The 1,153,433-nt window shown below is 42.2% G+C and overlaps 1 protein-coding gene and 5 long non-coding RNA genes across 17 annotated transcripts; 4 read left to right on the forward strand and 2 right to left on the reverse strand.

Moving 5' to 3' along the window:
- Window positions 1-198,251: 198,251 nt before the first annotated feature.
- Window positions 198,252-944,484, forward strand: PCDH9 (protocadherin 9). Of its 12 annotated transcripts, XM_083435788.1 has the most exons (7): window positions 198,252-198,395; window positions 198,441-199,075; window positions 200,354-203,522; window positions 541,115-541,180; window positions 683,988-684,189; window positions 829,511-829,582; window positions 942,109-944,484. In XM_083435788.1, the coding sequence occupies exons 3-7, from the start codon at window positions 200,487-200,489 to the stop codon at window positions 942,480-942,482; spliced, it is 3,750 nt and encodes a 1,249-aa protein (XP_083291914.1). In that variant the 5' UTR covers window positions 198,252-198,395; window positions 198,441-199,075; window positions 200,354-200,486; the 3' UTR covers window positions 942,483-944,484. The 12 variants fall into 12 exon arrangements, with proteins under 12 accessions (XP_083291914.1, XP_083291916.1, XP_083291921.1 ...); XM_083435790.1 differs by lacking the exon at window positions 829,511-829,582; XM_083435784.1 differs by having other exon boundaries at window positions 198,285-199,075.
- On the forward strand, window positions 224,259-231,331 carry LOC310675427. The gene is made up of 2 exons (XR_014510141.1): window positions 224,259-228,938; window positions 228,971-231,331. It is a non-coding gene; the product is annotated as an uncharacterized lncRNA (long non-coding RNA).
- LOC310675429 lies at window positions 241,621-247,121 on the forward strand. Its single transcript, XR_014510143.1, has 2 exons — window positions 241,621-241,687; window positions 243,487-247,121. It is a non-coding gene; the product is annotated as an uncharacterized lncRNA (long non-coding RNA).
- Window positions 289,920-290,534, forward strand: LOC310675386. Its single transcript, XR_014510086.1, has 2 exons — window positions 289,920-290,004; window positions 290,151-290,534. It is a non-coding gene; the product is annotated as an uncharacterized lncRNA (long non-coding RNA).
- On the reverse strand, window positions 931,644-941,166 carry LOC310675437. Its single transcript, XR_014510153.1, has 3 exons — window positions 941,045-941,166; window positions 934,467-934,590; window positions 931,644-931,934 (listed from the first exon to the last, which is right to left on the reverse strand). It is a non-coding gene; the product is annotated as an uncharacterized lncRNA (long non-coding RNA).
- Window positions 944,485-996,126: 51,642 nt separating the features above from the next.
- Window positions 996,127-999,961, reverse strand: LOC310675398. The gene is made up of 3 exons (XR_014510106.1): window positions 999,800-999,961; window positions 999,219-999,271; window positions 996,127-996,264 (listed from the first exon to the last, which is right to left on the reverse strand). It is a non-coding gene; the product is annotated as an uncharacterized lncRNA (long non-coding RNA).
- Window positions 999,962-1,153,433: the final 153,472 nt, after the last annotated feature.

Here is a 1,153,433-nt window from a genome sequence, read left to right on the forward strand (position 1 = left end):
TTGGATTGAAGTTAAGTGGTTTTTTAGCAGCAATGTTATAAAGGAATATGTAAAAATGGACTATTAACAGGTGATAATCTAAAGTTACAATATATTAAGATAAAAGATTAAGATAAAATCAAAGAGGAAAAGGATTTGCTGAATTAACTAACTGAACCGGAATACAACAAAGGGAGGTGTGAGGAGGTCAGGGAAACAAGCGAATGAAAGATAAAATATGGAAATACTGATTTGTTTTTAACTGTTTTCATTTTGTATTTTCTTTTTCTTTTTATTCTTTTTTATTTTTGTAATATGTTGAAATCTTAATAAATATCTTTTTTTAAAAAAAAAGTTCTTCATATTCTCATCCTGGGAGATGAGGAAGCGTAGCCATGCAAGATGAATCAAACGTTTAGTGAAGTTTGTGGACTTGATATGCCCCAAGGGCAAGGCTGTGGGGCCTGCATAAATCACGTGAATTGAACAGATTGCATAATTTGTACTGTTGTAAATAATTTACTCAAAAGTTTTTACTATTTTTCATATTTGATTCTGAGTTAATCATACAGCAGGTCAAGGAGTGAAGCAAAGTTATTGCAGTTTCAGTCGCTGAAAATGGCTTCTAAGATTTCATTGCATGAGTACTTTCAATCGCAAGCATTAAAAACCTTTTTTAAAACAAAACCCCCCCAAAAAACTGAGATGCATAAGAGGTTTAACCCTGCGCTCAATGTTATTCTAAATGTCCCCTTGCCTTTATTTCTGCAGAACTGCAACAGTCCTGACTTTAGGGCAGTCTATGCTTTTCAAAAGAAACTTTGAGGGCAAATTTATGGTCAAGAAGATAAAAAGTTTATGTATTTCACTTCCGTTGTCCTAACCACTATCTCATGCCAATAATTAAACATGGTATCTCATTTGAATATACTGTTATCTACTTTCTCATAATGCTAACTTGGGCATACTATGATTCTTTCTCCTCTTTAAGTCACAGCCACATTTCATATTCTCTTATGGTATGAATCATTTGGCTATTATCCGACTTACAGGGCTGCATGTGGCTCTGTAAACAATGTTTATTGGACTCTTTGGGTGAAGAAAAGCCTCCAGTAGCACTAGTATAAAATAATAAGTAATCAAATGGGATGCCTGAGTCATAAGTCATACTGTATCATCTCTTAAAATAACTGTGTGGTAAAAGATAATTGCTAAGGTGTTCTGGAGCTACTGAGCTCAACTCTGACATATGGATAGGGTCACGTTGGCAGCAGGAACACCTTTAGATACAGCAGTTACAGAGTGCATAATTATTTCTGATTTCCATTGCTTGTTAACTGCACTTTTCTCTCTATGGCACTCCTTTTAAAATTAGCAATACAGAGAAGAAGCGGAGAGACATCGTATTATGTAATAAACCCAGAGGACTAAAGATGATCCTAAAAGCCAACTCTGCAAATATTCTTTAAAATACCCAGGAGTCAAAGCTCTGTAGGAGGGTTTGCTCCCCTCTAATATTTCTCTTTTTTAAAAAAAAAAAGGTCATAAAAGGTCATGTGCAAAGTATTTGGGAGCAGTACGGCAGAGTAATAATAAGCCTAATAAATGCAGTGTGTAAAAGAAGAAGGAAAAAACAGGCTTTTGTTTGAATAGGGGAAGAAGTTTACAATCAAGTTAAAAATTATTCTCTCTTACAGGAATATTTGGCAGTGTCAAAAATACCCCCTTTATTATTTTTCAGCGATATTTGCAACAACAAAAAGTGCATTCATTTACATTAACTCCCTTGCTATTAATTTCACTTGGCATCATTTGCCCCAAGTGGCATCCGTTACTCAAAATCAGATGGGCGATATAATATAGTAGTGTCATCCTCCTTACTGCATGATCCATGGTAGGCAGGATCTGACCCAGGAAGAATGACGTGGGTGGCGCTGTGGGTTAAACCACAGAGCCTAGGACTTGCCAATCAGAAGGTTGGCGGTTCAAATCCCCACCACGAGGTGAGCTCCCGTTGCTCGGTCCCTGCTCCTAGCAGTTCGAAAGCACGTCAAAGTGCAAGTAGAGAAATAGGTACCGCTCCGGCGGGAAGGTAAACAGCATTTCCGTGCACTGCTCTGGTTCGCCAGAAGCAGCTTAGTCTTGCTGGCCACATGACCCAGAAGCTGTGCGCCGGCTCCCTCGGCCAATAAAGCGAGATGAGCGCCGCAACTCCAGAGTCAGCCACGACTGGACCTAATGGTCAGGGGTCCCTTTACCTTTACCTTTTAACCAGAAGCACCAAGCAGGACTAAAATAAGTTGAATGTTCTTGGATGCACAATTGTTAGGGGAAAATATTTGTTTTCCCGAATGACTATTTTTCACACCAAAGTATAAAATATGCAGTGCAGACCTAAAATACAGTGTTCTAAACCTAAATTGAATCATTTTGTTATCTTCTCCAGGTTATATCTCATTGTGTTTTATGTTGAACCTTGAGAATAATCATGATGATAGTCTATTACAGTGAAGTTGAAGGAGCTCCACTGGTTCAAATAAGAAAAGCCTTGCTGGATCAGACCAAGGTCTGATGGGTGGGGTATAAATAAATAATAAAATCCTCCTCTTCCTCATCTAGCACAGCATTCTGTTTCTGACACTGGTCAAGCAGATATCTGCAAATGCTCACAAGCAGCCACAAGGCAACAACCCTCTTGAGTTTGCCATCTGTGGATTTGCATTTTGCTAAAAGAAAAAAGAAGAAACTAGTATTGATAAGGAAATTCAAGAACAAGTTTGGGACTTATAAACAGACCACTCAATCACATAATGAATAAATTTTACTGCTCCCTTCATTTTCAAATGTATTTTTCTGTGCACCCTGGGAAGAGCGCTATCCTTCTCAAAAGCTACGTCCATCTTGGGTGCATGGAATGATTTGGACACTTCTGTAGACATTGGCCTCATTACCAGAAAATAAATAATATGCCTGCAAGTCTCCTTTGAAAAGACCAATTTACTGTTCACTCCTAGAATAGCTTTGCTCTTCCAATATGCCATTTTGCTCATTAAATGTGTTATCATTCATACAATATTTCTTTTACTACCCTGATTAAAAGCACGGTCATTTCTCATGTATGTCACCATAAATTTCTCCCCCTACCATTTGGTGGGATTTTGGATTTTCCCATTTCCCTTTACATTTTTTTTTTTTAAAGAAAAGAATGCAGACTAGTTAATTTATCCCCTTCATGTGTGTTGCTTCTGCAGTACAATCCTCCTTGCTAAAAGCACAGGGCTAGAAGATGATCAGCTCAACAAAATTTGATTGAATAACTGAAGAGTGAAATTTAACTCAAACTTTCCTAGACCTTTTTGAAGTTTTGGGATTGGATTCAGAGATGCCCCCCTCCACTCACTCTCAGACTCATGCTATCTAGGCACGAGACATGTGGAAGTGTGGATGAGGCCTCATTTCATAAGGACAAGATCACTTTTTTTAAAAAAATGAACTAGAGCACAATCCAGACAAAGTTAAGATTCTAACAATAAAAAGTAAAGGTACCCCTGCCCGTACGGGCCAGTCTTGACAGACTCTAGGGTTGTGCGCCCATCTCACTCAAAGAGGCCGAGGGCCAGCGCTGTCCGAAGACACTTCCGGGTCACGTGGCCAGCGTGACATCGCTGCTCTGGCGAGCCAGAGCCACACACGGAAACGCCGTTTACCTTCCCGCTAGTAAGTGGTCCCTATTTATCTACTTGCACCCGAGAGTGCTTTCGAACTGCTAGGTTGGCAGGCGCTGGGACCGAACAACGGGAGCGCACCCCGCTGCGGGGATTCGAACCGCCAACCTCTTGATCGGCAAGCCCTAGGCGCTGAGGCTTTAACCCACAGCGCCACCCGCGTCCCATTCTAACAATACAACCTTATATATGTTTGCTCACTGGGCAGCAGTGATCTGGGTCTGCAGAAAGGAAAGGCTTTGAGCGTGCAAGCCATGTTGGATTTTCAAGTTATCCGGCAATGTTGGCCGGCAGTTTCTTTAGTTTGGTCTGAAATACTGCTGAGAAGAGCTCAGCAGGTTTCTTGGGATACCAGGGGGATATAAATAGGGTCAACTGGGAAGTTTGGCTTGCAGTTCAGAGCAAGTGAGCTCAAGTAATCTGCCATGAAGGTATTTTGGTGGATGGGGTTGAATGGTATAGACCAGATGGAATCCATGTGATGAATGCCAGCAACGACATCTTCCTACCAACCTGCAGAGGGGGCTGCAAGAGTACCTTGTGGGGGTGGAGAAACAGGCCTAAACAGAGATTTGCCCCCTTTCAGTGGCAGTTTAGGTGCAGGAAAAGAAGCAGTTTGGTTCAGCTTGGTGATGTCCTTTAGGCACCTTTCAGGAGATGGGTCAGCCCCAAGGCTCACATCTCAGCCTCTGTGGTTCAGGGGTGAGATAGGGGTCTCCTTGAGGTCAAACTCCCTCTTCCACTTGAGGTTCTGCGGTCCTGGGTGGTAGTGATGAGGCAAGGCCTCCCTTCTCACCTTCACGGTGTGGTCCAGGAATAGGGAGCCATGCTGCAATTCCTTAGGCAAGGGCAGGTCACCCAATGACTACAGTTATCCATTTAGTTCCTGCCCCATAGTCATCCTCCTCTTTTGGTTTTAAGGTAGGGCCTAAATTAAAGTGGCCTAGTTCAGCCCCAGCTTATGTGTCTGCCTCTTTATTTGCCTATCAGGGTGCAACAGGATGAAAATAACTTATTTTATACCTCTATTTTAGTTTCTAAAAGTTAATAAAAGGGGATCAAGACCTTTCAAAGCATACACTATGTTACTTATCTTCTCTCATTTGTGTGTGCTATTTTTAAAGTAAACACCATTTTTAGAAGTTGTACTGTATCTCTTTTTAATTCCAATCTTATTGAGTGAAAAACAATTCACCACAACAAACAGAAGCATGCTAAAGAAGAAATCTGACCTGGATGATCTGGAACAAACAGTATAAATATTAAATGTCTACTAAAATCAGATTTTGGAATTGTATAAGCATGTCTCATGTTAGCCAGCTTCCTGTAGAATAATGCAAAATGATGAGTCATTGCATTTAAGTTCATTTAATTATTTGCATTTTTAAAACATGTAGAGAAATATCCAAAGATATCTTTTACAATTAAAAGTACAGCAGTACGTGAGCTGCACAGGGCCCTTCCTCCATTTTCTGCTCACTTTTATGAACACACAAAAGAAATCCTGGCTTCATCCCTTCATGTCAGTTCCAATGGGATTTAATTTAGCTAATTATAACCAGCTGCTGACAACTATATACTTAGAGTTGCCACTAAAATTTCTCCTAAACCAAACTGGATATTCCTTATTCCTGTGGTGAAACACCTGAGAAACATTAAGGGAATCCAAAATTATATTTTTGTTAAACATTTAAAATAATGTACAGTGGTACCTCGGGTTAAGTACTTAATTCGTTCCAAAATGCTTGTTTACAAAGCCATTGTACTACCGACCTTACTATATGCTTGTGAAACATGGACCACTTATAAATGCCATCTCCACCTCCTCGGAAGATTCCATCAACAGTGCCTCCCAAAATTTTTGCACAACACTTGGGAAGACAGGCGAACTAATACCAGTGTACTGGAAGACGCAAAGATCACCAGTGCTGAAGCAATGATTCTTCAAAATCAGCTTCGTTGGACTGGTCATGTTGTGTGGATGCCTGATGATCGTCTTCCAAAGCAACTCCTCTATTCCCAACTTAAAAATGGAAATGCTGGTGGTCAACAAAAGAGGTTTAAAGACTGTCTCAAGGCAAATCTAAAAAAATGTTGTATAAACACTGGCCTGCGAGCACTCCAGTTGGACAACAGCCTTTACCAAAGGTGTAATGGGCTTTGAAGACACTTGAACTCAGGACACAAGGGAGAAACGTGTGAAGAGGAAGGCATGCTTGACAAATCCGCACCATGATCAACTCCCACCCGGAAACCAATGTCCCCACTGTGGAAGGACATGTGGATCCAGAATTGGCCTCCTCAGTCAGTTACGGGCTCATTGTTAAAACCGTGTTTATGGAAGACAATCTTACTCGGCTACGAGTGATCGCAAAAGAAGAAGAAGAAGAAGAAGAAGAATCCAAATACTTTTTCTTATTATGCAATGCCTCGTTACAATGGACCCATTTAATGGAGCAGTTACGTAGGCAGGCACTTTCAACTGGGAAGCTACACTTTAATGGGGAGTTTTTCCCCCAGCAGCAACAAATGCAGCATCTCTGAACTTTTAATCTCTCATGTTCATTCAGTGGCTTTTAATGGTTGTTTGGGATTTTCATTCTGACTGCCTTGATGGTACATAATGCTAGCAAATTACAGCCAACACTAAAAATTCCGGATGGCGGACAAGTCATTTGAATCTTTCTTTACAATCAAGAAGGCGAGAAGAATTCAACACCAGAAACGGGGGGATAAAACAAAATGTCATTTTACAATTATCATATAGAATAAGTGTATATTCAGGAGTATTTGTAGATTTAGAAAAAATAGTTAACTTTTTTTCCCTCATGTTTGTTAAAAATAGATTTTTTCTCTCTCTGTTCTACTCATGTGCCATCAGGATTGGTGCCACAATAAGACTTCTTGTACCATGTGGCAGACTGGGAAGAGTGACAAAATGAGTGTCATAGAATCATAGAACTGTAGAGATGGAAGGGATCTCAAGGGTCATCTAGTCCAACCCCCTGCAAGGCAGGAATCTCAAAAAGATAAAGAGACCAGAACTTATATGAAAAACCATGTAAATAATGCATGTATACACACAAAACTGCAGGTTGTGTGCTGTTGTTCTGTAATTTACATATAGATTTCCATGGGGATAATGCAAGGGATTAGGCTGTTTATGTCACCAACTAAGTTTGGTATAATAATAATAATAATAATAATAATAATAATAATAATAATAATAATTTATTTATACCCCCCCATCTGGCTAGGTTTCCCCAGCCACTATGGGTGGCTTTCAACAGAATATTAAAATACAATAGTCTAAAAGGTAAAGGTAAAGGTACCCCTGCCCGACGGGCCAGTCTTGACAGACTCTAGGGTTGTGCGCTCATCTCACTCTATAGGCCGGGAGCCAGCGCTGTCTGCAGACACTTCCAGGTCACGTGGCCAGCGTGACAAGCTGCATCTGGCGAGCCAGCACAGCACACGGAAACGCCGTTTACCTTCCCGCTGGTAAGCGGTCCCTATTTATCTACTTGCACCCGGGGGTGCTTTCGAACTGCTAGGTTGGCAGGCGCTGGGACCAAGCGACGGGAGCGCACCCCGCCACGGGGATTCGAACCGCCAACCTTTCGATCGGCAAGTCCTAGGCGCTGAGGCTTTTACCCACAGCACCACCCGGGTCCCACAATAGTCTATTAAACATTATTAAACATTAAAAGCTTCCCTAAACAGGGCTGCCTTCAGATGTCTTCTAAAAGTCTGGTAGTTGTTTTCCTCTTTGACATCTGGTCGGAGGGCGTTCCACAGGGCAGGTGCCACTACCGAGAAAGCCCTCTGCCTGGTTCCCTGTAACTTTGCTTCTCGCAATGAGGGAACCACCAGAAGGCCCTCGGCACTGGACCTCAGTGTCTGGGCAGAACAATGGGGGTGGAGACGCTCCTTCAGGTATACTGGACTGAAGCCGTTTAGGGCTTTAAAGGTCAACACCAACACTTTGAATTGTGCTCAGAAACATACTGGAAGCCAGTGTAAGTCTTTCAAGACCGGTGTTATGTGGTCTCAGCGGCCACTCTCAGTCATCAGTCTAGCTGCCACATTCTGGATTAGTTGTCGTTTCCGGGTCACCTTCAAAGGTAGCCACATAGAGCGCATTGCAAACGAGAGATAACTAGAGCATGCACCACTCTGGTGAGACAGTCTGTGGGCAGGTAGGGTTTCAGCCTGTGTACCAGATGGAGCTGATAAACAGCTGCCCTGGACACAGAATTGACTCCCAGGCTGCGCACCTGGTCTTTCAGGGACACAGTTACCCCATTCAAGACCAGGGAGTCCTCCATACCTGCCCACCTCCTGTCCCCCCAAAACAGTACTTCTGTCTTGTCAGGATTCAACCTCAATCTGTTAGCTGCCATCCATCCTCCAACCGCCTCCAGGCACTCACACAGGACCTTCACCGCCTTCACTGGTTCTGATTTGAAAAAGAGGTAGAGCTGGGTGTCATCTGCATACTGATGAACACCCAGCTTAAACCCCCTAATGATCTCTTCCAGCAGCTGCACTGGTAATGCAATGAATGGAGAAACAGGGGCTTTTAAAAGGGTCACACCAGTTTCACAGAGAAGTAAATAAACAAAGATGCCCCCCCCCCCAATGCCAAGCATTGTTTTGCATAACTACAGGGTTGAGCCGGGTAGGTGTCTGGGTAGATGTAGTTCCAGACTGCAACTTGGGAGTTCCTTGAAGCTGCCTACATGTTGCTCCTAGAACAGGCAGAAATTCTGAACAATCAAATGACTGGAGACATATTTCTCCATAATAACTCGATGACAATGTTAACAGCATACTGATAAAAGAAGTCACTAGGTAGTTTTTGACAAGTCCCCCCCCCCCCAAAAAAAGTACCCTAGACCTCAAAGACATGCTAATTTGGAAATCAAAGAGATAAGTGAATAGCTTTAGTAAGAGGCCAGAATTTAATGGGAACTGGTGCACAACAGGTGAAAATCATGAATTCAATTACTTTGATGGAGAGGCTGCTTTCTTCAATGGGTCCTGCTTTATTCGTAACAGCCTGGTGCTGCCCTGTTAACACGACAGATAAAGAAGCCAGCTTTCCTGATATATTACCCTTCCAGAGGTTCATATCGAAATGGGTTGTTAAAAGGTACTTGAATATCATTAAATCGACATCACTTTGGCAAAATATTGTCTTGCTGCCCTATACCAAAACAACTCTTCTGTATCAAAATGTTCCTTTCTAATGAAAAGTGTGGCTGTTTCCCCACATTTTTATGGCTACTGGATCATAACTTGGTATAATCCGTCTTGGTGTAAATCCACTCTACCTCTCAAATAAGAGTGTTACACTGAATAAAAAATTGCATTGGGTCAGGTTTTCCCATGAAGAGTTTTAAAAACGATGCTAAAAAAAAATTATACAGAACTCTGCTGTTTAGGCAGTCCTTTAATGAACCCAGATGATTGATAGGGTTTTCTATAAGCAAACAGCTATACAGAAACAGTAAAACGGAAAAGAGGATTCATAGAATAACATTATGCTAATCCCAGGAAACTAATTCTGGTGATGTACTACTGCTACTACCCACATTCTATTCAGCCCCCGAAACAAGAAAATGCACTGCAGAGACAATTCAAAAATTTACTGTCACCTCGTCCAAGTTTACAGTGAATCAATGCTGGATGAGTTACTTGGGGCACCCTCAAAGTTCATGAGTTTCAAAAATTGTGGGGTTGGGGGTTGGGGAGGAGAACACGGTCATTTTAGTGCCTTTTAATGCAATCTTGTGCATGTTTGTTCAGGGGCGCATTCCTCTGTATTCAAATGGCCTTACTGACTGCATACGATTTCAACCTAATGGCGAAGTCCCATACATGTCTACTTAGAAATAATTGAATGCAGTGGGGCCAAGTTTGACGGAAATGAGGAGGCGGAGCTTTAAGTTGGTACTCAAGAACAGTAATAATATTATTACATATAATTTGTTCAATATGTTTCCGACAGGTATCTTCCTCAAGGTCCACATGAGTTCAAGAGGCAGGTATATTCATGTGCTAGCTTCCTTGGAGCATACTCTCAATCTCATGCTCTCTGTCTGCAAGCTGCTATAAGAGACTTCCACACACCTCAGAGACCATCTGCAGAATATTTATAGACATATAGAAACCTAATCTCAATGACACCTTCATTGGGGTCTATGAAGTAGATGTGCATTACTGTCCACACTTGCAACTAGCCTCCAGGGCCTTGAACCAGGCTGTGATGCAGTTAGGAGAATACCTTGTGTTCCTTTGTTGTTTAGTCATTTAGTCGTGTCCGACTCTTCATGACCCCATGGACCAGAGCACGCCAGGCACTCCTGTCTTCCACCGCCTCCCGCAGTTTGGTCAGGCTCATATTTGTAGCTTCGAGAACACTGTCCAACCATCTTGTCCTCTGTCGTCCCCTTCTCCTTGTGCCCTCCATCTTTCCCAACATCAGGGTCTTTTCCAGGGAGTCTTCTCTTCTCATGAGGTGGCCAAAGTATTGGAGTCTCAACTTCACAATATGTCCTTCCAGTGAGCACTCAGGGCTGATATCCTTAAGAATGGATACGTTTGACCTTGTGTTCCTAGGGAGGGTTATATCTAGTCACGTGAGCTGCAGGTGGTAGACACTGTTCATGGTTGAATCAAGCCTGTGGCCTTTGGAGACAACTTACTGGAAGAAGCCATGCCTGGTGGCTTTCCAAAGCTCTTACCCAAGCGGAACTGAGGCCAGATGTGCTGGGACCACCTGGGGTAATGTGGCCAGATTATGCCAATCCAACCAGTTTCTTTCCTCACCCCCTTTCCCATTACCAGTCCTGATTTCTTTTGCACAGGAGACTCAATATCGCAGCAGAGACACTGGGATGTCTCCTACTACTTCATTTTATGGCATGGAGGGTGAGCTCTTATGCAAGTCGGTCCCTGAACAGAAGGGAAGGCTTTTTCCTAGTCTTGGTGTTCGTGTCTGTACAAGTGGTTTACTGTTGCTCTCCGGGAGCTCTGAGTGAAATATTTTCCCAGCACCTTGACCCACATTGAGCAGGGCAGATGTGAACGCAACTTTACAGCTACAACATCTGCCTCCACTAACGGGTGCTAACAACAGCATTTGAATTTCAAATGCAGCCTTACTCTATATGCGAGAGATATTTCAAATCAGCCCATCTGGGTTGAAGTGTAACCTGCCATTCTTCTGCGGAATAAAGCCTCCTGTTTTACACTGAACTTTTAAACTGCTCTTCTGCTTGGTGTCCCCCGCCCCGTTTCATTTCTTGCTGCACGGCAGAGCCTTGTGATTGATGCAACCAGTAGTGACATATCACAACAGAATGTGTTCGCTCCAAGGGAAACAGAAACAAAAGCTGCCTGTCAGAAGCACATGATCAAAGTACCCAGTGCTTCCTAGAGTTTTGTTCCATGAAAATAAATAGGGGGGAAATATAGACTCAGGAGCCTCCATTTACATAAGCTAGCAGAGGAAAACGCTCCTCCATTTGAACGGTGCCTGTTCTCTATAGCCTTGAGTCACAGAAAAGGAATTGCACATGCGGTACTTTGCTGTACATCATATGGGACATAGAAAGCACTAAGTAGTTAATTATGAATGATTCATGTTCTTTCCTGTCTGTAAGTGATGCCTGCTGCTGCTTTTTGTTGGCTTAGAAGCTAAGTAAAGAAAACCCAAAAGCACCACTCTTTAAGTGAAAATGTCAAGGACAATATGCTAGAAATTACAGGAAGAACAAGCAACTTCTATTTTTAATGGAACGGAGAAGTCAGTGCCATGTCTGGAAAGTTTGGGCTGCTTTTACATTATCAGAATGACATGGCTGCTGCTTCCTCAGAGTTGTTCCAGTAACTGGCCCAGTGGCAAAAGGGGCTTTATTTTGACTGGCCAATTGGGCAATATGTGTTTCCTTCCATGTAATGTGTTGCCTTGCATCAACATTGAGACAATGAAATATAATCTGGTGCATATGTTCAATACACAATTCTAGGACTCTCACATCCAGATCCTTCTTTTCATAGAATCGTAGAATTGTAGAGATGGAAGGTACCCTGAGCATCATCTAGTCCAACCCCCTGAAATGCAAGAATCTGAGCTAGATCATACATTATAGAAGGCCTTCCAACCTCTGCTTACAAACCTCCAAGGGAGGAGGGTCCACAACCTCCAGAGTCCATTCCACTGTCAAGCAGAATGTTCATCCTGATGTTTAGTCGGAATCTCCTTTCTTGTAACTGGAAGCCATTGGTTTGAGTCCTACCCTCCAAAGCAGGAGAAAACAAGCTTATTCCAGCTTCCATGTGACAGCCCTTGAGATATTTGAATATGGCTATCATATCTCCTCTCTGTCTCCTCTTTAGCAGGCTAAGCATACCACATTCGTTCCACTGTTTTTCATAAGGCTTGGTGACCAGACCCCTGATCATCTTGGTCGCCCTCCTCTGCACATGTTCCAGCTTGTCAACAGTCTTCTTAAATTGTGGTACCCAGAACTGGACACATTGCTCCAGGTGAAGGTTGGCCAGGGTAGGGGAGACCATTTTGTGCTTCACTTCAGACATTCCAAAATGTCTTCGGCTGACCCTGCCACCAACCAACATGACAATGACAACAAAGTTTGTAGTAGTTTGTTCTCTGAGCTGCCCTGAGACCTCCGGGTATAGGGCGCTATGTAAATTCAATAAAAAATAAATAAATACAATAATAGTAGTACATTTTGTTCTCTTGAAAGGGCCTCCTCCTATAGCAAAACCATCCAGGCATCTTCCATGACTCTGCATTCACACTGTCTCTGCTAACTGGATCCAGAATGGCCGACTTCTGGTTTTCAGCCCATGTCCTCATGTTCTGCTGGTGGCAGAAGTGGTGGCAAAGGCCGGCCAGGCATTGCTGCCACGGCAACGGTAAGCAGCAGAAGAAGTGGCAGCCTTGCAGGCCTCAGAGGCCTCCCAACAGCCTTGGAGAAGGAGGTGGAGAGAGAGCCGGTAAAGGTAAAGCGGCGGTCAGCAGGAGGAGCGGCATGGGGGAGGGTGCTTTGTCCCAGATTGTGGGTAGAAAAAGTTGGAGTATATGGCATTGTAATGTGGTATCTAATGTGAGATCTTTCAAGTGTTGTGATTTGTTTGTGCAGGAGTCATTTATGTGTGGAGCGTGGAGCAACTGTGTAGCTAGAAAAACACCACTGATCTTCCTACTCTAGCCTCAAATAGCGTTTTGTGTTTAACACCTTCCTGGTTCCTTCCTGTGATATATACAGTACACTCATACCTTATTGGGGCATCATGGGACAAACCACAGGAAAAAGCCCATCATTGCCTTCCCATAGCATAAGGACTGGCTCTGCATCATTAAAAACGTCCCAGGGGGAAGACGTTCTGCCAGCAGAGTACTGCTGCGTGCCACCCTACTCTATGCCCCCGTTCTCAGGTTTGCTTTTGAGAATAGACAGAACTGTTCTCCGGTGCAGTGGGAGAGGTTGACAGGTAGCTAATCCAAAATATTTTGCTTCCTGCCCTGCTGCATTGTGTTAAAGTGTTGATAAAGCTAATAATGTGTGATTTAATACCTTGCCAGTAATGGGGTCAGTCGGAGTGCTTCTTATCCTGTTTGCCCACAGGTGAATTTGGGGAGATATAAAAAAGGTGAGTGGCTGGCCTGGAAGAAATTAGATAGAAGCGAATGTAGTTTACCTTGTAGGGCTATGTATATCAAAAGCCTTTGGATGAAGTTTAACCCTTTTCTCCTAGTCACAGTCACTTCCTGTTTTGCAAATGAACACTGATAACCAGCCCTCACCTGGGGGCAGTCAGAAACAGGGCTGATGTCACAACACCACCAGAATCTCATAACCCCAAAGGACTGTGTCTCTTAACACCACTAACCCTCCCTCCTTTTGCTTCCCTGATGGGTCCTGGCAGAAATATGCTTGGTTTATTTATTTATAATCCCACTGCTACCATACAACTTTCTAAAAAGACCTTAGGGCAGCTTACAACAAAATCAATAAAATGTACAATTACACAATAACATTCTACTATTTTTTTTTAATTGGGGCATGTTGTTGTTGTTGTTTTACAATCACTAAGCAATTAGTTCCACACTTAATCCTCCCGTGGGGCAAACTTTGTGGCCCTAGGAAGTCCATGAGCCTTAGAAGACCATAATTGCCAGGCATCTCCTTTTGCCATGTCCAGACATGTGAAAGTTTCCATATACCTCCAGCTCTCATTAAGTATGATGGGGGTATATCAATTATCCAGGGACAGTCCCAGAATTACAGAAGCCATCCCGGTTTCTAATTTGATCCCAGTATGTCCCAGGCTGGATCTACACATAGGAGAAAAAAACCCTGCTAGAAATACGTCAGAAATGAAATCATTGTAACAAAAATCCAAAAACAAAAACAACTCTGTATAAAATCTCATAGACAAAGTTTTGGGCTCTATAGTAGCATCTGGTGTCGCATGTTTATAACAGTTATAGCGTTGTAACATGAGTAATGTAGCTGAGTTCCTGGTTCTTCTTTATACTCCTCTTAGAAAAGAATTAAGAATCTTAGAAAAGAATTAAAAGTGATGTGTGTGAACGTGTGTGTGGAGGTGCAAAACCGGAGTCCTGTTCATACTCGAAATAATATTCCTGCACCAAATGAAGGAAATGATGAAGCTGGCATACAAAGCCCTTCCTATAAGGAAAAGGTCACCAATCCGCTTTAAATTTTTTCATTGCAATGCTTCAGCAGCCAGCCACTTCTTAGGAAAAACGTGGAGTGTTGATTTCTTTCTTGTACATGGAACTTGAGCCACTACTGAGAAGTAAATCCCACTGTATTCAATGGAGCTTACTCCCACGTAACTGGGTACAGACTGGGCAGCCTTTCACTGCAATCCTAAGCATTTTTGCTCAGAACTAAGTCCCACTGAGTTCAATAAGATTTACTCTCTTGTATGTTCCTGATTAGGGATACGGGTGGTGCTGTGGTCTAAACCACAGAGCCGAGGGCTTGCCAATCAGAAGGTCGGCAGTTCGAATCCCCACGACAAGGTGAACTCCTGTTGCTCATCCCCTGCTCCTGCCAACCTAGCAGTTCGAAAGCACGTCAAAGTGCAAGTTGATAAATACGGTAGGTACTGCTCCGGCGGGAAGCTAAACGGCATTTCCGTGTGCTGCTCTGGTTTTGCCAGAAGCGGCTTAGTCATGCTGGCCACATGACCAGGAAGCTGTCTGCGGACAAACACCAGCTCCCTCAGCCTATAGAGCGAGATGAATGCCGCAACCCCAGAGTCATCCACAACTGGACCTAATGGTCAGGGGTACCTTTACCTTTATGTTCCTAATTATTCTCACTGTTTAAATTATTATTAACTACTACTACTATATCCTGCCTTTTTCCCTGACAGGGACTCAATGAAACTTACCGTGGAGATTTTATTTCTTTCCATTTATCTGCGGAAGGTGTTGGACACAATCCCTTCTCTCATACATTTCCCCCCCCTTTACAACACTTCTGCAATGGAGGTTCAGTGGAGAGGTTGTAATTGGCTCAAGGTAATTGATGTAGATGTGCATATGATGCAAATACTTATGGCAAGATGAAACACAGGAAAAGCTTTCTGTTGTAGAATAGGAAGTCCCTATTTTCATCTGAGAAATGTTGGATGATATGCATATATACTGTCTCCCGTATTGGAATACCAGTTTCTCAAGCATATACTTGGGAAGAATGCGGTTCTGCTAAGACCCTGCTTGTGGGCTCCTATAGGTGTCTGGTTGGCTACTGTGAGGGAAAAAATGGCTGCACCAAATGGACCTTTTATATAATCCAGGAGGAATTGTCTTTTGTTCTTACAAGTGTGGTGATGGCAAGGGGCACAGTAACATGGTTCTCCCCACCCCACCCCACCCTGGTCCAGCCCCCAAGCACATATTAAGTTAATCTATAAATCTTTTTTAAATATATATATATATATATATATATATATATATATATATTAGAAGTTTAATAATTACAGACAAAAAAGAGGGGGGAAAAGACAACAAAAAACATAAAAAAATTTAACAATCAATACATCAAAAGTAAAAAAAAGAAAAGAAAAAAAACCAGTACATTAAAGCAACAAAAAGAACAGAAAAATTTAAAAACATATCCAATGTTTCCATATCCTTACTTTTCATTTACTTGTTTCATCGACCTCCTCACACCTCCCTTTTTTATATTCTAGTTCATAGCTATTTCAGCAAATCCTTTCCCTCTTTGTCAAATTTTTGTTCTATAATTAATCTTAACACAATCTAACTTTATATTTTCCACTTTGGCCCATTGCCAATCAGTTTTCACTTAATTCCTTATAATGTTTCTGCTAAAACCATATAACTTCATTCCAGCATTCTTCTAACATTCATTAATTTTGCAATATTTCTGTAAATATACTCTAAATTTTTTCCAGTCTTCTTCCACCGACTCTTCTCCCTGGTCTCAGATTCTGCCAGTCATTTCCGCCAATTGCATGTAGTCCATCAGCTTCATCTGCCATTCTTCCCTGGTGGGTAGATCTTGTGTCTTCCAATACTTTGCGATGAGTATTCTTGCTGCTGTTGTGGCGTACATAAAGAAAGTTCTATCCTTCTTTGGCACCAATTGGCCGACCATGCCCAGAAGAAAGGCCTCTGGTTTCTTCAGGAAGGTATATTTAAATACCTTTTTCATTTCATTATATATCATCTCCCAGAAAGTCTTAATCCTTGGACACGTCCACCAAAGGTGAATAAGTTAATCTATAAATCAGGCACGGAAGGCAGTGGAAGACGGGAGTGCCTGGTGTGCTCTGGTCCAGGGGGTCACAAAGAGTCGGACACGACTAAAGGACTAAACAAATAAATTGGGCATTCCAAAGTAATCAGCATATAGATACAGCAAAAAGATTAGAGTCATAAATATATTAATGACATTAGACAAGTAAATGTCTAATGATAAATATATCAAAAATATTAGACAAATAAATGTCTAACGGAAAGAAATAAACGGAATATCACTTGCGGCCATGAAAGTAATTGCTGTACCTGAAGCTGACAGCATTCACCTGGTAAGAGAGATGTAATGTTTGTTCACACCATGAGCCAAATTATGCAAAATAAAATAAAATAAAAAATATTATAGTGCACCACGAATGTGAAGGAAGCACAACTAGGGAAACATAATGCATTTTGGTGCTAATGCAAATAATGCTTGAAAGTGTGTCATTAGCCAGCAGATCTGAATAACGTTGTACACTTCTGCTGTCTTCTGTAGCTAATTTAGCAAAGGAGAGAATTTCTAAAGCTACAGTCCCTAATTGGCATCTCTTGCACACAAATCAGATATGCAGCATTGGACACAGTTTGCATGCTGTTGTTGTGTGGAGCTTTTGAAAATTTGAATTAGAATGTGAGGCAGGGGGCCTGGCCCAGGCAGCCAGTGGCGTCTGAGTTTGGATTAGACAGAGAGAAATCCACGGTGTAATTGTTTTGAATTTACCTACTAGTAGGAATAAGAGAGGCACGTTTATGAAGTTTGCTGCCGAAATCATTCACCTCTCAGCATTCAGACCATGTGAAGCCCAGTCCCCAGTCTAGCTTTCTATCCAATTCTGCATTCGGATCATGTTACGATAACTCTCCTTTCTGGGGATGGAAGGCTCTGTCCGTTTTGGTTCTCTCAGTTTCTCCTTTCCCCAGTAAATTCAGTTCTCCACATTTCTGCAGCTATTTTCAATTTTAAAAAATCCTCATGAAAATTCCATTGAACCTATAAAGCTTTCCTACCTCTGGTTCCCCATCATAGTCTTTTACCCGCATGTTTCTAGACAACAAGAAATGCCGCGTTGTAAGAGAGTGACTAAGGCCCAAGAAACTTTGGCATCCAACTCTACATTCAGACTCTTGAACACCCAAGAAAGAGTTTCTTCCCTTTGTGAAACTGGCTAATTAGCAGTTATGTTTGAATGTTGGTTAATGTAGCAAAAAATATATATATATCAAAATTTCAAGTTATAGGGGAGGAGTTAGAGGGGGGAAAAGGCAAATTCTATTTTTTGATGTTGAAAATGATGATGATTCAAATAAATGCTTACTGGTTGTCTTTGATGGTTTTCACCAAAACACTCAATGGAACAACCTATGCTAAGGGTTCACTAACCCATGTAAGACCATGATAAATCACCACAGCATCAAATTATGATTTTCAGGTGTGAGTATGCAATTGGTCCAAGAAGAATTTTCATGTCTCCTCCATCACCACCAGTGCAAGGATTTGCAGAGGAATCCATTTACACACATTCAACTGGTAGCCATTTGAGCTTGGATGTGCTTCTCTTTCTCGTTCTCACAAATATGTATGAAACAACCCACAGTGTAGAGAATTCAGGTGGTGCATGCGTTGTTATTACATTTCATAGAACCATAGAATCATAGAATCATAGAATCATAGAGTTGGAAGAAACCACAAGGGCCATCAAGTCCAACCCCCTGCCAAGCAGGAAACACCATCAGAGCACTCCTGACATATGGCTGTCAAGCCTCTGCTTAAAGACCTCCAAAGAAGGAGACTCTACCACACTCCTTGGCAGCAAATTCCACTGTCGAACAGCTCTTACTGTCAAGAAGTTCTTCCTAATGTTTAGGTGGAATCTTCTTTCTTGTAGTTTGGATCCATTGCTCCGTGTCCGCTTCTCTGGAGCAGCAGAAAACAACCTTTCTCCCTCCTCTATGTGACATCCTTTTATATATTTGAACATGGCTATCATATCACCCCTTAACCTCCTCTTCACCAGGCTAAACATGCCCAGCTCCCTTAGCCGTTCCTCATAAGGCATCATTTATGTCACATCTTTCTTCAAAGGAGCTCAAGATAGTGTATGTAGTTCTCCTCCCCATTTTATCCTCACAACTGTGTGAAGTATGTTAGACTGTGAGACGGCGACATTCACTCAGGGAACTACATAGGGGAGTGGGGATTTGAACACTGGTATTCAAACTACTGCAAGACCTAATGCCAGTGAATCCCTGGCACACCGGCTGCATTCCTGCTCTGTGCAGCAGTGTTGCACGGCTCAAGAGATCTCAAGTGAGCATATCCAACACTACCAACAATGGGAGTATTTCACTACTGCAATTCTGTTATGCTAATTGCTAGTCTAAACTTTATGCCACCATTACATGCAGATAAATTATTTAAAGCAAATAACTCAGATCCGTGTGAGCTGACACTTCAGATTGCTCCAGGAAAGATATTTACTAAAATTAATTTATACTTTCAGAATCAGAAGAACCAATCAGAAAGTATCTTTGTACAAAGCTGTTTTAAAATATTCATATTTATTTTGCGCAAAGTCTACAGTTCAGGCTTTGTGTGACTTTTTTCTGCTTGGATAAAAAGTCTCCAAATGGTACGATCAAAGGAGAAAGATAATTAAAAAAGACAATGCTGATGTTTTATTTAAGCACTTTTCTCTGCTCTTTTCACATCATACAAACCAGCTTAACTGTTTGGATGCCAGAGTGCATTTTCTCTTTTGTCTAAGGCTATTAGATGCCTTAGAAGTTCATCACTGCGTGCATTGGCTTGGACATGCTATCCAAAGCAATAATTTAAAACACAAATACAAACAGAGTGAATAATTAAAATAGTCAGCATGTATATTATCAACAACAATGAAAACAAGCAAAGATACATCCATCCCTACAGCTTCAGAATGGAAAAAGTTATGAATATTCACAATCCTCTATGCCCTTTTTTCTAGATCCATTTCAATTGGGGTTTAGGCCTGCTTTTGACACAGAAACTGCTATGGTCACCCTGTATTATGACCTCTGTTGGGAGAGCAGGGAAATGTTAATTCTCCTCAACCTCTCAGTGCTTTCAGTACCATCAACCACGGTATCCTCCTGGAGAGGCTGTCCGAGTTACAAGTGGGTGATTTTGGTCCTTCTTGGATGGTTGTTTCCAGAGGGTGATGCTTCAGGAGTGCTCTTCAGCTCCGTGGAGCCTTCAAAGTGGGTTTCCTGGCCCAACTACACTGGCTACCAATTAATTTCCTGGCCCAATTCAAAAAGTCTTAAGTGGCTCAGGATCGCAGGTACCTCAAGGACCACCTCTCCCTATATGAACCAACCTGGACCCTGCAAACATCATCTGAGGCCCTTCTTCATGAGCCTCCTCCATGAGAGGACTGGAGGGTGGTCACACGAGAACAGGCCTTTTCTGCTGTAGCTCCCCATTTGTGGAATGCTCTCCCCAGGGAGGCTCACCTGGTACCCTCATTGCGTATCTTCAGATGCCAAGAAAAACATTCACAGGCATTTGGCTGATTAAACAATCAATGGCCTTTTAAACTAGTGGGGGGGGGGGAGTTATTGTTTTTGTTTGTTACTATGATATGCATGTTTGCACTTGTGGCGCTGTGGGTAAAACCTCAGTGCCTAGGACTTGCTGATCGTAAGGTCGGCAGTTCGAATCCCCGCGGCGGGGTGCGCTCCCGTCGTTCGTTCCCAGCGCCTGCCAACCTAGCAGTTCGAAAGCACCCCCGGGTGCAAGTAGATAAATAGGGACCACTTACCAGTGGGAAGGTAAACGGCGTTCAGTGTGCTGCACTGGCTCGCCAGATGCAGCTTGTCACGCTGGCCACGTGACCCGGAAGTGTCTGCGGAAAGCGCTGGCTCCCGGCCTATAGAGTGAGATGAGCGCACAACCCTAGAGTCTGGCAAGACTGGCCCGTACAGGCAGGGGTACCTTTACCTTTACCTTTATGATATGCATGTTTGCACTTTTATATTGTAAACCACCCTGTGATCCTCAAATGAAGGGCAGTATAGAAATTTAATAATAATATTTTATATGGAACAAGCTCCGTTGAATTCATTATGACTTACATTTGAGTAGACATGAATGGCCCAGTCTACACATTTACTTTGGCTCCCTGGACACTACATGAAATCATTCAAGTGCAGCAGCAGTTCGTTGCCACAATTGTACGAAGAAAGTCTCAACCACTGGATTGTCCTTATTGTGAACATTTTCATATCCCCGTCAGATGGTGTTGTTTGCACAGTTCATCAGCTGAAAGGTTCTGCATTTGTATTGGGTTTTATTTTAATATTTATTTATTTTTATCACTCATTGTTTGGCACCCTGAGCTCCTTGGGGAGGAAGGGGTGGTGGTGGAATAAAAACTAGATGACTAACTAAATTCCGCAAACTCTCCCCAGGCATAGCTCCCCTATGGGCACCCGCAGAAAAGTGGAAATTCATTTGCCACCAAAGCAGAAACATCAGAAAGCATATGCACATCGAAGAGCAGCGTGGTGGCATATTTTACATACATACAAAGCATATGTGGTGCCAGAAGTATAGCCAGATCTTGTTAGGTACAGATTACACTGGCAACAGCAAAAACATCTGAACAGTTTGTGGCTGTTTGCTAAAGGCTGTTGACAACATAGACCACAATGAAGTGCTGGGAGTGCATCTGTGCTTCAGAATGAATGACTGTGGCAGCTTTCATATTCATTCCATTGCATTTCTACAGTCGCACCAAGAGAGACCAAATGCAGGCATATTCTCGCCCTCCGCTTGGTCCTAGCCATCAGCCAGAGGGTCAACAGCTGGTGGAAGGCGCAGGGAGAAATCTGCCTCAACTGTCAGCTGTCCTGTCGAGATGCAAGGGAAAGGACAATCTGCCCCCAAGCACCACCTCTGTACCCTAGCAAAAACACCAGCAGGCAAGCAGATCAACCCCAGGCGAGCTGTTTTGTTTTATTCATTTATTCTTTGTATTTGGTTGTGTTCGGATGTTTTAATATGGCTTATTGCAGGTTGCCCTGGGCCTATTGCAGGAGGAAATTGGCAAATGTAATAAAGAAAATAAATGCCCATTTAGTGGGGCGAACCACATATCCTTACTCGGACATTTACAAACCGTTCTCCATTCTCTGCCTTTCTCCCTCCCCTTTTTGTGTGTGTCTTTTAGACAGCAGAGCTTTGAGCTGTGGAATTGTGGCTTTATTTACAGTAATGTACTGCAGCCAGTTACTCTAGAAATAATAACAACAGACAATAGTTTTTAGGAGAGACAAAAGTGATATGACAGAGGCACAGTTACCTTTGATCGCCTCCAGTCAAACAGGTTTTCCAGGCTTCTGAAGTTGAACAAAAATCTGCAAATTGTGTTTCTCAGAGACAATAGTAATGCAACTACGTATATATACCACAGCATGGGTGTCTCTTGCCTTCGACTTTCTGAAATAAATGTTTTCTGTCTCCAGTCTTGGCTGTCTTTAGCCTATAAAGATCAGACATATTTGATTCAACTTTATTGAGGATTTAGGCTAAAAGTAGTGGGGGACGGGGGGAGAGTGGTAAGTCTGAAATTGAAGGCTTCCAAGAACAAGTCTCACTGGCCGAGTTCATACAAATAATTACATTTCAGACTGAAGACTTTAGGTATAGTAACATGTTTGTTTTAAATTATAGCCACAAGTGAAAAGGGATAACCAATTCACATGTGATAGACAGATCAATTCCTAGCTTACCTTCCATCTTTGGATAACTGCCCAATATTTCAAGAATCAATAAACCAGATGACTAATCATGTGTGTCATAAAGTGGTTTCAAACATTCCGCTAATTATGCTTTAACTATTGCACTGCACTTCCTTCAAAGCTTCCAGTTTCTCATCTTTGCATAGGCATCTGTTCCACTGTACAGTGGTACCTCGGGTTAAGAACTTAATTTGTTCCAGAGGTCTGTTCTTAACCTGAAGCACCACTTTAGCTAATGGGGCCTCCTGCTACTGCCGCGCCGCCGGAGCACAATTTCTCATCCTGAAGCAAAGTTCTTAACCCGAGGTAATATTTCTGGGTTAATGGAGTCTGTAACCTGAAGTGTCTGTAACCTGAGGTACCACTGTATTGGTCTGCTTTGCTCACCTTTGTTGCTTGGCACGAATGACTTCTTCTTCCTCAATGTGTTCATTTTTAAAATGTCTGCCTTTACTGGGAGGAATGAAGAGGCAGACACCAGCAACTGGGATTATAGACACCACAGTTTTTGTGAAGGAACATGGGGTGACATCCTTGCATTAGGTAAGACCAGTGTGAAAGGGGTGGTTATAAGCCCTTCTATACAGATGCCCAGGGAGACTTGCCAGTGGCATGGAGACTCAGCCACACAGTGATTCCTCCAGGTTTGAATCAGACTGGGACTGGAAATTAAAGGTGAACATAGGCAAAGTTTGAAAAAATAGCCCCTTTTCCAGAGAGTTCTATACTGAGGAGTCAATTTGTGAGCACCCATTCCAGATCCCTTACCTGACAGCAGGTAAGCTTGGAACTCCCAGACCCCTAACCTGAAGCAGACGTTGTTCCAGCAGTCAATTTCTCTCTCTCTCTCTCTCTCTCTCTCTCTCTCTCCACCCTTTTCCTCCACACTGATAGCAACAGATTATAGAAGCAGCGTCTGCTTCCTGCCTAGTGTAGTGCTCGCAACACAACTACCATCTATGCATCTGCAACACAACCATCTATGCATCTGCATCTCTGTGGGCCCTAACGCTTACAGTTTGACACTAATTTCTGAGATCCACACAGGGAATAGGACTTCCCCTTATTTCCTCTCCCCACAGGCCCCCAAAACCTTCCCCAGAGAACCTTGCAACACTCTGGAGAAGGTTTTGAGGGTATGCAGAGGAGAAGAGAGGAGAGGAGGGAGAATTTCCATTATCCTGGTGAAAGTCTGATACAGCAGTGGGTCAGCAATGTTGGATGGAACCCTGTCTGAGAGGCCCCTTGGTATTCTGGGGAGCTGTGGGCTGTGAAATAAGCCCGACAAAGTAGCACAAGTCTCACTCTGAAGCTGACCAAACACTGACTGGGGCACATAATTATGCCTACCATGTGGCAGTGTGGGCTACAAAAAAGGGCTTCTTTTGTACCTTGCTTTGCATCTTCTAGTAGGTGGCCACTGGAGTTATTTTGGGTGGTCCAAATGTTACTCACTGCCACTGGGGGTGCTGGGGGCCTCTGGAGCTGCCATCACCAACTAACTAGCTACACACACTTTGAGGATAAAGTCGCTCACCTTTGGAGTGATCTTGACTCTGCACTTGTTGGAGCCCTAGCTGAAGTACTCAGTGCTAGAATTGAGGACGTGTTGTGGGATCTGTTTCTGCTTTGAAGTCAGCTGATGTGTCCAAGGTGCTGGTGTCCATACATACTCTCTTGACTGTCCTTCTTGGCTTACTTAATCTATCAGAGGGGGTCTGAGCAGCTGGGTGCAGAGCTTGGTGAAGGCTTCACAGTGTGAGGGGAGTGTGCCTGTTGCCTTGAAAGGGAAAATGGCATGACAGCTCCTAGAGAAACAGGCCCTGGACTCCTAAGTTGGAACAACTATTGACCAGTTGTCAATACCTCCTTCTTGGAGAAGGTGGTGGAGAGGGTTGTGGTGAGGCAGCTGCAAGCATTCTTGGAGCACAAGGTTATTTAGATACACTCCAATCTGGGTTCAGGCCTGGCGGGGCAGAGGGAGTGTGATTTTGCTCCAGCTTCTTGATCTGTCTCTGGCTTTTGATATGATTGGCCATGGTATGCTTCTGGGTCTGCTCCAGGGAACACAGATTGGGGGGACATTGTGTTACAGTTGTTCTAATCCTACCTTCGGTTCTGAATCCAGAGAGTAGCATTTGGAGAGTGCGGGTTGCACACTTGTGGCAGTGTCCAAAATCTTTTCCGTGTCTGCTATATTGCTGATTTTAATTATTCTTTGCCTGTTTTAAAGAGTTGTTTTTACTGGTTTTATTGCTTTATTGTTTTTTTGTAAACTGCTTTGAGGTTGTTGTTGTTTTTTTACAATCAAGCAGTATATACATTTTATGAAATAAGCACACATTCATAAAATATTGGGACCAATATTTATGATTATTGTTCCTGTCATTTTTAATTATGAATTTGATCTTGGTATAATCTCCTTTTTGTAGAGGTTATATTTTAAAATAGTGACTCATGTGCATACATCTAAAAATACAGTGTTTTTAGAGTAATTTTCAAATGTTCTACAGTTGAAACATATATTTCAGCTGATTGGTCACATGTAGTTGCTTGACATTAAAATGATGCCTTCACAAAAGAAAGCCCAGGTATTCTTGCTAATTTACTTGACAGATAAAAATTGCCTTCATACTAGAAATAATCTGGATATTTCTTTAAGAATGAGCAGCAGAATAAGTACAGTAATTTTCCCCTAATCCACATTAGAAAAGAACATCATGTAACGTATAACAGGAAAAATAATCAACACCTGTTATGCAGTAGAATCACCATTATGCAACCTGTACATGTCTTAAGTTATCACATATTTTCACCTAAGTTGGGAGCTAGTTTACAGGATTCTGTTCTAGCAAAATGTGTGAACCTGGAAAAGCCGGAGCCTAAACCTGAGACCTAAATGCTCTAAAAATGAGCTGTAGCCCTTCTGCGTACACATTAATTGTAAGCAGTGAGCTCCACACAATTAACAAGAAGTAGGACATGCTGCAAGTTCCACAAATGCACCCTCCCATGTTTGGCAGCTTCTCTGTCCGCCACTTCTCTGACATTCGTGCACTGAGCATGAATGCCCACTGCATGCATAGGCATCCATGAAAAATGGAAAACTTACAAGTGAAACAATCCAGACTGATACATGGATTGGAACAGCAATGGGATTTTCCCTATCTCCAAATTTCACAATGCAGTTCTTGCCTCAAGAAATGCATTAGAATGCATATTTTAAGATAAGATGCATTTACAAATGCATAAAGGTAGAGTTAAAGTAGACCCCTGACAGTTAAGTCCAGTTGCGGATGACTCTGGGGTTGTGGCATTCATCTCGCTTTACTGGCTGAGGGAGCTGACGCTTGTCTGCAGACAGTTTTTCTGGGTCATGTGGCCAGCATGACTAAGCCACTTTTGGCAAAACCAGAGCAGCACACGGAAACGCTGTTTTACTTTCCCGCTGGAACGGTACCTATTTATCTACTTGCACTTCGTGCTTTTGAACTGCTAGGTTGGCAGGAGCAGGGACCGAGCAACAGGAGCTCACCCCGTCATGGGGATTCGAACCGTCAACCTTCCAATTGGCAACCCTAATGCATACATTGGGATTAAAATTATTTAACAGTATTTTGTGATTATCGAAAATACTATCTAAATATGGATTTTCATGCAGAACTTTTTAAAGAAAGAAAAACACACACCATAGAATCAGTGTGAATATGGGACTGAACATAAGTAACATGGTCCAGAAGTAGACTTCTCCCTCCACCTGATGCTGGTCTATGACTGTAATAAAGATTTGTTGTTATCCCTCTACCCCTAGCTTCCAGCTCACACCAGAAGACTATGCAAGTAGAGCTCTATCCGCAAAGGCTTCTTCTTTGTGGACTCAGCGTGGGTAGCAAGTGTGTGAAAACAACACATCAGCCCTGGTTCCCTTTACACCCACAGTACCTCTATAAATGGTTAACATATGAAGAGGGCTAGAATCAGTGAGATTAATGGCAAATGGTCCTGGCACTGAAAAATCATTGGAAATAACGTCCCCATTTTCCTCCCATAAATGGGACAGTGAAATGTGTGGGGTGGAGATTTCGGTTCTACTTTAGTAAGAAGCAAAATCCTCTGAACAGTGAGTGCATAGACACTGGGATAAATGACAAACAACAGGCACTTATTTTTTAATTGTTATAGAATGATTTTCTGTTAATGATCACACAAGTAAATAAGATACTAGGCTGTCCTGATTTATCCCTTTCCCAGCCATGTATCTCAGCACACCATTTCTGACTACAAGTCTGTCGCTTCATTATGAATGTGGCCTTGTGTGCTACTTTTAATGTGTTGCACTGGGACATCAGAAGCAACATCAAGGTACTGCCAATACAGCATCAGAATAGTAAGGAGAATTAATTCTTTATACAATCTCTATGGAAACAACATTAAAGCAAAAGCATTTTGTCCCCCATTTCAGCTAGTGCACTTATTTTGGAATTCCTTTTCTGACATCCTTTTAAATCCATACGATGCTTTCAACAGCAATGTGCCCATTGCTATTAGAGTTATTTGTTCAGTCTCCGGCTATCTAAGCAGATCTTGAATTATCTCGCATGAACTATACCATCAAGGACATAGCATGGGCTTTATCCCCAGGTGCTACCCCTGTTCAAAAGACATCATTTGGTGTTTCCCCAGCTCATTTCTGTGACAGTTACCCTTGTTTACCTTGTGTAAAACACTACCAAAAGCACAGGTTTAGTTTGTCCTATGATCAGTTCTCAAGTTTTGCCTGAATGTAAAGACTTATAGAGTTTAAGTTAGAAAGAGCCATGTGGCATTGCCAGGTCGTCTTCCTCCAGAAAAGTGTGCCGTACTGTATTGGCCTGAATATAAGCTGCACCTTTCAAATTGGGGGGGGGGGGATGAAAAAAAGAAAAAATGCCCGAATATAAGCCACTCCATTCCTCGCTGCTCCTGGCTGAATACTGGGGGGGGGGGGGGTGCACCATGCTGCATTGCCGCTGGCCTTTCCCCTTCCTCGCTCTCTCCCTTCCTGGCCTTGGGGGAGAGGACGGGGGATTGCGTATGGGGCAGGCACCGCTTTGCCACACTCCTGCCACTGTTTCCCCAGGCTCCTGGCTGCATACCGTAAAGTCTTGAGTATAAGCCACACTTTAACTTTTCACGGTCAGAATTGGGGGGGGGGGGGAGTGTGCCTTATATTCAGGCCAATACAGTAATTCTATTTTTCCTTTTTCTTTTTTACCCAACGTTTTGTTATACCCTCTCCCAATATACATTTTCCTCTCTGTGCCTCTGTCTCTTTCTGTCTCTCTCACTTAATGACTTTGTACTGTCTTTCCCAATAATGCTTAGAGCTAATGGTCCACACCAATGTCTGAAACCCTCCTAAGGTACCGGTACTTCATTCACGCTACTGAAATCAAATTTCCTACATGCCTTCCTCAAGCGACACATTCCAAATGACCTTGAATTTTTCCATGGCAAAATCTGGTGACAGCTCTGGAGGAACTACACTGCCATAAGTGGTTACAACCGGCAACCATAACTGGTGTGATAGCTCATAAATTGTTCCAAAGCAACATACATCCTGGTTCAATAGCATCTTTGATGCTACTGAGCCAGCCACAGACTGATGACTTTAGACTTTTGAAGAGTGCAGATATTCTGCACTGAGACAATAGCTGAATTGCTCTCAGAATAATTTAAACTGATCTGGTAGTGTTTACCGTTGCTGGTTAATAGTTTAACTCATGAATGTGGAAGAGAGATGGGTACAGGACAAGGAGAGGCTAGCTTTAGCCCAGGGCCAGACTAGGAGGCCCTTGGCATGGTGCCAATGACACCCCCCCATCTGGGGAGGATCTAGCCCTCCTTGTGTAAGGTTACCAGATGTCCCCGTTTCCCGGGGACAGTCCCTGGATTTACAAACTAGTCCCCATACAAAATCCATTGAAGTGCCCCCAAATTCATTGAAAAAAATCTGGTAACCTTATCCTTGTGGCCACAACAATCTACAGCCACCACTTGTTTTCTCTTGAGACCAGCACTGCTTTGGCAGCCGTACTACTTACTGCCTTCACCAAGAACCCAGACATGCCTCTGTGGTGGACAGTGGTGGAATTTTTGAATGGAAGGTAAGCTGACTTCCATTTGTGCTGATCACCCAGTTACTCAATAAGCAATGCATTGGCATGCAGATTTTGAAACTGACAGAGTTCATAGTTCTATAGCCAACAAGTTTCATAGATCTATGGGCCACACCATTACATGCTGGCAAACTTAAAATGGCAGACAGCCAAAGTGGATGGGGGCTGAGCTCGGCTCCTGTTCAAAAGCTGCATTATCACCTACTGTAGAAAAGCAGCCTGAATGGAGTTTGGAATAGGGGTAAATTACACCAGCATAAATTACCCTACCATAAATCACGTTGGCTTCCGATAGTTTGGATCGCTTTGCCCATGTATGTTATATATCACAACTATTATACAGGACAAAGGAAGCTTGTTTCAGCCAGAACAGGCCTATTAATCTGAGCTGCACAAAGGCTGGCAAATACAGATGCAATAAAGAAAACATGTTTATAATATTTGTGATGTAATATAAACAATAAAATAAACCTGGACAATGAAATAGGGGAGCGGGGGTTGTTATTGTCTACTGCTATTCTCTTCCATTGCTGCTCTTTGAATCTACTTGCTCTAGATCTCCTGGCCATGACATTTCAAGCCTGTTACATGTATGCTAGGGATAGTGTGGATGGCTTTTGTATCTGGACACTCTGAGAAATCACAAGCCAAATGGGATTTCTAACTACAGTTTACAAGCCAGAGGAGGGATGAAGGAAACTAAGGAGCCCCACTGGAGCCACAATAGCAAGGGACACACTCTTACACAACCTCAGGCGCGTGTTTGAGGACCTTACTGAATCATAGTCCCCAGTGGGATTTTTGGAGGACATCATGTCATTTTCTATCCCACTTCAAATTATGCTCTGTTGAACCAGATCTTTGGATCTAGTTCTGGTTTACGTCCAAATTACTGTCACATCAGTAACGCACTGGGATGCTCGGCTATTCTGTCTAACATTGTGGGGCCAAAGCTGGCAAATCAAGTAAGCATTAGCATATAGACCTTCTGGCAGGGAAGCTTTCTACTTAGCACTGGGCATTCTGATGGATTTCTCAACTCTGAGCTGCCATCCGTCTCATTATCCCATTTGTCTTCGTTAGGCTAAATTGGCAGTTATGTCTTCATGGCAAATGTTTGTTTTTTGCAAATGAGCAGTGAGCAAAGAGCAAGAGACCTAAGAGGAGCCATTTCTCCCCCCTACAATCTGAGGACAGGAGAGCAAGTGGTCAATACAGCTGAGCAGGACACAGGTGCTCAAGGTACCCCAACCTTCTTCCCTTTCAACCAGTTACTATGCTGCTACCAAGCCTATTAGAAACTTCCGCAGGACATAGATTGCTGCTACTAGAGGATTTACAGTTATCTGATGGTGTAATCTTTTCTTTTTAAGGACTTTTGGCTTTTTTGCAGAATATGGGCAATAATCTAATTTGGGGATGCCTCCTTAAACAACAAATCTGAGGATTTGCAAGGAAACACAGATAACCTGGGGTAAAATTTAGTAATATTTCTTTTGGATGGATGCATCAGATTTTGCCTAAAATGAAATTCAAAGTGAATTTGGACAGTTAGTAAGAAATCTAGCTGAATTTCTCACAGAGCTTCCACACATCCTTTGTGTTACTTCTGGAATTCCACATAAGGAAGAATCAAATCAAGATAAGCACTGTACTGATGGAACTTCTAAGTACTTGGTAAACTGGAGCGAGTGTAACACTGTTTTTGTCTAGCAGTAAAAGTATTTTGGAGTGCCTATTTCCTTTGACCTGATCCAGTTGCATAGTCATCATGATCTGTATGTACCCCCTCCACGCAACAGTAGCAACAAGAACAAGCAGGCAAGAAGGTTATCCGTCTTATTAAATAGCATCATAGATGTTGCACTCTGGGCCACAAAGTGACAATGACAGAATCGTTCAGTTAATCAGTGTGGAAGGTCATTGCACAAAAGAGAGCTATAAATGCAACACAATATGCTATTCTGCTTTGTGTAGTTTGCACTGCAATTTCTCTTCCATTCAGTGACACTTCTAAGAACCATTTTAACTCCTAAGAGCTATTGCCAGGTATCAGTAATGCTCTTCCCTACTGACTCATTTCTTCCAAATGGTCACATTTCAGCTTAGGCTCAGGATAATTAGGGATGAGCAAACAGACACCTTCTTTCTCAGAGTGATCCCTCTAAGAGCCCCCAAGACCCTTCACCAAAAATTTAAATTTGGCCATAGCTGGAAACAATCTCTCCCATGACTCTCTTTGTGAGTTTCAAAATGTAGGACTGAAATGTTAAAGGAAGGAATTAAATCTAACATTTCAAGGTTGTGAGCCCAGTTGTTCAGCATAAGCTGACTTGATTTTACAAAAGTCCATATTTAAATTGCACATATGTTGTACATACTTTTTACATAAAATATGTACCTGTTAATGCTTATCAATGCATTTTATAAACATACTTTACATAAAATGTATTTTTGTGCACCAAAATGTGTTGCTGGTGCTGCTCTTCATCTGAAAACTGGTCTAAATTTTTGAGCAGCCTTGCCTGGATATCCTCCATTCATTTTTGGCTGTGGTGTTGTCTTTTGATACTCCCAAATCCTTTGTATTTTGGGTGATTACTGAGTCTTTGAAGTCTGCCCTGGATGAAGGGACTGTTGAAAAGTTGCTTCAGTTGTGCTTATCTACACTTGTCTCTTATCTACAAACTGTGAGCCAAATATATTGGCAAAGGGCAGCAGGGAACAATGGAGCATGCCCTTCTTCATTGCCAGTATTTGAGCCAGGTTTATCCAGCCCATCCTATATAAGTTCCTGGGAGTTCAGCACAACACAACATCTCCATATTACTGCAAGACGAAAGCCCAGTAGTCACATATTCAGTCGCCAGATTTTGTGCTGCCATGATAGATATTCGTTGAAGGATGGTCTATGCTACAAATCAGTCCTAAATTGAAGGCCCATTTTGTTAGATCCACACTTCTTAAGCCCCACCCCACATAGCTGTTTTAACTGGTCTTTTTTTTAATTTTTTCTTATCATTTTTTACTCATCCATTATTTATGCTTAATCAAGTATTCTATGTATATGTTTTAATTTATGTTTGGTTCCTGCTCCCATTTATTTAACAATTATCCACTTAGATTCATAGGTAAAGGTAAAGGGACCCCTGACCATTAGGTGCAGTCGTGGCCAACTCTGGGGTTGCGGCGCTCATCTCGCTTTATTGGCTGAGGGAGCCGGTGTACAGCTTCCGGGTCATGTGGCCAGCATGACTAAGCCGCTTCTGGAGAACCAGAGCAGCACACGGAAACGCCGTTTACCTTCCCACCGGAGCGGTACCTATTTATCTACTTGCACTTTGACGTGCTTTCGAACTGCTAGGTTGGCAGGAGCAGGGACCGAGCAACGGGAGCTCACTTTCAGTGAAAGATCAGCAGATGGGGTGGCCTATGTGGTGGCCCTCAGCCAAGTGAAGCTCCTACAAGTTCTAAAAAGCATGGGCCTAACTGCTTACTTCGCTTGGGGTGCCTGAAATAACTATCCTCTGCCAATGACCTCCAGTTGCTGAACTCCATGACATAAAGATGAACTACTCAAAAATATCCAGAGGCATACAATCCCTTCAGCTTTACTCACCCACCCTTCCCCACAAGTACATTCAGAATATTAAGGTCAAATTGTTGTTTTAACATCAGCATTTTAAAAAGTAGATTTTGGCTCTTGACGTGACATGAAATGCTAGGCGTATTTAAAATGGAGGGAATTAGAACCTCTGCCCCCAAATATTTCTCCTGGAGGTTACGGGCACACAAGCCATATTTATCAAAACTCTATCCTTATGTTTGTCCTCTTCTCTCTGGATTGTATAAAACACACATATTTTCCCCAGTTTCTTTCATGTGTCCATCTTTTTTCCCTTTTCCTTTTTAAGGAGAGCTTAGAAATACTACAAGGCTGGTACTTTCCCAGTGGCCTTTTGAAGCACTTAATCACTATACAAATCTTTTTTCTCATCATTCAAGTGTTAAGTTGTTGTTGTTTTGGATGTCACTCAGCATTTGAAAAGTAGTTTGTCTAATTGTGCTCCTCCGTACCCCGTCGCCAGTCACTGGCGCAGTTACGACATCCCAAGCCACCCTCCCCATCCGCCTTATTAAAGAAATGTGTGGAAGAGTGGAGCCAGCTCTGCTTCATTCCTCCACCCGACCCCTCTCTTTTATTATAAGGATTTACATTACCACAGAACATGGCAATGCTGTTATAAATAAACCAACGTTGTGTGTGACTCATGCTGAAGGACAATAAAACATCTGCATCAGACTCTGAAAGTCACCTTCCCTGAGCATTAAGTTACCATTTCAATTCTCATTTTATTTTGGGTGGATTGTTGCAGCCAAAGACTTTGTTATTCTATATCCCTTTCATCCTTTCCCTTCCTTTCACTATGAGCTCCCAGTGCACTGGCAGCAATCAGAGGGAGCTCAGATGGAGACTAATGATTCCTCAAGTACGATTGCCCTGATGAAGTCCCAGACATTTTCAATGACTTCCACGCCTGCCGAGGCCAGTTGACTCCGAGGTTGTGACTGTTCCTGCCATTCCTGCGGCTCTGACATGGCAGGCAGTGGAAGGAACAATTACAAGGTACTTATTACAGCCTAGTACTGAGCAAGGTATTTACTTACTGCATAGTAAATGCAGGACTGAGGCCCCATTAAACATTTCCCAACCTCCAACCTGGGTAATTTCCTGGTGAATGTCAATTTGACAGGCAAACTGTACGACCTCAAACTTGAACAACAAATGTGCAACGAACATCTTTCAACTGTAAAAAGATAAATAAATAAGTCCCTAGATTTCACAACCCCACATGTGCCAAATGTTTCCCATTTGCACTAGTATGTTTAATAATGGAAAAGGTGCAAAGAAAAAAAGGTGCAATTTAATAGACAGCTGTAAGCCTTGCAAAATGTCCATATAATTTTATTGCATATAGCAGCAAGATATTTATACACAGATTTAAATTCAGACAAGGAATAGGAAGAAGCCCCCTGAGTATTTTTGGTAATCTTACACAAGCTCTTTATTCTTTCTCCCAGAAGTCCTTCGACATTTTGCCTGAGCAGCAACGTGCAAATTGCCCTTGAAATTCTGTCCTAATTGAAACCTTGCAGCAACTCATCACCCACCACCTCTCTTGAAGCCACTCAGATGTTTTGCACAATCAAGAAGTTCCACATCATCTTTATGATTTCACTTCAGGCAAAATCTGGCCCACAATCAAGAACGTGGGAACCTGCTTTATACCAGTCCTGTCCACTGGTCTGTTGATCTCAGTGTTGTCTACACTGAAAGGCTGAAGCAGGTCTCCAGGGTTTCAGGCAAGAGAGTCTGTGGGAGCAATGATGAGACAGATGCAATAACTGGATTAAAGTAGGCTACAGATTTCTTCTTAAAACTATTACTATATCAAAACTTGTCTATAAATTTCATAAGACCTGCAACAACATTTCAGGCCAACAATGCTGTCCTTATGCCTCTGGGGCTGGGCTAGCTTTTCCACCAATTGACTCCAGGGGACAGCTCACAGCACTGAGTCAAACCTACCTCCTTCTCATAATGCCCCCCAGCCCCATGACCTTGAAGCAATGGTAGCTCAGCTAGCTGCCCTAAGCAATCCTACCTGTTCTCAGGTCACACATCCCTTCTGTCTGAACTCTGCCAGGCACTTCCTCCGCTACTGGTCCACCTGCCAAGTTGTGAAGAAAGAAATAATAAATAGCCAAGCTCAGTCAAAGGTATGTGCACCAGTGCTGGTTTTATGTACAAGCTAAACAAACTATAGCTTAGGGCCCCACTCTCTTGGGGGCCCCAAAAAAAATTAAAGGGAAAAAACCTGGATGTATATTTCCAAAATATCAGATAAAAAACAAATAAAATAAAACCTACATACAGCAACAGTGTTTTGTGTCGTGTAGGCTCCTATGGTGTAAGTAATGGGTCCATAAATTACCATATAGCATACATTCAACACAAAAAACAGCAACAATTTGTTGTTGACAAAGCACAGCTGGACATATAAAGGGCCCCATTACCTTTAGTAGCTTAAGGCCTCATCAAACCTAAATTCGGCCCTGATGTGCACCCCTAGCCACAGGAAGGCATAGACAGTGCACCTTACACTGACCAGATACAATTTCCCCCAGCCCCAAATGGTGACTACCTGTCACTCAGGCAAGAGATCCAATCACAGTGTGTGGCTTAAGGAACCTAGCTTCCATAAGGGACACGGACTCTGGATAGAGCCAGATTCAAATATCCCGGCTTCTTGTCCTTTCTCTACCAGTCAGGTCAAGGTTCTTTCCACTCTACTGACATAGCCTCCTCCTATGTTCTAGCCTCAGATCCAAGCCAGGAGCCTACACTGCACAAGCAAAAAAGACCCTTCCAGGCTTAGCCAAAGATGCCAGGCCTTAAACCTGAGAACTCTTGCATACATCCTTTCCCAAAGGAGGCTCCTGCAAGTCAGGCTAAGTTCAGCATCCCATGCTGATGGAGGTGAATCCCTCTACAGAATGTGTAAAGCTAAAGGTCCAGTCATGGGCGACTCTGGGGTTGTGGCGCTCATCTCGCATTATTGGCTGAGGGAGCCGGTGTACAGCTTCCGGGTCATGTGGTCAGCATGACTAAGCTGCCTCTGGCGAACCAGAGCAGTGCACGGAAACGCCATTTACCTTGCCGCCAGAGCAGTACCTATTTATCTACTTGCATTTTGATGTGCTAGGTTGGCAGGAGCAGGGACCAAGCAACGGGAGCTCACCCCATTGCGGGGATACGAACCGCCAATCTTCTGATCGGCAAGTCCTAGGCTTTGTGGTTTAACCCACAGTGCCACCCGTGTCCCGTACAGAATGTGTACCTCCCCATGAAAGGCTTTTCAAGGCTTGTTAAAGCTTTCTTTTGGACTTCTCTTCACGGCATGATCAAGGTGGAATTTCAGTGGCAGCCTTAATAACAACAGACCATTTGCTTCTCAGACCAAGAGCACAACTGACCAGAAGGGAATGTGTGCCAACACCATTAAAATTAAGGGAAAGGGCTGGCTCACCAGAGCAGCTTCGTCACGCTGGCCACGTGACCCGGAAGTGTCTTCGGACAGCGCTGGCCCTCGGCCTCTTAAGTGAGATGGGCGCACAACCCTAGAGTCGGACACATCTGGCCCGTACGGGCAGGGGTACCTTTACCTTTATTGATATGGATCAGGCCTTTTGCTTGGGGATAATCAGTGAGCCAGCACACACCAAACAGGTTGCCATTCAAGATGAATGAATGTTAGCATCAGTGGGCAAAACATATTTCTAGTGGCATCAATTTGTTCTACACCCTCCTTAAAGACTTCCAAGTCATGCAGATTTCAAAATGTAAATGGATCAAAAGAGATGGAAGTTCAAATGAATGCAGCTCTAAGATTATTTTTTTAACAAGTCTTGACAAGTAAGAAAACAAGTGCTTTATGCATATTAAAATGAGGGGATCTTCCCCCCCCCACCCCGATTGAATATAAGATGCTTTCTAAATTAACCATCTGTGACTTTGATCCACAAAGCCTAAGGCCGTACTGAATAGAAGAATCCTCATCCTTAAACTTGATTGGATGTGTTATATTTTTGAGCATATTTTGATATGATCATTATTATTTATATAAGCTGTTTGACAAACTGAACATGAAAGACAAAAAGTTTTAATATGGCAGCTAAATACTACAAATACATAGGTAAAACTTTAGAAAAATGTAATAGAATCAGCGACAGCTTATGAGCTTGGACAGGTGAGTGATGTCTTCATTCCCCAGCAGATTCTCTCAGCCATCCAAAAGAGCACTAAGCACTGAGTAAGGGGACAGAAGAGTGCAATAGACGCTGTCCACGCAGCCATCAAGAGTGGTCCTTAGAACCACTGCCATTGCTGGTTTCCCCCAGCGCTCAGGTTACTGTGCTGTAGCCATTGTTAAACCAGCCCAGGCCTGCATAGCATGCAAACTACCCAGCTAAATGAAGCACACTTTCCACACATGGCAAGTCACCAGGACCATAGCAAATCTGGTTTTGCTGCTTGCTTGGCACAACAGTCCAGCACATTCTCCCCTCCCCCAAGGGCCAACCAGATGCTTTTGAGAATCTCATAAGAAAAAGATGGAGGCATTAGCCCTCTCCCTGCTGTTGCTCCCTAACAACTGATATTTAGAGGTATGCTAGCAACTGCCATTCAGAAGTTGTCGAATACCTGGCAGAGAGACTTTCTGTTCTTCCTCAGGCAATGGCTTTTCCCACCTGCCTTGCCCCACCCTCCAACCCTGGGAGCCTTTCTCAGTCCATGACTTTGAGAACAGTAGAAGCAGCTAGGAAGAGAAGAGTTCGGTGATATATTTTTTTTAAAAAAAGTTGTGTGTCCTTGTTTCTCAGTTTGATCCTTGAAGGTGACCCGGAAACTACAACTAATTCAGAATGCAGCAGCTAGACTGGTGACTGGGAGCAGCCGCCAAGACCACATAACACCGGTCTTGAAAGACCTACACTGGCTCCCAGTACATTTTCGAGCACAATTCAAAGTGTTGGTGCTGACCTTTAAAGCCCTAAATGGCCTCCGTCCAGTATACTTGAAGGAGCGTCTCCACCTCCATCATTCTGCCCGGACACTGAGGTCCAGCGCTGAGGGCCTTCTGGTGGTTCCCTCTCTGCAATAAGCCAAGTTACAAGGAACCAGGCAGAGGGCCTTCTCAGTAGTGGCACCCGCCCTGTGGAATGCCCTCCCACCAGATGTCAAAGAGAGAAATAAATACCAAACTTTTAGAAGACATCTGAAGGCAGCCCTGTTTAAGGAAGCTTTTAATGTTTAATAGGCTATTGTATTCTAGTGTTCTGTTGGAACACAATGTTTAATAGGTTATTGTTTAATAGGTTATTAAACCTATGTTTAATAGGTTATTGTATTCTAGTGTTCTGTTGGGAAACCCAGCCAGATGGGCGGGGTATAAATAATAAATTATTATTATTATTATTATTATTATTATTATTATTATTATTATGACAATACTTAAGCAGGATAAAGGATGGTATGCACTTATCATTTAGACTGCTGTGTTCCAGCTTATTTTTAATTTTGTCAAAGTTTGCAATATGCATGTTGCAACTTTATAATTCTTTCTCAAGTGATAGACTTTTGGCTTATACATTTTGACTGGTGAGTGATGTATTTTGGCAAGTTATTAAGAATGACTAAGCTTAAGTGCATGTAACTGAAATTAATCCTGCTGGCACTCCCGCCTTCATTTTTACGTTTCTTCTGCTATTATCCCTGTGTCAAATTTTAGATTGTAAAATTCTTGAGGTGAGGACCTTGGACTCTGTAAATGGCGGGTTGGGGAATAAAACCTAGAAGCAAATGCCATTGTTGAACTCTTCCCATTAATCTAATTTGGTGGAGGAATCATTCACAAATAAGAAAAACCCAACTTTTCAGCATTTATTTTATAATATCCTATACAATTACTAGTGCTGTAATGGATATTGCAAATCTGGCTAAACAGACACCAACAGTAGTTATCAGAGATGCTTGCATCATCCTGCCTTCTTCAAAAGTAAAGCAGCCCATACTGTCTATGGCATTTTATTGTATTGTAAATTAATGCAATTCAGTTTCTGGTTTGTTTCCCCCCTAAATTGCACCATGCTTTGACTTGTATGCAGTTACAACTGACTAGCTCCTTGCTATATTTTAATAATACTCCAAGTGCATTTTGAGGATGTGAAACCGACAAAGGAATCAATCCCAGCAATTTAATTAAGCAACATGTAATACAAAGATGCCTTCTCTCTCTTGAACTCCGACTTAAGGCTGAAAGGTTTCGTGCCATGACATCACCTTTCCCTTTCTCAATAACCTAGCTACACAGTGAATCCATCATCAGTGCAATATGAACAATTTTAACATTTTCTCACATTGGTAAGGGCAGTTTTTAAAGTGCCTCCTCTAAACTGCCATTACGACTGCACAGCAGATTAAGGTCAGTTTCAACTACTCATCACAGAACTACTTAATCTGAACGTGCACCATATATACCAATTGTTCCTAGTAAATCGGGTCCTCCTCACAGAGGGCCTGTGTTGCGGTGAGATCGTCAGGACTGTCCTTGTTGTTGTGTGAGTGGGAGCGATTGGATAGCCACAACAACCCGATTGGAGGTCCCTCGGTTGCTGGCCAATGGGGAACTTTTGTGATTAACTGAGGGACCTTTATATACCACTGCATGTTGCATCGAGCTTCCTCTTAGCACCTTGTGCATTGGATCACCCGCCCACCCCCCCTTATGTTTAGGGTCTTGGTATGCTGTCGTGGGTTGTCTGCTGTTGGGGGCCCGGTAGGAATTTTCCCATTTGGCTGATTGGCTCGTGCCACTTGGGTTTCGCCTGCCACGTAGCAAATCGTCACAACTTTGTAAGGTTTGGTGGTTAGGCATTGGTTAAAGGTGGCCTGGAGGGGAGGTTGGAGAACCTGGCCCCTCCAATGCGAAAGGTATTCCGTTGAAGGAATCCAGGGACTTGCCATGCTTTTGTCGACCCCTTTCGAGGGGTAGGGCCACGCAAGAGTCCGTGGGAGCATTTTGGGGTGAGCTTGAGTCATGTGACCGTAACAGTGCTCCCCCACAGTGTTTACCTGTACTGACAATATGGTGGGGCCCAGATGTCTGTGCTGTGCTGCTGAGGTCAGGCGCAGCTAATTGTGTGAGAAATCTGGAGCACTGTTGGCGCATGTGCAGGGGTGGTGTTAGCCATGCATTCTCACAGTCATGTTCTGCAGTAATTATTGGGTCCTAGAGTGGACTGTCTGTTGTCTTTGTCCATGGAGTTTTCTTGGCAGGGATACTGGAGTGGCTTGCCGGTTCCTGCTCCAGGTGGATCACGTTTGGTCAAAACTCTCCACTATGACCTGTCCATTTGGGTGGCCCTGCACGGCATAGCTCATAGCTTCTCTGAGTGATTCAAGCCCCTTCGCCAGGGCAAGGCCGTGATCCATAAAGGGGATATATATATAATTTATATGCAGAATTCATCATGCAAAAGGCTGGGCTGGATGAATCCCAAGCCGGAATTAAGATCGCTGGAAGAAATATCAACAACCTCAGATATGCAGATGACACAACCTTGATGGCAGAAAGTGAGGAGGAATTAAAGAACCTTTTAATGAGGGTGAAAGAGGAGAGTGCAAAATATGGTCTGAAGCTCAACATCAAAAAAACTAAGATCATGGCCACTGGGCCCATCACCTCCTGGCAAATAAAAGGGGAAGAAATGGAGGCAGTGAGAGATTTTACTTTCTTGGGCTCCATGATCACTGCAGATGGTGACAGCAGTCATGAAATTAAAAGACGACTGCTCCTTGGGAGAAAGGCGATGGCAAACCTAGACAGCATCTTAAAAAGCAGAGACATCACCTTGCTAACAAAGGTCCGTATAGTTAAAGCCATGGCTTTCCCAGTAGTGATGTATGGAAGTGAGAGCTGGACCATAAAGAAGGCTGATTGCCGAAGAATTGATGCTTTTGAATTATGGTGCTGGAGGAGACTGTTGAGAGTCCCATGGACTGCAAGAAGATCAAATGCATCCATTCTTAAGGAAATCTGCCCTGAGTGCTCACTGGAAGGACAGATCCTGAAGCTGAGGCTCCAATACTTTGGCCACCTCATGAGAAGAGACGACTCCCTGGAAAAGACCCTGATGTTGGGAAAGATGGAGGGCACGAGGAGAAGGGGACGACAGAGGATGAGATGGTTGGACAGTGTTCTCGAAGCTACAATCATGAGTCTAACCAAACTGTGGGAAGTAGTGGAAGACAGGAGTGCCTGGCGTGCTCTGGTCCATGGGATCACGAAGAGTCGGACATGACTAAACAACAACAACAAAGAGTGGACTGCACCACTTCAGGCAGCAAGTGTAGTGTAGTGGTGTAGTGGTGTAGTGGTTAAGAGCGGTAGTCTCGTAATCTGGAGAACCGGATTCGCGTCTCCGCTCCTCCACATGCAGCTGCTGGGTGACCTTGGGCCAGTCACACTTCTTTGAAGTCTCTCAGCCCCACTCACCTCACAGAGTGTTTGTTGTGGGGGAGGAAGGGAAAGGAGAATGTTAGCCGCTTTGAGACTCCTTAAAGGGAGTGAAAGGCGGGATATCAAATCCAAACTCTTCTTCTTCTTCTTCAAGTGCAGTTGCCATTTTAGAAAGTATGTGAACATTCAAAATGCATTCCTCCTCTTGCACTCTGAAGTGGTACAGTCTATTCGACCACTTCAGAACTCTCCTACCTCATTCGACTGCATGTTTATATACCCAGCCTGACTCATTTTCAGAAACCACTCCTGCAACTAATGTAGCACACAAATTCTGAGAATCTTTTTCACCCTGTGAAGAAGTAGAATGGGCCAAATATTTCAATCCTGTCCAACCAACGCATCCTGAATTCTCCCTCTTAGTACATAGAAAGATTCATTTAATCCTCTCAGTACTGGCTTCACCACAGAGGTTTTTCCCCTGCATATATTTAGTGTAGCTACCAAGCACAAGAGAGATAGCAAGTACACATACCGAAGAGGAATTGGATTAAAATGTCCTGCTTTAAAATGAAAGGCAGCCCAGTGTTAAGCTATGATGCAGACTCCAGTATGTTGAGATGCAACATGCATGTAGAAGTAAAGGCTGGGATGGAGCTTGTGGCCCAAGCAGCGGGACAAAGCCTTATATTTGCACATTTAACACACATTTAAAATACATGGCTTCTCCCAAAGGATTCTAAAAGGATCTAATTTGTTAAGGGAGCTGGGAATTGTAGTTCTGTGAAGGGCAAGTTGCAGTTCCCAAGATTCATTTAAAGCCATGTGTTTCAAATGTGTGTCTAATGTGCTTTAAATGTTTGGCATGGCTGTGGCTGTGGAGGTATCCTGGGACTGACTCCAAGAACATAGGAAGCAGCTTTATAAGCAGACAGATTATTTGTCCATGTAGCCCAGTATTATCAAATCTGACTGAGAGCAGCTCTCCTGGGCATCAGGCAAAGGCCTACTTTTTCCTTTTGACTGGAGCTGCTGGCAAAAGAGCCTGGAACTTTCTGAATGCAAAGGATGTGCTCTGCCTCTGGGAAACCCTCCAGAATCCCCTGAGTCTCAGAATCAAGAAGATTCTGGATGACGGCATTTGTTGCCTGCTTTCAGATACTTGCAACTCACTCTGTTTAGCAGAAGTCAAGGGAGATGGGGACTTGGAACCTGGTGCTCAGGAGGACTCCCAGTTCCAGTCCTGTGTCACCAAACACCAACCTAGTGATAGCACAAACCTGCAAGAAAAGACCACCTTATGGCAAGGTAGTGATCTGAATCCTGAAAACATAATGTCTCTTGATGAATGATGTCATATACTAAAGGTTGTCATATTTCCAAAAGTAAAATATGCCCAAAGTTTTCGAGGTTTTGCTTTTTCCAAAATTTCAAAAAATAAGTTTTGAGCTCTTAAAAAAGAAATTCGCCAAAATCTACACTGCCAACATGGGTTGCCATACGTCCGGGTTTTCCCAGACGTTACAGCAATTTATGCCCAAACACTGTTTCTGACAGCCGAATCCCGTCTATGTCCTGGGAATTCCAGACGTATGGCAACCCTACGATATACAACAAACTTTTCATGGTATAACAATATAAAATTCCTTCTGTGATTCCTTGTTTGGGGTTCCCCAAAGCTGCCTTACATAAAGCCAGTTCTAGGCTGGGTTCGTATGTAACAGTGGCTACTCAGCCCATATCCTGGATGGGCAATGGTTGCTGCCTTCCCCTCGTTCCTAGCCACCATTGGTTAGAGATCATATCACTGGATGGCTATCTGGGAATTCCTGCCTGCTTTCATGCCTGGCCAGCCAGCGATGCTTTTAAGCCTGACATGCTGAATGCCCTCAGCATGGTTGGCACTGTGACTGCAACCGCAATAAGCCAAACCACAGCTTAGCACAAATATACTGGCTTCTAGGGAGAAGATTGTAGGTATTTTGCTCCAACCTGGTTAAAACTAGGATTCATTGCCGTTTACCCATGTGCCACAGTTTTGCACTCAGTTAAAACTGGCCAACGTAGTTTCAACTGAACAACATTTGTTGTTCAATACAGAAATTCAATTTGTGGTGACTTCACATTGCCAGACTTCACATGTCTCTGCACCATCTATTGCAGCATGGTTTGCAATCAATATAGACTGATATCACTGCAGTCTTTTGCACACTTCCTGGGAGTATGACCATCAAACTCATGAGAAGACACGCGTAGGATTGTGCTGCATTTTGTTCTGTGGCTGTGACTAGGCCCTAAACACAGGAGAAAAGGCTATGATTACTTTGAACCAGGGCAGTGGCTTTCACAAAGTTAGTATGACTTCTTAAAAAAATAAGAACCACATTTTATTATAATTAATCCTAGAAATTTTTATGTCTAGCACAATCCTACAAAAGCTTTGGCCTAATTACTTTAAATAGCTTCCTCATAGCAATGTAAGGATTTCAATTTTACACCTATTGGATTATAAAGTAACCAGAGCGGACTGTGTGGGTGTGATTACATTCTCTACCTGGGTATTAAACCATTTTAATACCGGCTTAATCACTTCTTTAAACATATTAGATACACCTTCAAGCCACTCCGATGGCTCCACCCATTTTGCTATGATAAAATTTGAGGTTCAAAAAATTTAAAATCGCTTAGGGGAGAATGGCATAAAAGCGACATGAAGCAGTAACTCGATGCTTTCACCTCCAAAGAAGAAGATATAGGGCCTATAGGTACTTTAGGCTCATATCCAAATGGGTTGGAGGATAAACTGGGGTTAAAAGGCACTCACACCTGGATTGTGCTTTTGACTGCTAAGGAGTACATTGACCCTGCCATAATTCAGAATTTGCTCACTGTGTTACGAATCCAATGGTATAAACGCCGGGGTGTGTGTGGTTTCAGTTCTGATGAGACTTCAAAGAATTGTTGCACGCCACCCCAATCTCCAGGCAGTGCAAGATTCCAAGGGTTCCCGGTGCTTACCCAGGGTTTGGCTTCCCTAAAATGAGTGACAGCGGAGATGGTGGTGTCTTTATGATACTTCTACATATACAAAATGAACCTATGATGGAGGAGCTCAGGCCATTAATGTCATCTCCTGCACTGACTCTGACGGTTGGTGTTGTCCATTCAGCAGGCTCCCATTGCAGATCTACTCACCCTTTATTCCTACCACTCTCTTTCAGCACTTGAGGCAAACAAAGAATCATAGAATCATAGAGTTGGAAGAGACCACAAGGGCCATCGAGTCCAACCCCCTGCCAAGCAGGAAACACCATCAGAGCACTCCTGACATATGGTTGTCAAGCCTCTGCTTAAAGACCTCCAAAGAAGGAGACTCCACCACACTCCTTGGCAGCAAATTCCACTGTCGAACAGCTCTTACTGTCAGGAAGTTCTTCCTAATGTTTAGGTGGAATCTTCTTTCTTGTAGTTTGGATCCATTGCTCCGTGTCCGCTTCTCTGGAGCAGCAGAAAACAACCTTTCTCCCTCCTCTATGTGACATCCTTTTATATATTTGAACATGGCTATCATATCACCCCTTAACCTCCTCTTCTCCAGGCTAAACATGCCCAGCTTCCTCATAAGGCATCATTTCCAGGCCTTTGACCATTTTGGTTGCCCTCCTCTGGACACGTTCCAGTTGGTCAGTGTCCTTCTTGAACTGTGGTGCCCAGAACTGGACACAGTACTCCAGGTGAGCAGAATACAGTGGCACTATTACTTCCCTTGATCTAGAAGTCTCAAGGGAGAGAAGTTGCAGCCCCTTCTGCACACCTCCCCTCTACTGGAGGAGCTCAGGGCACTAATGCCACCCACCTTGCCACCTCCTGGCTAAATGGCACTGCAGCAGTGCCTATTTCCTGCGTGATGCTATGAGATCTTGGCAGAATCTTGGGAGATCTTGCCATATATCAGGACTGATGGTGACACCTCTGTTAGGATTCTTTTCCTGGGCTTGCAGTCATGGGATTGTTTTTCCTCACATGACAACGTATGTTTTCATTCCACGTAGGGGGAAGTGACAGAGACAGGATGTTTGTATTACTGTCTTCCGTGATGTGGGACTTTTGTCCTTTGTTCTCTCTCTTTGCTGTCTAATGCTGAAGAGGAAGGAGCTGAGTTAAAATGCTCTGAGTGTATTATATGTAAATAAAGTAGTTTAGCCAAAATGCTGCACTGCTGAGTCTGTCACGCGAACTGCCAATACGCTGCAGGATTCCTAAGTGTGCTGATGCCTCTTGGTATCAGTCGTTGTGATGTTTGGGCCGGAGAAAGCTTTAGAAGCTCCTGAACGACCGAGCAGGAGGGAGAGAACATGCCAGTCGGGTATGTGTCTCTGTCGGGTTCCTACTCGCGGCAGAGGCTCATCTTAGGATAGTTGTGCGCATGTCACCCCTGTCTTCGAGGAATAGCAAACCTTTTGGCTTGCTATAGCACTTATGCACTGACTCTGACAATTGGTGTTGCCCATTCAGCAGGCTCCCATTGCAAATCTATTCACCTTTCCCACCACCACCCGCTTTCAGCACTTAATGCAAACAAAGAAGTCTCAAGGGAGGGAAGTTGGAGCCCCTTCTCCACACCTCTTCTCTACTGCTTGAAGAAGCCAGACGCTGTCAAAGAGAAGGAGTAGCGGACTTGGCTGTGACAGCACTACTGGGAAGGTAGGCAGAGGACTTGCTATCACAGTCATCACAGCTGGCAGCAGAAACCTTCAGGCAGAGGCTTATTCCTGGGTACACACCCAGGTGTAGGGGCTGCTGGCTTATAGGCTCCTTGATAATTTGTTGACCATTTGAGATGTCAGTTCCCTAGGCTCTGTGCTGGAAATCTTGCCTCCCCGGTTGGAGGCAGTGATGCTTTTGAGTACCAGTCACCCCTGTGCTTGAATCCTGCTTGCGGCTTTCCCACAGGCATCTTGCCTGTTCCCACTGAGAACAGCATGCTGGACTAGATGATCCAGCAGCTAGCTCTTCTTATGTCCTTCATTTTTATTTACATGGCTATTTTAGCATGTACCGTAAGTTGTCTCAGTTGTGCTTTTATCTATTCTGCTGAATTTTATCACCTTTTTAAAAAATGCTATTTCTGCGGTTTTATTTTTGTTTTTCTTTTTTTTAAATAAATTTTTATTAAGTTTTGCACAAATATCTCCAATCATACAAATTCCCAATTACCATATTTTCAGTTTTAGGACTTCCCTCAACTTCTCTGACAATCATCCGTATTTAAAATTTTGTCTACGCATTCCTCAAATTTAGTATCACCTTTTTTTTGGTCTTAATAGTCTTATTTGCATTTTTGCAATATTCCTTATTTTTTCACAAAGCTTCTTTAAAACCCACTAGCGTTGTTTGCTCATCACATACACTCTTCAAATACTCCGAAAATTTTTCCCAGTCCCCAATGAACTTGTGATCTCGTTGATATCTAATTTTCCCAGTTAACTTATCCAGTTCTGCATAGTCCGTTAGCTTCATTCTCCATTCTTCCAGAGTCGGTAGTTCTTCCTGCTTCCATTTTTGGGCTATTAATATTCTCGCTGCTGTTATCGTGTACTGAAAGAGTTTACAGTCCTTTTTGTTAATTTCATTTCTCGTTATTCCTAGAAGGAAGTTTTATTTTTGTTTTTCACATACTTGCTATTTTTATTACATTACCATAGGCCACCCTGGGATTTTTTTCCTGAAGGGTGGCATAACATTTTTTAATTAATAAATACATACATAGTACTGTTTCCACAGGCTTAAATTCTTTTAGGCACACCATACATTTAAAGCACATTTAAAACATACCCCACCAAGAATCCTGGGTGATATAGTTTGTTAAAGGTGCTGGGAGTGGTAGCTCTATGAGGAGTAAGCCACATTTCCCAAGATTATCCTCCTTTTTTGATGGAATCATAGAAGTGTAGATTTGGAAGGGACCCCAGGGGGTCATCTAGTCCAACTCCCAAAATGGAGGGATTTGCAGGTGGGAAGGGGATGTGCTTTAAATATACGCTGTGTGCACAGCTTCTTTATTCACCATCAAATTCCATATGATACGTGCTTTTCAGTATTTCCTCCTCAAATGGCATTGTCTGAGAAGAATGACCAGGATCCAAAGAACTGCCTAATTCAGAGGTTGTCAACCTTTTTGAGTCCACGGCTCCCTTGACCAACTACATCCTTTCTGTGGCAGCCCCGTGGGGCTCAGGAGCCCAATTATGCCACCCCCTGTTTGTAGCTGGCAGCCTCTCACCCTTTTTCAAGCGCCTTCAAGTGTTTCCTCAGCCTCCTCTCCTCTCCTTGGGAGTCCTCCAGTCAGCCGCCACTGCCGTCCCTGGTCTCTCAGCTGCCCTTCCCTCCACCCCAAAGAGAAGTTCCTCTCCAAGGCACCATTTGCCTGCAGAGCTTATAGCCAGGGCTGCTGCAATAAACAGCTGTGCACACCTTTGGGAGGCAGAGATGCAAGAGAAAATCAGAGGAAGGAGGAAAGCAAAGAAGGACAGAGGCCACTGTTGCATGTGGCACCCCTGACCATCATTCAAGGCACCCCAGGGTGCCATGGCACAGTGGTTGAAAACCACCGGCCAAATTAGTTCACTTCACACAACAAGATTTTGGTGTTGTGTTGTTGATAAAATGTTGCATGGTAAGTGGATCTTGAAACTTATGGCATTTTCCTATGTGCTATGGCCTAGCTGTTAAATGAAAGAGGGGGGAAACTCCAGTGGATGGTCCCATCCTTGGGTGTACAAAAAGCAGTCAAGTTCCTTGATTGGTTTTTTTAAATCAGTTTCTGAACAAAGTTCATCAGAAGAACTTGAAAGAGCTTTGGGTGGGCTTATCATAGCATAAAACCAGTATAAGAAAAGAGAGGTATATGGATACATATGTGCCAGCTTGTACCAAAAACTTGTTGGACAACATGCACCATTAATTAGATTTTTGTATATCTATACGCAGAGAAATTGAAAAAGTCTGCCAAGATTTTAAGAAACACAGATCGAAATATATTCACAATACAAACACATAAACACACAAACACACACACACACACCACCACCACCCAGTTTTCAGTAAGGATAGATGTTATGGGTGAATATAGCATGGTTGTGCCTTCCCCATTTCTGTAGCTGGTAGGGCGTTTCGGAGTAGTATTTTCACAAGACCAGTTTTCTTGTGAGAAGAAACCACAAAACCTCCACAGGTTTTCAGAACGACAGAGTTTACAATGGTTAATATGAGGTAGGTCACAGGGATGGTTGCCTTGGGCACAACACAATTGTTAGGGGACGCAAAATTTCAACACCTGGTGCTGCCTCAATACAGTTGCATGCTTATGTTGCTGGGCTCTGCTGAAAACAGCTTTTGCATGCAAACCAGGAAGTGACAACAGAATGACTCTTATTTTCTTATCTCTGCGGCTGCAATCTCCTGAGTGACATGGACACTGTTAGGCAGTTGAATGCATACTCTGTCCATTTCCCTCCCTCCCATACGGCCCCGGGCTCTGGTAACCCTTGCTACGCCACTGCCTATTTACAAAAACATACGGTGAGCAGTGAAAAGCAGGCAGGCATCCAAACAAGCTGTGCAAGCAGGACTGATCCCCCCATAAGCAACATTCTTGCAGCTCCCAATGGCTGCTTTTTGACAGCAGCTTTAAAAAAGATGCAATGTTTTGACTGGCCACATTCAAAACGATTTCCTTCACCAGTACAAGCAGGTGGGGTGTGGCACAAATTCCATTGTTGATTGGGGAAGCTATTAACAGCAGTTCAGGAACCACTTATTGATCAAACTGCACAAAGGAAATATGGCTCTTGTTTCTCCTTCCATAGCGGAACAGAAGGGTTACGATACCAAAGCTTAATTTTCTGCTCTAAAATGTCCTAACACATAGCCAAATGTGCACTGCCTGAAATAACATATTTCATTTGGGATAATAAACCAGCTACAACTAATTTAGATATTGCACAAAATCTAACAGGAGAAGGAGGGCTCCCTGTTCCAAACATCAAGCTGAATTACTATGTGAGTGTAACAGGCTGGCTAATAGACTAGGTTAACCACTCAAATCCTCCAATTTGGAGGAAAACGCAATATTATAGCAATGTTGCATTCCAAGTTGTGCTTTAGGTATTTTTTTTAAAGGCTGCTTAGTTAATATTGGGAATATTCTGAATAATTTTATCATCATCAGCTGTCTACTGTATGCTTGGGATTACATATTTATGCCTGATAAATATCCTGCAGCTTTAGTGATATTAACCCTGACTGCAATTTAAATTTAAAAGAAATGACTTAAAGCTGGAATTTCTAAACATGCTTACCAGGAAGTAATCTCTACGGAACATAATGGGGCTTATTTCAGAATAAACACACATAGGATTCTGCTGTAACACTAACACAGAACCTCAGCTCCAAGATTACCAGTTGTAGAGAATTATTATCTACTGTGTGAAGTCATTAGGACTTACGTTTTCAAAGTGGAAGGCTTGGAGCTGCCCCAAGACATGTTACTGCCTAAGGCAAAGAAGCAAATGGCATCCCCTCCAAATCAATGGAGGAAGAGACTCAATGTTGGCCTGGAGGTAATGGCTTTTCCCACCTGTCCAGCCCTTAAAGCCTTGAGAAGGGAGCAGCTGCCACAGGCATTATGTGCATGGGTATTTTAAAGAGATAAATAGAATTAAAGATTATGGGTCATGGAGGTGGGGAGAGTACGTGTATGACCTTAACTGTGCTTAGTTTAGTTTTTGGCTGCCACTTTGCTTATGTTGCTAATATTGTTTTATAAATTATAAATGCTATGCAATGGACCTTCTGGATACAATCTTAATTCATTCCTGGGGTCCGTGCGCACCCTGAAAAATCCATATCCAGAGGCGCCGCTTCTACGCACGCACACGGCGCAATACAGCGCTTCTGCGCATGCGGCGAAACCCAGAAAAATACTTCTGGGTTTGCCGCTTTCGCAACCCGAAGTTTACGTTACTCGAGAGTAACATAACCTGACGGTCTACTGTATTAATTTGTTATGGGCTAGTTAGTAATGAGTGCTTATCCCCAACCCATGTCCTGAGTTCTTGGCTCCTCTGGAAGAATGCAGGACTTGGGGAGTCACCTACAGCATCTTCAGCAGCCTCAAGTGAATGAAGGCTTGCTGGCAGAATAAGAATGTTGTTGTTGTTTAGTCGTGTCCGACTCTTCGTGACCCCCTGGACCAGAGAACGCCAGGCACTTCTGTCTTCCATTGCCTCCCGCAGTTTGGTCAAACTCATGCTGGTAGCTTCGAGAACACTGTCCCACTATCTTGTTCTCTGTCGCCCCTCCTCCTTGTGCCCTCCATCTTTCCCAACATCAGGGTCTTTCCCAGGGAGTCTTCTCTTCTCATGAGGTGGCCAAAGTCTAGGAGCCTCAGCTTCACAATCTGCCCTTCCGGTGAACACTCAGGGCTGATTTCCTTCAGAATGGAGAGGTTTGATCTTCTTGCAGTCCACGGGACTCTCAAGAGTAGGGTTGAGCAAAAATGAATCCAAAAAAAGGCACACCTTTACTTTTGGCTACAACTGTGACTACAACAGGGTGTTTGAAGAGGAGAAGCCCAGCAATCTGTCTGTAGGTTGGACCGAGGAGAGTTGGCAACACTGGCTCAGAGCCTTTTGAAAAGCAAATGCTTTGGTGCATCCAAGGTCCCCTCCCACCTGGGCTGCAAGAAGAAGTGTGAAGGTGGCGGCAGCAACCACCAGAGAGTAAGAACCCCTGGCAACACTGCAGGGTTGCTGTGTTGGAGTCAGACAATGAAAGAGGTATGGGAGACTCTCCCTCATCACAAGGGATGGCTAACCTGTGCCTAAATGTTGCTGGACTCCCAGCTCCTGTATCATCTCTCCCCATTGACTATGCTGGCCGATAGTGTCCAGTAGCATCTGTTTCACCTGTCCAAGGTGAAAGTGATGGCCACTTTAAAGAGGCTCCTAGCTGCAGCCCAAACAAATAAGAGATTAGCAAGGAGGTTCAAAGAGCAGCAGTGAAACATCAACCCGATACGCCCCACTTTAAATGTAATACAACTATAAAGACAGAAGCAGAATCCACAGATGAGATAATCTTCAGAGAAGTATGTGTGTTACTCTGTTGCAGTAAAAAACAACAATGAGTTTTGTGGCACCATAAAGACAAAAAAGAAATTATTTATAGCATAAGCATTCAAGGACTAGAGTTTCCCCTCATCAGATGCAAGCTATATAGTTTTGCACAAACTTAAGAAAATCGTAATCCAGTTTGCCAGGGACCAGAGGCAAATATTTCCTAAGTCACAGATGTGGCACACAGATGGTATTGCTTTACTCACAAGCAATTATATCACAGACACAAGATGAGCTGGCTGTAGGCTGGCTGATCTAATAAAATCAAAGGCATTTCTACCTATCAAAAACACATTCGTGCCAAATGTTACTATTTTAAAGTAGTCAATATTATTGGCAAAAAGGCAGGTGAAAAACTGTCTTCATTCATGAGTAACAACCCATTCTCTTTTGATAACCAGTTTATCTCTGAATAATATGGGATGGGGGACTACCTCCATGCTATTTTATGAGGCTCCCATGGTGTCTTGCACTATTTTAAGTTGTATGTGGCTTTTCAAAGTTAAAAAAGAACAGGGAAAGGTGGGGAGGAACGCTTGGACAATTTGTAAGCAGCAAACCCCTCCTAGATCTCAGATCACATATGTTTGGAGAGAAATAAGTAAGTAAATAATAATATATTCCCCCCCCCCCCCAATCACTCACACAGTGATTTTTATTTTATTCTATCAACTTCCTGCACAACCTCTCTAGAATCATAATGGATCAGGAAGGAATTGTGCAACCTCCAAAACAGTAAGAATCAGCCCAGGGATTCTGACAGGCTCTTTCACAAGTGGGTCGGGTTATGAGGCCTCCAGCCCTGGTGCTTATCATGGCAGGTTGGGCATCTGCCCTGTGAGCAGATCTATTTGCAAGAAAGCTACCAAGCCAGGGTTGAGCATGTGCAGAACAATAAGAACATAGGAGGAGCCTGCAGGATCAGGCCAATGGCCCATCTAGTCCAGCATCCTGTACTCACAGTGACCTACCAGATGCCTGTGGGAAACTGTGAACCCCAAATCCTGCAACCTTCATATGAGGCCCTTCTTCGCATACCTCTTCCCTGAGAGGTCTGGAGAGTGAAAACACAAGAGTGGGCCTTTTCTGTGGTGGCTCCCCACTTGTGGGATGCTTTCCCCAGAGAGACTCACCGGGCACCTTTGTAACATATCTCTAGGTGCAATCTATGGGTTTTTAAACTGGGAGGTGGAGTATTGATTTGTTTGCCATTATGTTGTATGCTTTTGGGGTTTGTTTTACTGTACACCACCATATGATCCTCAGATGAAGGGTGGGATGTAAACTAACTAAATAAATAAAGCAGGACATAGGCACAAGCACACTGTTCCCTGCAGTTTCATGGGAGTGCAAAAAATATTTACTGATGAGTAAAGAAATAAATTTTCATTTCTTTAACAAACGAAATGTATGTTTCAAATCCTTATGGCTATGAAGACATTAGCCCTATTCAGACTCTCACACGGTTGAGGGTGGGTGGGGCTAGCACACTAACACAATGAAAAGGACGATGTTTGAATGTGTGGGGCCAATATCCGCTGAAAGCCCAGCAGCCAGAGGGGGTGGCAGAGTTAAGTATCTGGCACTTGAGCTTGGAAGTTTGAGGGCCTGGCACAAGACTGAAATGAATCGTGCAAAACAGCTTTGGAAATGCAACAGAAATGGTTTTTAAAAGAGACTGTATGCAAATTTATTCAATCTACAGAATGTATGTAGGTTGCAGAATCCAGCTTTCCCTGCCCCAGAATTTCTGAGAGGGATATGCTTTGAGTAGACACATCCCTGCAAAGTACATGAGAAATGCATTTGAACTCAAGAGTACTTAACATGCGTAGAGTTGCCCTGTTAACGCAGCAATGTTTTTTGCTTCCTCGTGAGCTGAAAAACACCAAATGCAAACATAGGCATAATTTTAGGAAGGCAGGAAGCGAGCATCCCCATATCTCAGACTCCATGTGCTTCTTTCTTCAGAGCACTTGCATCCATTGGCTCAATGCACCATGTGAATATTATTGTAATAAATCATTGAATGGGCCAGGTTTAACTGCTAAAAGGCTCAATATTTTGCTTTCTACCCACCAAAAAACTCAATATTTTACCTTCCCACCGAAATAATCCCTCTTAATATATAGGGTGGGTTATATTGGGATCACAATTTGGTCTGTATCCAAAGCTCCTTGTAGAGCCCTATTATAAATTACAAGTCAATAAAATATGCAGGCTAACCATGGACACCTTGTTCATATTTTGCAAGCTTTAATATCCTGAAGACATCTCCTTCCCCTCCGACACATGGACATTTTGAGTATTAGCCTTCTTATTTAGATTCCGAATTGCTCCCCTCTAGGGGATTCTTTTGACAGACAATAAAGAGAGAGAAGCTAAGGCAGCGTATTAACTGAAACTCTTATTTGCCTAAGGCTGATTTCAGTTTGTTGTTCCACTCAGTTTGTTTCAGTGAAACAGTTCTAACGTGTAAAATTGTTGTTTTGCGGAAGCTCCAGATTTTGACCTCAGAAAACATAAAGTACTGTCTGTCAATTTGTTTTGCTGCTTCTGGATTTGAAAAATATAGCTCATGAATAGTAAAGAGACTCTGCAGGGACATGCCTGTGTGTGTGTGTGTGTGTGTGTGTGTGTGTGTGAAAATGAAGAGGGAAAATGAAGAGCGAAAAAGAGTTGGGGGGATTAAAGCGGTTGTCCTAGGTTTCTTGATGCTTTGCTAGGGTAAATGACAAATTGACTTTGGTTGGGACATGTTTTCTTTAATATTTTACATTGCTGCACAAGTTATAAAAGAAAAAACATGTTTTCCAGAGGGATTCCATTTTCTCTCCCTATGAATGTAATGCTGCTTTCTTTGAAAAAACCAGTATCCAACAACGAAGGATTCATTGCAGTACTTTCAGGGGCAATCTGCTACTCTAGGCCCTCTCTGCCCCTTCTGTGTTTTCAGCCTAACATCTCTTGATCATTGGTGTTGCGTGTTGAGGTCCCCAATCCACCCCCCAAATAACTCACAACAGACACGTAATTTTTGTTTAAGATTTTTGGCATGATTTTGGCCACAACTTTATTCAAATACAAACCATGAGTGGTTGTTTAGGCATTGGTTAAGACTATCTGTCCCCCCGCCTGGGGACAGAACTGACTTCCGGGCACCACCGAAAGACAGTGCGGGGGAAAGCAAGTCGGGGAGGAATTGGAGCTGAGACACAGACCCTCAACTCTCACCCGCCTGCTCCCCAAAGGCTTGCCGGCCCTAGTCCTATTCCAGGGATTGGACGAAAAGATGGCAAGCCCCAGGATTCCTTTAACGGAATTCCCTTTCCGCAGCAACCATGGAGGGGCAGGCACAGCCTATCCTAACCCCTCCTCCACCAGATTTATAACCAATGCCTAACCACAACCTTACAAGTTGTGACGATTTGCTACGCAGTAGGCAAAAACCACCCAGCCAGCCAATTTGCCAGGTGGAAAAATTCCTACCAGGCCCCTGCTCAAAGGCAGACGACCCCATGACAGGCATAGCAAGGTCAACACAACAACCCCTTACTCTAGGGCGGGCGGGTGGGTGATCCGTTGCACGCAGCAAAAGAGAAAGTACAAGGCTGCGTGCAGAGTATTTAAACCTTTTACCCCTCCCACCAAAATTGCAACATAACTTTTACCCCAGCAACCCAGTGAACCAATCACTGCCCCAGGCCATCTTTAGAGACCCTGCCTGGTAACAGAGGGGTGGCTCAGCAGACCCCACCGCAACACGTGCTCTCCCTGAAGGAGAACACGCTTTGCCCAATTGCTTATTTGGAATCACTGCCTCGAAACCTCAACACTCTCCAGCTTTCCTCAGGTGTTGGAAATCCAGGAAAGTAAACATGTGAGTGGCAAGAATTGGGCAGTGGAGACAAGCGTGCCATCTCCACAGACACCCTCCACCGCCATTTTTATCACCTTCCAACTTGCAAAAGGTGACTGCTGTGCTTCCCTGTGCTTTTTGGAACCTTTCCGTAGATATATAATGCACCTTTGGCAGACGGTTGCCTTCCAACTTGCTGAGGGCAATGGACTGGAGAGGCAGAACTATGGTGCTCATCTGTCACAGACGGGCTGGATGCCAAAGAGTCGTGGGAGGCGCCAACTGGGGAACCCCCAAAGGAGCCCCCTGGGGAAGGAGGCTCACCAGGAGACTGGTGGTGGGACAACAATGTGTTGCCAGAGGGAGTAGGAAGAATAGACTGGGAGGAGGAGGGGTACGAAGCGGAAGAGGCAACAAGGTTGAGTGAGCAAGAAACTGGGGCAGAGAGCCGTCTAGCAGAGGACACACATTTAACATTTTCTGGTCAAGCATGAACCAGTAACTTCCTAGTTTGCATTCCTAGGCATTATATTGGAACAACTCTTCAGGGTAAAACTCCTTAAGTGTTATCAGGGATCTGAACCCAGGACTTCTCGCAATCTACAAGACATCGTTGGACCAGCAAGTCAGAAAACGAACTTAGGTTTGCAATCCTGTGCTTACTTGGGAGTAAGTCCAGCTGAGCACCATGAGACTTACTTCTGAATAGATATGCATAGGATTGTGAATCTGTGAGCTGCACTTCTGTGAATGGCCTCTTGACAGAAGGGGGAGGCAGGGGGTTGGGGGGAGAAGAAACATATGTTGTCTGCTTGCTTAAATTCCTCCCACTACTTTGGTGAAGCATGAGAAAAAAGCTTGTGCTTTGAATACATTTTTTGTGGGTTTTCATACTCTTTTACTCCCTAATCACACTTCTAATTTATTTTGTAAATTTTCTAGTTATGCAGAGAATATTTCACAAGGCAAAACCCCAGAAACTTTCTAATTAAAGTAGCTTTGCACGACAGAGTTCAATCTTTTTCAAGTGAGATTGCTGTTTTCATTGCCCTCACTTTGATCAACTTGACAACTTGATGCGAATTTGGGGGGTAAAATCAATGTTTCTCTTGAAATAAAGAAAAACATTGTATTATTCTGTGCCTTAAAAAACACAGAGAAAATTCCAACTGCCTCTATGAGGCTGGGAGGGGTGTTAAACTTGAATTTATTCAATAACAGCCAACTTCTCCCCCTCCCCCCCAAAAAAAAGGTTTTAAAAGAACTTAATTCCTCTAAGCTTTAAATACTGCACATCTACAGTAGTTAATTAGATCCCAATCATCATTTGTTATTGCTGGAATTTTCCTGTCCCCTCCCTATGGCAGTACATCATACAAATATAAAATAAACACAATGGTCAGAATCCAAAGGCAAGAAATTTTCAAGGAAGGAAAAATTTCTGTCTCCTCCTGCCACCAACTGCCCCCTAAAAGCTCCTGTGTTCAGGAGGGCCCTCTGATTCTTCAGTGTGAGATGGGATGGGGGATGCTGCCAGGAAAGGGGGCGATTTCTGAATGGAAATGGGGCAGGAGTCCCAGAGAGGCAAAGAGTGAAAGTGTGCTTTTCAGCCCCTGCCCTGTGCATTGAAGGGATCCATGGACTGGTAGCTTTCTGATCCAGCCTCAAGGATACTGGAAAAGAGTCCATGCAATCCTGTGCACATTTACTCAGGAGTAGATTCCACTAGACTCAAATGGGTCTTACTCTCTAGGTAATAGTGTATTTAGGATTATAACATTGGTATTGATTCTTTCTAGACATCTGGAGACCCTAAGAATTATGATAAGATTGTATCTAGTCACTGCAATCCTGAAATGACTTATTCAACAGGAGTTCTGCTGAAAGGCAATATATCAAAGGTGTTTAACATTTTGCCATCCTACCCATATTACGCCTGCTGTTAAAAGCCCTGAGATTAAATGAATGGGCTCATAATAGAAGGAAGTGTGGCACAGTCGAGCCTTTATCCTTGAAGATACTTCCTTAAATATTTTTTTAAACACCATTTAACACACTGTTATCAATCTTAAATATTGCTAATAGCATTTTTGCCTTTTCCGATTAAAAAAAAGTAAATTATGGAAGCTTTTGAATCATCCACTCAGCATGCTCAATTATTTTGTAAATAAAAATTTCATTTTAGCATGCAGACATTAAAGCTAGAATTTAATCTCAGGCGGATATGCAACTTGATCACGGCTCAGAAGAAAAAATAAATGCTATTGCACATGTTTGATATTAATCTATTTTCCAGCATGTTGCTAGAGTTTATCTAGTCAAAAAAGCCAGTTTGTCAGATTGCTAAATGACATTGTCCAGTGGCTTGTAAGAGCTCCAATTCTGTGTTGAATAAAATTTAACTCTTAAAGCTCAGAGGAATTTTTTAATCTTATTTTACTGCTTAACAGCTCAGAGGCATTTGCTGGCATAATTCACACCAATTTCTATTGCCTAAGGCCTGTAAGAAAATGATGCAACCAGACTAACATCTACCTATATTGATAATGAATACAAATGAGCTTTCGCCATGTGGCATCCCACAATAATTTGCATGCAGCCATTTGGTAAGCTAATTGTATGTATATTCCAGCCAAATGGTGAGGGGAATCTTACCACCCTGCCACACATAATTATCAAGCCTAGCCTCCCTTTGCACACATTGCTAGCAGCACCAGAGACAATTCTGCATGCAGCTTGTAACGTGACCGTGTGGGCAGCACCTTTCTCATCCAACCAGCAGCAGCCCTCCTAGTGACTACATGGGGAAAAGACACCCTATTCGCCTTACCCACAAAGCCTCATTTATTCACACATGTAGCTCTGCAACATGGGATGCTAGCATGTAGAAGCAACATCCATCAAGGCAACCTGAAGATTCTCCCCATTGCTTTGCAAGACAGTGCCAAAAACTCATGCAGACAACCAACAGTTCAGTCTTAAATATGTGTGCTCAGAAATCCCATTAGGTTCAGTGGGGCTTACTCCCCAGTAAGTGCACAGAGGATGGCAGCCAAAGCTACTCTGAGATGGAAAAATGCACCCCAAGTACCTTGGTTCGTTTGTTTGAAAAACCCAAGTGGCGTAGTGGACTTTTGTGAGGTAAATGATGAGGCAGATAGAAATCTGTAGGGGAGTGTCCATTGTTTTTAAGTGGCAAACCACACTTGAAGCTCCTTATCCATTTTTAATTTGATTAAAGAATTGATTCTAAGTTTTGTCTTGAAATGAAAAAAAGAAAAAGAAGAAGATGCTTGGCTTGCAAGAAAATGGTGCTACCATCTAGAATCATAGCATGACAGTGTAGCTCTTGTACTCAGGTCCTTAACCTTTCCGTAACGGCTCTACAGGGTCCTCTTCTAATAATAGTGGAATCTTTGAAGTACTTCAAGTACTAATCGAACTTTAGCTCTTAGAGTCAAGGTCCACAGAGGCATCGTGTGTTATAAAACAAATGTCAGGTTCTAAAAGATATTTTTTAATGGAAGGAAGATATGTTTCAGCTAATTCACCAAATACGACAAGGAAACCACTGCTCGGTGCAGTCAAAGCTCAAATTTGAAATTGCTGGGAAGGGGAACAACAGGAATTACAGGCTCTGCAAAGTAGACTGGTTGAATTTTCAAGAGTATCCGTGACACGTTTGGTCTTGCAACTGGGCGGTTTATCCTTAGCTCTTCTAAGGCTTCATTCTCACATATATGGAACCCATAGTTTTACCCCACGCCACTGACAGGCCAAGTGAACAAGACATTTCTACCCATTTGTTGCTCTCTCCTATCTACAATGGTAAGGACTCCAGGCAGCAGGCCTGCACAACTTATGAGCCACCAAAGCTGAACACAGTTCCACCCACTGAGGCCCAAGAAACCTCCCTTTACTGTCTGCCTGTTGGTGATCATTTAGGAGCTCACATTTTGCATTCAGCTCAGCAGGTCACAAGCTGCATCAGCATGATATACGAAGACAGCTCTGGACGGGTAGATGACAACTTACTGCTCAAGCCAATGCTGTTCCTTTTGCCCATATGCTTCTTCTATACAGTCCCATTTGATTTATGCATAAAGACATTACTGATGGGTAACTCAGGTTGATCCTGTAGTGTGCACACCACATTGCAATGGTACTGTATGATTTGGCCCTAAAATAGTCCTAAAATGCACTTAAGGTAAAGGTACCCCTGACCTTACGTCCAGTCACAGGGTTGTGGCACTCATCTCGCTCTATAGGCCGGTACCTATTTATAAATGAACTTACTTAGAACCTAATGTGGGACCTTGCTTCGATTTTGACGTGTTTCAAAGTCTTGTTCCTGCTGCTGAGCAGTCCCATCCACTTTGCCAGTCTAAATTCTCTCATCTGAAGATGCTACTCATTTTATAAATTGGTCTCCAAGCGGAACTGAACGCATTTGTGTGTAATATGAGGTGAATCTCTCCCATCAATATTCCTGATTATGAAAACCCAGGTGCAAGTATTTTGCTCTGTGGATTGCACCAAGACTTGGCTACTTTTAGCGTTTTGTTTTCCAATATGGTTGTTCTGTTTACATAAAATACCCAAAGGAAAACAAGATAGGTGGGTTTGGAAGGCCAGATATGCTGCTGAATCTAATCATAAGACTTAGCTGTAAAACAGTTCTTTTCATCTTGAAAGTGCTCTACAAGCATGAGTTAATTAATATATGTATGCAGATGACATGTAGGTGTGATGCCCCTTTGAAAATTACTTTTTCTTCACAAGGTTTGATCATCATGAAAAGAAATTATTATGCACGCATTTGAAATCATTTCCCTTACAGCTGTTGCTTGACTACTATCATTGAGAGCCAGGTACTTATAAAGCTCCCGACATTGCAATATCAATTTATACAAGCACAGGAAGATATTCATCTGCCCACTCATGCTGTTTGTAGATGTATTGTAAATTTTGGTTTTGATCAAGTGGAATTTAACACAATGGGTTATTTTAATGAGAATATTTATCCTTTTATTTTTAACGGCACCAGCCCTCCGAGGCAGGCCTGAACACACAGGGAGAACCTAATTTCTATGTCACTCAACCATTTCATTTTGTAGGAAAATTATTTCTTGACGCACAGAAGCAGAACGGGCAAATGAGTTCAAACAGATAAAATGAAAGCCAAACCGGAGCTTTGCTCATCCTTTACAATTTAACTGAACATAAGAAGAGGTTCTAAGATGTTCACTAAACTTGATGTACACTGGTGTCACAAACACACACACACACATCATAATTGGGATTGCAGCGTCCATGGTGCACACCATTTTATAAGAAAGGAAGATCGCTTGGTTCTTTTAGAAAAGTTCTCAAAGTTGAAAAACTCTTTTCATCCTCATAAGATGTACTGTAGGTGTTCAGGGTTGTCCTCTGTCCTGGCATCTTTTCCCTGGCACACTGCAAGTGCACCTCAATTCACAGACTTCAGAGCCCAGGTCTCACCAGGGTATTTGGGAGGAGCTGGAGCAGCCACAACAGCTCCACGTCAGTGCGGCAAGAAGAGAGTCTGGCTCCTCACCAGAGAAAGGGGCAGCTGCTCCCATCAGTCACAGACTCATCACTCTTTGTTGCATGGAAACTGGTATTTGAACAGGGGCACTTTCCCAGGCTGAAAAGGCTACTGGGGCATCGGCAAAGCACACACTACCCTAGCAATTGGCATTTCTCACCTATCATATTTGCATTCTGCCCTTCCTCAGAGAAGCTTGGGCATCCATGGGGTAGGCTCCCAACCCCCATTTTTATCTCCACAATAATCCTGTAAGGTAGGTTAAGTGGATAAACAATAACCAGCCTCAGTGAGTTCCATAGCTGAATGGGGATTTTAACCTGGGCTCTCCCCATAGTCCAACTATCTTCTTGGCACATCACGTTGGCTCTTCAGTATATCATACCTTCCACTGGTACACCCTACCACAGATAATGCATAAGAATAGACTCTTGCACCTCCTTTTGTAACCTGCTGCCTTTCCCTCCACCATTGATAAAATTTAGACTGTAGGATTCTTGGGCCGGGAACCAGTCTTTTGCTATTCTGGAAAATGCCATGTGTATTGACTGTATCGCACAAAATAACAATAGTAATAATAATCCAAATCTATGCCTTCAATTAAGGAAGAACAACATAATAGTAACAAGAGAACATGGTGGGATCAGTTTCTTGGTAGGACCCAGTGCTTTTTTCTGGGGGGGACGCAGGGGTACGCATACCCCTAAACATTTTGTGAATCTTTGTACTTTTGTCCATTTACTGTATCTATTTTCCCCGATTTGAACTATAAAATGGTGGTTTTCTTGAGTCAAAATGAGAGTACCCCTAAACATTTTTTTAAGAAAAAAATCACTGGTTAGATTTAACAATGAACTAATTGATCTGCATGGAATGAAAATGGGAGGTGAAAACCTGATACCTCTCTGCCCTTCCAGTGGAGAATCAGCATAAAACAAACGGATCAGGGCATCATACTGTTTCTGCAGCATGGGATTCTAAACAGCAACAAACAAAGAGACTTCTAAAAAAGACATTAGTGAGACTTATTATACGGAGCACTACTGACAATGGTGGCAAAACCGCAGAACTGCAAATGTAGACAGCTTGTCGTTGTTTTGGTTCTTCTTCAAAAACAAAGCTGCTCTGTAATGTATTTAAAAATAGGCTTTGCAGAGGTGAGCGACTGAATGACTCTGAATAAATGTAGGTTACAAACGGGAAGCTGATAAACACCTTGAGAAATTCTATTAAAAATAGTAAGAAACCTGAATCCAGAGGCACAGTGTCTAGTAATCTTTCCAAGGACGCTAGGTAGAACTAAGTAGAGCTGGCATGTTCTACTTATGACTTGTTCTAAGTATTCTGACTGCTATTAATTTACTGTCATGTCCCCAGCTGTGAGTAACAGCAGACTCAAACTCCAGGGAGAGTCAGGAATATCAATAAGACAGTGGTTCTCACTAAGGAGAAGCAGACCACACATTCCCAGGTAGATGATATCTGCAGTCAGATCCTAAGTGAGCAACCCAAGCAGCAAATCCCCAGGACTCCCTGCCTAGAGACTAACCAGCACCTTTAGCCACTGGGCAGAGCATGGCCTGTTTAAACTTTGTCCACTCTGCTTAGGATTCTGCTGAGGTTCTGTCAAAGCCTGGCTCAGAAATAAGCTTTGGGGGTTCTTAAAAGTCAGCTTGAAAGGAGAGACAAGTTGTTAACCCACCTATCTAGAACTCTTCCACGATTCAGAGCAAATTCCAGGCTGGAGGAAGAGTCCCAGCTTGCTTCACAACAACCATGTCAACCCCCTTCACCAGCTCTCTACTGCCCAAACCACCTCCACCACTTTCACCTTAGTTACTGCGAGGTCAGCAATGGTGTCAGAGATTGCCCTGTAGCCAGCCAGCCTTGTTATATGGAGCAGCCACATTTCTAGGTGGGGCACTGAAGGTACATAGCGCCATCCACAATCCTCTTTCACCTGTGGTATGACTCTCAATGAATTGATCTTAACACTTAGCTCTTAGATAGCAGATCTCTGTGGATGATGCCATATGATGTCAGGTGACTAACAGGTAAAGGTAAAGGGACCACTGACCATTAGCTGCAGTCGCAGACGACTCTGGGGTTGCGGCACTCATCTTGCCTTATTGGCCAAGGGAGGCGGCGTACAGCTTCCGGGTCATGTGGCCACCATGACTAAGCCACTTCTGGCGAACCAGAGCAGCACACAGAAATGCCGTTTACCTTCCCACCGGAGCGGTACCTATTTATCTACTTGCACTTTGACGTGCTTTCGAACTGCTAAGCAGGAGCAGGAGCTGGGACCGAACAACAGGAGCTCACCCCATCGCAGGGATTTGAACCGCCGACCTTCCAATTAGCAAGCCCTAGGCCCAGTGGTTTAGACCACAACGCCACCCGCGTCCCTTGACTAACAGGTAGTTGTGGCCAAATTCAGAGGCTTGGCAGGTCTAAGGTTAACGATCTGGCAGTTCCCCACCACTGATATTATAGACAAAATGGAGACCTGAGAAACAAGTTGAACATGTGAGGACATCATATAGGTGGGATGCTGTTGCCTTGTAACAAAGACCATGGTAAACTAAAAAGGTCTTGGTCTAGTATATAAATGATAAGGAAATCTGTTTTGAGAAGGTATTCCAGTGACAGAGTGCCAACACTATGAAGGCCCTGTCTCCGGTAGCATCTTGCACCACTAAAAAGGAGAATGATCTGATAGAAAGGAACCTTCCTCTTACCCCATCCTTCTGGTTCATGTATTCCTACACTACTACAGCAGGATGTTAAATAGTCCTGGGGAAGCGGAGCACATTCCACTCTGCTAGCTGTAACGTAAAGAGGGTAAGAAATAGAATTGCCTTGGTGGAGTAAAGGAAAGGTCTATGTAGTCCAGTGTCTTGTTTCTAAGACGAACCAGCCTAATGCTTCTTGAAGCATAGAAGCAGAATGCAAAATGATGGCTTTCCCTTCTGTTGTTCCCTAGCATCTGGTGTGATTAAAGTATACTGCCTCCAGACATGAAGACACTATAATGTTATCATGTTTAGAAACATTACAGAGATATATTCTCTATCAATTTGTGTAGTCCTTAAAAAAATAAAATAATAGTAATCCAAATCCTTTTAAACTAGTAGCCATCACCACCTCTTATAACAGCGAATTCCATAAAACAATTACACATTGTGGAAAGAAAAGGCTCCTTTTGCCTCTCCTAAGACTTCTGCGAAACTAAGCAGCCCAAGTGGCATATTCAATGGGGCATTTCCTCTGTTTGTTCCCATGCCATATTCTGTAGCCATCGTGTGCCATAATGAGATCCTCATTCCAACTCTTGTTTACCATGGAAAATGAAATGCTTAGTCCAGTGTGTGGACTCCCTAGAAGCTGATCATGACAGAATGTGGACACTTCATAACACGTATTTAAAAGAGCCCATTCACTGGGCAATAGAAGCCATTATGGGGCAGGAAGGATGTGTCAGCTTTAAAGTATTACGAAAGGCTTCAGTGTTTGAATTCTCTCCAAATTACCATTATCTATTGTGTGTCAGAATCTATTTTGGTAGCTTTGAGCATCTCAAAGTGTTATTCATTATTTTAGAAAGTGCACTTTGTTTTTTTTAAAAAAATAAAACCTCCTAAATTGTATCTTATTTAACAGGCAGCCATTGCATGATAGTTTGGGATTTTGCTTTCCATTATTGTGATATTCATAAAGGCTACTTATCCCAGCCGTCAGTAAAAGAGTTACAAATCGTAAAGATGTTTAAAAGGAACTAGAATGTTCCTTGGCAAAATGACTATCCAGGCACCGTAAAAATATTAGGTACAGACAATGCAAATGCATTTTCTTATTTCAGAATGTTGTCAGATGAAATGTACTATTCACAGACAAGGAAAACATAATTTTGACAACCAGGTTACCTGATATTTGTGTAGTCTGCTAACTTCAAATAAAAAAATAAAATTATCTGCATTTTGACAATCTATATTATGTGTCCAGAATCCCACAATCATGATCAATTATGCAAATTCAAACTATTTGCATTACTATTTTTATTTTACATATTGTTATTCTATATTTGCTAGTCATAGAACAGGCTAGGAGCTATGCAGGACACTTAGGCCCTACCTTTCATCTGGTGGAAATCTTATTCAGTCATCTGTTGGGCTGAGTGAGGCTTAAGCAACCATTCCCCACGTACATTTCAAGCATGTCTTTGCAGTCAAAAGAGCTAGAAACTTGTTGCTTGCTCTAAAATGAAAGTGAAATGCACATTACTAATGGACAATGACCTCTAGGTTAAACACCTCTAAAAGGGAAATAGACACAGAAGATTGAGGCTATTAATAGCTGCTAGTCCTGGTGGCTATGTGGAGACAACATAATTCTAGCTAGCCTTCCTTTGAATACCAGGCTCTAGAACAATGGGAGAGGGAAAGAAGATGCTAGACGAGATGGAAATTTGGTCTGATGCAGCAGGGACTTTTCTTATCCTCTTATAGTTAACACCACATTTTGTACTTTGATCTTTGGATTAGATGAAAGGCCCATCTCGTTCACCAGTCTGTTCCCACAGTGGCCAACCAGATGCCTGTGCGTAGTCCACAAATGGGACATGAATGAAACGGCTCTCTCTCCTTATGATTCTAAGCAACCGGTATTAAGAAGCATACTGCTTTTTGGAAAGAAGAAGAAGTCCCAGCAAAAGAGGAATGGATACCTGAACTTATGGAATATGCAGAAATAGTGAAACTTACCAGAATAATAAGAAATCAAGATAACAAGCGTTTTATAAAAGAATGCAAATGTTTTACTGAATATTTACAAACAAACTGTAAACAGGTAAGAACATTGGCAGGGTTATTGTAATAACCTGCAGTTTTATAAGAGTATATCTTTAAAGAGGATGAATAAATGAGCAAATTAAGTTAATTTGGATATGCAGAAAATATTAAAAATAAATTTAAGGAACTGCAGAAAGAGGGGGAAGGATGTCAAGTTCTGAAATGTTAAAATGATTGTAAAATTATTGAAACGTATAAAACTGAAAATCATTATATATATATATATATACACGCATATATGCATAATGCTTTTCACAGTGGAAATAATATACAGCCATCATGACAAGCAACTCTTGATAGATAGCTGGTGAAACCCTTGGAGAAGTTGAACTCTTGAGAGTTTTCTTCAATCATTTTTTTATGTATATTAAAAGGTGCCCCCCCCCTTCAGATACACACACGCAAATTACCCTTTTCATTTCTTATTTCTTTTTGCAGCACACCGGAACAAAACTACCCAGGGCATCAAGGGTTTTCAGTGTGACAGTTGAACAATGCTACATCACAGCACTACCTCACAATGCATGGCACCAAGTAGTATTAGCATCAATGTTAGGACATTCTGCTTGTGACTGATGGATTCTAAGTGCTGTAAGTTGCTTTAACCTTTTGGAAGGGAGGGATAAATAGCAAAGAGTGTGAAAATGGCTGCCCCCCCCCCAAGATACTTGCAAATTACTCCATACTCTAACAGTGCAATTCTATGCAAGTCTAATGGAACCAAAGCCCTGCTGAGTTCAGTGGGACTTCCTCCCAGGTAAGTGTCTACAGGATTGCAGCCTCAATCTGCTTCCTCCTTCCAACTCTGACTTTATGACCTTTACTAAAATAAGCAGCTATTTGCAGAGTTGGTAATGAGCATTGTTCACTCTGCTTATCAGATATGGGGGGAAAGGAAACATTTGCTCATTATGGGTTTGTTCAACTCTGGCAAAGTACCTTTAAAAGAGAAAATGTCAATGTGAAATGTCTCCAGGTAGCTCTTCTGCAGTTTCTTCTTACAAGAGCGATTCTGAACCCACAGAAATATTAGAATCATAGAATCATAGAATCATAGAATCATAGAGTTGGAAGAGACCACAAGGGTCATCGAGTCCAACCCCCTGCCAAGCAGGAAACACCATCAGAGCACTCCTGACATATGGTTGTCAAGCCTCTGCTTAAAGACCTCCAAAGAAGGAGACTCCACCACACTCCTTGGCAGCAAATTCCACTGTCGAACAGCTCTTACTGTCAGGAAGTTCTTCCTAATGTTTAGGTGGAATCTTCTTTCTTGTAGTTTGTATCCATTGCTCCGTGTCCGCTTCTCTGGAGCAGCAGAAAACAACCTTTCTCCCTCCTCTATGTGACATCCTTTTATATATTTGAACATGGCTATCATATCACCCCTTAACCTCCTCTTCTCCAGGCTAAACATGCCCAGCTCCCTTAGCCGATCCTCATAAGGCATTGTTTCCAGGCCTTTGACCATTTTGGTTGCCCTCCTCTGTACACGTTCTAGTTTGTCAGTGTCCTTCTTGAACTGTGGTGCCCAGAACTGGACACAGTACTCCAGGTGAGGTCTGACCAGAGCAGAATACAGTGGCACGATAACTTCCCTTGATCTAGATGCTATACTCCTATTGATGCAGCCCAGAATTGCATTGGCTTTTTTAGCTGCCGCGTCACACTGTTGGCTCATGTTAAGTTTGTGGTCAACCAAGACTCCTAGATCCTTTTCACATGTACTGCTCTCAAGCCAGGTGTCACCCATCTTGTATTTGTGCCTCTCATTTTTTTTGCCCAAGTGCAATACTTTACATTTCTCCCTGTTAAAATTCATCTTGTTTGTTTTGGCCCAGTTCTCTAATCTGTCAAGGTCGTTTTGAAGTGTGATCCTGTCTTCTGGGGTGTTAGCCACCCCTCCCAGTTTGGTGTCATCTGCAAATTTGATCAGGATGCCCTTGAGTCCATCATCCAAGTCGTTGATAAAGATGTTGAATAAGACCGGGCCCAAGACAGAACCCTGTGGCACCCCACTAGTCACTCTTCTCCAGGATGAAGAGGAACCATTGATGAGCACCCTTTGGGTTCAGTCAGTCAGCCAGTTACAAATCCACTGAGTGGTAGCATAGTCAAGACCGCATTTTACCAGCTTCTTTACAAGAATATCATGGGGCACCTTGTCAAATGCCTTGCTGAAATCAAGGTAGACTACATCCACTGCGTTCCCTTCATCTACCAGGCTTGTAATTCTGTCAAAAAATGAGATCAGGTTAGTCTGACATGACTTATTTTTCAGAAATCCATGCTGACTATTGGTGATCACAGCATTCCTTTCTAGGTGCTCACAGATTGTTTGCTTAATGATCTGCTCCAGAATCTTCCCTGGTATTGATGTCAGACTGACTGGGCGGTAATTATTTGGGTCCTCTCTTTTCCCCTTTTTGAAAATAGGGACAACATTTGCCCTCCTCCAGTCTGCCGGGACTTCGCCTGTTCTCCAGGAATTCTCAAAGATGACTGCCAGTGGTTCTGAGATCACATCTGCCAGTTCTTTTAATACTCTTGGATGCAGTTCATCTGGCCCTGGAGACTTGAATACATCTAAACTAGCCAAGTATTCTTGTACTATCTCCTTAGTTATTCTGGGCTGTGTTTCCTCTGCTGAATCATTTCCTCCAAATTCTTCAGGTCGGGCATTGTTTTCTTTATCGGAGAAGACTGAGGCAAAGAAGGCATTGAGGAGTTCAGGCAAAGGTCTCACAGTCAAGAGCTTTTAATTTTTTTTAGATACCTGAATTAAATCAAAGTGAAAGAAACAAAAACCCAGGACCAGATTTGAATTAGACATGTTCAAGAATAAATAAACTATAAACTATAAAATCCAACCAATCAAAGAAGTAAAACAAATACATTTATGAAACAGCAAAATGTAGCCATCTAAAACCACCAAAAGAAATAGAACGGTGTGAACACTCAGTCAGGCCTCAGCCCATTTAGCAGAATCACAGTCCACCAGTTGAAGGCTAATGGGGCAGTCTTCTTCTAGGTGTGCAGAGGGGTGATGCTCAGAACAAAGACTCCTGCAGAAGCACTGGCAGTGTGTAGCTACACTCCTTCGCACCCCAAAATAAATCAGGTGTGAAGCATGTCTCCAATTTAAAATCAGAAAAGTGAGTCTTGTGAAATATAGATCTACAGTAGCTACATCATTAACCATTGTTTAACCTGTTTTTGACATTGTGTTTTAATTGTTGTAACCCAACCTGGGACCATAGGGTGAAAGATGGGTGGTAAAATGTAACACCAGCAAGGTTTTTGTAATAAAGAGAGAGAGAGAGAGAGAGAGAGAGAGAGAGAGAGAGAGAGATGTATATCCATTAATCTACATGCACATCTTCATTTGTTAATTAGTTACTAGACCAGATGTCCAAATATGTATTTTTTGGATACAATAAGATGTCTGTTAAGGTTTACGGGTAGCTGGATAGCAGTACATTTATTTAAAAAAAATATACTCAGAGAAATGAATGACTCAGTTCTCATACAAAGAAAGAAAACATAAGTAAATCAAAGGTTTCTTGTAAATCTGCCCCACTTACCTTATATGAAATATTTTAAGCATTCTTAAAAGGGAGCAATTCTATCGCAAGATCCACCAATATTACCAGGGTAGGGATCCAGTGGGTCTCTGGCTGCACTAGGAACTTCCTTGTCCAGTTGGGCTGTGCCAGTTTCATTCCCTCATCCTTGACTCAGCTGAAGATAAACCTGTGCAAACCCTGAAAAGGGGACTGGGCGGGGGGGGGGGCAGGACCAGAGAGGGAGGACATAGGCTGGATCCTAAGCCCATTCAGTTTGGTCAAATCACCTGACAGCCAGGTGTAATTTAAACCAGAAAAAGTGTAGTGTAACTCAAACACTGTTTTAAAGGTTTGTTTTCCTTCCGAAGGCTTAGGCTGACACAACCAGCAGTAGTCCCGTTCCTCCACAGAATTCAGCTCCGGTGTACTTTACATTGGCTTAACTTGTGCTGGGCATGTTTCATATCAGCCTCTTGTGCTCCCTTAACCACAGTTTCAAATGTTCAGGAAAGCAATAACGCAATTGCATTTCAACCGGATTAAAACCACCATAATTTTGAGTCAATGAAACAGAATACCCATTGAAGGGAACACAAGAAGTGCCCTGCTGAATCAGACCAAAGGTCAGCCCAACATTTGTCTCCACAGTGGCTAACCAGATGACAAGCAGGACATGAGCAAGATTACAGTCTCCCTCTCACATTTCCAAGCTAATAATATGCAAGAGCATTTCAAATAACAGAGTGTCCACATTGGAATGGACAAAACAGAAGATTTAACACATTGTACAAGGAAATGACCCTTAGATAAAATGGTTAAAAGTTGCATGCAAATTTGTGTTGTTGTTGTTTAGTCGTTCAGTCGTGTCCGACTCTTCGTGACCCCATGGAACAGAGCACGCCAGGCACTCCTGTCTTCCACTGCCACCCGCAGTTTGGTCAGATACATGTTTGTAGCTTCGAGAACACTGTCTAACCATCTCGTCCTCTGTCGTCCCCTTCTCCTTGTGCCCTCCATCTTTCCCAACATCAGGGTCTTTTCCAGGGAGTCTTCTCTTCTCATGAGGTGGCCAAAGTATTGGAGCCTCAGCTTCACGATCTGTCCTTCCAGTGAGAACTCAGGGCTGATTTCCTTAAGAATGGATACGTTTGATCTTCTTGCAGTCCATGGGACTCTCAGGAGTCTCCTCCAGCACCATAATTCAAAAGCGTCAATTCTTCAGCGATCAGCCTTCTTTATGGTCCAGCTCTCACTTCCATACATCACTACTGGGAAAACCATAGCTTTTACTATACGGACCTTTGTTGGCAAGGTGATGTCTCTACTTTTTAAAATGCTGTCTAGGTTTGCCATTGCTTTCCTCCCAAGAAGCAGGCGTCTCTTAATTTCGTGGCTGCTGTCACCATCTGCAGTGATCTCACCATCTGCAGTGATCATGCAAATTTAAGAGGGGACAAATTAACAGTTGCATTAATAATTAACAGTTAGCATGCAAATTTAAGAGGGGACAAATTAACAGTTGGCCAATGAATGTTTATTAGGTTCAGCTCATATGTTTGCACTTGACCTAGATCTACAACTTGTAGCTCCTCAAGCCAGATGTCATCCACCAGCCATGAATTGTGGCCTGGCAAGTGCTTGACAATCCCAGGGTTTTTCTAGTCTCAAGGAAGAAGCAAAACTCCCAGTGGGTTATAAGAACAAGAAATTTTTATGCCCCGCCCATCTGGTTGCCACAGCTCCTTCAAGGTTGATGGCTGTGTTTCGCTTTGTAGGCCACAAATTGTGGAGGTCTTGCATTCTGCATGTGCACAGGACAACTCTATAGCTCACCTAGGTATGATTTTAGCAAATTATTGCATCTTGTAAGTCATGCTATGCAGATGTAAAGGTAAAGGTACCCCTGCCCATACGGGCCGGTCGTGTCCGACTCTAGGGTTGTGCGCCCATCTCACTCAAGAGGCCGGGGGCCAGCGCTGTCCAGAGACACTTCCGGGTCACGTGGTCAGTGTGACAAAGCTGCTCTGGTAAGCCAGCACCAGCGCAGCACACGGAAACGCCGTTTACCTTCCCACTATAAAGCGGTACCTATTTATCTACTTGCACTTAAGAGTGCTTTCGAACTGCTAGGTGGGCAGGAGCTGGGACCGAAAGACGGGAGCTCACCCCGCCGCGGGGATTCGAACCACCGACCATATGATCGGCAAGTCCTAGGCGCTGAGGTTTTACCCACAGCGCCATCCGCATCCCATGCTATGCAGATGGGTTATGAGCAAATACACATGTACGCCTGGTACTGTTATTTGTCTGTGTGTGCATACCCTCAGGATCACATTGGATGAAAGCTGTAAATAAAGTGAAAGTCGCATTCAATATTAAGGGCCATGTTCTGTGCCATGTTTCTAAAAATGCACATTTATCTTGCTGCTTATATTACCAGAGATGATGGCATTATAAGGTTGATTTCTATTCTGAGCTCTCAAAATTGCTGATAAATTGCCAAGTTACTTATTACCTGTCATTTCCCTTTTCATCAAAGTGCTATGCCCAGTTCAGAACTTGACAGATAAGAGATCATGCTGACATCTTGCATATATGCACTGTCCTATTTTATTATTTCAGCTGCCAACCACGGCAATCCTGCATTGGCTTAAGAAATGCAACACATCTGTGTTCTTTTATTTTAGCGCTTAGCCAAACATAGCAAACTTCACACCTATCAAATGAAGCTTGTAATTCAAACAACCCACATTTGAAAAAAAATTCCTGAATGATTGAGAGATTAACATGGACACTTAAAAAAACAACTACTACTACTACTACAACGAAGAACAAACAAAACTGCATTGGCTGGTATTATTGCATGAGCAGAACATAATGCAGTAACAAAATAAATGTATCAGTGAGCATATATTCCTCATCTGCACTAAAAGCAAACTCTTCAAGTGAGAAACCCATCTGCAAAAAAAAGAGAGGAGCAACAGCAGGCTCAGGAAAACCCTGAGGTTTGCAGAAGTGCAAAAAGTTAAGGGGGCGTTCAAGGAAAACTGAGCATGCTCAGTGGCCACAGAATGCTGGCAGACTGACAGGGGGGTGGTGATGGTGGAAGAAAACCAAAGGGAGAAAGAGGAGCCTCCTGGAAAAAGGAATTAGAGTAATGTCATACAACAAAAATAGATCGAACATAAGTCTCATTCCACAGTGTCCCATGTGAAGCTAGTGCACAGGAGCCATGTTCAATAGACTGCACATGTTTATTTAAATGTGTGCATGTGCATGTACTGCACACTAGACTACTTCCACCCACCCCCTTTCAGATAATGGACTCCTAGAAAGCTGAAACCTATTACCTTAAATGGCAGCTACACACATAACTTACCAGTTCTTGCTTGTGTGTAGAGACACGTTAGCGTATCCTCTCTCCAAGAAACACCCAGTGTAGCTGTCTGAAGGGCTCCCCATGTAGTGCTGAAGAGCTTTGAGGGAATTGTTCCTCCCTTAAGCAGAAAAGCAGATTATTATTTTTTAAAGTTAAATGAAACTTTTAACTTTAAAAATCTCTACAGGCAGCCTCAGTGACAGCCACACATCTTGTGAAGACCATGAACTTAGAGGAGAATAGAGACATAGAAATATTATTATTATTATTAATCAGCTTATCTCTGTTTCTATGGAATGTAAACATGAAGTTAACAAGACTTACTGACTAATAGCATAATATTTACCATGTCTGCTTACTTCTATTGTATTAAATGGGGCTTACTCCCAGGTAAGTGAGGTTAGGATTGGAAGAAAGCCAGTAAAATGAAATAATTTCCAGTAAGTTTTGTGTGAACAGTCTATGGAAGAGAAAACTAGCCCACTCCATCGACAAAGAGATTTATGTCTTTTAAAAATATGCACACACAAAAATATCTCTTTGATATGTTTAAGCAGGAGGATGTCTTAGATGTGAGCAGGCTTTAAAAGAGACTAATCAGCTGCATTTCAGATTATTCGTACTGCTTTATAAAGCTTTCTTCAAAACACTTGGGACAAAAGCAAAGCATCATGTAGGTGTGTGAACATTGACTCCATTTTATAATGGCAAATTTTACTTTGAAGTATATAATTCCCACATCTTCCATGGAATGAGGGACACTACATACATGGGCAGGAAGAGAGGAGCTCCCCTGAATTTATCACAGCTGGCTCTGATCCTTCTCTGATTCACTGTCTGCTGTTCACTTGATAACTGGCTGGAAAATGTATAATCTAACATCATTTAAAAGTACTGTGTTTGAGGTCATACAAGGGTATATGAAAGTTCTGATTAAGCCTTGTTATTAGATGTCATGGTATAAGAGGGCAGGTCCTCTCATAGACTGGTGACTGGTTAAAGAACAGGAAGCAGAGAGTTGGAATAAACGTTCAGTCTCCCAATGCAGAGATGTAAGGAATGGGGTCACCTGTGCATTTTAACTTGTTTGTAAATGACCTGGAGTTAGGGGTGATCAGCAAAGTGGCCATGTTTGCTGCTGAGATCATGCTGTGGATGACACCATGTGGGATGTCTTGAAAGATCTGGCTCAGCCAAAAGAGGGCTTGTAGGCTACTTTGTTCAGGGCTTCACAAGATGCAATGAAAAGTCAGTAGCTGGGTCTCTGGGAGCTCTCTGCACGGGGCTTGACAAGACCCAACTATTAACCCATGGTGTGGTCCTGCTCAACACTTTGCACAGCACTTTGTGTGCTCTACCGCATGATCTTCAGGTCCCACTCTGCAAGACCAAGCCACCAGGGCTTTGTGGGCTGTGTCTTTGCCCATACAGTGGTACCTCGGGTTAAGTACTTAATTCGTTCCGGAGGTCCGTACTTAACCTGAAACTGCACTTAACCTGAAGCACCACTTTAGCTAATGGGGCCTCCTGCTGCTGCTGTGTCGCTGGAGCACGATTTCTGTTCTCATCCTGAAGCAAAGTTCTTAACCTGAGGTACTATTTCTGGGTTAGCGGAGTCTGTAACCTGAAGCGTATGTAACCTGAAGCGTATGTAACCTGAGGTACAACTGTATGGACAAAAATGGCAAAACTGCCTTATTTGCAAGAACTTCTATGCCACCAGCATTAAGAAAAGCATAGTGGCAGGGAGCAGCGTAAAAGCAACAATAAGATTGCCTCCATAAGACAAACACAAAATATATACCACATCCGGAGATCAAACTAATACATTAACACAGTTGGATCACCCCTCAGGGAAAGCCTGGGTGCGAGCAGGTGAGTTTTAAGAAGACATCTAAATATCAGTACTCTCGGCGCTTGCTTGACGTTCATTGGAAGAGCAGCTACCAATAGCAAAGGTCCAGGTCTTAGAAACAGGGCCAGCCCAAGGCATTTTGGCACCTGAGGCAAACCACAAGATGAGAACTCCCTCACCGCCAAGGAGGAAGGGATGAGTGAAGGTCTACATTGGGATCTAAACCGGGATCTGCTGCCCCTGTAGATCCTGCAGCCTGAGAAGCCACCTCACCTTCGCCTCTATATTTATGAGAGCACAGTTGGTGGAGCCTGTGACTCTTAATCTCAGGGTTGTCAGTTTAAGCCCCACCTTGGGCAAAAGATTCTTGAATTGCAGGGGGTTGGACTAGGTGACCCTCAGGATCACTTCCAACTCTACAATTCTATGAATCTATGAGTATCTATAAACCAGCAATCCATTAAAATTATATCATGGTGGTGCACAATAAAAATCATTAAAGCATATTGGTTCTTAGTGAGCAATATAGCAACATGCCAGGTGCCAGAAGCAGGAAGGGACCTCACTGCCCTCTTTTCCACTGCCACCAGGAATCTCCCCTGATCTCTATATTACTGGAACACACATGCACACTGATAACAGCAGTGCAAAAAACGTGATCTTAATGTGCCAGGGTAAGGGAGGAGACCTAACTCTCTCCCTTCCTGCTTTCCACCATCCTTACTGAGGAAGCGCTGAGTAGGAAGGAAGAAGGGGGTATTTTTGAGGATCACTGGTGGGTAAGTGGAGGCTTTATGGCCTGCTGGATGAGAAGGGGGGAAGGCGTGTAGTCCTGAACAAGTTCTGAACCACTGCTTCCCTGAACCACCACCGACTCCTTTCCAAGAGTGCCAGGCAGGCAACAAGAACAGATGCAGAGAGGTCTTAGAGCTCCACCACGCACACTTAGCTGGAGGGCAGCCTGGTGGGTCACAATTGCTGGAGGCCTAGCATAGCTCAATTGCAACATTAACCAACCCCAAAAGCCACATTCCCAAATAATATGAATTATACTAAGTCTTCCTGAAGAACTCTCAGATGTTTGATTAATTTCAGTGCCCTGCAAGAGTTCCTCTCATTAAATCACATTCTTCATCCTCTCATTAAATTATATTCTTCACATTCAAATTACACCCCATTCCTCCAAACATCACTAAAGCTCTGTGATCTAGTGGGAATCTAACTGTCACTGCTGAGAGAAGGGACAGACAATGTCTTGCAACAGATAACTTTGAGGAGAAAATTAAAGCAAAATAACACGGAGAATTAAGACTGCCGAGGGAAACTATGTTTATCTTAGGATGTTGATAAATTCAATTTGCTGCTATCTGATTGATAAAAAAATAAAATAATACCCAGCGTATTGTAAGTAATAAAGTCGCAAAAACACAACTTCCAGATCAAAAGAGACATTTTATATCTAATGAAGATCTTCCCTTTTATTTTATCTGTTTTAGAAGCTTAAGGACAGACATGCCTGAATTTCAGGATTAAATTTTATATATGAAACTGTATCAACGCTTCATCAAATTGCAGTCACAATGTAGATGGGTGACAATATTTCTAACCTGTGCATCTGCCCAGAAGTCAAGGGACACAGAAGGTCACATATGAAAATCTACTTTGACTTGGTACATAGATACTTGCTGTGGTCTTAACAGGTAGTAGAGAACATAGCATACAAGACGTTTACTATAATTTTAGCCTCTGAAGGCCATATCAGATGTTGCATCTGTTTTGATCCAGTCCATCACATCCAGCCCTCCATACTTATCTTTCATTCACTCCCTGCCCTCACCATCTCTGCTACGAATAGAGGAGCAATCCATTTTAAATATTGATAAATGACATTTGGTGGTTCCAACCTAATTAAGCTTTGCCTATATCTGATCCCCCTCTTGCCCTGTATGTCTGCTTAGGTCTAAGGTGCTCACGTTGCATAAGGTTAAGTAAAGTATGTGGCAGGCCCTTTGCTCGAAATTCTGGAGAAATTTCTTTTGCCCCATCTTCTTTCGGAAAGATTTGTTTCACTCAGTTTTGACATACCTTGAGTCTGAGTGCATCCTTATGGCATACAGTCCAATGTATCTGGTTGGAAACTGCAGAGTTACCTGTTTTGAACCCGCATAGGCTTACCCAGAATTCATTCCCTAGAAACATTCCCTCATTACTGAACACCTTCCTGGTAACTAAACATGCCTTGCAATCTTCCTTTTATGAGTTAACATTTCATAAAATTACCGCTCTTCATTTCCTAACAGTGCCTCAGCATGCTCAAATGGCAAATATTCTAAGACTTGATGGAACTAATACTTTTCCATTTCTGCTCTAGAGGCAGCTGAGGATATTGTCTGTAGCATTTTGTACTCCTCATTAAAAAAAAAAAAAAGCAGAAAGAGCTTTCTTTCAGGCATTATAGTGGTCATACTGAAATGCCCTGTTTTTGTAAGATATGTTACCTCCTGCCAGACCAAGATAAATATGTAACATACAGGACTGCACTTTCACAGTAGCTGCTTAAAAGAACAAACATAAATATGTCCCCACAATTGTTCTATCAGTGTAAGGTGACTCTTGGTTATAACTGATTCTCATAGAACTGTGAGACAAATTGGACTGTGGGAATCACTTGCAGTAAACAACTGCAAGCATTAAGGGCTCTGGATTGCAGAGTTTAAGCAATCTGCTGAACATATTATGTTTATGAAATGCAACACATTTTGAAATATTTCTTTTGCAATGACTTTCGGTTTTAAATAAGCATAACTGAGCTGGCAAAACAACAAGAACAACAGAAAAACAGTTCTTAATATATGCCTCTTCCATACTCTTCTGTGCTCATCCATCATTTCCATTTACTACAGTAATTTGAAAAATGTGCCATAAGAACCAGAGGTTAAACTTTGTGGTCTGCTTAAACTTGGGTTCACGGAATTTAATCTATATCTAAAAAATAAGAATCCCTTTAATATGAGTAGGTATCTATCTGTCTGTGTTTCCTCTGAACTTTAAAGCCACACCAAGGAGCTAGGTAGCATTTCAATAATGACTCACAGCGCTTTGACCTTGCTTTGCTTCCCTGGATCAGGTTAGGCATGTTGATACTAATGGCACTGATATCTTCAACCCTAGCCATCCTCTAGAGACTAATCAAAGCATCCTGAGATGATCTCAGGGCATTCAACCTAGAGGTTTGAATGGCTTGCAGCTTGCATGTAGGATTTTTCCAACAGCCAGCAGCTCTTATGCTAGAAATGAAGTTGAAAAACAGAATACACAGTCTCCAGAAATTTAAAAATGAGAAGACACTCAATGTGCTTAAAATTATATTAATTGATTAGCAAAGGAATGATGCTTACATGGGTGCACAAAAATACTTCTGGTTCAATGTGCTCCCAAAAAACTCTGTTAGCAGGGCAACTCAGCCTTAAATCACACACATTAGATTAAAAGTCTGAAACCCAGCAGTGGCACCCTAACAGATTGCCTCATATGAAGCATTTGTTGATATCAGTCCTAGTAAGTAGCGTCCCCTGGTTTAAAAGAAAGTGGTAAGTGCATGCTTTTGTTTTAAAAGTTGGATGTTTGTTCTACTTCTCACCCTATACCTGTGAATAAGCTTCTCTGCTCTGACTAGGGTTATCAAACTGAAGGACACTGTCCTCTTTCTATGCTCCTCCCGATGGAAACATGCAGATGGGGACAGATATACCCCTGCTTTAAGTTGTTTGCATACTGTCTTCTCTTGTATATTATTTTCTACAAAGCTCAGTGACTGAGCTCTGGTGACGAAATGTCAGATTACTGGAATGACGTCGGAGCGCTGAACCACTGGTATATCACAAGCAGACTCTTTATTTACTGCATTTGCTATTGTTTAAGATAAAACCTATTTGGGAAAGAAACTACTTTTGCCATTTTTATGGCCATTTCGTTTGTTTACAGATAGTTGCCTTGGTGATATTATCTTGTGTCAATTGCAGTAGTCATTGAATCACCCCCCTGTTCGTTGTTTTATGGCTAGGTTGTGGCAGCTTTGCATGTGAATATTGAAGTGGGGTGAGTCCTAATCCAGAGAACAAATGTCACATGTTGATTTGTGGCCCCACTGACAACATGGTTCAGGGAAGTGATCCCACCCACAGTCACACTGCAGGGGCTGCTGCTTTGCAGGGAAGGCAGAGGAAGATCCACCCAACACTTCAGTTCAACATCCAGTGTTCTCCTTACCGCTCCTTCCAACATCGAGCCTCCCAAGTGCTCTCCATACTGGGAAAGAGTTCAAGGAGTGTAATAGCAGTTTCCTACCTGTTTTGAATTGCTTTTGGAGGTTTGGGGGCTGAGGAGAGTCTGCATGAAGGGTGGATTTTGTAGCACACTTAAAAGTGTCACTTCTTTGCTATGACACTAGATCAGGCTCATAAACTGTTCAACACTCTGTTGAAAGGAGATGGGAGTACGGTGAAGTAGAGAGATAAATCTTCACCGCTGAGGCATTGGGTGGTGGCAGGACCTGAAATATGCAGGATGGTACAGAAATTTGAAGATGGCAGCAGCAGCAGCAAGAAATTCAGAAAATACTTTGAGAGTCTTTTTCACACAAAGTCTCAGTCCTACTCACTGTCATAAATGACATGGAGAATTTTTTTCAGGGAGGAAAGCACTATGGGCACCTGAGGGATTTGCTGGGGGGGCAGGATAATTACTATGAACAACAACAAAAAACTAGTGCCAGAGAACAAGTCTATCGTTTCTATGGGAGCAGACTAAAGGTAAAGGAGTCCCTGACCATTAGGTCCAGTCGTGGACGACTCTAGGGTTGCAGCACTCATCTCGCTCTATAGGCCGAGGGAGCTGGCGTTTGTCCACAGACAGCTTCCAGGTCATGTGGCCAGCATGACTAAGCCGCTTCTGGCGAACCAGAGCAGTGCACGGAAACGCAGTTTACCTTCCCGCCAGAGCGGTACCTATTTATCTATTTGAACTTGGTGCTTTCAAACTGCTAGGTTGACAGGAGCTGGGACCGAACAACGGGAGCTCACCCTGTCACGGGGATTTGAACTGCCGACCTTCTGATCGGCAAGTCCTAGGCTCTGTGGTTTAACCCACAGACTAGTTTCTCTCAAAACAAGTGAGGAGAATAGCACCTGCACATTTTACCTCTTATCTCAGGTTCTCCAAAAGCGAGAAACTTTTTTTAAAAAAGGAATCAGGTTTAAGGTCCATTAGGGTGGGGATAGGACTGCCCCCTTGTCCCCCATAAATGCCAATGGACAGTGGTGACTTCCTGACCTTGGATAGCAAGGGCATAATGGGCTACAGTGAAGTGAGCACTGTCAAAAGGTGTGTGCAGATTAGGTCAGGAACAATATCATCTCTTTGCTAAAGAGAGTTTTGTGGAGTGATCCAAACCAGTTACAGAACAAATGGATAAGCACAGGTTGCCACTGCTCTCCAGAAAGAGGGCACCTCAAAGCAGAAGCCCATATGACAATAATGAAAAATGACTCTGTTTTAGACTCTGGATTGTACAACTTCTTGCTGACAACCATGAGTATTAAAATAAGTGGATTCTTAAATAACATAAAATGAAAATGAAAATAAAGCAAACACTGGGAGTCACGGGGTGCTTTTAAACACAGCACAACAGCTGATCCAAGAGAAACCCCATCTATTTTAATCTTATCAGACAAAATAAACATATATGTTCATTGTAGTTTTTCCATCCTTTTGCAGACACCTTCCTGAATAAGGGTGACGAGTGATGTGAAATATGAACAAAGCAACCTACAGCTCTCACTTTAAAATGTTTCCTGTCCTTACATGTACAAAAGGGGGTGGGGGGCTCAAAAGCATGCACAGTGGCTAATGTAGACTCAGGGCCCAGGACAAGAATTTCACTAGAGGAATTCCTCTCCCCGAGCTCCCAGCTTTCTTACAGTTTCTTGTTCTCCTGCAATATTCCAACTCTTGCAAACACATTTCAAATCATTTGAAAACTCAAGTGTGGAAATCAGAACTATGAAAATATAAAATGTATGCAAATCTATCTAATTTATATCATTCCCTGCTGCTTTTTCAGAGGGATGGGGGATGGGGCCTATACATTCATAATGTTGTTATTAAAAATGTAAGAGTTGTAAATGTGATTATGGGATTTTCAGAAACAGAGGAAGAAATGATGTCATTATATCATTTTCTCATGGAAAACTGTCTCATACTGAGTCTACTGCCTGGTCCATCTAGCTAAGCATCAACCACACTGGCTGGCACCACTTTTCTCCAGTTGCAGACATAAGTCTTCCAAGCCATACATGGAGACAGTAGGGGTTTAACCTAGGAGCTTTCGCATGCAATGCGAAAGATTGAGGGCACAAGGAGAAGGGGACAACAGAGGATGAGATGGTTGGACAGTGTTCTCAAAGCTACCAGCATGAGTTTGACCAAACTGCGGGAGGCAGTGGAAGACAGGAGTGCCTGACGTGCTCTGGTCCATGGGGTCACGAAGAGTCGGACACGACTAATCGACTAAACAACAACATACTATCTAGAAAGCTGTAGTTCACCAAGACAAAGCCAAGATATACCAATTAGAAAAGGAAAATATTAATACAAGTAACTGTCAAACTGACAAATGTCATAATGTTTACCTCCAGACTAGATGGAAACCCTATCATTTGTTGTTTGAGTATGGTCAAATAGTGCATAAAGTCAATAACAGCACTGTGTAGATGGCAACTACTTTAAAAAACGAAAACAAAACAAAAAATATATGGTGTCCTTTGTTGACAAAGGCAAGAGGAGCCAGGCCTGCTTGCCTTGCAGAAATCTAGGACAAATCTTGCAGCACAGGAAGGCTTCTTCTACTGGCTAGCTCATATATAACTATAGGCACCTCCAAAAAGGTACAGCAACACAAGCAAGCATTCACACTGCAACTGGAAAACCTATGACTGTCCTTGGCTCCATACTGGTACTTCGGGAACCAGGAAGTACATATCCTCCAACTCTTCTCCAATGAAAATAGGGACGTCCCATTCCATAATGATAATTTTATTATTTATACCCCACACATCTTACTGGGTTTCCCCAGCCACTCTGGGCAGCTTCCAGCATACATAAAAACATAATAAAACATTCAACATTATAAAAACTTCCCTATACAGGATTGCCTTCAGACGGCTCAGGGGTTGGATAACTCCATACCCTCCAACATTTTCGAAATGAAAATAGGGACATCCTAAGGACACGTGGACATTCCAGGATCAAATCAGAAACTGGGATGACCTCTCTAAATCAGGGATGTCCCTGGAAAATAGGGACACTTAGAGGGTCTGGAAGTACCCCATCTGTTTGACCTAGTTGTCCACTCTGTAATGTTCCTGTGGAAGTAAGACTGTCAAAAGTGGTCATCTTTTGTGGCTATATTAACTCTAGTCTACCAGTTGATGGAGATCACAAGAAGAAGAGTGCTATTGTGCTCCTTTTATGTTTGTGGTCTCCCCATAGCTTGACCAGTGTGGGAACAGAATGCTGGGCTAAAGAGGCCCTTGGCTTGATCCAGAAGAGCTTTTCTTATGTTCTTGACATCCCTTTTGCTGGTTGGAACAAAATACATGAGAAACTGCTGCAAATGAGACATTTAATTATGGTGCTTCACAGAAAGCCCATTTTTTCTTGTTAGTCTAATGAAGTGAATACTTTTAACAATGCTTGACCATTACATGAGACTATTCGACAAAATATTTTTGATCTGTCAAATGCCCAGCCCTACTCAGAACAGGGAACAACACTCCCACACAAACGAAGCAAAAACCTAAAGATGGCATTCTGAGCATTCCATTGCCCCTCCACACATTTGAATCAGCAAGGTATGGTGGTTTTAGTAGCAGCCAGGAATGCGGCAGCTTGCAAATTAACCACTATTGGGGCTCACCGGGACATCTTTATTCCCAGCCGCCATATCTGTGTCCCCTTGACAGCACTTGTTTGTGAGTCAAGAGTGACTAAGTGATTTAATTGCTCTGTTTACATTTTTGATAGGCAGAATTAGTGGAGACCTGCAAACGGCATGCAGTAATCACGGAGCGTTCTCTTCTCACAATGAAATTTCAATATTATTGATTAGGATAACAAGTGAATAAACTGGAGGGGGGATCTGGGAAGGGGAGACACACAGCCTTATGGGAGACTTCTGCTGGTACGGTAACCCTTCCCCAACAACCACAATATGACTAATTTGGTTTCTCAGAAACGCAGAATACATGAAAACCTTTCACAGGCTTTTAAAGGCATGGTATTTTAAATTTTTTTCCAGGAAAGCTATTTAGCTTCCCACACACATGTACAATAGGCCGAGGGTTGTTTTGCACTGGGCAGCATCAAAATATAATTGTGCAGTCTGGTAAATATCTGCTGGGGACACATCAGCTCCTGTTCACACCAATACATCTTTGCTGACTGTCAGTTAAGGTACTACAATTCCTCTGGCCTTGGTACATGCTATCATCTATCTATCTATCTATCTATCTATCTATCTATCCATCTATCTATCATCTATCTATCATCTATCATCTATCTATCTATCATCTATCATCTATATCTATCTATCTATCTATCTATCATCTATCTATCTATCTATCTATCTATCATCTATCTATCATCTATATCTATCTATCTATCTATCATCTATCATCTATCTATCATCTATCATCTATCATCTATCTATCTATCATCTATCATCTATCATCTATCTATCTATCTATCTATCATCATCATCTATCTATCTATCATCAGTCATCATCTATCATCTCTCTATATCTATCTCCAGTTCACGTTGACTTCTACAGCAAGATGGATCTGACATCCATGTTCAGCTGTTGTTGTTTAGTCATTTACTTGTGTCCGACTCTTCGTGACCACATGGGCCAGACCACGACAGGCACTCCTGTCTTCCACTGCCTCCCGCAGTTTGGTCAAACTCGTGTTCGTAGCTTCGAGAACACTGTCCAACCACCTCGTCTTCTGTCATCCTTTGTCGTCCCCTTCTCCTTGTGCCCTCAATCTTTCCCAACATCAGGGCCTTTTCCAGGAAGTCTTCTCTTCTCATGAGGTGGCCAAAGTATTGGAGCCTCAGCTTCAGGATCTGTCCTTCCAGTGAGCACTCAGGGCTGATTTCCTTCAGAATGGATAGGTTTGATCTTCTTGCAGTCCAGGGGACTCTCAAGAGTCTCCTCCAGCACCATAATTCACACATTTTACTTGTACTGCTTTCCCCCTCTCTGTCCAATTTATGTTCACCTTATGTTCACCTAAGTGTTACATCTTGAGCCTCTGTGCTGGGAAACCAAAGGACATGCCCCAAAGTTCTGATTCAAAGAATAGCCAGGTGTGGTTGGCTGGTGCCAAGTAATTTAAAGTGGTGAGCATCATTTATAACTCTTCCATTGGTTTCTTTAAAAACCCTTTCTTGTGAGAAAACAGGAAACAACATGGGCCCAGTAACTTTACTGTCCAATTTTCTGCCACGTTCCCAGAGTCAAAAATCAAATCCTTTGCAGCCTCCACATAATCCATTCTAGAGGTGGAAATAAGCCAAGAGAATCCTTAAACACACAGTGAGAAGCAGAGGGAGACTTAGCTTTGGAAGCAAAGGCTGCTGCTCCAGGAAATGTTCCGCTCATTCTCTTAGAGCCATTGGCAAGAGCTCCACCCAACCCAGAAGAGCCTGCTGGCTGGCGGGCTCTAATGGCTAGCCTGGAGCATCAATCAGCCAGCTTTGAAGGGCGGACTCAACTTCTGAGGTGCCTAGCAAGCCAGGCTACACGAGACAAGCAAGTGAGTGCACAATTATTATTTTTTATGACTTCAAAAACAGGACAAAGGGTATCCCAAACAGGACAGGGACTCTGTGCCTCCCAAACGGAACAAATCCATAGTTTAAAGGATGGGTGGCAACCCTATTCTGACACCATGTTGGAATGGATGCTGTGCCTGGGCAAGAAGAAGCAGACACATAATCTGGGATTGCTGAGCAATAAAGAACACTTTGTTTATTACATTTCATGTCGCTCCAGTATCACTAGCACAAATTAGTGGCAGTAACTGTAACTGCACTTACTGTACGATGACTGAATCCCTTCAGGGGTCAGCAAACTTTTTCAGCAGGGGGCCAGTCTGCTGTCCCTCAGACCTTGTGGGGGGGCCGGACAATTTTTTTTGGGGGGGGGAGAAATGAATGAATTCCTATGCCCCACAAATAACCCAGAAATGCATTGTAAATCAAAGCACACATTCTACTCATGTAAAAACGCCAGGCAGGCCCCACAAATAACCCAGAGATGCATTTTAAATAAAAGGACACATTCTACTCATGTAAAAACACACTGATTCCCAGACCGTCCACAGGCTGGATTGAGAAGGCAATTGCCTACCCATGCCGTATATTACAACTTGCTCTAACACTGCAGCGCTTAACATTTGTGGCAATATGTTTGAAGCTGGTGCACTGCCATTTGGGCAGGCTAACTGCAAGGAACTCCTTCCTCTTCCTCTTCCTCTTCCTCCTTCTTAGCACATAGAAGTCGCCCACCAAACTGAACTCAGTGGGCCATCTTTGTGATCACCCCCTTTTATGTAGTTGCCAGGCAGGCAGCAAAAGCATAAGGCTTACTAATACACAGTGACTGCCATATGTGGCTGGTGGGCTCCATATGGCCGAATAAGTCACATGTGTAGGCTTATTTCCTCTTATTTTCCCTTCCCATCTTTTTATGGACTCCTCCCTACAGCCTTTTAACTGCCAGACTCCTCAGTTATTGACCTAGAGACAAGGTGGGTGTTTAAAGGAGCAGCAGCTATATATGACAACCCAAGGCATTTTGCTGCCTGAGGCAAGAAGCAAAAAGGCAGTCCCTCTGTTGAAGCATTAGGCCCAGTCGTGACTGACTCTGGGGTTGCGGCGCTCATCTCGATTTATTGGCTGAGGGAGCCAGCGTACAGCTTCCGGGTCATGTGGCCTGGCAAACCAGAGCATCTCACGGAAACACCGTTTACCTTCCCGCCAGAGGGGTACCTATTTATCTACTTGCACTTTGATGTGCTTTCAAACTGCTAGGTTGGCAGGAGCTGGGACCGAGCAACGGGAGCTTACCCCGTCATGGAGATTTGAACCGCCGACCTTCTGATTGGCAAGTCCTAGGCTCTGTGGTTTAACCCACAGCGCCACCCGCGTCCCACCTGCTGACTCTTACATCAACATTATTATTTTGTATACTGCCCTTTATCCGAAGATCACAGTGACAGTGCGGTTCACAACATAAAAATACAAACTGAGAACACAAAGCACATAATAAAATAAAAACAAGCCAATAACCTCCCTCCTACAAACACATTTAAAAGGTCGCTGGCAACAGAATAGTGTCCTCCAATGGGTGACCAGCTAACTTAGGAGGATATATGACAGGCTTGGGGCAAACACAGCTCTTATCTCTAATGGAGGGGAATGGCTAGGGGCACTGGAGGAATGTCTTTTCCCCTGATCTCCAACATCTGAGCTGACTGCCTCACTCTGCCTAACAGTAGGGCTGTCAATGTGACTTGCCCAGTTTGGGAAACAGAAGATACAGGCCAATGTCTCATTCTCAAAGTGGTGCTAGGGGTGCTTTAGGACTTAAAATTATGTGGCAAGACCAGCCAATCTGGCCTCAGATCAGACTTTTATTGTCCATAAGCATTCACAGTGCAGTTCTTATCTCTTTAAGCAGATAATAATACAAGGTCTCAGTCATAGAAAATGTAAAAAATAAAATAAAATTGCTGCTGTACCCATCTCTTTTATGTAAGAAGCTATACCTTTTCAGATGTAAGGATGTGCTTAACAAAGCAACACATTTTATTATCATTGCAACTGACCAAATCCTCCCCCCAAAGGCAATAATCTTGCGTTGAAGTGCTGGGACTTAAAGCAATATGGCCTTTCAAATGCAAAATGATGTTTCTTTGAGGAGACAAAAAGTGACAAGAAGAAAAAAGTACCGTGGTAGTAGGTAGAAAGTACAGCGCTAGCAGTACATTCAGAGATGAAGAGGACATGGAGCCCAGCAGGGAAGAGGCAAGCAATTACACTCTTGATACCAAGAGGTAAACTTCTATGCGATGCTTAAGAAGATTAAGACGGAAAGGAAAATGGAACAGTGTAGTCAATCACACATGTAAAATGAAACTAAAAATGCAACGGTCTCCAGACCTCCTGTGAACAAAATACATATTTTGGTGAACTTGGAACTACTTAGAGATTCACAGCAGCAGACAACAGGCAAGACTCAGGTGTAAACAAGTGTAAAAACACACACAACTAAAACCAAAGAAGATGCTTTTTCATCCCTAAGTCAGACTGTGCAAAATTATCTTGCGCAGAATCCAAGAAGCCTTTCAGGCATTCTCCCTTCACAAAATTGGTGTGAAGAAGAGTAGAGCCTCATCCTCACATGTTGGGGGGGTGTCTGGTTAGATGCAGGGAGTCTTCTGTACGCACAACTACACAGCCCGTTGGGGCACTTGCTACCTCAGCAAATACTATCCCTTCTGCCTGGTTGCTAAACAGCCCATCCCAATCTTGGCTAGCAGACCTAGACACAAACAGGATTAACTCTTAATTTTCAAAATGAATGATCCCCGCTGTTGCACTTCCAACAATAGCAGGTTAAAAAAATGTTTTCTATTTTGATGCAGCTTCCTATTTTCTCTTATCTTGAAGCTTAAATAAATATACTTGGATTAAAACTCTGTAGTTTCAATCTTCCACATTTGCTGAAACCAACCTTTAGCAACCTGGTTCGTCTCAGAGGTTTTGTGCTACAACCAGGGCTTTTTTTAAGAGCTGGAACTCACCGGAACTCAGTTCCGGAACCTCTCAGGTGGGCACCAATGCCATTGTCAGAGATCACGGGAGAAGTTCATGATGAGCTCCGGAACCTCTTTTTCTAGAGAAATAGCACTGGCTACAGCTCCCATCAGGGACGCGGGTGGCGCTGTGGGTAAAAGCCTCAGCGCCTAGGGCTTGCTGATCGAAAGGTCAGCGGTTCGAATCCCCGCGGCGGGGTGCGCTCCCGTTGCTCGGTCCCAGCGCCTGCCAACCTAGCATTTCGAAAGCACCCTCGGGTGCAAGTAGATAAATAGGGACCGCTTACTAGCGGGAAGGTAAACGGTGTTTCCGTGTGCGGCTCTGGCTCGCTAGAGCAGCGATGTCACGCTGGCCACGTGACCCGGAAGTGTCTCCGGACAGCGCTGGCCCTCGGCCTCTTAAGTGAGATGGGCGCACAACCCTAGAGTCTGTCAAGACTGGCCCGTATGGGCAGGGGTACCTTTACCTTTACAGCTCCCATCAGCCTGAATTAATACTGCTGAGCCATAAGCCATGAGTGAAGAATGTGGGTCCCTCCAGAATCTATTGGACTCACAATTCCAATAACTCCCTTCAATACCAGCCAGCATGGCTAGTGGTCAGGGATGATGCAAGATGTGTGCTTCCAGGAGTTGCTGGACTATACGTTCCCATCCATGCTATAATCTTTTAAGTGGAGGTAAATGGAGAAATATGAGTTTCTAACCACAACAGTATTTTCCTACTCTGCCAGTTCATCCTGTAGTTTTGAACCATCTCCAGCTCCAATGGCAAGAAGTATATGGTGGTGGTGGTTGCAAATATTTTATTAAATGGCTGCATATCAGATTCATTATTATTATTATTACTATTAACATCAATAATTTGATTTATTACCCACCCTTCACCAGGGAGGGTCAGAACAATATAAAATTCTATATTACAAACAGTATAGAACAAATTGCAGATGAGAGTGCTTACTGGTCTGCTACAACCCCAACTTGCATGTGTGTGTGTGTGTCTAAATACACACAAAGACACACATTGTAGCATGGCATCTGCTCTACAGAATTATCAGGGATACTTTCCATTTTCTGCACCATCTTTTTGGAACAATATGAAGCATCATTAGCACATTTCAGGCCCCGACATTATTGTCTCATGTTGTTTTATTGCCATAATAAACTTGTGAATCACAGTAACTAACTTGGCAGGGGGTCCGGGAGTGAATTCATTTTCATAACCTCTTTTTGTTATCATAAATACAATAGCAAAAATGGTGAAGTCAGCAGTTCCACGGAGCTTACTAATAAGGGCACAGTTCAGCCTCAACAGCTGTAACACAGTGAAACACTCACGTTGTAATTACAGTTATGGAAAGCTCTAATAATAATTAGTTCTGTGCTGGAAATTTCTCCTCCATTCCCTGCCACCCCCATTGGCTATTCTCCATCAACTGATAAGAATTTGTGTTCAAAAATAATCAAAGAGAGAAATTTCCAAGAAATTATCATGGGTAGGCTGAAGGATTTGTTGTTGCATTTAGCTAACTAGACAAGCAGTGCTTTTGAGTGTCCATTTTTAAGAGTCTACAAATGTTCTGCACTTTGCAGTCTTCCCAGGTGCCCACACTTAATTACCTTAATTACCCCATGATGTCAGCAGCTGGGATTTCCTGTAAATGCAAAAGACAGGGATGCTCCCTACATCATGCCTGACCACTGTCATTATATGAATAATAATATAAAATTAATAACAATTGCAACAACAGCAACAATAATACCAAGGGAGCGGGTGGCGCTGTGGTCTAAACCACTGAGCCTCTTGGGCTTGCCGATCAGAAGGTCGGCGGTTCAAATCCCCGTGATGGAGTGAGCTCCCATTGCTTTGTCCCAGCTCCTGCCAACCTAGCAGTTCGAAAGCGTACCAGTGCAAGTAGATAAATAGGTACCGCTGTGGTGGGAAGGTAAATGGAGTTTCCGTGTGCTCTGGCACTTGTCACAGTCCCCCATACACCAGAAGCAGTTTAGTCATGCTGGCCACATGACCCAGAAAGCTGTGTGCAGACAGGCCTGAAGCTAGATGAACGTCACTTCCCATAGTCGCCTTAAGCATTTAAGCACCCAGGTGTCCTTTACCTTACCTAATAATAATACCCTTTTACTTTACAAATATCAGTGCAGAAAGTCCCCCCCCCCTTAAAAGCAAAGGACTTCCCTTAAAAACAAAATCAGTGACAGCACCAACCCTTGGTTTCAATTAATATTGAAGGGAAGACATCATGAAGTAATTCCTCCCATAGACTTTTTGAGATCAGGAAGCACGGACAGCCGGGGAGGCTGCATTGGACCTGAGAAATTTTGCAGTGCAAGGTGGTGAAGGAAAAAATCTCCAAAATTTTCTCAGAAAAATGTCTGTGTTCTGACTATTTTTTGCCAGTTCTACAGTAGGTACTGTGCTTGTCTTAGAATGTTGTTTGTTTTACAACTGAAGCATTCTATTTCCAAATGAAATTAATCCCAGGGCAAATTAAAGGCAAATTGGCTTATGAGAACAAATGACTAGTGATGCTTCCAGGAAGGGTGGGTTCCTCACATCTCCATCATTCATACACCCTGAACAGGTACAAACTTCCATGCCAGTTGTCTGAAATCATTGGTGTTAGACCTCCTTAAATCTCCTGCATGCTACAAGGCATGATAGTTAAACATCAGGCCTCAAATATGTTCCAAAAAAGCATCAAAGTGGGAATCTGTTCAAGGTCGCAGCTCTGGAGGGAAAGGGATCTGATCACAGATCAACCAAAGTCATGTCTTAATTGAACATTAAACTGAGGCTGAGAAATCTGCTTTTTAGGTAGAACCATTTGTGTGTGTGAAGACCTCCAAAACTACCCCCAAATGAAGACACAATAGACACAGATTTTAGTTTAAGGTTTTTTGGCATTAAATTTTGGCCACAACTTTATTGATTAGAGTTTGTGAGTGGTTGGTTAGGCATTGGTTCCAGACTACCTGAACCTGCACAGTGGCAGGAACAGGAATGACACTGGGCACTACCATATGTCAGTAAGGGGGAGCGAGAACTCCTTTGATCTCCAGCTCACCTGATGCTCCCAGGGGCTCTGGCGTGGCCCTAGCCCCGTGACAGGGTTTGGACAAAAGCAAGGTGAGCGCCTGGATTCCTTTAACAGAATTCCCTAGAACCAGCAATGGAGGGGCAGCCACGTCCCCTCCCCAAAACATTGAACCAAATGCCTAATGGTCCCACCCCACAACAAGGAGGCAGTTTCTGGTGATCTCACTGCAACACGTGCCCCCCATGATGGAGCACCCAACTTACAAGGACAAAGAAGATAATTGGATTCCAATGACATGATGACTGATGAATTACTTACATGAAATAACTTTAGTGACTCACATACACACATGCTATTCCCCAAGCCATGGCTTCCCTAGCCGGGAGCACAAGAAACTTTGCAAAATATAGGAGCCAGCAGGGGAAGCATGTTAGAGGAAGGGAGATCTGAGCATAAGAGAATGAATTCTGCACATATTGGTGCCCTCATCTTGTTTCCCTCTCAGCCCCATCCCAGACACATCCTACTGCTTCCTATCGTCTAGCTGAGACTCAAGCCTGCTTGGACATCTAGCCTCTGACCTGCAATGTGCAACTGGTAGCTGCTATTTTTCAGTGGAAAAGCAGTCTCCCAGACACTTTTCTTGTCATCTGTTTCTTTTGGTGCTGCACTCTTGGAAACTCTGGCTCAAATTAAATCCCACTTCTACAGAAGGCTGTGAGAAAAGAGTCAACCAAATCTAACTGAGCTGCAAAAGAAGAAAATAAGAGGCCAAAAGAGTGCATTGGGCAGTTCCTAAAGACAGTAGCCCAATAAGAGGTTTCTTCCTACTCTGTAGCCAATACAGAGGGCCATTTTTTTTAGCTGCCCCAGCTATAGAGTTCTTATATGTCTATACCCCTATCCATAGGAAACATCCGATTTTTGGTGTCATCAAGCATCCCCCGCCAGACAACCCAAGGGCTATACATAGCCCCTTTCCTGACCAAAATCAATCAACAGCCATTTTATATCTGTTCAGACTCAAGATTCATCACCATGAACAATCTGCTCCATTATTCCTACTTCTTCATTTCAATATATAATGGTGTGTAGAATATAAAATATGCTTTTCTCCTCCCTTCACTTGGTAAAATTAAAGTGTCTCAAGGCTACGTAATTAATTCAATCTATTTAAATAAATGTCTTCTGAAAGTAGGAACATCCTATTATTCTAACCTAGCACTGAAGAGGGTTTTCTTGCAAAAGTCTCTGCAAAATAGAGACGAGAATGTAACATATGCTGCATTTAGTCAATGGCTCATCTAGTTAAGTATGGTTTGCATCAGAACAGAGGCATTTATTTCAAAATTGGGGGAAATGTGTTTTTTTAAAATAAAAAAAAAACCAACAACAACTTGGGCTCCTTAAATTATCATATTCATATATAGTCCTGCTTTATTATCATTTTTTGTACCTTTCCAGGACATGCTTTGATACCTGTGAGATTGCAAATGTTGTTTTCCCATCAGCTCAAGTAATAATGTTCAGGGAAGATGGGAGCTGGAAGACCAAAGGTTGCCCATCCTTGCTCTTCGATAACTGGCAGAAACTCTCCAGGATCTTAGGGAGATATATTTCCTTAACCTACCTGACAAAGCCAATGAGTGCACCTGGGTCCTTCTGTTTGCAAACCACTTTATCTGTCACTCAGCTACGACCCCCTCCTATGGGAAGGGGAGAGTGGAACAAAGAACATCGCTTGTCATAGCTTGTATACTCTCAGAGTACACAACCCCAGGAGCATCTTGCTGTGTGTCTTCCACTAAGAACATGTTCAGAATAGGCATGTTTATTCCTACTTTGATTCAACCTTAGGCTCTGGAAGAACCAAAAAAGCAGTCACCTGAAGCTGTCAGACAAGAGTAGAGTGAAATCAGGTGGGGAGAGGGTGCTTTGAACATTTGACATACCTCTAGACCAAGCATACCTTTCCCTCTGAACTCCCCCTCCCCATTCAGAATAATCCTATGAATGTATAGCATGGCCCAGAAGTTCTATAAGAATGTAAGAACTATGCTGGTTCAGGCCAATGAGCCATCTAGACCAGCATCCTGTTCAGATAGTGGTCAACCAGAAGGCTATGAGAGGTCCTCAAGCAGAACCTGCTACAACGCCCTTCCAACTTGCAATTCCCAGCAACTGGTGTTCAAGGGCATCTCACATCCAACAGTGAAGACACAAGATAGCCGTTGTGGCTAGCAGCCACTGATAGCCTGCAGTTGCCTGCATGGGGTCTATACTTCAATACCAAATTGTTCAGGGTGATTAAAGCAACATGAGATTGTGAAGAGCTCCAAAAGGATCTCTCCAAACTGAATGGCTGAACAGCAAAATGGCAAGTGCAGTTCAGTGTAAGTAAGTGTAAAGTGATTCATATTGGGGGGGGGGATCCCAATTTCACATATATGCTCATAGGGTTTGAACCAGCTGTGACCGAACATAGTGGATAGCTCAATGAAAATGTTGACATAGTGTGGGGGAAAAGAATGAGAATATTATGTTTGGTTGTCTGAATGCCACTTGCTGGAAATTACAAGTGAGGAGAGTCATATTGCGTGTGAAGACCCCCAAAACCACCCCCAAAATAAATACACAACAGACACAGAAATTTAGTTTAAGGTTTTTGGCAATAATTTTGGCCACAACTTTATTGATTACAGCATCTGAGTGGTTGCTTAGGCATGGTTCCCGACTACCTGAACGTGCACTGTGGGAGGAACAGGACTGACAACTGGGCACCACCAGAGGTCAGTAAGGGAAAGTATTCTGGGGGAGCACAAAGCTGGGTTCAGTCTCACAGTTCACCCGATGCTCCCAGGGGCTCCCAGGGGCTCTGGCATGGCCCTAGCCCCGTGACAGGGTTCAGACAAAAGCAAGGCGAGCCCCTGGATTCCTTTAATGGATTTCCCTAGCAGCAGCAATGGAGGGGCAGGCACAGCCAACCACTTCCCCTCCACAAAACATCGAACCAATGCCTAACCGCCAACCTTACAAAGTTGTGATGATTTGCTACATGGTAGGCAGAAACCAAGTGGCACCAGCCAATCAGCCAAATGGCAAAATTCCTACCGGCCGCCTGCTCCAAAGCACACGACCCCTAGACAGGCATAGCAAGGCCAAAGAACAGCCCTAAATATAGGGTGGGAGGGCGGGTGATCCGATGCATGACGCAGGAAACAGAAAGCTCCCAGAGACATGCAGCAGCTTAAAGAGGCCTCGGTAGCCAATAGACGACCCAACAGGCCAAATTTCTGCCCCGGCAACCTAGGGGCAACCAATGGAGTGTTGTAGCTATCCAAACGGTCCCACCCCACAACAAGGAGGCAATTTAGGTGATCTCACCACAACACCATGATGGAGGACACGATTTGCATTCAGGTGCTGCTTATGGAATCTCCAAAGGAATCTCGTTGACCACTATGAGAATGGGTCATTGCACTGATCCATCAGGGTTTTCCTTATGTCCTTATGGGCTCCTGGTTGCGGAAATATTCCAAGTGTACGTTCAGCTAAATCTGTGAAGATTTCTCCTTCAGATTTTGCTGGTCAGTGCAAGCAGGCTGGGTGATGGAGCCAACTGGGGACTTGGAAGGCTCAGGTGGAACAGGCTTCTCTTGCCACTCCACCAGTTTATTCCACTAATGTTTTGTGAATTCTTTAATAAAGCTACAAAAGCTTTTATAATTTCAGCTACGTACTCCTCTTACTGTTTTAAAACTGAATTTTAAGAAGAAAAACAAAACCTGCTTCATAAGACTAATGACTCGCTTGATCAACTGCAGGGTGTTATGAAAGTTTTATATTATTAATCAGGCCAGTCAGTTTAGGGCTTACAAACTTAGATTTTAACCATATTCCAATTTTAAAGCACTTCCCAATCTAATTCCCATTATGTTCATCCCATGTAATTCCTGCAAAGGCTCTAGTCAGAAAGGGGCAGGGTGGGGTTATAGAGGGCCATGCAAGTCACTTTGAAATGGGGGGGGGGGGGCATGACAAAATATAGCAAAATATGCTTGAAAGTTTTTAAATCTCAGCCTTTTTGAGCCTTCTTATTGAGCAGTTGGGTAGAAAACTAAATATTTCATATCCTCCAAATAAGGACATTTTGGGGGACATCTACCCCCACATTAAGAAAAAAGGCAAATCACTTTAAATGATCTCATAACATATGCAGTTGTACTTCTTATAGAATACTGTAGTTACATAGAGCAACGTTTGAACTCTAGCTTGGAAGGTGGTAGTGGAAGGGAAAAACTGGGACAGTAATTCAGTAGAAACAAGTAGCAGAAGAGAGGAAAGTTGCTGGTAAACAGGGGCGGTTGTAGCAAATGTTATCCCCACCCTCTTATTTCTTAGCAAGGGTAAGAAACTACTTTAAAAAAAGAAGAAGTATGAAACTTAAAATGTCAAGGAAGAGGCATGGTTACAAAGCCCTCCCTATGGCTACAAAGAAACAAATTCAATTCTGTTTTAATGACATTTCTAAATAAATGTGTTTAGGATCAAGGTGGTAGCAATACAAGAACCAGACAAAATTTGTATGTATTTTTTTAAAAGTTGAAAGTGTGTATAAAACATTCTATGAATTCTGCCAGTTTATCAATGAGCATTCAAAACTACAAGCGAGGGGATGTTTGTAGTTCATTCTTCTTCTAAAATGCAACCGTAAATCATACATACCCATAATTCTTGCTGTTATGTATTGAAAAGGTTATGTTTATACTATGGGTTATGAATGAGATTAATGAGTAGTCTCAGTGCAGTAAACCTCCTTCACAGAAAGAGGAGCTAAATTGTAATAAATCACAGATTTATGTTCACATATTTATGGGACAGTAAGATTTAGTGGTCCTCTATAGAGAGACGCTATCCCAACACAAGAGGGAAAATTACAGCTTTCAGTGGTGAAACGGTGGGATAAACAGCGGCAAGAAAGCACAAATGGTATACATTTATTCCACTTTCACAATATCAATAATTTCTAAAACAAAATCTTTCAGCAAAGCTCTATACCAATATGTCAGTTGAGTTGATAATGCATTTATTGTTTATCAATACACCAATACACCTGCCACTTTGCAAAGAACTATAAGCCAGGAAATACAGGTCCCTGTCTGAAGGAGCTTACAGTTGTGTTTCTGAAGTGTGAGAGGAAAAGAGGGAGGGCAGGAAGGAAAGGGAGAGGCAAAGGTAACAAGGGATGAAATACAAGCAGCATCTGATACAGGCGCTCAAGCTCCATTTCAGGTGGAGTGAAGACAAGGAAACAAAAGACCCAATGGGAAAAGTCAAGGTTGCTGGTTGTTTTAAGAGGAAGAGGTGGTACTACATAGGTATACCAGGACTGTAGGCCTGGGAGGTTGGAAGAGAGAGAATCAAGCTACATCTGTGCTACTGTGCTATATATTTAAAGTACTTGTACCAAGCTAACAGTCACGGCTTTCCCCAAAGAATCTTCGGGACTATAGTTTGTAAAGGACACTGAATAGGGTTGCCATACTGAAATGTTGTAATTCAAGATTTTGGTGAATTTCCCTAAAACTAGCTGCTGCTTCTTTTTTTTAAGATTTTGCAAAGAGAGCTCAACAACTCTGCTCAACTTTTGTGTGTGAATTTTCACTTTTTGAAATAAGGCAGCCCTAGCACTAGAGTTGTTAGTTGTTGTGACCTCCCTTCCCATCACAACTACTATTGCAACTCTACAATTCTATAATCTATTATTCTAATTCCCAGAGTTCCCTCAGAAGAGGAATTGATTGTGAACTTTGTGAGGGGAAATAGAGGTCACCTAAAAACTGTCAGCATACCCTCCAACATTTCTCAGATGAAAAGAGGGATTCCATAATACAGTGGTACCTTGGGTTACATACGCTTCAGGTTACAGACCCCACTAACCCAGAAATAGTGCTTCAGGTTAAGAACTTTGCTTCAGGATAAGAACAGAAATCATGCTCCGGTGGCACGGCGGCAGCAGGAGGCCCCATTAGCTAAAGTGGTGCTTCAGGTTAAAAACAGTTTCAGGTTAAGAACGGACCTCCGGAACGAATTAAGTACTTAACCCGAGGTACCACTGTAATAATTTTACTATTTATATCTCACACATCTTACTGGGCTGCCCCAGCCACTCTGGGCAGCTTCCAACATATATAAGAAACACAATAAAACATTAAACATTAAAGAAACTTCCCTATACTTGATTGCCTTCAGTTGGCTTGAGGATCAGACAACTCCATACCCTCCAACATTTCTCCAATGAAAACAGGGACATCCTAAAGAAAAGTGGGACATTTTGGGATCAAATCAGAAACCGGGATGGCTTCTCTAAATCAGGGATGTCAATGGAAAATAGGGACACTTGGAGGGTCTGTGTCAGCAACCTACAGTTCCTAGGATTCTTTAGGGGAAGTCAGGATTGTTTAAAGTAGCAAAGTAGTGTTTCGAATGTAGGGTGCGGATGCGGCCTGAGCTGTTAAGGGAGGGGAAAGAAACATTTTCAGCATAGAGGGTCCATACAGTTTAGTGGTTAAAGGCAAACCTTGAATCAGGAATTCCCCATTCAAATTTTATCTCTGCTATGAACTCATTGGGTGGCCTTAGGCAAGCCACTCAGTTAGCCTCAGCTCATCCTCCCCACAATGTACAATACTGAGAATAAAGATACTGACTTACCTTCCAAGCTTGTTGTAAGGATTACAAACACTTAAAAATGCATATGAATGGCTCTGAATACTTGAATAGCAATACCCAGACGTTGTGCATGTAAAGCTGCCCTGGGATCTCTGGCTAAAAGGTGGTACATAAATTGAAATAGTAATAATAATAATATCAAATCAGGCTAGTGATCCATCTGGCTCAGTGTTGTTTCTCTACACCAACAGGCAAGTGGCAACAGTTTTTCCAAGGTGTTCATGTGATTTTATGTGATTCTCCTTGCAGACCGAGACAATCTGGTGACAATAAAGTACACAAAATTTTTAGTGGCTGCTATTAAAATAAGGGCCACCGTGGCATTTGGAGTCTTAATTTATATCCCTTTTAATTTGCAGTTTTTAAAAATGTTTTATGTACACTGTATACAAATTGCAATGGTTCATGGCTGACGCAAGTAAGCTTCCATCTCCAGGGTTTCCATCAGGTGTTTTTCCAAACCTACCTGGTGATGCGAGAATTGAGCCAGCACCTTTTCGTATGTGCTATCCCACTGAGCCATGGCCCTTCCTCAGGTCTCTCCCTAGGCCCCACCTCTCCCATGCCCTGCTCTATGCCCTGGCCAAGTGTTTCTGCCCGGCTGGAATGTGCCCATGAACTCTGATATTGACTCTGACTTGACTGGATGGCGAGCGGAGATACGGGTGTGTATAGAAATGTCTGGCTCTGATTTGGTTGGTATGAACTCTACCAAGTGTACAAAGGTAAGTGTTGCATCTGTTGCTCACTCCAGTGTTGCTTTTGGTTCCACCTGCCCCTGACATGTGAACCCTAGAATGATGTGTAGCTGTGATTGTGAGCAATGGGTTATATTACACAGTGCTTGGTCTCATGCCTGGAGTTAGCACTTCGCCCATGTCTGGATGTTCCGAGATAAGGGTGTCAGGTGCACTGGGTTACCATAGCAACACCAGTGAGGTTGAGTGTATGACTTGCTGCATCGTCATCCTCATCATACTTTATATGCGACCCATCTGGCTGGGTTTTTCCAGCCACTGTAGGCAGCTTCCAGTAAATTATAAAACCAAAGTAAAACATCAAACATAAAAAACTTCCCTATATGGGACTGCCTTCAGATGTCTTCTAAAAGTCAGACAGTTGTTTATTTCCTTGATATCTGGAGGGAGGGCGTTCCACAGGGAGGACGCCACTGCCAAGAAGGCCTTCGACCTGGTTCTCTGTAACTTCACTTCTCGCAATGAGGAAACCACCAGAAGACCGTCAGAGCAAAAGGAGAACAAGGTGGCTGCCTGCAGAGGTGTGGAACCTGTGACCTGTTTAATTGTTTGAAACCATGGGTTTTTTAAAAAAACAAAAACCTAAATATAAATTTGTACCCTATAGCACTCTGCAAAATATCCTGCAGCAAGAGTTTTATGGCAAATTTCCAGAGATTCCTTCCCACTATAAGACTAAAAGGTAAAGGTACCCCTGCCCGTACGGGCCAGTCTTGACAGACTCTAGGGTTGTGCGCACATCTCACTCAAAGAGGCCGGGGGCCAGCGCTGTCCGAAGACACTTCCGGGTCACGTGGCCAGCGTGACATCGCTGCTCTGGCGAGCCAGCACCAGCGCAGCACATGGAAACGCCGTTTACCTTCCCGCTAGTAAGCGGTCCCTATTTATCTACTTGCACTTGACGTGCTTTCGAACTGCTAGGTTGGCAGGCGCTGGGACCGAACAACGGGAGCGCACCCCGCCGCAGGGATTCGAACCGCCGACCTTTGATCGGCAAGCCCTAGGCACTGAGGCTTTAGCCCACAGCACCACCCGCGTCCCTTTTAAGACTACTTGATGTGAAAATCCTGTCCTACACACAAAATTTGAAAACACCCTACTAGATCTTTGCATGTGTAATATATTTGACTATGGCAACATAAACAGATTCACTGCAGCACATGAAGAGAAACATCAAGCTCCAATTATTTTAACACAATTAAACATCAGATTTGTAAATTCTAGTGATTGGAACAGCCAGGAGTCTCAGAATAAATTCTCTCAAGTGGGATTCCAACCCATTGCTCAGATTCAAGGCTGTTCGTCTTTGGAACATAATGAAAAACTTCCCACACACCGAATTGATTTGGGGGATGAATAGAATTCAATCTAAATTTCAAGAAAGGCTGGCAACTTAATCATACATGGGTCGTTTGCTTCTTCCTGGTAGCCACCAATCTCAGTCAGTTTCACTACCTCAGCAGAAACCTGCAACATGATCTACAGTCTTTCTTGGTATGACTAAGCGCATGCTTAAAGTTCAACACATGAGCAGTCATAAAAGAAGATTGTGATGAGTTCTTTCTAGGATGAAAGCCTCAGCAATCCCCAAGTCATCACAATCTTGTTAGTTTAAGTGTCACATCCGGGCTGACAAAGCCAGAGCTCTTTCCATGGGAACAGCTAAAAGAGCGGACTTTCACAATATAACTTCCAAATGTCAGTATTATCCAGTCATCCTAAAAAGGAGAGAGATGTTATTAACCCCGAGCTAAGCAGACAAACAATTCTAGAGACAGCAACTCTTTAGAGAAGTGGCGGGCGATGCAGTTTTGTAAAGATTCAAGTCATTGCAAGAGTGGAGCAGCCAAGGTGCAGCACTGTTCAGACTGCATGGCATTATTTCGGGCCATCCCCACTATTTCCTAAGCACATTTCCTGGGGGGAATTGCAGTCTCATATAACTATAACATGTGTAATGCTACTTAAGGGGTTAAGACCACAGAACTGTATTGCTAGACTCAGGTCACACCTCCTCACCTCTGGGGAAGAAGGAAGTGAAGCTTCTTTCATCACTCTCTTTCACCATGTGAACTCACAGAGATAGGACATGCCTGAGCTTGCTCGCTACAAGCTCAGACTGTGCGCTTAGAGCCTTTTCACTGCATTTTGTAAACCCAATAATTTTTGCCTGTGTTTTAATGTCTGGTGTTTTATTCTGCTTTTAATTCTGTTGGAAGCCGCCCAGAGTGGCTGGGTAAACCCAGCCAGATGGGTGTGGTATAAATAATAATTATTATTATTACTACCACTTGCTGCTGCATGGATAAATGCATGAACTTGACTTTTGGAACTTTGTAAGTAAAGAGATCTGTTCAATGCCATGAGGGGTAGAAACAAGGAAGCTCTGGTGGCGAACTAAAAGGTATTTTAAAAGTTTTAGCAGGTTATTATTCCCACACTATACTGATGCTTACTTTTGTAGCTCCTAAATGCTGGAATCTAGCCGATTCTTTTATTAATTACCCCTGTATCTATTACCCCTCACACTTTCCTCCACACATACTTCATCATATGTAGAAATGAAATGCCTGAAACAGAAATAAACTCATTCATGTCAACACAGTAGCTCCTTTCAGGCATGAAGCCACCTTCCTTGCACATATATTTTCCATGACAGAGGCAGAAATCATAGCCAGTTAGGGTTCTTGTCTCTACAACAGCATGTGTGATTAAGATGCCCCCCCCCCTTCAGCTTCAGCCAATGAAATGTCACCTGAGAGTGTTACTGGTGTCTGCATCATTGTGGGAATGAAGTTAACCCCATATGTTCCCATAGGCCCCTTTGTATGTTTAGAACCGAAGAAGGCTAGTATCATTTTGACCACTTGATTTGTCCTTGGGGAAAATAGGAGAGTTTAATCAAATGTATGGGATGATCCCACCTTTGAACAAATATAGGATGTTTATAGCCATTGTAGCCTTTATAGCCATTATGAGGAGAGATGGGAAGGAATTTGAGAACCCAGAATCTGCTCCCAATGTCACCAAATACAAATTGGACGAGGCTGATCCTTTTCCTTGATCTCGAGATGGTATGCAACACTTATAGCGAGCCAATCCATGAATAGCACACCACCAAGAATGCATGTTGTGACTAGGAGATGCTTTAATATTCCTGTTTTGGCAGCCTTGGGGAGGTAGCAAAATTAAGACGCAACACAGTCCTAACCATGACTGCTCAGAAATCAGTTCTGCTGAATTCAATGGAACTTACAGCAAAGTAAGTGGGGTTAGGATTGCAACCTTACTGAGCCCCAGATGTGACCAGTGGATGATGTATTCATCTTGGCATATACAGACCTGGTTATACAGATATTAACTATTACAGTTGAAGAGTTAACAATCTAGAGCCTTTGGTTAATAATTAACTAACTCATACGCTGAAGAAAATAACTTTGATCAGGATGAACTAATAAAGAGCATCCCCCCCAAAAAAGAGCAACACGTGATAACTAAATTATTAAAGAAAACTGAAATGAGAGAACAATTTATTGTACTAATTATATCCACTTAATTGGCCTAATTGGTTTATTGCAATTAATTAGAGCAATACTGTTGACCTAACTTGAGGTTTTCTAATGTAAAATAAACTCTAAATAACTTCCTGAAATTGCTAAAAAGGTTTTAGAAGCTAAGAGGGGAACTAAAACTTAGGCAAGTAAACAGAGATCCTCCTAGCAGTGAAGCAATAAAACTGCTAGTACATTTGCAAAGCTAAGCAGGTTCCAATATGGTTTCAAATTGGATGGGACACCATGTGTTGAGATAAGGGGCTGGATTTGGTGGCACTTGGGGTACCTTCCAATTCTATGATTCTGTGAGCATTTCTTGTGTATAATACATATCAGCACAAAGAAAAAAAGGTATTTAGCACCTTTAGATTATATAACTTTTCACCTACAATGGTTTGGATCCAAATGTCGTACTGGCTGAAGATTCATTTCGTCAGAGGAAGGGAGCTTTTGGATCCCACCCTTTATTTTGTATTTGCAATAATTATTCTACATATTTGGCAAACATGGAGCTGAGAATGCCAGAAAGTGGCTTGGCTCTTGGCAGATGCAAGATTCATACAGAGGACCTTCTCAATTGGTCACATGCAGTCTCCAGCCTCTATACTACACCGTCTCAATGCACATTGCATCCCATAGTCACCATGAAAACATGTTGCATGGCAAGTGAAGGCAATAACTGCACAGCAGAGATCTGAGATCTCCCACAACGGCACTGCCGCATTATCGTATAATTGACCTCTATCTGGGAATTAATCCAATAGTATGAAAAAAAATCAAATTCCCTTCAAAAAAATGTATATGCGCCAATTCGCGCTTGCCAGTTTGTAAGATAGTTTGATACCTTTAATATTTGAAAAGCTTATGAACCTTTGTATTGGATGCCTACCAAAATCTGAACGTGTACGGGGAAGCCAAGTCTTTTAAAAAAACAACACTCAAATTTGGAAGATAAAATTCTATGCTCAACATGTGGGTGCAAAGCTAATAAAAAATATTGCTAGAGCTCAAGCATTTATAAGCTGCCAGCCTTAATAATGCAGTCTGAAGCTACTATACCAAGATAATGGGGGTGGGGGGGGCGGACTGACAAAATGGTAGCTTACCTAAGGCAACCCAATGGGTATGCAGCTTAAATCACATTTGAACCAGAAACTTCCCAGAATATTCTTTTAGTAGCACAAACCTATACATGTTTACTTAGAAGGAAATCACACTGATTTCAATGGGACAATGCTTACTAAACCAGGCCTGGGGAACTTGTGGCTTTCCAGACTTTGCTGAGCTACAGATCTCATAAGCCCATAAAAATAATATTTTCTCTTACAGAAACCATGTCTTGGTCCAATTTCCAGGCAAATGCCTGTGAAGAGTTGTAATTCCTACAGCAGTCACAGGGGTTAAGTGTGACAATCACTTATACACTGTGCAAATTCTGACCCGTGGACCTATATAATTTTGGTTTTTTTTTAATATTTTATTGGATTTTACAATAAATACAAAACGACAAAAGATAAAAGACAACACAGCAAAAAGAAGAAAAAATAGAAAAGAAAAACACAGCGACATAACAGCAAAAAATGTAAAAAAGAGAAAAATAAAAATATTAAAAACAATTTTTTGTCTCCTTGTATTCTTTGCATTAACTTGTTTCTCCGACCTCCCCAGACCTCCCTTCTCTGTATTCCAGATCGTATATTCTGTCAGCAAATTCCTTCCCTCTGTCATAATTTGATTTTATCATAATCTTAATATCTTAATATAATTACATTTCCTTATATCTTAAAATATTTAGATCTTTTTCTTTACCCTTTTTTACTAATAACCTTTTACATTCAATCTGGTGTCATCAAACATTCATTATCTTATAGTGTTTCTGTAGATAGTCTTTAAATTTCCTCCAATCTTCCTTCACCGTCTCTTCTCCCTGGTCTCTGATTCTGCCAGTCATTTCTGCCAATTCCATGTAGTCGATGACTTTCATCTGCCATTCTTCCAGCGTGGGTAACTCCTATGTCTTCCAATACTGTGCGATGAGTATTCTTGCTGCTGTTGTGGCGTACATAAAAAATGTCCTATCCTTCTTATGCACCTGTTGGCTGACCATGCCCAGGAGAAAGGCCTCTGGTTTCTTTGGAAAGGTGTATTTAAACACTTTTTTCAGTTCATTATAAATCATCTCCCAGAAGGTCTTAATCCTTGGGCACGTCCACCAAAGGTGAAAGAATGTACCTTCAACCTCTTTACATTTCCAACATTTGTTATCGGGCAAATGATAGATTTTTGCTAGCTTGACTGGTGTCATGTACCACCTATATATCATTTTCATAATATTCTCTCTTAAGGCATTACATGCCGTGAATTTCATACCAGTGGTCCATAACCGTTCCCAGTCTGCTAGCATTATATTGTGACCAACATCTTGTGCCCACTTAATCATTGCAGATTTCACTTCCTCATCCTGTGTATTCCATTTCAACAGCAAGTTATACATTCTTGACAAGATCTTAGTTTTGGGTTCTAACAGTTCTGTTTCCAATTTTGATTTTACCACCTGGAAACCAATTTTTCTGTCCATTTTATAAGCCTCCATTATCTGGTGGTAATGAAGCCAATCACGGACTCTATTTTTTAATTTGTCAAAACTCTGTAATTCAATTTTTCTCCATCTTGTTCTAAAATCTCCCAATATTTTGGCCAATTGGCCTCCATGTTGAGTTTTTTTAGTGCTTTTGCTTCCAGGACCTATATAATTTTGAGTATTGTCACACCTCTATTATCTGTTGTTGTTGTTGTTGGGCTTTTTTTAAAAAAAAAAAATCCTTCTAAAATTTGATCCTGCCCCTCATTCTTGACTTTGAAAGCAACTTTGCTTCCAATGAAAATAACTGTTAGCTCCTTTCCTTACTATCATAATAGCTTCTATTAGGGGATGGCAAATATTTTTCTCATTACACCATCTTAATTAATTCTACTTTTTACCATGCCCTGTAGCAGTCAGAAGTTATTGCTAATAATTAGGATACCAATTAATTTATGTTCTAAGAAATTAAAATAATTTTACAAAAATGTGCTATGAAAATCCCCCAGTAGACCTGAACAACCTAGTCTCAGGATATAGTATTTCAAGGAAACTAACGTTGGCATTTTTTAAAAAAAAATGTATTTGTTTTAGGCTCTGCAGTTGCACATTACTAACTCTCATAGTGCTAAAAGGGAGAATGAGGGAAAATGTTTCAGACTTCACTTTTGGCGAGCTAAGTAGATTGTGTGAGCATGGCCTTAGCTTTAGTCATGATTATATTTAAAAAATCCCATTTCCCGAAGAATTGTAAACAGTTCCAAACCATGTTTCCATTATTGGTTATAATCCTTCAACTAGTAACTCATTCAATTCTTACTGGAACTTTATAGTGCAATCCTGTAAATGTTTATTCTGATTAAACAGATTTTATATATCTCCATAGTTTTAATTCTATTAAAGTTTTTAATGATATTTTTTCTATGCTTTTAGTGACTCTAGTTTTTATCCATAAGCTGCCTTGAGTCCTGTCAGGCAGAAAAGAGGGCTATATTAAATATATTATAATAATATTCAGAAAGTCAGATCCACACCATACATTTAAAGTACCTTTAATGCACATTGAAAGCACACAACTTCCCTCAAAGAATCCTGGGAACTGTAGTTTCCCCTCACAGAGCTACAATTCCCAGTTCCCAGGATTCTTGGGGGACGTTGTATGCTTTAAATGTTAATTGGGTGTGTTTTAAATGTATGACATGGATCTGCGCAAGGTGTCTTATACCCTAGTGAATAAGACTGCAGGTTTTCAGATATTTCACTGGGCACAAGAATTCAGCCATTGCTCAACAGTGCTATCATGATCCAGCTTGTGTTTAAGGAGCTATAAAGCTTAGTTAATGTGGTCCACTGAGGAACCGCACACTGGGGAAATTTAGTGTGGTGCTAGTGAAACCTCTTCCCTTGGGGCTGCCAGGCTCCATTCCTGGGCGAAGGTGGGCTTTGGTTATTCCTGTAGAGATGAAATGAAACGTGCATAATTTGCCAAATTAGCAACAGCTCCATGTAAACATACAAGCCCTGCTGAATCAGACCAAAGGCCCATCGATTCCAGCATCCTTTTCTCACAGTGACTGCCCACCAGAAAAGGACCAAGATTTGAGACTTGTCCAGAAAGGGGCTTTGTTGGAAGGAAAGACCCAAAACCTCCTCACTAGCTCTATCAAACAAACAACACCATTCAGTTCAAATTCCTTTCAGGCTATCCTTGACTCCTCCAGTTCTTCTTAACCTCTTGGTGTTCCTGCTTTCTGGCTCAGAAAAGCTTTTTTCTTCCTCTGGCTGAGCTCATTTAATGTCATTCACCTGGCCTCTTTAATTAGCTGAGGCAAATTTTGCACCAACAGAGATAAAGCCAAAGATCATCTCTATGGTAAATAAGGGTCATGTCTGCACAGCAGGTTAATTGGCTTCTTTTGAGGCTGCCCCGGCTCAGATCACATTTAAAGCCGCTTGCCTGCTCTTTCCAGTGATCCCACATTATACATCCATCTTCCTGGGTTGTTCTCAAGCAACTAAGTTGCCCTTAGGGATTCACATGCCTGATTTATTTTTCAGTCATGACCCTAAGTCCTATGTCTGTTGTTTTTCCTTGTGAAAAAGAATAGTGAGGCCGATCAGATGCAAAGGAAGACTGAGCACAGGCACCTGTATTGTATTTATATGAAAGAATATCATCTCCCATCTGCATAATAAGGTGCCCCCGACCCCCTTTCCCCTTCTTGAAAAGATGCAGGAACCCTGTTTATAAATATTTATTAAGCTAAAGGGTCTAAAAACATTTATTGAGCTAAAAAGTATCAAGAGAGAAAGACCTGCAACCATTAACTAATGAAGAGGGGGTCATAGCTCAGTGGTTGAACATTTGCTCTGCATGCAGAATCTCTGGTATCTCCAGGTAGAATTGGACAACATTCCCTGCCTGAAACCTTAGAGAGCCATTGCCCATCAGTGAGAGACCACATTGAGCAAGCTAGACCAATGGTCTGACTCACTGTAAGGCAACCTCCTATGTTCCCACTCAAACTAACTTGTTCAAGTCTCATACAGTACTAGTGTATTTCAGCATTCCAGGTGATTGTGTGTTGTGGTCCACTTTGCGCATTCTTAGCATGATATCCATATCATAACAACTCAGAAATGAGATGGCCCCCTGAGATCAATGGCTTAAATGTAATAGGTCAACAGGGTTGCTTAGTACAGCAGACATGTGTGCTTTCTGAACCTACAGAGAAGAATGCCCTAATCACCACACCTTTTAAAATCTCTTGAAAGAATAGCACAATTGCTTTTTTATTGGAACCAATTACGCCTCCTTTTTAAAATAAGTTTTCCATTGTGAAAGCAATTTGAGCTCCATTGATACTATTGAGACAGAGCACATAATGAAAGGACGGAAACCAAACACACCTCAGTTGGGATCTGGAGAAAATGAAAAAGGCAATAGACAAGATGTCAAATTAAAATACGCCTGGTTCTAAAAAAAACAGAACTCTGTGATGGCTAAATGTGCCTCTTTGAAACAAGCATGTTACCCAGTCCTGTCACTCCCAGTTTCCATATGTTTCTTTTCTGGATGATGCAGAGATAGAACCATCAGACACCAATCTAGAGAACAACTTCCCCACCCATTGCCTGTAGTAGCGATCAGCTTTGTCCTACTGCAGCAGGGCAGGGGAGGCGGGAGGACAAAATGATTGGAACAGGAAAAGTGAGAAAAGTTAATGTATCTGTGAATTCAAAGGTAATGTGTTTTCCAGTTTGCAACTTAGAATCCCATATGTATGCAAGCACGGAGATGGCAGGCAAGAAATATTGCCACGTATCTTAAATTGGCACCGATTAAGAATCTATAAAGTTGTGCCCTTGCAATGAATGCTTCTTAATCCTCTGGTGCATTCATATAAAGTAAATGATCCAATTGTCCATGGTCATATAATATTTATCCATATATATATATTTATTTAAGGGCAAATGGGGCTTCTCAACCTGGGAAGATAGCTAATCTAGGAGAAAGAAAACTGATCCTAAACCTCCACTGCCTTCGGTCAACTGTCTTCATGCTGGGTGACCACAGTAACACATTATCTTGAGACTGAACTGCTCTATAGTGTTTTACATATGTCTCTGAAATGGACCCAGAAATTTCAGCTAATGCAGAATGTGGCAGCAATGCTGCTGAGAGGGGCTAGTTCTTTGGACCCTATGACTAATTTATTGCTCCAATTGCGCTGCTGCCTAAATGACCTGAGAACAGACTAGACAAAGGATAGTGCTCCTTGTCTGGCTAGAATTTGAAGGTCCTTTTCCAGAGGTCCTTCTGCGCATCCCTCCTTTATCTCAGGTACGTCTGGTAGGCATTTCAGAAAAGGCCTTTGTTCTCCTGGTACCCTGGTACTGACCAGGGAGACTTGTCAAGCATCATTCTGATTTTAAATTTCTCAGAGAAATACAGTGGTATCTCTGGTTATGAACTTAATTCGTTCCAGAGATCCATTCTTAACCTGAGGTACCACTTTAGCTAATGTGGCCTCCTGCTGCCGCTGCACCACCGCTGTGCGATTTCTGTTCTCATCCTGAGGTAGAGTTCTTAACCCGAGGTACTACTTCCAGGTTAGCGGAGTCTGTAACCCAAAGTGTTTGTACCCGAGGTACCACTGTATAGCAACTACAGATGAAAGGGGGTAGAAAGATTCCTCCTAGAGTATATTTAGGATGCTTACAGAAAAAACTACATTTCCCAGGATTCTTTGGCTGAGAAGCTTGAGAATAAAATAGATGTCAACAGTTTAAATGGGTAGTATAGATCTACATAAGGAAAATATAGTTACTATATTTAAAAACAAACACCAGTAGATCCAGAGATGGGGTGGGGAGGGGATGGGGAAACTGGAATAATCTTATGTGGTAACATATAGAAGATAAGACTTTTTTCTCATTCTGGAGCCATATGTAAGTATGTTTATATATATATGTGTGTGTGTGTGTGTGTGTGTGTGTGTGTGTGTGTGTGTATGTGTGTGTGTGTGTGTGTATACAGTGGTGCTCCGCAAGACGAATGCCTTGCAAGACGGAAAACCCGCTAGACGAAAGGGTTTTCCGTTTTGGAGGTGCTTTGCAAAACGAATTTCCTGTGGGCTTGCTTTGCAAGACGAAAATGTCTTGTGAGTTCCTACGGTTTTTTTTCCCTCCCCCCCCCCTTTTTCCCAAGCCGCTAAGCCGCTTAACAGCTGATCCGCTAAGCCGCTTATCAGCTGATCCGCTAAGCCCGCTAAGCCGCTAATAGGGCTAATCCGCTAAGCCGCTAATGGGCTTGCTTCACAAGACGAAAAAAAACGCAAGACGAAGAGACTCGCGGAACGGATTCTTTTCGTCTTGCGAGGCACCACTGTATATGCATACACACACATACAATCTCTCTCCCTCCCTCTCTCTCTCTTCTAGCTTCTGCTCTTTTATTTCTCCCCTTGGAATGTTGCTTTTAGAGGCAACATTCTGTAAGCTCAAAATGGGGAAAAAATGATTATGTATCTTTAAGTCATTACCACTGACACCTATGCAAGCTGCTAACTAGTGTTCTCTATCCCCTTGATGGTGCTTATGGCCTCTCCTTGACAAGCAGCACCAAATCCACTGGGGAAGAGTCGAACGCAGCCTGAAGTGGGTCTCTGGGCTTATTAAACATTTATATAATAAGGATCCATCAAAGAGTGGACTGAGCCTAATGTGGGGCCGCTGCAGGCAAATTCTGTTTTACAGGTTAGCTCCGAAAGTGTTTTGCTATGAAAATTACATGGGACAAGAGACAGGGAAAGGAAGAAAAATGATTCTATTGCTAGCATTTAAATATAGAGTTATCTAAGAATAGCTGACTTATTGACTTTTACATTTATTATTACAGGCCCTGAGGAGCTAGGAACTTGGAATGCAGACACAGTTATTCACACTTATCTTTGTGTAGGTGTCTGTGAGTTGAATAACTTAAGACACGGTTGGTGCAGCTTCAGCTGAAATTTCATCTCTTTTTTTCTACCGAGGCCATTAACAATTTAGATAGGATTATACCAAAGGAGTTTTGATGCTGTTGATTTGCACATAATCTTTCTCTGCTCTTTAATACAGTTCTGTCATTGTATCAGTGATGAAGACAGTTTCCATTGCTGAATGCAAATATGGGAGCAAACTCTAGCCTTGTTCCAAAGGATTAGGCACAAGGCTCTCTGTCTGCATCCCATAAACTGTTATATGTTTGATAAATTAACCTGATAGTCTTTTAAGATGAGGGCTCTTTAGACCCTGAACAAAGACTTGAAATGTTTCCATATATGACAATTCTTTCCTGAAGTGTAAAAAGACCAATTCTGTACATCTTGATGAAAATATTCCTTGAGGACAAATATTTTCTATGCCTTTCTCTTAAAAAGGAACCTCTTTCTTGTGATCTTTCTCTAGAACAGGCCTGCATAAATTGCTGTGTGCCAAGTTGAACACAGGCCTGCAGCCATTTGTTTTGAAAGTTACCATACCTGTTGAAGGTTTTTTCATCCCAATTGGATATGGAATTGTAATTGCTATCAATTTTCTATAACAAACACTCGTGATTGAAGTATATACTGAAGAAAGACCATCAGGCCTGCTACCCATCAAGGAGTGTGTTTCTGCATGTTGAATTTCAATCAGAAAATTACCAGATGCTTATCTTTCATCCTCTCTGTTAATCAGATTGTTACAACTACCTTGTAATGATAATTTGCCTTTAATGTATGATATACTCGACATCACCATGCAGTATATAGTAACAGTCAAGTGTTTTGGCCTTTTTTCAAGAGACAATTGGGGTCATACTATTAGACTGAGGACCTGCATTTGTTAACCCCACACACATGGGACAAGGGCTAGATCTAGACACATCAAAGAAGTGTTTCAGTTTAAAGCATTGTAAATTTAAACAGGCGAAACTGGTAGAAAAAAATGGAACTCCACATCACCATCTGGTGGCACAATGTTATATCACATAGGTAAAGGTAAAGGTACCCCTGACCGTTAGGTCCAGTCGCAGACGACTCTGGGATTATGCGCTCATCTCGCTCTGTAGGCCGAGGGAGTTGGCGTTTGTCCGCAGACAGCTTCCGGGTCATGTGGCCAGAATGACTAAGCCACTTCTGGTGAACTAGAGCAGCTTACGGAAACGTCGTTTACCTTCCTGCCGGAGCAGTACCTATTTATCTACTTGCATTTTGACATGCTTTTGAACTGCTAGGTTTGCAAGAGCTGGGACCAAACAACGGGAGCTCACCCCGTTGTGGGGATTCGAACCGCCTACCTTCTGATCGGCAAGTTCTAGGCTCTGTGGTTTAGACCACAACACCATACAATGCATATAAATCGCTTTTTCTCTACCAGTCTGCTTAGTCCAAGGACAGCATGTCACCTTCCCGATGTGATAAGTTGCAAGATTGTGAAAAGTTATGCTGTCTCCATTAGCAACCAATTAACTGTATTTTGAATAGCTGCCTTCTTTACAAATGGTAGCAACGAACCTCTCCAAATGAAACAGAAATGGACTGAAGTACAGTATAAATTTAAATGACCAATTTAAAATGCCCAAAGGCTATGACTGGACTATACCTTGGCACCCCTGTTATTCAACAGCTATATAAACAGAATGGTTCAAAATATGATACACTGGTTGTTATCCATCATCTTCTGAAGTATAGAAAAAATGATGCTATTATATGAAGATGACACAATAGCGCTGTCTTGTAGTCAAGTTGGTCTTACGATCTCTCTTCCAACAGTGCCGCAGCAGTGAGTGCGCTGCCGCAATTGTGGCAACCTCGAAAGTGCCAGGTTATATGGGAAGAGTTGGCAATCCTACTATATCCCACACCAGTGCTGTGGAAACACTGACATGGGATGAGACATGACCAACTTTGCTATGGATTTGAGCTGGAGCTTTCAGTGTTAACCAAAGCAGGAAACAGAGCAGAGACACCACAGAAGTCATGAACAATTGAGGATGCCACGTGTCACGTGAGGAAGCACCCATCTATGAATTATTGCCTTTGTGTCTTTCTGTGACCAAGTCATTCAGGTTTTGTGCCTCTTGTTTTGCGTTTCAATTCAGTTGATAACAGGACTGATCAGTTTGTAATCAACGGGAGAGTCTTATAAATATAAACATGTTTTTGTCAGAAGATCAATAACTTCACATCTGAGTTTTTTTAAAGAAGGCTCATAACTTTTAAGCATGGTGATTTATTAATTTTGTATTTGGCAATAAGGGGAGGATTAAAAGGTGTGCTCTTCTGAAGTCAGTTGTGCCTGTATTGGACTTCCTTAGAAATAACCCAGTTACATAAAAAATGAACTTGATGGCACTGTGGTCACTATTTTGCAACTGGTTCAGTGGCACTCCAGGTACCACAGGGCTTTGTTCCCTCATGATGGGCACACATACCGGTACTTAACCATTGTGTGCAATTGTGTGCAATTTAAATTGACTGTAATTGTTCAAAACCTCTCAGACGACTGGTGCAGACATTCATTCTGGTGTTTAGCTAGCATTTGGTAATGGGAAATGTGCCCAGACCTCAAGCACTGTTGTCATGTATCTCTTGTCCAGCAAAATTAGCCATGTTTTAAAAGATGCTTCATGTGCTCTTTTTAAAAACCAATCTTGGCTATGTCTTCTTGCCCCCACCCCCGATAATGTTTAATATGTGCTTAATTTGCCAGAGGATAATTGCTTTGATATGATGTCATTACAATAGTATGGATCAATTATTTATAATAACTATTGTTATTATTATATATTTCTTTATTTATATCCCACCTTTTCCCTGACAGGGTCTCAGGGTGGCTTACAAATAAAATAGGAACAACTAAAAACATGGGGAAGGGGACAATAATTAAAAACCAATTATAGATTAATCGAATTAAAACTATATCTATTAGCCACAACCCATATCCATCCTGTCATTTCTTATGAAAAGCTGCATCCTGGTGAATTTTCCCCCAACCAGCTTTGATTCTAATGGGAAATAAAAAGAATGACCTAGCTATGTTTTAAGTCAGTAATGTGTGCACAGCCTTTCTTTTAATGGTGCTTGTGTGGGATGGGAATATTATAAATTGTGCTGAAAGTCCCCTTTCCTTAAAGGATGTTTAAAACAGGCTCTTAATTTTGTAGATTTGTTACCTTCACAGCTTTTAAATCTTATTGGAACAGTTAAATGGCCTGGAAGGCAGAGGAGTAAATAGTGTTTTGAAAGCAATTACATATATGCTTGTGGTTTTGTTTTCAGCTGGAAAAAACAGCTGCATTTGACTAAATTAGGAAGTCCCAGATTCAAATCTTGCCTCTGCTATGAACTCATTATTTGGCCATTATATCTGAGCCGCAACATTCCCTTCTCCTTTTATCTGCAACACGGGGGCAATAATACTAGCTTGCCTTTCAGGTTTAGGAAGACTTCTTACTTAGGAGTAAGTCCCATTGAATTTAGTTGGGATTACCCCTGAGTAAAAGGGTTGTACTGTGAAATAATGTATGCAAAGGGCTTTGAACATTATGAACCGCTATATGAATACTAAGCATTATTAATAGAAAGGTAAGTGCTCCTCATTATACAGCACTGCATTTCATAATTAGTAGAAAGGTTGATCTTTTTATGCACTCTGTGTCATAGTCCTGCGTGGCATATTATTTTCTTTCTTTTTAAAGTATATTGCTTTAAAGTGAATAATGAGCTGTACACAGGTTTGCATTTTAATATTTAATTCAGGGTTCACATTATGGCTGGCCTTTGTGTGGGAGCAACTGGCAATTTCGGTACTTGGGGTCACTGACAATAGTAGTATATGACCCCTTGTGTCTGGGTTCATTAACCGTGAGTCCCCTTAGATATTGTCTTTATAATGTGCAAACAGTGCTGTATTTCTTTGCTTGCCATTACCAGTGATGAGTGCTTAGCTTAACTGCAGCGCAGCGCCTCATCCTAAGCATCACTATCTTGATTTATCATCAGTGAACCACAAATCAGTTTCCACAACTAAGCCACATATAAGCTTGTGCACAGAATGACTTTCTTTGCCAGGAGTAATAATCCTTAAGTTTATTTATTCTTTCAACAAGCAGTCTTATCAGACTAATTATTTCTTCACTCGGCTGCAATATAGATACCAAACTCCAACATAAACAACCCAAGAAACTTTACTTTCCACATTTAAATAACATTTTCCTGCCTCTTTAGGCCTTGTCCAAAAGGAAGTGAGATTGTAGGACAGAGACAATTCACAGTGCCTGTGGTTAACAGGAACTCGAAACAAACATTGCTTTGGCCTTGGCCTAGATGAACCACAGTTAATTGAAAATGAGAATAGGTAATTAACAGCTTTTCCTTTCTTAGGGGATTACAGGATGCTTTTTGTTCCTGGAGTGGTAAATATAAGCTGACTTAGACAAAACAGAGCATAAAAGCCAGAGTAACTCAGGAGGAGAACAATTGAAAATGCAGCTCTTTCTGCTTAGGCTCACTCTTTGGGAAATAATAATGCAAGCTAAGGTTTCCAAAGACTGTGTGGGTTCTGTCCTGCAGGGAAGAGGGCCCTGGGAGATTATTACTGATCCGACTGCAAAAAATAAATAAATAAGTCTTTATTGTAAGGATGCAGAGTGTCTACGAATCTGAGCAAAGCACTGTTGTTGTTGTTGTTTAGTCGTTTAGTCGTGTCCGACTCTTTGTGACCCCAAGGACCAGAGCACACCAGGCACTCCTGTCTTCCACTGCCTCCCGCAGTTTGGTCAAACTCATGCTGGTAGCTTCGAGAACACTGTCCCACCATCTCATCCTCTGTTGTCCCCTTCTCCTTGTGCCCTCAATCTTTCCCAACATCAGGGTCTTTTCCAGGGAGTCTTCTCTTCTCATGAGGTGGCCAAAGTATTGGAGCCTCAGCTTCAGGAATTGTCCTTCCAGTGAGCACTCAGGGCTGTTTTCCTTCAGAATGGATAGGTTTGATCTTCTTGCAGTCCAGGGGACTCTCAAGAGTCTCCTCCAGCACCAGAATTCAAAAGCATCAATTCTTCGGTGATCAGCCTTCTTTATGGTCCAGCTCTCACTTCCATACATCACTACTGGGAAAACCAGAGCTTTAACTAGACGGACCTTTGTTGGCAAGGTGATGTCTCTGCTTTTTAAGATGCTGTCTAGGTTTGTCATTGCTTTTTCCCCAAGAAGCAGGCGTCTTTTAATTTCATGACTGCTGTCACCATCTGCAGTGATCATGGAGCCCAAGAAAGTCAAATCTCTCACTGCCTCCTTTCTTCCCCTTCTGTTTGCCAGGAGGTGATGGGGCCAGTGGCCATGATCTTAGTTTTAAGTCTTAGAGACTTAACAAATCTCACAGGTTCCTGAATGCGCTGCAGGATTTTCCAATGTTAGAACCCATGATACTGCTGAGGTCTCACTTTGGAACAGCAAGACACCCTCAGCAAGATCACTGTGAAGTGCGCACTCTGGCATTGAGATAGGGGAAACATGGCCCTGCTGAGTCTCCCGATCTTACCACAGTGCCTGATGCCATTAATGATGGTATTCTAGTGCTTTGGCTCTGAGAGTTGGGAGTGGTGGTATTGGGTTACAGTGATTCTGCTAATTCCAGAGAATAGCCCTGGGTGATTGCTTTTCTGTAAAGTGCCAGAGGGGGCTATTTTGTCCCCAACGCTATCCAACTTCTCTATGAGGCCACTGGGAATGAGAGATTTGGAACACAGTGCCATGCTTATAATGATAAATAACATTTGAATCAGGAGGTACTGACCAGTGCCTGGGCTGGGGCCCTATGGCTCTTGCGTTGGGAAAATTGGAAAGTTCCTTTTTCTGGATCAGGTGGCATTCCCTGTGGAAAAAATCGGGCTCATCACTTGAGGGTATTCCTTGACCCAGTGTTGTCACCAGAAGCTCAGGTGTCCCTTTGTCATCTTCAACAGATACACCAGCTACAACAATTCCTGGAAGGGGTGCTAGCTCCAGGGGGTCGAGCCCTTTTGCCCACCCCATATTTTTGGGGGTAGGAGCCAAATGTCCAGAAAGCCTGGAAGCAAAGCGTAGAGCTGAGCACAGCATGGCCCCAGTGGCTGGCTCCTCCTCCTCCTCCTGCCATGGAGGGGAAGGAAGGTTAAAGCAGCCAATGGCAGCACCAAAAGGAGGTGTGGTGGTGGAGCCGGCCATTGAAGCCACGCAGCCACCGGGTTCAGCTGTGCCCGATATCCTGGTATCCTGATATCATGTGTGCATCGTCGTCCCCGTCCCCCCATCACACTTACAAGCTTGCGCCTCTGATTCCTGGACAGTGATGCTTGGCAACAGTGGTCCTCTAGACTCAATTATGCAATGAACTTTTTATGGAGCTGCCTTCCATTTGGTCCAGATGTTACTAGTGCAAAACTAAGGCTACTTAGTAAATTCTGTGCTAGCATTTCAAATGGAGACTTCACATATCACATCCCTGTGATAAGAATTTCTTTCCACCCATTGTGTGTTTTTCTTGTATTTCTCAAATTTTCAACGTCTAGGTACTGTATTTGGAGTCTGACCATGAGAGCTTTCACACAGCCAGGTATTTTAAATAGGGTAATAACAGAAATCTGCAGCTCCTTAATGCATCATACCATATGAAGTATTTACTAATTACTGAGTTTAGGTAACAGGCATGGTTGAAAGTTGTACCGCATCTCTAGATTAGGTCAAAGATTTTAGTTTAGTTTTCTAGTTGAAATGATAACAAGCAGATTTCATTCATGGTCTGAGTCATCTTCGTGTAACTGTATATAAATCACATTTTTGTTACTCATCCTCTACAGCCTCAGGAGCATGAATGGTGAATTATGGGAATAAGAAAATTATAGGCAATTTATGTTGGTTGTAGTCTTGTTTCTATGGTTGTGGGGAGGAAAAGATGGCTATAATTTGTAGCCTTGGAAACTAGGACTCTGAGGGCCAGCCCCACAAAATGCTCAGATTTCAGGGAGAGAGAGAAAAAACACAGAACGTTATATTCCCATCTTTTTTGGTAGAGCAGCTTTTTTCCCCAGTAACAACACCTGCCTATTTGGTCAGTTTATTCACTGTTATTGACTGATAATTGTTTCTGTTGGATTTATTTTTGACAATTTATCCTACAAGACAAGAATAGGAATATCGTTTTTTAAAGTGGCACCCTACAGTTCAAGTTTAAGCAGTTAAAGATTTGATTGAAGGGAATAAGTGCTATTCAGGTGCTGTTTTCTCCGTGCCATTAGGATTGTGTGATGGGGGGGAGAAACTCTCTGCATTGCCCCCATCTTCATCACTGTCTGTCCCACATTGTTGGGGGCAGGCCTGTCTTAAGCATATTCGGTGCAACGGCACAAAGATCCCTCCAGCACCTCCCCCAGCAACTCCAAAACAAGGGAGGGGGTGGTGGAAAATGTCCTCTGCCTCCCCCACTGCCCCGATCCCCGGCATGGTGGCAGCGATCAAGCAGGAAAACGTGCTGGCAGACAAGCTGTCCAGCGTTGGGACGCCCGAGAAGGCAGCCCTGGAAGGCTGCTCGCCACCTTTCACCAGGAAGCAGGAGGAGGACAACAACAACTGGGAGCAGGGCCGTCATTAGCAGATGCAGAGGCTTGGGAGGGAAGCTGGGCGCAGCCCTAAGCCTCTGTAGGGACTGCTGTCCTCCTGCGGAGGCTTGGGAAGGAAGCTGCATGCCCACCAGCCATATAGTGGTAGCTGGTTGGCATGCAGGGAAATGGGAGGCTGCCAGCAAAGCTGCGCAGCTCCCCCACTCGCTATAAGGTGCCCCTGAGAGGCCAGTGCCCTGGTTCAACGAACCACTAAGCCCTATGGGAAAGGCGGCTCTGGTTGGGGGCTTGTAGAAGGGAAGCCTGCTGAACATGCATAGACTCTCCTTGTGATAAACACAAAAAGAACCTGGGTGTGTTCCGCAGGCCTCACCCTGACAGCCAAGCTCCCAACATGGGGACAAAATGGATAGGGCAGCAGGAGGCGAGGCAATGGTGGCAAGGGGTGAGCACATATGGCTCTGCTCTTTCCCACACATACCTCAGTGCATGGAGAGAATAATGCCAGACGCTGACCAGTAGGACTAGACCAGGCATGGGGAACCCCTGACCCGTGCACCGTCAGGCACCCATTTCGACCTGTGAGGCCATTTTAGCCGAACCATGGGCACCTGCCACAAACCTAGGCTGCATCGAGACACATCAAAGAAACAGTTCATTTTAACGCGTTGCAAACTTCATACAGAGAAATACCGTTGGCGAAAAACCAGACTCCACAGCGCCGTTTAGTATCACGGTGTTATAACGCATATAAAGCACATTATCTTTACAAATGTAGCCGAGTCCCTGATGTCATATAAGATATCACGTGTGGACTAAGTAAAGACCTGGCTCAGGGGACTATCAGTTGAAAACTGGGTCTGGGGCTTTGCAAAAAGCTATGCAAGTGTGGCGTGCTTTGAAAGGCGCTTTGCACCTATGACCACATAATTTAATTTCAAACCATGCCGTCAAAAAAGAGAGGTTGCCTAATGCCACTGCTGCATCAGGTGATTAAGAAGTTGGGAGCCCAACCCACCTGTCAAATCTGGCCTGTTCTATAGCATTTATTTTTTTTATTATGTACTTTCTGTTTCTTTCTGTATTTTATGCTGTGATCTTGGATGAACGGGATCTGGGATCTTTGGATGAACAGCAGTGGTATACAAATTTAATATAAAATACTAACCATTTCAGAGAGGGTTTTAAGCATTTGGTGGGCTTTATTTTACCATATGAACCAACCAGGACCCTGCAACCCCATCATTTCATAGAATCATAGATAGGTCCAGAGGGTGGCAACATGAGAACTGGCCTTTTCTGTGGTGGCTTCCTATTTGTGGAATGCTTTTGCCAGAAAGATTCGCCTGATACCATCATAATATATCTTTAGGCACCAGGCAAAAACTTTCCTCTATAACCCTTTTAATATAGCCTTGGCCTTTAACTCTCTGTGGCCAGTGGGTGGGATGTTTTTTAATGCATTTCTCTTTCCTTTTGCTTTTAATGTACCTATGTGGGGTTTATCATCTGCTGCTTAGTTGTAAGTTGCTTTGGCTTACCCTGGGCAAGATAAAGCAACTGATAATTTTATTAAATAAAATAATAATAATTTCAATGGTGTGTGTTTCGTTGTGAGGTGGCCAGGATGGTATGCATGTTCTTTCAAATAAACATATTTCTCTACCAGTCTGCAGACTCCCTGTCTGCCCCCATTTCCTGACTAGAAAAAAAACAAACATGAGAAGAGTTACCATACCCCATGATAACTCTCCACTGGGATTTAATGGAGAAACAGGCACCTGGGAAAGTTGCAGAGTGCAGACCACCAATGTGAAGATTTGAAGAATTCAAGGAAACCCTGAAACACCATTTTGCCACCTCAAGAGTAAGGTAATTTCCAACAAAACCGCCGCACCCAACCAATGATAATTTCACAGAAATTTTCTTTCCCCTTTTGATAATTTCCATGTGCAGTTTCTTTTCTCATCAACTGATGGCTAATGGTCAGAAAAAACAAAAGGGAAAGTTTGGGCCCAGCACTAGTAGAATCTGAATAGTGCTGAGCACAACCTATTGGATAAAGTATTCCTCTGTGAGCTATGTTTCTGGAACCCTGTTCTCTGACACATAAACCAACCTTTTCCTGTGAGGAGAATTCATATGAAAATACTATATGAATAAAGTTCGCAATTTTTCCTCACTTTTTTGTGGCCAGAACTGCTCTCAAAGCCCTTTTCTGTCTCTTAAAACAACTACAACATAGTATAGTCTCAAAGTTATGGGCTGTACCTATTGGATATGGGGAACAAAGTATTGTGATCTCTGAAATGTGATGATCACTCAAGTCCTGTACCTTTTACAAACTTCATTGATTTGCTGCAATTGATGTATGGTTTGTTCGAAGCTCCCTCTCTTCATTACCTGCAATTCATTAAAATCTTTGGATTCTTTTTCATATTCTAGTAAGCACCTCTTTGGCCTAGGATGCTTCTGCACAGGAAAATATTACTTCTATGTCTGAATCTATATAATCATATTCCCTCTAGTACAGTGATGAATTTACAATCGGTCTCCAAAGCCAATGTCACATTGTGATGCATTATACACCTTTCCTGGACCTCTTAACATGGATGCAGAGTTTGATCTGCAGGTCAAACATGAAATAATATGAACAACAACAACATCTACCCAATATGACTAAATACAGATGCAGGTGGGCCCTAAAATCGGAAGTGTACACTCTCACTTTCATAATGAAGCACAATGAAGATGCTAAAAGCACAGGGGACACACACACACTAATAATTAAAGAAGGGGAAAACACACAAGCTGCCAAGGAAACAATGCTGTATGGATGTTAAGTAAGTTAAACTTTTTATCTGCTATATTACTATAATATAGGATCTTCTGTTTTTTTGTGGGGTGGGGGTTTATTTTGCTGTATATTAACTTTGTGCAGGATCTTCCTTGTTGCTGCAAACTGTCCTGCAATTAATTGGGTTGAATGGTGATATGCATACGTTGATTATAAGCAGTACTGCATCCTATGCTTGCTTACTTTTTAATAAGCCCCACTGACTTTAGTTGGATTTACATCTGAGTGAACAAGCACACGATCTGACTGCCTATCCCAAACTGTGGAAACATGCAGGAAGCCCCAGACCATGTGAACTGGCCCTGAGAACAGAAAGAAAAGAAAATTGGATCAAGCACAGGGGATAAGAGGCACCAAATTGAGCTTATGAAACTTTTGAGTCCAAGTGCCCTTTAATAGCTCCCAGATACTCAAAGAGCCCTTGCTTGGCTCCCAAGGAAGGATAAATTTGTCTATTACCACTGTTCTTAAGGAAAATATATCCCGTTACCTAAGCAACTGTCAATAGAAGGGAAACCCAGCCAGGTACCAGTTAACCTTTGTACCTACTCCTCCAGGAAAGAAAATGTATGTACCTGTCTATTAATACACAGACATTTCAGAGGCAATTCTCAGGGGTTTCTGGTATACTTGTTTGAGTCCACATTCTCTCCTTCCTGTGGGTATTTGTGAACCAGCATATTAAAATAAGTAGGCAAACTTAAGAGGAAATAGTAAAGTTATGGGTACTTCTTGACGGTGATTACGTAAGTCATCTTATTATTCACACTCTTTCCCAGTCTTCCTTGATACCATATCCGTTCACTGCAGTGTTCAACAAAATTTAAGTAGAAGCACATCCATTTGAATGGAGCTTGCTTCTAAGTAAGTGTTCACCAGATTTTACCCCGAGCCAGAAGTCATTAATACTTCCTGTTCAAAAATAAAGAAGTAGGAGTGCAATGCAGGTCCACCAAACCCATGGCAATCCCTCTGTGGAATGTGGATTTCATCCTAATATCTCTTTGCTAAATACTAACAATAGACCAAAGAGCCTCCACCCACAAGAGCCTCCTCTCAGGGGTGATCCTGCTTGTTCTGCGCCAAACACACACACACACACACACAGAGAGAGAGAGAGAGAGAGAGAGAGAGAGAGAGAGACCACACCATGCTGAAGCCTTGCTTACTGGGGCTACACAGATGCAGCGGCGGCTGGGCAATATTAAGCTAATACAATGATGACAGCGATGTGACATTTCTTTGCTACTGCCATTACTGTGGAGCAGGCTCTGAAATGCGCTCCAAATCATGTTTGGTTAGACTTATCCTGAGTCTTCCTCCACTGTCAGTGTTAGTCATCATAGATATCTCTTTGCTTTCCACTACTTGGAAAAGCAGGAAGCCTTTCCTGACCATCCTAATTGTTCCACTATCCCTGTAGGAATTCCAATAAGGAATTTCAGTAAGCCTGAACCCTCGCAGGAAACGATCCCTCCTCCAGATCACCAACAACCACAACAAAACAGAACGAGAGCATCTTCTGAAACCTAGGTGGGAGCAAAGGTTTAATGGAGACAGGCCCATGGCTGTGCTGCAGGCCATGACATTCTGAGCCAGAGCAGCCAAGGGGACTTTGGCATAGTTGTTGAAGTGTGTCAGAGGAAGCAAGCTGGGGGCCACCAGCATTACTGTTGGGACCATCTGCCCTAGACCAGCCAGGGAGAATGCTGGGCAGCAGGGTGAATGGTACAAAATCCCAGTCTTGTCTCACTGGGCCACCACCAAATGAACATACTCAAAATTGGGAAACCCCTGAACAGATCACCTTGATAAGGGGGATGGAATCTCAACCAACCACTGCCATTCTGTTTTCTTGCTTTCCAATCCTCACTTGCTACTACAGCTAGAAACATGATGGACAGAACTGTGCAAGATACCTCCCAGCCAAGTTTCTGTCACAGAATGTGGTAGTTTAGCTTTCCATGATTACAAAGAGGCATTAAAAATGGAGTCCCCTCCACCTGCAGTATGAAGCGATACAGTCCCTGCCTCCTTAATTCTGCTGCATGTGCAGACTCAATTTATTCATGCTCTCCTGGAGTTATGCTGATATGAACCCTGCTCTCATTGGTCCAAATCCAACTCTCTTTGTTTTGAATCTCCTTGGCTCCACAAAGAATTTCCAATATCATTGACCATGCAGAGTGGGGAAGTCTAATTATTGTGATTGGAGTGGAGTCCTGGCAGAATCCCACTTGATCCACTCAGTGATAAGAATGGATAACTTTAAAAAAGCAGAGTTTAAATCGGCTACATTCTGTTCATTTTGGCAGACCCCACATTCCCAGGCTACAGCTGATTCAGCACTCAATCACATAATGAATTTAGAGCATCACATATTGATTTCTGCACTTTCCCCCCTCTCATTAGGAAACCATGTGTCACAGCCTGCTAGACCTAGTACAATGTAAAGCATACTTTAAAGATTTCGAATCTTAACAGGCTATGTAGCCAGCAGAAGCATGAACGCCAGTCACATATTTTGATTTAGTAACTTTGGGGAGCAGTCCAAGCCCCTGACTAGCATCAGCAGGACTTAATAAAGCAGTGCACCCATTGTTGCAATTGCAGCCCTGCTGCTCATGCCACTTTGCTACACCAGCTTCCAGGTGGATCTAGCACCAAGTGCCATATTGGACCCATTGCCATTGGGTGATGGCAGCAGGGTTAGCTCAGGATCCAGCAGATCCTGGGGCAGCCCAGCCTTGCCCCTTCTCAGCTTCTGAAGGCCTTCCACCCAGTCCTGTCTCCCATAGCTCATCTAGTCTGGCCCTGAATGGCAAAGACTTCCCCAAAGAGTGCACGAGAGCACAACCCTAGCTGTTCTAGCACACTTTATGCCTGCTGTAGAGTTTATAGCTGCAGCATCTTTTTGCAATATTGGTCTCCATGACTTGTCTAAGGAGAAACTTTCTAGAACCAGTGGGAATGTTACAGTTGGTGTATACCGGTTATCTATTTCAACAACGGAGGTGTCCTGCAGTCTTTGTTCTGAGCTCTATAGAATGTAAGAAACTGCTAAAATGAAAGATACTAAAAACCGTATGATAGCAAACTTGCTGGAAAGGATATAGAATAGTGGGGACCTATTGCGTGTTCAGACCCAGAGACCTCCCCCTTAAATAAAGACACATTTGACTCAAATTTTAGTTTTGGTTTTTGGCAGAATTTAGGCACAACTTTATTGATTACAGAAAAGTGAGCAGTTGCATAGGCTCTGGTTCGACTAGTTCCCTATGCCCTTGCAGGTAGTGCTGACCCAGAGCTCTATCATAGGTCAGCCAAAGGTGAACACCTGAGACAGGTGAAAAGCCTGGGAACAGACCCTGTTCACTCCCCAGATGCTCCCCTGGACTCAGGCACGGGCACAACCCACTTTCAGGGATTGACCAAACCAAGTCCCTGGATTGCTTTAACGGAATACCCTTCACATAGGGATGGCGAGACCATCACATGAACCAGTGCCTATCCACAACCTTATAAGTTGTGATGATTTGCTACGTGGCAGGTGAAACCCAAATGGCAACAGCCAATCAGCCAAGTGGGAAAAATTCCTGCCGTGCCCCTGTCCCAACGACAGATGACATATTACGGCATAGCAAGGTCAATCACAATATGCCCCAAAAGTAGGGAGAGGTAGGCAGGTGTTCCGATGCACGAGCCAAAAGAGGAAGCTCTGGGACACATGCATGGGTTTATATTGGTCTCTTGATCCATTTAGACTGCGCCCCATTGGCCAGATTACACCCAGCAACGAGGGACCTATCAATCAGGTGTTGTGGCTATCCAATAGACCCACCCACAACCAGGAGGTCAGTCTCCAGGTCTCACTACAACACACGCCCTCTTTGAGGGAGGACACAATTCATCACCTTCCTCAGGAATGAACAATAATGTTGTGCTTCTGGTAGATCGTGGTAGCATGTATTGGAAGGATTGTGGATGCAGATCACTTTGAAGATCCACTTTTCTGTTTTGTAGATGAAACGTGACACTATACTTCATAGAAAGAGTTGGCTTATTTGGGGGGTGAGGGTGGGGTGGGAAGCTGCAAGGATGGATGCAACAAGGTTAAGGAATAAATGCAGTGCCTTCCATTGTATTCTAACAGTTCTCTAGCATCTGGTATGTTCTTGCCATGGGGGAAAATACACATCAGATCAGGTTGGAAATCCTGCAGATTTCTTTGACATCTGGTTTCTCAAGTTCCAGAGAACCAGGACATATCTCTGCAGCCTTCATCTAAATATAGCCTAAATCTCAGTAGCATTTCCAACAATGAATATGTATTATTAGATTAATTTTGCCTATATGACTTGTATTTGACAAACCTTTTTATAAGATTTTTTTATGATGTTTGATTCTTATAATTTAAATAAATAGAAACTTATATCTATACTGCCTTTCATGTAAACATAAAAAGGCAGCGTGCGCAAATGCATTAAAATTATACTGCTTTCAGAATGAGTAAAATAGCAGCCAACACTAGGCCTCAAAACACACAGTAAGTTTCCACAGTCAACTGGAAACTGTGCAACAAAAGCCTAAGGGAATGCTTTTGTTTTTAGCAGATGCTGAAGTGCCATCAATGCTGGCACCTTCCTTAATTCAGAAGAGAGGAGATTCTAAAGGAATGGTGCCACTAGCGAAAAGCTCCTCCATGCTCACTGCCAAGCAGACCTTTACTGGTGACGGGGCAGATAGGACAATCTTAGAGGTTCTCCAGGCCAGCCTGGAGAAAGACTTGGCTCCAAGCTGTTTGTGTATTGTTGTTGTTTATTGTGTTATTCATGTTAAATTAAATTGGTTCATTTAAAAAATAATAATCTTGACAATCTTGAAGTTTTGCCTGCAATATCTCAGAGAATATGTGAAGCCAAAAAACTTTGTGCTTTGGCTCCCTTATCAGTGAGATGGAGTCACAGGATGTTAAACTCTGCCAGGCCATTAAGAGGTATAATTTGCCATAGCTTCATTGCAATCAATGACAGTTGAAATGAGTTTGGGATAACAGCCACATGACCACGTTGATGGGTGGCCTGATATTCTGGCATTTGTACACAGTGCTCTGCCTTGCGTTTGCCAGATTTAATCCTAGAAAATGCTGCTGAATTCTGTGTGTTCTTTTAGTTAATTTAAAAAAAAGCAAACCCAAGCAGCAAACTGCTAACTCTCTTCTATACATGCTAGTTTGAAAGGGGCAGTTTTCTCCCTGATGGGCAGGATGAACGGTTTTCAACAGACTGAATGTATCATTTAAAAGATGAGCCTCTTGACTGATATGACTAAAAGCGGAGAAATGGAGAGAGAAATTCAAATAACATGAACAAAAACAACCAGTAATCAGTGGTAAGCACAATTACCAGCACAATGGTCAGCTGTCCCAACCGAATTTGTGGTTTTGGCCAAAACAAGTGAACGTAGCCAAGACCGATGTTCCCCCTATGCTTTGCAAGGCAGACGTGAACATAAACAGTAGGAGAGGAGCATATCTCCAAGTCCACACCTGACACTCTTCACTTTGAACATAAAGGGCTGCCTTTTTCCATGTCGCTGTTCTTTTCTGCAGTGCTTTTAGGCATCTGTTTTGCTAAGCAACTAATGCACACAGGTTTTAAACCACCCTATTTATGTCCTCCTCCCATCATCTTATGATGCTGCTCCTTTGTGTAAAGGCTAGGCTGAAACCACCCAGTAAGCTCAAGTATATATTTAACAGGACAGGGGAGAAAAACGCCTCAGTTTCTTATCAATTTGCTTTTCCTTCCCTGGGCTGAGCAAATTATAAAGGAGCAGACCTGAGGAAACTGCCCATCCTGAAAGCTGTGCCATCCCGAATGAGCTCTCAAATGAGACTCCCGGATAGTTGTCCCGTTTTGGAACAAAGGCCTTGTTCTCACTGAAATGCAGTGCTTTTTTCTGGGGGGTACCCCTAAATTTTTTGTGAATCTAAGTTTGGCCTCATTGAGGGGCAGTATTTCAATATCGGTAGGAAAATGAGAGTATGTACCCTTAAACATTTTTTTTATGGAAAAAACCCCTGCTGAAATGTAAACCTGTATCTGGAGGAATGCATACGGCAGAAAATAGTTCAGATGATCGGATGCTCCACCATATTGTTACAGGCCACTCCAGTTCCCTGTGTGAGATTCCAGGGGTCTTGGCACTTAAGCAGGGTTTGTGTTTCATTTGGAAAATTAAGGCACAATGAAGGCTATAGTGCAGGTATGTCCAAAGTCTGATTCGGGGGCCCAATTCAGCCCGCCAACTGATTTAACCCAGACCCCTTGGCAGTATATGTCCTGAGGTAAAATCCTAGAAAAAGCTCAGCAACTTTGGGGTAAAACTGTGAAAGAAGCTCAATAACTTCAATCCTAAAAAAAGGGTCAACAACTTGGGTCGGCCCTCATGCATGTTCACTTCATCAAATCTGGCCCTCTTTGAAAGAAGTTTGGGCACCCCTGCTATAGTGTCTTTATGGCCTTTTGCTAACTGGATGAGAACTCCACTTCTTGTCTCATGTTGAATGTCCCACCTTTTGTCATGGTAATGACTCTGCCATCACCTGTTTGGTCCTTTCATGTCACTTCTCTCTGCCAATCTCCTGAGGAAGCTGGCTTGGCTTGGTTTATTCCCACCCCTGCAATAATTTTAGGGGATCCTTTGCAAACCCATAACAGAAAACATTTACAGCACACAGAAAATTAAGATGTCAGTGGAAAGCTCAGCCTTTTCCCCAATCAGCTATTTTTTCGGTGTCAATGGATTGGTTTGTTTGTTTGTTTGTATTGAAGAGTATTCAATCATGCATGTCCTCACCAGCAATATGAAGCAGCTTGGCTCAGAATGAGGCCAAAGGTTTTTGGTGAAGACTCATAATCTGAAGACCAGAAAGCTTGGGCTTGTCATCAAGATTTCGCATTGTGAAGGCACAAACCAAAAACAGCCTTAAAATATCAGTTTTCCTCACCCTTTGATTTGATGAAAGGTTCTATGATCCAAAAAAGGGAATGCTTCAATGAAAAAAAAAAAAAACATGCATAAGCATTTGTGTGGTACCTATAAATAGCATCATGTTGATTCTATGGCTCGGGGGGGGGGGGTTGCTATCATATCAAGGGATATATCCTGCCACCAGCAGCATAGCATCAGATGCTGGCCCCACTTGTCTGCATTTTAGCTGGCTCTTGAAAAAAACATTGATCCTGTAGCAGAATGTTCTGCAGCAGGGAAATTTTCAGGAAATGTGCCAAACAGTTTGGTGGACACACCCACCAAAAATGCAATGGATAATAGCAGAGAGACATATCCCCTTCTGGGATAGCCATGGCAAACCCAGCACCTGATCTTGGGGCTTATCCACACTTACCTTTCCTTCACACTTTTCAGGCAAAGGCCCACAATCACTTTTTTCCTTCTGGAGCTTTCCCCATGAAAACCTGTTCTTTAAAGTTCAATCAGAGCAAACATCAATCCGTGGAAACCCAAATGGACATTTGCTCCAGGCTCTTCCACACTTCCGCTTGTCCTGTGCCTAGAAATCATGGGTCCAATGGGTTTTCTGCTTGTCCCATGCTTTCTAGTCATGGGTCTTAATTGCCTTTGCCTCAATGTTTTCAGCCAGAAAGCCTGCTCTTTAGCACTAAATCAGAACAAAGAGCAGTCTGCAGAAAACCCAACTGCTGTTTGTTCCAATGAAGCGCTAAACCATGGGTTTTCCCAGGGGAAAGCAGCAGAGCAAATGGAAGTGTGGATGACTGACCCCTTCAATTCAGATTTAAAGAGTTGTTCTTTGCAGGCAAAGCTTGGGGGAGCACACTCAGACACAGAACGTTAAAGTGCAGACCTCTGCTTGAAAACAGCGGAACAAAAAGTAAGCGTGGATAAGTCTCTGCAACTTTCCTTCAGATGGAAAACCACAATATTGGATATAAAACAAAGAAACATAAGAGCCTTGCTACATCAGACCAAAGAACAACTCTTTCCTCAGATGCCTTTCGGAAAGGTCAACATATATATATTTTAAATCAAGCAATTATAAATTGGATCCCACCAGCTAAAATTAGCCTCCACTGACTAATCAACTTAGGTTCCATTTCATTAATCTATTGATTAAAGGTTACAAGTCTAGTTACAGCTTATGATAACACAGGCCTTGTTATCCAGGATTATCATATAAAAATATGAATTACGGTGTGCTAGGAAGGATGAGCACTATAGGGAGATGTGTTGGTAAGCATAAAGTGATTTTCTTTGAAATCTGGAACTAGCTCTATACAGCAGTCATCTGAGAATAGTGTGGTTTTTTAGTGGCCACCAAACATGGTTAGGATTTCACTTCTGTGACTCAATGTTTTGCTTATTTTTGTGGGTATCTGATAGCATATTCTATGCCAAGCAACTTGAAATTCTGTCGTATTAAAAATTAATGCAAGCAAATCAGATCAACAAAATCACTTAAGGTTCTTCTGGGAAATGTGTATTGTTCATAAAACATGACAATATAAATTACTTTAACTGAGGACAGAAATGCAGAATTAAGAACAGGGCACATTTGTTGTTTTGAACAAGTAGCTCTCCATTATATAAAGTCAGCTACAGCTGCATTGTCAAAAAACATTGCTATACCATCCTTAATCTCCATAAGAGGCAGCACAGGAAGGTGTGAACACAGTCTCAAGGGTGACCTGCCTTTGGCAGGGAAATGGGACACAGGATTTGACATCAGCTCCATGTCCCTGTGGTACATTCACACAAACTGGCAGTAGCCAGGGGTGGGCTTTGGCTACCGTGAGTGAGGACAAAATTTGCCCCCAAATTTCTTTTTTCCACAATAATTCCTTTTGAAATTATTTATTTGTATAAATATAGGTGGTGGTGGTTGTTTTACTGCTGTAGCCCAGGTCGAACTGTTCAGAGTTACCAAATACTGATGGAAGTCACAATAATAAATTTGCTCATTAGCAAGGCTGTGAAAGCTATCTGTAAATAGAGAGCAATTTCCTCCTCCGTCTCAGCACTGGGAAAGTCACCTCTTCTCCCTCTTGCATGCCATTGTTGCTAGCATGTCAGAGTGCTCCAGAAAGAGGACGACTTGTGAACAATGGTGGTACGTATGCAACGGGGCGTCATAGTCCCATGCTGCCCAGCCACGGCAGAGCTCAGTCCTTGCCTGGAGGCAGAGTCCATATGCAAGGTTCAGTCCAGCCTAAGGTCAGGAGTATCTCGGTTCATGTAGTCAGATAGTCCCAAGGTCACGAGAAGTAAGAAGCAGCAAGGTCTGGCCAGGAACAGCAAATGTTGTTTTCAGCAGCTGACTGAGGCTAAAAACCCAGCTTAAGAAAGGTGGAGCCAGCAGGTTCGTATCAGGAGCAAGAAGGCTGATCAGCAGCAGATAGAGTCCCTCTGGCTTCTGCTCCTTCAGGCTGTTGCTCAGCAGGTAAAGCCAATTCCTGGCCCATGACACTGGGAGGAGAGGTGCTTTTCCAGGGCTAGCACAGAAAAAATAGTTTGTGACCTCTAAAAACAGCTGAGCAGGCCAGATCAGCACCCCAGCTGGTCCTAGATCGTCCCCAAATTTGTCATTATGGAAGTTAATAAATGTTGACCAAATGGCTGACAACAAATTCATTTTCATATGTACATTTTCACAACCCCAAATGTGGCCCTCTATTCTCCCTATTCAGCCTGCAGCAACACTACCCAGGTCATGCCTCCTCCCCAAGCCGCCCCCGTCCCTGGTCTCACTAAATGCCAGGAGTGTGTCCTCAGACCGTGATGGTGGCTCTTCTTTGCCTGGATAAAGGGTGGAGGTGAAATCTAAAATTTTCTGGCTTCTGTGTGACTGCAATGTAGCCTACCATTCAAAGGAATGAGTGGCATCCCTCACTCCATCCGTTTTTCTCTCTGGCCACACTCGTCAGTGCCATCAGGGCTCCCCACCCCTTCGCGACACAATGTCTAAGTAATGACCTCCATACAGAATCCCTGCTGCTTCTGGAGAGACATTATTTCTATAATCAGAATTTAACCAGGGAGTTGTTCATTTTCATAAATTTCTTCCTGGGGAGTGTAATTGTAGTCGGGTGATGGGGAATCTGTCAGTCATAGGAATGAGTGCTTTTGATATGCATTGCAGCAGAGTATTGAGGGTAGGGTGTGTGTTTTTTCTCCTCTCCCCTTCTTCTATTTTTAAAGCTTTCCCAGAGCAAGGAAGAAAAACAGAGACAGTGTCACCGCTTTACTAAGCAACTGATGATTAAACCAAGGCAAGGAGTCAAAAGGGAGCACTTAATAATTGATTTGCATTGGTGCAACAACTTGGTGTCACTATTAAATGTGTCCAGTTGCTCCGCAGTCTTGCCCCTGGGCTCAAGGGCTATGTACGTTCTTGTCATGCTTATGACCCCCTTTGCCTCCACCCACCCGGAGAAGAGATTGCATTTCTTGTTCAATTTACAGTATATAGCTTTTCCCCAAGATATAAGCTATATAACTGCCTCAAGCCCTGCATAATCATACATTTGTGTTATGAATTTATATGCCTTTTAGGAAGGATATTACTGAAAAACAAAACCACTATTCATGCCATTTTGATGCAGAAAGCAAGACAAGGGCATTGCATCCATCAGTGTTACATTCACTTTTCTTCTCCTCTTTCCCCTCCCCTATCACTTTGAACTCGTTTTCTATCACTGGATCACAGATTCTAAATGAGAGCATTTGTTTGGAGCCCCCCCCCCCTTTTACTATATGTTCTGCAACCCCTTATACAATTGCAGCAGTTTAAATATGCAGCCGCCCGTCCTTTTCTCAATGGAAAGATTTGTAAATATATTCCAAGAGAAAATTTCCTAAGCTGCAAAACCAAAAGGAGCTAGGAAAATAAATGACCTACAAGCACCAGCACCAGGGTCAGTTATCAAATCTATAGCATTGTGTCTTGAAAGGAAATCATGGGAATGCATACTAAATGCATGACATTATTTTCTCTTTACTCCCCAAGAGGGTATGACTTTCCTGTATTTTATTTTTTTAAAAGAACACCCAACACGTTCACACTGTAGTTTGTGTCCTGGGCTCTCAGCCTTTCCAAATGGCTCGAGACTTTAAAATTTAATCAAGGGATTTCTTAATGGAGGCTAAGGAAGAGCAACATCAGAAATACACTTGACAAAAGGGTAACAAATTTCTACTTAATTATTTACAATGGCCCTCTGCTGCTACTTAGAGACAGACTTGCAAGCATCAAAACTGAGCAGCCTGGAAGGACAAGGGCATCAATTTGTCCTCACACCAAGCAAACAGCTTTCAAGATTGCATCTTGTTGATCTTGATGAAATTACAAGTCTAGGATCTGATGCACTGTGCCAGTAATTTACGATCACAGGTCACTGTCAGTTGAATGTTTTCCATGCACCCTGAGCTTACTTGTCATTTGCATGCAATTCATTTTATCATCTAAATGATATTTTTCCATCAAGCCTCTGGGCAGGCAATCGCAACCTGAAAAGGTCTGTATTTTATAAAACCGACCTTTTTCATACATCACAAAATTGCAGTGTTAAAGCAATTAACCTGTTAACTCCGGAACAGGGATTCTTTTGTTGTTTTACCATTTCTGGCTTGACAGACTATGTCACTCAGTTATGAACCTCAATACTTATGGACATTTGGTCTTTCCAAAACGTTGTTTATATTTACTTTGTTGATAGGAAATATCTTTCTTTCAGGCAACCACAGACTTTTATGTTTTGAAATTTCCAACTGCATTTTCTTTTTGTGGGATGCTGCTTTAAAAAAGAACAATGAGTGTGCAGTTTGGGAAACTGAGGGGGATATCCACTTTCCTGTCACTTTCCAGGACAACTAACATAATGTCCGAGGATTTTTCTAGCTGCTAAATCCCAGAAACTTCTGGAGTTCCCAGCAGTAGTCAGAACTGGGAAGAGCACACACTTTTGGCCAGTATAAATAGGATGTTTGTGATAGACCCTTAACCCAACAACTCGAGGCAGCAGGGGGCAGGGAGAGATTTGCCAAGATTATTTCCTGACAGGGTGACCAGAATGACATTTGTATTCCAAGCAAGGATGAACCACAGATATATTTAATGGCATTATAATACCTGCTGCCTTATTTTCAGTTTCTTTCTCAATCATTCCAAACACAGATCTAGACTCCCCGCAACGCCCCGTGCTGCAGCAGACTGTGATACTGTTTTTAGCCAGTTTCCTATTAAGAAGATTAGAAGCAGATTATGGGCCACAAATTGAGATTTGCTGATGCTAAAAAACCACCCCTGGCAGCAGACTTCCCTGCTCATTGGCTTCAGTGTTGAGAAGGATGGGCTTGACATCAATGAAAGAACCCATAGCTGAGTGAAAGGACAACACAGTACAGCACAGACACCTTAGACAGCAAGTTGCGAGTGTCAGCCCCCATGGCTGTTTCCATCCTCCCAAGCTGGTACCCCAGTGGTAGGGATACTTGTTTTTTGCTGGTCTTGGATGGATGGCAGGCAGCCCCACCTAGTTGCCTTCTCCCAATGTGTGTGTGTGAACTTAACTGTTTTTCGGTTACTTTTCTGTTGCTATTTTGTTAATGTTGTTTTATAGATTATACGTTCCTCAGCTATTAGACCTTGCTTTGCATGTCTGAAAGCCTCCCATATGGCAATGGAGAAGGCCTTTGGAAGAGCAAAGCAATGACTCAAAGACGCTTCTTTTTACAGCACTGGCTGGCTGCACTGTTAAGTAAAATTGCTTAATTGACACTGAAATGGAAAATGTCTGTCTGTATGTTGCTAACATTAAGAAAACCCATTGGAGTATACTAAGCTAGAAACAGCCCTCTCTGAGCTCTAGCTGAGTTGATAATTAACTGTTGTTGTTCTCTGTTAGTCCTCATGTGAGTGTTTAACCTTAGATCACGTGAGGGTATTCAATTGCAAATCTCCATCTTGAATGGAGTTGCTTTTCTGGTCTTTCTCAAGAAGCCACAGTGAGAACAAAGGATGTTGCAAATGAGCCTTGGGCTGGAATGTAGGGGTAGTCCTGTCATACCTGGTTACAGCCCTGCTGAGCATGGCAAGTTCAAATAAAATTTATTCTAGTCAGAGCCTTAGGTTCTTGCTCTGATTCTCACTGGGCAAAACTCCACCTTACTCCACAAAGAGAAGAGAACTTAAGTGATGTGCATGCATGTGCAAATTAGCTCATGCATGCAGCTTCAGAAAACCAATGGTAAATTAGCCCATAAGATGCTGAGACGAGTTCAAAAGGTATTATCATAAAGGCACATGTAAATCGCTGGCTTTCCTGCTATGATTTATTATTCAGACAATCCACTTTCTATGAGTGCTTCCTAAATATGTGCTTTACCAGTTATAATTACTTTGACAATGTTTCAAGATGCTGATAGACTCATTTAATTAGCAACAGGAAAGTCAGATGAGTGATTGCATCTGACCCCTGCAGTTCACAATGGCACGAGTTCTGCCACAGCTCTTAGGCAAGCGCCTGGCCACTGGCTGCTTTCTTATCAACTCCTAATTAGAGGGGCTTAAGTACCTGCCTTTTAAAATACAAACTTTCTGTCTGTTATGCTGCAGTGTGCACAATCCTCTTGGGGTAGCTGTGAAATAAAGCAGACCTTATTGACTCAGAAATGAAAGAAGTACAAAACTGTTCCCCCCCACCCCACCCTCCGGCTCATGGCCTCCCAATCTTTGTGTCCTTGGCATTATTATTATTATTATTATTATTATTATTATTATTATTATTATTTTCTACCCTGCCCACAAGGTTTCATAGAGCTTTCAGGTAAAAATTAGTAAAAAAATTGTAATTAAAGGACAAACTAGGCATATGCAATTGTCACATCATTTGGTGTTATATAGCTGTTTTCATTCTTTGTTTCTTCATTTGTCTTGAAAGCAGCCAGCAAAGGGCAGTGGAGTTGGGAAAGCCAGATTGGGAGTGTCATTCATGGAAAGTTGCGTGTTCAGACCCAGAGACCTCCCCCCTAAATAAAGACACATTTGACTCAAATTTTAGTTTTGGTTTTTGGCAGAATTTAGGCCACAACTTTACTGATTACACAAAGTGAGTGGTTGTATAGGCTCTGGTTTGACTAGTTCCCTACGCCCTTGCAGGTAGTGCTGACCCAGAGCTCTATCATAGGTCAGCCAAGGGTGAACACCTGAGGCAGGTGAAAAGCCTGGGAACAGACCCTGTTCGCCCCCCAGATGTTCCCCTGGACTCAGGCATGGGCACAACCCACTTTGAGGGTTGACCAAACCAAGTTGAGTCCCTGGATTCCTTTAACAGAATACCCTTCACACAGGGATGGCGAGACCGTTCTCCCATCCCTATCACTTGAACCAGTGCCTATCCGCAACCTTACAAGTTGTGAGGAATTGCTACGTGGCAGGCGAAACCCAAATGGCAACAGCCAATCAGCCAAGTGGGGAAAATTCCTGCCGTGCCCCTGTCCCAACAACAGACTACACATGACGGCATAGCAAGGTCAATCACAAAATGCCCTAAAATTAGGGAGAGGTGGGCGGGTGTTCCGATGCACAAGCAGAAAGAGGAAGCTCTGGGACACGTGCATGGGTTTATATTGGTCCCTCGATCCATTTAGACTGCACCCCATTGGCCAGATTAAACCCAGCAATGAGGGACCTACCAATCGGGTGTTGTGGCTATCCAATATACCCACCCACAACCAGGAGGTCAGTCTTCAGGTCTCACCACAACATGTGCCCTCTTTTAGGGAGGACACGATGAGCTTTAATCCAGTAACTGGGAGCCTCTGTCTGTCTGTCTGTCTGATATCCACCCACCTACACCAGTGTGGTGTAGTGGTTAAGAGCGGTAGTCTCGTAATCTGGGGAACCGGGTTCGCATCTCCGCTCCTCCACATGCAGTTGCTGGGTGACCTTGGGCCAGTCACACTTCTCTGAAGTCTCTCAGCCTCACTCACCTCACAGAGTGTTTGTTGTGGGGGAGGAAGGGAAAGGAGAATGTTAGCCGCTTTGAGACTCCTTAAAGGGAGTGAAAGGCGGGATATCAAATCCAAACTACTCCTCTTCTTCTTCTTCTTCTTCTTCTTCTTCTTCTTCTTTACCGCTGATGTTGCTCGCCAACAATCTCATCCTCTTTGAGCATTGGCTATGTTGGCTGGCACTCAGGATCTTCATCCCTACTTTAACCCTTTGTCCTCTCTGCAGTACCAGTTGGAATCTGCTGCCCCATTCCTGCTATTTGGAATGGGTGGATAGCTCCCATTTAGGTCAGTTTCATTTGGTGTGCTGGGGTCACAACTTTTCTAAATGTTGACTTCTCTTGGTGCTGGACTAATACTCACTTCTACCTCAGAGTTCTGGATCCGTCTCACTTTGTTCAGGCTTGCTTTTCCTGAATCAGGTAATCTATCTTTACAATAGTTTTGAGCTGAAGGTGTTGGTTTTCTTTTTGAAGCTTTGTGTGTTCTCCGAAAATAAGACTGAACTCTAATACCAGGGAGATTTCATTGGAGAAAGGAGTAAGTTTATGAAGAATGTATTAAGAATTGCCATGGGTTTGGTATTATTTGTTGCGCATTTATTAAAACTTCTAATAAAAGCTTTATAAAAACGTTGCCTTTGTAACTGATTTCCCCTCACCTTTGTGGTTCAAAATAAAATAAAAGACAAGTTTCATTATTAGTAGCCCCATGTGATAGCCTACGCTGCTGTATCCCGGAGAGCAAATATTAGAATTGTCATACTAAACAAGCAAATGAGAGAGAAGATTCTAACCTGACATTCTAGTTTTGAATATGCAAAAAGATGCAGTTGTTGCGTACAAGGCTGATCCTTCAAACATTGTCTTGGTCCATACATAACAATAAACATATAGGCACAAGTCTTCTCAGCATGTGGAGATTGAAAACTTTTGCTTCTGAGTTCAGATAACCATTGTTTAGCAATACAGCTGAACCTGACTGTAGTTAATCGTAACTATGGGTTAATTGAAACAAACCAGAGCCACAAACCATGGTTTATCGTTTGGTTGGTTGCTTGCTTGCTTGCTTGTTTCAACTAAACAAAGCTGTTCGAATGCTAAGCTGTGGTTTATTGTATCTGGAAGTGATTTTTTAAAATCTTTTCCTCACATGGATAAGGGGGTGCAATGTGGAATTCTGGGTTAGAGGAGTAAGATTAGGGTTGTTCTAATAATGATAAACCATTATGTATTGTTAAGTCAAAATGCAGCCCTTGTTTGTTAGTGCAAGCCTATGCATGATTACTCAGAAGTAAGTCCTTCTTTTTCTTACTCGCTAGTAACTGAACTTATGATTGTAGTCTAAGGTTGCAATCCTATATCCACCTACCCTGGGAGCAAGCCTAATTGATATAAGGATAAACTATACAGCCTTCATCTCTAACAAAGTTCTGGAGGCCACTGTGAGGTTGCTATGCAATTCCTAGGCAAGCCTTTGGGCATGGAGTGCAGAGAGTTCTGTCATTTCAGCTTTCAGCTTTTGAACTCTATGCACATGATGTGTTGAGAGCTCTGTTGCTTGCTTTCAATGAAAATGCTAAATTGAGACATCACTGAAGCCTTCAAACATAAAGTAAAGCATTTATATATGTGGATTTATTTTTAACCCTCTGCCTATGTCCATTCATTGACTGTAATGGAACAGCAGTAGATGCTTTTCACATGTTTTGCTGTAAAAGGGGGGAAAGGGAGCAAATAAAGGGATAAAGGTGACAGGAGAATGAGGTAAGAAAATGGGAGCCTAAGAATGACAACAAAAAACCCTCTCATCCTAGCACACCACTTTTTCTTTCCTCTCTTATTTTTGGAAACTCAGTAATGATCTAGCTAAAATGACATTCATTTTACAATGTTTTCATTAATTCTTAAATGATTTAACAACAGAAGTGTGGAATGAATAAATTATACATTAAGCATTAGAACATCAATTACAACTTACTTTTACTGTATTACTACAAGGGATGAGAAACTGTCTTCTGATTCTTGAGACAGCTGCAAAATAAACTAGCATCTCTATTGACAGTACACAGATTTATAAAGGATAACTTGAGATTCCTCTCATAGTCAAGTAGCATGTTCAAAGCTTATCTGAATCACTTTTCCATATGCACTATGGGTGCTTTCTTCTTCAAGTTCCCATTTTTAAGGGATAAGATGCCGGCAGCCTTATCTTTGCATAAGCCTGTTCCTCCAAAGAAAGAGTACAGGAAGGTCTGAATAGAGAAGGTAGATTTTTACAGTTAGGTTTCTCTACATTGGTGTATTTTTATCTTATCTTATTTTATTACTTTCTTGATCACATCTGTACAAGTCAAGAAAGTTGGTGTGCTGAATAGAGAACTGAGCTTAGACTGCAGAAACTGGGTTTCAGATCCTTGCTCAGCCCTTCTGACCACACAAGGTTGTTGTGAAGATTAAAGGGGGGGGGGATACATGCCCCGCAGGAAGGTTGTTATAAAAATATAAATCATTTCATTTATACTGGCTGTATTATACCAGCTTCTCGGTCACTCTTAGAAAGGTTGAATGTAGGGCAGTTCTCTAGACCCATAAACAGTGCTCTTCTTCTAGATAAAAAGGTGTCAGTAGTGTGTATCCTTAAGTAGAGGTAAAGGTAAAAGGACCCCTAACCATTAGGTCCAGTCGTGGCCGACTCTGGGGTTGCGGCGCTCATCTCGCTTTATTGGCCAAGCGAGCCAGCCTACAGCTTCCGGGTCATGTGGCCAGCATGACTAAGCGGCTTCTGGCAAACCAGAGCAGTGCACGGAAACACCGTTTACCTTCCCACCGGAGCGGTAACTATTTATCTCCTTGCACTTTGACGTGCTTTCGAACTGCTAGGTTGGCTGGAGCAGGGACCCAGCAATGGGAGCTCACCCTGTCGCGGGGATTCGAACCACCGACCTTCTGATTGGCAAGTCCTAGGCTCTGTGGTTTAACCCACAGCGCCACCCGCGTCCCGTATCCTTGAGTACCCGCCCCCCAAAAAAGCTCTGCCCATAAATACAAGACCAAGGTCTTTGGGTTTATACCTGCATTGTGTTTCCTACCATGCATACTGGCACAGTTTTGAAGGACACATTTTTTTGTAACATCAGTGTATTGCAATTATCCCATACATGAACCCAAGGCTCTCCACTGCAGCCATTATGCCACACTGGTAAAAGTCCTCTGTAAAATAGAGCACAGTGACCAGCCTATCATTGGCTATTTTCCTCTTAGCTGCTCTGCTCCAGCCCTCCTTTCCTAAAACTGTCCGCCCCAGCCCACTTCTTCTGACCCTTTTACTCATTCTGTTCTCGGCTTCTGGGACCTCCTCTCACCCCTCTGTCTCCCCTGTTCTCACCAGGATCTAGCAGCCCATTCAGTGGCAACCTCTCCAAGCAGCAACTGTTGTCTTCCTGAGCTGCTTGCGTGTTTCTCTCAGACTTCTGGTTGGCCACTGTAGGAAACAGGGTCCTAGAAAAAATGGACCATTTCCCTCACCTAGCTAGGCTCTTCTTATTTTCACATGCTCCTCCCCTCTTGGCGACATGATGAGAATCCAGCCAGTCACTACCAAAGCTTTCCTCACCGCCATCTCCAGTACACAAAATCTCCTTCTACACTACAGTCCATTTTATGACTTTTATTTACAATTTTTGGGCTCTCTGTAAATTGTAACTCATACTGTTCTCATCATAGCACCATGTCAATAAGAATAATAAAAATAATAATAATAATAGATGCCCTTTTTACAATCCTGGTTATATACATATTTCAGCAAAGATGATGTGTGTCATGATATATGGGAGAAAATTGTTTTAAATGTTTTTTAAAAGAGACTTTGAATGGGTTAAATATGTTGCTAAATCAATACAGCATACCTCATTCCAGAGTAACACTTATCTCTCTTCAAACATCCTAATTACCATCTCACATCAAAACATTGACAAAGAAAACTCATTTCAGATCAATTTCTTATGATAGATCCCTTTTAATGATTGCTATCCATGGAGTGCAAGTTTTAATTTGTTAAGCTGACATAAAAATTAGCTCGGGTTTTCACTTACGGTTCTCTCTTCAGCGCATGGAACCAGATGGCAGTGAAAAATCAGATAAGGGAGAAATAAAGTTAGCGGGAGAAATTGGAATTGCTTAAAACTGCACATCATTTGAAAAATATGTTTTAAAAATTGAATCCCTTTCTTTAAGCTGTTCAGCAATAGCCACCAAATATACTTGGGTATTTAATTTACTTTTTGCTCTTCATTAAATTAAGATGAAGAAGCACCCATTTCTGACAATAGGTCAGATGAGCTCCAGTTTTTCTCTTTTCCTACACACCTTGGATGCGTTAAACACTTTTCCCTCTGAAGGGGAGCTCCATTTCCTGTCCAAGGGAAATACTTTTCTTGCCCAGCCTATAAATAATAAGCCACTTTAAGGTACCTGTGTAAACAGAGAAGATTTTGGCATTACACTGTGATGCAATTGGAAGTCCAGGTCATGTTGATGGAAAGATGCCACCACACGTCAAAACAAAACAAAAAATCATGTGGGCTCTTTCCCCATAGCTGGCATTTTATGTTCTTCAACAGCTTTAAAGATCCCTAGAATTCAACCTATCCTAGATCACAACTATTAAGATCTCCTGAAGTATTAAAGATACTTCTGTTACCTGGATTCAAAATTTAGTGGATTCCATGTTCTATGAGAAGCTCTATGACTCATCAGTTTGAATAGAATTAAGAAACAAAATTCCTTAATTCCTTATTACTGGTTTAATAAATCATGTATGGTCTGAAACGGGGAGGATTGGGCGGCTGACTGGCTCTTGAAGAAACTCTGTGCCAAATCCTTGCTTTTGAAATATAAACTGTTGCCTCCTGGGAATAATTGTAGCTCATATTCTTAAGAAGGAAATAATGGAGAGAACCTTAATCGTCTCCTTTGCTTCAAAGTGTGTTTGCTTTTTATTTATTTCTGTTAAATGTAATTAAGGAGAAACCCAGTTGCCTAGCAAAATGGGAAATGGAGTCCTTGTGGACTTACATTTCCTAAGGCCCAAGCAACAGAGCTAATAAATTTGCCTGGGCTGCACCACTATTTCTAGACAGGCACACACACCAACTGGAGCATTTGTAGGAAAAGGTGAATTCAAAAAGCACTAAATTCAAGTCGGAAAGGAATTCACACTGCGGCTGCAAAAGAAGAAAGGAAGACTAGGGAGTACATTAACACTTAAGAGTGGCCCCCCATTCTTCCTTCGCAGCTGTGTCATATAATGGCAGGTGATAAACAGGTGTGCAACCTCAATCCAGCTCCCCATCATTGCCCTAGGCACTTAAAAGTCATCCTTTGGGAGATGGTGCATAGATTCATGATTAAGGTCCAGCATTAAGAAAAATAAATAAACTAAAAGCAGATCCCTTTTGTGCAAGTGCTTAGCCATTCAACAAAAAGGTTCTCCCTCGCTGAGCAGCGGGATCAGTTTTAAAGTTAACTGCACATAGATAGAATCTCATTTTACATTATTACCAAAAATCTTTCATTTGCTTCAAAGCTCCTCCGATGTTTTCCCTAATCTAACCTACACATTTGCTTATGACCTTCCATCTTGCAAAATCTGGTGATGAGCAAGGGGTATGCAAAATTACATGGAAGTGTTGACAGTCTTTCTGAATTTTCCTCTCGCTGCCTTTAGAATTGTTCAGATGACTGAGCTCAAAGACCTTGCCCACCCAAAACTTGGTGACAACTGTATTTTCAGTTCTGAGTATGTTTATTTTTCTAGGGAGCAGGTGTCAAGCAGGTACTTCACATGCAAGACAGAGCCTAGGGCTTGCCGATCAGAAGGTCAGTGGTTTGAATCCCCGTGACAGGCTGAGCTCCCGTTGCTTGGTCCCTGCTCCTGCCAACCTAGCAGTTCGAAAGCACATCAAAGTGCAAGTAGATAAATAGGTACCACTCTGGCAGGAAGGTAAACAGCATTTCCATGCGCTGCTCTCTGGTTCGCCAGAAGCGGCTTAGTCATGCTGGCCACATGACCCGGAAGCTGTATGCCGGCTCTCTCAGCCAATAAAACAAGATGAGCGCCACAACCCCAGAGTCGTCCACGACTGGACCTAACGGTCAGGTGTCCCTTTACCTTTAACATGTATAAAATAAGAATTCCACCCATCAGCCAATGCTGCTTGAGTAAATTCCACTACAAGCTAACATGAACTGCACCTCCCAGACTGGTACGCAGACCAGGATGTGATCAACCCCTGGATTTCACACTTCTCTGAATTTTGCAATGCTAAACAAAATAAATACCAGAATGCAGCAGAAATGCATATTTTATAATGAAAGGTTTTTAGAAATGCATATTTTGTGAGAAAATGCATGTCTTTAAAAACATAATCACTAATTAGTATGGGCCAGTAATAGACTGATCTGTCCCTAGAGTTGCGGCAAGACAGTAGGCTACTAGATCCAGAAAGCAGTAACACAAATTACTTCATAACATACATCGCAGTTTTTAATGCTCTCAGCACTAATATCAAGCCTGCTCTGCCCCTTTTCTGGCCATTTCCAGGTGACAACAATGTGTGTGTGTGCAGCAACGTACATATCAAACAGGCATAAACCAATTGTTGCCTGTATTCAAACCTGTGAAAAATATTGTACTAGATTTCATCTGGAAGATGAACAGGTCAGTTAGATTATGTGGATCTCCCCCTCCCCCCCAAAAAGCCACTGTGTCCCATTATATTCCAAATGTTGCTGCATTGCAATATTATTGGACCTTTTGCCACGCTGGCTTGCCTGATGGAGAGTGGTAGCACAGCAAGATCTGGAGGTCCACAAGATTCCCCATACCTGCTTTATATAGTTAGTTTTCATGACAGGGAATTAAGAGAGATTAAAAGAAGAAATTGTCTTCACTTCTTTAAGTGAGTAGCTGTTATTAGTATTGCTCTCACTCCCAATCCAGTTTTATCTCTCCTGTGTCTGAAGATGTCCCACATTCTCTTTCAAAAAGAGAGCTCTGATATGCACTCAGCATAGTAACTTTATCTGTGAGAATCTGTCTATGTTGTTCTTAGAGGTCACCCTCACCCTTGGAACAAGCCTGGGCTGAGGTCTTGAAACACTGACTGGAAAGTGTGATTATTTGTGCGCTCTCTCTCTCTCCTGTAATAAAAATAAAAAGTGTCTGCTTCTTGTCAGAGCTTAGTAAACAGCTTACAAAATGAACAGCAAAAATATCAGCAACACCTCTAAGTGCAGGCGCATGTGTCAGTGCCTATGACATTTTCTTTGTGCAGTGGACAATTCATCAGGAATGATCGAAGCCAGGATTAACACTGTTTAACAGCGCTTGTGGCCTTCCGTGAGACCTAGGCCTGCTGACTGAGGTTTATGTCTTCAGTCAAATGCTGAATGCATAAATATCCCTGTGCTTTTCTTCTTAATCACGCTGTTCATCTGCAGCAAGATAAATTCACTGAAGTGACATTCAGGCCTAGTTCAATTCACACAAACAGTAGGCGAGAGAGTAAAACTCTTCCCAAGCTGTACCCAATTCTGACTGCAACCGTGGCCTCATCTGGCCGAATCCTTCCCCATGAAAGTAATTCCCTGCATACACAAAACTTACATATCTTAGGAAATGGCTAGACTATAACTCTTTGTCCTCATATCTAGCTTTCTAGCTGTGGGGAAGCTTGTGTGTGTGAGTGTGAGAGAGAGAGAGAGAGAGAGACAGACAGACAGACAGACAGACAGACAGACAGACATATAGATAGGCAGAGACAGAGAGACACAGAGAGAATATTTTCTTCCCCACCTGCTGCCCAAAGTGGTACAGTCTAGAGACAGTTGTCCCCCTGGCAATTAAGCGATATATAAATTAATAAAATCATAGTCATCTATGGTTTGCATAAACTACACCAGGTAGTTGCTGGTAACATAAGAACTGGCACACAGTCAGCCACTCCTTGAAACAATTGGACTGCATGAAGGAGTCACATGCAGTCATACAGCACCTCCCTGTCTCAGCAGTTTGTGGTGGAGTCCATCCAGGGCTAGTCCTCTGCTGCCCCTGCACTTTCAGAGGAACAAAGTTCTTACTCAGCCCCCTCAAAGAAGGCAACTAGTAGAGCCCACACTGCAAAAGGAAGGGAGGGAGGGTGTCTGAAGAAGAAGAGGGGAGAGCGTGGGGTGAAGCAGACCTAAAGAGCCTCATCCCCACATCTCCTCAGCAGGGCAAAGCATCCCCATGGGGCTGCCCATATTACTCCTACGGGAGAGGATGCTGTGGCAAATATGCCCCTCCCATACAGGAAAGGAAGAGACTTGCAAAACTTAATCTCAGTTGTCACCTCTGGTGTTGGCAGCTTTGGGCAACTGAGGGGTTAAGAGAATAAAAGAGTAGTTGGGCAACTGGCACCTTTGCCTTCTAAAAGCATAGTTAATGAATTTGTTCACTTGGGGCAAACTTTTCATCAAAATATTCAGACACAGAGGGAAAGCGAGGTCAAATCTAGACAGATTTACAAAAGAGTTGATCTTCCATTTATCTGACCCATCTAATACATTGGAGGAAGCAAGCCAGAGGTGAGACATTGAGTACATCAGAGAACCCATCAATCTGTCACTTAACTTTGAATTTCTTGCCTGTGTGGAAGTCAGATATCTTTGGAAAAATCTGGCCTCTGATGTGCACAAATGTGTGTTCTTGAAATGAATGTGGATTGTCCACCATGCATATATTTTGTAAGGGGGGGAAGCTTTGATGCATTATGCTTTAAAATATTTCTTTTTCCTATGTAATCAGTATGGCACATCTTTTTCAAACCATTTCTATTAATATCAATGTTATCATTATGTATTTCGAATCCCAGTGAAAAGCAGCAGCATTATAGGTACATGCAGACTCTTAATTTCGGTTTACACATCCTGCATTTTAAAGAGCACTCGCTTTAAAACATAATGAATTCCTTTGAAAGATAGACGGTTTGGGGCAAAAGGAAGCATAATGCACAAGGAAACTGTGAATGCCGGAGGTGCCTCTTTCCTTCTTCTAAGCATGAAGAGGGCATTGTGCATTGTCCAAGAAAGAGAATTTTGAGCTGCGAGACTTGGGGTCAACTGATGACTTCAGTGTTTGATGACTGGCATTTGGGAAATCAATTTCTGTACAAAAACACCATCTGCAATTTGGAAATAACTATAATCTCATTCAGTTCCTTTTCAGCCTTTCCCCCATGAGTGTGTGATTTCTGTCCCAGTGCTGGATGAGAAATTCTGTTCTCCCTTTCCTGAGACGACACAACTACATCTGCCCAGCGGCAAGAGACTGATCCCAGCCGCCATTACTATCAATGGCTATTCAGTGTTGCTAAATGAAGTCCACACACCCAGGGCGATAGGTGGTTAGTGCTGGACTTAGGCAGGGAGAACCGAGTTCAAATCTCTACCTAGCCATGAAGTTCACTGTGTGAGCTTTGCTGCTGCCATCCTCCAGCACAAGGAGTCTTCATAAGGAAACTCCTGCCAGAACTCTCATGGGTCTTTCTGGCCAGTTGGATCTAGATATAAAAATGAGGATTAATTTTTTTTTTCCCCACTGGGGAGCGGGGAAGTTTGCTAAGCATTAATGCCATCAGTTTGGGGCTACTTTGTGATATGAAGGTGTTGGATATAATGAAGTAAACTTTTGTGCATCTTAAATTTTGCCCACTTTATGCCCACTTAAATTTTTAATATATTATAAATGAATAGTTAATTGTTAGCATTATAATGTAGTGATATTAAAATGTTTATCATGTATTGTGGTTGCTGTACTTATTGGAGGCTGGTGGAGCCTCTACATACTGGCAGGCCCAGACAGATGACGTGTGAATGTCCGTGGCATCAAGTGATAACAACTGGCTGCTTGGGATGCTCTCTGATGGAGGAGTATGTAAAGGGGGAAGATGTGGGGTAGGGAGAGAGCATGTCATGACCCTAGAGGCCCACAGCAGCAGAGGCTGCATTCAGACAGCACTTTATGCCATTTCATTGATGTTTATTACCTGATAATTTATGTGCTTTATGTCATCTTTCACAATGCAAAAGCTATTTCTGGGACTGTACTGGAATCGAGTGGATGTTTAGCACTCATCTCCATGTTAATTGCTTCCAGGGGAAAAAATACATTTGCAACCCTGTTAACCTGGAAAATCACAAGAGTTTTGTGCTGTAGTTTACCTGAATCACAAGCACACGATGAAATTGGGGGTGATGTTACAACATACAGTGCTTTCCCACCATTCTCATGGGTGAATCATGGGGAAACAGCCCCATGAAACAGCCCTCATTTATGCATGAGCATACATGGTAGTGACTACATTATAACCTCCTGTATCTGATGGGCCCTCGCAGGCACCTTCCCTTGAGCTTGAGAAGCCAGATGCCTTCCTGAGGACCTCACCTGTCCAGCATCACAGGGTCACACCAGCAGGGAGGCAGGGGAATGGAAGAGGAGGACCCATCTTCAGGCCAGGGAGTTGGTCCTTTAAGGACTGAGAGATGGGTCACAAGGGAGAAAGGCAGTTTGAGAGCAGGGGCTTTGAAAGCCAGCTCTCGCTGTTTCTTGAAGCTAGGTACTGACTCGGAGCTATCCATGGTCCTGCAACTGCTGCTTTATCTTCCCTGTGGGACTGGGCACTCACCAGCAGCAGCACAGCAGGGGTTTGAGATTCTTCTGGCCTCTGCCCAATGACAGTTCTTGCTATATCTGGAACACTATATTGCATATGGCTAATGGGAGTTGTGGTACAAAACAAGTGGAGGGCACCAGGTTGAGGAAAGCAGTGCCATTCAAATATGTCAATAAATATAAAGGAGCTGGTCTCATGGTTACCTAATGCAGAGCTGGTAGGCGACATCATGAGTGGGCTGGGCAGCAGAGGGTAGACCTTGCATGCTCACCCTCTACCCTAAAGGCTAAGGAAGATGGCACTTTGAAGATACACTGAGAGTAAAGTATTCATCTCAATCATTTGATGACATGTATGTTTGGGGCAATTTTCATCAAATGCACAACATAATTTAAGATATTCATTCAAATGTTTACTACATTCCCACTTTATATTCATAAATGGACACCTTAAATACCATGGTGAAGCCCCCGCCCCCCGATATGAGATACTCCAGTCACAGGCCATAGTTTTCTTTGGTTTTGGATCAGATGCAAATTGCATATCCGTTGAATATTTATTAAAATGCATTACTCTGATCTAGGAAGGATTGCATGTAGGTAAAGTGTGGATGGGATTCAAATCTGCATTTGGCTTCCTCTCTCCTTTTCTCATTCCAAAACTGTTTGGAAGGACCAGGCAAAACTCAAAGAGAGAAGTGCTCACAACCAGGGGCCAAAAACACAGCTCTGTTACCCTAATGAGAAAACCAATCAGATAACATGCATTTGTGTGCTACAAGATCTGGTATGTTACAAAGACCCTGTATGCAACAAAGATAATTTGGGAAACAGAGTAGCACAAATTGCAAGTGCATTACTCGCAAATTAATAAAATACAGCAGGAAAATATGGCAGTTGCAGTGCCAAGGTCCACTAATAGCAGCAGGATGATCCAACTATTAGCTGATTTCATAACATCTCAATAATGAGCTAACATGATTAAGCGAGCCAATGGGTGACAAGCATCATCCTGTAGGTCTCCAGCTTACTCAAATACATTAGAAGACTGGAAAACCTTTAACTTTTTCCAGTACCAGAAATGATTACACTGCTCAAACCAACAACTCAGCTTCAAAGTCACCCTCTTCATTAGCCAGTAATGACTGCAGGATTTGCTCAACTGTTGTGCCTTGTGTCCATGTAGTTGCTAGGAAATTGGCTTGTTGACCAACCTCCCACTGAGCAATATAATATACCAACTGGATCGTCATTCTGTTGTCTGTGGATTGTACAGTTAGAAATGACATATTTATTTGCTGTATTTTATTAGTGTGTAGGTGCTGTCCTTTCAATTTGTGATAATTATTTATAAAGATATTTATAAACTGTTCAATCATATAAAATATCAAGTCCATGTACAATGAAATATAAAGGTGCATAAGATGCCATAAAAACAATATGATAATAATTGTCAAAATGATTGTTTCAACTTGGAGAAAAAATAATAATCTGGATAGAGCTATGAGTATCCTATGAGGATGTCTGCTGAATCTCTGCTAGAAAAGTATTCCACAGCATGGAATGGGTAGCACTAAATTCCCTCCTTGCATTTGGAGTCAACATTAGTTTCTTATATTGTTATAATAATAATAATAATAATTTATTATTTGTACCCCGCCCATCTGGCTGGGCCTCCCCAGCCACTCTGGGCGGCTTCCATAGAAACAAAAAATACAGTAAAATATCACAGATTAAAAACTTCCCTGAACAGGGCTGCCTTAAGATGTCTTCTGAATGTCAGGTAGTTGTTTATCGCTTTGACATCTGATGGGAGGGCGTTCCACAGGGCGGGGGCCACTACCGAGAAGGCCCTCTGCCTGGTTCCCTGTAGCTTTGCTTCTCGCAATGAGAGAACCGCCAGAAGGCCCTCGGCGCTGGACCTCAGTGTCCAGGTAGAACGATGGGGGTGGAGATGCTCCTTCAGGTATACTGGGCCGAGGCCGTTTAGGGCTTTAAAGGTCAACACCAGCACTTTGAATTGTGCTCGGAAACGTACTGGGAGCCAATGTATACTAGAGTTGGAACAACCATAGCGGTAACAACAAAGAAAACAGGCCTAGGAAGTGGATTTTTAAAATTTTGTTTCATTATATAAGAATGTATACACTGATTATATACCAAAATGCCTTCTTTACCTCAGAGCCCTCATAAATCACCATTGTCTTATCATGCTCATTTTCACTTATTGTTAACTACTTTAGAAACCAATTGTCAGATGGAAGGGTAGGATATAAATATTGGGTTGGAGCCATATTTCACTTGAGTGGACCTATCCCAAGCATGGCTAAGTCTAGATCCAACTAAAAACATTTCACACTGAGTTTGCTTTTAATACACCTGATCTAGTAATCCAACGATATATCCAACTGCTTAACTTTCCATGTTTTCATGTTTAGAGAGTTGTGTTTTTAGTACATTGAGGACTGACCAAAGATAGCACTTCTACACTAAACACAGGCTTAACATATGGGATTCATTACCAGCCGAGGTGGTGGTGGTGACCTTTACTTTATAATGATTTTTAAAAAAAAGAAAAAAAAAGGAGTAGCATACCAAGACACAAAAGAGGCAATCTCAAATGAAACAAGATACGGAAACAATGAACCACTGGGATTAACAAGTCGGCAATGAAAATATACAGCATCATGCTGTAGTTATATATCATTGAATTAAAATAGGCAAAATATACTGAATGAAATACTGTTCTAATTCTGCAGAGCCTTGTGGTGCCTTAAAGTCTAATACATTATTATGGAATAAAGCTTTTTGTGCACAACAGTCCACATTATTAGAGTTTATCAAGAGGTTCGGTGCTATCACTTATGGACTGAATTACCACAGTGGATTTTTAGCACACTACTTGTATTTATTTGCTTACCAATGCCAGGATTTACAATGTATTTTCTGCAAGAGGCTAACAAGGATACCTCGCTAGAAATTGTCCTAATTCTATTACCACTACAGGCAAAGGTTTAGATTGTGAAGAATTCTGAGAGAAAGGCCTCATGTGTCAATATACACATGGAAAAACTACATGGGCTGAGGGGGGTAGCTGGTAATTTAACCTATTTCAAGAAATCTTTATCAAGGACAAATGCCCATGCAGAACTTCAGCAATCCATATAACATACATCATAGATCAATATATGCTGGAACAATAACGGCAATAAAAGTCATGCTGGCAAAAAAGAACAACTTCTCAGAAGTACTGGCAAAAATGAACCACTTCTCAGAAATTCTCACAAAGCACATTCTGTGGTTAAAAGCTTTTTAAATCATGAGAGCTACAATGTAAACTTCTTCAGGGGTCTCTCTCCCTGATTTCACCTGAGTGGCCACTGCTAGAGACTGAGTACTGGGTAGGATGGGCTCTTTGGATAGACATCAGTATTGCAGTGTAGCTATCAGGGACTAGGCAGAAGAGGAATAATGGAGATCGCCTCCCCTTCCTGACCCTTCCAGGGAGGAGGAAGAGAAAGACAGTATAGATTTACAACAGGGGTTTGAGGGAGGTTGCAGCTCAGAGGCAGATGTGAGGAAAAGTTGGGAAATCATGGCAGAGCTGGAGCAACACCCAGCTGACACGTTGTTATTGGAAAGCATTCCAGACCCTCCATCTCCCAGAACCCAGTGAGCCTTAAAAGTAGGAAAGCAAAGAGCTCAAGGACAGAGGGCACATTGCTGTTGTTGTTTAGTCATTTAGTCATGTCCGATTCTTCGTGACCCCATGGACCAGAGCATGCCAGGCACTTCTGTCTTCCACTGTCTCCTGCAGTTTGGGCAGACTCATGTTTGTAGCTTCGAGAACACTGTCCAACCATCTCATCCTCTGTTGTCCCCTTCTCCTTGTGCCCTCCATCTTTCCCAACATCAGGGTCTTTTCCAGGGAGTCTTCTCTTCTCATGAGGTGGCCAAAGTATTGGAGCCTCAGCTTCAGGATCTGTCCTTCCAGTGAGCACTCAGGGCTGATTTCCTTAAGAATGGATAGGTTTGATCTTCTTGCAGTCCATGGGACTCTCAAGAGTCTCCTCCAGCACCATAATTCAAAAGCATCAATTCTTCGGCCATCAGCCTTCTTTATGGTCCAGCTCTCACTTCCATACATCACTACTGGGAAAACCATGGATGAGAATGATGAATGAGGAAGTGGGAGAGACATTGGGTGGAGACATTGGGTGGAGATTCACTTAGGACAACACCATTATCCAAGAGGCTGGGTTCTATAGCCTCTCTCTGTAAATATTGAAATAAAAAAGGACCATAAGAGACTTTTCCTTGTCTTTATACTTTCCTGGGGCAACCAGCTGGGAGCCACTGACAGAATCCTGACAGTAGGTGGGAAAGTGCTTCCCTGTCTCCTGTTTCATATCCAGTCCAGAAGTTTTGGACTACAACTCCAACCAGCAAGGTCACTTTGGTGTTGCTAACAGAGTGGTTTGGTTTCACCCCCTGAGGCACACTCCATTGTCTCTTGAGACAGACGAATGCCAACAAGATCAGGGGACTGCTGTGGACACAGTATTATATTGATTTCAGCACAGCTTTCAGCAAAATCTCCCACGGTATTATTGTTGGCAAGCTGGTAAAAGTGTGCTAGACAATGCTACTGTTAATTGGATTTGTAGCTGGCTAATAGACCATACCCAAAGAGAACTCATCAATGGCTCTTAATGACATTGGAGAAAAATGACAAGTGGAATACTGCAGAGTTCTGTCCTGGGCTCAATGTCTTTATAAATGACTTAGACAAAGAATTGGAAGGAATTATTGTCAAATTTGCAGATGATACCAGAGAACAAAAGAGAATTCTTGACAGAACCTGGGCCAAAACAAAATGAATTTCAACAGAGGTAAATTCAAAATTCTTCTTTACACTGGCTTGGGGCTTGGTTTCGTAGTACATTGGAAAAGAGGGGAGAAAGGGTCAAAGCAGCCTCCCACCAATGGCAGTGCCAAGAGGAGCTAGAGGAGGAGCCATCAGCCATTGAAGCTGTGTGGCCGCTGAGTTTGGCTCTGTTCCCGGCTCCTCTAATCCTCTTTTAAAGCCATCAAAGTTGGTGACTGCCTCCTGTGAGAGTGAGTAGCATACTTTAACTATGTCAGCAGTGTGATGTGGCAGCTTAAAAGTCTAATGCAATTCTAGGTTTCATCAACAGAATTTCAACTCATAGTAAGTAATGGGACCACTCCATTTTACTGAGGTCAGATCTTCTCACCTGACCAATGTCAGTTCTGGGCACCATAGAAGCTGGAACATGTTCATCACTAAAGATGAGGAAGAGTCTGGACAAGTCCTGTAGATAAAGTTTGGAGATATTTGATGCATTTTACCCTGGATAAGAGACAATTGCAACCTTTATATATTTGAAAGGCTCTGACATATTTTATTAAGCAGATTTGTTTTCTGTTGGGCCGGAGGATGGGATCCAAGGATCAAAGACCAAGGTTTCTAAACTAAACATTGAAAAGAATTTCCTGATGGTACAATTTGCCTGAATGTGGAACTGAAAGGTGGTGGACTTCATAAGAGATTTTTAGCAGAATTTGGATGGCCACCTAGTTCATCAGGGAGCTGTTGTGGTGGATTTTCTCCCTTGGCCTGGGAGCTGGACTTGATTCCTTTGACGTCTCCTTCTAACACTACGATTCTGACTAAGATATGCATGTCAAAGACTCACATGTTTTTGTTTAAAATTAATGCTTGTCTGGCCTAAGTTGATTAACATTTCTATAACCATTGGGACAAGTTAACTTGTTCTGAAAATCTTCTCTTCAAATCTCTCTGCCCTGCTTTACACAAATCTGAAATGATGTCCCTGAACTCTGTTTTGAGCCCTGAGACCATGTTTGTACATCTCCATAGGCACCTAACGCTGTATCATTAAGAAGCACAATGTACACATTACTTTGATTACCACTGTACAGTCAGGGGGCCTCTTTTCTGTTTGAAATGGATACTCTGAACTCAGTTTGGCTGACATCCTCCCTCAGCGATAGCAGCCCTTTAATAGTAAGGTCTTGATCCCCCTCAGCTTGTGCCAGCTGTAACTGGTACAGCCCCTCAGCACTTGCCTTGATTATCACCCTTTCCAGACAGACACAAAAAGAAGACTCTATGGAGCACAAGGTAAGGTCGCAGTTCCTAATGCCAGCAGGAAATAATAGGCTTGCAAGTACCAATAATAGCTAGTGATAATGGATGTCGCTGATAGAATGGCTCTGATACATGTATACAGTGTATGTGAGTGTGCGTACATACATTATATATATATACACACACACACACACACACACACACACACTTGCACTTCGTGCTTTCAAACTGCTAGGTTCTGCTAGGAGCTGGGACCAAGCAATGGAAGCTCACCCTGTCGCAGGGATTCGAACCACCGACCTTCTGATCAGCAAGCCCTAGGCTCTGTGGTCTAACCCACAGCGCCACCCGCATCCCTATAGCAAGATAAGACACATACCTTAAAGAAAAATACTATGTATGAAGCAAACATCTAATTTGGGCATCAGACATCAGTGAAAAGTACTGCTGGATGTTATGCCATGGAAATTGCCAGAATTGCCAAATTATTTAATTTTTAAAAAATTGCATTTTGGCTGGGCTTGAGGCAGAGCCAGAAATAAGGCTCAGCTGGGGGTGGGGGGATAGACAACATGGTGCCTTCTAGACATTTTGGACATTCCTGGTTGGGCTTAATGGAATTATAGTCCACAACATCTGACTGGAGGGCACCACACATTGGCTACCTGAATTGTACTACTTCTCAGCTGAAAACTGTCCTAAAAGCAAAATAAAATGTAACATTTTAAAAATGCCAAGCTATTGGGGGAAGTAAGTGAGTTGACAGTATTGTTTGCAGACAATATTTCAAGAGGTCTCCACATGATGGACCAACCTTTTGATAAACTTTTATCTAAAAGAAGATACATGTACCGGTAATTCCACACGAAGTGCTGACTTCTTTTGAGAAGGCTTTCTTGTTTATTGCTTCATTGTTGCAGCGGAAGGGGAATCAAAGCACTTTTGCTTTAAGGAAAAGAAAAACTGTTGAGCATTATAGATTGGCTACAAAACTATCCATTAATAAAGTTAACCTTCAGCTGTGGACTAATTAATTTGAAAATAATGAACACCCACACATTTTTAAGAAAGGAAAAGGGAAAAAGGGAAAAGAAACCTTGGTTTTAACATGAGTCAGTCACTTAAAACTAAAGAGCAATTTAAGGCTGTGTAAAGCATTCATTAATTCCCAATCAAAGAAAAGGCTAGATATTTCAAACTCCACAGTTCAAATGAAAGCAAGGAGATTAAACCAAATGAAGCAACGTAAATCATTTTAAAGGTTTGAAAATATGATGCAGAAGGAAAAAGCTTTCTGCACTTAAGTGTGAGAATGTTTGCAGAGGGTAATGTTTCTCGTATCCATGAATGCAGACAACAAGGAATGAGAACTGCGATTTTAAAAGCACGACTTTAATCTTAGAGAGTGACTAACCAGCTGGTACAAAGCTTTCTCTAATCTGACAGGCCCCAGTGAATTTTGAGTATGTTATCAAATGACTGTTGCCTTAATACTCTTCACACATGTCGCATGTAAGGGAATGTTTCCAAATTATGAATTCTCTCTCCCCAGAGAGTGCAAGATTTAAAACACAGACATATCAGGGCATGGGGCACATCCAAGGGATAGAACTAGATATTTAGGAGCAAAAGGATTCTGCTAAACATCAAAAAAGTGGAGAGGGGAAGGTACTTATCCTTTTCCCTATCTGCCAATTCTCTGTGTTTTCCCCATCCTCAAGTGTTTGTTTTTAGCTGAAGTTCCCACTTACTTTTTCTGGGAAAGAAGAAAAGAGATGGTGGAGAAGTCAGCACGGTGTGCTGGGTGGAGCTAATCCAGCGATTCTGCCAGTGTGTTTGCACTGCGCCAACATCCTTGCTGCCTCCCCCCTCTGCTTCCTTTTAAACAGTGGCAACTCAGCTGTCAGGAAGTCATCTGAGTGTTGCTATTATGAAACACCAGCATATTTACAGTGACATGAATTTTCAGACCCAGATCTGCCATCAAATGTCCAATCAATAAAATGTAGACTTATGGTTGCAGGATAGCCATGTAAATCAAATCCTACATTTGAGAGAAGCAGTGGAAAGTACTGACAAATGTTTTAGTTAGAACACCCATTAACTGAAAAGGTATTTTATTCAGGTAGAAGGACAACTCCTCAGAAAGTACGGTAACTTTGCTAATTAAACATAAAGCCTTTGCAGGAAAAAACAGAAACTACTAAGTGGTGGAGACTGGCAGTGCACTGTTATTGAAAGGAACTCAAGATGCATCATTTTGGAAGAGCCTAATTTGCTCATCTGGTGGTGCGCCAACACATGCTTCATTTTAACTGTTTTAATATGTTAACTAACAAACAGTTTGGGACCATTGTGTCTCCTCCTGCCACCCTCTGTAAGTAGGAAAAATAAGGACTTGTTTCACTCTGAGTACACAGGGCACTGGGAGCACAGAACAGAGACTAAGACTAGAAGCCAGTCTCTTCCGGTGTGAACTGAAGATTTAAGAGACAGTTGGTTGCAGGAAGACCCAGGACTCAGCCACACTTATCTTTGTTCTGCATTTCTAGGCACAGGTCCATGTCTGAGCATTTCCCACTCCACCCCCCCAAGCTTCCCCCAGGAAAACCCTCTATTTACTGCTGAATCCAAGCAAACAACATCCTGTGAAACCCGCCAGATTGCTGTTTGCTCCAATCAGGTTTCCTGGGGAAAGGGTAGGGGGGGCACTTAGACAAGGACCAGGAAAGTGCAGACCTGGCGTCTAGAAAGTGTGGGGTGAAAGGTAAGTGTGGGTGAGCTCTCCATTGCAACTAGTTCCATAAGAGCTTGACTGCTGCTATGCTGAATCTTGAAGTGGTGGTTTGCTAGCCTTTGCTAGCAAGAGCAAGTTCACCAGAGGCACTTTCTTTAGGGCTTCTTTAAACCTGGAGCCAGACCTGGTTTTACAACTTGGTTGTTCAAATGTATGTTACCTATCTTGTTTGGCCAGCTGGAAGAGATTTGTAATTTGTGATAGAAGATAATAATAAAAAGAAGAAGATAAATACAACAGTTTTCGAAAGAGAGGTTTGCAGTTGGCTGCAGCAACACGAGAACCCTGTTTTGGCATGCATTGCAAGCTGTGGAGGGCTCCCAGTTGCATACTGGGAGAGAATACAAAAAGAATCCTTGGAGCTAGGCTGAAGAGAAGAAAATTGTCTTCTTCCAACAGTTAAGAAATAGTTCCCATTTAGCATCAAACGTATTTACCCATGGCTGACCATTTTGAATTCAGAACAGATTGGTTAACATCTTCATCTCTTTAAAGTCTCAAATCTTCCACAGAAGGTCTATTTCCACAGGAGTTTTGGTTAATTTCCAGCAATATGCAACTTTAATCTTAATAGTATATTAACAACAAATTCCAAATCAACTTCCAACACCACATCTTTTAAACAGCCCAATAATAGGATCAAAGGATCCATAGACAAATCACTTCCAGTTATATTTATTAGATGTCTTGACAATTTCCCAAATTCATTGTTTCAGGTCTCTTGGCCCACAGCTCAAACCAGTTGCATCACCTCTGCAGGTGAATATTTTGCTGAACATCCAAAATTGCCTAGGTGAGCTACCTCGCCGATGACACTTGAATTAGTATTTATTGTTAGTGAGTGAAGAGCCTGTGCCAATGTTAAAGAGAGGCTCAAAACAGGACAGGACAGCATGGCTCAAAACAGTATGTTCCTGAGGGTTCAAAAACATGTACTGCTGGTAATTCTAAACTTTGAGAGTAATAACCTTGGAAACAGTTGCCAGCCCAGCCGAAGCAATTGGATGCTGTTAAACTACATTTGCTTTTGTGTCCTTGGGTAAGCGATGCCCTTGTAAAATTGCAAAGCAAAAATGAGCCAGTTTCTCTCTAACAAAACAGGCATAGTCCTGTGATGTGAAATTACTGGAAAGATGTGATTTGGGGAAATTACAGTTCCTTGTTTAGTATATGCTATGCATGCCCTCCAGCCTTCCCTAACCAGTATCTCCCCATTTCATTTAAATTGTAATGATTTCCTTTAAGGACAATTACGTTGCCCAAAAGCAATGTATGCATAATCATACCACTTTGCCATGGTTGGGAGTAGAAGCAGAGTAAAGCTATTTATTAATGTGATAATTAACTGTTAATGCTGAGCAACCTAATTATATCAGTTTAAAAACAGTTTCCATGTTCGAGGCAGGTTGCTCCAAAAGATTTCTATTCAAGATAATAAAACGCTATGAATATCACAGCAAACCCTCAATTACACATTAAAGGATTGTGATCCACCTATTTTTCCAACAAACAAATTCCAGCTTCATTAGCATATTTAGAGCCACACTTCCCTCGCTGTAATTATCTGCAGTGTAAGTTAGAAATTTTTGTTTTTCAAGGGGCAGCCATTACAAGCAGGGCCATAATGTATATGGCACCAAAACAGAAAGCAATCCTTTTGAGAGAGTGTGGTTTACTTGCAGTAATTGCAACTGCTGGTTCTGCTGACTTTTAGGGTCAAACTTTTCATGAGGTGCCCCTCTCTTGGGATCCATAAAAGTGCAACCGTTTATGCCAGGCTTAAGCATTGCTTTGAACATATTGAGCTGTTTTCTGCAGAGTTAAGACCACCTCTGTTCTGGTAGCAGCAGTCAGTGATGTGCAAATTCCACTCATTCAGTTAGGGATGGGCTCAGCTGAAACACGCTTTTGGGGTCCCATTTTACTCCCAGTGACACTATCAGAAATGTGATGAGACCCAGATACCCTGTGATTTAGCCCCTGAGCCCTAACCCGCTACCTTCCCTACTCCCCAAATTAGCTGGGTGACTGTGGCATTAGTGACATCTCACAAACCATGAGCGCTGGTTTATATGTCATACTAGGACAGCACTATGGTTTGTCCCCTCCAAGCTTGGTAAAGGGAAAAGTAGGGCAAGTATAACTTGAGCACAGTTAGCTGGTTCACTGCTTGTTCAAATTAAGCCATACAGTGGTACCTCAGGTTAAATACACTTCAGGTTACATATATGCTTCAGGTTACAGACCCCGCTAACCCAGAAATCGTGCTTCAGGTTAAGAACTTTGCTTCAGGATGAGAACAGAAATCGTGCTCCGGCGGCGCAGCAGCAGCGGGAGGCCCCATTAGCTAAAGTGGTCCTTCAGGTTAAGAACAGTTTCAGGTTAAGAACGGACCTCCGGAATGAATTAAGTACTTAACCCGAGGTACCACTGTACTTCATTTTAGACTGGGACTTCCTGGGACATGCAAAGCAGGGCAATTTGTACTTTGAAGGATTTTGCCTTTACTTTGTCCCATATTCCCTTGCAGGAAACATGGGATATGGGTGAATGGTGCATTTGATAAGAATATCCTAAAGAAAAATGTTGAGAACAGCAGAAATAGTTGCTGTGAATTCAAGAGATATTTGCACTTCTTCTTCTTCTTCTTCTTCTTCTTCTTCTTCTTCTTCTTCTTCTTCTTCTTCTTCTTCTTCATCGTCCTACCATTCACTGTAAGGTCTCAGGAGGGGTTGCAACAATTAAAACACAATGTTAAAAACAGTGTTAAAAACTGCTGGTTTCTCATGGATGCTCGGAACTAGTTGTGGAACTCTAAGTTAAGTAAACCACATTCATCATAAAAGTATAATACCTCCAGCCAAGAATGATCCCCTCTCCAGAAAACCAAAACAGGATTCCGGGCACATTTGCAGTTATACTTCCAGCAGTAATCAGTGGTGAGGTGTAATACTGTACAGTGGTACCTCAGGTTAAGTACTTAATTCATTCCGGAGGTCCGTTCTTAACATGAAACTGTTCTTAACCTGAAGCACCACTTAAGCTAATGGGGCCTCCTGCTGCCGCCGCACCGCCGGAGCACAATTTCTGTTCTCATCCTGAAGCAAAGTTCTTAACCCGAGGTACTATTTCTGGGTTAGCGGAGTCTGTAACCTGAAGCGTGTGTAACCTGAAGCGTATGTAACCCAAGGTACCACTGTATTCAGAATTGCTCTCTGTAGCATTTTGATAATCTAATCTTTGTCTTTATTCCTGATTTTAGAAAATGGGAGCAGGCATACATGGGGCACCAACATGGCTCAGAGCTTTGACAAAACAGCTGAGTCGTCGTCGCTGGAAGCCCAAAAATATTTCGCAGGAGTATGGTAATCTTTTGTCAAGAATCATCAACACGGTTTGAATCACAGACAAGAAAAGTGGTGTGAGAAATGCTTCCCCCAAAGTCCAGTCTTACAGCCCCCTGGTAACACCTGAATGGCATGCCAAAATGTTGAGGATTTCTCCCACATTCTGGTGGTTAGTAACATTGACGTGGGAATGAGGCACATCGTTCACTTTACTGGTGCATGGTTACTCTACAGAGATATTATTACAGCTGCTCTTGTTATGCCCTTGTAAAGAGAACTAGTAATCAATATAAGAAAGGCTTTGGAGAATCAACCCATCGTCATATTCCTAGAAGTACAGAACATGGCAAGAAAATCCTAATTTTTGCATCATTTTTGCAATTAAATCAAATTGGAGGGGGGGAAGGAGTGTATAAAATATTACTTTTTACTGCCTTGAAAAAACTCACTGCCTCTCAGGGAAAATGTATATTAGTGATAGATTAAAATGGCTAAATGCGGATATCTTGTTTGGGGTGATTCATTTCTTTCACCAAGAATTATTAGCACAAAATTTAAGACCCCTGACTTTCTACTTTTTCCTTATTTTAGAAATAAGAAATTTTGCAGCAGTTGAAGTCAATTAAATCCTAGATTATTGCAGAGCTGATAAAATTCCGTTTTATTTCCCCATAACTCCTTCATAGGTCTTGTAGGAAGATTTTATATGGCTCTAGGGAATTAGGCTTCAAGCTGAAAAGGGAGGCCTTCTATCACAATGTCCAAGGCAGGGTACCCAAGGCAGGTGAAAATATATATACATAAAGAATCATAATATGTCTTCCTGAATTCTTCCTGCCTAATTTGTTTCATCTATACTGAAGTAGAACATAGAACTGTATCATGGGAACAAATATTGTTTATCACGGTCTAAAACAGGGGTGGGAAGCCTTTTTCAGGCTAAAGCCAGATCTAGAATGACCCACACTCCATGGCCATTTTTAGTTGGTGAGCATATGTCAATCACCTGCCACCACAGCAGCAAAGACTTAGATGTTTGAAGCACTTAGATCAGAGTTAAGCCTCTGTTGGCTGCCTTTTAAAGAGCAAGCAGAAGCTTTTCTTTGCTCTTAGCACTGTGGTACTTAGCACCAACCTTAATGTATCTCCAACCTTAATGCTTAGATTAATGCATATGACTGATGGGTGGGTGTGGTTTTTTCCAAAATGGCACCATAGGTTAAATTCAGAGGCCTGAGGGACCTAATTAGGCTATGGGTCAGAGATTCCCCCTCCTCTGTCTATATGAAAATAAAACAACAACAACAACAATCACAAGCAGATCCCAGGTTGGGTTACAACAATTTAAAATTCAGTATTTAAAACATTTAAAGCAAATTACAGTGACAGGAATGGGGTAGATCCTGAAAACACACATTTCATGTGTCAAAAGGCCAGCATTCATTGAAAGCTGTACAGTGAAGTGCCTCCTCTGTCTGTGAGGAGGGATTTCCACAAATTCTAGGCCATCGCTCTCCAAACTCTTGAGTTCACTGGAACTACCAATAGGGCCCCCTCTGCTTATCATAGCACCCAAGAGGGTTTGTAGGAAAGGAGGCTATCTCTTAGATATTTGGGGCTTAGGTCATTTAGGGCTTTAAACATTAGCATAAGCACCTTGAGCTGGGCCCAGAAAGAATCTGACAACCAGTGTGCAGGCATATAGCCTCTATGATATGGGGAATAAGACATGAACACTCAGCTTCTAAAGGATGGCTCATATACGTACATCACAGCATTGCTTGGTGACTGTAACAAGAAGCAATAGTGTGAGTGGAACATCACTAATATATAACACCACCAATAAAAGGTTTTCTTTCACCCTCAAACACAATACCTTTCCATGGCAACAGATTTTCAGTCATGTTCAGAATATACACAGCAAGAATTTCATGAGGATGAGGTGGTAGAGCCCTGAGGCACTTGACTGGCTTTTGGTGATTCTCTGACTGAGGGTGCTGGGGCAGGCACGTTCTTGTGAAAAACACAAAAATTAAAAATGCCTGCAACAAACTAACTCACATAGCCAAGAACAGGCTAGTCCTAGACCCTGTTGTGCTGGTTTTCTTCTCGTAAGACAGCTATTTATATGCATAAACACTCAAAGCTGATATCCCCCCACCTGTAGGTCAAATCGACTCCACTTTCTCAGCAATATCACTTCACTCTGCCACATATGTAGACTAGCACTAGTCTACCAGTCACCAAGTGTAGAATGGCATATATAGATAAGCCTGAATTTGCTAGTAAAAATATATATATAAACACTGACAATTTTTAAATTATAGGCTTGATGTGTAAATCTGGGGTTGGATGAACCACTTTACATATGTTTGTGTGTGTGATAGCTATAGTTGTCATGAGGAAGACAAACTGTGGAAACAAATAAACAGGGAGGACATTATGGGTGGTGGCACCCTGTGTTTTAAGCTTGTGATTTTATTATCTTTAGGTGCTTTTTGCTTGGCTATAGTAATGTTTTTCTGCCAATAATTTTATTTGTCTTGGATGTATATAGTGGTTGGTGCTTTACTTTTTAAAAATCTTACTGTGAACATTCGACTGGGTGGTGTATAAATATTGTAAGCAAGCAAATAAATAAATAAATTCTCCTCTCTGCTGCTACTTCAACACCATCCCTCCTCCCTGGATTAGAAGTTTTTTTCTCCTTCCTAAAGTGATGCTGGCCAATCAGGGATCAAGGACTGGACATGAGAATTACATAATATTTACTTAGCCAATGAGATCTGGATATGTTATGGTGCCACTGACGGCAAGCAAAGCCAATTGCAACGGACGCCAATGCTGTCTTGCATCAACCCCCTGAATGATCACTTTGCATGAATGAACACTTTTTTGCTCCTTTTTGGTGTAAACCTAAACACCAGCCCAAAGTACCGGGGAGACTTTTTTGATGCTGCCAAAAATATTCACAGAACACACACCCTTTCTGCCACAGTCCCAGAAGTCATGCTGCTTTCTCAGTTAATTAAAAATGGATAAAATTACCATGGCAAGAAATAAACATCTTTTGAAGTGCACTTTAGAGTTTAATGGCATTGTCATTTGTGAATGGTTGGCAAGGGTTCCACAGGTGTTTTGCTGTTTCCTAATTTTTCACACATTTCAAGGGGCCATATCACACATTAGCAGATGCAATGGATGAAAGGTTTTGTGACAAAAACATTAGTTAAATGGTGGCTACTTTCCATCAGGGAGGTCTGTGGCTTGGAAACAATGAGAGGCCATGGTCATTTATATGTCAATCTCATTAAGAAAATGTCGGCCATTTTAATGTAAGAAGTAAGCAGCTGCAATGGCTTCATTCCAGTTGCGTGGGGGTAATGTGGCCTGTTATGTCAAGTCAAATTGTGACTGCATCAAGATAAAAAACCAGAATTTTCAACATTATATCTGCTCTATTACACTCTCTTTACATTTAACAATAATTTACTGTGAGCGTAGGGGAGAGAACCATCTAGCCATTTGTTAGCAACAAGGCTTGGAAAAACCCTTTCCTTGCAGATAAAAGGGAAACCCTCCTGGGCATTCATTTGGTCACAATAAAAACTTGCTGCGAGAATGCATTTACTGTATCTCCTATGGGCATCTAGTGAGCAGAGTAGGGACCATGTTCCTCAGTGATCATTGTTCCCATATGAGGTTCAGAGAACTGGCGTCTTACCTTATTCTGTACCAATAGGTGGGAGGCAGCTTCCACGCAGCAGTTCCAAAGGGCTCTGAGTATTTGGTGACCATTGGTTATCTTCTTTTATTATTTCACTTTCCTATGTTTGGTTTGACATTATCTGGATTATTAATAGGTTCATTTACACTAATGTTTGCCTGGTTTTACTTATTTATTAAGTCTGGTGGTGGCTGAGTGGGAATTTGAACCCAGGCCCTAGTCCAACACTCAACCCTCTGCACTGTGCTAGTTCACAATTGTCCATTTGTACCCATTGCACCCCATGAAAAAAAAAGGCAAGCCATATTTAGGGTAACAGACAACAAAAAACAGCTTTACCCACCAATGAATGCCAAAGTCAACTAAGAAACACTCCAGTGTGCTTTGTTTTTTGAGGCACACATTTCTCCTTCACATTGTGTGTTCTTTGTGACATAAAGTGTGAGCCAGCCCTTATCAAAATAGACAAACATGCACACACACACACACACACGGACAAAAGCATGCATTTTGTCACTGGAGGCAACATGACCCAGACTTCTTAGCCCAAGAGCTCTGTTCAGCAGAGCAATCTGCAGTTGTTAAGCTGCATGAACATGTGAAGGTCACAGATTTGAACTCCACACCTGGCTGAGTTTTTTGTAAAGATGCAGCTGGGCTGTGGAAACCAATTTTGTACAATTCTGAAGGTGCCTCCAGCACGACGCTGCCAGGGACAAGTGATTTCATATGGACCTGTTTCTTATTCCAGCCATTTGACACCCCCTGATTCAGGAGACCAACGAAGCAGCAGCAGTAACAACAACAATGAAAATATAATCTGGTGTTCTGGATTTAATGTCCCTCAAACTCAAATTGCTAGCTGAATACCCTCAATCGCTACCCAGTTTAAATGAATATGGCCTAATTGGTGGAGGGCTCTATATTACCTTAGCAAGGACATGATGACCACAATCAACATTTTATAAATGCCAGACATTAATCTTCCTCTTTGTGCCTGCTGCACTTTAGCTGCCAACCTGTTTCAAGTAGCCCTCTGCCTTCGTGCAAACATTACTCATGCTGTCATTGTTATTTGGGGATCACTCTCCAAAGATGAGAAGTATAGTGGCTCACGCTAAGTGGATTAATATGCAGATGTAACATCAGTTCATTACCAGTTTCAGCAGCCCATAAAGTAATAAACATATGTGGGAAAGAGCTGGATAAATGCATACACCTCGCAATCCTGTGCAGGCCTACTCAAAAGCAAGTCCCATTGGCCTCCATGGGCAGACTCTCAGGTAACTGGGAGCACCACTAAAGCCCCACTGATTTCAGAAAGAAAGCGAGTTCAGTATATGCTGAACTCAATGGGACTTAAATATCTATTTAATTCTGGCTGGGTCACGCTTTGTGTGTTTTTACACAAGGTCCTGTGACATTATCTGTGGCTAAAAGAAAAGTCTCCATGCTCTGAGGAGCTTAACAATTAAAAGATAGTTGGAAATAACTTTTCTCTCCAGTTATCTAGAATTAATTGTTATGGGCATTGGGACAGTTATTTATTTGTTTGCTTGTTTGCTCCTTCCATTTACAGACTGTTTAATTGCCAAACACATATGCATACGTGGAAGAAACCTACAAACACCCAATCTACAAAGAAAAGTAACATTACGTAATACAGTACGTCTATAGTCAACCGCTACAGGGGACAGACCACTCTGCAAAAAAAAAAATTTTTTTTAAATGCAAACAGGACAATGATTAACATTTAAAGGGTTTCTAACTAGCAGTTCTTCAGGTGATGCAGGTGCAAAATGAAACAAGCAGTCTGGTGCTATAATTCTATGGGCAACTGGCAGCATTTGGGACCACCCCAGGGGGCAGGGGGGAAGAATAATGGCCACTTACTCGATTCCAGGGTGAGCAGTTGTTGTGACCCACTGCCGTGCCTCCTGAACCCCACGTAGCCTTGCCCTTTGGTATTCAGTCATTGATGCATCCTCCTGGCCGACGCAAAGCATCGTGGGCAACTGACAGGCCCACTGTTCAAATTCAGCCTATTCACGGCAGCCTTGAGCACGGAGCTTGGGGGGCTGACCTGGAGGCTGCAGTCTTCACTCAGGTCCACTCCCCACTCATAAAAGACAGCCAGCGCTGCTCCTAGCACTCCTCCTTGGTTTTTCCATCAAGATCTTCAGCTTGGATCGTTCTTTGTGGAGCACGTGGCTTGCCAGGGCCATTTTCACACGCACCATTCCTCCTTGGGTTTTCGCAGTGACTCCCCTTCACTTTAGATGGTGGCCACCAGCAATCAACTGCTGGTGTCTGCCACTAGGTCTGGACTGTCATGCCAGCAACACCTCTCAAGCAATTCTGAGCAAACAATGGCCATGCCTGGGTATATAGCAAGGAGCCTGTCAAAGTCCTCTATGATGGCCCAAGTCAGGTTGATGCCTTTTTTGTAAGCCTAGGTCTTTCCCTCCCAGTTGAAAGACTGTGGCATCCTGAAGCAAAGTTCTTAACCCGAGGTAATATTTCTGGGTTAGCGGAGTCTGTAACCTGAAGCGTATGTAACCCGAGGTACCACTGTATATTTCTATTCATGCATTCAGAAGTATGTTGGCATGGGGGGCTGCAACTGAAGGAGGGGAGCAATTATGTTTGTGCTTCCCTGGCCTACCCAACTCCACGCTTGCATTAAGTGGGAAGATATGAAGGGAGGCTTGTAAGTGCATTCAAGCAAATGCACTCCCAAGCCCTCTTCAGACCTTCTCACTCCACATGTTTGAGTCCTCATACGTTATTGTGAATTAATGAATAGAGCTAGCACTCTCCTACTTCACCGGCCTGTGGCAAGCATTACTGAGACAGCATATGCAGACACCTAGGAAACATACTAATTTTGGGAAAGCACAACATGGGCAGACCAGATGGCATACAATGGCCATCAAAGACACGTCTCAGCACTGAAGCAAAGCTCTCCGCAGCTTAGCCAGCTACAACCATGCTACAGGCTGCTGTAAACAAAGATTAGGGCAAATGCAGTTGGAGGATGCTGAGAGCCTGATTCAGCAACAGTCATGTGGGGACTGTACTGATTTCTCCCTAATAATATTCATCATTTTATTCTTTATATGCTGCCCATCTGACTGGGTTGCTCCAGCCACTCTGGGCAGCTCCCAACAAAATATGAAGAACAGACTAAAGCCTGAAACATTTTTAAAAAACAACTTCCTTGTACAGGGCTGCCTTCAAATGTCATTGTTTGCCCAAATGAATGGATGAAATGGATTGATAGTAGATTGCGGACTGGAGGGAAATGGAAATCTCTCTTCACACAATATGTGACTACATGGAACTGATGCCACAAATAGGGATGACAGCTAAAATGGTCTTTAAAAGGGACTGGGCAGATTACTGGATGATTTATCTATTCATGGCTACTAGCTAAATGGAGGTCATGGTGCTAAATAGCCCGGCCATGTTCAGAGGCAGCTTATCCTTGACTGCCAAATACTGGATTTGTTCATTCCTCAGGCAAAGGGGGAAGAGAAGTGGGATACAAATCTTTCCTGAAATGTTTTAAATGAACAAATATGCAAATGATTTGATTCATTCAGAGCAAATTCCTTTCTGCAAAACAGAAATTAAACTGCATCAGATTGCACATCCCCCCATTCCTAAAGCAAATTTCTGGCTGATGTTTTGTTCTGGCATTTCAGTGTTATGCTGTAACTTCCAGCTACAATAATTCTCCGTTTCATAAAATGCAGAATTTTACAAGCAGTCCAAAGGCTGCCTAAATAAATTGAAATATTCGCCTCTGTGGAGATATTACAATCCTGTCTTGTTCATATTTGGTGATGGATTTGAAACACACTTTTTATGTTATTACTTTGCCTCACTGCTTTGAGGAAAGCTTGGACAACTTATTTTAAGAAAAGAACAACTAGATCAGAGCACGTGCATCTGCTCTCATGTTGAAATTCATTTCCTTCTAATCACTGCTTGATTTCCAAAATTAGAGGATCTGGGGATCAAGTTGCTCTGGAATACAAACAGTGTGAGCTCTTAGAATTTCTCCCATTTCCAGATGCACAGCAGTTGGCTGCAGATGGCCACTTAGTGCAAGGACTTTGCATGTGCCTCCAGTTCATTGTGCCTCCCTGCCCATTTCTTCCACAAGTAAATCTGTGCTCAAAGCAGGTCGCGTTTTCCCGCTTCCGTACATGCGTGTGACGTCATTTTGAGCATCTGTGCATGTGCGAGCTGCGAAACCTGGAAGTAGCACGCTCTGTTACTTCCAGGTTGCCGTGGAGCACAACCCAAAAATGCTCAACCTGAAGCACATTCAACCCAAGGTATGACTGTATATAAGAAGACATAACACTGCGACATAACACTAAAAATTGTGAATCAAGTAAGCATGCAGCTTAACATAGGTCACGTCAAGGTAGCCAAAGAGCAGCTCCCTTCTGAAAGGCTGAGGGACGGGGCAAGGCAGGTGGAAAAGCTACCCCCTGTTGGCTACCACAGTCTCTCACCCCACACAGCTGTTCCTCTGGCAGCAACTCCTTTCTGAAGCTTCCTCAGCACAGGTGAAACCAACCACCCCCTGAGGGGAAGAACTATTCCCTCACACCTCTCCCTCTGGAAAGAGCTCCCTTGTGGACACCAGTGTTTTCTTAATTTCTGATCTGCTCCGGGCTCCGGGCTCCTGACAACCATGCATCTGATGTGTGATAAAGCCATCCGTACAACTTGGTGGGAGAATACAAAGAACCAAACCAGCCCAGAGCTCCTCCTGATATAGAAGGGATTATCTGTATGGACTGAGAGACACATTAAAAGTTATTGTCTGCATTTCTGCGTCACTGGGTGTATTTAGTTTTGCTTTGCGGCATTGCAGTTGTCCCCTATGCTGTACAATCAAATGTCTATAAGACCTTTGCATGAAAACCTCTATAAATCAAAAGGACCCTTGTGTCTGATTTAAATCAGCTTCACTGGATGGATCCACGTATCAGTGTAAGTTTTTTAAATGCCACAGTAAATATTTGATTTGGTGCCGATCAGAAGAGACCAGTGCCCTACACACTTGAACTCACAGGTTCCACTAACTTCTAAAAGTCAGTTCATACTTTGCTTTTCAAACTCAGGTCTGAACAACACCCTCGTTTAAATGGAGAAATACATGGTGTGCTATTACAGCATAGGCTTCTGTATCATTAAACAGGGAAGCGCCACTCAAGAAAGACTGAACGCCACTTCTGTTTTGATTACATGGAAACCTTCCCATTTTAAAACATGTTCTCCATGCGAAACTGAACATGTACAACACATATGTTTTGTCATTTAAAATCAACTAATCATTCCTGAGTTTTAAAAGGGAAATGTGAACAAGCCATATGCTGTGTTAATATGGGGAATGTGGAGTTTGGGAGGTATACAGTGTGCTCTTTTTGAGAAATTCATCCACTGGTAATTCAGCTTCCAGAAAAGAGACATCACAGTGGAATATCACCCTAGCTCATTGCCAACTAGTTGTTGAATCTTTGCAGTCATTGTATGTTGTGATTATTTCAGTATACTGATAGATGCAATGCCATGTGTTCAGTGCAATATTGCTGATGATTTCTTTGGCTCTCCTCTGATTATTCTCACTGCCCTGGCAATTTGTACTCACATCAGTGGAAAGTAGGTGATGTCAGGCCTCATAATGGATGGTCACTGTAATTATAAAAAATATGGAAAGAAAATTGCTTTTTAGCCAGTAATATCTTGTCAGAGATTTCATCTTGAACTAGTTAACTTGACAAATTTACTGAAACTCTGGATAATTAAATTCCTGTAGCATGTAGCTGTCTTGTTTGATATTATTTTATACCACTTTTTAAACAGGGAAAATCATTTAATTGGCATTATGGACTCATTAAACACTGCAGTGGGTCTTCAGCCAGGTCATGGCTAAACAAGCTAATGGCATGTTTTATTCAGGTCTCTGAGAGTTATTCTTTGTTGGGGCATCGCCAATATCAGGCATTGGTATTTAAGGCATTGTTTGTTTATAACCATTTTGGTGTGGCACAATTGTTTAAGACAGTTCCTAACAGCAAGGCCAAAGATAATAATTAAAACCACTTGAGAGCAGCCTCCCCAGATAAGCTAATCCACCCTGACTCAGTGGGGGCAGGGGTGCCCTACATGACCAGGAGGGGGAGAATGAAGGGGGAATGAAATGAATCCAGCCTCCCACTCAGCATCCTGAACAAGTGATCCAGCCAAGACCACATGAGCAGCAACTCTTGAGGCACCTGATCAAGACCTGTATTTTAAAATGAGCTTAAAAATATATTTGCAAATGTTTGTATGTTTCATGCCAGGCAGAAAAGCAGCTGGCTAAGTACTTTGGCAGTTGTTTATCCTCCTGAACAGGGCCCCCCTGATTTATAGCAGTAGCAGGAGGCAAGTTTCTCAAAGTTGTAAAAGGGAATTACAGGCTGGGAGCAAAGGTTATACTGACCCTACATATTGCAGAATACAATCAAGCTGCAAAAACACTAATTAAGAGTTGGTAAATAGTAAGATTTATTGTTTAACAGAAAATAATACCATGAGCCATCTGTTTTAGCCATTTGTTTTGGAATGCAGGGGCAACAGGGGCAAAAGGTGATCTGGTAATTAAGGTGCCTTGTCAAGGCAAATGTAAGATATATGGCTACTTGTCTGCCATTTATGGATAGAAGGAAATATAGCTCTTTGTCTCCCATAAAAGGTAATAGGAAATGGGTGTATCTTTTATGATTGGTTCTAGCAAACAGCCAATAGGAATTTCAACCAGGCTGATTGGACAGAGGCAGCCAAAGGAGGAGCAAGGGGGCTGGGCTGAGGAAATATAAGTGCTGGCCAGAGTGTGCAGAGCTTTGGTAACCATATACCACTGTGCCTATCATTTATTTGTCTGACAAATAAATTATTATTTTAATTTCTATATTGCTGCGTTGAATATTTCATTCCAGCTAAGCACAAGCAGGGTGCTACACTCTCAGCTGGAGTGGTTCAGGAGACAGGGGTGCAGTTCCTGAGATTGTGTGCCCTGATGTTATCACAGAAGCCCATGTGTGCATATGTCCACTAAGTGTCATGCAACTGCCCCATGGCACATTAGTAGGCCTCAAGTAATAGCAATGGAATTTTTGTGAGCTCCAAATGACCACCTAAGGCAGGAGTCAACAAACTTTTTCAGCAGGGGGCTGGTCCACTGTCCCTCATACCTTGTGGGGGGCCGGACTATATTTTGGAAAAAAATAAAATGAATGAATTCCTATGCCCCACAAATAACACAGAGATGTGTTTTAAATAAAAGGACACATTCTACTCATGTAAAAACACGCTGATTCCCAGACCGTCCACGGGCCAGATTTAGAAAGTAATTGGGCCGCATCCAGCCCCTGGGCCTTAGTTTGCCTACCCATGACCTAAGGAATAGGCTAGCCTGATGTCTCTCTACATGAATCACTGGTTGTGATTGTCTAGGCCTCTTTCAGATCACACCCAGAGTAGTACTGCAGTAAAATTATCCCCTCCGCCCCCTGCAGAAGCCTATGAATGTTAACAAGCATGACACCACATGAGGTCAGGTAATTGACAGATGGGTGGCCCCACTTGTCTGTCAAAGTGGTCTGTAGAAGGTTGGCCACTTTTGGATCTGGCCCTCCAGCAAAAAAGTGGTTCCTTCACCCCTGCCCTAGATGACTGAGGACCCTGATATGTGAAGGTACCAGATACCTGAAAAACAAAAGGAAAGCCCCATCGAGTCCAGAATCCTGTTTTTACAGTGGCCCACCAGATGCCTGTAGAAAGCCTGCAAAAAGAAATGACTGCTCTCCTCCCAATCTGTCTATGTACTGAGTTCATCATCAGAAGTTTTCCTTCAGGTCCCACCACCATCTGAAGTAAGGCGTGTGGTGACCAGAGAGACAGCCTTTTCAGTGGTGGCACCCGCCCTGTGGAGTTCTTTTTCCAGAGAGGCCCACCAAGTGCCAACTTCAAGGGAAGGCGATTTCTGCAAAGGTGTTTTTTATTTTCCCAAGCTTTCAAATGTAATTAATATACCAATAATTTTAACAAACACATGGTTTGTATTTTATTTGTATTTTATCTTGGTTCTGTAAAGTGCCCTCAAACCTCTGCTGAAGGATGCTACAGAAATATTTAAAATCAATAAATAAAAATAATTCTGGCGCATTCCTCCACTAGATCATTGAATTACTCCAAATGCAGAGAGAGAACAGAATTTCCAGCCCTTGAGAAAACCATCTGTGGTGCATCTGTGGGAAACTCTCTCTTGCTCTCTCTGCTTCCTGCCTTCCAGTTAGGAAGAATGCCCAGACCAGTGACTCATACACAGGTTTTTTTCCCTAGAACCAAGCAATATATAAATTTTATGAAACAAAAGCAGAATACTAGGAGATAGCCTTCTCTGAGGGAGACCACTCTTGCCCTTGCACCGGCTTTTTCAGTGTTAGAGTGAAATGGGCCTCCAGTTTTGAGTGTACCTCAACTTCCAGAAACGTAGGGAACCAATCGCTCCTCACAGGAGTCAGTTAGGAACAACTCCTATTTTAGACTTTTCAGCATAACTCAATGGTAGAGAAGCACGTTGGTTTTATGTTGGGTCCACCCCTGGAATCTCCAGTGAAAATAGTCATGTGGACAAATCAGAGCTGGCCCAGAACATTTGGTGGTCTAGAATCATAGAATCTTAGAGTTCTATGGTTCTTCTAGTCCAACCCTTTGCAATGCAGAATGCTGCAAGGATGTGGAGCTGCAAAAGCTATAGGAAGGCCAGTCAAGTTATTTTGCAAGGACCTCCTCCTTGGCAGCAAAATAAAATAAATAATAATAATAGATTAAAGTAGCTGTCCTTTCAATGTATCCAATATCAGCTGCTTCATCCTACCTAACGGTAGGGCCAGCCCTAAGATTGCCCTGCTTGGTAGTGAGTTTGCAGGCTAACAACACCAGTCAAACAGGCTAAACCTGCTGTCCTAACATCTTTACCTGAGACATGTGTTCTCCTAAAGGTTCCTTTATTTATACATGTGTTGTGATGAGTCCAAGGTGGGAAAGAAGGCGTAAAATTGGTAGCCTGCCCCAGGCCTGTAAATATCTCATTACGGTCCAGGAAAGGAATAATTGGATAATCAGTTCCAAAGGCTTTTGGACCAAATGACCGCATCAAATCCTCACTGTGTGTGCGAAGTACCTGGAGACACTTAAAGGAGGTGGAACCATTCAACTAAATGCACAATTGCTCCCTGGCAGCAGGTGTTCAAATCACTCAATCAATTAAAATAAATAACAAATTACAGTAAACTGCAGGCCTTTAATTGGAATTCCAGAGGAAGAGGAGGTGCTGGGAGTGAGCTGGATGGCTCTTTAGGGGATGGGGGATTGAGGCTGGTGGAGAAGGGGAGGATCAGATATGCCAAGCATCCGCAGTGAGCTCTGCTCTTGCATAGGTTCTGCCTAAATCACAGCCCTCTTTCGAAAGCAGAGGTGTGAGAGCCACAGCAAGGGCTGAAGTCACGTTCAGGTTTAGCAGCCCTGTTCTTCTGCCTGTAACAGCACAGCAGATGAAGCTTGTCCCATTGCTTATCTCCATGCAAGGAAACACATCTGCAAAGCTGTCAATGAGGGAGGAACAATCTGATCTAATGGGAGATGGCCCTTGGCAGACAAAGGCTCTTCTGGCAACTTGGAGCTTACCTAACTATTGATGAGTTTTCTGAAGAGATGCATGGGAGGTTCTATCAGGATCTATGGACAACTGGGCACAGAGGTCACCAGGAATACTGGAAGTGAATAAGTTACTGCTCCGTGTCTGCCTGTGTGGGACAACCACAACAGATCATGCACCAAAGATAGAGTTGATTCAGGGAGCTGATTCACACATGCAAGTTAACCCTGGATCAGCAGGCACCAGCCTTTCTAGGACTTTTTGAGCATTGTGCTCTCGGGTCACTTCTCTTTCTGGGATCATACACAAATACACACACACACACACACACACACACACACACGGGTGGGGAGATAAAAAGAGAGAAAGTGTATGCACATGTGCATCATTTCCCCACAGAATAATCTTAATAAAATTCAGATCCAGTGGAATTAAACTGAGCCTTGAAAAGCATGGAAAGTGCATCACTCTTGCAACTTCAGCTCATTGCACTTTTCAAAGGAGAAAAAAGCAACCGCCCTCAACACCTCATGCACCCACTAGTGCCATATCGACAACCCCTGTCTCATTCCTCTGTTGCTGGGCTCCTTCCTGACAGAAGCCCATTCCACAACAATCTGAGTTGCGAAAGAAGGAGGGAGCCCTGCAAAAGTCAAGAGCTTATTCTGTGGCTCCTGTCTGCAAGGAACCTTGTTGCACATGCTTAGAGCCTCTATTGCCAGTGGGAATTTGGGGACTTAGGATGAGCCTTTGACTTTTACCCGTTGCCTCTGCTGTCTGCTTCTCCCACACACACCCTTTTGAAACTTGGCAAATAGGATAAATGAGAGGTGGACGAAAAACAGGATTGGGAAAGACTGGCTTTGGGTGAGGACGGGTGTCAAGGCGTTACCAACTGGGCCAGAACTCCTCAAGCAGCAGGCATGATGGGTGACAAAGATGGGCTAAGTCAGCCACTTATTTATTATTATTTATTTAGAAAATGTCTTAATTGCTTTAAATTCAAAATAAGCTCCAAGTGATATGCAAAAAACAGGGGGCATGAAACACAACAAAAAGTACCTCTCTGATGAGCACAGTGGTATCTAGTGGTCTGGGGATCCGAAGCTGTTAAGGGCTTTATAGGCCAAGACTGAAATATTAAAGTAACATATTGTTATGAATCTGTGAGTGCAAAACACCCTGAATTCCAGATTAAGTTAATGCTAGAATTTAATTAAGGTTGGGATGTTAGAACCGGGAAATAACCAGACTCATGTGCATTTAAGATAGACCCAAGTGTGTGTGGACTCGCTGATAAGCCTTTGTAATCGGCATTTTTGAGAGCTAATTCAGGCAGGCAGACATCTTAAATTGTGAGTCCTCCCTAATTCTGTGAAATTAACACAATTTCTACCATTGAGAGGTTCAGAGGCATAATGGGCCTGGGTTTTTTTGAAATTATTTTTTGAAATTATTTTTTGTATTATGAACCTCACCACCCGTTTCCAAAGCTCACCAGCACCACCGTTTTATGAAGGGCAATGAATGGGTGTGTGTCTTTGTGTGTGTGTGTGTGTGAGAGAGAGAGAGAGAGAGAGAGAGAGAGAGAGAATGCGACACAGAGAGAGGCCCAGGGACAAACAGAACATAGTTCAAAAGAGACACTTTACACAATGAGCTACCAGTCACCAAGTGATGAATCAGTCCTTAATTGATTGTTAGGACAGAGAATATTTGTGATAAAACTACAAAGAGAATGCGCGATCAGGGCTCTATAGCAAGTAATTTACTTGTTTCATATGCAAATATGTCTGAAAATCACAGAAGTGGCTGCTTATCCTCATACCACTGAGATTTCAGAAACAAAGATTGTAGTTGAGGTAAAAAATAGAATCTCCAGAACTCCGACTATCACTTATGTCTCTCATTTATTATAGGAACATATAATTATGTTGTTTAAAATGGTTAATTAATGAATTCCCTCATACGCACGGCACTTTACATTTCAGCATGTGAACATTATTAGATTACTGCAAGTCACCAAAGCCAGCTCTTAGGAGACAGTTGCCCTGTTCCAGCTCTTGAGGAGTGTGCTTTGGAGAGATCTGAAAGCTCTAGTTGCATCTGAGACTGTCCACCCAGTCATATATTTTAATTTACATTCAATTGAGGCCCATGAAGTGCAGGTAGGTAGACCATCTTCAGGACAGGAATGGGAAACATGCATTTTGATTAGCGTTGGCTTATACGTCTGATCTGAGCCATTGCTCTACCTGACCTAGTGATACGTACTGAGAATCAGGCTCCAGTACACAAATATCCTTAGGAAGATTGTGACCACTGTCTCAAAGAACACAAATATTTTAAAACATGCCATGTTGCAATTCTGTTCATTGGTTTCAAATCATTTTTTTCTCTAATTCCAAAATAATAATAATAATAATAATAATAATAATAATAATAATAATATTGCCACTGTTTAAATCCAAGCCATTGTTACTTGGGACAATTTCTAAAATGCCCTTATACTAAAAATAAAAAGAGCAATTAATCTAAGGATGTGCAGAGCCAAGATGAGATTTTCCTCCTAATCTTCATTTAAAACAGTTTGGTCCCCTAGATATTCCTCAGGCATCTTGGCAGAGGAGGGACCCCCCTTTTTTTACTTGAATTTCTCTGTAGGCATAATTTGGGTGGCGACTTTATAACCACTGTAATCCACTTCTTAGAACGATTTCATATTGCACGTCGAATCGTGCGCAGAGATTTTGTCAATGGCTTGCAGTACATGACAATACCCTCTAGATGGCACTGTTTACTGTCCTTAGAAGGCTTGGAAATTTCTGTTTTCTAAAGGAGGATCAGCAGCGAACTGACACGGTACTGTCACAACCTAATCCTGCCTTAAATTTATGTCAACAAATTCTCAAAGGCTTCTGCAGAAACAGGATGCTGTATTTTCCACTTGCTCTTTGCAATTGTTTTTGCTTGTTGTAACAAGAAACTGAACAATAGCTATCAAAATTTATAGATATTTCACTATATATAGATATATAGAGATAGATAGATATTTCACAATGTCCACTGGGGGTTCAGTTTTTCTGCTAGCTATTATGATTGGTTTAATTGCACAGCAGAGCTGCATCCATGTTGCTTTGATGAGTCTGCATTGCAACATAGCACACTCAGAGCACTACTCGGGTCTCCTCCCTAGGGAGTAAGGGTGTTTATGACTGCAGCCACAAGAGAGCTTTCCCAAAGCCAAGGACCTTCCCTCATCGGAGGCTTACAATGCAACCTCTATACATGTCCAGCCCAGAAGGAAGCCCCAGGTGAGTTCACCTAGCTGGGAGCAAGCAGGAATGTCTAGGACTGCACTCTTTCCAAAGCCATTGGTGCTTCAAGTCGTTTGTGCCGCAAATGCAAACCCTGCTTTGGACAGGATGCTTGTTTTCTTTACGAACGACTTTCTGCCACATTCATAACTACCCTGTGTTAACCTAAGCAGGGAGAGAAGGGCTCAAAGGTGATTTAAGCCTCATACACGAAAACACTCTGAATGTTTTCATTACATCAATTACTGCTATTTTGTGTTCATTAGATCAATTACAGCTATTTAGATGTAAATGTCTTAAATTAGGATTAACAACTCTGCCACTCTCTCTCTCTCCTTCGCTCCTTCTCCCTTTAGAGAAGGGAAGGATAATGGAGATAAAACTGCAGCCTGCCAGAGCCTGGCTCCAAGTGAGCCGCCATAAGTAAAGTGAGCGGAAGGGGACATTCCTCCAGGTGAGGCCCCCGAATGAGCTGTGCAGGAGGGGGAATGCTAGCAGGTGTAACTTGTTGGTGAGAAGGGGTTAAAACTTTGCAGTGCCTGCATATAAAACTATGATACAGCCACACTTGGAGTACTATGTGCAGTATAGATATCAAAACGGATATTGTAGAGCTGAAAAAGCTGCCAAAGGGGCGACCAAAGTGATCAGAGGATCCAACATGTAAGGGGGTTGCGTAACAGAGCTGTGTAAAATTATGTGCAGCGCAAATGAATTGGGAGGAATCCCCCTCCCCGATAATATTAGGAGATGGGGCCCGTCTAATGAAGGCAAGTGTTGGAAGATTCAGGAGAGACAAAGGGAAGTAGTCAACGTATAATTAAACAATGAGATTCACCTCTGCAAAATCAGGATGATGGCCACCAACTTAGGCCCTTGTCCTGACCCACCACAGCTCTTCTTACGTTCTTGCATAGTGAGGTCTGCCATCGTCAATCTGTGATACATCCCCAGGACCAGAAAAGCCTCAATCACACAAACCGTGTGTGCAGTGGTGAAGTTGGCCTTGGACTGATTCACTTCAGATCTCAGGTGAAGAGACCGCCTGCCTGCCTGCTCCAGTATACTCAAAAATACTTCCCTGCTCACGGAAAACCAGGTGTCATACAGACAATTTATAGACCTGCCTTTACCCAGCTCCTTCCCCACCAGCTGCCCAAACATCTACTGATCACTCAAACCGTTCCATCATTTCTTTGGGCTTCTTCTTATGCCTGCAACATCAGGGGTAGACTAACTGGTACCTTCTAGAGATTGCTGGACACTGTCTATCATCATTCCTAGCCGGCATGGCCAATGGTCAGGGCTGAATCAAATTGTAGTTCAGCAATATCTTGCCAAGCTGATGAGGATGCAGAGGTTTAAGGTGCTGGGAATCCAAGCCAAAGGCATGAAAGGTTAGAATCAGCACTTTGAATTGGACTTGGAAATGAACTGATAGCCTGGGAATCGCTTCCATAGCTGGCAAGGCCGGTTCGCAGAAGGCTCTTTATCCCAGTTGCCACTTCCCAGCCCTTCCTCTCTCGTCTCCTTGTGTTGAACTATAGAGCCTAAGCCCCTCTCTGGGCATGAATCTGTTCTCTTGTACCTGTAAAGCACCATGTGCAATGGCGACACTCTTCAAACAATGATATTCAGGAAGTTGCTTTTCGTTTCACTGCGAAGAACTCAACCAGCTGACCCGCCTCTCCTGAAACTCACTAACCGCACAACCTTACAGCGTAGAGTAGCACAGTCCAGCAACAGAGGCTTTCTTATCAGAATGTCTGTGGTTTTCTCTGTCTACCTAGATGCTTTCCTGGCTCCAGACTTAGCCATGTTTAGCACCATGTTTGAAACCAAGGGGATATAAGTTAGTTGTTTGTGACTAATATATTCCATTGATTTCAGTGGGTCTAAGCATGACTAAGTCTGGGTCACACCCATTGTTTGCAAAGTTCTTCATCAACGCTACACGGATCTTTGAATAGCAACCCTCTTTAAGTTCCTCCCGGAAAGTTCCTATATTTGCAATTAAGTTGTTATCTTTTTCTGTTTGGCTGCGGCTTACGAAGCATCACAATTCACTTAAAGATGCCCTCTCTGTTTTGCATTCCCTCTTGTGAGATCTAGAAGTTTGATAGGATGACCAGTTGTACATCCCACTGTTGCCGTCTGACTCCCAGCAGACGATGTTTTATGGCACCCACAAAGCACAAAGGGTACAGGGCAAGCTGATAAGAAAAGGGACAAAGTGACTACTTTTTATTGACTGTCTGTTGAAATATCCATTGTCCTTTATAGGCTGGCTCAATGCGTAGTTAGTAGACATGGGATACAGCTAAGAAAATCCTTAAACAGACTAAGCTTCCCAGAAACACAAACTATTTGCTCTGCGTCTTTACTGTGGCCTTTGTTAGTCTTGGTCAATAATATCACTGTTTACCTTGATGATTATCAGAGCCCTTTGGCTAGTTAATGCCTCTTAGGAATTTAGCCAGTAAATTGCTGAATTGGTCCACAGTGCTGGGATTAAGGGTATCTTTGTGGCTGACTTGACATCTGGCTCACCACAGACTCCTCTCCTTGCAAACGTTAATTATGAAAGCCTTGTGCGGGAACTTGAAATGAACAGAACACCATAAGAAGAAGCCAAAAACCCATCTAGTCCTGCATTTTGTTCTAGGAGTGGTCAACCTGACACCCATGGAAAGGCCATAAGCAGGACAGGAGAGCAACTGCGCTCATCTCCCCCGATAATGAAGGGGAAAGCCACCATGCCAAATCATGATATTCAAATGCAGAAGCAAAGAAAGAAAAAACACTTGTGGCACCATCATGATTAAACAGGAACTGCCACCAATCTGTTAGTCTTTAGGGTGCCACAAGGCTCTTCGTTGCTTTGAATCATCTGCCCCTTTGGAAATTCATGTCCAGAGATGTCATTTGGCAGCTTTTGCTTTCTTCTTTGTTACAAGAGACTTAACGCTGCTCTTGGAACAGGGCTCCAGTTGTGGAAAAGTACAAAAATACTGGAAAGAATTCTGCTCTCCATGGTTGACTCCTTCTCACACAACTTTTCCACTGCTTTCCCAACCCACCTTTTAATCCATGTGAAGATACTGAGGATAACTGAAATTACTTCAGTTTTTTTAATCAGACATCACTGTCAAATATTTTCTAGTGAGAAATCCTTTTAAGATGTTTACTGCGTTATGACTGGACATTCATATTTTGGGCCAAATTAACCTTACAGTTATTAATATTCATCTGTAGTGCATTGTGGGATATGAAGGTCTGCCCAATGTGTGCCTTGTTTATTGTTGTTGTTGTTGTCATTATTTAAATTTGTCAGTCACCTTTATCTTGCCCAGGGCAATCCAAAGCAACTTACAACCAAATAAACGGAGAATAAACCCCACTTAGGTACGTTAAAACCAAGAGGATAGAGAAGTACATTGAAAGCACCCCACGATTCCCACCCACTTCTAAAAGGCCACAGATAGATAGAGGCCTGGTTATAGAGGGAAGTTTCTGCCTGGCACCAAAAGATGAATATAATTATCAGCCCTGTGAGGCAGATCAAGCTGAGAAAATGTGACCTTAGAGGTTGAGAAACTCAGAGTAGCTGCTCCTAGGACTGGTTTATCAGACTTGGTTAGCTGAGAAATAAGGCAAACTCGGCCCTCCAGATGTTTTGGGACTACAACTCCCATCATCCCTGCCCACTGGTCCTGTTAGCTAGGGATGATGGGAGTTGTAGTCCCAAAACATCTGGAGGGCCGAGTTTGCCTATGCCTGATTTAAATATATCTGAGTCCTAAGCAAGAGCAGGACTAAATGTTGAAAATGTCAGTTAGGAAGGTGCTTCCACTTCTGATTCTCCACAGGCCAGTTATACGGGAAATCGTATTGTCATCAATGAGGGTACACGTTGTGCACAGATCACCTGACACCCACCATCAGCGTAGGCTGGGCCACGCCCTGTCCTGCACTGGTTGGTTGCTCATTTAATCACCCTAGTATTAGGTCCAATCGGGTGGGGAGGTGGGAGGTGGCAAGGGAGTAAGATATAAGCCTCTGCACAATGTAGCTTCTTCGCCTCGCACAGCGGATCACCCTCCCTCCCTTCCTTTATTTGGTAGGATGTGTTTGGTATCCTTGCTATGGATGTTGTTGGTCGTCTGCCTGGTGGCAGGGGCCTGGTAGGAATGTTTTTCCATTTGGCTGATTGGCATGGGCCATTTGGTGTTTGCCTAACGCATAGCAGTCATCACAGCTTTGTAAGGTTTGGCGGTTAGGCATTGGATCAGCAAGCGGTGGGGGAGGGGAGGTGTGGCCATCACTTGCCCCTCCATGCGGATAGGGTATCCCGTTAAAGGAATCCAGGGGTTGGCGTGGATCTCGTCCGAAGCCTGCAGAGGGTTTGGGCCGTGCCAGGACCCCAAAGCTCAACACTACTTCCATCATTCGAGTTCCCCTGCTGGTGGTTCACCCTTAACAGACTCCTACAAGGGAGGCAGGAGTCTGGTTTAGTATGGATGCCAATGCTTAAGCCAATACCACTCACATTCTTTATTCAATAAAGTTGTGGTCTAAATTTTGCCCATGAACTTAAATTATGTCTCACTGTGTCATTATTTCTTTTTTTTAAATAATAATAATAATAATATTTATTGCTTTTTGTACAATTTAAACATTGCAAAACCAAAAAAACAAAAACAGAAAAATAAAAACCAATACAATACAATAAAAAAACACTACATAACACTAAACACATTAAACTAAACACAACCAAACAAAGCAATTTAAAACACTCAAACAATTTCAATATCTTTCATTCACTTGTTTCACCAACCTCCTCACACCTCCCTTTTTGTATTCCACTTCTATCAAATGTTTCAGCAATTCCTTTCCATCTTCCTCTGTTATCTGTCCAATAATTATCTTAACACATTCTAACCTTATTTTACTTTTAAAGTTCCATTAATCTATTTATACCTAAATCCTTATAACATTTCTACTAAAGCCATATAACTTCATCACTGTGTCATTGTTTCAGGGGCTGGGAGGTCTCGACACACAACACAGGAAAATAGGAAGCCTCCTCATATTGCGTCAGACCATTGGCCCAGTTAGCTCAGTATTGTCTACCCTGATTGGCAGGGAGAATTTCCCCAGCCCTTCCTGGGGATGCTCGAGAGTTGACCCTGGAACCTTCTGCAAGCAAAGCCAATGCTCCACAATTGAGCTGTGGCCCTTCTCCCTTCACTTCTACTCAGCTGACCTTTGTTCAAACTGCTAAAAGAGAAAGGCTGGTGTTTGTATTGATTGGTTGTGATATATTAGTTGTGCTTAAACTTAGTCCTGATAAGAGGAAGGAAAGTCAAATAAATAAAGTTCGCCATTCTAATTTTTGCAAATATTATTATTTTTGGACTAGCCCTACAAACAGTTACGCCAGAAGCAACAAACCATGCAGATTTACATCATTCCACCATTTGTCATTCCAAAAAGCATCCGATGCCTCTCTCTTTCTGCAGACCTGGCCATGAGTGAGTTGACTTTGCTACCATTCAGGCCGATGATAGTTTCGGATCCTACAGCCATTATTCAACTGACCAGTCCTGTGGACTTCAATTATTCATCACTCGTTGACTTCATTAGTGCTGCTTATTTAGAAGAACAGATTAATAACAGAGACTTGAATATTGTTTGTTTAAGTGTGTGTACACCCTCCCCTGCAACCCTGCCGCCAGCACACAGATAGCCATTTAGTAAAACACTGAAAATCAATGTTGAAATGGAGAGAAAAAAACATGCTAATAAGCAAGTTGTATATTTATAATGCAATTATCTGACCTCTTAGAAGGCATATAATTTAATGTGGTTATAGTGCACCATATATCTTGCAGTGACTGGAATGGAAGCTGTCCTTGGTGAGTAAGTGCTTATTGGCCCAAAAGAGAGGGGCAGAAAGGCAAATTTGTAAAGGAACATTGTGCACAACGATGAACAGGAAACGAAAATGAATGAGGTGGCAGAATTTGGACAAAGACGAAGTTCCCCTTCAGCTGATTGGGTATATATATACTGCAGATACGTTTGCTGTAGAATGTCAACTCACAGATGGACTTGAGCCAGATGATCCATCGGTGATCTTGCCGCTCTATGGTCCGTGAAGAGCTCTAGGGTTGTGAGCAGAAGAAGGGTGCTGTAATCCCAGGCACACTTGCTAGGCAATAAGTGTCATTTAGCTCAATGGGACTTACTACTGAGCATACAGTCTTGTCACCACAGGCCTAGGATGACTCTACGTCTCGTCACCTGTTTTTCAATTCCAGGATTTTGCTCTAAAAGCAATGAAAACCTTAAGGAAGAAATCCCCATTACTATTGTGGTATCGCCAAAAGAATACAGGAAATTTCAGTTACCATAGCAGTGAGAAGCTGAGATGTTCTGCCAAATTAAAATCAGCAGGCTTCCTTAAGAAAAAATGAGAATTACTATTAAACTACTTTAAGTATATTAATAGAGGTTTTTGGAGACGCTATATGCCAGGAAAGAGGAACCTGTCGTCCTCCAGATGTGGTTGGGATACAACTCCGTCACTGTTGACCACTGGCCATGCTGCTGGTGGCAAAGGCGGATGGAGAAGTCCAAAAGTATGGGGGGGGGGGCACAGAATCCCCACCCTTGATATAAAGGGACCAGGGCTTTTTTCAGCCAGAACATACCATAATTCAGTTCCTGGACCTCTCAGGTGAGTGCCATTGTCATTATAAGAGAACAAGGGAGGCATTCATGGTGAGTTATGGCACTTCTTTTTCTTGAGTAAAAACAGTCAATATTTGTTCTGCATTTTCTAATGCTAATGTATAATGTCAATATGTCCATTTTGGTGATGAACCAACCTTGATTTAATCACTCGATTTGTACGTTTGTCATGCATGCTGCCTTGCTACCGCAATTGAGGGGGCCCGGGCCACACAATATTAGCATACCCTGTGGCGTGTACACATGTCAGCATGCCCTGTAGCGCGCTTGCGCCATGAATAGGCACCCTCTGCAGCGTGCTGACATCTCTCACACACGCTGCAGGGAAAGCTGATGTGGCATGCGAACGTCCCACAGCTCACACATCTGACGTGAGCTCACCCAGCGGTGTGCATGCACAGCTGTTGCAGAACTGGGGGGGGGGGGGCTTCACTGTATTTTTTTTTTTGAGGGGGGAGGCAGCCCCTACCCTCCCCACTCAGCACACATGACATCTAAGTGTGCTGAGAAAACAGCTGATACTGAACATAAGTTCTTTGTCTAGGACAGGGGTAGTCAACTTTATTATACCTACCGCCCACTAATGCATCTTTCTTGATGGTAAAATTTCCTTACCGCCCACCGGCGCTCAATGGAAGGAGGATTCAGCTTGTGCCATAGAACCCCCTACCACCCACCTAGAATCTTGAAACACCCACTAGTGGGTGGTACGGACCAGGTTGACAACCCCTGGCCTAGGACCTGATTTTAGATGCTAGGTTACATTTTTGTGTGTTTTTATTTATACCTTCTTGCAAGACGACAGTACATATTTAAGCACTTACCAGAAATAGTTGGAAATCGGGTTGTTGTTTTCCCCCCAAATTGGATGCAACTGATTGTTGTGCTTGACACATACGCTTTTATTTGCAATTTATTGAACAACAACCAAAGAGATGGCGGCCTGAACCATTGTGGCCCATTGTACACAATGTCTTTGGACCTCTCCAGATTGTGGTGTAAAAAGTTACAGGACTTTCAGAGTAATGCACAGATTGGAAGTGAAGCGGTGTGGCCGTGCTGAAATGTTTGTAGGCAGAAACAGTATTGGACGTGGGATCACACATGCCTGCCCCAGTAGCATCCAGAGCACAAATCATTATGTGTGACAAACAGGATATCATGCATAAAACACTCCATTCAATAGCACATGCAGCACACACTGCAAGGACAATAACCTGCCTAAATAGGATCACGATTCTTTACATGACTACTCAGAATTCAAGTGGTAAAGTACTGGATTACAGCCTCCACCACTGCTTTTGTAGGGAACCAGAAAGACCACTTCACAAACCTGGGGCATCTGTTTGTAACTGAGGATTCTTTGGCGATCACTCATAGTCGAGTAAGATTGTCTGCCATAAACACAGTTTTAACAATGAGTCCGTAAGTGACTGTGGAGGCCAATTATGGATCCACACGTACTTCCACAGTGGGAACATTGGTTTCTGGGTGGGAGTTGATCACAGTGTGGATTTGCCAAGTGTGCCTTCCTCTTAGCACATTTCTCCCTTGCGTCCTGAGTTCGAGTGTCTTCAAAGCCCATGACACCTTTGGTAAAGGCTGTTCTCCAACTGGAGTGCTTGCAGGCCGGTGTTTCCCAGTTGTCAGTCTTTATACTACATTTTTTTAGATTTGCCTTGAGACAGTCTTTAAACCTATTTTGTTGACCACCAGCATTACTTACATTTACCATTCTTAAATTGGAATAGAGTAGTTGCTTTGGAAGAGGATCATCAGGCATCCACACAACATGACCAGTCCAACAAAGTTGATGTTGAAGAATCATTGCTTCAACACTGGTGATCTTTCTTCTTCTAGTACACTGATATTAGTTTGCCTGTCTTCCCAAGTGATGTGTAAAATTTTTCGGAGACACCGTTGACGGAATCTTTCGAGAAGTTGGAGATGGCGTTTATAAGTGGTCCATGTTTCACAAGCATATAGTAAGGTTGGCAGTACAATAGCTTTGTAAATAAGCAGCTGTGGCTACAGAATCAGATGATCAAGGCTACGCGCAGCTTCCTGCCTTGGAGCTGAGGAGTCTCATGTTGTGAATCAATATGGAGCCAGCCAATACAATTCTGCCACTTACCTGCCCTAAACTGTGTGAAAGCATATATATGCACATATATGAATGAATCTTGTTCAGCAGCGGGGATTATTAGATCTGGATAAATCTTTAAGCTGTTCATGCACAGCTCAAACTTATTTTTCTTTCCCTCCTTTTCTTCTAGGCCTCTGAAAAACTGGAGACTGGGCCGTTTTAGCTGTCTGGTTCTAATTGTGAATCTTCATGCCTGCACTGGGGTGGTAAGAAATGTCAGTTACTAGCATGTTCAAGACAGAAAGGCCAAGACTGAGCATTGTGAGGACATCTATTAGAAAAGTTCATTCATCAATATATGATCACTGCTACTCAGTTAAAACGTGTTAATAGTCTGTAAAACCATTAAATATTAGGTCTGGGAATAGGTAAGTGGATTCAGGTTGGAATCTAGGGCAGGGAAAGGCTTCAGGCCAAATGAAACAATTTTATCAGGACCCCTGGCAACCCGGCTGCAATTACATCAAGGGGCTGCAAAATGTGTGCCCACATTTTCACTCATCAAGTGGGGGGCTATTTCCCAATGTCATAAGGAGAGAAACTCCACACTTAAGTTGGGTGCAGACTTCCCATGTGTGGGTCTCCCACTGTCAGAAAGTCAGAAAGTGATTCCTCCTTCCTTTTGCAGTGCTTTGCCCTTTGAAAATCTGCTCTGGAGTTTTGGGGGACCCTCTAAAACAGCCATGGGGAGCTGCAAGGCAAATGGCCTCTCCCCCTTCCACTGGCAGGAGCTTCTTCAAGATCAGGGTCTCTTCTGTGAAAGGAAGGATTTGGTTTGATACAGTGACACCCAATTGTCCTCGACTTTATACTGATCTCCCATGAAGGGACTACTTTGTGTGCCAGTCTATAATTCTCATCTCCAGACCACAATCTAGAGCAGTCCCTGAAAATACAAACATCCGTTATTTCTGATCTGGGGGTTCAATTCTCCACACACGCTGTGTAGTCTGCCTCCTGCCCCTGCCAGTTTGAATGTGATGTGCAGGACTGCACATGGACCTACATCAACATGGCCACTATAAATAAATATTTTACATGCCCCATTGAAAAACCCTATGGTGGATCCTTTGATGTGCTGTACATGCATACACAAGAGTTCATGTTCATGTTGCAAAGGGAGGTGCAAATGGCATGTTTTAGGAGTAGAAGAGGCAAGGTGATATGAATCACAAAACCTCATATGTGAGCAGGTTCAGGAATTCGGTGTAATGACCAGATTGTTACTCCAGCCAAGCCTGGGTATAGATCTGTATTAGGTAAGCTTGGTTCACACCCTCAAATCATTTGTCAGAGACGGATGTCAGCTTAAAACACCTTGCTTCTCAATGGAGACAGTTCACGTCTGGGCAAGACTAATCAATCTGTGGGTAAAATGAAGGGCTGAAAGATCTAGTGATATGTAAGTCTATTGTGCCCCATCCACCATTAAAATACACTGAAGATACACAGATGATACAATCCCCTATGTGACAATTGTGTGGAGGACCTCCAGTGTGGGACTTCCATGTGTGAAATAGCCACCACAGATTTCATATTACCTAAAACACAATGCTAATCAATGGAACCAGTTCACACATTCAGTTTAAAGCTTCTGCCAATTCCAAAATGTATATTTATCGAGGGATGGTGTGCACATGTAAATGAGTTCTCGGAGATCAGGGCCAGCAAATGAGGCAATTGCCCAAGGTGGTGAGCATGAGCTGCGCAGATTTGTGCTCCCCCAGCCCATTTTAGCTGTCTGGCTAGCCGATATAACCATATGGTTATATGGCCATACTTAGAGGGCCATTACCTCACCAGGAAGATAGCCTGGCTATTCCAGGAAGTGAATCCACACTGGATCGAGCCTACCCACCCCCCAAACTCAGATATGAATGTGTGAACCAGTCCCCAAGGTGTGGTAATCAGCTGTAGAGAAGTCGCATGTTCTACAGTCATGTGGATGTGACCCAGAAGATGAGGAATTAATTGTTACACATGCAAGAGTGAATGAGCCCTATACCCAATGCATCACTGCATGTTTAGCTCCAGTTTCTACTTTTAAGAGAGAGGTCAGAGTAATACAAGGTGAGAAATGATGAGTTGATCATAAGGTATTCTGAAGTGCTTTATTTATTTATTATAAGTCCTACTGTTCTTCACCCAAAGGTCACAGGGTAGTTTACAGTATAATAAACAACATATATTCATAATGTAATAACCATACAATGGAAACATTAAAGAACAGTTATAGCAATAGAATTCATAATAAGCTACAGTGTCAAATTATTCATAAGTTATTTCAGTCACTGATACACTCATCTGAGAGCCTGCTGGAAGAGGTGCAGATTCATCTGTTTCCTTAACAAAAAACAATACGATCACAATGTTTTATGCTCAAAATTCCATGATTAAAGCATAATATGACTCATTTTCATGTATTATGTATTTATACCATTTGAGCCTGTGTGATAAGATGTAAGCAGTTCCCTTTAGCTCTGTTTGACATGTGCTCGGACCGACTAATTAGAGAAAGGAACTTGTTCCATTTTCTGAAGTCCATCAAATATTGTCACATCAAATATTATATGGGGGTGGAGGATGCTGTGGTGAGAATGACAAGAAACGGAGATATGCAAGACTAGCTAGTATTTCCTACAACTTAGAAGTGGAAGAACAGATTATGGCATGATTAAGCTTTTCAAACTGTGGTATACCAAGAAAAGGCATTAATACAAAGCATCTCTTTGTCCAGACCAGGCCTAAAGAGGGTTCAGTCAAGATTCTTGGAATGTTGTCGCTGATTCATTGGTAGGGCTTGCTCTGTGCTTGAACAAGCATCCTTTGGAAATTATACAATCTGCTTCCCCTCAGACATTTTAGAGATAAGGCAGCCTTAGACTCATGTGTCCTTTCAAGGGTAATAATCAGAGGTATATTTGAACCACAAGCTGTCCAGATGCTGGAGCCCTCCTCCTTGAGAGACAACAATCCTTGAGGGGCCCATGTCTTGATGTTTTCCCCCTATTCCAGTTCTCCCCACCAGGAACATTCCCTGCCCTTTCATCCCCTTACCTAATTTCCCCTTTGTGTCTATTGACTTTTTCTGTCCAAAAAGAGCATGTCTACATGCTTTTCATAAGAACATAGGAAGATCCTGCTGGATCAGGCCAGTGACCCATCTAGGCCAGCATCCTGCTCTCACAGTGGCCAACTGGATGCCTGTGGTAAATGAGTTCAAGAGCAACTCTCCCCTGCAGCCGTTTCCAGCAACTGGTTTTCAGAAGTCTTAGTTCACGGCACGTGTTCCACGTTCCACCTCAGTTTGTTCCTGCCGTATTGTCATCTCCTTCTTTCCCAGCAGCCTCACTATCAGAATAACCCCGTCACCTCTCCATGACTAGAAGAACTGTCTTCTGAGAACTGACCACAACCTGCTTCTCCGACCAGCGTTTCCCTCCCCCCTCTCTGGGTTTGACACTTCAGCCAGAGGGAAACCATAGGACTCCTCCACTCAGGCATGACAGTCCTATTGATCCAGGACAAACGTATTCCCAGTCCCCCATATTGGACTAGTATTAATTTTCCTTCTAGAAAATTAATAAAGCCAGCACAAAGCATCTAACCCCTTGGGTGCTACAAGGAATGGTTTAGCAATTTATCGTGTTAGGGCCATGCAAAGAGCTTAGTCCCAAGCCTGGCTTTTCTGGGAGGTTAACAAAAATGCGGCAAGCATGCAAACATTAACATGATCGATTGCGTTTCAAGCAAACACAGCCTTGCTTCTCTAACGTATGCGGCCTCTATAAAGAGCAAGGACATGTTTTACAGTTCCCTACTTGGGAACGTGTTGAATTTAAGTCCAGCAGCAGTTAGTTTAATCCAATTTGATTATTATTTCTCTCCTCAAACCTCCGTGAGGCTAACCTTGTGTACCTGGAAGAAGCTCATTTGTGAGCATAGGGTAATCAGTTCTGACTACAAGTTAAAGTTATCCTTAAGCAAACAGAAAACTATTCAGCATAGCAATAAAGTTAAATAATTATTACCGAGCTATGTGATGTGACTACAATGTGACTTTGAAATGACTGGGATGTGATTAGAATCAGAATGTGATGCATCTTTGATGATACCAGAAAAGAAGGATGCCAGAGCTCTCTGATATTACTAGTAGCAGGAAAAACGACATTATTAACGCCTAGAAAGACACCATTTCCAAAAGACAGGGCAGGCTTGAAAATGGTTGTTAACTTCAATCACTGATAAATACACTGGTTTGATATAAAGGAGGAGATTAAGTCGGGGAAAGAGTATAGACCACAATAACCAATATGTGTGCTCCATGTCAGACTCTCATCCTCACTAACCGTTGTCCATCTGAAGGGCTACTCATGGGCGTCCCATAGACCATTTGGGTCAGTGTATATCCCTCACTGCCCTCACATTCCTGTGCTTCTTTTTTTAGAGGTTGATGTGTTGATCAGTCCTACCCTCTACCTATTAATCTACAACTGGGTGATATCTGTTATTGGATTATGTCCGTTGGCATCAGAGTATCCTTCTGTTTACACAGACCTCTAGCAAGCAACGTTTCTTTTTTACAGTGAGAGCTCACATTGATCTACAGAAGCTGATGTAGTGAAAATATCACCTTTCAAATCTCTTAGGCTCCATAAAGAGGTGCCTTCAAAGAGTGGTTGGGTGCACCTGTTCCAGGTTTGTTTCCTTCCTGTTTTCACTCTTCAGCTGCCACACACAGAATTTCTGAACTCAGAGTATCCCTGAACACTCTTATACTTCTGGTAGGCGGTCCACTTTGTTTTTGCTTCCCCCTGCCCCCAGCACACTGCATGTTTAGTACTTCAATTTTAAAGCCCCACCACTGTTCATTGGAATCTGCTCTGACAGGGACACGGCTGAGAAGCGGGGGGCTGTTTTGTGATGGTCACACAAGGGCTGGCCAATCAGTGCCATGCAAATAAATTCAGGAAACTAGAAGAACTGGTTCCTACGAGATTACTCCTTGGAATTAGGCCGTTGTCAGGCAGGTCGTGCACTTAACCAAAAGGGCTCACTGCTGAAATTACCGTATTTTTTGCTCTATAAGACTCACTTTTTCCCCTCCTAAAAAGTAAGGGGAAATGTGTGTGCCTCTTATGGAGCGAATGCAGGCTGTGCAGCTATCCCAGAAGCCAGAACAGCAAGAGGGATCACTGCTTTCACTGCGCAGCGATCCCTCTTGCTGTTCTGGCTTCTGAGATTCAGAATATTTTTTTTTCTTGTTTTCCTCCTCCAAAAACTAGGTGCGTCTTGTGGTCTGGTGCGTCTTATAGAGCGAAAAATACGGTATGTACATCTGCACAACTATGCAGCATGAGATTGCACTGTGGAAGCAGTATAATGTTAAATGAACATTTGCAGCTGTTGCACGCCTATTTAGTTTTCGGAGTCCATATGATGCCACCCACAAACAACGCCAGCCTTTATCCCTTTTGCCTGTAAATGTAGGATAGTCTGATAAATTGAGAAAACCAGGTTCCAAACTTTTCAACTCAAGGTTGCAGACAACTGCATATGAACCACATTAAAAATTTCTACATCAGATAATGTGCAGCAATCTAAAAGCATGTGCTGAGAATTTACAATTGTTTTCATTTCTTTCTTGGCCCTGCTCATAACTATTTCCAACACACTCTTGCATGGAGGAGCGTGTTTATATATATTCTTTTGATCCCTCAGATATGCACAAAACGAGAAAACAGCAAAAGTGTGTGTTGAAAATCTACACTGGCCTGTGTTTTTTTAAAAAAACCCAACAATATGCACAAACAGCTTTCTGCACACATGCCCTGTCGATTCTTAATTGGCATAACAGAAACAGTGAACACAAAAAGCAATGCCTGCTCTATGAATGAGAAAGATAGAAATCCCACCCTTTACAATGGGGAAAGTGATGACTTGCCTAGAGCTGTTCAGATGTCATTCTGAGTTAGGGAGCGGGATCGTGTCCACAAGCCCTGCCCCCATTTACGGTACATATAGCATAAAGTCTGAAAAAGATGGTGTGATTGGAGCATCTATCAATTCAGGGGCTCTAATCATGTGCGGGGATGCGGGTGGCACTGTGGGTAAAACCTCAGTGCCTAGGACTTGCCGATCGTATGGTCGGCGGTTTGAATCCCCGTGGCGGGGTGAGCTCCCGTCGTTCGGTCCCAGCTCCTGCCCACCTAGCAGTTCGAAAGCACCCTTAAAGTGCAAGTAGATAAACAGGGACCACTTTATAGCGGGAAGGTAAACGGCATTTCCATGTGCTGCGCTGGTGCTGGCTCGCCAGCTGCAGCTTCGTCACGCTGGCCACGTGACCTGGAAGTGTCTTCGGACGGCGCCGGCTCACGGCCTCTAGAGCGAGATGAGCATGCAAGCCTAGAGTCGGACACGACTGGCCCATACGGGCAGGGGTACCTTTACCTTTACCTTTACTCATGTGCAAAGAGCTTAAGTACATGCTACTAGTAAGAAAGCATATGTGAATGAGCCAATGACAGAAAGAGCTTAAAAATCACCTCAAACAAAACACATTCTACTGTCAATTCACATTTTCTCCATAGAGTTTTTAAAATACAGTAGTACCTCGGGTTAAGTATTTAATTCGTTCCAGAGGTCCGTTCTTAACCTGAATCTGTTCTTAACCTGAAGCACCACTTTAGCTAATGGGGCCTCCTGCTGCTGTGCCGCTGCCGCCCAATTTCTGTTCTCATCCTGAAGCAAAGTTCTTAACCTGAGGTACTATTTTTGGGTCAGCGGAGTCTGTAACCTGAAGCATACGTAACCTGAAGTGTATGTAACCCGAGGTACCACTGTATGTAGATTTGTAAGCAGACCACAGTTTTTCACCTGGCTCCAGGTAACTACTGGGTTCAGGATGAAATATTTCCAAGGGTTAGCTGTAAAGGTTAACAATTTCTTGACCCTTATCAACGAACTTTTCTTCCTTGTTTATTAGATTTCATTGTATTTTCTACTTGACTTTGATACATAATTAAGCTGGATAGGAACTTATTTTTATAACCTTGGTTTATAGGGGTTATAAAAACTTTTGAAACAATGCTTCCTTGTGTCCCTTCCTTTTCAGTGGTCTGGCTGATTCACTTTCCTTACTTACAATCATAAAAGATGGAGACATTTTATGGGGGACAACAAACTGATTCAGTAAGAATTTGAGTTTGGTTCCATGTTTCACCCATCCAAGAATGCTTGAGAATTATGGCCTAGAAAAAACTGCAATGAGTCCAATAACATTTACTTGAATGAACAAAATTCAAGTTAAGTGGCCCTTTAGTTGAATGAAGGTCTGTAGCTGAGTAGGTCACATGTTTTGCAGACACAAGGCTCCAGGTGCAATGCTTGATATCTCTTGGCTAGACTAGGAAAGACTTTGGAGAACTTCTGCCACTGTGAGATAGACCATTGGTCTGACTTGGTGCAAGGCAGCTTCCGATGTCCTAATGATCACCCTCCAAGTGGAATGATGTTCTGTAAGTGTCCACTATATATTTGGTATTCTTTAACATCTCCACTGGCAAAAGGGTAGGACATAGTAAGAATTTTTCACACAATGCCTAGCAAAGAGCTCCTTAACACTGCAAAATATAAACTAAAAAGCCAAACTAGTATCAGTAATAATAAGAATTGGGCTAATAAGAACAGGCTCAAATGCCATTCACACGTGCTCTAATCTATAAAGTTTCACATAAGTATGCCTTTGTAAATATGAGACCACAGGGATAAATGGTTAGGCCTTGTGCAACAATGGTGGTATAAAATCCTTGCAATTCACATACAAACCATTGCTGCAAATCACTGTAAGGAAATCTCTGTCACAAACAGTGCCATCTCCCATTTCCTTACAACCAGATGCACACTATTATCTGCAAGTTGCTTCATTGCACATTATGTTCCCTATACGAAGGCACAGACTTTCTTAACTTTCTGAACTCAGAATCCCCTTCTGAAGCACTTCTGAGAGCAAAACACTTGGCCCACAGGTAATATGTGCAGAGATCCTAGTTCATAGCCATGTGCACACTGCTACTGTCGCATCCAGAAGATATTTGGATTTAGGGCACAAATCCAACACAAGGAATAGGAGACTGACCCTCCTTCCCTGTCCTCTAACCTGCCTTGTTTTTCTTGCAGTCGGTAAGACTGGAAGCCTATGTTGCATTTAATGTCTGCACAATGTTAAGACCTGAAATTATAATGACAGCAACAATCACACAAACTATAATAATTGGGGCCTCTTCTAAGCCTCCCCACTGAGCACCACAATAAGAACAAAGCAGCAGTAATATCTGTGCTCCCATCTCTCCTGGACCAGAACAGGGTGAGAAAACAGTGTGGAAGGCACTTGACCCCAGGACGGCAGTGAGAGACATTTGCAGTAGTGGATGGTGCTCACTCAGACTGAGAGGCAGGGCGATCAGCAGTAGGTAAGAGACCACTGACAGATAGAGCCACTTCCTGACTGGTTGTAGAGAGGCAGACAGGCTCTGTAGCCTATTGGCTCCACTTTTAATTTGTCTGGGGAGCATCACCTGCCTTGGGAATGGGATACTGTCCTTCCCTAGAATTTCATGTCCTCCTATCGGTGTGCTGCACACTCTCACCCCAGCATGAGAGCCACTGCTTTAACTCATACAATGTGAAACCAGCCACACACCACACAGATATTATCATCAAGAAAATGGTAAGGGGAGATGCCTTTTCGTTGCTAAGAGTCAACGGAGGCAACAATAGATTCTACTTCTCCTATAATTTATTTAAAAATAAAAATTAAGACTAGGCAAGCATCTCCCATACTACTTTCCAACATTTTAATTACCCAGAAGAAGTTCTTGCCATGCTCCACTTTCCCATCGAAGTGTTATTAATAAAACAGACTTGTGGCAGCCTGAATGCAGCCTGTACTCTATGTCTGGGCATTGTTATCCCCTCCGATATTCTAACCTTCTTTGCTTCTTTCACTGAGTACATGGTGGGGAGAATGGGATCATGGCTGCAAGCCTGCCCCTGATCTCTGCACATCCATTTGAAGGGACAAACTGAATTTCACATGCATACAAGAGTCTGCACGTAGGCGCCATACGTATTAGCAGAACCCCAGATCCCACAGGATTCCCAGCTGCATGGAAGAGTCTTTTGTATCACTTGTCTTTGTCACACTGGGATCCAGCCTCATGGTAGCTTACATAACAGTTTCCCCTCTCATCAGTCCTGGGAGGTAGGTTTGGCTAAGAATATCTGGCCCAAGACCACCTAGTGCAGGCATAGGCAAACTGTGGCCCTCCAGATGTTTGGGACTACAATCTCCATCATCCCGAGCTAACAGGACCAGTGGTCAGGGATGATGGGAATTGTAGTCCCAAACATCTGGAGGGCTGGAGTTTGCCTATGCCTGACACAGTGTTCTCTGTGGATATTTGGGGTTTGTGTGTGTGAAATTTCCAACGTGTCTCATCTCCTTAGTCTAAACTGAACTTTCCATTTGCTACACACACCAGATCTTGATGAATAATATATGGTAAATGAATTTCAACTTATTTACTCCTAGCATATTCATTGAGCTTGTTTTTACCACCACGAGTTCTTACTTACACTGGCATTCCAAATTAATCTTATTGCTTCATATATTAATCTTATTGCTTCATATGTGTGTGTATATTATTTTAAATGGGCCAAAGGGGAGGGCAATTTAGTTATGCAATTATTTACATAGTGATACAGTAAAATGTAATTAATGCAAGAGCCACAGATGGCAAAAATAAGCAAAAACTTTCCTTTTGCCCTTTTGTCCTGGATTTGCTACGTTGTCCAAGACCCATAATACAAAGTAGGCTGACTGATCAAATTGCTCAAATCAAGAGGTGCAGGAGAATGTTGGAATTGGATGATAGGGCTACTTTGCTGTGTTTTTGTGTAGTTTACAACAGAAACTAATAGAGACACACAGAAATGAATAAAGACAACTTCCTATTCTTAAATAGCCTTTCAATGGAAGTTCCTCATTAGGTTTTAGAACCCTGATTTTCCCTTTTTGGGAAAATTGCAATGCTTGGGCTCTTGCGTTATTTTATTCTGATACCACCTTGTGGAAAGCAACTAATTGATCATGTTTTCTGTTGATAAATGAATAATGCACCCGACTCCTCCAGAGAATAAACAGGTATTTAAAAATTCAGAGTAAACGATAGTGTCTCATTCTGTTTCATGTGGTTTTTAAAGAAACAAACATACAAACCCAAATCCTTTTTTATATATATAGAGAGAATTCTCAACTGACCCTTAAGAGGAAAATGAGAAAGGTGTGCAAGAGTCAATGGGACGCAGACTGAAGCTGGAGTCAGAAAAAGATGAATTATAGATGAAGAGGCATGTATTAAATATAACATTGAAATAAGTTAAAGAGGGCAAGGGAACCATGTTTTATACAGCAGTGGTCAGGATGGAGCCCCTCTAGCAGCGCCTTCGGAGGATATAGGGAGGGACAGGGAACCTTTGATCCTTCAGACGTAGTTGGTCTCCAACTCCCAGTAGCTCCAGCCAACATGGCCAATGGACAGAGTTGATGGGCATTGTAGTCCAGGAACATTCAGACTGAGATTGCCACAAGTTCTCCCAAGCACTAACACTGGGTCTATTACATGGAATTTGCCTGTTTCCTTGGGGACCCTGCAGTGCTGGACCTGCTATTGAAGGCTGCAATGAGGCCAGGCAGAAACAAAAGAACCTCTTACAAACTAAGAGGAACTATCCCAGAACCACACTGAAAGAAAATCTGAAGTGAAGCCATGTCTGCAAGACAAGATCACAGTCCTCCTACCTTCATTGGAATGAAAATGTCTTGTTTCAAAATTAAAATGAGGACAGAGTTTATTGTATTTTTAGGGATATTTCTGTGATCCACCTAGGGCCCACCTGAATTGGAAAGAAAATAAAACGAATGAATAAACAAGTAAGTTTAAATAAGAATAACAGATCCTGGGATCTGGAAGGCATTGTGTTTCAGGAATCCCTGAATACTGGCAGCAGTCTCAGGTATCTGCTACCCACCTCTGCCTTTTGGAATGGTTATGGAGTTGTCTTGTAAAAATGGTGTTAGACTGAGCTTTGAGCCTCCTCCTTGAAATCTCTGCATGGCCAAAAGCTACTGGGGGAGGCATTTTGTCTCTACATGCATAGCATAAGGACTCATCCATACTTGCCTTTGCTCTGCACTTTCTGTGCACAGATCTAGGCTCTCCAGGTCTGTGTCCAAGTGGACACAGTGCCCCCGCCCCGTGCCCCGGTACTTTCCCCAGGGAAACCCAGGTTTTATTGCTGAATTGGAACAAACAGCAGTCCACAGAAAACCTGGTTGCCACTTGCTCTGATTCACTGGTAACAAATGGGGTTTCCCAGCGAAAACACCAGGAGAAACAAAAACCTACTCCAATTTGGACCTGGAAAACCTGGATCTGTCTGGCAAAAAAGGAAGTTCTGGTGAGCCCCAATTGTATACACATGGTATCTTTCAACCACTATCATGAAGTGCATAGCATCACACACTACAACTGGTGATGTTCTGAATTGCTGTTTACAGGAGACAATTAATGTTTTGTTCTTTTTCTCCCAGTATAACTTTAACCTAAGAACCCTTTTCTTTTTTTGAAGACAAAACTATTCTAAATGAAAATAGTGCATACAACAATGGAAACGAGCCGCCAACCCTCTTGAATAGGTAAGAATCAGAGCAGGAGTGTTCAAAGTATGATCCTATTTTTACCTCTGAAACAGTGCAGGATCTGGGGGAAAGCATAGCAGGCAAGACACATGGGGTCATGTAATGCAGCATAACAATTCTTTCATGCCCTTTAACAATTCCATCATGCTCTGGAACCAGTCTTGCAGACGTGGTATGCGCACTCTCCCCACTTCTTCACCCCAGCCATTAAACGGGAGGGGGTGGAATACCGAACACTGCCGGACCCATGACAAACCTCTGTGGAATTTCACTCCTTATCTCCTCCTACCCGGAGAGCAATCCATTAACTGGTACTCCTTGAGTGCTCCTTTTCAGCCATTTGTACACCTAATCTATTCCACCACCTTTTAACCTGCATTTCTCCAGCTGACATATGGGAATGTCATGTTCAGGATATTGCTGTCAAAAGCCAAAAAGCTCACTTGTTTTGCATTTCCATCAACCAGTGGGCCCTATAAATAGCATTATCTTGACCTGCTCTGAGCAAGAACTGGAGAGCCAAAGTGTGCTGGAAGCAAGTCGAGAGTAGGCTGGGGAAACAAGAAAGGCTGTCAAGCACTCCTCAGGCTGCAGAATGCAGTTGGAGGCTGCAGCTCGGCTTGGTGGGTCAAAGATGTGCCTTAGCAAATGCAGACTGCAACCCTAGCCCTCCAATGCTGGGGTGGGTGGGTGGAAAGCCTACCAGGTTCTGACAGATGATTCAGAGCCCGATATGTGTATCCATAGAGTTTTAGAATTGGAAGGGACCTCTGAGGGTCAACTAGTCCAACCCCCTGCAATGCAGGAATCTCAACATGTGGTCCTCCATCCTATTTGAAACCATACCTGACCCTGCTTACCTTTGCAAAGGAACTAGCTGTTTCATTGCTGCACCACTCAGATGCAAGGCTGACAGAGTTCAATGGGACTGACAACCTATTTTGTAGCCTAAATAGTAAGCATACTTACTGGGGTAAGCCCATCAACTGACCTTATGCCTGAGTAAATTTGAATTGAATCCAGATGCTAGATATATTTAGCACCATTTTAAAACACACACACGGCAACCAGCCAGTCACTTGAAAAATACCTCCAGGGCTGGCACACCTAGGCTGCTACACTTTGGGAAGGCCAACTAGGGCTGAAGAATGACTACCTGGAGCAGCTGCTGGGCAGAGGGCTCTACACTGAGTGAGTAGGCAGGTGAGGGATGGTGCCTATTCCTTGGGTTTGGGAGAGAGTGATGGTGGCAAGGAGCTGCACTTGCCAAGCTTGCTGGATGTGTGAAGGATTTGGTCTACAAACATCTCACCTGCTCAGTCACCAACAGGGACATACATAGGGGTTGGTTAGGTTGGCCCCCGCCCAAGGTGCAAGGCCAAGAGGGCACAAAAATCACACTTCTCCACTCTGGCTTGGAATGGCTAGGAGAGAAAGTAGCAAATGGAAGGAGGCACAGAGGCAGACAGAGGAACCAACGGGGGAGGAGAAGGGAAGGCAGAGTAGACCCGAACTTCCGACCCCCCGCATAACCATGGAGGAAGTCATGGTGGAGAGCAAAAAGTGATGAAAATAAAATATTTTGAATTTCTGGTCCATGGTCTCTCCTGGCTTCAGAAGCTCCAAGACAGCTCCTTGCCAAGGGCACAAGGGAGTCTAGGTATGCCTCTGGCACCAACATGGTTGCATCAGCAGGGGAGGCAGCAGCCAAAGTGGTCTCTTCCCTTTGGGGAAGCTGCAGGATCCAATGCCAACTGTAGCTCCACCCAAAGGGGGGGGGGGGACAGATGAAGGCAGCAGCCCCTTGTCACCCCTCCACTGCTTGTTGCCTGCTTGGATGAGCAAAGGAGCCGCTACTTCCAATCGCTTGCCCTCTGACAAGGTGGGTCCAGCCCCAGCCTCCAGCTCCACTGCAGTGTCACCCACTCTGGCAAGGGAGTGGCGGGCAGAGCTCCCAGGGCAGCAGGTACTGTCTCTACTTCAGGCCCCAATCCCAGGTTGCTGCGCTGGCCAATGAGACACCTCTGATGCTCACTCACAGTGGCAAACTCTGGGCTTTAAAATTTCAACAGCGCCCTGGGCAACACCAAAATCCCCCCCCCCCCGCCTTCTTCTGTTTTAAGCCATTGTTGCAGCACCCTCTTGGCTCAGCGCCCAACCAACCGGTTGTGCTCTCCTAAATCCACCTCTGCCATTCACAGCAAGCTATGGAGGAGGCTTCAGGACCAGCCTAGTGGGCCCTTTGGGTCGATGCAGCAGGAAGGATGTGAGGGGCAACCACCCAACACACTCCAGGTGTCAAATGTGGGGGCTCAGACCCCTAACAAACGTGACATGAAGGCTGGCAACATCAACCCCCCTGTGTGGGCATCCCTTGCAGAAAACCGCAGTGCCTGGAGACAGACAGGTTGTGCGTCCACAGCAGTGACCAGAGGAGGAATGGCATCTGGAAGGAGTGCAGAGAGTAGAAATGCAATGGCGCATCTGCAGCAGCACAACTGGACGCCTTCATCAGCCCCGGCTGCAACAAAACATCTCTCTCCAGTACCAGTCTCTACAGTCACGGCAGATGTTGTACCTCATCCCCAAAGGCACACTCTTCCATTGTCTCTTGAGACAGATGGATGCCAACAACAAAAGACCCCAAACTTTTAGTATCTGAGTCCAGAACTGCAGAGTTGGAAGAGACCCAGGTCATTGACTCTACCTCCTTGCTGTACTCAAGCTATGGAAGAAGTCTGAGCAAAGCAGGGATGGAAGGACATTCGAGAAGCTGTTCTTATGTAAATATAAACCAAACCAGTTTTAACAAGGAGAAGTAGCAGAGAGGGGTCCCACACGGCGACTAACACCAACAAGCTAATACTGTACAACAGAGCCTTCCCCAACTCCTTCCTGGCTGCGCTCAGGCTTTGTTTTAACCTGCCATTTCCCGCCCCCCACGTCGCCGTCCGAGGCGAAGGGTACTCTGCACGCGCTCAGAGGAGCTGGATGTTTCCCCCCCTGTAGGTAGGCAGGTAAGAGTGGGAAACAAACAGGGAAAAGGAAAACAGCGTATGTTGAGGCAAGACTAGAGCTGGCTGAAAACCGCCGCCTGAGCGGGCGCCCGTGCTCCTCATCCCGCCGCCCGATCAGCCATTCTGCACAACGGCAGCCTCAGCGCCCGCCGCCCGGCCCGCGGAGCCGGAGCAACTGGCCCGCTCGCCCGGCTGCCCGTCGCGGCGCTGGCCCCGCCCTCGGCCCCGCCCCCGCGCCGCCGGCCAATCCGGCTCGGCGGAGGGGGAGGGCGATGCAGGCTTTGCGCCCGCCCTCCCTGTGGGCTTATTGAGAGTTATATCAAGAAACCCAGTTCGGAGCGAGCGAGCGAGGAAGGGGAGAGCGAGCGAGCGAGCCAAGGAGGGAGCGCGCGCCGGAGGAGACGGGAGGAGAAGCAGCCTGCGCCGCCTGCCCGCCTTGCCTCGCCTCCGCGGCCGAGCAACAGCCCGCTCGGGGTCCGCGCGCCGGGGCAGCCCGCCAGCCTCGCCCCCCGCGAGGAGGTCCCGGGCAAGGCGAGGGCTCTGCGGGAAGAAGTTGCGCGCTCAGTTTCCTGGCGGCGCGGAAGGCGAGCGCAGCAGCGCCCGGCGCGGGCATCGGGCGGCCGAGCGGGGCATGCCCTGATCCGGAGGAGAAGCGCGCCGGGCGGGCTGTGCGCTCAGCGCCGGGCTGCGGGGCCGCCTTGGCCGGGGCTGGGGAGCCGGCGGTGTCGCCTGCGCCGCCGCGAGAGGGATCGGCATCGCTTTGATCAGCATCCTCCTCGTCATCCTCAGAGTAAGGAGGAAGAGCAAGTAAATAAGGGAGGGGCAGAGCGGGAGACGAGGTGGAGGGAGGGCGAGAGAGACGCGCCGAGAGAAGCATGGCGAACCCGGACGGAACTGTGAATTTGTTCTCTGGAGTTGTGAATTTGCCACCGAGGAACAACACCTCTGCTCTGGAGGAGGAAGCGCCTGCCTGGCCGGCTGCTTGCTGAGTCCCCTTCCACCTCTCCTCTCCCTCCAAAAGAGACGAATTTGGTGGCTACCTGGGTGCCCGATGCATTGCGCGGGGCTTCCTCTGTGTCTTGGTCCTGGGAGATCGGGTCCTTCCTCGGCTGCTGCTGCTGCTGCAGTTCATCGGCACACGAAAAAGCGGCAACGTAAGTGCAAAGTTCCATATGCTTCTCTCTTTTTTTGGAAGGGGAGGCATTTTTCAAAAAATAAAATTGATTTTAATGTATATTCCGACGGGAGGGGGGGAATCTCCGCGTTGCTTTGGGCTTGAGTTTGCTGGCTCTGCAGCCCTTACCTGCCTGCATCAGTGTAATGGAAAGGATCACGGATATCAACGCGTAGCTTTTAATGCAGATGTCAGATCAGTGCTTCTGACCAAACTCTCTCCGCCTCCCCCTCCCCCAATCTTATAAGGACGCCTGGAGCTTTATTTGCTCCCATAAGGGCATCTGAGAAGAAGTCTCTCTCTCTCTTTCTTAAGCAGCACTATTAGACTGCAGTATTTATGTGTGGCAGCTGCTGCTAATAACACATCCGGAGGGGCAGCCGAGTGTCACTGACTGCATCACCCCCCCCCCATACAACCCTCATAACAAAAAACAAACCAACCCCCAACAGCATCTTTCTGCATTTTCTTTGTAAACATCTGGCTTGCTGCTTCTGAGTTGGTTCAATGCTGCCTCCTCCCCAAATCTCCTGTTTATGTTGAAGTTGAACCTTCTCCGGCAGATGCAAGTCACATACACTGGCACACTGGAACATCTGGAAAAGGTGACATTTTGGTTGGCTCTGGGGAAGAAACTAGAGGTCCTGTTATTGTCTTCCTTAGTTAATAGAGATGGGAAGTAGCCAGAGAGCTGCTGCAGAAGCAGCAGCATTGTGAGCAGTTTGTCTGAATCGTTAAGAGATCCTAGACCATCTTACAGCACTAGCCTAGGATAAAACACACAAGCAAGAGGAAGGGGAGGGAAACGTAGCTGGGTAATTTAATTGGGAGAAGGCAGGATGCATGATGCTTTAAATTGCAGTGGGCATACAATTCATGCTATGCATTTTTTAAAAAAGAACTTCCACTAAATTTTGGCGTGGAAGGAGAAAGCATTGCATGGTATGCTCAGTTCAATGGACTGATTTGAACAAACATGTGTATGTGTGTGTGTGTATGAGAGAGAAGAAAACGGCTTCTCTCCCATCAATCTTGTAACTAGTTAATTTCATTCTGAATGTGTGGTATACTGGCACATTCATGGAGAGGAACTGCTTGCACACACAAACGAAAGGAAGGGAGGAAAAGCAGGTGTCGGGTGTTTGTAAGTGTGTTGCAGAAACGTGGAGCAGGGCTTGGCAGTTGCATCTGGTGTCAGTTAAAATGAGTCAATAACACTTCTTTTTTATTGTTGTTGTTGTTGTGATTGTGTTGACAGTGGCTGTCTGGAAGCAAGAGCTCTGATGTGATGCATCCTGCAGTCTTCCCCTTGCGAACGAGGCAGCAGCAGCATTCCATCGTGGAAACCTTGAAACCCTAAAACCCTGAGAAGGAGCTATAAACACATTATCATGGACCTGAGGGATTTTTACCTGTTGGCTGCCCTGATTGCCTGTTTAAGGCTGGATTCTGCTGTGGCTCAAGAACTTATTTACACCATCCGAGAGGAGCTACCGGAAAACGTCCCCATCGGGAACATACCAAAGGATCTGAACATTTCTCACATCAATGCCGCCACAGGAACCAGCGCTAGTCTTGTCTACAGACTGGTCTCCAAAGCAGGGGATGCCCCTTTGGTGAAAGTGTCCAGCACCACAGGGGAGATCTTTACCACCTCCAACAGAATCGACAGAGAGAGACTCTGTGCGGGAGCTGCTTATGCTGAAGAGAATGAGTGCTTCTTTGAGCTGGAGGTGGTGATTCTTCCAAACGACTTCTTTCGGCTGATCAAGATCAAAATAATTGTGAAGGATACCAATGACAATGCCCCCATGTTCCCCTCCCCTGTCATCAACATCTCCATACCTGAAAACACTCTGATCAACAGCCGCTTTCCGATCCCGTCAGCCACAGACCCCGACACTGGTTTCAATGGGGTGCAGCACTATGAACTTTTGAATGGGCAAAGTGTCTTTGGGCTGGATATCGTGGAAACTCCAGAAGGGGAGAAGTGGCCTCAGCTGATTGTGCAGCAGAACTTGGACAGGGAGCACAAAGATACCTATGTGATGAAAATCAAAGTCGAGGATGGAGGAACCCCCCAGAAATCCAGCACAGCTATCCTCCAGGTCACAGTAAGTGATGTCAATGACAACAGGCCGGTTTTTAAAGAGAGTCAGATGGAGGTTCACATACCAGAGAATGCCCCTGTAGGTACCTCGGTCATTCAGCTGCATGCCACAGACGCAGATATAGGAAGCAATGCGGAAATCAGATATATTTTTGGTGCCCAGGTTGCTCCTGCAACTAAAAGACTCTTTGCTTTAAACAACACAACTGGGCTGGTGACAGTTCAGAGGGCCTTAGACCGAGAGGAAACTGCCATCCACAAGGTGACGGTGCTGGCCAGTGATGGCAGCTCTACACCTGCCCGGGCAACTGTTTCCATCAATGTGACTGATGTTAACGATAACCCCCCTAACATAGACCTCAGGTACATTATAAGTCCCATCAATGGCACAGTGTACTTATCTGAGAAAGACCCCATCAATACCAAGATTGCCCTAATTACGGTCTCAGATAAGGATACTGATGTGAATGGCAAAGTGATCTGTTTCATTGAGAGAGAAGTGCCATTCCACTTGAAGGCTGTTTATGACAACCAGTACTTGTTAGAGACCTCTTCCTTGCTGGACTATGAGGGCACCAAAGAATTCAGCTTTAAAATAGTTGCCTCCGATTCTGGCAAGCCCAGTTTGAACCAGACCGCCCTAGTAAGAGTTAAGCTGGAAGATGAAAATGACAACCCTCCAATTTTCAGCCAGCCTGTAATTGAGCTGTCCGTTTCCGAAAACAACCGCCGTGGTCTGTACTTAACAACTATTAGTGCCACAGATGAGGACAGTGGGAAAAATGCAGACATTGTTTATCAGCTTGGCCCCAACGCCTCCTTTTTTGATTTGGATCGAAAGACGGGGGTTTTGACAGCTTCCAGAGTCTTTGACAGAGAAGAGCAGGAGAGGTTCATTTTTACTGTTACGGCCCGAGACAATGGCACCCCTCCCCTGCAAAGTCAAGCTGCTGTGATCGTTACAGTATTGGACGAGAATGACAACAGTCCCAAATTTACTCATAACCATTTTCAGTTTTTTGTGTCGGAGAACTTACCAAAGTATAGCACCGTAGGAGTGATCACAGTGACTGATGCAGATGCAGGAGAAAATAAAGCTGTCACTCTCTCCATCCTGAATGACAATGAGAACTTTGTTCTGGATCCTTACTCTGGAGTTATAAAGTCCAATGTTTCTTTTGACCGAGAGCAGCAGAGTTCCTACACCTTTGACGTCAAGGCCATCGATGGAGGACAACCGCCTCGTTCTTCTACCGCAAAAGTCACTATAAATGTCATGGATGTTAATGACAACAGCCCTGTGGTCATCTACCCACCTTCAAATACTTCTTTTAAGCTGGTGCCTCTCTCTGCAATCCCTGGCTCTGTTGTGGCTGAAGTGTTTGCTGTTGACGTTGACACGGGAATGAACGCTGAGCTGAAATACACAATCGTAAGTGGAAACAACAAAGGTTTGTTCCGTATTGATCCGGTGACGGGTAACATTACCCTGGAAGAAAAACCTACTCCTACTGATGTAGGGCTGCATCGATTAGTGGTCAATATCAGTGACCTGGGTTATCCTAAATCTCTGCATACCCTTGTCCTTGTGTTTTTGTACGTCAATGACACGGCTGGAAACGCCTCTTATATTTATGACTTGATCCGCAGGACTATGGAAACCCCTTTGGACAGGAACATCGGGGACAGCAGCCAGCCTTATCAAAACGAGGACTACCTTACAATCATGATTGCTATTGTGGCAGGTGCCATGGTGGTCATTGTGGTGATATTTGTCACTGTTCTGGTCCGCTGCCGCCACGCCTCCCGCTTCAAAGCTGCCCAGAGGAGCAAGCAAGGGGCCGAGTGGATGTCTCCCAATCAGGAGAACAAACAGAACAAGAAAAAGAAGCGGAAGAAAAGGAAGTCTCCCAAGAGTTCCCTGTTGAATTTTGTTACCATTGAGGAATCCAAACCGGAGGATGCCGTTCATGAACCTATCAACGGGACCATTAGCCTTCCAGCTGAGCTGGAGGAGCAAAGTATAGGAAGATTTGACTGGGGCACGGCCCCACCCACCACCTTTAAGCCTAACAGCCCTGATCTTGCTAAGCATTACAAATCTGCCTCTCCACAGTCCGCTTTCCATCTTAAGCCTGACACTCCCGTCTCGGTGAAAAAGCACCACGTCATTCAGGAACTCCCTTTGGACAACACCTTTGTTGGGGGTTGTGATACCCTTTCCAAACGCTCTTCCACTAGTTCAGATCACTTCAGTGCCTCAGAGTGCAGTTCCCAAGGAGGCTTCAAGACAAAGGGCCCCTTGCACACCAGACAGGTAAACGAGCACTTTTACTGGTCTATAAGTACTGCATACAAGTGCCCACTCAACCAGTACTAAAGTGCCAGGATATATTTTCTTTCACTGTAATTTTAGCTTAGTTATAATATGCATAGAGCAAAGCGGGGGAAATACCTGTCCCTTTAGTATCTTCTCTGGGGCAGGACTATGCATTTTTAGAATGAATATGATGGTCCAAAGTTGTAAGTTGCCAACTTTTTTTGTTTTAGAAAGAATGACATGCACACACTCACGTACAAGTTCATTCATGCATTCACATGGACACCTACCTACCTAGTCAGAGGTTAAAGGCAATTGTGTGAAGTTTGTCAAGAACATCTTAGTATAGAGGTTTACTGAAGAAGAAAACATATTTTTCAGTCTGCCAATTTCAACTCAAAGGGAAAAATATATATCTACATATATATTGAACGTTTCAGGATTAAATGTGTTAGCTTCTGATAAAAGAAAAGTTGGTTACACATGAGGCTGGCTTAAGTTTCTTTTGTTTTTGCTTATTTCAAACTGATTTGGAACATTTGTAAGTTATTGTCGTTCAGGGGGTTAATTTTTGTCCTCACAAAGGCTCAAAGATTGTGTTGCACTGTGTTTGTTTGGCAGGCTATAACTAAGCTATCAGGAAGTCTTCCTCTGTTTTGAATTACAACGATTTTTGTTGTACAGTAGTAAAGTTGTGTGTCTGTTAGACAAGAGGATTTTTGTTTTGTTTGTGTTTTGTTTTTTTAAAAAATGGCCAAAGTACACTTTCAGAACGAATGCATTTTGCTTTGAATAAAACATGAATTATGCAGAGAGAGAAATCACTCCATTGTAAATATGTTCTCATACTATAGTGCATAAGTGATCTGTCATTACTCATTTTTAAGCTGTGAAACATGCCATATGAAAAAAGGATTAGGATGTTAGGAAAATTCATATTTCAACCAAATCCAGCATTAGGGGGTTTTTGGGGGGTGGGGGTATTGTTCCTTAGGTCAAATAATTCCTTGCTAATAAAGATTTAAATGCGGTGCTGTCTAATTCATTTCACTGGTGCTTGTCTTTTGCCACTAAATTAGAATGTCAGGATCGGCCTGTAGATGGCACTAAGGTACTATGTGGCTTAGGGCTGGCTAGCTGCCAGTCCTGCAGCAGATAAGAAAGGGGGGAGGGAAGGTTCAAACTGGTACTGAAGCCAAAGAAACCTTTTATTTAATGACAGTCGCACTGAAGCGACCGGTAGTTAAGCTAGCGTGTTTTGCAGTGGCTCCTTAGCGCTTAGTCTTCATTGCATCAATTGTCTAAGGCTTTAGCTGTCAAGCACATATCGCTGTTGGCATTATATTCTCTTGCGTTTTGGTGGATTGTTTGGGCTGATCACAGGGGCCATAGTCAAGAGAACAGGGCAAGATACTTTTTAATAGGTTTGTGCCAGGAGAGGTGAATGGTGACCATTCTTTAGCTTGAGTCATTTCCCCAGCTGTATGTTATGCTTCTCAAAATTGCATCTTGACTTTTGGACGTATCTTGGATAACAAGGCACTGTATTTAAAGCCCACACTTAGGAAGTATCTTGTTGAGGTAATGGTCCCCAGAACACTCAATAAATCCCTTAAAAGACATTTGAGGGGGAAATCTTCACACAGATATCTCCTTCAGAAGTATTTCAAAGCATCTTAGGCTCCTAAAATAACATCCACGGTCATTTATGCACTTCCCTCCAGATAACAACAACAGAATCATGAAACTCACCAACCGTTAAACCTATGGATATCAGTAGAACTTGAGATTAGATTGTGCTCTCCCCCTCTTTATAATCTTTTATTTTTGTTACTCAGATTTCTCACATTATTTTGATGTTAAGCGCTTCTGTTCCACTTTAGTTTTCATTTCCTGGGCTCTGTTACAAGAATGAGTCTTAACTTCTTTGAGGAGTCAAATGGAGATTAAGATCACAAATCCAAACCGATTTACCTGGCAGAGCATGTAAGCACCACCCAAGAGACTCAAGGATTCAGGGTGAGGGAAAATTAAATGCAAAGTGTTCCTCTGTATCTTCTTTATTATTGTAAAAAAGAGAGAGGATAAACACTTGACGTACAGTTTTAATTGCATCACAACTGTAAATGTGGATTTGCTATTTTTAATGATGCATAATTGGATTGTGATGAGGGCTGGATAAGATCCAAAGTGATTCAGACAGCACCTTCTTTCACTGGTGGATCAGCAAGCTTTCAGATGGCACAGAACTCTTGGCTTATCAATAAATAAGGGTGCTCTCTAAGCTAGTGCGATCCTGAACGTTCTTTGTCAGCAGCAACTAGGCAACCTTCATTTTAACCAATGGAAAGGTGACCATACGGTTTGAGGTGGCAATACTGCCCAGTGAGTCGTTAAATGGATGTTGGTTTACATGTCAAGGCGCTATATAAACACTAGATTCTCTGTTTCATAAAAGTTCTGTGCTGATACGCAATTAGAACCATCAGTATCGGGCTATAGATCAAAACTGGTACACTGTGACTGTGGTTTTCATTGAGTGTTGTAATTCATGATGCAAATCTCAACAGATAGTTTTGTTTTCAAAAGGTTTTGCTCAGGCCATTCATCAGTTTATGGGTTAGTAGTCCTAAAATACTGGCAAATAGCACAGTCCTCTTGAAGTGCACAGACCCCATTGAAATGAATGAAGAAGCTATTGCATAGCTCCTGTTTTAGTTCAATGGTGTTTCTGCGGGAGAAGTTGGCATGTTTTATACACTGTTATCAGGAGAAGAACGTCTTGGGTTCTTGGAGGGCAGCAGTAAGTGTCTTACTGCTTCCTTATTATTCTTGATAGTTTCTATTTTGGTCATTAGGTGGCTAAATATGGGGTGTAGCGCCATAGAAGAGTCTCCCAAGGCAACTTTGCAGAAGTGTATGGAAGCTATAGAAGAAAATGGCTGCACTCTTGTGTGGATCGGGTTTATTTCATTCCGACTTGTGCTGGAGAATTCACCACTATAGATTGAGCTGTATCTTTGCACCCACCTTTAAGTGAGCTGTATAATAAAGAAATGGAGCAGTCCCAAAATCGGCTGTCATTTTCCCACAGTTGCTCTGTTAGGAATATGCAAGAACACATCCTTTGCCTGGGTTAAGCTCAATAACGTAGCCCTGATTTAAGTAACCAGTCTGAGTATAGCTAACCACTAGGAGACAATGCAGTTTGTTTTGCTCTGAAGAACCTAACATTTGAAAATCATCCTTATTGTGAAGGGGGAAGATTTTTTTAGTACTGTTGGGTTTTATATTTTTTACCCCACATTCCTTTAAATAAGTCTTGCCTCGAAGCAGGCAATGTTCAGGTTGTTAGTGATTCCACCTGAGCCTTGGTCTATTGGATTGTTGTAAATGAAAACATTTAAAAGAAAAGAAAAGCCCAGCCTAGAATCCTAGATGACATTGATTAATTAGAAGTAATGGACTGATCCTAAGATTTGCAAGACTAGCAAATAAATACTCAGGATAAAGAATATTTAACAACAGAACTTCCTGAGCTGCGATGTTATATTATTATTATTATTATTATTATTATTTATTATTATTCTGAATTCCTTCACAGAAATGTCAGCAAAGGTATTTAGAACTGGTATACCAATAATGTTAAATGCAAGTGTGTAAGTTTAAGAGCAGAACCTGAGGCCCTCTAGATGCATGGTAGCCGCAAAGAATTCTGTTGTCGTAAAGGAGAAGATGAATGCTTTGAGTAGAACAGGTCCTGAAGGATCGGAATTGCTGCTTTAGATGAAGCTGCACCAATTGAGCACATTGGCCAGAAGAGACCAGAAGCATTTCCTTCCATTTCCATCTTAAGCACAGTTTGTCAAGAACTGCTGTTAAGTTTTACGTAAATTCTGCAAAATAACAGAAAGATGAACCAAGCTCTTCAGACTGGGTAAGGCTAATCTGAACACTCTGATTTTAGTCCCATGGAAAGGCAAAACCATCTTACAGGGCCTGAAATGGAATATTTCCCTTGATTTACGGCTCATGGGCAGTTGAGTGCAAATCCCGCAGGTTGCAAAGCAAGGATTCCAGCGCGGAGCGACAATGATTAGGAACTGTATTAATTAGTCTTCATCATGTTTATTGGCACTAGGCCAACTGAGTACTTGAGCAATGTTGTCTCTCATAAAATATGATGGGGTGCGCATATATATATATATATATATATATATATATGAGATAGAACCTTAAATAATTGTAGAGGAAACTATAAAATGAATATAGGGCTCCCTTAAGCAATGCAGAAAATTCCTGACAAGAAGCTAGTGCTGTAGTTAACTAAGCTAAGAAGGCACAATCCCCTCCCAGGTGGCTTGTTGCACTGTGATTTATTTCCTTATATTTACTATAAGAGCTGATAAACACCACCAAAACCTTTGTTAAGCATTCTCATAAAACTAAGATTGTAGGCAGAAAGAACAGTTGTGGAAAACCACAGTGGAACCGCATTGTGTAAAGAAGCAGGCCCACACGTTCTGTCAATCAAAACATTTTGGTTTCATGATTTTGCCTATTTGCTTATTTTATTTGTTTAGCAAAAGTTACATACCACTTGATTGTCGTAAAACCTCTCAAGCAGATTACATGGAATAATAAAATTTACAGTAAAAAACAACAAAAAAAAAACATTTAAAGAATGGATATTTTTTTTAAAAAAAAAAAAAGATTAAAGCATTTCAACGTCTACATGTCTGGATAGATAGGCTTGCCTAAACTAAATTTGTTTAAGTGGGGCCCAAAAATCTTACAGCAAAGGCGCCTGCATGACTCGCATAGGCAGGGCGTCCCAAGGTTGCCACACTAAAAGGCTGATGTCTTACAGCCGTGGAACAACCATTATGTCGCATCCATAACTGTTCCAGTTCTACATTGTTTAGTGAAGAATGGCAAAAATATGTTCTTGCATTATGTTGCTGCTGGTGTGTGTGCATAAGACTTGGGCAATGTGTTGCATTTTCAGTCTTGCCACAATTTTAAAACCTTACTCATTACTTCCATATACATATCTATGCGTGCGTGTGCGCACGCACAAACACAGATATATATATGTGCAAGTAAGAAGTAAAGATTTTAAAATTGTGGTAAGACTGAAAATGCTGTACATTGCCCCATTCTTATATAACTTCTTTTTTAAAAAAAGGTAGCAGGTTTTGTTCAGCTGTCTAAAGAAATTCATCTCTGAGCTGAGACCAAGCATGGAAAATGTCTGCTGAAAAGATTTTCTTTTTTTCTTTTTTTTTTAAACGAAGTGAAAAGCATGTGAAAACAGGGGGTTGTAATGGAAATTGGAATATAACCTTAAGCGATAATACTACTTTCAATAGCAGCAGTAGAAATGCTAAGCAAGGCATTCAGTTTAAACTGCAAGAAGCTTCCTACTTCCCTTTTTTTTAATTCACTGGGGATTTTTTTTATGCATGTGGTGGTTTTTCTGTTGTGTGTATGAATCATTAAGGTTTGTTTTTCCATTGAAGTGCAATGTATAACTTTCTTAAATTGCATCACGTGTGTGTGTGTGTCAGGGGGAGAGAGTAAGATGCTAAGAGTTCAGCGCTATCAGAGTTTTGTAATAGAGTTCCTTTGTGTATAGGGACAAGGAAGGATCTTCTAGTTACCATTTCAGATTTTCATTTTCAAAGGATATATTTTTCTGGCACAGCAAAACCATATCAGCCACACTTTATTGACAGCAGTTTTATTGTAGCTGGAGGCTTTACAGTAAGCTGTTTATTGCTGTTCCCTAACTCAGTTGACAGCAATTGAGGAATTAATTTCCTTGCCCCCAGTGTGCTTTCTTGGGTATAAACAACAGATGTTTAAGATATGAAAACAGTGACCCATTTACATTTGACAACTTTTTAAATACACAGTTCTACTTGGCCTAAAATTAAGCGGAAATTTGGTTTGGGGCAGAATGAGATTCAACATGTTCAACATTTTCCGGGACGAAGTGTTTTCCTCAACAGCAAAACAGAATTCTAGGATTTAATATTTCTGTGAAAAGTGATGTTCATAGTTGATGTTTATATTTGCTATAGACAGACAGCTATTACCTCCCCTCCCTTTGTTGCCCTATCTTTCCCACAGCCAATTTTAGATGGTAAACACCTTGGGATCAGCATCTTGATAGGTTTTCATGTTTTGCTTATGTATAATTATTAATAATAGGCAGAGATGCACCTAGGTATTTTTCATCTGGGAGTAAACGGCAATAATTCCTGTGTAATCCATTGATCACGTTCTTTCTTGCTCTGCATCTTTCTTTATGTATCAGTTACTTTTCAGCCTGCATAAACTGCAAACCCCAACAGAGTACATAGAGACACCATAGTAATTCATATAAGATGTAGCATCTATTATCCCCCAAAGATCTTTCCACACTGTAGTCAGAAGTATCCTCGTCCTTCAGACTCAAAGATCCCTCTGCTCCTTTGCTCCAGCGCAGTTGTTGATTCAGTCAATTCTCAGTGGGACAGGATAACACTGAGGACTACTTTATATGCTAACATTTCCTACTTAGAAATAATGCCTGTAAGATGAATCTCCACATATAGAAAACACGCATTTTTGTGATGCATGAAGTTTTTTCCTGCTGTTGCAAGCAAATGGATCAGGCAGCAACTAAGCACAATTGCCCAATTCCTACCCTCAAGATGGAAATAGTACTTGAGGTGTATTTTTTTACCAACTTACAGCACAATCTTATGCATGTTTACTTGGAAGCAAGTCTTGCTTTCTTGGAAATGTGTTTAGTATTTCAGCCTAAGGCAATCCTATGCTCCCTTACTTTGGGGTAAGTCCAGCGAACTAACACCAGTTAAACAGGCAGCAGTTTGGGCAGCATCTAAACCAATGGAATGAATTTGTATTGCCTGATGCCCCATTGCTTTGATAGAACAACTATATTGGGTTGGGTTGGAGAGCTCATGCATTTTCCTGGGTAAAGGTAAAGGTACCCCTGACCGTTAGGTACTCTATGGTTATTCTTGATTCATCAGACCAAATGATGTAGCCTAGCAGGCTTGTATTGTTTGTAACCAGGTGCATGACAAGCTTCCTGTTTTTGCAGCAAAATCAATAGCATTTTTTAACCATTGGAGGTCTACCTTATATGCTTCATGGGCTGTAGTTGGCATGATGAATTTCCTCCTGTATTGAAATGTATCAAGATGCACCAAAATTGATTCTCATGTCACACTGGGCCATTTTTTGCAAATATTATGCGTATTCCATAGTGCGTGTGAACACTATAACTTGAGCTGGTCGCTTAGAAATGTCAGTTTCTGCAATCTTGGGTTTTCACTTGGCATTGACAAAGATCAGCACAGTGGACATAGCAAACGACTTCTGGGTCACATTGCGCACTGTTCACATTCATTCAAACATGAGGGCAGTCTCTGGATTGGCAGTGCTTTTCTAAAAAGAAAAATAATGTGAGAATTAGAAGTATTTCTCCTTCAAACAATCTTGATTTCACAAAGTGGGGCATGCGTGAATTACTTTTTAAAATTTATGTGAGATTGTGTGTGTGTCAGGATGTGTGACTGTATTCAGATGTGAGTCACCTGATTAGTAGGCAAGGGGTTCCATCTATATTTGAAATGTGAATTGGAATGCATATCTTGAAGCACTGCACTGTCTTGCGCTGTGCATGTACTTATGGTACCTTACTATACCTGGTTCAGGCCTAATGCATATACCAAAGAAACAAGGTCCATTGTATTCTTCTAATCAGAACATGCAGTAATGTGTACTGTATAGCAACACCATCTTGTGAAATATAACTATTGCAACTAAAGTTATTTTGATGTCTAAAAGCTGGTTGCTCTGCAGCTTACCACTGAATTTCTTGAAACTTAAGTATTACACTATTCAATTTAATTGCATCACTGTACTTTCAAAGGAACCTAGGCACACCTTTTACTCAGTTGCGCACCATAGTTGAAAGCGGCAGCCAGTATTTCTATTCTAGCACCTAGTAACAGAAGGTTTCCTTAGAATCCTAACAATAAAAAGAAAAAAGATTCAGTAGTAAATACAAGTAGCTGTGTTTTCAAGCAGGGACTTCTAATTATAATAGCCCCCCTTTCTGTGTTTCTGCAAGAAGAAAAGCAAAGGAACTTAGTACTGTTGAATCAGATCTACAAACACTCCCTGTTTATCACATATTTTGGGTTTGTCTGAAATTCCACTGTAGCGTGGCCTGAGATTCGAAAGTTAACTAAAGTAGTGCTGATTTGGAATAATGTTTTATTTGGAATGTGCACGCAGTATTGGCAGAGTGATTAAATAAATCTTTGTTAGGCTGCAATGCAGACAACAATAATAGAGGTTTTGGGGTCAGGACCTCAGCTGAGAAAAGAGCTGACCAGCTCAAGTTCCTCCTGTGCAAGTATTCTGTCCTACATTCTCCCTTCTCCCTGTAGTACAGCAGTGCATTGTTAAGGTGGCCTGTTTTAGATTTTCTGCATGTACAGCAAGGAGGGAGGCTTTTCCTCACTGGAAGTATTTACTTACGCAGAGCGCAGTCCAGCCAAAGTGCAGCATTCTTAAGTCCCATTAATTTCAATAGGTAAGTTAAGCCCATCTCCCTTCCTGAAATCAATGCAGCTTAAGCTCTTTTCTGCCCCCCCCCCACCGCAGAGCGTCATGCTCTGTTTCCATGCTATTGCTTTCTCCTGATTCCCCTTCACACACACATGCTCATTACTCTCTTTTCCCCCTCTCAGAATTTACCTCCCCTCCCCAATTCCCACAAATGCTTTCCCTCCAAATTTCCCCTGAATGAACTGCTCCTTCCTCAGTTTCTCCCACCATATATTGTATTTTCTCAATCCCCAACGTCAATTGTCCTCCCGCCTCCACTTCCCCAATTAATTGCTTCCTCTACCCAGTTCCTATTCCCCCCCCCCTCAGATTCCCTCCTTGATTAACAAATACCTTTTGAAAAATCATCTTGCTCGATTACAGTGAGTTTTATTAATAGAAGGTGATAATCAAAATTCCAGACAAAAATGACACACAGTGTGATATGATCACAAGCAGTTGAGGGGTGGGGCTCCCTTTCCCAGAAATGACACAAAGTTCCAGCCCGCAGGAGATCCATTTTCTGAGAGACCCCCAAGATCTTCCATAGAGTCGCTGAAATAATTTTGCCAGGGCACGCCAGTACTTATTTTAAGGCAATGAGCGATGTGACAATCCCACCCCACCCACCTGCTATTAATGCATGTGTCAGATATCTGCCTTCGTAGCAGAGGAACCAGAAGATGGGCAAAACCAAACATCTACAGCTGAGTGCATTTTCTTGTACGCACAACTGCAGCCAAGGGCAAAGCAAAAAACCACCACGGGAAGCTGCCTGTCTGATCTGAACAGTGGATACAGAAGTTGGTCCTTGCATTGCAGCTGCTATAATTTCTTCTAAAAGCAGTGTTTTTGAAGGTTCTGTGAGAACTGTGGAAAGACCTATGGCTAATCAGTCCTTCTCAGCACTGCTGTGCCTGGAAATCTCTCTCTCTCTCTCTCTCACACACACACACAGAGAGAGAGAGAGAGAGAGAGAGAGAGAGAGAGAGAGAGAGAGAAGACAAATGAATATAGCAGGGTTGGGGAAATGCATAACTACTTAGAAGTATAGGTCTTCGAACAAATGCCTTAGCATTGTGTGAGTCTCCCGGACACCTCATCAGACATTTGTATTTGCGGTGTAATTCCTAAATACGAATTCGCCTTAGAAATCAGAGGCAGGAATGTGCCACTTCCCCAACCCAACTTTCCTTGTGAAATGTCATTAGACTTACCAACGTCTTTCTTTTTAGCTTCCCGCCATGTCATCAAAGGCTCAAACTCTCTCTACATTTTGCTTTGGACAAAAGTGGGGATATAAAATAAGGGATATGTGAGAGGTGCCCTATCCTGACAATTCTGCTAGTCTTCTGAAACTCTCTTAGCTCCCTTTTTGCCCAAGCAGGAATCTGTACAGATTTGCCTTGACATTTTGCTTCAGGCAAGTAGCAACTCTAATATTTTCTTCCAAAATGCACAGGAGGGGGAAAAGATCTTCCTCCAGCGTCAGGCAATGTGCCGCCTCCTACCAGTGGCTGGGAATCACATGTTGCACTCAGGTCTGTCTTTCAGGCTTCCCATAGGCATCTTGCTGACCACTGTGATGAACAGGATGCTGGAACAGAGGCTGGTCCAGCAGGCTCTTCTCATCTATGCTTGAAATGAAAACCCTACACTTTACATAGGAGCATAGGAAGTTGTCAGACTCTCCATCTAACAAAGGCTCGCTCAAGAGCTCCAGCATATAATCTAATACCTGATCCTTCCAAATGGAGGGAATTGAAACATCATGGAATCACAGAATAGTAGAGTTGGAAGGGACCCCAAGGGGCATCTACTCCAACCCCAATGTAGCCCTCCAACCTCTTCTTAAAAACCTCCAAAGAAGGAGAGTCCACCACAAACAGCTCAGTGGGATATGGTCCCTCTTCTGGAACAGATGAGTCCGCCTGCCATTATTAACTAGCGCAAGAGTTGTGCATTTTGCTCTTGGCTACAAAATCCGAAATGCCACCTGAAAACATGTCAGTTAATTTCTCTTCGCTTTTGCTCCAGCACTTGATGGCAGATACCTAGACTCGTAAATTGGTTCTACTGAAAAAGCATTGGCCTTGTTGAGTTGGAATAGCTCAGCTGGTAGAGCATGAGGCTCTTAATTTCAAGGGTGTGAGTTTGATTCCCATGTTGGGCAAAAGATTCCTACATTGTAGGGGGTTGGACTAGATGACCCTTGCGATCCCTTCCAACTTGATTCTGTGAGGGTATATAACATCTGTACAGCGTAGCAGCAGGTTTATACCTCTCCCGAACACTGCCCAGGTAATGTTAACATGGGATGCTCCATGAGGAGTGGGCTAGTCTCTCCCCTCAGACAGAGGCAGAAGGAGTACAAATCTGGTTTTCATGCATACAGACAGAGCCATCTTTCCCACTGGTCTTAGTGGTTTGTTGCACCAGGGCGCTGGTTCTCAGGGGCACCCTAGTGAGTGGGGGAGCTGTGCGGCTTTGCCAGCAGCCTCCCCTTTCCCTGAACGCCTGCCAGCTGTGCCCTATGTGGCTTCCCAGGCTGCCTTCTCGGGCACCCCAATGCTGGAGAGCATGTCCACCAGCACATTTTCCTGCTTGATCTCCGCCGCCACGCCAGGGCGGTGGGGGAGGCAGAAGACATTTTCTACTGCCCCCTCCCTTGTTTTGGAGTTGCCAGGGGGTGCGCCAGAGGGATCTTTGCACCACAGGGCTGGAGACGGCCTTGCATACAGACTGCTGTGTGGAATGTCCATATATCACATAAAAACCATATATGTGCTGACCTTTGGTTTCTACAGAAGGGTAGGTTTCCAGAACCTGTTCTTAATTTGTTTCAATTTCAAATGATACTGGTGGCAGGAACAAATTTCAGTGGGTTGGATCCAGATGTAGTTATGTTTCGAATACACCTATTAAAATCAGTGGGATAAATTAGTCATGATTAACTTAAATGGCATTGGTTTTCTGTGGGTCTCCTCTAAGGATGTCTATGTCTGGATCCAACCTGGTGCATGGGCAAGATTTGAAATTGCTTTCAGAATGTGACAACAGTAACCTGCAAATGTCTCTCATACTCAAGCTATCAGAATTCACCGTAGCAGGAGGTAGACTAGACATCAGTAAAAAGCTACAGCAGTAGAACCTGTGTGTGTGTGTGTGTGTGTGTGTGTGTGTATATATGAGGGAAACCAAGTGCCAGGGAAATAAATAAATAAACCCACATCTGCATCTGTCTAAGGATAGTAAACCTGGCCTGTTGAAATGTAATCTCTCATGTACTGTGGAGACAGACTTTTTTTTCTATTTGAGATTTCATCAGGTTTTATTTCAAAAAGCTGTTAAGTCTGTCAAACATTTCAGTTTGAAAGAACGCTCCCACAGTTTTTTTTCTTTTGTTATTTGTATGCTACAAACGAAGCAGAATGTCAGTCACCAGAAATCCAGAATGAGGAGAGTGATATATGGTGCATTTTTAGTTTCATTTTTAACACCCCCCACCTTTTCTCCTGGTAACAGAGATTAATTTAAAAACCGACAAATAATAATATTGGAGCCCCCTTTCAGATGCTAATATAAATGTTTTTGGGGGTAGGATGGGGGAGATTGCATCTGCAGCCTCCATCATGTTCATAATAAGATCTGAAAAGAGATGGTGTGCACCAAATTTTATGTGGGGAGGTCTTCTCCACGTGACCAGGACCAGGACCTCTGCTTTTGCAGGAAGAAGTGTTCATGAAATGTCTGAAAGGCACTTACAACGTGGTTAAATATAGATGGTAGAGGAACTCTTTTCTCTACCCTTACAAATCCTTAGATGTTTTGCCCAAGCAGAAACCTCCAGCTTTAGAACGTTGGACTTTTAATGGGCACCATGTTTGGGGGCTGCAACAAGTGATGTTTGAGCTGTGTTCTGCAGAATCCTGCAGCTCCTTAGAAGCTTATCTGGGTTGCTCAGTGAAAAGATCAATAATGGATAATGTTCTCCAAAAGCCTATTATTTGCCATTGCCTATTTCCCTTCATGCTTAACAGCACACACAGAATCCAGGGTAGGTGAACTGAGGGTGCCGTTGCTGCTTATTTGGGGCAATAGTGGGACCCAATAGCAATGGCCAGTGCTCTGTGTGAATTGAGAATGTGCTAGAACAGGGGTCAGCAACCTTTTTCAGCCGTGAGCCAGTCCACCGTCCCTCAGACCATGTGGTGGGCAGGACTATATTTTGAAAAAAAAATATGAACGAATTCCTATGTCCCACACATAACCCTGAGATGCATTTTAAATAAAGACACACATTCTACTCATGTTAAAAACACACTGATTCCCAGACCATCCGCAGGCCAGATTTAGAAGGCGATTGGGCCACATCCAGCCCCCAGGCCTTAGGTTGCCTACCCCTGTGCTAGAAGATGTGCCAGAATTTCTGCAACACAGAGAGATTGTTCATCCAATAAACCAACGTGAATAGGGTTTGTGCAGGTAGAATACTACTCTTCTATTCAATGGCAGCCTAAAAAGCTTGTGTGACTATACTGGACAGGGGTGTAAATTCTATATTGTCAGTTATTAAATTAATGCTTAATGAAGAAATGTTCCCCTTTCCTTTTGGAAACCCTAGACAATGTGGTTGGTTTGTTTGTTTGTTTTTAAAGTCAAAGACAGGCTTTGTAAAAGCAGTAGCCTAGGCAGAGTGGCATTGCTTCTGTGTTGTGGTTTCAGAGGGAAAGGAGAAGACTGGTGGTGTGTTCCTTTGGGCAGTAGCAACCAGCAAGAGGTTTTTTGCAGGAAGACTTAAGAGCAAGTCCAGTCTATCTAAACAGTAAAAAGGTAGAATTTCACCAGGTGCTGTTTACTCTTAAAGGTTCACAAGTGGAAGGATGGTGTGTAGAAGTGGGAGCTTAGCCTGGGCGAAGAAATCCTATCATTGAATATAGACAAGACTTGAGGAAAGGCCTTCAGAAAAGCTGCATGATTGTCTTTCCCAGTATTTTCCCTAATTCATGTTTTCTATGCTGATCATTCCAGATGTCTGCATGCACTCGGAAACTCAGACAAAATAAATGCATTGCAGAAGACGGTCATGTGTGGCGTCCACTAACAAACACGTACAGCATTGTGTGTCTGTGTTTTCCCAGATGTGTGAGCACAGAACAGTACAATTGGGCATTACCTTGCCATGGCTGTTAACAATGAGCTTTCGCATTGACTAGATTGCAGTGAAATCAAAGCCCCTACAAATTCCACTGTTACCAAGCTTTGCTAATATCTAGGATTTGGCCTTCCTCTCTGCTTTAGCAGTTGATTAAGACATACTTTAATCCCTTGCAGGGCACTGAGAAACTAATGGCTTGTGGAGTATTTGGGTCTTTAAGCTTCCAGTGTGGATGGTATGAAAATGATGTCATTTGGCTGATGTTTAAATATATTTCTCCTTTAAATAGATGTTGCTGCTTCCTCTCTCTCCCTGCCCCCTGCCTCCCCCTTGCTTCCTTTTATCACCTCCCACTTAATTTCCCCGCGTGTATTTATTCTTGGTAAGAAGTATGTGTGACATGTATCGGAAATCTGGGATTTCCTCCCTAGTAAATATTATCACAGAGCAGAGAGAGACTGAGACAGCTTGTGTGGGATCTGGTCTAGCACAGCTGAGCCCTAGAAATGCAGAGCACCGCAGCAAATCGGTATTGAGACAAAGCAAGTCACTTCTTTATACTTCAAACAGTTGGGAGCACTTGTATTTATAGAAATGGTTTCGGGAAAAGTCTTTCAAAGGCACAGGACAGCAAGTGCCACTTGCAGTTGTTGAATCAGCGATGCTAGCAAAGGAGCAAGGCAAAGGCAGGAGGTTGCATGGTGTGAGTTCAGGTAAAACACACATTGAAGTCAATGGGCTTCACGGGGAGATGAATCCTGGATGAAAGGTTCCAGGTTGTGTTTTTCAGTAAGGAATGAATAATGAGGAGGAGTGTTTTGGAAACTGAGTGTGGGGTTTGCTTCATAGACAGTATGGCAAAGCATCTCCTGCCTGGAGGCTTTTAGACGAAACTGTACTGGAGGCCTGAGGCTTGTAGCTCGTCTGTGGCCTGCAGGCCAGAAGAAGGAAGGCCCGGAGGGCTGGAGACAGAGTGCCTCCTTACCATGCCAATCTCCCTTGCCAGCAGTGAGACCTCGACTTCTCGCAGGCAAGAGCTGTTGCTACAGAGGCAGGGTGAGGAGAGGTGGGTAATGTGAAACCTTCTGAGTCCTGGTCTTGTTGTGCAGCAGGGGCAGTGATCTACTTCAGGACACACCCAGAGTGGAGGGATAAATGAAGACATGAATTGGGGTCTGGCGGGTACAGCAAGACTTTTCAAAGTGAAGCGGGCACTACCAGGTCTCTGCTTGAGGAAGCAAACTTGGGCAGGTACTGCCGTTACGCTGGACTGCCATGCAGTCTGTCTGCTGCCTTCTTCACTCCTGCAGTAGATTTTTCTGGAACAAAAAATGCCCCCTCCCCCCACTGCATCTCATTTCCAAAGTAGAAAGGGGCATTTTCGGAAACTTGGGATACATTTATTATATTTCTGAAGGTAACCTACTGAATAACTCCAGGGTGCTACTGCTTATTGCAGCTCACCAACATTTGAACCCTTGGCCAGGAGGGCTCTTTCTATATTTTTGCTCAAATCTAGTCTATATTTGTCATATTTATGGAAATATGCAAAAGCCTGCAAAACGATCACTTTGAGAAGTCATTCCTCATGCCACTCTGGCAAAGGGCATAATCCATTGGCAATCCATAACAGGTGTGATGTCTCTTTGTGTTTTATGATTGAGGATTGATTGCTGGCAACCTTACAGACAAATCCCTAAGCAGCATCAAAGCAGGACTTTTGAAACCACAGGTCATTATAGCTTATTGGCATTTTACAGGGCGGATTATGATTTCATCAGCTCAGCAGCATTATAAGCACAGAAAAGAAACATGAGATGCCGGTGGTTGAACCTGCGGAAAACTGAGGAGGAATCTGGGTGTCCTGCGGGTGTGATAGAACAAGGGTTGAGAGAACCTTTGGCACACAAGGCGTTGCTGTTCTCCAGCTGCCAGCATCCCAGGCCAATGGCCACGCTGGGCCACTGGGAGTTGCAGTTCAGCAGTGTCTAGGAGCCGAAAAGTCCCCCACCACTATCAATGGATAGGAAATAGCTACTGCCTTGTTCATGTGAGGTCATAATAACAGTTCCTGGTGTGCTGCATGCGAACCGTGACAGCAGCACATCTCTGACAATAACTCTGCCAAGCCAGCTATCCTGTGATGGCTCCAAAAAAGGATTCAGCTGATGGACAGCAAAGCATGGAAGTCCTAATGCTGTAGCAACCCACAAGCACTGAACCATCAAAGAAACAGAAAACCAGAAGTCAGTATGGGGTGTGTGTGTGTGTGTGTCCACCATGCATTATTTTAAGAACCGAATATTGGGAAACTTTACTGGAAACAGGTTCTGTAAAAATGTAGTATTTCTAACGTTTCCCCCGATGTAGCAAGTTCTCGCTTGAAAAACATTGGGAATGAGAATATTTTAAGAGCCTGTTTTTAGCACATTTTATATTTAAAACAGCACACATGCACACACCTTCTTCTGCATCCAGTGTTTTTGTTTCTGACTTCCTGCTTCTAATACAACTGCAGCCAGATTCCAGTAAGAATGTGCAGGACTGACTTGGCACAGTGAGCTGATAAGCAGGCTTGACACCCGTGCAAAGGGAGATCTGAAAACGCTTCAGAGGCGAACTAGTTCTGGTGTCAGAGCCAGGCAAGGGCCACAGGTGACTATACTCAAAATCTAGGTGTGTGGGGTTAGTGGCCTGAGCTGAGCCATGAGCTAGGTCTGGAGCATTGCACTGCAGTGTGCAAACAGTACTTATCTTTTGTTTGGGAAATGGCAGAAGGCCTGGCTTTTAATGACACAAGATCTTGCCAATCTGCTTGCCCTTTGCAGGGATCAGTTACTTGTTTCAGTGACTGAAATGGACCCTGAGGCCATCATACTGTAGGTGGTAGCTAAACTTAGGCTTGGTTGCAGCTCGATACAATTTATGGCACAAGTATGGCTTCCCCCCCACTGTGTTTTCTAACAATGTTCCGAGTCACTTGGATAAAAAGTGACTTACAAATCTAACAAACAACGATAAATAATTATACATTTAAAACCAGCACCATAGCAGCAATGACACCGGCTAGTGGTTTCCCCCTTGCCCTGCTCCAAGGGGCACATGGATCCACATGTGGTGGAACTGTAAAAAGGTTAGACAGTTTTGGGAAACAATTTACAATCAGCTCAAGAAAATGTTCAAACGCTCTTTCCCTAAAAAGCCTGAAGCCTTCCTGCTAGGAATTATGGGTAACGGAATCCCCCCAAAATCCAGGAAAGCCTTTATGTATGTTAACAGTTGCTGCCAGAATTTTAATTGCAAAAGGCTGGAAGGGAGAGGATATCCCATCCAAATCAGACTGGCAAAATAAATTAAGAGAGTATGCTCAGCAAGGTTACAAGATGTTACAGATGAAAAATTTGTCAAGAGAGTGGGACATATACAGAGTTTATGTAAAAGAACATTGTCAAAATATCAATCCGTTGCCAGGTTTTGATTGAACTTCTATGTGTAAATAAGATAATTTTATAAAAAATTAAAGTAAGCTAAACAACATGGAGAAAATAAAGTTAAGTGCATATTCAAGGAATCTACTCTGGGAACATAATGGGAAGATTGGAGGTCATGTCAAATTTAATTACAAAATGATGTACAAAGCAAGTACCAATTAAGGAATGAATGACTGTTTATTTTTATTTTGTCTTTAACATCTATTGATCATTTTTGTTATACAGTTTTCAACCAATGAAGCTTTATAACCCCCCCCCAAAAAAAAATATCCAAGGGAAAACCCACTCCTTAGTGATAGAGCAGAACAAATGGAGCAGAACTGATGGAGCACTAAGAGCTGTGTTCCCTGGGGAAACAGGACGTGTCAGGTATATATCTCAAATCAAAAAATCAAAAAATCCAACACAAAATTGCCTGTTGCCCAACTCTGGATGTCCTCAGGGATGGGCAGTGCTGTTGTTTTTTATGTGTGTGGTGACGCATTGCAGGGTGCAGTCCATCACTACACCCCCTGCTTCCATTGTGGGAGGTGCTCCGTGCCTGGCTGCACAACACACACACCTTCTTAACCCACTGTTTTGTGCAATTCTGATACACTGGAAAACTTGTATATTAAAAAAGAAAAGGCTGCACAAACATGTAAACAAATACCTGTCTGCATGCCCACAACGACCCTCATGTTTCTAGAAATTTGGGGGAAAGAAGTGATAACTGAGGGGACAGGAAGCAGTGCAAATATACCCCAACAAGTGCCCAGTTGTGGGCAAGAAACATTGAGCTAGTATTCAATTGGAAGCGCTTATGTGGGGACAAATTTGTACCAATGCACACACAGAAAAATCGAAGCTGTGTATGTACAGTGAAAGCTCGTGTTATGGATGGGATCCGTTCCGGAGGCCCGTCCGTAACACGGAACTGAAGCAAGCCGAAGCGCTGTGTCTGCGCACACGCGTGGCATGATTTAGCGCTTCTGCGCATGTGTGAGCAGCGAAACCCCGAAGTAACCCATTCTGGTACTTCTAGGTTGCCGCCGGACACAACACGAAAACACGTAACCTGAAGCGGATGCAACATGAGATATGACTGTACATGAAACCTAAGTGTACATTAGCATTCTGGCATGTACACAGCCTATCTTTTCAATCCAGCTGGAACTATTTTACCTGGGGAGCATTCAAACATGCAAACTTCACTGGCAACCTTCTGAAGTACTGTGGTCCTACCTTGTGCAAGTTTTTACTGGCAAATTATCAGCTCTTAAGACCAAGGATTAGTTACGCTGACTGATGCTGTTAATCATTTCAAATAGTGGCCTACTCACAAAGCTTTTAACAAATAAAATACTTGCCAGCCAGCAGGGGGGTTACCAACAGCTTATGGAGGGAGGGCATTATTGACAGACAGCTTTGGAATCCCTAATAATTATCCTATTATGCCAGTTCTGTGATTATCTCACATTCAAAATGTGACAGCTGCAGCTTGCGAGATTGTTAGGCCCCGATGATTATCATAATTCTTAGCATTTATACAGTGGCTTGGACTGTTCAAAGACCATCATTTATGTTACCTCAGTAATCTTTATAACAGTTCTGTAGAAGGAAGGTTGCAGTTCAGATCCTCAGCTATTAAGCTTCCTTAAATCTTAATCAGATTTTGGACGAGGAACCTCCAAGTGGAGGACAGATGCGGCTCTCCAGCTGTCACTGTCTGGTCCTTGACTATCCTTAGGCCGCACTCCTCCGCAGCCCTCCTCTGCATCCTCTTTGAGTGCTTTTGCCTGTCTGGAATATGTCACTGCCCTGTGATAATGTCTTTTGCTTGCCTGAGTGGAGACCTACATATAGCTTGCTGTGAGCAGAAGCATTGCTCCGCCCAATGAGCACCTCTGGCCCTGCCCAACACTGGCCTGTGGCCCCAAAGGAAATGTGATCCTTGTGCTGAAAAACATTATTTCCTCTTGCTATAGACTTTCTACACTCAGAATGTTTTGAGAAGGACTGTATATTTAACATCTTTCTCCCTAGACACAGACAACCAAATTTGGTTATGCTCTGTGTTTGGTTTTTAAGGGGGCCATGGCTCAGTGGAAGAGCATCTCCCTTGCAAGCAGAAGCTTCCAGGTTCAATCCCAAGAGACTCCAACCTTTTTATGTTTGCTGGAGAAGAGAGAAATGGTTATTAATAAACCAATATTAAGTCTGTGGTGTGAATTTGTCCGTATTCTGTAAGCTCTCTGGTTTAGCCAGGTCATATTCTCAGCTCTACCAAAGGACTTTGTTACTTCTTTAGGCACATAAACCGCATCAGAAAGTGGCTTTTTAAATTAATGACTTCAGCTTCAGTGTCAATATCCAAAAAAAAATTGGTTTCACACTGCGAGCAAATAATAAGGCTATTTCCACAGTTACATGGTGAAAAAAGCAAGCAGGTTAGACACATTAGTTGTTTTTCTACCTTGTGAAGAGGCTTTTTCTTTCATCTTCCTTTTTACCTCTTTGATAATTTCTTTTATAATACCCTTCTCTTCACTTTTGATCTCTGTCACAGCCATTTTTAACATTGCTTCCCTTTTCCGAACTAATTTGCTTGCCTCTTTATCTGCCAAGGGTGCTCCATCCGGTTGAGGATCTTCTCCTCTATAACATCTTTTTAAAAACAAAACTGCCTACAAGACAGCAAATCTGATTTGCAGTCAGTACTTACACAGTGGGAGTCATTTCCCCTTCATATCTGATACTGTTGGCTGCTGCTTCCAATTATGCCTTGTACTAGAAGCACAACTGCTGAGGTAACGGAGTTCTGTGATGAATCAGACTACTTCAGTTGCTAAGTGTGTGTCTTAGATTTTCCTCTTGCTTCCCTGTTTCGTTGCCATATATGGTGGACCCAAAGGCACTCATCCACTTGCTACCATGTAATCCTCAGATATATTTTAGGGTCTGCATGAGAGGCGACCATGTGTTATTTATTAATCATGAGGTCATAATGATATGGATAAAAAGCAGGACAGAAGACAATGCCCAGGTTCAGACATAACAAAAACCATGTTTTGTTGTTACATGAATGAGCTGGAATGAGCCTTGGGCTCATGTTCAACTCCTTCTGCTTCTCTTGTGAGGTGGAGAACTTTCATGATTCCTCTCATCATTAGTAACAAAACCTTCTTCTGAACTTAACAAGAGATGGGTTACAATTTGTTAAAAGTGAAAGATAAAAAGCATGATGGGTTATTAGGGTTGCCACCTTTTATTTACAATGGCCCCACTGTCTTGTGCCATGTATTTCCAAGTGTGTTCCTCCAAAGCAGGCATGTTCAAAGTCCGCTTTGGGTGTGTAACCTGGCCCACTGGTCGGTTTAATCCGGCCCCTGTGGCAGTTTATCCACTGGGGTAAAATTCTAAAAAAAGTTCAACAACTTCAATCCTAAAAAACAAGCTCATCATCTCCTCTATTGCACATACAGCATGTAGAGTCTGTGTACAGAGATTAGGAACGTATGAATGTCAGGGATAGGAACACCAGACCAACTTCCATTTGCTCTTAATATGCCAGTTCTTTCCTATCCTCATCGACATTCTTTTAATTTTCCTTGAAGCCCCCACAGATTATACCCTTGAACAGGACCGCCATATTTGTTCCTAATTTGTCCTTTAGCAAAATTCACTGAAAATTCTCCTATTATTTACAGAACAGTGAAGGACCCACAAATGATCCACATTTACTCTAGTGTAACATATGAACCAGCAGAAGAGGGCAGTTAAGTAGCATACTCCTTCGTGTTTCATCTTGCCTGGTCTTTTTAACAGTGCGCAATGGGGATGTTTTTAAAATTCTCCTCATCCAAATTTTGCCCCAGCCTTTGATGCTCCTGCCCTTGTTTCTTGCTGGTTCTTTTTTGGAGGATGGTAAGCATGTTTTTGTCAGGTTTAGGGAAAAGGTTAGCGGTGGAGCACAATGCATACAAAAGCTCTTAGGGTTGATCCAGTTGGGCATCTCCAATAGGGCTTGGAAACACTCCTTTCCAACCAAAACCCCAGAGAAGCGCTCGTGATCATTGTGGACAGCACTATTGAGCTAGGCAGCCCAATGGTCTCACTCTGCAAAAGGCCGTTGCCAGTGCAATATGCTTTCTGTTACAACAGTAGGACCTAAACAGAGAGAAAAGCAGTATAATGTTGTTCTTTCCAGAAGTCACTTTGGAAACAGAATATTGGATGGACCTTTAGCCCTTGCTGGCTGGTTGCTTCTTATATTCCTTTGCTGACCACTGTGGCTTCAGTGGGGGCTGTGATCTCAAGCACGGCAGTTGTGGTGCCAAACATTAAAGGAATTTGCGAGGAATGCTTTTGTTTCTTATTTTTAAATATCACTGTCCCTCCTTGAGGATTACAATAAATGTTCTGATGCATTGGATTTTTTCTGTAGCTGAAGGCAGAACGATCCTCTCCTTTCCTAGGCTATACGTTCTCCTGATTTTTAAGGGATATGTCAGAGAAAGAACAACAGTAATAGTTGATAATCTGCAGATTTTATGGACAAGCAATTTTGAGTCTGACTCTCATCCTGTAAAGAACAGCAAACTCCTTCAGCTGGAACATGAAATAAAAGCTGAGCTGGAAAGGAAATGCAGCAATTTTCCTTTTTTTTTTTTTTAACATGGTACTTCATTTGACTCATGCAATGTTATTTAAAGCTTAGGCTGCAATAAGCATTATTTGCAACATTGCCTTCAAAACCAAAACCAAAATCCTGCATAGTAGGTAAATGAGCTAAATAAGAGGCCCTAGAGATACACATAAAAATAAGAGTCTCTTCTCTGCACTGTAGAATCCCACACACTACATTCTTAACTCTCACCAGGAGTAAGTCTATGGAACCAGAGGTGTTGCAGAAGCCAGCTATACAGGGGCTGTGCCTCCCATTTTGCCACTTGAGGTAAAATGGGAAAGTGCCTTGTGACAGTTGCCTACCCCACCTGCTCCATCGATTCCGGCAGAGGAGTAGCACCTGTATCCGTGCCAATTTTTTGCAACTTTGTGCCATTTTCTGGTAAATCTCATGTGCTCTGCAAGAACTTGCACGATTTCGGCAACATGATGTCAGAAATCGGCACATTCTCACCTGAAGTCAGTACTGATGCCAGTGCTGTTCCTCCTCCAGCAGCAGAGGCGACGGGGCAGGCTGCTGCACTGCCTTAGCCTGGAAAATGGAAAACAAGTCTTTAAAATAATGTTTTGTGCTGGATCGTAGTCACACGGCCGAGTTGAATGTGCTTTGGATCTCCCCATGCCCACCATGCTCCTTTTAGAGGACTTTCACTGGTCTCAGGATGAGCAAAGTATGCCAGCTGATGCCAACCTATCTTTGGCTGAGCTGGAGTTGGGGACTTTATGCCAGCAGAGGGGTCTTGCCCATGAAGTCTGGATGGCAGCAGTGGCTTTTCCATCTGTAATGTGCAACATGTGTCAGCAATAGATTCTTCAACCAACCTGGAGAGTTGAAGCAGAGAATGGACAAGTGTCATGTGGGGACCATTTACACCTTTGTATTCACAATTAAAGACTGCCAAGCAATGTCTCTAATTGTATGGCTGGCTCATACATTATTATTTTTTTATAGAAAGGATTTGAAGGCCTGAATGATGAGTGGTATATTAATCCTGGTAGGATTTTTTGTTTTTAATATGTTTGTTGGATTGAGTCTATCAATTGCAACTCTTCATATTGAATTTTTGCTGATCTTACTAGTTTTGGTCCTAGTGCTTTTAAAGTACATTTGCGCTGTTGTTTTCTGTTGCTGATTTTATTCTGATGCTGTTTTAAGGTGTTCTGCCTGTGCTTTATTTTTATACTTTGTGAATGGACAGTATAGAAATGTTGTGAATAAATACGCAAATAAATAACAGCTTCTTTATTTACAAGTTTAAAGCTGTGAGCTTCTTTGAAGGCCTTTAGTTCCAAACAGTGGGTTCTAAAAAAACACCAAGTTAACGTATATGGTGGCAATGGATATCAGCATCTCTGTGGTACACACGTCACATGCCTGCCATTGATTTGCCTCTTCATGTCATGAGGCAGAGGGCTGGCTGTGTGTAGAGAAACTCCATGCATTTAGTTTATACATGCACAGGCTCTGCATAAGGCCAGATTAACCCTATGTGGAGGTAAAGAAAGGGGCTAAGTAAACACAGTTCCTCCTTTGCCTTCATGCACTCAGTGACTTGGGATTGACCTAAATACAGAAGTATTCTCTCAAAAAAATGTGCACAAGAAAATAGGAACGCTCCTATATACACATGCCACAACAACATTCTTACACCTTGTGAGTGGATGCTCAAGCTTTGCCTCCCAAGGTTGAACGTAGAACACAGAAGACAACCTAGATCTTAGGTTGAAGAAGATCCAAAGAATAGGATGTAAAAGTCTTCTCCCCGCCCCCAATGTAACTTAACTCAGGTTTGAACCCATGGTGAACAATGTGAAAGTTGTGGTGCCTTCTATCAGATTAGTACTGATAGTTCACAACAATGCCATGGCCCTATAGCAAACAACTGATGGACAAAAATCTGGAATAATTGTGTATACCCGTGTCTGAACCACCATTTTCATTGTCTTAATAGGGTGCTTGGGGGACTTTTCATATACTGTCTGATGGCCAAATCTGTCTACTTCTGTCCCTTGCCACTCATATATTTGGCAGTGGGTCTGTGCCATGGAAGGTGGGGGAAGAAGTAACTCTTGAATTTTAACAGAAATGTGTCTCTTTGCACTTTCTCATTCACATGCAGATTGGTGATGAATCATTTACATCCATGGCAATGTATGAGCAGATGCCTCTAACTGTTTTGTAGTAGCAGTTATCATTGGGTACACACTACGTCTCAAAATACCATGAAACTAAGAGAGAGAAGATAAAGCAAAATCTATTCAGACTGAAAACAAATAAGCAATGCAAAAGCTAATAGTGCTTCTTAGTTAATGCATATTGATTGCAAACCACATTGCAGTAATCTGATACATGCTTTGGTTTTTATTCTGGTTAGGTAATAAATTATTACTGGTTGCTTGCACACGAAATGATAGGAAACAGATCCAAAATTAGTGCAAAATATACAGTCAACAAATGCAATGTTTTGTTTTTAAAATGGAATAGCCGAGGCAATAGAGCAGAGTTTCTGTGTTTAGGTAGTTCCATAAATCATGAAAAGCAATAGATTGTATGAAAAATGAAAGAGAAAACAATTCATAATTTCATCCTTAATTTGAATTATAGTGAGAGTCTTGAGAGTCACCGAGAATCTTTCCTCGCTGATTCTTAAAACGTGCTTGTTACCTTAGTGGAGAACATGGTAAATGATCTATCTATGGGTAGCACAGTCTAGTCACAACTCTTCTATGGCACAGAAATGTATGCTAGTAAGTGCTGGGCTTTGGGAAGGAGGTGTGTGGCTCTGGCAGTGTCCTAGAGCCCTCCTGTCTCCTTCCTGAAGTGGGAAAGAACTAACTAGGCTTTGGGAAGGAGACAGGAGGACTCCATGACCCTGTCACAGCCGTTACACTTCCTTCCCAAAGCCCAGCACTTACTAGGCTTTGGGAAGGAGGTGGAAAGGCACCCCCTTGGCCCGGGAGGACTGCTCACACTGCCCTATATCTGCCTCTGTAGAAGCTTCACTGCCACAAGCACAATGCAGTACAATATAGATGGAGTTGGCATGGCTATATTTAACACCTGCTGTCACTGAATATGAGAATTACTGTGAATGCTCATCACGGAGCACTCCTTTAATAAGAGGAAGCAGAAAGACAATAGTACAAACTGAGCTGGCTTTTCTGAATAAGTGATCCTACCCGGTGTCTGAATCCTGGCAAGATACAGACACTGTGACTGAGTGGTTCCTGGTGAATTGCCTGTCGTGCCCAGAGCTGCCTCTCCCTGAAGGAGCAGGCACACAGTTTGGGGTGCTTTTGCCTCAGTGGCTAGAAGCACCTGTTACCAGATGCAACTGGTGCAACAGCTATGGCCACTGATAGACTGGGAGAGTTTGATCACAGTAGATCAGGCACTGGAGACTTCAAGATTGGATTGCTTACTTCTGAGTAGACTGTATTCTAATTGTTTCCAACTGGAGAGTTACGCGCATAAAACCAATTGGCATTAAAAGTGCTTAACTTGTTGTGTATCACAGCCATTAGTGTTGTGATTAGCTGGCAACAGAACATTCATATTTTTAAAGCATAGGGTCACTTCCTGAGGCTTCTGAAGCATTTGAGTGTTTTCCCCATACTACTTATCCATCTCAACGGGCTTCCAAAAAAGGGCTGCAACTATTTTTGTCTTTATTTTTCACGTAGGGTAGGAGACTGAAGGAATGTCTCATCACAGGGACAGCCCATTTCAGAGCCATGAACACAACACAGATTTATATTAAAATATATGCAGAGTTTGTGCATGCCATGCGGTGCAGAATAATTAATTGAATAAGATATAAAATTGATGTTTTCAAAGGGGGAAATTTAGCAAAGCAAGGGAGATGAGCACGCTAGTGTCGGAAATTGCATCAGTGGTGTTTGCATGGCATTGTCGAGGACAGCGATTAGAGAGAAAAATCAAAGCTGTTTCATTAATCAAATCAATTCTCTATTGTAACAATGCAAAGATGTTATGTCTGCTGGCAGTCTGATTTGAAATCAAATGTCTATGGATTAATGAGTGCAAGATGATTGCTTCCAAGGCTGTTTTTGCAAGCAGAAGATTTTTTTTGGGGGGGGGGGGTGGAATTGGAAATGTGGCGCTAGACGTATCTGGCAGCACAGTTTTGTTCTGAGATTCCAGATGGGCTGTCTTTATTATCATAATCACATGAAATTAAACATATTCTTGGGTGTATTCATTGAAACGATAGTCCTGGATCTTGATGTGGTTGAAATTGGAAGACCACAAAGTAGAATGAGCCAAAGTACATGAGCAGCAAATTTTTCTAGTGCAGTTGATGGATTGTACCATTTAATATTTCAAGTGGGGGCCTTTATGTTTGAGTATGTCCCATATTGAAAAAATTGTGCATAGAAAAGTATGCTGGGGAACCATGCATTTAGGCTAAACGTTTCTCTCTGACATTACTGTTTTCTGTGTACAGAAGTTTAATCTCACCCCACATTCTGGTATAGTCCTGTGAAAGCTCAATTAAATGATTCTTCAGATAGTGTAGCTCCCCTCTGAGTCAGATAATCCATAACTATTATTCTGGAATTCCTGCACTTAGTTGTAGTATAATGAAAAAGAAGATCAAACTTTATATTTTACATTTTTCAGAGGTTAAGTGCTATGATACCTTTTAATGTGCCAAACCTATGCTCACTGAAGAATGAATCTCATAAACTACTCTAGCATAAAAGAAAGCTCATCTACTATTAGAGGAAGCTTCCCGGAATTAATTCAGGTGCCATTCCACATTCCCCTTGGTCCCTTTTCTTCCTTGAGAAGTCTGTTTGCTCTGGTTCAAAACTAAATTGATGGTATATAAATGCCCCCTTTTGAGTTGAACAGTTAATTTTGCAGATTAGAAAGAAAAAAGAAATCCTTGTTCTGATGTTTCATCTCATTCCCCACGGTGCTATAGACAAATAAGAAGCATATAGCTCTTACTGAGTCAAGATTATAGTACAGCTTCTCAGGAGAAAATTGGCTGGCTTTCATTCACTACATAAAAAATGGCCAATTAAACATGGAAGCAGCAAGAAGCCAAAGTCCTCCTGTTGTGAGATGTGAAAATTAAATTGCTCTCTGCATTGGCTTGCCCCTTTTTCTGTCTAAGTTTAGCTCAGTGTTATTTCCTAATGTTCATCTTAATGTGCTTAAGGCCGATTGATGCCAAGTCTTGACTTCATGAGCCTTATTTGCTCAGATTAATTTTTATTCAAGGGGTAACCTCACTGGCTTCCACAAAATCGGACCAGTTTCCATTCTGAGGGTCAGTTTCCACACTCATATGAATCAGGGGGTGAAATGAAGAATTGTGGGAACTGTAGCTGGTTAAGGGTCTCCTAACAAGGTTTAACAAACTACAATTCCCAGGGTTCTTTGCAGGCTGGAAGCCGCCATTTCCCCTGTGGGGTGTCAGTCTGGGGTATTCCACTGGGGAGGGGAAACAGCAGCTGCAATTTTTAAAAATGGTGGAATGGCATCCTTCCCACCCCAAATATCCATGAACAAATCGATGTCTGAGGCATTGTGGAGAAAGCTGTCATCTGTCAGTCAGCGGCTGTCAAGAACAGCCCCACTGCCATTTCCATAGCAAGTGGCAAAAATTATTTTTGTTCTCTGTTTTATTATTTTAAATATCCCTAGTTCTCCACCAACAAACAGGACAGAGGGACATTTATGCACAGCGGTTGTTTGAATGCTCTCCTATGCAAAAATCCCTGCACACAGAAATCTAACCTGCCAAGCTGAGGGGTTTAGTCTACAATTCTCCTTGACATGGTGTGTTTCTCTATGGAGTATTTTTCATTGGGGAGTGTTCCCCACCTTCATCTCCACACCAGCAACTTGAAATGCTACAGTCATGGGAAATCTTGCTACTCAAAAGTTTCAATCTCAATGAGTTCAGTAGAAATATCATAGTATTAAATATTTTAGGACTAGAGCCTTAAATTATATGAAGAAGGATTGTGAGACCACTGGCTTCACTTTACTTGCAGTTTTTATATATGATATTTTCAAGCATATACAGAAGTAGATTAGTTTCTTGGGAAGCAAATAACACAGTTGTGTGTACAATCTAGTTTCTAGCACTGATATACAGTGGTACCTTGGTTTACAAACTTAATCCGTTCCGGAAGTCTGTTCTTAAACCAAAGCGTTCTTAAACCAAGGTGTGCTTTCCCATAGCAGCGGAGGACTCAATTTACACTCAACAGGAAGCAGAATATGTTCTGCTTCCAAGGCAAAATTCACAAACCAAAACACCTACTTCTAGGTTTGTAGAGTTCTTAATCCAAGTTGTTCATAAACTAAGCTGTTTTTAAACCAAGGTACCACTGTATATTCCTTAATGAGAAACCCATTTTGGAATTCTCCACAGGAAATCTTGTGTGTGTCTGTTGAAATCAAGAGTATTTACAATCCGAGTTCCTTGTCAAAATTCAAATACTTTTTTCAAGGTTAGTATTGGACCAACAAAATCAACAAAAAATGTGGCATGCAATCATATATACTTTCCATCAGTGTCAACAACCCAAGCATGAGACAAGTTCTGGATCCAGATAATTTTCTTGAACCTCACTGATAATTTGACAAAACCTGACTTCAGAAATAGAGCAAAGTTGGAAGGCTCCATGAGGAATGGAGAATGGGCACTAATGGAGGAAAGCAGGAAACAATCTGTTTCTTTTCTCCTGCAGTCCAAATTCTGGGCAGTGTATGGTGTGAACAGGGAAGGAGTGTGTGGAAAGTAGCCAGATGATTTGACCTTCTTCTCCTACTGCCATAGCAAATCTCTCCAAATCTTTCCTCCAAGCCTTTTTCTTTTGGAAGCTATGTGGAAGCCCATTTTGTCAGGATGTTATTTACACTAATTGCAAAGCAGAGTTTCTCTAAGGTAATGAGTGTTCTGCCATGTTTGTAAATTTTGCAAACTGGCGGAACTGTTGTGTGGCAAACCAATGCCAAAGATACTGCAGGGTCTGGATTCCCCCCACCCCCTGTTCTTCTGGAGTTGAAAATATTTTGTGTTTTTGCCTGATTTTGTTGATCCACATAGCGCTGAAATTGAGTGAATGCAGAGTAGTGTAATAGCATAATATTTTGCAATGGTCCAGGAACACAACCATAAACTATTATATCTTAAAGTGCCACAAATGCTTTGTGAATGCTGTCCTCAGAATGCTATCTAGGGAGGTGTGGGGTGTATTTAATTTCTAAAGAGACAGTCAAAGCACTTTGAGCACGTACATGGGCCCAATTCAGACATAATGGAAAACCATGGCTTCATGGCCAGGGGCTGCCACACTCCCTTTCTCACATGAAAATAGATGTTCTAGCTTCTGATTTTAAATACCCACAGTTCTGTGAGATCCAAATGTGGAGAGCTGTGGTTTATTTAACCTGTGGTTATTGAGAACAAACCAGGATCAAAATGTGGTTCCAGATTTGAGCTCTTCCTTAAACCACTGGTTAAACAAATGCAGTTCGTGGCATTTGGGTTTTGTGGGTAACTGGTTAGTTTAAACTTGGAAACAAACACTTGAATACACAAGCCTAAGGCTCACCAAAGCTTCTTCACATAGCACAAACCAGGGTACACCATTACCTGGCCAGATTCTTCAAATTTATATATGGTGTAGATTACAGACTCCTGTGTGAAGCTTTGCTTGCGTACTTCCATCATTAGTCATTTGCATTCATGTTGTGCCTATTCAAGCATAGCCATTAACCATTACTGTACACTACTGACAACTTCATTACCAGCAGAGTCAAACCATAACCCTGTTGAGAAATGTATCATAAAATGAATGCATGGAGCATAGCAGGATTGCATCTGTTGGACCTGCCCACAGTTTCCCACAAATTCAAAGTGTTTACTTATTTTAATTTATTAAATTTATATACCACCCTTCATCTGAGGATCACTGGAGTGTTGGCAGTATAAAAGCACAAAATATGTGACATAATAATGAAGAGGACATTTTAGCACAGGTGCTGTACAGAAGTTTGATGAGCATGTTGTGTGCTGTGGGCACAATCCTTATTCTCCAACCCCCAGGTTCATTCCATACTGTGGTCTGGGGGAATTTGTTGTTGCTGCAAGTATTTCACAGCTCATTATTATTCCACTGTTATGCTTGTCCAAGTATTATAGTTATGATATGTATATGTTAAGGACACATTAATATGATAAAAAATGATGAGGTCAGTTAGACGCCATATCATATTCTTGCCAGTTTTTGTAACTGTACATTGTGGGATATTAACCTCAATGACTTATGTGCAAGTATGTTGTTTTAATGGAAAAGGAAAGGTCTATTGAAGGCTTTTTTTAAACTTGCAAATGGTGTCTTGCTTAATAACCTCCAGTGGGTATTTTATTTGCATGGCTTTGGGTGGGGAGGAAGTTTGATCCTGATACCAAATTGACCCAGTCAAATTTGTATCAACAGAGGGTTAAACATCCAATCTTAACAGTCACAGTTTTCCCCCAAAGATACCTGGATTGTTGTTGTCAGGTAAGGATGTTGAACCTTCTCTTTTAGAGAGCCCATATTCTCTGCCCATGACTTTAAATTCCCAGGGGTTCCCTTGGGAGGGGACTGCATGACTGTTGAAGCAATTTAAGTCTGTGATGTAGGCATCCTTTGGGACTGAAGCAGAATATAGCAAAAGAAGGGATAAATTAACTCTGTTGGTTTTAGTTTGGGCTTCTTCTTCCCTTCCCCTCCTATTCTTCATTTATTTTGTTTACTTCAGGACTAGGCTTCCTACTGAGTTCTGCTTCATGTAGGGAAAAAGCTTTTTTTGCCTAATTGAAGAGCACTGTCGAGCATGTCACCGACTGTAGACCTTGCTGTAGTTAATTAGCAAACAAGTGTTTTATTTTTAAAGAGTTCACCAGATGATCAATCACAGATTTTAGATAGTTGTCTGAGTTGCAAATTCATCGTGCTACTGGAATGAAACTGGGTTTACAGGCTTAAAGTGGTACGATCTCCCTCCCTTGGGGATGGGGAATAGGGGCGATGATGGATGGGCTGTGCTTGAAATTATTCATTTGCACATTATTCATATTAGAATTCAAGAAATAATTATTTGCATGGCAGGTAGCCTAGCTATCCTTCCTCAATGGTATGTGTGGGCTTACTATGTATACGAAATAATGTGCTGTGGTGTTTTTGATCTTTGCCTGAAGTCAGATGTGCACTGGAGAGAATGAAGGAGGCCTTGTTTCAAAGCAAAAGCAATGATGTCATCTCTGAATCACCAGGGTTATTGATGGACTGACTCTCCTAGCTCTGGCAAGTGGAATGAGGTGATAACAAGGCTTTCAAGTTTTACCATTTTTGTGACCAATTACCATTGTTTGTGACATATTAGCGTAGAAAATCAGAGAATAAGGCCAGTTTACTATTATGTGACTGTCAGCTGATGCTCAGTTTCTGCATGAGACTATTTGTGTGGGGGCTGGGGGAGGGCCTTATGGTGATGAGCTCCTGGACTTCAGCAGGTACCACTACTTGATTGATTCTGTTTTGTGGGATAACCTATGGGATAAGCAGGAGTCACCAACTTTTTTTTTGGACCTGTGGGTGCAATTGCAAACTGGCTAAATTACTGTGGGTGCTGCACAAACTATACAGCCAAGCACTGATTTTACAGAAGGTCTCTTTAGTGACATGTACTCCTGTGAGCGGGATATGTCTTGCCCCACAGTTGTGTGAATCTTTAAGCATGTTTATACCAATTACAGTACTTCAAATGGCTTACAGCAGTGATTGCCAAACTTAGCCCTCCAGCTGTTTTGGGACTACAACTCCCATCATCCCTAGCTAACAGGAGCAGTGGTCAGGGATGATGGGAACTAAAGTCCCAAAACAGCTGGAGGGCCACGTTTGGCCATCACTGGCTTACAGTGATACAGTATCTGCTAATACAGTAATACAGTAGCCTAGGACCCTTGTACCTACAGGACCGCCTCTCCCGATATGCCCCTCGGAGGATCTTAAGGTCCATAAATAGCAACACCCTAGAGGTCCCGGGCCCTAAGGAAGTTAGATTAGCCTCAACCAGAGCCAGGGCCTTTTCAACACTGGCTCCGGCCTGGTGGAACGCTCTGTCTCCTGAGACCAGGGCCCTGCAGGATCTGATTTCTTTCCGCAGGGCCTGTAAGACAGAGTTGTTCCACCTGGCCTTTGGCTTCCCTCCCCCTCTTTCTTTTTTCCTTTCTCCTTCTGTGTTGGAACTCCTATTTGGGGACTTCCCTGGCTTTTTTCTGGCCCATGTAGGACCAGTCTGGATAGTTAGCCTTGGTGAATACTTGACGTTTTCATCCCCCAAAAAGTTTTTGATTGAGTTTCCATTGAAATGAGGCTGCATTTTAATGTTTTAATGTTGTATTTTAATCTTGTTTTTAAGCAGTATTTCAATCAATTGTTTTTATATTTGGTGTTAGCCGCCCTGAGCCCAGTCTTGGCTGGGGAGGGCGGGGTATAAATAAAATTTATTATTATTATTATTATTATTATTATTATCTGTATGAATCAGGAACACCATTCAGGAGGGTGACTGGGAGGCAACTGTCCACCATAGGTTTCTTGCCTCAAGTGAATATTCTTCAGGTGTATATCTATTTCTAGTTATTAAGAGGTACAATTCCCAAAACCCGAGTCGAGCAATACTTTATTAGGACTAACAAAAGTGATACACTCAGTGAGCATTTTTTTAAGTGCTCCTGTACTCTTCATCAGGCGAGGTGTTAAGCAAAGTTGGAGTTGGGGAACAGAAGGGGGGGGGGGACTAGCTGCTTGTAGAAACCTGAGAGTCTGCATTGGTCACAACATGATGTGTAGGAAGCTAATGTATGAGGTACATAACAGTAACCTCAACAAATTGCAAAGTGATTTATTTTAAGAGCATTTGTTGAGGTTACCTGTGACCAGCGCAGTTCTAAGCCTATCAAAGAACAGACTTTGAACCTTATTATGAATCTCACCTATCCTCGCCTTGAGATCTGTCCCCCTTGAAATGCCACCTCAGCAAGCATTCACATCCCCTGGTGTGCTTGAAGGACTGTGTGAGCACAAAAAAACCTCTGAAAAGTTAATTGCTTTCATGTGAGATACTTGTGAGTTTAGTTTGCGCTCTTAAAGGGATTGAGACAACAAGACCAGACACTCTGGCTGTATTTGTCATGGAGCCTTATTCGCTGCTCCTTCAATCTTAACTATCGGGGGTAGGCTGCAGTTGCTCTGCAACAAGGGGAAAGCAGTCTTTACATGCTCAGAGGCACTTTTAAGCTATAAAACAGTCCGTGTCACAAGTCTTCCAATGTTGCACATGCTTAGGCAAACAAGATGGTAAATATATCCATTGCGGCTACACACAGCAGCATTACTAATTACTCCTTTGAGTGGGCATCCTCTTAAAACTAAAATACTTTTGCAAAGTGCTACAATTTAAAATACGATGAAAAACAACAACAGGAGCAATACACCCCCTATGATGCCAACTATTAATATTCAATGCTACTGAATTTAAAGGAAAGATTTACTAATTTTATTTGTCAAGTTGTTCAAGTGGAAAATCAGTTTTCCCCTGATGGGTTGCAGGTGTGGGCATTGTGCAGGGAACTAGGAAGGCTACATTGATTTATAACAGTATTGAAGGCTAACAGAGATCAAACTCTGCCTAGCTGGTGAATTTATTGTGTTTGTATATTTATGTGAGAGAGAGAAGCTACAAAAGGCTGGAAACGGACTTGGTACTTCAGAGGGGTTCAAGAACCCTTGACTGTATAGACAAAGAAGAATTCCATTTTCTGAATGCTGTCCTAGTCCAGCCTTAAAAAGGAGCAACCAAAGTAATCTCTCTTGAGCAGACTCAGGTGGAAGAATGCCAGCACGTTACATAATAAATTGCATACTATCATGTGATAGAGGTCCCCAGTGGGACCTGAAACCTGACATGCACGAAGAATGAAGCCAGTTTTCACGATGTGTTGACTTAATTTCCAAACATCCTTTAAAATACAGCTAGATTTCTGCCATCATCTGGGGACTGAATCAACAAGGCTGTGGGAGGCACCAAATTAATTTTGCATCGGCATTCTGGATGCTGCTGATAATTTGTTCTGACACTGTGGCTATGGGTTATGACTGCAACAAGCGGGAGTGATCTGAGTGGACATTGCAGGAGCCAAATTTAATAGACTTACTACTGTAATTTTCTGCCTGGAGGACAGCAGAGACTTTCCAGTGTTCCTGCAGCACAACAATTGGGGATTACTACGTAACAAGTCCGCAGGATTGGGAGAGGACTGAGAGGATTAATGGAGTATGACAAAATTGCACCTAAGGGGAAATCTTCTGTAGCAGTAGCTCTATGGTAATGTGGTAGACCAGGCAAATTGGCAATTGCTACTGATCTTTACACATGCATGTCTTCAAATAAAGTGTGTCAAAGTCAACTGGGAAGCAACAGTGGAGCTAAGACTGTCACAGCTGCTTATGTCACCCAACACACAAATCGCTTAATGCTATCATTTTAAGTATTTTAACATCAGAGTACGTTAACCATCGCTAGACTGTGGGCGCAGCACTAAACAATCTTGCACTCTGTCCTGACCTCTCATGCCCAGCTCAATGAGATCTTAAGAAACAAGACTCAAAAATGTGAAGGACTATCACAAGTCTCTTCGGGGATAATCTCTCTCTCAGCCAATTTGGAACATCCTGTTGCATTATAATATGACCAAAGAAACAGAACTTGGGCCAGTATCAGAGAGAACAGGGCAGATTAAGATCTCAGTCACTTCCAAGTGGCTTTATCTGTGGTAAAGGAAATTTGGAACATAGCTAATACAGGGCAAAACATGTTCTGAACCCAGATGATGGTTGCCATTAACACTAAATGTTGATTTTGAGGATGATAATAATGAGATCAAATCTTGCCTATTGTACTGTGTATCACAGGTTCCACTAACAAAGATTAGTTGGTGATGGATACATGTGATCAGTTACCTCAAGGAGCCCCATCCATAGTCATGCATTGGCTCGACACATATATCCCAGATTCCCAGCCATCAGATACCAATTCTCAAAGCACAATTATACTTAAGTATCATTCCAAACCACTTGTTGTTTTTACAGAAGCCACATTTTGATTTAGGCAAGGGACTATGAATAGGCTCTGCCCATCAGTTTACTCCTGATCCACAGTCAAAGGATGCCTTTAATCCTTGCCTGCTTCCAAAGGTAACGGAGGCTGTGGAAGGAATTTCCCTCTTATGAAATTCAGCTGTTAACTCCCGTGCATGTGCAAAGAAGCAGCACTGGTGGAGGAAGAGGCGTGCGGGGGGAGCACACCGCCCCCGGCAGCGCGATCCCAGCTGGGTGCCATCGCGGCTGCCCCCCTGCCCGTGATGGGTGCCATGCCCCTATGGGCAGCACATCACACCCCCGGGACGTGTGCCACCCCCCCCGGGTGCTCTCCCCCCCCCCCCCCGGGGCTGGAGCATGAAGCTCCGCCACTGAAAAGCAGGCAAATGGAATGAGGCATCGGATATGACTAACGATACAAGAACCTCTGCCGAATGCTCTATTGCCCTTTGCCTGGGACCTGGGAGATAAATAGTGTGCAAAGGCTATTTCTGGCCCTATTTATTTTTTTGCTCAATTTGAATTCAGTGGGCAGAGTGAGAAAGAGCCCTTGCCCTGTTGTGTTTCAGTTTATGTGGGGGAAAGAAGCTAAACCGCAAATTGGTGGGAGGAGGGCTAAATAAAGTGAGCTCATGGGCTACCAATTTCCTTTCCAACTGTTCTGCCACACACGAGCATAACCATGGAAATGGAACATAAGGCAGATGAAGGAGCAAGGTTGTGCAGATTGAAGGAAACCCCGTGAGCATCCATTAAATTCTATGGGGAATATTAAATGCGCTGTGATCAGCAAGACTGCTGAGGGTCCTCCCTAGAAAGTGTGAATACTTGGAACAGAAAACAGGCTTAGCCACTATACCAATGGTGCCCTAAAGAGGACATACTTTTTTCCCATGCAGATGAATGGCCACCACGTTGTATCCCTAGTGGGGATATTTTGGCAATAAGGGCAAAATCTACTTACCACCCCTGAGCCTGAGCGCCTCAGTCTCCAGAAAGAGAAACCCCATGGAGGTACACTGTGGTTTTTTCCGTTCAGTGTACAGAGAAGATTCTGTGTTGCACTGGCTATGGGTCTCCAAAAAGATAGAAAAGGAAGAGGCAAAGCTCCCAAATAGTTCTGAAAAATAAATAAGAATAGTCCTTGCAAAGCAGTAAAAATGGCCAAGACATTTTGGTTGATGACAGCCTACCTATCAAGGCAGCATCTCTTTTGCTTTCAGTGCTCTCTCCATAGACCCACACACATATTTCCCCTTCTCTCCCTCCCTCCCTCCCTAAGTTCAGGACAGCAGACATTGATTTTATTAAGGGAATTATGATCCCCACTCCAAAGCTGCACTCCAGCTTTGACACATTAAAATCGTATGCTAAAATCTATGTGTGATGTCTATATTTACTTTTCACCTTTAGTAAATCAAATCACGGATTTCTTCCAGCCATGCAACAGGGAGACCCATTACAGTACTGCAAAAGGAAACGTAACACTTTATTCCTTTAGCCTCTCTATTAAGATTTACAGCTTGGGGACTATGATGGATATTTTCCTTTTATCCTCAGATAGGGCTCTCTTGTCTCTTCACATCAGGGTGTACCTGGCATGTAAGCGAACATTTAGGCAGAATTACATTTTATACTTGGACAGCAGTGCTACTGAGTAAAGGCCTGCTTCTTTTGAGAGAGACCTCTCTCATGGACGTACAGTGGTACCTCGGGTTACATACGCTTCACGTTACATACGCTTGAGGTTACAGACTCCGCTAACCCAGAAATAGTGCTTCAGGTTAAGAACTTTGCTTCAGGATAAGAACAGAAATTGGGTTCCGGCGGCGTGGCAGCAGCAGGAGGCTCCATTAGCTAAAGTGGTGCTTCAGGTTAAGAACAGTTTCAGCTTAAGTACGGACCTCTCGAACGAATTAAGTACTTAACCTGAGGTACCACTGTACTTCAAGAACGGAGAATCAAGGCCTAACATTTGTTGAGAATAAATTTGAGTAGTGCAGCACTGGGTTTCCCCCGAGCTCACTCTTCAGGAAGCATCATGTGTAGGCAACCTTCTGCCATAAGATTATCTTATGAAGTGTCTGGGAGATAGAACATGTTGCACCAGCGCAGAAGAGCATGAATTGTGACACAATTCAGCTAGCAAAAAGTCACAGGTGTTTCAGTAGTGTTGCAAGCATGATGATATCTTTTTTAAAAAAGATCTAGGTGTTGGAGGCACTACATGAAATATGTGCCAACATCAGCTGAAATCTAATGCATGGGCTTCCCCTTCCCCAAATTATGTTTTGCTCAACCTCAACAATATCTTTTAAACAGATGAAAAAGATGAAAAAGATTTTAAAAGATGAAAATAACAATAACAAAGCAGATCAGCCATCCTGTTCTTAGCTGTTGTTGTTTGGGTTAAGAAGTGTTCTACAATGCTCTGTTTACATTGTTCTTTTTATGTTTGCTTGAGGGCTGGTGTGCAATTTATAAATCCAATTAGGCTGAAAAATACAGATGTAATTATTAATAATCTCTATCATGTACTTCAACGGTCACAGCTACTCTTATAAATCAGAAAGGAGATGTGGTCTTAAGCTGCATTCCATTTTTAAAAGGATAAACACCGCACTGTAACTAAGAGGAATTACTCAAGTTGATTTCAGCTGCGTTAAAAAAACAAATACTTTCCTAATTCACACTTACTTAGGGAACAAATGATGTCATGAACAGCCTTTAGGCATTATGAGGAAAGTGTTAAAATGCATGCCCTTTTCAGATCCTGTTACTGTGGAGCTGTAGGGGGACTGAGGATCTACATCTGACCTACACATATTCATTTCCATGTCTGAAATGAACTTATGATCAATGCTGCTTCTGGGCTTTAGTAGGTTCTTGAGCAAGGTGCCACCTGTGGACCCGTTCCTTCACTTCAGGATGCCAGTGCCTTGCTGCTTGTTCTTATCCACTGGGTCCAATCCCAACAACCCTCAAGAGGGAGAGCACAAGGATAGGGGGGAGTGAGGTTTCGCCTCACTCTTGCCATTGTTTGCATGCTCAGAGATGTCAGGTAAAGAAGAGAAATGGCAGCAAAGAGGCTGAGAATGACCAGGAGTCTCCAAAGAGTGGCACTGGGCCCTCTGCAGGGATGTGATACCTACCCTTGGTGCAGGCCCTGCCGCACATGGAGCCTCCTCAAGTGGTTGAGAACCCTGCAGAGGCAAGCATATATGTGTTGGCTTATTTTAGTCACAGGAGGCTAAATGTTGTATTTGGGGATGGAATCCGCTCTCTCGATGCTGTGCACCCTCCCTCCCTCCCTAAGATTGAGCTTCAGCAGTGAGAACATCTGAAAAGTGCTACCTGCTTTGGAGTATGTTCTCACCTGAATGACAGAGAATGGCCTCTCTGCCCCCTGCTTTACTCCCCAAGAGTCCTCTGAGATGAGAGGTGATTGCAGCGAAGCCTTGACACCTGACTTTCAGCACATAATCTTCTCTAAGGCCTGGGGCCTTTCTACATATAGCTAAGGATTGTATCCAAGGATCTTCTAACCAGAGTAGACTTATTTAAACTGGTCAGCCTAATTAATGCATGTCCATTGAAGTCACTGGGTCTACCCTGAGCAGAAACTAGTTGGTGACAATTCTGCATTTTCACGCATGTTGGAGTTAGTTGTGACCTAAATACTGTATTAGGATACAGTGCATCTCCAGTATCTGCACTGCTGCTGCAAAGTCGTATGATAGGGGGAAGGGGCATTGGCAAGAGTCATTCAGGACTGTGCCTGCTTGGGATTTACAAGCCCTACTACACAAAAGTGACATCATTAAGTGTGTAGTCCCAGATCCTTTATTAGACGCATTACAGACCTCTGCAGACTCTAATAAGCCAAGGTATGACCCAAAGAGTAGAAGAGCACCATTGCCACAAATTCAATGCAGGAATTCAATAATTGTAGATTTTGCATCAGAAATTTGGGTGGAAACTGCACACATATAAAAAAAGGCTGTGAAAATGCTTTAAAAAAACATTTTGAAAAATACATTGAATTTGATATAGCTCACTGTCACCAGCTAACATCACATTTGTTTATTGCACTTTACAGCAAATTTAAAAGATTTCATTTGCAGCTGTATGGCTGAGTCCTTAGATTAATATGATATATATGTTGTAATTAGTGCCAGTTGAATGCATCAGGTCCATAAACACTGGTGACTACTGTATGCATTCACATGAAAACATGAAGAATATGCCAAAGTAAGTGTGAAGAGGGAATCTTGCCTTTTGCCCTTATCAACTGGATTGCGTATTTATTGGCCATATTCTTTATGTGGAGAATGTGCAGCTTGCCTGAGACATTGTCCAGTGCATATGTGGAGGCAAATATTTGCCTAGGCTGTGCAATGTGTGAAGCTCATCTTGGTGTCATCACACTGTGTATATTCTCCATGCCAACATGTAAATGTGTTTATCAATTTGCAATCGTCATATGGGACAGTGTTGCAAAGGCTTCTGAATTTAAATCCAGCTGCCACACTTGTCCTCTGGACCGAAACATGGAAAAATGTGTGTACGGTGGTACCTCGGGTTACATACGCTTCAGGTTACAGACTCCGCTAACCCAGAAATATTTCCTCGGATTAAGAACTTTGCTTCAGGATGAGAACAGAAATCGTGCTCCAGCGGCGCAGTGGCAGCAGGAGGCCCCATTAGCTAAAGTGGTGCTTCAGGTTAGGAACAGTTTCAGGTTAAGATCGGACCTCCAGAACAAATTAAGTACTTAACTCGAGGTACCACTGTATATAAATGAGGGGAGATCTTGGACATAGCAACAGGGGTTTTTGAGCTTTCTACTGAAATAGCTTGAGCTGCTGAAGAAATAAGCTTTTATTCTGATTACTTTACTACTTCAGTGCTTCCTCCTGTTATTTAGCATAGCGCTCTATTATTTTGCCTGTGATCTAGGGGGTCATGCTGTTTTCCAGGTTGCAATTTAAGATGATTAAGGTCAGCATGTTATGCGCAAGTGCATGGCAGTGTTCTTGCACAGTTCCTGTTCATTTCAATTGTGCTCAGAGAGAAGAACTTCTCCAGCGAATGCAGCACTATTGTGAAAATATCTGGGATGGGGGTAGCTGAGCTTTTATATCAGATAAGCATAAGCCCTCTAAGGCACAAATAACAGAACTACGGTTTGTCAGCAGTGGATCTCTGGAAAGGTGAACACTGGCATTATCTTTTGAACTGCCCAAAGAGCTTCAGCAGCTGGGCAGTATAGAAATGAGGTGGTCTTTAAAATATATTTAATACATACATATACCTTCGGGGAATTTCTTCAGATAACCAGTTGTATTTTTGGAAAGTTTTCAAACCAGATGCCTTTTTTGCTGCGATCCACCAACCAAGTAAGACCATTACAACAAGTTGGCTTAGTTAGAAAAACTCTGTACAATAAGTAGTGTAATATGGACTGAACCACTGTTTACATTTTTGAACTAGAAAAGACTCAGTAGAGATGCTTTGCTTTTTGTCCCTGCCAAGTAATGCCTGCTTTTCCAACTTGTTTTGGCAATGCACGCAGTATGGTTGTGGAGCATGAGTGATATAACCTTACTGTGTGATGTTTGAATCCATGATTCCACTTTTCATTCATTTACTTCTTAGCTAGGTGAAACAATTGGACTCCTTTGTACAAAACAAATCAAAACAGCACATTTCCTCACCCCCGTGTCTGCTTCTGCCATCCACCCAAAACAGTGAGATAAATATTATTTCCAAGCTATTTAAAGCTGCAATCCTGTATTCTACACTCACAGTATGAACTCCCCTTCACCACTTGTTACATTATGGACATACATATAGCAGCAAGTCAAATGCCGGCTCAGCAAATTGCTTTCCCTGACAAGAAGATGATGTGTCAGCCCTCTTCCATGCCTCTCCCTTGCGCATCAGAGGAGCTGCATGCCATTTATTTCCCCAGTTTTAAAAGAGGATAGATGTGACAATGCATTCATCTTACATCTTACATTTTACATCTTACATAAAATAAACGTTTTTAAAACAGTTGCAGAACTGAATGCATGCACTGTGTTAGTGATATTATTGGTAAAACCAATACAAGTAGTTTTTATCTCATTTACTCTGTACAATGTGAGGAGCAGGTCTAACAGAGAACACACGCCAGAGAGTAGCAGCACTAGCAAGCCACTCGATCTCTCTTCGAAAAGTCATATTTGCCTTCACACAGAGCCAGACACTCAGTAACTTCATTGGTGGTAATTGAATAAGCAACTTGACTCAAAACCAAAACTCTACAGTAAAATCATGCAGTGCAAAGACACACAATATTATTTCAAAGTGCAAGCGTGCAAAATTTTGAATGTTACCCCACAGAAACAAATTATTTGCAATCAGGGAGAGGGTGAGGCTACAAACTTTGCTCCCTGGTGTGCTAATTTATAGATTTAGTGAGTTTTGTTTCTTTTTTACTTTCCTTTTTAAAAAGGTTTTAAAAAATCATGAAAGTGCAGTGCTTTGAACCACATTGGATTGCCCCTGTCTTTCAGTCTGAAGTGCATCTTAATTTTGTTAATGTGGCAGAAAAGGAAGAGAACAATTGTTAAATTGAATATACATGCTGTGTCTTTGGAGACACACAAACACAATTTTTAAGATTATTTTGTGTTCTCATCCTCCGTCCGTCATTCTAATTTAGTAGGTGAGCACCAAACTGAGAACATGGAGGGCGATTTGATAGAAGGGAGCATGGGTGGGAATTAGAATGACAAAGTCTAGAAATGTGCTTCAAAATTGAAGAATCAACATAGGGAAGAAAAAAGTGTGTGGAAAACAGAACCTTGCTCCTGCTGACAATCTAAACAAATAGTCCTGCTCTAGTCTTGCATGCAATAGTTGGTTAATGCCCACATGCACCCAAAGATGTGTCTAGCCAGTTCAGTGGAGACCCAGTGAGTATTATGAAAAAGATGGACTTGCCCATCTGCTTTAGCTGCATATATCAAAACCTGTTTCTGACTGCAGATCTTCATTATGGGATTGGGGCAGATAAGTGGAGGGAAGAACAGGCCATACAAGCCCCTGCTTGACATGGATAGGTGAAACATTGATCTACCTGTTTACCCAATGCCAGTTAAACGGGGGGGGGGGGGGGGATAGAAAAGAAATTTAGCAATCTTCCTGAGATGTAAGCCCATTGACTTCAATGGAACTTACTCCCAGGTAAGTGCACATAGGATTGCCACCTCAGATTCCCTTGGCCCATGACTTGCATTTTGTATACCATGATGTTACTTAATGTAAAAAATAATAATAAGAAGAAGACAGTTGTGTTCACTTGGAACATTTCCAATATAATTATTTACTACTCAACAGTTATTATTCCTCAGTAGTTAGTAAGCACATATTCCTGCTATGTGTGTATGATGTGGTCACTATGGATTAGTAATAACATGGTTTGAAAGCATTGCATAAATAATAACAGTTCATGTGGGGGGTGTACTCCTTCCATGTACCAGTACAGGGTAGGCAATATTTTACAAAAAGGTATGTACATGTTCACTGGACTGGTGAATGAATACATTTTCTCAACACATTCTTTTACAAGGGGGGGGAAAGCTGCAAAATTCAGATATTCATTCTATTTCAATCCTGTTGCTATGTATTTATCATGTAAGTAGTTTAGATAAAAAGATTCTATGCATTTATCTGAGATATTTTGTCTACTTTATATCTACCACTCGGCTGGAAATTCACTAAGCACATGTATAGCAAAGTAATGCTTCGGTTTGGATGGTGAAAGCCAGGCTTGCAAATACCGACTGGCCCAGTTGCCTTTGATGAATTGGAATTGCTTGCAGGTGATTGCACAGCAAAACATGACAAACTTTGCTTCTTTTATACCACAAATGTGTGGGCAGGTGGGATGATACAAGACAAAACAAACCCCATATATGTGAATTAGGACATTTCCTAGACTTATTTGCAAGGCTGGTGAAAGCTAATGGCTGACCTTTATAAAATTGATATTTGTACATTATAATTTAAATATTGACAGAAGAAAAGATATAAGGTTTTAAAAATCACTGTATTTACAAATTGTACTACATTCCATTTTTTGCTTCATTTTGTTGAACACTTTAAATGTAAAGCAGTATGCCTCTCATGCCTGTCAAATCAAAACCCTATTTATTTACAATATATCTCTATATCTATATATAACCTAATGTAATTGCAATTTTATCTCATTCATATAATTGTATATATTTATATTCTGTGACTTTTAAAGTCTGTACTGAAACTTAACTTTGCTTAAATGTGGACTTCTTTCAACTTATATTTTTTAACTGATGATTTTAAGGCTATGATCATTTACTAAATGTACCTTGGGGAAAAATTCACAATAAAGTTTCAGAAGTTGTTTTGTACAATGTTGAGGCTTTGTCTTGAATTTTTATTTTTATTTTTTGAGAATTTGAGTTGGTGTGATACAATGGGCTGGAGAGACCTAGCAGTCTTTTCTGAATTGCATACATAAATAACTCGATATTGAAATGGCATAAATGTGGTGTGTCATACAATGACTGACTATTCAGTCAAGTGCTGTCTCATTTTACGTATGGAAACCTGGCACCCTCTTGACTCCAACAGCACTTTTTGAGAAAATGCAAAAGGTCATAACCTAAAATTCTTTGTAGCTCAAGGTGCATGGGTTGAGATACACAAGAGTACTCAGTATGAGCACACAGGCTTGTAACCCTACGACAGAACTGTTGTTGATGCTCCCAGTGCATCCTCAGAACAAAATCATGCTGGGTTTCTGATGTAGGTCAGAATGGATGCAACCCAGAGGACTCCATATCTAAAGACAAACCCCACACATCCATGTACAGCACTTGATTTCTCTTTACTTGATCATTCAACACTTGAGTGAGCTCCTTCAGATAGCCTAAAATTCCCCAGGTGGAACAGCCTTGTAGATACAGTCATGTGGAGAAAGTAACACATGAGGCTGGCTCAGTTACGTTGATGGCCAAATTTATGCCATTTGTGTGAGCATGTGGATTCACATAGTGAGCCCACACCCATATCTGAGTCATTGATGGGAAGTGGTGCCCTGCCAACAAAATCGCCCTGGTTCACACATTACTTTCTCTAACTACACAAGGGCTGGAAAGATTCTAGAGCTAGGGCTAGTTCACACATGGACCTGTTATATTTTCCGAAGCAGAATAAGAAGCTGGGGTGTCTAGTGGTCATGGGGCGACTGGGTGATTTGCACACATAAGTTTGACCTGTTACAGAGACTTGGAAATGTGTTCAGCGATGGTGTCTATCTATCACAACACAACACACATCTGAAGTATTATGGGGAATACCCACAACAGAGCAGAAATATAGAACAAGTGAGGATAAATAATTGTTGGATATAATCTTACAACCTTTACAGACTCATTGGATGATATCCAGTGTTAGTCATATTCAGAGTATACCCACTGAAATAATAGACCTAAGTAATTGATTGCAGTGGATCTGCTCTGAGTATGTCCTAGTTAGCTATCACCTATTGTTTGATTAAGTGTGTAAAGTAAAAAAATAGCAGTGATGGTATACACCTACGAAGTGGTACCATTGACCTAGTGAAATTGAGCACCCTGTAACCCAACAGAGGTGGATGAGTTTTGAAGGGTACAAGACACTGTCCATGCCAAGTAAGCACTGAGGAAGCAAGAGAAGATGTCCATAGAAGAGACCTCTGCCCCCTGGGGTTCAAAGGGACATCTGGAGTGTGAGGTTATGGCTGAAAGTCCATAGGCATGTCAAGTCCATTCCTGTGGGATGGCAGCTTCCTTAATGGTAAGATTTCTTTCACTAAATGAATAGTTAGAGGTACCTGGAGTGAAGGTGACAGGATTGGTGAGCCATGTGCAAGACTGATGTGAGGTTTAAGAATCTGAGGTTAAATTTCATTTTTTAACTGACCTAATAAGACAAATTAAAATATGCACTTTAATAGCAAAAGTTATGCCTTCATTGTGTTGACTTCAATATCACTACTATAGTAGCAGAATTTATTATCAAAATTACCACATGGGAAACATTTTTACCATGGGAGCCTCCTCCACCTTCCTATTTAATGTCACCAGTGTTGGCTCTGCTACAGATGCTGCACCACACAACCTGCATAGATACAGTAGAGGTAGAGAGGGAGTCCTTTACGCTAGGTGCTGTGGTTCTTTGGAAATATTTTCATACAAAACCTTGCCATTCCTTGCTTGCTGGAGACCCAGAAAAACGTAAGCTTTTAAGGAGTAGAATGTGACCTAGCCTCGAGTTGCCGCATTGTAGTGCTATGCTGATTGTTGGGAGCTACCTTAGTTTTACAAAGGTGGGAGAGAAATGCTTTCAGCCAATCAGTAATCCTAGTGCTAACACACAAATAGTACCCAAATAAAAATACAGAATAGGAATATTTATCCTTGATACAGAGAAAGGTGTGGCCTGGGAGAGGAACTGGGAACACTGCATTTAAACAGGGCCTGACCTGCTTCTGAGGTAATGCATTGCTACTTATTAGCGTTCAATCTCGCCTTCCTTAGTACAGCAGAAATTACCAATACAGTGGTACCTCGGGTGACATACGCTTCAGGTCACAGACTCAGATAGTACCTCAGGTTAAGAAATTTGCTTCAGGATGAGAACAGAAATTGTGCTCTGGTGGCACGGTGGCAGCAGGAGGCCCCATTAGCTAAAGTGGTGCTTCAGGTTAAGGACAGTTTCAGGTTAAGAATGGACCTCTGGAACGAATTAAGTACTTAACCCGAGGTACCACTGTAAAAAGAACCAATCTTACCATTCACTTCTTGAACAAGCGAGCATACAGATTGGTTGCTATAACACTGGAAACCTCTTGGGTTGCAACTAAATATGACCTATAATCTCTGACCATGCTATCCACATACACAGTTATGCAATTACCTGATTAGAGAGAAGAGGGGAAACTGTGAAATTAGCAGATTCCTTCCTTCTTGACTCTGTATATATGCAAGGATACTGAGCAGGACCCTTTACTTTAAATTTACTATCCCAGAATTTAGGGATAGTAGTTACTGGGGTAACCATGTGTTTATATGGGACAGAAAGAAAACATATGAACTGTTTGAGTGATAGTTATACATACTTGGAATATTCAACAATAATACATGACCTATGATGGGTGGATCACCAGAAGCTGTTGGAATACAACTCATATCAGTCCCAGCCTGCACAGACAGAGGTCATGGATGATGGGAGTTGTAGTCCAGCAACATCTGTAGGGCCACAAGATAGTCACCCTGATCTATAGTGTCATTTAATAAGGCTTGGTTTCAGAAGTTACAGATTTTCCTTGTGGTTCTTCCTTATACATAGAAAAGCTATCTAGGTGTTTGATAAAGGGTTACAGATTCAGTTTTAAAAGACTGAAAGCATATATCTCATCATATTTGCCTGTATTCAGTCAAGATTTCATTTGTAAGTAAGAGTGCCTATAGATAGGGGCTTGATGTCACAAACAGATCATTGAGAAAATGTGAATGAATGGTTTTCTTTTTTTAATGTATCAGATTTTCCATGGGAGGTGTAAACTGAATAAATGAAGGGAAAAGCTATGAACTGGCATTTTGACACTGATTATATGGCGATATTGTGAAAAATGTATACTGTATGCATGACTACCACAGTGATCGCATACAAAACACCCATCTGGAAGCACCCTAAGGCAACAGAAATGTTAGCAAACCTTTTAAAATTCTGATTCAATTTTTTAAAAAACAATTTCTAGTTTGAACCACTATAGTTAATATCCACTGACATATTCATGCTACTAATACATTTATTTCTCAAACGTGTTGGGATCATGAAAAATGTCTAGCTATTTACAACAATTATAGAATTGTATTCATTCTTTTCATCTGAAGTGGGCTTAGTATTGCCTTAATACATATCAGATTTCTTCCTCAGATCAATTTGACAGATGGGGTAATAAATCAGATGTCACAATCTATGCAAACAAACAAGAGTGTGCTCCACATATTTTACTATTATTTCATCATAGTTTATGTGGAAAGAACTTGTTATCTTGGAGAATAAAATCTAAGATATCTCTTTTCTTTCCTGAGAAAGTTGTAATATGGTTTGGTACCACAACCCCGATTTTTGTGTGTTTGGTGTTTTATGAGAATGAGAAGTTGTGCATACACCTTTCCAAATCACTTGCATGGACTATCTTTACATATCTTTGTGAATATACATGTAGAGCATCTTTTATGCAAAGGGAACTCGTGGACAGCAAGGTGGGGCTTGTTGTACAACCCCATGAACCCACCTAATGCAATCATTGAACATGTGGCGGTCTTCTAAAAAAGCCCTCCATGTTTTTATGCACCTTCTGGGTTCTAATTCAAGTGCTTCCTTGATCTTTTAAGCAAAAGTCACTTTGTTAATTTCCGGTCTTTTGATGATGTATATTCATCTACATCAGGAGATGGTTGTTTGTCCCTCAGATTAGAGGTCAACTAAATACTGGTCTGTTAGGCAGTTTCATGTAAATTAATTATTTGTGTTATATTTGATAAGGGGAGAGTCTTCTACCTTTCAGAGTGCTGGAATATCTACAGTATATGCAGCACTGTTTGTGATAAAACAGTTTGAAACTCAAGTGAACTCGTCAGCAACTGTTTTCATGACAGAATGTGCTTCATAAGTGGAACTTAAATGTTTTCATCTTTGAAGACTGTTTCTCCTAGATTGAATGCATGGAGAGTATTTGCAGCAGGAGCATGATCCTCTTCATTCTTGCTTGTTCACTTTCATTTCATAGAGGGGGAAATATTTGTACTTGTAGGCACTGGCAAGCTGACTTTAGTCACAGCGGGGCAAAACACAGTGTGTTTTGGCAACCCCTGACAAAAAACATACATTACAACTTTTAAATAGAAATTTATGGGGAAATTAGATGTCATCTCACATTATAGAGTTGCACAACTATAATTGTATTATTATTATTATTATTATTATTATTATTATTATTATTATTATTATTATTATTTATTACATAGCTGCAGGCTCCCAGTAAATGTATTTTCCATTGTTTTCTGCTTTCTGTACATTAATCAATAACTTTATTGTTATGGTTATGACTTGAAAATATGGGGCTAGGTCTGAGGGCCACACATGTATATTACAAAGAGAAGCTTGATTTGTGATCCCAGGGCTTCCCTATAAAACTGTATGCACACACTTGGAATCTATGGAAAATATTAGTTAGCCTAGTTGACCTAAAAAGGGTCAAACCTGTATTATATTTCAAACTTTGTCAGCCAGATGCACTTGGTAGTGGCCCTTAGTCCAGATTTAGTAATGAATGTAAGTAAGTAATGAATCGGTGGTCTATATCACACACACACACACACACACACACACACAGACACACACTATCTCTTGAACTCTCTGGGAGCAGTCTTTTGTCTTTCCAATCTGCCTCCTGAGGGGAACATTTTAGGAAGCACATTCATTCTTCTAAATTGCTGAACCACTCCCATCGTAGTTCATATACACTGGAGTCATCACTGCTATTATGTCCACTTGATTACAGAGCCAACCATATGTGAGGGGGTTGGGGAATCTTGGCCTTGGGACCAAACAGTACAATCCTTAGGAATATAGAAGTTGGCCATTCCTCTGGGCAGTAGCGGCTGGCAGGGTAGCCTTGATCTACTGGTTTCCCAACACCACACGTCATGGTTAGTTACCAAGGCAGTGGGGTGCTTGGCATGGCATAAGCGCAGTTGCGTGGGCTTGACTGCCGCCCCTGCACGGTGCTGAGCTTCCCACTGCCTGCCCACCAGCCCACCAGCCCCACTGGTAATTGGAAGTGATGCAGGGTGCTGGGGCATCAGTACAGCAATGGATCCCCACCCCCACAGCCCTGTTGGCCACTGGTGTTGTTGGCGTTCATTTGTCTCAAGAGATAATGGAGTGTGCTTCCGGGGATGAAGTCAAACCGCTGTGTTAGCAGCACCAAAGTGACTTCCCCAAGCACAAGCCTGGGTAGTGTGTATGGAGGTCCTGGGCTGCCCAGGTGACAAGACCCGCCCACCCCCAGTCTCACTGATGGTGTCCACAGGAAAGCAGAGCAGTACATTTGGCACCAGCTTGGCTGAAGGAGTTGCTGGAAAGAGGTGTACAAGGAGCCATCCAACCACCTTAGGGTCTCCACTCTGGATCTGTGTAGGGTTTACCCTTTAGCATTTTTTTTCTCCCAGAGATATCCCGCCAGGCAGCAGAGGTTGAGGATCAGAGTTTTCCTTCAGCTAGATGGGCTGTCTTCCCAGGTTGGCAAGCTCCATCTGCACCTCACTTCCCTATTTAGCATGTGTAAGGTAAAGGTAAAGGTACCCCTGCCCGTACGGGCCAGTCTTGACAGACTCTAGGGTTGTGCGCCCATCTCACTCAAGGAGGCCGGGGGCCAGCGCTGTCCGAAGACACTTCCGGGTCACGTGGCCAGCGTGACATCGCTGCTCTGGCGAGCCAGAGCCGCACACGGAAACGCCGTTTACCTTCCCGCTAGTAAGCGGTCCCTATTTATCTACTTGCACCCGGGGGTGCTTTCGAACTGCTAGGTTGGCAGGCGCTGGGACCGAACAACGGGAGCGCACCCCGCTGCGGGGATTCGAACCGCCGACCTTTCGATTGGCAAGCCCTAGGCGCTGAGGCTTTAACCCACAGCGCCACCCGCATCCCGTTTAGCATGTGTAGGAACCTGGTTTAGCTGGTCAGTTGAAGCCATTCTCAGGGTACAGCCACTGTCAGGTGTGGACAGCTTCTAGGGGCCACAGGTGAGAGCAGAGTGGGGACCAAAGGTGGACAAACTACACCAGAAGGAGCATGACGTGTCCCACACCAGAGGTGCTACCCCTCCCCTAATACCCCATACGCCCTCTGCTCTGGGAGTACACAGGCAAGGCCTGAAGGTGATGGCTATCCCTTACCATTTGATAAGCTGCCTCTGTGTAAATTTTTCTTAGCAGACATGGAAATACCCCTGTGATGGGCCTATTCTTCATGGTTTTAATATGAAAATGTAGCAGTGGCTCCCACGGAAGTAGCTGCTGCACAAGCCTGGTACAAAATTGCACAGGCATCTCGCTCCGTCCCCATCACGATCTGGCAGGGATGGTACCTCCTTTTTCCTCCCCATAAGAATCAGTGGGTACACATGCACATTATTCCACCTTATAACTGTATCCTTTACATGCAAATAATTTTAAGATTATTTGGTAGTTCATTAATGAAAACAGGAACCAGTAAAGCATGAAAGACATGAGTAATTTGAAACCACCTATTCATGTCTATAAGAGCCAGCCATTTAATGTAGTTTTCATTTCCTTTTTTGCAAAACCCTTTACGAAAAACAAAATGTTTCTATCAATAAGCCATTTAAATTAGTAACCATTACCTAACTATATTTTCAGTGCTAAATTTTTTCAAAATAACATACATCCAAGCTTTTTCCATAATGCTTTTTTCTATCACATTTCCCCCCCCCCTCCTTTTAGGTCACAATTCACTGTCTTATCAAAAAGAGTGGGTGGATTAAGATTCAGTTGCATGATAAAATGCTAAATGGAAACTTCTCTGTGCTGCTTTGACTGCAGCCAGAAATGTGGTAATTAAAAATTGAGAAGAACCTAATCCTTTTTTTTTCTGAATCCAAGTGGCTCTGCCAGCTTGTAGCGTAAGTAAGTATGGGGTTGATTTTACCCAGTGACAAAGCTGTTTAGATGGATCATAAAATATATTTGAGAAAGATGGTGACAACTGATGGATCCTATTCCAGGCATGCCATGTCTCCCTTTCTTTTTAAAGTCAGGCCATTATTTTAATGATGTATTTTAGTCCTTTAATCCTTCATCTTGAATATGTTAACTATAAACCAGCGAGTGATTCTACTCACTGCTACCTCTACAAAATGCCCTATTTCATAAATAATACTCACATTATGTTTTTGATTGTTTAAGCCAATTCAGGTACATTATCTCATCCTTGCTCCTACTGCCTTATCAAGTAGGTGTGTCTGACTCTAAAATAAAGGGGCTTCCTTAAGGCTACCTAGCAATGAGATTTTCTCTGAGGGAATTCTGGCTTACAGAAAGCACCTAAACCTGGCCCTCACACAGGGAGCAATCCAAACCCCAGATGATGCTGGAACGAGTGTGGAGTTTGGAGCAGGCAAATCTCTGGCTGAGGTTTGGCTCAGTTGGGGCTACACTGGCTGAAGTCCATCATCCTGGCTCAGCCACAGACACAGAGGTGTAAGTCTTCCTTAGCTGGGGCTTAGCTAGCTGAGCCAAGGCTGGGATAAGTCCTGGGTAAGTTCTAGGGGCAGGGGGAGATTTGGCCCGCTTTCAAAGTCTGTTCCAGTCAGTCACATGACCTAACAACCCAGTGTGCTGCAATCCAAACTCTATTTTAAAGACTTGTTTTCCTTTTGCCAGGCTCAGACTAGCTCAGCCAGCACAGTGGCTGACCTACATTGGGGGGGGGGGCTGAAGCTTGAACTGTTATGGGGGTCCCTTCTCAACCAGCAACCAGCTCTGGATAACCCCTGCCATCTTCTTCAGTGTGGTTGTTTACAATGTCTGTGCTACTGTGCTCTTAAACTTCGGGATTGTTGAAATATATACAGCAAAAGATTAATCCATTTGATTCGTGCAACTCAAATTTGCAATGTGGACTAAAGTTGCTTCTGGATCCCCTCCAGGATCAAGAGCCCTGAAACTTAAGCTTAATTCATAGTTTCATAGTAGAGCAGCCCCTGATCCAGCAGTACCCCGCTTCTACACAGAGTCTGGGTTAGGAGTGAGCTACAGCAACACAATTTACCCTGGCCTTTGAATGCTCCTCCATAAACATGGGCTGCACCATGTCAGGAGAAGACTAGGCTAGAGAACCTCTCTCTGACTTGATATTCTTTTGTGTGGCAAAGCAGTCAGTGACAAAAGCATACAACTTCAGTGAGAACTAAGCTTTAGTTACTCTCCTAAACCATCTATCTTAATATTGTACCATCATTGTAAAGGTAGGAGCGTGCCACAAAAGGGTTGATGGTGCAGAGACATTCCAAGGAAGCATGGGGAAGGAGCAAAAATAGCAAGAATGGAGTGTGAGAAAATTCCATTACATGATGTATCTAGACTTTGATGTGACATTGAGGGAAGGTAGGGACACACTGAGCAGTCTCTTTCCATTCCATGCTTGTTTCACACATTCAATGATAAGTCTATTCCATCCATTTTTTTAACACACACATAAAATTGCATTACAATTGTACATATTTTTGTATACAATCTTACCCATAAAATATTGTTTTTGTTTGCTGTTCTATAAATCTCCCCCAAAATATGCATTTTGTTTGTATTTCCCCCAGAAAAAAAAGAAACATATTTCTGAAATGATACTACAAAGTTAGAGAAGTGTGAAATTTGATTGTTACCTGTCACTTGTATGCAGACCAAACAAAATTCTCCTCCATCCCTTAGCAATTCATGCAGCCCCAGTTAACACAGTGAATTGAATTAAAATATATCATTAACACAAGTGAGATACTCAGAGTGGTTAAGTGTAATAATCACACCAGTTATAATTCTTTATCATGATGCCTTCTATTCAGGATTGAAACATACAGTACTGGAAATCAGGTTACCATAGTGACGGAAAATTCACCACTGGCACCAGGAAGTGTTGTCCTGTCTGTCTTTGGTGCCCTTAGATCAAAACAACATTTTTCTCTTGAACTGAGTTCATAATGTACGTGAGAGAGTGGATATCTCCATTCTTCTTTGCTATTCCAGGATCATGGAAGAACAGAACAGTGAACACTAACAAAGGGGCTTATTTATGATAAATAGCTTCTTCTGTGGCTCTGAAGGATGGTTGCATAAAGAAGGACCTAGGAAGGTTCATGTTAGTAGAATACCACCCAACTACAACAACGATATTGGTGCAGCACTAGCATTCTAATAACACAGGGAGAGAGATATCTAGAAAAACCAGTGCTTATCATTGAACAAGGGGTATAAGAAGTGGCACTGCATATCTATTTCCAAGGCTATGGAGGGTAGGACCTGAACCAATAGAGTCAAGTTTCAAGAAAGGAGATTCTGACTAAATATCAGGAAGAGCTTTCTGATAGTAAGAGCTGTTTGGCAGTGGGAATGGACTCTCTCGGGAGGTGGTGGATTCTTCTTCCTTGGAGGTTTTTTAAAGCAGAGGTTGGATGGTCATCTGTCATGGATGCTTTAGCTGAGGTTCCTGCAGTGCGGGGGGTTGGACTAGATGACCCTCCAGATCCCTTCCAACTCTACGGTTCTATGATTCTAAGGCTGTTGTCCCTCATAACAGTACCAGAACATGGCATGTGAATACAAGATGTGGCTTTTGCAAAACTGTTCAGAGAAATAGTTTCGTATTGTCTGTATTTAGCACTATAATCTTGCCTCACTAGACCTGTACTCTCTTTATTCCCACCCCCACTGCGACACAATTGCCATCTCATCAGAAATAACAAAGAGACATCATCAGAAATTGCACTCAGAAGTCAAATATATTTTCCTAATTTGTTCTGATTAATGATTGCATTAATCACAATATGGCAGATGACAATGTGGAAGGCAGTTTAAGTAAATGATTGTGAAATGTTTTTGGAGATGTGACAAGGCAGTATATTACAATGTTTGAGCTGCTTCTAATTTTAAATCCCCGTACTCAAGAAGAGTGGCCAGAAAGTGGATAAATGTGTGAAAGAGGAGTTGCTGATATAAGACAGAAAACTCCTGTGAAATTATGGAAGTATTACAAGATACAGAGTGAGCATGGGGGAATGAGAGTGGGATAACATTTCTTTGTGCAAGCAGAAATCCTTGCACAGGCAGCACAATTGCCTTAGCATTATGTTGGATTCTATCTAAAATTGTTGTTGTTGTTTGAATTATATTCCACCTTTCTACAAAAGTACGTAAGGTGGCTCATACAAAATGATAAGAGCATAAGAAATTAAGAACAGCCTGTTGAATCAGGCCAGTGGCCCATCTAGTTAGTCCAGCCTCCTCTTAGTCCAGCGTTATTGTTTGGTTTGTATTTTTGTGTTTTCCTATTGTAGACTGTCTTGTGATCCTCGGATGAAGGGCTCTATATTAATAAATAAGATTTGAAGCTCTCTGTCTGGTTAACAGGGAATGTCATTAGTATTAACTCTTGTTATTGTTACTACTGATGTAACATGGAATCAGAGCTAAGTCAGAGTAGGGAAATCACATGAAAGGAAAAGGACCAAGGAAATGAGATGCACACACCCCAAATCTAAAGGGAGTGAGCACAGAGGAGAGAAGGCTCTAAGCAGAATTTGAAAATAGATAAGCAGTTTTGGATCAGCCCTAATCTGGAGCAGGATTTTGCTACAGAACAATTTCAACATGGGATTTTGCTGTGGTGAGTTTCCCTGTACAGTACTAGCACAAATGTTGTCTGCTGCACAAGGTGTAATGCTGAATGCAAAAAATGTGACCTGCAAACTTGACAGAGTGATGGGTGGAACTTTACATTTGCTTGGAAAGAGTATTCCACTGTGGGGATTATCTTCTGTGGTGTTCCAGGCGAGAAACCACACTGCCTGCTGAAGAGTTTTATTCTAAGAAAAATTACAGAGAGAACCAGGTGGGTAGGGAGAATCTAAATTTTGATTCTGAATGAGGAGCCTCTTCTTATATTGCTACTGGAGATGAACTAACTCCATTGTCCTGCACTTTTTAAAACCTCTTCTACAGTTCTTCAGATAAAAAGGCACAAGAGAGTGACTTAGAAAAGAGGGAAAGAAATCGAGATCCAAATATTCCCCTAGGAACCTATCAATGGACAAAAAATCACATTCCCTCCACTCACGGCATGCACTAGATGATCTCCTGGCACTCTTGCAATGTTGAAAAGATGAACAGAAATTTTATATTCTTAGGAAGCTCCTGAGTTGCTTCACCATTTTCTCTTAGGTGAGTGGGCAGCTGTGCCATGAGGACTGTATTCTGAATTATAGTTTTGCTGGTATAATAAAGCCCGGAAGAAGAGAAATATATAAAACTACTTCCATTTCCATAGAATAGTAAAAGGTCATTTCCATGGAAACAAGAAGTCTCAAACTATAATTTTGAAAAGAGCCTGCCTTTGAAAAAGCCTTGCTCTTAAACAATGAAATTTGCTCTAAAGTTACAAATCAAATTGGTGTCTGTGAAGTAAACAACACAGAATTTTTGTTATTTTCAAACTGAAGTGATTCTTACTAGAAGGGGTTTGTGTACGTAATAATGAAGCTAGTATTTTGTAAAGTTTGTAGGAGATGGAGCTGTCTAGATACCTGTTTGTTTTTGTATTCATATGCTGCTCAGACTTCCAGAATTTATATATCAAGAGTAAAATCCTAATATGTTATGACCAGTGAGAGTTTTCCATTGTCTTCTCTAAGGAGTAGGAACACTATGGGTTTTGTGTGAAAGATTTCATTATTTTCAGTTTCATTTACTGCCTTTACCTTAAAAATGACAAAAGGGCTATGTACTCTGCTTGTTTGGGCAAAGGGCAGAATTCGGCTTCCAGAGAAACTTACCATTATTTTAAACCAAATAGATATATCTCCTTCATGCATGAAGGATAAAGTTTACAAGGTGCACAAACACTGAAAGTCTAGTACCAAAGAGGAAAATGGACTAAGCTTTGTGGAGTCTCCCTGAAACCAGTAAGATTTATTTAGAAAAAGTGTTACCTCAGGGTGCGAGGGAAAAAGCTTCCTCTCACCTTTACCGTATTTTGCATGAGCCTTGTGGGGGGTTGGAAATGATGGTTCCTCTGCCACAGACTTCACAACTCCAGACTCCATAGGATAGTTCTAACTCACTGCAATCCTATACCAGTTTACCTGGGTGTAATCTCATTGAATTCCATGGCATCCACTTCTGAGTAGATTGTATACTCAGTATACAGTACTTACTATACATGTATATTCATATATTCAAATGTGTATTTCAGAGCCCACCCTAATGCAGGTTCTGTGAATCTGCTGAGAATTTCTTGTTAGAGATCCCTAGCACACCTTCATTTCCTGTCTCTTGGGGATAAAATATTCAACTACTTCAATTCTGTGGTGTAAATATGCTCTAAAAGAAAGAAAGAAAGAAAGAAATTAAGACCTAGGGGCTGCAGTCCTCTTCACACTTACTTGGGAGTGAGTTCTGCTGAACTGTTTCAGGATTTTCTTGAGTTGCCTTTTAAAATATAAACCCCATTCTTGCATAGCGCATGGTAAAATAGAATCTGGATGTGAAGAGGGCCTGATAAACAAATTATGGTTTTCCCTCTGATGTCATCTTCGTACTTCGCTTATATCCCTCATTTCCACTTCAGCATTTCAAAGCTTTGAATCAGAGCTGTTCTTTCCCTGCCTAACTAAAAAGAACAAAGCCAGGTTTCTTTTCACAGACCCTCTACCATGTTCTTTTGTAAAGCTGATATGTTGTTGCTGAGCAACAGGAGCATCTAGAACTGTCCTCATGGATACATATTCAGGTAACAAAATGGAAAAATATGTAACTGGAATACCTTATTATTTCTTTTTTCATCGCAGGTACAGCTTGTTTGGAAATAGGAGTAGATAGGGCTGGTGGCAGCTACCTGCAAACTTTTGCACTTGGGTCTTCTGTCTTTCCTAGAGTCCCCATCCTGCTAATAAATAAGAAAAATATAAAACGAGTCAATGGAAGATAGTCATAAAAAAATTTAAAAGCCTATATCCTCCAAAATCGAACACAGCAGAGATTATGGAGCAGTAAAACAATTAATACAATCACCCCACAAGAGCCTTTTCGAAATCATTGGCATGCTTAATGAAAAGAATGGACCTGGTAGCTTTTATAACCTCTATACAGACCATGCAATTATTCAACTCTTCAAAGTATTTTTAGTCTATCAGGTAGACATTGCAGTACCGTATTTTTCGCCCTATAGGACGCACTTTTTCCCCTCCAAAAAGGAAGGGGAAATGTGTGTGCGTCCTATGGGGCGAATGCAGGCTTTCGCTGAAGCCTGGAGAGCGAGGGGGGTCGGTGCGCACCGACCCCTCTCGCTCTCCAGGCTTCAGGAAGCTATCTGCTAGCCATGGGAGCTAGCAGAGACCTTGCCAGCACCCAGAAGCTTGGGGCGCGCTGAGCTCCGCACTCCCCAAGCTTCGGGATTGGCGCAGCGCTCCGCTAGCCCTGGGAAAGCCGCGCGGCTCTCCCACGGCTAGTGGAGACCTTGCCGGCACCCAGAAGCTTGGGGCGCGCTGAGCTCCGCACTCCCCAATCTTCGGGATTGGCGCAGCGCTCCGCTAGCTGTGGGAAAGCCGCGCGGCTCTCCCATGGCTAGCAGAGACCTTGCCAGCACCCAGAAGCTTGGGGCGCGCTGAGCTCCGCACGCCCCAAGCTTCGGGATTGGCGCTGCGCTCCGCTGGCCCTGGGAAAGCCGCGCGGCTCTTCCAGGGCTAGCGGAGACCTTGCCGGCACCCAGAAGCTTGGGGCGCGCTGAGCTCCGCACGCCCCAAGCTTCGGGATTGGCGCTGCGCTCCACTAGCCCTGGGAAAGCCGCGCGGCTCTTCCAGGGCTAGCGGAGACCTTGCCGGCACCCAGAAGCTTGGGGCGCGCTGAGCTCCGCATGCCCCAAGCTTCGGGATTGGCGCTGCGCTCCGCTAGCCCTGGGAAAGCCGCGCGGCTCTTCCAGGACTAGCGGAGACCTTGCCGGCACCCAGAAGCTTGGGGCGCGCTGAGCTCCGCACGCCCCAAGCTTCGGGATTGGCGCTGCGCTCCGCTAGCCCTGGGAAAGCCGCGCGGCTCTTCCAGGGCTAGCGGAGACCTTGCCGGCACCCAGAAGCTTGGGGCGCGCTGAGCTCCGCACGCCCCAAGCATCGGGATTAGCGCAGAGCTCTGCTAGCTGTGGGAAAGCTGCGCGGCGCTGCGCGGCTCTCCCACGGCTAGCAGAGACCTTGCCAGCACCCAGAAGCTTGGGGCGCGCTGAGCTCAGCACGCCCCAAGCTTCGGGATTGGCGCAGCGCTCCGCTAGCCCTGGGAGAGCCGTGCGGCTCTCCCACCGCTAGTGGAGACCTTGCCGGCACCCAGAAGCTTGGGGCGCGCTGAGCTCAGCACGCCCCAAGCTTCGGGATTGGCACAGCCCACCTGGGGGGGAAATAAAAATTTTTCCCTTTATTTCCCCCCCAAAAAACTAGGTGCGTCCTATGGGCCGGTGCGTCCTATGGGGCGAAAAATACGGTAATTAAATGCAAGAATCTCACATGATTACTTAATCCTGGGGGATATTAAATCTCTACATTCTATAGGAACAAGACTGGTGTAATAGTCCAAGTTGGCCCTGCATAAGCCACCCCAGAGTTAATTTTGTACCATCTATGTTGGCACCAATAATATTTTACCCAGTTTCAGAGTTCATTTTTCAAGGCTTCCCCGCCCCTCACAGCAAACATGGGCAGCCATTTTGAGGTGTGTGGGGGCTGAACTGGGATGCCTGGTTCAGCCTGTGGGAGTGGAGAAACAGGACATTGACTGGAGCGATAACCCAGTCTCTATACCTTTAGTTAAACACTGTAGGCGACCAGTGGGACAGGGGAAGAATTTCCCTGCCTCTCACATACAGATTGACAATTTTTTTTTATAAAAAAAAGATAAACAAATAAATAAACCAAAGCTGATGCTGCAGTAAGTTCCAAAGGTGAAAGAGAAGATTTGGTTCAGCCTCACCCACCCTCATTCATGCCCCTGGAACAGCCACCCAAATTTACCACAAGTGAATTGGGATGTTCAGTTGAGAGACCATTTCAGTTCAACTCCTAATACCTATACAGTAAATGTGATCAGTAATGGTGTGTCAATGAACTGTTGACTGTCTTAGCTTTTCTGTTCACCCACATGAAAATCCCAAAATGGTACCTTCAGTCTGCAGTTCTCATCCATATGTTGCTGTAAGGACAATGGAAAACCTCACAACATCCTTGGAAGTGCTGTGATGTTCATAAGCATTGCTAATGTTAAAACAGAAAACATTTCAAGTGTTTTATATGGTCTCTAGATTTAATTCAGAATAACTCTTAGTAGGAGAGGGTGTTGAGGCATGTCTTTCCAATGGAAGAGCAACAACTAAATATTTCAGGGCATAAGGAAAACATCAAAATATGATTTGTCCATCATTTCATTTTGTGATGACAGGAACTGTGTGTTAAAATGCCAGCAGTATGGTAATCACATCAATCATAATGTTTTCAGGAAGAACATGGGAGCATATTGTAATATTGTGTACAGTATTATTTCCTAGCAGAAGTCGCCATGTGCGTGTGGAGGAAGTTGGGCTTCTAGTGGCTTTCCAGTGCATACTTCAGGGTCTAGGCACTGCAATTCCTACTGTAGTTCTCCTTGAATAAAAGTTTCTGTCCTGAGCCCATTCATTTTGGGTGAAAATAGTACCTGGCTATTAATCATTATGATCAACACCATTTGTACAGTACTTTCAAAAGTGCTTCACATGCATTATGCAGCTGTAATCCTTACAACTTCGGGAGGTATTTCAGTCTTACTATCCTAAAGCTGAGAGTCAAGGTATGGCACCAGCTCTATACTAGCAAAATACCCATCATTATTGTGTGTGTGTCATGTGTGAATGTGTGGACGTAGGGCCTTCTTAAGAGTTCCTGGGGACTGTAGACTATCTCCATAATCTTTGAGCACATTCCGCCTCTTAGAAATCCTGTCATTGGGGACCAGGCTGCCCAGTATCAGGACTGGAAGACAGGCTTTGTTTTTCCTTCAAGTGTGTTCCTCTTGCATCCCTTCAATTTTCCTTGTAGAGGTGAGGAGCAACTACGAGGAATATGATTAGCCCTCTGTTAGTGGCTATATACACTCTTTACTATGCCTTGTGGATAGATCCCCCCCCCCATACAAGATCTGTTATAAAACATAAGCAGGCTGCTTGCTTGACTTTTATTTGCATTCTTTATATCTATTGCACCTCCGTGGCTTTTCTATCTCATGTGTCATTCATGTATTGTATCAAGCAACCTTGAGACTTGCTTTCTGAATGTCTCATTCTATTTCACTTCGTTGTTGGCTTTTTAACAAAAATATTTTGAAATTTTTAATGCAGTTGCTTTTCCATAAGGGGGAGAGGCAGTTAAAATCTGCTATAATTAGGAGGACATGTTTCCTTTTAAAGTTGTTCATTATATTTTTTTTTATCACTGTTTATCCTTCCACGTCCCCCCAACCCAATGTGGATGCTACAGGACATATGGTGTTGCATTGCATGATGGTTGATCATTATATATACTTCTGCTTGAATACTTTTGTGTGTGTGCATTTAAGATTCATTTTTACTTTTATATACGGACTCAGTTAGTGTCCCTTTGGGAGAATGTCGGGCAACCTACATGTAATAATACATGATTACTATAGTTGATTACTTTAGTATAACAGCTTGGGGCTTTATATCCCTCTTTCTCTGTTTTTAAATAAGCGATAGATGGTAACCTGGACACATGAAAATCTATCCAGATCCAATTCACAGACAGAAAAGGGGCCACACATAAACCCTACCATGCAGGGTGCATGGTAGCTATCCCTATGCATGGTAGTTGCAGGGTGACATCAGCTATCCCTGGCCCTGCCAATGTCTCATGCCAATCGCAGCCTTCACTAGCCATCTGTGAACAAGGATTATCTGCACAAGGAGGAGTCCCAGGCCAGTCAAGTTTTCCCTTGTGTGGAGGTGCCTTATATGGCTGTACAGTATGCATGCCTAGTTGGCAGAGGGTGGGGCTCACTGGGGCACAATCCCACCACCTGCCTCTTGCACTTTTAGTACGTGCAGAGATTTGTGTGACACCGTCTCCCTTTCAGGAATACTGAGCGGGCGGGGGGGGGGGACCCCTGGAAGATGGGTGTGTGTGAGTGAGTGTCAGGGTTAAACAAAACTTAGAAGGATTGGAGAAAAGTCACTCTTTCACAACATCATATCATGGAATAACTGTATATCTTTAGCAACACACATTTACCTCTTCTTCATTAATGTGTTCAGAGGCCCCCCCAACTATCTTGGAAAGCAACATGCTAGTCTAAAAAGCAGGCTACTAGGCCAGGACAAGGGGCAAAGCCAGGCTAGGAAATCTTGAACCACAGCTGAAATAAGTGAGTCACAACTTCTTGGACTTCTAGGATATTTTAATTTTGGCAAATGTTGACTATCTTCTGTTGTCCCTGTAGTATCAAGAATGCGTTCCTCTCTACCTCCTAATTTCTTGAGCAGAGCAAACCCAAGGGACTTAAGAGGGAATGTTCCAGCTCGCTTTGCTGAAGCATCACTTGGTATCTTCTGCATGAATCCCAGCAATGGCTAGACTACCAAGAACTAAGGCAGAATGTAGCAAGTGGTTTATTATCAACGGAATGAGGCACTTGGTTATATTCCAAGCTCCTTGAGTTATTCTAGCTGCCAACCAAGAAAAGCAGCATAGTTGGCAACTGATCTCGGCCTGTGTGTGTACCCCCACCTACAAGTCACTTTTCTGAGCTGGCCTTTGCATGACCACCACCCCCTCCGGCTGTACCACCTGTACTTCGGATGCTCGTCTCTGTGCATCTCCCTGACGTCATTTGAACCTCCTGGGTTTCCTCTCCAGAACTGGGATCTGCAAATTGGAAGGAGATTTCTAAAGAATGTGAGATTAGGGTTGCAGGTTACTTTTTGTACTCAGTTTGTGTATTTTAAGAGAGGCAAGAGTAAATTCCTTTCTTCTTGCCTTGCTTTTTAAATGAATGGGAGTGAGTGATGTGCAAGAATTTTTTTAAAAAAGCATATGTCCCTTCAAATTGTTTGGGAAGCTTATTATCTTATTGCATTTCTCAGTGACTGTATACTATAGATACTATAGATGCACAGACTTGCCTCTTTCCCCTCCTTCTCTTCGTGACTGTCTCTGTTAGCTTTTTCTCTTCCCTGAATTGTTAGATTTATTTTTATCAGTATATGCTGACTTCATTATTCATGAGTAGTAGAGTGAAATGAAACGCATGTTACAGTAGTTCCAAACCAGTATAACAAGGAAGAGTATTTTGCAGCATTTCTACAACTGACTAAATACTTTGTTGTCCTTGTAAGAGGCTTTTTGTTTCAAGGATACATTTATGAAGTTCACCCTAAAATCATTTATATCTGCACTTTAATTTATTTTTGCCATCTGATTGCTGGAGTCTGTCTGAATATAATTTTATTTACTATTCCTTGGAAGACTTGAGCTTATGGAGTATATGGGGTTGACCCATTTCACAAGCACAACAATTGTTGAGGTAGTTTAGGGTTAATAACAGACCCAAGGTCAATCAGGGATCTTCAGCAGCTGAGCAGCAATCTGACTTTCAGGTTCTCTCATCTGTGTTTCCCCGGAGACCATCTGAGGTAATAATGAAACACATGGACTTCCCTAGAGACACTTCTCTTCAGGAATCACTTTTTAAGGTGTTTCGCTTTTAAGGAGGAAGTGCTGCAATGTTGTTGTTTTCAATTAAAATTATCAGTCACTTTGGGGGGCACAGCTGTTGAAAGTGGCTCACAGTATATAAAAATGCAATGTCGGCAACAATCTAAGAACAGCAAAGACAGCAACAAAACAGAATTGTTGTCCATGAAGAAGGATATTGTTTAATACCAATATATACCCCACCCATTTTGCACCAGCTTGAGGTTCACTCCTCTTCACTGCCACCCTACTTCAATTTTGGAACACTCAGCCGAGCATCTTCCATCCTCCAACATCCTGCCACATCAAAAGGATTGCATGGGCTGATTTTTGGATTAGCATGCAAAAGGGGTGGAGTTTCTTGAAGGATTAATGTTAACACCACAATTTGCTTGATAATTTCAACATAATGTGTGTTGCATCGTTTCACATGATACGAGAACCAACAAGTTGTTGAGCACTCTCAACAGCAAGGGGAAAACAGTATTGAAATTTTTTTCTGGATGCATTAGCACTTTGGAATTTACTGCCAAATGCTCGTGGGAGATTTGCTCCATCTGTCTCCGGTACCTAACTTGACATGAAATCATGAAGACGTATGCAAGACAGGGGACAGACAAGTGATGTATTAAAAATCCTCAATGATCAGGAGCCCTTTGAAATACAATATCTGGCAGACCAACAAACAAAAAGCTCCCCCCCCCCCCCCCGAAACACCCTTTCTCAAGCTAAATGCTTGCCAGGTGTCACCTGGCTTCAACAGAGCTTATGGCACCTGGCAGTATGGATATCAAATCTGTCCAAGGGTGTCTGTGTGTGTGTGCGCGGAGTTCCACACACTGCTGTTTCCTGACTCCCAAAGGGTTTACTCAGAGACATAAGGAAAGCCGTTTGTTATTGGCTTCCTTCACTGAAGAGAACAGCTTTTATATTTAGTGGGAGGTTCACAGTGGCACAGTGAAACTCACACGGGTCCCCAAGCTCCCATGTTTCAAATCTCTCCAGCTTGTTTGTTCTTTTGTTCGCCTGTCATTGTGCAGTGAACAGCATGGCCGGTGTCTGCCTTCAGCATCAGACGGAGATGCCAGCTGGGGATAGGTGAAAACCAAAGGCCCAGGGTGGCCGTTGGGAGGAAACATGTTTACACTGATCAGCTGCGCTGCCGAATTCTAGGTGGGAAAGAATGAGGCACTTCTGGGAGGACGGCAGTTCCATGTGGGTTATGTCATCTAATAGCAGCTTCTGGAGTCCCCAGACAATTTCTCTTTGCTTCAGATATCAGTAAACTTTCAGGCCTACTGAAGTTCTTAGAGGATTGTTGTTTTCTTTGAGCCAGGCAGATCAAGCTGCCTTCAAATGTTAAAATGAGCTTAGTTCAGTGGCCAGAATGATGTTATTGTTGTTTTGTTCGCTTGTTCCTGATGGACAATGGCAGTTCACAATCAGGCAGCATAAACACTTTTACAGTTACTAGCGTCGCATCAAGATTGATTCGTCATCTGACATTTTGGGAAATGCCATTTTTTTAGAAAAAAATCCTTCATGTTGAACTACTCCTATTATTTATTTATCTGTTGTGTTTATATCCCACCTTTTTCTCCAAGGAGGTCAAGGTTGCATACATGGTTACTCGCCCCCCCCCTCATTTAATCACCACAGTAACCCTATAAAGTAGATCAGGCTGAGAAGCAGTGTCTTGGCTAGGGTCACCCAGGGAATGTCATTGCTGAGTGGGGATTTGAACTCCCAGATCCAAGTCCAGCACTCTAACCATTATCCCCCACCACCACTACAGTATTTACTATGGGGTGGAGTTTTTGTTTGAAATTTAATTTTCTTACCAGATTTCATATAATTTTACATCAAAAGTAGTATGTGGGAGCAGTGTCATAACTTTTTGGCAGGTATTCGTAGGTAGCCAAAATTTGCAACTGTTACAACCACTGCACCTCCCCTATTTCAGGAAGGGAACGGTGGGAAATTATCTCAGAGGTTCTGCTGGTCTATGTAGACAGTTAGAGGTGCTATATAAATCTGTGTATTTTAGTTTGAATGAGATTTCTGATCTCGGAAAAACCATACATTTATTAACACTGCATTTAGACTTTATATGTAAATCTTTATTTATGGGTTTTTTCCTTGGTACTTCAAAAGAAAGAAAGAAAGAAAGAAAGAAAGAAAGAAAATCCATCTATCGATCATTTGGGCAAAATATGTCTTTGCCTGCTTTCTTATTCTGACTTTGTTTCCACAGCAAGGAACTAGGAATGGAATACAGTTTATCTTCCTTTGTGTTCTGTTACACTCCTTGAGTAGGAAGATATTTCTATATTCTAGGTTAGGGCATATTTCTGGTTAGTTAATCTGACTAGTTTAAGGGATACCCACATTTTCACTGGGCTAGCAGTGGCTGGTAGCAGCATTCAAATCTTTGCTGTGTGGCTGAGCCTAGCTACCATTTTAATTTCCCATAATGCCCTGATGAAGTGTCACTACAGAGCAAGGTGGGAAATTAAAATGGCACTTAGATGGCTGTTTGGAGCTTGTGTAGGTTGGAGTCCGTAGTGGCCCTGCCAGCAATCATAACAAGAAGGTTACTTTTTCAAATAGATGTTCAGATTCTAATGCAGGGATATCCAACTCCCAATAGACTGTGATCTACTCACAGTATAAAAAAACTGGCAGTGATCTACCCACTGTCATAAAAAGACTAGCTATGATCTACTGATCTGGCCAGGGGCCAGAGATCTAACAGGATCTACCAGGAACGCCACGCGATCTACCAGTAGACTGCAATCTACCTGTTGGACATGGCAGTTCTAATGTATATACTGTTACCGAGATATAACTTTAAGTCAGTTTTTATCACAAGGAAACCATTAAGACCAATGGATTTTCTAAGAGCGGCCGAACCATCCAGAACAGTGAGGTATCCTCCAAACCTGCAATGAGCTGCAGTGATTCCTCTCTGAGATAATAGAAGCTTAGAATAGTTATATTGGTAGAGGTGGCTTCAGTCTAGCAGCATTCCTGAAGAGATAAAAAGCAGCCCTTGAAATGATAGGTCATTAGCCCTGTTCAAAGAGAACAATATGCGATACGCTCTGAAAGAATGGCAGTTGAGAAGCCTGAGTTCCTCTAGGAATTCCCTGGATCAGAAGCAAGCGGCTTTACCCTTTTGCGTGCAAAGTGAAGTACGCTTAAACATCCAGCTACCCAGTTTCTGAATCAATAGGACAATTCTGAAGTCAGGTTTCAGAGCATCGATGGAACAGCTGGGGTGGTCAAAATAAGACAAATTCAAACTTTAGGTACTGTATTACCTAGCTCAGGTTTCAGCAAAAAGTTGGGCAGAAGTAAAGGCAATGAACGGCTCCACGGCAGATTTCTTTTTGTGTACTCCTCTTCATTTATTTACTGAATTTCTACCCTTTGGATTTGACAGCTAATAAGCAGTCAAGATAATGATTCTTCTGAATCCTCTCCATGCATGTTTCCAGAGGAGTGGCATGAGTCAAGATATGACATGGGAGTTAGTTCGACCCTTGGCTAAGGATATCTGAAATATCCTCTGAGGAATTTATCAGAACTCTCGACTTCCCAAAGAATCCCTCGGATGCTTTCACTTAGGAAAAAAATTCAACGACAACTGTGTTTTTGGCTTCACATATTAAGGAGGCCGTTTCAGAAGTTGTAAACAAATTGTGTTCTAGCAGCTGGAACAATTTATTGAAATACGCTTGATCAGATTGTAAACAATCTTTGACAGGCAGCCAATTTTGAGAGGAAGGACCCTCTTGAAAGAAAGGGGGGATAAACAGATGGATGAATTGCAGAGGAAACAGAGTTTAAGATTTCTTGAAAAGCTCAACCTCCACAAAGAATGGAAAGAACCCCGAGGCCATGAAACTGAATCCCAAAGAACAAAACCAGAAAAGGGAACCTTTGTACCAGTGGAGTAGTTCTGGAGGGCTTCGTTTAGGCACATACCAGGGCTGCCTCTCAGCAGGAGTATCAAAAATCTTTCTAGTTTTGAGAGACACCAGGTTGCAGCTGTGATATAGATGTCATTTCAAAGGACCTGTGATGAAATGAAGTGGGGGAGGGAGGGGTTGAGAAAAAAGGTGGCAAAGTACAGAATTCAAGCCAGTGGCAAAGCCAGATCCTTGCAGTAATGAAATGATGATCAGAGGATCTGACAATCAAAGCAGAGTTCTAGTAGTATCAGACTAGACTGTGCTGCACTATAGAACTTCTCTGTAGAATCTTGCTGATAATGTCAGGAGGTTACCCAAATGAATCCCATTTAACTACGATTCGGAATGAACATTAACATAAACCACTGCATTTCAAGCTGGCAACTCATTTGTGAAGGGCCACAATTCGACACCCACAATCGTCTGTTGTGAAGCCCTGCTGCTGCAAATGCAACAGATTCACCTTAATTTGGCATTTTGGGTGGAGGAAATAGGAGGAATGGAGAGAATTTGCTTGTCAGAATACTAGATATAAAACAGTTCTTACCAAGATTGATCAGGGGGAGGGTGCTTGCCAGTGAATGTAGTAAAAACTGGATTGGATTGGATGAATTTTGAGGGAAGACAAAATGTCTTAAGCCCCCTTTGGGCATGGAGGGGCTACACTACCACCCATACGTCTCTGCTGGCCCCTCCTCCTGCTAGCCACCCATTGGGAAGAAGATCTGCCCTGTGATTTAGAACCCTTGTCACTCAGCGCTGTGCGTAAGCCATGGTGTAATGGTTAAGAGCAATGGACTCGTAATCTGGTGAACCGGGTTTGCTTCCCTGCTCCTCCACCTGCAGCTGCTGGGTGACTTTGGTCTAGTCACACTTCTCTGAAGTCTCTCAGTCCCACTCACCTCACAGAGTGTTTGTTGTGGGGGAGGAAGGGAAAGGAGATTGTTAGCCGCTTTGAGACTCTTTCGGGTAGTGATAAAGCAGGATATCAAGTCCAAACTCCTCCTCCTCTTCTTCTTCTTCTTCTTCTCCGCTTCCTCCATAAGGTGAGGACTCAAGGGGGTGATGCTAGCAGCCATGGCTCCACTTTCCCACTTCAGGCATGACAGTTGTGTGAGGACAGGCACCCGAGGGGTAATTTAGCTTGAAGTGATGCTTGCAATGAGTTTGGAGGGTCCTGATTAGAAGAGGGTGGAGGAGATACAAGAAATTCCTTAGGGAGCAAAAGGCATTTCAGTAAGCCTAGTGATTAACAAAAGCCTCGTGAAACTCCTCCCCCCCCAAAGTCGGGGGTAACGTATGGTTGTTCATCCATATAGGTTTGTCACTGTGAGATGGTCACATCCTGACATAGATTTCTCACCTACTGGGTCAAAGGGGGACTTCTGTTTCCTCCACCTGCAATCCGTAGGAGAACAACCTCACACTGGGAGAATTGTGGCTTCTCCTCTAGGACAGGGGCTACTTGTCTATAGCAACTAGCCCTATCTGGTGATTGTTTTTGCTCCACTCTTGAGGCTCATCCTCAGTCATGTTCTGTAGGCAGAATTTGGAAAGCAAGCATGAAAGCTGAAATTGATTTTATCAAGTGCTCCCTAACTCACATCTCTTGCCATAGGGAGACTGCTTACACCACAGCAGCTACTACTGAAAATTGTGTTACATCCTCTGGCTTAGGGACTTGCCAAAGATCAGAATACATGAGATCATTCTGTAGTTTATCCATCTGAAAGGACTTAGTAGCCAGTGAAAAGGTAAATGGTTTTTACTTCCATCCTCCAATACCATGGGATGACATCCATTGATCTTCTCCCAGGATGGCCGCTTGGGAAAACACCTGAACTGGTTGCTTCGCCAGGCTTGAACTATATCTAATGCATCATTTATCTAAATTTATTCACAGCAATATTTCATATTGAGTCTGATAGTTGTTTGAAATGATTGCATTTAGTAACACATTACAGTATTAAGATTTAATGATTTCTTCACATCTTTGCTTAAGTATGCAGAAGCATCTCTCAAGTCTCTCAAACAGTAGTGTTTTTATCCCAGTTATATTTTACTGGCAAAGTCCAAATGGAGTTTATAATGTTTGCCTGAATTTGAGATTTTGGGAACACAAGAAGCTGGCATAAAGCAAGTCAGTGTAAGAGATGGCAGCATAAAGTTATAACAGATCCAAACTCCATTCAGCAACGAGACTGCTGCTGGCTGAGCCAGCCTAATCCTGGCAGAGAGAGAAAAAACAAGCCTCTAAAATACTGTTTGAATTACGCCACCCTTTTTGCTGTCTTAAATTATGGTGGATTTCCAGATCATGTGACCAAGCTGAACAGGCTTAGGATCCAACCTAATTCACACACACACCCCGGTTCCACCACATCACATCCCTGGAACACCCCCCTTTCAGGGTTTACACTAGCTTAAGTTTACACCTAACTTGTCTCATCCACTTGGGGGCTGGCAGAGCTGGGATGGGAGGGATACATCGTGATAGGCAGCTCCCCATTTATGTGGGGGTTACATTCTGAGGCACTGAACGTATTGGAAATACACCACTGAAAAAGCCTGTAAACACTTCGTTCCGCTCTGGCCCCACCCCTTTTTGTGACATTTCTTTGTCTTTTTCAGGCCATTCTGGGTTTGGCGCGATGTGTTTATGTGCAGTTGCTCACATATTGGATGCACCCAAAATGGCAGCTGCCTGTATATACCAGCTGAGTTGAGGATGAGTGATTTAAGCCGTCATATTCTGGCTATGCCAAGCAGTTTATGGCTTGGTCAGAGATCCACTGGATTCTAACCCACTCATCCTGCTGTAGGATTGCTTCCTAAATTAAGCTGGGTGATATTTAACTAACCTTTACTCAGAGTAAAATGAACATCCCTAAGTTAGGTCAGTGAGTTTACTCTGAATAAAACATAGTTGACTACCACCCACTGGTTTTAACCACATATTTTCATTGCTATTATGTTATGTATTTTTATTTAGTTTATTGTTCTTTCGAGTTTTAATATACTATTTTTTGAGAGTTGCATTTAAAGCTTTTTTATTAGAAAGGTAAGATATGAATTTCTTCAGGTCAAATAGAGACATGTATACATATTTTAAGTTTTTGCCTCGCTGTGCAATTTCTTTACGAACCCCGGAGTTTTGCATATATAAACAGAGTTTTTGGATTGTTCCTATTGTTTTGGAAACCATGTGGAAAAGAAACTCAGAAAACCTTAGTCAAACCATTGTTACAGTGCCTGCTGTGGTTGTATGATCCTTTTAAGTCTATGAGGACCAATCTTTGTGCTGAGCTTTATTGAAAGTTTAAATTGCTGCCAACACAAAACAAGTACCCAGTATAATACAGTTTTAGAGCGCAGCAAATACGTTAACGTCCTCTCTCTATCGGGTTTTTGGTTATAAATCAAGAAGATTATTAAGGTGCGGTAATTGTAACAAATTTCATGAATCTGTGAGGTTATTTCCCTCTTATAGTTTAATATTTTGCTCTGTTTAATAGCATAATCCTTTCTTGTGCAAATTAAATGTAATAACTCTTCTTTATTCATTTTGCTTTGAAAAAGCACTTGTAAAAGAGAGTGGATATTTAATGACAAGAGCAAAAAATGTTGGTACACAGTCTAGCCAAAGCTGAACACATGATTTTTATAGAAGAGTTAAGCATTTGTCTAACAGCACACTTTTTGCATATTTTTTGAGATGTAAGTCCTTTTGTATTCAATGGGATTTACTCCCATTTCAGTGCTCATATGATTGCAGCCTTTGGGAACAAGCCTATGCACAAAATGCTGGTGTAAGGCAAGCTGGTAATAAAGTTGTAAATGGATATTGCCAAAGGATTTCCTCCTTTAATTCTTTGTTTCCTTCAGATCATGTCCATAGATTTTAGTTGATCACTCAGTTCACAGAACCAGCAAGTTGGCCAAAGAAACAGGCAGTCCTGAAATCCTGTGTGAAGATGATATAGCCTTCCTGTCGTTCATGTATGTTCAATACAATCAGAATCAGGCCTCATAGAACCCAACAAAATAAAAAAGTGATGCTTTGATATACTGTACTTTAAATATAATGAAAATATTTCTAATTTTTTTTATGCTTTCTGTTGTTTCTGTGCACAAACCTCTTGGAGTACCTCATACTAGAGAAGTAGGTTATAAAATAAAAAAGTGATACAGTGGTAGGAACAAATCCCACAGTTTGTTTTGTTCTTGTGAACACATCCTTTGCCACAGAAGACAGCAAAGTGTTGATCCCCAGTGGAAACAAGGCAGTTCTATCCAGATTTGCTTTCCTACTATAATGCATCCTAGTTTAGGTATTTTTTTTACACAGATTTGACACATTTCTGTTACGAATCAGTTCCCTCCCACATTTAATACCTTTGCCACTGTTCAGTGTTGAGATTTGTTGGGAAAGGGACTCAGCCTTAATTCACAAAGCAGTCAACAGATTTGTAAAAAGAAAACTCGTCTGTGCTTGTCAAAGATGCAGGAATTCATTAAACTGTATTTAAAGAGCACATTTATACTTTAGGGATTTTGATGATAAAAGTCACTTTCCCTTGCCAATGTCATGAAGCAACTGTCATAAAACTGTGGCACTTTTATTGATGCTAAAAATCATATGTAATTTGACTTTTACAGCAGGTAATAGAATCCTTCTGGTTTACTGTTTATGGTTTATTGGATCATTCCAAGGTTCTCTTAATTATTCATCCTCATGAGAATGACAATTATTACAAAGGGGGTTTGGCGAAATCTTGCTTTGGTTCAAATAACCCGACACAAACAATTACCAATTACAATTTTGGGCCACAGCAGTCTATGTCTTGGCCACTTTATTCCAGAGTAGCAATAGTTGAGTAGAAAGTAGAGCCATGGGAGGAAGCCGTAGTTCATCTTTTAAGAGTGTCAGAGAATAACTCTAAGGCAGTGGTGGGGAACCCCAGATTTGGGGGCCAGATGTATCCTAGGCCCCTTCATTGAGCCCTTGGGGCTCTCCGTCGGCAACACCTCTTCTCCAGACCAATCCCTGCTCCGAAGGCTTCACTTCTTACTGGCCATACTCTAGACCACCCTTAAGAGCTTTTGCCTGGAATGTGGCCTTGATCTGTGATAATGCCTCCTGCATCCTAGATGAACAGTTGTGTTTATTGAAGCCTCTGACTTCCACATGGCTAGATTACAACCAACTATATCAAGCATCACACCTGCTGCTCCACCCATTTTGCCTCTGGCCTCTCCTACCACTGGTGTGTGGCCCCTGGAAGGTTACTCATGAGATAATGAAAAAGTTTCCTGTCCTATGGCCTGGTTCCCAGGGAAGTGGCAAACCTGTGTAGCAAGAGGTGTGCTCACAAGATCAAGATGGAGCGAGAAAGAGAGAGGAGGGAGACTTCTCCATAGGAACTGGAGAAGTATGGAAGAAATGTGGAGGCATTCTAGCCTCACTGTCTACATAGCATGCTAGGTTTCTATGTGCAGGAACTTATTTATTATTTAGGGAGAGTTATTCCACCACCTTCAGTGTGAGTGATATATGCCAGATATGGATTTGGCACCTAAGAAAGAACAAAGGGCAGGAATCACCTAACAGGTCCCTGCACAAGGACTCATTCAGTTGAGCTCTCCCCGTCCTCTTCCCTCATATACCAAAATTGGTTTGGGGAGTCTGTGAGACCCCTGAGAACAGCATGTGAGGGGAGGGGGATCATTCCTTCTGGCAAGCTGAAATGCTTGCGTTGATGAAATGATGAACTTAGCATGAGGTAGAATTCTTCCCTAGGCCTATATCATGGTGGCCCTTTCTGTGGCATCAGTGGTCAAAATGGCACAGGTAGCAGGTATTTGTGGCATCGGTGGACAGGAGCAGAAGCATCCAAGGGCTCAGCTATGGCCTAAAATCAGTCCTTCACTTCCATGTACTTGTGTCCTGCTATGCTGTTGCCTGCTGTCCAGATCAGTAGACCAGAGGCAAAACTGCATGAAAACATCAGGGATATCTGAACTACAGAGAGCAGCTGAGAAGCTTGGTCTCATGCTCAGAGCTGATTTGTGGCACATTTGCTCCCAAGGCTAGCTGCTGCTGCTCCATATGATACACTGGCAAACCTTTAGTGCAAAAATACCCATTTTGCTCTCCATACCTTTGATCTCTCTTCACTCAATGGAAATCTCACTGTCTTTCAAAAAGGAGAGAACACTTAGTCTCAGAAAGTGTCTGAATGCCCTTCCTTTGATGAGATGTGACTTCAGCTTGACATGAACATGCCCATTCCAATAGCTGGGTAGTAAGCCCCAGGATAAGCCATAGCTCAGCTGGCAAGACACTGTTACAGACACGATAGCTGCTTTGTCATAACTACAATAAAAATTAACCTTTTGGAAGCTGTGTAAAGTTTCAGTCATAAGGGCCAAAATAAGCTGTGAAAACAAGGATTAACTTCCCAGCAACAATCCCACCAGAACAGAAGCCACTTCCTTTTCAAATGAAAATGAAGCACATACACGTGCTTCTGTATACTTAGATGAACATGAAAATATCAGCCTGCTCATTTTTCTTAATCTCTCTGTCCAAACACTAGGACCAACAAAGAATCTCTTATCGATGCTACAAAGAAAAGAAAGATGAAAGCCTGCAAACCATGTGCTGTGTTAGCTGTCCCACAAGTTCTCAGAAGTTTCTTCTTCCACAAAAGAGGCTTCTCTTTTTCTTCCTCATTCAAACGGCACAAGAATTTCTTCATAATTTCTTGTGAGTTTGGTGGGGTTGAGCTTATCATTATCTTACCTTTTGCTGCAGATGATACATGTGTTTTCTTTCACACATGGTTTGCAGGCTTTCATCTCTCTTTTTCTTTGTAGTGTTCAGAAGAGTTTCTTTGTTGGTCCTAGTCTTTGGCATGTCTCTGCGCCAAGACAAAAGTGTGGCGGATCCTTATCTGAGAGATGTTGTTTCCACATGATGCAGACTTGAGGAAGCTCTACAGAGACTCAGCTACCATTTTGCTCAAGCCTGCAGGGAGTTGGGCCTTGCCATCAGCCTGATGAAGACCAACATCTTGGGTTAGGATGTCGCCAGCATTGGTGACCACATGGTTGAGGAAGTAGAACATTTTGTCTTTCTGGGTTCCACCATAGCCAGCAATCTCTCCATCAACACTGAGCTGGACAAGTGTATCCGCAAAGCAGCTGTGGCAATGGCTCACGTCTCCAAAGGGTATGGAAGAATGTGGTGCCAACATCCAATACCAAGGTGAAGAAAGTCTACAAGGGTTATGTGTCAGTCAGGAGCAATGCCTCAATGCCTTCCATATGTGCTGCATCAAGAGGATTTTGGGTATCACATGGCAGGACAGAATTCCAAACAATGATGTGCTCTCCCAAGCCCACATTTCCAGCATGTTCACACTCCTGTCTCAGCAACGTCTACGCTAGCTTGGTCATGTCCGCAGAACGATGTCAGGATCTCCCAAGGATGTGCTTTATGGGGAGCTGGTTTCTGGCACCATGCCCATTAGCAGACCAGCTCTGTGTTATAAAGATGTCTGCAAACATGACATGAAGGCTGGCAACGTCAATCCCACTATGTAGGAATCCCTTGCAGAAGACTATGGTGCCTAGAGACAGACAGGTCCTGCATCCGCAGCAGTGACCAGAGGAAGAATGACTTCTGGGAGGAGCACAGAGACAAGAAACGTTGTGGTGCATCTGCAGCAGCTCATCTAGATGCCTTCATCTGCCTCAGCTGCAACAAAACATGTCTCTCCTGTATGGGTCTCTAGAACCACAGCAGGCACTGTAACCTTCTACGATCTTGACCTCATCCCCAAATGTGCACTCCTCCATTGTCTCCTGAGGCAGATGGATGCCAGCCAGACATTTGTGTAGTGCTCAGCGCACTCTAGCTTCTCTGACTGCCCAAACTTCCTGACCTGAAAAGACTCAATGAGTTGCCTCATTATGTCTTTCCCTGGGCTTTAATTGGGACATGGCAAAGTGAGACATCTGGCTACCAACCCCCTGAGTGTAGGGTGCTAATTTTGTTTTTAAGGGAAGTGCTCCCTTTAACTTTTAAGAAATCTGCATTGTTTTCTTTAGAAGGAACAGGTGTTTAGGCACACAACAGACTTCTCACACCCAAGGATGTAATGGCATTTTCAGGAAGTTTGAGAAGGAAGGCTTCACAATGCAGACTACCAGACAGATGATTTGCAAATTAAGTCACAAATTCTCTCGGCTACTTTTAAATTAAGGAGAATGCAACAACAACAAAATTCCACAAACTAGTTCCGCCCCCCCCTCCCAAAAAAGATTTCATTTCCTCCTTTGATAATTTTTGAATACAGTTTCTTTTCTCATTAACTACAATAATGAAGAGTTGTCAAGGAGTGGGGGGAATGGAAGACATTTTCACCACAGCCCTAATGTGTTTGTGTGACAGAAAAAATGTGTGCTGATTAGTTGATTAGTTCTTTACTTTGTTCTTGTACAGACTGTCCGTGACACTGATCATTTAACTTGTGACTTTGCTTTTGCTGTAAAGTCTAAATTATTTTCTGAGTGTTTTCACATACGTTGCTTAAAAAGCTCTTTGAACCTCTCTTTTGCTTTTTATGTGAATTCATGTACATTGTTGACATAGGCTGGAAAGTGCCATATTTAAAAAGCGTGGCTATTCTGTAACTTGACATAGGAAATTAAAGATGTTGCCTTTGAGTAAAGTCAGATGCAACATAATGAGGCTGGTTTAGAAAAAGCCAGACTAATTTGCAGATTGGAGCATAACCCTTCTTCAGATTTTGCACGTCTTCAAATTTTGCAATAGTCTTGACTAAAAGTAAAGGACCAAATGCATTTTAGTATAAAACACATCTGTACAGTGGCATAAAATATGTACCGGTATTTAAATGCATATTTTGCAATAAAATATTTTGGTAATATTTAGATACAAAATTTCATGCTTTTTTAAAACGCAGATTAAAAAATGGGACAGAAAACACTTCTGAATGAATATGTGGGAAATTGACACAGTACAGAAATAGACTGATCCGTCCAGCCTTCACGTCACCATATTCAATTTAAACATACTGTTTCCTCTTCCATGGCAGTCCGTATTGCAAATGTTGGCTTTTTGTGATTATTTTGAATGGCACAAAAACGGCTGCAAATTGTACTGATTTGCTTGCACCCATGAATAGCTTATTTTCCAGTATCACCCTGCCAAATGGTAAAGAGATTTTTAAAAACAATATATCAGATTCCGATGGGTGATAAAATGGTCATCTGCGTACACCACTACAATCATGTCATATGGGATTGGGATTTGGTTCCTCAAGCAACCTTTTTATACATAACATAATTTTATGAAAAACATGTATCTAAATTGTGTCTCCTGTAAGCTATTGTTGTTAGGAGCAATGAGGGGCCACAATTTGACTGGAAGTGGGGGCAGTGTCTGTCTTTGTGTGTGTGTGTACACATTTCATCAAGGTGCCTTCAACTCTCCCCCACCATCCCAGTAATTTGATTATGTTTCTTCGGTTACTCTTTCTTTTGGAGTGGTGTGGGAAGTCATTCCCGTAACACGGAAACCATCTTGTGACTGTGACACCCCCGAGAACAAAATGCTGATTTTGGGCTGGGGACATGAGTGTAATCACCTGTTTTTGTAGATCAGATTTGGAAAATTATAGGGCTGGTTCACACATTCACATTCAGCACTTGATTTGCATGTGAGAATGAGCCATGGCCTGTGAATCATCACTTGTAGAACTTGTATTTCATCTCATGTCATCCTGAATGCAATGCATTTCAATAGAATAAATTCCTGCGCCATTCGTTCCGCTCCCCCTCCACCCTTCTATGGATTAGCTTGAGGACGGAAGTGGTGCAGAAGGAAAGGGATGGACACACACACCTGCTTTGAAGTAAACAACAACAGACACCCCAAAGCAACGCATGAAGGATCCTGATCATGGGTCTCCCATAGCGTGTTTAGTTGGGCCTTCAGCTGCTAGTCACTCAATGTTGAGTAAAGATGTGATATGAACTCAAGCACTATATGAGGGGAAAGCCCACAGTTTGTCATGCTGTCTTCCATTCCCCTTCTCTGAAAGAAAGCTAATGTTGATCTATATACAGTGGTACCCCACAAGATGAATGCCTCGCAAGATGGAAAACCCGCTAGACGAAAGGGTTTTCCGTTTTTCGATGCACTTCGCAGGATGAATTTCCCTATGGGCTTGCTTCGCAAGACGAAAATGTCTTGCGAGTCTTGATATTTTTTTCCACTCCCCAACCCCTTTTTCTAAGCCGCTAAACCGCTAATAGCCTTTTAGCAGCTAATCCCTTAAGCCTTTAATAGCCGCTAATAGCCGCTAATCCGCTAATAGCGCTAATCCGCTAAGCCGCTAATAGGGTTGCTTCGCAAGACGAAAAAACCGCTAGACGAAGAGACTCGCGGAACGAATTAATTTCATCTTGTGAAGCACCACTGTATTACAAGACCATTCTAAGGACATGGCGTTGCTCATGCAGAATGTTATGAAGGGTAAGCTGTGCCTCAGGACGTAAGAAGGGACTTGGTAGATCAGATCAAAGGTCCAGCATCCTATTTTCATCTGTGGCCACCCAAAAATTCTAAGGAAGGATATGGATGGAACAGTACTCCCTGTTGGTACTCGGGTATAATTCCTCTGAACATGGAGGTTCCCTTTAGATATAATAGGTAAAGGTACCCCTGCCCGTACGGGCCAGTCTTGCCAGACTCTAGGGTTGTGCGCTCATCTCACTCTATAGACCGGGAGCCAGCGCTGTCCGCAGACACTTCCGGGTCACGTGGCCAGCGTGACAAGCTGCATCTGGCGAGCCAGAGCCACACACAGAAACGCCGTTTACCTTCCCGCTAGTAAGAGGTCCCTATTTATCTACTTGCACCCGAGGGTGCTTTCGAACTGCTAGGTTGGCAGGCGCTGGGACCGAGCAACGGGAGCGCACCCCGCCGTGGGGATTCGAACCGCCGACCATGAGATCGGCAAGTCCTAGGCGCTGAGGTTTTACCCACAGCGCCACCCGCGTCCCTTCAAATATTAGATATAATAGCTAATCACAAACATGTGTAGTCATATCAAAATGTGGCTTTCAATCATAGAGCTGGAAGGTCATTTAGTCAGACCCTCTACAATGTAGGAATCTCAGCTGAAGCATTCATGACAGATGGCCATCCAAACTCTGCTTAAAGACTTCCAATGAAGGAGAGTCCCCCAGCACCCGAGGGAGACCGTTCCACTTTTGAACAGCTCTTATGGTCAGAAAGTTCCTCCTGATGTTTACTCAGAATCTCCTTTCTCGTAATGGAGATTTGCTTGTCATGATGTCACCCCACATTTTCCAGTGGTGCTACTATTGCACCTGGCGCTGCATGCGCTATTTGCACTCCAGTCTGTTTATCTCTTGCATTCTCTGTCTCCTCTTTGTTTCTTTGAATCCCCATAGCTGAGATCAAGGCTGTATCGGCCGTCTGAATCTCTTGTTGTTGCACTTGAGCTGTGCCAGATACTGCTATCATTCAGAAGCTTAGCAAGGGGATTATGTATTGAAATGATTCCTAAGATATCTTTAAAAAGAAGGAATCTGTAAGAATAAAGGATTTGGCCTGACTTGTCACAGATGGATTACTGCATGCAATACTATAGGGTGATAAAGTGATGGCGTGCAGTGGTAATCCCCCCTCATTGGCTTATCAGTTTGTGTACTCTTAACATACAGTCATATTTCTCTTATTCATGATCTCTTACTGTACCTCAAAGCATATTTGTTAAACCTGAAAGCTGTTATCTCTAACAACATCTAAAATCAAGGATGCATTTTTCTCTATTTGTCTGATACTGTTAGGAGGAATCGTATTATCTGTAGTAAATTGGGCTGGCTATACATAGTCATTTCACTTGATATACATTATAATTACCCATCAAGTTACCTGTACAGATTCATCATTATAGACTATTCTTCATCTTCAGGGGAAGGGGCATAGCTCAGTGACAGAACACAAGTTTTACTTGTTCAATGCAAGTTCAAGTGCAAGCTCACAGGTGAGCATGTCTCGGAAAAAACTAATGTTGGGCTGCTGCCAGTCAGAGTATATACGTATTGATCTACTCAAGTGGTTGTTAGTTAGATTAGAATCTGCTTGTGTAGGTGGTAGTTGAATCAATGCACCTTCACGTCTTCATAATAAAGCTCTAGCCTTTTTCCTGATTTTAGTTCTGAACTTGTCTGTAATCAGATAATAATAACAACGATAATGATAATGGTAATGATAATAATAATAGTTTGTTTATACCCTGCCCATCTGGCTGGGTTTCCCCAGCCACTCTGGGCGGCTTCCAACAAAATATTAAAATACAATAGTCCATCAGATATTAAAAGCTTCCCTAAACAGGGCTGCCTTCAGATGTCTTCTAAAAGTTTGGTAGTTATTTTTCTCTTTGACATCTGGTGGGAGGGTGTTCCACAGGGCAAGTGCCACTACCGAGAAGCCTCTCTGCCTGGTTCCCTGTAACCTCACTTCTCGCAGTGAGGGAACCACGAGAAGGCCGTCAGCACTGGACAGAACGATGGGGGTGGAGACCCTCCTTCAGATATCCTGGACCGAGGCCATTTAGGGCTTTAAAGGTCAGCACCAACACTTTTAATTGTGCTCGGAAATGTCCTGGGAGCCAATGCAGGACCGGTGTTGTGCGGTCCTGGCGGCCATTCCCAGTCACCAGTCTAGCTGCCACATTCTGGATTAGTTGTAGTTTCCGGGTCACCTTCAAAGGTAGCCCCACATAGAGCGCATTGCAATAGTCCAAGCAGGAGATAACTAGAGCATGCACCACTCTGGCAAGACAGTCCGCGGGCAGGGAGGGTCTCAGCCTGCATACCAGATAGAGCTGGTAAACAGCTGCCCTGGACACAGAATTGACCTGGCTGACACATGAACAGAGTTCCATGGTATGATAGACTCATAGGCTCATAGAACTGTAGAGTTGGAAAGGACCATGAGGGTCATCTAGTCCAAGCCTCCTGCATTGCAGGAAACTTTTGCCCAGTGTGGGGCTCAAACCTACAACCCTGAGCTATCCCAGAAAACTAGCTTAGCATTGTAGGAAGAAAACTAAAGAAATGTGCTGACAGCTGCTGATGTCCTTTTTCTTTACCTCAACATGTACTGCAGATGTTTTGCCTGAGGAGCCGCCTCCCAAAATGCCTCAGATTTTGCTTTAGGTGCAATTAAATGGTAAGTGTATTAAGGGCTAATGAGTGACTTGATTCCATGAATCAGCCCTTCAATTAATCCACAACATATTTGTTTACTCAAGATGGCAAACCAGGTCCTGTGCCAAATGCCTCCTTGTTTCATGGAAATACCAGGCATTTGAGAAAATAACAGATTCTTAATGCATAGTTAGTTGTTGAAAGCTTTGCTGATGACACATTAACAGTATTATTAAGACTATTGAAACAAAAGATGTTAGTGTCAGCAAGTGTGGTGTAGTACCCTATAATTGGGGAATAATGAGAAGTGTTGGGTTTGGAGGGAAGGGAAGGGAGCCAAAACAAAACAGATGGCTGGCTCAGGCTTACCTAGGAGAAAGTCCCATCAAGTTTAATGAGGTCCCCTTCTGAATGGACATGGAGAGGGTTGCACTATCACAGAATCATGGAGCTAGAGGGGGTCTTGTAAAGCATCTAATTCAGTTCAGTGCTCAGTGAAGAAGACCCAGAGCTGGAGCATTCGCAGCACATGGCTGTGCAGGGATTTACAGAGTTGACATACCAAGGCAACCATAGAGACAATCCTTCAGCCCACCAACTGTTTTCTGCTCTCTTCTGCTAATGCTAAAAACTTGGCAACTGCTTGCGAGATGTATGGGTCATTATCAGTAGATATTTACCATAATTAATGGTAAAGAGCTCAGCAGAGGGTTAATTAGATGTTCACGAATATCATAGTACAAATTGCAAGATGTGAGGCATGTCCCACTGTTTTCACCTGAAGTTCATTACATAGGAGTCCATTGGAATGCTGTACAGTATCTTCCTAGCAGGACTTGGGAAAGCAAAGCATTTGTTCTGGCAGACGCAAAGGCTTTTTGACATATTAGCACATGCAGGTTGTTAATTTAATATGCTGGATGAAAGTTGTTTTCTCCACCCCTTCATCTAAATCATCAAGAACGCTGAAGATTAACAGCACTCCACCGGAAGCCTCTCTCCAGTTTGACAATGAACATGTGAAACCTCTCACTTTTTAACTCCTCAAATGGATTGTGGTGGCTGCAGAGGGGGAGGAGGTATTCTGCCACTTTGCATTACAGCTCTCCACCTGAAGTGATAGTTGGTTAGTTATTTGCTTGCCATGTTATGCCAAAGTTGATTTTTGTGTACCAGAGATGTTAAGTGTAATGCAAATGCCTACTACATATTCATACATTTGTTCTTAGGCTAAAGTGCTCTGCTTGTAAAGCCATCTAAGCTGGAGATATGTGAGCACCAAAAAGGCAATTACTTCACTCCATCAGTTTGGACTAAAAAAGAATACCATTAAGCTCTTTGCTTTAAATTTATTGTTCTAACAGGGAACAAGGAGAAGATTCTGTTGGGACACAAGTACAAGTATCCAAATTAGGAAGCTTTTATTCAATTATAATATGACAATGCCAGGCAGCTTTGTTTGCACAATCTGTAATTTACTAAATTTATGCACCTATCACAAGCAGTGTGCATATCTCTCTTCATTGATAATTTATCACATGGCGGGCGGGCAGAGTAAAGAAAGCCAAATCTAACACAGAGAAAATATTTCTTTCCTTCTTAAAGACTCATGCAAACTAAAAAGCCTTACAGATGCATGTTCTCCACTTGGTGGCCAAAATATGAAGTGGTGATTCTTGCATTGTGAACAAGTCATCATAGATCACCACAAGCAGAACCTTCACATTACCCAGAGTCACCTCAAATGCAACACATTTCACTGGAGTCACTTCACTGAGTCAGATGCCCATCATAAAGTGCTGAATGGCAAAGTGGTGATTAGAAGAGATGTCAGCCAATCCAATGTTATTTGTTGTCAGATTGGTTTCAGTAGAACTTTTAATTTGGATCCCAGAAATGCAAGACTAACTGCACAGCAGAGAACCCACGTCACCTTGAGCATGCCCAACAGGGACCTATGGTCACTTACTGACTAGCACATGTGTTTGCAAACAGCTGGCTGTTGAATTCACTTTGCATATGTAGATAGACTCATATCTAAGGTATAAAGTGGCCTGAGTTCACCAATGACAAATTTAAACTAGATTTAAATTTAGTTATTTATTTTGAAGCCTATAGCTTGTTTCTTTTTTAAATCCCTTGACAAAACTGAGGTAGCAAGACAGTATGAGGATTCCTGGATAGTGATAATAAAGGAAAACAGAAGTGTGATCTACCTACACATGCCTTTTCATCCCTAGTTGATAGGCCTCCTATTCTGGGAGTTATACATTAGTGCTATCACACTCATGTCTTGCTTGTGGGATTCACATACATATCTGGTTGACAAGTGTGAGAAGGTAGATGTTTGGTCTGATCCAGTAGGTCTCATCTTAAATGTAAAGGGTAAAGGGACCCCTGACCATTAGGTCCAGTTATGGCCAACTCTGGGGTTGCAGCGCTCATCTCGCTTTATTGGCTGAGGGAGCCGGCGTACAGCTTCCGGGTCATGTGGCCAGCATGACTAAGCCACTTCTGGCGAACCAGAGCAGCACACGGAAACGCCGTTTATCTTCCCGCCGGAGCAGTACCTATTTACCTACTTGCACTTTGATGTGCTTTCGAACTGCTAGGTTGGCAGGAAGGTCTCATTTTACTTGCCATCTTATGTGGCTGATGGTGGATCAAGCACACACGCTGGTCTCTGCCATTACACAATGCCCATTAACAGCTTGAGATGAATTTGAATGTGAACAACTATTCCTTTTATTGTTGACTCAAATGAATTGCTGGTTTGTCATTTACCACTGTGAAGCAGCTGTTGGTAGGAGGATAAATTATCCAGCAGTATAACGTGCTCATTTTGCAGAATTACATATTTACTTTCTGAGAAATAGTTAATGAAAACTTATCTGGAAGTTGAATGAATACCGAAAAGGTTGATAGAATGATTCAAAGACTACATGCGTTAGGTAATCACAAATAATAATTTTAATAGACTTGAATTATAACCTGAGAGTGTGCAAGCAGATGGTTTATTCCTGTAATTGTGGGAATATAGACTACAAATGCATTATTTTTTTCAGATTTTGTGCTGCTGATATACATTTGAATTTATCAATCAATTATGGAAATGGAATAGCCTACATTTGTTGGCCAGTATATGCTGAGTCTACGATCTCCTCCCACTCATCTATGCCCCCCAAAGTGTGTGTGATGGGGTGGACTATCATAAAAATATTATTAAGAAATAGTAACACATAGACTAACTTCCCCAGACTTTGTCAATAAAAAGTAATGGTGTATTCAATGGTGACTTTCTTTCTCACTAATTATAAACCATAATATAGCTACTTTCTCTGCTAACAGCAGCATTTTCTTCTTATTAAAAAACCCCCTACTTTTTCTTTTGTTAGGAGTTTATTCTTACACAAACCAATGAAGACAAAAGATTAAGGAAAGTCTTGTCCCTTGTCCACTGCCTTGTCCCTGGCTAAAAAAATATATGAAAATATGTTAAAGTTCTATAGTACCTTCTTCACTCACTCTGGCATGCAATTTCCTGTCTAGAAAGGCCAATGTCTGTGTTCTGATGCTGACTCCTGCGGACTGAAATCTAGGTCAGGACCTTCCACCCTTTTCTTCTTGCCTGCTTGGGAGCGGTGATGACTGATTGCTGCAAAGTGAGCTCAAAATCTAGCATCTGAAAAAGATGCTTAACGTATTTGGCCAGTGCTGGGAGACCTGCTGTTTAAAGTAAACCTTGAAAAAAAATAGCACCTGCCAGATACTCTAGGAGTTGGATTGGTGGGGATGGGAAAGATTTCCTAACTGTTTCTAGCTTATTTAGTTCAAGTAATGTTTTAAAAGATCATTATCCCAAACTGAATGTTTGGCAGGAGCACTAAGGCATACAGGGAGCTATTGATGAGTACAAACCATCCAGTTCATTCCTAAATTGGAGCAACTCTCCAAATGCAATGAGGTTATGTATAAATAAAGCGAATGAAATGGGGATAGACACCCCCATTTGAGAATGTCCATATGGTCACAGGAGCTGCATGTGTACCCTAGAGCTTCAGCAAGGACAGAGAATCAGGGTAATTCTGTATTCAATTGCAGGACAAAAATGGTGTTCGTTGATTTTGCTGACATTATATTTCTGCAGAAAGCAGTGCCGAATCCTAGGTTTCAGCTTGGGAGGAACTGATTGTGGAATGGACTTGGAGTCTACTGCAAATAAAAATTCTTGGCTTTCCTAGAAATTGTTCCGATCCTTTGCCCGAGGAGAAAACCTCTAAATTGAATTTTCATTGTAGTGAAATTTTAGTAGTTACTCTAGATGAGATTCACATGTTTTGTACCAGCTGTCTTCTAGTCAGCTCTCTGCAACTCAGTTGTCAAATGCAAATGGCAATTGTAGATTGTCATTGCAGTGGCCTGTTTTCAGCTCCCTCACAAAGGGATGTTATACTGATGTTCTCAAGCAATGGAACTCAGCCTAGATGTGTGATTATTCAATTGCACAGGTTTTTAGAGAGGTATGGATGAATCTCAGTTTCTGCATCATTTTGCATTTTTTTAAGCAGAGAAAAACAGAAGAAAAATCCCTATGAAAATTTTTCATGTTTCAGTTGAACAGGGCAATACAGCAGCCCATTCTACCAGCACAGAGACTTCAGAAGCTGGTGACAAAGACTGCAGGGCACCTCTGTCAAAGACTGCAGGGCACCTCTGTCTGGGTGCACCAGGAAGGTCTTATGTTCACTGCTGGTGGGTGGGGGTGGAGCAAGAAAGAGAGGATCAGCAATGATGGGAATGATTAAGTGGCAATTGTTCATCTCAGGAAAATTCAGGTGCAAGAATGCTAAACATGGTGCTTGTTTAAGGACTTTCTGGGCCAGCGCCGGGAAACATGGAGGACTGTGGTATATGCAATTGGGTTAAAATGTGGTGTAAACATTTTCTTTCCCCTAGAGTAGTGAAGACTGAGAGGGGACATGATAATACTTTTCAGATACCTGAAGGGCTTTCACAGAGATGAGCCAAAGACTGGTTCTCTGCTCCCCTACAGGGCAGGACTATATTCCATTCTTTTAAGGAAATAATTTATTGCTTCAAGCTATCTTGAAAAGTGGTTTGGAAAGACTGTAAGTAAATTAACCTCCTTTTTAAAATGGACCATTTTGCTGCCTCTGGTTTCTTCACCTGCCTTCCCATTTTCTCACTTCCTTCTATTACTTTGGTTTACCATGAATATCTACTCAGATACCTCACTAGGCAACTTCTGGTCTTGTGGCAACAGACACCTCATTTTCCTTCATTTGCAGCAGCACTTTAAGCTTGTTGTTTTAGCATTAATGTATTTAACTCTCCCATCACTATTTGCTTTTCTCTCGTTCTTTTTCCTCATATTTTCCTGAACTATTCTGGTTCCTATGCAGTGCTAAAAGCCTATGTGAGCTAATGCAAACTGTGATTCTAGGTCTATTGATATGAATGGCAAAGGCTCAACACCGATTCCCTGAAAATCATGGTTTGCAAATTGTGGTACAGTCTGAGGAATGCATTCACACACATCTTCCTCCCAGCCCTTTCCCCAGCAAAATTCCACCCCTTTTTCCTTTGATAGTTTCAATTGTGGTTTATGTGTGCACTGATATCAACCATGGTTAATGCAAGCCATATTCTTTCATAATAGGGCAGCAGACATGGTTTCATCCATTTTAACCTCTCAACCACCCCCAGGAGGAAGCTTAGACTCCCTCAACAATCCTTTAACAAGATCCACCAGGAAGAGCAGGGTTAGGATCCCTTGGATCTCTGGCTGAGCTGGAAAGTTCATAGGACAGCTGAGCTATAGCAGCGAAATGCTCATCCTTGGCTCAGTTGGAGATATGCTAGCATATCTCCCCCATTCCAGCTCAGCCAGCTCAACCCAACCTGCTGACCTAAGCCTGGTGATTTTAAGCCAGTGGATAAACCCTGTAAAAATGCCATCATAGGGGCAGAACCAGAGAGGGGAGACTAAGGCTGGATCCTGAGCCCGATCAGCTCAGTCATATGACCTCAAAACTCGACATAAATGAAGGTGTCAGGAATGCAGGTGGTGTAACTCAAACTGGATGACGTAACTCTAACTCTATTTTAGATATTCTTTTTTCCTCTGCCTGGCTTAGAACAGCTCAGCTCGTGCTGAGCCCCACAGCTCAGCCCCACTGCTGAATGGAATTTGGAGCCAGTTTATTTAACACAGGCTTAACTTATGCTGGGTTCTTCTGCATAGGATTTCTGCCTAAGAGAGAATGGATTGCCCAAAGTCACCAAGTGAGATTTGAACCTGAGTCTGGTCAGTTGCAGTCTATAGCCACCTCTATAGTCACTGCCTCATGCTGGCTGTCTAAAACTAATACAGTGGTACCTCGGGTTAGGAACTTAATTCGTTCCGGAGGTCTGTTCTTAACCTGAAACTGTTCTTAACCTGAAGCACCACTTTAGCTAATGGGGCCTCCTGCTGCCGCACTGTGCTGCTGCTGCGTGATTTCTGTTCTCATCCTGAAGCAAAGTTCTTAACCCGAGGTAATATTTCTGGATTAGCGGAGTCTGTAAGCTGAAGCATCTGTAACCTGAAGCGTATGTAACCCAAGGTACCACTGTATATAAATACTGCCATAGCTTAGAACAGGCATAGTTGAAGAAAACAGAAATTTGATTTCAATAGACCTCATTTGCAAAATGAAGTGTTTGAGATCACCACCTGGTGATAAAAGCAACTATGAATGCTGAAACATATAATTTGCTTTTGTTAGTTCTAATATTATTCATTCTCAGACAACAGAGAATATATGTTCTATAACTGAGGGAGGATCCAATAATTTGGATATGTTAGGATGCACTTTCTTTCCACCTAGGTTTGCATAGCACAATCTGTTTAATCACTATATTGAATAAAGCTGTATTATTCTATATGTTATTTTTGTTTTAGAAAAGTAGAGGCTTTTGTTTTTAATATTAAAAATTATCGCTTGCTTCCATTACTATTTCCCCAGAGGTGCAAATATTGAGGGTTTAGTGATCTGCAAATCAATTTATTGATTAAAAGGCAGATGATTTATCTACTACAAATATTTATTATGTGAGTGGAATATTTACTTCCAGAAAAGAAAGAGGAGGCAGTCTTCAAACCTTTTGTTTTTATATGAACTGGAGCTTTAAAACTGTACAGGGACTTGGAATGTTGCACTAAATCCCAAAGTGGTACATTAGTCACCAAAGGTCAACAGATGCAGCCAAAGATCCATGAGAAATTAATTTTTCATGTGGCTTGGCAATTTGTCATATGCAAGCACAGTTCTTTTATACAGCTATGCATTGGGGGGGGGGCACAAAGAGAGAGAGGATGTTGGAAGAATGTGTTTTAAGTTGTCAAAAACTGGTTCCATCGATGTTAATTGGATTTTTAGACATATAGCAATTATTAGGAAATCCACCTAACCTATCATTGCAGAACTATCGTTCTCATTAGCTCTAATTGAGATTGATTCTAATTAACGGGATGTCTACCTTAATGCCAATGGGATTTTAAATCTTAACTAGCCGTTTTGTGGATGGTGGCACATTGGATACCCTCCCCTTACAATTGTTAAAATCAGCTGGGAAAGTCTCACTGCAAATCCTTCTATTAGGGGATGAGATCAATGACTGGTAGGAGCAAAGCCTGGGCAGGTGCTGCTGTCTGAAATAGTCGGTGTATCTTCCCATAAGTTTTGGGACAAAATGGCGCATGTTTTGAACTCTGCCTTGAGTTAAATTTTCTGCCAGCTCCTGTTTTTGCTTGTTGATTGTGTTTTTTTTCGTCTGTTTACTGGGGTTGGATTTTGTTTGCTGGCATTAGATGCATTGGTTTTATTGTTTATTCATCAGGATTTTGTAAGCCATATTGCATATATGGCCTAAGGCGCATATAGCCACACAAAGCTAGAGGTTCCTCCTCTCTACAGCACATATATAGGAGGAACCTTTAACTATGTGTGGCTATATGCGCCTTAGGCTATATGCGATATATATACTGTGTGTATGTATGTATATATAGCTATAGATATAGATATAGATTACACAGCTATAGCTGTAGATATAGATTAGATAGCTATAGCTGTAGATGTAGATAGATATAGATATAGATGATATAGATATATAGATATATAGATATAGATGATATAGATAGATATAGATATAGATATAGATATAGATATAGATATAGATATAGATATAGATATAGATATAGATATAGATATATCCCTAAACTTTGAGGGAAGAAAGTGACTTTGCAGATCCTGAACAGATTGTCCATGCTTGTACTAATCTGCCACAACAGTTGCTCAGCAAAATACAATTGTCTCACCTAATTCTGATGCTCCTCTTCATATTCATTTGATATTCGTTGTGGAATGGGCACTCTGCCATCCTTCCTTTTCTCACTTTCCTGTGGAAGTGTAACAGTGTTAATAAAAGCTATTCTTAACTATCACTTTGCAGTCTTGATTAGTTTCAGTATAATTTCGCTTGGTGCCCTTGGAACAAACAAAAGGCAAATGCTTTTATAGAAGATAAATGCATGCCTTTTTAAAGGAAGACTCCCCTCCCTTCCTTTTCTTTCATGGGTTAAAACTACCTGCAAAGTGCCTGCTTGTTCATTGCATCCTCGTCTCTCCATCCAGCAGGGACCATCAATCATTTTGAAGCTGGTGATATTTTTTCTGCAAGATGCTCAGGTCTTTTCATATTGAAGGAACCTTGATTTAATCAGAGATTTAAAAAACCACCCTTTTAACTGAACACAGAGGACCCCCTTTTTTGAGTGATATCACATTTCCACTGCAAAATTAAATCAGAAATATTGCAGATGTATGGTAGTGAAAGAGACACGCAGCCAATTGCTTTGTTTTCTTGACAGAAGCAAATCTGAATTCTAGCAATGAGCTGTTTTTGCTGACTGTGTGGCACAGGCTGACTTTGGATCTTGGCAGTTTTTCTGTGAGCAGTAGATTGCTAATTTTATAAACTTAAAGAGAATCAGATCAGACATGGAGCTCCGGAAGACACTAATTCATTAGTTCCCTGCTTGGCAAAGAGCTGTTTCCCATCAGGAGCGAGCCAGCCTGGCTTCCTGTGCAGGTGGAAGATTTCACTGCTAGGCTGTTCCTTACATTTTCTTTAGAGCTGATTACCATTAAAGTTAATTAAATATGTTTATTCTTGCTGCAGAAAGTCATAATAGGAAACTGCTTTTAATATTTATTCACTGCTGCTATTTATTTATTTATTTTGTTAATCTCCCAGTTTGTGTGTGGCTATACAGAGAAGCACCAAGGCATAAAGTTATCTCTGAAACCCCTACCCCACACCCTGACAATCCAGTCAACAACCGACTTGATCATTTCACATGAGGGGGTTGCTCAAATATTTTCCTGGCAGTCTACCAGCCTGCAGAAACTCTCTTCCTGCAGCTCCTATTTGACACCATGTCAGTCATGGGCAGTTTGTTTTTATCAGTTCTTGGGGTGTCTTTCAGTACAGTAACTGCCTGAGAAGCATAATAGACTCTGCCAAACAAGCCTTAAATTGCTAGTCACCCCCTCCCCCCCCCCCAACAACAAAGCGCTCAAACAACTGGATATAATTCCAGGCATTTGTATGCTGCTTAAGAGTGTTTAAGGTGCTTAAAATACCTGTGTGCAGCAGGCAAAGGTTCTGCTATCTTGACCAAGCAAGGCTATAAGGCCAGCTGTTTCCTGATATTTATTCTTCATCTGGCCAACTGGTAGGTTTCAGCCCAATGGGATGATGCTGCATAGCCCCGTTCTCTTCTGTGAGAAACCTTGGCCAAAACAGTCTGTGGTAGCTTGGTAGGCTAAGTTCCCCAGCTTCAAACCATGAAACTCCTGTGGATGATTTTCAGGGGGTTCTGGGTCTCATAGTGCTGGTTTTGGTCCTGTGCCAACATCAACTAAGGGTCAAACCAAACATCACATTTAATACATTGCCTGTAGCTATGTATGTGGTTTTTTTTCTTACTCAAAAGGAACTGTATGGGGTTGAGTCCACAGTGGGGTATAACCTTTCCCTCACCAGCTGTGAGGGAAGTAAGTCCCACTGAATTAGGTAGGACTTCCTCCTAATGAAGTTTGTACAGTGGTACCTTAGGTTACATACGCTTCAGGTTACAGACACTTCAGGTTACAGACTCCGCTAACCCAGAAATAGTACCTCAGGTTAAGAACTTTGCTCAGGATGACAACAGAAATCATGCTCCGGCGGCAGCGGGAGGCCCCATTAGCTAAAGTGGTGCTTCAGGTTAAGAACAGTTTCAGGTTAAGAATGGACCTCCAGAACGAATTAAGTTCTTAACCCGAGGTACCACTGTATAGGATTGCAGCCTCAGTGAGGAATGCCATGTTTCAGAAGCAAAGAATCCAAAAGTGTGACTGGACTCATTTGAGAACAGTAATCTTTACTTCCCAAACTTGATGAGGTCTGACAAGGTCACACTTGTCACATACTGTATATCATTTCAGAGTCTCAGTGGGAGGTAAGATTGCAAAGCATGACTTCTGAAGGAGGGAACACTTTCACTATCAGCTTGCTTGCCTCAGGGCCCAGAGCTAAGGTAGAATGGAGATTGTATTAGGAAGGTCCTCTTAGATTACAAAATTACAAGAAGAACCTGCATTTTCAGGCCCACTCACTGTGGAAAAGAAATATTGAATAACAAACCATTGCTTTCCTATGCCACAAGGATTCTTTGTACTGAGCTAGAATGGACACAAACACCTTTGATTGCCTTTCGTTGATGTTGGATCCGCAGCAGGGGCTTGTTATCTTGCAGAGGTACGAAAGCACTTCAGCTGTAAAAATTCAAAGGAGACAAGAAATTTCTCTAATTGGGCTGTAACTGTCTGGGGAAAAGCAAATATATTGCATGTAGCGAATGTCTCTGTTTTAGTAGCTCATATGCTCCACTGTCCCTATGTTCTGGTACCTGTCTTGGGTAAAATCACCACCCCCATATTATTTTTATTCTGCTTTTTTGGAAGATGTTGGGGAAAATGCCTTTTAAATACATTTACTTGTAAATGTACAGTAAGCCTGCAACTTATGTCGGGGTTATGTTCCTGGGTTTGCGGATAAAGCCAAAATTGTGTATACAGTGGTACCTCGGGTTACATATGCTTCAGGTTACATACGCTTCAGGTTACAGACTCCACTTATCCAGAAATAGTACCTCAGGTTAAGAACTTTGCTTCAGGATGAGAATAGAAAACGCACGACGGCTGCGTGGCAGTAGCAGGAAGCCCCATTAGCTAAAGTGGTGCTTCAGGTTAAGAACAGTTTCAGGTTAAGAACAGACCTCCGGAACGAACTAAGTATTTAACCCAAGGTACCACTGTGGTCAAAACACATTGTGTTCAATGGCGGGTGGAACTGCCAAAGTCATTTTTCACAGAACTTTGGCCCCATTTTAATGTTTTTGCTATGTGTGTGAAGCTGAATGCACACAGGTTAAATGCGCCTAAGATCCAGGGTTACTCTATATTAGCAAACAAGAGGGTCTTGCAACACAATGTTGCAGAATAAAGTGCTGCCTGTTGGGAATTCCATTCCAGCACCTCCCATTTCATTTCTCTTCCCAGCCATTTTCTGCTTCTGCAGCCGCCAGTCAGCATTCCACAACTACAGAGCATACTCAGTCCTCATTGAGCTGCTTGTGGTTGCTTTTCTTCTGCTGCTTCTAGAGACTTCTTTCCTAAAAATGTGTTTGTGTGTGTGCTTCTGCAAATCTTGGAGTTTTCCCAAGCCTGCTGCAACCTCTCTTATGTGAGTGAATAGTGCTGTTTTGGTTGCATGAGCAATGGCATGTGCAGTTTGAAATACAGAGAATGATATGTCTTTATGAAGAGTCTCACCCGCCCCTAGACCTGCATAGAAGCGCTGATCTCAACTTCCCATAAAGTCACTAACAAAGGCTTTCAGTATAAAAGGCCCAGATCAGCAAAACCATTAAGTCATTGCAGCTGTATGCTGTGTTTGGAAAAGACATTTGTTTGAAGGGTGTGTGTGTGTGTGTGATATTGTTTTAGAATCTTGCCTCGGAGAAGGAATAAGTGGAGATTGATGTCTTGATGGTGGTGGCAGTGTCAGAAGCAGGATGGTTTTAATGTTTGCTTCAGGTGACAGGGGACAAAATTAAGGAGAAGCAAGCAGCTTCATGAAACAGACAAGGTCTCAGCTCAGATGTTGTGCTGTGGCATGCCTAACCCAGTGGCTGTAGTTGTCCTACTGAGCAACCACACATGGATGTAGCAATTGAACAAGGGTGCATATGTGTAAATTCCAGTGTGCCCAGGCACCAACTGTATGATTCACATGTACAGCAGATGTGTGCACCCTATTCAAATTGTACACCCATGTGTGGATGTCCAGTGGCTTCAGAAATGGGGTCAAGTGGACTAGAGAAAACCATGCTGTTGCTTCCCCATCACATGCAAGAGGAATCAAGATATCATCCAAACATGTTTGGTGTGTCACACGTTGTGCAGCATTACAGATACTGGGGAAAATTCTATATTTTGGGAACCTGGAATGGGGACTGGTATGGAATCAGGATGTGGGCCTTGGCTAGTCTAATGTATCTAGATAGTTCACTTTTATATTTGTAATATTTCAGCCTTTTTTTGTATTATTTATAAAGAAAACTTGCACCTTTCTCTTTCTCTCTCTCTCTCTCTCTCTCTCTCTCTCTGTGTGTGTGTGTGTAAGGACTATATGTGGTTCAAAACCAGAGTAACATCTGGCACACAAAACCGAAATACAAAATATGCTATTTATAACTTGACTTCACAGCAGTTTACCATCGTGTTTAGTGAACACCTATTTAAGTAGTCTGATAGGTGATAATTTTCCTCCATTTCCTTTTGGACTGTGTGACTTTCAATTGTGGCACTCCCCCCCCCCCCCCCGTGACTTCCTAAGTGTTTAAAAACCTCTTGTAGACAGCATGTTCTCAGCTTTCATGGATGGCATAAACATATCCAATGGTACTACATGAAGTGAACAAAAATTAGCTAGTATGTCTGCTGTTTTTCCTGAAGAAGCGCTCTTTCTGTTTTCCTATTTGGTTTGAGATTAAATATTCATCTTAAACACACTGTTATGCGCAAAAAACTTCATATTTTAAAAAGTAAACTGGCTCCTTGAGCATCTAATATTAGTTGTACATTAATAGCCATATATGCAGAAAAGTAACAAAATTTGGAATAATTTCTATCTGCCTGTTGCTTACCAGTCATCAATCACTGAATGGCACCTTTAGTTCATTCAAATAAACTTTGTAAAGAAGAAGAAATGGGAGATTTTTGTATGAGACTGAAAAGATCCGTGGCTGCCAAGAGCAACAACCCTGTCTCTCTTCCTCTCCTGTCCTCCCCTTCCCCATGTGATATCCAATAATACAAAAGGTGATGGATGTGACAGCACTTCACTGTATTTTCCTGTCTTCCATAACTGTAGAATATCCAATGAATTGCAGTGGCATCAGAGCATGTCTTCGTCTTGTACTTTGGCGATCACTCATAGTCAAGTAAGATTGTCTTCCATGAACACGATCTTAACAGTGAGCCCGTAAGTGACTGTGGAGGCCAATTCTGGATCCACACATCCTTCCACAGTGAGAACATTGGTTTCCGGGTGGGAGTTGATCATGGTGAGGGTTTGCCAAATGTACCTTCCTCTTAGCTCGTTTCTCCCTTTCATCCTGAGTTCGAGTGTCTTCAAAGCCCACAACGCCTTTGGTAAAGGCTGTTCTGCAATTGGGGCGCTCACAGGCCAGTGCTCCCCAGTTGTCAGTGTTTGTTGTTGTTGTTTAGTCGTTCAGTCGTGTCCGACTCTTCGTGACCCCATGGACCAGAGCACGCCAGGCACTCCTGTCTTCCACTGCCACCCGCAGTTTGGTCAGGTTCATGTTTGTAGCTTCGAGAACACTGTCTAACCATCTCATCCTCTGTCGTCCCCTTCTCCTTGTGCCCTCCATCTTTCCCAACATCAGGGTCTTTTCCAGTGAGTCTTCTCTTCTCATGAGGTGGCCAAAGTATTGGAGCCTCAGCTTCAAGATCTGTCCTTCCAGTGAGCACTCAGGGCTGATTTCCTTAAGAATGGATGCGTTTGATCTTCTTGCAGTCCATGGGACTCTCAAGAGTCTTCTCCAGCACCATAATTCAGTGTTTATACTACCCTTTTTTTTTTTTTTTTTTGCCTTGAGAAAGTATTTAAACCTCTTTTGCTGGCCACCAGCATTACGCTTTCCATTTTAAAGTTCAGAATAGAGTAGTTGCTTTGGAAGATGATAGTCAGGCATCTGAACAACATGACCAGTCCAACATGATCAAAGCATGTGTTCCCTATATCTCATTCTAGCTGCCTGATATGAACATGTGAACGGACTCCAGTGCACAAGCAGGCTAGCCCCAGGCCCGAGGCAGTGACTCACACATCAGTCATGCTTTCAAATGACGTGATCAGCATCAGTTGAAGGAGGTCCTTTGGTCTTATGCTCCTGATTGACCAAGGATTGTGAGAGAGAGAACCCCATGGGTGCACATTGGCTGCTGATGCAATGTGAACATTGATATCTAGGAGGCAGGGGTAGTCCACTCATGCTACCCACTCACAAATGTAGCCCACTCACAAATTCTTACTTAATACCTGAAGACAGTTTATGACTAGAAGTTACAGGAGAACGGTAAGTGGGGCGGGGGGGGGGGGATATGGGGCTCAGTACCCTCTGTGTCACGCAGGGAGGGTAAATGGGCTTGTTTCAGGCAGAAATGTGGGGAAGGGAATAGGTGAAGGCAGGAGCTGGTGTCTGAACAGTGTAGGAACACTTTAAAAAATGCTTGTCCTAGCAGGTGGTGTGAGAACCAGCGGAATACATTTGGCTGGCATTGATGAGACTCCCCCCCCCCCCCAGCAGTACGCAGTGTTTGGTTCTGGTCTGACAGATTATTTTATATTATGTAATTTCCCCCATTTCCCAGGGCAATAGGGTTTTCCAGGACACCTGTATGTGGTGACTTTCCTGATAAGGAGAAAGTACTCAAAACTCGATTTATTTTCATAATATCTGTGTATTGACAAATATATCGGGAGAGCACATTCCCTCCAGGTAGGTAGGGACATGGTTCTCAATGTTGTGGTGTGAAGTGGTGACTGATTGTTTTTTAGTTCATGTGTGAGATAGTGAAAATGGCTCTTTAATCTCTTTCCATTACACTTTCTTGATGGTCTGTAGGCTCTTGTTCTGTGAAATGAGTTTTCCCCAAAATATGTATAAATAGAATGGGACAAAAGTTAATTCATCTACATCCTCTTTGTATGTGATGGATTGTCAACAGGAAGAGTGAGCTGTCAATAAGATTTTTTTTTCCCTCAGGAAAGGGAGACGTTCTGTACCTTTTTCTACTGGGCTGTTTGCCTGTAAGCGTCAACCATTGACTAACACACAGTGCTTTTTTCTGGGGGAACTCAAAGGTGCCCTGTATCAACACCTTTTCCCCCTAAAATTAAAAAAGCAGTGCTAATACCGATAACCTGTTTAGAACATGAGGTCTGTCCTGTGTGGAAAAGTACAATGTTGAGCAATGTTCAAGTGAGCAAAGTTCAATGTTGAACTTTGTAGAAAGGGATGCTGCTGCACACAGATGTTGGTGTTTTGGCAGCAGAACCTAAAGCATGTCCCTTGTCTGATGTTTTTGTAGTGATTACTGTTATTTGCATAAATATTGTATCATTGTTTGTACACTACTAACCACAACTAAGAATACAGGACAGAGCGGATCTGGTTCAGAGTATAATCCTCCATGTGAGTCATTTGCAGAGGGAGCAACTTCTGACTGGTGCAAGCACAGCCTGGTGGCAACTCAGCTTAGCATGGCAGATAAACATGGTTGGTGGCACAGTACAGTAATTGAACAAAGCATTGCTAGGAAGCAGCACCAATTAGAGTGGGTTTTTCAGGCCAGATGCTTCTTCCTCCACACAGTTTCATGACTTCAAAAAACTGCCATGTGATTGGCTTTTAGTACATTTGAACCGGGCCATTTGACACCTTAAACTTCCATTAGACTTCCCAGCAAATAATGCCATAAGTGACATTTTAGGAGGATCCTGCTCAGAGAGAATATATGTAGGGAAAGTGTGTGGGAAAATTATAATAAGAGTTGTTTCTCAGGGTGGAGTTGCACATCTTGGGGAAAAAAATTCAAAATACTTGTCTCTCATTCCTTGCTATACCTCCCCGCCCCATCACCCACCCTAGAAGGATAATGTCCCCTGATTTATCCCAGATTTGATCTGCCTTTCCCAATATATAACAGAAGCCTTTGGGTGGAGGAGAAAGGAAAAGTAAAGTAAAGCCGTAAACGTCTGCCCTGCTCTTCTGAGCTTGCTTTGAAAGTGTTTAAAGTACACTGCCTTGTTGGAAAGGTGTACAGGGTCACTGCGGAAGAGCACAGGCGTATTTGGCAATGGAGTTTTGAATTCTCAGAACACTGTTAAATGAGGGCCGCTGCAGCTGTGATAAAACTGATGTAATGCTACGGCATTGTGCCATCTATTGTATTAGAGCTTCATGGTCAACACGCACTGGATTTATGCCTCTACAGCGTGCAGGAGAAATTTTATTTGGGTTGTTAGAGAAGTCCATCAGGTCCACGTCAAAGTCATTTGGAAGGTTGTTGGTGAGGCACCAGATTCTACGTGTCTGAGTCTCATTTGCATTAGAAAGTATGAGACTCTGTTCTTATTAAGGATGACAGTTCATTGCTAGCTGTTAAGGTACTTAAAGTGTTTTGTCTTAATTAAAAGTCTTCAGCTTTTACCACCTTAATTGATGAGCACTAAAATCCTTTATCATCCCCATCATGCTTCTGAACCCATAAAGGAACTAACCACACTCCATCATTTCTCCCCCCCTTTTCTTTTTTTAATCATTAAAAAGAGGAAGGCAAGATAACATGAGGAATAACTGTGTTTATAACCTTCATGAGAATCTTGATGCAAAGTGCCTTCTGCACCTTAGTTTTTCTTGCAGTGCTCTCTGAGCACAAATGGAAAAGAGGAAATGTGTAAGATTACAGTATTCTAAGAATCATGGCTAGTGCTCATCAGAGAACAGCATGGCATGGACTGACAGAATAAGCAACTTTAGGTGGTAGAGGTAAGTATATGCTTAACCTGTAAGCGAGGCTTAAAGGGATCCCACCATTTATTCAAGGAGCTCTCCCTAGACACAGGGCCAGCCCTTCCATGAGGCAGAGTGAGGTAGATACCTCAGGCAGCAAATTCTGAGGGGCGTAAAGTGGCTAGAAAGCTGTGTCACAAGGTCTGCCCTCTTTAGCTTGCTGCTCTTCTATCTCCAGTGTTAAAGTAAGTAAGGTTTTCCCAGACATGTCCTCTTTTTTCAGAGGTAAAATCACCATACGGGCAGATTTTTTAACAGTTTACCAAATGTCCAGGTTTTTATTTTTATACCATTTGTTTGTGACACAGCCGGCAGCCGCCGGAGTGAGCGATGCAGTGCAGACTGGGGCAACCTGCGAGGGGCCATTCTAGGCCTCGTGTTGTTTCTGGTGACCCCCAGGTCTGACGCAGCCTTCCTGGGGCTCTGGGCCCTGTGTTTTCTCCGGCCGCCTGCCTGGCTCAGCCTTCCTGGGTCCGCTCAGCCTCACATCGCCTGGAGATGCAGCGTCAGGTGAGCAGGAGGCTGAAGAAAACAAAGGTAAGAGCGGGGAGGGAAGGAGGGGCAGGCGAGGAAGGGGTCAGTGACAGATATGAGGGGTGGTAGGGGGTTGCCCTGAATTTTTCTCACAAAATGTGGGAGGGTATGTCATTTTCATTTTTAATTACCATTATTAAATATTTAACTACAACTTCTATCTTTTACTGCGCGCACGCGCGCGCGCACACACACACACACACAATTTCAGAAAGAGAAAGGTGAAGGAGTCAAACATTTTTATAAAATATACTTGCTCAGATAAGTGGTCTAGAATTACATTGTTAGTGTTTTGATGTTTCTCAATCAGGTTTGTGAATATATTATAGTTTATGTAATTTTGCTGGGATCAATGCCGTCAGAAACTCAACTCTAACTTACAAGAGTAATATATTAAATAACGATTCTTTTAGTCTGTGTCTGGCTGGATTTACTTTTGAGTTTCGTTTCACTGGCTTCTGCTTAATCAGGCAAGGATGCAGCAGACTTTCAAATGCCCTGATCTGTCACTTGTTGCTTCTGTTCAGTATTAATGGCCACTGACAAGTCAGCAATTTGCCCTCAAAATATGATTGATAGGCAATATTCTGGACGAATACTTTGAGAGGGGATATTCTAGATGTGTTGTGAATATTTGGTCATTAACATTTACATTTGATACAATGATTTATTTATTTTTTGTCGCCAACAATATTTCTTTACCGTATAGTTATGTGCTTGAGTGGGGGTGCCATTCTGGATGGTATCTGTGGCTCCCTTCACTGTACCAGTCAGACAAGTTTCTTTGGCAGATAATGGCTTTGGCTGGCCAGTTAAGTACTGTGATTTAACATTAGAGAGAGGTTGCTCTGTTGCCATAGAGACACATGGCTGGGCCTTTCCCCATCATCCTAGAGAGGAGAATGAAAGGTTAAGTGGGCTGTGTTATGTGAGCTGTGTGAGAGAGTTGGGGTGATGCTGGAAGCTGGAGGACACAAAGACATGTTTTCTCTCTGCTGCATCCAAAGCTGAGTTTAGGCTTCTCTGTTAACCTAATGGAGAAGCATGATCTGTCGGGCTGTTCATGTTGTGAGCCTTTCCATCCAGTGGTCAGGTGTAAATAAAAGCATATCCCCTACCCCATTTTTTATTTTCATTTTTCTTCAGTCTTGTAGAAACGACCCAGAAATTTGTATGGTCACATGTTGTTAATCTGCTTTTGTTTTTTGGGTATTCCAGTGCTTATCTAATAGCTTAACAAAGAAATCCCGAATAAGTCTCTAAGATGGTTGGGTGGCGCCTTGTATGCCTCCTGGCAACGCCTGCAGCCAAGCTGGTGCCAAACGTACTGCTCTACTTTCCTTTGGACAAAATAAGTGAGGCCAAGAGCGAGGTCTTGTCATCTGGACAGCCCAGGACTAGGCCTGGGCAATGTATCAAAGAATGAGCTGCATCAGCCCTGGCCCTAGGAGGTGCCAGAGTGAAACCACTGCTGCTCCCGTTGGGGGAGCTGAGGTGGTTTCACTCTGGAGCCTCACTGGGCCAGGGCTGATGCAACACGTTCCTCCCTCTGCTTTTCAACATCACGAGGTATCACTTTGCGTGTTCAGACCCAGAGACCTCCCCCTTAAATAAAGACACATTTAACTCAAATTTTAGTTTTGGTTTTTGACAGAATTTAGGCCACAGCTTCATTGATTACAGAAAAGTGAGTGGTTGCATAGGCTCTGGTTCGACTAGCTCCTTGCACCCTTGCAGGTAGTGCTGACCCAGAGCTCTATCATGGGTCAGCCAAGGGTGAACACCTGAGGCAGGTGAAAATCCTGGGAACAGACTATGTTCACTATCCATATGCTCCCCTGGACTCAGGCACGGGCACAACCCCCTTTCGAGGGTTGACCAAACCAAGTTGAGTCCCTGGATTCCTTTAACGGAATACCTTTCACATAGGGATGGCAGGACCGTTCTCCCATCCCTATCACTTGAACCAGTGCCTATCCGCAACCTTACAAGTTGTGACGAATTGCTACATGGCAGGTGAAACCCAAATGGCAACAGCCAATCAGCCAAGTGGGGAAATTCCTGCCGTGCCCCTGTCCCAACAACAGACTACACATGACGGCATAGCAAGGTCAATCACAAAATGCCCTAAAATTAGGGAAAGGTGGGCGGGTGCACAAGCCGAAAGAGGAAGCTCTGGGACACGTGCATGGGCCCATTGGCCAGATTACACCCAGCAATGAGGGACCTACCAATCGGGTGTTGTGGCATCCAACAGACCCACCCACAACCAGGAGGTCAGTCTCCAGGTTTCACCGCAACACATGCCCTCTTTTAGGGAGGACACGATATATCACAATGCTTGGCTGGTGATACACTGCAATGTTGAAAAGCTGATATCACCCAGCCCTACTCAGGACCTCCATATACACTGCCCAGGCTTGTTCCCTGGTGAGTTCACTTTGGTGCTGCTAACACAGAGGTTTGACTTCATCCTCAGAGGCTCACTCAATTGTCTCTCAAGGCAGACAGATGCCAACACCAATATGACATGGCACATCAAGCCAGGTACTGCGCAACAGTGGCAAAACAAACAGGACATCAGAGAAATCAGAATTGTAGAATCATATAATTGTAGAGTTGGAAGTCACCCCAGGGGTCAAATAGTCCAACCCTCTGCAACACATCCAGGACCAGATTCACGATATTGAACATATAAATTAACAACAACAAAACTTCAGGTTTAACATGTTGTGTTAAGAGTTTTCCATGTTAACTCAAATTCCAAAGTGCTGGGAAATTACAGTAACATGCTTGTAACATGGTTGCCTCAATTGCATGATGGACTCAGTTACGTAAATGCCATGTTTTAGTGAACAGACAGATCTGGGACTTGGGTCCACCACTCTCCCACTAGCAGCCATCCAGCTGAAACAAAACAGTGGGATAAGATACTATAACATAATAGTATTCCCTAAATAATACATCTGTTAAGGGATTGATCATTAATAGCTGTAGTTTCCTGGCATTTTTTAGTTTGAATGAATACGGAAAGCCCTTAACACAACATGTTAAATTGAGACATTGTTTGCTAATTGAATTTGATTACTTTTGAGAAGGCTATGCTGACAACTCCCAGGCAAACTAGAAATTTAAAAAGAAAAGCTCAATGGAAAACTCAGTGGGAGAAATGAGAAACAGGGTTCATTTCATCAGCTTTCCAGAAAGGCCAGCTCCACTGGGGGTCCTCTCCTTCATCTATAGTCTAATAGCAGCCATTCTCGCAATTATCCTTCCTACACTGCCAAGTTTCAAATCAGTCCATTAAACCATTTTCTACCTATAAGACAGAGGGCCTACTCCTGCCCCTATCGTCAATTGTCATTATAATGGTGGAATGCAATTCAGCAAACTCACCCTTAACTTAGAGTCATAGTTGTGGCCTTATAACAAAACTGCCTTATGCAAAGTATGCACATTGGCCCTGTCTAGCATAGGCATCTACTCTGACAGCAGTTGTTTTTGAGCCCTGCGACCGGAGACCAATTTAATTCCAGTGTGAGAAACTTTTGCTCCTCCAAATGGTGCTGCACCACAAATTAGTGCCAGCAAGCATGGCCATTGGCCAGGGATGTTGGGAGTTGTAGTTCAGAAACATCTGGAGGGCGAAAGGTTCCCACATCTGAATTCAGTGCAAACTTTTGCATACAAAGTATAGTGTATGCTCCTAACGCTGAGCTATTGCCCCCCTCCTCACGGTGCAATCAAGGATTCCTAGTGATATACATACAGAGACTCCAAGATGGACAGCCTTAGTTTTTATTGAAACTTGGAAATTTCAAGGCCGCCCCCACCCCACATTTTTTGCTTAAATTCACAGAGTATGGGAAGCTTCCTTATTTGACAGCATTGTGTCAAAATGGCATGAGTTCAGTGGCCATGCAGATAGCACTATTCACCGATAGAGGATTTATCCATCAGTTCAGTCTGTCAAAGCAATTCATGTGAAAGTCACTGTTGTTCATTTATTTGCCTTATTTATTGTTGTTGTCGTCCATGGAAGTTGTGTTTCTTAAGTGAAAGAACGCCATGCAAATAAGAAAATAAGACAAACAAAATCCATACCCTGTTTCCTGTTTGCTCATATTTTTGCAGCTCTCGATAACAATCTCAAGACATTCAAAATGAGGAGCATGCTAGTTAGCCCTGTGTTACTACTAGTAGGATTCTAGAAATTGCTGATAGCATTAACGTGATCTTCTATTCAGTGACAGTCCAAGGAGACTATCTTGTAATAAACATTTTACATGAATTGTTTCTTGCTGAAAGTATTCTTCAATCAATGGCTTATCAGACAAATAAAAAGGGTACTGATGCATTTCTGGACCAATTAAGTTTTTTGGGGGCAGTTATTAAGGCTTTAATTGAATACAATTTAATTAAGATGCAAGGCTATGCATCTGAAGTATTTAGTAGGCTTTTGAGCACAGAAATAATCAATAATCAGAGGAAACAATAAAAGAAACCTTGATGTCTGTCTTTATCTGTATCTTTTCTCATTTTCATGATGCATATGGAAATCATACTGCCAGATATAGCCTTCTAATCTATGCTTTTCCAAAGAATTTAGAACACCTGCACCTAGTAACTAGACTGCTTTTATAAGACAATAAAATTAAATGCAAAACTGAGACAGATTACACAAAATCAAAGTCGGAAAAATGTTAGACCTCCACTTTAATAAAGCAAGGGCAAATGACCAAATTCTGACCTCTCCAGTTTCTGCCTGAGTATGTCCTGTGAAACCCAAAAATTCATTGGAAGCGTGGGACTGGTTTCCATATTGGAAGGTCCATCAAGGCAGACAAGTCTCCCTGAATGTTAGCCCATGACCATCTTCTGACCCTCCAAAATCTGCTGGACTCCAGCTTCTATCATCTCTGACCATTAGTCATGCTGGCTGGGACTGATGGCAGCTGGAGTCTACAATAGCTGGAGGGCCACATTTTTCCTATCCCTGATCTACAGTGAAAGCAGAAAGAGAACTTTTATTCGCAATATTGAACTATTTTATAAAAAAAGTTTTTAGAAAAAGGTTGTCCACTCCAACCAGTCTTGTATTACTATGCACAACTATAGGGGGATATTTATTTATTTATTTTTGCATTATTTATTTCTTCAGCCAAACAGCTCATGGGGCAGCTGACAGTAAAATACAAACAACAGTAAAATCCTGGCAATACAAGCAGTGCAGCAAATAAAAACATTGTGGATCAAATCGATCATAATAAAAACCTTAATAAAGCAATACTTGAAATAGGTTAAAACATAGCATTTAAAAATCCTGACATACCTTTTTTGTTATCTGCCTAACATCTCAAGCAAACAGTGTGTGTGCCAGGCAACCCTTCTTAAGAAAGAAGTTTCAGTCTAAGGTTGTGTACACACTAGTTTAGTGTGCATTCAATGCACTGTGTGTGCTGCAGTTGCTGCCTTTTTTTTGGTCTTGTGTAGAGTGTCAACCCTGATCCACACACATACCCCTATCTTGCAATGAGTTAATGTGTGTGTTTTTTCCATTTTTATCCAACCACATAAATTCATACTTCAGTCTCATGTGTACAAATGGAGGTGCAAATAATAACGTTCTTGGGGTGTTTCCCCACAATGGTGACCTTGCAGTGGAGCATCTCACTTCCTTTCTGCCCCTTGGTTCCTCGTGGTTCATTAATTTCAACAACATCTTAGTTTCTGCTTTACCAGTAGACTGCTGGTGGCACTGGGCGCCGCACACATATTTTATTTTGTGACGGTAGGATATATCAGAAATCTTGTATCTCAGAAACAAACAAGCAAAAATGGCCACATTCACAGGAAGGCATGTCTGCATGTTTCCAGATTGGGTTTCTGAGGGTCAGGGTGACATGTGCACCCTTAAATACAATTTTCCACCCATTATTCTGTGAAATGGTATACTAGAAAACTTACATCTAAAAAAGTTACAATTGGACCCATGCACATATACTTGTTGGCATGGAATCCCTAACTGAGGGAACGTTGATGTGCACTACCCTGCAAAATACACACCCACCTGGATGTACAGTGGTGCCTCGCAAGACGAAATTAATCCGTTCCGCGAGTCTCTTCGTCTAGCGGTTTTTTCGTCTTGCGAAGCAACCCTATTAGCGGATTAGCGCTATTAGCGGCTATTAGCGGCTATTCAAGGCTTAAGGGATTAGCGGATTAGCTGCTAAAAGGCTATTAGCAGCTTAGTGCCTTAGAAAAAGGGGGTGGGGAGCGAAAAAAACCCTCAAGAATCGCAAGACATTTTCGTCTTGCGAAGCAAGCCCATAGAGAAATTCGGCCTGCGAAGCACCTCTGAAAACGGAAAACCCTTTCGTCTAGCGGGTTTTCCGTCTTGCGAGGCATTCGTCTTGTGGGGCACCACTGTACATATAGCAACGATGGAGCTGCTCCTTCAAGTGTATTGTGCAGGTATGGACAACTGCAAAGTGATGGGTATAGAAGCCCTCAGAGAGTGAGGGGGAAGAAGCCCTGTGTGTTTCAAGCACTTTGTGTGTGCATGGCCTGAGCATTCCACGTCTTGTGCCACCCCCACCCCCCGGATCTTCTGCAGTGTGGAAGTAGCTCAAAGCACACACATTACAGCAAGTTAAATAATTTTCTGATGGTAGAAGGCTTGGCGAAGCACTGGCAGTGATACAACAGCATGTCATGGCTACAGCTCTGGTTCACATGCTGAATGTTGTTTCCTTCGCTTGAAAGCTGTAGCTGAGCAAACGCAGCCAGGGACCTCGTCACCCACACATTTCCTTGACTTCAGGAGGCCAGCCATTTTTTCTGCTCCTTGGCAATAATAACAAACCTTGCTTGGGATTTCTTTTTCCTATTTCTTTTAATTGAGAAAGCTAGTAACGATAATTGCCACGCTTTGGCAATCTAATTTTCTAAACTGTGTGCATTTACTTGTGTCCTGGAGAGCCCTTACAATTAAACTATGTTTTTGTTCGTTTGTTTTTTGTTTGCTGTGTCTGCAATCCAGCAGATTTGTCCACACTTGCACAGCCTTTATTCCACAAAGATCCCATCTTTGAAGAAAATACAGATGGGAAAGTGGGTGAGAGGGAAAAGCTTCAAACTGTGTGCTGTCCCTGGAAATCATCCCCACGGGGACTTTTGCCACCCCCTACCTTCATGCCCTCTCACCAAACCTCCGAAATTCAGCCAGGCCACAGCATTCAGCCCCACTCCCAATGTAAAGCAATTGGAGCAAGGATTAAAGGGTTGTTTCTGTTTTGGGAATTCTATTTCCATATAAGGTTGTAGAGGGCAAAAGGTGGTCTGAAAAGTAGCATCTTAAAAAGCCCCCCCCCCCCCAGCAACAGCAGGCAATGGACTCCTCAAATATTTACTGTTGTGCAGCTCTTGGTACACATAGATTGAGGTGCTTAAAATTCATTTGAATGCATAGTATTTAAATGGTGTGATGTCCCTATGAGAGCCCCAGAAGCAGGCTGTGCTTGCCTCAGGATTGCTGAGATTTCATGCAATTATGCTCTATGTCTCAGGGTTTATAGAGACATATATATGAATTATATTGTCTTCATATTTGAGCTCTCTCTCTCATGGCCACAAATTTTGCTATAATATCCTGTGCTTTTGATGTTGCTAAGGTGCTGTTGGGACCTTGGTCTGTGTGCCAGATAAGTATGCAAAGGATGAGGTAGAAGGTCTGAAAAGATATCCAGCCATTTCTAGGAAAATGTCTGCCTACCAACTGCTTGTGAGTTTTGCAGCCTGAAACCTGGTTGCTGGTAGCAGGATTATTTACTGTCTCCTTACTCCCTTAATATGTTCAGATGCTGTGCCCACTTTGGCTTTGATAGGAGAGAGTTGCATCTTTATCTCAGTTCTTGCATCAATTCTCAGCAGTCAGGGTCTCAAGTATATGGGCCAAATTTCAACCTGACCTTTACCTAGCTCTAGTGTTGTCATATTCTGTGTCTCAAGATGGCAGGAGACGGAGCTGTGTAACTGCTAACGGTTCAAGGCAGGAACCTTGTACAGTGGTACCTCGGGTTAAGTACTTAATTTGTTCCGGAGGTCCGTACTTAACCTGAAACTGTTCTTAACCTGAAGCACCACTTTAGCTAATGGAGCCTCCCACTGCTGCGTGATTTCTGTTCTCATCCTGAAGCAAAGTTCTTAACCCGAGGTAATATTTCTGGGTTAACGGAGTCTGTAACCCAAAGTGTTTGTAACCTGAAACGTCTGTAACCCAAGGTGCCACTGTATTGCTTTTCTAGTACCTGAATGTGACTCTGCAAAACACTGCCAGCCATTCTAGGTTTGCTAGTTTTGCTGACAATAGTTTCCTAGCTTCTTTTCCACATTGCCCTCTTGTTCAGTCAGCTGTTGATTTTCATAAGGATGGGTGGGCATCCTGAAACACTTCGTTAATCTTATTAGTTTTTTCTTTTCTCTTGCTACATTCAAAGTAGCTTGGGAGTTTTTCCTAATTGCCTTGAAATTTCATTGGAAACAAACTTTAGTGACAGTTTAGGAATGTGTCCACCCCACCCCCTTACAGAAAATTCTGTCATCTAAGCCTTTTTCTCCCTCCTCCTCCTCCTCCTCAAAAATCTTCAAGAACTACACAAAACCGAAACACTACATTCACCTTGAAATTTTACATTACATTAATTTTGGTGAGAACTGGTGGTTTACCTACCAAAATACTTCTTCCAAATGTAGTATTTCTGTGACTTGCCATTAAGTTGCATGCAAACTCCTCATTGCTTTACCTTTCTGTCTTCTGCCACTTCCTCTCTTTTTATTTCTTCCCATGAGTCAAATAGGAGATGGGTCTGCTTACTTTTAATGGCCAAGTGGTGGTGTGGCCCAGGCATGTCCCCTATCCGGCACCCTGCTGAGGAAGATGGCAGCCTGCCTGGGGATCAGCCAATGGCAGACAAGCTTAGGTGCAGGCATTCTCCAGGGGGCAGGCCCAACTGGCCAATAGGTGTCACTTGGGTCCACTCCCGTGGGCATAAATTGAGGCCTGTCTAGGCCTCCTACCCAGTTCATCATCGGATCTCCTGTCCACCTTCCCTCCCTTGATCTATGCTTTTCCTTGATGCTAAGACCTTGATATGGACTTTGTTGGCTGCCATATTTGGGGCTGGGCAAGAATTTTTCTACTTGGGACATTGGCACAAGCCATTTGGTTTATACCTTCTTCATAGCCACCATAACAACTTTGTGAGTTTAGGCATCTGAAGGCATCCGTGTTCAGAGAAGTTTTTAATGGTTCTTGTTTTAATGTGTTTTTAATATTTTGTTGGGAGCTGCCCAGAGTGGCCATAGAACTCCTCCAATGGGGATCCCTCGGGGTGTACCCCTATCTGGTGTAGGTCCTGGGGCCCCCAAGATGTGGTTTATCCTTAGATGCACTCCCAGCAGATAGGCTGGGGTGGAATAAATGGCTATACCTAATGACTCTGCGAAAAAAATTCACACCTATAATAAATAAAGTTGTAGCCTATTTGAGCCCATTTTTTTTCTTGTCTGGTTATTCCTCATTTAGGGAGTGACAGGGTCATGGAGCCTTGGGATGCAATGAGGTATTTGAGACAGAGACCTATATTTTTGTTGTCACTCCTTAAAACACCATGCAAACCAATAGTCCTGTGTTAGGAGTTCTTTGCACCCAAACAATTGCCTTCTTTCAATTCTGAGAGTTCACTTTTTCAAGATCACAGTTCCTCAGATGTTTGCTTTTTCAGTTTCACTTGGCTTTCAGCAAACGACTGTCTCTTTTTTTAAAAGGCTCAGCTGTTTTATTTACTCCTGAACATTGAAGTACAGCTTCAATGAATTGTCAGCAATACAGTTCTGGACTTGTTTTCTGAGTTGTTGCAGTTAATTTAAGACCCATGATTGTGTATGAGTGTTTCAAATTGTTTGCTCCAGTGTGCAATTATGCTGCACTTTTCCACATTAAATTTCACCTGCCATTGCCTCCCTTGGTCACATCACATTTTTTGCTCTGAGATTACCTTCTGCAGCTTTTTGGTTTTGCATTTGAGTCTTGTATGTGCCATAAAGATTCTCTCTATATTTAACTTTCCCCTTTCCTTCCCCTGATTTAGGTTTCCCCTGGTAGCATCATGCTCCTTTCAAAATTATTTTATTGCAGAGGGGCTTTGGGTAGAAAGAGAAATAAAGTGAAAAACACTCTCTTCATAATAAAGGAGTGTGGAGTCAAATAGATAGTTGAGTTTTTAATATTTAATCATATGCATTATAAAACACACTCTTCTCTACCTTTTGAATGTATAAATTGACAGAATTAAACATTGTGCCATAGCTTTCCATTAACAGGGGACGTGAGAAGAAATCCATATACGTAGCATATTGTAGACAAAGGACATTTCTCTAAAATGAGTTGAGTAGGGTAGGAATTTGAACCAAAGTTTCCCAGACCCAAAAAGTCCCAGCTTGGTAATATGTCATCCTCTGCAAGGCCATTTGATGCCCTCCCCTGAGCCCTCACAGTGCTAGCTTAAGCCAGGCTTTAGGAGGGAGGCATGAGGCTCTGGCAGGTCCTGGAACCTTCTGGCCTCCTTCCCAAAGCCTGGCAAACACTTGCCTAGCTTTAGAAAGGAGGAAGAGGACTCTAGGACCCTGTCAGAGCCCCCCCACCGCCTTCCCAAAGCTGAGCAAGTGCTTACTGGGCTTTGAGAAGGCGCCCTCCTGGGCTGTGTAATCACACTGCTTGCACAGTCCTAAATTTGCCTCTGGCCCTAGTTCTCTATTACAGGAGAAGTGAACATGGTGTGTCTGCCATGTTATTGGATACAATTCTCACAGTACTCGACCACTGGCTATAGTTGTTGTGGCTGATGGATATTGAAGTTCAGCAGCATCTGGAGGGCATAATCCCTGGTCTGTTGCGCAAAACTGGCCCTGAAACATGAAACTGAGTGGTGCAGCTTAGTGGTCTTATGGCAAGCCCTTTAAACATCCATGTGCATTATTTCAGTTGTGAACCACAAAATTATCACCCCTTCCTTCCCCCGCCATTTCTTGCTTTACAACTGCTTCTACACCCCTGATATATTAGAACAAAAAATAAAAAGTTGGCCAACCTGGAGAAAAAGGGAAATACTCTGAACACATGCAGTTTCACATCTTAAACTCACTTAAAAATGGCACCACAATGACTGCAGAAATAAAACCGAAACTGCTTCTGCTGTCTTGAGAATGCTGAACTTGAAAATAATCACCATTTTGTTGTAGAAAAGGGTAACACATATTTAAAGTAAAAGTAATACAACGAGCAGGGACGTGGGTGGCTCTGTGGTTTGCTGATCAGAAGGTCAGCAGTTCGAATTCCCGCAACAGGGTGAGCTCCTGTTGCTCAGTCCCAGCTCCTGCCCACCTAGCAGTTCGAAAGCACGTCAAAGTGCAAGTAGATAAATAGGTACCGCTCCGGTGGGAAGGTAAACGTTTCCGTGCACTGCTCTGGTTCACCAGATGTGGCTTAGTCATGCTGATCACATGACTCGGAAGCTGTCTGCGGACAAACGCCAGCTTCCTTGGCCTATAGAGCAAGTTGAGCGCGCAACTCCAGAGTTGTCCGCGACTGGACCTAATGGTCAGGGGTACCTTTACCTTTAATACAACAAGCATTTGTAAGCATGTATACCAGCCCTTGCTGTAAAAGATTTTTGTTTAAAAAGTGGGGAGAGAGAGACAGAGGAGGAAAGTATGCAGTGGTGGCAATCATTTGTCCAGGTGAGCCCTGGCATGCCTATCCTAGCCCAGGTGCTGATGTGAGGCCTTTTTCCTCCTGCCAGGGCAGTATCATATCACCTTCTAGTGGGGCATGTTTGCATGTGGAAATATTCCTGGCAAACTCTCATTTTCTTTGCAACCTTTGCAAATTTCCCCTTGGAATCTACCGACCCCCTCCTCCTACCGACCCCCTCCTCCTCCACCCCTGGCAAACTGTAGCCAAGGAACAAGTTGACAACAACAATACAAGTGTGAGAAGTAAATGCCAGTGGAAGGGGAAAAGGAGATTATGGAGTGACGGGAATAAGAAAATTCAATCTTAAGGAGGTCTTAGAGGCTCCCCACTGCAATAACTTTGATTAACCTTGCAGTGTTTCAGCACGGGGTCATGGTATTCTGTTGACACCCTTCTTTTGAGATGTCAGTCACATTTCAATAACTTTTCGGCATGGGCTTGTAAGTCCTGTCTCTTCATTGACTTTGAAAGAGGCAGGTTGCTTATGAATGCAGCTTGAACTGTCACTCAGATATTCCTGTATTGTCTTGGCTTTGATTGACAACTTTGAAGTGGTGGAAAAGTTTCAGGGTAACCAACTGTCCCCTCTCTTCCCTTGTTTCCATTTTTAAATCTTTACTTCTTCTCATCCCCTTATGATAGTATGGTGTTGCTTCGTTTCACTATTTAAAAGAAGTATCAAAAGAAAGCCTTTGGGCAAGTGATGCTTCTGCTGTTTCTTTGGAGCTGGGTGGGAAAGAGTTAAAATTAAATAAAAAAACAGCATGTATGTCACATGACAAACTTGTACTGCCTGCTTATCAATGAAATCCCAGTTCCAATATGATCTTTTTTTTTTGCACTATTGCCAATATAACCAATTTCATACACTCAGTGGTGTAGTGTGGGTTGTCAGCACCCGGGGCAAGGCAAGTAATTTGCGCCCCCTAGAGTGAGTGAGCCAGGTAGGGGCAGAGAGCTGCGAGTGTGAGCGCGCCCCCCCAGATGTTGCGCCCGGTGCGGCCGGCCCCCTCTGCACCCCCCACGCTACGCCACTGCATACACTGTTGTAAGGGGTCCCAAGGGTCATCTATTCCAACCCCTTACAATACAGGAATTTTAACTAACGCATCCATGACAGATGGCCACCTAACATCTGGTTTAAAACCTCAAAGGAAGGCGACTCCACCACTTTCCAAGGGAGTCTGTTCTACTGTATAACAGCTCTTACTGACAGAAAGCTCTCCCTGATATTTAGGAAGCACCTCCTTTCTTGTAACTTGAATCCATTGGTTCGAGCCCTTCCCTCCAGAGCAGGAGAAAACAAGCTTGTTCCATCTTCCATGTGACAGCCCTTGAAAGATGGCTATCATATCTGCTCTCAGTCTCCTCTTATCCAAGCTAAGCATGCCCAGTTCCCTCAACTGTTCCTCATAAGCCTTGGTTTACAGACCCTTGATCATCTTGGTTGCCCTCCTCTGCACATGTTCACTCCAACACAAACCCTCCAACATCCCGGAGATAAAAATTGGGATGCAAGCCCAACCTCCCCCCACTCATTAAATCTCCGCCCCCCCCCCCCCGGGGCAGATTCACGTTTTTATCCCTCCAACTATCCCAGCCCTTCCAGTTGCCCTTACCCCTGGAAGACGTTTGCATTCGCTGTCCCCAGTGGGGACATGACTCCCCACACACTGAGGTTCCACTTCAGGAGGGTTCCACTGAAAAGTGCAAGAGACAGCTGCAAGCACTGGCTCATCCTCCTCCCGTGCTCAGAGGTGGCACGGGGGGGGGGGGGGACAGGACAATCAGAAGCCAGGAATGCTTATGTAAAGCCATTGATGGGTATGTTTAATGTGGAACAGTTTGGCCTATAAATCCAAGATCAAGCTTTCAGAACACCTTTGTTTTTTCTGTATCTGACCATTTTGCTGTTTCTTTTCAATGTGTAACTAGCTAGGGAACGTGTAAAGGCTTGGGATCTTTGGCTGCATAGTAATGACGATAAATAAATACAAAGAGAGTAGCCCATCTGCTTAAGCGGCCATAAAGCCAGTGGAAAAGACTAGCAAAAAAGAACTTCCCCTTTCACAGACTTTTGTTAGTTTTAGGAACAGATGCAAAAATTATTAGGGGATATTTCAGGAAAAAGTTTCGTTATGTAATAAATGCTGCGCTCAACAGTGATGTTTCTGCATTACACAGTAAGCTGATCTCTAATCCAAGTGTTCTGCTTATTTTAAGGAAAAGAAATACTGCCACAGATAATTGAGGTTTATTGTTTTATTTTTCAGAAATGCCCCAGTTCTCAGCATTACCAGAGCTGATGGATAAGAAGCTCACGCTTGCATAATGTACAAATACGTTCTATCATGCATAGACAGTAGAAACTAATAAATTAGGGCTACAGATAACAGAATCAAGCAGAGAGAATGTTCCTCAAGTTAAAAAATGAAACTGCTGGTAAGCAGGCAAAGTTTTTGTGGGAAACTAATATGGAATTCCAGTATGTGTACATGTGTGCTTGTGCCAATACATTTATTTATTTACTTTGCATTTGTTAGTACATAGGACAGAACTTTGTGGCGCGCCTAATGAAGTCAATCATCCCTGGGTATAGGTTAGCTAGAGGCTCTATAACCCTGTGGTTTTTGTTTGCTTGTTTTTTGGCTGTCAGGCCGGACCTACAAAAACAGGGAGGTGGTAGGGTGTGTGATGGACAACAATTCATGGCTGGTGTGGTGCATAAAATGTGATGTGCCACAGGCTGTCAAGACCTAATGTCGGGATTCAGGCCTGCATCCATGAGTGGAGGGCTTCCTTCAAGGCAACGCTTCACACGTTTTGCAGGCTTTCTTTATAAATCTCTCTCTTCCTCACACTTATCTCCTAACAAGTTATGATGGAGGCACCAGTAATCTCCGTTTAGCAATATGCTGACATCCATACGAATCTCAAGTCGCTGCACAATGACCCTATATAACACCATGTCACAACTTTCTGTCTTCTACTCATAGATGCCCACAGGGGAGTGCACATTTTCTTCTTACATCTCTGCTATTTTTAAGTGCAGGTGAAAGAAGAATGAGGTCAGTATCACACTGGATTGCAGCACCTTTATCAAAACACATCTTCTCCCCAAGGTCTCCAGTTGCCACAATTCTAACAAAGCTAGCAGAGCTTTTCTAAAACTGCAAATGCTCCATTTTATTCCATTATATAAATAATGCAATTATTACAGCATACAGGATTGTAAAAGGCTTAAGGCACAGTCCTGCTGTGTTGGTCCCACTGACGTAAGTGGAGGAGAGAAATGCGTGACCTATTGTGCTTGAGTGGGATTTCTCTGTTTGTAGCACCCGAATTGTTGAATGTCCTTTTTGGCATATGGTTGGCACAGGCTACACCCACCCCCATTTTAGCACTAGGTTAAAACACAGTAGCTTACTCAGGTTTCTGGAAATGATTAGTGTACAAGGTGTCTTTGTTTGTTTACAGAGAGCCTCTTCAGTTTTATACCGATTTGTAATTCTGCCAACTGGTATGTTTGGTATAATGTACTTTTTTGTTTAATATATGTTTTGTTGCACCCCATCCCAAGTTCATATGATGAAGGACAGGGTATAAATATTACTGGGACCTACAGCTCTCAGATGTAGATGTCATTGACTTCAATGCAACTTTCCTCCAGGTTAGTGTGCATACTATACCCTGTGCGGCAGGGATGGAGATGGCACTCCAGATGTTGAACTCCACCTCCCATCAACCCCAAGGCTGGTTGTGAATTTTCCTTGAATTTGCTGTTTTATCTTTTGTAAGTTGCTTTGAGGTGTTTTTATTTTTACAGCCAAGCAGTGTATAAATTTTATGAACCGCATATAAGCAACAAAACCAAAAAGTCATTGGCAAAAAATTCTTATTTTTCCATATTGCTTGCATGCAAAAATTATATTACCACTCCCAATTATTCAAAATAATTACCCTACATAACTAAAATGGGTAGAAAATGTGACACCTAAATATTCAGTAATAAATTGTATGTGTTCACTTTTATTTAGATTGTCTGTATTGCTGATTGTCTGTATTGCTTATTAGATCTAGCATATTTTTTTCATCATTACAAAATATGCAATCCATTCTAGAAACAGAATGAAATTTACTTCATCAATGTGGGATTGAACACTGAAAAAAAACAACAAATAACTCTAAGCTATATCGAGACCTAAATGGCCCTTTTCATCTATTAATTTTCATTTTTAAAGACAATATTTATAGGAAAAGTAGCAAGAAGCAATACTCATTAATCTGTAAAACCCACGTGTCATGTCTGCATTCTGCCATTTGTGAGTCTGGGGGTTTTTTGGCTTAACATTTTTATTGTACATTGCTTTTTGCACATAGTTAAGTATGGAATTCAACTATTGATGAAAACAGTAGAGTGTTTAGCGTTCTTCCACACCTTTCATGTATACTTAGAGAAGAATTCACAGTGGCTGCCCCACAATTCTGGAACTCTACATTCCTATGAACCTGAATTGCTAATTAAATATATGTTGTTGGTTTTTTGTTAGAATTCACAAACTAGAACAGAACTTAAACACATAGTGTCTTCATTTCAGTCCGTTACTGAGTACGTTCTGAAATTATTGTAGGAAGAGGGCAGTGAATAGTCTGAAGCCTTCCACCAATTTTGCTGTAGGTAGGATCTGGAATGGACAGACCCTTAAAGAGAGAAAAATGTGTTGTGATAAGTTCATATCAGTACGAACCACCCTTTACAATGCTCACTCAGAGATAGCATTAACATGTGTCATCCCACCACAGTTTACAGAAATGCTTGCTTATATTGTTGCTTCCAAATAAGATTTCCTCCTTGTAGTCCAGAGTCTATGATGAATTTACAAATGTAATTTATTTTTGTTGCATGCATGCTTAGACAGCATTCCATGTAGGTTTGCTTTGAACCCATTAAAACGATGCTTTCTGATGCTGTTACTTTTGCTGAAGAAACTTTAAATGTGTGTTCATTGATGCCTATGAAATTCAAAAGCCGTTGCCAAAAAAATCAGACATGAGATTCTCCCCTTTCCTCCACCTCACTTTCACTTGGGTATGCAGCGTGATTTCACAATTAAGTTGGCAGAGAACCTGGAGGCGTAAAAGGGAAGCCTACAGCAAAGACAATGGGGGCTTTTCTTTGGCAGTAGAAAAAGATGCAAGGAAACAAAATTAAGCTCCTTGTTTCATCACTGAATGGCTTAATTCAACAAGGCTTGTTCACCGGTATTTCACTCCTCTGCCTGTGATTGGCATGGAAAGGAATACAGAAAAATGAGCTCTTCTTCGCAAAGACAACTCAGTTATCTATAACTTGTCAAATTTCCCACCAATTAGTGTCAGTATAATAAGCCTTCCACAAATTTTGTCCAGTCGCTTTGCTCTTCAAATGAGTTCTGTTATCGGAATGCATCCTTTTCTAATTTGCTCTTGTGATCGCATAATGTAAAGGAAGCCAGATAATGTGAAGCTTGGGAGCAACATTTTGGTCGAGCTTGTGTTGAGGTAGAATTTTGCCGAGAGGCAGCATTAATAATGGGTTGGCATAACATGTTTGCTAGAGTGGGGTTGATACTTTGATTGCGTTTTCTTGGTGCATTTGTTGTTGCTTGGGGGGAATCGTGTATATTGGGTTCAACAAACCATGGAATGTTGAATTAACCCCCCTCCCCATTATGAATACAGTGCTCTTCACTAATGGCTGTAGGTTTTTTTCCTGCATCAAAGTGGAAAAGGAAGATCAGAGCAACAGTCTTCCCCACACCTTTCAAATTTCTACCATTTTAAAATATCTCTTGATATAGTAAACCTTTATATTAAACTCTTTGCCCCCACCCCCCATTTTCACCTTCATATTATTAAGAAAGATCCATTGTAGACATAAAACAGCACCATGGTTTGCAGTGTTCTTCCTATTCTGGAGTAACCCTCCTCCCCTGTTCCTTTCCTGCGGCCAATCATTTTACATTTCAGAGAGGCCACTGTAGAACTAAAAAGCCTGTAACTCAGTCCTAGTCTCTTAAACATAGGATATTGCCAGTGTTAAATCTGCTCAAGTTATTTTTAAAAATCCATTGAAGTCTTTGAGTGTGAATAATGACAATATCTAATGGCATATTGTTGTCATCTAGCCCATTAAATAATGTTGTAAGCCCCCATTTATAGGAAGCACTTACAGTTATTGGGATTTACGATTGTATATTATTATTGGCAAGCTAAACATTAATACATAGCCTTCCTTGTTTTTGATTTTTCATGCTATCTTCCAAGTTGTGATCAGTCTGTAAAGAAGACAAAATCTTGTAATGACCCTGTATGCAATGGCACAGTCCCTCTCTCAGATACTTTGGGAGGGTTTTCCACACACGGCCATCGTTCCTCAGAAGGAATTTGGTAAATCAGTAATGGCTTGTTCACACATGTGAATGTGATGATGCTAGAAACAATGAGTGATGAAAAGATGGAAAATATCCTGTATTTCTATCATCCCGGAGAGAATATATTTGGACTGATAGTAAAAGTGAATGTTCCACTACTAGAGGTGCAGTGAGAAGGGTATTTATGAGATGGTTACTTATGCATACTTGTAGTATGCATGCCATATTACTGTTCGCTTTTGGTGAGCAGAATGCACATGGCACAAAATCCTTCGGTGAAATATTTATTGTCTGATTAGTGGACCTTGCCAATTTAAATCAAGTGGTTTGGGCAGTTAGGAAATAATTTCTGCCATAGGAGACCATCCTTAGTCAATTGCTGGGTGCTGAACTTTTGATGACTGATTGGGAAAAGACATTTGTGTTTATAATTTGGGTTTTTTTTTAAAGAAAAATAAAGATAGCAGGTCGAGTATCAGAAAATCAAACTGTTTGGCTACATGCAAGCAAATAGAAGGCACTCAGCTTGTCACCATATGGAACAAAAGTAATTACTGCGTCTGAAAGGGAAGGCAATTAGAATGCTTGCTGCTTATCCGGAGTAACTTTCAATATCATAAAATGTTGCAGTTCAAGTTTCATGCTGACTGTTGTGGGAATATTGGGATCTGAAAGATCTATTATTTTTAATTTATTGTGGTGACAAATGCAATGGAAAACTGTTCATAGACTTGCTGCATACTCAATTGCTTCTTTTAACAGAATCATTTTTCAGGTATCTGACTAGGAGGAACACAGCCTGGTGCTATATTGATGTAAATCGCCTACAAAACAGAATAAATTCATTTGCTAGCCTCGCACATGCAGGAGGCCTGGCTGTCACTATATTTCATGTAGCGGGCATTAATTTGATGGGCTTTGGCACATGGGAGAACCGGTTCGGGTGACAAATGTGTTTTGTCATTATGCTAGAGCAATTTATAATGCTAAATGTAATGATGGTGTGACGCACAGGGAGCGCTGAAAGAGAAGTTAGTCTTCGTTCTGTGGGTCTTGCCTCAGAGTGTGAGTTATCCTCCCAAAAGGCCTCTCGTGACACATGGTCATGCTTCTGATGAAAATTGTTTCACAATATGTTTTTGGAAAGAGCTTAGTTTGGCTACAGCTAATGTGTGAGCACACTAGTTTCTTGTGTATACTAGAGAAATAATATAAACACAACTGTTGGCCATTTTCTTCTCATGCAATCTCAGCCATGGGTACTGTACCATGCAAGCTGCCAGTTGGGGAGTTTCCTTGCCTAACTCTGAGGTCTGAAGCAAAGGCCCAGAACTCAGCCATAGCTGTGACTTTTCAGGATAATGTCAATAATGAGAGCCAGTGTGGTGTAGTGGTTAAGAGCGGTAGACTCCTAATCTGGGGAACCAGGTTCGCGTCTCCGCTCCTCCACATGCAGCTGCTGGGTGACCTTGGGCCAGTCACACTTCTTTGAAGTCTCTCAGCCCCACTCACCTCACAGAGTGTTTGTTGTGGGGGAGGAAGGGAAAGGAGAATGTTAGCCGCTTTGAGACTCCTTAAAGGGAGTGAAAGGCGGGATATCAAATCCAAACTCTTCTTCTTCTTCTAATGTGATCTTTGGATGAAGGACGGTATGCAAATTTAATATAATAATAATGCCATGGTTCGTTTGACTGGCAGAAGCAGTTACCTTTATTGCAGTGGGTAAAGAAGATAATGAGCAAACAAAGGCCCCTGGTTTCTGGTTTACCTACAAACTAACCTGATAGTGGGAGGAGATAGCAGGCTGAGCGTGTAGGAAAGGAGAAACGGAGATTTGCAAGACTGGTTGTAAGAAAGAAGGCATGTGGACTGGAAGAAATCAGGACTGAGGTTGGCGAGGCAGTGCTCCATTTGCCCTAATGAATCAAACTTCACTACTCTGAGGGGGGCGAGTATTAAGATTATAAAGAGTATTAAGGCCTTGAAGTCTACAACCTCCATATCAAACACTGGGTCTTCCCAGCTATCCACACTTCATCCAGTGTGCAATGGTGGTTTGGATGAACTAATTCAAAGTGAAAACAACTGGTTTGCCATATCTCAGAATTTCACTTGGCATTTGGGGACTTCCGTTTTCTGGGAGAACAGAACCCAAGGGCAGAAATATTTGTGGCTTGGTTTGAAAATTTTGCTATTACACCCTAAGCCACCAGACACAACCAGGCTCTGGCCCACCAGATGCCACTCAACTTCCCAGACAGGCTGCATGTCTTCAGTGAAATTGCAAGTTAAGTTGAACAGTGAGGCAATTTTCATGGTCAGGTGAGTGGAACTGGAGGCTGTGGTAGAAAACAGCAGCTCTATTGATGACAAACAGCTAGAAAAGGAGCTGGAGCTATGTTTAACACATATGTTAAAGAGATTAAGAGATTGCTGACATACGATCTGGTACTGTATTTGACATGGACTCAAAATATGGCAGAAGGATGGGCTGGGGGACAGTTGTGACATAGGTAATTTCACAAAGATTGGAAGAAGCTTTGAAAATACTTGTCCCACTTCATAGGCTGGCCAGCTGGTTGAATAAGAGGGCCAAATGATGTGGATGATGTTAGCTTCACAGGTGTCAACTCATGATAAAAATACATATTTTAGAGGTGCTTTCGTTCATAACAGTGGTGATACCCCACTTCCATTAAATGAAAGAAGTAATTTTTTTTTGTTCCATGGCAGATGTAGTTGCTCCCTACTCCTGATATTGAAAGTCTCTTTGGGTAGGGATATTTATTTGTTTAAAAAACCTTATGTGTTGTGCACATTGATATTGTAATATTATTATCATTGACACCTTGATCATAAGTTTCTGCTGCATTTACAGAAGCTTTCATGCACGAGAGTTATACCAATGAAAATGAGGTTCCTTTGCTCAAGTGAGTGCAAATTTCCTTTCATGAGCAGAAGCTAATGGATCTAACCATTAGAATAAGAATGATATTATGGCAGCTATGTAGGTAGCCCACAGTTTTTACATAGCTGCTATGCATAGCTAGGCTAGGGGTATCCAAATTGGTCCTCTCCAGATATTGAAGGCTCCAGCTCCCATCATCCCTAACTGGGTGGCTGGGTCTGAGGGCGGTTGTAGTCCATAACATCTGGAGAACACCACATTGGCTAGCCTTGAGCTCAGCAGTATGCAAGCAAAATACAATGCGTTTGTCTCCACATGCTTGTGATGTCAGGGAGAGAAGACACAGGAGGAAAAGAGATAGAACAGATGAAACAGAAGAGAGGATCACTCAGGAAAGCCATCAAGAAAGAAAAAAGAAAAACCCCTGCACTTTCAGTAGCAGAAATGGAAGAGGCAGGAATATGTGATAGGAGGCAGCAAAGGGAAAGGAACACAGGGAAAGTATAGTTGCACCGGGGCTTTGTGTGAAGATTAATCCCAGAGGAGCAAAGAGATGGAGAAAGTGTAGATAGAAGGGTTGGGAGAAGAGGGAGAGACATAAGAGTGACAAGGAAGAAGAGGAGACAAGGAAATATTTCAAAGTGAGCAAAAGAGTTTCAACTGAAAAGTGAAAGTGAGCCATTGAGGAGAGAAGCCACCAAAGTACCACCTGTAGGATACTAAATGGTTAACAGAGTGTAAGAAAAAGAGTTTGAAGCATAATAGGGAGGCAAAGCCACCAGCCAAAAGAATGTTACAGCGATTCCTAAGTGAAATAATAAGAATCATATTACAGGGGTTTGCATGATATTTTCTGCCATTAAAACATTAGCAGTTTCAATTTGTGTCTTTCTAACCATGGCATGAGTAAACAACTGTTTACTCCTTAAGGCCTGCCCCCCCCCCCGGAATACATGAAAAGAAAATGAATTTCTGTATTCAGGGTATGGAAATGATTTGGGTATGTCTGTAAGTCAATTGCACTGTTAGAATGAGAAGTCTAAAAATAAATTAAAAATTGGGAGTTTATTTACATCTTACAACTGTGTGTAGGTGTGTAGTGCAATCCTAAGTGTATTTACTCAGAAGTAAGACCCACATTTTCAAGGTAAATTTGCATACCAACTGCAACCTTTATGTGAAAAAACCGAAAGGATTTTCACTCAGCAGTACCTACAGAGCATGACGTTACAGCCAGCAGTTTTGAGTAATTTCTTCATTTAATTCGTTTAATTTTGGATTAATCCCCACAAAGAGCACACAACTGCTTGGTCAGGTGCTGTCAGAAGCCATCTTGCCGGAGGCAACAGACTGAGCTGAATGCTGTTGCAACCTCAGGCAGCTAACAGTTGTTAGCTTCACATGGGTAAATTTCATATGCATCTGATACTAATTCATCACAGCACTGTGTTTTACAAGGCAGTGACATGAATCTCCCAAAGATAATCCCAACAGTAGCCGAGAAAGGTAGAGCTGCACAATGGCTGTGTTTCAGATTTCATCAAATACCTATGTGTTTATCAAGTCAGATCAAAATGTTGCTTTGAATACCATTAGTGAAATTGGAAAATGAAATGAAGTAGTTAAAACAATCTGATAATTATCCAAGCAGGTGCAATTGCAACATGCAGAATCTACCTATTTTTCTACCCTTTTACGAAAGATGTTGGGCTGCTTTGACTGTTGACTGCTTTTAATTAGGGGCTGGTGCCGTGCCGTGATATATATAAAATGATAGGGTTTTCAGCTGTTCTTATTTTATCTGTAAGTGCATTACAGGGGGAAATGCAGTCTTTTGTTTTGCTTTGTTTTGGTGTGAAGAGGAAGCTCACTCACATTTTCCTTTAAGCAAAAGTTAATGGCAACAACTATATTCTTGGCTTTTGCTAAAGGTCTCTTGAAAATCAGGTTATTGGTGATTTTAGATTTCATGTTGCATTGAACTTTTTCCTTTACTGCCTAAGATGTATTCGTTTGATATAGCAACTTGCAAAATAGATGTACGGTAACTATTCCTGCAGTCCTGTGGAATAAGTCCCTTTGAACTTAGTGGCAAACATGCTTAGGCTCATGATCTAAGATTCAGTTCATGCAGCTATAGATCAGGACCACCGTGGTTGGACAGCAGCAGTTCCACATAGTGGCTAGTAGAGGAGAGCCCTTAGAATAGTTAATTGTTTTCCTTCAGGAGCTGTGAAATTGAAGACATTCATTTTGGCTGATACTGATTCAGTGTGCCAATTAAACCTTATGCCAAGGACTTTATCCTTCACCATTAAGTTCCATAGGCAGCTGGCCATTTATTATACTGGGAACTGACCTTAAATGGTATTATCACCCCCACCTTGGGGCACGTTCACTGATTTCCTATAAATGGAGAACACGTATTAAACATCCTGTGGAATCAAAGTAAAAGAAGTGGTGAGCCTCTCCAAATGATGAGCAAAGGCACTAAGTCATTTGCTTTACGTTCTTTGCTCTTCATGTAATTTTCACAGCATTAATAATCTGTAGTGCTATGTCACTCACATTACTCTGGTTCAATATTCAGTACATCTTAATGAGCAAGCAGAGTGAAATATTTGCTCACAGAGCTCTTGATCCCATAACTAGTCACAGTCTCGGATCTCCCACTTAATACCTATTTGAAGAACAAGATATATAACATCCAGTGTTCAGAATAGTAGCTATATTGGGTTCGGGTCTCGTGCTTGCTTGGCCAAATGACCTTTCCTTGTTGTGGAAGAGCAAACATGTATGCCCCCCCAAATAATAATAATAATAATAATAATAATAATGTAATATTTGATGCTGGTACTTCATACAGAGGCTTGATTTGGACAATATTTTTCTCCTGTTTTGAGAGGCAAAGATCCTGCAAAGAGAGCATCCATGCCTTTTGGGCTCTGCATCATGCACCCATGACATATATTGTTATGTGCATATCCTACTGTAATTTGCCATTATGTAATTATGAAAGGCGCACAAGTGCACATTTTTCATCCTATGAAAATAAATATTGAGCCAGGAAAGCATGTAAATCAGCCATGAATTGGTTGTAGCAAAAACAACAGATGCCTTATAAACTAAAATCTTACAACCTATTTCAAGACCAGCTATAATTCAGAGCTGCATCTTAGAAATCATGCAACCATATCTAGACAACTTCAGTATTTCCTAGAATGAGAAATCTAGTCAGCATTTTTTTTTTTGCAATATCACTGTGACAATCTCTAAATTCCACCAAGCAATGGAAATTCATTATTGATTTATGATTGAGATTCATCCAACAACAAATATTATTAAGAATTAATTGATCTCCCCAAAATATTTTTAAGCAGGTATTTCCATTGATGGGAATCTACACATCAAGAGCATCAGGAACAGCTTAAATAATTATATCCTAAAATTGAAAAGTTAAATCTGTTCTTATTTTATTTAGCTGACAAAAAAATGCCCAGCTTAGAAGAAACTCTAAAGATAAATACTACTACTCAATATGGCAACCTGTCTTAAAATATGTTGAGAGCAGCTTGTCTTAAAATATGTTGAGTAGCACTTTGAGAATTTGCTGCATTTACCATGTTGTTTGTTCCTGGATAATTAACTTATTCTTGAACATGGCAGGATGAATACCTTTTATTATATTTTTATAGCAGTACTGTAACTATTTATATTTGAAAAGCCAATAAACTCCCTCCCTCTCCCCCCCCCCCCCGGCCTGCTTCATATATATTACTATGCAGCATTCTGCTTCTTTCCTGATTCAGCAAGACTTGGATTTTGGTTCACACACGATGCTGCTGTGATAATTTTGGCCGTATTAAAAGCTGAAGTTGTTCACAAGAATTTACAGCATAACAGCAGTGATAATCATCTCGGAGTTCTCAGCCATGCCACTGTTGGCAATTAGCAATAATGGGAGCCAAACTAAGATGGATTGGCTGCCATTTATGAGCTGGTTGCTGTCATTGGATTGAATGTGTGAATTCGTCTTAGGCTAGAAACACAATTAGCAGGTCATGTGGCAAAACGGCTCCTGGATTACTATGGACTTAAGAATGGAGAACCTGAATCAAAACAGTCCCTAAACATACAAAATAAGCATATTGAGGAGAGAGGTGGATAGAATCCCCTGCCCTCCACCCCGGTAATCTAGTTTACCATGTGGAATTTTAATTTAAAGTAGCATCCGATTATGTCTAGGAATACTTTTACTGTGTGTTTGCTGTTGTGTAGATCAGCACTACAGTGGTACCTCTAGATATGAACAGGATCCGTTCCAGAACCCCGTTCGCATCTAGAGGTAAATGTATCTAGTGATGGCACGTCAGCGCACGCGTGTGCCGCTTTTCATCGCTTCTGCGCATGACGTCATTTTGAGCGTCTGCGCATGCGCAATTAGCAAAACCCGAAAGTAATGTGCAAATTTAACCCGAGGTATGACTGTAATTCAAACTTACATATTCAGTCTTGTGGCAGAAAACCAGCTCATAGGTGACGGCATCCAGTCCATCTTAGTTTGGCTTCTATTATTTCTAATTGCCAAACTGCTGTTCATGCGGGTTCTCATTGACTTGATGTTCTAGTATAGCAGGGCTCCAGGTAGGTTGCACCAGTGTAGGACTGCAATTAGTGATATTATGTCCATTTCAGTCTCCCATTTTTTCAGTTATCCACATTTCAACATCAGTTTGTGATTTATTTATTTTTAGAGATGTTCTCAGGAAAGTTCATCAACATTTTAGTGTGAATACACGTGTCTGCAGTTTTGCTTAATATACACATATTTACAATATATGCATTTTTGCAAATTCTACCTCAGTATCTGCATTCTTGTACATGTTCCTTGCCTTGAAAACTACGATACGCTGCAAAATCCGGAAACGTGTGAGTTGAGAAGGGTTTTTATATTGTTTTAGAGAGTGTGAGTTACGTATGCCCACATTTATATGCAAACTGAATCAAATTTCTTCCTCATCCAATCTTTGGATTAATGAAAAAATGTTGCATTACAAAGTTTGTACACAATATAAAACCATGCTGTTTAATGGCATTATATGCTCTCTACCATCTTGATTTACTTAGGCCTTTTAAAAAAAGAACTTGAAAGAGCCTGTCTTTTAGAGATTGCTTCTTTTCTTTACAGCCTTAACCTGTAAATTATTTTTAAACATTTTATGCACATAAAATTACTTTAAAAACAAATGTATAAGAGCATAAATATGGACAGAAACAATAACAATAACTGGAGCCTACAAATAAAATAAGCAGGAAACAGAATGTACAGCCCAGACAATGAAATCAGTGCCAAGCATGTGCCTAAACAAGTTATGGACCAATGTTGAATAAAACATGGCCTGGTGAACACTTCTGATAGTGAAGGTAAACTATAACATTACTGAAGAGGACTAATCTGCTCTCAGACTTGAAGCGAGTAAAAATGAAGTGCATTTCTAAGTGCATCGTGCTCTGTTAAGAACTAAAGTTTGTACACCCTGAAAGCTAACGAGAAAACCAGGAGTTACTGATTTATTAGAGTTGAGATTGGTGGGAGAAGATGCTGGTTACACACTTGATTTTCGGATGCTTGCTTTCCCCCCTCCAATGCAATATTTATGTTTATGATTTATTCATTCAAATGCATAGACTACCCAAATTCAAAGGCTCAAGCTGAACAATCATGATAATGTCTGTAAATTATAGCAAGTTGCTTTCCGGTATGTTCCTCATTTTAAAATGGAGTGCAAAATATTTCAAAAAGTTGTCATTAGCTTATTCAAACAAACATCTAAGTTGATAATCCAATGTTAGTCATAGACCCACTGAAATCAATAGGCTTACGTAACATCACACTGGGAAAAGCGGAAAAAGGGACAAGGAGAACAGATTCGGTGTTGTAACAGAAACAAATCAAACAATTTATTGATAGTGTTCAGTGAATAACAAGAGTATTAATTCTGTAGTCCTAAATGAATATACAATATACAATAACACAAGCAAAATATCCATCCATAACAATATAGTGGAAGAGGAGGAAAAAATTGAAGATCGTGTATAGTGAGTGGAGCCATCTTTATAATGATCAGAGATGGGATCAGACCTGGCTCATCTGTGGCAGCCATTTCCCCAGAAACTATGATGGGAGGAAGGGGGAGAGACTGTACAGTTAAGAGAGCGTTAGTTCCTTCCTTCCTTGCCCTTTGCAAGGTTCCAGAGGGTTTCCCCATCATTGCGGGGTCAAAATTCCATGGTAGGGAATGCATTTGAAATTCCCCATAGGGATCAATAGAAATTGTTGACTCGTTTTGCGAATGCTTGCACATTAGTGTTTGGATAGCAGGACTTGCATGTATGTTATGCCTGACAATGTCTTCATGACTTTTACATCATGTGCAATATTTTTCTCATCCTTATCAACAGCACAGCTGCTCAATTTTCACCACTGAACTTTTCTGTAGCTGTCATCCATTTTAGGCCTTCACGCTCACTCTGCTGTTTGCTGAATTCAGTGGTTCCTTGAGCCTAGCAGGGCCAGATTAACAGCATGTAGTGTTGCTGTTGTTGTTTTCAGTCTAATGGGCATGGCTAGGCATTCACTGGCACCTTGGGGCATGAAAAAGCATGGGCTGAACTTTTAAAGCTATTTTCAGGAGAATGCTCATTTTCCAAGTGATGGCTTTTCTTCCCCAATAGTATTTTTGAATACAACAGCATAATACTGTACATGCGACCCCAAAAGATAAGACAACCTTTGACTGTTCTGCTTGTTAGCGATGTCCTAGTGCACCCAAACATTTTTCCAGAGACATGCAGCTGTTGCCCAGCTAAACAGGTTTAGAGGGAATGGAAAGCTTAGAGCAATTTGTAGGCAACCAAGCAAAAAGAGAAATCCACAAAGAAGCAGCTGATGTTAGCAACTCTTAAAAGGACAGCAAAAGAAGAATAAGCAAGCAAAGAGAAGGAGGGGGTGCAGAGAGAAAACAAGGAACTGCAGAGAATGTTAATAGCTGTCTCTAAACCAAAAAGAAATTGCTTATGTAATTTACATATTGCATACTTCATTTTGATTAGGTTAACTTCTAAGCATATATATCACCTAAAGTCAGTAAGGTTTTTTATTTTATTTTGATCATATTTTCTAGCACAAATATTTCCCACTGGGAATGTTGCCTGTCCCATGTAAATGAGATGCAAAATACCAACTTATCACAGTACAGTACAGCGTAATATTCTATTCTATTCCTTTTTTGCACAGAGGTAAATAAGTACAGATGATGGATGTCTGATGAGAACTAGCAGCAGGGGTCAAAGGAAAAAGTGTCAGCTTCTGCTATGATGGTACCTAGGATATGTGCTTTTTCATTTTCTAGAATTAATGTTATAGATGTGTTTGGCAAAATCTCTATTGAGATATTTTTAAGGGGGAAATGGTTCAGATGCGTCAGGATATTCCCTTGAAATTGGACATTTAGATGATTTCCACCTGGACACTGCTTCCAACCGGGTATGTCAGGGAGATCCCGGACATATGGCAACCCTAATATATAGTACAGCTTGCTCTATTTTTGGTCCATGTCGCTTTGGCACATATTTACTTCTTCTGCCCTCTAAGGTCAGTGCCTTTGGGTTTGGGGCTGCAGAGATTTAGTCTATAGGATAATCTACAAGGTATTCTTGGCCCTCAGGGGAGTCTGTAATCAATTTCTTAAAGTCCATAGGCAAAGGTAGATCCTTGGAGTTCAGGGGCTACATGTGGAAACTCATTCTAGTGCATCTAACTAGGCTGGACCAGAGAGTGTCCTCATCTCAGCTACTACTGCTCAGGCACTCTGAGTCTGGGCCTGTGTCACTTACCTATGTAAACTGCGAGCCTTTGAGGTGTGCCACATAGCTGGGATAGCTCGGTAACAGGCAGAAGGTTTAGCTCTCAAGATGGCGCCCAAACACAAGGCTTTTCATTTTCCACATTCAACTGCTAGTCACCAGCTGCAGAGTATGCAAGTTCAGGGACACCAAGGGGTGAGCTATACACCCAGGTGAAGACTTTTGCTTCTGCAGAATTGAAGTTTATCATGAGGGGAATGGTCGGGATATCAAACAGTTAAATGCCTGCTGCCTCCAACTATTCTTAAGAGATCGTTTCTCTAAATTTCCTCAATGTGTGAAGACAGAGCATCAACCCAACCAATCTGATCCTGTACATTAGAGGAACCACTTAGAGCGGGAGCCAGGGGAGTGGTGCAGACCGTTTTGCAGTGCATATGAAAAGAAGCCAGCGTTGCATTATTTCTCCCTGCTGAATGAGCCGTCAGAGATTTTATGTGAACTACCAAAGGAAGACTTAAATTGAAGTTCCAAAAATCTGCCGAAAAATGTTGTTGCCTTGAGAGTGCTTTCCGGAATATTCCTCATTTTAAAATGGGTTGGAAACCTATCTCATTTTAAATGTTTGCAGTTACAAAACCTCTAGGTAGTCCTTTCCCCCTTTTTGAGGATGAGTGGGCTAAGGGTACAATGGTTCCTCAGTGCAAAAGACTAAAAACATACATACAGGTAGTCCACAATGTTTCAGTGGAAGGTATGTGAAGGTATATATTGCATTGGTTTCATAGACAAGTCCATATACTCAGAACAGCTTCCCATTTATTTATTTTCCTACTTGTCATTGTTAAATAACTGCCCTTATTTTGGCTCCACTTCAAGTGGGGCGGCAATACTTTCTTTAGTCTTGCATGCACACAGATGTTGATGCTGCAATCCTACGTACGTGCACTTAACTGCTGAACGCAATGAGTAAACATGGAAAATTAATATGCCCCATCACTTGTAAAAACCTTTAAAAAATGTCTTCTTCCATTATGTGTTTGCCTGATGGTTTTATGTTGGTTTCATGTTGTTTGAGTTCTATTGTTCCTATTTCAATTGCGTTTTTTCCTTTGATAAACTTATTTTACTGAGTTTTGTTAAGATGCCTTGGAAAGGTTTTACCTGAAAAGGAGGGATACAAATACAGTGAATAAATAAGGGTGATGAAGGTTTACATCTTACTGGGCAATTGGGTAGAATAGTGTCTGCACATTGTGATCCCCACCCCCACCCCCACCCCCCGCTTGGTGTAGCTCTGTAAGTAAGAAGGCATGAGAGCTGAAAATTCAAGGACAGACTATGGATTATCCCTGGAGGGCCAGGACATCTCAACCCCATGCATGACCGTGTGCCTGATTGGTGGACATTGTGACATCTCATTTTCACAGGGTTTGCCCTCAGCATTGAATATCAGTATGCAGCTCCACCAAGAATGCGACTTTAAGGGAAATGTGTTAAAATGTTTATTCTTGTCTTAAATTGTAGGAACAGTTTATTTTCAGGATAATGGAAACTGTATTTGAGTTTCTCTTACTAGGTTGCTCACTAATCAACAGTTTGACACTGGATTGCTTCAGCTTGGGAAACAAATATATAAATAAATGTCAACCGAATAGTAGTATGGGTGGCATGCCATTGGAGTGGTTAATATTTTACTTGGAAAAATCCAGGTTCAACATAGAAGGAAGGCATTATAAATTCTGGGATAACTCAGTCGGTAAAGCATAGACCCTTAATATCAGGGTTATGGGTTCAAGCCTCACGTTGGGCAATAGATCCCTGCATTGCAGGGGGTTGGTCCAGGTGACCCCGTGGTCCCTTCCAACTCTCTGATTCTCTGAACATGTAAGAGCAATACTTGCATTGTTTTCTTTTGCAATTGTTTATGTACAAAAAGTTAGTTGTATGGGTATATGTTACCCAGCAGGCTGGTGAAATAGGCTAATGATGCTTGTGGAGCTGATGCTTGTGAATGTCTCAGGAAACTCCACAGCAACAATAATGGAGCAGCATTTGGCAGGAGATGCTGAAGTGAAAGTCATGGACTGGAAATGTAAGATTACATCAGCAGGCAGGAGTGAGCCAAATGCAGGTCAATAGTGATTCAAAATCAGAGCCAGAAAGGAAATACTCAGGTCCATGGCAGGCCTGTCATCCTTTCTATTGTTTTATGGACTTCTGTATGCAGTCTTATTTTTCTAGAAAAAGAGGTGCCAGAACTCACCATGAACTCCTCCCTTGTTCTCTCAGGCACCCACCTGAGAGATGCTGGAACTGAGTTCTGGCTTGGGGGAGGGGGGCCTCTGTATGTCAGAGCAGTGGCCACAATATTACAGAGTTGGCATTTCTTTCTCTCATTACCTCATTCTTTCTCATAAAGGCAACCTTCTGTGCCTGAACCAATATACTGATTGCAACCAATTCAAAATGTATGCTTGAGAATAGGGGTAGAATAAAGGGCTTCTAGAAGTTGCAAGTGCAGGGGCATAGTGTGGGGAGGGCAGAGGAGCACAGAATATCACAAGGTGTGTGTGTGTGGGGGGGGGGTTAAAGTGGAAATTTGTCCTGTCTTCCTGATGAAAGGTTCTGGCCCTGCTAGACAGTGCAACTTTTAAGCCTATTTCCTGGGACCAGATGTTGGCCCAAAGCCTCTCATCATGACAAGCACGCTGTCTTATAGGATGAGAAGGGTAATCCAGAAATCAAAATTGTGTTATTTAAAAAAGGGAGAGGTGTTCTTATATCTAAAAATGGATTTTGTCCCCACATGTTGCTACTTACTTCCCCGCAGACCTAGGATAGTTTACAATGTGTGCAAAGTTGGAGCAGTGGGCATTCTTTCATTTTTAGATGCATACATGCTTATTTTTACTTAAATACAGATCAGACTTGTTATGCATCAAGCTGTTATGCATCAAGCTGAACACAGTCCCACAGCCATACATGGAGGACCACCAGGGCCTAGAGAAGCCTGTTGATTTTACTGCCTACCTGGGAGAAGTGCTGTGCTGAACTTTTCCAGCCTTTCCAAGGGATGCTAGGGCAAATATCACTTCAAAAAGGTCAGGTATTGGGCAATGTATCTCAATGAACAATTAAAGTTTGAAGGACCCTGTGGGGTAGGAGCAAATTTACATTTTAAGCTTGAGGAGGTAGCCAAAAGATTGTTCTTCAATCCTGAAAGCATTTAGGGAAAGCCCTGTGCTCACAGGTCCCTTATGGCGGGAGGAGTTTGGTCGAGTAGGCCCGGAGCGAGGGCAAGCGAGAGACACAGAGATGGTAGCCCTGGAGAGGGAAAGCCTTGCGGGGAGAGCAGGGGCTGCTGGCCCGCTCTGTTCTGGAGGGCCGTCCAAGTGAAGCAAAAATGTGCCCTGGGGAAATCCAGTGGGGACTGTGCTCAAGATGATGCACGCAGTGCTACGCATATGAATGGCACGTGTAATATTGGCAAAAAACCACAAAACTTAGAATCATAGAATCGTAGAGTTGGAAAAGACCACAAGGGCCATCGAGTCCAACCCCCTGCCAAGCAGGAACCACCATCAGAGCACTCCTGACATATGGTTGTCCAGCCTCTGCTTAAAGACCTCCAAAGAAGGAGACTCCACCACACTCCTTGGCAGCAAATTCCACTGTCGAACAGCTCTTACTGTCAGGAAGTTCTTCCTAATGTTTAGGTGGAATCTTCCTGTGCTCACAACGCCATGGACTGGCTTTCTACGACTGGCTTCCAGCCAGGTGGGTTTCACAGAAATGTGATGTTGCACACAGTTCCAATCAGTTCACCAACAGTATGTTGGCTGCCAGGAGGGGAGGCTAGCTTGTATGGCCTTGTAGGGACTTCTCCATGTCATTGTCTGAATGTCTTATGAACCCCCTGTAAAGAACTCTCAAACTCATCCTCTCTTCGAGCTAAACACAACTGGATTTTTCTTCAAAGCATTATCATCCTTAAAGGAACAATAAAGGGACACTTGTCAGCACTAGTAGAGCTAAACACAAAACAAAAGAAAAACATGTCCAGCAATCCTGACAGTGTTCCCCCGGGAAGGTTTTACCTTTCTGCTGTTTTCAATGTAGTTTGTGGGGTTTTTTTTAAGAACACTTGTTAAAAATGTGGCAGGGAAAACACCAAACCCAAAAAATAAATAAAAATAAAAGGTGTTTGTGACATTTAGACTCATAGTAAACATAAACCACTCCTTATCTTCCCTCTCAGCTCCGCTCTCCTGCCCTTTTCTTCTGTCTCCATTTACAACTTCACTATCCTGCTTGTCTCCAGAGACTATAACCTTGGCGTAATCTTTGACTGCTCTCTCCTTCCGTCTGCATATCCAGGCTCCTGCAAAGACAAACTGCTTCTTTCTTTTTCTTTTTCTTTTAAACAAGTCAAAAATCCATGTTTTACTCAAGGTCTCTGCTGCCAAAAACCCTTGTTCGTGTGCTGGCCACCTCTTGCTTTTATTGCCGTAAATCTTTCTCTCTTTTTTCCCTCTCCCCTTTTTGGTCTGGCATCCTCAGACTCCCTTTGATAAACCACTGGGAAATGCTGCTGCTGAAATCTCCCCAGCAGTTCTTGCAGAAGGGCGCAAACTGTTATCCCTCCTTATAAATGGGGGTGTTGATCAACCGAAAACTGTCTTTGTACACTGAAGTTGGTAAAAGTGGTCAGACGGTGGTCACTTGATAAAAGGATATGTATGACACTCATGACAAAATTATATAAGCACATTTACCCTCCAACTGTGGCGATTCACCTGGTGTTTTGCCTGAGTGCCAACCCCCAAATTTACACTGAAATGTTGCATTGCACAAAATGAATTGGCAACTCGCAGCATTAATCCTGATCTTGTTGAGGGCATATAGATCCACTTAGGTGAGTGAATCAGTATAAAAATTGTTAGGTTGTGGGCGAACATATCAGATGACACAGCGATTCTTCAAACAGCTCTTGTTTATTCAAAGGCCAGAACAGAACTGAACTGAGGAGCTCAGTCAGCCTGCTTATATAGAGCTCCAGAACAATGTAACTGTAGCAACTTTCTAAAACTATCCAATCACTGAATGTCACTTTCGATCCTTCATTTGCATACAAACTATCCAATCACTGAACGTCACTTTCGATCCTTCATTTGCATAACTATCTACAGTATCCCCCTGCTGGCCCAGGGTGAGAACTTCAGTACATAACAAAAATGTTTCTTGTTTCTTGCGCTGAGATGTGGGGCTGTGCAAGCTGAACATTGTTCTGGTACACAAGGGCTGATAATTCTGGTGCAGTTCCTACGCATGGCAGTGACTGGAACATAGCACCAATGCAAGGGAATAATTCTCAGCTTCTGCCAGCAGTAAACATGGAATCCTGTACTCAGAAACATAGAATGGGTTTATAATAGACCTCAATAACTTGTGCTTTTGTGTATATCATAGCAGCTGCAGCAGCACAAGAGGGACTTCTCTATTATGTGAAGCCAATAGCACAAAGTAAATGATGCAGGTTCCCTTTGATTTAAATATCACATTACTCTCAGGTAGGGTGTGAGGAGATTTCACCCCTCCCATACCCAAGAATCTCCTGAGCAGTCTGCTGATTCTGCAGAGAGGAGGAGGCGTGTTCTGATATCTACATATTCTGCTCTAGCACCACATCAAAGTGTGAGATAGTCGGTCAGTGAGTGAGTCGGTCAGTGAAAGAGAGAGTCGGTCAGTGAGTGAGTCAGTCAGGGAGAGAAAAAGACTGAGTGTTATCTCTGTGTACATAAGGTCACTGCCGAAAGCAGCTGTAACACTCAGTGCACTCCAGCATCTCCATTTGTATATAGTTTGTATAGTACAGTAGCTGTTAGTGAATAAAAGAAGATATTCTTCAGCACTGTCGTCCGAGTGATTTATGCTCTGCTGTACTCTGCTGTACAACGACTGTCTTCTTGTTGGAGTGATTTGTGGTGCTCACAGCTCTGTGTTGTGAGTCCACAGCACTTAGACCTGTTCCTGTGAGAAAGGTGGTCTTCTGGAAGTGCTATCCAGCTCGCCTAGCCCAGTCGGGGCTGAAGTGGATGAGTCCAGTTGGTGACACTGGCTCAAGGGCGATGCTGACAGGGTGATCCTGACATGGAGAAGAAGTGCATTTTTCAACTTGCCCATATGGTTCCTCCATTCAGAGCTAAAAGGGTTTGGCAAACAGGGTACCAGTTCCCACAGTAGGATGAGAAAATGGCACATGGATCAGGCCAATGTTTTATGGACAACTGATCTTCTGCTGTTATTGGTGAGGGAAGCATAACTGCAGGTGGTGAACCTGTGTTTCCACAGTGCTTCTCCAATATATTCCATGGAGGAAGTATGTAGAGGCAATCAATGCCACCTATTTCCTAACAAGGGTGGGAAATGTCTTTATGATGAAGGCATGGGGTTAAACTTAACATCCAAGAGCTGTTTAAAAAACAACAGGCAAATACTTTGATGTAGATGTCCTAACCTAAAGTATGCTAAATAAGTCTTTATCTTCAAAAGAATAGTTGGTGGGATTTTTATTTTTAAAATAGGCTTTTCAAACTTGAAGGAAAGTTAAACTGCAGCTTTGGGGCCTGTGTTTCTGCACCCAGATATGTTGTCGTCAATTTCACTGCCAAATATGGCTTACCCAAATTATAAGAGTATTTTTTATAGAAAAGGTGAAAAGTAATAAGGAGGAAAGGCCAGATAATGACATCTGCTTGATAATTCTCCCCCGCCCCCCAAAGGGCAGTAATAATATGTTTTTGTAAGAGGTTATTGAAGTGTATAAAATACAGAAGCTTATACAAAACCAGCCCCTTTTAAGCACACTTTCCATAAAGTGCTCACGGCTTGTCCCATTGTATTAAATATCTGTTCCTTTAAGAAGATTAGAATGTTTAAACCGTCAGCAGGTATTAATCTTCGAAAGGTTCTCTGGCACACAGCATTGATATAATGGATTCTAAACAGATTTATTTATATACCTCAGACATTACTCAGATTTTAAAAATCATTTATCAGATAAACCTGGGGTAAAATCTGGAATACATGGCCTCAGCCTTAAACAGAGACACACTTTAAATCGTTTGTGCCTCTTTCCCAATTTTGGAGGTTATTCTTCATCCAGGTATGTATGCTTATGGCTTCAATCCTCACCATACATACTTCAAGATAAGTCTTATTGAAAGGACAAGGACTTACTTCTGAGTAGCCCCTAGTGTTCCCATAGTTAATTTATGAAATGATGCAAAACAAATGTATTAAGTTCAAATCTTTACATTTGCAAGAAAACCTCTGCTGAACTGAATCCTGAAAATTATTGCACATTGCTTGGAAATATTATTCTGCATTACAGATAACAAACAGACTTAATAGTTATTTTCCTGGCCTATGAAACACTGGAAATTGTCACGTGCCGAGAGGTGAGGCTCATGCTAGGGATTGCTGGCAGTTAATTACATAAAACTGGAATTTACTGGCTTCTTGGGGAAGCTGAATGGTACAAAGTTAACCCTCCCCAATATACAGTATATATGCTATAGACCAGAGGTAGGCAACCTAAGGCCCGAGGGCCGGATGCAGCCCAATCACCTCCTCAATCCGGCCCATGGACAGTCCGGGAATCAGCGTGTTTTTACATGAGTAGAATGTGTCCTTTTATTTAAAATGCACCTCTGGGTTATTTGTGGGGCATAGGAATTTGTTCATTTCTTTTCCCCTCCCAAAAAATATAGTCCAGCCCAGCACATGGTCTGAGGGACGGTGGACCGGCCCATGGCAGAAAAAGGTTACTGACCCCTGCTGTAGACTAAAAAAAATGTTATAAGCATTTGACAAATCTCATCTGGTGTAGAGAGGCCATTCATTCCCAATATAGTGCAATAAATAAATAAATAATACTAAGATCTATCCATAGCATAATGTTGACTCATTATCCCATTATAAGAAATCACAGTATGAACAGCAGTGTGTTAACCAGCCCTGAAGGCCAACTTGCAGGTGTAGGAAGACTTGGGGTGAGGATTGTTGAAAATTATTGTCTGGGCAGTCCTTTTTAGGGATTTTAGACAGGGATTCTAGGCTGAAGTTACCAGATTTTTTTCAATGAATCCAGGGACACTTCATTGAAATGAGTCAGAATGATAGGATTTTGTCAGGGGACTGATTTGTAAATCTGGGGACTGTCCCTGGGAAACGGGGACGCCTGGTAACCTTATTCTAGGCCCCTGAAAGAAGATTGCATTCACAGCAATGCAGCAGATGCATCAAACATTACCAGAGGCCACTCACTTCAAACTGTGCTAGGCAATTTCTTCTGGTCTCTCCCCCCCCCACCCACTTTATTTCACTGCTGCCTGTGCTGCTGTGGCTGGTGCGTAGCAGCAGCAATGCAACTCTGCTCTCAGTGGCTCTGCTGCCACTTTTAAAATCTCCAAATAACCTGAACCCACCACCTTTCTAAGCCAGCAGAGGGGCGGGATGGGAGTTGCCATAAAAAGATGGCAGCCCCTGTGATTTTCTGAGGACTTTTCTCCCCCAATACCATTGAAGAATGACTCAAATAGGTCACTCTGTGGGTTAGGAAAATGGTGGTACCCTTGTTTCTTGTGCAAAAAAAGAAAGGGAAGCTCCTTTCCACCACAACATAAGGTGAGGTAGGATCTTTGCTGCATGTTTCCTTCTCCAAAATTAGAGAAATGGCCTACTAATTTTCAGCCCGCAAATGGGCTGTGATATTTGGAAGCTGTTTCAGTACAACCCTAAGTATAGGCTTTGTCTCGTCTTTACAAAAGTTGAGGGCATACCAACTTTTTTAGTACAGTGGTGCCTCGCAAGACGAAAAGAATCCGTTCTGCGAGTCTCTTCGTCTTGCGGTTTTTTTCGTCTTGCGAAGCAAGCCCATTAGCGGATTAGCGCTATTAGCGGTTTAGCGGCTATTAGCGGCTATTAAAGGCTTAAGGGATTAGCGGATTAGCTGCTAAAAGGCTATTAGTGGCTTAGATCAGCTGTTAAGCGGCTTAGCGAACAGCTGTTAAGCGGCTTAGCGGCTTGGGAAAAAGGGGGGGGAGGGGAAAAACTCCGCAGGAACTCGCAAGACATTTTCGTCTTGCGAAGCAAGCCCATAGCAAATTCGTTTTGCGAAGCACCTCCAAAACGGAAAACCCTTTCGTCTAGCGGGTTTTCCGTCTTGCGAGGCATTCGTCTTGCGGGGCACCACTGTATTTTCTGCTCTCTAAAATGAAAACAAGCAACTGATCTAGGGGCTCTTCCTTTTTGCTAGTGCCAAGTTCAGAATACATTCAGAGTCTTCCATCCTTTCCCACTGCCATTTCAGCTGCTCATTTGTCTAATGCTGTAACTTTTACTTTTGGTGATCGTTTAGCAGAAATAAAAGGTCTGGCAAATCTGAGGGTTGGTTCAAATGTGCACAGTGATGACTGCATCACTAAGGGTCAGGGTTAGGGTTGTAAGTGTGAATGGGACATCCATTTCAGACCTTTACAATACGTTTCAGCTATAGCTCATAAACGTATGAGTACAATCATACCTTGGGTTAAAGACGCTTCAGGTTAAATCTTTTCAGGTTGCGTTCCACGATGACCTGGAAGTAATGGAACGGGTTACTTCTGGGTTTTGCCACTTGCGAATGCGCAGACACTCAAAATGACGTCTCACGCATGCGCAGAAGCGGCAAATCGTGACCTGCGCAGACGCAGATTGTGTTCTGCTCAGGTTGCGAACAGGGCTCCAGAATGGATCCCGTTCGCATCCAGAGGTACCACTGTAATAAGATATTGTGCATGCATGTATACACCAGGTCCGAGATACCCACTGAGCTTTATGACTAATAGCAACTGAAATCCTCCATTCTCTTTTTTCTCCTCCTGAGCGCAAGTGAGCACATAAATATTCAAGCAGTGACTTGCATGTGTGAATGACCCTTTACCGATCAAACACTTCAAGAGAGGATTTGCATGCCACCTCATCACATCTCAAATGCAGTTCACACATTCAGCTGCAAGTCATCGTGGGATAGGTCATCCGGTGGTATCAAGCAACTTTATATGCATGTGTGAATCTCCTATTTATCATCAGCATAGCAGGCACAAAATGCCTTCCCTCAACTGTGCCCATGACAGCGTTTGCGATCTATCTCTCTGCTCATTGATAATGTATATAGAAATGGTTCCCACTAGACAGTGTCGGCAGTACATAAGCCAGTTATGCAGGGCCTTTGTGGCTGCTGCCGTTGTGAAAACAAGATAAAGAAAGCCCATTAATTATGCATCCAGCTAAATAACTAGCTACAGAAGAGGAAATAAGAGCACTTTAATAATATATAAGTTATTAATCGGTATACTTGTCATCTGAATAAGACACAGACTACTATGCTTTTCCATTCATGGTGCGGGTAGTGAGAGGGGTAATCGAATGAAATTTCTTACCCTAAATAGAACAAACTTGGTTGTCAAAGGCACTGTGTGTTAAAATATGTGTTCTTTGTTGTATAGCTAAAATAAATGGCATGACTTTACCCTAGTAGCATTGGACTTAGGATGGGTTTACCTAATTTATTAATTGGGTGGGGGGTTTTTTGCCAAGCTATTAAAGTTTATATTGCATTCAGCTATCATGGGGCCTACAATATCTGACAGTTCTATTCTGGCGAAAGAAGGGCAGAAGGGGCTACCGCCAGGTCAGGTCGCAGTTTATCTCCCCACCCCACCCCCGGACCAGGACCAGCCACCGCTGATGGTCCAGCTGGGCCTGCTGCCCAGGAGAGGCTCACCCAAGGCCTGCTGGTTTGGCCAGTCACTGGCAGGAGGTCAGCCAAGTCGCGGCCCCTTCACCAGATCACCGCAGAGCCTGTGGTCCGGCCACAACACTGCCCACCAGATAAAGTGAGCAGACTTGCCAGAAACCGGAAGGGAGGGAGGAAGAAAGATGCTCCTCGCCTCACCCAGCAAGACGGTGCTGTAGCAGCATCTGAAAACTAGCTAGTGGTATCCCAAGGCAAGACACTTGCATACTCTCCAACATTTGTCCGATGAAAATAGGTATGTCCTATTTCATTATTATTACCCCAGCCACTCTGGGCAGCTTCCAACATACATAGAAACAAAAGAAAATATTAAACATTAAAAAAAAACTTCCCTGTACAGGAATGCATTCAGGTGTCTTCTAAAGGTTATACTGTATACTGTAGCTTTTTTTCTCTTTGGCTCGAGGGTTGCATAACTCCGCACTCTCCAACTTTTCTCCCATGAAAACACGGATGTCCTAAGGAAAAGCGGGACATTCCAGGATCAAATCAGAAACCAGGACGGCTTCTGTAAATCTGGGACTGTCCCTGGAAAATAGGGACACTTGGAGGGGCTGAAGTTGCATAGACCCAAATCGTGCAGGTTTTAGGAGAAATTTCTAGTATGAGGCAGCAATGTTATAGAAGCAGGCAGGACAGGGTGGCACCAATGGTATATTGTGCTGCTGCTTCCCTTTCCTGTGAAAACCATTCCTCCATAACTGGAGTCCAGTTATGAATCCTGCTTAAACTGATGAGTGTTTTATTATCAGCTACCTAGAATAGAAGACTGTTAGGTGATGGCACGTTCCTCAAGTAATTAGATTGCCTTTGAAAAACACTAATAAATCTGAAATGAGCTAGTTTTAATTGTGTCTTTAAACTGTATATTGATGCATCTATGATCTAGGCATGATGAGAGATGTTATTTCTTGTTTTATTTCATCATCATCATCATACAGTCCAAGATGTGTATTAGAAGCTTGCAGGTTAGAGGCAAGTATAATTTTAAGTTTTATGTTCTCCTAATAAGATCACATGTGTTTCCAGTTCCATCATATAATCTCCCCATGCAAGAAAGATCCATGTGCAAATGGAACTCAAAGAAAGCCCTTGGGAAGCCATGCTGCCCTATCTGCATAATGTTACATTGGTTGGCACTTCTGACCAGACATGGGACCAAAAAACCAGAGGTGTATTCATGACTAAAAAGAAAACAAAAAATGTGCTTTCATAATTGCTCAGTTTTTGGATCATGAAGGTGGTTTTGTTGCAGAGTGATGTTGCAAAATTTTATATTCACTGTTTGCTTTCTGATATCAGAGCTTGGAGAGATTTTTTGTCAAGAGGAAATGAAATGATCCAGCTGACTGCTGAATGTTTGGCTGCTCTAGGGCACTTCATTCAAAAAGCAGTTTTATGGCTGGTGTTGGGTTAAAAAAAAATCTTTCAGTGTCACCATCTATAAACAACAACAGTAAGAAGATGGGTTTCTGGCAGTTTCTTACTAAGGATTTGGGACCTTATTAACCCTACTGAACGGTATTCATCATGGGTTAAGCACTGGTGTTTCCATAGAATTAAATGCAAATGTCCTAGTGTAAAATCCCTAGTTATGTATAACAACTCCAACCCCTGAGTACTTGTGCTGTAATCTGCAAAGCACAGATAATCATGTGGGTTTCTTTCTGTAATAGCAAAGGGCCCACCTTTTTAAATCCTGCGCTGTCTCATAGACGTTAGCATGGAAAATTGATTCACAGTTTGCTTTCTCCATTCTGGCTTGGGAGGTGTTCGCAATTACAGTGCTTTACAGGCTGGTTCTTACCCAGATTATAGGTTAGTAGGAACACAGGGTTTGATTGTTTATTTATTCCATTTTCATCTCACCATTCCTCTAAGGACTTCGGGACAGTGTACATGAATTTCTACCCCTATCATCCTCACAACCACCCTGTGAAGCAGATTAGGCTGAGAGATACTAGGGCCTGATCCAAGGTCACTGAGAGGGCTTTAAGTCTGAGTAGGGCTTTGAACCTGAATCTCCCTAGCTCTATGCTTCTATTCCTAACCATTACACCCCACTGGCTCATTAAACATGGTTTCACAGAAGGAGGACAAAACTCTTCTTCTGCAATCCATATCACTCTGCCCTGCCTGTAGAGTATCATTATGGTCATGCCAGCAGATCATTGTTTTCTTCTTTTGAAAAGGTAATAGTTCCTTTGCCTAGTTTTGGCAGGCATCGGGGTTTGTATCGGAGCATCGTGCTTTGGGCTGTTTGCCAAGCCATTAAAGTTTATGAGCTATGCTAAAGTGGCGGTAGAGTCTGGAGCTACCTAGCGATTTTGTTCCTTGTGGCGGAGTCTTGTCAAATCTTACGTACTGAGGAGCTACTGTGGGATAGCGGATAGAGTATTAGGTGTTCACTGTGGAGCTCTACCTTCAAATCCTGACTTGGCCTGACTTGGCCATAAGAGCTTGTGGAAAACACTATGGTTCAGCTTCCATGCTAGCAGAGCCACACAGTTTTGACTGGGCAAACAGGATGTAGGTAACCAGCCATGTTTTGTGGTATGCCAGGCCCTTGGTGGGTCCACTTACCTAATGTAGAGCTATTTCTGGATTGTGCTATTTTAGGTGAGAGATACAGTATAATTGCTGAAATCTCTCTGATGAAAAAGAGCTATATCCATACTAAAGAAGTGTGTCAGCGAGAAGGGCTAAACTAGCATCTATCTTTGTAGCATCTGTTTTTTTAAAAAAATGTGCAGACCATATTTTTACATGGTGGAGTATTCTGTAGTGCAGTAGCCCACAAGCGGGCTGAAGTGGTGCAACATAAGAGCTCATCCACACATTCAGTTGTGCTTGCCTAGAAACCATGGGTGCAAGCTGTTTTCCCCTTACTTCCCTCCTTTCCAATAGAAAACCACTCTTTAGCAACAGATAGGAACAAATGGCAATTCAGGGAAACCCCAAATTGCTGTTTGCTTTTATTGAGTGCTAAAGAGTGGTTTCCCATGAGGGAAAGCAGTGAAACAAGAGGAAGTGTGGACAAGCCCTTTGAGCAGATTTACCACAGAACTTTTTTGGCCAGAGTGGCCCCTTGGGGGCTAATGACACTGCACACACAACAAAAACATAACAGCAAAATTTGGAAATAGAAGCTGCTTTGAGAGAGGTGCAGTGGAGAAGCAGGTAGAGACAGTGCTTTTTTCCTAGGGGGACACATACCCCTAAACATTTTGTGAATGTTTGTACTTTTGTCCATTTACTGTATTTATATTTCCCGATTTGAACTATAAAATGGTGATTTTCTTGAGTCAAAATGAGAGTACCCCTAAACATTTTTTTTAGGAAAAAAAAGTACTGGGTAGAGGGATAGTTAATGCTTTACCTGCCTATTAGTTGTGTGTAATATTTTGTTTGTCCCTAAGTAGAGCCAGTAAGGTTGGCCAGTATTGTTAACCCTTATTGCAGATGTTGGAAGATAGTGATTTACTCTGAAGCCACCCAGAGAGTTTGTAGAAAAGCTGAGAACTTAACTTGGGGTGTATCACTCTTGGTTCATGCTTTTACTCACTATTGTTCGCCTTCTTTCTCATTTTCTGTATTGAAAGTGACTTTAGCTCACAATTCAACAAAGTCCCCCCTCCCCAATATTTTCCCTTGAATTATGCTGTTGTCTTATTGTCTCTTGAATTATATTTGTGTGACTCCAAAAATCTGGGGTCACTTGTAAAGAGAAGGGATTAATAGTGAATATTATTCTGAGGAGCATCTTGATTTAGTGCTGGAGGTTGAACAAGGTGATGTTTCGTGAGGCAGAATTTCAGCTAGTTTCCAAGCTCTCCCTACATAAATTTGACAGATGCATCACATGGACTTTGTGGTCTGTGGCTGGGTGAGCAGGAATAGATGAAGAACATGATAGTGTGGGAAGTGTTCTTTTTGTTAGGTTTTCATTTTCCTCCTGCTGTTGACCAACTTTCTCTTTCATTCACATCTGTGGTCTTCTGGGTTTTAATGTCTCCTGGAAGGCATTGGGTATTTTTGGCAGAATCAAGCCTTTCAATTGTACACTCCCCCGCCCCTCACTCTTGTTCTTTCTCAGTCTCCCTAGCAACTGCTGAATGGAATCCATCCAGTCTGCCTAACCGTAAAATTAAAATTGCAATGCAAAGTGAAGTGTCCTGGATGCTACTGCTGTGTGGTTTTGCTGTACAAATGTGTTGACTGTTAGGTCCCAGCTTGAGCCAGGAACACAAACCCAAGTCTGAAATGACGAACTTTAATGAATCATTAAGCGGACAAGAGTATTCATTGTGTACAAGGGTGGGTGGGTAAGAGGTGCTTCCCTAAAAATTAAAAAAGCAATAGACCTCCACAACTTTAACCTTCCTTTTGTTTTCTCTTGTCATTATGTTTTCTCTTTGTTGTTTTCCTATCTTTGCAATTTAAATCTTAATAGGATAATCCCCCCCCCCTTGTCATTACTGTAAAAGGTGACTAGTAGGGTTGCTTTGTGGCAACCAGGCTATTTGTGCTGCAGTTAACATGTGCCAGTAGCAGCCATTTTTGTGCTGTCTGCTCTTTCCACCCTACTTTTGGCTGCCTCTCCTCTCCAACCAGCTGGATCGCAACTATGGAGCTTTCCTTGTTACTGTGTGTGAGGGACGGGCAGGCCAAAGCCTGAGGTGGGGGGAGGATAGGTGGAAGAAGCTGCAGCTGTTTTGCCTTCTGCTTAATTGGCGGTCCTAATGATACAGAATGAATCTCTGGGTTGCAGCTTGGGGAGTCCTAATGATAAGCCTCTTTCTCAGGACTGTTATGTGTGTTGTCCTCCCCTGAGTTGTCTCAACTTTTTCATCCAGGGTAATGAGTTGGTGCAGTTTATAGAGTCCTCCTCTAGACTCTGTTCCTGGGTTTCCCACTGCCAAATCTAACACTCTACCATGTACCCTATAAGTTTGCTAGAGTCAATGCTGGCATAGTGCTCCAATTATCCTCTTTCTTTCTTTTTTAGAGATGATGAAAACCGAATCTCCCCTTCCCTGTTCAATTTTCTTTCTGCCTACCAATATACCTATATTCCTTTCCTCTCAGATGGTTTATCCATTTGCTTCTCAGTCATTTCTCCAGCCAATAGCTGCTCCCAAGCATTTTGCTTTCAGACAAGGCTGTCTTTTTGTATCAGATGCCAGCTCTACTCCATGGGATTGTAAACAGAAAGTACCCATGACAACTGATTCATTCCTCCATAGAGACCACACATGGTACCTACAAAATGTCTTTGCTTTCAAACAGCAAATTCTGCTTCCGAGTCAGGTTCACAGCACAGGGCCAGAGCAGGTGCCAGGAGAATTCTCTTGGCTTGAGCTGTGTGAATCAAGCAATGCACATTGAAGACCCCCAGTCTCTCAGTCAGCAGGACATTTCTGAATTTCCCTCTTCTGGGCAGAGATCAGCATTCAGTCCACATTCTCTGGCAAATGAAATACAATGATTCATACTTAGGTAGAGACCATCGTTTTCATTATTGTGATAACATCTAATGAATGAAGAGCCCATTTCCCCTGTGAGCTTCACATTGTTAGACACTTCTTACAGGTAGGTAAATTTGGTATGGAGAAGGCCAATGCTAAAGTCACACGGAGACAGGAGGGGAAGTGACAACTTTGATGCCAGCTTTCAGGCAGTTTCAGTCATCTGACTGAGGCTGCCTCTCCCTCAGCATGCATGGGAAGAATTGTTGCAGGAGCTTTTAAAGATTTGAAGTCTTGGCAATGATTTAATATTAATCCTGCAATCTCAGAATGGTTGGACATAGGCTAAAGGATTATTCTGTGTCCTTAGGGCTACTGTGTTGACAGTGTGAAAACAAATAAAGCAAACTTCTGGGCAGTGATAAGGTTTATAAATGTTCTAGGACACCTCTGCAACCACAGAAAGAGCTAAGAAGCCTCATTTTAGTATATGAGAGATACTCTCAGCCATCGCTGTGTGTGGAGTGGGAGAGCAGACAAAATTGCTTTTTTTTCTGGGATTGGGGGAGATTGATTGTTTATCTTGTTTTTTTCCTGTGTGTTTGCAAAACCGCTTTCCTTCAATTCTGAGCACTTGGTGCTTTAACCACATACATTTGTGTCTCTATAACCATAGCAAGCAGCATGAAAGATTGTTCCAAACTGACTTTGTATTTGAAAATAGTTTATTGTGGATAATTTTCACCCAAGAAGGCTCCGCTACATATTGTGTCTGACTCTTTAGCCAGGATTAATTTAGAGGTGCCTAATTGCCTTGAGATCTTTCACTAATTCTATTGGAATTATATTAGCTTCCCTCAGAATTCCTACAGGTGTTTTACCTCTGAAAGGGTCCCTCTAATGTGATCTAAAAATTCACAAGAGAATTCAATAACAATTCCACATACACAGTCTTACCACCATTTTCTTCTTCTCAAAACAACACACAATGTATTAATGCAAGATTTGTCACATCCTAGGAATCGAACACAGAATCCAGCACAGTTAGAAAATCTAATGGTGCTGTGCTTCAGGGGGGAGAAATCCCTTTCAAATCCCAATCTTGCAGAATGAAATAACTTCAGTATATATATTTTTGTTTTCTTTTTTCATGAGAAAGCATCAGTGTACCAAACTGAACTTTTCCTGAGGCACCAAGAAGTTGTTGCTAAGAAGAAAAGAGAGCGAGAGGGGAAAGAGTAAATTGATTCCAATAAGAGAGGGTTTCACCACTAAAGGCTAGAAGAAAATGAAATGTTGGCTTTTAAATCATAAGGTGAAAGCAGTTTGCACTGGGAATGTATGTTGAAATGTTCCTTTATTCTTTTTTACCCCTCCCCGTACTGGCATCTGTACAATCTGTTGTCTCTTTGAAAATCCCAGAAAGGAAGTAAACTGAATAAGTTGAAGGAAACATTATTGTAAAGTTATCTACTCTTAAAGTATACATTTGCCTGGGGTACCAAATATGATGAGCCCCATTATCACCCTTTCTGGGTTGGAAACATGATGCAGAGTTGGGTGGGGGCAGTCCCTAGAGCTCCAGAAACAAACCACTGGGTCTGCATTCTGATTTTTGCATTTTGTATGCCACAAGCAACTGAAGAGATCTCTGAGTGACCTCTAAAGCTTATGGTGGGGCTGATGAGTTACAGTCAGTGCTATTTTTCTAGAAAAAGGGGTGTTGGAACTCACTTATAATGGCAATGGCACCTACCTGAGAGGTGCTGGAACTGAGTTCTGGCAAGTTCTGGTTGAGGAAAAAAATCCCTGGTTACCTTAACATGTAGTGGCTGCTGCCTTGTGGACTATCTTCAGGAGAAGAAAAGGTTAAAAAGTAAACCCCGTACAAATCTGCAGTGGTTGGATGGCATCTTGTATGCCTCCTTCCAGCAACTCTTAAAGCCAAGATGGTGCCAGACGTATTGCTCTGCTTTCCTTTGGACTACATCAGCAAGGCCAAGAGAGGGTTCCTGTTGTCTGGGTTGCCCATGGCCTCCATAGGCACTGCCTAGGCTTGTGCCCCTGTGTTGCTAACACAGCAAAATCAACTTGGGAAGCAGCAGTTATGAGTTACCAGCCTCTGCAGCCACAGCAGGTGCTTTGATTCTCCAGTGGTTTGATTTTGCGCAGGGGTGGTCAGAAAGTCTTCTGGAGCTTTGTAGCATTGTTTTAAAGATAGCAATGTGTGTGTGTGTGTGTATCTTTATTGTGGTCCATGGACCCACATAACAGTTTCAAAACAAGATATAGTTAAGACAACCAAACAACAGGTGAAAGAGACCAAGGTAGTCATTTTGTTATGTCTAGAGCATGATGGTCTTAGTTTCTTGCGACCTCCAACTTTGCCACGGTCAGTGTAATATCATTTGACCTATCCTCCAGAAGGTATTTAATATGGGAGGCTTCAGATTTTCCCGGCAAATTTGCTAGTAAGGGTTTGATCAGTTGATTCCTTGCTTGCTCAGACTGCCCACAATCAGGGTTCATGCAATCAACGTCCTGAGAACATAAACAAAGCCTATTCTGATAGGGGAAGCCTTTCAGTCTACGCCTTAGTCTAGGTGGATGGGGCACTGGGAGCCCTCCCTTCCGCTCCAAGGAATCAGGGTATCCCATTAAAGGGATCCAGGGGGAGCTGCTTCTGTCTGGACGCCCAGATGGAGGCTGATGGGCCATAGAGCCCCCAAATAGTGTTCTCAGAGGGGAGTTTGCCCTGATTTGATTTATGTCATAGGGCAATCCTTAAGCTTGGCCAAGGATCAACCAGCCAAATAATCAACCGGAAGATGTGTTGCTTGATTCAGGATACATACCCAGTGCCTGCACCAAAACCTTCTGACATCTGTAATCAGTAAAGTGCTGGCCTGTTTAAATCCAGTGGTTGCCCTGTTATTATTGCAACTTCACTGTTCACCCTCCATTCCCCATTGTTAGAACCCTTGTTTAACGCACACCAACGAAAACATTCATCCAAAGCATATGCACAGTTGTTTACAGCCATCTTTTTGTGCTCTTGTGTCTTCCATTTCTCCATGTCATTCTCTCTCTCTGTCTGTTTTGACACTCCAGGTCCCTGGCCCAAGAACCCGCCCTTTTGCATATACTGTAAAGTAGTACATATATTGGTTCTCCTGTAAGCAGGAATGCAACAAATTGGCATTTCTGTGTTTTCAGTGTGAAATAGTGTCCGGCTTTGTATTAACATGTGAAATAACATACTCGATTTTGCACCAAGTGCCCAAATGTGATGCAAAAAATATTAATGAATTTTGCATGTTCTTACACTTACGTTCTATGGTAACAACAACAGCTCAGAGGAATATATTATATACTGTATAAAGAAAGTAGTCGTGTTCTAATGTACTTCCAGTACACCATGCTCTTTTCAATATCACCTCTTTATAAGGCTACTTCTAAATAGAAATTGGGGGAAAGCTACCAATTAGTGTAGTTAACCTCTACCTGTTGCTAACGGCTGCTGTGCAGATAGTACCACACATCCATTTAACTGAGAGACCTACTTCACTTCAAAGTGAATCATTCATGCTGCCCAAAAGCCCCTATTTTAATCAGCTGCTAACAGTTGTGATTAGGCTCTTGAAATTGTTAACCCTGCCACTGACATAGACATACGGCAGTAGCCTTTTATTTTGAGGTGTGTGTGGCTTCACTCCTTGAATAATGGATGAAAGGCAGTCCTCCCAGTGCCCAGTGTAATCTTGTCATGGAAAATGTTTTGCAAACTGTAATCTGGCTTTATATGTGGGACCCTCAGCTATTGAGTTTTTCAGATCTATCGAAAAACATTGAGTTGGCTCCCGAAGGGCTGCATTCTGGATTGTTCTGAGGTTTTGTCTTCCAATACAAAGCTCAGCCCAGGGACAATCTATGCATGAAGAAGCTCCTCACCACACACCATGAATTGCTCTCGATGATCAGTTGGCCAACTCAAGCAGTGCCTTCTTTGGGTTAGAGCAAGAGACTCACCTTCATGTTTCTTCAAAATGGTCATTTTTATGTGAAGGCTTTTTTTATGGTTTTATATGATGACCTACAGAGTTCAAAGCAGCCTGGGTAAACGAGACTGCTTCAGCCTCTATGCCCCATCAGAATCAATATGCTGCCATTGATTTAAGCGGCTATGTTATGACCACTCGGACACCCAGAGAGGTTTCTTATGCAGCTTCGCCTCCTTCAATTCTTGGGATTTGGAAGTTTGGGATCAAATCTCTGTTCAGCTACAAAGCTGCATGACCTTTGGTGGTAATAATAATAATAATAATAATAATAATACCCCACCCTTCTGGCTGGGTTTCCCCAGCCACTCTGGGCGGCTTCCAATCAAATATTAAAAACACAATGCAGCATCAAGCATTAAAAACTTCCCTAAACAGGGCTGCCTTCAGATGTCTTTTAAAAGTAAGATAGTTGTTTATTTCCTTGACATCTGATGGGAGGGTGTTCCACAGGGCAGGTGCCACTACTGAGAAGGCCCTCTGCCTGGTTCCCTGTAACCTCACTTCTTGCAGTGAGGGAACCGCCAGAAGGCCCTCGGCGTTGGACCTCAGTGTCTGGGCAGAACGATGGGCAGGCTTCCTCAAACTCGTCCCTCCAGTTGTTTTTGACCTACAACTCCCATGATCCCTAGCTAGCAGGACCAGTGGTCAGGGATGATGGGAATTGTAGTCTCAAAACATCTGGAGGGCCGAGTTTGAGGAAACCTGCTCTAAGGAACAAAGGAATTTGATCTTGATCTGACAGCGCCCTGGCCAGCAACAGCTAACTAAATTGGAGATTTTGCTATTTGGGAGGACGTAAACTGCCAACCTAGCAGTTGAAAGCACTCAAAGTGCAAGTAGATAAATAGGTACCACTCCAGCGGGAAGGTAAACCGCGTTTCCGTGCACTGCTCTGGTTCGCCAGAAGCAGCTTAGTCATGCTGGCCACATGGCCCGGAAGCTGTACACCGGCTCCCTTGGCCAGTAAAGCGAGATGAGCACCGCAACCCCAGAGTCGTCCGCAACTGGACCTAATGGTCAGGGGTCCCTTTACCTTTAAGACACTGAAATCATATTTAAAGTCAAAACCTTCTGTTTCTTCTGTCACCGATCCAGCATTATGGAATCTGAACTGACTAAAGATTAAACTAATGACCTGTGAAAGATAGTTTGAGATTGACATTTGTTGTTGCATTGGTTTCAGAGAAAAATATACAAACTAGTTGTATAGATATATTTTATTGGACCTGTATATGGCATAGAAGTACAAAAAAGGGACAGGAAAGGCTCTGTATCCTGACTGAATATGGTGTGTTTTGCTAGACTCTGCAGAAGGAAGGGGCAAAACTAATGTATGCAAGAGCTGGCGGTGTGATAGAGCATTTGGCTCTATTATTATTATCCCAACAGAATAATAAAAACATCAAACATTAAAAACTTCCTTAAACAGGGATTGCAGACTTGTGTTAACATCTTCACTACAATATCCAGTGGGATTTGTTTGCTTGCTTTTCCCACCTTTCACCATACAGTTTTTACAAAATACAACTGTTATAATTATACAATGTGTAACAACTATAGGTAAGAAAAGGTAAAGGACCCCTGGACAGTTAAGTCCAGTCAAAGTCTGACTGTGGGGTGCATCGCTCATCTCCACTTTGAGGCTGAGGGAGCCGGAGTCTGTCCACAGACAGCTTTCTGGGTCATGTGGCCAGCATGACTAAACCACTTCTAGCACAACAGGACACCATGACGGAAGCCAGAGCACACAGAAACACTGTTTACCTTCCTGCCGCAGTGGTACCTATTTATCTACTTGCACTGGTGTGCTTTTGAACTGCTAGGTTGGCATATACGTGAGTATATGTGCTATAACACTCACCTGGCCATCGCAAAACATTGTTGTTTGTAAAATGTGGTGACTTAAACCAGCTTCAAGATTTGTGTCATGTGTGTTTGTGTCCATATGAGAAAGGGAAATGTTGTGTTTCAGATCTACCACACTCCCTGGTGAGAGTTGCATATTCATTGTTGTTGATAAGCATTCCAGTTAGGTAGTGGTTTTGAGAATATTATCATCTGTAGGGCGGGACAGGGAGAGGAAAGGAAAGGAAAGGGAAAGAAAGAATGACTGGATGTCTACGATGATACATGGTTCAAATCAGTTTCTATATGATACCCAAGAGTGATTCAGTTGCTTTATTTCTTAGCACCATGTTTGGACATTTGAATGGGGAACATAATGCACAGCTTAGCCTTTTGCTGATAATAACATGCATGTGATATACTAAAAGTTGGATCTGCGTTGAAAGAACCTGATTTCCACTTGTGCGAAGAATTGTCAAAATATGTGTGGCCACTTGCATGGGAAAGTGATACTATCCATAGTAGGTCCCACAAATCTTTAATAAGAGAAAGATTATATTTACCAGTTTAGATTTATGTATGCAATCAGGTTGAGAGGAGGGGAAATCTAAATATATTCAACACACATGCGCTCATATTCTTAATCTTCTGTAAATTTCTTTCTTTTTTTGCAAGACAGTAAAAAATTGTTCATATTGAAAGTACTATGGACAATGTTCTTTTCTCATTGGTTGGGAGGTCAGGAAAAGCTTCTCCAAAAAGTACCCTTCCCCCTTATCCCATATACATGCAGAAGCACCTTTTGTTCATACATGGAGGAGTAATTTCCTGGCCATTAAAACTGTCACTCTGTTTTGCCGTTTGTGCACAGCATATTGTGTAATTTTTCTTTGCAAGGAACTGTGAACAGAATTGGAAGCTGTTTCGTTTAAAGGGGAAAGGAAGAAACAGCAAGGAACAACAATCTTTCTGAAGATCAACCTTTGTTTGTTTTGTTTTTGCTCTGCTTTGTAAACAGCCAAGATGCAAAACGAAAACATTGTCAGAAAATGATTAGCAGGACTTTGAAAGTGCAATTCTAACAATCAGAATCAAATTAGCTAGCAGCTAACAGGATTATATGCCTTCCAAAGCAAGTGTGAAGTGTGAAAGGAACAGCTTTTTACCATGCATGATCATAAAAAGACAACATCAAAGACACTCAACTTGTAACATTCTAACAAAGCATTTGGAAAATTAACTGCAGATTGTTACTGTAGGTGATCAGAATTTATTTAGAGATTTATTTATTTTTTTAAAAATGTACTTAAAAACACACATCACCTTTCCAACAACAGGGAAGTAGTTAGTGTCATCTTCAGTCTGAAAATCAGCCCCTGGGCTGCTGGACCTCAGCAGCAGGTGTCTGAATCTGGGAACATTTCTCATAATGCCCTGAAGTGTCTGACACAGCACCATTTTGGGGCGATGCTGGACATCAGGGCCAATAAGAAGGTTAGAAATCTGTTATCTGAAATCAGATGTTCTACATGTGAGGCCTGTTTTGTATAGAAGAGTCACATAGTGCTCAACTTGCCATTTGAAATGTCATTCTGCTGCGGGTTGAGGCTCTCTGCCTTTTGCTACTGCCTGTCGCGCTAGACCTGCAATTCACCAGCAGAAAAACACAGTCACTGCCATCAGCTGCATTTCTGCAAATCAAAACTAAGGGCAGGCAGGTGGGCAAGGGTGGGGGGGGGGGACCTTGCTGCTGCTGGTGTTATATGAATTGCATAATTGCCCCGTTCCCCACAACAACACATCTAGCCTTCCATAAAAAATGTTGAAATGCCCTTCTCCTCCATTTGCCACCAACAAATGTGGTAAATTGAGGCAGGGTGTTTCAGCTCAGCCCTACATAATATTGACTTGTTGATGGCATCACTAATGGCAAATGATGCCCATATTGAGCACAATGCTTTTGTATGCAGCTCACCTGGATGATCGTTCTTCATCAGGTGTCACTCTAACAAACTGAATTTATCTGCCGTTTCACTGAGGTTCCCTGAGAAATGTCTGAAACAGACGACTCTCCTTCAGTGGTGTGGAAGTGAAACAAATATGAGCTAACTGTGGGGCAGTTGGGAGGGCTTCCCCAGATGGTCAGAAAGGTTTGGCTGCTGTATAAGGGACAAGGCAGTCCTTCAGGTAACCTCTGGCCTATGCCATTTGGGGCTTCATACACTAGCAAGAATACTTTGAATTTTGCCAGGTTTTAATTCTGGGATAATATGCTGGTGTGCTGCTCCTCTGGCCAAAAGCCAGGCCCAAGCATCCTGCACTAGCAGATTAAAAGGATACAGAATACCAATCTGTTCCAGCTAAAATATCTCTTTCTTTTGAATACTTGGTTTTTTTCCTCTCCTTTTGAATAACCAATGATTTTCGTCTCTGAGGTGTATGATTTTATTGTGGTTGAAGAAATGTCTGCATTTCCAGTAGTTACAACAACAAGAAAACTCATTAGCATGTTTATTTGAATTCCAGGGTGCAAAATCAGTGGCAAAAGCTGCCCCTTTCTGTTTGTGGAAGCAAATATTTACAACCAGCATTAACAATGAACTTTCATCTCTCTGTTAGTTAAACATGCTACACATTCCATTGCCATTTTTCTTTCTTCTTTTGTGAGAGCAAAAAGTTATGCAGAGAGTGCTTAGCGTTCATAATGCATTTGTTCAGCCAGATGTGCTCATAAAATTACTGAGACATTCAAAGCAAACAAAGCTTTCTTCATCCATAGGAAAAGGAACAGATTGTGCAGACATTTTTTCAAGAGGAAAACAATTTCTGCAGGTTCTCAATGTAATGGACAGTTTGTGTTGGGCTCATTGACTCATCTTGTATGGCAAGGATGGGCAGAGGAGACATCTCACTCCACAGTGGGCGCTCAGGTTGCAAACGTGATCCGTGTGGGAGGCACGTATCCACAACCTGCAGCATCTGCAACCTGCAGCTTCGCATCTGTGCACACGCGGGTTGCGATTCGGCACTTCTGCGCATGCACAAAGCGCGATTTAGTGCTTCTGCACTTGCACGGCCACCAAAACCCAGAAGGAACCTGTTCCGGTACTTCTGGGTTTCGACGCATCTGTAACCCAAAAAAACGCAAGCTGAATCATCTGTAACCCGAGGTACGACTGTACTTGCAGATCTGGGGGCAATCTTTGCTGGATTGGCCAGGGTGTCTGACTCCCAATTGTTGAACAATAGTTGCTACAGAAGAATTTCTCCCCACCCCAACATATACTGTTTGAATGAAGAAAACTTGGGTAAGCATGAATAGATCTTTTATGTAGAAGGACAGTGAACTGTGTTCTGGTACTTTAAAAAAAGTTATTGGGCTTGTATGCAATGCTAGCTCTACTCAGTGTAGTCTCATTGAAGTTAATGTAGGTTCATTAATTTCAATGGATTTACTCTGAGTAGAACTTAGTTATATGCGATCCTTGAGCTCAGCATTGCTCAGGGGGGTGGAATACTACTGACTCATGGTTCACACATAGAGCTGGCCTAGGCTTAGGGAATCATCCTGAAATGTCATTTCATTTTCTGATCAGGAAAAATACTGAAATCTGCCACTCTGTTCTAAAAAGCATCTTGTCCTCTCCTAAATGCTAAATGAGTTGTGAATTGCGGCAGCAGCACACAGGGCGTGTGGTGGTATTGCATAGCTCAAACACCCAGTTTTTCACCTCCTAATTCAGATCCTCCTCTGTCCCTGACTAAAACATGAATTGAGTGGCAGCATGCCCAGGATGTCTTGTGCTGATGCATCATACAATTGTGATGACAAGAAAGGCTTGCCAAGCATAGTGGCAAGCTGAGGAAGTTCAGGTTTTCACTACAGACATAATAATTTCAGCCTAAGGCACCCATCTGGGAAATTGGATATGAGGCATTCAGGTGTAAATCCCATTCAGCTAGGGTGGCCTCTTTCTTCTGGGGTTTTGGGGACAATACACCGTGCCATGCAAGTGACTTGCTTCTTGGCTTCTATCTAATGCACCGCATGGAACTCTTTTTCCGTTTCTTCCCCACTACATTGAGATGTGTAAACTGTTCCCTTTTTGAGATCTTGCACAACTCAACATGTGTGGAAATGTGAATGCTTCACTTCAGAGGTTACAAAGCAGTGTGAAGAACTGGAAGCATGGGTCATTCACGCTTCCCAGGTCTCATGTTATTCAGAGCCTGAAGTCAACCTCATCCCAGACAAGCTCACAGGGTTGTTGTGCAGCAAATGTGCCGTTTTGAATTACGTGGAGGAAGGGCAGGATGCAGATGCAGCAAATGCAAAATTTGGAAAAGTGCTCTATTTCCAGTGCAGTGTAATTAATAATATTACTGAGCAATAATCCCCCCCAGCCCCCTCACTTCTGCCATGCTGCTTTTATATGAGATAGTGATTGAGGTTGCTTAATATCAGTCACTTTTTATTTACTTATATCATACAGAGCCTTGGGATCAGGGGCACCTAGAATTTCTTCCTAAAAGAATTAACAAATGCCCTTCCACGCCCAGGTGAAATTTTAACTACTCCAGTTTCCAGAGTAGCTCTTCTTCTTTGCCCAGTGTCCTTCAAACCTGAGCCAGCTGTAAACAGACCAACTCACAGGGCAGCAAAGCTATTGTAGGGAGGTTTCATGGTTGAGATTTCAGTGCACTAAAGTGTACATTCCTCATGCAGAAGTGTTAAGTTGCAGCCACATAAATGGAATCAACATAGCAGCCTGGTCTGCTTCATCTTTTACTCTGCACAGTTTCTGTGTGATCTTTTAAGTCTTTATGAAATACATAATGCCAACTATATGGGTGACAGAGAAGTGGAGGAATACTGCCAATTTGCAGCTGTAAGGTGAAAATGACAGTCAAGTGAATGAGATACATCAAACTTGTTTTTGATACCACAAAATCTCTTGTTGCTTTATTGGCTATTTCTATAAGCAGGAGTTAGCTTTGGATTCCCTGACCACGGATCCCACTCACCAGTCCCCATCTGTCACAGCACCAGACATTATGACGTAATATTCATTTGCCACAGTGTGGTATTTCACCTTATGACAATGATCATCATAATAATAATAATTTATTATTTATACCCCGCCCATCTGGCCGGGCTTCCCCAGCCACTCTGGGCGGCTTCCAAAAAATTATTAAAATACTGTAATACATCAAACATTAAAAGCTTCCCTAAACATGGCTGCCTTCAGATGTCTTCTAAAAGTCTGGTAGTTGTTCTCTTTGACATCTGGTGGGAGGGCGTTCCACAGGGCGGGCGCCACTAACGAGAAGGCCCTCTGCCTGGTTCCCTGTAACTTGGCTTCTCACAGTGAGGGAACCGCCAGAAGGCCCTCAGCGCTGGACCTCAGTGTCCGGGTAGAACGATGGGGTGGAGATGCTCCTTCAGATATACTGGACCGAGGCTGTTTAAAGGTCAGCACGAACACTTTGAATTGTGCTCAGAAACGTACTGGGAGAAAAAAAAAGAAGAAACCCTTATTAAGATATGCACTACACATTACACGTAACTGGAAGTTCTGGTCCAAGTTACGCCCGTGTTGGCATTCAGCTGAACCTGTGCATACTCAAGTTTGAATGGGGACAGGGGGTCACACAGAAGCCCCTTCCACAGTCCCAGTCCTGTACCTTCCCTGGGTTATGCAAAGAAGGTTGGTGCTGAGTTTGTACTCACTTTATCAGGGCTCCCGAACATCTGGGGGGAGATGGGGCTTGCAGTCTCATTCAAGGAAACACAAGCAGAAAATCCATGCAGACCTTATATGTGCAACATACAGAATTTGGGACCTGGCCAGGCAGGAAGGCTCAGAGATGGGGCTTGTGAGTTGAGTGTTTGCATGTTCAGAGCAATACCGGAACACACATTGGATATTGCTTTAAAGGCATAAGAGGCAGCTATGTCTTTGATTTTGGTTTGATTGCTGGAGTGTATGTAGGTGATTGTTTTTGCGGGTATATATAGAGGTTGTCTGTCACCGGGACTGTAGCATTCACTGACAAAGAGGTTTATTCCTTATTCTTATCTGAATAACAATCACATGTCAACTCAGAGCTATGAAAAAAGTTTCCATTGGAGCCAATGTGAGTAATTAAATAAAGCAAAAATATATATAGACAGAGCTGCATGCATGCAATGAGAAAAATGTGTAGTTCAGCATTCTGATAATTGTGCGTGTTTGCTTTCTGTGTGTAGCTTCTTTCTCAAAGGAGCTATTTTTCTATCACCGTAATGGGGGAAGAAAGAGGAGAGCTGACATTTCCAGACCTGTATCCAAGAATGATCTGGAGGATTAACCCTTCATTCAATATGCCTTCTTAAGAACCTACATTCCATTATCTAGTAATTCTGGTTAAAGAAGATTGTATTAGACCTGAGAGCCATAGGATTGAATGAAGATTTTGTGCTTGTTTTTGTGAGTGTTAAAATGGTCTTTTCTATTTACAACAATGTCTGCTTTATCAAATTATCACAGTGTGTGTACACACACACACACACACACACACACACACTGCTTATTGATTTAAGACTGTTTAAACAGTCTGTTTGCCATTTCAATCAAAATTTAACACCTGATTATTATTAAGTTTAGTTAATTTTAGACAATGAGTCGGATTGCTTGTCTTCTTTGCATGGTTTGCTTGGGAAACAGCAGCAATGTTAGCAATATTCACTAGCCTGCTTGCCCATTCACAGCAAGTCACCGTTTGGCTTACCGCAAGGGACCATATTTACAGTACATACTGATTTTACGTATTGTATGGATACTTTAAAAAATATGGCAATTTTCTGTAGTACATTTGGATGTGCTTATCTTGCATCGTTTTATTTTAGATATTGACTGCTAATCAGCATTTTACAGCAGGCAGCAAGTTCACTGATCTTGTACCAGGTTCCCAGAGAGAGCCTCTGTACCTTATTCACCACTCTCTGTGTCTAGGATTCTCTCCAAATGCAAGCTGCCATCTCATCCACAGCTGTCTTTGTGATGTTCCCACAAAATTCTGGATGTCACATGGATGTTAATAGTGCTTAGCTTATTTTTTGTAGTTGCTGTTTTGTTAATGCTGTTAATATTATTTAATAGATTATAAATGCCATATTGATTTATCATATAATATAATATTACCTTTGCTATAATTGTGGTATTCAGCTTATTTTTACTTGCTGTTCTGTTAATAATGCTTTATAGATTGAAATTTTGATAATTATTTTGCATGATTTATGCTGCATTTGTGATATTCTATTTTATTTTATTTTATTACATTGTTGTTATTTTTTGTTTGTAAGCCGCTTTGAGTTTCATTCAAATGAAGAGGCACAGAAATACAATCAGTCAGTCAGACAAACATTATGAATGCTCAGGGCCATCAAGGAACATGGCATTTCTTTTATCCAGTACTTAGGAATAAAAAATTCACTTGGACTACATTTTAAACCAAATTGCCTTAATTTGCTAGTTCCCAGGCTTCCATGCCAAACAACAACTATCAACTGGATTACACGTTTACCAAATTTTGCAAGACAGTTTCAGTTTTTCAAAAATACATATATTTACAGAAAAATGTGTGTTGTAAAAATGTATACAAAATGGGAAAATGCATAGAATTTAAATTCAAAATTCCAATGCAGCTTTTTTTAATCAGCAAAATATAATCAAGGACATGCAAAACTAGCATGGATCAGAAATAGTCTAATTCAGCTATCCAATACCCAATACCTGACCCCCTCATTCATTGTAATCATGGCTACCCAATCACATAACACCACTCAGGTTTGTTACAACTTTTTTCCACCACCCCCTCCACTCCCTTCCCCCTGTGTTGTTTTCTACCTTTTGGCGTACTTACAGTAAGGAATGATTGAATATGTGATTAACATTCTGTAAGACCCCTTTTTGCCCAATTTATTTCCTGACGAGAGAACAAACCAGTCCAAATCCTCTGACTTTTATGCGCGAGGTAATCCCATGATCCAATGTCAGCATAATCTCCCCCAAGACAGCTTAAATATTTGTAGTTCTTTCTTAAATCAAGAAATCCCTTGAGGTTTATACCAATCTGAATTTTTTTTAAAAAACGACTTGACCTGAAAATCCCCAGAGGGATTCTTGAATAAGTTTGTGTCTCCTTCAGCTCCTTAGCCAAGTTTCTGTAATAAGATATGAATAAGATATACAAGGTCATAATTCATAATGCGGTCTGAAAATTAAACATTCAGTAAAAGACTAAAGACAAAAAAACCCCCATATAAAATAGGTGCAGTGGGCAAAGCAAGCCTTTATCGTTATTATTAGAATGGGACCTCAGTGGGCTCAGATTATTGTACTTTAAGTGAAATTGATTTTGTACATGATTTGATTTTAATCTATACTAGATTAATCAAATTCTACAAGAAGCAGATATTTAATTTAGTGCATTAGGATGAAAAGGACATCAGCTGAGAGAGAAGTTTAATGCAGATGATGCAATAAAACCACTATCTGATTATGAGGGTGGGGTCCTCTTACTAACTACCCACTGTATTGTTCCCTGGATAGTTTCCTCTAGGATCTCCTTATAGGATTACTTCCAGGATATTTTCCTCTATTTGGCGCTTTCTTCTAGGAAAGAAAATAAAGAAACAAGGCCACTGTTTTCGCTGCTGATTACAAGAGCAAAATGTAATGACTTTGGAAGGAAGGCAGGGGGTGGAAGTTTCAGTCTTGTCTTGCTCCTGCAGACATGCAGCCGGCTAAGCAGGGCTTCGTCCCTCCTCTCTTGCCACAGGCAAGGCTAGTCGTAGCTGTCTTGTTACAGGCTACCTCTATAAACAGAGTCTATGGGAAGCAGTCTCTTGCAATTTTCCACTCTACTGTTTTCTAATTTAGAGGAGTTAAAGCACTTTGCAATTTTGAAGGAGAGATGGCTGAAAGGAGGCCTCAGCGCGTTTTAACAGTTGGGACAAGATGAATCTGCTTTCTGAGTTTAATGCTAGGCAGGGAACACTGGGCATGAGGAGAAGGAGGGAAAGCTGAGTCGGTCCATGCAGTCATATCGTGTTCTTTTTTTTGGGGTGGGGGGATGTATGAAAGCCTTTCTCTCTCTCTTTGTACTTCCCCTCTTCCAGTGCTTGACTACTGGAGGCCTCCTTTGGGCAACGGCAAATGCAGTCAATTGGCTGAGTACCCTAAAGCCTCCGACTCCATTTAGTGCTACTCTCTTGGTTATTGCAGATGAATCGCGAGTGCCAGCTCCTCTTTTCGCCAAGGGATGTTTTCCCTTCTGATGCTTAATGAATGACACTTTTTCTGTGCGCAAAGAACAGCCTGGAAAAGAACTTTTATAGTCCCGTCTAGCATTACTGTGATCTGTAGGAGCCATAACGGTCTGCAATGAAGCATCGTGAAGAGAATTGATGAGAGTATGCGTGCGTGCAAAGAAGCAAGGCCAGGGATGCAAGGGAGGTATTGTGCTGCATCCGTCAAGGAATGTGTGATTGTTGTGCCTTTGTTGAATAATAAGGTTTTTGTTCATTTTGTGCTGAAAATAGAAATTTGAGGGCATGGGGGGCTGAGGTGCCAAACCGCTCTAGTAGGATCAGTTTCACACAAGGAACTTAAATGGGCTCCATGCTTTGGTCACTTGGGAATGTGAATGTGGAGCTCACATTGGCCAGCAGGCCTATTTGCATCCCAAGTGCCCCTGTTTCCTGTTTGCCCCCCCAAAAAAAAAATAGTAAGAGAAACCAAACCCTAAGTGAGAAAACTCTCCCACATTTCAAACCTGTGATTGGGCCTCAGAGCCCAATTTCTAGAGTCTAGGTTTCTAGAGGTGGGTTTTGGGTTTTGTTGCTTTTTTTACTGGCCCTTTCTCTTGTCCATCAACAGAGGTATGGCATGAAACAGATAAAGTTTTCCCCATCACTTTTATCTCCTGGCCTGCAAAAAAGCCTCATTTGCTTTATTTTAGTATAGAACCATAGAGTTGAAACATACCATGAAGGTTATCTAGTCCAACCCCCAGCAGTGCAGGAATATTTTGCCCAGTGTGGGGCTTGAACCCACAACCTTGAGATTAATAAGAGGACTCAGCTACATTAGCCGTGTCATAAGTCCATACCCACATTATAAATATGGAAGACCAGATGGCGATGTAGAACACAAAACTTTGTCTATGTGATTTTTTTACATTGTTATAACAAAGGGAGGGACTATTTAATTTATGATTTATTTATAGAGATTTTTTCCTTTGTGTAGATCCAGCCAAAGTCTCATGCTCTACCAACTGAGCTATCCCATCAAATCAGTTCATTCCCGCATTCATTTCCACCAGCCTGGTTCTTATTTCAGCAGTTAAAGCAGCTCTCAGTCTGAGAGCTTATATATGAGAGCTGAGGACTGCTTTTAAAAGGAACAGAAGCATAACGGTGATCACAAAAAAGATGTTCTTAACTGCACACTGTGGTGGCTGATGAAGAGAAATAGCCAATGGCCTCTGCATGTCTGTAGAGTGGGAAAGGGAGCTCTCTGGCCTTACCTTTTGGGCCCAGGTGGAAGCAGTGGTGCTGAGAGGTGCTACTGGATACAACCATGTGCTTGCAGAGTGCTGAGGGAACAGTTGCTGAGACATGGGGGTAGGCAGCTGATTGTCCACTGAGCGACTGTGCTGACGACGGTCACTCCTGTCTCCACCATTGCCTTCTGATGCCAAAAAGTAAGGAAGCCTCTCCCCCTTATCGCCCCTAGTGGCTCACTATCTGCTGTTGATTAGGCATCATAGCAATTAAATATATAAGAAATACCCCACCTGTAAACTTCTGGAACTTGGTATAGAACAGAACAGGCTAGATTTTTAAGCTAGGCAACAGAAGAGGGTTGACATCAAACTAACTTTGGTTAAATAGCGATCTTTGTACCAGGGGCTCATTTTCCTCTCCTGCATCTTCTAGTACAGTGGTGCCTCGCAAGACGAAATTAATTCATTCTGCGGGTTTTTTCGTTCTACGAGTTTTTTCGTCTTGCGAAGCACCGCTGTGTATTGACAGTTTCCCGTAGGAATGCATTGGCGGTTTTTAAAAAAAGGCGCAAGACGTTTCGTCTTGTGAAGCAAGCCCATAGGGAAATCCGTCTTGCGAAGCAACTCAGAAAACGGAAAACTCTTTCGTCTTGCGAGTTTTTCGTCTTCCGAGGCATTCGTCTTGCGAGGTACCACTGTATTCAGAAAGCTTTACAGCAATAAGAATGCTCCTGCTTTGTAGAAAGTTATCCCTTTCTCTGAGGTTTTGTAAAACATTACAAAAGAGACATGGCCACTTTCTGGTTTAGAAGGAAGGCGGGACAGTGGTGCCTGGTGGAATTTTTTTTCACAGGCCCCAAACCGTGATGGTGCCAAACACAAGCAGTTTTCACTGGCAACCACACTGGTGGCACAGATGGTGTCGTCCTGAATTACTCAGCAGAGATTACCTCACCCCCTTGCATTTCATCATTTATTGCACTTCCATCCTCCTCTGGCCCCCGCCCAGGCTGGCACTCACCAGGCTGCAGACCTGGTTTAACAATGCATCAGCATCCTGGGCTCTCAGACGTTGTCATAAATCAGACTTACTTAGCTCCTGGTCACATGGGATCCAGAGCTTCAGTACCTTTAGGCAGAACTGTGCTTGAAACAACACTGCATTCATTCATTCATTCATTCATTCATTCATTCAATGCCGTTAACACTCTCTGTGACCTGGTTTGCATATAATGCAAAGCCAAAGCATGGCTGCCTTAGGACAAATGTGTGAGTGTGAGAAGAGGTTGTGACTGCTGTGTTCCTCCTCAGTCTGCTGCTGTTGTGAGCTAGTAAGTCAACCTCGTTTTTGAAAGTTTGTTTTCCCTTTGCCAGGCTTAGGCCAGCTCAGTCTGCAGTAGCCCCACTCCTCAGCATAGTTTGAAATAGGAGCAAATTACATTTGCACAATTTATCCCAGTATGAATTACTCTGGCTTCCTATAGTTTGGATTGCTCTGCCCAAGAATTTTGCAAAGTGTGGCTTGTCATGAAAGAGTGAAAAAAGAGCTACATGACTATTAACAGTACAGTGGTACCTCGGGTTAGGAACTTAATTCGTTCTGGAGGTCCGTTCTTAACCTGAAACTGTTCTTAACCCAAGGTACCACTTTAGCTAATGGGGCCTCTCACTGCCGCCACGCCACTGCTGTGTGATTTCTGTTCTCATCCTGAAGCAAAGTTCTTAACCTGAGGTACTATTTCTGGGTTAGCGGAGTCTGTAACCTAAAGCGTCTGTAACCCGAGGTACCACTGTACAAGGTCCTGTCTTTCCTTCTGCTTACGCAGCTTGCAAATGGAAATGTCACTCTTATTTTCTGACTGAATAAAATAGAAACAGTATAAACACACTGTGATTGAGTAATTCTTCAAATTCAGTGTTAATCATATGAAGGTATAGCTTTTCAGATGTGCTCAGTGTGTTGAAATATCTGTTATTTTATAACAGCCTAACACTGGACAGAGAGAAAGACAGAACTGTGTATGCAAGTGCAGATTCTTTTAGTCACTATTTATTAGTCTGTCTTAGCCCTCAGTCTTTTTCCGGCTCAAGCAGCTTAGTGAAGAATGACTTCTCTGGTAGTGGAATGGAAACAGGCAAGTAGATTGGGTTTAAATCTACAGCTGGGATTTGAACATTTGGCACAGGTGAGATGAGGGTCATTGCAGGGAGAGGGAGACCATTCACTCATGGGCCTAAAATAACCTCGTCATTGGCAGTCCCATTTCATTCTGTTGCTCTACGCTTGCAATATTGCCTGTCTTGAGAATCTAAAGACTTGCCTTTTTCACAAGGGGGTGAAGGAGGATTTCATCCAAGTATTAAAGGTACAGTAACACTGTCCTTCTTTGTATTTGGTCAGTGTCTTCCTAAACTGCAGGCTTTGCTACCACAAGCTGTGGTGATGGCACATCCGGGTATGAGTTTACCCCATTTACCACGAAGCCAGTTGCATTTAACTCTGTAGGCTTTATTTATTATCTTATAGATCTCTCATATGGAACTGTAGCATGTTCACCAACTCTGCCATTTGAAACAGTTTGACACAGTAGCTGGAGAGGGTATCTTTGAGGTTTTCAGCATCATGATGATGGTGATTTCATTATTTATACCCCGCCCATGCTTTCTTGACCATGTACACATCTGGAGTCATAGGAATGGCCACTAGACCCAATATGCATTCCATTCCATAAAGATTTAACTTATAGAAAACTTTTGGTGGGGTGGGGAGGCGTCAGAAACATGCGCCTGAAAAATGATAGCCCTAGCAACTTACATGGAAAAAATCTGAATATGGCACCAACAAAAGATAAAATAGGGACAGATACCAGAAAATAAAAACTACTCTAGGCAAACAGTGTTGGTTGAAACTATGGAGGGCAGCAGGAAGAAGAAGAAGAGTTTGGATTTGATATCCCACCTTTCACTCCCTTTAAGGAGTCTCAAAGCGGCTAACATTCTCCTTTCCCTTCCTCCCCCACAACAAACACTCTGTGAGGTGAGTGTGGCTGAGAGACTTCAAAGAAGTGTGACTAGCCCAAGGTCACCCAGCAGCTGCATGTGGAGGAGTGGAGATGCGAACCCGGTTCCCCAGATTACGAGACTACCGCTCTTAACCACTACACCACACTGGCTCTTTACAGTGCAGAGTTGTAATGATGCCTCTATCAAGCTGTGCTCCATTCAGTAGAGAAAAAGCCTCCACCTGGAAGCTGATCAGGCATCCACACTCACCTTTCCTCATCTCTTTGCAAATAAAGAGCCGCACTGAGTGCCCTTTCTTTTACCCTGGAACTTTCCCCTTGAAAACCCTCTCTTTAAAGCTCAGTTGGAGCAAATGGCAATTCGCAGAAAACCTGAATTGACCTTTACTCCGATTGAATGCTAAAGAGCGGGTTTTCACGAGGAAAGTTCTGGAGTAAAATAAGACACAGAGCTATGTGTGGACGTGTGGCTGGTAAGAGAGGGGCAAAAGGGAAGCACCGTGTGAGCAGAGCCAACTTGGTCAGGGGCTTTGGGTATGAAAATACTGTAGTGGTTTTTAGTGTATTTTCAAAACCACTGTTTTTATACCATATGTCCCCCCCCCCCCCAACACTGAGACTATGGAGAATAAACATACTGTAGAGTATTGCTTTCCCAATACAGGAAAGCAATACTCTACATCCGTTTCCACATGATTTCCTTCAACTACATACAGTACTGATTAAAAGAGCTCCAACTCTCATTGTTGAAACTGTCATTGTGTTGGACCACAATACCCATCAGCTCCAGCCAGCATGGCCAATGGTCACAGATGATGAGAGCTGTAGTGGAGGAAGTGTAACATCAAGTGTCATCAATGGAGGTGGCACCTGGCTTCATCTGCCTGTTCCGTCTGAATCAGGAGAGGTGGTTGAGGTGTTGGACTAGTGCTTGGAAGCAGTGATGGGCTGGATGTGGACTGAAGCCGATTCCTGAAAAAAACAGGATTGTTTTGTGCCCGGAGTTCTCATGTCCGGAAGCTGGTTAAGGTGGTCTGCTCTGGATGGGGCTACACTTCCCTGGAAGGAGCAGGTTTGCAGGTTTGTATGAGGGGATGACAGTCCACACTGTGCTGGATCTCACCCATGCACCTTTCCTTTTTCCTTTGGACAGTCTATTAAACGTTGTGGAATTAGTATTTGTACAACTTCAGACAATTTGATATTGAAACTTGTAATAGAGATCAAAAGTCTATATCTTATTCTTTTATTTTCGTTTGCTTTCCAGTCATATATATTAACCACAACATTTTCACTCATTCTGATTTATTTTTATTGTACTTTCCCAGCAGAGATGAAGCATTGCTACCTTTTGTGGTTTCTGTGTGTAAAAACATTAGTTCTGTGTGGTGATTCAGGGGTTTGTTTGTTTTTGGCTTTGTTTTTGCTCCTTCGTAAGAACTGGCAGTGGAAGGCTAAAAGAGGCTTTCATGTTGTCTTCTTTTCAAGTAATGTTATATGTTGAACATTATGCATTATCCAAGACTTATGCAAGAATTTGTCACATGACTTGGCCGTTAGCAAATGCTTTCTAGGTTTGCCCATCTTTTTATGCCACTGTGCAACCTCCCATGTTCAAGGGCGGTGGACCTCTGACAACAGGGCTATTTGTGAGTTTTAGAAGAAAATGGCTTTCCACCTTTGGAAACAAAATGCTGGATCTAAGCCTGCTGCAAAATATTGCGGCACCTTCACTCCTCCTGTCTTCCTAGTGGTGCAGTAATACATGCTGGCACATTTGCTAAGCAAGGCCTGGTATGGTTTCAGATTGGATGGGGGACTGTATGTTGAGATTCCTGCATTACGGAGGGGTTGGACTAGATGACCCTCAGGTTCCCTGCCAACTCTACAGTTCTACAATTCCTCTTACCCACTCCTCTGCTCCCGACCCCTTCCTCTTCTTCTGGCACTGCTTACTTTTTTGTTCACGTTTTGCTGTTTCCCCGCCTCCCGCTGACAAAGGGCCAGGTTGGTGGGGTTTTCCTTCCTCAGAGTGAGGCATTCAGGGTAAGAATGCTTGTTCTGCCACTGCTTATCAGTGGTTACAAATGCTGTTTGAACATCAAAAATACTTTCAATTTTTAAAAACCAAAAACTTTAAACAGCATTTCTAGCTGCTGTGGCAAACTGTGGTACTGGCTGCTTCTCCCAGGATGCTGTGCTTTGAAGAACATCCCACTTGACCACCTTCAGAGCGAAGCAGGAGGTGGAAGACAACCTTGTCAGGTGGCTGGACAGCAATAATGAGAATCAGGAAATACTGTAATGAGGAACATGATCATAGAGTCCAGGGCACTGATTCATCATTCTACCGTATCCACTGCCTAAGTCAATTTTCCTAATTTGCCACACTATAGCACCTGGCTTGACTACATGTACGTTGCTCTGATCCAGTACAATAATTTGTTTCATGAGGAGCTTAAAACCTGCTTCTCCACAACCTCCTTCCTTTTCGGTGAGATTTTCACAGTGGGATTTGCCGTTTCCTTAGGTTGGACAGGCAAGAGCCAGAAGTTGTTGCTGTTAATAGATGCAAAACTTTATTCTTTCTGGATCTTAATATGCCATGAATGATAAACTTATTCTCACCATTTGTGGTCTGCTAACTTGCCATGACGGCTGTGCTCTGCCTCCACAGATTGAGGCAGCAATGCTTCTGAACACCAGTTGCTGGGAACTACAGGAGGGGAGAGTAGCCTTGCGCTTCAGTCCTGCTTGCGGGTTTCCCACGGGCATCTGGTCAGCAACTGTGAGATCAGGATGCTGGACTAAATGGGCCATTGGCCTGATCCAGCAGCCAGCTCTTCTTATGTTCTTAAGAGGCAAGGAAATTGAGCAGGAACATGTTCTAACTGTCCGTTTTCCAAATGGTCTTCATTTTCTGGTACTTGCCTATGGTAATTCCCTCCCCCCCCCAATTTTGTCTTTTGTGGAGTTGCAGATGCCTTTTATTAGTATGCAGCTACTTCAGTTGCCATGCTTAGTACAGTGGTACCTCAGGTTACATACACTTCAGGTTACAGACGCTTCAGGTTACAGACTCCGCTAACCCAGAAATAGTACCTCAGGTTAAGAACTTTGCTTCAGGATGAGAACAGAAATCGTGCTCCAGCGGCACATCAGCAGCAGGAGGCCCCATTAGCTAAAGTGGTGCTTCAGGTTAAGAACAGTTTCAGGTTAAGAACGGACCTCTGGAACGAATTAAGTACGTAACCAGAGGTACCACTGTAGTTCTAAGCACCCTCTCCAAATGTCTGCGGATGCCTGAATTGTATGTGGACACAACTACAGTGGTACCTCAGGTTACAGACGCTTCAGGTTACAGACGCTTCAGGTTACAGATTCCACTAACCCAGAAATAGTACCTTAGGTTAAGAACTTTGCTTCAGGATGAGAACATAAATTTGCACAGCAGCGGCGCAGTGGCAGCGGGAAGCCCCATTAGCTAAAGTGTTACCTCAGGTTAAGAACAGTTTCAGGTTAAGAACAGACCTCCGGAACGAATTAAGTACTTAACCCGAGGTACCACTGTACTGTACGTGCATAAAAGTACAAAGTGCCTGTCACCTTCCCTTCTATTTCCCAGTCGCCACCTCTCTAAATCCATGCAGAAAGTGTTGCTGAATAGTTTTAGCTGCAATTCTTTTACATCATTGCAAGCAGATCCATTGTGACATTATAAGTTCTGTTAAACATCTTTGCATTTTTGCAAAGCAAAAGCAAACATGGTCAGTTTGTTCACACACACACACACACACACACACAGCCTCAGAAGTCAGTGCAAGACAGGCTGTTTCCACAGTAAATGAACATTGGGTAGAAAAGAGCCTTTGGCAGTGTGCTAATAGTGGGGAAGGCGGGGCATAGAGAGTGATCCAAGACAGAAGTGTTCCAAGTACAGAAGTGTCCTTATTTGATGTGGGGAAAGGGGAAGAGAGAATACTGAACACTTTTGTGATCCCCTCTGTGAAAAGTGCTCCCTCCTCGCCTGTCATGGAAGCTTGGTTTTACAAGCAGATCGTTTGCTATCTCAAAGGAGACAACTCGCCGGCTTCATTACTTCTGTGTCTTCCTCTAGATACGGTACTTCAAATCATTAAAGTTCCTGTCCTGAGCTTTCATTAAGTGTGAGCCAAAATGTCACAATTTCCAAGGAATAGTTCTTTAAGATGAGGATCTGTAGCTGCCTTTTGCTTGCTCGCAGGTAAACTCAATAACTTCAATCTTGATTACATGTTTCCTCGCTCTCTCTTTGCCCCTTCCTGCATACACACCATCTTCATTTTTATTTTGTTTTTGTTTTTTTAAGGATTAATACCCACCAACTTGACACGGGCTTGACTACAGAAACTGAATCTAATTCCTAGTGGAGGTGACAGGGAAAAAAGAGGGAGAGTCCCCCCCTTTCCTAGACTGTGTGCAAGTTTGCAAACATAAAGCAAAGGCTATGCAGAACTGCATTTATGTGGGATAGATGACTGGTGCTCCACTGGGGGAGGTTTCATTCAAGAGGAAAAAATGCGCAAATTAGAACTAGGCCATAATAAATTGCTTGCACATCTCTAATGAGTAGCTACGGTTACCTGCATTGGAATCTTGATACAGCTGCCTAAGCTTGAATTAAAGCAGTCTCCTCTTATGTGGAGGAACAATATGTTTACATTGCGAAACCTGGAAATCTGTTTGAACTGTGACAAGCAGAGCATACCTCATTGGCTCAGCAAATTAAAACTATATATACACATAGCATTAAGCTGATATATAAAGGGATATCCCCCCCCCCCCCGAAAAAAAAAACCTACCTGCTTGGTCCTATCCCATAATTAAACTACCGCATGGTCAAGAGCAACTTAAATGAACAAAACCAATTATTTTGTTCTGGGTAGAAAAGAGAGTGAAAAATCTACCAGGGGAAAAGAAAATGCCCACTTTCCAGGTCTAGGATTCAAAGCTGCACACTGGCAAAATGTGGTGGATTTTGTGCAAATGTTTTGCAAATGACTCAACCCCTTTTGGGCAGTTTCGTAAATTTTGCACTGCTTCGTTAAACATGCACACCAGTGTGGATGTGATTAGTCTGCAATGCAAAACTTTCAGTGCAAGGGTCATTGTTGCAGTTTTGATTTTTGCCAGTGTGTATGTATCCCCTTGTCCTCATCACTCCAAGACTATCAGCTTGAGAGAACATCAGCTGTGGACAGGCATACATGTTGTGCAAGGGGAAAGTGGAAGGTTGGTGAAGATTTTTGTTTTTCTCTTCAGGTATTATTGCACTCTTCTCCCAACATGCCCCCTTCCAAATTCAATCCAGACTTAACTCAAAGAGCTACCCATAACACAACCAACAGTTTGACCATGTCTTGTAGCATTTTACTCCCTGCCTCTCTTCAACAGCTGATCCCCTTGTCAACGTTTACTGAAATAAAGTAGTCCAAATTTTTAGAAGCAATTTTCCATGCATCATGATTGGGTTGATGGTGGAAGAGATGCTTTTTGAGAGACTCTTGCAAATTGCCTTTAGTGCATGGAGGTAGTCAATCCATCCCGCTTGTCCTATCCAGTGTGCTTAAGGACAAGGCTAGTTTAATCCTATTTTTAAATTAAGATTCCAACTAATGCTGACAGCTAGTAAACCTTTTAAAATCAGATGAGGCTTCAAGAAAGTAAAAGGGATTGAGGCAACCCAATAGGTTCATTGTTGGTATTTCAAATATATAGTACTGTCACACTCCACACATAAGTAATTGATTGTGAATTGGGTATAGTTCCATTGACATAAAATCATATTCTTGTTTACTTTGGAAGTCCCACTGCCACACTTACGTAATTTTTTCATTAATGAAGAAGAAGAAGGAAAACCACACACCAGAGTATTGCTTTAGTCACGAAATGCACAATGCCTCTGCCTGATTTACAAATTAGGCAATACCTAAATGCTCTCACCTAATTATGAAATCAGCAATGTATTTCCCTCAGTTATGAAACAGACAAATTGTTCTATTAGGCAGAAGCATTCAATCACCATGATGGGCAAGGGTAATGAATTAGACAGAAACATTGCCAGTTTCTTGCGTCAGAGCCACTTGCGGACTATAATTCTGCATCCAGAATATAGTATTTATAGCCCACCAAGGGATATATTTTTCTGGGAGTGCAAGACTGCATACATCAGTGGTGGCCAAACTCGGCCCTCCAGATGTTTCGGGACTACATTTCTCATCATCCCTGACCACTGATTCTAACCACTGGTTCTGACCACTGTTAGCTAGGCTGAGTTTGGCCACCACTGGCATACATTATTCTCCATCCCTCATTCTCACAACAACCAGGTGAGGCATGTTAGGCTGAAAGTTTCATGGCCTTCCCAAGGTTACTCCGTGAGCTTCATGACTGAGAGGAAATTTTAACTTGAGGTCTCCCTCGACCCAGTCTAGCACTCTAATCCATACACCAAAAATACTTCTGGGAATTATTATTAGCATTGCTGTTTTTATTATAGTGGGTTGGGAGTTGGAGACACTGATATGGTATTTTCCTGCCAACGGGACTGGTCTCAGAGAGTAGAACCGGGGGCTTGTTCTTTGGCCCCCAGGCTGGCATGCTGTGGGCTGCTGCAGGGCAACACCTGCTAGTTAACATAGGTATGAAGCCATGGAGAGAGATAATGAGGGGTTTTTGACCACAGTGTCTTTCAGTACGCTGATGATACCCAGCTCCATGTCCTTTCTGCACTAGGGGACATTCCCCTCCCTCCACCATCATGTTTGTTGTGATTCTTTAAAATCTTTAGCTGCTGTCAGCTGTGCTGTTGAGCATTGCTTTGCAGGTTTATGGCCCACTGTAAATTACTGAATACATTTTATATGGAAGAGGTGGTACAAAAATGGAGTGTGTAAATATGTCTTGTTGGCATCCATCTGTCTCGAGAGACAATGGACAAGATGACCATTGAAGATAAAGCAAAACAACTGGAGAGTTACAGTGCCTGCTGTGGCTGTACAGACCAATATGGGAGAGATATGTGTTGTTGCATCTAGGGTAGATGAAGGCGTATTTTTTCGTTGGTGCAGATGCACCACAGTATTTCTTCTCTCTGTGCTCCTCTCACCAGTCATTTCTCTTCCGGTCATTGCTGTGGATACACAACCTGTCTGCCTGTCTCCAGATAGCCCAATAATGTCATGTAACGGGAACCAGATATCTGGGTTTCATGAATGAACTACCAGTTGGCTAATGTAATAAACCAAGCAGTTCCACAAATATGTAATGCACTATTGGCATGAAAGCAATGCTAACATTGAATGTGCAGTGGATAAAGGCTTTTCGGGACCTTTTGTGCCAACAATGTGCCATGAAAAGTTATACTGACCCGTTGTCATTGTCATAACCTCTGCTACACCTGCACCTGTCTTCTATGACAGCATGTTTTTAGTTTGATGCATTTCCAGATTAGTTAAGAATGCAAACCCTCAAGAACCTGAAAGCTCCTCAACGGGCTGGTGCTGGTTTAAGTAATGTTATTCATGATTTGCATTTTATGTAGTCATTACTGTGTGCTCCTTAGCTGTCACCTAACCATCATTTTATATATGTACGCAGTCAGATTTATCTCAGCAATGTGCCTGGGTCAAGAGCAAAATGAAATGATGGCTTTGTAAAGGCGAGGATGCTGTCCTGCCTCTTTGATCCTTCCAGCTGTTGCACATTCAATTCATGTTGCCCCATGTGCAAACACGAGGGAATCTTTCCATTACTTTCAGCTGAGATCGCCTGAGGGTACATTAGAGGGATGCTGACAGGTGGATAGACATATTTTTTCAACACATCCGAATAAACGGGGGACGCTGGGGCTATTTGATAGGGGAATGGTTCGATGGTCTCCTTTCATCCCTGCTGGTTTTTCTCATTTTAAATATATCCTACATCCTACCCCCTCTCTCTGTCAAATCCTCAATGACATTTAACAGTGATTTCTCTTTACATCTGCCATAGCTCTGATGTCTCTCTGCATGTACAAAACCCCAGGTGCTCCTGGGAAATTATCCTGGGGGTTTCGTTCAAAAAAAGCAAAAAAGGTAAAGGCAGACTATAGTTTCAGTGTAATGACACCCAGGTTGCGCATGATGATAGCGACTGGGTGAAACAATAAACATTTCTCATCCCTAAATGCCAATTTATTTAAATGCATGCAAATTAAAAAGGATTCCCACCAGGCTGCACAAAAAAACTGCTTGCAGAGTGATAGTCCAAATCCTATCTGCTGACTGTTAGGGAAGATATACACTTAGATACTGGGGAAAGGCTGGTGTCATTCTTAACTTTGCAGAATTATGCATGCATCCTTTGATGAGCATTAACCCTGGCAAGACTCCTGGCACAAAATATGGTTCTTTCATATTAAAACAAAAGCAGCATGCTTCTAGTCCTCAGAGTTACTATAAATGGAGCAAATGCTTTAAAAAACGGTTTATGAAAAAGAGGGGTGGTTTGGCTAAATGTGGCAATGTGTCTTATAGGACATGGTGCTGTCCGTCTATACATTAAGATGTGATTGTAAGATATCGTGGTTCCTTCCTTATATGCAGCTCTTTTTATGTACCCTGGCTTCAAAGACTTACTATCCCAATGTTTTATGTGTCCCTCCAAAAATTGCAACAAATATAAATGATGTCAGTCAACTCTATGCAGAGATTTATTTGGGAAGATACCCTCTTGACTTCAGCGGGGCATAATTCTGAATGAACATGCATAGTCTCAGATCACACTGAAAATATTTTTTATCAAGGGACCAAAATACTAGGATTGATTTCCACTTGAAAATCCGCCTCCCTTTCTGTGGAAAGGGGAGAGTTTTCATCTCTGCTTACACTGAGATTTAAAATTAATAAACAAGACCAAAGCTTTAAATATTTCAGGTAGCATCTGTTTTCACGAGTTAAGAGTTACAGTAACTTTACAGAAATTTAGAAAGCTGCTCCTGTCATTCCTCAAGGGTCCCTCCTGTTGCTTTCCAAAGAAGTGATAATCAGCAGCTTTATGGTGATGTGGCCTTAATGTACAGCGCACAACGCAAGTGGGGGAGAGATGTAACTGTTGGGTCACAATACGTGAAGTGGCTGCCTATGAGCCACTGCCATGCCATAAGGCCTCTGCGAAGGCTTTCCAGGTGGCATTCATGGTGTAGCTCCTGGCCCTTCCTCCTGCAGGCTCCCTGAAGAGTGACACGGTGGTTCCCGTACACACACTCGGCAAAAAGAAAAGCTGTGATTGTCCCTGGGGCGGTCCAGAACAAGCTTTGGCAAATGGGTTTCATTGGGAAACTGACTCACATTAAAACGAGGGGGGGAGAAAGAAGATAATTTGGGAGAGGTCTTTCCTCAGCCTTTCCAGAGACATGCCTGAACTGGCAGCTTTGGTCACTTTGAATAGCCATCTCACAGAATATGTTCTTTTGGGCAAGCAGAATTTGTCACACCACGTATCGGAGACATGACATTGCAACATACAATCGCTCTCCACGCAGAGGACTCATTTCACAATGAATGGGCATCAGCATGTGACCCTGCTCTCATAGAAATCTGATCACGCTCCATTTCTCCTCTCATGTTGACACTTGGAGTCTTCATGCCATAGTTGATTAATTCTCTCTCCTGTCTACAGTACATTTTCCCTCAATAGTACCAGAGCTAGGAGAGAGAGAAAGAGAGAGCAGAATAAGGTTATTTACTTTATTATGAATATACAAAATGTGTGCGAAGTACTCTAACTTGTGGAAACAATTAATTGATCTCAGGGATGGTTCAGAAATCCATTTTTATCTTCGCTGTTGAGAGCAGCTGCCATATGTGAATGAGTCATCATGGATTCACCACAGGTGGGATAGCTCAGTCAGCAGAATGAGACTCTTAACCTCAGGGTTGTTGATTTGAGCTCCACTTTGGGTGAAAAGTTTCTGCATTGCAGGGGGTTGGACCAGATGGTCCTCATGGTCCCTTCCAACTCTACAAGTCTATGATTCTATATGTTGAATTCTTCCTGTCATAGGCAACTAGTTGCTTTTGCTCAACAGCCTTACCTGTTCTCATTTGCTGTTCAATATGCTTACCACTCCTTCCCAGAACACTTAGGTCAGGGGAAGGCAACCTGTGATCTTCTAAAATCTTGTTGGGCTACAACTCCCATCATCCCTGACCAGTGGCCAGGCTGTCTGGGATTGATAGAAACTGAAGTCCAGCAACATCTGGAGGGCCACAGATTGCCACCCCTGACCTATGTAGAGCCACCATGCTGTTTTTGGAGCCTCGTGAGCTCAGATACACAAAAGTGTTTGTGGAAAGGGGGTAACAAAACCCCATTTTCCCATTAAACACTTGGCTTAGTTGAATCGAAAAGCAACTGTATTTGCACACACTCCTTCAGTGTTACCTCCTCCCACCCCTCCATTCAGTCCCTGCTGCCAAAAACTAGATTGTCACGTCTTTGGAAGATGGATGTTGTCTTTATTTCCTTATTCTTATACAAGATCATACATATTTGTGAATGTGTACATAAAAATTAATAATGATAATAATAACTTACAATCTCTGGGACCCATCTGGAATGGGAGTTGTAAGCTTATGTTTTGAGAGAAAATTAAGTTTAAAATGTGTGTTTACATGCAAAATTTCATGCAGATTTTTTTTAATGCAGATTAATATGAAAATGGACAAAATTGATTTATGGGTATCCAGATAGTGGCATGGCTTGGAGATGGATTGAGTTGTTCATTATTAGTCAAAGTGAATTAGAGGAAGAAAAGTTCTTTTCAAACTTTCTCCTGAAGAATAAAATAGGCTATAAGTACATTTTTTTAAAAAGAAAGAAAAAAGAAATTAGCCTTCATGTTTTGCCCAGTTCCAGCCTTGTGGAAGAATCCAAATATTTGCTTGCTATACTCTGTCAGTCGAGAAAGCTGTGTACATACCATTTGAGTCAGAGGTGCTCTCCTCCCTTAATGTTCCCACATCAACATTATTCATATTTTGTCTGACCCTCGAAAGTGGAACGCTGACACTTGTTCAAATGGAAAATTTCTTTGTGCACAAGACATTTTGAAATGCTTTCAGACCCTGTCCTACAACGATTTGTTGTACAGTTGAGCAGCTTCTGTGGAGTTCTGTGCAAGGCCTCTCTCTTCAGCTGCATAGCTATCAGTGGATGCAAATGAGTTGCCACAAGTCTCAGCTTTTTCTTCCCCTTGAAGCAGTAGGCAGGAGATTTGGGGTAGGATTAAAAGACACAAGCAGCAACAAAGTAATTGGATGTGAAGAAAAAACACCATTCTTACCGATACATGTAGCAGCTGAATAATTTAACCTTTAAGAGTTGTTTATTCTCTTATGATCAAGAGGGGGGGAAATGTCAAAGCCTTTCGTTTGCTGATATTGTTTACATGGCACTTCTTGAAATGTGTACACTGCAAAGTACCCCTGTATAAGCAACCTCAGCAACAGTAATGAGAAATTAAAATAGAATTTCAAGAAGCACACACAAGCGTCACTTGCCATCATTTAACTTGTAGAGTTTTGGTTTTAAGGAGAGTGGAAGGTGTAACTGCTGTTGTTGAACTCATAGGCAATGCATTATCTGGAGAGAAAAATGGATTGCACAGAATCTGTGTCCTCTCTCCAGGTGTTCTGTAGCCAATTAAAGTGGAGCACATTTAAAGGTGAACCACCCTGATTTGCATTTTCCAAAACAAGGCATGAACCAAAGCAAAGCTGTCATTTGAAATCCGCACTTCTTCAAATTTTGGAGTCTAGTTCTCCAGCCAAGCAATGTGCACAAAAATGCATATACTGGGGTAAAATGTGCATTTTAAAAATGCATTTATTTGTGGAAAATAGCATGCATAATATTAGGGAAAATGCTGTTGTGTACATAAGGAGAGTTTCACACTAAAATGCTGATAAAGTTTCATGGGGATTTTAAAATTAATAAGTAGTTGCAGAATGAGATGGAACTGTGGAGAGCTAAACCCAAGAGTGGAAAAAGGAAAAACTGAGAGAAATCAAAATCAACAGATCCGCTATGTTTTCTAGAAACCTGGAAAACCAGAGTTGTAAAACACACGGGGAGCCTCCACAAATAGAGGAGCTTCCATACTTCAGATGTCTCCAACACATAATGGTGACTGGTTCCCATTTAAGTGCCTGCCTCAGGTTTACTTAACTTGGATACACAACACCAGAAGAGGGCTAAAATTCCAAGGAAGTCTGTCACTTAAATGTGGGTGTGCAATTATAGCTCTAGGATTTCTTCCACTGTTGCTGGTTTCACCCCTTCCTGGCTTAAAATGGTTGTTGTCTGTTGAAAGTGCTTGTTCTTACTAGAGGTCAAACAGTGTGCATAGTGATAGCCCTTATAATGGTCGTTCCATGTAGCTCTTTACTTAATACAAGCATATGGTTAGCCAAACAATTGTTAAAGGATTAGAATTGGAGACAGAGTGTAAAAGAACTGAGTGGGAAAGGTTTGTGGAATATAGCCAAATATCTTGAGAGAGTTGTTGCTAACACTGCTTGAGATAGGCAGGTTCAAAGGTTATCTCTCCTCTTCACATGTCTCTCCCTCTCAGCAGTATAATAGGCTGCTGGGCGCAAACCACTATGGAGAGAGGAAGGAATATCATTGCCATAAAGAACTTTATTCACTAACACAAAGTAACACAGGCTTTCTCAGTACTGATGGGGGAAATGATACTCTGTAGGGTAGTTTTTCTCCTTTGCACACTCCTAACAAAAATGAATTCAATAGAAGAAAAACAGGCATGGCCTCTCAACAGAGCAAAAATGTGCCTTTTAGCATGCTTAAAAAAAAAAAAAAAAAGCAACCCTGACTTCCAGATAGAATCCAGAATGCAGTTTTTGATGTTTAAGACCTAAGCAGTTTGGGTCCAGAGAACTTTAAGGGGACCACCTTTTTCTGTATACTCTGCCTGTGAGTTCAAGTCGTCTCGTGACACCCTACTATGTGTGGAATGGTCTTCTACATTTTGGCTTTTGACTGCAGAAAAGTAGGGCTTTCTCTCTGGTGCAACAGCTACTGGTCTGGAGAGCCTGCAGTCTGGCTAGTGGAAGGGGGGCATTGAATGGGCAGACATGTGGCAGTGAGTCATTGGCAGCAATTGATGGTGTGCTATGAAAACCCTGTGCCCAACAGTTATGCAATCACCCTGCCGTTTTACTTTAACTTTGAAGACTTCCCCAGAGTGGACTGAGAGTGGCAGCAAGCTCAGCTACTTGGGTACCTTCATATGAGTTTGAGGGACCAATGGGGGCACCAGAACAATGAAAAGTTGGCTAAGCTACGTGTCTAGACTTCTATGGCAAGAATGGTGGGTAGGGAGTGCACATTAGTGGCAGACAGAAGAATGGCTTCACTGCAGTGCCCAAAGGTTAAAATATAGGGTGATAAACCTCTGGTGATAATTATTACAGGAGAATCCTTGTACACAAATGCATAAGAATTCAAGGGTGCTCAGTGTGGTACAATAGTGTGGCCAAGAAAGCGTGTGAATGAAAGAATTTGTTGAATGACTAGACATGAGAACAGGGAGGAGGCTTTGTGAGTCTCACCTCCTTTAAGATTGGAATTCCTGATCTTGGGCATTTAAAAGGGAAGAGGGAGGAGGCTTGCAAATCCTTTGTGAGTCTCTCGACTTTTCTTTTGAATCTCCAATCTCACACTCAAGTTTTCATCTCTGCTAATGGGAACAGGGTGGCATCGCCAAATCAGGATTAAGCCCTGTCCTCTCACCAGAGACATCAGCTGATGAGTAAGTGGGTGTGGTTTGATGAAAACAGCCTGGAGGGCCACATTGGGCCTCCTGGAGGGCCAAGATGGAGGCTCCTCACCCATGGACTAGAGGGGTGGGCAGGGTGCACTGACAAAAATCATGGAACAATTTAATCAGAACCAGAGATGATACAGTAAAGGGTAAGCTAATATTACCCATTGTCTTTAGGACCCTATTGTCAAAGCGTAGCTTTTTCATTTGTAGACTGAATATTAGTAGGGTAGATCTATTAGTATCAGCTCTGCCAGCCCCTTCTCCAATGCCAGTGGTTCATCAGGAGGCTTGTGGGGAGCTTGCTGGGGTGTACAAGAACATGCATGGTAGACAAACCTCCCAGAAAGACAGCTTGCCCACTGTAAATTATCCTTCCGTCCAATGTGCAGCTGCAGGAGATGGTTGGGTGTAAGGCTCAGTGAAATGTCTTCTTGTTTTGGACTCCAATGTGTTGTGGAATGGGAGGCATTTCAGTTATGTTCAGGATACAAGTTTCAGGGGTGGAGCAGAGCTCTTCAAAACTCTGTTGGCCTTGTGATGTTTCCATGTTATGGTTTCCCTGAATGCTTCATTCTGAAGTGGGAACGGTACACACAGCAGGGGGACATTATTCCCCTCTGGGAGTGATGCCCAGTAGGGCTGACCTGTTCCTTTCGTGAATTGTCGATGTATGCTAAAAATGGCCCATAATTCTTCCCTCATCGAGAGTTTCTGTACAAGATATACAGGGATACACAGTCAAATCTGTGTGGACAAGTTCTTTGCAAGTGGACAGCTTATATGATCCACCATGAGTTTAAGAATCATATGCAAGTGCCCGTTTGGCTATACTGTTTGTCTGCAGAATTGGCTGTATGAAGTCAGCGTCTCTGGTGGCTTTCTTCCCACTGCCCTGTTCCCATTCCATAGCACCACTTGCCAAAACTGGAGCTTGAACTGTGGTAACATGGGCTTGCTTTCAACAGCTGGGGTTAATCAGAGCAGGATTAGTATTAATTCAGAACCATACTTCAATACACTAATGAGGGGCTTATTTAGTAATTGTCCTGGATTGTTGTCTTGTGCGTTTTAGGCTGCAAATCCTGGACACACTTTCCTGGGAACAAACCTTGTTCAGCACTGTGAGATTTACTTCTGAGTAAATAAGTATAAGCATGCTCTGCTAGTGTTGTTAACTTCCCAGAGTAAATGAGATGGGACTGGAAATAATTATCCAGACAAGTTTAAGCTTTTTAAATAATGTTCAAATTTGGCTGAACAATGCCCAAATATTATGCAAAAAATAAATGAACTAGTTCTCGGGGAGAGAAGTAACAACAAAATCTCTTTCTTGTTCCTTTGTTCTGGATTACAAACATGGCTCGCTTGTATTGGTTGTTTTGCGAGTTTAGGAATAGCAGTAGCGATACAAAGCACCTCAGCTATCAGAACAGTCAGAAGATACCTTTGCTTAGAGAGAACCGGCTTGGTTCCATATGGACCATTTTGTAGTTGTCTAAAGTGTAAATTTGCTGCTTCTTTTCAGTGTTGAAGTAGGTAGGGGCAGCCAAGCAGAAACTCATTTATCTCTTTAGGCCCCTGAAGTGCCGTGCCCAAAGGCATGCCACAGGCCTTACCTCACAAGCTGAGCCCAGTATTTCCAGCAAAGCATTTGAAGCGCAGCATTGCGTAGCAGAGCACTGCTTAGGGCCTGGGAAGTGATACATATGTGCCAATAATTAAGAGGCTTGCTCTGTGTCTGGAGGACATGGCTCAAATGCAAATGAAGGCGGGAGCAGAATCCAAGCCTGTCGCTTAACCAGCTTTCTGAAAATGACAACTGCAAATTTTAATATGCAAGATACAAGTGAGAAACACAATGCGTGGTTCTAATGTCATCTTGAAAATGATATATACCCTCTGTTTCGTACTGCTAAAATAATAATAATCAGATGTTTCAGCTCAGTTTTCTTACATTCCTCAGATGGTGTGGTAGTCTCCACAAAACCTGCTTCCCAGTAACTCAGCCTCATGTTGCCTTGGTAACAAATTAAGCTTTGGTCACATGGAACTATGCCGATTGTATTGTTCTTCCCCATGGCAGGGCCAGCTCCTCACCCCCTGCCCCAGCCACATCAAGGAAAGATGATTCCCCATTAGGGCTACGTACATTATATAATGATGTGTGCAAATAGCATTCTCTCTACCCCATCACAAGGCAGTGACGTTGTATTCACTGGATTCCCCACAATGCACTGGGGGGTGAGGCTAGGTAGCTAGCAAGATCCTTTCCGCTTCTGAGTTTCTATGACTTAACACAAACATTGAATATGAAAGAAAACAATGCTTAGTGTTTGCTCCACTAGTTAATGCATGTTTATTAATTTGCTAACTGTGATGTTTTTCTTCTCTGTCCACTGGCATCAAAAGCCAGTGTATGTGGAGAGGGGGAACTTGCACAGTTTTTAGAAGATGAACAGGATCAGGCTAAGAAGAGAATTCCTCCATTTCAGATGTAAAAACATTTAAATTGAGAGCCACATAGTTGATAGAGTTCAGTGGTACCTCTGGTTAAGTACTTAATTCATTCCGAAGGTCCATTCTTAACCTGAAACTGTTCTTAACCTGAAGCAACTGCTGCCGCCGTGCTGCCAGACCATAATTTCTATTCTCATCCTGAAGCAAAGTTCTTAACCCGAGGTACTGTTTCTGGGTTAGCGGAGTCTGTAACCTGAAGCATACGTAACCTGAAGCGTATGTAACCCGAGGTACCACTGTATTCTGCTTCCTGTTCAGCCATGGTGAAGCTCGCTCTGAAGGCTAGGATCTGGTCTAGCAGCAAAGAAATGAAAATATATACTTACACCAGCAGTGAAGGAGTAGTTAAGCAAAACTTGGGGAGTTTGTGTAAATAACCCGATGAACAACTGAGATTTTAGAGTGATGTGGGCTATATGTAGCATGTCTGTGCATTTTTTTGGTTCATATGTGTGTGTTGACTTTGTTTTCTTCCTATACTGTAACTGATCCTTATGTTAACAGTTCTATGATACGGTGCAAATCTTCAAAACTACAGGATTTTGGGGGATTCTCAGGCTTGGCACACTGTAATCTGGAAGAGGTGTGGATTTTCTTCTATTATACAGCTCTGCAACGTAGACATGATAACAGTGTTAGGCTGGTGGGCCCTCTGCTGGTATTGGGGCCCTAGCATACAGTCCACCTTGTGACTTTCTGGAGCTAGCCCTACTAAAAGCAAAGGCATGTATTGGCTAGTTTAGTGTGAGACAGTCCTGATCACACACATGCCCATTTCAATGTAGAGCTTCATATTTTTTTTAACTTGGATTCTCCTATTCCTCCCCCATCCCCCGAAAAAGCAAGTTGTCTGAGTCTGTGGCTGTGATTGGGGAGGATTCAGGCTCTTTTGAAACAGAATAGGGTAATCTGGGACCAGGCCTCTAGAACATGTAGTTTGGTATGAGTTAAGCCCCTATTTTTAATTTAAAGCCCATAATATAGTTTCCTTGGCAGGGAGATTCATAAATCTCCATTTCATCCATACAACAGCTGCATGATAATGGAGCTTTCACCGGCGCTGCCACTATCTCCACTAAGCCTGCCTCTCAGGACTTGTAGGATTCTGTTATAGGAATATCACCCGGTGCCAGTCTTCACAGACGTGGGAGCATTATTGAAAATATTCTGGTGCCTCACATTGATATGCAGGTCCATGGTCATTAAAATTTTATCATATAAACCCTGCCGTCTGCACCGAAGAGGAATTGAGAGCCTTGGCAGAGAGTGATCACATATTTTATCAGAATCTTCTGCCGGCAGGCGAAGGGGGAGGACGAGGCCCAGCAGGTTCTGAGCAAGGGAAGGACTCAAAATAATGTCCCCTTATAACTTAAAGGTAACGTTGAAACTCACCCACATAACACACACATGAGGAATTGACATTCATCTACCCTAGTTGATTTTAGCCTTCCCACCCCCCACCCCAGGTAGTTCAGTGCCCCGTATTATCGTGGCAGTTCAAGCTATTTACGCATGATATCATTTTCATATCCTTCTCCTGGAAGGCAGATATTAATCAGAAGGTGCCACTAAGAGCCAAAGCAAAAAAGGCAGCAAGCTATTGATTATAAAGTTGACTTATCAGGGGTCAGACTATCCGATTAGCAGGTTCATAAACTGCATGGCTTTGGCTGGCTGGAAAACAAATGGAAATTCATTTAGCTGAATGCAGCTGACTCGGATGTTTTTACATTGTGCTAAAAGTAGAGTGCCACATACTAGCTATTCCCCAACTGTGTGGCAGCGCACATGAGCCTGCTGCAAGAGAAATGCTTGTGTGTGGCAAGAAGGAAATTAGTTGCATAATTAATAGCCTCTGTGTGCCCAAAGAAACCATGCGCAGAGGAGAGGCTGCCTGCTCTGACTCTGTGCGATGCATGGCTCTGGAGTTTATTAACTGCAAATGAACCTCCATGGCATGCATATAATTTTGCTCTTTGTCTCCAGAGTCCAGATCCAGGGGCAGCGGTGGTGTGAGACCTGGTGGTATGTGAGGTGGGGTAGACTACCCACTCAGTCTCTTAAATGAATAGCAACAAGAGTTAATAGTCACTTATAAAGCTAGCCACACTGACCTGCCTGGCCATCATTGCATTCACCTTCTTTCTTTCTTCTTATTTGAGGGAAACGTTACAATATCAGTGCCCATTCAACAAATGGTGTTCTTTTGAGTGACTAGTCAGAACCATTTATGTGCAAATGTTTCATCTTATATGGCAGAGATAAGCCATGCATGCAAATTGTGCATCAAAGCCATGAAATGGGCTACACATGCAGTCAAAATAGGACATTCAGAAGCCGAACAAATGGAGAATGGGTGCTGAAAATGCACCTTGTCTGGGATGTCATTTGGTCTAGGATCAGCCCTGGTTATACGCTCCAAGGCTTACGCAGAGGATTGCATGGCAGGATTGCATGGCACCAGAGGAAGGATCCAAGCTCTCACAAAGCCTTTTTCAGATTCCCCATAAGAGTGAATGTGCAACACAGAACTTGGTTTTATTCAGAGTGGCTTGGAACACAAATCACACACTGAAGCTGAGGGAGTACAGAGCAACTTAGAAACAGATTGGTTTTTTGAAAAGCACAGATACCAGGCAAATCTTGGAGCTTGTGCACACACCAACTGGGCATTGCTGTGGCACCATAGGAGCCAACTCCAGGGGGCTGAGGGGGCTTTGGCCCCTCAATAAAATATTTGAGGGGACTGCCCCCCCCAAAATGAGTGGCATTGCCATTCAAATGGTGTGCATGTGCTGCGTCATGTGATCAGTTATGCAGGGTGGGGCTCCCCCCCAATATTTTATTCAGGTTGGCACCCCTGTGTGGCACAATGTCAAGCTGAATCCAGCTGCAGGGGTAGGAGCACACTAGGCTGCATGATGCTTGGCTTGTGCTGTAATCCTTACGGAGAGAAGAGAAGCCATGCACACTGCCTTGAAATGTGAGACTTAAATTGATTTGTGCCTTAAATTGGTTGTCGTGTGACCATGATGCCTCGCAAGGTGATGTAATGTAGTAGTTAAGAAAGTGAGATTTGAGGTGGGAAAGTTGCAGGTTTAAGTCTTGCTGATATCCATAAACTATTTGGGGAGCTTTAGGCAAGCCACTGGTCTGTTTCACATTAGTAATGGGAAGATAATAGCACTTGCAGGGATGTTGCAAGGATTACTGAGCTGTATAGTGAGATACCTCAAATGCTTGAAATATGCATTTAATAAAAACGCAATTATTATTGCGATATAACCTCTGTTGTATGGCCAGTCCTAAATGATGTATGGAATCAAAGTGGTCTGTATATTGGCAGTGTATATTTAATACCAGTATACTACTGAAAACCCGTTTCTGTGGGAGAAGCAATGGGGGTGGCTGTTGCTTTTATATCCTGCTCCTGGGCTTCCTGGAAGCACTGGCTCATTGCTCTAGGACACACATGTGCCTCAGAATGCCTGTTGCTGCCTGGGCTCCCCACAGGCTTCAGGTTGTGTCACTGTGGGAACTGAGGTTGAACTGGATGGGCCTTGGGCCGAGCTCTCCTTACGTCCTTATTTAAATGTGACAGTGAGAAAAGCTGACTAATTTAAGATCGGTATGAAAAAGTTTGGTTTAAAATGAGCTTCTGGCACGTAGACTCTGTGTTACTAATGCCAGCTAGTACCTGTTTCTCAAATATAAAATAGAACATGAACAGCTGCCCCAATCCCATGTGTGAAAAGGAAGGGAATGTTGTGACATTACGAGGAAGGGAGCAGGTTTTATTGGATTATTCGCACACCAATACCTCTGAGGAGTTGTGAAAATACAACTTTACAAAGTATCAGTGCGCAGAGCCAAAAGCATTCCAAAGTCATTGATGTACATGCATGCAAAAAAAAGTCATACAAATGTAATTTTAGGTGCCAAAACCGTTTACTTTTGCTTAGCAAGAACTAACATTTGCCCCTGAAATTAACAGCTTTGAAGATCACTGGTATGTTTCTTCTCAGATTTTCTCACCTCTTGTTTTAATAGCTTAGATTTTACAAGACTGGTGGCTAATTAGAGAAGCTTTCTGAATGCATGTGCTTAAGATTTCTCTGTAAGCCTTGTCCAGTTATGCATTAGAAGCCTTTGTACTTGCTTCAGTTGTTGCATTTTCTTCCTCTTCGTCCTCCTCTTCTTCCTTTGATAGATTAAACCCTGCAGCCTTTTGCCCTTTAAACAGTGTGTCAGTCCAGCTATGCCAATTCTAAATAGAATTACTTTTCTCCAGCAGTTTGTCCTGAGGTCTATAATAACTTAAGCAATCATTTTAATCACTTGAAGTGACTGACATCATGCTGACGGAACCCTAAGGAACTGTGGGGAAGCAAAGGAAAGTTCACTTCTTGAATATACTTCAGAGAGAAAGAAAGATGGGTCAAATGGTATACAGAATTATGTTTCTAAACTTCCACCCCACCCCATGGCCAAGCTTGTTAACACTAAAGAGCTGAGGTCAGAGTCCTGCACCCTGGTTTTCCAATGAGGAAAGGCGAGTGGGAGAGCTGCTATTGCACTCATATCCTTCCTTGTGGGCTTCCTATGGGCATTAATTGTGGGAAAGATAAAATGTGGCACTTGATAGGCCTTTCTTTTGATCCAGCAAGGCTTGAGGTTGTAATTTGGAGAGAAAACTGTTGGCATGACCATTACACTAGGCTCTCCATTTTCTTAGTGTTGCCTTATCTAGGGCACATCTGGGCCTAGGCCCTGCAGCTCTCCTATCTTACAGATTTCCCCATTCTATGGAGCTTCCACTTTTCCATTAGACTATGAAATCTCAGTCCTCCAGTCTAAGGGTTGTCCATCTTTTTGGACTAGTGGGGTACATTTCAGAGTGCTGTGGGCACCAGCCACAAAATGGCTGCCACAGAAGTGGTAACACAAATTTAGTGTCAGCCACTGTGACAAGCTTATTCTTACTATGGGTTGTCAGCTACATCCTGCTGGTCCTGATTATGGAAATCACGCACATATGCACAAATGCCTGGGAGGCACATTTTGCCCCATAACTGTCTTTTTAGGAGGGCTAGAGATTTGCTTTCTTAAAACAAAAGCTCAGAGACTTCACAGGCACCATGGCACAAGAGTTGAGTGATCCCTGCTCTAAGCTGTTATGGTCCCACACAACCTCACCAGTTTTACTTTCTATATTAGGGTAGCCATGTGCAAAAGAGGAGATGGCTCTTTAATAGTTGTACAGAAGAGAGAATTCTAACAAGTGCAACTGTTGAAATTCCTCCTTCTACACAAGTATTAAAAGCTCAAGAGCCCTGCCGTCTTTTGCAACTGGCCACCTTAATCTGCTTAGGTATGTCAGATTCGCTGGCCTATAAGAGTATATATCCATATTGGTCAAGTATTTTGCTACAGCCAAGAAATGCTGCTGAAATTTGCCCCTTCAGCTCCGGTTGCTTCAGCTCCGGTTGCGCATCAAATCTGTCTCCACCCACAACATACACATGTCCACCCAGAGGTAAGAAAACTGCATGCAACTGGGTACACAAACAATGACTTTGTCTTTTTTGGATCCCCCAATTAACTGGAGAGAGCCTATTGTGTAAAACACTTACACGTGGAGGCTGTTTGTATATGACTACCTCTAGATAAATGTAATGAGGTCAGGAAATGGGACCATCAAGACAATCGCTCTTTCCTTTCACACACACTGTTGTGTGAACAAGGGTCTAGTTTCAGGTTAATGTTGTGTGTATTGTCTATATAATTTAGAAACTCATTTGAGTCCATTGGATATGCAAGAATGTAGTTGCTTCAGAAAAAGAGAGAGAGAGAGAATTCTATTCTAATACCTGTAGTGAATGTCATCAGTAAGAAATGATGCACTTTTTAAATGCTGAGACAATCTTAAGTCTGCTACTAAGCCCTGCCTCGTTTCCCCCTTCCAGTCAGCACTTTTTCCTATGACGTGTGTAGAATCTATATCTCTCCATCTCTGTCTCTGTCTGTCTCTACCCATGTGAATATATTATTATAAGAGAAGAAGCAGTGAATGGGAACTTAGCTAATTTCTGTTTGACTGATAATCTAATTTAAGTTTATTGCTAACATGCAAATGTACGCAAATACAAGTCCCTGCCTCAACGCAGTTACAATCTGATGAAAGGCAGCAAAGGTTGGGTGCACAGTTAAAGATACTTAACGTGCAACCTTTCACGCTTCCTCTGAGTTAACTCTCCTTGCGTTCAACAGAGCTTTTTTCTTAATACTGTAAGTATGTTTAGGATTGTAGTATTTAGTTGGGTGTAAAGATGGTTTGTGTGTGCGTGTGGCTTTAGTTTTGAGAAACCTGTGTTCCCACAAGCTTCCCTATTCTTACCAGTTAACTATTACATCTGTATCTTTCCTTTACTGAGTTTGTTTTATCCTCTGAGAAAACCTGTAAGTGGGGTTGAGCTAAGGAGTTTTGACTATCCTGGCTCAACCAGGACTTCAATTCCTTGCAACACGTTATCCACTCCTTCAAGTTGGGTGTCTAGCAAGAGCCTTTTGGGCTACATTGTCGTGATGAAAGTGCCAAATATGTCATTTGAATGGGCTGTTATACCTTCTGTATTCTCCTTTTTCTTTATGCTCCATTACATTGTGCTTCTCACATATAGGCACGTATGTTTTCTTACTGTGTTTCACACATACGTGCCTATATGTGAGAAGCACATATGTTTTCTTACTGTGTTTCACTTCAAAGCCCTGAACTTCCTTCAGATTCACTTGTGCAATCTTGTACTTCCATCCAGCATTAATGGCAATTTTGAACAGTTTACTGTATTCATCCGTGTATAAGACTAGGTTTCCCCCCTAAAAAATAATGTCCAAAATTTGGGAGCTTCTTATACACAGATAGATCTCCCCCCGTGGAGTCCCCAAAAATAGGGGGTATCTTATACATGAGGGCGTCTTATCGGCGGAATAAATACGGTACATGTGTGCCTAGGTGGAGCACAATGGAAATGTGACACACATTGGAACTGTGCATCCCACAGAAAGCAGTGCAGTGTTTTGAGTGGATACCCATGCTGAGAAGTACATTGAGTAAAACCTGATTTACAGCCGTGATTCCTGATTCAGCAAGTGATGTGCATGTAAATCGTTTCAGCTGGATAGGGATGCTGGGTGGAAAATCCCGTGTCAGTTTTCAGACATCAGGCTGACCTTCCTTCTTTTTCTCTTGCTAATGCTGGCTGTTAGTATTTACTGGAGTGAATGATGACAACTCCTTTCTCACCAGAAGGATATGCCCTACACTGTAGGGAGAAAAGTACAGCCCAGCACTTTTTGTGTTTCCCCACCCCTACCACAAGCTCCGTTCTTCATTTTTATCTCTTCCTGCCAGTGCTCTAGCAAGAGTGTGTTGGGGTGGGGGGGTGGGGAGGATGAGGCGCTGTGATAAGATAATACGGAACACACACTGATTCCTAAACAACATACAGAGAGACCCCTTGCACTTCATAGCATCCCATTCCGATAGCACAGCGGGTAAACAGCAATAATCAGCATTACTCTTGCATACATGTCTGCCACTATCTCTCTAGGACAGTGCCACACGAAACCCTTTCTTCCTTGCCTTGCTGCTCAGTTGGGCATAGATACCACAATGCACGAACTACCAATATACAAATCTAACCAGCCAGTTAAACATTTGCTCTTGAGCAGACTGTCAGTATGCATCTGTCATTCTTTCAAGAATAAATAAAATTTAAACATTTTAAAAGCTGATTTTTCCATGTCGTTTATACATTGTTATTGGCTAAAGAACATGGCAATTTCCCATCTGCTTGTTAGAAAAGGATACAGCCATGGGCACCTACTGGGTGGGGGCAGCGGGGCAGCTGACCCCCAGATCCCCACCTTTCATTTTAAAAAATTGGATTTGTAGAACCTAAAATAGAAGGCAAAATATACAGAAACTCTTATTTATCATTTATGAGAAACTAGCCTTCTTTCCCCTTTCTTTGTGCTTCCTTGCTCTCTCCCCTGACCCACTGCAAGAATTCCTGTGACTGCCAGGTGGTGAAAGGCAAGTTTTTATGTAGTCAGGCAACAGCGACACCCAAAGACATTTTATTATTATTTATTATTATTATTATTGTTGTTGTTGTTGTTGTTGTTGTTGTTGTTGTTGTTGTTGTGCTATACAGGCCTCGCTTCCTGCTTATGTCTATTGATCTAAATCTGATGTGGGTGCTTGTGGCTCAACTCTGACTTCCATAGGCCAACCTTGCTAGGGCTGATGGGAGCTATACTTCTGCTCTAAATTCCACTCCCTGGAGTGACCTACTCCGCTTTGCTGCCTGGTAGGGCCAGCCTCGCCAACCAAAATCAAGTGGCAAAGCCTTTTATTTTATTTTTCTGCTTGTTCAACTTCAATATGGGTTCAATATACAGCTGCTTGCTCCCTGCCTCCATCCAACACATTGCCTGTACAAACAACTTTTGGCAAGTAGAAGAGATCAGCCTAATGTTCTCCCTGATTCTCCCTGATATTTCCCCCAGCAATATATTAGATGTGAGGGGACACTAAACATACAAATCACCTACCTGCAGCTGAAGTGGAACCACCTAGCAAATGGGAGTGCCCCTTGATTTTGAGCTATTGTGCCATTATTCTCTGGAATATTTGCGACCAATTAACTGGTTCTCCTGGTTTGTTAATTGTTATTGTTATGCACTGGGCATGTCAAAGGCACAAATCACTTTCATTCAAAATGAAAAATAAAAAAGGATGGTATTGTATTTATTTAGAGAATTTATAAACCCTACAAAGGTGTACAAAAAAAAGTACGGATACTGGATATATTGTCAATATATAGATTTCTTCCATCTTCATCATTCTACTTTGCTATTCTTTAAACTTTGCCATAACACCCCCTGCCCCCAAAAAAGCAACATACAATGGCATCCCTGATATAAAGCTTTACTATCCATCCACCCCCAACCTTTCGCCGGCTTTTTTGTTCTTTGATTGTTTTTTTAATTTAGTTTTTATTAAAGATTTTTTTGTGATACAAACCGAAAAAATAAACTAGGAAAAGTACATATGGTGTCTTCACTTCCAATTCGTAGAGTCTTTTTTCACAGTTTGTTTACATTTGGTATGATACACCATTGTCATAGACTTGAGGGGGAAAGAGAGGGGGGAGTGAGAGGGTTGGTTTTCATTTTATTGCATAGTTTTTGTGCAGGTTTTTTTCTCTCAGTGTTTCACAGGTAGGTCCTTTATTTATATAGTTATTTGTTTTTATTGGCATTGTGAGAGATTGGAGGGTCCAGGGATTGATTCGGATGTTTGCAGTATGGTGTGTTTGTTCTTTGGTGATTTTAAGCAAGGCAGTGGAAGCCCACAATTCAGATGAGTCAAGATGAGTCAAAGGTCCCTGCAGCTTCCTAGTGGTTGACTGTTGCGCTGAAATTGCCTAGTCACTGGAAAAATGGCACATCAGTGGCTGGGGATTGGGAGATAGTTTCCTTCAGTATGAGAACATGCACACATAGCTCTTTAGCCACATACCTGAGAATTAATAGTATCATTACTCAACTTCCCGGATGCTTTTCTTGCTGCTTTGCCAGAAGTCCTCAGGGAATGAAGTCCACATGTGTGCTTGCAAACTTTAAAGCACCTTTATTTCTACCCACCTCTTTTCTTAAATCATTTTCTTGCGGGCTACCTGTCACCATATTGAAGTAACCATAGCAACCAACTCAGGTAGCAACAAGACTGGGATGCCCAGCAGGAACATCCTTATATTTGATCCCTGACAAGGTGAGCTATTAATCCACCACTGTATACTAGCACAGCACAGTGGAGCACCTCAGATCTATTCCTTCTGGAGGTTGCAGAGCTGCTGCCTTCCTTGAAATGGTAGATTTTTCTCCCCTCATTTTCATTTGTGTCGGTCAGCCCAGGTCCCTTTTCAGTTTTCTAATTCCCAATTTGGCAGTAGTTATTTTCATTAAAGTCATACATGCACTTAAAAAAAAAAGCATAAATATGGAGTGGCGCAATATAGAGTCAAAGTTTAAAGATTGGTTTGTGAGGCTGGCATTAGCTACATCTACGCAGCATGGTGAATATTTATATATTTTATTTTAATACATCCTTCCTCCCAAAGGAGCCCAGAACAGCAAACACATTCATGAAAGAATATAGTTTAAAAAAACCAGTTTTTAAAAAATCTTCTAAAGCAGTTAACATTTTATTTAAAAGTTAAGATCTTTTAAAAAATAAAACTACACATACATAACCACCGGCTCTCATAGCTAATAATATCACAGTGGCCAAAATCTTTCAGCCACCATATGCCTGGGGAATGTTTTTAGATTCTTCCTGAAGGTTAAGAATGAGCAAGACTAGAGAGGGCATTCCACAAAGTGAGAACCACCACCAAGAAGGCCCTGTCATGGGTAACTGCCAACAGGGCAACCTATGCAGGACCAACCCTGCTAGTTGTAGGGTCTAAGGTGGTAGATACTGGGAAAGGTGATCTTTTAGGTACTTTTGCAGGTCCATTTTAGAGGGAGGTTATAAAAAATTATAAGATTATATATGCAGAGTATGTCAATGCCAAGTACTGTGTGTAGAATCCACAGCCAAAATCCACCATCACCTTCCCTGAAAACATTCTCCCCCTGTAAAAATAGGGATTGATATTCTCCTGCTTTCTCGATGGTGGTCATAACTTTCCCCAAAAATTTCAGGAGAGAATTTCTGCCTGCCTCAGAGCCCTTTGCCACGAATTGCAGCTAGTGGGAAGTTCCAGAGAAGCCCTTGTGCCACTTTCCACTGGCCAGACTTCCCAGAATTCCTTGGGAGTGTTGTGTTTTTCTCAGCAAGCTAGTAATCTGAAGGTTTTCTGTGTACAGCCAGCTACCCTAAACGCCTTTTGATTTCTGACCGGTGTGTGTGAAGAGGAAATTAATTAAACGGAAAGTGAGAAGTCGAGCCATTGGGTAATTAGGGGCTCTCGAACAGAACTGCGAGTCCTCCCTATGCATCTGGCTCTGTGTGCACTACTATGACATTTAGCATCTTATTATCTATATAGAATCATCAAGTGCATGGCATTTTGCAGAGTACAAGAGGACAGGTTTCTTGCTGCAAGGAGTTTACTGTCTATGATCTGACACAGCAACACAGAGGAATGCAGGAAAGTGGGGGCAAAGGATAACTTGGGGGGGAAATATGAATTATTACAGTGACATATACAGTACTTAGATGTATGTAGAGTAGGGCATGAGGCCTAGGAGGTTGTGCACAGGCTACTTTTGAGGAGGCAGTTCAGGGGCGAAGGCACAGCAAAGGTGAAGTCTTTTGAACCTCCAGTCAGTGTTCTTGTTCCAACAACCTTAGTGAAACCTAGTGAATCTCAAAAACTAGGAAATGCTCAAACAATATAACTATAAAGTTCACCTTACAATGGCCACCACAGTCCCTTCTAAACCCACACCTCAAATAAATTCCAAATCCTGTGAGTCTGACTTTAAAACAGATTTCCTATTAATTTCAGCGGGTGCTTCCATTGGTTGGGATGAAGGTGGGCATTTCACAACCATATACCCTGTGCTTTTTGCCCCAATTTCACCTTTTCATTATTACTGTCTGCAACACATCCATGGTTACATCTACAAGCTAGTAAAACATATGACTTGTGCATGAAGAATGCTTGCGCTCAGTGCTTTTTTTCTAAAAAATATGTTTGGGGTACTCTCATTTTGACTCAAGAAAATCACCATTTTATAGTTCAAATCGGGGAAAATAAATACAGTAAATGGACAAAAGTACAAAGATTCACAAAATGCTTAGGGGTCTGCGTCCCCCCCAGAAAAAAAAGACTGGTTGCACTTATTCTTTGTTAGAGATCTCCAACCCTATCCACTACAGAATCACAGTTTTTAGGGTCACATGCAGAGAATAAAGTCTTAACAGGCATTTGCTATCCCTGGAGAAGTCTGGGAACTGCAGTTCTATAGATGATGGGGCTAATGATTTCTGACAAAGAATTCATCAAACTATGGGTTCTTGGATACTTTTGATAAGTTCAAAGGCAATAAGTGAAACTGGCATAAAAGTATTTCCTCCATGTTCTACTTTTAAAAATATTTAAGCTTCTTTGCCTGAATGCATGAAGCAACCAGGTGTATTTCAATGTGGCAATGCAAGTTGGAATTTTGTGGGTATGAATTTGTTTCACTAGAAACCATTTGCAAAACCTCCTCCACTTCCAAGTCCACCATCCTTCCCTCAACAGCCTTGGCAGCCAACAAAAAGTGTATTGTGGAGCCAAACGCAGTAGAGCGCTTAAGAATAGTGAGCTGGGAAATGAGAGCTGAAAGAGGAGAACTGTGGTGCAGCAATTGGTTTGATCTGGTGAATAAATTGCTATTTTCAGATTCAATTTGTATCAATAGGCAAAGCACTGTACACCTTCAGATTCTGTCACACTCAGTATCCACAACCCTGATGCAGCCAGTCTTAAACAATCTTCCTATTATTGACAATAATTATAACTGCAAAAAGTTATTATTTTTAAAATCTTATGGTATTTCTTTGCTCCAATAATAATAGTAGTAGTAGTAACAAAAACCACTTAAAATAGTAGGGAAGGATTTTTGTTTTGTTTTATTTTGCCTGATTGCTTCTGGGAAAGAACTGCAAACATTTACTAATTCAGATAATGCTACAGCTGTTCACTATTGGCTATTTTTGAAAGAGTCCAGAGCCTGCTGCTCATGCACCAAAAGGACTTAAGCTTTATTAAACATGACTGGAAGCTGGAACTACAGAGTGCTCTTTTCCCAGTACGTTGAAAATTATACTCTGCTAATTTAGAACATATGATGTAACAGTGCAGGAGGGGAACAGGTTGGATGTGTGATTATGTCAGTGCATAATTAAAGCTCATGCTTATTTTGGGAAACTATGCTGTTTGTCAGGGTGAATAGTGTTGGCCTTCCAGGTAAGCCCTCTGCCACACTTTCTGCAGATGCTGCAGGGCTTGTTTTGCAGTGTGGTGTGTTGTGTGTGTGTGTGTGTGTGTGTGTGTGTGTGTTTGCAGCCTTTGTGTTATTCGTAGCATGGAAGAAAATTGGCGTCCACAGATCTAGTTGGCAGTTGAAGCACATGCTGCAGCGATAAGGGCAGGAGGAGACACTACTGGGACTCGTTGGAGGGCATCTGGGCAGCCCATTGTGCTTCCATTTTTGTGAACTTTCTAACACTGATCTTGTAGATACAAAGATGTCTTCACAAAGGCTTGGAGCAAATACATTTCAAAGCGTTGCTCTGAGATCTTGTTGTGTTGTGTCAAGCAGAGATTAGCATCTTCTGTGTAGGCTGATTCCTTGTTAGTGAGACCCTGATAGCAAGAGATGTTCCTCGAACCAGCCGAAGATACTCAGTGATTTTCACATGGTTGGTGGCGGCAAGGTGGGGTGCTCCCCACATGCCAGGGTAGGGGCTGGAGAGAAACAGCTGGAAGTTGCATTACAGCAAGTGAAAGTCTGAAATCCAAACTGATGTGATGTAAAAATAAGGCCCACAGCAATGGCAGCTTGCTTGTCAGGAGAACTGTGAGCGTGCTTTCACAGCTGAACCATCAGACAAGCCTACCAGCTAATCCAGCGCTGGTTCAGATGTTTCATTCTTGCCATGCCAGCTCCTTCCCTCCCTACTGCTTCCCCTTGGGCAAAGTTAGCAAAGTGCCCTCCCACTGTTGGTCTGGAGCAGGAGTGGGGCAAACTCCTCCCAAATCAAGCACCTGCCGATGTGGTCCGCCATTAACTTATCCCAGCCCGAGGTGGAGGAGGCGGCGATGTGAGCAAAGGCAAAGCTGACAGGTTGATCCACCATTATTTATTTGTCTGACAGCTCGGTTGTGAAGGCAGGCTCTCAGGGTGACTGGGAAATGTCTTTTAAGGCCTCTTTTTGTGCCGTGTCTGTTTTCAGCCTGCGTTTTGCAGTTGGGTTTCAGGATGTTCAGAGAGCCATATTATTGCGTGGTTTGGAGCAGACAGTGTTCCCTTTGGGGAACCGATGCTGCTTTAAAGAGTAGCACTGTCTGCTCTTCCATAATCGATAGAACAGAAATGCCTTAAGCCTCAGATAGTTACTCATCTGAAAGAACCTGACCATGTAGTGTAGGACTGGTGCCAGGTTTAGCATGGCCTGGTGGAGAGGGTGGCAGACACAGAGCCGGTGAAATTCCTGGTGGTGAAATTGAAAGCAGAATTGCCTTCCCTTGAGGGAGGCAGGTGTGTGACAGGGCCTTGCTTGCACTTGCCATTTTAATCCCCCAGTGCCTTTGGGGTCCCTGAAAAGCATGGAACCATCTGGAGTGTTGCCCTATCAGGACCCCAGATACAGTATAAGTAAATTAAAATGGCATGTTCCAGCAACACCACTTGCCAGCTATACCACCTAGAGTTAGCAAGTATTGAGGCATGCCTGCCTCATGGTAAGAGATTTATCTCCTGCCTTAGCTGCCTTTCTTTGCTGGAGGTTGAATGACTATGTATTATACTGAACTGCAGCATTTGGGGGTTGAGAGAAGCTTCGTTGATTTGTTGGGTTAGTCTGTGGTGGCATTTGGTTCTGGACCTAATTCCCCTTGCCACTGGAATCTGCCATTATCTTCTGGAATTCCTGGCAGAAGAAAAGTTATTGCTGGGGTGCTAGTAAAAGAGGTGATAGCAGCCGCAGAAGTGCCTGATATTTTTATACTAATTCCAACTATTATTGATCCAGTGTATTAATTGCCTTTTAAAATAAAAAAAAATCAATTCTCAATGAGACTTAGGAAACAGCCAAACCCCAATAACGACATGGAACCTTAAACATCGGAACAGTAAAATGCCAAAGTCTCGCGTCTGAGCCACATACAAAAATGAAGGTTCACATTGACCAGTAGCTGGGAATTACTGAAAGAAAGGGTTTTTCATCTGCTGGTGAAAGCAAGCCAAATATTGTTTTGTGGTGGGTTGTCCAGGGCCAAAGGTGCTGCTACCTTTGCGGAGGTTCTGGGTGATGTATCTTCTGGCTGGGGAGGGGAGAGGAAGTTGCTGCCTTTGCTGCCCATTCCGCCTCTTAGCGTCTTTGGAGTTTCCATTGGCCTCATAAACCCTAAGGTGGGATTGGATAGGCTGGGTTCATGGCCACCCTAGTCACTTTGAGGAAAGCTTGGTTAATTGTATGGTGACATATTATCCCACATTTTGCATCTGCTGGCCAATGGCCATCACCACACATCTGGTAGTGTTAGGTAGCTTCTGGACCTGTGCCCCCAAATCTGGTGCTAATGGTGCCACTGCGCTGGGTGTGGTATTCCATAAGGTAGGCATCTCTACAAACAATAACAGCAACAATAATGTTCTCTACTGAGTGGCCCCATCAATCTCACCTCTGTAAAATGGGGAAAAAATATGGAGAAAGGCAGCATCACAATATTTGTTTTTAAAACGTTTGTTGCCTTTCTTTATAGGGACACTGAAAGTGATTTAAAACAGATATACAGTGGTACCTCAGTTTAAGAACAGTCCTGTTTAAGAACGATTCGGTTTACGAACTCGGCAAAACCGCAAGTAGTGTCTCGGTTTGCGAACTTTACCTTGGCCTGAGAACGGAATCTGAATGGTGGAAGGGCACCGGCGGTGGGAGGCCTCATTAGGGGAAGTGTGCCTCGTTTAATAAAGGTTTCGGTTTAAGAACAGGCTTCCGGAATGGATTAAGTTCATAAACCGAGGTACCACTGTAACAATAAAAACAAATATGTAAAACAAACAGCAACAAAGAAATAAAACAGCAGAATTAAACACTTGCCCCCCCCCATAAGTATGTGTGATTCCATTGACAATTAAGGAACCAAAGTTGCACTACAGATTGCACTCTGTTAAGACTGATGACAATTTTTTGTTTTGCTGCCTGTCTTGGTTTCTAAACATGGCACATTGCTTGAAATATCCTGGATAAGTTTCTTCCTATCATCCTCTGGCTTCGATGTGCTTGTATAGAAATCTATCACCATTTTACCCATTGAAATTGGTAGAACAATTGAATCTCTTTATGTTGTTGGTGGTGTTACGTATAAAGGTAATGGTTGCTTAATTTCACATCTTGACAGAATCACCCCCTCTTGCTCTGCAAAGGGTTTTTCATGTGCCCTTTACTGTAAGTTTAAAAAGCAGTAAAAAGTTAAAAACAAACATCAGTAAGCCGTTGAGGAAGGATGTTATGAAAGAAAGGGACTTAGGAGCATGAACAGAACATTTCCCCTTCACCATTCCTGAGCCACAGCTAAGATTCCAGGAACTGTTTAGCCACAGAACCTGTCGCTTTCATCCTGAACTTTCATCCTGTTAACCTTCATCCCAATCAAGCCTTTCTGACCTACAACCCATTATTCCAATATTTATATTGGAGCCTTGTTTATTTCCTGTGGAGCCATATCTCAGAAGGCTGATCTTTCTAGATTCAGATTTTAGTGCGTTCAACAATTATAAAGGTGTAGGGTGTGTCAGACCTCCTCACAAAGCCAAGTACAGGTCATCAACTTTATATGATGAAACACCAGTGGATGGATAAACCCTCTATTTTGCCAATTGCCTTAAAACTATGTTTTATATCATATGAAGTCTTGGGTGTATGTCTGGCATGCTCTTGTTTTGCGTACTTTGTGCAATTCCTTGCATATTCCTTGCATATTTCTCACCACTGCTTCCAAGATACAGCATATTGTGAATCTGAGTTGTGCAAATGTGAATGGACAGACTTGAATCTTTGGGATTTCCCCCCCCCCCCATCTCTTGTCAGAATTTTTCATGAATGCCTAGCTATTCCTAGCTAATGCCTAGCTGAGAGGAAACAGAACTTGCAGGGGTGGAGAGCAGCTGTTCCAAATACTGTAATGTAGGAGGAAAGTCCATGCACTGTGTGTTTAAGAGGATGGACAAATGTGTGATGCAAAGACATTTTAAAATGCTTCTCATACACTATCTCAGTAAACCTTAACACAACCTATAAGGTCTGTCACTGCTATATGTGTTCTCCCTATTGAAGATGGGAATCATGATTTGAGACTGAGAAATACTGGTTTGCCTGTGGCCACCTTGTAAGCTTGTGAATCAAGTTCCTCTCAGAACACACATGGTATAGTGTAATATTGTAGAGTGTGATATATACTATGTTATGCAGACAATGCATGTGAAGCAATCCGGGAAGTTTGAGAAGCAGCGCTGTCTAACTGCAAGGTGTTAGTCCTGTCTTGACTCAGGAGAAGACTAAAGCAGCAATCCAACCTGCTGTGCAGGGGAGATCAAAACATCTCCACCAGCCTCCACCCACCACACTGAAAGAGCAGGTGAACACAAGTACCATCACAGGGTTCCCACAGTGGAAGCCCACATAAAGCCCCCAAGTGGTGCATTGTGGGGGACAAGCTGAGCTGGCCTAGAACCACTGGAAACTTAGTCAGTCCCACTGTCATTGCTAGATCACACAGAGCACGATTTTGCCTCTCTCCTGGTTTGGTTTGTGTGGCTGTGGATTTGGTGGTGGCAACACTGACACCTCTCCCTGTAGGGTAAGGATGAGAACCTGCAATGTTTTGTACATAAAGGGAATATTTTAATATGTTTAAAAATAACAAAAACAAAACAACAACACCTGGAAACTACTATTGCACTTTTTCATAAAGCACTGAAGGTTGTGTTAGGTGTGGTGCTGTACAATAACGAACAAGCATATATTTCTGCTTGCAAAGTCTGCTGTGTGCAACAGCAAGGAAGTGTGACTTTTTGGGTGGTAAACTTTCGATTCTGAAAATCTCTTCTGAAAATGTCGAGCAGCTTGTCACTTTTGGAATTCTAACTCTTACTCCATCTGTTGCAATCAATTGTGCCTTTTAATGAGAATCAATGAAGTTTGGGGACTCCACTGGCAAGTGTTTAGTTTTTCTTTTTCTTTAACGTTTTGAACCAGTAAGTGCAAGATCAGGGCAGTTATGGAGAAGCAAAACGGGTGAGCAAAGCCAGATGGTGGGGAGGGCGGAGCGTTAAGTAGGGATTGTGGGCAGGAAATGAGAATGGCTGAAAATAGTCTGAATGGGGGAATATTCTCCCCATTGCTCTTTCTGCTCATCTGTGCTTTGTGCCCTTTGTTGAAAACTAAGGGCTTCATCATTTGTTGGCATTCACCTGTCTTGGGAGACAATGGAAGAGTGTGCCTTCGGGGGTGAAGTCAATCCATTGGAGATTTACAGCACCTGCTGTGGCTGTACAGACCAATAGGGAAGAGGCATGTTGCAACTGTAGCAGATGAAAGTATCCGGTTGTGCTGCTGCAGGTTCACCATGGCCTTTTTTCTCCAATTCCTCCTAGCACTCATCACTCCTATGGTCACTGCTGTAGATGCATGACCTGACAGCCTGTCTCCGGGTGCTGCAGTTGTCTGCAAGGGATTCCCAACTGGTGGGGTTAATGTTGCCAGCCTTCATAGCACATCTTGATTGTAATGCAGAGTTGGTCTGCCAACAGGCCTGGTTCCTGAAGCCAGCTACCCATAGATCCTTGGGGATCCTGCCATCTTCCATTGTATGGGCATGACCAAGTCAGCATGGACATCTCCCTTCTCCATTCCATCCCTCTCCCAGATCAGACTAGCTGCTCAAAGCATGAAACTTCTACCTGATCTTGCGGAAGGTGCGCATGGTCAACCTATTTCTAAGGTGCATGTGTATGTGATGGATTCAAGAGGTCTCACAGTTGACTTTTGTTTACTCACATTGCAATTAAAGAAAATGTGATTATATATAGGAAAGCAATATTAAGCCAGAAGTTGAAAATACTGTGACTGGGCTCACAATCACCCAAACTATACCAAGGTAGGTTCTGTCAAGCCAGAAGGGTAGCTTGGTTGTCTGTCAAAATCCTAATAAATGGCAAAGAGAATCGCACTGCACCTGAGACACAAATTTGTTGTGAAACAGTTATCTGCGAACATCCTCTGTCACAAAGAGAATGCCGGCTTGTTTGCCAGCAGTCTTGATTTATAATGAATTTGGATATTGCAAACTTCCATACATAGGAACATGGTGCAAAGATGAAAATGGGACGTTGTGGTTACAGTATCCTACACTATAGTGTTAATATTTCTCCAGACTGGCTAGAGCCACCTAGGTAATATTTCATCAAGCATTATTTTCCCCTTCATTCAACTCTGATGTGCTTACCCTTTGCTTTGGAGCTATAAAAGTATGTGCAGAGGTGAGGAGGGTTTTCACTGAAATGTCACCTTCAGTAAAATATGCAGGCATGTTTGCATGTTAGCGTGTGGTGGGGAGAGAGTAGGTTCGGTGACGCTGAATGTAACATGTGAAAATGTCATATAATTAAATAAATTAGTGCCATTTCATTTAATATGTATGTATTTTTAAAAGCCTCTCTGAAAGAAGAAAGCAAAATGATGTGTGTTTGTGTTTCAACCTGTGCATGGACGGACACACATACACACGGATTTCTGATGGCCAGACACTTTGGGGAGTTTGCCTTTTCTGATGTATGTGTTTCATTAGCTTTTTCAATGCTTGGAGTTTTGTTTTTTTTCCCCTTCTCCCCAGCAGTTTTGTAGAGCCTTTAGAAGTTGTGTTAGTTAATTTATCCTTCCTAGTATGCTAAGGGGAATCCTTAAGGTAATAAATAGAGGCATAAAGCTCTTCAGGCTATGAGGCACATGGTAGGAAGCATGAAAATGAAATGTGGAAAGACAAACCCTAAGGTAAAGATGCTGGTAGTTTACACCCAGCAAGGGGATTATTTTTTCTTCCTTATAAAGTCAGCACTTATGATCAAATCAGCGGACTGCTGATCTATGTGAGGCCTGGTTCCTTGAGAGCAACTTTGCTGCAAAATTAAGTAGGGAAGAGCCAATAAGAATCACTGTTGCTTACCCCTGCTTATTCTGTAGCAGGAGCTTAAAGGCTAATATGCAGGACAGGGCAGGCATTAGAGGATGGAGGAGACTATAACTACTGAAATGAATGGATGGTCCTACTACTACATCTGGTCTCTGGAATTTTGTTTAATACGGTAATGCTCTTAATGCAAAAACCAAAACACCTTACATCCTTTAATTTTTCACAGAATTTCCAGGGAAAACCTATTTTATGAAAAATGAGCTGAACAACATAAATGGCTAAATGTTTGCCGAAATAACCTTGTACAGAACAAGTCAGAACATGGTAGAGGCAAAGCTTCATGGTCATCATGACCAAAAATTGGGCCCCAGCTCTAAGCACTCTTGGGGTGGCGTAAAGTATCTATCATTCTCTCCTTTCTCGTGGCAAAGGACTGAATTGACAAGGACCATTTATCTGTTCTTTTACTCCCCCCCTTCAAAAGCCAAACCCTGGCTGTTTGGTTTAAGAAATCATTATTTTTGGGGGGGGGGGTATGGTGAAATGGGAGGGATGATTCCTAGAAAGATATTTTTGAGGCGCTTTTTGAATTGTGAGATCTGAAGCTACAACTTCCACTTTAGACTAACCACAAAATGGTAGGACCGAATGCTAAACTGGGATTAATCTTAACTATGGTTTGAAGGTGACTTGTTTCCACTAACAAAAGATAAGACTAGCTGGAGTTTGTCTAGGTTCAGATATCATGACAACTGATATGGAAGTGAATCTTCCAGATTTGTGCAGATGCAGCCAGTGTTCTTAAGACTGGAATACCAGGTTAGTTGTCCATATGCCTTAGTGGCTGGGGAAACCCAGTCAGATGGGCGGGGTATGAATTATTATACACAAACACACAACATAGCTTCGAGCCCCAAAACCCATCCCTCATGGAAATAAAGACACAGTGGAGACAGAATTTCGTTTAAATGTTAATGGGCAAATTTTGGCCACAGCTTTATTAAATACACAAGTGTGACCGGTATTGACTTAGGCATTGGTATCAAAACTATAACTGGCTCCTGCCCACCCTGCGGGAAGCCTGGAAGGGTAAACAACCAGCAGGGGGAGCTCCATCAGTGTATATTGACTAGTGCTCACCCCTGGGGTTCCCAGGGGTCCTGGCATGGCCCTAGCCCCTCTCTGGGCTTCGGACGAGATCCAGACCCCCGGATTCCTTTAACGGAATACCCTATTCATTGGAGGGGCAGGTGATGGCTGCACCTCACCTCCCCACATTCCCCTAAACCAATGCCTAACCGCCAAACCTTACAAAGTTGTGACAATTGCTAAGAGGTAGGCAAAAACCAAGTGGCCACAACCAATCTGCCACATTGGGAAAAATTCCTACCCAGCCCCCATTCCAAAACAGGTGACCAACCGAAGTCCAAAGCAAGGCCAAGCACGACCTAATTAACGGGTGGGTGGGTGTTCGGCAGTGCGAAGCAAAAGGAGGTCCCTACATCACACTGCCAAATAAATACCCTCAACCTTGCCACGCTGCTGATTGGCTAAAGGCTATTGGCATAACTGTGGCACCACCGGCTTGGAGTGGGGCAAGCCCCGCCCATAAGCCAGTTAGGAAAGAGTTCCAGGGCTGAGCACAACATGGACCCTCTGTTAGGGGGATCGAAGTTGCTGAAATAGAAACTTGGAAGAGATCTAAATGGAAGGCTGCTTGGATGTTTCCTTCACATTATTTTCCCTTACTCAAGATAATTTCTGCAACTTCATTTGCCAGCCACATGCTGGTGTTGATCTTTAAAGCTCTAGATGGCTTGGGCCCTCTGCTTTGCCCTCACAGGTTAGACGGGTGGTTATTCAGCCCTAGCACCTCAGATCTGAAACTCCTTCCCTGTAATTTTGGTGCTGCTGCAGCTTCTGTAACAACATTAGATTCCACTTAACTGTAAAATCTGCAGACATTTTGTTTTGTTTTACAGCTTCAGAAACAGTTGTTATCTTTCTTGGGTATTGTGGGAAAGAGTAGAATATAATTTTGTGAAGTATTTTGGAAAAAAAGAAAGATGAGGTGTGCTGGGGATTGGTTTTAATCCTATTTGGTGCCACAAGTTTCACTTTAGCATGCTTTAATTGTTGTTTTTTTATTTTATTTTAAATGCTTCTTGGCACAATACAACAATAAAAATATTCATTTTGTTGGCAAATTTTAAAATGTTGTAACCTATCCTAGGCAGTTAGAATATACATTTATATAAACAAGTATATATGACATATGATAGACCTGCACAATTTGTGGTACACCAAATCAAAAGCAGCCAACAAGTCTTGCAATGTGGAATGCTGCATGCTGTAAATCCCCCGGTCCACTGTTTTAGGCAGGCATGAAAAGCTGGAAGTTTCTTCAGCCCCTGAAGTGCTGCCATGCATGGCTGGTGGACTGAGTTTTATGTGGTAGGTCATACATTGTGCAGCCCTGACATATGATACCGATATAGTCAATTATGCAGCTAGGGAAAAATGGGGAATCTATATTTAGGTTGTAAATGTCCTGAAGTCCCCCAGGTCTGCTTATCTCTTTGGTCTCTCTCTCTCTTTCTGTCTTTCTCTCTCTCTTTCTCTCAAGTGCTCCCCACCCTCTCCCTGAGAGAATCAATGCCTGCTTCACCGTCTCTGACTACCGGGAGGCAACATCCAATGTGGTACACAGCACTGCTTTCTCTGAAGACGTTTCTTCCTTCTCTGCTGAGAAGGGTGCGGGCATCCAAGAAGATGTCTTGGGATGCAGAGCCAAAGACTATACACAGAAACTCTCCACGTTTCCTCTCTTTGAATTGGTCTTCTTTGTTGTGAAGAACTTGAACATATTGAAAGAGATGGGACCCCACTTCTTGGTAGCCAGGCCTAAAGGCCCGTCCAAAATTTTTAGATGGAAAATGAAGACCAAAACAAACATTTCTTTGGCTGGCATCTGAAAGAGGCATAAAAAAATCCCAATCTTACCACCCAAGACACATTTCTCAAGAGCCTAATGGCTTTGCACATTTAGGTAACAAAATACTCCTTCCTTTAAAAGACAAGGTTATGGAGTAGTTGGCATCTGTTTGCTGCTGATGTTCTATACTCTCTTTAGACAGGGATACCCCATCCCCAATAATATATAAACATTTGTGCTGATGAATGCACGTTTTCTGTCTTTAAATTATTGGGAAATGCATATATTTGTACTGCAATGCCAATTTTGAAAGTTTTAAAATAGTCTTCCATGAGTGCTTCACAATACAGATCACATCAGTTTTATTGGTGGTAAATAAAATAAAGGCAAATACCTTTCCTCACTCGATGGAAAAGATCTGATATTACTTGATCAATATTAATCACCTTGCTTTATATTCACTTTTTGGAGGCACATGAAAACAACAGTAGACATCCTCTATATATACGCCAGAATGTATTAGAATAGGGACACAATCCAGTTCTTTAATGTGGAGGTTTAATATTGCGAATGTACACCAGAGCACTGGTCCCCGTGCTAAAATAAATCATGGGAGAAAGAACGCTCCCCCCCCGTCCCGTCCCCAGGAGAGGACATTTCCCAGCACTTGTTAGTCTGGTCCTTCAGAGCTGGGAGCAAAGAGTGAAAAAGTTGCCCAGACTGCCATGTTATGTCCATCCTTTATTCTGCCATCATAGGGCTGTGGGTGCATTACTTCAGCCCCCTCCCCCCACTTCGGTTCTAAGTGCCAGTTCATGGGATCCAGGATGGGGTTTTGAATACCTTCCAGCAGGAAATACACTCCCTGTCACCACAGGCTTTCTGTGGCCAGACCCTCCTGCCTGACAACATGCATGTGTTCAGTGGCACAACTATTCTGGGGTGGCAGTAGGTTTTGCACATGATTAGGCCCTCACACAGAATTGGGCAGAAACACTCTTCCTCCTTCTGCAGCTTGTCCCCTGTGCATGCACTCAGGGAGCCGGATATTGCTCCAAGCCCTTAGGTAGCCTTAGGTTAGTTTGTTCTGTAAGAGACCAAAAGCATTTCACTGTTTGCTTCAAATTGTTCAGCACAAAATAGATTCCAAATATCTACTTGCAATAAAGAGCAAAGCAGTGGGTTATCAACAGGCACTTGTCAAGTGATCAAATTCATTTAAAAATATTTCTGTTTGAATTGTAATAACTAGTCCATGCACCTGGGAAAAAGAAAATAATTCATAGTCAGCCAAATGACAGCTTAATCTTGCAACCACTTTTCACTTGGGAAGCCACCCAAGAATCAATGGTAAAACTTTGCCTGGAGTTGTTGCTGGCTTGGACTGAAAATTGGTATATACCTGTGGCTTGATTAGATCTTGTGAGAAATATTTGTAATAAAGTGGCACAGAGTATGGCTATACTTTATGTAGTGCATTTTTCTGAGGGGGGGGGGGATAATCACATAGTATTTATCAGCATTTCTAGAAAGCTGTCAACCATTAAGTGGTGCTTGTAACCCCCTTTTTAAAAATGTAAATCCACTGTGGTGTAATATATCAAAGAAATAAAAGCTAGAAAGTTGTCTGAGGCTGATTCTCATTCATGGAATAAATCCACATTTTTATACCACAAAATAAAGAAATTGGTGCATTTTTCTCTTCTCCATTGTGCAATGAGCATTCGTCAGAACCGACGTAGTCATGTCAAAGATTTATTGGAGTCTCTCAGGCATGTTTAGGTAGTTCTTCCTTGCACTCAGGAACAGCAACCCCTCTATCTGCCTACCTAGCAGTTTAGCAACATATGAAAACCTGTAACTCTGATTTGTGCATCTATTAGCCTGTGGTTATTATTGAGACAATGTATGTGAAGTGGTTAGAAACACACAAAAAGCACTTTTATAAAGGAGTCCTTCCCTAACTATAATTGGTGCTGCTGAATTGTATAGACAGGTTCCCCAGCCCCATTTTTTTAAGCTGGCCAGTGAAATAGACTGGCCAGTAGGCTCAGGGCAGATGATACAACAGGCAGTTAATTTATGGAATTCACAATACATGGTTTAGATGGCTTTAAAGATGGGGATGGGATGAGAATTGGAGCAAGGCTGGCCCACTAGGCAAGCACTCTTTTACCTGAATAGTGAGCAGAACTGGGTGGGGGATGAGGAGGGCAGAGCCTTGAGGGCATATCTTGAGCAGGTCTCTGCTTGGATTCTACTTGCCTTTTTAAAATGTCAACACTTTCCCAAAGGAAGCAGGAAGAAGTAGCAGCCACCCAGTAGAATGCTCCGATGAAGGCAGAAGGTTTGCGTGGGCTGCTTGCCTTGCAGACAGTAATTCACAGAGCTGGATTGCAAACCCCATGATTCCTTGGCAGAAGATATACCATTTCTGACCAGAAAGATGGTCTGCTGGGGCAGACCTCTCTACCAGTCCATTCTTCATTCCCTCCTTCCATGGCTTTCTGTTTCTTTTTGCTCTGGAGAACAGGATGGGTAGCAGCTGAAGGATGGCTGATGCTTTCTGCATGAAGCATTAGAGAGCATTCTAAGGACTTTCTCAGGATAAGCCCTTAATATTTGAGGGGCGCAACTGCTCCTCAGGATGAGCCCAAGGTGGCCCGTTTCTATTTTAAAATATTGCACAGACTCAAGGAGGATAGTTCTCTCGACTGCTATTAGGGATGACATTGAAATGGTATGTCCAAGTACTAGCTGGTGGGAACAACAGACAACTTGTGGGGGCTGCTGCATTAGCCTTACTTGTAGGATTCCCAGGAGCACATGGCAAGTCACTGTGCTGGCAGCAGAACAAGATGCAACTTTCATCCAATCCAGTTTTGAGCATCCTAAATGGCTGCAACCCAACATCACATAGGAAAACTCTTAATGTCTTTAGTCAGTCTTTGGATTACATAACCACTTTAAACTAAATTGCCCTGTTTTTTCTCCATGGACCACACAACCCTTAAGTCAGGCTGACTTGTGGTGGTTTGCTGAAAGCCAGCAACTAAACCAAGATCTCCTGGCTTCAGATCCAACTTTCTAATTGGTTCTCCTTTACAGAGCACCTCTCATACATACTAGGTTATGCCAGTTTTGGTAATCAAAATTACTAATGTTTCCAATTGTTACTAAGTGTATTTTTCCTGCTAAGTTTAGAGAAGCTCAGGAATGGACTCATTTCACAATTAAATAAACAACAAGAAACATAACACAAAGTTATGGTAGAATTGGGTAGCCTTATAGTGAATTATTTGGCACCTCAGTATGGCTTCTGGAGTGGTTCTGTATGCTCATGTAAGAACACTTTCTTCATATGGGTCACACAACCCACTGAAATAAAATACCACAAATTACAACTGTATGAGGAATCTAGCTCTGAGCAAACAGAGTTGATGCAAATGTTACCTTAAAAACCAGGGATATTCAAACATGACTATGAATACACATTCCTAGAGAGAATATTTACTTGTCCTATCCACACTCTTTTGGTTTTCCTCAGTGCATGAGGATAAAAATAAGATTTGCTTGAAATTTTACTTCAGTCTGATGAACAGTTTAGGACTGACTGTGTGAGGCCTGTCTGGAATAATCTGAAAATTGCATCACAACATTTACCTTGCAGTCTTTCAGATTTTCATTTTTAAGAGCAACCCATAGATTTATATTGTGTCTAGGCAAATTTTAAATGAACCTCTAATACTCGCCTCATGTTCTGTGAACATACTGAAATGGTGGTTATCTGGATTGTGGCTTATTTTATAACTAAATATAGATATTTAATTGTGGTGGGGTTTTTTTTTTGAGAGCCAGGGTAAAAAATCTGATGTCACAAAAGAACCTTTTGGAAACATGATCTGCAAAGTGCTTAGTCATGAATCTTATCTGAAGCAAAAAAAGAGCACATTTAATTATGCAATTTTGTAGCTGTGAAATAAACTCTCCTATTTGAGGGAAAGTGGCTATATTATAATTGCTATAAATGGATAACACAATTTCCTCTGTTGTTTCTTTGGGATGGAATGTTGTTTGTCAAATATGCCAGGGAGCCGTGGGTTATTTTCCAATTAAAATTGCTCTTCGGTCTGGCTGTGATAGCATATGGTTGTGTTAAAAAAAAGAAGAAAAAGAGTCAATTTAAATCCATTTAAAATTATTAATTCTAAATAAAATTGGTGTATATATGTGCCAATGTGAATCCACTTGAAATTTACCCACTCAAGTACTCCAAATGCATCGTATGCATTTGTTTGCTAATATATAAGATAATAATCATGCAAATATAACCTTCAAAGGAAGCTTATGAATCACTCTTTAAAGCATTAGCAAGAATTGCGTTTAGGACCCACCACCAAAAGCCAACAATATTACAGCCTTTGCCAGTCTTCTGATGATCTCAAATGGATGCATGTAATATGTAGCTTCAGGGGAAATGGTCCAGACCAACACAGACAATCAGAAATTAATTGTACTCTGCTGCTTGAATAGAAGAGCTGGATTCAGCATTCTGGTTCATTATTGTAGCTTACAGTGGCTCATCCTTCCACAATCTGCCTGAGATGGGACAGGGCAGGATCTCTGAGCCAGGTGGATTCATATCAAGACTGCCTCTGAATGCCGGGTTCTGCTGCTGCCTCCCTCTCAAGCACCTGCAAATCATCCATTCCCAGTGTGGTCCCCATTTCAGCTCACTTGACTTTGCCCCCACTAATGGCTATACAGAGGCCTTCTGTAGTAATGATTAATTCCTAGTGGTGATCGCCCTTGTGTGCTTCTGCAAAGCTCTTGAGGCAGGCAGGCAGTTCTCCAGCAGATATTTCATGTTTCAGGAACGGCAAGGGGAAGGAAGAAATGGTGAGCTGGTGTCTACCCCATTGCAACCAACATACATTGTATGGGGGAAAGGGATAGCAGAGTAAATGTGTTTGAGGGTGTGCATTTGAGACTGTGTGGGACACAGCAGAAGTGTGTGCAAGGGCTAAAAGGTTGTCAACATGTTTGTGAAGTAGAGGGAGCTTTTCTCCTACTGCAAGTGGCAGATGTGGATTCTGACTGGGCTTATGGTGCAGACAACAGGTTTAAATCTTCCTCCTACTCCATGATCCCAATATGCCCACCCCACCCCACCCAGCTGTTTCTGAAAGAAACAAAATCAACTGCACAAAGGATCTGCTGTTTTTTTGTCAAGTGGTTGCAAGGAGAGAAAGACAGTGAGAAATTCAGTGCTGCACTTCAGGTGTAAAGTGTACCCTCTCTTGAGATACTAAAGAAGGTGATGCCTCTGAGTCAATGGGGTTGAGGTACACGGGAAGACTCTTATGTAGGGATAACCAGCACTGGGGGGGGTGTTTCACATTGAGAGTATGAAAACAATGTGAAAAAAATAAAAGGAATAAGAGTGGTAGACAAGAGGGTGAAGAAGGGGGAGAAGGAAAAAAGAAAAAGAAATGTCCATTAAGAAGGCTGAGGTGATTCTCTGGTGAACTTTGAAAACAACAGAAGCAACATTACCCTTCCTCCTCAAATGAATAGTGAGTTGTTTAATAAGACAGATAACAATTATAGGTTTTAGTTCCAGCACCATTGGTATAATATTTTTCACAAGAACACTTAAGTGCGTGTGTATGTACTATATCAGGTCTAGGAGACCCCATTATGTTAGCTATTCCATGAATAATGCATAGCAAGATGAACTCCTTGCCCAGCAGGTCTTCCAAGAAGTAGAAGAAGTGGGGGGGGGGGGAGGAACGGGGGACGTAAAGCGAATGAAACACAGAGGAAGCTGGAGTGGGCTGTCCAAAATATTTTACTTTACACTTTAGTTTCAGATTATTATTTTTTAAAGACCTTGTAAGAGTATTTCGGCTGCTCAAGGGTGGTACAGTGGTTGGAAGTTACTTAAGGGGCCGAAGTCTCACTGCAGCTGTGACCTTCCTACATAGCCCTAGGCAAGCCATGCGCTATTCGCCTCTGCTTCTGACCTGCAGTAAAGGAGATAGTAATAATACTGACCTACCTTGCAAGATTGTTCTGAGGATCCTTGAAAATGTATGGGATGGGATGGGCTTTAAAAGTACGATGCACAGGCTAAGCATTGTTTATTAATAAAGCCAATTGTCTCCAATGCCCACCATTTCACTTTCTCGCCTCCGGTAATCAAGTTCGTTCTCCTTTTAGGTGAGCAATTGGCCACCCATATTTCAAAATTAGTTCCGTTAACAATACTTATGTGTCGTCTTATGTTTATAATTAGAACAATTCCTTTTCATTAGATTCCTTTAAAAAAATAAATCAGGAATTCTGAAATCGACTTTGTGTGAATGTATAGGATCATTACTCACTGTACAAGCAGATAGCAAATCACAATTTTTCATCTTCTGGACTAAAGGTTACAAAAAGCACAGAAGGGCTACACTCCACAGCCTGATGATTTTCAAGTTCAACTGTTTTAAGAATATCTGATTAGTAAGCAGCAGTGAATGGGAAGTGTGTTTAGCTTGACTTTTCACTACTTTTCTCTGATTGTGAACATTACATTGTTGAGAAAGAACATTACATTGTTGAGAAAGAGGTGTGGATAGGAAAATGCTGCAGATTGTATACCCTGCCGAAACGCATTTGCACCAACCCATTTTTACACAATCATTTGCCAAATGTGTACAGCAGGCATCAGCAACCTTTTTCAGCAGGGTGCCAGTCCACTGTCCCTCAAGACATTGTGGGCTGTGTGTGTGGGCTATATATATATATTGGGGGGGGGGGTGAGAACTAATTCCTATGCCCCACAAATAACCCAGAGATGTGTTTTAAATAAAAGCACACATTTTACTCATGTAAAAACACCAGGCAGGCCCCACAAATAACCCAGAGATGCATTTTAAATAGAAGGACACATGTTACTCATGTAAAAACACGCTGATTCCCGGACCGACTGCGAGCCGGATTGTGAAGGAGATTGGGCCGAATCCAGCCTCTGGGCCTTAGTTTGCCTGCCCATGGTGTACACTATACAGCTTTTCCTAGACTGCACCACTTCAGGCTACGGGTGGAGAGATGGTTCACATTTGAATAAGCCCCCCATGAAAAACAAAACAAAATTCTCAAGTTATCAAGCTGAACTGTTAATTTTTACAGGATGGCTTTCTACATGCAGGGGACCTTTATTTCATTTGCATGGAGGGGCATTCAAGCATGCACAGTTTATCACCAGCAGTGTTTAGTGAGGCAGTCCCGGAAAAGGTTTATCAATAATCAGCGCTATTTTTCTAGAAAAGGAGGTGCTGGAACTCACCATGAACACCTCCCTTGTTCTCTTATAATGGCAATGGCACCTACCTGAGAGGTGCCAGAACTGAGTTCTGGCTGAAAAAAGCCTTGTCAATAACAAATTACTTTGTTGACTGTATAAATGGACCCCTTTGCGGAACTGGACTGCCGCAAATAATATACATAAGCCTACTGAAGTTATCAGAGCTTGATGTGTACAAGTGTTTGAGGATTGGTCACTGTCATTGCTGCTTACAGTAAGTTCTGAAAATGCCCATTTTTACTTAAAAATTTGTAATTATTTAAGCTACATGGTTTATGTTAACCAACAGAGTTCATTCCATTTCTCTCTCTCTCATAAGAGAAGTGCTGTGCCATGTAAACTAGTAATAACTGATAATAGGCAAAGAGTTCATTATCCCCTGTGCAATAGAAAATAATATATATATATATATTTTTATTTTTTTACAAACTCAAAATCTCCTACTGGTAAAATTTTGTTTTTATACCTCCTTATCTTACTACTGTATACATACAGAGAGCTGGTCCACATGTATGGCTAAGAATGTATTGGTTTCCAAGTGCATTGGCTTCCAGGAAGGAGACCACAGACTCTGCACTCTCCCCATGATTTGGCTTAGCATGTCCTCTGAGGCACCCCCCCCCTCATGATTTGTCTCCTCCAGAGAAACCACAAACCGTAAACCCAAAAACAAACCTGGGTTAAAATTCATGGTTGGTCTGGAGTGAAACAAACCATGAATCCCATTTTGGATAACATACTACGGCAAACCAAGACTTAGCTCAAAGCAGCAGGAGGACCAGAAGAGAAGTAGCCAAACAATCTCCTTTCCTTCATACTTGTGCAATTGCGCTACGGCACTGTTATGTGCAAAGCTGCTCACTGCATAGTGTCTCTATGTGTGTTGAAAGTTTAAATACTATAGAATCATTGGAGGTGGGGATTTTTTTTATTTTGAAAAAAAACTTTAAAATATAAATTTCCGGCTATGCCCTTGGAAGCATATGAGCATTAAATGTATAGCAGTCCTGAAAATGGCAATTACGATTCAAAACAGCTGTAAAATAACACACACACAGAGTACCTATAAGAGTTGATAACCAAGGGCAAGGGGCATTTAATGCTGACCTTTCTGTGGTTGCCAGTGTCTTTCTATTTAGATAATTCAAAATTACTCTATCTCATTTGTTAGTGGCACTCAGGGATGCACTGAATATCCACAAATTTTCTTTATTTATATATTTTCTATTATGCAAAGCTGAAAGGATAATTACAGGTGGACAGAGGGGTTACTGAGTGCAAATAATACTTAACCTGTAAAATTTTCAGTTTTTCAAGATGTTGTAAAATAAAGTAAGTGAACAGAAATGGACATAATGTGCAATATTTTAAATAGCAAACATGGTTAGCATTAAGTTAGACTTGAAGGAAACAATCAGAAGCCATGCAAAATTAAGCCACAGTGGACCAATGTGTGAAATAACAAGTCAGAAAGCCCTTCTCAGTGAACATTTGATAGCTGCTTTAGCAGACATGTGTCTCATGCATATGATGCCCTATGTCATTTGTGCAATGCATTTGTGAAAATATTAGGAAAGGCATACATTTCCCCCATATGTGCTATTCATCAACTGACCTCCCCAAAAATAAAGGAGACTTAAAAATAACCCACCCAGGACTTGATCACATTAATAATAATAATAATAACAACAATAATAATAATAATACTTTTTTCTCTATTCACATGATTTTATATTTTCAGCATGGTAACAGTTCATCTTGTATCTTCATCTACAAGATGCAGCTAGGTTTAAGGAAACATTGAAACATTCCCCCTCCTACTGTTGCTTGAAAATGACGTGTTTTTCTTCTAGAGGTAATGAGGAAACTAACCAAGGACATGTAATCTGCTAAATAAAAAAGGAGGGGGGGGGAGAATCCCTAAAGCAGTAGGAATGTGCTCATGATTTGTTGGAAACCTTGTCCTCCTCTCCATCAGTACAACAAACCCCACAGGTTTTCTGGCAGAGATGCTTGCTGGAATTTTTTGAAAATTTCGGAACTTCTCTGAGCCTCACTGTGGAGACTGCAGCTGCATGTCTTCACTAAACAGCATCCTGATATTGGCAAGCATTCTCCAGGGACAGTGCAGGGAGGACGAGCAGATACTCGATGAGAACACAGAGGAGGGAGGCGACGCTGCAGTGTGTTGTCTGTCTGACTCCGGCTTTGGAAAATTAAAGCACAAAAGTGAAATAAATTATGGATGGTGCCCATGAATTTTTAAACGTACAAACACATCCTGAAATATAGTAGCAGCAGGGTGATAAACCTACTACTCCCTTTGCTGGCTTTCTCAATAGTGGCCACTTTTCACGCAACAGCACTCAAGCACAGCCTCTTGCGGCAGCTACGATTCCCAGTTTGAGAGCGTGCTGCCCTTGTTTTGTTAGCCTCAGCATCTAGAAAGTGTCGGCTCACCCACAGCAGTGCTTTAGAATATATCGCCACCCAATGTGGGCACCTCTTGCCTTTTGTATTTACTGGTGTCTTATGCTTCAGTGTTTCTGATGCCCTTGAGGAAGCTCTAACCATTATTTATATACAAGGAGAGCACCAACTATTTATTAAGACAGCGTCTGAGGAGCCTGTTCGTTGGGAGGGAGGTGGAAAGGAGTATTCCACCTAATACAGAACAGACTTTAAATTACGGATGTAAATTACTCTGTGACATGTTCAGTATCACCCTTTGGAGCTTTAAAATTGAGAGCTTCAGGCCTTCTGTTCACACAGATACTGGGCCTGAGTGGCAGGGCCTCTGGATAGGGAACCGAATTAACTGCTTAACATCCAACCCCCTCCCCACTGGCATGTTTAACAAACAAATTGACATTTATGCCTAGCCTGGTAAGTGCATAAAGTAAATAAGTCATTCCTAACATGGGAGGGAAGGAAGACCACAGAACACTTACTACAGTGGTACCTCGGGTTAAAGAACTTAATTCGTTCTGGAGGTCCGTTCTTAACCTGAAACTGTTCTTAACCTGAAGCACCACTTTAGCTAATGGGGCCTCCCACTGCCGTCACACGATTTCTGTTCTCAGCCTGAAGCAAAGTTCTTAACCCGAGGTACTATTTCTGGGTTAGAGGAGTCTGTAACCTGACGCGTCTGTAACCTGAAGTGTCTGTAACCTGAGGTACCACTGTACTTGTAAACAAGAGAGGCAGAATCCCTTTGTGCCAAACAGTTCCCAGATATGGGAATCACCACAATTTGGCTCATTTGCTTCTTATGGTGCTATCATGGTTCTACAACCATGGAAGAGCAGTGCAATCTCCACAAGAGTAGGCAGCCACAGTGCTCCCCAGATATTTGTGCTTTGGCATGGGCTCTGTCATATCAGGAAGGTGAATTTACCATCACTTCACAACACCTCTTTCCCTGTCTTTTATTCCAGCACACAGCACCTCCTGTCCACTTGGTGCTTTTGTTCATGAGGATAGGGAGGAAAAACACTCCACTGCCCATATTGGCTTGCGCTTTCCTGCAAGGCAATACCCATGCCGGCTGAGAGGCGCCAACTTGTGAGGGAGATTTGGAGGGTGCAATGTCACACCTGTGTGACATCACATGTGGGATGTCGGGATGAGCCAGGAGGTGGAGCCAGACATGGCGGCAGTGCAGCTTCCATGGCCATAGCTCTGGTGCGCAGCCTCCATGTCCTCTTCCTCCTCCTGCTGCCGCCACCACCAGCCGGGAGCTACTTCCCTCTACTTCCCCTCTGTGGCAGGAGGAGGAAGAGACGGAGATGGGCACTGAAGCTACGCCACACTTGGCTCTGTCCTTGGACTCTTCTGCCTCTTCTTTTTTTGACATGAGGGGGTGGCCCCAAAAAGAAAATTAGTTGGGAGGGGGGCTCAAAAGTGCTGGGCCCCCATGAACTGGCACCCCTGCCCCAGCCCCATTTGAAGAGCAGTGGTGTACTTTGAGGTCAGAATTCATTAAGCCTTTCTTCAGAGTGGAGATACTGGATGTGGAGCTTCCACTCTCACCTTCTTTCCTCTGACTGGTTTGTTCAGCTGGTAAACATAAGCATTTTTAAAAACATATTTGTTTCTATCATAAGAGTTTAAGTTTAATATCCACAGTAGAAAAATACAGGGCTGGTCAGAGACATTTAGGCCACAAAATGGTGCCTCCCCACATCCTGGCCAGGAGAGAAGGCATGAGTTAGAAACGAGAGGGGAATAAAGATCTACATTGGGATATGCTGCCCCTATGAATCCTGCCACCAGAGGCAGTTGCCTCACCTGGCCTCATGGATGGGCCAGCCTTGTTGCCCCCAGGTAACTGATGAGCTTGGTGTTTTAGTAGAGTAGGAGCTGTTTATTTATTTATTTTATTTGCTATATTTTAATACCGCCCTTCAACCTGACAGCTCCCTGAGCAGATCACTGTAAAGTAGAAACAACAACAATAAAACCCATACGATAAAATCAATGCAAGTGAATAAAAGATAGCACAGCAAATCAATCATTATATAGCCAGCATTAAAACTGTTGCTAAAATAAGTTAAACCACTTTAAAAGCCTGGGAGAACAAGCAATGAAACAAAAACCAAAGTATTTTCCTGGTGCTAAAAAGTTAAGAGCAGGCACCCGGTGAAACTCCTTAGGGAGGGAGATCTCTAAATGGGGCTTCCCTACCAAAAAGACTCGTCCAGTTCACCTCAGATGCCGGGGCACTCAATACACAGGCAGGCTGATACGGGCAGAAGTGCTTGTTAATGCACACAGCTCAGGTGCCACGTGGGTTGTTGTTTTTTAATGTTCCAAGTAGAACTGTAAAATTAAAAGCTCAGGGGAAAGAACCTGCTCCTGAGGAAAATGTGCTACTCTTTTGCCATTTCCACAAAAAAGGGGGAATTTATTAAGGCAGAGTTTAATTCCCCAGCACCACTTTATTTGGACCATTTGTTCCTCGCAAATGCAAGCGTGTGTGTGGAGAGTGGTACCAAAAACTCTCCAAGGGGTTACTTACATTCACTGAGGTGGCCAAATGTTTCTTTTTCTTTCTTTCTTTTAACCTACAAAAAGATCAGCTCCTGTTCCAAGTCTTTGCCTTCATGGCGCATCCTCCACGCTGAGTGCAGCCATGCTGCTGCTTGGAGTAGTGACTTAGTTTTGTTTTAATAAAGGAAGCGGAGGAGAAACACTCTCCGCTAACTCATCAAATATAAGTAAGCACCTGCAGAACAAAGTCAAATGATTCCCTCAATGAAAATCCGACAATGTTCAGAGGATGCTTCTCTCTCACACACTCAAACGCACACAAACAAAACAGCTGGCTAAATGTGCCAAAATTAGCTGAGTGAAACACTTCGGCTTAGCATCAGATTTTCTGAGCTCTGGGAAGTAGGTACCTCACCTGAGCAAAGGTAGGTCCCTCATCATGTCAGACTGCAGGTGGGGAGCTGCAGCGTGGTTTAAATGCCTCTCCATGCAAAAACAAGCACCGGACATAGAAAGCTTGCTATGTAGCCAAGCCTTCCCTGTGACATCCAGTTTTTATTTGTGGAAGTAGAATTCCTTTTAATGGATGAGCATTCAACCGTGTGAGTCGCCCACCTGCATCCTGAATTCTGCATTCTGAGTGAATACTAGGGTTTTGACAGTGAACTGTACTACGTCTATTCTAGCGTTTTATTTTCTTTAAAATAATAATAGTAGTACCTTCTATGGGTGTGACCAGTAGGCGTATCAGGTGATTTCTCACATTTCTGCTGGGGCTTCTCTTGTCGAATTAATTTAAATCTATAATCTGCAGATATGACAAGCATATCAAGTGGCATGTTAAATCGTAATTATGTCACAGCTGTTGTCGCTTGAAGCAGCTACTGTTATGTTGGGAAATGAAATAAGAGGAACAATAAAGAAACAGAATTGCATTTTGATCTTTCTGCATTGCATGCATCACAGAGCTGTTTTCCTTTTCCTCCTGTTAAGACAAAGCTGTGTAGAATGTTTTCTCACAATGGCAGAAATACTGCATGTTAAGGGGGAGAAAATATAGGAATTGCATCAGTCCAGTTATGCTCATGGCAATATCAGAATTGTAGAGTTGGAAAGACCCTGAGGGTCATCTAGTCCAGCCCCCTGCAATGCAGGAATCTCAGCTAAAGTATCCCTGACAGATGGCCATCCAACCTCTGCTTTAAAATCTCCAATAAAGGAGAGTCCACCACCTACAGAGGGACTTCATTCCACTGTCAAACAGCTCTTACCACCATAAAGTTCTTCCTGATGCTTAATTTAATTGAGTTGTACTTCCAAGAAAGTGTTGACCCAGTCATAAAACAGGGTCTGTACAGGCTGTAACAACTCGATCTGTGCAGATGTAAAACCAGGTTAAAATATCTTTGTATGTAAGGAAAAAGACTTTGAGCTCAGTTTTCTTCCTGACATACTCAAGAACTAGTATGTTCCTAGACATTTTAGCATTGCAGTAGCGGCGGAACATTCACATGTGCAAAATGGAGACGGTCCAGTTGCCATGAGAACTGTACCATGTGCTTCACGGCATGTTGTGATAGGCCCCTTTACATACCACAGAAATGGGAGGGCACATGCTTATAATTCTCTGCAGGCAAGCTGAGACATGGTCCACATAGATGCATCAAAGGACAAAGAGGCAGGGAGGCAGGGCAGAGCAAGGCAAAGAAAGCAAGAGGTCCAAGTCCCAGGCATGGGTCTCTAGACAGCAGATGCTGACCAGCATACACATAGCCTTTTCCAGCTTCATTTTGCTGACAAAGAGAGCTGGAAGCCCAAAAGAGCTCAGGTGGCCTCAAGTGAACTTGTGTCCCATGGCAAAGACAAAAAACAATGATACTTTACAGTAATCCATGTGTACTCCCCATAGTATATGTGGACCATATAAATTATCCACATTAATTTACCCTTCTTGCACACCAAGGACAATGTATACACGTTTCAGGGCAAATCATGATTATCTGCAGCTTGAACATGCAATCAGGAAAAATAAATACGGCTTGGTCTTGCATGGTACAGGAAGCCTGTGGACTGTATGTTTCTGTAAAATGCATAGCAGCCCTATGTGTGCATTAGATTGTATCCCAAGGTTAAAATAAAAGCGACAGTGGAAATTCTCAGATTTCATTCATAGTAGTGAAACTGCACTAAGACCATGTGGACTGGGGTGGGAAACCTTAGGCTTGGGAATCAAATGAACCCTTCCAGGAGTCCCTGTCTGTCCCTGGGCAATCAATGTCTGGGTCCCACGCCGAGACCTGCTCCCCTGCTTCCTTGAAATGGATGAAGGCTGGAGAAATATTCACACATATAGAAAACTGTGGTGTGTGTGGTGGAAATGCAACCTATTTTCCAAAGGAAAAAGCCATATCCATTGCTCTGGCTACTGTTCATGTGGCCCCTGGAAAGTTACTCATGAGAAAATGTGGCCCTCAGGCTGAGAAAGGTTTCCCCGCCCCGACCTAGAGGCAAACTCATGTCTGTAGCAGATGTACCCATTGCACTAACTAAGCCCAGAGCAACCTTAGATGTGCTCTTTCCAAGAGACAGCATTGTGGTTACGGAAGGCTTCCGATAAGAGAGAGCCCACCCTCAGCACAATATTAAATTTCATCCTTGACATGCAGAAAATGACAACACTGAACCTATTAACCTTCTGCTCTTTAACAGTAAATATGAGCATTCAGCAACTCTTCCCTCCGCCAGAAGCTAAGACAACTTTATTAAAAGTTGGATCTCACGATGACAAGATGACATCAAGATAAATGGGAATGCATACAGATGCAGTTAGCTTCCTCCTTTATTACTGGTTTATCTCGAGAATGAACACAGGTACACAAATGTGGGCAGGCATCTCTGCGAGTCTGCCCTTTGGATTCTCTCTTCTGCTGCTTTTACACTATTATTTTAAAAGAGTGAGTTGTTATTTTCCATGACAGGGCATAAGATCACATGTAGGATAAGAACAATTTTAGAGTCACAAGTGAAAAATGGGAGGTAAGAAACTAGTGTGTTCTTTCTAAAGCGAAGCAGAATTGCACACACACACACACACACACACACACACACACACACGAAAGCACTGCATTTTAAAAAGGAGGTTTTTAAAACAAAAAAAAATGCCATATAATTGATGATTCTCCCTTGATAGCCACAAATAGGTGATATCTTTTGAACAGACAAGTAGTAACTTTGTTACCCACACATTTCCCTTACCTTTGCTCCCTTCCATTGTTGGCCATACTGTCAAAGTTTAGTTAATAAGCTCCCTTGGGTAAGTACATGACATTCTTGCTCATGCTCTGTAAATCACAGTGCACATTAATGGCATGATCACCATCACCCTGGCAGTAGTATTAGGGTGGTAAAAAACAAAATGAAACCCACCCTTCTCTGGTGTAGGATAGCAGAAAAAGACGCCTACATTTTGTGCTGCCTGTTGCTGGGGGTTGGGTGCAAAGAGGTGTTTCCAGATTTTTCAAATGATCCCTTAAAAAAACAAAAAATCAAAGACACCTACTGTATGTAGTAAGCTTTCAGAAAACATGGCTCTTTGTATTTTAATGTGCTGCAGCCCAGAATTCTACTACTTTATTCTGTGTACTGAGTAGACATCATTGCAATAAATTTTTAGATTTCCCTTTAACACTAATAAATGCCATACAAAGTCAGTTCTTGTACACTGCTCCTCATGGCTGGTGGTTCACATATACGGGCTATGCAGCGCCAGGAATATCCCCATTCTTGGAAGTGTTGTGGAGTCCTAGCCCACATGCATCTCCACTGCACTCAATTGTTATTTATTGAATTTATATACTGCCCTGTACCTGGAGGTCTCAGGGCGGTTCACAGAATAAAATCACAATATAGAACCACAAAATACACAATCAAAACAACAGCAACAATCCAATAACACCCCCCCCCAAAAAAAAAAATCCCCACCACATTTTAAAAGGGCATGGGATATCATGAAGGACCCTCAACCACTGAAGTGATCAGGGGAACTGTGGTAGAATTCCAAGTGTACAAGAACCATGTCTGTGCCCTGAATCAGAGTGACAAAGTTTGCATTTCTCTAAGTTTCATTGTCTTTAGCATCGTGTTTCAATTCTGTGCCTCTGTATGCTTTTCCCAGTCTAAATTAATTTTACCGAAAGGCAGCGTGCCTTTATGTTCCCAATGTTTTATGTGAACTTGCTTTCTAGAAATAAAGCAACATCCTTTCTGTATTATCTAATTCTTCTCATATTTGTAAGGGGGCAATGTGAAGGGGGCAGAGAGAGAATCACACTGATAAGAGGATGCCAGTGTCCGTTGGTGAGCACTCATCTTCATTCAGCAGCAAACAGGGCCATAGATGCCATTTTGGTGCTGACAGATGTGACTGAATGCTTTCCTTCTACGAGAGAACTGTTCCTTGTCCTCTGGAATGGGAAAAATGGGCTTCATCCTCTTGGCTCCATTAATAGTGTTCAGATACTAATGGATCCGTCTTGCAATATTGAATTTACACCTGCTGATAGCTACCAGCTCAGGCTTGATTCAAGTCAGATATATAGATCATTTAGGGGCCATGGACAGATTCAGGGCAATAGCTTTTTGGGGAAATGAATAAGAAAGTGTGATATGACACTAGTCCATATAAAAAAATGGATGGATAGGTGGAAAGACACTTTTACATTTCAAATATTGACTTAGATTGTTAATCTTTGTAACAGTGGGAAATGGCTAAACCATTGTGCTGGAAAATTTATATAAAAACCTTTAACATTTGTAAAGCCACAATGAAGCTACTGATTTGCCATATTAATTTTAATTTTGGAAAAATACAAAAGAAAGGATTGGATGTGTCTTCAGGATTTGTGCTAGCAAGGTTTTTACGTAGTTTCAGATACTTTTTAAGAAGCAGGCATTTATGTTTTCAAATTGTGCAGGTATGTGACATCACATTACTGTATATAGAAATAGGTCTGAGTTGTATGAAAACTATCTAAGAAATTTTCTTGTTCTATAAAAACTCTGCTCACCCCACCCCTATCTCCTAGAAATTAGCTTTCAGCCCCACATAAATTCCAGTGGCAGAACCTATGTGGAAACACTCCGTCTAGGAAACATGATTTTATTTCCTGGCCACCTTTTGAGGGATTTTACCTTAAAATAGCATGAAAATACAGGGGAAAGAATCAGATCTGAGTTCTAGAATGGAAAGCAAAATGTATACTATGTACATTATGATTATATGCAGGTTGCATAGGTGAAAAAGAAGGAAGACAGAAATTTAAGAGATTTGCATAGAACTATAGTTCTTGATTGCTGGAATGGTTTAGAATTAGATAAGACTATAATATTTGACATAATTTGATTTAATAGCATAATTGTAAAGTGAAGTTTTTGTAAAATATATATATATTAACATATAGTATGGCGTTGAGCACTGTGAAATATCATTTCACCTTTTAAAAATGCAAGATAGATTTCTTAAATTTGGATAGTCAGAACGGTTTCGTTTCCTCATATCCTTCCTTTGAACACATCTTTTCTGCATATTATCCTTGTTCCTCTCTGCAACCAAGCAATACAATTTCCCACTATCTATTTTAGCTTGCGAAATCCCTGAGAACATGGAATTTTTTATGTTGCCTCTGGAACACTGTAAGGTGCCATGTGCACCAATATGCACACACAATTCTTAGCACCATCGTTATGCAAACTAAAAACATCATTGTGCATACTCATTGCATTTCTTTAAATCATTTAAATCAGAAACAGTGTTTGTTTTTTGGGTGGTGCCAGATAGTTTGGCTTCTGAGGTTTGATTTACACTTTGCCCAGCCACCTATTCTCAGGTGTTTGGCTACCCGAAGCCATAAACTATGAGACACACAGCCCCAAAATCATGGGAGCACAGTGAGAACATGCTCTAAAAAGCTCCTATGGAACACCTCTGCTTCACACACCTGTACAGGTAGCAAAACACACTTGTATAAATGAGTTCTGAGTTGCTTACTAAGTGCCATTTAAGAAGACACTATATATGGTGTTTTGGCATGTAAGTGCTTCCAGTGTTTTACTTCACGCGGTGGAACGTTCTGCTTATTCCAGTTAGGAAAAAGCATTTTATATTCAGCACATGGTAGAATAGTTTTGTTTCCATCTCCTTGATAGTTCAGGAATGCTACTGTTCTAGGAATATATTTTTTCCCTCTCTCCGCCCAGTCCACATATTGCATATTCTCTGGGGTTGGGTGATGGGAAAACACCACAGTGCCAAATCCTGTGTTTCAGAGGTAAATTAGTTGCAGTGCTAAGTCCTGTGCAGCAGAGGTAAATCTGGACATTGAACAAAAGCAAATTCAAATAAAAATTAGGCATTCAAATTGCTTCTTGAATGTTACAGGCTTTTAGCTCATTATGGCTGAGTACTGTGGCTTAGAGTGGAGAGTTAAGAGATGAAAATACCTCATGAAGTGGCAGCATGAATGAGGCTTCAGAGATACACAAAGTAGTTTTCTAAAGTGCTACTTCCAGGCTATCAGAAGGTTGCATTCAATTACTAGCTAAAATTAGTTTAGACGAGGAGGGTGGAGGCATTGTATATCCTTTCCATTCATGCAAACATGATCTAGTGCAGCCTCATTCAACCCAATGGCTGAGAACGTCTCAAATATGTGTCAGAAGTACAACCTGTGTTCTCGTGGTGTTCTTAACTTTTGTGAAGTGCTTTAGATAATAAGGAAAAACAATTTACATAGGGTTAGGTTGACATGGAGTTGTTTTAGGGGGCAGGCAAAAGGCTGAATTAAAATAACTAATGGCTGCATCTTATGTTATAGACTATAGACATGGGATGACTTGAAAGCAAGGCAGATGTCTTGTCAGAATGGATAGTGTATATGTCTGGCTCCCAGACAGTCTGTAGAGCTTCCAAATTCCATTAAAGGGTTTGGCAGTTCACAAGTCTGGCGAAGACCCAAGCGTGTATTACCCATACTGACAAGGGCCTTGAAATCCTTCCCAAAGACATGAAACGTCATCCTCAGTCTTGAGGCTAAAATGTGAGAAGTAATCCCAAGAGTCCCTGATTACAGAGGTTTTGCTACAGGGACTTTTCTTGTTTCCTTGATAAGCCACACGATGCATTATTATGTTTTACAGCATTGTTTGTGGCACAATAATTTAAACAAAATGAAATTCTTAATGGGCTGTTTTGAAAATGCCTCAGGGAAAACGCTGACATATTCAGTGCAAAGTCAAGGAAATGTACAAGCTAACTGTAGATTATCGTTATTGCATAGTGAAGATTCTGGACATAAATTGATGGTGATACATTCACAGCACACAGCCAAATATACTAGAGAGTTCACGTGACTGTCTTCACCATTGTTTATAGAGGTCTGAAGTTTCAGAAAAGCAGAAAGGAGGAAGATGAAATTATAAAATTCTGAAGATGGTGGTGGAGTCCTAGGAAGTCAATGAGTACCTTCCTGATTTTGTTTAAAGGTTAAGACTTCAGTCCTCAAAAGAATTGCATCAGGAGAGAAAACCTGCCCCTGAATGCTTAGAACTCGCCATGATGGGAGGGAAAGTTTGAGTAACTGTCAACCCTATTCCCATGTTTATTTAAAATGCTTGTGGACATGGAGACTGCCCACCTTTCATGATATGAGTTATGAAGGAAGTATATTCGGAGTAATGAGGAACTGAGATGAGACAGGTTTCTGAGTGAACCAGCGGAGAGTGCAGGGCACTTTCTAGAAATTTGTATAAACCAAAACATATTGTATTTTTAATACCGATAGTGCTTTTTTGTAAATTTGGACCCATCACACCAGAAATTGGTTCAAGTTTTGATCACCATCTTGATTCAAAATGGCACCCAGACCCAAACATCAATGAAGACTGCTGCCCCCACCTCATGTCAGGGACTGCGCAAATGAGGAGTGGTGGAGACTGCCACTCCAAGGGGCTTCGGGGGGGGGGGGGAGGAAGGGAGTATGGAACCAGAATCATGGTGGTTTGAGACAAGACACACCCAGAAAAAGAAAGGAGCTGGGAAATAATGGGTGATGAAGAACAGGAGCCGGACAGCAGGTTCACCAGCCCTGAATGGAGTCAGGAGTCAGATGTGTTAGAAACAGTGCAGCGGCCAAGTGACACAGTGTCTCTGGAGAGTATGCTAGAGTCCCCTCCTTCCCCGAGAACCAGGCATGCCCTTCGTGTCTCAGAGCAGAAAGCCAAACAGAGACAGAGGGATTTCCTTACCAGCCACCGAGGATAGCAGGAGGGGTCTGAGGGCTAGGAAGTAACTGCTGTTTGTTCGTGTGTGCGCGCATGTGGAGCAGCACTCTGAGTAACACTGGTTCATGCTTGAGGGTGTACATTCCATGTCTACCTGTGTTTCTGTGGATTAAAATAAAAGAACTGAAAGAAGCTCTGTACACTAAACAAATAGCCAGTGAGATGTTGATGGCGCCTCCTGACACCTCAGTTACCCTCATGCCTAGTTTGGTAATAATGTCTTGAGAGATGTCCAAAGCTAAAGAAGACAGACAGACAAACCACATTCCAATATATATTAGATGTATGTGAAAGTGACACAAACCAGAAATAGACTGGCCAATCATGATGATGATGATGATGGAAACTTTGAAACTCCTTCTTAACTACCACCTGTTGTCTTGGTAATGATAAACCAGGAGTGAGCAACAACTCCCATTCACTACTGGCCATACTGACTGCTGTCCTGCTAATATTTGGTGTCCTGCTAAAACAGCAGCATGCATAGTGTTCACAAACACTTTTTTCTGAGGATTTTCCCTTTAATTAAATCTATTTTCAAATGCTAGTCCATTGAGACAATGTACATCCATTTGCATTTAAAATCTTGCCAGGTGTAACAATTGCTTCCTCCCTACCTTCTTTATAATGATTCCTCAGTGATGACATTTGCCCCTAGGTAGAATGAAAAAGTCAAGTCCTCCTTTTAAAATTCAATATCATGACAATAGAGCAAGAGTTCTGTGATTTCAATGAAAGGTAATAATTTAATCAGCTTTCCCCCCATTTTATGTCTTTGTGAAGCAGGTGCTTGTTTCAAATGACTGAAGAGCAACCTCTTACCTCTTACTTGTTGAAGTTTCCACAGGGGTCATATTTTTGAATGTGAATGTGTAATATACTATCGGTATAGAAGAGCAGAATTCCTTGATGGTGGGATCATGCAGTGATTTATGTGGATGGTATATTCTTTAGTGTTTCCCAAACACAATCACTTGGGCACGTGATTCACTGGATATAGAGATCATACTCCAGTAACACTTAGGATGATTTCTAAAATCCCATTGAAATCATATGGGTTTAGGGAGCCTTACTTCCAAGTTAAAAAATGTTTTGAACTATCCTATAATGTCACTTTGCCAAAAAAAGGTCCATATAGTTAAAGCTATGGTTTTCCCAGTAGTGATGTATGGAAGTGAGAGCTGGACCATAAAGAAGGCTGATCGCCGAAGAATTGATGCTTTTGAATTCTGGTGCTGGAAGATCAAACCTCTCCATTCTTAAGGAAATCAGCCCTGAGTGCTCACTGGAAGGACAGATCGTGAAGCTGTGGCTCCAATACTTTGGCCACCTCATAAGAAGAGAAGACTCCCTGGAAAAGACCCTGATGTTGGGAAAGATGGAGAGCACAAGGAAGAAGAAGAAGAAGAAGAGTTTGGATTTGATATCCCGCCTTTCACTCCCCTTCAGGAGTCTCAAAGCGACTAACATTCTCCTTTCCCCTCCTCCCCCACAGCAAACACTCTGTGAGGTGAGTGGGGCTGAGAGACTTCAAAGAAGTGTGACTGGCCCAAGGTCACCCAGCAGCTGCATGTGGAGGAGCGGAGACGCGAACCCGGTTCCCCAGATTACGAGACTACCACTCTTAACCACTACACCACACTGGAGAAGGGGACGACAGAGGATGAGATGGTTGGACAGTGTTCTCGAAGCTACAAACATGAGTCTGACCAAACTGCGGGAGGCAGTGGAAGACCGGAGTTCCTGGCATGCTCTGTTCCATTGGGTCATGAAGAGTCGGACATGACTAAACAACAACAACAACAATAATGTCACTGTTACTTCTGGGTTTTCGGTGTTCAGGAGCCGAAACGTTAAAAAACGGACCCGTTCGAGAACCGAGGTTTGACTGTATCCTGATATTCATACATGCCTATTACTCAATGAGCCTGAATTCTCCTTCCTCCTACAGTGCAGCCTTTGTTTCTGTTTTTTAACTGCAGCTTGCTACACTTTCTGAAACCAGGCAAATGTGATTACTTTAAATACTGGTAACATAGTTTATGAAGCTGGTTTATTTTCACTAACCATGGTTACGATTAACTGCATTAAGAGTTCCGATCACATGCAACTTCCTATACAATGACTACCAGCTTAGTTTTATTCTTCTTTAATTGACAAGTTCATGAAGGATAGATCTATCAACAGTGAAATGGATTTACTACTGGATGCAGGACAAACCAAAAAACAGAGGACATCCTTATGAATTGTTTTTAAGCTTCCAGAGGCATTGGCTGCTAAGGACAGCCAGTTCAACAGATGACTGTGGAGGAAAAGAAAGGCCCTTCTGATCATTTCCTTGAGCAATATAACATTTGACTGAATACTTCGCCATAGTGGCAGCTACTTTATGGTTGCAGGTTTCCATTTCTCTCTGTACTGGAACTTAGGTGGGGAATTATCAGGTGCCTATCATTCAAAGCAAGTGATAGCAAGTGACAATTTTCATATTTTTTTTCAAAATAGCATTCTTTGTGTCACACACACTGAACACACCTTGTAGATTTCTCCCCCTCTTAGCAATCTTAAGAGCTTAAAGTATCATTAACAAGCCAGGCAGGCTTTTGTCCAGGAAGAGAGCCGTTACAAATAAGTGCCTTAACACTCTGTGCACGTTAATGCAACAGAACAAGGCTTATCATCAATTTGAAGGCACTAAAATCCTTTAGAATGCTGCTCCCCCACCATAGGGCAAATCACTTGATAACACACTAATTGTCAGCCACACTCTTCTGAAAGATTGTGGGTCGATGCCAAGTGTTAATATGCTTTTCAGTGAGTTTGGACTGAGAAATCCAACCAGTAGCCATACTGTATTCCATTTTCCCTTTAACTTCGAAAGGAAGAAAATGAGAAGTGTCTTTGAAAATTGACAAAGTCTTGTATTAGTTACGGCTATTCTGAAGCTGGTTCACTGAAGGGGGCCTTATTTGCTTTCAGGAGCCAAAGTTAAGGTCACTAAAATTCTTCGCTCTCCCTGCATTTTGGACAGCTATTGTTGCCCCCACCAAATGAGGAATAGCTCTTGCAGGCCCTAACAGATGGGAGTGGAAATATTTGTGCTATTGTCATACCATATGCACCATGATCCGCCTGTGGGGGAGCTTTTCCTTGAAAAATAGACCATGGGTGAATTTACACCTCTCTCAGATCATTTTCAAAGCTAAGGCAGTGAATATAGTGGTTATTGATCAGCTGAGGATTTATGGCCGGTCCGACTATCATTGTTCTGTACTCACATATTGTTTCTCACACATATAATAAGGAATGTGCAGTGTTTCACTCAAACTGATGAGCACAAACAGGGGGTTTTACCTGATGTAGGAAACATCTTGTCAGCTATATGCCTTGTTTCCTATGCAAGACCTTAAGGAGAAGCACACTATGAATTATGTTGTCATTTCGTGTGCTGCTCCTTTGAGATGGCATGTGGCACAGGCTGGCACTGATGTTTGTTTGCTTTGAGCCAAAGGCTGGTGTACCATGCACTCATTCTTTCATAACACAATCTCTCTGTTGTTATACTGGAGGTCCCTGCTTCGAAACTTGCTCCACCCTCACACCCACTTGGTGGCCAAGCCAAGCTGTTATCCCTGCCCTTCCTCCTAATCTGCAATATGAAGATAATGATACCAATCTATCTTACAGAATTGTGGGAAGGATTAAGTGAGATAACGTGAAGCACTCCATTGCAAAACAGAAATCATTGATAAAGTGCTTAGGAGTAACACACACACACACACACACACACTCACACACTAAATGCTTCCGTACCTTCCACTTTCTGTATCCAGGAAACATTTTCCACCTTGACTTCTTACATGTAGCAGAGGAACGCGGGGAAGCTGAGTAAGGGTGCTTACTTGGCTCTTGCAGAGTGCTGACCAGGCCCGCTGAGCTTACCCTTTGCCCAACACTCAGTCCAGGGTCACTGGAGGGGAAGGTGGGTAACAGCAGGCAAATACCTTTCAGAGAAGCTTGTTGGCCATTGCAATTCTCTAATGGAGGAATTCCTGGTCCATTTCTAAAGAGCCCCAGAACCTTCAGCACTGTGTTCTTTTTAAAAACTGATTAGGCCCAGGGCAATGCATCATATTATTACAGAAAGAGATCAAGGTAAGAGAGAAATACATGCTAAGTAAATGTTTGCCAGTGGAAGCTGGATGCCTAGCATAAATAATGTTATTACTAGGAAGATCTGAGATTGTGTGTGAGAGGGACCTTCCGCTTAGCTGCAGTTCACGCTGGGGCCTGTTTTGGAGAGTTGTCAGGGGTGGCCGTTTTGCTTTCTCCCACTTGCACTCCATTTAGAGTAAAAAACTTCAAAAGAATACTTGCTGCGGAAATCGGAGATGAATCACCACAGGGTCCTGGCAAGCAGATGGCATCAAAAGCATCCTTTCCGCTACTTCTGAGTAATAATTCAGTGAAATCTTAGAGACCACGTTATTGAAGTAGTCATACTTCATGTTTTCAGTGAAAGAGACAGGTGCGGGTCCTGAACGACTCAGATTCACATGGCATGCAAGCTGTGATCTAGGCACTGTTTCCTCACCCTGCTGGTTTGGTTTCCTCTCTTCATATGCTGCAGTAAAATGCATGGTCTATAACGCAGGATGGTGGATGTTTTAAAGCTGGCAAATAGCCTGTCAGCTCCCCAAATGATGCTTGCCTTTTAACTTTGGAAATAAGAGAGACATTAGAATACATTAAATCTAAACATCTGTGCAGTCTTGAGGAGGAGGCATGCATTATTGCTGAAGTATTACCCAGAGGAAGATGTGGGAATCTGTTTTATAGAGTGACAGAGGAAAGAGCGAGGAGGAACCAGTATGGAAGGGGGAAAGCTGCTGAAGTGTCAGACTCACTCATGGCTGCAGATGGCCTGAGCTAAGCAGCCTCTTTGCAAAGCAGCCTCCTATTTACCATTTTCACTACACAAAATAAGGGTGCCCTTTCCTTCCATCCTCTGAAATAGCGAATGGCTTTGTTTGAAAGAACATAAGCCAGGGGTCAGCAACCTTTTTCAGCAGGGGGCCAGTCCACCATCCCTCAGACCATGTGGTGGGCTGGACTATATTTTTTTGGGGGGAGGGGGAATAAACGAATTCCTATGCCCCACTAATAGCCCAGAGATGCATTTTAAATAAAAGGGCATGTTCTACTCATGTAAAAACACGCTGATTCCCGGACCATCCACGGGCCAGATTTAGAAGGCAATTGGGCCACATCTGGCCCATGGACCTTAGGTTGCCTACCCCTGACATAAGCATTACCTCACTAGATCAGCTCAAGGTCCCTCTACCCCTAGCATCCTGCTCCCCACAGTGGCTAACCAGAGGCATTCATAAACAGGGCATGAAACCGATGTCCCAACATCCAGCGCACTGTCTTTGAATGTAAAGATTCTCTTTGATTATCATCACCACAATTCTTAATTAACCACTGTGTAAAAAAGTTGTTCTTTTTGTCCGCCTTGAAGTCGTTGTTCATCATTGATCAGATTGATCTGAGAGATGGAGGGGAAAGGGACACCTCACTCTCTGTTTCATGCATAACTTGTATACTCCCTTTCAGATTCAGCCAGACTATTGGCAATATGTTTAGGAGCTGATGGCATAAGTTTCCTGCCCTGGCCTTCTGTTCTTTTTCTTTTGCGGGTTGGGGTAGGAGAATTGAACACTGTCTGTTGGCCCTGAATGCAGCTAAAACAAGTGTTCCTGTCAAGGGGATTCAGTTGAAGAGAAAATCTGCTGGTCAGCTCATTTGATTGTGGATGAAGTGCGGAGTCTTGTAATAAATCTCAGGCTTAGACACTGAGGCTTTATGATCCAATACATTTTCTGGAATCTCCTGGGTCATACAGATCAGCATTCATGTGATATTTACTCCTGTCTTCAGAATGATTCAGTCCTTGTTCACTTTCAGATAAGTGCCTGCACTTGGAATGGGGGTGGGGTGGGGGATATTGTGAAAAGGAAATGGAACATGCACTAAAAATGCAGCTTGTGTGTCTGTCATGCGCGTGTCTGCACAGATGGTGGTTTCATACACAAATGGCCATGCATGTATGTGTGCAACCCTACTGTGTGCTTATATTTGGCTGTGCAATTGTTTATACCATGACAAGTTAGATATTTTTAAAAGATCCTTACATACTGTATTGCGTTTTGGAGTGTTCTCAGTGAAAGCATGCAGTGAAAGCTGGCTCTCTTGGTGGAGAGTCCTCCACGTGACTGGGGCCCCTGTGTGACCAGTTCTCCCAATCAAGTGGAAGAACCTCCATTATTACGGTTGCCCAACCCCTTCTTACATTTATTCGGGGCACAGAGATCAGGGTGGAGCCAGCCGAGTGGGCACAAGGTTGAGGGCAAGAGCAGTTCTGAAACTACTCTTTAATCCCGTGGAGCTCATGTGAAAATGGCAGTTTCCCCCATCCCCCGACATTTACTTGCAAAGGTAGAATGTGACTATTAATTCTAAATATTTAATTTATTTAAGACAGGGAGCTTTTATGCTTGCATATGTTGCTCTTGTACATATCCATGTGCATAACTGTCAATGGCTGTGTTGTCTGTATTAATACAAACCATACAAAAATATTATTTTTAAAAATATTTTTTATTATGTTTTACAGTTTTATATTCAACACAAACATCATTATCATGCATATATATAAATCCCAACCCCCCCACCCCCCCTCCTCTCATGACTTCCCTCAACTTCATCTTCTGGTTCTTTCAATATTTGCTTCTGCTGCCTATCTTAATCTACCTTAATTTTGTAATATTTTAATTAACTATTATTGTATTCTTATCATTTTTATACACCCTCTTCCAAATTACATATTTCACTTTATTATTTTCATCATTTTTACCTCTTAACTTTTGTATTTATTTTCTTAATTGTAAGTGTTTACTCAAACCCTGCTAGTGAGTCCAACAACATAAACGCTTCCCAATCATTTTTGAAATCTCTATTGTTTTTATCTCTTTGTTTCCCGGTTAACTTCGCCATTTCAGCATATTCCATCAATTTTTCTGTACAAAATTGTACAAAAATTAGACTTGATGCTTAGTTGCCTTCTGTGTTGAATAATCAATTCTAGCACAGGCAGTAATCTACAAACAACTTAAGCTGGTATATTTATAGCTGGATTCATCCTGGCCTGCCTCTAGTATGCATTTATTGTAAAATGCATGTGGATATTAATTTGTGAAACTCAAAGGTGGCCTGCAGCTGCCCACTATTAAAGCTAGGGCACTGGTGTCAATTCAAAGGTGAATCGTTCATGTTAGATTATTAGTGTGGTTGCATATAATTATATCTCAGAAAATAGCAATGTTGGGTTGGTAAAATTTCAGATAGTTTACACGTGACAAAATGGAAGCTTACATTTCAGTTTTGTTGTTGTTTTTAATTGAAATTCATTCTTCTCTCCCATGGCATTATACCGCCATTTTGAGAAGCAAAAAAGCACGCAGATAACTTGTAGATAAGGTTACCCACTGAGTTCTGCTACCTTTTAAAGAGTTCACACTACTATGTGGATACATATGTATGTACCTGCTGTTTCACCAAAAAGCTCAGGGCAGTGTATATGCATATTTCCTAGAGCTGAGCTGAAAATTCCCATAAATCTTTTTTCTATTTATAAAATTTCAGAAAGTTTCTCTCTCACACTGCTGCCCCTAGAAAAAGGCCACATTTACAGAACTTTCTCAGAATATATTCTACCATGTTTCTGTGGAGGCCCACCATTTATTCTCATACCCACTATACAAAAGTGCCTTGAAATGATAGTAGATCCCAAAGATTGGGGAAGGATACAAAATGGAGGGCAGTCTGCCAACATACTTGTTGCTGTTGCCACCTGCAGTTGCAGCCAAAACAAAGAAACAAAAAGCACCAACCAACCAAAAACACTTTAGGAAATAAGAAAGAAGCTGTGCCTTTGCAATTGTGAACACCCACTCCCAATAAAATTTCAAAGACTTTCTCAAAATGGTGAAAATCACATAAAGTGGTATTGGCAGCTTCTCTGTGGAGAATTTTGAGAGGCCATTTGCACACAGTTTCCCCCACCCCCAATGCTATCTTCTCAACAGCCATCACAAGGAGGAGCTCTACACAAGTAAAGGATCAGTTAGGCTGTGTCACTGGCCTTGCACGATTCCCTGGCACTGTGCGCTAAGTGTGAACATCTTTTGAAGGGGTATCTTGAACCCTGTGTATTAAGTGTTCCTTTGTCCACTTTGTCCAAGCTTTTGTAGTGTTAGCAATATAGAATGCACTGTTGGCGTTTTTCTCTAGAGGCCGTTTTGCCACAAATATTAATCACACATGTAATAAACATATGCCAAGATGTTGTATGATAAGTGTTAGGTGATGAATTTACTTCCTTATAGGAGGACGTCAGGTTTTGGTACAAGGATGGGAAACCTGTGGTTTTCCTGCTGCTGTTTGACTCCAGCTCTGCTTAGGCCCTGTCAGCATGGGTTGTGATCAGCGGCAATGGGAGTTGTACTCTAACGTTAGGAGAGCCACACATTCCCTATCCCTGCCATGGCAGATTGTGGGTGGAATCTGCCATATGCTGATGAACTGTGGACAGAATATGGCACTTCCTGCCTTTTCAAAGTCCCATATTGGTTCCTTGACAGGATGCTATTAATTGCTGTTTGGTTGGTATCCATATCTTTCAACTGCATATTCAGGACCACTGATATTCAGGACTATTGATTTAAAGCATCACTAAATTTCTTAGTCCATACATGCAAAATGTAACATCTCAGGCGTGGCAAAATTTATATGCAGTCATCAAATGTTTGCGTTTAGCATTGATTTTGCCCAAAGGTAAAATTTTGCAATGCAGATGCAACCAAGCTGTCATGAGAACTTGAAAGATAAGGGCAGAAGGATCCCTGGGAGCTGCGATTTTCAACCCCCATGTTAGTTTGTTTTTATTCATTCTCTTGATGATGGCTGTCTTCATCGGAAGAAACCAGTTGTTCAAGGTCACAACAAAAGTATCTCTCTGGGTGTGCATGTGCACATATGCACATGCAAGTGTCTTTTAAATCCCTTGTGGATTCGTTTAGACAATTAGACAGTTATCGCATTATCTTTACTACACTGGAAGAGAGTAATTCCAGAGTGGTGATGTATATGGAATAGTACGTCTATTTCTAAAAAGCCACATTTTCAAAAGGAAATAAATAGGGAGAGACATTTGGTTCACCAATGCATTCAAGTCACATTCTTCAACCTAATAGATGTGTATGAAGAACAGCAAGCAGGAGGAGGGAGGGAGCTCTTTGCAAAGTGGTTATATAAGGCATTAGATCTTAACTGCTAAAAGAAGCCGGTATTATTCTGGTGTCTGTGTATTACTTTGCATAATGTAAAATGTTAGCATAATAAGAACACTGTTATTTTAAGTTTCTTCATGGATGGTTACACACATTACACATCTCCATCTTTTTTTTTGGTTGTTCCATTTGGATGTTTGCAATTACTCTGGCAGCAACCCAACATGTGCGCACATGTGTATAAAAATGGCTGCATTATGTTTAGAACATGGGAGATATATGGAGCCTTTCATATGTTGATTTGATGTGATTCCACAGGGCTATGTGTGAAAAATGTAGCCAGATAATGTGTGCTAACCTGCATGACCTCCCCTGTTCATCAGCACTCTTCCCAGGTGGTGAATCAGGGGCACAATTTTATAGTTTTTCAGAGTGGATGATCTAAACTTTATGAACTGTTCTCAGGTGGAGAGAAGGTTTAGGATGATTGGCAGATTCCTTCTCCTACCACCACCTTTTAGGGGGAGGATTCATCCTGTTTAGTTACAGCAGGAACAGTAGCTCTTCCTGGTGATATAAGTTCACAGCATGGTTTGTACAATTGCATCTAGTGTTCTTCTCTGCCATCCTCATCAAACTGTCCAACAGAGCTGCTTCAGGTGGTAAATAGGCTGGTTAGGCTCAGCCCACTAACGGGGGCATCTTGCCAATCTAAAGCATACTGTGACAAATTTGCTTTTCACTTTGAGAGCAATATTGCTTGTATTCACTCCAAATGACCCCCACCATTAAGCAAATCTTGGTAATATCCCAAGATATTCCTGTCAAGGAAGGTCTTCAGGAAGTTTGAGTCATTGTGGGCTGAGGATATAGACAAGACACTTACAGGGGTATGAGTGACCATATGCCTCCTTGACCTTGCTGGAGTAAGTGGAAATGAGAAGGGGTCAATTTCCTTCATGAGCAAAGATCACCCTATGGATGAGCTAATTGCAGGTGTATGGTCAGCCATTCCAGTTGCTATGGTAATGACTTGGTGCCCCAACTGTATACGTATGAGATTAATGTATGTCAGCTCAGTTAGTTAGTTGTGGGTAGTTGGTCTGCTGTAATTTGGTGTTATTTGTCTGGTGATACATCATGAATTGCTGGAGTTTATTTGGAGCAACTTTGTACTTGTATGTATCTGCATATGTCTGGACTGTATCTATGTCCATAACTGTTTTACTGAGCCTTATCTTCTGCAACAGTAAACTATCTGAACTTTTCTCTGTGTCTGTGTGGTGACTGGTACTGGGAGCAACTTCCACTGTGTGGGTATCTCACCTGAGATTCCCAACAGACCTTGTCCATCTTGGTTTTTTGTGATCTAGCTGAGAGAGATTGATTAGGTGAGTTCAAGGTACGGTTAATACCTATTTACTAGACGGAGTGGTGTCATCCACATTGAAGGAAGCAATAGTACATCCCCACCTGAAGAAGTCCTCCCTGGACCTAGAGGTCCAGATAATTACTGTTCAGTTGTGGATGCCTCTTTTCTGAGGTAGGGTGATCAAGAGGGGGGTTGTCTCAGTGGCTTTAAATACAATGGACCACAATATTTATTTATTACTATTTTATTATTTAAGATAATTGGATCCATATTAATTACCTGCATTTCTAGGTTGTGTGCATAAAAAAAAATCCTTAGAAAATGGGACAATAAAACCATAAAAGCCTATCAAATCAAACACTAGTTCCTGAAGCACCCATTTGGATTAGAGGCACTGTGTTGCAATGGTTTTGCTTTTATCTCCCTGGTCACTATAAGAAAGTAGCTTGGGGGCGGAGAATCCTGTCCAGCCCCATGGCAATTGTGCTATGGTGTTTCTCATGCTACTTAATATCTATTGGGGCACTATGGGTGAGTAGTTCCCTTGTGCAAGAAATTGGTCAGTCACCTACCATGGATGGGGTTGCACTCTCTCTGAGGGAGCAGGCTAACAGTTTGAGGGTGCTTCTAGATGGGATTACTGCAATGCATTCTATGTGCAATGCTTCTCACCCACTTGATCCAGAAACCGCAGTTAGTGCAGAATGCTGCAGCACGGTTGCTAACAGAAGTGAGGCCTTGCCAGCATTTAACACCTGTGCTCAGAGATGTGCACTATTTGTCAAGTTGCTACTTGAACTTGGGTCAAGTTCAAGGTGTTGTTATTGGTATATAAGGCCCTTAATAAATTGGGACCAGTTTACCTAGAGATTCCCCACATGTGCCCACCTGACTGCTTTGATTGGCAGAATTGGCACTATGACAGGTGCTACATGACCCCTGCTCCATATTTGTACAAACTTGTAAGTACTGTTAGCTGCAGGCAGTACAAAGCCCTTGCAAAGGGGGTTTTCCTTATTTAAAAGTTCAGCACAATTGCAAAGTGTGCATAGTCCTGCACCATCAGGAGGTCAGTGACCTTTCCAGTTTTGCGTTGCTGGTCCAACAATTTTTACTGAACTATAAATCAACAAGACAGATGAAGGGCTAGAAGGGAAAGGCAAGAGAGAGGTACTTGAAGTTGCAACGGAAGGTCAGGGAAGGAGCAGAAAGTAAAATCCAAATCTCACCAAATTCTGTTTGGATGAAATTTAACAATTCCTTCATCAGATTCCAGTAATAAAATCACATTCTCCTCATCTCCAGTGCCAGTTTTTTGAGCAGTGCGCTGTTCTATCAATAATCTCTCTCTCTCTCCCCCCACCCCCCTCTCTCCCTGCCCCACTTCTCAAATTAATTTTCAGAAAGCTCTTAGTTATTTAAACAGTAGTTAGAGACAAACTGCGTAGAATTTTTCAGATATACAGAGTATTCATCTGGGATTGTGAATTCCAGAGTAGGCAGGTGCATTTCAGCCCAATAGTCAATATTTAGAGCAGATGCCTATTCTGTAACTGGTGGTGTATATTTTATTAGAGCTGTAGCACTGTAGAGCTGTGATCAGCAGGAAAATATAACCCTGATGGATACAGCTGATGAAAGCATTGATATTTACATATGTGTTGCTTTGTAAGGTGGACACTTCTCATAGTCCGCATCTCCCTCCCTCCTTCTCCTCTGAAAGTGCTTTCAGACTGGAAAGTGTGCAAAAAAAAACAAAAACAAAAACCTGCGCTGACAGCATTGTTTCATGCATTTAATCCTATTCATCAAATCTGCTTGACACTTAAAGAAGGTAAGAACACAGGCATTTGAGATCAGTATATCCTTCCAGCTGACGGAATATTGACACAGCTCTGCAGGCTACAAGGGAGGGAATAAGTGTATGTTTACTCCCAGGTAAAATGCATAGGATTGCAGTCTGCGTAATGATAAACACTTTTCTTTTAAAGCCCTCTTTGTTAGTCTTTTCTATTTCTTGATAATGGTAGGTGTTTTATATTATGCAAGACAAATATAACCATTATCATGCCTCTGTAGTAGCACAGTATTAGTCTTATTGACAAATAGGGAAAGGGAAATGGGTTGCAAGTCTATATTCTGGGATAGCTCATTCAGTAGCGCATGAGACTCTTAATCTCAGGGTCCTGGGTTTGAGCCCCAGTTGGGCAAAAGATTCCTGCATTGCAAAGGGTTACAGCAGAAGACCCTTCCAGTTCTAGGAGTCTTCTGGTGAAAGCCTTGGGGGGTTAATGTCTGTGTTTTGTTAACAGGGTTGCATGTGACTAAATCATAGAGTGAAATCCGTACATTTAAGTTATACGCCATTTCACTTGGTGTCAAAGTACTCAAGGCAGGTTACTATTTAAAACATCTTAATGTAATGTTGCCTCAAATTCCATTGTGAAGGAGCTCTTTCAGAAGGGCACCAAAGCAGCAGATTAGGAAACAAACAATGATTGTAAGCTGTGTGTGAAAGTGTGGAAGGTGGGTGGTGTGTCACAAACCCACTCACATCTTTTGGTATAGCAGCTCATGGCAAAACTATCGGCAGAACTCTCCTGGATAAGATTCAAGGTCATCCCAGCTGACTAGTATGTGGCCATGTTGTCGTTTTCATCACCTCTATCTGTTATGGTAAGGTTCTGATTAATTTAGTTAATTGCAAATTTAAATTCTTAATGCAATTGATATTTTAGGCATTCTTTATCTGCTTGATTGCTTTTTAAAAAGCAACCCATTTCTTAAAAATATATATAAAAAATCAAATATGCAATGTGTGAAGGAAAGTACACTTCTGGAACCACCTTAATGCAGTTGGTCTCCCTGTTGTACAAAACTAGTGGAAGTGAAGCAGAACTAAGAAGATTCAAAGTATTTTGTGCACAGTCAAACTTACCTGTAAAATGGTGGGGGAGAAACTTACTGAGGAACGAGAAGCCTTTAGTTTGGCCTCTAATCCTTTCTGTATTCAGAAATTAGGTCTAGATATGCATCGCAGCATGTATATGTATGAATTTGCTATTGCCTTGTTCCACCAATCCCTCCTTCTGCTATTTTCCCTTTGTCAAAATTCGGACAACCAATTCCTGAGTGCAGGGACCTATCCTTTCCTTTAATTTCTCAGTGAAGCACATGAATTAGAGTTGATACTAGGTCCTAGTACCCTATCAGCCCTGCTGGCCAGTAATGCCTGACCTGGGCTTTCCATAAAAACCAAGTCAGTGTCCCCCTATGCCTACTCCAGGTGGCTATCATTTTTGACCATGCATTGAAAAGTGAGGTGACTTTGGGGGTGGGGGCATTGTGGCTAAAACAAAACAAAAGAAAAAGCCACAACAAAGACATGGCGGCTGTTGTACATGTTTCATGTCTGACCCCACTTTCCCCTCCCCAAGTGCCCTGGAAGCTCATTCAGTTTCCATGATGAAAAAATATAGCACCTAGATCTGCAGTGCTACAGGTCTGTTGATGCCATGAAGGCAAGCCCCTTCAGGAAATCCCCTGGACTCTATGGGAGGCCACCATTGTTTGAAAAACCCACCAAATAAATGACATTTTGCTGAGGGCCCTCTGAGTCATTGCTCCGGCCCTGGCATCAATTATGTTATGCAGTAGCAATGTATATCGCTAACGACTAAATCATCCTCAGAATAAACTATCTTGTTGATTTCTACGCAGCATTTTAGGGTGTATCTTTTCAGTTGTATTCTACAGGCCTCCGTTTGTGTTTCTGGCAGTACATAAGTCAGGGATGACATGCCATGTATTGCTGTGCCTTGTTTCATTTGTCATTTTGAGGCAATCTCCAGACAGTGAGGTCAGACAAAGTGTGTGCACTGAATGGGTCCAACGAAAAGCAGCCAGTCAGATGAATTAGGACACAATAAGGAGATAAACAAATATTCTAAAGGAGAACAACTGTAAGGTGAAAAAATATATGCAATGTTCTTTTGCTCTTTTTTCATAGTTTTCTTGTCACAAAGACATGACATTCTTTTCCAGAAAGAAGACAGAAACAAGAGAGGCTACTAAATCATTCTCTTGAAAGATAGCAAGAAATTAAAACCGCATTTTTAAACATATCCTTATACACTGAGTCAGTTACTATGCTTAGTTTTATGAAGTTGAGAAATAAAAGTAAGACTGGACAGTGTTTTCTTTAAACACAAAAAAGTAAATGTTCTGCTTTTTCCACAATATAGATTTTATTTGAAACCTATGTTCAAACACTGTGGTGAAAACACATCAATATTATACGTATTACCTTACTTAATGTATTGATGGTGGTGGTGCCAGGACTACAGATGAAGTGGGATTTCTCAAATTTTGAAGCCAAATTGCTCTTGGGATATGAAGGCAGAAGACAACAGGAGTAGAGCATTGGGGGAGGGGGGCAAACACTTATCTACTTCCCTTAGTTCTTTTTCTGCCGTTCACTTCTCTTAGTGGCAACTACTGAACCAGGGATAGGAAATCTGTAGCCCTCTGATATTGCTGGACTCTAGCTCTCATCAGCCCTGATGTCATGGACTGGTTGGATGCAAAGGAGTGGTGGGAAGAAGGCTCAGAGCCAGGGGGTTGGTGCGGGAAGACGATGAGTGGTCAGAGGGAGAAGGGGAGAAGACTGGGAGGAGAAGGTGTCTGAAGCTAGAGAGGTAACAGGGCTCAGCGAGCAGGAAAAGTCTGTGGAAGAGAAAGTCCAGAATTCAAACCAGAAGCAGAGGCTGGAGAGGATGTGGGGGCAAGAGGCAGAGATGAGTCAGGCTGGTGAAGAAGGCAGGATGTGTCCCTGCTGAAACAAGCTCCCCTGCCCCCTTATCTCCAAGAACCAAAAGAGGCATGAAAAGGGTGGAGCAAAGACAGGCAAGATGACAGAGCCTTGGATTGCTTGTGAAGGACCCAGGGAATAAGAAGACTTAGGCAATTGTGAAAAGGCAGGGACCTTCAGTCCCCACAACTGCCTCATAGGGGTAAGAGAACTGAAATGAGTTGCTACGCTCCTGAGTCGACCATGTTTCCTTGAATAAAGCGTTAACTTTACCAAAGCCATACAATTTATTGCTGCCACCCACTTTATTCCTTACACCCACTTCTGACACTCAGCATGTTAGGCTAATGTTGAGGTGCTGTATATCAATGACATCTGAAGGGGTGCAGATTCCCCATTCTTGTCTTGAGCCATTCCTCATCTTCCCAGTTGGTTGGCCAAGAGGTACTAGAATAGGGACATATGCAGAAATGCCTGCCTTGCATCTGCACTGCACAACAGAACTTGGAAGGATAGCAGAACTGAAAACAGTTTCAGTTGTGCACTGTATATTATTTGTATGAGTCTATGGGAAAACCTGGCTCATCCTTCCTTTCAGAAATGGATTTTCTTATGATGAATAAAACCTTTAATCACCTGGAACACAAACTAATATGAAAGTAGTGCTTCCTGGGTGAAATGGAATCTAGAGTCCTTTTTGTTCTGCAAGCTTAGCTACTTCCCATGTACTTAGATGACAGAAGTAATCAACTCAGGACTAGTTGAGGCAGGGGCCACCAACAGTGGCCACATTTTAGAGTTTGAGAGATTGCTGTGGGCACCAGTCACAATATGGCTGCCATGGGGCATAGCATAACACAAAATGGCTGCCATGTGAAGCATGACAGAAAATGGATTGCCGCTCCCTTCCTCACCCTCAGATAATTTCAAGTTTACTGCAGTGGTGCTGCTCCTGATTATTGAGAAACAGTTGTCAAAAGCACAGAAACCCTGTTTTCTTCAATGCCAATCCTAAATCAAAGACTAAATGGCCACCTTGTACCCACTCACCTGGGAGTTACCTGCACATTTTGTGTCATAACTTTCTAGAAAAAGCTAAAGACTTACCTTTTTTTGTGAAAAATAAAATATTGGAGTCTGGAGTCCCTGCATAGTCTGGAGTCAGTGAAGATCTTCATAGGTGCCATGGTACCAATTGGCACCATATTGGCAGGCCCTGGATTGAGGCAATAATTATTGTGGCAGTAATCCTACATACTCAGAAGCTCAGGATCCTACATGCTCACAGCACTGCAATGCAGCATGTAAGTCAGATGCTCAAAGAAAGTAGGAAAGTACATTGCTGGCACACAAGCACTTCAGGTAGTAAGTAATTGGATATAATTGGTATTTGCAGTAGTAATCTTCTTAAAAACACCTTGCATTTCTGAAGAAAAAGGAGAAGAAATAAAACTGTATCAGTTATATCATGGAAAGGTTATGTCAGAGGCCTTTAATAACGGGTTGCATTATATTACAATGTCAAGCAACTACCGCACTAACCATAAAGGTAAATCCTGAGAAGCCTCATGCCTGCAGTTAGTTTTGTAGGTGTATAATTAGCTTTTGGCCTCTTGGTGACACCAGTGGCTTTTAGAAAGCTGTTGGGGGGAATTGAACTCTGAAATTTCAAAGCATCAGTACTTTCCATTCTGCTTACAAAAGCAAAGAAACCTGATGTACATTCTTCATCTTCTTGGTTGTAAATCATTAGAAAACTCAGAAGAATTCTCCTTTTAAAGTGTATCAACTTTCCCCAATAATTAAAGGAACATTCATGTTCATTTTTTTGCGCCTGGTTATGACATTGAGAAACCTTTGACCTTTATTACTCATGCACATTATTACAACTGTGATTGAATTTGTAATTTTGCCAACAGCATGCTAGGTGCTAAGCCTGCAAAACTAACTTGCAATTTAACAGGAGAAGATGATCGCTTTCCCATTTCAACTTGATTGTGTGCCAAACACGTGCTTAGTGTACAAATTGTGACCCATCAAGCTGAACCCAGTTCATGAGTCATAGACTGTAGTTCACCAGGGTCTGGATGAGCATCTTGGTTTTTTTCTGTCTTTGTGGAGCTCTCAAACAGGAAGGGGTTTCTTGTTGAGAACCTGACATTCCACAGCACATGACTAGTGCATTTGGCATAGTAGGTTGCAAATAGTGCGAGCTTGGTTTGCACGGCTAGCTGAATATGTGAATAGGTCTCAAAACTGCTCTCAGTCACCAGCTCATTCATCTGGCAATGCTTCTTTGTAATGTCCAAGCTGTTGTAAGGCTCAAGCAAGCAGCAATTCATTGGAACAGCTTAAAAAACAACAACAACAAACCTCTGCAGGTTCATATTTAGCTCAACATGAAAAAATAGTGAATCAGCCAATGCATGAAGTGTTAAGGCAATCTGTTCCTCCCTTCATACATGAGCAGAAGCCTTGGAGGGATATTACTATGAGTGATAAGGTATGGCAACAGTGCAGAACACTGGGAAAATGTCACTGTTCAGCTTTGATTACACACTGTAATCTATTTTGCAAGTTTCAGGACAGTAGAACTCAAAAGTACTTTTATTTTACACTGACATGAAGGCCTGGTCAAGCTGAATCATCATTAGCAGGAATTTCATTCTGCTAGTGATGAGTAAGCATATGGCAGTGCAGTGAAACACTGAACAGCTGCATTTGGTTTTATTGGGGGAGGGGAGGGGAATGTGTTTAAAGATGCTTTATTCCCAAACAGTACATAGAAGGTACTCCATGAACTGCCTATTTAATGACATTCAGATCGTTGCTACATCACAGTAAAGTTCATATAGCACCATATGATCTGCAAACCTGTTATTTTATGAACTTTCTTGGGAACATAACAGATTTTAAAGGTAATATGTAAGTTTTAAAAAAGAAACAATATATTTATTTAGTACATTTCAACCCTGAAAGCTATCCCAAAGCAGCTTTGACAAATTACATAATAAAAAGAGCACTAGATGAAGTCGTGTACAAGGGGTCGGCAAAACAAAACAAAATTAGCATGGAGGAATTAAAAAAGTTGTAATGTCAACTTAAAGGGCACAAGAGAGAGGCCAAGTGGAGATCTCAGGGGAAAGAATTCCACAAGAGTGAGGCCACTACTGAAAAGGCTCTGTCTCTGGTACCTGCCAACCTGGTTTTCCTCTTACATCCCTAGTTGGGATAACCTGGATGCTATTGCAAGCAGGAGACCCTCTTGGGTGCTCAGATCTGGAGAAGCCGCCTTCTTGGTAGTTCCTCTGCCTTCAGAACCTGGGATGGGGCGTAGCAGTCCTTGAAAGCACAATCTCTTTGGCAGCTCCTAAATTGCGGAAGTCCCTCCCCATAGAGCTGCCTCTGGCACTTCCATTCCACAACCTCTGGAAAATGTGGAAGAGGCACCCCTTTTGCTTTTGACACTTGAGCTGTATATTTTCAGGTCCCACCTTATTTCTATAATTCTAAGTTTTATTATTGTGCTTTAATGCTGTAACCTGCCATGGGACCTTAGGATGAAGAGTGGGAAAGTAATGACAGAGCCAGGCTCTATCACTTGGCAGACTGAGATGATTGAAGCCCCCAGATCTCATGAGATCTCTCCTGCAATTGGCACAGAAGCAGGGATTGCAGGGCAGGTGGGAAAGCAGTACCAGGCACAGCAAGTATGGCGGCACCAGCAGGAGCAACAAGGCAGGGCAAGGCAGCACTTCCTGGTTCGCCTCAAGTTGCAGAACAGGAGATGCCATCTGAGATTAATGAGGTTTGTGATCAGTGCATCTTTTTCATCCAGGGCGCACCGGAGTGCAGTTCCAGTACCTCCAAGGTGGGTGCCATTGTGGGCTGGCATTCCCCCCACCCGCTTCTTGCCTTTATGTAATTCTGAGAAGCCCAAAATGAATATTTCAAGTCAAAACAGAAGCTGGCCAGCATGTGCAAGTCTACACTACTTTTTAGATCTATGACTCCACCCAGCTCCTAGCTGCAATTGTTCAAGATACAGGATGGGGCCAGTTCGCATTTCCCCTTTGTTAGGCTAAATATTTTGCTGCCACTAGGGATATGGCCAAACCCCAAAAAGGAACATAGGATTTTGACTAAAACCCACTCTTTCCAACCATACCTACAAATTTGGCCAGATTTCTTATGGCACAGACAGGGACCAGTCATACAACTGTAGGAAGAGTTTTTCTGAACCAGACCAAAGATCTACCAGGTCCAGCCTTCTGTTCTCTCTGCTGGGCATGGTGCAATGCTGCCTCTCCTGCTGGAGCCATGACTGCTAACCACTGATGTCCTTATCCATGCAATTATAGCATTTCTACGCTGGCGTAATTCTCCCCTCCCCTTCCATCCCCCTCCCCTCCCCAACTAGTGTTGCTTTGTGCTCTGTTGCCACAGGGGTGGGGATAAAGGCAGAGCCATCCCGTCCTGCTCAGCACATGCAGTGAGGGTAGGATTGTTATGAAAATCAATGCATTCATTCTTCTTCATATTGGTATGCAAACTTTGAAAATACTTTTGACACACACACACAAAGTTGCAAGACGCACATGAGGTTTGGTGATGTGAAGTAAACATATTTTGATGACAGATTTAGATTGCGGTACCGAGCTTATCAAGGCAGGCAGGTGGTGGGAAGACACAGCATACTAAAGGAATGCTGCTGTTCAGAATAGCATGCCGATGTAGGACACAGAGATAAGAACTCTGCATTCATTTTTATCCAGTCAGTCTGAGGATTGGTGGTCTGCAAATATCCGTGTGCACTGGCTTGTTTTGAAACTCAAGAGGGTCAGGGTAACCAGTGTTTGGGCAGAGCTTTGTTGAAAACTTTGCAAAGCTGAAGCAACTGCTCATTTTGAATCTGAACTAATATTGCAGCACAGTATTCAGTTGGAAATGTGAAGGCAGCAAAGGGTTTTTGTTGCATTGTGCTACGGCGAAGGCAAAGAACCTCCAGATGCTGCTGAACTAAAACTGCTGCCATCCCTGACATTAGCTCTGCTGGCTGGGGCTGTTGGGAATTGGACTCCAGTGGCATCTGGAGGGCCACAAGCCACACACAAAAATGAACTTCTGCTTAGAATTGCTAAGTCATTTTGACTTCAGTACAGTCATACCTTGCGTTGCGTTTGATTCAGATTGAGCGTTTTTAGGTTGCGTCCCGCAGCGACCCGGAAGTACCGGAAAGGGTTACTTCCAGGTTTCGTTGCTTGCTCATGCGCAGACGCTCAAAATGACATTACGTGCATGCGCAGAAGTGGCAAATTGTGACCTGTGCATGCGTAGACGTGGGTTGCATTCTGCTCAGGTTGCAAACGGGGCTCCAGAAGATAACTAAGTCCACGCCTACCTTCCTGATGCAGCTAGTAATAGCTATGCTGTCGGTTTTCCCAGTTGTTGTAAAGTTGCTGGTAAGTCTGATAGAGTGGCAGAAACTGGATTTCTCAACTCTATGTGTTAAATTTTAAGATTCCCAGACATTTACCGTTGTCTGGCTGTGATACTGCATCAGAATCACAACTAGATGGTTGACATCTTACCGCATGCCAAACATGCAAGACAAAGAATGATTGGGGTGAGTGATACAGAAAGGTGATAAGCAAGATATGTACATAAAAAGACATCCCGAATTTGGCTTTGATTGAAGCTACAGGGAGGTTGACATTTGAATACTCTGCAGGATTGGACAACCTAACTCTGCATTTTATTTTATTTTTGAATTTACGTATCATTTATTAGCAAAATTTATATAGCCACTCCACAATGTAAGATCTTCAAGTGACTCATAAAGCAAATACAACAATTAAAATGCAATATAAAGAAGTAAAAGCTATTAAAAATGGGGGGGGGGCAGGGCATAATTAAGCACAGGTTTTAAAAACTACATGGACCATACTGTAAGACATAATGTATTTGAAAATTCTGTGTGAGGAAAAAAAGATAGTCACTTGATGTTGAAAAGACCACAAAAATATGATGCCAGGAAAATCTCTCTAGGAAAGTATCTTGGCACCATTTAGGACTGAGGTGCCACTACCCAAACCACCCTAGTGGGTTCCCACCTTACTTCATTTGGCGGTAGCACTCAGAGCAGGGTCTCTGAAGAAGATTTTGAAGTTTAAGTAGGAATATATGGGAGAAGACTTTTTTTGGGAAGTCTGGCTCCAGAGGCGGAACAACCTGCTCCAGTACCAGAGCGGTGCTTGTCCCAGGGAGTGTGGCGTATGTCCCAGGGGCATGGCACACCACCCACAAGGATGTGACACACACCCCAGGGGGGGCCGCCGATCTGGGGTTGGCATTTTGTCATCCCCCCCCCCCTTTGAAATGGTACCTGGGGCAAACCCACCTCGGTACGCCCCTATCTGGCTCCAAGCCATTTAGGGCTTCTAAAGTTGTTTCTTCTTTTTTCAAAAGCAATTTAAATTGGGCCTGGAAATGTACTGGGATCCAGTACATGTGTCAAAGGACAGGCATAATATGGTCAAACTGCCCTGTCCCAGATAACCACCCTGTGATCCTGCTTTGGACCAACTGACTGTTCCAAACTGTTTTTAAAAGCAGCCCCACTGTGTAGGACGGTGGTCAGACTGGAACAAGTTATTCCGGCCACTTTTCCCCCACCGGAGCTGTGTGTATTGAAGTTATGTCAAGGACTTCGATGGTGGTTAACTCTTTAAGTCAACACTGTAGCTTTCAATTAGCAGTTTATTGCAGTTTGTGCGACAGGACAGTCTCTGATATATTCAAACTGGGTCCTGGCAGCTGCACTATAAGCACCAGCTGGTTTGACAGACGTAGTATTGCCAGCTTCCAATTTTTTGTGTGCCTGCAGGCTCTGTGTTCTCAAGCTTTCCCCCACTATTTTGAAAGGTTAGAAACATTTTTTTAAAAAGAGAACCGAAATTGGCATGATTTCATCAGGAGTCTCCAGGCTAAATAAATTGCTTAAGGGCGTGGATGAAGTCTAAATGCTGCTAGCTGCCCACTCTTACACTAAGTTATAAAGTTAGGGCTTGATTACCTGGCTTTCGTGCAAAAAGCCTTGATCTGTCTGGAAAAATTGCTAGAGATTTAATAGAAATCCAAAGTGAATGTTCCTCTTAAATGAAAACCCCCATTGACCTTGCTTTGATTCTTGAAGACCTCTTGGAGTAGAAGTCAAGAACAGCGGAAGTTTCATTACAGTGCATAGTTGGAGAATGAGCGTCTGAAAGCTGGCTAAATAATGACCAAAGAATGGACCCCAAATTGGTGGTCATATTGTCAGAGGCCACTCTGGTGTGCTAGAACAGTTGCTTTGTGGGACTATGGCAGCATGATCCAGCTAAGCCATAATGCTTAGATTACACTTGATATTGAACTTATAGATATTAAAGAGCTTTTTAGTGTGAAATGAGTTTACACCCATCCAGTTGTTCAAATTTTTGATGTACTGTTGATTTGTGAATCTGTTTTTACAATATTGTTGTTTTGCTATATATTTGGGCCAAATGCATTTTACATGCTCAAATCTTTCCCCACTCAAATTCACCAGGAGAACCTAGGAGTTGGTCAATGAGAGTCAGTGCTGACCCAGGATTCATAACAGACATGAGAATCCATCTGAAGAAGTTTGGCTGCGGATACAGGCTGGCTAGAGTCAAAAAGGCAGGAGGGAGGCATTCATAGAAAAGGCTAGAACAACACGAGAAAGACCAGAATCTAGCTGTTGGCCAGTCCAATGATTGACTTGGAACAACTATAGTGGGGTAAAGGGGGGAGGGGTTATCCCAAAACACATAAGGCCCAGGAAGTTAGCTCTTAAAAGAATGTGTAAAGAATAATGTGAAATACCTTTTCCGTACTAAAATCACGTAAGTGGATCCCTTCTTTACCAATATCTTCCCCGTTCTCTTGATCCGAATGTTATTTTGTATACCTTTTTTATTTTTGCTTGCAGCTAAAGTTGTTCAAGGTGAATTTTTCTTTTTAAAAAAATCAATGCAAGACCTGTATGCTACATTTTCTAGAGAGCTCAGCATCCACAACTAGGTCAATAGTTTCAAAAGAATTCTGCTCTGACTTACCCAGCATGCTGTGCTCTTGTGAAAATACAGGGACTGCCTGCCTGGATCTTGGCATGTTTGAGAATCTAACTTGTTTTCAGCTTGAGCAGGAAAGCAGTTAAACCACAGTGCATGAGTTTACGATAGTTTCAGATGCGACTAGAGGTGCCAAGGGAATCTATCAGGTTCAAATTCCAACATGGATATTGTTGCTTCATTGGTGTGGCTATGATCAGAAGACATTTTTATGTTTAATTGTATCTGATTTACTCTGGGTCAAAGGGAAAACAATGGGCAACTTTATATGCAAAGTTTTCCAGAGGCTGGGGGTGGGCAAAAGCTGAACACTTGCTAAAATACACATCTGATTCTAGCCTCTTCTGTGCATTCACACTCCCATAATTAAGGGAACAGGTCTGCATCCACAGGTCCCAATCCCACCACTGCACCCCTGATGCCCTGACCCTTCTGTCAATGCATGAGGGGGAACATCTAAAGAGGGGAGTGGTTTCAGAAATCTCTGAGTTGTGCTGTGCTGTGTGTGTGTGTAAGAGAAAGTGTAAGTACGAGGTGTGAAGGCAAGCTTTCTGGTTGTAGCTCCCTCTCCCATTCACAAACTACATGAAGATTTGTTTCACCAGAGGGCAAAGCTGGATGGTGTCATGACTTTTCAGATTAAACATTATATGGATTTTGTAGTGAAAGTAAACCTTAGAAATATCTGCTTTCTTTGTTTCCCTTGTTTTCACTTTTTGATGAATCTAGCTGAACTTAAACTATTCTCAAACAAGAAGTGTGATTCTTGGAACAAACATAAATCTGTTTTCCATCAACACATTTGGAAGGGGGTAATTTAAGTTGTCACAATATGAATGACTTGTCTGGGAATGTCATGTTTTCACTGCAGTGTTACTCATTTGAAGTATACATGGTGGTGGGTGGAAATTTTTTGGTTAAAAAACTATTACTTTGCCAGCTGACATTCAATTATATTTAAATCAACAATACAGTTGGCCCATTATGGCCATCTAGTTTAATTTTGGGGAGTCAATATTTTTATTGGAATATGGCTATAATAAATTATTCTCACTCCTGTGTTATAGTTTGCAGAAAGTTAGCTGTGTAAATTTAGCATTTAGTGTATGAAAAATTGTTGAAAACGGTAACTTTTAATAGGAGTGGCACTGTGAGAAAGCAAGTAATATTTTCTTACTGCTTTCTTTTGATCCAAAACTTTCTTTAGACTGTTAAGTACTTTGCAGACTCTTCTATGTGCTCATTCTATCACATCAGTATTGCACATAATGGCCTTCATGTGGAAGGAAACAAAAGTCACATGGCATTTGCTGCATGCAAGAAGTTGTTCGTGTGGAACAATGTGCCTTTTACACATTCTGTATCCACACCACCATAAACATTCTCATGGGTGGTTTGAAGAAAAATGAGTGGCAGCTGAATCACATTGCATATGTGTTGCATATACAGGGACAGTCCATGCGTGGCAGCTGCCAAATGATTACAAAAGTTCAAACCATCTCTACATGGCAGCTACTTTGTATGAATTAGGTCTACTTCTGAGTAGACGTGCAAAGGCTTGTATTGTAAGACTCAATTTACAATAAAGGACTAAACCAGGCTTCCTCAACCTCGGCCCTCCAGATGTTTTTGGCCTACAACTCCCATGATCCCTAGCTAGCAGGACCAGTGGTCAGGGATGATGGGAACTGTAGTCTCAAAACATCTGGAGTGGAGGTTGAGGAAGCCTGGACTAAACACTCCATGAGTTGCCTAATAAAGAAATGCTGGCTGCTGAGCCATTGCAATTAAAAAATTTAAAGTGGATCGGAGGGGGAGGTCTGATCACCACTTTTAATTGATCTCTGAGATGTGGAGGGGAGGAAAAGAAGGCGGAGGGGAAGATAAAGGATATCCACAAATATCCCTTCCCAAATAGCCCTTGGGGGTTTTATAGCTAGAAGCAGGAATGGCATGTCCTGTTTCATCGCTTGAGATGGAATTAGAAGTGCCGCAGTACCGCTTGCTCTACCCACAATTTGACAGTGGCAACTCGTGGACTAATTCAGGATAAAGCCGACAAGAAACTGCAGTCCCTAAACACAAATAGTTGGGTAGGTTTTAATTTAACTTATTTATTTATTTTTTAAATCCACCCTTTGTTCTCAAGCCTGGATAAGCATTGTTTAGTGTGCATCAGGAAGAAACACAATGCAACCATGGTGAACTGAAGGGGGATGGAATCATGAATATAATTGTGAATAGAAGATAGCATACAAATTCCGACCCCTTCTCCCTTCATTTGTCAATATATGCAATGAAGCATGGCATTCCCGCTTCCCTTGTTTGTCAGTCATCTAGGGATGTTTACAAAATTCTCTTCCGCTGAACGTCTTCTGAGATTTTGGTGTTCTGTATAACCAGGAGGGTTTACCATAACAAATTTCATAACGGCTGCATCTGGAGTTCTTTCCAAATTGTCTTTCCAGAATGCACACAATAAAAAATAAGTTTTCTGTAAAAACCAAAAACATAGCCCTTTCCAGCCCAGAGTGCTTATTTTTGAAGTCTTTCTTGTTGCTGATTATGGTGATTTTATGTTATGCAGGAGCACTGATGTGCGCTTGTGAGAGGTCTTTTTTCTTCTGGTAGGAGCACAGCAACTTTGCAATACAATGCCAAAAGCATTCTAATGCAACAATTTTAAGCTGTTTTTCAGGGCAAAGCCCTTGAAAGGAGGTTTGCAGAAGCCCATCATAAAATGCAAGTCACATTTCACTAAAAACAGCCAGTTTCAACAACTTATACCCAACGAATAATACCCAGGCCAGCATTACACCATTCCAAATTAGTTAAAACAATTCTCAAAGCTTTTCTAAAAGTAAGTCATTTGAGACAAAGTGGCCCAGAAGTGTGATCTAAGAGACTGTTTAGAAGCTGGTATTGAGGGTGTCATAACTTGGGAAGGCATGCCATAGTCATGGGGGCCACCACCCAAAAAGCCCTATTTCTCATACCATAAGAAACATTTCATTACATGTGCTGTTGTTTTAAAATGAGAATCCTTTAAAATAGCTCAGTAGGTTAAGCAGGAGACTCTTAATCTCAGGGTCCTGAATTCAAGCCCCACGTTGGGCAAAAGACCCCTGCATTGCAGGCGGTGGAGTACATGACTCCTCAGGGGCCCTTCAATTATATGATTATTCTAATTTTATGACAAAGTGGCTATTTTTGAAGTGGGTTGTTTTTTGTTGATGTTTTTTATATTGTGCAGGAACACTGGTAGGAAGTGGGAGGGGGCATGTTTGAAAGCTTTTCAGCACAACCCCCGCCCCTGTGGGATATAAAGCTGTCAGTCAAGTCCAACATTCTGAGAGGACTAATTGCCTCTATGTGGCAGGCAGTTCTGTCGGTTGGTCGGTTGCTGCAAGGAGTGTTAACTGGTAACGACTCAGACCCAGTCTTCTCATGATTCACGACTATATAGTATATAGTTTATCTATTACGTAACCTAAGCCTGCCTTCTGGAACAACTCTGTAAACCTGAATGAATCTGAATGAAAAAAGTAGTTTATGTTAATATGATTCAGATTCATTTGTGTTTTCTTTAAAAGGGACAGAAAGGGATCATCAACCAGGAAGGTATAACTATTGATAGGACTCAAACGAGTTAGCAACCCGCTTGTCACTGCATAAACTGAAACAGGGGATCGTTTAAACTCTGCTAAATTATATAAACGTTCCCACAGCCCCACCTACCCCATTTCCCTTCACCCCAAAACTGAGTCTTTCTTCCAGGAGATAATTGGAGCAGAACTCAAATCACAATGAAACAACCACCGTGGAATGATGATAAGGAGGAACTGAAGGAATATGCTCATTCCCACGATTATCCTGGTTTCTTCCACCCCTTGCCACAGGAAGGCAGGAGAAGTCTTTTCTTCTGATTGAGTGGTTAGAAGGGAAGGAGACTCAATTATCACAGGAGGCTTATCCACTCCCAGCCCACACAGTGCCATGGCTACTGTCCTTATTTTATGGTGCTCGTGGGAGCGTATGTTGGTTATTTAGCTGCCTAAAAGAGCCACATAATTGATGCATATGTCCCGGTGTCTGTTGGATCGTCCTCACTCGCCCCACAAACAGCCACATATCATTTCCTTCAAACAACTTCTTTTACTGAAGCTAGACGTAGAGAAGGTTCCTGGGCCTTTAGCCGTAAATTGTTGTATAGCACCACAAAGGAGATTCAAAGGAGAAATCCTCTCCAATGGAAAGTGTCAGGAAATAAACCGTGCTTTGAGTCTCCAGAGGACAAACAGTGCTGAGGTTCCTGAGGCTCATGACAGATTCTGGTCAGGGATGCCGATGGGTTTTGATGCCTTGTCACAGAGCAGCAGCAAACCGATGTACCAGACAGTGGAGCTAAGGCTCTTATTGATGGCTGATATGGTACAAAATGATCAGAATAAATACATTATAATAGTGCCCCCTCTGGGGATGCCAAACCCTCAGGGGATTTAATAATAAGGGTATGTTGATTGGCTGATGCAGCTGCCACATGGCATGCATGCCAATGGCTGGCCTGCACAGCTTGAAGGAGGGAGGGACCCATTTGTATTGACTGTCCCTCTCACAAAAAAGTGTGAACAAATGGCATCTCTTGAGAGACTTGAAGGTAGTATTGTAGTGCTGTTGCTGGCTTTTCTACACATTTTTATTTTTATTTCCCATTATGCACTATGGTTAAACTGGTTTCACAGGTTTTGGGTTTTCCACCTTTTGGATTCCGCAGCTCCCTTGACCAGCTACCTTCTTTCCGTGGCACCCCTGTGGGGCTCAGGAGCCCAGTTAGGTGACCCCTTGCCTGAGTAGTTGATAGCTTCTCACCCTTTTTTGAACCCCCTTGTGGAGTGTTCCCTCAGCCTCTTCTCCTCTCCCCTGCCCCCTCTCCTTGGGAGTCCTCTGGTCTCTGAGCTGCCCCCCACTCCAAAGAGGGGCGCCTCTTCGCACTGCCCCACAGGGACCTGGGAAGAGGATACCCCCCAGCCTTAGTGGCCCAATGGAGACTGGCCAGATGTGAATGTGAGGCCAGCACCTTATCTTGGGAAGCAGCAGTGGCAGCAGTGGGCACTCAGCTCTCTGGCAGGCCTTGCACACAGCAAGCACAAGAAAGGTCAGAACAGTGACTGCCTGCCCGGCCTACCCCTAGTGCAGGGGTTGGCAAAGCTTTTGTGGCTGGGGCTGGTTCACAGTCCCGCAAACGCCGCAGTGAGCCGGAGTGCGTGTGCACGCACGGGCAAACATGCAGATGCTATTTCCGGTGCTCCTTCCAGCATGGAGGAGGCGTGCGCAGCTTCCCATTGGCTGCAGGAGCTTCCTGCAGCCAATGGGAAGATGGCCAGTGTTGCGGAAGGCAGTCCCCGCTCTGCTCTGTGCCAGTTTAGCACAGCACACAGGAGCCGACCGAGTGGGCAGTGGGGGTCCCTGAGTGCCCTGAGGCAGGGGTCCATGGGCTGGTTAAAAGACCCCCATGGGCCACTTGTGGCCCATGGGCCTTAGGTTGCTGACCCCTGCCCTAGTCTGTCCATTCTTAACAGCAACGGCTGGTGGGCTGGCTGGCTGGGATACCTTGGCCACTTGCTTGCTGACAGCAAGGCTACCTCAGATCCTGTCAACCAGCACCCCCTGGCAAGCCCCAGAGGCTGGGGAGCTTGCAGCCAGGGCTGCTGCAACAAACAGATGCACAAGCATTTGGGATGCTGAGATGCAAGAGGACACCAGAGGAGGGAGAGAAGGAAAGAAGGACAGAGGTCACTGTTGCCTGCAGCACCCCTGACCATCATTCAAGGCACCCCAGGGTGTCACGGCACACTGGTTGAAAACCACCGTTTCATTATATTGAGAGGCAGTGCTATGCAGTGTTTAGAGTGTTGAACTATGACCTTGCAGACCACAGTTCAAACCCCCACTCAGCCATAAAGTTTGGGTTAGTCACTCCTTGTCCGCCAACCTACCTCACAGGGTTGCCGGGCGGAAAACATTGTGGAAGAGAACTATGTTGGAAATATACAGTATATTGTTTCCAGGGGAGAGGGTTACTAGTGCTGAGGTGTTCAAAATTTTGTGTGGTTATTGTAGGGTTAATAGTGCCCATGATGAATATTACCCACAGCTACACAGTAATCATAGAGCCACTTCTTTTTTTTAAAAAAGATACCTATCTAAAAGTCTTGCTGTGTGTAAAAGGATGGATGTCCATGCACATCCACATAAATCAAAGGCCATCTCAGTATCCCTGTATATGTATGTGTTCCTTAGGAGTGGTATCGACTAGTTCAGCAGCTAGTTTATGACTCAACTTGCATGGGGCTAGGAAATGCTTTGGGGAATTAATAAAATGGAACAAGAAGCCTTTCCTCCAACAAAGAGATTCATCTCTTCAGCTTCACCCCTTTCCCCCGCAAAATATCACACTTGAACAGTTATCAAGCCTCTCTTGCTAGTTTGGGGCTAATGTTCTAGTACTGATAAGGAGGAAGTTGTTACCGTTGCTCGAGAGGAATAATTGCCATGTTTGCTGCTGAAAATCTTTAAAATGATTTAAGTAAATTATAACCCCCCCCAGCCCCCCAGTTCTTCCTTAAATGCAATATGCAATCTAGAGAAAATGGCTTGTTCTTACACGGTTACAGAATATAAACACTTCAAAGGGTAATGTCAAGAGTTCTTCTCATTTTACACCCGTTTCAGAGAGCCCATCAGCCAGAACATGCAATTATTATTATAAATATATAGTTGGGCGTGTGCGTGCACGCACACACACACACACACACAAACACTGAAGTGTGCTCCCTCCTACAATTGCCAGCTGGACAGTTGTCCTTGTCATTGGTAGGGTCATGTTGGCTCCCTGTATCACCATGCAGGGCCTTCCAGCAATTTCACCTAGCAGATGTCTGCACTGTTATAGGTTAACATTGAATCATAGAACTGTAGCATTGGAAGGGATCCCTAGGGTCATCTAGCCCAACCCTCTGCAAGGCAGGAATCTTTTTGGCCAACATGGGGCTTGAACCCATGACTCTGAGATTGAGAGTCTCGTGCTCTACTGACTAAGCTATCCCTCAGGCTTCATGCATATAGAAAGGCAGGAAACAGGACTATAGGTTAACGAGGGCTAATGTAACCTTCTTGTCCTTATAAGATACCTGTCACATGGCCAGCATGCCAAATTTTACCAATTGTTTTTGAAATATATATTTTCTGTTCAATGGATTTCCCCCTTCAGTTGTCTCTTCCATGTTGTGGGTGTTCTGTTTGTGTTCTTTCCATGATATGGCACAGTATCATGAGTGACAGAGTGTTTTCTACTCCATTGGGATTTCTCTGCACTTAGAAGACAGGTGAGGTTGTCATTCAATAGACTAGGCTTTTAGACTGAACGTAAAGCACTCGTGTGTCCACGTATTTCTGAGGTCTGTGCCCCTTCTGCTTCCGCTCACCAATTCCACTTCCATTCCTCCCACATTCATGCCCCAAAGCTTCCATTCCCACCACATGCAGCTAAGGCCACTTTTTAGCTCTGAGGCCACTTCTCTCTTCTGTTCTGCAGCCCTGATGTTCACCCCTTTTCCTCTTCAGCCCATCCCTATGCCTCTTCCCCCTTCTTCCATGCAATCCTACTTGTACACAAATTACTCCCATGCGAAACATCTACATATTTCCCCTCCTACACATAGCAACTACTAAGCACCCTTTCCACCTCCCACCCAATTATTAATCCTTTCATGCCTCTGCTCTCATCTCCACCCACATTTTCATGCCATCTACTCTTTTTGCACCCTGCTTTTCACCTTCACTCCCTTTTTACTTTTCCTACTGCTCCTTACTTTTCTTACATCTCCATTGCACACAAACCATCCCCATTTCCATGCCTCATCCTCCCCTTTCCAAACTTCATTCTTACTTTACTTGAACCTTGTTTTAAATGGACACTTTCCCCCTCAGTGTCTTCCTCTGTCCACTCTACACAAACGTCTAACTTTTTTTTTAAAAAAATCACCACTTCCCCCCTCTCAGTGTCTCCCCCTTCTCATTTTCATGCCACGACCACTGCTGCTGTGCAGTCTGCCTTCGTTTTTGCTCTCCTACCCCTTCCTGACTTCATGCAAATTCATGATTGTGACGTGGCACTGCAAATCCTTTAATGGGGGCTATGTGATGACATTCTTACATTTCTGTTATCTAGAGAGAAATCTGTATGTGCATGCACACACTGTTATGGTAAAAAACCCCCAAAAACCTAAGCATTGTTGCATATGAATTAGAAAATGCAGTAAATCAGTAGCTGTTTCTCTGAAATATTGGCTTGTGCAAAATATAGCTTCAGTTGTTTTCAGAATTCAATACATCATATAATATTAGCAGGTTTCCCAAATTCTTTCTCTTTGTCACACTCTTCAAACCTTTTACCACACTTCCTCAGTCACACTCTAGCAGAGTTCTGTAGACAAGAACTCAGTTCTCAGTGGCTCTCATTTGGTTCTTTTAGTTCTATGGGACAAATCAAATGGACTTATCTGAGTGGGGCTGGAGATGTTGAAAAAAGGGCTGGATAGCCTTTCAGTTGGTTAGAGCATGGTGCTGAGGTTGCAGGTTGCTGTAAGGGACAGTTGCATATAAATAATAAATTATTAGTATTACCTCCCACCAGATGTCAGAGAAAAGCAACTACAGTCATACCTTGGGATGAATACACTTCAGCTTTAATATTTTTGGGTTGAGCTCTGGAGCACGTTACTTCTGGGTTTTGCCGCTCGCGCATGCGCAGACGCTCAAAATGACGTCACGCGCAGGCACAGAAGCACTGAAATGCAACCCGCGCACATGCAGTTGCATCTTACGTTCACTTCAGGATGTGAACGGGGCTCCAGAACGGATCTATTGTATTTTAATATTTTGTTGGAAGCCTCCCAGAGTGGCTGGGGAAACCTAGCCAGAGGGGCGGGGTATAAATAAATTATTATTATTATTATTATTATTATTATTATTATTATTATTATTACTGCATTGCAGGTGTTTGGACTAGATGATCCTCAGGGTCCCTTCCAACTTTACGATTCTGTGATTCTATAGCTCTCCTCAGTCTCTCAAATCTTTGTCTCATTAGCATTTCACTGTTGTCACTGCTGAATAGTCTGAGATCTTGCTTATGGAAAGAAGCACGTTTAATGCCTTCCTAACCCTACTTTTTCCTCAGTCCTAGATCTTCATGCCTTTTTTTATTTGAAGATAAATTTGCTCTACCTTTAGGGGCTTGGATATTCGATGTGCTACTCTTTCAAAACAGACAGACTATGCTTTCAAAGCTCACTGCTTTCCTCCTGGTTCGGCAGCTCCATTCATTATCTCTGGAAGACAGTCTGTGTGGAAGTGCATAGGATGAGCTGCATGCAACATGCTGATGACTAGGTAGGAGACAAAGTAGGTTAGTAGACCAGCCTCTACTGATGAGAACGAGCACACTGGCTTTATAGCTCCTAGTGCAATAATGAAAAGGTTGGATCTGAACTTCAACAGAAGATGTTTGAGGATGATAGAATGCAGTCAAGGTTAATAGGTAACAAGCTATTAACACATCAAGCGCTTGCATACCAGGAGGTTATATGGACCATTTTAATGGCTTGTGAAGCAAAGTCTTGTTTAATGCCCTCTTTTAGAATCCAGAATACCTTTGTGAGCATTTTCCCCCTGATCTACATTTTTAAATGTTCCTTTCCCCCCTGGTAAAGTGCTTGCAGACATGATATGCTGAAGTCTTGTTGGCAGAAGGCTGCAGTGCCCTTTCCCATAATTGTCTGTGTTTTCTGCTCTTTTAAACTCTGTTTTAGCTTCAGTCGGTTTGCAGCCCACTGAGTTTGTTTTGCTTTTTTCTCCCCTGCTCACAAACAACCGCAGTAGGGCTACAGGTTTCTTCAACGGGGTTAATCAATGAATTTTTGAATGCTCAAGTTCATGGACTGCCAACACAGTGATCACAGGCACCCTGGCACCCACAGAGGCTTTCATGGGCACCCACGGTGTCCCATCCTCTAAAACTGGGCTTGAAACAAGCCTTCAAATGTAGCCAAGGGCAGACTTCTTTGAAGCGATCTGTTTACAACAGAGGAGAACAGATTGTGAACAGGGTATCATGCTTCAACCCAGGTGTGATTCCACACACGCCCCTGACTCCCACTGCAATTAGGTTTGAAAAAAGGCTTCTGTTGTAGTCAATACAATGCAATTTGTCTTTAGCCTACTTGCAGCTAGGGAAGGGCAAATATTGGGGGTTTCAGCTGAGGAGGTAGAGATTAATCTCTTTTCAAGCCTAATGGTTTGATCTTCCTGGAGATTTCACCTGGGGAGGAGAGGTTAATTCCTGCCACCATAGCTGTACCCCCTAAGAAATTAGAATTTTAAAAAGCAAAAGCACTTGTCCCAAGCTTAAATGCTGGTGGACTAGTGGGAGAGGGAGTGTGCAAGTGCTGTTGCAGGATTTGTGTGTTGCTTGTGACGGTTTTTCTAATTTTCAAATCTGCCCATGAACTCAAAAAGGCTGGCAACACTTGCACTAGTTGACTAATCAGTGGATGCTAATTTTAATGGGGTATGAAATAAGGACACAATGTTTGTGTATTATTGAAATAAGAAACAGAAAAGGAAAAAGAAGTGAAAAGTGGACATTCCTTCTCCTATTAAGTGAGTAGCCCCCCCCCCCCCAAATATTTGTTCTGCTGGAGGTTGGTAATCATTACCAAGGCATGGCAGAACCAATAATAATAATAATAATAATAATAATAATAATAATTTATTATTTGTACCCCACCCATCTGGCTGGGTTTCCCCAGCCACTCTGGGCGGCTTCCACAGAGACAAAAAATACAGTGATGAGCCGCTCTCAGTAAACCCTGCAGGCTGAGGGGGTCCACTTTGGGGGAGCTGGGAGTGAAGGTGAAAGGTCATCTCTTCCACTATTGTTGCTGCAAATGTGGGGCTTGTTTACTCTTAGTAGATACCATGCTTCTGTTGCCACGTTGGATACAGTGGTTGTCCATACACAGACATGTCACTATGCTATTCCAGGCCGTGAAGGATGCACACAAACAAACCACTCACTGATCTTAGCCTCTTAAGGAAAGGCTTAAATAGTGAAGAAACAGCCTCATGCCCTACCAGGAAGCTTGCTGAGCCAAGATGTGGATTAAGGGTAGAATTTTCTGTATGGTGAAAGTTTGGCTGTAGAAACTGAAGTATGCACTAATGAGCTATATTGTGGTAGGCAACCATGTTCCTCTGTTCCATTAATGTATTCAAAATACCGGGCACTGTTTTGTTTCCTTTGAATGTTTCCTTCAAACCAGAGCAATAGTTTCCCATATATATATATATATAGAGAGAGAGAGAGAGAGAGAGAGAGAGAGTTTTGCCTGCAGCTGACTGTGACTGGGAATGAAGCTGACTCCCTGTCTCATCTGTCACGCTGAATTCTAGAACTGGCTGTTAAGAAGGCTTTTGAATGAGTAGCTTCAAATTGATCCAGTTTGCTGGAGAAGCTGGGACCCAATGAATTGAAAAATAACACTGGGATTAACAAAATAGAGAGAGAGGCAGAGAAGAGAGAAAGAATTGAATCTTCTATGTTGTAGCTTTCTATCATGCACAAGTTTCCAATTCAGTTTTCCTATAGAGCTATATTTCTGCTGTGTTTTCTATTTGTTTCACAATGATCTTACTGTAATTATTTCATCAACGCCTTTTTGAAAGTGTAAACATGCCCAGCATTTTTTTCAGGTGTGATAAAAATATGAATAGTTGTCAGAAACGTAGTGAATATTGACATTTACAATAATTCTTAAGATTTTAGGAGCCAGTAGGAAAGATCTGATTGTTTGTTTTCTGACATTTGTATCCCACCTTTCTTGGTGTCATGGAACTTAAGGTGGCATACATGTGGTTCCCAGGTGATCATTCATTCAGATGCTAACCAGATCTATCCCTGCTTAGCTTCAACAAGGTGGTGGCTTCATATGCCTTCTAAACAGATCCCGGGACTTAACGTCTTAGGTACATGACCAAACTTCATCTTCATTTCCATCATTTATAGGAAAAACAATGATATCTGCCATGACACAATTGTGTGTATCTAGGGACGTACAGTATCCAAACTTACCTTTTGTCCTTCTCTTTCCAGGCACAGTTGGAGCTTAAAAGCTCCATGGCCAAGCATTTTGTTTTTGTTTTGCCCACAAAAACTCACTCTTTAGTGCTCAATTGGAACAAACATCAGTTCAGGTTTACCATGGATTGCTGTTTGTACTGATTGAGCTTTATAGAACGGGTTTTCACAGGGAAAGCTCCAGGGCAAAAAGCAAATGACTGCTCCGACAGATGAACGTGGAGCCTGCGTGGAAAGAGCACAGAGGTAATTGGAATGGGGCTTAGAAAAATTCCTGGAGGGCAGGGTCTGTCAAAAGTTCAGAGCAGTGTACCTCTGAATTCCAGTTGCTGGGGGAGTGAAGAATACCAGGGAAGTTGCCTTTCCATTTGGCTTTTGGACTTTTCTGTGGCATCTGGTTAGCCCAAGGGTAGGGAAACATTTTCAGCCTGGGGGCAGCATATTCACTTCTGCACAATCTTCTGGAGACCACATGACAGTGGTGGACAGGTCGGAGGCAAAAGTGAGTAGAGGAATAAATATATATTTTACCTTGGTATAGTTTGCTAGTTTCCTTGCACTCAGACAACCCTCTCTATTTTCCATTCAGGCAGAGCTCTATGATTAAGGGTAAAAAAGAACTCACAGCTTTACTTTTAATTGCGCTTCATATCTTCCAAAAATGACAATCATCTGGCTTCAAATTCAGGCCCAACAGTTGAGTTCCCCCAAATGTCACATTTTTTTCATTTATTCCCCTGTACCTTCTCAGGAGTTATTTCAAGTAGAAAATTCTTCCTCAAAGAACACAGACTTGCTGAAAAGAAAATCATGTAACTTCTCTGTGCCAAGAATAAGAATAATTTGATGGGGTCAAAACAGTTTAGCATCTGAACAGAAAATTCATACCTTTGTAGACTGTTCTACTTTTTGAGCAGTTTCATAAAAATGCATCTGGAGGTATGCTTGACCTGGCTTTTTAGAAAGCTCTGGATAAAGTACCCACCAGAATCCATTAAATGGGGGAAAAAATAAACAAACTAATGTGAGGAAATTGAGTGAAGCTATGAAAGCAGGTAAGAATTCCCGCTCCCAAAATATACAAATAAACATGCAAACCCCATAGCTGTAGTCTCTGAGGACAGAAAGAAGTCTGAGATAATTTGAGCTCCCCTTCTTTGAAAGTTGAATTGGGTTTTACTTCATTTTATTAATATCATGTAGAGAAATATTTTCCCCCTAAACATACAAGTTTCTGTAAGTGCACGCAAAGGGTTAGACTTAGTTCCCATTGAAAACAATTGGCCTTAAGTCGTCTCTAGCTTGTCATGGTCCTCTAGTAGTTATAGTGGCTCATTTACCAGAAGTAATATATTTGGCATTAGCTCTGGAAGTGTATACTCCAATTCTGACCAAACTAAGCCTCCTAGAGGGCCGTGAAAATTTATGTCCAGGGCTTTTAAGACTCATCTACCCATGTAGGGGCAAATTGGTTGTGATCCCCCCAACCCAGCTCTCCTACCCCGCTGTCAACTGTTCTCTTAAGACTTGGTTTTCAGACCATTCATCATCTTTGTCACCCTTCTCTGAACACATTTTTAAATTGTGGCACCCAGAACTGGACAAAGCTGGTCTTAATTACACTTTGCATATGGCAGCAAACACAAGGTTTCATATATCTTATATATGAGTGACATTAACAGTGACATTAATGTTAACTGCACTTACTCTACAACTAGCAGATCCCACATATTACACTGACAAAGTGGTGCAAAAGCAAATGGTGTGGTGAACTGTAGGGGGGAAATCAACAGGTAGAGAAAGGGCAGCAGCAGTTAGTATCTGACAGTATGTGGCAACATTTTATTCTTCATGTACTTTCATTTATTTCTGACCAATCAGGAAATAATGCCCTTGGAATGGGGGGAAGCCCCACCTCAACTTGTGTGTTCTTTTTTTATTATTAAAAAAAAAAGGTGTCCCATTACTATCCTGGAATGTGAATGTAAAATTTTGATGCCCACTTTTTGAAAATGAAATTCAAATAGTAAGAAAAGAAGTGTTTGGGGTTTTTTTAATGACTTGTCAGTTCAAGCTTTTATTAATGGACCCAAGCTCATGACTAAATTAGGGCTGGAGCCCTGTTCCTCCCACACATTTTAGATTTGATGATGGTTGCTTTTCAAATAGTTTCTCATTTACCCTGGGAGAGGGGAAATGCACTGAGCAGCCTTATGTAAACAGGGTCAATATATTTTCACAATAAAGAGCATAACTTTCAAAAACAGAAAAATCAAATGCACTACAAGCACTATTGCAAATCGGGGGGGGGGGGGGGACGGACCTCCACCACCCTAAGTTTGCATCTAGCTGAACTTTCCTATATGCTGGCTCTTACACCATCATGCCTTGTTGTATAATAGCCAACTTCTTGTAGAAGACTGCAAATACCAGGCTGCCAATCACTTGTCCATCACACTAACAGGTGCACTGCCATTGTCATTGTCAAGCTGAATGCTGGGGATCAGTGAGACAGGTGGAGTAATTTGCTCATCTCATGGTGGCAGGAGGGGACAGCTTATCAAAAGAGAAATTGTGGCTTCACCTGGCACGTTTGGCGCTTGATTGTATAACCTGGAGTTTGAAGTATCTTTGCAGAAACCGAATGAGACCAGATATTGTCTGGATCCAAATGTGTACTTGTTTCATCTGCCTGAAAATCAATATCTTATACTTTTTATCTCCATCTGTTCCCAATCTCTTAAAATCCGCTCTCTCATCTTTCCTCCGCCAAACCAGTTGCAGTATGCTTTGGCTTGCATGGTTCTCTGAAAGTTCCCCCGTGGATTAAACCCGCAACCTACTTATTGCAGAACAATGCTGTTAAAATGAATGGGACCGCTGCAAAGTACTTGCATAGTAAAACAAAGTGATAAAGCACCGACTGCATCAGCTTGGTTCTGCTGGAACTCTGTGCATGCCCTTGAACTGTAAGTGTGATTTGGCTTTGCTGTGAGCGGTAAGAGTATCACTGGGGTAAATCAGGGAAAGTCCATATGGTGTAAATCAGGGGTTGGCAACGTGTGGCCCATGGGCCGGATGTAGCCCATGAAGACTGTTTTACTGGCCCATGAGCCGCCCCCGAACAGAGCAGCCTGCTCAGTGCTGCGCTAAACTGGCGTGGCACGGGGACTCACTGAGCAGCACCAAAAATCACATCTGCGCACGCGCAGATACCGGAAATCATGTCTTTGCATGTCCAGACACCGAAAATCGCTTCTGCACAGGCACGATTTTCGGCATCTGAGCATGCACAGAAGTTATTTCTGGCACCGCAGACATGCGCAGACGTGATTTCCAGCGTCGCACTGCGCCAGTCTGGCCCACGGACGATCTCTGTGGGAGTGATCCAGCCCATAGCTGATAAACCTTGCCAACCCCTGGGGTAAATCATGGTTTTCAAATGTGCCAGCCACAGGAGTGCCCCACCATAGTTGAACTGTGTACCCTTTTTGCACTTCCCAAAAGATCCAAGTACAAAGGTCACCTTATATCCTATAAATAATATTATTGTTATTTAAACTAGATTTGAATGGAGGAATTGGCTTTAGCCAGGCAACATGACACTTAATTGACTCAGCATGAGCTAGTCTGTCCCAGAAAACTCTCTACCCACATCTTTTGCTGTGTAATGACAATTACGTTGAAGTCTGGATTCCTTGTGAGGAAAAACTTTTTCACATTCAGGGCAAAAGAATTCCTGTAACTGAGTTCACATTGCATCTTGAGTTGATTCACTTCTTTGGGATCATGCCGGGAGCCTGATTCACACAACTCATTTTCAGCTAATCTGCCCTCAGTGACAGCTGCAGGGACTGGTTCTTTCACATCTCCTCTTCTTAAACTTTAGCTAGACTACTGACCTGGCCTCTGAACGGTGTTTGTTACTTTGCTTCAGGAGTATTTGTGACTCCTCAATGGAAAGGCACCCATCAAAACCCTTTTTATTTCCAATTTCTCTCTGTCACCAGACAGATTCTGTAAATACTAGCGTCTCAGCTTTTTCCTACTACTTCCCTTTTCATTATTGCCATGATCACAGCCTTTTGTGACTCTCACAAGATAGGAAAAACTACTACTTTGCATGTAACTTTCCCCTTCTTAATTCTTTCAGTTTCTCTTATAGCAAAAATGAGTCAGGAAGACTGCTTCACAACTCCATATTTGACAATTATTTGCATCTAGACTCTCCTCCCCCCCCCCCCACATAGTTATTAAACATATGGTCAAATAATGTATTACACAGGTCAGGTATCCTGCGTAATGCATCATTAAACCTTTTAATTCATCAAGTTTCTGTAATGGCATTTCAAGCCACAAACCTGTTTTGTTGCTTTTAAATCATTGTGTATTGACATGTTCTTGCATTTTAATCTTTATTTTTTAATAAATAAATAATGCCATTGCAAGTACAGTTTGGTTATTTCCAATTCTCTGGAGCAAGGAGCCTAATATTGATTGTTTTTAATTTCCTAAAATAAGCAAGGTAATAACAGCCAGTGCAAGCGTGTCTGTAAGCACAATTGTCTGCAGTAAAGATCCCCAGAACAGTGTTGCTAATTATCTACTATCACCTTTTCTGTTAATACATATGTATGATACATGTTCATACACACATGTTTGCAGTCACCATAAAAGGGACCCCTGACCATTAGGTCCAGTCACGGACGACTCTGGGGTTGCGGCGCTCATCTCACTTTACTGGCAGAGGGAACCGGCGTACAGCTTCCGGGTCATGTGGCCAACATTACTAAGCCACTTCTGGTGAACCAGAGCAGTGCACGGAAATGCCGTTTACCTTCCCACTGAAGCGTTACCTATTTATCTACTTGCACTTTGACGTGCTTTCGAACTGCTAGGTGGGCAGGAGCAGGGACCGAGGAACGGGAGCTCACCCCGTCGTGGGGATTCTAACCACCGACCTTCTGATCGGCAAGCCCTAGGCTCTGTGTTTTAACCCACAACGCCACCCTGCAGTCATCGTAACATATTCCAAATCAAGGGTGCTAGAAAATATGTTGCAAATCTCTCCTTATGTGTGTCTGACTGTGATTATCTATCTATCTAACACAAACCTATACTATTCCTGTTCTCATTTCTGTTCCTTTGGTTACAGCCAGTAGACAGTAAATCTAGATAGTATGTTTTAATGACCATCCCAGTCTTGTGAGTCCAGCTAAGATGTGCAAGCTAGTCTGATTCAAGCTAGTTTGTTACCTATGTGCAGCCAACACTGATATGTAAAACAAAATCCAAATTCAACACCTTGTGGGAGTCCACAGTCTCAACTCATTCACAAATTGTGCTGTACTACTAGTACTAATAATAAAATGTACTCACACAGTTCTAGCAATTAAGCACGGAATGCACCATTCATCATCAGCAGATCCATCCCCACTCCCACTCTTTCAAGGTCCTGACATCATCTGTTGCAGGAAAAAGGGACGCCAACCCCATTGACATCAGCTTTGATGAGGGATTTGTGAAAGTCCCCTAAGAACTTCTGTGAGTCTTGCCAAATCCCCTTGGGCTTCCATTGGAAGTTCTCAGATTCTCCACCTGAGAAGGAATCTACACTTTCACTTTGAATTTCTCTACCAAGTGACACCATGTGACAAGCTAGGGAAGTATGTGTCCCATCTTTAGAAATGTTGTTAGACATATCTAAACTTTTCACTTCCAACACAATTTCTCAAATGTTTTGTCTAAAGGGCTACCCACAGTACTATTTTTTTTGGGGGGGGGGGGTGTGGAGGTGCCAGTAATCACCATGAAGTTGTTAAAGCAAATCCCACACTTTTAACATGGGGGGAGGGGAGCCAGCACTGTGTACCCTTGAATACCCTCAGAAAAAAATGCACTGGCTATCCCCAAAGTGGCTTCAATTTTCACTTCTTATGAAATTTTGGTGGCAATTGTAGCTTTGACACTGTTTGGCGCAGCCATGGAATGAGAGATCTGACTTAAGGTCTGTTCCCAGCACACATTATATGATTCCCCTTCCTAGTTTAACAGCAATCTTTGTTCAGCATAAGATATAAATTACTTGTGTGGTTAATTTACATTGTTTAATGATTGTAAACAGAAAAATGTGGTGGCGGTAATAGGAAAGCCTAGTAAATTCAGTGGGATTAGAGTAGATCAATAGGTGCCGTGTGAATAAATCCCATGTGTCCAATTCAAGAAGGGAGTCCATAACCACTGATCAGCAGAAGTATAGTGCTCCTTGTAACTTCTCGCATGACTGCTGTGCATTCAGTGTTACCTAGATCTTATACTCCTTTGCCCTATATGGCTCAGATCTCTGATATAGGTAGGTGGCATAAATGGATAGCTTTAGGGATGCAGGTGGTGCTGTGGGTTAGACTTGCCAATCAGAAGGTCGGCGGTTCGAATCCCTGTGACGGGGTGAGCTCCCGTTGCTCGGTCCCTGCTCCTCCCAACCTAGCAGTTTGAAAGCACACCAGTGCAAGTAGATAAATAGGTACCACTCTGGCGGGAAGGTAAATAGTGTTTCCGTGCACTGCTCTGGTTCACCAGAAGCGGCTTAGTCATGCTGGCCACATGACCCGGAAGCTGTATAAAGCCAATAAAGCGAGATGAGCACCTCAACCCCAGAGTCGGCCATGACTGGACCTAATGGTCAGGGGTCCCTTTACCCTTTACTTACACTAGCCACTGAAGAATGTCTTGAAACCACAATCACACGGATCTTTCCTGAAGTCTTCCCATTCCTGTGCATATTTCTAACTGAATGCAGAGGAATCTTACAATCGGCTCTTTTCAAGTGACTGCTGAATTCACATGCACATCCAAGCAATGTGGGGTTATATCAAATGGAATGTGGCCCTCACTGTCACTCACTGTTTATGTGACAGAGACCATAGCTCAGTGGGAAAGTACAAGAAAGCTCAAGGTCCTTATTTCAGACTCTGATTAAGTGTATCTTCAAGTGGTCTTTGCCAAAGATGCTAAAGAGGTGCACAGTAAGAAGAAGTACTAAACAAAGATTTAAAATAGCTCTTCTGTGGACTTGGCCACCCACACAGTACAGTTGTCTTATATAGTCAGGGCCTTAGTCAATCTGCTGTTTGAATTGCATAAACCATAAGCTGATAATATATACTGCTAATGATATGAGTTTATTAGTCCTGGATTTGCTTCCATGTATTTCTGGATGGGCTGGAGAGTAAATTCTGAAAAGTTGTTCAATCTGGGTCAATTCTGGAATTGCATCTGCCCAGTATGGATTTCATGGTCCCAGCCTGGTTCCCAGCTGGGGCAGAATTCTATCCTCTATCAAATTAATACTAGATAGTATGACTGTTTTTATGATTGGAATGATGCCCAAAGGGCCCATATTGCTACAGTGTTCTCAGAGATTGCCTCAGATTAGGAATGGACTGAATGGCCTACTTAAATTAAACAATGGTCCTTGGAAGACTGATAAGCATCCATTTTACATATCTAAAGAGCTGGTCAAATGGATGGATTTGTTGCCACAGAAACATCTAGCTAGGGATGATTTATAATACAATTATTGTATTAGTGCGACATTGAATTCAGCCCAATATTATTATTGGGAGGAATTCAGCATCACATCATATAACACTGCTGTGTTGACTGGGTGCTACCACTTTATTGTCGTACGCATATGAAAGCAGGCATAACACAGGAACACAAATGCACATAGTGAATTTATCATATATATGTAATATTTTCAACCTTATATTACTTACGCTTTCTGCTTAACATCTCTCTCTCTCTCTCTCTTTCTGTGTGTGTGTGTGTGTGTGTGTGTGCAGATACTTTCTGCTTTTGCCATTATTTGCTGAGTTGTACCATGTGGATTTTGGTTGCCTAACACTGGTAGTTACCTTGGTCTCTGAAGGATGCAAAGGAATTAAGAAAAATACACTAATTTAACATGCAAAACTGATTCAATTTTAACATAAAGGCAGTGCATCTTGGGAATGTCTTCATGTCAGGTTTAATGGCTTCACAAAATTTGCAGACAAGCACAAGAGTTTTTTAGCCTTGGTTTTTTATGCTTTCAATATTCCTTTGCAATTTGCTTTCACCTCACATGCATATGATTCTAATAGAATCCATATCGGTGAAGAAAGCAGACTATCCAGGTATCCAGAATCAATCTATAGCTATACATTAGAGAGTTCAGGCAAATCAATATGAATTTTTGCATTCACTTTGACTACCTCTTGCAAATGGGATTCTGTAGTGACCCCCAAATGCTTTCATATGAGTAGAAGTATTGCATTGAGTGATAGGATTCTATTATTTTTCTCTTAAAAAGTTAATATCCAGAGGTGACTTGAGGCTGTGAGCCTATGAAAACCAACCTAGAAGCAAGTGAGACTTACTTCTGAGTAGGTGTGGGTAGGTCTGTGTTGTTACTTGAGACTTGAGATGCGTAAGATTGCTCTGGAAATTCTGAATAGCAGCTGTAGAGAAATGACTCCAAAGAGACAACACACACACACACACACACAGTGGTGTGTCTTTTTAGAGTACAATTCAGCATTTCACAAAACAACCCGCCTTGCTCCAAAGTGCTTCGTAGGCTGCCCAAATAGGCCTGGGGACCTTTCAAATCGACTTCCCTGTCCCTTCTTCTATTGGGTGGGCAAGAATGGCTGAATACTATGTAATAATTTGATATACCAATTTGCGATAAATAATGCAATTTTTTATGGGCATATGTTGCTCTTGGTTTTATGCTGTTTGTTAGCATATTTTTCTTAATGTTTGCAGTGAATACCTTTTTTGCAATAAAAATGATTAAAAGATCACTAATAAATAGGTCCTGGGGCTTTTGTGCTGAGTAGCTTCAAATTTATATATATTTTTAAATCAATTACTTTTTTATTTTTGGCACAATGGAATTAAATATGGCAGAATTTGCCTTCTCGGGGCATGGATCCTGCCTTTTTTAACAATAGCTGCAATGCTTTTCCTATAAAGGCACAGCTGTAGCAATTTGGCAGCCCAAAATGCCCCACTTCACCCTACAATTCATGATTCATTCAAATATGATGTGCATAAACACACACACTATTCAATCACAATGACCTGTGAATAAAAACTGAAGATTCAACAGCCCCTTTATAAACACGTGAATTCTGAGTGTGATAATCTGTATCCAAAACCATGGAGACTAACATGCTATTCTCCTATGTGCTGTGTGTTCTTCATATGGGGAGGATTCCAATATGTGTTCTCCTGCCTGCAGCCCAAAGTGGTGCAATGCAGCAGCAGCTGCACCGTGCGACTCTGCCTGACTGCCCTGCACCATTTTTTAACATTTGATTTCAGGTTTATTGTTTCAAATTGCTTTCATAACCACTTTGTATCCCCTTAAGACCATGATAGGCAACTTGGGCATTTAACTCACGACCGTAGCATTAATTTTCAGTACTAACCACTGCAGAAAAAACAAAGCATGGCCTGCATTTATGAAGTTTGTAGCTGATCTCTCCTGGAAGAGTTCAGGGGCCACCTTCCATGCATCTAAGGATTTACAAGGGTCACAAAGCAAATTAGAAGAGCAGAAAACTATTGAAACTCACGCTGGTTTAAATATATGCTAGTTACTGCTGATGTCTCGGTTTGTATCTGCCATCACTATCACTGCCTACTGTTTTGTTTATGAGCAGAGCTGCCTTTTATAGCTTGCCTAATCTGCTGAAACCTGTTCAAGGTAATCCTTACTCAAAAACGGGTTCCTACTGGGGGACGTAAGCTGGCAGTGATGCTGACATCCCAGTCTGAAAATGCAGCATCAACAGAAGATAGTCTTCCTCCTCAAATACGTAAGGAGAGGAGAAAAATTAGTTGTACAAAATGCCACACACACACACACACACACACACACACACAATGCTGCTGCCAAGGTGGCACCAGGCATTTAAAGTGATGATATTGAAGTGGCAAGTTGTGAATTGTTGGAAAGTGAAGCTGTGCAACACAAATGTGACAGCCTTGCCGAAGGCACCCACTGGGACTGCACTGCAATATGATGACTACTTCTGTTTTAATGTACAGTTTCAGCTCTGCAAATTTCGGGGGAAATATATTTCATTTCATTTGTTGATGTTTTTTAATCAGTTTCATTTTTCAGATATTAGTTATCAGTGTCTGGGCCATTGTCAAACTGGTACATTCTGTGCCTTTCCCCCATTAGAACGCAGGTAAAGGTAAAGGTGGGGACGCAGGTGGCGCTGTGGGTTAAACCACAGAGTCTAGGGCTTGCTGATCAGAAGGTCAGCAGTTTGAATCTCCGCGACGGGGTGGGCTCCTGTTGCTTGGCCCCTGCTCCTGCCAACCTAGCAGTTTGAAAGCACACCAGTGCAAGTAGATAAATAGGTACCGCTCCGGCGGGAAGGTAAACGGCGTTTCCATGCGCTGCTCTGGTTCGCCAGAAGCAGCTTAGTCATGCTGGCCACATGACCCGGAAGCTGTATGCCGGCTGCCTCGGCCAGTAAAGCAAGATGAGCGCCACAACCCCAGAGTCATCCGCGACTAGACCTAACGGCCAGGGGTCCCTTTACCTTTACCTCAGTGGTTTAGACCACAGCACCACCCACATCCCTGAACACAAGTAGGGATGGGCAAATGGCAGAGCAGTCCTAAATATGGGTGCAGGGGGACAGGGAGAATAAATCCATATTGGAGCTTTCACCTCGAGCACAGTCTTGCCAGTTTACAGTGACCTGAGTGGGAGGTGTGGGTGGATCTCTGGCTGAGCTGGGAGATTTCCAGCACAGCCTCCCACATCCACAGCCCTGTTGACTATATGGTGAGATATCTCTTCTAACTGATAAAACTGTCAGCACGTTTGCAAAGCTAAGCAGGATTTGGTATAGTTTCAAATCGGATGGGGTTCAAATCAAATTATGTATTGAAATTCCTGCATTGCAGGAGGTTGGACTAGATGACCCTTCGGAATCCCTCCCATTTCTACGTTTCTATGAGTGTGAGTTGAAACTGGCTGATCTTAACGCAGTGAAAGCGCTGAAGAAGAGTCACCAGAGAGTGGATATTCAGATTGGATTCTCAGCTTATTCAGCTTGGCAGCCTGGCCTAAGTAAACAGGGTGGTGCAACTCAAACATGATTTTAAAGGCTTGTTTTCTGTCTGCCAGGCTTAGTGGACAAAGTTTGGATCTGGTATAACTTTACACTGGCTTAACTTACGCTGGCTTGCTTTACACCAGCTTCTTGTGTAAAGGGCGGGTTGCCACTTGTCCTCTTTTTCCAGGACATGTCCTCTTTTTCGGGGGGGGGGGGAGATTTCTGTCTGGGTGGATTTTTTGAATTTGCCAAAATGTCTGTGGGTGCGGGAGTGGGCGACTTTTCAGTGTTGCAGATGCAATACTAGACAACCAAGTGCAAAACATAGACATGCTGAATTTTGCATCATGCAGGAAAGGACCAAGTCCTTGTTTTTGTATAGTGTGTGTCCCCTCCCCCCCCATGTGTCCTCTTTTTTGCTCTTCAAAATATGGCAACCGTAGAAGGATTACTCCCTCTGTCACTGAATACAAGCAAGTGTAGAAATTTAGATATGATATTGCCCCACTTGTTTTTTGGAAGCTGGGTAGAAAATAATGGAAAATAGCTTTTATGTGTCCCATTAACCTGAATAAAAGCCCAACTGGAAAATTGAGTGTGATTGTCAAGTTCATAATATCTAATACAATAGAAGCAAATTAGAGTTATCTCCAGCAGCAGACATAGCAGCAGATTGCTTTATAAATCATCATATCACTGACAGTCAATTACATTCAAAACTTTTCAAGCATGAGACTGCGTTGGTGTTTATCTACCAACAAATTTGTCCGAACCAGAAAATACAGTAAGTTTGGGTGGCTTAAAAAATAATTTTCTATTAAGAGTATGGAAAATCCTCCATATTTTATAGTTGCTAGTTTTAGTCTATTTATTCTCCCCCCTCACCACCCCATTTCTGGGGAAATAGAGTTACATTGACGATATCTTATTTTTTTAATACAGGAAGTTAATCAATAAATGGTATTGCAATTTTGCATGTCATTTATATCCAGCCTTCCTCAAAGGAGTTCAGAAAGTTCTACATGGTTCTCAGCCTCCTCACAGCACCTTTGTGAAGTAGATTAGGAGGAAAAATAGTGACTGGTCTGAAGTTACCTAGTGAGCTTAATACTGAGAGAGGATTTGAGTCCTAGTCTCTCCAACTCTTGTCCAACACAAACCATTATGTTACATATATTATATTCCAATTATATTCACCACCACAATTATATTCACAACTGTTAAATATATTTAAATTTTAGCTTGAGGAAAATATTCCAAGGCTCTGCCATGTGCTCAGATCCAGCTGCACCATCACACATGCTTCTAAAACACTCAAGTAATTTGATTTAATGTAACACAGCAAAGCCAAGAAAAGATATGCTCGTATAATTTGTGTGTGTGTGTGGGCTGATTGTGGTGGTAAATAAAGCAAAAACGAGAGGGAGAGATGGGTTGTTAATATGTGAAACCAGCCTGAGAATATTCGCCAACATCTTATCAAAACATTTTTTTGTTTCTCTTAACATTCCTCCACATTTGTCTCACTTTTGTGTAAAGATGCGTAAAAGTGAAGATGATAGTTGCCATTGAATTCCACCAAATTGTAACAATGACATCAATTCAATTTCCAGAACATCTATGGAATTTCAGGAGAAACTAAGGGTCTATAAAACTAGTGAAATTTATGTGGGCACTTTTGTATATACTTTGATATGATTGCCCCTTTAGGCACCTTTGTCCCTATCCCAGAAGCTGTTGGGCTCCAACTTCCATCAGCTCCAGCCAACATGGCCAGTGGTGAAGGATGATGGGAGCTGTAGTCCAATATGGAGGGCCAGAAGTGAGATCCTCTGCTTGCACGTTTAGAGGCAGGAGCCATGGCAATACCATCTATTTTTTATTCTTTACTTGTGCTGATTTCTGGGTAAATGTGCATTTATCTAAACATAAATTTGCATTTCGTTTGTTTGTTTTGTTCATTAAATTTCTCTCTCCCCCCCCTTCATCTAAGGATCAAAGAGCAGTTTAAAATATAAAAACGCAAAAATACATAAGCTAGTAACAAACAAAAACAATACCCCCAGTTTAAAAGGCCATAGATTGCTTAGTTAACCAGCGGCTAATTGTCCAGCCTTACATCAATAAGTGCAAATGTTTGCTCTCTCTGGTACATTTCTCATTCTATGCATTTACTTCTTTAAATTTTTCATTTTAAGCCTAAATAATTTCTCCTAGAATTCGATATTGTTAGCATTCATCTTGTTTTCCCTGGCCTTGCTTTCCACTCTTTAGAGACATGAGGTCGTATTCCTACCAGTTGGTAGAAAAAATGACAATGCTGCAATTCCTAAGGGACTTGATCTTAATTCGCAAGGTGAGCATCTTCAAAATAACAGTAAAAAAATGGAATGCAAACTAGGACTAGTTATTAGATGCCTTCCCTTTGCTCCGTGTGTAGGATGGCGCCACATATTGATGCTAGGCATGTACCTCAGTGGTCAGTAGCCAATAAAGGTGCGTATTTTGTTTTGTTTTTTGAAAGATATTTATTAAAATTTCAACATATTACAAAAATAAGAAAAAGAATAAAAAGAAAAAGAAAATACAAAGTAAAAACAGTTAAAAACAAATCAGTCTTTCCATATCTTATCTTTCATTTGCTTGTTTCCCTGACCTCCTCACACCTCCCTTTCTTGTATTCCAGTTCAATTAGTTAATTCAGCAAATCCTTTCCCTCTTTGATTTTATCTTAATCTTTTATCTTAATATATTATAGCTTTAGATTATCACCTGTTAACCATCCATTTTTACATATTCCTTTATAACATTGCTGCTAAAAAATCCCACTTAACTTCAATCCAGCATCATTCTAACATTCATTAATTTTAAAATGTTTCTGTACGTAGTCTTTAAATTTCTTCCAATCTTCTTCCACTGACCCTTCTCCCTGGTCTCGGATTCTGCCGGTCATTTCCGCCAATTCCATATAGTCCATCACCTTCATCTTAAAGGTGCGTATTTTGAAAAAGCTTTTCAAAATGCCCCCTGAGTTGGAATAAAAGAAGACTCGGTGAATAAGTGCTGATGTTTTTAATTCTTGCATAGCCTTCGCAGCTGAAAAATAACCAGCCAAGGAAAATATTCTTTGGCTTGACAGTTACAAATCAATGGCACATGGAACTCGAGAGCAATAGTTACAGGAAGAAAGAGAAACCAATGACATCTGTGGCCTCTTGTGTTCTAATTATGCTGCTCCTGGGCGGCCCAGGAAAATGATTTTTGTAGCAATGCAAAGGAGAGCGGGCAATGGCGTTTCTTCATCTACAGACCGTTTGGGAACATGACAGTTAATGTTTCTGATAAGATTTGCATATTTCCAATCATCTGCCTCTGGCAGGTATGGAGAAAAGTTTTCAGCTGCCAGTTTTGACAGTCGCAAAGTCTGGCAGCTGCTAGTAATGGGAAAGCAAAGCAAAACAAGATAGAGGAGGGAGGGAGGAATACTGGAAAAATCCCACACTACTATTGATATTTGTATAGCACTCTTATGACATCTGCCCTCTCCACCCTCAATAAATACATGCATCAATAATAGAAAAGAATTGTGTAGTGGGGAGTGATTACTACACATTTCGGCAGGTGAAGATAATCAGTAATTTTAAAGCAAAAATTGTGACTTCTCAACACTTTGAACATGCTTGAAAATTGCATCTGGCTCAGTTGAAAATAGAACTGAGAAATTACAAACTTGGGCATCCAATGGAATACTGAAAAACATCTGTAGGTGTTGACAAAACGGTAACCTCTTGGGAAATAGCGATTGTGCGAGAACAATATTTCTCCCCCTTATAGTGCTCACAGGAGAACATCTATTTACTAAGTGGTTCACAGAATGCAGGCTGTTATCATGCAGCAACATCAGTGAAGAGTATTATTAGGGTTTTTATTTCTTTATGCTGCAACTCTGTGTACACTTACACAGGAATAAGCCTCCCTGAACTTAGTGATGCTTACTCCTTAGTAAATATACATATGATTGCACACTTAGTCATTTTCCAGTATCTTACCAGACTTTACCTTTGCAAGTTTTTGATGTTTCTAAAGGCAATGCTAAGATTACCAAAGTTTTGTGTTTGTAGCCACACTTTTTTTTTAATGATGATAATCTGTAGTGTTTACTTAACACTTAGAATGCTAATAGTGTATCACATAGTTACTAGAGCAATCCTTGTAACATACATGTACGATGAGTTGCTATTATTACCTCCATACTGTACCTGGGAAATTGAGGCTGAAGGAATAATGATGTGCCTAAGACCATCTTTTGAGTTCATTTAAATTTAAATCTACTGAGTTCATTTAAATCATTAAAATCTGGGCGTTCCTCTAAATTTAGAGGTTGGGGGAAATTACACTAGGGTTGGGCAGGAAAGTTCCATTGTGCAGCTAAAAGTGTTTGTACTAGTGGAACTCTTTAGCTGGATCCTGCCCTGGGTATCTGAGTCAGTTCCTTGTGGAATCTGCAAAGGCTGAGTTCTTCAAGCATCCTTGGTGTGCAAAAAGGTCTGTATGCAAACAAAACTTCCACTGAGTGTTGAGAACCCAGAATATGTCCGATTGAATATGTCTGATTGTACTGTGAAGTCAGAAATATAGGGGCAAATTTCTTGCTGCATTATTCTCCTGTCAGTTGTTTGGTTCAGTTGTTGTTATGAAGCAGATCAGTTGGTTTGGGTATGTTTTATTACTAGGAAAATTTGCAGATTAAAAATCCTCCTGTGATGGGGCAAAACTCTGCATTTTATTTGGCAATGTTCTTCTTCTTCCGTTTCTGCATCCAAAGAGCAGAGCTGCTGCTGGTGGTAACTTCCTTTTTTAAGTTGGAGACCTGTACATAATATTTGTGACATTTGCCTGTCTTTGTTTTCTTCTACCCATCACTGGGAGGCATCGCCATCATAATAAATGGCCTGTCAACACATTTACTGGACCAGAGCTCTCATGGGATAATCACTGAATTTTCATCAAGACTGCAGTGATTAGATTTTCTGATTATCATAATCAAATAACTAATTAACTATCATGTTTCAGAAAAGACATAAGATTAGAAAGGTTTCCAGAATGGCTTCAGTCTCTCTGAAATTATGACTGCTGAGGGATGGAGGGAACGGTGGGTTGACAGAAAAGACAATATTAAGGCAATATTATCCATTGGTTTACAGAGCCCTGCACTCTTATTGGACACTTCTAGTATTTAATATTTCAGTTTCTTACATACTTTTTCTAATAGGCATTGTTTCTTCTTGTTGGTTCTAGAACCCTGAAGTCAGAATGGGATACATACAGTTACTTAGTATTGCCCTACATCAGGCATTAAATAAAATCCATGCACATTGGTTTGTTATGATGTTTAGTATATAGTTCAGCTTGAAATCCTAAATTTGGGTTTGTTTGCAAGGAGTGGCATGAAGACAGGAGTAGACTCCCATTTGGATTAGTAGAGGTCTAAGTGTGTGCTTAACTTTGCAACTGAAATCATTGAACCTTCAAATGTGCATATCTTTGTATGTACCTGTACAAAATCCATTTATTTAACACACTTAAAACATTAGGACTTATATAAATGTCTTCTCCTTGAGGCCTGGAGACTTTTAAAAAGAAAGAATGCAGCCTGTGCCAGAGACCAGATCCAGTGCACCCTTTGTGATGCTTACTTGCAGACATGTTATCAGATGCTACTGACAGTGAAGAGTATTTTGTGGGGAAGAACAGAAAGCAATTTCACTCCCTTTGAAAATGAACTAAGTTCTAGCCCTGTGTAACCTGGGATTTCAAGGATAAACTGTGAAGTTGCAGTACAGAGGTTTCTCTTCTACCAACAAAGAAATAAGTTTGAAATATTTTACTTAGCTACAACCAAATCCATAGGTGCCTTTTCAAACACTCTTTGACTTTCAAAGTTTTCCCAGCCATCTTTGTAAAAAGATCAGATTAGTTTAGTGGTTTTGAAAAGGCAGGTGCTCCCACACGTGTTTAGGATCTGCTGTATCTCAAGAGATACAGAGCTTTTAAGGGGGGATTATATTCAAAGGCTTTCTGAACATCATAGTTTAATAAGAGTTTACTTGCAGCCAAAGGTAGTCTCTGTCTGACGCTAGATAAGGATCTTGCCTCAAAGATCATGCTGTCTTGTTCCTTAGGCAATCGTAACACAAGAGATATTGAACCACTGTCTACAAAAGGGTTCAAGAAGAATGCGTAAGCACACCTTGAATTCTAGGTTGCTGTAATAAACACACAACTGGCAAAAACATTAACGGCTCCATTGAATCCATTAGTGCACTTTTGAAAGAGGTTTGGCTATATGGAAGGAGCCTGTAATTGTGAAGGTAAACTTTCAGTCCATGTCTGTGTATACAAGACCTCTGGGCTTGATGGGAATTTTGAAGTGCAAGAATAAATAACTTTAAACTGAGACTTTGTTGAGGAACATGTTTCTCCCAACTTTTATTCTTGTAGTTACATTTCAGCAATTTAGGAAGGTGATATTAATATTCGATGGATGAGTTTGTTGGGATCTTTCCCTATGCCTGCAGAAGCAAAAATAAACCCACACTATGCATAGTATCACACTATGCATTCAACGGTGTGAATGTGAAACTCTCACGGGAATATCCATTCCATCTTTGATTCATTTTGTTCTGTACTGGATGGATGTGCACAATTCAGGCCATGGGCTCTGGAGATGGAGTAAACATGTCCTGTCTTCTAGTAAGCAGAGTGCATTGGGCTTCAAGCGTACTAAGATTTAGCTTTTGCCCTGTTGGGTAAAGTATTGTAATGATTGCAATACCCACACACCCTGCTGCCCATATGAATAGTGGAGGGGTGAGTTACAAAAATTGACACACAGCATAATTTAGGATTATGCTTCCTAAATAGTAGTGCCACATTTATTGACAAAGGTTCTCTCAAGATAGAGATTTTCATATACAACTGCAAAAGGAAGGTTTGTGGAAGAACTGTCTTATCCCGCCCCCGTCCGCCCCCCCAAAAGAATAAAAAAGTGCACTACTTCACAGAAACTCTTCTTTTTCCTGACTTCCTAGTTCAGTATCCTAAATGTTGCATCTGCTGGATTTCCAGTCCAGGTTTTTTCCAGTTGCCTGTGGTGATCCAATCTGGCAAGTTCCCTTCCCCCTAATGGTCTGTGTGTGCCAAAATGAATAAAGCCAGTTTTAAAGCCAGTAATCAGTAATTCTCAAGCTGAGGCTAGATGAATTGATAGACATTTGCATTTTATCCCTCTCTTAGGTGCACCTTTAGTGTAACTTTAGAGTACACCTTTACATTCTTGAGAATGAAGTTCATGTTTTGTTAGGAAAAGGATGCAATGCTGAAAAGTCTGCCCACTGACCGATTAGCCAGACACAGATATCAGGCAAATAGAACAGGAAAACTTAAAACTTAATCAATAAAGCTTTAACAGAAGGAATGTAATTAATGCCAGTCTCAGCAGGATATTATAGAAAAAATGTCATGTCAAATCTGATCTCATATTTTTAATGAGCAGAATTGAAAAATGTATTTTTGATGGTTTGGCTTCCCTGGATGACTGAGGGATACCCTAGACATTATTTTACGTGCCATTGAGTTACTTCCTTGTGGCCCATTTCCACTTCTGCACTGTAGAGTCTATATTAACAGTCACCATTAATAGTCCTACTTCTTTAAGCTGCAGCCAATGTTGTCCAATGGTTGGGGATGAATGCACTAAAGGCCACACATTTTTCAGTCCTGATCTAAAGTGGTACTCCCTGTCCCTTCTCCACCTCAGCAGTGGACAGTGGTGGTAAAACAGCATCATATGATGAGCATTTGTAGACATTAGACTGGATTCTCTCAGCACACTATGAGAAAATAGCAGGAGTTCAGCTAAGGACACCTGTATAGGACATAATTGTATGTTCTGAGAGTATCCATTATTGGTACATCAATAAAGCTACCAGGTGATTAATTCTTGGAAGGGGAATCTACCACCCCTCCCAGCATATAATTTAAAAAAAAATCTTAAAACGTAATAATAGTAGCAGGACATGATATCAATAAAGCACTTATTAGGTTATTTAAATCTGTAAGTACATCTCAGCAAGTAATTTTAATGAGCAATCACTTTCTGTGAAAGATAGGAAACCCGAAGGAACTGATGCAGGTCTGCTGCAAGACAACCTTTTCATCGGTATTCTGGAAAAAGACAAAACATCTACAATTAATGCTGATTAAATATGTTTATGATTCAGAGGTTGAATGTGGTCAGAGAAAAAGAAATGCAGTAATCTCTCAGTGAGACAAAGTCAATAAACATTATATTTCAGCAGTATGTCTAGCGTAGCTATTCAGCATTTTTGGTGGATTTTTACTCTGGGGGAAGTAGGGATAAGATGGGGAAAAGCTGTAGTATGAGAAGTAGATATGGCCCCTCCCCTGACTTCCCATGTTGTGGCTCTTTCTCTTTTCTATGGAACGCTAGACTTGGTTGCCACATTGCATGGCCTGGGGTACTAGCTGAAGAACGGTAGTTCTCAGTGCTGAACCTTGGGGTCTCAAATTTCAGCAGCAGCCTATGCAACACCAAAATTTTGTACCCCCTGCCTCTCACCTTCCATTCTATGTCAGGCTCCACACCCAGTGCAACTGAACCTGTTGTGCTTCCTTATATCCAACTCTGATACAGGCAGCAATATTAAAGGTAATGGGACCCCTGACCGTTAGGTCCAATCACGGATGACTCTCGGGTTGCGGCGCTCATCTTGCTTTACAGGCAGAGGGAGCCAGCGTATAGCGTATATGTGGCCAGCATGACTAAGCCGCTTCTGACAAACCAGAGCAGCGCACGGAAACACCATTTACCTTCCCGCCAGAGCGGTACCTATTTATCTACTTGCACTTTTGTGTGTGCTTTCAAACTGCTTGGTTGGCAGGAGCAGGGACTGAGCGACGGGAGCTCACCCTATTGTGGGGATTCAAACCGCCAACCTTCTGATCGGCAAGCCCTAGGCTCTGTGGTTTAACCCACAGCACCACCTGTGTCCCAAATGCCAAATGGCTATTCAGTGGTACCTCAGGTTACAGACGCTTCAGGTTACAGACTCCACTAACCCAGAAATAGTACCTTGGGTTAAGAACTTTGCTTCAGGATGAGAACAGAAATCGCGCAGCAGCGGCACAGCAGCAGCGGGAGGCCCCATTAGCTAAAGTGGTACCTCAGGTTAAGAACAGTTTTAGGTTAAGAATGGATCTCCAGAACAAATTAAGTTCTTAACCTGAGGTACCACTGTATATACTTTTCTTTGGTGGGAATGGCATCTGCAGTATTAGCTTCCCACCAGGAATTCCAGGACTGGTCTTCATGACTCCCATTCTCCAGCAGAAAAAGATGCTGCACTGAGGGCCTTCATCTTTACCTGCTCCAATGTAAGTTGCTTTGCCTTTAGGAAGGGGAAAGAGGAGGTCTGACAGCAGGTGCGGATTTTGGAGTGAGCATGGACAACAATGCATCCTTAAACTCCGTATCCAACATATAAGCATATTTGCATCACCAGACTTGGTAACTTATAGAGAAGAAGTACTAAATGCTCCATCTTTTCCCACTTTTCTGGACTGTATGCAGTTGGAATTAGTGAAATGCCCCCAAATGCTTCAGATGCTTAGTTCAGGCTCAAACCTCCATATTTTCTCAGATGCTATTATAGGTATAACTGAGAGGCAGCCTACATGTGTGTAGGTGTGGCAGCCTTGTGGCTGTGGACCTTTGCCTGCTTCTCAGTCAGAACCTAGCTTCAGTTGCAGTTACAAAGTCAGACAGAAAATGAAATATTGTAGTCTGCAGATTCAGCAACCCTGTACACGCTGAGGAACTGATTGATAAATCCCTACAATGACTGCAGTAAGTAGAGGAAGGGAGGGACAGAAAGAGAGAGAAGCAGGGAGGAACTAGGGATGAGGAGGAGGGCATAGAAATGTAGGAATCTGATCCATACCAGGTCATTCATCCATCTTGTCCAATAGTTTCTACATTGAGACAGGAGCAGCTGACTTCAAGGATGGCACCTTGCTGCCACTCACCAGGATGGTGCGGGAGTGGCAGTGGGGTTGGGGCCTCACGAGGGCACCAAGGAAGCCTGCCTGGTGCTCCCGCAGGTGCAGTTTTGCAGCAGCCAGTTTACCACCAGCAGCCCTGTTCCATTCCAGAAAGTGGTACCCCCTGCTCTACAGCTGCCACTCCTGTTGGATGAGCAACAGCTCTGTGGCAGAGAAACGCTGGTCTGAAATCAGCCAGGACAGTTATTTTGAGTGGGACATTTTTTAAAAAACAGGGTTTTTTTTATTCGAAATACTTTAAGGAATATTACAGTTTCTGTAGACATGCATAATGTATAAATAATCAAAAGAATAAGCTCATTTACAAAGATATGAAAAATTGTAGCTGAGTTATTAAGAGTAATGATAGTCCCCGTAAGTTTTAAATTTGAGCATTTAGTTTTAGTTTGACTTTTCCCAGTGACGTTATAATGTACCCAGATCATGACATGAGGACATTGTCACAGTCATTATATGGGCAGCAAGAGGAAACAAATGTGGTGAATAGCTCTGAAGACAAATATAAACCTATGGCTTTTTCAGATAACATTTTGCCGGCTTCATATACACACCCATCCAACACTTCCCCAAAAATGTAATTTTTGCTAGTCTTACTGAAACTCTTTTTAGCCTCTGTTGAAATTCTTCAAAGGCTTTGTCTAAGAAATAACCTCAGATTTTCGCACGTAAAAATTGTCGGTGGTTGTAGTTTGAAAAGCTCAGACTGCAATGAATCAATGCAGTTGAATGTGGGGGAAACTCCAGATTGTAAAATAAAAGGGCAGTTATACATAAGCATCACTTGCAGTACTTGAATTCTTTAGCAGAGGCCATCCAGCTAGCACCAAACGAATTCCTTTATCTGCTAATGAAAATGTCTTATGTATTCTTCCTTGGGCAGTCTCTGGCCCAAAATGGCATTTGTATTCAGCTGGTTGTGAGTTACAAATGCTTATATATTTCCTGCATCAATTTATTTAAACATAATGTTAACGTGAAAGCTGGAAAACCACAGTGGCCTGTGATGCAGATTCAGAGAGCCTATCCAGCGCATTCTCCTTTTTATAATTTAAAACCTTTCAGCATTTCCATCCCCTCCCCCCCCCCCACCGCCCTGAAATGGATTTTCGGCAAGGCAATAACAGTGGGGAACTGGGCACAGGGACAAACGGAGAAATATCAAGGTATTTCCCATTGTTAAAGGGATACTTTGAAAGGAATTTTGTTTAAATGCAATTAGGTCAGCACAGGTGAATAAAATTCAAATTTAACAACCATGAACCATTTAGGCTCAGCAAGAGTAATGTGCCCCAAACTACTGAAAATGTGTGGTCCCCCATCAAAAATGGGTTTCTAGCCTTCCTGCTGTGAGTAATAGCTTGAAATTGCATCTGGCACAAATATATTACGCTAGAATAGAGGCGTGGGATTGAATATGAATGGGCTGAGCAGTTGGACTTGTGAAACAAATGGCATGTCCTTTTAAGAGGAGCTGCTTTTCATTTTGCCCAGCTTCCACCTGCTCCTCCCTCACTTCCTTGGCTCAGCCTTTGTTGCAATGTCGCCGGCAGAATGCACTTGTACATTGCAGCACATTCAGAGGAGGCCTGCTGCGTTGAGTTTCACACATGGGGCCTGTTGCTCAATTCTTAATTAAATTATCAAGAATACTATTATGCGGTGTTTCAGAATGTAACTAGCAAAATCATGCTGGATTACTGGAGGTTGAAAGACTCTTCTTTGGGAACGGAAAGCTTAAACACATTCTTATAACCGTATATGAGATATAACCAACCGGTCACTTTGTGAGGCTCTTAAAGGAACTTTGTTATATTCCTGGAATTTGTACCAAATTTTAATGAAAATGCAGTTGTTGTTGTTGTTGTTGTTTTAAAGTCCCCAAATCCTGCAATTTATGGAATCTGACCCTTTGGTGGATCTTTCACGGAGTACAGTGAATCTGCAATGCACACACATGATTTATGCAGAAGGGGTGGCCTCCAGCTGGCATCCAGTTCCCATTATCCCAGACCACTGGCCATGCTGTCTGGGGCATATGAGAGTTGTAGTCCCAATAATATCTGGAGGACCACGGGTGGTAGAGTCTGACCATCTGTAGGGTAGTTGGAGAGTTTCAGTCAGTCCCCAAGTTAGTATCTAGAGAATCACCCTGCTGGAGATTTTGATTGCTGATTATGTAGGATAGTTGCTAGAGATAAGTTTGTGGTATTCTGCAGATATTTATTTCCAGTAAAACTTCTGCCTTATAATGTAAATGGGGCAGCCTTTTTGTACAATTGCAGTAGCTTGAAAACACAGAAATTACAGTGAAGGTGTCTGTTCCAGTGGCTTTTGTGCAGCCAAAATGGAAGCCTGCTAATGGCTCCATAAGCAGATGATCTCGTGGAAACAAAAAGCATCTTCACTAGGCACCATTGTCCTCTTTTGCTCATAATTGCCCCATAACATAATCACTGAGCTTAAAGTTACTTTGAATTTTGAGGTTTTAGGGGAGGTTAATGGGATCTGGCCAGGTTTTCTGGAGTCTTTAGCCTTATTTGACTATTATGGTCATGCTTCAAACCTACACACAAGCAGCAAGAGCAATAGTGGAAGCTCTGTGTACTTCTCGCTGTAGGTTTTACACACAGCAGAATGTCTAAATAGGTTTGTTGTGCTCTCCAGTTCTCTGATAGGTATTGTGATGTGAGAATGGAGTAAAGTTGGCACATGCCAACTTTAGCCTCCACAGCCCTTTTCTGCTGCACCTAGAGAGCAGCAGTCTGTTGGAGAAGCTTGAAGGTTTGCCAGCCAGCCCTGCCCACGAAGAGCAAGAACATTGCCACATCTGTGGCTGGTTTCCAGGGGCGGAGCATCTATATTTGCAGGCCCCTGGTAGGCCAACCTCAAATGGAGTGACACCAAAGGGACGGTCACTCCTTCGGGGTGAGACAAGCGCAAGGCCACCACCACCCCTATTTTTTTTGTGGATTGGGCTTTCCTTAGGTGATTGATTGTACTAGCCAGAGGGTGGTGGGTGTTAGTTAACTTGGCTTCCAGTGAGAGGGGAAAAACAGAAGAACTGCACTTGTACTGAGAACACGAATGCAGCTCAAAAACACATATCCAGTGTGGTTGGTGGGTTTTTTTGTGATTTTGCTGTTTTATATATCGTTTGATGGATTTATTGTGTTTATCGTACTTTAGTTATATCTTCCTTTTTTATTAATATACTGCTTACCAGTTTCAGGGCCAAAAAGCAGTATATCAATAAAACATAATATTTCTACCAATAACTGCAGAGCAGTTTACTGAAAGAAACAAATTATGGAAAGAAGTCATCGTTCTAATATATTATCTTTCCAACATATTAGATGGACATTTCTCAACTTATCGGCCAGAGATCATTCCTTTGTAACCCTTTTAGCTGTTTCTTTCACAGAATACTGAAAGCTGGGAAAAAATTACATTCTATGCTGCTGTGGTACCCTATATAGAATTTTTAGGAGCCCCCTCCCTTTTCTTTTTTCTTTTTTAGTTTCCAGTTTCCAACTAAATAAACCACAGTCCCCTGGCATTCTGCATAGCTGATTTATATAGCCATTCTTGCAGGATGATTCTTTGGAATAAGCCCAACTGTGGTAATATTTTCATCTGACAACAGAATTGTTAAAACACACAGGGGACTGAAATAAGGCCGCAAAGCAACCTAAAGAGATTAGAGTTGTGAGGGCTACATGCAACACTGATAGATTCAATATTAATAAATGTAAAGTCGCAGAGTCACAGGGAAAGGAAATAAAAGCAGGATAGATACCATACCGAAAGAAGTAACCAAGCAACCAGCAGCACAGCATCAGTGCAATTTTCTCCTTCTTTTATACAGTCCAAATGTCCCTATCAAATATCTTTGTAAATCCAGAGTTGCACCACAAATGCTATCCATCAGAGAGAGAGAAGGGCTGGATTTCCCAAGATAATCACAGTCCTGAAGAGTTCTCCTCAATTTGAAAACTCATTGTTGTTCATATTGCTGTTCTTTTATACAGCACCATTAATGGCGAAGGGCTGTCACTCAATTTTTTCAATGCACATGGTCCAAAGTTCAGTTCCTGGCTAGAAAAAGACCACCCTCTGTCTGAAAACCCAGCCAATTAGTGGGGACAGCATTGAGCTTAGGGAACCATTGGTCTGATTTGGGTAGAGGCATTCCTAACATGGAGGACACTCTTAACATATCATAAGCAAAGGAAATATTCCCAGCCACAAAGTTAGGTTCAATATTTTGACCAGCTTTGATTGGGGTGGGGGGAGATGGGGAGGAAGGGGAAGAGGTGTTGGGAAGCAGCTGATTTGAAGCATCAAAAGAAGATGGCTTGTTAAAGGGAGGAGGAAACTTTTGATAACTGAGGAAGGAGCTGCAGTAGCAGGCCGTGAAATAAGGGCAACTGAGGAGCCAATTGCAACAATCTTAAAATAATTTCTTGCAGAGTTTTGTTGCAGTAGGATTCTAGCAGTGAAATCCTATACATGGCTACTTAGAAGAAAGTTCCCCTAAGCTCAGTCACACTTACTCTAGGTAAGAATGCCCAATCCTTATGTGGATAATTCACTGCCTCCAACATTGAATAAAATGATGGTATGAAATACAGCATTTATCTTGTATAGACTGTGCATCGTCTACAGTAGCCTTTTACATACCCTCCAACATTTCTCCAATGAAAATAGAGACGTCCCATTCCATAATAATAATTTTATTATTTATACCCCACACATCTTATTGGGTTGCCACAGCCACTCTGGGCAGCTTCCAACATATACAGAAACATAATATAACATTAAACATTAAAGAAAACTTCCCTATACAGGATTGCCTTCAGACGGCTTGGGGGTTGGATGACTCCATACCCTCCCACATTTCTTCAGTGAAAATAGGGGCATCCTAAGGAAAAACAGGACATTCTTTGATCAAATCTAAATCGGAGACATCCCTGGAAAATAGGAACACTTGGGCGGTTTGCTTTTGTAATGGATCTTTGCAATCTCTGGCTTCTGAAATGGATAAGGTGCTAATAACAACCTGATTCTTATCTTATGTAGCTCCTTTAGCCACCTGTGTGGATCACATATGACACATAGGTATATGTGAGGTGTATCGAAGTTGAGGGGCAAATATATATTACAGCTGTAAATAGTGCACATTCACCAAACATCAAAGAGGTGTCCATGAAGAGGGAACCATGCACTATATCTATCTATCTATCTATCTATCTAATCTATCTAATCTATCTAATCTATCTATCATCTATCTATCTATCATCTATCTATCTATCATCTATCTATCTATCTCTATCATCTATAATCTATCTATCTATCTATCTATCTACAGTGGTACCTCGGGTTAAGTACTTAATTCGTTCCGGAGGTCTGTTCTTAACCTGAAACTGTTCTTAACCTGAAGGACCACTTTAGCTAATGGGGCCTCCTGCTGTCACTGCGCCACCGGAACACGATTTCTGTTCTCATCCTGAAGCAAAGTTCTAAACCCGAAGCACTATTTCTGGGTTAGCGGAGTCTGTAACCTGAAGCGTATGTATCCCGAGGTACCACTCTATCTACCTATCTATCTATCTAGTCTATCTATCATCTATCTATCTCCCCTCTACCACTCTGTTGCAGACTCATGCCCATCATTATTCTGTAAAATACTAGGAGCTCCAAAGTAGTAAAAACCTCCATAAGATTGTCTGCAACTTCTTTTGCACCTTTGCTTGCTAAGACTCTGAGGATGACAGACTTGGTTAAGTGGTCCTGATATACAAGAATAATTTGATATTCTCCATCCTGCTGACTTTGCATGTCTATTAACTCAACCTAGCAATGTGAATTCATTTCTGAGGACAGGGCTAGTTCCCCTGCTAGGCCTGTCTAGGGAGCTGAAGATTTTTGTTGACATGGTGAGCAGAGGTTTAAATAGATCACGGCAGTTTTAGCATTTTGTTTTTAATGCTACCTTGGCCAGTACTTAAATGAGCTTCATGAATACTGTCATATAAGTGCTCATTACAAACAAAGTGGATGATGTCTGTAGCCCCAGAAGATACAGGGGATATAAAATTTCCTCTTTTCCAATAGGCAAAATGCCTCTTCAGGCTCCTGTAGGCCACAGCACTCTTCCTGAGACATTTCAATTTGACTTCTTTTATAGAAGCAGTTTGTTGTATTGAACTTTTAGAATAAATCCATTGCTGTGGTGTTTCCTCACCATTAACTGGTTTAGTTTCTTGCTAAACTTTTCCATATTCTAATGCCATTGTTTTCTGAAATAGTGTACTTAGTCAGAGAAACAAGACCCGCCAATTGCCCCTACTTTCCACCTCTTGAGAGGGAGCGAGCAGTAAATCACACTATCTACATTGGAGTTAACTCTTTATTAGCAAGAACGCAATCTGCACAGACTTGGTGGAATGCCAGGCCTAATGAGCACAACTACTCCTTCCCGGCAGGTCTTGCCCCATGGATCAGTTGCTGAGATGAAAGGTCCCCACATCCTCACAGCCATCTATGTCCCCGTCCCCCCCACACACTGGGCTTTCCCCAAGCAATCAGAGTCTGTGTCTGTCCTTTTCATGCCTCTTCTGGTTCTGGGAGACCCAGTGGCGTAGCGTGGGGGGTGCAGGGGGGGCCGGCCACACTGGGCGCAACATCTGGGGGTTAGGGTTAGGGGGCGCAAATCCACGGGTTAGGGGGCGCAAATCCACGGGTTAGGGGCGCAAATTACTTGCCTTGCCCCGGGTGCTGACAACCCATGCTACGCCACTGGGGAGACCAGAGGGGAGGGAATACTGTTGCAGCAGGAGGAGAAGACACCTATGGCCGACTCATCTCTGCCTCTTGGCCTCCCTCTTCCCACACCCCTGCTTCAGCTTCTGTCTCTGATTCTGGTCTTCTCTCCACCACAGACTCTCTGCGCTCACTAAGCCTTGTTACCTCTTCAGCTTCCACCACTGCTCCCCAGGCTCTGAGTCTTCTTCCCTTGAAGTTCCCCAGCTGTTTCCTCCCACTATTCCTCTGCATCCAACCAGTCCCTGACAGCTGTGCTATCCTTTGCAATAGGCTTTGTTCTGGAAATATCTCAAGTGGCACCTCAGTCCTTTGTGCAGACCTGGAGCCTTGAAATGGCTGCAGCATCTAGATCATAGGTCTTCAGCCAGTGGGTTGGCCATATGGCCCAGTTTCCTGTAGCTATGCCTGCAGCAAGGGAGCTCTCTGTGGAATAGGGAAACTTTCTAGTCTCCCTTTCTAGTCTATTTTGATGCCTCTTCTTCCAGAATGGAAGTATGCTGGTAGCTATAAGAGAACATGCTGTGGTGGGTAGCTTGGTTGCCCAGTGGTTGCTGTCATGGCAGCAGCTGGGGGCTCAGGAAGTAACAAGAGCAGTGATGCCAGAGCATCATCCTCACTCTACTCCCTGGAACCTGAAAATGCAGGAGTTTATACTAGGCATTGGGAAATGTACATATCCTAATAATAGGTCAAGGTGCCAGGCATATGCCAGACCATTGGGCTACCTACAGTACTTGGACTAGCAGGAGCTCTCCAAAAGCCATGACAGAGGCCTTTCTACTCAAGATCCATTTCACTGAGATGCCAATGGATGGACCTGGTAGGGCACACTCTTAGTTTATAGGAGGCAATGGTGAGACGAAACAGATCTTTGCCAGTACTCCAGGTGAACCGACCTCATCACCAGTCAAAGAACATGTCTTTGTCATATCTTGACTGGAGCATTTATTTATTAACATCTTTATATACCACTTTTCAGGTAGACCTTGCAAAGTGGTTTACATAGAAATATTCAAATAAGAGCCCTGCTGGATCACGCCAAAGGCTCGTCTAGTCCAGCATTCGGCACTCGCAGCGGCCAACCAGATGCCACTCAGATGCCTCTGAGAGAAGGACCTGACTGCAATAGCAGTCTCCACACATGCTGTTCCTAGAAGCTGGTAGGAAGAAGAATACGTCCAACATTGTTGCCAGTAGCTGTTGATAACAATAAGAAAAATAAATTTTATTATATTATAAATTGCAAATATAAATAAAGCAGCCAAGACAAGCTACTAGCAAGACTAGCAAAAGAAAAACCCTGCTGTGATTCTCTCTATCGATGATTGTGTTTAAATATTCCACATTTTGTTTCTACATTTCATGTGAGCTGCCTTGACTGATGTTTTTCAGCATAAACAGATTGTGAGCTCCAATATATTCCACAACATTCTGTACAACACATAGGAATTCTGTGGAGACCATCAGACAGACCAATGTTGGAAAGTGTTTCTGGAGTTAGAAAATCTGGTAACCACCCTGATGTAGTTATTAGATTAGACCACCAGAAGTTAAAATAAAAATACATCGCTTCATTTGCACTTCTCATGTTGTTTTAAATGTCAGTACTGGGTGCTGTAAAATGTTTGACATATTTCCTCACCTCTTATGTGTGCTGTTCGGCTGTATAATATCAGCATAATACAGGAAGTTAACATTTGTAAACCTCTCACTTTGAAAACCGCTGTTAACTTAAAATATATTCAATGAGTTCAACAAATGTTTGAATTTTTCTCAGTTGTGGTGTTCGCTCAGCCTGCCATGACATCTTTGTAGTGTTTTCTCTCAATAATTGAATGCTTAGTTAAATTTGGCTTGGATGTGTTCCAAGCAAATTCAACATGAGCCAAACCTGAGTGAGCATACATAAATCATAATTAATGTCCGTCTTGTAAAGAAGCTTTATCTAAAATATCCTGAAAACTTATTATTATTTAGCATGGTATTGTTTTTGGCACTGAATTGCTGAGTGAAAGCATAAGTCTTAACTTTGCAAGTCTGAAATCTAACAGTATGGTTCAAAGCAGTTTTACACATGAGCTGTTTACAAATTAACTGAAGCATATATTAAAAAGCATTTGCTACATAAACAATCAGGTTACATAATATGTATTTCACTTGTCTTATGTGTAACATATATAAGACAAGCTAAATAAAGATGTTTATAATGCTTTCTTGTCTGTGCTTCTACAGTTAAACTAAATGCTGGAAACAAATGAAAAGTATAAGTGCAAAACCCAAAGAAAATGGGTATTATCCATGTATACTAACTAAAGATATGTTACAGCTCCACATACAGTATATACTTGATGGCAAATGAATGTTTATTATGCATAAAGCATGAATGGCCCGCTGGGGAATTATGTTATTTACCAGTATGATTTTTTGAGCTCACTGGAAAATGTCAGAATATTTTGATAATTTCTACATTTCAAATGTCTAAGAAACACATTTTTCCACTTGTCTATCATTTACCAAGAAATGTCAATATTTGCCAAGTGATATTGGCAAATGCATGGCAAAATAATTGTTGTTGACAATTCCTGCTGAATGTCAAGGCCCACTAAATGCTTCTGATTAATTACCCTGTAATATCCCTATTATTTCTGCCATTTATGATGACACTTATCAAGCTTTATTGGTAAATGCTGAAAGTAAGAATTGGTAAGGCAATGATTTGCAACATTTATTTATCTGTACAATTTCTTACCCACCTTTGATCATATGGTCCCAGGGCAAGTTACAACAACATAATCATTTTTAAAGGGATTATAAACATCCTTATTACATCCTTATTATAAAAGCAAGCAAAACCATTTCAGCTGAATCAAAATGCTATACATACAATAAAATAGTTGACTTCCACAAAACAAAATACATTAGCTGTCAAATGTCAGGGTAAAATGGAAGCTACACAACTAAGATGCTGGACACACCGAAGGGAGTTCTATGACTAAAGGGCTGCCACAGAGTAAACTCTCTCCTGAGATGTCATTCTCCACATCTTGGAGGGTGGTGGAACAACCAAAGAGTCCCCACTGCTGATCTTAAAACCCCATAGGTAAAGGTAAAGGGACCCCTGACCATTAGGTCCAGTCGTGGCTGACTCTGGGGTTGCGGCGCTCATCTCTCGTTATTGGCCGAGGGAGCCGGCGTACAGCTTCTGGGTCATGTGGCCAGCATGACTAAGCCGCTTCTGGAGAACCAGAGCAGCACACAGAAATGCCGTTTACCTTCCCGCCAGAGTGGTTTAGACCACAGCACCACCCGTGTCCCTTAGCCTCCAACATTTCTCCGATGAAAATAGGGATATCCTATTCCACAATGGTAATAATAATTCTATTATTTATACCCCGCCCATCTGACTGGGTTGCCCCAGCCACTCTGGGCGGCTTCCAACATATACAAACTTAAGAAAGATTAAACATTTTAAAATTTCCCTGTACGGGTCTGCCTTCAAATGTCTTCTATAGGTTGTATAGTTACTTATCTACTTGGCTCAGGAGAGTTGCGTAACTCCATAAACCTCCAACATTTCTCTGATGAAAACAGGGAAAAGTGGGACATTCCAGGATCGAATCAGAAACTGTGACGGCTTCTGTAAATCCAGGACTGTACCTGGAAAATAGGGACACTGGAAGGGTTGGATACCTAAAAGTAGTTAGCTACTTATAGGCACAGTGGTGGTTTTTTTGTGGTTGGTGTGATAGTGCTTGTCTTGCCTGTGTTTGGTCATTTATAAGCAAATGTCCATTATTTCTAAGTTACATTGGCTAATGTCCTATTTTCATCCCCATTTCCATAATTTACCAGTACATTTCAACATCTGTTGAAAGAAATGTGTCATGGAAAATGCAATTAATTGACAAAGCTTTCCTAGCCAGCCGGCCGAGTCCTTCCTACCTCCAACCCCCGTGGGCTGTTTTGACAGATGAGCGCAGACACTCACCGGTCAGTCACCTCATGTCACCGTGATGTCAGGTGAAGCATTTTCCTTTCCCTGTATAGTTGGAAATTAAAGCTAGCAGGCAAAGCAGCAGAGGTTTGCAGATGATCTGCGGTCCCTTCAAAGACAGATTTTGGCAGGGAGCCACGTTTTTACCCACCCCATACCTGATGTCATATATGCCGTCTGGTATAAGGTAGCTGGGCATGGCTGCCTTTGGAGCGCTCACACCACAGCCTTTTCCTTAGACCACTCTCCCTTCTGGCAAGTGGCAACAACACACCTGCCAGGCCGTTAGTGCTAGTGAGCTGCTTTTATGTATTTTTTTTTTTAAATATTTTTTATTGCTTTGTTTTCCGGAGTCAAGATACATCGTCAATAATCCAACAAAGACTGTTTTACAATAAAAAAGAAGAAAAGAAAACAGAAAAGAAATAAGAGAAAATTTCATTTTCCAGATCTTTTTTCATTATCCTCTGGACTTCCCCATATCCTCCATCCCTGTATTTTTTACAATAAAAATTAAATAGCAAATTGTTACCTTGTTTCATATGTTCTTATAGTTTCATCTAATTATTCACTTTAAAAATTTAGACTTTTCTCAATCATAACCCGGTCACAGTCATATCCAAATTTCAATATTGAGGCATATTTTTCTCAAAACTTAGCAAATTCTCAACATTCAAATAACTTATAATGTTTTTGTAGATAGTCCTTAAACTTTCTCCAATCCTCTTCTATCGCGTCTTCTCCCAGGTCTCGAATTCTGCCAGTCATCTCTGCTAGTTCCATATAGTCCATCAGTTGTGTATGCCACTCTTCCAGTGTGGGTAACTCCTGTGCCTTCCAATATTTGGCTAAAAGGATTCTTGCTGCTGTGGTTGCATATAGAAAAAAAGTTCTATCTTTCTTTAACACTCTCTGGCCCACAATGCCCAGGAGGAAGGCCTCTGGTTTCTTCTGAAAGGTATATCTGAATACCTTTTTCAACTCATTATAAATCATTTCCCAAAAGGCTTTCACCCTCGGGCATGTCCACCAGAGGTGAAAGAACGTTCCTTCAGCCTCTTTGCATTTCCAACATTTATTATCAGACAGATGGTATATCTTTGCAAGTTTGACTGGGGTCATGTACCACCTGTACACCATTTTCATAATATTTTCTTTTAAGGCACTACATGCCGTAAATTTCATGCCGGTGGTCCATAACCTTTCCCAGTCTTCAAACATAATGTTGTATCCAATATCTTGTGCCCATTTTATCATGGCTGATTTAACTAATTCGTCTTGGGTGTTCCATTTAAGCAACAAGTTGTACATTCTTGAAAGCACTTTCGTCTTAGGTTCAAGTAGTTCTGACTCTAGTTTTGATTTTTCCACCTGGAAGCCAATTTTTTTATCTTTTTTAAAGATCTCTAAAATTTGGGCATAATGGAACCAGTCTCGCACACTTCCTTTCAGTTTTTCAAAACTCTGCAACCTCCAAGTATCACCCACTCTTTCTATTAATTCACAATATTTTGCCCAGCCACCCCCCATATTAAGTATTTTTATGGCCTTAGCCTCCATCGGTGATAGCCACCTCGGAGTCTTATTTTCGAATAAGTCCTTATATTTAGTCCAGACATTGAACAACGATTTCCTTACAATGTGGTTTTTAAATAGTTTATGAACCTTTACCTTGTCGTACCACAAATATGCATGCCACCCAAAAGCGTTGTTAAACCCTTCCAAATCAAGGACATCCGTGTTTTCTAACAAAAACCAATCTTTCATCCAGCAGAAGGATGCGGCTTCATAGTACAGCCTTAAGTCCGGCAGGGCAAATCCCCCTCTTTCCTTTGCATCCGTTAATATTTTAAATTTTATTCGGGGCTTTTTGCCCTGCCAGACAAACTTGGTAATGTCCCTCTGCCACTTTCCAAAACACTCCACTCTGTCCACGATTTGGAGGGCCTGAAACAGAAACAGCATTCTTGGCAATACATTCATCTTAACTGCTGCAATTCTTCCCAACAAGGAAAGTTTCAATCTTGACCAAGTATCTAAATCTTTTTTAATTTCAGACCAACACTTTTCATAGTTGTCTTTGAACAAGTTCAAATTTTTCCCAGTCAGATTAACCCCCAGGTATCTCACTTTTTTTGTCACGTTCAATTCAGTTTCCTTCTGAAACCCATCTATTTCTGAAGGTGTCAAGTTTTTTACCAATACCTTAGTTTTTTGTTTATTTAACTTGAATCCCGCCACCCGACCAAACTCAGAAATTAATTCCAAAGCTCTTTTTGTACTAGGCACTGGCTCCTGTAATGTCAATACCAAATCATCCGCAAAGGCCTTCAATTTATATTGTTTTTCTCCGACCTGTATTCCTTCTACCTGCTGGTCCTTTCTAATCAAGTTCAGCAGGACCTCCAGGACCGAAATAAATAGCAAGGGTGATAGGGGGCACCCCTGTCGTGTTCCTTTTTCAATCTTAAACTCTTCTGTCACCACATTGTTTACTATCAATTTAGCTTTTTGGTCTGAATAAATTGCTTCAATACCATTTTGAAACACCCTTCCCACTCCCATCCCTTCTAAATTTTTCTTCATAAATTTCCAAGATATGTTGTCAAAGGCCTTCTCCGCGTCGATAAATATTAAAGCTGCTTTTGTATTTAAATTTGTCTGTAATAGTTCCAAAACATCCACGATGTTTCTAGTGTTGTCTGACAAATGCCTGCCAGGGAGAAAGCCTGCTTGATCCTTGTGAATTACTTCGTTTAAAACTTTTTTCAATCTATTTGCCAAAATATCAGCAAAAATTTTATAATCCACATTTAGGAGTGAGATAGGGCGATAATTCTTAAGTTGAGTCTTTTCAGATTCTGATTTTGGTATCAACATGATGAATGCCTCTTTCCACGATTCTGGTGCTCCCTTCCCTTCCATAATTTGGTTGCATACCTCCAACAATGGATGGATCAGGTATTCCTTCAATGTCTTATAGTATTTGGAGGTAAGACCATCTGGGCCCGGAGATTTACCTACTTGCATATTCTGAATGGCGCTTTCGATTTCTTGTTCTGTTATTTTATAGTTCAGGGTTATTTGTTTATCTTGAGTCAATTTTTGCAGGCCATAGCTTTTTAAGAATTCATTTATCTCGTTCTCTTCTTGATGACCTTGTGTAAACAGTTTTTTGAAATATCTCTGGAAACACTTTCTGATTTCTTCAGGTTTCTGAATACATTCACCATCAACCTCTAGGTTGGTAACAAAGTTCAATTTCTGTCTCTTTTTCAGCTGCCATGACAATAGTTTCCCACATTTGTTTGCCGATTCGAATGATCTTTGTTTCATCTGTTTAACCTTCCATTCTACTTCTTGATTTATCAATTTCGCATATTGTGCTTGATGGAATTTTATTGCTCTTAAGACTTCTTTGGATTTTGGGTTCAATCTCAACCTTTTCTCTCCTTCTTTTATCTTCTCCAAAATCTTGTCCTTTTTACCATTCCAGAGTTTTTTCCTAATAGTATTCTGCTGTATCAGAAACCCTCTCATAACAGCTTTACTTGCGTCCCAGATTGTTTTTTTCTCCACCGAAGTATTCAAATTAATTTCAAAATAATCCTTCATCATTTTTTGGGCCTTCTTTACAATCTCCTGATCTCTAAACAAAGAGTCATTCATTCTCCATCTAAAGGATCCAGTTGGTGTGAGTCTCAAGTCCATTTTCAGAGCGTTATGGTCGGAGCAAGTTTTGGGACAGATCTCTATTTTTTTGGTCTTAGGTGCCAGTCCTCTAGATACCCAGATTTGGTCGATTCGTGTCCAAGATAGGTGGGCCTCAGAAAAGAATGTTCCCTCTTTACCTAGAGGGTTCTTTATTCTCCAGATGTCAATCAAATCCATATTGTCTGTAAGTTCAAAGAAAGTCTTTGGTAGTCTGCCATCTTTAGTCAAGTTTTGGTTTTGTGACTTATCCATATGTGTGGAGACAACTCCATTCATATCTCCCATCAAAATGATGTTGTTGTAATCAATATAATCCAGCATTATCTCATGCAGCTTCTTGTAGAATTCTGATTTCCCATCATTTGGTGCGTAGATTCCTACTATCAGGAATTTTTCTCCTTGAGATTGTATTTCAATCGCCAAAATTCTTCCTTGTTCATCTTTAAAAACAAATTTTGGTGCTAGGCTCTCCTTTGCATATATCACTATTCCTCTTTTCTTTACTTTATCTGATGAAATAAATTCTTGGCCTAGTCTCTTGTTAATTAGTACTCTTCTGTGGAGCCTAGTTACATGGGTTTCCTGTAGACATATAACGTCTAATTGTTCCTTCTTCAATATATGAAAGATTCCTTTCCTTTTTTCAGGGGAATTTGCACCGGTGAGCTGCTTTTATGTATAACTTTTTTATTTTCAGTTTTTACTTGTAGTTTATTGCTTACACACTCAGACAGAGAGAGAGAAAGAGAATCCAGCAGCAACAAAATACCCTCATCTTACCATTCTAAAACTTTCCCTAAGAGCTAATGGGAAACTTCTAACAATGAGAGGAATAAAAGAAAGGAAAGAACAAATCAATATTAGAAAGGGGGGAGGAGAGAGGGGAGGAGAGAAGGAGAAAGAGAGAGAGAGAATAAGATAGATAGAGATAGAGATAGAGAGAGGCCAACTCAAAACTAATAAAGTGCATGTGCTTCTGTATTTAAATAAATGGTGGGGTTTTTAGAACGCTAATTAGTCATTGTGTAGGATCATATTTTAACATTATCAGCAGCATAAAAATAAGAACTTGATTACAGCAAACACATTTTATAACGGTCCCATTGATTCACTGAAAACAATGGTAATTATGTTGGGGAAAGGAAATAAGTCAGTGGAAAAACAGCCCAAGCTTTTTACGTTTCAACAAGAAGGTTGCCTTAGAAAACTTTGCATTGCAAGGATCTACTAGTTATTTATTACCAACCGACATGGCATATATTCTCGATATTGGCTCTGTGGCTTAGATGCCTTATCAGCACCTATAATTCAGGGGAATTTTTGTCCAAAATATATATCTGTATCTCAATAGATAGATAACACAGCTGATTTTGGAAGCTGTTAAGATGAGGTAATGCTGTGTATGCAGGACAGATTGTCCCTGGAATACTGATGAGAACATTTGGAGGAACTTCAGCCAAAAATTAAAAATAGTGGCACCATGCTACAAGGACAGAAAATTCTTGAAAGGTTGAGTTAGAGCTTGATGAAAGAGGAGAGAAAAGAGCTCTGTGATATCAAACTGTACAGCCAAGCTAGGCACTTGGCAGCATTCTTGGGTGTAGGGACTGGGGGCTCTCCCTGTCTCTCTCTCTCTTTCTGTGGACAAGTGGACAAGCAGCAAAGTGTGTGGCAGAGAAGTGTAGGGTATCAGGGAGCTGCTTAGTCCCTCCCTTATTGCTTTTCTCTGTAATGTATCTGGCATCCCTGTTGGGTAGGGTGGGGACGTTGCGTGGTAGGAGGGGAAATAAGTAAGCAGGGAAAGCATTAATCACTTCTCTTTCTGCGTCTCTGCTGTTTTGCAGCTGTCTACCAGTTGTCCAAGCAACATGGCTTGGGATGCCTGTGATTAACTTATGACAAATAGCCATCTTGCTGTTGTCCTTGCTTCATAGTTTAAGCCAGGCATAGGCAAACTCATCCTTCCATGTGTTTTGAGACTACAATTCCCATCATCCCTGATGACTGGTCCTGTTAGCTAAGGATGATGGGAGTTGTAGTCCCAAAACATCTGGAGGGCCAAGTCTGCCTATGCCTGTTCTAAGCCTTTGACTATCTTCATTCTAATTCCAAAGCCATCCAAAGCAAAAAAAAAAAAAGAAAAAAAAAAGTTGTCACTAACTTAGTGATTATAGAGTCTTTATCTATCTACACCACCACGCCTCAAAATGAGACATTGTTTGACTTGTCATTAGGCGAAGTTCCAGGGCACAGTTGTGATATGACTGAGGCAATTGCTTTTATTTATGAATCATTCTAAAGAGAGGAACCCTTCCCCCCAAAGGGAATCTTTTGTTTCTGCCTATATGTTTAGCAGCAAAAGAAGAAGACTATCCCTCTACTTTTGATTACTGGATGTGCAGTTGTATATCCTTTTTGTATTTTAGAATGCAATTTCACAGCTAAATATGAAGTCGTTGGGTGTTCCCCTAACTGTGATCTGAAGATTTTCAGAGTATTCTCCCCGCCCTGCCCTCCATATCTGTGGTTGGCCAGGGAGTAAAAGGAAACAAAAATTGCTGTTCAGTTTCACCAAGAAGGGGAAACATTTTAAGAAGTGTTTGAGGATGGGGACATTCCGGAAGCTGCAACAGGACTAGCTCTTTCTTTTGTTCTAGTGATGCTTTCAAGTGACAACAGTGCCCCGAAACAATGCATCTCTAGAACAGAGTGTGATGATTTAGTGTCATTCAAAGAGCATTGCTGGGGAAGAAAGATGGCAGCTTCCACTGGTGTCGACCCTTGCCCTTTTTATTCACATTTAAAAACTAATAATGATAAGAGCCTGGCAGTTTCAACAGCTGGGAAGCCCTTTTACTTACATGGTCATAGGCACACACTCCTTAATGTCCCCAAGTCTCCCCCCCCTCCCATATCATGTAAATAATTTCAGATCAAGCTCTAGAAATGGCTACTTTGCCAATGTCATGATTTATAGGCAGGAGGGGTGGGGAATATAGCCTATCCCTGATCAGGAGTGACATTTATAAGTACTTACTGTGTAGAGCAAGTACTTACTGTGTAGAGAAGTACTTACTGTGTAGAGTGGGAGGGACGTGGGTGGCGCTGTGGGTTAAACCACAGAGCCTAGGACTTGCCGATCAGAAGGTCGGCGGTTCGAATCCCTGCAACGGGGTGAGCTGCCGTTGCTCGGTCCCTGCTCCTGCCCACCTAGCAGTTCGAAAGCACATCAAAGTGCAAGTAGATAAATAGGTACCGCTCCAGCGGGAAGGTAAACGACGTTTCCGTGCACTGCTCTGGTTCGCCAGAAGCAGCTTAGTCATGCTGGCCACATGACCCGGAAGCTGTACACCGGCTTCCTCGGCCAATAAAGCGAGATGAGCGCCGCAACCCCAGAGTCGGTCACGACTGGACCTAATGGTCAGGGGTCCCTTTACCTTTTACTGTGTAGAGCAGGCTTGCCCAATTTCTGCCCCATCGAGCTGCATTCAAATCACTGCCATGCATCACCACCTGTCAGGGGCTTGACACCCCAAGGCTTGCATTTCTTGAATTCACAGCCAGGAAACAGAAGCAGAAGACTTCTCAAGCCCCTAGTTTGCCATCACAGAAACCCACCGTGGGTTGTAATAATCTTGATAGGTTACAAGCTGTGCCTGTCTGACTGAATGACAGATGGATGACCATCTGTCATGGACGCTTTAGTTGAGCTTCCTGCACCATAGGGGGTCAGACTAGATGGTTCCTGGGGTCTCTTCCAACTCTACAAGTCTCTGATTCTGTGAAGAGATGCCCATTAGCTTGTGGATCCTCATGTCCTAATTCACAATTCTGGTAGGCACGAGGGAAGCAGGGTTGGGTGACAACAGCATATCAGTGACATTTTACTGTGAATCTCCAAGCAGCCTCCCATAACAGTTTAAACAGAGCCCCTTTACGTAATGACATCTACATTTTAGTAGGAGTAGAATCGCTGGAGTGTGGTTGTGCAGAAGACCCAACCAGACAATGCCTAACCCAGAAGAATAGCATGGCCTGTGTTGTCGAAAGCTGATGAGACGTCCAGGAAAACTGGATAGGATTATACTCTCCCTGTTTTTCTCCTGAAATAGTTTGGCCACCAGCACAGGAAAGGCAGTTTTAGTTCTTAAATGGGGTTAGAAATGGGACTGAAATGTGTTACGTTATGTGGAAACAACACATCTGAATTCCTTCAAGGTTATGGTCATGAGCTTACTATGTAGTGCAGCCCAGTGTTGAACCTGTGACTCATCAAGCATCCCCTAGCTCACCAGCCAAGTGCTTAACATCTCTTCCCCATGTTTGCAGTCCCAGGGTAGTAGCAACAGGATGTGTATTGAGCCACTTTCGAACTGCAGTCAGCTTCATGCAGCGCAAGAGGTGTGGGCCTGTTTGAGAGAGAAAGTGGGGTCACAAATTTGTATGTGAGTCCCTTTGCTCTCGACAGCAAGCTCATTGATTTACATGAGAACAGTTCCTTTGTGTAACATAACTAGGTTTGACTGAGTTAATATGTCGCGGAAATTGCCTTTTGTAGACTTCACAATGTGCTGTGAAATATGTACTAGGTAATACCTATCATGAGGGAGTAAAAACCATGTAGAAACTGACAAATTAAAGAAAATTTGGCATTTTTACTGCATATTTTATTGTGACTTTTAAGCTTTCCCATTTGTTAGCATTTAACAGTTCCTTCAGATGAAAGAAAGCATATAGTTTTTCAAGAAAATAACTCTTTGTATCAAATGGATGTTCATGTGTACTGCTCTCAGGTCTGTTGATGCACGTGTGTGTGTGTGTGTGTGTGTGTGTGTGTGTGTCACAGCAGAACGTTGCAAAATGACCTTTACCAATACAATTGTGCTTTGGGGAAATATAGGCAATATATTTTGTGGAAATAATTTTAGGGGTGGGAGGTGCATAGGGAAAGGAGAACACTTTCTGATTCAAAAAACATTTTATGATGAGTCGAACTGAGGCTGTAGACCCCCACAGTTTGTTTGCTGATCAGATCAGATTCATTTTCGCTTGCTTGCTGCAGCAGTAGGCACTGTGATGCTCTCCAGATGTTGCTGGGATGCAAGTCCCTTCAGTCCCAGCTAGCATGGCCAGTGGCTAGGAATAAAGAGAGCTCTGGTCCAACTCCCACGATCCCTAGCTAGCAGGACCAGTGGTCAGGGATGATGGGAATTGTAGTCTCAAAACATCTGGAAGGCCGAGTTTGAGGAAGCCTGACCTACAAGGAACCCCCTTAGTGGAACTAGCTTACTGCATTTTTTAGGTTGTTTCCAGGCAAGGGCTTTATATCACAATCAAGTCATTCTGATCCATATCCACCTGCAATGGGCACATTAGCTTCCACACATTTCATTTTTCCAGCATAGGTATTTGTCACTGTTCTGTTGTTTCTGCTATTTCCATGTCAGTGAGCGGAACCTGACAGAATGCATCTCCCCACCCTCTTCCACCTTCTGAGCATGCACAGTTATTTCTGTACCTGTGTACATGCATCCTTTAAAAACAAAAATCAGTTGGAATTGGGTAAGATCCCAAGAGCAGCGGTTCTCTGCCATTAGTTACCATTTTTCACAAAGGACAAAATAGAGCCTTGAGCATTTGGGGGGGGGGGGGGAGTGGAAGAACTTCAGAGTGGAATAGTGTCATCCCATGTGGTTCTTATTGCCAGACACTAGTAGGGGGAGGAAAGGTTTTTTGCAGGAAGCCCTGTACAGAAATGCCTCCTTTGCCTGGGTGGTTTGAAAACAAACCATGGAGGTAAAGGAACTCCCCCCCCCCCTTTGGGGATGTGTTTGTTTATATATTTTCTGGAGCATGCTCAGTTGCATAAGCCCTGGGCTCACATTTGCCCCAGAGCAAAACCAAATAAGATAGTTTTCCCCCCATTTCAGCAGTTTTCTGATGTTTTTGTCCATTGTCTATTAAAGATGTCAGTACTCTATACATACCTTTACTGCATCATTTTCTTAACTCGGATGCTGTTTTCCATCACAGCACCTTTCTAATCTTGCCTGGGAAGGTTTAAATCGGGGATTCATACCAAACTGGGCTGTGCATTGGAGCCCACCATTGTAAAACACTGCAAAATAGTTCTTAGAAAAGGGAATCAGTGGACAAATTCCAGTGACTGCCTTTTGATTTATTGGGGGCATAGAAGAGCTGTTCTCATAAATGATGGCAGCTGTCACGGTACTGCTATTCTCTTGCTGTTCTTTGTACCCAGTACTGTTGTCCTTGTGCCTCTGTTTGTCTTCGAGAACACAGAAAGGCTCACAGAGCTGAGGAATAATGGAAATATTTGTGATGTGAATAGACAAAGATGGCTCATTAAAGTCCAAGAAATCATATTCAGTAGAATGGCATTATCCAGACACAAACTAGGTACACACACATAATTCTACTCTTGTTGGTCAGGTTCACACTACTTACGTTCGCTAGCGCTGAAAATGTCAATTAAGGAGCTTCACTTTGGGCTGGGAATTTGGTTGGAGAAGGAACCCTTTTATACTTGGGGTTTGGCAGTTCAGATGCAATTGAACCTTTCTCACATTGGGTCAGCTCTTGCATTGTGTATCCACTTACGTTCAAGTTTCTAATGCATTGTCTTTTTTTTTTTTTTTAAAACTGTCTAATTATATGCAAAATGTGTACATTATATGTATGCATACTACATATAAAAGAGTCAAGCCTATGCTGTGCTATATTTCTGCAGCATGATTTTGTAAGTACATTAAAACCTATGTATTTTTATATAGTTTTGTGTACGGTTTCATATATCATTTTAAATGCTTGTTGCTTTAAGAAACTTGGAGAGTATGTACTTAAAATATGCATATGATTATGATTATTAAATTTGTTGGCCTGTTTCATCTTGCTGAAGGCAACCCAAAGCAACTTAAAAACCATATGGAAATAATAATGCATATAACATGTGAGAATTGTTCTTATTTTTAGTGGAGCTAGGGGGAGGGGAACTCACATTAAAGGGATTGGAATTATTATTTTTTTTCCCGGGGGGGGGGGGGAATCCCAGGTAGATCAGTTTGACAGAGGGATAGAATTTTCTGAAAATCTCAGTGTGGGAATGCCTACAGTGACCAGTACGTGGAGTAAAAAGCTGTGTTTCTTTATGGGCAGATGCTCTGCTATTACAGACTCATCACAGTGGCTGATTTGATTTCTCTGACTGTGCAGGTTGATCTGATTGTGAGCAGGCAAATACCAGTTGGTGTAAGAGTAGGCGCTACCAACCCCAGCTCAGTAGTTAATATGTATGAACATATTATGAACATATCTCTTGCCCATGGACCACACATCTGGAAGCTGGCCCTGGGTGACTTCAAGACATTCCTTTGGAAACCAGCTACTGAGAGTGGGAGACGTGTGATATTTCATTAAGACGCAAATGTTGAACTGGTGGTTAGTTTACAGGTGCCATTATGAGTAGTTATTGTTGCATGCCATCCCAATCTCTGAGTAGTGCCAGATTCTAGGGGTTCCAGGTGCTAACCCAGGGTTTGGTTTCCTCAGAACAAGGGACAGCAGAGACTCTGGTGTCTTTATGGTGTGTTGTTTATTTACACATATATACAACTTGAGACTATGGTGGAAGGGTTCATTGCATTAACACCCCAGAAGGCCCAGCCTTGAGTTTAAACAGAAATCAGGCATCATTCTGACGCTCTGGCTTTGCAGCCTGTTGCTTCCAGCTTGTAGCTCACATCACTGAAGTCTCCACTCTGGTCTTTGTCTTTCCAGTGAGTTGAGGGAGTCCACCAATTTGTCATCTGGCACAGAGCCACTTCCTTTGTTCCCTTAATGGCCCGTTGCCTAGGCTATCACCTCACTAAGAAACTAAGGGGGCCGAGGCATTAGAAGGGTCTTGGCATATAGCCTTCTCCCCAACTCATAACATTATATTGATTCCCCTTCCCACTCCACCACCATCAAAGACGGGAAAACTTCCAAATTTAGCTCAGTTGAAGGCAGACAATCAAATGCAAACATCCCTTTTAATGGCAGTTTGCATTCTTTTTGATCAGGTCATCTAAATTGCCACTCAGTGTTTGTTCTTTTAAAACTTCCCAATCAATGTTATTGGCTATTGGGAAAAGGAAGATGAACTTTGCAAGAGCTGCTAGATCAAACTAGAACTGTCTACAAAAGAATAGATCCTCTTTAAGTTAATTACAAAAAACAAGTTTAGCTTCAAATAGCTTAGAAAAATATCCTGGACATCAGATGAGACAAGCATTTTAAGAATTCCAACACACTAATTTCCTTGAAATGTTTTGTGTCTCCATTTTTATAAAACATTTAGGAATGTGATTTGATGAATGTAAACATACTCAACAGGCAAGTATTCATGGACCCCTAAGAAATTTTGCTAGATTGCTTTCCTTTTAAACTCTTAAGCTGATTCTCCTATGTACAAACTTTGCCCAGTGCACCAACATTTCTTCTTCTGAACTCCCAGCAGAATATTCAGTGTCGATGGGCAACTGATGATGACCCACCTACAAGTTAGCTAACAATTTGTATTATTACTTCCTGCTCCCCTGCTGTGGGTGGGTTCCCTGTGTAATGTTTCTATTTCATTAAAATATTTGTTGCTTCACATGTTTTATCTGGTGCAGAACCTCAAAATCCTCAGTAAAATGATGCCTAAGAGCTTTCCTTTAAACAAAAGTCAGCATCTGGAACACCTTGAGTCAGAATACTGCTGTCATTAGAAACTCCGCAGCGTATCCTGGTAAATTCCTTGTTGCCCTGGATGCTTCGGTTGAAATTGTTTTTTACAAAGTGTGTATGAATTTGTGTGATAAGATTCCTTAATCCTAAAATCAACACCAGATGGAAATCTAAGCTCCTAAATTTTCTGGAATTGGTAGGCACCTTTCAAAATGACCGTGAATTTTAGACATTGCTTTTAGAACATTGGAAGATAGAAGATTTCATGGGCACAGGTGGCAGGGAAAGATATATCAAAGTTAGTGAAGTAGAAAAGAAAGCCCCAAATCAAAACAAGGTAGCATTCTGAGGAATGAGAAATATTCTCCCTCCCCAAATCCCCATCTCTTCACCTGGATTTATAGGAGAAGCTTTGCTGGCAAAGAGAAGTAAAGGAAATTAAGTTCTTGCCTGCACCTTTGTGAAACTGGATGATAACTGCATTCCAATTACTTCTCAGTTAAAGAAGCATCAAGCTTAATTGCTTCTATTCAAGTAACTATGTCTTTTAACATGAACCATAAAAATGTGGATCTTAGGGCACTGAATAAACTACTAAAAGCAAACTTCTTTCTCCCATTTTAGAAATCCCTGGGACATTTTTGCAAAAGTGACCTGCAATGATTGCTCTGGAATTTAATGATTTAGAATTCTGTTGATGCAAACAGCAATCTTTAAGTGCATGCTTATAAGCTGAGACTGGGGCTTCTAAAGACTAATAACCAAACTTTAAGTGGGAACATTTCTTTTCAGTTTCAACAAAAGTATGGTTACGTGTGTAGGGAGTGATTAGCTGCTCATATGGTGGGAAGGTATTAAAGCGTGCTATTCCTGAAGGACAGAGCTGGCCTTCTGTTTTTAGTTACTTCCATTTGAAATGCTGCTGCCCAGCTCTCCAGCAGAAACAGTAAATCTTCCCATACTTTAAATTACTAGGTTTGAAAACCAAATGAAAATCAAAGTCGGGAGAACTCCACGTACCAGAGTAAGCTCAAGTCAGGGGTTCTGGAAAGGGAGCAGATTCTGCTTTAACTAGATTTGAGGCTTGTTGGATTTGTGATGGTGAGCTAGGCTTGCAGACCAGAAAACTAAACCTGTAACACAACCACTTCTACTCTAGTGTGTGAAGACACTGTGAGTCTTAAGATATTGCTACACACACCTTCCTCCCAGCCTCCCAAGATGGTTCTGCCCTTCGGCCCCCAAATGGAGTTCTGTCTACTTCATGGGTAGGCAAACTAAGGCCCAGGGGCCGGATCCAGCCCAATCGCCTTCTAAATCCAGGCCACAGATGGGCTGGGAATCAGCGTGGTTTGCTTAGGCAGAAATGTATAATACTGAAAGACAGCAGCATTATCAGTTTAATGTGCATGCAGAGTAGAGCTTTGGTTTTCCACCACTGATGGGCAAATGTCACGAATATGTCACTATTGTCACAATAATGTTGCTTGTATACCTCATTAAACATTGAGATTATCCAGGCTGGCTCATATGGCACATGGAAGCATTTAATCCATGGGTAGGCAAACTAAAGGGGCCAGATCTAGCCCAATCACCTTCTTAGTCCGGCCCGTGGACGATCCGGGAATCAGTGTGTTTTTACTTGAGTAGAATGTGTCCTTTTATTTAAAATGCATCTCTGGGTTATTTGTGGGGCATAGGAATTCGTTCATCCCCCCAAAAAAATACAGTCCGGCCCCTGACAAGGTCTGAGGTACAGTGGACCGGCCCCCTGCTGAAAAAGTTTGCTGACCCCTGGTCTACTTCCTTTCTTCTTCCTAGAAAACTCTGCGCAAACCTCCTTCCCATCACTTCGCACGGAGCCCCTTCAGCTTGGTAATTTCCGTTTTGCACAGACCTGGGAGATTCATCTTGAAGTGATGATGACTGTCTATGCTTTCATAATTACTTACATTCAGCTAGCCCAGCCAGGCTAGTTTGCATGGGCTATGCTCGGGAGAATTGTTGCAGCCTGTATTTTTCCCTTCAATATCACAAATATTAGCTAGACTCAGACACTCATTAATTTTCTGGGTTTAGTGGGAGTTCCCTCCCCCCCAAAAAAACTTATAACGGTATAATAAGGAACTAATTGTTACAAGACCACCTTCTTTTTTAAAATGTGAGGCTCAGCACTCTTAAAATGTAACTACTTGGTTTTAGCAACAAAATAGGTCTTTTCCTAGGTTGTGTCTTCATATTATTATTATTATTAGTAGTAGTAGTAATAAATCCATTCCCATGCGTGTCACGGAATGGTAGTTTGCCGTCTGCTCTTGTCTTCAGTGATATTATTTTTTTGCCACACTTGGGTGCCATCATCTTCCCGCAGTCCCCCAAACCTTCACCTGTTGCCTCATGTGAGGAGCGAAACACGACAGTTCAGTTGACGGTGTCTGTGTTGGCAGCCAACTTGAAGGACAGCATTGAACCTTGTAGTGGCCTATCTCCTGCTAATTAGCTGTTCGGAGGAACTCTCTGTGCCACAGGCAGAGTCTTATCAGTAAAGGACATCTCTCCCATTCACACTGACAGCTGAGATGCAACTGTTCATGAAGAGAATGGCATATTGAGAAGGGAGGAGGGGAGAGGCGGAGGAGGATTTAGAACTAGTGACAGTTCCAGTGTCTTGAACTGAAGCAGTCCTGAGCGATCATAAACAACCAGAGTGGAAAATAGAAAAGGTAGGAATCAAAATTTATGGAATCAGAATGTAGACACAAAACGAGTGTAAAGGAGAGAGCCGCAGAAATGGAAGGGAACCTTCCCTCATGAGAATTTTGTACAAAAGTTAGGGCTATATACACTTGTGATTACCGTAGGCCCAGGTATTTCCTTACAGAGATAGTGAAGGTTTTCAGCATGTTTTGTTCATGCCCACATATTTTATTTTAAGAGAGGAAGTATGCCAGGAAGTAGGCACATATTATTACAAGATATGAATCACACCAGAATAACATAAGATGCTCTGGATCTGATTCTTTGGAGACCAGGTAAGAAGGCAGTTGATTGTGTGTTTTTTTAAAGCATACTGAAGGAAACAATGGAATGTACTCAGTTAGGAAACACGTGCAATGATTATGGACTTATAGAGGCAGGGCTTGTGCCAGAGAAAGGGAATGCTGCTTTCTGTCAGAACTGTCTCTCATATAACATATGCTACTTTATTATCTTTTATGGCACTGCTAGTCTAGGATAGCATGGTCACATAGGGATACTTTTTCCAACCAGCAAGTTTATTTGAAAGCATTAGCTCTACATTCTGCTTCTGTTCTGTCCCATTGTTATTTGACACCAGAGATGAGGAAATCTGTCAGTTTGGGCTCCTCTCAAATTTCCAATCTTAAATTCAGTTCTTTAGATTTCTACATCACTTTGTGAATGCCCCACCCTGCAAGAAAAAATACTCACAAATGGGAGGATGGGCAGGGTATAAATAAAAATATTATTATTAATAATAATTCTTATTTTTCATCATATACCATTTCTGTTTTTCTGTTTTTTGTTTTTATAATAAGTATTTAGGGGATTTTAATGAAAGGTATACAAAAGAGTACCCAGAACAAAGCAAAATCAAACAACAAAGAACCAGATAGGATCAAAATCTGAAGGAATGCAAATTTTGAAGAATGGCTGTGTTTCAGTTCATGTAATGTTTCTGAAAGTAAGAATTAGGTTGGTTGGCCCATCAGTGTAAACTGAATTGAGTTTCTTCCCTATCCATATCTGACACACTTTGAAGATGCCACTATTTAAAAAAAAACAAAAAAACAGAAAATGCCCCCCCTTGCCTCCCCTTCAAACACCTTTGAACATAATAGTTTGACTGTTTGTTTTTAACTGAGAAATAGTTAATTGACGGAGGGGTGGGGCAGACGTATGTGCTGCATATTTATTAGTGCAACCCATGCAACATCAAGGAAGAGTCTACTTCTGCTCTCCCCAAGGCTTTGTTTTGTTTTAATCTATGATCTTTTATTGAAGATAATATGATAATCCACAGCTCCCTGGCATTGGCTGCAGCCAGCAGCTATCGGATCTATCCTTTCTGTGAAATTAAAAGACTGCCTCTGGATGTAGGAGATGCAATCTGTTTGTCTGGCATACCTATCTGTTTATTGAGTCTGTTAACAGACGAACAATAAGTTGTTTGGAACAGCATAAGTTTTAATCTAATGTACCTGATAGATGCTGCCTGCAATCAAGCGCAGGCCTGCACAATTTGTGACCCACCAAGTCAAATCCACCAGATGTGTATTATCAACTGCTAGGTGCTTGTTGTAGACCTTGCTGTTGTAGTCCTGAACAGGCAGCAAAATGAGGAGATCTGTCAAGCCCCAGGTGGGCTACCATACATGGCTATTGGACTTGATGGTCAAAATGTCAATGTGTGGTCAGATTAGTCATGTTGAGCTCCATAAAGGGAAATGATACTGTTATGTATTGAAGTTCTCACCCTGGGCCAGCAGGGGGATACTGTAGATAGTTCAGGTCCACATATGCAAATAAGGGATCAAAAGTGACGTTCAGTGATTGGATAGTTACAGAAAGTTGTTACAATTACGTTGTTCTGGAGCTCTATATAAGCAGGCTGGCTGAACCCTTCAGTTCTGTTCTGTTCTGTGAATAAACAAGAGCTGTTTGAAGAATCGCTGTGTCGTCTGATATGTTCACCCACAACTTAGCAGATACAACTTTAAAATAAGTTGAAGAAGCCCAGAGAGTTCTGTAGTTTGAACATCACTGAATTTGTCAAATTTGTAGATTTGAGCACTTCATGGATAGGAGGTCAGTAGAAATCCCCATTTAAGTTCAGTAATGACACACGTGACAGGTATATTATCCGTTCTATTCCTTACACCCTTGCCATTTTGAATTCCTGTACAAATAGGCTTTTCCTCATAATCAGATCTGATGATCAACCAGATGCTCAGTTTCACTAATACCTATTCATGCAAAGAATATATCCTTGTGAACATTGTAACCTTGGAGAAGTGTGTTACCGCATGTTGGACCTTCTGATTTGTGAACTGGAAAGCTAGATTGTAATTTTTGTGGATCTTAAGGGAGCTTGCAGCTCCACTATGTTGGACATGTGTCATGTGGACAACAGGGTAAATTGATCCCTAGATTGCCACCCCAAAGAAAGGAACAATTCTCAAGACCACCTACTGACCAGCCTCTTTGTGTGTGGTTCTTCAGCCTGCAGCCATATACTTACTCTACGTCTAGCACAGGACATTTTGCTGCGTGAGGTGGAATAACAAATGGCAAGCCCTCCCCATCAAGGTGCATAGTACCGAAAGCGGACCATGTGATTTTGGGAGGGGGGTTATGGGTTTGTTTTGTTTTTTTCCTTTTTTTATTCTGTATTTTGTCTTTTTATGCTGAGAACCGTCATGAGAGCTTTGGGCAGAATACAAATTTAATAAATAATAATACTATCAACAACAACAATTTTGGTACCTAAGGCAAAAAAAATACAAAATCTCCAAACTTTCTTTCTCTGGGAATAAAAATACAATGAATACTAAATTAAACAAATAATGATTTGCTGCTCTTTCACAACACCCAAAATCAGCTGTCTGAGAATTAGAAGTGGGCCAGAAGGCCAGGAAAGACAGACCTCAGAGGTCTCAGAGGTGAGGGCAGGAAACAGAGGAAAAGAAAAACACACGTATGCTTGGGAAGCTCATGGGTCACCCCAAACAACATCTAAGTCCAATTCCCCAGATCAAAAACAGAAGAAGGATGTCAGAGAAAATGAGACCAGATGCAGAAACGGGCCAAGAATGGGTGTAATGGGTGCCAGCAGGTTTTCAGATGCACACAGCTGAATGTTTCTTACTGTCTTGTTCTCAGCTATGGTTATCTTTGTTATTGGTTAAACTGATGTATATATTTTCCATTGCTGAGAACAAAAGAAAAAAGTAGTATCGGGGAAACAGGATATGGGGGGGGGGGGGAGGAAGAGCCCATCAGAGAAGAGTTAAGCAAGTGCCAGTTCTTCCTTAAACACTCACCATTGCAAATTTAATCAGCATGTCAGTGAAAAACAAAATGCCATGAGATTCTCCTTGGGACTCTCATAGCATGTTTAGTTTGGTCTAATGGGGATGTATAGCAGCTTTATTGTATGTGAAGCCCTTTGGACTCTGTGAAGTGCTATTGATAAACAGCAAGTACTATTATTTATGTTTTGGCATGATAGGTCTTAGAATATTTATAATCTCAATTTCTGTGCTTTTTATGGGTGTTGGTAAGTGGAATCACAATACTGGTTTCTGTTCACCCTTGCCTCCCCCACCCCCCACATCACTTCGTTGCTTAAAAAACAACAACACAAAAGCAAATCCGAGAGCACATTTAGCTGCCAGGCAGCAGCCCTGAGCATAGGAAGACCAATCAGTCAATACTAATATGTCCATAGTGTGGCTCCCCTGTGACCTTGAAGAGCTTGACAAATGACTTCGGAGATGGAACAGACAGAAGTTTGGTGATAAACCCCCCAAAATTATGGGCTGGCCAGTGATGAAGAAAAATAAAAATGGAAGAGTAAGGCAAGATATATGTTTGGTTTAAACAAGAGTCGATAAATCCTGTAACTAACTCGCGCTGCGTTGGGCCAGGCTTGGAAGTCACTCAGCTTCATGGTAATCAAGACTTTCTCAATAAAGCTCAGCACAGTATTTACTGTACTCGCTTGCCCAACACTTCTGTGCTTTATGGCTATCAACACTCGATTATGGCTGGAGGCTGCGGCGGTTATTGATAACCATTCCAGAGGCAGCATAGCTCATCAAATGCAAGTGGAAGGAAGGCAATCAGGAACATGAATCATTTAGCCTGGATTTCCTTCTCACAGTTCAGAATCCTTCTCCTGGTAGTTCACTCTCAGGGATGCAGATGAATCGCCGTCAGCAGGAGTGGGAGTCTTCACAAATGGGGCAATTGGGGGTGGGGAGGGGAATGCAAAGTGCTTCTAATTTTTAAAATCTCCCTTGAGACTAACTTGGAACACATCTCATGGGCACATGAGCTGCAGTCTTTTTGAAACGGAGCTTTGTTATTTGTATACCACAGCTATTCTTTATGGACAGTGCATCTGTACCCCATTATAGGCAGAGATGCTTCTTTAATTCATAATGCTATTAAATGATGTACAAAGGCTAGCACTGAAAGTAGCATTGCTCTCTCTACCTGTGGCTTCATTCATACACATATCTAAGCTGTGAATCCTTTTGGCATGGTACAGTGGTGGGTATCCCCTGCTCCTCCATGCACACAGCCCAGTACTGCTGATGCAATGACTCTACACATTAGGGCTGCATAAGTGGGGAAAGATTGCACATCTTGAGACCTCAGGGTTACAGACCAAGCAAGCCTTTAGCTTGACATGCCAGGTTTGCACTGTGTGGAGCCAGAGTGTGATGGAGGTTTCACAGATTCAGTCTTCACATTAGCAGTGTGACGTGATACTGGCCAGGTGCATCATGTGAGTCCTCTGATATTCAGCTGTTTGTAGTTAAGTTACAACCAGCTGTCATGCTGAATCTGGCCCATGCACAGACGCACACTGGGTGGCTGTGCTGGATAGAGCTGATATAAGTTGTAGCTCCAGACATATGGAGGGCAACAGGTTGGGGAAGGTAGGCATACAGGGTGTCAGAGAATGTAGAAAACTATCAAGTACAGGTTGGGTATTTCTAATCTTTTCTTTGATGGGTTTTCTACTTTATGCTAGCAGTTTAAACTGTAATATTTGAAATATTGTTTGCATCTATAGTTGAAAGGTAATGGTTGCATTTCTGCTTATCTTTTGTTAAATCCCTGTGTGTTTTAGAAGTTGAAAAAGCATTCAAAAGTAAGCATCACTTAATTTAATTGAGTTTACTCCCAAGAAACTGCTCATGGGATTACAGTCGCACTGATCCCAATAAATAGGTTGTGATGATTTGGTGCACTGTAGTGTGTGTGTTTGGGGGTATTTTATGAGGGACAGTCTTCAGAGGCCTATGGAAGTTGCCACAATGAACTTTTGCAATTCAAAATTTACCAGGACAGTGCTGGGCAATAAGGAGCCCCAGGGAAACTGAACAAGATCAAGATGAAGATAGCCATCACCTAACTTTGATATAATATTTTTTTATTTGATGGTGATACTGCAACATAAGCTTCACTTAAAATCATAGAAATGTAGAGTTGGAAGGGATGCTGAGAGTAATCTCGCCCAAGCCCCTGCAATGCATCAGACTGATGTGGAATAGCGGCTAAGATGCCGAGTGGCAAATCAGAAAGTCCGGCTTGACTTTTGCTATAAACTCACCAGTTGGCTTTGGATGAAACCCTTGCTTTGTGTTTCACTGTGCATGCAAATAGGGACTTGATCTTTTCACACCCAAAACTTCTAAATACTTTTTATAGAAATGGGAATGCTTTGTACATGCACACACCCATCATAATGTGTATTTTGTATTTGAGCATTAATTTATCATTTAAAGGTCCATCCATATTTGTGAGAAGCAGCACTGGCATACTAGAATAGAAAATGAGAAGCAAATTATTAAATATTGTGCTATAGATATTCAAACTAAAGTAGCTACGTCTGCCCCGAAAGGCTGCCGGGACTTTTTGCAGCAGCTCCAAAAGGTTTCTGTTGAATTTACCAACAAGAGATGTGCTATCACAGGACAGCAGGTGCCTACTGGCGAAAAATTCAGAGGGTTGTTTGCCACTGGGTTTTTTAATGAGGTCACTAACCCTGTCCTGTAGAACAATTAATTTCCACAACACCTTTTGCTGAATGTGCTTCTATTTTTGAAAGTGTTAAGGATTCTTCCTCCCTTCCTCCCCCCCCCCCCCCACAAGAAATTCAGCCGTGCTTTGCATTCACACAAAGCCAAATTGGCTGTGTTTAACTTTTTGCCTTCAACCTTCCTCCAGCGTTCAATCTAATGAGAGCCTCATATAATGGATTTGACCGTAGAAAATGACAGGCAGATGGAATTAGAGAGGGGCAGGTTTTAAAGGAAATGATTTATTAAACTTTCTGATTCTGCTGCAGCATTAACTTTTTGCTTCTGTTTCATTGGTAGGCCAGAAGTACTTAACAACAACAACAGTTCATACAGTAAGCACCAAATATCACATTGCAGTTAAAATGCATGCTCTGAGGTTGATAAGACACAGGTTGCCCGAAACTATCTGGTGAGTTGGGCAGAGGAAGACATACATTCTAAAGTGTGTGGGATTTCAACTAGGGCTCTGTCAAAAGTGCTCTCCCCCATTTTCAGGGGGCTTAATTTGGAGGTGCAATAGTGATTTTTCAGAGGGATAACATTATTTTTTTTTTTTAAAAAAAGAGCTTATGTTGTTGCTGTTGCTAGGGACCAGCAGTCATGTGAGTGTTTTTATTAACCCTTTCTTAATTACTGACAGAAATCCCTAATGCCATCTGGTGGCAACCATGTTCATTCCCAGGATGCCCTAGATATAGCACAAAATAATGGTGGTCTTTGATGGGAACTGACAAGAGAATATATTATTGATATTTAATCCTCTAGAGACCCACATGTGTGGGTTAACAACTGGTCCCTGTTTTTAAAATGTGGGGCTTTGCAATCACTTTGGTGGGAGAAGGCCCTTTTAGCAGAGTTGAAACTCACAAGTTTATGCAGCATTTTGTCATCATAAATATAGGCTATTAAACCTTACTTATTTTATTCAACTGTGTGAAACAGGTGAACTCCTTTTACCCACTGTTCAGTAAATAAGGCCACAGGCTGTAAAGTAAGATTAAAATTATAGTTTCTAGGACTCAGACATGCATTTTCTTTATGCAGCAGCAATAAAACAATGCAGGTAAAATACTCTTAAGTATAAATACAGTAAAGCAGCCTCAGGCATGAGTCTGAGCTAAGTTGAAGCACTTTACCCCCATGGCTTACAGGGGGGGGGGCGGGAATAGGAACCGGAAGCAGGCTTTACTTCTTCTCAGGAAAAGAGGGGATGTGACCTCACAACCTACTCTAGCAATTAGAACTGCTTGGTCCTTAACCTCTTTATATACAATGGTACCTCTGGTTACTTAATTCGTTCCGGAGGTCCGTTCTTAACCTGAAACTGTTCTTAACCTGAAGCACCACTTTAGCTAACGGGGCCTCCCGCTGCCACCACATGATTTCTGTTCTCATCCTGAAGCAAAGTTCTTAACCTGAGGTACTATTTCTGGGTTAGAGGAGTCTCTAACCTGAAGTGTATGTAACCCGAGGTACCACTGTACTAACTAACAAATATGCATTGTTATTTTTGACTGCTAAAATCTCCCACAGTCTCCGCTCCACCCCCTGTCCCCAGTGTAAACTCTTAAGAAATGCTACTTGCTCCTCCCAAAACACCCTCCTGGTTTTCATACAGATTTGCTCCTCCCGAGCTTTCATGGAGAATGTTCAGCTTTTTGGAGAGTGTTCCAATAGGGTCCTATCTGAACATGAATTCAGTACACTTTGAGTGAGCTGTTTCCATTTAGGGCAGCAAATATTTCAGAGCAATGAAAGTGTGTATCTTTCTTTACCCTTCATGGCAGGGGCAACTTTTGAACTTTTCCAACGCTCTCACTTGTCCATTAAACTAACCACATCCATTCATTTGTAAGGTAGTTTTTGTCTATATGCAAACACAATAGTAATTTGTGCTATGTGTTGGGGGGGGGGTAGTCTGGTCTGCCCTTATTATAGGGCACCCCTATATCATTCTGAGATGTAGGCAAACCAGCGAGACATAGGACCTTCTGACAGAGCCTTTACACCAGGGAGGAAAAGTATCAAGGACCCTTGGCCCACGTCTTCCCTCCGTAGCATATTCTATGTTTCAGAGCCCATGGAACTACTCCTCCAGAATACCTAGATCTCACTTGTGTCTATGCCTCTTTGCACTTTGCTGATAATGCTGCTATTTATACTGTGAAGTACAGTGGTGCCCTGCAAGACGAATGCCTCGCAAGACGGAAAACCCGCTAGACAAAAGGGTTTTCCGTTTTTCAATGCGCTTTGCAGGACGAATTTCCCTATGGGCTTGCTTCGCAAGACGAAAATGTCTTGCGAGTCTTGAGATTTTTTTTCGCTCCCCACCCCCTTTTTCTAAGCCGCTAAACCGCTAATAGCCTTTTAGCAGCTAATTCGCTAATCCCTTAAGCCTTTAATAGCTGCTAATAGCCGCTAAACCGCTAATAGCGCTAATCCGCTAATAGGGTTGCTTCGCAAGACGAAAAAACCACTAGACGAAGAGACTCGCAGAACGGATTAATTTCGTCTTGCGAGGCACCACTGTACTTTTTTAAGCCACAATGCATGCACCTACGATACATTACCCTTAGATAATATCTATGAGTAATACTCCGAGCCTTTCTATCCCTCTCTGCCGCTGCCACCTAAAATGTTTTGTTTTGCTGCTGAAATCAGGAACGGTGCTGCTGCCCAACTTCCGTGGGAAGAACGTGGTTGACAGGCGGGATCAGGGCCAGCCTTGCTATTGTGAATTACATGGGGGCTCAGGCTGAGCCCTTTGGCTGCCTATTCCTCTTCTAGTTCCTTCCTTCCGATACTAGAATATCCCTTCACATGACACAGAAAATTAGGGCTTAAAAAAAAAAAAAGAATTCTGTAAAGGCTGATGATCTTTATGTCTCCAGGCCTTGTGTCTAAGAATAAAAGAAAGAAAAACCTTGGAAGAACGGTAATGAAATGAATTTTATTTTTCAGGCACGGAGCCCATGCTATTTCATTTCATTACCAGGACACATTGAGCAGGCTGAGATCAGCAAGTACTCCAGGCAACACAGCGAGCTGATAAGCATTTCATCATGGTTCTAAACATATTAAATTTTTAGCTGCAAAGTTTATCAATGGCATCTATGGGTGCGTCTGTGTGCATGTTGCCATGTCATCCTCCCCACTGTGGAGAACTCCCCCCCCCCCCCCGGTCTGATTTTTTCTGCAAAAATGTCAACTGACTATGTATTCCTAAAAATAAATGTGAACTATCAACCAGGCTGTTACCTGCTATTCAGAAAGAAAATGGGAAGAAAATATTCCAACATGAGTAATGGTAACAAGAGAAAAATATTCTCTTAGGATCTGAGGGTTCCTTCTTTCTACTTGTTTGCTTTATTATTCTCCTATTTCATGTTTAAGGGTTTTTTCCCATTTGAAACCCAAAACACTACTCATTTGTACTTAGATTTAGGCAGCAATCCTCTACATAATTTGAAATAAACCCTATTGAATTCAGAGGGACTTAGAATTTGCATTCCAGTCCTTATATTAGTGCAAGTTAACTTAGCTGTTCTTGCTTAAAAATGCAGGCTGAACAAAATTTTCTCTATCACTACCACACACAGAGAGATGACACACACACACTCAAGACAGATAATGTTGCTTGATTCTGGATAAAGGGTAGAAGAAGGGAAGACATACCTGTATGAATCTCCATCTACCTACCTGCTTATGATCTCCCTGCATGTGATTTAACAAAAGCCACTGTTTCTAAAATAAAATTCTTTTGCCTATATGTTGTAACTACTGCCATCCGATAAAACAATAAAGGATCCCAATAAATAGGAAAGTCCGCCGTTTGTCATCTTCTTCCCATTTCAAATGCAAAGGCAGGGAATTCTTTCTGATGTGGTTGTGTTTATGAGGGAAAGTATATTTTGTGCAGATAGAGGAAATAAATGAAATCAGCATTCATGAGTTTGATACAAATGTTGTTGGAAGTCTCCAAGGAATTTGATGAACTCTCTCTCTTCCCCTCCCCCACTGCGGTGTGATATGTTGTGGCCAATAGTGTAAGAAAATAATAGGACTAAAAATAATAATTGTGTAGCGCAGAAAGATGGGGCCATTCAAGGGCCCCTGCATTTGTGAGATGCTTTGTTTTTTTCGTCATCACAGTATGGAGGCTTAGGAACTGTAGAAATACAATGGACACGTGGGTTGTGAACGTGATCCATGCAGGATGCACATTCGCAAGCTGCAGCGTTCACAACCCGCATCTGCGCTTGCACGTGTTGCGATTTGGCGCTTCCGCGCATGCCTCGGCCCAGTATACCTGAAGGAGCGTCTCCACCCCCATCGTTCAGCCCGGACACTGAGATCCAGCGCCGAGGGCCTTCTGGCGGTTCCCTCATTGCGAGAAGTGAGGCTACAGGGAACCAGGCAGAGGGCCTTCTCGGTAGTGCCACCCGCCCTGTGGAACGCCCTCCCATCAGATGTCAAAGAGATAAACAATTACCTGACATTCAGAAGACATCTTAAGGCAGCCCTGCTCAGGGAAGTTTTTAATATGTAATGCTGTACTGTTTTTAAAACTTGATTGGGAGCCCCCCAGAGTGGCTGGGGAAACTCAGCCAGATGGGCGGGGTATAAATAATAAATTATGATGATGATGATGATGCACAAAGCGTGATGCAGCGCTTCTGCACATGCGCGATCGCCGAAACCCGGAAGTAACCCATTCCGGTACTTCCGGGTTTCGGCGGTCTGCAACCCGAAAAAATGCAACCTGAAGCGGCTGTAACCCGAGGTATGACTGTATAGTGCTAGCCTGTTTTGTATGCAGAACTGATGCCAGACTATGCAACAGTGCAACACTTCTTTGCAAATTATCTCTAGAAACGTTGCCATTGCAAAACAGTTTGCAAGGGCTGGAGGAGAAAGACATTTAGCGGAACTGGAAAATGAAGGCTCAACTTAAACATACATTAAATGTCCCAGTATTAAATAACTTAATACTGCACTTGGGCATGTAAAACTGCACTCCATGTTCCACAGGATTTTTTTAGGCTTTTAAAAAAAATCCAGGTGTTTGACTAAGGAGGAATAGCCAAATGAATTTGGGTGGAATCTGGTGCCTGGTTTCAAGACAGGGATATAAGGGACCCCGCTTTTCCTAAATTTTTAAATATCTTAATTGAAATGTTCCTTAATTTCTCTCCCATCCTTAATGGAAATACATTTTCATTTCCCAAACTACTGTGCAAACCAAAACACAGCTATTTTTCAAAATCCACACTTTATTAATTTGCAGATCCCCAACTAATACAAAAAGCATATTTTAAGGAGAAGTATGTACAAAAAGTTTGTATTGAGTGAACTGTGGACTTAAAAAAAATATATATCACAAAATTATGTAGCAATGGGAAGAACTGAATATAAAAAGAGATTCTGAGAAACTGACAGAACCCAAAATTAACGCTAATTTGCACACAGTAACTATGCTGGAATTGCTTAATTGAGATGTTTATCTGCAAAGGGGGCATGCAGCTTGTGCGTTACAGGTCAAATTGGTTTTTGTTACTATATGTATAGTATTTTATACAAAACATCTAGTTGTGCATTAATCTTCCTTATTCAAAAGTACAGTTATCTCTCTAATCTCTCTAAGCAGTGTAGTGAAGATCTGAATCATTGTGGCGTATTGTATGAAATTGCCCACAGTCTACCTTATTGTGCAGCTTCTGGCATGTCTAAGCATTGGTTTTCAACACTATGGATCTATCACTGGTATTCTTCAAATTGCCATTTTGTCTGCAACCAGGAGCAACGAGCTGCTGTATAGTGAGATGATGAGCTGTGGGCAGCAAGGAGGTTGAGGCAGTTTAGGCACCTAAATAGAGCCAATCCAGTGCTCCCACTGGTACTGTTGAACCACCCTAACCTTACCACCACCCTGCCATGACCCCTTGCCAGCCTAGTATGCAGATGCGGTGCTGCTGCTTCAGGGAGGCCAAGCCTATGGCAGTACCCCTCCCTGCTCCTGTGCAACAACATGCACGCATTTTTCTCACTGTAAATGAAAAAGTCAAAGATATTCACAGAATCTGCAAACTCTCCAATTGCCATAACTGAGGCCAGGCATTTGAAAATAATAATATTGCGCAAGGGTAGTTATTACACACTCTGCTGTTGTTCCATTAGCTTCAGTATGAGCAAAGCTACCATTCAGACATTGTGGAGATAATCCTGATGTAAATACCTAGTCTCCCTTAAAATGCAAGACCATTCTATGCCTTTCTCTAATGAATGAGACAGGGAGGAAAATTAATCTTAAACTGATTCGGATAATTATTTGCCGGTCTTATTATGCCAAGTACATTTTTGCAGAAATGCCAACTCGGCAACACTCCCCAAGCAGATCTGGAAACTTTCACTATGGAGCATGCCAATGTTTGCTACTGAATGGGGTGGGAAAAGAACTAGTGCATGTAAGAGAAATAACCGGTATATATGGCAAGGGAGCATAGCTCATTGGGTAGATCATGCAGAAACCTCAGGTGTGATTGCTGGCACCTGCAGTTAAAGGATTCCAATCTGCAGGACTAGGAAAGACCTCTGCCTGACACCATGGAGAGCCACAGATAAGACAACAACATATGTTTGCGAGGAATTTGATATTGCTGCTATTTGGGCTATGAACTAACCAAAATGTAATACTTTTTAAGTTCCATTCATTTGAAAGGTCAGGTAAAATGCTCAAGTCTGCCCTATGTAAATAAGTGGGATTTGAAAGTGATTAACTTTGACTGGCTCATATCCACTTTCTGCATCCAAACTTGAGCTAAATTCTTCCTTTTAAGAAAGCTTCATAAGTTCCCAGACTAGTGCAAGCAGATATTGCACGGTATTGTGGAGTGCAAGCAATACTGATTTTCTCCAGCAGATAAAATACAGGAGGAAATGTAAGTTTGGTTTAGGGGGGGAAGTGATTAGACACCCACCCTCTTTTTCAGAGCACTGTGGAAGGCTCTACCTCCAAAATTGCTATTTAGCTGTTGTGGTTCAGTTTAGCCCATAACAAAACTGAAATGTCCAAGAATTTGCTATGTATGCATTACTGCAGCTTATCTCCCACACAGCAGTTTATCCTAAAAGTTCATTTTTCACATACACAGAGGAAAACCAATAAAACTAGACCTCTGTCAAGACATTTAAACAGCTTGGGGGATAAACTTTCAAGGGCTTTTCTCCTGAAAGTTAGGATTATGGTTGTGAATTCACCTGCTATTCTTGAGCCGTAAAGCTTTGCAAAGAGCTTTCTCAAACTCTTACTTCCTCAGTAAGAGGTAAGTTTGAAACAATGTGTTTGGGGCATTGTTTATATACCACCTAATATTTTATTTTCTGGTTTTGTTGGGACCAGATAAGGTCTGAGACACATTTTGGTGGGATGGTCTTTTGATAAGGTTGAATGTTTCCATGAAGTAGGCAGATGAATGAGGATAGTTTATGGAGAGTAGTCTCCCATCCATGGAGCTGTGAGCTCCTTAAGAATTCTTAAATGGAAATGAATAAGGCAACTTCCAAGATTTAGTAAAAAATCAGAAATGTGACTTATCCCATATTAAATAAATGGAAATTTATGGAAAACATGAATGCTGTTTGTTCCAATTCAGAGCTAAACTGCTGTTTTCCTGGGGGGATGTGGCAGAGCAAACAGAAGTGAGGATAGCCCTAACTGAAATAGGGCTCATGGGATGTGAAGAATCTTTCTGAAAAATGTTGCTAGCTTGTTTGAAACTCCTTAGGCTTCCACCAGAATCCCTAAGAAATTTCACCTGAGGTGAACACACACACCCCGTCACACACCACACTCAGTGGACTCCATATTGTAGGTTTTTTGGAGGGCAGCTCTTACAGTAGATTTTAAAGCTGTTGATTCAACTCATTTTATATGTTGTTCTCAGACTGGTGCAAGGTTGCACCTAATAGAGTTATATACCAATAATCCCTGAATAATTTTGAAATTAAATGTATACATTTCTCCTGCAACTAGGGATGTTTTTCAACAAGTAGGCAATGTGCTTTTGTCCGGCAAATCCCTTTGCGAAGTGTTCTGCACATTACTTGGAGTAAAGTCCAACTCAGAATTTAACCGTCTGCCAGATGTCACTCTTCTTTGAATATTGCAACACAGTTGTCTGCAGCTTAAATCTATCCAAATGCACATTTAAATAATATCTGGGAGAAAATATGAATTTGAATACATATTTTGAGAGAAAACCTATCTCTACTTGTAACGTGCAAACACAGAGCAGAGTTAGTGTTACGGTACTTTGTGCAGCACATGTGGCTCCCAGAGAGGGAGTGGTAAGAAACTTCACATCTGGGTGTCAAATGCAGCCCTGCAAACATCTCCATCTGGCCCTCAGACCATGCCCCTCCCTGGCCCTGCTTCGCATCCCGTATGTTTTGCTTGGCTGAAATCCATTCGTTCCTTTTATTTGTATGCCGCTTTTCCACACAGACATAAACAAAACCATGCTCAAAGCAGCTTGCAACAAAGAAACAGGGATGCATGTCAAGTAAACTCTACAAAACAATTTCATAATAACATAGCAAAGCAAAAATAAAACAACCTACACAAAGCCACATTTTGATACTATAAATGGAACAAGATTGCTTAAACGACATTGAGAGCCGGTGTGGCACAATAGTTAGAGCATTGGACTAGCACCTGGGAGAGCAAGGTTCAAATTCCCACTCAGCCATGAAACTCACTAGGTGACCTTGAGCCAGTCACCATCTCTTAGCCTAACCCACCTCACAGGGTTGTTGTGAGGATGAAATAGGGAGGAGACCCATGAACACCACCTTGAGATCCTTGGAAGAAAAAGGTGGTATATAAATTTAATAAATAGATAAATAATGGATGCAGATTCCAATAGCAAAAATGATTTTGCCAGCAGTCCTGTCCTGCAGCAGCTTCTTATAAGGCTTCCGAGGGCAATGGGTGAGGTAGCTGGAAACTCCACTTCCATGATTTTACTGAATTGCCTCCTTGAACTATCATAATGCATGTGAGTGCATGTAGAAACTCATCTCCTGTACAAAGGTAACATTTACATTCACTGCTCCACCCATTTTTGCCCATGGATCAGGGCCGAATTACCCATAGGCGCTAGGGGTGTGGGGCACCCGGGCGCCGGGCTCTCAGGGCTGCCAGGGCGATAGTCCGGGGCCCAAGAGTTGAGTCTGGGGAAGAACCCACCCGTCAGTCGGAACGCTGTGGTGGGCTCTTCTGCTCTGGGCAGCTCTGCGCCGTGAGTTCGGGGGCGACCAAGCCAGCGAGACGCTGAGGTGACCAGCTGGCTCTGCCCTCCTGTGTGGCTGGGACTGGGCAACCTGGGGGGAGGGAGGCACCAGGTGGATCTTTGCATCCCCAGTGCCGCATGTGCTTAAGACAGCCCTGCCATGGACCGTGCCACAACTGGCATGTGGCCCTGGAAGGCTGTCCAGAAGGAAATGTGGTCCTCAGGCCAGAAAAGGTTTCCTACCCCTGTCAGAGACATGGTGAGGCCCCACATGTCTTGCAGGAACAGAGAATGTTCCCCAAAACACTTCCCAGAATCCTTTCAAATGTGTATGGGTTTTTCAGCAGATAGTCAAGGGTTCCCAGAGAAGAATCTGCTGAAGAAAGTGTTTCTTGAACACAGGGTGTTTGAAAACCACTTCTCCCAAGGAACAGAGCGTGACTCTTATACCTCATCAAGTTAGAAACACTGAACCCTCTTTTTAAGGGAATCCAAACAGTTCCCCCATTCATTCAGTGACACAGGAAAGGTGAGAGATATGAAACCATTGTCAAGAATCAGTTTAATCTATTTTATGGTTACAAACCCTTAAAAGTTTTAATTGCGACAATATGGCTGCTCCTGGATTCCAGGAATTGCAAAGAACATTGCTGGGACAGATTTAATGCATATGCTTTATATAGCTAAAAAGTGCCATATAAATAAAACATGCTGTCTGAGTTAAAAGTGGAAAAGAACTTTGGGAAAGGCATGCCAAGTGCTTTCTTACAGATAGACTCTCAGGTACCGACATCTGCTTTTGAGAACCAGCATCCAGTAATTCCAGAAAAAATACTATCTTTACACCATAACTTCTGCTATAAGGAGGGGTTCCTTCAGCAATTCCTAGGCTGCTTAAGTAAGTGCTATAGAAATTCTAAAGAGGTTTCCCTCTTAGTAACAGCAAACCAAATCTTATTGGCTACACTGTAAAGAACCCTGAATTGCTTGAACATTTAAAAGTATGAATAGATTGTACTGGGGCACTAGAAGGCTAGTATCGGCACTAAGTGTGGAAAGGGAATAATAATTGAAATTATCCCTGATTACTTTGCTGGTTATTTTCTTTGAAGATTGAGCTAGGGCTGTAATAGATTGTTCATCATGTATTAGAACTGAGGTGGCCAAAAGGCATATTGGGCTCTACTCGTAGATATCTGGGTGTTAAAGATTTCGCAAGGATTTCTTATTTCCATTTGTTTAACAATTGCATCAACAAAAAGGGCTCTGCCTCTAACTATGCTACTGAAATGAAGAAATTTGGGGCGAGGGTAACCAGGAGAGCATTTTTCTGTGGAAGGAATGTGAGCGCAATCCAGTTCTGATGCGCAAGGTGGGGTATGCAGAATGCAGATGGGGGAACCTGCGGCCCTCCAGATGTTGTTGGACTCCAGTTCCCATCATCACTGACCATCAATCATGCTGGCTGGGGCTGATGGGACTTGGAGTCCAAAAGCATTAGAAGGGCTACCACTTCCCTATCCTTGGTATAGAACAAGACTGGTAACCTTATGTGGACTACAAAGATTAAAAAACTACCAAACGTATGTTCAACTGGCCCACAATCATGATTTGATGCTCCAAATTTTGGGCTTCTCCCAGGGGCCAAATGTGTCTGGCTCTCAAAACTTTCCTGAGAACTTTGCCACTCACTGGCCTCCTTCACATCTCAAGTGCTTTTGTCTGGCTGGACTATATCCCTGAATTCTGATCATACGTCTTGCTTCTCTGCATGGAGGATAGAAAGGAGTGGGGGAGTGTTTGTGGAAAGTAACTTACTGCAGGACAAAAGAAACATTTTCATTTTGCTCTGTTTCCTTTTGCCTCTGGACATACCCACTCCTGGCATGTGGCCCTTGGAAGGTAATGCCCAGAAGGTAATGTGGCCCTCGGGCAGGAAAAGATTCTCCATCCATGCCCTAAACTATTGGAATGTTGAAAACATGCCTTTTAAAGGATAATCGTATGTGAGGAAAATTGCAGAACACTTTCTTTTGCTGAGGCTGTCAAGAGTCTGCATTGATGTGTGATGGCATATTAACAGCATACCTATTAGGCTAATTTAAAGGCATCAGAGCAGGGCTGTTCCTACCATTTGCAGGAATGTTGCCATTATTAATTGCATTAGATTCTTTATACTCACTGATAGGACTCAAAAGCCAGAAAACATCAACATTCGTTTGTGACAGCAAAGGTAGCTTGATTATATGCTTCGTATACTGTTCAACTCTTTCGTGTCTAATTGTAAACTGAAAAAAATGGCTTAGATATCTAAAATGGTTTTAAAAAAATGGGTTTATTCTTGTTTCACGTATTCCTCTTTTTCATTACAATGAAGGGCAGAATTTTCAAGACATTACACATATTATGAAAACAACAAAAGTCCTCTTCAGAGATTCAGGAAACTAATTTGCTCTTTCTTTCTTTCTTTCTTTCATTCTTTCTTTCTTTCTTTTTCTTTCTTCATTCATTCTTCCACCTTTCGTCCATGGAGCTCAAGGTGACATACAACCTCACACACCCACCCTCCATTTTATCCACGGAATAACCTTGTGAAATGGGTTAGGCTGAGAGATAGTGACTCCTCCCAAGATCACCCAGTGGGCTTCATGTCTGAGTGGAGATCTGAACCCTGGTCTCCCATCAGTGCCGGATTGACGTATAAACTGAACAAGCTATAGCTTAGGGCCCCACTCTCTTGGGGCCCCCCAAAAAATTAAAGGAAAAAATCACTGGATGTACATTTCCAAAATATAAGATAAAAAACAAATAAAATAAAACCTATGTACAGCAACAGTTTGTTGTGTTGTGTAGGCTCCTATGATGTAAGTAATGGGCTTCACCTGCTATATAAAGGGCCCCATTACCTTCAGTAGCTTAGGGCCTCATCAAACCTAAATCTGGCCCTATCTCCCAGGTTTCATTCTGACACCCTAACCACCACACTACAGGTGTGGTGATGGAGCAGAGCAACAACTGTGCTGGATCCACCTCCCAACCCTGTCCCAGTTGCCTTCTGTAAGTTGCAGGATGATTGTCTGAAACTAGAGCCCCCCCCAGAAGAGCCTTTTTTCCTACTCTCACACACAGGAGAGAAAGGTTTCTTCTGAAATAGTGTTTGTTTTCTGCAGTTTTTGTAAGTACGTATATACTTATGAAAGATGATCTTAACCCCCCCCCCCAATCTGCTGACTGATTAATCAGAGGCATGTTTTTAGTTTAGTGTTGTTTTTTAAAAAATAAATTGATCTTACCAATTAATTAACAAAATGTTGCAACCCAGTTTATGCCACAGTTAAGGTGGAATTCAACAGAGCATTGAGATTTTTCCATCAGGATAAACATTTCAGTTTGTCAGGCAGAACAATCTCCTTTTTGTTCCCCAGTGCACTGTTCTCAGGGTTCTCCTAGCCTGCCCTGAGCCAATATGGGGGCATGTGGCAGGGGGTGGGGTGGGAGGGATGGAGGTAGAAAAATGGTGCATGGCACTAGCAAACCACTTGCTGGCTTCCAATAGAGGAAATCATTGGGTAAATTAAATCCTACTGGAAGTCTTTTAATATTTAAAGAGACAATGTGTGTGTGCAGCTAGAAGAGATCAACACGGCTACTAACTGGAACTGGAATTGGTTTCCTGGACATTGTCTCTGTACCCCCTGTTCCTTTGCACCATTTCTTCCTCCTCCATCCCTCTCTTTGTGTTTCCTAGGTGTCTCTGGTCCTTCATAGGTCTTCACCTTCTTCTCCCTAGCTCTACTTTCTGTTTCATTTTCCCCTCTCACTGTTGCCACTCCCCATAGCTTATTCCAAAGCACCCTCTTCTGATGGGTCCAGTTCTGCCACATTCTCCAGTCTTTGGAGAGTTGTGATTCCCTTTTCACTGGATGCAAACATGTGACCACATCATGACCTGTGTACTGCATCTGACTCGGTTAATTATAGGTCATTTGGCAGGGGCATCATTCAAGCTCAAGAATCCTATTAAAACAGAATATTGCACCCTTAATCTGATCTGAGTTCCTTTTGAATTCCTAGCAAAACTGAACACTTTCTCCCCCAACTGCCAGGGAAGCAGTCACAATCTCCTTAAACAGGTGTAGATATAAAACTTTAATAGCTTGACTTATATGAGAGAGGATGATTATGCAGTGGTGTTTACATGAAGTGTGGAGGGCTTTTTCTCTGTGTATAATAGTAGAAGAAAGAGGGAAGTATAGTATTCAGGAAATAACATAGGGCTTATCTATATTCTAGGCCTGCAGATAACGCTACTTTGCCAATGGACAATTATGAAAAAGGTCCAGTTTGGAAGGTGTTAACTGTCCCTTCCATCTCCTTTACGGGGTCAGAAATAATGGCTAAATCACGTTTAATGGTGTCTTCATAGCTGACCTACGGCACTTTAACATCCACTATGAAAAGCATTTGACTGATTAAGTGGGTCAGCTTTATTGACTGTATTATTAAGAAGAAGAAGAAGAGTTTGGATTTGATATCCCGCCTTTCACTCCCTTTAAGGAGTCTCAAAGCGGCTAACATTCTCCTTTCCCTTCCTCCCCCACAACAAACACTCTGTGAGGTGAGTGGGGCTGAGAGACTGTGACTGGCCCAAGGTCACCCAGCAGCTGCATGTGGAGGAGCGGAGACGCGAACCCGGTTACCCAGATTACGTGGCTACCGCTCTTAACCACTACACCACACTGGCTCTCTAAATGTATAGCTTATAAAACTTATGCACAACCCTTCCCCAACTCCTTCTATTCAAGCAGTACCATCATTACAAGTACCAGGGCAGAATGTGAGGCATTTAAAAAGAACAAAGAAGAAGATATACCAGAGAGCAAATTCAGAAGAATTTTTGACTAGGATAGTTTCTAGCAATTGCAACTCCTTTAAATAAAACTTGATGGAGGGAAATCCCTATTTCATATTAAGAAAGTACAATATACAGAGTGAAGCTCCAAAGTTCTTTAGAACTGAAGGGTAGTTGAAACCCACCTGAGAAAATTTGCTCATCTTTAATGAGTCTGTCTTGGCTTCCCTCAAAATTCTCAGTTGTTTTGTTGAAAGTTTCTTTACATTTGATATAAATTGCACTGCAGACAAAATCTAGTAACAACATATGTATGAGAAGAATGCACTGGGAAAATTGTAAATAAAAACCCCAACACTTTTGGATTCCTTTTAAAATTTCTTAGATGTTTCACCTGTGTTAGATTTGCTTTAAATTAAATTTCAAGGGCAACTCTGCTTGGCACCCAAAGATTCATTGTATGCTTGCTTTGATACTAAACTGTGTTTTCCAACTACATGTTTTGGACACATAGAACTGGGTCAGAAGTTGAGTTGAGTAGAGTTGAAGACAGCAGAAGTTGAGCTACTCGTACTAAGAACTCATGCTTTATTGTGATTCAGAATATGGCATAAAGACATCCATATGCCATAATCACCTGGAAGTCATATTGCCTTGATAAAGCAGTTTAAATATCTTTCTGGCTCAACATTCTGACCACAACAGATGCCTCTAGGAAGTTCACAAATAGGAACTGAAGGCAACAGCCTTTTCTTCCTGTTCTGTCTCTCAGTACAGTATCAAGTACTCAGAGCTACAGTGGTACCTTGCAAGACGAATGCCTCGGAAGACGAAAAACTCACAAGACGAAAGAGTTTTCCGTTTTCCGAGTTGCTTCGCAAGACGAAACGTCTTGCGCCTTTTTTAAAAAACTGCCAATGCATTCCTATGGGAAACCGTTAATACACATTGGTGCTTCGCAAGACGAAAAAACTCGCAGAACGAAAAAACTCGCAGAACGAATTAATTTCGTCTTGCGAGGCACCACTGTATTCTGCCTGTAAGCATGGAAAGTCCATTGAGTTCTGGCTATTATCTAACAGCAGAATAATGATAATGATAGTGATAATTTTATTACTTATATGCCACCTATCTGACTGTGTTGCCCCAGCCACTGTGGATGGTTCCCAACAAAATATTAAAAACACAATAAAACATCAACGATTAAAAACTTCCCTGTAACAGGGCTGCCTTCAGGTGTCTTCTAAAAGTCTTATGGTTATTGATCTGTTTCATAATACTACAATTACATTTTGTATGAACTATTTAGGCCAAGCATTTAAATCTAATATATTATCATTTTATTCACCCTCTGTCTCTTTCACTCTCTCTTGCCTGTCCTTCAGTGGATTCAGGTGGTCTGACAGGGTCACCCCATTTTGTCCTCACAGTTACCCTGCAAGCTTGACTAGGCTGCGGTCGTGCTTGGGCCAAGGTCTCCCAGTGAGCTTCATGGCTGAGTAGGGATTTCAACCCAGGCTTTCCCAGGTCCAACACTTTGTCTACTGCACCATTATGACCATGTGTTTTTTACATGGCAGGTGATCATTTCCTTCTAGCAATCCCATGTTGTTTTCATCAATGGAAGATTGCTCTCTCGTGGCTGTGGAGTCCCATTTGCCACAGATATATTTAAGTGTTCCTAGGAAGTTCCCCCCTCTTGCTCTTTCCTCTGTTGGGATTTGCTATCACATTGGTAGACAGAGGCCATGTGTTAAAGTGGTTCAAATGAACTGTTGAATCATACAACCAGCAAAACTATTGAATCATAGCTTCCTTAGAGACATGGCAAAACCTACTTTTTATGTCTGACAGACTTCCTTAACACTTCAGGCCTGTTCGGCTTGACCTTTTCTCTCCATTGTGGCAAACTTTCTGTTCATTTTGAAGAGGAAGAGTTTCCTGCTTCTTTGAAAGGGGAGCCTTTTCTCTGTTGCATGAGCAAAACACTTCTGGGGGTGAGAAGGATTGTATGGTCTCCCTTTCATTTGAAGGCATTAGGATTTGGTTGAAAGTGAACCTGCCCGAATACCTATATTTCTAGACTTTCAAACCTTCAGTGGCTTCTGTTACTTCTATTTTAAAAGCAATGTTATGCTAGTGAAAGGTGACAGATGGACAAGCCTTGTGGCTGAGCTTCTCTGATTATGGATGTAATATAACAGGAAGCAGGACAGGCTTCTTATCTTAAGACCTAGCTAGGAGCTAATCACTGGGGATTGAAAGAAGCACAGATTTTGGCTGCGTGCACCGGCAAGTACAGTACATCATTTTGCAAATTCTAGCTACTGGTATGTGAGGTACATTGCCTTGGATTTTGATTGAGCTGCCAGTTTGTTCTATCTGGAAGGTATAGTGGCTTGTGCAAAACCACACTTTGTCTCTATTTGTCAGGAAACGTAACACCTTCTTTAATTAGGTACACAGCTTGGGGGTGCTCCTGGATCTATTACTACCACCCTGGATCTATTACTACACTCCCTGTCCAGACAGGGCAAACTAACTTATGTCATCTGGGCTCTGGTAACCTCCAGGTTAGACTACTGTGATGCATTATTCACTGGGCTACCTTTGAAGATAGTTTACAAACTGCAAGTGGCACAGAATTTGGCAGCCAGATTGTTGACTGGTCTGAATGTATAAAGCTAATTCTGGCTACCAATTATTTTGCAGGCTCAATTACGAACGATGATTTTGGCCTATAAGGCCGTACACCAGTACCTCAAGGACCGCTGCTCCCAACATGAAATGACCCAGACCCTGTGGTCATCATCTGAGGCCCTTCCTCAAGTGCCCATGAGAGGTTTGGAAGGGTGGCAACATGAGAACAGACCTCTTCAGTGCTGGTTTTCCTGCTTGTGAAATGCATTCCCCAGGGAGGCTTGCCTGGCACCATCTTTATCTATTTTTAGGCATCAGGCAAATACTTTTCTCTTTATTCGGACTTTTGGCTCTTGATTTGAAAGTTGGAATTCAGCTGGGCAGGATTTCTAAGTGCTGCCTTTTATCAGTATAGCTGCGTTTTGGGGGTTTTACTTAATTGCTTCTAATGGAAGTTGCTTTGGATCACTGTGAGAAAAAGTGACTAGCAAATAATAATGAAATAATAAATAGTAATTAAGGAGTTATGGGAGCTGGCAGATAAAATTATATATTTGTGGTCATTTGGCTGTTGTGCTGCATTTGTCAGTGGTCTTTTACAAGGCGTGCAGTCCACACTAATAGGTCGTGCGTGTGTGTTTGTATATGTGTGTGTGTGTGTGTGTGTGTGTGAATAATCAGGCATACATTTTTAATTTCAAGCTTGTAATGTTTTTAATTACTTTTGAAACAACTGGTTTCCAGTTCAGCTCTGGCTCTTAACTCTTCCAGAAATATGAGCAAACTGGAGGCAAGAGCACAATGAAGCCAAACAGGCTGTGCCAGGTGGCATAAGTCTTATCTAGGGCTCTTTTCTAAGGTTTCTTGGTTTACTACAGTGTCTATTGGGAGAGGCAGGGAAAAGAAAGGGAGACCCACTGTGGGGGGAGCCAGGAGCCATGAAATGCCTTTAGCTCATTCAAGCTCCTCCTTCTGCCAGCTGAGATCTGCAAGGGCATCACTGAGGTCAAGGAGGAGGAAGCGAAGGAGCAATGCTGCCCTCTGGACTGGCTGCCAGTGTGAAGGCAGGACGTTGGGTGCTGCCTTGGAGCAGACTGAGGCTGGTGGAGCATTGTCCCATTTGCCCAAATGAACCACGACAGGAATCAGCCAGGACGGCAGGTAGTTGGCCTCCTTTCTTTAAGGAGCTTGTCCACATCTTCAGGAGGCATCAGTCAGTAACTCTGGGTGAGTGTTATAGTAATGACTTCTAGGCTTTTCCATGCCATTTAAGGGGCCAGCTGAGGCCAGCCCCCAGCCCACACGAGCTGTGTGGCTTTCGTCTCAAGTGAGGGGAAGAGGACTGTGCAGTGTTGGCCTCTGCACAAAGCTTAGGTCTAAATAAATATTGCCTCAAGTAAGTAGTTTGGCCCCTGCCAATTCACTAGAGCCATACCCTTTACTCGCCGAACATTAAGCCTCCAGGTTTCAGGTGAAGATACTGACCTCTGGGGTGCTACAGTGGGGCAGCCCTGACACAGCCATGGGAAGCGGACTCCGTTCCTTCTAAAGGAAGCAGCTCTACACAGGCCTGGGGGAAAGCCTGCCAAAGCATCTTCATGAAATGTTTTCACAGACAGGGTTTCAAGAGGCAAATGCTTCAACATTGCTCCTTGCTGCCAACAACAAAGGGCCCTTCCAATGTTACCATCGGCAGCCAGGAAGCCTTTCTCAGCCACTCGGGTAACGTCAGAATATTTAGGCCGTCTTGGAGGAGCCCTCAGCAGGCAATGCTACTATGCTGGTTTTCTCTGAAGAGGCAAAATGCTTGTGAAGTAGCATAGGACATGTCATTTTAGGGGCTGAAACATAATTCTTGCAAAAAAAAAAAAATCTGTGGGATGGGGTCTTGAAAATATATTTTTGGGTGTGAGGAATTCAAACCTGCTGTTTTTTGCGATTGGGCAACATTGAGCTTGGGAAGTCTACATTTGATGAAGAAGCACAAACGTTTTAAATTTCTGAAAATGTCAGGTAATGCTAAATAAATAATAACATATAACATAATTGCAAGTACTTGACAGTCATTTTTAATTATTTCTGTGTAATTTAACACACATCTTATTTAACAAGTAAGACTAAATTATATTAATTTAACCAAAATATATTTTGAATTCCCAAGTTGTTACAACTTTTTAGTACCCCTCATTTTTCAACACACCTTAATGGTAGAGATCCACATTGTAGACTTCTCCCTCTTGACCTAGATCTTCCATTGTTACCATAGTGATACAGGAAGTTAACTGGGATCAGGTAAGATTAGTTTTCAAGAGTGCCTTAATGAATTCTATCACCAGCATGCCAGTTGGATTGTGTTAATTGGCTCTCACTAGCTTCCTGCCACATTTGAGACAATGGTAGAGTTGAGTCTCTCACAGCGCAATCCTATACACACCAGCTTAGAAGTAAGGTCCATTGCACTCAATGGGACTTACATTTGCTTTGGTTTCTTGGTGGTCCAGTAAGATGGTGGTGGAGTTTGGCAGGAGCGGGGGGGGGCGGGCTATCGTTCTCCTGGTTATGTGAAATATGGCATAGCCAGATCTGGTATTGCAGCTTGCAGCAGAGCAAGAGGAACAGTTGGCAAATGAAATATTAATTTAAAAGGTTTATTTTTGTTCCTGTCATAAACGTAGGTTGGCATTGGTGTACCTACCAGATGCTTCCTTTAACAAATAAGCAGCATATTATTTGCCATGTTGGACCTTACTAATATATAATCCAAAAGAATAGAGCTGTGATACAATAAAACAAAGATTAAATTGGCAAAAATGTAAACAGTTCCTAACAAAATATATGTGTAAACAATGTGTTATTTTTGAATTCTTAGAAACACCCAGGAATAAAACATTGCAGCAAAACAAACCGAAAACCAAGCAGCTGAACACAGCAAGGTGCCAAATCTCCATTTTCCACTTTAATGTGCAGTACCTGTGACTAGCAGGTCAGGCTACCAAGCACTTTAAGTAGGGGTTTGAAGATACTGAAGAGCAGTGCAAGAGGAAAAGGAAAGCAGAGAGAGAGAGAGAGAGAGAGAGAGAGAGAGAGAGAGAGAGAGAAGAAAGAAATGCGGATTTTGTATAAACAGCTAGGAGCCTAGGGTGAAGGGCAGGTAATACAGATCATGATCATAATCATAATCCCGCTATATATTTTCATTTTTCAACTGAAGGTGCCCAAAGTGATGGCCAAGGCTAGGTGCTCTGTGCAGAAGACTCCATCAAGGTTTGGAGACAGGGAGCAGGGCCAGTGTGTACAATTCTACTCTGCCCTTGATGTGCTAAGTTATTTAGTTGTGTGTGTAACATTCTTGTCAGGCAGAACAGCAGCACAGATATGGAAAGCACACTTGGCAGCACACTTTCTGATAGCTGCATGCAGGAGATGTGTTATCGCTATCTCCACACATTATATTTTAAGGTGTTCACTTTCCCCCCTTAATGCAATGTGTGAATCCGCCCAGTGGCTACCACATCCATACATGGTAAATGGATATTTAAAATGCTTCAGAGTGTGTGTTTGTGTGTAATCATTATGGTTCTCATTATTTTGCTAGTTTCTGGACTGCAGGAACAAGGTATTGCATGTTTGTTAAAGAATACGTATTAATTAAATGCACAGAAAATCTTTCCAATATATTGCACTAGTCAGCTGAAAAAGGAATAAAAGAAAACTCTCAAATAGCATGGGGGCTGCAGGTTGACCTTCCTTTTGCTTTTCTCCAGGAACCAGCAACGCGGTAGACCATTTCCATTACTGTGTGTAGGTCGGTAGTTCAATCTGCTTTTATTTTATTGGGGAAGAGAGCAATCGTCTACATTCCCAGTTGTTATCTCTCTTGCTGCTGGATTGCAATATATCACCAAACCTGCTGGTTTTATGTTGCTCTCCCTCCCTCCTTCCCTCTGCTTCCCTAGTGTTATTCTGTTGAGGAATTTCCACCTGGCCCCCTCTGTTTCCTGATGGAGAGCACTAGATGAAATGAATTGCCCAGCTCCGTTTCTGCAGAACCGTTTTGGTTGTGTCAGTGCATGAGACAGAAACACAAGCAGAGGTGGAGAGAAAGATTAGCAAACTGAACTCTAGTTTACAGGGAAGCGACTTTACAGTATCTTAAATTATGTTGACTTTTAGACCCCTGCTGGGAAAGGTACTGCAGATCTTTGTCTCTTTCTTCAGTCACTAGTTTTGAGGCAGGCATGTGTGGGATGGCTACCATATCCCTCTCAGGTTTTTACATTTATTTTAACCCGAGTGTCAACAGCAGCAATTCTTCTCTCTCGGAATTGCCCCAAGATTTTGCTTAAAGGAAAACACTGAGGTGAATTTGGAGTTTCTTGCTTTGGAAAAGCATTTGAAGAATTTTAAGTGGGTCTAAAAGAGTTGCAGTAGGACTAGCAACTTGTCTCACAAACGGTATTTTGCACACCTCTTTTCCCCAGCTTGCAACACTTACAATAATCACTTCAGTCATTCAAGGATTTGGGTTTTTTTTTGTCTGTTTCATTTCTCATCTGTCACAGAGGGATGAAGGAGAATAAAAGTGAAAACACGCAAACCCCATGTGACGTTGATGGTTGGATAAAGAAACAGGGCAGTGAATGAATTTCCCCTACGCAATTCAGACTGTTAGGAAGAATGCAAGTCCTTTCCATAACATGCTAATTTTGTATGAGTAAGGAATATTTTGTGCAAGAGATGTTCAATCACTAGGTATAGCCTAGTTGTAGGTTTTTCTGCTCTTTGTTTTAAGTCTCAAGTATAATTAGCAGGGGACGCGGGTGGCACTGTGGGTTAAACCACAGAGCCTAGGACTTGTCGATCAGAAGGTCGGCAGTTCGAACCCCCATGACGGGGTGAGTTCCCGTTATTCGGTCCCTGCCCCTGCCCACCTAGCAGTTCGAAAGCACGTCAAACGGTGTTTTCATGCACTGCTCTGATTTGCCAGAAGCGGCTTAGTCATACTGGCCACATGACCCGGAAGCTGTATGCCTGCTCCCTCGGCCAATAAAGCGAGATGAGCGCTGCAACCCCAGAGTCGTCCATGACTAGACCAAATGGTCAGGGGTCCTGTTACCTCTATAATTAGTAGAGCAGAGACTTTAGAAATACCACCAAGCAATCAGGTCCTAAAGAAAGGATAGCAAGTACACAGGGAAGACCTATGTAATAGTGGATTCAACATGTATTCTTGCCTTATGAAGAGCCTTTTTGGAATGCATGGTGCTTCCGGAGATGCATATAGATTCACCTGGGAAGCTTCTGATTCCACTAGCATGCTTAAAGTGGTACATCATCAAGTAGCCGCTGTCATCAAGATTGTTACCAGAAGTAAGAGCTTCATGCGTGAGGTAGATATAGAACACTACATGTGCCAAAACACACTGCATTTGATGAATCTGCTCTCTGAAGGGTGGGAAGGGGAACCCTGACACAAATTGAGTCTTCTGTGACTCCAAATATGTAGGATTACATCGATGTAAGTATGGTGATGAATTTTAGGGCCAATTTGTCCCATCTGTGGGATAGCACCTGAAAGTGCAGCACTTGGTTGCATGCACAATAACTCAACCTAACCTGCCCATAGGCAATTCCATGCCAAATTATTATTAAGAAAAAATAAATTGTGATTTGACTTGCGAGTTGCAGAGATGACGGTTTGGGGTAATCATTTTCATGTACGGTATATGTATTTCACAGACCATCAGCGGTGTGAAACCTGATTAAATCTCAATAGTCTTAGCTTTTGTAAAAGAAGTCCAGAATGATGTTGGCCCTGCAGACTGAGAACAAGGGCTGGTTCACACAAAGCCCTGGCATGTAGATGCAGGGCATTCAGGGGCCAAGCCTAAAGCCAGTATCTCCTCTCTGCATCATGCGTAGAACTTTCAACAAAACTGGGTGATTAGAGCACAGAAATGGGACTTACACTGTCTCCTCCAATTGTTACTAGTTAATATTTACATTTCTGTCCCATCCTTTATCAATCCCAATGGGGAGTTACAGAAAGCAACCCCCCCCCCAAAAAAAACTACATAAAAGTGGTAAAACCATGCAGCAATTTAAAGTACAATACTACAGTAAGCACAGAGGATTTACACTAACCGTTTTGCAATTCAACTCAAGAGAAAGCCTTGAGATATGTTTGTAATTGGCACTGTAAGATGTGCAATGATGATGCCAATCATACCCCAGGAAGGTGGAATTCTGCAACTTGAACGCTCTATCCTCATTCATAGCATAATGAACACCAGTTGGAGGGACCATGAGAAGGGCCTCTCTTGCAGATTTTAATGCACACCAAGCAATCTACACCGAATAATCAATTATGGTGACAAAGCCACCTCCAGGGTGAGTGGAAGTGGGAGCAGGCCAAGCCCAGAGCCCACCCCATGTCTAGCAGTACTGCCATGCTTCCTTTTCACAGACCACCCAACTAGGTTAGCAGCAGCCCAGGAGAACTCTTGATATGCAGGCCCTACTGCTTTGTCAACTAATGGGGTTTGTTTGCAGGCTACCAATGTCTATCAGCTAGCACTGCACAGTGGGTAGGGCACACAAGTTCAAGGATCACTCCTGCATGCCAGTGTAAAATTTCTGTACTTGGGCTGTAAGCTAAGCCAAGCAAGTATTTGTTATTGGGTTAACTTTCTGCTGAGAAAAACGGCAAAGCAAAGAACAAACAAAAACCAGGTACCTGTGTTTTAGCAAGTAAGATTCAACCACAGAGGAATTATCTGAATCTTCAGTTGTGCATCTTCTTCATTATATATGGGTAACAGTAACTGGGATGGGGGGGGTTGTCCTCTTTTCCTTAGCTTCAACATCAATGCTGCAAGATATGTTGGGTGCATATAAAAATATCCTTAAGATACAGGTAGGGTGGTCTTAATACGTCTGTGAATCAGCTTACTGTATTCTTTTCTTTTTGTGTGGCGTTGCATTTGCTAATACCCTTAGAGGTTTGATTCAAAAGTAAGGAAGAATCAAAAATCAGGTTTCTGTTGTTTTGAGGTGTGCTTCTCTTTGAAATAAGGTATCGGCTGGCAAACAAAGGAATTCTTCCAAGTCAATTGGAAGCTTCTGACTTGATATCAGAGGAGAATGTTTGCGGTGAATATAAATAGTAAGAAGCTCCTTTCAAGACCAATCCTTAGGTAAAAAGAACTGTGATGTAACTCTGTAAGCATACAGGATGTGTATAAGATATCAGAAGCTTCTGATGGGAGAACTGTGGAACAGACATGTGTTTTTCCATAGGGGTTGACATCATAGTTTGATGTAAACATTTTTGATGTTTCCACCTTTGCTCACCAAATCATGATAAAAGAGGGGGCAAATAATTCTGAGCAGAATGCTAATTTCGTCTCACTAGGCAAAAGTATCCCACACAGATTTTGCTTCTTTATTAGTATTGCCAACTTTTGTGTTGGGGGGGGGGGATCCTGACCCTTTGAAACCTGTCATAATTGGGAACAGGATGCAATCTGGCAAGAAAGTGGAGGAGCTGAGTGGGATGGGGTTAAATATTCTGACAGAGCTTGGCAGATCATGAATGGAACCTGGGGAAATCTGGCGTTTACTGGCATTTCAGACCTCCGGATTTGCTTCTTCAAACAATATACTTGTGCTGTACTCAAACCATTTAAATACAGACTGACTGGGAGCTCAGTTACTTGATATCAACCAATGAAAGTCACTTGAAATGTGCTATACAAAATTTAGCAGGCCTGGCTAGATGCCTTTCTTCCTCATGTGCTTTTTGCAGGATGTTTTTATATTCATTAAAAAAAAGGTATCCATACAAATATTGTGCTTTATTGCTTGCACAGATCCAGTTTGTATGTTAGGTTTCATTCCATGTGGCTGTTGCCAATATAAGAATGCATGAATGAGAAAGTCACTTGGAAGAGGCCAATCATATGTTATGACCCCATGCCGGTACTGCTAATGAGGATCTTGACTGATGGACAGGAGATGCTAGGTTGTGAGTTTACCGTGTGATACAGCCCTGTCCTATGATCTCTTCACTACATTACTAGAGCAACAAGGGATACAATTACAGGGAAGTAGCATTTGCTATGGCAACCTTTTGGTTCCCTTGTTTTTTAATGCAACTCCCATCATCCCCGGCTGAGTTGGTTGAGGAGTTGTGGTCCAGCAACATACAGGGACCCAAGGCTGAAGAACTCTGTACTATGGTCAGCTAATGTCTGATATGGGTTTTATCTAATGTGCTACAAAAAAAGGGGGGGTTTTCAAAGAAATCCATACTTTGATTTGTTCCTCATTAGATTGTCCCCTCAAACATGAATGAAATTAGGACTAAAGCAAGTTAGGCACTTCAGGTGGTTTATGTAGAGTCTTCATTGGCCTGATTCATGTATTGCTTATGTCTCTTCTGTCTACCGCATATTCCCACAGCACATTGCACGAGGGATTTGAGTGTACAACAGTAGCTTAATTTATGTGATTCTTTTTCAAGGCGAAAAGGGGGCAAGAAAAGATAATGTAAAACAGGCCATCATGTATAGGCAGTGACTGTTTTTTGGTGCAACTGTGTGCGTCACAATAATGGGTGGGGTTGGAATGTTTTCAGGCTGTTTCAAATATATGTGATTCCACTTAAATATGCAGTGCCTTGGAACGTAACCACCATGTAAATTGGGAGTTCTCAGTATTGCAAAAGAGGTCTTTTGGAGGGGGAGGGAAACACAGCCTCATATAAATCACATGAAGGGACTCAGAAGCCCAGTAACAGCATGTGAGTTTGATCTTTATTTTGGGCTGTGCCAGAGACTGTGAGGGCGGGGGTTATCTTAAGGTGCAGTAAAAGTGACAAATCTTTTTATTCAACTATTACTTGCTTTTTAGGCACTGAATTTTGGAGATATGCCGAAGTACTTGTGGGAGATTTGGGTACCTGACAAACCATGGGTGGTAAGATATCAGAACTGTTCAACAACAGCAAAAGAACCAGTTTGTTTGTTTTCTTCAAAATCAAGTATTGTGGGTCCAGCTTCCCATTGAAACCAGTGCTCAGGCTCCCTTAGGGAGCTCCATTCACCAACATGTTTCACCAACATAGTATATTGGGAGGGGGCATAAAGGGATCGTTATAGGGCATAAGAGGAACTCTATATACTATATGATGCCACTGTGCTAAGTCCTTGTTTTCAGTAGGACCCCAGGGGTAGGGCCAGGTCACGGTCCCTGAGGTCAGTAGTTTTAGCTGGAAACTAGAGAGGAGTAAAGCACCAAACAGAAGGTGGTACTTCTTCGGTGTCTAGATTTACATGAAAGACCAGGCCTAATCAATCTATAGGCTTCATAGTGTCCAATTCTGGACACAGTCCTTGGTGACTCAGTAGGCTGGGCCACAGCCTCAGAACCTGAACTTTCTGGTTCAATCTGAGGAATCCCTACCACTCTCTTGGAGTAAAATGTTTTGAAATTTGTAAACAATAATTTGTTTCACTTGATTAAGGGTGCTCTATAATTCCAAGAGATTTGGGGAAAAAAACAAATGTTTTCTTATAACTGTCTAGGAGTTGACCACATGCGTTGCCAGAAATATGAAAAAATAAATAAATGAGATGTATCACAAAAAGGGACATAAGAAGACACAAGTCTGCACAGAAATAGCATTTTCTAATTTCTATGTATGATGCAATTTTAGAAATAATTACAAAAATTTAAGTAGAAGCACAGTTCACCTTACCGTAGTATGGGAAAATGCTCTACTGCATGCAGACACACACACACACACACACACACACACACACACAGTCCTCTCTTGTTTTAAGGTTCTCTATCTTTAGAGAACCTTGGACCAGGTAGCGTTTCAAAAAAGGACTCCCTCAAATAGAGTCTTCTATGAAGTAGGAAACACAGACCCTGTAACCGACATGGCAAATTCACACAAAATACTCATTTAACATTTGTTGCTTAACAAAAAATAAATTTGAAAAATGACTTGTAGGTGCAGGCAAGGGAAGCAGTTTTAAGTCCCATTGATTTTGATGGGAGAGATTTAAGCAGATGCTTCAGTCTTCCACTGAAACCAATGGGACTTAAACTACTCAGCTTTGGTTGTTGAGTGTCATATTTTTTTTCCATATTATCACTCAATAGGAAAAAAAAATTGCTCTGATTTTGTTACTAGGAAATTAAACATGCAAAAGCAGCTTCCAATTATATCTCATTGGAAGCTTGTATTTCATGCAAGTCTTTTACAATTCTGTTATTATACTTTATTGCTTACGTTTGAAATCATAATGTTTTATTGCAGAGATTTGTAGATTACACTTTTCAGTTGAGACTATTTCTTTCGGGAGTTTTATTGGCTACTAATAAATATATTAAGCTTTTGATAATTTGCTTATCAATGTTTATGCAATGCACTTTAATGGGGCACGTAAGCACATTGAAGCACTAGCAAAATGTGTGTTGTCCACTTGACTGTGTTTGGGATCATGGTATTCGTGTGTATTCTTGTTATTTATCATGCATGGGACCCTAAGGGCTTGATCCAGAACAGGACATCTCTACATGCAAAAGTGCATCCACAGCTAATGTGGATGCCGATGACATTTTGATGAGCATGTTCAACTCTATCACAGTATTCATTGTGCAGGGCCTATTGAACTGGCTCACTATTGTTTTCGTGTGTGTTTTGGGGGGCTGGTTTTTATCCATGATAATGTTTGAGAATGTAAAGCTGGATATGTATGTAGACCTTGGTATTTTTTAACTGTGGTTTTTGCTTATAAATGTCACTAAAAAGTAGTAACTCTTTCAAACAACTCAACAGAACTAGTCTGGAAGTTTCTCCCATTTAGCCAAGCCATATCATTAGCTAGAAAGTATTTTTCCCCAGCTTCTGTTTCGTTTTGACTCATGCTTGCCCTCAAAGCAGCTGTTTAATTTGAATGTAATTTAGGCAACTAGAAAGGCACTAATTTCCTTTTTTGTTACTTTTTAAAAGTTAGGCCAGTTGTTAAAGCTACAAATGAGGTAGCAATTATAGGGAGATTCAAATAGATTCAGTCCAACTAGGTGCTATTCTGTTTCGTCCTGACACCGTCTCAGTAAAGGAAAGCAGAGCAACAAGATGTGTTTTATATCTTGAGTTCATCTCTCCCTAATTAGTACTGTTTAATGAACCGTTCACCCCCTTGGTTCTCGCGCCTCCCCTTGGGGATTTCCCAGCTGTTTTGCTCTCCTGTTGTAATTGAAATCCAACTTGTTCCAACCTGTAATTGATAGTGAATTCAACCATTTTATGTTTGCCATGAGACAGACGTATGGCGTATGCATGCAAAGCAGCATATGGACAAAAGAATGGCCTACCACCATGAAAGGAAATTTGATTTTGCATCACCATTGTTTATACAAGGAGGTGATAATACACAGATAAGAGGAAAGTATATGCAGCTGTGCATATCTACACAGTCAACCTGCAGGCTTCATCACCTGTAAGTAGGCTGCAGCCTCGAAGGAAGGAAGGAGCTAGGAAGGAAAGTACAGGACTGGGCCAGCATGCCTCCTTGGCTTGCTTGCCTACTTCAGTAGCTGAAGCCCCCAGATACCTGCCTCCTACAGCAAGCCTGGGGCTCCCAGTATCCACCATGTCAGGACCGCGCACATCCCAGTGGGAGCCTGTTCTGAATGCCAGAATGTCTGCATTCAGGGGTTCCTTACCTCCAGGTCTATAACTGTTAATTTTTATTATTTGCTAATTTCTCTATTCATTAGTTGTATACCCTGCCTGTCTTTCCCAGTGGATACTCAAAGTCACCCTAAAGTTCCCATTAGCCGCCCTGGTTCAGCCTGCGCAGCACCACTGCATCGCTTCCTCTTCATGACAGACTGATGCAGCCTCCATTGTCCTTGAAATATTCAGAAGGTGTATACAGAATGAGGAAATGTACATGTGTGACAGAGCGGTGGGAGGTTGGATTGTGGCGGCAGTCCCCACTCCCAATCTACATGCAAAGGCTGCATGTGTATTTTCAGCTGCCCTAAGTGCATTCAGTTACCCTGGGCATGTTGGCTGAATAACACTTCTATATATGTTTTATCCACGGCCCCTGTTTTCCTTAGCCTCCACTTCCCTCGAGTCCCTGTAATCTCTCTTGTTTATCCTCCGGGCTCTGTCTCCTCTTACCTGCCTTTCCCCCAGGGTCTTTCATCCCATCCCATTACTTACCCTGCCCTCTGCCTTTAGCCATAAAGCCTTTCAGAAGCTTTAATCCCAGCTGAATTGAAAGTTTTCACTTCTTTCACAAGACAGGCTATGCATATTGTGTTGGGCCACTTGCTTCATGAGCAGATGGAATACTTATAGACGTCCCCTTCCCTTTCAGCAGTGCAACCAATCACTGCCAGAAGTCTCAGAGAAAGCGGTTTAGGAGAGAAAGCATAGCTCAGAGGATGTGCTTTGCATGCAAAAAGTCCCAGGTTCCATTCCTGATGGCTCCAGTTAAACAGATCAGGTAGTGGGTGATGTGAAAGATCTGTGCCTGAGCCCCACAAGAAGGGCTGGCAGTTAGGGCAGGCCATACTAAACTAGATGGGGGAGATGATTTGATGTGGTATGAGGCACTTTCCTATGCAGTGCACATCACATAACAGCACAGACTAGCTGAACACCATGCAAAAGTGCTGCAAGATCTGTCTGTTGTTTCAGTTGGCCACCGGGGTCAAACTAGCAAAGGGTGAGAGCCCTTCAGTGACGGCTACAACAAAACAAAACTTTTAAGATGCTTTACTGTGGTGGAGGATTGTTGGTTTTTACTGCCTACTTAAAGTGTTCAGGATAGGGCAGGATATAACTCTAAATTATGCCTGCTGCAGAATTTGTGAGTCACAAAGCCATAACATAGCCTTCTGGTGCCGAAGAGGCCCTCCTGCTTTGCTTCCTGCCTGGACAGCAGAAACGGGCTGGGAGGTTTGATCTTGAAATAAACTAAACATAACAAAAAATATAAGGTAGCAGTATATTTTATGCATACAGAAATCATGTATTAATTGACCACAAAAATGACCAAGCTTACACTTAATAATGTTGTGGGTGTATTCTGCTTCTGCCCTCCTTTCCTTCAGGAAAATGTTCATTATTAACAAAATATGCTGCCTTAGAGACTATTATTTTATTTTGGGTCATATTTCCCATGTCATTCAAGCCAACATATAAATCAATGGATTGATGGGCTTGTGGGGGGGGCATTTAGGTAATTGAAGCAGTTCCCCACCCCTTTCATAATGCTTGGACATTCCATGCATTAGTCCACATTACTAGATTAATTTGGGATTTTGTCATTCACTGAATACATTCATAGTTTTATCTCAGTCAGTGAAGCTTCATAGACCTTTCTTGTATGCAGACAAGACAGATGCAAAACAATGTTATCTGTTTAAAAGGAAGAATCTGTTTAATTCTTATGAGTGGGTGAAATCCCCCCCCCTATTTAAAAATTTCTATTACTTGGTATTTTGATTGGGATCAGTTTGACACCTGTCATCTCTAAAATAAGCCTCCACCGGCAAGGGAAAGATTCAGCGTTCACATAGAACTTTTTCTATCTTTGACTTCTGTGATCGGCAATAATATATGTACATTTTTAATGCTATCTCATGTTATATGTTTAAAGGCCCAGATTATTTGTACTCTTGATCCTTTTTTAAAAAAGAGCACATAAGACATAAATCAGAGACGTCAAAGAGAAGCTGTCAGCAGAGCATCACAGCAAAGGCTCTTGTGCACTCTTGAATTTCTGCTTGAAAGGAGCTCTGCACACTGTTCCCTTATGAGTCAGCTTCGTCAGATACTGGCAACAACTCAGGGTGGTAAAATCAAGCTATTTGCCCCTTGGGCCCTGAGGTGTAATTCAGGACATTAACTATCATTCAAAGATATACGTGTTTTCCCTTTTCTTGTCTCCAGAGACAAGAGGACTGGGAGGCCACTTGAAAAACGTGTACAGGCAGAGCAGCCCCAGCATCCAAATCTATCTATCTATTTTTACAAACACTATTAAATATATTGCATGCACAAGGAAAATGTACGTGGCGATTTCTATTATGATTCATCTTCTTGTGCTCCTGAAAATACAGAAAGAAACTAACATAGATCAGGACTGACCTACTGAAAGTGTAAGAACAGGGACAGCCCAAGATAAGATTTATAGGTTGCCAGATCTACATGGGTTGTTGAGTTCTGTGCCATGGATTCACTAAACATTCTGTCCCAGTTTTGCTTATTTGTAAAATGGGCAAATGGTCCCCCCCGCCTCTAATGCCATCTCAGGCTGTACATCCTTAACAATATGTGTATGTGGGGGTTTTTTTTGGGGGGGGGGGGAGGGTTATTGGGTTGTTCTTGTTTTTATTTTGATTATGTATTTTGTGTTTTTATATTGTGATTTTATCCTGTGAACCTCCCTGAGACCTGAGGGTATAGGGTGGCAAACAATTAACCATTAATCATTTAATTAATTTAATAATAATAATAATAATAATAATAATATAATAATAATGCATTGTGTGTGTTACGCACATGACTTGACCTTTAGTCTGTTAATGGGGTCACTCGCTTTGAGTTATTTGCTCTGCGTTCATGTTTTGTGTTTGCCCAGTTGCAGTCTGGATCTGTGTTGGCAAAGGCCTCGTAAGCATAAGCGATAGATGCACACCTTTTGGAGGCAGTTGTAGCAGCCGCGTCCCCAGCAGGCAACCAGCAGGTGCAGCAGCAGCAGCCGGTTCTGCTTCTGCCACTCCTGCAGCCTGAGGCAATGGCCTGAGGGTGCGTCGTCATAACTCCAGCCCTGGTTGCAAAGAAGTGGCTTTCCTACGCAGGAACAAAATCTGTGTAGGAAGTGTTTCCAGTGCAGGGATTCATTGTACGTGAAGCAGTCCCCAGTGGAGTACAATTAATCCAATCTTGTAATTTCCCCCCATTAGTCATAAAATCAAAGGTATTTATTTTTTTGGCCTGGTATAAACATTAGGCTTGAGATGTAACCTCATATATTAAAATTAATGGTATTTTAATAATTCAAAGTAAATGAAATGCCATGAAGGAACCCTGATGCTGATGTATTGTAGGAACCGGGCTAGGCTCAGAAAATTGCAGTATTAGCCACTCAGTTTTAATGAAGTAGAACAAAAAAAGCAGTAAAATGTATTGAGTATATTAAAGCTAAGTAGCTCTAATAATTGCAAGGCGTGTTCCTTACAACCTATGAGCAGCAATGATGAACTGTGTCTTTGCATGTATGTAATTATGAATGATTCATATACATTGAATATTTGAGTATATATAATAAATTATCAGAGTGGGGGTATATGCATAGCCCCATGACTGTGTATACATAATATATTTTTCATATTTCTAATTTACATGTTTGTTTTTAATTCAAACAGCAAGTTAATGAATAAAAATGAATTGGCTCCCATTGGTTTCCAGTCCCAGTTCACAATGTTAGGCATGAACTTGCCTGGGAGTTACATTAATCTAAAATGTCCTTGTACTGCCTCCCACCTCCAGGGGAAGCATGTTTAGCAAGGAAGTAGAATAGGACCTTTTAAGTTGTGGCCCCCCAACTGTGGAACTCTCTCAAGAGAGAGATTAGAGCAGAAAAACCATCCTTCATGGGTCAAGGTGCACTAATTCTGCCAGGCCTCTGTTGTGTATCAGAGGGAACAAACCAACTTAGACCATGAACTGCTTTAGTTCAGGGGTCAGCAAACTTTTTCAGCAGGGGGCCGGTCCACTGTCCCTCAGACCTTGTCAGGGGGGGCGGGGGCGGACTATATTTTGGTGAAAAAAATGAACGAACTCCTATGCCCCACAAATAACCCAGAGATGCATTTTAAATAAAAATACGCTGATTCCTGGACCGTCTGCGGGCTGGATTTAGAAGGCGATTGGGCCGGATCCGGCCCCCAGGACTTAGTTTGCCTACCCATGCTTTAGTCCCTCTCCTGTGCTCCAAATCAGTAATGGGGACATTCCCAAAGAAGGGTTCTACATGCAAGCAGCCTTGCTGGATGGTGATTAATTCATGCAAAAGGGTGTTGTAATCAGTAGGGGGGAAAATCCATATCCAGAATTCAGGACCTAGTACACAGTAAAACCTGTAGGGTCACGAGACTGCATGTGCGACCTGCTAAATGTAGGTTGGCAGTAGCCTTTTACTCATGTGAAGATAGCCAGCAAAGGGAGAGGAGTTGGGGGTGGTGTCACATATTTAGCCCTATCTGCAACATTTCACAGCTCCTCTCACCCCCAAAATCTCTGCCACTGTGTTACAGCGTAACTACCGCAGTGGGGTGCATTATGGGTTCCTGTGTCACTTAGAACTCTGGGCAGGATTGTAAATTGCAGAAATTTTGTCCCAGGATGCCAATGGCAAGAGGAGCCGATGAACTTTGTTGATGGGGCTAAATGAATGCAGCCCCACCCATGTGGCCAGCCTTACCTTCCTTAGGTGAGTCATGTCTGAAGAGGGCTGCTGTCATATTGAGCACAGTTTGTGGCTTGTTTTCTGGTTGGGGTAGTGAAAAACTGACAGGAAGCCAAAGGAATGTCAAATTAGCACTGCCATTTTGTGGAGTTGCAGAGGTTTGCTCTTACGTTGTTGTTGTTGTTAAATTTATATACAGCCCTATATCCACAGGTGTAAACACTGGAACTAATTTAAGTATAACTTTTAAAATCTAGCTCAGAAGTGGCTAACTCACTTTTGTTGCTGAGCACTACTGTTGGATTGTATTTTCCTGTGGCTTTAGGTATGGCATTTAAGACATTTAATTTTATGTAACTCATCCTGCAAACCTTTAGCTGAAGGACAGAAATAACTTCTTGTCCTTCAGATTGTGTTGGACTGCAATTCCCATCAATTCCACCCAGCATGACCAGTGTTCAGGACTGATAGAAGTTATAGTCCAGTAGCATTTGAAGGGTCACAGATTCACCAGCCCTGGTCTAGACAATCCTTCACTGTATGATTCATGTAATATGTTGGGCACCTACTGAACATTATAGGAAAGCATTTTTGATGCATATTAAAATTTTCATTTCATTTTTTATCGTGTTTGGGGGTTTGATAGTATTGGAAAGATGCTAAATATTTGTTTGCTTATCCTGTTAACAGATTTGCTTATACCATGGCCTTTTACTATGGCCCAAACCAGAGCTACAGCTATTACACACGAAAGCAAAAATGCTAAAACAAACAAAACCACTCAGGAATCAGTATCAGAATGAAAAATACCCTACCCACTTTTTAAAATGAGTTTAACTTTCATCTGCCAAAAAAGCTAGCCGTAAGAAAGAAGGAGGAGGCTCTTTGGGGAGAGAATTCAGGGTGGGAGCCACTCCCGAAGAAGAACCCCTTCCTTGGGACCTCTGGCTGAGCTTCTGGTGGCTGTTGCACTTGCAGAAGACGATCTGAGCGCACTGGGGATGTGTGTGCATGTGACCGAGGAGGGCATTAACAATTTCAGTTAAAGAGAGCTATAAAGCACAAAGAGGAAAGCAGAAATAGACTGTGTTTCCTTACCAACAGCAGATGCTAATGCCTCCAGTATTCTTGCTGCTCCATGACAATCCGTTTATGCGCTACTATCATTATAAAACAATCCCAAGCAAAGCATACACAGATGCTCAATTTCTTCGAGATTTGTCTTCCTCCATAAGCACCCAGCTTTCTCGTTGCCAAACATTTCCACCGCATATATGAATCAACGCCACCTCTCCCCACTCATTACTGCAACAAATAATCAACACTTTTGCTTGCTATCTTTAACAAAACATTAATGTCAAGCAGCAGTCTAATTTCGGCCCCCCACCCTCCTGCCATTAAAACCACAAACATTCAAACTGTTTGAAACGATTAGGCTCAACAAACGGCTACCCACTCCTCGCACTGCATTATCGCAATGTCTCTGAGGGTTCTTAATCTAGAATTAAAATACAATTCCAAATGGATCACCATTTAATTAATAGCTATGTGCCCTGCTTTCTGGAGTAGGGTCCTCTGCTTGAAAGAGTCGTCATCCAGTCCAAGTCAGGTTTCAAGTTAATTAGTCATCTTTAGGGAAGGACTGCAGCTGCATGAGAGAGCTTCTGTCTTGCGAACAGAAGGTCCCATATTCAACCCCTTGGAAGTGTCCCCTGTATGAAGCCCTGGAGAGCCACTGTCAGTTGTTGTCAACAGCGGTGAGGGAGATAGACTCACTATAATGCAGTTTCCTATGTTCCTGCAGATGAGATGGATAAGCAGGAGCTTTGACATTGCTACTCAGTGGCTAGCATCAAGAGACAGCAGACTGAGCAGGCACACAGATCACCTGGTCACAGCCTTCTGCACAATGATGAAACATATTGCACCCCTACTTGTTATAGCAATTATTTCCAAATTTGCCTACATGAATACAAATTATCACATGCAAATTTTATGCAGATCTGTGACTGCTTTTTGTTCTCTTTTTGGTGATGCATTTCCTCTCTTGGCAATGCATAAATGGCATTTAAAGCCGTCTCACAATTGCAAAGTAAGGCCTAAAATGGTGTTCAAGGCAAACCATTTGTTTCATGCCACCGTGCATTTCTGAAAATGGCACCCAACGTTGTTAAAATAGGTTATGATAAGAACAGAAGAGTGACTGGAAGGATGTTGGAGAGCCGGGGCAAACGATGGGATGTTGTGTGGACTTAGAATGAGCAGCAGTTAGAGAATAACAGTTGAAGAGCTGCAAGTCAAGTGCAAGACAAGTACCGTCAAGTGTTTGTTATTTTGTTTATTTTGGTTTGAAGAGACAGCAGAGTAGGGAATGGAATGGTTTATAAGGAGATGCCCAAGTTAAAGGAAGCTGACAAAAAAAAAAAATACAGCCTGTAGTTTTGGAATATAAAAGACAGGCTGGAGATGATCTGTCTTGAAAGAGAGTGGAAGAAGAAAGAATTAGTTCTGAAGAAGACAGTGCAGCAGAAGCATTTTGGTGCTCCCAAAAGCAACGAAGCAGGGACAAGTGGTCCAGGTGTTGGTTGTAGCTAGAAGGCAAATGAGTCCAGCTGAGGACTTTACCCACTGGCAGGAAGGATAAGCAGATCCTGGGATGTACTGAGGTGACCAGGCTGCTCAAAGCCATGCCATGGAAGCCAGTTCAAGTGTTAGAGCTATATATCTGAATGAGGAACCGCAGGGCTAATCACTGCAAAGGTAGATTATCAATTAAACATGGATGAGCTTAGGACATCGGTACAATATTATGAGCAAAGGTTGTGGGAAGAAAAGGAATTGTTTCAGAATCAAAACACTTGGTTGAGTACAGAATTGAAGCCCCATGGCTATGAACATCTGGCACTTGCTCAGGAAAAAGGAAATAAGATTTGGAGCTTGTGTAACCCTGAGAACAAGAAAGAGGAGGTTTCCCAGGATGAAAGGGTAAGTCAGTGGAAAAGGTACAGGGACATGTGGTAGTTCTTTTAGAGTGGAACAAATAGAGGCAAAAGAGAAGCAAGCTGGTTGGGGAGAGAGATTCTGCAATGAACTAAAAATCCATACCAAGTTATCTAATTTATACAGCAGCAGTGCCAATGAATTGGAGGCAAAAAGTAAGGAAGGGTTGTAGAAAGCAGGGGATGCTAACAAAGAAACTCAGGGTCATTTGGCAGAAATGGAACAAAAACTGTGGCCAGGAAAGAACTGAAAGGAAAGATGGGGGTTGTTGGGCTGTTCTTGTTTTTATTTTGATTATGTATTCTGTGTTTTTATATAATGATTTTATCATGTGAAATGCCCTGAGACCTGCAGGTATAGGGTGGTAAGCAAATTAAAATACTATTATTATTATTATTATTATTATTAAGATTAAGATTAGCAGGCTTGAAAAATAGTTGAGCAATGCATACTATTTGGTTTTGGTCATGAAGTACAAAGGGACTAGCCTTCTAGAGGAGGAGGAGCAATTTATTTTGGAAACATCTTCGACTGTTGACAATTTATTTGAAGGCTTTTGTCACTGAAGGCTTTTCACTTAACTGGAGAAATAAGTTGAAAATGGACTATTAAGCAGATTTCTGTCCACCCATCATGGTGCACACTCTTGCTTTTAGTGGTTTTTTTCTATTAGTTTTCCACAATGAAAGAGTTCTTGGTTGATTTATGTACACAGGTTGTATGTTAAAGGTAGTCCATAGGCAAGAAGAAAGCAATCCTAACTATGTTTACTCAGAAGTAAGTCCCAGTGAATTTAATGTGTCTTATGCCTAGGTAAATGGGGTTTCAGCTTACTTTGCTTCCTACTATGCATATTACAAACTAGTGAGTTGTTCATTGCTGTTCTAAAGGATTTTTCAAAAAAGAAAAAAAGAAGAAAGTCTGATCTGTCCATCCCTACAAAACTGTCTTCTGCTTGTTGTTGTGGGACATCACATATGGGGTTTTAATTGACATTTTATTGATTTTTTCCCCAATTATAAAGCAATAAAGTGATTTAAAAAAAGAAAAAGTGCTCCCCATTGTAATAATGTTGCGCAAAACTACTGCAGGAACTGGAGGAAGATTTAGGCACCAGCCAATCAGTGCTGTGCAGAGCAGGCTTCTGCTGGAAACTCATGCAACCAGTTTTCTTTTCTTTAAATATTTATTTATACAAGGGGAAAAAACCACAAAAAACCACAAATGCCAAATTACACACAAATTACAAAAATAACCATAGACACATAATTTTCTTGGCAAACAATAAAACATCTATTGGTCTTAACACTAAAGACCCAACCTCCCGTCTATTCCATATTTCAAATTCATATTACTTATTGCCAATACACATTTTTTCATAATTAAACTTATTCTCAATAAATCTAATTTCTTCTATCTACCTAGCAACCATTACTGAAGTTCCTCGAATGCTGCAACAGAATTTAAACTACTATATCTATTTTTCAGATATTCTTTGAAAACCTCCCATTTAGAAACAAATTCCTGTTTTGATTTATTCTTTATTTTTTTCTGATAAACCATCTAATTTGGCAGGATCGGATCCAAAAGCTGACAGGACATCACATATGGATGATGGTTTGAAAGAGAAGCTTGTAACAGAAGAGTGAGTGGAAGAATGCTGGACAGCAGCGGAGTGTGATGGAATGTTGGGTGGAATTCAAGTGAGTGACAGGTGGAGAGATTCTGGAAAGACAAAGTGAATGGGATGGAAGCACAGGTATAGAGTTAGGATAGCTGTTAAGGAAGAATCATAGCATAGTAGAGTTGGAAGGGACACAAAGGGTCATCTGGTCCAACCCTGTGCAATGCAGAAATCACAAGTAAAGCATCCATGACAGATGACCATCCAAACTGTTCAAAGACCTCCAAGGAAGAAGAGTCCACTACCTCTCATGGGAGTCTGTTCCACTGTCAAACAGCTCTTACTGCCAGAAAGTTCTTCCTGATGTTTAGTCACAATCTCCTTTCTAGTAACTTGAAGCCATTGGTCCAGGTCCCAGCTTCCGAAGCACAAAGAAACAAGCTTGTTCCATCTTCCGTGTGGCGGCCCTTTAGGTATTTGAAGATGGCTATCATAACTCAATCTCAGGCTCCTCTTATCCAGATTAAACATACCGAACTCCCCCAACTGTTCCTCCTAAGGCTAGGTTTCCAGACCCTTGATCATCTTGGTCGCCCTCCTCTGCACACATTCCAGCTTGTCAGTATCCTCCTTAAATTGTGGCACCCAGAATAGGACACAATACTTTCATACACTGCAACATAGTGGAGCAATCCTATCATTAGGAATCATGTCAGGCAGCCTGCATCAGGAGGCAAATTTTGAAGCAATAATTTTCAATTACTGGATCAGAAGGGGCACCATTTTGATCCTAAATTCTTGACCCAACTCTGGCATGATATAGTTCGTATTATCGGGTAACATAAACATTACTGAGTGATATTGCAAAGTGCCATACGCCTGGTTTTAGGGCAGCCTTCTGTCATGGAAATGCTTTGTATTCATTAAATACTTTGCCTTCCCTTGGAAATACACAAAGCGTTGTGATGTTTTGTTCCTTGTTTTGCTTTAAAAGAGGAGGAATGAGCTAAACAAAATGCCTCTTTTGCAAAGGCCGATCTATTTTGTCCAGCACCCATATTGAGTCTTAATTTCTTATCAGCCTCTAGAAGCCATTTAGTGATTTATGGGTGCAGGGAACAGTCACAGCAAAGACCAGCGGTTGGTGAACTTTAAGGGAGGGGGAGATGGGAGAAAGAGTTTTATGCCCTGAATTGTGTCATCAGGGCCCAATTAAAACAATCAATCTTTTGTCAACCAGCTACATTGACCACCCTGTTTGTGCCAATCTGCAATGTTTCTTACACACAGAGTTGCCTTGTTAAGAATGGCATTAGATGATTTCCTCTTTAACTCCTTGAGAACTTGGGAATATATACTGCCCAGGCATGCATGCAGTTGACAGTGAAGGCCAGAAGGATCTGATTGTGCTCCGAGCCCCAAAACCCATCCCCCATGGAAATAAAGACACAGTGGAGACAGAATTTCGTTTAAATGTTAATGGGCAAATTTTGGCCACAGCTTTATTAAATACACAAGTGTGACTGGTATTGACTTAGGCATTGGTATCAAAACTATATCTGGCTCCTGCCCCACCCTGTGGGAAGCCTGGAAGGGTAACAACCAGCAGGGGGAGCTCCATCAGTGTGTATTGATTGATGCTCACCCCTGGGGTTCCTGGGGGTCCTGGCATGACCCTAGTCCCTCTCTGGGCTTCGGACGAGATCCAGACCCCCAGATTCCTTTAATGGAATATCCTATTCGTTGGAGGGGCAGGTGATGGCGGCACCTCCCCTCCCCACATTCCCCTAAACCAGTGCCTAACCGCCAAACCTTACAAAGTTGTGACGATTGCTAAGAGGTAGGCAAAAACCAAGTGGCCACAGCCAATCTGCCACATTAGGAAAAATTCCTACCCAGCCCCTGTTCCAAAGCAGGCGACCAACCAAAGTCCAAAGCAAGGCCAGACATGACCTAACAAATGGGTGGGTGGGTGTTCGGTAGCGCGAAGCAAAAGGAGGTCCTTACGTCACACTGCCAAATAAATACCCCCAAACTTGCCACACTGCCGATTGGCTAAAGGCCACTGGCATAACTGTGGCACCACCAGCTTGGAGCGGGGCAAGCCCCGCCCACAAGCCGGTTGGGGAAGAGTTCCAGGACCGAGCACAACATGGACCCTCTGTTAGGAGGATCCAACTTACAGTTACATTCTGTTATGATAGGGTGTTGCAAAATAAAGGGATTCAGTTTGTGGGTATAAAGGGATGCATTCAGTTTGTGGAAGGGCACCCAACTCATCCTGCTGAGCATGGCAGAAAGCACCGAGTCAGACTCAGTGCCATAGCCATCTGAGGTAGGCAAGGGCACCTACCTAGTCATGGTGCCAATGCTTAACTTTATTAGGAAAGAGATTGTGGGGCTCGAATCTGTCTGGTGTCAAATCCTCAGATCTGTAAATTCTTCCTCTAATCCTTCACATTTAAGGTCTTACTGTAGCTCCTCGGTGGCAAGCAGCATGCACTCTGCACCTACTTGGAGAAATGTTAATCCATTCTTACTTTATAAATTCCAAGGTTGAGCTTTGGAATTGAAAACAGATGCCAGGGCCCCTGGCACAAATTAAGCCCTGGAGGGTGCCAAACAAACAAAGCAAGCAAGCAGGGATTGAGAAAAGGACCCAGCACCACACAGAAGCATGTTTAGATAATTACAGCACAACAGGGACCCCGCTCTGGCTGGAGCCCTGCTCTCTAGCATGCTGCGTGGCCTAATCCTGACACACTCTGTGTGATCCCACCTGTATATTGTTCTGCTTAGCTGAGGAATAGGGAACCATTTAGCTGTGTCTTTCCAGGTACGCTGGTGTGGAATACTTTTCATAGTTTGAAATTAATAATAGTAATAATATGTTTACCTTATTAAGACTACAGCCCTAGGCACACTTGTGCCCCACAGTGGGACTTAATTTTGAGTGAACATGCATAAGATTGTACTGTCAGGCACCTCCCCCAGCCACAAACTTCAATCTAATACTAGGGATTCAGATCATATGCTTAAAACTGCTGAAAGCTGCCAAGGGCATTTGCCAGCAATTCATTTTTACACTTTTCAATTTGCAGAACCAGCTCTCAGTCGTGTTTGTGTGTGTTTGGGTTTTTTTATTTTTATTTGGTGCTTTAGATGAAATCCTATTTGGGAAGATCAATGAGAGGTTAACCAAAGCCTAGACAGCTGCATTGGTAAAAAGTCGACAGCTTTGATTTGATGCCAAATTGACACCCTTCCTCCCCCTTTCGTTTTTGTTATGTTGTTTTCCACTGCTCTTATTTTCCCTGCCTGTAGTCAGATCACATAGTGCCAAGCTATCCAGCACTAGCTACAGAGGTTATTAGTATGCTTATCACACCATCACGAATTACCATACATTATCATTTTACAATCCCACAAATATCAAACAAGGAGAGGGGGTGTCTCTGGAAAGGATATTAAGAACAGTCAAATTTCTGAAAACACTCTGAATTTCTCAATAAGGTGCCCATTGCTCCGATACCCTTTCCTGCCCCCAATTTAAATTGAATAAGTGATTAAATCGCACCATTGTTGGAACATAAAAGGCCACAGATGTATTTAAACAACACGGTGATACATACCAACAAAAATTAATCAGTGTGCTTGATGCATTGGAAACTAATCCATGCTGGGAAAAGGGATCTGCCCAACCATTTTACATGTCACCTTGAAAAACAAAAGTTCAACACCATGTGGTCCTTGTTGCTAAAACATTCCCAACTTTCTTCTTGAGATGAGGCCACATTTTCCATGTAATGAGAAATATATGTCCAATACTCAGCCTTAACTGGTTTGTGAAAGCAGTATGTTGTTGTTCTTTTAATACTAAGGACTGGTTCACACTTTCACTTTACTTATATTTTGATTGCATTGTGTACCAAATTAATTCCCAAGGGTCCGAGAGCTTTGCTTGTTCAGCAGCTGTGCATTGAGGAAATCTGATCTTACCCACTCAATCGGATCTTATCAGATGCATGGAAAATCCAAAGAGAGATTTTGCTTAACTAAGCTTCTAGTCTGGAAGATCAGATTTTTGCAAGGGACAGTCACAGAACAAGAAAAGCTCTTGGACCCATGGGAATTTATCGGTGCACAATATGATCAAAATACAGGTCAAGGGAAAGTGTGGGTGAGCCCTAAGAATGGTTCCAACATGTAGAAACCAAAACTAAACTGAACAGTGGTACCCTAAGGCAAGTGTGGGGCAGCTTTGACCCTCCAGATGTTGCTGAACTGCAACTCCCAGGGATGATCCCCTCATTTTCTGTAAGGGGAAGCAGTGTCTTGAAGCAGTGCTCCTGGCAGTCAGACACCAGCACTTTTGTGGGGCTCACAGCAGGAGAGTGGCAGACTGTTTGCAAAGTCAAAGTTGTTCATCCACTTTTGGAATCAAATTTCAAACCTCAGTAAGCCAAAGGGTGATCTTAACATTCTTCCTAAAGGGCTGGAAAGTGTCAGATAATCAGGGAGCCTTAAACAATTCAATCTTTTCAAATTCCTATATAAAATTATCTGATCCACACTTATTGATCAGATCTGGGCCATCTGCCAGATTTCCCTGAATGTTGCAACAATTCTTAGCAGTTTCAGTAAATCTAAATATGCATTTTGGCTGCCCTTTTCTGCAGCTTTTATTTATTATTCATTTAAACATAAATTTCTATGTGCTAAACCAAGAAAAATATCTCCTCAAAGCAGGGTACATGAAAGAATTTTTTTAAAAAAACCATAAAAAGGAAAAGCTCAGAACACAAAATTTGTGTAAGTAAGTAAGGAAGGAAGGAAGTAAATAAGTAAATACCGTATTTTTACGTGCATAAGACTAGGTCCCCCCCCCTAAAAAGAATGTCAAAAATTAGGGGGCATCTTAAACATGGATACATCTCCCATTTTCTTAAATATGAGTCCCCGAAAATACATGGGGGGTGGCTTATAGATGGGAAAATACGGTAAATAAATAATGCTTTAAGCTGGTGTCTAAAGGTAAACACAGAGGCGATTAATTTACCAGCTCTATTGTATCCTCCTTGAGGTTTGGAGACCAACAGTATGCAATATATGAAGCATGATTGCATTATAGATTAGTATAAATGCATTATGATATTGACAGTTTTAGTTTTGATCCCCAACATGGTGTTTACCTTTTTCACAGCTTGCGCACCCCAGACTGGTATTTCCATTGAACTTTCCACCATAACCCTGATATGTTTTTACTGCCTGCTTAGATCCCATTACGACATAAAATCTGCCCCAGTGTGCATTGTTTTACATTTATTTACAGTCAACCAAATATACCATTTTAGTGCCTATCCATGCACTTTATGGGATCCTTTCAGAGCTCTTCGAAATCCCTTTTTGTGCCCCCCCCCCCAAATAATTTGGTATGATCAGCAAGTTGACCACCTCACCACTCGCCTCAACTACATATAATTTGAAAACAAATTTAAAAGCCCTTGTCCCAATACAAATCCTCACTTTTTGCATTGTGGAAACTGTCCATTTATTCCTACTCTCTGCTTAAATCTCAGAATAATTGTGTTAAGTCTACTGAGGTTTTACAAGGATTTTTTATGAAATGTCAAATTATGCCTCAAGAAAGATAGACAGCTGTAACTCATAAGCACTGTAGGCTCACAGATGATTTGCAAGGTCAAGTTTCAAACTGGAAAACAGCAACTGAATTCAAGATTGATTTTGTTTTTATCTGTACCTGCAGGAACGTATAGATAATTAGTTCCAAATGCTTGTGCATCGGTGTCGGGAGAAAATACTCTTAAGATTAAAATAAATACTTTATGTCTGGTGATGTGAACTGAGCACATTGTTTGAAGGGCAACAAATATAACTTAAGAAACTATTGTTTCTTAATTTTAATTTTGACCTGTCACATGAAAACTAGTCAACAGTTGCAGGAAACCCAAAGTAATAGTAAAGAGAAATTTGAAGATAAAAATGCCCTGGGAATGTGATATCTGGTTATGTGCTCACCTAAATGCAGCTGTTCCATAGGAAACTGTGAACACTTGCATGTTCCAGCCATGCTAATAATGCTTTAAAAAAAAATATTCTTGAGAATTTGAAAATAAACTAAACTGATTCTGCATGTCTTGGACTAATGAGCAGATTGTAATTTGGCTACCTGCTGGCTTTCACACTTGCAGTGCAATTTTCTCAGCTCATAAGGATTGAAGCACATTTTAAAATGGGTGGGGTGGTGATAAGACAACACCTGTTTAAGTGCTATTTAAATTGTGGCCGCCTCCCAATGCATATGGATGTGAAAATAGGACAGAGTGGGTGTACAAGTGAGCACATGCAAATGTGGCATGGACCCCTGCCTGTGATCTGGTTATACAGGTATGTGCAGGAGCATCACACATTTCACTGTATGCCTGATTATACCCATGTTGCCTCTTTGGGTCATAAGAGACAAGAGGACTATTGCTGACATATTGAATGAGGTGTGTTGTCGACATTCTAAATGAAAGGATATCATGTCTACATAGGGCTGTTCTTTAGAGGGTCTTCTTTGGTGTGTTACCTTTTTCTGATAGGCGTATGTGCCCCACTCTTAGATATCAAACTTTGATGGTGAGATGATGATTAACTAGATTTATTGGGCACTATTTAAAAAGAAAGTAACTCAAAGCAACTTACTACAACAACCATCTTTACAGCTTCTGGCTATTGCCAGTCGATCTGCCACTGCTATTTTAAAAACCATTTATAAAGCATTTAAAGCCCATTTTGGTTCAGATACATCAATGAAAGCAAATTTGTGTGCATAGTGCAAAGTTCTGCACTTTGTTTGTGCTCCCCCAGAAGGACCTTATTTACATTGCACTCTACTTTCTTCCCTGCTGCTTCTGCAGGGATGCTGAGCAGAAAACAAAACGAGGTGATCCAGAGGAGCTGGTAATCTGAACCTGGCTCTCATCTAAATAATATCTGAATGTTGGCAGGGTTGGCCTATGTGGAAAGTGGGTTCATTCTGCCTACTTGTTTTGCAACTGGTCCAGCTTAGAGGGGGGATGACTAAGAGCAAATAACAGCAGGCAGGCAGGCAAACAGCAAACTAAGCTTATCTCCCTTAGTCAGACCTTTTTTGCAAATCAGAAAACAAAACAGTGGAAAATGTGTTGATGGATGTGATTCTGTAGCACCATGAAGACTAACCAATTTATTGCGGCACAAGTATTTGTGGACCACAGTCTAATTCATCAGATGCATGAGTGTTATCCTGAGTTGTAGAGCTATATGTGCACATAATATTGTGGGGTGGAATTGTAAACAACGAGGTATTCACTTTCATTTTGGTGCTTACAGTATCGCTCCCATTCCCAAACCAAATACATCAGTATAATGCTCATACACATATGGTGAAGTGGAGAGAATGTGGTCCAGAAAAGCTTACGCCATCATAAACGTGTTTGTTTTGTCACAATGCTCTTTGTTCTTTGAGTTTCCATTCAAATAAATGAGACTGGGGGATGCTGAGGAGCCCAGCTGTGAGATTTTGTTTCAAACCAGAAACACAGATATCATTAGCTGAAGCACCCAAAGTGCCCTTTCCTTGCTCTGGCAGGCGAATGAGACGGTAATGAGACTTTCAAGCTTGTTTGTGACAGATTAGTTTTTATAATTATAGAATCATATAGGATCATAGAGTTGGAAAGGCCCTGAGAGTCATCTAGTCTAACCCCTGCAATCCAGGAATCTTTCTGCCCAACATGGGGCTTGAATCCACGACCCTGACATAAGAGCCTCATCAGAAAATGATAAAAGTTGTAAGGGACCAGGCATCCAGGACAGATGGCCATCCATCCTCTGCTTAAAAACCTCCAGTGAAGGAGAGTCTGCCATCTCCTGAAGGAGTCCGGTCCACTGTCAAACAGCTCTTACTGTCAGAAAGCTCTTCTTGATGTTTAGTTGGAATCTCCTTTCTTCTAACATGATAGCCCTTTAGATATTTCAAGATAGTTTCCTATATCTTCTCTCTCCTCTTCTCCAGGCTAAACATACCCAACTCCCTAAACTTTCCTCACAAGGCCTGGTTTCCAGATCCCTGATCATCTTGGTCTCCCTCCTCTGCACACATCCTAGCTTGTCAACATCCTTCTTAAACTGTGACTCCCAGAATTGGACACAGCATTCCAGATGTGGTCTGACCAAGGCAGAATAGAGTGCTACTATTAGTTGCTCTCGAAGCTACCAGCATGAGTCTGACCAAACTGCGGGAGGCAGTGGAAGACAGGAGTGCCTGGTGTGCTCTGGTCCAGGGGCCATGAAGCGTCAGACACGACTAAACGACTAAACAACAACAATTAGTTGCCTTGATCAGGACACTAAACTTCTGTTGATGCAGCATAGAAGAGCATTAGCCCTTTTTGCTGCTGCATCACACTGTTAACTCACATTAAGCTTGTGGCCTACTAAGACCCCTAGATCCATTTCGCATGTACTGCTGGCAAGCCAGGTGCAGCTCTCTAAGGAAGGGTGTAATATGATGACAGGATTTTACTCCTTGTTAGCCATCATGCTACAGTGCACTACATACACTGCAGTTTTCAGACCAAGCACCAGGAAGTTCCATCTTAGGTGGATTCAGATTTCACCCTAGCTTATCACCTTGTCTGTGGGCATTTTGCAATGGATGTAATTGTGATGGGGCTTCAATATACATGTTGGCCCTTAAATGATATGTTTGTTATATGAGCTCTTAATGAGTACATTATCTTTAAAAAAAAAGTCTCACTTATGGGAGTAACCAGAAAGTGTAAACATCCAAAAGCATCTCTCTCTCTCTCTCTCTCTCTCTCTCTCTCTCTCTCTCTCTCTCTCTGTGTGTGTGTGTGTGTGATGAACTCTTAGAAGTAATCAATCCTCCTATTTGTATTTGTAGCCTTCCTTGTCTCGGGGACTAAGAGAGTGTAACAGTATCACAGGAATATGAAATGCATGTCTTCCTGTCCACCCCCTGCTGTCCTCTCAAACAGGCACTGCACCCACCATGGCAAAGGAGCAGAAGTGTAGAGAAAGGCAGATTTCTACTTGCCAATTAAGTTTTCTTACAAGTAAACCTGTGGCATGGGTTTATTTTACCAACTCCTGGATATTTTAAAGTTAATATCAGTATTAAGGGCACTCATTAAGATACTCATTAAGAGCTCATATAACAAACATATCATTTAAGGGCCAACATGTAATAGTATTGATTATAGCTGCAGTCCATAGTCTAGTAGTGTTATTCTTCTTGTTCTGTTCTGTTTTTAGACATCTCCCCCACTCACCAATTTGTTGGCATATTGTTCATATTTTATACTTGGTTTAGTTTAGCTACTTTGGACAGTTCTGTTTCAGACATAAAATTTATTAACAAACAAACACTCTTACCCCACCAATACCTGCTAATGCATAGTAAACTTTCCTTGATATGGTTTTTTCTGTATGTGTGTGGAGGAGTTTATTATTTTTCCAGTTTTAAAACTGCCCCCATCTCTGCTTCAGACTGAACTATTGGTTTATTAAATTTGTATATCGCCGTTCACCCAAGAATCTCAGGGTGGTTCACAGCATAAAATACAAGATAAAGACACAAAACACATAACGAAAACAAGAACAAACCAAACCAATAATGCTCCATCCCGCAGACAAATTTAAGAGGATAGAAAGATCCAAGTTTGCTGTGGCCCAAAATCCCTGTTTGGTAGCAGTTTGCCACTTCTCCCAGATAATGAGTACCACTTTGAGTACTACCTCCCAGATAATGAGTAGGCATGGCGTATCTCTGGGGACCAGCATTTATGGCTGTCCTTCAGCCTAGTCACTGCTTAATGACTTGTCAAATAATTGTGACCATATCCAGCTGAATGCAGTTAAAAGCTGAAAAAATTGTGGGAAGAGCAAGACCAGCTGCAGGTGAGACAGGCCTCCAAGCAAAGTGCCCTGTGATGTAACTGGGCTTACTTGGTGGTGAAATAGGCAATGTAATATCCACAATCCGTGAGCCACCTCCCATCCTGCAACTCCCCAGAAGCCCTCGTATAGCATCATTGTGGAAACATCAAAATTGTAGCTTCCTAACCTCCCACCAATAGCGCTTGGTAAATTTGAACTGGAGGAGGAGGACAGGAAGAAGGGCCCAACCCAGGAGCCCCGTCCAATGGTGCTAGGTTCCTGGGGAAGACCAAGTTAGTCTACATAAGAGCAGCAAAAATATTTGGTGGAGGGGAAATTCTATATGTTTCAAGAGTTATTGCTTCAGCAGACTCTGTGGCGGAAGCCATTTTGCATGTGGTTTTTATCTAATGTTGAGTTCTACTCACTGAAGTTAATGGGCATGATTAACTTAGGTGCCGTAATTTTCAGTGGGTATTCTCTGAGTAATACTTAGCAGGTTACAACCCTATGTGATTATGTCTGTCAGGCCATTCCCTAAGATACAGAGCAGTCAAATGCTTTACACTAAACAAGGATTAAATCAGGGGTCAGCAAACTTTTTTCAGCAGGGGGCCGGTCCACTGTCCCTCAGACCTTGTCGGGGGCCAGACTGTATTTTGGGGGAAAAATAAACAAATGCCTATGCTCCACAAATAACCCATTTTAAATAAAAGGACATATTTTAAATAAAAGGACATATTCTACTCATGTAAAAACATGCTGATTCCTGGACTGTTCATGGACCGGATTGAGAAGGTGATTGGGCTGGATCCGGCCCCCAGGCCTTAGTTTGCCTACCCATGGATTAAATGCTTCCATGTGCCATATGAGCCAGCCTGGATAATCTCAATGTTTAATGAGATATACAAGCAACATTATTGTGACAACAGTGACATATTTGTGACATTTGCCCGTCAGTGGTGGAAAACCAAAGCTCTACTCCGCATGCGCATTAAACTGACAATGCTGCTGTCTTTCAGTATTATACATTTCTGCCTAAGCAAACCATGTTGCTAGAGAGGCTGGCAGCATCATGTTCATAATTACAAGCATAGCTGTGTAACGGAATATTATGCATTGCAAAACTAGGATGAGTTTAATAATGGTTAAATAACTATAATGTCCCCAAATCAAGCAAACAAGTTTTTTCCCCTTGTGTGTGTCTTTGTGTGGGAAGGGAGTTTTGTCGGTATTTTCCCCAATGACAACAAAATATTGAGAGAGAAAGAAATTGACAAATGTAGCATGTAATGGTCCTTCTTGAAGCACTTCTACAGGGGCCTCATTAGTAGATATTTTAGTACAATCATTTTTACCCCTGTGGCAGTCACTCCAGCCAACTCAGGAAAGGTGCCTCCAGGAGCCGATCAGAGGAATGCCTTTCTTAATTTCTTCCCTTTAAAAAAAATGAGGCACAGGGGAACTAGTAGGCTCTAATTGAAATCAGAATTATTGTTGCCATAAATTCAAGCTGTGCCCATAGGCTATAGTGTTAGCACTGGATAAACTTATGGAAACTTTTTTTCTGTTTAATTATCCCTGATTTATAATGCTATTATTCATATTTAGACTTTGCTCAGGGTTTGGGGGGGGGCTGGTAGTTTATTTTTCACATTTTTCAAAAAAGAAATTGAAAATGTGAGTGCATATTTTGACATTAAAACTTGCAAAGTGTTATTATAATATTTCTTTGTTCTGCACCTTTTTGCAGTGACAGGGACTCAAGGAGGCTTACAGATAAAATAGGAACAGCTAAAAACATTGTGGGGAAGGAAACAATAATTAAAAAACAAGCATTAATAGAATTTAAATGAAATATAAATGTAAAAGATCTATTAAAAACACACAGATAACTTCCATAAAAATAGCAGGACACCCTCTCTTTCATTAAAAGCAGTCAGCTTCCAAAAGCCAGTAGGAACAGGGTGGTTTTCAGCTGCCAGAGAACACGAAGAGGGAGCCAGTCTAACTTCTCTAGGGAGGGAGTTTTAAAGTTTGAGAGAAGGCCCTCTCCCATGCCCCTACCAAGTGTGCCTGTGAGGATGGCAGCACTGAGAGAAGAGAACTCAAAACCCAACCGGGTTCATAGATTAATAGAATTTTAGAGTTGGGAAGGACCCAAGTCTAACCCCCTGTGATGCTAGAATCAATTCACGAATCCCTGACAGGTGGCAATTGAACCTCTGGTTACAAACCTCCAATCGTATGAGGAAATAGTTTCAGACAGTTTGAACCTAAGTCATATATGTTACTTGTCTTGTCGTGTTGTATTATTGATGAAGGGCTGAATAGAAGTTGTGTTTTAAAAAAAACAAAACAGATGAAAACTTTTAATACCTATTTCTTAAATAGGACAAACACTTTACAGAAAACAGCCAATCTAACTTGTTTTAGGTGCCTGCTTTTAATTTTCTATTGTACTATTGTATGAACTAGAAAAATGAACCCAGGATGAGACTACGCTGGTGGGCAGGGATTATGCAAATAGAACGACGTTTGACTAGCAATGGATGGGTGCCTACAGGCAGAGAACAGGTTTAGTTCCCATACACTGGTGCTCTTCTATGCAATTTGAGGTTCCTCCGAGTCTGGCTTGGAAGAAAGCTTGAAAAGGCGATGTTTTAAACTTCCACAGACTCTTCTCTGTCTTAAAACTACCATCTTTCCACGTCCTCAAAAGCTCTGTAGTAGTTGATGTTTTAAGCAAAACTGACAGGCTCCTCCAAATCAGTGTATATCCAGCCCATATCACTTTCACACGTTTACATTTGTAAGTCTGTTCTGTCCCATTTATGCACTAATCTGTGATTTTTGTTTAAAAATTCTAAATCTTGCACTTAAATCATATTTAAATACAGTCCTTAAATATATTTCTTTCACAGTTCACATTTCTAAACAAATTTTAGAAATGCATTTTGATACTTTTTTTAAAGTGAAAAACTGTGTCACAACATGAGCAGAAATGCTAAATCCTATGGACAGCTGGGCTCCAAGATGCCCATTAGCAGCAGTCTACTGTGACCATCATAATAGAAGGGTACAGTGGCGTAGCGTGGGTTGTCAGCACCCGGGGCAAGGCAAGTAATTTGTGCCCCCTAACCCGGGGCAAGGCAAGTAATTTGCGCCCCCCCCCGCTGCACTGTCCCTCCCCCAGATAGTCCCTCGCTCTCTCTCCGCACCGCACCGCACGCCTGGCACCCCCCCTCCACAGTGGGCGGCGACCCGGCGGCTCGGATCGGATTCCCACAGCCAGCACTGCAGTGAGAGAGAGTGAGTGAGCCAGGTAGGGGCAGAGAGCTGCGAGTGCGAGCACCCCCCCCCAGATGTTGCGCCCGGTACGGTCGGGCCCCCCTGCACCCCCCATGCTACGCCACTGGAAGGGTATAAGTGTATTGTTACTTAAATAATTTCTATACTGTGTTATATTTAAAAAAAAATAAATCTCAAAGTGGTTTACAACCTAGCTTAAAACATCCAAATAAGCCTTTACAGTAATACCTAAATAAAACTTTACAGATAAAGGTCAAACACAAAATTCATGTTTAAAGCAGCATGATTAATAATAGGAAAACAAAAAATACTCTCTCAAACATGAAAGGCGAACACTGCAGGTAAAAAACTGAAACTCAAAAATGAAAGAGAACTCTCATTAGCATCTACGCAAAGTAACTGAAATTGAAACAGTCACCATTCCCAAATACTCCCCTTGCAAAGCTCTCATGTATTCCCACCAACCCTATGGATAACACAGTTATTCCTCTGCCAACCATTTATCTGGTCTACAAAACCCCATAGCAGTATTAAACATAATTTACAACCAACTCATTCACCCACCTCCATCTAGGGCAATCTAGTATAATAAAAGCAGTGACGGAACTACTCCCTCCTTAGGGCTGTTCTCTATACCCGTTCCGTCTCTCTCACTGATTCATATTAGGCAACTTTAAAACACAGAAATACATTACAACCCAGTCTCAGTAAAAACATGATTTTTACTGAAAACTCTGATTCCAGTTACCAACCAATAATACATTGCTCCCTTTCTCCTACTAGATAATACATCCAACAGAACAAAATTAAAGGGGTGGTTACCTCAGGTGACCCCAGAAACAAAGATGGAAGGATTTACCCATTTCCATTTCCTCAGTTTCTTGTTTTTTCAATCTTAAATTAGTTCTCGGCATTTGGCAGCAATTTGTGGTATATTTATAATAATTTAATAATAATTGCATTATTGTATTATTTATACCCCACCCATTTAAAAAATCCTTATGGAAATTCATTGGGCATTTTAGTGCTAATTTCATTTCACAACCATATTTTTAAGTGCAGTTTTGTACACGTTTTTGCATACAGATTTCCACAATAAAATGCATTTTCGTATGCTGTTTTCAACAATATCTTAATTTTTATGCATTTGTATTTTTGTAAACATTGGTTGGAGAACAGCATTGGCAAAATTCTGATAAGTGCAAATTTTGAAGGAGAGCTGTGTTTTGCTCCACATATTATTCTGGAAAGTGTGAATTTGATGGAGTTGGTTTTATAGAATCGTAGAATTATACGTCGGAAGAGATCCCAAGGGTCATCTAGTTCAACCCCCTGTAATGCAGGAGTCTCAACTGAAGCATCCATGACAGATGGCTGCCCAACCAGGGAATGAGATGCAAGTCAATTAGCTGCAGCTGTTTCCACTTGCCTGCTCCTCTGGAATCAGCAACAGGATCTTGGCTGGCAGGACAACCAGGCAGTGGCGTAGCGTGGGTTGTCAGCACCCGGGGCAAGGCAAGTAATTTGCGCTCCCTAACCCGGGGCAAGGCAAGTAATTTGCGCCCCCCCACTGCACTGTCCCTCCCCCAGATAGTCCCTCGCTCTCTCTCCGCACCGCACCGTATGCCTGGCACCCTCCCCTCCACAGTGGGCGGCGACCCGGCGGCTCGGATCGGATTCGCACAGCCAGCACTGCAGTGAGAGAGAGTGAGTGAGCCAGGTAGGGGCAGAGAGCTGCGAGTGTGAGCGCCCCCCCCCAGATGTTGTGCCCGGTGCGGCCGGCCCCCCTGCACCCCCCACGCTACGCCACTGCAACCAGGAACAGGGTGGGCAGAAGGATGGGCTTGCCTCTGTCCTGTCACAGGATCCCCCAGCAGCTGCTGCCACAAGGGAAACTGAAATATATTTCATGCTCTTTATTTCAGCTCATGGTCATCAGTGAGTGAGTGAGTCCCCCCCCCCAAACCTCTGGCTATATATGCATTATTTATACAATGGGTCCAGCATGATTGGCTGGTTCAACTCCCCTCCTGGAGCCTGATTGGGCTGCTCCTGCAGACCAATCAAGTTGCTGCCTTCTAGGATCCTAGAGCAGGTCAGTGAAGTGACCAAAACAAGTTTATTCAGTTTGCTCATGTGCCCCCCCCCCAAAGTTGACTACTGCTAGTAAAGGGGTTTGCGAAGGGGCTTGAAAGAGACATCATCATAGTTATGGCTTAGTAATCTGATCTTTATATGAACAGATCTTATCCCCACTTGCCAGGCAAATATGCAGAATGGAACTGAGTTTCCCTGAATGTTCTGACGCAATTCTTGGCTCAGGAAACACATCAGAATGTACTTTAAAATGCATGTTTTGAGACAGCATATGCTTAGGAATGCATATGCTGAGGGGGTAAACCCATTTAGAAATATTAATTTAATGTGAATATCCGTATCTATCTATAGAGATATAGGTAAATGTATACGAAACAAGAACAGACATATGAGTGAACATATGTGAAAGTTATATCGATTATAAGGATCATAAACAAACTGGTTGCCCATGCCTAGTGAGACGCTATTGAACAGGAGAAAGAGGCAGCCTGGGTTTACCAAATGAAACCACCTTGGTTATTTTAAGCTAGTAAGTGAGACGCAGTTTGGCCATATTCACAGTCTGAGAAGAATACTTTGTTGTTTGGGGAAGAGATATTGACTGAAGACTAGTATGACCAGAGTATTTGGCTGCATGTATCCCTGCTACTCAACTTGTATATCGGTATATAAACAGACATAGCATTTATAATGAGTCTCACGTAGCTTCACAAGAAAGCTGATCCTATAAAAGGCTACCCTGAAACTTCCTGCAGCTTGGAGGAAGTGGATAATTCAGAGAAATGCATGCCTTGTTTTTAAAACATCTTCATGTAGGTACTTAAGGATGCAAAGGACACAGCAGTCTTTCAAGGGGCATAAGAGTAGACAGCAACCATTTGTGCTGGGCTATCTCATCTGTCCTGCCTAAGGCGCTCCAACATTTATCTCCATTTAGTGAAGATTGATTAAAGTTCTGACTTGCAGCCACTGTTCCATGTGACATGAGACAAATCTAGGGACAAAGGGTGAGAGACCTGGATTTCCCTTCCTTAAATCTTTCTTACTTATAAAGATCAAATGTTGCTGTACACTCAAAAGTATTGGGTGACACCTATATTTTGGACCAAAAGGTCTTGGACTGACTGTGGACAGTGCAAATCCCCACTTAATAGCAGACTTTGGGCCAATCATGGTTACCTCTCAGGGTTGTAGTGAGGATGAAAACAGGAAAGCCTACTCAACTTGCCATGATGGATGCAAAGGTGCCATCAGACTCCTATTTATTACCTGTATCTTTTATTTATTGAATTTATATACCTGGAAGTCTCAGGGCCATTCACAGAACAAAATCAAAATATAAAACCATATAATATATAATCAAAATACAGTGGTGCCCCGCAAGACGAATGCCTCGCAAGACGGAAAACCCGCTAGACGAAAGGGTTTTCCGTTTTGGAGGTGCTTCACAAAACAAATTTGCTATGGGCTTGCTTTGCAAGGCGAAAATGTCTTGTGATTCCTGGGGGTTTTTTTCCGCTCCTCACCCCCTTTTTCTAAGGCACTAAGCTGCTAATAGCCTTTTAGCAGCTAATCCCTTAAGCCTTTAATAGCCGCTAATAGCCGCTAAACCGTTAATAGCGCTCATCCGCTAATCCGCTAATGGGCTTGCTTCGCAAGACTAAAAAACCGCTAGACGAAGAGACTCACGGAATGGATTCTTTTCGTCTTGCGAGGCACCACTGTAAAAACAACAACTCAACCCCCAACCCCCCCTACATTTTAAAAGGGCATAGGATGTCAATCAAATCAACCATCGGTCTGGTTAGAAAGGAACATTTTAGCCTGGCACCTAAAGGTGTGTAATGAATGCTCCAGGCGAACTCCCCTGGGGAGAGCATTCCACAGATGGGGAGCCACTGCAGAGAAGGCCCTGTTCTCGTGTTGTCATTCTCCAGACTTCTCAAGGAGGAGGCAAGCGAAGAAGGGCCTCAGCAGATGATCTCAGGGTCCGGGTAGGTTCATATGGAGAGAGGCAGTCCTTAAGGTAATTCAGTCCTGAGCCTTTTAAGGCTTTATAAGTCAAAACCAGCACTTTTAATTGGGTCCAGAAACTAATTGGTAGCCAGTGCAGTCAGACCAGGATCGGTGTAATATGTTAAAACTCTCTTGCTCCAGTGAGCAACCTGGCCGCTGAATTCTGCACTAGCTGAAGTTTCCAAACCATCTTCAGAGGCAGCCCTACATATAACACATTGCAGTAATCTAACCTTGAGGTTACCAGAGCATAGACAACAGTAGTTAGGCTATTCCTGTCCAGATAGGGGCATAGCTGGGCCACCAGACAAAGCTGATGGAAGCCACTGAGGCCACCTGAGCCTCAAGCTACAGCAAGGATCCAGGTGTACCCCCAAGCTATGAACCTACTCCTTCAAAGGAAGTGTGACCTCATCAAAAGCAGCCAGTGTCCTATCCATCTGGTCTAGGGAACCACCCACTAACAGTGCCTCAGTCTTATCTGGATTGAGCTTCAGTTTCTTGGCTCTCATCCAGTCCATTACTGAGGCAAGACACTGGTCCAGCACTTCCACTACCTCACCTGCAGATGTAAAGGAGAAATAGAGCTGAGCATCATCAGCATACTGCTGACAATGAACTCCAAACCTTTGGATAACCCCACCAAGCAGTTTCATGTAGATGTTAAACAACATGGGGGATAGGATTGAGACCTGTGGAACCCCACGTTGAAGATTCCACAGAGTTGAAAAGCATTCCCCAAGCAACATCCTCTGGGAACGACCATTCAAGTAGGTCTAGAACCACTGCAAAGCATTGCCACCCAACCATAGTTTGGACAGTCTCTCCAGAAGGATACCATGGTCGATGGTATCGAAAACCACTGAAGGGTTGAGGAGAATTAACAGGGACATGTTTCCCTAGTCTCTGTCTCTCGACACAGGTCATTATACAAGTTTACCAAAGCAGTTTCTGTGCCCAAATTGGGCCTAAACTCCGATTGAAATGGATCCTGAAAATCAGTGCTGCCAAAAGCGCCTGGATCTGGTCTGCGACCACTCGCTCCAGAACCTTGGCCAGGAAAGGGAGATTAGCAAGTGGTTGGTAGTTAGTTAGGTTTCTTGAATCCAGGGAAGGCTTCTTAAAGAGACTCTTAATTTCCTTAGTCTCCCCACATTGGGCAAAAGATCCCTGTATTGTAGGGGTTGGACTAGATTAGGACAATCCAACTTTTCATACCAAGCGGGCCTGTGAGCCACATACTGCCTTGCCATGTGGGGAGGGAGGAGAAAGTCAAATATTTGACACCCCCAGCCCTCTCACAGCCTTCCCAGTGCTGGCTAAGTGAGGCGGCAGGCTTTGTGAAGGAGGTGCAAAACTCTGGGAAGGTCCCAGAGCCTTCCCACCTCCTTCCCTAAATGGGCAAGCGCTAACTCTAGGTCCCTTTCAGAGCCCTCACGCCTCTCTCCCAAAGCCCAGCACCTCCTTACCCAGCTTTGGGAAGGCAGTGTGAGGGCTCCAGGGGCGCAGCATCATGTGTTGCTGAGGGCTGTCAAAAAAGGCCTTGGGGGCCACATGTTGGACCCCCCTGGACTAGATGATCCCTGTGGTCCCTTCCAACTCTGCAATTCTATGATTCTATACCCTTTATATCAGGGGTAGGCAACCTAAGGCCAGATGTGGCCCAATCGCCTTCTAAATCTGGCCCATGGATGGTCTGGGAATCAGCGTGTTTTTACATGAGTAGAATGTGTCCTTTTATTTATTTATGTTTCAAAAGTATGGTTGTGATTTCTTCTTGATTTTCCTGTTTTATCTTTTTGTAAACCACTTTGAGATTTTGTTTTCTTTTATTACAATCAAGTAGTGTAAATATCTTCTTAAATAAATAAGAAAATAGTTGCAAAAATGACAGATATTTTCAAGAGCTTCTCAGCATCATTAACGTTTGAAAAAGGTAAAGCCAGTATTTAATAAACGTATTTTTCTCTTACAGTTTATGCTTTAGATGTAAAGTATTCAAGATAATGGGAGGGAAAAAAATAAACAAATGTGTCAATCAGATATGGTATGTGTTCAAAGCAATTGGGCAGGCAGGATTTCAGTCACTTGAGAAGATAGGATTAGAATCAAGGATTAGAATCCAGAATAACCTTGATAGATTGAAGAATTGCCTGGAAGCAATCATATAGGATTTATCAAAGACAGATGTAAAGTGTTGTGTGAAATAGAGCTGGGTGTCATTCACATGCTGGTGATAGTGAGCACTGAAACCCCGGGTGGCTGCCTGCAAGGGTTACCATCATAGGGGTGTTAAATAGCAAGGTGGAGCAGAATAGAGTTCCGCAGCACAATTTCCAAGGGCTCTCCAAGGGAAGTCGTCTCCCATTCCTACAGACAGAAGCAGAACTACATAATGCCTCCAGCTCCCAACCCACAAGGTGGGGATCATGGCTAAAAGAGGTGAAAGAGAATAAACAACACTGGATCCCCGGTCCACCTTCGGATACAGATCATCCAGCAGAGTCCAAAACCAGGGCTAAAGCAGCTTGAAATGATTCAAGAGGAGAGTCACTTGAAGAGGGTTAGACAGACACAGGCCTCCCTATGTGATGTTCTCAAGCTCTCAGAGTACCTTAGTTTCTGCTGCCATTTCCTGTGGTAGGACAGGCAGGGTCTGGCAGCGGGAAGGAGGGATGCACATCATAATTATCAGGACATTTTTGGTTCCAGGGAAAGGGGGAACAGGGATACAGGTTCTTGGGCCTGAAGATCATCTCACCAGCAATGTTTTTTGCTTCTCCTGGGACTACAAGCATCCTGATTATTATGGTGAGCATGTCTCCAGAGCACATAAAAGATCTGACACCAAGAACAGAGTCTAAAGGGCATTTGTCACTAAATGTCATACTGCCAGAAGCATAAGGAGCTTAAACAAAGGGAACTCAAAGAACTCAAAGACACCAATGAATCCTCTATTTTTAAAGAACACCAAAAAAACAGAAATGGGATCATGAGCTTTGGGGAGGGAATAACCATGATTCAACTTTGTTCCAGCCCCAGAGAAGTTACTGTGTACAGATCACAGTACTAATTTTTGTTCTGAGCATCTTTAGCAAGAAAATATCAAATGAATGACCCAAACCTTCTGTAGGTTGCAGGGCTAAATGAGAAAAAAGAGCTAAGGGGAAAATGACTTTCCTTATTTCTGTGAGTGTCAAAAAGTCTCTTGCATTTTCAGTTAATTTAAGCGGTTGAAGACATGCATGTGTTGTTTTTTGGTGCTGTTCCTCTTATTTCCCCTCATTATCTGTCCCACATTGTAATTTAATCCAGCTGGTCATGGAAGCCCCTGTGATTCTATTGACATTACAGTGCCATGATATTACAGAAACAGAAATAAGACCACACCACAACCAGATTAAAGCACAGTACAAACAAATGAAGCTGAAAAACTAGAATCAACACAAATGTTCCCATGTATATATATGCATTAAATGTGCTGATTGCTAAGGGAATATCAAAATTTATAGACTATTCAATGTGCCCAGATTCAAATTTCCAGCAGGTGAGCTCTAGATGATAGTTGCAGAGGTGTTTTTGCCAAGAGATGCTATTGCAACAGGAGTCTGTTGATTTAAATTGAGCAAAAGTGGTAATTTTGTGAGATATTTTTGTGGCTCCTCAGCTGACTGTATGAGGCCAACAGGCATAGATTTTAAAAAAGAAGTTTCTGGCACCCAGTGAGCCAGAGACAACTGGTTATTATCCCAGGTAAATTGCTCAAATCACTGAATAGTATGCTCACTCCAGTCAGATGGAAAGTGAATTCACATTTGTGTGGAATTATACTGTGAGCCAGTGCAACTGAAAGATTAGACATCAAAATTTTCCAGGTAGTGTTTAAAAATCTCTCTTCGTCCCTCCTTACCCAGCTGGCATAAGGAAGAATTCCTTGAGTGAAATTAATCTCTAAAATCTGCATGAAGCAGTCACTGTAGCCCTTTGTAATATGCACATGAAGAAACCATTGTAGTAATCATATTTTAAATACAGGAGGAGGAAGAGGTCAAGCGGCAAAGGAAGCTTAATATGAAACCACCTCCTCCTGCCTAGTGAATGGGGAATATGCATGATTTGGCTGTGATGGTTTTTTGTTGGTTTTTTAAAGTTAATTTATGGTTTGTATATGTACCTTGTTTTCATCATCCACAGTCCCCCAAGGGGCTATTAACATGTTCAAAACAAATACAATTAAAAAAATTAAAACAACAATAAAACCAGAAAATCAAATAGCTTAAGAACAGGGGATAGCAATAGTTCTTAACACAAAAGCCTGACAGAAAAGGGGGGGGGGTTGCTGTGGAGCAGATCTGGCTGATCTCTCTCAGGATGGAATTCCACCCACCCATTGCATTGTGCTCAGAATAAACATCTCTTGATATTGGCAAAGGTTTCCAGTGTGGGATGTACAAGAGCACATTACCTGGCTCTGTGTGCAGAAATGAGAGCAGTGGAGAGGTTTCAGGTGTGCTCCACTGCCATTGAGAGATGCCAGTTCTGTGGGAGAAATTGAGGTCGTTGGCTCACTCACATGTTGTGTTAGGCACACATAGGGATGGGCAAATCCGTCAATAGTAGTTTCTCTCAGCTTCAGTCTGAAATTCAGTTCTTCACATTCCTACATCAGTATGTGATTTTTTTAGAAAATAGTTTTAAATTCCCCCTGAAAAATTAGGTGTGAATTGCTCCTGTAAACATGTTTCTTTGCTATTTTGCCCAATATAACATTTTTACAAAGCTATTTCCCCTAAAATATTGCATTCTTAAATATTATTTCCACCAAGACATGCATTTTTTATGGAAACTTTACCCCTGTGTGTGTGTTTCTGTATACCTTACTTGTCTGCAGAATTGCATTGCAAAATTCAGTGTACAGGTTTGGGTGTGCTTCAGTTTTCATATTCTTTTGAAAAGTGTGACTTGGGTGGGTTCCCCATGAAATGCAAAATAAGTTGGAATTTTTCCCCAACCCTCATCACAGCTAGGATTGTACCATGCTCAAGGAGCTCCCACACTGCTAAGTGCATGCTTGGAAAGCACCCCAGAATCTTAAGGTACAGGAATGGGAAAAGGTAGAGGAAATCCTTTGTACACAATCTACCTCACCAATGAGGTGTGAGTGAGTGTACAATGGCAGGGTGCACTAGTTCCATTGTGGGAAATTAACTGGGGAAGGGGCATAGTTCAATGCCTGTAGAAGTCTGGTTTGGTATAAGGCTGCTTCATAGCGGCGTTTGTGTGTGTGTGTGCTGCTTTTGATGGCTTTTTAAATAAGCGATTTATTATTTCTGCTGTTGACTGCATGGGTCATCACACACTTACATGAAAGGTGAAAATTTAAAAGGAAAACAATTTCAGTTATTGTTGAAAATGAGAGAGAAACAACCCACAGTGCATCCGTACCTCTGTTGGCAATGTACTCTGCTCTAGAGAAGTTGACACCATAATTAATTATATCCATTTGTTTAGTAGAAGTAAAATTCAATCTTGGCTTTCCTGTGAGCTCAGAGTTGATCCCATTTGTAAAACTACATAGCTCACCTTAATAATACTCGAACACCAGAAGTGTACCATGAGATTAGGAACAGATTCTATACTGTGTGAGTGTCTTGATACATTAACTAATTCTCTGTGTCTCTGAACAGAAGAGTGGTTTTAAAATATGAATATTTGACCTGCATGCCACCCTCTCTGATCCAAAATAAAGGGTGTAGGAAAGAGAGATAAAATACTGCTGTAGAAATAATAGGGCTTCATACTGTTAATTTGGTGGCCTAATCTGGATTTCAGTTTGTGCTTTTGTAAGCAATTGGGTCAGTGATAAAGGAAGTAGACTCTCTGTGGTGCACATGTTGAAAGGAAGTGGGGGGGGAGAGATCTCAGGGCCTCACTGCCAGGCAGTCTCAACATCTGCATGCTGAGCTGTGTCAAGAAGTTCCCTTTTTCATACTAATACACATGCATAGAGTTCCATATTGTGAGGGACGACTCTGGATAGACCGGTGTGGACCAGTGTATCAGTAGACCTCCTTCTCTTGTTCTTTGAACATGGAGGAGCATGTCAGTAGCATATGGGGGGGGGGAGGGCGTCTAACTCCTATTTTGAAGATGCTATGGTAAACCCTGCCTCCTGGTAATTACATACAGTGATCACTGTCCCTTCTTACACAATGTAAGTTACATTGTGTACTCTTAATGCAAAAATATTTTTGTGTCTGGTATACTGTGTGTTTTCTGGCAAAATGTTTTTCCAATCCCCAATGCAATTAAATTGAAGCATTTGGGCTTAAGTTGATCAATGCGTTGGCTTAAGGGAGGATGGTTTCAGACAACAGTTTGATAGTGGTGTTATAAATTCACCTGTAAGATTTATATACTGCTTACTTTTGAAAGAAATATCCAAATGGTGCGCATAAAATATAATTGGGTGTGGAGGGGGAATCAATGTAAATTCATAAAGCACAGCAAGCCAATAAAATGTTTTAAAAGCTGAATAAACTTTATATCACAGATAAAAGTGAGCTGTGCACAGAAATAACAAGAAAAGTTTACGTATTAGGAATCAGAGTCCAGATAGTTTGCTGGTAGTGGATGTTCAGAAGGAAGTCCTTGGAAGTTCATCATGTTTGGCTTCATTTATTCTCAAGGAGGTGGCCTGCTATGTACTCTGCTTAGGGCTTAAAATAAATGTCAGCAACAAATAAACCTAATAAACCTATCAACAACATATGAACATAACACATCTAAACAATATTATGCTGGGTTTCTATGCACCATTGCATGTGAAATGAACATATAAAACCACCCTAAGTTGTAGATATCCAGTCAAGGCATGCAGAACTTATGGTCCACCAGTTGGTCAAAATCCACCATTGATTAATTGTGGCCCAGCAGGTGCTTGATTGTCACCTTTTGATTGTCACCCTTGGTCTAGCAGGCAGCTAGACCAAGAGGTTTTCCCAATCTGTGATGGGCTGTTATAAAACACATTCCAACTTTAGATCAGATCTGCTTGTGAGCAGACCTGCCATTCGTGCCTGATTGGCTTGTGAAGTCACAAGTTGCTCATATCTCATTTTTAATACAATACAATTATTGCCTAGGCTTCTTTGAAGTGGATCAGATAAATCACAGGCTTGCTATTTTATCTGATGCATTAAAACCCCCTCAGTTTAAGACATTTTATCTCTCTTGGTTAGCTGACATGTTTAAAGGAACATATTGAATCAGACTACTCACCCAAATTAAGAGGCAAAACATACTTTTTATTTTAACCTGTCTCATTAACTAGGAGTAGCATTTCACATAAAAACATTTCCACTTAAATGAAGAGGATCAGAGAAATATCAGCTCAACCCCAAGTAAGTCTGTTTATATCAGTAAACAGGGTTGTATCCAGACCTAGTCATGTTTTGAGTAAACCTACTGAAATCAGTGTGACTTAAGCTGCTCATGTTTAAATTAGGTCCCATTGATTTCATTGGGTCTGTTCTATGCAGGAGTAAGTCTGGACCCACGGATTTTAAATGTTAGATGCTCAGTTTCAATAATTCAGGCTGCTTTTGTACAGCAAGTTTGCCAAACTGGATCATGTGATTGTCTGGGTCACTGCTGGTCTTACCATCAAGCAGTCTGGCTCAGACAGCTAATTCCAATGGGGATACAATTTTCCCTTCCTCTACCTGTTTCTCTGTGTGTCGTTTTAAAAAGGAAAAACAAACGAACAAACTTGAGCTCTAGCCCCTCGTGTGTTTGATTTTTGCTTCAGGTGAGACAATATGTACAGCTTGCACTGTCATGGGAACATGGTGTAGAGCTGTTGTAGTACAGTAGCTACCAGTGTGAGCTGTGAGGCAAGAAGTCCCAAATCTCACCGCAGTTATGAACTGTCTGGGTGGCATGAGGGAAGCTGTGATTCTCTCATCCTGAGCCCCTGAACCACAACGGGGAATAATAATACTGACCATGTAAGACTAATTATGCAGTAGTTTTAGGGATTATTGAGATGATACATGCCAAGTGCCTTGTGAACATTAAGAAAAAATGCATCCATTTTAAGTCTCGCATGAGGCATGAGAACAAGCCAAAAGATGTTGCTAATGCCTGTTCTTTGTTCAGAACCGTGAAGCTGACTGAAAATATGCGGATAAGAAGGGCAGTGATGTAGTTGTGATGTGTACCTGCTTTATAACAGTGATGAAACATATTAACATTTTACTTCTTGGGTTTTATATCCTGCCTATAATAACTAACATTGAAAAGTAAAGGCAATGTCATTTTCAAAAGCAAGGGCTGTGACCTCACTGCATTCTGGGTGGCTGTTTGGGCTTTGCTACTTGGGAGCATGTGGGGGTTCTGTTGAACTCCGTGTGCATGAGGAGCAGACTGAAGAATGACTTCTCAAAGACTCAGGTGTATTGTTGGGCAAACTCCCATCAGTTGTGTTCAGAGCTGGGCCTGCAGTTCTGACAGCTCTGTTTAGGTTGGCGAGCTTACTGGTGCAGTCGGAGAACGGCAGGAATTGCACAGTTCCTTTGACCAAAGGATCCAGAGCTTTCTGGGCTAAACTCACAATTACACACAAAAACCTCCCTTTTGGTTGTAGCAGTTTTCAGAGAGGTTAGGGCTGATCCACAGGTCTGTGCTTCCCTGGTCCATGTCCAAGGGCTTTTCTCTTTCTGCCTCACTGCTTTCCCCAGGGAAAAGCTTCTTTAATGCTGAATCAGAACAAATGGCAATTTGGCAATTCTTCCACAGATTGAGGTTTTCAAGGGAGAGGCACTTGTGAGGCGGAGGAAACGCTCACAGACAGCACTTCAAAGCATGGACCTGTGTCCTGAAATGTGGCACAAAAAGAAGTCAGGATGAGCCCTTAGCCTGTGGCAGCAAAAACCACAAAGGGAATTGTGGCAACACAAAGACTAACTAATTTATTACGACATAAGCGTTCATCGACCAGAGTTTACTTCATCAGATGCATGAAGTGTTATCCTGAGTTACAGGTTGATATGCACATGGTTTTGTGGTGGGGTGGGAAGGAGGGCTATGGACAATGAAGCCATAAGCTCAAAGGTGAGGCACAGGCTCACCTTCACTGAGACACAGGGGCAGCATGGTGAGAGCATTTCCACAGTAGCCTTATGGGTTCTCCTATTCATTGGGCTCTCATATGTAGCACAGAGTAGGGTCTTATCACAACATGCGGGAACTCCTGCCCCAAGAAGTTTGTAGGGGATCCCTTACTCTTAATGTGAGGTGATGTCTCCTCATCCTGTATTAATGAAATGCATAGAGAAGTCAACAGGTTTTAATGAGAAATTGATTTGCACTGATTAGATACACATAACGATGTTTATCCAAATTTAAAAACTAAAGAAGCAGATGAGGCCTATAATGTGAAAATAGCTGGAATCCCCATACTTTTAAAATATATTGCCTTTTCTTTTGTTTTGTTATTAAGACTATAAATACCAGCGCCATCTCACTGTGCAAAATCAGAATGGAAATCACTAATTTAATAATTGTAAACTGTGCGCTCAACTCAGTTGATTAATTTGCTCTGTTGTGGGAGTCTTATTTTGTTTTTAATTTTAAATGTTCATGTATTTTATCTTCAGCTAAATATTATTATAAATTCTGACACAAGAGCAATTTGCATAACAATTGGTCACAAGGAGTAATTCATTAATATGCAACTAAGTGCTAATCTGCGCAGTGCCTGGAGCTATTGTAAACTTCATTTTGCTTTTAGATGGAAATTTGTTACAGTGCAAATATAACTATGTATAATTGTACTAATCAGTCCCAAAGAGTATTTGAGCTAAACATCTATAAAATTCCTTTCTTTCTGGCCTGTAGCCTCACCTGAGTTGTCCAGTATCAAAGGATTTAGTGCTGCCTTTAATCATACTTTCAATATTCTTGTAATCACTTTCTCTTTGTGGAGTAAGAAGATCCGGGGGAATCTGAGATTAGGCTTTGATTCTAAACATACTTGCTTGGAAGTTCCATTGGGATAAACAGGATCACACCTCCAAGTGAATCTGGTTACAGTGAGAAAGTAGACAGGGAACACTCTTAAAAACTGAAGGGGGCTCTCTTCATTAAATCTAGCTAACATCATCCAGCCTCCAGGCTTGAGGTACGCCCCCCCCCCCCCCGCTGCAGCAATTTGGGCTGGCTTGATCCAGCAGAGGGGCTTCAGTGGGTCACTCATAGTTGTGTGTGGTCACTTGAAGGAAGTGTGCCACTTCCTCATTCTAGCCTAAGGAAGAAACTTCAGGAACGTCAGCACACCAGCTAAGGAAAACTCCTCGCACCAGGGTATGGGGTTCTAATTTCAAATAAGAGGAGATTTTTTTACAGGTGTGGTTTACTATATAGGGATGAGAAAAGCTGCATGTCATGAAATTCCCTCTGCTGCACAATTTGTCAACAAGTGGTGGGTCATATGGGTGTCCTCAAGTCAATGTTGGTCACACTAGGAGTCACATTATGATATTCTTTTGGCAAGGGGTGGCTGACAGGATTAGCAAGAGAAAAAGCACGTACACACACGGGGACCAGATGTAAAAAATATCAGAACTGCAGTAGAATTTTATAACTTGTTCTCAACCCTGCATGCAGAATTGACCATGCCAAAATCCCCAGTTCTGTGAAAAAAACAAAAAAACGAGGTTTTGTTCAGGAGCCAAGTGTTTTATTTGCCACCCACAGGTCACCTTGGTTCTCGGAGAGAAAGAGGAATGGGGTATACAACTGGAGGGGGTCAGCAGTGGGTTCTGTGTTGTCATCTTGGGTTAAAGTGAGCCCTGTATCTGGAAAAGGTCCAGGAGCTGTGTCCTTTTGCAAAGGTGCCTCTTGGAACCCCAGCGTCTGAAAACCGGACCTTAGAGTCTCACAGATTGTCTTGAACTGTGCGTGGCCGAGAGACGTTGCTTTAGCAAAGCTGCTTGATGGCAGGGCTGTCAGCTAATAGGAATCAAAACCCAATGGTTGAAAATGTCAGGCTGTCAGGCTCCCCGCTACAACGCCATGCTGGGCAATTTGAGCGCACCAGAGCAGAGGCTTCACTTTATTTCAAGTCAGAAGTGTTTGGAGTGGCAGCGTTATTAAATGAAGGGTTGGTCCTGATTATTTCCTTTCCACAAAAGGAGCCTCCTGTTATTAGGTGGATGGGAGACAAGTGGCGGTGGGGGTGGGTGGGTGGAGAGGAGATTAAGAAGCAGCTAGAAATACTACATGGCTGCTCTGTCCATCCTACAACACTACCAAGCAACTATTTGGGAAGTCAGCAAACAGCGAGGCCTGCAGTTCCCAGCAAGCCCTCCTGAAAGATTACTACCTGCTGAGGAAAGGAAATGCTTGCTTCACCATAGGTGGACATGGTTGAAGTAGGTCAGATGCCCACAGGTGGCCTCGAAAGCTGCAGAGTTTGTTAATACCTGCATGCTGCTAATGTGTTGTTTTTCAAAGCACCTCCAGCCACGAACTCTCTTTAGCTTGACAACCATCTGTCATTTAGCAAAAGGCTTCTTGTTTACCCTGTGCTGACCAGTCTTCATAAGCCATTCAGTTGATAAACAATTGCCTGAAACCTTTGGCTGAGAACAGCACCTACAGGAACAACACAGCAAAAGCAGAAAGGAAATAAAAATTTTAGACGTAGCAATAAGGGTTTTGCAGCATGGGCCTTCTCTTCAACTAGAAACAAACTTTGAAAAGGTCACATGTCCCAGTGGACCTTTAGATTTTCCTTTAATTGGTGTTTGCAGAGAGATTTTAAAGGAAAACCTATTGTTAGTCATGTATGTGATTAGCGCCAGCCCAAAACATTTTGATCCCATGTGCAGAAGCTGAGTGTACTGGCAGATCTTACTTCAGCCCTGGCGATAGGGCAGCAGCCTCCACTGCACCCAAGGACAGCAGGCTAACTTAAGGGAATGTAGGTCATAGCCCAAAGACTCACAGCTCTGTCCTCCTGCTGCCTGACACAGCTGCCTGCCTTTACCCAATGGTATGGCTGGTTCTGTCCGCAATTGGATTTTAGCAGCCCTATCAGTTTGCATGTTGTTTCACGCAGAAATAAATCCCACATGTCTCCACTGGATTTACTTACAAGAGATTGTAGTAAGTCCTCAGAGAGTGATTGAGCATGAAATGGTTTGTTTATGGTGCATGTTTGTAAAAGGCAGGGCTGTAGCTCAGTGCTGGAGGATGTGCTTTGCAGGCAGAAGGTCCCAGGTCCAATTCCTAGCACCTCCAGGTAGGGTTGGGAAGAAGAATGCCTGCCTGAAACCCTGGAGAGCTACTGCCTTAGATGGACAAATGGTCTGGCTCAGTATAAGGCACCTTTTTATGTTCCTGCCTCTGTGCTGCAGCATTGAATGTGGTTGCATGCAATTTCACATGAAGTATTACCATCTTCTGAGTGTATACCTTAATATATTGAAGTGGTGATGCAAGAAATTCATTAGCAAATATCTGCATCATACAAGGATGTTTCATAACTTTGATTGGTTGCATTTGTCTGATTGGTGTTCTGGACTCGCTTGGGAAGTTGTGGACTCTCCTTCACTGGAGTTTTTCTGCCACCTGTCATGGTGGCTTCAGTTGAGATTTGTGCATTGGACTGACACCCCCCCCCCCTCGGGTCCCTTCCAACTCTGCAATTCTATTATTCTAAGACCAGCTTGTGAACTGTGCATTCTCTGCAGATACATCCTGAACAGCAGCTAGTTCCAGCTCTGTTTGTTAGACCTGTATCACAAGTGTGTTATTAGCAGGTGATGCCGTGGAAAGCTGCACATGCTGGTTTCTGCATATCACATTGTTAAAGCTACAAGAGCAGGTCAGGCCATTTGCTTCCCCCTCCGCCCCAGTCAGTTGGCAACCTTACTCAGTGTACATTCTGTGGCAGAGGCATGATGTGTGAAACGGCGGTGCCTGCCGGTTGGAGAGTTGGTCTGGCTGTGTGGGATGGCAGCCAGAGCCAATTAGTCTAAAACAAGCAAGCTGATTAGGAGTTTCTGTGAAAATGAGAAAAAGAAACAAGGAATTTAAAAGGTTGTTCCTTCAGAGTAACCAGGAACCACACAAGGAGTGGGGAATGGAAAAGAAGTAAATTTCTGAAGAATGATTGACGTTGTGAATGAAGACATCTAGGTAGGGTTTTCATAAAAACAGCGATAGTGATAGACACAATCTATTCTCCTTGATCACTAGAATATTTGTATTGAGATGGGGTTTTAATGTTTATCGCCTTTTTCAGCAGTCATGTGCTCTGTTAATTAGGCCAGTATCAAAAGTGCACGTCAGAACAGCCATCCGTTGATTAGCAGGCTTATTTACTGTTTCCCCGGAGTGGCAGGTAGAGCAATTCTGTGCATGCTTACTCAAATAAAACATCCCACTTTGTTTAACAGGGCTTATGCTCTCTCTCTAGTAGGCACACAGTATTTAGGTTTGCAGCACTGGACACAGTTTAGATACAACTTAACTAATTTAACCATTTTGTTGCTGAGCAGAAAATGGCCAGTCAATTTGGTATTGTGCAAAGCACTTCATCTTTGATTAAACACAGCTTGGTATGTTTGCTTTTGCTCATACCACCCCCACCAAAATAAGATTGAGTTAATGGTAACCAGTGTGTGTGTGTGTACAGATTGATTTAGACATACATGCCTCTCCAGCCTGCAGTTAAATGCACATTCACAAGCATGAGCATGGCTGTTCTTGGAGCATCCCTGGCCAGAAACCAGGTTTATTAATGTTATGGTTTGTGTTGTGTGTGTTGTTGGCATTTGGGAATTTGGGGGGGGGGGGGGGCGGGTTCCCAAACACAGTTTCAGTAGTAGCCAGCTGGGCATGGTGAGTTGGTGCAGTGATATGCTTACCTGACTTCCCACTACAGTGGTTGCTGCTGGTGACCTGGAAAAGGAGGGACAAGGCTGCAGGGAGATTAGTGCAGTGTGGACGCAGCAGCAGAGTGAATCTGAATTAATAATAATTACTGTATTATTATTCCTGGTATTATTTACCTTCCCTTCACCCTAAAGGCCCCAGGTTGTGTTGCAGCATTAAAACACAACATTTCAACAGACCATGCTGACCTCCTCACCATTTTGCCCCAGCCCCTCTTGGTTACCAGCAGCGACCGACCGCTGCATTGGAAACGGCACAGGGGTGCAAAGCAGTTGCTTTAGTTTAGTTTCACTTTCCTCTCTGTTTGTTAGCAATTGTTGCCTTAGCTCTAGCCCCGTACTACTGAGTGAAGGTGGAATTGTTTCAATTACCAATTTAGGTCTTTGTACCAGTTCACGTAGTTGAGTTCCACAGCTATAAATAGCAGCATGGAGAATGGGTAGTAGTATGAACCAGGCTGTACACACAGGGGAATCCTTTCCATGATTCAGGTTGTGCTGTTTTCAGCAGCTGTGATCAGAGATGACTGCTGAAATCCCACGAGTACAGCTGTCCTCCTACTAGCTTTTCTCCACGCAGCTGTGAACCCACATACATAATTACATGGAATCTGACAATATGAATGAGCCTTTGGTTTGCATTAAAGCTGGGGATTGATTTGTCCTCTCATGCCTCTAGAAGGCCACATGTTGATCTGTAAATTACTCGCTATCAAGCGGCAACTTCCCCCTGCATTAGAAATTGCCAAAACGTTCTAGCTAGTAAGGTTTCCAGCCACATATGGTAGCCCATCTTAATTCATTGCCACTAATTGTAGAGAGTATAGTTATGGCTGCAGCTATTATTTCTGCAGTAGGGGGACAACTGCATTGGTGTTACCTTTCTGTTCACTGACACCTCTGACAAAAATACATTTTCAGCTTCCCCCAGTCAAAAACAGCAGAAATACTCTAATGGCACATCATACAAGCTGACTTGGCAGAGATATTGGGATATCCTTCCATGCCCATTCAAATTGGGAGTGAATTGGGCCAGGGGGGAAATTGCTGGCTAACTGCAGCTGGGAGTTCTGCTCAACCATGTAGCCTTAACTAACAAGATGCCCTCATATAGGCACTAGTAATTTCAGAGTAATAGGAAAATGCTACATTAACTTGCCTTTGCAAAAATACCTATAAACACGCTAGGGATTTTGTGGTGGTGATTAAAGAAGTTACAATGCAATCTGCCTTAATGTCACGAGAGGTGGCCAGGCCTGCTATTACTTTGATTCCCCCTAGCATGGGGGGTTGATGCAGGCAGAAGGACTTTAGAAAGGACACAAACAGCAGCAAGAGGCTAGAAAGAAAGCAATGGCTTGTCTAGTCAGTGGGTGAAGAGAGAATCTTGGTAATGATAGTGGGTCCAGGACCAAGGTTATGTTTCCGGGAGGCTGAAATTCATTTCCTGATTTAACTTAGCTAGTTCAACCCTTTGGTTGTAAGCTTTTGGTCTTCCTTTATAGGTTTAATGACAGCAAAAGCCAGCAAAAATACTGGACAGCAGCCTCCATCTCTTGTAGGAAAACAAAGCATTTTGCATCTGGAGGTGTTCCAGAGAAGCTCCTGCACAGGACTGTGTGTGCAGAACGTATACATCAGTTTACCACCCCCTGTCTGTTTGTGACGTATTTTAAGTCCAGTCCCTTGGGCAACTTTGAAGGTTGGGTTTACAAATGTTTTTGAAATGTGATTGATAACTGGCTTGGAAAGCTTTCATTTGAGAGTTGGAGGCAAGTAGGCTAGCAGCTGTGGATTTTCATCTCGTTTCTAAGGGGCATTGGGGACTATAAAGCAGACACACACTGCAGCCGCAGGGCCATCTGAACTACTGCTCTCCAGGAGGTACAGATGCCCTGGCATGCCTCTCCCTCTCCCCTCCTCCTCTGCCATATGCCAGGCTGATACTGGTTTCTTCTCATAGAGACAAAACCAGACAAATAGGAAACACACAACAGCTCTCAGCAGTGACAGTGGCCCAAAACTCAAATCCCGTAGCTCTCCGGGATCTTTTCTGAAGCCAAAGGATCTGTTAGTAAAATCCTCTTTCTTTATTTGAGAAGGAAAAAGAATGCAAATTGTTAATGATGCCATCTGCTTGATGGTTGGGGTCTCCTCTGCTTCTTTACGACAGGAAGACTGTTCCACTACTAGTCCACGTTATCATTTGCTCATATGCATGGCAATTTGCAACCTCAACCACAATCCACCTTCTCTTCCATCCTTCTGTTCGACTGCAGTGGAATGCAGAAGGAGTGAGGCATGTCTTTGGATATCTTTAATGTTGCCTTCCATATATTAGAAAATGTGGTGACACACAAAGAAAATATCCCTTCACCCACATGCCCCTTTTATTATTAAAAGTACACTGTTCGCACACAGACACACAAACCATTTTAAATATGATTTGGGCATGCATGTGGAGAGTGTTCATTATTGTTACATCTATTTTTACCCTAGTAGATGTCAGTAAAACTCTCTTGATCACTAATAGATAACCCCCACCACACACACACACACACACACACACACACCAGCCATTTTCAATGTAACCCATTTGCAACACTATCTAATTAACAGCCAACCTTAGCAGTGGAATTTAAATTAAATGAATGGCTGCCTTGCTCCTTATCTGCTAAAGGTATTGTTCCCAACAGCTGGTGTTGTAGACTTTAAACACAGAGCAGATGCTCCTGTGTAAAATAATACTTTATAAAAATATAAGGCTACATTGACAGTTCTAATGGTGTCACCTGCTTAATGTCAGGCCTCAGTTGATATATTTAGATTGATTTGAAAAAGTCCATACAGTAACGGGTATGTTAGAAATAAGGTCAGATTACCCTTGAATTGCCAAGAGGGATGTTGTTAGCATTTTCCTTCTCTCAATCCAAACCATAATCCATGACATTTTGATAGCCTCTGGTGGAAGTTTGGTGATAGAAAAGACAGTTGTCTAATGGAACAGATGGTACACTGAGAGACACTTGTAACTGTGTAAGTCGTGTTTGCGTTGGTGGCAAGATACTGAGATCTACTGGAGGACAGGTGTTTCTAACACGTGTGCACTTGGCTGCACAAGAACATTCTCTTTATTATGGAAAAAAGGAGTCAATTATTCAGTTATCTGTTATTCTTAATAATTTGTAGAATGAGAAAGGGATAGCTTCTAGACCCTATTCAAGGCGCTGGTGGTGAGAGTCCTTCACTGCTTATGATCTGCAGTCATCAGAGTTTTCCCGATGCAAAGTACGTGCCAATTAAGATGGGTAGGACTCTGCTACAAGTTTCCTCATCTAGGACAGGGACATCAAAGCCTTCTCAGAAGTCATCCTGATGTTCCAGCATAAGATCTTAGGAAGGGGAAGGAAATGTCATTGTACCTCCTTGCCCATTTCAGAAAACTCCTCACGGCCCACTATATTAGGCAAGCTTAACATTTCATGATGTTTGCAAGCTGCGTCAAATACTTAGAGAGGCTGGGTAAAAACATTTAAAACATGTAAATGGGGTGATCTGTCATACTTTTCTGTTAACTCTAGAATTGTTAGCTTAGTATACGTTATGGAGTCTCATGTTCAAGGGCTGCAGAGGCTGTTGCTATGAAATCGCAAGTTGCATATTGACTTCGTTCACATGTAACACTAAGCCAAACTTGTATGAACTCAGAGCAAAAATCTTGACTGCTTCCCTCCTTCCCTAGTCCTTCTCCTACTGTACCTGGCGCTAACCAATAATTTGATAATGTGTAATATGCAGTGGTACCTCAGGTTAAGAACTTATTTCATTCTGGAGGTCTGCTCTTAACCTGAAACTGTTCTTAACCTGAAGCACCACTTTAGCTAATGGGGCCTCCTGCTGCTGTTGTGCTGCCGCTGCACAATTTCTGTTCTCATCCTGAAGCAAAGTTCTTAACCCGAGGTACTATTTCTGGGTTAGCGGAGTCTGTAACCTGAAGCATATGTAACCCGAGGTACCACTGTATAACCACAATTTCTACTCTCGAGTCCTTGCATGCTGAATCACAGTTTGCCTTTGCATTACATGAGAACTGGACCATTGTATGACACAACTCTACTTCTTTGCATCTGCAGGCATGGCAGTGGAAGTGCTGGACCATTGCCTTGCCCCAGTAATGGACTGGATGAGAGCCAACAAACCGCAGCTCATTCCCGATAAGACTGAGGCACTGTTAGAGGGTGGATCCCTATACCAGATGGATGGGAGGTAGCCTGCTCTTGATGGGGTCATACTCCCTCTGAAGGAGCGGGTATGCAGCTTGCGGGTAATTCTGGATCCATTGCTGTCACTTGCGGCTCAGTGGTGCAGAGTGTGTTCCATCAGCTTTGGCTGGTATCCTAGCTGCACCCCTATCTGGACAGGGATAACCTAATGCCTGTCATCTATGCTCTTGTAACCTCTAGGTTAGATAACTGCAATATGTTATATGTAGGGCAGCCTCTAAAGACATTTCAGAAACTTAAGCTAGTGCAGAATTCAGTGGCCAGGTTGCTCACTGGGGCAAGACAGATTTGTTTCTGGGCCCGATTCAAAGTGCTGGTTCTGACCAATAAAGCCTTAAACAGCTCAGGACCGCAATACCTCAAGAACCGCCTCTCACCATATGAACTGACCTGGACTCTGCAATTATCATATGAGCCCCTTCTTCATGTGCCTCCTCCATCAGAGGTCCAGAGGGCCTTTTATGTGGTGGCTCCCCATTTATGGAATGCCCTCCCCAGGGAGACTCGCCTGGCACCTTCATTACATATCATAGGGACCAGGCAAAAATGTTTCTCTTCAACCAGGTGTTTGGCTGATTAACAATCTCTCAATTTGTAAATGTGTTTGTGAGGGGGGTGTTATTGTTTTGTTTTTGTTTTATTATATATTTTGTGTTATCGTTTTGTATTTTTTGTGAACTGCCCTAGAATCTTTGGATGAAGGGTAAAATACAAATTTTAATAATAATAATAATGCAGCTGATTGCCCAAAATTTGGTGAATGTTGACATTCACATGTGAACACTGACAATCCCAGATGACTTTTGTGCTTCAACATGCACCAGATAGTCACTACAGTATAAACGATTCTTTCACGATTCACATTGCATTTGATCACAATCGTCTGCTGCCTTGGGCATTGCATGAAGTTAATCAGGTGCACTTAATGCATATTACAAGTGCAATTAGCAGTGTCAAATTTAGAGATTCATGGGGCCCAAAAGAGAAACCACAATGGTGTTAAAATGAATTTAATGAATATACTTTAACATGTACTACCACTTTCAACAATCTACTTTGCTTAAAACAGTATTAAAGATGATAACATTTTATCTACTTGCTTGACCATGGTTGCACATTTCAGAAGCCGTCAAAAATAGACCTTCAATAATCGGACACCACCAGATGGTAAAATTTTGCTGTGCAATTCTTTCCAAACGAAATTGAGTTCCTATCTTATTTTTTTCCTGCCCACTTTTAAATTATGAAATACCTATTTATTTTTAGACTAGGTGGAAGCAAGTTATGAAGCCATAAAAGCTGCTTCATATGATCCACCCAAACAAAATCTGTTCACTCTGACCTAAAAATGATGAAGGGGGGAAAACACTATCAAGAAGGTAAACAATAAATGGGCTACATAGCTATTTCTCTGAAATGAGGTCATGCCCCCAGATTGTGTTAGTTTGGGTAAACTGATAGCCTTTTTTGTTAGGATAGTAGAATGTCTGGGTGAGGGAGAGAAGCCATGAGTTCGTCCAGCAGGGTGATGCTTAATTTATAAAGATATGTACATTTACAGGTAGCAGTCCGTGAGTCATGTTTTTTATTTAATGATAGTCACAGTTGGAATAATTAAGACATATGGAAATATAGCGATGACTTCTGCGTAGTGAGATCAGGCCTAGGGTCGTGATCCTAGCACAGTACAAATAACAGCACTTGAAGCATGACCCTCATGCGCTGTTACAAGTGCTGTCGTGTGTACATGTTTGTGGGACCCACATTGGGCCTTAAACTGACAAAGCTCATTAACCCCAGGGCTTTGGGCTGGTTGGAGAACCAGGTCTTTGACAGGTTGGAGGAGGATCGACAAAGGTGCTTCTTCCCCTTTTCCTCACAACATCTTAGTACTTTCTCTAGTCCTGCAATGCCCCAGCTTCACAGCCAACTCTCAGCATACTTGCTCCTACCAGTTGTTGTTGTTGTTGTTTAGTCCTTTGGTCGTGTCTGACTCTTCGTGATCCCCTGGACCAGAGCACGCCAGGCCCTCCTGTCTTCCACTGCCTCCCCCAGTTTGGTCAAACTCATGCTGGTAGCTTTGAAAACACTATCCAACCATCTCATCCTCTGTCGTCCCATTCTCCAACAGCCCAGCCACTGATATGCACCCACAGCCATGGAACCAAGAAGCACTTAGTATTTGTGTCCAACATGATAACATTGACAATACACACAAAATTCTGTGACATTGTCAGGATGTAGGAAGCTGCCGTATGAAAGTCAGGCCATTGATCCATCTAGCTCAGAATTTTCTGCACTGACTAGCTGGGTTTCCAGCTCTCCAGGCTCCCATGTCCACCCAGAGATGCCTGAGACTGATCCCGAGATCTTCCTCATATACAAAACAGTTGCTCTGCAGCTCGTTCTCGTTGTATTAGAATGAGTTTATTGCTAAAACCAAAAAATAGTTAATAAATGCGGATACCCACAAGAAAATTGTCCAACACACCAGAACGTCCTATTATTTAGGCACAAACATTTGGGAATTTCAGATGCAGTTGCTGAAGGATAGAAGGTTATCGGCTTTAAGCTGCCTGCTTGAGATCGTGCTCCATTCTTTTAATGAGCACCTTCAGTATTTATACCTGTAAATTAACCTCAGCTAATCCTTCCTTTTCAAATCCCCTCAGAAAACGCTGCAATTTGTTCTGCGATTGGATGGCTGAATTTATTGTATCATGCTTTTGGCTGGTTTCAGGGGGAATTGTATCAAGTATCATAATGAGTTAGATACTTGCAAGATTGCATATGCTCTTGAGGGACTCCCAACCAGTTTTCATACTTAATCTGATATGTGTTTTTCTTTCCTTTCCTTTTCTTTCTTAGCAAACTGTTTTGTGCACACCAATGACAAAATTTAAGTTCTGAACTAATAAACCCTTAAGAGACCAAGTCCCTGCTAATTATAATTTTCCACTGCTTCCTTTTTGTTCCTTTGTAATCTCAGTAACAGTTTTACACCTTGTCATGCATTCAGGAACCTCCATCTGTGCAGCCTAGTGCATTTGTGAAATAAACCCATCTGTACAGCTGATTAAAAATTGGATGTAATCCATGTTTTGCCTTTGCCCTGAAAGAAACACAAAAAGCTGAAGCAGTTGTTCATATAAGGGCTGGATGTGGAATGGAATGCGCAAGCTAATGTTAACAGGATGCCTTTTTTAATGTATTCATTTGAATTTAATAATAGTCTGAAATGAAATCAGGGGAAAATTAAGTGTGACAAGCAGGACCAATTAAAAAGGCTCCACATTTGTGTTTATGGTTGTTTTTCCTGCTGTACTTCTTGTGTTGATACGGTTTCAAGTATGAACACAACAGCCAAGGTGAATATATTCCTGATTGCCTTTTAATGTCCTGTTTTTGTTTACCGGAATTTTGCTTGCTTCTTCACTTTCTTTCCCCACTGGTAATATAATAGCTTACACATACATGCATCTGCTTTGCTTGATGGTTTTAAGGATGACCTGCATGTGTAAGTGAAGGATCATCGATAAGTGACCTTAGACAAAGCTTTGATTTTGCCCAGGGAGACATTGGCAACTCAAACACACATTTCCCTCTGTGTAATGAATGCACACTTCAGCTGTGAGTCATCAAAGGTGCTGTATAAATTGTAATAAATCCTACACTGTGCATGTATTAAAATAAACATGCTTCATCAGTATTCTATTCTGTTAAATGAAATATGTTTAGATTTTGCTCCTTTAGTGTTAGTCAGAATGTTTAAAGTCTAACTCATAGATAAAATGAGATACCAAGATTATTTGACTGGCAACTATGTGAAGGCATCTGGCAAACAAGCAGGAACATAGTCCTATGGGCATTTTGACCTAGGAAACATGGTTGGAAAGCTGTGGAGAGCCTTGCATTTAATGTTTAAAGGGGGCAAGAAACCTTTGCCCATCACATCTAAACCACTGCCCACCAGCTCTAATCATCATCATCATCATCATCATCATCATCATCACCATCATCATCAGAGTAATTTCTCACCACTTTGGGCAGGGATATGGTTGAAGCCCATAATTATGTGAAACAGCTTAAACTGTAGATGTAATCCACAACACACCTAAACTGCAAGGGAAGCCTCATCACAAAAATAGTTTTTCCACTGCTCCATGAGGTTAATTTTCATACAGACACTTCTCCTCCCCTCCCCCATAACAATGAGCACATATAAATTTCATAGCCTATTGGAAGCAAAGTGGCATTGGAGTCCATTATGCCATTCAGTTCAGTTGTGATCATATGAACATTGCAAACATCAACATGCGATGGGGGGAATACATTGTCAGAATCTACCATAGATTCTGGACTGGAAAAGAAAAAACGTCTTCCTGGTTCTGAGGGTGAGAAGAACCCTCTGCCAGCAAGAATGGAATACAGTAGTACCTCGGTTTATGAACTTAATCCGTTCCGGAAGTCCGTACTTAAACTGTTCTTAAACTGAGGTGCACTTTTCCTAATGAAGCCTCCTGCCACCGGTGCCCTTCCACTGTTCGGATTCTGTTCTTAGACCGAGGTAAAGTTCACAAACCGGGACACTACTTCTGGTTTTGCAGAGTTCATAAACCGAATCATTCGTAAACAGGGCTGCTCTTAAACTGAGGTTGCAGATGGTTGCAGAGTTAAATAAATTTTGTTATTTACCATCTATGGTATATCCACAGGTTAGATATTATGAGTTTTTTACCCAGAAGTCAGAAATTGAAAAAGGTGCACTTCTGCTGAAAGCATTTATTTAAAAAATAATACATTTTAGAGACACAAATGAGACTATGCTCATTTGAAGAAGGATTTGTCATTGGTGGTGACCCTGTGGCTCTCAGGAAGTTTAGAGTGATAGAGTCTTAGAATCATAGAACCATAGAGTTGGAAGGGACCTTGAGGATCATCTAGTCCAGCCTTTCTCAACCTGTGGGTCCCCAGATGTTGTTGAACTACAACTCCCAGCACCCCAAGCTAGCAAGGCCAGAGCTCAGGGATGATGGGAGTTGTAGTCCAACAACATCTGGGAACCCACAGGTTGAGAACTCCCTGCAATACGGGAATCTTTTGTCCAACTTGGGACTCAATCCTACAACCCTGAGATTAAGAGTCTCTGAGCTACACTGAGTTGTTGGACTGCAGTTCCCATCAGCCCCAGCCAGCCTGGCCAATGGTCTCTGGCGATGGAGGTTGTAGTTTAATCACACCTGGAGAGCCACAGTGAAATATATTCGGAGTCCTGTAGTGATGTCATGCTCTTTATTGCAGCTTGTAAAACAGTGATTGAATTGCCCCCCGAACCTCAGGCTGTTATATACATTATTTACACAATGAGTCCCATCTGATTGGCTGATTCTGCTTCCCTCCCGGAGCCTGATTGGTCTTTTCCTGCAGGCCAATCAGTTGTTGCATTCTAGGATCCTACCAGCCTAATAGGCTGATTAACTTCCTCCTGGAGCCTGATTGGTCTTTTCCTGCAAGCCAATCAGTTGTTGCATTCTAGGATCCTACTTGCCTATTGTTCTAGGATCCAAGCTTAGTACATAACACACAGGTTCGTGTGTTCCCCAGTGCACTGCTTAGGAGCCATTGCACAATCTATTACCTGCCATTGCTGTAGGGAGGGAGAGGGGCAGGGGGCAGAGAATCTGTGTTTGCATGCCTAGGCCTTTGTGCAAACAGATACTTGGAACAAATGGAGTGGTACTAGTGCCGCCACCCACTACATCATTAGCTACCCTGAATAACTATCTGCACATAATTAAAGGAAACACTTCCGATGCAGTGTTTACAACTGTTGTTTACAGCTGTACAGTGGTACCTCGGGTTACAGACGCTTCAGGTTAGAGACTCCGCTAACCCAGAAATAGTACCTTGGATTAAGAACTTTACCTCATGATGAGAACAGAAATCGCACAGCGGCAGTGGGAGGTCCCATTAGCTAAAGTGGTACCTCAGGTTAAGAACAGTTTCAGGTTAAGAATGGACCTCCAGAATGAATTAAGTTCTTAACCCAAGGTACCACTGTATAGGGTTGTTCAGTTCCCTGAGCTGGCCTTGTGATTCCAACTATGGATGTGGGAAATACCCTCAAACAAGTAATTTAAATGCCCCTTTAAAATTAGTTAAATGTTTTTGCCCAAAGATAAATGGCAAAATTAGCTCCAAACTTTGCTTTAGGTGAAACCAAGTGGCATCTCTAGCTTCAGGCTAATATGGGAGGACAACGTACAAAAAGCCATCTGTTTATTTACATGGAGTTAATTTAGGGTCCAGCTGGAAAATCATCTCCGTGTCGTTAAACAAAGTGCCATAGATGAGACTTTGTCAATGTGAACACAATATTAGGATGGGGAAAGATGCTGGTAATTATACACAACAGAATTGGGGCCCACTGAGTAAAGTACAGCTGAATATGGTTAATTTTAAGTGCTTGCAGTAATAACAACAGTGCGTCACTTTGTGCATTGGGGCAGCTCCTCAAGGGATTTGTTCTGTAACCCCAGAGTTGAGCAATGCCCAGGGGCTTGGAGTTTGGCTTAGCATGATGGATGCACCTGTTTCCTACATTAAGCATGTGACTATGTTTGCATTACTTCTGTCCAGCTGTGTACATTTCTTGGTACAGTTTTGTCTGGAACATATATTAGAATGTGCTAATCCCCCATTCCTAGGATTTAAATTCAGCAATCAGTTCCTTGTCTTAAGGCACTGTCACTAGTCATCTGCTTAAAGCCATGCCATCTTCATCTTGTCTCAGTCACAGACGGTGAGTCATACAGGGAGAGCCCAGGTGAAGGTTCAGTGATTCATAGGCTGGCTGTGGCTTCTATAATAGATTTAATATACAGAGAGCTTTCATTCCACAAGAGGTGGATGACTCAAATGCTCGGGGGAAGAGCTATACAGAAGACAATTGAAAGGATTAATTTCCAGGAATTTTGTACATAAATCCCTATTGCTTCTTTGTTTCCAAATTATCACCCTAGTTATTTTCATAGCATATTACTTTTTATTATTGCTGGAGACTGTCACAGTCTTAACGGAGGATGTAAAACTGCGGTGTGGAAGAGATGATCGGTGCTAGTTTTGAATCACATTGACATAAAATGTTTGAGACAAATTTACTCATCATTTGCAGTACAGTCTAATGACGCCAATAATATTGTATAGGCATAGCTGAAAAGGGAAAAATACAAACTCGCTTCTTTCCTGCAGACAAGAGGAAGCAAGGCAGGCTTGCCATCAAAAATTGAAAGGGATGACAAACAAGGTGGTACAGTATTTTTCTTTCTCCCAATCCATAACAAAACTCAGGCAGACAATTCTGTTAGTAACCAGTTTGTGTGTCTGATCTAAGCTCATTAATGCAGCAGTATATCGGCAGAAGCCCTGCTGATAGTTATTGATTCATTGGTTACTGCCTCCAGAATGTAGCCTGAAGTGCTTATAAGCCTCTGACAACCCCTGTCTTCTAAAGCAAGATACCTATAAATAGTTTCACAATTTGTTTTGCCAGGTGGAGGGGGATATCGGCAATAATTCTAGGCATATTTTGAAGATGTAAATAGAAGTTAGGGTTTTCAACAAAGCCAGCCTGTGAATTTTTACTACTGAGTTCAACCTGTAGTAGGTGTACTCCATGATGCCTTAGATATCTGGACAGCAGACATTCCTGGTGTATATATCTCTATCGGCCACACTACTTTAGTTGCACACAATAGTACAGTGGTACCTCAGGTTACATACGCTTCAGGTTACAGACTCCGCTAACCCAGAAATAGTGCTTCAGGTTAAGAACTTTGCTTCAGGATGAGAACAGAAATCGTGCTCCAGCGGCGCGGCAGCAGCAGGAGGCCCCGTTAGCTAAAGTGTTACCTCAGGTTAAGAAAAGTTTCAGGTTAAGTATGGACCTCCGGAACGAATTAAGTACTTAACCCAAGGTACCACTGTACTCATTTGGATGAGAGGAAGAATTTGAAGTGTGATATACATTCCCAAAAGAGCAATTCATAGGAGTCAAATTATGCTTCTGGACCTTTTTTCCACTCCACAAACTAAGGGAGTAATCTTGGCATAAAGTTACACCAGCTGCAAAAGCTGTTCAGCGGTGGGATTGCTGTTGCGTCTTCCTTTTTTCAAAGGAAAAAAGCCTTTGAAATAGTGTTATGCGATGGTTTGCTAGGTCAGGGGACTGAGCTGAGCAGGCTTAGAATCCCGCCTAAGTTCCTATTCTCTGGTACTGTCCCAGCCATGCCCCATGTCACCCCTTTTTGGGGACTCACAACAGCCTTAGTGCAGCCAACTTTGCCTTTGCCTAAGGCTTGCCGACCAGAAGGTCGGCGGTTCGAATCCCTGTGATGGGGTGAGCTCCCATTGCTCAGTCCCAGCTCCTGCCAACCTAGCAGTTCAAAAGCATGTCAAAGTGCAAGCAGATAAATAGGTACCCCTCTGGCGGGAAGGTAAACGGCATTTCTGCGCACTGCTCTGGTTCACCAGAAGTGGCTTAGTCCTGCTGGCCACATGACCCGGAAGCTGTACGCCGGCTCCCTTGGGCAGTAAAGCGAGATGAGCACCACAACCCCAGAGTTGTCCACGACTGGACCTAATGGTCAGGGGTCCCTTTACCTTTACCTTTATCTTTGGCAGAGCTGGGATTAGAGACTTGATGTTTGCATCCAAAACTCTCCATACAAATGTAGATCTCCCCCCCCCCCCAGGGTCTAAGTAAAACTGATAATGAATAATGTTAATGGAATGATAGACAATGGAACAATCTTGTTTTCTCCTGCTGCAGAGGGTAGGACCCACAATAATGGCTTCAAGTTACAAGGAAAGAGATTCTGACCAGAAGGCATAGGAGCCATCTCCTAGGGGCTGGGGTCCCTTTGAACCCCGCCATGAAATATTTGAAGGGGCCAGAGGCCACCCCCCCCCCCAGTTCGTGGGCATTGCCATTCAAATGGTGTGCATGTGCTGCACCTGTGGCCCCCCATAAGTGATTCAAGCTGGCTATTCTACCAGAAGGAAATTACTGTATTTTTTGCTCTATAAGACTCACTTTTTCCCTCCTAAAAAGTAAGGGGAAATGTGTGTGCGTCTTATGGAGCGAATGCAGGCTGCACAGCTATCCCAGAAGCCAGAACAGCAAGAGGGATTGCTGCTTTCACTGCACAGTGATCCCTCTTGCTGTTCTGGCTTCTGAGATTCAGAATATTTTTTTTCTTGTTTTCCTCCTCCAAAAACTAGGTGCGTCATGTGGTCTGGTGCGTCTTATAGAGCAAAAAATACGGTAACAAGCTGGAACATGCAAAGAGGGTGGCCAAGATGACAAAGGGTCTGGAAGCCGAGCCTTATGAGGGAGCTGGCTATGGAGAAGAGGAGATCTGATAGACATCTATGGGGCTGTCACATGGAAGAGGGAACAAGCTTATTTTCTTCTGCTCTGGAGGGTAGGACTCAAACCAAGGGCTTCAAGTTACAAGAAAGGAGATTGTTACTAAATATCAGGAAGAACTTTCTGACAGGAAGAGCCAATCAGCAACAAGCACATATGTGGTAATGCTGTAATATTCAATAAAAGGGACTCTCTGAGACATGCTCGAGAGATGCCTCCCGTATGACACTTGTCACTTGTCTGTTGTTTATTTCAACCCAACAGTTCAACAGTGGAATTATTGCCCACGGGAGGTTGTGGACTCTTCTTCCTTGGAGGTTTTGAAGCAGAGGTTGGGTGGCCATCGGTCAGGGATGCTTTAGCTGAGATTCCTGCATTGCAAGGGGTTGGACTAGATGACCCTCAGGGTCCCTTCTAACTCCACAATTCTATGAATCTATGAATTGCATCATAGACTTTAAAAATTAAATACCAAGCTCAGGCAGGATGAGGGGGATGCTGACCTGAGAGCATGTGGGACACAAAGGTTTCCTTTCCTCCTCAAAGGGGAACTTGATAAAAAATCACTCCAACCCACCCAGCAATTACACTACAGTTATAAAAGAGGCCTTTCACTGTTGCTAGTGGGAGGTGTTCCCTGATGCTGCTACTGTAGATTAGAAGGGTACAGCATTTGAGAGGCCAGCCCCCCCCCCCTTTGCATCATCCTTTTTTCAGCTCACTGGCAAGGTATTTTACAAAGGGCAAAGTTGGCGTCCCTGGGTCCTACCTACAGCATGAACACAACTTGGCAGCATTTTAAGTCGTTTACCAACCTATGGTTATCCACTATACTTCCAATGTATTAGCATTCTCAAAATACATATTATTTGTTTTTACCACTCTAAAATATAATACTGTATCCTGATATATGTATGCAGCAAAGGACAAGGTGGCTTGGTTAAGATTCTCTTCATTTTAACCCTAATTTGCAAGTACACTTGAACTCCTAATGTGTAGAATAAACTATAGCAGGCATATAGGTCAAGCTGTGTCTGTGTAAGGTTAGTAGCATAATTTGCAGCCAAACCATAGTTGAGAATGGACTTGGAAACCATTATCTGTAGGTATTCCTTATACAGTTGGCACTGGGTATTGAATATTGAAATTTAAAGGTGATTTTGGAAGTTTGCTCAGGCAAAATACCTGAGAAATTTTGGAGGTGATTTAAATAGCATCAATAGCTAGAAAAAGATTATCAGGGAGGGCTTTGCAGGTCCCTAAGCCCAGTCCTCAAACTGGCTAGCAGCTAACTAAGAGGTGCATTTTAAGCCTGGTGATGGGTTGTCTGGTATAGCGATAGGAAAGTTTTTCATGATTTCAGAATTCACTGTAGCTAGTAATTTCAGGAACTTGTAATAGGAAGTTGGTATAATTTTTAAAGTGTACGTCTCCATGCAGTTTGACTCCAAAATCAAAGCATTATGCACATAACCTGTACTTGAGAATAAAATTGGTTTGTGTTGGGTGTAATCTTATTCCCCAAGGTCTAATTTTCTCAGCTGGTTCCCAATTAATCCATAGAGTTGTTAAGTCCTGTTTTAATTAGACCTCTTCCTCTAGAAGAGGAGGCTTATTCTTCATATTTCACTTTATTATTTCCTTTACTGGAACCCTGCAGGTTGGGGAATGATACTTTAAGATCTTCTTGTTTATTTGATTGCCAATTGATGCTTAATGAAGATGTTGCTCATTACCCGGCACAATGCAATAGAAGTTCTGGCTGGGGAGGGGAACACAGACCCTCTCAGAATGAAGATTAAATGTAAATAATACTGTTGCTGATGAATTTGGTTCAAAACAGAATGCAATGATGGATCTGAGATTTCCTTTGATTGGAAGATGCTGTACAGTAACTAAAGATAACCACTGCACCATTCTAAAGATGATATAGGGAGAATTCAAGCACTTTGATGGAAGAAAAGAAAAGACAGAATACAAAGTGTGTAAACACCATGGGTGGTATCCAGCATTAATCATACTCAGACTAGGCCCATGAAAATCAATAGGCTTAAGTAACTGGATGGGGGTCACTTGCTGTTTTGCACCCAGTAAGTGCAGGTGGCTGTGAGTTGCGCTGGCAGTAGCCGAGGACATTCTAGCAGTTGAGTCAGTCCAGCCCCACTGTTGTTGCTTAATGCCATTGGACAAAAAATGAGCCAACTCCATCATGCCCCATGCTGCCTGGCTGGCTGGAGTTTGGATTGTTCTGCAATACAGTAAAGTTTTAATTTGATGGTAGAAACCCATTGGAGTGTTTGCTGCCTGAGCATCCAGGAGGAGGATGTTCCACCATCACAGAGTCACAACAGAGGAAGTCTACTAGTGGGACAGTAAGAACTTCCACCCCCACTCCACAGGGTCCAGGATCAATCATATCCAGGGGGTGGGGGGTGGCATTTCAATATGACAGCAACAATTCAAAACAAAAATGAGCTGAAGCCAATTTACGGTAAATCAATAAGTTTATGGGCTTAAGCCAATTAACTCTGTTGTTGAAGTGTGTGTGCTACTGAAACATTTGAAAATATTTTCATCTTCATCATCATCATCACCCCACATCCCTGTGCAAAATTTGATAGTGTGCAAGCTTTGGAGTTTTTCAGAATTCCTTGTCAAACTATATGGGTGAAGAGGATGAAAATAGTTGGCTGGGGTGGGAGGCTTGGATCCATGGTATATTTCCTTGAAAGTTTCATATTGCACTTGAGCTGGCTAGTAGTTGAGGAAATGTTCACTCAAAGAAACAAATCCAATTTTCAAGTAGTATAAGATTTCCTTCCTCTAGTTTATCATCCCACGGTTGAAAGGCTAGGTATTCTCCCCCCAAAAAGCTGTGTTATTAATCAGAACATGTAAAATACCCCCAAAGAAATTGCATTGGCCTTATTGAAATTCTTTGAGCTTCCTTGAAATTCCTGAAAGATTTTGCCTGAACAAAAACATCATTGGGGAGGTATTGTAACTTAGAGGAATGGGTTGGAGTTAATGCATATTTTGTGGCACATTTTCAGTGCTGAACACTTCCAACTAAAAAAAACACACCTCAATCTGTATGGTTAGGAGAAGCCTCTGTTTGAGATCATGCAAAGCCATTGCCTCTCAGTGTGTATGATACTGGACTCTGCCAATGGTCTTTCTGAATATAGATTAGATTTATTTAACAGCTGCATCATCCTAAGGCTGCATCAGGCTTGGTGTAATACAACTTCATATGTTCAAATTCCCCTTAAGCTTTTGCTTTAGGAGTTAATTAGTGGTAATCCAACAAAGGAAGTACATATGTTTGGAGGTGGTCCCCAAAGCATGCAGGCTCTAGACCATTTAGGTCATTATTACCAGTGCTTTGAATTGGGCACTGAATCTAGCAGGCAGCAATGCAGATGAGCTGGAATAGGAACGATGTGCTCCCTGTGGCTGATCTCTCTAAGGAGACTAGCCTTAGCATTTTGCACTAGCTACAAATGATATCACCAGCTATGACTGATATCATTGCCAGAAGAATAGCAGAACTTTAAAAGCCTCATATAGACAGTAATTCTAGTTCACCGATTTGTTGTTGCCTTTACTCATGAACGGAACCCTGTGTGCATATTTGCTAGTAAATGGTACAGCCGTTACTCTTTTCATCCGGTAAATGAAGGTAGAAAACCAGTTATGTTCAACCCTAGAGAGGTGATCCATGAAAGTTAAGTACACTTTGGGGGATCGTATGAGTAGCTGAGTTTGCAGCTGCATGTGGCTAAATTAAGTAAGAAAAACCAACTCCTTTAAAAAAAAAACCCACAGTAAAAGTACAGTTATATAATAAAATATATTTAGATTGCATATATATATTGTTTCGGTTACATTCCTTGTGCATGATTGTAGCGATTTTTGTCGAATTAAATATAAAGAGAATTACTAATGATGGCGCCTAACCTCTGAAATTGCTCTGTCAGACCTTTGTACATTATGCAGTAATTAGAAAGGGGCCATTAGCATGTATGCCGTGAACTTTTCAATGTAGTTCTGGACAGAGTAGCACAGCCAATTAAAACAAAGCCATTTAAGTGGGAAATAGGACCATTAAAGCCAATTCATTAGATCTGCATCTTTTGGAGTTGTTGGCACAGAGCATGCACATCAAAGCAGGAAGAGTGAGCTGCTGATCTGTGCCCCCAAAGCACTGAAGGGAGCAGTCAATTGTGGACTGTGAATCTTCAGTCGCAGAGGTACTGATTGTACTGTAATGACTTAAGCAGATGTCGAGCACCAAATTAACTTGGATATGAAGGGGAGGAACCTGAAGCTTTAAGATCTATCTATTCTAGATGACTAATATAGACCACAGCATTGATGAGATGACCCCTCCAGTGCTTAACAGTGGGCTGCTATTACTGTGCTCATTAAAAGTCAGCATTGCTAGGACATCAGAATACTGATCTGTGAACTTGCAGCAACATTAATACTTGTATTGCATTTCACACACACACACACACACACACACACATATATAATACAGAGTATGTGGCACTATGGTGCAGTTCACACAGCAGACTTCAAACCAGTTGCTGTAAGTTCAGAGACCTCCAGGTAACATTAATAGGAGCTATCATAGCTAATGATTATCAGCCTCTATGGAAAGTCTTCTTCCAGCCCTCTTGGTGCTTCAGCCTGCTATTGCTGCCACTAATGCATCCTCGGTATATGGCTTCTGCTGACAACACAGAAGCAAAAGTTAGATAGTCTTCCTTTTGCTGTGACTACGCCCCCTCTGCTCTCAGAAGAAGCCAAGTCCTGCTGGAGGTTGGAGTGAGTGAGCAAGCAAGTGCAAAATGGCAGGCTGCAGTGTGCATAGCTGTTCATTCTGATAGCTGATAGTCAACTGGAAACCTCTGATCACATGGTGGGTTACTCAAATGCTCCTAGTGGACTCATAATATGATTCTTTCCAAGACTGTGTGTTTCCATTGTAGGCCTAAGACGGAAGTAGAAGGCTTCATTGTAAGATTTTTTTGGATCTGGTCTTGATGCGGTCTGAATTGACAGGAAACAGATATTGGGGTCATGGTGGATCACTCATTGAAAAAGTTGATCCAATATGCAGCAGCTGTGAAAAATGTGGTTTCCTTGTTAGGGATCATTTAATAATGGCCTGAAAATAAAACTGCCAATATCATAATGCTGTTCTACAAATCTATGGTGATATCACACTTGGAATACTGTGAACAGTTCTGGTCCCCTTGCCTCAAAAAGATCGGTCACTTTGAGATCATAATGTCAGACTTGATGGACTTTTGATCCGATCCAGAAGGGCTTTATTCTTTCTTCCTCTTTTTTTCTTACAATATACTCAATAACATCAGAGGTAGCTTCCTGGATTCTTATATTGCCTAAACAAATCTCTCCCCCCCCCCCCACTTTTCAGAATCTGTGCATGCACAGAGGAACTGAACAGCTGACTGCTATCCGTTAATATGATTAATCATTGTTAACATAGAAATATTGTAGACAGAATGTCTGTGTGAACTGCTTGATCCTAATGCATCTGTCTGGGAAGCGATGGCAGAGTGTCTTTGTGCTTGACTGAAAGAACCCTGCTGGTTCCAACAGCTGCTGAAATCAAGCCTGTATCATTCCTATTAATTCAGCTTAAAATGGTGAGTGTTGCACTGAGATGGTGGACTCGTGTCATTTCTGCTTGGTTGTATCCAAAAGTCAAAACTGGAAGCCTCTTTCATGTAAAAGTTGTTAAGATTTTATTCAGTAAATAGTGTTGTTCCAATCACAGTTGTTTGGTGCTGTTTGCCTTGCAACCTTAAATAGAGTGAGCTATCACAGCTGAGGGATAAAAAGTATAAACTTTTAATGCCCCTTTTGTATGGTATATGTGAATTGCATTTGAGTGCAGATGAACAGTTTATTTATTACACTTACCTACTACTTCCACCAGGAATCTCAGAGCAGTTCATACGGATGTTCAGAACACAAACCTATCCAGGCAGGGAAGAGTTTGAGAACATGCCTTTTGAAATGCAAATGCATCATATTCCCAACTACCATTTGTGGAGAAATGTGGAAGGGCTATTTCTTGTTGAGATAGTAAAACTGTCTGGGATTACCTGAGTGGTGAACCTGTAGCTCTATATATAGTGTTCAACTTGAACTCCCATAGATCCCAACTAGCATAGCAAAGGATTATGGGAAGTGTAGTCCACCAAGCCCTGGAGAGCCACAGGTTCTCCCACTTGGGGTATTAAAATGCTTTCTCCCTCTGGAGGACAACTAGTTTTCCATGTGTATGAAATTTTATTTATGACAAGTTGGTGAAAGTCTGTTTGGAAAGCCGATTAATATAATTCAGTTGGAAATAATGCTTGCATTGAAGGAAAAATCAAAGTGAAACTTAAACTGGATTTTAAATAGAAGTCTGAGTGACGCTGGAACTGAATATTTTGTTTAAAAGTTCTGGAAAATGTGCAGTTTCCTAAGAAATGTTACTGGTCTTAAGAAGACCCATCTGGCTTCCCCCAAGATTCCTCAGATGCTTATCCAATTGATTTTATGTACCATGAAAGCTTGTGTAAAATGGATATTTAGAGGGAGATTTTTCAATGTAACAATAATATATTTTGCATTATTGTTTTTGGGGTGGCCCAATTAGATATGGTCATTGCAAGTCATCACCCACCAATTTACAATCGCAGGTTATGGCCCACCAAGCTGAACTCAGTCTTTCAGCTACAGAAATGTATAATAGGGTGAAGTGGGGTGAATTGGGATAACTTGCTTCTCCCCAATTCGTTGTGCAATGATAGTAGTGTCCTGTGGAATCAGGGCCTACCACAAAGCCTTGCCGTGCTCTGTCATTCCACCCCCAAAACTTTCTGTCTGTTATAGCTTTATAGTCTCCTTTTTCTCAAAGTATGTGTTTAGATGAAGTGAAATGGTCTAAATGTTTCCTGCGGAGCACTCTAGAGTGCCGGTTTCTTTTTTTGTTAAAACACAGCAGCAGAACATTTTTTTTTTTTTAAGTTAAAAGCTCTGCTTAAAAAATCCTGTGTTGCTTTTACAAACAAACAGAACTATATAGAATTCCATAGGCAGCATTCTATACAGCCTCATGTGAGGCCTATTGGAGGATGCAAACAGGCACCAGAAAGGCCACAGTGACTGTATCTATTAAATTTATATACCACCGTTCATCGAGGGATCACAGGGTGGTTTAGTGTAAAAACACAAAAATACATAAAATAACCACAGAGATACAGATACAAGGTGGATCTTGGGGTTGGTTCATACCCATGTCATGCATAAATGTCATATTTGAAGGCATCACCAGCACTCCTTGAGTGTTTCAGTCTGGCTGGAATGTGGTGCAAACCTCTGATACTGCTGCTTGCTTGTTTGCCTGGTTGGAGGATTCAAATGATGTGTGAGTGTGTGGAAAGGTAAAAGCCTATTGTAGAAAGGTAAAATTCACATATATTGCTCCCCACACCACTGCCGTGTGCCATGTTCCTGCACTGAAGATTGCCCAGAAAGGACTGCTGAAAAACTTTCTCCATCCTTCACCTCGGTCCCAGACCCTCAGATATTTTATAGTTGTTGTAATGGTGTCACAATGTGACATAGCCGACTGACTCGGGTCTGATGTTACTAATGGCAGATTAAATGAACGTCGACCAATGACAGTGCTAGTCACATTGGTGAATCTAACTAATCAGGGATCACTAAGGTTAAGTGAAGCGTCTTTAGAGCAGGAACAATACTTTCTGAATAAGTAAAATCTCATCTCATTTTCCTACTGCTAAATAATTGCCAAGGGGTGCACCTTCTAACACTGATGAAAATGTATACTAAATTGTCCGTCTCTTTCCCAGTGTAGCCCTAGTAAAAATGTCTCTGTTTCATAATGTTAATTTCTGATATATCACCCACCACTTAGTTCTAAACTAACAAGATCCCAAATGTTTTAGCCTTTCCACACAGAGATTCTGTTCCAGTCCCTTGATAATTTTAGTTGCCCTTTTCTGTCCCCTTTTCATTCAGGCTCGCCATATGCAAAATGGTGACAGTGCCAAAATTTAGTGTATTGCATTAAAGGGTGGCGGGAAAGCAGGACAAATAATCTATTGCTCTGAATCTGACTGGAAAGTTGAAAGAAGCAAGTAAAATGGAGGCTGACGTTCTTTGAATTTTAAAAGGCAATTTGGCTTTCATTGCTCTTCCAGAGGAAAGAAAATAGAACAAAGCCCTCTGGACATAATGTCCTTTTAACTCTTGGAGTGCCTCTGGCCAGAAAGTGTAGAGAGGGAGGCTGTACTCATCTTAATTTCATCTGTTCAGTTGGAAATAAAGTATGACATTAAGAGTACCCAGGAACATTTGTCCTCACTTCATTTATGTTTGTTGACCTAATTTAATGGTGTTCTAATTTCCAGTGGCACACCAATATTTTTAACATACCACAAAGGAAATGAAAGTTGTTGTTTTTTTAAAAAAGATGTAGGAAGAAGTGCATTTTAAGCTCCTCTTACTGTTAATAGGTTTGTCAGTACACAGCATGCTTCTTATGAATGCTTGAAGGGTTTTCCAGATCCCAGGTTGGCTGATACGATTCTCTTGATGGGATGTGTTTGCTTTACCTCAAGAACACTAGGATTTCTCTTTCTTTTTCAGACAAAAATGTTGTATAACCTAAGTTTACTGAAGGGCTCCCTATCTCATATTTTGAGGCTCGTGGAGCAATTTTGAAGCCCAAAGGAACAATTAATATGAAGAAGCAAGAGCTTTATCAAGACATTGATTAACCAGAAGTAATTTGTGGGGGTGGGGTGCTTAGCAGGTACCCTGGATATAAAATTTATGGTATGCTAATGAAGTCATGCTGAAAATTAAGAATAATGCTGGACCGGGAGCTGTAAAAATATCAGGTTGGTCTTCAAAATTTGGTGGAATGTTTGACAGAGCTCAGAACATGCATTTCTGTTTGGAACTGAAAACTCCTGAGATTTCTCATCACCATTAATTTTATTTCAGGGAGCTGTAGTGCAGTGTAGAGTCTCCACATAAATTTATGCAAAGGTGAAGTTAGAGGAGACTGTTAAGGCCAAAAAATAATCATGGTCATGAGGATTTTGATGAAAACCGAACTATTTTTTGCTAAGATTAGAATATTTGTTTGTTATAATTAGATATAAAAATAGAAAAAAATCTTAATAATTATTCATAAAGGAAACAGTTTATAAGATGTAAATAAGGAGGCCAGATACAGGATAAAGGAAGTCTTTTACAGTGGTGCCTCGCAAGACAAAAAGAATCCGTTCCGCGAGTCTCTTCGTCTTGCGGTTTTTTTCGTCTTGTGAAGCAAGCCCATTAGCAGATTAGCGCTATTAGCGGTTTAGCGGCTATTAGCGGCTATTAGCGGCTATTAAAGGCTTAAGGGATTAGCGGATTAGCTGCTAAAAGGCTATTAGCGGCTATTAAAGGTTTAAGGGATTAGCGGATTAGCTGCTAAAAGGCTATTAGCGGCTTAGATCAGCTGATAAGTGGTTTAGCGATCAGCTGTTAAGCGGCTTAGCGAACAGCTGTTAAGCGGCTTAGGGGTTTGGGGAAAAGGGGGGGAGGGAAAAAAACACCCAGGAATCGCAAGGCATTTTCGTCTTGCGAAGCAAGCCCATAGCAAATTCGTCCTGCGAAGCACCTCCAAAACGGAAAACCCTTTCGTCTAGCGGGTTTTCCGTCTTGCGAGGCCTTCGTCTTGCGGGGCACCACTGTATTTGGTTGTTTGTATTGTTGTATGTTATGTTCACATTTAATGAAGGTGGATTTGTGTGTTGGGGGTGGTGGGGTGGTGTTATGTTATAAATAAAATCCCAATAAAAATTAAAATTGTAAAAAAAAAATAGAATATTTTCTTGTGAGCAGGTGCTGCAGGTGCCTGATTGTCCAACAGGAAAGAAAAGCTAAAGATAAGGAACAAGATTAGAATGAAAAACCCTCAAGGAGGAGTTAAAAACCATTTCCTAATGTGTTTGCTTTCTCTCTGCCCTTCCTTAAACTTGTACTTTGGACAAGTTTGTTTTTGGGGGTGGCTTCTAACACTGCATTACCCAATCCAGCATGAAAGCTCATGCTGGGTTGGGTACCTCAATCTCCGAAGCCCACGGTCATTACCAAAGTAGTTCACTTCTTGAAGAATCCAAGCATAGGGAGTCAGACCACAGGTAAAAGAGGACTGTAGCTGTAGGCAAAGTCATGCTTTTGAATCTGATATTCCTGGGAATCATGCCCCATGATCCACGGGCAATACCAAGGGAACACTCCTATGCGCAAGAGAGCAGCACTGAGCAAGCTGGTGAAAGTTAAGCCAGCACAAAGTGACATTAGCTTAAGACCCCGTTCAGCAGCAGGGCTGCTGCTGCTGATGTGCCAAAGTCTGGCAGAGGGAAATCATAGAAAAAGAGAGAAAGGAAACTTTGGTAATTAATTTTTCAGTGGTAATCCCATATCATGCAGAATTTGTATTTTACAAATTAAGACATCCTTCTGTGGCTTAAAAAAACAACACCACCATAGTTCCCTAGTGCAATTATAGTATCTCAGTGATTGGGGATGAACAAATTATTACCTTGGCAATGTAAGTTAAGGAGCAAAGGGCTTTCATCAAGGGTATTCTGTGCTACAAATCATGTACTTTTATCCAGGAAATAGGCAGCTGCTTAACAACCAAGACATTCATTATCTAACTTCACTGCCACTTTTGACTTCTTAACATGTATATACAAGCAAGAAAGGAGTATAATTTTGATTTTCTGGAGTTGCTTACAATTTTTCACAATGCTCTCATGCTTTGCTTTTCAGTTGAGTGCATTTGTCATCAGGGATGTTAACCAAAACTGACTGACAACTTATCATTTTGATGTCCTCATGTTCACTAAATGACCCCCGGATTTGGGTGGGCTTATCATGCAACAAATGCCAGGAAAAGGCAAGAATGGCTTCAAATAGGATATTTTTTTTAAAAAAAAAATCTGTACAAAATGTTTCTGGGAAGATATTTTTACCCAACCAAAATTGCTATTTTCAACTGAAAATGGGAATGGAAGCATAGGGCACAGCTTGAGCAATCTCAGTACATAATCTAGACTTGAGTGGCTCTTCTGTTAGAAGTGCAGTGATCAAAAGAGGTTGTAGGTAGTAATGGGAGCTTCATTCCTTCGAAGTTATATTATTCATCCAAGTGAAACATAGCCACAAAACAACAGTTCACTTATGTTTCTGAAGTGGCATAGTTGCCTGGTGACGTCTCATTACATCACTCAGGCAATCCCTGAATTCAATATGCATATGGGAGAAAGGGATCACTCGGACCATCACCATGAGGGGAGGAGATGCTAGTGCCCCCCTCTCTTGTACTGTCTGACCAGCTTTCAATGCAGGATGCATTGCAGGGAGGCTCACCGGACACCTTCCCTGCATATCTTTAGGTGCCAGGTGAAAACATTTCTCTATCATCAGGCCTTGGGCTGATTAACATTCGATAGCCTTTGAAATGAGTTTGTGGGAGAGGGGTTATTGGTTTGTTTTTGTTTTATTATGTATTTTGTGCTCCCGTTTTGTAGTCTTATGCTGTGAACCAGGGGTCAGCAAACTTTCAGCAGGGGGCTGGTCCACTGTCCCTCAGACCATATGGGGGTCCAGACTATATTTTTTTTTGGGGGGGGGGATGATGCAAGAGCCCCAGTGGCTGCTTACCGTAGCTGTCAACTTTTCCCTTTTCTTACGAGGGATCCTATTCGGAATAAGGGAATTTCCCTTTAAAAAAGGGGAAAGCTATGCTGCTTATCTGTGTCTTGTGAGCGGCAGGGACTGGCGGTGGGACGATGATCAGATTGCGGAAGGGCTCCAGAGAGGGGCTGCTTAAAATGGTGGCTGCTCAAGTGCTGCTGCTGCTGGCACCAACAAAGCCCAGCCCCCTTCCTCCTCTAGGCAGGGCAGGGAGAAGCCAGGAGGAGGGAGGGAGGAGGCGCCGTGTGAGGGAGAGGGAAAGAATGCACACGCTGGCGATCCATGCGGCGATTCCCGGACCATCTGCGGGCCAGATCCAGAAGGCCTGTGGGTCTTAGTTTGCTGACCCATGCTGTGAACTGTCCTGTGATCTTGGGATGAAGGGTGGTATACAGATTTAAATACATAAATTGCACATGACAGAACATATCACTGTGTGGGTTGCAGACAGGGATGCAATTTCTTCCAAATCTCAATATTAAGCTTAGCAACATATCTTGTTTTGCTCTTAAGATATTGATATTGATATTGGTAAAGATATTGATACTTTTTAGTTTTACCGAGTCTGCTAAAAAGACAATTATATGTACTGTGTTGCATATATTATTATCATAATGCATATAATATTATACATATATCACGCACATATACTTGCATACAATTTAGGAGCCTACTTTGGTATTAAATAATATACACTCCAGATTTCTTACAGCAACTAGCACATAAACAGACACATACAGCAATTAATATAGCTGTATAGAAATGCTTATGTATTAGTACTTATAAAATTATGCTGTAGAAATATACTGCTGCATGGGGCTTGTTGTATAATATATTTACTGATTGTATAATATAGTTACTATTTGCACATATTTCTGCATGTAATAAATCAGACTTTTAAAATAAATAAATAAATAAATAAAACCCAATAGTGTGGAAGCAGCTCAGATATAAGCAGACAGTTGATACAAGAGGCAGTCTGATGTGGTCAAAGTTGTTCATGTCAGAACCTTTAAATCCCATGTTTAAAACTGTTTAAAACATATTATTCTTCTATCCCTAGTTGTGAAACAAACTGTAACTCTTTTAATCATTTATCACAACATGCAATTTCTGTTTGCTTAGCCGGAATTTCTCATAGCACTTTAACATACCTCCTTTTCTAGTTAAGAGCCATCACCATTTGTACTTTTTCATAATGCCACTTTTTGGCTATAATTTACTTATGCTTGTATCGGGCGATAGAATCTGATCAAGCCCAGAGAAGATTTATTTACATATTTAGTTAATTATACTGTGAAGTGTTTTACAACCATAAAAAGTGATAGAAATAATAAAAATAACATAAATTAAAAGCTAGCACTGTGTAGGCTTGTTATGCATTCCCAGTCAGCAGCAGGTAATATTTACGAGATGGAGGGTTGATTATAAAATCAAATGTGGGTTAAAAATATTGATAAATGAAATCTTATACCCAATACATTTTCACCTGGAATAAACAAAGCACGAAAGTACCCTCAGTTGCTGGCTTAGTGTGTGTCTGCAGTTCAAAAACACCTTATTACTAGCACTGCAAACACACTATGGCGTGTTTACAATGCTGGGGCAACCCAAAGCTGGAAAAGTGGCGTTGGCCTCAGACAGGGTTTTGCATAGCACACCTGATAACTCCCCAAAACTACCAGCAAGGGACTATAGCAATCTTCATCCACATTCCCTGTAGAGCTCTCCAAGATGCTTCTAACCTTCAGGAAATTGGTTTTCCACACACCACTCTGTCTTTGCTGTGTGATGAAATATTATCATCCGGCTTGTTTGCTTCAGCTGCACTCATGACAAGGTCCTACTTCTCAAGTGCAAGAGGTACAAGATACTTGATGGCAGGGGCATACTCAAGATGTCCTCAGATGACTTGAAAGCACAGGGGCATATTTGAAGGAAAACTTCCCGTGTAGTCACTATCTCAGGTAAAAAGGTAAAGGGGCCCCTGACCATTAGGTCCAGTTGTAACCGACTCTGGGGTTGCGGCGCTCATCTCGCTTTATTGGCCGAGGGAGCCGGCGTACAGTTTCAGGGTCATGTGGCCAGCATGACTAAGCCGCTTCTGGCAAACCAAAAGAGCACACGGAAAAGCCATTTACCTTCCTGCCGGAGTGGTACCTATTTATCTACTTGCACTTGACGTGCTATCGAACTGCTAGGTTGGCAGGAGCTGGGACCGAGCAATGGGAGCTCACCTCATCGCGGGGATTCGAACCGCCGACCTTCTGATCGGCAAGTCCTAGGCTCTGTGGTTTAACCCACAGCACCACCCGTACAGCTGACCAAAAGGCGCTATCTCAAGTACTACATACATGGGGACGCACTGCTTTAAAGGTCAAAACTTGGAGCTAGGCCGGCAAACAAGCAAGTAACCAGATCTTAGTATTTAGGACATGATAGTCATCTCATAGGGACAATGGACCATGTAAAAAAATAATACATGAACCAACTATCCAGATATCCACAGAAGTGAGAACTCTCTTTGCTGTTTGTAGGATAGAAGGTGATCAGAGCTGCTTTGCTCCATTCCTGCTAATAGTTCACATTGAAGTGAAACTTTAAAAAAAACTAAAATAACAGAGCTGTTTTCTAATTAAAGTTTTGGCAGGTCATTATTTTCATACAGCTGCTTCTTTGGCAGAAGGTCACACTTTATGAAAATCTGTTGCTATAAATGGAAGTAAAGTAGGCATGGCAAAAGCCTTTTTTCCTCTTTATTTTCCCTCATTATATGAGACTTCAATGTGTATTAATTAAGTGCACCCCCAGGGTAGCTGCAGACACAAGGTGAAAACTTAGGCAGGCTGTTTTTACCCTGCAACAGCACACCCTGTTGTTTTATTGCTAATTTTTGCATTTTCACTGCAGTTCCTCCTTTCTTCAGTAAACTATAGAAAGACTTGACTGATTAAAAAAACCCCTATATGGCTTTAGTTAGTTAAACTGGAGCTCTTTTTACATTTCTGACCCCAAAAGCAGTGTGCTTTATTTTTCTAAAATATATGTAAATTTCAATTTTTAAAGAATGAAAGCATGAAAAAGCTGCTTAGTAATCAAATTGCAGGTGATGGGGCAGAGAGGTCCCAGCACTCTTCCCTTTGGTGACAACCCCCTTAGCTACTATTTGAGAGAGGTTCAAAGAGGGGCATGTTAATAAAAATGTGGGGAGGATCAAGACTTGGGCATTGCGGGTTTCCTCCCTGGCCCCCAGCATCACAGAGCGGACTTTCAATAAAGATATCAATATCTTTATTTGTTTTTTATGGAGTCTTCATAAAAATGGTGTTCCTGGACCATTCATCCCAAAGTTCATCATTATCATCATCATACATTTTAAAAAACTGATCATTATAGTTCGCACATGGGGAAGACTATCTGAACACCAAATGCCCAACGCAGTGGTTAGGTATGTTTTCAACTTATGTCCCAAACAGGTGTAGTTTTCTGAAATAGTTGATGAATAAAATATAGGCCAAGAAGTAGTTACTTGACCTCTTCCCCCCGTATTTGAAAATTCCTAGGGGACCCTCATCAGTATGTGACACTCAGTAAGTGGAAGGGATCAGCCTTACAGAGCACTGCAGTCTTACATAGCAGTACGTCTGCAAGCAGTCAAGCTGATAAGCATTGGAGAAGGAATAAAAAATTAGCTCAGTATTCCCCCAAGGCCAGAATATTTACCAGCTCTTTTGTCACCATAGCCACACAAGTAGAAAATGCCTCAATATTTCTTTACTGTGTTTCCAATTTGTGTTTTCAGTTTCCGATTTTCAAAACAGAAGATGACCAGAGGCAAACACAGATTTTTGGATACCCCTCCCCTCCCCCCCGCCCCAGTTCCATTCCATCCCTGAGCACATATACATAGACCTGATAATTCACAGTCCTTACCCAGCAAAATCAAAGGACAAAGGACTATATTTTATTGAACCTATGCACACCGGACTTTGCACATATTTCTGCCACTTGCATATTTCATCCAATGCCATAAAGTCAAACATTTCACAGATTAAAAGAAGAATACTATAATTCAATACAGTGGTACCTCGGGTTACATGCGCTTCAGGTTACAGACGCTTCAGGTTACAGACTCCACTAACCCAGAAATAGTGCCTCAGGTTAAGAACTTTGCTTCAGGATGAGAACAGAAATCGTGCTCCGGCGGCGTGGCGGCAGCAGGAGGCCCCATTAGCTAAAGTGGTGCTTCAGGTTAAGAACAGTTTCAGATTAAGAACGGACCTCCGGAACAAATTAAGTACATAACCCAAGGTACCACTGTAAATAAAATAAATCAAGATCTTTTTTAACAACCCTGTTATTGTACTTTCTGAACCCCACTCTGTCTGTTACTATGTGTCATTGAAGTCTCTTCATGCCATCTGGCTGTGTGCTGTACTTTTATCTCTCAATGACTCTATTCTCCACTGGTTTACATGCCAAAACATGATTGCTCTTTTGCTTAAATTTATACCAGAAAAAACATGATTGTCCTGCAAAATGTTATTGACAGTTATTGACAGAAATGGTAGGCTGTGAACTGCATGGCACTTCAGCACTCATGCATATACACCTACACTAAAGCCAAAATGCATTTATGCACATGTTCGGAGATTTACAGTTAAATCTAATGCATGTTTACACAGAAATAATCCCACTGTTTTCATTGGGCTTTTCTCACTAGGGAGTGTGTTTAGGACTGCTGCCATTACTTCTCTAGGGAAGAAGCTGAATCCTAAAGACTGACTTGCACAAGCCAATTCAAGAGGCAAAAAGTAGGAATAAATAGAGACAAGTGATTTCACAAGGGACACAAACCAGTAAAGTGGGCACCAGTTGGAAACTGCATACCAGTAAATTGGAAACCAGTTGGAAACTGCATACAGGAGAACAACCTAAATGGCTGGACTGGTATGATTCCACAATTCCACCCAAGTCCATTTTACAGATAGCTTTGCCTGAAACTGGAATAAATAGAACTTCAGCCTCCAATGCAGTTTAACCAAAATGGCAATACCTCAGAATTTAGAGACAGAATGCCAGTCCTACATGTTTTTGTGGAGGGGGGTTTGGAGGCAGGAGACACCTTGGACTCTCAGTGGGCCCTGCTTCTAAAATAGACTCACCTCTTCCTTTTTCATCGCCCGCTTCCCTGCCTCTCCCTCTGGCCCCAGCCCACACTCCTCAGTGGTGGAAGCAAAGCATACCAATGTTGCTGCTCCTTTTCTTCCCTTCTCTCACCGCTTGCTTATTTATTTATTTCACCTGTTTGGCACTTACTCTAGAGAGGCCACTAAACGACTTCCAAGAATTAAGAGCCAAAAATGCATAGCATGAAATCAAAGACAATGCAGTCCAATAAAACAGTTTCAATACTACTATATCTAAAAAAAGCAAAACCAAAAAAGAAGAATCAGCGGCAATAACATTCCCATCAAATTTCACTCTTATTGCACTCCATCCTCGAGGATAGCAAAACAGTCAACAACAGCAAGGAATAGGAGTAGCAAAATGGCCATGAGTTCTTCTGCCACTTGTCCTATTTTACAGAGGGCAGTCCTCTATTTGAAAGTGTCTTCTGTTTGAGAGGTGTCCAGCCCAAACGTGGTTTAAAGACAAAAAGCCATTAAAAAAGGGTCTTGAAGTTGCCCATCAACAGTTAGCAGCACCTAATCAGCAGGCTGAACAGGCACACAAGTCATCTGGTGAGAGGTATCTAAATTTGTGTCTGCACATATAATTTACCATGTGGGGAAACTGGTGGCCATCCCAGCTGGGAGCCTCAAACCCCAGCGAGTGTACAGTGATGCCAGCCTTATTGAAGACATAAGAACACACCGTACTGATGTTTAAAGTGAAGTAGATTGGGGTTTTTTCCAGCAAAAGTAAAAGGTTTACTATCTTCTGCACAGTGATGTAATGATCTTGAATGGAAAAGTTAAGAAAAATCAAGGGAATTTGTCCTCCTCCCCCCAGATCTATAGTTGTCTGAAAGCAAGGTTAAACTAAGTGTGCATTTATCTATGACATAACCCTTCTTGCTCACCATTTGTGCTGTTAACATTCATGACAGTGCACCCTGAAGATACAAATCTTTTTTCTAGATGGCTTTTGTCAAGATTCTTAACGCAAGTAATAAGATGATTAGGTCTGTTAATAATATCATTAGAGATAAAGTCTTAAAGAGGATTTAGGCTTTGATGGCATGGAAAACCTTTAAAGCTTAAAACATCTCTACATGTTTGCAAGGCCTTGCAATTAAGGCATGTGCCTGTGTGATTCAACTCTATAATCATTATAAAAGGATAAACTGGATTTAAATGGTGATAAGTGGACAACTCTCAGTCCCTGTCCCCGTCCCTCGACTACATGATCTGTGAAAAAAAGTTTTGTTTAAATAGCCAGATGGATTGAAAGACACATTGAATAGGAGAACAAATACATTTGTCTGTCTTTGGCCCTTCCTTGTTTAAGCCTCTGTTTGAAATTGAATTGGATAATTAAAAAATAATTCAAAACCATTTGTGGTTGATTGGATAATGCTCCTGATGAATCTTATTCCTAATAAAATATTTTTCCATTATACAATCTCCATGTCAGGGAAGCGTCACCTGTTTAATTTCTGCAGTCTAGGCTTCCATTAAAGACACAGGCATTTACTGCTTGGGCCGTAAAACAGTTGCAAAATCTTTTGGGACTGGAGATAACCTCACCTCATCAGAGTCGGCTGTCTCATTGCTACTTTTCAGCCCTGAGCCTGGAAAGCTTATCCAAATTATTAGATCCCCACAATGCGCCACTCAGAGAAGTTGCCACTCCAGCTTGCACTACTCTGTTGGAAACATAAACACTAAAGGAAAAATGTGAGCTGGAAAAAGTTCGTGAAATGTATTGAAGGCGGGAGTTGGGAGAAAGACATACTGAAAGGCAATGTGTCTTTTTTAAGCCTGGATGAAATCTTTGCTGGACTGTTAGGGAGAATTACTCACAAGCTGAGAACAAATGCCAATGCAAACTGCTCCACTAATCAATAGTAGATACTGCACTCAACTTCACTTAATACTGCATATCAGTCTGTCACTCTTGCATCTATTTGTGTTCTCTCTCTCTGTTTATATATATATATATTCCTTTGGATATCTGCTTTGTAACTGCAGCCCCAGTCATGCTGGGAGCAAAGAACTAGAGACCTTTTATTGCATGGACAGGCAAACTGAGGCCCAGGGGCCGGATCCGGCCCAATCACCTTCTAAATCCAGCCCACAGACGGCCCGGGAATCAGCGTGTTTTTACATGAGTAGAATGTATACTTTTATTTTAAATGCATCTCTGGGTTATTTGTGGGGCATAGGAATTCATTCTTCTTGTTCTTTCAAAATATAGTCCGGCCCCCACAAGGTCTGAGGGACAGTGGACTGCCCCCTGCTGAAAAAGTTTGCTGACCCCTGTTTTATTGCATTGTTAAGCAACTTCCCCAGATAGTGGTCTGACAACCAGATATGCTGATTGCCTCACGAGTGACCCAACTTTGTAAACACAAAAATTGATGTCACCTAGCTGTAAGGGCTATACATTTATTAAACATATGTTCACCGGTATAGCTGGGCTTTTATGTGCAACATCCACCTGTTGTTCCACCTACTTTTTGCCTCTGTCCCAAAACCATTTCTTCCATGCGGCTCCAGCCAGCACTGACACATGTTTTGGGAATGTGTAGAATTGAGTTTCGCCATTACATAGTAATCTGTGGGTGTTATTCCTGCACAACTAAAGAACATATTGTGAGTGACAAAGGTAAACTGCTATCAACATGCTTGAAATAGTTCTTAAGACAAGGTTACCGGATGTCCCTGTTGCCGGGGGACGGTCCTCAGATTTAGAAATCAGTCCCCTGACAAAATCCACTGAATTTGACCGAAGTTGAAAAGTGTCCCCGGATTCATTGAAAAAAATCTGGTAGCCTTATTTAAGGCCTAACATTCCCTCCATTCCTATATCTGTGCTCTAGGGTTCAGCCATTTTTCTATCAGATGTTTTAATCTTTCCTCATTAAGTCATCTCTTTAGCACCCTGGTTTCCAATGGCTGTTACCTAAAGCTTCCATTTTATTAATAGTACATTTTAATTCTGTGCCAAAAACTGCACTGACGATGTTATGAGACACTCCATCAATTATTTGGGTCTTTGGTCATTTAGGGCTTTTTTACATTAAAGACAACACTTCACTTTGGGCCAGTAGCAAATGGGACAGCTGGTGTATGATGATTGTTCTCTGTTGCACAAACAAATCACAACATGTGCTGCTGTGCACTAGCTTCAGTTTCTGTACCATTCTAAAGGGTAGCCCACATTGCAGCGATCACATTGGAAAGTCATGAGTGCATGGGTCTCTGCATGCAAGAGATCCATGATTGTGCCCTTCTGAGGATCCATACTTTAGTGTACTTGACCCAGTATTTGTTATGCATTCATTAACTGTCAGGATATTTCATCTTTTGTGATGTATATTTTATCGGCCATTGTTAATATGGTAAGTAATTGAAAGTGCTTTTTTGTATACAGACACACGAGTGCTTCCTTTTGTTTGGTAAATGTGTTTCATTTCACTGATGGCAACTTGTGTTGTGAAGTATTTCCCCTCTAGATGTGACAAGGTGCATTTTTTAAAAAAACAAAAACAAAAAACAAATCTCATTATGTTGTTCTGCTCACATTTCTAGACTGACTGTGCCCCTTGCTGCTATTTTATCACCTTCTAATTTGAGTGTCGTCTGTGAATTTCATTAACATACCACAAAGTTCCTGTGAGCAGGTGGTATTCACACCTGCTCTTAACAGAGGAGCCACATGATAAATTTAGTCCAAACCTTCCTTTTCATGTGTATCCTTTGTGAATATCAATATTTCCACAACATAATCATCTGTTTTGTTTTAATACTTGGCAATTATTAGGTGCTTTGTAATAGAACAATGTTGGTCCCTCCAGTGGGCACTAACTGCTCCCGGGCCAACGCTGACATACCCTTTTAGTAGGGTATGGCATGGACTCCTCACACAGGACCTCAGATTTCTGAAATATCAAGTAGAGTGAGAACAAGCTATGTCAGAAGAAAACCTCAGCTTCCTCGCAGCCCACATATTTGAATTACTGTTAAATAAAAGCTAATATTTTCAAATGTAAAGCAGAAAACCCCCAACAATTTTTACATACCGTCAACATGATATGGCAAATGTCTCGTTATGTGTTGGGTATCACTGCAGACTCAATATAGTAAAAGTTACCGTAATTGTAAGTGTGGAAATAAATGGTACAGTCATATTGGGATTATACCACAGCAAAAAGCAGGTGGAGAAATGGATGCTTGGATAGGCCCTATGCCAAGAAATGGACATCAGAGAAACTGTTAGGCTCGTACATGCTTGCTTTCCAAGTGTAGGGAAATGTTTATATGGAGAAGTTGTGGGTTCAAGCCCCACATTGGGCAAAATATACCTGCATTGCAGGAAGTTGGACTCGATGACCCAAATGACCCCTTACAGCTCTACAATTCTATGATCCTATGATCATATGCTACACCAGTTTGAAACCTGAGTTTCATTTGTTCAGGCTGTTTCTTTGGGACCAGAAGAGAAGTTGGTCCACTTTCCCCTCAGGTTGCATAAATGTTCTTAGTGGACAGCAGTTGTTTAGATTCTCCATCCTTTTTCTGAAACAATTTCCTCAGCCTTCCATAAAGCTAAATTTACCACAGGCAGGTTTCCACTGTAATTAGGACTTTTTATACAGTTGTCTGGCTAGAATTATTTTTTTGAGAATAACGTTTACTATTGACTTGAATGTCAATCATATTTTTATTGTTTGCTTTAAAACACAGCCCAAACAGGATAATAGAGGAGCCAGAAGCATGACGTGTCTGTTACCTCTTTACAAAGCGAACAGCAAGAGATAGATTTTTGTCTTTGCAGATGGATAACACTTATCTGTCTTGTGCTGAGAGCATAACTTTGTAGTTGACAAATACAACATCCTTCTCATGTTGCTTCGTGTATTGCTACAAAAATGGGTCCAAGGTCAAATACTATTCTTCTTTTATCCCCTTCAGAGAACGAGGATAGCTAGCTTCCTTTTCCCATATGTCAAAAACTGAAAACAAAGAGTCAAGGCAGCAGTGCTGAAAAGTGGCAAAACTTTAGAATTCGGATTTAAGAATTGGCTTTTTTTTGCACAGGGGTGGGGCGGAAACAAATCTTTTGGCTTCCTTTAAAATTCTCCACAATTGATTATATAATAAATGATGATGGAGTCAGTTCACCCATCAGTACTTATAACTTACCCAATTTTTATTGTAGGTTGTACTGATCAGGTCAGTTCTCCATTTGTTTCATTAAAAAAAACTTATAGCCACTTAATTTGGCTTAACTGTCTGTACATGAGGTACATCTCTAGCTGTTGTAGAAGCATCCATATATAAAAATCAGGATTGTGCTTACCTTTTTTTTGTGTGTGGCCTGCAAAAGAAATTCAGTGATGTGTCCTGAATCTCTTTCGTAATAAAGACTGCACAGTATCTATCTATATATACACACAGTGTGCAGTATTTTGCTATTATGGGTTTAGCTGCCAGGCAGATCTTTCTGTGTGCAGGAGAAAGTCTGCATTCATTCCACTTGATGGATATCATGCCTAAAGCTTAAATCTAATTTGATCTTGTCACCCTAAGAGCAATGCCTGTAGGTATAACCACATATTTATACTTTAAACATATTTATTTGTATTCTCTCCATATCACAGAATGAATTCTGTGTCTGACAGGTAGAATATAATAGGCAGCATCCACCTGGAATCCTTTCTGAACAAGCTGCATTGAAACGAATGAATCTGCCCCCAAACCTAGCATTGCTCCTGCACATCTTACACAATCTTGAACAGACCAGGGTAGTGTTCTCAAGCGTGTTCTTCTTTGAAGTAAGTTCAATGTATGAAAATCAATGGGGCCAACTTCCTAGTAGTCAGAATTAAGTTAGGTTTCTAAGGAGACACATCAGGAACTGTCTGAATTTGTTTTTATTTTGTTCTGTTAGGAATGTGCAAAACTCTCCTGGGGGCTGTTGCTGCTCTTACGGCTTCCCTTGACATTTTTTGAGAGCTTTTATGGAAGCAAAACTCCTCAAATCCATCTCAGAATTTGCTTCTGGTGGAAGTTGGTGGCAATGTAAAGATGAATGAAAGTCTCGGGAGAAATGTTGCTGGCCAGGTAAAAGCTGGCTTCTCTTGACATTCCATGGAGATTTCTCTCAGGAATCTCCAGATTGCCTTCAGATTTTGATTTAGGTGACATTTGGCAGCAAATCTACCATCTGCTCTCTTGGAAATGTCCTTTTGCATTATGTGCAACTCTGTCCTCAATGTCTACGATGAAAACACTTATAAGTAAGGATTGGAAAAATAGCTCCTTTTTGTCAGGGAACAATACGATAATAAATATTCAAAGTATTTGGCAGCACTAACTTTGAATTGGATCAGTTCTACTTTTGAAAAAGTTAAGGCTAAATAAACTATGCAAATTAAACACATATAACAGGCTATTTTAAAATGTGCGTATATTCAAGTCTACCAATTCTTAGTCCTTTATTAAAATAAAAACAAAAAACCAGTCTTCTTCAAACTGTGTTTTTTTATACACATGCTGTGGTTCTGCTGTGGTTCTCTCTGCTGAGTTGCGTCTGTTATTGTTGCTGAGGCTGCAGTGTGCTTGTGGAGCCTCTGGGGACACTCTTTCGCCATGTGCTGAGCACTGTCGCAGATGTAGCACTTCCTGTTCCCTCTAGGAGGCTTCGCTTTGACTGCTCCCGGTGTTAGGGCTCTGGTAGCTGACTGAGCCCTGGCACCTCCAATCTCCATCGGTTCCTCTCCCCCTCCCTGCGGAGGTGTGGATTGCGCACGCGCTGCATCCTTGGGAAAGAGGGGAGGTGCTCTCGCTGGCGTACGTCCCCAACGTCCTTCTTCTCTGTTCCATGGACGTTCTTCCAGATGCACCCCAATCTCCAGCGCCCGCTGGACCACCTGCTGAGTGCTCTTTGGCCTCTCCCCCCTTGCAATCTCATCTTTCACATTTGCATTCAAGCCTTCCCAAAAAAGGCCTCTGACGGGAGCAGAATCCTTCTCCCATCCCAGCGCATGGACTAATCCAAAAAAGCGAGAATGGTACTGCCTCACACTGGCTCTACCTTGTTTGAGCCCATGTATGTCTTTTCTGGCGATATCAATGTCTATCTTTGATAAAAAACACAAATCCATCGCTTTAAGGAAAGCATTCGCATTTTGGAGCGCCGGATCCTTATCTCTCCACAGATTGCGCAGCCACGCTTTAGCTTCCCCATGCAAATGGGACAAGATAAACCCCACTTTCTCTTGCTCATCTCTAAAGTCTTTATCCAGCAGTTCCAGCGCAAACAGCAGGTCTGCTCGGAAGTTAGGGTACTGCTGTAAACTCCCATCGAAATGAGATACAAGGCTGCCTCCTCTTCTCCCCAGCCCAATCCCCTCTGATTTGGGTCCGGGTTGCCCCTGTTTAGCAAGCACTTCCAACCTGGCTTGGAGATCCCTGCAGGCGGCAGCCATTTCCTCCTCCCTTTTCCTGGATGCCAGTACCTCCGCGTTGAGTTGTGTCACTGCATTTTGCAGGTCTGCTAGTTGCTGTTCTGTAGTCATCTTGCCTGACTTTTGTGAGCTCGCGAAGCACCAATCCTCTTCCCTCGCTGCGTCCACTCACGTTACGAGGTTCTTGGTGCAAACCTTTTCTTAGAGATGGAGCTTACTGTCAGAGCTGGCTCCAGGTCCCAGCTCACAGAGGACCAACGCTAGCCGGTAGTAATGTACAAAAGTCTTTATTGAAGTACAGTTTCCATTTTCAAACCGGAGCGCCCCAGCTCTACGTCTAGGGTTTAGACCGGCGAAGCTCCATCTGAATCTCCGCCCCCTGTACACCAGTTCAAGATTCTAGCCTTACTCCACCTCTTCCGTCTCTCCTTTCTCCTCTGGGTCCTGCTACCCCCCGGGGTCCCTTCCTTCCTGGATTCTTCCGACGCAGACGTTGACCCCCCTGACTCCTCCCGCTCTTTTCGGCGGGCTTTGGGACCTGGCTCCCTATCCGGGCTGTCAACTGTGCCGCCCTCCTGTACATTTGAACTTGGCGCGCGCGCCCAGCCTTCAACCTTCCTCTCGACCGTTTCCTCGCTCCCCGATGGAGGCGTGGCCAATCCTGCCTCATGTCCTCCCGCTGGCAGTGCGCCGCCTGATCCCGATGCCTGGGACTCCTCCCCCCTACTGCACTCTGGTGTGGACGCTGGTCCTGATTTCCAACTGCTGCTCTCTGAGTCCCCTCTGGCCCCTTCTTCCTGGGGTGTCCCCCTAGGCACCCCCCTTGCCCTGACCATGGGAGCCCCTTTCTGTGAATCTTCCGATTCGCTGGAAAGACTCAGAGACCTCGGACCGCTGTCATCGCTGACATTTCCTTCGGACTCCTCCCCCTCCCTCTCCATTTCCTCCCTTTCCTGTGCCTCTGCTCCTGAACCCCTGACACATGCCATTTAATTATTCTCTCTCTCCCATGCACTCTGTTGTCCCTGAACCCCCACAAAGAGGACTTAAGAATAGTTCCTGATATTTAAATAAGCAACAAAATTTATCGAAACCCACATGCCCAACCTTGAAGTACTGAGTTGGATGAGCTGGCCAGACTTCAAGGGGGTCACCTGTTTGCACCTTTGGGCCATGAGGCACTGATGGTTAGGTATCAGAAAACCCCTGTTGTTGTTATATATTTGTCCACGTGCCCCCCTGCCTTATCCCTGCAGTGTATCTGCCAAAATTACAAACCTAGCACTGTAAGGTAAACCAGTGTGATATAAGGTGAGAAAGGCAACAAATATCTGGCCCAAAGCCAATTAGGAGCAAAAAATATATTTGTGGCTCTAAATGAAAATGGCAACCAGGATAACCCACACTGTGCCAGGGGCAGATGTGTGCATGCCAATATGAACAAAACTGAGTGGGAAGCCTGGACATATATAGGCTGCTCCTCAAACCCAAACCCACCGGCCACAGGAGGTTTCGCAGGAAGCCCTTGAATACTATTTCTGACATGTAGGGCCAAGAGGAAAAGCTGCTCTTTTGCTAGATGAGGGGAGTGAGCATGATGATTTTAAGTATCTTATTATTTCACTGTTATGTTGTATTTGCCTGCTTTGGGGGGAAGCCAAATGATTTACTCCCCTCTCAGATTCCTAATATTAAGAACATTCACTCCTTCTCTGCTCTATTTGTTCAAGTGGTTTCTCCAGCCTACCCCGAAACCTAGCCCTGCTTCAGCACTGTTTTCTCATGTTTACTGGATGGTCTTCCTGTGAAAACAGTGCAAATCAGATGGCATCACAAAGACTTGATGTATAGTAGCTAGTTTCATATGATTGCCAAATTGAGCCTCACTCTCAGTCGGCAATGATTTTCAACACCTTTGTAAAAAATGAAATGAAACCACACTTTTTGATGCTACAAAAACTGTTCTCAAAAGCAACTCCTTTTGTCTCAGCTTTCATTATCAATTCTTTGGTATTTTCTAGTAGAAGTAGTAGTAACAACAACAATAAAACAACAACTTTATTATTTATACCCCTCAAATCTAGCTGGGTTTCCCCAGGTACTCTGGGTGGCTTATAGCATATCTAAAACATAAAGCATTAAAAACCTCCCCATGCAGGCTTTCTTCAGATGTCTTCTAAAAGATGTCTTTATCTGCTTGGCATCTGAAGGGAGGGCGTTCCATAGGGAGGGTGCCACTACTGAGAAGGCCCCCACCACTACCTGGTGCCCTGTAACTTCACTTCTCGCAGTGAGGGAACCAGCAGAAGACCCTTAGAGGAGAACCTCAGTGTCTGGGCTGAGCGATAGGGTACTCCTTCAGGTACTCTGGGCCGAGGCCATTTAGGGCTTCAAAGTTCAGCACCAACACTTTGAATTGTGCTCAGAAACGTACTGGGAGCCAGAGAAGATTCTTTAGGACTGGTGTTATATGGTCCTGGTGGCCACGCCCAGTCACCAGTCTAGCTGTCGCATTCTGGATTAGTTTTAGTTTCCAAGTCACCTTCAAAGTGTTTGTCAAGGATAATCAGGAAGCATTCAAGAAGATGCCCAAACCAGATTTAAGCAAGCAAGGAAAGATGCAACCATGGTACTCCAGTACAGGTTTTCCACAAATGGCATTTTTTCCACAGTTAAACATATGAAGAACTTATAAGATCACTGCACATGGTGGAGTTGTAGTAGCACTTCCTCAAGGCATTATGCTTCTTGTGTCCATTCTTCTCCATAATGCCATTAGGTGAGGCACATGAGATTACACATCTCACTGTCAGGGGTTAATGTGGAAATTGCACTTTTGATGTTATGAGTAAGTACGGCAAGAGAAAGCCATTTCCTCTTTCCCTATGATACCTGTCCAAGTCTCAGAAATAAAAGACTGTGAACAGCGCTGCACTTCTCCACAGCACATCTCAGCAGTAGGGTAGGATATAAGCCAAAATAAGTTCTGAACCAATTCTGGGACTCAGAAACAAAATTAATGGCCTAACGGAGGGTTAATTTAGAAAAGAGTTACTCTTCTTTTTGCAGTGTTAGCTAATAGATATTGAGGTGGAATATTTTCTGCACTGCCCTCTTTTCCCTTTATCCCAGGTAATAATAATGGTTCAGATCAAAGGTCTGGCTGATATTCTGTAACAAAAGCATGAGGAAAACTTCAGGGAACTCATTTAACATCTGAAAGGCAGATATTTATTGGCAAGGTGACAAATTCAGAACACTCAGCAGCTTGAACAAAAGGCATAACTACTAAGGACAGCACACTTCAAGAGAAACAATAAGTACTGGAAAATTCTGCACTCGGGAACTAAAATGTGTATTGCAGAGCTTATTTAATTTTTGGAATCAGCAGGTAATACACATATTTAGTAGCGGCAAACTTTCTCTTATACTGACAGAAGGAAGTCTGGGTTCTTAAGCAGCTCTAGTCCTCCTTTGCTTGTTTTGACTTTCTGAGACTCCCATATTTGCAGGACAAGAAAAATGTTCAGGAGCTAGTTTTCTGTTCCATGCTCTTCTGGAGAGGAAAGGAGAATACTGCTGTACCTTCCTTGCCTCTTTTAAACAAAGCTGTTTCCAATTTGTTCCTAGACAAGGTGTCTGTTACGGGTGCAAATGAGGAATCACATATTTCAGAACAGCCTTTTCCAAACTGATATCCTCCAAATGTTTTGTTGGACTACTGCTGGCATAATCCCTGACCATTGGTCATACAGGCCAGAGCTTGAGGACAACAGGTTGGGCAGAGAAGTTTTGAAAGATAACCACAACTTTTGAGACAGACATGTTGATGTGGCGTAGTGATTTTGTCTCCTCCTTTGGGGAATATGAGAGAGCCAGTTCTTACATATAATACCTTTCCTCAGAATTCCAAACAACCAAAAAGAAAACTCTTGACCAAACATTGAAAAGAACATATGAACGGAACTTCATTTCATTTTCTGTTACAGCTGAAAAATATACTTTGGTATTTCAGTTACTCTTTCAGTGAGTGAGTGAAAATGTAGCCTTCATATAACTATGGCCAAAATGATATCTTGTTAATTGGTAATTTCTCATGAACTTCCTTGAAGTTGCTGCTTTTCATTTGGTGACCTTAGACAGAACTGCCCATAATTACTATTAGGGATGGGTAGCTCCTCTCCAGAGCCCTGACAGAGAATGAATGCATTAAACTTTTCAGAGTGCTAGAATAGCTTCTAGCTTCACCACGGACAAGTTCAAATACGCTTAGCATTGAGAAGCTTCCCTTGGCATGCTCAGCTCAATATAGTGCAGGGACAATGTACATGTCAATGCTTTGTTACATTACATACCTTATAGGTGGAAATGAAACCTTATAGGCAGTGAGAAGTTGGCCAAAATCCCCGCCCCCCTTGCTATACTGCCAGGCTTCTGGGATGTGCTACACACACATCTAGTGCTGCCCTTTGGGCCATTTTTGACTTCAACCTTACTTGCCCTAAGGCCTCTGAATCATTGAAGCAGTTTCGCTGCACTGGAAGCCTCCAGTCATTCCCAGATTGGGGGCAGAAACTACTGAAATGCAGCCATGGAAGCCAAGGAATTTTCTGCTACCCATACCTCATCGCTACTAATTACATTTTAAGAAGAGCTGGAAGAGTAAGGAAAGGAGAGACAGGTGTTTTGTGGGACTTCTTGCCAGGTGTGCTCTTGTTATTTTAACAATCTGCCAGGAGAGCAGTGTCAGAGGTGGAGAGTAGGCTAGATTGAATTTCTTTTGAAGGCCCTTCTACCCAGCCTAATTATTGCATTACAAATGGTGATTCTTTCACCCTTCTGAAGGAGTGCTTTGATGAGTGTCTGCAGTGCAGGTGCCAGGCCCTGATATGGTCAAATAGCTTCCGTCATAGTACTGTAAAACTGTATCAAAGAGCCATTGCTTAAGAAGAGAGCTATCCACTGTTTTATGGTAATTACACACACTTAGCATTGATACTGGTAGAACAATTGTGGGTGTTGTCATTCTGTTTCCCATTCTTTTGTCTAAATGCTTCTATTTTTTGCAGCAGGAACTGGAGGGATGGATGGGAAACATGAATAAAATTCTTTCTGGCATTACGTAACTAAACAATTCTAAATGAATCCCATATAGGCCCTCATGTTCAGAGATGGCATGCATACTATCAGATGCCTGAATTCCTATCAGATTCTGAGGACAAAAGTGGCATGGTTGTTGCCTTTATCTGCATGCCCTTTCCAGAGGTATCTGGTGAGTTGTGGTTAGAGGCAGACTGATGGGCTAAATACCTCTTTAGTCCAACCCAGCAGGCCTGTTCTTTTAATTCCTATAGTGGGATGGTTTTGCTAGTTTTATTAATTTATGAATCGGCTTTTACAATTCATTGGGGGACATTGACATCAGGCCCTTGTCATGGTCAGATCACTTCCTGTTGAGATTTAGGATTTCAGCACCTTTTCCTCTCCACAAAGGCGGGGGACCTGTTAGGGTGGTCCATCCTCAGAGGCTGATGATGATGATTTAATTTCTATACCGCTTAATATATTTAAAAAATGTCTAAGTGGTGTATGGAAAACTGATGAATCCAGAGGACTTCCAGATGGTCTGGCTGATATGACTGGTGCCCCTGTTGAAGCCTTGGCCATCCTCTGGAACATCCAAATGGCTCAGGCCATTGACATGATCACCTTTACAGTCTAGCCCAAAGAAGGCAGTGGAACCAATGGTAGTTCGCTGTGAGTTGTTTGCAAAGCATTTTGAGGCTAAAATATCTCGCATCCACCAAGATCTTGACTATGCTGTTATATGAGATGAATATCATGGGGTGTTCAGAGCACTGTCTAGTCATGTTGCGTTGGATGAGTTTCTGTTGGTAAGGCTTGAGGATGTGGACAAGGTACTTGTATTGGTACGGGAACCACTTGTGCTCTAAACCCTTGTCCTTCTAGCCAGCAGGCTGGGCCGGGAGGTAGTTAACGTCTCTTTACAGAAGTTGGTGGTTCTTGCCTGCTTGAAGGAGGCTGTAGTAAAAACCACTCTTTAATAAACCCTCCCTGGATACCAGCCACTCTCTCTTTCTTGAGCAAGGTTCTAGAGCAGGTGGTTGTAGACCAGATCCAGGCATTATTGGTGGAAACTGATTTTCTATACCAATTATGTATGGTGACCTCTGTTGGAAGAGAGACGGGAAATCTGTCCCTGGTAATTCTTGACATCTCAGTGGCTTTTGATGCCATTGACCATGGTATCCTTCTGGAGCAACTGTCTGAACTAGTGGTGGGTGGCATTCCCAGAGGGTGTTGCTTAGGAAGTGTGGGGTTCTATCCCCACACTTCTATCCCCAAGCTGTTTAACATCTACATGAAACCATTGAGTGGGGTTATCCAAAGGTTTGGAGTATGTTGTCAGTAATATGCTGATGACACAGCTCTTCTTCACCTTCACATCTGCAAATGAGTCAGTGCACAGTATGTGCTGAACTGTTGTCTTCCCTCAATAATAGACAGGATGTGAGACAACAAACTGAAGCTCAATTCAGATAAGACTGAGGCACTGTTAGTGGATGATTCCCTAGACCAGAGGGCTGGGAGGTTGCTGGCTCCTGTTGGGGTTACACTCCCTCTGAAGGAGTGGGTACGTAGCTTGGGGGTATTCCGGGGCCTTTGCTTTCACTTGAGGTTCACGTGGCCTTAATGGCATGAACTGCCTTCCATCCGCTTCAGCTGGTGGCCTAGCTGCCCCCTTATCTGGACAGGAACAGCCTACCTACTGTCTGTGCTCAGTAACTTCAAGGTTAGATAGCTGCAACACGCTATATGTAGGGCTGCCTCTGAGGCTGTGCAGAATTCTGCAGCCGGATTGCTCTCTGTGGCAAGAACATAGAACACCAATCCTGGTCCAACTGCACTGGCTACCATTTAGTTTGTGGGCCCAATTCAAAGTGCTGTTTTTGATCTATAAAGCCTCAAATGGCTCAGGACTGCAACACCTCAAGGACCACCTCTTTCCATATGAACCTTCCTGGACCATGAGATCATCTTCTGGGGCCCTTCTTTGTGTGCTTCCTCCTCAAGAGGTCCAAAGGGTGGCAACACAAGAATAGGCCTTCTCTGAAGTGGCCCCCCATTTATGGAATGCTCTCTCCAGGGAGGTTGGGCTGGCATCTTCATTATACATCTTTAGGCACCAGGCAAAAATGTTCTACTTTAACCAGGCCTCTTTAAAATTTGTTGTGGAAGGGGGGATTATTGGGTTATTTTTGCTTTCATTATTATTATGCATTTTGTGGCTTTTTATTGTGATTTTATGTTGTAAACCATCCTGAGATCTATGGGTATAGGGCAGTATACAAATTTAATAAATAAAATAATAATAAATTCATCTCAAAGAAATTTATAAACCTATTCTAAAAATATGGAGTGGGCTTCTGATACTTAGAGGACTTTAAGAAGACACTCCCCTGCCTAACACAGTGACCTACTGGGAATATAAGGGATAAGGCAGTCTCTTAAATAACCTGGCCTGTGGCCTGTTTGTTAGATACTTTGATGAGTAACTTGCCCACATGCCCCCACCCCAACTTACACTCCACACTGTGATAATGGAGAAGCTCCACCCTGCTGGTAGATTCACTAAGGTGCCTAGAAGGATATGCACCTTCAGAGGTGCATTAAGTCATATGGATTTTACTGATTAATACTAAAACTATCATAGGTAGTGACACCCATCAGGTGCTGCTAACTTTAAGGAATGAGTGGCCAAGATCTGGAAAACTACCAAGATGCCCAAACTATATACAACAAGAGAGAAAGGACAAGCAGGAGACATTTTTTAGCCAATTGGCGTTTGAGTATTACATTTGTGGAAGAAGTACAAAGTGGGCATTGATGCAATTAGAGATCTCTCCCTGATGTGATTGTCAGCCTGTGCTTGCTTGTTTTCAAATACTGTGCTCTTAAACGGAGTCCAGTCTGAAGAGATGGTCTCCGAGCTCCAAGCAAGCAACTATTTCAGGCCTACCAGTAGATGAATTGGCCATATCAACAACCTTATTTCTAGTAGACAGTGATAATTGTCCAACAAGAGAAATAGGTGCTACTTCAAGGTGAATAAGTTGGCCTACAGGATAAAATTAAGCAAAGACAGGCTCTCTTGTCTGTACAAAGACAAGCTTTCTAATGGCAAGATCTATTAAAATGTGGAATAGCCTGCCAAGAGAAGTAGCAGAGATCCCAGAGCTGAACTCATTAAAAATAGACTAGATAAACTACTGGGAAATCTTTGAAGAAAAATTGAGGATTTTTAGAAAATAAAATAGAATACTTGAATCAGGCTTTTCCATTTCTGATACACCTGTGAACATACAAAACATTGTATTTAAGCCAATATGTGGGTGTTATTCCATGCACGGCAAGGCTAATTGTACACCTTTGTGAAGCAAGTTCAAATGGTGGTTTAAATCCAGAGCCAATCTGTAATTAATGTTCATCAGTGTCCACCCCCTCTTAGACAGAAATATGTCAAATTCTGTCACCAAAAATATAAGAGCAATTGTTTGTGATTCATAATGAAACAAGCACTGTGACATGTCACCCACACTTGTGTAGATTTAAACCAAAGCACATGCCTTACATACTAAGTTCCCAGGTTCAGACTCTGGGCCTCCAGTTACAATGAGCTGAGGTAGCTGGGAATGATAAAACTACCAAATGGCAGCTGGGAGAGCTGCTGGTGGTCAAAGCAGACAGTATTAGACTAGAACAGGGGTCAGCAAACTTTTTCAGCAGGGGCCCAGTCCACTGTCCCTCAGACCTTGTGGGGGGCCGGAGTATATTTGGGGGGTGGGGTGGGAATGAACGAATTCCTATGCCCCACAAATAACCCAGAGATGCATTTTAAATAAAAGGACACATTCTACTCATGTAAAAGCACGCTTTTCCCGGACCATCCACGGGCCAGATTTTTAGAAGGCGATTGAGCCGGATCCAGCCCCCGAGACTTAGTTTGCCTACCCATGAACTAGAAGATGAACCACTAAATCTGACAGCCTGATCCATGAATGCATACAGTGTCTTTAGTGGAAGTTCTTCCCAGGTAAGTCTGACTCCATATAAGACAGTTTCATGTAATGAATAATAAGGGGCAAAATCATTCATTCCTTAAAAGCTAAAGAAAACCATTGCATTGTTTTAGCTTTTGCTTGACAGCAAAGAGCTGGTTTTCATCTCAAAGTGATATTCTCTATGAATGAAAGTGAGGCATTGATTAATTGTGAACAACTGCCTGTCTCTTGGACACATCCTGCTAATCTGCTCTTTTAAGACTCGGCCCTTATGACGAGGAACACTCGAGCAAGTAGGCTTTGCAATGGGCTGTGTCTTTTTCGATTACTTCATTCAGAGTACAGCGCTCTATTCATTTATGGTTTGAGATTCTTTGAGTTGCTAAACAATAAGCCTTTTCTATCTTATTGATGTCATTTTGTGAACATAGCAAACAATTGTACAAATTGATGCCTTTTGTGTCTATCTGAATAGGCAACTATGGCATGCTCTCATGTAAAGTGGCCATACGTGCTTTTTCTTATTCCTATTCTTATTTTATTGTTGTTGTTGCTTGCTTACTGCACGTTCTTTGCTGCACTTATTGAGGCATCCAGATTGTGAACACAATCTGTCGTTCCGTCTTATGACTAAACTGATTAATAAACGACATGTATAGTTTTGAAGGGATGCGGATGGCGCTGTGGTCTAAACTAGGCTTGCCGATCCGAAGGTCGACGGTTCAAATCCCCGCGATGGGGTGAGCTCCCATTGCTCGGTCCCAGCTCCTGCCAACCTAGCAGTTCGAAAGCACGTCAAAGTGGAAGTAGATAAATAGGTACCGCTCCTGCGGGAAGGTAAATGGTGTTTCCATGCGCTATTCTGGTTTGCCAGAAGCAGCTTAGTCATGCTGGCCACATGACCTGGAAACTATACGCAGGCTTCCCCTGACAGCCCCAGAAGCTCTGGGGGGCTGGGGGGGGGGAAATAAGATTTTTTTTCTTGATCCCCCCCTAAAAAAACCCCTAGGTGCGCCTTATGGTCCGGTGTGCCTTATGGAGCGAAAAATACGGTAAATAACATTTTATGAAATATATGACTCCAGTTTCTTTCCCCGGGTTTGTGTTTCCTTTGGAATGTGGGACAGTGGGTGTCTTTATGATGTATAAATTGGATTCAAGGAGAAATCAGGCATGGCTCTATCTCAACTGCCCAGCCTGCAGCCTGGCTTCTAGCTTCCAGCTCACATAATACAACTCTGAGCTCTGGCCTTTGTCTTTCTAAAGCACCAGCAAGTTGAGGGAAGGCGGCTCACCTGTTTGCCCTCTGATGCTGAGCTACTTCCTTTGTTACTTAGAGCCTCACCAGGAAGCTAGCCTGCCTGCTCCATTCGAATCTTTGCTTAGACTTTGCACCATTATTGTATTCTAATAAATGATAAGAGAACACTGTATCCATGTGCATATTCCAGAATCTGCAAAGACAATAAAATCCGGGACTTGTTAATAATGGCATGTACATCATTCAATTTTCATCCCTTTTGCCCGGTTCAAATGTGATGCTACATGTATAATCAGCATTTACCTGTGCAGAATTACTCTCAATGGACATCGCATTTAAATTGGAGTGCATTACCTATGCTTGCATAATTAACATGCCACAGGTTGTGGCCTGGGCAGGTTCTAAGTTGGCATGCTAACTAACATTGCACACATAGTACTTAATGCTGCAGTTTAAATGAGACACCAGCTGCACTGAATGCTAAAGAGAGAAGTTTTCCTTACATACCTACAATCACATTTTAATTGGGGACATTTTGGTCAGCAATGGATGTAGCTGAATTTGTGACCTGACACAGCTGGAAAGTATTGTTTTGAAGTAACAGAGGCCTTGAAACTTGAGGCGTTTGAACTGAGATGGCTCATCTGTACTTAATAGTTTTTAATTGATGTTGCATCTGATAACTGATGAACAAGCATGTGTGAACCAGTCTCCTTCCTGTCCATACATTTTGGGTGTAGAAATGAAAATAAATAAATGAGGAAGTGCTAATTATACCATGTCAGGCACACAACTGGCAAAATTTGAATGTTGTCCAAAGAAATTCCTATGGTCTAAATGTATGCATTGCCAAATAATGTTAATATAGCTTAGTTGCATAGACAAGAATTATTTGTTCATATATGCAGTCTTAAAGCCCACTAAAGCCCAGTCCTAGACAAGCATTGAAAATAAATTAGTTAATTAATAATATTTACCAATTAAAAAAACCACAATTATGTAGATCCTTTAGAACCGGTGTTATATAGTCCTGGCAGCCACTCCCTGTCACTAGTCTAGCTTGTATGGAATTACCTTCAAAGGTTAATTCCACATAGAGCTCATTGCAGTAATACAAGCAGGAGATAAGCAGACCATGCTCCACTCTGGCAGGTACGGTTTCAGCCTACATACCAGATGGAGCTGGTAAATAGCCACCCTTAAAAAGCATGGGGGAGAGGTGGAGCCCTGAGGCACCCCACAAGTAAATATCCATGAGTCTAAACACTCATCTCCCAACACCACTTTCTGGTACAGCCCAGGAGGAAGGAGCGGAACCAGTGCCCCCAGCTCCCAACCCCAGAAGGATACCATGGTCAATTTGATCAAAAGCTGCTGAAAGCTCCAGCAGAAATATCTCTGTCTCTGGAGATCATTGACTAGCATGACCAAGGTGATTTCAGTCCCATGATGGGGCCTAAATCCCGATTGGAAGGGATCTAAATGTTGCGCATCCTCCGGATGTGCCTGGAGTTGTTCAGCGACCACCTTGCCTGGGAATGGAAGATTTGAGACTGGGTGATAATTGGCCATAATAGCTGGGTCCAAATATGGCTTTTTAAGGGGGTCCACACAGAGGGAAGTATTCATCATCCACAGAGCCCATTGCCCAGGCCAGTCTGGCTCGCTTTTATGATCCAGGATGGGCAAGGATCAAGGAGACAGGTGGTTGATTTCACTCACCAAACAGCCCGCCTACTTACACAGAGATAACAAGTGAAATTGATCCCATATAACTTCACTAGACGGAGCTTTGGCATTCTCCCACCCCACCCCTGCCACCATGATGCAGTCTACCTCTTTCCGAATTTGAGCGATTTTAAGTTAATTCCATACAAGCAATGCAATGTCTTAGGTTCACATTTTGTGTCATATAATCCATTCTGTACAGAGATCCTGACAGTTTATTTTACAAAGAAGCTTTAATCTTGTATTCTTTCCCTGCTACCAATTTGCCCTCAGTATTCCTATAATCCCCATAGTATGTGGAATTGTATTCATTCATTTTGCATTTATCCAGGTAAAAAGCCCAATGTCATAATACCATTTTTCTTCTTGTCCAACGTATTGGAAAACCCTTCTCTGTCCCTCTTGAGCAGAACTCTTTTAGTAGGTCTTGGTTATATTTGACCTTATCTTTAATTTGTCCATTTTGCTTTTATGTTAGCCTTGACCCCTGACCCTTTAAAAATCTGCCACTAGTTTTCTCTGGGAAAATGCCACGGGATAAGGGAACTAGGGATGTCAGAGGAATCTGTTGGAAACAGATTATCAGGCGAGTTTCCTTCTGTCCACCCATTGGACTTCCACTGTGGCACAGATTCTTGCTGTGAAGGCTATTTGCATCCGTTGTCTACAACAAACTTCCTTAAAACATGCACACATATGTAAATAGATATGAAAACTGCTTTGCATTAATGCTAGTAACATAGTTATTAATGTAGAGAGGTGCATTTATTGTTTCTGCAGTATTATTTGTCACCAAAAGCATCCTATGTGCACTAATGCTAACCATGTCTATTCAGAAGTAAATGCCACCATTAATTTTCTTCCAGGAAAGTAGGGCTTGGATTTCAGCCTTTATGTGCTTCCTTATTGGGATTTCCCCCCAAAAAAGAATTGAATGCATTGTTCATTATTGCTGTGTTCACATGGAAATAAATGATCTCTAGTGTTACCTGTGAAACTGATCTCTGCTATTCTGTTAAATTTGCACTTTTCTGTAATGTGGGGAGAACACCTGGATTTGACTTCCCATTTTTGACCACCCTGAGCTTTCATTTTGAGGTTCTGTCTGATCTGAGGATCTATGAACCTTTACTCAGGACTAAGCCTTTAGCGTGGCAGGCTCTGTCATGTGGAACTCCCTGCCAGTAGGGGATCAGCAGGAATCTGGAATAAAACCTACCTAATTTTAGATGTCTCCTGGAAATTATGTTTTTTCAGGTGGGCCTTTGCAATATTATTTCCTTTTTCCTAACCGGTGTATAATGATTTTTTATTGCTCTTATTGCAATTTTGTTTGTTATACACCACCTTGCTGTGTCTTTTTTATGAAAAGTGTGGTATTTAAATAAAAATATATCCTCTGTATATACAGGGACACACTTTCTTGTAACTTTTGGAAGACAGTGTACCAGAGGTAGGGGGCGTTGCTCCTTATCTGATGCTGCTCTGAGCATCTGTGGCTGCCTTTTGCCACAGCCCAGATGTACCAGGAGAAAATGAACAGGTCAATGGAAAGGTGCTTCATATTACTGAGAAAGGGATTATTAAGCTTTGATTCCTGCTTTTCAGGGGGTTAGACTAGATGGCCCTTGGGGTCCCTTCCTGTTCTTCAATTCTATGATTCTATACATGGCCTTGTTATCCTTTCTTTAGATCAGGGGCAGAGAACCTGTGGCCCTGCAAGTGTTGCTGGATTGCAGCTCTCATCATCCCTGAACACTTGTGGATTGGTTTGTGGTTGAGGGAAGTTGTAGTCCAACAACATTTGGAAGACCACTGGTCCTCCACTCCTGCTTAGGTTTTAGCTCAGTGCATTTGCGACACACCAGGGGCTCCACAACTGCCTTGCTCCCAAGGGCTGGGGGCTTTCATGGACTCTACCCTATGCTAGTAGTTCAGTTATCTGGTCATTCATTTCAGGGGACCTTAAGCCTGGATAACTGTTTGGGGCTTGTTGCCCTAAAATTTAGTTTTTGTTTGTGATCAGAACAGCGGCACATACTTCCCTAGCTGTGTCTTTTTACGGTTGGTCTCCCCCCCCCCCATTAGAAACAATGGAGATTTCAGTACTATCACTTTGCAATTATATATGTAACTTCATAGAATCTGAGAAATGCAAAATCCAAGTGTTTCATATCCTGTGGTAATCTGTTGTTGTTGTTCCTCTGTTAATCACACCCACTCATTATGTCCTAACTGAAAAGTTAGGGCAGAATTTCCTAGGGTCTGAGACATTGTCTTGCGTGTTGTTGCCGAGCAAATAGCTTTCCTTTGGGTACCATAAAAGAAATTCATAATATCAATAAACAGCTAGTGGTGTTCTGACTTATTCTTAACATAACAGCACTTGGACTTCCTAAAATTTACACAAGCTTTTAAAAATCTAAGTACTAAACACAAATACTTAATGCACCAATTTCTGCTTTTTTTCCTGTTTGCCTGAAACAGGTTTCAAGCACCAGTTTTTATTATCATTGTTATCTAAAACCAGCGGTAGGCAACTTGTGTGTGTGTTTGCTTGTGTGGGGAGAGAGCTTCTTTTCTCTCAGAGGTTATCTGTTGAGGCTCATATAGTAGTGATGGCTGGGACAGCTCCCTTTTCTCTCTTTCTGCCTCCCTCCATTATTAGACCCTCCCTCTTTCTGCCTCCCTCCACTACAGTGCTCCGTTACTTCCGGGTTGCCGAGGAGCGCAACTCGAACGCGCTCAACTCGAAGCGTATTTAATCTGAGGTATGATTGTATTAGACCCCGGCCCAAAGATTGCTTAGTGCAAATTTAGAAACATTATTTGAAAATGAAGGTTTGGACAAAATTTCCATCAGTTGGTTTAGGCTCTAAGACCCCTTCGCCTCACACATAATTTATTCTCATGCTGGTTTGGGTTAGAACAATGGCAACTTATTGTGACAAGGGCGTGGCTGTGGAACATAGGGGAGCCTGAAGTCTATTCAAATGTTTCAGCAAGGAAGGTCACCACACATGGTATCAGACTCCACACCACACTCATGGTATCAGAATAAGGAACTGCATGGACAGGCCCCAGCATATACCTATTATTGGTGCGGATCACATTAATACTGCTACACCTTGTGTTGCCTCCCTTACCTAGCTTTGCAATTTATTAAACCTGATAACTCTAGTAGAATTGTCCAGAGGAAGCACAATGAGCCTCCTCACTAGTAAATATAACAGCTGGCCTTCTGTTAGCTCCCTGTAGAGATCCCCCAGGCAACAGTTATCAGAAATTTCAAGTGCAAAATAAACTGTTGTGCTTCGGCAGTCAGACAGCACAGCAATGGCTCTGCGGCTGCACTAAGTGGTAATGTATACAAGCGCACATGGCAAGCCTTCGATCCAGTTGTAATACTGCTAATGGGTGCTTTAAGAAATGCCAGAGATTTTGGGTGGGAAATGGCTTATAGTTATTTCATTTACCTAAAAGTGTTCTGCAACTGAAGGGCAAACAGCACATTTTGCTGCAAGCCATGTGAAACAAAGTTTTGATGGAAGAAGTGATTTCCCCCAGATTAGGAATCGGAAGAAAGGAAGCGCTTAGTCTTTTACCTATTACCATCTTCCCCACCTCCACAAACTCTTCCCTGCTCTCCCGATCAGCCTTTAGTCCTCCAGGTTCCTGGCCATTGGGACTTTGCAATGTAATGATTGCAATGCAATGTGCAGCTCACATTTTCTTCCAGATAAATGGGGTTAGGATTTAGCCTTAATCTGTTTCCTATTGTGAGTTTTTAAATAAAAACAATGGAATGCATTGTTCATTATTGTGGTGGTCACATGGAAATAAATGGTCTCTTTTGTTACCTGTGGACTTGATCTTTCCTATTCTGTTCAATAAGCATTTTTTGTGGGGAGAATCATTTGGATTTGACTTCCCCTTTTTGTTCACCCTAAACTTTAATTTTCAAAGGACTCTGTTGTGGTTTTGTTCCAGTGATAATTTGAGAAAGGAAATTTTGATTTATGCTTTATTTCTTACACCTGGGTTTGTGCAGTTAGTTGGTTGTTTGGCAGCCCTTACAGCCCTAAAAACTACTTATGTGGTGGCAGTCTCCTTAAATCACATCTTCTTTAATGCAGAGTTGTCTGTGTGTGTCTCCCCTCCCCCTGTCTGCTAATTGCTGGTTTTGATCTTCATTTCTCTAATTGTGTATATGTTACTACCACCCTGTTGGGGCATTTTGTTCTCCTTGTGTGCACCAGGGCACACTGCCAAGCAACTCCCATCTCTTGCGGGGGCGCAATTAGTGCCAGCACCGTCCGTTAAGAGTTTGGATGTAATCTTCGACACCTCCCTTTCCATGGAGGCGCAGATTGCAGCTATAACAAAGGCGGCATTTTTTCATCTCCGCCAAGCTAAGCAGTTGGCTCCTTACCTCTCTCGCCCTGACCTAGCCACTGTGATCCACGCGACAGTCACCTCCAGACTGGATTATTGTAACTCGCTCTACGTGGGGCTGCCCTTGAGACTGACCCAGAAACTCCAGCGGGTGCAGAATGCTGCAGCGAGACTTCTTATGGGGTCCTCGCTGTGAGATCACATTCACCCGGTGCTATACCAGCTGCACTGGCTCCCGGTGGAGTACAGGATCAGGTTTAAGGTGCTGGTTTTAACCTTTAAAGCCCTATACGGCCTAGGACCCTCGTACCTACGGGACCGCCTCTCCTGGTATGTCCCACAGAGAAACTTACGGTCTTCAAATAAAAACATCTTGAAGGTCCCAGGCCACAGAGAAGTTAGGCTGGCCTCAACTAGAGCCAGGGCTTTTTCAGCTGTGGCTCCGATCTGGTGGAACGCTCTGTCACAAGAGACTAGGGTCCTGCGGGATTTGACATCTTTCTAGCAGGGCCTGCAAGACAGAGCTGTTCCATCAGGCCTTTGGCCAGGGCACAGCCTGACTCCCTCCTTTGGCAATCTTCGCGGAGCTCTGGCACAATGGTTGCCATTGGTTTGAGTTGAATTAATTTTATAATGAATGATTTTAGAGTGTTGTGTTGTGTTGTGTTGTGTTGTACTGTTTTATTGTTGTTAGCCGCCCTGAGCCTGGCTTCGGCTGGGGAGGGCGGGATATAAATAAAATTTATTATTATTATTATTACCCCCTCAGTTGTGTCGCTGTCACCCACTCTACATATTCTTATGAGTTTGAGGGTGAAGATTTGCTGTGAGAGGTCTTTTCTACTCATCAATGCTCCCATGTGATTTAAAATTCTGAAATCCCACAAAGGAGCTTCATGGAGCCTAACTTCAGACCTTCGTTCTTAAACCCACAGAGGGTTGTAAACCCTATAAAGGTGACAAGGCAGAAAGGGTAAGGCTTGGCAGCAGACCCCACTCTCGTTGGCCCCGTTGTTTACATGTGAGGAATTCCCAAACAGGACTAAAGATTTTGGTGCATGATTAGATTAACACCGTCACACATGAACAATGACAACAGCAGATGACTTTGTAGGTCTCTGAAAATATTTTCCCGCACTGTGCATTCACCCAGTCATAAATATTGTCAGTGACGTTTTTGTGACTGTGAATCACTGACATGTGATTCTTTGTTCAAAATGGGGATTGCTGTCAACATTCTCATGTGAATGCTCATACCTGCCGATTTCTGGGCATTAGTAAAATATGCATGCCTGTTTCTTTGGTCCTAAGTCAATGCTCAGACTGCTGATGCTCTTTACGTTTGCTAGATGGCATGAAGGAAGCATAGCTGCAGAACACTTGGCCTGCACATTTGTTTATTTTCATTTTTTTTAGTTAGGCATCATTCCAGTTCCCTGTTTTGTTTCTGTAGGAGATACTTGCTATTCATAGATACCTCCTATCCTTCCTCCCATTTGAGATCTTAGAATGTCCACAATCTTTAAAAGCAGACTTTTGATAGACATTGCTTTGACAGTATATAGCACATTTCACATTAACCTCCATGCAATGGCAGACATGTTTGAGTCCTGGAGGTGCCAAAGGCATTTCACGTGAAGGCAAAAAAGAAAACAAAAGATTCTTATGAACTGGTATTTTAAATATAACTTTTTCATTTCAATATTTTGATCTGATTTGATTCCTAGCCTCTTTCTAGCCTGGGGCAGTTAATGAAATGTTAATCACAAAACTTAGTCACTATGGTTAAACCTTCATGATTCCTCCAAGGAGGAAACGTTATTTTAATTTTTTTTGGTAGGGTATGCTAATTCCATAAACTGAAGAGATTTGCATTTGAACATGTTGCATGATCCTATTCTTTGCTCTTCTCTTAGGTCATACCAACTGTAGATTTTATTTATTAATTTTATTTAAAGCATTTATTACAGTTTATTTACAGTAAAAATGTAGTAAAATCAGTTTACAATATTAGGTTGGTAAAACTGTTCTTAGATTATACCACCTTAGACTACACATGTAAGATTTGTAATTGAATGCACTCCCATATAAAAAAGCTCCTTTCGCATATTCAAGGAGGTGTCAAGGAGAACCATTCTTGCTTTCTTGAGAACCATCCATACATGAGGCGCTCAACATGCTGTCTAAAGGGGAAGAGCCCAAGAACAACCTCATCTTCTCTTTGTGTTGACTGACTGTTGTATGCTGTGCCCAAGGCCTCATTGCTGACCAACCCTGAGCAAGGAGAGCTAGTGGCTCTTTCCAACCTGTAAGCACAGGGGGATCCAACTGCCTTTCCCTTCTGTCTTGCTAGTCCAGGGTCCTACAGACCAGGGAGCTCTCAAATGTCAACGGTGCCAAACAGACCTTGTGGCAGCACCTGTGCCAACACAGGCGTGTCAAGACTGGCTGCCATGGCATCCTTTCTCCCTTCTTTTTTTAAATAAGGGGGTTTGTGATTGTATAATACAATATAATTTGATTCTGCTTAGGAAGCATAGGAACCTGTGCTGTATTAAGTCAGACCCTTGGTCCTTCTAGCTCAGCATTGTCTACGCTGCTTGGCAGATGCTTTCTAGGGGTTCAGGTGGTGTGACTCGCAGCTCTACCTTGAGATGCTGAATACTGGACCTAAGTCCTCTACAGACCTTCTTACATCTAGTTTTTAAAATTAAAAATTAAAAATCATAGTCAGAGGATGGTCTGTTGGGCATTCCCTAGTTGTTGATGCTCCTTTTGTTATGCTTAGTTTAAATATATATGTTTCTTTTCTATTGACACTTATTTCTGAAGTAAATATGTTTAGTATCAAGGCAGCAGAAGGAAATCAAAGGTCCGGTCCGGTATGATGGAAGTCATAAAACATCTTGAGGATGCCAGGTTAGCTTTGACCAGTTTAGAGTCTGTCAACAGAAAATACCTGGGAAAGAGAGAAAGAGATGATGGGGAGATGAAGTTCCTGAAGAATGATATGGAGGAGTTTCCCCCACTCTCACATTTTCTACATTTCCTTCAGGGTGCTATCTATGAATAATATTCCCAGCTCACCTGTAGGGTGGCACAGAGATTTCAGAAGTCTCTAGGATTGTGCAGACACCCTGAGAACTTTGATTGATCTGAAACTTCATTCAGACACCCTCCAGGCATTTCTTCCAAGCAGAGGATTCCAAATTTCACTAGTAAAACTTGGTGGAAAATTAATACAAATGCACAGAAATTCGCTACTCTTGCAAAAACTCTCTTTATTGTTTTAGTCAAAATATGCTGTCAACCTGACCTAGAATTGAAGCAATTGTGTGCCATAGGCATCCATTCAGAAATCTGAATTGCTTGTGGCACTGTTTCCATCTTATGCAAACACAACTTCTGAATCAACAGAGTTTCTCTCTCTCAAATTCCCGTTTAGCTGGTTACTATTGTCAGAGATGTTCATTTTAGACAAGGGTGTGGAACGAGAGAGGAAAGATCAGCTGCAAAGAGCAGAATCATTTTCTGATGCTTTTAGTTGGGGTCTTTGGTTTTAGAACACTAGAGGGCTGTAGAAGTCTGTAACAGAGCAAGGGTTTATTTTGTGCTGCAAACATACTCAGAAGGTTAGCTATAGAAAGATGCATGTTATGGTATAGAACAGTTTTATCATCTGTTGTTTTTGTCATATACGTTTGCAGCCTTGAATAATATATTTTGTAGCTCTAATTGCTGGAATGCTTTTGCAAGCAATAACTTCTCCATTCCCCCATTCTGCACCACTCTTTCTTAAAGGAGCGGTTCTAAGTCAGCATTTCTTTTTGCTGTGCATGGACATTGCTAATATATGGTCTTAGTAGTTTGTTTCATCATATATGGTCTAAAATCCAGGGCTCTCCTTGTCTCAGTCATTTATGTTACTCTGTCTTTGATGAGCATTAACGATTGCTCAAGTACCCCCTCTTTCTCTCGTGTGCATGTATTTAATTTATTTCATGTGGCATGCCACCAATTCTCCTATGACACACCTGTGTACCCTAGTCCTCATTTTGGGAATTAATGGCATACATTGAGAAATCTACTGTGCCATGAGAATTAAATAAAATACTTAAATTGAGTCTAATAGCACAAGCCTATACATGTTTATTCAGAAACAATACCCTCTCAGAATTAAGTCCTGATGGGAGTCATTCCCTAGTGTCTGTTTAGGATTGCTGTGTAGCACCCAGCCATAGAGGATGCTGCTTACTGAATCGTAGCGTGATCCTCTGTTCTGCATTTTTGGCCCTGACTCTGAAATTTGCCCCCCATGTACCTTAGTGTGTGTGTGTGTGTGTGTGTAATATTTGACAACTTGGGGTGACACTTCATGTATATGATGGAAATGTTTATTCTGCAATAAGGCTGTAATCCTATGCTCAGACTTTCTACTGAGTTGGCATGGCATGTATATGTTTGTGCTGTTCATCCGCTAATTTTAAAATGGCTCAAGGGTCTCATGGATGTGGTTTTTAGATTAGCCTTTGCTCAATTCTGTCATATCTCTGCATTGCAGTGTAACTGCATCATCCCAGTCTGGACTCAGAACAGTGACTCATGCAGGAACAAACAGGGTAGAATTATTTTTACTCAAAACAGGTTTAGAGTGGTGAAAGTGTAACAGGGTGCCTTCTGTTTTCCTCCAGAACAGTTTGCTTTGGCTATAAGCACTCTGCCAAAAATTGCTGTGCACAGATCCAGTCAAGTTCAAACAACAAACAGCTCCCAAAAACATTTGACTAGGTTTAATTAGAGTGCAGGGACGCGGGTGGCACTGTGGTCTAAACCACAGAGCCTAGGACTTGCCGATCAGAAGGTTGGCGGTTCAAATCCCCGTGACGGGGTGAGCTCCCGTTGCTCGGTCCCAGCTCCTGCCAACCTAGCAGTTTGAAAGCACGTCAAAGTGCAAGTAGATAAATAGGTACCACTCCTGTGGGAAGGTAAATGGCATTTCTGTGCACTGCTCTGGTTCGCCAGAAGCAGCTTAGTCATGACCTGGAAGCTGTCTGCGGACTAACGCTGGCTTCCTTGGCCTTTAGAGCGAGATGAGCGCGCAACACCAGAGTTGTCCGCAACTGGACCTAATGGTCAAGGGTACCTTTACCTTTACTTAGAGTGCCTGCTTAATGCACACTCACTACGTATGGAGAACAGCATGAGGGTTGTAGGCTGGAAACCAACTTGGATAGATGGACACACTGTTTTTTCTTGTATTTATCTGAAGACTGGAAATCCTGTATTGGGAGGCGGTAACATAGGAGCCAACACCTAGGGGCAGAGGGGTCTTTGGGACCCCCTGTAAAATATTTGAGGGGGCCATAATCTCCCCAAAGTTGATGGGCAGTTCCAGTCAAATGCTGTGCATGCACTGCATCATGTGACTGATTATGCAGGGTAAGCCCCCCCCATATATTTCATTCAAGTTGGCACCCCTAGACGTTAATGTTGCATATTACAGGTTGTCCTTCTTCCCTACATGCTCATAGGAATAGACATCAATTGTAGGGTACTCCTGAAAACCTTTTGCTTGTTTATCCAGGGTTATCAGAAATATATGTGGGGAAAGTTTACAAATTTTGTGCATCATTAATTACTTTATTAAGCAAAATCTAAAACGAGTCCTGCAGTGCAGCCTGTAAGATAACCGCTCAACAATCTGGCAAACCTGGATAAAGAAAAGCTTCCAGCAGCTTTTCCTGTGTTTTTCTATAACTGGCAAAGAAGAGACTGCTACATGCCTCCTACTCCCCCTAAGGCAGCACTATCAGAGCTGCTGTTATCCATAGAAGCAAAAATGTGTGAGCTTAATTTTTCAACCTGCAATTTCTCCCCTTCTTGGCTAATGGTAACTTTAGGGGTTGCCTTGTAGACCTGCAGGGGGTTGACTAGATGACCCTTGTGGTCCCTTCCAACTCTACAATTCTATGATTCTTTGTGCCCTGCTCCACCCATCTGATTTTACAATTACTGTACATAGGGAGCTCTCCATCATTCACAAGTACAGTATTTTGGCTCTGAGAAGGCTATATGGTTGGAGGTCCTCTGTAACAAAACAAACTGCTAATTCTGTATCACAAAAGCCTGAAGCTAATGTAATTGTGCAGGTTTGCACAGAGTTGCACATTTTGTGCAACTTGTTTGTTCTAGAACACTTGAGTTGTCTTTGTCTCAGAATATGAATTTTTCCACAAGAGGCAAAGAAGGAAAAGAGGACATAGGATGTCTGTATATTCTCTACATCAAACTAAGTCACCAGAAAGTTCAAGGTGCAGTGTTGCCTTCGAGGCTTGAAGAGATTATGCCCAAATATTTTTCAAATGTTTCTATTGGCAATCATGAAAGCCAGTATTTATTTAATTATTTAAAAATATCCCCCTACTCCCAAATACCAGATTTCATATTGTTTATCACCAGTGCTGAAACATGGATCATTTAGGTTCATTGTTGGTATTTAGACTGCACGGCCATCTGCTGTCTGTGAACTTAATCATTCTATGACTGTTCCAGCCTTGAGGTCTCCTTGTCAAATAATTATTGTCAGATAATTGAAATGCAATTCACAATGGGCAATGAAATGAATTTTTCCTGATACTCTCGTTTCCCTCTTCAGCTTTTGGTGTGTGTAGGGATATGTACCTTTGCAACGGCAGTAAATTTACAACTCCTAGTATTAACACACTTCTGTGCTTCTCTTTGTTTTCCACCCTTGAAAAAACATGCTTTTCCATATTCCTTCATATCGAATTATGAGGGTATGAATGACACACAGTTCTAAAGAAGAAACTTGCAGGCAGATGACACAAATGTTTTCATTTAAACTTTTTCTTTTAAGCTTTTCTGGGGTGAGGGGGCAGGGTAGATCAATAAACAATTGGTGGGTCCTCCTTGTGTAGTGTTTTAACATCATACTATCACTTTTCAAATACAAAGACTTCAGTGCCTCTTAGGATTTCCAGCAGTAAACTTGGCTGTCAGCACTGGTAGACAAAGTTGTGTGCACAGGACACAGACAAGAACTGTAGGCCAACATTTTCAGGCTACCCCTGAAACTGTTTCCCAGGAAGTCAAAGCTTCATAAAAAAGGATAGTCCAAAATAAGTTTGTTGTTGAAGCTGAACTGTATATCCAAGGTGTCTGGAAGTGGCATGAAAAGGATAGCAGACATGGAAACACAGGCTGGAGTCAAACTGCAGCTAGAGGAGAAGAAACCAATAAAGCCACGACCAAGCTAGCTATTTCCAAGGCAAAGAGTCAGGGCCTGTGGAGGATATTTCTGCTTTGCTCCCTTTCCACACTTAGGAGTAACTCATCACCACAGCTTCTGTGGGCTACAGGCCCCTTTCTGCTTGGCAGAGGTTGCATTCTAAAATCAAGCGTCCCTCAAGAGTTCAGCTAATTGACATCCATTTCTTCTCCTGTGTGTTGAGAGGTTTTATGCTTAAGTACAGTGGTCCCTCAGGTTACAGACACTTCAGGATACAGATGCATCAGGTTATAGACTCCTCAAACCCAGAAACAGTACCTCAGGTTAAGAACTTTACTTCAGGATGAGAACAGAAATGGTCGGGCAGCGGCACGGCTGCAGTGGGAGGCCCCATTAGCTAAAGTGGTACGTCAGGTTAAGAACAGTTTCAGGTTAAGAACGGACCTCCAGAACGAGTTCTTAACCCAAGGTACCACTGTACTTCTGATGATCTCACTGACAGCACTGATGCTACAAGTTAGCAAAAGCCATTCTCTAAACTGGTGGGTCTTGAATTGGGAAGTTAACAACAGCTTTCAAAGCTGTTCCATACATTACCCTTTTGCATGAACACTGCACGATTACATAGCAAGTTCTGTTTTTAATGGACACGGGTGGTGCTGTGGGTAAAACCTCAGTGCCTAGGGCTTGCCGATCACATGGTCGGCGGTTCGAATCCCCGCGGTGGGGTGAGCTCCTGTCTTTCGGTCCCAGCTCCTGTCCACCTAGCAGTTCAAAAGCACCCCTAAGTGCAAGTAGATAAATAGGTACCGCTTTATAGCGGGAAGGTAAACGGCGTTTCCGTGTGCTGCGCTGGTGCTGGTTCGCCAGAGCAGCTTCGTCACACTGGCCACGTGACCCGGAAGTGTCTCCGGACAGCGCTGGCCCCCGGCCTCTTAAGTGAGATGGGCGCACAACCCTAGAGTCGGACACGACTGGCCCGTACGGGCAGGGGTACCTTTACCTTACCTTTTCTGTTTTTAATAACTAGAATAAAGGGAAACTAGATATGTACTCAGATGCAGGAGAGAGTTGCATGATTGTTGCAGTTGTTGCCTGCTTAAAACTCAGATAAACCTAGCCATGCTACAGATGTGGATGGTCTTGACAACCTTCGGGTGGTATTGTCACTGCGATTTTCTTTCTCCAGCACCTACAAGACCCTGTACCTGGAGCAATGGCCCTGAGGGCAGCCCAAATGAAGCCATACAACATTCTAGACTAGGAGCCGAAAGCAGTTCAAAGATGCAAGGCAGGAAACGCTTCAGAGACACAAAGCCTCCCTTTGATCTCCCTGGCCCTTGATAGAGACACTGTGATTCTTACAAAATTTTGATAGAAGTAGTGCTTCATTTATTGATGTGCTACTTTTGTGGTCAAAGACCTGCCTTCCATACATAACAGCAAAGCACGGCAGCGACCTTGAAGAAGGGATCAGTAGACCAGAAGCTAGGTGCATCCTACATGCTTGGAGCAGGCTATTTGAGCAGACAGATTAATGTGCTGAGGCCATCTTCCTTCAATGATAAGTTTACTGCTAGGGCAGGATTGTGAATGAACCCTGGCTTTAACTGTGAATCGCTCTAGAATTGTCTGTTGCTATTGTGTTAGTCAGGCACATCAAATGCTTGTATATTGCAAGGGCAGCCCTGAAACCGGTACGTTAGCATCATCTGTGTTTGTGTCCAGTTAGCTCCAGTACCTAAACAGAGCACCCATATTTCCAGGTGATTCCGAAAATAGAAACAAAGACTGAGAAAGCCAATAATCAGTATCAGCATCAAACTTTTATTTCAGTCACATACCAGCATATACTCTGGTTTCTCTTCAGATCATATAAAAAGCCTATAAAATCTTACTTGTGAGTACACTTAATAGAGTTTTATGTGACTTGTTAGAGCATAACACAGTGAGGTTTCTTCACACGGTTTGTACAAGACTTACCACAAGGATGAATGGTTGAGCCTGTCTGGTTGTGGAGAAATGAATGAGATACTGTATTAAAGTATAGAACACACAGATTTGCGCACAAAAAAGTAGGTTTCTCAAGTTATACCAAAAACAGATAATGAAAGAGAAAAGCCCTGAGGTTAAGAGGCTGTAATTTTTGAAACTCGTCTGCCTATTGGCTCAGTGTAGCATCCCTTCCTACCAGCTTCTGATATGTTTATTGAGGAATGTTTATGAGCATGCCACGTCCTCTGAGGTTTGGAATATGTCAGCACGCTAGCTTAATAGAGAGGAAGTAAGCTGCACTGTTAAGTCAACTTTTTGTTTTTGTGTTGATATATGTTTATGAATGATATGTAGGTATTGTGCATATTAATACTGTGTATAAAAAGTGAGAATATCCAATTTAAATGTTCTGTGAGGCAAGTTTGGCTGATAAAGATATTTGCTTGAGGATTCCTACACATACTAAAGTAATATATGTTGATGCGCTTTGACCTAAGCCATCTCTCAAACTTACTAGTCTTGTACGTATGCCTGTGTGTTTGGAGGGCGTCATACAGACCTGCAACGCTGTGATCTGCCCCCCCCCCCCCCGGATGAAAATGATACATGCCCTCTCACAAGCTATACCATGTGGCTGTTTTGATTGTGTGCTTAGTCTTGTAAGAGAGGGGGAAAGAAAACTATAGCAAGTCGCCAATAAAGAGTTGTATTCAGCAGCTTTCCAACAGCTCTTTGGTTTTCCAGATGTCAGCAATGATAACGCAGAGCATAAAACAAGCAGCTTAGAAAAAAAAAAAGAGAGAGAACATCCAAAAGGGTTTGCCTTTCTAAATACACTTTGTTGAATAAAGCAAGCACAGAAAAGACAGGTGGAAAATGCGACAAACTTGTGCTACCATCAAAAATAAAAGGAAACAAAATAGTACTGCAACGTAAGGGGAGGAGGGGGAGAGAGAAGCTACATTATCTTTCCAGAATGTAGGTCACATTTGCAAAGTTGGTTGTACTACAATTGTATATTTTGAAGGATGTCACATTAATGCTAGTTTTGTAATATAATAGAGCAGTCATCCCCCTCCCCCTTTTGAATTAATTGTTGTTTGGATTTATCTAAAAAGGAGAACTTCCACATAAGGGTCAAGACTCAGCAGGACGTCTCAGCAGGTATTTACTAGGGAAAGGGTGGAGATATTGATGGGAGGACCACAGGTCCCTCATCCCAGTGGGAATTTCTTTGTCAGAAGGGTTTGCTTTATACTGAGTCAGTGCCATGCCCAGTGGTACTTTGGGATGTATTCCATTCTATACATTTTGTCCAAAGCTGGTTTGTTTGTTTATTTGTTTGTTTGTTTAAAAACTCCCTAGCTTCAGATTTAGCTTTCCAAGATTGGCCAAATACATATCTGGGACCAACAACAAAATTTGCAGCGTTTCCTCATCTCCTAACAGAAATTCTTTTGGCCATTGCTTTCTTATCCAGGATACCCCACTTTATGCCTCATAGTCCAGTTTTCCGTGTTTAGTGTGTTTCTTTGCCTAATCAGGCTACATAATATTGATAGTTGTTGGGCTCTGCTAAAACTCTGTGGTGTGTGAAAAATTACTTGTTTTTTCTGTCCTGAAAATTCCAACATTCAGTTTCATTGGATGTCCATGACTTCTAGTGTAGTGAGAGTGGAAGTTAAAGCTTTACTCTGTCCCCTTACTCCATCGGGGAGTTGCACTGTCTCCTTGGATCATTTTGGTTGCCCTTTTCAAAAAGAAGCTTTTCCCACTCCTTTTTGAGGTGAGGCAACCAGAACTGTACAAAGTATTTGAAATGTGATTACACCATAGATTTGTACAGTACAATGGCATTATGATATCAGCAGTTTTATTTCCCGTTCATTTCTTAATGATCCTTAGCATAGAACCTGTCTTTTTAATAACTGCTGCACACTGCTTTTGACATCTTCTTTGAGCTATCTACTATGACCCCAACATTAGCACTGAGGCAGCAAGCCAGTAGTCATGCTGGCGTTATCTCACTGTAGATCCTTGGGGGGAAATAACAGTCTACCAAATATGAGGCATGAAGAGTACCTCAACTCTAAAACCAACTCATTCACAAGGTCCATTAGTGTCTGGGAGCTGTAGATCGCTAATAGATAATCAGAGTCCCAAAATACATTTTGCACTTGCAAAACCTTGTTTCACTTTTGCAATAAATAAGCCTAGTTTTGAGGGATACCTGTACTAAGGTTTGATTCAACAGAGTGCTTAAAAAAGGTAGTTCTATTTAATAACATACAGCAAAATTGACATCCTGAAATTAATTGCTACTCTTCTTACAGTGATTTTGAGGTTTCTAGATGGAAAATAAAAGTAGCATTTCGCAAACTGCCAATTCTCCACCACCTTGCACTTTGCACAGGTGAATAAATAACTGCACAAAGTTGGAGAAAATCATTTACCTGTCAGTCAGAGTGATGAGGTGTGTCACTTCTTTTCCCTGCAAAAGGCAGTAGAGGACATCATTTCTCCTGCCCTTTCTCATCCTCAGACTACAAACATTAATGATGCTGAGGTTTCATCACTGAAAATCATTATCATATATATTAAAGCAAATTCTTTGCCTCACACACCTTATTCTTGAACACAAGCCTGCACAACTCTAGTAATCTAACAATGGTTGTGAGTTGTGTGGCCTGCCATGTGTTTTGCCATTACTGAGTAGAAAAACTGAGGCTTATTGAGCCTCTGCTGAGCTCTCCCAGCCAGGCCTTGTGCAGACCTCCCTGGTATGGCCAACATCATACTAAACGGATAGAGGTGTCCTGATTCTTAATAGCCCCCCATTAAGCTAAAAGGGACAAAACAAGATTCAGTGGGCATGACAGCTGGAAGAGCAGGCCCCCCATCTTGGGGGGAGCCCCCCAAAAAAACCCACCAGGGGGCCGAGTCCCCTTAAAATTCTGTGGTGGCTGTGCACACATGCTGCAGAGCATGCTCGCGACACACACACACAAACCAGGGGCGTCTGCCCTGTAGCATGATGTCAGGGGCCTGCCGATGTCATGTGTGCACACTGCAGGGCATGTGTGCAAATTTTGCTGATGTTGCACAGCCATGGCCCCCTCAGTCACAGGGGCAATGTGACACATGTGTGGGAAAGGATCAAAGTTTGTTTCCCCAAGAAACTGAAGAGCCTGAGGCAGGCTTAGTAGGTGTCCCATAGAACACGTCTTTATTGTTCCCCATGCAAGTAATTGACTGCAATATATTGCTAAGGAAATAAGTGCTGGGGAAAGGATACCACCACCACCAAAAGTGCCCCTTGAGTGTGTGTGTGTGTGTGTGTGTGTGTGTGCGCGCGCGCGCACGCACAATGTGATTTAAAACTGCTCTGCAGCGTACATGCTGTTCTCCTTATCTTTCTGATCATCTGGAATGAATGTCTCTGTCACTCTTACACTTTCTTGCTTCATGTATCCAACGGGGTATTGTGTAGTGCTGCAGAGAACAGGAGCTAATGACTGGTGACAAGCATGACTTGTCAGTTTAACCATGTAAATTGACATTGTGTCTGGACTAAACTGGTTTCAGGCTGGTGGAGTGAGAGTGCCTGGTGGGCCAGACGTAGTTCTCAACAAATTGGAAGTGTCTTGTAGAGTCATCATCATAGCTGATACAATTCCTCTGGAAGCATGTTGGGTACTAGATCATCAGACACACCCCTGTTATGTAGCATTGCATTGCGGGTTGTTAAGCTGATTATTGAGCTGGCGAAAGCTTTCTCTCCATCTGCTTATTTACACTGGAGTGTTCCTGCATTACATCCACCCCCGCCCCGCATTCCTAGCCAGCGAGAGATACTGCTGCTAAATGTAGTTTCTCTCTAAACACCTTGTTAAGCTCACACTGTGAACTTTAAACAAAAGTAAAGTAGAGCCAGGTCTTTGGGCCTCTTACTCTCTAATGTAGCTTATTTCCCCCATGAAAAAAGTGTGGGGCAGATCATTCCTCCTATCTATCCCATTGAGGGCTGCACAGCTTGGAACTGGCCGCAAAATGCAGCCTACTACCAGCCGTCAGGGCTCCCCTCTTCCTGCCTCAACCCTCCATTCCCAAATTCAGCAGGGTCTCCCTCCCAACTACAGGGGGAGGCTTTCCAGGAGGCTGGTGGCTACTGGGAAGATGAGGGAATGGGAACATCAGCTTCCCTTAGCCCTGCTCTGTGGGCTTTTCTCTTGATCCAGCACATCTTTAATTCCAGTTGACCAAAGGCCTGCTCATTTGTGCCTTGCAACTCTCATGAAAGAGCCTTATAGAATACACTTGTGGGGACATGATAACTGCTGTTAGCGTCTGTTGAGTCTTTAGATTTTAGCACTTCAAATAGACTTTTATCCTGCCCCCCAAACATATAGCTTTGTTTTACTGACTATGTGAGTTGAGGGTTATCCTGTCATCAGTTTTATCACCCAAAATCCATGCAGGAAAGAACGTCATGAAGTGATTGCTCTTCCATAAGTAATGGAGGCAGTGGAAGACAGGAGTGCCTGGCGTGCTCTGGTCCATGGGGTCACGAAGAGTCGGACACGACTAAACAACTAAACAACAACAAGTACTAAACAAAACAGTGGACAAAAGGGGGTTGGTGGAGTTCCTATGGGGAAAGCAGTCCCTACGGGCAGAGTAACATCTAGCCTGGGTCCTCAAGATTCAATTATGCATACCAGCAACAATCTCACAATATTCAGGGCATGGTTCTGTACATTTTTTTAAAAAACCCGCCTCACACTGAGTCCATACCACCAGCTTATAGTAACTAAGCACACATTGAAGTAACACATGAACAAGTGTGTTCATGGCAGGTTTGTTTGGTTCCATGTACATCAAAAATCGATTAAAAAATGCAAAACAATGTGTAAGCCATCATGGCAGTAATCAACTCTTTTCCTTCCAAAACATTTGGAATAACAGTGAACATTTCTGCTCTGTTTAGCGCTTTCAATGTATAAAATGTAAACAAACAAACAAAAATCAGTGCATTGTTCCCAGCGTGATTAGACATAACTACCATACATTTTTATTAAAAAGAAAAAAAGTAGTATGAATCCAAAAATTCTACATAACCATAATAATCATGGTGTGTGTGCATAATTAGGAAGCCATAAGCTGCTACTAAAGCTTTATGTAAACAGTTTGCCTTTTAATGCTTCAAGTACCCTATACTTTGTCCATTATAAACCACAGTAATTAAATTCCATATCAGCCCATTTCATGTGGTGTCATTTTTGTTGCTTGAGCTCTGGGGAGATGTGTTGAATTGTGCTGTCATTATGAATGCTGCCTCTGCTTCTGTTTGCTGCCTTTGTTGATTGACACTTGCCCAGAAGAGTCCTTAAGAAACAATGTAATTAGGGTATTTGCATTGCCTGGGATTAGGTGACCTTTGGTGTGCCAGTAATTAGAGTCTCCCTGCTGTACACTGTTAGTAGCTGGTAGGCACTAACCAGGCAGAAGAGGTGATAGAGTGATTCATTTAGTAAGCTGCAAAGAGCTTTTCAATTGGTGGTACAATTAACAGGCGATTATTATTAACAATGCAGTATCATTTCATGATTGTAGCCTGCAGACCAAGCTCTTAACAGACTTAACTTGCTTAGCTGGAAACAAAAGGCACCTAACTTTGGGAGACCTGTTCACATGATGCAAGGAATATGTATGATAAGAATCAACCTGCCAATGTTAAAATATATATATCTCTCTCTCTCTCTCTCTGATAAGCCTGCACAGTTTTTGACCCACTAAACCAGATTAACCCCACCAATGACGGTTTGTGGCTTGACAACCCTTTCATTTTCTCAATCCCAGACATACACAGAAAAATGAAAGTTGATCAGTCACTTTGGTAGCTTTGCTTTATATATCTAGAATGCCTTTGAGTTCATGAGCTGTGAGTTGTACATGTCTGGAAGGTAGATGCAGCATAAAGATTGGAATATGTTCCTTTCTTCTGCTCCCAATGCTTTCTGAAACTATAACTGGATATATTTACTCCAGGTTAGGGATTCTTGAGAATCTTTGTGAATCCCAACATCAAATCACCAAATCCACACCCCCAGAATAAGTGCTGATGGAAATTTAGCTATTCACCAGGTGCATCAGTGTACAATGTTTTGCAGCCAGGTATAGTCATAACTGGCACATCAGGCTAAGCTGGTGAAAGTGCTCAGTGAAACAAAGGGACAAAGATGCAATTGAAATTTATGCATTTGGTTCTTTAGGTGTAATATGACCTGCTCTAAAAGTGGCTGAACACACCATTCGCCTGGGCAGACAAAGCACACTTGGTGGCAGTGCCTCTATTTGTCTGGACTAAGCTTCCATTTATTGGCCCTCATCTGATCCCTTCCAACACATGGACAATGGTTTAGCATTTCCTCTGTCTCCCCTAAATTTGATGGAAATGAGAAAGTTAGGTATCATCTGCATGTTGATGACACCTTGCCCCTGAAACTCCGGATGACCTAATATAGATGTTAAAAATAGTGAAGAATAAATTATAGCCCAGAGGGACCCCAAACAAGAGCAGAATCAGTGCCCCACTTTCCAACTCAAACAGCCTGTTCTGTGCAGTCCCACAGAATTCCACCAGAGAGCTGGAGCCTCTGATTGGCTACCAGTCGGGGGGTGGAGCCAGCAGTTTGGGAGATAAAATAAAAGGAGCTGTTTCTTGAGAGGGTTCAGAGAGGGAGATGGTTTAAGAGAGAGCAGGAGGGAGTGAGAGTTGGTTCGGATCTATGCATGTAAAATCCACTCAGAGAAGGAAGTCTCTAAGCTTAGATAGAAAGACAGGCGTGAACTGGAGGGCTGAGTTTGACCCAGGAGAAGTAGAAACTGTGAGGACACTGTCTCCTTGGGTACCATCTTCTGTCAGGAGGGGAGAGATCTTCTAGGAAGAGAAGACTCCCAAGCCAGTTAAGAGGGGTGTGGTGACCCCCTAGGTCTGTTGTACTATTTGGAAATACCCCAGGAGTGTGAATGTCAAAAGGCTGGGTAACAGACAGAAATACACCTTGTTTAAGAACCTAAGGATTAAGCTGTAACACCTATGCAGCAACTAAGCTAAGGAACTGAAGCAGAATAACTGGAAATAAGCTAAGCATTCACCATCTAGTCTAGAAACCTGTAATATCTAACTGCGGAGTAATAACTGAATTAAGCAACCAACATTTAAAAGAAGCTGTGTGTTTACTACCTTGTTTAGAAGCCTGTAACACCCACTAGATTTAGTACAGTTATTAATAAGTTAACTGTTTTCCGAAAGAACATTATCTCCTGACACATCCTTTGTTTTATCAGCTTCGTTCTGTTAAATAAATATGGCTTATTTGTTCAACTTCTGCCTGAGTCTCTATCACACAAAAACCATAAGTTAACCCATGGTGGTTATATAGAGTATATGTAGGTGGGAACTACTGCAATTGGTAGCCAGAGTGGAGGGAGGGGGATCTCTACAGTTGGGTGGAAGTGGTAGGATCTACATCACCTGTCAAGAATGATACCATGGTCAATAGTTCCAAAACCTTAATGCAAAAATGAAATGGAACTGAATTATGGGTAAAAACATGCAATAGTGACATGGGCCAGAAATATTCGCTCATCCCTGCTGCAGGAACTGATTACTAGAATTCTTAGAAGAAGAAGAAAATAATAATAATAGCTGGGTACCATGATTTGATTTATGATCTTCTTGGCTGAAAGTGTGGCCATTGGGCAACATTCTGGATATGGGAGAAGAAGGAAATGGTAGGTAGCATGTACCTGCAAACTGTGCTGTCTAATTGTTTTTGAGAAATTATAAGGGAATGAGAATTTAGGCTGCAATCCCAACCCCACATACCTAGGAGCAAACATATTTACTTCTGAGTAGGCATGTTAATATTTCTATTACAACAGATACATCAGTATGCGCTCTCTCTCTCTCTCTCTCTCTCTCTGTGTGTGTGTGTGTGTGTGTGTGTGTGTTTCTCAATTAGCTGTTTGAAGCTTTTCCCACTTAAGCATTTGTAAATAAAAATCTGTGAGAAGAAGAGAAATATTTACCCGCTAAATGTGCTTTTGATGAAACTAGTGCTTGGATAATTGGGTTATGATTCTAGTTTGCTCAGGATTAGATTCTGAAATGAGGCAATGGAATTATTTTGGAGAGTTGCAATTCCAAGGAATCGTATTATTTCATATGTAATGAGAACAATGAATGAATTAGTTTGGCTCTGATCCTCCAAGCATGCAATTGCTGTGTGAGAGCACATTTAAACTGACAAATCTTGTGAGTGGGCTTTTTCTGCCCCTCCTTTCCATTAACTTGAACCATAGTGCTGAAAGTGTTCCAACCAACCAACAACGTTTATTTAATAGTAGCAGCAATTTGCTTACTAAATAAATATACCTAGTTTTGGCTTAACACTAAAGCATCTTTTTTTAAAATGTGCATATTAGACTTAGAGAATATATATGCTTTCCTGCATTGTCAATATACCTAACAACTTGACAAGTTTATACTTGGCTCAGAAATGCCAATAATCAAAGTAGAGAAAAGGGCAGCTAATACTTGAAGATTTTATGTTCAGATTTGAGGATTGTTTACTTGAACTTTTGGAAGGTAAATTGTGTTGTTATTTTGTCTTGTCGAGTTGATCTGTCTGCTGCTGATTATTTAACTGCAGCTTTTATTGTTCCTGATTGTGTACAAAGGCATAAATGATTTTAATAGATTTTGTTAAGCCATCCTATGGCGGAAAGGGGGCACACAAAAAATGCCCTAGACCTGTGCCACACACAACTCCCCATCTTTCACAATCCTCCCTTTGAGTCTCAGGTTTGTTTGTTTGTTTAACCACTTGATTGGAACCCTCCCCTCAACCTCAGAGTGGTTTACAAAAAGATAAAACAATAAAATAGAGCGGGGGGGGGGGAATCCTTTAAAGCAGGCATCCCCAAACTCGGCCCTCCAGATGTTTTGGGACTACAGCTCCCATCATCCCTAGCTAACAGGACCAGTGGTCAGGGATGATGGGAATTGTAGTCCCAAAAACATCTGGAGGGCCGAGTTTGGGGATGCCTGCTTTAAAGCACACAAAAGTTAAGCTACTTAAATAGATTAAAATTACCTCAACTTTCTAAGCATCTGGGTAAAGGTAAAGGGATTCCTCACCATTAGGTCCAGATGTGAACCACTCTGGGGTTGCAGCGCTCATCACGCTTTACTGGCCGAGGGAGTCGGCATACAGCTTCCAGGTCATGTGGCCAGCATGACTAAGCCGCTTCTGGTGAACCAGAAGAGTACACGGAAACGTCATTTACCTTCCCGCCGGAGTGGTACCTATTTATCTACTTGCACTTTGACATGCTTTCAAACTGCTAGGTTGGCAGGAGCAGGGACCGAACAATGGGAGTTCACCCCATTGCGGGAATTCAAACCACTGACCTTCTGATCGGCAAGCCCTAGGCAACCCCTAGAGGAAGAAGTCTGAGAGCTGGTGGTGGGATGACAATGAGTTGTCAGAGGGAGAATCCTGGAAGGAGGAGGTGTCGGAAATAGGAGAGGCAACAGGCTTTAGTGAGCATGAAGAGGTGCTGGCAGAGAGCAATTTAGAATCAGAGGCAGAAGCAGAGGCTGGAGAGGAGGGGAGTCAAGAGGCAGAGTTGAGATAGGCTCCTGAAGAACTTCTCCTGCTGCGCCTAGGTCCCCTCCCTCCAGGTTTCCTTGAACATGCAGAGAAATCAAAAGAGCAGAACAGAGATTGGTTGTGTGCAGACACAGTTTGCAATTGCTTGGGAATGACCCTAGACAGGAGGAGATTCATATGCTGGGATGAGGGGATCCTTCAGTCCTCACAACTGCCTCATTAGGGCAAGACCTATTGAGAAGAGTTGCTGTGATGACTAGACTGTGTTTTTTATTGCTGACCTACACGTGACTTTGGCTCCTGACCCTTGTGATCTGCAATATACTTGCAATCCTTCAGTTTTTGCAGCTCCAGACAGACATCAAAACCAGTGAGTTCATCTTGCTACTGGTGCCCTGTGGCTGACTTGCAATACAGATTGCGGAAGCCTAGGATTGTGCAATCAATGCCACATTTACTATTTTAAAACAAAAACACCTCAGTTGTTAGTATTTCAAATATAGAAGTTTAGGCTTTCTGGCATCTTTGCCCTATTTAATATTTAACTGGAGAGGAAATGCCACCTAGTCAAAGAGACAGAATCTGGAAGGTGCAACCACTTCGATCTGTTTCTGCATATATCAGAGAGAATATATTAAAAACAATCCAAAGATTGTGTATTCAACTTTAGCAAGATTGATACATGAGTTGGATACAATGTCCCCAGACCGTTGGCGTCAATAAGGTCTTTATATTCATATGTGATGGGAATGTCTGTAGGCCGTGAGTATGGGGGGAAAGGTACTCAAGGAAATCCATGTCATAACTGGGAATACTATTGTTAAAACACCCAAACTAATGTTGCATTCAATGTTTATTGTAGAAAAGGGGGAATATAGTATGGCGGGGCTTGATTTGATTTGTGTGTTTTTTTCTACTGGACTTGTGATAACACAACTATGAAAGAACAATAGAAACTGGAACAAGAAACTTTGGAAAACAGTTATTATGTAGAAACCTATGTGGGGCTGGTCCACCCAAGAGGCATGATGATGTGATTGCCTCAGGTGGCAGGATCCACAGGGGCAGCAAATAATGATGTGATCTCTCTGCCCACCCCTGTCTTTCCACACCCCTTCTTCCCTGGTGGAGAGAGGGGCATCATTTTGGGGTCTGCCTCAGGTGCCAAAATGTCTTGGCCAGCCCTGAATCTATGCATTACATCACGGGTGTCAAACACAAGGCCCGCGGGCCGAATCCGGCCCGCCAGACCTCGTCATGTGGCCCGTGTAGCCGCCGCCGGCCTTCACCTTTTATTCTCGCTTTTCTTTTCTTTTTGACACAAGAAAGCCGCCTCTTCAGTGCATGCGCGGCAGCCTACAAGCCAGAAAACGTCTGCCCTCTAGCAGCGCCAGCCGTTCTACACAGGAAACCGTGCAACGACCAGCCGCGCTGGCGAGGCTGCGGCCACTGCCCGCCGCTCCCACGCCCAGGGCCCTACGCGCAGTCCGAAGGTCCAGGCGCCTCAGTGCTGCCAGCAAGTCCCGCTTGCGATGTCCCGGCGGCGGGCGGGAGGAAGGCTGCTTATACGCGGCCCACCAGCAGCGCTGGCTCGGCTGCTCCCTCTTCGTCGCTCTCCGGCGGTCCGAGGGTCGACGCTGCTCTGCCTTCACTGCGGCTGACCCGCCTCCGCCTCCGCCTGTCCCCCTTGGTGGCGAGCGAAGCAGAAGGAGAGGAAAACTCCGCTCATACCAAGCGCGATCCTCCCTGCAGCAGATGCCTCTCACAGACGCCTCTTCCGTTTGAAAACTTTTATTGATCTTAGTTGTTGGCCCTTCACGACGAGGCAGATGAGAGAGAGAGGAGGCGGGGGGCGGGGGGAGGAAGAGAAGGAATCCTTTTTTCTTGAAAGCCACCAGGAACTCCCGAGATGAAAAGAATGTGTTGCTTTCACTCCCGTCTCTTTTCTCCCCACCAAGTAAATTGCACGCTTCTTCAAAGGTCTAAGTGCAATAACCCTTTTGTTGTGGTTTTGTTTTTCTTCTTCCCCTTTAAATGGCTCTTGTTCTCCCTCCCCTTGAATGAAAAAAATTAAAAATTAAAAAAGAAAAAATGTGATCTTGGTTGATTGAGTTGTTTATTTCCCTCTTTTTATCCTCCCTCTTTTTATCCTCTTTTTATCCTCCTTACATTATTACAAAAAACAGTAATAATTGAATGCAGTGACAATAATTTATGATAATAAAGAGTGGACACATAGTCCTATAGATACAATCGGCCCTTTGAGGGTGACCAAACTGCTGATGTGGCCCCCGATGAATTTGAGTTTGACACCCCTGCATTACATCCATGTTGATGTCATCAAGGGGCTAGCAAATCAGGACAGGTTTTTTTTTTGTTTTGTTTTTTTTGCAGAGCAGGCTACTTTTTCCTACGAATAAGACTGACAGAACAAGGACACTTCCAGTCCAATATGTGGCAATTTGGAAAAATATTTAATTGGTTGATATTGTCTATGTTGGCTTAGGTCCCTCTGTTTAGCAAATATAATAGTGGTTATTGTCTTTTAACACATAATGTTAAAAAATATTATGCTAGTTAGTTGCCATGCAATTGTAGTTGTTGGACTTTTTCTCTGGCCTGGAGTTTTATTTGTTTGTTGATGTATTTTGTGATTGATATATATATATATATCTGTAATAATAATAATAATAATAGGAATATCAATACCACTTTTTGAAGAACGGGCGCTGACCTTGATAGGAAAAGTAGCTATATTTATCTTCATCCTTCAGATTAATGGTCTTGGAAGCATGTTTACCTTTTCACAGAAAAACATAAATTGTATTCACTGGTGGGTAAAAGTGCTAGGAACTAATTTTGCCAGTTCACTTCAAACCTTTTCATTAAACTGGCAGAAGGGAATTATAGTGCTATAGTTTGTTCATCCATAATTTCACACTCCTGCACCCTTGGAAACAGGAGATAAATCTCAAGGGATTTCTCTGTGCTAAAACAGTTTTAATTAGTAAATAATCCTAGAGCTTTACATTCAGAACAAATCCTTCTTAAGCATGTCACAGTGGAACTTCCATTCACAGGGCTTTCTGATTTCTTAATGACTGTGCTGAAGTATTTCTTTTCCAGAATGATTTTGTTTTCCTTCTTCAGGAAGGATTAGTAGGTCTAGAATGGGCTTCCACAACTTTGTGACACTCCAAGTCCAACAGTGCAGTCCACTTGCCATGCCTTGTAGCTGCAACCCACCCCTATTTTGCAGTCCCAGGCATTCAGCAAAGCATGAGGCTTACCTAAACAATCTTGCCTTGATGGACCACAGTACATAGCTGATGGATGATAATTCGTGGACTACAAATTATGCAGACATTAGAAATTCTTGAAGATTTAAATTTGTGCAAATTCCTGCATAAAATGACTTGATCTGTGATTCTAAAATTAACGTGAGGGTCCAAACTTAGTTCTGCACTGGAATTTGACCCTGGAATGTCCCAATATTCCTTTTTCTTTCCCTCCACATATCAGAGAACAATTAAAAGTGGTGTATTCCTTTGTGTAGGTGCAAAAACAGAGTTCTGTTTATACTGAAAATAAAATACCTGCATCAAATGAAGAAAATAGTGAAGCTGGTATACAGAGCTGTTCCTATAATTTTGAAGGAAAATGTCACCAATCCACCTTAAATTGCAGTGCCTCAGGAGCTAGATTTTTTAAATGAAACATGTGGAGTGTTGATTCCTTTATTGTAAATGGAGCCTTACACTGTCTGCTCGGAAGTCCCACTGTATTCAATGGAGCTTACTCCCAGGTAACTGGGTGAAGACTGGGCAGCCTTACACCGCAGTCCTAAGCATTTTTACTCAGAACTACGGTAGGTCCCACTGAGCCCAATAGGATTTGCTCTCTGGCATGTTCATTATTCTCACAGTTATTCTCCTATGTTATTCTGCCTTTTTCCCTGACAGAGACTCAAGGCAGCTTACCACCGAAATTTATTTCATTCCCTTTATCTGTAGAAGGTGTTGTCCCTTCACTCACACATTTTTTTTTCTTTACAACAATCCTGTGGCGTAGGTGAGGCAGAGTGGTTGCAATTGGCTCAAGGTGACAAATGTTGATGCGTCTATGTGTGCAGGAGGTCAAACACATGAGGAGCATCCTGCTGTAGAATAGAACATCCCTATTTTAATCAGAGAAATGTTGGAGGGTATGAATTCTGTGCTTTTGATTATTCCCTTGGTTCTGATAGCCAGGGTACATAAGCACTAAGGTGAAACAGGGTGATGCCCTGCAATGGTTATGATACAGGAAGCCACAAAAAACTTCAGTATATTTATCTCCAAATACATTTTGTTTAGAATGTCTCTTGGCTCCCCCTCCCCTTTTCTGAAAGGGTAGCAGCAAGTGGATTTCTGAGACCTTTGAAGATCAGCAGTGCGGTCCAAACTGATTTCAGTGTTTTGGCATAAGAGTATGCCAGCTGTCTATTCAGACGGCTCCATTGGAATCTTACATGTGAAGAAACATGTGCTTGCCATCCTAGCCTTGGTCAAATTTTGCCCAGTGCAGAGGGGGAATATTTTAGAGTTCTATTAAGTGTCTAAAGGATTTTTTTTAAAGTTTTTTTTTTTTAATGATTGAAACAAATTCTTAACATATACAGAAAAAAACTTAGGTAATATTAAAATTACAGTAGGTGATATATAAAATCTGTGAAGTGGAGATATAGAAAGAGAGAATGGAGACCGCAGAAAGGTAGGATGATTAAATAACCTAGACAGGTGAAGGGAAACACCTTTCTTTTTGATCTTTATCTTTTATATTTTTTCTTTCTTTTTTCGGTACTACTTGTACGTTATGATTTCCTTTTGGATCTTCTATTATGTATGTATGTATGATTTGTTTGGAAAAACTTAATAAAAAGAAAATGGGGGGGGGGTGTGTCTAAGGAGAGAATGCCTGTTTCGTCTGGTGAAAGCTATCTCAGCAAATGGGATTGTTTGCCTCCCAAGAAATTCTTAGCTGCCGACATGGTCATTCTCCACCCTTTCGGCATCATTCCTAAATTGTTGCTCCCAGGTCAGAGAGCTTTGAAAGTGCCAGATGATTAAGTTCTGAATATGAGTGCGCATGTGTGTGCTCATATACATGTCATCCACATTTCTTTACTTGTATGATGTCCCTTTGGCTAGGAGACAGATAATGGGAAAGGGTGACTGAGATTGGTGGTTTTAGGCAAAGGACAGAGCTGGAACACTGAGCTGGATACATGATGGGCAGGTGCACAGAAATTAGACTGTTATTTGTTGCTGTTCTCGAGCTGTCATCGGTTATCACATCTTATTTCCCTTTGGCTTAGAAATGGTGTGAAAACCTTGGGTGGACCAGGCAGTTCGCTTTAATTAAAGTCTCACAGTCAGAACAAATCGAGAGTTCGGCTTGTGATGTAACTGAAACTTTGTGCCGTTGAAACTATTCTGATTTTTAAAAGGAAAAGAATGCATTATCACATTGCATTATTTTTTCCTAGATATAAACAAAAACAAAAAAGGAAAATCAGCCTTAAGCTAAATAAGCAAGTAAGCCAGACTAGTCTCTCCTTCTGTTCTGCCAGTTCTAGGAGACATAGGATTCAGATATAAGCTTTCAAACTCTGAAGTTAAAGTCTTCAAATTTCATTGTGTGAAGTCAGATACTGTAAGTGTAACTCTTGCAAATGGCTCAATTGTTCCATGTGGGATGAACTGCAGTTGAAACATCCCTAGTACTGGTCTACTTTGAACATGTCTACCAAGCCCTGCTGGTGTGTGTATTCCAACTGCTTATGGAAATCTCACCTCTTCTTCCTTTAATTAAGTTGATTAATTCTTGTGTTACAGTTATGTTTTAAATCATTATTGGTCTGCGTGTTTTGTGCTATTTTTTTAAAGTACTCTCAACACAGAACAGTAGGGAGTACTTTCTGTGGCAACAAAAGCTGATTCCTTTGACCTGAATAAATTAACCAAATTATATATGTGTATTACAGTGGTACTTAGGGTTACATACCCTTCAGGTTACAGACTCCGCTAACCCAGAAATACTACCTCGGGTTAAGAACTTTGCTTCAGGATGAGAACAGTAATTGTGCGGTGGCGGCGCGGCAGCAGTGGGAGGCTCCATTAGCTAAAGTGGTGCTTTAGGTTAAGAACAGATTCAGGTTAAGCACGGACTTCCAGAACGAATTAAGTACTTAACCCGAGGTATCACTGTATATATGTGCATCTGATCCAAACTTATCACTCAGTCCCTTCTGGCACAAGATGGCTAATCTGTAATCAGTGGTTGCCTATGCTTTATGGCTCATGGTTTGTCTAGAAGAGTGAAACCATGAGTTTCAGTTCAGATGGCATGCTAAGCCAAACCATGCCTGAGCTTATCATCGTATAGCAGCAACACGACTAGGGAGGTCTGAAGCAGCTGTGATGTTCACACACACTCATGCTTTTGTGCTAATTCATGGTTTAGCTTGGCATGATGTGTGAACCATGTGAAAGACCCTCACTCTTTTTCCAATCCCTAGGAGGCAGCCAACTATATTTACCTTGATGGGCTATGCAAGGACTAGAAATGTGGTGGCGGTAGGCTTGTTTGTTTTCTAAATGGAAATTGTGGCTTTTCTGGATGCGGATTTCTGCACACAGCTCAAATTTACACATTTGCATGTGCAGTCTCACACTCTGCAATAGCCTGGCTACAAATTGGTTTAATCAGCTGTAGTCAGAGCTTAGGCAGCGGATTCCTGATGAGAATGTTCTCTGGTTTCTGCTTCTTTTCCCCTTCAGAGTCTTAATTTGTTTTGCCAACATGTCTGCTTTTCTGGCACACCTGCCTTCTTCCTCCCAGTGTTAGTTCCTCTCTGAGAATCATTCGTGAGCAGCTTGCAACCAAATGCCTGATTACAAAGTTAGCAGAGCTTGAGCGCAATTACTTCAGCTCTATAGCCCTTGCACATTAAACCCAGTGTTAATTGTTTCCCATTTTTGCAACAATCCTTATAATAGGATAAAAACTGAAGCGATCATTTCTTGTAGTTAAAACAGCAGAAAATAAAGACATTTGCTCTGATTAATCACTGCAATACAAAATTAAAGGCAATCGCAAGGAAACACACTCAGAATGTTTGTTTGATGCCAGCAAAACTTGCCATTTGTACAGTGGTGAAGAATTGATACTGGAGGAATGGCTCAGCACAAACATTTGTCACATCTGCTTTTGCAACTGACGAGGATGTGATGAGTCAGTTTTCTTGCTGGGGGATAGGATGTTGAATCCCATTGTCTTTACTGTGATGTTTTCTGCATTTACTGCTTTTTATAAGATGCAAAAGTATAGTCTAGATTCTTCGGTACCTGATTTTGAGGCCTTGTTTACTAAAGACAGTAGAGCAGTACAGATGTTCAAAGCACATTCAGCTGAACGTGTCACATGCGTATGTCTGTGGGGGAGTGAAGTTCAATATCCAATGCTCTGGCACAAAGGTACAGTGGTGCCTCAGGTTACAGACGCTTCAGGTTACAGACACTTCAGGTTACAGACTCTGCTAACCCAGAAATAGTACCTCGGATTAAGAATTTTGCTTCAGGATGAGAACAGAAATTGCGTGGCGGCAGAAGGCCCCATTAGCTAAAGTGGTACCTCAGGTTAAGAACAGTTTCAGGTTAAGAACAGACCTCCAGAACGAATTAAGTTCTTAACCCAAGGTAGCACTGTATATGCATATCAATTTCAGTCATGCATGTTGAGTCCATTCAGTCTGTACCCTGCAAAATGGAGAGCATATCTTGAACATAAAGCCAGGTATATTCAGAATGTACAGTTGTAGAAGCCCGTGCAGATGAAATCTTAAAGGCGTGGCTCCAGATATTCATCAGTGCACAATTTGTTTGAACATATCTGCACAGGTTTATGGTTTGTTCATAATGCATATTTTTAAAAAGTTTATATAGTTGGTAAACTGAGCAATTGAAGTATGGACCATGGAGATTATACTAAATTAAGAATTCATTTAAAATATTAATGTGAAAGTAGCTTCTGAAATCTATTCTAGTGTTCTGGAGGGAAAGGGGGAGGAGAAAAGAGAGAGAGAGAGGGAGAGAGATTGGTGGTAGGGATAACCAATAACCAACCCAGAGAGGTGATCCAGAAAGATATTGTGGTGTATGGTATCAAAAGCTACAGTGAAGCCTAGAAAAATAGGTAGACATTTTTTAAACATTTTTTTTTTAAAAAAGTAAACCAGTTTATCAGCAGCTTTTTTAAAAAAAATCTGTGTTTCAAGACAGCAGGCCAGGGACTGTTTACTTCCACAGACAGAAGTCAGCTTGGCCACAGTAACTGCAATATGTGGATTAGTTCCTACTGAGGTAGTTTAAGTTAATGGCAGACAACTGGTTGTAGTTAGCAGAAGGAGTCTTAGCAAGAACGCAGGTAGCAAAAGAAGATTTCGTTTTGTTTTTGTTACAGTCCTTGTTTAATGTTGGGCTCCAATGTGTAAGAGCACATTGCAATAGTCTAAGGGGTCCAAAGTCCAGGGGTGGTTTTATGTCCTCCTCAACTTGAATTAAGTCATGATTTGTCTTTAACTGAAGTTTACTTAATGTCACCCAATACATTTCTGATGAAGCCAGAGCTCTAACCGCTTGGCCACAATTCCCTGACTTGAGCTTTAATCACACAGCCACCTTTACCTCTGCAGGGGAAAGAAGCTGGACCGACTTGTATTCTTCCATCTTTGTTAACTCATCTGTCATTTTTGGTTTAGCTTAGAAACTCAGCATCATAAATTTTTGAAAAGTGCTGCTTGTCTGACCTGGCCCTTGATTTCCATGGTTAAGATTCAGGCTAGCATTCCCATATGGCTCTGCTTAGTTCAAGGGATATGCATGCTGGACCTGGCTGGTGTTCCACTCTTCCCTTGCAGAGTGCCAGCTGTTGGGCATTTGACTTGTTCCTGAGTTCCATGTCAAACTGCACTAGTGAGTAAAATTCTGAGTGGGGGCATAAAAATCTGCATTATTGCTCTGGTGTATAACTTCAGACAGTGATGCCAAGCAAGCAGTTTAATCTGTGCACGCTAGTCATCTTTCAAAAAATCAAGAAATTAGAGCACATCTGCCTTCCTCTTTCCTTCCATCTGTCAATTCAGGCCATACACTTGATCATATTTTCCCCTTATTACATGCAAGCGTTTGGATCCTTCATAATGAAATTAACTATGTGGTGTTTGCATCTCAATTGCTGCTATTTTCCCATTTTCTTTTATAATCCTGCAGCACAAAGGGGGGAAGTAATATTGCTCATTTGAATTATCACTAAATATGCTTTGTGTTTTCTCAGTGCAGCTCAGTGGTAGAGCACATATTTTGTGCAGGTGTCCCCTGGTTCATAGGAAGGTAGTAGGGACCTGCATTATTATGAGTCAGACCACAGGTCCATCTAATAATACATATGAAAGTGTCTTCTACCAAATCTCTAGATTGTTGGCTCATTAGCTCAGTATTGTCCATATTGACCAGGTGTCTTACCCTGTGATTAGAGTTATCTGCAATAAAGTGTTCATGTTTTGACAAACAGGTACAGATCTTGATGGAGTTGAGAAATTGAAGTGTTCATACAGTTCCCATTGAAGGAGTCTTCTCTGAAATCCATCAAGCTAAATTAAAATAATTAATTACCAGAATCACCAAAAAATGCCTCCTTTTTGTTTCTGATTCCTTTGTACTTACTCTGTCTTTCTTCTTGCTGCGCTGACTGGCAAGATCTTCCAAGGGTATCAGTCTTTAGTACCTCTGCCTGTAGGTGCCAAGAGTTAACCTTGGACCTTCTGTAGATGAAACATGTTCTCTACAAATAAACAGTCTCTTAACATCTTAGTCCACAGTCTCTAACATCTTAGACACAAAATAATCTAGATCTGGAAAACTGCTACCACTCAAAGTAGACAGTACTGGTCTCATGAGTCCAATGACCAAGACTAGAGATTCAGAAGAAGACACCTTTTATATTTGGAACTAAATTTTGAAACATATATATTTCTAAATGCAGAGTACTACTAATAAAAAATCCTGTATTAAACGGCTGGGCCTCTTCAATTTTAAATGTAGTTTTAAGTTGTTTTCATTTTCTTCATGCACTTCCAAGTTGATTTCCTGGAGTGGTATTGTGGACCAATGTTGAGGCTCCTACTGGGCAGAACAGTAACGTAAATGGGAAATAGATCATGCAAAGTTTGGAAGATTTTTACTGCACTTAATTGTTAACAGAGACAGTCCCCCCCCCATCATTTCTTTTTTCTTTTTTGGTTTAGAAATAGTTGGGACCGTATAGAAAGGATTTTAATATATATAGATATTCACTGGTATATAAATGGTCCTGATGACATCCCCAGGTGAGCTCAGAAGGAACAAAGTTGGAGGGGGGAAACTGTACCTCCAAAGGTAAACAAAACAGCCCTAACTCTTTTATAAGTCCATGTAAGCTTGCAGCCTGGCTGTGGCTGTGAACATGGCAGAAACTGAATGGGGTTCTTGATGGTGAAAGTAAGACAATGTAAACCCACACTGCACTATGAAGCAAACCAAGGGTCCCCTCTCTACTTCTCTCTCAGCAGCAAAATGTCAGGCAGAGAAGGAATGAGAGAACTTACTGTGTGTTTGTGTGTGAGAACGAAAGTGATATGCATCATGTAAAGAAGTGACTTCCTATAAAAATTGATCTAGATATAATTAAATCTGTTCAAACCATCCTAGGACCAACCTGCTGCTGTGTCACCAGGGAGTGATACATAAGCCAGTAGTTATCCAGTGCAGATAATGCAATGGGGAGCTTTTGACACAAATTACTGCGTTGTCAAAGCAATTAATTTGGATCGAATTAATTGTAACTGAAGGTTTGGAGCCACAAAAGGCTGTTTTAAAAGAATGAGGATTTATTGGACTGAAGAATGCACTGGGGTCATTTTTGAAGACCTCCCCAACTGAAATTTCCAATGTAAATTTCTCCTCCATTTCCCTGCTTTTTATTCTATATATCCAATTTAAATGGTTTGTATTATATATTGTAGGATTACCATGTTTTTCAACCAGGCAAATTATGGGCTGTCCAACTGTTCAATGTCAGTAGAACAAAAGAAGTAAGATCAAAACAATGATAGGTAGTTTTCTTGTTGCAACATTTTAATTATTTCAAGTATTAAATAGGACAACAAGCAATGTGTACAGTTAAAATAATGTTTTCTTATGCATTTCTTTCAGTAATTAAGTTTAAAAAGGAATAGTACCTTTGTGTCCTTAAGCACCAGTGTGATTGAGAGCCCTGATTGGATCTGGCTTATTGAAACAGGAGAAGCGCAGAAGGACCCAGCACCTGTCATTCATACTTGATATCTTTGCTGCCGGAAGCAGTGGTGTAATGCTCTTGTACCTGTGCGCATGCAGTTGTTGTGTATGAAGCCAGTCTTAGAGAAGAAGAAATGTGATGGCCTCAGTGAACAGTGTTCAGAGCAGAGTCCTCAAATTACTGATACCAAGAGGATGCTAGTTTTATTGCCATACAATCACTTCACTCACACAGAGACAGCAACCTTGTTGTAATCAAGTAAAGCCACATCATGCAGAGCAACTTTGTCTCTCATGCTGTTCATGCTTCAAAGTATTCTAAAGTATTTAAACATTCTAGCTGCCTTTAAAATGGAAGCTGGTAAATGTGCAGATGTGCACTTCTCTCTCTCTCCAGTAGCAAAGTTAGACATAGTTGTCTAAATCTTGATTATGCAGTTGAGGCAGGCAGTGTCTGTTTATGCTTCCTGTGCAGAAAAAGGAGGTTCTCCTGTTGGGCTACTTCTGAAGCTGATTATGGATACCTGCTCCTTTTCATCATCAGTTATCAACCTGCCTACAGGCCCCATGGAAAATTGCTAAGATTTTCATATCTGTGATCTGTCAAAGTCAAGGATCAAACCAGGAGTCTGACTGCATTTTCTGTGTACTTTGTCAGCCTGTGAAGTCTGAGATAAGATGACTTCTACAAACATTAAGTTCTATGATATATTCCATGGAGAGATAACACCTTAAATCCCAAAGTACTGCCATTTTTATTTGCTTCCATCGTTCAGCCTAAGACATGTTTCAGATCAGAAATCTTTGTGATATGAAAAATATTTGATTTCATCATATTGTAGTTAAGTTGGCACAAATTTGCTTTAAAATGTTTTGGCATTCCTGCAGCCCAGTGCAGGCAAAATATAATATTGAAAGGTGGGAGGGGTGTGTGTTTGAGGGTTAGGGGGGAAGTATTGTTTCTTTTGGTTGGACAGTGTTCTTGAAGCTACGAGCATGAGTTTGATCAAACTGCGGGAGGCAGTGGAAGACAGGAGTGCCTGGCGTGCTCTGGTTCATGGGGTCACAAAGAGTCGGACATGACTAAACGACTAAACAACAAAACAACAACAACAATTGTTTCTTTATTAAAGAAACTACACACACCAATCAATTCTGAATCAATCAAAATTCACTTATATTGGGTAGTGTCAGACACAAAATTAATAGCAAGCAAATATGGCTGGCAGGTCAAAGTCTAGCAGAAATCAGGTCCAAGGGAGGCCAGAGCATTGGATAATAGCTGTGGAGGGAACAACCTGGTGGTCTCAGTCAGCAACATGTTGGAAGGCAGAGAATCTGGAACGTTTGATGACACTGTGGCTCCAGTTTGTCCCTCTGGTGCTCCCTGATTCCCCAGCTCAGAAGGTTTCTAGCAAGTTGTGTGAGAGTCTCAGCATGCAGTTCTTTCCTCTGTGGCAGCAAATTTAAAGAAGATCTCTTTGTTTAAGCCCTGATAGGACATTTTAAGACAGCCATTGAGAACCTTGAGGCCAGAGGGCAAATGCGGTCCTACAAGACTCTCTTCTTGGAACTTCCCCGCCCCCCCCCAACACACTCTTCTGATGCCATGCCCCTCACTGACCCTGCTTTACACCCTGAGGGTGGTGGTTTGCCTTGCTACAATGTATCCTTGAATTCAGATAGTGCCTCTTTGCATGGCTAGATGGAAGATACAGATGTGGGTGTCTGCAGAAGCTGGTCTCCTGAGAGCAGCAATAAGGCAGATCCCCATGGATGGCTTGAATGATCTGTGGAGTTTATCTAAAAATAATACTTTTTTCAACTGGAACACACCGGAACTCAGTTCCAGCACCTCTCAGGTGGGCACCATTGCTATTATGAGAGAACGAGGGAGGTGTTCATGGTGAATTCTGGCACCTCTCCGTCTAGAGAAATAGCATTAACTGTATCTAAATAGATGCATCTTCTATTTAGGTGCACATTGCATGCCCCTTGAAGCCAACAAACCAATTTAAATGACGCTTTTGAAATCACTGGTTGCAATACTAGAGTCAATAGTTTGAAGTAGTTTGGAGTAATGGACTTAAAATATTTGAATTAAGCACTGGGATAAGTCATATGTAGCACATGATGTACTAAGTTAGCCATATTATCTTTGACAATCCATGTCCACTTTCTGCTTTTCAGCACAGGCTCCATTTATCTAAGCTGACAGCTGTGGTGTCTGTGGCTTTAGTAGATGTATGGCTGCCTTCTAGAATCCTAGCATGTTACAAAAGCTTATCCTCAAAGGGCAATCCTGATGCTGCTGCTACTTTTTTGTGCTCTCAGGAGAAGGCATGACTGATGACTCAGAATTAATTGTAACCCAGCGAGGTGTCAGTGACAGATATCCATTACACGCACTAGTACTTGTGTGCAGGAGACAATTTTCTAATGTGCTATTCCCCCTCCAGCAGCCCTCTATTGAGACTCTGCTTTTAAAAAAGCACACTCTTTTGCACAGGAATGTGTGCGCACCTCTTATAATATTGTTAAATGTATGCTTAGTTAAGGGCTGCGCGTAGGAATTTGTACTTGTGCGATTGCTCTTTCTGCATTCTTCCTGCCCCTTGTTCCCCATATGTTCATCTGTTTATTAGACTCTTATCATATAAGTAATCTTGTGCAACCAAGTCTTGCAGTAAAGTGAGGAGACTGGATATGCAACGAACAAAAAGGGAGATTTTAGCCTAAAGAATGTAGCAAATAGAGTGAAGATATTGCAAGGGAAATATGAGAAGATAAAGTCAATCCCTCCACCATTCTTATTCTCATTCTTATTCTTATGATAAGATAAACAAAATCAGAAACACCCAAATGAACATATGCACTTCATAAAATCCACGGTTGACACATCAGCTGTTTCTACCGATCTTCAAGATGCCCCCCCCCCACAAGTATCAATCCCAATAACTTTAATGTTAACCTTAAAGTTAACAATTTTGTTTAGACTCTTCCTCCACTTCAGCATTATGGGGTTTTGTGGGTATGTATATACACACATAAATATTCATTCATCTTGGCAAATTATTTTATAGTTAAGCAATTTACAGCAGAATTTTAAGCATGTCTTCTCAGAAAGTCCAATTGAATTCAGTATGGGCTTACTTCCAGGTAAATGGGGTTATAAACAACAGGTTTCTTATTTGTTTCATTACAACTGAAATAATAGTTTTTAACTGTTTCCCTTCATAGTGTGTTTCAGGTAAAATATAGTCATAAAATAGGAGAGCTAGGTATCAGACTTTCCTCAAACCTTCATTGGAATTGTTTCTATGCTATTATAGTGCTGACCAGTATGTCATAGAGATGCTTATATGAATCAGATTACCTAGTTTTGAGTTGCAAAGCAACCTCAGGCAACAAACAGGTGGGAATTGATGCAAGGTTGGCTCAGTTAGTGCATGTTTAGTGTATAAATGGACACAAGATTGGAGCAGGGCAGGGGAGAATGCCTGATGAGGAACAATTTGGGATAACCCTTTTCACAAGGCCCTGGGTTCCTTGGATGAACTACAGGCTATCAATGTGATAGGCAGATAATAGCCAATCAAGTACAGCATATTTGGATATTCAGCCATGCCACATACCTTATCTCTGTAATTATTGCAATTCTCACCTGGAAGGTGAGCCTCTGTTACTGAAGGTTGGGAGATGAAGCTAATGGAATATGGCTCGCTTATGGTCTCCTGGTGAATTTTTGGCTGAAGCAAGATTTTAACCAACAGCTTCTGGCTCACTGCTCATCCTCTAACTGTGCAGTGCTATACATGTCTACTCAGAAGTAAGGCCCACTGAGTTCAAGTGAGACTTGCTGCCAGGTCACTGGGTTTAGGATTGCAGCCTTAGCACTATGTTACACTAGCTATTAGTGTATCTCAAAGGGTTTGGAACTAGTAAAATGCTGCAAGGTTTACTAAATCTCTTCTTATGAAACCTATGCAGTCAAACAGTTTTGTTTGGCAATTAGTTCATTTTTTTAAAAAAGAAGTGACATGCAGTACTATGTGGGCTAGCTCTGGTCTTGCTCTGTTAAGCTAGTCTGCTTCAAAAGTTTCAAATCCTTTAAAAAAACAATACCCAACAAAAAAACCCACAACTCTCTTTAAGTGAACAATTTTGTAAGTCAAGTGTTTGAAACCTGAGGTTAATCATAATGTACAGGGAGGGCCACGTCCCATTAGATAAAAGCTTGCTACTTTTACACAAGGGCTATGGCCTCCTAGATTGCCAAGGTCATACGCTGTGCTAAAGAAAGCTAACAGAATGGAATACTAAAGGGATTTTCACTGGCTCTTAAAAAAAAGAATCCCTTAAAGATCAATTGGAAGGTTCCTACCTTCTTATCCCCACATGAACTTTAATCTCAGCTTGTGTGAGTGACACTAAGCAAAGCATAAGTGCAGCCTGTTTTCCAAGTGAATAATTATTTGAAGGCATGCTCTATCAAGCCCCATTCCTGACATGAGACCGCAGAAGACCTCCGTGTATCTCCTGCATACAAAAGCCGCTTCCGAACATTCTGTCACATTTTCAAGGGGCAGCAAAACACAACTCAGGATGGGGCTGTGTAGGCAGGAGGTGGCTTTATGCCTACCCTGGTCACTCCTGAATGCTGCCCCATCCCGCTTAAGTTTCTTTTCCCCCTACACAAGTGGATGCTGTCACATTCTTATTGGAAAACAGAAAGCACAGCCCTCGGGCAGGGGAGGGGAGAGAAAGACAGGGGGGTGAAAGCAGAGTAGCATTGGGGAAAGGGAGTGTTAGGATTGTCCTACTCTCGTGTAGGACCTTGGCAGAGACACATGCCCAACTGGCAGGTTCTCTCCCTCCTGGTCTGTCGTTCAGGAGCTTCAAAAACTTTCTTCAACCCAAACATCACAGCGACTGATACCAAAAGGCATTAGCACGCTTAGGGATCTGCAGAGTATTCGCAGTTTGTGTAACAGAACTCAGTAGCACAGCATTTTGGCTAATCTACTTTTATTTGCATATAGTACACACATATAGTACATTCTGACTTAGCTCCTTCCTCTTTCTCATCAGACAGCAAAGAAAGAAAAAACAAAGGACAATAGTCCCACTTCATGGAACACAGTAACAGAAAAGATCCTGTCTCCATCACTTCCCACACTGTCAAATGAAAACATACACCATCATGTGATAAACAACAGTCTCATGACTGCAAACACGGAGCAGGAATCTTAACAGGGAGGAGAAGACCTGGCAAGGCAGAGTGAGGGGCCTGCCTTAGGAAGCTGATTTTGGGCATCATGAAGCAGCACTAAAATCTTAAGCAGAAGTAGTAAATGTAGACACTTTTACTGTCAGAGTGACAGGAACCTATTGGATTTTCTGTCTCAGATGCTGATCTGGTCTTGGGTGCTGTGTATCTTGACTTTGGAGTGGGTGGGTGCAGGAGGAATGGCGCAATGGCTATATTTTCAGCTGTCCCAGTTCAGTTTTCAGAGGGCCTTTTGGCAAGAAAACCTTCAGGCTCCCCTCCCTCCATGAATCTACCTCCTGATCACCATTATCACTGGCTGATCTTGTTCCTCCTCTTCTTTTTCGTCAGTGCTGTCACCTGCCAGGCAGGGAACCTGTGAGCATCCGTGAGCAGCGGCATCTCCTGTCGCTCCTTCTCACGACTCTTGCTATTTGAACCATAGCAAGAGGCAGGTGAAGAAGCAGGCAATGGAGGAACAGGTCCAGGAGCTTCCATGCTGAGGTGTGGACCCTTGACAGCTTTCCCACCATGCCAACCCTTGCCGTTGGCCCTGTAGGCCAGTCATAAATTGGCCTGGGGGATATTGGAGAGAATGGTGAGAGAACAAGCCAGGTGTTGAGAGGAGGAAGCCAGAATGAAATGGCAACAGAGGGGAGAGGAGAAAGAGAGTAAAGGAAATATTTCCAGTGAGTGGATGTAGAAGAACATAGGTAAGTGGAAAAGGATGAAGTCCTCCCTCTCCTCCCTTCTTAGGCAATTTCATGGACCTTTCTCTAGTATTTAATATAATTAGCAAACTCCCATTGGCAGGATTTGTATTTTTGCACTGTGACTAATTAAATCGCTGTGACCACAATTTGTATTGATAAATATGACTCTCATTACAAATAATGCTACTTTCTCCATTTTCTCCATATTGTGACATTTAGAGGCACATAATAAGTTGTTTATAAAACAACATCCAGATTATGAATGTCCCACAGATGGCAAGAAGTAATGGTTTCTCTGAGTCTTATCCTCTTGACCTATAAAGACTATTCACTATGGGAAAAATGAATCCCATTTCTTAAAAAAATAAGTTTCATTTTAGTATCCAACCAAACCAGAAAAGCTTATTTTTAACTGACCAGTTAAGTCAAATTATTAGCACAGTTGCTATGGGGCTTTATTTGGCACTGGTGCCCTCGTTATGAAATGCCCTTTCCAAAGAAGCTTGCCTTCTGCCCGTGTGAGGACCTTTTTGTTTTCCCAGGCATTTAAAATGCTTAAGCTATTTTTGATATTTTATCTATGGCTTATTGGTGGTGCCTTTATCTCTTCTATTTTTTATTGTGTCTATCTCTGCGCCTATATGTGTTTGCTTTTGCTTGCTTTTTTAAAAAAAGACTTTTGTATTATGCACTACCCAGAGGACTTACAGTAAGTTACAAATTCATATATGAGCTGTTGTTGGCTATCAGTAGACATGGAAGGCTCTGTGGAATTTAAATGGGTATCAGTTGTAGCTTTGAGACTTTCTGCTGGGAAATTCCTGGACTGCTTTAATAAGTGATTGATTGTGAAAGGATGGTCGAACCTGAAGCGGAGGTAGGGCACAGTCCAGCTGAAGGGAAGGGTGTTTAATCCCACTGACTCCTTAAGAATACTCCTTAATTCTTTCTCGCTAAAACTGGTGGGACTTAAAAGTCATTAACTTAAGCTGTGCGGTGCTTCAAGTGCCTCACTCCAACAAGGTCAATGCAATAGAAGTATCACTGTTAGCCAGCGACATTTCGCTGCTTGAAGTGGAGTCTAAGTGGTGCTTTCCCTACAGGGCAAATACTACTGAGACATCATTTCCTGTCTACATCTGTCTCTCTTCATGCTGTCACCTAAATCAAGCTGTAGGGCTATCCTGTGAAGTATTGTTTGTAAGACTACTTACAGAGCCCCAGGTTCACCGAGCAGGCTTCCCCTGGCTGTTCTCCTGCTAGTGGTAAAGGGTAAAGGGACCCCTGACCATTAGGTCCAGTCGTGACTGACTCTGGGGTTGCGGCGCTCATCTCTCGTTATTGACCGAGGGAGCCGGCGTACAGCTTCTGGGTCATGTGGCCAGCATGACTAAGCCGCTTCTGGCGAACCAGAGCAGTGCACAGAAAATGCCGTTTACCTTCCCGCCAGAGCGGTACCTATTTATTTGCACTTTGATGTGCTTTCGAACTGCTAGGTTGGCAGGAGCAGGGACCGAGCAACAGGAGCTCACCCTGTTGCGGGGATTCGAACCGCCAACCTTCAGATCAGCAAGTCCTAGACTCTGTGGTTTAACCCACAGCACCACCCACGTCCCTCCTGCTAGTGGTAACCAGTGCTAAACCCCCAAATGTGGGTGTTTTAAGGAAAACCAACGCATTCTGAGAATGTCCTATTCATCCAAGTGTCATGGGCCAGGAATTGGCTTTATCTGCTGAGCAGCAACCTGAAGGAACAGAAGGCAGAGTGACTCCACCTGTTGCTGATCAGCCTTCTTGCTTCCAACCTCAGTCAGTGGCTAGAAACAACATTTGTTGTTCCTGGCCAGACCTTGCTGCTTCTTGCTTTTCTTGACCTTGGGCTCTCGGCTTTCTTGACCCCTGGACCACCTGACTACGTGAACCGAGATACTCCTGACCTTAGGACTCGACTGAACCTTGCATATGGACTCTGCCTCCAGGCAAGGACCCCCCTGAGCCATGGTTGGTTGGCTGGCTTCTCCTGCCCCTGAGCTCTGCCGTGGCTGGGCAGCACGGGACTATGACACCAAATTACTTCTGCATACTACCACTCTGTGACAGACATTGCACTATGTCACTGTGTGTCGTAGACCAAGCTAAGTCATTCTATTGTTAGGATGCCCCGTGGGTTGTTTGTGCATGTATGAAGGTATGTGCACGCAGAGGTGAATTAGCTTGCCTGGTTTGAAGATCATGGAACTCATACTCTGGGAGAGAGTGAAACCTATATAAAATGGGACGATCCTAAGTTATACCTGGTTTGGTCCTAAGGTATTAAATTTGAGGGATAACACTGTAGTATAGACCAAAACGCAGTTCCTAACAGCTGGTGGCTGAACCTCCATCTTCAGGGATTCAGGTGTGTGTGAGATGCAGGGTGGCGGGGGCTGCAATAAATAGTTCCTCCCACTCTGTGTAATTTGGTGGACATTTTCCAGCAAATATGAATGTGTGCATGTTATTGTAATGGCTTCTTACAACATTCATGAGTCCTTAAATAAAAACCCAAAACAATTAGGGTACCTCAAGCATCAGAGGTAGGGAATGAAATTTCTCAGGTACCAGAGGACATGAACCAAATTTCCAGCTATGCTGCATTGTGGGTAATAGGAACAGGATCCCACTGAATTATGTTTTATCAAAAGTTATCAGTTATGTTAGACTCCTTCAAAATAATCAGCCAGTTAGCTCAAACAACTCTCACACGAATGAAAGAATGAAAACCAGGGTGTTCTATTGCATCCTCACTTTTTCTTCATATGGCACAAGTGGTCAGGATCTTACCCATCACTACCTAATGCTAATTTAACCTAAGCATAAGACTGGAATTGATTTCCTAAGCTTCAGACACATTAATTCTTGTTTTAAAAGGCTAAAATGAGGAAATTATTAGCATTAGCTGGCTCCCAGTTGAGTAAGATAAAGCAAGGCGTTAGATTAGATTAAATTGTACCACTTTATTTGCTTGTTAAAGGGAAATTTATTTCACTTTGCAGTTGAGACAAGTGTAGATAGATACTGGGTGTTTTATTAAGGAAGAAAAAAGATGATTTTCTGCTAATTGAATAGCTGGAATAAAATATAAAATATTACTCTCCCTGTCAGTAGTTGAAGTGTCACCTTTCGATTGGGAATTGTAACACAGTTCAGAGAAGTTTGATGCAAAGAACAAAACTTTTCTCTCTCACACACACAGACAGAAAATGATATCCATTGTTTCTGAATTGTTTAATGCATACCTTTCTCAACTATTGTGGTTTGTGAATGAAACTCAAAAGTTTTAATGCTTTATTGTTCATGACTACTTTTTTTTATGCAGTAGTTATGGATTTTCCATGTTGTAAGCTGCCTTGAGCAGGGTTTGAACTGTGGAAAGGCAGCATACAAATAAAATTATGTATGTAAGGAGACAAGTAGATGCTTGGCTAAAATGCCAGAACTGGCCTCATGCAGGCAACCCCATGGTCACGTCAAGCTGCATAAGATAAAATCCCACCTCCCAATGTCCTTTCTTCCTAATAGGATACACCCCTCCCCTCTCCCCCCCGCCCCCCCCCCCGATACAGTGCAGAACGAGCGGGTCACCGTTTAAGGGAATGTATCAGAGTGGGGGGAGGCTAGAAAATATTAAAATAAGTTGCATAGGTGAGCACCCCAAGGCATCTGTGTTGGCAAAAGGCTTCTTTCTAGAGCAGACCCTTGGGGGGGTATTTGGCTCAGGAGAATAAGGAAATGTAAACCTTTGAGGTCCAACCTCACCTTCTCTGGGTTATTGCTTTAACTGTGTATGAGAGAGAGAGAGAGAGAGAGAGAGAGAGAGAGAGAGAGAGAGAGAGAGAGAGAGAGATTTGGTCTGGCATCTATCTCTGTGTGAATTGTAGGGAACCAGGAATTCTAAGGTCTCTGGGGTTCTGAGCCAGGGTGGAATCACTCAGAAATGACACAGATGGTGGATTATATCTCATCCCAGGGCAATAGTTACCAACATTGAGGGTATAGCAAATTGACATCATTTCCTATGGTGTACACATACATTTTTGTTCTGCTGACACTATAATCTCCAACCCAACAAGCTGTATGTGATTACATGCAGCAACAAACACGGGTTTATCCATGGGTGCTTAGTTAGGAATGTGCGCCCAAAAATTCTGACCTCTACGTATGTATGCTTGCAAATGTGTGTTTGTCGCAGGCCCACATCATATCTCTAGTTGCAATCTAAAAAATATACAAGATGTGAAGTGATATGAGATATTGGCACATACAAAACTTCATGACCCCTCTTTTGGGGGGAAAATGGTATGTGAAACTTTACATAGGTTTACATAGAAACCACAATGCTTTCTTCATACAGTCCTAACTTTTTCAAACAATAACACTCAAACTAACAATTGCTTGTCTCCCTCCAGTCTGAGAGTGGATTTTGGTTTGGTCTGCCACTTTTCATGATTCCAGGTATAGTGAAGAAGATTGCATAGACAATTTGTAAGAAGAGAGAGAGAGAGAGATTTTATTAATTCTGTGTGTGCAACCAATACGTGTGACATGACTTGAAGAAGATAAGTTAAGGAGCATCCTTTTAAATATTCACAATAGCTAATAACAAAAACCAGTCTTTTCATGAAATCTAATATGCTCTGACAAGTAGAGCATAATAACTCCCTATTCAAACAATGTTAGCAATATTTTCCAAGAAAAGAGCACACATACACACAGTACTATATTAAAAAATGTACATTTAGACATTTAAGGGAGAAATCCTACTTGTAAACATTTAAGAGAGCAATCTAGCGCACAGGAAGCTGGTGTAAGGAAGCGCAGCATAAGATAATCTGGTGAAATGTACACCAGATACAAACTCAATCCAGGAGCAGACCAATGATGCCTGAAGTGACCTAACTCTAGCAGATGGAAAACATGCTTTTAAAATAGCGTTGGGGGGCTTTTTCACACTTCTGCTTGTCCCATGCCTAGAAATTACAGGTATGGGCAGTTTCCCACTGCTTCTTTCCCAGGGAAAGCCTGGAAAAACCCCAAATTGCTGTTTGCTCCAATTGAACTCTGAAGAGTAGTCTTTCCCTGCTGTAAGCAGCAGGGCAAGAGGAAGTGTGGATAAGCCTGGAGTGATATCACCCCTTTTGCCATCTTAATTTATGTCAGGTTTCCAGGTCACAAGACTTGGCTGAACAGGATTAGGATCCAGCCTATGTCCTCACCCCATTAGGTTCCATTAGGTTTACTCATGAGTAAGAAGGTATAGAATTGTTGATCAGATTTCTTTATCTGCCTGATCTCAACGGCTCATAATCTATAATTATGTTCTTACTTTACCCCTTTTTCCTCAGCCCAATGCAAATAAAAAGTGACTCGCATGGCTTCTGGGAGATGCTTGGACTTTGGTGAATCTCCAGTGGAAGGATAATCTATTATTGAAGTCCAGCCAAAAAACCACATTTATGATTTGTCCAATAGATAGCAAAATAAAGGAGCATTTATTTATTTATTGTTATAGCTGTTTTTAATGTGCGCAATGCACTTTCACATACATAATACCAGTTAATCCTTACCATTGTTCCTGTAAGGTTGGTTAGTATTCTTATCCCCATAGTGCAGATGTGATAAGGCTAGGTTCCTACTTTAGGTGAGATTTGAACCAGGGTGCTCCAAGTTCATGGCACGCACAGTGACGTGTGATGCTCTGTTTGCCACATGTCTAATAGAAAAGCAAGGCAAGAGACTTCAAGGGGTTGAGAGCCATTAAGCACTTCGCCTTATTTCATAAACTCTGCCCAGTCCTACAATGTACACAATCTTTGTGCAAAGTGCAGGACTGTGGGCTAGGCTGGTTTGTGGTGTGTGGGCAGATGGCTAAAGGTTCCCCATATTCCAAGCCAGAGTCTCAGTCTAGATTGGAGACCTGCACTTTTTCTGAAAGAAAAATAAAGCACTCAAGAGCAAACAACACAGTTCATGTCACATGTCATCTGGCCCTTGGTTCAGCAGGTAGACTAAAAATATTGTCCTGCATACACATGGAATATAAACTTGGTATTTTTTTTTTTTAAAAAAGGAAGGGGCAGGGAAAGGATCTTAACAGGGTTATCCAACACCCACCCAATCCAATCCAATCCACCATGTTGGAATGGGTTTAGATGGCCAACTCTGCCCTGGCCAACTCTTGCCAGCCTCTGTAACCAGAAGCCCTGCTGGTGAGGGGCAACCAAACATGTCTGCCCAAATGGTGGATAGGCAGAAGGTACGACCAGTAGTAGGCTGGGGGAACACCCAAAATGGGCATTTTGGGTGATAACAGTGGCACATGGCACAGTATCCATTGGATCCTGAGCTGTTGCCCTTGTCTAAGTCCTGGCACAGTGAATGGATCCCCCACCCCACCCCCAGTCACCTTCTACCCTGACTAGCACAAGTGGCAAGACAGTAAGACAGTAGCTGTGGCAGTTTCCACACCAATCCATTAATCCCTGCTAATGCTGACCAGGGGTTAGGATTGCAGCCTTCAGGAGTTGGGAAGCCAAAAAGTGACACAAGTCAATGTCCATAATATGGATATTGCTTCTCTGTACAAAGAAAGTAAGCCAAAGCTTGCTGCGTTTGTGCTGTTTCTTTGCCCCTTGTGATAAGTAAGTTAAATTTGATGCCATATATGTAAGTTTTTCTGACTAAGACTGAAATCCTTGATATTAAGGCCTACTGGGAGTTTCTTTCTTTTTCTTTTAAAGCTGCCTTTCTGAACTACTAGAATATATCCCAGCAATGACACAATTTATTCTACATATCCTTTAATCCTTCCCATAGTGCCTGGAAAAAAACCCAAAACCTAATTTATTCTATGTAATGCTAGTAGAGAATAAGAGGAGCACTTTTATTTGGTTTTTCAAGTAATCTGATCTATCTTGCGTTATACATCGCAAAGTGGTTTACGTAGTTCTGTCTAGATAGATATCTCCTCTCCTCCAGCAGATTGCAGGCAAATTGTTGTTACATGTGTCTGTTGCTAAGAGTTTTTGAAATATTATGTATTGATGAAATGTTAACTACAAACTAATACTTCCTAGAAGCACATTTTCATGTTTAGATAACCCACATGCATACCTTTTGCCTTGCCATGTCACATTTCATCTTGCTACCCCAAACTACTAACAATTTCAGAATTTTATTCTTGTTGTTTAAAAATAAGGATACACTAGCAAAGTTGTGAGATACGGTTCTCAAATAAGTTGCACAGGATTTGTGCCAGGAAGGCCTGGGCTAAATGTTCCCTCCTTCTGACCCATTCCTATCTGCCCAGGCCATTTCCTTTGGTAGAACATGCCATACAATTCAAGCTATCCCATTGTAAGAAGCTGGGAAGCTCGCTACCAGATGACGTGCCACTGAAAGATCGTGGACAAAAAAGCAGGAAGTTTTCCACAGGGATGCCAGTTCCTGTGATAAATCAGTATATAACCCAGACAGGTGTAGCTGGCAAGTAAAGTTGAATCGGGTTCAGATCCCGTACACTCCAATCTGTCTCATGTGGAGTCAGTCCATTCACTTTTTTTTTTTTTTTTTGCATTGACTGGTAGTGACTCCACAGGCTTTGTGGAAGGAGTCTTTCCACTACCAGGTGTTTTCTGGGGTCAAACAAGGTGCCTTTTGAATGAAGAGCAGCTTCTCTTGTAGGGGAGAATTGGGATCCATGGTGTAGGTTGTCTCCACCCAGGAAGTTCTCTGCCCCAGTTCCATTTCCTGCCTTAGTCACTGGTAGGAGGTTTCTTGGGAGGGATTTCCACCCTCCTTTTGGTTTCCCCCCATTTGTCTTTGTTTCCTGGATCCCCTTTACGCTCCCTAGCTGCCATCTGAGGCAAGTTTTCCTGGTCTACCTCCCTCCCTCCCTCCCTCCCTCTCGGACATAGCTGTCAACTTTTCCCTTTTCTTCTTTTCTTCTATTTGGAATAAGGGAATTTCCCTTTAAAAAAGGGAAATGTTGATAGCTATGCTCTTGGATCTGTTTGTCTAGGCCTCTTTTTCTGACCTGCAGCCCTTGGGAGGTCTCTGGGCTTCTGGGCTTGGGAGGGGAGTCTATGGAAGGGCTCTGTTCCTTCCGCACTGGCTGCATATGAGCAGGTACTGTCCAGCCAAGGGAGGAGACAGGTACTGTCGAAACTGTTAAGACCAGGTGGAGTCAATAAGTGAAGTTGCCCATGACGACCTGTTTTCTTTTCTTTCCTGGGTTGCAGCAAAGAGGTGATGGTTGGGGAGGGGGGGGGATGACAAAAAGGCAATAAGTTATATTTTAAAAGAGAGTTCCAGTAGGTAAAAGAAGAGCACTAATCCAGCGTGTCCTGTGCTCTTCTTTGTAGTCCCAGCGCCGTGTTACGTTTCACCTCCCCGATGGCTCCCAGGAAAGCTGCAGTGACAGTGGTCTAGGAGATCATGAGCCTGTGGGTAGTGGTACCCTGATCTCACACCCTCTCCCTCTGGTTCAGCCGCAGGACGAATTCTACGACCAGGCCTCACCGGACAAGAGGACCGAAGCGGATGGCAACTCCGATCCCAACTCTGGTGAGTTGCATTTTCAAGCCTTCCCTGCCCACCCATCCCGACATGGTTTTTTTGTTTTGCTTCTTCTATATAGGTAGGCCTGTATTGTTTTGTGTGTGCGTCCTCCGCATCTGCGGCGGCATATAAAATGGCACGGAGCATCAGGTGTAACAATGATGGCTTGCGCTTCTCAGCGAAATAGGTGGAGTCACTGCCAAACAAGCAGATATCCAGGAAAGGCAGGGGGAAAGGTGCAGCAACCGTAGTTTCATTATTATTGTATTCAGACACAATTATTTTCTGTGGTGTGGTTACTGAAGATCCTTCCGCTAGCAATGGTAACACATGCATTTTCTCTCTTTTTAGATTTCCCCCAGGCTATGAATATGACACGTGGTTCATAATATAAGAAGCAGACTAATTTTAAAGCAAATAGTTTTTCTGACTCCAATCAAAAGCTATGTGCTTCGATTAGAAGTGTAAAAAATATAAGTAACTAACGGGCAATCACTTTACAGTGGTGCTTCCTAAAGGCATTGACATTATTATTGTTACAATTAATTTGCTAATTGCCTTTTAAGACACAATATCCAGGTGATTTACATAAAGCAATTAAAACAATTAAAAATACAAAGACAACCAATAGATTTAAAACAAATGGACACTTGTGGAAAAGATCCATCTATCCAGCTGGGAAAGCCTGTTGTAACAAAAATGTCTTCAGCCATTTCCAGAAAGTGCAGTCTTGGATCTTGACAGGACTGCTATTCCACAGAACAGGGGCAGCCACACTAAAAGCCCTGCTCTCAGTTACTGCAGAGCAGGCTGAGATATCTTTGGAACTTGCAGGAGAGACACCTGCAGACACAGCTGGGTGTAGAAGGGATAAAGCGGTCTCTAACAAAACCTAGTCTTAGACTTTATGGGGACATGTATGTTAGTATCAGCACCTTGAGCCTGGCCTGGTAACATTGGCCTTGATAATATAGAATTGCACATAGCCTGGAATGTGGAGAAATAAAAAATGCATGTACAAGAGCTCATATGTGTACTCAGTATACTTTACTTGTTTCCTACATGGCTTCACCTTTTCCTGCTGTTGCACTAGGGAAGAGTTTACTGAAGTGTTTACAAGTTTCTAAAGTAGCATGTTGTGTGGCATGGGGGTGGGGGCTACTGTTGTAAGAAGCTGCTTCTTTACTGCAGACATAAAAGCTCCAAAGCTCTTTGATGTTATAGATTTGGCTATCGATTTCAAATGCTCTGGCAGACGTGGAGGTCTGGTTCCCGAGAACAATTGTGGTTTTTGAAACTGTGAAATAACGCACCTAGACACATGGTGAGCATGTGGAGAATTAAGATCAATAAGGTGAAAACCTAAGTCTGCAGTCCTAAGCAGACTTACTAAGGAGTAGCTGTTGTTCAACTCAGTGGGATTTACATATGATAAACATGTTAATATCCTGCTCTTGAATTCTTGTAGTGTTGTTAAATGGATTGATAAGACAATTGTTCCTGCAGAATTAGTGCTGGATTTACCATAGGTTTGATGAGGCCCTAAACTATTGAAGGTAATGGGGCCCTTTATACGTCCAGCTGTCCTTTGTCAATAACAAATTGCCGCTGTTTTTTGTGTTGAATATATGCTATATGCAGTGCCCATTAATTACACCATAGGAACCTACACAACACAAAACACTGTTGCTGTATGTAGGGTTTATTTTATTTTATTTGCTTTTTATCTTATATTTTGGAAATGTACATCCACTTTTTTTCTTTATTTTTTTTTGGGGGGGGGGGCAAGAGAGTGAGGCCCTAAGCTATAGCATGTTTAGCTTATACATAAATCCGGCACTGTGCAGAATGTGGTCCAGAGTGGGGGATTTTATTTTTCCAATAGGTGGATAACTTGTGGCCCTCAAGATGTTGTCAGACTACAACTCCCAACCTCCCTGTCCACCGGGGCTTATAGGAGCCGGGGTCCAACCTGGAGGGGCATAGGTTCCCCACCCTTTCCGTGGGCAGGCAATGGAGTCCCCCCAACCCCAGGCAACCCCCAAGCGGAATAAGGACTCAAGACAACATGCTATGGGGTTAAAATTGGCCACAACTTTATTAAGTTTCAGATGTAGGCAGACCTTGGCTCAGGCACTGGGTGTTTATTCTTCCCAGTCCCCAGCCGTGGATCTGGGAGAGTTCAGGGTTATCCAGAATGTGTGGGGATTGGGCTGGCTCTGGAGAACATATGTTCAAGCAGAGACCCCCACCCCCATTTTGCCACCGTTGGAGGGGAGAGCAATGACAACTTCTCAGCGTATGGCCAACGCCTCCCCTCAACACCCCTTTAACGGGGAACCCTGGTATCACCGCCACAAGGGGGACATGGGTCATGGCTTCACGCCCTCCCCCCATTTAGGAAGATAGACTAAAGGATTCTGCCCAAGGCCTGAAACCGCCAAAGTTGTGATGGTTTGCTACAGGAAAGGCAAAACCTTCCAATGCAGGAAAATTCCTTTCCTGCCCTTCAACAGCGACCCTGACGTAGCAGCACCTGCGTACCTGTGGAGAAGAGGTTAACCTGCAAAAGAAGACTTAACTGAGGGAGGGGAGGGTGGGAGAAGCTCTGGAGCCGACTGCTGCTTTGCAGGTAAGATTCACCTTCTGTTGTGTGGGCAGGACGGTCCCTCCCCTTACCTGGCCAATCCCCTGGCAACGCCTCCCCAGGCGGGATTGGGCGATTGGCTGAGGTAGGCGGAGACCTCCAGGTATCCAGCCTGGGGAGGATGAAGCCAGCCTGAACTACCAGGAGTCACACTGGGATGTGACAATGAGCGGTCATTGTGCAAATTGGCACATGGTATACAAAAAGGGGCAGCAGCCTTGTGCTAGCAGAAATAAAATCTCTCTTCCCTGTTCCTACCCCCAGATGCTTCAAGGAAGGGAAAGCTGTGGATTTTGCAGCTAAATTAAGAGGGCTTCCATTTCAGGTTGAGAGAGAAGAGGATAAGTTGGAGGAGGTAGTGTATGATATGGCAAGAACACGTTGGGAAATCTAATGTCTAAACTAGGGTGGAACTCGAGGGGGTGTATAGTTATGAATATTTTACGTGTATTAATTACCAGAAAACAGCATAAATATTTAGAATTTTAAAAATTACTTTTATCAAAAGATTGTATGTGTACACACCATCGCTGCAGCAGACTCCAGAAGTGTCTCATTCATTCATTCATTTTGGCCATATGTTTGCTTGGCCTCTGACCAGATTGGTAAAAGCTGGATAATGGCCCACAAGCCGTTTCTTTCTTTCTGAGTTACAATTCCACCCTTGGTCTAAACCACCTTTGGATGTTATTAGAATAATAACCCAAGAAAGTGGAAGCAACACTTTCTAAATGGTGGTAACCTTATTTAAATGCAAGTAATTAAATTGCCAGAATGTCAATAAAGTCTATGGATTCCCAGGCAAACCCTATTATCTCTTTAAGCAACTTAGATGGAACAATCCAGTATTTGTGTTTTTATGTACTAGAGGTGACGGTTTAAGCGACAAAAAGACAGTCTTGCATCGGTGTTACCTGTGTACACTTTCCCTTTAGCCTTGATGGCACAGAGTTGAGTACTGGCTTTAACACTGTGTGGCAAATCCAGAAATAAATCTGAGTCCCCAGCAAGGAATGGTTCCAATTGCTGTAGTCCTTTTCTGAAGATACTGCATGCGAGTCCTTCTGCGTTAGAGAAAAAATTCCAAATGTGTCATGTAAAATGAATTAGAACATGTAATATTAATCACAAATGATGGACTCTTTGCTAATATAGTTTTGCTAAAAGACTAATCTGAACAGACAGATGCTTTTGACTCACATAAGGATTAGGGAATGGGAGACGTCTAAGTTTTAGGTGTGCTATCTTACTACACAGTGATATCTCAGAAGGAGCACCCACAGGGTGGGGAAGGGCACTATGATTTGTGGATTTTAATGTATTTTTAATCTTTGTTGGAAGCCGCCCAGAGTGGCTGGGGAAACCCAGCCGGATGGGCGGGGTACAAATAAATTATTATTATTATTATTATTATTATTATTAATAATAATTATTCCTACCATGTCAGCCCTCTAATCTATGTTGACTTCACCATTTTTTCACAATCTGCCATTTAAACTATCTAGAGATTACAGAGTCCCATATTCTGTATCAACACATCCATGATGCCTCAATAATTTCCATGCCACCATGTCCTTAAAATAAGATGAAAATTAGTGCAACTGTACTCACATTGATATCAGCACAGAAAAAAATGTATGCTGAAGAGCTGGAATAAATTTGAAATTCTGAAATTTCAAATAATTGAAGGCAATGTGCTCTTGGAGCAGGACAACTATTGAAATTTCAACAATATGCAAGAGGGAGATACTGATTTCATGCATTCATTTATTTTTAAATAGCTGAAATTGGGTTCGTTCTTTTCCATTTCTGAAATGGCGTTAGCAAGTCCCCAGCTTGCTGTAAAGGTTCTCCACTCTATCTTGAACTCATTTGTGTCAGGAAAGAGTTTCTTTCAGCTGACAAAATGGATTCTGGTCCACCAAAATGTATGTCTTTGTGTTGCCCTGATACGGCCATGTTGTTATCTGATGGTATAACCCCTCTGGAATATAATCCAAAGGTCAAAGACCTGCCCCCTTGCTCCTCCCCCCCTTTACTCTATTAAATGCTACTTATACATTTAAGTGGCATTTAACAAAGTACAATGGTTTGTTCTTCAGTATATGGAACAATATTTTAATGCTATGAACTGAGAAGCTTTAAATGGGAAAAGCTATCCAACTTCCACCCTTTTTCTTTTTGTTGTTTTCTTGTGCGCTCATTTTTCTGTTTGTTATAGGCAAATTCTATTTCCCCCCTATCTAACAAGCAATCACTCTGCACATTTTCTGTGGCAGATGCTTCAAGGTTTATGTAGGTGTGAGTGTATGTTTTAAGTTGGTATGGAAAAAAATGCTTTCATTTCAGAAACAAAGAACAGGGGCATTACTTTTTATATAAATTTGTTTGTAGCTTTGCAAACATTAAATGCGCAGTCGAACTAGCCTGGCTGCCTGCCTTTTAAATGCCAATTCTGATACAATCTCACTTTCATGTATTGTGCTGCTGATGTTCTCCCTTGATTTGAGTGTTTTGCCCCATGGTGAGAACAATTTGGGCCATTTGTTTCCAGGTTCACATGAATCATTGGTTAATAGCTGCGTAGAATCTAGTAGTCGATGCTCCCTGATATTGGTATTTTGCTGCTGATACCAACTTTAGTATTTAGGTTTCAAAAGCCTACTGTGTTCTAGAATGAGTTAAATGTTCTCCAGGCTTAATGAACCAGTGCGCCAGAGATACATTGTTATATTTTCCAAGTGTTGCCAGCCTGCAAAGAGACAAGAGAGTTATACAATTACCCTAGCCTAATGAAAAGGCATGCACAGTGAGAGAAAATTCATCCAGCTAATCTGAAAGCCAGCAATCATTCATGCTGGGTGAGAGTGCGAGAGAGATTTTCAGCATTAGCTTTATTATTCACACACTGCTATCCTGTTTATTAAGATACAGTTCATACTTACCTCAGTTTCTGGAATAATTACATATGACTGTACTCTTGTGATAACATCCTTGGTGGTAACTACTTGGCATCTTCTTTGACCATGCATGGTACTTAATCCTAATGTGATTGATGTGCAGGGAATCCTGATGGGAGTATAATTTATGCAATTCATGACATGAACTCTGCCACTCCACTAAAGCAGAACATCACAGGTGAGCTGGGTGGTCCAAACAGAGCCCCCAGATGCATATGGTGTAGTGGTTAAGAGCAGTGGACTCGTAGTCTGGTGAACCAGATTTGCGTCTCCGCTCCTCCACATGCAGCTGCTGGGTGACCTTGGGCTGGTCACAATTCTCCGAAGTCTCTCAGCCCCACTCAACTCACAGTGTTTGTTGTGGGGGAGGAAGGGAAAGGAGATTGTTAGCCACTTTGAGACTCCTTCGGGTAGTGATAAAGTGGGATATCAAATCCAAACTTTTCCTCTTCTCTTCTTTTGCTTAAAAGATCAAAGATCACAAAACCAGGGCATCATACATACAGGCCTTCTGATGGCTGTACTTGAAAAGCTGTTGTTGTTTACATTTTTATTATTTAATTTGATTAATTTATATGGTAGGGGGACAATGATTTGCCATGCACACAAACACACACACGGGGGGGGGTTGACATGACTCTCTTTCATCCCACTGAGTTTGCAACTAGGTGGGTTTGCATTGAGACACCTCTATGGTTGTGTGTTAGATGCTTTCATGCAGTACATCCATTGACCTTCGCCCAACAGATGAAAGCTGTTGCAAGCTTAACCTTAGCTCTGCAGTGAGCAATGATCACAAAACGGCAGCAATTATCCTTTTATAAGTTGCTTGCAGTAAACACTGGATTTTTTTTCTTTCTTTTGTGTTTTTTCATGCAGTTGTATATCCAAATATACAGTATGGGGCAGAGGGGTGGTTGACTTCATTTCAATTTAGGCCAGGCTCCATTTAGCCTCTGATCCATTCACCATCATAATCACAGCATAAACTATTTGCTAACGAGCTTGGTATTTTTTATCTTTTGCATTTACACTTTGAATTAATTGCGGTCAGTTATCAATCATTACCATGAAAGTGACAGAGTTGCTATAAATGAAATCGTCTCCATTAATGAATGCGGCCTAATATCTGATGTGGCAAAAGTTTCTCAATGTTTTTGTTGTGTATTTTTGTGCACTTCTTCACTGTATGAACAAGGCAAGAAGTGCAGCCAGCATGACAATATTCATTTCCCAGCTATTGTTTTCATAATTTTCTGGCTTAAAATGTGAAGTTGAGGGCCAACCAAGCGGATGAAAATCAGGCTGGATATTGTTTTTAGTAAAGTGGAGTTTCTTATTAAAGAGATCCTTGACCCTGGTCTTTGACGTCTGAAATTGCTTTTTAAGGGCCCAGCCTATTCCTGTGACTGTAATCTGTTTTAACCGTTCTCAATTCTGAATTTTAATTTCTTGCATTTCCCCCCTGGACATTCTGGAGAAGGCTGGGTAATAAATAATATTATTATTATTACTCCCCCCCCCCCGGGGGTTCAGAGAGAGAGAGAGAGAGAGAGAGAGAGCATCGTGTCTAGCTTCTAGGTGTACAGCTTATCATTTAGGATCAGGAAGATATCCTCTTCTTCTTCTTCTGCTGCTGCTGCTGCTGCTGCTTCATTTCCTTTGTATCTCTGCATTCTTCTACCTGGTCACTTAACCACTGTTTGGCCCTCAGTCTTTATTGGTCTCAACTTCCCTACAGGTTTGCATTAAGAACTAAAGTTGTGCCAAACTTTTGCAGTGAATTAAATTTGGGTATTAAAAGACGCCTGCTTCTTGGGAGAAAAGCAATGACATACCTAGACAGCATCTTAAAAAGTAGAGACATCACCTTGTCAACAAAGGTCCGTATAGTAAAAGCTATGGTTTTCCCAGTAGTGATGTATGGAAGTGAAAGCTGGACCATAAAGAAGGCTGATCGCCAAAGAATGGATGCTTTTGAATTATGGTGCTGGAGGAGACTCTTGAGAATCCCATGGACTGCAAGAAGATCAAACCTCTCCATTCTGAAGGAAATCAGCCCTGAGTGCTCACTGGAAGGACAGATCGTGAAGCTGAGCCTCCAATACTTTGGCCACCTCATGAGAAGAGAAGACTCCCTGGAAAAGACCCTGATGTTGGGAAAGATTGAGGGCACAAGGAGAAGGGGACGACAGAGGACAAGATGGTTGGACAGTGTTCTCGAAGCTACAAACATGAGTTTGACCAAGCTGCAGGAGGCAGTGGAAGACAGGAGTGCCAGGCGTGCTCTGGTCCAGGGGGTGCCAAAGAGTTGGACACGACTAGGGGGCCACTAGGGGGCGCATCAGAAGATGGCTGACAATAACATCTCTCCGACCCACACGAGGTAATTTGGAGGCTATGATGGGAGTAATTAGCCTCCCTGCTCCCCCCAGGATTGTGGGGGGGGGGACTGCCCTTGCCTGCTGTGCCCTATACCACCCCCGAATTTGTGGGGATGGGGGCACTAGGCACAAAGCCCTCCTGTGGGATTTCGGCGCTCCTGGACGCCGTCCCTTATCCGTGCCACTAGCTGAAAGAACTTCAAAAGAAACAATTTGGATGAAGGAATGCACATATTTCAAGGAAGGAGGGGGAGTATAGACTGCTAACAGAAGAGATCTCTGATAAAACAAGACGAGTCGGAGGAACAAGAAGAAATCATGAGAAGATACGCCAAGACTCGGTATGGCAAATGACTGATGGGGGAGGGGGGAAAAACTTTCCTTTCTTTACTTATGTGATTAAACAAGAATCGCCTCCCCTCACGAGTCAGAAATGTTGTTTTAAGGACTTAAGCTGTGGATTTAAGGCTGTGTGGAGATAAACTTTCGAACCAAAGCATGTTTTAAGAAGAGCGTGGAATGTATAAGAGCTTTGGAATGACGCAGTTAAAAATACCGTCGCCATATTGGGAAGTTCTGTCGGAGGTCTTGAGTCTGGGAGGAGAAATAGAGAAATAGAGCTGTTTTTATATTGTGGGTGAAACTCCTCAGAGGGACTTAAGAGTGACAGTTTTGCGAGATTAATGATGGAAAGAGCGATGTTATCTATGAAGGCGATGAGATATGGAAACTATCTCGATTTGAGGATTGGAAGAACGGAAAAATTTACACAGGATTATTATTGGTGTTTATCGGCTTAAGGAGACTATCAGAAGAGATCATAAAGAAAAAAGAGAAAATATATGAACAAGATGTGATGTGGAAACAGCAAGATAAGACTGGATAGAATTATGAACTTTGTTTGGACTGATTTGGACATTAACGCAGTAGCAAGAAGATGATCAGAATCCCCCTTCGGATCTTGAAATATGGGTCCCCCCAACAAAATTTAAAATTTGGCTTTGTAATTCGGAATTTATGTGATGTGATTTAATTTGATTTGATTGGCCGGTTAATGAAAATTATTTTAAAAAAAGAAGAAGAGTCAGACACGACTAAACAACAACAACATTTGAGGGAGTTGCAGTGAATTAAATTTGGCCATTTGAGGGAGTTGCAGTGAAGCACAGATGCCTCCAAAAGGGTGCGTGCAGAACTTTCTTAGAAATGTTGTGGGACTGAGCAGCAGCAGTGGGTGGCACTGACCATAGGAACTTAGCAAGGTGATGAAGGGGACTTCCAATTCAAGCATTTTAAGGAAGTGCTGCTTCTTTGTGTGAATCAATCTTTCGAGATGCTTTCTACGTGTAGCTGATGTCCAGCACTAGGTTACTTTAAGTATGAGGTAGGAAAGAAGAGCTTTGATTGCCGACTTATTTGTGGTACAGTAGTATGTTGGTTTTTGGGACACGGGTGGCGCTGTGGGTTAAACCACAGAGTCTAGGGCTTGCCGATCAGAAGGTCGGCGGTTCAAATCCCTGCAACGGGGTGAGCTCCCATTGCTGGGTCCCTGCTCCTGCCATCCTAGCAGTTCGAAAGCACGTCAAAGTGCAAGTAGATAAATAGGTACCGCTCTGGCAGGAAGGTAAAGGGCGTTTCTGTGCGCTGCTCTGGTTCGCCAGAAGCAGCTTAGTCATGCTGGCCACATGACCTGGAAGTTGTATGCTGGCTCCCTCAGCCAATAAAGAGAGATGAGCGCCACAACCCCAGAGTCGGTCACGACTGGACCTAATGGTCAGGGGTCCCTTTACCTTTACCTAGGAAAGAAGAGCTTTGATTGCAGACTTATATGTGGTACAGTGGTACCTTGGTTTACAACCATAATCCATTCTGGAGGTCCGTTTGTAAACCAAAACAGGTTGTAACCCAAGGTGTGCTTTCGCCAATGGGGCCTCCAAAAAAATTTGTTTGTAATCCCCCAAAAAGGGGTTGTAATCCAAGAAAAGGTTGCAAACCGGGACACGCATTTCTGGGTTTGACATGTTTGTAATCCAAAACGTATGCAAACCAAGGTACCACTGTATTAGGAACACCACACTTACTAAGAACTGTTATCACTACCAGAAGTATATGTGTAGAGTCAGGGGTGCCCAAACATTTTTCACAGAGGGCCGGATTTGATGAAGTGAACATGTGTGAGGGCCGACCAAAGTTGGTGACCTTTTTTTTTTAGGATTTTACCCGATGTAGACTGCCACAGGGGCCAGATTAAACTGACCAGCAGGCCAGTTTAGGCCCCCGAAACAGACTTTGGACATGCCAGGTGTAGACCAATACAGTTAATTTGAGTATAGGAAATTGCCATACCCAGTCCTTGGTGCCTTTCATCTGGTTTGTGGCCTCTCCTGTTAGGCACCACCCCTTTCTCTCAGTACATTGGTACCTTGGGTTAAGAACTTAATTCATTCTGGAGGTCCGTTCTTAACCTGAAAATGTTCTCAACCTGTAGCACCACTTTAGCTCATGGGGCCTCCTGCTGCCACCGCATGATTTCTGTTCTCATCCTGAAGCAGAGTTCTTAACCCGAGGTACTATTTTTCGGTTAGCAGAGTTTGTAACCTGAAGCGTCTGTAACCTGAGGTACCGCTGTAACTGCCTCCCCGGGGGTGGTGCATCCCATTTTGCTACAGCCTTCCACCTCCCCCTTGCTCTCATCCCCTCTTGGTGCTACCATGCTGCCAGTGCCACACTTCTTTCCCTTTTGTTCTGCGGCTCTGTGTTCTGCGTTCTCACAAGATCTCATGAGATCTCGTGCAGTCTGTGAGATCTTGAAAGATTTCACCAGAGACTGGTGCCACTGCTGGCACTGGATGCAGTGGAGCCGGCAGTGGAGGCAAGGCGGGTGCCCTTCTTGGGCTTCTGCTGCTCAAGGTGGGTGCCTCACCTGACCTTGTCAGTGGGCTGTACCTGCTCCCTGCTCAGTAACTCCATTCACAGCAAACAACCTACCGGTATCTCTCATTCTCTCTCTTTCTTCTAAGCAAAAGTGGTGGCTGCCATTAGGAGAATGACAGATTGGAAGGTAAGCAGAGCTACTCAAAGAGCTACTCAAAGGCCAATCTGTTATTAAGGATCTGAGAGGGAAGGAGTGTATAATTGGTGAGAGACCAGAAATGGAGCACGTGGCCCCTAACTGTTTAGCCCTACATGAATGTGGCCCTCAACATCAACAATTTCTCCACTCCTGACTTAAAGAGCTGTAATCTTATTGAAGTCAAGGTTCTTCTGTTTAGCTAAGTTATGATCAGATTTTAGAAATATTATTCTTGATTGTATTTTCTGTTCAGATCTTAATGGGGGAAATGTTCACAGAAGTTTGACTAATGTTGTGCATTAGGTTTCACTATCTCAAATTTGCATGTTCAAAATTGCATAAAATATTAACTGCCTTAGCAAATAGCATGACACCCCATGATTAATTGCTTACTGACAATATGACTTTATTGCATCTGTTCTGCAATTTGTAGCTTCACATTGTGTTTATGATCTAATGTGCAGAAGACAGAATTATTTTGTTTTACTGCCAAAACATGTTGGAAATATATACAATTTATTTTGAAGAAGGACATTCCATATGTATTTGAATAATAAGAAAACTTTCCAGTGAAAATGTTTTCATAGTTACATAGTTAAATTTTCAGGAAAACATTTCCGATATACTTATTTTTCTGGTTAACAATAATAATAAAAATATGGTCAGAGTGATGTGATATATGGAATCATCTCAATTTTCCCTGCCCCCAAATTAAATAGCTGTGTCAAATTAATTTGAAATTTAATAGCTGTGCATGACAGTGATATTGCCCCTATCCATCTTACTCACTGGGTGGAACTGTCCTTCCTCTGGGTGTTCCAGCTGAATACGCGTGGTTGTAAAATTTGGCCTGGGCTAGAGCCAGACTTGCCATGCTTGTATTGGGTTCACTGAAATTAAGGGGATTTAAGTTAGACTTAACCAATATGTGTAGGCCTGAAAGTCATGGTCAACTCTCAGGTTGCATATTGGATACTGATCATGCCACTCCAGCCACTCCTCTCCAGTACTTTGAAATAATAATGTGGGCTGGCCCTATGCAAAATTGCATGCACATTGGGCATCAAGTGGGCCTAGAAGCAGAATGGGTACTGCCAGGCAATAGACATGCATCTTTCCTAGACGGCCTGAGCCCTTTGTATCTGAAGGAGCATCTCCACCCCCATCATTCAGCCTGGACACCGAGGGCCTTCTGGTAGCTCCCTCACTTTGAGAAGTAAAGTTACAGGGAATCTTCTCAATAGTGGCTCCCACTCTGTGGACCACCCTCCCATCAGTTGCCAAGAAGATGAAGGGATGTTTTTATATATGTTGGAAGCTACCCAGAGTGGCTGGGGCAACTCAGTCAGATGGGTGAGGGTACAAATAATAATAATAATAGTAATAATAATAATAATAATAATTACTAGCCAGATGGGTGGGGTACAAATAAATTATTATTATTATTATTATTATTATTATTATTATTATTATTATTCACACATAGCTTTTGTTCACTGAAATGGCCATTTGAAACAATCCAGTGTTATGATTTTACATATCTGGTAATCAAATTAGTGAGGGGAAATCATGCCGAGACCGTTATGTGAATAACTTTGGAAATACACTATTTTAATATCTGTAATCACTTTTAAATCAACATTAGGCTCTCAGTTCAGTATCAGAAGCCTGTGTGAAGGATTTCAGCCTAACATTGGTATGTGTGTTGCTTTTTCTTAGCTGTGATGTAAGGAAACTGTCTGACAATGGCGGTAAGCTGCAAAACATCTTTTGGTTACACACAATTCAGCTAAGAGTGAAGCAGGCTGGTGTGTGGGGAAAACTTGCCTCCTAGTGTAGAGCTGTGGAAATGTGTACATTCCTCAGCCTGCTTGATGAAATTACGTTTTGATAGCTGCGAGCAGCAGATGTGATTCATTCTTCTTCAAAGAGATAAATAGGAATAGCATATATTTAAAGGAGTGTAGGAACTGCTTTAGGGAGAGAGCCTCCTATCCATGGCAGATGAATATGCACAATAATTCCATTGATGTAAGAGCCAGAAGGGGGGGTAGAATTATATTTATGTCCATCAGCGTTTGGATATGAAGCTAAGTAAAGGTTTATCTAACTTCTACTGAGAGTTAGTAAGCAACATAAATAATGGCTGCCATGTTGATGATCAGGCTTGGGAGAAAACCCCAGCTGTCCTTAGAAGGTTGTATCTGGACATCACATTTAAAATGTAGCCTTATTATTCCTTGGTATTGATTTTTAAAACTAAGGAATTTACTGTTGTTACAAATTGTCTTTAATAGTTGTCTAAAATAGCCACCTTCAGGCTACACTGCCCCCCCCCCCCACTACACTACAGATTATTTGAATAAATGTAGCTGCTAAATATCCCACATTTTAATAAACCTAATGCTGTAGTGGTTTAGTGAAATGATGTCAGGGGAGTTAAATCATAATACAATTTCCAGTAATAAGTAGAAATATCTTTGTGGCAGTGGTTTAATTATGATTAAAGTTTGAGAGTGTCTTCTATTACATTGGTCATATGACCTAGCCCCAAAGGGGGAAGTTAATCCTTCCATGCGAAGAACTTTGGTTTATATTGTCACTGTCACTAAGCCCAGTGGGTAATGGTGCTTTAACCTTGCTTGCAATTCCCACAGCAGGACCATTTATTGCATTTACTGCTCAGAAAAGTCTTGAAGGAGCAAGGTCATAACGTTACAGAAAAACTTGGAAAACAGATGCACAAACATTTTCTGCAAGGTCCACTGTGCAGCTCATGCAGCTCAGCTGTGGTGGCATCTATGAGTCCAGGAGGTCATCTGAAGTTCCCAGGCCCACACTGATGTTTAGGAAAGGTAGGAAGAGACCAAATGTGTGATCTTCCTCCAAAGGCAATGTCGACAAGTTCAGTCCATGCTACTCTAAGTAGCATCTGCAGAGGGGAACTGTATGGTTCAGCTGGTCTTTCCATGTTAGCATCCACTTGAAGCTGATGGACATTGGTCCAGTCTGTAGTTTCTATCTTGCATAATCGGGAGGCCAGCAACAACTAACAAATAAAATAAAAGGTAAAAGTAAAGGATGAACACTTTCAGTGTTGCACCTTCTCCTCTTTAGTCATCCTCACTGAATGTAAATGGCTGGGACTAACGGGATTTGGAGTTGAGCAGCATCTGGAGGCTGCAGTCTCCCCAACCCTGGTATACATTTAGTTGTTGTTGTTGTTTAGTCGTTTAGTCGTGTCCGACTCTTTGTGATCCCATGGACCAGAGCACGCCAGGCTCTCCTGTCTTCCACTGCCTCCCGTAGTTAGTAGCTTTGAGAACACTATCCAACCATCTCGTCCTCTGTCGTCCCCTTCTCCTTGTGCCCTCAATCTTTCCCAACATCAGGGTCTTTTCCAGGGAGTCTTCTCTTCTCATGAGGTGGCCAAAGTATTGGAGCCTCAGCTTCACGATCTGTCCTTCCAGTGAGCACTCAGGGCTGATTTCCTTCAGAATGGATTGGTTTGATCTTCTTGCAGTCCATGGGACTCTCGAGTTTCCTCCAGCACCATAATTCAAAAGCATAAATTCTTCAGCGATCAGCCTTCTTTATGGTCAAGCTCTCACTTCCATACATCACTACTGGGAAAACCATAGCTTTAACTATACGGACATTTGTCGGCAAGGTGATGTCTCTGCTTTTTAAGATTCTGTCCAGGTTTGTCATCACTATTCTCCCAAGAAGCAGGCATCTTTTAATTTCATGACTGCTGTCACCATCTGCAGTGATCATGGAGACCAAGAAAGTAAAATCTCTAACTACCTCCATTTCCCCCCCCCCTTTCTATTTGCCAGGAGGTGATGGTGCCAGTGGCCATGATCTTCGTTTTTTTGATGTTGAGCTTCAGACCATATTTTGCACTCTCTTCTTTCACCCTCATTAAGAGGTTCTTTAATTCCTCCTCACTTTCTGCCATCAAGGTTGTGTCATCTGCATATCTGAGGTTGTTGATATTTCTTCTGGCAATCTTAATTCTGGCTTGGGATTCATCCAGCCCAGCCTTTCGCATGATGAATTCTGCATGTAAGTTAAATAAGCAGGGAGAGAATATACAGCCTTGTCGTACTCCTTTCCCAATTTTGAACCAACCAGTTAAGTATATTATATAATGCTGTTTTAACTACTCATTCTGGAAATGGTTATTGCTGTTGGTCTTTTGTGCTAATATAGAGGTTGTACGACTGTTGTTAGGTATGGTGTGTTTGAGGTAGGGGTGTGCTTTGGGTGCTTTTCTTTTACACTGGGACATTCCAGGGGAATGACAGGGGTGGGACGGGAGATAGAGACCCATATGCCTATTCCAGACTCAATTCTGCTTGGTAATGTGACCTAGCAAAATGCCAGAAGTTACACTGGCAAAAAGTGTAGCATTTTAAAGGCTTGCTTTTCCTCTGCCAGGCTGTGTCCAGCTCAGCCAATAGTAGCCACTGCTGAAAGGAATTTGGAATACAAGGTAAATTGCATCCAGTGTGCATTTTACCCCAGTGTAAATTGCACTGGCTTTCTTGCAATTTGGATTTAACTCACATGGTCTATAGCTTTCATAGCAGTCTTGTAAGTGTGTTTTTTTTAATAGCCATCATCAAACAACTCCTCCTGAAAGCAGATATTTTTAATCATAAAGAAATCAACATCACGCCAGTATTTTTAAATAGTGTGACATATTCTTATATTTATGGCTATATATGTGACACTCCTAAAGAAAGCTTGCAGAACAAACTTGCGAATAAATTTCCCTGCTTATCTGAAGTAAAATAAATAAATAAATGCTATCAATCAGTGTTTAAAGCTCTTGGCCCTTTTTTTGTTTTAGTTCAGAGGGTTTATTATTATTTATTATTATTATTATTATTCGAGATTGGAAGAAAAAAAATGGAGACCAGTACAGATAAGGATGATGTTGATGATGATGATAGTGTAGTAGCATTAGCAGTAGTATTTTTTTAAAACAACACTAATAATACCAATAAACATGTATTATCTTCTTCAGCTGAGGGTGTGGAGAAAAGGAAGGTGGGAATTTCCTCACAAAAACAGTTTGTGGAATTGATGAAATGATTTGGATGAATCTGTGTTTTCAGAAGAGTATTTGGTCGCCATACACCGAGATGTTCTCGCTGTAAAGGAAGTGTCTCAGAGTGTCTCAGAGTCTCAGAGTGTCTGTCTTTCCAGAAGAAGGTCCCAGGTTCAGTCCCTGTGACATGGCAACCCATAAATTAAGATAGCAAAAACTCTGGTGTAATTCCAGAATAATTCCAAAATAGACTGCCTGCCACCCCTCCAGGCTCAGGCTGGCTCAAGCAGCAGTAACCTTGCTCCTGAACAGAGTTTGGATCTGGTATACTGTTATGTACTGAAGTTCTCACCCTGGGCCAGCAGGGGGATACTGTAGATAGTTATGCAAATAAGGTATCAAAAGTGACGTTCAGTGATTGGATAGTTTTAGAAAGTTGTTACAGTAACGTTGTACTGGAGCTCTATATAAGCAGGCTGACTGAACCCTTCAGTTCAGTTCTGTCCTGGCCTGTGAATAAACAGTAGCTGTTTGAAGAATCGCTGTGTCATCTGATCTGTTCACCCACAACTTAACATATACTTTGTGCTACTTTAACTTTCACCAGGCTTACTTTATGCCTGCTTCTTGTCTATCAGATTGCTCCCTAAACCAGTGGTTGTAATTTTGTGGATTATGACCCACAAGAGTGGGTCTAAAATGGGATTTACCATTAGCATCTGTGCATTTGTTATTTTTGAACTGATGACAGATGCCCAACTATAAAGTTAGTGGTGCCTAATTTTCATTGAAATTGGTTGTGACAAACCTGTCTCACTGATTTCAGTGAGATGTAAACAGAATGATAATTTTATCTAAATGAAGGCCAGAGTTTGCAGGAGAAAAATAAATCCAAAACAGATACTTACAAGATACAAAGAGAGGAAAGAGAGCTCTTTTATCTTGGATTAGTTTTTGTGGAAGAGGTAATTTCAAGAGAGTACACGTTTTCTCACTGTTGCTTAACAAGGTGAACTTGCCTCAATCCCCACTGCTACACAATTCACATTGGTTGAATTGGGCAGTGCCAGCCCTACCAGCACACAGGAAAGGGCAGCTCTACCCCCAGACAGCAAAAGGCTCATAAAGGCAGCAAGTTTTCAATATTTGGTTTCTTACTATACTATCTTAGAACCACCATTGACTGCAAAATGTCTCAGATCATCCTTGACAGATTAGAGAACTGGGCCAAAACAAACAAGATGAACTTTAACAGGGAGAAATGTAAAGTATTGCACTTGGGCAAAAAAAAATGAGAGGCACAAATACAAGATGGGTGACACCTGGCTTGAGAGCAGTACATGTGAAAAAGATCTAGGAGTCTTGGTTGACCACAAACTTGACATGAGCCAACAGTGTGATGCGGCAGCTAAAAAACCCAATGCAATTCTGGGCTGCATCAATAGGAGTATAGCATCTAGATCAAGGGAAGTAATAGTGCCACTGTATTCTGCTCTGGTCAGACCTCACCTGGAGTACTGTGTCCAGTTCTGGGCACCACAGTTCAAGAAGAACACTGACAAACTGGAACATGTCCAGAGGAGGGCAACCAAAATGGTCAAAGGCCTGGAAACAATGCCTTATGAGGAACGGCTAAGGGAGCTGGGCATGTTTAGCCTGGAGAAGAGGAGGTTAAGGGGTGATATGATAGCCATGTTCAAATGTATAAAAGGATGTCACATAGAGGAGGGAGAAAGGTTGTTTTCTGCTGCTCCAGAGAAGCGGACACGGAGCAATGGATCCAAACTACAAGAAAGAAGATTCCACCTAAACATTAGGAAGAACTTCCTGACAGTAAGAGCTGTTTGACAGTGGAATTTGCTGCCAAGGAGTGTGGAGGAGTCTCCTTCTTTGGAGGTCTTTAAGCAGAGGCTTGACAACCATATGTCAGGAGTGCTCTGATGGTGTTTCCTGCTTGGCAGGGGGTTGGACTCGATGGCCCTTGTGGTCTCTTCCAACTCTATGATTCTATGATTCTATGATCCCCTGGGAGTAGTTTGTTTCTGTGCTCTGAGATTCCATGGTGATGGAATGTGTTTATTTTTATAGGGCTGTCAATCTGCATGGCGCTTTGCAGCACTAAATGACAGGTTCCTGCCCCAAGGAGCATATAATTCAGCGAATATATATATTTATTTCATTTGTTCATACTTAAGTTTAGTTACGGGACGTGGGTGGTGCTGTGGGTAAAACCTCAGTGCCTAGGACTTGTCGATCGTATGGTCGGCGGTTCGAATCCCCGCGGCAGGGTGAGCTCCCGTCGTTCGGTCCCAGCTCCTGCCCACCTAGCAGTTTGAAAGCACTCTTAAGTGCAAGTAGATAAATAGGGACCGCTTTATAGCGGGAAGGTAAATGGCGTTTCCGTGTGCTGCGCTGGTGCTGGCTGGCCAGAGCAGCTTCGTCACGCTGGCCATGTGACCCGGAAGTGTCTCCAGACAGCGCTGGCCCCCAGCCTCTTAAGTGAGATGGGCGCACAACCCTAGAGTTGGACACGACTGGCCCGTACGGGCAGGGGTACCTTTACCTTTGAGTTAAGTTACAGGACGTGCATGGTGCTGTGGGTTAAACCGCAGAGCCTAGGGCTAGCCGATCAGAAGGTTGGCGGTTTGAATCCCCGCGACGGGGTGAGCTCCCGTTGCTCGGTCCCTGCTTCTGCCGACCTAGCAGTTCAAAAGCACATCAAAGTGCAAGTAGATAAATATGGGCCACTCCGGCGGGAAGGTAAACAGCGTTTCCGTGCGCTGCTCTGGTTTGCCAGAAGCGGCTTAGTCATTTTGGCCCCATGACCTGGAAGCCATACGCCGGCTCCCTCCCTAAAGTGAGATGAGTGCCGCAACCCCAGAGTCGGCCACGACTGGACCTAATGTTCAGGAGTCCCTTTAACTTTAAGTTTAGTTACAGTAGGATATGGGGGTTTCTGGTTTCTGAAGTAAGAATCATTGCTTATTGTTTTCTATCACCGTCTTGTGGTATCTCTCCCCTCCCCCTGGCACGCAAAGCTACACTTGGCAACGAGACATCGCCATCCCTGCCACAGTGACTTGGGCTAATTGACTAGTTTTGACATTTAAGCTTTAACTGAGTAATAGTTGTTTCTACCATGCTGCTGAGGTGATAAATCTACTGCTGGTATATCTCTGATTGATTTTTGTCTTGAACAAATCTTGAAGTTAGGAGTTCTACCTAGGTTAAAGCCTTGTTTGAGGAGGGAGAGTTGAACATAATATGCACAATGCAGTTCAGGAGAAGAAAATAAATTTACTGTGACAAAGCAATGGCCTTAGAAGATAAGGCTTGCATTTTCAATAGAGAAGCCAATAAAATTCGAGTGTTGTTTTTTAAGCATATTGGTTTTGCAAACACTGAACAAAAGGAGGTTGGCTCGATCATTACTGACTGCAAAGCCCTTGAAAATCCGGCCACTTTCCAGTCCTTGGGAGCGTGAATGTGATCTGGCAAGTGCAGCTTAGTCATTAACTAATGGATTATAGCTGCAGCCTTTCAATAAAAATGTGTTGGTGGGTGGCTAGTAGAAGAGTCTCAGTGTAACCAGCAATTTTAAAGTCAGTTGAAGGTTAGCTTATGAAATTAAAAGTTTGGGTCTTAAGTTTCACCCATCACTATGTGCTATGTACTGCAGTTTGTATTTTTTTTTTCTATGACAGTGACAACAACAACAACAAATAAATAATTCAAAATCAATGATTCAGCACTCCTCCAATAACATTCAGATTAAGATAAATCAGCATTTGATGCTTCAGTTTTATTGAATGTATCTTTAGATTTTGACATTTAAAAGCTTCTCAGATTAAGAGATGGACTGTGTTTGTTATTTTGGTACCTTTTTTAGAACGTATATATATAATCCTACTTCCTCAACCAATTCTGATGTGAGGGAGCTTATGGGAACAGAAGCTGAAGTGGTATTGTATTATACTTGCTTAGAGAAACAAACTTCATTACATGGCATGCAAATTACTCTCATATCACAGGCGTCTGGCACAGATTTGCACTTTCGCAGGAACTTTCCCAACACAAGACCTGGGAAGGATACTGAACCTTAGCTAAGTGTTAAGGACAAAGAACAGCATCACCTAATGGTTGAAGGCATTGCTTAGACTGGGGGTCAGCAACATTTAGGTGGAGTAAAGCCTGCATTTGGTGGGTGGCAGTGGGTCTGCAAACTTGCAGGCCTACCCAAACACACCGAAACTGAAAAAAATCTACTGAAATAAACATTCTGACCCCACTTCACACAAACACACATACTTATCACACAGACCTTCCCCTCCTCTCTCACACACAAACACTGTGGCCTCTCCCTCCCTGTCTTTACTGGGCTCTGGCGCCTGAGTGATGCTCCGCTGTTCTAAAGAGAGCCCCACAGCTTTCTGTATTTTTGCCCTCAGTGATGTCACTGCCCTGGGACTCAGAGCTTCTAGTATCACCATTCGCACACAACATGATTTTGAAAGAAAACTTGAATAGTAGCCACTTGACAGAAGGCATAGGATGAAGGAAGATGTTGACTTCTAGGGTGTAACATCTATATGCAGAAACCCACCCCTGACGGGTTGTGTTTGTAGGCTGCCTTAATGATAGAAATGTCAGAAAGGTAGACAATATAGATTGGTTAAATAAATAAAATGAAGGAAAGATCATTTCCCTATATTTGCATTTGTAGATTGACCTCCTTAGTTGGAGAGGTATGTTAGATTGTGCCTCTCAGTTTTCTGTTTGGGTGGCATTTGGTGAATAGAAGTTCTTTTGATGTCTGGGAGACATTTTCCTATATGGAAAACCAAGTTAGCTAAGTAATGAAAGTCTTCAATAAATAATAAGGGGTACTGTAACTGCCAAAGTACCTTACCGTTATTATGTTTTATTTACTCTTTGGCTGAAGGGCAAGCAGCTGGCCCCACAATAACTAACATAAATAAATTAAAGCAGTTTATTAAGGCAAGTCACAACATAATACTTACAGGTCTGCAATCCTGGCTTATTTTTAGATGAGCTGTTTTTTTTAACCAGAATCCTCTTAATGGATATTTTCCACTGTCCAAGTCTCTGTTCTTTTTTAAAAAACAACAACAACAAAAACCACTGTAGGTGGAGTAAAGATTATCAAACTGGCATGTCCTATGCATTTTCTAACCTTGAAAACTCATCCAAAAACTTGAGAGACTGGGCACATCAGGAATACCACTACAAAAATTGTTCTTGTTCAGGGCTACATGGCCAGGCCTTATGGAAGCAGAACAGAAAGTAATTGTTTAAATAAAAACTTATGTAGTTTGGGTGTCCACACATTTTTAATGCAAGCAAGTACTTCTCAAAATTGTTTCAGACTTTTAACCCCAATCTGCAAACATTTCAGCCTTTCTTTCATTAGTACTGCATTGTGTCCAGTTTTCACCAAGTGTCCTTGCGTCACCCAGTAGTACCTTTCACTCCACCATTTTGCATTCACTGGTTTGGTATTCTCATTACTTACGATACTGTGTAGAACTGGACTCCTGTTTCGCCTTGATACGTTAGACCAGCGTTTCTCAGCCTTGGGTCCCCAGATGTTGTTGTACTACAACTCCCATCATCCCTGATTACTGGTCCAACCAGTTGTAGTCCAGCAACATCTGGGGACCCAAGGCTGAGAAAGGCTGTGTTAGACTGAAGGGCTACAAGAGAAATTAAGAGAGCCACCGAAATATTTTTGATACATGACATACATGTCTACAAGATCCAAGCTTGGTAAAATGGTTGCAAGTTGGATATATGCAAAATTTAACAGAACGACTTGCCAAAAATCACAGCACTAAAAGAGTCTATTGGCTGAGAGAGGTGACTCCTTTGGTTTAGCACACCCATTTGGAATTCAACATGCACATTTGTAGCAAAATTACTTGATATGAGATAATGACTGGCATAATGGAATGAAATTTGGTATTAATGGGCAGCAGCAGATAGCATGGTAGGTTGCACATCTCACCTGATTTTCTGGCTGTTTTTCTGCAACCTACCAGGATGGAAAGGGGGATGGGCACAACAGTGAGGAGGTTGATGCGATGGAAGCACCCACACGAGCCAGTTCAGCACACCGACAAACACATTTGCACCACACCAACCTTGCTGCCACACCCCTCCCCGCTCTGCCCCAGTACGCTGCAGTGACTAAGCCAAGTTAAGGTCAGGTGTGCCTTGCAGGGACAACCCCCCTCCCCACTCTCAGCTGATGATGAGCAAGGCCAAAATCTACATTTCTAGTTCAAATAGAAGCTTGGCCTCTGCACTCTTTCTGAAGTAGAGAGGGAAATGTGTAATGCAATGCAAGATTTGAATATCAAAATGAAAGTTCATGTGTGCATTCAGGATGCTCTTGTGTGTTTTGAGCACAATTTCTTCTGGGGCACCCACCCCAAAGGTATTTCTTAGGAGGAGCAGAAAAGGATGTAAAACAGAATGCAACGTAGTACGACAGCAGTGTGAGGCAGCACAGCCTCAGTACGTTTTCCACAGCAGGATTGACAATGTCATCTATCAAACTTCCACCACTGTCTCCTGAGAGACAGTGCCAACAACTTCTATAGGAGTGATACTTGCCAGTGCTTTAAGCTTGGAGAGTTGGTATACAGGACATGCTGCATTCTTTCATTTTCTGGCAAGGATTTCCTGCAGGATTTCAAAATTCACTAAGGTGTCTGTTGTTTACATTAAACCCACGTTAGTAGGTAAGACAATTGTCCTTATAACAGAATGAACCTCGCTGGCATGGAAATGGCAGGCTCTGTGCTACATGGTACTTCCATGCTTCCACCATTTGCATCCCACTGTTCTTCCATCTATCTGTGGAAGACGTGGCTGTGGGTTACCCCATTTTATCCTCTTAATTACCTTGTGAGGCAGGCTAGGCTCAGATTTCAAAATTCACCGAAACACTGCCAGCTGGCTACTTTTTATAACTGAGCTGCTGGAATGAAAGTTGGTTCATGCATTCAAAGGAGCGTTCTACATTTCCAAAACAAACTCCTCCTCCTCCACCCCTGCATTGTTTCCACAGGGTCCATGTAGAACGTAATTTGTTTGTTTATTGAGTTTATAATCCACCCTTTCTCCCAAAGGAACTCATCTACCCTGCACTCTGCAGTGTAGCAGCTCACTGAAGTACCTGTATTCATTGTATACATATGATTGCATTTCATCTGACCCTTCTACTTCAATTATTAAGTTTGCTGATGACACAACCATAATGGGTTTAATTACAGGCAGAGACGAATCTGCGTACAGGGGGAGGTTCAAAAGAGAGAACAATCTGCACCTAAACATTGGCAAGACAAAGGAGATGGTGTTGGACTTTCAGAGGAAGAGAGGGGAGCTAGCCCCGTTCTATATCGGGTGGGAGGCTGTGTGGAGAGAGTCTCTTTCTTTAAATTCCTGGGAGTCCATCTTAGTGAAGACCTTACTTAGAAGGTCAATACAGCCCAGGTGAGAGATTGCTAACCCGTGGCCCTCCATACAGCTTCCAACAGGGGGTACCATCTCTTAGGAGCTAAGCCCTTTATGCCCCGCCCAATACTTTTTGGGATTGGGCCAGCCCCCACAATGTTCAAAAGCAACAGAGGAGGCTTCAGTGGCTGCCACCTCCTCCTCCTCCTCCTCTTGCCGCAGAGGAGAAGGAGCACAAAAGCATCCCCTGGCTGGTGGTGGCGGCAGGAAGAGGAGGAGCTGCCGGCCATTGAAACCACTCAGCTCCTGTGCAGCCACTGTGCTGCCACTGTATTCGGCTCCACCAACATCCAGATGTCCTGCACGCAATGCCACGCACTGCACAATGTTGCCCCCCCCTTCTCCTTCAGAAGCTGGCGCCTCTAGCTTCCGTTATCCCTGACTACTGGCCATGCTGGCTGGAGCTGATGGAAGCTGGAGTCTCAACAACAGCTAAAGAACCACAGGGTACCTACTGTGCCACAGATACTGAGAGTGAAAATGACGTATCCATCTAAGAAACAATGATAAATGCACCTTCCAACTCAAGCTTGATCTTTCCACCAAGAGCAGGGAGCTAACAAAGCTTCTTTAACACTGCCCTTTACTAGTTTTTATTCTAGTATGTATAGTTTTTGTCTCTCAGTGGAATGTGCAGACCAGCTCTCTGGCATTTAACAGTACAGTCCTATGCAGACCTACTCAGAGGTAAGCCCCATTGATTTGAATGGGTCTTACTGTGACCTAAGTGTGCATAGGATGATGTTTTATTCATTATCAAGTTAAGATTTAATAATAATAATCTGATGATTCATAGCACTTGATATGTACATTCTCTCAGTAATTCATACCACAGCTTGCAGGGTTATTACTGTTGTTATTACTTTTTTGGAGTTGGACCCTCTTCTGCAATTTCTCATCTTCTGTAGTCTCTCCACCGGCTGGCTGCTAACTCTAGAATGCTTCATAAGCTTCTTGCCTTTGCTCTTTAAGCTCTTCACAGTCAGTCTCCTTCCTATCTTTCAGCCTTGGGGTCATGCTAAAGGCCTGGTCTCTCTCCCCCTCATCCTAGGGTTTTTTGTTCTTTATTGCATCTTTGTCCTCCTTCTCTTGCTGCTCAATATGCTTGGAATTGTCTTCTGGAACATTTGTGGACTACCCCCTCTCTCCATATATTATTTTTTTTTCTTGAAAACTTAGCTTTTTCTGAAGTCTTGGTTAGCTGGTTTTATTATGCCTGATAGAATGACTTTCGAAGTGTATATGTTAAACTATTAATTTTTATTGTATTTTCTATATCCATTGATTTAGATTGGATGCCCCTTGGTTTAGCATTTCTTATTTTAATCGTGTACAGAACCATGTGCATAGATAGCACCATATCAATAAATGTTAATCATAATAATACCCTAAATTATATTATTGCTCACAATTGGAGCTTGAGGCTGGGAAAATAGCTTGCCTAAGGCTGCCTGGTGAAGTGAGTGCTTAAATAGGAGACTTCCTGCTCACATGCTTATTTGTTGACTGTGAAACATTGTCTCACAAGTACCGCACCTGACAGGAGACTTTGCTTTTGAAGGCATAAATTGAAGGTGGCTGTATGGAACAGCAAAAGAGGCATCTGATTTTCAAGTGTGAAACCTGTGGAAGGAATGAGTTAACCAGAGAAACTGCATCTCTGAGGGACTTGGCAGCTGTCTGGGCAATTCTTGCTTCTCCGGTGAAAAATTGTAGTGCAGCTTGAAAGTCAGAAAGTTATTTTATTTATGGCTCAAATATGTCCATGAATCTTTCTGCCAACTGTATGAGTTTGAAAGGAACAGTTGTCCTTAGAAGGCTTCAAAATCTCCATGTTACATGCTGGGGGAGGCTGCAACACAGCCTTGACTGGAAGAAGGGGGAGATCTGGAAGTCCAACTGCCAGGTTGCTGATGGCATCACCCTTCCATTAAGCTTTTATCAACCTGTTGCCTGTCAAAAGGTGTCTGCACGTTAAATGCAGTTTTTTGTGTGTGCTTTACATAAGTTTTGGCTTTAGACTTGTCAGTTCTTTGATAACTCCACTCTACTAATTCTACCTTAATGTCAGAACATTTCGGTAAAGTAAAAGCATTTCAGTATTATTATTGTTATTATTACTGGAGCTATGCAACAATCTCAATTTCAGTGCAACCCTAAAATACCTACCCACAGCTGCCAAGGGGGCACACCTTTTGATGGAGAGCTGGTCAGTATAAAGACCTGTATTTAATTTCTAAGACTATTGTAAAGAAATCCCATCATTCCACATTTTGCCTGTCAAAGTCTCTTCAGCACAGCCACTGATCCTAGTCACCAGCTCCCCACATCTGGTCCTGGACAGTATTACAATAACTCTCACGCACCAACTGCTCATCCTTGCTGGACAAAATCCTGTCATCAAAAATCTCCTCATCCTTCCTCTCTGCTGCCCAAAGAAGGCAGTCACTACGAAGATGGAGAGTGGTGGAAGCAGAGGGATTGAGCAGGAATACTCCCCAGGTGCCAGCAGCAACTCTAGAATCCATAGCTATTACAGCTAGCCAGAGGCTTCTGTACACGTGGGGTCTGGTTCACAGACTCCAGTGTGAACTTGTCTGTAATGGAATTCAAGGCATTTCAGTTCACTTGATAAATTAGGAGAGATGTTAACCTTGGAGCAAAAGGCTGCTGCTGGCTAAGGCATCTGCTCCCTCCATGTATCTACAGATACAGTGGTATGACCCTGCACACTTTGCAAGCAGCGCTGCAGCAATTTGCAGAAAGCAAACAAAGATATGTAAGGAAGCCTTTTAAAAACAACATTTGTCTAAGCTATTGGGAGCAGGTCAGGTTCTGCAGTAAAATACACCGCCAGTCTCTGGGCCACTGTCTGGAGCCTAAAATAGTCTCAAAGTATAGGGAAGTTGCCCACCTCTGCTATAATTCAGGAAAATATTGTTTAATTTGTGTGTGGGGGGGGACATTGCTCAGTTACAAGTTTCAACTTCCCACCCCTTTGACAGGCACATGATGTAAAAATATCCCTGGGCTCATTCAGTCCTTTATAGCTTTTTGTACACTTTCCAAATTTTTAGAGAGATATATTCACAAGTAGAAATGTCTACTTTCCCCATACTGCTGGATTATTTATTCACGAACCCCCCCTTTATGTAATATATTTCCTAGGATTTTTATTTTATTTTTAGTTCTTGTCAAACAATGTTTTTATAGGAGGGCAAAAAGTCTGTTATATGGTCATAAAATGAAATAAAAATATTAGCATGTCAAAAGCTACATGAAGAGTGTGGCAGCATGTAATTTTCTGGCTTGCTGGGGTGGCACTTGACAGTGGCATTATTTTAAGTGCATAACTGTAGGAGAAGAAGACTTACTATCTGCTTATTTCAGACAAGGAGTGGATGAAGGATTAAATTAAATATCCCTCTTTGTTGATGGAAAGGCGGCGAAACTTGTAGATTTACCATGTACGAGTCTATAATAAATTACCATTCTAAGCAGTTTATCTGAATACACACACACACACACACATGCAGATTCATTTTGAATATTAAGTGCTGGTGTATTGCTAAACCTGTAAAGTGCATTTGAACAAAAATCAGTGTAAGGTTTCATTACATTGGAGTGCACATTTTTAACAAAACAACTGCTCTCAATGCAGCTTTAATATATTTTTCAAGAGAGCATAATATTTTCCTCTGAAATCCTGCATGGGAAACAGCTTCAGGAAAGAAATAAAATAAAGATGCATTACCACCCTGAAATGCAGCTGTGTGCATCTTCTAAGAAAAAGCTCTAAACAGCTGTTGCTGAATAGTTTAATGTTTCACTAGTCTTTGCTTGCATGCCATCATTTTCCATAAGTACCATAGGAAATGTTGCTTCTGTTGCCTTTTATACAGAACCTCATTCTCTGCTAAATAGTGTGTGGATCTGTTGTCCCAGGAGTTTTATTATTTCATCCGCTGGATCTATTTTTCGCTTCGCTGAATAGTCAACTATTTAACATGCTTTCAGATAACCTTTGAAAATGGGTTTTCCTCCTGTTTACTATGCAACACGTGTGTTCAGATACAAGATCTGGCAGTCCTGGTAATTTTTATTCATCCCTTTCCCTTTTGCTCATCTAACTCCAGCTCGCATTCTAATGATGAGAAGAGGGAGGGGTTCAGAGCATGGTCGGAGGTCATGTGATGCTTTTACATCTTATGCAGTTTCCTTCAATGCTTTGTTGTTGTTTGTTTGTTTGTTTAAAGAAAATAACTGCAACTGAAAGCAGGGGAGGGGCAGTGGTGGTGAGCTGCTGAACTGTTTCCTTTCCTGCTACTCATTTCCTCAGATTTTCCCTCCCTCCTCAAGCCACTTTTTTCATTTATGGAACATTATGTGTTTCCTATAGTTTTTCCCTAATGGAAGAAAAGCAGCTGGGTGGATGATTTTGAGTGAATAAGCAGCATGGAGGGAAAGGGTTAAGCAGCTTTCCATAGATTAGTGCTAGGGCTAAATAAGAGCCTTCTTACCAGTACTATCATGGCCTCATCTACCATTGTGACACCACAGTTCCATTATATTGTTTACTACAATAGCTGTCAAGTCTGTGAAACTATTGCTGTGTTCAGAAATACAGAGACTGAAATGCTTGCACCAATGAAACAACTGTTTCATGATGTTGAATTCCACCATAACTTTGTTTTGAATGCTGAATATACTGTATTAGTAATTAGTGGATGTTTTGGAGATCAGCAAATAATTGCATGCGCACTATGGGGATAATATTTGAGAGCATAATAATCTAATGTCTGCAGATGCCTTTTACTGTATGTCCTTCTGCATTTCAACCTCCATTTCAACCCCATCTTAAGCATATATGTTTGTGTTACAATAACCCCCTTCATGCCTTCATCATGTGACGGGTACTTCATGTGGGTACTACAACATGGGGCCATGTGGTGGTTCACCCATATCCTTCCTTGGATCTGATGTTCACACTACCAAGTGGGCGTTCAGGGCAAGGCCAAGCAGTGCAGCCCCACTCTTGACAATCAGTTAATACAAGAAAGGGGCTAATTTGTAACCTGCAATTGAAAGGAAAACACCCCAATAAAAGTTAGGTGTGTGTGTGGTTGGGAGGGGACCTCACCCCTTGCAATCTTGGAGCTCCCAGTTTCATGCCGGTTTAGGCAACAGTATGATTCCTTAAAAAAAAGCAAGCATCTTTCAAATCTAGCCTGAGAAATGGGCTTGCATTCATCTGCCTTCTCAAGCCATCCAAGCTGGTGTCCATTGCTGCTTCCTGGAACAATGAGTTCCATAGATTGACCATGTGCCCCGTGAAGAAGTATTTTCTTTTATCTCTCCTAAATCTTCCTAAATGGAAATGCAGCTGAGTGAAGGAGTGCTTTCCATACCATGGAGATTTGTAGCCTTTTTTAGTCAAGCAAATGTTTGGTTTTTTAATGTTTATCATTTTATTACACGGTTTTGCCAGCTGCCAAGTCTTCTCCATTAAAACCAAATCCTTGCTAAAGATAGATGGAGGAGTCAGCTAGATTGTGTTGTTTGCATCAGATAAGGAAAATGAAACCTTTTAACAAGTTGCAAGCACAATATTATGGTACATGCCATTGATACGACATAACTTTTTGTGATTGTGGTGGAATGCTGATGTTAAAAGAGAACTGCAGACGAGGAAAAGAGATGATAATGCAGAGTACATATTTGGCAAGGTGTCAGAACATAGGTTATTGAGGAGAAAATGGGTCACAGGTTTCCTTCAGCCCAGGTTTCAAATTTTGTCCCCTTGTGTTTTTTTCAGCATATATATATTCCTGAGGTTTGGCCCTTTGAGTGCAAAATAAAATAAAAAGTAATAACGTTGAAAAGCCGATGGGCAAAAATTGATTCATAAATGAGAAGGTGGCATTCATCTCAACGCTCTTATTGGAAACCTAAATCTCAGTAAATTTGTAGCCTAAGGATACAATGGGCTTAAAGGATTTCTGTCTCTGAAGAAAAATTAGAAGGCCTTTGAGGTACGGTAAATGGAAAAAGGTTGTTTGGGCAAACGTGGTGCTCCAGCACTCTTAAATGTTAAGCACTGTCAGGGGGTACCTCCGTCATTAAGGAGACTGGCATGTTAGAGATTGTTTCAAGCAGGAGAAGAGTTATGGATGACTTTGTGGAGGTGGCACAATGCCACAGGGAAATTATGTCAAGCATGAAAATGACTTTTTTTGTCACTGCTTATTTGACATGGAGTTGCAGTTTGTGTGTGTGTGTGTGAGTGAGAGAGAGAGAGATAAAGAGACAGAGAGAGAGAAGGACATAAATAGTATTCTCATCTGCACAGCTTCAGCATCTTCTCCCTTTCTCCCAGCATTTAAGTAATCCCTAGTTGTTGTTTTTTATCAACATATGAGGATGATAAATTTAGCTTCGCAGTCCAGTGCACTCAACTTGGTTCCATCCATGTTGCATGCTTGCTGTGTGCTAGCAATTTAGTGGTGAGCATGCTTTCTTCAAATCTGAGTCACTCCTTTTGTTGACTATCTTGGCAGTGGTTTATAGGCTCTCTGTTATTTTTACATATAATTAAAAAGAATCTCTGGGGTTCTGTTAAAAGCCTACAAGTTAAGCTACCTGGTGTCAATGTAATGTGTTGTTGTCTGTGGAGGAGAAATTTCAACGGCAGCTTTGGACTCTCATTTCTATTCACTGGCACCTGACAAAAGGCAAATATGTGAAATGTTGCTTCTCTAGTCTCTGCTTGCCACTTCCTTATTATACCATCATATCCTTCTGGCTCCTGTTTCAAAGAGCCCTGAGACAGAGAGTTGCAAAAAGCCATATGCATGCTCACAGCTGGAAGTACGTTTCTCTGCTGACCTGTTACATGGATAGTGGGCATTAAATACCCTGCTGTGTTGCAAATGTGCACCTGCCTTACCTTATAGCCTCTGGGAAGGAACAAGGGTGATTCATAATCTAATTTGAGTTTGATACTTCTCTGCTGTTACCAGTGGGTGCATAGTGTCATAATACATGGTTTTGTGGAAGTATTCCTAAATTGGTGTGGCCCTTAATTCCTTTTGGGGGACTAGACCCCGTTTCCATCACAGTGATCAGGTGCTGCTACAAATAGGCAGACATTGCACTGAGAACACTTTCAGAGGCTTCTCACACTGATAGGTTTGCATCAATTTGTTAAGACTAAGAAGGTTTCACTTGTTCTTTCCTGCCTGCCATTACCAAACCATTAGCTGCAATCTGATTTTACATTACAGTTACAAATTCTAGAGGAGTTGCCATATTAGTCTGTTGCAGCATAAGCAGCTAAGATTCCCATGGCACTATAAAGTCTAACAAATGTATTGTCACAAGAAATGTGTTATACTTTAAGATATGCTAGGACTCTTGCTTTTGCCATATGGCAGTTATATATAATATAGATTTTACTCAAGTGGGCATTTGTCTTAAGTACATAAACATAATAGTAGGCAGCACCAAGTACAGAAACTGAGTTTACAAATGGTGGGGTTAAGTCTCACCAAAGTCATGCACATTAAAGTCCCATGTACTTAAGATCATGCTTAATATTTCCACTAATAATTTCCACTAATGGATCTTTCACTAGGTCTTTCCACTAAGATGCTCAGCTTTGGCAGGACAGTTTAGTTTATGATAGCCCTTACTTTGCATGGTAAAATGGATCAGGATGAAATCTAGGGGGCATTTATAAGTTGGCCTAGGTATGTGGGAGCTGGTTTTCCACCAATGACTTTCATAAAGCTTGGAAAAATATGACACATTCACATGGTCTGGGGCTGATTGTGCAGGTATCCATCTGTTGACTGCCCATGTCACCGCTCCCTGCCACATTAAAATGAAAAACCTTACCCCAGCATTGTGAGAACTACACACAGAAAACTGACTCTCAATAAGCTACGGCCATACTGTAATTTACTCAAGTAAGGTGGTGTTCTTAGTCCTGAATGCTGTCTTGTCTTGCTTTGACACATTATTTCCCAGAATTAGGATTAATTTCTGCTGACTTTCTCTCTAACATCATTACGTCTGATTTTGTTTCAGTGGTAGCTACTGTGGTTCTGTTAACATCAGCATGTTGTGTTATTTCTGATACAATTACTCCCACTTGCATTGTTTCTATCCTTCCCTCGCTTTCATGAGGGGATGGGAATGACTATCTTATGCTCCCTTGCAGTAGATAATAGAGTATAGAGAATGCTGCATTTGCGAAGATTGCACTGGCTAGCCAACTGTTTCAGTCTAGGAGTAACAGAAAGAGTTATCCCAAATCTTGGGACCATCTGTACTGCCGGCTTAATGATAGTTTCTCAGGGATGCTTGGAACTTCTGTTAGATTTTCTAATGATAATTAAATGCAATTTAACACTGATAAGGGAAGTCCAAGTCTTTGATTTTAGGGGAACCTCTGCTGACAGTCCCAGCAATAAAGAATTAATGAGAATGCACCAGACAGAGCAGAGAACCAATGTGCCAGGGCATATATGGAGCCAAAACTCACCAGTATTAATGGGTTTAGCAAAACTTGAGAGGAAAATGATTTGTGCCTTTGGTACACATTTTATTTTCAGCATTTCTACATCACCCACTCAGCAAAGTTATCTGGGCAGTTTACAAAACAATCTAAAATACAATCAAATCACATTACAGATTAAAAACACATTGAAAAGTAGTAACTAAGATGCCAATGAAAATGAAAAGGTATTCTTCACCTGGCACCTGGAATTCTGGGCACCACAATTTAAGAAGGATGTTGACAAGCTGGCATGTGTGCAGAGGAGGGCAACCAAGATGACTAAGGGTCTGGAAACCAAGCCTTATGAGGGATGGTTGAAGAAGCTGGGTATATTTAGCCTGGAAAAGAGGAGAGTGGGAGGAGATATGATAGCTATCTTCAAATATCTCAAGGGCTGTCACATGGAAGATGGAGCAAGCTTGTTTTCTCCTGCTCTGGAGGGGTAAGACTCAAACCAAGGGCTTCAAGTTACAAGAAAGGAGATTCCAAATAAACATCAGAAAAAACTTTCTGACAGTAAGAGTTGTTTGATAGTGGAGTGATCTCCCTTGAGAGGTTGTGGACTGTCCTTCCTAGGAGGTTTTTAAGCAGAGGTTGAATGGCCATCTGTCATGGATGCTTTAGCTGAGATTCCTGCATTGCAGCGGATTGGACTAGATGTTTGGGTTCCCTTCCAACTCTACAATTCTTTGCTCCTCAAAGCATTGCTGCTTGGTTTCTCCATGCCCTGGGGGGAAGCCAAGCAGCATCCTGGTGCACAGGAACGCCCCACCTCTTGCTGAACATGGTGAGAGCCAGGACACTCCTCATAGCATTGTCACCATGCATCTCCCTCTTGGCATCAGAAGTGGTGGGGTGGGCAGAGCACTGGCTCTTGCACTTCCACCACTTAAGGTGAGCTATTCACCCCATTTCATGGACTCTGCAGTCTAGTACATGAATATTATGAGCTGTATCCAGTTGTGCTGCGCTCCTTGTGGACAGAGGGAAGTTTTCATTCTGTGGAATGGGGAGGAAGGTAATTTTGCAAATTCTCCTCCCCTCTTGAAGCCCCCCAGAACCCCCAAATTCTGTTACAAAGCATTGGGGAGGTATTTGGAACAGCATGGGAGGCGGTGACTAGGTTACTCAATGTCTCACTTTATGAGCTCCATGTATTAGCACTTAGTATTTAAGAGGTGGTGGGGAGGTCCAAATACTGTGGAGCAATTTGAGGAGGTGGGAAGGATTACTTTTAAGAACATGTGTTAACTCAGCAAGCCCTCAAGGACGCTGTGGGGCAGTATGGAGCTGGGACATCATTTGTACTTAAACAGTTATTCTGCATGAAGAATGAAAGATAAAAGAAGCAATGAAGGCTTCATTCATAGGCTTGCAGGCTGAGGCTCTAGATGTAATTTGTAGTTTCAGAAAATGTTTAACATCAAACATATTAAGGCTACTTAATTCTGATTGAACTGTGGGAGTTCTGGAGGCTTGCAACGAACAAAGTAATGCTCAAGAGGTGACCATTCCCTTGCTATTAAAAGGAGCAATCACTCAAAATGATAGCTGCCAAAGATGAAAGCTCTTCAGTGAAGGCTAACATCCTGTCCCAGGCTGGTATTGCTGTGAAACTTTGCATTAAGCATATAGTACATTATCCCATTAATCTGGGTAGCAGCAAGCCAAATATCATCAAGAGGCACTTCTGTGCTGACGTTGAAATAAGTGAAAATGTTTGACATCAGCATCGGTAGGGGGAAAAATGTCACTAGGTTGCAGTTATTGATAATAAATAGCAATATAAATGCTATACCACTAATAATGATGCACTATCTGAGTTTAATCTGTGGCCCCCACCCCTCAAAATGTCTTATATTGATTTAAAACTAATTGCTTTAGAACGGGCTTTCATTTACAGTATTTACTACACATGCCAGTATATAAATTGTGATTAATTACTCTATGGCTGACTACATTCTTTCTATCCATTTTTTCTCATACCCTTATTTTTAGGTTCTGTCACTAGTATGAAATTCAAAGGCAACACACATGCTATGTAACCATGGCAAATTTTAGTCCACAATTATGAAACATTAGCAACTTTGGGATAGATCTGATTTCTGAAATAGTCATCCATGTTAGTAGTATATGCAATGTGGTAAACTGGGGAAAGATGTATTTCTGGTTCTTATGAACTATGGTCCTTATACCTCAGCAGAGAAATTCCTGTATTCAATACAATATTCACAATCTGCACAGAAAAATATCCTGGCATGGACACAGAAAAGCCAGGGCATTGAATAGATGTTGCTGCATGGATAGATGTTCTCCCAGGGGGTGGGGGGGTGTGCATGCTACTGCTAGCATTTGGAAATTAAGAAGCATGACTACTATTCAAGCCAATATCCTATGCTTATCAAGAAGCAACATTCAAGAAAAAGCATGCAGTAGACTTTCATAGGCCCTATAGCAACTCTGCTGCAATTGTTCAGTTGTGATATTGCCCAGGGACAATTACTGTGCTAGTGACTATGCATGAAAAAAATTCAATCAGCAGACAGTACTTTTTGACAACGGGAGTTGTGACTTAGTTGTATCAAGATGGCATGTGTGTGTGTGTGTGTGAGAGAGAGAGAGAGAGAGAGAAAGAGATATTTATATATATGTGATTTATATATGTGTGAAATATATGTGATATATATATATATAATGTAGTATTCCTATGACCAACGGCAATAGGTAGAGTTGTTGGCATCTGTCTGTCTCGAGAGACATTGGAGTGCGCGTCTGGGGATAAAGTCAAACCACTGCATTAGCTGCACTGAAGTGACCTTGGGGCACAAGCTTGGGCAGTGTGAATGGACTGCCCAGAAGACAATATCTCCCTCTCTTGGTCTTGGTGATTTGGTCCAAAGGAAAGTAGAGCAATACGTTGGGTGCCAGCTTGGCTGCAGGCGTTGCCAGAAGTAGGCAAACAAGGCACCATCCAATCATCTTAGGAACTTCGCAAGGCAGGTGAGGTTTAGGATCAGAGCTTTCCTTCACCTAGATGGGCTACTTTCCTAAATTGGCAAGCCCCATCTGTCCCCCACTTTCCTCCTACAGAAACCGCCTTCTTGACCATTGGACCCACGGTTGATCTTGCCTGCTCATAGAATTAGGGACCACAAGGCCCATCTATTCTAGCCCCCGGCAATGCAGGAGTCTCAGCTAATGCATCTAGGATGAATGGCCATCCAACCTCTGCTTAAAAACCTCCAGTGAAGGAGAGTCCACAAGCACCCAAGGGGGTCTGTTCCACTGTCAAGCAGCTCTTACTGTCAGAAAGTTCTTCTGATGATTGAAATCTCCTTTTTTTTGTAACTTGAAGCACTTGGTTTGAGTCCTACCCCCCAGAGCAGGAGAAAACAAGCTTGCTCCATCTTCCATGTGGCAGCCCTTAAGATGGTATCATATCTTAATAGCTCAATCTACCAGAGCCTGTCTTTGCATGCAAGGCAAGTCCCTAACTCACTGAGGGTTTGAGACCCATCAGCTACCATTGGTTTAACTGGCCAGTCTAAACCATTTGTGGGGTGGGACCACTCTTGCATGCTGACAGCTTCCAGGAGCCACAGGTGAGAGCTGAGTTCAGGGTGGGGACCAAAGGTGAACAAACCACCCCAGAAAGAGCACATTATGTCTCCCTCCAGAGGCACTATGCCTCCCCTAACACTTTTAAACACTATCAAGTTTGAGGAGTCTTGAGGTGAGATGTTAATTAGTCTTGTGCGCCAATGGAACAGGAAAGTCCGTTGGGGTCATGGAGAATTCAATGTGTAAGTAAGCATTGCTTTACAGTTCTCTTAAAGTTTTGCAACAATTTTGCAGAATGCAAAATGTGAGATGTCAATGTTAGGAGGGGGAAATGGTAAAATCTTAATCTTCTGTATACCCTTTCCCCCATTAAAAACCAGTACCTCACTCTGTAAAACTCAAGTGGAACAGTCAGAAGTAATAAATACAGAAGTAATTCTATCTCTTCTATTTCAGTTGCTATGGAGAAGCACAAGGAAGTTGCAGGTATTAACTCTTACATACTGTGCCTTGTGGGTTCTATAGGTAGACACCGTGAACCTCCAAATCAATGAAACCTAGCTGAGGCTTTTATTCACCCTAGACTTTTCAAATCTTAAAAAACATGAAGCTATTAAAATTTAAGTCACCTTGAAATCGCACACTAGTAATGAATTGCAAGTGTCAATACATGAAAGAACGGTTTATGCTGATCAAGGAAATTTTGCATCAGTGTATTAGAGAGAGGAGGGAGGGAGGGAAAGACTACTCAAGGTGCTACTAAAATTCATGTGCAAAGAGCCAAGGCTGCAGTTCTGCTCAGCTATTCATATGTAAGAACCATTAGGTGCAGTACATTTTGTATGTAGGCAACTTTATGTAAGATTTTAATTCAAACTATTCTCTTTGCTTAGTGTCTTTCAGGGACATGCAAAACCTTCTCCTTTATTTTCATTATTATTTTTGCCTTCCCGCACACTGGCATCATATTTTTGGCCATTCTCACTGCGTTCAGTGGGCTTATTCCTGTAAGCATCCCAACCATGCGACACTTGTGTGCAGGAAGTTGTTCATTGCTTACTTATTAGTAAACACAGTCGGTTTTCTTGTGTATCTTGCTGCCCATTCTAAGCAGTTGTGCATTACACATAAATTGATATTTACCATTGAATTGAATTGCTATACAGCAGTCTCTTCATCCAGTTGTCCCCCAGACTCACCGATAGGCTGCTGATGGTTCTGATTCAGAACACTTATTCATAATACTGAATATGTGGTTTCCACACGGGAAGTGGAAAAACAGATATTCATGAAAGGCCTTGTACAGATAGATTTTAAATACAGTTGTTGAACTAGAATAAAATTAATAATCAACCCCAACATGTTTATATTGGACATGGTGAAAAGTATTGTGGGCAAAGTAAATTTTACTTCCTTTTAGTGAATAAAATTGCTCTTCATGCACACAAGGATTTCCCTTTGCATTTGCACAATTACCAGTAATCTTTGCTTGTAAAGAACAAAAGAAATAAATCCAAGGGCTGAATTAAAGCCAGATAAAGCCAATGACATTTTAAAATGTTAAAACACAACCCTAGAACAGCTGAAACGCAGGTTTTGGCTTGAGCAAATCTTTCCTAATTTATGGCCAGCTGTTCGATAGAGCTAAATAGTTACTTCAGGTAGCAGATTCTGAGGGGCAAAGAGTGGCAGTTAGATGTTAAATAACACAGGGCACCTACCCCTTACGTGCTTCCCTCAGGCATGGTGGAATATGCTGTCACTAGTGTTGCAGAAAATCCACCTCTCATCTTGCTTCTGCATGTGTAGTGGAAGGGAGGCACCGTCTTGTCCTTTGCCTCAAGAGGAACACATATTGGGCTGGCCCCCCTTTCCTTTACCCAAATTGTTAGTTCATGCTTGCTTGTGCAAATTTCTTGCTACATGATATCACCGAACCATTCATGAGATAGAGAAATTATACGGAGAAGTGACTTCTGTGAGCTTCTATTTTTAAGGATGCATTCCTGCTATACTTTTCACAATTCTGGTGACATTTTGTGGCGCCACGTTGATCTTAGAAATCTGTGAGAGCCTTCTCCAACATGACCCACATGATTATGTGAAAGTCATTCATTAATCTGCAAGAACCAACCCCACCAAACTGCAAATGGTTTACATATCTTAGCACAGGGGGGAGATCTTCCAACAATGCAATCCTAAAGTATGTTTCTTTGGAAGGAAGAATTTTGTGGAACTTACTTGCTAGTCAACATGCTTCAAGTGGCAGCCTAGATCAGAAAGTGTGGTTTTCAGGCAGACATGGCATTCTCATTTTAGGAACCAAACATTATGGAAGCTTCAGCATGTTTGTGCTTAACCTAGTGTTCAGGGGCTCCTGGCCTCTGGCCCTTATCTTTTTAAGTCTTTTTACTTTACACTAATTTATGTACTTGGTAAAATTCCAAGACCACCTGCTCAGTTTTCTTCCCTACCTCACTGCTTCCTTGAATTTGTTTGGAAATACTATTGATTTGCCTTTGCTTAGCTCAAGGGTATGGAGAAAGAAAGATAATTCAAGAGTTCTGGTAATGGAATCAAATCTTATGTATATAACAATTAATCTTCCACATCCTCTTCTGTATAAAAACAGATTAACAGAGCGATCCAAAGAAGTGTGATGTGGGTGAGAGGGATAAATGAATCTCTGCCAGGTGGGCATGATTATTTTGTCATGGTTTTTCCCCATTCTGTTTTTAAAAAGAAAAGAAAAAAGTCGCCCTACTTTCAGCCTCTGAAATGCCATCACTTTGCTCTGGCCAACATCAGAGACAAACTGGCTGCAGATCTTTTTACAGCTGCAGTGAGAAGGCATCTGATATAGGGCCTCTGTTTCCTAAGGCAGCCCTCTATCTCTTCCATCAAGGATGGAGAGATGATGGGTCCCTATGGCCTTTGGGATTCCTTCCCTGGGACTGTAGGATGGAAGCCCAAGTCCTTTATAATGTTTGCTCATGCAAATGTTTGAGGATTTTCAATGTAATTCTAAGGTACACATTTCATGTCTATCTTTAATTATTTTTGTCTTTTTAGCATGTAAAAAGGTAAAGGTAAAGGTACCCCTGCCCGTACGGGCCAGTCGTGTCCGACTCTAGGGTTGTGCGCCCATCTCACTTAAGAGGCCGGGGGCCAGCGCTGTCTGGAGCCAGCACCAGCGCAGCACACGGAAACGCCGTTTACCTTCCCGCTATAAAGCGGTAACTATTTATCTACTTGCACTTAAGGGTGCTTTTGAACTGCTAGGTAGGCAGGAGCTGGGACCGAAAGACGGGAGCTCACCCCGCCGTGGGGATTCGAACCACTGACCATGCGATTGGCAAGCTCTAGGCACTGAGGTTTTACCCACAGCGCCACCCGCGTCCCATGTAGCATGCAGAATAGGTTAAATGAAAGTCTTGTGGAGGAAAGGAAAATTATCCCTTTCCTTACGACCATTTGTCTGCCTGCGCTTTGTGCCCACCCCAACTGCTTTTCTCCCTGAGAGATGAAAAACGTGGGGGTGGTCTGGAGACACTTGAGGACACCATGTTTTTGACGCTAAGCAATCTGGGTTGTATGAGTATGGATGCCCACCTAGGAGTCACAGGTAGAATGCCTTGGATTCCATCATGGAAGAAAGACAGGATATAAACATAATTTTAAAAAACAGGAAGGGGAAAAGAGGGTGCAATTTAAATGGACAAATGGGTGAGAAGGAAAGGTTAATAGCCCCCTTTCTACTCAGTGGTTCTTTGCTTAAACTTAAACCACCTGCAATTGTGTGGCACAACAAAAGCAAACCACCTGAGGAGAAACTGAGGGCGGCTGCCATCCCAATGCCACTTGCCTACTGAATTCAGTAGCAGGCACTTCTGAATAGACGTGAGGACAGTTGTGCTGTTAGTTTCCTGAATTTGTTTCAGGAATCTGAGCAAGAAGAATGCCACAACTGGTGTGCCAAAGCCACTAAGCAATAGAGAAACTGAAACAGTTGAAAAGTCTGAAACAAAATTGAAATAAAGTGTTGGGTGGAGGTGGGGATCCTAGGTAAGATCATGTGTACTGTTCATATATATGGTAAGGTGTTTTCACTGTTATTCCTCATCAGCACAACGATGGAGGCACATGTCTCTAAAGCCATAGGAGGAAGCATCCATTGACAGACATATCAGCTAGTAGAGTAGTCAAGATGGTTGTCCGATATTCTCAGGGTATGAAAGAATACTATAAAACATGCTTAGCATGTGGTGATTACCAGGAGAAGCTGTGATAGGCTCTTCCTTAGATAGTTTCACCTGGAAATGACAATTTACAGTCAACTTGAAGTCTGCAATGCAATGTCTATGTTTAGGTGCAGTTTACACTTGAATACTGGATGCTAGGGACAAACCAGAGGCAACACATATTACCGCCATGCCCTGCTTGTGAGCTTTCAAAGGCATCTGATTGACTATTGTTGGAGATAAAGTGCTGTATGAGATGTATCCACAGTCTGGCCCAGCATAGGCATTTCTTATGGTCTTAAGTAAAACATCACATTCAAATTCAAATGAAATGTAACACTTTTGGAATGATTCTGCTGATCCCTGCAAAGTGCCCCTTGCACCATTTTCCTGCATTGCAGGGAGCTAGACTAGATGATTCTTAGGATCCCTTCCCAGTCTATGATTCTGTGAAAATATAGGGAAACATTTCACTGAAGATGAAGATTCATGTGGACTTTTAAGGAAAGGTTTTCCAGCAGGAATGTCTGGGATCTAGTCTGCTCACATATACTTTCTGGAAAAAAATCTATGTGAATTATCCACTTCAATGCGACATTTCAGCAACAAGGGAAATGATTTCAGAAGCGTTCGCCTGGAAGAAAATATTACATCAGAACTGATCCTCGGTGACAGTTGAGCTGTGTTAAATTGATTCATTAATAAAGATCCCATTGCACCATGTATGCTTGAGGAAATGGATGTATGACGACCTATTATTTGCAAGCAATTTCTCAAGTCAATCATTTTCTGTTATTTGTTCTTCTCTTTGGCTTCAGTTCTAGCCACTGCCACATATGGGTGAGCCTAACTGAAGCCAGTGAGCTTTACCCATGCATAACTCTGCAAGGACTGCAGTTACACACAACAAATCATAATCTTAAAGTGCATTCAGAACCAACATTAACAAGAAATGTAAGACGGGTTATTTTAACAGTTAAAATAACTTTTGAGTCTCATATTTAGGCTGGTTAGGCCCCGTGGTAGGACACTGATGGTCAATCATAATGGTAAGTTGGCAAGTTATGGAGAAACTGTTGAAAGAGAGACAGAGGATCTGCTGTATCTTAGGCAGCTCCAAGGGCAAGCGGACAAAGCACTCTGGTGAACACAGAACCCAAAAATGAAAGCTCCCCCCACCCCCGAGTGAAGGCCCTGTTGCAAACCGTGTTCCATAGTAGAGAATGGCTGCACTCTGGTACAGACTTCCTTTCATTGGCACTCTTCTTGGCATACCTGGCAAAGAGATGGATCAGAAGGGACTGATAAGTTATGGGTGTTTGTGTGAAGACTCCCCTTAAGATACTTCCTCAGTTGGTCTGCATTCCTAAAACCAGACTTCCATCTAAAAGGACACAATCTGCTTCTTCTCCATGAGACCGACTCTCTCCCTCTGTCTCTGAACATTCAGGACTGCTGACATTGCTTCCCTGAGTTCAGTGCATGAGATGCTACTCAGGACCTGGAATATCTTGACATGCAGTGAGCATTTTCTCTTGAGAAAATTTAATCTGTCTTCATTTAATAGTTCAAAACGATCTGTGGATATTTAGATTTCTGTCACTAAATTCCACTCCTCTCTTAAACGTACAGAACAAAAGTGAGTTATGTGAGCAATGATACTATAAATTCACATTTTGTATTTCCAGAATATCTTTTCTCCCAGGATATCATGTCATAGAACAATGGGAAATTGAAAAAGAGTGTGAGCTTCTGACAAAATAATGGATGTCCCTTTAGCTTTCCTCCTGGGAATATTCACATTATAGCCTAAATCCTCTTGATTTCAGTCTCACAGCTTAACTTGTCAATATGTAATTATGATTCCAAAACAGAACAGATTACTTTGCAGTTTTGGTCTAGCTGCCTCTGTGCAGACATGTATGATGGAAAGCAAGAGCCTATTAGTGTTTTCAGTTAATGAGTCGCAGATGCTCTGACTGTAACTGTGAATTCTTTTCTAATTCTAAACAAGATTTCCATGGTGTTTCTGTAAACATTCTTAATTTGGATTGTCACTGATATATATAGATATAGATACACACAGACACACATCCTAGCAGTCTCACAAGGAATATTGACCCTCCTATTTGACCTTCTACATCTTTCTTTTTCTTTAGTTTTTGCTATCCCTCTAAACATAGGATTGCATTCAGCATAGTGATAAGGAGATTGCTCCACCATTGCAAGCATTTTTGCTTCTCCGGTGGATCAGTCTCTCTTGTCCTCCCCCTGCATGGTGTTCTAGGGGTTCTTCCAAGCCTTTGGAGCAGATTTGGGAAAGGTGTTGAGGGGGCAAGCCCTGTTGTGCTAGTGGGAATCCTTGCACTGTCTTCTGCTACCATGAGTTAGTTGAATATAGCGTGTACTTTACATCTGTTGAGTCCTTATGCCAATTTGTACATACTCAGATTCAGGTAGGTCACCGTGTTGGTCTGACGCAGTTGAAATAAAAATATAAAATATAAAAAAATTGTCTAGTAGCACCTTATAGACCAACTAAGTTTGTTCTGGTATAAGCTTTTGTGCGCATGTGCACTTCTTCAACTGTGTCAGACCAACACGGCTACCTACATGAATCTAGAATCATGGAGGCACCACATTGAGCCACATGAAATGGAAGTCCATCAACCAGTGTATCTGAAGAAGTGTGCATGCACACAAAAGCTTATAACAGGTCTCCTTTCTGCTCCAGGGAAAACCTTCCCATAATATCCTGTCTGCTGAGGAAATTCTGCATGCCCCCTTTCCCCGAAATTGTCTGTGTGTGGTACAGAGCCCAGGCAGAGACTTCTCACATTTGCATGTACTAGGCCTAAGGTACCAGTGCAATGGAAACCACACATATATAATATATATGTATGTGTTCCTTGCATTCCCCCCCCTCCTATGTTTTAACGCATATTGGTCTCTGAAGAACCTAGTGATCAAATACTCCTATTTCACTACATTGCCCCAATTGTCAGCCAACTTATCCTGGCTCCTAAGTTTATAGTAGTATTTCCTCATACTGCACTTTCAGGAAGTGAAGAGATTAGATGGTGACCATTACTATTCCTGTGTGATTTCAGGAAATTCACTTCCTTTCTTCTCCTCAATTCTGAGGTGGTTAAGGAATAAGTGGAAACTTTCCAAAGCATGTGTGTAGGCTGTTTCTGGGCTATGCGTGACACTGGGAACACTTCCTAATTTTCTGCTTCTCAGTGGCTATTCTGCTTTTCAAAGACAAAACACCGTTTTTTGTATTGCCTTTAGGATGTTATTTTCCCTCTGACTTTGGCCAGTAATCCTAGGGTGTCTACAATAGTCACAGCTGCATTAATCTATACAGCTTTGCATCTCCTCTTTTTAAGCAAATCGTCTATCTGGGAGAATGCACCTTTAAAATGAATAGACTTCTGACAGGATTGCCCTGTAACTTGATCTTGAAAACAAATCATTCCATTCTTTCATTAATAGCTTTTAATACTCAATAAGGTCTAGAATCTTTTTGAAAAGCTTTATTTTGGTTGAATAGCAACTGCCAAGTAATTAGTGTTATTCATGCAGCAGAATGCGTGGAAGAAACTTAGCCAAAATGTTCTTGAAAAATATTACATTTCAGATGATTAAGGATGCTATTTTTTACTCAGTCTATATAAGGAAGATGTTTGCTTATGAATATTCTATAAGCAGAGTATTCTATAAGTATACATGCCTTTTCCCAAGATATATATAATATGTGTGTGTACACACACACACACACACACACGCACATAACGACAAGAAAACAAGTGCTGAAACTAAAGGTTGAGAGTTAAATGAGTGTCTTGTTCCTCCTCTTTCTCCCTCAAATGCTACATCGAATAATAGACTGCCGAATTTTGTCATTTTAGCAAGACACTTTTTTATATATAAAAGGAGCATTCTAAACAACACATTTACTCCCTGTGATTACCTTGGCAATTACTTGGTTTCAATTAAATACTACAACATTTACTGCAGTTGTTTAGAGTATTTGCTAAGAAAATATGTCGTTATGAAGATAGGCTTGCCGTGTTAACACTTTATTATTCAGCAATGGCTGCTTGCATTGTCATCTATGCAATTTGTCATGTGACAGTTTTCCTTTCCAGCTGCTATCCTATACATACTGTCTATTGTGTATATATTCTTGAATTCAGTGGGGCTTACTTCTGAGTAGACATGTGTACGATTATGTGTTTCTCCTTCCTCCACCACCACATTTCTCTCATTCAGTAGCTGGAAGATGAGGTTTTCTGGAAGGAAACCTCTATGTTGGCATTTAAACCTAACAGCTGGAATCCCATCTAATACTTATATCTCTTAAAGAATATAAGAATGTAAGTCACCAGTTGCTAGGGGCAACCCTGGGTCTTTGGTATGAAAAGGGATGTTAGGTAAGCTTCCAGATAACGTGTTGTTCACATCTATGACTGTAAATATTACCACTTTCATTCAGGATTCTATGAAGTCCACAGACTGAGAGATCATTGCTATAAACACATTTGGACAACGGCTTCCATAGGCACACTAGAAATAGACTATCTGAACTGGACCAGTGTAGTTGGTGTTAGAATCCTTCTCATGGTAGAAACCTGGGCCACGCCTTGGAGACTCTGCACGCCAAATGCTTTAATTGTTTGATTCTATCAATGTTTAATTTTTTTATAATTGTTTTTTCATCATGTTTTTAGCTGTTCTTATTATTATCTGTAAGCTGCCTTGAGTCCCTGTCAGGAAAAAGGCAGGACATAAATCAATAAATAAACAATGCCACACAAATTAAGTGTGAGCTGGGCAGATTTTGCCTACAATCATATGTTTGCCTGATATGTGTGACCCTTCCCTTCTAAACAGAAGCATCACACTGATCGGGCAACTAATATACATGTTGGTAGCCTGGGTCACATATGTTATTAGTTTAGTTTCCAGCATATGCTCTCCCAAATTTCTATGGGCGATGTTACAGAAGGCTGAAGGTCTGAAAGTGGCACAGTGAAGCTGCATTGCTGTCAGTGGAATGTGGTACTGGAGGTTTTTTGTTGTTGTTTTAAATGATCATTACCGGATTTCTTTTCTTGATGACCATGTTAATTGCCTTAAGCTTTTGGATGACAGAATGAAGGCCATGAGAAAGGATGCACATTTCAAGCTGGTATTTAGCTAATAGATCCAAATTATAAATAGATTAGTAGATGATCCTTTGACTTCTGTCACAGTTAGGAACCTTCCTCCCTCCCCCCATATCAGAAGAATATGCATATAGGGATTCTTCAGGGATTCAATAACTGTGAATTCTACAATAAGCTGACTTGACCCAGGCTATCTGGACTAATGTGCAGTTGAAAACATAGTTATCCAGCAGCATTCACACTTTGGCTCAAGAAACATATTATAAAGCTTTTAAAATTGTGTTATCTTGAGAAAAAAATGAGCCTAGAATACATAATTGAAAGCAAATTTTCATGTTGCTTTTTTGAAACACAAATTAATTCAGAAATGGTAAAGAAATCACATTTCTGAAAATGCCTTTTTGCATTCAGACTTGTTGAAAAGTTTTCTGCAATGCTGTATCAAAACCTGCCTGCCAATTTCTTGCAACTTTCCTTCCTTTGTGAAATAGGCTTCTGTTTTTCTGGCTCATACGTGGGTCATTATAGAATTTATTTATGACTTTGGTGGATGCAGGGTTGAGCACAATTATTACCATATTTACAAGTGGTAAGGGTGGTGTGTGTTTTGCTTTCTATTAAATATTTCCCCAGCACTCTGCAGCCCTCCCAGCTGCTTATGACTTGTGATCTGAAAATGCTCCACAGAAGTATTTTAAGTAAAATCATTATTTTTATTTAAAACAACAGCAACAACCATGACAACAACAGATACCTGCTGGGTGCAGAGTAAATAGTCTCCCTGGTTCGCTGAGCTTAGAAGAATGCCCAGCTGAGGAGGCTGGTGGGGTGGGTGTGTGTGTCAGGAAATGAATGCCCTCTGGAAGGCTGTAGAGTTCAGAGAGACCACAAGTGAGATGATTTGTAGGATAAAAGAAAGGGCACTCACAAAAGCCCTCAGCCAACTCAGTAGTCAGGTAAGGGCACCCAAATCCCTCCCTTGAAAATATCACTATTAAATTATCCTTGGATAATTCTCAAATGCACTTTCTTTTCTCATTAATAGATGGAGAATGGTTAAAAAAAAACAATGACAGAAAAACCACTAGTTCTAATTTCCACTTAGATGCTTTATGTGCTTGTCTTAGTGAAAGTTTTATCTCTAATAACAAGCAGAAAATTAAAGCAGGGGCAACAGCAATGCCAAGCACTCAATTCACTAACTGTTCTCCTCTTATCTTAGCTATAAATTAATATGGATCTTCCTTAATTATTACAGTAAAATTACAATCTCCCCAATAGCAAACAACAATTTCTGTACAATTGATCTGTTAAATGAGAATCAGGAAATAGCTGCATTGCTCATTTGCAGCATATATGAGCATTTGTGAAGCCTCCTTGATCCTATGGAAGACGGACATTGATTTCCATCATAAATATAGTAGATTGGGTGCAGATTGTGACTGTTAAAGAAAGTAATAAACCAAGTGTTGATCAAGAGCCACATAAAAGTGCAACTATCTCCTACATCAGGGGTCAGCAAGGTTTATCTTGCCTAGGCCAGATCGGTCCCGTGGAGATCCCTCCATGAGCTGGATCACACGTGTGCCTGTGATTTTCGGCGTCTGTGTCTGCGCAGACACGATTTTCGGTGCTGCGGAAGTGAGTCCCCGCACCACACTGTGCCAGTTTAACGACCCCTATGGGCCACTTCTGGCCCATAGGCCTTACGTTGCTGACCCCTGTCCTACATGCAAGGGGTTGGGGGCTAGACTTTCTACAGCATAATGATCCATGGGAATCTGCTTCTGAAATGGAACAGAATCTTGATCACCATTTGAGCACATCAAAAGTTCCAAGGCCCTTCCCCCAACCCTTTGTTTCCTTTACACAAATGGCCCCAGTCAATGTAATGTTACATTCATAGCCTTTACTAGGGAATAAGTCTTACCGCACACTAATAATTACCGCTAGCAATGGCAGAGAGACATCTGCCGGGGCATTAGGGCAGCCTCTCTAGACTGGGGTTTTAGACACCTCTTTCCCCAAGTGTCAGCCAGTGGTTCCACTCAAGAGCTCTCTAGCCAGCAGTTTCTTGTCTGGAAACCTTATGTCTGCCTTCTCTGGCACCAGCAAGGAGAAGGAAAACCTCTTACTCTCCCCTTCCAGGATAGCCCTACCTCCTTGGGGGCTGAGGCAAAGGAGTCCACTGAATGAGGTCTGCGTCAGTGCTTGCCTGCTTCAGGAACTCAGGAGGGCTGCCGTCTTGTAGGAAACCTTGGCTTAGGCAGTGGGCGTATATCCCTCTCAGCCCCTCGCTGGGGGTCTGAGGCAAGACAGGGTCAATTGGGACTATGGGGACACTGCAAAATGTGTGTTTGCTGGCCCCCTTCCTGTTGCTGAGGGGAGCTGTGTGGCCCACTGCTGTGCGTTTGTGGTCAGAGACTCCCCTCAGGACCCCTCTAACCCTGATATCGCCACCACAAAAGGGGTGGGTCACCACACCAGCCCTTCTTCGATTGTTGGACGAAAGGATTCTGCCCAAGGCCTAAAACCGCCACCTGAGTACCATGATTTTCCTCCGGAAAAACAATCTCTCAAAGGACCTGTTGATGGCACTTTACCATTGCACTGTGGAGAGCGTATTAACTTACGGTCTGTGTGTGTGGTTTGGGAGCTGCATGGCCAGGGAAAAAACAATGCTATCCAGGGTTGTAAAGACTGCAGAGAGAATAATTGGGTGCACTCTTCCCACCTTAGATCAAATCTATGCTGCCAGGTGCCACAAGAAAGCGGCAGAGATAGCACATGATAGTACGCACCCCGGAAATGATCTCTTTCAGCTTCTGCCTTCTGGAAGAAGGTATAGGGTTATAAAGGCTAGGACTAGCCGCCTGAGAAACAGTTTCTACGCAAATGCAATTCTGGTTCTAAACGCAGCATAAGGGGTCTCTATAGTATAGTGTATTTTAAAATGGGGTTTCAGAGTTTTTAGGGGGTTTTGAATGTTTTATGTAGTTGTTTTGTGTTGTTTTGTAGTAGTTTTATGTAGTTTTGTAGTAGTTTTATGTAGTTTTTCAATTTCATTGTTCTGCATGGGACAATGACAATAAAGATATTGTATATCGTATATCGTATGATTTGACTGCATGCAGAATACGTAACATACAATACACAGGTGTACCTACATGCATGTGTATGCCTGTATACAAACAGCACACATAATGTTTAGAATATCTGTCTCCTTCCATAGTATTAAAGAGTCAGAGTTGAAAGGGGAGCCCGGGTCATCTAGCCAAACCCCAAGATACACAGATAACTGTATATTTAGTTTGCATGCATACACACATATCAAACACTATACATACACACATGCACATGCAAACACATATAAGCTCACGCATACCCGCCTATGCCTAGAGTGTTGAGATTCTCTGTGTCCCTTTCTAAAACTATAGTTAGAGTTAGATGGGGCCCCTGGATCATCTAGCCCAACCCCCTAGCACACCTTAAGTTGGAAGGGACCCTGAGGATAATCTAGTCCAACCTACTGCAATGCAGGAAATATGCAACTAACCCACACAGGGATTGAACCTGCAGCCTCGGCATTACCAGGACCAACTGCGCAAGCCAGGCAGCGTTAAGCTATTTCTGCCTGTAGCGGCAGAAATGATACGTTATCCTATGTGGGTATCAGTAATACCCTGTGTATGGTGTAATTAGTACCATGCTCCAACCGTTGAGCTATCCTGCCTGCAATGTCGGGTGTGCGGTTGTTCCATATGGGGAACCACACACCCGCGTTTTGCAAAGGATCATAGAATTGTAGAGTTGGAAGGGACCACAATGGTCGTCTGGTGGCCCAACCCCTTGCAATGCAGGAACCATTTTGCCCAGTTTGGGTCTTGAAGCCACAACTCTGAGATTAAGAGACTCATAATGCCCAGACTGAGCTATCCAAGTACACATGCTAACGCCATACAGGTGTGCAAGGAGCAGATCTGTTGGGAGTCATTCTGCACAGAAACATGTTTGTACCTTTAAGAACAGTTTCTGTAAGCTCTGAGCTAATTGGTTGCAGCTGGCCATGGCTACAAAAGGAGAAAAGCTGCAGTTTGTACTCTGCCTGCAAGAAAAACACCCACATGCTTTGCTGTTTGTTGTTTTGAAATAAAGCCTTTGTTTAGTTTGGTTTTACACCGGTCTCATGGTGTCACAGTCTCTGTCGTCTGCCACCAGTGGAAAATCCCCCTCTAACAAGATCAGCACATCTGTCTTTGACCATTGATCTGTGCTGCTAAATGGAGCGCCTTCTATACCAGCGAAATTCACCCATAAACCTCTTGCTAATAACAACATGCAAACCCCACTCTCACAGAAAAGCACGCATTTCCCAACCCTATGAGCATCCAGTGAGGGTACTGCTCTGAAAGAAAACTACTACTAATTATAACTAATGCTGTAAAAGTGTTTATTATAATGCGCAGGCCAAGTGCAAGCAGCACTGATAATTAGCTGGGGCAACTCTGGCGATTGTGCCCCTTGCCCAGCACTCCTCCGAAATGTATCCACTGCAGCCAAAGCACTAGTTTTTTCAACCCTTTCAGGAGTTGAACGATCCTGAAGTGGCTAACTCCAGCACTTGGCTCGGGTGAGCTGTGCCTTGCCACTGGTACTCTGCCCTTCTGAGGCCATGCTGCCTACTTGTCCCACGACGAACCTCTCTCTGGGTCTTCTTCGATGTCCTTCTCCGATGCGTCTCTGGGACTGACTGCGCTGTGGGGACTTCTTCTTTCCATTGTTGGGCTAGCAATATCCGGGCGGCCTGTCATTTCACTACCCTGACCCTTATTTGTCTCATGAAGAATAAATACATAGCCATAATTTGTTTGATCAAGTATGGCTTTGCATAAATATATTCCAGCTTCTGTTGTATGAATGATTCTATTCCATAACTAGCATAATTGGCATTACTTTGAAATATTTTATTCAGAGCTCTTCTGTTTCAGAGACTCATTATGTCTTATTTCCCCCCTCTAATTAATACATCTTATTCTTCAAGTATTCCCATATGGTGACATATTGTGATAAATGACAAATGAATTTCTAAAATATCATTGCAAAAAATTAATACATATTTAATTTCCAATGTGTTTGAATATGTGAAGTAAGACAAAGAACTCAAAAAACCATCTTTAGTACTGGTACTCTAAACATCCACCATGTTCTCACCAGCCAAATGCTATACAAAGCATAACAAAACTGAAAGCCAGGTTGCTTGCAAAACAGCTTTTGTGTTGATTGCTCATTGATGTGATCTTTATACCCTAAACCTAAATATTTGAGCTGGCATGTTTATGTGGCGCACCCCTGCCATGCTAGCATAAATACCAAGGACCCTGATATTTGTTCTTGGCTAGGAATGCCTTCTCTCTGACTCAGCTGGGTTAACTTGCTGGTACTATTGTTGATGTCATGCTGAGGTTGTTCTTGAATAACCAAGACCAGGAGTAGTTATAGTTTGAACTGAGACACTAAGACCATTTTCACAGCTTAGCCATAACTACTTGAAATTAGCCAGGAGCACTCCTGGCAGTTCTAAAAACTACCATCTGTTTTGGTTATTCTTCAGCACTTTTTGTCCCTTTTCCAGGGACAGTCTTGGAATTATGAAAGACATCCAAACTCCTGGTTTGATCCCAGAATGTCCCTATTTCCCACGCCAGTGCTGCTGCCACCGAGCTCAGGGTGGAGGATGGGCCGACAGTTGTCCTGAGCAGCAGCAGCAGCATCCCATGGCCTCTCCTTGGACTCTCAATGGCCACTGATTCTGGCCTCCTACCCTGGGCAGCTCATAGCAGCTTCTGGAGAGCAAGTGAGGAGGAGGAGAGGCTGTGCCCGCGAAGGCCCAACCCCTGTGACATGCCAGCTCCGAGGGGCAGGCAGAGGGCAGGGCTACCTTGAGCGGGAACAAAGGGGGGGGTGGAGCAGAGCACAATGACTCTTTATTTAAAAAAAAAAGTTTTGTGCATCTGCATCTAATCTTGTCCTTTCTAAAATGTATTTTTTGGTGTGTGTTTTTCTTTTTGTAAATATACCATAAAATAAAATAAAATCAGGATTAAGGGGTTTTCTCAGGGCTGTTTGAGAGTTTGCTGTGTCCCATTCATGTGATGATGGTGGCACTTGCCCTTCTTCTGATATGAAATGTTCTGGGGGGGAGGGGGGTCACAAAAACATGTGGGCTTGAGGAGGGTCAGTTGGAGAAGGAGTGAGAAATGTCCGTATTTTCACCGAATAATTTTGGACAGTATGTGTTTACTAGTTCATTGCTGTTAACTGGTTTCAGCAGGTAACCAAAGTTGATTGATTATGAAACTCTGTGATGTCATCTTGTTTCTGAAATGTTCCCTGACTGGGTGTGACTAATCCAGGAATGAAGTAGCAGCAGCAGCCAGGAGAAGCAATGGTAGCATACCCAATTTTGAATATTTGTTCAAGTTTTGAAGGGCGATTTCTACCCCTTTTGAAACAAGTAGATTATTATTTTTTACCTACCATGTCTAGTTTATGCATGTTGCCTTGAATCTTCACTAGCATAGTTAGTGCCTTCTCATTCAGAAGCCCCAGCCTCACCTTACTGTTGAGATTGGGGGCAAATAGGGGACACACTATATAGTCTTCCTTTCACAGTAACTTGAAAAGTATTGGAAGAGACATTCTTGTATTACGGCTTACGTTGTGTCCTCATGAAGGACTGGCTTTCCTTTTACAGCATGCTCTGTTTCAGAAGGATAATACACTCAAGGGGTTAACTAAATCTTGTTTCTATGGTGAAGAAAATAATTGCTATTGATTAGCAGTTAGTGCAACTTCACTAGAAAGGTTATGAAGGCCCTAAAGTACAGCTCAATGTGGGAACAAACACACTGTGTACTTCCTCCTCTGTCCTACACTATCTGCTCCTGAGCTGGAAATGTCCTCTTGACTTTGCTTACTACTAATCTCTGGAGTTTTGCTACGCTTAGCGAATAGAAAACCTTAAAAATCACTTTCCTACTTAAATTTTGAGAGGAGAGTATGGGGATTGCCAAGAAGGACAATTTAGAAAGATCCTTCTTTCTGTATGTAGGTGTGTGTCTGTATCCGTCTGCCTACCTGCCTGTCTAAAATCTGACAATCTTTTATGCAGCATTATTAACATGTGTAGTTATTAAAGGATGAGAAGAACTGGGCTTCCTGGTACTCTGGAAAGCTGCAGGCAATGAAACAGGATGGTGGAATGTAAGTTGGTGCAGATCTTGATATGAATCTGGCTGAGTGGTGGAGTGATGTGGCAAGGCTGGCACCAAAGAGGATGTATGTCTCTCCCACTATTGCATCCATTGCTAGTCATCCAGCAAGACTTTTGCAAGCAATGAATGGGCTGGAAGATGGAGGTTACAGAATTATCAATGATAAATTTGAAAAGCCCAGATTCACACAGAATTGGATACCACAGATAGAGCTCATCCTATGGATGTTTCCACAGCACAATCTATTCAGATTAATTCAGTTTACGTTAATTGAGGCTAGAGGGTGTGGGTGCTGCTACTGCCACCTGCCTTGGGATTGGTTTCTTTTTCCTTTTGTGTGGATGGTATTTTCACTCAGGGGATAATTTATCATGTAGCTGATGAAGTGGGCTTGAGCCCACAAAAGCTTGTGCCATAATAAATTTGTCAGTCTTTAAAGTGCTAGGATGTTTTCAATGAAAGGAGATCTCAGTAGTTTGCATTGACACAAATATGAGTCAGAAATGACAACTGAAATTCCAGGCATGTGGGCCACGTGAGTAATGCGAAAATATTTAAGACTTTGATGGTTAGATTGAATACAACAGAGCTGGCCTAGGCAGTTCTACTGTCAGTATTTTGAAAGTGGTTTCATTGTTAGTACACATGCCATAGATCAGGCATAGGCCAACTTGGCCCTCCAGATGTTTTGGGACTACAACTCCCATTATCCCTAGCTAACAGGACCAGTGGTCAGGGATGATGGGAGTTGTAGTCCCAAAACATCTGGAGGACCGAGTTGGCCTATGCCTGCCATAGATTCATTGTGAAGGGCACATTGAAAGTCTGACACAGTGTCATCTTCTGCAACCTGGTTCCTCTGTTCCACAGTAGCTGATCATGGAAAAATATTGTTCTATGCTTACTGGAACTGGTTGGTTGTGGCTGATAGTGAATTCAACAAAGGCGATGCCATGCGGGATACCTAGTAAGAAAGTAAAGTCTCAAAAAGTTTTACCAGATGGCCATTTAGCAAGGAGTGGAGTTTTTTCCAAGGTCATCCAAAGTGTACATTTTCTCATTTATGTAATTGAGATGTTTGCTTGTTTCTGGCTTTTTCTGAAGCTAATTTTGATGGGACTATATATGCATTTATGAGAACAGAATGAAACACAATCTGTTTTCAGAATTCTGTCTCTTGTTTCTTTAAACACCTGCTGAAAACAAAATCAATGTGTGTGAATAGTGGGAAAACAGCAGGGAGCTGGAAATTATGAAGTAGTGCAAGATCATATTAGCTGTAGTAAACATACTGTGCCCAAGAAAGTTGTATATGTAAAATGTGGGTTATTCAATTTCTGGACAAATTATGTGGAATTGATTTAAAAAAATCACAATGCAATTATTATTTTGAAACAAACCTGTTGAAAAGAAATAGGGCATCCAAAATTCAGCTTAATTAGTGTTTTCTTTTTAAGTTCCCTTTGGCCAGTACTTCTTGCCTTTTCCCAGCATTTTCCTCATCTTGTACAATTAAGTCAGTTGTGATACAAACATTCAGATCGGCATTATACTGCTTTGGTCTGTGCTTTAGAATTGGGAATGGCGTATAATTAAGCCAGAGCATAATTAAACCAGAAGCCAATGCTTCTGAATGAGTAACATTGAGCAGTTAAGCCAGAAGTCTGTGCTCATGAATGGGTAACAATAAGCATTTAACCAGAATGGAGAATGATGCATGATTAAGCTGATTGCTCATGCACAATGTTTTGGGAATTGCAAGATTCATATATCTGTATATCCAGCTTACCATGAAAAGTGTCCCAAACATGTGATGCCGGTATTCTGGAAGGCAGAAGCAGCTGCAAAAAATAAAAAGAAAGAAAGATGGCCAGGCTTCACAGATCTTTGCTTGCTAATGATGCAGTGTTTGAATTCCTGAAAAAAGCATTTACCATATATCCAGGTGAAAGCTGTGAATTAACTATGGACTTCCATTGCTCTGATTTGAGGTGGGAGCAATGCCTCAATGATTTTTTTTATTTATTTAACTTAATTTGAATTTGTTATTCAATTATAACATATTTAGCAAACAAGCAGAGGCAAGTTCCATTCCGTAGCTGCCTACTACAACCACACAATGTTCGTGGCCACTATCGCAGCCGCTGCTTCACTTCCCTCCCATTCACTCACTGCCAAGAAAGTGGGGGTGATGCAGGCACTCCTTGCCTCTTTCTGTGGAAGAGGTCCTTCATCCACAGTGTGAGGCATTGTGCGTGAGGTTAACCAGAAAGTGCCTGCAGTGCTGCCGTTTGCTACAAGTGTAGCCTTCTTAAACTGTACCGACTAGTGGGGTCTGCGTTGCTCCCAGGAAGGAGAAAGGAAGTCAAATGACACCGAGGTTGATTCAGAGAAAGAGTTTATTCTGCTCTCCGGATAGCAGAAGGCACTTGCGTGATCAAGTCCACAGCAAGTCCAAAGAAATGAGAAGTTTCATGCAGTATATATATATATCCTCCAGACACCCTCTCCCCCCTTCCCCAGGAATCCAACCATGTCAGCTTATACACGTAAGTTAACATCCATGACCATAAACAGATATTCCTGTTCCGGTACTCTTGACCATAAAAGGTTGTTCCTGTTCCTATACTCTTAGCTTGGGGCAGGAGGTCACCAACTCTAAGAGCACTCCTGGCGCCGTTCCCAGGTCTCTTGTCAGACCTAACACGGTCTGTGTGTCTTTGTGGTCAGGATGTAAGATAAGACCCAGATGTGCCATCCCTGCTCCACGGAACTGGCAAGGCCATCCATTGCTGTCACGGACTGATAAAGGAGAGGGCTTTGAGCACTTGTTTATACAGCTGGCTTTCTGTTTATACATTGACCCAAGAGCTCAAGTTAATGCATTTTAGAAATGCTCCCTTGGAGAAGGAAAAATGAGGATTTTGGGTCCCGTTTCAGACTGACTGCACAGAAACCCATTCCTTCCCCCTTCACAAGGAAAGAGTCATTTGCTGCCATTGCATCAGATGGTGGCAGCAGGGGCGCTCTCTGATGACTTCCCCTACAATGCCTCATTCTGAGGAAGGACCACATCCTCAGAACGAGGCATGGGTTGTCTGCACTGCCGTTGCTTTGTTCAGGGTGGTGGGTGCAACAGTATGGCGAGGAAGGAGGAGGCTGCTGCAAGAAGACTGCGGGGTGTAGTGGCTTGGAAGTGGCGGGGGAGGAGGTTGGGTGGCCGTCTGTCTTATGGATCCAATTTGTTTTATGTCTTAATCCCGGCACATAAGTGTAATAATATGGGGGGAAATTCACAAACTAATATTAATGCCCCCCCTCACCTCCCTATACCACGCATATGTGTTCACCTACCGGATCACTGCTTATATCTATATGAAATGTCTCATATTTTGGGAGGAGGAAAGGATGAAAATATAAGCAAGCAGCAAGAAGTAACACAATTCATTTTCTTTTGGATGGCCAAGTGTTCAGGAAACTGTTTTGTTTTCTTCTGTTTCTTCTTTATTTACAAATATACAAGCAAAGATTGCTGAAAGTAAGGAGCCTCCTAAGGGTGGGTGATCCCTACAGATGCAATTCCTCAAACATCACCCTCCAAGACTGCACTCTCCCTGCTCAGTAACTCCACCTCAAAATTTTGCCTCTCCTTATTCCTTCGCTCATGTTCTGAATGTCTGCCTGCTAAATTTCTGTGGGATGGAGCAGGATTGCATATGCTATCATCAGTCCTGGTCTGCCTGCCTACTGTGTAAGTATCAACTCATGGAGGTTGAGAATGGGGACGCATTGTGATCCCACTCCCCCCCAACATGTGATCAGCACACTTTCCATAAATGTGTAAAAAGCTTGCGGTTTCTAAAAGCTACTTAAAGTCCATTCTTTCTCCCCAGCATAAGCACAAACACTGACCTGCTATAAGACCCTGTCTCTCCAGGTTAATTGCCCAATCAGGAGACCATCCACAGTTCTTAAGAAACAATAAAATTATTTTGTCAAGGCCCTGACCACTCATTCACAGTGACCCAGGTGGTCAAATTCACTACAGTATTCCTTGATCAACTGTGGTTTAATTATGTAAGTTGCCATAAGGATCACAACCTTTACAATTTGTATATTATTTTTTAGTTTTCCAAATAAGCAGACATCCTTGTAGAACACCAACACCTTTTGTTGTAGACGGCTGTTTTTCCTCATGCATGTACATTAGTTTGCAATTGATTGCTAGATATTTATTTATTTATTTACCATTTAATTCCAATTATAACAAACGACACACAAGAAACTCAGCACGATAAAATAAAATATGAGTTAGAACTATAAAATCAGAATTCAATTAAAATGCCTGCTGAAATAAAAACATCTTCAGTAGGTGCCAGAAGTTCAACAGAGGGGGAGCTAGTCTGCCCCCACTGGAAGGCAGTTCCATAAATTTGGACCAATAACAGTCACTCTCCCAAAGAACTCAGTGATAGGGCAAGGATATACAGTAATAAGAGATCAGGGGGTTCCTATGGTATCCTGAACCATTACAGACCTTATAAATTAATATGGGAGCCTTGAACCAAGCCCAGGAGCTCTGGTGATAGTGTGGTCTTACCAATGATCTACCCACAGCGTTTTGCAGCAGCTGGAGCCTCCAAAACAAGATCAAGGGTAACCTCACATAAACTGCATTGCAATAATTTGGCCTAGAAGTTAATTTTACCACATATATACTCTTGGTCAGCATTCTGGAAGATCATTCTGGTAAAATGCTCTGTGTCGCTTTGTGACAGTTCATCAGGCTTCACCCTGAGGCGTGAGGCTGTGGCCCAGACTGTGCAGGTGCCATCCTTTGCTTTTGCCAGGCACCAGCAGATTCAGCCCTGATCCCGTGTGAATTCACTCCCTGATCCCCCCAGGTACCCATATTAGTTCCCACCTCTGCTTCAGCATCTCAAAATTTAATCCCCAGTAGACTGACCACCCTATTCCAGCTGCATAGACCCTTCACTGGTACTTTGGTTTCTGCATACTGAAGTATTGTTCCAATACAATGACAACTGAGTGATAAATGAACCTGCTACTGACACACAAGTGCTGAGTATATTTTGAGCTCCATATTGCAATGAGTTGTCCTTATTCCAACTATTCCTGGCACATATGCCCTTGTCCTTCACTTTCAGGAAGATGACAGATATGGTTATTTACTTGGTGATTATTGTCTTCCAGCTGTCTCCCTCCTTCCATTCTCTGGCATATGGTATAATGGCTATTTTCAATTCGAAATGATTACTATCCACCATATTGTACAATAAATCACATACTTAATACCATGGAATTGTAAGGCTGATTTGGTTGCTAGCGGGGGGGGGGGACACAAATACAAGAATCATTCACTGCAATTAAAGCCGAGAGAAGGAGAGTGTTCAGGGTTGGACCCATGCAATACTGAGACTCTGCCTCCTAAAGCAGCTGTTTCATTATATCCTTACCTTGCCCTGCATTTGAGATGGGGTGGTGGCAAAGAGGATGGGTTGAATTATTTTCTGCTTTTCCAACCTTCTGTGGATCTAGTTGAACTTGATACTCTACACAGGTGGAAATAATCTTTTTGTGGCATTTGAAGATGCTGACAGCAGCTGAGAACTGCAAAGGCTGGAGAATTGTTCCAACTAGCCGAGAATAGCTGAGAATTGTCGAAAGCTGAGATGCCCTCCTGTCTTTCAGTTTTGAGACTCTCTGCTGCATTCTCAGGAGTAGTTCTCATGCAGCATCTTTCAGAGCACTTAGATTGGCACACCAAGCACACTTCCCTGGGGACTTCTCTGCTAGTAATCCATTCATGTTGAGGTACTGAAGAGGTCTAGAGGACCAAAGTGTTTACTAGATATATGTCTGTCCAACCAAGGAGATGGCAAAGTTTTGTCTGCGGTAGCCACGATGAATGGGAAATGTACACATTTTTAGTGAGGAGGAGGTGCTCTCACACCAGAATCAATTCATTTCAATTGTCCCTGACCCTTGCTATCTACTGTAATGTTTTAACCCACCCTGGGACCTTAGAATGAAGGTGGGTAGTTAGAGACTACTATTTATAATAATGTCACTAAAATGCTGAGGTGCAGTGCACTAGAATCATGGTGTATTTCTCTGTTTATTTACATATATGGAAGTAGAGAATCACAACATGCCTTGGCTAGAACTAGGAACTGTTGGATATCTGCACTTCTGCCTTGTGTCACTGTAAAATAATAGAGCCATGTTTTTGCTTTTGTCTTAACCGAAATATTCTGGGGCATTCTCAGCAGGATGATGGTGGCCAATGGCCATTGAGAAAAGAGGTGACTAAATGTCAAATTGTTTACCAACCTATCAGTATATCTATCTAGTGACCATTGCTACCATCAAAGTTAAGCCCCTGTACTTCAAAAAATAAAAATGTGGATAATTTCCCCCCCAACATCCTCTGAATTTCACCTACCCCTGAATTTTCTGCTGACTGGGAGGATTGATAAAGGTTTCTTTGTTGGGTAGTAGCAATCAGCAGAGGGATCAGCAACCCGAACATGCATCTTGTGGCTGGGTGACCATTACTCTGATTTGGAGCATTGATAATCCAACAATCTGATACAGTACCCGTCATCCCAGTGAAATAATTGAACTTCAGGGATGCTTAACTTCATTCAGGAGTGAAAAGTTAGCTATACGAACCACTCTTAGAGCTCAATGTGTTACTATGCAAATTAAGCTATCCTCCTTATTTTGCACGTGACTTTCCAGTATAAATGTTGTGGCTTTTCCCTGAGCTAGTAGGACAAATACTGCCACATTTGATAGTCTGAAACAGGAACCTATTATTGTGTGTGTGTGTGTGTGTGTGTGTGTGTGTGTTCCCCAAAAAACACTGATTGGGGAGAGGATCCCTACAAAACTCCTTGTTTCAACCATAGCAGTGGTTTGTCTGCAAATGTATGCATTATAGCACCACCTAAGGTGTTCTGTAATTGCGCCGAAACCGCGCTGCCTGTTGTGCTTAATGCATAATTAATGCACATATGGATTCTTTAAAGGCTTCTATTTTTGCTGCTGTTATTTTGCTTCTCTTTCCATCTCCTAGCTAAATGTTCTTCATTTCGTTATTGCAAATGATTTTTCCAGCAAACTCACGGTCCCATACCGGCAACTGTGACATGTTGGAACTAGTTCACTCAACGTATCTTATGGGTATTATTAAGGTTAGGCTATGGCTAGAAGAACTTGGCAGTAACTTTAGTATGAATAGTGGCCCCGCTTCTCATTATGGGGTGACAAATGAAGAGTCATACAGACACAGCTAATGATTAAGTAATCAAACGCATTTGAGCCTGATTGTCATTCAGACTGCCTTAACAATGAAAGAGCTGTCAAGTAAACCTGACTATTTTTAGACGAAAATAACTCAGTGCAATATGTACAAATTATACCTGATAGCTTTGCCAACAACTTATTTCTCCTGTAAAGACATACATAGATATATATTAAATCAGACAGGTATCAATCTTGACCTTGCTGAGTTTTGATAGATATTCCTGATGAGTGTTACTCTTAAGAGGAATCTCCTTCTTTATATCACAGCTACAGGTCACAACGAAACAATACTAAAAGAGAGACAGTGTAGTGTGCTATGTAGATTATTGCACTTGGTCTGTGAGGCCATATATTAATACCTATTGCTCAGCCATAAAGCTCACTGAGTGGCTGTGGGCAGCCACCATTTTTTACCCATGGATAGGGTTGCTCTGAGGATAAAATAGTATCTAAGCACCTCTTAAAACTTTTGAGTAGGGAACATGTTGCCCTTCAGATATTGTTGGGTTCCAACTCCCAGTTGCCTCAGCCACGTAGCCAATGGTCAAGAATCATGAAGGTTGTTGCTGGCATCCATCTGTCTCTAGGGAAATGGAGTGCACCTCAGGGATGGTTTGAAGTCAAACCACTGTGTTAGCAGCACCAACGTGGTCTCTGCAGGGCACAAGCTTGAAGTGTGTATGGAGGTCCTGGGCTACCCAGACAAGAAGATTCCCCTCTTGGCCAAATGATGTGGTCCAAAGAAAAGCAGAGCAATACGTTTGGCACCAGCTTGGCTGTAGGAGTTGCTAGAAGGAGGCATATAAGGTACCATCCAACCATCTTAGGGACTCCACTCTGGATTTATGGTTCCTTCTTCTGAAGATATCCCACAAAGTAGTGGAGGTTTAGGATCAGAGTTTTCCTTCTCTTAGATGGGCTGCCTTCCCATGTTGACAAGCCCCATCTGCCCCACTTCCTTCTACAGCATGTGTGGAGCCCACCTTCTTGACCATTGGACCTACTCTTGGTTTCATCCACTCAAATCCACCGGAGCCTTCTTCACATTCAAGGCAAGTCCCTAACTCACTGAGAGTTTAGGACCCATCGGTTACCCTCATCTGGTTTAGCAGGTCACTTGAAGCCGAGGTGCAGCCTCTGCCACATGCAAACAGCTTCTAGGAGCCACAGGCGAGAGCTGAGTGCAGGGTGGAAATCAAAGGCCGATGAACTGCCCCAGAAGGAGCACAACGTGTTCCCCACCAGAGGTACTACCCCTCCCCTAACACCCCATACAACCCAGGGGGGTTGCAGCACAACAGCACCTGGAGGGTACAGGTTCCACCTCCCTGCCCTAGAGGAAGAGCAATGAATCAGTTCAATAAATAAAACATTTTTTTTCCTGGCTCAATATGTTATTATCATCCTAACTTTTTAATGGAATTGTTTCTACTTTGACAGAGATGAGAGCAGAGTCGCTCACTGCTATTAGGGCATTTGAATGAAATTATAAGTGTTTAGGCCGCTGGTTTACCAGATATTTTACTAGGAATGCTGGTAACCTTAACAATCCAGTAATATGAGCAATTTTGGGAAATGGCAGCATTTTATTCATGTAGAAATATTTCTTTCTGGGGTATTTTCTCAAATCATGTAGAAGAGTGCACTTTCCACCACGTTCTGCATCAGACTACATAAGCTATTTATATATATAATTGAGTAAGTGCAAAGCACTTCCTCAAAAGAAGGAAGCTTTGCAGTCCATGGGGTATTGATTTATTTGATTTATGTCCTGCCTTTCCTCCAAGGAGCTCAAGGTGGCGTACATGGTTTCTACTCTTCCCGTTCAATCCTTGCAACAACCCTGTGAGGTAGGTTAGGCTGAGAGATGGTGAATGGCCCAAGGTCACCCAGTGAGTTTCATAGCTGAGTGGGAATTTGAACCCTGGTCTCCCAGGTCCTAATTCTACACACTAACTGCTAGCTATACACAGAATACCACTATATATTCTGGGGTATCTTTTGAGAGGCTTGCATAATTGTGATTAGGCTCTGATAATTATAGAAAACAATGAGTGAATCCAAGATAAGCCCTGGCACCAGGTGTTTGTAGATAATTTCAGAATGAACTTAATTCATTTCCCCCAACATAGATTGCAAGCTGTTGTAGTTAAGGACGGAGTGCTGCATTTTGAATATGTTCTCAAGGGGATGTGCAGAGCTAATTGTGCTGGATTATTTGGGTGTTAATGAAAGGTAATAATGGATGAGCCTTTGCAAAAATGCCACCTAAGATTCATGGGTATAATAATGCTATTTCCCTACAGTGATGCTTCAACAGACACAAACCACCACCACAAAAAAGGGGAGGAAAAGTGAAAGAGACTAGACTAGAGAGCGATTAGGCAAAGCTGCGTAACAAATAAGGTTTTATCTCATTTAAGCAACAGGAATAGAAAAAAAAATCTGTGAACAGAAGAAGAAAGGTCCCTGCAAAAAGAGATGGATTTACATTGATGTACAACTTTGTGTGCAAAAAAGCAAAAGCAAATACAGTTTACACCTTAATTGAATATCAAATCTCTTCTTGTCTGAACAGTTTTGTTCTAGACAAACAAGGTCATTATGTCTTCACTGAATGTTCATGTAAAGTAAGAATTGATGTAAAACTGATGTAGTGAAAAGTATTGGTCTTGCACCTTTTTCATACAACTTGGTGCAAAGCCCAGGAAAGACTTCACAGCATTGGCAGAAGAGCAAGACAGGTGACTAAAAATATATCATTGCCTTTGTTTTATTTAAGGTATTTATATATACCACTTAATTACCAAACTCTTTAATCAGTGGACATTAAAAAAAAATTAATTCAAATTAATCATAAAAACAGAAAAAGCCCCCTAAAATGCCTCCTGAAAAGGCTTTGTTAGGGGCCTGAGGTTCAATGGGAAGTGGATATGCTTAATCTCAGCTGGAAGGAAAGTGGAATGTGGTAATGGGAGGTAAAGGATGTGAGAAGGTGAGGCCCCAAATCACAGTAGTAGGAAAAAATCATGGTGGGCTGAGAAGTAGGGATCATAAGGAATTCTAAGTGGAGGAAGCAGATGGCTAAGAGCAAGAAGAGTGTGGAATGAAGTTGAAGAACCACTGAGAAAGAGGCCTAAGGGCAGAAAATACTAGTGTTCTTCAGGTGGGAAATTGAACTGTGCCTCCTGGTTGCAAATATTGTGCTAAATGTGCAACAGGAACCCCTGTATATTCTGCTGCTGTTAAGGTCTGAATAAGACAAGAGAGGTAACAAGTATTATGGATGGACTGGAGCTGAAATGAATCAATAGAGGAAATAAGTCAAATATTTGGCTGTGGTTCTCTAATGCAGGGTTTTATCCAGAAAAGAGAGTGCCCTAGACAGAAGGCCTTTCCTCCATAGGAGCCAATTCGTAGGTGTCAATGTTGCTTTGCCCCTCCCCCAAGTTAATGAGCATTGCCATTCAAATGTGTGTGTGTGTGATGTCTTATGATCGATTATGCAGCCTGCCCCCCAATATTTGGCACCGCTGCCTTTCTGTCAGTCAGTCGGGTTGGGCTTACCTGGCAGTGATGAGGAATGTATCTTTATTTCAATCCGTGTTGGGTGGCTAAGTGTAGCCACCATTTTAATGCTCGTTTTATTATGGGAAATTAAAATGCCGATTCTCTGGCCAGCTGAGGACTGGTACCAGTTTTAGGCTTTGCCAGGGTCCCTGGGCCATGGGAGATGCCCAAGGATACCAGGCGCTGATGCTGGCTCTGCTCTCGTGCTAGAATATGCCTGCTTTGTGGATATTAAACACTGTGGGGGTTTGTAATTGCTTTATGACTGAATGGGAGTTATAACAACGAACAAAACACGCAGCAAAAATGCATCATGGCATCGCATAGCAATCAGAGCAACATCTAATCAAGCCTTTTGGCCAGCATGTGGTTATCAATTAAAAAAACATCAGGAGAAAATAGGGCTTGGTTCCAGTGCTGTGTTGGGGAATGAGCCATGGAATTCCCATTACTGGTAATAGAAGCTTCATAGCTAATTCCCAGGGCTGTATACTTTAAACTTTGTGCATCTTTGTGGTAGGTTTAGTTTGTCTCCAAGGGGGGAAAGTAGAAACAAGCACTCCTAGCTATATCATATGGTCCATTGTATCAACAAGTTTCAGTAATGGGACGCTGAGTGTGTGAGGATAAGAGAGGAGAAAGGAGAAAGGAGAAGCTCTCACACACTAACAGGTTCTTCTAACTCAGCAAATAGTTTGAGTCTAAATTAAAATTACCAGATTTGGTCTGTATTGTAAACTGCCACAGTTTGAGATGGTCGTTGCTTGATAGATTCAAGAAAGAAGGAAAGGAAGGAAGGAAGGAAGGAAGGATTATGTCATAAGTATTCTTATGAAGTTTCTAATCTCATGAATATATAACTATTCTCTGAAATTCTGATGTCTTAGACCTCCAGTAATGAAATGGGGAACCAGATTGATACACTTATTTGAAACTCATCATTTTGTCTTTAATAAGTAAGTTTTCAAAGCAGTGTTAAAAACACTGAGAAATACTGACAAGCTAAGGTATTGATATTTTGATTCTGAGATTTCAATATGAGATAAACTGTTCTATAATTTATTACTTATATATTATACATCAAGTAGGATATATCTATATTTTAATAACTGAAGTGACATGAGTTACTTGCTTGTCTCCAGCAATGATTTTAAAGGAATGTAGATTTTCAGAAATAAAATACGAAAGAATGAGACTGGAAGAACTACCATGAAAAGGAGGGTGTAAATCAAAATTAAAGACCTCTAAATACTAAAGATCCAAAGGTTCCAAACTAATTCTAGATGTACTTTGTTGCATGACTATTGGTTGTAGATTAGACGTGTAAATCTGTGCCAAATGCTTTCCTAAGAAGTCATATGAGGGTTTTTTGTCTTGTGTCGTATATTGTGTTAGATCCAGCACATCTCTGAAAGAATTGCCCTGTTTGATTTTAATCTCTTTGTACATGTTTCAACATATGCTGAAAGCATTTGGGTAGCCTGTTAAAGATTTAACAGGGGATGCTATAATTAACAGTATGGAAAGCCTTTATTTAGCAGTTGATTTCATTTTGTGCTTTTCCCTAGCCAGGACTCACCCCCAAACACTAGATGTACTTAGAAGCCACTCTTAGTACCATTGAATGAAGACATTTCCAGCCAGAAAGTGTTCTGAGATTTAGACAGACATCCTGATTCTCCATTTAGCATCTTGAAGGAGCCTATCTTGATCAAAGGTATAATTAGCTGACTAAGTACAAAGCAGCAGGATCACTGAGACCGGATCCAACCTGGGATGGGGTGTAACATTTCCCCCTGTACCATTTTCCCAATTCAAATCTGTTCTAGCAAGCTGTTGTTTGCCATCTTAGGGAAAACTCTTGTGGACATAGCCTGTACGCTAGGTTTTGCCTAGTGAGGCAAAAAGCAGCTTTGGGGAATGCTTTCCGTCAGGAAAATGGCACAAGCACAAAGGGTTAAACCCTCCTCTTTCAGGACTGTGAGTCCAGTAAGGTTATCAATGGCTATGAGCTGTGATGGCTATATTATCCTTAATATATCCTTAATATAAGAAATAGTATGTTTCTGGGGAGCATGAGCAGGAGAGGTCCATTGTGCTCATGCTGTGGTCTTCCTGTTGGCAACTGGTTGGTCTTGGACTGCTTAGGCCTTTCAGCTTCTTTTGCACATCAGCCCTCTACCCTGCCTTGCTGTCAAAATTTAGAGAGAAATGAAAACTGATTATTTCTCTTTTATCTTCTTCATCTCATCTAGTTTGGACCCAAGTCTACCAGACTATTTTCCAAAGAATTGTATTTTAGCAGGGTCAGAGAACCATTTCTTTAAAAAACAAACAAACGAGGTATGCTGATCTGCCACACCTTTTCTAGAATATATCAAAATATATTGAATTATCTTGCACGGCTATTGAAGGAATGTATTTGGTACAGAGTATTTTCAAGATCTGAAATGGACAATTGATTTCTCTACGTGCCAGTTTTTCTCTCTACACCTGCCATGTTGCTTCTGCTCCCTATTCTCTGTTGTGCTCTCTGCATTCTTTGTTGAACCAAAGCCAGCCAACGAGAGCCTCCTCGTCTTGGTTAATATTCCAATGACCCAGACATCAATAACCAAAGACTCATTAAAGCAAGCTAATTAAATAAAAACAATAAGCCAAACAATTAAGGCTAAAGTCATGACCTTTAATGATCCCAAGCCCTGTCTTTTGACAAAGAATTAATCTTTAATCACCCCTAATGGCCTTTTGCATTTTTAATGTGTGCTCCAGTTATTTTGCCCCCTCCCCCCAAAGGGAGTCCTGCGTTCCTTTTTCTCCTCTTAGTTGCTCCTGTGGGAATAGAGATTAATTGCTCTTACGAAGGTGAAATGTAGTTAAAGTTTTCAGGCTCTCTCGCTGCTTCCTTTGACAACTGTCATCAATGCAGCCGCCGTACATATACTTTTAAGCGATGTCCTTCGTGGCTTTCCATATAAGATTAGCCTCAAGAGTTTTCTGAAAGTGCTTTAGTGACTGTGTAAGAAATGCCTAATAACTAATTTGCTGATTTTCATTGTTCCGGCAGCGTAGGTTACATTTAATTTAGGTGAATGGAACTGACAGCTTGATATGTGGTTCAGGTCAAATTTAATTTCCAGCTGAAATTACCAACTTTGCAAACACAGCCTTGCCAGGAATTTTGCCCCTAACCTGCCAGTGTTCTTGACATTAACTGTTGGACCTGTTGACTGCATTTATGTTTTTTTTTTTAGTTGGTGAATTTATCATGATATTTAGCCTCACTGTTTCCAGGAATAGTATCTTGGAGCGTGTTTTCAAATTGCATTTGTGCTTATATTGAGAATATAAGAAGCCCTTACCAAAAGTCTATTTAGCTCAGCATAATTTTTCTATTGCCTCTGCCTTCTTGCAAATGGCAAGTGATATTCTGCCTCTTGACATGGAGCTTCCATTTGACTATGGTGGCTAATAAGTGTTGAGTTTTATCTAACCCTTTTATGAAACCTATCTAAACTCCTGGCTGTGGCCCGACTGTGTTTTAGTTCTTTCTCCAAAGATTCAAGGGAAGATGGTAGTATGATCTGACATCTACCAAAGAGCACTTTTCATGTAGCAAAATCAGCCCATAATAAATGCAAGAGCTCTAGAGTTCAATTTTATAATGAATAACAGAAATAAGAGTGAAGGAGAGAAGCAAACTGTTGGTCTGTGTTCACATTGATTCCTCCATTTAACTCTCTGGCAACTGTGTGTGTTCAATCTTTTTGTAGAGTTATAGAATTGTAGAGTTTGAAGGCACCACAATGGTCATCTAGTCCAACTGCATTGTGATAATGAAATTATCATATATCAACTCTTTTTGCATATCTTGCTCCATGGGCACCTGTTGAACCAGTGCTGGATGAGTTTTTGTCCTGAGATAGGGCCTAAAGGAACACCAGTAGTCTTTGATGGATCAACCCAACATGAATGTGTCTAATGTTTTTAAAACCCATCCAACCTACTGATATCCATAAGTTATTGTTTGCAGAATTACCATTGGGGAATCCACGTATAAAGGGCATATTTAAAGGGCATAAAATCTGGTTTAAAGAAAAAAGAAAACTTTAAAGGGGAGAAAAAGAGCTTTGATATTCTCCAGTAATAATTAGCACCTGGATAGCAGCAGACCATAGTGGAGTGGGGCACAACTGCCCTCTCAACACTGGTATTGCTGCTGCTTACCAGGGTGGGGCTGAGGAGGGCAGGAGCACAGGTGGAGGTGCCTTGTGGATGCACTGGATTGGCTGCACTGTTCCCACTGGTGCATCCATGCAGTTCAGACTCACCAGAGCCCCATCCAGGTAAGCAGCCACAATGCCAGTGTCAGGGAGGTGGCTCTACACCACCACACATTCCAGTCCTGGCAGCAGACTAGATACACACGGTGTCTGCAGCAAACCCTTTAGTGGGCATTATAGGCTTATAGCTCTTGGGATGGTGAACACAGGAAAAGGAAGAATGCTACAGCAAGTAGCTGTGCCCTGGTGTCACAGGCTCCTGTCCAGGTCCTCCCCGATGTCCATGTGTACAGTATGAATGACTGTAAAGAGGGGGGTTTTGCGTGAGTAGTTATACAAACAAAGGCTTCTGTGGAATCTGGAACCCTGGTTGTTTGTATTTCCAGATCCTGTGGAAGCCTTCCCAAGTACAGCTATAGGAACAAGAGCCCCCGCTCCCTAAAATGGTTCACACTGCATGTACCAAAGTCTGGAAATGAGTAGGAGATGCTGTGTTTGGTTCATGGCATCACTCCTTGCTCCTGCATTCATCAACACAGTAGATACATAGAGTGGCTGGGGCAACCTAGCCAGATGGTTGGGGTAGAAATAATAAAATTATTGCTGCTATTATTATTGTTAATGGAGAAATCTGAGGGCTCCCTTGGACAAAAATCAAGGACACCAGCCAGGAATACCAGAGCAAAACAGCAACAAGTAGGCTTGGTCTTTCTTGAAGACTGTCGCAACAGGACTCCCACCTGACACCAGGTGGAACAAGATGGAAGCCCCAAACAAAAGAGAACCAAAACTTTTATTAGCTGCTAATCCCCATGTTACACCCCCCCAAACTACATCACTCATACATCACGGTTACATCATGAAAGGGGAGGTCTGGTGGCCGTAATCTGAGCATCCTGGACTCTGCCCCATGGTTCTCCTTGCCCTCCACTAAACACCCATCAAGTGTAACAAAAAAAATATTTACATTTCCCTGTTTCCCAGCCAAGTTAATCACACCCTTTTGTCTTCATCTGGGTTTGTTATTTCTGGAATGGCTACCTGTCTGGCACTCAGGTATCAGGATACCAGGGATTATCACTCAGGCAGAGGGGCTGCTGAGTAGCTGAGCTCACATGTCTATATGAATTTCTGAAGTTTTTCCAGTGAGCCAGTACAGAGATACATTGATCAGTGAATTCTTACATTTGGTATCGTGCAGCAAAGGCCCTTTGAATAGACAGGAAGAAACTGTAATGAAGTGTTTTGTGGGGACAAATCACAAAAGTTACAAAAGCTATTGTGCTGATTTTGGTAGTGGGCTGCATGTGCATGATATCTGCTGGAGGGGCAACCCCCCCCAACCTATACATAAATTCCTGCAACATTATATAGCACTTAAACCGTGCGAAAGTGGAGCAGACCCCCTCACTATAGTGTCGTGCTTTCCCCCCTCATCTATACATATAAGATGGCATGTGCAAATCTGTGTCCTCGTTTGTGGCGATGCATAAGTGACCTTGCGAAGTACAAGCCTCTGTCTGTCTTGAATCTGCTACAAATGAACTTCACGTTCAGTTTTTCTACTATGAGAAAGGGGAGGGGGAAACACATCTCTCTATCTGCACTTCCCACATTTTTATGAATTTATATACCAGTATCATGGCCTTATTTGCCTTTTTTTCTAAATGGAAAAACCCTTCGTTAAAGAAGTGTGTGTCTTAATTGATCAGCTGCGATTTCTGCTGTCGCCTGCACTGTACTCTTGAATCTACATCTAGCTGAAAGCACAGTTCACTGAACTCCATGTGAGGAAAAAACATTATAAAGAACTTGTCCTGTGATCTCAAGATGTCGCTAGGAAAATGTAAGCATCTCCAAGTACAGAACGCAAAGCTCACAGGGACAGAAGAAATAAACAACCCTTAACAAAATGTTGCTTTTATGAGTAGGCCGTCGTTTGCCTCTGTCTCCTTCTATATAGTCTTTCTTTTTAAAGAGGGAACAGCAAGTAAGTGGCGAAGCTGATAAAAGGCAAATTTCTGTAGAGTGTTCTTGTGTCATTAGGATAGTAATGCTCCTGTTCGCACACCTTTGTCTCTCACCTAGACAAGCACTGTGACGCTAATGAGCGAGAGCAACCAACTCATTTTGTTGCACCTTTCCTCGCACAATGCTGCTCTGTCCCCTTGTCAGGCAGGAAAAAAATAAGGATAAAAAGGAAAGCAGATTAGCCTTTGACAGTAACAAAGGACTTAAAAAGGTGTTGATGTGGTTTAATGTGAAACTGCACTGGATAACATTTACGTTTAAGATAAAACCGAGTACAAAAAAAACAACAGCAGAAACAAAAAGAAGAAAAAAAGATGCATCGGATTAGTGGTTCTTTAGCTATAGTTTGGACATTGCTAGCTGTACAAATCCCAGTAGGTTTTGCATTTCAAAGACTTCATTGTTATTCAGTTTGTTAACAAGGCAATGATCAAAGAGATCCAGGCTAAAGCATTCATTTATTTTAATTAAAATAACTGCTCCTGTCTCTCATAGGTTAATCTTTACAGTATTCATATCTAGTAAGAGAATAATTGGTAACCTTAAAATGTAAGCAAGGAAGAAGGAGTACACTTGGTCTCCAATAGCCCTATGGATGAAGGTAAAAGAAGTCCAGATTTTCAAGCATACAGTCTGGTAATTGCTTGATCTCATTTGCAATAAAGCTAGAGTTTCTGCCCACTGAGGGCTTTGGCCAAGCAGACTCCATCGCATTTGTTGTTATGCTAATGAGATAGATACTGGGTAAAACTGTGTGGCTTTTGCCATGCATGGATCTGTATCAGCTTGCCGTTCTTCATTTGCTACAATATAAGCTGCCTGCCTGTTATCAGCACTCCTAAAAGGAATTCTGGCCAGCGCGTTATTTCTTACTTGTGACTGTATATATTGCAACTCCCATGCTGAGCAGCGGCATAAACCTTTACTCCCACAAGGCAGCAGCAGAACAACTGATACCAGAGGAAACCAGATGGTCCTGCATAACCCCTGAACCTCCACACCAGGGAGCCCAGGCAGTTAAATGCCTATCCACCAGCAATGAGACTGGAAGGAACTAACTGAAGGTCTCCCAGTCCTTGGGAAAGGTGATCCAGCTGTGCTGGAATAAAAGGACTCCATTGAGCTCCACAACTCATTGGAGAAAGTTGCTCAAAGGAGCTCTCTGCAATTCTCTCTCTCTCTCTCTCTCTCTCTCTCTCTCACACACACACACACACATACACTGTTTATATCACTGAAGAACACTGATTTTATCTGTTTGTATTTGACATGAATTCCAGAATGGTCCATCTAATTTAAAAGTATTGTTTCAAGTACATCATGATGATGGAGTCAGATCTGCATCAGGTGAAAGGACTGTTTTTGTATGCTGGCTACAGTTGTACATTTGTTGTTGTTGTTTAGTCGTTCAGTCGTGTCCGACTCTTCGTGACCCCATGGACCAGAGCACGCCAGGCACTCCTGTCTTCCACTGCCACCCGCAGTTTGGTCAGATTCATGTTTGTAGCTTCGAGAACACTGTCTAACCATCTCGTCCTCTGTCGTCCCCTTCTCCTTGTGCCCTCCATCTTTCCCAACATCAGGGTCTTTTCCAGTGAGTCTTCTCTTCTCATGAGGTGGCCAAAGTATTGGAGCCTCAGCTTCACGATCTGTCCTTCCAGTGAGCACTCAGGGCTGATTTCCTTAAGAATGGATGCGTTTGATCTTCTTGCAGTCCATGGGACTGCAAGAAGATCTACATTGTTAATTCCCAGTAGTGTTGGTGGTTCCCCCACACTGGGTGCCAAGCAGAGGGAGATAACAACAACAAGCATATATTTATATGGGTAGCTACTCAAATTTGCAGGGGTGGGTGGGTTGGTCTGTGCTCAGGGCGCAAGGTTACCAAAGTCTGGTGCTTTAAGGCCTAACATGATTGTTTGATGAAGGCTTCTAGACCTTACAGCTCAATTTACAATCCTATTTTATTTATTCATGTATTTACATATAAAGCATATATACTTTAATCTAGAACCAGGTTTGGAAGGCAGCTTACAAGCACCCAAAAATAATGAAACCAGTTAAAGCCAGGACAAAAGATGTCTATGCTTTGTCATTCATTAAATACACAAATTGATTATTGTAACCTGGGTCAGAATCTGTCTTATCATTAATATGCAGTCACGTTTCTGGGATGTAAGTAGTTTACCGTGCCTGCAGGTGGAACATAGACTGTGGGTACCCAGTGAAGCATTCATATTTGCTAATTATAGAAAGGCAACTTGTCATGTGATGACGGACCATTGTCTTGGGAATCCGTGAAATAAGCCCACAATTGTGCATGGAATTCAAGACTGTGATCATTGCAAAGGAGCTGATTTGCATCCCTCCACTCATCCAAAAGCCTCTAAATCTTTCCATTAAACAATGTTCAGAAACAACTATTGCAGCAATGTTTTTACAGGAGGGCACATTGATACCATGTTGTCATAGGAGGTTCAGAACTTTTAACCTAAAAGCAAACAGACACTTAAAAGTCAAATATTCTTCCTGGAGCAGGTTTTCTAACCTCATTTGCCAAGGCCAGGTAAAGTTAACAAGGTTTTTTCTCCCCTTTTTTTTCTAAAAAAAAACCCACAGCAAAACCCATTGCCCCAGAAAACACTGATTAATTATTGATCCAATGAATATTTTTCTTTTCAAAGCCATCCAATAGCTTGGAGCCAGTACTTAGAATATCTGACAAACTTCTCCTAGAGGATTAACAAAATGAACTCTTCAGCAGTTCGCAGAAAGGATTTTCATAGCAGCAGGTTAAATAAAACAGACAACGTGTTGAGCATATTAAGTCTACAACGAAAAATACTAATAAATGGGTCAATCTCTGACCAGCTGATGAAGCAGCCTCATCTGTCTGCTGTAACTCCTGGGAGATAGCTGTGCTGCCAGCCTGAGATTCTTTTAATTGGAGCTATCGGAGAATGGAACCAAGGCCTTTTGTATGTAAAACATGCACACCAGTGCTGAGGTACGGTTCCTCCTCAGTATGATATGTTCATAAATGAAGAATGTGCCGAAATATCTTGCTTAAGCTATTTGGAAACTAAGATAATCTGTGTGTAGTTGTGAAAGGCAAGAGAACGTGACTTATGCCCCTTATGATACTGTGCGGTTGCGCCCAAAGGGACTTCACCTCTGCAACTGAAAGTCACAGTTGATCCTGAGCAACAGGTGTCATATCAGTGGTTCAGGAGCCACACAACTAACTGACAAAAGCCCTTAGCACACTTCAAAGGGAGAGATCTCTTGACTCTTAACTCGCCTTCATTGGCATCACTCATTGGGGCTCAAATCCTATGCCTGCTTGCCTAGAAGTAAGCCCCATGGAGCTTACTCTTGAGTAGACACATGTGGGGTTCTGCTGTAAAAGTATTTAATTCCGAGAATGTTCTGCTGGTTTATTAAAATTGTTAAAAATTGAAGGTTGCTGTGTTGCTCCATTAGAAAGGAATCCGAAAGAAGCAATAGGGGGATACCTTTGTTAGGCCCAACTAAAATGTCTCCAAAATTGTGAGCAGGCTTCTGAGAAGAACAGAGCTCATTTCCAGGCTGGACATTAGGCAAAACTACAGAAAGGACTCAGGAAGAGACAAAGTTTGGATTGACAGAAAAGCCTCAAGGTCTGTATTTTGTAACAACCCTAAAATGATTGTTGCCATCCAACCAGTAGCTAATATCACCCAAATCTGGCTTGTGTTGACTCTTAGTGTACTCCCTGAAATTAATCTCCAGCTTTGGAGACTATCACATTTTTCTTTATTGTCTGCCTTACAAGGGATAAATGTATTCCATTTATCACTTTCTTTTATAATTTCAATGTGGGGACAGCCATTATTGTTTGTTTGTCTTCTTATTATCAGGAGGATGGTGTAATCTTCCACTTTTGTATCTGTCGTGTTTGGCACCTTCTGTTTTGCATCAGTTTATCGCATCCTGCACTTCGTGGATTCACAGAATTGTAGAGTTGGAAGGGACCATGAAGGTCATCTAGTCCAACCCCCTGCAATGCAGGAATCTTTTGGCCAATGAGCGGCTCGAACCCTGAGATTAAGAGTCTCATGCTCTACCGCCTGAGCTATCCCAGTCACGGGGTATTCTTAAGAATTTTGCAAACTGCTGACTTTGTGGTTTTCCCATCGTGTCCACCTCCCACCCTTTAATATCCAGGGTGATAAAGACTTGTGGAGAACTCAAAACCCCAGTTCTTTGTGACAATTTGGTTGTTCTTAATAAAGGCATTACCGTACCCTGTTGCTGCATTTGAATACATTCATAGTAAAGTATTGGAGGATTTTATCCTTAGCCTGTTTGCTTTCTAGTACTGCAGAATCAGTTCAGGTTACATCCAATGTGAGGATTTAAAATTGGTTGCCTGTAGAATATATAATAGTACCCCAAATCCACGAGAGCAGTGCTATGTTGAAATCTATTCAAATCAGCTGTAGCATAAAATTCCTGCTATTTCTATAGTAGCCTGGAAGCTGAGTTATCACTTATTGAAGAATTCTGCATGCAACTGCAGGTTACCCCCATGCCATTTACTGCAGGCTACTCCCATGTCACAGAACCGTTGCAAACACAAAACCATTGAGAGGGAGAGTCTGTCATAAAATAGCACAGAGAGCAGTATAGTTATGAGGAAAATGAGCAGTTGGTTGGTTTTGACTGGGGGCAACATTGTCCTAGGGCCCAGGTGCAAGTTATGCACAAAAGAACTGAGACATTCCGAGGAGATTGGCAAGGCTATTTGAATAGGTTTGCAGCTAAACATTTGGGGTCCCACTTTATATTATACAGACAACCAATTTATCAATCTCCGGGACAGCAGAGGGGTTGAAAGAAGACACTGAGACTATTGTTCAAGACTGGAGTGGGTTTCCTTTTGCCAGGGTTTGGGATTTGCTCTAGAAACCTGGTATGCTCCCTCCAAAACGCACACACAGGGATTGGGGCCAAAGCATTATTTGTGATTCGGAGAGTTCTCACCAGAGCACAGGGTGGTGGAGCTTCCTTCTCCCCACTGCCTACCAATTTGAAATCTGTTTTAAAAGCTATCACCTCCTGGGGGCAGCAGTAAGCTTTGACTCCTTCAGATTTCAAAGTATTGTGCCTGGAGCAAAATATTCTAGTGGCATGTTGGGAATCCAGTGGCATGTTGGTTTTACTTACGAATTGGCGTGTGTGTGTGTGTGTGTGTGGAGAGGAGGACTGCTCTGACAGGGTTTTTTAAATAGTTTTTTTTTTTAGTTTAGTTTTTATTGTTTAGAAAGATTTAAAATGGAGAAAAGTTATGAAGCCTCCCTCTGCCCCAAAATGCTAAGGCCCCTCTGGACCAGACAAACCATCCGAAAAGCTGAAACAGCTGCCGAGTTTCACCATCTATGTGGCAGCGGTGATTTTGAATAGCCATTTCAGGTCAGTTTTTTCAATTGAAGTCTTCTGCGTCTGCAAACACACCCCATTATGGAACTTCAGTGTAGAGTTATGTGTTCATGCAGAATTGGGTGTAAAGAGGATAGAGACACCAAGCTCATTTCTGTTAGTAAGTTTCATAAGCAAAATTTGCCAAGTAGCCCACTTCCTGATGTGCACATGAAGCAGGAGTTGCTTCCTTATGCTGTATGTATTAGGAAAACAAATATTTCCCTAAACGAGGCTTTATAGTCCTACTTCTTATGGTAGTTTAAAGTGATCTGAATCAAGCACCATGACTCGCTGCCCCCCCCCATCCCATAGACGGATTCTTTTTGGTCTGGTACATTTCCTCGGGACTCTGGAGCATTGCTAACTAATTTGTAGCTGTGCTAGTTTTTTGAAGGGATAGGAAGAATAAAGGAGTTGGATTAACAATGGTCTGTCTCAGAGGGAGCCTGCCATCAGAGAAGGTAAAGGCAACTGAAAGGTGGAGAGGATTTCTTCTCACGATACAAAGTTTGGTTTTCAGAACCCTCTCCAGGCATCAACCCCATAAAAGGGTCATTTGAGAGAGCTCTGAACCCCATAGCCATAGTCACTTTATTCAACAATGGTTTGGAGCCAGTTTTTACTCAGAAATAAGGAGGAAAGGCATCATATATCTTCCCATTTTCTAGAAAAGCATCCTTCCTATTCTAGTGGGTATAATTTTCCCCCCTTCAGGCAACTTTTTCTGCATCAGTCTAACCCTGGCCAATATTATTAACCAATCCAGTGGGCTCACACCAACAGCCCATCTTTTGTTTAATTGTTAATTGTGTAGAGTTTACACTTGGATAAGTCTCATGTAGCAAGGACCTTTAAAACTGAGGGGAAATGTAAAAAACAGTTTGTGAGGTATTGTGGCAATCTGCTATTTTAAAGAGTCAAAAATACCTTCAAATTCTTGGGCTAACCTGAAGCACCTTTGTTGATCCAACCGACATTTGGAAGGGAAGACAGGCCTGACCAGTATATAGATCAGTCATAAAACAAAAAAAACAGTCTAATTGATATCAGTTACTTGTTCAGTACTTTCAAACATTTTATATTCAATATTAGTCATAGGGAAGACCCCTTGAAATGACCCAAATGATCAGGAAAGAACATGCATGCATGTTCTAAAATGAGGGTTGCCTATTACTTTTGCTTTAAATTTTTTTTTGCAATTTTGATTCATACATGTTCCCCTTATGTAAGTAGGGGAACTCCCACATTACTAGCTAAAGTGGAATGTGTGTGTGTGTGTGTGTGTGTGTATGGGCATTTCTTGACCTTTGCATGATAAATATCTGATAATTTCAAAACTTGACAGCTCACTGCCCTTTTTGTTCGTTTCCCCTCCTTCTATTCTTGGTGATGTTTCATCCTTATTGTGTGCTGATATCTGGTTGCAAACAACGATGACTAATCGGCTTATTTCAGGTTTTCCATATATAACTTTTAAAGAGCTTAAGAAAGTAACCCATTGAGATAAGGATGCTTGTTTTGAGGTGTCTGACAGCGAGATGGAAATTCACCCTCTGTCCCTCTCAAAGGATGGAGAAGTAGAACAGCTCTCTATCAGCAATTTCAATTTATCCTTTGTGGGTCAGACTCGGTGTGTTATCGTCTCTTGAACTCAGTGTCTTATTACCACCTGAGCCTAAAACCAGAGATATGCTAGGAATTCAAGGCAAAGGGGGTTCAAAGGCTGCAGAGCTGTGCTTAAGACAAGGTCGAGTTTTTCATTTCAGCATCTCAAGTGATTTAAAGATGTCCTTTATAAGGGAGCACAGGACATTGCTTACATGTTAATAAGTAGAGACAAAGTAAATTAAAAGAAGAAGCAGTACTCCAGGGCTTGAAGGGCAAGGTAGAAGAAAGGAATTCTAAATCTTTGTTTTCACACAAATGCTTCAAAAGGCAACCAGTTAGTGATGTCGTTTAGAAGGCTGTGTTTCATACTTTCCCCAGTGTGTAAACTACAATGCAGCTAAATCACAATTTCAATTATGATACCCTACTCAGCATACAAAGTCATCTTTGTTATTAGGGTGTTTCTAGGCTAAGAGCTAGGAAGAAAGGAGTGCTATATAACACACACACACACAGACACACAGACAGTTATTCTGATCAGGCCCACACATCACCTTTGGGAAATACAACATGGTGGCAGAGAAAAGAGACAACTTAATCAGTTTTTCTATTTCATTTTCAGCTGAACCAAATTGAATTTCCCCTTTATTACGAGTACACACACAAACACACAAGCACACAAACACACGCAGACATGTAACAAATATGCCTGTAAAAATATAATATAATTTGGTTTAAATGGCCAAGGTGTTTCAAGTCCCTCAGGTTCTTCCTTGGAGAATTCTACAACTGCACTAAAAAGCATTCAGAGAATTGAGATAGAGGAGCTGTCCTTGTAGCAGTTTTAGAATTCCCTGAGGCACAGCCTGAGGGATCCCTGGTTGTGCTGGACACTTAAAGATAAACTCTATGAATGTCATTTGCAAGCACTTTTTGATGCTCTCTTTTATCGGCAACAATTAAATAGTTCCATAATCAAAAGTAGTTTCCACTGATTCATGTAAAACAACACACACAGCCTTCAGTCAATAAGGATAATGTTTCAATAAGAATCAGAGAGTAAACTGGTGGATTTCAGTTGGCTGTTTTAACAACCTTTGTGTTAAATTGCAAGGTTATTCACTTTATAATAGAATATTAATTTGATTTTTATGTATGTTATCCATAAATGTTCCCTTACTATAGAGGGCAGGCTTTTTCCTGTTTTCTCTCACGCTCCAGCAAGACACCCAATGGGATTGCTTTATAATACTCCACAGAAGTGAATGCCAACCATTCACTTTTATGGGAGAATATTAACCGACACATTCAAGGGCACCACTGGAATAACAGCAATGCCTTGGTGATCCCAGACACTATGCAGAATCCAGAATGTTCCCATTAGCCTTTTTGTTCACTTCCTCATCCCTGAAGAGAGAGTCGTTCATTCTCCATCTGAAAGAACCAGTTGGTAGTAAGTTCATTCCCATCTTTACTGCATTATGGTCGGAGCAAGTTTTTGGGCAGATTTCCACCTTTTTTATATTTGGTGCCAGTCCTCGGGTGATCCATATTTGGTCGATTCGTGTCCAAGTCATTTTAGCTTCAGAATAGAAGGTTCCCTCTCTTCCTAACGGGTTTTTGGTTCTCCAGATGTCAATCAAGTCCAGGTTATCAGTCAAATCAAAAAAGGTTTTCGGTAGTCTACCATCCTTGGTGACCACCTGTCGTTGCGCCTTGTCCATATTTGTTGAAACAACTCCATTCATATCTCCCATCAAAATCACACTGTATTCCAAATATTCATTCAGTGTCTCATGCAGCTTCTTAAAAAACTCGGATTTTCCCTCGTTTGGTGCATACACTCCTACTATCAGATACTTCTGTCCATGGTACTGTATTTCAATTGCCAAATATCTTCCATGTTCATCCTTAAACATAAATTTTGGTGTAAGGCTCTCTTTGGCATATATTACTACTCCTCTTTTTTTGACTTTGTCAGATGAGATAAATTCTTGACCCAATCTTTTGTTAATTAAAATTTTCCTATGGAGCCTGGTCACATGTGTTTCTTGTAAGCAGATCAAGTCCAATTGTTCTTTCTTTAAAATATGGAATATCGATTTCCTCTTTCGAACTGAGTTGAGGCCATTACAATTCCAGCTTAGAAGTTGCAGAGACATGATGAATTTATTCTGTTATATTCCTCCAGATGCTCCCTCTGTCTTGTCTTTATCTGTCAAGTCCGGCGTTGTCCTCTTCTTTCTGTTTCGTTTCGGCCTTGCTCCTGTCTTGTCTTCCTCTCCCTCCTCTGATGACTCCAAGGAATCTGCTACTTTTAATGTTCCTTTCTGTAGGTCCTCTCCATAAACTTCTAAAAAGGCGTTCTTGTCTTCCACTGATCTTACTTTTGTCTTTCTTCCCTTGATACTGAAGGAGAGTCCTTCCGGAAATTCCCACCTGAAAATGATGTTGTTTTTTCTTAATTGAATAACTAGATCTTTATAATTCGATCTAAGGTCCAGAAGATGCTTTGGAATATCCTTGAAGATCTCGACTTTGGATTGATTAATTATCAATGATTTTTGAAAATGTAGTCCCAAAATCTTGTCTCTTTCTTCTTTGGTTCTAAATGTAACCAAACAGTCTCTAATTTTGATCTTCTTGCTTGTTCTTCCCAGACGAAAGGCACTCAGGATCTTAAATTCCTCCTTCTCAGGCTCCAAAGTCCAAAATTTCTGAAATTCTTGTGTCAGAAGGTCCCGCAGGCTTCCTTCCTCGATCTCTGGAACGTTTCTAATTCTCAGATTAGTTTGTTTATCTTTTAATTCCAGCATAGAAAATCTTGCTCTATACTCCTCCAATTGCTTGCTCATCGGTGGCAATTTCTCCTCTGTAGCAGCTGCAACCCCCCTTGCCTCCTCAGCAATTTTTCTTGTCTCAACCGACACCTCAAATAATTCCTTAATTGAGGCTGTATTCTGTTTTATACTGGCAGAGTTCTGTTCTATCTTTTGGAAGGCCTCTGTTACCCCTTTGTTTGTTTCTTCAACTTGACTTTTTACTTCCACAACTTGTTTTTTAGTTTCTGACACTTCTTGTGTCAGTTTGTCTAGGGATCCCTGTACCCTTGCAAATCCTGCAGTAATAAGGTCTTCTGTCCCAGACATTTCTTTTACTTTGGGTATAACAGAGGCACTTCCTGTAGGTTCAGGGAAGGATCCCCTCCTTCCCGTGTGAAAAGATTTACCAGATCTTGTTGTTTTGTCTTGAAATTGCTGTAATTTTCCTTTTCCCTCTGCCATAAGCCACCAGTTTCAAGGTTACTCTGCAGCTGCAACTTATTTACCAGTTCAAGGGAAGAGAGTGGAATTTTCCTCTATTTACTTTGTATCCCTGCAGTAATTTCAGTAGCCACCAGGGGGACCTCGGAAATATTACTATTAAAAAAATACAATGTATCACCTTCTCTCTTTTCACAACCGATTCGAAACAGTAATGTCCACAATACCAAGTTTCAAGTAGATTTCTCTTGTCCTGGTGGGCTGGCTCCTTCAAACACTTAAATATTCTTTTGAATGCTTCACAGTCTTTCACAGTCTTTTAAGACTTCACTTTCACTTTTGGCAAACCAAAACGGCAGTCCGGACAGCTTCCCTGCTGCCTGGGGGGGGATTTTCTATTGTCCTTTAGCCAAATCCAAATCTATTCACAATCAAACGTCTAGGCAGTATATCTTAGTCTTATAAGTCTCTTTGATCAGACAGAATGTCCCTCCATTTTCCCCCTCCCCTTCTAATAACAGTGGGGGGGGGGGACTTTTAACGTCCTTTGACGGCTCAGGACGATATTTCTCAATCACAGAGACCTTTCATGCAGGCAAAAATATCTTTCCTATCTTTTCCCCTCTCCTCTCCTGCTTCCGGAGAGGGGGTCTTGTCTTAAGATTTTCGGATTTTTTATCCTTTCAAAGACGTCTTTAAAGGTTTTAGTCCACAGAGTCTTTGCTTTAAACTATTTACACAGCGGAAGGCTGGCTTCCTGTTTAGACCTTACCGCTTCGGGTTCAAATTACTTCTCTCTTTTACTTCAAGTCCCAATTCTAATCCAACATTCAAAATCTTGCTTTTCTTTGAAGTTTTAACTTCCCCTACTCACGGGTACTTCTTTTCTTTTGTAATCCAAATTGTCTCAGGAAAAAGCCGGCGCTCTCTCGGCAACAGCTGCGCGACGTCACTCCAGAGAAGTAGCGATCGACTCTCAGTGCCTCGCCACCCCCGCCCCGCTCAGGAGCCTTTACCAGACTCCTTTTACGTTTGGGGGGGGCGCAAATGGCACCCACCGAGTCCCACGGCCATAGGCTTCCTCCGCCTACGGTTTCAAGGGTCCACCGCGTCGCCGAAGCGGTAAGACCCCAGTTTCTCTGGAGCTCTTCCCTCCGAGGATCAAAGGGAAGCCGCCATCACCGCCGGCGCTCGGCTCCTAAATACTGAATATTTATCTTACTATTGTGAATTGCTTTAAACACCTTGGAACACACCTTGGGGTCATGGGATGAAGGGCATGCAAAAAAATAGACTAAATAAGCAAGTCATATTCCCTCTCTGTTTAGTGCTATGAATTTGGTGGACTAGCAGGAAGTGAGTGGAATCCGTTTGCGACAATAAATGGTGTGTTTTCTCAGAGCCTTTTCAAACTGTCACCATTTTAAGGCGTTATTAACTTCATTATACCCTTTCCAGCTATTTTGAAATCTGACAAGAGATTTGTCCCATATCTCCCAGAGGTTCTGGAGTGCAATTAGCCATTGAATTCACGGAGTAATTACTTCATTTTTCATGTAAAAAAAGCGCTTGATTTATTATATACTTGGGAAGGGATGGCAGCAATAGGTCAACAGCAGTTAGAGGAGATTAGCAGCAGCATTCCTCGCTAGCGTGGTAGTGATCTTTCCCCACAGGAACCCGATTTAGCTGAAGCAGGAATGATGCCACTCAAGCCTTGGCAATGCCATGCCAGCTGAGTTTGCCACTTCTCTGTGGAATTAATATGAGTGACTGCAGGGTAGTTTTGAATCCCTACCTTGCTGAGAGAGTTAGGAGACTGTGGAACTGATGGAGCTGCCAGAAGAAATTCTGTCAGAATAAAGAGCCCATTTCAGAAACCTCAAGAGGAGCTACCAAAGCTTGGCACAGATAAATTAAAGTGTTACTGGAGCAGGAGGGGGGGGCAGGGGAAGAGACACAGAAGGAAACAGCATTAATGGGTGTTTGGGGGACAGTCTGCATTTGCAATTACTGGCCTTGGTTAATGGATTCCTAAATGCCTCTTTCAGAATAGTTAAGAGAAGCTAAATAAATATTTACAAATTAATCAGATGCAAATTTCTTTTTCTCATCAAGAGAAAAAAAGATGTTCTTAGGAGGTTTTCAGTGGTGTGCAGTAATAATGATAGGTGGAAATGCATGAGAGTTTTGAGCAATGCCCTGAATTCACGTTTGATGAGCTCAGAAAAGGAGGTTCTTTGGTCATTTTGAGAGCATAGATATATGAGTCTAGTGCTTTGACTAGAAGCCATGCAATGCACCTTCCGTTGGTTTCTGCAAGTTCCCATTTTGGGGTACATCCAGGTTGTATCCATGTTTGGCAGAAAACACAAAACACAGGATTCCCAACCCCACTTTCGTCCTCTGCACTCCTAGTTCCTTTTCCCACAGCAAGGATTTTGGTCAAGTGGCGAAATGCAGTACGTGGGAGAAGGATTAAACATCCCCATTCCTGCCTGCTGTTTCTCCCTCTGCAAGTTTTATTCTCATTCTCTTACAACAGCAAATGCTTGAGATGTTTCAGGGGTGCCAATTTGAATAAAAGATTGTGGGGGGTAAGGTAAGCCCCGCCCCACATAATTGGTCGCATAATGCAGTGTACGCACACTATTTGAATGGCAATGGCCATCACCTTTGGGGAGGCCCAGCCTCCTCAAATATTTTATGGGGCGGGGGGCAGAAGGGACCTCGGCCCCTAGGAGTTGGTTCCTATGAGATGTTCTAATCATGGATAATCAGTGTGTACAGAAAGTAGGTAGCATTCGAATGGGTGCCTTCAGACGGTCACCATTTTCTGGGAGCGAGTGAAGCACATACCACAACTTTAGGGTTCACTGTTTAAAGCAGATTAAAGGGCTCCATTGCCATAGTGCAACCAGTCCACTTTTTAAAAAAGAACCAGACTTTATATGTTTGGGAAATGGATGCATTGAAAAGTACTGGATGAGCGAATGACTAGTGGGAAGACACAGATACACCTTGCAAGCAAATCAGAATGAATATGAATAAATACCAGATATATTCTAACCTCTGCTTAAGCTTTGTGCAAGCAAATCAGGATGAAAGGTCAATAAACAGGTTTTCTGGAGGGGCCAAGTGGCAGGCTGCATGCCTGACCTATAATATTTTAATTTCTATGACTGAAACAAGCCCACACATGGACATAGGTCAGGAGTATAGGGTTTTTGGGGGGGGGTTGTGTGTATTTTTTACGTTAGCCATGAAACTTACTTGAATGCACCTACTTACAAAATTTTTGGAAAGCTCTGTTTTATTGGCAGCTCTTTACTCCAAGACTCTGGAAGAAAGGCCCCTTTGGAAGTTGTTTTGATAGGGCGGGAGTGTATGTGAGGGTGCAGACTCAATAAGCACCCCCAGCCCTCCCACCTACTGGATTGTAGCTGGGGGGCTAGAGAAACAAGGCCAGGCTGATCATGTCCAACTTACCAGATTTTCCCTAGCCCTCCATGCTTTGCTTGGTACCTCTCATTTCCAGATTCATTATTTAACTTGCTGAGGTTGGGGATTAATTGTTCTTCCTGTGTTTGTGAAATGAAAAATGAATGCATTTGTAAGCTCTCATGCTCTCTCAAGCTGCATTGTCTTCATCTCTTTTTATTGCTCAAAAATATATAGCTATTTGTGCAGCCCCTCATCCTGGTGATGTCACAGCAATTAGGGGCTAATGTGTTAGTGTGTCCCTAGATAATTTTTTTTTTGTCTAAGTAACAAGACGCAAGATAGCCATTTTACAGCCTTTGAACAATTTCAGATAAACCGAGTTAATGCATTGTTAAGGAGGGGAGAGCATGCTAAGCAGTCAGCACTCTGGCTCCCAAGTTTCATTTTAAGAGGATTTTATCTCTTGATTTAATTCAGTTTGGGTCTATATTTCTGCATTTCCACAGATTCATTTGGATCAAAGTCCCTGTTTTGGCTGATATGAAGGGGTGACTTCATTTCCAACCCCTGCATGATGAAATGCCATGGTAATGGGTGGAGAATGTGTCACAGTGAACATTATTTTAAGGGGTGGAAAGATTAATACACTCCATGTATATGCAAAATTACTCCAGCTATGTGCTCTCCAGCATGTAGTGATATAGCTGTGAGCAAGTCTGCAAATTTGTGTTCCCGCCCCCCAAGCCAAATGCAGGTCACAAGGTCAGAATGACTGACCAGGGACTTCTGCTTGGGACTGTTCAAAACCATGAGTGGGTGGGATCAAACCTCTTTCCAGATATAACATGTGGCTGGTAGGTTGCCTGCTATTTTAGATACAAAATTCAATGCTATACATCCAAGTTTGCTCTGTAGCCATTTCTTACTTATCTTGGTTCTCACTATTTTTTTGCTTTGGATTTTCACATTGTCTTGTACTTTCACTGGAGGCATTATGCCTCTAAATACCGATTGGCAGGAATTGCACGTGGGGAGAGTGCTGATCCACTCAGATCCTGCTTGGAGGCATCTGGTTTGATGCCTTGCAAAACGTTTCTGGAAGTATTTGCACACCACTAGTTGTATTCATTCACAGGCTTTGCACCTTTCTGTAGTGCTTGAAAAACCTGCAAAAGCAGTTTGGTGTTTGTCTCATAGGCAATGGTGTTGCTATCATGTTATTCTCATGCTGTCAACGGTCTAATAAGCTATTCCCTCTCTAAAGGCATGGAGGGATGGCAATGGATTGTTGTTTTTTGTCTGTTTGCAAACTAAGACTGGTGTTCTCAATAAGAGCCAATACTGGTGATATAATAGTTGCTTTAGAACCATGACACATTCAGTTACAGATGCTTGTGAATCACAGAATTTTTGAGTTTGAAGAGACCATGAGGGTAATCTAGTCCAACCCTCTGTGATGCATAACCCAAAATCTGTTTCTTGAACCCATGACTCTGAGATTAAGAATCTCGTGCTCTGCTGACTGAGCATGAAATGAAGAATATAAGATCCTCAGTATGATGCCTGCCACTGAAAAAGGTGTCTACATCCAACCAAGGAAATTAATAAACAATGTGCAACATCGGTATTTATTAAACTCCTAAGAGGTGTCACGGGTGTTTTGCCTCCTTTTTCATTTTCCATTACTTTTCATTTATTTGAATTTAACAGACTAATCTCACTAACAAGATGGTGATAAAATAAGACGAGCATTCATCCTGGCAAAGGCATTGAGAACTCGCTTATGATGTGCTCCTCATTTCCACTTCATTTTTCTTGTTTATACACCCAAGTGCTGAATTATAATGGAGTAAATTATTTGCTAGTATCACATCACAAAGGGAATCTTGACTTGTAATAACAAAATGTGCCATTAGAACAATCAACAGTCATTCTTCCTTGAAGGCAATTGTTAACATTTTATTGAACAAAACATTGTTTGAGTCCTAGGAGCATGTCTGCGGTGATGGGGGAGGCACTGTCCTGGGCAGCCCCACGGTCTACCTCACAGATTCTTCCAATGCATGGGAGGGTTGCCCTGAGTATCCCCTAAAGTCAAATGAAGGAAGTCACTTAAATATAGAGGGAAATGCATTGGCATTTTTGCTTAATACAGTTAGCTCAAATAAGACTTTACAGACCTCCTTTTAACTGTAAGGTTCAGTAGGCAGCCAGCAGACCAATTTGCATAAGATTCTTAGCCGTTGGCCAATAAGGAGTGAAATTTTCAATTTGGGTGACAGCTGAAGTGGCAATTTAATGGGGGTGGGCTGTGCGACAAACTCGACATGACTTTATTCATGCAGTTCCTAATTACATGGATTTTTAAAAGGTAAATAGGAGTCCTGCCCTGGCTTTAACTCTCTCGTGTCACTATAGCCCCAATCTAGAAGGAAACGTTCATCCCAATGCATATAATAACTGTGAAAGGGAGGGGCAATCCAGATAGAAACTACAGTGGAGGAAAGTGTTAAAGCCAACACACCGGTCTCACCTTAATATACTTCCAATCTGAATCACCCTTTCCCATAGCTACTATTTATTTTAAAAACCCTTATATCCATTAGCCTTGTGCTAATAGCATCACCTCCAGCTTGCCCCTATGTGTGGAAGTTTTACCTGAGTATATCTGAAGTCACCTTCCCATCCACACACACCCTTTGTTGTTAAAAATTGAGACCCGCCCTTCCCTTTTTACGTATTTGAGGGTGAGACATGTTTAAGCACATGGCCTAACTACCACATCTTGTTCTGTCATGACAACTGATAAAAGTTTCTAACATCAGTCTGTCCCGACATCAGAAAGGAGAGTGCAGTATCTGTATCAAGAACCAGCAGACATATTCAGCATACTGTCTCAGAAACTGCAAAGCTCATCATGGCCCATTTCCCTTCAAATTGCTCAAGAAAACAAATGACGGGAAAAATGTGAAGGAAATGTTTCAGAAGCAATTTTTCTCATGGCTAATAGCATTCCTCAGCAAGTGAAAAAGCCTACTACTGTGCTTCATGTCTGAGTGGTGTAACTCATATCCAGTGTACCAAAGTCAGATCCGAAGGGAAAGAGATTTTCGATGGAGGTTCTTGGTTTAATTTAGAACTGATTGCTCATTAATCTCTGGAATCATTACTGCAGCTGCCTTCCAAATGTAGGGGAGGTAATTGGCTGCAAACCTCAAAGCTTGCTGTGCTCCTCTAAATTTGTTCCATACAATATTTAGCCTTTGGTACAGTGTTTACACACACAGAATTATTGGAGATGATATTTCAAAGAAAATTTGAAATGGTTAGAAAGTAGCCCTTTAGGTAGGCTAAGTGTTAAGTGTGGTGTGGTGGTTGGGGCCTTAGGTCAGTAGCAGAGCACATGCTATACATACAAGAAATCATTGGTTCAATACCTGGTAGCTCCTGTTATAGGATCCCAGGTAGCTGGGCTGAGAATGACTGTTGCCTGGGAAGAACCACTGTGTTCTGTCCCAGGCGGTGGTCCAAGTTGGAGGACTGCATTCTAGCTGGGGACACCAGGCCATCTACTGCTAGCACCATATTAAGGAAGCAACATCAGGTCAAGTTCCAGCAAAACAAAGGTCAGCTAAAGTAGAAGATAAATCTGAATAAGCAGGGTCAAGCAAAGAGAGGTCAGAGTCCCAAAGGCAAAGCAAGGTGGGCAGAACTTTGGATAGCCGCAAGTGGAACCAAGGGAGCCTAGAACCAGCAAACCTGGAGTACGCCTTAAATAGGACTGCAGCTTCCTTTGAGAAGTGAAGCCTCTGTTTTAAAAGAGGCTTGACTAAGGGGCAGGTGTGCAGCCTTATGTGCTGGGGCTATGCCTTTGGGGACTTTGGGCTATGTCTGTGTCCTGCTGGAGAGCAGCCAGTTGGTGAAGGTGTGAAACAATGCATGTCCTGCATCTTAAAAATACAGCAACAGCCCCTGCTGCAAATATCAGAGGCATTCTTCACTTTTCAGTTAAGATGAGTGTTATTATGCTTATGATGCAAAAGATCGTGAACGTCCCAAAGTCTCAGGAGCAGCTGAGCAATACAGCATGACTGCCTACATATCCTGAAGGAGCCTGGGGACCAGGAGCTTCCAACCTAATGTGTTCTGTTTGTGTTACTGTTTTGGCAGCAAAGGACAAACTGAGTAATGGGAAACTCATGTCAGTCAAAAGCATTTTATTTAATGTAATCCCTTGTCAGGATAATGTGGAAGCATATCTCTTGTTTTAATGGGGCTGCCACAGATCAGTCACATTACGAAAAGTTATTTCTGTCTTATAAAAGACACCTTAATACGTACGGCTGAGGCTCCTTGAAGCCACATCAGCAAAGTGTCCAATGGAGTTTACATAAATTGGAATAGGTGATGTATCAGGCAGCCAGCCTGTTTTAGATGAATCTTAGCTGATTGAGATCTCTTTCCATGGGAAAAGGCAGAGAGGATGAAAGGCAGCAGCAGGGCAGGTGTGAATTTACATGATTTGTATGCTCTTGAGTTGCCACTGATTTTGCCTAAAGTGATATCCAAGGAAAAAATGGATTCAAGAGGATGCAATTCTGAGTAAACATGGTTAGAGTTGTGCTGCAAATCCTTTAAAAATATTGCAGGTGTATTGTTAACATTGCAGTTGGAGTAGAAGGAAACTCTGAGCAAACGTGGAATTCTGACTAAGCTTCTCCTCTCCCCCAGCCTTGCCTCCAGTACGACTCACTTTTGCACTTAGCACTTGTATGTCACGCCACTTTAAGAGTTATGCCGGCATAATGCAATAGTTTATGCTGCTACGAGGGTGCAAGTGTCAGCACAGGAGCTTTTAATAGCAATCATTTCCTTTTTCAGCTGGGGTAACCTAAGGATAAGTTATAGTGAAGTATATTACAGAGGTCCCTCAACTCTCCTTCATGGGACACAAGAATCATAAATATAAGTGCCTCAGTTAGAGGTTCTGATGTTCAGTGTAACTACTGTGTACCATATGTTCTCTCTTGTCATCAGCAAGGCAACATTAATGCAAATGTTCTGAACGCATATCTATTGAATTGTACTACTTTAGGGATGTATAAATTAATCTGAATTATTGCAAACTTCCTCAAGTTAGCAGTACTTGAGGAACAAGAGGGAGTTCAGCTGTTTGATGCTAATCATTCTATTTAAACAAAGGAAGTTTCATTTGCTAGAAAGATACTTTGAAGATTCCTATAGGATACAGACTCTAATCCAGCACAGTCTTATATATATTGATGGATAATATATTATTGCAGTCTTGGGGCCGTAGTCAAATTAAAGAAATTGACTTTGGGGTTCAACATAGTAATAGTAATAATAAATTTGTATGCTGCCCTTCATCCGAAGATCTCAGGGCAGTTCACAGCATAAAAATGCAAGATAAAAATACAAAATACATAATAGAAAACAAGAATAAAACAAGCCAATTCACCCCATGCATCCAAACTGTCCTATTTGTAATGTGCACATTCAGTTAAAATGAGCTACATTCATACAAGATATGTTCAAATCAGCCTCGGTTTATGACATGTTCTTAGATAATGACTCCGTAAGCATGAAGAGGGCCAGGCTACATACCATACACAACCACTCCTAATGTTAGTATAGCACAGGGATCAGCAAACTTTTTCAGCAGGGGGCCAGTCCACAGTCCCTCAGACCTTGTTGGGGCCAGACTATATTTTGAGGGGGGGGGAATGAACAAATTCCTACACCTCATAAATAACCCAGAGATGCATTTTAAATAAAAGGACACATTCTACTCATGTAAAAACACGCTGATTCCCGGACCATCCGTGGGCCGGATTTAGAAGGTTACTGGGCCGGATCCAGACCCCAGGCCTTAGTTTGCCTACCCATGGTATAGCATTTTCTTACTGTTGCAAAGTACACTCAAGAGGGAGTGCAAAATGCCTGCTAAATCCTTCCTATGCCAGTGCAACTATTCAAGGTAGGAGTTTTGCAATAATGATAATCTCTTTTGTCTGGGACCTTGCAAATGGGTTGAATCACTCAGCAACCTCCATGGCTAAGTGTAGTTGGGCTGCCAAACAACAATTGTTTCATATGAAAATTCCCGTTGGTGGATGATGCTTTACAGTTAGGTTTTCTTCTTTGGGTTGAATTCCTCAACTCTTCAGAATGTATTGTAGCTGCAACAGGTAGAACACCTGGCACCATTTTAAAAATTCTGTATCTCACATGGAAGAGTGAATAGTCTGTTGAATCCCTTGTTTTCAATGATCATGTTACGATGTCAGTATTCAGCAGGCATAGATAAGGGTTTTCCTTTCCTTTCCATTTCCTTGTCTTTTGCTTCATTCCAGCATTTCATATATGGAGCTGGGGTAGCTCAGTCCGTAGAGCATGAAGACTATTCATCTCAGGGTTGTGGGCAAAAGAGTCCTGTATTTCAAGGGGTTGGACTAGATGTCCCTTGTGCTCCCTTCCAACTCTACAATTCTATGGTTCTATGGATTCTGGCGTATGGATGCAGATACATCAACAAGGTGTTGAAGGAAAAAAATAGTAAGGTGGGCTATAGTTTGTCAGTTACAATTACTATTATTACAAGTAGGCAATATTTCAGTGTTAAAGGTGTAAGCTTTTTCTATTAAAACTACCTTTGTTCAGAACGTTACATATAATCATTGAATGCCAATCAAATGCTATTCTAGATCTGTCATACGGAGGATAGATCTACCAGGTTCTCAGCTATGACAGCTATTTAGTGATGACAGCAAACCAAATCTTATCTAGCATGCCTCTTCTTACATTCTTAGGACCTTTTGTCAGTGTGTGTGTGTGTGTGTGTGTGTGTGTGTGTATCTCTGATAATGCCACCTTATTTCAAGGGCACAGTGAGTTGTAATCTCCCCTTTGTAGAATATTTTTAATACAAAAGGGGTTTCATTTGTATGCTGACACGCTTTCTATTGTTTTCATTAAAAGGAAGAAGAATGAACAACCAAGAAATCGTCAGCTTTTTGTGATAACCATAAGGTCTTTTTAAAAAATGACCTGCAACCTGTGGGAAATGATTTATGAAAATGTGGGTTTCATTATTAGGCTTAGTGCTGACTTCAGTGTTTTTGATTGATATGCCTTGAGTTTGCAGGGTATCCCCTCCCTTTTGTCTAAAGCAAAGAGCAAGGGCATTGGAATGCTTATTGCAGAACCAATTTATGTAAAAGACAGGGAGATTTAAGAACAGATAGAGTAGGATAGGGAATGGCAATGCTGTAAAAACCTTTTATCATTGCTATTTAATGTATGCATTTGGAGTCATGTGGAAACTTTAAGCAAAGCTTTATGATATGTTTCTAACAAGAAGAAATATTTGCTTATTTATAGAGAGTCAATTAACATAAAGTACTTCAGTTGGTTGAACCCCATCTGTACATCTGTTATTGCAAACGGGGAAGAAAGTATAAAGAATACAATAATGAATGTGTTTTCTCATATGAACATATGCATTTATCTTAATTGACAATGTTGTATACATATCCCGTTGCCAGGCTACAAAACATATTTTTTTCTATTTAAGATACAGAAGACCTATAAATGGCGCTGATGACAATCTTGTATTAATGAGTTTTTAGAAACGGAGCCTGTGCCATGATTATTATTCAAAGGAACAACAATCTAAACTATGTGGTGAGTCCCAGAACATGTTAGCTGAAAGCTCCCATTGAAATAAGTGAAACTTAAGATATGACCACCTTATCCCTTGATTTTACTGGGGCTCAATTTGCAATGCAAACCTGCACATGTCTACTCAGAGGTACATTCCATTGACTCCAGTGGGGCCTACTCCCAGGTAAATGGGTATGGGACTTTTGCTGTAGTCCAGATTCAATCCTACATGATGTGTGCTTCTCAATTACTCTGGTGAGCAAATGGCTCCTTGGAAATTATTGTAGGCCCTAATAGCATCACTGAATGTTTGCAACTCAATGACCAAAGTGATGTCCTGCAACAATTCACAGGTATATATATTTTTGTTTGAAATCTCTTCGCATCCTCTCATTTGCACATATGCACCATGTACTCTGACTCTATTGCACATTCTATGTATTCTATGTATTATCTCTCTCTCTCACACACACAATTATTCATATCTATCTTCACCCACTACATCCATTCAAACCAATTAACACTTTATTGATTTTTCAGAATAAATTCTAGACAGCTAACAATAAAATATGACAGTTCTAAAACAACAAGAAAACAGCAACACTAGTTTTTACGGTATTTTACATTTTACTGCAGAGGTAGCCCCCCTTGAAATTTAAAACTTTCTATGACAGATCCTTGCAGCACAAATTTGAACACCTGCCGTTTTCAAGTGAGGTTTAGCATGTAGCACAAGTAGTTCCAGTTCAAGAGACATGTTCAGACCTTCCTTTGGTTCTTGGAACTTATCACATGGTTTATTGATTTCAGTGGGATTTAAAGCATGGTAAAATTCTCTGGATTGGGACTAGGGATTGTAATGTTTTCTACTTTACAGAGAATGGGTTACTGAGGTAACATATGTGAATCTCTACATAAGTGTCAAGTATTATTGTCTACATGATGAATACCTGTATATTTCTAACCTTTTTTTAGCATTATGTGTTCCTTTTTTGCACATGAATTGAATAACTTAAGATATACTTTTTGGAGAGACTAATAAAATAGATTCCAGGTTTTTTATATAATGCTAATTTCTCTCTTGTGGCAAATTTTATAATAAAGGAATCTGATTGATAGTAATGGGACCATGGAGTACACCATCCTGACCACGACCCCTTTTTACTACAAACTCTAAATGTGTTTCTAAATTGAAATGCTGAATTTTGCAGAGAGCAGTCATTACAGCAGCAGTCATAATTGGTTATAGATGTTCCTTATGTGTGTCTTGAATGTAGTGATTTAAGGCCAAAAAAGTTTGAGGACTCCTAAAGCACAGAACACGTTGGCCACAATCCAGAACATACTCATCATACTTAATCCTAGGAAAGTCAGTGACTCCCGTCCATCCATGGCATAGAAACACATGGAAAGGGGTTGTGCATCCACAGCCAGGGATATTTGAACATGTTTTTTCTTGAATAGGTGTTCTGCTCAGGTTTATGATATGACATGGGGTTCTGCTTTATCAACAGTTTACTATGACATGGGACTTGGTGAGTAAGTGTGGATAGAAATAGATGCCATGCACATGCTTCCTATCTTGAAACCGTTGTGTAGGCTGGGCACACCAATGTCACCATGAGTGACATTACAGTGGTGCCTCGCAAGACGAAATTAATTCGTTCCGCGAGTCTCTTTGTCTAGCGGTTTTTTCGTCTTGCGAAGCAACCCTATTAGCGGATTAGCGCTATTAGTGGTTTAGCGGCTATTAGCGGCTATTAAAGGCTTAAGGGATTAGCGGATTAGCTGCTAAAAGGCTATTAGCGGCTTAGCGGCTTAGAAAAAGGGTGAAAACAAAATCTCAAGACTCGCAAGACATTTTCATCTTGCGAAGCAAGCCCATAGGGAAATTCGTCCTGCGAAGCGCATTGAAAAACGGAAAACCCTTTCGTCTAGCGAGTTTTCCGTCTTGCAAGGCATTTGTCTTGCGGGGCACCACTGTACTATTACTATATGCCTCACAGTTTGTATATATTGGGCAAAGATTTTAAATCACCAACTCAGCCCCTGCTCACAGGCATATGATCTAACAGGGTAAGATCAGAAAAACAAGCACATTCAGGCAGTGCCATTGCCACTGTGGGAGAGCTACTTCCAGCTGAGCCGGTGGAGCAGGCCTTCTTGCCTCTTCTCTGCCAGGTGGAATAGATTTTTATAGATTACAATCCTGGGACAAAAGGAGCCAAACGGCAGCTGATCCCGAATGGCTGCCATGGTGGGAGGGCTTGCTTACACGTCCAGAAATTTCATTAAGAGAAGATAGCAGTCTCGTGCAGTGATAGTCTTCTCCCAAAGTCATAGGCCAGACACATAAAAGGAAAAAATAAAAAGTCTTCTCTAGACCCTGTGGCATGCTTTAAGAAAGAATGTGGAGGCAGCCTTAGGAAGTCATTAGTCAGTATAAGGGAGAGTATACGGTCCACCAGCATTTAACTGATTAGAGGGAGGTGGAAAGGAGAAAATTGTACACAGCTTGGCAGAGAAAATAATGAAGGGACACATCCTCCCCTTCCCTACCAGCTGCGTGATTTCCTGAGAGAGGTCTTCCTGTCTTACATTTTGATAGTCCTGGTTTCCAAGAGACACTTAGAGTCTTAAAAGAACACCATGGTTTGTCATGGTTTGATCTGCTTATTTGTCAGTTTATAAGATAAACATTGCTTCTGACAGTGGCTTTTTATTTTTACAAAGCAGAGAATATTGTTTCCATAAAACTTTCTAAAATTTCTCTGCCTAGCAGTTTACAGCCAAATTATTTTCAGAGTTGTACAATAAATCTTATTAAATGCCTAGGAAGCTACTGCAAAATCCCATACATCTTGAATCTGCACAGCCATTAGTATGCTGCAGAGACTCTGGTGTAAGGTTAGGTACTTGCTTTGGAATCTTGGCAATTTGAAATTTCTTTAAGAGTTACTAGTCCTTATGATTACAGAGAAAAATATTGAAAATTTGCATAAGCACAATTTACAGTAAATATCATTGTCTGTTATTCAGACCATCATGTTTTCACAGAATCTCCGGCACATTCTCTATTCCCACAGTTTTTAGGTTTTGAACTCTTGCAAATCAAACTATTTCCTGTATTCTTGTTGTTCCCTAATAAATGTTGTATTCCTGTGGCCATTTCAATGCCTCTGCAGAAGGATGGCTAAATTGCCCAATCTATCTAGCATTTAAATGCACACATGAAGTTTCTACATGGTGACAGTTCCTATGAGGAATGATCTAAAGTGGCCTCCACTTGTAGCTATTATAACTCGTAAAGTGCATATGAAACTATGACCAGGCTTGAAGGCTGCATTTAGATTTCCCCAGCCTTTTCAAGACTACAATTCACCATGAGCCTGAAGCAGGATGGCAGAAATCAATCTCAACTCATATTCAGTCAATAGAACTCTCTGCCTTAATTGACATGCATAACTTTTTAGAATCATCAATAAGCACCCCAGTTGCTTGTAGAAATTGCTCTGCTAGCAATTATCACCTGTCAGATTATACTTTAGTGCTCAATTGGCAGGAATATGTGAAGATAAGGAAATTCTGTTGAAGAAGCTACTGTGAAACGTTGCCCCTTTCACTTACCCATCACTGCTATCCCCAGCTGATGAGAAATATATTTATGACCAGGGCAGCATATCTGACATAATATCTCATTTTCAGAATAACCCCATGTCTCCTTTGTCAGTATTAATGTTTAAACTGAGGTTGTAGGGCCTGTTGAGCAGGAAGAGATGGAAGAATAAGCATTAATGTTCTTAGAAAAGTCTTCTTGCTTCTCCACCATCAGGATTTAAGCCATTTTAGCAGACTAGTTTCTAGGTGCCTGTGGATCAGGCCAAAGTCCCTTCTTGTCCAACATTCAGTTCTCACAGTGGCCAACCAGATTCCTCTGAGAAGCCTGCATGCTGGTCCAGAGTGCAGCCACCCTCTCTTCAGCTGTGATTCCCAGCAACAGGCATCCTGAGGCAAAAAAACCCCAAACTTCCAATGCTGGAGGTAGCTAGTGGTCACTTATAGCCTTATCAATGAATTTGCCCAGTCCCCTTTTAAAACTATCCAGTTTGTTGGCTACGGCTATTTCTTGCAGGAGCATATTCCTATGCTGCCTGAAGAAGCCTGTCATGCCTCTTCCAACATTCAGCTTCCCTCAGTTTTGTACTATGAGAGACAGAGGAAAAACTTCTCTCTAAGCCTTTCCTCCACACCATGCAAAGGTTTGTATGCCTTTATCATGGCATATGCCTTTGTATGTACCCTTTTCTCTAAGCTAAAAAGCCCCAAACTAAGCAGCACATTTTCTCACAGGACAGTCACTCTATTTATTTACTTACTGCATTTCTAACCCCACCCCCAATTTCTCCCAGAAGCTCAAGGTGATGCACATGGTTCTTCCACCTCCTCATTTAATCCTCACACCAACCCTCTGAGGTAGGTTTGACTGAGAGGCAGTGACTGGCCCAGCATCACCCAGTGAGCTTCATGGCCAAGTCTCCCAGGCCCTAGTCTGACACTAACTGCTGCACCACATGGCTCTCTCTCCCCCCACTCATCACATGGGAACACATGCGAGGCAGCATCACAGCGGGAGCTGGAGACCTTCCGGGACATGTTAAGATGCTGCCTCACATACTTTATGCTTCACAATGTACTCCATAGCACTGGCAGATCAAAACAGAACTTTGCATATTTTGGGGCTGACAACTTAAGAGCTGTGGTGTAGATTAGATTCCAAAGTCAGGGGCATTTTTCTGACCACAATGAGCAGAAATTCTTTAATAAGACAGAAGTGCAAAGCAAGTTGAGATTGCATTAATTATCTTTTGGGAATTGCCTTCCAAAGTGAAAGGCAATTTAGAAGTCTACAAAGACAGCTGTGCATCTCTCCATTATTATTCTTGAAGAGGCCCTACTGATTTCAGCAAAGTTTCGTACTCAGAAGTTCAAAGGTTAATCTAGCATTGTTCCAGATGGTAGAATTATGGATTAATTTCATGAAAACCTAATCAGTTGTGTGCCCCTTTTCTGTCAGAATATCTGGTTAGTCAACGTTTTCCCTACTAACATGAAGGTGTGAAAAAACTTCTCCCAAGTATCCAAGCTGGTCATTTAGCAGAAAGAAAGCATTAATTGCAGTTCAGTCAACAGGATAGTGAGGATGGTCATAAATGAATCCTTGTACACATGGATTTTGTAGACAGTTTTTTTTACTCCTGGCCAAATTTCAACATATCTCAGTGTAGTAAAATGCCCCACCCCCAAAAAATCATGTTTGTGGTGTCAGCAGAAGGGCACTGAGCAAAGTAATCCTAATGAGGGGGCAAGGAGTTGTAGAGCATGAGATCCTTTGCTGCATCTGAAGCCCTGCCTGCTCATGGGTTGGAAGGTCCTGCCTTCCTTCTACATCATGGGTAGGCAATCTAAGGCCTGGGGGCCGACATTGTGGGCTGTCCTAGCTCTAGCAGCACTAGAGGATTAGAATTACAGTTGAAGTCTGCTTCCCCAAATCACTTTTTTGTTTGCAGAAAAACCAACCAACCATGGGACATATATTTTCACCACAACACTTTGCACTGGCTAGGGAAAACAGCAATATCAATTTAAAAAAAAGGATTTAGAGGCAACACTATATGGGCATTTATATCTGCTTTCCAGAAGAATGTTTTGTTTTGTTTGTTAAACATGTAACTAGCTGAAATTTGGGGACACTGATTTTTTCTATGTAGATGGGAACATCCTCAAAGGACTACATTGTAGGTTTACTTTAAAAAGTCCATTGATTAAGGGATTTTTGCCCTTCCTGATAGAATATTTTAAAATTGTTGCTTTAAGGCAGGGGTCACTAGGTTTCTCTGATTGCTGGGCAAATTTGGATTTTGAGATAGTGTCATGGGCTCCAGTCACAAAATGGCTGCTGTGGGGGGCGGGACAGGGCATGGCAATAATACAAAATGGGTGCTGTCGGAACACAGTATAACACAAAATGGCTTCCACATCTGAAAGAGCAGAAAAGGACAGAGCCACCAGCTAGTGTGGGCACATCCCCTTCCCACTTTCATCAGCTGCCACCTCACTCCCTCAGTCGCTCCCAGAGAGGCTCTTTGACCTTCTCCTCTGTTCAGAACAGAAGGGAGGAAAGGTGTCCATTCCTGGCAAACAATTAAATGTGGGCATATTCAAGAGGATGTTCCAAACATGAATTGAGCGGCGGGGGGGGGGGGGACAGTCTCTTGTGCATTATGGATTGTTTTGAGGGGCTATTTACTGAGACCTTTCACATGAGCCGTAGGAGGCATTGGTGGGCCTCTTTGTGCCTGCGGGAACCACGGTCTCTGTTTTATGAAAAGTAATTTGCTAAGTCGTTTTATATTTAAAACACCAAGTGGCTATGTACTCAATAAGTAATTTAGATGCTATTTTGATATGTAGGTTAAAACCCAGTTAAAACATGTTAGACCTGAAGTGCAAAACAATCCTCAGCTTTTTTTGGATTGCATATTACTTCAACACTGTCTTCCTTGAAAGTGAATGAACTGAAGGGTTTCTGCATAGTAAGATACACTTGTACAATGGAATGAGGGTTTCTTGGTTTCAGATATATGCAATTGCTAAGTAACTCCACAGGTGAAATTCACAAGGACATCAAGAGATTGATTGATTTTCAGTTATGTAGAGTGCCCAGATTTGAGACAGGGAATGTAAATCTCAGATATGTTAAATATAGTGACCCTAAACCTGATCTGTTCTTCATCTCATCAGTCTGCTTTGGCTGGTGGGCATATAAAGGACAAATGGACATCAAAAGACGTGTTACCATCCAAGATGACATGAAAATACTAGAAATACTTCCTGCTGAACTAAAGTTACCATCAAATTTCTTCAAAGCAGAAAGCCCTCGTCTTTTACTTTTGAATGACTTTCTAGGACAAATCACTTCTATAAATTGTGAAGAAATGCACAAAACTATCTGATTATTTATGGGGGAAGGGGCTTTCTCAGATCTCTGCATTAGCACAGAATTCCACCCAATGCCAAATTTTGAGGTTCCTACTCCAATCTATTAAGATTTTGAAGAAGGTTAACAGAATGTCAATAAGACAGTGAAGTTTCTTGCGGAAGTTTCATACATCTTTGATTAGAACCATCTGCATGCTGAATCAAAAGTCCATCAGTTTGGTTCCGAGTACATCCAACATAGGCTTACGCAGATGTACGACTACCTGCTTTTTTACTATTTATTTACTGCCTTTTACATACCTCTCCAGGAAATTTACAAACATACCACAAAACAGCTAAAAAATAGTTACAATAACAGTACAAAAAACCCTTGAAGGTTTTAAAGTATGTGTCGTTTTTTTAAACTGTTGGGGGCAGGGTTATTTTTGTTTGCCAGTATGGTATTTTTTGTCTTTTTATATTGTAAATTGCCCTGTGATCTTCAGATGAAGCATGGTATAGAAAGTTAATAAATAATAAGAGTAAGAAATTAAATTTGGGGCTTGGAATGCAAATTAAGTGGAAAGCATCTGCTTCAGTTCCTGTAGTTCTAATGGAGTTCTGTGAAATTGGGCCACAGCTGAGGAGGCAAATAATTCTTGTTATACCAGGGTGAAATATACTCGGAGTCCTGCAGTGATTTCATGCTCCTTATTGCAGCTTGTAAAACAGTGATTGAATTGCCCTCCGAACCTCAGGTATATACATTATTTACACAATGAGTCCTGTCTGATTGGCTGATTCTGCTTCCTTCCTGGAGCCTGATTGGTCTTTTCCTGCAGGCCAATCAGCTGTTGCATTCTACGATCCTACCAGCCTAATAGGCTGATTAACTTCCTCCTGGAGCCTGAATGGTCTTCTCCTGCAAGCCAATCAGTTGTTGCATTCTAGGATCCTACCTGCCTATTGTTCTAGGATCCAAGCTTACTGCATAACACAGGGTTAGTTCTTTTCTCAAGAGTGTTCTGGAATACATCCTACATGACAAATGGGGACTATTCCCTTATATGGGAGAAAAAAGAAGCTACATTTCTGGCCCATTTTGCAGTGCTAGGAGGAATAACAGCTGCCCTCTCCAACATGCCTCAGAGTTTCGATGTATCTCTTTTTGCAGAATATTTATACATTGCATCTCTCAGGGACCCTTGCAGTACAGTCATACCTCGGGTTGAAGTTGCTTCAGGTTGAGCGTTTTCGGGTTGCGTTCCGCGGTGACCCGGAAGTAACAGAACGCGTTACTTCCGGGTTTCACCACACGCGCATGCGTAGATGCTCAAAATGACATCACACACATGCATAGAAGTGTCAAATCGCGGCCCACACACATGCAGACGCGGGTTGCATTCGCTTCAGGATGCGAACAGGGCTCCGGAACGGATCCCGTTCGTATCCAGAGGTACCACTGTATACTGGCCCTTCCCTCCTTCACAGTGATGGGGGTTTTGTCAGTAGGACACAGATGGTGTGAAAAGAAAGTGCTGCTCTTTCTCCAGAGGCCCACAAGTCATGACCATAATGTTCAGTTTCTTCTCATGTTGTTCTTAGGCAGCCAGGGAGAAAAGAACTGTGCCGCCCATTGTGTGTGTAGCTCATTTTCTTGTCTGACTTACAATACAAGAGGCTTGATCAATGAGGAACAATTATTGATTGCCATTGTAATTAATAGCAACAGATTAAAAGGGGGGTTGGATTCCCCCCCAAAGACAGATTGGCATTAGCTTTTCGTGACTTGTATTCTCTGAATCAATCAGTTAATACCAGGATGTATCCTTGGTAGAAGATAGTTTTTGTCTGTGTTTTGGTAAACATAATTTAACAATAATTATTTCTTGCTGGGCTTATCATTGGAAATAAATGGAGATAAAAGAATGTTTGTTCTGTAATTAGTTTCCTAAGTCCTGGTTTCATGATTCAGGTATGACGCTTATCTAGCCAAAAGCCAAGTTTAATCAGCAAGTAATTTTACAACACAACCACATTTAGTACTAGGTGACTTAAGCTTTCAAGTAGAAAGAAAGGTGAGAGAGAGGAAAATGGGTTTTTTTTAACCCCTTGAAAAAAATCACAAGTGTGGAAATATGCCTGGTATTTCAACAGCTTAGACAAATGCATCTTGCACGGAAAATGTGAAAAGCAGATCTGAAGATTTATAGAATTCAAAACTGTAACTAAATTTGCTTATGATTGAACTGACAAGCAAAATGATCACTTGATAAGTAATTTTTTCTTGCTTCATTTAGGATGCTTCTTTACCTTTATAGGTAGGATTTTCTGTATGAGACATGTTCTGAATTCAGGGTTCCCGGCCCCATCAATTCAACCTGTTTCCTCTGGGAAACCCCACTAATTCAAAAAAAAAAAAAATGTTTTGATGGTAGGAGAGAAGGCTATTAATTGTAAGTAAGTAAGTAAGTAAGTAAGTGTTTTGAACTGTGCTTCTGGCTAATTTTCAGAAACCCCATTCAAGGCACTTCAATGAGAGGGGCTTCTCAAGCCACTATCTTCCCCTATGCCTTGAAAGGGCTTTGCAGGTACCCTTTGGGCAAACTACCTTATCACTATATCCCACTCTTATCTGCTATGCTGGTTCTGCTACAGCAAGACTTATTCTTCCATATGCTTGGTAATTGTATACTGTATTTAATAATGTTTTCTAGTTAAGATAACGGCTTTGTAATTTACCAGATTCCCCCTGGATCCATTCTCAGATTGGGTGCTATATTGTTCATCTTCTAGTTTTAAGGTATTGACACTGATCTTAGGTACAAATTACATATTTTTCTTAGAAGATCAGCAGTCTTTACATTTTAGTTCTTTATGTACTCACAGGTAGATGCTATCCAGACCCAGTGATCTGTCCTTTTTTCAAACTTGCCGATAAGGCCTAGAGCTTCATCTCTTGCCACCACTATAGTGTTGATTTTCCCCAGATCACTACTATGAGCATTTGTGAAAAATCTGTCTTAAAGCAGTTGCATTAAGGGCCAAACTAGATGGCACTCAAATTGGCATTAATAACCATGTCACTTTTGTATATAAAAGAACCTTAAATAGCAGGCTAGTTAGCATTGTGGTGGGCAGGAAAGCTCCCATGGTCATCAATGGTTTTGCCCCAGTCTAATATTAATGTATATAGGATGGTAACCACTAGGATAATAGCTGCTGAGGTAATAGTTAATCCTCCTTCCCAATACCATTTGGTTCAAATAAAAATTGGGCCCTCTATTAACATTTGTAAAACTTTTTTTTAAAAAAGTAGGGTAGCTGAGAAGGAGCTAAAAAGCTGCATTGTGCATATTGGGTCGCAAGTTCTCCAGGTTTGTTGCAGATTAATACTCCCATATTTACAATTAAAACAGTTGTGTACATCTAACAGCAGGGATGTACATCCGATGGCACTGTGGGTTAAACCACAGAGCCTAGGACTTGCCGATCAGAAGGTTGGCGGTTCGAATCCCGGCGATGGGGTGAGCTCCCGTTGCTCGGTCCCTGCTTCTGCCAACCTAGCAGTTTGAAAGCACGTCAACGTGCAAGTAGATAAATAGGTACCGCTCCGGCAGGAAGGTAAACAGTGTTTCCGTGCGCTGCTCTGGTTCGCCAGAAGCAGCTTAGTCATGCTGGCCACATGACTTAGAAGCTGTATGCCGGCTCCCTCGGCCAATAAAGTGAGATGAGCGCCACAACCCCAGAGTCAGCCACGACTGGACCTAACGGTCAGGGGCCCCTTTACCTTTACCTTTACATCCGATTCAGAAGCTGAAGAAGAAGAAGAAGAAGAAGAAGAAGAAGAAGAAGAAGAAGAAGAGTTTGGATTTGATATCCCGCCTTTCACTCCCTTTAAGGAGTCTCAAAGCGGCTAACATTCTCCTTTCCCTTCCTCCCCCACAACAAACACTCTGTGGGGTGAGTGGGGCTGAGAGACTTCAAAGAAGTATGACTGGCCCAAGGTCACCCAGCAGCTGCATGTGGAGAAGCGGAGACGCGAACCCGGTTCCCCAGATTAGGAGTCTACCGCTCTTAACCACTACACCACACTGGCTTGTTTCTGGCTATGCATTGTGATTAATCAAAACTGGTTTCTAAATTGCTGCTGCTTTAACATGTCCTGCATGTTTGAAGCCATAGTTAACAGCACCAAGCAAAATCTTGCTTGACAGAGGAAATATTCTATCCTGATGCTCAGAATAAATGCATCTTGTGACTGTTTGCTCAGTCCTAATAAATAGACCTGGAGAATTTTAAAAATTCTTCCCTTTAAAAAAAGGGGGGGGGGCGTTCAGCTGCAACTTAAATATATTTCTGCCTTAAGGAGCATCAGTCAGTTTGAACTTGAAATGCAGTCCTTGAATGAATATTTAATTTAACTTTCCTTAAAAGTGTAGCTGAATCACTTCTGCAAGGGGTGACAGTTTTAAATTTCAGCTCAAGCAAGTGATCAACAGAGAATAATATTACGGCAAAGCAAAAAGTTGGGATTCAGTAATGACATTTTAATATTACACAGCAGTGGCAAGGAGGCCTGCAGGCCCGAGTGATAACTTTCTATTGACTTAGTAGTCAACACCAATCATAACAGGCACCGTATGTAAAATGACTGTGACTGAGGCACCATCAATAGCTATTGACAATAATGAAATGCATTATCCATAGTCTCTGGAAATCTCTGTATGACTCTCCTATTATTATTGCCCCCTCCCTCCCTTTTTGGGCTCATTTCTCTTTCAACCTTCACCCCTGTGAATGGCCAAAATCAAATTGGCCAAAAATAATGGCATGGCACTAATCTATCTAACTATATCAATTAATCAACTTGATTTGACTCAGAATAGCCAGTTCTGAGCCTTCAGCTTTCTACTGGTCCATGGAATCAACATGCATCATGATCAAGATAGAAGTGAAGAAACTTTTGCCATTGACAGCCATTGGTAAAATGGCTTCTAGTATTTACTGTATACTAAAATAGGCCAATCCAGAGTCATCTGAATGTCTGCCTGTTTCAGGGTCTGATATTTAACACCCCCAGACCTGAAGTGGCTGAGAAGTGGTAGAAACCGAGGTAACTCCTCACACTTGTTTGCAGCTTCAAGCCATGATTAGGTTTCTACTTTGCGTACTGAAATCCCTGCAAATAGGTGTGCTTGTAGTTGTAATGTGGGGAGGGAAGTTAAACAATTATGTTTACTTATGTGGTTTGTTTCAACTTAATATTTGAGGTATGGATGAGAAGAGGACAGAATGTTGCATTCAGGCATGAGAGAAAAATGAGTTCAATCCTTGCTCAGCATAAAGTTTAGTGGACAATATTGAGTGAGCATTATCTCTCAACCTAACCTAAAATGTGGGACTGCTGGTGTAGATAAGATGATGACCATGGACCATGATGGACCATGGACCATTATGATGACCATGATGACCTAATTGCCTGCACTTCTTGGAGCAGATTCAGAGTAAAACATACTAAAAAAAAGGTTTTAAAATGTGGGTATTTGAAGAGTATTTTTCCAATTTAGACTGGATTATAATATGGAAAAATAAAGGCAGAGGGCAGATGACCTCTATTGTCAACACCCACAGTTTTTTCACCTGGTGCTGAAATGTCCTGCACTGGCTGGATGCAGAGGTGTGCTGGGGGGACATCAGCTGGGAAACATGCTAGGGAAGCCCCAGGGGAAGAAAGCCCAGCGTCCTGGTGGTGGGAGGATGAGTGGTCAGAGGGAGAAGGAGCAAAGCGGGAGAAGCAGGTGTCAGAAGCAGAAGTAATGATGGCGTTTGGTGAATAGGAAGAGGCTATGGCCGAGCGCAGTTCAGACTCCAAGGCAGAAAGAGAAGCCAGGGAGTTTCCCCCTCTTCTGCGACTGGCTTCCCTCCCCCTTGGTCTCTTTGAACAGGCAGAGTAATGAAACAGGCAGAGCAAAAGGTATTTGTGCACAGACACAGCATGGGAAAGAGAGGAGCAGTCCTAGTGGACACTGGGGAAAGCAGGGACCTTTAGTTAGTCCTCACAGCTGCTTCATCAGGGCAGGACATCCTAGAAAAAGTTGCTGAGGCACTAGGCCAGAGCTGTTTCCCTCCCGCTTGAATAAAGAGTTAATTTCATGGGCCTCACGTGACTTATTTGCTGCTGACCTATGCCTGACTCCAGCCTTGATGTGAAATAGCTCTTTGCTGAAACTATTAAAAAAAAAAAAAAAATAGTATTGCAGTTAAGATCATTTTTATCCACATTAAAATGGGTATATGAAAAGCTCTGGCATCCATGCTCTAAGCATATTCACCAATTGAGCATCTAGCAAAAGTAGCAGCTTGCCATAACCACATCACTGACTTAAGAAATGTCTTCATTTGACAAATAACGTTGTCTTTCATAGAATCATAGAATTGTAGAGTTGGAAGGAAACCCTAAGGACCATGCTTTCTATTTCATCCCACATTCTAGAAAAAATAAACACAGTCCCTAACCTGCAACCCTAGATTAATATATATATATATAGATAATTAACTGTGTTCCTAATTTGTTAGACAGCTAAAACTGTAGTTGATTAACCTGCTTTTTAAGCTTATTAAGACTTTATTCATATGCACAATTACTTGAAAGTAAGCCTTACTGAATGAAATTAGACTTACTTTCAGTTAAACATCCATAGGTTTGCATTGTGAAGTTCCCAGCCTTGAACAAGGTCTGGATTCCTGTTTATAAAATAAGAGATCTGAGTTCTGATACTGGACAGATTTGTATTAGTGTTGTGAAGAGTGTTAAGGGATCTTTGACTTGGCAACTGGTAATGTTTCTGATTAGGATACTGTATGCACATGACAGCTCCAGCAAAATTCTTCTTGCACATTTTTACAAGGTGGGTAAAGACATGTAATCCAAAAGGAAAACAGAGAGCAGAGCTTTGAATAATGCAAGAATTAGTGGTGATACGTTTTAATAACCTTTGAGGAAAGTAATCTCCAGAATATAGGAACGATGGATTTTTGCCTTCTGTTTAGGAATAAAACCTTTCAGCATAGCTTTAGAGCTAATCCATGGGTAGCTGAATATATATAATGCATTGTTAATGGGTTTTAAAGATCATCATCAAATCTATGTATGTTTTCTGCCATATTTTGCACCACATTTCAATTGCTGCATCATTTTTTGTGAAACCGAGATGTTATATCTGTTAAAGGCTGTGTGTAGAGATTGTGTTCTAAACTAAATAATGATGTTTGCCTCTGGATGGCGGGATGAATCCAGAGCCCAAATGGTGTGTTGGAAAGAGCAATAAATGCCAGGAAATAATGGCTGATATGCTGTGGGAAATAACTTTACATTAACTACATTATCAGAAACTATGGGCTATGTCCATGTAGGCTTGATCACATACACACTGTTGGATCAGAAAGTGTGCTAAAATCTTTCCCTTTTAAATTAATGGGACTTAAACTTGGCTGAATTCCACACAGTGTATAAAAAGGAAGAGGACATGAATCCTCTGAAAGTTGAAGTGCTTTTATACTCCACCCTCCTCAACATTTAGGTTGGAAAAAGAAAAGCCCCAAAGCATTCTGCTAACAAATTGAGGCAATTTAGTATTTTATTTTATTTTATTTTATTAAAAAATAAAACTACTATTTCTTTATCAGCATGCACCCTGGAGGTGTAGCTACAGCAATTTCTATGCATTCCCTCAGATATTTTGTATCGCACATGCAGTACCCAAATTCCCTATGGTAGGCATGCCATTACGTTGAATATGATCACTAACCCAGCATGTCTAGATATAGCTAACAAGCGGTGCGTTAATAAAAAGCTTTAATGAAATCGAATGTTCCCCCTAGGATATGCAAAAATCCATTTCTTACCATATGCTTTCCCGTATCAGAATGGTATGTCATAAGCCTTACCAGAAATCTTTTCTTAAATATATAAAAAAATTACTGTGAAGCTCAAAATGAAGACAAAAACAGCCATGAAGTATACTGTCAAGTGACTTGTTCTTGCATAAAATATTGTGAAATTAAGTTTCACATTGCACACACACCTCTAACAATAAACCTGTGGCTAAAAGGGCCAGTGAACTGTGTAACTGCTGGTTATTTGAATGAGATTTCAGAAAAAGTTGTATGTAAAAATGCAGGTATGCCATGCACCTAATTGCTATTTTTAAAAAAATTAAATGAAATTTCTCAGGGGGGTTCCACACATCTCTAGCTTTGACACCCCGAAACAGCCCCTACCTCTGAAACAGCCTTGTCTATTGTATCATGATCTTTTACCATCAACTGAAAGTGCATTCTTTACCATCCATGCATCAATTTCAAGAAACAACAGAATGCACAGAGTATTCCTGGTGTTTGGAAATTTGTCAAGGCCTGAGCTCAAGCATTTTCTTGTAGTGCTGTAAGACCACAGTGTTTGGGCTTGCTTTTAACTGCCTCAGCGAAAACAGAACCTGACATGCATCAGATGTGTTACCTACCACAACCTATCATGACTGACTCGCAAAAGTTTAAAATAACTTCATGGATGAGGGAGAGATATAAGTTGAAAAAAAAATCTGATATTCTGCACGACAGGAGGTGGACAGCTCATTTGCATAATCTTTCCATTTTAAAACCAGCTATGCAAGCTTTGGCCTCGTAGCTGCTATTTAAGAACAAGTAAGCTTGCATAGTTGGTCTCCTGTGGTGACTGAGTCTACCATACGTATGGATGCTTTCAGCAGGAATGAATCCTAATTCTGACAAGCAAGTAGTGACATTATGATGTAAAAATATTTACATAGTTAAAGCTATTAAGGAGTATTGGCACATATATCCTGTAGTTCACTCAGCATCTGACAGCGCAGTAATCACAAAAGGAAGAGTTAGTTTGGATTGAGGTCACCCTAGACTGCAGTGGCTGTGGGTGGAAGAAGACAGATTGGTTTGGTGGCCCATCTTCTACTAAATGTTAAAATGAGTATAAAGATTGCAAACTTGACAGCTTCTTGGTGGTATTTCTCTGTAATTGCTGTTAAAGAGGCAGCTTGAGGATTTAATATTTGTTGCTGGTAAAGAACTCGGCTGATTTCTTGAAAAATTCATTGTGGAGGCTCATACTTTATACTCCTGTTAAAGGAAATGAATGTAAACTGACAGCTTTTCTTTTCTTTGCTCATGGAGGCCTGCTGGGTTTTCTCCTTTTGAGCGACAGCCAATTCCCAGCCATTATTAAATGCAAGATATCTAAAGGAGGCCCGTTGTCACTAGACCTCAAGAATATTTGGGATTTAGCCTCCAGCAACCTTTGAAGCTCAGGCAGGATTGGAAAAGGTCATAGCTCAATGGCAGAACACATGCTCTGTATGCAAAAGTTTCAGTGTTCAGTTCCTAGCATTTCTGGGTATGGGTAGGAAAGACTCCTCTCTGTCTGAAACCTTGGAGACCCACTGTCAGTGTTGACAATAATGGTGCAGTATAAGGCAGTTTCCTATACTGGTCTATAAAAGATGCAGCAACCCTAATTGGCCAGAGTAGACTGTCAGAGGGTTTGGAGTGTGGTTACTGGGCCTTTCAGTGCATGCTGCACCAGAGGAGGAATATGGATGTCTTTTTGAACTTTGCTTTTCCAACAGAATGCACTGCCATGTCACAGTTGATTTCCTAAACTCGCTTAGAATCATAGAATAGACTCATAGAATCATAGAGTTGGAATAGACCACAAGGGCCATCGAGTCCAACCCCCTGCCAAGCAGGAAACAGCATCAGAGCACTCCTGACATATGGTTGTCAATCCTCTGCTTAAAGACCTCCAAAGAAGAAGACTCCACCACACTCCTTGGCAGCAAATTCCACTGTCAAACAGCTCTTACTGTCAGGAAGTTCTTCCTAATCTTTAGGTGGAATTTTCTTTCTTGCAGTTTGGATCCATTGCTCCGTTTCCGCTTCTCTGGAGCAGCAGAAAACAACCTTTCTCCCTCCTCTATATGACATGGCTATCATATCACCCCTTAACCTCCTCTTCTCCAGGCTAAACATGCCCAGCTCCCTTAGCCTTTCCTCATAAGGCATCGTTTCCAGGCCTTTGACCATTTTGGTTGCCCTCCTCTGGACACGTTCCAGTTTGTCAGTGTCCTTCTTGAACTGTGGTGCCCAGAACTGGACACAGTACTCCAGGTGAGGTCTGACCAGAGCAGAATACAGTGGCACTATTACTTCCCTTGATCTAGATGCTATACTCCTATTGATGCAGCCCAGAATTGCATTGGCTTTTTTAGCTGCCGCGTCACACTGTTGGCTCATGTCAAGTCTGTGGTCAACCAAGACTCCTAGATCCTTTTCACATGTACTGCTCTCAAGCCAGGTGTCACCCATCTTGTATTTGTGCCTCTCATTTTTTTTTGCCCAAGTGCAATACTTTACAATTCTCCCTGTTAAAGTTCATCTTGTTTGTTTTGGCCCAGTTCTCTAATCTGTCAAGGTCGTTTTGAAGTGTGATCCTGTCCTCTGGGGTGTTAGCCACCCCTCCCAGTTTGGTGTCATCTGCAAATTTGATCAGGATGCCCTTGAGTCCATCATCCAAGTTGTTGATAAAGATGTTGAATAAGACCGGGCCCAAGACAGAACCCTGTGGCACCCCACTAGTCACTCTTCTCCAGGATGAAGAGGAACCATTGATGAGCACCCTTTGGGTCCGGTCAGTCAGCCAGTTACAAATCCACTGAGTGGTAGCATAGTCAAGACCGCATTTTACCAGCTTCTTTACAAGAATATCATGGGGCACCTTGTCAAATGCCTTGCTGAAATCAAGGTAGGCTACATCCACTGTGTTCCCTTCATCTACCAGGCTTGTAATTCTGTCAAAAAATGAGATCAGGTTAGTCTGACATGACTTATTTTTCAGAAATCCATGCTGACTATTGGTGATTACAGCATTCCTTTCTAGGTGCTCACAGACTGTTTGCTTAATGATCTGCTCCAGAATCTTCCCTGGTATTGATGTCAGACTGACTGAGCGATAATTATTTGGGTCCTCTCTTTTCCCCTTTTTGAAAATAGGGACAACATTTGCCCTCCTTCAGTCTGCTGGGACTTCGCCTGTTCTCCAGGAATTCTCAAAGATGACTGCCAGTGGTTCTGAGATCACATCTGCCAGTTCTTTTAATACTCTTGGATGCAGTTCATCTGGCCCTGGAGACTTGAATACATCTAAACTAGCCAAGTATTCTTGTACTATCTCCTTAGTTATTCTGGGCTGTGTTTCCTCTGCTGAATCATTTGCTCCAAATTCTTCAGGTCGGGCATTGTTTTCCTTATCGGAGAAGACTGAGGCAAAGAAGGCATTGAGGAGTTAAGCCCTTTCTGTGTCCCCTGTTTGCATTTCACCATCTTCTCCTCTGAGTGACCACTGTTTCTTTGTTCTTCCTTTTGCTACGGACATACCCATAAAAGCCTTTTTTGTTGCTTTAAACCTCTCTAGCAAGCCTGAGTTCATTCTGTGCTTTAGCTTTTCTGACTTTGTGTCTACATGTGCTGGCTATTTGTTTGAATTCCTCTTTGGTGGTTTCCCCCTTTTCCATTTTTTGTACACATCCTTTTTAATCTTAACTCAGTTAAAAGTTCTTTAGATAGCCACCCTGGCTTCTTTAGGCACCTTCCATGTTTCCGTCTCATTGGTATTGCCTGAAGTTGTGCTTAAGTGTCAACCAGAAAACCACTGCCATTTTGGATCCCATTCTTGGGATTTGTTCAGTGCCAAGATTACTTTTTGAGCTCAGTGCATAGTAGGCATTGGTACATGTATGGCCGTCTGTCATGGATGCTTTAGTTGAGATCCTGCATTGCAGGAGGTTGGACAAGATGACTGGGGAGGCTGAATAGATTATAAGTGCTTCACCTGAGATACTGGGTGGTTTTAGAGTTGTGCTGTATGTAAAACTCATGCTTGGACGTCTGGCTCTCCCAGCTTTTAAAGGTGATTATCGGATTATCTCAGAGTTGACCCTTAGACCCTTCTTTAATTAAAACATGCCCCTGCAATTCATAACTCAATGTGTGAAGCATAACCTTTTATCCTTTTGGAATGTCTTTGAGCTCTGGTTCTCATCAGTGACCATCATCCATAATGAGGCTTCTGTCCTCTGTGAGTGGCACCTGATGGTAATTTAGAGCATCACCTTCCCATCTCATTTGTCTTGAGAGACACCATGCAGTCATTCCCAATCTTCAGCCATAGTTCCACCTGCCTTCAGTCACCAAGGTGATGTCTCAGATGACACAGCCATGAAATCAAAACCAGCATCCCATGTATATATTTTGTGTGTGAAAAAGAGTCCCTATTCCTTTGGAGTTTGGTTTCGGTGTGTGTGTGTGTGTGTGTGTGTGTGTGTGTGTGTGTGTATCCTACACAATTCTATTTTGACTCTGCCCTAAGGGGAATCTTTCTTGTTTTGTACAAGTGAGCAGTTCTGCTTCTGACTTTTGAGACAATGAAGCAAAACTGAATGGTTCTATCTCAGATGAACTGTAAAAGAAGCAACCTTTTATATAAATAGCAAACCTACGGTCAGCATAAAAATTCACTGTAAGCATTACCTGAAAATGCCATACAAAACATTATCTTTTAGCACAATAAAGTATATTTCATGGTTGATAAATATGTACACATTTTAAAAGTTCAGGATATTTTCTCTTTTCTGTGAGTGGTTTCTAAATATATATCTAGCTAGATATATATGTGTGTGTGTATAAATGTTTAAATAGATAAAATTTCATTTTGAAATCCTCATCCCACCTGCAATCCAATGTACAGTATATGCAATCAGTCTATTTCTAGAGTATGAGACAGTGTTGTCAATGCAAAACTGACGAGTGACAGAAAACACTTTCATGTTGCAAACATTTTACTTACTTTGCCTCTCAGGTATCAGCCTGGAATAATGTTGAAAATGTTCAGATTAATATTTCAAATAATCTGGAGGCCCCTTGTGTGGGAAAGGACGATTACCATGAATAAGTAAATGATTAACAGCCAATAAATTTGACTTATGAATGAAAATCACTTCACATTAGGGATGGGGGAAAGATTCGATTCAGTTCTCTGTTAGAGCCAAATTTATCTAATTTACACTTTCTGAAACAATCTGATAACTGAGGCACTGCCTTCCTTCAACATTTGCAGATATCTAAAATCTGCTATGCAGTTCTCCAACAAGTGTTTAGAAAAATGCACATATTAGGAGAAAGTGTGCATAAAAATGAATATAGCAGTGAAAAGAACATACAAAAATGCATCCTGACGGTAAATAGCTTGCAAAAATGTGTATATTGAGCAAAGCTGTGTACAAAAAAAGGTATTTGTTCAGATAATTTTTTATTTTATTTTTTAAAAAAAGAAAATTAGCAATTTGCTGAAGACATGTGAAGGAGTGAATCTGAGATGGGGAAAAAGGAGAAAAGAAATTGACAGATCCTTCCACCCCAACTTGATATTTGGGCTGCAACCTGAAAACAACCTGAAAACAGTGGCCTCTTTTGTTCTCTCCATCTCTTCTGCCAGTGTTCACTGTGGCTTACCTCATGTCCTGACCTTACCCACAACAGTGTGCATTCTCTGCCAATGGAAATCAGTGAAGTGACAGTGGGGATAGCCAGGCAAACGTGCAAGGTGGGGATGTGGAAACATGAGGTACATCGCATGAATTGCTCTTGCTGTTTTTGCTAGCACCAATATGGGTTTTCTACTTCATTGTAGTGCCAGCACAGTGAAAAGATGCTTGCTAGCTAAATTCATTTATGCTACTGCAACTACTACTACGAATAATTTTATTATTTATACCCTGCCCATCTGACTGAGTTTCCCCAGCCACTTTGGGTGGCTCACAGCATATATCAGTATATACTAAAACATCAAACATTAAAAACTTCCCGCTAGAGGGTTGCCTTCAGATGTCTTCTAAAAGTCAGATAGTTGTTTATTTCCTTGACATCTGAAGGCAGGGTGTTCCACAGGGGAGGATGCCACTGCCTGGTTCCCTGTAACATCCTGAAACCTTTTGTTTCTCCTTCTGTAGAACACTTGTGCAAATGAGGCTCTAGCTATAACAGTCCTCTAATTGTTGTGACACTCATATTACTTGCAATTTAGTGTGCTTTAAAGGACCCTTGAATGACATTTTGGGTTTGAGAAAACAAATAATTTGTGTAGAGTATCCTAGAAAATGCAGGGTAATGTGGCACATTAAAAACAAACAGGAACGACATTCTGTCCAATTCTAATCATGTTAGCTTGGAAGTAATTCCAATTAAATTCAGTGGAATTTGTTTCCGAGTTACTATGCTTAGAAGTTTAGCTTCTAGTTACTCTAAGCTAAGCTTGAGAAAGACTGTTATATGGATGCAGTCCCAAGCTAGGGAGGAAATTGCATTGAACACAGTGGAATTTACTTCTGAGTAAACATGCATAGGCTTGTTCTGTTAGGATGCATCTCGGCAGCCCACTGACTCAATGGGACTTCCATCTGCACAGACATGTGAAAGTTTGCCCTATTGATCACTGGTTCATGAGTTGACTAAAGCTTAATCAGGGTAGACAAGTCTCAACTGGCAAGACTGTGATGCCTTCAAGGTTTTGTTTTGCTTTTTGAGGGTATTCTGGTTCTGTTGTTGGCATCCGTCTGCCTCAGAAGACAATGGAAGAGTGTGCCTTTGGAGGTAAAGTCAAACCGCGGGAGAGTTACAGAGACTAATACAGGAGAGACCAGTTTTATTGCAAGTGGGGCAGACAAAGGACATTAACAGTACAATCCTCTGCAGTGAGCCAGTTTGGCACAGTGGTTAAGAGTGCTGGACTGGGACCTGGGAGACAGGATTAAAATCCTCATTCATCCATTAAATTCACTGTATGACCATAATGTTGCAAGTATAATATGGAGTGGGGGAGAACCAGGTACACCAGCATGAGCTTCGTGGAGAGAGAGAAAGGGCTATAAATGTAGTAAGCATATAAATATCTATTCAGAAATAAGTCCCAGGTAAGCTGGTATGTATTTGCATTCTCAATTACACTTTTTTCTGAGAGATGCACCTATATTAAGATGTTGATGATTTGCCAGTTATTTAAATTTGTTCCATGAATTGCACAGTCACTTAAAAGAGAGTTAAACAGCTACAATGTGTTTGTTGATTGGCTATTTCAGTTTTATTCATTTAAAACATTTTATCTCCCCCTCTCCACACATTTGCAGCGGCTTTGAACTTTTAAAAAAGAAGATATAAAACAGAAATAAAAAAATTACACAACTGATTTCTGAATCCCAAATAAAACACTAAACATGAGCCCGACTTTATTTACTCGAAGTGGTTGGTTTGAGTGGCTTGACCCCACCTTGCAGGAAGCAACAGAATCCTGCTTAATTTTTTTGGGACTAGGTATGCTAGTTCTTGCATTCAGTAAATATGGCAGTACTTAAAATTTCTTATGTGATGAACTGCAGCTATCACAAGACTGCTTGTTGTGAAGCCATTATCACATAACTTTTATCATGGATATTTCATTATTACTGTGTCATAGCCTGCGTAGTCTTCTTATCTGCTGTGATAAGAATGATCAATGAGAACAGATCCCTGAAAATGCCTTCTCACAAGCAAGTAATCCATGCAGTAATATGAGGATTTTTCATGCAGAAAGCTGTAAGTACTAGGATGAGAGTATGCATCAAGAGTTTTGGGGAAACCAATGTATTTTTTTGCCAAAGTAGATGCAAAAGAAACAATTAGGAAATTGTGTCTGTGGCAGGCAACAGAACTTTCTAACAATCCCTTTTTGGAGTTGGGGTTGAGTTACTGGTCCACAAACCCTCACTTCACAAGATGGCACTTCAAGAAAACTAGTTGCTGATCAGGGATGTGTCTGCTGCAATAGAAAACCATTATCACTACCATGATTAGACCAAGCCTATTAGGATACAGTATTTCACAACTATCTTGATATACACATCTGTAGACACAAGGATTATTCTTATATTTCTATGGTCTGAATGAGAATCTTTGTAGTGCTTTGGTATGATTTCAGTTTGTTCTTTAAAATATTCATTTGTAGAAGGAACTTTTTTTTCTTTGTGTTGTGACCTGCTCCTGATACCTCAGTTATGGTATTAAAGGAAAGCTTGTACAAACAAATTTAGATCTTCTTTGCAAAAGGGAAGAAGGAGCCCCAAAGTCCTGTCTTTGTGGATAATATATGGATCAAAGTGTGCTTTTATTTTGGCAGCTCTATGAAAAGGAGCGTTAGCATTACTGCTCTCCAGAGAAAAGTTAAGATCTGCATTTTAGTATAGTTAAAAAATAATAACTGGAGCGAAGTCTTCTTTTTATAAGGATATTACACATTGTAAGTTGTTTGGTGTAGGACTGTATGTGCAATGAATTCCTAATGATCTCCAGGAGGCATATGAAGGACTCAGTGTTTATCATTTAGCACATCTTAAGCAGTAAATTACCAGTTACATTATAGGATGAAAACTAATACCAGGTTGGTGGTTTTTTCAGGATATTGGTTGAATTCTAATGGACAAAATACCAGTTTTAACATTTTCAGAGCAAATATTTAGTGAATTACAGCATACATTCCTTAAAAAGTTATCAGTATTTGGCGATTCCTGCAGCAACACTGGTGCCAAATGTCTTGCTTTCCTTTCCTTTGAACCACATCAGTGAGGCCGAGAGGGGGGTCTTGTTGGCTGGAACATGCCCTGGAATCGATGGCAGTGCTTACAAAGTCCAGGGCAGATGTTCAGGGGTGGCTGCCATTCTGCAGTTAGGAAACAACACTCCTTGTGTCCATTTTTGATTATGAAGACAAGCAATACTTTGTAACAGCTTAGAGTTTTCTTTATCGTGACCCTTATGGTGGTAGCTCCAAATTGGAAATTAGTAGCAGCTAATTTGATACTTGTCAGTTGAGGGAAATGAAGGGTCCAGGGGGGATGTTTAATGTGAAATGGTTTTGTTTTATTAAACATGCTTCCCTCCATCAACTCATATGACTTTATGAAATAATACTGTAGACTGAGTTGAATTTTTTCTTTTTGTTATGCTTGGCTAGTTGATTACTTACAATATGGCTCCCTGGTTGTTATTCTTAAGTGTTATGGGTTGTCTATTTGTGGGAGATTTTCTGTTGTCTATTATGCTTTATGTAACCAAATGTATAAGTATATATGCTCCAAGGTTTTATTGTTTCTTTGCTTGTTTTTCTTTGCTATGTATAGTCGTAATAAGCTGTTATTTTTTTAAAAAAATACACTTCTAGTAATGTGTATATACTATACTCATGCGGATAAATTGGATTACATGGTGAGTGTCACTAAGTAGTGCACTGCACATCCCTTTAGGAGGTGCTGTTGTTTTGGAACTGAATGTTACTGTTGTTGATTTTCCAAAAGGCTTGATCTGGCTGTTGTATGTTTCTAATCGGATTGTATGTTGTCTGGAATAGTTGGGGAAGTGGACAAAACTATTTAAAATGTTTTTTAAACCACAGTGCATCAGATAAGCCAGGTGTACCTTGCAGATGTTGTCAGTAGGCCTGGGCAATATCTGGTTTTCAACATTGTGATATATCACCATTAATCATTGCAATATATCAATATATCACAATATCTGAAATAAAGATGGAACTATGTAGAGGCAAACAGTAGGGCTGGGCAATATCTGGTTTTCAACATCGGGGTATACCACTAGCTAAACATCACAATATACTAATATATCACGATGTCTGATATAAGGATGGAGCTCTGTCGAGTCATCGGCTGGCTTCATGGTTTTCCCCACAATGTGATTTTTTTCTTAGCACACACACACATCATGATTCATGTTATATTGCCAGGTCAAAAATTATGAAACCAGTATCCCGATATGGACTTCAGATTGGTTTGGAATGATATATCAATATATCGTCCAGCCCTAGTCAGCATTTTGTTTATTCCTGTGGCAAGTTATTAAATCTGCAATCCTGTGAGCAAGCCCCACTGAGCTCAGTGAAACATACCTCTTAGTATATATGCACAGGATTGTACTATAGGTGGGCCATAATTATGGGTGAGGAACAGCACCTTAAAACGTATACAAATCATTTCAGAAACACAGAGGAAATTTTAGGTGAGACTGAGAAGAATTGAACAAAAGTACATAATCAGTGCTATTCTTTTTCTGAAATAATTGATCTGCAGTAATAACTGCCTTCTTGATTCTGTACTTACAATCACTTATGTAGATTAGAGCTGCCATTCCACACCTTTTGATGCATTGAATAAGTGGGGAAAATCCATTCTCTAAGTACCCTAAATGGTAATTAAAGTGTGTCAAGGGAAAACTAAAGGCCAAACTCAGAGTCAGGCATGCTTAAGTCCATTGATTTCAATGTGTCTCACTTTGTTAATTGTGGCCAATGTGCATTAAGTTTGGGTTGTAGGAGCTCCCTTTCACAGGATGCGGTTTTGCATACTGTTGGGCTGCTTAAGTCACCTTCATTTCCAACAAGATTTAAGCTGCTCATGTTCATATTATTTAACGAAGGCCCTCCTTAGTTTCTGAATGCACAGCCCTTGAATGATGATAGTCCAGAGTAGGAAGGAATACTTATCTAATAAAATCCATTTACATTTTGCTTTTCCTATCAGATGAGAGCTCGTAGTTGATTTTCTTCAGAATGCAAATACAATAAAATCAATAAAGCCTCCAAATAATGCAATGTTAAAACCAAACACTAGATTTTTTTAAAATAAAAAATGTCTGATACTAAAACTGAAATCAGAGTTTGTTATGTTTGGCCAGTCACAGCCTAAAAGTTATGGAAAATGCAGGAAGGAAACTCAAGAGGTTAGTTGACTCTTTTTCTTCAGTGAGAAAATTGTGGTAAAAACTTTTATCAGCCTCTTTCTGATTACCTGTATCCCCCCCCCCTTTATTTCACTCGTGAACAAAAGGTTCAGGAGTAAAAATACTTGGTTTTCAGAGTAAAAAATGTGACTTCATAGCTCCTTACAGTTAGTATCCCTCACCCTGTAGTCCCCTGATGAATATACTATAACAGAAAATTATTAATTCACAATGTGGTTGTAAAATAAGTTGTCTTCTTGTTTTATTTTATTTTTTTATTTCCACTTAGTCAGTAGAGGTGCCAGTTCCTGAAATATATAATAAGAGTAATAAAACAAAACAAACAGCACCAGCATAATGCCTAGGAACAGAGCCCAAGGTGGAGCCACATGGCTGCGCTAAGTGGTCTTCTGGTAGGGATGCAGCCTAGTAGGCAATGGACGGTCCAGAATCAGGGAGGGGGGGAGAGTTTTGGTGGGTACAGTTGAAAAAAAATTGCTGAGGGAACAGTAACAATATCTTCAACAACCCACCCATCTCTTTCCTGCTCACCCCCAAAATAAATTCATTGGTCAGGCTTTTTTGGGGTGAGGGGGTCTGCTTTTTTGGGTCTGCTTAGCTGGCAACACAGTATCAGGGCCTGGTCAGAACTCTGTGAAGTTATTCATGAATCCAGGCTAGGCAACAGTGCTCCCCTACTAAGGGTTTTTTGATAAGGTCTGCTGCTGGAAGCAAAACTGAGGGGCCTGGCAGCTGGGAAAACTGGAGGCTGAAACATACCAAGCAGTTGGATGGCAACTGCATTCCCTCCAAGTGTCCCACTTTTCCAGGAATTATGAAACGCATCCCAGCTTCTGATTTGATCCTGGAATGTCCCTATTTTTCCCGCCAGTGCGTGAGGAGGATGAGCCGGTATTTGTCCCAAGTGGTGTCTGTGACGGTGACTACTGGCGTAGCATGGGGCGTGCCACAAGGATGGTTGCCCCAGGCACAAAACTTGTTAAGGGGTGAAAAATTTCAACACCTGTTGCGGCCTCAATACAGCTACACACTTCCATTCCTGGGCTCTGTTGAAAATGGCTTCTCCATGCGAACCTGGAAGTCACTTGCCATTGTCTCCCAATCGCCTCTCCATGACTTCCTCCCTTGGGCAGCTCTTAATGGCTTCTGGAGAGCAGGTGAGGAGCTGAAGCTCAACTCTGCAAGAAATGCCAGCTCTGAGGGGTGGGCAGTGGGCAGAGACACCTTGGGTGGAAAGAAAGAGGGAGCCAAGAACAAGCAGTCTTGATTTATTTATTTTTTAAAGGCTTTGTGCATCCGTGTGCAATCTTGCCCCTTTCTAAAATTTATTTATTGGTGTGTGGTTTTCTTTTTGTAAATTCACAAAGAATCAAGTCAAATCAAATTGGGGTTGAGGGTTTTTCTCAGAATGGTGGGGGACCTGTGTGCTGTGTCCCATTGTTGCAGTGCTTGCCCCTTCTTCTGTGGGGAGGGGGGATAAAAAGGGGTTTGTTTGAGGAGGGTTAGTTTGGAGGGAGTGGGAAATGTGCCTATTTTCATCTCCGGAATGTTGGAGGTATGCAGTTGTTTCCCTTGAGTCTTATATATTCCTTCATTATTGTCAGGGAAAAAGATTAGGGTCTGCTCAGTGGTGAAGCAGACTGGGAGCAGGACAGCCACAGCTAATCAGCATTGTCAGAATTCAGCTCCTTGCATGTGCTGAAAGAAGGCAGGCTGGAGAAGTTTCAGTCCATGGAAGCCATGCTATTGGGGGGGGCGGGCAGCCCCAAGAGCTGTATGCTTTGAGGATCTTGATCTCTGCTAATTCTGATATGTTGTATACCGGTATTTGAAAAATAGGGTGTTCTGCTGAGAGGTGTGTCCTGTTGTTGTTGTTGTTGTTGTTTAGTCGTTCAGTCGTGTCCGACTCTTCGTGACCCCATGGACCAGAGCACGCCAGGCACTCCTGTCTTCCACTGCCACCCGCAGTTTGGTCAGATTCATGTTTGTAGCTTCGAGAACACTGTCTAACCATCTCGTTCTCTGTCGTCCCCTTCTCCTTGCGCCCTCCATCTTTCCCAACATCAAGGTCTTTTCCAGGGAGTCTTCTCTTCTCATGAGGTGGCCAAAGTATTGGAGCCTCAGCATCAGGATCTGTCCTTCCAGTGAGCACTCAGGGCTGATTTCCTTAAGAAATCAGAGGTGTGTCCAGGGGTCTCCAAAACCCCTAAAGGGTATTTAACTTACTACTTGTTATCTGGAAGGACAAATGAAGAGGTTGAGTAGAATTCTTATTCTGGGACCACTCTCTTCAGTCGTGAAAGCTCCTGAGTCTCAGGGGGCGGGGAAGCCTTCTAAACAGGCTTAGACAGATTAGAAAAATCATTAATTTGAGCTTCTTTATACTCATCTTCTGGTTTTAGCCTCCTTAGCATATATTACTGCCACATAGTTATATTTGTCTTTTCAAATATGAGATCTAGAACCATTTTTAAAAAAATATGACAACAGTATTTCTCAGAATTCTAACAAGAATTCACATATTACTGCCGAGAGAGAGAGAGACTATTATGCAGTCTCGGTTGCTCCATTTTTGCTTTATAGCTGTCTGTTCTCTGCCTGGTCTGTTCAGATGTACTGAGAGATCACAGTTTACTTTGCTACAAGCCTTGGCGAGCTTAGATTTATGTGTTTCTCTTCTCATTTTTTAGTGCATCAGAAGAGGAAACCAACAGCTTGTGCTTTCAGTATTCAACTAACCACAGTTTCCCATGATGTCAAAACACACAGAAGTGTGCTGTGTTTCAGGCTACATCTCACATGAACTCTGTGCATCAAGCACAGAAATGCACACATAGAGATGGGGATCACAATGGTTCCTTTGAGTCTTTCCCCAATCTTCACAAGATCCTATTTGCATAGGGGGCAGGGTGGTGGGGGCCCTGCACACAATGTGCAAATGAGTCCTTAAATTCATGGCAGTCGTGACAGCTTTATGAGCTCCCACATGGCTCTCATTCACTGATACACTTCATGGCAGACTACTATAGTGTTTGAGGGGTATTGGCCAAGAGTATTATTCAAGCTATTATTTGCCAACAGGCAGCTCACTATCCACTTGTTGCAGGTATGCACCAATTTATATATGTATGTATTCACTCCTTACTGACCTTCATAGTCAGCACAAGGTTTATGAACAATCAATATCCCTTGTGGAAAATATGAAATGGAACCTCTCTTTTGCTCAGCCAGCAGCAAGTGTGCTAAACATGTCTCCCTCAGAGGCACTGTTTCAGCATCCTCTATCTGTACCCAATCGGTTTAATCCTTTAGGTCAAATTGTGTCCTGGTTTATACTCTCTGCATTAACTGTGCAGATTTCGAACTCTGTCAAATTTGGCCTTGCGTCAGTTGCCTAGGCAACCATCACAGATAATGTAGAAACAAACTGCGTATGGCAATTTACACCGTTCTGCTATTTGCAACGAGTAAAACTGTGTCAAAAATATGGCTGTGTGTGTGTGTTTTTAAAAGTACTGGTGTTTAAGCAGTCAGAATAATAGCTAGAAAGGGATTAGGTCTTCATTCTTCACGCATAGGAGAAAGAACTGCAGAACATTGGGAGTATTTTTCTCCCTTCCACGTTATGATAATTCCCTTTTGTGAACGGGTAAAAAAAAAAAATGTGTTGTGCCCCCAGCAACCTCTTCAGCTTCATGCACACAAATATAATGACACTTGGAAATGATCTTTGCCATGTTTTCAATTTCTATTGTTCCTCTTTCAATGATTGTCCTTCCTCTTCTTCCTTTGTGAGACAACATTATGTGGGTTTTGTCAAAGCACAATGTTCCTTTGTGTTGAAAACAGGTATATTACGGTCCTCATTAAAACAAATTAAACTGTCAGCCACGAGTGTATATCTAATTATTTAATTTGCCAGCATTTTTCAAAAGAGTTCTAGCGCCTGGAAAATTATTTCTTAAGTCTTAGTGGATGCAGACGAAGCAGTGAGCCTGTGACTGCTCAAAAGAAAAGGTTCAGGAGAAGGGAAATTTATTATATCTCCCTGGTCCCTCAGCATTTGATATAATGAAAAGGCTTGGTTTAAGACAAGGCTGGAAAAGTTTAAGACTATTTTAGAGTGGTTTTACACAGTTTAATCTATCACTTTGCAGATGATCATGCAAAACAGTCAGCTGCATGCGCTGTGTATGGGATGGGTGAAGATTACTTTCACTGGACCTGCCCATTCATCATGGTCAACCTATGGATGTTAGATTTCCCATTTGCTCAAGGGGCTACAGATGATCTTTCCATGAACATCAGGAAAGAGTTAGTTTATATGTAAATGTCTGGTTACAGGGCTGCCAGCCAGCTTGCATTGTACAGGTTCATTTCAGTAATGTAATGTATGTAATTGAACTCTGAAAAGCCAGGTTCCTCTGTATTGCCAGTTTCTGCCTTGATCAACTCCACAAGCTGGCCCCACCCAGTTTTTGAATATAGATGCATGGGCCCTATCTACACATTGATTTCATTCAGATGAACCACTAAACCAGGGGTCAGCAACCTTTTTCAGACATGGGCCGGCCCACTGTCCCTCAGACGATGTGGCGGGCCAGACTATATATTTTTTGGGGGAGGGGGGAATGAACAAATTCCTGTGCCCCACAAATAACCCAGAGATGAATTTTAAATAAAGGGACACATTCTACTCATGTAAAAACACGCTGATTCCTGGACCGTCTGCAGGCTGGATGGAGAATGGGCCGCATCTGCCTATCCCTGCACCAAACCATAGTTGTTTGCTGTGGGAATGATCCTTGATAACCTTTGGGCTAACACACACACACTTGCCTTTTTTCTGCAGTTACAACTAACACTGGTTAGTTTAAACTATTGAGTAAACTAGTCATTGACACAAGCCAAGATTAATCCTTGGCTACTGCCAGACTGCTCCTTGCAGCCGTGCTAGAGAAGGAGAGAGGAGAGGGAGCACTCCAGCACAAGGCATGAACATACTTGAAATGTACCATTAAACCAGGGCTGGGGAACCCTGGCCTGAGGTTGTTGGACTCCAAATCCCACCAGCCCCAGTCAGTATGGCCAATAGTTGGGGATTATAGCAGTTATAGTCCAACAACATCTGGTGGTCCATAGGGTCCCCATCTCTTCACCTAAGTGTGGTTCGGCATTATGCCTGAAATGAAATATTATGTCACAATTGGACCCATGCATTTGAAGGAGGAAGGAGCAATTGGGCATGCACAGTCCAGCTCACCCATTATACGTCGGTTATACAGTTTAAGAGACTTATAATAGCTCTTGTATTGTTTAAAAATATAGTAATATAGTCTGGATCTTTTCTGTTGTATATACCGTCTGATAGGTTAAAACATGGGTAGGCAAACTAAGGCCGGGGACCAGATCCGGCCCAATCGCCTTCTAAATCTGGCCTGCAGACGGTCCAGGAATCTGTGTGTTTTTAGAGTAGAATGTGTCCTTTTATTTAAAATGCATCTCTGGGTTATTTGTGGGGCCTGCCTGGTGTTTTTACATGAGTAGAATGTGTGCTTTTATTTATAATGCATCTCTGGGTTATTTGTGGGGCATAGGAATTCGTTCATTCCCCCCCCCCAAAAAAAAAATATAGTCCGGCCCCCCACATGGCCTGAGGGACAGTGGACCAGTCCTTTGCTGAAAAAGTTTGCTGACCCCTGGGTTAAAACAAGTATAAAGGCAAATATGCCCCACAATCTTTCAGTAATAATAGGTGCATGCTAATATAAACATATGTCAAGAGTGATTATATTTCTCAATCCTTTGAAATTTTGTGTTTCTGGGTACAATATGAAAAAGTACCCTGCCTTGCATGCTACTACAGTTACAAAGCATTTTCTTTTAAATGCAAATTGTTCCCCATTACATTATTTTCTGTAGCTTGTTTCCTTCTGATGCGCCACGTGTTTATTTTTAAACAGATTGCTACATATGTTAACAATTACGGCGACACTGTGAATAACAATGCAAAAAAATAAATCCCAAAACACCAAATCAAATCTCTACAAGAAATAATTCAGAAGAAGTCTCTAAATTAGTATCAGAAATGTACAGCTAGATGATGGTGAATAAACATTGTAATCTGGAATACAATGTGAAAGGCAGAAACAAATCCTTTTGGTCTCTTCAAATAGCAAATAGCTCCATTCACATCAATGCAAGCAGGATTAGCAGAGGTGGGGCAGAGATGGGAGGGCAGGCAGCCTTTCCTCCTCAGTATTAACAGACCACAGTGTGTGACAAGTCATTGGGAAGAGGGAATTCAAAGGCAAATATGCTACTTAGATATGTAAGAGCAGACAACCATTTCCCCTGGGGTTGATGATTCAGTCTGCTTGTGGTTAGGCCTTAGAAATGGGTCAGGGAGCTTGGCTCTTTGTGGGAAACCTGCAAAGTAGTTTGGTGAGGGGTAGAGAAGAAGTGGGAAAGAGGGAGTGTTTAATCCTTTACCCATTCACCACCATATCTTTATTTAGAAAAGTATTTGTACGCTGCCATTCACAAACAACAGGGCTGTGTACGATAACCTAAAACCATTTGAAATTAATATCAAACAGTCCTAAAAAATGACTGGCTAGTCTTTCCCCTCCTCTGTTACCCCAGAAGGACTTTCAAAGGCATATTTTCTCTGTCATGGAGGAAAGCGGTTGAGAGGTGGGGGTTGGAAGGGAAAGTAAGAGCTGGAAGATGGATTAAACACAATGGCGTGCAGTCAGTGGACATGGGGGACTAGGCTAGTCCCCTAAATGTTCCCATTCGACTTTGGGAAGGAGGCAGGAGGGCTCCAGCATCTTGTCGAAGTCCTGGCTCCTTCTTCACAAAGCCTGGGAAGCTTCTGCCCTGCCTAGAGAGGGAGGCACGATGCTTACATGTGCGACATCAGCCTCCCCATCACCCTCACAAGCTGGCACCTGTGGCACTAACTGTTTCCTTATGGAAAATTTCATTGCACATGACTGGTTAAGCACTGCTACTGTTTCATTGCTGCAAATATTGCCAGCCAGACACACCACTGTGATTCAACTGCAACGCAAGTATTCAGACACTGAATGTGCAGGCCTATATTTCTGTCCCAGATCTTTGTCATGCAGCTGCTCATATGAAACAACTATGGTCCACAGATGTGGATGTCTGTTGCCATCCAGTTGCTTCCAGGCAGTTTGGTGGAATCGGATGAACATCACCAAGGACTGCTCTGTACTTAAATTCACTCTGGTACAAGTTCAAAAGCACTGCATTCACTTTTATATTTGGTATGATTCAGGGTCCATGAAAAGAGCTAGCTAACAACAAGATAGGAGTCTTTATTACAGTTATTATTTAAGAGACAGGAAGAGGAAACATTGACAAATTTTAATAAATAAATAAAGTTTTACTTCAAAACCAACCGAACAAAATTCATCTCCTCCTTATAAGGAACCATATATGATCTGTGTTTGCAACAATTTCCTTCACATCAAGGCTATCTACCTGTACAAATAACCTCTGTAGTCACATCACAAAAAGTGATATTGCCCACAAGTCTTTTCTGTAGAGAGGCCACCTCTGTATAGAATGAAGATAATGGCAAGTAAAGAACAAAAAAGTGCATCAATGATGTATGAAGATGAAGAGAGTCTTATCATTTTGTTTCATAATATGTTGTGGGTCTTTCCTCTGTGTGTTGCAGCCTATTGAATCAATCTTTCCTATGGAGCAGGTTTTTGCACTGTGTTCCAGGGAACCTTGTCCTTGGTCTTATCTGGGGTTCCTCAGATGGTCAGTATGGGGTATACCAATCAAAACCTATCATAGAGAGACACACAAATGACACACACACACACACACACACACACATACACACACATCCCCGATCCAATGATAATCATCCATATCATGGACAGAGGCAATTCCTACCAATTCTGTCACATCTATACACAGTGGTGACACTTCTCAATTACAGTCTACATACATAGTTAAAGTTACCTCGGGATTCAATGCAATAAAAGTTAGTTCTCCTGCAAATTTATAGTAGTCTCTTGGCAAACACACTTGTTGAAAGGATTTCCCAAGCATGGAAAGTTTGAAAACTACTGCTTTGGAGAATACTTCACATCCAAAAAGTTTCAGAGATAACACTTTTTCCCCAAGATAGAAGTAGCCTTCATGAGTGACTGCAGTAGGAGAGTAATGTGTATTTTTACTTCTAAGTTGCAATGATTTATATTGTCAGGGAACTGCCATCGGCAGCACAAGAGGTGCCAAGGCTCTCTGAAGTAGAGAGAGACGTAACACCTGAAGAGGGAACCAGTAGGGGGCGAACAGGAATGTCAAGGGAAGGGGAGGCGGAGGAATGGCTCAGAGATGCTTCCAGCGAAAACAGTGGGGATGTCTCAGGTCCTCCTATAGGGACACCCGTTCCTCGCCGGAAACTGTCACGCAGAGAGTCCAGAAGACGTGTTTCCGTTAAGGAGCTTTTATGTTGGAAACGTTTCCGAAAGCAACCACTTTCGGATTCTGCTAGCGACTGACGCAGCCATGCTGGAGGGGCTCCGTCACAGGCAGAGGTTTGAGAAACTGTTCAAACTCTGAGGGATTTGCAGTTTACACACAAGCAGCTCTTCATCCCATCACAGCAATCCGAAAGTCACCGACAGCTAGCTTGTGCCAGGGAGAGGCATCATGAGCGAACCAGCCGGAACTGGAGGGGCAGCTGGAGGAGGTCCAAGCCTGGAAGAAAGGTACAGGGCGTTGGAGATCCAGCTTGCCTTGCAGACGGCGAGGCTGGAAGAGAGGAGGGCTCAGGATGCAGAAAGGGGGAAGGAGAAAGCCACCCCACTCAACAGAAAGATGCCAGGATTGGTGCAGAAATTTGGGGGGAACCCCAGAAACTATCATGCCTTTAGGACAGAGATGCAATACGCTCTCAATCTGCAATTTGATGACTTCCCTGATGAGGAATCACGAGTGGCTTTTGTAATTAGCCATCTCGAATCAGGGGCGAAGGACTGGGTTAGACCCTTGATGGCAGCAAATAATGAGATCCTAAAGGACACAAGGAAGTTTTTTCGTGCCATGGACCTGATGTTTTCCAGCGACATTGAGCAGGGAGGGGTGCGAAGGCAGTTAATGGCTTGCAGACAGGGAAACAGGACTGTCCGTGAGTACTGGACTGAGTTCACTATGCTGATTCATAGATTGGGGTGGGACTTGTCTTCTGAGCCCATTCAGATGCTTTTCGAAGGTCTGTCTTCGTCCTTGAAAGATGAACTTTCCCGGACCCCCAAAGCGGAGTCTATGGACCAGCTGACTAAAGCCGCGCTGGCCATAGGGGCGCGCCAGGAAGCGAGGGCTTTGGAGAAGCGGGAGGGGAAAGGAGAACGTTGGAGGGAGCTCCGCATTCCAGACATTCCAGAGCAGCCTTTCCCGCCGGCAGAGCCGATGGAAGTGGGAACAGCGCGTGCGCGCGCAGTTTCAAACATCGGTGAAGGGCGGAAGAAGGAGGGAAAGGGCGGGAAGAAATGTTATCTCTGCCAACAGCCAGGACACTTTGCCAGAGTCTGTCCACGGAGAAAGGAATGGCAAGGCATGGCAGGAGCTGTTGGGGGAGAGGAGGAGGAAAGCACGGAGCAAGTAAAAGCCAACGCCTGGCTGCCGTCGGGGCACAGCAGCCAGGCTCAAAAGCAGTGAGAGTGCCCGCACCAGAACCTCCCAGACCTGCTCTAGTGATAGAGGTGTTGCTAGAGCTGCCAAACGGACATCCTCTACAGATCAAGGCCCTTCTGGATTCAGGCAGCTCCTGTAATTTCATGAGTAAGGAGTTCGCAGCTGAGCACCAGATACAAACCCTCCCCTTAAGTAAACCCCTGCAGGTAACCACGATTGACGGCAGAGAGTTGCTGGGAGGAGAAGTGAACCAACAGACAGTCCCCATGACAATGAGGGTGGCAAGGCACACAGAGCGGATAGCGTTTAATGTGGCCACCCTGGGAGGAGCTCCCATAATTTTGGGGATGAGCTGGCTGGCACTACACGATCCTCTAGTGGGCTGGCACCAGAGGGTGGTCTCCTTTGGGTCAGCGCATTGCCTAGAACACTGCAAGCAGGGAAAGGATCCAGGGGGAGCCAAACTCACCCTAGCTGGGATGGAGGTAATGAAGCAAGGGGAGGTGCCTCCGCAATATGCAGATCTGAGCAACGTATTTAGCGAAAGGGAAGCGGACAAACTGCCGCCGCATAGACCCTTTGACTGTCAGATCAACCTACTCCCTGGGGCTCAACTCCCAGTGGGCAAGCTGTACGCCATGTCAGACAGGGAGATGCAGGAGCTGAGGGAGTTCATTGACAAAAACCTGAAGAGGGGTTTCATCAGAGAGTCCCGAGCGGTGGGGGGCAGCCCAGTGTTTTTTGTGGACAAAAAAAACACAGATAAGCCGAGGCTTGTAGTAGACTTCAGATCCCTAAATGCCGTGTCGGAACCCCTGGCTTTTCCTATGCCCCGAATTGATGACATTCTGACCAGGGTAAGGAAGGGGAAGATTTTTACAAAACTGGACCTGCGGGGGGCGTACAATCTGATACGGATAAGGAAGGGGGATGAATGGAAGACCACCATGTTCACCCCTTTGGGAGCATTTGAATACCTCGTAATGCCCTTCGGTCTCCAAGCCGGCTCCGCATGTTTTCAAAGTTTTATCAACCACGTCTTGGGACCTTTGCTCTACAAGAATTGTGTGGCCTTTTTGGATGACGTGTTGGTGTATTCGGAAGATGAAGAGCAGCATGTGAGAGACGTGAGAGAAGTGTTGGGCCGGCTGCAAGCCAATCAGCTGTGGGTGAAACTGGAGAAGTGCCAGTTTCATGCCAAGGAGGTGGAATTCCTGGGGTACCGCTTGTCAGACAAAGGATTGGCCATGGATCCAGGCAAGGTCCAGGCGGTGCTGGAATGGAAGACACCGAAGACCAAGAAGGATGTGCAAAGGTTCCTGGGGTTTGGGAACTTTTATCGGAAGTTCATCAAGAATTTTGCACACTTGACAGCGCCCATCACCGACTGCCTCAGTAGCAAGAAGAAATTTGTTTGGACGGCGGAGGCGGAGAGAGCTTTTGAAGAACTGAAAAGGGCTTTCGCTTCGGAAGAACAACTTCTGCATGTGGACCTACAGAAGCCCATGAGAGTGGAGACAGACGCGTCAGACAGAGCGGTGGGGGCGGTGCTTCTTCAGCCGGGAAGAAATACGTCGGAGTGGAGACCGTGTGCCTTTTTCTCGAGGAAGCTGAATAAGTCCGAGCGGAACTACACGGTGTATGACAGGGAACTACTCGCCATTCACGAAGCGTTCCGGAGGTGGAGACATTTATTGATTGGGGCACAACACAAGGTGCAAGTGTGCACCGACCACAAGAATTTGGAGTATTGGAGAACAGCTCGAGTACTCAACCAACGACAAGTGAGATGGGCACAGGAATTTTCCAAATTCCACTTCGAGATTTGTTATGTACCAGGCCCAGAGAACGTCAGGGCGGACGCTCTCTCACGCAAACCAGAGTACTTGGAGGGGGAGGGGGCAATCGAAGAAAGACATGTCATTCCTGAGGACCGCTGGGTGTGTGGGGCGGCGCTGGTGGGGAGACGAGAACTGGTAGAAGAAACGGAAAATGACGAATATGCCCAAAATAAGCTCAGAGGTCTCAGGGGAGAGGGTGAGAGCCCGGAGGGTTTTGAAGAAAGAAATGGGGCATTGTATTACAAAGGGGCACTGTATATACCAGAAGGTGAATTGAGAGGGAGGGTACTCAAGCAGTTGCATGATAGTCCCACGGCGGGACATTTTGGACAACACAAGACCATGTGGATGGTCACCAGGGAATTTTGGTGGCCCAAGGTGAGGGAAGATGTAAAGGAGTATGTAAGAGGGTGTGACCAATGCCAGAGGGCCAAGGGGGAAAGAAGGGCGCCGGCAGGGTTATTAGAACCACTACCCACGCCAGAACGGCCTTGGGAGGCGGTATCAATAGATTTTATGACGGATCTGCCCAAATCCAAAGGGAAAACGGCCATCATGGTAGTAGTGGACCTGTTGATTAAGATGTGCCACTTTGTAGCATGTTCACATGCAGTCACAGCGGAAGAAACAGCGAAGTTGTTTGTAGAACACATCTTCCGGCTGCATGGCGCCCCCTTGAGGGTTATCTCAGACCGCGGGAAACAATTTACTTCCAGGTTCTGGAGGAAGCTCATGAGCTTGCTGCACGTGGAAGTCAATTTCTCGACGGCCCGGCACCCTGAAACCAACGGGCAGGCGGAAAGAGCAAATAGCATCCTCCAACAATATCTGAGGTGTTATGTCAATGACAGAGAGAATGATTGGGTCGAAAAGCTGGCGCTGGCAGAATTTGCCTACAACAATGCGGAGCATGTATCCACTGGGATGAGCCCCTTTTTGGCCAATTACGGGTGTCACCCCAGGGCATTCCCGGGGGAGGGAGGCGAGAGATGGAGCGTCCCAGCGGCCGAACATTTTGTAGAAGAGATGGAAGCGATCCATCGTCAGCTTCAGCTCAACTTAGAAAGGGCCAAGGCACAATATAAGAAGCAGGCAGACAAGAACAGGAGGGAAGGTGAAACAGTAAGGGTGGGGGATCAGGTGTGGTTGTCCACCCAAGGGTTGCCGTTCAAAGGGGGTTGTAAGAAATTAAGACCCAAGAGATTGGGACCCTTTGAGGTCATTCAGCAGGTCAACCCAGTGGCTTTCAAACTCCGGTTACCCAACCACATGAAATTGCACCCAGTGTTCCACAGGTCGTTACTGTCACCGTACAAGGGGGGAGGTGAAGGGGAGTACAACAGGGGACCAGTCTTGGAAGAGAGGGAGAGCAGCAACCATGTAGCGGAAATCCTCGATTCCAGGTGGAAGGGCAATCAGGTGGAGTATTTAGTGGCGTGGGAAGGGGAACCGGAGTCGGAAAACACTTGGGTGACAGCAGAGGAGGTCAATGACGAGGTTTTAACAGAAACGTTCCACCAAAGATTCCCGAGGAAACCACAGCCGGCAGCAAGGTTTAGGAGGGAGTATTTCGGCACCACAGACGAGGAAGAGGAACTGGAAGGATTCGCGGAGTCGGAGTTGGAAGAAGGAACGGACTCAGACGACGAGGAGTACCGAGAGACTAGGAACCGCAACAAGTGGAGAAAGGTGTTTGAAACTTCAGACGATGAGGAAGGTTCTTTCCGGGGTTTTGCCTCCTCCCAACCCGAAGGGGAGGAGACGGGAGGGGGTGAAGGGGGCCCGGGAGGGGAGGTGGATGTCAGGGAACTGCCATCGGCAGCACAAGAGGTGCCAAGGCTCTCTGAAGTAGAGAGAGACGTAACACCTGAAGAGGGAACCAGTAGGGGGCGAACAGGAATGTCAAGGGAAGGGGAGGCGGAGGAATGGCTCAGAGATGCTTCCAGCGAAAACAGTGGGGATGTCTCAGGTCCTCCTATAGGGACACCCGTTCCTCGCCGGAAACTGTCACGCAGAGAGTCCAGAAGACGTGTTTCCGTTAAGGAGCTTTTATGTTGGAAACGTTTCCGAAAGCAACCACTTTCGGATTCTGCTAGCGACTGACGCAGCCATGCTGGAGGGGCTCCGTCACAGGCAGAGGTTTGACAAACTGTTCAAACTCTGAGGGATTTGCAGTTTACACACAAGCAGCTCTTCATCCCATCACATATATACATTTTTTTTCTTGGAGAAGGACTGCATGGAGTATCAGTGCAATTTCTGTTACAGAGGGATATAAGGAATAGTAATAGCTTGTTTACTCCCAAATAGGCTTCCTTGATTCCCACATATGGGATTTTAATAAAATAATTGTGCTTTGGGATTCAAGTCACTTTGAAATTACCAAGTTGTCTGCATTTTTAATTCAAGTGCACCTTTATAAAGTCTGTTCCTATAGCTTAACTCCAGCTCAACAGCTGAAGAGCCACAGCTATCATAGAGCTAAAGGGAACAATCTGTCCATAAATTTCCTATTGTAGAAGCACCTTGGAAATGACTGGGACTTGGGAGAGCTTCTCACTAGATTGGGACAATGGTGTTTTTTTCTACTTGGATACTGCTCCACAGAAAGGATGTACACAATCTCCTTTATTTCCACAGTTAATTGTGCCTATACACCCAATCTGAATAATATATTTGGAACTCTTATCTGCAAAATGAGGTTTTCGCAGTGCAGTTCCAAATAATTGTTGCTATTCACATTATTATCTAGAGAGTGTTTAATTGCACATCATGTTCTCTATCGAAAAGAATGGTGACACCATGATGTCCTTCTGTATGCACAGTTAGCTCAATTGTGCAACAGTTTGCACGTAGTTATCTGAAATACACGGCATCCCTGGCATCCCTAGGCATTATATTAAATATTACAGTGGTATACAAATGTTACCCACAAAGAGATGCTTTTCCAACTTGCTTAGATATTACAACTACAACTGTGGACTGGTTTTGTAAGCTATAAATCCAAATCTAGTGACAGATTTTTAATAGCATAATCAGAGGGATCCTGCAACAGAATGGGGATCCCTGGTGTTTTTCTTTATTTTCTTTCATTGTGGATGAAGAAGGGAACCAAAGCATCTCCCATCGCAGAGCAAACGTATCAAGGGATTTGAGAGAAGCAACTAAATTGAATGTGTCCTCTCTTGTCGCTGTCGGAACATCTGTTCTTAATGGAGGGTGGGACTGCAATATCACCATCCATCTGGTTAAAAACAACAACACCATAGATGGCAGATTTTAGTCACCATCCTTTGCCATAATGATATATTAATCTTTGCACCACTTCCTCTGTATTTTCTGATGTCACAGTACATAGCTTTACCCAAAGAATCAGGAAGCAGTACCCAGGAACAGCATTGCAGATGATGTTAAATTTCAAGGCTAATCTGAGAGTTCTTACACGGGTAAAGCATGGAAGACATTTTGTGGGGCACTTAAAACATTTTGATAAGGCTTGTAAAATTCCTCAGGGATGGTGGGTGTCCACCACCTCTTGTGGAAGTCCATTCCACTGCCAAACAGCTCTTATTGTCAGAATTTCCCCCCGAATATTTAGTCAGGATTTCTTTTTTTGTAACGTGAAGCCATTGGTTCGAGTCCTACCCTACAGAGCAGGAGAAAACAAGCTTGCTCCCTCCTGCATGTGACAGCCCTTAAGATATTTGAAGATGACTATCCTATCTCCTCTTTTCCAGGCTAAACATACCGAACTCCTTCAAGCGCTCCTTGTAAGGCTTAGTTTCCAGACCCTTGGGGTTTATTGTGGGGGTTTTTTTGCAGAAGGAAAAATTGTTCTTTTTCATACATGTCTTGCTTCTTTTTCCCTTTCTTTCACTGCATTTCTCCCAAGAAATTTGATGTTATAATTTGAGTGTGAGATTTCAGCCAGTCTGAGGTAATAGATGCTCATAAATAGGATGGAGGTGAATGTGTTCTTGCTGATTTAAAATGCACAGTAAGTGCAATGTCCCTTTCCTGCTTATCTCAGAAAGATTTTATCAAAATCTAAGTAGTGTAATTGCAACTGAGAGAACAATGCATGGTGGCTAAACAGAAGAAAGCAGAGACCCCCCCCCCCCAATTAAGATTTGAGCTCTAAAACCCTTGGGCCTGTGCGCAGCAACTGAAAACTAGGTAGAAATTCATCTATTGGGTATTTTGAAAATCTACAGGGAAAATAGGACTTAGAATTTGGATCACAGAGTATCAGTCCAGGTTTCTTTCCATTTCTGTTTACTTTAACAGAATTTTTGCCTTGGTATAAGCAGGGCTTTTTTTCCAGCCGGAACTTGCTGGAACTCAGTTCTGGCACCTCTCAGGTGAGCACCATTTCCATTATAAAGAAACAAGAGGGGCATTCATGATGAGTTCTGGCACTTCTTTTTCTAGAAAAATAGCACTGGGTATAATCCCACTACAGATGTAAAAATGCACTTCTAAATTGCTTTAGCAGCACTGTCCTGCTACAGAAAAGGTGGGAAAACCTCAGGGTCAAGGCTGAACATGAGAACGCACTTCTCACTTTCCTCACCCCCTTGATTTGTGAGAATGCCTCTGGCTTGCCTGGATTGGGGGGGGGGAAATACATATTTGTGTATGTGTGTGTAGGAAACACTGGCTTTGCATGGCTTGAATGCAGCTTTCAGGACAAAGTTCCATCTCTTTTGCCTTTAATCTAAGTGCCATCTCCACTCCTAGCCCCTTTCATATTGGCACATGGTCCCTGCACAGTCGCCCATGAAGGAACGAGGCTCTCTGGATGAAAAGGTTCCCCACTGTTCACTTACTAGAGAGGAAAGACATTGCTCAGAATTCATTTGTATTCTGAAATGTTCTCATATGGGCCTTGCATTGCTTTAGCAGCAACAAGAAAGACTGTAGCTTGTCACTGAAATAAAACAGGGAGCACCACCACCCAAAACTAAGTGGCATGAAAAGATCTTGGACATTTCCCAAATATAAAACTTAGGTTGCCTGAAAATAATAAGTTCTTGGAAGTTTGGTGTCCTTTGAATTCTGATATAGAACACTTGGCTGAATCCAGACCATTGTGATTCAAGTCCCTAGTTTTAGATTAGTGTAAACACACATTTGGACCAAAAATCAAGAAGGGGAGCTCTTGGCCCATGGGCAAGATCCAGCCCTGGGGTGGATTCCCATCTGGCTCGCGATGCCTCTTTTCCTTGGGCTCACCCCTGCTCCTCATTTTCCATACTTCCTGTGGAATGACCTCTCTTTCTTTGCAGCCAGCGTAGAAACGCAGCAACCAAATCTGGTTTGGGGCCTGGCTTGGGACTAAGACCAAAGCTGCGGTCCTTATCTGGAAAAAAGACTCATTTGTTTTTCCCAATGGAGCTTTAGGTCAAATCTAATGGAAGCAAAAGGTTTAAGCCTCCCTATACCCCACATTCAGGTACCCATGCCATGGTGCAAGCTTGGGTGATGGTTTATTGGTAGGTGGTGTTAGTGACTGGGTGTGGGTGGAAGACAGTTTGGGCTCTGCCCCCCCCCCCACTGGCACTTAGCTCCTGACACATTACTGCCAAGGGAAAGGAAGAGTGTGAAATATATTTTCCCCTGGATGAAGGATAGTACTGAATATTTAATAAATATGTTGTGGAATCATGCACTTTAGGCTTATTAGTATTTTTTTTTTCTGTTAAAAGTTTGATACTTGCAATGACTGCATAGTCCAAAGCTGTTCCTTCCTCCAAGACACTTGATCTTGATTTCTGAGTTTTAAAAATTCCTCAAAAGTTTATACAAAAAAGAACAAAAAGAAGCAGCTGAATTCTTGTGCAAATGATGTCACTGTTTTTTTCCATGTTTTGCACCATTCACTCACTTTTGCTAATCTTGAGGAGTCACAAGGAGCTGAAGTGCTGCCTGTTGCCCTGGAAATGTTAACTCTTTTGGCTGTGGATGTACCAGGCAGGACTTTTTTCAGCTGGAACTCAGTTCTGGCACTTCTTAGGTGGGCACCATTGTCATTATAAGAGAACATGGTGAGTTTTGGCACATCTTTTTCTAGAAGAAATAGCACTGGTACTGGGTATTGCCCATACAGCGTACCCTTACACCCACAAGGACTAGATGCATGCCTTTAAATAAAAGAATGCTTTGATTCTGAAGAAGTGTGCTGTCCTGACCTTAACCAAAAATCCTGGAGTCAGGCAGTGAGGCAGGCCAGAGCAGAAGTACTTTGGAGAGCTCTAGGAAAGTAATTTGCTCTGATCCCTGTTTTGGGTCACTGGTCCAAAGGCCTCAGGCCCACAGCTTAGGATCTGGTTGAGGCTTGGCCTTGGAGATGAGGCCTGAGTCTGTGGCCAGCATCTCTGCCTTTGATGTCACTGGCTGATCTAGCTAGTCTTGCCTCTTCTGGCTGGGACTCAGCAACTGCTCAGAGTGAGAAGAAGAAGAAGAGTTTGGACTTGATACCCCGCCTTTCACTCCCCTTAAGGAGTCTCAAAGCGGCTAACCATCTCCTTTCCCTTCCTCCCCCACAACAAACACTCTGTGAGGTGAGTGAGGCTGAGAGACTTCAGAGAAGTGTGACTGGCCCAAGGTCACCCAGCAGCTGCATGTGGAGGAGCGGGGAAGCGAACCCGGTTCCCCAGATTACGAGTCCACCGCTCTTAACCACTACACCATGTACTACAGTCATGACATGGATTCCACAGCTACATTCTGTAATGGGTGAAGAAGCTCTTTAGGCCTGAGTGCTAGATTCAGACATGGCCAACCTGAGGGCCACACCCCAATGATGGGTGGGGCAAAAGCAATATTCTCTTGGGGCAGGGCAGGCCAATCCTTTTTTTGCTTTGGTCTTTCCTGGCAAAGTGGAAGCAACAATATCTGCTTTCAAACTGCTCAGAGACTTCAAATTGTTTCTCCTCCACACTGCACCACAAGGCCAGCACACGTGTAGCCAGCTGTGACCTTCTCCAAAGGCAATTCCTGGTATCCCCAGGCATCCTTTGTCTCTGTATTTGCCACTGGAACTGCACCAACTGTCTTTTTGCAGGGGCTCCAACTTCCTTTTAACCGCAGTGTGTGACACGCTTGTAACTTTACCGTGTCGGACACCTTATGACATCAAGTGGTTGACAGGTAGGCATAGTTTGCCTAAAATGGTTGGCCAAATGGAGAGGTCGAGACTTAATCAAGCCTGCAGCTATTTCAATGAGCAAAAATGTTAAGTTATGCTTCAGCTGACTTTGAACTCTGAATTGCCAGCTCTGGTCACTAGGCCATTTTTTCTAGGTCTTGCTCCTTCTATAAGAACAATATGTCACTCCCACCTTGGTTTAGGCAAGAAAGAAATATGTATTTGGAGTTCTGAATCAACACGCTTTCTAAGCAATCCTATTTTGTTGGCTTCAGAATTGTGTCACTGGACATTTTCAATCACCATGAATCAATTTCAGTGGGGGAGGGAGGGAGGGGGGAGGTTGGAGGCTACAGTATTTTATCTAGGTAATATTATTCAGACTTTTACACCCAGAGGCATCTTATTTCTTTTAATGGGAATTTTGGTACTTAAGAGAGTAATGACAGATATACAGCTGCTGAGATTGAAGGCCTCTGTCTTTCAGCAAGGCACTGGAGCTACAGATTTCTGCACAGCATCCAGACAGCGTGCAACAATACTTGGCTGCAAACAAGGAACCGTTTCACAATTTCTCACCTGAGCTAAGTGAGGCTGTAGGCTTACCTTCGCTGTTTGGCACTTTTTGTATGTTGCATGGGACGAGAGAATGAAATTTGGACACAGTGCTACATTTTCATGTTCATCTACCTGCTCATCCCCCACAACCATTTTCAAGAAAACAGAAAACGTGGCCATGTGATGTCTTCACCAGAAAATAGCATGTATTGTCCTGTTTGTTTGCTTGGATTATTTTGCCCAAATTCTGATCATTCTGAGGTGAAACTGCAATCAATAACTTGAATTTTATGCAGTGCATTAAGAGACAACCCCCCTGCCCTGCAAAGCAGTTAGTTCAGTGTTTCTGTCGTGACATTTGATGTCCTCTGCCACTACTTGTTATGTGACATAAGGACTGAAAGACTCCACAACAGAGGGATGTGCATGTATGCAGTGAGAGAAGGACACAGAAGACGTCAGAGCAGCAGCTTCTCCTTTCTGCTCCTTCTCAGCCCTGTCACCTGCTTTTCTTCTCTTTGCCCTGCAGGGCATGCCTAGGATCCTGCTTATTATTGCAGAAAGGAGATGTGGATAAGTAAGAAACCACAGCTGTCTTCTCTCCTACTTCCTTGTGGAATTTAAAGCTGCAGTCGTATGGCATGGGCCAGCGGGACCTGGCAGCGTTACTCACAACAGCCCCAGCAGGACCATTATTAAGAAGGGCCATTATCAAACTAGTGTCATCTTTAGTCTCTGAACCCTTCACTCTCCTTCTAAAAACAAAAACAAAAACTTCTAGGTGTGGAACAGTAAGCGTTAGGTTCTCTCTCTTGTGATTCTGCACAAATCTTTCTCCTATGTGTGCCACTTCAGTGCAAGGTGGTAAGCCCAGGACAGTGACTCATAAATTTGCAATGGGCATCCTGTCTGTCTCATAAGTACTCTGCTGTTCCTCTGCATCAGGTGTGGTTGGATAATTCAGTCCCATGTGATGCAGATAGACACCAGAATTATTCACCCTTAGAGGAGGTTTCCTGCTGTGCCTGAGTGCTTTTGACTCACGCAAGCCTTTGATTATTGGATGAATTTATCTCTCTTAACAGCGTACTTCCTCTTGTGGCACATTAAGGTGCCTTGGTGCACAATGTGGGAAAAACTGAGGGATGTCGAGGTGGTTTGTTGTTGTTTTTTAATGCTGCTCTGTGTTTCTAATCTGTTTCATTTGTTTTAATTATGTTTTTAATTGACTGTCATGTGGGGTTTTTTGTTTTCTGTTTTAATCTGCTCTTATTTTTATGGAGTTTTATTGTGATGTATTGTTAGCTGCCATGGACATTTTTAATGAAAAGTTGGGATATATAAGTGTAACAAACAAACAAAACAAAACAATGTTAGTCTTGATAATATTTACCAAATGCTTTTTAACACCCTGCTTCCATTCTAAGGTAGCAGGAGGACCACAAGGGCAGAGGGTTTATCATTCCACTTTCCTTCCTTAGTTCTGCTCAGCAGGGATATCTATTACCAGGGTGGGGGTGGGAAGAGAGACTCTACCTTTTAAGAAAAACCCGACCGGATAACATTTTGAAGCTTTCCATTTTCTGGGTTTGATAGGCATTCTAGTTAAGCAGAGACGGGAAGGTGAATACCATTGATCACACTATGAAACTACAGCAGGTGCTCTTTCTTTGTTCTTTTGGCTTCATAACACTGTGACTGCCTCTGTCTTAATAGGCTGATTTGCATTGCAAAGCAAGGGACTCCCTGACTTCAGCTTTCTGAATTTGCTTACTGGCCTGTGCAAACACATTCCAGCAACTAGAGAATCTTATATTTACAGCAGAAAAAGTGAAGCATAACCTGAGTAATTGATCTCTTCCTATTAAACAGGTCGCTATCTGTGTAAATTGTAGCAATGTGCTCTGCATTTCTAATACAGGGAATTGTTGATGTGGATTTACACATGAAAATATTTTTTTCTATTTATACTCTAGCCTTCTCCAGTCCAGCAGTCAGAACTGGACACATTATTCAAGGCTGTAGCTGAATTATTGGTTTCTATTGGGCCATTATTTAGGTTGCTCATTGCAATTTGTCTATTCTCTTTGACTTCTAACACATTCTACAACACTGAGCTGAAATTTTTGAGGAGCCAGTTATTCTTACGAATTGTTCACATTCTGTTTCCTGACCGATCAAACCTAATTTAGATTTTGACCTATAAGGAAGGATTTTTAACAGTCTGGTGTTTTGTTTTGTTTTTAAGTCTTGTTATCAATATTTGAGTTGTGTGAATACTACCAATTCATTCATACACAGGTATTGTTAACATGCATATATTCATACATGTGAAATGATATACATGCATTATTCAGTACTTCAGATTTCTGTTCTGAACAAAGAGGGAATGGAAAACGGTGAAATATTTTTCACCTGTCCTATCCTAGAGGTTCACTGAACTCTGATATATTCCCCTCTAGTGTTATTTTCAGGAGAATTAAGCTTTGTGAGATGAGCCGGGCTGAGATACAGTGCCTTGGCCAAGGTTCCACAGTAAAAATTGTAACTAAGCAAGTATTTAAATTAGAATTTCTCTTGTGAACAAATCCCACCAATTCTTGAAACAAAATTTTAAAAAATCCTTCCAGTAGCACCTTAGAGACCAACTAAAATCTCATACCAATAACAAACTTAGTTGGTCTCTAAGGTGCTACTGGAAGGATGTTTTTTATTTTGTTTGGACTACGGCAGAACAACACGGCTACCTACCTGTAACTCACCAATTCTGTTGGTGTTATATTGGTGAAATCAGTCCAGGCAAGAGCAGGTCTAGGTAATTGGCCCATATAGCCTATACAGTATTATAGGTTTTTAAATGACAGCAATTATATTTTTATCAGCAATGTCAATAGGACTGCTGCACACTACAGTTATAGGATCGCTCACAAACTGCGCACGGCAATAAAGGTTAAGTCAAAATAGGGCATGTGTGTGTTTCAGTCCCTCTCTTCCTTTGACAATGTCTTTCACCAATTTGGGGTTGGGCTGTGAAAGAGGATTAAACCTTTGCCTATTTAGAAAGGCAGTGTGAAACATTGTCTCCACTTTCATTTGACTTTGTGTCAAAATCACACAGCCAATAATATTATCTCAGCACGATCCCTGATTGGCAGGGATCATTTAAGGAAGGAACTTTTTTATCATTTCAGGGGGAAACCAATTTTTAATAATGTCTTGAAAGTGGCAGATCAGATAAAGCAGAAGTTGGGATAAGGCCACCAATATCACACACAAATCACAAGCAAGACTTTTGTCTTCTTGTTGATGTAATGAAGCTCTTCATAGCCTTCGAAATTTGCTATGGGTGAAAATTAACCAGTTATAGGACAAAATAGCTATCTCGGGGGGGGGGGTTGTTTCAGCAAAAGATTTTTGAAGGTAGGCTTGAGGAATGAGTCATTCCTTCACTGACTCATACAAACAGCTTTGTCTTTCCATATAGCAGAATTATTTGCAAATAAGTTATCTTTGTTATGTTATTATCGGTGCTTACATACCAAGGATGCTAATAAACTTTTTGAAAAGATAAGTGAATTGCACATTGGCCTCTGTGTGTATTTCTCTTGAACAAACTGGGGGCAGCACTGGAAGTTGAAGCAAGTGCTAGCATTAGGAGGTAAATGAAGGGGCAAGCACAGAAAATATCTTGCCGGTGGAATGAAACATATGTATAGGTTCTGTGTATAGTGAGATACGACTGTAAATCTTGGGCTTATGGTCCCTTCTTCAACATGCACATACCATTTAAAGTGGACCTCCATTTTTGTGAGGGCCGCTCCCATCCATGAATAGCTGGCACACTCAGACTGTGTGCGAACCTGTGGGCAGCGGTGGAGCAAGCCAATCAGGCGCCTGGAGCGGCACGCGTTCCCTGTGCCCAGGGGTGGGGCCAGCCACCCTGGGGCAAGGCGAGCCGGAGCAGGATGCTCTGTGGGGCCTCCAAGGTGTCTGCCTGCCTCCTCCCACTCAGCTGCCCTATAGCTGAGGGGGAGGCGGCAGACGGAATGAATGGTGCAGCGTGGAGCCTGCGGGTGCCCAAGCCACCATGTCACTCCCAAGAGAGACACATGGCTCAGGCGGGCTGCAGCCCCCCCCCCCCAGTGAGTGCCGCCCAGCATTTTGTCATCCCCCTCAGTGGTGACATTTGGGGTGGCCCGCCCCCACCGCCCCCCCTTCCTCTGCCCCTGCCTGTTGGTGGGAGGGCTCTTCATGCCATGATTCAGTTTTGGGTGAACTATCCTATATTTGCTGTCTGCTACTATGCCTCACACAACACCAGAACATTGCCAGGTGAGGCCGTAACGTAGTGATGGAGCACTTGCTTTGCATGCAGAAGGTCCCAGGTTTGATCCGCAGCATCTCTGTGTGGAACTGCAAAAGACTCCAGAGAGCCATTCTAGTTAGTGCAGACAATGCTGAGGCAGGATGGGCCATTGGCCTGCAAAGGCATAAGGCAGTTTGCTCTGTTTTCCTAGCACCCAACTTGCCCTGCTGGATCATGCCAAAGATCTATCTAGCTCCATATCCTGTTTCTAAGGGTGACTAGCTAGATGCTTCCAGTGAGGCCACAAGTGGAGTATGAAGGCAACATTGTCTGTCCTTTGGCAATGCATACACCAGCTATGAACATGTAGCTCTCAAGGCTAATAGCCATTTATTGCTTTGAGAGAAAAATCTAAAGTCCAGCAATGGAAGGCAGGGAAATGCATTGTCAGAAATAATAGCCAAGCTTCTCTGGTATGAAATTTCTTCACTGCACTTTATAGCATCTAGTGTAAAATATGAGAAAACCACTTTTACTGAGTTCCCCTCTGTGGTGTCAGTCATAAACTTTACTCTGGGATCACCCCAAACATCTGGTGATTTCTCATTGCTTGTACATGTATTACCAGTGAATTATACTTTGTTTGTGAAATGCCCTCCCCACAGGAGTACGGCTAATATCAACATTGCAATCATTCTGGCATCAGGTCAAGACGTATTTATTTGACCAAGCATTTTAACATTTTAACTAGTGATTGCCTTAGCCTATTCTGTTGGTTTTGGATGCTTCTTTGATGGTGTCATGATATCTGTCAGGGAACTGCCATCGGAGCAGGAGGAGGTGAGAGGGCTCTCGGACGATGGTGGAGAGGGTACCAGTAGGAGGAGTGATATCCCATACACTGGGGAAGGAAATCAGCGTAACACCAGTGGAGAAGGGGAGGAGATAGAGGAAGCGGAGAGTTGGCTCCAAGACTCTTCGCAGGAGACAAGCGGAGAGGGGACAAGTGCTCCGTTACCCACACCCACAGCGCGCAAAAAGCTTGCGCGCAGGCAACGGGGGAGGAGACTGGGCGTGAAGCAGCTTTTATGTTGGAAGCGATTTAAGAAACGCCCATTGACGGATTCTGCCAGCGACTGAGGCAGCCACGAGATAGAGGCTGCTCTGTCAGAAAGGGTTCAACCATGCAAGACAGCCACGAGTAAAGGCAATTTACGCACAAGCAATCCCTAGAACCATTACAATACCATTCCATTTTACTGCATCATTTGGCGTGACTGGTTTTATTTTCTGTTTCTGTATACTGCTCTGGCCTAAGTGTCGCAGAAGGGTGGGCTACACGTAACTAAAATGGCATATCTCTCGCTCTGTAGCCATGGGCTGGCTTTTCATAGAGTCACATGTTGTAGGTTGCAGTTGGGTATTCCTTTAAATGACCAGCGTTGTTGGGAATTGCTTGAGCAGTGAGGCCCAAGAATCTGATTTCTTCCTTGTGAACTCTGACTCAGCTTCTGCCGTTGCAATTCCCTTTCCTAATAGCCATAGTTGTTGTGGTAGCGCTGTTAACCGTCACACTTGACACCATTGTGTCACTGCTGTTAAAGAAGTCCCCTGGCTGTTCAATTCTTACTGGAAAGAACACCAGATTAGACTTCTCTGCAACATACTTCTGCTGGAATTGCTGCCAGCTGACAAAACCTCTCAGCTATTCCCAGAAATTAGAAAATGCAGCAGCTCCGCAATGGGCCCTGCCATTAATTTTTATAAGTTATCCAACAGTTTGCCTCTCTATGCCTCTTTCCATCTTCCTCTCACCTCTCATATTTAGGTTTATGGTTTAATCCAGTTTTAGCAAGTTCGTCTATTGATTCCTTTTTTTTAAAAAAAGTATATATGTGACTCCCTATAAAAGATGCTGCTTAAAATATGTATATGCAAGGGTTGTAATTTTAGACTAGACTAGTTGCAGCACATAGTTCACTAAATCTCTGAGGATATAAAGTGAAGAGCTATAAAAAAGTGCACTGAGTTAGATTTAGGAGCCCTCAAAATATGTAATTTAGGATCTTTGTGCTCTTTTAGACTTCAGTTATTCATTCCAAGACACATCATAAATGCTTCTGTAACTAGCACACTTTAAGGTCATTTGAAGTCAAGTTCCAATAAATGGACATATTTCATAAATAGGTTTGTTTTGGATTGGTTGCCAAGGCTCCCTATTGTACATGATTTTTTTCTCAGGTTGTGCAACGATTGAAGCCTTATGATTGTATTGCTGGAGAATTGACAGGATGGTTGCAATACCATCAAGTCAATGATGTTTATAAAGAGGACAAAAAATTAGGGTTTGAAGACAAAAAATCGAAATTTCAAATAGACATTATAGAAAGTAAGTCTAAACTACTTTCAAAAATGTATAATCTCCTATTAGAATGGAATACAAAAGACGAACTTATAAAAGAGGCTATGATAAAATGGGCTATTGATTTAGGACACAACATAGACTATGATGTATGGGCCAAACTCTGGAATGAGAATATAAAATTCACCGCTTGTTCTGCCTTAAAAGAGAATGTTATGAAGATGGTCTATCGTTGGTATCTTACTCCCACCAAATTGGCAAAAATGTACAGAACTAGTAGTAAAACTTGCTGGAAATGCAAGGAAAAGGATGGTGACTTCTTTCATATGAGGTGGTCATGTAATAAATTAAAAGAGTTCAGGGAATCGATTTATAACGAGTTAAAAAAGATGTTTAAGTATAGCTTTCCCCAAAAGCCGGAAGAATTCTTGCTAGGTTTGGTGGGAGAAGATATTGAGAAGACTGATCAAAGATTATATTTGTACGCAACAATAGCAGCTAGAGTTCTGATAGCTCAAAAGTGGAAGCGACAGGAGATGCCGACAATAGGAGAATGGCAGATAAGGCTGGTTGAATACGCTGAGATGGCTAAATTGACACACATAATTCGCAATCAGGAGGAGACAAAGTACGAAAAAGAATGGTGTAAATTTTTTATCTATATAAGTGAGAACTGTACAAATTTGAAAACTTTGGCAGGATTGAAGTAAATCTTATGTCATGTTGTAATATCTAATCAAAGAAACTGTGAACTATGGAATAGAATAGGAAAACTAATGGAAGGGAAGGACGGAAGTCAACAGCTCTACGGAGCATAAAGTAGGATATATGTAATAAGATTTGATGTTTTACTGGTGTTGGTGGGTGTTGGTAGGTGATCTTAAATCTCAATAAAAATTATTATTTTTTTAAAAAAAAGGTTGTGCGACGATGGGTATTTCCCAAGTAAACATCTCAGTTAGGATAGTTAATGTGTACCAGTTAACTCTGAAACCTCTACTGCTAATAAGTGTTATGATTATTGTATACAGCCATACCTCCAGTTGCGAACGTGATCTGTGCAGGAGGGACGTTCGCAACCCGCAGCGTTCATAACTTGAAGTGCTGGGTCTGCGCATGCGTGTGACGTGATTTGGCACTTCTGCGCAAGCGCCTGATGTCATTTTGCGCTTCTCCGCGTGCACGAGCGCCGAAACCCAGAAGTAACCTACAGTGGTGCCTTGCAAGTCGAAATTAATTCGTTCTGCGAGTTTTTTCGTCTTGTGAATTTTTTCATCTTGCAAAGCACCACTGTGTATTGACGGTTTCCCATAGGAATGCATTGGCGGTTTTTTTAAAAAGGCGCAAGACGTTTCGTCTTGCGAAGCAAGCCCATAGGGAAATCCGTCTTGTGAAGCAACTCAGAAAATGAAAAACTCTTTCGTCTTGCGAGTTTTTCGTCTTCCAAGGCATTCATCTTGTGAGGTACCACTGTATTCGGGTACTTCCGGATTTGGTGCGGTCCGCAACCCGAAAACGCGCAACCCGCAGTGTTTGTAACCCGAGGTATGACTGTATTAGTATATAAGCAGACAATCAGCCTTGTGTGGTTCTCCAGCAAGGGGCAGATCAGATAAGCCTCAGTGCGTATGAGCAAGCAAAGTTGTCCTTGTCCCTCTGGCTGCCATTGGCTTAGCTACTCAGGTGCCATCAAGGAGCAGGGCAATACATGCGGGATGATCCTGGTCTACTTTTTGTAAAAGCATTTCTCTTAAAAATAGGTAAGTGAGGCTGCCCTTTAAAATGGTTCAAAAACTGCAGCAGATCCAAAGTAAGGCAGTAGGAATATTCCTGAGAACTGCTAGATATTATAGATTGTACCAGTAGTTATCTGCACTGACTTTCAGTTCCTCAATGGGCCCTGTTCAAATTTATGGTATTAACCTTTACAGCTTAAAACAGCTTAAGGCCAGACTTTGGGAAGGATTGCCTCCTTCTGTGTACAGTATATGTGCCCAGTCCTTAAGACTGGAACCAAATGCCCTTCTCCAGAAGTTTGCCAAATGACCTAGCTGAGGTGCCAGCTATTGGAAGGCACAGGACGGGACAGTCTTCTTGTGCTCAAAAGCTGCTTGGGGTTTCCCACAAACATCCGTTTGGCCCCTGTGAGAACAGGATGCTGGAACTGACTGGCCTGATCCAGCAGCTGCTTCTTCTGTTCTTATGAGGTGAGGCCCTTGGTCACTGGAGAGAAGGCCTTTTCAGTGGTGGCACCCCGGATATGGAGTGCTCTCCCCAAACAGGCTTTCCTGGAACTTGCATCTCTCTCTTTTATTTTCTGAGATTTTTTTTTAGTTATTTACTTTTCCATGTTATTTGCTCTCTGTCAGGATTCAAAGAATGCATGAAGGCGCAAACTGGAACTGGAATCTCGGTCTCCCATGTGGCTGTATATATGAGTGGTGAGTGATCAGAAGAAGAAAAATACTGTGCAGCTGTGGCCTGGGGCTTCATGTTTTGCGCCTGCCCCCTGAAACCTAGTGCCAGCCCTGTCACTAAGGTTTATACCTTAGTTTATACCTTAGCTTCCCACTCCTAAATGGAGGTGCTCTAGAGAGTTCACAAATAAACAAAGAAGTAAATAAACAGAAGAATTAATAAGTAAGAATAATATTTGAAATTATATTAAAAACATCCAATAAAAATCAGTAAAGAATCTAGGCCTCTAAAGCCATACACAAACTGAGGTAGCCTGACAAATATATTTGTTGTTCTTACATCTTTTTTTTTCCTGCATCTGGCTTGCTTGCCTTATCTGACTCAAGAGCCCACAAATTAGATCTGCAAATGTGTGCAGCCACAGAGACTTGTCTTGGGGTCATGCCGCATGTCATTAATGATTTTTCTTCACCCCATACCCTTCCTTCCTTGCTGTTAATGTATTTGCTGACAGCTGTGGTTAGTGGCATGACGCAGAACCATCCCTTGAGCTGAGTCCTGGGAGCGTGTGCATTATTGTGGTACTCAGCTGGATGGAATGCATTGCTCCAGGTCAGTCCTTCTGGAAAGGCAGCCACTTAGAAGAAACTAACTCACTTCTGTGCAATATGCGAAAGCTCTGAATTTTGTGCTGCTACATTGCATGTGTGTGTGTGTGTGTGTGTGTGTGTGTGTTTTAAGGTGAATGTTATACAGCAGAAGCACAGGAGATTCCACTGTTTAATGTGAAATACTTTTAGCTTCAGGTAGTAGTCATGTTGGAAAATGTGAATGGTTTTGCACCAAGAGAGATCACCAGTGGGCTCCAACATTATGAGACACTGAATGGTCTCCCTGAAATGGAAAATGGAAAATGACTATAAGTTAGTAAAGTGCCTATCACTGAAATAGGCAGGAAAATGTGTGAAAATATGCATTCCTTCCCCCTGCCCCCGCGATTGAAACTAAATGGTAGTTTTTTTCCAGGGACTTCGGAATATTCTCTATCTCTCTCTCTGTGTCTGTGACTTTCTTGAGATTGTATTGCATGTGTTATTTTTTAAAAAGGTCTGGAACTGAGAAGCAGATCTTTGAAAAAGGGGTGCAGGGTGAAAAATTAGCTCCTGCAGATGCCTCATCCCTTCAACAATCCAAATGAAAGCTGTGGACTTTGAAGCGATACTTTAAAAAAAAAAAAGTTAGCCATTCCAAACCTGTAAGCAACTTCCCTTGCTGCACATGTTCAAAGGAGTCACCTTTTAATGTTTCACCTGTTCCAAAATCTCACGTTAGAAAGAACAGAAGGTTCCTGTATAGGCAGATTTTGTTTAAGAAATGGGGAAGCACCATGAAATCTCAAGGGGGTGGCTCCCACATGCATTCATATACAGCACTAGATTGCTCTGCACTTTGGATGAAAGTCAACTGAATGTATGAATGCCCTCAATTGAAATCTACAATGTGTGATGTGAAATTGAAGTTCTTATATATGCTGTACTGAGTCATCCATACATGTAAGATATCCCTCATATCACTGCAAAATAAATGGGAATGAGGACCAGGATATCAAGAGAAGCAATGCATGTTTCTGCTCTCAGCATGAATTCAAGGAGACACCTGAATTTGAGATCTGAGAAAATCTCTTCATCCCCTGCTACAGCCATTAAAGGGGGACGGCATTAGTTTCATGTTTAATGCTCCCTGCGCAGAACTTTTGACAGTTACGGTATATTTTAGATGACAGCAAGCGTAAGTAGCATTAATGTAACTTTAGATCATCCATGACTTCTTCACTATTAATTTGTTGCATTTGATGCTGTTCAAATCACAGGTTGGTTAATTGATCAGTCATTTTCATTACTGTGATCTAAGAGATACTGTCAGGCTGGTAGATGTGGACTGCAGAGCAAGTCTGAAAAGGTTGTGTCAGTTGCGTTCACCTAAGCTAGGCATGTGTAATGCACTCCTTGAACGTCACAGCTCATCTTCCGTGCAGCAATACAGGCTCTCTAGAATAACAGTTTAGATAGGATCAAAGCTGCGTCCCATACTCCTGCTGATGTGGCTATATGGTGGTGTGCTGAATTTTCAATTACATTAAAAAATGTACAACACTTACTCTTGCCATCTGTTTGAAAAGCAAAGAGAAAGCAGAGGAGGAGGAACTGTTAACAAACTGTAAACAATAAAGAGATGAAGCAGTGAGCTCATAGATGAGAGAAAAATTTAGGAATAATAATAATATTAATGGGGAATGAGGACCCACACAGGGCTGGCCCATTCATGAGGCAAGGTGAGGCTACTGCCTTGGGTGGCAGGATCCACAGGGGCCACAGATCTTTCATTTCTCCTACCCTCATTCTTGATGTAGATATTCCCTGGTGGGGAGAGGAGTGTCATTTTGTGAATCGCCTCAGGTGCCAGAATGTCTGGGGCTGGCCCAGGACTCAAGACAGGGTATTCTTGGTGGCAGCACCCTTCTTATGGACCTCCCAGGGGAAATCAGGCAGTCTCTCTCTTTAGCTCCTTCCAAAAGCTTTTTATACATCTAGGCTTTGGGAGGCTTTGAAGGAAGGCTTTGCACTATTGCCTTTTAGTGTGGTTAAAATTATGTTTAAATTGTTTTTGCTATGCTTAGAAGCATTGCTCAGTGTCCCATATGACAACCAATTTAGTGGTATAGAAATCAATGTATAAAATAAATAAACAAATTTGTATGTACAGTAGTTCTTCTTGTAACCTACTCTGGGCTCCCTTTGGAGAAGCAGAGCCAGTTCTAAATAACAAATAAATAAATCTCAAATTATCATAAACTTGAAGGTGGTTTTTGCCTTATTCCCTGTAGGTTGCTGGGATTGTGGCAGAATCACACCTGGTACTCCAGGTTGTGGCTTATGTATCGCAGCCAAAGTCAGCTGAGAATCAGATAATTAAAACTGATGAGGAAGGGAACAATTGCATGTACTCTAGTCTTTTAATATAATAGGTATAATATGCAAGCTTGTTTCTAGCTTTGTAGATCTTTAGAAGATCAAGATGTGCTAAAATTTTAATCCTTAATTCCTCAAGATCCCAAAACTGCTACAAAAATATTTTCTTGCAACATTATTGTCGATATATAATAAAAACAGCCCCTCCCCCGATAGCAATCATTAACCTACAAGAAAACATATATAATGCCATCAGTTTCCACATCTAGTACTAATAAATATTTGCAGCAGGGATGTCAAATGAATAGACAGGGTTATATTGGTCCTCCTATCACCTTGTTGGATGATAACGCCTCCCCACAACTCAGTGTCACCCGGGATTCATCACTCTTGTCTCCCATCACGCTGATGTGGCCCATATCCAAGGACATGAGCACACGACAAGCAGAGTTCAAAAAGAAGCTCGGCCTTGAGAAGTAACTTCTAAGCTTAATTTATTGCAAATTAAATCAGCCCTGAGTGCTCACTGGAAGGACAGATCATGAAGCTGAGGCTCCAATACTTTGGCCACCTCATGAGAAGAGAAGACTCCCTGGAAAAGACCCTGATGTTGGGAAAGATGGAGGGCACAAGGAGAAGGGGACGACAGAGGACGAGATGGTTGGATAGTGTTCTCGAAGCTACCAGCATGAGTTTGACCAAACTGCGGGAGGCAGTGGAAGACAGAAGTTCCTGGCGTGCTCTGGTCCATGGGGTCATGAAGAGTCGGACACGACTAAATGACTAAACAACAACAAGATCAAACGTAACAGAACAAAGAAAACATGGCTCCTCTCTCTGTCTTTCTTCCTTGGAGAGAGAGCTTTAAAAGCAAAAGCTATACAGAGCGGAAATAGCGTATCTCCCTTTCCGTTCACAAGACTCCAACAATCAGTGCTGGAATGTAAACGGACACGTGACATGTAACAATCCTCCACACAATTGCAGCACAGGAGGAAAGGAATTCTCAACACACTGTTAAAGGGGGAAGGGGAGCCAATGCCTGCATTTCTAAATGTATTCAGTTAGTGGACTGGCTACCTTGACTTTCTGCACCTGCCAATTTGCATGGCTTTAAATCTCCGTGATGTGCATGAAAGTGGTTTTGCTGGAACAGCCCGGCAGCTTGCAAGGATCTTCCTTGAAAATTATTGTGGCTGTTTCACACACATGCAAAAGACTACTGAAGGAACCTGCTGTTTTTCCTGGATGAGGATGGCTTCACTGAAGTCTTCCCCCAATCACTGTTGATTAGTAAATATGGCAAAACTGACTATGCTCCATTAGCCAAGGAACTACAGCCTGCACGTGACTCCATCATCAATGTTCTTTCACTTCTTCAAGCTAAATTGCAAGACCTGCTGAAGTGGCACTTGCCAGGCTACATAAGACCTCCTCCTTTTGATGAGCACCCATAGAATTGCATAGGTCTCTTTGGCATGCCAGGTCTTTGAGAACCGTTTCCATCTACATTACATATATTATATTATATTATATTATATTATATTATATTATATTATATTATATTATATTATATTATAATCCAGGCCCGTCTTACCGATAGAGGCTAGCGGTGTGGAGCACCGGGGCTCCAAGTTCTGGAGGGCGCCAGGCGAGAGTCCGGGGAACACTGAACAAGTGCTCTAAGTGAGCGAAGGTGGGTGCTCTGCTCCCGCCGAGCGTTGGCTCAGTTTTTTCCCTTTTAGCCTGCAGGTGCCAAATTCTGTGTGGCACCAGAAGGCTAAAAAGGAAAAAACTGAGCCAATGTTCAGTGGCAGTGGCATACACGCCCTCGCTTGCTCAGCGCAGGCCCACTTGATTGGTGTGCTGTGGCCACCGTGGCACAAAGCGGCCAGCTGCCCGCCTCCTCCAGCCCTAAAAAAAGGTTGACAACTCTGGGATATTCTTAAGACGGCCCTGATATCATATACAGCTAGAACCAACCGGTTGTGTGGGAACTGGAAGCAGCACAAGAAGGGGGAGTTTTGATGGCATACCTCAACAGGAGCAGGAGAACTATGGACCAGCCTATGTGGTCTTGGGCTCAGTTTCAGGGTAGGAATAGTTTTGGTTGTCCTAGTACTGGTTATCCTGAGAACTGGACTGGAACAATGCATCCTTGCTGGTTTTGCTGGTCCTCTCAGCTGCAGGGTATTGCATTGACCATGGTACCCTTGCAGATGGATTCAGTGGCGCACAGTGTTATGCTGGTACAGGTCCTTTCTATGGTCTCAGAAGGTGTTGCTGGAGGGCTGTTTGATATCTTAGCCATTGTTCTATGGATTCCTGCAAAGTTCCATCTTGCCCTCCATGTTGTTTAATGTCTATACAAAACCAGTTACTGTATTGACCTGAATATAAGCCTCACTTTTTCTCCAAATTCCGACCGTGAAAAGTTAAAGTGCGGCTTAAATTCACGACCTTACAAAAATTGGCTTTTACAATATTGCTGCTGAAACAGACATACGGTAAAACAGAACGGTGTGAGTGCCTGCAGAATTTTAAGAGAGCAGCTTCTATTCGGATATTGTCTTTTTTTTCTTTTCTTGAATTTTAAAGGTGAAGCTTATATTTGGGTGTGGCTCATATTCAGGCCAAAATGGTACTAGTTAATCTGGACATTTGGCATTCGGTGCCATCAATATGCAGATGACACCCTATTTCTCTTTTCTTTCTTACTCTAGAGATAGTTGAGGTCTTAAACTGGTACCTGGAGGAGATAGTAGACTGCATGTGGGTTTAATCTTGATAATTGTTTTGTCTGTAGGGCTGATCTAGAGATTGGCGTTCAATCTGCATTATATTGGGTAGCATGAAAATGCAGGTTTATTATTTGGGAGTTATGCTGGACCCAGCTTTGACCTTTAATCCCCAAATGTCAGTTATGTCCAGGAGTTCCTAACTGTAACCCATAGGCTGATGGGTAACTATCTCCAATTCTGGAGACTGTGAATCTGAGACTGTAATACATACTATAATTAGTTGCCTATGAAAAGTGTCCATAAACACAATTTCAATTGTGTTATTTCATTTGAGAAGGAAGATAGAATAAATAGAACAATTTAACATTCTCATTAACTGTGGTTTTGAGAAAAGTATTGAAAAGTGCTTGTCTTATGTTCACTTCTGACTCCTTGCTGCTAAAAGACCAAATCCTATGTATAAGAAGCCAGTGTAAACTAAGCCAGTGTAAAGTTACCCCAGATCCAAATCCCATTCAGCAGTGGGGAGAATGCACTTTTAAAGGATAATTAATTGAATAATATTTTGGAAGAGAGAATCTTGTGGATGGAATGAATTTGAATCTTTTGAAAAAGCATGCTATCCTGTGGAGTAGTAATAGAAAATGTTGCACTGCGTGGTGGTTCACAAAAATACAGGGTGTCTACTAAAAACAACCATGTATGATTTAAAACAAAAATAATTCTGATAAGCCATGGATGAGATAGTAAGCATGTGTCTGGATTGTACCACTTTATACTGAATCTGGGAATTTTCATGATGGAATGCTACCCTTTTTGGGGTGGAGGAAGGCATACCAACACATGAAAAACTGGCATGTAAGGGAGATGGCTGAGCGAGAGGATGTGCATTTCGAATGGAGCAGCATTAAATTATGTACATCCCACCTGAAATTTGGAGCAGTGCAGTCCAGCCACAGGTTTGCCACCTTATCTGTTGTTTGTGATAACCAGGCCATAATGTAATCAAGCAAAGGTGAAGGGAAAACACATTATAATGCTTTATTATAATTGCAATTATTTATCTTACCATCCCAACAGTTTCCATGCTGATATTTAATGAAAATTGCCTCCCCACTCCTACAATTGCTTTTACGTAGGCTTTTAATCTTGTTTCTGTGTTTTGCTGTTACACTATTATGTATCATCAGCTTACTATCTTATGCAAGTATAAGTTATAGAAATTAATACTGCAGTGATATCCAGTGACACTAATTAGCTTACATTATTTTCAGTGATAAACTGTAGTGTTGAAAATCTGTTTTAGAGGCCGCCTGGGAGAAGTTACCATTGTGCTTTCAAATCTTATTAAACTTTCTTGCTGGGTCCTGTTCCTATTGGTAAAAAGGATTCTTAACAGGATCTTCCAACCATTGCAGCTACCTCTTCCTGCGCCTACACCAGTTATTATGTAGCTTGAAGTGGGAACACTGGGGCCCAAGGGGAAGAGCTATTTGCACTCAGACCTCAGAATGATTTTCAACCACAGAAAGGACTAGTGATGTGAGGCGTAAAATTATAAACATGTTCAGAAAACTAACATAAATACTAAGGTAATGATTCACAGATTGATGAAGTAAGTCCAAAGGGACAGTTTCCACTTTGACCACAAGAGCAGTGCTTCAAACTGGCTTTTAAACTGAGGCTCATCACTTTGAAATACCGTATTTTTTGCTCCATAAGACTCACTTTTTCCCTCCTAAAAAGTAAGGGGAAATGTGTGTGCGTCTTATGGAGCGAATGCAGGCTGCGCAGCTATCCCAGAAGCCAGAACAGCTGAGGGATTGCTGCTTTCACTGCACAGCGATCCCTCTTGCTGTTCTGGCTTCTCAGATTCAGGAAAAAAAAAATTCTTGTTTTCCTCCTCCAAAAACTGGGTGCGTCTTGTGGTCTGGTGCGTCTTATAGAGCGAAAAATACGGTACCTGTTATTCTTCATAAACAAGTTGTAAAACAGCTTTTCTAACTGACTTCATAAAGATTCACTAGTTATGTATAAATGTGTCTTTTTTCTTGCACAGTGCAGGGTTCATGTGGTATGGTATTGTGCAGCTAGATTTTGCCTCTCTGATGTTGTACCAACAGGTAGGCCAACTGAATCACAGATGGCTTGCAAAATGCCAGAAAAAGTACCAGGTTAGGCAGTACACTTATCCAATTGCACAGTGCATTTATCCAGGTCTGCATCCCCAGGCATTGTGGAGACTGAGAGTATCTCATCTTTCCTGATCCCCTTGGTGTGCATGCATTTCCTTCACCCATATAGGCCTATGCATAGAAGCATAGAATCTTAGAATTGGAATGCAGGAATCTCAGCTAAAGTATTCGTGACTGATGGCCATCCAACCTCTGTTTAAAAACCTCCAAGGAAGGAGAGTCCACAAACCTCCCAAGGGAGACCATTCCAATATCAAACAGCTCTTACTGTCAGAAAGCTTTTCCTAATGTTTAGTCAGACTCTCCTTTCTTGTAACTTGAAGCCATTCCTCCAGAGCAAGAGATAACAAGCTTGCTCCATCTTCCATGTGATATCCCTTGAGATATTTGAAGTTGGCTATCATATCTCCTCTCAGTCTCCTCTTTTCCAGGCTAAACATACTCAGACCCTGCAACCATTCCTCATAAGGCTTAGTTTCCAGACCTTTGGTCATCTTGGTTGCCCTCCTCTGCACACATGCCGGCTTGTCAACATCCTTCTTCAATTGTGGTGCCCAGAATTCCAGATGTAGTCTGACCAAGGCAGAATAGAGTGGTACTATTACATCTCTTGATCTGGACACTATACTTCTGTTGATGCAGCCTAGAATAGCATTAGGTGTTGTTGTTGTTTTGCTGCGGCATCACACTGTTGACTCATGTTCAGCTTGTGGTCCACCAAGACCCCAAGATCCTTTTCACGTGTACTGCTAGCAAGCCAGGTGTCCCCCATCCTATATTTGTGCATCTGGTTCTTCCTGTCTAAGTTTAGAATCCTACACTTTGTCCCTATTGAAGTTCATTTTGTTAGTTTGGGCCCAGTTCTCCAAACTTCCAAGGTCATTTTGAATTCTGTATATGTATTCTACAGCAGTAGATAAACCTCCCAGTTTGGTGTCATGTGCAAATTTATGAGCATCCCCTTGGTTCCTTCATCCAAGTAGTCTTCATCATTACAGCATCCTTATGTCAGTGCATGAATTCATATGTCAATGCATCCTTATGTCAATGCAATAATGCCCAATACTGAGGTGGGTTGGTGAGACAGGTGGCACAGGGTCACACATTTGAGTAAGTGTATTATCCAATGTGTCCCAAACACACAGATGACGTTATTTAAATCTGTAAACAAACACAGAAGTGACTTAAACATAAGAGAAGTCGGTAGTCTATAGCCGTAGTCCTCAAATTTTCTACCTTCAGGGAACCATTTCCTCCTTGACTTGCCAGATGAAGACCCATCCCTCCCCCCGCCGCCCCCCCCCCAGGATGCTGCTGCAGAAGTCTTGTTCATTGTAAATAACTATTGAGACACAAATCTGTGGCTGCTTATATATTGCATGTACCTACCTAGACTGAACTGCTTACTGAGGGGGGTGGGAGAGAGAATTTGGTTTTGGTTTTGGCTTTGGTCTTTTTTTCTTTTTTTAAACAGATACATTGGTAGATGTTAGATGCACACAGTATACCAAAGGAAGGCTGAACAGTTTGTCAAGGGGGGGAGGGTTACTTTTCAAATATATGTTTGTAGATATATTTTAAAATCTCTTTCTATCTGGGGGCCCTTTTCCAGGACACTGGCTCTGTTTTCTTCTCTACTGAAGCTTCATTAATGTTGAAGGCAGGGGGTGGGTGGAAACGAAGCAGGAATGAGGGGGGGGGGAGCATCTCCCTGCCCTTTTTGAGCTTGCTTCTTTCAGGTAACAAATATTCCGAGTCAGAATTCTCATCCTGCTCTGCTCCAATTACTTGGAAATAGTAAGTATTTGCTACAAAATGATTCAATTTCGTGTTTAAGTCTTTATGACCCAATCACATTCCTTTATTATCAGACGCAGCAACAGAGTTAGTGGCCAAAGCTCATTCTGTTTCAGCTTTATGCCTGAGCCTCGGAGAAACTATTGCCTGCTCCTGTATCCACTTCACTGCACAACCCTTAGGAAACCCACGTAAGAATAAAGATAGAGGGGCTTTGGAGTAAACCAGAAATCACAAAACCAGATTAACCTCCTGTGACTCCTGCGCCTCAGGGGACAGGGTCACAAAAGAGGCAAACCTATTAGAATCCAATGGAATTGCATAGTATTTACGGTAGAGTTTTATGTGGATAAATGAATGGTCCGCTGTAGGAAAATACAGTTTGTGCTAGACCTTTGTAGCGGCTGAAGGGTGGCGTTCCCAATAAATATAAGCTTCCTCCTTCCTGTATTTGAGTGAAGCAATTAAAGCCCCTCGGGTTGCAGTGAAAATAGTATTTCACACTTTTGGGGGCCACTGAATCCTCATTTGGTTCAACATTTTGATTCTTTATGTGTGAAATAGGATGCAAATTCCAGCTGTTCCTTTCTAAATGTCACCACCCCAACCAGAAATACCAATACAGTAAATGTCTCTGAATCAGAAGCCTCAACTATCCTCTGTTCAGTGCAACAAATGGAATGAAAGCACTCTGGGAAGGCACTATACTGTCTGTGCAGGGATAGTATCGCAGGGCATCACTCTCTCTTTTATTTATCAATTCCACACTGTGGAGCTGGAAATGCTGCTCATATAAATGCAAGTTTTTATCAGAGCTGACAATAGAATATGACCTTAAGTGGCTCAGGACTGCAATACCTCAAGGACAGCGTCTCCCCATATGAATCAACCCAGACCCTACAATCATTATCACTATATCAGGCCCTTGTGCCGCCTCCACGAGAGGTCATGAGAGCAGCAATACGAGAAGGGGCCTTTTCTGCAGTGGCTCCCCATTTGTGGAATGCTCTCCCCAGCGAGACGCACTTGGCACCTCCATTACATATCCTTAGGTGCCAGGCAAAAATATCCTTCTTCTTCCAGGCCTTTGGCTAATTAAACAATCTATGGCCTTTTAAAGGGACATGGGTGGCACTGTGGTCTAAACCACTGAGCCTTGAGCTTGCCAATCAAAAGATCCCTGTGACAGGGTGAGCTTCTGTTCCTCGGCCCCTGCTCCTGCCAACCTAGCAGTTCAGAAGCATGTCAAAGTACACGTAGATAAATAGGTATCACTCCGATGGGAAGGTAAACGGTGTTTCCATGCGCTGCTCTGGTTTCACCAGAAGCGGCTTAGTCAAGCTGGTCACATGACCTGGAAGCTGTACGCCAGCTCCCTCGGCCTGTAAAGCGAGATGAGCGCTGCAACCCCAGAGTTGTTCGCGACTGGACTTAACTGTCAGGGGTCCCTTTACCTTTACCCTTTATGGCCTTTTAAACTGGGGACAGGGGGATTGTTTTGTTTGTTACTATGCTATTTGTTTTTGTGCTGGGGCAACCCAGTCAGATGGGTGTGGTACAATTAATAATAATAATAATAATAATAATAATAATAATAATAATACCACCCTGTGATTCTTAGATGAAGGACAGAATATTAAACAAACAAACAAACAAACAAACAAACAAACATTATTTTGTACTCTAAAAAACATGCTAAGGCTTTCATACTGAGAGAATGAACATGAGCCTTTATTCCATCCAGTGAACAAGATGTATTTGCAATATAAATATCTCATTTAAGACCAGTTTGCAAACGTAATGTCAATGAGGCTGAATGTTGAAAGATTCAGGAAAGATGCTGATTCTGTGTCTGCTCATGATTTGCCAACTGAGTGAGCAGATGGAGTCTGTTTTCCCCAGCAGCAAACTCAGCCCATGGACTTCATTTGCTGCCCAGGAAACAGCCCAAGGGGGTTCCCCTTGATAATGCAATCAACAGTAGAGTGCTGGCTCTCAGCGGTGCCCACCAAGTGCGGTGAGTGGACTCCTGCACCAGCTGCAGTTTCAAAACCATCTTCAGAGGCAGCCCCACATACAATACACTGCAGTAATCTAACCTAGATTACAGTAGGGCATGTATTCATTTAACATGAAAGGGGGGGGCAAATATTTCATTGGAATCAGAAATAATTCTGAAGGGTTTTCTGCTAAGTTTCTGCAGAAATGGCGAAACTTATAGGAAGACTTAGACAATGGCAATAGAGATTTTAAAAAAGACTGGGAACCATTTATGTTGTATCTATAGAAACAGTGGAAAGAATTGGACTCACTAGTAGGGTTTGAGTGAACGCTTACAATTAAGAAAATAAGCGCACAGTTAAGAAACAACAATATGGAAATTAATTAAGTGTAAGGTGTAATTTGAAAGAAAATTTGGTATAAAAATGGTGGAAAAAAAGAATCATAGAAAGTATGATAAAATTAAGCAGAAGTAGAATATATTTAAAGAACCAGAAGGGGAAGTTAAGGGAAGTCGTGGGATGGGGAGAATTTCACTTTTTGTATTTTTCTTCTTTTATGTGTCAAATGTGTTGAATATTAAATTGTAAAACCTGATAAAAAAATATATAAAAAAGAAATAATTCTGAAGGTGTTTTTTTCCAGTTGAATTTCTCTTTCATTCTTAAAAATAAAATCTGAATTATTTTGCTTGAATCTGGGGAGAAATATCTACAGCCCCAGAAGCAGCTGTTGTGAGACAGAAAGGCCAGCAGTTCTTGGTGAGGATGCGATTCCCTTCCCCAAACAGCTCCTTTCGAACTGCCTCCTTTCCTTTTTTAAAAAAATGCACCTGAGCAAGTACAGTGTAGACAGAAATCTGATTTGGACATGCAAAATAAAATAAAGTTCTAAACTTGTGGGAGGACTATGCCCAGTCCCAGGGCCCTTGGCAGGTGAGCTTCCCTCTCTGCTGATTTAAGGTTGCAGCAGGCCCACTCTCCCAGGCATGAAAGCAGGAAATGGATATATAATGGCAGCTGCCACCTGCCCTGCTGTGCACTCAGAGCCACCCCAGCTCTTATTTTCCAAGAGAACAACATACAATTCAAATACCGTATTTTTTGCTCTATAAGACGCACCAGACCACAAGACGCACCTAGTTTTTGGAGGAGGAAAACAAGAAAAAAAATATTCAGAATCTCAGAAGCCAGAACAGCAAGAGGGGTCGCTGCGCAGTGAAAGCAGCAATCCCTCTTGCTGTTCTGGCTTCTGGGATAGCTGTGCAGCCTGCACTCGCTCCATAAGACGCACACACATTTCCCCTTACTTTTTAGGAGGGAAAAAGTGAGTCTTATAGAGCAAAAAACACGGTACATAGGATCCAGCGCCCAGTTCACTAAGTGCGAATGGAAATTGCATGAACGAGGGAGGAAATACAAAAATCATGTAAATTTGATGCATGAATAGGGAAGAAATTGAATCTGTTGTGTAAAATGAAAGTATGTGAGAGAGGTTTTTAAAAAAAAGAAAGAAAAAGAAAGATAACAGCCCGGCAGAGAGTGATGTATGCAACATAGGACTGGTTCGTTTTAATTCTCCTCCCCCCTTCCTTTTAAAAAACGCTTCTCACTTCTTTGATTCAACTGAAAATATCGGTGAAAGTTTTAAAGATATATACCTGTATGATGTTAGGGTAAGGATTCCCGCGGTCAGTTGAAATAGGTAAGCTGAATTCTGTGGCAAAATCTGCTGGGATGAGCAGTTTAGGATGCAGCAAATCTCTGGCTCAAGCAGCTGATTTGTGTTAAATCCCCACTCCCAGCTCCACCAAAGATAGGTTGACATAACTTGCTCATCCTGGCTTAGCAGAGGCCGCTATAAATTCAGCCCCGCAGCTGAACAGCCTATGGATCTGGTGTAACTTTACACAGGCTTAATTTACACTGATTTGTTTTATGCTAGCTGCTTGTGCATGGGGTTGCTCCCTTAAAAATAGCGCACACGAAAAACAATGAGAAATACCTCCTTCAAGCTGAGATGTGTTTACTCTGGACAGATTGGTGGTCAAGGTATTTGCAATGGATCTTTGCAATGGATGACTGCTTTGAAACAAAGTCATATTGGAACTCATGCTTCATAATATCTTTTCTGTCTCCACAAATAGGACTTCCTGCGTACCTCTTTCTTTCTTAAATAACTTCATATCCCTCACAACAATGCTATTGCCAAACATTTATTTCCCCTTTGGCTAAAATACTAGATATGCGTCTTTAAATTTACTTCAATTTACGGTTCCTCTGGAACGGCTTCATCCATGCTATATATAAACCTGTACACATAAATGAGCCCTGGTCATAGATGGAATTTTAAAGCTGCCTTTTTGTTGTTGCTCTTTTTTACTGTCAGTGGTTTTAACCTGTCATCTTAACTCATTCTCCTTAATCTCTGGACAAATGCCGGTGCAGTCAATATTACAGTGTCTGCTCCTGCCGGTTATGAAAAAGCAATGGCTTTAAGTTAGGCTTTTATAGTTCCAGAACTGCACAAAATTATGCTCCCCCCCCCCCATTTTTATAACATCCCACCCCCTGCATCCCCGCTCTCTGCCAACAACACCTGTATTTCTGGTTATCCCATCTGGTATCAATAAGCCAGTGAATAGAAAATTGCAGACTAGGTGATTTGAAGGAACCCTCCATGGCTCAACAAATTTTCTCATGAGATTTCTGGGATCAGGAGAAACTTATACTGTTCAAATGAACAATTTACCAGGCACTTTCTTACAAAGTCTGGGCCTATAAGAGATTTTCCTAATATGTCTTCCCGTAAACAATTTATAAGGCAGTTCCCTCAATTAAATACATAAATTCTTAAGTTTACTGGATTTGCTGAAATAGATCAAGGGTTTATCTTATAGCCACATGCTGTAAGGACAATTCTACATATTGTCCTGGAATTAGCTGTACAATCTGTTCTAGGAGGGATTGCACTGCCCCACAGAAACAGGGGACTCAGCAAATGGGGAGAGTTTTATATGTGTTATAACACTGTGACACTGTCTTTCACCATTGTGCTTTACCGCTTTGAGGTTTACAACGTTTTCTTGAAACACTTTTTTGATGTGTCTAGCTCTAGCCAGGGTTGTATTCCGCGAGTACTTTTGTCCATCTTAAGCTGGTCTGCCACCTATGGCAGAATACCCTGGCCTCTGTTGTCCATGCTGTAGTGACCTCCTGCTTTAGATAATATGTTCTATACCATGGTTAGGCAAACTAAGGCTTGGGGGCCAGATCCGGCCCAATTGCCTTCTGAATCTGGCCCGCAGATGTTCTGGGAATCAGCATGTTTTTACATGAGTAGAATGTGTCCTTTTAGTTAAAATGCATCTTTGGGTTATTTGTGGGGCATAGGAATTTGATCATTTTTTTCCTTCAAAATATAGTTCAGCCCCTGACAAGGTCTCAGGGACAGTGGACCGGCCCCCTGCTGAAAAAGTTTGCTGACCCCTGTACCCCTGAAGACAGTATTTAACATATGTTTTAAATATGTCTTTATGTAATTTTAAATTGTATTGTTTTAATATTTTGAAGTTTGCTGCCCTGTGCTCCTTTGGAGCAAAGGTGGGACACAAACTTAATATTTTTTGTTTTCATAAGGATCACATGGGTGTTTTTTGGGGGACTGCACCACTCCAGGCTGCAGGTGGGCATCTTGTGCTTGAATGTTTCCCCAGGAGAATGAAACTCCCTACTCATAGGAAACTAGCATGCCAAGGAAAAGTCAGGTCTGGCTTGGGGTCCTCCCACCCCTATATGGGGCTATTTGAACTCTTGAGAGCTTCCATCCTAGATCCGCTTCAAACAATCTGTAGAAGTGGGAGAAGAGAAACTGCACACTTCCTCTTTCCGTGATATGCTGAAAATTGCTCACCCGCCGGAACGAAGCCCGAGCCCAATATTTTAAGCAGCAGTTGTAAGCGACGCAAGCGGTTGTGTGCTGTGTTCTAGTGGGTGAGTGATTTTCAGCATTCCCCCCAAATAAACCTCCCCCAAAGCTCAATTCCCCCTATTTTCTAAATTTTGAGGCCCCAAAATAGGGGTCGTCTTATACATGGCAGCGTCCTATAGATGGAAAATTGTGGTAATAATGGCTGAGCAGGACTCCTGATTGTGGACAGGCTTCCAAGAGCATTGAGTTCAACATGCTTGGAATCTCCCTCCAGACCTTCAGATATGGAGGACATGGCTTCTGTTCTCCTGTCACCATCTTAATGCATTCATGGCAGACACCCGATGAAGGCTGTTCACATCGTGTAGATTCCAGAAACAATTTTAGAAAGAACTTAGCAAAATTAAACTCCAAAAGGATTTTTATTTCAACATTGTTTTCTTGCTACAGCATCTAAGCACTGAATTTCAAAGAGATTTCCCTCAGCTTCTATATATTTCAGAATAACATCAGCTATTTTTCTCTTAAGGCCCTATCTTGAACCAGTCAACATTAATGATAATTTTGCCAGTGACATAATGGGTTCAAAACTGGATCCTTCGTTTTCATGCTCTAATGTGATTATAATTGTGGCACTTTCATCCTTCTTCACTGCTTTCCTTTGCAGCATTAAATGTAATTTGTTAATTATGTAGCTTTTAAAAATTACAAGGCAACTCTGGAATTTGTTTCCTGTGAAGCTTCCTTTCTATTATTTCTGTTAAAAAGATGGAATGATGAGCATCAGTTCATATTAGACTTCTTCCCAGAATTAGGCCTCTTCAACATTTACAAAAACAAAAAAAAAGGGAAACCAGTGATCTCTTAGATATAAGGGGAAATGTGCGGGGAGTATATTTTGGTATTTGATCAGTAGGCGGTTGTGGACAGGTCCTCTAATTCCTGCTGCTTTTGTCAGGTGGAACTACTGATATTTGTATGGTCTGTTGACTTTTTCTTATCTATCCTGTTTTATTAATATACTGTAAAATATGCAGTGGACCCTCAAGTTACGTACTCTGGATATGTAACTTTTGGGTTGCGAACACAGCAAACCCGGAAGTGTATGCAGAAGCGCTCTATAACGCTGCGCACATGCGCAGAAGCGGTGCCTCCAGTTACGGACTTTTCAGGTTAAGTACGGACCCCCGGAATAATTAAATTTCTATCCAGAGCATAGCTGTCAACTTACAGATTTGAAAATAAGGGACCAGCAGCCTCAAAAATAAGGGATCAGCAGCCAAAACAAGGGATTTTCCCAGCACAGGTATGTGCAACTTCTGAGCCCCTCCAAGCCAAAGGCAGAAACCTCAGCCATAAGCCAAACGAAGCCTCAAGCAGTGGTTCCCACAGCGCAGCAACCCGGCAAAGGGGCTGCAGCAAGGAAAATCACCGTCACCTCTCCGCTGGGAAGTGCTGAGCAAAAGCGAGTCCCCAGGCAACGCGGCTGATTTGATCGGCACAAGGCATGAAGCTCTACCCCCCAGTCGTTCTTAGACTTCTTATTGGGTGAGCAACACAGCCAAGCAACACAGTTGGAGCCTCCCTTCTCCCTGGCCGGCAGGGAGGGAGGGAGAGGAGCTGCTTCCTTTGAAACCCGGGAAATTTAAGGGACATCATCAATAAGGGGCAGCAGCAGGACACAGCGCTGGGATAAGGGACTTTCCCACCAAATAAGGGACGGTCAACAGCTGTGATTCGGAGGGTCCACTGTATTGTTAATTTAAAGATATAAAAGCCCACAACATATTTGCCCAAGCAATAGTCTGTTATACAGACAGTTCGCTTTTTCTTTTTTTTTTACCTTCTCATCCCTGGGAAATTTGAGGCCAGTAACACTGGTAGCCTCCCATGTACTAGAGAAAAGTCTTTCACTCAGGAAGGAGATCCTGGTTTTTGAGACAGAATTCCTCCAGGCCATTGTTCAAGACAAGATTGTTTGCTGGAGAACTTTTCATCTCAGCTCTAGATTTTGTTGCCTTCTTCCTTTAGAAAACAACGGTGAGCATTTTTCGAAAACGTTTTATGTTATTAAAATTATTTTTGTTTGTCTTCATAAAGTGACTTGATAACTTAAATAACTTTGAGAACATTACGTTGTAGTTATTTATTTGCTCTTTAGCGTTAACCTACAATGGCCACTCCTTTAGTGCTGCTTGATCTGTTTTGCCACAAAATGTAGGCTCTGGGACTGAATTTAGCTGCTTTGTATCAGTAATGGGGCATACAGTGGTACCTTGGTTTACGAACTTTAAGTCCGTTCTTAAAGCAAAGCGTTCTTAAACCAAGGTGTGCTTTCCCATAGCAGCAGGGGACTCAATTTACAAATGGAACACACTCAAAAGGAAGCGGAACATGTTCTGCTTCCAAGGCAAAGTTCACAAACCAAAACCTCTACTTCTGGGTTTGCAGCGTTCATAATCCAAGTTGTTCATAAAGTAAGCTGTTCTTAAACCAAGGTACCACTGTATGTACTTTTAAACCAATGCACTTTTTGTGGTACCAAGATCCATCTGTGGTAAGAACTGCCAGGATGAGCAGCTTAGGATGCAGTGGATACCTGGCTCAGCCAGGCCTTAGGTCCCCAGCCCCAGCTCAGCTGAAGGTATGTTGGTGTAACTTGCTCATCTTGGCTTAGCCCTGGGCTCAGCCGACTTGAAACAAGCCTGGGTGAGCTGCGGCCTAAGAAGTTGGGGTGGTAGGAAGATGACCTGGCAACCCAGCATAAGAACACTATCTTAAAGGCCTGTTTCTCCTCTGTCAGGCTCAAGCAGAGCAGCAGCAACAGAGTTTGGATCTGGTGTAACTTTATACTGGTGTAACTTACACCAACGTGCTTTACTCCCACTTCTTGTGCATAGGACAAGAGTTCATTTTCCACACCCTTTGTGTGGAAAACAAATTTTGTGGTGTCATCGGAAACGGCTCAGCTGGAGAAATATCAACATGGAGGACTGGTGTTAGAGAGCTCCACGAAAGAATTTTAGAGCTATCCATTAAGTATCTCCCTCTTTCTAACAAAACAAAGCCGGATAGTATTTTAATATCCCCTTGTGGTCTACACACTAACTTCCAGATACTGCCAACATTGCCAGAACATTTATTTATGCAGTATTAGCTGTGTAAATGATGAGGCCAGTAAGAACTGATACTTGTCTGAGATGAACTGAACAGAAGCCACAAACTAAATTTCTGTATGCCTGTAAACATCCATTCGATCATTATGACTTTTGATTGCTAATGAATTGGGTTTGAAAAGTTTAATACTGCATTACAGATGCACAAACTCTTTTCAACCGTTAGAGATTTTTCCTATTTTTGCCTTAATGCCGCACTACAGATTTTCTGTTCTGTTCTGTTCTTTTAATTTCTAAGGAATCTGTCTTCAGATGGAGCGAGTGTCATTATTCCCCCCCATCATAGAATCATAGAATTGTAGACTTAGAAGAGACCACAAGGTCATCTAGTCCAACCCCCTGCAATGCAGGAATATTTTGCCCAATGTGGGGTTCTAACCCACGACCCTGACATTAAGAGTCTCATGTTCTACTAACTGACCTATCCAAGCAATCAATGCAAGAAGTCCTACCCTCCAGCCCCCCCCCCCCGGGCAATACCTCTAGTCAGTGAATGGACATCATGCAAGAGTCATTATATAGTGCTGTCCTTGGGGTTGGGGGAAAAAAATGACTACTGTATATTTCAATTTTGCCGTCCTCTTCCTTTTTTGTTTGCCCATGTAATGCCTATAGCACGTCTCTATGCATGCAGGATTTTGCTGATTTCTGCTAACTGTTTTGTGATATGTCTAATGCTGGCCTGGAGAGTCTTCCAAACCTCAGGAGCAGTGGTTGGGATGCACAAGTAGGGTGAGATGAAGCCCTAGAATTAAGCTAGCAGTTTGCAGCTTTGAAGCATCTTAGTGAATTGAGAGTCCTAATATTCTGACCTCAGATGGCAGGCCTTTGGTTACATAAAGCACCATTTTGCATCTAGCCTCAGATACAAGGGATACCAAATGTGAAATTGTCAAAAGTGAGAGGGATAGCAATGGCTTCCCCACAAAGTATGGTGAACGATATTATTCCCTGAAGTTCACCTCTGTGTCTTTTGAGGAGAGAAAGAAAAAGACCCTGCAGTTCTTCTGGAGACTGTGGAAATTCTGGGAATGCCTTTGTCATGTGAAACTCCATTTTCCTTTGACAGAGTTTTCTTAAGATGTGGCTTCTACATCTATTTAAAGGGTGAGGAAAACCTCCATATTTAGACTGGGACTTGATAAGGGTTTCAGTGGGTTTGGGGTAAGATAATTTGGGAGGATGAGATTCACAGCTTAGTTTGAAGACCTGTTGCATAATAAATTCAAGATTAAAGTGCAGAAGTGTATATTTTAAGATTATTTATTTTGGTTATTTTTAAATTTATTAATTACAAATGTAAGTTGTCTTCAGATAGGGTTGCCATACGTCCAGATTTGCCAAACATGCTACTTTTGCTCACCAACTTTTCTGTCCAGATTTTCACTGTTTGAAATATGGCAACCCTATCTTCAGAAATAATCTATCTGATAGAGACATGCCTCATTTCCTAACTGGTGGCATTTATCCTATCCGTTAATCCACCTGGTTTATATGCCATTTAGAATAGTGAGAATGTGAGAAATAAGGGCGGGATCATGTACCATTGATGGGCAATGAAATGTCAATTTTTTGTTGTCAGATATTTAAAATGATTTTAGCAGCATGGAAAATTCCAGTTGGATTTCTCTCTCTCTCTCTCTCTATCACAAACACCCAAATGTATTGGGTTGTCTCTGATGTGCAGGGACAGAACACCTGTCTTTTCACTTTATAATATATATTTTTCCTTCCAAAAAGCAGAAATCAGTTGTACAGCAGCCGTCAGGGAGGACAATATCCACACTGCTACTCCAGCTCATGAACAGCTGATTATTAGGCATCCGGCTTTTTTGAAGCAATAATGTATGGCTTCTATTGGGGGACTGTGTGCTTGCCTTCCATTTTCACATGCAAGTCCTCATCAAGCTCTGTATATGAAAGCCTGTGCACTTACAGCCATTAGACACCATTATGATGTTTCAATTATTAATAATTCCTTTCTTTCTGAATCTCACCAATCTCCACAATTGCAAACTAAAATGAGAGCACAGTGACGCAAAGGACAACTGAAGACCTGGAATTGACTGCATGCCTTCAGGTTTTAGCAATACCATTTTCTCAGTTTTTATTATTTTTTTCTGCCAGCTGATTCATTGCACCAAAGCTGGAAAAGTGGCCATTACTGATTCTCATGAACCACCTGGGGAAATATGAATAACAACAAATGGAAGAAAATGTGCAACTTGGTTCGAAAACTGGATTGAGTTTAGCCAACTGTTTGGCTCCTGTTTTGGATTGGTCCCCAAAAGTCTATTAACTCCCTTTTTAAATTTATGTTTGTTTCCTGAATTACAAAGAAATCCAGGATCCCAATATCTGGGCTGTAGCCACCATCTTTTTGTTTTGTTTTGTTTCTCCTCTAGGGAAGAAAAAGAAGAACTGTAGAGATTGCTTCTTGTTAATACATCACCATATTTGAAATACAGCCTGTCTCAGTGAAATGTCTTTTATATAATTATTTACAGCTGCTTTCTTTTTTGTGAGCATAATTTGTATTCCAAACAGGCAGCAGCCAACACTTGAATTTGCCATTAAAATAAGGATTAAGTGCTGATTTGGCATGCGCATCATATGTTGGCCACCGCTATGCTTGAGAACCAGCTGGGCACTGCAATGAAGCTCTCTTAATGGATGTTTCTGATAATTTTTTTTCTTTCTAAAGAAAATAAAAAGCACTTGAGATGTTGACAGCACAAATTTGCGAAAATAGTTCCTGCTGCTGTTGAATCACCTGTTAGCTGTTGGCTGTAGCATCAGAGTTGCCACTTAAATTTTACCTAAAAGCAACATTAGAAGTGAATTTGGGAGGAGATTTGTCTTAGGTGTACCATAGGGGCAGCCAAGCAGCATTTGATAAGACTAATTCTGGGCACACTAATGATGGAGAAGACAGTACCTGTACTTCTCATCTCTAAAAGTTATTGGTGCTGTTGGGTTTTAATTCAAGGCTAGGGAAATATTTCCACCCTGCAGTTCTCAGTCAGCATGCCACAAACCCCACCTCCACACATCAACCCAGCTATCGTCTTCACACTCACCAGCAAATTAATAATACAGCAGAGCCTTCCAAGCTATAGGAAGCCAGTGGAAATTGCACTGGGGTAAATTATGCTCCCATTCCAAACTGCGTTTAGTAGCAGGGCTACTGCCAATTGAACCCGCCAAGCCTGCCAGAGGGAAAACAGGCCTTTAAAATAGAGTTGCTACATCATGTGAGCAAACTGAATGTAGTTTTGAATAGGGGTAAGTCTGATCCCCTGTCTATCCCCACCACTCCCCTAGAGGGCATTGTTTTGGGACTTAACCTGGCCTCGGCTGAGCCAGTATGGAAAAGTCACACACTGTGTGTCTGACTGAGCTGGGATAAGGGCTTTGGCCAGCAAAGCCCAAGATGAGCACAGGTTCAGCTGGCAATCCACCCACTACAAACCTCCCTTGTGCCGGTAGATCTAATAGGTTTGCCAGTAGGTTTGGGCTGAGTGGGTGAGTAGGTAGGATGGGATTTGAGGTCCTATCTGGGTGAGATCCAGATTGAAACCAAATTTGGAACAGATCTGAAATAAGTGGTCCTATTTTCCCATTCTCTGGAAAATTGCTTGGCTAATTTCTGAGGCAATCTGATCCAAACTCAGGAGTTGTTGTTTACTGCTTCTAATTAATATTTATTTTACTGTGCACTGAAACAAAGCAACATCTCCGGATCCATACCAATGGCTAGTGGGCTTTGTCAGAGATCCCGGGGCAGAGATCCCCCAGAAATAAGCACTAGGAGAAGGAAATTATTCTGTCTTTATGAACAGATTTCTGTATCAAGGGCATACTTTAACCTTTGCCCATTTGACCCCATTAGCATGTTGTTGGGCTGCGTTTTCTAGTTTGTTCTGAATCCCAAAGTCTTGAACCATCAAATTTTCTTGTATGTTTGCCCCTAATTGCAAAAATGAATATGAGGCTATAAGACGTTTGTAGCAACAAGCAAACTTATTCACTGAAACTTGGATATATCCTAGAGATGTATAGAGATGTTTCTCCTGTGCCAGGAAACTTTGTTAGTCTTCTAGAAATCCTTTTGGCTTCCTTCAAAATCCCCTAGATGTTTTGCCTGAGGAGGAATCTCCCAAGTTCATATTGAGTTTTTCCTAAGGTGAAATTTTTGTGGCAAGCTCTAATTTGTATGAATCTGAGACTCTTGACTGGCTCTTTCATCTTCCTGTTTGTATGTGTTCAGCTTTGAGTGATGGTGTATGAGAACACATTTTAGAAAAGAGTACCTTCTTGAACTTGGTCTCATTAGATCTGTTACTTGAGATCAAAGGAGCCAAGGAAGGTGGCTACTGAGTGAGCAAGGTTATCTAGGACTGGTATTTCACTTCCCTAATCAACCTGAGATTGTCAGGACAGATGTAAGAGCTCTGGGTGGGGAGTATGATATCTTTCAGAAGGCAAATGATTTTGTATTAAGAGAGCGTGTGTAATTATTACCACAGAAAGATCTATTTGCTTTATAGTAGCTGCTTCTCAGCTGTGGTCCATATGAAATCCTTTGGCAAAAATCCCCTAATTTACAAATATTCCTAGCTTAGAAAAAGGAAGGAAGGAAGGAAGGAAGGAAGGAAGGAAAGAAAGAAAGAAAGAAAGAAAGAAAGAAAGAAAGAAAGAAAGAAAGAAAGAAAAAAAAAGTTGTCTTGATTGATTAGAAGGGGAAAACTCTAATTTCTCTCCTGGTGGACACTTTCCGGCTGAAAGCTGTTTCTTTGTGTGCCTCGTAGCTACAGTATGTAAAAGCCAGCCCTACAAGTCATAATTAGAAGTGCAGGACAATTCTAATGATGTCTTACAACTGATGAAATCTGCTTTTCCACCTGATTACCATGGAAACCACCGTTAGCCAACTGAATTCATTCTGATCAAAATGAATTATTATTAATCTTTCCAGGCAAGGGTGCTTGGGGATTTGGACTGCTTTTGTTAACGTTTCTGCTAAGCAACCAAAAGGTTCAGGAAGGGTAAATATTAATCCTTAATGTGGTAGTGAGTGAGTATGGGTGAGTCTCTCTGGGACCCAACTGGTTATCGTCAAATCAGATACTAGTAATTTGCAGGAGCATTATGCACTATATCTGGATAAATAGCAGAAACTTTGAAGTTTGACATTACAATACTGTCCAGATCAAGGTTTGTCTGTTCTATTGCTGGAGCCCGCACTGGGACCTTTTGGTGAAGGTTGGGTAAGAAATCTCTCTGCCCATTTGGGTGGCATTGGATCCTATAGTGCAACAGGGATTAAATAATGCAGACCTAAAAAATAATCATAACAGAGGTAGATTATGAATTCCCATTGTAGCTGTACTAGATATTCAGAATCATACTAATAAGCAGATTATTGTCTTCTCTGTAGTGAAAAGTGGGCCTCAGTTTATAGAATTTTGCTCAAAGAATGCAACATTAACATCTTCCACTTTGAAATTATCTAAGATTTAGATTTTACATAGTATATTCATATGCAGGAATCATAGAATCATAGAATCATAGAGTTGGAAGAGACCACAAGGGCCATCGAGTCCAACCCCCTGCCAAGCAGAAAACACCATCAGAGCACTCCTGACATATGGTTGTCAAGCCTCTGCTTAAAGACCTCCAAAGAAGGAGACTCCACCACACTCCTTGGCAGCAAATTCCACTGTCGAACAGCTCTTACTGTCAGGAAGTTCTTCCTAATGTTTAGGTGGAATCTTCTTTCGTGTAGTTTGGATCCATTGCTCCGTGTCCGCTTCTCTGGACTGGTGAGTTTTCGTGGTTCGTGGTGAGGGACAGGCGAAAGTCCCAGTTGAAGTCCCTGATACTTCTAGTAACAGGAAAGACTTTTCCTAGAGACCCTGCAAAAACACTTCCAGTCAGAGGAAACAATGCTTTATTCTCATCCACCCCTCTGTAGAGTCTTCTCGTAGAACCCACTGACTCAGTGAGGGCCACCTCGCTGCGCCTTTCTCCAGCCCTTACCACAAACAGGGAAATACATTACATGATGTCTTCATGTAGCGAATCCTACAGGACAAAATGGTCTGGCAAGAGGAAAATATTAGGGATGCAACTTGTAATGGAATGTATGAAAACACTGTATTTCAGGTTACATACAGTGATACAAAATTCTATCTGTGTTGTTTGGTGTGCAATGATGACACAGTCATACATGCAAGTCAGCACTTGGAGCTCATTAATATGCACATGCGAGCAAACCTCTGTTTTGCAATTTTGGTGGGCCGTCTTAACGATAGCAAGACCTAAATGGAGAGCCAAATAGTTTCTGGAGAAAAATTATGCAGATCAAACAAGTACATATTCAGTGACTACTAGAACATGGGTTTGTCATGTTAAGAAGCATCGTGTGATTAAAAGGGCTATGGGGCTGTGTTCCAGCCCCTGATGACCCATTAGTATGGATGTTTGCAGTGAGGAAGCATATGCTCTGTATGTAGGCTTCTCCAGAATTTGGAAACCTACAGACATAACAGGCATCTAAGTCTCAGTCATCTATGTGTCATAGGGAGTGCTGCCAGAGAGCCCTACAGCCTTTTGATGACTAACATGCTCAGGGGACTTTCAGCCTCTCTGTTTCTATAATATGAAATGTGCTACGAGGCAGAACTTAGTCGCAAAGGAGTATAGGATTGTGTCTGGTACTATCAATTTTCTTCCTTTGGATTATTTTTTATTTATTTGTTTTCCCTTGGAAGACACCATTCTGGATCAGTCAGAATTCTAATATTGGCTATCACTGAAAAGTTAATTCAGTCCTGTATTTAATTTAGAGCGAGAGCTTTGTGATCAAAGTTGTGGGGGGGGAGCATTCTTTGTTATGGTGAAGCCTCTGATTTTTCAGAAATGACTTAAAGGATGAGAACATGTATACCAAATTTGGATCTGCCTTTTGTTTTGATGAATTTCACAATCGGCTAATATGTGATGAAAGGTATTTGACTACATATGGCCTAAGAGCATTAATATCCTTGTTGAAATGGGGGAGGGAGACCCCACTGATCACTTGAAGGATGCAAATAAGCCTTTAAACGTTTTAGCCTATTATTGGCTTTCACATGGTATTAGTAAGAGGGGAGTTGGCTAATATGATAAAAAGGCAATTAATGTAATTCAAAAGCATGTAATATGATAAGACCTTTGTACTGCGTTGCCAGCTTTGATAAAAGCCAGTGGCAAAATCTTATTCAATCACTTTCTGAGTGTCTGTACTTGTGATGGGGACCACTTGGAATGAGTCATACCAGGTTTACCTTTTCTGCTGCGATTCAGGGTCCTAAAGTCTCCTATAGTAAGTAAATTTATTTTATTTATTGGAAACATTTAAGCCCAATCGTTCCCTGCTATAAAGATTAGTTTGTGAAAAAACGATGTCCTTTTGCATACCATATTGCCAGCTAATATTTTGTTTGACAGTTCAGTATCTTGCAAGAAGAATTCTGTTACAAAATGGTTTCACTGGAACCTTTTGGGTGGGCTGCGTTCGATGGGGCAGATAGTAAGATGTACAGACCTGGCCTTTTGTGAAGAGGTCATGTGGTATTTTCCTTCCATATAAACTCATACAACTGGGCACTTCAGCATTAGTTCGAATTGTTTTGTAATATGTGTTCTTCATTTGTTAGGTCAGATTTAAACACGACTGACCTCATAATAGCTTGAAATCTATGCATGTGTGTTGTAGCTTCCTGCATTAACAAGAATCCAGCCAATATGTAGAACGTTGAACTTTTTGGTGTGTTTTTTTTCTCATTCTAGGGAAAAAAATATTTCCATATGCAAAGGGAGAGAGACAGTCTATGGGATACAAAGGCTGTTAATATACAAGTATTTTGTGACCAATTTATTAATTCCAGGTCAGGACATTTTGTTCTGAATTATTCTTCTATTGTTCATTTTTCTTGGCAGAAAACTCTAGTATAAAGAATAGATGAACTGCTGCCCATCCATAAGGCACTCAATAACTTTTTTTACTACTTAAAATATGATATAGAGTGTTATATTGCAGATGGAACTCTCTGATAATTAGAATGTCAATGATACCATCATACTTAACATAAGGAACATGGGGAGAAGTTAATTTGAGAGGAATCTTTTTGTCTAGCTCTCACAGCGACTCTTAGTCCGTAAATCTATTGATGCCTGATTACTCTGCAGTTCCTGGAAGACAGATAAATTATATCTATCTGCTAATTTCATAAGAACATACTGTGCTAATGTGCCTATAAATGTAAAAAAGAAAGAAAAGTAAAGTAAAAGATATTCAAAGTATACTCCCAAACTTTCCCAAAACATTTTCTACCTTGCATTTCTAGGTTAATACCATGTAATTGATAAATCACCACCACCATTATTATCACCCTATGTTTTTTAAGTGGCTACCATAATGTATGCCCTTACAGGCCACCATGCAAACATTTAGCATTGATTTTAATTGGTATTACTATTCTTATTTATCATTGTCATTATCATATATTTCCTCCAAGGAGCTCAGAGTGGTATATATGGTTTTCTCCCTCCACATTTCTCACAGCTCGAGGTGAGATGAGCTTCATACCTGAGTCGAGTGTTCAGGTTCAACTTTCTAACAGCTATATTATATTGTGTTTCTTATTACTGGCTGGTTCCAACATGCACATTTATCATTTGATAACTGCAAGATCATGGATGTGTTTGTGTTGTCTCATGTTGGATGGTGTAAAATCTGGGCATGATTGAAGTGTGAGAGAACTTGGGGCCCTTGTGTAGCACCATCACATTTGAAATTTCACGGAGAGTCAGTGCTACTTTTGAGACCAAACATCAACATGGAGAGAATAATTGTTGGGCCTCTCATGTACACCTCAACCATCTCTATGATGTAAATTCATTTATTCAGTGCCAATTTGCATTGAGTATATTAAAATGAATTAATTCTGATTAACTTTGGTGAAAGCAAGATCAAAATAGGATCTTGTTTGGTGTGCATTAGACATAACAGCAGAGTGACCTTTACTACTGAAGAATGAGATTTCATTATTTAAATAAAGTACTCAGTTTGCTGTTTCCTAATAATATCACAAGGGGAAATCTGCAAGTGATATCTTCTTTAAATTCCAATTCAGTAACTCATAACAAATTCAAGATAAGTTGCTCAATTAATTACCTTTTATTTATTTATTGCAAGTATGCTGAATCAGTTCATGAAACATAAGTGACCCCACACTTAAGTAAAATGCTACTTTGCATGAACAAACTGCATTCCACCTGCAGAAACAGGGTTCCTCACAGTTGGTATGAAAACAGAAACATGGATTGACATAGTTTCCACCAAAATGTCACCTACAGTGAAATTCAAGGTTATTCTGGACACTCTTCAGATGAGGCATCTTAAGAACTGCAAGGGGAGCCAAAACCTCCAAGAAGCACAGGCACAGTCCTAATTTCACATTCATATTCAAGCTCATTGTAGTTAGATATAACTAGTTCTCTGCAAGTGCCTTCTGCTATGATTATGGCTGTTTCAGAATCATTGTATTCAAACTCTTATGTTTAGTTAGATAAATAGGCTTGGTGTTGTGGACTCTTGACAGTGTCAGTTCCCTGTTTGCTTGCATTATTCCAGATACCTCATTTCCTGTGTTCCCTGATCAGCATTGTCAAAGCTGAAAAAACCAGCCATCTGTTAGATGGAGAAATCATCACATTCAGCAGCTGCTCCCAAGGACCTGTGGGTTGGGGCAAGCTAATTAGTTTATGGTGGAATAAAATATATATTGCTATACCAAAAGCAAATGCATATTACACAAACTGTTCTGCAAAGTTTCCCAAGTTTGAAGAAACTACCTGAAATTTCGTATCTCAATTCCAGGAAAAGTTGCTTTTCATGTATCACCAGATTGCAAAAACTAGGTATGTCATGAATCATAGAATTGTAGAGATGGAAGGAACCCCAAACCTCATCTAGTCCAACCCCCTGCAATGCAGGAATCTCAACTCAAGTATCTATGACAGATGGCCATTCAACCATTGCTTCATAACCTCTAAGGAAGATGAGTCCATAACCTTCTGGGGGAGTCCATTCCACTGAGAAACCGCTCTTACTACCAGAAAGTTTTTCCTGATGTTTTGTCAAAATCACCTTACTTGTAACTTGGATCCGTTGGTTTGGCTTCTACCCTCTGGAACAAGAGAAAACAAGCTCGCTCCAACTTCCATGAGAGCCAGTGTGGTGTAGTGGTTAAGAGCAGTAGTCTCGTAATCTGGTGAACCGGGTTCGCATCTCCGCTCCTCCACATGCAGCTGCTGGGTGACCTTGGGCTAGTCACACTTCTCTGAAGTCTCTCAGCCCCACTCACCTCACAGAGTGTTTGTTGTGGGGGAGGAAGGGAAAGGAGAATGTTAGCCGCTTTGAGACTCCTTTGGGTAGTGATAAAGCAGGATATCAAATCCAAACTCCTCCTCCTCCCCCTCCTCTTCTTCTTCTTCTTCTTCTTCTTCTTCTTCTTCTTCTTCTTCCATGTGACAGTGCTTTAGATATTTGAAGATGGCTATGAGCTGGTAGCTGTAGCAAATCCCTACTAGGGGATATTTATAGGCAACCCTGTTTTGCACGCGTTCAAAGCATGCACAACTGTGAACATGCAGGCCATTTTCAGACCCAGAAGAAGGTGGGGCAGGCTTATGTGTGCTCCACCAACACAAGTGATAACCAGGAATGCAACCTCCTTGCAAATCATGCATTGCCTGTATATCTATCGGTATATTAATCAATCTATATGGTGCCATCTCACATTGACCCAGTATGTTCCACATGCAACTGTAACATGGGTTTATTGTATACCTAAAAATATATTGCAAGAAGTGCCCCCCCCAAGCAAAAAAGTAAAGTCAGTAAAGAAATACAACATACTTGGATATATACATAATTATGCATAGGACATGACTGCATTTCTCCTTCAGACTCATTAACAGCAACCCAGAGAACAGTGGCAAAACAGTTGGGTATGCTCAGAGTTCAAGCGGTATAAATAGTGAAGAGAAAATTAAAAAGAAAATTGTGGTCCGCAGTAGTGAGCAGCTGTTCACACTTGACACGAGGCAGCAAAATTCTATCACTCAAAAACTAACTGGATATCACATGTACAATTAAATAATATTTCAGGTTTACAGATTCTTTTTAATGAAGATTTAACACTACAGAAGTTGTGCCTTCTGTTTTCTCCCTCACAAATATTAACTTCATAGACATTATACCTTGTTTTGCAGCTGTTAGGCAGGTGTCTTCTCTTAATTCAATGAAAGTCTTGGATAGTTTTAGTCATGCACCAGTGTTGTAAAGATTGGAGCTAAATACTAATTAATAGCCTGATGTCAGTTCACTGGCTCCAAGTTAGTCAGATATCACAGTGAAAGAGCCCATACTTTTAAACTCAGGTTATTGATGATGAGGTTAAATAATCTAGGACAGCTCATTTTCTACTCTTATTGACTCTTTTTTATCAGAGTTATAGCTCGGCTCTATCAGCTAATGGTAATCACTGGACACACACATAGCCCTGTCCAGTGAAATAACTGCTATCTCATGATAATAATTACATGTATTACCCACCTTTCACCAGCAGGTCCCAGGGTGGGTTTCAGCAATTTAAAATTCAGTATTACAAACAGCTAAAGCAAATTGCAATCATGGGACTATCTAGCAGGGATACGTTATATTCTCCTTTCCTCTACTACGCCAACCCAGCACTAGATAAACTAGTCCAACAAGAATGCACCATTGGTGCCCATTGCACTTTAAAGTACAGTGGGACTGCAATTTACGCAGATTTTACTTATGTGATCACAGCTTTACACAGATCACCAATAAACAAACAAACAAATAAAAAGGGGGTGGGAGGGCCTTGCTTATGTGGCTCTGGAGGTTCTCACAATATTTTGCAGGAGCCTCCAGAGGCCTTGTGTAACCACCCCAGAGCCCTGTAACAAGATGAAGGGTTGAAAAGCTCTTTCTGCAAAGGGTTTCCCTGTTGTATAGATTATTTTTAAGCCCTCCGCCTTGCTTACCTGGCTGTGGGAGGCTCCTGCAAGATACGGGATTGCCCCAGTCACACGAGATCTTGGACGGTGTAGGTGCTTCTAGGGGTCATTCTAACCTTGTGCAATTTTGCCTTTGCACTCAACCTCCAGTAACATAACCCACATATAAGTTGTGGTCCTACTGCATAGCATAAGGCACAGGGCAAGCAGAAAGCTCCACGGACATGTGCTTTCCAGGCATGGAGGAAGCAGAAGTGTGGACGAGCCCAAAATGACTAGCAACTTAAGCCCCATGTAAAACTTTGTATATGTAGACAAAACCTGCTCACTTCCCCCTGGCAAGGAATTGCCACGATACAGTAGTACCTTGGTTCTCAAATGCCTTGGTTCTCAAACACTTTGGTTCTCAAACGCCAAAAACCCAGAAGTAAGTGTTCAAGTTTTTGAATGTTTTTTCTGTAGCCGAACGTCCGATATGGCTGTTGGCTATTTTTTCCGGGGCATCTGCACCAATCAGAAGCTGCACATTGGGTCTTGAAGTCAAATGGACTTCCGGAATGGATTAAGTTTGGTGCTTTTGTTTTTGCTATTTATTTTGCATTTTTGTTTTTGAGGGGGTTTTTTGGTTTTGTGACTGTGTGAAACCCAGTTCAGCTATTGATTGATTGATTGATTGATTGTGTGACTGTGGAAATGGATAAAACCTATCATCAGTGCAAGTAAGGGGGGAAATAATTTTAATTTTTATCATCTACAATGCTGTCTGATTTCTTTTATAGTACAGTACATTGATTATTGCTTTAATTTGATGGATCAATGGTCTTGTTAGATAGTAAAATTAATGTTAAATTGCTGTTTTAGGGGTTGTTTTTAAAAATCTGGAACGGATTAATCCGTTTTGCATTACTTTGGGAAAGCATGCCTTGGTTTTGGAATGCTTTGGAGTGGACTTCCAGAACGGATTAAGTTTGAGAACCAAGGTACCACTGTATCAAGATTAGGGATGCCATGAGCAAAAGTGGGGTCTTTCCTAAGAGCAGTTCCAGTACTGTGGGTAAGAAGCAATATGTGTCTGGCACTTCCCTCTCAAACCAAGAGCTGCATTTGAGAGTGGGGAGGAAGGAACTTTTCCTTTCCCCACATTTGCCTCAAACCATGGTTCCTGCATCGGGAGGGAGGAAAAAGTTCAGCTTGGGGAACTAAGAGCAGAGCTAGGAATTGGGGTTGAGGGGCCTGCCTTGTTCCAGCATTTGGTTTATTTGAAGAAATGGCCATAGTGAGGAATAAAAATACTAATTTAGCGAGCAATCCTCTGGCAAGACCCATTGGGATGAGCAGCTTAGGATGCAGCAGATCTCCAGCTCAGCAAGGAGCTTCCTGGCCTTAAGTTCCCAATCCTGACTCAGTTGATGATATGACAGCATCATTGACTTATCCCAGCTCAGCTGGAGCTGTGCAGCAGAGCAGAGGCCGCTGTAAGTCCCCCAAAAGGTGGGGGCAGAACCAGAGAGGGAAGACCTAGGTTAGATCCTGAGCCCATTCAGCTCGGTCATGTGACCTGGCAACCCAGCATAAAATACTGTCTTAAAGACTCGTTTTGCCTGTACCAGGTGTAGGCAGAGCAGCAGCAGCAGGCTCTTGGATGAATAGGGTTTGGAAACGGTGTGACATCATTCCAGGTTAACTTATACTGGTCTGCTTTGCGTGTCGAGGTCCCCAAGCCACCCCCTAAATAACTCACAACACACACATATTTTTTTTAAAGGTTTTTGGCATAATTTTGGCCACAACTTTATTAATATACATAAATGTGAGTGGTTGCTTAGGCATTGTTTCCGACTATCTGTCGCCGCCCCGGGACAGAACTGACTTCTGGATTCCAGTGAAAGCCAGTAAGGGAAAACAATATTGGGGAGTAAATGGAGCTGGGCACCAGACTCTCACCTCTCCCCACATGCTCCCAGGGGCTTGCGTGGCCACGCCAGGGATTCGGACGAAAGCATGGCGAGCCCCCGGATTCCTTTAATGGAATTCCCTTGCAGCACCAGCATTGGAGGGGCAGGCACTGCCAACCACATCCCCTCCACCAACCAAATTTTAACCAATGCCTAACCACAACCTTACAAGTTGTGACGATTTGCTATGCAGTAGGCAAAAACCAAATGGCACCAGCCAATCAGCCAAATGGACAAAATTCCTACCAGGCCCCTGCCTCAAAGCAGATGATCCCATGACAGGCATAGCAAGGTCAACACAATAGCCCTAGATTAGGGAGGGTGGATGTGTGATCCGGTGCACACAGCAAAAGAGAACGCTCCATGCTGCATGCCCTGTGTATAAAACCTTTGGTCCATCCCACAAATTGGCAACATCAAAATTTGCCCAGTAACCCAAACAGACCAATCCCTGCCAATGGCCATCTAAATGATCCCACCCAGCAACAGAGGGGTGGCCTGTCAGACCCCACTGCAACACGTGCTCTCCATGACGGAGAACATCCTTTATGCCAGCTTCTTGTGCATAAGATTTCTCCCTCGGAAACATTTGCATGAGGACTTCCACGTAACCAAGCAGGCTCCCCAACTGAATGTGTCAAGTTGGTTTCTTTTTGTGCAATGAAGAAAAAGTGGAAGGCAACATACCAGCTGAAAAAGAGAAGTGGTCCTTCGAATGTAGGCCAGCTCCATTATTTACATTAAATACATGATTCTCTCCCAAGCTATGCTAAGTTATCCCAATTAGGCTTGGGTACAGAACATTAACGTTCAAGTACAGATCATTAACTGTGGGTACTGAAGATTAACTGCTTGTGTCAAGATCACTGAGGTTTTCTTTTTGAAAGCAGGGTCTTGATATTCAGTAGTTTTCTTTTCTGTAGGTTTCAAGAATGCTATAATTCTTCCATTCATTTTTTTTTCTTTTAAAAAAAGAATCCATTGGAAATTATAATTCTCAACCTTCTGTGACATGGCTGATGTTAATGGAAAGGCACACATTGATTTCAGTGAGTGCTGGCTCCAATTTTATGACATATTCACTGTTCCAACAATAATTAGTCATTGTTCTCAATTTCCTATTCATAAGTAGACATTCGAAATCCTTTACTGTAAAGTAATTTCAAATCCTACCAAGCTATAACCAACAAACAGAAGAAATATGGCATTTACCCACCAAGGGGCACAATAATCAGTATTCCTTTTCCACTAGAATTATTGTTTTTAAGGGTTCTCCATCTTTTCTCCCTGCACTCTTAACAGTAGTTTGACAAAGAAATTAAGTAGGCAAAGTTTTTCTAGCACTTTTCTAGCCGTGCCAGAAAAAGCCTCACATTCTAAATATCACTATTCCCACCCAACCCCTACAGACATTACTTGAAAGCACAGAGCATTGCTCTAGTCAGATTTGTTTCTCCATTATGTGTTTAGGATCAGAGTTCTACAGTGCCAGATGCCACACCAACGATGCATCACTAAGCTGACTCTGTTCCCTCCAATTTCTTCCCACAAATCCATTTTGCAAACAAGCTAACAGCTTGAACCTAAGACTTGCTGTGCCAGGAAATAAGTGCTCAGGATGAGGGAAAGCACAAAACGTGACATTATGTTGCCATTTTAGCAATGTCATATTGGCACTGCAGATGGATTAATCAGCCCAGTGTTTGGGATCAGGATGCAATACAGCTGTTGTAGTCATACTGCATTGCAAAATGTTTGCTGGGAGGGTAGAGTTTACTAAAAGGAGCTGATATGATGAACATAAGGTACACTGCCGTGATTCACGGTATTTTTTGTAGCAGGATAAAAAAACAAACAGGCATAGGTGCAGTAAATTGGAAGAAAGGGTTTCATGCATGTTATAATGAGTTCACATTGGAGAAGCTTGGGTCATACATATGTAACATGCTAGGGCATGATTCATGTACAATATACCAGTCAAACACACACACACACAAATAAGCAGAGAAATTTGTAGAACTATTTCAGCCTCATTTATTAAGTAGTCAATAGTCTGGGAGATGGGAAACACACAAAGGTTTCATTGGATAAAAAAATCTAAAAGAAGACCTTCTCACCAGTGTGATATCAATCAAACAGCCAATCAGTGACTGAGTAAGCCCCTGCAGACTTTTGATCAATAGAACAAGGATGCAAATAAAACAAGGATCAATAGAGGCTAGGATGCAAAGCAAACTTTCATGTCCCTGCCACTGTATGGATAGACACAGAGGTTTTTTTGGTGATACCAAACAGTGACCATATTGGCTGAGAACCTAGCAATGGTGTTTCTATCTGTCATTCTGTCGCTTATGGCAGATTGGAGGCTCATGCAGGATGGTTCTTAAAATCATATTATACCAACATTCAGGAGATGCCACTGAAATTTCACCAAAAGCTAATGTGACTTGGGGACAGGGGTCTTTAGGTTACCATATGAATAATTCTGAAGAAAACAAAACATGTTTTCAACAATGCTAGCAAGACTTCTTGGATAGTCCCAGACATCGCTACTTGTATTCAGATTTTGCTCGAAGCAAAACTGAAAGCAAAGTTAGAGGTTTCTCCTCAAATGAAAGAGCTAACAAATTATGAGGGAGGCCATGGGTTCTTATAAGAGTAGCAATGTAGAGATGGTTATATCCATGCAAAATTCTAAAAGTTGCACATTTGGGGGTATTTAAGAATCAGATGGATGAATTCCGTAGGAGCCCTTGCCTATATGTTTTCTTTGATATAAATCTGAGATCAGTTCAGGTGTGTCACCATTAAGCAAGAACCTATTACAATGGAAATATTAACCTTAACAACATGTTGTGACGCTACTTAAAGGCAAAATAATAATCAGCCTTAAATTTTACTCAGTGATTATCAGGTTCTGATTTAACAGGAGATAATGAAGGGTTTTGAGTCCCTATTAATTATACCGACCGAAGTGTATTCCAGGGTAATTTAATGGCCTCAATCTTGCTACCATTAGTCATAACTAAATACTATTGAAACTAATGCCACAAATTAATTAAGATTAATTCAAGAGACATTACTCTTGGTGTGCATCACAATGATCTAGGTTTGTGCAAGTGGCATGTATGAAATAAAGGTTTTTGGACATCAGTTACCAATGGTATCTGAAACCATATACATTACTAACAAAACCATCTTATTTTTAGTGATGTTGCAATGTTTTAAGTCTAGTTCAACCAGCAGCTTTCCCTTCTTTCATAAAAACCTGGGCTGTAAATAGCTTTGTTCCCCAAGCAGATCGAATGTTTGTGAACATTTTGTACTACCAGATGAGTTCAGCAAACTGGTGTCAGAGCTTTCTGAACACAACTACAATAAAGGATAAATGGATTTGAGAAACTGGTCAGATATAATTTTTAGTGGCTTCTGGTTCAGCTAGTTTGCCACCTAAGTGCTACGTAGCTAAATTTGTGTGTATGCACACAAGTTTTCACATACATAAACTTTAAAATAGCATTTTACATTCAAAACCTTTACAACCAAAAGTTATTTGTGCATTTGGTGTGTATTTGTGTGGAAGTCTGTTCATCATGGGCACTATCCAATAATGACCCTGGAACAGTCACATCTGTGGCAGCCATGCTTATCATATTGCTCCATGCCTTCAGCATCCTTCTGTGACTTATGCTTTATGCTTCTTAAAACAATGCTGCAATTTATTTACAAGGTGATACCATTTTGAGGCTGTAGTAGCAGGCTACAGCATTTGTTTCTCTTGCTGACAGTAGATTTCCCCTGAAATTATGTACTTGTGTTACATGATTTCATCAGGATACTGCTTCTTTGGTTTCTGCCATTACACACATAAGCATAGTATTTGCCTTATCAGTCACTCTTGTCTGTCACATTCCTACTGGGAAGATACAACTAAAAGTGTTTTATTTTTCATTTTACTGCAAGAGCAGCGGTGAATATGAACTGCAAAGCAATCACGCTTTCCTGAATGTTACTTGTTTTCTCTTTGTTTATTGTGCCTACACCTGACAATACCCACCTCCTTGCACTTGAGCTGCTGCAGCATATTTGATTGGATTTCTCTAGCCAAAGAAAAATATTGTGCTTGTAATATGGGGCAGACCAGTCTAGCTCTGGAGTATGTCCACAGTGGCTTATGCATAAAAGGAATGATATTTTCTTTGTGGTAAAGGGTTTCATAGCTCAGCTTTCCTTGCACTAACTACAGACTTGCTGGAGGCAAACTACAGAAATTGTGGAGGCACAGCTGTACGTGCAGGTAGTTTTCCATACATTTCTCCCCATTACTCACCACTCAGCTTTGGTATCTGAAGGTACTGTACCAGCAAACACTGAAGATCAACAGCCTGTGTAAGAAACTTTATTATTTTTTCCCCTTCTACTATTAAATTCCCACTTAGTTTTTAGCAGGGAGTTGAATGTGCAAATAATGCAGGATTCATCTGCTTCCTCTCTTTTTGTTGAAATTGCTGTTTGGCCCTCCCCACTCAGTGAGATGAACAGTGAAGTGCAGTTTTATGTATTTCCTTAGGCTGTCCATTTACATTAGGTTTTTTCCCCTTAAAAAAGGAATGGAAACGTAATCCTTTCAAAAATGTTCTGCTGTAGAACAGTGTTATCTCTGTTTCTATGGAAGCAAGCCAAGCTGTGGAGCATAATGATGTATCTAAGGATTCACTGTGCTTATAGTATCCAAGAGAACACATCCTGATCAATATGAAAGGAAAGTTGAAGCAGATAAAAAAAAAATACAAGGATGTAAGTTCAGTACTGTGTGGAAGGGAGATTTATCCCTCTTCCTGGTTGAACCATCTGATTCTATGTGTGCAATCCTATACACGCTTACCTGGTGTCAGGGAACTGCAGGCAGCAAGGGAGGAAAGAATCAGAGGGTACAGGGAGAGGTCTCCACTGGTTAGCAGTGAGTCCTCAGAGGACAGAGAAGGGAGCAGTGAGTCTGGAGAGGAAAGGGTGCTTCAGAGAGAGGGGGATCCACGTCACAGGGAAAGACGGAAGGGGCTGGGCCGTTGGCTCTGCTGGTCTCGAGGGAGAGGGAAAAGAGAAAGTAGTTAGAGCAACGCCTCGTGAGAGACGGGTCGCTTTGTTTATTCTGCATGTAATCTTGTCAGAAAGCAATAAAGAAAGGAATTTATGGCGTCTGGCCTCGAGAGTGTTTCTGCTCAGTCCAGCAAACACGGAGGGAGAAGGCACGCTCACACCTGGGAACAGGCCTCATGTAGTCAATGGAGTGCACTTTTGAGGAGACATTTATAGGGTCACACGTTTACTTGTTTATCTGTTGGCTGATCAGGGTAACTGGGTTGAATAATCATTCCATATTCCCAGGTACTCTGGGAAATACAGGTTAGTTGGATCAAATCTGTGACTGCCAGACAAGTGTAAATATCTCACCAGAAGTTCTGGACATGATAGAATACATGCAGATTTCATTATCTTTTGCTTTGTTTTCAATTTATAATCTGCCCTATGCACAGAAGCTATGGGGAAATGAGGCCAATGAGGAAAAGGGACACTGTCATGGATTGCTCCAAAGAATCCTAAGAACAGTAGCTTGCTGAGAGTCCCCATAATCCTTCATTAGAGATTGCTTCAAAAAGATTACTATTCCTTGAAGAAATGACTATTGTGTCTTGCATGTTGTAACTTGAGATGGCCACCAACTTGGATGGATTTAAAAGAGGCTTAGACATATTCATGGAGGAGAAGGCTATCAATGCCTACTAGCCATAATGGCTGTGCTCTGACTCCACCATTGGGGGTAGTAAGAAGACTCTTGTGGTTGAATCCGGCTTGCCAGTTTCCCACTGGTTGGCACTGTGAGAACAGGATGTTGGATTAGATGGGTCATTGGCCTGATCCAGCAGGTTCTTCTTATACTCTTATGAGGTTTGTATGGTGGGCTTAAGATGGCACTCATGGTTGATTTAACAGATTGTAAGGGGTATAAGAGAACATAGTATTTAATATATGTAGGTTCTATGCCACCTAAAGGGACGCGGGTGGCGCTGTGGGTTAAACCACAGAGCCTAGGACTTGCCGATCAGAAGGTTGGCGGTTTGAATCCCCGCGACGGGGTGAGCTCCCATTCCCCGGTCCCTGCTCCTGCCCACCCAGCAGTTCGAAAGCACATCGAAAGTGCAAGTAGATAAATATGTGCCGCTCCAGCGGGAAGGTAAACGGCGTTTCCGTGCGCTGCTCTGGTTCTCCAGAAGCGGCTTAGTCATGCTGGCCACATGACCCAGAAGCTGTACGCTGGCTACCTGGGCCAGTAAAGCGAGATGAGCGCCGCAGCCCCAGAGTTGGCCACGACTGGACCTAATGTTCAGGGGACCCTTTACCTTTACCTTTACCTAAAGCAGGGGTCTGCAACCCGCGGCTCTGGAGCCGCATGCGGCTCTTTTACATCTTTGCCGCGGCTCCGGGGCGGATACTAGTGAGGGGAGGAGGCGCATTGTGCGCCCCGACACTCCTCACTGTGGCGGGCGCTGTACTGGCTGTGACGTCGCATGGGGGCGGTGCGTGCGTTAGTCACGCACCGTCCCGACGTCACCTTCCCGCCCGCTGTCAGATTGCAGCTCCGGAGATATATTTGTTTTAAATGTCGCAATGGTTTTGCGGCTCCCAGTTGTTGTTTTTTCTTCGGAAACGGGTCCAAGTGGCTCTTTTTGTCTTAAAGGTTGCAGACCCCTGACCTAAAGCCTTGCAAGCTCTTTTGGTCATATAACATCTGGACTAATGGATTCCGTGATTATTGCTTGACTTAAACTCTGATCAGGCATTCTACTAATCTGGGAAAACAACACACCATTGCCATCTTCTTGTGAGCTGAAGGCAGCTCTCTGAAACAGTCAGACTGATTTTCTACTGGTGACTTCTCACTTCATACAGCTGCTGTTTATACACTGGAGGTTGATGAGTATGGAAGCATCACACATGACCCCTTTGAAATTAAAAGCCCCAGATTAGAAGAAAGCTTGAAGAGGGCTTGACCTTGAAATCCAATAGATCTCAGGAGAACCTACTTCTGTAAGGAGGGTCATATCTGTAATGGTGCCCAGCTTTGGAATAAACTCCCTAGCTTCAGTTGTGTAGTAAGAATACATCTCTAAGTGTTACAATCCTTTGATGCCAGATGATGATGATGCGTTTATGAGACTTATTAGCTGTTTGTTCCCAAAGAATCTCCAAGTGACCTAAATTGGGGGGAAATGCATGTATAGATTATACTGTAGAAAAGGGGGTGATGCGGGATCATATAACACTTTACCATTCCATACAACAAACCCCAAGCCCTTCCTCAAGGCTAATAAACAAAAAACATTAGCAAACATAAACAAACATATACTCTTAACTAGCAGATAAAAGCAAAAACTCAACATGGACAACCTATCACTAGTTCAAAAATCATTGACATCAACCCAGTGTGTTTGTTTTTTTAATCTCTGCACCCCAGCCAGAAGTCCCATGTTCGGGCCAGCTGCTGTAAATCAGTGGTGGGCATATTTTCCAGGGATGATCCAGACTCTCTCCTCTCCTTTCAGGAGAAGCAGCAGCAAAAATAGAGCAGGAAAATGGGAGAAGTCTTATCTGCTCTGCAGTTGTCCTGACTGCTGCCCCCTGCCTCCTCCTGATCCTGGCTGGGGTGCACAAAAGCAGACACCATAGCCTGGGAATTTATCCTCCTACCCAGAAGTCCAGCATCAAGGCCAACGGTTGTAAATCAGTCCTCTAGGGATGGTCTGGCATCTCTCCTCTCCCAGGACTTTCTTATTTATCCAGGTTTTTTTTAAGGGGTTACATTTATTTGTGGTATTGTTTGTTTGTTTGTTTTGGCTCATGCTTTTTAGTTTCCATTGTCTTTGGGTGGATTTCATTGTTGTTGATTATTGGAGACTGCCATGGGATCAGACGAACAGAGGTTTAGAAATGTTTAAATAAATAAATAGCAACATAGCTAAGATCAAGCTCTTGGAAACCCTTTATATGCGCTTGACCCAATATGTTTGCTTTCTCCTCTGTCTTTGCTACTGACTCACTCCAGGAACATATAGAGGTTCCATTTCTGTAGGTCAGCTTTATAGCCTGTGTATATAGCACTCATGTTATACACCTCTCAGGAGGGCAGTATCACTTGTGTGCTATATAAATCTGAATCAAGGGGCAACTGTGCAGGAAGTCTTGACTTCAGCACTCTAGGTTAGGGCTATGGTATTTGCTTCATTCATTCCATTTCTGCATTTACAAGCCACCTCAAAATATGTATTTAAATACATATTTGAACACTTAGCAATTTATATGTTTCGATAATGTATCTAAAAAGCTTCACTTTGGCGTCCAGAGAAATCGGTCGGCCAGCTAAAGTTCTGATCTGCACATAAATCCAAGAGCTTTTAGATTGGGGCATTTCCTATCGGAATTTTCGCAAAGCTCGTATTCATCAAGCATCCCTTCACTGGCAGCACATGGAAAGCGGGTGAAGGGAGAAGTTTTCCTCTGGTTCATTTTTCAGAAGTGCAAGTTGAAACAAAACTCACTGAATTACTGCAATACCTTTGAAGTCTGTCATAGGCCTGGTTTGTATCTCGGCCCTTGGAGACCCTAATGGAGACACCCATTAGACTTCTGGAAGCAAAGACACCTCATATTTCTCTATTAATCGCTTTAGCACATTTTAAATTGCAGTGATTTATCGTTTCTTCAGCATCTGCCTTCATCTTCAGCAACAACACCATCCTCAAGGAGCTGCCCTCCTCACCAAGCAGTGGAGAGGAAATTGTAGCACCTGGCTGATTATAGCGTTCCTATGGAAGGCCATTATTTTGCAACAATGGGACCAATTCATTCTGAACTGAGGCGTTTGGCCCTACAAGCCAGACTCATAGCAAAACCAAACAATTGGGAAACAAATTGTGTGAGAGAGAGGTGAGGAGGGAGAAAGAGAGCCCTGAGTGGTAAGAGGTTGAAAGCACTGTGCTGTTGGATTTAGTTTCCTTTGAAAGAAGATACACTTAGTTTCTTTGTAATAATTGGAATTGTAATAGTTGCTTTATTTATAATAAAAAGCAGGCTGTGGAACTTCCTTGGTGGGGAAGCTAGCCTGCCTCCCTCCTTAATTTCCTTCTGCTGGCAGGTAAAGACCTTGTTCCATCAGGTTTTGGGGAATTGACTGCTTTTAATGAAAGGGCTGGTGTTTTGCTGTTTTTATTGTAATTACTTGTATGTTTTAAACATATTTATATAGTTTTAATTTTAATGGGTTTTTTTAAAATTCTATGTTTTTAGAAATTTGAGTTTTTAGCTGTAAGCTGCTTTGAATACTATCATGGGGAAAGTGGGGAGTAATAATAATAATAATAATAATAATAATAATAATAGGGAGCCACACAGGCATTCCTAGAATAGGCTGTAGATTTCCAGACACCTACTTGGGCATCACTTCCAAAGCTGCCCTCTGTCCCCTAGTTCTTCCTAATGCCAGCTTGACATTTTATGTGGAACTGTCTGCCCTCTTTTCAAAGTTGCAAATTGTGTTATCCCCATACATAAACTCAATCACCATATAGGGCACTTATCTGAGGCTGCATCCCTGCAGAGAATTGCCCATTCAGCATCACATTGATCTCTGACACAATCCGGTGCATGTCTACTCAAACAGAAGCTCCAATGAATTTAGTAAGACTTAAAGGTAAAGTCCAGTCGCAGACGACTCTGGGGTTACAGTGCTCATCTCGCTTTACTGGCCAAGGGAGTTGACATTTGTCCGCAGACAGTTTTTCCGGGTCATGTAGCCAGCATGACTAAGCCGTTTCTGGCGAACCAGAGCAGCGCACGGAAACGCCGTTTACCTTCCCGCTGGAGCGGTACCTTTTATCTACTTGCACTTTGATGGGCTTTCGAACTGCTAGGTTGGCAGGAGCAGGGACCAAGCAACGGGAGCTCACCCCTTCGTGGGGATTCGAACCGCTGACCTTCTGATAGGCAAGCCCAAGAGGCTCAGTGGTTTAGACCACAGCACCACACGCGTCCCTCGAGTAAGACTTAATCCCAGCCTAATATTCAGGCTGCAGTCCTGTGCAAACTTAGCTGGGAGACCTTCTTCCAAGACACCAGGACTATGCTGGAACATAGAAACCAGAAACAGCTTGGAAGATCCATGCTGTTTAACACATTTAAGTTTATTCCATATTGTTTGATAGCTATTGCTTTCGCATTGTTTCTGAAAGCATTTTGCGGCATTTTGCTGTGTTTAAATGTGTGGGTTTTTGTTTTGCTTTGCTTTTTAAAAATATTATTATTTTAAAATATTATTTCCTATCTCTGATAAGCTGCCTTAAAAATATGGGTAAGTCAAAAGGTCTGTTACTTCCAATTGATTACTGGAAGGTTTTAACTTTTCTTCTCTAGGCACTTTCAGGAATATTGCATTTGGGGCAAGGCTCTGTGTATGCATTGATGCCACCGAACTGGCATTTGGAGGGGAGCGCAGCTTCTGGCCCTGGGTTCAAATTTTGAATTTCTGAGAGTCCCTCATGGCCAAATGTTATAAATGAATGCACAAGACCTGCTGAAATCCCAAGAGGCAGAGGGTGACAGCTACAAGACTGAATAGATCCTCAGCCCTCACAGGGACTAGTAGAATAAGAACAAATTACATAAAATACCTAGTATGGTAAATTATTCAAAGCAAACAAATTTACAAACTGTAATTAATTTAAACAATTTATATAAATTGCAGGGTATAAGATTTTCTTGCTGCATAATCTGAATTGCCTTAGAGCAGAATTTTTTTATTATTTTAATATTTTAGGCACAAAGTAAACATGGGGAGCACTTCAAAGAAAGTTGTCCTGTGAACAAAACACTTAAGGTTTTACATGCTAGAAAACACAGCCTTTCAGGACTTTTGATTTGCGTGTGCTAGAGAGGAAGAGCGCTAAAATGCTTATTGATGATGTCAGGGAAAAAGGGAAGGTAGGAGGAGAAATTGCTTTTTTTCCTGAGGCTTTGCTGTTGCAGTTTATTTTCTGAGGCCTGAGTGGAAATCTAAAACTGATTTCCCGTGTGTGCAGAGTTTAACCAGCCATCTGTTGAGGGAAGAGAATGTAGCACACAAAAACCTATTCTTTACTGCTTCTGCATTACACTACTGAATTCCCAAATACTGTAGCACCAGTTCATTTCCTGGAGGGAACCAGTAGCTCCAATGGCAATAATGTATGTGGATTCATTCCTTTAAAAAAAACACACCACAAAATCCCTTCTTCATCTGGAATCACAGGCAGCGGTGTGAATAAAATATGGACACTTCCTGGCTTTTGGGACATGTTACACCAGAAGCAGATATGCCATGACTGCGGTTGAGGAACAGAAAGTACCTCAGTACCTTCTCTTATTTTATCCACTCCTGTGTGGAGACAATTAACCATTTTATTAATTTTGATCCTCACAGTTTGACCATTGGGGTCAGATAATTCATGATTTGGTTTGCTTGCTTGTTTTAAATAATCTAGTCCAAATTCTAATTTGTCCCTGGAAAGAAATGAGCACTTCTATTTTATTCTTAGTTTTAAAAAGCTTATAGTCTACCTTTCCGTCCTTAGGGTGCACAAGTGGTTTGCATTTTTAAAAACGCATTTTGGGTTTGTCAAATCTCACATGCGTCTGCTGAGATACACCATTTAGGGTCTTGAGCTTTCTGGATGGGAGCAGCTGCTCCCTCCCCCACAAAGCGTGTTCTGTTTCATGGAGAGCACGTGTTGCGGTGGGGGTGAACAAGACACCCCACTGTTGCTGGGCGGGAAAAGAATGATGGCCACCATTACAAATGGGTTCTACCTGTTGCTGGGGAGATTTATATGTTGCCATTTTGTGATTGACAGCCATAGCCTATATATGCACTGCACGCAGCGTTGAGCTTCCTCTTTTCGGATCACCCGCCCTCCCTCCCTATGTTCAGGGTTGTTCGCTTGATCTTGCTATGCCTGTCATGGGGTCATCTGCTTTTGGGGCAGGGGCCTGGTAGGAATTTTGTCCATTTGGCTAATTGGCTGGGACATTTGGTTTTTGCCTACTGCAAATCGTCACAACTTGTAAGGTTGTGGTTAGGCATTGGTTTATGAATTGGTTGGTGGAGGGGCATGGACTGGCTGTGCCCGCCCCTCCAATGCTGCTGCTGCAAGGGTATTCCATTAAAGGAATCCAGGGGCTCGCCATGCTTTTGTTCGAACCCCTGTCAAGGGGATAGGGCCACGCAAGAGCCCCTGGGAGCATTTGGGTTGAGGTGAGGGCATGGTACCCAGTCCCGTCTCTCTCCCCAAAATGTTTTCCCTTTCTGACTTCGCGGGTGTGCAAATGTCAGTCTGTCCCCATGCAGGGGCAGATAGTCACAACCAATCACATTGCTTGTATTTTAATAAAGTTGTGGCCAAAAATATGCCAAAATCCTTAAACAAAAATTATGTGTCAATTGTGTTTTATTTGGGGGTGGCTTGGGGACCTCGACTTGCAATATAAGCCTCACGTTTGATACATACATACCAAGATTTCCTGATCACTAGAGTTCTCTTCACATGAGATATGATAGGACCACTCAGGGTCAGTCCACACACGAGGCAAGGTGAGACACTGAATCGCTGGCTTCTGGTGCCGGTGGCACAGAGGCAGCGACAACTGCAGCTCATTCCGTGGAGGCCAGATCTGCCCCATCCTTGGTAACACCCCTCCCTGGCCATGCCACACAGCACTCCAGGGATTGGTGGTCCTGTTCACATGGAAAACCTTTTTGCATTCAGCTGTGCACAGAAGTGTTCCAACACAGGAAGATTGGCAATTAAAACTGATGGGTTATGCAGAAATGGCGAAACTCATCGGAAGAAAAAGAAATCAAGAAGACAGACCTTTTAAAACAGAATGGGGAGAAATTATTGACTATTTGAAGACACATTGTAAAACAATCAAAACATTAGTGTGACTGATAGAAACACATGCAGCAAGAGACAATTAAGGGGAAGCTAAGTAAAAATTGGTAAATATATTTGAATTGGAGTAAGAAAATATAAAATAAATAACCACAGAAAGGAGGGGAGGGAAGCTGAGGAGAAGATAAATTAGATTTGTAAAGATTCAGGATTGTTGTTTCTTTTTTTGCTTTTGTTAAAATATTTGTAAAAGGTGAAAATGAAAAATACAATATTTTTTTAAAAAATAGAAAGAGAGGAAGGATTAGACACAACCAAGTAATGTGACCCTCTGCAATTTAAAAACAACTTTGAGGTTAGCAGCCAAGGCACAGATTATTTATAGAGGACGTCCCCAGGATATACTAAGTCATAGGCCTAGTGAAACCTGCCCACCCAAGTGTCCCTGTGTATGTGATGGCCTGGAAGAAGAAGCATTTGCTGAGATTTGAGATGAATAAATGCGGGGGTCCCCTTTTCCCTCCTGTCAAGCTCCTCTAGGAAGTGACAGCGCACTAGTCAAATGGTAATTCTTCCACAGCAGTCATCCTTGAGAACACTCAGTATGCAGGCTTTTCCAGAGAAGTCAGACCACATCTGGGATGGAATGTTAGGCTGTGGGAGTTGGAATTATTTTCCCGTTTCCAACACATGAAAAAGAATTGAAATCTATACATTTATGCGCCCCCCCCCACAAGCAATGATCATTTTTGGAAGCATTCTGCACCAAACCAGCCCCTCATTGTTGGTTTTTTAAAAATGTGGGACAGATAGTAAAAAAATGTATGGTAACTGCAAGAAGGAATTGCTCTGCTTGCTTTGTTTCAGTGCAGATGGTGTATGAAGATGCATCTTTTCTGTAGCTTAATAAAAAGACAAGTTTAGCTTTATGACAGGCTCTTTTCCCCCTTAAAGACAGCATTGTGAGCAATATCTGTGCTGTGGGAAAATGTTGAAGACTGTGTTATCATTCTACTGTTTTATACCCTTATCTGCATTTAACTCTTTCTCTCTTTTAGCTGCCGAATTGTATGAATATCCTGTGCTTTTCTTTTCCTTTTTTTATCCAGTGCTTTTCAGGGCATGGGGTGATTGTGTACAACCCTAGATTAAACTTAATTGGGGGGGGGGGAGAAATGCAGTCAACTGAATCAGCCAATTCAATTAACCACCTAGCCTTAATAAAGGATAAAGTGCCAGGAATTCTAAAACACTGTATTACCTCCTTAAAGGATCACTGTCAATCTTGTGAAGGTTTCAAGCAAAACTGATTGCTGGAGAAGATTGAAGCTGTTTTGTGCTAGAAATCAGTTACAACCGCAGGGAGTTGACTTTATTATTTTGGAACTTGAACAGGCATTAAAATTAGCATTTCCCCCCTTTTATGAAATCTATAAGTGTCATAATAAATGATTTAGCCGGTGATGTGTGGCAAAGCCTTGAAATTATGTTTCCCTTAGATTGGGATCACATACAAGGAAGCAAGAATAGTGGATGCTTCTCTTCAGGCTGTTTGCATTCATTGAATATCACTCAAGGGCACAGCAATGGGACTGGACTTGCTTCTACCTCTTGAAGAGTTATATAAGCAATCTGGAACAAAGCAGGACGGCATGCCATTAGTGAATACAAATATATTGTCCCCTGTTGAACCTACTACTTTGGATGCAAGTGAGAAATTGGAGAAAGGATGAGGAAAGCAGGGACAGATTGAGAAAATGGTTCTCACTAAGAAGGAGTTTAATTTTTGTGAGATTCTGTTTTCATTTTTTTGTGGGGAGGGTGCTAACTCCTCTACAGGACAACACTTAGACTAAGGTGGAGAAAGATGACAGCCAGGATCACACCCTGCAGGAAAGCAGGCAAGTGGGGGCTGGCTTATGATTGAGGTGGGTGGGCAACACCCCTTTCCCTAAAGGATCAGCTTCCATAGCTTGGGGCAATATTTCTTCTTGCTCTAGGTAAAATATGGATCTCACTTCGGACCTGAATGCAAGCACTTGTCAGATCCTTTCAAGGGGATAGTGACTTTGCAGAATGAGAGGAATTTATTTTATTTTAACTGAAAGCATATTAATGAAGCTAACCATGGTGAGTTTTCATTTGGAAGCCAATGCAATCCAGAAATGACATGCCAAGGCTTGGGGGGGGGGCAGTAGTGTGGCGAGAAAGAACAGTGCCTCTGGAGTTCACAAGCTGAAAGCGGGGAAATTGGACTTTTCTTTAAATGGGTGAAAAAGCAAGAGATAAGGTAGCCAAAGGGTTTCTCCTCTGCTCCTGCTTTGGTCTTCCTTGTTATCCTTTACTTTCCATGTCCTCTGCTGCAACAATAAGGGCTTGAGCTTGATGTGCTCATCATCATTATTAAGATACTGTATTAAGAATCCCTATTGTAGGCACTTCCCATATCCCCAGCTAGGAGTACAAGGCAAGCGAGATGTATACATTTTATGGAAGTTTAGAAAGGTTACCACTAGAGCTATATCCCAGTTCAGCAGTGAATATGAAGCTGCCAGTGTTGTTTGGGAGAGTAGTTGAACAGATCAGTTACTTGATGGGAATGGGGGAGTTGTGTGTGTGTGTCAGGGAAAAACTAGATCCAAGACATTTTTTTAAAAGGAGCCCATGTGCCTGGCTCCAGCTGCTGGAAGAAGCTGTGAATTGTATGTACAGTGTAGCATCAATTAGTGCACATGTTTACTGACCTGCTAGGGATACCCATATCAAAGCCTGCTTCAGAACATGGATTTGTACGTTTGTTTGCACAAATTGATTACAGTGTGATGTACCATTAAGACTAGCAGATCGTACCTTTAGTATTTTTGTAACACATTGACTGCTCACTTTAAAGCACATGGGAGTAATACATTGTGTTGCAGGTAGATTTTAACTTGCTCCGTGTTGCACAGCATGTCATTATGAGTAAGAACCCTACTTTATAATGGTATTAATAGTGACATCTGTGTTGCATCTACTAACTAGGTTTAATAAATCAAAAATTCAGGTAATCAGCAGCAATTTTGCCAATGATTGTGACTCTCAAATGCCTACATTTCTGGGATGAATATTAATGATAATTTTAAATTGTACTGGCATGTCTGTTACTTCAGCCTAAGCTTTGTCAGCATACAGTTATCAAATCCTGTATATGGTGCAGATTGAGGGCACATTTCCTGGTTCAGGTGAGGTCAGATATACCAATGTTATTTAAATTCATTGAAGACTGAACACTTTCCTAATACAGCAAGACCTCCGCAAATGTCCGCCTTGTCTAGTGTCCATTCCGGCGAACGTCTGCAGCAAACCTGGAAGTACCAGAACGGGTTACTTCCGGTTTTGCCGCTCACACATTCGCAGAAGCGCTAAATCGTGCTTCGCGCATGCACAGAGGTGCAAACTGCTCTGTGCATGTGCGCAGACACTGCGCTTTGCCCTGTGTCCTTTTCGGCTAGTGGCCGGGGCTCCAGAATGCATCCCAGCCGCAAAACGAGGTACGACAGTATTAGAGATTAGTTTGGTAGATTGTTAATATAGCCCAGAGGTAAACTTGATTCCATTGCAATACGGGGGGGCTCTCCAGTGAGTGCAGCATAAGTGGTGGGTCCCACCGTGCCATTCCATGGGCGCACTTATAGGCAGCATGAAGATACATTGGTAGGACAGGCTGCCAGGCACCCATTCTATCTTATTCCAGTGTAGTGCTGCCACCATCCATATTAACAAGCACACAGGCAATTCAGACTTACAGAGGTTTACATTTAAGGAGAAGGACAGGCCTTATTACAGGACTTTGTTTCAAAATTGTGGAACTTTGTTACTGTAACAATGTAGCAAAAACTGAATGATAAAAACAGTCTAGGCTGTGCAAAGTTGGAGGAGTCTCCCTCCGTTCAGGGTAATCTGAAGTATATTTCTTGAAAAAGTGGAGTAGTTCTTCATATTCACATCACACATACACACATTAACGGCTATTCTGACCTTGTTAATAAATTCTAATTGTGATTTTCTTGTTGCTATAAGTGTTTCCATTATGTTGCTGCACTGAATGGGCTTTGTCTGGTGGCTGATTTTAATGCTGCGATTGCCCATCAGTTGTGCAGTTGGTGGTTTCATTAAAATGACAATTAACTTTTTTAATCAACACAATTATGAATTAATTAATTCCCAACCACTCTCTCTAAAACAACATAAAACAGAAATGGAGCTTCCATTTGCATGCAAAAATGGAGAGAGCGAAGCTGCCTAGTGCTGTTTTCTGCCAGTTGCCGGTGATAAAATATATGTGCATATGAAATATATAACCATTTTAATAAAAACAAATAATGTTATGCCTTCATTTTACATATAGGTGCTTCTCTTATATCGGTATAATATATTATAATAGCACTGAATTATTTTCTCATAAGTAACTTTGTCAGATCAAAACACTCATTGTGCTTTAAGAACTTTATGATGCAAATAAATTGGTAGGTGCGTATTTTAGGATTGGACCCACCACTGTAAATCAATAGAGTTCTACATATGCAGCTGAGGAGCTCCTGAGCAACTGATAATCTCGTAATGCTTGGTTGATGATGTTAATATACCAATCGTAAATGGATATGAAAGAAACCCTACATTAGTTATTTATCTGTATCCTGACCTTCCTGTAATCAAAGCAGCTAACTAACAAATTATGCTAAAATAAAGAACGACATGTAAAAACAAGCATAATTAACACCCCTTCCAATCAAATAAACACTCAAATGCAGCGTAGATTTAGCTACAGAAGAGACCTCGGTGTTCAAAACCTTGATGTAATAAAAATGGCTTCTAGCTTTTTCTAGTTACAACAAGAAGAAGAAGAAGAAGAAGAGTTTGGATTTGATATCCCGCCTTTCACTTCCCTTCGGGAGTCTCAAAGCGGCTAACATTCTCCTTTCCCTTCCTCCCCCACAACAAACACTCTGTGAGGTGAGTGGGGCTGAGAGACTTCAGAGAAGTGTGACTGGCCCAAGGTCACCCAGCAGCTGCAGGTGGAGGAGCGGAGACGCGAACCCGGTTCCCCAGATTAAGAGACTACCGCTCTTAACCACTACACCACACTGGCTCTTGTAAACACGCAATTGTTTACAATTTTGAATGTTCCCCTTGAACAAGAAACCTCACTAGATAGCATAGTGGTGAGAAAACTGAGCTGAGCTCTTCTCCTAAGTCATGTTAGCTTTCTAAATGCAAGCAGTTTTACTCACGGAGAACTTTCTAATCTCTCCACCTGGAGGCTAAAGTGATGTAGGCCAGAGAGCACTTGATACCATCAAACACATAAATGGATGCTTTCCTTTAAATAGCAGATCTAAAACAGCTCAGCAGCTGCTTTCCTTAGGGTAAAAAGCAGCTTCAGAGGGGAGTGATCTGGAGCCATCATGGGCCTTGTTCTAAACAGCTATGTGAAAGAGGCTAGGGAATATTTAAAACTGGAATTTTAAGATCTATAAGCAGCTCTTTTAAATTAGGCCATGCCCTTTTCTACCAGGATGTATAGGCATACCTTACTGGTATGGATCAATCAAATGTCCCAAAGAAGAACAGATATCACCTGTTGCTCATGCATGCAATGCTGATCAATACAACTACTAGGAGAGCGCAGAATATGGTCTGAAGCTCAACATCAAAAAAACTAAGATCATAGCCACTGGTCCCATCACCTCCTGGCAAATAGAAGGGGAAGAAATGGAGGCAGTGAGAGATTTTACTTTCTTGGGCTCCATGATCACTGCAGATGGTGACAGCAGTCACGAAATTAAAAGCTGCCTGCTTCTTGGGAGAAAAGCAATGACAAACCTAGACAGCATCTTAAAAAGCAGAGACATCACCTTGCCAACAAAGGTCTGTATAGTTGAAGCCATGGTTTTCCCAGTAGTGATATATGGAAGTGAGAGCTGGACCATAAAAAGGCTGATCACCAAAGAATTGATGCTTTTGAATTATGGTGCTGGAGGAGACTCTTGAGAGTCCCATGGACCTCAAGAATATCAAACCAATCCATTCTGAAGGAAATCAGTCCTGAGTGCTCACTGGAAGGACAGATCCTGAAGCTGTGGCTCCAATACTTTGGCCACCTCATGAGAAGAGAAGACTCCCTGGAAGAGACCCTGATGCTGAGAAAGATGGAGGGCACAAGGAGAAGGGGATGACAGAGGACGAGATGGTTGGACAGTGTTCTTGAAGCTACGAACATGAGTTTGACCAAGCTGCGGGAGGCAGTGGAAGATAGGAGTGCCTGGCATGCTCTGGTCCATGGGTTCACGAAGAGTCAGACACGACTAAACGACTAAACAACAACAACAACAACAAATAGTGTAGTGATTCAAGCAATTATCTCTGAGCCAGGAAACCTCCAATTCAAATCTTGTCTAAGGTGGCTTTAGACAAGACTCCCCCTTTCCATCTAGTGCCAACTCGACATTTTGCTTCCTGAAGTGGAGCCAAAAGGCTCATTCTCCTCACTCCCTCTGCTGCTGAGGCCAAGATGTTTTAAACCCTTACTTCATCCTCCAGATTGCCAGTTCTTGCTTTTGTGGCGTCACCTGCTTCACCCTGAGGTATGTTTCAGACCCCACCCACTCCATCACACACCCACTCCATCACACACAGTATCTGGGTGAGTACAATAGTCACCTGTATATGAATTACAGAGCTCATGGTTTGAATGTTCTGAAGCATCAAGCTTTGTTAGCTGCCATTGTCCTGTGTTCATGGCGGCAGCCCTGCTGGACTCCCCTCCTCTCAGCCTCCTTTCAAGGAAGGGGATTCTTCTTCAGAGTGAGGCTGTTTGTGTGAGGTAGTCTCAAGAGTGTCTGCACCACTGGGGCTATGGGTTCTGTTTTAAAACTAGGACTGCCTTCGTCTGAACAAGGTAAAAGGGAGGGGAAAGGCAAAAAAATCCAGATAGAACCTCACCGGGTAGTGAGTGATGGTGAGGCAAGGAAGTGGGGGCCTGAGTGCTGTAATATCTCTCTCTCCCTCTCCCACCCTTAAGCTTCCTAAGGCAATTGCCACAATTTGCTTTCCTCTTTTTAAATAAATAAATAAATAAATTAAAACCTTCTTTTTGTTGAATGTGAATTTTATTTGTCTTCTCCTTGGAGGCCTGTTGTTTGGTAGACAGTTAGATTATAGATATTAACTCATTGATTGACTACACATCTTTTTTGCTTACAACAAAAGCCATTCAGCTGTGTCTCAAGGTGGATGACTGAAAACTACCAGTTGCTACATATGTATTTCTTTTATCGGCAGAGTAACTCTGCATGTATGATGAATTAGTTACTTGGTACATAACACTGCACTACTTAAATCGTCTAACTAAATGACTCCATTAGGAAGGGAGCATGGCTCTAAAAGCATTCTCTTTCCAATTAATGCTTTGCACAAATTTAACTGCCTGTCCACCAAAGACTCTTGCTTCATATGATTTCTCAGCAGAAGGCTGACATCTTATTCCCCAACGTATGAAAATCTGATGTTGATTTCTATTAAAGCCTGCTGGATGGACAGAATAATATTTGAAACAAGGCTGAACTAAATGTAATTGGACTCATTTAAAGCTTTATTACAACGAAATCTGACTTCCTCCTTTTAAATTCAGTCACAGTCTCCTCTCAGAAACCATTACCTTTTGCCACCGGCTGCAAATTTAAATTCTCCTTTAGGTAAGCATAATGAGAGGAGAACGTTCTGACGTGGCCAGAGATCATATCAGATGGAGCCTGATTAATTATTTCCACAAGATCAATCAACACCTTATTTAGATAACCAGAGGCATTCACTAGTTAATTTGTTAGAAAAGACCCTATTGAGGGCAAGCATTTATCTGGCCAGTCAATAGACAGATTAGTACTAGAAAGTCAAATGCCAGTTTGAAAACTGCTTGTGAAGGGGGAAAGCGGTGGGCAGGTACGAAAGGCCTGCTGCAAACAGAGAACTATAAAATGTCAAGCAGGCATTTTTTCCAGTTTTGCCTTGTGTCAGAAAAGACAGTGTCTGCTCTCTTGTTTTGATTACAATAGCTGCTGGAGGCAAGAGCCTATTTTGGTGTCTCTTGCACAAAGTTGCTTTGAAAAATATCCATGATCTGGAGAAGGCAGGGACAGGCATGAACCACAGCTGGAGCAGCAACCGTACACAGAGGATTTCTGTTACGTAGAGCTCTGTCTTCCTCCCCACCCGCCACAGGCATTTTTGCACTGCACACTGGCAGGGCAACAGGGTCTTCAAGGCAGTGGGAGGACTGTGTGAGCTCTTTTGAACCCTGTGGGAATCCTCTGAAGGGAGGCATGGCAGCAACTGGATTACGTATGTCCACCACAATCCAGTTAAAAAGACTACTGCAATGAATTGTAAATGGTTCTACCTTGGAGGGTGGTCTAGAACAGGCTTCCTCAACCTCAGCCCTCCAGATGCTTTGAGACTACAATTCCCATCATCGCTGACCACTGGTCCTGCTAGCTAGGGATCATGGGAGTTGTAGGCCAAAAACATAAAATGGGAAAGCCTGGTCTAGAAACTACAGGAAAGGCAAAGGGCAGTGGCTAGTTGGTTACTTGGGACAAGAAGGGATGGACCTAAGACCAGTTCTGGCCTGACTGCACTGGCTTGTAATTTGTTGCTGGGTTTGGCATTTAAAGCCTTATATGCCTTGTACACTTAAAGGCCGCCTTTCCCTACATGGATTTTGTTGGACCCTGAGATCAGCATTTGTTTTCCTGGCCATTTGGGATTCCCATCTGTGGTCCTCCTCTGTGTGCCACCTCTGATGTTCATCCAGAGAACAAATCTTTTCTCCCTTTCTGTTCAGTGCTCTCCCTGGGAATGTTCTTGTTTCAGTATCAGGAAAATACAATTTTGTTTTCCCAGACTTCTGGCAAGCACCAACTATTGGAATTTTATTATGGGATTTTCACTCTCATTGTAAAGCACTTGGGCACTGTTTGTAGAGGGAAGCAAACTGGGGAGGAACCTTCCAGTTTTTCTGTAAGTAACATTATAAGTCTACTTACTCATACGTTAGTCCCATTCAGTCAGTTTGCAATACTTCTTAGTAAGCAATAATTGGTAAAATGAGTAAAAAAATATTAGGACTGGAGTGACGCGGGTGGCGCTGTGGGTTAAAGCCTCAGTGCCTAGGGCTTGCCGATCGAAAGGTCGGCGGTTCGAATCCCCGCGGCGGGGTGCGCTCCCGCTGTTCGGTCCCAGCGCCTGCCAACCTAGCAGTTCGAAAGCACTCTCGGGTGCAAGTAGATAAATAGGGACCGCTTACTAGCGGGAAGGTAAACGGCGTTTCCGTGTGCGGCTCTGGCTCGCCAGAGCAGCGATGTCACGCTGGCCACGTGACCCGGAAGTGTCTCCGGACAGTGCTGGCCCTTGGCCTCTTTGAGTGAGATGGGCGCACAACCCTAGAGTCTGTCAAGACTGGCCCGTACGGGCAGGGGTACCTTTTTACCTTTATATGCAATACAAATCTGATGAGCTTTTGTCAGTAGTATGCTCGCTTCCACCTCAATCTTACCAAGTAAGGAAGCAATGTGGACCATCACACAACATGTTGTTAAATGCCCCCTCACTGAGGCTCACAAAAAACACTGCTGTGTCCCTATCTGTATTACACAACAGCTTCAAGATGTGTCCATATGTTGTACCCCTGACAACTAAGACAAGAACCACTTTCGGATTGTCCACTTATCTTTCCCCCATCATAGTAACTTGCGTGTTTAGCAATGTTCTATGCTTTTCCATTTCCTGATGCTCTCCTGAAAATTTCCAGTATTTTTCACACATCCAAGTGCTTCATCATATGATGGTCTATCAGGAATGATTCAGATACCCATTCTTGTTTTCACTGTTAACCTGAGCACCTTTTGATACATACCAAAGTGCTAATGCATGCTCTTTACAATGGGATATAGCCAAGTGGCAAGGTTTTGATATAATTCTCTCCTTCTCCATCCTTTACTTAACATGTAGTTTGTCCTTGGAATGGGCACCATCTTTTTAACCGAGGATTCAATTATACCCATTTAGTGACAATTTAAGAACTCTTGTATAATTTACTGCAGTTTTAAAGTGGAATCTGCACAAGGGTTCTAAAGTTTGAAAATACTGATGGAGAGATACTTGGAGGAAGGCTTGTATAGTGTAAATTTATTCTCAAGGAGAAGTGAGAGGAATAAGAGCTCTCAGCATAATTAAAATCAAATGAACAGACCCACCCTGGAATCCCTATAGATTTATCATTTCTGACTGCTGGGTCTTGATATGACTACAGCAGGAGAAGTGGCGGTGTGTGTGTGTGTGGAGAGAGAGAGAGAAAGTGCCACATATGCTCTATCATGATTAGCTGCACATGCCTTTTGGGTTTTAACATAGCCATCTTCTGCAAGGGTAGGAAATGTGTTCTGTTGTGGGCTGCATCACCTTGGCAGATAAGCCTTTGAGAGTTGCCTGCCAGTGATGGACAGGTCGAGAACAAAGAATTGTCATAATATTTCATCTCTCTCTTTCTGCCAACCCTTTTCTCTTGCTCAGACACCTCCCGCCTCTTTCTCCCCCTACCCATCAGTCTGTCAGGGGAGAGACTCCTGCCTGAAACCTTGGAGGGCCATTGCCAGTCAGTGTGGAGAATACTGAGCCAAATTGACCAATGGTCGGACTCAATATAAGGCAGCTTCCGGTTTCTGTGTAACCCTTAGGTGACAGGTTGCTCACACCTAATCTAATAGTTTTTCTATGAATGTGTCAATGGTGATGACGACCATTTACCAAAAAGTAATGTATCACAGTGTGCAAATAACAACTAATTTGGTTGGCACTCTGAGCCCATAGAGACAATTGTTTTACCATATTTGAACTTTGCACTTGTCAACTTATCTCCAAGTAAGCCAGCTCTTTCCTAACAACTTTGGGAATCTATATGGGCCAGGCAACCAGTTCTGAGAATTCTACTTTTTTCATGTATTTCTCATAAAGTATGGAAATGTGGCAAAATGCTGTTCTCCATTTAGCAGGATGGTGCGGATTACATGATCTACTTTCCCAGCAAAGGTGCCCATTATTCCCTTTGAGTACCACCCCACCCCCTTGATATTGTTAGCATCAGCTGAAGTCATTGAGGATGACAGATTCCTTCTGATACTGAATGTCGAGTAACCCCCCAGGGCCAGCCACTTCCTTGCTGAGAGGAAAGGCAGAGGGATTTGTTTTCCATACAATGTGCGTTGCCTTTTCAAGGGAATGCTCAGGGCAACGTAAAAGACAAAGGCATTAAAAAAAAACCTATAATAAATAACAAGGGAAATGTAAAAAAGAAACACATACACACATACACACACCCATCTGAAAGCAGCACCAGAATGGTAAATTTCTTTGTAAGGCTCTACTTTTGGCTCAATTGTGACAGTGATGAGGTTTGTCAGGAATCCCGAGGACATTATGTATTTTTTTTAACCTCAAAATTTGTCAGATGTTTTCACCCAATGAGAACTCTCAAAATCATTTTGAAGTTTGCAAAAAAAGGGGGTGGGGGTGGGGTGGGGGGTTGAATGTAAGAAACTGGAAAGCCTTCCTATGTTGTTGAATTGCCACTCCCACCAGCCTCAGCTAGGATGGGTAAATGTCAGTGGGAACGAGAGTTGTAGTCCAGCTACAGTTGACTATAGGTTCCCCATTCCAGTTCTAGAGTAATGAAACAACAACTACCCACCAGAGAAATCTGGATCTTGTATTTAAATTCTTTTCATTTTGCCTGCAATGGTGATAAGCCTGAAGCAGAGCGCCATATTTGTGCATCTACTTGCTGAGTGCTGTTAAACAGAACAGATATGGATTGTTTCTTTAGAAGAAGACTGCACTATAAATCCTCTGTGGAATATTACTTTAAAAAAATGTGAATAACAATTTCAGCATTTCATATGTTCAAATCCATTTTCATTTAAATACACAGTTTTGTTCTCTGCTTCTTTCTTGGGGTTTTTCAAGTCATATCATTTCCATAATCAGTCCTATAAAGAGGAGTTTAAAATACAAAATGGGTACATGTATTCACAATTTTTGGATAATTTAGCTTTGTTCAGAAATATATTTCAATATCTGCTACCTGTGTTATTCATTAGCCAATTATTTCTTACTAATATACGAAATATATGAATAGCATGACTGGAAGGCTTATTATTATTATTATTATTATTATTATTATTATTATTTAGATATATTTGTTATTTTCATACTGGTGTGAAATATGAGGCACTGGAAAAAAATCATGAAAGCTGGGTTTTGTCACCTTACGGTGTGTAGGCTTCAATTGCTGCTATGGATATACGTATTATCAGTTTTGGGGGGAATATTATTTTTGTGACTGAATAATTCACCAGCTATTAGCCTTAGTAATCTATCAGGCTCTGTTGTAGGCAGACCAAAGGCCTGGCCACCAAGGATCAGAATGTTAGTAGTACAGAGGGGATAGCAATCTGGGTTAAAGCGTGGTGGTGCTAACACAAAGGTTGCAGGCAGGCACGCCAACTTGCCCCCCACCCCTATTGAGGGGACCTGGCATTGTGTGACATCATAGACATGACATCCTGCACCCCTCCACACGTCCCACTCCCGAGTGCTCACCTGTTGGTGGCAGGTGGTGGGGGATGGTGGCCCCCTCAATATTGGAGGCTTAGCCCCCTACCCACACATTATGAGGGGGCTTCTGCCCCCTATAGGTGGTCCCCTGGTTGCAGGGATATGAGACAGTTGCATTGCTAGGGGTTGGATTAGATGAGCCTTAGGGTCTCTTCCAACTCTACGATTCTATGTTGTATAAGAAACCTATTGTCACAAGGAAGATGTGTTAAGAAAGCGTTCATCTACATCAGGCATGAGGAACTTTTGGCCCTCCAACTCCTACCAGCCCCATAAAGCATGGCCATAGGTGGTGAGAGAGCAACATCTGGAAGGACAAAGATCCCCCACACCAGATCTATAAAGTAAAACCCAAGAAATGAGACATGATGATGGTCTTTAATCAAAAGACACTCTAAAAATGGGCCTCTGCTCTAGTAAAGATACACAACTATTCAGAACATGCTTGCCAGGCCAGAAGTGGAGGATTTCACAGCAGCCCTTTCAATCATTTTCACTGCCTCCAGCTTACATGTACATCTCATATGGTTGCAATTAAAATATGTCAAAAGAGTGAGAGTGAGAGAGCCTCTTCATCCTTGTGAGCTGGGCAACTTGGGCTCTTCAGAGGGCTCTTTGAATTTTTTGTCATTTATGTCCTGCTAGGATGGGAAGCCACAAAATTTCACAGTTAGTAAGCCTCACCCGTCTAGATATGTTGGTTGACAGAGTGCCAGTTAAAACATCTTTCCAGAGCCGTTGACAAGTGTCTGAAGGGAGAGAGCCAACTGTTTCAAATAAACGAAGATGACTGGGGATTTTTTTCTTTCCTCCAGAGGTGGCACATCAATCAGCCAGACTATGTGTGGCATTAAGTGGTATATTGCTGTGGGGGAACCTGCAGTGCTACAACTTTGGCAATAGGAACTGCCACTCATGCTGCCATAGATGAGTCAGAAATACAGCCAATGTACATGGAAAAGGAAATAGGAGGCTTATATATCATTATTCTGTTCTATGAGATGGAGAAAATTGGACTTGTGACATCCCTTGCACATTCCAGAGGGGGCTAAAAAATGAACAGGTAAGCCAAAGCTGAAAGAATATGCTGAATTAATGAGACACATTCATGCATTTTGTCTGTATTTTATTTTAAAACATATAGACTAGAATAACTACCTGTAGGGCTGTGCTGTTGTTGCTAACAATCCTTCCTGGAGCATCATGATAAATGCCTCTCTTCCTGTATGTGTGTTTGGCATTTTCAGAGAACGTTAGCTTCTGCCTTTACATTGTCATCTTTTGCTTCGCATTCAGTTGACCTACCTCACCTGTGATGACATCATGATATAGGAAAAGCTGATTTGCTTTCATGATTCTGTTCATTATGCGACCCCTGACTGGGTGGGAATCCCGTGCGATTAAATCAAGGAGGACTAATTAACCAGCACTGAGGGCCCATTGAAACAAGATAATGCTCACCAACTTCCACATGAGTTGATTAAGAAGGGCTAGGTGAAGGCCCAAATTCCAGAATCAGTGTGCTGCGACCAAGATGGGCCTATTCCAGGCTTCCTCAACCTCAGCCCTTCAGATGTTTTGAGACTACAGTTCCCAACATCCCTGACCACTGGTCCTGCCAGCTCGGGATCATGGGAGTTGTAGGCCAAAAACATCTGGAGTGCCGAGGTTGAGGAAACTTGGTCTATTCTGTGTTATGACTTGTCACACTTTAATTGACAGGCTAGCAAGATCCTTTCAAGCTGGCTTCAGTAATCTATTCTACAGAGAGCAATTGGGAAACAGAAGTCTATTGTGCAACACAATTGGAATGTCTCACTGGAAATGGGGAGGGGGACATCTTCTTACAATACCCAGATTTGAATTTGGCAGGCATGATATTATAAGCAATACTTTGCAGAACTCCTACTTGATTTTAAAAGTGCTAAAATGTAGTTGCAGTTTGACCTAAGCCCTCAGTTCATTTTGGAAGATGTACAATTATATTCTCCTGATATAAAGAGCAAGAATAGAATCCTAAGAAGGGAGAATGTTTCTGGTTAGTTGTGTGAAAGGAAATTCAAATTATATTCTATAAAAATATTATTATTATTATTATTATTATTATTATTATTATTATTATTATTATTATTATTAATTTATTTATTTTTGCTTCCCGTTAGCAGTTATTGTGTCCTGGCACCTATGGCATGTTTACCAATGTTTAGTAGCGGGCCTCATTTTAACCTTACCTCCCACAAACTACTGTATTTCCTTCCATGAAAGGGTGGGGAGCAGGAATCTATCATCCACCAAATCTGTCAAAAGTCAACCATCAAAGTACATGATAAGAGTCTGTGTCCATAGGTGACTCCTCTCTTTAGCCATCTCTGGCTTTCTACTGAATGGAAACATGGCATGGCTGGAAATTGCCAGGTGTGGTGACAGCACAAGCAGCTGTCAATGGAGTATGAGAATCTTAATCTCAGGGTTATGGGTTCAAACCCCACACTGGGCAATAAGGTTTCTGCATTGCAGGGGGTTGGACTAGATGACCCTTGTGATCCCTTCCAATTCTACTATCTGGGAAGGTCAGTAGCCTACGAAAACAAGCTGGTGGAAGCCATGGGAGGAAAGCTAAGCAAATATATAAGTATTCAGGAATTTGAGGAGGAAGTCAGACTGAGACGGTGAGTGACAGAACTTCACAGCTGGGTGTGTGGCAGTGGAAAGAGAAAGAAATGAAACTTAGAGAATGTGTAAGTCTTAATGAAATGAGGTGGTCAGACTGTGAAATTTGTGCTCCCAGGAATGAGGAGAGTATGTGACTATCTGAAGGGAGAAACAACAGATGCACCAGGTCTCCTCTAAAACCTAAATGTAGCCTAGGGACTCCAAAGGAACCTATGTTGCTGCAATTAGTTGTATACTTCTTAAAAGAGAAAGTAAACTCTAGCAGAGTCCTTCAACTGAGAGATATTTTAAACGAACACAGGGCTGTCCGAAATGTGCACTCGGCCATGGGGCAAATCCCAGTTGGTGTTCAAGTTAATAAGCAAATTAAAGTGAGTTATAAAACAGTGTGTCGCAATCCCATTCATGTTTATACAGAAGCAAGTCCCACTTTGTTTGGACTTCATTCCGAGTTAAATGTATAGGTGGCACCTTTAGCTGTGAAGCTTCATCTCCAGAGATGCCCACCCAAAGCGAACTCTGTTTTTAGGCATTGCCAGGAAAAACAGTTTTATTCACTCAGGCCTTTTAAGTATATGGATCCTTTTAATTAGTGGTTTGTCCTGTTTCCTTTTATGATGATTGTATTTTTACTTAAACTCTTACTGAAACCACCTGGGATCTTTTTGATGGATGGCACTGTGTAGATTTCTGAAAAGAAACAAGCAAATTCAGAAATAGAAATATTGCCCAAATGAAGGGCAAGAAAGGAACACGAACCTTGATAAAAGAAATGCAAGCAGACATTAAGGCATCTGGAAATATAAATCCAAGTGTATATAATTTAAAACAACAACAACAACAACAACAACAACAACAACAACAACAATAATAATAATAATAATAATATCCATGAGAATCAGGAAACTGTCTAGGGAATTAGTTGGATGACAGTGGAGTAAAAGTCATCAAGGTGACTGCAGAGAAGATTAATGAATTCTTTTCATCTGTCTTCACTGTGAAAAATGTATGACAGGTTCCTGTAACAGAAGTTCTAGGGCAGATCAATATTTTTTTTAAATATAAATTTACCTGGTCCAGATGGCATCTACCTCAAAGTTCTTAAAGATCTCAGATAGCAGCCCCCATCCAAGTGCAGTAGGAATCACAGCATGGGCAAAAGGTTAAGGTTGTTGTCTCTCATGCACCATCTCCAAGACTGCTATTTATTTCTTCTATAAAATCAAGTATTTATACCCTGCGCTTCACCTGAATGTTGCAAGGTGGGTCGTGACACGATAACATAATCCTATAAAAAGAGTCCTTCTGGATTAGGCGAAAGGCCCATCTAATTCTTTCACAGTGGCCAAGGAGATACTCACAAGCAAGACTCTTGTGCTGTATACAATAAACAGTACCAAATACCTCACTTAATAACAGTGCCACAACTGCCTCCTGCATGCCTTTAGCACTTGAGAAGGTTCATCTCAGCCCCCTATTGCTTTACAGAGGAGTTGGCACATACATACAAATAATCTGGTGATGTACGTGCTTCTTTGAAGCAGACTCCAAAGGGTTCCCACGTGAGCAGGGGGTGAGTCGGGTCGCAAAACAATATTTATTTATTTCTTATTCATCGCATTTAAATTGTCTCCAAGAAGTTCAGTGTGGTGCATATTTTATTGGGGTGCCCAAAGACCCCTCAGCCCCTAGGAGTTCACTCCTATGGTAAGAACTGTTTGACAATGGAATGTTCTCCTTCGGAAAGTTATGGATTCTTTGAGGTTTTTTTAAGTTGGAGGTTTTTTAAGCAGAGGTTGGATGGTCATCTGTCATGAATGCATTATCTGAGATTCCTGCATTGCAGAGGGTTGGACTAGATGCCTCTTGGGGTCCCTTCCAACTCTACCATTCTGTGATTCTATTCTCTCTCAAAAGTCACAATAGCCCTGTGAGCAGTGGCGTAGCGTGGGGGGTGCAGGGGGGGCCGGCTGCACCAGGCGCAACATCGGGGGGGGGGGCGCTCGCACTCGCAGCTCTCTGCCCCTACCTGGCTCACTCACTCACTCTCATTGCAGTGCTGGCTGTGCGAATCCGATCTGAGCCGCCGGGTCGCCGCCCACTGTGGAGGGGAGGGTGCCAGGCGTGCGGTGCAGTGCGGAGAGAGAGAGAGGGACTATCTGGGGGAGGGACAGTGCAGCGGGGGGGGGGGCGCAAATTACTTGCCTTGCCCCGGGTGCTGACAACCCATGCTACGCCACTGCCTGTGAGGTAGGTTTGGCTGCGAGGAAGTGACTGGCCCATAGTCAGCCAGTGAGTTTCATGACTGAGTGGGAATTTGAAATACTGGCTCCCAGGTCATACTCCGGCATAGTAACTACTGCACCATGGTGGCTCTTAAGAGTCAATCCTAAATATTTTTTAAAGGACTTTAACGCTGTGCTTAAAACACCTGAAGGACGCAGAATATCATATCATAAGCATGTTGCTTGACTGGGAATTCTTCCTCTGCTTCCATTGAAACCAAGCTATATTTATTGGAAAAATCTGTTCTGTAATTATTCTTAAAAGATACACTTGGAAAATCCCCACCTACTTTGCCATCCTGTAGATAATATTCCTCTGCTGCCCACTGCAGATTTGTCTTTTAGTGGTTCTAACATTTGAAGATTCAATTCATTCATCAATGCAAGCTGAATAGGAAGATCCATGTGCAAGGTTTTTCAAGCTCTCACTGAATATCTCTCCAGAACAGGTGTGGTGTATATGTCAGGATAGGGGTTTTTTTATTTAAAAAAAAAACAAACTCAAAAGGAAATCAGCAGTTCTTATTACTGAGAAGTCATTTTATTTTACCTTATCCCCCTATTAAAAGTAAGTAATTACATCTCGATGCAGTGTGTATAATTTTAATACAGAAAAGGGGTGCTTAGCATTGGGCATATTTTACTTCTAACAGGCAAAATTTGGAATGAATGGAGAAGTCTAGCAGTATAATTATGAGATTACTGCTCAAGCTTTTGTTATGAAGGAGAAAGCCATTGTGGGCTTGTAGTAGTTTCTGTTCTCCTGAATGCAGTCTGGTACTATTTTCCAACTAAATCAGTATCCCACTGACTTAGCAAAAATACACAATAGGGGCTTGTTATTATGTAGATTATCTCCTCCTACTGGCAAGGTTAAGATAAAGGAGATCTTCACGGGAAATGGAGTGAAAGTGCTATTTGAAGAGACTGCTTTTCAGCTCACGATCATGATAGGGTGTTGCTATCAGTGAGATTGCATCACAGTTTTAGGAGATATTTGCCTAAATGTGGAGACAAATTGTGAAATTAGATAATTGGCTGGGGATCTTTTAACTGGCTTTGTGATATCAAGAAGCCATATGGTATCCATTGGAGAGCCCCCCCCCCCCCGCCGCCCCAGGCTGCATTAATTGTTGGGCTAAGAGTGAACTCCTACAGGGCATTACATTATAGATGTGATAATTGAAGGTTATCATTTGGTATCTGCCATAGTTAGTTACCATGCATCATCATCATCTGTCATTATGCCTGGAAATTATCTAACAGCAAGAGCCAAGCTGGGAGGCCATAAGCCTATTGTGTGTTTCCTATAGGCTATTCTTCATGTGTTCCGTAGTGAAAAGAAGGCCTCTGGTGAGTTTTCCTGAGTTCATAGAAATTTGTGTGAACAGGCTAAGAAGAGAGTTAATCAAACTGTAGCATATCTAGCTGTGCTAAGGAATAAATAGGGGTTTGCCCTCCCAGACCAAACATACATATTATCTCATTCTCATAATCTGAAGCAGAGGGGAAGCAAGGAGGTAAGGAGGAGAAAAACATTATTTTGCCTTGCTAGGTAGAAAATAGAAGAGGAAGAATGGGAGTTGTTAACTTTTCTGGGAAGATGTCCAACGGTTCTGGAGAATGAATTGATCTATGCTTAATGGCAATAGGGAGAAGGAGAATTATGTGACATCACTGGGAGAAGAAGAGTCATGTTGGAGGCAGGTGAAGGGGGCAAAGCTGAAAGAGGGGAGAGGAAGGGCTGAGAGGTGAGTAAGTGAAATAAGAGAGGCGGGGGCTGAAAACAAACATGATAATAAATTACTCTTTATTGCCATAATCTCTTGCTAGGAGTTAGAGTGACCACTTGGTCATCACAAAAAAGGAAAGAAATGCATCACCAAAAAAGAAGGCAGAAGAGGGCACCACTTTGGTATGTCACTTGGAAGACTTATTAGCCGTAAGCTCCTGTTCAAATCTATTGGCAAATTCACCTTTTTGGCAAATACAGTTGGAATCTATCATAAAACAAAAGGACCTAATTTTAAAGCCAACAGTTACATTAACAACAACTATAATAAAATTCCAAGTTAAATTTCTCTTAATGTCACATTTAACTTTGAATTTCAAATTCAAATTAAGTAGGCGAATAGTTTGACAGGCGGCAGAAAGGCAGTCTGTCCCTCTGAGGATCTGTATTTCTGGCTTTAATAAACACTCTCCTGGATCCAGCATCTGGAGTGAGAGAGCCATTTTGCATATGACCTTGATGGAGGCAGCGCATTAGAAGTGTAGTTTTGAATTAGCAACTTGCCATTAAAATAATCTTCCTACAAAACACCCCCCTCCAGCCCCTCAGCTCCTTTGTTCCAGTATCAATATTACTTTGCTGCTTCTGCACCTGAAGCAAGGACATATGTAAAACAGCCATTTCTGATTTCTGATGCATCCTTGTGTCAGGCAGAGGATGGCACAGAAAAAGCCTTCAGGATAAAAATAGTATCCTTCTCACAAATGGAAATCCTTTCTTTGATGATGTCCACCAATAATCTTGGGGCACAAATTACCTACAAACACAATGCAGTTTTATATCAGTTTTACGCGTATATCAATGGTTTGCAAAATGGGGCAGAGAGTTTATGGGTGAACAGAGTTCAGACAGTGCCAGTTTGACCGGTTGAGTTTTGCTATGACCTTCTTCAAAATGTGGGTGTACCCAAGAATGTGTCCAAGAAACATATAGCTGCACTTTTATGTTCTGAACAGCTAAGCCTTCGCTATCAGTCTTCTCCTGAATAACACTTAATAAAGTTCTCACAAACTTCAGTGGACATAGGAACAATTCCAAAATGATTTGATTATTGATATTATTTCCCCTGGATTTAGTTCTGTGTTTTTTGTGTAGACTTCAGTCCCATATGCACTTACTAGGAAGTAAAGCCATTAAACTTAATTGTGCTTACTTCTGAATAAGGATGCATAGAATTGCACTGTTTATTCCAACAAATGAAGGAGGAGCATGCACAAAGGAATATTAATAACACACTATATATGTGTGGAATATGTATAAGAGACACAAAAATGCAAAATGGAATTAGATAATAAGGGGTGTATTGCAAGAATATATTTATATATAGGCAACTCCCAAATTATGTGGAGGTTACGTTCCAAGGCACTGCACATTTAAGTGAAATCACTTATATTTGGAACACCATTGAAAAAGCCTGTAAACACCCAGTTCCACTGTTGCCCTGCCCCATTCTGTCCCTTTTTGTGACTTTTTGTGATGTTTTGGGGTCACTTTTAGGTTTGGTGTGATGCGCATATGTTGTGCACATATCGGACGGGCCTAAAATGGTTGCTGCCTTTATTGCTAAGTACAAAATAGTAAAAGGAAAAAAACACCTCTATACAATTTGCAGAATTGAGCAATATTTTTCAGATTCAAAAAAATGTTGTAATTTGAAATGCATTCAATCTCTGTGTTACGCCATGTTGTTAAAGCACCAGTGAGAAACTCAGCTTTTCTAGTATGGTGTGTGTGTTTGTGTGTGTGTGTGTGTGTGTGTGTGTGTGTGTATATCCAGTCAGCTTACTAGTTCTGCAGCATCTTGTTACAGGAAACCATTGCATGTGCTTTATTATGCTGCATTGACTTCCTTTTAATGTACTGATTCTTAATAGTAGAGAATAGCAGCAGCAACAACAATAATAATGATAATCATTTCTTAGTTATATGTCACCCATCTGACTGGGTTGCCCCAGACACCGTGGGCAGCTTCCAGCAAATTATAAAACTACAGTAAAACACCAAACATTTAAAACTTCCCTAAACAGAGCTGCCTTCAGATTTCTTTTAAGTCATATAGTTGTTTATTTCCCACATCTGGTGGGAGGGGGTTGCACAGGGTGGGTGCCACTACCGAGAAGGCCCTCTGCCTGGTTCCCTGTAACTTTGCTTCTTGCAGGGAGGGAACCACCAGAAGGCCCTCGGCGCTGGACCTCAGTGTCCGGGCTGAATGACAGGGGTGGAGACGCTCCTTCTGATATACAGTGGTACCTTGGGTTACATACGCTTCAGGTTACAGACTCCGCTAACCCAGAAATAGTGCTTCAGGTTAAGAACTTTGCTTCAGGATAAGAACAGAAATCGTGCTCCGGCGGTGCGGCGGCAGTAGGAGGCCCCATTAGCTAAAGTGGTGCTTCAGGTTCAGAACAGTTTCAGGTTAAGAATGGACCTCCGGAACGAATTAAGTACTTAACCCGAGGTACCACTGTACTGGGTCAAAGCCGTGTATTACTGCTGTGTAAAGACTCTCTTTTTGACCTATGCCATTAAAGGCATGAGAATCTGACTCTCTTTTATGATTGAATATCGTACAGAGATTTAATGCTGCATGGATATTGTAGCACTGTTTTGCAGACTGTTTAAGCAGGATTCATTATTTATTAATCTGACAAAGGTCAAGTCATTTCTCAAAATCTAATATTGGATAACAAGCAGTTTTGTACATTTTTAGGTATTTGGTCTCTGCCACAAGTTTGAGGTGTGATAAATGGTTAAATTACTCAGTTCTAATGCAGCCAAAATATAGATTGAATTGGAATAATTCAGTGGCTCTGAAGGTTTTTCGTCACAGTTTTTTTTATTGATTTACAAAAAACATGATAAACTAACATGATAAATAAAAATGTCCTCCCCATAAGAATGGTTTGCTCTAAGAACATATGAATAGCTTTGCTGAAGAGTACCTGCTATAGTACCTCTGAATTGTTCTTTTGCCATATTCCTTGTTGGCATCTGGGTTTCCCACAAACAAAACATCCATAGGAAAAGCTACTGTATTGGCCTGAATATAAGCCGCACCTTTGAAATTGAAGGGGGGGGGGGGGGAGGAAAAAAGACAATACCCAAATATAAGCCACTCCATTAAAATTCCACAGGCACTCACACCTGTCCTGTTTTACCGTATGTCTGTTTCAGCAGTGACATCGTAAAAGCCAAATTTCGTAAGCTCGCAAATTTAAGGCACACTTTAACTTTTCATGGTTGGAATTTGGGAAAAAAGTGAGACTTATATTCAGGACAAAACGGTAATACTGTAAGTACTTTTCCTGCTTGGTTACTTATAGTCATGAGTGCTATATAACAGAAAGATGTCTCATGGCATAAGGCAGAATCAGCCTATTTAGAGGCTTACAAAAAAAGAAGAATTTGGCAAAACATGAATTGAAATCAGGAATGAACCTCTCCATCGCTCAGGTAAGGGCATAGAGATTTCAAATATATGGCCATAAATCTGATAAAAGCATGCATGACGCCATTTAAAAATAACCAGTGCATTACATGCTGTGTTGTGTTATGCAGTGCTTTTTTCTAAAAGGAAATGTACTCTCATTTTGACTCAAGAAAATCACCATTTTATAGTTCAAATCGGGGAAAATAAATACAGTAAATGGACAAAAGTACAAAGATTCACAAAATGTTTAGGGGTATGCGTACCCCTGCGTCCCCCCAGAAAAAAGCACAGGTGTTATGTATGTGATAGAAGAGAGAACATGCAGAATCTGGATGATTCTATGTGCCAGCTCTGAAAGAAAGCCACTTACTACATTCTTGAACATGTCACAGTTAGAAGCTTTTCTAATACAGCAGAGCTATCAGGGGGTAATGCAAGTGAGAAACCACTGCTAATTTTTCATATTTCATTTTCTTTCTGCGCCAGTGTCAAGACTTCATAAGTTTAGTTGGTAGAAGAAAAATGCCTGCTTCATGGAGGCTCCACCAGTTTGCCCTGACTGCAGGTCTTCTGAATGTATCTCTCTGACGGCAATTCATCTTCATTCCTCCCAAGCTGACAGGATAGAGCCTTCTTACAAATTTTACAGCAAGCAATATTTTTATTGTTGTTCAGGAAAGACACCTAAGGGGGTTTCTATTTTATTTTTAGGGACATTTCTGGATGTTTTCACTATTATGAATGATGACCTCTCTATCCCACAGAAAAAAGTGTAACTGTCATGTGTTTTTATGGATTGCTCAAATAGTTTGATTTATTATAGCACCATCCAACCATACAATGCTGAAACTGCTCCTCATAAAGAATTAAATGTTGCCCCTCTCCCTATATTCCTACATGGATTGTGCTTCCTTCCAAATTCATAGTACCACCAAAGGAGGATTGTTAAGACATAGGAACTAGATTGTAGAAAAAGCAACTTGAGCTAAATGTGAAGTTGAATTTTATTTATTTTATATAAATATGGAACATATATAACATGTATAATGTATTTACTCCATAGTATGAGTCAATGTGGTTCAGATATGCAGCAAGGTAAAGTGGAAGAATCCTGAGGAGGCAGAGTAGAATGTACTATTTCATGCTGCAAAGTGGAGGAATGCTATACAAATAAACTCTCTGCTTTTCAAATTTTTGATTTGTAATGCATTTGCAATTCATCACAGGAGAGTAAGGAGTATAAAATACAACTTTAACATGCAACTATTTGAATCGGTCAGCAGCAGCCCCAAACATTCCTCTAAGAACTGATGGGATCTGAGGGCACATTCAGAAACCACTATTTTCTTAATATGGTTGACATACAAGGGAATGTATCAGCATGCCATTAGTTCCAATATGTTTTTGCTTAATTTCAAAAATGTATCCTCCCACATGCAATGTCAAGTGGTTAATTCCATTTTACAGTGAGAGGACCCCAACATTGCTATCCCATTCCCACCTCACTTTGCTGAATGCCTGTTGAAATCATAGGTGACATTGATTGGGAAATCAAGTTTGTGAAGTGGCAAAGGGCATTGACCAGCATCAAGGTTTTATGGGTGCTTGCAAAGAATGACTTACAAGGCCGCAGATTAATAGCCACCCATCCCTAGTTTCTAGTCTTTGTGGTTGTGCTGATACACTTGAAAGCGCATAGGCAAAATGCTCAGTGATATCTCAGAGAAATGACTAAATAAAGTTTCCTGTGGTTGGGGCAGGGTTTTAGTGCCCCATGTACACTACCGACTTTCTCATTACCAAGATAGACAGAAAAAAAGCTTAGAGTGAATTTTGGAATAGTGTAAAAACTGCAGAAAAAAAATGTAAGACTCAGACATGGGAAATTATCCACAATTAGGCATTTTGTCTCAATTTGCATCATTTCAACAGATTAAAAAATCAGATTTTTTTGATGCAGAATTTTGATTGTCCCATTACAGAATTTTCATTCATATTGTTATTAGTCCTACTCCTTTATTGTGTTGAATTATTAAACATGCAAATGTGTTGAACTGTTGATTTGAGAACCTGTAACATTAACCTCCCAGCTTCAGTTTTGCTCTTAATGTTTTGGAGCTGCTGGTATTAAAAATACAGGAATTAACCAAAACGGGAAGCACAAAGTATTGTTTTTAGCTCTAAAGCTCTACTTCTGCTCTAAAGCTGAACTGGTTTCCCATTTTTAATTCCATGCGAAGTATGTAAGAGAGAATCATGGCCAATGACAGCTTTACATTTTTACAAACAGTTTGGACTGTGTTCCATTCTAGTCCTTATCGTTCTCTATGGTTAAAAACAAACAAAATCATTTGCTCTCTGAAACTCATGTGATTCTGTCTCCATTTGATACTGTAAAATGCGTCAAGCGTATTTCTGTGCTTGAATAAACATAAAGGTAGATGTGTAGGTTATAATTCTAGTATCCTTTGCATCAGTGAAGTAAGAAATAACTGTTGGATTCAATTAAATCTGAGCAAAATATGACTCTGGGTTGACATTTTACTTAAACACATGTTTCTGGTTTCAAATACTTGCAGGTTTTGTTTTAGAATATGCTCAGGGGTTGCAATTTACACACAGGCATGATCCAGCTCACATTTACGCAGGCTAAAACACCAGCAAAATAAATGGAACTTCAAGGCAGTTAATTGCATGCTCGATTGTGGCACTGCTCGCATTCAGGGCATTGCTTTCATGCAGCATATTCTGAATTAAAACATGGGCAGTGATTATAACTTTTCCAATTAATTTAAACAGTAGTTTTTCTTTAATCAGCAGTTTGCCCACATGAATGTTCTTATGCTACCCTCACACTGAAAACGGTCGTGTTGAAAATTAACATGGTCTATTGTCACTCTTTAATGTTAAAATTAAACTTTTAATTTTCGTAAGCAATTTAATTATGTTGCCTATATTAGGTTGCATTTTAATTTTAATTAGAATTACAATTAATTATGTACCACTCTCAGTGCACTGCTGATTAATGTGAGGGGCTGTGTGTGTATTTGCATGGGTTATGGAACCAATAGGCTTTCTTTCCTCTGTCCTCTGAAGACAACGTAATTATAGACCTCCTGAGCTTTGCAGGTCAAGTATTCCAATAAATAGTATCTGGTGAGAATAGAAGGTTCAGGTACTATAGATATGTGAAATGTACTTCAGCAGAGAAGTGGAAGCACTGAGATTTTTAGATGTTGGTCAAGTACATCATCTGAAGCCTACAACCATTATGATAGGAACTTAATATATAAAAAAGTATTAAAACAGGTATAATGGCAATGAATGACTCTCTCTCACGCACACACATTTCATCATCTCTTTACCAACTATCTCAGCTGCTATTAATTGCCATCCTTCACCCAAAGCTGTATTATGACATCACATGATAGTGGCTATTTCAGGATTACATCATTTGTGACTCATCAAGCCAAACACAGCCCACCTTTTATCTCAACCCACCAGGGGGTTCAACAAATCTCATGTTTTTGCTGCCTGGCTGAAACTGAAAAAAAGGGGCCTTGAGGGAACATTTTCATTTTTCTCTGCTAATCTGATACTCTTCTATATAGTACTTGTACTTGACACACACTTGTATTTGCTGATTGTTTCACTAGTGCAATCTGTTTCTGTTACTGCAATCCCCCTTTAGTGATTTGGGGGGGATTATGAGCCAGAAAATGGTCTACATCTAGCTATCATGTGTAAAGTAAACTCTGATGATACGGTCTGTGCAATTCATATGTTTACAGAAGATTCAAGCAACCTTTGTGCCTAAGTTGTGTTGACAAGGTGGATGTGTCCCCAATATGAAAGTGGTGTTGCAGAGTAATGATGTATTACTTTATTATTACAAATGGGACGGAGGTAGACTGAGGTGTGTAATATTTGTAAATGGGTTCCTTGTGCATCTATTCACATGGTTGCACACTTTCCTCATAGCCATGCAACACAGCAGGCTGCAGGGGAACAGCAGAAAGGTTGTTTTATTGAACAGGTGATAAACAGGACTACCTCTGAGGCCAGTTTACAAAGCACTAAACTTTAGTGTGTTTCCACCCTCTACAATATAAATTCCATCCACTGAGATTGTCAGGTGTCAGGGATTGGCTAGATGAAGAAAATTGGTGGGTGTCACCTGCCCAAGAACCCCGCCCCCCAGGAAAGACTTAGACCCCAGGTCATGGTTGTGGGACACGGGAGGGGGAGCAGTCTGGGGAAGTGGCAAGCTGGGAGGTGCTTGAAGCAAGCGGTTTAAGCGATCAAGGGGGGTCAGGTGGCCCTTCCAGGGCTGGAGGCTGAGAGTCTCAGTGTGAGTGCAGACTCAGACAAAGAGTCAGAGGTTTCCCTTACTACCCAGCAGCAAGACAGTTCCAGTTCTGCTAGTGTTCCTCACCACTGACACCCCACTCAAGGAGAATCCTGCACATTTCTGAGCAACGGGCCAGACAAGCCAAGAGGAGGAGTCCACCCCCTCACCACAGTCTCCATTTGCTTGGGACGGATCCAGAGGCGGATCCAGTGGTCAGTTTTAGCAACGTCTCCAGTTAGATGAGGTGAGCCAGAGAAACTCTGCTGTGATGTTACTTTCTGTGAATAAAAACTGATTGCATTTTGTATCTCGAGTAAGAACTGCCCTGTGGATTACCTGTGCTCACCTGACAGCTCCTTGGTGGAGTGTAGCTGCTATGTTAGCTTCCAGGCAGATGGGCTGGTGTTGCTTATTAGGAGGGAGAGGCAAATGCACCAGCGGAGCCATTGCAGCAGACCTGCTTGTGCACTTTCACCATGCCAACTTCCCTGCTACCTCGCCACTCTCCCCCTCTCCTGGTAAGCAACAGGAGCTCGCCTGCCCAAAAGCTTGTGTAGGGAAGCCACTACTGCAAAAGACCTTCACTCATTAGCAGAAGGAAATGGCATCTTTTAATTTTCTTTTTTTCATTCCTAGTCTTTTTTGGCAATCACTCATAGCCAAGTAAGATTGTCTTCCTTGAATACGGAAAGTGTGACTGTGGAGGCTAATTCTGGATCCGTACATCCTTCCACAGTGGGGACATATGTTTCCAGGTGGGATTTGCCAAACATGCCTTCCTCTTAGCTCGTTTCTCCCTTTTGTCCTGAGTTCGTGCTTCTTCAACGTTCATGACGCCTTTGGCAGAGGCTATTCCCCAACTGGAGTGCTCATAGGCCAGCAATTCCCAGTTGTCAGTGTTTATATTACATTTTTTTAGATTTGCCTTGAAAGCATTTTTAAACCTCTTTTGTTGTCCATGGCATTACACTTACCATTCTTAAGTTGGGAATAGAGTAGTTGCTTTGGAAGATGATAATCAGGCATCTGAACATGACCAGTCCAAATAATCAGTGCTTTGACACTGGTGATCTTTGTTTCTTCCAGTACAGTGACATTAATTCGCTTGCCTTCCCAAGTGATATGTAAAATTTTTGGGAGACACCATTGATGGAATACTTCAAGGAGTTGGAGAGGGCATTCATAAGTGGTCCATGTTTCACAAGTGTACAGTAAAGTTGGTAGTACAATAGCTTTGTAAACAAGCATTTTGGTTTCCATGCAAATGTCCTGGTCCTCAAACACTCTACACTTTAGTTGGGAGAAAGCTGCACTCACAGAGCTCAGGCAGTGCTGGATAACTGCCTAAGTGGGAAAAATGATTGACATCTTCCAAGGTTACACCAAGTTGGATTCGTAGCATTGCAGGGGGGTAGTTTTGTGCTTGTTGATGCAGCACTTTGGATTTTTTATATTTATTGAGTGATAGGCCAAGCTTTCCGTAAGCTTCTGTGAAGGTATTTAGGATGGTTTGGTTTCATTCCTAGTACAGTAACATGCCAGAACAAAAATAGCTTCCAAAAAAAATAACAGGTGTGTTCTTCATATTACTCTTATGGTTCAGTCTTATAGACGTCTACTCAAAAGTCAGTACTAGGAAAGAAGAGAACAGTCAGCTCACTGATTATAACTGGGCCCTACTGATCAGTTAATTACAATTTTACTTGCTTTATAATGGTGATTAAATATTGCAGCCTAGTAGTCATTCATGCATCTTTACAAAAACTCACATAACTGTGAAACAAATTGCTTTAAAGTGCTAATTAATTATCTGTTTCTGCTATTGTATGTCTGAATACTTTCTACCAGTCATTATGAGGCTTGGAACGTCAAAGAAAGGCATAAATGCAGCTCTGCAGAAGAACAGGGTGAAAATGTGTGTGCTCTCATTCTTATTAAGACATGAGTACTGGGACTGTATTCTTTAATGCCTCAGGATAGGTGAAAATGAACTGACTGGCTCACAGCGAGGTTGGGACTGGCATAAAGATCAGGGCAACCTTGGCTAAGAATGCATTGCTCTTGAACAGCTATGCTCCTAACAGCTATAATTGCATATCATGGAAGATGCTCTTGCTGAATCCCCATTGAAGAAATAATGCATCACAGTAGGCGCTGCAATGATGATACTAATGATAGTATCAAAGGAGGAGGAACAGCTTTTGCAACTACAGAATGTGGTGTCTTAATATGCACATGATTATAGTGATAGCCCATAGTGAATAATTGAATGAAACAGAATTCCTTTCATTACACGACCTTTTCTTCAATTACTGCAATTCTTCCCACTGGTAGCTGTTCCTACCATATCTCTCTTTCTTGACAACTCAACATATTGCAAGGCAGTCTCTTACTGATCTATTCTAGTGTGTTAGATGTACACTGTGCTGATTGATTCCAAAAAGGATGGCTTTCACTGAGGAGAGATTCAGACAAGCAGTTGGGGTGATAACAGAATTGGTGAGCTAGATATGCAACTGTTTTGAGTCTGAATATTGTATCTCCAGAGAGACAGAGAGAGAAGGACATACTGTATAGCATGCATTGGGATCATATGTACCAAGTGTATAAATATAAGCATAAAATTGCATAACGATGTGGCTCTTTTATTTACTAATAAGGGATTTTAGTTTTGGTAATGCGAGTTGGCAGCTGGAAGCCAAATATATAGAGTTTTATTTTGCATGGTTTTACATTTTTAGTGAGTTCTAGGCATGCTTTTTGAGATAAAATCTTTGTAATTAATTGCTTTAAAATATATCCAGAATTCTGAGATTTAAAGTAGCTGTAGGTGAGCAGGAAGTACTTAGCACAAATTTGAGATACTCGTGCCAATCTGTGAGTTAGAATAAGAGAGAAATGGCAAGCAATCTTGACATTTATTAAGCAAGATAAATATTTTGTTTCCGTTTCCTTTGTGACAGTCAGATGGGCCACTGGATTTGAATAAGCAGATTTTCCTTCTTGCCAGGTTTTCTCTCCTTCCTATTCACCACATTGAGCTACCTAGCTATTAAATTTGAGCCAGGTGACATTTTGCCAGAAGCTTGGTATTTCAATTTATATGCTTCCTTACTTTCTGGAGACAGATAGGAATTTGACAGCCAATCATCTACCTGCAGTTTGTGTTCACTGCAGATGGGATACGAGGTTAGAACCTAAACAATCTCCTCTGTTGTGAAGCAGAAGCCCAAATGGGACTACTGAAAATGGGGCTGTGGGGAGATGAGAGAGAAACTTAAGGAGTATTTGGATATCCTGGTCTGCTAAAAGGAGATCCTGTGTACTTTGTTGTAAGACCTGAGGCCAAGATACAGCATACAAACACAAAATCCTTGTTTGCTTCCTCCACAAGTTGGAAATTGGAACTGTAAAGGATGAAGCATGTAAGGTACTCTAGTACAATATATTTTACATCTTGTATTTTGTGGGTGTGGGTGTCCCAATGGTATCTGTTAAAATAAAACATCAACCATGGTAACTCTGTCAAGGCTAGTTCAGCTGCAGGTCGGCACAGAGGCTCAGATACGAGCAGTAAGGTGGAGTCTTTCTTCAAGGAAACAGAATACTAACAGAGAAACCTATGGCATAACAGGCCCCAGTAAAGCAGCTGGCACAACTGACGATCTGGGCTTCTCGCTTCCCCCTGAGTCTCCTCCCCATCCGACTGTTTTCCCAGCAGTCTTAAACTCTCTCGAGAAGGGGAGAGGGGGCTACACTCTCTGTGCTCTTTGTTCCGCTACATGCAAAATTCTCCGAGCCCTTGGAGACAAGGGGGTAGAGGTGCTGAATACAGTAGGATTGGCAGACTCCTGTGAATCTGTTGCAGCCTCAGCCCCCACCTCCTCCTCAGCTTCCTCTTCTTCATCTCTCTCACTCAAGCCTGTTGCCTGTTCAGTATCCAACCAATCTTCTCCCTGTCCCCGTCTTCATCCTCTGGCCTGTCTTCAGTGTCCTGCTACCACTCCCCTGGCCCTGAGCCCTCCTCTTCTGAGGCTTCCCTAGGGAGTTTGCTGGCTGGAGCCTCGTCATCCAGCCAGTCCCTGACAATCTTTGAGACAGGGCTGGGAATAAACATAACAGCAAATTACCTTTCCTACTGAAAACCTCCAACCAATAGCACACAACCCCAAACTGTCCTTAGGCTGGCAAATTGTTGTTGTTGTGTTAAAAAACACACTTTTGAACAGTTGCAATATTTATATACATTCCTTACCTCCCCATTCAATTGAAACCAGAGCCTTTTCAGTCAATTGCAATGGAGAATTCAAACACTCCTGCCTTTAGATCTATTCATTGAGCCATCTAGTTATTAAATTTTTCCATATGGCTTTTTTCCAAGAGCTTGGCATTTCCATGTGTATGCTTACTCATTTTCTGGAGACAGACAGATAAAAAAAATTGACAGCCAATCATCTACATGTAGGTAAAGAGCCAGGCATCTGAAACTAATTGTTAGTACTCAGAAGTGTGCTGGAAAGTAAATTGTATATTAGTGTTCTTAAGGAAAACCAAAGAAAGCCAGAATGCTGGTTGTGGAGTTAGACAAAGGCAAACTAGCAATAAATTATTTGGCAAAGCCTAAACATGCATTTGAATAAGAAAAAAATACAAAACAAAAATAGGATTTGTAGCAAGAGTGAGAGGTCCATAACACAGCATAGTATGTAATTTGAGAAGTGAGATAGATATATTGCCAGTGGCTTTTGTGTGATTTTACTGAGTGGTTTTAGAGTACTTTCACAGTAGCTCATGTGTGAGACTGTGTGCATGCAGACTGACAACGAGAAGTCCAGGACCAGTTGGTCCCATTCAGGCTGCTGAACTGATCATCTTTCCCCTCCCTTCTGACAGCTGCCAGGTGAAAGTAGGTTCTGATATAACAGTTTAATCTGGCTCAACACCATGACAAAAATCTGTGTACACCAGTGGTGCGGTACAACAATAAGTCATAATAATTCAGGAATAAACTGTGAAAATATTCTAATTTATGTACCCAGTGTCAATGTCAAATTGTTGACGTAGCCTTGCCACACCAGTCCTTGTACCCAATTTTATGCACTCATTTCCCCGCATAGAGTCTCGTTTGAGAGAGCTTCAAGACATTAGCTACACCCTGATGTGCGTCAGGCTCATGCATTTTAAAAAATGGATATAATATGATTTGCAAGGAGAATGCATACAAGTTCTCTTCCTCAGCTTTCAGTATTGATAAAGGAGTAGTCTACATAAACATGCACATCACTTGACCAGCTGTATGATGCTGTCTGTGCGCACTGCTTACGCTAAAAAGTATATGAGGTGAAGCGAGTTGATATTAAAGCTCTCACTGTGCCATATCTGTGAGGACCCATTGACTATCACATGCATCCAATCACCGGTATGGATGTGCAGGTGTAAGCTGACCCATTGCCATGTACAAAACTGGCACTCCTCTCATGGATCTGTAGACATATGAGACCTGTAGACCTATTAAGAGTTGCATCTGAAAAATTCTATTGCAGTTTAACCATAAATAGGTTCATTCCCTTTCCCCTCTTCTTTTCTGGCTCCAAGGTTTTATAGTTGTATTGATCTTTATGCCAATGAATCATTATGTTGTTGCAAGACCACTCATATTCTACTGCAGTATTTGTTCTGCCCCTAGGAAAAAAAAAAAAGTGTTTTAAGGAAAGCATAGCCCAATTATAGGGGGTGGATTGGAAGAAAGGAAAAGCAACACAAGAGTTTTCATTGAATCTGCAATCAATAAAATTTGACCTCACCCACTGTTTAATTGGTTAGTTCTTTCAGACTGCAAAATGGTGAATTATCCTCCCAGGTTAGAAAAGCTGCTTTACAGCAGGTATGTACATTTCTATTGATCTGGACAGGACACTAGGTCATAATTGCTATTTAATGGATAGTCAGTTATTTAAGAGCCCAGGCCATTTTGATCTAATAATAAATTATAAGGTGTTCATAGGGAACAGAAAACAAGAGCTACAGGTGATTAGTCACATAATGTTATGATACAAAATATTTTAACTGTAAATTTTAGAGGTTTTGCCAATGAGCTAAGAAATGTCAAGAATTGACAACTGGGTGCCACTATTTCAGTTAACCACTAACTTTAATAGTTCCATCATAGTTATTGCCTCTCTGCAAGACAACTTGGGAATTGCAGTTTTTCATCTGCCAGAGAGGGTTTTCAGAAATTACTCCATAATTTTGACATCTGGTTAATTCCACTCTGTTTCAGTTCTGGTCAGAAATTCAAGTTCTGACATGTAGCCTGGTGGAATTGTTCACAACTGTCCATAGTTTCTTCCTTTCTTTTTTAAAGTCAGTATTATTACTAGTGAGGTTTTGTCATAGTTTTGTGAAAGAGGGAGACATTCTTCGGTGGGCCTGACTCTTCAAGAAAGTGATGTGGTTATCATTTACCTGTTTCTAGGAAAAATAGTAAGGGAGGATAGGATGACTAGAGATATCATGAGCGTTTGAGCAGGAAAACTTGCAAAGGGAGTGCCCCACCATGAATACTTTTCAGCAGTATTTTCAGCAATTTCCTGCTTCCTTTCAGCAAGGTGGACAAGGCTGTGTGTTTTCCTTAATCTTTTCAGCTACCTCTACTACTCCTTCCCCTTCCTCCCCACCCCACTCCCAAATTCAAGGACTTGCCTTCTCCTGGAGGGAAATTACAGAGGTAGGGCTGTGTTCACACAAAACAGAGGTAGGGCTGTGTTCACACAAAACAGAAACCCTAGAAGTCTTCACAGCCACCTTCCCCTTCTCTAAGGATACATTCTTAGGCAGGTGTCAGCAACCTTTTTCAGCCGTGGGCTGGTCCACCGTCCCTCAGACCATGTGGTGGGCTGGATTATATTTTTTTGGGGGGGGATAAATGAATTCCTATGCCCCATAAATATCTCAGAGATGCATTTTAAATAAAAGCACACATTCTGCTCAAGTAAAAACATGCTGATTCCCGGACCGTCCATGGGCCGGATTGAGAAGGCAAGTGGTCCACATCCGGCCCGCGGACCTTAGGTTGCCTACCCCTGTTCTTAGGCTTAGGGAAAGGGGAAGCAACACTGGGTGGGGCTTTTGCCCCTTTTATAAATGCTAAATGAGAACACTCACAAAAGCTCAACTCTTTTTAAGATGAACACAATAGATCTATGAGTCTGCCCAGTTTAGTTTCTCGTTTTTCTAGTTGCCGCATTTTTGCATCAGCTGATGATTCTTTTTTTAAAATGTCCTCACCAAAAAAGAAAAAGAAAAAAAAAGAAAAAAAGAATCACCAGCATTTTAGTGTGCATTTTTCTCCCAATTCACTCCCAATTTAGTATGGAATTTTGCCTCATATGCAAATTTTGCAAGCAATTTCCACTATTATCACATATTTGTCCAAATGGTGGAGAACTGCACTGGAAATTCAGAGAACTTTTATGAATCTCTGGTTCATGTATTATTTGGGGAAGTTCAGATTAAATGGCCTGTGAAAGCTGAACTGAAGTTATAATCCATCCCTAGTCAACATATGGATGCTCATGCATTCCTAGTGTCAAGTCAGCTAAGAGAGCAGGGAGATGTATAAATGGACTGTGGGATGCTGTTTGAGCCCAAAACTATATTGCAGAATTCAGAGAAGTGTGAAAAACTTAAGGATATCTACATTCTAATCCAAATATCAGCCCTGAAGCTACAAATCAGATTGGTTCAGTTAAAAGTGTGGACCAAATAAAATCCTTGAGCATCTATATATGGAACATGCCTTTATTTCTGTCTCTTTTTCTTCCTGCTGGATCGCCAGGGGAAATACACTATTGGTTGTGTGTGTGTGTTTTCAAACTTGCTTTTTCATTATCATTAAGGTTTAGGATGTATTTGACCTTTGAACAACTCTGGAAAATATAATAATGATTTGAACATCTTTTTAATTCATCTCCATGCACAGTTTGTTCAAATGTCTTCTCTGGGATAAGGTATTAATCCCTCAGCACAATCCTCCAAAGTAATTCTCTTCCATTAAATCCAGTGCATACTACCACAGCCTTGCCATTGTGGCAAATACCAGCCTCATATTCTCAAGGCAGTGCCCAGAAGTAACAGGGCGCCTTTCAACAAAATTATCTTTAACAGCTCATGATCTATAGAAGCCTGATGAGACACTGGGGAAGCAGAGAAAGAGAAATCTGGAGAGCAGGCCACAAAGGCAGGGAAAAGAGAGAAAAGAACAGAGGCAGTTTTGAAACACAGTCTAATTCCACAAGGCTTTGTTTTCAGAGCTAATAAATTAACATGTTATACGTCCCTATCCTCAAAAGGTTGTGCTTTTGCAAACCCTCTTCTAATAACAGACCTGTGTTTTAGGAGACCAATAGACTACAACTGAGTGAGATTTAACTAGAAGCAGCTTGTGTGTGCAAACAGTTGAGGGCGGAAATGACTAGATGTTTAATGCTGAAATATATCATTTTGAGACTGGTATAAACGTATGAACAAAAATCCTGGTCAGGTTTCTTTAATCTCTCTGTTTAAGTAACAGATTGTAGGTAAGGGGTGACCTGTGACCAATTCTCTGCATTGAAGTTGTAGAGTGATTCCCCACCCCCACCCCATAGCAGAAATATAGGTAACATTAACTCATTTGTTGTCACAGTATCTTCTGAGGGAAAGAAGAGTCACAGTTTTTGGAGGAGCTGAACATTAAATGGCTTTCCTGGGGCACTGGTGTCAATTTTAACCAGTCCAATATCTAATGGGGGGGGGGGACTCAACACAGAACAAATGACTGGAAGTAGTGCTAAGAGCACCATTGTTCTCATGTGCAACTCCCATTTATTCCAACAAGACTTACTCAAAAGGACATAAGAAATGTCCTGGCTCAGGCAGATCAGGCAACATTCTGGCAGGCCATTTGCTGGCCATCATAGCGATTTTGGCCCCGGTGGGGTTGGTGATGATGCTCTCCTGCTCTTTCCCTTCAGCACTTGGCATCCTGAGATAATTAGGAGTGTTCAGTACTAGCCTTCCCCCTTATTTCAGTCAATATTTATTAGAATTCTGTAACAAATAGCATTTGGATCAAAACAGCAATGATAAAAGCATAAGTAACAAGATCAAATTCATATTTTATCATTAAGACAACAGAATTTGTGAGATATTCTTAGATTCATGTTTGTGGAGATGGGGGGTGAAGAGATGCTGTTGACATCTTATATAAATGGTATTATTTCAACAAATATATTTTAAGTTCTGGGGACATTATTTTCCCCTCTGGATGACTTTCTGATTACCTAGCACCAGTCTAATGAGTTATCTTCAGTCATCACTTTTCTTTATTCTTAGCAGGTGTTCCTGTCAAGGCATTTTCTTACATTGCGTTATCTTAGAAACCATCCATAAACAAGAGCAAATGATTTAATGGTTTAGAAGTTATTGTGTGGCTTTATTCTCATGTAACACCAATAAATATAAATTGTACCATGACATGTTAAAGTTCATAATACTATCATAGAATTGTAGAATCGTAGAGTTGGAAGGGACCATGAGGGTCATCTAGTCCAGCCCCCTGCAATGCAGGAATCTCTTGCACAATATGGGGCTCAAACTCATGACCCTGAGATTACCAGCATGTGAGAACTGGTACTGATGTAATCATAAAAAGGCACCAGGTGAGCTTTTCTTGGAAGGGCATTCGTGCTACTGCTGGGGTGCCACCACCAAGTAGGCCCTCTGCCTGGCAATCTTCTTACTTCAGTTGACAGTGTCACCCAGGGTATGGCATCTGGCCTGGTTCCCAGGGTTTGAATGTGGGTAATGGTAATTTTCAGGCATCTTTATCCCAACACACTAATTTGATTTTAAAAATCAAAGCTAGCACTTTGAATTGGGCCTGGAAACAATCTAGAAGCTAGTGTAGCCGATAAAGCACTGTTGTGATATGATTAAATGGCCCAGGTGGATTGCCCATTCAGGGTTAGCAACCTTGCCATCCCACTATTTTCAAAGGCTGCCCCATGTACAATGCATTGCAATAGTCAGAGAGGAAACACGTGGTAAAGGTGTACAAAACTATGCATGTGTTGATATGGTGAACAAAAAGACATTTTTCTCCCTCTCATGCTCCTGAATGATGGAAGATTCAGGAAAGAAAAAGTGCATAATTAAATAATGGGATCTTGGACCATAAGACATGGTGATAGTCCCAACCCAGTTGGCTTTAAAAGGACATTAGATAAATTCACGGAGGATAAGGCCATCAGTGGATATTAGTCATGATGTCTATATACTAGAATTTTGCTTAACGGTTGCCATTAATTTGATTTTAATTAATTTTTATAATGGAATGTTTTTAGAATGTTGGATTATTTGATTGTTTGATTATTTAATTGTTGTTAGCCGCCCTGAGCCCGGCTTCAGCTGGGGAGGGCGGGATATAAATAACATTTATTATTATTTATTATTATTATACGGCATCCAGCTTCACTGCCACCATGCCTCTGAATACTAGTTGCTTAGGAACAACAATGCACAGAGACCTATTGCCCTTATGCCTTGTCGATAGGCTTCCCATAGGTATGTGGTTTGCAAGTAGAAACAAAATGCTGGATTACATAGGCCTGTGGTCTGATCCAGCAAGGCCCTTACGTCTCCAGAATCTGTGCTACAGGGGGTGGGGGTGGGGGACATTAATAGAGGAAATTTATAAATCTGGCTCTCATAGCATAGTCATACACACACAACTTGCAGTGTTATTGCTGTGCTGTGATGGATGGATTTATATAATAGTGTCAAAAACTCATATTGATTCATGAACGTTTTGCTACTTTTGCAATAACCAACCTCCACCTCACTTGCAACTGGAAAAAAGTTTGTCATAGATTTTTATTTATATAAAATAGCATGCACAGAAACACACAATCACACATCAAATTTTGGTGGTGGTATTTGAAGAATGAATGGGTATTCAAAGAACACATTCTCCGATGCTTTTCATAGCAACATAATATGAACACTGGCTGTTTCTATGATTTACAACGGGGGAGATTCAGTTTGCCTGAAAAACTGTTGTCTGGAATAAATATTATACTGGCTGTATGCGCTGCATAGAAGATAACCCAAGGTGAATAATGACCAGTGGAGTGTGATACAAGTTAAGTAGTGTAGCCTTTGTTTCTTTGCTTTCTTTTTGAAACTAGCCTCCATCCTTTTTATAGCACAAAATTTAGTATAACTATCTTTCCTGGGAATTTTATGTGGCTCAAATTTTTATGTCCCTTCTTAAAGAAAGAGAGAAGGAAATATTTTTTATCAGTATTAATTGAATACCATTAGCTTTAGCTGTCCAAGTGTGGCAAATAGAGATATGCCAAAAGTTGTGGAAAATAATTCAGGCCGTCAGCAAATCACAGTGACTGCCAGTTTGCAGTTTGCAGACAATTTCTGGTACTGTCACATCTCTCTCTTCCGCTTGCTATTCACCATCTGAATGGAGTGCAACCTTAGCCATAAATTAAAGGAGTGTTTATGTGAGAGGTCCTGTGACTTGTGTCCGACTGCACCACATGTCGTAAAGCAACCTGTACCTTCCATAAAAGAACGAATTGCAAACAGGCGTATTTGAGAAAGGAATATAACCAAAGTGCTATTGGAAGTGATAGAATGCTATTAATGAGCAGACTATTTTCCGGCTGAATTTTCTTCTCCACTTTAATTACCATTTGTTTGGTTTGTCCTCCTCAGGGCACCTGAGAAGTGTATATATGACCATACACGCAAGGCCCTCTTTGCGAATGCAATTGCCAATAACTGTCTAAACATTTGCCCAAGCAAATGCAAGGTAACAGATGGGTAATGCAAGGTAACCTTGTTAGAAAGCCGAGAACCATTGCTGAAGCTCTAGAATAAGAAACACGCCTTCGCTCCTGAAGATCTTTAGCTGCCTCAGTCTTCTGAATGTTTGGATGATTGGCATCGCGTGAATAGGAGCCAGTTCACACATTACTATTGTTATTTCTTAGTGTTATTATTTTATTTTAATGCCAAAATAGGCTTCTACGTGGTTTACAAAATAATAACAACCCAAGTTGCACAAACATTAAAATTTCAGCATCCATAATTAAAACAAACAGTAAAACAATACCATTAGAATTATACAGCAATTAAAAACAGAAGACCCTTAAAGGTCATGCTCTATACAGGTTGCTTTCTCTCTCTCTCCCTAGAATCACTTAAGTAATTAGAGGGTGACTATGATAATGAAAAATCTACCCTTAGTCAGGGAGAGTTTTGAGTGAGCAGACTTGGGGGGGCTTTTCCAGGTGAGGCTTTTCTTGTGATCTCACCCTGCCTTTTCACTTACTTTTTCAGATGGGCCTGTTCTTAAATTGCTTCTGTCAATAATAATAATAATAATAATAATAATAATAATAATAATAATAATAATGTAATAATAAAAATAATATTTTTTTATTTATACCCCACCCATCTGGCTGAGTTTCCCCAGCCACTCTGGGCGGCTTCCAATCGAGTGTTAAAAACAATACAGCATTAAACATTAAAAACTTCCCTAAACAGGGCTGCCTTCAGATGTCTTTTAAAGATAAGATAGCTGCTTATTTCCTTCAAATCTAAAGGGTAGGCGCCACTACAGAGAAGGCCCTCTGTCTGGTTCCCTGTAACCTCACTTCTCACAATGAGGGAACCGCCAGAAGGCCCTCGGAGCTGAACCTCAGTGTCCGGGCAGAACGATGGGGGTGGAGACGCTCCTTCAGGTATACTGGACTGAGGCTGTTTAGGGCTTTGAAGGTCAGCACCAACACTTTGAATTGTGCTCGAGAAAGCCAATGCAGATCTCTCAGGACCAGTATTATGTGGTCCCAGCGGCCACTCCCAGTCACCAGTCTAGCTGCCGCATTCTGGATTAATTGCAGTTTCCGGGTCAGCTTCAAAGGTAGCCCCATGTAGAGCGCATTGCAGTAGTCCAAGCGGGAGATAACCAGAGCATGCACCACTCTGGCGAGACAGTCCGCAGGCAGGTACTAGATGGAGCTGGTAGACAACTGCCCTGGACACAGAATTAACCTGCGCCTCCATGGACAGCTGTGAGTTCAAAATTACTCCCAGGCTGCGCACCTAGTCCTTCAGGGGCACAGTTACCCCATCCAGGACCAGGGAGTTGCCCACAGGGAGACTCCTTATAACACATGGAGTCCTTAAAACAAGATGTCATTCTTGAAATGGAGGCTGTCACAAATTAAAAAGACAATTTCCTCCCCCCAAAATCCTGAGGCTCAGCTTGGGGGGTGGGGAGCAGTGCACTCATTTGCCGCACACCGACTGCTGAGCCGCTGGTACTATGCAATATTAAGAAAGCAGAAATAGATCTGAGTTGTTCCTATGCTTTTATTAAAGGAAGCTTGATCCAAAGCTGACTCTTCCTGATGACCTCACCTAGCTGGACAGAAGTTAGATCTTTCTACTCCAGAACTGGCTTGCCTTGTTGTGCTTGAGGTTGTACTCTGACAGAGAGATGGAGGAAAAGAAGTACCTCTATCCTCAACCATGGCAACAACAGCAGCTCCTAACATGGTGGGTGGGTGTGTATACACACACACACACACACACACACACACACACAAACACACACACACACACACACACACACACACTGCTCAATTGTAGGTAGTACTCTAAGAAACATAATTGAGTTTACTTAGCCTACCAGAGGATAAAAACAGTTGCCTGCTGAAGTGATGTACTGTACTAATATTCCAACTAGAAGTTACTGCTTCTGCTGCTTCTGCTGAGGATGACTACAGCTGAATCTACACAGATATAAAAAATGCTATGAAAGTGTTATGAAAAAAACGCTCTAAAAAGATATGTGCAATTTGCCATTGAGCTCTTCATCGCCACCTGGTGTCACATTTAATAACACACTTATAATGTCATAATTGCAACTATGTACAATAGCTGAGTCCCAGGTTGATCAACTTGCTTTTATATTTCACATGATCAAATTTATTTTCTGACTCCAAAAATGTTTAAGTCAGAACTGTTTAATTGGCTCTTTTGATTATATTGTGATTTGGCATTGTATTAATGTGGCCTCCATTGGATTGTTATTAATGAAAAATTAATTTAAAATATTTACAGGGGAAAAATATTTTCTGAGAATTTGCAGTGTCTATCAATTGTCAGCAGACATATAATGGGGGGCATTTGTACTGCTGGGGCATAGCTTGTGCTCATGGGTCTGAATTTGCTTTCTGAGAAATTCCAGCACTTCTCAATTGTGGGAATGAAGGTAGTGAGAGAGAGAAATGCATCCCTAAATAGGCTTGGGAAATCCTGGCATCTGCTAAAGAAACACAAATTGGGAAGAGTGCCCTCATAGTTGAACAACCCCTAAATTATGCAGCTGTTCATTACCAGAATTATATATCTCATGCTGCCCTTTTGCAAGGGAAGGGAGCAGTGCATGGAGTGAACAATTGCTGAATTATAGTGCGATAAGGCAGACCTCCTAAAGTGTCACATGCATGCAGAGGAAGATAAGAAAGGGCAGCTTAAGTTCTTGGCATTTTAAAGAAGGCAATCAAGAGCCCCTTTGAATTCTCTGCTTCACTTCTCTGCACTTCATCTACATTTTGTGCCAGACTGACAAAGCACCCCATTCATGTGTCAGCAATCTCCTCTGTAGACGCAGGGGTGTTAATAGCAAGCTGACTCGGCAGATGCTGCTGTTTGAAAACACAAATGCAGTGAGTTGCATGACCTTAATATTTGAGTAACGATTTGATGCTTCTTCTGGGCTAATGAAATACCAAGTCTGTGATGGTGGTGTGTGAGCCGGTCCCGTTGCTTGCACTGATTCTGAAAAAATATTAATAAGGAATCAGCTTCAGCCTTAGGTAGGCTGTTTAACCGGAGTTTCCTTTTCTGATGGCTGCTTCCCAGAACTGCAGAAGAGAAATATAAATATTTTACAAATTTTTGGGCCCAGTACATTATTCTAAGATTAATTAGGTATATTATGGGGGCAGGGAAAGGGCGAGAAGAAAGCTGTTGCCTGGAATGTGCTGCTGCTTCTTTTCTTGAAATGGAATTGCCCAACCGCAAGGGCATGATCCAGTCTTTCATGCATGTGCAGAGGTATGCACAACATCTGTTTCCTGTGAAGCCTTTCCATATCCCCAGTGGTGGTTTGCAGGGTGTACTGCCAATAGGCTGTGTATGCTACAAGATACCCAGGCATGATCAATAGCCCTTCTGCACCTCATTGAGGTCTGCAGCAGCCTTGTATGCTCCCGCTCCCAACCTCTGCCAGCGGAAGGACATCAAAGAGGGAGCCATGGGGGGGGGTCTTTGCAGAGTAGGAGCATTAGCACTAGAGCAGGGGTCAGCAAGGTTTACCTTGCCTAGGCCAGTTCACTCCAGCAGAGATCTCTCTGTGGGCTGGATTGTGTGTGCATGCGTGGGATTTACAGCGTCAGTGTAGATGCAATTTTCAGTGTCTGTGTCTGCGCACAGATTTCTGGTGCCACAGAAGTGAGTCCCCGTGCTGCGCTGTGCTGGTTTAGTGTAGCGCATGGGGACTTGCTGAGCAGGTGGCTCGGTTGGGGGGCAGCTCATGGGCCAGTTAAACAACTCCCGTGGGCCGCTTGTGGCCCATGGGCCTTAGGTTGCCGATCCTTGCACTAGAGCAAGGGGACTTCCCTGCATTTTCCCTTCCATCCCTCTTCCCATGTCATCCCCAAATCTGCTCTGGGTGGTTGGGGAACTCTCAGAATAGAGTTGCGGAGTTCAGGGGGGAAAGAAGATAGCATCCAATTGTGCATGAAAAATCCTTGCTCCAACAGAGTGTTCCCATTTGCACTACGTTGAATTCAACCCTTCTGGCCTTCCTTCTTGCATGTACAGTTTTGGATTTGGTAGCCATTCTGCTGGGGCAGCAGTGCTGCCTTTTCCTCTTTCTGCAACATAACTAGAGTATAGAACAACTTTGTCTTCTTCTCCTCCTTCCTGTAATAACTGGTGTGTGGTGCTCCCCACCGCCTCTGACCCCCCTTTTATACTAATATGTAAGCTGCTCAGAGAGCCTTTTCAGCTGAAGAATGGGGTAAAAATTCTTGAAATAAATATATGCTGCCCCTGAGCTTTAATTTCAAAGCATGGATTATAACCTAAAAGGAAACAATGCCTATTTCATCCACACTTATTCAGCAACCCTCTTCCTAGTACTCTACTCTATTTCCTGTTTTATATAATGTAACAAAGGTCTGTCTACTGAATAGCTTGACTAGATGCACACTTCAATGTAGCTGCCCCAGGAAACAACCCAATGTGATATTTTGGAAGGATTCTGTTTCGAGACGCAGATGATGAAATGAGGAACATGTAGGGGGAGCTTACTCAACATGTCTCAAAGAAAGTCACCGACTACTGCGATTTTGAGTAGCCATAGTCACTCCCCTGTCTCAGGGAAAATACATATTTTCTATCTGCGCAGTCATGGGAAGAGCAACTATTGAATTTGTTCTTTCCTGAGCCCCATGATCTACCTGTTGTTGGAGTATTTTTCAAAAAGTTTGAAAAGAGCCCAATATATATTTTGAGGCTGTTGTCAGAATAAGCGTGCGGCGGATAAATGTGAATGCAGGCACAGTATGAATTCCTTAAATACTTGTTTGAAATCCAAGGCTTGCTGGAAAACGGAATTGACTCTATGGCTGCTGCTTTCTTTTAAATACAGCAAACGTGTTTAACATCTCTCCACAAATACACACCTAGACAAACGAGATCTGCTGTTCCCTTTGTAGGTGGACACAGACCTTAAGCTATTTCAAAGCAGGAATTTAGGCATCATCCTCGGATTTACCTGCATAAAGGGTGGCTGAGAAATTTCCTAGGGTAAACTGGAAGGGCTTACTAACAATTTAGTAGTGTCTGAGAGCTTGACCCCCTGTCCCTGCCCCACAGGGCCAGTTCTCATTTTGCATTGCTCCCTTAGGTGTTCACACCCAAGAACACTGCAGGGGTTGTGTGCAAATGCCTCCAGAGAAGTGTGATATCCCTAGCCAATCTCTTTGGACTCCTCTTACATTATTTGAGGGTTCTGCCTAAGGAGGAACTAAAAAATTATACTTGAATTTTGGTTTAGGTTGCAACTGCATTGTATAATAATAATAATAATAATAATAATAATAATAATAATACCTCGCCCATCTGGCTAGGTTTCCCCAGCCAGTCTGCAACCTTTTTCTCACAAAAGGCATGTGTGTGTGTCTGTGTAATATTTGGTACATAAACCTTTTAAATCCCCACAAGTGGCAACTGGGGCCCTTTGAAGGGACGCTTCCATATTTTATATGAATGTCTTCTTTCAAATGACAAAAGTAGCACGTATTGGCTCACCCTCTACTTAAAAATGATTAAGTAGCTTATAATTCTGGACTATTCACTGTTTATTGTGACAAAACTTCCTCTCCTCACCCCCCAGTCCCATCTCTTTTATCATTTCAGAGTTTTGTTCAGGCAACGAGAACAAAACAGAGTATCTTCACTGTGCATGGTACCTTTTGTGAAAACTGCCTGATCCCCCACGAGCCTGGGATGCCTGGGGGCTCCCAGCCCATAATTTCTAACACACTTATCTCTGTGTTTGCTTTATGTGGCGTAAGATGAGTCAAAGTCAGGCCTGTGTGCTTTAGATAACTCCTTTTTAAATACCAGAGAAGGGAAAACCTCTGATTTGGCCTCAAATTGTCAACTGCAAATAGAGAGCTATGTTTATACTCCCTCTTATTGGACGTCCGCTCGCTCTGTCTCTTGCTACGTCTTCAGTTTCATAGCTCAAACTTCAGCATTGCCTGACAGCTGAGGTTTCGTTAAGTAGATTTTAAAGCTCACTTAGTATTGTTTTGCTTGGCCGTAGTCTTCTTTTACATAAACAAAGCTAATGATTAACGTCAAATAGCTAAAAGTGAATATACCTGAAAGGCATCAGCTTCCCACCCCCACCCCCTGCCACCATAAATTAGCTTTTTGTAGCAGCTGTTTTTGCTGCAGTTCCTCTCTCTCTCTCTCTCTCTCTCTCTGTGTGTGTGTGTGTCTTGGCCCTTTGCCTTGTTTGTAAATATCCAATATGTTCAAGCATCTCTGGTGGGCAGTGCCCTCTGCTGCAGGACCCGCTGAGCAGGCGCTTGTGCTGGCTGATGCCTCCAGCTTCCTTAATCAGTTATGGCGTTTGAGCAGCATGAAGCCACCAGCGCTTCCCACATCCGTCTTTCCCCCCTGTACTTAATTTGAAATCCCACAAGCAGCTGCCGCTATTTCCAAAGCCACAACAGTGTCTTTCTCAAGTATTAACCTTCTTACTATATTGCAATTAACTGTTGACTGAATACTAGGTGCAGAAACGAGGACACAGAACTTAAACATTTGGGCAAGGAACTATTGTAAGAAGGTTCACAGTGGAAGCCCTTATGATCACAACTTTATAAATCTCTTTTACTTGGCTTTAGATGCATAGTGAGATGCCCACAACTGTTAGGAATCATAATTAATGGCTTTGAAATAATGCTTTCTGAGTTTCCAAAGCACACCACATTCCTTATCTCCTTCGTCCTTTCTTCTCTGCAAAGTTGGACAGTATTATTATACCCATAATTCAGATGGAGACATCACAGAGACGGACAGATCATGATTTGCCTAAGGCAAGCTAGTGAATTTTTGGGAGAAGCAGGGCTTGGAGGCTTCTCGTAGTTATATAGGATGTAGCTGAATAGCAAGGTCATACCTTGATTTTCCAGGGACAGTCTCAGAATTACAAGAGTCACCCTGGTTTCTCATTTGAGACAAGAATGTCCCTATTTGCCCTGCCAGTGCCAGGCTTGGGGAGGAGGATGAACCGGCGCTTGTCCCAAGCAGCTGCAGTGGTGGCTGCTAGGGAGCACCCCATGTTCTCTCCATGATGGCCGCTGCCAGCCTCCTCCCTTGGGCAGCATGTGGTAGCTGCTGGAGAATGGGCAAGGAGGAGGAGGAGGGGCTGCTGCTATTGAGGTCCAGCCCCACATGACACGCCGGCTTTGAGGGGAAGACAGAGGGCAGGGCTGCTCTGTGCAGGAAAAAGGGGGAGTGGAATGCATGGAGTCATGAGGTGTGTTTTTTTTTTAAAAAAAAAGATGCTTTGTGTATCCATGTCTAATCTTGCCCCTTTCTAAAATTCATTTATTGGTGTGTGTTTTTCATTTTGTAAACCTACCAAAGAATCAAATCAAATCAGATCTGGATTAAGGGATTTTCTCAGGAGAGTGGGGGGCATGTGTGTTGTGTCCTATGGGTGCAGACCCTCCACGTGTCTCTATTTTCCATGACACCCCAGATTTACAGAAGCCATCCCAGTTTCTGATTTGATACCAGAATGTAGCAGATGTGCCTATTTTCATTGGAGAAATGTTGGAGGATATGGAGTTATCTGACTCCTGAGCAATCTGAAGGCAGCCCTGTGTAGGGAAGTTTTTAATGCTTAATGTTTCAGTATGTTTTTATATCATCATCATCATCATCATCATTTTTTATTTGTATGCCGCCTTTCCACAGTTAAAAAAACAATGCTCAAGGCAGCTTACAGCATAACAAGATTTACATAATTACAAAAGTCATAAACAATAAATAAACCACACCAAAAAAAATACACAACCAAATGGGAAACAATTTCCACATAAATCAAAATCTAAAACTAAGAATACACCATTCATATCAGAGTTTAAAATGACATAGGTAAAAAACAAAACAAAATATATGTTGGAAGCTGCCCAGAGTGGCAACCCAGTCAGATGGGTGAGGTATAAGTAGTAAAATTCTTAATCTTATTATGGAATAGAATCTCCCTATTTTCAGCAGAGAAATGTTGGAAGGTATGTTGGTGTCGTGATGGTGCGACTTGCCCTTCCTCTGATAGGAAATGCTCTGCAGGTGGGGTGGGGGACAAAAATGGGGCTCAAGGAGGATTAGTTGCAGGGGGGGGGGGTGAGAAATGTCCCTATTTTCATCTGAGGAATGTTGGAGGATATATCCAGCCTTTGCTTCCTAGGGCTGAGGAAACATTGCACCTAAAATTTCTCCACATTATTTCTGAGTGGTGAAATGGGGATGGGAATGTTCCTGGAGATTCTGTGGAGAGTGAGGGGAAATTCTCCAAATGTTTTTCTCAGAAAATCCGCATCTCATAAATTTTGGCTCACTTATTGTTGAACAAAACTCTGCTCTTAGTTCATAGCCATAGATGAAGGAATGTATGGGCTAAGAGAGGACTGGAAAGAGTTGGGGCCAATACTGCAATATGATTAGGCAGCTTGAGGAGTTTCATGGCTGTGACAAAAATTCATGGATAGTGAAAGTGGGGAGGCCATTTTGCTGAACATTTTCCAGGGCCTACAATTCCCTAACAGTTCAAGAGCTGCTCAAAAAAGAAAAATTCCTCTCAAAATTGACAGGAATTTTTTCCCCTAGAGAAATTTAAGCTCAGTTGGATGTTCCCTGCTGGATTTCCCCTAACATTTTTTACTCAAGTCCTTCTTTCCCCTAATTGTCTTCTCTGACTCATTGCATGAGGAACCAGGCAGCAGTTCCATCATATCCTTTCTGCAGGAGTCTTTTTTAAAAATGCTATCTTCTTACAAAAGCAATGATAATGGGGGTTGCTTTCAAACCCACTCTTGAAAGGCCTATGTGATTTCCTTGAACTTTCTTATTCATATGTGAGCTAAGGGAATTCAGGTTTTCTTTGACATCTTGCTGCCAAATACTTACTAAGTTTGTTGTTTGTTTGTTTGTTTGTCTGTCCCTAATTGTTTCAGAAACTGTTTAATTAGCACGGAAAATAATGTACATTTAATGTGTGGAAGGAATGTGTTTCAGAATGCCATTTAATATTTCAAACTGCAAGTGCTTTCAAGAAAGCCTTTCTTATGGCCTTCAATCTTTCAATCACCACCCATCTTCCAATGTCAGCAAATGGGATAGAAAAAGAACCTGACTGCTGCTTTGTTTTTCTCTTAGTAGAGGGCAAACAGTGATATTTCTATCCAGTGCATTCATCTCTGTGCAGCTGAAAATATACAGGGTTTTTATTGATTAGAACATACAGGTTGAACCAAGACGTTGAAACCTGAAAGAAAATCAAGTATAATGCTGCCTCTTCCTTCCAGTTTTAAGGTTGAAATTCCACTCTACACCTTCCAAACATCAAAGGACTCCTCCATCTCATCAACCTCTGAATCCAAATTAGGAATTTCAATGGGGGGGGGGGATGACTGACAGTGGAATAAGATTACATAAAATGGTGCTATTGTATTTGCCTTCAGAACTGCAGTGTCTTCCCAAGACTGATTACTCTGCAGGGCTCTATCCTGCTTGGAAAAAAATTGGCATGTTGTCCAAACTGTTTCAACTTCCTTGAAATTCTCAAGTATTTCTCCTATGTGGAAACTGCAGATTTGATTCCCATGACACATCAGGCAAATACAGTGATACCTCTGGTTAAGAACTTAATTCATTCTGGAGGTCCGTTCTTAACCTGAAACTGTTCTTAACCTGAGGTACCACTTTAGCTAATGGGGCCTCTCGCTGCTGCTGCACCGCCGCGAGATTTCTGTTCTTATCCTGAGGTAAAGTTCTTAACCCGAGGTACTATTTCTAGGTTAGGAGAGTCTGTAACCTGAAGCGTCTGTAACCTGAGGTACCACTGTACTGTACACAGAATGCCTTCTTGAAATTCCCACACTATTTGTGGGCAGCCAGATTTGGGGCAGCCATTTCACCTAAGTTGTTAAGGGGGAAGACAAATCCTCCAGCAGTTTCTTAGCATTGGGGCTCACCATTAGCAACAGACAGCCTCTTCCCCCTCCCAAACAAGGCTTCTCTCTCTCTCTCTCTCTCTCTCTGTAGAGAGGGCTTCTGCTGTAAATGACAGCAGCAGCAACTGTTTTGGCGACTTGGCCACCACTTTGCATCCTAAAGCAATCTGTGATAACTAAGTTCTGCACCACACATTCATCTGAGAAGTGAAAATCAGGACAGTTGCATCAGTATGGTTGAAAGGGAGCGCATCACGGGTGTTGGGAGAAAAAGATTCAAAACCATCCAAGCTACCCAGCATGCTCCAAATCTCTCTCTTTCTCTCTCTCATCCCCTGCCCACTTCCCCACAGTGGATAGAGGAGTGCAAGAGTGACCCTCCCCTCTTAATTCTGCCCTATCGTTGAAAGCCAAACCAGGATTTGTATAAGATGGTTCAACCATATTTTGGATTGCAGCCAGTTTTGCAACACCTTAAACTCTAAAACATGTATTATTGCATAAACTTCATTGAAAAAACTTGTTTTCTTATTATTCTTTAAAGTGCTACAAGATTATTTTGTTCGCTTGCTTTTGCTGTAACTGTAACAGATGAACCTGGCTGCCCCCAGTGCTTTTTTTCTAGGGGTAATCAAGGGTACGCAGTGCCTGCAACTTTTTTTTTCTAGAAAAGAAGTACTGCCCACTACTATGTATGGAAAAGCAGCATTTGAAAAATAAGTAGATGTTGCTGTTATCATCATCAGTACAGTCATACCTCAGGTCACAGACGCTTCAGGTTGCACGTTTTTGGGTTGTGCACCACACCGAACCCCGAAGTACCAAAACAGGTTACTTCTGGGTTTTGACGCTTGCGCAGAAGCACTAAATAGTGCTTTGCGCATGTGCAGAAGCGCCGAATTGCAACCCGCTTGTGCGCAGACAAGGCGCTGCGGGTTGCGAACATGCCTCCCTTACGGATCACGTTTGCAACTCGAGCATCCACTGTATTTAAAAAAACAGCAACCACATGACTGCCTGATAATGAAGTAGTCCTTACGCTAGTCTGGCCTGTTCCAATGTTGTTTTACTTACTGGGTGCACCTGAGATATTTCTATCCTCTTATGAGTTTTTATTTTTTAAAAAAATATTTTTTATTAACCGGCCAATCAAATCAAATCAAATCACATCACATCACATAAATTCCGAATTACAAAGCCGAATTTTAAATTTTGTTGGGGGGACCCATATTTCAAGATCCAAAGGGGGATTCTGATCATCTTCTTGCTACTGCGTTAATGTCCAAATCAGTCCAAACAAAGTTCATAATTCTATCCAGTCTTATCTTGCTGTTTCCACATCACATCTTGTTCATATATTTTCTCTTTTTTCTTTATGATCTCTTCTGATAGCCTCCTTAAGCCGATAAACACCAATAATAATCCTGTGTGAATTTTTCCGTTCTTCTAATCTTCAAATCGAGATGGTTTCCATATATCATCGCCTTCATAGATAACATTGCTCTTTCCATCATTAATTACAGAACTGTCGTTCTTAAGTCCCTCTATTTCTCTATTTCTCCTCCCAGACTTAAGTCTTCCGACAGAACTTTCCAATATGGCGACGGTATTTTTAACTGCGTCATTCCAAAGCCCTTATACATTCCACGCTCTTCTTAAAACATGCTTTGGTTCGGAAGTTTATCTCCACACAGCCTTAAATCCACAGCTTAAGTCCTTAAAATGACATTTCTGACTCGTGAGGGGAGGGGATTCTTGTTTAATCACACAAAGGAAAGAAAGGAAAGCTTTCCCCCCCTCCCCCATCAGTCCCTTTGCCATACCGAGTCTTGGCGTATCTTCTCATAATTTATACTTGTTCCTTGTTTTATCAGAGATCTCTTCTGTTAGCAGTCTTTACTCCCCCTCCTTCCTTGAAATATGTGCATTCGCTTCATCCAAATTGTTTCTTTTGAAGTTCTTGCAGCTAGTGGCGCGGATCAGGGACGGCGTCCAGGAGCGCCGAAATCCCACAGGAGGGCCTTGTGCCTAGTGCCCCCATCCCCACAAATTCGGGGGTGGTATAGGGCACAGCAAGCAAGGGCAGTCCCCACCCCCACAATCCTGGGGGGGGGGTAGGGAGGCTATTTACTCCCATCACAGCCTCTAAATTACCTCGTGTGGGTCGGAGAGATGTTATTGTCAGCCATCTTCTGATGCGCCCCTAGTGGCCCCTCCTCTTATGAGTTTTTAGGGTCAGAATCAGGAATGTCTGTTCTTACTGTAATTTTATATACACTGTGATATAAAGAACTTCATCATATATGTAAAAAGAGAGTTAGATTAGGGAGTTTTGAGGTACATATAATTTATAGGAGCCCTTAAAAAAAAAAAAACTCTTACTGTTATTGCAGGCCAAATGTCATGCTGTTTTATAGCTGGAAAGAAATACTGAGCTAAAATAACAAGAAATAAAAGTCTAAGTGTATAGAGACTGACCCCAGCTCATAATAATAGGAATTTCTAAATTTAACTCTATAATGGTCCCTTAACAATGATGTCCAACAGATCGTTTTAGTGTATTCATCACTGATTGCGTATGATTAGGTCTAAATCATTTTGAGGCTCTGGAAGTTGATGATTAATCCATTAATTCAGCCAGTGAATGGATAATCATCAGTTTAAATTTGGCAATTAAAATTTCACAACTTCACTTTTAGATTAGTCTGTCTCTTAAGGGTGACATTGTTGGCATAAGACAAAGAGCTATTAGAAGGGGGCACAAGTTTGGGATTAAAAAATATTATTATTATTATTTTAAAGATATGTATAATCACACTATTGTGAACAGTAGGCAGCGGGAAATATCTGTAAACCATAACTAGCATCTTCATTTTTTATATATAACATGGAGCTTGTATAAAACATAAATTACTGCTTAAAATCCATAGAAAGTATCTCCTGTTTTCCCAAATTGCATTTCCAAACGTTTTTCTCAACTGTTTGTTTCTTTGTAGTCATCTGGAAAACAGGTTTCATCAAGTTAAAATTAGTTTAGTTCATGGTTTCTGAGGTTTTAAGTATGCTATCCATTGTTGTTTTTTCAAGGTAAATATATATGAGAACAGTGTAATAGGAAATGCTGACTCACTGCTTATGGGAAAATTTCAATGTGATTTTTTTAAAAGTAGCAGGTCTGGCTGATGCTTAACTTGCCAACTTATTGCAGTTGAAACAGCTTGACCTATGAAGCTCTTTGAGGACCTAAATATTGGGTGGTATTCAACTAACATTTATGCAGAGTAGTTGCATTGAAATCAATGGACCTAACATAGCGGGCAATCCTATGGCAAGATCCACTGGGGTGAGCAGTTTAGGATTCAGGAGATCTCCAGTTGAGCCAGCTGTTATCTGATAAATGTAGCAATAAATCCAGGTTTGCCCCATCTTGTACATTCATGGTTTCCTTTACAAATCTTATTTAAAAACCGCCCAATCCTTTTGGTTTAGGTATGAATGTGCCTTTGGTTCTCATTCTAATCACATTTCATTGGAAGCAATTCCCATTAAAATCTATGAGATTATTTTTTTGGCATTTGTTTGCCTTCATTGGCAGTAGGTGCAAATGAAGTCATTCACACAAGTGTTCGCCTCAAATTAATTACCAGATGCTTTGCGTGTAATTTAAACTGAAGCTTGGTAGCTACCCTATGGTTGCTAAGAACCTGCAGTGCACTTCATCCACTGATCACTGTGACCAAATCAAAAATATGAAGGGTGAGGAATAAAGATAGTCAGAGAACATCAAAGGGGTTCTTAAGGCATGTTTCACGGTTGGAAATAGAGAGAGTTCAACCAGAAGATCCATGGTTCTCTGCACATCAGGACTGAAAATGTGAAGATAAAAGAGTGTTCATCAGGACAGCAGTAGGAAATTGTTAGTTTTCAAAGTGGGAAAATATGTGTACTAATATAGAAGTTTTTGCAAGTAACTTTTTAAAGGTATGAGTAGTCCTGTTCTAGTCAGTGGAACTATTCATAATCATAAAGCCACTGAGGTGCACAGGTGTTTGAGGGAATTAGAGATGCTGATGAACTCAGTGAAGGTAGCACTGCCTTCCTTGACATTGATGTAATGTCATCCATTCAGCAGGACTGGATTTTAGCTCCCTTGAAGCATTTTAAAATAGAAAATAGCTGAAGTATATCCAATGTCTCAATAAAACTCTTGAAATGCAATTTTGGCTGGAAAGAAAGAGACAATCCTTTTTTTTTTAAGAAAAGAGAGTTGAAAGTGATACGACTAAAGCATTGTTGCCCTTGGTTTAGTCACACATTCCTTTGTCTCAGTCATCTTTGGTAAAACAGGTTTAGCAGGTTTTTAAAATTATTCACTGAAGGGAACTGTGCATGTAGAACACTATGTTTATTGCCCTCATTACACTCTATTTTGGATCTTGTCTTTGTGACAATTTTCCTGCCCTTTTCCTAATCTTACTTTCACTACATTTCTGTGAGATAGACTAGTTTGAGAAGGAGTGGCTTGCCCACAGCCACACAGCCAGTTTTATTAGCTAAGTGGGGATCTGAATTTGAACTTGGGCCTGTCCAGTCCTTGTCTAGCACTCTTAAATAGTATATTACATTGGCACTTGCCAGAGTCAACTTAAGTGAAGTTGCTGCCTAGTGAGCCTACAATAAGAACTGTGGCTGGTGTGAGGCAAGGAAGACCAGAACATTCTGTGTCCATTTTTTGATCTTGGTATTGCAGTCTGGGAATTTCCTGGGGGGTGCTACTTGCATAGGTCAGGTGTCAAGTTCATTTCTTGAAGTTTGAACAACTACAATACAACTACTATGTAGAGTCCATCTTTCTTTCTTCTTTTCCTTTTCCTTTTCAGAGTACCCAACATAGTTGGGGGGGGGGTTATGTTGTGGTCTCTAAAGGCCAAGGAAAATCACCTGGCTGGACCAGGGATTAACCAACCTGCCTTAAAGAATGATTCTGAGATATGGGGGAACAGAATAATATGCTTATCTTATGGGCCTAGAAAGTGTTGGATCCCTAGACAGCATCTTAAAATGCAGAGACATCACCTTGCCAACAAAAGTCCGTATAGTTAAAGCTGTGGTTTTCCCATTAGTGATGTATGAAAGTGAGAGCTGGACCATAAAGAGGGCTGATCGCCAAAGAATGGATGCTTTTGAATTATGGTGCTGGAGGAGACTCTTGAGACCCATGGACTGCAAGTAGATCAAACGTATCCATTCTTAAGGAAATCAGCCCTGAGTGCTCACTGGAGCACTCCTGAAGCTCCTGAAGCTGAGGCTCCAATACTTTGGCCACCTCATGAGAAGAGAAGACTCCCTGGAAAAGATCCTGATGTTGTGAAAGATTGAGGGCACAAGGAGAAGGGGACGACAGAGGACGAGATGGTTGGACAGTGTTCTCGAAGCTACAAACATGAGTCTGACCAAACTGCGGGATGCAGTGGAAGACAGGAGTGCCTGGCGTGCTCTGGTCCAGGGGGTCACAAAGAGTCAGACACGACTAAACGACTAAACAACAACAAGTCACACTTGGGAAGAAGTACTTATGCACAAGTGAGTGCTCAGGACCTGCTGGTTTCATGGCTAGCAACCATAATGTTAACGCACCCACAAAGGAAGTGGGCATCACCTTGAATTTAACCACATCATCTGACATAAGCACCCACGACATGACTAAACAACAACAGAAAGTGTTGGATCTCTTCCTCCATGGGTGCAGAGAGAGATCCGATGTTGGATTTCTGCTGCTGTGACAACTTCAGCAGCTCTTGTCCTACTGATGTAGTACTGATGTAGTACTGATGTAGTACTGATGTAGTACTGATGTACTGCAGGAAGTTGGCTTTAACAAATTGATATACTTTCAATATATGTGAAATAACATGGAAATTACACAACAGGTGATAGTTGCTTTTTAGAACATCTTAGGACAAATGAATGTCTAAGCAACATATGCAACAAAGTCTATCATACTTATTTTATAATTTAAGAAAATAGCAAAGATCACTTAGTCTATCCCAGATGCAGTGCTTTTTTTCTAGAAAAATAGGTGTTGGTACTCACCATGAAATTGCTACAGCAAGCACCACCCTTTTTAACAGCAACAAAAAAAGGTGCAGGTATTGCATACCTATGGGTACCTGCTGAAAAAAGCACTGCCCAGATGTAAGGTGATCAGTTCTATCCTGTTGATCAGCTTAAAGCTGCAGTCATCCACAGCAGCATTCAGGGCAAATGCAATTGAGACGTGCAAGGTGTTCACACTGTGGCAGTCCAGAGGTGCAAAGTGGTAGTGATTCAAATACTTGTGTAGTGTGGAAGGTATGGTTAGGCAACAACTGGACTATAGTAGTTTCTGCAGACACTGACACCTGCATGTCTATTACCCAAAAGCTTCTAGATCAGGTCCACCGTCCCTCAGACCATGTGGTGGGACGGACTATATTTTGAAGGGAAAAAAATGAACGAATTCCTATGCCCCACAAATAACCCAGAGATGCATTTTAAATAAAAGCACACATTCTACTCATGTAAAAGCACGCTGATTCCTGGACCGTTCGTGGGCCGGATTGAGAAGGTGATTGGGCTGCATCCGGCCCCCGGGCCTTAGGTTGCCACCGCTTTCTTCTTCTTTGGTGATCACTCGTAGCCGAGTATGTTTGTCTTCCATATACACGGTTTTAACAAGGAGTCTGTAAGTGACTGCCCTGTTTTAGAGAGTGAACAGGGATCCACCATTCTGCCCCCTTAACTTTTCCAGTCTGTTAAGGAAGAATGGCACCACTTCCATCTGCAGCACTCAGAAATATTCAGTACGTCTGTTGGATGACCAAATAGTTCTCAGTGTTTAGTCTAGATTGTTCTGCATTTCTCTCAGCAAAAAGCATAAGCAAACTCAATAAATTTCTATTCATTTTATCTCCCTAGCAGCTGGCTAAAACATCTCAACTAAATAACAGAAAATATGTGTTAATAAAGTGGATATTAATCCAATGCTGTGGGTGCTCTGCTTTTATTAGCAAATATGTCAAATGCAGAAGGTTCATTTCAATCCCTTGCATAAATTTTTTAAAAATTTATTTGGAAAAGATGGGGAATGCGACAAAAATGCTAATTTGGAAAAGACAGAATTAGTTGTGGTAATGTTCTCCTCAGCAGTAGCTTCAGCAGTTAAAAAGATGGATGAGGTCCATGCCGTGAAATAGAAGGTATGGATTTACAAAGATGTGCTGGTATCTGTTCTTTTTGAGCTATAAAGTCTGTCTAAATAACCATATTCTCCCGGGGAGAGAATCTGCTGCTTTGGCTGCCTGTGTGTTGTATTTGGACCATCTCCATTTCCAAATGTTGACGTTTCGTCTGTGACCGAAGAATAAAATCTGTGGGAGAGATGTGTAAAACTGTAATCCCCATTTATTTGCTAACAAAAGGTTTTGCAGAATCCTGCTTGGTTTCTCCTCCGCCACTTTTTTCAAGGTGACTGCCTGCATCTAGAACATGACACTGATATTCCGCCCGTGAACTAAACTTCTTTTTATAGCGGTATTTTTAATTTGGAGTATGGAAAAGGTACTAGTGGATTTGGCCTCAGCCTTTGCCTCACATTCATATTAATCAGGCATATTAACATAGGATGGGACCTAGAATAAATATTAATAATAACAATGAAGTTGAAAAAGAGATGGCAGGATTAGACTCAGAGGCCTCCGCTCCCTGAGTTCTGCTGAGTCAAGCTGCCACAACTTGTGACCCTCCAAGTTGCATTAAGCCCACCAGTCATTTACAGTGGTGCCTCGCAAGACGAAAAGAATCCGTTCCGGGAGTCTTTTCGTCTTGCGGTTTTTTCGTCTTGCGAAGCAAGCCCATTGACGGAGTAGCGCTATTAGCGCTATTGGCTAAAAAAGGGCTAAAAACGGCTTTTTAAAGGGGGGGATTAGCGGTTTTGCTGCTAAAATGCTTTTAGCAGCTTAGCGATTCAGAATAAGGGGTTTTGGAGCAAAAAAAAAATTCGATTTTTTCCGTCATTTTTCGTCTTGCGAAGCAAGCCCATAGGGAAATTCGTCTTGCGAAGCGCCTCTGCAGACGGAAAACCCTTTCGTCTTGCGGGTTTTCCGTCTTGCGAGGCATTCGTCTTGCGGGGCACCACTGTACTAGGAATTACCCCAATGGTTTTCTGCAGATCTTGGGCTTTCCTAGACCTTGGCCAACATAAATGCCTCACCCTGGCTCAGCTGGTAGAACTTAAACCAATGGAATTAAAGGCAGCATAAGTCCCGAAAAGGAGGCCTGGTGGGGGCAGGGCAGGGATAAACTGCCACATATTCTAATCTCCATTCATCTTGGCCACGTGACCTAGGGCCCAATCCTCAAAGCACAGGTCGACACTCATCTGCCAGCTCAGCTGGCAGCCACCCCTCCCAAAGGCTTCCAAACAGAGTTTGGAATACAGGCAACTCTCAACTTAAGCTGGGCTTACATTCTGCGGCTAGCATGAAAAGCCAAAAACGTGTTTAGTCAAAACACACTGGGTTCAATGGCAGGTGGGATTGTCGAAGTCTTTTTTCCCTCGGATGCCCGTCCATATATATATGTATACAGTGGTACCCCGCAAGATGAATGCCTCGCAAGACGGAAAACCCGCTAGACGAAAGGGTTTTCCGTTTTTCAATGCGCTTCGCCGGACGAATTTCCCTATGGGCTTGCTTCGCAAGACGAAAATGTCTTGCGAGTCTTGAGATTTTTTTTCCGCTCCCTACCCCCTTTTTCTAAGCCACTAAACCACTAATAGCCTTTTAGCAGCTAATCCGCTAATCCCTTAAGCCTTTAATAGCCGCTAATAGCTGCTAAACCGCTAATAGCGCTAATCCGCTAAGCCGCTAATAGGGTTGCTTCGCAAGACGAAAAAACCGCTAGACGAAGAGACTCGCGGAACGAATTAATTTCGTCTTGCGAGGCACCACTGTATATATATATATATATCTCCAAGCACGTAAAGCTGAATGTGTAAAGCTGAATCCAGTCATTTGAACCCTGGCCAAGCCAGCTGGGGCAAGTAGGCGGGGCTTGAGAGTGGAGGGGAGGGGAGCAGGCTTCACTCTAGTCCAGGGGTTGGCAAGGTTTACCTCGCCTGGGCTGCTTCACTCCCACGGTGATTGTTCTGTGGGCCGGATCGCATCTGTGCAGATGCGATTTTCGGCATCTGCGCATGTGCGATTTCCAGGGCAGCAGAAGCACGTGGCTGCTCATCAAGTGGGTGGCTCGATTTGGGGGTGGCTCGTGGGCCATTTAAACGACCCCTGTGGACCACTTGTGGGACACGGGCCGCAGGCTGCAGACCCCTGCTCTAGTCCGCCCTGAGCCTATAAAAGCTGGCTGTGCCTAACAGCAGTCGGCCAAAGAACATCCTTCCCACCCTATTTAGTTATGCTATGATTATATCTTCCAACCTTTTCCTTCCTAGGTTTATGTGCTATTGGCTTTGCTGTGGTTCTATATTGGTTCCCATATTTGGAGCTGGGAAGGAATATGCCTGCAAACAGATTGGCCCTGTCTGAGGTTTTGCCTTCCCCATATCAATAGTCACAACTTTGGCAAATATAGGCAATGGGGCTGGAATCCTTAGTCTAACATCTCATGGGGGTGAAGTGGTGCCTAACCCCCACCTCAGAGCAAGGTACCCTATTAGAGGGGTCTAGTTGGAGGTCTGTGTCCCAAACCCAAGGCATGCAGCAGATGGGCTTAGGAGGGCCCTCCATGTAGACCTGCATCTCGCAAAGAACCCATGTCATGCTTCAGCCATCCACCCGGGGGTCTCAAAGGGATTTACACCCAAAGCCTGAGCCCAATCCAACCAAGATCTGGACTCAATAAAGTTGTGGCCAATTTTTAAATCCCAGCACTAGTTTGCTAACCTTTTCAGACTAGGCGTTGCTTCAGGTCACTGCTAGTGAGTCCCCAATATCCACCATCACACCACTTCCACTTTTAATTTGAATATCACCTTCCTATATCGCTGAACACAAGATGACTTAGAAGCTAAAGGAACAACAAAGTATACAGTTATGTTCACATATCTTATAACAATCTAATCCAATACAAATAGGTCATAATAATAAAAAATGACTTTTGCTACCTTCCGGTCACAGCTGTATGGACTTATACGGCTGTTTGTATCCAGGATGTGCTTCCTCATACCTAGCAGCAAATATATATATATATATATATATATATATATATATATATATATATATATATATATATATATCTTTGAGTGGGATTTATTTGGGGGCAGAAGAGAGCTGGTAATGTGGAGGTCTTGACTCTTCCTGAGTCAAAGGATAATTATCCAGCCTTTGAGCAAAAGGCCTTTGAAGCAGGAGGTGGAAATGCGGTCGGTCAGCTTGCCAGAAGCTACTCACTAATTGCGGCAGTGAGTTAATCAATGGAATAAGAGTTTAGCTTCTGGGTATAATAAAATGAGATAAAAGACCACTCAGAATTTCCACCATTAGGAAAGAGCAGGCACTTGACTGGCACAGATTATTCTCTTGTCTTCCACCTGCCTGCTTTTGAGGCAACATGAATGTGAGGCTGCCTGACAGCTATTAACAGAATAAAAACACAACAACAAAAGGCATTATTTTTGAGCACAATCAGATATAAATATTTACAAAGGCAATTTTAAGGAGTTCTTGCTTATGTTCGACTGTGTTTGCCTTCAAAATATTTAAATTTGGAGACAGATGGCTTGTACAGTTTTATCAGCACTTGCGTCATTATATATTCAAGCAGCCAAGACTGATAACCAGATTTATTCTGGATTGTTTGGAGAACAAATAATTTGGGGGTGGGTGGGGGAAGGATGATGTTGGGAGGGGAGGAGAATTCAATGAAATACTTCAGCGTGTGGGAGGAAAAAAACTCGATACAGAGATCTCAGTGACGTTTTTATGAAGAAAAGGGAAACAAATTAATGTAATTATAAAATTAAAAGCAGCAGGAACAGCTTTAAAGTGGTGTCATTGTATGTGGTGATGAAACAACTTCAGAAAATTGGGAGAAAGCCATTGTTTGGTGACAGTGCAGGGAAGAGATAATTACCATTAAGTCAACATTATGCTTCCTTCTTTGTGCAAAGGAATTAAAAAAACAAAGCCAAAAAACCAAGGCTGTGTGCATTCCAGAAAGCATCCTTTCTCATCTTACTTAGTCCACTCATGATCATAATTTCTCACTTCATCTTACAGTGCCGACCAGGAAGAGATTTGAGATGGAAGGGGCAGTGTAATTAGAGCAGAAGGGATGAACTCACCCTGGATGGGAAGACGCCAGTTGCAGAGCGTGTCCTTTTGCATCAAGGAGGTTTTAGCTTTTGGTCTCTGGTATCACTAGTTAAAAAGTCTTTGGTACAGTAGAAACACTGGGAAAACTCTTGCTTGAGACTGCCAGCTGGAGTAGGTTGCAACGGGCAAGACTGACCAGTTCTCTGCCTTAGTCCATGGCCGGTTCATATCTGCATGGCTTTGCTCTTTCCTCCAACGAGGCTTGTGTCTGAGTAACTGTGAAACAAGTTTGGTTCCCAAAAGGCCCTTGCAGTGTTGCTGATGGTTCGTTGCTATGTTCCAGGGTAGAGACTGTGTGTGTGTGTGTGTGTGTGTGTGTGTGTGGCACAACCTGTTTCTCTTAGCTGTAGCTCCTAGAAATTTCTGAAATAAAGCCTAGAACAGGCATGCCCAAACTTGGCCCTCCAGCTATTTCGGGACTACAACTCCCATCATCCCTAGCTAACAGGATGATGGGAATTGTAGTCCCAAAACAGCTGGAGGGCCAAGTTTGGCCATGCCTGGCCTAGAACATAACCAACACATTCTGTATCCTGTGGATCTGTATTGTAGTGGGCGGAATCAATACTCGTTTGGAAACCAGGATAAACTTGATGATTCACAGCTTAATGTATGACTTGACTCTATTTAGAAGACTAAAATGATTTTTTAAAGAAAATCTGTGGTGGTTTATTTAAATGGACAAGTTATCACTTTATGGATACTTGAGTGCTTAGCCTTTAGTGCTGTGTGCTCCAGCAGCCTCCTTTCTAACTGTCTCTCTCTCACACACTAAAAAGCATCCTCCTCGCCCCCTCAGAAAAGCAGCAGGGCATGGGGTGGATAGGGAGCCATGTGCCCCACTTTTCAGACATCAGTCCTCTATTTGATGGTGTCCTTGATTTGAAACAGTTGCTGGGTCCAGTCAGGTTTAAGGCTGAAGAGGGAGCTGAAAATTGTGCAGTGGGTCAGTGTGTCTGGCTGTTAACCAGAATGTTGGTAATTCAAGCCCCCCCAGGGAAGGTTGTGGGCCGGATTCCTGCATCACAGGTCATGGGACTCAATGTCCCTTCCAACTCTACAATTCTGTGATTCTATTATTCTATGAAATTCAGCATCTGGACAGTAGATCAAGCACGTACACAGGCCAGTCTTTCCCACTGTGGCAAGATGTACTAATTTCTTTTGAAATTACAGACATTGTTTCTCGATATGCATCTATAGATAGAAATTATCTTATGCAAGCCTGTGTCAGACCCTCAAAGTGTATCTATTTTCCAGGGACATCCCTGATTTAGAGAAATCATCCCGGTTTCTGATTTGATCCCGGAATGTCCCACTTTCCTTTAGGATGGCCCTGATTTCATTGCAGAAATGTTGGAGGGTATGGAGTTATCTGCCTCCAGAGCAGTCTGAAGGCAACTCTGTATAGTGAAGGGTTCTTTTAATGTTTAATGTTTAATGTTTTACAGTGGTACCTCAGGTTATAGATGCTTCAGGTTACAGACACTTCAGCAGGGGTAGGCAACTTAAGGCCCAGGGGCCGGATGCGGCCCAATCGCCTTCTCAATCCAGCCCAAGGACAGTCTGGGAATCAGCATGTTTTTAGATGAGTAGAATGCGTCCCTTTATTTAAAATGCATCTCTGGGTTATTTGTGGGGCATAGGAATTCATTCATAGATTTTTTTTTCAAAATATAGTCCGGCCCCCCACAAGGTCTGAGGCCCACAGCTGAAAAAGGTTGCTGACCCCTGCGCTTCAGGTTACAGACTTTGCTAACCCAGAAATAGTACCTCGAGTTAAGAACTTTGCTTCAGGATGAGAACAGAAATCGTTCAGCAGTGGTGCAGCGGCAGTGGGAGGCCCCATTTGCTAAAGTGGTACCTCAGGTTAAGAACAGTTTCAGGATAAGAACGGACCTCCAGAACGAATTAAGTTCTTAACTAGAGGTACCACTGTATTACGTTTTTATATATTTTGGAAGCTGCCCAGAGTGGCTGGGGCAACCCAGTAAGTGTGGCGTATAAATAGTAAAATTATCTAATGGGACTCATATAAGCAATTATACCCCCTTATTCTACCAAGTGCTTCAGTTTTCAACTAAAATATTACTATATTTCCACCCACCCACCCCATTCCCGAGATGATGCACACACAATATTTTGAAGGTTTCCCCTTCCTTCAATAACTGTAGCAATTGGGGGGGGGGACTGAAAATTCCCTATCTGCCACTAGAGAGGATTGCTGCTGTGAAACATTTCTGTTGCATGAGGCCAGGCAATGCACAGTTAGCACTAACCAGGGTTAACACTGATGCAGCGTTAGCAAAAGAAATGTTTCTGATATTGGCTGGATGTCCCCAGTATTATAATTGACGGGGGAACAGGGAGTGAAGAAAAATATACATCTACTTAAAATGGGTTGCTCCAGGCACATCCCTGAGAATATGTGCAGATAATGCATTTCATCACCAAGAATATGCATTTAAATCGCTCTTCTGACAAACAGTTCCAAAGCCCCATATAAACTTTACCAACTTATCAGCTAGCAAAGCTTGCATAAACCCTACACCAAAATTAAGTGCCTTAGATCTCGGGAGCTGTTACTGAGGAAAGCAAACTAAATGAGAAATAAATCTCTCAAGAGACTAATTTGACATGGCTTAAAGGGCCACAAGCATATTTTCATTCTGACTTAAAAACGGCTTATTACTCATTTAAAGCCAAAATGAAAATAGATGTTAGTTGTGTTTGAACTTGAGTTTAGTTTGTTTAGCTTCTGGATGAGGTCATGAAATATGCAAGTTTGGTGCTGAGGCTTTCCATTCATTCCACTGAAAGCTTCGAAATGGAGCCGTGTCTATTTCACGAAATGTGTCAGTTTATCATGAACGAGGGTGATGGGCTTTCTTCCTCCTCCTCTTCTTCCCTCTTTATTGTGCATTGAAAGATTTAATCCCTGCCAAACTATTCCCTTTTGGGTCAGCAAGATAGGATTGTATTATTGTTCAGGCAGAAAAAAATGAGAAAACCTAATTAAAAGCAAATTGCTGTTGTCAGCAGAAAAGAAAATAATCAGCGTTTAACCTATAGATTAACCTTTCGAAATGTTAACAATATGCTGGAAATACTCCCTTTTACTAGCTGCTTCCCCCTCCCTCTGTGAAATACCTGTGTCAGATTATAGCAGGGAAGACTCAAAGACACAAGGAAAGGCCAGGAAGGAGTTATAACATAAAGAATTTTTTTTCTTCCATTAACATTCAGGGATTCAAATGTAAAGCTCAGGATTTTAGACCTTCTTTTAAAAAATAAGTGAAACTTCCAGTCCCAAATTATTGTATGTTTTTAATGGCATTTCCTTTAATTTGTTTTTGTGGGAGGTAGATTATTGGGTTGTTTTTGTTTTACTATGTATTTTGTATTTTTGTTTTGTATTTTTGTCTTATGAATTGCCCTGGGATCTTTGGATAAAGGGTGGTATACAAATTTAATAAATAATAATCTTAATAATTTATTTCAGGCTATACCCACTTGTCTTCCTTGAATTTAATAAAAAATAAATTTCCTGTACCTCACTTATCTGAGTAGTTGCTTCTGCCATTCTGGGCAGCTTTTAAAACAAAACATCACACATCAAAAACTTCCCAAGACAGGGCTGCCTTCAGATGAAAAGTCATCATTGTTTATTTCTTTGACATCTGATAGAGGGCGTTCCACAGGGCGAGTGCCACTGCCGAGAAGGCCCTCTGCCTGGTTCCTTGTAACCTCACTTCTCGTAGTGAGGGAACCACTAAAAGGCCTTCAGAGCTGGACCTCAGTGTCTGGGCTGAACGATGGGGGTGGTGGTGTGGAAATGCTCTTTCAGGAATACAAGGCTGAGGCTGCTTAGCACTTTAAAGGTCAGCACCGACACTTTGAATTGCGCTCGGAAGCGCAAAACGAGGCACATGAAGCCAGGACTCTTTTTTCCCCTTAAACATGCTTGGTGCTGTGGGATTACCCTCAGTTGAACATCTGTTGATCTGCTCGTTGTGTAATGCTGTACAGAAGGTTCTGCAAACCAGAATCGCCAAGTAGTGCATCTGTATGGGACTTTTTGCCAGTCTTTGGTGAAGAAGCTCATTTGAAGTTGTACCTAAGTCATACTTGAGAGCAGACCCAATGTTGTCTTAACTAACTTAAGTGCATTGATTTTAATGGGGCTATTCTTAGTATGATTAGGTCAAATACGACTGCTGGCTTCTCTTGAAATTACTTGTCTGTTTCCCTCAATAAAAAGGCCAAATTTGCTCTAGTATAAAACTGGTAGCAGCTTACAGAATGTAGGGACTCTCCCCCCCCCCCCGCCCAATTTCTGCCAGCCCCTCTTCCTGGTTTCCATACTTGGGATTCCATAAAGTCATTTCCCCCCTCTTTTTTTGCTGATGTGACACTGATCAGATCCTCTTTCTGTGTTTTCTTCTTCTTGCTTTGGGTTGCCCTTTAAAGCACTTTTGACTACAGCCTTCCTGACTATCAGTTAACTTTGTGCTCCAAATAAATCAGTAATTTCCTTCCTATCACCTTCCTGTCACTTGATTTTAATCAAGAAACAATTGACTGTCTGTACACACGGTAATGAAAGCAACTTTGTTTCTTTAGGAACAAGAGAAAGAATAGCCTTAAAGAAATTGCCTTTGCTGTTGGTAATTTGCAACTGAAACATATATATTTAGAATCTTGTGAGTGAGTTGATTGATAGCATTGAAAAATACAGAGCTAAGTCAGTTTCGATGGTGCCTTTTTGCATTCCTTGGCTTCTCACCATATCCACACTGGTTAGATCAATAACTCATCCGCAGTTTGACTCCACTGAGAAACATGCAGAGAAAAGGCGTGGGTCTGCACTGGTGGTAATGTGTGTCAGAACCCATTATGTGAATTTGTTGGGTGGCTGGCATTTGCTGCTTGAGTTTGACAAAAGTGCAACAAGGCTTTTACATTATGTTCCCACTTGAGAGGCTTTGAATTTATTTATTTATTTTAAAAGGTAGAGTACCTATTATGTGTACCCCTTGCACACACGTAGGCTTGGCACAGAATGTGTGGAGGTTGGGGGAGCTTGTAGCTTTGATATTAAAAAAAAAGTCTGTAGCTGAAACACATTATCTGTCAGATCTACTTACATTAGATTCACGCTTTGAACATACAGGCCGCAGCCATTCTGGACACGTCCAAGTGACATGTGATCGTTGACATGTGGGTCCTTTTGACACAATATGGTTCTATCTAGCAGACCTAAGCAAGAAATTCAGGATGGGTTGGGATGTGGGAGAAACTGTGTTCTGCTTGCATTTTCATGCAAATCTACACAATTCACGCTTTCTAAAACAACGCTCACACCAATATGCAGCTATTATTCAAAAACGGACTTGTACAGTGACCTCTCTAACTAATAAAAAGAAATGCATTTTTTTTAAAATAAAAAAAAGACTTCTCTGTTTTCATGCTTCCAGAAAATCTTTCCATTAAGTAGGTCAGATAAATGGACTGAGACACTGTTAGTGGGCGGTTCCCTAGACTGGGTGGATGGCAGGTTGCCTGATCTTGATGTGGTTACACTCCCTCTGAAGCCGCAAATGTGTAGCTTAAGGGTAAGCCAGGAACCCTTGCTGTCATGACTGCCTGACCTGCCAATGCAGAGTGTTGCTGCTAGTTCCCGAAAGGGGGAGAAGTGATAGACAGGGAGCCCAGGAAAGTGAGGACACCTTGGCAGGCAGATCGGATTGGCTCCGCCTGCCATGCCTGTGCTACATTGAGCTCCTCGCCCTCTCAGGAACTGGCAAGAGCCTTCAGCATTGGAAAACAGGGTGCGGAACTTCACCTTCCCTCTTTTGTCTCACATGGTTTAGTTGGTGTTTTGAGGGCCTTCATGGGTTATTGTTGAAGAACTGGACAAAGCATGGTATAAAGTATTTCATACAGATATTTTGTGTGTGTGTGCTGCTGTTATAATTGTAAGTTGCTTGCACAGCTTATGAATTGTTGTTGCTGGTGTTAATTACCCACCTTATACCCCTACGGTCATAGTCAAGTGAATAGATTAGTCAGGCAGGCAATATACGTATATATTTAAATGAATAAGTAACACTTTTTATTAAAAGACAGAAAAAAAATCTAACCACCCCTTTTCTCTCTTTCTTCTACTCCCTACCCCTTGTCTGCTGCCTGTGCCCACATCTCGCCACAGATGGACCTCTTGGGCCTCGAGGATTAGCTGAAGCTACTGAGATGTGCACTCAAGAATGCCTGGTCCTGGGTCACTCAGACAACTGTTGGATGCCTCCCTCTTTGGGTTCGTACCAGCAGCCAAAGTCTCCACTCTCCACCTTTGCACCTCAGAAGGAATGGGTTAAGAAAGACAAACTGGTGAATGGCCACACCTTGACCAGAACCTGGAAAGAAGACAGCAACAGAAACCAGTTCAGTGACCGAAAGCAGTTTGGCTCGGGGGAAGGCCATTTCAACCCTGGCAATCCCATGGCTGACATTCCTTTGGCTAACTTGAAATCCTATAAACAAGCATCAGGACCAGTGGAGAGTCCGAAGGAGAACCAGCTATAAGGAAAGGCTTCTTTGGAACAGTGACTTTAGCCTAGTTAGACTTGCTAATACTGTGTGTGTGTGTGTGTGTGTGTGTGTGTGTGTGTCAGAGCTTTATGTACTGAGTAGACCTCTAGAACTATGCGTCACATAGCAGAGATATGCATAACTTTGTGGTAGCTCCATGGAACTGCAACACAAAAGAGCATTTCTACTAGTTGTGTGGTTTTGTTAAATAGAAATAATCAAACTCTTACAGAGAATCTCTCCAGTTTGCAAAATATCTTAATTTTTTCAATTTGCTTGGGATAACGGGTGGGGGTTTGTTTATGTTCCTTTGTTTTTTTGACCCTGGACTTGCTGCTGCAAATAGTAGAAGATTCACATGGAGAGAGCGAAAAAGAGAGAATGTGTGAGAGAGACACTGGATTGCAATTCTTAGAAAGCATATCCAATTAGGAAATTGTGTTATTGTTACCATTGATCTTGTGCTGGGACTGCTATACTTGACATCTTTACTGAAACAAAACAACTAAAATTGCAAACATTAAACCTACTGTGCTATTAACAACGTTAGTGGACACTTGTTAAGTCAATCAGTGTTCAAGTACTTGTAAATAGAATCAATTATTATTAATAACTTTTGTGTACTTATAACGGTCACCTAAAAAAAAATACTGTAGCATAATTCTGTGTTTCACAGTTGCTTTTTTCTACTTTATTTCATTTGCTTCCTGTTGTTTTTTATTATTATTTTGTTTCTTTTGGTGATGGTGTTTCTGTGTTGGTAGTCTGTCTGACACACAATGTTCCAAGGAGCTCAAAACACTTGTGTTAAAAACTGAGGAAAAGAGGGAGGGGAGGGAAATATTTTATTTTACTATTAATATGACAAAAATTTGCCAATAAAATTATTGCCAATTCTGAAATAACACTTGAAGTAAGGGCTTTGAGATTTTAGCCGCTATTATTATTTTTGTTTTTCTGATTTGCAAAGCAAAGGGGAGAAAAAGAGAACACAAACCATGACAGCAGCTGAATGGACATTATTGGCTGCAATCATGCTAGAGAGTGATACTAGTCAAAATTAGGTGGAGGGTAAGGGGAACAATCTGCTGAGTGGTTCCAATATACAAGCCCCATCGAACTGAATGGGAGATCCCTAAGTGCCCATTCATATCAATGGAGCTTGTGCGGGAACATTTCTTGAGTTATTTTGTACCCAGTAAATCCATATCTAACAATTGCTTTTTAAAACAATTGGGCTGTGTGTGTCTATACCTAAGACAGTTTGTATTGCTCAAATGGCAGCGGTTGTGTTGATCTTCATCTGCATTGATGTTGTAGTAACACAAGTGTTTTTAGATCATAGCCACAAAATATTTAATGTGTCGTGCCTTCATGATGTAACCAAGCATTCTCCTGGTAGGCTAGTTGGGGGAAATGAAAGGGTTCAATCTCTAATTCTTGCTGTTTAACTGTTTGTTACCATAGTTGGTCAATGCCTGGCAGGTACCAGTGTTGTGTCACTTGAATCAAACCAGCAAAGTGACTCCTAATGTTAATAAGATCTCAGTTGCACGTCTAATAAATCCTAATCTGAACATTCTTAGGCGTTTTTTTCTTAAGGCATGACAGACAATTTAAACAAATAGCATGCAACATGGGCGGGGGGGAGTCCTTAAAGTACAAAAGAAAAATTTATCTTATTCCACAGTTAAACATCAGTCTTAAAATAAACACACAGAAAAATAAAGGTAGCTAATATTGATGGTTAATTTGTTCTTACCAAAACTAACCGAAGTTATTTTGTATATAGCAGTTCACATTTTCTTTCCTCCACAATATACAAGCATAAAATGGGTTAGGGGTGCATTGCTTATTGCAGTACTTATGTCAGTTTGTGAGGGGTGTTTGATGACTTTGACCGAATAAATATCTAAACAGTTATCCTTGTTACTGCTTTGCCAGTTCAACGTTATTTACAGTTATTCAGCTCTTGCAATAAATGTTCTGAATTCCTGATTGTCTTGTGGGAGTTCTTGGCCTGATGCCTTCTTAAGATTTTCCTTATTAAAGGAAAGGGGGAGGGGAATCACTGTGTCACAGCCAGAGGAAACACGCAGGAAGGGGAGAAATCTTGACCTTAAGTGTGGCAGCTAAAGAAAATGATGGCAATGGCTCAGGCTATAGGAGAAGGCAATATTTAAAAAGATGTAACAGGCAGAAGTTGCTGACCAGGATGAACAGGGCCTGTTTGGCTTTGCCAGAACATTGTGGGTGTCAAAGGGTAGTAATGGGAACTGTGGACTTGCCTGCCTTCTCAGGCCTCCCTTCGTTCCCAGTCTTCTTTTTCCATTTGAACGTTCTGCCTGCCTCTCTTTTGATGTGCCTGGAGGCATTACTGCAGGCAACCTGTGAGTGTTGGTGAGGAGGAAATCAGAGATGGTGCTCCATTCATCCATTTCTAAATCCCTCCTCTCAACAAATTATGGGTCACTTTATCCATAGTCGAACTGCATGGTATGGAGGTGTGAAACATTTCCGCTCCCTGTCAGAATTTTCATGAACCTTATAAATATTAGGTTAACTTTCTAGAAATTTCTACAGATGTCTCACCTGGCCCATTTCAGGTATAAAATTGGTGGCAATTTAGAGACACATTACGCACCACCCACCTGCCCCCTATCACAACAGAAATCCTTTTAGCTTCTCTTGAAAGTCATACACATATTTTGCCTGAGCAGAGCCTTCAAATTACTATTTTTGTTAGGTTTTCCACCCTCTTTATTACCTTTCTACAGCTGCCAGGCTTCTGAAACAATATTGGGGCTAATGCCACACTACTGACTAAAGGATGCTTTTGTTATCTGACATGAATTATTGTCTGATTCTTGGCAACCTGTTATTAAATTGTTTTCCTTCTACATATCATGTTCATTTGACTGTCCCTTACGCTCAGAAGTGGAATACTTTGAGACCCTGGTACCATATGCTGAGGAACATCAATAAGCCAGGAGAAAAAATATTAAAATTTGATCATTGTTTGGTTGTCTATTATATGTAAGCACACACAGGCACAAAAAAATCAAACACATGGTGACAATTAATGTTGGTAGAACAAAGTCATATGATGTATTCATGGCAGTGTGGACCCAGGTGATTTCTCCCATGTTTCCCCTTGACAGCATCTAAGAGTAGGAACAATGTTGCCCATATTAGCACATGCATTTGTATGATGATTGTACTGATCACTCGATCACATAATACCATCAACTGATCATGAAAAAAGAATGGGCAAATACCTGACACCGATGGAAGAGGATGACAAATAGAAAGTACTCTTCAATGCAATGGCTTTTCAAATCCTAAGTCATTTTTGCAGCTGGATACACACAGAGAACTGTTGTGGGAACTTGGCTGGCTGAGAAGACTTGGAGCTAGAACACAATAATGTCTATTAATAAGCATCATCACTATCACGGAGTGAATACAGTTGCATATGTGTGGAATTTATTGTGAATAAAGACTCAGGTATGTGTATTCATGGGGGAAATTGGTTTAAAGAAGGATTTGAAGGGAGAGACACCAGGTTCTGTACAGGTCTTTGGGAAAGCAGTTGTTGGGAGTTGGTGCTGTTGTTTGAGAATGAGTCTACACTAACAGCAGAACATGTGGAAGACTAATTCTGAGTGCAGGGACAACTGCATACCCACAATTCCCGGCACATAGAATTGTAGCTATCAGGGAGACATCTAGTTTAGGTCTTCCTTCATATCAGGTGTTATCTACACTTAAGCAGCTTTCTTTGCACTATATAGTATATACTTTGTTCTTTGTACTGTATCAGCATTCAAACTCTGAAGTCCAGCAACAGTTTCATTGTATTATCTATGATTTTGTCCCCCTGAAACCACACTTCTTCTCCATTCAGGCACAAGAATCACTCAAGAGAATCAGGAAGAGTAATGTTGCAAACCAACTCACATACCGAATGGAAGATGAAAGAGAATATTTTCTTCTTTTAAATAAACCATCCAGTTTACTTGGAAGGTTGTTTGCTGGTAATCTTAAACCTTGAGAAGAGCTTCTGAATAAATTCTGTTCATTAAGAAAAAGCATTTAGAGATCAGCTTTAATATGGGAGCACGCCAAGAACTTGATCTAAATCCATTTAAAGGCAGTGGGAATTGTGCCATCGACTTCAACAGGATCTGCAGTTGGCCCTATATATGTGCTCGGTGAATACACCTTCATTTCCAGCCAATAGGCTAGCGCAGTCCCTCTGGCATCCCGACACTGCTGGGTAAATCCCATATATCTCTAAATAAGCCCTTAGTTTACATCCTGACAGGAATTCAACAATGTGGCAGAGAAAGGGCAGTGTTCCTCCCCCGGCAGAGGATGAACATGCAGATCAGCCCAAGGGACCATTCAAATGCTTGTTAGGATCACATGAACCAGAGCCAGGCATTAAGGGGTGATTAACAGTGAGCCTGCTTGGCTCTATCTGGAGGCTTTGCTCCTGTCACTTCCAGGAGCTGCCTCTCAGCAGGGGAACACAAGGGCCTTTCCCCCCCCCTCTGAAGTCTGCAGAATTTTGCAAACTGATAGGGAAATAAAAACTGTAATAGACTTTTTTGTGGTTAGGGAAACCCAGTCAGATGGGTGGGGTATTATTATTATTATTATTATTATTATTATTATTATTAGATTGCATTCTCCAACTGAAAAAGATAACAGTAACATAAATAAATAAATAAATAAATAACAAGTCAACTATATTTTATTTTGTCAAGAGTATAAGTTTTTACTTCTCCCTCATGTATGCAAACTGATAAAATATGCAAGTATGCATACTTTACTTCTCCCTCAGGTATGCAAACTCTGACAAAGCCATTTCCTGTTCCCGGGGAGATGACGTTGCAGGCTGGGCACAAGCCCAACCCACGCGCAGGGAGGGGATAGTCCCGGCCACATCATCCCTTGGACTGACCAATGCGGTCGGTCCGGGGGCATGGCTTAGGCTATTTAAATTGCCCGCGGTCAAAGACTTGCCCCCTTTTACTTCCTGCTTGCGCAGTCCTCACTTTGCTCCACCCACTGGGTGCTATTGCTCCACCCTCCACTGGTATGTAGCCCCAGAAGGCAGGGCCACCACCTGGGTTGGTTGTAGAAGAAGGCAGGCAGCCTGAGGTTGGTGGAGCAGCCGTTATCTTTGCTGAAAAGCACCCCACGGTGCAACTGCGGAGGTATCCTTCTCTTAGTGGCTGTTCCGCTCCTCACATTACAATTGCTGTCTGAGCAGCTTTCCTCCACGAGGGAATCCAGACCCACAATCGCAAGGTAAATCTAGATCTGGCATGGGAGGAAGAAGAACTGCTACTGTGAATTTCTGTGTGGAAACTTCTGGCAAGGAAGGGACAGTACCCCCCTCTTGTACCCCTCCACCTTCTCTTCTCCAAAACACCCTCCCCATTGCAAACCTTACATTCAGCTACACTGTGATGTGGACTTGCCTGGATGCCACAGGAAACAAGGAATCCCCTGCAGAAAAGTGAACAGACTCGTAGAGGAGCTGCACTTCACTTGGTCCTTTCTTCACCAGCTTGCTTGATTTCCATGCTGACCATGGAGGAAGTTAAGCTCCACAGTCAGAAGGGAAAGGCAGAGGAACTTAAGAATCCAAGAGTCCTGGATCAGGCCAATGGCATCCTGCTTCCACAGTGACTAAGCAGATGCCCATGGGAAGCCTTCAAGCAAGAGCAGTGGCGTAGCGTGGGTTGTCAGCACCCGGGGCAAGGAAAGTAATTTGCGCCCCCTAACACGTGGATTTGCGCCCCCTAACCCTAACCCCCAGATGTTGCGCCCGATGCGGCCGGCACCCCCTGCACCCCCCACGCTACGCCACTGACTGCTGCCCAGATGACAGCCCCCCTCTCGGCCTCACTGATGAAGGTGTTCCAGGTGCCATCCAACCATGTTGGGGACTCCACTCGGTATTTGTGTAGTGTTTACTCCTGAGCCTTTTCTTCTCTCATAGAATCACAGAGCTGGAAGGGACCCAAGGGTCATCTAGCCCAACCCCCTCAATGCAGGAATCTCAGCTAAAGCATTCATGACAGGTGGCCAACCGACCTGTTTAAAAACCTCCAAGGAAGGAAACTCCACCACTGGGAGATCTCTCCCAAGGCAGCAGATGTTTAAGATAAGAGTTTTCTTTCTCCTAGGTGGGCTGCCTTTCCAGGTGGACAAGCTCTTCTGCCCAACCAGAGGCTACTCAGGAGCAAACCACATGGAAGTTAGGGTCAATGTGGGGGGTCGGTGCCCCCTGGGACTGGTATGGTAGGAGGGAGACAAGCGGTAGGGGGGCGCCAGAGCCAAAGAGACTCCGCAGAACCAACTCAAACTAGTTTTGCCCTTCTCCGCTGAGTTCTCCGAGGGGGAAGGAAGACGCGGGCCGGCAGGCTGTAGCCGGCCGCTGGCGCCTGTCGAACCGGAGCCCCGATCGGTCCCGAGCATCGCGCCTCCTCCTGGACAGGCCCGCTCTCCTCCCGGCTTTGCTGCTCCACCTCCTCCTCCACCTCCTCCTCCCTGCTGCTGCTGCGTGGCTCTTTTCCCTCCCGCTTCCTCGAGGGGGGCCGGCCAAACGGAGACGACGATCCCTCACCCCAACCAAGCCTCGATTGCTTGTCCCTTCCCTCTGGATTTGCGCCCCCCCAAATGTTGCGCCCGGTGCGGCTCGCACCCCTGGCACCCCCCACGCTACGCCACTGAGCAAGAGAAGTCTCACAGAATCATAGAATCATAGAGTTGGAAGAGACCACAAGGGTCATCGAGTCCAACCCCCTGCCAAGCAGGAAACACCATCAGAGCACTCCTGACATATGGTTGTCAAGCCTCTGCTTAAAGACCTCCAAAGAAGGAGACTCCACCACACTCCTTGGCAGCAAATTCCACTGTCGAACAGCTCTTACTGTCAGGAAGTTCTTCCTAATGTTTAGGTGGAATCTTCTTTCTTGTAGTTTGGATCCATTGCTCCGTGTCCGCTTCTCTGGAGCAGCAGAAAACAACCTTTCTCCCTCCTCTAGGTGACATCCTTTTATATATTTGAACATGGCTATCATATCACCCCTTAACCTCCTCTTCTCCAGGCTAAACATGCCCAGCTCCCTTAGCCGTTCCTCATAAGGCATCGTTTCCAGGCCTTTGACCATTTTGGTTGCCCTCCTCTGGACACGTTCCAGTTTGTCAGTGTCCTTCTTGAACTGTGGTGCCCAGAACTGGACACAGTACTCCAGGTGAGGTCTGACCAGAGCAGAATACAGTGGCACTATTACTTCCCTTGATCTAGATGCTATACTCCTATTGATGCAGCCCAGAATTGCATTGGCTTTTTTAGCTGCCGCATCACACTGTTCGCTCATGTCAAGTTTGTGGTCAACCAAGACTCCTAGATCCTTTTCGCATGTACTGCCCACCTATAATCCTCCCCACCTATAATCCTCCTTCCTGCTTCAGTGTTGTAGCCACTGATAGCTTTGTCCTCCATGAGTTTGTCCAATCATCTTTTAAAGGCATCCAAAGAGAAACAAAGAGATCCACCTCTTCTTTCCCACTGCATTTCCATGCTGGCCACAGAGGAAGGCTAGACTGTTCCACTGTATACGGGAGGGAAACCAAGTGGGGCAATAGATGCTTCATCTGCTGCCACATTTTGTAGAAACTTTTTTTAAAAAAAGAAGAAGAAGAAAACACATTGCAAGGAATTTTTTTTCTAATCATTTATACAAGTTGTATGGTTCTTCATTTGCAAATGATCCAGCTCATACTCACCGCTAATATTTTGCTGGGTCATTGTAATGATTTTATTGAAATGTGTTCTTTTTCATTTTATGGCATGCCTTTGGCTGTTAATTTTTGTAAGGGACTTTTTTTGCAGTGAAGAGCTCTGACAACTACTACAACTTGAGGGCATGAATGACTTGTGACCCAGCACACACAAAGGGCAAATATTACATTCAAATCTAGTGTAACGTATTGCTCACCCCTCAAAGGTGAAACACAAATGAGCAGAACTTTGTGTGGTATACAGGTGACTCCCCATTTGAGCACGTTCAGCACACTCATTTTTGGCATTGCAAGGGGCGGGGCTGTGGCAGAATGGGGTGGGCACATGGATGTACCGCTGATACACATTTGGAATGTGAAACCTGCATAAATTGGGAGTTGCCTATATGCATTTCTTTGATTTGGTACATCTAAAATATTGTCTGAGTACAATTAAAATTGTATGCATTTAGCATTAGAACACTTTTCAGTTTAAGAAAGAATGGGGAACCTGGAGTTCTCTTGATGTTGTTGGACTCCCAACTTCTATCACTCCAGCCGACACAACCAATTTTATTTAATTAAGTTTGTATCCTGCCCTTCCTCCCAAAAGAGCCCAGGGTGTCAAGCATCAATATGCTTTAAAATAAAATAAAAACCTATCTAAAACATTTTTTAAAAAATTAAAAACCATCCTAAAATATTTGAAAGCAACGCATACCCTAACAGAGCTACTAATTTCAAGGTTGCCTTGGCCAAGATGTATCAGGAACATCTTTCGATTTCTCCAGAAAGTCAGTAACAAGGGAGACAGACATATCTCACCAGGGAGAGCATTTCACAAATGGGAATTCACCAATGAACAGGCCTTGTCACAAGTCCACACCAACCAAGCAGCAACCAGAGGCAGCACCACTATCAAGACCTCCCCTGCCAACTGTGGCAATCAATCATGGAATTTGAAGTCCATTGACATGTGGAGGCAGACTCCTCATCATTGCCTCCGCCTCCCAATTTTCAAAGGACATTTTACATTCTTAAATACCAGTTTTATTCCCTAATGTTTGTGTTAACTGTGCAGTCCTTCATCTTCAAAGAACTTCAAGTAAAGTTTTGTGAAACATTTTTCTGACCTGTGGATTTAAATTTTAAAAGAGCGTGGTTTATTTTGCTTTGCATAGGTTGGCTTCTTTTTGGACAGGTTGTATAGATTGGATTCTTTCTATAGTACAAAGTTCTTTGTATGTGCGTTCTTTCTAAAGGGAATATTCCAGGCCTGAGATCTTGAATGCTTAATCTTGGGATCCTAGGACAGTTCTCCTATCTGTGTTTGAGGTTATCACTATATTATTGATGGGGACCATGCATAATTAACGGACCACCGTGTGGCATTATATTCCCAAGAGCCAAATGAAAAGCGACAGGAGACTGCAGCAGAGAGACAATTGTTTTATCCCCAGAACAAAACTTGCACAGTGGCAGAAAAGCAAAAGGCATGCCTGTTTTGTCAGCCCCAGACTCTATAATGAGGCTGACTGCAGTTCAACAACACTCTGCATTGTGCTTTAAGAGACAGCATGGGATGAAGATCATCTGCGGCTCTTTGAAATTTAATTTGTAAGGCTCTTTCAAGCCCAGAGTAACTTCACCTGGTCACAGGACTTCAGTGATCCTTGTCTGATGAACCTAGATGTGGAAGCAAGTCACTTTAAGGATATTTGAATCTGCCTTAAGGTCAAAAACCCAATCAACTTTCTCCCAAATCCCACAAACAGGAACCCCAGTTCTACCATGACTTTCACCTTGGGAAAATGTGGGAACTAAAGTTTTGCTTAAACTACTTTATCAGAAGATTTTCATAATAATATACAACATTACAAATCTGTATCACCCTTCCCAAACTATTTTAAACAGTGAAACCCTATATAGTTAGGGTTGCCTTTTTAAAAACAAAACAACAAAACAATCAATTGGAGAAAATGGAGAGAGAGAGAGAGAGAGAGAGAGAGAGAGAGAGAGAGAGAGAGAGACTCATTCTAAAGGGCATAGCTGTCAACCTTTCCTTTTTTGTGGGAAATTCCCTTATTCCAGCGCCGTTTCCCGCTGCTTCCTGCTGCTATCCTAGATTATTAGATATCCCGTAGACTGTCCCCGGGGCAGGTGAGGCTGCTGACCCCTTATTTTCAAGGCTGCTGCTCCCTTACAGTTGTTCCTCCGGTTAAGTACTTAATTCGTTCAGGAGGTCCATTCTTAACCTGAAACTGTTCTTAACCTGAAGCACCACTTTAGCTAAGGGGGCCTCCTCCTGCTGCTGTGCTGCCACTGCACGATTTCTGTTCTCATCCTGAAGCAAAGTTCCTAACCTGAGGTACTATTTCTGGGTTAGCGGAGTCTGTAACCTGAAGGGTCTGTAACCCGAGGTACCACTGTATTTTCAAATCTGAAAGTTGACAGCTATGTCTAAAGGGGCGGGGGGGGGGGGGATTTCTCACCACCTTCCCACCATCCTGAAGTGCTGCTTCCAAAACAGCTGCAGAATCTTTTCCTGCCCCAAATGCAACTCACAAGGGAAACTGTTACCGTAAGTTGTGGGTGAACATATCAGACGACACAGCGATTCTTCAAACAGCTCTTGTTTATTCAGAGCCAGAACAGAACTGAACTGAAGGGTTCAGTCAGCCTGCTTATATAGAGCTCCAGTACAACGTTACTGTAGCAACTTTCTAAAACTATCCAATCACTGAACGTCACTTTTGATCCCTTATTTGCATAACTATCTACAGTATCCCCCTGCTGGCCCAGGGTGAGAACTTCAGTACATAACAGAAACATCCCGCCTTTCCTCTACCTTGAAATCTTGCAATGGCCAAAGGAATGAAAGGGAACCAGAAAGGGGGGGGGGGGTGGCTTTTCCTGACCTTACAGGAGAGCCAGGCCTCAGCTGATCTGCCCCATCTCAGCATGCACCATAGAGAAAGGAAAAGGGTTAGAGCGATCCTTGCATGCACACTTTGTGGTTCTGCTTGCCAAGCAAGTCTTTGTCCAGAGAGCAGGTGCCTCCATGTTGTTGTTGTTGAGTCGTTTAGTCATGTCCGACTCTTTGTCACCCCATGGACCAGAGCATGCCAGGCACTCCTGTCTTCCACTGCCTCCCACAGTCCATAGGTGCGTCCATAGATACAGGGAAAAGGTAAACGTGATACCTGCGCACCGCACTTCCTGGTTCAGTTTGCAAAAACCCAGACATTTTGCCTATTTTTTAAAAAATCCCCCCAGATGGTGATTTCGCCCTTGGAATCCTGGACACGTCCAGGATAAACTGGACATAAGGCAACCCTAGAAGTACTTGAACAGGGAGCTTCCTATAGAGGTGAGTGGGAGGAGGAAGCCACTGCAGGCCTGATGGAGTAAGCCTGGCTCTTTGTCTGCTCTAAAGCTCTTCCTGTTTGAGTTCACCTGAAGTACCTAAGTTTCACAATATAAAGTTGAATCCTGTTATGTACCAAGCTTGGATCCTAGAACAATAGGCAGGTGAGGTCCTTTCACACAACCTTTTTTTACGGCCAAACATACCAGAAGTGGGAACCATTTCTCTAAAAAGCCATTAATGAAATTGGTGTGAAAAGCAGTCCTGTTTTGAATATATATTCCCATGTGCCTGCTCATAACACCAACATTTACTGCCTGGAGGAACATGAGGACTTTAGCCGTGGAACTCTTCTCATTCTGGGTACAACTCACCATTGGTGTGGAAAGCTAAACCTTCCTCTTTCTCTAACAATAGTAATATGGAAGACTTGTGCAAATGAGAATGAAGAGGAACACAAACTTTGGCAAAAGGAATGCAGACCGACAGCAAGTGATGCAGAACCTGAGGGGAATTTGAGGAGCACGTTGCTAAAACATAAAGCCCAACAACAACAAAAATGCTTAAATAAAGATGATCCTAGCAGTGGGAAAAGTGCTGTTGCACTCGGGTTCTGCAAGCACGTTTCCCTTGAGCATCTGGGTTGGCCATTGTGAGAAAAGACTTCTGAACCAGATGGGCCACTGGCCTGATCCAGGAGACTCTTCTTATGTTCTTATTAGGGCAGCCAGAGGCAAAGTAGGACAGGTTTAAGAACTCTGTAGAATATACAAGACACACCTGCTGAAATCCCCCCTACTGCACAACTATTTGAGGTGTGCTGGCCTGTTTAGCACCTGACTATCTTTTTGTGCAGCCCTGCACTGCAGAACGCTTAAGCCAGCCAATCTTCAGAGCCCAGTCATTTCAACATCTTACTTACCAGAATCTTGAGGTTATTTGTTGCTTAACTACCCATTCATAAAATATTATCTGACCATTACTGAGGCTGAAATTGGCAAGCTTACAAATCATATGCATGCATGAACACTGATTTAATTGGTATATGTTTCCTTAAAAAAAACCCAAAGTAAATGAATTTGTCTGCATTCTTAATATGTCAAGTGTCTATGGAGAGTTCTAAGCTTGCCGTTCCAGAGGGGGAGCATCCAGGACAAAACATCTCTTTGTTCCTGAACAACTGTGCAATTAACCATTCAATCTGACACTGACACTCAAGTGGGACAATCATTTCAACAGGAACATTGGCAACAGCATAAAGCCTCCAAGAATGCCTTTTCAAAGTAAAGGCTCTTAAGCCTGCTTTGATATTCTGGACCAACAAACCAGCAAAGCATCAAAATGAAGTAAGCTTGGCTGTGGGCTGCTGTGTTTGTGTTAATTCTCCGAAAGACAGGGAGGGGGAGACACCATTTGTTTTCAGTTTCTGCAACTGCTAAGACTTTGAAAGTGCAATTATGTCATCATGGTAGAGGCTATATTTCCAAATGTTGGATGGGGCCAAAGGCAAAAAAATGGACATAGCTAAATTATCTCTCTCAGTAACCCATTCCTGCTTTTTCTTTCCCTCTCTTTCGATATTTTCTCATTCTCTTTTCCTTTTTTGTCTCCCCAGCTGTCCACTGTCCTCAGCCATTGGATTTTTATGATTAGTTTATATTGGTGCCAACAGAATTTTTTCCTAAGCTTAATTGCCTCTTGTGGGGCAATTTGGTGGGGGGCGCAGGGCACAAGAAGGGGAAGTTAGATTCTCTCTTGCCCAACTGAAACCCCACCACAAATTGCCACCACTCAGCAATTAGGCTTTGAAGAAAAGGCTCCCATTAGCAGCAATAAAACATTTTTTCCCAAAGGTTCGTTGGCATACAAGGGCTCTTTGTTTGTTTGTTTTTTGTTTGTTTTTGTGGAGGTGGGGGTAATGCAGTGCATAGACAAGTGAGGCTTATCAGCTACCACTCCCTGAAAATCCTTGACAAGCAGCAATTGGGCTGTGATGGGGATGGATGAGGTTTCTTCATGTCTCCCAAATCTAATTGCAGACGGGGCAATTTGCCGAGGGAGACTGCAGTCTGAAGGAAGGAGAGGCTTAACCATTCCCTCCCACTCTCTTAAAAATGATCCTTAGGCTTAGAAAATTACTGCCAACACCATCATTTTGATTTTTTTATCATCAGCATAATCTAGATTTCTTACCTTTACATGGTGGGTTACAACAATTTAAAATACAATATTAACATCAGTTAAAACAAACTACAATCAAAAGAATAGGGTAGGTTTAAAATATCTCAGGTGTCAAAAGCCAAGGTGAGTTTTCTTCAGCATATGACAAAAACTACATAATTTAAGTGTCAAACACATAGCTGAGGGGCTGCCACAGAGAATGTCCACTGCAGAAGGTAGCCTACTAAGAGCTACCCTCCTCCCCGCTCTTAACACCTGAAAGGTTTAGTAGGGAAGGAGGCAGCATTTCAGATATTTTGGGCCCATGACCCAACACTAGTGTGAGCAGCTTAAATTGGGCCAAGAAATGAATGAGCATCCAGAATGGGACCTATGCAAAGCATCAGGCTCAGTGGCAACCACCCTTCTTCCGCAATTGGATGTTGGAAGCCTGTATAAGAGGCCTGCATAACTCCAAGATGAACATAGTCATGTATGGGAGACCAGCCCAGGTGCTCATAAAGTCCCCTTTTCTGTTGCCTCCCTGCCTGGTGTTAAAAAATGGGGATGTTGTCATGTTCGTGGCAGGCCTCTGAACATACCTCTACTGGTAAGGTAACAAAATTGTGGGTGGCATGCTGTATGGTGAATCATGGGGGGAAAGAAGTGCGCATGTGCGGAAAGGGTGGGGGAGGGCAATACATTCCTTGTTGTGTCACACCATGCGTCCTGTTGTGGATGAAATTTAGCACAACATGATCAGAAAGGCACAGGGGGATGTCACAAGAGGTGCTGCGGTGTACAATGAAAGTTAGAAATCAGGATGGAAGTGCTAGTAAAACTCATGCAATAAACCCCATGTCTGAATGTAGCCTGAGAGTTGATGTTATTTTTATTTACGGTATATATTTTACTGATAATACCATCACCCTTTGGTTTCAATACTATTTAATACACGGCCACCTTCCTCTGAATTGAGGACATGATCTAGCACCTCTTCAAATACAGGTCAGGCCAAGCAAAGAGGTTACTGGTGTACTGGGGGGTGGGGTGGGGGTGCCTCATGACTTCTCCCCTGGGCTTTAACTGGAAAAGAGTTCACTTTTAAAAATGAACACCTGTCAAGGGCCCAGTAGAGAAACACCCCCAACTTCTTATCCATACAGGAAGGTTTAGCCAGGGACATCATTTAAAGAAATGCAGGCACCCAGGAATGGTGCAGAATGAAGTAAAGGACATTCACAAAATCTCTCAGCTGCCTCAAAAGTAAAGCACAACAGAAGTAAAAACCACCCAGAATAATGTCATTGAAATTTTCTTGCCCCTTTGATGATTTTCAAATGCAACACCCTGCCCCCACTAATTAATGGATGGTCGGAAAAAATAGAGTGATTCTGGGGGGTGTGTGTGTGTGTGTGTGTGTCAGCAACACAGAGAGATGGGCTTCATTCTCCCTCATCTGCTTTTAATGAACTTGATTTTGCACATCAAGGCTATTTTTATAATTGTTTTGATTTACAATTCTTTTTCAAGGAAGTTGTTTGTGCAGCTTGCCTGCCTGAGGTTGCTTTTGATACGGTTCTTCCCCCCACCCACCCCACCCCAATGAGTTGTTTGATTTATTTCATGGTGGGCTTTATTCCCTATGTAACATTTTGACATTGAGTCTTGCAAAGAGGAGATTGACACTGGATAGGTTTAAAACAGTTTTGAACACTTCAAGGAAGCAACATTTCAGATGTTCGGTTGAATCACTTTTGTTTTGAGTGCTGGAAGGCGCTTTAAAAAGCAGGGGGCAAAGCACATTTGAGTTTAATTTTTACAACTCAGTTTTCAGAGTATTTTATTAACTTTGTTCATATTCACAGATTTGGAAGGCTTCCTCCCTAAACCTATATATACTGAGAATGTTCTGGCCAAGACTACATACTTCACAGGCTCCATTTCAACAATGTGGTTGTTCCTATGCCAGTTCTGCTACATCGGCCACAGAGGTGAGCCATGCAGATGTGGCTTGTCCAAGAGTATCTACAACACAGTTGGGTAGCGCTGATATAATCCAGTTTTTGGGGGCTGGGCTCTGAACTCATGGCTTATCATTGGAATAACTGCTGATTTTCCTCAGAAAGGGCCATGATTGATATGGCAATTAAAACATTAGTCTAGCCATCCTGGAACTGTCCATAAACAAAGCAGGTCCCAGGAATCTCAGTGGGTGCTTATGTCAGATGATGTGGTTAAATTCAAGGTGATGCCCACTTCCTTTGTGGGTGCATTAACATTATGGTCGCTAGCCATGAAACCAGCAGTGTCTGAGCACTCGCTTGTGCATAAGTCCTTCTTCCCAAGTGTGACTTGTTGTTTAGTCATTTAGTCGTGTCCGACTCTTCATGACCCCATGGACCAGAGCGTGCCAGGCACTCCTGTCTTCCACTGCCTCCCGCAGTTTGGTCAGACTCATGTTTGTAGCTTCGAGAACACTGTCCAACCATCTCGTCCTCTGTCGTCCCCTTCTCCTTGTGCCCTCCATCTTTCTCAGCATCAGGGTCTTTTCCAGGGAGTCTTCTCTTCTCTTGAGGTGGCCAAAGTATTGGAGCCTCAGCTTCACAATCTGTCCTTCCAGTGAGCACTCAGGGCTGATTTCCTTAAGAATGGATAGGTTTGATCTTCTTGCAGTCCATGGGTCTCAAGAGTCTCCTCCAGCACTATAATTCAAAAGCATCAATTCTTCAGCGATCAGCCTTCTTTATTGTCCAGCTCTCACTTCCATACATCACTACTGGGAAAACCATAGCTTTAACTATACGGACCCTTGTCAGCAAGTGTGACTACTATCACTTTATCCCTTGTTCAAAATTTCTCTATGTTGTGGTCACAGTCACAGTGTCGCCGTTCCCTGTGCAGAGGCTAAGGTGTTTGCTAAGGAGCAAACTTGACAAGACAATGCTCTGGGATAAAAATGCCCACAGCTTTATTGATTTCAGATGTAAGTGGGATTTGTTTTGCCCCCTCAGGTGCCCAGGATTGGGCAGTTTGAATTAGTGCATTTGGTGGGCAATCCCACCCTGCAATGTGGCCAGTCAGGTGGTCTGCAGTGGTTGGCTGCATACTTGAGTTCTGGCATCTGGAAATGGTGGTCATCCCACGAGGGGCTGCTACCACTACCCACCCAGAATAGGGTAAGCAGTCACCATGAGCTTACTAGGTGGTCTTGGTCAAGCCATTGCCCTTCAGCTAGGGAGGGACTATTCTGTCAATTTTGGCTATCTCAGTTTCTCATTTTTCCATTCATAAATTCAGTTCTCTACATTTCTGCACCAATTCAGGATGTTTAAAAAAATAAAAAACTCTTGAAAATCCATCAGCAGATTTATAAGCATATTTATTTCCTAAGGGAAATAAGCATTCATATGCACACTTCAAAATGCATGCAGATCTATGCATTCTTGAACACATTGCTTGGGCTGGAGAACTGCATTGCAAAGAAATGCAGTTTTTGAGCCATTGTGGCATTTTGCTTGGTTGTTTGTTTTAGGAAGTGCAGTTTGGATAAGTTAATATTTGAATATGAACTGAATTTCTCCAAAATTCCTGCTTTCAGCCTCAACCATACATCTGCAATATGGGCATAACAACAGCCTACATCACTGGACCTATGTAAGGATTCTTGTGAAAACTTGTCTTGGGGTAGGAAACCTCTAAATGTTGTTGGACTGCAATTCCCATTAGCCCTAGGCAGGAGGGCTAATGGTCAGGAACCTTTGCAGGGCTATATTTTTCCCACCCATGATTTATATTAAGTGGCTGGAATAGCCTAAATGTTAAAATGTTAAGTATTATTATACATCTTTGGTTACCATATAGCAGATACCTTCATCCTTAAGCTTTGTACTGTGGTGGCTTGTGAACCATCAGGTATGCTTATGACTTAGTTTTTTAATGGCATTAAAATGGAGCGGTATTTTAAAATGAATTGTATTATTATTATTATTATTATTATTATTATTATTATATTTTATGTATTTGAAAGTCTTTTCATACTTACAAAAACAATTTAAATAAATAATTATGTATTTCACCCTAATTGGCTTTTACTGGTTCTTTCTGCCATTTTAGATGTATTAATATATATTATTTTCCTTTACTTCATATCCTACCTTCCTTGTGCTTACCTGTTCCAATGGTGAGTAACTGTAGAAAACATGACATTAAATGAAAACACCCTGCACTTCTTTTCTATCGAATTATCACAGGATATTTGTGTCACTCAAGCAAACAGAACACCTCAGCTCATTTTCTGGTGATTACAATTCAATTTAACTGCTATTATTATACACAGGGTAGTAGCTTTTCCTCAGATACATTGTGCAATCTATTTAGAAAAGCATGTAATATGCATGTTCTCTCTTAGCAGAGTTAGTATGTTTAATTTAAATCAGTCAAGAAGGACTGGAAAGGTGAAAGAGAAGAAAAAGTATCTCAATAAATTTAGAAGAGAAGTAAATAATACATCTTGTCATTTAAAGGTAAAGGTAAAGGGACCCCTGACCATTAGGTCCAGTTGTGGACAACCCTTGGGTTGCAGTGCTCATCTCGCTTTGTTGGCTGAGGGAGCCGTGTACAGCTTCCGGGTCATGTGGCCAGCTTGACTAAGCTGCTTCTGGCGGACCAGAGCAGCGCATGGAAACGCCGTTTACCTTCCCACCAGAGCGGTACCTATTTATCTACTTGCACTTTGACGTGCTTTTGAACTGCTAGGTTGGCAGGAGCAGGGACCGAGCAATGGGAGCTCACTCTGTCACAGGGATTCGAACCGCGACCTTCTGATCGGCAAGCCCTAGGCTCTGTGGTTTAACCCACAGCGCCACCCGCATCCCTTTATCTTGTCATTTAGTGAGACTCAAATGTGTATATACCCCATCGCTGAGTATGATGTAAAATCAGTTGTGTAGGGTGGAACACCCACAATTTGCCACCTAATTTGTAAGTAGCAACTTGGGATCACTGTTTCAGGGAATGCAATTTTACCCTGACATGATTTCAGAGGGTGGGAGAGGCTTACAATGAGATTTCTCTCCTTCCTTCCTTCCTTCCTTCCTTCCTTCCTTCCTTCCTTCCTTCCTTCTTTCTTCTGTAGCATGGCATCAGAGCAGTGTTCTGACAGCATCTTTCCCAAAGGCATTGTGGGAAGGATGGTGGTGGCCAGAGAAATGAAGGCAAGAGCGAAAATTGAACTATAGATAAATATAGAAGAACGTTTCACAAGGATTTCATCCAAGGATGTGCATAAAACCATTGTATAGTAAACAGTAAAATGCCTTCATTATTCACTTATACCAACACATTTTCCCCTGCAAATGCCCAAGGTCAATACACATTGTCTCCCCATCAGACTGCCATTCCTCTTTTATTTTAGTCAGCTGTTTTCAGATAAACACTACATTAGAAGTCACGTAGCAGCAGAGTCTTTTTCCAGCCCGTGCGATATTCTTATGTGCTCTGAGAATAAGGAATCCATATTGTTTGTGTCTTTTTCGAGGAAGGAATAGGTTTTGATGTCATAAGCCAATATTCCTGCTAACCCAAATGGAAGCTGCCAGATGCAAACCACAGTGTGGTTGCCGTTATCTGAAATCAGCTCGCAAGGTTGGGTGGGTGGGGGGGTGAGACAGCAATAGTGTTCATGCAGAAGTTAAGGAAACCTATCTTGTCCCTTCAGATTCCTCACAAAAGGCTCTTGAAAATAAAAACAACGGCTGAAGGAGGGGCAGGGGTGGTGAGGGGCGGAGGCAGAGGCTGCCTCCTCATAGATGAGGCTTATTATCTGTATTTGAAATGGCACCAGGATTTGAAGTCAGTCTCCTTGTCAGGTCAAGAGCTGTGTGAGTCTTTCTGCATCTCAGTCATTTCGACTGCATGGCATCGCAGAGAAAAGAAGCAGGAAGGCCAGTCTCCTGGCAGTCACGCAGAGAGGCTCCGCAGGCAGACTTCTGGAGTTGCTCCAGTCATTACACACTTGGAAAGTGCTCTCCACAAAGGTATTTTGTGCATGAATAGTCTGGAGGAATAGGTTTCTGGACCAACTGGTGTGTAGCTAATTCTAAAAAGTCAGTTTACCATAACAATTATTTTATGGGCTGAGGAGCAGATCTCATTAAAGTGCGAAGGGAATCGTAAATTAGAACAGAGGCAAACACATTAATATGTTGAATGCGACCTCCTCATAACAGGAATGTTACAAATGGCAACAAGAAAACACATTCATCTTACTCCTGTAGGCGCCCCTCCCCCATTATTAAAATTAATGGCTAATGCCAATTTTGGGGGCTTGTTTTCAGTTTGATTGCGTGTGAGGCCACATAGCAATTATTAAGAGGCTGTACTACAGTTAGAATCATAGAATCATAGAGTTGGAAGAGACCACAAGGGCCATCGAGTCCAACCCCCTGCCAAGCAGGAAACACCATCAGAGCACTCCTGACATATGGTTGTCAAGCCTCTGCTTAAAGACCTCCAAAGAAGGAGACTCCACCACACTCCTTGGCAGCAAATTCCACTGTTGAACAGCTCTTACTGTCAGGAAGTTCTTCCTAATGTTTAGGTGGAATCTTCTTTCTTGTAGTTTGGATCCATTGCTCCGTGTCCGCTTCGCTGGAGCAGCAGAAAACAACCTTTCTCCCTCCTCTATGTGACATCCTTTTATATATTTGAACATGGCTATCATATCACTCCTTAACCTCCTCTTCTCCAGGCTAAACATGCCCAGCTCCCTTAGCCGTTCCTCATAAGGCATCGTTTCCAGGCCTTTGACCATTTTGGTTGCCCTCCTTTTGCTACTTTTGCATTCTGTGTCTTGGCCTCTGTTCGTCTCACAAGAAAGCCATTGACCTAAGGTCCTTCCCTCACACTGCTTGTTCCTGATTCCGTGCATTTTAGTATGTGAACACAGGCCACAAGCTCTGGAACTGTATCTATTTATTCCAACTGGTTCCTAAAATTCCTATAGCTGCGTCTAAATTGGGACTTAAAGCTTTTCTCTTTTATTTCTCCATTAGCTGTGATTCCTTATAAAGTGCTTCCTTTTAGTAAATTCACACCACACGACTAGCTTACAACTGCATTAAAATCTCTTGGATCCCCACATTTGAAATAATACTACCACTTGCTAGAAGACTATAGACTATTTTCATTTGCTAAAATGAATAGGTTGTTGTTGTTAACTGCTTAGAGGTTCTATTTGCAATTAAGAGGTATACCAATAAAATAAAATAAAATAAACGTAACTTTTAAAACAATTACTGGAAGATGGATGTCTCTAGGCTATTGGGCTTGGGCCAGAGAAATCTGAATTCTGTGCTCAGAAAGACTATTAGAGAGATGGAATAGGTACAAAAAATGGTAAATAAGCAGAACAAGGGTTTCCTAGGAGGAGACTGTGAAATGTATTGAGCTTAACTATTTATTTAAGGTAAAGGTAAAGGTACCCCTGCCCGTACGGGCCAGTCTTGACAGACTCTAGGGTTGTGCGCCCATCTCACTCAAGAGGCCGGGGGCCAGCGCTGTCCGGAGACACTTCCGGGTCACGTGGCCAGCGTGACATTGCTGCTCTGGCGAGCCAGAGCCGCACACGGAAACGCCGTTTACCTTCCCGCTAGTAAGCGGTCCCTATTTATCTACTTGCACCCGGGAGTGCTTTCGAACTGCTAGGTTGGCAGGCGCTGGGACCGAACAACGGGAGCGCACCCCGCCGCGGGGATTCGAACCGCCGACCTTTCGATTGGCAAGCCCTAGGCGCTGAGGCTTTTACCCACAGCGCCACCCGCGTCCCACCCGTAAACTATTTATTTACACTTAGACAAAAAGTTGACTAAAGAGAGGGTGCAATCAATGTCCATAAAATTACAACCTGAAGAAACTAGCAAGGGGCATATCTCCCCTCTCCCCACTGAATCAACCAATGAAATTAATTGTCAGAAGTTCAGGACAGAAAAAATGTGAAGTGCATTATTAATTTATGAATTTCTATACAAAATATGTGGTGATGGCCTGTAGGTTAGGTGGCTTTCGAAAGAAAAAGAAAAAAGATGAGAGCTCTTTCAGAGGCTATTAGCCTTTATAGGTTGAGTAGCACACCTGAGATTAGCAGATGCTGTAAACAAATAACATGCAGGGGTTTTAGCTCTGCTTCTGCACTCCTTCCTACCTGTTGAAAACAGAATGTAGGACTCAATGGACTTTGATTTGACCCAACAAAGTCACTATTTTCTTATTTGTTTCCTCCTGGATGCAAAAAGAACCTGGTTGTCTTTTCAAAGTATTGAGGTATTCTGCTGTTATTCATGCTTAGAATATATTTGATAACTTTTAGTGCATGTTCAAAATAACAAAATATTGTGTGGCAATTATTTCCAACACAGTTAAAAAAACAAAGTCTCTTTCAACCCGTCCTCCCCTCCCTCCCTCTCCATGTAACATGTTATCTCTAGCTTTTTCTTCTTCTGGAAGAGTATTTTCTTTTCTTAATTGTAAGAAGCAAATGAAGCTTCACTTCTATTTTGCTTCCTTCCTCAACAGTGATCATGCTTGCTGACCCCCGTTACCAGCAGAGACACTGCTGAGCGAGGCTGTCACTGCTTTCAGAATGGTGTGCTGGCACTGGAGTTATTGTCTTAGCGGCAGGGGGGTTCCCCTGACTTGGGGAAAGATCACAAGCCAGCCCCTTCATCTGGCAGATTTGAAGGAAGCAACTAAAAACTACCGCTGTGATTTTGTACCACAGCTGATTCAGACAGCAGAATGCAAATTTACAGGGCTTCAACGATCACTTTTTGTTCCAGCCAAATGCTTGCAACAATCGGTTCTCCTCTTTTTCACTGTGCTCTCTGATGCCCTAGCATTTAGTTTTCTATTCTCCTTTGTATGCAAATATGTTGATTCAATAAATTTATAATGCAGGTGTCACACAAAGCATTAGGAGATGCATAAAAACAAGCCCGTTTGCTTTCTAATGACATTTTTGCTTTCAAGGCAAAGTATTCCCTGAACATCTAATGCAGAGTTTCAAAGATCCTTTATTGAGTTTCAAAGATCCTTTATTGGATCCCACTCCACCATTTGGGGGCCTTCAGGTTCTGGGCCCCAATCATTAAAGATCACCTCTTCCCATATGCACCTGTCTGGACACTGTGTTTGCCATACAAGGCTATCTGTTCCTGTTGACCCATCTCCAAAAGAAGCATGGGGGTGAAGATCAGAGAACAGGCATTCTCTTTAATAGCACCCAGTCTTTGGAATGGCAGTACAAATCTTGCTATCATTTTGGCACAGGTGCCATGAACTGGCTGGACACAGAGGAATGGTGGGAAGCACCAGCTGGGGACCCTGCAAGGGAAGAAGGCGCAGAGCCCAAGAATTCGTGGTAGGATGATGATGAGAGGTCAGAGGGAGAAGCCTGGGGGGGAGGTGGCGTTGGAAGCTGAAGAGGTAACAGGATTTAGTGAGCAGTGAGAGTCTGTGCCAGAGAGAAGTCCAGAATCAGAGGAGAAGGGCGGCCAAAAGGCAGGGGTGAGTCAGGCTGGTGAAGAAGCCTGGGTGTCTTCCCTTTCTGCTGTGACAAGCTCCCTTCCCCCTGATCTCCAAGGACTAGAAGAGGTATAAAACAAGAGAAGCAAAGACAGGTTCACTGGCATAGTCTCAGCTTGCTAGGCAAGGCTCTGCAGCAGGAGGAGACTGAGGGAGCTGTGGAAGGTGGGGACCTTCAGCTCCACAACTGCCTCATAGGGGCAAGACCTACTAAGAAGATTTGTTGTACTCATTAGGCTTGGCACTCCTAAGCAGACCTTGTTTCTTCAAATAAAAAGTTAACTTCACATATTCTGTGTGATTTATTGCCGATCCACTTCTGACACCAGGAAATTTTTCCCCCCTCTTCTCCACACAATATGGGTAGCTTTAATTATATTGTAACTGTTACTCAATCTGGACTTGAGGGTGTGTGTTTTATAACTGGTAATATTCAGTGGGCTCGCAAGTACTACCAACTTTACATCCATGATTGCAACCTTATGCAGATGGTGGGCGGGGCAGGGGGAGAGAGAATGAATGAATGGAGGTGGGGAGAGATCTGCTGTTCTTCAATCTCCATTTATTTAATTCCTACCTACCCCCACACCCACAGGTTTTCCTCCCTTAGCATCCCAGAGGCCACAAGGAAGGTCACAGTTCCTGGGTCCTCCCATGACCTTCTCTGAGCCCGGTAAGCAGCCCCCTACCACACGGAATGTGTGAGTCCTGATTTTGTGTGATTTTGTCTTTGCTCTCAGACCCAAAGTGGCAGGCCAACTGTACTAACATTGTGCATTGCTTGATGTGTTTTTTAAAAATTAAGTTTTATTGCATTATATTAAGATGCTATAGCCATTTGGAGTCTCCAAGAAATGAACCTAATTAGGCTTGCCATTGGAACGTGGGTGGCGCTGTGGGTAAAAGCCTCAGCGCCTAGGGCTTGCCGATCGAAAGGTCGGCGGTTCGAATCCCCGCGGCGGGGTGCGCTCCCGTTGTTCGGTCCCAGCGCCTGCCAACCTAGCAGTTTGAAAGCACTCCCAGGTGCAAGTAGATAAATAGGGACCGCTTACTAGCGGGAAGGTAAATGGCGTTTCCGTGTGCGGCTCTGGCTGGCCAGAGCAGCGATGTCACGCTGGCCACGTGACCCGGAAGTGTCTCCGGACAGCGCTGGCCCCCGGCCTCTTGAGTGAGATGGGCGCACAACCCTAGAGTCTGTCAAGACTGGCCCGTATGGGCAGGGGTACCTTTACCTTTACCTTTAGGCTTGCCATTAGGCCCACCAAGCCAGGTTCATCTGCCCTGTATGATGTCAGTTGGAAGCCAGGTAAAAACCTGGCTCAGTCTGATAGCGGTCAGAGGATTCTCAGTGCCTACAAAGTCATCTGCAAAGCACTGTGCAAGACAGTGACTAGAAAGGCTTATCTTCCACAGAGTTTTGAAAGGACAAGAAAGGTTATCAGCTATCATAGTACCATCAGATGACTGACAGGTGGGTGACTCCACCCACCTGTCAAAGGTCACTCACAAGGGCTGAGAGAGATATCTGTCTGGTGCAGTGGCCCGACCCGGTTTCCTACAACAGTGTAGCACACCAACCAGCTAATGGATGCCCTACACATTTCCACCTCTTTCCTATTTCTTTTCTTTGGCTTCTTCCTCCTCTCCTTGTCCCTCCCCAGAGCAGGGAAAAGACATCCACAAATAGCAGGAAGAGCTCTCTGATCTTTTAGTGAAGGTGGTAACAGCAATGGCAGGGCCTGGGCCTAGACCTGCCTCCAGGAACCAACTGGGCCCTTTGATTGGCTCCCATGGTGGAGCCCAGTTGCTCCTTCTCCTCCTGTGAATCTTGCTGTGCAATGGCAGTGCACACTTTATAACCATGTACATCACAAAACATAGCCATAGCCATAAATTAAATCAACCCATAAACAGCAAAGCTTTACATAACATAAAAATAAGCAGAAAAGCACCCCAGGAAAAAAACCCCCATCCATGTCATCTCTTTGTCTCACAGAAGAGCATGGCTACCCAATAATCATCACAACATAGAACTTAATAACTGGGCAGAAGATGAAAGGTCAGAGAGAAGGACATGGTAAACGTGCAGGCAGACTTTTATTACTGAACATTCTAGAATGATTTATAGTTTGCATTGTATCCAGCCTTGAGCCCACTTTGCTTATTTACGCTGCAGGGATAACTGTGGAACACTACGGCTTTGCTGCATTTCTTATAGTCTACATGCCATCAGCCAGACATTTTTTTTGCAAATATTCACATAACAACTGCAATGTAAAGAACTCGCCTACTGTTGCCTAACCTCTAAAAATTAGAGATGTCTCAAATATCTGTGAGTTTGCAATCATAATGCAAAAGTGTATATTCATTTCTCTTGAGTGGTTTGAAAAATACTATCATTAATATTTCTGTAAGTTGCTTCAGGTCACTTTTTGTGAAAAGGATTACTACTACTACTACTAATAATAATAATATGAAAAAGGAGGGTTTGGATGCATAAGAGGATGCACACTTAAGCCAATAGCATATGTGATGCACAACAACAGTTCTGCTTTGATTTAAAAAGATGCAATGCTTCGAATGGGAGCATCATACACAATTAAGCCAACTATTACTACTACTGTAGGGTTGCCATATTTTGAAGAGCAAAAAAGAGGATAGCTAATGCACGGACCGCCCCACTCCCATCCCCACCATGAAATAACACAGTCTGTTATTTCACAGTACATAAACATATAGGAGAAAGTAAAGAATGATACTTGCGCGCACACACGCTTCCTGGTTCTGTTTGCAAAACCCCAGACATGTTGCCGATTTTTTTAAATCCTCCCAGATGGTGATTTGCCCTTGGACTCCCATACATGTCCAAGATAAACTGGACATAAGGCAACCCTATAAAACTACTGCTATTTCAAAAATAATTCAAAGCTGCATTGTAAAAATAGACTAAATTCATTGAAGTGTTTCAAACATGACAGATGACAACTCTACATGCAAAAATGCATTTTGCTGTATTTTTGTGCCACAAGAATAAATGATGATGATGATGATGATGATGATGATGATATGTATGCCCCACCCATCTGGCTGGGTTTACCCAGCCACTTTGGGCAGCTTCCAGCACATATGAAAACATAATAAAACATGAAACATTAAAAACTTCCTGATACACGGCTACCTTCAGATGTCTTCAAACATTGTGTAGTTCTTTACCCCCTTGGCACCTGAAGGGAGGGTGTTCCACAGGGAGGGAGCCACCACCAAGAAGGCTCTGTGCCTGGTTCCCTGTGACTTCGCTTCTCGCAGGGAGGGAACCAGCAGAAAACCCTCGGAGGAGGACCTCAGCTAGACGAATGTTACATTTGGGACTGCAAACTGAATAAACTATACATAGTTTTTTGATTGGCATTCATTTAGAGGGCATTAGTCACAAATGCTTTCCTGGTCAACTAGTGTAACTGCCAAGTGCCCTTTAAGAATATGTTTTGGTATTGACATGATACAGCATTGTAGAAAGGAACTTTATGCTGCTTAAGGCACACACAAAAACAAGCCCTGTGGAATTTCTCCTCAGCCCCCAGGCCTTGCTCTGCTGGAGAACAGAGATGTCTGCCTCCCAGCCCAAGCCAGGCTGCCACTAGGGGTGAAGTGGGATTCAATTGGCTGTCTGTTCAGCCCCTGTACAGGAAACACAGAAAGGCGCCATCTTGTCCTTTGCCTCAGGCAGCAAAGTATATTGGTCTGGCCCTGTTTCATGTCAGAAACCCCACGGCTCTCATCATTTACGTTCTTGTTATTGTGTCATCCTTTTTTTGCTGATGCCAACGTTACCATGGGCACCTAGCAACATATTAATTTGCTGTCGTCTGATTAATAATTCACTTCATTGTGAGTTCAATAACGAGTTCAGAAGAACATGGTCAATAAATAATAGATGGCATTCTTTCTCTCTCCAACTTGGCTTTAATTAAATTACATTCATTATAACAATACAATAACAAGAGAGGGAGTTCAATAACCCATTTTAACAGTTCTCCTAGAAAGAAAGATTTGCTAAATCGTATAGTCTATGGTTTAAACAGTTGACGCGGTAACAAGCTGGCTTTTTTGAAAAAAGAAAGAATAAAACTCAGACCAGCTGATATTCTTTTATAATAAGAGGTAACAGGTGTTCCCTGTTACATTGCTGTGTTGCTGCAGGATAAAGTTTACCTTATTCAAACACTCCAGAGAGGCATGTTCTTCATTTATCTGCAGTCATATTTTTGTGTCACCCTTTCTCCAAGGAGTTCACAGTTATCCCATTTTATGCTCACAAACATCCTTTGGGGTTTAGCCCGGCTGACAGAAATTGGGACATCAAGGCCATCCAGATAGTTCCTTGACTAGGGCTGCAATCTTAACTCCCACTTACCCAGGAGTAAGCCCTGTTTATGTCAAAGGACTTATTTCTGAGGAGACATGGTTTGAGTAGAGATTTGAGTAGCGATTTGAGTAGTGTCCCCAGTCAAGGTCCAGCCTTCTCTTCATTACACCACAAGTCGAAAAAGCTTTAGATGCTCACAAATACTTTCAGGATAACACAAATCTTAGACTCTGTCCCTCACTCTGTAGTCTTTAACATACTGTTCACTCTTAGGCTGGATCAGGATTTGCTGTACTCTCTCACTATCTCCAAGATCTCCCCATAAGTACAGAATTCATATTATTTTTTGAGACAACTATTGGATGCTCAGTTTATTATTATTCTAGTAAGTCTGAATTATTTTCCTTCTGGTCCAAATGCCCAACCCTTGTTTAGCCTCCCCCTTCCCTGGTTTGCTGAATTCAGACATGCTCCCCCACCCATGCGCTGCATTTTAGAGATTGCCATAATACGCAGGTGTCTTATCCTAGGGTCTCATCCTTTCCCTGGCTTGTTGAGTCGACGATGAGGGAACATGATCCCTCCCAATCTTCAATGTATGGTGTTTGTGCAGGTTGATACAACTTGTGCCAGGTCATATCAAATTCATCCTACAAGGGGTTGAATAATCCTCCAGCTTTTTGCTGCCAGCATGGGGTTGCAAAAATCGAGGTGGCATCAGTATGTATCTTATGGGCTGCATTCAGTTGTGGTACACAAGTTGTGCAGGCCTGTCATATGCATAGATGGCCAAATGGTTGAGCAATATAGGTTCTGATGTACCCCTTCAGCAGTTGTCCAATAAATGCAAGGAGGCAGACCCCAAAATTCACTGCTGGATTGCAAATATTTTCATAATCCAGCACCAACCCTAGCAGAACTAAAACATGTCAAAAAGCGATGTGATATACAAGTACGCCCTCAGTATACAGGCACAGCCTTCATGAGTGGATTCCTCTAATTCCAAATTGCAAAGTCCCGAGAGTTAGAAGGCATCTTTCTTAAAATCGTAGGCAAATGGAAAAACACATTGCTATTGAGATCAGTGTGTTTCCACATAATAAAACACATGCTGCAATTTGATCCCCTTTAGGCAAACAGCACAGGAAAGCAAAGGCAAGCTTTTTCTTGCATCACTGCTATACTTTATTGCTGTGGTAAAATACCTCAGGGAGGTATTAAATGTTGATGTCATTCTCTTTCTAATTTCAGTGTGAGAAATACCCTGAGAAAAACTGTGTTTATACAGGGTGCAGAATGTAGACAAGAGTTTATTTTTAAAAGCCCACAAGGAGATATGAGTGTATGCATCTTATTTCTCTCTATCAGCTGGGTTCTTCCCTTTAGCTTACATATACTGGCAGAAAATGAGTTGTGAAATGCAAGGTGTTATAGTTTGAGATGCCATTATCCCCTGCCCTCTGGGGTAGAAAGTGCCAGCTTAACCTCTGCATATCAACATGCTCCGCCATTGTCTGGTTTTAGAACTTTATGCCTTTTTGCTTATTCTTATAGAATACCTCAACTAGGGAAAATGTGAAATGCCTGCATAGGCAGAATTTGTAAGTTTTGTTTGTTTGTTTGTTTTAAATAACCTTGCTTTTCAAGGGACAGAAAAATAAATTGGTTATGACTGATGGTGAGTTTTAGCATTTAACTTTACAGACATCCTATTATTTGATCTCAGGTTAATTGTTTGGGCTTTTTTAAACAATAATCATTAAAAGAATAAAATACAGCTGCAAAATTCACCAATAACAAAGTTAACAAAACAGCAGTAAGGAATATCAATGCAGGAGGAGGGAATACAAGCCCTAACCAAAACTCTGGGGTAAATTTGTGTGCCACAAGGGGGAGATCATTCCTCCACCTGAGGATCACAATCTCACACAGGCAGCCACCCCTTAAGCCACAGAGGGGGTGGCCCTGCCCAAGGGATCTCTCTTGCTGACCTTAATACCAGACACTTTGATGTGTGGGATGAGGTGCTCCTTCAGTTAATTTGGACCCAATTTCCCCCCCAAGACTGTATATCTTCTCATTGGAGTCAGCTCATACATTCAGCTATAAATTGGCAGTTACCTGAAATTCATGTAATTAACTCAGATGAAACAGCATAAACTTATATGACAGCATCACAAGGGTGCATGAGGACTACAGATGTTTTCACTCTCATTGCCACTAACCCACCTGCTGTGGGAGAGATCTCTCTCAGTGTCTTCTGCTCTTCTGTATTATCTTGATTTACTCTTGTTTTGCATCCAAGATCTTCATCTCAGCATGGTTATTTTATATCCTCTGCTAGGTTACACTTGGCATCCATTCTAATGCTATCTTCCAAGAATGTCAAATTTCCCCTTAGTTACACTCCTGGTGTATTGCCATCTGTTGCTCTTGATCTCCTCACTCATGTGCATTTCTTTTCCGTTCAGTCAAATACTTTTAATTTGAAGTCCCAGCAGGACTCATGCATAATCCTTGTGCTGTCCTTATGTCCAAGGATGAACATAGGGCTATGTATCAGAGCGAAACGCTACCACTGCTGAAACTAGAAAGGATTTGTTTTTTTCTTAAGTAGGACTATGCATGTAGATACAGAACATTCTGACAGTGCCACAGTGTATAAGATTCAGGTCCCTGTTTGGCCCTCACCACCCAATTTTCAACAACAGGGAAGGCGACAGAGGGAAGGAAGAGTGAGTAAGGGACAGAGGGATGGATATGCACAAATATGTATCCTTCATCGTACCATATATTGTTTTAACAGTATAATTAGCAACAACATCTGTTTGTATATAAAATAATTCTAGGAGCAAGAGGATTTTCATCAGGACCAGCCACAGTTTTGATTACCCACCTCCCAGCAACAATTAACATGGGGGGGGGAATCATTAGCATCAAAGGGGATGTTTCTGTGCCCCTTCCCAATGTTAACTCCTGTGTGTGTGTGTGTGTGTGTGTGTGGTGTGGAGAGTTCTGTCCCCTTAGCTAATCATGCTATTTAAGTGCTGTCTGATTTTAGCCTTGGTTGCAGCTTGAGAGAACTACGTGCTAAAGCAAAGGAAAGTGAGTTTTGAGGAAGGATTTGAAAGAAGAGAGAGAGAAGCAGCTTGCAGATGCTGTAGGCATAAGGAAATAGAAAGGGAGAAAGGACAGAGAGGTTTAAAGAAGCAGGTGTCATGACCTTGGGGTCTGACTCTCCACTTTGAGGGCTAAGGCCATGGACTTGGAGGAAGTACCAGAACAAGAGAGGGAGTTGCCCTCAAAATCACCACCAGATGTGCCTCATAAGGCTCAGTTCAACTGGAGGGTGATAGAGGCGGAAAATCAAAAGTCACATGAAGAGCTATAGTGCAAGACAAGGACAGCAACAGGAAGATACACATAATTATACTTAAACTTGTATGATATAAAGGTCCACTGAGAAGGACAATACCTCTTCTGAGATATGCATATGATTGTGACAAGCATATAGCTAGCATAGAACAAATTAAGGAGTGAATTGAGCCCTGAGGTTCCTGCGTATGAATCCTTTGGAGAGCAATGTGCTTTAAATTGGATATTAGATTTAAAAATAGAAGCAAGAATTGATAACTCAAAGGGCATTTTTATTTTTGTGGAGGACCACTTATCTTTCAGTGAAGTGATCAGTATAATAAGAATAGTGGCCACGCTTAAAAAATAACAAAGAACAAAGTTATGTTTTAGGCCATAGTAACAACCTGTTAAGCTTGGCAATTTGGGACCAGTCTTATAACAAGATTCAACTGGATGACAGCTTAACTCCCTCATTGTTGGCTCAGCTGAAGATATGCTGGTGTATCTCTCCCATCCCGTCTCAGCTGGAAATCAGCCTGCTGAGCTGAGCCAACAGATCTTAAGAGGGCATAATTCCTGAAAAGGGGGCACAGTGTGATGGGACTAGATCCTGTGCATTCAGCTTGTCATGTGCCCTGGCCAAAGATTGGTGCAACTCAAATTCTATTTTAAAGGCTTGTTTTCCCACTGCTGGGACGCAGGTGGCACTGTGGGTTAAACCACAGAGCCAGGACTCAGAAGGTTTGTGGTTCGAATCCCCAAGATGGGGTGAGCTCCCGTTACTCGGTCCCTGCTCCTGCCAACCTAGCAGTTCGAAAGCACATCAAAGTGCAAGTAGATAAATAGGTACTGCTCCGGTGGGAAGGTAAATGGCATTTCCGTGCGCTGCTCTGGTTCACCAGAAGCGGCTTAGTCATGCTGGCCACATGACCTGGAAGCTGTACGCCAGCTTTCTCAGCCAATAAAGCGAGATGAGCGCCACAACCCCAGAGTCGGCCACAACTGGACCTAATGGTCAAGGGTCCCTTTACCTTTTCCCTCTGCTAGGCTTAGGCCAGTCAGCCGATAGCAGTTCTGCTCCCGAGTTTCAATCTGGTATAACTCAACCCCATCTTAACTGGGTTATGAGTCAATAATCTTGTACTTAATGATTTTTATATGCCCACATAAGTCTTAGAGAAGACTTGCACAACCTGTGGTCCACCTAGTGGCCTGGTCCTAGCCCCATGCATCTCATCACCACCTTATATCTTGTGCTGAGGTCCTAAAATACACACTACACAATGCATGGCTAAAGAGCTGCGTTTGGCTTGGAAAGTAGGTAATATAGATTGTGGCAATCTATAGGCGACACTCTGCTTCATTAGAACAAGAATTGACTGAACATGGGAAGGATATACATTGGTTCAGGTATAGTGGAAGAGAAGTCAAATTTGCAAGGTAAGATTTCAAGCCAGCTATTACACACACAAATATTGTAAAGAACTGGATATGAACCACACATTTGTCAGTCTTTCATAAACAACTACTCCTTCAGTTTTCTGCATCCTGCAACAATCTGGCTTTGGTCTTAAAATTCTGCATCTGATAAGGAGTCTTTTTATAACCAAGCTGTTTAAGCCATTGTCCTTCTGCATGCTCAAACTGCTTTTTGAACTGTGTATATAATTTTGCCAGATGTTTTCTGTTTTCAGAAATGTGTGACAAATAGATATGACTGGCTGGACATCACAAACCTTCAGGCTAATCATTCACAGCAAGGATGACCAACTGGTGGCTCAGAGAACTGATCCTCTCCTCCTAGGCAAATGTATCTGGATCTAGTCAACCTATCAAATCTTAACCAAGGTATAGGGAAAGCCCTAAGCACAGTTTCAATCATGAATTGGAGGGACAGGGAGGCATTTTCAAGTTGGAGGGATAGAGATGTCCCACATTTCATTTCTTTAGGATTTCCCCCCCCCCCATTCAGTTTATGTGTGTATGTCTCACATATGTCCTATAACTGCACATATGTATATTAAGCTGTGTGCAGGTGCTCCATAACATGATCATCAGTTGTGCAGCCAAGCACACTTGTGGCTCCAAGTCCAGTTGTAGGGGGATAGGGTGGCTACAGTGAAGAATTTGGCCCTCCCTGATACAAGTTTCCTCTTCTGTCAGGGTAGGTATTTCCAGCCTAATGACTCTCCCTCTCCCTCTTTGAGGCCAGTATCAGAGAGGTCTCTAGAACTGCAAAAACATTGTCAAACCTGACAGCCAAACAGATCAGTTCAGACTGAAGTAATCTCACCTTCCAAGTTTAGCAAGAAAAGCTTGTGCTGTTTATTTTTCTATGAATAAACACTTGTCATCCTCGCCCCCGTTTGTCAATCCAGCACTTCTTTCTAAATACTAAATTCCATTTTGCAAATGGGTAAAGCCCCTAGTATGACAGGATATGCATTTCCTTTTATTGAGGGGGAAAATAGGTAGTTCATTCAGCGGAAACAATTTGAAAACATGTTTTTAAATTACTTGCTAGAATACATGCCTTCTTGCAGGAGATTACTCTGGCTCACGCCCCAGGAAACAGAATTCTCAAACACCATAAACTTAAGAATTGAAGGGGATGATCCAGACCACCACTCTCACGGCGACATGTGATTCTGCACTCTCTTTGGCTCCTGTCTCCCATCAGCTGCGGCAGAAGGAGGCAGGAAGACACAGACAGCACAGACCTCATTACACCATGAACTTTTGTTCATTGCTTCGTTTGTTTTGCTTCCCCCTGGCTGATCCTGAAGCAGTGGCTTATTTCTCACTAAGGTAAGATTGGTCCAAACTGCTCGAAAAGTGGCTTATACTTTCTCCATGTTGAGTCCCATACTCTGACTAATATCAGGCAGATGTATTGTAAATGGCAAGATATAGATTTAAATATATAGTTTTTCTTCTTGGAGAGATTTCTGCTCTTTGTTCTTTCCCTATACAGTGGTACCTCGGGTTACATATGCTTCAGGTTACATATGCTTCAGGTTACAGACTCCGCTAACCCAGAAATAGTACCTTGGGTTAAAAACTTTGCTTCAGGATGAGAACAGAAATTGTGCTCCAGCGGCGGGAGGCCCCATTAGCTAAAGTGGTGCTTCAGGTTAAGAACAGTTTCAGGTTAAGAACGGACCTCCGGAGTGAATTAAGTACTTAACCCGAGGTACCACTGTACTGTAACAGACATAGCCCTCTTGAAGATATAGGGGTCTTGCTTTTCATTTTGTGAAAATCTACTTAATCTTTGGAAATGCATTAGATTTTAATTTGCCCACTTAGGTAAATATTAAGTGTAAGTTATTTTTCAATGTGTAATCAGTACCCCTTTTACTCTTTCAGGTGGAGCCTTTTCTCTAGACAAAATAGCTGCTTCCAGGATGAGGACAAAACTGCTACTCAGCAAATGGTTTCAGTAGAGACCTTGGCTGTACATACATTACCAGCTTAAAAGGCAGCATTTCATTTTTTCTAATTGCTTTTCAAGTCAAACATGCCTGGTGCGCACAGGTAACTATGTACAGTATTGAAGTCCATACCAGTGGGCAGATTGTAGACAGTGATGTCTTCACCAAAGGGAATTGTCTGGTTAGTTTCTCCATCCTGTCTCTGCCCCCCAGAAATGCAGAATATCCTGGAATTCAATGTACCTTGAATATGGGTACTATGCCTAAGCTGGACAGGATAGCTCTGGATATAGCCCTTGCTGTTCTCCCCCAGGGCAGACATGAATTTTCCACACAAAAGAATACATAATACCTAAAAATATAAATGAGTCATTTATATAAAGTTCTAAAATCAGCCTTAAAGCAATATATACAGCACTACACTTCAGAACACAAAACTCTGTTATCCATATATGGGCCAGAATTTCCATCTCCCAATGGCCCAAATGAATAAAAACGCCTTAAGCTGGTGTTGGAAGGTGATCAATGAGATGTTTGCACAACATACGATGAGAGCGAAGTTGTTTTGATGCTCAGTGTCTTTCCAGGCAACGTCTGCATATGCTTTGTGAAACACAATTCCCCTGTATTCACCAGGAACAAGTTTTATATGCTCAGAGGCCCTAATGAAAAAGCTCTATTGCTCTCAGCAGACATTTAGTGCTTCAAACACTTTGAAAGATTGATTCTTAGTGCTAAGTATTAGCATAATTTTGCTCATAGAATTTTTGTGCCTTTCACCTCCCTTTTGAGTGCTAAATTTGAGACGTATGTCTTATTTTTTCTTCAGATGTAATGGACTGTTGTGGCTTGAGGACTCCCCCCCAGTTTGTGTTGGGTATATGAGTGTTTGAAGACATTGGTTGAGCCGCTTGTGAAATACAGTCTCCTTCCTTAACATTTAGTTCCCCCCCACTGCATATAAAAGTCATTGAAATTAAATGTATTTGATGCTTCATCATGACCAGTTTCTATTGTGAAGGCTTTGTTAGGTGACATTTATAACTTACATGTATTAGGCAGTGATACAATTCAAGTGTGTGTTCAGTTCATTCCCAGGAAAGTATTGAGGAAAGGATGATGAAACAGAGAGCTGGAGCTTGGAATTATCACTTGTAGAAGTAAAAGCTAAAAGAGGTGAACAGAGCCTTTTCCAGGTTTCCTCACTGAGGAAGGAAGCTGGTGGGGCGGAGTGCACACAGAAGAGCATTTAATGCCAATTACGTTTTTTTAATTTTTTATTTATTACTAATATTTAAATTTAGTATTTAATTTAAGTTAGACCACTACAGTGGTGCCTCGGGTTACAGACACCTCGGTTTACAAACACTTCGTGTTACAGACTCCGCTAACCCAGAACTAGTACCTCAGGTTAAGAACTTTGCCCCAGGATGAGAACAGAAATCATGCAGCAGCAGCGGGAGGCCCCATTAGCTAAAGTGGTACCTCAGGTTAAGAACGGTTTCAGGTTAAGAATGGACCTCCGGAACAAATTAAGTTCATAACCAGAGGTATCACTCTTCAAGATATTTGTGAATGATGGGAAAAAATCAGGCAAGTTTGTGTATTATGCAAAAGTACTCTTTATAAGAATCACATGGCTTTTAGAATAAAACCTGCAGTACTCAAAAAACACCCCTATTAAAGGAAATGAAAGTCAACCTTTGTGCCCATCTATGTTCCCCAGCCCTGAGTGCTCACTGGAAGGAGAGATCGTGAAGCTGAGGCTCCAGTACTTTGGCCACATCATGCAAAGAGAAGACTCCCTGGAAAAGACCCTGATGTTGGGAAAGATGGAGGGCACAAGGAGAAGGGGACGACAGAGGACAAGATGGTTGGATAGTGTTCTCAAAGCTACCAGCATGAGTTTGACCAAACTGCGGGAGGCAGTAAAAGATGGGAGTGCCTGGCGTGCTCTGGTTCATGGGGTCACGAAGAGTCGGACACGACTAAATGACTGAACAACAACAATGTTCCCCAGCTCTCCATAGCAAATGCAAATAAAACGATTTAAATGTGTTGTAAAGTGCAATATGCAAATGTGACACTAGATGGTGACAGTGAGCTATGCAAAATTCAATGTATTTTTCATTTTTTTTTTAAAAAAAGCATTTTCACTGTGTTTTTTATATGTGTGTCGATTCCACCTAAGTCTCGCCAGCTCAAAGTTACTGCCTTTGCAGAATCAGCAGAAGTTTTTAAAGGAGAAGAGGCTGATGGTTGGCAGTGGGCAAAAACTACCAATCTTCAGAGAGTTCTACTTCCCCCCAAATATCCCACACCAGGAGCTTTTATAGCAGCTAGACTAAGTCCAGCTGGCCTCATGGACCATCACTGAAATCAGCATCCTTCTGGTAAACAATTCCATGTATGAGAATTGCAGCATGCATTAAATGTTCATAAAAGAGACTATAGCATGACTTAATCATATGCACTGACTGCAATATTTTGTCCATGTTAACTAACCTTATGACCTATAATAACTCATAAAGTTATAAAAATATATATATTCCACTATTCGTTTTTTTAAAAAAACAGAAATGTTTGCAACAATTGCAAAGGAACCGCCCACTAACTTTTAGGAGACCCTAACATGCATATGCCATGTTAAGTTGTGTACACTTAATAATTAACCGTCACCCTTCCCTATATTTAGGTTGTTCAAGGGAAACTGTCTGATTGCCACCTCTCTCAGAGCATCAAAAAGTAAAAAATAATAATGCCACAATGTATGCATACTAATTTAATTAGACCATCTTTAAATTTTCCCTAATTTGTGTCTAGCCATGGTAGGAACATATTTCAGTGGGACAAGGCATCCCCGACCTGTCAATGCCACTGGTGTGTACAAAAACGGATACAAATTGAGGCCATGTTGATGTGAACAGCTAGGGAGGAAAGAGCTGGAATGCACTGAAAAGAACAACTTCACTGTCCTTGAAGGTTGATATCCAGGAACCTTCCAATTCGTTTTAGACAATATTTCAGTGGCAATTCTACAATGACAAAATATTCATGTACATTGACTCAGTAATCTTTTCTGAATGTGAGAGTTTAGGTGAGAACTTAGGTCCAAACTAACAGCTGAAATGCCCTGAGCATGCATGAAATCCACCAGAGTTTGTGGGGTGGACCATTTAAAGGCAAATGGGCCATTTGAAACCAACAGTTCAATTATGCTTGAAACTGACCTTTCCCATTTAGGGTATAAATTTTGTTACCATTGAAGTGTTTTGTGGGGAAACAGGTGCACATATTAGATTGATTTATAAAACTATTTTGGATTGAAACATGGTCTCATTGCATTGTGATATAGATATAAAACGAGTTTGAAGTTCAAAGCTGAAAATGTGCCACCTTTTGTGGCATTAAATGCTGAATCTTCCTTCCTGCTCTATTATGGACAGGGGTGGAAATATAACAATTACGGAAGTACTCAGTGCTGAATATGCCCCCCTCCCCATCCATACACACACATCCCACACACCCAACAACACAGTTTATTTCTGACCCAACACCACATTTTATTTTTATGGCCATTTTACAACCTCTGTTGTTCTTCATAGTTTACAACATGGCAGCCAATGTTGTATAGTGTTTGTTATTTCTGGATGAGCACACATAATTGTCTCTAAAAATCATTTACCCAACAGATGTCTCCTCTTCTCTTTCTGCAGTTGGAGAAGTATTTCTGTGAGTTTCCTTTTTAACAATCTGTAGAGAATTTAAAGCAATCTTCCCCTCTTCAGTCAAAAGATGAGTAGCAAAGTAGAAGTCATATTCTGCCTATACTGTACAGATGCTCAACCTAACTTGGTCATTTATATGATCCTTTCAAGAAGCAAGATTTTTTACATTACCTTGTGGAGGTAGGTGGTAAAATGTGTCATAAAATAATAATCCCTATTGTTATATATACTTTCAATTATTCTTTGTGTAAAATGTGTATAGGAAAATGTTATGTCCTTCACAAACATATATTGTTTTCATTCAGATTTTGCGCTGCAGCTGAAAAACCTCACAATTTTAGTCTGCCTTTTGCAGGCTACTTTGAAATGATTGCATAATTACTCCTTGTATGATTGCTAAAATCTTTTCCTGTTTCCTTAACCGGTCTTGTTCCAGAAACATAACTAGCTGCAAAGCAAGACTCCCAGCGCATTTGTCAAAACAACGTGAAACATGACCAAGTGCAATACCATTTAACAATGGGTATTTCTAAAGTGCCACTTAATTAAATTGTTGTTCATGGAGTAACTACAGCATCAGTTTCCTTGTCCTACTGCAGTATGCTGTGCTGAGGGACAGATGAGCTTCATAGCAGGCAGTGGGAATAAACAGAGGCAGACTATAAACTAATCAGACATTTCGCTCCCCCTCTCCTTCTGTGCACATGAAAGCTTCAAGTGGGGAGGTCTTAGCTTAGTGACATGTTTAAGATATGGAAGGTCTCAGATTCAGTTTCTGATATGCACAAAAATATATTGGGCGTTTTGCTAAATAGTCAGCTGAATCATATTGAATGAGCTGATGATCGATGATAACGGCTGGCTGAAATTCTGTTGGCAGATGGATTTTCCCCTATATCAAACTAAAAAAATTGAAGGGAAAATGGTTGTTCTGGAGTTTGCTCATGCCTGTTACTCCTCCCCCCGTGAAAAGGTTATTCCACTTTTCTAGATACAGAGAGGGAAGGAAGGCGAAAGATTTATCTGCTGCTGTTATTTCTGAGGAGTTACAAGGAAGCACATGGTAGATACAAATTCACTTCTGTGTGTGTTCATACTTTAATCATTATTATGGAAATGGAAGGGTAAAATAATACTTAATGATGGTAGTAATGAGATTGCATAACTTGAGGGTGTGCTAATCTGCAGAAGATTAAGAACGTTAAATAAAAGGAAAGCTGTGTTATGTTTGCAATTATGTCTCAGAATTTTCAAGCCTAGAAGGCTGGAAAATGCATATTCTTTATCCTCATCACTTCTGTGGAGAAATGCCATTTCCATCAAGCGTGGTCTGCCAAGCCCAATCTAGAACATGAACCATATGGAAAAGATTGTGGCGCACCTGGCAATTGTCCTGTTTTTGGAGTTCTAGGTTCCAAAAACAACAACTCTCCAGCTCCTGCTGGCAGCACAAGTTATTTTAGTTTATTGAATTTACAAATTTCTTCCCATAACAGAAAGTCCCAAAATAATAAAAATAAAAAATACAGTGATGCAGTAAAAAATAATAATACGTATGCATATTAAAAACAAACAGAGTAAAAAGATTCCAATCACTGGAGCTGCCCAAATGCCCAGGAAAACAAGACCTATTTGCCTGGCACACCATCTCATCTTGACATGGGGATGGTGGTAAGATTTCCTGCCTTCAGGTCACCCTCCTCCTGTCCCACCAAGGAAAATCACAACAGAGTTTCCCCAGTCATGTTCATTGGGCTGATGACATGTCGGGACAGCCCAATGGCTGCCATGGAGGCCATAAAGTCCTGAGCCACTGTGGAACTGGCAGCCTCACCAGAGATGCTAAAATCCCTCAGGTCTAGCAGCCTGTGGAATCTCAATAAGTTGTGCAGGAGGAAATCAGGAACACAGTCAGGAACTTCTAACCCAGGAGGAATCTTAACACCACAGAATGGCAGAGGTGGTGGTGATATTTTCCTTGGAATCTGAGTGGTCATAGATGTGTGGCCTGCAGGTGGAAAACTGTTTGGGGCCGTTTTGAGTGGATAAAGCCCAGAGAAGGAAAGGTTAAGCAATTTCCCCTACCATTCTCTTGATCAAATTTGCAACTTCCATATATACTCTTCATTTTATTGTATCATTTGGATTTTTATTTTTTAAAAATACTTTTAGGGAGGACCTTAACATGCGCTTTTCATTGAAGGTGTAATCTAGCCCTTTAATTACGTAAAATGGAGTTGTGTACACAAAATTTGGCCAACACTTGGATGTGAATCCATTTTGTCTAATAGAGAAAAGCAGGCTGTGTAAACAGAAAACATGCTGCTGAAATGTGTTGGTTTGAAATCAGGGGTTTTTAAATCCTTGAAATCTGTCCAGCATTTCCTTTTTTCAATTTTGCAGCTCTTTCAAGAAGTTCAGGTGCAGCATTTGAGCTGCAGAAAAGAGCAACCTTTTTATTCATTCATCAGAGGAGCAATCCAAGAGTATCTTCGTGCCAAACTGACATGGCACTCTCATTTAGTTTACTAGATGCATTTTCTTGCCAAGCCATTTCTCTTCTTCTTCTTATTGCAAAACCATGGGGTGGAGATAGCACCTGACATGGTATCGAAAAGACATGTAATGTATAGCCTGTTCCTAGGCATATTTATACAGAAGTAATTCCCCTGATGAATCAACTCATCTATGTATCTTCCAAAGTTTTCATATCATTTTGATCAGTTCTATTTTTCTATAAATAGCTGGAACTCACCATGAACTCACCCTTGTTCTCTGAGAGGTGCCTTGTTCTCATAGAGGCACTGTGGTTGGTTAGTGCCTCTCCTGTGCCCAGGAGATTGGCCTTTTGCCTATCCAGGATGGCAATACTCTCCCTCTGAAACAAGTTCATAGTTTTCGAAGGCTCCTTGAGGCTCAAGTAATCTCAGTGGCTAGGAGTGACCTGGAGTCAAATTCTTGGACAAAGTCAGTGGTGGAACCAGAAGCAGGAATTATGAGGTACACAGATTAAATAAATAAATAAATATAATTAATGGCAGAGTCCAACAATATGGGGGCGGGGCAAATGACAGCATGCTCCTTGTGGTATGGTGGTGTCCCCCCTCCCCCCAAAACTGCCCAAGGACAGGGGTTGCCTGATAATGGTGATTCCTGCATTGGTAAGACTTGATTACTGCAATGCATCCATATGGGGCTCCCCTTGTGCCTGGGTCTGGAAGCAAAATGTTGCAGCTAGACAGCATGAGGATGGACTATGACCAACAACTCAAGGGCTCAAAAGCTTGCACTGGCTGCCTGTTTGCTACCAGCAAAGTCACACAAAAATATAGCATTTTGCTATTATATCACTACTCTATGTGTTGTTTGTTCAACAACAAGGTCAGGTTCAATATTCTTATATTAATTTACAAAGCTGTTAACAACGTGGGTACAGGATATCTTAAGGACCGCCTGATCTCTCATACGTCTGCCTGATCACTGAGGTCTTGGGGGGAGTCCCTTTTGGTGGCTCCTGCTTGGCTTAGATGCACAGATCCTAACTATTAGAAGCCGTGCATTAAGTGTTGTGGGCCCAAGCCTGTCCCTCTTCCCTCACTGAGATTAGGCAGACACCCTCCTTGCTAACAGGAGACACCTCTCCAGTTTTCTGCCCAGCTTTTAAGACCTGCTGCCTTGTTGGATCTGACTGAGGTCCATCTATCTCCACATTCTTTTGTAATGACAAGCCGGAAGCCTTTCACTGCTAGTAAGCAGAACATGCTTTCCAGGCCCAACACAGGTTTTGGAGGTCCTTCTTTCAAGATATCATCTACTCCACCCCAGTTTGGTCATTCTATTCCCTGCAACTCTCTCCATTGCAATGACTGCTTTTCAGAAAATGGAGATGTGAATTATATACGCTGGAAGGCTCTCAGTTTCCATGGAAAAACACTGTCCTGTCACTCTGGTTTGGCCTCTGGGCACCTAGGGCCGAGAGCTGACTGGTCCAGCTTCCGGGACCAGCCATATTAAACCAATATTCAGAAGTGTTCTGTTTCTATAAATGGAAGAACCATTTAGTCAAAGCTACTTCGCCAGAAGCGGATTAGTCATGCTGGCCACATGACCCAGAAGCTGTCTGCAGACAAACGCCAGCTCCCTCAGCCAATAAAGCGAGATGAGCGCCGCAACCCCAGAGTTGGTCACAAATGGACCTAATGGTCAGGGGTCCCTTTACCTTTACCTTTACTATCCATTGACAGATCAACCAACAAGGAATAAGTACATGTCAGAATTATATTACCCTTACTGGTACCTGGGAAAATCAGAGGCTCACTATGTCAGGTTCCTATTGGAAGACCGGACAAATGCTAGAACATTAGCAGTGGCAAAGTTTTTATTGGTGGTTGCAAGAACCAATGATCCCTAACTTTAAGTCTGAACAAAATGCTTGTTTACCCTGGAGGTAGGCTGTCTAAATTGTGCATTGCTTTATAACGATTTGTTGGGTCTCTGGACCATAATAAAGATTGATTGATACATGTCAGAATTCAAGCCCATTGTGGCCCTTGAACCTGGGACTTGAGGGACAGCAAGGAGGACCCCAGCACCCTCCAGGACCCTCCAAATGTCCATATTTTCCAGGGACAGTCCCAGAATTACAGAAGCCGCCCTGATTTCTGATTTCATCCTAGAATGTCTCACTTTTGTTTAGGACATCCCTATTTTCATTGGAGAAATGTTGGAGGTTATGGAGTTATGCAACCTCCAAGCCTAGGAGATAAGTTAGTATACAAAGTTTGTAAAAGGCTGCTGAAGACATCTGAAGGCAGCCCTGTATAGGGAAGTTTTTAATGTTTAATGTTTTATATATGTTGGAAGCTGCCCAGAGTGGGTGAGGCAATCCAGTCAGATGTAAAAGGTAAAGGTACCCCTGCCCGTACGGGCCAGTCTTGACAGACTCTAGGGTTGTGCGCCCGTCTCACTCAAGAGGCCGGGGGCCAGCGCTGTCCGGAGACACTTCCGGGTCACGTGGCCAGCGTGACATCGCTGCTCTGGCGAGCCAGAGCCGCACACGGAAACGCCGTTTACCTTCCCGCTAGTAAGCGGTCCCTATTTATCTACTTGCACCCGGGGGTACTTTCGAACTGCTAGGTTGGCAGGCGCTGGGACCGAACAACGGGAGCGCACCCCGCCGCGGGGATTCGAACCGCCAACCTTTTGATCGGCAAGCCCTAGGCGCTGAGGCTTTTACCCACAGCACCACCCGCGTCCCATGTCCAGTCAGATGAGCAGGGTATTATTATCAATCATTATCATTATTATTGAATAGGACAGTGAAATATTGGAGAGTACAATGTACCACCACCTTGTACCATCTTATTTTTTGGCCTGTTGTTTTTCTACCTATACTAACATGTCTGAATTAATTTTGACTCTGGTGTTCCAAGTTATTTAATCATGAAAACTAACCTTGGTAATTTGGAGACGACCCTGAAGGACTTCAAAATAATAAGAATAGTTTCTTCTCCAAAGGGAAGTGGCAGAACATTTGGGTCTCAATTTGTGCAACAAATGTGGCAATTAATTCTGGGAGGCTTTCCCACTGCTATTTTGGAAAGCCATCTGAAGGATCAACATAGTAACTATTCTGGTATCTGAAAGGTAGGCTTAGTTAATTTGCTTCATGTTACAAAGGATTTTCCTGTGCCATGCAATAAGAGAGGATTGCACCCTTCCTGCTAAGAATGGCACTGCTACAGAAGTTCTGGTTCATAGGGCAGTTTTGTTTTTTTTAATTCCCCAAAGAGATCTTAGAAATTGTCTTGCTGAGGTGTCCATGAAACTTTGGCAGACTTCTCACAGAAGTAGCTCAGAACTCACCATGTGTATTTGGACTATGTGAAGCAGTGGGCACCAGATGAAGAGTTGTTCTTGAGCATGTCAGAATCCATTAGATGCAAGTCTCCTGATAGCCTGGCAAGGAAGGATTGTATTGCTCGCGGTAGGTGAAAGTTCAGCTCATGCTAAAAAAAGATAGTAAATACTAACAATGTAGAGCTAAGAAGGTGCTTTAAAGGATTGTAAATGACCGTTAGAGATTTTGCTCATTATGAAAGTTCATGCCCAAGTAAAATGAGTGAATTGCAACCTTCAGCCAACAGCATATTTGTTTTTAATGAACTAATTGAAAGCATCCAGCCTTACTTGGAAATTCTAAGAAACCAAAAAACATGAGATTTATAAATGGAAAATGTAATTTGTACACCCTGTCCCTGCATCCTGGGCTGGCTCAGGGAACTCCTGACCCAGATCCACCCGTCAAGTAATTTGAAAGTGGATCTAATGCTTTATTAGGGTTCCTAAAGCCTATATTTACTGCTGCATCTCCTTTTACTTGCTTTTGCATTGTTGCTGCAAGTGCTGGGCTGCCTCCTTGCCCTCCACTCTCTGTCTTCCCAGCGTTCTCACCACCTCCTCCCACTCCATGACTGCTGCTTACCTACCAGCTACTACTACAACTGCATTATGAGAAGTGGTAACCTGACCAAAACCCATCTTATTCACTGCCACCCTGAAATGGGGTGCTGTTTGGAACTGAGATTCCAAATTGGGCAGTATTGTGCTAAATGGGGTGACAATATATCCAGAGGTGCCCAAATTGGTGCGTTTTGGAACAGTTCAGTCTCTCATTTTAATTCAAAACTGAATCCAGAGGCAGCAGCTTGCGAGAGCAATTGGGGAGGGGGCAGTATTGTGTGCGTGACATCACATTGACATCCAAATATTGTGCGTGTGATATCAGGAAATTGGGAGGAGCAGGGGGTACAGCCAAATGTGGCAGCCACACAACTTCAATGACCAGCTCCTCCTCCTCCTCCTCCTCCTGGTGCCACCACTGGTGGGAGTCTGCTTCAACCATCCTTCTCCACCACAGCAGCAGGAGGAGAAAAAGGAGCCAACCACTGGAGTTGTGACTCGCTCGGCTCTGCGCTTCACCTCTGCATTTTTTGGACATTGAGGCACCCAGCTCCCACCCAAAAAATATTTGGGGGACCCAAAAGGGCTCAGCCCCCAGAAGCTGGCACCCCTGATTGCATCCAACCATTTTAAAATGTAGAGCAAAACTTGAGCCTCGCTCTCGGATGCTGTCACATCAAATTGGAATGATGATATCTTCAGGGGTGTCCAAACTGTACATTTTGTGCATATTGGCTTGTTGGGTCATGCTCACCTAGGCTTTTGGATTCCACATGAATTCCAAATAATCCATTAGGCTCGAGAAGTCAAAAGTCATTTCATGTTTTGTTTGCAGTGTATGTTCCACATATAACATAAAACCATGGATGTGTCATAGTCATGCATAGAAGCCAAGAGGCTTTCTGAAATTATGGCCAGACTAATTCCCACACTGTGTTGTGAGGCATACTAGTAATGTACAAGGGAACAATTGCTGAACCATGCAAAATAGTGATTTGTTACTCTGACATCACCTTCTTCCAATCAGCTTCCAGTGGAAGTGCATCGGCAGTAGGTATTTGCTTTCAGAGGAGGCACACTCTGAACAGTGATTCATGCAGAAGCTGAAGCTGTTCTCCAGTGATGGTAGGTAACTTCTACATATTATAATAGAGTGATTCTTGTCCCATGTGCCTGACACAACACATGTCTGTCTAAGAACCAGGTGGATGCAAGGCAGCTAATTCCCTATGGGATCCTCTCTTTCCAGGCAAGACTGTGTAGAAAGGAAGAATCCAAGCCAATTTTAAATAAACAAATTAAATGGTTATGATCCAGCCATAAGTCCTATAGATTTCAATGAGGGAATTATCAACAATTATCTAATCTCTCCTATTAAAATCAGAAAGTCTTAAAGGCACTAAGTCATTCTGAATGGCATATTAACAGTATAATATATGAGTACAAGTCTGATAAAGAATTGTAACGTTATGGTAGCTCAGTTGAGCAAGGCCCCACAGAGGTTTCTGTTGGTTGGTTTGTCTGGTAAAAATACCAGCAGCCCTATAAAGAATTAAGCAGAGTGCTCAAATGGAGCCTGATAGATTTGTACATCTGTCTCTGTTCTGGCTGCCATACTGCCACACTTGTGACAGATAGTTCTGTGTCTCTAGGGACCCATTCAGAGTAGGAGACAGAAGCAACAGAAAGCAAATTTTAGTAAGGAAGTGGCTATTTATAGGAGCACTAAAAACACTTCATTTATTATTCTTTGAAAAATACCACTGTGAGATTTCTCAGCAGTACCCACTTAAAGTATTAGGGGGATAAAACAGTTTTCTCACTCTTGTGGGTTCAGTCTAATGTTGACCTCCTTGGCATATTTAGTTATACTTATCAGTCAAGGCTCCCGTTTGCCTGTGTTTCACAGTCCATTTTTACATATAGTTGATCACCACCCCAATCTCTGAGCAGTGTGAAATTCCAGGGGTTCCGGAAGGACTTTCCTGCAAAACCTAAAATGCAGGTGGACAGCCCTGTTTGCCTGTTTCCACTAGCCCAGCCCTCAGTGTCCCAACAGCACACCCAGTCTTTGTAGATTGAGTGGGAATGTCTGATGAGGTGAACCCTAGATGTTTCCCCCAAAGATGTCTTCAATCCTTCATGTGAACAGGTGCCCCACATGGAAGATTCTTGAGTGCATTCAGTTCAACATGAAAAGATCCACCCTTCAGACTTTCTACTTGCTATGTAGGTTTGGAGGATTGGGGACATGAGGTCAACTGCTAGTATGTCTGGCTTCATTCCTCTTGTGACATTTTCGTGGTTAACCCTTGAGCAAGGTTAATATTCCCTTGTGACCATTTGGATATGTTAATTCCCAGGTTCTGTGGCTGTTCACTTCTCTCCCTCCTCTCAGTTCTGCTAGAAAGGGTGGTGATAGAGAAATGAACTCAGGCTCCCAGCTGCTGCAGGACTCCTGCCTCTTCTGTGGCTCTGTGGACACCCAAGGACTATTCTTCACATTGAAAGGTTTGTGTTCAGGTCACTTTTAGACACATCTGGCTACATACTGTGGGAAACAGTATGTTGTGCAGGTCCGCATCTTCCTGGTATGTGCTCAAGTGCTTGTTGTTTTGCCCTGCTGCTTTCCCCGGGAAAACCGGCTCTTTAAGACTGAATTGGAACGAAAGGCAATTTGAGGTTTCCATGGATTGCCATTTGTTCCAATTTAGAAGTAAAGAACAGATTTTCATGGTGAAAGTGCTGGGGCAAACAAAAAAGCTTGGAGTGGGAGTTTTAAGGTGCATAGAAACTTGTGCATAGAAATGCAGCACAAAAGCCAGTCTGGATGAGCCTAAATGGCAACTGGGGAGGTGTAAGCAGAACTGGGAACTGTTCTGGTGGGACAGAGCTCTCTATGCATAACCAGGGCACTGAACATTGCAAGCAGGGTGTTGGATACTTGTTTTAACTTTCCACCCAGAATCTGTGACAACTAAAGTGGAATTCTTCAAGCTGTCTATAATACACAATGTAAGCAGATTTGCATGATGAATTGTTCTACACTTTTGTTATTTTGCACAATTTATTCTCTTTCTGCTAGCCATAGGGAGAAAGGTAAGGAAGTCTGATGTATCTGAAATCTTATCCAGCCACTCCCAGACTTCTGAGATTCATAGAATCATAGACTTGTATATTTGGAAGGTACCCCAAGGATCATCTAGTACAGCCCTAGATTCCAACACAAATTTGCCTGCAAGGATGTATTTGCAAACACAAGGGATAGATATGGCATGTTACCATAATGGTTTAAGCTAGCAAACCTAGTCAGAATAAGAGAATGAAAGGAAGAAAAAATGGGGCAAGTTTGAATTATTATGGTTTCCCTTTCTGACTGAGGTCACTAACTTTTTTGGGCCAGTATTGACCAATATCAGGCATAGGCAAACTCCAGCCCTCCAGATGTTTGGGACTACAATTCCCATCATCCCTAGCTAACAGGACCAGTGGTCAGGGATGAGAGGAACTGTAGTCCCAAACATCTGGAGGGCTGGAGTTTACCTATGCCTGACCAATATAGTCAGTGGCAGTCATAAAATGGCTGCCATAAGGGTATCCAGTTTTAATATTGGATCCAGTTTTAATATTGTTTAATATTATTTTACTTTTGTTGGAGGGAAATTATGGCATTAGCTCCTATACCTTCCACTCTGTTTCTCTTAGCCCACTGCTTCCTTCCCTCATTAATATATGAACGAACAGAATTCATTCAACACCCAGTGACCCAAAATTTATAAGAAAGGAATGTCTGAAGATAAAGTGTCAGAGAATTTCACACACAACCCTTGACAAAATGACCTTTCCCAATTTCACTCCCTACATATATCATGGAGAATTTTGGGACACAATTTTCATTCAGCCTTATAAGCAATCCATTTTTCCTGAGTGCTCAGGATATCCAGTAAGCAAAGGGTACAATAATAATGCCAGGTTTGGTATCACCTGACACTTGTGTTTCACTCTGTAATTTTTATTTATTTTTTGATAAATAAAATGATAAATAAAAGATTCACAATGATGACCTTTGGTGCAAATTAAACTTTTTCTATTTTTTTTCTTGGTCTGTATTGAAATGATAAATAAATTATCAATTATCACCAAGTGCAGAGAGCAACTATAGCAAAGTAACTCTGAAAAACCTCTTTTCAATGGTGTGGACAAAATAGTAAGACTGAACCAGAGGCAAAAATTCAGGACAAAAGGGAATACTTCACACAGCACATAGTTAAACTATGGAATTTGCTATCACAAGAGTTACTGGTGGGTCCTAGCAGGGCTGTCTTAAGCATATCCAGCGTTGTGGTGTGAAGATCCCTCCGGTGCCCCCCCCCTTCCCAGAGTTGCCAACCTTTTTTAGGGAGGACGGCGCTGCTGGTGACATGCCCAGCTTTCCTTTGTGGGGCTGGAGGAGGCAGGCAGCATCTGGAGGGCAGCTACTCCAGTGGGGAAGAGGCGGAGGCTGGACACGGCAGCTCCCAGCTCAGTTGGCCGCTTCATGCCGTGGTGGCCACGGCAGGCAAGGGCGGCGAGCAGGTGCCAGGAGGCACCACATCCAGCCCCCGCCTCTTCCCTCCAGAACTTGGTGTCCTGGCACCCTGCGCCACTAGCCTCTATGGGTAAGATGCCCCTGGGCACTGGCTTGTGTGGCTCTAAGGGGGTTTAGACACATTCATGGATGACAAGCCTATTCATGGTTAATAGTCATGCTGCCTGCATACCTTCAATATCAGAGCAGTATGCCACTAAATAGCGTTCTGTCCTGCTTGGGAATGCACTCATGTCCTGCTTGTGGTCTTCTCATAGACATCTGGTTGACCACGGTGAGAACAGGCTGCTAGGTTGTGATCATGTTCCATCAGGTATGGTAGGCTCCAAACATTCTTTTCTTTTTGGTGGTGTTGGGGGAGTATTTAAACACCTGCGGTCTCAAATGGAACAATTTCACTGTATGACAAGTGCAGCTTGGTCCCACAGAAAATACCATATTTTTTGCACCATAACACTCACTTTTTTCCTCCTAGAAAGTAAGGGGAAATGTCTGTGCGTGTTATGGAGGGAATGCCTACGGGTGGCGGGGGAGGGGGGATCTGCTGCAGTCGTGAGCAGAGGATCCATGGTTCCCCTTCCTTCCCTCCTCCGTGGCTCGCTTTGAAACAGCAAAGCGGGAGAAGAGCCGCTGAGTGGGGAGGAGAGAGGGACAGAGAGCCTGCTTCTGTAAAGGAGCAAAGCGGGAGAGGAGAGGAGCCGCTTACACAAGTGTAAGCGGCTCCTGTCTGGTTGGTTCCTTTAAAGCAAGCAGGCTCTCTGTCCCTCTCTCCTCCCCACTCAGCTCGCTACATAGCAGCAAAGCTTTTCAGCTTGCTAAGCCGGGGATGAGTGGGGAGGAGGAAGAAAAGCAGAGCCTGCTTGCTTTAAAGGAGCAAAGTGGGAGAGGAGAGGAGCCTTCTCCCCTTATACCCCTCTTCTTCATTATTAGCAGCATCCTTCTCCACCCACCCCACACGTGCTTCTTCTCCCCTTAAACCCCTCTTCTGCATTATTAGCAGCATCCTTCTCCACCCACCCCACGCGTGCTCCTTGTCCCTTGAGTGCTTTTCCTTCCCTCCCCACTAAAAACATGGTTACAAAGCATGGATCCACATGGATCCTCGGGATTTTTGCATTGGGCTACTCCAAACTCACTGTCAGATCACATGTCTGTGGCCACAGCATGAACCACAAAAATCATACATCCACTGTTTCATTTAGAATATTTTTTTCCCCTCTAAAAACTACGTGCGTGTTATGGTCGGGTGCGTGTTATAGAGTGAAAAATACGGTACTTATGTTCTTATGCCAGAGGTATGAGAATAAATCACAGAAGCTCTACTCAGTGTCTGGAAAGTTCAGTTTAAAAAGGAACTAATTCTATTGCAAGCTCATCCTGCTCAAAAATAAACTAGTTCCAGTTTGTACTTTCCCAACTATTTCAGTCCAAGGTAATCCAAACGAACTTTTCTCCTTCATAAAAGGTTTGTCCGGGGGTACATCATTTCCTCCCCAACATGCATAATGTTACAAGCTGTTGTGCTTACCTATAGTGTCCAAAAGTCAAACAAAAACTGTATGCTAAGTAATAAGATATCTGGTCAACAGACTGTCAACACGAAAAGCTTTCCCTATAATTGTATTTCCATACTTGAAAAGGCTTTTGGTGTTTAATTTTACATCATTTTCAGTGCCTTTTTCTCCACCAGAGAACTTTCCCTCCTCCAATATACTTGCAGTGGAAGAAGTATTTCTTTCTTTTATTAATTGAAGTTTAGTGGTAGAAATACCCATGTACTGTAACTGCTTTTCATAGACTGTTGTCATATACAACCCCATGGTTGCTGGACCAAGAGCTAACCTGGGAACAAGACTGACAGTTCCCATTCTGGTCTTAAAAGTTGCACAATTATTTCAGTGCTGTTTCTAGGTTAGGTAATTAGCCTTCCCTCCAAACTATCCAATTAATTAATAGCCTGTCCCTGCCAAGAAGTTTTAAAAGGACTCCATTCTTTCTGTAGTTCAAGCCCTGTTTGTTACACCGAAGACCTTGCAGCAAGAAAGCTGCTTTTACAGAGGACTCTTAATAGGAAACAGAAGAACTGATTATTGATCTTCGTCCATAGTGTGGGCAGTTAATTTGGTTAACAAGGCAGTTGCTGCTCTAACAAACACACTGAGGATCATGTCCTTGACTACTTAGTTGGAACTTCTCTTAACCTTTTTAAGAGTTTTGCTAAGAAGATGTTGAACAAACTAAGAAGTGTGATGCATGCAAGTCAAGTCAAAGATCCATCTAGTCCACATCTCTGCAACAATAGCAATCCAGCTGCCATTCTGGTTTCCATAGGAAGCTCACAAGCAGGGCAGAAGTGTCTTCCCCTGTTGTGTTTTTCTCAGCCTACTGTCCCAAAATCATGGGCAGTTTTTTAAAACTAACATGAGAGAGACTTCTCTTCCGTAAGTTTATCTAATCCTTTATAAAAGCCTCCCAGGTTAGTCGCCATCACCTCTTGTACCTGTGAGTTCCAAATCTAAATTATAAGTTTTGTAAAGTATCACTTCCTTTTGTCTCTCCTGAAGCTATTGCCAACTTCATTGAGCAGGAAAATTATATGACAGGGAGAAAATGTTCTTTTGGCTCTTTTCACACTGTTCATAATTTTATAAACTGCTATCATGTCCCTCTACTTTTCTTGTTTCTAAACAAAAAATTCCCAAATGCTTTATCTTTTCCTCATTAGGAAGGTGCTTCATTTCCCTTGATCATTCGACAATGCAGAATTAGGCTCATCTAACTCCACATGGGACTAGGCTATTAGTTTCCCCTTTCCAGCTCTTTCAGATTCTTTTTTTTAAAATAGCTGTGAATAGCATCCCATCTGTGGCCACACAATGCCTTTATATAATGGCTTTATGATGCTTGCAGTTTTATTTGCTACCTCTTTCCAAACATTTCCTAACATCTAATTTTGCCTTTTCTCTGCTACAGCACAGTTAGCTGATGCTTTTGATAAGCTTTTCTCCAAATCCAAGAAACTCTTTCCTAGGAAATCACAGCAAACCTAGCAAATGGCACTCAAATCGCTTGAAAAATCTACATTTAATATGTTTTCTGCAAATATGCTCAACAGTAACATTCTTTAATAAGATCCGCATGGGTTTGCAGACTCAGTCAGAAACACAGGCATCTAGGATGACAGTGCTGAAAGTGCACACTGTCTACATAAAATTTTGAATACTCCCTGAGATTTTTCACACTGTCACTTCTAACATTAATCTGAGCAGCTTTTGCTTTTACTAATAATGCTGCTGAATTTCAAGGCTGAGGTGAGCATTATGGCTCCAGCAGCTCTTTTTGTGCTTGGTTTAACATCTGGTCTGGAAAAAAACAAAGCCCTGTATCCCAGGTGTCAGTAGTAAGGTGGGACACTACGTTTCCCAAGACTTGTGCAATGTGTTAGATGACTTCCTTCTTTGCCTCTGTTCCACTGCTGCCATTGAAGCAGGAAGTCTGGCAGAACCTTCCAAACATGTCCCTCCTTTCCAACGAGGGTAGAGGAAGGTATTCTATCCCATCACACTCCCAAGAACACCAGTGGGGCAAAAGTTTAACTCAGAAGAAATTGAGCTTTCTCCCAAGTTAGAGATAAAGCCATTCACAATATGGGTGAAATGGCTGTGAAAAGGACGGCCATTTTTCAATCGACCTGATCAGTAAGTGTTTGGAATTTCAGCAGTAGTATCCATAAAATTCCTCAACCATTCATATCTCACCTTAGTTTTCACCAATTCTTCACCACGGTGGTTAGTATATTTATTTATTTTATAAAATTTATGCATTGCGCTCTCTCTCTCTTTTACAAACACATCTCAGAGTGGTTTACAAAAAGATAAAACAAGAAAATCAAGAAATTGACCTTCCTACTTTAAAACATACGAAAGTTAAATACTATAAATAAAAATACCTCCACTTTCTAAGCATTTGGGGTGGAATCTACACACATATAAAAACTGTTCTGAAAATGCTTTTTAAAAAAGCATTTTTAAAAATGCATTGAATTTTCCATAAGGCTCACCATCACCATCTAGTGTCACATTGTATATTGCACTTAAAACAGACTGAAAATGTTTTATTTGCAGCTGTATAGCTGAGTCCTGGGTAGGCTTGTCTAACAAGAATGTTCCCAGCAGGCAAGGAAAGGAGTGTGGTGGAGATGCCTTCCTGATCTCAAGACTCGGGGAGTTCCAAAGTGCAGATGCTACCCCAAAAAACAATCGAGTTCTTACAAATGCAGAATGAATATTATGTGGCACCTCTATTTAAATTCTTTAGCTAAACATCTGTTTTAATCTGTAACTCCTTGACCACACTACCTTCGTGTCAGAATGAGAACTGTGCCCATTTTAAATCCCAGCAGCTGTTGCAGAAGTCAGCCTTTCCTATTACTTTAATTCATCTCTGCTAATTATCATCTCCAGCTATTCCTGTGAATGACGAAGTCAAAGGAGAAGAGTAATAATTAGCCAAGGGTTTTTCAGATTAATTTGTAGGAAAGTGAGAAATTAAATATTTTCTCTTCCCAGCAAAGTTCTTTGATCTGTAACAATGCTGACGTCTATGAATCAGAGCTTGGAACAAACATTGCAAGCCATGCAAGTGCCGAATGAATGACACCATTGTGCAAGCCAGCTGCTCCTTCATTCCTCAAAAGAAAAGGGGGAAAAACAGTATTACCTTGTGAATATCGCTGTACTACCCCACATATATTCTTCAAGGAGAATGTAAATGCTCAGTCTGAGAATTGTTGGCATGTGGAGAGGGGGAGGGGGGAGGGATGGTCTCAATGGCAAAGCACATGCTGGTCCCAGCTTCATTCTATGGCAGCTCCAGTGATCTTCTTCTGAGATCTTCCTCCAGATCTTCCTCTGAGGCACAGAAGGATCACTACTAGTCAGAAAAGACAGTATTGGTCTAGATATGGAGGGGGGGAGTGGGAGGTCTAAATCGCTATAAGGCAATTTCATCTGTTCCTGTGTGTGGCTTTTGCTCACATGGTCTGGAGGGTGGTCTCTAATATAACAGCTGCAGTAAATCAGGGGTCAGCAACCTTTTTCAGCTGTGGGCTGGTCCACCGTCCCTCAGATCATGTGTTGGACTTGACTATATTTTGGGAAAAAAATAAAATGAACGAATTCCTATGCCCCACAAATAACCCAGAGGTGCATTTTAAATAAAAGGACACATTCTACTCATGTAAAAACAAGCTGATTCCTGGACTGTCCATGGGCCGGATTGAGAAGGTGATTGGGCATGTGAAGGAGCTTTAAAACTAGTCGTCTTCAACAGTACCTGCCTGAGGTATAGTGAGAGCTGGCAGGTGTTTGAGCAGGGTACCCTCAGGGTCTCACTCCTCTCCCCCACCATTCACTCTCAACTTGCCTCTGAACTCTCTCCCTACTGCTGCCGAGAGGAAAATGTCAGGTGAGTGGACCGGTGGCTGCATCGCTTGCTCCTTCTCCATACGATTTGTTTCTGTTCTGCTTCTGATCCCGTGGGTGGCAATGGCAAAAGGAGTGGTGAAAGAACTGAGGGCTGTAGTAGGGGAAGAGTAGACCCCTGCTGGTGTGTGGACCTTGGCAGGTGCCCCCAGTAATGCTTACACCTGACTCTTCACACATTCATTGGAATTTGTGGACACTGGACAGGGTGAGAGGGAGTGGGATCATGTTTGCTCCATGTGTTGAGCCAATGGCATGAAGAAAACCTGATATGCATCATAGCTCAGTTGGAAGAGCATGAAACTCTTAATCTCAAGGTTGTGAGTTTGAGCCCCCATGTTGGGCAAAACATTCCTGCATTGAAAGGGCTTAAACTAAATGACCCTCATGTTGCCTTCCAACTTTACAGTTAAATTATTCTATGATTCTACATCCAACTTAATAGTCCTATGGCTTTATCCTGCTTGTCCAGGGTACCAAATTTGTGAAGGGAGACCCTTGTTCCCATTGAACAAGCTTAGTTCACATTTCAAGCTATTTCCTGAATGCATGCAGTTTCAGAGTGAAGACAGCAGGCCAAGGCCCATAGGTGAAGCATGATTTTCATGTGAACAGGGTCATTATGGCATTGGTTCATTTAGCCCATTATTGTCTCCTCTGAGTGGTTGTAGATATCCTAAACCTCACAAGCCTTTTCACCTAAAATCTCGAGCTGAATATGCTACAGCCTGAATATCTAGGATCTTAATAGTGGGAAGCATAGCTTCTATTGATAACCTAAAGGTTCCCAATCACCCCATGGTTCCTATTCTAAACTCATGAGCTGAAACCACTGAAGCACATGTTCCAGGTCAACTTTTTTTTTTTTTAAAGAGACATACCGTATTTTTCACTCTGTAAGACACACCAGACCACAAGACACACCTAGTTTTTGGAGGAGGAAAACAAGAAAAAAATTATTCTGAATCTAGACGCCAGAACAGGAAGAGGGATCGCTGCGCAGTGAAAGCAGCAATCCCTCTTGCTGTTCTGGCTTCTGGGATCGCTGCGCAGCCTGCATTCGCTCCATAAGATGCACACACATTTCCCCTTTTTAGGAGGGAAAAAGTGAGCCTTATAGAGCAAAAAATACGCAATTTCTATGCCTCTCTCAATATGGAAGGTATTGCATCATGCATCCGAAGGGTTTTATGTCAAGCGCAACAACCAACTGCATGCTTAATCCACTGTTCTTGGGCCTTTGACTAATCAAGCCTGATAGAGGAGCAGGTCTCACACCATGGGCATCATTTTTGTTGGCAGTTGTAGCAACCAGAGTTTCAGCCAGGTCAGCCTCTAGTTATATTAACTCAGAAGCCACCCACTTAATCAATATAGCCATTCAACTAAATTCTTTAAAAGGTCATAATTAGATGGTTTGTTGCTAAGACCATTCCCAGAAATTAGAAGTAACAATTAAAAATGTGTGGATGTTTATGCCACTGATAATAAGAACTACTGATGATATAAAGCAATTTTAATGGGACCTCTATATACTATGAAACTATGCTGGAAGATTATTGTAATGCTCTTCAGGTGTCATGTCTTGAATGTGCATTTATGTTCTTTGCACAAGCGTTTCTCACCAGTGAGCATGTCAGGAATGAATCCTAAAGGTATTGTACCATTGAAAATCAGCCACTGTGACTTTGAAAAGCTTTGGCACACCTGATATAAGAAAAGAATTGTAAGGAAGTGGCCTATCTATGCAAGTACCAGAATCACCGGCTGAATTTTGGTTATCTGGGTCCACGTGTGGCTGTGAGGGGCAAAAGGAGGTGCAGGCTGACCACTGGGGCTTCCTGATGGTAAGGTAGCAGCTATTTTGATGAGCTGTGGTCTCTTCTAGGTGTTCTGCCCCTCTGCATCTAATAAAACACTACTTCGAGTTTTTGTATCCTCTCAGAAAGGGCACATTTCGAATAGGCTGGCCCACGTATTCTGCTGTGAGCCATCCCATGTTGAAAAAATTAGTCATCATAAAACCAAGCATTGTGCATGCATGTGTTTGTTGTTGGCAACCGCCTTAAGCAATTATAAAATAAAGTGATGCACTTATGTGAGTAAGCCCCTTAGACCAGTGTTGAAACAACAGCCCCATACCGTCTCAAACAACATTTAAGTGTGATTCCTCCGTTCTTGCTCCACTTCACTGTCTGTCACTTGAAGGATAGAGAAATTGGGAGCTCAGTGATGTCATGCAGAGGAAAAAGCGACCTAGTAAGGTTGCTGTTGCAGCTGGCTGCTGTGTATTTACCACTAGGCCCACTTCGGGGCTTGATAAATTGTGCAGGAAAGGAAAGTTCACAGCAATGAATGGATTCCAGGGCTAGCACTCCAGTGTGTGTTCAAGTACAATACCTTGTCCCTTGCGAAGAAGAAGAAATAGCGAGGAGCGAGATCAGAGGGGTGATCTGAGGAAGGTAAAATGCATTAATTAGAGAGGTAGGAAGATGTGACATGGTCAGAAATAAAAGAAAATCCTATCAAATATTGAACTGGTATCTTTCTTTAGGGATTACTGAACCAGCCATTTCCCTATTATCCTCAGCAGTTGTGAAACAACATGTTTGATGTTTTGTGTTTCTCAGTAGGAAGAATACTACCATACAGACTTTTTTCTGATAGAACACAAGAAAAGGATGCCAACCTTCTAGCAGTTCATAGGTTTCCTCCTTGTTTAAGATATGACAAAAGGCTGCCAGCCCTCAAGAAGTTAACAGAAATCAAGTTAGAAGCATTAGCCTGCAATGCACTGTGTGAATCATTAAGACAGCCAACAGGAGCATCTGGGTAGCTGCTGATACTCTTTTTAAAGTCAAGGAGATAGTTATTAATCACTAAATGAGATTATGGGTCTTTTAAAAAGAAAAGCTCTCAAAACAATGAGTGAGATTATTCAAATGAGAAAAGAAAATAGAAGTATTGTGAAAGCCTCTTACCTCTGCAACATCAGCTTCACAAACTTGTGCTGTGCCCATAAAGCCTAAATCTATATTCACCTGATGCAGCTGCAAAGTACTTGGGTTCAGGGGCAACAACTGATGAAAAAAAGTATGGAACCTTGATTGCTTCAAAACTGGGGAAAGAGTCCTCCTCTTCTGTAGAGTATTCCTTTCCTGTATTACTAGAATATGGCCTTTCTGTGTTCCTCTCCTGTGTTGCCTTCCTGTTGAATGGAATATTACATATTCTGGTAATACAGGAAAACGATACTCTACACTCTTCTTTTCTGGGTGAGCATTTGAAAGAGCTATGTCAATAGCAGCAAAATTAGGAACGTTTAGAACAAGCAAATGAAAGAGAACCTTGTCAATGGAGTAACACCAGAGTAACATAAGAATCCTTGAACATAGAATAGTTGACTTTTTAACACACATATATCATTCACCTCTAAAATCGTCCTCCCTGCAAGCAGATTGTAAGATGGCCAATACAATATGTTGCTGCTGCTGCTGCTGCTGCTGCTGTTGTTTTAAAATGAACCAGGGGAGACCTCTCAGCCTAGCTACTGACCTTAGTACACTGGTATAAATAATAATTAAGGCTACAATAGTTAAATGTACTGAATACTGTAATCCCTCTTGAGAGGTTGCTGCTCAGCAAAACATCTGAGGATATATTTTTGAGGGTTGGGGTAGCTAATAGATTGCCCTGGCAGGTACAATTTGGGACTCTGTGACAGCATTGAAATAACTAGGCAGGATACAGGATTGGCCAAATCTTTATTGACTGCAGTAGAAAGTGTGGTTGGCATGGCAGTATGGCAGGGATCTCACTCCACATTCCAACCATCCTTAGTTCTCCTTCAGAGTAGAGAAAAACCCACCAGCCACCATGGGAGTCACCTAGTGCTGAGCCTTGGCCTCAAACGTGACAGGAGTGAGAAATTTCAGCTTTGCATGTGCCCCAAACTGACCTTAGGGCATGCTATGGCCAATCTCTCTCTCCTGCCCCCCCCCCGGCACCTTTATTATGCTGATCCTTCCCAATGCCATTTCCACTAGTATACATGAGCCCAAGCATCTCCTTACAAACGTAGGCCATAAGTCCCTAAGGGAAAGGTGGAAAAACCCTAGCCAAGGGGCCAGTTAAGCTTGGGAGAACAAAATCCTTTGTGGCCCTGTCAACCAGCAACTCAAATAGCCCAGTGTGGCTGTAACGTAACACCAAGGGTGGGCAAAATGGCCCTTTAAGATCTCAACCTTCATTCCCGCGAGACCTTGAGAGAGGTCATGGACCTTCCTGACTGCTCTTTCGGATCTTCCTGACTGCTCTTTTGGGCCCCTGCCACCGGCCAAAATCACCCTACACACACAGGTGCCCAGAGCATGGCTTATACTGCTTTGATTTGATCCTCTAGCTAGACCTAAGGACAGACTGCAGATAGAGCATTCCAGCATGGTTCAGCTACCATATGAGGCCTGACAGCTATTTGTTTTGTATTTAATTTATTAAAGTATTTATATCCCACTTTTCAGGACAGGTGTCCTCACAAGGTGACATACAAAGCCAGTCTCAAAACATATACAAACAGAGAAACAATAATTTGTTATGGCACGTCAGAGAATGTAATGGCTCACCAGTGAAGGGGTAAGTTGCACAGTTGTTGTGCAACTGTTGTGATGCATCTTTCAAGACTCAGCAATGATAGGGCAGTGGTACCTCCCAAATACAGAGGTCCAGTAAGGGTGAGTGGACCAGGAGTATCAGAAGAGGGTCAAGAATCTTTACTGTTCTTCCCTTGTCCTTCAACCTGCAGAATACAAGTGATATTTAAATTATGGAACACAGTCACTTTTGCATGGTGGCTGAATAAACAGATTATACTGCATTCCATAAAAGCAAAATAATATTTTCTTGGATTCAGAACAGAAGGAAGGTTTAAACTTTGATGCAAAGGGTTGCATAATGATGACCTATGTGCATGTGTGCTGCATAAATAATATATTAATAAGGTAGCATGTCCTGAAGTTTGTAAAACACACCCACAAAAAACACAGGACATTTTTAGTAATTTAAAGACATGCATAAGCTGTTTGACTAATTTCATTCAAACATATTTTGAGATGTGTTAAGAGCACTCTCATTTCCACTTTGTATTTTCTGAAAAATGTTAACAATCTCCCAAGGAACATATAAACCACAGAATTGAATTCTAATGTCCCTGAGCCATGCTCCCCACTGCCCCAAGACAAGGCAAAACCCTATTTTAGGTCTGGCAGCATATCTGCCACTATCATTATTCCTAATTATTCTTGACATTTTGTCCATTATACCGTCAAGTTCCTCGGAGGATAGAAATAATCATCCAAAAGTGGAGCCTGGTTAATTATCTACATTGTCTGTGAAAGCCGGTGGTGTAATGGCTGAAACATCAATTACTGCAATTGGTGGTGTGTACTGACAGAAGAAATAGATCTTTGAAATCACCCCTACCACCGAATCATGGACATTTCTATCCTCACTCCTTCCTTGCCAACTTTGTGTCAGTGAACCTCATTTGTTAGCAGTAGAAAATGATAAGGGATGTTTAAAAAGGCAGTACTTGTGTGAAATACAAGATGAATGCCTCTAGGGCAATACATATAAGCGTGCCCTTCGCAGGTCATCCAAATATTTATATATTGCAACAAGCTAGCAGCTATTTTTATAGTAGCAAGAAGCAGTAAAGGAAACTATATTTCTGGGATATGATTTGGGACAGAAGTATACGCGCTGAGAATTTTTTAAAAAAGCATTCACTGTGATTGTTAGCATAATTATATTCTATGTCTCTAGTAGCTATTGTAAAACAGTTTGCATATGCAAAAGGGTGGTGTCTATTAGTATACATTTTTCTCTCTATAAGACGCACCCGACCATAAGACGCACCCAGTTTTTAGAGGAGGAAAACAAGAAAAAAAATATTCTGAATCAAATGTTGTTGAAGAGGCCAACGCAACACAAAGCCTCTTCAGCACAGTGGGAGGAACGCTCCCGCTGCGCTAAAGAGGCTTCGTGTGGCTATCCCTCTTGCTGTTCTGGCTTCAGCGAAAACAACGGGCTGCCCTTCATCTCTTCCCCACCTCCTGGAAAAGCGAGCAAGAGCCGAACCTGTGGAGGGAGCCGAGGCGGGAGGAGGGCAGCCTGTCAGTCCCTTCTCCCTCCTCGGGGAAAAGCCCCCACGCTCCGTGCGGCTCTTTAAAGGGAGCGCTGAGCAGAGCCTCCCGCCTGCATTCGCTCCATAAGATGCACACACATTTCCCCTTCCTTTTTAGGAGGAAAAAAGTGCGTCTTATAGAGTGAAAAATACGGTATGTGTGGGCATGGTGCCATCATTGTGATGAGGCCTGTGATTTAGCATGTAGAAAGCCCTTGGATAAGGTAGGGTTTATTTGCCTTACTGGGAGCGTGGGAGGCCACCTTCACTTTCAGGTGGTCAGGTGGTCAGAGAAGACCACACATTCCAACTATATTACCACCACTTTCAGGAAGTTCTGATCACCAAGTGTTTTTTTCTTAGAGGGACAACAAGGCCTGTTTTTTCAACAGTGAGTAGTCCATCTCCATCCCAGGTGGTCATTATAAGAGCCTTGTAACATTTAGAATTGAGTTGCTTGTTTTCCTCTCCCTTCTGAATCCCCTTCTCCTTGTGTCCTTTCAATTTATGAGCCTGCAGGCAGGGACTCTGCTACTTTCAGGTGCAGCACAATGCTGTCCTATCACCGGCAATGAGGTATGATTCAAATTCCATCCTTCCCTTGACTTCAGGCCCCAAAATGTCTTGAGGCAGTTTACCCATTCAGCTGCAAGCCATCAAATGTTGCATATTTAAAAAGGTAAAGGGTCCCCTGACCGTTAGACCGAGTCTTGGATGACTCTGGGGTTGCGCGCTCATCTCGCTCTATAGGCCGAGGGAGCCAGCATTTGTCCGCAGACAGCTTCCGGGTCATGTGGCTAGCAGGACTAAGCCACTTCTGGGAAACCAGAGCAGCACACAGAAATGCCGTTTACCTTCCCGCCAGAGCAGTACCTATTTATCTACTTGCACTTGTGCTTTAAACAATGATGAATTATGCGATGGACATGCATAAGAGAATCAGAGTGCTACCTAGCAAACACATCTCTTCCTTTGCATTGTTTCCCGTATAGATTGTAGATTGTTCTAAAAAGCCTTAGGACATTTCAGAAGACAAACACCTTGAATAGTTTTAAGCTGAGTCTAGTTCTCACCAAATTAGTAAAGATGTGTTAGGGCTGTACCATTTCAGTCTGTAGTTTGGGCTCCTCTATTCCGAATAAATTCACTGCACATTAAAAAATAAAAACATAACCCTAACATGCCAGGTCAATTGAGAACCCTTGTTTGTTTGTTTCTAGTCTTCTTTAGGCACTATTACAAGAAGAAGAAACATGAGTAGAGTGGGACTTCAGTGATATACATGTTGGTCCCCCAGGGATGGGGGACCTGCTCTTTCCATGATTACAGTGAATCTCTGTAGTGAGGAAGGTCAAGGCAGAAGTTCACAATAATCGTATACGGAGCCACTGGGCTGCAGGGTGGGGCAAAATGGGACCCCCTTCCCACACCCCAGTCTTCCTGTGTTCCTTCTTTGGTGATAATGCCTGAAGAAGGCTTGTGTGTAGCTGGTTTGTTTGTTTAGAATATTCTTTACCTTCAATCTGAAGTTTTACAGTCTAATACACAGTTCTATCACTTCAGTGAGAACTAACCCTTGGTATATATGAAATCTTCAATGGCATAGATCATATTAGTGTTTTCAGTCCACCACACACAACAGCATAAACAGCCATAAAAGGATATAGAGAGAGCTGAAACAGACTCATTATTATTGAAAGCCAATTCAGCAGTGTAAGTCCATGGGGTCATAAAAGTTGCACAATGCATCTTGTATATCAAGGTAGGAGTGTACAGAAAAGAAAGTGAGAAAAAAGAATGGGTCTGCAGCAATATAAGAAATATAAGAAAGGAACAGAAGAAACAAAAGCTGGTGCTTCCTACACTGGAAATGAGTGGAAGAGTATTCCGTAATTCAGACATTTAGGATAGTGTCCTGTAATTATAATTCTGAGCAACAGCACTAGGCTGTAGATGTCTTGTGGCAACTGTTCCACACAGCTGTAGCTTAAAGAGCAGCTCAGCATATTACTTTCATTGAAAGGAGAGTTTCTTCCCTCTCGTCTAGGGACATGGCACCCCACCATACCTGGTGGGGCTAATATATGGAACAATCACTGTGCAAGCAGTTTTCAAATCATCTCCACATACCAATTGCAACAATGCCATACCTATAGAATGCAATCACAAGTAATGTTGGTTTGATGTTTGTAGGGGTGTGTGCAGCTCCCCACCCCCACTCCCCACCCCCTGAGAAATTTTGCCTGTGTTACTGGATTTCCCTTAGTTTCCCAGGGAATGTTCTACACATATTCTGCTAGCACAGACGCCTCCAAATTTACTTCCAATAGCATTAGGTAACATGACTGGATAGCATAAGGGTATGTGACCTTCCCTGGGTAAATGTTGCTAATTTTCTCCAATGACATCTGTCCTCCCTCAAAATCCCTACAGATGTTTCATTTTAGCAAAACTTTCTCAATATACATAGAGTTTTGCTTCAGGCAAAAATCATTAAACATAGAACCACTTTCCTGGATTACTACCACAAAGAAAACAAACACTTGTGGTTTGTATTAAGCAGTGTTTCAACACACACACACACACACACACACACACAGACACATTATCATTATTAAAGGAATTAATAGAAGTAAGTGAATCAACACACGTGGCCACCTAAAGAAAGGGGGTGTTTGTCTGGAGACTATTAAGTCCAGAATCTAAAATTACCTAACTAAAAGGTTTAGTGCTACGAATTGGTTGGAAGTAAACATTAAAGACTGTTGTTTTTTCAGTTTTTTTTTAAAAAATGCTAAAGAGCAATCTTTATTTATTTTTTAACATCAATAAATGTTTTAATCTGGTATCGAGAAAATGTATTCCCTTTGCAGATTTACTAGTTTAAAAAATAAGAGTTGTAGAGTGTGTTGCATTGAGTGAATAATTAATTTGATCTGAAGCTGCTTTGTTATTGCCTGTTACATATTAATAGTTTACCTTTGATGGCGAGGATGACAAGACTGTGTGGTACCATCCTGCAGACTTTGCTACTGACAGGTGAGTGCTCTGTTCTGCTGCAAGACACATATCCTTTGTAGTCTGAGCTTTCTGTTTGTAGTTGTCAACTAAATCCAGTGTTTGTTTGCCACAAATAATTTGATAGATTCCACATCTGTGGAAATGGGGGGGGGGACTTGTATCTGAGGGGGGAAACCACATAACGTGTTTACTATTTCTGTTTGAACTTAATTAAAGTATACTATATTTTGTGAGGGATCATGTTATGCCACAGAGTAAAATGAGTAATAATGAAAAGAGAAGGGTTTGGGATGCATACAATTTGTCTGGCAAAAGCAACAAATGTATAAATTGTGCGTATTTATCGTAGGAAGAGCTCTCCAATGTGGTTGAACTGAAACTATTCAGAGGGTTGTGGTTGTTACTCTGCGAACATCATTGGCAGTGTTGAAATTATGAAATTGCAGAATTGCTTGATCCTCTCTTGCTTTCACTCATAACTGTCTTCCCTTACTGGAATTAATACTATTGCATAGTCAAATCTTATTAGCTATGTAGCATTGTGACATCATCCTGCTTACCAAATGGCCTGAAGTTGGCTAGGGCTGCTTAGACAGTCACTGGAATGAGGAAAGTAGGAGGCAAGGAACAGCTGCCTGGGGAAACAGTGATGCTACACAGGATAGCAAAAGGTAAAGGTTTTGCTTGCTGATGACGCTCACCCAGTGAGCATTGGTGGGCTTTGATGGGTGGCACCTACTAGTTGGTAGACACCTCAACTAGGGCTGAAGAAGAAAGAAATCTGTGGTTTTTAACCGGCTGACAGAAAGGTGATGTGTGTGTGTGTGTGTGTGTGTGTGTGTGTGTTTGTGTGTATACATACACTCCAATAATATACAAAGGATGCTTTGCTAACTAACACTGTCTGTATGGGGGCTGGTTGCCAAAAGTTAATCTTGTGTATGTATAAATTGTAGCAAGAACCCCCCCCCCCATCATTCAGTTTGTACAAACTTCACACACACTCACACACTACATACGCTACACTTATGTTATAAATTCATAGAAAATCAACCATACATCGGATTTGCACTGTTCCACTTTTATTTTACTCCATGAAGGAAAGACTACAAAATGGGGAAGATTTGTTACAGGGCGCCATAATCCCTTCACCATACCAGCACACCCACAGGAGCCCTGCCCAGTTGCTATGCCAACCCTGATGTTCCCAGACAGAAGACAATCAAGATCACCAAGAACTTGCATATGGGAGTGTATTCAGCATGATCAGATCTTCCCTCAGGGGGCAGGAAACTGCGACTACCTTTTGTCTTCAGAAAATGACTCATGCGGAGGGGTAGAAGGGAACCAGCCAGGTGACAGGACACTCAGGTTACCACCACAACTCCTCCCTCAACCCCACCTTTCTGTTATGTATGCATGATGTTTCTGGGGGTGGGCTTGACCTAGAGGATGGGAATTTCAAAAGTTTTTATAAGGTCTTGCACACCATTTTCTGTGTCTTTTCCTCTCTCCTGCGAGTGAGGGGAACACCCTGCTGCAACAGTTCAATAAAGGCCAAGCCTACAGGCTGCTGATTTGCTCCAATTTACTCTGGTTGGTGTCTTTACTTTTTGTCCAAGGGAGCCCTCGGATTTTTCCGGTAACAAAATGAGAGGTGACAGACCCTCATAAATTTCTAGTGCTTTCTCCTCGCAATGGATCTGTTGTTGTAATAGCTTGTCCCATACCAGTGGGGACAATGAAATAATGTGTGTGTGTGTGTGTGTGTGTGTGTGTGTAATATAATATGATATCATTGCACGCCATCCCATTCTCTGAGTGGCACAAGATTCCTCGGGTTCCAGGTGCTTACCCAGGGTTCATGTTTCCTTTTGGAATGAGGCACAATGGAAACTATGGTGTCTTTATTATATATGGTTTACTCACACACATATAAAACCTGAACCATTGATTGAGGGGTTCACAGCATCAACACCCCCAAAGGGTCTTGTTTCTCCCATAGCTGCAGCCTTGGATTCAAACAGAAATCTATCATTGCTCCCAAACGGTGCTCTGACTCTCTTCCCAGCTTGTTGCTTTACTCTACGTCATATCACTGACACTTTCAACTCTAATCTCAGGCTTTGTCCTTCTGTCTCTGAGCTTCAGAGGCACCAGCTTCTCAAGATGATCAAGGGGGCTCGACACAACGTCCTGACATCATTCACGTGACATCGCGAGGAGCCAGGGGGCAGAATCAAATGCCCTCTGAACATTGAGGGGGCCTGGCCCTCTTAAAAAACCATAATGGGGGAGCAAAGTGTCTCAGCCTTGAGGAGCTGGTGCCTATGCTGAGTTCTAACTATCTGCTGAGCTGAGGGAGGGGCTCCACCCATTTGCAGTCTCACACAGAGTCCCTTTCCTCTGCTTCTCTAATGGCCCATCACCCAGGCTATCACCTCAACACAGGAAGCTAGCCTGGGTTATATTTTAACACTTGGTGGACTTAAAAGGATAGAAGGATATTGCCTACAGGCTACTTCCTCCCCCCCCCAAAAAAAATTCATAACAATATTAATATAAATCATTTGTTTAAAGCAGAGATATATCACTAATGCTATTTGGCAATGAAATATAACGTGTGTTTCAGTTATTTACTACGAAGTAGTTTTTGAAGAAAATGTCCTCTAGCAGAGTGATGTTCTAGGCAAATGAATTAGAATTGCATTTGTCATCAGGTACATCTAAAGGTCAACCTGACTTCGGCAACAGTATTCTCAGCTTTTGACAGAGCTTGATCAATCTTGTCCAGAGTCAATTAGCATCATGTTATGTGCTGGCTTGGCTCTTCTTATCAATGCATTTATCAAAAAGCATTGCAGATGTTTTTCTCTCCTCTCCTTTTTCCATGGAAGCATTTTGGGAACTCCAAATACCCTACATTATAAATTTGGAAATAGGTAACATAAAGCCTAAGGCCCAGTAATGTCACATCTGGCTCCTAGCATGCTCTGATAATGGAAGAAAACAAGTCATTGGGAGCACATGTGTTGCATCTGTAATATACCAGGTTCAACCTCCAGCACCTCCAGTTAAAATACTCCACAAATAAACAGTACAGTGGTACTTCAGGTTACATACACTTCAGGTTACATACGCTTCAGGTTACAGACTCCGTTAACCCAGAAATAGTGCTTCAGGTTAAGAACTTTGCTTCAGGTTGAGAACAGAAGTTGTGCTTTGGCGGTGCGGCAGCAGCAGGAGGTCCCAATAGCTAAAGTGGTGATTCAGGTTGAGAACAGTTTCAGGTTAAGTACGGACCTCCAGAACGAATTAAGTACTTAACCTGAGGTACCACTGTATTGTGCTAGATAGATCCATTATTCAAATCAGTATAAGGCATTTTCACATATTCATACATCACAGACTTAAAAGCTAACACAATGGTCTTGGATTGCTTCAGGGATACAGTGCTGGGGGATGGTTTGTTTGTTTGTTTGTTTGTTTCATTTCTTTCCCTCATTTGTCTCCAAGGATCTCAGGGTGGTGAACGTGGTTCTCTTCCTCATAACAACCCTGTGAGGTGTGTTAGGCTAAGAGATGGTGATTGGCCCAAGGTCACCCAGTGAGCTATGGCTGAGTAGGAATTCGAACCCTGCTCTCCCAGGTCCTAGTCTAACACTATAACCATCACACCACACTGGCTCCCCCGATTTAAATTCACACACACAATAACTACCATATTGCCTGACTTTCTTCCTTTCTGAATCTGACAGCAGCTTTGGTGCATGTGTGAATTTAAATGGGAGACATGCCATTGGTGGGTTAAGCCTCCCGCCTTCTTTCCTGCTGCTTCTGTTGAATCCTGGAACCAAGGCTTGAGTTTGGGGCAAGTACTCTTTGGTGAGAAAGCCCCAGCAGAGATTTAACATCGCAAAACATGCAGCCAAGAAAAACATGGAAATATAGGCTGTAAAACCTTTAAAATGTGCTTTTCAGATGAGTTCCAAAATGTCCACTTCCCTAACACAGAGGTAGACCACATATTTGGCAAGTCATAGAATTGTTTATTTACAAACTTTTTTGGCTACTAAACGTAAAAGTTTCTAAACAATTGATAGAGAAAAAAGCTAGTTTCAGACTTCATTGAGGTCTGAAACAAAAGAGGCTGGTTAGTCATGCTCAGAACTCCTCACATACAAAAGTCTGTATGCAGAGGCTTGGTGGCCCATTTCCTCTCAAGTAAGGAAGTGACAACATAGGCTAAGCTTGGCAGGACAGCTTACTCTATGGTTTTAACCCCTTCATGCACTAATTAGATTTAAACATACTAAAGTTATATGAGGCTAGAAGCCTACAATCTAATTTGCACACACACAATTCATGGCTGCTTTTATGCCTTGAAAAAAAAAAGTCAGAAACTCTAATCAATTTCTAGGTCCCATGCAGTTTGGCTCCAGCTCCCAGAGGCATTTTAACCCCTATATTTGCAATGTGCAGAATGATGAAGATATTGTTATGCATTAGGGGGATGTCTTGGCTACAGTCCCATGTTGCTATTGAATCTGGAGCAGGGGAAGAAGGGAAGGGGTATCTTTAAAGCCTTTGCTGATGTCTTGGACTTATGTCATTGGAAACAGTGGGCAGAGTCTTTCAGCAATGATGACAGGAATGTTAGATAAGATAATGACTACAGGAATAGGAACACCCTTTTATGGTCAAGAGCACAGGAACAGGAGCACCCTTTTATGGTTAAGAGTACAGGAGCAGGAACATCTGTGATGTCAACTTACATGTATAAGCTTACGTGTCTGGATTCCTGGGGAAGGGGGGAGAGGGTGCCTGGAGGATATATATACTGTATGCAATTTCTCTTGCTTTTGTGCTTGCTGTGAACCGATTCATGCAGTGCCTTCTGCTGTCCAGAGAGCAGAATAAACTCTTTCTCTGAACCAAACCTGGGTGTCAACCTTCCTCCCTGTTCTGGAAGCAACGCTCACCCTACCAATCGGTAAAGTCTAATAAGGCTACAGTGTCAATTGGAATCAGTGGGCAGAGTCTTTCAGCAATGATGACAGAAATATTTAAAAAAACTGAAGTCTTGTTTTAAATAAGCACAGGGCCTAACCCTCTTGAAAGAGTCTTTTCAGCCTCTTTCACAGGTGTTTCTGACAGAATCTTAACACTTAGCATTAAGTGCTGTTTCCATCTTGCAGACTGGCTACTAGGCTGCTGTTTGCAGCTGTACAGCTGCTTGAAGCAGCAGCAAAAGTGTTCTGTTTTTGTTTTGAGTTCCTTTAAAAAAGTAAGCGTGCTTTCTGTCTCCCTTTCTCATAATGGTAACCTCTGTCCTCTGAATTTTTTAGTTTTGCCTACCCATCCAGTTATTTGCATTGCCTTTTTCCTGCTGCCTCCCCTCTACTGCCCAAATGCCACTTGTGAAATCAGGGGGGAAACCCTGGGCCCAGTGCTTCAGCCTGGCTGCAGTTCCACAGTTGGCATATGAGGGGTCTATAGTTGAGGCTGGTGGTCTCCTGCTGCAGCTGTAGGGGCAAAAGGTCATGTTTAAGAATGGAAGGCCACACATGATTTTTTTTTAACTCAGCCAGGCATATGTTTCAATTCTGCCTGAGAGGTTTAATTGGTGGCGGACCTCCAGCATTCACTTTGGACCTTCTACTTGAGGCAAAAGTTCAGTGACAACTTTAGAACAACTAGGGATTGAGAAATTTATCAGTTTTGTTTTCTCATGTTTCGAAACTTCAGTTCAGTTCACACTGGCTTATGATTTATTTATTTTTTTAAAAAAAGATTAAACAACAACCCCCCCAAAAAAACCTACAGGATATTCTGTACCTTGCATCGTAAAAAAAAAGGGGGGGGGTAAGAATACAGAAGTAATGTTCTATTAGTAACATCTCCCATCATCTCATGTGAGTATTTGCCTTTCTTAATAAAATAATCCTTAAGATGAAATTGGCTATGGAGTTGAAAAAAATCAGAATGATTCTTGGAGATAACTGAGTAATTTGTGAGTTTTGGGCAGGTTTCTGAATTTCATTATCATTTGGCTGCTCAGCTCAAAATTATAATGAAATCGCATCAGTGACCATAGAATAATTGCTTTGATGTAAATTTATTTTTTATATTAAAAAGCAAAGGGAATAAACTGCAATATGATGGACAACATATCTGGATTTCCAATAAAAACCACCATCCCACCATTGATGCGGTGTGCTGTTGGGCAGAATCCAGCCAAAATTAAACTATTTTAATTGTCTTGGATTTCAATGGGGGAAAGCTAAACACATGCTTAACTCTCTTTAAAATCAGTGGGTCTTTAAAAATATTGGATTTTGGCTAGATTATGCTTTTTGTGAATTAAATATGTTAACCTTTCCCCATTAAACTCAACATAATTTAGATAGGAAAAAAATTAAAATCTGAAGAAAAAACACATGCAAAACAAACCACAGGCAGCCCAATTAAGTGCCTTTCTCCAGATCATAATGCCACAGTTACTAATTAAAAATGTGGAAGTCTTCCCCCCCCTTTTTTTTTTAAACAAAGGAAGACCAAGGGAGCAATCCTACGCATAAGAAGCCGGAATGAATTAAACTGGCATAAAATTACACAGATCTAAACTCTGTTCAGCAGCGGTGCTACTGCTAGCTGAGCCAGCTTAGGTCTAATAGAGGGCAGGGGAGCCTTTAAAAGAGTGTTTTGTGATGCATCTGACAAGCCATTTTTGGTGAAAACAGAATATTGGAGGGACATTTTGTGTGAGCCATCAGGACTTTCTCTCTCTCTCTCTCTCTCTCTCTCTCTTACCTTATGAGTTGACCTAAGTCTCAAAACACCACAGATCTCTGAGCCTTTGAATAACGGTCGTGGAGAAGAATGAAATCATACAGTGGTACCTCAGGTTACATACGCTTCAGGTTACATACGCTTCAGGTTACATGCGCTTCAGGTTACAGACTCTGCTAACCCAGAAATAGTGCTTCAGGTTAAGAACTTTGCTTCAGGATGAGAACAGAAATCGTGCTCTGGCGGCGCGGCAGCAGCAGGAGGCCCCCATGAGCTAAAGTGGTGCTTCAGGTTAAGAACAGTTTCAGGTTAAGTATGGAGCTCTGGAACGAATTAACTAGTTAACCTGAGGTACCACTGTATTTGGTCTTAAATGAACTTCAGCTGATAATGGTGATTTCTGGAACAGTCAAAGGTCCTCACGTTCTGGCTGATGTAGAATAAATAGGGTGTTTCAGATACTTTGCAAACTTTTTGCTCTTCTTGCTCCATGCTATCTTGCTCGTCTATCCAATGTGAACAGGTTCCCACAGTGGATATGAACCCAGGTTTTCATATTCTAAGCCCAATACTCTACGTTCCACACTGACATGCTGCTATATCACTCTGGCTCTCTGTAGCCCATCTGCTTATTGCAACTGATGTAAATGAGAACACCAATAGAATTTTGTGCTGGCTGCCATGTCTGCTCATGCACGCTCTCCATGTAGCCAACAGTTTGGCCACCAAGTTAGTGCCTTTTCCCTACTTCATGATATTTGCTTTTAAAATGACATTTACTTTTAAAGTGACACTTTCCCCCACCTTTGAGTGGCATTTTGATGGCACGCTCTGCAAATGTTTGGCAAAGATTTGTTGAACTGATTAAAAAGAAAAGTCAGTACAATGTGGATGTTGATTTTTCTAGTTGCTGTGTTGGTTTTTTAGAACGGCTGACATTGTTTAATGGGAAATATAGAGCATTGTATCTTTTTGGCAGCAGTAGCAATCCCCCCCCCCCGCCACCCACACAGATACTGCATGCATGTGCCGACTTCATTAAATTGCTTCTGCACACCTCTGGTGAAGGAGGCTGTGTGTCAACTCTGACAAGCCACAGAACCACTGCAAGCAATGAAGCCATTAAAGGTGCTAATGCATCCATCACAGATTCAAAAATTCCACTTTGTGTCTTATACAAACCCTCCTTGTCTTTTCACCCTGGAGACATCAAGTCACAGAAACAAGTCCCTAGGCATTCCCGACCATTAGTTATCATTATTTTCTGTGTACTCTCAGCTCCATTCATCATGCTGGCACTGCTTTTGCAAATGGCAGCTACTGAAGTTAATGGACCACATGTTTCGTAAGCGTGCTGCCTTTCTATCAGGGTGAAGACAACAGATGTAACATTTCCAGGATGGCAGAGGTGGCTCATTAGAGCTCTTGTTTCCCTCCAAACATGCATAATTTCATATCCTGGGGCAGCCTGGGTTGGGGGAATGCCCTATTTTTCAGGTTTCAGCCTGGTTCAGTTGAACAATAGTAAATCCAGCTGAAATGCTGTGACATCACAAAAACATATCTCCACCAAGTGCAATATTTTAAAAAAAGAAATTGAACTTTTTGTGAAGTGTAGGTTACGTAAGGTGTGCAAGTGTGTCCATGGCACATGCTACTTAGGCAACTAGCTGCCAAGATGCACAAAAGGTGCAACAAACTGGGCTTTTTTGGCATGGAAGACAAGGCACCAGTCCAGCAATTTGATAGGCACACCTGGACACAAGTTCCAAACTTGGTTTCACACAGTACATGAAGAAACTGCTGGATCTTTTTCTTATAAAGAATGCTAGATGTCATTCTGAGTTGTTGTTGTTGAAAAAATAATAATATTGGTTGGTTTATAGCAGGCTTCCTCAACCTCAGCCCTCCAGATCTTTTTGGCCTACAACTCCCATGACTTCTAGCTAGCAGGACCAGTGGTCAGGGATGATGGGAATTGTAGTTTCAAAACATCTGGAGGGCTGAGGTTGAGGAAGCCTGGTTTATAGTTTATAGTTTATATAAAAGAGTTTATATAAAAGAGTTTATATAAAATAGCATGGAAGCTGGATCTAGCTAGTCCCTCCAGCACACATCCTGTTTCATTCACACATCACTAGCATTGCTTACAAAGAGTAAATATAACACACATAAGTCACACTGTTAAGAAAGAAAAATGGCTTCAGATCCAGAGCCTACATGGTGGAAGCGAGTTTCACAACTGCCTCAAGCCATGTTGGGTGGGGAGAGAGAGAGAGAGAGAGAGAGGCGCTTGGGAGTTTGACTGGAAACATCACAAAGAGAATTTTCTCCGGACTATCTGTTCGTGCCAACCCTGCCCTCTACTGACTGGAGGCATGCAAGATTGCTGAAACCCAACAATGTTTTCCTCATTTTATAGTTGATGTGCTTTAAATGTATGGTGCAGATGTGGTGAGTGTCTGGCACAAAAGCACCCAGTGCGTTTCATGGATGAATGGGGAGTGGGATCCTTGTCCAGCTTGCTAGCCACTCCATCTCCGCAGCTGTAAGACTTGAGAATTGCATTTGGGATGGCATGAGTGCTTGGTAGGCGTAGGGTCATGTGTTTGTGTGTGTGGACATATTGGCAATAGGAATATTCTTTAATATGGCTTCTATGGTAATTTGCCTTAGGAGGGGAAAGTTTTCATTAAACCAGCCTTCCCTAACTGGGTGGAGTGTTGCACTAGATTAAAGGGTGTCAGGGTGGAACACACCAAATTTTGTTGGACTCTAGCCCTTATCAGCCTCAGCCAGTGTGGAATAATGGGAGTTGTTGTTTACCACTACTAGAAAGGCATGATGTTGATGACCCCTGTACTAGGTTATCCTTCTATGTCTCTAGCTTTACCTGTGAGATAAGCCCAAACCTATTTGACCATACTCAAACTGCGTTAGCAAACTGTAATGACATAACAGCTGCTAATACACCAAATCTCATTATATATTATTAGTCTTGCACTGGAGGTTTGATAGAGTATTAACGACACTCAAGTTTTTTATTGCTGCGCAATGGAATATTTGAGCATACTGGATTGCAATATGATGTCTAACTGGATGCAGATAGCAGCTATGTCACAGACATCTCCAAACTATTGGCCTCAACACATTTTTTCCTAAATAATGCCAAGCATCAGGGGTCACCAATAGGAAAATATTAACAGTTAACTAAATAACTTGCACAACTCCTAAAAATTTTATAGCTTCTGGTATCCAACTGTCAGATTGAACTGGGTTTCAAACTAGTAGCAGTTCTGAATACAGTAAGAAAGAAGCATTGGAAGCAGAAGATAAATTATTAAAGATCTCTGGAGATAATTGTGACCAGCACACATGGTGACATCTGTGATCATACACAAGCTCCTCATTAAGGTACCCTAGCATGCCAAGACAGTTCTTTTTCTCACTGGTGAAAACACTATTGGAATTCATTGCCTATTTCTAGAGATCAGTCAGATTTTTTATTTTTTTTAAAAAAATCTTCCCTGTAGATGTTGCTGCATGGAGGAAGTAGAATTTCATCTGGTGGGGCAGGCACCGCTTCCAGGTGGGGATTTATATGAATGTGATGGCAGGAAAATGTGCTAACATGCACATGCAAATTTTGCTCATGCAGATGAAGGCACATCAAATAGAGGATTTTCCAGAATCTGAATCAACCAATCCATTTTATGCAAATAAAATTGATTAATGTAGCAAGGAGTGAGGGAGGAGTGAGCAAGATGGATTAATACCTGAGGGTGGTTTCATCCTATTTCTCTTCCTAAACACACTTCATATGTATTCCTCTTTAAAAAAAAAATACTCTCAGTTGTTGGACAAAAATGATCATCTTGTAGAAAAATCTCAATGAAACTGACATGTGCTGGAACCAGGGCTTTTTTAGGGGGCCCCAAGGGGCAATTTTTCCAGGGCCTCACACATGAAGGGCCCATCAACACTGGCAATGCTGCACTGCTGCAAAATTGTACAAGCAGCAGGCAGTAAGGAACTGCCATCTCCACTCGCTGCTGTTCTTAGCAGTTGGCTTAGACCATCAGGCCTAATGCACCTTGGGGAATAGCAGCAAGACTATATGCTATGGTGGCCCCCATGAGACTACCTGTTTAAATGAGAGTAACAAGAAGACAGAAGATTTCAGCTAGGTCCCCAGAGGAAGCAGTCCCATCCTGTAAAGTCAACTTATGGGTCATTTCCAGGAAGGTCAGATCATCAGACTGTTTCTCAGGGTCAGCCAAGACTTGCTTTTTAAACTCTAAACTGCCTATTTCTATTCAAGCTAGACATTATAAAAAGATTGCAACAGTAATAATAATAAAATAATAAAAAACCTTTATTGTCACTACACCACCTGTGTGCAGTGAAATTAAACAAGCCACCCCCCATACATTCAGTCTTGTTCGCGCTCTGTGTGCTTGTCAGAAGTCAATTACACCACTATTTTTTTCCATTCAGCAGCCCAACAGCCCATGGATAAAAAATGTTGGTGCGGCTGACTATACTTCTGCATTTCCTGCCTGAAGGTAGGAGATTAAAGAAGTGCTGGCCAGGGGGTGAGTCATCCCTAAGAATGTTCCTCACTCTCCTGAGGCAGTGGTCTCCCGCGATGTCATCTAGCAAACTCCGGGGACAGCCCATGATGTCATGTGCTGTATTCGCCACCCTCTGTAGGGACTTCCTGTCCGTGGCTGTCAAACCAGCGTACCACACTGTAATACAGTATGAGAGAACACTTTCTATTGTGGCCCGCTAGAAGGAGATAATCAATTTTTGTTTGACATTGTTCTTTCTCAAGACCCTGAGGAAATGGAGTCTCTGTTGGGCCTTCCTAACCACTTGGGTTGTATTGAATTTCCAAGTGAGGTCTTCACAAAGGTGAACTCCCAGGAATTTAAAGGAAGAGACTGTCTCCATACAGCCCCCCCCCCCGATATACAACGGGGCTAGTTCCCCTCTCTTCCTCTGAATGTCCAACACCATCTCCTTTGCCTTGTTGATGTTGCAAGAATTTGATGCCTGGATTGCTATAGCTTTACCATAAATGTCGATGCACTGGTAACTTCCAAGTTGGATTACTACAGTGTGTTCTATGTAGGGCTACCCTTGTGATTGAGCCAGAGGCTGCAGCTTATGCAGAATGCAGTGGTTTGTTGGGGAAAACGACTGCCAGAATATTGCACCTTGTCTGTGGGATTTGCTTTAGCTATCAATCGGGTTATCTGGCCAGGTTCAAGCTTTTGGTGCTAACATATAAGTTCCTATACAGCTCAGGTTATCTGAGAGACTACCTTATCCCACAGCTACCAGGTAGGTAACTATGTTCTGCAGGAGGGATTCTCCTTGAATTACCTAAAACATCAAAAGCCCTCTCAACATTACATACCTTGAAGCAGGGCTTTCTGTTTGAGGCTGTCCCTGTTTTGTGGGGAAATATCCCTGATGAGATTCAGCGGGTGGCCAATATTTGTACTTCCCAAAAACATTTTTGTTACAACAAGCTTTTCCAGCTGGATGAAAAGATTTCAGCCTTAGGTGTTCATTGTCTATTGGTTTTAAACCTACCTTTGGTGTTTTTTTGTTTTGCTTTTAAAACTATTTTAATTGCTTTCATGGTGTGCTTGAGACTCTTGTGAAAGGTGATACATAAATTAAAAATAATAGCAGCAGCTGCAACAACAACAACAATAACAACACCACGTGGTATATACTTAGGTCTCCCATTATGAGGGGGGAAGGTATACTATATATGGGCTCAGAACTGTTGTACTCATGTTTTTACTGCTGTCTTGAAATGCTAAACTACAAAAATCCAGTAGTAGCCATTGGAACAGAATTATATAATTGTCCTTGCAGAGATTGTAGACAGTAGAGATGGGCTCAATATATCAATGAAATAGTCATTCAAATACGTCCCTATATTATATTTGAATGGTGGGGGGGGGACACATTCACTGCCCCCGCTCTGCAGAACCATTATAACTAGTTTTAGCCTTTCCTGGTTACTTTTCATCCGGATTTTGACCCAATGGCCTTATTTCCTCCCTCAGGAAGGCACACAGATCTGTGCCCATCAGGCCATCTAATTATGTTGCTTTCTTCAGCTTCAGAAAGAATCTATGGCATATGCAAGATCTAAGGACTATTAGACCTTGTCGGCCTGACCAAAGTTGGCAGCATGCTGTGTGCCATGCTAGATATATTTCAGTGATCAGAACTCAAACCTCTAATATAGTTTAAATTCATTTTGAATATTTGATCTTTCATTTGACCTAAATAAAAGATGAACATGGAGATTTAAGCAGGCCAACAACTTGTTTTTCTCTTTCCTGATTAAAAAACCCAATCCTCCTGTCAGACTGGGAATATCCCCTAACTCACCCAGTTTAGGATATTCCACCATTCTTCAGCGGGGTTTCTTTTCCTTTCAGCAAAGTTAGCGGCTGACATATATGTCAAACAAATCTTCAATAATAAAGAAAACTGTAACACAATAACATACTGCCTGAGAGAAACTGAAACAACATTGTGAGGCAAGAGTGACAGTTGGCTTCTCTAACTGAACTGAACTGAACACACACTGAAGGGAGGGACCGATTCCGGAGCAGAATGCACAAGCCCCACCCACCAGATGCCAGACATTCTACTATTCAAATTAGGCCCCAGTGTTTTCCTTGCAGTCAACAACTTGTTTTTCTCTTTCCTGAGTGCATAATTCACTGGGAAGTTCTTCTCTGGAAGTCCCTTGAAGATGAAGAGGAGCTCTTTGCAGCCCTCAGTCATGTGAAGAGTAAAGATACTGCAGGAGAAAGAGTCTTCAGCAATAGGTAACAGGGTGCTTTTTCTCACATTAAAACAAGTTCCCTGCAGTCAAACAGCCACACTTTGAGTGGCTTAGCGTACAAGTAGAATGCTGGGCCCCAAATCATGTATGCATTAATGCACGGGTGTCAAACACAAGGCCCGCGGGCCAAATCCGGCCCGCCAGACCTCGTCATGTGGCCCGTGTAGCCAGCAATTCCTGGTGTCCGTAAGGGCCGCCCCCTTCCCCCGCAAGCCCTTTTATCAATGACAAAGGCAGGAACGCTCCTTCCGCGCCTGTCCGGCTCTGGAAAAGGCAACCCTTTCACGCGCTTGATTTGCAACCCAACCCAGCCGCGTGGTGCCCTTTCGGATTTCTCTCTCTCCTCCTCGCCAAGCCCCGAATCGAGCCCGCCCTCCGCTGTCAAGGCCTGTCTGGCTCGCAGTACCCATTGCGGCGCTTGTTTCTGGGAAATGCGGATCGCTTCCCGGCTCTCTGCCCTCGCTTTGCCCGCTTGGATGGAGCAAAGCACACGACACCGGCTGCGCCATCGCGGGGTCCGCGCGCGTAAGAGCCGCCGCTGCGCACGAGGCTAGGGATCCTTCTCTCTCTTCCTCCCTCGGTTCACCTTTGGCCCTGATCGGAGAGGCCTGATCCTGGGCCATCGCTCGCTCTTCCCTCCTGCACAGGTGACTCACCCGCCGCCGCCTCCTCCTCCTCCTCCTCCTCCTCCTCTCCTCCCAGAAAGGCAGGCTGGATGCGGGAGGGTCGCTGCACCTTTAAAGTCCTGCACATTTTCTGCAGTGTGTACAAACACCGAGGTCTAGCCGCAAAGTTAGCAAGCCTAGGCCCTTGTTAAGGTGGGCTGGAGGAGGGTTGGCTCGGAAAGCGGGTTGCTCTGTGCGAGCCCCCCTCCAAGCAACCCACGCGCGACGGGTGCTGGCTGAGCAAGGTCGCTGCTGCAAAAAATAAATAAAGAGAGCACAAAAGCAAATACCACGCACCAGGGGAAGCTTGGCCTGAGGAAGCCGAGCAGCGGCGGCGGACACATAGTCCTACAGATACAACCGGCCCTTTGAGGGTGACCAAACTGCTGGTGCGGCCCCCGATGAATTTGAGTTTGACACCCCTGCATTAATGTATTCATATTTACCGGTATTTAGATATTTATACACCACACTTTCATAGGAAGTTTAACAAGGCAGTGTGCAACATGAAACCACAACAATAGCAGTAAAAACCATCTATAACGTATAAATGAAGACTGCTTGGTCATAACTAAATAAATAAGATTCCAAAGCCCTATGTCAGGGAATGGCAGGGCTCTGACAAGTGTGTGACAGAGGCAAGGTGCCCAGAGATTGACCCAGAGAGGAGGGCAGTGATTTATGGGGGCTTGGTGTCAGAGACAGAGGTGCAGGATGTATGGGGAGTAGAGGAAGAGGCTGTTCAGATGAGGGGCAGGCTGGTTGAATCCCCACCATCCCCTGCCCTACTGTCTCCTAGAACCAGGAGGGGCTAGAAGATGGAACAACAGGGACGATTTCCGTGCATGAGAAGTCTCAGGTTGCATGTGCACACTCCATCAGACAAGAGTACATAAGCCTGGGAGGAGCGGGGACAGAGTCCCACTGTTGTTTCAACTTCCCCGCCATCTACGTAGTACACCTAATATGTCCAATACACCTTGAGAGCTGCTGTGTGTGCTTTTGTCCCTAAAGAATGAACTATCATTTGTTTGCCTTCCTTGGCTGGGTGTGTGCAGGACAGGCTGTCTGAACAATACTATTTCTAAAAGGCATCTGAGGGAAAGCAGGGATGACTGCTATCAAACTTCAGTTGTTGTTGTTCTTTATTTGCATCCCACCTTCCCCCAGAAATGAGACTCAAGGCAGCTCACAAAAATTTAAACAAACGTGGATAAAACACAGAAAGCTAAAAAAAATATAAAATATAATTGTGCAAAAGTCAACTATAATAGAATTTCATGTTTATGCCAGAGGAAAAGAACTATGTCTGATTGTTCCAGTGCATTCTGACTGCACTGGCTGCATGCAACCCTCATGGATCAATTCCAAGGAGGTCCTGGAATCCCAGCAAAGTTTATTTGGACTGAACTGATTAATCAGTTCCTCTGCATTGAGAGGCATCTGGAATCCATGAAAGGGGACACTGTTAAAACCCAATACCAGGACTCCAAGCACAATGCCTACTGATAGCTCTGTCAGAGACCCTGAGTCAGTGCAGCTGGGTGGAGTTTTGTCCCAGCTGTTCCCTAAGGAAAGACTGCTGATGCAAGTTGAACTTCTGCCTGTATTGTAGACATTTTGTCAGTCCCCAGACTCTGGTCAGTGAGAAACCAGCAATCCCCTTTTTAATGGGACTAGAGGTTACAGGGCTGGGACTAGACTTGCTTTGCCACTGTGGAGATCAGTGCTTGAGAAACCCAATCCCTAATGTCTAGACAATTCCTTCCATGGAGGTGCAAAAATGAATAGAAGACAAAACAGAGCCCTTAAGAAAACCAAGGGGCTGAACATTACTCACTCAGCACTACTTTCTAGGTACATTAAACAGGTAGAATCAAAACCACTACAAAACTGTGCCCCCAGGTTCCAAACTAGCCAAATACCCCAGAAGGATCTCATGGCTGGGGGTACTGATTTTTGCTTTCCTGTCTACTACCTAGTGTAGGTCATCAATCAATGTGACCAAGGCTGTTCCTGTCTCAAACTTAAACCTAAACCCATATTTGTTTCTGTATCTTCATGCAGTGAGAAGAGCCTTCTTCATCTGTGAAATGTCCAAGGCTATGAAAACTTAAAATATAAGGGTGGAAATTGGATGGAATTCTGACTGCTGTTCATAACTGGGAATGATATAGAGGATTAGTTTGAAATACAAAAACATACAAGTCAGTTACCTAAGGTCTGTACAACATAAAATAAAATATTTAACTGAGCATGTATAGGTTCACGGTCTTCTTCAAATATTAAAAATAAGAATCATTAGTGCATAACCTATTCTCTTCTGTTCATCCCTGCAGGTATAAAGTTAGATCACACATGTTGTCTGTGAAGTCCTTGCTCTTGACTATGTTGAAAGCCAGGCAGTGAGTGAATGGGTAGCTTGGAGCAAAGACATTCTATAAAGAGTGCCCTTCACTTATCAGGTGATACACAGCATAAAGAGCAAAGTGTGTTATTGAAGTGTAACAACCCAAATGAATGTTGCACAGGTCTTCTGTAGTTTGAAAGTTTAGTTAAAGTTATAGATGCATACAGAATATTTGACAGATTCATTAAGAATTTGTGATTGGTGCCAGTAATACAAATCAGAGAGAGTTGGCTTACAGCAGCCAGAGCCTTTGACTTTTAAAGGTTCATGCTTGCTAAAGCCATATATGACCCAATCTTCATTTAACCTATGGAAATCCACTGCCCTCAGGCCCATACCACAATTCACCCAACTATCTGGGACTCTATGGAGAAAATGGAAGGTGAAACCTGAGTGGAATTACTAAGAATTGAATATGTTCCTCTTATTTCCATGAAAAATAGCGTTGAGTGTGACCAAGTGTGTGCTAGGTGTATGTAATGGGACCTACTCACTTTTGTATCAGCTCCTCCCCCATCCCTTGACCTCCCCGCCACGTCCCACTTTCCCCTCTACCTCCCAGAAAGCAACAGCAACACAACTGACTGGATGCGAAATGAGCAACAGTACCCCACCACACAGCTTGCTATTCCTGCTGTCAATAACATGATAACTCATTTCTCCATTGCCCCATCCCTCCTGCACATTCCAGTAGTGTTCATTTGTGGGATGTACTTTGGTTCCGTGCTCCAATTTTAATATATCAGTCAGATGCTGCAATGGTGCCATGCTCCTGGGCCTTCTGCTCCTATTAATCCTTTAAGCAAGTGTCCCTTGCAACTCAAACAGCAGCTGAAGACGAGATTTTTGTTGGCACCATGGAAGAAACCAAGACTAAACTCCCCTCCTCACTGTCCACAGTCCTAAGGCTGGTTAGTGTAATTTGCACAATTAAGCTCACATCCCATGTGACTCTATGAAATGTGACCTTTGTCTGAAATGTACTGCCAATCAGAAGAGACAACATTAGGCCAGATTCATTACAAATCAGCTTTAAATGTCCACACCTCCTTTTTTGCAATAGCAGCAACAAACAGCACAACCATGGGTACAATTCAGTGTTGCCCTATTGAAATTGTTCTGTGAGTTCATTTCTGACCCAGCTAGAGAAGCTGCTTCTGCTTGGTCTGACCACACTTCCACCGCATCCTGACCCTCCTCGCCCAATCTTTGGCAAGAGTAAGGATTGCTCTGCCCGTGTATTTTCACATGATCTGAAATTTAGTAAAAGAAACACCTGAAAATTCATTAGTACATCTTTCTGAGAAATAAACGGCTCAGTCTGCACTCCACAATGATTGTCATGTTTCCAGTGACAATTTGGTACACATATAGTTCAAGATAATCCAATTATGAAAATTAAATATGTATACTGTAACTCTGTATGTATACTATAAGTATGTATATGTAACTCTCACAAGAAGGTGGATGTAGCGTATACCCCAAACAGTCCACTGTTTTAGAAAGTCTGAAAATGGAACATTTTTACATTCATCTTGAAAATATTTTTTTTGCTTCAGTCATTTTATCACATGTGGTGGTCCTGTGAAAAGGCAAAGGGTTTAGGGAAGGCTTCCTCAACCTCGGCCCTCCAGATGTTTTTGGCCTACAACTCCTATGACCCCTAGCTAGCAGGACCAGTGGTCAGGGATGATGGCAATGGTAGTCTCAAAACATCTGGAGGGCTGAGGTTGAGGAAGCCTGGTTTGGGGAAAATGATATATAATAAATTGAAAAGGATGTTCAAATTGATAATCCTAGAAAAACCTGAACCCTTTTTACTACGAATAATGGGGACAGAGGTCCTGAGAAATCTGGCTAGCGACAACAGCAACTAGAACTTTATATGCACAGAAGTGGAAAGAGAAAGGATTACCAACTAAGGAGGAATGGCTTATGAAACTGATGGAATATGCTGAAATAGTGAAACTTCTAAATTAAGAGGACATAATGAGGAAGTTTAAGGTGGAATGGAGACCCCTTATGGATTATCTATCAAAATATCACCAATATGTGAAGTCATGGGCAGATTTGAAATATAAGCAGTGGATTAATGAAATATGTAATGGTTCAGATAATGAAAATGTATATCTTATAGCTAACAGCTAATAAAAAGGAGGAAAAAACAAACACCAAGGAAAGGAGGGGTGGGAAGTCAAGAAGAAACTTTGTATGTTTAAAAATTGTATATAATGATAAATGCTTTGAAATATTGTTGGAGATTTAATAAAATTATTATTATTATTCTTTTAAAAATATATGTTTTACCTCACAATAGAGAACAGCATTCTTGCACAGAAAGAACCAAACCTCCAGGCTGGATTATTGGCTGTGGGAGTTTTGTCATACATTCACAGACTTGAATCAGATTTGTATGTGGGAGAAGCCATGCTTAAGGAATGGAAGTTTCACTTGCTACAATAGAAAAAGAACTAAAAGTATATATGTATATACTACTCAGATATTTGTACACACACAGAGAGAGAGATACCACTGAGAAGAAAATCAAAAGAAAAATATAGTAGCTTGGTTATAACAGCAATAGAGATATCAAGAGATCGTTTTTGATTGCAGAATTTCATCGTATCCCTATGAAAAATGTAAGAAAATGTATTTTTAGAATTTAAAACTGTCTCAGCAGGGAAACATGAGGCAATGTGAAAAATGTTTTCATATAAATTGGTTCATTTGATGGTTTTCACCTGAAATTCATAGTGGGAAAGAAGTGAAATTGTAATGTTCAAAGTTTACACTTGAACCGGGGACAAAGTTCTAAATCTACTAGCTCACAAGTTCATCTGTAGTTTCAATGAAACGCCATGTGCGTGTGCTTCTTCCCCCATTGTGGGCTTTTCCAAGAATGACCCAACTTAAATTTGGGCTCTGTTGTGAGGTGAGGTAAGCCAGCAACCTCAAGCACTGGATTTGAGGCACCTTTCAGGGTGGCAAATGTTTGGTGTGCGACACCAACAACTGGCTCTTCAGCCAGTTCCCCATTCTGCTAAGGTGTGGTATGGCCATCCAATTAAAACTTAAAGTTATTAGCAGGATTTTAATCCAACTGCTGATAAGATTTGGTATAATACAATTTGTAGAACATCTTGTCTGATGACTGCTGTGTGCAAAAAAAAGATGTCTTTGGCCCTATAGGAAGTGGAGACAGGAAGTGGAGACAGGTAGCATAAATAGTGTGAATCATGTTGGTGCTAGAATACTATGCACCATGATTGTTGCAGGCAGCAAAATGTCTTCAGACAACCCTGCTCCATCGACAGTGTATTTATCCATCTGGCTGAACTTGTGAATTTGACTTGTGAATTTCAGCCATTTTCTGCAAAGAGCATTTTACCTGCAAGAACTGCATTAAAGAGGTGAGTTGCACTAAATTCACACATGGTTGCAGCTTACAAGTGAGTTCTTTCTGCACTGGTTCAGTAATTTATAGATGAAGAAGCCATGGGTTTGGAGGCAACTTTGTGGATCCTTTCCATGCAACTGTTTGTCCACCCCCACTGAAGGCAATGCTGATGCAGGAAGAAACTGTGCTATTTTGTCCTACCCCATGCTGTCTTCATCCTATATTGCCAGAGCAAGTTGTCTAAAACCCACAGATAAGTGGCTCTCATTTGACTGTAGCAATGTGTGAATTAAGACTGCATTTAGAATTGTATTCCACACTACTTCCAGGTTTCAAGACCACCAATCTTTCCAGTTCCCAGCCTGTCATACACAGCTGCTTCTGACCTTAGGACCTGTGAGAGGCTTCAGTCCAAGCCAAACTTACTTTTCATTCCCTCATAAAAATGAACTGTGAACATGTTGCTGTGACCATTGCTTTCTGAGGTGTTGAAATAACTGTGAACTTTCCATGCTGTCATGCCTGTTCAGCCAATTCACATCAAATGCAATATGGTACAGATGGATCTTTCTATTTGCTTTCCATAGCATTATTTATTTTAATATTGGAGAACATTTTGAACTCCTTAATTTTGTTATTTTAAGGATGTCTTACGATATCTTACTCCTCCTTTTTGTAGTTGCTTTCACTTTGAAAAACAAAGGGGTCATGGCATGCACCATCTTTGACAAGTCAGAATGATTATTTCTTGGGAACTGTCAGGTTAAATCAGCTTCCTCTCCTGTGTTCTGTTTCAACAAGAGTATTTAATTCCAGCACAACCTTTCCGCATTTGACAGAATGACATTGGGAATCTACTGATACATGCAGAAGGTACATCTGGAATGTGAACAATTCATTGAACCTCTGGAAGATTCCCCTCATTGTTTCAAAATTTATCAACATTATATTTATTTAATGGTAGTGAAAGTTTTCAGAGAATAAAAGCTTCACTGAATATGTTTTCAACATCCAGCTCTTTCTATTGAATACAACCCAATTTAAAGCAGTCTCTTTAGCACAGGATCACACCTATTTATAACATTTGTTTTTATAGCAATTTTACTGTCATAGGGAAAGGCATTAAGAATTGTGGTGCTTTGTGTTAAGCACTAAAAATATGCTCCCAAAAATTACTTCAGAGCATGATATTCTTCCAGTATGTGCTGAGTCTGTGTATTGCTTCATGTTCTACATTTGAACTTCACTGTTTGTCCATGACTGTGACCCTATGCAATTGCCTCCAGAGCCTATGGAGGCAGAATTGGATTCACAACTGGGCTACATTGGAGGCAGTGCTTGTGGACAAAGTGGCAGTTCTATGTGGGTGTTGTATATATATGACCTCTGAAATTACTAGTGATGATGATGGCTCGAAAAAGTACTACCATCCATATGAAATTCTGGGTGACTTCTTAGTTCCACGTTCTGCATTTGAGCATCATTGTTTGTATATGGCTGCAATTTTGATTGGCTTGTTGCCTCTGCATATGCTGAACACTGTGTATTAGAATACCACTGCACAGTACTGTAAATTACAGTTATTTAGCCTGTCATATATTCTTCTGGCACAGGGCTCTCTCTTCTGCCTGTGGGTCCTGTGCCAGCAGCAGCCAGTTGAAAGGGTGTTCCGAGGTGGGGAGAGACTGCAACAGCTTCAGATCACTTTGATCTTGAAGCAATCTCACTGCCATCACATTATGGAATTGGCCTCAGTTTCTAGGTGGCACAATGACTTGCCTCCCCCACAAACATATCCTTCTGCCTCTGCCGGCATGCTCAGCATGTCTCTGGTACAGCAGTGGTCCCATCACTCTGCCGAGCCTTTTTGGGTTAGGATTTCACCATAACACTTTAGTTTGGAAGATACGGGGCTGACAAAGCGCAAGTTGGTGAATGCACATGCAGACATTCCAAGAAGAAAATCCAATGTAAGACTACCCTCCGCTAGCTTCAGGTGCACAAGGCAGGTAACACGGCATGCACAATCCTGTCCTCCAAAGCATTGGAGTATTCAGTTGAAGGGGAGGGGTGGTAATGGCCATCACCTACCCTTCCTAATTCAATGGTATTCTGTTAAAGGAATCCAAGGGGCGTGGTCTCTGTCTGAAGCCCCTGACAGGGGGCTAGGGCCATGGCACAACCCCTAGCAGTGACCCTGGGGGAGTTCCTAGTTGATGTGCATCAGCTGGGCTCCCCCTACTGGTGATCAACCCTTCCAAGACTTCCTGTGGATGGGCAAGAATCAGATATAGTCATGTGGTTTCCAATGCCTAAGCCAATACCATTCACATTCTGTAACCAATAAAGTTGTGGCCTTTTTCACCCATTAACCCAAAATACTGTTTCATGTGTCTTTATTTCAACATCCCGGGAGAGTTTGGCACCTTGCCACGCAACACCTGCCGCCTGAGGCTGGCCTAATGGTATGGTCAGCCTTACAGATCATATCAGTTCATATCACAATTCACAAACATCCAGTTCCTCAAGCCAGTTAGAGGTTGAAGAAACTTCCTGTTTTGCTGCCTGCCCAGGACTGCCACAAACAAGGTGTTTTCAAGTACCTTTCAGGCTGAAAATAGGGTTTGCATTCTGGATTTGGCTTGGTGGGTTACAAGTTCTGCAGCCCTGTTGCAGACCATGCCCCTGCCCCAGTCCCCTAATTTGATCCTGCAAAGGGTCATTCATGTGGGTGAGACTGTGGAGCCAGACTTCAGTAGACAGTTGTAACAGGGGCTGCCAAAAATATTATTATCTCTGCTGGAGAATATTAGAATCCTTCAGGTAGAATCCACATCTATTGTCATGTATTATATGGAAATTTCTCTTGTTTTGTTGTACAATCCATCAAGTATTCCTGTGAAATGAGGCATGAGTTCCAAAAATGACTTTAGACATTTTACAGCTTTGTCACATTTTAATTTTGGTTGATTATAGCTGTGCACATGCATATACAGAAGTAATATGACGGTTTGAACAGAATTTTATATGACAGGTTGAATAATTGTAATTTACAGTACCGTGCAGCAGTATTCTAATACACAGTGCTCAGAATATAGAGAGGCAACAAGCCAATCAAAGTTAAGCACATTTAAGGCCCACTGGAATCAGTGGGGAGTTAACTCGCTCACTCCTATTGAAATCAATTAAGCAGGGCCAGATTAAGACCTTTAGAGACCCTAATAAACCATAGAATAAATTTTTATTTTCAGAAATGAAACGAAACTTACAGTAAGATGGAAAATAATATTTATTTTTGTATACTTTCACTGTATTTATATTTTGGGGAAAATCTACTGTGCCTAATTGCAAAGTCAAAACTAATCTGCTCCTATACTTAGTAGAGATAAGGCACCCAGCCTGCCTTGTTGCAATTTATCAGTTACCAGATTCTAATTTTGATGTGTTCCCAAGATTAATGTATATCATAGCAGATTTGAGTTTGAAGGAATACATTGCAGCCTGCTGCTGACACTGCCACAGTGACAGCAATGATTGTGGCCTGCTCCGTGGACGCCAGATCTGCTGCCTCCCAGGCAGCCCCCCCCCCATGCCACTTCTACAGCAATCTCTTGGTGAATAGGAGGCATTGCTGGTCTCCTGACACCACGAGGGAGGAAATGGTGGGGCCTGCCCGTTGGTGTCCTCTGGGTTCTGCATCCTCCTGGCATGACAACCTTTGATTTTTACTTCAATCATTGGGCAAAGCTAATTTGATTTCCCCCTTGTTCCTGATGGGGAGGGAAGGGACACCTTTACTCCACCTCCTCCCCCTGCCTGAAAAAGTACTGAACTTCAGGATACTGTTGCAATAACAGTGCAGAGTGGGCAAAAGTGGTCCTCTCGACCTTTCACAGTTTGGGGCCGGGCCTCATTGGCTGGAATTGCAGAGGTGACAAAATGCTTGATTGTTTTCCGATCACACAGATACATTGTGTTCTCCCAGGTGACCAGTGCAAAAGCCTCACCTTTGCTTACTCCACCCATCATAAGTCTGTTCATTTTATGAGCACACAAATAAACAGCACTCTTGGTGGAACGTGGAATCACCATCTGGGAGACATTTTCACTTACCTGTCGGGCTTTGCTCCTCAGTGTGGTGTTTAAAAACATTTGAATTAACTTATACAAGCCGTGGCACTCCAATATAAATAATGAATAAAAGCATTAAAACGTATATCTTTTAAAAATGCAGCAATCATTAGCGCTTAATTGCCTTTCACTGGTGCCTAAGTAGCTACTTTAATCACTTCTTGGAGAAGGTGGCTCACTCAGGCAGAAATGAGAGTTCAAAACTTCTTTTGGGGTCTGATGTGAGACAGTGGCTCATCACGAAGTCATTTCTGCTTATTTAAAGTATTTTAATAGGGTTGGGTTTTTTTTTACCTTCCCAACGCTTGAGGGAGAGATCTTTTCCATCTTGCGAGTATCATTTGGAGACTTTGTCCTTTCTTAATCATTGCTCTCCAGTCAGCACCTGGTAGGCATCTTTTCTTCATTATCTCATCTGTGACCTTCAAATGTCCTGGAGAGAGAGAGGCTATTTCTGCTTCTACAATGACTGTTTGTATATGCCAGACTCCTTTTTCAACTGCAGGTTAGAAAAGCAGGAAAGAAATCGTGCTGGCAGAGTGTTTGTGACTCTTATCAGATGATTTACTCCCATCGTCATGCAATAATACTGTTTTAAAAATAAACTGCCTCTGGTTCCTATCTCGGCCTCTCATGCTCTGCATGCAGGTTTAGATTCCAGAAGATGTTGGTTGGGGAAGGCGATTAGAAAAGAAGCTACTTGCAAAACGGGCAAACTGCAGTGAAGGACTTCTATGACCTTTCGGCAATGATTGCCATACACAGCTGGATTGATAGCGGACATTGATGAGATTAGACGGCAGGAGCTTTTTCCAGGGGGCTCACAGCCCATCACCACCAATGGCTATTGCATTAACTGTGAACGCTAATTAGGTTAAGCCAATACAAAGAAAGAGTGTGAAGGAGGGAACGTGATTGGAATGCAAGAGGATGACTTTCCATAGAAAAGTCAAATGAAAAACTTTCAAAGTAAACAAATTATTAATCCTCAGTCCAGGTAGGGATTTGTAAAAACCTGTCCCTAATTTCATATGTCACCTCTGTATCTACATTGGTACCACATTCTCTGCTTTTGTGTATAAGCAGAATTGGTGGGGTTTTTTTTGGCAGAATGAATCTGAAAGAATGTTGTGCATATAATAATAGAATTGTAGACTTGGAAGGGACCTTGAGAGTCATCTAGTCTAACCCCCTGTAATCCAGGAATTTCAATTAGATCATACACAACCTCTGCTTAAAAGCCTCCAAAGAAGGAGAGTCCACAACCTCCCGAGGGTGACCATTCCACTGTTGAGCAGCTCTTAGGATCAGAAAGTTCTTCCCGATGCTTAGTTGGAATCTCCTTCCTTAAAACTTGAAGCCATTGGTTCAGCTCCTATGCTCCAGGGCAGGAGAAAACAAGCTTGTTTCCTCTTCATTGTAACAGCCCTTCAGATATTTGAAGATGGCTATCATATCTCCTCTCAGTCTCCTCTTTACCCGGCTAAACATACCCAGCTCCTTCAAGCGCTCCTCATAAGGCTTAGTTTCCATACCCTTGATCATCTTGGTTGCCCTTCTCTGCACATATTTCAGCTTGTCAACATCCTTCTTAAATTGTGACACCAGAACTGTTTACAGTATTATCCGTAATAGGCTTAATTACCTTTGTTTTTTTTTGTTTTTGTTTTGTAAATGTCCTCCAAACCAAGACCTAAATGAGACAACACGACAGCAAGGTGTCTTTCAAATTTTTGATGCTGCATTGCCATTCTGTGTGTGCTTTGCAATACTTATCACATAGCATTAAGATTGGCAGCCAATCAACCACATTTTGAAAGTAGAAGCTGGTAGAGACACAACTCTCCGGGCCCCTAAGCATGATCAGCTAGGCACATCTCCATCCACAGTGAATGATGGGAAGCAAAATTATCCATCCCTTGCCAGGGGTACCATGGGTATAGGTACCTAACCTGTGCACGCCATCTCCACTGGGCTTTTTGGGCACCCACTAGAATAATGAAAGGTAGTTTCCTGCTTGGCAGGGGGTTGGACTCGATGGCCCTTGTGGTCTCTTCCAACTCTATGATTCTATTATTCTAGTTGGAAAATGCTCTTCACACAAGGCTGCCTCAGGGTGCTTAACCTTGACATTCCTTAAATCCACTCACTTACCCACATTAAATGATGATCAAGTAACCACAGCAGCAAGTTAAATAACCAAACTACACACCAATTACATGCCAATTACAATTCTAGGGAACACAGAAGAGGTGAAAAATGGAGTCCAGGTGGCCATTCAAGCACAAGCAAACAAAATTCATTCCCAGCACCCTGTGGGCAATTACCTTAGCCCACCTCACCAAAGTGGGGGGGGGGGGTGAGTGAGAGAGCACTGCAAGTAGAAGGAAGACTATTGAGAGTACACCACTGACATAAATGCCAGGGCACCAGCTCCTTTATGATTGACCAGGAGGGCCAGCCAGATCCTGCTCCACCCCCACTAAAATTAATGGGCATAACGAAGTTAGGTCCATTCATTTCAATGAGTCTGCTCTGAGTAACACTTGAATGCCACCCATAGTTTTCTTTGGCTTGAGTATTTATACAAGAAATGAGATTCTGACTAAATATCAGGAAGAACTTTCTGATAGTAAAAGCTGCTCAACATTGGAATGGTCTCTTGAGAGAGGTTGTGGACTCTCCTTCCTTGGAGGTTTCTAAGCAGAGGTTGGATGGCCATCTGTCATGGATGCTTTAGCTGAGATTCTGGCATTGCAGAGGTTGGACTATATGACCCTTCCAACTCTGTGGTTCTGTGATTGTGTACACCACCTTGTGAATCTGTGTTGAAAGATGGTTTATAAAGATTAAAATATTGTGCATCGTGTTCAAAATCACAGACCGGAATAAAACTGGAACTGAATCATTGTTGTTTTGCTGGCTTGCACAGTTCGCATAATTAATCATTAATTAACCCATTAACAGCAGAGGCAGTAGCAGAAGGTGGATCCGAATCACTGAGAACAAGCATTTTGGCAGTTTAAGTCTCATAATACAATTTATAATACGGTTTAAATACATTTAAATACATTAATAAATTTATTTATTTGGACATTTATATGCCACCTTTCACATTATATATATCCCATAGCAGTTTACTGTGCAATCTAAATACAGTAAGTACAATAAGGCAAAAACAAATGCAAATTTAAAAAAAGCACAAACATCCAAATATGCCACTTAGTGAAACTACTAGTGTTTAAAAAAGTGTATGAAAAGTAGTCTAAAAACCTGGAAGAATAGACAAGTTTCTGCCTGCTACCTCAAAGAGAACAGAGCAGTTGCCAGGCATACAGCTGGGGGGGGGGGGAGTAATTCACTTTTATTTTATTTATAAAAAATGTGTCTTCCACTTGATTGTAACAAAAGCTCACAGCAGGTTGTAAGAAATATTAAAATAGTCAATAAAAGCAGTTTGAAACCAGCAATTAAAAACATTTTAAAAGAATTAAATTCCACAATTGGGGTTCTACAATTTAGAAGGCCCCCTCCACAGTTAGCACTTACCTCATCCCTGGTCTCAGAAGAAGATCTTAACTTCCAGGCCTACTTCTTTCAGTTGGATGATGGTTTGGCTACTGAATTATATTCTAGCTTGATTAAAAGAAAATCTATGCAGAGTGTTGATGAATTGTTATGTTAGGATTTAATTTTTCTGTATTGTTGTTATTTTTATGTATTATCTTTTTAACTGTCAGCTGCTTTGGAAAGACATTTGTCCAGAAAAGTAGCCTAAAAATAATTTGAATAAAAAAACAAAAATAAAAAATGCCTCCCTCTTCTGTTCCAATCTCTTTTTTTAACGGGACAGGGGTGCACAGGGAGTAGGCTATGGCTCAAGGCTGACATTTCTGTGGCAACTTTGAAGTGTCAAGGCCACTGCAGGGGTCAAGCTGCAGCCTACTGGACTCCAGGAGCTGAGCAAGCAGCTGAGACAGGGCATCAGAAGCTGGCAGAGAGGGGGAAAAGAAGGATCAGACGGGGCACAAGATGATGCATCATCAGACCCAGCAAGATCAAAGCAAACCGTGGAATTTCAGAGGGCCAGAAGCAGTCAAAGCCAGACAAGGGTCAAGCCTGAAGGCAGCAGTTGAAAAAAGGGGATAGAAGTTTAGGAAATGCCCACACACTAAAGCACAAATGTCCTAGGCATTCTTTCTGTAATTGTTACATTTTTAAAAAATATATATGTTTATAATATATTTCAAACTGTGGTAACCTGCCCTGGGATCTTAGGGGCACGGCATGAGGCTAAGGATGATGCAGCAAGATGGAGTTTGCTTGCTTGTCCGAGTCAGCTTGTACATGGTCCAGATTCTCCCTACTGTACCTGAAGATCTTGTTGTTCCTTTAGCACACCAACAGGCTCCAAAATGATCAAAAGAAAATCCCGCTGGGGTAGCGTTGGCTTTCGGAAAGCTGCCTGGGTTGGTTGGCGGGAAGGGATAATGGATGTTTTGCAAACAACACAAGCTGCTTGCTGTGTCTTTGCCAGCAAAGATGTTTAGCCCGCGGATAATTCATAATGCACTTGCATAACCCCAGGGAACGAAGATAAAAATCTCTTCTCTTTCCTTTTGCCATTTTAGCCATACTTCTTGAGGAATCAATGTAGCTGACACAAAACTGTAACTAATAATAAATAAATGACCTTAGTTACTGCAGCTGATGGACCCTTTTCACTCTTGTCCCACCTAACTGTGCTCCCCCCCTCTCCTTTTTCCCCTTTGAGGAAGAGTGATGCAGCAGAGTGCAAGCTCTAGTTGACATCTATCTCAATTGATTAACTGTCTGGCATATTTGAGCTTCAGAACAAGGACCCTGGAGAACTCCATTTCATTAGTGGTGGCCCACATATGTTTTCAAGCTGTGGGTGGGCTAACTCCCTCTTTTTAATTGATCCTTCTCTATATTCCTTTTGTGGTCATTAAGCATGTTAATGGCGACAGAGCACCTGCATTAAGATGCCAGTTTAACAACACTGAATAAATGATCTACCATCACTGGAAGTCAAATTTATATTGGGGGTGGAAATTGTCATGACTGCCGCTGTGATATTTCTGCAGGAGGGAAGTGGAGAGAAGTAATAAAACGTTGCAATTGTTTAATCCATCACAATCAGGGAGTCATCACCTGATGATAACATGATTGTTATCTTATTACTGCTCTTTGTTACTGATTGCCCCTCTCAGCTCAAGAGCTCAATTCCCATTTTATGTTAATAATGACACTCATTTCAATCATATTATTGGGAAAAGAAATGAGATTTGACAAATACACCCTTTCTTTTCTTGCTCGTTGTTCTAAAGAACTACTGGCACACTTAAGGAACAGTTATGATGTACTGATGGAAGACTGAGCAGGGTATGTGCAGACAATATGTGAACTGGGCTTTGAGTTTGGTGGCGTCTACTGTTTGTCTCCTGAGAAATCTCTATGTGGGACAAGACGCTACAGTTAGAACTGGATATGGAACAACTGATTGGTTCAAAATTGGGAAAGGAGTACGACAAGGCTGTATATTGTCTCCCTGCTTATTTAACTTATAAGCAGAATTATCATGTGAAAGGCTGGACTGGAGGACTCCCAAGCCGGAATTAAGATTGCCGGAAGAAATATCAACAGATATCAACAGCTGTGCAGATGGCACAACTTTGATGGCAGAAAGTGAGGAGGAATTAAAGAACCTCTTAATGAGGGTGAAAGAGGAGAGCGCAAAATATGGTCTGGAGCTCAACATAAAAACCCCCCTAAGATCATGGCCACTGGTCCCATCAACTCCTGGCAAATAGAAGGGGAAGAAATGGAGGCAGTGAGAGATTTTACTTTCTTGGGCTCCATGTTCACTGCAGATGGTGACAGCAGTCACGAAATTAAAAGACGCCTGCTTCAGCCCTGAGTGCTCACTGGAAGGACAGGTCCTGAAGCTGAGGCTCCAATACTTTGACCACCTCATGAGAAGAGAAGACTCCCTGGAAAAGACCCAGATGTTGGGAAAGATTGAGGGCACAAGGACAAGGGGACGACAGAGGACGAGGTGGTTGGACAGTGTTCTCGAAGCTACAAACATGAGTTTGATCAAGCTGCGGGAAGCAGTGGAAAACAGGAGTGCCTGGCATGCTCTGGTCCATGGGGTCACGAAGAGTCGAACATGACTAAACGACAACAACAACAAAATAAATGGGATTGTTTTTATTATTGATGTTTTCACTGTGAAATTGCATTGAAAAATATTATGGGAAGCCATTCACCAATGGAATAGAAGAGGAACAGGAAGAGGAAGGCCTTGCACAAACACTTCCAGATCTCATCAAAACTACTTTAGCTTTTCTTCAAATTCCTCAGATACTTGACTCAGAAGGGGTCACATTCATGCTATACAATGATTTTTATGCTGGCCAAAGAAAGCATTCAGAAAGAATGAAAAAAATTATTCTTGTAACAACTGAATATTCTGTGAACAGTGTGTGGGGCTTGCAACCTGTTGGGCACTTTTGGACATTTCTTATTCAGTACTGTTTCACAAATTATTCAGTTTTGTTTTTGATAATTTAGTGCAGCCCTCTTTGTCTTTGCTGGATGTATCTGAGTGAGTGAGCGCATGAAGGGGAGACATCAATAAAATATATTCCTCCTTCTATTGCAAAGCTTCCATTTTCTTCTGCTCATCTGGAAGGTAGTCTGTGTGTGTGTGTGTGTGTGCGTGTGTGTGCACGCACACGCACACACAAAAGTATACTTGCCCAGGAATTTAGCATTTTCAGTATAGTCTGGAATCCCTGATGCTCAGTTCAAGAAGAGGCTTTTTGAAATTTTCTTCTTTTGTCCCCTTTTCTTTTGCCTTCCATTCTGACACTTGTTATTTTTATTCAGCCTTATAACCTTTTTTTTATTAAAAAATATGCAGTCATAGTGAGGGACTAGTCATAGACTGTACATACTTGGCAGATGCTAAGGGGCAAGCTTCTGGAAAAGTTAGATGAGGTACTCGGCAGTCATAACTTCTTCAGACCTAGAAGAAAGGAGAGCTCCCAGGTGATAGCTGGAAGGATCCACCACTTTCTGTGGGTGACAAGCCTTAAGAGCTCCCTTTGAGATTACAGTGGTATCTCGGGTTACATAACGCTTCGGGTTACAGACTCTGCTAACCCAGAAATAGTACCTCGGGTTAAGAACTTTGCTTCAGGATGAGAACAGAAATCGTGCGGCGGCAGCAGCAGGAGGCCCCATTAGCTAAAGTGGTGCTTCAGATTAAGAACAGTTTCAGGTTAAGAACGGACCTCCGGAACAAATTAAGTACTTAACCCGAGGTACCACTGTAGATTGTTCTTCTCTTTCTTTTTTTCTCTGTTTTTGCTTTAATTTATATTAGGTTTTTATCTATTGTATTAATTAAATCTTTATTAAAAATCTAGACAGTTCAGAAAGCTGATCCCATTACATCTCTGCTCTCTAACATCATCTGCATGACCAGACAGCAACAGGACAGGAACTGCTTTGGTTATCTGCAACCTGCTGTTTTAAAAAATTCTTAGCAACTTGAAGGGTATGAAGAAAGTATAGGAGGCAAGTTTGGGGATGCAGTTGGAAGATCCTGTTAGAGTTGAAGGGGCTGAAACAGCCTATTAGAACCTAGTCGGCTAGAATCCAAGAGACTATGTTTAAAGTGGTATTCAGGTGGCACCACAAAACAATGACACACTATGGCACATAAACAAGAACCTGCATCCACACTGCTGGTGAGATGGTGACTGTGCGACTAATGCACACTAGTGCAGCACATTTCCCATGAACCAGTATTAGCCCAGTTGCCTATCTTTTCTGAAAGGTGAATTATATTGCCAAGTTAAGATCTGATTTTTTTACTTCTAGTAGTAACTCGCATGGAAACTGCCCATAAGTGGAAGTCTAATTCCTCTTACACAAACATGGCGTGGTTGGACAAAGTGTGGAAATTGGCTTTGTCATAAAAGTTAGCTCAACAAGTAAAAATTTTACAAGGTGCACTGCAATATAATGGGTTTGGGGGTGCATGCCTTCCCTATATATTGTTTATGAATGACCTACAAAATAGAAAGCCACCAGCAGCATAGATAACTTTTTAGAGATTTCCTTTTCCCTGTCTGTAATATTAATGTAGTGCCTGTAACACTCAAGAGCCAGCTTTATATTGTATGCTTTATTGGTAGTGTTTGCTAGTATACATATGTGCTTACTTGTAAAGCCCAAGTTTGTACATAAAACAGATTTATAGGAAAAGTATTTTCACGTAGGGCTCTTCCCTTGTTCCTTCTTGTAAATATATATATAAACATACCAGTGAAGTCAGAAATTACTTTGTCACTCAGAGGGCAGACTTTTAATGCCCTACTATGCAATAATGGCATCCTAGGTTAAAATGCAATCCTATGGCCACATGGGACCAGACCATAGAACACATTGCTCTCCCCTCCTCTGCCATTGCCCCAAAACAGTAAACCGTGGAGGCAAAGTTATAATAGCATCCAATTGTAGCCAATCATAGAAGAAAACATGTTCATTGATCTCAGGAGCAATCATGCAAAAGTTTGTCACGATATCTGAAGAGGTGTCCAGATGTGAAGAGAACAAGTGGTAGCAAGATCCCAGGAGATTCCAGGCTCTCACCCAAGGCCTGTGTTCCTTTGAGAATGGTGGAGGTGGTGGAGGCTGCCATAGCTTTAAGAAATACGATTTATTCTCATATTTACATCGGAGTTTAGATGGAAGGACAGCATGGCCATCTCAAGAGGGGCTTGTTCTCCACAGCCAGGGGTGTAGGTTGTAAGGTGTCAAGGGGGTGTGTGGCCCCAGGCACACAATTTTTGTGCAGGTACAAACCAGCATATCCTGGCCTGGTGGACAGTGTGAAGACCCACAAAGGGTAGTGCCGGCCGGCCGGACTGCCCCCTGCATGGACAGGCGGGCGGCTCGGTGCGGCCCCACTTTGCTCCGGAAGGGGTGGGACAGCGTAAGCCCTGGGATTTACCAGTGGGGAGATTTGCATGAGAGGATCAGTATGGCATGAAGAATTAAACCCCACTTCTTCTCTCCCCACCCCTCACCACACCATGGCCCCAATCCAGAAGTGCCCCTTGCATCCAATGCTGGGGAAACTGATCACAGATCTCTGGCGTTATATGAAGTCTGGTCCTCACAACCATAGAGTACCTCAGCAAGAAAGCTGGTCCTACAGCCACTTAAGATTATCTTTGTGAGGAGGCAGCAAATCATTCTTCAAATGCTTCCAACAAGAGAACAAATTCTTTCTTTCGCTTCTCTTCCCCTCTCCATGTTCCAGAGGTCTGTATGTGCCAGATCTGTGTGCTTTTCAAAAGTTGTCTTTCGAAGCAAGTTGCTGCTGCTCTCAGATAGCCTTTGGGCATGTTTTTAGACAGAGGCATGGCTTGAGTGTGCATTCTTGTTTTTAAAATGTATCAAGAGAAGCAGGCTGCAGACATCATTGATAGTGGCGATTCATAATTTACTTAACTGGCAATTGTGGCTTCAGGAATACTAAATCCACCTAATTGTTTCAGTACCATTTTCCTCTATGCTTTCTTTCCTAGTTAAATTTCCATGGTTAAAAAAAATCATTATTAACTAGCTAATAAGAATACTTCAGTCATAAATATAATATATGTTTTCTATAGATAACTATTAGCTGAGAGTGGTTCATTTAATTCTCCATTAACTCCTTAGAGTGAACATTACATTATCTCAACAAATGTGCATTATTAGTAAATCTGATCTAATGCTTTTATTCCAAATGGAATATCAAAAAGTTAAAAAAAAACCCTCACAGCACTATTATGAACAGATTTTAGTGTAATTTCACATAGCTATTTTATATGAATAATTTCTAAGGGCAGGTACTGATGTAGATCTGCCACGGAAATAGTCTTTGAGAGCATCTTTAAAAAGTCATTGCTTCATGAACATCTCTATTATTATATTGCCATTCATTTGAATATTAAAAAATCATTATTTTGTCTTAGGTAAAAACCCACTAAGTAAGTTTGGTAATTTTATTTGAAATGTTTCAGCTTCTTTCAAAATTGTTCAGATGTTTTACTTGAGGAGAAACTTCTACATTTTAGAAAACTGGTGAGCATCTGGGGATCTCAGGGATCCCTGGGAATTTTTACTGCTCCTGCTGCTGCTGTTATAATTTCTCTTGCATTTGCTGTTCACTTGCATTCTGATGTGAATCTGCCTAATTCACTCACCCCAAACCAACACGCATTGAGGTGTGTCTGGCATCTTCATTATACAGCTTCCAGCAAATGCTGAAGGCACACCTCTTACCCTGGTTTTCGACACCCGGTTTTGTTTATTTTTAGGACTCACTTTACTTTTTGATTGTAAATTGTTTTAAGATGCCTTTAACATAGTTTTTTAATTGTTGCAACCCACCCAGAAACAGGCAATAAACAGCAGCAGCAGCAACACAGTAAGTGAAATGCAAATGCATACAGATTTTTATGCAGAGTTTTTGTGTTTTAAAAAAATTTGCCAGGTAGTGTAGCAATGGGGAGAACCAAAGACTGTAAAAACGAGAAACCACAATATATTGAAACTGGGAGATTTGTCCATCCCTAGGTGATGGAAATGCTAGAATGATAATCTTCAGTTGATTGTGGAACCTTTTGACACCCGTAGCTACTACAATTAGATGGCTTCTGCTGTATAAAGAGGATGAAAGTTTAACAACAAGTGCTATGCTAAGGGTAGGAGGATTGTGTTATGTTGTGCATCTCTTCTTAATATTTCCGGTTTCCCCCCCAAATAGCTACTTTGATTTTTATTTAGCAACTACTCTAACATGAAAGGTACTTGTTTGTTCTTTAAAAATTAATGTTCAGTGAAATCATGAGGCACTCATAATGGAAGACGCCTTTGTTTCTCATTATCATTGCAGGACAAGCCTACAGCTAATACTTTATTTACATGAGCCAAAGACTTTTATATCTCAGTTTGGTGACCTTGGTGTTCTATTGTGTTAAATATATATATATATATCCAACACCTTAATTACTAGGGAAAATGCAGGGCTTTAAAGAAAGACTAACATTTCACTTTAACATCCTCAATAATCTGTTATAAAGCCAGCTAAGCCAGTCCCCAAATACAGAGGAATGCTATTACATGCTCAGCTAGCTGTCAGGGGGCTATGAGTCAGTGGCTTACAGTTATCAAAAGTAACAAGGTTGTTCAGACTTTCCTCCAACAAAGACAAACAGCTTATGGAGGGATTAAGCTCCCTTTGATTAGAACAACTGGAACACATCCTGCCCTTTTAATTAGCATTCTCTTTGGGCTTGGTCGAGGCTGCTGATTTGATAGCCAGCTATAAGGAGGAGCAACAACAACAAAGGTACTGTCACAATTTTGGCTTGGGACTGTAAGAGCAGGAGCATCTGCACAGGTTAATGTGGGAACCACCTTACCAATCCATGTTCGAACATCTTTGGAGTCTCAGAGACCCTTAGCTCAACAGGTATGGGCAATACTAATTTTCCAGTATAATGAATGTTGATAGCATCAGTGAGCCTGTAGGCAAAAGCTATTGCCCCAAAGCCATGTTTCTTTAAAAAAATGAAAAGTATGTATCCTGGTGGGAGAAATAGAGGATTTTTTGACAGCATTATTGATATTTCACCGGTTTACATTTTAATTTATACCCTCAGGCGGGTTGTCTGTAGAAGACTTCTATCTGCACAGGTGAAAACGTGAGCAAAAAGTCTCTTGGAAAAATAATCTGCCGTCTGTCAAAGTAGATTGGCAATACTATTCTTGACATACTGTACTAGAGATATATTTTCTTTTGAGGCAAGTGATGGGCACCTCATACACGAATTGGACTTGCCAGTCCTCCTACTTTGTGCAGGCTACAACTGGGAATGTGCAAAACCTTTCCTTTTCTATCTTTTCACACTGTCCGGCATTTGATGTTCAGGATACCTATGTTCAAATCAAGAGATTTATTATTATTATTATTATTATTATTATTATTTTCATTGTCATGTATTCCATGTGCTTAACTGTCTTCATGTTTTGCATTCAGTAAACTCTCTTTTTTGTAGGTGTAACAACAATAGTCCCAAACCTGCTTTGGGTTTGTGATACTTAGGAAGCACCAAAAACATGACATTTTCTCCGTGAGACTGGAGAAGAAAACCATGGGTGTTTGCTGCGTCCTTAGATGCAAGGCAGGCATCCCTCCTATTCTGAAAAGAGCTCAGTGCTGCGCTTAATGCTGGTGCCTGATCCTCATGGATCTTAGTGCCTGCCATCTCTCCCTTACACTGTAAAGTTATTAACAATAAGCTAAAAAGACATTAAAACAATAAAACTTGTAAAATATGAGATCAAATGACACCAAAACAGTTAAAAATAGTTATTGCGTGTCGAGGTCCCCAGGGCCACCCCAATAACTCACACATCACACAGATTTTTTTGTTTAAGATTTTTGGCATAATTTTGGCCACAACTTTATTGAAATACAAATTTGTGAGTGGTTGCATAGGCATTGGTTGCGACTATCTGCCCCCACCATGGGGGAAAGACTGACATTCCGCACGATGCGAAAGTCAGAATGGGGGAATACACTTGGGGGTTACGCAGAGTAGGGAACCTCACCCCAAATGCAACCAGGAGCTCATTTCTATGACCTGAGCCCCCTTGACAGAGTGGACAAGCAATAGTTAGCCCCCAATTCCTTTAATGGAATCCCTTGCAGCAGCAGCATTAGAGGGGCAGGCACTCAACCTACCAAGGGCAGGCACTCAACCACTTCCCCTCAACCAACCAAACCATAAACCAATGCCTAACCACAACCTTACAAGTTGTGACGATTTGCTACACAGTAGGCAAAAACCAAATGGCCCCAGCCAATCAGCCAGATGGACAAAATTCCTACCAGGCCCCTGCCTCAAAGCAGATGACCCCATTACAGGCATAGCAAGGTAAAAGCGAACAACCCTAATTCTAGGCGGGGGGGGGGGGGGGGACGGGCAATTCAATGCACGGTCGAAAAGAGGAAGCTCTAGCCTCATGCAAGGAGTTTTAGCATTTCTGGCTGTCAATCAACAAATGGCAACATTAACTTCTTCTTCCCAACAACAAGGGAAGCCCCAATCGCATCAGTGGCTAACGAACAATTAGCCCGCCCCCAACTTTGGAGTGTCCTGGCGGCCCCCACCGCAACACGTGCTCTCCATGAAGGAGAACACGCTAAAACCAACAACATAGCAGAATTCAAAGATACACAACACAACTTTCTTCATTGCAAAATTCTGGCAGAATTTTTTACAGCTTTTGTAAGTCATGGCCAGTGCTTTTCTTTTTTAAGGAAAAAATGATGCTGGTACTCCACCATGAAGTTGTTACATTAAGTGCCACACTTTTAACAATTGTGGAGGAAAAAGTGCCATCACTGTGTACAGTACTCTTGAGTAATGGTTGTGGCTATGGCAAAGAGCAATATAAGATATGGAGTGTCTGTTTGTATGTGAAAACAGAAAAGAAAATGGAGGTCAGAAGAGTGGGGGGCGGGAGCTGACCTGCTCATCCCCCTCACTCCTTATGTAAGTATTCTGGGGTAGGTAAATACGGTTGGAACGATGTCTTTCCCATCTCCAGAATTGTGTGACTGCTCTACCTGATTATATACATCATATATAGACATATGTGTCTATATATGATGTATATAATCAGATATGGAGCTTAGGAAAAGTTGTCCTTTATCCCTTCCCTAGGGCAGAAACTCACTCCACCCGGAGAGGCCTGAAGAGCGTGCCAGGCTCTCGTTCCAGGCTGACTGAAGCCATGAAGAGGCACTCCTCTTAGAAGGTGGAGATGCACTTGTTTCAGCTCTTACGTGGTGGCTGTTTTTAAGATAATTTAAAGGGAAGCCACAAAGGCATCCCATTCATAGAACATATTTTCCCCTCCATGAATGGTAGGCATTTAATTTCCTCTCATACACCACAGAGAACAAAGGCTCTAAGACAAAAAGAAAGAAATTATGATTAATAGTCTTTCAGTCTGGGTAAATTTACATGGATGATTCAATTAGTTTGCTCATTACATGTTTAAAAGGGTAGGTGGCGAAGTACATAACATATGAATCCAGACAGATAGCCGGATGCGCAGATGGGTGGACAGACTGGATTAGACAAAACAGGGACAAATCAGAACAAACTCTCTTATTCTGGAAGCTGCAAACAGCTACACTGCCAAGCCCAGGGGGGTTCAGATCGGATGAGCCAGGCCCAATATAATTTTTGGCAATGGCAAAAATTGGTTGAAAATTTTGCCTATAATAAGCAGGCTGTGTTTTCGCTGGGACAAATTTACATAACAAGAGGCAATGCTGAAAGCCCACTGAGTTGTGATATTGTATCTGTATTAAAAAAGCCAGTTTCCCAACATGCCTTCACACTGTTACGTGACCAAGAAACAAACAGGCTATAATGATGGGGCTGTGAAAGAGGAGGCCTATGAAGAAGACAGCCACAGGCTTGATTCCTAATGGCTAGAGTCACCAGGGTAGGAATCATGTTGAGCCTTCAGCACAGGCACAGGCAAACTTCGCCCTCCAGAGGTTTTTTGGGACTACAACTCCCATCATCCCTAGCTAACAGGACCAGTGGTCAGGGATGATGGGAGTTGTAGTCCCAAAAAACCTCTAGAGGGCCGAGTTTGCCTATGCCTGTATTAGTCTGCGTCTGAAGCTAAAGGCAGAGGTGGAGGAAATAATTTGATCCTGTCTGTTTGAGCCCCAGGATTATTGTTATCGGGGTCCTTATTTAGAAGGAAGCATCTCTATCTTCCTTCAGTGTTTCCTATTCACTCATGTGGCTGCCCAAACTCCATCCCCCAACCATGACAGCTGCTTATTTGTGAAAGCAGCTGACACCGGATTCATTACAAATGATTATCTGCAAACATAAAATGTGCATCTAATATATTGTTTGAAGCAGCCTGCATGTACACCTCTTTAACATTCTCTTGACTCAGACCATTTCTTCTCCCCTTCGCTATCTTGTTTGTTTTTTTTATAAAATACAAGATCCCCCCCTTAGACTCAGGCAAACATATTATAGAAAGGGGAAATTCTGCAACTAGCAGCCCATGAAAAGAATTATAACCTATACATGACATAAAAAGTCAATTTGCAAGAAATTTGAAGTGCATTCTTGAAATGCTTCACTGAGTAATACCTACTATTAAGAGGAATGGGGGATGGGCAATTCCTCCAGTTAATGGATGTTAATCTTGGACTACAGCTGAGTATTGATACTAACATATTTTAACCCTTATCTCAGCATGCAAACCTGAAAATGCAGTAGCATGTGCACATATATATGTGTGTGAGAGAGTGTTCTATGATACGTGTTGTAGTCAGCTATTTATTTATTTCACAGATATCAACACAAGATGCTTTATAATATAATTGTATCAAAATAACATACTGTATAACACATTCCAAAAATAAAAAGATAGCAGCAGAACTGCTTTTTTTCTTTAAAACAAACAAACCCCAAAACAAACAAACAAAAAGTCAGTGCCATAAAGTTACCCAAAGCAGACTAAAATAATTGGGGGGGGGGGAGGTTCAGTCTGGCACAATGGCAAAGGCAAGGCAAGCCAAGTAAAATCTTCTTGATCCATTGACTCTTCAGGATCACTGAAAGTGTAGAGATCTGCTGGAGGGTCTTGTTCCCCTTCCCCCTTATTTCTCCTCTGAGAAGTTGTCATGTCTGAAGTCTGGTCAGGGCTAAGTCCTGACAGAGAGGTCTTCAGACTCCTGTGAGTGAAGAAGAATCAGCTACTAGCAAACCTCTGTTAATGTTAAGGTAAGAAGCAGCCTTCACCTCAAAGAGTTTTGGGAAATTTCCATTTTTTGTGGGTTGGGATCGCTGCAGAACAGTGGCGTAGCGTGGGGGGTGCCAGGGGTGCGAGCCGCACCGGGCGCAACATTTGGGGGGGCGCAAGTCCAGAGGGAAGGGACAAGCAATCGAGGCTTGGTTGGGGGGAGGGATCGTCGTCTCCGTTTGGCCGGCCCCCCTAGAGAAAGCGGGAGGGAAAAGAGCCGCGCAGCAGCTGCAGCAGCAGGGAGGAGGAGGTGGAGGAGGAGGAGGTGGAGGAGCAGCAAAGCCGGGAGGAGGAGGGCAGGATCCAATCCGAGCCTGCTAATCGCTTGCTCAAAGAGGCAAAGGAAGAGGTGGAGGCGGAGCCACTGGCCCGGCAGGGAGGAAAGTTGGAGAGAGCAGCGCGCCTGGGCGCAGCGAGGTTGGGTAGGTGCGTGCGCCCTGGCTGGCTGCCCGCCTCCCGGGCTCAGTGCCTCAATGACCCCTCCAGCGGCGATGGGAGAGATCGGGGGTCTGGGCTTCCGAGATACCCTGGAGTGAAATCCTGCTTCACCTTCTTGGGAGTCCCTCTCTTATGCTTTGGGGGGGGGGTAGCAAGGGGGAAGAATAATGATTTCCTCCACCACCAGCCCCAAATTCTATAGTAAGAGAAATTGGGGACCAAGCCAACTGGGGAAATGCTGAGTCTCTAACTATAGAGCTCAGGTATTTAGGAGCAAGCTGGCTCTGCCCATAGGGAGGAAAAGCACTCTGTGCAAGCTCAGAAAACCCATGCCATGCCACTGCGCGCTCGCACTCGCAGCTCTCTGCCCCTACCTGGCTCACTCACTCTCTCTCACTGCAGTGCTGGCTGTGCGAATCCGATCCGAGCTGCCGGGTCGCCGCCCACTGTGGAGGGGGAGGGTGCCAGGCGTGCGGTGCGGTGCGGAGAGAGAGCGAGGGACTATCTGGGGGAGGGACAGTGCAGGGGGGGGGCGCAAATTACTTGCCTTGCCCCAGGTTAGGGGGCGCAAATTACTTGCCTTGCCCCGGGTGCTGACAACCCACGCTACGCCACTGCTGCAGAACAGGGTAGAAAAAGCACAAAGTCCTGAGATTGCTTGTCTCTATTTGCAGTCTCATTAAAACAATCTTGGATTGTATCAATCCTACCCAAATCTACCACTGTGTTTCCCGCATCAAGATTGTATGTGTACATAAGCCCCCTGCCCACACCTTCCAATGTAACTGAGCAGCCAAAGACATTTTGTACTATTGTTGTAAGTGTGGCCTTGAATATAAAATTCATCTAACTCCATTGTGTGATCATTCTTTCATAAGTGCATTTTTGATCAAAAAAACACACACAGGAAAAATGAAACTTTGGAAAATAGAATATAAAATATAATGACAGAGGTGCTTACATTTTTTATCTGTTTCCTTTTTGTTCTTCAAAAGAAATGGCATAAATTTGAAATGCATTGGGACTGGACTGTGCGCTTCTCTAAAGCACTTTTTCACTTCACAAGCAACTTGATGCTCTAATTCTTCATTCAATGTAACAGGATGCTATGGGGAGCCTAATGTTCATTTAGAGGTGATAATGTTCTGCTGTCTCTTTGCAGGTGCCTTGACTTTCCAGTCTTCCTTGGAAGGAATTGTTAAAAGTTAAACTAATATAGGAACTTTCTTTTCTTCCTAATAACATAGCCATTCTGTCAATACTTGCACATTGTCTGGTGGGGGGCACCTAGTTGAATGAGTGTCATCTGGTATTTTGCAGACAAGATGTGCCTACCAAAACCAATTTGCCAGGCCCCTGGCAACCTTGCTCAAAGGGTTAAATGTCCGCTGAGTGTTCCCTTGTTGAGGATCTCCTCCTGCCCAAGAAGGGAAGTTGCAAGCCTCACTATACTGTATCTTTTTTCCAAAAGAGAAGAAAAAGCATATAAGGACAAGAATTTTGTAATTTTGAACATAGTCACCAGCACCTGCTATTTGTTACTGTAATTAGAAGCTTTGTTGATTAATAACAATACAGATGTATTGCTTCTCCCTCCCTGCCCTGCCCAGTCACAGCAGACCTTATGGAGACACTAACTTATACTGTAATCTTTATGACTCTCTTGGCATTATGAAGATTATGGTACTCGACATTACAATATCTTGGAAGATCATGTTTCATGTTTGTTACCTGTAAAATTCCTTTAAAAATGTTGTTGTTGTTTTTTTAAAAAAAAGGTTAAATGGAACACGGAATAATGTGTTAGAATCATAGAATCATGGAATCGTAGAATTTTAAGGAATCCTAAGGGTCATCTAGTCTAAGCCCCTTCAATGCCGGAATCTCAGCTAAAGCATCCATGACAGATGGCCATCCAACCTCTGCTTAAAAACCTCCAAGGAAGGAGAGTCCACCACTTTTGTGGGAGACCGCTCTACTGTTGAACAGCTCTTACTGTCAGAAAGTTTTCCTGTATGTTTAGTCGGAATCTCCTTTCTTCTAACTTTCTTGTAACTTTAATGTTAAACTCCAGTGTTTAATGTTTCTTGCTGTGGCAAGTCAAGGGTCTTTCAAAAAGAGGCACAATGAACCTGCGTGAGTTTATCTGGTGACTTTTAGTGCACACTGAAAGGTCCCATTATTTGAGCTGCTGATTCAGATGGTAGAGGTGGACTGCGGAAGTTGTAGAAGTAAGCTATGTTATTAGCAGGGCATGTGCCGTTACCACTGCTGCCTGGGGAAAGGAGATTATTTTTTGACAATATATAAGCATTTTTCATAATCAGAACACTGGAAAAAGGGTATTATAGATTTTACATTTTCTGTGTCAACATGAAAATAAATAGGTTTTGGTGCCAAAGCAAACTTAGGGAATGATCCTTCATAGTGCTCCCCATAGCGCTCAAGGGAGTACTTATTCTCCCCAACCCGAGACAACAAATAATTTGCACTGGTCACAAATAGAGAATAAGAATAGGCCTCCCATTAGCTCCAAAGGCCTGGAATACTACTTGCTTTAGGAGAGGAGCTGGGAAATAAGGCTTTATTTTGCCTTATAAGAATATTTTGTCTTGTACAACTGCAACAGGAAGGAACATTCACCTGGAGTTTTAAGTTTAAAAGTTTTGTAATATTAAGATAGACACATATTTACATGTATTCAAGAAAAACTAGACCTCTTGTTAGGAAAAAAAAGTATACAGCAGTTACATAATACACAAATACCATTAGGATGGAAGAGAAAGTTGAAATAGAAAATGATGTTATTTGAATAATGTATCGGCTAAATCAGGCATGTCTAAATAACTTCTTAGAAAGAATTTTAATGCATATTTTCTCATCCCTTACCCCCTGCCTTTTTGAGGTTAGCAATGTAGACATTGCCAAAGGAGTCACGACAGCAGATAATTTGTACAATTCAGAAAAGAGATTGGCCTTTCTGAAGACCTATAGCGTGCATTACACAAATGTAGGGCACATATTGCATGCCCAAGCTAGACCAACTCCCTGACGTGTATGCTCTGAGTCCACAAAGCAATCCCTACCAGAAGCAGGAGATCCTTCACAGGTGTCCACACTCAGTGCCTGGGTATAAGGAACAGGGCAATGTCTAGGGCTGGGACTGCAGCAACTGCCTCTTCACGTGCATGCCCATGTGAACAGGCTACAGAGTGCCACCCATCACCCATTAATAGAACCATCCTTGAATATTTTTCACCTTTTTTATTTAATTTTAATGGCATTAAGAGTTTCCTCACTATACACCTGCACTATACATTTAAAGTTGTATCATAGAATTTTAAACAGTGACAGCTTCCCCCAAAGAATCCTGGGAGGTGTAGTTTGTTAAGTTTTCTTGACACTCACAGAAGGACAAATAGAAGGGCAGATGGCCTGTGTTCTTTTACAGACCCTAGCATTTGGGATGTTGAAAGCTGGTGGCATGGAACAGGTTGTTGTCCCTGCAAGCTCCGAAGGCTGGCAGAGTAGAACTGAGTACAGAGATTTGGTCAGTTCTGTACAGAGATTTGGGATTCTCCATCCTAAAGTGACAGCATGAACTCTGCAGCGGTAATGTGATGAGCAGCACTCAGTTCCTCTTAGCACACATTTTAATCATTGTATGATGCCAAACTAAAGCCTGGATATTGGCCCAGTCTCCCTTATCTATGAAAATGCCATTTTGCGCTTTCGGTTGGAGAGTAATAATTTGATAGTTGGCCGCAGGCTAGCTGTTTCAAACCACCATATTTCACCAGAATCTACTGACAAGCCTGAAATGTGAGCACATATGAATGAAGCTATCAGTTTTTTTAATAAAATGAATCCTAGGAATCTTTTTAACAACAGCCCTTAAAATGGCTAACATTGCAAGCTAAGGATATTGAAACAGCCCGGGATTATCACATGATAGACTTCAGCAGGCCTCACATCAATTTTATAACACCCTAGGTAAAACAGACTAAACCAATTTATGCGCTATCAGACTTCCCGGCGCACCCAGATGATCTCTGTGATCATATGGATTTATGAGTGAAGGAAAGTGGAAAGATGGTGACTAAGTAAAGTATCCCAGGAGAGAGCAGTAGAAAGAAAGAAAGAAAGAAAGAAAGAAAGAAAGAAAGAAAGAAAGCTACACACAAATGAGTGATCTGGAGTCATGCAGAAATAATTGAGAATGGAACCCTTTTTCTGTGAGACCATTTTTAGTACAGGAGTGCATAAGCAGTGCCTCCTTCTCCAGGAACCATGGGGTCTATAGGGAGAAATCACTAACAGAGAATTGTAAAAACCCTCAAGAAACTTAAATGCTATGAGTAGCTTTTTAAAATTATAAAATAAATATTGTTATTGTTATCAGTTAGTGTCATCGTCATCATCATCATCATCATCATCATCTAAAGTCCCTCCCAACAGACTCACATTAATATTCAAGCACAGGAGACATTTCCTTGTGGAAATGGCAACACATTTAGAGATGAAAGACTAATGTCCCCCTCAAATATATAGAAAGAACATTCTTCCCCTGCAAAGTAACAAGAAGAGGCTGTGGCAGAACTAAATTCAGACTCCAAGCCAGAAGTGGGGGCTGGAAAGGAGTGGAGCCAGCAGACAGAGAGGCAGGTTGCTGAAGAAGCCAAGGAGTCTTCTCCTCCTGCTGCAGCCAGCTCCCCCTGGTCTCCTAGAACATGCCAAGGAATGAAACGGGCAGAGCAAAGGGTTGTTGTGCATGAACACAGCCTGAGACTGCATGGGAAGGACCATGGAGAGGAGTAATCCTAGTGGGCACTGGGAAAGCAGTCTTTGAAGCTGCTTCATCGGGGCAAGACCTCTTAGAAAGAGTTGCTGAAGCCACTAGGTCAGATCTGTGGTTTATTTCCTCGAATTAACTCCACTGTCCTCAGTTGATTTATTGTTCGGTTGCTGCCCTGCTCTTGACTCCAGCCCTGACACATGTCCACAATATGCACTTGGTATTTTTGTTGTTGAAGAAGAAGCAAGAAGGTGCCGCAGATATGACGGGGGAGAACAGCCCAGCCGGGTGTCATCTTAACCAATAATGCACATTTCTGCCTTTCAATGTATGTGGGAATCAAGAGCTCAGTGTACACTCTAGAGACAGAGCAGCTGCCTCGACAAGGAAGCTGTGAGGTTACAGCAATTCCCAGCATGTAGAAACTACTTGCAAGCTAGGGAGTAATTTTTCGGCTTGTGCAAATAAACCCCCAATGGTGCTTCTCCAGGAATCTCAGCTTCTCCCTTATTCCCTCACCACAGGAATAAAGAAAGAACCCTCCATGACAGCTGAGTACTTAAAAAAACCTCTAACAAGTTCTAGCTACCTTTCAACTGAAATTTTGCATTACATTGGAGATGGCAATTAGCTACAGAGTCACTTGCACATATAAAACCTGTCAAGGACCTATTGTGACTCTTTAAGTAAATGCAAGCATGATACCAGGTGTTCTTTTGAAGATCAGAATTTGGAACATAGTTTGAAGTAGATACAAAACTAGTGCCCCTAGAATGTCAGCCTTCCAGATACAGGAAATGGAACCAAGTGGACTCTGCCAGGTCAGCATGGAAGCACAGAACAGAAAGCAGGTATGATGGGCATCCTATTGGGAAGACCCAGTTCTCTGAGTGCATGTTCTGGGAGTTGGGCTATAGGGGCAGTACAGGATTCCTTTTGGTGTACCGACCTCCCCGCTGCACCAAGGATTCCCTGCCCAAGCTGCTTCACGTCATGGCAGATGTTCTCCTGGAGACACCTAGTTTGGATGTCCTAGGGGATTTTAACAGTCAGGATTCAGGCCTCCTCATGGAACTGAAACTGCCTTGGTCGCACTGGTTGATGATCTCTGGCAGGCTAGGGACAAAGGTGAGAGCTGTTTCCTAGTTCTGCTGGATCTCTTTGGACACCATCAACCATAACATCCTTCTGGACCGTCTAGAAGGGCTGGGAGCTGGGGGCACTGTTATACAGTGGTTCCGCTCCTTCCTCCTGGGCCGTGTTCAGAAAGTGGGGGGGGGGGATGAGTGTTCAGACCCATGGGCTCTCACTTGTGGGGTGCCTCAGGGTTCTGTCCTCTCCCCCATGCTTTTCAACATCAACATGCAGCTGCTGGGAGAGATCATATGGGGGGTTCACCTGGGTGTTCATCAGTATGCGGATGATACCCAGCTCCACCTCTCTTTTAAATCAGAACCAGTGAAGGCAGTGAAGGTTCTGTGTGAGTGGCTGGAGGCAGCTGAAGGATGGATGACGGCTAACAGATTGAGGTTGAATCCTGACAAGACAGAAGTACTGTTTTGGGTGGATAGGAGGCAGGCAGGTGTGGAGGACTCCTTGGTCCTGAATGGGGTAACTGTGCCCCTGAAGGACCAGGTGCACAGCCTGGAACTCATTTTGGACTCACAGCTGTCCATGGAGGCACAGGTCCATTCTGTGTCCAGGGCAGCTGTTTATTAGCTCCATCTGGTACGCAGGCTGAGACCCTACCTGCCCACAGACTGTCTCGCCAGAGTGGTGCATGCTCTAGTTATCTCTTGCTTTGACTTCTGCAATGCGCTCTATGTGGGGCTACCTTTGAAGGTGACCCAGAAACTACAACTAATCCAGAATGCAGCAGCTAGACTGGTGACTGGGAGCGGCCACCAAGACCACATAACACCAGTCTTGAAAGACCTACATTGGCTTCCAGTACATTTCCGAGCACATTGGTGCCGACCTTTAAAGCCCTAAACAGCCTCAGTCCAGTATACCTGAAGGAGCGTCTCCACCCCCATTGTTCTGCCCGGACACTGAGGTCCAGTACCAAGGGCCTTCTGGTGGTTCCCTTCCTGTGAGAAGCCAAGTTACAGGGAACCAGGGCCTTCTCGATAGTGGCACCCACCCTGTGATATGCACTCTCACCAGATGTGAAAGAGAAAAACAACTACCAGACTTTTAGAAGACATCTGAAGGCAGCCCTGTTTAGGGAAGCTTTTAATGTTTAATAGACTATTGTATTTTAATATTTTGTTGGAAGCCACCCAGAGTGGCTGGGGAAACCCAGCCAGATGGGCGGGGTATAAATTATAAATTATTATTATTATTATTATTATTATTATTATTATTATTATTAAACCTTGTGGCTGTGTGTTAAGTACTTCTGTTTTCTTGGTCTTTAGCTATCTTCTTTCCACTGCTCAACAGATCCTGTGTTGGGTAGCTACAAAGAAATGGGGAAAGCATGGCACACCAATACAGGCTCCAGGCTCAGGCCTGAGGCAACAGCTTGGTGTCTTGCTATATGTGTGTAGTATGGCGTAGAAATTGAAGTCAGCTATAATTCATGCTTTCAGAAACAATACAAGAAACATAACTGCATCATTCTGCACAATGCACACATCTCCTTAATTTTGCAATGTCGTTTCCAACAAAGTAACCTGTACAAAATTGCATAGGCTGGAACAAAGTGTCAATAACAATACTAATGTTAGAGAAAACAGCATATAAAATACATCCAATTGCTTTGCAAAAATGTGTACATTAAACAAAATAGCATGCAAAACTGTATATATCAGCAAAAATAATGAGCTAAAATGCTGGCGAACCCACCAACTGATGTGGAGGTGTGGAGAACTGACCTTAGGAATGGAGAACTGAGAAGCAGAGAAACTTAAACTGGCAGATTTTCTCATCTCTGGTGGGGAGTCTTCCTGATTAGAGGTTTCCACTCCAACATGCAGTGCCAAAGCGGTAGAGGGGACGAGCCAATAAGTGTGCCCCTTCTTTCCCCACCCCATTAGCATCAGCAGTAAATGCCAGGGTGCACAGGTGTGAATTTTGGAACTGCACATAGATCCTTCTTTATTTGTTCTTCATGTTTTTCCTTGTTGTTTTTCATGTTAGTTTTAGGCTGGCCCTTTAATATGCAGTTTTGGTAATGTTTCAGGCTGGTTCTGAATTTCTGTGAAATTTGTATGTATAGGAATTGTTCCATTGTTAGTATTTGTGTACTGCATTGGCTTTTGTAAACCATGAAGAGAACTTTGGTTGAAAGTGGTCTACAGCTGTCTAGATATAGCAGGAATAGGTAGGTAGGTAAATAAATAAATGTAACATGATCTGGATGATATAACAGGATATGTTATCATTTTCTAAAGAGGAAGCATTACAGAAATTGTGCACTCATCACTATGTCTATATGACCGGTGCACGGATTACTTCTTATGTGTTCAGTGGAACCAACTGCATTTCTGGTTCAGCTTTTCAGTGTCTGAGCTGCTCCACGTGAATTGACCATCAATACGGCCAAGATTTCCACTCTAAATTATTTGCCTGCCTGGCTCCTCACTTCTTAGTCCTATCATCTCTGACGCAGTCTCACACTTGGCTGCAGCAATGCATCACCCTGGGACCTTCACCTCATCTCTTGCCTGAACATCTATATATCATGCTCTTTCCCTCATCTATATTTCATGCAGCAATTTCTGTAAGTGTGCCCTTCACATGCATGCCCTCGCTTGGTATAAATTAACTTATTTTTCCTTGGAATGACTGAAATCTGCATCTAACTTCAGTGACCCTTGATAAATATACAACATGCAGATTTCTGCCTGTCCAGGAGAGGTAGGCACTAAACTTTATGCTAAGCACTTCCATTGTGGCTTCAGTGTAATTTTTCAGCTTGTCCTCTTATTGCTCCACTGAATGTGATGTGGCTCAGTGAATCCCAAAGTGCAGACATTTGATGGCTGCCTTCGCTACTATACATTCCTTCCAGTCCATCTCCTTAAAAATATCAATTTACTACAGGAAAACTATATCAGAATGAGCCTTGATCCTTACATACAGAAGATGGTTATGCTGTCAGATACAATATAATGCAACTAGTGAGAGGGGAGGGCAAAGAAAATAGGACAAACAAAATATTATTTGGTGAACATAAATGAAAGATTCCATCATGCATGTGAAATATTTTCTTTCATTGTTCTGCATATTAATAAGTGGTCTGTTAATTTTTTATTTTTTTTATTTTTTTTATTTACAACATAGTCCACAACAACTCATACATACAAACAAACCAACCCACCACCACTGACAATTTAATTATCAAACTTAAACTCCTATCCTCTTACACAAAGAAACATAACATAAAAGTAAAAGACTTCCTTTATCCTGTAAATGGCCTCCTTATTTACTTCTTGTGAGCTGTTTCTTTTATTTGTGATTATTACAATTTTTCCTAGTTATGACTTAAAAAATGGCAAAGTCTCCTATAGAAATTAATCAAAACAAGTCCAGGCGTATTTTTTGGGGCACCGTTTGGTAAAGTATTCTCTGCATTTTCCCCATTCTTTTTGAAATTCTTGTCTGGGTTGTCCCCTAATTGTCTCTGTTAATCTGGCCAATTCAGTATAATCTAATAATTTATCCTGCCATTCCTTTTTTGTTGCCACAAATTCTTTTTTCCAGTTTCTGGCAATTAAGATGATATTGGATCCAGCCTGTTAGGTGTTGTTTGTAAGTGGTCTGTTTAATGCTCCTGTTCACTTAGAATCACACAGACATCTCTCTGCTACCAAGATGCTGGACAATCTTGCTTTCATAATAGAGACTCTGTGTAGCATGTTGGATTTGGGGCAGAGGGATCCGGAGGTAAAACTCCTGCTCAGCCATCAAGTTCATGAGCTACTCACTAACTATCTCCAAGCTAATTCACCAGGCCACAGAATGCAGCCTGTGCAACTTTCTTACACAAGAACCTTTTCTTACACAAGTTTTAAGCAGGAACCACCACGTGACTGCAGAAGAGACAACATGCAGTATGGCAGTGTTTGGCTGTAATGTCCAAAGCAGCTCTAAGACTCTGATCTATTATTGATGCCACTTTTTCTTTCTAAACATGCTGAAGACATGTTGCCTACAGAGCCCTTTCATGCCAAGGCCAAGGCTCCAACAGAGCAAGGAGGAAAAAGAAAAGAAGGAAAGTCAGCGAGGAAAGAGTAGGGGAATTCTCTTAACCCTCTGGACTATGAGCAGCACCCCTGATGTTTATAACTAAAAGGCAGGACCTTATACATCCTGTACGATGGTTACTATGGTTACTGGATATTGCAGTGTATTCTTATACTGTCCAGATTCCAGGCCAACTATAGGCATTTGGCAGCCCCAATAATGAAAGCTATTTGAGTGAAATCAGCCTTTTGTTCACATTTAACAGCGGGTGGCCAAAGAATGTGATGTTCAGCATTAAAAGCTACGTCCGTGTTTTAAGATCTAGTAAATAATTTTTGCATGACTTTTGACTTGCCAGTTTCAAAAAACTTCATTTCTTTAAAAGGCAAAATAAAATGACACAAATACTGTACTATTGTACAAAAAAACTGAAATTCAGTACATAGGAGGCTTGCAAATTTAATTAGAGCATCGAATGCATCATACAGAGCACCACAGAGAGAATTGTTCTTTCAACAACTGGGAAGGCTGCAATAAAAATATACCTCATAAGGAACAACTCCACAGTGAAAATATTATACACACACACACACACACACACACACACACACACACACTGTATTTTTCGCCCTATAGGACGCACTTTCCCCCCTGCAAAAATGAAGGGGAAATGTGTGTGCATCCTATGGGGCGAATGCAGGGGGGAGGCAGGCAGGAAAAGCTCCCAAAAGCCGCACACAAGTTCTGTGCGGCTTTGGCGGCTTTTCCTCAGGAGGGATAAGGGACTGACGCGGCCAGTCAGTCCCTTCTCCCTCCTTGTAGAAAAGCCCACAGGAGCTACTTAAAGGGTGCATGGCTCCTGTGGGCTTTTGAGGGAGGTGGGGATATTGCCATAGCCCAGCTGGAGAGGTGGTGCGCGGCTATGGAAGCAGCCTCTTCTGTTCCTCCTCCAGCTTCGCTTGAAGGGCGCTGCGCAGTTCTCCCTCTCCGCGCAGCGCCTCTCCTTCACAGGAGAGGTGTTGCGCAGAGAGGGAGAACTGCACAGCGCCCCTTCAGCCATGCGCCTGCCTGGAAGCTGGATTGCCATGTTGAACTATGCTATATCTGTTAATGTGGGCTGGGGATCTACATTCTCACCTAGGGGTGATTAGAGGTGGATCAATCCTGCTAAACATAACAGTCAAATATAACCCAATTTCCAACCAACATCACAGACCGTGACCTCAAGATGAGAAAATGAATAAAATGTACATCTAAGAAAAAATGCATAGGCTTTTATCCAAACCAAATTAGTTACACATGTCCCACTAAAGTCAACATGAAAGATTTGTCATTAACTTCCATTAACTTCCAACATTGCATGAGGAAAGGTTACAACATTCTCTCTCCTCTCATAATACTCAGAATGCAGTGAAGCTAACTGTTGCAAGGACAGGACGCGGGTGGCGCTGTGGTCTAAAGCACTGAGCCTCTTGGGCTTGCTGATCAGAAGGTCGGTGGTTTGAATCCCTGCGATGGGGTGAGCTCCCGTTGCTCGGTCCCAGCTCCTGCCAACCTAGCAGTTTGAAAGCATATCAAAGTGCAAGTAGATAAATAGGTACCGCTCCAGCGGGAAGGTAAATGGCATTTCTGTGCACTGTTCTGGTTTTGGTGTTCCGTTGCGCCAGAAGTGGCTTAGTCATGCTGGCCACATGACCCAGAAAAACTGTCTGTAAAGCGAGATGAGCACTGCAACCCCAGAGTTGTCTGCAACTGGACTTAACTGTCAGGGGTCCGTTACGTTTTTAACTGTTCCAAGAGTCAACACAGACAAAATAAAGCATCTTTTGTGTGTGTGCAGTGTATAGACAGACAAGAGGGAGTGGTGGCCCCCAGCATGGATGCCTTTAAAAGAGGACTAGATAAATTCATGGAGGATAGGTGATCAGGGCGGCTAGGCACAACAGCCATGCTCTACTATTCTTAGGGCCAGTATGACACTGAATTCCTGTTGCTTGGAAATGCAGGCAAAGAGGGTGCTGTTCCTTCATGTCCTGTTTGCAGGCTTCCCACGGGCATCTGGTTGGCCAGTGTGAAAACAGGATACTGGACCAGGATACTGGTTTCATCCAGTGGACCTCTTTCATTCCTATGGGTGTTCTAAAATGAGGTTTTACGCCACGATCACTGTATCTATTTTGGTTGAGAAAACATTGATGCCTCTGTTGATCAATAAAGACTGGTTGTCAAGCCTACTAAGCTTAATTCACAACTTACCTGTAACATCTGTCATCAGGAAGTGCTGTGACCTTAAATAATTTCCCTGTGGGACGTGTCAGCATTTGCCACTCCACTTTGTGCTGTTGTAGACTTAATATATGCCTCCTCTACCCCAAGTGACAGATATTGGAGCCGTAAATCCCAGCGCTTGTTATGACCATTTTTAATCATCTGTTTTCTTTGGAAGGAGGGAAATGTAAAGCCCATGTGGATGATAAATATAATTTAACCATGCATGTCACCAAGAAATCTGATAGTCCCACTGAGATTTCAGCTGCATTGTGCAGCAGTAAAGAAAAGGCTTTCAGCTTCCTTGAAGCTGCATGGCCCCCTGTGCATCAGTGATGTACTAAACCTGAGACTTCAATTGCTGCGCGTTAAACAATCTCTCTGGCAGAGTGAAAACTAATTGCTTCAATGGATTCTTCTCCCCCAGTGCTCCTCAGATGGCGCAAAGTGACATTGGCAGCAGAGAAAGGGTGCCTCCTGTTGTCTGTGATTTATAACTTATCTTGCTGGCACCTATTCAGCCGGCACTTAGCACAAAGCCAAACTTGCATGACATTTAAAAGGCCTGCATTAATACAGCTAGCCAATCAATGGCAGCTGCCCCTTCCACAAGGACACTGGTACATTGCCGCTACCTGATGCCGTCAACAGAAAATGACACAGGAATCACAAAAGGTAGAATGATGTCAATTTAATCAGAGAAGATGCCTCCAAAAAAAGAGCAAACAATGCTGATGCAGATAGAAAAGTGGGAAGGTGACAATTCTTGGCAGGCCAGTGATACTTGGCAGGTCCCAGTGAAACCAGAGTTGAAATTCAGTGATACGAAATCCCACAGCATGACACATAGGATGAGAACTCTGGTTTCCATTCAATTAAAATCTGTGAGTGATCTTGGCAGAAAGGAAGTCTTGCGTAGATAAGAAAGAATGCTGGAAATGCTTTCCCAGAGGTCAAACTGTTTCTTTGTCAAAGGAGCAGAAAACAGCAGCAAGAGCTGCAAAGTGATCACTTCTAAACAATGGCTATTTGTTGCAAGTTCTAGACATGGTGTGGAAATCTGGCTCAGTTTGCATTTGAAGGCAAACTTACTTACAAACCAACACACAGTCATTCTTTGAAATTCACCTTGTCCAAATTTTGAAGTGCAGTTCTCCAGCCAAGTAATGTGTACAAGAATGCATATACTAGGGAGCGGGTGGCGCTGTGGTCTAAACCACTGAGCCTCTTGGGCTTGCTGTTCAGAAGGTCAGCGGTTTGAATCCGTGGGACAGGGTGAGCACCCATTGCTCTGTCCCAGCGTCTGCCAACCTAGCAGTTTGAAAGCACACCAGTGCTAGTAGATAAATAGGTACTGCTGTGGTGGGAAGGTAAATGGCGTTTCTGTGCACTCTGGCATCTGTCACAGTCCTCCGTGTGCCAGTAGCTGTTTAGTTCTGCTGGCCATATGACCCAGAAAGCTGTCTGTGGACAAACGATGGCTCCCTCGGTCTGAAAAGCGAGATGAGTGCTGCACCCCATAGTCGCCTTTGACTGGACTTAACCGACCAGGGGTCCTTTACATTTTACCTTTACTAGGGTAAAAACACATGTGAATATAACATATAATAGTGCATTTATATTAGGGAAAATTGGTAGTCAAAACAACATAGAGAAATATGTTTCTTAGGAGAAATTAGTGCTAAAATGCTGGTGGATTTTCATAAAGGTTTATTATTATTATTATTATTATTATTATTATTATTATTATTATTAATTGCAAAGTGTTGCAGAATAATTGTATTTAAGAATGGGAAATAAGCAACCTGGAGAACCAGAATTGACAGATTAGTCCAACTCTAGTTGCAACCAATGTCCTTACTTGATAATTTCTAGTGCAACAATTCAAAAACCACTGAAATGGGGGATCAGTTTGGAAGGGGAAACACAGTTCATGGGGTGGTTATTGCCAATGGCAGTCCTTTTTTCAAGGTTCTTTTTAGGTCCACCACTACAGGTAACAGAAGCAGAGCTCCTCTTAGTGGCCACAGCTGGCAGCCACCATCACCCCAAGAAAGTGTCGATGAACTACTGCAATCCTTTGGCTGTTTGTGACACAGGCTGTTTGCCATTCATACTTTTTAGCTTCTATATAAAATCACTGGGTGAAGTCATACAGAGATTTGCCGCCAGGCACATACAGCCAATTAATTTCTAAATGTATTGGTTAATATTTAGCCTTATTTGCATTTAAACATTTCAATATGGTGAACTAAATGGCATTGTAATTGTCCAGACTATACAGTGGTACCTCGGGTTAAGAACTTAATTCGTGCTGGAGATCCGTTCTTAACCTGAGACTGTTCTTAACCTGAAGCACCACTTTAGCTAATGGGGTATCCCACTACCGCCGCCGCACAATTTCTGTTCTCATCCTGAAGCAAAGTTGTTAACCCAAGGTACTATTTCTGGGTTAGCGGAGTCTGTAACCTGAAGCGTCTTTAACCTGAAGCATCTGTAACCCGAGGTACCACTGTATTTGATTTGAAATGATGCAGAGTATTCTGCAAGGGCAGGTGCTACATAAAATGGCATCTGACTGAGAAATAGCAGCTGAACATCAATTTATGAGTGAAAATTGGAGACCCTCAAAATAAGCAGGTCTCCTGCATATCTAGATGATGTGTCATATTGAATCCCCTGGATTCTGCTCTGTGTAGACTTTATTTCTGTTCTTTCAGGTTAGTAATATTTCTGGTATGAAGTTATTGCAATGTTTAAGTGAAGGGTGAAGCAGTTTGACATTTACTTCAGGTGACATTACGCTGTCTATGAAGTGGATATGACATTTCTGGTTCTGTCAGTCATTAACTTTGATCTATATTTCAGACCACTTGACTCATGGTTACTAAAGAAGATTTTTGTGCTACCTGGAAACTTGCAAGGCCTCCACAAATTCTCTATAAGTTAACTTTTGTTAATTGGTGATTCTACGATTCCATGAATCTTTCATCTGGAGCAATTTTACCTGGCCCCACATGTCCTTATCAATTTTTATTGGAGGTGTGGCAAAAGATATTTGTTCACAGCTTTCATAAGTGGGAATCAGCAGATGGAGCAAAAATAATACAGTTAAAAACACCAACAATATTGGTAAAGAAAACCCCCAAACCAGCAGCTTACACAGTGCAATTCAAGGCTGAAAATTATCTCTGAAATAGTGTATTAACTTCCCATCTATCAGTGCAATCCCATGCATGTCCTACTAAGAAGTAAGCCCTTCAAAGAAACTTACTCCCAGGTCAGCGTGTATAGGACTGCAGCCTAAACCACATAAATTAAGATGAAATGAGACTCTTTGGGAACTCCACAATTTAGCTGCCACCACTGTTGCAGCCCTACTTTGGTGAGCGTTTGGTGGCGGGGTGGGGGGCAGTAGCTGTACCTGGCGTACTAGGTCAGCTGCCGAGTTATATCTCCCAAAACACAATCCCTGATGACAATGTTGGCCATTGTATTTTGGCAGATACAAGACGGCTGCCACCTGCCGCTCACTGTGGGCAAGTCATGCTCAAGTCCCATCCAAAACATTGCTGCAGTCTGCGATGAGCAATAATAACTAGGGTGAAGGGGGTGAGGGGCTAGAATGGAGCCCCCTTGGGAGATCCATGGCTGACAGTTATGCAAACATTAATAACATATTTTCCCCACTAATTTCCAAAGCTGTATTCATCTAATTTCCCCATAAATCTGAGTTCCAGCATTCATTTTCTAGTTGGCAATTTACACTTAATTTCTAAACCCCACAACAGCATGTTGAAATTAATATGGATGTATCACTGAAGCAATAGCTACTGAATAAAAATTACCAACCTCTGGGGTACTTGTCAGCCATGTGGACCATGTTATACATACACTTATACATGTATTTGATGGAAAACAGGAGTATTTTTAAAAAAAATTAGTTTTTTTGTCTAGATCTGAAGGACAGCATTACTCTGGTGTATTCTACAGTCAGCCAGTTCTCTTCTTCTTTTTTAAAAAAGTGCAATGAAACCATCAACAAAATTTGCACATTTTTTTTTTTGGTGATTGGGAAATAAAAAGCAATTAGATGCTCTTGCTAAAATGAATGTGCTCATAGCATCTCATGACAAAGAGACTGCTGTGACCGGGGTTGCAAGGACACTATTGCCAAATATGAGAACTCGCTTCCAGTCACTTTGCAAGACAAGGAAAGAGAAAAATTCTGCAAGTGACCCATCTGAACTCAACTAACAGGTGGAGCACTTGTTTGTGGTTTTTGTGGGGATGCCACTGAAAATGCCTGCCCCACAGGGAATCCTCTTGTCCTTGCAACAGATGCTATGCAGAACAGGACTGTCATGTTGTGAGTCTCCCTCTATATCCCAGAAGCTTCCAGGAATGTGGAAGGGAATATGCAGGTGTGCATCTCCCTCAACATCATGGTATTTGCTTTTAGTGCAGTGGTTTGGTGGAGTAGGAGTGAGGGGAGATCGGTTCAGCCCTATGACTTTTCTTTCTTCAGAGTGTGAGTGATGTTGTCATCCACCAGAATGCCAAGATAATTGACCGGCACTCCTTGTTCTGGCAAACGAATCAGGTGACCAAGAAGCTGTCAGATTTTGCTGCTGGTTGTGACAGAGTAGCATAGAGGGAGTGAGAAAATGAGCAAAATGACAAACTGGGAGTGGGTACTTCTTTCCTTTCATGGAGTTCCTACTTCATATTAGCAGTCCTGTGAACTGCTGAAGGTAGAATTTCAGCTGGTTGAAGGACCTTTCTTAAAGCTCAATATATTATCCAAGCCAAACCAATGCAGTCAGGAATAAGAATGGAATTGGCTTGGAATATGCTGTGCTGTTTCCAGGGTTTTCTTTGGGGGTGGATGGGGAGCTTGGCTTATTCCCGGCTAATTTGATGCGAACAGTTGGTGTGGATGCTCTTGGCCATCACTAGTTTCAGAGGTTAAAGTGGTCACGCAACAACAGCAACTGACACATTTGAATGCCTAGTCTGTTGAATGCAGGCAATGCAGACCCCAAATCAAAACATACTCATAACAGCCTTGATTTGAATTCTGAGTATACTATGCATTTTAGGGTAAGGAAGCTCTCTCAGAATTTATCTGGGCATTATGGGCTAGAAAAACTCTGAACCCATTGTTTCTGAACTTCATTAGTATCTCTAGTTAAAACTGTGTATACAACTTTTTATTCCTCACAGTTTCCCATGTTAAACCATAATTATTTTCTTAATGTTATTACAGGAAATCTGAACAATTTTCATCCTCGCCAAGCTATTTTTTCAGTACAAGAAGCAAACTTGTATTTTTTTACATGCTTGCATTTGCTGAATTTACCGTCCTCCATTTGCTTTCGCCATCATGTCTGCATTTGGCCAGCTAGTAGGAAAGAGAGGAAATCAAATATTTAATGGGTGGACAAAGAGAATCCTAAAACAAGAAAGCTAATTCTATTTTCAAAAAAAGATATGAAAGAAGAAACATCTCAATGTGCTTTTCCCTTGGGGGGAGAAATCAATAATAAGGTGTAAAACCTGAACGGAACATACCCATGAAAGATGAACCATATTACTGCTATACGTTAAAGTCCCCCCCCCCCCCCAGCACTTGCAATGAAAAGTTGTTAAAAAGAATAAGAAAAAAGAAGTATTTATGAAGACAATTTGTAGCGTTAGCTTCCACAAGTTGTAAACTACTGAGCCAAGAAAACCCAACAGTCCTGTCTGATGGCCCAGTAGGGGCTCCATAAGCCACCTGCTTTGCTGTCTGTTCAGAACTGCAAAATCTGTGATGGGGGAGGAGGGGTGGGTAGGCATTTGGTAACTGCAACATATAGCTGCCAGGCTCTTGATGGGTCGCAACTAGGGAAGTAGAGAATTCCAACAAAAATGGAAACGGAGTGGAGATTGCTGATGTTAGCTTATTTGTCCCACAGAAATCAATCCAGTGAATGCGATCGGTCTTTGCTGACTTAGTGGTCTTTAGTCTGCAAGCATTAAACCACTGATTAGGTTCCCACCCACCCATTTGAATTGTGTTTCCTTTGCACTGCAACAACTTTTTAAACATAATGATAACATAATTATGTAATATAGACAATTAATCGTATAAATTATGTATGTTATGTACAACCTCAGTGAACTGTGAGGCAAATAACATTGTTCATGCAGCAGGTGCCCGCGTGCACTGCAAAGCATGACCACACATTACGTTTTTATGCATATAGGAATATAAACCAGCTGGTGGCCCCTGAAACAACAATGAACTTCAGAGGGGGTGCCTTTCCCATTGTTTGCCAGTCCATAGACATGGGAAGGACATGGTTGGGTGGCATCTGCAGCAGCAGAATTTTGGCGGCAGACCATGAGGGGAAAAAAGGTCAGTCCACCTCCGTCCTCTACATGGCAAAACTAGGTATGACCAAGACAATATGAATAAATAATGCTAGGTTTCAATACAGGATGGATTCCACAGTCACTGGATGTGCACAAAAGTCTAGTTCACTGGTGAATGATGTCTGGATCCTGTCAGGAAGCCTAGTGTCTGCCAGGCTACAATCCTGAACACAATCCTCAGAGATACTTACCGTACTTCTGAATAGACATGTGTAGGATGGCACTGTTAATGCCCAGGGCTGTGGAATAATTCTTGAACCCCATTCCCCCAACACTGAGTATCACTGTACATGCATTGTGCTGTTTCCCTGATCTGCTCCTGTTTTGGACGGGAGCCTTCTTTTATAGACTACAGTGCATGGCTGGAAGGCTGAGCTCACCTTGCAAGGTCATAAGTTGTGCAGGCCTGAGTTAAGCAAAACCCGGTGGCAACTCCAGTTGCCAGGGTTGGACTGGGCTTCCAGAAATTTCAGGCAATTTGAACCATGTTTATAAAACTACTTTTTAAATGAAATGTGCTGTAATAATCTGAAGGCATCTGTGATATGCACTCAAAGCAAGCAAACCTCACGGGGTTTAAACATATTGTCCCCTAGAGACCTGAAAGCATCTTTGAAATGTGATGGGAGCTTATTTCAAGAGAACTTTCATTAATGTTGCACATAGGGCCTTTTGTCCTGTTCTGGCACCTGTTCAAGGGGTTCCTTTTTCAGAGCTATTTTCAGCAAAGGTAATTTTCCGAAGATACACAAAGAGCATGGACTTCTTTGAGAAACACTTTCTACTGCACTGATGCTGAAATCAGCTTTTTGCCATCACATCCCCAGCAGGTGTTAAGCTGTTTTCCAGCTCTAATTTAGTTTGACTGATTGCCATCAGCCATCATCTGCAACTAATCAATTTGTCCGTGTAGATAAGGCCAGCCATGGCCTTGTGTAGATTAAGCTGGGTGTGTTAATGACCTGTCATGCACAGTGACTTGTCCAGGAGCAAGGAGGGTACTATGGTGATGAAAATGAGATTGAGAGAGGGTGGTTTGCTGTGGCAGATTGAATGTTAAAAACAGACAGTGAAATATATATTTCTTCTTTTTGAGGTGAGAATAGATGTTAGGAAAACTATAAGTAAAAGAAAATCAATACCATACTATTGGCAGAGTTGTTCATATTTTGTATCTTTTATATGTAGCATACACTGTGGTTCAGACCATGATTACTTTAGTATTTCAACATTTTTTTAAAAAAAGGGTGGTGGTGAAAGGTTCTAGTCTTTAGGGCTGCAGGGAACATTCATTTCTGATGCTGATATATGCAAAATGAAAGGTGGAATTAAGCCTCCACATGCTGCCTTTTACCATTTCAAAATAATAGAATCACAGATTCTATAAAATAAACTCTTGTCATGCTTGTCATGGTTTCCATAAATGAAACCTCCACAACTTGACACTGTCATTGAACATTTATTACGATTCACCCATACAGGTAACCTGCCTGAAACACTGTTTATCGTGTATTTCTATAAACACATATAAGATGGCACTATTGTTGGTCCTTCTAGTTCAATGCTATCTACTCCAGTGGTTGCCAGCATCTCTGGGCCCAGAGAAATCTTGAGAGAGTATTGTGGGCACCAGTCCCAAAATGGCTGGCAGGGGTCAAGGCTTGTCACAAAATGGCTACTATGAGGGTGTGGCTTGACACAGAATTGGGAATATTTTAGTAAAAAGCTAAACAACTTTGGCTTCCTAAAAAAAGCTGATCAGCTTTGGTTCAGCCAACGACAATGGGTAGATCACTGCCAGTTTTTTTATACTGTGAGTAGATCACAGTCTATTGGGAGTTTGACGTTGCTGCTATATAACAAAGAATAAACAGATTGCCCCCCCCCAATAAAACCCCAAAAATGAATTTAGGTGCTGGAAAAAGCAGGAAGGCAAACCACAAGGTGAGTGGGCAGCCATCCCTGCCACAGAAGAGGAAAAGTTGACTGCCCAGCCAATTTTAGTGGAAGCAGATGGGCCATTGCAGTTCTCGGAACTGCTCCACAGTGCAAACCAATGTGAAGCCTCCTAAAGGGTACCTGCAGGTTCTGCTTCATAACTTTTTTCTAGGAGGTCTATAGACTGGCTTTTTCAAAATAAGAATAAAAAGCTCTGTCTGGGGCTCCTCCGCAAGGGCCCCAGTGAAGGCCTTCATGGTTTGCAGTAAATGGCCCATTTCTACATTCTCAAGCAGATGTAGTTCCAGGTCCTGCTACCTGATATCCTTTAATGAGAGATGCCTCAGGACTGAACCCAGGACATTCTGCAAGCACAAACTTTACTACAAACTTACATGTCTCCATCGTCCTGAGCGTCCTCTTGTATTCTGCTGATGATGTTTGCTCAGATGATTTCTCTGAAAGTTAATGTACATAAAACAAATATGCAGTGGAGAAATCAGTGACTTAAGTGAGAACTTGACAAGCTACTTAACCACTGTAGGAAACATTAGAGATTAACATAGCTTCCTGGATACCAAATTGACTGCTGGGTGGACTGTTCTATACCCACTGAAGGGAAATAATTTTCACTGAAGGTGAAAATTTCTATCACTGGTCATTTCTTGAATTCTTTCTTTTTAGGATACTAAAATCATATTTTGTGTCAACTTCAGAAGTAGTCTTATTACAGTAGTACCTTGGGTTAAGTACTTAATTCATTCCGGAGGTCCGTTCTTAACCTGAAACTGTTCTTAACCTGAAGCACCACTTTAGCTAATGAGGCCTCCCGCTGCTGCCGTGCCGCCGGAGCAAGATTTCTGTTCTCATCCTGAAGCAAAGTTCTTAACCCGAGGTAATATTTCTGGGTTAGCGGAGTCTGTAACCTGAAGCGTATGTAACCTGAAGCGTATGTAACCTGAGGTACCACTGTATATGGAATTTATTATTAAGGGGAAACTAAACTAGGTCAATTACTTGCCACATACCTTGTATTGGGTAAGATTCACTAGTTTCAAATTCCATCAAAAATATTTTTTTTTCTTAACTTGTTCTTGCTCGGGCATAGAAGCCAACTCCTAGGGGCTCTGGGGGCTTCAGCCCCCACAATAAAATATTTGAGGGGAGCAGGCCTCTACAAAGTTGATGGGCATTCCCATTCAAATGGTGTGTGTGCATAGTGTCATGTGGGGCAAGGCTTACCTGGGCCCCCACAATATTTTATTCAAGTTGGCCCCCCTGTGCCCAGGTGGGGGGCATTAACTTGCATGCCGCTCTGTCAAACTGGATGCTTGCCGACTTCCATTATGCATCCAAACCAATACACTCACTTCGTAAAGACAATGTCATGGTTTGTGTCTCCCCGCCCTCACTAATACAGCACAAAGAAAAGCAATATTATCCCAGGGGTGCTAATTTAATGCCAGTTATCATTCTCCAGGCCTGGCCTAGTGAAACAAACCAGATGATCAAATATTTCATTTCCAATAAATCACTTGTCCTGGATTAATTATGTTATCCCATAGAGTAATTTTAAAATCCCCCCAGATTTAGATCACAGTCAAATGCAGATAGGTAGGCCAAAGTGTATTGATTTCAATGGGCTCCAAGAAACCTAAGCTCTGTGGCCCTAGTTATGTAGGAAGGCAGCCCTGTTTAGGGAAGCTTTTAATGTTTGTAAGCTTTTAAGGTTATTGTATTTTAGTGTTCTGTTGGAAACCACCCAGAGTAGCTGGAGAAACCCAGCCAGATGGGTGGGGTATAAATTATTATTATTATTATTATTATTATTATTATTATTATTAGTGGGACGCGGGTGGTGCTGTGGGTAAAACCTCAGCGCCTAGGACTTGCCGATTGCATGGTTGGCGGTTCGAATCCCCGCGGCGGGGTACGCTCCTGTCGTTCGGTCCCAGTGTCTGCCCACCTAGCAGTTCGAAAGCACCCTCGGGTGCAAGTAGATAAATAGGGACCGCTTACCAGCGGGAAGGTAAACAGCATTCCGTGTGCTGCGCTGGCTCGCCAGAGCAGCGATGTCACGCTGGCCACGTGACCCGGAAGTGTCTACGGACAGCGCTGGCTTCCGGCCTATAGAGTGAGATGAGTGCACAACCCTAGAGTCTGTCAAGACTGGCCCGTACGGGCAGGGGTACCTTTACCTTTACATTATTATTATTATCTCACCTATATTTCAATACTTCTCAAAATCCCATTTTCACTCCAATGCACTGGAATACAAGGGGAAGGGAGATAAATTCTTATATATGGCTATTTCAAACTAGAATATCCGGGTTACAGTGGAGGCTGGTGCATTACGGCAAATGAGGCAGCGCCCTCCCAACATAGTCTGCCCTTGGCCAGCCCCCACCTGCTTGCACACATACATCCATTGAAAGGGGTGGCTGTCAGCTGCGTCCTCCTCCATCGCAGGATGGAGGAGGGTGGGGAGAAAACTAGAACCAATTGGCTCTGGCTCCACCTCTCATTGGCTCTGGCACCACTTAGTCCACCCTGCCTTCCCCCCAGGGCATCAGCCACCAGAGCTAAGTTCGGTATTTGTGCATCATCAATAAAAAGCACAAAAGAAGACATAGATGTGCATAAACTTTGCATACGCTACATTATATGTATAGATAAAATTTTAGAAACAATCACTATTATGTAAATAGAAATACAATTCCTCTGATCATATTGGGAAAGACTGTGACCATGTAACATTGGTGCATGCTCAGTCTGCTGTCTAGGGGAAATGGGCAACGTGCTCCCCTTCCTTTGGGTTCCTTATCTTTTAATCAGACCAAGAACCAGGCTTGGCTCAAGTCATTTGGCTGCCTGAAATGAAGAACCACCTGGCTCCCCTCCCCAATTTCATATACTGAAGCCAACCACACTGGTAGTAAAACCTTACTTCAGCACTAGTGATGGGACAGCATTCTCCATTACACCTGATGGCAACAGGCTCACCCAAGGCAGTCAAGTTTCACAAACACAGCTCTGCTCTCTGACACCTCATTGCTGTTGCCTGCCCACCAGCCTCTGCCACCTGAGGCAACTGCCTAAGGGCAGGGCCAGCCCTGCTTGGGACTGACAACCTTTCAAATAGAGGACTCCCTCAAGTGCACCATTCATTATCTTTCGCAAGACCTTCAAATAGAGGGCTGTCCTTTGTAAAGGCACACCAATCACACCACATTCCGATGACATTTACAAGTGTGTCATCTGAATTTAACACAAGGGATAGATAAAGCTGCCCCTAGATATGTTGTGATTAAATTTTCTTTTGTTGTTTTTTTAAAACACACACCAATACTTCACCTTTTGTGTGAAAATGCTATTAATAACTGACAGCTTTCTAATCGTGCCTAATATTTTCTTCCTTAGAGACCAATTCTGGGCACCACAATTTAAGAAGGATATTGACAAGCTGGAACATGTGCATAGGAGGGTGGCCAAGATGGTCAAAGGTCTGGAAATCAAGCTTTAAGAGGAGCAGATGAGGGAATTGGGCAGTTTCAGCCTGGAAAAGAGGAGACTGAGAGGATATATCATAACCATCTTCAATTATCTAAAGTAATTCAGAAAAAGAAGGCAGATAGAAAGAATGACTTGCTACAGATGCATGGGACATTATTGCAATAGCAATATTTTTTAAGTAAGCAGGCAGACATTGTACTGATTTGAACACCATTAGAGGGAGAATTGATATGCTTACATATCTGTGTACCACAAACAGGAATGAACTGGCAAGAAATGAAAATTCTGGAAAAGCTTCTTGTCTCCTTCACAGAGCAAATCAGTAACAAAATTATTCAGCCCAGGGCAACAGATTTTTTTTTATTATCAGGAACAGTTCTATTTCTGTTATTATGATCCCTTGACAGTCCTCAAGGACTGTCATGCTTTTGATACCAATTTCTTGATACAGTCACCTTTTGTAAGAAGTAGGGACGTCCTTGTGTACATTTACTCTTGTCCTCCACAGCTCCAAAATCTGAAGGACAGCCAAGAGTGAGAGCTCTTATTGGGGCAGCTTCACCATGCTAAAAGCGAACTTTTGACACACCAGTTGTTTTGTCTTCAGCTCTTTGTGGGGAGACTCATGAAAATCCGAGTTAATGGTAAATCGAGTTTATTTTGGATGAGGCTTTGAAGCTCATACAGAACAGAAACTCACTCTATACCATGCCTCTGTGCCACAGCTGTTTCTCTTACATGCCACATGTGTTATTGCAAATGCATACATTACAATGATACACCTTCTTAAATAAAAAAAAAGATGTTCAAAATAGGGTTTCTTTTTTCTTTCTGAAACAATTTTAACATTTTTTAAATAGACAGTTATTTGTCTTAATCAGAGATTTTTTTCAGCTGGAATTGAGTTCCAGCACCTCTCAGGTGGGCGCCCTTGCCATTATAAAAAAACAAGGGAGGCATTTATGGTGAGTTCCGGCACCTTTTTTTTCTAGAAAAATAGCACCAATCTTAAAGTTTGCTTTCATTTATATACACTATATGACCCATGAGCAATATAACAAAAGATTTCAGGGGCAATCCAATGGGATGAGTAGCTTAGGATGCAGTGGCTCTCAGGCTCAACCACCATGATTCCTGTCTCAACTGGTGTAAAGTCCCCTTTGCTCAGGCAAAGATATGCCAATATAACTTGATCTTCCAACCTCAGGTGACTGAACCAAGCCCAGTAAAGTCCCCCCAAGGGATGTCACAGGGGCGTGGTTGGGTAGGACCAGCGACAAGGACTTAGGCTAGATGCTAAGCATATTGAGCTCAGTCACATGACCTGGCAACCCATGTAGAACACTATTTTAAAATCTTTGTCTCTGTTTCCCAGGCTTAGGCAGAGAAGCAGCAGCTCCACTGCTGAATGGAGTTTAGATCTGGCTTAACTGGCTTGCTTTATGTCAGTTTCTTGTGCATAGGAACACTCCCTTAGCTTTTATTATTCCCCATTTAATTTTGGAGAACAGCCAACCCCTGGGAAGGCTCTTATGAAGCAGCTTTCTACATTGAAATAACTGAAGTTGTTGAAGCTATTTTGACTTCATCACGTGTTTTGCCAGAAGGGAAATCACCAGCTTTGAATTTTGTTTTATCAAAACCTGGGGGATGCCTAAGGATGTGAAGAATCTCCTTGATAAATTCTGCTCTTTATCAAAACCCTTTCAGCTTTCCTTGATGTTCCTCAGATGTTTTGCCTGAAAAGAAACCACCTAATTCATACTGAATTTCCTTTTTGATTACGTGCAAGGCTGAATCATGAGAATTGAAGGTCCTAGAGATCTTCTAACAACAGGGCCTTGTCTCCTCCAAAATGAACACACCAGAGTGAGCTTTCTTCCAGGAGTTCATCACAAACACAGAAGGAGGGCATATTTTGCAATCACTGAGCAGTGAAATCCACACCCTACAGCTAATAATTAAAGATAGAACAATTATGCAGTGTAGATCGCTTTGGCTCACAAAGCCAGCCAGAGCAAGTGAATCTGTGCTAGTAACATCACTTCCTACTTCTATCTAAGGAAATCCTTAAAACACCCACCCACACAAAACAGAAACAGAGGCAAAGACCCAAACAAAAACCCCAAAACCCCTTGAATTGAATAGCACCTCTGTTGTTTCTTGCTTTTAACAGGGTATAGCTGAGAGCAGATTCAAACCATGGCACCTCTGCAACACTGGGGTGGAACACTTTTGAAATGGTGAAGGACGTGACCGTACACCAATTCCAATGTAATTCTATGCACAGAGGGCTGTATATACAATAAAATGGGTGTCACCATGTTGCACTTCTGGGAGCTACACAATCCTTCAGAGAATTGGGGCTTACCATGGCCATTGCATAAAGGAATGGGAGGCTGCCAACAATGAGATGTCCTCCCAAATCTGCACAGGAGAGAGAAAGTGTCAATCCCCATGCAGTGCTACATCTTTTTTGCCACAATTTTATAAATATCTTTAGCTATTTTAATGCAGATTATATGTCTTATGTCTGTATCTTTAGGTGCTGGATATTTTAATGTATATACAGTGGTACCTTGGTTTAAGAATGATTCGGTTTACAAACTCTGCAAAACCGGAAGTAGTGTCCCAGTTTGTGAACTTTACCTCGGTCTAAGAACGGCCTCCGAACAGTGGAAGGGCACCGGCGGTGGGAGGCCTCATTAGGGAAAGCGGGCCTCAGTTTAAGAACGGTTTTGGTTTAAGAACGGACGTCCAGAATGGATTAAGTTCGTAATCCGAGATACCACTGTACATGTAAAATACATATAATATTTTAAATAAATTTATGCATATAACAGTACTTTAAAATAACATATAAAATATGTGAGAATTGCTTGTGTGGTGAAAAATAACTTGCTTTTCACTGAGATCAATGAGCATGACAGGAATTTAAAAGATCCACATGGATAAACTCAAAACTGATTTTCAGAAAACCACATCTTTATGTCACTGAAATTACTTTTGTTTTCCTATAGATTCCTATGGATGCTTATTCTATTCAGTGTTTTGAATCTACCTCAAATCCCATTTTAAATGATGTTTGGTGGCAATGTAGTGAAATGCCAAATTTCCTGTTCTGTCGGTCTTAGTGGAACCCTTTGATCTGCTCTGAACATTTGTGCAAACATTCAACCTGCGTAAAAGCTCCTGAACTTTCCTCAAAATCCATGCCTGCAATTCTGGCTGCTAGGAACTCTTTAAGAAAAAGAAAAAAGATGCCACTTATTTATCATTACTGACATATGATTGTATGTATACCTGGACTTGGACCCTGCAGTAGCTGCCTGGGGACTGCCATCTCCTGCACTGAGAGGCCTGCACAGTCCTGCAAGGACCAGGATCCTGGGCAGGCAGGCAGGCAGGCAGCACTGGCTGGGGCAGCTCTATAAAGCCTGCCACCCTGGGGGTGGGGGCAGCCCCCTTGTACTGAAATTATTGTTTTAAAGGGGATGGGGTTTTAACTTGGGTGCATGCTGTTTTATTTGGTGGGTAGGGTTGTTTTAAATTGTGGTTGAATGCTATATGTTAATTTGGATTTCTGTATTTGTGGGTTTGAGTACTGCTTAGGGGCTTTTGTTGGGGAGCGTATTGCTTATCAGTGTGTATACATTAGTACTGTTAATTGATTTGATTATTTTTATAATGTTTTGATTATTTTTATTTTTATTATGTATTTTGTGCTTTGATTATTTTTTATGTATTTTGTGCTTTGATTATTTTGTATGCATTTTGTCCTTTGAATATTGTAACTGTGTGTTGTGCTCTGCCCTGAGACATATGGGTATAGGGTGGTATACAAATTTAAGAACCTATCTATCCATCCATCCATCCTACTACACACTATTCTGAAATAAGCAATCCATTCCACTGAGATGCTTTTCAACACTACATCATTCATCCATTGCAGACAACTCTGGCTCATAGATATGACTATTCTTACTAGTGAAAAACTTCATTTCGGACAATGTGACCAATCTTCTGCTATTTATCTGCATTTGTTTGATATCACAGCCAGTTGGGATTTAAATAAAAGGAGAGCAGCAATTATTTACACTTGCCTTTGAATTATTTTTACCTGGATAACACAAAGAAGATTGAGCGTAATCAGTTCCAGCTGGGAACTCTTCTGCACAACATCAAGGACAATGGGTTCACAAATTGACTTTACCTGCTATTCATGTATTCTATAAAAGCATCCTGAGAAAGTGAATTTAATTAGCAGGAAGGCAAGTACTGTATAATGGCTGGTATAAGGAGAATTGTTTATGCACCAGACACCTGCTTTTCTATGGAGTGAACAAACTAGGTTTAGGTCAACATAAGTTATATTATATAAGGAATCTATACCAGATCAATAAATTATAATTAATTTTAATTGAATATACAGCAAAATATTATTATTATTCCAATGTGCATGAATCAGGATAAGCTGTGCACCAGTTGTTGCTGTGCAAAGAGAATGTAAATATTTACGTGGCCACCTTTACGTTGTGAATGCAAAAAGGTGGTCTTTCTGTGCTAGCCAAAATCTATAACAAATAATGGTTTGAATTTATTTATTTTTTAAGGGACTACATCAATCTAAGTGGAATCCCATTTTACCAGAACATAGATGAGTTGTGCAGGAATAAAAATGGAATGTGGGTCTCACATTGCAAGTATGAAAGCCTCTAGTATGGGGTAGAGTCAATTATAAACATTCAAAATAATTTTAAGAGCACATCTCCCTATCTGAGTGGGGAGGACACTTCTCATGGTCTTTCCAACTGATATTGCCCATTGCACAGTGACCCAGAATAGGGACCTCACTTTCTTGGTGCCACACTTACTCTACTCTCTGCCCCTGCAGATATGTCAATTATACTCCGTGCCAACCTTTCATAGCTAGCTCAATGCATCATCATCATCATCATCATCATTTTATCAAGGTCTTTGGAATACCCTGGTGATTTGTGCTGTGCCACTTGAACCAATTTATTTGGTGCTGCATTTTTATTGTGAGTTGTGATTTTTTATTCTAATACATTTAGATGTTTTTATTGTTTGCAGTGACACTGGCACACATTTTTCAGTTTTATTGTGCACTACAAAGCACCCTGTGAACCTTTGATGAAGGGCACTCTATAAATTTATTACCATATTTTTTGCTCTATAAGACTCACTTTTTCCCTCCTAAAAAGTAAGGGGAAATGTGTGTGCGTCTTATGGAGTGAATGCAGGCTGCACAGCTATCCCAGAAACCATAATAGCAAGAGGGGTGGCTGCTTTCGCTGTGCAGCGATCCCTCTTGTTGTTCTGGCTTCTGAGATTCAGATCCCCCCCCTGTTTTCCTCCTCCAAAAACTAGGTGCGTCTTGTGGTCTGGTGTGTCTTATAGAGTGAAAAATACAGTAAATAAGCAACTCTCAATCATACCAAAGACATCTGTCACATTAGCTGTAGTAGGAAGTAGGTGGCTGAAAAGCCCCTGCACAGCTATGTTGTTTGGCTAGTGAGGTATTAACTGAAGTTAGACTCTTTTCAGTGCTGAACCTCATCCCACAAACTTGGGGGAAAGACAAAATAAAGAGCAGAATGTAACTCTGTAGGTTCAGAATGCCATTCCTTTACTGCTAATGAAAACTGGAGATGTATGGACGTGACAGCAACTGCAGACCACCTGGCCGCCATTTTGCATCCTTCATGATGCCCCACATCTAGCGTTGTACCAGGGCATTGTGGCAACTGCTCCATAGATATACACAAATGATGGGAAATGTTTAGTTGTGGGTGAACATATCAGACGACACAGCGATTCTTCAAACAGCTCTTGTTTATTCAGAGGCCAGAACAGAACTGAGCTGAAGGGCTCAGTCAGCCTGCTTATATAGAGCTCCAGTACACATAATTGTAACAATTTTCTAAAACTATCCAATCACTGAACGTCACTTTCGATCCTTCATTTGCATAACTATCTACAGTATCCCCCTGCTGGCCCAGGGTGAGAACTTCAGTACATAACAGGAAATATAAAGAGAATATTCTGCAAAAGCTGCTGTTTTTCCTAGGGGGTGGTATGAGGAAAAAGAAGTTCCCTCAGGGAAAAGTTTTCTGATAAATTTCTGCTCAGCTCTATGGAGAGCTAAGCTCCTCATTTTTCCGGAAATAGTGAATGGAGCTTTTGCAACTAGAGGTGGTAGTGGTATTATATATCTTGAAATTTTACTGTTTGATGAGAAAGGAGGATAAAGTGAGACGTGTAAATATTACCTTAGAAATTTCCGTAATAGCACAAGCCAAAAAGTAAGTAAAGAAATGCTTTCCCATGAGGATTTTCATCTTTTAATTCTTTATTGCTTCTCTTGCTTTCTTGCATTCAGAGCACCTGTAGCAATCATTTCCGCAGCTAAGCTGCAAAGCACAGCCATAGTAGGCAGTTTAATAAGAACACTTTAATTACCGTCTTTAGTATATTTTCATCGTGTGTCAACACCTCACATGTCACGTCTTAATCAAATCTGATTTTTCTTGTTTTCACTTGAGACAAATTTGCAGTTCTTGGAGAACTCTACATGCAAATTCAAGGGGAAAGGGGAGTGTTTTCATTTACGCAAGCAGCAACACCTAAACATTCTGATCACTACCACATAAGGCAGGGTTGCATTCAAGAGGCATTTATGGTGAACATGACAAAACAACCACTCTGAGATCCATGGGTATAGGGTGGTATACAAATTTGATATGTGGTAATAACAACAACAAAGTCTGCAAGAATTCATTATGGCTTCCCAACAATCTCTGGGATGGGGAACAGCTGTACAGCAGTTAGCATGCAGAACTTGGACTGGGGAGGCAGGGCTTCAAATCCCTACTCAGCTCAGCTGCTCATGAAACTCACTCAGTGAAGGCCGATTTATCTGAAGACAGCTGACAATGAAGAAACCCAATCGGAAATGATTGGAAAATAGACAACCCACATAGCATAATGAGCAGTAACACAGTAAAACAGTTTAACAATCAGAATTTGGGGGGGGGGGGTTGTGGTGGTAGCTGCTTAAGAACATATTTTAAGATTTTAAGATACAGATTCAAACAGATTACAAGTATTCCATGATTATGAATGGTTTTATGATTATCTTGTGATTATCTTTATGATTATCTTTCCTGGGCAAGGTTCTGGAGTGAGTAGTCACAGACCAGATCCAGGCGCCTTTGGAAGAAACTGATTTTCTGGATCCATTTCAACCGGGGTTTAGGCCTGGTTTTGGCACAGAAACTGCTTTGGTCGCCCTGTATGATGACCTTTATTGAGAGAGAGAGACAAGGGAAACATGTCCCTGTTAGTTCTTCTTGACCTCTCAGCGGCTTTCAACACCATCAACCATGGTATCCTTCTGGAGTGACTCTCTGAACTAGGAGTGGGTGACACTGCTTTGCGGTGGTTCCAGTCTTACTTGGATGGTTGTTCCCAGAGGATGTTACTTGGAGAATGCTTTTCAGCCCTGTGGAACCTTCAGTGTGGGGTTCTGCAGGGCTCAATCCTATCTCCCATGTTGTTTAACATCTACATGAAACCGCTGGCTGGGCTTATCCGAAGGTTCGGAGTTCATTGTCAGCAGTATGCTGATGATGCTCAGCTCTATTTCTCCTTTGCATCTGCAGGTGAGGCAGTGGAAGTGCTGGACCAGTGTCTTGCCTTGGTAATGGACTGGATGAGAGCCAACAAATTGAAGCTCAATCCAAATAAGACCGAGGCACTGTTAGCAGGTGGTTCCCTAGACCTGATAGGTGGGAGGTTACACTTTCTCTAAAGAAGCAGGTTTATAGCTTGGGGGTACTCCTGGATCCTTGCTGTAGCTTGAGGCTCAGGTGGCCTCAGTGGCTTCCATCAGCTTTCTCTGGTGGCCCAGCTACACCCCTATCGAGACAGGGATAGCCTAACTATTGTTGTCTATGCTCTGGTAACCTCAAGGTTAGATTACCGCAATGCGTTACATATAGGGCTGCCTCTGAAGATGGTTCGGAAACTTCAGCTGGTGCGGCATTCAGTGGCCAGGTTGCTCACCAGAGCAAGACAGTTTGAGCATATTAGACCAATCCTGGTCTGACTGCACTGGCTACCGATTAGTGCTGGTTTTGACCTATAAAGTCTTAAATGGCTCAGGACCACAATACCTCAAGGACCGCCATTCCCATATGAACCTACCAGGACCCTGAGATCATCTTCTGAGGCCCTCCTTCACGTGCCTCCTCCTTGAGAGGTCCAGAGAGTGGCAACATGAGAACAGGGCCCTTCCTGTAGTGGCTCCCTGTCTGTGGAATGCTCTCCCCAGGGAAGTTCACCTGGCACCTTCAGTTAGGCACCTTTAGACATCAGGCAAAAATGTTCCTTTTTAACCAGGCCCTAACCCTATACCCTTTTAAAATGTGGCTCTTTTTTGAGTGGGGGGGTGTGTATTCTTTTTATTGTGATTTTATATATTGTGAACTCTTTGGAAACTACCCTGAGACCTCCGGGAATATAAATTCAATAAATAAAATAATAATAAATAAATACTTCGCATACATTTAGAACAAGAAAGTTTATACAAGGAATAATAATAATAATAATATAATATAATCTCTCATTTCTACAATTTAAATGTTGATGCTAGTGTTTGAGGATGATGTGTGAATCCTAGAACTATTCACAAGCAAAGTGTTCCTTTTTTCTTCATGAGTTGCAGTGACAGAGCCATATTGATAACATGGCTAGTTTTCCACAGTAAGGCCACATTCTCCAATAATATCATCATCCTCATCATCATCAACAACAACATTGTTATTATTTATACCCCACACATCTGGCTGGGTTTCCCCAGCCACTCTAACCACCACCACATACCTCATCATCAGCTGTCATGGACACCTCACTTTTCATTCATTCTTTTCTTCTGTTGGCCAGGGAATAGTCTCCAATTTGGTATTAGTGCCCTAGAGTAGCAAACAGGTTGTTTTTGGAGTGGCACTATTTGATCCAGTGTTTTGCCTTAGAACGGGGTCACCCAAACTTTTCTGGCTGAGGACCCCCTCTGAGGGTCATAGATCAGTAGTGAATATGGCCAATGGATATGTATCTATGCATATGTACACACACACACACACACACACACTTCAGCACACACTCATCAGACTTACAGGCATACAGCACTCAGATAAACATGCATGCGGTCACACACATAGACTCTCACAGGCATGCACCCAGATGCACTCAATCCGCATTTCTAGCCCTCCCCAGTCTAGTGCTGGGCTTAAGCCCTCTCCCATCAGATTACCCAAGAAGCAGAAGGCGGTCTGTGTGTCCTCTGCTCTGCTCATGACTTGCACAATTGGAGGGAGCAGGTGAACAGGCAGCAACAGCAAGGAGAATGAGGACAAAGAGCTGTAGGGGTCAGCAGTGAGCCCACGTCCGACGTTGCCATTGTCTGACACTGGCCTGGATAGGGATACCCTTAGAAATTACTGTCTGGGCAAACCCTTAGCTGAATATAAATCAGCCTTTCTGTCTGCATTATATACAATGCTGTTATAAGCTCCACTATCAGAACTTAGCAAGTTTCAGTTAACCAGATGGAAAGACTGAACAGCTGAATATCTGCTATTGACTTTTCTGGTACAAGAAACGACATTTGTAGATCAAGCTAGCAGCAGATGGAGAACAATTGGAGTATATAATTATTCAGCCTGGGCTCTTTTAAATGGATAGGCTGGACTCTGCTTCTTTGGCTGAAATGACAAAGGAATTGAGCAGCACATGGCAAATAAATCTTTGCAAAGGTTCTTTGAAATAGGTCTTCTAGCAGAATCTGTGAATTAACTCCATCGATTAGCATTTTTCCCTAGTGAAAATGAAAATCTGTCAAGTTATCCTGGTGCTGATGTTGAAGGTCTGACATTCATCCCTAGCATAGCTGAACGCTTGTGTATTAATCAACCATGTTGATTTCAGTATGTTACCTGAGGTGTCCATCTGTTGACTCTTCTTTATTTTGCCAAGCTCATGAGAGCTTTGGCCTTCAGTGTTTCTTGGTGCCAAAATCTAAAATCCACCATACGGAAGTCATAACACACTGTGAAGTCCCTGAGGGTGAGTGAGTAAATTAAAAGTGAGTCTTATTCAAATTGCCCTCCTAGGAAAGCCTATTCTGTGAGATTACAGCTCTCAAGAAGACCAGTGGCTAAAGTGCTGTGCTTATAGGAATGCATTGAATATATGTGTTTTATGTTTTGGGGAGCAAACAAGTTATCAAGGATCTGAAAGCAGCAACTTGTTGAATATATTTAGCCAATTGCTATTTGTTTTCTATAATGGTAGTTATGAAACTATGGCCTGGTTTGCATGACAAGCTAAGCTGAATTTTGGCTTAGCAAAACTATGCAAATATGTGGATACCTGGAGAGGACCTTACAACCACTTTGCTCCTCTCTGGCCCCTTTTTGCCGCTGTGCCACACTAAATTCAGCCAAGGTTTGACAATGTGTCATCTGAACTGGGAGTCATTGTTAAGCTCTCTCCTCACTAGCCATAACCATTAGCCAAGAACAAACCTGTATCACAGCCTGTAGTTTGTGAGGAGAGAGATTAACCACGAGTCTCAGTTTGAAAGGCATGCTAAGCCAAGTCTCATCTTAGCACAATGAGGCAGCAAAAAGGACTGGACAGGGACAAAATATCTGCAAGCTCCTCTCCAGGAACCCACACATTCACGCAGTGTTACTAAGCCAAGTGTTTGGCTTAGTGATGTGCAAACCAGCTCTTTGTGTAGGCAACATTTTGAAGCAAAGGTCCTTCAAGGTGCCTAACAGAACAATCCTACACATATATACTCAGAAGGAAGTCCTATTGAGTTTAATCAGGCTTACTCCCAGGTAAATGGGTGTACGATTGTGACCTAACCAGATCAAAACAAGTTGAATTAATTTATTATAAAATTATTAAGAGCTGTGAACTAAAACAACCAAATAAGCAGCAAAGTACTATCATATTCAAGGATCTTCAAATGCTTTCAGAAATAATATGGCCTTCACCTCTTGCCAGAAGACCAATAGCATAATGGCCTTTCTGAATGCTCATGTTGCTACAGAAGAAGCTATAATCCTCTACCATACTTAACATGGCATGGGAAGATGGAACAGGGACTCTGAGGAAGAGCTTCAGGAACAGGAAGGTATGTATTGGAGAAGGCAGTCTGTTAGGTCCTCCTGAGGATAAATGCACAATAGCACAGGACCTTGTTCAGTAGCAAGCTGGCCATAATAAATAGGGAATTGCAATGTTAGACAGCCTGGCACTATGTGAAATTGCATACTAGCCAGCTATTTTAATGGGGGCTCTTCTGAGTTATAGCTTAGTGAAGGAGCCAGTCCATCAGCTATTTAAATAATGATCAATGGCCATATTACTTTTTGTTGAGGTGCAAGGGTTTGTGGAGAAATTTTCAGAGATTTGTATTCCCCAGTATGGTTATACTCACTAACTATTCAATATTTTAAAGGGACATCTGAAGGAAAGCACATTGGACAGCGGGATCTGTCAATGTACGAAGGTGTTTATGTACAGCAAATATATTAACATGCTACTAAACACTGTTGAGAAAAATGTCGAAACAGAAATAAACAGAAAAAAACCCCATTACACCCACACAAATTTAATGGCAAACCCTGCCTTTCCTTTTTATTGTGTACACACTGCATTCTGAATCCATATGTTCAGTCCACAAAATAATCAGATCTCTTTTCTGCAGAAGACTGGATTAAGCAGAAACTGGAAGTGCTGCAAGAAGCACTGAAATATTGGAATACGCTCAAGAAAATAAAGAGTTTTTCTCTGTAGATTCAAATAATGAGTCTGTGGCTCTAGCTAGTAGTATATTGCATCTTTTGTTGAGAAAATGGATGTGTTCCTGTTCCACACTGAAAAATAACCATAATTTAAAGACTAAAGAGAGTTTTAGTGTTCATTGTAGTGTTTACTATGCTCAAACCAAAGAATATAGAAGACAAATGGATGCAGAATCAGAACAAGCAAAGGAGTGGTATATTTTTCTGTTCTGCTTTATACCAACATCACCTGAAGGCTGCAGGGTAGCAGCAAGTCATTCATTATGGAGAATTGGCTGATGAAGCCCAGATCTCAACGATGACATAATTCCGGGCACCATGTACAAGAAGACAATAAAAGCACCAGAGAGTGATTGAAAGCAGATCTGTTAGAAAACTGAAAGGCCAGATTTTGGAGTCCACTAGTTTTTCAGACACCATATTGGTAACCTGCTGAAATGCAGTCTGACCAGTCAAACCAGTAAAATAGTGGATAATTGGACATTCTGGTTCTGATTTAGGAAAAGGTGCAACTTGGTTTGACAGATCAATGAGAAAAAGGGAAAAAACACCAATTGTATTGGACAAGCAGAGAGACAGAATGAATATCCCCAAGTACAACTGGGAAAAGTGCCACTGTGGGTTTTTTTAAAAAATACCCTTGTTCTTAAAGGAAATTGGCATGAATTGTGGAGAAAGAAAATGAATTGGTTGCTTTGAGCTATATTTCTAATTTAACTACCCTGAAATTCTATATATAGGCTAATATATTTTAATTTTCTTAATTGTTATTCCTGGACTGAACTAGCTTGACCCTGTAAATATGAGCAGCAACTCCTGAAAGCACAAGAATTCGGTTAAATTAGACCTACAGGTCCAGTTTCACAACTTCCTTCTTTAACCTGCTTGTTGCTATAGTTACTGATTTCTGCCTGTTAGCAGCAATAATAAAAATGTATCTCCTTGATGCCCAATGAGATTTGTGATCTGAGTTTGAGATTTAGGATACATTCCTGTGATAGGCTCTGAAGCCCTTATTTGAAACATGTTAGGGGAGATTCCTCGGAAAACCTGCCAAAAATGGGAAATACATGCTTGGTTTAAAAATGGATGTTCATTGCTTGACTGTACCAGGGCGAATGGTTATTCCAGATCACACATTGCAGACAGAACTTCCATATGGCCGGTGTGGTGTACAGAGTGAGGAATTTGAATTGTTTGACATTTCCAAGCAGCCACGAAGCTCCATGCGTTTAACAAAGATTGTCCGTGGCAGGGATGGAGAACCTATTTCAGTCCGAGAGCCAGATTGGAACTTGTCCAAACTTCCATAGAACAAATATACAGTGGTGCCTCGCAAGACGAAAAGAATCCGTTCCGTGAGTCTCTTCGTCTAGCGGTTTTTTCGTCTTGCGAAGCAAGCCCATTAGCGGATTAGCGGATTAGTGCTATTAGCGGTTTAGCGGCTATTAAAGGCTTAAGGGATTAGCGGATTAGCTGCTAAAAGGCTATTAGCAGCTTAGTGCCTTAGAAAAAGGGGGTGAGGAGCGAAAAAAATCCCCCAGGAATCGCAAGACATTTTCGTCTTGCGAAGCAAGCCCATAGCAAATTCGTCCTGCGAAGCACCTCCAAAACGGAAAACCCTTTCGTCTAGCGGGTTTTCCGTCTTGCGAGGCATTCGTCTTGTGGGGCACCACTGTACATCTATGTCTCTATTGTCATAAATGCAGATGTATCAGACACCAAGCACACAGCAGCCTGTCGTCACATGTATACATGCCTGCAGCAAAACTATGCACTCTCACACACTAGACAGGCACACAAACAGCAGTCAGCATTTTCAGTGCTGGGAAGTCCTGCCTTATACTGTCAAGGAGTCCAGGAACTTTAGCCATTGCCTAAAAACAATGACAGTTGTGAGTAGCCAAGCTGATTCATTTCACAGAAATTGTTTAGTAAGGTACCTGTACATTTTGCTTGATAACCTTTTTTCTAGGAGGGCTGGGGATTTATTTAGTTAAAAAAGAAAGTTTGGGGCTTCTTCTTTGGCAACCCACAGATAACAGTACAAAGGGAGAGGTAGCACTATGGTACCTTAATATTAAATATATAATAACCTTGGGAGGAAGTGATCATGTCCTCTTGGGTTTCATGATACAAAGGCAAGGGAAAGCCAAGTGTAGTCAGACATGCATTCTGGACCTTAAGGAGGTTGATTTCAAAAAGCGTAAAGAATTACTGGGTGAGATCAAAGAGAATGGAGTCCAAGATGGATGGGAGTTTCTTAGAGGTGAAATATTGAAGGCACAAATGCAGACAATTCCAACAAGAAGGAAAAGAAGGAGGCATCAAAAGAAACTGCTGTAAGTAGCTTACAGATTCACTGAGATTTAAGAAGGGCATGTATAAGAAATGGAAGAAAAGGGGAATCACAAAGGAATAGTATACATGAGTAGCCAACAATTGCAGGGAGAAGGTCTGGTGGGCCAAAGCTCAGAATGAACTTAGGGTTGCAAGAAAGGATAAAAATAACAATAAAGGTTTCTTTGGCTATGCTTGAAGCAAGAGGAAGAGCAGGCAACTAGTAGGTCCTCTGCATGGAGAAAACAGATAAATGTTATTGGGTGACAGAGAGAAGACAGAACTGCTCAACACCTGCTTTGCCTCTGTCTTCACCCCAAAGGAAAACACTGCCCAACCAGGTGATAACAGAATAAATGGAGGGAGCTGCTGCCCAAGATAGCTAAAGAGGTGGCAAGGGAACACCTAGCTACTTTAAATGAATTCAAATCTCCAGGGCCTGATGAGCTGCATCCAAGGGTACTAAAGGAATTTGTGGGTGTAATTTCAATGTCTCTGTCTATAATCTTTGAGAATTCTTGGAGAACTGGTGAGGTCCCTTTGGTCTGGCAGTGAGCAAATGTTGTTCCCATCTCCAAAAGGGGAAAAAGAAGAAGACCCAGGTAACTACCTATCAATATGTAGTTGACATCAATATGAGGAAAGGTCCTAGAACAGATAACTTAACAGTCAGTCTACGAGCATGTAGAAAAGGATGCTGTGGGTTTTTCAAAAAGAAGTCATGCTAGACAAATCTCAATTTTGGGGGGGATAAAGCTTTTTTTGATAAAGTTACAAGCTTGGTGGATCAGGAGAATGCTGTGGACTTAGTGAATCTTGATTTCAGTAAGGCTTTTGACAAAGTCTCCCATGGTATTCTTGTGGAGAAGCTGGTAAAAGAATGTGGGCTGAAGGAGGGAACTGTTAGGTTCCTTACCATCATGTTCCAGAAGGGCTTATTCATGGAATATGGAAGAGCAGCTTTCAGAATAGGAAAATATGTCCTGAGCACCATCATATCCTTCTATAAATTCAGACAGAGTACCACCCTAGTCTTGAACTTCTGAGGCTTGAAAGTTGCAAATATATATCAGTTATCTTTTTTGTATAGTTATCAACAGCTGCTTCACATGCTTAAGTTATAATGTGACCTGAAGTTATCACATCACATATTTTGTGAGCACTTATTAGCTAATGTATATCTAAAATCTGTTGCTTTCTATTAACAGATAAAACCACATTTTACCTTTTCTGTATGTCTATATCCAGGAATACCTCTAACTGAAAAAATATTATTTTTGTTTTCTTATTTATTAAATTTCTATCATGCTTTTCATCCAAGTATCAAAGGGCAGTTTACAATGTAAAAACACAAAAAATACCATCATAACAAAAGGACATAGATTATTATTATTATTTCATTATTATTTCATGCAACTTTAATAGCTAGATACTGTTTTCTATTATCAAAATATAGACACTACTAGTCTAGCAAATTAAGGAGAGATGAATCAGGCAGATTAAAATTCATGATTCTCTTAAAAAGGAGGACTAAAGGGAAATTATGCTGTGTGGCTTTTATTGGAACATTAGTTTCAGATCTTGTTGATTAAAGGCTACAAACCTTGTAAACTATTTTGTTAGGTTTGTTAGTAAAGTGAATAAAGAGATACTGCATCACTGGGGATTTCTATTTCATAAGCAATCTTACATAAATTATTAGGCTTTACGTTAATTTTTTATCGCTTAGTTTACAAATATATGTCAGGATGGGAAAAACCATTTTCACTTCTATCCATACTGCCTAATTCCTATGGGTCTAGATTAACTTAAAGCAAACTATTCAACCTTAATAGAGTTGTAAAGGTAGCATATCTCTCTCTCTCTCTCTCTCTCTCTCTCTCTCTCTCTCACACACACACACACACACACACACACTCAGCACAATTCAAGAACAGAGAGGATAGGGAGCTAGAATGACTGCTACTGTATAGCAGATTTTATGCCCTTAGAAGAATTTCTCGTTACTTTGGGGGGGAATGGTGCCGGGGGGGGGGAGGGGGCTTCATTCCTGAGTACGGGCTGAAAGTTTGGACCCATTAACTCAAGTGTCAGGTTCACCCATTCTAAGATCATGTTCTCCACAAATTTTAGATGTTTTGATTATATAACCAGGAGCAGAGGCAACCCTGTCAGAAAACTATATGAAGCAGCACATCAGGGGGACGATTATGAATGCCATTAAAGGTGGCAGAATCAGAAACTTGTAGATTTGGTCTACTGAGTGCCTACTCTGCAGCTGTCCTGCAAGAGCCCCAGTATGACTAGTATGATTACTAGAAGTATTTTGACCAATCCTCTAAAGTAGTCAGACTACAATGTGTGTAAGTTTCCCATATTGCATCCTCACAACAACTCTGTGAGCTAAGTTACACTGAGAAATGGAAATCAGCCCAAGGCCAGCTCTATAGCTCTTGTTGCAATGTGCCTTGCTCAGGCTTACCTTCCCATGTTAATTATTTGGGAAATGTACCATCCACATCTACTTCTGCTTCATTGACTACGCAAAAGCCTTTGACTGTGTCGACCACAGCAAACTATGGCAAGTTCTTAAAGAAATGGGAGTGCCTGATCACCTCATCTGTCTCCTGAGAAATCTCTATGTGGGACAAGAAGCTACAGTTAGAACTGGATATGGAACAACTGATTGGTTCAAAATTGGGAAAGGAGTAAGACAAAGCTGTATATTGTCTCCTGGATTATTTAACTTACATGCAGAATTCATCATGCGAAAGGCTGGGCTGGAGGAATCCCAAGACGGAATTAAGATTGCCAGAAGAAATAGCAACAACCTCAGATATGCAGATGACACAACCTTGATGGCAGAAATTGAGGAGGAATTAAAGAACCTCTTAATGAGGGTGAAAGAGGAGAGCGCAAAATATGGTCTGAAGCTCAACATAAAAAAAACTAAGATCTGGGCCACTTGTCCCATCACCTCCTGGCAAATAGAAGGGGAAGAAATGGGGGCAGTGAGAGATTTTACTTTCTTAGGAGAAAAGCAACAAACCTAGACAGCATCTTAAAAAGCAGAGACATCACCTTGCCAACAAAGGCCTGTATAGTTAAAGCTATGGTTTTCCCAGTAATGAAGTATGGAAGTGAGAGCTGGACCATAAAGAAGGCTGATCGCCGAAGAATTGATGGTTTTGAATTATGGTGCTGGAGGAGACTCTTGAGAGTCCCATGGACTGCAAGAAGATCAAACCTATCCATTCTGAAGGAAATCAGCCCTGAGTGCTCACTGGAAGGACAGATCCTGAAGCTGAGGCTCCAGTACTTTGGCCACCTCATAAGAAGAGAAGACTCCCTGGAAAAGACCCTGATGTTGGGAAAGATGGAGGGCACAAGGAGAAGGGGATGACAGAGGACGAGATGGTTGGACAGTGTTCTCAAAGCTACCAACATGAGTTTGACCAAACTGCGGGAGGCAGTGGAAGACAGGAGTGCCTGGCGTGCTCTGGTTCACGAAGAGTCGGACATGACTAAATGACTAAACAACAAAACCATTCACATACTTGAAGTGCCAAGGTGGCTTGTGCCAGCCCTGACGGAGAGCCACATACCTATGTATAACCACGTGAGGAGGAAAGTGTAGCCTCAAACCACAGGGTTGAGACTCTTGATAGATCTTCTTCGCTTCCCTGAACTTCCAGGCAGCTAAAGAGAGGTGGTAGCATGAGTGGATACCCGTTTATCTGAGTGCACTGCTTCTAAGAGCAACTATGTCTTTTTTTCATTCATTTTCACATCCACTCTGTAAGGAAGGTGGTGAACTGAAGCTGAGAGTTAGTCACTTGTTCAAGACTTCCCCTTAACCTAAGTTTGCAAGTCCTTTGGGACAATTCCCTGGCTCTTTTTTTTTTTTTTTTATGAAACTCTGTAATGTGCCATGAAATTCCTGTATATATGATAAACAGGAGTATGGTTTTGCAATGAAATAAAAGATCCTGACATACGTTGCTTGCAAAGAGCAGGTAGAGGTCACTGTGCCTTTGAGCATGGGAAACTCTTTCTGACATGAGCCACAGCTGAGCAGCCACTGCCATCCACAGATGATCCTCTTTTGTTCCCCAAGCTAATTACAAGTCTAACATCAAGAGGAGACTCTAGTTCAACATTTATATCTGTAATGCATTTGAATCTCTTCGTGCTTTAACAGCTGCACTGGGATTCAGCAGGCCTCTTGTGTCCATAGACAATTTTCCAAAGGTCTGATGAGGTGTCAGTCTTCGTCAACCCAGGAGTGAGATGGTTCTTGACACTGGGGCTTTCTCATTGATTAAATTGTCATAGTGTATTTGTAGCCTAAGTGCTGCCTTTTGGTCACTGTCCTTTCCTTCTGTGGAAAATGACCTTTGTGAATAATTGCATGCCCCAGATGTGTCAAAATGAGGAGAAAGCAGCCGTTTCTAAGTAATAACACTTTAGGAACTATTTGTCTCTTGTGCCTAATGTAGACTTTATAGGAGATAAAAATACCCTCAATAATTTTTTTTGTAGCCAATTTATCTTTTAAAATGAATTTAAGGTGCACTTATAAGATGTTATTGATATTTTGTGTCTTGCCTTGTAAGGTTTTATTGTAGCACCCTGCTTGTGGTTAACGCTTAGCTGGAATGAAATATTCAACGCAGCAATAGAGAAATTAAAATAATAATTTATTTGTCAGACAAATAAATGATTGGCACAGTGGTATATTTACCAAAAGCTCTGCACCCTCCAGCCCTGGTGACCAGCACTTATATTCCCTCAGCCCAGCCTCCTTACTCCTCCTTTGGCTGCCTCTGTCCAATCAGCCTGGTTGAAATTCCTATTGGCTGTTTGCTAGAACCAATCATAAAAGATACACCCATTTCCTATTACCTTTTATGGGAGACAAAGAGCTATATTTCCTTCTATCAATATCTTACATTTGCCTTGACAAGCCATCTTAAATATCAGATCACCCTTTGCTCTTTGCTCTTCTGCCCTTTGCTCTTCTGCCCTTCTAGCAACAGGGGCAAATGGCTAAAACAGATGGCTCATGGTTTCAAATTTTGTCATATAAACAGAGGTCTTGGGTTCACCTTCTCACACACCATCAATGAAATAAGAATCTAACATAAGAATCTAACATCTCTTACTTTCTACATTCTTTTGTATAGTTACATTAAAATCAGTACATATATATAGATTGATTTTTAGAAGGGAAGAACTTATTAAAAATCAAGTTTCTAAAATGACCAAAAGAACAAGAACCGTTTCCAAAGTGACCAAAAAAACAACCTCAGAGCAGTTTCTCTTCCTCACCAGGCAGCAGCTGTTGTTGCTTTTAGCTCTTTGCCTTTTAACCTTCTCAGGATACCTTAAACCATGTTTTGATGGGAGGCACTATTTACCAACTCTAATTAGTGTTTTTGCAGCTTGGATTGTATTCTGTAATTCGTATGACCTTTTGTTCCCAGCTTTTGCTCCTTTTTACAACTTTGAGGTACTGCAACAAATCAATGAGGGGCCCTTGTTCAGGAGAATAAACAAACAGTTCTCAGCCAGCTGGCTTCTGCCTGGCCTGGAGCAAGCATTTGGAGCAAGCATCTACAAATATATTTTTCAGCTTATTTTAAAATACAGATCTTTGATCAGATGCCTCATTATGAGGTGGCCTGCCTGGCTCCTCCATATTGCCTTAGTAGGTAAGGACTGAGGCTCACAATCTCAGCTGTTTAAGAATAGCCTTTAATGTTGCTGTGGGGATATATGGGAAACAGGAGAAAACAAGGCCTCTTTTTGAGGGACTAGGATGGATGGCACAGCAGATCCCAGGAGAGAAAAACAGAGAAGTCTCACCATTGTGCTAAATTAAACAGCCTAGTAGCATAGAAGTGACCACTTAACAAAAACAAATATGAATTAAATGATTGTTTTACAAAAATCAAATGTTAGCCACAATCCATATCAGTCTTGTGGTTGTTGTTTTTTGTTTTGTTTTTTACAAATATTGCGGCTTCAAACCAACTAGAAAACATAAGCCACATTCACATTGTACTTCATAATGTTTTGTACATTTGAGGCAGCCACTGTGCAAGCACAGAAATGTGTCCATGGGCAGATATCATCTCCGGGAGCTGCAGGGGGACTGCTAGGGAAGGGAAATGGAAAAGGTTATGCACATCAAAGGAAGACATCTCCACCCCCTCTCTGATAAGAACAGCACTGTGCAAATGAGGCTTGTTTGGGTGCCAAGCTGACCTCCTCTTGTAGAGACATCTAAAGGCAGCCCTGTTTAGGGAAGCTTTTAATGTTTAATAGGTTATTGTATTTTAGTGTTTTGTTGGAAGCCGCCCAGAGTGGCTGGGGGGACCCAGCCAGATGGGCGGGGTATAAATAATAAATTATTATTATTATTATTATTATTATTATTATTATTAGCCCATGTGCTAGGGGAGAACTCCACTTGCACTGAATACATTGCTGGCTTCTCTCATGGTTAGCGATTCACATATATTTTTCATATATACAGTGGTGCCTCGCAAGACGAAAAGAATCCGTTCCGCGAGTCTCTTCGTCTTGCGGTTTTTTTCGTCTTGCAAAGCAAGCCCATTAGCGGATTAGCGCTATTAGCAGTTTAGCGGCTATTAGCGGCTATTAAAGGCTTAAGGGATTAGCGGATTAGCTGCTAAAAGGCTATTAGCGGCTATTAAAGGTTTAAGGGATTAGCGGATTAGCTGCTAAAAGGCTATTAGCGACTTAGATCAGCTGATAAGCGGCTTAGATCAGCTGTCAAGCGGCTTAGCGAACAGCTGTTAAGTGGCTTAGGGGCTTGGGGAGAAGGGGGGGAGGGGGAAAAAACCCGGGAATCGCAAGGCATTTTCATCTTGCGAAGCAAGCCCATAGCAAATTCGTCCTGAGAAGCACCTCCAAAACGGAAAACCCTTTCGTCTAGCGGGCTTTCCGTCTTGCGAGGCATTCGTCTTGTGGGGCACCACTGTATTACATTTTGGAAGATGGTGCACATGTGCAAGGACGCGCGCGCACACACACACACAAATGTATAAATTAGCTCATCTAAATTACACAGTCAAGGAGTTACTTCAATCTGACATTATTTGATTTCTGGGATGAAGTAGAGTTGCTTCACAGAAGTGGAGAATCAGCACCATAGCCAGCATTACAGAGCAATAAGCTTGATTTGGCTCCCACTGATACAAGCATAGTGAGAATTGTATGTTGGAGATGTTTACTGGGCAGAAGGCAGTTGAAGAAACTGAGAAAATAAAAGACATGGGCTTCCAGCCAGCTCACAGTGGCTTGTACTTATGCCCCATTATTTGTGGAATTTGGCTGGCACTCACATACTAAACTGTGAACTGAATTGCAACTGCAGTCATTTGACGCCACACATTAATACAACAGCTTGCAAAATGTGTAGTGTATGGGAGGTGGCAAGGAGGATGCAGTCATGGCCCATGTTGTCTGGTACTCTTCCGAAAGTGATGCATCTCTTTCACAGGTAAGACTGAGCCAAAGATTTTCTAGGAAATAATTGGGCAAAAGTGGGGAAGGGTAAAGAGACTCCTGAATTGTTTCCCAAAAGATCTCCAATGTGTACCTTTTAGGCCAGTTTGCAGCTTCACTGCTATTGTTTATTTGAAAACTATTGTTTCTTTTTTATGATAGCCATGATATCATCATGCAGCCAGTCAGACTTGGTTATATGACTGTATATTTGAGGGCAAATGTAGCTTCTTCCATGTAGTATTCCATGTAGTCATGTAGCTGAAATTGCTTGGTTACAGCATGATGTCATGTATCCTAGAATGAAGAAGGGTTGTTGACAGGAGTCTCACAATGGAGCGTTGCCACTGCCATCCATTGCCTGGTAACGAACTGGCATCATCTCCCTGAAAGTGTGTTGGTTGCATCTTCTCTCTGCCATGATACCCATCAAAATGCCAAAAAGGCTCCTTAAAAAACATTGTCATGGGGGGGGGGTGCATTTCACAGTGGAGGCTGTGAAATGTTTGCAAAATGCCTCCTTCACTTGACTATACTAGTTTGTATTGATCAAGGAATGTAAGTAGCTAAGATTAGTTTGGATACCAAACTATACTGAACTCAGGATTCTGTTTCCGTTGTGTAGCTGTATTGTATACTGCATTGCATTGCATTTTAAAGCTTATTGGCAGCTTTGAGTATTTTTAAGAAGGATAAATCAACTGAATACATTCTGTAACATCACTATCAAACAAATGTTTTGCACTCGCTTACACACACACACACACTTTTACAGAGTTTACGGGAAATAGCAAGTGTGCTTGGCTAATAACCAAATTTCACCCTTCTTTAGATAATTAACAGGTACATTAAATTTCCCATGGTAGTTTTGTGAAACAATAATTTTTGGCACTTACTTGTAAATTCCAATGCCAGATAAGTGCATTTGGCTAATCCCCAGGTTATATCCTCATTTCCCTCATTTATCAGTTTCTTTTAGTCTGCAACAAGAGGTTATAGATGTATAACTGCTACTCTTCCTCATTCATTAATATGTAGTAATGCAAAAGACATGGATGGTATTTAAATAAGTTTTACTCTGAGTAGACCCATTGAAATCAATATAATTACCGTTAGGTCCAATAATTTCAATGGGTCTACTCAGAGTAAAACTTACTTAAATACCATCCATGCTGTTATTCTTTTCTTTTCTTTTCTTTTTAAAAATAATTTTTAGTAAATTTTCTGTTTTACAATTTCAAATATTCATTTTACATCCTTGAAGTATCAATGACTCCCCTTCTTCTTTTTCCATGGTTCATTTTTCACATCTTAAATCCCTGCATGTTTTACAAAAACTATACCAATCAGTTTTCCATTATTTCATCCATCAAAACCTATTTACACTGTTGAATTTATCTTAATGCTGCCAGCGTTTTCAGCTGTGTACAATTATTTTCCATAGATTCAATAAACATTTTCTAATCTTCTTTAAATGTATGTTCTTCTTGTTCTCTTATTTTATATGTAAAGTCTGCAAGTTGTGCATATTCTGTCAACTTAATCTGCCATTCTTCTTTGGTTGGGACTTTGCTCGATTTCCATTTGGGGGCTAACAAAACACAGGCTGCAATTGCTGCATACATAAATAACCTTTTCTGACACCTGGGAATTTCAGTCTGAATTATCCCCAACAGAAAGGACTCTGGGTTTGGGGGGAAAGTACTTTTAAACATTTTTTTCCAGTTCATTATAGATCATTTCCCAACACCCTTTTACATGTCCACCACATAGCATCCATGGTGTTTTTCCTGTCTGATTGCCCATTTTGTGGTATGACATCAATGCTTTGCAAGTTTCCCCTCATTTACTTCATTTCATTGACTTTCACATGCAGTGGCAGATAGCGTTTCATCCTGGCCATGAACCAATTTTGTGTGGTTTTAGTAAAGATGAAAATATGAGATTACATCCAGAAGTTGTGCAAATAGAAGACAGGTGTCAGAATCACTCTTTCTCTCCTCTTCCTCTTCTTGCACACCCCTCCATAAATCATTCCCTTGAATAGTAGGGCTATGCAGACCCAACTGTTCAGGAGTGACAATTTTAGGAAGTACTGGGAGGTAGGACAGTGGTGCCCTGTGCTATGCAAAAAATTAGCGCCCCTTGCTTCTTGTGTTCTGTTCATTGTTGTGACGCCCCCTGCAGTACAGTGCTCCATAGGGCTGGTCACAGCACCCTAAAACCACCTCTGGAGGGGATCAGTTCCATGCACACAACTACTAGACAGAGCTCAGGGGTTGCATTTTTAGAATAGCTAAATTCTGAATAAAAGTGCAACGTGATAAAGATTCTAGTGAATAAGACATATGATGGTCAGTGACAATAAACTAAATAAAATGCTTGTATTTAATTGACTAGAAGTAGATAAATACAAAAAGATTAGCAGTATCTGCTTCATTATCTCCATTAAATAAATGGGGGGGGGGGAGAGAAAAGCAGACATTCAAGGTAAACTTGATTTAGTGCCAAATACTATAAAGATGTAATTTAGTTGAAACTACGAAACTACTTAATAATCTTTTGGTTTAGATATCAAGAACAAAGATTACCATACAGCCTAATTTGCCTGAATAATGAGAGAATTTCTGGAAAGGTCAGGCTACTACGTCTAATTCCATGATGATCTCTGTAATCTAATTACATCAATCTCAGCAGCAAATGGAGCAATATTTGCTCAACATTTGGATGCAGGTTGCACATTGTCATTAAAGTATTATTAAACAAAATGGTAGTTTGCCTATTGCCAGGGAAAACATCGGCAGACATTTTGTATTCATTTTCATCCACTTGGATTTAGAGCCTGCTATATCTCTGTCAATTAGACATTAGTGCTCTGAAATGCCGAAGTCGCTAAGTGATGAAGGAGGGTGGGAAGATTCTCACACACAGAACAGTATATATTTTCATACTCCAAACCTTTGTAAAATCAAAGGAGATTTCTGCATCAGACAATTGGCATGCCTCGTCCCTTGTGAAAGCCTTAAAATGCTAAAAGCATTTTTTGTACTTATTATAAACATATGCTTTATACTGAATATTTATGGATGGCTCACTGATCGTGTTCCCAGTGAGTTACAAGGCATGGTGTGTGGGAGCAAATAACTACACATAGGCTCAAAGTGGTTTTGAGATGGCTACAACTTTATTGGTTACAGCTTATAGGGTCTGGCATGGCATAGGGCAGGGATCTGGTCCTTTGCTGGTTGGCTGATGCCCCATTGCAACCTACATTCTGGAACAAAGTTAATGGTCCCTGCCTCATAAAAAGTGGGTGGGTGGGCACCCCACTTCCCACAGGGAGGGATTCCCTTGGGGGTGTTGCTTCAGTGCCTCAGCCCCCTGTAGGAAGTGGCCCACCCACTTTCCTGTATGGATCCCAGTCCATTGCCTCCAGCACCTTCCCAGAAAAGCTGCAACAAGTCTAAGGGCTCATCTGCACTTCTACTTGTCCCGCACCTAGAAAGCAGAGGGCTGAGAGGTTTTCTGCTTGCCCTGTGCTTTCTAGGCATGGGCCCGAGGGGTTTTCCATTTGTCCCGCCACCTTCTCCAGGAAAACCTGCTATTTGCCACTGAATCAAAGAAAATGTCAATCTGCTTGTTTGATGTTTGCTCTGAATCAGTGGTAACGAGGTTTTCCCAGGGGAAAGCAGTGTTGATGAGCCCCAAGTGTACATTAGTAATCTGTTAAGGAAAATTCTGGGTTGAGAGTCTACTCAACAGCCAGCTCGTCGGGATACAAGTCCCCTGTGGGTCCATGTGGTCAGTAAAAGAAGGAAATTCCAGTCAAGCAATTTGGAGCAAAACAGCAGCCAGCCAACTTAGATCCTTTATTGTTGCACAACAGGTTCAACAGCAACAAGTGAACCCAGAGCATGGGGCGACATTGACTTTTAAAACTTCCCACAATATCCCAGAATGCAGTTCGTACAGCATCATTGATACATCATCTTTACATCACTGACATGTCAAAAAGGGGAGGGTTACACACGATTAACATAGGCAAATGTGTCAGGGCAACACCCAAATATAAGATAGACAAACATGTTTTAAGTACCCACCACCCAAAAGTACAATAGAACTTCCTTCGCATGTCTGGAGCCTGAGGCAAGTCCAGTGATGAGATTTGGCTTCCGTTGGAGAATAATGAGCCCAGCAATTGTCACCTCTGGGCATTTCCTGGGTTAGGAGGTGTGTATACATGTCTTCACACTTGGGGAGGTAGCAGGGAAAAGAGTCCTTTTTCCAAGCGTTGGAATGGAGGAACTTGGCAAAGGGGTTGAGTTTATATGATTTATAAAGCTAGGTATCTTCCCTGAGCTGTCAAGTTGAAAGGATACATTCAAGCATAATGTTTGTAACATTTAACAGCTTTAAAGATGTGCCCATCCTGTAATTTCCATAGCAAAATGTTGTTATGAGCAGGGCAAACCACCCCACACAGCTGTGGGCACAATTCCTTCCTAGGAACTCTGACCTGAGCAACCAGAGCAACCACTAAATAAAGAGAATTTGGGCAGGGAAGTTAATGACAGCCCTATCAAAGCCAGAGGACCAGGACTCTCAATGTGGAGCCCAGGAGCAGACCAGATGGAGCAAGATCTCCCCTCGAAGTACATAGAGGATGCTGAACGGATCCTAGTTCTAGCAGCAGACAAATTGCACGAGGACAGGATGTTATCTGGGCCCTGGGTCTTAGATCCCACATAATTATTCATTGGGTGGGTGGGCTTGAATTCTCCTTTGCCCGTAAGCCTAGAGTGTAGGTCTGTGAATGACTGAGTGAGTGTTAGTGAAAGGGTGAGGATGTTTTCCCCTCTGCTGATTACATAGAAACCCACTACAAACTTGAGAGCTCGTCCACACTTAAGCACAGAACGGAGCGGTTTCCTGCTTGTACAGCTCCGAGCAATGTTCCATTTGCCCTGCTGCTTCCCCCAGGAAAACCGCCAAAACAGAACAAACATTAATCAACAGAAACCCCAATTGACATTTGCTCCAATTCAGCGGCAAAGAGCGGCTTTTCCCTGGGGAAAGCGGCAGGGCAAACAGAAGTGTGGATGAACCCTGAGTTAATGGCATAGAAAACTTTATTATTGTTGAGGCATTGGAGCCTGCATAGACTAGTAACCAGATTCTCCAGCCATGCCACACCTTGGAGCTAGCCTCCTGGGTCACAGTTGTTTCTCTTAAAGGGACAATGTGTAAGATAGTTAACTGATAATGCATATACAGTGGTACCTCGGGTTACATCCGCTTCAGGTTACATCCGCTTCAGGTTACAGACTCCGCTAACCCAGAAATAGCACCTCAGGTTAAGAACTTTGCTTCAGGATGAGAACAGAAATCGTGCTCTGGCGGCGCAGCGGCAGCGGGAGTTCCCATTAGCTAAAGTGGTGCTTCAGGTTAAGAACAGTTTCAGGTTAAGAACGGACGTCCGGAACGAATTAAGTTCTTAACCCGAGGTACCACTGTATAACACGGGTGAAGGAAATGAGTGGGGGTCTAGGGGCAAATGTGTGTTGAGTTACTTTCTAGGTGAGGTGGAGGAAAAATGTACTTTGTGTGAGAGGCAGGTGATAAGAAATAGTTCATGGGATGGGGAAGGTAGGGAGATCTGTTACCAGAATTGTTATAATGGGGTGTGTGTGTTGGGGGGGGGTTGTTTCCATCCCCCAAACTGACACCATTCAATTTTGTGAATATCCCCATGAAACCCACCAGTTTTGCCACACTGTATCTTGTTCACATGGAAGGGGCGCGGGTGGCGCTGTGGGTAAAACCTCAGCGCCTAAGACTTGCCGATCACATGGTCGGTGGTTCGAATCCCTGCGGCGGGGTGAGCTCCCGTCGTTTGGTCCCAGCTCCTGCCTACCTAGCAGTTCGAAAGCACCCTTAAAGTGCAAGTAGATAAACAGGTACCGCTTTATAGCGGGAAGGTAAACGGCGTTTCCGTGTGCTGCTCTGGTGCCGGTTCGCCGGAGCAGCTTCGCCATGCTGGCCACGTGACCTGGAAGTGTCTGTGGACAGCGCTGGCTCGCAGCCTCTAGAGTGAGATGAGCGCACAACCCTAGAGTCTGTCAAGACTGGCCTCGTACGGGCAGGGGTACCTTTACCTTTACCTTTATCTTGTTCACATTCCCTCTTGCAGCAAAACCTTCAAATATTCATTTTAAATCATCCCTACGTCGGATTGATACCATTCCAACTTCATTTTACTCAGGGAAAAGATCGCTACTGAAGGGGGGGGGACGACTTGGGAAATGGGTAAAAACAGCCATAATTTATGAAACCTGGGATCACTGTACTCAGCAGCCTCTTGCACAAGAGATAATCACTGGCATCTTGGCAAATGGGGGCCAGAGCGGTACTCATCCCATGGGCAATAGCAGACCATCCAGGACAAAGAAGTGTGATTACCTGACTGTGAAACCCAGGAACTTGTAAGTATTTCTTTTGTATCACTTGATGGGTGTGAGGTGGAGGGCAAAGGAGAGTTGGGGGCAAACCTGATTATCAGGTTTCTGCCAGAAACCCCCTCCCATAATGTGACATAACCATGATGTAGTTGTGATGTATGCATGGTCCTTCACTAAGGGTGTTATGGGTGTAAGCGAAAACTTATAAAAGTTGGAGCCATCCTTTGAGGCTTCTTCCTGCTTCTTCCATATGGTGGGAGGAAGTCCTGTTTTGATAAAAGTCTTTTGATAAAAGACCAGGCCTACTGGCTGCTGTTTTGCTCCTATACTCTTGGCTGGTGTCTTTGTTTGGCAATCCAAGTGAGCCCAAGGATTTTCTTATAACAGATCTTAGCCCAAACGTATAATGCTGCTGCAGAGATACTGGACATATTATGCAGGTATGAAGGGGGGTGCTGCTACTACTGTTATATCTGTACTTTGACTCAGAGGGTGAACCTATAAGCCCCGAAGGTTCTTGCTGCATTGCTCTATACTCTTGTGACACATCCAAAAGCTGTTTTTAAAACCTTGCGGTAAATCTCCCCTTCCCTACAAATTCAAAACATAATCATGAGTTATTATTTCCCCAACAATAAAAGCCCTACACATAATGCAATACTATTTTTATAAGGAAAGTGTTGCTTGAGGGTTAGGTGAAAATTAGGCATAGTATAGCTGCTGTGAGACTGTGGTGTATTCCTGAAGGTATGGGATTATTAATTAGAAGTTATTTTATTGAGGCGACACAGTCCTGAAAAAGTTCAGAGGATACATAACAAAATATCGCAATAGAGGCACCACACAATGAAATGCCAACAAATGTTGGGCTTATTACTTCACTGCTACACAACCCACTTTTAATTGACTGACAAATCACCCACACAGCTAATGAAAGATCTCTGAAGGGCAGTGTGAGGCACTTTTAAAAGTCCCCAGCGCTGTAAAGTTAGCTTGTGCCACTTTCATTCATTTCCCCCTAAGAACAATCTGAAGTTAGTGAAGCAAATTAAGTCAAAGTTGGCCATATGAAAGCTTTTTTCTGTAATGTTCAACAAGTAAATTCCAATTAAGTGGTGCAAATTAAACAATTATCTGGTAGTGGGAATAATTTCAGAGACACTAAATCTGAATTCCAATATTCATTAGAGGGCACTCCATAGTCAAACTGAACCTAATTTTGGTGTTGGTTCCTTTGGAAGAAATACATGCATACATGCATAAATACACACACACACACACACACACACACACATTCTAATTTAGTAAATTTATCTGCTTTCTTACCAATATTTCTGAATCATTTCCCCCTCTCTTACAGCCATGAGATGGGAGCTGCTACACTGTGGTTCTTCACTGTGGTTCTTTCCTGATCTCTGAAAATATTGTCGGAAGTGAAGCTCCCCCCCCTTTCAGTCTTTGCACCTGGCACACAGTGGAGTGATGCAGGGAAGCAAGGGGCTGCAAGCATGGCTGCATGTCCCTGGGGGTGGGCTGCATCATCACTCCTACTGGTCCCAGAACTAGGCATCTGTCTGCACTGTCTTCAGAGGTGTGTCCAACTCCTGCCCTGGGCAGACCCAAATTAAGATTTCTTCCTTTGGGTCCATCTCTACACCATAGAAGAGAGCCTCAGCCAAGGCAGCTCTTAGCGTTGGTGGGGCCTTACCTTCATTTCTCCATTTGTCATTGTTTGTTCTCCCACTGTTGCCACTGTGCCTCGTCCGTTCCCCCCACCCCACCCCACCCCAATGTATTGTTGGGCTTCTGGTCATCCATTGACCATTCGTTTGCAGTGGAGCATAGTGAATAAGGTTACATGGTTTTGTACGTATTGTTTTATGCATTGTGACTTCTAGTTGTTTTTATTTATTGTAATTGTTAAGAGTGAATTTCTGTTTAATCTGCTGATGTTTTGAGAGTTTATTTATTGTGTACTATTATATTATAATAGATTACTGAATATTACTTTGTTTTATATGTCATTATATTTTAAAGTTATATTTTATTATAACTTTTTGTATTGGATCAGATTATTATATGCTTTGTGTTCTTTGTTGTATATTTCGTTGCTGCAAACTGCCTAATGTATAGTAATATAGAAAGGCAGCATGCAAATTGAAAATGAAATGAATAAGAGCAACTGGAACTTTGTCCTACCAATCTCACTCTGCCTCCAACCAGCCTGCCTTCTAACTTACCGTATTTTTCGCCCTATAGGACGCACTTTTCCCCCTCCAAAAATGAAGGGGAAATGTGTGTGCCTCCTGTGGAGCGAATGCAGGCTTTCACTGAAGCCTGGAGAGCAAGAGGGGTTGGTGCGCACCAACTCCTCTCACTCTCCAGGCTTCAGGAAGCTCTCCGCAAGCCTGCGGAGCCCGGCGGGAACTCTGTATCATATTTTTAAAATGTTTGATGTTTTATTATGTTTTCATATAACATGTTTCGTATAACAACAACAACAACAACAACAACAACAACAACTATTAATAATATTTATTTTTGATTATGATGATGATCTACTGCTATCATGACCCCATGCTGTCCAGACTTCAGACCTCCAAGAAAAAATGCTTCACTAGAGCTGTGGTGAAAAGTGGGGGGGGGGGGGGGGGTTGGAATTGACCGGTTAGGTGGAAGAATCTACAATAATAGCTATGTTAGATCATTGCAGTGAGAATAACAAGATAGTCTTGTGGCATTCAAACTTTATTGAGGCATGACCTTCCTTAGGCAAAAGCCTATTTTGGCTAATGATTTAAATTGAATGACTGTATGAATCATTGTATGGATGTTGGACCCAATTATTCTCAAGCTCCCTTCAGCATTCCAGCAAACAATCAAGTACTTCCACTTTTCAGAATGGATTAGCAAAGCTACCGATGAAAAGGTCTCCAGGTGCACAGTTTTGACCACGGAGTGTTACCTTGCTCTGAAGTTATAAAGATTCTCTGAAATAAGTTGGCTTTTGGTACTGCAGGTGTGTTTATTTATGCAGACAGAGCACTTGCCCCCTTCAGCAGAGCAAGTCTTTCACATCCCCCCAGGAACAAACGGACCTTCTAAGTGTAGAACAGGCTCTGCTGAGATTTGACTGGTGAGCTAAAACTCCAGGTGACAAGCTGAGTTGTAACAAATAGTAAAAAGCTTAGTCTCTGAGTGGTTACAATTCCATGTGTTTGCTTTTGGATGATAGGGTGTATGACTATTCTCACTACCATAAACAACCTTTGTGATTCAGGTTCACCTCGTGGTTTATGTCAGCCATTGCTGAAAATATCATAGAACAGAGATGGCAATAGGTTTCACCCCCTTCTTTCTCCCTTCTCTTACTCCTCTTCTTACCAGTCACCAACTTCTGACTCATCCATTCTCTTTATCACCCACACACAAACCCCACAACCCTAATCCACACACCCACCCACAATTCACTCATCCATCCCCAACCCCCACTCTCTGGTTGTGTACATTTACTCTCCATCCACTGTGTTCTTGCTACTTGTTTGCAAAGTGGTGCACACAGAACGCTAACCACAACCTATCCTATATCAGCTCTTTGTCTGTCTGCCTGTCTGTCCGTCCGTTTTAATGAAGCGCTACATTTTGATGTATTCTCCCCTTATCAGCTTCAATCTGAATTGAAAAAAGAGAGAGAAAAGAACAACCTAGGTCCATTTTAAGGCAAAGCATGTGAGCCATTATTCAAGGATAACAATGCACTTTCTAGAACGTTGTGGTGCCAATACAGCTGGGCCATTGGGCAAGAAAGGCAGAGCAGGAAAATCCTGGGTACCGATTGGTGCATTCCTGAGGAGGGGGCGGGGCTTGGCCCCTATATAAGTATGTATATATGGACCTTTCCTCCAGCTTCTGTTTGCAGCAGCACCAGGGGCCTCACCTGTGCTTAGGCTTATGCCCCCACGTGATCACAGTTGGGGAGGGGGCCAAGAAAGAGATCCCCCCTTTTGCCTACCTGGATTCTTGTAGCAGATCTGCAGGAAGGAGAGGAGTCTTTGCCTGAAGGAGGAGGAAGGAGGAGGAAGAAGAAGCCTCAGCTGCAGAGCAGGGAGGCCAGCCGGAGCAGAAGGGGCAGGAAAGCAGCAGAGTTCACTGCCTAGAGAGGTGAGGGGGCTGGATCCTTGCAGCTTGCCAGATTTAATGACCCCCATTCTCTCCCTCCATATGCCGTTCTCCGGGTACTCCTGACAGCACCACCCCCAAGGCAATATCAGGGATGTGGGAATGTCTGGGGTGGGAGTGGGGGAAGAGCTTCATTGTTCAAGCGGAAAACCTCGCAAAGGGCTGTTGGAACATGCTAGGCGAATCTCACCCATGTTTTTGAACGCATTTTCTCAGAGTATACAATGTATACTCCAAATATAAAGCCATAAGCACATTCTTTATGCTGATAATAGCACCACAAAAATTAGAGAAATATAAAATCTAAAAGATAATTATATTCTGGTTGGGATGTTGTCATGTTCACATCAACATTTCCAAAAATCTAATTCCTCAAGCATCTCTAGAGTCTAGGCAACATGTGAAACTTTTTGTTTCTGGAACCTTGATTGGACTATCACAGAATAGATAAATATTTCACATATCCATTTCAAATAATTTATTCCCCCTGCTGGCAGAATATTAAAAGGAAGTCATTTAACTAACTCAGCACACACAGATTTTTTTTTATAAAAAAAAATCATATAGGAAGACAGGCCATCAGTGCTGGATTGCTTTCAAATGAGGATTTTGTTTCTTTAAAGAGAGAAGAGATTAGTACTGGCTGAGATGCCAAATGAGAATGTCGTGCTGTATTAATAGTTTCAGAGATGGAAAGGAAATCCACTCTGGCTACTCAGTAACCTCTCTGGCTTCTAACCGTGACTAATGCAACCAAAGAGGGTGCTCTTTTGTGCTATGGCTAGAAGGCACTTGGCACGCAAGTAAGGGAGAGCTGAATGAATGCTCAGCAGGATGCGACAATCCTCCTTACCTGCCAGAAATGTAGCTCATGTCCCAGAGAGAAGATCTTAGGAACACCATTTGGAGAAAATATGAAACAGCAACACAAGTAATCATTATGTAGCAGGCCACGTTATGACCTATCTTCCTAATAGACTCATGTCTCTATTTCTGTTCCCCTGGATTATGTGGGACACCAATGGTAAATGAGGAGAAATTTGGGTTAGGTGACCTCTGGACTTTCCATAGCTCTGTGTTTGAATCCCATTAACACATGGCAAAATATGTTCTCAGCATGTGTCCCCAAGTACTCATGATTTGCTAATAGCGCAAGTTTAGCTTTAGCATGACTCACCTCTATGTTCATTCAACAAATGTTGCTTCACTCTCTCCCACCCGTCATTATCCGCTTCTCCCTTTTACTATCCCAATATTCTTTCTCATACTGGTATGAACAAGGGGTTGTTAAGGACATGTGTAAGAGTGTGAACAACTCAAGATAAGGGAGCACACAGAATACTGAATGCTTTTGTTTAGGCTGGACATCATTCACAACTTGGGTATTTTCCACAAATCTTTGCATTTTACATCAACTGACACACTGAGTTCCTTTATTTTTCTGGGGACCTAAAAATACTGTACAATATTTTCTCCCGCTCCTGAAATAAACATACTGAAGATGTTCCACCCTCTCACATATTTGCTACATGGAAATGGGCCAGCATGGAAGAGGGCATTTCACGAATGTTCCCTGGTGAGAATAACAGTTCGCAATGCCCCAAAGTAATGCTTTCAGAGAATTTCTCACTATGTTACAGCTCAGATCCAGACAATTGTGACCTAGGAAACTGTACCAGCCCCTGTAGTCATGACAGAAGCCCTTCAGGGAGTTGTAAACCTCCTGCCTTTGCTGCTTACTTATTTGCCTGGAGTGCAGAAACAGGGAGATTTACAGACCATCATGGTTCCTGTTCTGCATTTGACATGCTAAGTCATAAGCTGTTTATGGCCAAGACCCAGGATTACAGACTACAAACTCTTTCCCCCCCTGAAAAAGAAAGTGTGCATCTATTGTACGTATTTTGACTGATGGTGGGTGATTAAAAGAATACAATGAATGATCATAATGAGCACCATCTTAAGATCACCTTTCTACATATCATTTCTATTTTGTTTATAGTAAGACAAGGATGGCATCATTGCACTACATTAATGAAAGATGAAAAATTTATGAAAAAATTGAGTCAACAGGCCTGATCTGTACTGCAACAGGGTAAAATATTCCTAACCAGTCCATAATCCTCTTTCAGCATAATGTGCATTGAGACTGGGTAATTAACAATGTTATACAATATTTAATAGAAGCATTATGTTTTAAAAGATATTTCATGAGAACAGAAGAGCCATTAATCTTTCATTCTGACTCATTGAGTATGAAAGCTAATGTGTATTTTTATAGCGCAAGATTAAAAAAAGCAATTAGGAATAAAGCAGAGATCTTTTTAGAAACTTTTGATTATCATATGCATTGGATTGTATAATTAAAAGAATAACATGGAACCATAAAGTTGAAAAATGATCAATAAAACCTGAATAGTTCCCCCTCCCGTGTAGTACACTTACCCTTAATTTTAAATTCGGCATCGTCCTTTTAATTTAGGGCACTAATTCAATTTATACCTGTATGTTTTGATCTTAATGTGAAACTGTAATGTAGCAAAGGAAACGTCACTGTTCCCTCTTGCTCTTCCAAATACAATTTATTATCTATCTATCTATTTTCCATGATTAAGCCTTGCAGTATGTTAAGATTCTTCCTTGTAAGCCAGAGCCCCGAATATTCCAAGCTACAGCTCAACCTAGAAGGTTGTTCCCACAGTTCTCCCTTCACCAGCCTCTTCAGCCCAAGCAGCTGGGCAGAGCAAGCAAAATAATTTACAGGAGTTCTGTTGCACTTCCACAAACTTTAACTAGCTTTGGAAAGATTTGCAGTAGCAGCCAATAATGTTTATCTACATTTGCAGAATGCAAGCTAAATTTCTCTCTCTCTGTGTGTGAGAGAGAGCGTGTGTGAAATCACATTTTTAAAGCCTCAGCAATGTACTCAGGAATAATCTTTTAAAAGCTTTTAAAAAATATATAGTCACCAGTATATAGTCAATGGTATACAGATTATAAGACAGAATCAGATCAGCTCTTTGTCATCTTTTCCAGGTTAATTCACATCAGATAAGTAGGGTATGCCTTTCTTGCTTTTGTCAAACTGTGTGAATATTAGAAACACTGTGTGGCACTTGGCAGACCTGTAGGTATCAAAAATTTAACTGTAACCTGTAAATAACTGATAAAGCATCAAAACACTTCAAAATGCTATACTTTTGATGAATGGCAGTGATTGGCTGGTAAGGTCACATAAAGATAAAACAAGTATAATTAATGTTCCTATGCCGGGGGGAAATGAGTTTGATTACCAGAGTTCATAGACTGATTCTGGTTCAGAAGCTATGTAACAAAGATTAATGGAATCAGCCCTCTTGAGGCTAGGGTAGAGTGTGGAGCTGATAATGGCAAGGTTGCAGGTTTGATCCCCATATGGGACAGCTCCATATTCCTGCATGGTAGGGGATTGGCCTACTAAATGATCCTCAGGGTCCCTGGACTCCCTTCCAGCTCTGTGATCTTCTGATTTCCTTACTTCAAATCTTACCCAAAGGAGAGTTCATATGCACATTTGAAGCAAGGAAATGGTGAAAGTGTTAAGCTTCCTCTCATTCGTTAAATATTGACTAATAATAATAATAATTTTATTATTTATACCCCACCTATCTGGCTGGGTTGCCCCAGCCACTCAGGGTGTCTTCCAACACTAATCATAGGCTGTGATCTGCTAAAGCATGACCAGCATACTAACATGAAATAATTTGCAATTTACTACCATGTTACAAATCCAATGACGCAAAACTTGGAGAATACAATGGTACCTCGGGTTACAGATGCTTCAGGTTACAGACTCCGCTAACCCAGAAATAGTACCTCGGGTTAAGAACTTTGCTTCAGGATGAGAACAGAAATCGTGCTCCGGCGGCGCAGCAGCAGCGGGAGGCCCCATTAGCTAAAGTGGTGCTTCAGGTTAAGAACAGTTTCAGGTTAAGAACGGACCTCCGGAACGAATTAAGTTCTTAACCCCAGGTACCACTGTAGTTTTGAAGTATATTTGAAACATACTTTTTGAGTATATTACTTACAGGAATATGAGATGGTTCAGAGCTTTGAAACCACTTCCACTAAACCTTTAAACAGTTAAAGCCTCTCTGATAGGCTAGGAAGCAGGGGTTGGTTGGTTGGTTGGTTGGCATCCGTCTGACTTGGGAGACAATGGAAGAGTGTGCCTTGGGGGGGGGGTGTTTGAAGTCAAACTGTTGGAGAGTTACAGTGCCTACTGTGGCTGGAGATAGTGTGTCCAGACACATGATTTCAAAATAGGGGTGTCTAAGCAAAAAAACTGCTGACCCCATGAAGAGGGAAATGGTTTAAAATAGTGATGAAGATCTTCTGGTCCTCCAGATGTTTCCGGACACCAACTTTCATCAGCTCCAATCAGCCTGACCAGTGATCAGGAATGTGAGGTGGTTCTAAACAATTGTCCCCTGTCGCAGGTGGAGGGGACTGAGGTTGCAAGACAGTGGTTTGCCTAAGGCCATCTGGTGACTTCTTGGCCAATAGGAGATTTGAGCTGCAGGCTTCGTAGCTCAAACTATTAGCAACACCATCCATGCTGAAAGGATGAGCCACAAAGGTCAAAGGCCACAGCAATAAGTGTATCAGAGGGACTTGGAGCACATCGGTACTAAGAAAGCCACACACTATTTAAAGCTTCACATAGCATTTGCAAGCATGCGTTAAGTAACTGAATACATCCCAGCCAATTGAGTCTAGTGGGAATGCTAAGAATTGCTTCTGGGGAAGTATTAAAATATGCTAGCACATAAAGGCGGTTGGTTTAAAATGTCAAAATTTTGGCAGAACACAGGGGGGGAAAATATGTAGAGAAGCATTTAAATGAAGGAGGTGATACAATCTGGAAAAGTGGAAATAGCATCTCAGGAGAATGCTTTGAGCTGATTTCTGTTTTCACAAGTTGCCTTTAAAATGCTGAGCAAATATGCTGGAATGGTCCAGTGGCGCCAACTCCAGGGAGCCCAGGCACCCACAACATTTTTGTTGTGGGTGCCCTAGCCCCCACACCCTGCCACCCCTCCAGTGTTGTGCACCACTGCAACTGCCACACCAACCCTGCTGCCGCTACTGCCAGCGATACCCCCACCGCAGCCCCTGCTACTGCTGTGCCACCCCCTGCCGCCACATGCTGCCCCCGATACGCTCGCCACACACTGCCACCGCCACCACCCTCTGCCCCCGTTACCACCACTTGCCACTGCTACCACCTCTGGAATGGGCAGTCTAATAATGTGATGGTGGGGTGGCATTAGAATGGTTTGGAAACTAGAATGCAGCAGGGAAGTGTGGTTTAGCAAGGGAGAGTACGGAGACAAGGGAGGCTTGAGTAGCACACACACACACACACACACACACACACACTGTATTTATGATAGAAACTGTCCTTTGTTCCTCCCAGACTAATGTGCAAATTGAAACTTAAGTTATCCACCTGCTTTTGATCCTCCCAAATTGTCCAACATAGTTTTCATATTGAAAACCATGTAAAAACACATTTAAAAATATGTGGGGGGAGGGGTTGGGGGCAATATATTTAGAAATTTGTATTTAAATATACATTTAAATACAATTTTTAGTGCAGTTGTTTCAGCATTGATCTTTGATTTTTTTAAAAAATAATAAACACCACGCACGACAGAACACACTTATGAGAGAACACAAGCAAAAGAAACATGAAAGAGATATAGATTAATTTATATATGGCTAATAGACTCATTAGCATTATAGGTGAGGGAGAAGAACATTCATTATTGATAAGAAATTATCAAATCTATCTTCCATATTTTCATTGCTGGGATTTTTTTTTAATATTGTGTATTCTCATTTTTTTTATAAATATTCTATTTATTTGTCAGTTGTTCCATTACGTTAGGGGCAGTCATAAGCTCAATTCCCATTTCTTGGTCTCAAACCAATGAAGGATGCTTAGGCCAGGAGTTGCCCCATGTGAGTCTGCTTGTTTGCCTTGCCTCCTGTAAAGATTAAGCAGTGGTCCCATCCCCATCCAAGCCAACTGGGAGGTTGCGCTGCTCTTGCTGCTCTCCCTTCAGGTAAAGCTAAGGTGCTAGTGAGAACAACACTCTTAGGACTGTCCAGTGGAAATTGAGCACTGGACTATAAGCAGCATTCCTCTAGCCTCTGCTTTCTACAGACCACAACATATTTTTAATTCAGCAACCTGCATGTTCCTTGTCAAGAGGATGGGAAAAGGTTAATTTCCCAGCCTGTGCACTTTTAGCAGCTGGACTCTGTAAAGTCATTAGGGCCATACCGCAAAGGGGAGCAGCCATCTGCAGTTGTGCCCCAGGCAGGCACTTAATAAAAAGAGCAGAAGAATGTTATATTTCATTGTAAGCAGAAATTGCTGCTGCTGACTGAGAATCAAGGCTCTCACAGTCCCTGGGAATGATAGCTGAGAAAAGATAGCAAAAAGTCCCCAGAGTTAAAGAAGACCTTGGATAGGTAAGAAGGATGACACAAACGACTGAAGAGAACTTTGGGAAAGTGGGGAACTGCATCCTTGAAACTTTGAAAGATAGAGGCATGACAAAAGAGCCAGTGAGAATTAGCACAGTGAGGCATCTATAATCTAGATATATACTAGGAGTGTGTACCAGTCCCGAGATTTGCCTTGTATCTATATCTCTCTCTGTGTGTGTTTAAATACATATGATCTATTTCCAAGTAGCTCTGTGATCTCGCCAATCAGTAATTCAGCTCCCGAGTCACTCCGTAGAAAACGAAGCTTTGTGTTGCCCTATTCATTATAGTGGGAACCCCAAAAATGGTTATAACATTTCCCATTTGGGGCCAAAGTGTATGAAATATACAGGCACAGCAGTTCCTCAAGAGTGGATGAACTCTGACAAATTGCAGGCAAATAGGTCCAGTTCCATTAGTTGGGGAAAGTAAAAGGGATTCCCTTCCTTCCATCATCTGTTAGGGGAGCAAACGGGGGTTTGTCTCTTTTTACCTTAAATTAATTAAGATGTGGTCGAGTGGTGGATAGACTTGCTTGTACTTGTTGTTTTTCTTTAAAAACAAACAACCTTTAAAACAACCTTTATAGCAACAGCATTTGAACTTAAACAAGTCATAAGTGTTTGTGCTTTAACTGCCTAAAGCGCAACAATGGCACTCAATCTCACCACCCAAGTTAAATTGCATAGTACCCAAAGCCAGTCAAGTTATTTGGAACTTGAGGCAGAAAGTCCAGCAAGTGGGTCTCCTCCTCAGAGACACTAAAAATGCAACGATAATACATTAAATAGCTCACCATTTGCTGCCCCTTCATGCCATGCGAATTCTGATGCCTGAGGCAGCCACCTCACACTGCCTAATGATAGAGCCAGCCCTGTGGAAGGGCTTAGTTTGCACCCGGTGATGTCATCACCTAGCAAATTCTGATGCTGTGATGCTGTGATGTTCCCTCTGTAATTGCTAATTATCTGGAACCATGCAGTGAAAAATCACTTTCAAATAATAAAATAAATTGCACTTACACAGTGAACACTGACTGCCAAGAGCCAGGAGAAATGTGTGAGATATGATGGGTTTTTGCAACCATTCCTCCCCATGAGCAGTTTTCATATGAAAACAAACCTCACAAAAATTTGGCACAGCAAAATTTGTTACATTAGGTATGAGGTATCAAGGTATCATAACAGGGAAGAACAGAGCTATACACTGTAGCTGTTCCCCTCCACGGTTAGGGAAAGTAAGTTTTCCATCATGCTTACCACCATCATCTAGGCAACCTGCTTAACCCAGGGGCTGCCAGTGTAGACAGGGACACATTATTTGACATTCTCCCACTGTAGTACTAGCAGAAAATGACTCTTGGAGAGTACCTGGTCTCAGATTGGTTCATTTCACAGAAATTGCTTTCACAATTTCACTGCACAGCTTTCTTTCCAGGAGAACTAGAGACTTACCGTATTTTTCGCTCTATAAGACCACAAGACGCACCTAGTTTTTGGAGGCGGAAAACAAGAAAAAAATATATTCTGAATCTCAGAAGCCAGAACAGCAAGAGGGATCACTGTGCAGTGAAAGCAGCAATCCCTCTTGCTGTTCTGGCTTCTGTGATAGCTGTGCAGCCTGCATTCACTCCATAAGACGCACACACATTTCCCCTTACTTTTTAGGAGGGAAAAAGTGAGTCTTATAGAGCAAAAAATACGGTACTTTTTTAATGTGGTGCTTTATTCCAGGTTCAGTGGTACCTCGGGTTACAGGCGCTTCAGGGTACAGACTCCGCTAACCCAGAAATAGTACCTCTTTGCTTCAGGATGAGAACAGAAATTGCGTGGCAGTGGCACAGTGGCAGTGGGAGGCCCCATTAGCTAAAGTGGTGTCTCAGGTTAAGAACAGTTTCAGGTTAAGAACGGATCTCCAGAACGAATTAAGTTCTTAACCCGAGGTACCACTGTAGTTGGGTACAGGATGGCAGCTTAGGCTTCTAGTTAGGGATGACATTGGGGGGAACAGGGTTCTTGTGGCTTTAAAAGCTGTTTCTCCACAGTCAGCACCAGCAGGGCATAGCTGATTTCGCATGGGAAACATGAGGTTTTCTGGGGATTGGGAGCAGGAGAAACAGTAATAACGGTACTCTAATATTGTGTTATGCCACACTGGCAGGCTTTTCGTGACTGGCACTCCCAGCACTCTCTCAAAATCTGAAATATGACAAGTGCTCTGAAAAAGGTGGTTATCTGTGTTTTAACCTATTTATGGTTACGGGTCCACCAGTTTTTGAATTGCTATAATTCAGACATTTTAGAAGTTTGTTGTTTAACGCAACCTTCTCCAACTTGATGCCCTCCAAGTACTACTACTGTCATCCCTGACCAACAGCTGGGATGGATGGGACTTACAGCCTGAACCATCTGGAGGTTTGGAAAAGCTGGTTTGTGTGTGGAATTGTTTCTAAAGACAAGGGGAGATGTAATTCTGCAGGGTTATTTTTTGCTATAGCACTTTCTCCACACATCTGGTGCTTGCTGAAACCTGCAGCCAAGTGAAAACTGAGAAAATTAAATATTGGTTTCCCCCTTTTTGCAGTTCTTTTTGAACTTCTTTTGAGTCAAGGTTGTCTGTAAATAGCTCTAACTAGTCACACTTCAGCTAGATAGCTTCTTATTTATTTATTGCACTCCCATTTGCTGCACATTTTTGTTGTTGCTGCATTTGATTTTAAACTGCTGTCTAACTAGAAGAAACAATTATGCAAATGAAAAATTAGATCTTTCAACACTTCAGAAAACTGCCACACTTATAATTGCTTAAAGTAAGCACAAAGAATCAGTTAATTTTGGAATAGTTCAGCATCTGCTAGCAAATTTAAAGAAAGAGGCTGTATTTATTGTAGATCTGTAAATACTCTAGAACCTGGCAGGTGGTATTTTTATGGAGCAGATCGTGAGATGGGGCAGAAGCGAAGGGGAGAGAGAAAGAGAGAGAGAGAGATGAAATTCATGTCAAAGACAGCAACATTGTTTCGCAACATGAATTGGAGGTGCCATAACCTTTTATGATTTCACATCTTTAATTAATTCATGTATTGCTCCAGTGCATAATACTTCCCCAGATCTCATTCAGATTGGTACTACACAAGAAGTGCTATGTTCCAGATTTGCTATCTTGTCAATTCGGGTATTGCAATCTTGGTAAACTAAGGAAGAAGAAAAATATCAGATTGATTGTTTCAAAAGGGGTAACGTCAGAGCTTAGAAGAGGCTGAACAGAAAGGGCAGGAGATTGTGTGCAGGTTGCTGAACTCTGTGGACTTCAGCTTGTATTGCAAAGAGTGCTATCTGACACTTTTGCATTGAAATGTCAGTGGTGGCAGAACAATTGTCAGATGAGATGACACCGCGCATTAGAACATATGCAAATGGATGCAAAAGGTGACACCAGACAAAGAAACCAACATTTGCTATCAGCAGATAACTAAAGTGCCAGTTTGTAAATGAATGACTTCAAAATGCATGATACCAATTTGTCTTAACTGAGAACTGAGTTCATTGATAGTCTGGACTTCATTTCCTAGGCTCATAGCCCACCATCATCATTTGAAAACAAATGGGCTACTTGTTATTACACCAAATGTTTGTCAGGCACAACCATCAGAGTCCCCATGGAGAAATGCAGGCACTGAAGGAGTCCCACTCAGCACCCCTCGGGATTACCCCAATAAGAAAAAGATAATCTGCTTTGGAGTGTAGGTATGCAGCATGTCCACTAATGTCTGTCTGTCTGTCTCCAAAGTCCTCCTCAGTTGCTACACTGAGGCTGAAGGTGCTTCTGCCCAGGCACTTTACCAGCTGATCTGCTAAGGATCCAAGTGGGCTATTCGTCATCACATTTTATTTTGATTGGTCTGTTAGGATTAACCTTGGGAACAGCCAAGTGAGGCCTAGTTTTTACTTTTCATTCTGGACTTGGGCATGGATGTGCTCTGCCAAGCATGAATGGCACACACTTCTGACAGCAGAGCTTGTGCCTCTCTTTAAAACAACTTCTAAAAACAGGCCCCCTCCCCCCAAAACCAGTCCCATATATCCCAGAAATCACTCCCCCCCCCCCTTTTAAAAGAGACATCTTTATTTTTGTGTGGTCCACTTCACAGTTACATTTTTAAAGGTAAAGGGACCCCTGACCATTAGGTCCAGTCATGGCCGACTCTGGGGCTGCACCGTTCATCTTGCTTTATTGGCCGAGGGAGCCAGCGTACAGCTTCCGGGTCATGTGGCCCGCATGGCTAAGCGACTTCTGGCAAAACCAGAGCAGCGCACAGAAACGCCGTTTACCTTCCTGCTGGAGCGGTACCTATTTACCTACTTGCACTTTGGTGTGCTTTCAAACTGCTAGGTTGGCAGGAGCAGGGACCGAGCAACAGGAGCTCACCCCGTCGCGGGGATTCGAACCGCTGACCTTCTGATCAGCAAGCCCTAGGCTCTGTGGTTTAACCCACAGTGCCACCTGTGTCCCTAGTTGCATTTTTAGGCGCACACAAAATAAAATTGTAAGTGTAACTATGACAAAGTTGTGTCTGCAAGCACAAGTATCATACAAGTGCACTCATGGGGTTATAATTTATTTTCATATCTGTTCTTATTTTATTGGAATTGAAATGTTAAGTGCTTTTGAGATATCAGCATCCCCCCCCCACCTCACCACCCAAAACACTCTGGAGACATTTCAACAGGTAGATGGGAGAGAATGAGCAGGACTACCTTCCCATTTACATTTCCTTTAGCTAAATATTTTCAGCAGTTAAATCTCCTCACCTAATTACCAAGATATTCAGCACATCCCGGTCCCCACATATCTCTCCCTTATCATACATTAGCAGAACTTGATAAATTATTGTACATTTAACCAGCAGATGAAAATAGACAAGTAACTGAGACGAGCATTTGACTTGAACCTCAAAACTATCCAGCCTCCCCTAATTAAATATGAAAAAAATATATTTTAATTCAATCCAAAGCTACTGTGAGGATAAAGTGTTTGATGCTCAAAAATGACTTTTAACTTCTTCTCCACCACTGATCTTCACTTGAGTTTCACACTGGTCAGAATAGCTGAAGATCAAGCTGCCCAGTTGCTGCAAAGTATGTGTTCATATTTCAAAGTGGCGTGCTACAGTGCCACTTACACACAGATTCATGAGAACGCTATAGGACTTTTTATACTGACAATGGCTGTGGGTTTACACCAGGTCAGCCAGAGTTCAGGAGTCTCCTTCAATTATGGAAACACCCAACAATATAACAGCTTTGTTCCAGGACAGATGGTCCTTGCATTGCATTGTATCAGAATACATTTCCAGTTAAAAGAGATTGACACTCATGATCTTGTACGCTGGAAGGGCCTTTGTAGAATGGCCTAGAGAGGACAGTCCTCTATCTGAAGATCTGTCAGGTGACAGTCATTTATTTGAATGAGTGATATCTGCATTATATACTTAAAGGATTATCATACCACATTAAAAAATCTTGGGAACTGTAGTTTGTTAAGCACCGGAGACTCCACTTTCCTTCACAGAGCTACAATTACCAGAGTTCCATGGGAAAAATAAAAGTAGGGGCAAGAAATTAATGCCACACATTGTCTAGTCCTGGGTATTTTTCTGCCCCTGGCTTGTTTTAATTGCTATCCATCAACACATGTTCCCTGGGGAGTTTACAAAGTCTGAAGTAAAATGCAGTACTGAAATACAAAACAATAAATTTAAAACATCAAAACACGCACCCATACTAAAATGTGCACTTAATTGTTTTCCTATCTAGTAAGGGTCTATGCACACTGGGTGAGGCAGGCTAGGCAGTGATGCTGAAGGCAGTGATTTGAATGCACTCACTAAGTGCATGGGCAAAACATACATGAATACTGGCTTTCAGGGCAATGTGTGAGATTACTGTGTATCCAAGATATTAAAGGGTCTGAAAAACAAGCCTTATGAGAAACAATTGGGTATGTTTAGCCCGGAGGAGACTGAGGGGAAATATGATAGCCATCTTCAAATATCTTAAGGCAGGCATCCCCTCATCCCTAGCTAACAGGACCAGTGGTCAGGGATGATGGGAATTGTAGTCCCCAAACAGCTGGAGGGCCAAGTTTGGGGATGCCTGTCTTAAGGGCTGTCACATGGAGGATGGACCAAGCTTGTTTTCTCCTGCCCTGGAGTGTAAGACTCAAACCAATGACTTCAAGTTGCAAGGAAGGAGATTCTGATTAAACATTAGGAAGAGCTTTCTGAAAGTAAGAGCTGTTCAACAGTGGAACAGACTCCCATGAGAGGTCATGGACTCTCCTTCCTTGGAGGTTTTTTAACAGAGGTTGGATGGCCACGTGTCATTGAGGCTTTAGCTGAGATTCCTGGATTGCAGGGGGTTGGACTAGATGACCCTTGAGTCCTTCCCAACTCTATGATTCTATGACCCATAGACACAAAATGACAGGATTCTGCTTTCCTTTATTTTTTCTCCCATCCATCCTTCCCCTAAATTATATCCAGACAGTAATTGTTGCTAAACATAGTTGCAGCTCATTCTACAATAACAATAACCACCTCAATTGTGAGAGTAAGCAATTATACCATTTTAAAAAGGGAAAATGTTTTTCTTTATTCATTTGCAAAAAAAAAGAAAAAAAGAAATCTGCATCACCAAGATTATGAAAAAATATCATGTTGGTGAACATTATTAAATCAACAATAAAATTGCATACACATAACAAAGAAACACAGATCACAAATCAATAGATCAAATTAATACATCAACACAAACTGGATCACCTATCAGGGAAAGCTGGGTTATGATGTAGCACTCTGCACTGTAGAGCAGCTTTTATAGGGTAAATTAATACCTTATACCCAGCAAGTGGCTATGATCCTTCAGCAATATGTAATGGGACTCAGGCAGTGACCCCGAGAGAGAGAACATTAAAAGTACATATGAGTATATCCAGTGGTTTTTCTTCTTCTAGGGGGTACTCAAGGGTACGCAATTCTGGCACCTCTTTTTGTTGCTGTTAAAAGGTGTGGCACTTACTGTAACAACGGTGAGTACCGGCACCTATTTTTCTAGAGAAAAGGTGCTGCGTATATCACATTTTTCAGTGATGAAAAGCTGGAGGGTATAGATCTTTGCATTCTCCTCTTCTCTCTGACCACACAAGACTTGGATGCAAGTTGAAAGGAAGACCACCACCTGGGGAGCTTGGCTATATGCTTTACTGAAACCTTTGGCTCATGCCCCTTGTCCCCTCAGCCTATGGTAACAAAGCCAAACTGTGTTTAACAATAATACAGTGGAACCTCTACTTACAACCAGAATCCTGTCAGAGGTCTGGACATAACTAGAAACGTACATAAGTAGAGGCACACTTTTCCATAGAAAGTAATGGAAAAGTGAATTGATCCAATCTAGACGATTAGAAACACCCCCTAAAACAGCAATTTAACATGGATTTTACTGTCTAACGAGACCATAGATCCATAAAATAAAGGCAATAATCAATGTACTGTACTATAAAATAAATAAGACAGTATTGTAAATGGGAAAAATATATTTTTTTCTTATGTGCACTGAGGGTAGGTGGGCTTACCTGGCTACAAGCTGGGGGCGGGGGCAAGGGTCAGTAAAGAGCTGATTCACTTCAGCCGGGGTCACTTTTTTTCTTGCCAGGCCAGGTTCTTCTCTGGGCTTCCTCAGGTTAGTTCCTCGGTGGGCTTTGGGGCTGCAGTGCGCCCTGCTATGCCTCTTGCAGGTGGCACCTCTTCCACAGCTTTGGGGGTGGGATGGGGGCCCTCTCCCCAGTGGCAGAGGCCTCAGCGCAGCTCCGCAGCTGGCCAGGCAAGCTCCGGGTTGCTGGCAAGGTCTCTGTTCATATCTAGAGGAAAGTTTATAAGTCAAAGCACCTACTGAAGGTCGTAACTGGAATCGTACGTAAGTAGAGCCGTACGTAAGTCGAGGTTCCACAGTAATCACATGTTTGCCCCGCTTTCACCCTTTCCTCCATTTCCCTCCCCTTTTCCTCTGTCTTGTGCTTTGTGAATCAATATGCTTCTTGGTGGGACCATATTATTTCCTGTTTGGTATGTGAAATGTGAGACTGCCCAACAACCCCAGCTCAATGTGATTCACATTGTTTCATGTTAAGGTTGGCCCTGATACCTGCTTGGCTGATCTGTGATCTGAGCATTAGATATTTTTCATCTCCAAAGCTTTGAAGATCACCTTACTGTTTGCACATTGAAGAACTTCCTGAAGAAAGGCTTTGTTATAATTAGACTAAAGCTTTCTTTTTTAAAAAAAAATAATAACAACACCCAATTATTTGCAGCACTCAGAAAAACTTTAATTAGAATAAATGCAGATAAAGCACCCCAGAAAAAAAAAGCTACCAAAACTGAAAGCATTAATTATTGAGCTATAACATTTACTGGTTCTTCTTTTATGTGTGGCACTTCCTGAATTCATTCCATGCAGATGCTACTGTTGAAAACGACAATCCTCTGACTTGCTTCTGCTAATTAACATTCTGAGTCATTCAATGCAATTTTTGTAGAATGTTAGATCTCTGTGAGCTTAAACAATGATACAAGCAAAATACCATTAAAACATGACAATGAATAGGAAAGGGTCGCTGAACCTTTGAAGAAACATTCATCTGCTCAGCACTTCTTCTCCTCGTCTTCCTCATCCTTCTTCTGATTCAATCAGCAGCAGATGGTGTGCTCAGCAGGAGGCTTTTCCCTGACCTCTTGGCAAGTGAGCAACTACTGCTTACCAGGAAATTAAGGTCAAAGCACGATAAAAACACACCAGCAGGAGCATCATATTGGCTCTGTTGGTGTGTTTGCACTTCGTTCGCCTCCATACTACCTTGCCCCTTCTCTTCCTGGTATGCAGAAGCAACTCAGATGCTGAGAGGTTGGGTAAGCATTTCCGCCTCGTCGTGCCAGATGGGGGCAACATAAGATCTGCAGTGGCTCCCCATTTGTGGAATGCTCTCCCCAGAAACAGTGGTGTAGCGTGTGTGGCAGGTGCCTGGGGCGGGCGCGGAGAGTGAACAGGACCAGAACGCGCTGCCGCTACCCCCCGCTGTCAAGTAGGGCCACGCTGCGCTGCGCACTTGCCCGCCTGTAGTCCTTGGTGAGCACAATAGCTTTTCGATACTTTTCGATACTTGTACTTCCAGTTTACTTGGTAACCCCCCTCCCCAGGAAAAGCTAATGTTTGAATAGCAGCTGGTTAAGGAACAACATTGGGCAGACGCCATGATTTGATTTTATCTGGACTGTGTGTCGATATGGCAGCTACCTGCAGTGGAAGGCTCCTGGACTGATTAGGCAGTTTGTGAAGACAGGATGTGAATTTACAGAGGGGAATCTTGGACTACAGATTTGGCCTATAAAGAAGAAGAGTAAAGACGTAAAAGCCACACAGAAACATTTTATTTGGACTTGAACTCACTTGCAGAATGAACACAGAGGCTGTTGAAAATAATGAAGGATTAACACCAGAATGTATTAAGGGAATTATTGTAATATTTTGAAATGCAGTAGAAATATGAAATGATTAGGATTCTTTCTGATCTCGAAGCATGGGAAGTCAGCTAAATAATAATAATAATAATTTATAATTAGGCATAACTTTGGGATTAGTTTGATTATTGGATAATTTGTATAATTTGGAATATATAATTCGGTTTGATTGGAAAATTTTAATAAATATTATTTAAAAACAACAGCCATGTGCCAAAATGGTGCACTCACACTGCCTTCCAGCCCAGCGCTGCTTCGCAAGGCTGCAAGGCTGCATGAGGAGGATCCTTGAGATTGGGGTTGTCTGACACAGTACTGATAGTCTGACAACCATTTTATACAGAATTTGATATTTTTCAAGAAGCATTTCTAATAGTTATTTCACAAAGGGCATGAGTTAGGGGTCAGCATCATCAGAAAACCACTGATGTCTACATGGTCAAAGAAGCCCATCACTGCCCTGCCACACTTAGTGGACCTCGTGCGCAGCTGTGCTGCTTCTGGCACCACTGCATTGTTGCTCCCCTCCCGTTGCCTAGTACTGCTGTCTGCTGCCCCTACCATTCACTCACCTGTCCTCCTCACTCTGGACATATCCCCAGCTGGCAGTAGCAGCACTTTGGAATGGGAGATGAGCCAGTAGCTGGGTCTGGTCCATTGTGGCCTGGTGCCATCTTAGATAGCCCCAAACACAAGGCTTGAAGTTGCCATTAGGCAGGAACTGCATTTTGGGCAGCCTAAGAGGACAGATTGTTGCCATGGACTGCTGCTGCCAGGGAGACACGCCTGGTGGGAGAAGGGAGGGGAGTGGTTTGCACTGCTCCTGGTCCAACTTGAATGGTTATTGTCTGCTGTATAATTCTTTTACAATTGAACTAGGCCAGATTTTCAAAGTACCTGCATCAGCAGAAGCCTTTGGGGGGAAATGCCATGGCCTTCTATTTCATATTTATGTTGCCTTCTCTCCTTCATCACAGCTTGCAGGGGTTATACATTCTTTGTTTCATTTCTGTTTGAAGTTGGCAGTTACCAGCATAAGTGCACTGAGGCTTACTGCACCTCTGAGCTGAGAATTATTGCAGCACTTTCTCATATGCTTGGTTTTCACTGATATACTTTTCATCAAAGTTAATTTTGAATGAAAAGCATCTATATTTTAAAAAGCAGTACAAATTATATCGGGACTCCTTGTCACATAGCCTTTAAAACGAAATGCATGCTTTTTCAGGAGTCACAACACTGGCTGTCATTATGACACTTCCAGCATATGGCAGGGAACTGCATTTGAAGGGTTTATATCAATCTAGTTGCCATGGCTTCCCTAGAGAATCCTGGGAACTGTAGTTTTGTGAGGGGAGATAAGAAATCTTTGTTAAGGCACCCTAATCCCTTCCCATCACAAGAGCTATAGTTCCCAGCATCCCCACCAGATATGGAATAACTGTTGGAACTGTTAAGTTTGCTAATGCCAATTTTAACTATGCCATGATGGGCTGGACACATGTTGGCTGATTCTATTCATGATAGCTGATGCTATCCAGCAAATTCAATAATGTGTAAGACACATTCCTGGAAGCCGTTCCATGGCTCTGCATTTTCCTCCCTAAACAGTAAACATGTTATATATTATATTTCACACATCTTAAGGGTGTTATTTATGAGAACATATTTGTATCCTCTGATGTAATGTTACAAGTAGGCCCAAAATACCAAAATATGACCACATTTGGGCATGCAACAATTGTGGGCTTTGAATTTATCATCACTGAATGCCACATTGCTATACTGTTTAAAAGTGAAAACAAACAATCACTGTCACTTTCCAGGACTGCACAAGCCAGAGAAATGGTAGGATTTGAGTTCTCTTTCCCTCCCTCTCCTCCTCCTTCTCTCTGATGGGTGAGTGGGAGTAGTCAGTTGTTTATTTATTTGTTTAGAAAAATCTAATCAATCCATCCTATCAGTTCAGCCTTCAAGGCCCCTTGCAGTGAAGTAAAAATCTTCATAACAACCATAAAACAAAAATAGCAACAGCAACATTGCCTTCTATTTAAAATAACCAAATTAAAACAGCAGAAAACAACAACAGCAAAAGCAGACAATGCAGTCAAACTAATGAAGCAAACTTTTTAAAGGTCTATTGTTGGAGGAGGTCTTGTCTGACATCAAAAAGCCATATTGGGCATCAGGTGATCTTCCAGCGAGAGAGGTGATCTATTGATGGGGCACCACAACCAATAACCCCACCTTCCCTATTGCTACTCACCTAAATGTGGAAGTTTGGGTACCTGAAGACAATCTTAGTGCACAGATATATGAGGTACAAGATGGTTCCCCAGGTTCCCCGATCACAAGGAACATACAGCTTCAAAAATAAGTAAGCATGTCTCAGTGTGCTTATGCAAGTTCTTAACTTCGGTGTGTGGCACAACTCAAGGCAATACATTTAAGGATGGGGGAACCAATTCTTAGTTCTTCATTTTCCCATTCTTGAGTTCGCTCAATTTTTGCATCACCTTGCCTTGTTTTTTTTAAGCCACATGAAAATTCACACATCCATTTCAGTGCATTTCTCTTAACACACACATTTTTAAATGCAGGTTTGCCCAAGCAATTTCCCCTAATGAAATGTAATTTTTGTACACATTTTTGGGTTGGAAAGTGAAATGTGAACCATGTTCCAGTACATAGGAAGCCCACCACTTCTCATGTGATGCCCTGTGAAGAGGCAGTGGTGTTTCCATCAGGTGCAAAGCTGCATCTCTGGCCAAACTGACCTGTGAAGCAGAGAAAATAGAAACCGTGGGGCATGTCTTATTGTATTGTTTCTATAACTCCAAACAGCCATCTTAAGTAACAAATGCAAATAGCTTGTTCTTCCCAGATGACCTTGGTTCAACAATAATTTCCTCTCAGTTCAGCAGCAAGTCTGCCTGCATATTCTTTACCCCAAATGGGGAAATACACCTTCAGTTAGAGGCTCTGGATTTTATGGTCAAAGTGAAAATATCTGCATAATTACTATACTACAGGGCCTAATCCTGCTGCAGAAACTAGGGCTCATCATGTCTGGCATAATTTTTCATCTGGAGCCTTCATCATGGATAACAAGAAGAAAAAAGCTGCTTATATGAATTATTATTTTGGAAAAATGTGCCCTTATTGATGAAACGAGTGCTCCACAGGTAATGAGACACTCTCATTCCAAACAGGCTAAACAGCAAGGAACAACGCTCATGATTTTTCCTACAAAATGGCCTCCTATAAATCACTGTATTCTCAAAGCAATCTGTACCCATATTTAAAACATGTGCACAATTTATTGAAAGTTGCATAGATATGTGGGAGATTTTTATTTAATGTTGCCTTTATAATTTTATGATTCTTTCTCCCCCCACCCCAATCATTTCCAAATGTAAAAGAAAGTTGAAACTTTTCTCTCTATATATTCAAGAGAAAGTAAGAAAGACAAAACCTTAGAACTTCAACTAATCTACCTCTCATATTTAAGCTGTGTACTCTTTGTAATGGCAGAAAACTACCACAGAATGGCTTTTAGCTCTTTGTAGTGTGTGTCTCTCATTAATATTTATATGCTATACTTGTTCTCTCTCCCTTTTTATAAAAAGGAAAACAGCTGTGAAAAAAACCTACTTTGAACAAAGTCTCTGACATTTATTATATATGTCTCTGAGCACACAAACTTCCAGATAGCATCTTGGAAAACAGGGGTCTAATAAAAAAAGATTGCATTTGTCTCTTTTGCTATTTTGGCTTCAAAATTGAATTAGGTTAAAAATACAAATAACCTGCAGCAATGTGCAGAGTGCTGAGGCATGTTTCTGTTGCAGTTTAAAGATGTGCATTGCTTTTTCCATGAACATTTTTTAAAGCATTTCTGATCAAAGGTCAGCAGCTTAGCATTCCAGGAAAGTAAGACACATATGTACTGCCAAATTCTCACTGTAAAGGTAGATGTTGTTGTTGTTATAGCTATTGTTGAGGAAGCCATTGTTCCCCACCTCCTTGGAACTGGGGCCATGGTGCTGCTGCTGCTGCTGTTGTTGTTCGACAGTTAAAATTAGGGTGCAGAAGCACCTTACTCTCAGTGTTAGTTGAGGGTCTGAACTTTGATTCTTTCAGGCCACATTGATTGACTAAGGTTCAAACCCCCAATCTTTTTCTTCCTTGATTCTATTGCCAGGCTTACAAACCCTTTATTATTTAGTGGCAAATGTAAGAGAAGCCGTTCAAAAGTCATTGTGGAATTTTGGGGCCTAGGCAGGATCAATGTGGCTATAGGCACTCATTAAATTTCAAGCAGAAACATTTGCCACAACAAGATAGATTGTCGTCATTTGAGGAGATTCTGAATCTTGACTTCCAATAAAATGGCGCCTTTAGCTCTGGAGCACAATTCCATCTTTTCATTTCCAGAAACAATACATATTGCATATGATAAGGGTTGTCATCCAGTTTGTAAAAATGTGTTCCGGCATGTAGCCCATTGCCATGTGTTCAGGTATAGTTCTGTATTAGGGTCAGAGTTGTTGAGCTGACAGGGGCATTGCATGTCACTGAATCCAATTCTTCTCTTGCTGCAGAAAATCAAGAACCTAGAGCATTACCAAGAGATGGTTGTCTGGCCTCTGCTTGAATATCTCTTGCAAGGGGCAGCCCATCACCACTCCTGTCATTGGTTCAAATGCCTATCAAGAAACTTCTTCTAATGTTTGCCCAAAATGTAGCTTCATGTAACTCAAGCTCATTAGATCTAAACCTGCCTTCTGTGGCAGCACAGGGGGGAAAATCCTCTTCTATATGACAACCATTCAAGCATGTCAATCGTATTATTACACCCACAACCACCTGCCTGCCCATGTCTTCTCCAAGCTAAACATACCTTTCTTTGTAGGACTTGCTTTCTGTGTGTTGTTGTCCTCCTCTAAATCAGCTCCAAGTTGTCTATACCCTTTAAAAGTACAACATCCAGAACTGGACAGACTCCAGATGAGGTCTAAATACCACAGAATAAAATGAAACTTTTACTTCCTGTGACTTGGAAACAATAGTTCTATAAATTTGCAGCCAATAATAACATTAGTATCAGGGTTGCCACCTTTGTTCTGGCAAAATACAGGTGTGGGGGTGATTCTCCCCCCCCACCTGGTGCTGAAGTGAATTCAAAACAATCCATTACAATCTGTTGCAGCCTAACAGGATGTCCCCTCTGGAATTTGTCGTGCACACACACATAAACATGAATTTGTAAATCTGTCTGACCTTGGCTACCCAGAGTTTAAATCCATGACATTTCACATACCCTTTCAAACTCATGCATTTGGAGAGAATTCCTAACTTGGCACAAAGAGAGACAGAAAGTGAAGACCTGAAATACAGGACCAAACTATATCACTACAGGATGTAGCATTTTACACTGAAATATGGGACAATCCTGTATTATACAGGACAGGTGTCAACCCTAGTATTCTTTTCAGCTACCTCAAAGTGCTGACACATTCAGCTTGCAAATGACTACAATCCTACATTCTTTTCACATGTTCTACTGCCAAACCAGGTATCCCACATCCTATAGCTGTGCCTTTGATTTTGACCCCCCCATGTGTGTTTGTCTCTGTTAAATTGTTTTTTGCTGTGTTTGCTTCCATTTTCTGTGTTGTCAAGGTAATTTTGAATTTGATTCCTGTTTTCTGAAGTGCTAACTGTTCCGCCCAGTTTTGTGCCATCTGTACAGTAGATTCAATAAGGATTCTCTTCACTAAGTTATTAACAAAAAAGTTTAAGAGTACCAGGCCCAGGACAGAGCCCTGCGGCATCCTACTCAAAACCTCCATCAAATTTGATGAGAACCATCAATGAGCACAGTTTTCCAACCAACTGTAAGCACACCAGATGGTACTGCCATCTAGCCCATATTTAACCATCAGAGATTTTGTCAAATGTTTGCTGAACTCAAGGTAATTTAGATTAACAGCTTTCCCACAATCCACTAAGCTGGCAACATATACAGTAGAATGTAGGTCTGGAGGACCTACACCTTCCCTCGGGAGGTGGTGGACTGTCCTTCCTTGGAGGTTTTTAAGCAGAGGTTGGATGGCCATCTGTCTTGGATACTTTAGTTGAGATTCCTGCATTGCAGGGGGTTGGACTAGATGACCCTCGGGGTCCCTTCCAACTCTACAAGTCTATGAAAAGCTATTATGCTAAAAAGAAAAATATATATTCTGAGCATACATTGTTCATTTTTGGCCTTGTCACACATCCCTCGCAACAGTGACTCTATCTCTTACATTGAATTTAAAGGTGGTTCTAAGATCCTTTGTCTATACAGTATGGAAATATATCTTGAGACACAGGTAGGTAAACCATTTGAATCAATCTGTCTCCCATCCCTCCCTCCTAGAGCCCTATACAGCAAAGGGAATTACCACACTGATAAATGGCACTTTACTCCCCTTTAATAGTACAGTGGTGCCCCGCAAGACGAATGCCTCGCAAGACGGAAAACCCGCTAGACGAAAGGGTTTTCTGTTTTGGAGGTGCTTCGCAAAACGAATTTGCTATGGGCTTGCTTCGCAAGACGAAAATGTCTTGCGATTCCTGGGGGTTTTTTTCCGCTCCTCACCCCCTTTTTCTAAGGCACTAAGCTGCTAATAGCCTTTTAGCAGCTAATCTGCTAATCCCTTAAGCCTTTAATAGCCGCTAAAGGTAAAGGTAAAGGTACCCCTGCCCGTACGGGCCAGTCTTGCCAGACTCTAGGGTTGTGCGCTCATCTCACTCTATAGGTCGGGAGCCAGCGCTGTCCGAAGACACTTCCAGGTCACGTGGCCAGCGTGACAAGCTGCATCTGGCGAGCCAGCGCAGCACACGGAACGCCGTTTACCTTCCCGCTGGTAAGCGGTCCCTATTTATCTACTTGCACCCGAGGGTGCTTTCAAACTGCTAGGTTGGCAGGCGCTGGGACCGAACAATGGGAGCGCACCCCACCACTGGGATTTGAACCACCGACCTTTCGATCGACAAGTCCTAGGTGCTGAGGCTTTAACCCACAGAGCCACCCGCGTCCCTTAATAGCCGCTAATAGCCACTAATAGCCGCTAAACCGCTAATCCACTAATCCGCTAATGGGCTTGCTTTGCAAGACGAAAAAACCGCTAGACGAAGAGACTCACGGAATGGATTCTTTTCGTCTTGCGAGGCACCACTGTACTACTTGTTTGTGAAATTTACCATTCTTAATAAGTTCACACAACATGCATGGTGTCTGAAAATAATACAAAGTTTGGGCATATCTCCAGCTAGCATGCATCTGAAGTAAATTACCAGTAAGAGCATGTTGCATGTTGCATGCCGTTCACCTTCAGCTATGCAGACAAACTCACTTTGCTACTCCAAAGGTCATATTTAATTTAATACATGTTATGTAGCACCAATTGCAACATCAACACATTTAATTTCCTCAGTTCTAATTGGTCTGTTCAGTAGCTCACAGCCACCAAGTGTGCAATTGGAAATTAATCAGTTGTAAAATGTAGAGAAGGCTTGGCGTTATCAGATAGTTGAAAATATACTAAACCTCTACAGAAGAGGGGGAATATCCTCTGTCTACAGACAGAATGCAGACAGTGAGAATGCTTGGTTGTATTATTTTATTTTATTTTTGTTTATTATAATCATATCATACCTTTCTTTTTGACTGAAAAATCATGGGATTCTACAGAGAAAGTGTATAAAATGCAAGAGGGTCAAACGAAGACAACTGAAAAAGCCTGTCTGTCCCTCCCTCTTATTTTGCTGTGTGTCCAGGTGGTTAGCTGCCAATGGAATCAGGATACTTCTTGCTTCACAGCTCAGTCTTATAGCTCATCCTGACATCTTGAGTCTTCTTAGAACAATGTGAATAAACGTGTGCAAGCAGTCACTTGTCCTATTCACCTGTTCATTCCTAAGATGTGAAGAGGATAACCCCGTCCCTTTGGCAATGAAGGGCCCTTGATTAGCTCAGCTGAACAGAGCCACTTCAACTCTCATTGGGTTTCCCTCTTGGTCAGTCAGGATTCCCAGCCCCATGAAGGAGGCCCTGTGCTCAAAGTTGTGGTTCTAGTCCTTCCACACACCACCAATCATATATTTGTTAGGGGACACTGCCATTGCTTTTGGAATCATCAAGGGAGTGAAGCTAGCCTTGATTCTTCCCACTGGCCCCTTCTGGCTTTCAGTACTCTGTCATTTGGCCACAGAGTACCTAGGTCAGGCATCCCCAAACTTGGCCCTCCAGATGTTTTGGGACTACAATTCCCATCATCCCTGACTACTGGTCCTGTTAGCTAGGGATGATGGGAGTTGTAGTCCCAAAACATCTGGAGAGCTGAGTTTGGGGATGCCTGACCTAGATAAAGGAGGCATGAAAAGCAAGGGCTTGCTGAGTGAAAGTGCCAATGCTACAAAATTCCCCTCCCAGGGAAGTTCTTTTGGAAAATATTCACCTGGCTTTTAAAACTACTAACTCGCCTTTTTAGAAATGATATGGCATATAATCATGGATGTTGTTTTATATTCTACCCTGCAGCTTACATTCACTTCTGTTGCTGATTTTTAAACTGCTTTCTTTAGAATTTTATTAATTTATTGTATTTCATTGAATTGTCTTATTGTAATTCATTTGGGGATACCACTGTCAGTTTAATTAGGTGAAATATAAATTTATAAATACGTATTCAGAGGCATGGCTGGTCCAAGACATTTTACTGCCTGAGGCAAGGCACAAGATGGTGCCCCCTCCCTCATTCTATGAACGGAAGTCACATAGACATAGCAGTGGACTGGCCACAAAACAGTATTACTTTCAGCTAGGTGAATAGCATTTAAATGCACCTCCTCATATACATTCTAGTGCAACAAGAGCTGGATCAGGGCAAATGGGCTGATACCATTTACCTCAGTATTGGACTGCGGTCATCCTCTGTTGTCATGGTACAACATACAATCATGAAGGAAAAACCACTGCAAACCATTAATTTATGCAGAAGAAGATTTCTCTCAGTTGAAGTTTCAAAGTTGGTGTTTCAAAACAGTTAAAAATTATGAAAACAATCATCTTTAATATTCCAATCCACACACAAAGAACATCAAGTTGAATTTTTTGCAAGGTATGTGCTTTTAATTAGAGAATTATTGGATGTTGAAAATAAACCAAGCTGAGCCAAGGTTATATTTAATTAAGGCTATATCCAGATGGTGTGACAGAGGTGTTTATTTTACATATCACACATTAATGATTGTGGTATGAGATTGTGATACTGTCACATATTTTCCTATTGGGGAAAGCCTATTGGCTTTTAAAAATAACAACAGCATAGCTTCTTAACTACTTTTTCCAAGGAAGGAAAAGCTCAAATGAAATCTGTGGCCACCATGATAGCATACTGGGGGCCATATTGACACAATACATCTAAAGCACTATGGTACTGTCATTCCTTCCACCAAAGAATTCGGAAAGCAGTTGTTTTTTAACAACTGGAATAGGAGACCCCTATTCCTCTTCCAGAGCTACAATTCCCAGAGTTCCCTGATGAAAAAAGATTGATGGCTAAACTGCCACTGTAGCAATAATGCCTGCTACAAGTTGTCCCATTCTGCTTTGTGCAATATCATTTGTGCTGCATGGAGCAGCAGGAAGGAAGGAAGGCGGAACAAGAAAGTGCTATACAAACAGGCAGATCCCACTCAGTGTGTCCAGTCCTATGAGCCCACCTCTGTTCCCACAGGTAACACATATCACTGTTGGGGGCGGGCTGGATGCTAAGAGCTCCATTGTTTGCTACCAAGGCTTGTTTCCACATTGGCATGCTGTGAATTTTTGTGTGGAGTGTGTGCATGAATTTTTCAAAATTGGGGCATGGGCCAGATAGATTTGACTGGAGGCCCAGATCCAGCCTGCAGGCTGCTACGCCCATCCCACAGTTATGAGGAGGTATCTAATTTCACTCTTATACATTTTCTCATATGTTTGCTGCTAACTTGCTTTCGCCCCCAACTTTAAAGTATTCCAAGAGCGATGCTATAAGAATTCTCTGTGCTGTTGAATTTGAAGGGCAAACTGATATGCAGGCTGTTTCACTGTTCAAACTGTTCCTTAAAAAACTAGATCAAATTAGAGCATTTGTTTATTAGTCTTCAAGACTGTCGGTTTTCGTTTAGCCAACCTATGACTTTCTTCCAGTCTTCTTAATTTTCTGTGCTTGTGGGACACAGTCACTGAAGGTGACAGGTGGCATGTTTCATAATTGCACCCCAGGGACCAGACAGATGTTCGATTTGCAATTCTTCTCTCTTTCCTTCTTCTGGACTTTGGCTTTTGCTTAAGGTAAAGTTTGCATAAGTACAGCAAAGGCTCTAAAGGTTAGGAAAGTTCCAAGTGTGCATTAGTCCCAGGCAGTTCATTGCTCAGCGCTCATTACTTTGAAAAATATATATAAATGTGGAATGCTGCTTATAATTGTTCTAAAGTAATTAGTGCAGTTTTCATGGAAGCGTTGTTCATATCTGGGAAATGATTTTTCTTTTGGGATGGCTTCCAATAACATTGGAATTTGACATTATGATATGTTCCATTGCAGAGAGAGGCAATTGTTTAAGTTGTAGGAAGTTCAGCAAGAAGAAACAAGTCATATGATTTTTAAAAACCTATCAGCAACAGTGCCTGGGAATAACTAATACCTTACATAGGAATTAAAATACATACAGATGAATTAAAATAAACTCAGTGCAAGAATAATAATAATAATAATTCTGCCAGGAAAAAGGCCTGCTTATACATTGCTCATGTGATGAAACAGTGGTGTGCTACTGGCCTTACCACAATATCATGTCCTTGACCTAGATCCACAGCCCAATGTCTCTGTGTTGAGCACCTATGTCTGCAAATGAATCTGAGTCGTGTGGAGTTTATATGTGTGAGCAGAGTTGACAGCCTGGCCCCGCTCCTACTTCACCATGCCACTGTCAATAATGTACACCTTCAATACAACGAAAATTTACTTTTTTCTGATCGGGAAAGGCACTTCCTTAAGTGAGAGACTGAACTCTCTCAAAAACAGTCTATTATTACCTTTTCACAACTGTCATTGTTATGAAGGTCAGGCTCCTGCCGAAGATGAATGGTTCAGGAGGATCAGGTTGTGAAACAGACACGTAGGCTCCCAGATAAATGGAATGTTATCACAGGAGATGATGTGGCCCTCAGGACTGAGCAGGTTGCTCACATTTCGGCTGTGCAACCACGTCCTTAAAGAAAAGCATGCTGCTGGAAAGGCATGAGGGCCTCCACAGACTATTGGCTGCGGCTGGAACCAGTTTTGAACAAGAGAGACAAACACCCATGTCAAAATCAGGATTCCTGGAGGCAAGGTCAAAGCTACTATAGCATCATTAACAAGAAACTCTCTTAGTTTGTGGCCTCTGAGCAATGAATACTTCACTGCCAGATACCTTGCTGAACTTCACAGCTCCTGCTGATGTACTTTGTCTGCCAGATAACCTCTGGTTAGGACAGGATATTGTTTTCTGATCAGATAATGGTATCCATCCCTGGCTTCCCGTGGATCATCACTTTGTTGCTGAACTACTGCTCCATTTTCATGTTGTGCTTAAGCCAGCAGACCATTCCTTCTTTGTCATTTTCACACACTGTCAAACCGATTGAGACCCAAATGCAACCTGATGATCATGAGTTGGTGATTTTTAGGCTTGGAGCAAAAATCTGACTCTCCTGCATTTCCTTTCTCCATTAAGTACAGAAGGGGGTGATATCCTATTGATAGGAAGGAGAGGAACACAGGTGATAATGATAGGGTGATAGGGAGTAGCTCGGCACTAGGGGTTTTTATATGATCCACACCTCTTCAATTGAAATAATGCATTAGGGGCTTATAAAGACCATAGAAGTTGGGTCTGACTCCCACTTCCCATGTGCCACAAGTGTAGCATCCATTTACTCATCTGGCATGAATGATGAATACATGCAGAGCTCTGGATTGGCCAGAGGGTACAAAGGGTAGGGTTTGAGACCTCTCTCATAGGATCTTGAAGAGCAGATGCAAGAGGAAATGAGGTGAACAGGAAATAGAAGCTCAGTTGAGGGAGGATTGAACATAAGGATCTGAGAGTTGCAGAAAGTGGATACTAAATTGCCCAGACATATTGAACTGGGTGCTTCTGGGAGAATAAAAAGTAATAAGCAAATAAATGAACAAAAGGAGAGATGCTGACAATACAGGCAGCAGCAGAGGGCAAAGGAGTCAAGACCCCTCCCAGTCCAATAGCTCACCTCCACCCCAGTATTTTCCATTCCTTTAAGAAATCAGACATGTAACAAAACCTGTCTCACCCATCAGAAATGGACTTTGCCTCTTCTGTGCTGCTCCCTCCCCCGGTATAGTTTCGTTCTGGTGCCACTACACAGAGCAGGGGAACATGGTTCTTCATCATCCTGGAAAATGTGACAAGTGGGGTGGCACAGGGTTCTGTCTGGGCCCATTGTTGTTCAACCTTTTTATAAACTACTTGGATGAAGGGGATGCTTCATCAACTTTACAGATGACAACCAAACTGGGAAGGGTAGCTAGTGCTGCAGAAGACAGACTCAGGATTCAATATGACCGTAACAGATTGGAGAACTGGGCACAAACTAACAAAATGAATTTCAATAGGGACAAATGTAAGGTGCACAAATATAAGATGGGGGGGGGGGGACACTTGGCTAACCAGTAGTACATGTGAAAAGGATACAGGGGTCTTAGTGGACCAGAATCTTAACATGAGTCAACAGTGGGATGCAACAGCAAAAAAAACAATGTTCTTCTTCATTGTCAAGGCTCATAAGTTTAATTAAAACTTTACTTGCAGAACTTTCTTTTTTAAAAAATGAAAGCATCTAAGATACAGCCAAATACAGTGGTGCCTCGCAAGACAAAATTAATTCGTTCCGCGAGTCTCTTCGTCTAGTGGTTTTTTCGTCTTGCGAAGCAACCCTATTAGCGGATTAGCGGATTAGCGCTATTAGCAGTTTAGCGGCTATTAGCGGCTATTAGCAGCTTAAAGGATTAGCGGATTAGCTGTTAAAAGGCTATTAGCGGTTTAGCGGCTTAGAAAAAGGGGGTGGGGAGCGAAAAAAAATGCAAGACATTTTCGTCTTGCAAAGCAAGCCCATAGGGAAATTCGTCCTGCGAAGCGCATTGAAAAACGGAAAACCCTTTCGTCTAGCGGGTTTTCCGTCTTGCGAGGCATTCGTCTTGCGGGGCACCACTGTAACTCCATAAGACATATGGCACTGCAAGTCATAGGTTCGGCATCTTAAAATATGAAATAATTCAAACAGACCAGGGAGCAGAGGTCTGTCTCTTCCCACAACCTGCATTCCAGCCTGCACATTGCTGTTTTCCTGAAGAGCTTTATTTACACCCTCAATCTCACAAAGTCAGGGAACAAAAAACTCCTGCCACCACCCTTCCAAGATGGCAAATTTGCAATTCAATACCTCTCATGTGATCTAAGGTTAAACACTCACATGTTAGCTAGCAGAAAACAATAATAGTTAATTATCAACTCAGTAAAAACTGAGAGTCCATTAGAATATTGCAGTGGAATTTTCCCATAGTTAGCAATACAGTAATATACATTTAGGCGTCTTCCATTTTTGTGTGAATTAAACCAATTCCTTAACATTTCCTGCATTGCAAGAGGTTAGACTAGATGACTCTTGGGGATCCTTTTAACTCTATGATTCTAAAACTTGACATGGGGCTGTAGATCAACTGAACGTGCATTTGGATCAGGATAGAACTCAAGCAGTATTATTTTTGCAACAAGCCAGCCACACTAAAATGTTTTGCTTCTCTGCCCCATCCCTTGATAACAAGTTCTTGTATGCTTACTACCATGTGACATTAGTGAATAATCTCTTTTGTTTCTTCCTTTGCCTGTGGCAAGCCTTAATTTGATTACAATACGTTCTCATGTTTTATGAATAATAAAACATTGTTATTTTATTCTAAGACATTCATTCTACATCCCTCACATCAAAAGTTATTCTATTCCCATTTTGCATAATTTGCTTGGTTTCCCATGAGGGAATGCCTTGTGATTTTCTGTCCCCGTCCCCCTGTGTTTAGAGTTGTGGCCCAGCTGCCATGCAATGTCAAGTTTGTTGATAGTTTCTTGCAGAGTTCATTGGTTAGCGAAGTTTGCCCTGGTTGCAGTTTCACTCTACTTTATTTTTGTACACTTTTGAGGCCTGAGTATGAAAGGCAGCTTTTATTGATTCCCATTTGTGATGAGCAATAGATCACCATGCTCAGCTAATCAAACATCATAGCTGGGGGTGCGTATCTGCTTCACATCAAACAGCACCCCCAGCCAGTCCAACAGAGCTGAGAGAGATGAACATTGTGACTGGGCTGTGCAGCTAGATGGTGGCCACATGGGCAACACACAGGTTGAAATTTGCTAATGCACTTGGATCTCTCTTGCTGAGCTGGAGCAATTATCAACATATTATTTACCGTATTTCATGTCATGCAGCTCCAAAGTGTGAGCCAAAAGTTTTCTGTAGAGGCCTCTCGTGCGTTCATTCGTTCGTTCGTTCATTCATTCAATAAATTTCATATTCAGTTTTTTGAATCTGAAATGGCACTGCAAAACTACTTAAGAAACATAACAGAGCTTATATTTCATGTGAATGGTCTCTGCTCCAATGATAGCTGCTTTTGCTTTATTGCCTGTTGTCGCCTGGAAAAGAAATGCTTATGTTAATTAATATTTTGGGTTATACACATTTTTAGGTTATTGTTTTCTTACATTATCTGTTTTCTTACATTATCAGCCTTACCAGCAAGACATCATTGTTGGTGTCATGGTGTACCACTTTTAGTATATTTGGGAGAGTAAATGGGCAACAAGTGGTTTGTGGAGCGACATTTGGAGCTTCGGGTGGTACCTCAGGAGCACCAAAGATTTCAAAACAGGATCTGAGCTCATAAAACACCTGAAGTATTTCTCAGGTAGGTGTTTGTGCACATATGTCTTTGATAATACCTCAGTTTGCTGATCTCAATTCTGAACTGAGATGAGAATTTCCCCTCATTATTTTCCTCAGAATTTATGTGTGTGGTTTATCCCAACCTTTACTGAAGCTCCCAAATTCCCCTTCATTTCAGGTAGTTTCTACGACGTATGTCTTTTTTGCCCCTTCTGCAATACTATATTCCTTTCTCATCATAGATGAACAATATTTTAACTGGACTGGTTATCTGAGGTTGGATGCAAATTTTGCAGTGATGTACTGAAAACCTACTTGTTATTTGTAATGGAGTGAAAGGAATTTCTTGTCTGTAAGAGTGAGACACTATATCATTTTCCTCCTAGAGGGTAAAGATAATGACATGTTTGCTTTGGGAATCCTTGCCTATTTGCATGCTTAGAATAGTAAGAAAACATAGGTTGTTAAAATGAAGGAAATTTGAGGGTTTCTTTGCATGTGAAATGGGAGTTACATTCTTAGTTTAGAATTTCTATTATGAATAAATTCCTCTTAGCTTTTCCTTTTGTTTTCAGGGTTCTGAAATCCAATTTTACAAGTTTATGTACTTGCAGCCCATTGAATCCTCTGAACAATATTGATGAGCTGTTTTTCAGGAGAAGAGATTGCAGAGGACATCTAACTCCCATTTTTGAACAGTTCTTTAGCAGTAATCAACCTATTTTATTCAGGCAACATGCATGGGACTGGTATATCAAGCTTTCAGTTTACAGCTGATGTTTCTGCATATGATCCTCTATCAAGCCAGAGATGCAGATGCAAGGTTTCAGGCATGGATGGGCCCTAGATAGGCAGGTGTGAAGTTGCATAACTTTAACATGGCAGAGTTCCCCTTTTGCAATTTAGACACTGAAACCCTGCTTCTCCATAGAACTCCATACACAGCAACACAGGGAAATGTCAGTGTGGCGTGGCTGCAGAAATTCTTCTGAGACAAAGTGAATCTGTGAACTTGGTGATGTGAGTTAGCTCTCCCTCAGCTCCTAGATATTCAAATTATTTTCTCCATACTTCTGTAGCAACATGGAGAGCTGCTTGTCATGTAGTCCCTTCTGATCAGACCAGACTTTCCATGCCAGTGCTGAATGTTCCCATCAGACATTCAAGTCTGAGTACTGCTATGTTGTACCTACACTTCCCTGCCCCCCTCCACTAGTGGCAGATGTTGGTCTTTCGAATTCCAGCAGCACCCTGTACAAGGCCTAAATTTGGTAAGCCCCCCCCCTTCTGTTCTGCTCAGTTTGCTATGTTATAATTGCACAGCCCTGCAGCATCCTCTAGTGTCGGCATCTGATGCAGCAGAACCAGTTGCACTGCCCAAAGCCCTCCTCTGCCCCCACTCCTGAAGATGCAGCAAATATCTATAGAGGAGAATGGATGGGTGGCAGCATAGAAGGAAACCTATTGGCTTCTCTCAGTTTCGTGTTCCTCTGACTGAGAAAACGTTATGGCATGGAACTGGGTCTCTCCACTCGCCTGTTTTCCAGGACCAGAAGACTCTTGGTACCCTGTCTTAAACTGCTTCAGCTCCCTTCTTCGCCTAGCCAACCTCATCTTCAAGGAGCAGGGGACCACTGTCTTACTTGGGGAACCCCTTGTTTGTCCTGCAGTGTCTGTCAGCTCCTAGATACAACTGGTATGGAAGTGGTCCACTAGATCAGTGGGATTGCGCCAGACCTTTGTGGTCTTGCGGAGCTCTTGTGCTTGATCCTGTGTGATGCTGTTCCTGCGGCACATGAGATAAATATTGTTTGCATTGACACACATCAGATTTTGCTCTTGGAAGAGGAAGGTCACGATGAAGAAGTCAATGAGAATATGTGCCAACATTTCTTACTTTCTTTATTCTATATTTCCAGGAGCGTTTCTCAAAGGCTTGGATCTCCACAAAAGAAAGTCTCATTTCTTTTCATTCCAAGCTCTTCTTTTTAAAGAAAAAAAAAATACAGACTACAGATATGAGTCACCTCTCAAATTCACAATGCATTAAGTGGAATTAACCTTTTGACCTTCTGTGTTTCTCCTTCACCAGATTTTGCTTTATCTGCAGAGCATCTTCTGAGAGCCAAGAAAGACAATTATGATCACCCCACTGAAAATCTGCCTAACCCCACCCATCCCCAAAGCCACAAATTTCAGGCAATATTTTTATCTCCCCCTTCGCCCAGGTGTTTTAAACAGTCCATTTAGCACAATTGCAAGCTCATGTTCAATTCCAGAGGGACTATTTCTACAATACTAATAAAGGCAGCACACACTTCTATTGTGGCATAAAGATGCAATACAACGAAAAGCTGACAGATTATTAAGGTGGGTTGTTGTTTTTACAAAAATAACAAATTGCAGAGTCTTTTCAAATATGTTTTTTAAGTTGCATCCATTATTTGAGTAGCAAGGTGAAGGCTGTAACATTGCATCTGAAATTAAGACAATGAATCTTCCCTGATTTTGTTCATGAACACCCCCCCCCCCCGTCCCATTTAAAGCTCTTGTCTTTTGGCTAGCCTTAATCATGTTGTCATACCCTGGCACATTTTACAAATGAAAAGAGGGACATTCTTGTGTACTTGAGCATGTGCATGGTCATTTCCTGACCCCTCCCACTCCTGTACATTTCTAAATGTCCCTCCACATCTATGGTTTAACAACCTATCCTGTGTTGATAGTTTCTGAAGCAAGTTGTAATTTAAACATATAACTTCCGATCCAACAACATTTACTATTTGGATGGGTAGTTGTGGGGACAACACATTAATATTCTGTGCAGGACAGTCAAGCTCAGCATTCTGTATCTAAAGATGGTTGGCTGTCCCAGCACAGCCCTTCTTATGTTCATACTTATGTTCCATTCTGTTAGCAAGGGGAAGTGCAGAGATGCAAGTTTTTGGACAGTGCATAGGCCATTGTGTTGGCTGTATGAACTCCTGGCTCTTCTTGTCCACTGCTCCCCACCCCCTCACACAAGGTGTTTTCTTCAGCCTGGGCAGTGGCAGAGCAAGCCGATGGACGCCTGGGGTGGTGTGTGTGTCCTGCGCCCAGGGGTGGGGCCAGCCGCCAACAGGGCGGGGCGAGCTGGGGCTGGACGCTCCACGGGGCCTCGGAGGAATCTGTCTGCCTCTTCCCACTCAGCCACCCTACAGCTGAGAGGGTGGCGGTAGGCAGACTGTTTGGGGCAGTGTGGAGCCTGTGGGCACCTCAGCTACCGTGTCACTCCCATGAGAGACGCATGGCTTGGGCGCGCTGCAGGCCCCGCAGTGTCACCCGGCATTTTGTCACCCCCCTCAGTGCTGACACCCGGGGTGGTTCGCCCCCACCACACACCCCTTTCTCCGCTCCTGAGCCTGGGAGAGACCTGCTGCTTTGCTGCTAAATGGATCTCTATGGGGAGTGGCTGAGCTTCAATACCACGTTCCCTCAGAAACCAAATCCTCGTCTCTGTAAAGAGTCATTTTGTGATAAAGGGAGGCCTGGCAGAGCAGTCATTCTTTACTGAACTATATTCCAAGAAGTGGGGTTTCAAGGTGCATTTTACAGGGCTGCATTCTCAGAACGTAATTGCTTCTCTCCCCCCCCCCCCCCGATATCAGCTCAGAGGCAAGGGTGACCTTTCAGCGTTATTATTATTGTTGTTGTTTAGTCGTGTCCGGCTCTTCGTGACCCCATGGACCAGAGCACGCCAGGCACTCCTGTGTTCCATTGCCTCCCACAGTTTGGTCAGACTCATGTTTGTAGCTTCAAGAACACTGTCCAACCATCCCCTTCATGGATCACTGGCTTGCCGTGGCGAAAGGGCTTGAATAACTCAGAGAAGCTATGAGCTATGCCGTGCAGGGCCACCCAAGATGGACAGGTCATAGTGGAGAGTTTTGACCAAACGTGATCCACCTGGAGCAGGGACCGGCAAGCCACTCCAGTATCCCTGCCAAGAAAACTCCATGGACAAAGACAACAGGCATATAAAAGCGTTGTTATGGGGAGGCCTTAATTCCTGGCCGTTTTCAGAGATCCCTTATCATAGCCATTGATCATTATGGCCAATAATTGCCCAGTCTCAAATCTTCTATTCTTGGACAAGATAAATGTATGGGTGGTCGCTGAATAACTCCAGGCATGTCTGTAGGATGCAGACCATTTAGATCCTTTCCAATTGGGATTCAGGCCCCATCATGGGACTGAAACTGCCTTCATTGTGCTGGCTGATGATCTCCGGTGGGCTATGGACACAGGTGAAAGCTGTTTCCTGGTTCTGCTGGATATTTTAGCAGCTTTTGATACCTTTGACCATGACATCCTTCAGGACCATCTAGGGGGGTTGGGAGCTGGGGGCACTGTTATGCAGTGGTTTTGCTCCTTTCTCCTGAGCCATGTCCAAAAAGTGGTGTTGGTCGATTAGTATTCGGAACCCTGAGTGCTCACTTGTAGAGTACCCCAGGGCTCTGTCCTCTCCCCCCCCTGCTTTTCAACATCTACAGGAAGCCGCTGGGAGAAATCATCAGGGGGTTTGGGCTGGGTGTTTACCAGTATGTGGATGATACCCAGTTCTACTTCTCATTCAAATCAGAACCAGTGAAGGAGGTCCTGTGTGAGTGTCTGGAGGCAGTTGGAGGATGGCAGCTAATGGATTTAGGCTGAATCCTGAAAAGTCAGAAATATAGTTTCTGAGGGACAGAGGGTAGTGGCGCCCACCTTGTGGAATACCCTCCCATCAGATGCCAAGGAGATGAGTAATTATATAACCTTTAGAAGATATCAGAAGGCAGCCCTGTATAGGGAAGCTTTTTTTAGTTTTTAATGTTTTATTATGTTTTATAGATGTTGGAAGCTACCCAGAGTGGCTGGGGCAACCCAGTCGGCTGGGCAGGGTACAAATTAATAATAATAATAATAATAATAATAATAATAATAATAATAATAATAATAATTACAACATTGAAATATCTTTTTCGTGATAACAAAAATTGTATTGAAAATGAGTCATCAGTGCCCTGGAATAAGAGATGAAATGTTAACAGAGTCTCTCCCATGATAACCTGCTGGGTTCTGTTACATTTTTTCCCCAGTGTTTAAATGAAATCTCTTTCACTGGCTTATACTGAACCTGTGTCTTTGGCCTCAGAGTTAAATAGAATCAGATGAAACAGAAAATCCAGTTCAGAGGCAATCATCACACACCCTGCGTTCTCTTTCATCTCTGATGGGAAGAATATAACAGATTCCTTCTTTGCAAAGAGTTACAGGAAACTGCCCACCAAGTATTAAAAGGCTGATTTCTCTGCAGCTACTTAGCTGAAGACAGGAAAGTGTCCCCATGTTGCTTAGGCCCCCAGGTGATTCCCTTTGATTTTCCATTGTTGAAGTGTAGAAACTGGGTAAGACACTTGGTTTCATAAGGAATGTGGGGGTGCTTTGTTGTACTGATAGGAATCCACACAATGGGAAAAGTTCATCTTCCTGCTCCCCCCTCCCCAATGTTGACAAAAGACTAGATGCAAGCTCGCAGCCTATTAACAAGGCTGTGAGATAAACAGGTCAGTTTCAGTTCAGTTTTAGTTCAGATCTAAGAATCTGTTTGCTGGGTCCAATCTATTAGCATTCCTCAGCTATTAACCCCGCCTTTTGTAGCAGCGGTGGGCAGAATCTAGGCTTGTAGGAGTCTACTTTGTTTTCTGCTAGAACTTTGAGATCCACCAGAATCCTGAGCCTAGAGATTTGTTTTGTGTATCATAACCTAATGAAGCTTATACTCCTTCCATACAAAAATCTGCTCCTGGGTAGCAACAGGAGCAGCAACAAAATGACTTCAGTGAAGTCAAAGGTACATAAAGGATTCCATAATCATATAATAAGAAGGTCCCTATTAAAGGTTTGGGAAAAATATAAAGAGTTACTGGAACCTAAACTCCGTGGTGGATATCATCTGTTGAAGCATTGTCATTTAAAATGTCCTCAAAGAAAGGAATATGGCCAACATTTAGAGAGTTATTAATTGAACAGGAAGGAAAATTAAGGAATATCTTCAGAGTTGGTTGCATCATAGACAACTGAATGAAATGTTCAAAGAGGATAATAAAAAAGGATTTGCCTAAACAGTTTCCAAATTCCAAAGGGATGTCATAGATGATAATTCTAAACTGTTAAGGAAGGTGTACGGCATACTTTTGGAATGGGAATAAAGATGAGGAAGTTAAATCAGTAATGAATAAATGGGTGCAGGATATAGGGCATAGCATACAATTTGATGATTGGACAAACTTTGGAAAGTGGATTTGAAATTTACGGATTGCATATTGCTAAAAGATGAAGATGATGTACAGGTGGTTATGTTACACCAACAAAATTGGCAAGAATGTATAAAACTGAGCAGAAGAACTGTTGGAGGTGTAAAGAAGGGAAAAGTACCTTTTATCATATGTGGTGGGAATGTAGAAATATCCAAATCTTTTGGGAAATGATATATAATGAATTGGAAAAAAATGTTTAAAATGACTTTTACAAAAAAAAAAAGTAGAAGCTTTTCTGATAGAAATTTTGGGACAACTACCGAAAGAAAAACGAACATTGTTTATGTATGCGATGACAGCAGTAAGAATCTTGATAGCACAGAATTGGAAGACTGGAGAAATACCATCAAAGGAACAATGGCAAGAGAAGTGGATGAATTATACAGAGTTGGCAAAGTTAACTTGCCACGTGAAAAAGAGAATAGTGACTTTGTAAAAGAATGGGAACCTTTTACATCATATTTGCAGAAGCAAAAAACAAAAAAAACACAGAGTCATTGGCAGGATTTAAATAAACATTTGCAATTTTATTTGTAAAGAACAAGAAACATAACAGTATGGCAATATGGAAGTATCTACAAGCAGCAGATTGTAATATGAGAGATAATAAACCAGGGATGGAAGTTGAGGGAAGTCAGTAGGGAAAGGGGGGAACTGAAATTTGAATGTAATGTAATGATTGCAGACATTGTTATAAGAGGAAAAACCCAATAAAATGATTATTATTAATAATAATTTGGACTAGGTTTCAGTCTGTTAGCCTTTAGATACCTCGTTAGGATGCCCACAGACCTGTGTGTGCCATTAGCATAGTAATGAACCTTCATTTCTCTGAAGATCATTTCTGTTGTGTAGATGCTAAATATCATGGGAGACAAGACAGAGTCCTGAGAACCCCATAATATAAATGCCACCAAACAGAGTAGGAGGCACTCTGCATGGTATATTTCTGGAACTGAACAGTCAGGAAGGAATGGAACTATTAAAGCATGCTGGCCACAGTGTTGATCCCAAATAAGCTACCTAAAATGATACCATGTTTGATTATGTCAAAAGTCACCGAGAGGTCCAGAATGGGGGCAAACAGGGCAAGTCTGATTTCCAAGTCAGCAGCTAAAATAACTAGCTACAAATAGTTACAAGCATATTTGACTTTTGTTTTTAAGCACATACAAAATATTAATTGTAATAATATTTAAAATTCAGTACCTTATTAATAATGTAATCATTCCAAAGAATTTACAATCATAAAATTGTTCAACTGATATTAGTCATCCAATTCTGGAATGATGATTTAAAATTAAGTAAGAAAGTAATAATTTGGGGAGGGGAGAAAAGAAAGGAGAAAAATGATGAAATGTCAAAGTTGTTCCATTTGGACAACACTTGGATCGATTTGGAGAACACAAAAGCTTAGGCTACCTCCCTTTAAATTTAAAGTATTTATTTATCACTGTTATTATTTTTTAACTCACATTTAAAATTACTATGAAAGCACAGTATGGTAGCAATTAATTGCTTTAATTAGCTCTTCTGTTCCAGCTTCTTGACGGTGCTGGTATTTGGCATTTCCTAGAAGCCATTTGTTCGGCTTAGAAAAATATCCTAATATTTATCAGCTTCAAAAACAAAGTCAGAAAAAAGAAAAGAAAACATTCACAAGAAAAACTTTCCCCAACATGTTCTAGCCTTAAGGGGTGAAGGTTATTATTTATTTATTTATTTCTCCTTTTTTTACAGCAGAGGGTGACTCTGTAGCCCCTGTAGTCCTCTTCCAGTAAGGCTTCTCCCTCTTATACTTTTAATGATGTCAGAGTTTCAGGACTGGTAGAATGGGGCTGGGTCTGTGTGACTAGTATCAAAAGCTTTCCCTTTACCCAACACACCTCTGAAATGTTGGGGATATGTATGCCAGCTCTGGAGTTGGCATGCATGCATGTGCACACACTCACACACTCATTGGAAACAATGGGAACAATTTTTATTTTTAAAAAATCACCAATAGTGCAGTTTTTCTTGTAAGAAAAATAATAATACATATATCAATGACTTTAAGTTACTCTAGTTTCTGTCAAGTCTTTCCATGTACTAATGTATCCCCTCAGGCAGCATGCTTCTTCAATATGATCAAAGAAAGAAAGAAAATGTCCATTCAGAGGAAACAGATAGACATGTAGCAAGAGCGGAGGAGTCCCTTTGCTCTCTGACAAATGTATGAAGTTCTGAAGCAGGGCCACGCAACTTGGGTGAACCACTAAGCCAAACATGACCTGTCACCCATTTGTGGCAGGTGAGTATCATTTAAAAGATCTGGCATAGTCTTTGCTGCAAAGGATGAATCTGTGTCTGCTGCTAGTATATAGCTATGCTGTGAGCCTATAGGCTGTGAGCCACCTGAGACACTCTGTCTGGTGTTGGTTAACAGACCCAGGTTCATAACAATATATAATCTTTCTGTTTTCCCAGAGGGAGGAAATACACAATATTGTCTAGTTGAAAAACAGTAGTTTGATGCAGTGGTTGGTAGGAGGGCAAAATTGGGTTGGATCCAAGCTAAGTTAATTGATCTTATTTCTTGCTGAAGTCAACACAACAAGTTATGGCTCATCCTCATTTTTGTTTGCCCCACCATTTCACCCTGGGAAAACCTGCTCTTTAGTGCTAAATCGGAACAAACAGCCACTGGATTGCCCATGGATTGCCCTTTGTTCCGATTTAGCGCTAAAGAGCAGGTTTTCCCAGGGGAAAGTGGCTGAGCCAAAACCGCTTGGACTCAATGCTTTTTAGGCATGGGACAAACAGAACTGTAGATCAGTCCTTAATCATGACTTAGTTTGCACTGAAATCAATGTGACATTAGTTAAGCTAACTTAGTCTAGACCCAGTCTGTGTTGTAGTCACTTTAGATAGCAAGAAACAAGCAACAACAACAATTACTATTAAACAAGTCTTTCTGACTTGTTTTGGCTTTTATGATAAAATGAGAAAGGTTACCCTATCTCTACGCCACACATAGCTTTGTAAACCTCTATCACATCTGACAGTTATCTTTTTCTGACCAAAGAGCATCTGAATCAGTTTTGGTACCCTTTTTTTGGTGTCAAAGTACTGAAAATGCACAAATGATATGTTACCTTTACTGCAAGGATTAAAGTTTGAGATGCGTTGCTTCTGAGCATTAGAACTTTATAAAAATCTGCTAGGGTAAGATGTGCTCAGAGGAACAATTACATTCCAAGATAATGTTACATTTACATCTTGATGCTGGCTTTACTTTAAAAGTGAAGCAGAAAAGTTTCAGCAGGGGTTGCATTAAGGTAGCAACCTGTGGGTCATGACCCATAAGTGGGTTGCGAAGTCTGTATGAGGGTGTGTGGGCTTGCTAAGCAGAACCAAAACGATTATTGCTTGGAATCCTTAACTGGCACGATGAATACAGTAATACCTCTGCAAACATCTGCCTCATCTAGCATCCATTCCGGTGAACATCTGCGGCAAACCCAGAAGTACAGTGGTGCCTCGCAAGACGAATAGAATCCGTTCTGTGAGTCTCTTCGTCTAGCGGTTTTTTCGTCTTGCGAAGCAACCCCATTAGCGGATTAGCGGATTAGCGCTATTAGCGGTTTAGCGGCTATTAGCGGCTATTAAAGGCTTAAGGGATTAGCGGATTAGCTGCTAAAAGGCTATTAGCAGCTTAGTGCCTTAGAAAAAGGGGGTGGGGAGCAAAAAAAAATCGCAGGAACTCGCAAGACATTTTCATCTTGCGAAGCAAGCCCATAGCAAATTCGTTTTGCGAAGCACCTCCAAAATGGAAAACCCTTTCGTCTAGCGGGTTTTCCATCTTGCGAGGCATTCGTCTTGCGGGGCACCACTGTACTAGAATGGGTTACTTCCAGGTTTGCTGCTTGTGCATGCGCAGAAGCACTAAATTGCGCTTCGCCCATGTGCAGAAGTGCAAACCACTCTGCATGTGTGCGCAGATGTGGCGCTTTGCCTCGCGTCCTTTTCAGCTAGTGGCCAGGGCTCCTTTTACAATCTTTTGTTTTGTTGTCATATTAGATTTTTTTGTATTGACACTTGTAACTGAACATCAGACACGTAGAATAGAGAGATGTATCTTAATCTTATTTTTAGCTTATTGCTGATTTTCATTATTTTTCTGAGTATTTTCAGTGCTTGTTTTTAACTGTTTTTGACTGATAATTGTATTCCTTTATTCTTTTGGCAAACCATGTTGAGGTTTTATTAAAATCAAGTGGCATATAAATCTCGTGAAATAAATAAAAAATAAATAAAATAAAAGCCAGCCAATTCAGTGTGTGTGTGCTTGAAAACCTATATTCAGAGATGGATTCTGAACATGTACACGTATTACTTCGTACACATGTTTGTTGGCTGTCAAGGAGTTATGTGGTGCATACTCTGAGTTAAGACAAGAAGTATATGTACTTTTTTCAAAGAAAAGGTCTGGACTTGCAAATTATTTAAATAACACAAATTGGCTAACAAATTTAGCAAGCCTTATTAACATGTTTGGTAATCTGAATGAATTGAATTTAAGCCTATTAGGTAGAGACAAAAACATATTTATACATGCCATAGCTTTCATGAGAAAAAATGAGTTCTGGGCAGTTTGGGTTTGACAAGCAACAATGCTTGAGATAATTTCTTATTTAAGTTGAAGATAAAAGAGATGACATTAAAGCTAAGGTGAAGCAAACAATCACCAGTCATTTGAGTTCACTAAATGAAAAATATTGTATCCTGCTTTCCTACTGAAGATACAGAGAAGTGGGAGGTGAAGTTATCTGAATTTTGGCTTCATGTTATCACTGGGAATCCTAAGCTTGAAGATGAAGCAGTAGCTGTGTTTTGCCATTTGTTAGTACACATCTTTGTGAATCAGGTTGTTCAGCAATAACTGCTATGAACATGAAATACAGGAGCAGGCTATGTATCAGTAATGATCCGAGATTATGTCTGACAACCATCAAACCCCACACTGACCTACTTGGTGGCGAAATGCCATAACGAAATGCCATAACTGCTAAAATAGATGTTATCATGAATAAAACTATTAAAAATATTTATAGTTTGCTATATCTAGCACTGCTTGGGTAAAGGTAAAGGACCCTTGGATGGTTAAATCAAGTCAAAGGCGACTATGAGGTTGCAGCGCTCATCTCACTTCAGGCTGAGGGAGCCGGCGTTTGTCCACAGACAGCTTTCTGGGTCATGGGGCCAGCATGACTAAACCACTTCTGGTGCAACAGAACACTGTGGCAGAAGCCAGAGCACATGGAAATGCCCTTTACCTTCCCGCCGCAAGGTAAGCTCCTGTTGCTCTGTCCCAGCTTCTGCCAACCTAGGAGTTCAAAAGCATAGCAATAGGTACTGCTTATGTAACTGTATGTTTGCAGAATAAATTTGTACAGCCACCAGGTAGTTGATGTTCTTACTTTCACATAAACAAAACTATGAATAATTTCTAAGTACTACAAACATTTCAACAAAATCCACATTAATAGGGGTGTCAAGTAAATTTTTGCTTGGATACTTCAAGTAATTGTTATAAAAGAGGCAATCTTTCAATTAAAACGCACAAACCTCTCAGGTTGCCACAGACTGAATCCCTTGCAAGTGTGCAACCATCAGGAAAGGGCATCCTCACTGGATCACAAAATATGGGCAGGAACATAAGGATAGTTTCATGGAAAGTAATACAGAAAAAAGAATGAAGAAATTGGTCTGTCTCTCTACATACACATTTATATACAAGTTTTTTTCCTGAAGACACACACTTCAAAATATGCTTTCTTTGCAATTCTTATTTCTCTAAACAGATATTTTAAAATGTGTACTGATACATTTTTGAGCCAAGAGCTGTGTCACACATTCAGTAGTGTGAAAGCTGGCAGGTGAGTCAAGTTCTGATCAGCACATTAGTCTATGGCATGGGTAGGCAAACTAAGGCCTGGGGGCCAGATCCAGCCCAATCGCCTTCTAAATCTGGTCTGCGGACGGTCCAGGAATCAGCATGTTTTTACATGAGTAGAATGTGTCCTTTTATTTAAAATGCATCTCTGGGTTATTTGTGGGGCATCGGAATTTGTTCATAATTTTTTTTTCTTCAAAATATACTCCAGCCCCTGACAAGGTCTCAGGGACAGTGGACCGGCCCCCTGCTGAAAAAGTTTGCTGACACCTTGTCTGTGGGGTGCAGAACATGTTAGTTTGTATAACAATGAACAGAGGTAAATTTCCCTAGTGTCTGAAACAAAAAACCTTTACATAAATAAATAAAACCTGTGGGGTGTAGTGGTTAAAGTGTTGGACTGGAGCAACCAGGGTTCAAATTCCCACCGAGCCAGAAGCTCACAGACATGAAGCTCACCTTTGGCCAGTCACTCATTCTCAGCCTAACCTACCTCACAGGGCTTTTGTGAGGATAATGTGAGGAAGTAGAAAGTCATCTATGCACCTTGAGCTCCTTGGAGTTGGCTATAAATGTAATAATAAATATGTCCTTCTTTCAGAAAGACAGTCCACTAATTGAAGGGCTGTCTAGTGCAAGATCAGTTTAGAGATAAATTCAAGGAACCATAAGAAGGGAGATCAGGTTAGCTCCTGCATAGCGGACGGAGCAGACATACAGGTCACCTGGTCACCGTTTCCCCCACTATTTTAGCATCTGTATCTATTCATATTAATCAGCCTGGGCAAAAGTTATACAATTCTGTTTTCTCTTTTGTCCTCTTTTGGGGGCAGGTTTGATGCAAATGTGGCTACTATATATCAGATACCAAAGGTCTGAGTATATGAATAGCAAGGTAGTTCAGCCACTGTCATGTTCCAAACACTGTCTCTGTAAATTAGCCGTCTAATGAACATGTATTTTCTCAGGTTGACAGAACTTAATATGACAGCACCTAATGTACGTTCCATGCCTCGTGAAGAGTTGTTGCTTTTGGGCGTAAGTTGCTCTTAGTAGCGTACCAGTACTATATACTGGCCTCTTTCTCATGTCACTTAAAGGTTACTGTGCAGCATGATGCTGCCTGAGGAGAAAACTGCAGCCGCTTTGCAGCTCACCTCACTCCACCTGTTGCCATGCCAAAGGGAGCTAAGCCATGGTGTGTTTGAGCATTACGTCTGAACCTGGGCTTCTGGTTTGTCTCCCTCAAACCGCGAGCAGCAAACCAAGAACAGCCTTGGTTACAGCTCTTGGGTTGTTTGAAGACACACCGCAACCCTGGCTTCAGACATTACACTTCTTCAAAACATTTTAACCATATTTAAGCTTAACTGTGCTTTAAAGTGGGACGTGAACTAGGGTAGGATATTGGTCCATGATCTAGCCATAGTGAAGTACTTTGTAGGTCCCACTGATTTCAATGAGAGTTGAACATACTTTGCTCTCTCCCATTCAGATAAAACATGGTCTGGATTCCACCTCTACATTTCAGTTTAATGACAATATAAAACATATGTTTAACATTACTTAGGGAAAAGAATCTAACTTTGAAAAACATTTTCCTCTCTCTCTCTTTAAAATGAAATCATATAAGTTATAAATTTTTAAACATGAACTAGCACTAAAAGAAAAACCCAGACAGATGTTGAGCTAGAAAACACATCTGTGGTTCTGAAAATAAAGTATGAAACTGCCAAATTGCACTTGTATTTTATTATTTCATTAAAAAACCAATAACAACATATATTTTTTTTTAAATGCAGCAAAGTACCTGATTCCAATAAATTAACAGATTGCAACAGTATTAAATTTCAGCATTATATTTTAAAAATATTTATGGGTGAATGCTTTACACCAAGCTGCTCAAATAAATAATTTGCCTTTATCATTTTCAGCTGAATATTTACAGCTGAATTAACTTTAACTCAGCAGTGACCAACCAGCAAATGGCATACAAATCTAGCCCCAAACAGAATTTATCAGGCTTCTGGTAGCCCTGATGAATTTTAATCAAGGTGTGATTAAAAAAATATGGTCCCATTTACACTAATAAGAAATATGTTTTCAAATAACATGAAATAGAAAAATTCCAGTCTTTAATCATACATTTCTTTTTCCCTTTTCAAAATATGAGGCGTAAGATATGAAAATGTGCATTTTGTCTGCGCTTGATGTATGAAATTGTGAAAACCTATAACTGCGTATGGTTAAATTTGTGCCAGTTAAATGCATGTAAGATGCAACCATACTGTACACAGCTAGAGACAATGTACGTATAATGCTATGGGGAATGTGCAGCAAAGTTATGCAAAAGTTGTGCTGTGAAGATTTCCTTCCACTTTCTGTAGGCTTCTAAATGTCATGGAGTGTGACTCTAAGAGGCAAGACATGAGAGTACACACACAAGGACGAGGCACAGGTGTGTTTCAGTGATGTATTCTATTCACACAATTTACAGTCAACTGTACTATTTGAAAATTCGCTTTTTAAAAGGCACTTGGACACTGCCTTATTTTGGATCAACATGTCAGCATATGAGCTCATCGCAGCTGCAGACATCCAGCTTGTTGACATCATGTGATTTGGCTGCCTGTGGGAAACAGCGTTCCGGTCAGTTCACAGGGCAGTTCACCGGAATTTGCTCAGAGTGTAATATGAGACCTTCCTCTTGTGATTGTACAGGAAGTCTTTGTCACTTGTTTGCCGATGTTTGAAGAGAGCAGACATGTTTTCTGTAATGCTGAAGAGTCAGAAATAAAGCCATGTAAATAGACGTTTCTGACTATCTCTTTTCCCTGCAGGGGAGCAGGAAAGAGTGGGTGTTCTCTTCCCACGCTGGGGAGGGTTGCCTATAGAGACCCATCATGTGTTTGTTGGCGAATGCAGCCAGGGAGGTCACCGGAGATCAAGCCGGGTGCCTGGGAGAGTTGCAAGCTTCTCCCGATAGAGGCTTGATTACCAACACAACATACACCATATGCTAAACACTACGTAAAAGCTAAAGTCCATCACCTCTCTCTCTTTGAGACTCTGACTAGTGGCTTTCAAAATGTCCAGCTCATGCTTTCTCAGAGATTCCAGGAGAGGGAATTTCTACAGTGTGTAAAAAGCCAAATTCACTATTGGCTTGCTGAACTGCCTCGGCCTGTTCCTTCTCAGGATGATAAGAAGTCTAGCAATTGGAACATGTGTAGCGATTTAAAAAAAAAAATAATTTCTCAATCTGAAGAATCTTTTTCTCATGCTTTGCACATTTTGAATTTCCCCCCATTGTGAAGAATCTTTCATAATAATACTGCAACAGCATGTCATAACATTTTCATACAGAACCACAGAAAGATCCTTAAACCCACTCTATAGAAAATGCATACAATTAAAAATAAACATTGATATTGCATTTTCTGTTTTCCACACATTATGTAGAATCCAGATTCACGATCAGCTTCCAATAAAATATTATATCTGAATAGATAATTGTGTTCCTTTTACAGACTTCAATAGAAAGAATTATATTTACAGTCAAATCTAAATGAATCTTTGAAATGGAAAAAAGTTTTATCTTTCATTACTCTTTCTTCAGTATATAGCTTTTTAAAAAAATGATCCAAAAATGTTTATGAAAATTAAATGAAAAAGTCTTCCTATTTAAAAGGGATTTTATTAGTTTTGTACAATGCATAATTAGGTTTCATAATTCATTATCTCAGATGTAAAGAACAGCAGGCTTTCCAATGAAATAGTTATTTATAAAGATAATGAAAGTAACCAAAATTACCATAAATTACCCACAACAGCCAAAATAATTGTGCATGTTACTCTGTGGATCTGTTATGTTTTCATTGAAAGCCAAAGTGGTGGTGCTGTTTTTTAAAAGCAAATAAACATATTATTTAATTGTTTTCATACAAGATGCACAAGTAGGGAGATAAAATCACCAGCAGTCCCAAGTGGTACAGAATCATAGAATCATAGAATTGTAGAGTTGGAAGAGACCCCAAGGAATCTCAACTAGATCATAATAAAATACAACATGGACACAGGTGCAGCAGCCCAGTGAGAACTAGGCCAAAAAGTATTTCTTTAGTGATATGAAGGTGCTATAGGAACCAACTCCTAGGGGCCGAGGTCCCTTCTCCTTCAATAAAATATTTGAGGGGGCTGCCCCCAAAGTTGATGATCATTGCCATTCAAATGGTGTGTGTGTGCTGTGTCATGACTGATTATGTGGAGCGGAGCTTACCTGGAAGGTGCTGTGTCTCTGGCTTCCATTTTTTTCTGTCTAATGATGCATCCTTTGTGCCAAAGATACTGTATCCCTGAGCATGTGAATGCAGGTGAACTGTGGTCTAGTGAACAGAAGTCTACGTACTGGAAACTGTCGCCTCTCAAGGTCACCCCTTGTTGCCTGCCCCGTCGTTCCTTGTACCCACTGTTGTGTTTCTCATCATTGATGCATAAAGTGAAACTAAACTATAGAAAGGAAACACCTGGTTGTCTACCCTGCAATTCCCTTGCCATGCTAATATGGGAACTATTTATGGGAAGACTTGGTGGGCAGGAGAGGAGGGGATACTACCCTCGCCCACTCATTCTGCACTTCAAATGCCTACTCAGGACAATTTGAAAGGTTGGCTTTCTTCCACTTCTGGTGAGACATGGAAAGAAGTAAGTATAGCAAGAGGGGGAGAGATTTGGAGGAGTGGATTATCTGGCACTTGTTTCCTCCCTCTAAGTTTTCTACAAGGGCCCCATTTCATTCACAAGTCATGCATTACTCAAAGCAAAGTGAAAAGGCCTGCCGTGAATATATTAAGGAAGATACATTGCACCAAGGTGTGTATTTCAAGAGAATAGTTGTATACCTTAATAACTGTAGCATGGTTGTCAGCAGGTGATGGTTAAGTATTGTGGTTTTCTTTCATTTGTCCCTCCCCCTAAAGTAAAGGGGTTTGGGCCTTCGGACCTTTTAGCACAGAGCCCATTAAATTTATTATAACAATCAGAGCTCAGTGTATGGAAAAAATGTGTTAGCCTCAGTGCTCCTCAGGAGTCTTTGCAACTGAGTCTTGTTTTCCCCCCAACAGTGCAATCATCTGCATGTTTAGTAAGTAACTAATGTTCAGTAGGCCTTACTTCTAGGTTGGTGTGCGCAGGATTGAAGTATTAAATACTTACTGTACATTGCAATCCTACATATGAATTCAATGAGACTTGTTCCCAGGCATTTTAAGATTGCAGCCTTAAAGTACTATTAGGGCAGTATGACCTTTGGAAATAGTTAATATAGGTATCTGTGCTATGGAGAACATCTGCTCTCCTGCTTTCATAGTCAGATGGCACATATTTTATTATCCAATATCCCTTCCATTGAGAAGCAACAATAAAGTTAAAGAACAACATGGTAAAAAACTATTCTGTAGACCAAGAAGCAGCAATCAAAATGAATTGTTGTAGGTACTTTTCCAGAATCTGCCTCTCGTAAAACTCTAGACTTTTATTTTGATATTTTTATAAGCCTCACTGCTCAGCACCTCTTCACTGTGACTTCATGATCTGCTTTGGCAAAGGACTTTACTCTTCTGTCAACAGCACTGGACCTCTAACCTGGCAAGAACCAGCCATGTATGCATTATGCATGCAAACATGGGATGCAAAGACATTTTAGGTGCATCAAATGGCTTATGCAGTATAGAATATCGGACTTTTCTCTCTCTCTTCAATAGTTCAAGCCCCATCCCTGGTAATTTATTACAAGCTGTTTTTGAAAATCTTCTTACGAAGCATTTAGCGATATAACATAGGGATCTGCTACTTAACAGAACCAGTTCCCATCTTTGGTCCATATCCCTTGCAGCCCTGGGCACCTTAGGGAGGAAGATTATCATAGACTCCTAGAATCTTAGATTTAGGATAGGCATTTAATAAATAAAATAAAATAAAATCAATACCATGCCATGCAGAATTTGTGATCCACTGAACCAGCAACCAAGTATGGTGAACTACAATGGACTAAATGAAACTCCTATTTTCATGTCTGGTTGGGAACTGGAAAAATAGGCTGGCAATCTCAAATGGAACTGCTACATGTGATGTATTCAATAAAGGAAATACATCACATGAAGGGAAGAGAATAATTGGTCACTGTCTGGAAATATTGCCATTCTCATTTCTGTTTTATAATGGTGTGACTAGACTTTTGACAAATGCTATCCAAAGTGATCAAAATACACATATCTTCAAGATCTGCATGTGTTGCTGGATTGTTTTTAGGTCCAATTCAAAGAACTGCTTTCAAAGAGAAAGTGTTTTTGTAGTGGTAGCAATCTCCCTCTGAAACTCTGTCCCTCAGGGTGGAGGTAACACCATGCCTTGGTAGGTCTCATGTGGTTTTTAGAATAGTGTAGACCTTTGGGGCAGTAGAGAAATAATTAAACTGGTGCATTTCCTGATGATTCTATGGACTGAACTGCAGTTTTGTTTTCATTGCTGCTGCTGATTTTATTGTTTTTATTGTGTAATATTATTTATCGTGAGTCACTCCAAGAGTCTGTTGGGCTGATAATGAATACAGGATCCAAATTTAAGAACTGAACAAACAAACAGACAGATGGACCATCTGGGAAAGAAAGCTTGAACAAAAGGTTTTCCCAGTCTCTCACCTTCAGAACATGCTCAAATAGAAATTTCATTCTGTAAAGAGTTCATTTCTGGGCTCCTATTTG

The sequence above is a fragment of the Podarcis tiliguerta genome (genome assembly GCF_965153285.1).
Source record: "Podarcis tiliguerta genome assembly, chromosome: 4".
NCBI lineage: Eukaryota > Metazoa > Chordata > Lepidosauria > Squamata > Lacertidae > Podarcis > Podarcis tiliguerta.

Coding starts and splice junctions, on each gene's coding strand:
- PCDH9 (XM_083435788.1), top strand. CDS start 200,487: ATGGACCTGAGGGATTTTTACCTGTTGGCTGCCCTGATTGCCTGTTTA. Junction 203,523..541,114: donor GCCCCTTGCACACCAGACAG/GTAAACGAGCAC, acceptor CTTGCTTTTTAG/GCACTGAATTTTGGAGATAT. Junction 541,181..683,987: donor TACCTGACAAACCATGGGTG/GTAAGATATCAG, acceptor TCTTCTTTGTAG/TCCCAGCGCCGTGTTACGTT.